At 48.6% G+C, this 893974-nt stretch overlaps 318 protein-coding genes and 2 non-coding genes across 320 annotated transcripts; 162 read left to right on the forward strand and 158 right to left on the reverse strand.

Annotated features, from left to right (window-relative positions):
• Positions 1–877: 877 nt before the first annotated feature.
• Positions 878–1740, forward strand: RhiXN_00138 (uncharacterized protein; the record flags this gene model as incomplete). The annotated part of the gene is made up of 4 exons (XM_043319957.1): positions 878–928; positions 977–1096; positions 1152–1364; positions 1417–1740. The coding sequence occupies 4 exons, from the start codon at positions 878–880 to the stop codon at positions 1738–1740; spliced, it is 708 nt and encodes a 235-aa protein (XP_043178969.1).
• A 1303-nt stretch (positions 1741–3043) lies between these two features.
• On the forward strand, positions 3044–4492 carry RhiXN_00139 (uncharacterized protein; the record flags this gene model as incomplete). Its single annotated transcript, XM_043319958.1, has 8 exons — positions 3044–3145; positions 3195–3259; positions 3322–3378; positions 3431–3658; positions 3713–3849; positions 3904–4025; positions 4080–4162; positions 4210–4492. The coding sequence occupies 8 exons, from the start codon at positions 3044–3046 to the stop codon at positions 4490–4492; spliced, it is 1077 nt and encodes a 358-aa protein (XP_043178970.1).
• A 471-nt stretch (positions 4493–4963) lies between these two features.
• RhiXN_00140 (uncharacterized protein) lies at positions 4964–5664 on the forward strand (the record flags this gene model as incomplete). The annotated part of the gene is made up of 3 exons (XM_043319959.1): positions 4964–5376; positions 5429–5603; positions 5650–5664. The coding sequence occupies 3 exons, from the start codon at positions 4964–4966 to the stop codon at positions 5662–5664; spliced, it is 603 nt and encodes a 200-aa protein (XP_043178971.1).
• Positions 5665–8744: 3080 nt separating this feature from the next.
• RhiXN_00141 (Retrotransposable element Tf2 protein) lies at positions 8745–12606 on the reverse strand (the record flags this gene model as incomplete). Its single annotated transcript, XM_043319960.1, has 7 exons — positions 8745–8866; positions 8896–9143; positions 9695–10395; positions 10458–10967; positions 11007–11361; positions 11418–11622; positions 11730–12606. The coding sequence occupies 7 exons, from the start codon at positions 12604–12606 to the stop codon at positions 8745–8747; spliced, it is 3018 nt and encodes a 1005-aa protein (XP_043178972.1).
• Positions 12607–15789: 3183 nt separating this feature from the next.
• RhiXN_00142 (Retrotransposon-derived protein PEG10) lies at positions 15790–16976 on the reverse strand (the record flags this gene model as incomplete). Its single annotated transcript, XM_043319961.1, has 2 exons — positions 15790–16143; positions 16230–16976. The coding sequence occupies 2 exons, from the start codon at positions 16974–16976 to the stop codon at positions 15790–15792; spliced, it is 1101 nt and encodes a 366-aa protein (XP_043178973.1).
• A 2888-nt stretch (positions 16977–19864) lies between these two features.
• On the reverse strand, positions 19865–21920 carry RhiXN_00143 (cuticle-degrading protease; the record flags this gene model as incomplete). The annotated part of the gene is made up of 9 exons (XM_043319962.1): positions 19865–20015; positions 20071–20467; positions 20525–20593; positions 20646–20679; positions 20734–20796; positions 20851–20953; positions 21003–21203; positions 21254–21441; positions 21705–21920. 9 exons carry the CDS (start codon positions 21918–21920, stop codon positions 19865–19867), a joined length of 1422 nt encoding a protein of 473 aa, XP_043178974.1.
• A 288-nt stretch (positions 21921–22208) lies between these two features.
• Positions 22209–27135, forward strand: RhiXN_00144 (condensin complex subunit 1; the record flags this gene model as incomplete). Its single annotated transcript, XM_043319963.1, has 21 exons — positions 22209–22329; positions 22381–22459; positions 22508–22742; positions 22792–23080; positions 23134–23257; positions 23309–23450; positions 23506–23699; positions 23747–24374; positions 24429–24613; positions 24663–24778; positions 24834–24970; positions 25021–25190; positions 25241–25626; positions 25679–25884; positions 25941–25987; positions 26036–26361; positions 26415–26503; positions 26555–26767; positions 26826–26882; positions 26937–27036; positions 27095–27135. 21 exons carry the CDS (start codon positions 22209–22211, stop codon positions 27133–27135), a joined length of 3885 nt encoding a protein of 1294 aa, XP_043178975.1.
• Positions 27136–27471: 336 nt separating this feature from the next.
• RhiXN_00145 (translocation protein Sec62) lies at positions 27472–28382 on the forward strand (the record flags this gene model as incomplete). Its single annotated transcript, XM_043319964.1, has 3 exons — positions 27472–27595; positions 27643–28121; positions 28176–28382. 3 exons carry the CDS (start codon positions 27472–27474, stop codon positions 28380–28382), a joined length of 810 nt encoding a protein of 269 aa, XP_043178976.1.
• Positions 28383–28857: 475 nt separating this feature from the next.
• RhiXN_00146 (cysteine peptidase C50) lies at positions 28858–35734 on the forward strand (the record flags this gene model as incomplete). The annotated part of the gene is made up of 25 exons (XM_043319965.1): positions 28858–29268; positions 29401–29595; positions 29649–29854; positions 29914–30050; positions 30109–30245; positions 30306–30683; positions 30743–31193; positions 31241–31508; positions 31555–31648; positions 31697–31807; positions 31867–31933; positions 31987–32088; positions 32146–32256; positions 32337–32529; positions 32586–32739; positions 32793–33032; positions 33081–33305; positions 33362–33516; positions 33565–33632; positions 33689–33777; positions 33833–33926; positions 33978–34221; positions 34288–34910; positions 34970–35220; positions 35276–35734. 25 exons carry the CDS (start codon positions 28858–28860, stop codon positions 35732–35734), a joined length of 5463 nt encoding a protein of 1820 aa, XP_043178977.1.
• A 1908-nt stretch (positions 35735–37642) lies between these two features.
• RhiXN_00147 (uncharacterized protein) lies at positions 37643–37907 on the reverse strand (the record flags this gene model as incomplete). Its single annotated transcript, XM_043319966.1, has 2 exons — positions 37643–37723; positions 37779–37907. 2 exons carry the CDS (start codon positions 37905–37907, stop codon positions 37643–37645), a joined length of 210 nt encoding a protein of 69 aa, XP_043178978.1.
• A 731-nt stretch (positions 37908–38638) lies between these two features.
• RhiXN_00148 (Zinc-binding dehydrogenase) lies at positions 38639–40042 on the reverse strand (the record flags this gene model as incomplete). Its single annotated transcript, XM_043319967.1, has 7 exons — positions 38639–38815; positions 38868–39010; positions 39067–39419; positions 39471–39529; positions 39589–39774; positions 39819–39828; positions 39885–40042. The coding sequence occupies 7 exons, from the start codon at positions 40040–40042 to the stop codon at positions 38639–38641; spliced, it is 1086 nt and encodes a 361-aa protein (XP_043178979.1).
• Positions 40043–40541: 499 nt separating this feature from the next.
• Positions 40542–41461, reverse strand: RhiXN_00149 (transcription factor IIB; the record flags this gene model as incomplete). The annotated part of the gene is made up of 3 exons (XM_043319968.1): positions 40542–40844; positions 40908–41335; positions 41404–41461. The coding sequence occupies 3 exons, from the start codon at positions 41459–41461 to the stop codon at positions 40542–40544; spliced, it is 789 nt and encodes a 262-aa protein (XP_043178980.1).
• An 84-nt stretch (positions 41462–41545) lies between these two features.
• On the forward strand, positions 41546–43243 carry RhiXN_00150 (Reverse transcriptase (RNA-dependent DNA polymerase); the record flags this gene model as incomplete). The annotated part of the gene is made up of 1 exon (XM_043319969.1): positions 41546–43243. The coding sequence occupies one exon, from the start codon at positions 41546–41548 to the stop codon at positions 43241–43243; it is 1698 nt and encodes a 565-aa protein (XP_043178981.1).
• Positions 43244–43324: 81 nt separating this feature from the next.
• On the reverse strand, positions 43325–44466 carry RhiXN_00151 (pectate lyase; the record flags this gene model as incomplete). Its single annotated transcript, XM_043319970.1, has 7 exons — positions 43325–43356; positions 43407–43746; positions 43795–43841; positions 43896–43904; positions 43962–44176; positions 44236–44396; positions 44443–44466. The coding sequence occupies 7 exons, from the start codon at positions 44464–44466 to the stop codon at positions 43325–43327; spliced, it is 828 nt and encodes a 275-aa protein (XP_043178982.1).
• A 716-nt stretch (positions 44467–45182) lies between these two features.
• On the reverse strand, positions 45183–48037 carry RhiXN_00152 (phosphorylase b kinase regulatory subunit beta; the record flags this gene model as incomplete). Its single annotated transcript, XM_043319971.1, has 6 exons — positions 45183–46422; positions 46482–46975; positions 47032–47297; positions 47355–47582; positions 47636–47728; positions 47782–48037. The coding sequence occupies 6 exons, from the start codon at positions 48035–48037 to the stop codon at positions 45183–45185; spliced, it is 2577 nt and encodes an 858-aa protein (XP_043178983.1).
• A 458-nt stretch (positions 48038–48495) lies between these two features.
• On the forward strand, positions 48496–50189 carry RhiXN_00153 (Transposase family Tnp2 protein; the record flags this gene model as incomplete). The annotated part of the gene is made up of 4 exons (XM_043319972.1): positions 48496–48628; positions 48689–49305; positions 49566–49751; positions 49812–50189. The coding sequence occupies 4 exons, from the start codon at positions 48496–48498 to the stop codon at positions 50187–50189; spliced, it is 1314 nt and encodes a 437-aa protein (XP_043178984.1).
• Positions 50190–53465: 3276 nt separating this feature from the next.
• On the forward strand, positions 53466–54372 carry RhiXN_00154 (Transposase family Tnp2 protein; the record flags this gene model as incomplete). The annotated part of the gene is made up of 3 exons (XM_043319973.1): positions 53466–53658; positions 53710–53951; positions 54007–54372. 3 exons carry the CDS (start codon positions 53466–53468, stop codon positions 54370–54372), a joined length of 801 nt encoding a protein of 266 aa, XP_043178985.1.
• Positions 54373–55069: 697 nt separating this feature from the next.
• Positions 55070–57052, reverse strand: RhiXN_00155 (uncharacterized protein; the record flags this gene model as incomplete). Its single annotated transcript, XM_043319974.1, has 1 exon — positions 55070–57052. One exon carries the CDS (start codon positions 57050–57052, stop codon positions 55070–55072), a length of 1983 nt encoding a protein of 660 aa, XP_043178986.1.
• Positions 57053–57538: 486 nt separating this feature from the next.
• Positions 57539–57997, reverse strand: RhiXN_00156 (uncharacterized protein; the record flags this gene model as incomplete). Its single annotated transcript, XM_043319975.1, has 1 exon — positions 57539–57997. The coding sequence occupies one exon, from the start codon at positions 57995–57997 to the stop codon at positions 57539–57541; it is 459 nt and encodes a 152-aa protein (XP_043178987.1).
• Positions 57998–58701: 704 nt separating this feature from the next.
• RhiXN_00157 (Transposable element Tcb2 transposase) lies at positions 58702–59679 on the forward strand (the record flags this gene model as incomplete). The annotated part of the gene is made up of 1 exon (XM_043319976.1): positions 58702–59679. One exon carries the CDS (start codon positions 58702–58704, stop codon positions 59677–59679), a length of 978 nt encoding a protein of 325 aa, XP_043178988.1.
• Positions 59680–60251: 572 nt separating this feature from the next.
• Positions 60252–60770, forward strand: RhiXN_00158 (Reverse transcriptase from mobile element jockey protein; the record flags this gene model as incomplete). Its single annotated transcript, XM_043319977.1, has 1 exon — positions 60252–60770. The coding sequence occupies one exon, from the start codon at positions 60252–60254 to the stop codon at positions 60768–60770; it is 519 nt and encodes a 172-aa protein (XP_043178989.1).
• Positions 60771–62134: 1364 nt separating this feature from the next.
• Positions 62135–63945, reverse strand: RhiXN_00159 (pectate lyase; the record flags this gene model as incomplete). The annotated part of the gene is made up of 11 exons (XM_043319978.1): positions 62135–62166; positions 62217–62556; positions 62605–62651; positions 62706–62714; positions 62773–62987; positions 63046–63202; positions 63253–63303; positions 63365–63461; positions 63517–63670; positions 63725–63730; positions 63794–63945. The coding sequence occupies 11 exons, from the start codon at positions 63943–63945 to the stop codon at positions 62135–62137; spliced, it is 1260 nt and encodes a 419-aa protein (XP_043178990.1).
• A 1606-nt stretch (positions 63946–65551) lies between these two features.
• On the forward strand, positions 65552–66955 carry RhiXN_00160 (Zinc-binding dehydrogenase; the record flags this gene model as incomplete). Its single annotated transcript, XM_043319979.1, has 7 exons — positions 65552–65709; positions 65766–65851; positions 65902–66005; positions 66065–66095; positions 66228–66527; positions 66584–66726; positions 66779–66955. 7 exons carry the CDS (start codon positions 65552–65554, stop codon positions 66953–66955), a joined length of 999 nt encoding a protein of 332 aa, XP_043178991.1.
• A 467-nt stretch (positions 66956–67422) lies between these two features.
• RhiXN_00161 (pectate lyase) lies at positions 67423–69237 on the reverse strand (the record flags this gene model as incomplete). The annotated part of the gene is made up of 11 exons (XM_043319980.1): positions 67423–67454; positions 67505–67844; positions 67893–67939; positions 67996–68004; positions 68059–68273; positions 68333–68486; positions 68546–68596; positions 68651–68747; positions 68813–68966; positions 69022–69027; positions 69083–69237. 11 exons carry the CDS (start codon positions 69235–69237, stop codon positions 67423–67425), a joined length of 1260 nt encoding a protein of 419 aa, XP_043178992.1.
• A 2228-nt stretch (positions 69238–71465) lies between these two features.
• On the reverse strand, positions 71466–74688 carry RhiXN_00162 (plasma membrane H+-transporting ATPase; the record flags this gene model as incomplete). Its single annotated transcript, XM_043319981.1, has 5 exons — positions 71466–73719; positions 73770–74182; positions 74241–74426; positions 74477–74499; positions 74553–74688. 5 exons carry the CDS (start codon positions 74686–74688, stop codon positions 71466–71468), a joined length of 3012 nt encoding a protein of 1003 aa, XP_043178993.1.
• A 5278-nt stretch (positions 74689–79966) lies between these two features.
• On the reverse strand, positions 79967–86215 carry RhiXN_00163 (glycosyltransferase family 24 protein; the record flags this gene model as incomplete). The annotated part of the gene is made up of 28 exons (XM_043319982.1): positions 79967–80206; positions 80272–80330; positions 80387–80426; positions 80478–80512; positions 80575–80653; positions 80726–80747; positions 80799–80886; positions 80944–81199; positions 81256–81306; positions 81362–81406; positions 81458–81557; positions 81614–82171; positions 82223–82284; positions 82333–82398; positions 82454–82553; positions 82603–82743; positions 82800–82936; positions 83093–83356; positions 83403–83544; positions 83592–83737; positions 83791–83811; positions 83899–84171; positions 84225–84484; positions 84628–84839; positions 84900–85284; positions 85334–85379; positions 85431–86037; positions 86085–86215. The coding sequence occupies 28 exons, from the start codon at positions 86213–86215 to the stop codon at positions 79967–79969; spliced, it is 4566 nt and encodes a 1521-aa protein (XP_043178994.1).
• A 335-nt stretch (positions 86216–86550) lies between these two features.
• On the forward strand, positions 86551–88121 carry RhiXN_00164 (TPR-2 domain-containing protein; the record flags this gene model as incomplete). The annotated part of the gene is made up of 7 exons (XM_043319983.1): positions 86551–86807; positions 86856–86972; positions 87035–87227; positions 87257–87501; positions 87552–87624; positions 87750–87938; positions 87996–88121. 7 exons carry the CDS (start codon positions 86551–86553, stop codon positions 88119–88121), a joined length of 1200 nt encoding a protein of 399 aa, XP_043178995.1.
• Positions 88122–89272: 1151 nt separating this feature from the next.
• On the reverse strand, positions 89273–92143 carry RhiXN_00165 (glutaminase GtaA; the record flags this gene model as incomplete). The annotated part of the gene is made up of 15 exons (XM_043319984.1): positions 89273–89360; positions 89410–89524; positions 89584–89692; positions 89731–89823; positions 89877–89951; positions 90000–90085; positions 90303–90550; positions 90607–90800; positions 90852–90931; positions 90982–91192; positions 91246–91409; positions 91470–91578; positions 91640–91717; positions 91766–91870; positions 92027–92143. The coding sequence occupies 15 exons, from the start codon at positions 92141–92143 to the stop codon at positions 89273–89275; spliced, it is 1872 nt and encodes a 623-aa protein (XP_043178996.1).
• Positions 92144–93324: 1181 nt separating this feature from the next.
• RhiXN_00166 (RNA recognition motif protein) lies at positions 93325–95788 on the reverse strand (the record flags this gene model as incomplete). Its single annotated transcript, XM_043319985.1, has 6 exons — positions 93325–94800; positions 94854–95172; positions 95222–95234; positions 95293–95446; positions 95506–95667; positions 95723–95788. The coding sequence occupies 6 exons, from the start codon at positions 95786–95788 to the stop codon at positions 93325–93327; spliced, it is 2190 nt and encodes a 729-aa protein (XP_043178997.1).
• Positions 95789–97259: 1471 nt separating this feature from the next.
• Positions 97260–97943, forward strand: RhiXN_00167 (metallothionein expression activator; the record flags this gene model as incomplete). Its single annotated transcript, XM_043319986.1, has 2 exons — positions 97260–97295; positions 97350–97943. 2 exons carry the CDS (start codon positions 97260–97262, stop codon positions 97941–97943), a joined length of 630 nt encoding a protein of 209 aa, XP_043178998.1.
• Positions 97944–98829: 886 nt separating this feature from the next.
• Positions 98830–99804, reverse strand: RhiXN_00168 (uncharacterized protein; the record flags this gene model as incomplete). The annotated part of the gene is made up of 7 exons (XM_043319987.1): positions 98830–98975; positions 99035–99116; positions 99178–99238; positions 99301–99412; positions 99467–99474; positions 99531–99702; positions 99771–99804. The coding sequence occupies 7 exons, from the start codon at positions 99802–99804 to the stop codon at positions 98830–98832; spliced, it is 615 nt and encodes a 204-aa protein (XP_043178999.1).
• Positions 99805–101495: 1691 nt separating this feature from the next.
• Positions 101496–105289, forward strand: RhiXN_00169 (HECT-like Ubiquitin-conjugating enzyme (E2)-binding; the record flags this gene model as incomplete). The annotated part of the gene is made up of 9 exons (XM_043319988.1): positions 101496–101744; positions 101800–102999; positions 103055–103451; positions 103511–104110; positions 104294–104539; positions 104604–104691; positions 104748–104865; positions 104934–105061; positions 105103–105289. 9 exons carry the CDS (start codon positions 101496–101498, stop codon positions 105287–105289), a joined length of 3213 nt encoding a protein of 1070 aa, XP_043179000.1.
• Positions 105290–105856: 567 nt separating this feature from the next.
• Positions 105857–107787, reverse strand: RhiXN_00170 (GRIP domain-containing protein; the record flags this gene model as incomplete). The annotated part of the gene is made up of 7 exons (XM_043319989.1): positions 105857–106005; positions 106062–106251; positions 106313–106644; positions 106733–106801; positions 106869–106991; positions 107054–107510; positions 107563–107787. 7 exons carry the CDS (start codon positions 107785–107787, stop codon positions 105857–105859), a joined length of 1545 nt encoding a protein of 514 aa, XP_043179001.1.
• A 1155-nt stretch (positions 107788–108942) lies between these two features.
• On the forward strand, positions 108943–119094 carry RhiXN_00171 (WD repeat protein; the record flags this gene model as incomplete). Its single annotated transcript, XM_043319990.1, has 59 exons — positions 108943–108989; positions 109036–109163; positions 109224–109322; positions 109415–109617; positions 109675–109871; positions 109952–110024; positions 110074–110208; positions 110267–110335; positions 110394–110432; positions 110493–110497; positions 110551–110605; positions 110663–110701; positions 110753–110765; positions 110815–110903; positions 110960–110993; positions 111055–111135; positions 111195–111859; positions 111912–112346; positions 112408–112574; positions 112632–112792; positions 112847–112877; positions 112929–112968; positions 113021–113132; positions 113192–113205; positions 113257–113329; positions 113381–113451; positions 113507–113587; positions 113944–113983; positions 114335–114403; positions 114457–114591; positions 114649–114848; positions 114895–114950; positions 115017–115154; positions 115212–115281; positions 115332–115359; positions 115410–115516; positions 115562–115630; positions 115685–115728; positions 115785–115839; positions 115892–115930; positions 115989–116001; positions 116050–116091; positions 116144–116190; positions 116242–116275; positions 116337–116417; positions 116466–117046; positions 117098–117345; positions 117399–117567; positions 117625–117768; positions 117819–117981; positions 118041–118071; positions 118131–118173; positions 118228–118357; positions 118418–118431; positions 118482–118554; positions 118601–118674; positions 118730–118811; positions 118866–118959; positions 119010–119094. 59 exons carry the CDS (start codon positions 108943–108945, stop codon positions 119092–119094), a joined length of 6354 nt encoding a protein of 2117 aa, XP_043179002.1.
• Positions 119095–119838: 744 nt separating this feature from the next.
• On the forward strand, positions 119839–120692 carry RhiXN_00172 (WD40 domain-containing protein; the record flags this gene model as incomplete). Its single annotated transcript, XM_043319991.1, has 5 exons — positions 119839–119871; positions 119926–119956; positions 120012–120049; positions 120098–120154; positions 120213–120692. 5 exons carry the CDS (start codon positions 119839–119841, stop codon positions 120690–120692), a joined length of 639 nt encoding a protein of 212 aa, XP_043179003.1.
• Positions 120693–121239: 547 nt separating this feature from the next.
• Positions 121240–122467, forward strand: RhiXN_00173 (aspartate kinase; the record flags this gene model as incomplete). Its single annotated transcript, XM_043319992.1, has 4 exons — positions 121240–121716; positions 121775–121900; positions 121952–122253; positions 122305–122467. The coding sequence occupies 4 exons, from the start codon at positions 121240–121242 to the stop codon at positions 122465–122467; spliced, it is 1068 nt and encodes a 355-aa protein (XP_043179004.1).
• A 983-nt stretch (positions 122468–123450) lies between these two features.
• Positions 123451–125962, reverse strand: RhiXN_00174 (aspartyl protease; the record flags this gene model as incomplete). The annotated part of the gene is made up of 9 exons (XM_043319993.1): positions 123451–123781; positions 123854–123992; positions 124056–124220; positions 124294–124581; positions 124637–124684; positions 124736–124835; positions 124896–125110; positions 125189–125213; positions 125555–125962. 9 exons carry the CDS (start codon positions 125960–125962, stop codon positions 123451–123453), a joined length of 1719 nt encoding a protein of 572 aa, XP_043179005.1.
• Positions 125963–126429: 467 nt separating this feature from the next.
• On the forward strand, positions 126430–130962 carry RhiXN_00175 (Transposon Ty3-G Gag-Pol polyprotein; the record flags this gene model as incomplete). Its single annotated transcript, XM_043319994.1, has 3 exons — positions 126430–127765; positions 127811–129445; positions 130427–130962. The coding sequence occupies 3 exons, from the start codon at positions 126430–126432 to the stop codon at positions 130960–130962; spliced, it is 3507 nt and encodes a 1168-aa protein (XP_043179006.1).
• A 3012-nt stretch (positions 130963–133974) lies between these two features.
• RhiXN_00176 (Retrotransposable element Tf2 protein) lies at positions 133975–136243 on the reverse strand (the record flags this gene model as incomplete). Its single annotated transcript, XM_043319995.1, has 3 exons — positions 133975–134142; positions 134214–135515; positions 135569–136243. 3 exons carry the CDS (start codon positions 136241–136243, stop codon positions 133975–133977), a joined length of 2145 nt encoding a protein of 714 aa, XP_043179007.1.
• A 1084-nt stretch (positions 136244–137327) lies between these two features.
• Positions 137328–142115, forward strand: RhiXN_00177 (Retrotransposable element Tf2 protein; the record flags this gene model as incomplete). The annotated part of the gene is made up of 3 exons (XM_043319996.1): positions 137328–138687; positions 139143–139456; positions 139533–142115. 3 exons carry the CDS (start codon positions 137328–137330, stop codon positions 142113–142115), a joined length of 4257 nt encoding a protein of 1418 aa, XP_043179008.1.
• A 546-nt stretch (positions 142116–142661) lies between these two features.
• RhiXN_00178 (uncharacterized protein) lies at positions 142662–144966 on the reverse strand (the record flags this gene model as incomplete). The annotated part of the gene is made up of 2 exons (XM_043319997.1): positions 142662–143319; positions 144755–144966. 2 exons carry the CDS (start codon positions 144964–144966, stop codon positions 142662–142664), a joined length of 870 nt encoding a protein of 289 aa, XP_043179009.1.
• A 76-nt stretch (positions 144967–145042) lies between these two features.
• On the forward strand, positions 145043–147504 carry RhiXN_00179 (Transposon Ty3-I Gag-Pol polyprotein; the record flags this gene model as incomplete). Its single annotated transcript, XM_043319998.1, has 2 exons — positions 145043–146649; positions 146691–147504. 2 exons carry the CDS (start codon positions 145043–145045, stop codon positions 147502–147504), a joined length of 2421 nt encoding a protein of 806 aa, XP_043179010.1.
• Positions 147505–147929: 425 nt separating this feature from the next.
• On the reverse strand, positions 147930–149934 carry RhiXN_00180 (peroxisomal adenine nucleotide transporter 1; the record flags this gene model as incomplete). The annotated part of the gene is made up of 9 exons (XM_043319999.1): positions 147930–147992; positions 148053–148450; positions 148503–148742; positions 148803–148891; positions 148956–149034; positions 149090–149158; positions 149215–149344; positions 149407–149516; positions 149562–149934. The coding sequence occupies 9 exons, from the start codon at positions 149932–149934 to the stop codon at positions 147930–147932; spliced, it is 1551 nt and encodes a 516-aa protein (XP_043179011.1).
• A 1327-nt stretch (positions 149935–151261) lies between these two features.
• RhiXN_00181 (Vegetative incompatibility protein HET-E-1) lies at positions 151262–156978 on the forward strand (the record flags this gene model as incomplete). The annotated part of the gene is made up of 11 exons (XM_043320000.1): positions 151262–151295; positions 151351–151503; positions 151567–151696; positions 151778–151917; positions 151970–152022; positions 152077–152199; positions 152261–152311; positions 152362–152557; positions 152619–152753; positions 152806–154343; positions 154411–156978. 11 exons carry the CDS (start codon positions 151262–151264, stop codon positions 156976–156978), a joined length of 5121 nt encoding a protein of 1706 aa, XP_043179012.1.
• An 800-nt stretch (positions 156979–157778) lies between these two features.
• On the reverse strand, positions 157779–158766 carry RhiXN_00182 (mitochondrial import inner membrane translocase subunit TIM44; the record flags this gene model as incomplete). Its single annotated transcript, XM_043320001.1, has 4 exons — positions 157779–157925; positions 157987–158338; positions 158404–158506; positions 158571–158766. 4 exons carry the CDS (start codon positions 158764–158766, stop codon positions 157779–157781), a joined length of 798 nt encoding a protein of 265 aa, XP_043179013.1.
• A 214-nt stretch (positions 158767–158980) lies between these two features.
• Positions 158981–159624, forward strand: RhiXN_00183 (mitochondrial intermembrane space import and assembly protein; the record flags this gene model as incomplete). Its single annotated transcript, XM_043320002.1, has 4 exons — positions 158981–158986; positions 159056–159404; positions 159467–159534; positions 159598–159624. The coding sequence occupies 4 exons, from the start codon at positions 158981–158983 to the stop codon at positions 159622–159624; spliced, it is 450 nt and encodes a 149-aa protein (XP_043179014.1).
• Positions 159625–160404: 780 nt separating this feature from the next.
• RhiXN_00184 (Core histone H2A/H2B/H3/H4) lies at positions 160405–161453 on the reverse strand (the record flags this gene model as incomplete). The annotated part of the gene is made up of 6 exons (XM_043320003.1): positions 160405–160456; positions 160510–160642; positions 160693–160828; positions 160890–160989; positions 161058–161140; positions 161415–161453. The coding sequence occupies 6 exons, from the start codon at positions 161451–161453 to the stop codon at positions 160405–160407; spliced, it is 543 nt and encodes a 180-aa protein (XP_043179015.1).
• Positions 161454–161627: 174 nt separating this feature from the next.
• RhiXN_00185 (DASH complex subunit spc34 domain-containing protein) lies at positions 161628–163355 on the forward strand (the record flags this gene model as incomplete). Its single annotated transcript, XM_043320004.1, has 5 exons — positions 161628–161950; positions 162001–162208; positions 162261–162906; positions 162974–163043; positions 163100–163355. The coding sequence occupies 5 exons, from the start codon at positions 161628–161630 to the stop codon at positions 163353–163355; spliced, it is 1503 nt and encodes a 500-aa protein (XP_043179016.1).
• A 645-nt stretch (positions 163356–164000) lies between these two features.
• On the reverse strand, positions 164001–168319 carry RhiXN_00186 (CHAT domain protein; the record flags this gene model as incomplete). Its single annotated transcript, XM_043320005.1, has 4 exons — positions 164001–164602; positions 164659–164788; positions 164838–168140; positions 168200–168319. 4 exons carry the CDS (start codon positions 168317–168319, stop codon positions 164001–164003), a joined length of 4155 nt encoding a protein of 1384 aa, XP_043179017.1.
• Positions 168320–169122: 803 nt separating this feature from the next.
• RhiXN_00187 (60S ribosomal export protein NMD3) lies at positions 169123–171057 on the reverse strand (the record flags this gene model as incomplete). The annotated part of the gene is made up of 7 exons (XM_043320006.1): positions 169123–169954; positions 170005–170154; positions 170213–170511; positions 170561–170766; positions 170816–170847; positions 170902–170956; positions 171006–171057. 7 exons carry the CDS (start codon positions 171055–171057, stop codon positions 169123–169125), a joined length of 1626 nt encoding a protein of 541 aa, XP_043179018.1.
• A 143-nt stretch (positions 171058–171200) lies between these two features.
• Positions 171201–171592, forward strand: RhiXN_00188 (DNA-directed RNA polymerases I, II, and III subunit RPABC5; the record flags this gene model as incomplete). Its single annotated transcript, XM_043320007.1, has 4 exons — positions 171201–171203; positions 171258–171349; positions 171405–171499; positions 171552–171592. The coding sequence occupies 4 exons, from the start codon at positions 171201–171203 to the stop codon at positions 171590–171592; spliced, it is 231 nt and encodes a 76-aa protein (XP_043179019.1).
• Positions 171593–171666: 74 nt separating this feature from the next.
• On the reverse strand, positions 171667–174923 carry RhiXN_00189 (vacuolar protein sorting-associated protein 16; the record flags this gene model as incomplete). Its single annotated transcript, XM_043320008.1, has 15 exons — positions 171667–171739; positions 171795–172052; positions 172102–172277; positions 172327–172515; positions 172580–172671; positions 172729–172837; positions 172894–173039; positions 173090–173247; positions 173299–173426; positions 173481–173683; positions 173733–173954; positions 174006–174516; positions 174565–174671; positions 174727–174812; positions 174859–174923. 15 exons carry the CDS (start codon positions 174921–174923, stop codon positions 171667–171669), a joined length of 2523 nt encoding a protein of 840 aa, XP_043179020.1.
• Positions 174924–176006: 1083 nt separating this feature from the next.
• Positions 176007–178347, forward strand: RhiXN_00190 (cytochrome P450 family protein; the record flags this gene model as incomplete). Its single annotated transcript, XM_043320009.1, has 13 exons — positions 176007–176140; positions 176197–176285; positions 176353–176444; positions 176508–176651; positions 176704–176823; positions 176883–177019; positions 177074–177327; positions 177377–177522; positions 177582–177653; positions 177708–177855; positions 177912–178023; positions 178093–178198; positions 178261–178347. The coding sequence occupies 13 exons, from the start codon at positions 176007–176009 to the stop codon at positions 178345–178347; spliced, it is 1641 nt and encodes a 546-aa protein (XP_043179021.1).
• Positions 178348–180241: 1894 nt separating this feature from the next.
• Positions 180242–182581, reverse strand: RhiXN_00191 (1-phosphatidylinositol-4-phosphate 5-kinase; the record flags this gene model as incomplete). Its single annotated transcript, XM_043320010.1, has 3 exons — positions 180242–180463; positions 180543–181580; positions 181646–182581. The coding sequence occupies 3 exons, from the start codon at positions 182579–182581 to the stop codon at positions 180242–180244; spliced, it is 2196 nt and encodes a 731-aa protein (XP_043179022.1).
• A 186-nt stretch (positions 182582–182767) lies between these two features.
• RhiXN_00192 (Respiratory-chain NADH dehydrogenase 51 Kd subunit) lies at positions 182768–184565 on the forward strand (the record flags this gene model as incomplete). Its single annotated transcript, XM_043320011.1, has 7 exons — positions 182768–183093; positions 183146–183279; positions 183330–183521; positions 183575–183929; positions 183980–184088; positions 184147–184284; positions 184347–184565. 7 exons carry the CDS (start codon positions 182768–182770, stop codon positions 184563–184565), a joined length of 1473 nt encoding a protein of 490 aa, XP_043179023.1.
• Positions 184566–186053: 1488 nt separating this feature from the next.
• Positions 186054–186659, reverse strand: RhiXN_00193 (uncharacterized protein; the record flags this gene model as incomplete). Its single annotated transcript, XM_043320012.1, has 3 exons — positions 186054–186133; positions 186205–186462; positions 186521–186659. 3 exons carry the CDS (start codon positions 186657–186659, stop codon positions 186054–186056), a joined length of 477 nt encoding a protein of 158 aa, XP_043179024.1.
• Positions 186660–189068: 2409 nt separating this feature from the next.
• Positions 189069–189719, forward strand: RhiXN_00194 (uncharacterized protein; the record flags this gene model as incomplete). The annotated part of the gene is made up of 4 exons (XM_043320013.1): positions 189069–189198; positions 189257–189492; positions 189574–189586; positions 189652–189719. The coding sequence occupies 4 exons, from the start codon at positions 189069–189071 to the stop codon at positions 189717–189719; spliced, it is 447 nt and encodes a 148-aa protein (XP_043179025.1).
• Positions 189720–191546: 1827 nt separating this feature from the next.
• Positions 191547–193098, reverse strand: RhiXN_00195 (uncharacterized protein; the record flags this gene model as incomplete). The annotated part of the gene is made up of 5 exons (XM_043320014.1): positions 191547–191920; positions 191975–192480; positions 192535–192689; positions 192743–192867; positions 193044–193098. The coding sequence occupies 5 exons, from the start codon at positions 193096–193098 to the stop codon at positions 191547–191549; spliced, it is 1215 nt and encodes a 404-aa protein (XP_043179026.1).
• Positions 193099–193802: 704 nt separating this feature from the next.
• On the forward strand, positions 193803–195445 carry RhiXN_00196 (Fungal specific transcription factor domain; the record flags this gene model as incomplete). Its single annotated transcript, XM_043320015.1, has 5 exons — positions 193803–194094; positions 194154–194431; positions 194488–194988; positions 195043–195174; positions 195230–195445. 5 exons carry the CDS (start codon positions 193803–193805, stop codon positions 195443–195445), a joined length of 1419 nt encoding a protein of 472 aa, XP_043179027.1.
• Positions 195446–196214: 769 nt separating this feature from the next.
• On the forward strand, positions 196215–196862 carry RhiXN_00197 (peptidase inhibitor clitocypin domain-containing protein; the record flags this gene model as incomplete). Its single annotated transcript, XM_043320016.1, has 4 exons — positions 196215–196361; positions 196428–196606; positions 196662–196728; positions 196785–196862. The coding sequence occupies 4 exons, from the start codon at positions 196215–196217 to the stop codon at positions 196860–196862; spliced, it is 471 nt and encodes a 156-aa protein (XP_043179028.1).
• Positions 196863–198138: 1276 nt separating this feature from the next.
• RhiXN_00198 (Reverse transcriptase from mobile element jockey protein) lies at positions 198139–199523 on the forward strand (the record flags this gene model as incomplete). Its single annotated transcript, XM_043320017.1, has 7 exons — positions 198139–198291; positions 198356–198534; positions 198590–198656; positions 198712–198783; positions 198827–198982; positions 199041–199117; positions 199169–199523. 7 exons carry the CDS (start codon positions 198139–198141, stop codon positions 199521–199523), a joined length of 1059 nt encoding a protein of 352 aa, XP_043179029.1.
• A 710-nt stretch (positions 199524–200233) lies between these two features.
• On the reverse strand, positions 200234–204148 carry RhiXN_00199 (Reverse transcriptase (RNA-dependent DNA polymerase); the record flags this gene model as incomplete). The annotated part of the gene is made up of 1 exon (XM_043320018.1): positions 200234–204148. One exon carries the CDS (start codon positions 204146–204148, stop codon positions 200234–200236), a length of 3915 nt encoding a protein of 1304 aa, XP_043179030.1.
• A 24-nt stretch (positions 204149–204172) lies between these two features.
• RhiXN_00200 (uncharacterized protein) lies at positions 204173–206402 on the reverse strand (the record flags this gene model as incomplete). Its single annotated transcript, XM_043320019.1, has 2 exons — positions 204173–204471; positions 204524–206402. 2 exons carry the CDS (start codon positions 206400–206402, stop codon positions 204173–204175), a joined length of 2178 nt encoding a protein of 725 aa, XP_043179031.1.
• Positions 206403–208142: 1740 nt separating this feature from the next.
• RhiXN_00201 (mediator complex subunit Med5) lies at positions 208143–213366 on the reverse strand (the record flags this gene model as incomplete). Its single annotated transcript, XM_043320020.1, has 18 exons — positions 208143–208534; positions 208572–208978; positions 209064–209239; positions 209291–209439; positions 209500–209650; positions 209863–210469; positions 210551–210728; positions 210800–210989; positions 211044–211117; positions 211193–211379; positions 211461–211580; positions 211646–211802; positions 211902–212044; positions 212136–212180; positions 212237–212410; positions 212506–213137; positions 213187–213253; positions 213301–213366. 18 exons carry the CDS (start codon positions 213364–213366, stop codon positions 208143–208145), a joined length of 3915 nt encoding a protein of 1304 aa, XP_043179032.1.
• Positions 213367–214031: 665 nt separating this feature from the next.
• On the forward strand, positions 214032–216260 carry RhiXN_00202 (DDE superfamily endonuclease; the record flags this gene model as incomplete). The annotated part of the gene is made up of 6 exons (XM_043320021.1): positions 214032–214091; positions 214141–214270; positions 214319–214672; positions 214766–215315; positions 215364–216044; positions 216095–216260. The coding sequence occupies 6 exons, from the start codon at positions 214032–214034 to the stop codon at positions 216258–216260; spliced, it is 1941 nt and encodes a 646-aa protein (XP_043179033.1).
• A 738-nt stretch (positions 216261–216998) lies between these two features.
• On the forward strand, positions 216999–218417 carry RhiXN_00203 (uncharacterized protein; the record flags this gene model as incomplete). The annotated part of the gene is made up of 3 exons (XM_043320022.1): positions 216999–217247; positions 217299–217658; positions 217722–218417. The coding sequence occupies 3 exons, from the start codon at positions 216999–217001 to the stop codon at positions 218415–218417; spliced, it is 1305 nt and encodes a 434-aa protein (XP_043179034.1).
• Positions 218418–219259: 842 nt separating this feature from the next.
• Positions 219260–222650, forward strand: RhiXN_00204 (Tuberous sclerosis 1 protein; the record flags this gene model as incomplete). The annotated part of the gene is made up of 12 exons (XM_043320023.1): positions 219260–219802; positions 219863–219931; positions 219987–220284; positions 220348–220368; positions 220452–220624; positions 220685–220794; positions 220847–221414; positions 221501–221704; positions 221775–221821; positions 221871–221975; positions 222027–222161; positions 222215–222650. 12 exons carry the CDS (start codon positions 219260–219262, stop codon positions 222648–222650), a joined length of 2709 nt encoding a protein of 902 aa, XP_043179035.1.
• A 1340-nt stretch (positions 222651–223990) lies between these two features.
• RhiXN_00205 (peptidase inhibitor clitocypin domain-containing protein) lies at positions 223991–224628 on the reverse strand (the record flags this gene model as incomplete). Its single annotated transcript, XM_043320024.1, has 4 exons — positions 223991–224065; positions 224117–224183; positions 224239–224417; positions 224482–224628. 4 exons carry the CDS (start codon positions 224626–224628, stop codon positions 223991–223993), a joined length of 468 nt encoding a protein of 155 aa, XP_043179036.1.
• Positions 224629–225646: 1018 nt separating this feature from the next.
• On the reverse strand, positions 225647–225726 carry RhiXN_12374. Its single transcript has one exon. It is a non-coding gene; the product is annotated as a tRNA-Ile (tRNA).
• Positions 225727–226152: 426 nt separating this feature from the next.
• Positions 226153–226644, reverse strand: RhiXN_00206 (uncharacterized protein; the record flags this gene model as incomplete). Its single annotated transcript, XM_043320025.1, has 1 exon — positions 226153–226644. One exon carries the CDS (start codon positions 226642–226644, stop codon positions 226153–226155), a length of 492 nt encoding a protein of 163 aa, XP_043179037.1.
• A 91-nt stretch (positions 226645–226735) lies between these two features.
• RhiXN_00207 (uncharacterized protein) lies at positions 226736–228159 on the forward strand (the record flags this gene model as incomplete). Its single annotated transcript, XM_043320026.1, has 5 exons — positions 226736–226921; positions 227008–227211; positions 227284–227330; positions 227380–227670; positions 227724–228159. 5 exons carry the CDS (start codon positions 226736–226738, stop codon positions 228157–228159), a joined length of 1164 nt encoding a protein of 387 aa, XP_043179038.1.
• A 1321-nt stretch (positions 228160–229480) lies between these two features.
• RhiXN_00208 (peptidase inhibitor clitocypin domain-containing protein) lies at positions 229481–230123 on the reverse strand (the record flags this gene model as incomplete). The annotated part of the gene is made up of 4 exons (XM_043320027.1): positions 229481–229558; positions 229615–229678; positions 229734–229912; positions 229977–230123. The coding sequence occupies 4 exons, from the start codon at positions 230121–230123 to the stop codon at positions 229481–229483; spliced, it is 468 nt and encodes a 155-aa protein (XP_043179039.1).
• A 1018-nt stretch (positions 230124–231141) lies between these two features.
• Positions 231142–231222, reverse strand: RhiXN_12373. Its single transcript has one exon. It is a non-coding gene; the product is annotated as a tRNA-Ile (tRNA).
• A 426-nt stretch (positions 231223–231648) lies between these two features.
• On the reverse strand, positions 231649–234964 carry RhiXN_00209 (uncharacterized protein; the record flags this gene model as incomplete). Its single annotated transcript, XM_043320028.1, has 7 exons — positions 231649–232073; positions 232145–232355; positions 232416–232856; positions 232906–233252; positions 233339–233700; positions 233751–234342; positions 234394–234964. 7 exons carry the CDS (start codon positions 234962–234964, stop codon positions 231649–231651), a joined length of 2949 nt encoding a protein of 982 aa, XP_043179040.1.
• Positions 234965–236925: 1961 nt separating this feature from the next.
• On the reverse strand, positions 236926–237546 carry RhiXN_00210 (peptidase inhibitor clitocypin domain-containing protein; the record flags this gene model as incomplete). Its single annotated transcript, XM_043320029.1, has 4 exons — positions 236926–237003; positions 237058–237118; positions 237171–237349; positions 237400–237546. 4 exons carry the CDS (start codon positions 237544–237546, stop codon positions 236926–236928), a joined length of 465 nt encoding a protein of 154 aa, XP_043179041.1.
• A 314-nt stretch (positions 237547–237860) lies between these two features.
• Positions 237861–238496, reverse strand: RhiXN_00211 (peptidase inhibitor clitocypin domain-containing protein; the record flags this gene model as incomplete). The annotated part of the gene is made up of 4 exons (XM_043320030.1): positions 237861–237929; positions 237985–238045; positions 238101–238291; positions 238356–238496. 4 exons carry the CDS (start codon positions 238494–238496, stop codon positions 237861–237863), a joined length of 462 nt encoding a protein of 153 aa, XP_043179042.1.
• A 1620-nt stretch (positions 238497–240116) lies between these two features.
• Positions 240117–240779, forward strand: RhiXN_00212 (RNA-directed DNA polymerase from transposon BS; the record flags this gene model as incomplete). Its single annotated transcript, XM_043320031.1, has 1 exon — positions 240117–240779. The coding sequence occupies one exon, from the start codon at positions 240117–240119 to the stop codon at positions 240777–240779; it is 663 nt and encodes a 220-aa protein (XP_043179043.1).
• Positions 240780–242517: 1738 nt separating this feature from the next.
• RhiXN_00213 (Fungal Zn(2)-Cys(6) binuclear cluster domain) lies at positions 242518–244224 on the reverse strand (the record flags this gene model as incomplete). Its single annotated transcript, XM_043320032.1, has 5 exons — positions 242518–243048; positions 243102–243259; positions 243335–243451; positions 243505–243823; positions 243877–244224. 5 exons carry the CDS (start codon positions 244222–244224, stop codon positions 242518–242520), a joined length of 1473 nt encoding a protein of 490 aa, XP_043179044.1.
• Positions 244225–245946: 1722 nt separating this feature from the next.
• Positions 245947–247942, reverse strand: RhiXN_00214 (Ras-like GTP-binding protein RYL2; the record flags this gene model as incomplete). Its single annotated transcript, XM_043320033.1, has 7 exons — positions 245947–246217; positions 246270–246352; positions 246400–246494; positions 246556–247236; positions 247399–247492; positions 247600–247763; positions 247819–247942. The coding sequence occupies 7 exons, from the start codon at positions 247940–247942 to the stop codon at positions 245947–245949; spliced, it is 1512 nt and encodes a 503-aa protein (XP_043179045.1).
• Positions 247943–250557: 2615 nt separating this feature from the next.
• On the reverse strand, positions 250558–251004 carry RhiXN_00215 (uncharacterized protein; the record flags this gene model as incomplete). The annotated part of the gene is made up of 1 exon (XM_043320034.1): positions 250558–251004. The coding sequence occupies one exon, from the start codon at positions 251002–251004 to the stop codon at positions 250558–250560; it is 447 nt and encodes a 148-aa protein (XP_043179046.1).
• A 2726-nt stretch (positions 251005–253730) lies between these two features.
• On the reverse strand, positions 253731–254271 carry RhiXN_00216 (Core histone H2A/H2B/H3/H4; the record flags this gene model as incomplete). Its single annotated transcript, XM_043320035.1, has 3 exons — positions 253731–253927; positions 253982–254212; positions 254265–254271. 3 exons carry the CDS (start codon positions 254269–254271, stop codon positions 253731–253733), a joined length of 435 nt encoding a protein of 144 aa, XP_043179047.1.
• A 568-nt stretch (positions 254272–254839) lies between these two features.
• On the forward strand, positions 254840–255403 carry RhiXN_00217 (Core histone H2A/H2B/H3/H4; the record flags this gene model as incomplete). The annotated part of the gene is made up of 3 exons (XM_043320036.1): positions 254840–255041; positions 255099–255203; positions 255255–255403. 3 exons carry the CDS (start codon positions 254840–254842, stop codon positions 255401–255403), a joined length of 456 nt encoding a protein of 151 aa, XP_043179048.1.
• A 587-nt stretch (positions 255404–255990) lies between these two features.
• On the reverse strand, positions 255991–258245 carry RhiXN_00218 (Fungal specific transcription factor domain; the record flags this gene model as incomplete). The annotated part of the gene is made up of 4 exons (XM_043320037.1): positions 255991–257652; positions 257704–257834; positions 257885–258052; positions 258113–258245. The coding sequence occupies 4 exons, from the start codon at positions 258243–258245 to the stop codon at positions 255991–255993; spliced, it is 2094 nt and encodes a 697-aa protein (XP_043179049.1).
• Positions 258246–261847: 3602 nt separating this feature from the next.
• Positions 261848–264802, forward strand: RhiXN_00219 (Core histone H2A/H2B/H3/H4; the record flags this gene model as incomplete). The annotated part of the gene is made up of 6 exons (XM_043320038.1): positions 261848–261949; positions 262003–262271; positions 262328–262365; positions 264059–264117; positions 264281–264533; positions 264606–264802. The coding sequence occupies 6 exons, from the start codon at positions 261848–261850 to the stop codon at positions 264800–264802; spliced, it is 918 nt and encodes a 305-aa protein (XP_043179050.1).
• Positions 264803–265521: 719 nt separating this feature from the next.
• Positions 265522–269852, forward strand: RhiXN_00220 (imitation switch two complex protein; the record flags this gene model as incomplete). The annotated part of the gene is made up of 16 exons (XM_043320039.1): positions 265522–265646; positions 265801–265976; positions 266032–266106; positions 266166–266193; positions 266264–266442; positions 266517–266706; positions 266836–266854; positions 266931–266973; positions 267032–267151; positions 267205–267296; positions 267373–267485; positions 267543–268068; positions 268118–268467; positions 268515–269211; positions 269374–269487; positions 269733–269852. The coding sequence occupies 16 exons, from the start codon at positions 265522–265524 to the stop codon at positions 269850–269852; spliced, it is 2967 nt and encodes a 988-aa protein (XP_043179051.1).
• Positions 269853–270514: 662 nt separating this feature from the next.
• RhiXN_00221 (Transmembrane amino acid transporter protein) lies at positions 270515–273295 on the forward strand (the record flags this gene model as incomplete). The annotated part of the gene is made up of 12 exons (XM_043320040.1): positions 270515–270743; positions 270810–271309; positions 271369–271493; positions 271542–271691; positions 271733–271822; positions 272076–272145; positions 272214–272309; positions 272406–272489; positions 272542–272616; positions 272678–272760; positions 272816–272865; positions 272895–273295. The coding sequence occupies 12 exons, from the start codon at positions 270515–270517 to the stop codon at positions 273293–273295; spliced, it is 1953 nt and encodes a 650-aa protein (XP_043179052.1).
• A 188-nt stretch (positions 273296–273483) lies between these two features.
• On the reverse strand, positions 273484–274710 carry RhiXN_00222 (eukaryotic translation initiation factor 3 subunit K; the record flags this gene model as incomplete). The annotated part of the gene is made up of 8 exons (XM_043320041.1): positions 273484–273521; positions 273575–273706; positions 273807–274071; positions 274126–274246; positions 274310–274412; positions 274463–274543; positions 274592–274622; positions 274705–274710. The coding sequence occupies 8 exons, from the start codon at positions 274708–274710 to the stop codon at positions 273484–273486; spliced, it is 777 nt and encodes a 258-aa protein (XP_043179053.1).
• A 201-nt stretch (positions 274711–274911) lies between these two features.
• On the forward strand, positions 274912–276166 carry RhiXN_00223 (WD40 repeat-like protein; the record flags this gene model as incomplete). Its single annotated transcript, XM_043320042.1, has 9 exons — positions 274912–274966; positions 275020–275183; positions 275235–275361; positions 275412–275514; positions 275566–275631; positions 275695–275844; positions 275890–275993; positions 276048–276067; positions 276116–276166. The coding sequence occupies 9 exons, from the start codon at positions 274912–274914 to the stop codon at positions 276164–276166; spliced, it is 840 nt and encodes a 279-aa protein (XP_043179054.1).
• Positions 276167–276915: 749 nt separating this feature from the next.
• RhiXN_00224 (protein phosphatase 2C) lies at positions 276916–280935 on the forward strand (the record flags this gene model as incomplete). The annotated part of the gene is made up of 21 exons (XM_043320043.1): positions 276916–276984; positions 277052–277210; positions 277285–277408; positions 277461–277611; positions 277665–277730; positions 277789–277910; positions 277967–278028; positions 278086–278098; positions 278149–278230; positions 278285–278460; positions 278514–278585; positions 278637–278843; positions 278901–278932; positions 278988–279104; positions 279463–279532; positions 279595–280016; positions 280069–280208; positions 280259–280401; positions 280468–280480; positions 280536–280606; positions 280658–280935. The coding sequence occupies 21 exons, from the start codon at positions 276916–276918 to the stop codon at positions 280933–280935; spliced, it is 2589 nt and encodes an 862-aa protein (XP_043179055.1).
• Positions 280936–283383: 2448 nt separating this feature from the next.
• RhiXN_00225 (uncharacterized protein) lies at positions 283384–283870 on the reverse strand (the record flags this gene model as incomplete). Its single annotated transcript, XM_043320044.1, has 4 exons — positions 283384–283405; positions 283462–283497; positions 283550–283736; positions 283783–283870. 4 exons carry the CDS (start codon positions 283868–283870, stop codon positions 283384–283386), a joined length of 333 nt encoding a protein of 110 aa, XP_043179056.1.
• Positions 283871–283988: 118 nt separating this feature from the next.
• On the forward strand, positions 283989–288075 carry RhiXN_00226 (kinesin motor domain protein; the record flags this gene model as incomplete). Its single annotated transcript, XM_043320045.1, has 12 exons — positions 283989–284182; positions 284291–284920; positions 284974–285210; positions 285266–285903; positions 285961–286136; positions 286199–286438; positions 286766–287086; positions 287142–287274; positions 287325–287353; positions 287448–287474; positions 287531–287740; positions 287800–288075. The coding sequence occupies 12 exons, from the start codon at positions 283989–283991 to the stop codon at positions 288073–288075; spliced, it is 3111 nt and encodes a 1036-aa protein (XP_043179057.1).
• Positions 288076–289125: 1050 nt separating this feature from the next.
• On the reverse strand, positions 289126–295722 carry RhiXN_00227 (pentatricopeptide repeat-containing protein 5, mitochondrial; the record flags this gene model as incomplete). Its single annotated transcript, XM_043320046.1, has 15 exons — positions 289126–289138; positions 289191–289256; positions 289316–289452; positions 289511–289610; positions 289652–289839; positions 289887–290181; positions 290236–290342; positions 290392–290449; positions 290511–290580; positions 290817–290947; positions 291005–291017; positions 291070–291209; positions 293222–294817; positions 294943–295602; positions 295649–295722. The coding sequence occupies 15 exons, from the start codon at positions 295720–295722 to the stop codon at positions 289126–289128; spliced, it is 3648 nt and encodes a 1215-aa protein (XP_043179058.1).
• A 474-nt stretch (positions 295723–296196) lies between these two features.
• On the forward strand, positions 296197–299742 carry RhiXN_00228 (Fungal Zn(2)-Cys(6) binuclear cluster domain; the record flags this gene model as incomplete). The annotated part of the gene is made up of 12 exons (XM_043320047.1): positions 296197–296343; positions 296438–296491; positions 296549–296568; positions 296622–296676; positions 296727–296902; positions 296944–297189; positions 297250–297277; positions 297347–297445; positions 297506–297556; positions 297617–297884; positions 299429–299603; positions 299691–299742. The coding sequence occupies 12 exons, from the start codon at positions 296197–296199 to the stop codon at positions 299740–299742; spliced, it is 1371 nt and encodes a 456-aa protein (XP_043179059.1).
• Positions 299743–301310: 1568 nt separating this feature from the next.
• Positions 301311–302908, forward strand: RhiXN_00229 (cupin domain-containing protein; the record flags this gene model as incomplete). Its single annotated transcript, XM_043320048.1, has 6 exons — positions 301311–301746; positions 301798–302340; positions 302399–302414; positions 302466–302734; positions 302789–302809; positions 302871–302908. 6 exons carry the CDS (start codon positions 301311–301313, stop codon positions 302906–302908), a joined length of 1323 nt encoding a protein of 440 aa, XP_043179060.1.
• Positions 302909–303230: 322 nt separating this feature from the next.
• RhiXN_00230 (uncharacterized protein) lies at positions 303231–303659 on the forward strand (the record flags this gene model as incomplete). Its single annotated transcript, XM_043320049.1, has 3 exons — positions 303231–303331; positions 303389–303478; positions 303533–303659. The coding sequence occupies 3 exons, from the start codon at positions 303231–303233 to the stop codon at positions 303657–303659; spliced, it is 318 nt and encodes a 105-aa protein (XP_043179061.1).
• Positions 303660–303886: 227 nt separating this feature from the next.
• Positions 303887–306643, reverse strand: RhiXN_00231 (Cleft lip and palate transmembrane protein 1; the record flags this gene model as incomplete). The annotated part of the gene is made up of 17 exons (XM_043320050.1): positions 303887–304075; positions 304135–304194; positions 304255–304342; positions 304395–304523; positions 304576–304615; positions 304661–304736; positions 304792–304887; positions 304940–305020; positions 305075–305271; positions 305323–305521; positions 305574–305612; positions 305673–305770; positions 305822–305930; positions 305987–306258; positions 306313–306346; positions 306399–306532; positions 306589–306643. 17 exons carry the CDS (start codon positions 306641–306643, stop codon positions 303887–303889), a joined length of 1896 nt encoding a protein of 631 aa, XP_043179062.1.
• A 58-nt stretch (positions 306644–306701) lies between these two features.
• RhiXN_00232 (Gly-Xaa carboxypeptidase) lies at positions 306702–308962 on the forward strand (the record flags this gene model as incomplete). The annotated part of the gene is made up of 9 exons (XM_043320051.1): positions 306702–307042; positions 307096–307194; positions 307248–307572; positions 307628–307703; positions 307765–307889; positions 307944–308341; positions 308393–308673; positions 308726–308821; positions 308880–308962. 9 exons carry the CDS (start codon positions 306702–306704, stop codon positions 308960–308962), a joined length of 1824 nt encoding a protein of 607 aa, XP_043179063.1.
• Positions 308963–309162: 200 nt separating this feature from the next.
• Positions 309163–313191, reverse strand: RhiXN_00233 (glycerophosphoryl diester phosphodiesterase; the record flags this gene model as incomplete). Its single annotated transcript, XM_043320052.1, has 18 exons — positions 309163–309245; positions 309299–309394; positions 309445–309722; positions 309783–310180; positions 310238–310362; positions 310424–310507; positions 310561–310877; positions 310927–311025; positions 311080–311499; positions 311605–311710; positions 311762–311825; positions 311877–312132; positions 312185–312225; positions 312284–312531; positions 312583–312652; positions 312701–312797; positions 312851–312910; positions 312980–313191. 18 exons carry the CDS (start codon positions 313189–313191, stop codon positions 309163–309165), a joined length of 3054 nt encoding a protein of 1017 aa, XP_043179064.1.
• A 554-nt stretch (positions 313192–313745) lies between these two features.
• RhiXN_00234 (chitin synthase) lies at positions 313746–317280 on the reverse strand (the record flags this gene model as incomplete). Its single annotated transcript, XM_043320053.1, has 18 exons — positions 313746–313799; positions 313855–314011; positions 314066–314302; positions 314355–314449; positions 314505–314633; positions 314683–314692; positions 314812–315014; positions 315068–315345; positions 315398–315489; positions 315539–315699; positions 315755–315823; positions 315883–316050; positions 316103–316198; positions 316255–316391; positions 316451–316627; positions 316674–316725; positions 316776–316950; positions 317000–317280. The coding sequence occupies 18 exons, from the start codon at positions 317278–317280 to the stop codon at positions 313746–313748; spliced, it is 2571 nt and encodes an 856-aa protein (XP_043179065.1).
• Positions 317281–317799: 519 nt separating this feature from the next.
• Positions 317800–319439, forward strand: RhiXN_00235 (citrate lyase subunit beta-like protein; the record flags this gene model as incomplete). The annotated part of the gene is made up of 9 exons (XM_043320054.1): positions 317800–317905; positions 317980–318113; positions 318189–318275; positions 318328–318415; positions 318474–318595; positions 318862–318906; positions 318963–319101; positions 319256–319320; positions 319383–319439. 9 exons carry the CDS (start codon positions 317800–317802, stop codon positions 319437–319439), a joined length of 843 nt encoding a protein of 280 aa, XP_043179066.1.
• Positions 319440–319607: 168 nt separating this feature from the next.
• On the reverse strand, positions 319608–321038 carry RhiXN_00236 (aquaporin, Major intrinsic protein family; the record flags this gene model as incomplete). The annotated part of the gene is made up of 9 exons (XM_043320055.1): positions 319608–319725; positions 319780–319800; positions 319866–319927; positions 319989–320150; positions 320207–320228; positions 320289–320419; positions 320474–320514; positions 320562–320619; positions 320673–321038. 9 exons carry the CDS (start codon positions 321036–321038, stop codon positions 319608–319610), a joined length of 981 nt encoding a protein of 326 aa, XP_043179067.1.
• A 601-nt stretch (positions 321039–321639) lies between these two features.
• Positions 321640–324094, reverse strand: RhiXN_00237 (uncharacterized protein; the record flags this gene model as incomplete). The annotated part of the gene is made up of 12 exons (XM_043320056.1): positions 321640–321880; positions 321942–322143; positions 322198–322310; positions 322361–322529; positions 322577–322866; positions 322915–323024; positions 323092–323219; positions 323255–323426; positions 323489–323521; positions 323584–323758; positions 323861–323937; positions 324032–324094. The coding sequence occupies 12 exons, from the start codon at positions 324092–324094 to the stop codon at positions 321640–321642; spliced, it is 1773 nt and encodes a 590-aa protein (XP_043179068.1).
• Positions 324095–326698: 2604 nt separating this feature from the next.
• On the forward strand, positions 326699–330575 carry RhiXN_00238 (WD40 domain-containing protein; the record flags this gene model as incomplete). Its single annotated transcript, XM_043320057.1, has 17 exons — positions 326699–327537; positions 327703–327850; positions 327903–328051; positions 328107–328126; positions 328179–328202; positions 328255–328305; positions 328433–328485; positions 328621–328689; positions 328753–328832; positions 328880–328936; positions 328996–329152; positions 329212–329312; positions 329338–329351; positions 329411–329519; positions 329593–330112; positions 330166–330249; positions 330288–330575. The coding sequence occupies 17 exons, from the start codon at positions 326699–326701 to the stop codon at positions 330573–330575; spliced, it is 2763 nt and encodes a 920-aa protein (XP_043179069.1).
• A 342-nt stretch (positions 330576–330917) lies between these two features.
• On the reverse strand, positions 330918–337315 carry RhiXN_00239 (nucleoporin; the record flags this gene model as incomplete). The annotated part of the gene is made up of 21 exons (XM_043320058.1): positions 330918–331028; positions 331084–331166; positions 331217–331325; positions 331379–331579; positions 331634–331751; positions 331802–332970; positions 333018–333081; positions 333132–333358; positions 333433–334091; positions 334169–334576; positions 334630–335217; positions 335268–335489; positions 335541–335678; positions 335735–335911; positions 336010–336208; positions 336259–336410; positions 336463–336525; positions 336576–336809; positions 336860–336940; positions 337006–337113; positions 337183–337315. The coding sequence occupies 21 exons, from the start codon at positions 337313–337315 to the stop codon at positions 330918–330920; spliced, it is 5244 nt and encodes a 1747-aa protein (XP_043179070.1).
• A 1280-nt stretch (positions 337316–338595) lies between these two features.
• RhiXN_00240 (DNA polymerase gamma 1) lies at positions 338596–341376 on the forward strand (the record flags this gene model as incomplete). The annotated part of the gene is made up of 6 exons (XM_043320059.1): positions 338596–338781; positions 338844–339185; positions 339257–339394; positions 339495–340494; positions 340581–340876; positions 341071–341376. The coding sequence occupies 6 exons, from the start codon at positions 338596–338598 to the stop codon at positions 341374–341376; spliced, it is 2268 nt and encodes a 755-aa protein (XP_043179071.1).
• Positions 341377–341396: 20 nt separating this feature from the next.
• Positions 341397–342703, forward strand: RhiXN_00241 (DNA polymerase gamma 1; the record flags this gene model as incomplete). Its single annotated transcript, XM_043320060.1, has 2 exons — positions 341397–342240; positions 342309–342703. The coding sequence occupies 2 exons, from the start codon at positions 341397–341399 to the stop codon at positions 342701–342703; spliced, it is 1239 nt and encodes a 412-aa protein (XP_043179072.1).
• A 560-nt stretch (positions 342704–343263) lies between these two features.
• Positions 343264–345733, reverse strand: RhiXN_00242 (Fungal Zn(2)-Cys(6) binuclear cluster domain; the record flags this gene model as incomplete). Its single annotated transcript, XM_043320061.1, has 11 exons — positions 343264–343452; positions 343542–343726; positions 343791–343925; positions 343984–344134; positions 344192–344291; positions 344344–344507; positions 344568–344732; positions 344789–344906; positions 344970–345433; positions 345483–345581; positions 345647–345733. 11 exons carry the CDS (start codon positions 345731–345733, stop codon positions 343264–343266), a joined length of 1857 nt encoding a protein of 618 aa, XP_043179073.1.
• A 1466-nt stretch (positions 345734–347199) lies between these two features.
• RhiXN_00243 (short chain dehydrogenase) lies at positions 347200–348055 on the reverse strand (the record flags this gene model as incomplete). The annotated part of the gene is made up of 4 exons (XM_043320062.1): positions 347200–347391; positions 347450–347618; positions 347674–347905; positions 347962–348055. The coding sequence occupies 4 exons, from the start codon at positions 348053–348055 to the stop codon at positions 347200–347202; spliced, it is 687 nt and encodes a 228-aa protein (XP_043179074.1).
• A 376-nt stretch (positions 348056–348431) lies between these two features.
• Positions 348432–349702, forward strand: RhiXN_00244 (mitotic checkpoint protein BUB3,1; the record flags this gene model as incomplete). The annotated part of the gene is made up of 6 exons (XM_043320063.1): positions 348432–348453; positions 348504–348601; positions 348657–348787; positions 348836–348918; positions 348970–349634; positions 349685–349702. The coding sequence occupies 6 exons, from the start codon at positions 348432–348434 to the stop codon at positions 349700–349702; spliced, it is 1017 nt and encodes a 338-aa protein (XP_043179075.1).
• A 491-nt stretch (positions 349703–350193) lies between these two features.
• Positions 350194–352849, forward strand: RhiXN_00245 (peptidase family S41 domain protein; the record flags this gene model as incomplete). Its single annotated transcript, XM_043320064.1, has 15 exons — positions 350194–350361; positions 350419–350560; positions 350614–350629; positions 350682–350740; positions 350790–350950; positions 351013–351336; positions 351387–351506; positions 351566–351632; positions 351687–351760; positions 351813–351863; positions 351919–352060; positions 352116–352224; positions 352278–352663; positions 352717–352738; positions 352792–352849. The coding sequence occupies 15 exons, from the start codon at positions 350194–350196 to the stop codon at positions 352847–352849; spliced, it is 1899 nt and encodes a 632-aa protein (XP_043179076.1).
• Positions 352850–353148: 299 nt separating this feature from the next.
• Positions 353149–354325, reverse strand: RhiXN_00246 (uncharacterized protein; the record flags this gene model as incomplete). The annotated part of the gene is made up of 2 exons (XM_043320065.1): positions 353149–353666; positions 353728–354325. 2 exons carry the CDS (start codon positions 354323–354325, stop codon positions 353149–353151), a joined length of 1116 nt encoding a protein of 371 aa, XP_043179077.1.
• A 427-nt stretch (positions 354326–354752) lies between these two features.
• On the forward strand, positions 354753–355991 carry RhiXN_00247 (uncharacterized protein; the record flags this gene model as incomplete). Its single annotated transcript, XM_043320066.1, has 7 exons — positions 354753–354898; positions 354961–355019; positions 355073–355191; positions 355244–355379; positions 355437–355529; positions 355590–355676; positions 355732–355991. 7 exons carry the CDS (start codon positions 354753–354755, stop codon positions 355989–355991), a joined length of 900 nt encoding a protein of 299 aa, XP_043179078.1.
• An 81-nt stretch (positions 355992–356072) lies between these two features.
• Positions 356073–359122, reverse strand: RhiXN_00248 (kelch repeat-containing protein 3; the record flags this gene model as incomplete). Its single annotated transcript, XM_043320067.1, has 19 exons — positions 356073–356350; positions 356401–356524; positions 356576–356924; positions 356980–357092; positions 357165–357306; positions 357356–357504; positions 357558–357594; positions 357653–357778; positions 357829–357916; positions 357973–358063; positions 358121–358180; positions 358239–358279; positions 358333–358448; positions 358503–358525; positions 358582–358646; positions 358700–358766; positions 358824–358844; positions 358913–359026; positions 359087–359122. The coding sequence occupies 19 exons, from the start codon at positions 359120–359122 to the stop codon at positions 356073–356075; spliced, it is 2040 nt and encodes a 679-aa protein (XP_043179079.1).
• A 151-nt stretch (positions 359123–359273) lies between these two features.
• On the forward strand, positions 359274–361210 carry RhiXN_00249 (ion transport domain-containing protein; the record flags this gene model as incomplete). The annotated part of the gene is made up of 12 exons (XM_043320068.1): positions 359274–359431; positions 359483–359521; positions 359775–359791; positions 359850–360028; positions 360085–360122; positions 360169–360216; positions 360268–360369; positions 360419–360497; positions 360550–360569; positions 360627–360640; positions 360689–360849; positions 360905–361210. 12 exons carry the CDS (start codon positions 359274–359276, stop codon positions 361208–361210), a joined length of 1161 nt encoding a protein of 386 aa, XP_043179080.1.
• Positions 361211–363604: 2394 nt separating this feature from the next.
• On the forward strand, positions 363605–364832 carry RhiXN_00250 (ARM domain-containing protein; the record flags this gene model as incomplete). The annotated part of the gene is made up of 4 exons (XM_043320069.1): positions 363605–363623; positions 363685–363860; positions 363920–364198; positions 364560–364832. 4 exons carry the CDS (start codon positions 363605–363607, stop codon positions 364830–364832), a joined length of 747 nt encoding a protein of 248 aa, XP_043179081.1.
• A 1113-nt stretch (positions 364833–365945) lies between these two features.
• On the forward strand, positions 365946–366359 carry RhiXN_00251 (ARM domain-containing protein; the record flags this gene model as incomplete). The annotated part of the gene is made up of 2 exons (XM_043320070.1): positions 365946–366115; positions 366179–366359. 2 exons carry the CDS (start codon positions 365946–365948, stop codon positions 366357–366359), a joined length of 351 nt encoding a protein of 116 aa, XP_043179082.1.
• Positions 366360–366605: 246 nt separating this feature from the next.
• On the reverse strand, positions 366606–367417 carry RhiXN_00252 (oxidoreductase HTATIP2; the record flags this gene model as incomplete). Its single annotated transcript, XM_043320071.1, has 5 exons — positions 366606–366649; positions 366712–366796; positions 366860–366929; positions 366978–367326; positions 367411–367417. The coding sequence occupies 5 exons, from the start codon at positions 367415–367417 to the stop codon at positions 366606–366608; spliced, it is 555 nt and encodes a 184-aa protein (XP_043179083.1).
• A 541-nt stretch (positions 367418–367958) lies between these two features.
• Positions 367959–368720, forward strand: RhiXN_00253 (rare lipoprotein A-like double-psi beta-barrel protein; the record flags this gene model as incomplete). The annotated part of the gene is made up of 4 exons (XM_043320072.1): positions 367959–368131; positions 368188–368390; positions 368437–368621; positions 368676–368720. 4 exons carry the CDS (start codon positions 367959–367961, stop codon positions 368718–368720), a joined length of 606 nt encoding a protein of 201 aa, XP_043179084.1.
• Positions 368721–369797: 1077 nt separating this feature from the next.
• On the forward strand, positions 369798–370317 carry RhiXN_00254 (uncharacterized protein; the record flags this gene model as incomplete). The annotated part of the gene is made up of 3 exons (XM_043320073.1): positions 369798–369845; positions 369899–370059; positions 370140–370317. 3 exons carry the CDS (start codon positions 369798–369800, stop codon positions 370315–370317), a joined length of 387 nt encoding a protein of 128 aa, XP_043179085.1.
• A 1212-nt stretch (positions 370318–371529) lies between these two features.
• RhiXN_00255 (cell wall glycoside hydrolase YteR) lies at positions 371530–373056 on the forward strand (the record flags this gene model as incomplete). Its single annotated transcript, XM_043320074.1, has 7 exons — positions 371530–371688; positions 371756–371872; positions 371937–371971; positions 372031–372139; positions 372322–372800; positions 372853–372913; positions 372970–373056. 7 exons carry the CDS (start codon positions 371530–371532, stop codon positions 373054–373056), a joined length of 1047 nt encoding a protein of 348 aa, XP_043179086.1.
• A 372-nt stretch (positions 373057–373428) lies between these two features.
• Positions 373429–373860, forward strand: RhiXN_00256 (cell wall glycoside hydrolase YteR; the record flags this gene model as incomplete). The annotated part of the gene is made up of 3 exons (XM_043320075.1): positions 373429–373607; positions 373660–373717; positions 373774–373860. The coding sequence occupies 3 exons, from the start codon at positions 373429–373431 to the stop codon at positions 373858–373860; spliced, it is 324 nt and encodes a 107-aa protein (XP_043179087.1).
• Positions 373861–374240: 380 nt separating this feature from the next.
• On the reverse strand, positions 374241–376355 carry RhiXN_00257 (pescadillo domain protein; the record flags this gene model as incomplete). The annotated part of the gene is made up of 5 exons (XM_043320076.1): positions 374241–374318; positions 374345–375571; positions 375621–375882; positions 375934–376180; positions 376235–376355. 5 exons carry the CDS (start codon positions 376353–376355, stop codon positions 374241–374243), a joined length of 1935 nt encoding a protein of 644 aa, XP_043179088.1.
• Positions 376356–376653: 298 nt separating this feature from the next.
• RhiXN_00258 (uncharacterized protein) lies at positions 376654–377781 on the forward strand (the record flags this gene model as incomplete). The annotated part of the gene is made up of 5 exons (XM_043320077.1): positions 376654–377067; positions 377147–377310; positions 377362–377434; positions 377489–377529; positions 377583–377781. 5 exons carry the CDS (start codon positions 376654–376656, stop codon positions 377779–377781), a joined length of 891 nt encoding a protein of 296 aa, XP_043179089.1.
• A 1454-nt stretch (positions 377782–379235) lies between these two features.
• Positions 379236–383506, reverse strand: RhiXN_00259 (AMP binding enzyme; the record flags this gene model as incomplete). Its single annotated transcript, XM_043320078.1, has 18 exons — positions 379236–379255; positions 379308–379774; positions 379829–380135; positions 380196–380252; positions 380450–380552; positions 380691–381375; positions 381431–381609; positions 381659–381712; positions 381770–381851; positions 381906–382005; positions 382060–382192; positions 382243–382408; positions 382468–382684; positions 382741–382763; positions 382817–382895; positions 382948–383052; positions 383106–383123; positions 383185–383506. The coding sequence occupies 18 exons, from the start codon at positions 383504–383506 to the stop codon at positions 379236–379238; spliced, it is 3117 nt and encodes a 1038-aa protein (XP_043179090.1).
• Positions 383507–384826: 1320 nt separating this feature from the next.
• RhiXN_00260 (enoyl-CoA hydratase/isomerase family protein) lies at positions 384827–386067 on the forward strand (the record flags this gene model as incomplete). The annotated part of the gene is made up of 9 exons (XM_043320079.1): positions 384827–385005; positions 385057–385073; positions 385129–385259; positions 385321–385366; positions 385421–385480; positions 385536–385576; positions 385645–385822; positions 385880–385947; positions 386002–386067. The coding sequence occupies 9 exons, from the start codon at positions 384827–384829 to the stop codon at positions 386065–386067; spliced, it is 786 nt and encodes a 261-aa protein (XP_043179091.1).
• Positions 386068–386546: 479 nt separating this feature from the next.
• On the forward strand, positions 386547–386857 carry RhiXN_00261 (uncharacterized protein; the record flags this gene model as incomplete). Its single annotated transcript, XM_043320080.1, has 3 exons — positions 386547–386600; positions 386660–386727; positions 386782–386857. 3 exons carry the CDS (start codon positions 386547–386549, stop codon positions 386855–386857), a joined length of 198 nt encoding a protein of 65 aa, XP_043179092.1.
• Positions 386858–386972: 115 nt separating this feature from the next.
• Positions 386973–387741, reverse strand: RhiXN_00262 (uncharacterized protein; the record flags this gene model as incomplete). The annotated part of the gene is made up of 3 exons (XM_043320081.1): positions 386973–387329; positions 387384–387472; positions 387525–387741. 3 exons carry the CDS (start codon positions 387739–387741, stop codon positions 386973–386975), a joined length of 663 nt encoding a protein of 220 aa, XP_043179093.1.
• Positions 387742–387999: 258 nt separating this feature from the next.
• On the forward strand, positions 388000–388732 carry RhiXN_00263 (vacuolar protein sorting-associated protein 68; the record flags this gene model as incomplete). Its single annotated transcript, XM_043320082.1, has 4 exons — positions 388000–388113; positions 388167–388275; positions 388333–388502; positions 388571–388732. The coding sequence occupies 4 exons, from the start codon at positions 388000–388002 to the stop codon at positions 388730–388732; spliced, it is 555 nt and encodes a 184-aa protein (XP_043179094.1).
• A 203-nt stretch (positions 388733–388935) lies between these two features.
• RhiXN_00264 (arginyl-tRNA synthetase) lies at positions 388936–391179 on the reverse strand (the record flags this gene model as incomplete). Its single annotated transcript, XM_043320083.1, has 9 exons — positions 388936–389368; positions 389426–389618; positions 389676–389858; positions 389975–390044; positions 390094–390198; positions 390338–390424; positions 390485–390627; positions 390679–390862; positions 390916–391179. 9 exons carry the CDS (start codon positions 391177–391179, stop codon positions 388936–388938), a joined length of 1662 nt encoding a protein of 553 aa, XP_043179095.1.
• Positions 391180–391563: 384 nt separating this feature from the next.
• RhiXN_00265 (uncharacterized protein) lies at positions 391564–392465 on the forward strand (the record flags this gene model as incomplete). Its single annotated transcript, XM_043320084.1, has 3 exons — positions 391564–391823; positions 391892–392354; positions 392409–392465. 3 exons carry the CDS (start codon positions 391564–391566, stop codon positions 392463–392465), a joined length of 780 nt encoding a protein of 259 aa, XP_043179096.1.
• A 207-nt stretch (positions 392466–392672) lies between these two features.
• RhiXN_00266 (pyruvate dehydrogenase E1 component alpha subunit) lies at positions 392673–395876 on the forward strand (the record flags this gene model as incomplete). Its single annotated transcript, XM_043320085.1, has 20 exons — positions 392673–392697; positions 392753–392765; positions 392822–392973; positions 393024–393072; positions 393124–393129; positions 393182–393291; positions 393352–393404; positions 393466–393500; positions 393554–393598; positions 393660–393717; positions 393774–394016; positions 394067–394205; positions 394265–394298; positions 394351–394439; positions 394490–394518; positions 394568–394602; positions 395064–395145; positions 395210–395263; positions 395311–395373; positions 395418–395876. The coding sequence occupies 20 exons, from the start codon at positions 392673–392675 to the stop codon at positions 395874–395876; spliced, it is 1773 nt and encodes a 590-aa protein (XP_043179097.1).
• A 941-nt stretch (positions 395877–396817) lies between these two features.
• RhiXN_00267 (methyltransferase domain protein) lies at positions 396818–398288 on the forward strand (the record flags this gene model as incomplete). Its single annotated transcript, XM_043320086.1, has 9 exons — positions 396818–396898; positions 396941–397014; positions 397065–397192; positions 397254–397384; positions 397434–397790; positions 397841–397939; positions 397987–398100; positions 398158–398229; positions 398283–398288. The coding sequence occupies 9 exons, from the start codon at positions 396818–396820 to the stop codon at positions 398286–398288; spliced, it is 1062 nt and encodes a 353-aa protein (XP_043179098.1).
• A 561-nt stretch (positions 398289–398849) lies between these two features.
• On the forward strand, positions 398850–403878 carry RhiXN_00268 (chromosome segregation protein sudA; the record flags this gene model as incomplete). Its single annotated transcript, XM_043320087.1, has 26 exons — positions 398850–399196; positions 399253–399376; positions 399434–399501; positions 399560–399728; positions 399786–399905; positions 399956–400088; positions 400153–400290; positions 400343–400412; positions 400465–400642; positions 400691–400779; positions 400835–400971; positions 401025–401158; positions 401204–401441; positions 401501–401599; positions 401663–401802; positions 401854–401943; positions 401992–402200; positions 402252–402537; positions 402592–402708; positions 402757–402873; positions 402928–403025; positions 403076–403183; positions 403232–403358; positions 403408–403532; positions 403586–403802; positions 403858–403878. The coding sequence occupies 26 exons, from the start codon at positions 398850–398852 to the stop codon at positions 403876–403878; spliced, it is 3699 nt and encodes a 1232-aa protein (XP_043179099.1).
• Positions 403879–404279: 401 nt separating this feature from the next.
• On the reverse strand, positions 404280–408588 carry RhiXN_00269 (phosphatase; the record flags this gene model as incomplete). Its single annotated transcript, XM_043320088.1, has 8 exons — positions 404280–404620; positions 404676–405203; positions 405255–405531; positions 405573–407591; positions 407639–407980; positions 408037–408114; positions 408172–408183; positions 408547–408588. 8 exons carry the CDS (start codon positions 408586–408588, stop codon positions 404280–404282), a joined length of 3639 nt encoding a protein of 1212 aa, XP_043179100.1.
• Positions 408589–408654: 66 nt separating this feature from the next.
• Positions 408655–409952, reverse strand: RhiXN_00270 (haloacid dehalogenase; the record flags this gene model as incomplete). The annotated part of the gene is made up of 10 exons (XM_043320089.1): positions 408655–408757; positions 408816–408930; positions 408992–409116; positions 409159–409296; positions 409350–409428; positions 409482–409552; positions 409607–409651; positions 409698–409734; positions 409797–409831; positions 409882–409952. The coding sequence occupies 10 exons, from the start codon at positions 409950–409952 to the stop codon at positions 408655–408657; spliced, it is 819 nt and encodes a 272-aa protein (XP_043179101.1).
• A 425-nt stretch (positions 409953–410377) lies between these two features.
• RhiXN_00271 (uncharacterized protein) lies at positions 410378–410758 on the reverse strand (the record flags this gene model as incomplete). Its single annotated transcript, XM_043320090.1, has 2 exons — positions 410378–410645; positions 410703–410758. The coding sequence occupies 2 exons, from the start codon at positions 410756–410758 to the stop codon at positions 410378–410380; spliced, it is 324 nt and encodes a 107-aa protein (XP_043179102.1).
• A 142-nt stretch (positions 410759–410900) lies between these two features.
• Positions 410901–411408, forward strand: RhiXN_00272 (uncharacterized protein; the record flags this gene model as incomplete). The annotated part of the gene is made up of 2 exons (XM_043320091.1): positions 410901–410966; positions 411037–411408. The coding sequence occupies 2 exons, from the start codon at positions 410901–410903 to the stop codon at positions 411406–411408; spliced, it is 438 nt and encodes a 145-aa protein (XP_043179103.1).
• A 985-nt stretch (positions 411409–412393) lies between these two features.
• Positions 412394–413658, forward strand: RhiXN_00273 (aldo/keto reductase family protein; the record flags this gene model as incomplete). The annotated part of the gene is made up of 8 exons (XM_043320092.1): positions 412394–412457; positions 412518–412603; positions 412663–412826; positions 412873–413154; positions 413204–413267; positions 413337–413355; positions 413415–413567; positions 413627–413658. The coding sequence occupies 8 exons, from the start codon at positions 412394–412396 to the stop codon at positions 413656–413658; spliced, it is 864 nt and encodes a 287-aa protein (XP_043179104.1).
• Positions 413659–413785: 127 nt separating this feature from the next.
• RhiXN_00274 (glycoside hydrolase family 79 protein) lies at positions 413786–415361 on the reverse strand (the record flags this gene model as incomplete). The annotated part of the gene is made up of 8 exons (XM_043320093.1): positions 413786–414333; positions 414390–414422; positions 414484–414561; positions 414616–414761; positions 414816–414892; positions 414943–414972; positions 415023–415079; positions 415134–415361. The coding sequence occupies 8 exons, from the start codon at positions 415359–415361 to the stop codon at positions 413786–413788; spliced, it is 1197 nt and encodes a 398-aa protein (XP_043179105.1).
• Positions 415362–415478: 117 nt separating this feature from the next.
• Positions 415479–418526, reverse strand: RhiXN_00275 (Enoyl-(Acyl carrier protein) reductase; the record flags this gene model as incomplete). Its single annotated transcript, XM_043320094.1, has 9 exons — positions 415479–415581; positions 415647–415814; positions 416955–416968; positions 417023–417182; positions 417337–417470; positions 417524–417637; positions 417799–418037; positions 418193–418231; positions 418289–418526. 9 exons carry the CDS (start codon positions 418524–418526, stop codon positions 415479–415481), a joined length of 1209 nt encoding a protein of 402 aa, XP_043179106.1.
• A 362-nt stretch (positions 418527–418888) lies between these two features.
• RhiXN_00276 (Zinc-binding dehydrogenase) lies at positions 418889–420224 on the forward strand (the record flags this gene model as incomplete). Its single annotated transcript, XM_043320095.1, has 5 exons — positions 418889–419033; positions 419088–419253; positions 419305–419379; positions 419447–419849; positions 419928–420224. 5 exons carry the CDS (start codon positions 418889–418891, stop codon positions 420222–420224), a joined length of 1086 nt encoding a protein of 361 aa, XP_043179107.1.
• Positions 420225–420367: 143 nt separating this feature from the next.
• Positions 420368–421758, reverse strand: RhiXN_00277 (oxidoreductase family, NAD-binding rossmann fold protein; the record flags this gene model as incomplete). Its single annotated transcript, XM_043320096.1, has 6 exons — positions 420368–420646; positions 420770–421197; positions 421248–421254; positions 421317–421462; positions 421509–421653; positions 421708–421758. 6 exons carry the CDS (start codon positions 421756–421758, stop codon positions 420368–420370), a joined length of 1056 nt encoding a protein of 351 aa, XP_043179108.1.
• Positions 421759–423170: 1412 nt separating this feature from the next.
• On the forward strand, positions 423171–424015 carry RhiXN_00278 (histidine phosphatase family containing protein; the record flags this gene model as incomplete). Its single annotated transcript, XM_043320097.1, has 6 exons — positions 423171–423215; positions 423275–423307; positions 423367–423448; positions 423505–423718; positions 423779–423827; positions 423881–424015. The coding sequence occupies 6 exons, from the start codon at positions 423171–423173 to the stop codon at positions 424013–424015; spliced, it is 558 nt and encodes a 185-aa protein (XP_043179109.1).
• A 536-nt stretch (positions 424016–424551) lies between these two features.
• Positions 424552–425559, reverse strand: RhiXN_00279 (Ras-related protein Rab-5B; the record flags this gene model as incomplete). Its single annotated transcript, XM_043320098.1, has 4 exons — positions 424552–424688; positions 424753–425269; positions 425329–425369; positions 425493–425559. 4 exons carry the CDS (start codon positions 425557–425559, stop codon positions 424552–424554), a joined length of 762 nt encoding a protein of 253 aa, XP_043179110.1.
• A 297-nt stretch (positions 425560–425856) lies between these two features.
• RhiXN_00280 (alginate lyase) lies at positions 425857–428532 on the reverse strand (the record flags this gene model as incomplete). The annotated part of the gene is made up of 7 exons (XM_043320099.1): positions 425857–426552; positions 426605–426629; positions 426712–426861; positions 426910–428124; positions 428175–428241; positions 428297–428419; positions 428472–428532. The coding sequence occupies 7 exons, from the start codon at positions 428530–428532 to the stop codon at positions 425857–425859; spliced, it is 2337 nt and encodes a 778-aa protein (XP_043179111.1).
• Positions 428533–428774: 242 nt separating this feature from the next.
• RhiXN_00281 (Cgr1 domain-containing protein) lies at positions 428775–429349 on the forward strand (the record flags this gene model as incomplete). The annotated part of the gene is made up of 4 exons (XM_043320100.1): positions 428775–428923; positions 428977–429105; positions 429160–429232; positions 429284–429349. 4 exons carry the CDS (start codon positions 428775–428777, stop codon positions 429347–429349), a joined length of 417 nt encoding a protein of 138 aa, XP_043179112.1.
• A 112-nt stretch (positions 429350–429461) lies between these two features.
• Positions 429462–432928, reverse strand: RhiXN_00282 (vacuolar protein sorting-associated protein 18; the record flags this gene model as incomplete). The annotated part of the gene is made up of 9 exons (XM_043320101.1): positions 429462–430010; positions 430061–430391; positions 430447–431006; positions 431058–431219; positions 431268–431441; positions 431491–431691; positions 431740–431907; positions 431956–432317; positions 432370–432928. 9 exons carry the CDS (start codon positions 432926–432928, stop codon positions 429462–429464), a joined length of 3066 nt encoding a protein of 1021 aa, XP_043179113.1.
• Positions 432929–433578: 650 nt separating this feature from the next.
• Positions 433579–435386, reverse strand: RhiXN_00283 (vacuolar protein sorting-associated protein 18; the record flags this gene model as incomplete). The annotated part of the gene is made up of 8 exons (XM_043320102.1): positions 433579–433703; positions 433761–434142; positions 434202–434361; positions 434415–434656; positions 434712–434941; positions 435001–435079; positions 435137–435250; positions 435321–435386. 8 exons carry the CDS (start codon positions 435384–435386, stop codon positions 433579–433581), a joined length of 1398 nt encoding a protein of 465 aa, XP_043179114.1.
• A 1058-nt stretch (positions 435387–436444) lies between these two features.
• Positions 436445–439842, forward strand: RhiXN_00284 (uncharacterized protein; the record flags this gene model as incomplete). The annotated part of the gene is made up of 13 exons (XM_043320103.1): positions 436445–436798; positions 436895–437031; positions 437096–437151; positions 437207–437312; positions 437343–437358; positions 437407–437658; positions 437710–437856; positions 437913–438518; positions 438570–438656; positions 438708–439245; positions 439296–439503; positions 439557–439730; positions 439788–439842. 13 exons carry the CDS (start codon positions 436445–436447, stop codon positions 439840–439842), a joined length of 2736 nt encoding a protein of 911 aa, XP_043179115.1.
• Positions 439843–440463: 621 nt separating this feature from the next.
• RhiXN_00285 (uncharacterized protein) lies at positions 440464–440668 on the forward strand (the record flags this gene model as incomplete). The annotated part of the gene is made up of 2 exons (XM_043320104.1): positions 440464–440518; positions 440571–440668. The coding sequence occupies 2 exons, from the start codon at positions 440464–440466 to the stop codon at positions 440666–440668; spliced, it is 153 nt and encodes a 50-aa protein (XP_043179116.1).
• Positions 440669–441053: 385 nt separating this feature from the next.
• On the forward strand, positions 441054–441946 carry RhiXN_00286 (mitochondrial carrier protein; the record flags this gene model as incomplete). The annotated part of the gene is made up of 6 exons (XM_043320105.1): positions 441054–441135; positions 441197–441374; positions 441431–441534; positions 441586–441623; positions 441686–441876; positions 441931–441946. The coding sequence occupies 6 exons, from the start codon at positions 441054–441056 to the stop codon at positions 441944–441946; spliced, it is 609 nt and encodes a 202-aa protein (XP_043179117.1).
• Positions 441947–442295: 349 nt separating this feature from the next.
• On the forward strand, positions 442296–448666 carry RhiXN_00287 (ER-Golgi trafficking TRAPP I complex 85 kDa subunit; the record flags this gene model as incomplete). The annotated part of the gene is made up of 24 exons (XM_043320106.1): positions 442296–442665; positions 442741–442821; positions 442880–442901; positions 443327–443388; positions 443445–443597; positions 443653–443946; positions 444007–444163; positions 444227–444533; positions 444585–445016; positions 445076–445201; positions 445252–445399; positions 445450–445586; positions 445640–445850; positions 445911–446062; positions 446116–446485; positions 446534–446736; positions 446778–446858; positions 447008–447136; positions 447214–447305; positions 447386–447596; positions 447670–448100; positions 448230–448334; positions 448423–448448; positions 448512–448666. 24 exons carry the CDS (start codon positions 442296–442298, stop codon positions 448664–448666), a joined length of 4455 nt encoding a protein of 1484 aa, XP_043179118.1.
• Positions 448667–448771: 105 nt separating this feature from the next.
• Positions 448772–449710, reverse strand: RhiXN_00288 (integral membrane protein, Mpv17/pmp22 family protein; the record flags this gene model as incomplete). The annotated part of the gene is made up of 6 exons (XM_043320107.1): positions 448772–448864; positions 448918–448959; positions 449018–449077; positions 449132–449223; positions 449276–449557; positions 449617–449710. 6 exons carry the CDS (start codon positions 449708–449710, stop codon positions 448772–448774), a joined length of 663 nt encoding a protein of 220 aa, XP_043179119.1.
• A 1006-nt stretch (positions 449711–450716) lies between these two features.
• RhiXN_00289 (Fungal specific transcription factor domain) lies at positions 450717–451859 on the forward strand (the record flags this gene model as incomplete). Its single annotated transcript, XM_043320108.1, has 4 exons — positions 450717–450899; positions 450952–451446; positions 451498–451623; positions 451680–451859. 4 exons carry the CDS (start codon positions 450717–450719, stop codon positions 451857–451859), a joined length of 984 nt encoding a protein of 327 aa, XP_043179120.1.
• Positions 451860–452076: 217 nt separating this feature from the next.
• Positions 452077–453274, forward strand: RhiXN_00290 (uncharacterized protein; the record flags this gene model as incomplete). The annotated part of the gene is made up of 5 exons (XM_043320109.1): positions 452077–452235; positions 452294–452714; positions 452771–452854; positions 452997–453144; positions 453199–453274. The coding sequence occupies 5 exons, from the start codon at positions 452077–452079 to the stop codon at positions 453272–453274; spliced, it is 888 nt and encodes a 295-aa protein (XP_043179121.1).
• A 182-nt stretch (positions 453275–453456) lies between these two features.
• RhiXN_00291 (lactobacillus shifted protein) lies at positions 453457–454139 on the reverse strand (the record flags this gene model as incomplete). The annotated part of the gene is made up of 6 exons (XM_043320110.1): positions 453457–453502; positions 453557–453562; positions 453629–453654; positions 453705–453745; positions 453796–454002; positions 454028–454139. The coding sequence occupies 6 exons, from the start codon at positions 454137–454139 to the stop codon at positions 453457–453459; spliced, it is 438 nt and encodes a 145-aa protein (XP_043179122.1).
• Positions 454140–454275: 136 nt separating this feature from the next.
• RhiXN_00292 (uncharacterized protein) lies at positions 454276–454954 on the forward strand (the record flags this gene model as incomplete). Its single annotated transcript, XM_043320111.1, has 2 exons — positions 454276–454467; positions 454511–454954. 2 exons carry the CDS (start codon positions 454276–454278, stop codon positions 454952–454954), a joined length of 636 nt encoding a protein of 211 aa, XP_043179123.1.
• Positions 454955–455746: 792 nt separating this feature from the next.
• Positions 455747–461244, reverse strand: RhiXN_00293 (ribose-phosphate pyrophosphokinase; the record flags this gene model as incomplete). Its single annotated transcript, XM_043320112.1, has 12 exons — positions 455747–455830; positions 455884–457736; positions 457785–458469; positions 458522–458750; positions 458800–458962; positions 459908–460266; positions 460333–460427; positions 460483–460504; positions 460542–460597; positions 460657–460966; positions 461109–461148; positions 461211–461244. 12 exons carry the CDS (start codon positions 461242–461244, stop codon positions 455747–455749), a joined length of 3930 nt encoding a protein of 1309 aa, XP_043179124.1.
• A 779-nt stretch (positions 461245–462023) lies between these two features.
• RhiXN_00294 (short chain dehydrogenase) lies at positions 462024–463251 on the forward strand (the record flags this gene model as incomplete). The annotated part of the gene is made up of 9 exons (XM_043320113.1): positions 462024–462081; positions 462138–462156; positions 462217–462316; positions 462392–462563; positions 462621–462684; positions 462744–462900; positions 462955–463071; positions 463121–463175; positions 463226–463251. The coding sequence occupies 9 exons, from the start codon at positions 462024–462026 to the stop codon at positions 463249–463251; spliced, it is 768 nt and encodes a 255-aa protein (XP_043179125.1).
• A 1001-nt stretch (positions 463252–464252) lies between these two features.
• RhiXN_00295 (short chain dehydrogenase) lies at positions 464253–465464 on the forward strand (the record flags this gene model as incomplete). Its single annotated transcript, XM_043320114.1, has 9 exons — positions 464253–464304; positions 464358–464376; positions 464430–464529; positions 464596–464767; positions 464826–464889; positions 464945–465101; positions 465161–465277; positions 465337–465391; positions 465439–465464. 9 exons carry the CDS (start codon positions 464253–464255, stop codon positions 465462–465464), a joined length of 762 nt encoding a protein of 253 aa, XP_043179126.1.
• A 2161-nt stretch (positions 465465–467625) lies between these two features.
• Positions 467626–470880, forward strand: RhiXN_00296 (Fungal specific transcription factor domain; the record flags this gene model as incomplete). The annotated part of the gene is made up of 7 exons (XM_043320115.1): positions 467626–467741; positions 467804–467914; positions 467971–468499; positions 468558–468971; positions 469014–469135; positions 469186–470096; positions 470168–470880. The coding sequence occupies 7 exons, from the start codon at positions 467626–467628 to the stop codon at positions 470878–470880; spliced, it is 2916 nt and encodes a 971-aa protein (XP_043179127.1).
• A 484-nt stretch (positions 470881–471364) lies between these two features.
• RhiXN_00297 (Fungal specific transcription factor domain) lies at positions 471365–473394 on the forward strand (the record flags this gene model as incomplete). The annotated part of the gene is made up of 2 exons (XM_043320116.1): positions 471365–471733; positions 471790–473394. 2 exons carry the CDS (start codon positions 471365–471367, stop codon positions 473392–473394), a joined length of 1974 nt encoding a protein of 657 aa, XP_043179128.1.
• A 168-nt stretch (positions 473395–473562) lies between these two features.
• RhiXN_00298 (acyl-CoA dehydrogenase) lies at positions 473563–476238 on the reverse strand (the record flags this gene model as incomplete). Its single annotated transcript, XM_043320117.1, has 18 exons — positions 473563–473688; positions 473744–473884; positions 473943–473993; positions 474046–474247; positions 474303–474576; positions 474637–474705; positions 474767–474868; positions 474927–475014; positions 475083–475128; positions 475185–475251; positions 475302–475317; positions 475373–475435; positions 475499–475533; positions 475756–475801; positions 475853–475891; positions 475945–475991; positions 476049–476135; positions 476190–476238. The coding sequence occupies 18 exons, from the start codon at positions 476236–476238 to the stop codon at positions 473563–473565; spliced, it is 1548 nt and encodes a 515-aa protein (XP_043179129.1).
• A 265-nt stretch (positions 476239–476503) lies between these two features.
• Positions 476504–479622, forward strand: RhiXN_00299 (elongator complex protein 2; the record flags this gene model as incomplete). Its single annotated transcript, XM_043320118.1, has 14 exons — positions 476504–476632; positions 476683–476820; positions 476877–477009; positions 477070–477153; positions 477203–477270; positions 477319–477629; positions 477683–478090; positions 478147–478276; positions 478437–478497; positions 478546–478670; positions 478722–478962; positions 479032–479128; positions 479180–479297; positions 479560–479622. 14 exons carry the CDS (start codon positions 476504–476506, stop codon positions 479620–479622), a joined length of 2106 nt encoding a protein of 701 aa, XP_043179130.1.
• A 701-nt stretch (positions 479623–480323) lies between these two features.
• Positions 480324–483396, reverse strand: RhiXN_00300 (DEAD/DEAH box helicase; the record flags this gene model as incomplete). The annotated part of the gene is made up of 8 exons (XM_043320119.1): positions 480324–480359; positions 480414–480423; positions 480476–480620; positions 480768–480936; positions 481019–481147; positions 481180–482071; positions 482123–482253; positions 482302–483396. The coding sequence occupies 8 exons, from the start codon at positions 483394–483396 to the stop codon at positions 480324–480326; spliced, it is 2607 nt and encodes an 868-aa protein (XP_043179131.1).
• A 305-nt stretch (positions 483397–483701) lies between these two features.
• Positions 483702–484510, reverse strand: RhiXN_00301 (RNA recognition motif protein; the record flags this gene model as incomplete). Its single annotated transcript, XM_043320120.1, has 5 exons — positions 483702–483723; positions 483773–483885; positions 483940–484027; positions 484086–484192; positions 484268–484510. The coding sequence occupies 5 exons, from the start codon at positions 484508–484510 to the stop codon at positions 483702–483704; spliced, it is 573 nt and encodes a 190-aa protein (XP_043179132.1).
• A 320-nt stretch (positions 484511–484830) lies between these two features.
• Positions 484831–490730, reverse strand: RhiXN_00302 (uncharacterized protein; the record flags this gene model as incomplete). The annotated part of the gene is made up of 9 exons (XM_043320121.1): positions 484831–485216; positions 485243–485393; positions 485459–485722; positions 485784–486039; positions 486108–487525; positions 487574–487844; positions 487897–488147; positions 488206–489483; positions 489546–490730. 9 exons carry the CDS (start codon positions 490728–490730, stop codon positions 484831–484833), a joined length of 5460 nt encoding a protein of 1819 aa, XP_043179133.1.
• Positions 490731–492415: 1685 nt separating this feature from the next.
• RhiXN_00303 (uncharacterized protein) lies at positions 492416–493390 on the reverse strand (the record flags this gene model as incomplete). Its single annotated transcript, XM_043320122.1, has 1 exon — positions 492416–493390. One exon carries the CDS (start codon positions 493388–493390, stop codon positions 492416–492418), a length of 975 nt encoding a protein of 324 aa, XP_043179134.1.
• Positions 493391–495473: 2083 nt separating this feature from the next.
• On the reverse strand, positions 495474–499913 carry RhiXN_00304 (CLASP amino-terminal protein; the record flags this gene model as incomplete). Its single annotated transcript, XM_043320123.1, has 11 exons — positions 495474–495761; positions 495818–496063; positions 496115–496246; positions 496303–496628; positions 496680–498321; positions 498373–498519; positions 498573–498629; positions 498681–499238; positions 499293–499694; positions 499748–499812; positions 499865–499913. The coding sequence occupies 11 exons, from the start codon at positions 499911–499913 to the stop codon at positions 495474–495476; spliced, it is 3912 nt and encodes a 1303-aa protein (XP_043179135.1).
• A 702-nt stretch (positions 499914–500615) lies between these two features.
• RhiXN_00305 (GNAT family acetyltransferase) lies at positions 500616–501395 on the forward strand (the record flags this gene model as incomplete). The annotated part of the gene is made up of 6 exons (XM_043320124.1): positions 500616–500654; positions 500717–500746; positions 500801–500848; positions 500907–501047; positions 501100–501222; positions 501276–501395. 6 exons carry the CDS (start codon positions 500616–500618, stop codon positions 501393–501395), a joined length of 501 nt encoding a protein of 166 aa, XP_043179136.1.
• A 151-nt stretch (positions 501396–501546) lies between these two features.
• On the reverse strand, positions 501547–509175 carry RhiXN_00306 (lim-type zinc finger-containing protein; the record flags this gene model as incomplete). Its single annotated transcript, XM_043320125.1, has 19 exons — positions 501547–501645; positions 501701–502193; positions 502250–504843; positions 504903–505522; positions 505582–506083; positions 506391–506479; positions 506617–506669; positions 506724–506962; positions 507014–507822; positions 507895–507947; positions 507996–508072; positions 508121–508246; positions 508301–508356; positions 508415–508479; positions 508530–508558; positions 508613–508675; positions 508736–508936; positions 508998–509104; positions 509163–509175. 19 exons carry the CDS (start codon positions 509173–509175, stop codon positions 501547–501549), a joined length of 6288 nt encoding a protein of 2095 aa, XP_043179137.1.
• Positions 509176–509358: 183 nt separating this feature from the next.
• Positions 509359–511121, forward strand: RhiXN_00307 (26S proteasome non-ATPase regulatory subunit 3; the record flags this gene model as incomplete). The annotated part of the gene is made up of 5 exons (XM_043320126.1): positions 509359–509593; positions 509642–509951; positions 510003–510057; positions 510108–510920; positions 510978–511121. The coding sequence occupies 5 exons, from the start codon at positions 509359–509361 to the stop codon at positions 511119–511121; spliced, it is 1557 nt and encodes a 518-aa protein (XP_043179138.1).
• A 438-nt stretch (positions 511122–511559) lies between these two features.
• RhiXN_00308 (syntaxin 6) lies at positions 511560–514770 on the reverse strand (the record flags this gene model as incomplete). Its single annotated transcript, XM_043320127.1, has 10 exons — positions 511560–511891; positions 511946–512641; positions 513752–513763; positions 513815–513909; positions 513964–514070; positions 514123–514224; positions 514274–514303; positions 514370–514466; positions 514519–514577; positions 514630–514770. The coding sequence occupies 10 exons, from the start codon at positions 514768–514770 to the stop codon at positions 511560–511562; spliced, it is 1671 nt and encodes a 556-aa protein (XP_043179139.1).
• Positions 514771–514957: 187 nt separating this feature from the next.
• RhiXN_00309 (oligosaccharyltransferase complex subunit) lies at positions 514958–515993 on the forward strand (the record flags this gene model as incomplete). The annotated part of the gene is made up of 5 exons (XM_043320128.1): positions 514958–515079; positions 515134–515332; positions 515387–515522; positions 515578–515723; positions 515778–515993. 5 exons carry the CDS (start codon positions 514958–514960, stop codon positions 515991–515993), a joined length of 819 nt encoding a protein of 272 aa, XP_043179140.1.
• A 1036-nt stretch (positions 515994–517029) lies between these two features.
• On the forward strand, positions 517030–520365 carry RhiXN_00310 (major facilitator superfamily transporter; the record flags this gene model as incomplete). The annotated part of the gene is made up of 11 exons (XM_043320129.1): positions 517030–517137; positions 517192–517321; positions 517374–517718; positions 517771–517879; positions 517938–518142; positions 518201–518328; positions 518384–518534; positions 518594–518782; positions 518844–518960; positions 519022–519165; positions 520057–520365. The coding sequence occupies 11 exons, from the start codon at positions 517030–517032 to the stop codon at positions 520363–520365; spliced, it is 1935 nt and encodes a 644-aa protein (XP_043179141.1).
• Positions 520366–520581: 216 nt separating this feature from the next.
• On the reverse strand, positions 520582–521051 carry RhiXN_00311 (uncharacterized protein; the record flags this gene model as incomplete). The annotated part of the gene is made up of 2 exons (XM_043320130.1): positions 520582–520772; positions 520865–521051. The coding sequence occupies 2 exons, from the start codon at positions 521049–521051 to the stop codon at positions 520582–520584; spliced, it is 378 nt and encodes a 125-aa protein (XP_043179142.1).
• Positions 521052–521438: 387 nt separating this feature from the next.
• RhiXN_00312 (coatomer subunit beta) lies at positions 521439–525872 on the forward strand (the record flags this gene model as incomplete). Its single annotated transcript, XM_043320131.1, has 17 exons — positions 521439–521484; positions 521540–521653; positions 521716–521796; positions 521846–521940; positions 521987–522596; positions 522647–522870; positions 522924–523079; positions 523131–523362; positions 523413–523551; positions 523606–523846; positions 523899–524054; positions 524116–524314; positions 524370–524866; positions 524925–525251; positions 525301–525393; positions 525445–525573; positions 525630–525872. The coding sequence occupies 17 exons, from the start codon at positions 521439–521441 to the stop codon at positions 525870–525872; spliced, it is 3582 nt and encodes a 1193-aa protein (XP_043179143.1).
• Positions 525873–526202: 330 nt separating this feature from the next.
• Positions 526203–528227, forward strand: RhiXN_00313 (pentatricopeptide repeat-containing protein 5, mitochondrial; the record flags this gene model as incomplete). The annotated part of the gene is made up of 1 exon (XM_043320132.1): positions 526203–528227. The coding sequence occupies one exon, from the start codon at positions 526203–526205 to the stop codon at positions 528225–528227; it is 2025 nt and encodes a 674-aa protein (XP_043179144.1).
• A 767-nt stretch (positions 528228–528994) lies between these two features.
• Positions 528995–530223, forward strand: RhiXN_00314 (Zinc finger, C3HC4 type (RING finger) protein; the record flags this gene model as incomplete). Its single annotated transcript, XM_043320133.1, has 5 exons — positions 528995–529067; positions 529122–529177; positions 529235–529886; positions 529942–530053; positions 530106–530223. 5 exons carry the CDS (start codon positions 528995–528997, stop codon positions 530221–530223), a joined length of 1011 nt encoding a protein of 336 aa, XP_043179145.1.
• Positions 530224–530448: 225 nt separating this feature from the next.
• On the forward strand, positions 530449–532279 carry RhiXN_00315 (uncharacterized protein; the record flags this gene model as incomplete). Its single annotated transcript, XM_043320134.1, has 7 exons — positions 530449–530973; positions 531039–531174; positions 531226–531602; positions 531655–531671; positions 531722–531832; positions 531882–532047; positions 532097–532279. 7 exons carry the CDS (start codon positions 530449–530451, stop codon positions 532277–532279), a joined length of 1515 nt encoding a protein of 504 aa, XP_043179146.1.
• A 247-nt stretch (positions 532280–532526) lies between these two features.
• Positions 532527–534614, reverse strand: RhiXN_00316 (Zinc finger, C3HC4 type (RING finger) protein; the record flags this gene model as incomplete). Its single annotated transcript, XM_043320135.1, has 9 exons — positions 532527–532801; positions 532857–533322; positions 533378–533493; positions 533551–533683; positions 533734–533838; positions 533904–534146; positions 534251–534461; positions 534515–534542; positions 534593–534614. The coding sequence occupies 9 exons, from the start codon at positions 534612–534614 to the stop codon at positions 532527–532529; spliced, it is 1599 nt and encodes a 532-aa protein (XP_043179147.1).
• Positions 534615–534954: 340 nt separating this feature from the next.
• RhiXN_00317 (uncharacterized protein) lies at positions 534955–536002 on the forward strand (the record flags this gene model as incomplete). Its single annotated transcript, XM_043320136.1, has 5 exons — positions 534955–535016; positions 535074–535551; positions 535610–535804; positions 535836–535898; positions 535955–536002. The coding sequence occupies 5 exons, from the start codon at positions 534955–534957 to the stop codon at positions 536000–536002; spliced, it is 846 nt and encodes a 281-aa protein (XP_043179148.1).
• A 617-nt stretch (positions 536003–536619) lies between these two features.
• RhiXN_00318 (Transmembrane alpha-helix domain) lies at positions 536620–538428 on the reverse strand (the record flags this gene model as incomplete). The annotated part of the gene is made up of 7 exons (XM_043320137.1): positions 536620–537233; positions 537295–537332; positions 537404–537598; positions 537655–537808; positions 537928–538073; positions 538121–538290; positions 538339–538428. The coding sequence occupies 7 exons, from the start codon at positions 538426–538428 to the stop codon at positions 536620–536622; spliced, it is 1407 nt and encodes a 468-aa protein (XP_043179149.1).
• Positions 538429–538825: 397 nt separating this feature from the next.
• Positions 538826–539395, reverse strand: RhiXN_00319 (DNA-directed RNA polymerase II subunit RPB11; the record flags this gene model as incomplete). Its single annotated transcript, XM_043320138.1, has 3 exons — positions 538826–539129; positions 539203–539292; positions 539343–539395. 3 exons carry the CDS (start codon positions 539393–539395, stop codon positions 538826–538828), a joined length of 447 nt encoding a protein of 148 aa, XP_043179150.1.
• A 639-nt stretch (positions 539396–540034) lies between these two features.
• RhiXN_00320 (ribosomal proteins 50S-L15, 50S-L18e, 60S-L27A) lies at positions 540035–540627 on the forward strand (the record flags this gene model as incomplete). Its single annotated transcript, XM_043320139.1, has 4 exons — positions 540035–540159; positions 540210–540428; positions 540480–540533; positions 540582–540627. The coding sequence occupies 4 exons, from the start codon at positions 540035–540037 to the stop codon at positions 540625–540627; spliced, it is 444 nt and encodes a 147-aa protein (XP_043179151.1).
• A 165-nt stretch (positions 540628–540792) lies between these two features.
• RhiXN_00321 (50S ribosome-binding GTPase) lies at positions 540793–542182 on the reverse strand (the record flags this gene model as incomplete). Its single annotated transcript, XM_043320140.1, has 6 exons — positions 540793–541205; positions 541254–541334; positions 541385–541558; positions 541608–541724; positions 541775–541874; positions 541925–542182. The coding sequence occupies 6 exons, from the start codon at positions 542180–542182 to the stop codon at positions 540793–540795; spliced, it is 1143 nt and encodes a 380-aa protein (XP_043179152.1).
• A 403-nt stretch (positions 542183–542585) lies between these two features.
• RhiXN_00322 (RNA recognition motif protein) lies at positions 542586–543458 on the forward strand (the record flags this gene model as incomplete). Its single annotated transcript, XM_043320141.1, has 4 exons — positions 542586–542702; positions 542761–542914; positions 542972–543122; positions 543182–543458. 4 exons carry the CDS (start codon positions 542586–542588, stop codon positions 543456–543458), a joined length of 699 nt encoding a protein of 232 aa, XP_043179153.1.
• A 178-nt stretch (positions 543459–543636) lies between these two features.
• On the reverse strand, positions 543637–544290 carry RhiXN_00323 (Core histone H2A/H2B/H3/H4; the record flags this gene model as incomplete). The annotated part of the gene is made up of 5 exons (XM_043320142.1): positions 543637–543772; positions 543826–543886; positions 543942–544010; positions 544064–544225; positions 544284–544290. 5 exons carry the CDS (start codon positions 544288–544290, stop codon positions 543637–543639), a joined length of 435 nt encoding a protein of 144 aa, XP_043179154.1.
• A 1461-nt stretch (positions 544291–545751) lies between these two features.
• On the reverse strand, positions 545752–546533 carry RhiXN_00324 (uncharacterized protein; the record flags this gene model as incomplete). The annotated part of the gene is made up of 7 exons (XM_043320143.1): positions 545752–545790; positions 545843–545918; positions 545974–546124; positions 546160–546220; positions 546277–546342; positions 546406–546457; positions 546511–546533. The coding sequence occupies 7 exons, from the start codon at positions 546531–546533 to the stop codon at positions 545752–545754; spliced, it is 468 nt and encodes a 155-aa protein (XP_043179155.1).
• A 348-nt stretch (positions 546534–546881) lies between these two features.
• On the reverse strand, positions 546882–549066 carry RhiXN_00325 (helix loop helix DNA-binding domain protein; the record flags this gene model as incomplete). Its single annotated transcript, XM_043320144.1, has 6 exons — positions 546882–547495; positions 547551–548451; positions 548497–548567; positions 548619–548687; positions 548744–548794; positions 548856–549066. The coding sequence occupies 6 exons, from the start codon at positions 549064–549066 to the stop codon at positions 546882–546884; spliced, it is 1917 nt and encodes a 638-aa protein (XP_043179156.1).
• A 142-nt stretch (positions 549067–549208) lies between these two features.
• On the forward strand, positions 549209–555594 carry RhiXN_00326 (transporter protein Sec23; the record flags this gene model as incomplete). Its single annotated transcript, XM_043320145.1, has 18 exons — positions 549209–549246; positions 549300–549331; positions 549388–549779; positions 549829–550509; positions 550562–550765; positions 550819–550923; positions 550975–551098; positions 551151–551306; positions 551360–551530; positions 551583–551878; positions 551929–552066; positions 552121–552315; positions 552380–552598; positions 552932–552985; positions 553043–553236; positions 553305–553413; positions 553464–553746; positions 553799–555594. 18 exons carry the CDS (start codon positions 549209–549211, stop codon positions 555592–555594), a joined length of 5187 nt encoding a protein of 1728 aa, XP_043179157.1.
• Positions 555595–555767: 173 nt separating this feature from the next.
• Positions 555768–558252, reverse strand: RhiXN_00327 (transporter protein Sec23; the record flags this gene model as incomplete). The annotated part of the gene is made up of 11 exons (XM_043320146.1): positions 555768–555791; positions 555848–556066; positions 556131–556325; positions 556374–556511; positions 556579–556874; positions 556928–557098; positions 557156–557310; positions 557361–557488; positions 557543–557659; positions 557705–557908; positions 557962–558252. The coding sequence occupies 11 exons, from the start codon at positions 558250–558252 to the stop codon at positions 555768–555770; spliced, it is 1938 nt and encodes a 645-aa protein (XP_043179158.1).
• Positions 558253–558368: 116 nt separating this feature from the next.
• On the reverse strand, positions 558369–559283 carry RhiXN_00328 (uncharacterized protein; the record flags this gene model as incomplete). The annotated part of the gene is made up of 5 exons (XM_043320147.1): positions 558369–558641; positions 558692–558844; positions 558877–559091; positions 559154–559185; positions 559243–559283. The coding sequence occupies 5 exons, from the start codon at positions 559281–559283 to the stop codon at positions 558369–558371; spliced, it is 714 nt and encodes a 237-aa protein (XP_043179159.1).
• A 393-nt stretch (positions 559284–559676) lies between these two features.
• On the reverse strand, positions 559677–561070 carry RhiXN_00329 (sugar phosphate/phosphate translocator; the record flags this gene model as incomplete). Its single annotated transcript, XM_043320148.1, has 8 exons — positions 559677–559732; positions 559782–559848; positions 559899–560087; positions 560143–560229; positions 560281–560451; positions 560525–560707; positions 560763–560894; positions 560945–561070. The coding sequence occupies 8 exons, from the start codon at positions 561068–561070 to the stop codon at positions 559677–559679; spliced, it is 1011 nt and encodes a 336-aa protein (XP_043179160.1).
• A 458-nt stretch (positions 561071–561528) lies between these two features.
• On the reverse strand, positions 561529–562648 carry RhiXN_00330 (uncharacterized protein; the record flags this gene model as incomplete). The annotated part of the gene is made up of 7 exons (XM_043320149.1): positions 561529–561663; positions 561718–561839; positions 561878–562190; positions 562238–562270; positions 562341–562444; positions 562497–562519; positions 562575–562648. The coding sequence occupies 7 exons, from the start codon at positions 562646–562648 to the stop codon at positions 561529–561531; spliced, it is 804 nt and encodes a 267-aa protein (XP_043179161.1).
• An 881-nt stretch (positions 562649–563529) lies between these two features.
• RhiXN_00331 (PITH domain-containing protein) lies at positions 563530–564318 on the reverse strand (the record flags this gene model as incomplete). Its single annotated transcript, XM_043320150.1, has 4 exons — positions 563530–563706; positions 563754–563941; positions 563996–564056; positions 564130–564318. The coding sequence occupies 4 exons, from the start codon at positions 564316–564318 to the stop codon at positions 563530–563532; spliced, it is 615 nt and encodes a 204-aa protein (XP_043179162.1).
• Positions 564319–564508: 190 nt separating this feature from the next.
• RhiXN_00332 (ribosomal protein S5, C-terminal domain) lies at positions 564509–565518 on the forward strand (the record flags this gene model as incomplete). Its single annotated transcript, XM_043320151.1, has 5 exons — positions 564509–564545; positions 564603–564976; positions 565039–565173; positions 565227–565284; positions 565325–565518. The coding sequence occupies 5 exons, from the start codon at positions 564509–564511 to the stop codon at positions 565516–565518; spliced, it is 798 nt and encodes a 265-aa protein (XP_043179163.1).
• Positions 565519–565820: 302 nt separating this feature from the next.
• RhiXN_00333 (uncharacterized protein) lies at positions 565821–566754 on the reverse strand (the record flags this gene model as incomplete). The annotated part of the gene is made up of 3 exons (XM_043320152.1): positions 565821–566333; positions 566390–566547; positions 566580–566754. The coding sequence occupies 3 exons, from the start codon at positions 566752–566754 to the stop codon at positions 565821–565823; spliced, it is 846 nt and encodes a 281-aa protein (XP_043179164.1).
• Positions 566755–566869: 115 nt separating this feature from the next.
• RhiXN_00334 (uncharacterized protein) lies at positions 566870–568500 on the forward strand (the record flags this gene model as incomplete). Its single annotated transcript, XM_043320153.1, has 7 exons — positions 566870–566899; positions 566929–567019; positions 567555–567601; positions 567657–567919; positions 567973–568127; positions 568183–568247; positions 568300–568500. The coding sequence occupies 7 exons, from the start codon at positions 566870–566872 to the stop codon at positions 568498–568500; spliced, it is 852 nt and encodes a 283-aa protein (XP_043179165.1).
• A 133-nt stretch (positions 568501–568633) lies between these two features.
• RhiXN_00335 (GEF1 protein) lies at positions 568634–572557 on the reverse strand (the record flags this gene model as incomplete). The annotated part of the gene is made up of 13 exons (XM_043320154.1): positions 568634–568690; positions 568749–568807; positions 568865–568951; positions 569440–570504; positions 570559–570678; positions 570731–571007; positions 571060–571195; positions 571224–571264; positions 571300–571980; positions 572037–572102; positions 572159–572263; positions 572316–572453; positions 572510–572557. 13 exons carry the CDS (start codon positions 572555–572557, stop codon positions 568634–568636), a joined length of 2880 nt encoding a protein of 959 aa, XP_043179166.1.
• A 353-nt stretch (positions 572558–572910) lies between these two features.
• Positions 572911–573834, forward strand: RhiXN_00336 (uncharacterized protein; the record flags this gene model as incomplete). Its single annotated transcript, XM_043320155.1, has 3 exons — positions 572911–573096; positions 573157–573532; positions 573584–573834. The coding sequence occupies 3 exons, from the start codon at positions 572911–572913 to the stop codon at positions 573832–573834; spliced, it is 813 nt and encodes a 270-aa protein (XP_043179167.1).
• A 137-nt stretch (positions 573835–573971) lies between these two features.
• On the reverse strand, positions 573972–574932 carry RhiXN_00337 (nuclear migration protein nudC; the record flags this gene model as incomplete). The annotated part of the gene is made up of 7 exons (XM_043320156.1): positions 573972–574034; positions 574088–574129; positions 574187–574204; positions 574265–574286; positions 574343–574487; positions 574541–574720; positions 574791–574932. The coding sequence occupies 7 exons, from the start codon at positions 574930–574932 to the stop codon at positions 573972–573974; spliced, it is 612 nt and encodes a 203-aa protein (XP_043179168.1).
• A 271-nt stretch (positions 574933–575203) lies between these two features.
• Positions 575204–577826, forward strand: RhiXN_00338 (E3 SUMO-protein ligase pli1; the record flags this gene model as incomplete). Its single annotated transcript, XM_043320157.1, has 10 exons — positions 575204–575239; positions 575296–575513; positions 575565–575776; positions 575827–575895; positions 575951–576029; positions 576079–576346; positions 576396–576501; positions 576550–576617; positions 576664–576839; positions 576881–577826. 10 exons carry the CDS (start codon positions 575204–575206, stop codon positions 577824–577826), a joined length of 2178 nt encoding a protein of 725 aa, XP_043179169.1.
• Positions 577827–578333: 507 nt separating this feature from the next.
• RhiXN_00339 (mitochondrial carrier protein) lies at positions 578334–579611 on the forward strand (the record flags this gene model as incomplete). Its single annotated transcript, XM_043320158.1, has 7 exons — positions 578334–578379; positions 578433–578461; positions 578521–578562; positions 578622–578799; positions 578860–579182; positions 579234–579343; positions 579398–579611. 7 exons carry the CDS (start codon positions 578334–578336, stop codon positions 579609–579611), a joined length of 942 nt encoding a protein of 313 aa, XP_043179170.1.
• Positions 579612–579819: 208 nt separating this feature from the next.
• On the forward strand, positions 579820–581045 carry RhiXN_00340 (alpha/beta hydrolase family protein; the record flags this gene model as incomplete). Its single annotated transcript, XM_043320159.1, has 4 exons — positions 579820–579926; positions 579979–580005; positions 580201–580453; positions 580506–581045. The coding sequence occupies 4 exons, from the start codon at positions 579820–579822 to the stop codon at positions 581043–581045; spliced, it is 927 nt and encodes a 308-aa protein (XP_043179171.1).
• A 103-nt stretch (positions 581046–581148) lies between these two features.
• On the reverse strand, positions 581149–581787 carry RhiXN_00341 (mitochondrial import inner membrane translocase subunit TIM17; the record flags this gene model as incomplete). Its single annotated transcript, XM_043320160.1, has 3 exons — positions 581149–581330; positions 581387–581506; positions 581565–581787. The coding sequence occupies 3 exons, from the start codon at positions 581785–581787 to the stop codon at positions 581149–581151; spliced, it is 525 nt and encodes a 174-aa protein (XP_043179172.1).
• A 274-nt stretch (positions 581788–582061) lies between these two features.
• On the reverse strand, positions 582062–582737 carry RhiXN_00342 (uncharacterized protein; the record flags this gene model as incomplete). Its single annotated transcript, XM_043320161.1, has 4 exons — positions 582062–582152; positions 582209–582364; positions 582416–582591; positions 582639–582737. 4 exons carry the CDS (start codon positions 582735–582737, stop codon positions 582062–582064), a joined length of 522 nt encoding a protein of 173 aa, XP_043179173.1.
• Positions 582738–583293: 556 nt separating this feature from the next.
• RhiXN_00343 (pre-rRNA-processing protein ESF1) lies at positions 583294–585651 on the forward strand (the record flags this gene model as incomplete). Its single annotated transcript, XM_043320162.1, has 6 exons — positions 583294–583435; positions 583497–584202; positions 584256–584402; positions 584459–584516; positions 584570–585384; positions 585438–585651. 6 exons carry the CDS (start codon positions 583294–583296, stop codon positions 585649–585651), a joined length of 2082 nt encoding a protein of 693 aa, XP_043179174.1.
• A 516-nt stretch (positions 585652–586167) lies between these two features.
• RhiXN_00344 (aquaporin, Major intrinsic protein family) lies at positions 586168–587435 on the forward strand (the record flags this gene model as incomplete). Its single annotated transcript, XM_043320163.1, has 7 exons — positions 586168–586245; positions 586296–586492; positions 586542–586703; positions 586753–586819; positions 586872–586931; positions 586982–587107; positions 587157–587435. The coding sequence occupies 7 exons, from the start codon at positions 586168–586170 to the stop codon at positions 587433–587435; spliced, it is 969 nt and encodes a 322-aa protein (XP_043179175.1).
• Positions 587436–587716: 281 nt separating this feature from the next.
• On the reverse strand, positions 587717–588251 carry RhiXN_00345 (ribosomal protein S9/S16; the record flags this gene model as incomplete). The annotated part of the gene is made up of 3 exons (XM_043320164.1): positions 587717–587726; positions 587779–588158; positions 588213–588251. The coding sequence occupies 3 exons, from the start codon at positions 588249–588251 to the stop codon at positions 587717–587719; spliced, it is 429 nt and encodes a 142-aa protein (XP_043179176.1).
• Positions 588252–590121: 1870 nt separating this feature from the next.
• Positions 590122–591200, forward strand: RhiXN_00346 (ribosomal protein L4/L1 family; the record flags this gene model as incomplete). The annotated part of the gene is made up of 3 exons (XM_043320165.1): positions 590122–590169; positions 590223–590394; positions 590446–591200. The coding sequence occupies 3 exons, from the start codon at positions 590122–590124 to the stop codon at positions 591198–591200; spliced, it is 975 nt and encodes a 324-aa protein (XP_043179177.1).
• A 201-nt stretch (positions 591201–591401) lies between these two features.
• RhiXN_00347 (DNA repair helicase RHP51) lies at positions 591402–592804 on the forward strand (the record flags this gene model as incomplete). The annotated part of the gene is made up of 8 exons (XM_043320166.1): positions 591402–591491; positions 591547–591721; positions 591749–591859; positions 591912–592003; positions 592058–592266; positions 592326–592455; positions 592508–592629; positions 592678–592804. The coding sequence occupies 8 exons, from the start codon at positions 591402–591404 to the stop codon at positions 592802–592804; spliced, it is 1056 nt and encodes a 351-aa protein (XP_043179178.1).
• Positions 592805–592917: 113 nt separating this feature from the next.
• Positions 592918–594414, reverse strand: RhiXN_00348 (D-isomer specific 2-hydroxyacid dehydrogenase, NAD binding domain; the record flags this gene model as incomplete). Its single annotated transcript, XM_043320167.1, has 2 exons — positions 592918–593955; positions 594025–594414. 2 exons carry the CDS (start codon positions 594412–594414, stop codon positions 592918–592920), a joined length of 1428 nt encoding a protein of 475 aa, XP_043179179.1.
• Positions 594415–594623: 209 nt separating this feature from the next.
• On the forward strand, positions 594624–596493 carry RhiXN_00349 (BRCA1 carboxy-terminus (BRCT) domain protein; the record flags this gene model as incomplete). The annotated part of the gene is made up of 7 exons (XM_043320168.1): positions 594624–594719; positions 594780–595089; positions 595144–595531; positions 595572–595817; positions 595880–595901; positions 595955–596370; positions 596421–596493. 7 exons carry the CDS (start codon positions 594624–594626, stop codon positions 596491–596493), a joined length of 1551 nt encoding a protein of 516 aa, XP_043179180.1.
• Positions 596494–596801: 308 nt separating this feature from the next.
• Positions 596802–598160, forward strand: RhiXN_00350 (glycosyltransferase family 25 protein; the record flags this gene model as incomplete). Its single annotated transcript, XM_043320169.1, has 4 exons — positions 596802–597521; positions 597580–597649; positions 597709–597876; positions 597952–598160. The coding sequence occupies 4 exons, from the start codon at positions 596802–596804 to the stop codon at positions 598158–598160; spliced, it is 1167 nt and encodes a 388-aa protein (XP_043179181.1).
• Positions 598161–598568: 408 nt separating this feature from the next.
• Positions 598569–603286, reverse strand: RhiXN_00351 (Histidine biosynthesis protein; the record flags this gene model as incomplete). Its single annotated transcript, XM_043320170.1, has 7 exons — positions 598569–599023; positions 599084–599298; positions 599346–599535; positions 599587–599747; positions 599806–600263; positions 601555–603111; positions 603161–603286. 7 exons carry the CDS (start codon positions 603284–603286, stop codon positions 598569–598571), a joined length of 3162 nt encoding a protein of 1053 aa, XP_043179182.1.
• A 365-nt stretch (positions 603287–603651) lies between these two features.
• Positions 603652–606165, reverse strand: RhiXN_00352 (major facilitator superfamily transporter; the record flags this gene model as incomplete). The annotated part of the gene is made up of 13 exons (XM_043320171.1): positions 603652–603726; positions 603776–603796; positions 603866–603923; positions 603980–604012; positions 604062–604112; positions 604663–604828; positions 604887–605030; positions 605084–605176; positions 605236–605256; positions 605425–605469; positions 605526–605658; positions 605717–606052; positions 606124–606165. The coding sequence occupies 13 exons, from the start codon at positions 606163–606165 to the stop codon at positions 603652–603654; spliced, it is 1218 nt and encodes a 405-aa protein (XP_043179183.1).
• A 300-nt stretch (positions 606166–606465) lies between these two features.
• On the reverse strand, positions 606466–608810 carry RhiXN_00353 (adipose-regulatory protein (Seipin); the record flags this gene model as incomplete). The annotated part of the gene is made up of 8 exons (XM_043320172.1): positions 606466–606775; positions 606832–607118; positions 607176–607243; positions 607297–607409; positions 607457–607626; positions 607676–607782; positions 607890–607926; positions 608541–608810. The coding sequence occupies 8 exons, from the start codon at positions 608808–608810 to the stop codon at positions 606466–606468; spliced, it is 1362 nt and encodes a 453-aa protein (XP_043179184.1).
• A 187-nt stretch (positions 608811–608997) lies between these two features.
• On the forward strand, positions 608998–610018 carry RhiXN_00354 (uncharacterized protein; the record flags this gene model as incomplete). The annotated part of the gene is made up of 3 exons (XM_043320173.1): positions 608998–609021; positions 609190–609293; positions 609334–610018. The coding sequence occupies 3 exons, from the start codon at positions 608998–609000 to the stop codon at positions 610016–610018; spliced, it is 813 nt and encodes a 270-aa protein (XP_043179185.1).
• A 62-nt stretch (positions 610019–610080) lies between these two features.
• RhiXN_00355 (uncharacterized protein) lies at positions 610081–610680 on the forward strand (the record flags this gene model as incomplete). The annotated part of the gene is made up of 1 exon (XM_043320174.1): positions 610081–610680. One exon carries the CDS (start codon positions 610081–610083, stop codon positions 610678–610680), a length of 600 nt encoding a protein of 199 aa, XP_043179186.1.
• Positions 610681–611100: 420 nt separating this feature from the next.
• Positions 611101–613392, forward strand: RhiXN_00356 (LCCL domain protein; the record flags this gene model as incomplete). The annotated part of the gene is made up of 8 exons (XM_043320175.1): positions 611101–611840; positions 611898–612180; positions 612235–612281; positions 612330–612480; positions 612531–612761; positions 612815–612871; positions 613009–613251; positions 613300–613392. 8 exons carry the CDS (start codon positions 611101–611103, stop codon positions 613390–613392), a joined length of 1845 nt encoding a protein of 614 aa, XP_043179187.1.
• Positions 613393–613717: 325 nt separating this feature from the next.
• Positions 613718–615561, reverse strand: RhiXN_00357 (uncharacterized protein; the record flags this gene model as incomplete). Its single annotated transcript, XM_043320176.1, has 5 exons — positions 613718–614041; positions 614104–614190; positions 614238–614960; positions 615032–615153; positions 615285–615561. The coding sequence occupies 5 exons, from the start codon at positions 615559–615561 to the stop codon at positions 613718–613720; spliced, it is 1533 nt and encodes a 510-aa protein (XP_043179188.1).
• Positions 615562–616104: 543 nt separating this feature from the next.
• On the forward strand, positions 616105–616853 carry RhiXN_00358 (uncharacterized protein; the record flags this gene model as incomplete). Its single annotated transcript, XM_043320177.1, has 4 exons — positions 616105–616248; positions 616298–616473; positions 616530–616651; positions 616708–616853. The coding sequence occupies 4 exons, from the start codon at positions 616105–616107 to the stop codon at positions 616851–616853; spliced, it is 588 nt and encodes a 195-aa protein (XP_043179189.1).
• A 201-nt stretch (positions 616854–617054) lies between these two features.
• RhiXN_00359 (adenylate kinase) lies at positions 617055–617743 on the reverse strand (the record flags this gene model as incomplete). The annotated part of the gene is made up of 3 exons (XM_043320178.1): positions 617055–617468; positions 617533–617600; positions 617653–617743. 3 exons carry the CDS (start codon positions 617741–617743, stop codon positions 617055–617057), a joined length of 573 nt encoding a protein of 190 aa, XP_043179190.1.
• A 343-nt stretch (positions 617744–618086) lies between these two features.
• On the reverse strand, positions 618087–621070 carry RhiXN_00360 (uncharacterized protein; the record flags this gene model as incomplete). Its single annotated transcript, XM_043320179.1, has 7 exons — positions 618087–618564; positions 618631–619012; positions 619105–619273; positions 619328–620531; positions 620601–620607; positions 620658–620784; positions 620834–621070. The coding sequence occupies 7 exons, from the start codon at positions 621068–621070 to the stop codon at positions 618087–618089; spliced, it is 2604 nt and encodes an 867-aa protein (XP_043179191.1).
• Positions 621071–622819: 1749 nt separating this feature from the next.
• Positions 622820–626162, forward strand: RhiXN_00361 (uncharacterized protein; the record flags this gene model as incomplete). The annotated part of the gene is made up of 7 exons (XM_043320180.1): positions 622820–622873; positions 622915–623009; positions 623061–623656; positions 623724–624298; positions 624361–625339; positions 625409–625519; positions 625576–626162. The coding sequence occupies 7 exons, from the start codon at positions 622820–622822 to the stop codon at positions 626160–626162; spliced, it is 2997 nt and encodes a 998-aa protein (XP_043179192.1).
• Positions 626163–626678: 516 nt separating this feature from the next.
• RhiXN_00362 (60S ribosome subunit biogenesis protein NIP7) lies at positions 626679–627736 on the reverse strand (the record flags this gene model as incomplete). The annotated part of the gene is made up of 5 exons (XM_043320181.1): positions 626679–626721; positions 626819–626895; positions 627145–627279; positions 627375–627602; positions 627677–627736. The coding sequence occupies 5 exons, from the start codon at positions 627734–627736 to the stop codon at positions 626679–626681; spliced, it is 543 nt and encodes a 180-aa protein (XP_043179193.1).
• Positions 627737–628479: 743 nt separating this feature from the next.
• On the reverse strand, positions 628480–631223 carry RhiXN_00363 (Dual specificity phosphatase, catalytic domain; the record flags this gene model as incomplete). The annotated part of the gene is made up of 3 exons (XM_043320182.1): positions 628480–629791; positions 629843–630016; positions 630079–631223. The coding sequence occupies 3 exons, from the start codon at positions 631221–631223 to the stop codon at positions 628480–628482; spliced, it is 2631 nt and encodes an 876-aa protein (XP_043179194.1).
• Positions 631224–633077: 1854 nt separating this feature from the next.
• On the reverse strand, positions 633078–633775 carry RhiXN_00364 (NAD(P)H-binding family protein; the record flags this gene model as incomplete). Its single annotated transcript, XM_043320183.1, has 2 exons — positions 633078–633607; positions 633658–633775. 2 exons carry the CDS (start codon positions 633773–633775, stop codon positions 633078–633080), a joined length of 648 nt encoding a protein of 215 aa, XP_043179195.1.
• Positions 633776–638696: 4921 nt separating this feature from the next.
• RhiXN_00365 (chorismate synthase) lies at positions 638697–640194 on the forward strand (the record flags this gene model as incomplete). Its single annotated transcript, XM_043320184.1, has 6 exons — positions 638697–638786; positions 638850–639276; positions 639330–639469; positions 639519–639826; positions 639882–640040; positions 640098–640194. 6 exons carry the CDS (start codon positions 638697–638699, stop codon positions 640192–640194), a joined length of 1221 nt encoding a protein of 406 aa, XP_043179196.1.
• Positions 640195–640577: 383 nt separating this feature from the next.
• RhiXN_00366 (uncharacterized protein) lies at positions 640578–642201 on the reverse strand (the record flags this gene model as incomplete). The annotated part of the gene is made up of 4 exons (XM_043320185.1): positions 640578–640643; positions 640702–641630; positions 641681–641833; positions 642111–642201. 4 exons carry the CDS (start codon positions 642199–642201, stop codon positions 640578–640580), a joined length of 1239 nt encoding a protein of 412 aa, XP_043179197.1.
• Positions 642202–642262: 61 nt separating this feature from the next.
• Positions 642263–646320, forward strand: RhiXN_00367 (uncharacterized protein; the record flags this gene model as incomplete). Its single annotated transcript, XM_043320186.1, has 13 exons — positions 642263–642367; positions 642425–642432; positions 642479–642589; positions 643049–643067; positions 643347–643381; positions 643506–643971; positions 644029–644270; positions 644324–644372; positions 644421–644565; positions 644613–644699; positions 644752–645059; positions 645116–645409; positions 645460–646320. 13 exons carry the CDS (start codon positions 642263–642265, stop codon positions 646318–646320), a joined length of 2730 nt encoding a protein of 909 aa, XP_043179198.1.
• A 652-nt stretch (positions 646321–646972) lies between these two features.
• Positions 646973–648987, forward strand: RhiXN_00368 (uncharacterized protein; the record flags this gene model as incomplete). The annotated part of the gene is made up of 5 exons (XM_043320187.1): positions 646973–648010; positions 648075–648124; positions 648224–648295; positions 648402–648608; positions 648672–648987. 5 exons carry the CDS (start codon positions 646973–646975, stop codon positions 648985–648987), a joined length of 1683 nt encoding a protein of 560 aa, XP_043179199.1.
• Positions 648988–649853: 866 nt separating this feature from the next.
• RhiXN_00369 (iron-sulfur cluster assembly accessory protein) lies at positions 649854–650537 on the forward strand (the record flags this gene model as incomplete). The annotated part of the gene is made up of 3 exons (XM_043320188.1): positions 649854–650108; positions 650171–650406; positions 650462–650537. 3 exons carry the CDS (start codon positions 649854–649856, stop codon positions 650535–650537), a joined length of 567 nt encoding a protein of 188 aa, XP_043179200.1.
• A 732-nt stretch (positions 650538–651269) lies between these two features.
• Positions 651270–653662, reverse strand: RhiXN_00370 (Ran-binding protein 9; the record flags this gene model as incomplete). Its single annotated transcript, XM_043320189.1, has 11 exons — positions 651270–651274; positions 651340–651504; positions 651557–651763; positions 651856–651965; positions 652022–652279; positions 652339–652591; positions 652651–652725; positions 652779–652909; positions 652959–652973; positions 653021–653135; positions 653188–653662. 11 exons carry the CDS (start codon positions 653660–653662, stop codon positions 651270–651272), a joined length of 1809 nt encoding a protein of 602 aa, XP_043179201.1.
• A 431-nt stretch (positions 653663–654093) lies between these two features.
• RhiXN_00371 (uncharacterized protein) lies at positions 654094–658192 on the reverse strand (the record flags this gene model as incomplete). The annotated part of the gene is made up of 8 exons (XM_043320190.1): positions 654094–654336; positions 654381–654655; positions 654715–654821; positions 654880–654999; positions 655087–655390; positions 657697–657704; positions 657762–657885; positions 657970–658192. The coding sequence occupies 8 exons, from the start codon at positions 658190–658192 to the stop codon at positions 654094–654096; spliced, it is 1404 nt and encodes a 467-aa protein (XP_043179202.1).
• A 210-nt stretch (positions 658193–658402) lies between these two features.
• On the forward strand, positions 658403–659978 carry RhiXN_00372 (G-patch domain protein; the record flags this gene model as incomplete). The annotated part of the gene is made up of 6 exons (XM_043320191.1): positions 658403–658483; positions 658554–658809; positions 658866–659033; positions 659089–659094; positions 659159–659232; positions 659289–659978. The coding sequence occupies 6 exons, from the start codon at positions 658403–658405 to the stop codon at positions 659976–659978; spliced, it is 1275 nt and encodes a 424-aa protein (XP_043179203.1).
• A 150-nt stretch (positions 659979–660128) lies between these two features.
• On the reverse strand, positions 660129–661148 carry RhiXN_00373 (P-loop containing nucleoside triphosphate hydrolase protein; the record flags this gene model as incomplete). Its single annotated transcript, XM_043320192.1, has 1 exon — positions 660129–661148. One exon carries the CDS (start codon positions 661146–661148, stop codon positions 660129–660131), a length of 1020 nt encoding a protein of 339 aa, XP_043179204.1.
• A 28-nt stretch (positions 661149–661176) lies between these two features.
• On the reverse strand, positions 661177–668136 carry RhiXN_00374 (Helicase conserved C-terminal domain; the record flags this gene model as incomplete). The annotated part of the gene is made up of 22 exons (XM_043320193.1): positions 661177–661878; positions 661938–662057; positions 662105–662503; positions 662556–662735; positions 662787–662861; positions 662913–663124; positions 663172–663271; positions 663323–663480; positions 663528–663569; positions 663692–663707; positions 663759–663762; positions 663825–663828; positions 663881–664429; positions 664487–664843; positions 664894–664976; positions 665031–665128; positions 666076–666100; positions 666162–666203; positions 666259–666762; positions 666829–667009; positions 667288–667757; positions 667814–668136. 22 exons carry the CDS (start codon positions 668134–668136, stop codon positions 661177–661179), a joined length of 4644 nt encoding a protein of 1547 aa, XP_043179205.1.
• Positions 668137–668383: 247 nt separating this feature from the next.
• RhiXN_00375 (WD40 repeat protein) lies at positions 668384–671061 on the forward strand (the record flags this gene model as incomplete). Its single annotated transcript, XM_043320194.1, has 13 exons — positions 668384–668479; positions 668538–668792; positions 668845–668991; positions 669048–669142; positions 669199–669249; positions 669311–669397; positions 669585–669655; positions 669726–669890; positions 669950–670215; positions 670271–670458; positions 670510–670669; positions 670859–670919; positions 670997–671061. The coding sequence occupies 13 exons, from the start codon at positions 668384–668386 to the stop codon at positions 671059–671061; spliced, it is 1707 nt and encodes a 568-aa protein (XP_043179206.1).
• Positions 671062–671211: 150 nt separating this feature from the next.
• Positions 671212–673669, forward strand: RhiXN_00376 (bromodomain associated protein; the record flags this gene model as incomplete). The annotated part of the gene is made up of 7 exons (XM_043320195.1): positions 671212–671562; positions 671612–672091; positions 672139–672193; positions 672238–673043; positions 673106–673243; positions 673323–673424; positions 673469–673669. 7 exons carry the CDS (start codon positions 671212–671214, stop codon positions 673667–673669), a joined length of 2133 nt encoding a protein of 710 aa, XP_043179207.1.
• Positions 673670–674057: 388 nt separating this feature from the next.
• RhiXN_00377 (nucleoporin-interacting protein NIC96) lies at positions 674058–680427 on the reverse strand (the record flags this gene model as incomplete). Its single annotated transcript, XM_043320196.1, has 25 exons — positions 674058–674175; positions 674254–674350; positions 674414–674505; positions 674566–674861; positions 674915–675179; positions 675230–675500; positions 675545–675679; positions 675731–675853; positions 675906–676169; positions 676228–676399; positions 676450–676468; positions 676532–676938; positions 677014–677161; positions 677226–677300; positions 677336–677436; positions 677486–677680; positions 677732–678112; positions 678161–678417; positions 678467–678590; positions 678661–678964; positions 679016–679179; positions 679228–679590; positions 679641–679790; positions 679840–680200; positions 680264–680427. 25 exons carry the CDS (start codon positions 680425–680427, stop codon positions 674058–674060), a joined length of 5046 nt encoding a protein of 1681 aa, XP_043179208.1.
• Positions 680428–680780: 353 nt separating this feature from the next.
• Positions 680781–682315, reverse strand: RhiXN_00378 (Ferric reductase like transmembrane component; the record flags this gene model as incomplete). Its single annotated transcript, XM_043320197.1, has 5 exons — positions 680781–681139; positions 681195–681626; positions 681673–681845; positions 681900–682215; positions 682270–682315. 5 exons carry the CDS (start codon positions 682313–682315, stop codon positions 680781–680783), a joined length of 1326 nt encoding a protein of 441 aa, XP_043179209.1.
• Positions 682316–682423: 108 nt separating this feature from the next.
• RhiXN_00379 (iron transporter FTH1) lies at positions 682424–682835 on the reverse strand (the record flags this gene model as incomplete). Its single annotated transcript, XM_043320198.1, has 3 exons — positions 682424–682435; positions 682488–682731; positions 682786–682835. 3 exons carry the CDS (start codon positions 682833–682835, stop codon positions 682424–682426), a joined length of 306 nt encoding a protein of 101 aa, XP_043179210.1.
• Positions 682836–683157: 322 nt separating this feature from the next.
• Positions 683158–685320, reverse strand: RhiXN_00380 (uncharacterized protein; the record flags this gene model as incomplete). Its single annotated transcript, XM_043320199.1, has 8 exons — positions 683158–683363; positions 683424–683653; positions 683716–683782; positions 683839–683860; positions 683920–684027; positions 684520–684732; positions 684783–685172; positions 685228–685320. The coding sequence occupies 8 exons, from the start codon at positions 685318–685320 to the stop codon at positions 683158–683160; spliced, it is 1329 nt and encodes a 442-aa protein (XP_043179211.1).
• Positions 685321–685851: 531 nt separating this feature from the next.
• On the forward strand, positions 685852–686478 carry RhiXN_00381 (thiosulfate sulfurtransferase; the record flags this gene model as incomplete). Its single annotated transcript, XM_043320200.1, has 3 exons — positions 685852–686058; positions 686122–686357; positions 686415–686478. The coding sequence occupies 3 exons, from the start codon at positions 685852–685854 to the stop codon at positions 686476–686478; spliced, it is 507 nt and encodes a 168-aa protein (XP_043179212.1).
• Positions 686479–686993: 515 nt separating this feature from the next.
• On the forward strand, positions 686994–688067 carry RhiXN_00382 (uncharacterized protein; the record flags this gene model as incomplete). The annotated part of the gene is made up of 1 exon (XM_043320201.1): positions 686994–688067. One exon carries the CDS (start codon positions 686994–686996, stop codon positions 688065–688067), a length of 1074 nt encoding a protein of 357 aa, XP_043179213.1.
• Positions 688068–688502: 435 nt separating this feature from the next.
• RhiXN_00383 (shwachman-bodian-diamond syndrome protein) lies at positions 688503–691984 on the forward strand (the record flags this gene model as incomplete). The annotated part of the gene is made up of 16 exons (XM_043320202.1): positions 688503–688617; positions 688670–688764; positions 688812–689742; positions 689802–690000; positions 690058–690121; positions 690190–690504; positions 690566–690593; positions 690650–690804; positions 690854–690939; positions 690993–691044; positions 691102–691145; positions 691206–691264; positions 691297–691334; positions 691387–691591; positions 691650–691819; positions 691871–691984. 16 exons carry the CDS (start codon positions 688503–688505, stop codon positions 691982–691984), a joined length of 2670 nt encoding a protein of 889 aa, XP_043179214.1.
• A 91-nt stretch (positions 691985–692075) lies between these two features.
• On the reverse strand, positions 692076–693773 carry RhiXN_00384 (beta-1,4-mannosyltransferase, glycosyltransferase family 33 protein; the record flags this gene model as incomplete). The annotated part of the gene is made up of 9 exons (XM_043320203.1): positions 692076–692273; positions 692326–692401; positions 692448–692562; positions 692616–692899; positions 692969–693027; positions 693089–693161; positions 693208–693297; positions 693356–693504; positions 693552–693773. 9 exons carry the CDS (start codon positions 693771–693773, stop codon positions 692076–692078), a joined length of 1266 nt encoding a protein of 421 aa, XP_043179215.1.
• A 930-nt stretch (positions 693774–694703) lies between these two features.
• Positions 694704–699018, reverse strand: RhiXN_00385 (hydroxymethylglutaryl-CoA synthase; the record flags this gene model as incomplete). The annotated part of the gene is made up of 14 exons (XM_043320204.1): positions 694704–695274; positions 695324–695585; positions 695760–696463; positions 696517–696527; positions 696574–697037; positions 697337–697485; positions 697537–697625; positions 697681–697864; positions 697912–698022; positions 698071–698111; positions 698163–698305; positions 698357–698544; positions 698597–698802; positions 698854–699018. 14 exons carry the CDS (start codon positions 699016–699018, stop codon positions 694704–694706), a joined length of 3288 nt encoding a protein of 1095 aa, XP_043179216.1.
• A 262-nt stretch (positions 699019–699280) lies between these two features.
• Positions 699281–700228, forward strand: RhiXN_00386 (Ras-related protein Rab-8A; the record flags this gene model as incomplete). Its single annotated transcript, XM_043320205.1, has 7 exons — positions 699281–699313; positions 699365–699386; positions 699436–699566; positions 699618–699726; positions 699788–699901; positions 699953–700046; positions 700108–700228. The coding sequence occupies 7 exons, from the start codon at positions 699281–699283 to the stop codon at positions 700226–700228; spliced, it is 624 nt and encodes a 207-aa protein (XP_043179217.1).
• Positions 700229–700416: 188 nt separating this feature from the next.
• RhiXN_00387 (actin) lies at positions 700417–703258 on the reverse strand (the record flags this gene model as incomplete). Its single annotated transcript, XM_043320206.1, has 13 exons — positions 700417–701034; positions 701085–701134; positions 701192–701339; positions 701396–701584; positions 701644–701691; positions 701743–701862; positions 701918–702103; positions 702167–702286; positions 702338–702437; positions 702496–702691; positions 702742–702850; positions 702899–703087; positions 703184–703258. 13 exons carry the CDS (start codon positions 703256–703258, stop codon positions 700417–700419), a joined length of 2148 nt encoding a protein of 715 aa, XP_043179218.1.
• A 311-nt stretch (positions 703259–703569) lies between these two features.
• On the forward strand, positions 703570–705495 carry RhiXN_00388 (histone-lysine N-methyltransferase; the record flags this gene model as incomplete). Its single annotated transcript, XM_043320207.1, has 5 exons — positions 703570–704071; positions 704117–704729; positions 704778–705097; positions 705164–705346; positions 705395–705495. The coding sequence occupies 5 exons, from the start codon at positions 703570–703572 to the stop codon at positions 705493–705495; spliced, it is 1719 nt and encodes a 572-aa protein (XP_043179219.1).
• Positions 705496–707004: 1509 nt separating this feature from the next.
• RhiXN_00389 (uncharacterized protein) lies at positions 707005–707762 on the forward strand (the record flags this gene model as incomplete). The annotated part of the gene is made up of 4 exons (XM_043320208.1): positions 707005–707213; positions 707295–707358; positions 707426–707567; positions 707635–707762. The coding sequence occupies 4 exons, from the start codon at positions 707005–707007 to the stop codon at positions 707760–707762; spliced, it is 543 nt and encodes a 180-aa protein (XP_043179220.1).
• A 413-nt stretch (positions 707763–708175) lies between these two features.
• RhiXN_00390 (BAR adaptor protein) lies at positions 708176–709980 on the forward strand (the record flags this gene model as incomplete). The annotated part of the gene is made up of 10 exons (XM_043320209.1): positions 708176–708204; positions 708270–708310; positions 708381–708488; positions 708544–708808; positions 708875–708947; positions 709004–709137; positions 709187–709353; positions 709418–709725; positions 709785–709899; positions 709958–709980. The coding sequence occupies 10 exons, from the start codon at positions 708176–708178 to the stop codon at positions 709978–709980; spliced, it is 1263 nt and encodes a 420-aa protein (XP_043179221.1).
• A 986-nt stretch (positions 709981–710966) lies between these two features.
• On the forward strand, positions 710967–712212 carry RhiXN_00391 (actin-associated protein; the record flags this gene model as incomplete). The annotated part of the gene is made up of 4 exons (XM_043320210.1): positions 710967–711298; positions 711355–711788; positions 711842–712018; positions 712085–712212. The coding sequence occupies 4 exons, from the start codon at positions 710967–710969 to the stop codon at positions 712210–712212; spliced, it is 1071 nt and encodes a 356-aa protein (XP_043179222.1).
• Positions 712213–712632: 420 nt separating this feature from the next.
• On the reverse strand, positions 712633–713680 carry RhiXN_00392 (uncharacterized protein; the record flags this gene model as incomplete). Its single annotated transcript, XM_043320211.1, has 4 exons — positions 712633–712657; positions 712709–712800; positions 712854–713428; positions 713482–713680. The coding sequence occupies 4 exons, from the start codon at positions 713678–713680 to the stop codon at positions 712633–712635; spliced, it is 891 nt and encodes a 296-aa protein (XP_043179223.1).
• A 131-nt stretch (positions 713681–713811) lies between these two features.
• Positions 713812–716514, forward strand: RhiXN_00393 (Zf-CCCH domain protein; the record flags this gene model as incomplete). Its single annotated transcript, XM_043320212.1, has 8 exons — positions 713812–713879; positions 713938–714056; positions 714113–714565; positions 714628–715805; positions 715864–715940; positions 715987–716077; positions 716131–716221; positions 716270–716514. The coding sequence occupies 8 exons, from the start codon at positions 713812–713814 to the stop codon at positions 716512–716514; spliced, it is 2322 nt and encodes a 773-aa protein (XP_043179224.1).
• Positions 716515–716943: 429 nt separating this feature from the next.
• RhiXN_00394 (20S proteasome subunit) lies at positions 716944–719692 on the reverse strand (the record flags this gene model as incomplete). The annotated part of the gene is made up of 9 exons (XM_043320213.1): positions 716944–717112; positions 717165–717592; positions 717622–718365; positions 718675–718870; positions 718926–719084; positions 719133–719388; positions 719448–719516; positions 719571–719599; positions 719661–719692. 9 exons carry the CDS (start codon positions 719690–719692, stop codon positions 716944–716946), a joined length of 2082 nt encoding a protein of 693 aa, XP_043179225.1.
• Positions 719693–719837: 145 nt separating this feature from the next.
• On the forward strand, positions 719838–720496 carry RhiXN_00395 (proteasome maturation factor UMP1; the record flags this gene model as incomplete). Its single annotated transcript, XM_043320214.1, has 5 exons — positions 719838–719840; positions 719898–720056; positions 720107–720208; positions 720255–720348; positions 720399–720496. The coding sequence occupies 5 exons, from the start codon at positions 719838–719840 to the stop codon at positions 720494–720496; spliced, it is 456 nt and encodes a 151-aa protein (XP_043179226.1).
• A 68-nt stretch (positions 720497–720564) lies between these two features.
• RhiXN_00396 (microfibrillar-associated protein MFAP1, Zn finger, CCHC type protein) lies at positions 720565–722184 on the reverse strand (the record flags this gene model as incomplete). The annotated part of the gene is made up of 6 exons (XM_043320215.1): positions 720565–720609; positions 720641–721292; positions 721600–721703; positions 721765–721987; positions 722020–722051; positions 722101–722184. The coding sequence occupies 6 exons, from the start codon at positions 722182–722184 to the stop codon at positions 720565–720567; spliced, it is 1140 nt and encodes a 379-aa protein (XP_043179227.1).
• Positions 722185–722707: 523 nt separating this feature from the next.
• On the reverse strand, positions 722708–724598 carry RhiXN_00397 (microfibrillar-associated protein MFAP1, Zn finger, CCHC type protein; the record flags this gene model as incomplete). Its single annotated transcript, XM_043320216.1, has 8 exons — positions 722708–723151; positions 723285–723461; positions 723522–723687; positions 723744–723804; positions 723861–724006; positions 724057–724145; positions 724195–724253; positions 724304–724598. The coding sequence occupies 8 exons, from the start codon at positions 724596–724598 to the stop codon at positions 722708–722710; spliced, it is 1437 nt and encodes a 478-aa protein (XP_043179228.1).
• Positions 724599–725195: 597 nt separating this feature from the next.
• On the forward strand, positions 725196–725692 carry RhiXN_00398 (Transport protein particle (TRAPP) component; the record flags this gene model as incomplete). Its single annotated transcript, XM_043320217.1, has 4 exons — positions 725196–725213; positions 725266–725332; positions 725396–725520; positions 725576–725692. 4 exons carry the CDS (start codon positions 725196–725198, stop codon positions 725690–725692), a joined length of 327 nt encoding a protein of 108 aa, XP_043179229.1.
• Positions 725693–727511: 1819 nt separating this feature from the next.
• Positions 727512–728835, forward strand: RhiXN_00399 (lipid droplet-associated perilipin protein; the record flags this gene model as incomplete). Its single annotated transcript, XM_043320218.1, has 5 exons — positions 727512–727709; positions 727767–727888; positions 727938–728052; positions 728105–728208; positions 728262–728835. 5 exons carry the CDS (start codon positions 727512–727514, stop codon positions 728833–728835), a joined length of 1113 nt encoding a protein of 370 aa, XP_043179230.1.
• Positions 728836–729068: 233 nt separating this feature from the next.
• Positions 729069–730550, reverse strand: RhiXN_00400 (Serine/threonine-protein kinase; the record flags this gene model as incomplete). The annotated part of the gene is made up of 4 exons (XM_043320219.1): positions 729069–729895; positions 729946–730174; positions 730228–730449; positions 730515–730550. The coding sequence occupies 4 exons, from the start codon at positions 730548–730550 to the stop codon at positions 729069–729071; spliced, it is 1314 nt and encodes a 437-aa protein (XP_043179231.1).
• Positions 730551–730611: 61 nt separating this feature from the next.
• On the reverse strand, positions 730612–731250 carry RhiXN_00401 (Serine/threonine-protein kinase; the record flags this gene model as incomplete). The annotated part of the gene is made up of 5 exons (XM_043320220.1): positions 730612–730686; positions 730743–730895; positions 730954–731022; positions 731071–731110; positions 731162–731250. The coding sequence occupies 5 exons, from the start codon at positions 731248–731250 to the stop codon at positions 730612–730614; spliced, it is 426 nt and encodes a 141-aa protein (XP_043179232.1).
• Positions 731251–731601: 351 nt separating this feature from the next.
• RhiXN_00402 (DNA topoisomerase 4) lies at positions 731602–736915 on the forward strand (the record flags this gene model as incomplete). The annotated part of the gene is made up of 19 exons (XM_043320221.1): positions 731602–731673; positions 731719–731955; positions 732010–732192; positions 732241–733168; positions 733222–733315; positions 733364–733679; positions 733734–733847; positions 733898–734002; positions 734058–734222; positions 734279–734464; positions 734523–734678; positions 734739–734928; positions 734987–735099; positions 735156–735326; positions 735377–735613; positions 735664–735951; positions 736004–736120; positions 736173–736540; positions 736594–736915. 19 exons carry the CDS (start codon positions 731602–731604, stop codon positions 736913–736915), a joined length of 4362 nt encoding a protein of 1453 aa, XP_043179233.1.
• An 832-nt stretch (positions 736916–737747) lies between these two features.
• Positions 737748–740326, reverse strand: RhiXN_00403 (Vacuolar sorting 38 and autophagy-related subunit 14; the record flags this gene model as incomplete). The annotated part of the gene is made up of 7 exons (XM_043320222.1): positions 737748–738174; positions 738230–738317; positions 738628–738866; positions 738920–739049; positions 739099–739180; positions 739231–739578; positions 739631–740326. 7 exons carry the CDS (start codon positions 740324–740326, stop codon positions 737748–737750), a joined length of 2010 nt encoding a protein of 669 aa, XP_043179234.1.
• A 61-nt stretch (positions 740327–740387) lies between these two features.
• On the reverse strand, positions 740388–740899 carry RhiXN_00404 (uncharacterized protein; the record flags this gene model as incomplete). The annotated part of the gene is made up of 2 exons (XM_043320223.1): positions 740388–740804; positions 740870–740899. 2 exons carry the CDS (start codon positions 740897–740899, stop codon positions 740388–740390), a joined length of 447 nt encoding a protein of 148 aa, XP_043179235.1.
• A 380-nt stretch (positions 740900–741279) lies between these two features.
• Positions 741280–742940, forward strand: RhiXN_00405 (uncharacterized protein; the record flags this gene model as incomplete). Its single annotated transcript, XM_043320224.1, has 5 exons — positions 741280–741441; positions 741492–741547; positions 741630–741735; positions 741796–742321; positions 742372–742940. The coding sequence occupies 5 exons, from the start codon at positions 741280–741282 to the stop codon at positions 742938–742940; spliced, it is 1419 nt and encodes a 472-aa protein (XP_043179236.1).
• A 1789-nt stretch (positions 742941–744729) lies between these two features.
• On the forward strand, positions 744730–748389 carry RhiXN_00406 (Pumilio-family RNA binding repeat; the record flags this gene model as incomplete). Its single annotated transcript, XM_043320225.1, has 13 exons — positions 744730–744822; positions 744871–744909; positions 744957–745497; positions 745551–745718; positions 745768–746300; positions 746361–746583; positions 746645–746815; positions 746876–747042; positions 747108–747248; positions 747298–747468; positions 747523–747642; positions 747699–747809; positions 747862–748389. The coding sequence occupies 13 exons, from the start codon at positions 744730–744732 to the stop codon at positions 748387–748389; spliced, it is 3006 nt and encodes a 1001-aa protein (XP_043179237.1).
• Positions 748390–748985: 596 nt separating this feature from the next.
• Positions 748986–750008, forward strand: RhiXN_00407 (GNAT family acetyltransferase; the record flags this gene model as incomplete). The annotated part of the gene is made up of 6 exons (XM_043320226.1): positions 748986–749044; positions 749101–749116; positions 749173–749260; positions 749361–749384; positions 749454–749618; positions 749695–750008. The coding sequence occupies 6 exons, from the start codon at positions 748986–748988 to the stop codon at positions 750006–750008; spliced, it is 666 nt and encodes a 221-aa protein (XP_043179238.1).
• A 372-nt stretch (positions 750009–750380) lies between these two features.
• RhiXN_00408 (glycoside hydrolase family 43 protein) lies at positions 750381–754671 on the forward strand (the record flags this gene model as incomplete). Its single annotated transcript, XM_043320227.1, has 19 exons — positions 750381–750447; positions 750510–750584; positions 750637–750694; positions 750746–750890; positions 750944–751016; positions 751065–751256; positions 751309–751459; positions 751518–751640; positions 751697–751785; positions 751841–751920; positions 751989–752022; positions 752073–752168; positions 752230–752421; positions 752755–752814; positions 752898–753076; positions 753135–753314; positions 753371–753691; positions 753742–754566; positions 754618–754671. 19 exons carry the CDS (start codon positions 750381–750383, stop codon positions 754669–754671), a joined length of 2994 nt encoding a protein of 997 aa, XP_043179239.1.
• Positions 754672–755201: 530 nt separating this feature from the next.
• Positions 755202–755584, forward strand: RhiXN_00409 (U6 snRNA-associated Sm-like protein LSm5; the record flags this gene model as incomplete). The annotated part of the gene is made up of 4 exons (XM_043320228.1): positions 755202–755256; positions 755330–755357; positions 755410–755482; positions 755540–755584. 4 exons carry the CDS (start codon positions 755202–755204, stop codon positions 755582–755584), a joined length of 201 nt encoding a protein of 66 aa, XP_043179240.1.
• A 136-nt stretch (positions 755585–755720) lies between these two features.
• RhiXN_00410 (Elongation factor Tu GTP binding domain) lies at positions 755721–757845 on the reverse strand (the record flags this gene model as incomplete). Its single annotated transcript, XM_043320229.1, has 7 exons — positions 755721–755789; positions 755854–756045; positions 756107–756373; positions 756428–756602; positions 756660–757096; positions 757154–757350; positions 757410–757845. 7 exons carry the CDS (start codon positions 757843–757845, stop codon positions 755721–755723), a joined length of 1773 nt encoding a protein of 590 aa, XP_043179241.1.
• A 232-nt stretch (positions 757846–758077) lies between these two features.
• Positions 758078–759107, reverse strand: RhiXN_00411 (chaperone protein HSP31; the record flags this gene model as incomplete). The annotated part of the gene is made up of 7 exons (XM_043320230.1): positions 758078–758173; positions 758230–758407; positions 758462–758508; positions 758570–758627; positions 758693–758742; positions 758772–758882; positions 758958–759107. 7 exons carry the CDS (start codon positions 759105–759107, stop codon positions 758078–758080), a joined length of 690 nt encoding a protein of 229 aa, XP_043179242.1.
• Positions 759108–759886: 779 nt separating this feature from the next.
• Positions 759887–760757, forward strand: RhiXN_00412 (uncharacterized protein; the record flags this gene model as incomplete). Its single annotated transcript, XM_043320231.1, has 6 exons — positions 759887–759934; positions 760013–760123; positions 760183–760250; positions 760321–760360; positions 760421–760517; positions 760570–760757. 6 exons carry the CDS (start codon positions 759887–759889, stop codon positions 760755–760757), a joined length of 552 nt encoding a protein of 183 aa, XP_043179243.1.
• A 134-nt stretch (positions 760758–760891) lies between these two features.
• Positions 760892–766558, reverse strand: RhiXN_00413 (glycosyltransferase family 41 protein; the record flags this gene model as incomplete). The annotated part of the gene is made up of 17 exons (XM_043320232.1): positions 760892–761321; positions 761377–761621; positions 761675–761683; positions 761747–761755; positions 761809–761839; positions 761895–762053; positions 762174–762188; positions 762245–762434; positions 762490–762597; positions 762645–762850; positions 762899–763068; positions 763122–763766; positions 763822–763870; positions 764031–764160; positions 764217–765135; positions 765186–765299; positions 765359–766558. 17 exons carry the CDS (start codon positions 766556–766558, stop codon positions 760892–760894), a joined length of 4629 nt encoding a protein of 1542 aa, XP_043179244.1.
• A 305-nt stretch (positions 766559–766863) lies between these two features.
• Positions 766864–770340, reverse strand: RhiXN_00414 (stress-activated map kinase-interacting protein; the record flags this gene model as incomplete). Its single annotated transcript, XM_043320233.1, has 10 exons — positions 766864–766970; positions 767029–767206; positions 767266–767346; positions 767392–767489; positions 767546–767778; positions 767837–768128; positions 768181–768258; positions 768311–769077; positions 769129–770262; positions 770318–770340. The coding sequence occupies 10 exons, from the start codon at positions 770338–770340 to the stop codon at positions 766864–766866; spliced, it is 2991 nt and encodes a 996-aa protein (XP_043179245.1).
• Positions 770341–770636: 296 nt separating this feature from the next.
• RhiXN_00415 (mitochondrial carrier protein) lies at positions 770637–771956 on the forward strand (the record flags this gene model as incomplete). Its single annotated transcript, XM_043320234.1, has 7 exons — positions 770637–770676; positions 770738–770771; positions 770837–770891; positions 770956–771056; positions 771114–771586; positions 771641–771867; positions 771921–771956. 7 exons carry the CDS (start codon positions 770637–770639, stop codon positions 771954–771956), a joined length of 966 nt encoding a protein of 321 aa, XP_043179246.1.
• A 128-nt stretch (positions 771957–772084) lies between these two features.
• RhiXN_00416 (Mob1/phocein family) lies at positions 772085–773097 on the reverse strand (the record flags this gene model as incomplete). Its single annotated transcript, XM_043320235.1, has 8 exons — positions 772085–772165; positions 772220–772266; positions 772316–772435; positions 772485–772644; positions 772696–772763; positions 772811–772883; positions 772939–773026; positions 773078–773097. 8 exons carry the CDS (start codon positions 773095–773097, stop codon positions 772085–772087), a joined length of 657 nt encoding a protein of 218 aa, XP_043179247.1.
• A 207-nt stretch (positions 773098–773304) lies between these two features.
• Positions 773305–779302, reverse strand: RhiXN_00417 (DNA polymerase family B; the record flags this gene model as incomplete). Its single annotated transcript, XM_043320236.1, has 25 exons — positions 773305–773600; positions 773657–773898; positions 773949–774119; positions 774176–774307; positions 774365–774522; positions 774571–774620; positions 774674–774803; positions 774863–774973; positions 775028–775069; positions 775122–775148; positions 775201–775301; positions 775358–775601; positions 775652–775784; positions 775839–775985; positions 776045–776246; positions 776303–776620; positions 776678–776789; positions 776843–777156; positions 777194–777280; positions 777319–777563; positions 777625–777675; positions 777730–777816; positions 777868–778462; positions 778679–779041; positions 779101–779302. The coding sequence occupies 25 exons, from the start codon at positions 779300–779302 to the stop codon at positions 773305–773307; spliced, it is 4560 nt and encodes a 1519-aa protein (XP_043179248.1).
• A 286-nt stretch (positions 779303–779588) lies between these two features.
• On the forward strand, positions 779589–781580 carry RhiXN_00418 (bestrophin protein; the record flags this gene model as incomplete). Its single annotated transcript, XM_043320237.1, has 10 exons — positions 779589–779652; positions 779729–779758; positions 779833–779964; positions 780017–780048; positions 780098–780250; positions 780307–780764; positions 780822–780958; positions 781013–781074; positions 781129–781234; positions 781285–781580. The coding sequence occupies 10 exons, from the start codon at positions 779589–779591 to the stop codon at positions 781578–781580; spliced, it is 1470 nt and encodes a 489-aa protein (XP_043179249.1).
• Positions 781581–781831: 251 nt separating this feature from the next.
• Positions 781832–782603, reverse strand: RhiXN_00419 (iron-sulfur cluster co-chaperone protein HscB, mitochondrial; the record flags this gene model as incomplete). The annotated part of the gene is made up of 4 exons (XM_043320238.1): positions 781832–781971; positions 782021–782175; positions 782205–782251; positions 782307–782603. The coding sequence occupies 4 exons, from the start codon at positions 782601–782603 to the stop codon at positions 781832–781834; spliced, it is 639 nt and encodes a 212-aa protein (XP_043179250.1).
• A 244-nt stretch (positions 782604–782847) lies between these two features.
• On the forward strand, positions 782848–784454 carry RhiXN_00420 (integral peroxisomal membrane peroxin protein; the record flags this gene model as incomplete). The annotated part of the gene is made up of 6 exons (XM_043320239.1): positions 782848–783173; positions 783232–783285; positions 783339–783470; positions 783526–783562; positions 783616–784188; positions 784239–784454. 6 exons carry the CDS (start codon positions 782848–782850, stop codon positions 784452–784454), a joined length of 1338 nt encoding a protein of 445 aa, XP_043179251.1.
• Positions 784455–784792: 338 nt separating this feature from the next.
• Positions 784793–785691, reverse strand: RhiXN_00421 (uncharacterized protein; the record flags this gene model as incomplete). Its single annotated transcript, XM_043320240.1, has 3 exons — positions 784793–785359; positions 785420–785507; positions 785561–785691. The coding sequence occupies 3 exons, from the start codon at positions 785689–785691 to the stop codon at positions 784793–784795; spliced, it is 786 nt and encodes a 261-aa protein (XP_043179252.1).
• Positions 785692–786056: 365 nt separating this feature from the next.
• On the reverse strand, positions 786057–787343 carry RhiXN_00422 (glucose-6-phosphate isomerase; the record flags this gene model as incomplete). The annotated part of the gene is made up of 10 exons (XM_043320241.1): positions 786057–786134; positions 786193–786214; positions 786270–786336; positions 786391–786502; positions 786553–786579; positions 786621–786802; positions 786853–787006; positions 787070–787101; positions 787129–787237; positions 787296–787343. The coding sequence occupies 10 exons, from the start codon at positions 787341–787343 to the stop codon at positions 786057–786059; spliced, it is 831 nt and encodes a 276-aa protein (XP_043179253.1).
• A 130-nt stretch (positions 787344–787473) lies between these two features.
• Positions 787474–793856, forward strand: RhiXN_00423 (Helicase associated domain (HA2); the record flags this gene model as incomplete). Its single annotated transcript, XM_043320242.1, has 12 exons — positions 787474–787667; positions 787760–787807; positions 787859–787946; positions 787996–788108; positions 788138–788292; positions 788342–788414; positions 788463–788528; positions 788578–788847; positions 789699–790112; positions 790170–790290; positions 790341–793073; positions 793128–793856. The coding sequence occupies 12 exons, from the start codon at positions 787474–787476 to the stop codon at positions 793854–793856; spliced, it is 5004 nt and encodes a 1667-aa protein (XP_043179254.1).
• Positions 793857–794104: 248 nt separating this feature from the next.
• RhiXN_00424 (AP-2 complex subunit alpha) lies at positions 794105–797362 on the forward strand (the record flags this gene model as incomplete). The annotated part of the gene is made up of 12 exons (XM_043320243.1): positions 794105–794134; positions 794191–794285; positions 794322–794360; positions 794412–794520; positions 794572–794765; positions 794818–794947; positions 794999–795206; positions 795257–795937; positions 795985–796271; positions 796325–796699; positions 796744–797208; positions 797258–797362. 12 exons carry the CDS (start codon positions 794105–794107, stop codon positions 797360–797362), a joined length of 2718 nt encoding a protein of 905 aa, XP_043179255.1.
• Positions 797363–797545: 183 nt separating this feature from the next.
• RhiXN_00425 (Ras GTPase-activating-like protein ngap) lies at positions 797546–800656 on the reverse strand (the record flags this gene model as incomplete). The annotated part of the gene is made up of 9 exons (XM_043320244.1): positions 797546–797548; positions 797594–798463; positions 798512–798752; positions 798807–799202; positions 799261–799338; positions 799400–799539; positions 799593–800130; positions 800183–800411; positions 800461–800656. The coding sequence occupies 9 exons, from the start codon at positions 800654–800656 to the stop codon at positions 797546–797548; spliced, it is 2691 nt and encodes an 896-aa protein (XP_043179256.1).
• Positions 800657–800950: 294 nt separating this feature from the next.
• On the forward strand, positions 800951–802387 carry RhiXN_00426 (TfdA family taurine catabolism dioxygenase TauD; the record flags this gene model as incomplete). The annotated part of the gene is made up of 8 exons (XM_043320245.1): positions 800951–801366; positions 801422–801606; positions 801660–801725; positions 801779–801838; positions 801900–802001; positions 802058–802122; positions 802176–802223; positions 802280–802387. The coding sequence occupies 8 exons, from the start codon at positions 800951–800953 to the stop codon at positions 802385–802387; spliced, it is 1050 nt and encodes a 349-aa protein (XP_043179257.1).
• Positions 802388–805952: 3565 nt separating this feature from the next.
• On the reverse strand, positions 805953–814562 carry RhiXN_00427 (C2 domain-containing protein; the record flags this gene model as incomplete). The annotated part of the gene is made up of 37 exons (XM_043320246.1): positions 805953–806024; positions 806083–806106; positions 806164–806254; positions 806309–806814; positions 806850–807040; positions 807098–807160; positions 807211–807328; positions 807366–807649; positions 807735–808644; positions 808693–808904; positions 808955–809022; positions 809082–809300; positions 809358–809505; positions 809566–809610; positions 809667–809739; positions 809794–810433; positions 810483–810552; positions 810606–810890; positions 810937–811150; positions 811419–811485; positions 811580–811678; positions 811737–811903; positions 811965–812071; positions 812126–812162; positions 812235–812394; positions 812455–812620; positions 812886–812992; positions 813054–813131; positions 813183–813230; positions 813287–813385; positions 813445–813603; positions 813658–813767; positions 813819–813862; positions 813910–814041; positions 814091–814345; positions 814410–814490; positions 814541–814562. The coding sequence occupies 37 exons, from the start codon at positions 814560–814562 to the stop codon at positions 805953–805955; spliced, it is 6171 nt and encodes a 2056-aa protein (XP_043179258.1).
• A 338-nt stretch (positions 814563–814900) lies between these two features.
• On the forward strand, positions 814901–815773 carry RhiXN_00428 (S-adenosyl-L-methionine-dependent methyltransferase; the record flags this gene model as incomplete). Its single annotated transcript, XM_043320247.1, has 5 exons — positions 814901–815106; positions 815153–815211; positions 815271–815338; positions 815398–815591; positions 815641–815773. 5 exons carry the CDS (start codon positions 814901–814903, stop codon positions 815771–815773), a joined length of 660 nt encoding a protein of 219 aa, XP_043179259.1.
• Positions 815774–817435: 1662 nt separating this feature from the next.
• Positions 817436–821139, forward strand: RhiXN_00429 (DNA mismatch repair protein MutS; the record flags this gene model as incomplete). Its single annotated transcript, XM_043320248.1, has 12 exons — positions 817436–817546; positions 817607–817667; positions 817719–817895; positions 817949–818109; positions 818163–818323; positions 818422–818854; positions 819525–819614; positions 819679–819808; positions 819859–819947; positions 819994–820104; positions 820413–820661; positions 820804–821139. The coding sequence occupies 12 exons, from the start codon at positions 817436–817438 to the stop codon at positions 821137–821139; spliced, it is 2109 nt and encodes a 702-aa protein (XP_043179260.1).
• A 640-nt stretch (positions 821140–821779) lies between these two features.
• RhiXN_00430 (glycoside hydrolase family 16 protein) lies at positions 821780–823000 on the reverse strand (the record flags this gene model as incomplete). The annotated part of the gene is made up of 3 exons (XM_043320249.1): positions 821780–821928; positions 821980–822456; positions 822511–823000. The coding sequence occupies 3 exons, from the start codon at positions 822998–823000 to the stop codon at positions 821780–821782; spliced, it is 1116 nt and encodes a 371-aa protein (XP_043179261.1).
• Positions 823001–823862: 862 nt separating this feature from the next.
• On the reverse strand, positions 823863–825638 carry RhiXN_00431 (major facilitator superfamily transporter; the record flags this gene model as incomplete). Its single annotated transcript, XM_043320250.1, has 3 exons — positions 823863–824420; positions 824468–825503; positions 825577–825638. 3 exons carry the CDS (start codon positions 825636–825638, stop codon positions 823863–823865), a joined length of 1656 nt encoding a protein of 551 aa, XP_043179262.1.
• A 291-nt stretch (positions 825639–825929) lies between these two features.
• RhiXN_00432 (MFS transporter, acetyl-coa transporter) lies at positions 825930–828289 on the reverse strand (the record flags this gene model as incomplete). The annotated part of the gene is made up of 12 exons (XM_043320251.1): positions 825930–826043; positions 826100–826122; positions 826174–826335; positions 826395–826518; positions 826568–826643; positions 826694–826804; positions 826876–827032; positions 827097–827296; positions 827346–827487; positions 827537–827603; positions 827659–827918; positions 827971–828289. The coding sequence occupies 12 exons, from the start codon at positions 828287–828289 to the stop codon at positions 825930–825932; spliced, it is 1755 nt and encodes a 584-aa protein (XP_043179263.1).
• Positions 828290–828755: 466 nt separating this feature from the next.
• On the forward strand, positions 828756–830543 carry RhiXN_00433 (glycoside hydrolase family 16 protein; the record flags this gene model as incomplete). Its single annotated transcript, XM_043320252.1, has 4 exons — positions 828756–830007; positions 830071–830254; positions 830325–830455; positions 830509–830543. The coding sequence occupies 4 exons, from the start codon at positions 828756–828758 to the stop codon at positions 830541–830543; spliced, it is 1602 nt and encodes a 533-aa protein (XP_043179264.1).
• Positions 830544–832414: 1871 nt separating this feature from the next.
• Positions 832415–833272, forward strand: RhiXN_00434 (uncharacterized protein; the record flags this gene model as incomplete). The annotated part of the gene is made up of 4 exons (XM_043320253.1): positions 832415–832518; positions 832587–832689; positions 832757–833054; positions 833106–833272. 4 exons carry the CDS (start codon positions 832415–832417, stop codon positions 833270–833272), a joined length of 672 nt encoding a protein of 223 aa, XP_043179265.1.
• Positions 833273–833708: 436 nt separating this feature from the next.
• Positions 833709–835054, reverse strand: RhiXN_00435 (eukaryotic translation initiation factor 3 subunit H; the record flags this gene model as incomplete). Its single annotated transcript, XM_043320254.1, has 5 exons — positions 833709–834231; positions 834288–834386; positions 834433–834613; positions 834673–834823; positions 834884–835054. The coding sequence occupies 5 exons, from the start codon at positions 835052–835054 to the stop codon at positions 833709–833711; spliced, it is 1125 nt and encodes a 374-aa protein (XP_043179266.1).
• Positions 835055–835441: 387 nt separating this feature from the next.
• RhiXN_00436 (ribosomal protein S7e) lies at positions 835442–836257 on the reverse strand (the record flags this gene model as incomplete). The annotated part of the gene is made up of 5 exons (XM_043320255.1): positions 835442–835562; positions 835614–835728; positions 835780–835892; positions 835941–836041; positions 836117–836257. The coding sequence occupies 5 exons, from the start codon at positions 836255–836257 to the stop codon at positions 835442–835444; spliced, it is 591 nt and encodes a 196-aa protein (XP_043179267.1).
• A 1167-nt stretch (positions 836258–837424) lies between these two features.
• Positions 837425–839487, reverse strand: RhiXN_00437 (major facilitator superfamily transporter; the record flags this gene model as incomplete). The annotated part of the gene is made up of 9 exons (XM_043320256.1): positions 837425–837557; positions 837610–837866; positions 837916–838025; positions 838109–838283; positions 838350–838692; positions 838752–838833; positions 838895–838911; positions 838965–839092; positions 839152–839487. 9 exons carry the CDS (start codon positions 839485–839487, stop codon positions 837425–837427), a joined length of 1581 nt encoding a protein of 526 aa, XP_043179268.1.
• A 974-nt stretch (positions 839488–840461) lies between these two features.
• Positions 840462–841505, forward strand: RhiXN_00438 (uncharacterized protein; the record flags this gene model as incomplete). Its single annotated transcript, XM_043320257.1, has 1 exon — positions 840462–841505. The coding sequence occupies one exon, from the start codon at positions 840462–840464 to the stop codon at positions 841503–841505; it is 1044 nt and encodes a 347-aa protein (XP_043179269.1).
• Positions 841506–842268: 763 nt separating this feature from the next.
• On the forward strand, positions 842269–844318 carry RhiXN_00439 (FMN-dependent alpha-hydroxy acid dehydrogenase; the record flags this gene model as incomplete). Its single annotated transcript, XM_043320258.1, has 7 exons — positions 842269–842926; positions 842977–843028; positions 843083–843486; positions 843534–843662; positions 843714–843858; positions 843917–844134; positions 844191–844318. The coding sequence occupies 7 exons, from the start codon at positions 842269–842271 to the stop codon at positions 844316–844318; spliced, it is 1734 nt and encodes a 577-aa protein (XP_043179270.1).
• A 209-nt stretch (positions 844319–844527) lies between these two features.
• RhiXN_00440 (3-beta hydroxysteroid dehydrogenase/isomerase family protein) lies at positions 844528–846903 on the reverse strand (the record flags this gene model as incomplete). The annotated part of the gene is made up of 11 exons (XM_043320259.1): positions 844528–844618; positions 844671–844773; positions 844906–845006; positions 845060–845153; positions 845223–845279; positions 845328–845573; positions 845854–845888; positions 845959–846303; positions 846354–846440; positions 846498–846549; positions 846603–846903. 11 exons carry the CDS (start codon positions 846901–846903, stop codon positions 844528–844530), a joined length of 1512 nt encoding a protein of 503 aa, XP_043179271.1.
• A 273-nt stretch (positions 846904–847176) lies between these two features.
• On the forward strand, positions 847177–847829 carry RhiXN_00441 (uncharacterized protein; the record flags this gene model as incomplete). The annotated part of the gene is made up of 4 exons (XM_043320260.1): positions 847177–847309; positions 847370–847459; positions 847501–847583; positions 847641–847829. The coding sequence occupies 4 exons, from the start codon at positions 847177–847179 to the stop codon at positions 847827–847829; spliced, it is 495 nt and encodes a 164-aa protein (XP_043179272.1).
• A 263-nt stretch (positions 847830–848092) lies between these two features.
• RhiXN_00442 (deoxyhypusine synthase) lies at positions 848093–849471 on the reverse strand (the record flags this gene model as incomplete). The annotated part of the gene is made up of 6 exons (XM_043320261.1): positions 848093–848185; positions 848243–848338; positions 848390–848419; positions 848474–848683; positions 848732–849205; positions 849313–849471. 6 exons carry the CDS (start codon positions 849469–849471, stop codon positions 848093–848095), a joined length of 1062 nt encoding a protein of 353 aa, XP_043179273.1.
• A 406-nt stretch (positions 849472–849877) lies between these two features.
• On the forward strand, positions 849878–853207 carry RhiXN_00443 (pectate lyase; the record flags this gene model as incomplete). Its single annotated transcript, XM_043320262.1, has 19 exons — positions 849878–849974; positions 850023–850093; positions 850141–850217; positions 850268–850515; positions 850565–850655; positions 850710–850750; positions 850811–850868; positions 850916–851024; positions 851081–851129; positions 851179–851301; positions 851904–851974; positions 852031–852110; positions 852166–852413; positions 852462–852552; positions 852607–852647; positions 852695–852752; positions 852805–852913; positions 852969–853017; positions 853068–853207. The coding sequence occupies 19 exons, from the start codon at positions 849878–849880 to the stop codon at positions 853205–853207; spliced, it is 1851 nt and encodes a 616-aa protein (XP_043179274.1).
• A 134-nt stretch (positions 853208–853341) lies between these two features.
• Positions 853342–854286, reverse strand: RhiXN_00444 (uncharacterized protein; the record flags this gene model as incomplete). The annotated part of the gene is made up of 4 exons (XM_043320263.1): positions 853342–853385; positions 853418–853622; positions 853676–853987; positions 854044–854286. The coding sequence occupies 4 exons, from the start codon at positions 854284–854286 to the stop codon at positions 853342–853344; spliced, it is 804 nt and encodes a 267-aa protein (XP_043179275.1).
• Positions 854287–854941: 655 nt separating this feature from the next.
• On the forward strand, positions 854942–856749 carry RhiXN_00445 (C2H2 zinc finger; the record flags this gene model as incomplete). The annotated part of the gene is made up of 7 exons (XM_043320264.1): positions 854942–854973; positions 855032–855094; positions 855150–855222; positions 855287–855483; positions 855541–856042; positions 856091–856249; positions 856300–856749. 7 exons carry the CDS (start codon positions 854942–854944, stop codon positions 856747–856749), a joined length of 1476 nt encoding a protein of 491 aa, XP_043179276.1.
• A 665-nt stretch (positions 856750–857414) lies between these two features.
• RhiXN_00446 (uncharacterized protein) lies at positions 857415–858396 on the forward strand (the record flags this gene model as incomplete). Its single annotated transcript, XM_043320265.1, has 5 exons — positions 857415–857470; positions 857545–857612; positions 857669–857816; positions 857940–857964; positions 858064–858396. 5 exons carry the CDS (start codon positions 857415–857417, stop codon positions 858394–858396), a joined length of 630 nt encoding a protein of 209 aa, XP_043179277.1.
• A 227-nt stretch (positions 858397–858623) lies between these two features.
• Positions 858624–860050, reverse strand: RhiXN_00447 (TLC domain protein; the record flags this gene model as incomplete). The annotated part of the gene is made up of 6 exons (XM_043320266.1): positions 858624–858744; positions 858800–858963; positions 859014–859124; positions 859192–859482; positions 859549–859655; positions 859717–860050. 6 exons carry the CDS (start codon positions 860048–860050, stop codon positions 858624–858626), a joined length of 1128 nt encoding a protein of 375 aa, XP_043179278.1.
• Positions 860051–860262: 212 nt separating this feature from the next.
• On the forward strand, positions 860263–863212 carry RhiXN_00448 (NLI interacting factor-like phosphatase; the record flags this gene model as incomplete). The annotated part of the gene is made up of 10 exons (XM_043320267.1): positions 860263–860323; positions 860401–860517; positions 860574–860764; positions 860818–860839; positions 860930–861017; positions 861072–861216; positions 861711–862607; positions 862661–862777; positions 862830–862944; positions 863082–863212. 10 exons carry the CDS (start codon positions 860263–860265, stop codon positions 863210–863212), a joined length of 1884 nt encoding a protein of 627 aa, XP_043179279.1.
• Positions 863213–864222: 1010 nt separating this feature from the next.
• Positions 864223–866237, reverse strand: RhiXN_00449 (Sugar (and other) transporter; the record flags this gene model as incomplete). Its single annotated transcript, XM_043320268.1, has 10 exons — positions 864223–864421; positions 864466–864592; positions 864647–864680; positions 864736–864988; positions 865048–865245; positions 865301–865607; positions 865657–865752; positions 865807–865924; positions 865973–866069; positions 866119–866237. 10 exons carry the CDS (start codon positions 866235–866237, stop codon positions 864223–864225), a joined length of 1548 nt encoding a protein of 515 aa, XP_043179280.1.
• Positions 866238–869006: 2769 nt separating this feature from the next.
• Positions 869007–869818, forward strand: RhiXN_00450 (GTP-binding protein Rhb1; the record flags this gene model as incomplete). The annotated part of the gene is made up of 6 exons (XM_043320269.1): positions 869007–869064; positions 869115–869254; positions 869303–869401; positions 869455–869543; positions 869593–869681; positions 869733–869818. 6 exons carry the CDS (start codon positions 869007–869009, stop codon positions 869816–869818), a joined length of 561 nt encoding a protein of 186 aa, XP_043179281.1.
• A 422-nt stretch (positions 869819–870240) lies between these two features.
• Positions 870241–873789, reverse strand: RhiXN_00451 (beta-mannosidase; the record flags this gene model as incomplete). Its single annotated transcript, XM_043320270.1, has 17 exons — positions 870241–870511; positions 870563–871005; positions 871066–871183; positions 871238–871405; positions 871460–871524; positions 871577–871590; positions 871645–871878; positions 871932–872025; positions 872080–872282; positions 872332–872458; positions 872517–872710; positions 872766–872919; positions 872975–873069; positions 873125–873245; positions 873298–873416; positions 873622–873714; positions 873747–873789. 17 exons carry the CDS (start codon positions 873787–873789, stop codon positions 870241–870243), a joined length of 2556 nt encoding a protein of 851 aa, XP_043179282.1.
• Positions 873790–874740: 951 nt separating this feature from the next.
• Positions 874741–876610, forward strand: RhiXN_00452 (Sugar (and other) transporter; the record flags this gene model as incomplete). Its single annotated transcript, XM_043320271.1, has 5 exons — positions 874741–874849; positions 874898–875051; positions 875104–875460; positions 875514–876348; positions 876404–876610. The coding sequence occupies 5 exons, from the start codon at positions 874741–874743 to the stop codon at positions 876608–876610; spliced, it is 1662 nt and encodes a 553-aa protein (XP_043179283.1).
• Positions 876611–880196: 3586 nt separating this feature from the next.
• Positions 880197–881576, forward strand: RhiXN_00453 (iron containing alcohol dehydrogenase family protein; the record flags this gene model as incomplete). Its single annotated transcript, XM_043320272.1, has 5 exons — positions 880197–880608; positions 880661–880704; positions 880754–880786; positions 880844–880944; positions 880997–881576. 5 exons carry the CDS (start codon positions 880197–880199, stop codon positions 881574–881576), a joined length of 1170 nt encoding a protein of 389 aa, XP_043179284.1.
• Positions 881577–881841: 265 nt separating this feature from the next.
• Positions 881842–888745, forward strand: RhiXN_00454 (Sec7 guanine nucleotide exchange factor; the record flags this gene model as incomplete). The annotated part of the gene is made up of 19 exons (XM_043320273.1): positions 881842–883529; positions 883579–883737; positions 883787–884060; positions 884115–884299; positions 884355–884838; positions 884886–885007; positions 885058–885254; positions 885307–885635; positions 885686–886131; positions 886180–886291; positions 886352–886714; positions 886762–886867; positions 886921–887269; positions 887325–887608; positions 887659–887856; positions 887905–888186; positions 888239–888380; positions 888435–888561; positions 888614–888745. 19 exons carry the CDS (start codon positions 881842–881844, stop codon positions 888743–888745), a joined length of 5979 nt encoding a protein of 1992 aa, XP_043179285.1.
• A 210-nt stretch (positions 888746–888955) lies between these two features.
• RhiXN_00455 (actin cytoskeleton-regulatory complex protein SLA1) lies at positions 888956–893098 on the reverse strand (the record flags this gene model as incomplete). The annotated part of the gene is made up of 12 exons (XM_043320274.1): positions 888956–889071; positions 889124–889258; positions 889321–891129; positions 891181–891263; positions 891314–891579; positions 891634–892134; positions 892194–892277; positions 892331–892420; positions 892472–892537; positions 892596–892775; positions 892830–892911; positions 892974–893098. The coding sequence occupies 12 exons, from the start codon at positions 893096–893098 to the stop codon at positions 888956–888958; spliced, it is 3537 nt and encodes a 1178-aa protein (XP_043179286.1).
• Positions 893099–893974: the final 876 nt, after the last annotated feature.

Below are 893974 nucleotides of genomic sequence, written 5' to 3' on the forward strand. Positions count from 1 at the left end.
ATGCATGAGTTGCTCCAGCGATATCAATGACAAATTCATAGACACTAAGGCCAATTTGTATTGCCCCCCTGAAACTCATCGGCCATGCCAAAACCAAAAGCTCTTGGTGCTGGCTCGTGGTGATCGTCAGTGATTCGGCTAGTCGGTCGCGGATTTGTCCGTCGGGTCTTCCTCGTGTGTTCCCTAATTATAATATTCCCAGCATTTTTGCATACACACCCAGCACCATAATATTTGGAGCCAATATTAATGTAGCGTCTCTAAGATTATCTGCCTTGGTAACTCTATGTTGGGAAGCAAGACTAGTACTTGGAACCAGTTGAATTTCTCGCCAACTTGAATGACACACGGCCTGGCTGTTGTTTAAATTTCAAATTATTTGTGTCGCTCAGGTTGTGGGAACTGAGCTCAGCTGGGTCATGCGGTAGCTGACGCTGTAATGTCATTTACCAAGAATGACTGTCATGCGCTGCGAATGGTGACCTCTTGGGACTTGGAGACGCGTGAGCGCGTTGGATCATGATTCATGGAGTGACAATGAGTCAGAGGGCTTCCGCTTTGCCTACAACTGACACAAGGTCAAAGAGCTATTGCAGATTGGATTATTTATAAAGAGGGTGGTGGGACGAGCGACAATATCCATCTCATCTCTTCTACTTGCTTCACTTGGTCTGCGACCGAGTGGTTTCATCTTTGGGCCGGCCTCGAATACTCACTTCTCCAGTCTCTTGCTCCCAGATTTTTTGGTGCCGTGCGGTGAGTGCAATTCATTTATATAATTTCACTCTCTAATTTCGGTTTAGCCTTCATTAAGCTAGTCCTTTACTTTCAATTTCTACGACTTCACTATGAAGCTTCAGTTCTTTGTGTGCTCGTTATGGGAGCATCTTCTGTCGCGGCTCTGCCGTTCTGGGGACAGAGGCAAAATGTAAGCCAATACTGCAGCACAAATGGGGCATATTCTTACATATCACAGTACGACCTTACGGCCCGTGATAAGGCGTCTCAAGCGGAGGTCGAGAATGATATATGCACCTCCACGGCAGTTGGGACTGCCACTGCAGATGCGGTCGCAGGTATTCAATGCAGGGATATAGTCAGTATATATAAGTCGTTACCGAGAAATTTTGTAAACTAACGCCATTTTTCAGATTAACAGTATTCAAGCTATCGATGAAGACGACGATAACGATAACAATGGTAACGAACTCAACAAGCGTGCTAGGCGCCGCAAAGGCCGCAAAGGTCTCTTAGACCTCTTGCGTCGTTTACGCAACGCCCGTAAAGGGCGCAAGGGAAAGGGCAGGAATGGACGTAATAGGGGCAACAATGGAAACGGCCGCAAAACCACTACTACGAAACCCGTAAGTATTCTCTTTTGCGCCTTTAACGACAAGATCTGAGCTCTAGCTATAGGCCCAAACTCGCCCCGCAAAAACTTCAGCAGCAAGCCGGTCTGCTACTCGAAGCGCTGCGACTTCTGCCACATCTACTACAGCTTCTAGGGCACCGGTCACAGCGTCTAGCGCTGCTGCTAGGTCAGGAGCCGGGGCTACTGCCTCGCCTGCCCCCAATTCGGCCCCCGCGCCAGCTGCTGCCCCAACTGAGGCACCGGCAGCAGGTGCCAAGAAGCGTTCTCCATATGAGGACCCCAATACTCCTAAGGCGGCGAAGAAGAAGTATTCTAATAGTACTCCTCCACACATGAGGACTGTCCGTTTCGCCCGCGGTCGCCTCTAGAGGTAGATCTTTGGCTTACTGTAGCATCTGCAACACATCTACCACATGCATTCTACCGTATGTGTTGTGCACAAAACATATAGTATCCAATATAGTAGCCAATAAATATAGAGGTTTTAGTTGAAGAAGCGGCATAGTGTGATGACCGCAAAGCTCCCTTGAGGATGCTTAAAAATGTGACCTAGATAAAGGACGAAGTACCCACAGTATAGTCGTCTCCAGTTACCTATAGAGTCCATTTTGTTCCAGTTTAGAAGACAAGCAACTTGAAAAGGAGCAGCTGGCTGAAGGTGGTATCTCTTTGAAATCCGGTTTCTCCCATTCTCAGCCATGTTCCGAACTGCCTAACTAATTCGTGGTAGCCACCATATATTTATCTTGGCTTTGCGCCAATAAAAACTGCTTGGAAATTAGCTGGATTTGGTTAAGGATAGTGTCCCAAGAAGGCCGTTCACTGCGGTCTCCAAAACCTTTGGTTGCGGTCTCCTATTCCGCGCCAAAGGTGAAGTCATCTTTAAAAAAGCCTGACAAATTTACAAAATACTCAGGCAACGCGTTACTTGCATATATCTACACATGACTTGAGCCATTACCGCTCCGGCCATCCAAGAAGCCAACAAGCAGAGTATGGGGGTTTCGGATTTTGAGTTTACATTGCATAAGGGTGTGTGGAGTGGTGATGGCATGACATTCAGGTGATAGCGCTACTCGGTTTACCCGACCGGGGGTTCCCCAGTGTGTACATGTGGAGGTTGAGCCGGGTCCGGTGATTAGGTCCTGGCTCAGATGGAAACACCTTACATGCAACAATCAAGAGTTTCACTATTCGGTAACGTCTAGACGTGCACCGCGGTGGTAGGGTGCTGTCCATTATCTTGCGGAGGGGAATTCGTCCGAGTAGCGACTTTGTCCTTCGTAATTATAGCTATCCATTAAGAGCAGGTCGTCGATTACGTTGTCCGGCCAACCAACGGCCAACCGCAATCTGTGAGCTTGTGAGGTCTCGTTTCTTCTGGGTCTCCTGTAGAACGAGAAAAAGGCTCTTTAGATAACTCAATAATTACCCTACAAATCTCTCGTACGTTCGAGCAATTACCAGATCCTTCCATCACTTTCCCCAATCCGGTAAGGGCTGTGAGGTCTCCGGCGTAAAGGTCGCCATGACAAATTCCCGAATAAATGACGCAGATTTAGTGATCGCCATCCATGTGGCGCCACTCTATCTCACACTAGTGCGAGTACTTAACAGTCTTGCCCTCCGGAGAGTACACATCCTTCATCTTACCCACCCACCGCTTCCGACATGCCACCCAAGCGCAAGGCAGACACCGAGGACGGGCCTGCTAAAAAGAAGGCTGCGACTGCACCCAAGCTGAAGAAATCCAAGGCACCAAATTGGAATGAGGTCAGCATTGAGATCCAGGTCGTCCTCCATTAACTTACACTTTGAACAGGACTCCGGTTATTCGAATGAGAAGCCGACAACAGAGTGGGCTAGGAAATGCGTTGACCGCTGGTGGTAAATCTTCTCCTGTTAACGTTTGATCGATCTGGCCTTGACTTCTCTGTGATTATAATTAGCCTACTGCCACCCTACAACACGAGGATGACCGAGAAGCATTGGCAAGATTACTACAAGTGAGTTTGTCCTGTATGTCGTGACAATTTCTGTCCTAATTATTCGGTGCAGTGAACGCTCTGCTCTCGACAAGATCAACTCGTCTGGAGCTCCAGAATCGAAAGAAATAGTATCCGAAGAGCTTTGCCAAGATACCTGGAAGATTCTTCGTGGGGCTGCAAGGGATCTGGCTTCGATCGTACTCGGAAGCAAGCTAGATGACGAAGATCGTAAGAAGCACATTGCTCGTACCTTAATGGGTTCGCTGTATTTTACCGAATTGTGGGGCAACGACGAAGGGTAAGTGGGATTTGGCATTCCTGATTTAACCCTATGCTTAATGGTACTATATAGCGACGATACACCCCGTGAAGTGCAGGCCAAATCCCGTCTGTATTCGCCCTTTGGTGTCGGTACTTCCATCGACTTTTATTATTTTTATCATCTCCGGCCAAGGATGTTTGGAAAGGGAGAGAGGTTTGCGTCTTTTTGTAAGTAGACGTCTTTAGTGTTCGAGTGTCTTGCTGAGGTGATGTCTTATTCAGATGCTAAATCCCGGCCAATCGTCGAGATCGACCCTGAAAATCCTACAGCGTGCAGTGCTACCAAACGCAACGCTAATGGAGCCATAAAGGCTACTTCCGATGCGATTACAGTATTTGACCGAGTATGTTATGTTTTTACTTCGACTCTTTTTGTAGCTTACTGATAAACTTAATAGAATGGGAGCAAATCCAAAGGTACCACAGCTGCAAATGTAAAATCATTTGAACAAGCCATATTCGGTGTAAGGGTTGGATGTGAGTACATGATTGAGCGCTATCTTCGCTGAGTACTAAGATATTCTGCAGTTCTCCCCTGAAACTTGTCGAAATTCTCTTTGCGGCGGGGACGGTAATGCGCTACCGAGAACAGGACAAGGAATCCCCGAAATCAGTCTTGGCTAAGTTCCACTACTTTGATGGTGAAACTAACGGGCGAGCCCTCTTGGCTGAGGAACTGAAACTATTGGCTGAACTTGAGGCCAGGGAGCCAGCTAGCCCCGAGGTATGCATTCCTCAACGTATGTTGCTGTTGGCTCGCCAAGGAGATGGTGGAAGCGAGCCGGGCCCCAGCAACCAAGTGAGTGCTTAGAATAATGTACTCAAGTGCCTACTGTGTGTTTGATTTTATGGCAATCGTAGTGTAGTGTTTTTGTAATACATATTTATACATGTGCCACGCCGATTTTTATTCATGCTAAAAACCGTCATTGAGCGCACCAGTGTACAGTCAGATCTCGGCGTCCGCTCGAGCCTGACAGGTCCGGCGAGTATTAGCTTGAAGGTTGTCGCTGTGTTACAGAACATCCTTTTGAGTCAACCGCTGATAAGCTATCGTGACTCGCCTTGATCAAGGAACTGTGGCGTCAGTTGTGTACATTTCCCACAGCCACATCGACACATGGTGGCCGCATGGTTACCATATTTAGAAAGGCTACCAAATGTACTCCGCCCCATGCGGTCATTCCGCCCGAGCACCCCACCAACCGAGCTTGGGCCCCGACTGTATAAGTAACTCCGATCACCAGATCGTAGCTGGAATTACCTTGCCTCCCCCACAAGCATGCCCCCTGCGTCTAACAAGCGACCAAAAAAATTGTCCACTTGTGACGGACCCAACAATGACTTCACCTCGCGTTCCCCCACTTTAACTCCAGAAACACTTGGGCGCAAAGGCTTTCTCGCTTTCCCGGATGAACTTGTCTACCTAATATTGTCTTACTACACCGAGATTAAGATAGAAGATATCCTTGTTAACTCTACTTCACTTCCCAACCACTTTTTGGACCGATTCAAAGCACTTCGAAATCTCTCTCAACTCTGTCAGCTCTCAAGAAAAATGTATCTACCACTACTATGGGAGCAAGTTCAGATCTGCGTGGCCACCGGAGGCGCCTGGTATAGAGAGCACGGAAAAAACATGGAAAGGAAGTCTGAAGGATTATTGAAAAGTCCCCATCTATGGCCATATGTTCGGTGAGTCACTTTTACATTTGTTTTGCTTTTGCCTATTTAATCCAAACACCAGGACCCTCACAGTTTGCTTCACACGTTTTGAACCACGCAAAGTAATCTCTCCGTTCATTCGACTACTCAAAGCTCTACCAAATCTTCAGACCCTTGAAATACCTCACGCACACAGCTCCATGACTTCCATACTTAAAAGCTATTTTGAGGGCAATGTGTTTCCAACTATCCAAAAGGTAGTTATGCCTACATGCGCCCATGAAATACTACAATGTTGCCCAGGTATACAAGAAGTGACTTGCAATGAGGGTGGTGGCGGTACCTTAGTGTTGTGCACCACTGTAAGGTGGGCACACGCTGGTGGAGTTGGGCGCTTAAGGCCGTACTACTACAAGCAACACGTACGTAATCTAACTAATAAGGCTATACTACTTCCGCTTAAGGCGGACTACTACTACTAAACTAATGCGAAGGGGCCTTAGGCCTGGAGGTGTGGTGAGTTAAGGGGTGGTGAGCGTCTGAGTACTACTGGGGGCCTGCTACTTAGCTGGCTGACTAATCCTCCTCAATGAATATGAGACAAGGTAAAATTGACTTGGGATCTCCAAGCAATTTTCCTGCTGTTTATATAGACAAAGGGGAAAGTATATACATGGTCTGTGCGTGAGATAAGGAAGCGTCCATGTGAAAAGAAGCCTGCTGCGGGCTGTGCAGAAGCGTGGATTTCTCCTAAGCGCCCTTGGCACGGCATCTTGGCGCAGCATCTTGGCATAATAAGCGCCGAGATCACGTGATCGAAAAACAAAAGATATCAAGTCCGTAAAAAATACTAAAAATAATAGAAAAATCGTGCGATTCTAATGGTATATGTTAGGAGGTTATAACACTTAGTTAGCGCCCTGGTCAGTGCAGGATGTAGCAGTCTGGAGGTTTTGGAAGGGATTGCTGCCGGTCCATTGCAGATGAAACATCAGTACTGTTGGCAAACTTTTGTAAGACCTTTTTGCTAAGTTCCATCATAGGACTTGTTAATCAGCGCCCCCCATTAAGGCAGGTTCAGATAAATGTTCGGATGAAAGATGTGAGTAAAGGCTGACACCGCATACAAGAACTTCTAATTCAAGCACACACTCCCAGCCCAAAAAGAACATTAAAAGCTTTTCCAAGTTCCCTTCTCTTTGTGTGATTGAACTTGACAGTGGACAAGAAGATGTTGGACCTTTGGTGAAAATTGCAACAGACACGCTACGTAGTTGTGCTATGCCTCCCTGGTGGTTCAAAGAAAACTTGTGTTGTACACCACTGTAAGGTGGGTACGCGCTGGTGGAGGCGGGCGCTTGTGGCCGTACTACTACACTGGCTTATGTAATCTCACTGACTAAGGCTAACTACTAACTACTAAGTTGCTTAAGGCGACGACTAACTATCTACTGTCAATGCAGAGGGCCTGAGGCCTGGAGGTGTGGTAGGTCAGATAAGGGGGTGAGTGCTACTGATACTACTTGGGGGCCGGCTACTTAGCTGGCTGGCTACCTTCTCTAATGTGTAAGAGACAAGGTAAAATTGACTTGGTATCTCCAAGCAATTTCCCTGCTGTATATATAGAAGAGGGTGCACTATTTACATGGTCTGTGCGCGTGAGAAAAGAAGTACAGGTGTGAAATAAGAAGCGTGCTGCGGACTGCGCAGAAGCGTGGATTTCTCCTAAGCGCCCTTGGCATGGCATCTTGGCGCGGCATCTCGGCATAATAAGCGCCGAGATCACGTGATCAAAAAACATGAGATATCAAGTCCGTAAAAAATACTAAAATTAATAGAAAATTCGTCCAATTCTGATGGTGTTATGGATATGACATTTCCTCATTAATCTGTACTTATTTTTAATTACACTAGTAATCTTACAGTAAACAAATGAGATAAAGATGCGAACTAAGGTTTTCAAGGTCCCTCTATCCAATGGTGGCCTTTACAAAACCTATAAACCTCAGGAATACCCTCAATATGCGATGCCTTTCGCATATATGCTGTTTTCTCACTCATTTAAATACATATAAATTCAGCCAAGTAGATAAACAGTAACAAGTAATATTTCTCTTGTTTGTAGTATTTATTATTCAAGATTCTATCTTGTGGCTACACACAGAAATATTCAGGGTCCCCCCTGTCGCATAGGCAAGTGCTCCGGCGCTTAATCAGCCCTTAAGCGCCGACGCACTAAATGCGCCTTTTCTCCATCACCCGGGCATCCCACACTGCCGAATCGCTTGCGCTTAGGTGCGCATGTTTGTGCGCTCCAGAACGCTGGGTCAAACTCCCAAAACGGATAACATTTGGCTGAGTTATGCCCCATTTACTGTAAGTACCCAATGCAGAGGTATCCTACCTTTGGGACTGTTTACTCCAAGGATGAAACACTTAGCCTTGGGACATCTAAGGACCCACACAGGTAAATAATGCCTTGGGGCAAATATTAGGATCTGTTGTTTGTTTACTATGTACCAAAGTATTGGCTCCCTCAAGTGTTTCAGTTGCCACATATACCTCCTGTACCCCTCTTGGTATCAATCATGTATATACTTGTTTGTGCGCCTTCTCAGGGTATAAAAGGACCCTGTGAAGACGCTTCTAATGCATCCATTTTTATCCACTCTTATATATTGACATATACACACAAGCCTTTAACAGCTTATCTGCGCATTTACTTTAGTGATTGACTCACTGTAAATAGCATAGGAGGTTATTCGGCGCACTAAGACCATAGGCCAGTCCCAACAGACACAGGGTAACCTATTAGTGTACTTACTGCAACCCTGTGCCCCTTGACTGTCACAGTTGTTGAGTTCAACATTGAGTATAGTGCGACGGTACTGTAAGGATTGTTGTGATTGAGTGATAGTGTTTCAATCCACCATACCCCCTATATTGTAGATAGCTTTATCTACAATATCTCATAAATCCTAGATATATTTAGGTAAACCCCATAAGTCTTAAGTCTTACTTAAGCATATATAAGTCCCATACTTATTAGGCAAATCCTATAAATCCTGTACATTAGTCAGGTAACCCTCTTACTTAAGGTACTATCCTAGAGACCTTAAGTATACATACCCTAGTCACTTAGGCTTAAGTAACATTAGTCTAAGGTACTATACATAACCAACCACCTGCACTTCATAGTTGCTAGACTATTTGTTAGGAGTTGTTATTCCTGATAACCTAGCCTATATTGTGCATATATTCTGTGCATATATTCTGATTCTTAATACTAGTTCTTAGTTATTCCCATATACCTTTTGTATATAATTCTTTCTTACTCCTGTACTTGCACAACTCTTAACAGATGGTATATGTAAGGAGGTTGTAACATTGCCCCCCCCTTAAAGGCTTTTGGCGGCGTCACGAGCCTTTCTGAGTCTAGCCTGGTTGAAGCGCTTGATCTCTTCCTGGCTGTGTTTTAGTAGTTCCTCGGGCTCCCAGGAGTTGTCTTCTGGACCGTAACCTCTCCATTTATTAAATAAAACCATTTACCCTGTTGTCGCTTGGAGTCAATGATTTGCTCAACCTCGTATTCCTCTTCTCCCTCTATTGTTTCAGGGGGGGGTCGTTCCGGGAATGGCTGGTTTGGGGATTCATGGACTCTGGAGATTAACCCAATGTAAAAGACGTCATGGATCTTCAAGGTTTCCGGTAACTCTAGGCGGTAGGCGTGGCTGGAGACCTTCTTGATGATTTTGAAGGGGCCAAGTTGTTTAGGGTCCAGCTTATTTGAATTGGTCCTGAGTTCTTGTTACAACCTCCTAACATATACCATTAGAATCGCCTGAATTTTCTCTTATTTTTAGTATTTTTTACGGACTCAATATCTTTTGTTTTTCGATCACGTGATCTCGGCGCTTATTATGCCGAGATGCCGCGCCGAGATGCCGTGCCAAGGGCGCTTAGGAGAAATCCACGCTTCTGCGCAGTCCGCAGCACGCTTCTCTTTTTACATGTAGGCTTCTATTCACACACGCACAGACCACATGTAGTTAGTAGTATTGTCTATATATACAGCAGGAAAATTGCTTGGAAACCCCAAGTCGATTTTACCTCGTCTCTTACTCATTAGAGGAGGATATCAGAAGCCAGCTAAGTAGCCGGCCTTAGTCATCTCAGAAGATAACCCTTTATATTCACTCACCACACCTCCTAGGCCTAAGGCCCCCTCATCGACAGTAGATAGTATTAGGGCGCCTTAAGCGCTAAGTAGTATAGCCTTAGAGTAGATTACTTGAGCATTGTCTGTAGTAGTTACGGCCCTAAGCGCCCACCACTAGCGAGTACCCACATTACAGTGGTGTACGACAGTTCTACGTTCTTCCCATCTAGCCAGACTTTTTTGCCTACTGAATACTCCGGTATTATTCCTTTGTCCCTGGCCATCTGTTCTTTGCTCATTCTGAGGGCTGATTCGGCTTCTTTCCATTCTTGGGCTAGTGTGTCTGCCACTGCATCTGCTTCTGGGACGTTGGCTGGGATGTTGGAGGGGTTCATTACCGGGTTTTGTCCATAGACAAGTTCAAAGGGCGTTTTCCCGGTTGCCGCATGTTTGGCGTTGTTGTAAGCGTACTCAGCCAAAGGCAACCAAGTGGCCCAGTCCGAATGATCAGCGGCTACGTAGGAGCGTAGGTAAAACTCAATAAACTGGTTCACTCTTTCTGTCTGTCCGTCTGATTCAGGGTGGTACGCAGAGGAAAACGCTGGTTTGACTCCAAGCCGTTGGTAGAGGGCCCTTAAGAATTTCCCGGTGAAGGTAGTTCCGCGGTCAGAGATTGTTTTGACCGGTAATCCATGAAGTTTCCATACATGGGTGATGAATAGGTCTGCAAGTCCTTTGGCGGTAACCTTCTTAGAAGTGGGGATGAAATGCCCAAACTTGGAGAATGAATCAATTACCACTAAGATAGCATTGTGGCCCTGTGACTTAGGAAAACCGGTAATAAAATTGTAGGATATTGTGTGGAACGGGAAGGGAGGAACTTCTAAGGGCTTCAGGGCAATGACAGGGCGTGAGCGCGGCGATTAGCTTGACAGGTGGGACAACATTCTACCCATTCCTTGGCGGATGACTTCATTCCTGGCCACCAGTAATTACAGCTCAGGAGTTCTAGGGTTCTTTGCTGTCCAGGGTGCCCTGCCAGGGGTGAGTCGTGGAATTCTTTGAGTAGTTGTTCCTTTAGGGCTTCTGAGTCTGGGACAACTAGTTTACCACGATACCAGAGGAGGTCTTCTTCCCAGTCATAATCTCTATATGCCTTACGAATGGAAGGAGGAGCGTTGTCCGCGTCTTCTGTGAGGAACTGGATAATGGACTCAAGGGATGGGTCTTCCCTAAGCTTGGTGCGGATCTCCGTGACAATTTCCAGTTCTTCTTCTGACGTGTTGGCAAAGACTTCTGCGGGGAGCATGACTTCTGGTTCTGAGGGGTTGTTGACATAGTCTGCCCGTCTGGACAATGCATCTGGCTTACCCAACTGTTTCCCTGGTTGGTAGTGGATCTCAAAGTTAAAGTTGCTCAAGAATATGCGCCATTGGGCATGTCTGCAATTGAAGGTTCTGGCCTGCATCCAATATTCCAAATTTCAATGATCTGTGAACACCTGTATGGGTTTGTCTGTTGCTTCTAAGAAGATACGCCATTCCTCTAGGGCTTTGATGATGGCCAGAAGTTCCTTGTTGTGGGTGTCATAGTTTGCCTCTGCCCCTGAGAACAACTTAGACATATAGGCAATAGGGTGTAATTGATTGTCTGGTCCCCTCTGGCTTAGTATGGCGCCCATAGCTACTCCCGATGCATCTGTTTCCAAGTAATAGGGTAGGTTTGGGTTGGAATGGATGAGGACCAGTGACTGGGTGACAAGGAGTTTCAGTTCCTGGAACGCTGCTTCCTCTAGGTTACCCCATGACCAGGGGGTTTCCTTTTTGGTGAGGTTGTGGAGGGGGCGTGCAACCGAGCTGAAATTGGGAATGAATTGTCTAAGATAGTTGACAAAACCAAGGAAGGCCTGAACTTGCTTGACTGTTCTGGGTGTGGCCAGGAAGTGACGGCTTCTATCTTCTTTTGATCCATTGAGAAGCCTGCAGGTGAGATGACAATTCCTAGATAATCTACGGTGGTAACGTGGAAGTGACATTTGGACAGCTTGCAGAACAACTGGTTCTTCAATAGGCGTGATAGGACTTCCCTGACGTGGGTTGGATGGTCCTCAGGTCTTTCTGAGAAGATCAGTATGTCATCCAGGTATATGACCACAGTGACGTCAATAAGATCCCTGAATAAGTTGTTCATAAATGTTGGAATGCTGCGGGGGCATTGGTAAGACCAAAAGGCATAACTAGGTATTCGAATAGGCCATATTTGGTTCTGAAGGCCGTTTTCCATTCATCACCTTCCTTGATTCGAACATTATTATACCCCCAGCGTAGGTCCAGTTTAGTGAAGACTTTGGCATGCCTAAGTTTAGCCATGAGATTGTCCTGCCTTGGTAAAGGATATACGTTTTTATGGGTGACGTCATTCAGCTTTCTATAATCAACAACTAGCCTGAGGGATCCGTCTGCTTTTTTCACAAACATGACTGGGGCACCTGCCGAGGAGGTACTAGGGCGGATCTTGCCTGTTGCTAGCTCCTCATCAATGTGTTGTTTCAGCGCCTTGGATTCTGCGTCAGTCATGCCATAAATTGGACCAGGTGAAAGTTTGGCATCCGGTAATAAATCAATAGCTATATCGTATTCCCTATGGGGGGGTAAGACTTTGAACTCTTCTTCCCCAAAGACCTTAGCGAATTCATGGTACTGTCCCGGAAGGTCAGCTAATGGGTTGATATCTGCTTCTTCTTCGGATGCTATTAGGGCCTGTTCAGGAAACGTGACAAGTCCCTGTTGCCAGTCAATCAAGGGGGATTCCAATGTGAGCCATGTCATGCCAAGGATAGCCGGGGTGTTACCAATGGGGCAAACAAGAAAAGGAATGTGGTGGAAATGGCCGTTGGCCAAGACTGCAAGTTGAACCTGGTGCCATATGCGACCAGTCTGAGATATTGTACCATCTAACATTCTCACTACTTGTGGGTTTTTGAGTAGGGTTTTTGGGATTTTGAGTTTTTCTACTAGAGCGGGGGATATGAAATTGGAGGTAGCGCCGGAGTCTATAAGGGTTTTGATGGGTTCTGCCTGGGAGTTTCTGTCATGACCCATGCCTTTGCTGGCATGTCTCCTGACCAAGCCACCTACTAATAGGATATTCCACAGTCTTTAGAAGGCCGCATATACTCACATATATGCAGTCCAAACTGTCATTACTCTAAGGGCTCATGACTTAGAGACTGACAGTCCACCAGGTCACATGACCTCCCCCCCTCCAGTCCTTTATCAAATACTATACTAAACTACTACGGATTTGAGGTGGGGGGGGGGGGATGACATAATCTCTTCTATAATAATATAATATTCAGACCTTGCCCGCGGGCTCCATTAACATTGGCCCGCGGCTAGGGGGGCGGGGGGAGTGCAACGTCCCCCAGCAACTATATTATTAATATATCACTGTGCATCATATATACTATATATATCTTTGACAGTGGATATATATGGTAATAACCCCTCCAGATATGGGTTATGACATTGAAATCAAGCTGCTTACCTATACCAGTATATATATACATATATATGTGTATATGTATTGCCTATAGGGGATGTAGGGATGACTAATGCCCCACATCAATGATGCATCATATATATGAAGAATGAAGGTCAACCCCTTGATACTTGGATTACCTTAAATGGTAACTCTCCTTCCAAAACAGGAAATACCTAGGTCAAGAAGGTATTGACTGAGGAGTTACCAAATAAGGAAGTCCACCTTCCCTTTTGGGAAGATGACAAATCAACCATGACAAATCCAATCATGCTTAGTCATCAATGATTATGTAATTGATGATTATGTAATTGATGCTGACAAAGATGGAGTAGTCATGAATTTGATTTGACATAGCCACATCACATGATCAAATATGCCATTTCAAATCATGTCCCATTTGTCATGGTAATGCCACTGTCATGTGATTGTGGCTGTGCGGGTGACTGGCTATCCTGGGCCGGATTGGGGAATAGGATTACCATAAAAGGAAATTTGGATGAGTCATATTGGAGTGTGGCTGTGCACACCATGTGGATGACTCACCCTTCTAGAAGGTTCTGGAGCTTCTTTTCTTCCAACTTCTTCCAAATATAGTATCTTCTCCACCGGAACTTCTTTTCACCAGTTCTTTTACTGCTTTCTGATTGGCTAATCAAAGAAGACCCTGATGCTTCTTTGACTCATAGTGCTTCTTGAGGCTGTGCTGCAATTTGAAATATGTATATAGACCCAAGTGAAGCCCAGGTATATAAAGGGGTGGGGACAGCTGCTTAAAAACCAGCTTGTTTTTCCCCCCTGTCTTTGAACCCAAAAACTTAGATAGGTCCAGGGAGGCATGCTCCCTTAATGTGTGAACTTGTGACCATTTATTGGTGATCACATGACCATTGTGTGTAAACATGAGTAAACATTTGATATCATGAACTCTCTCTATCATGATGTCAGAACATTAAGGTCTCCTTCAGGCAATGGAATGCTTTTGGTCCAGCTTCCATTCCCTTATCCTTGCTTAATCAACCATATATCTAACTAGTAATCATACCTTTCCCAAGTCAGCATAGGTCAAGATCATACTACTTACTCAGAAGGGACTGAGTCTTACAACATTGAGTACTACTTCTTACTCTTTCTGAGGGGGTTTAGGGTCCCCCCTCTATCTAGGTCATAGGAATAATAAGGTTCTTGGAGAGGGGAGAGCTTGGTTCAATTCCAGCTAACCTTACCTATTGACATATCTACTTATACTCAATGATCAACAACTTTTCCATTATAAGGAAGAAGTCTTTCTTACCTATCAGTCAACTCTTGCTTCAAGACTACTTGAGAGGATTGATCTTCACCTCTAGCACACAGACATATGGTTAAGCACCCTTTCCATCAGTTTGATCAGTACTTCCTTGGACCATGGTAGGGAGGGTAGAGTGTGTGGTCTGCTAAAAGGCTGGATCATCCCCAGCTAGCTTTACCTCTCCTACTTCATGGTCTTTCATCTGCTTTGGGTCAGTAAGGCTCTTGGTCTAGCTCTATAAGTCTGGTTCAATTCCAGCTAGCCTTACTTGGACCCTGGGAGGGAAGAAGACAGTCTCTAAATGGCTGCAAATATTGGTACTTCCTTAGATCATGGTGGGGATGGTAGAGTGTGTGGTCTGCTAAAAGGCTGGATCATCCCCAGCTAGCTTTACCTCTCCTACTTCATGATCTTTTATCTGCTTCAGGATCAGTAAGGCTCTTGGTCTAGCTCTATAAGTCTGGTTCAATTCCAGCTAGCCTTACTTGAACCCTGGGAGGGAAGAAGGCAGTGATGAATGACTGCAAATATTGAACAAACAGCATTTCATTGAAAATTGGTCAAGTCATTTTCAATCAGTGCAATTTCAGGTCCCCTAAAACTTGCACTAAAAGGGGGATAGAGTAGAGAGAAGAAAGTAGGGTTACAGGGTGGTAACTACTCCAAGGTCAAGAGGAGAGTTACAACCATGTCACTACTTTCAACTAAAGGCTATGGAGGATGGACTATCAAGATGAACCATGTGTAGTTGGCCAATGACTGTTGGCCAATTACTGTCAAAAAATGGGAAATTTTTTTTCTGTCCATTCAGTGCTGGTATCCTGTTAGAGGTAGCTTTCCTCTTATTTTGCACAGATCTAGGTCCCCTAGACTTGTGCTTAAAAGGGGGGCAATGTCATGACCCATGCCTTTGCTGGCATGTCTCCTGACCAAGCCACCTACTAATAGGATATTCCACAGTCTTTAGAAGGCCGCATATACTCACATATATGCAGTCCAAACTGTCATTACTCTAAGGGCTCATGACTTAGAGACTGACAGTCCACCAGGTCACATGACCTCCCCCCCTCCAGTCCTTTATCAAATACTATACTAAACTACTACGGATTTGAGGTGGGGGGGGGATGACATAATCTCTTCTATAATAATATAATATTCAGACCTTGCCCGCGGGCTCCATTAACATTGGCCCGCGGCTAGGGGGGCGGGGAGTGCAACGTCCCCCAGCAACTTATATTATTAATATATCACTGTGCATCATATACTATATATATCTTTGACAGTGGATATATATGGTAATAACCCTCCAGATATGGGTTATGACAGTTTTGGATGTGTAGATCAATGAATAATAGCGGTTTTTTATTTGAATCAAGTCCAACAGAAACAAATTCTACGCAAGTATCTACAGTGTCCTTTTTTGGAGTTGGGGGCTTGGCAGCAGTCCTTGACTTTATTCTTTTCCCGACTCATCCTCAGCTACCTTGGCTACCTCCTTGATTGTAGCTTTCCAGCCATTTGGGCACTGCTTGATTCCATGGCCCTTTTGACCGCACTTAACACACAGCCCTGATGCGCGTCGGCGATCTCTTTCTTCCGGGGTAACATAGTTGGGGTCCTCTGATAGTTGGACCCTGGTAGTAGTGGTGGAAGTGGAGGTGGTTGCGGTGATTGGTGCCTTGGCAGGAGCCTTTTTGGGGTGGTTCTCCTTGTTTTCCCAACAAATGTTGTCAATCTTGATGGAGGCGGCAAATATTGCCTCCAGCTCGTTGGGAATGTTGTCCTTGGTGGACAGGAGTTCCTTCACCTCCAGTGAAGACCACGCGTGAATTGGGCAATGTATGCCTCCTCATTCCAATCAAGCTCCGCAATAAGGTTGCGGAACTTGGTAACATACTCAGACGTGGTGGTTGTCTGAGTCAGCGCGGCGATCTTCCTAGCAGCGGCTCTCTTAGCATCTGGGTCGGCAAATGCCTCCTTGAATTTGGCCGTTAGGGCCTGGATAGTGGTAGGAGGGTTACCCTCGCCCTTGATGATAGTTCCAATGATGGGGAGGGCCCAGTCGGCAGCCTTGTCTGTCATGTGGTATAAGATCCACACGACCATCTGCTCCTCCTTGTCAAACTGATTGCGATGAAGAGCTACCCATAGCATCATTCTATCAAGCCACTGAGTAGCCTTACGCCCCCTGGTGTCCCCTTTGTAGGGATCTGGGAGATCCATTTTGGGCCGCTTTACGCTGGACCCTGCGTCAAAAGGGGTAAGGGATCCCAGGTGTCTTGCAGGCGTTCCCTGAGGCTCTTTTTTGGGCCGCCTTGGTTCTTCCTCTTCTTTGGAGTCAAAGCCCGTCCCTCTTGAAGGCCGGAATGGGGCCTTGAGCCCAGGCCTAATTGTGCCTGGAGTGAGGGTTTCTCCTCCCGAGTGGGTGGGAGGAGTGACAGGCCCAGTCGATGGGCCAGGCTTGGTTTGGGTTGCTCCTTGGTCCTTATCCCCAAGGAGGTCTGCAGTTTCCTTGCATATGGCCCTGAGTTCAATAATTTGCTGGCTCTGGGCTTGGATTTGGTCCTGCAGGGACCCAATGGTGGCTGTGAGGGCTGTGATAGCCTTGAGGAGAGCGGAAGGGGACGGTTCTGGTTCCATCCTTGGCAGGTCTTGCAAAGAGGGAGATGGGCTGCGAGTGGGTGGTTGGGAATGGGATGGAACTGAACGGCGACTGGAGCAGCTGGAAGGACGGGAGTAGGGGTGAGGGACGCCAGAGCGTGTGGATGGAATATTGAAAACGGCGTGGGGGAGATGGTGCCTATATCAGGACTTATGGGCGGTTTTTGTGTAGTATGTGGGCGCTAAACCTTTGCGTCAAGCACCTAGCGTTGGATAGTCCCTACAGCAAATCAACAGATCTGGCGATCGTGATATGAGCGGGTTTTCTACAAGCGGGTGTTTCAGCTGACTAAGGTTGCTAACTACTGTGTTCCGGCAAAACACATGGTATGCGGGGGATTAGGACTCGTCTGCCTTGTAGCAATTTGGTACTACGTGGGGGTGGGGGATTTTTGATTATTATATCCCGCAAAGTGGCCCCGATCACGTGATTTCCCTTGTGCTAGTACAGGGAGCCTTCTCCTTGTCGATCAAGCCTACAGAAAGTCGATTTTACAATGTCGTACACCACTGTAAGGTGGGTACGCGCTGGTGGAGGCGGGCGCTTGTGGCTGTACTACTACACTGGCTTATGTAATCTCACTGACTAAGGCTAACTACTAACTACTAAGTTGCTTAAGGCAACGACTAACTATCTACTGTCGATGCGGAGGGGCCTGAGGCCTGGAGGTGTGGTAGGTCAGATAAGGGGGTGAGTGCTACTGATACTACTTGGGGGCCGGCTACTTAGCTGGCTGGCTACCTTCTCTAATGTGTAAGAGACAAGGTAAAATTGACTTGGTATCTCCAAGCGATTTCCCTGCTGTATATATAGAAGAGGGTGCACTATTTACATGGTCTGTGCGCGTGAGAAAAGAAGTACAGGTGTGAAATAAGAAGCATGCTGCGGACTGCGCAGAAGCGTGGATTTCTCCTAAGCGCCCTTGGCACGGCATCTCGGCGCGGCATCTCGGCATAATAAGCGCCGAGATCACGTGATCAAAAACATGAGATATCAAGTCCGTAAAAAATACTAAAATTAATAGAAAATTCGTCCGATTCTGATGGTATATGTAAGGAGGTTGTAACAACTTGGAAAGGAGACTTTGGCGTGAACAAAGATGATGAGGTTGATTTTAACTTGGGCTTAACTATCAATCAGCGACTAGTTTGAGTGGTTTGTTTTGATTGACTCAGGTGGCAGTGGCTTTTGCAGCGTGAAAAGTGGATGCCAGCACAATTTGTACCAATCAAATTTGAAGAGTACCCAGTATCATAACAACTTTAAATAACATAGGCTAAGTTAACCATGTCCACAATGCAGGCACAATGAAATGGATCTTTTTGTTATAGTTCATTACCCCATCTTAACTACAGCCTGTTTTAATATACGTGTGATTTGAGCTGGGACCCCCAGCTTAAGAATGACCAACCACTGAAATGATTATTGTATTAGATGAGTACTTATTTTTTGGAGTAGTATTACAATTAAGACTGTCAAAATTTTACTCCTCACAGACATCACAAATTATGCACATGTAAATGTTGCACAGTCTAAGGACCAAATAATCTCCTGGTGCCCAAAGCGCCCATAATACAGTATTGGACAAAACCTCTCACAAGATTTTTGAAATTTACTAGTAGTGCCCATATCTCAGTTGTCCTTGTAGCTAGCAATATGTATATACTACTGAATGAGAGCCAGAGGTTGGAGCTATTTATCAAATGCTCAAACGTGTAAATTAAACAAGTTGTTGGGGAGATATGGGAGAAACAATGTCATGGTAGGGTGTGAGAGGTTTTGTCCCCAGCAGTTCTTAATCTAAAAACTCTACCAGTACTTCTCCCCTATGAGGAGCTGAAACAAGGTAGCTATATATTTACTTAAGAATGTATTTATACTATTTTACTACAGAGTATCAGCTTGAGAGCTGCTTTGCCCATGGCAGGATAGGAAGGGTTGTATTTGGGGACTGATTATAAGAGTATGCTCTGACAGATGACTGACCACACTTGGGTTGCTACTTAAGCTACTCTGTGCAGCTAGATGAAGTCTAGGATAACTGTATGATATAGCTTTTAGCACTCTATACTGGGGTTCCTGTGTCCTAAAAGCTATATCATACAGTTATCCTAGACTTCATCTAGCTGCACAGAGTAGCTTAAGTAGCAACCCAAGTGTGGTCAGTCATCTGTCAGAGCATACTCTTATAATCAGTCCCCAAATACAACCCTTCCTATCCTGCCATGGGCAAAGCAGCTCTCAAGCTGATACTCTGTAGTAAAATAGTATAAATACATTCTTAAGTAAATATATAGCTACCTTGTTTCAGCTCCTCATAGGGGAGAAGTACTGGTAGAGTTTTTAGATTAAGAACTGCTGGGGACAAAACCTCTCACACCCTACCATGACATTGTTTCTCCCATATCTCCCCAACAACTCGTTTAATTTACACGTTTGAGCATTCGATAAATAGCTCCGACCTCTGGCTCTCATTCAGTAGTATATACATATTGCTAGCTACAAGGACGACTGAGATATGGGCACTACTAGTAAATTTCAAAAATCTCGTGAGAGGTTTTGTCCGATACTGTAACATAGATCCTTGGTCGGCTATGATACTTAATCCGGTGAGATAAACCTATTTATTGGACACACTTTAATAGTAGTACGATTGCCACCTGATAACTTATAAGTAGTTTCTATTAGTATACATATACATGCGGGCAGTTTTTAGGCGCTGTATATGCGGCCCAATATCGCGGTCACTTTGGTAGGGCTTCAAGGGAACTTGTCGAAGAAAAACACGCTCGTTATGGATATTCCATCGTCAACACACTACTGTATCCTTTTGAAGAAATTTAGGTACACATGTATTTGACAAAATCTACCACCTGGTAGCGAGTAAATTCGTAGTACCAGAAGGAACTCCTGTGACCACAGCACGAGCATGAAGCTTGAGATCTGATGAAAGCTGGGCGGGCGATTTGTTTCCGTAGTCTCCAATCGCAGCAGCCAGTATACCAGCAACGAAAGGTCTATCATATTTCGTGTGAGCTTCAGTATACTAGTTGTTTGTGTTTAGACTCTTACGTAGACATTGAGGTTCCGCTAAGCGTATTAGTAGCACTTGGATTTCCGATCCACGCGCTTAGGATGCTCACACCAGGCGCCCATACATCTATAACGGAACCGTAGCTTGAGAACGATGCTCTTCGGTTGCTTGAGTCCACGGCACCAACAGTGTTGGCTGCAGCCACGCGAGCTGGGCTCTCATTACCAGCATCAACATTGGAACCGCCCGCTGCGACAGTACAGTGGACACCACTGCTAATCAGATTATTGACAGCAGAGTCGACGGCATTATTGGCACCCCCTCCAATCGAGAAAGTGGCAATTGACGGCCGACCGGAAGATTGGGCTGAGGAGATAATGTAGTTGATCCCAGCAATGACATCCGAGATTGTACCAGAGCCAGAGTCGGACAAGACTGATGTGGGTTTAAACATGAGCCAAGGGTACGTTCCTGATAAATTGAGTGTCATACCTTTGACAGCGATGATATTGGCGGAGGTAGCAATGCCATAATTAGCTCCAACCGCGATAGCCGCAGTATCTTTCAGCAATAAGTTAAGGGCCAGATAATTGCGTAACACATCATCACTCACGAGTGCCGTGGCCGTTCCCATCGGCATTGCTGTACTAGTAAAGTTTGATTGAATCTAATGTACCAGTCACGCACAGTTAAGAACCTACCCCGCCAAACGTAGCACCCCATCTGGCACGTCCACCAAAACTATTGTGAGCAGTATAAATTCCCTATAGTACCTGACTAAATTAATGCTGGCAAGAGAAATGGCCGCATACACTTACGGTGTCAATACTGTACACATCCACGCCCGCTCCGTTGGCACGTTTGGACAACTGACCGATGGACTCGTTTGCTGGCCTGGATTCACCCAAGCTCTCCGGAGTCCTATATGAATCTTTTAGATATTCTTCTACGTATCATAAATTCTACTCACTCATATTGAATGGTAAAGATCCCATCCTCAAGGATGTATTCCACATCGTTGGATTGACGCACAAAGTCAAGATCCTTGCCTTTGAGCTCAATAGCGTAACCGTGAAAGGCCCGCTCATACTTGTATTTGACTTTCGAGTCAGATGTTTTCGAAAGCAACTTGGCAATATGGGAATCCTTGGACACGCCATCCTTGAGTTTGCTAGACGACTATAAGCACATCAGTAGCTCATTTAGATAAAAGTATCTTACATAATGTATGAATTAGCTTTGACTGGTCCAGCATGCTTACTGATAGGAACATTGAGAACGGGAGCGGCATGCACCGCCAAGGTAGCATATAGACATGCAGCAGTAAGGAATAAAGTGCAGATCATGGCAGCGTTGACACGAGGACCAAGAGTCCAGGTGAAGAGTTTACGAAGGTTTAAGGATGGTAGCTATACTGTCTAACCACTGCATGCAGAAATACTCTCATTGTGATATTATATATCTGGTGGGATATTCATCTGATCTATGGCATCAGTGATCGATATCTACCATGGCATAGCGCCATAAGTGCACATGCGCATGGGCATAGTTCTTGTCCGCCGAAGGTTGAGCTCCACATGGTCATATACCATACTTGCAAGATTGTACCCAGCCCAGTAGAAATTAAGGAGAATAAGCCCACTCAACTACCAAAGTGGAACTGTCCGCTTACCTGGATGGTAGACAGAGAACGCATTGCCACATGCTTAGCTGGAACAACTTCGACGTCGAAGGTGGATGTACCCTCGCGGTCGGTAGCGATCCGATGTTCTATTGTCATTAAGATCAAGATGGCACTAGCCAAAGCGTAGTTTGAGAGATTTAAACTTCCGAGAATCCTCGAAATAGGCTGGTTGGTGGTAATCTGAATAATGGGTCGAATGCGCATACGCTCACAGATATCTCGATCAGAACAGATCCCGACCAACACTATTCCTAGATGTACAGAACCAGATATCGGCAGCTTTAGCTTAGTTATTCACTGGTTAATATGACGCCATGAATGCACAAGATGGCTCTTGTGAATTGATGATACCGGTCCAGACCGACATCGAAGATTTGGCAATTCCGGCGCTAACGTGGGTAAGTCACGGGTTTCGCGTATCCAACACGGACCCTGAATGGTCCCAAACATTGTCCCGCCACACTGGCTTCCCTCCCTCAGCGCAGGAACAATATGGGCGAGTTCCAGTTGTTGAACGAAATTCAAAAGCTACAAAATGTAGAAAACTACTCAATTCCCAATGAGCACGAGGTTGGTGACATGGACGAGAGAGCAATCACTAGGATTCTGGAGGGTGAGCTGTCCAAACGCCTTTGTTATGCCTTTGTTACTTACGACCTCACAGGAGCTGTTGAGACAGTAGCAGATAATCATGAGACTCTTTCAGACCCGGAGGTTTTTGATGTGTATAGGAGTTTACTCAAGTACGCGCGTCTTTAGCCCGATTAAATTTATCTAATAACTATTGCCAGGCACCCAGAACACCTCTCAGGGGGACACTTATCCAAAATGTTGGACTCTTTGCTCTCTGGGTTTCAGGCCGAGGCAAACGCCGCTTCTAACGACATCGATGCTGATGACCATGAGTCATTTTCGCACCACCGGACTACTCTGGAGATGTATGCTTTTCTGTTACATTGGTTTTGTGTCACGGCGGATAAGCAGGGGCTCAAGGACGAGGACAATGGGGCTGCAGCGAAGCCCAAGGTGGGTCTTCTTCCTACCTTTGATTGCATTCTAATAAACAGCTCCCCAGAGAGGTAAAGGGAAGGCCGCCGGAGGGAAAAGAGCAGCGTCTTCCCGGGCCGAGACTTGGTCGTGGGCAGAGGCTGCGCCTCAAACACTTTCTGTTGTCGGAAAGATATTGAAAATCAAGTCAGGTCGTCTCTGGGTGTCTACTCCAGAGCGGCGCGCGTTTATTGACACTCTTACCCGACCGGCGTATACGATCACCGAGTCCGAAACACTTATGAAGGACGAGGTAATTCGTGTGAACGTGTACAAGGTTATATGTATGGCAGTCAAGCACCATGACCACGCTCAGAGTAGGTGACGCATGTATTTTATCCCATTCGATTTGTTACTGACAAGTCACTAGGTGCACAGACATTAATAATGCAGTCCGTTCAATTGCACGAACACCTTTCGGAACCTATGGCTGAGGTGCTGAGTATCCTCGGGCGCGACTTTGATTATCCCCAATTGACCGAAGCGATCATGAGGTGAATGCAATGGCTCGGTTTTACGGAAAGCACTAACCGGTGCTTTCATAGGGAGTTTGGAAACAAGACCTTCAACGCACAGGATACCAAAACCCCTAGGTCGTTCAGCAAATTCTTGTTGCGACTGACTGCCGAAGTACCTCGTCTAGTTTTGACGCAATTTCCGCTTATACAAAACCACATTGATAGCGAGGTCAGTTCACTTTGTTCAAGCAACTGAATATCGTTGTCTAACTTGGCAATCCAAGTCCTATACAATGCGGATGGCTCTAGTTGAAATAATTGGTTTGCTCATCAAAGAAGTGGCCGAGGATGAACTTTTTGAGAAGGAGCGGAAGGAAAAACGACTCAACTCGCTGTTCAGCATCCTAATTGCTCGCTTTTTGGACGTTAGCACATACGTTCGTGCCCGACTTTTGGCGACTCTAACAAGACTCTGCGAGTTAGTCAGTTTTATTTTGAATTGGTTAAAGTCTAATGGTTTCGCAGACTACCAAACAAATTCCCTACCCAAAGACTTCGAATGACCGTGGCCGTCGTCTGCGCACTCAAGGACCGTGCAAGCACTGTTCGCAAAAATGCAGTCATGTTGTTGACCAAGCTCATCCTTACACACCCGTATGCTTTGATTCATGGTGGCCCGTTGAACAAGGAGGAATGGGAAGCTGGATACGCTAAGGTGTGCAAGGACCTCCAGGCGCTCGGTGAGGTGGAGCAGGGGAGGATTGAAGCCGAGGCGGAGGCGACAGAAACCAAAGCGGAGCAAGAGGGAGACGAGATGGAAGTTGATGGGGAGGAGGAGGAAGGTGAAGATGAGGAAGGAGATGAAGGAGATGAAGGAGGCAGGAAGAAGAAGGCCAAGAAGGTCAAATCGGAGAAGCCCTCTGCACCAGCACTTGATCTCACAAACGTGACCGAAGAGCAACTCCAGGGAAACGACGGCGCCCGATTGAGGCTCACTAAAAAGTACTATGCCGATGCGCTGAATTTTATCCAGCACGTTGAGTTAGCAATGGAGAACATCGAGGAACTCTTGACTTCAACCTATAGGTCCGAAACTCTAGAGGCAATCGAATTCTTCCGCGTATGCCATGATTATGAGATAAAAGCTGCCTCTGTAGGCCATGTTTCTTTAAATTCTATTGCCCGGTCTAATGCGCTCGTTTTCTAGAAAGGTATTAGGGACATGATTCATCTCATATGGAGCAAAGATACTGGAGGGAATTCCGACGAAGAAAAGGAAGTGAAAGGCGTTCGGTTGCGCTTGATTGAATGCTATAGACATATCTATTTCGACCCTCGCGCTGGACTGGACCCGAAGTCCCAAATCAACCGAGTTGCAAAAAATATGATCGAGTAAGAGCTATGACCTATTTCAATACCCGGGGCTAACGCATTGCACTAGACTAACATATAATTCCACTGTGGCCGAACTGACGTCCTTGGAAGAGCTCATGCGAACCATGGCGGAGGACAACCAGATTCATCCGGACATCATTACTAAGCTATGGCAAGTGTATAGTAAGTTGTGATGTGATTACTATTTTCTCGATTCTGAGATGTTCTCCTAACATAGGTACCGATAAGGATATTCCTAAGGCACAGCGTCGAGGTGCAATTGTGGTCCTAGGGATGATTGCTGTAGCAAAGCCAAAAGTCGTAACGGAGAGAATCGATACGCTTTTGCATGTTGGACTGGGTCCTCTGGGAAAGGTGAGTTTCTTGCACGCATGCGTGTTACGTATGCTAATCTAGTGGAATAGGAGGACCTCGTGCTCGCCCGATATACATGTGTGGCGTTACAGCGCGTTAGCGGGAGTCATAAGAAGGTTAAGGGGTCACTTGAGGACAAGTCGACTCGTCTGCCAATGACAAATATTGTCTTCACTCGTTTGAGAGATGCGATTGAACAGCCGAGTAGTTCTAAGGAATGGTAGGCGTGTATCTGTTCAGGTGTTGCTTTACTTGACCAGAACCTTTTAGGTTTGGCATGGCCGAGCAAGCTATTAATACAATCTATCAACTTGGAGAGCAGCCGGACACGCTTTGCTCGGAGTTGATTAAGACGCTTACCAGGCGTGTGTTTGCACCCCCTGCCAAAACTGCGCCGCCGCCAGCAAATAACGACGAAGACGTTGAGATGGCTGAAGGAGATGGGGATGAGGACATGACCCCTCGAGCTCCAGAATCTACCCAGAGCGCAGCCATCCCTGAACCTTCGCAGCAACCAGCTCAAACTGGGGACATGGGCAACGCATTCCACCTTAGCCAGCTTGTGTTTGTTGTCGGCCATGTTGCGTTGAAACACATTGTTCATTTAGAACTGGTCGAGAGAGAGTGGAAGAGAAGAAAGGATGAAGCTGCAAAGGGTGAGCATTCCACTCGCTCCAAAAACCTCACAATTGACCTTAGCCTCAATAGCCGAAAAGAAACCTACCAAGGGATCCAAGGCGGCAGCAGCATCGACGACGGATGATATTGAACAAGTTGCCGGAAACGCAGAGGACGATATCGGCGATACGATTTTGCAGATTCGCGAGCATGAGTTGCTTACGGGCCCAAATTCACTCCTGGCCTTGTATGGACCAATTATAAAAGAGATTTGTGGAACTCCAAAGTCCTACAAGGTATGTCTCGATGTTTCCACTTCGGACACCGGCCTAACCCATGATGGCATTACAAGAATCAAATTCTGCGTATGGCATCCACGCTTGCACTCAGCAAGCTCATGTGTGTCAGCTCCAAATTCTGCGAAGACAACCTCATGCTTCTGTTCAGACTCATGCAAACGTCTCGAAACCCAATCATCCGAAGCAACATTATTATAGCACTCGGCGATGTGGCTATATGCTTCAACAATATGATTGACGAGAACAGCGATCGTCTTTACGATGGATTGTCTGATCCCGACTTGACGGTCAAGAAAAATACCCTGATGGTGTTGACGCATTTGATTTTGAACGGGATGATCAAGGTCAAGGGGCAGCTCGGGGAGATGGCCAAATGTTTGGAAGATGAAGATAAGCGCATTGCAGATCTTGCCAAGCTGTTCTTCCAGGAGCTTTCAACAAAGGATAATGCGATCTACAATAACCTCCCCGATGGTATGTTTCTTTCATCGCGTTTTAGTCTGGGTATTAACATGGGTGGACTTCAGTCATTAGTCATTTATCAGTTGGAGAGCATTCTGTCCCCGAAGAGGCTTTCCAAAGCACCATGTCATACATCTTCAAGTTTATTGAAAAGGTTTTGCTTTTCTTTTCTGCGTCCTTACTTATCGCTCACACGGGACACCAGGAAAAACAAGCAGAAACTATTGTCGAGAAATTATGCCAGCGTTTCAGATCTGCAGCTGAAGAACGGCAATGGCGGGATATTGCGTTCTGTCTCTCGATGCTTCCTTACAAGTCTGAGCGGTCTGTCAAGAAACTCATCGAGGGATTACCATTCTATCAGGATAAATTGCACGAAGAGACTGTGTTCATGAGGTTTAATGAAATCCTTTCCAAGGTCTGTTCCACCTGTGTTAGTCGGAGATAGTTGATTTATTCGAAATGACTTGTGGTAGGCGAGGCAGAACAAGAGCCCGAATAAACCTGACACGGAACTTAACGAGTTTGAGGCTGTAGGTTTTTCCTATTGAATGGGGCAGAGCAGATGACTAATGACAGAATTTTAGATCCTTCAAGAACACAAGAACAAGGGCGAACAGGACAACGAGCTCGCGAAGCGCACGGAACATAACGTCGCTGTTGCACAGAAGCGAGCAACCAAGAGATGTAAGCTATTTTTAGCCCTGACATTATTGTGTACGTTTCTGATTACGCATATACACAGCTGCGAGGAAAAGACAAAAATCGACACACGATGATGATTAGATACCCTAGGTTTCGATGGCTCCGGGATGGGTCCTTTTTATTTTATGTTTTGACCGGTGTAATATATTTGGTCGTGTGTCCAACGTGCCAATTGCAGTTTTGCGTGCAAGTAGTGATCGCCAGAAGACGCCCCTGGATAGAGTTTGAAATGACGACTGGCGACGATTAAAACATCACGTGCATATTTCACACCATCTAAGCGGACACGTAGCGGCGGCTGGTGACATCTTGAGATTTGTACTTGAACTTGACCAAGCCACTCGTTTGCCTTGCTGGCACTTTCTCCCCCTCCCTCTTTCCACATTGGTATACATTTACCTCCGCGTATACTCTACAATGGAGAACCAGAAAAATATTCCGAAAGAATTACTGGACGTTGTCAACTTTTTGAGGAGCAGTAGTTCGGGGATCAAGAATCGCGTAGGGGCGTTGAACGGAAAGAGACATGATTACTTCAAGGGTGGGTGGCCTCTCACACCCCTGTCCCTGAGCTTATTGTGTTGGCAGGCAAAGCAGCAGTCAAGGCCATCCTATCACCAGCCTATGGCAAACTGAAGAATGCGCCCAAGGTAGCCGACGAACAAGGGGCGGTCCAACTACTCCATTCGATCATCCCATTCACTTATTTCCTCCGCGTTGACCGCGGCGAATCCACCGGAGGGTCCAAATCCCCCAAAGTCATCCAAATCAACCCGATGCAGATGTTCAGTCCAGACGAGTACTATGTATGGCTCTACGAAGGATCCCAACTCACTACATATGTCGGAGGAGCTGTCATGGTCGCCATCATCTTTGCGGGTGTCCTGTTCCCCCTCTGGCCCAGCTCAATGCGCTTGGGTGTCTGGTACCTCTCGATTGCCGTACTCGGCTTGATTGGATTGTTCTTTGTGATTGCGATTTTGAGGTTGATCTTTTACGTTATTACCGTGGTGGTGGCTAGCCCTGGTATCTGGGTGTTCCCGCAATTATTTGCGGATGTCGGATTTGTGAGTTGGCTTGTTTGTTGAGTAAATGGTGTGATTGATTTATGGTTATTGCAGGTCGAGTCGTTTATTCCTCTCTGGGAATGGGATATCCCCAAGAAGAAGAAGAGCAAAAAGAGCAAGGAGGCTAAAGAGGGCAAGAAAGCCAAGGGTGCTTCAGCGTCGAATGGCATACAGGTTCCGATTATCGAGGCCAGCTCTACCGCATTGCCTGCAAAACTTCCTAGTGCCAGAATCGAGGAGGTGCCAGATGAGGATGCTTAGATTGGTCAAACTAGGCGGCGGGGAAGGGGAGGAGAGACTAGGGCGCATTAAATTTATCAAAAGCGCATAGAGACGGAGAGCTATTTCGTTTTGCCGTACGTCGGACCTAGGTTATTTTTTGGCTGTACAGTATTGTTTTCTGTTTTATATGCAACAGCTGTAAATGGCAAGATCGGGCGAGAGTGTGCCACGTTGAGATATTAGACTGTTGCGGGTTCGTCGCCAAGTCTTGGTTCGAGTGGCTAAATTTGCCAACGAGTGAGGTGGCTACATCTCATTCGCTGGGCTGAACCCGAATGGGGTAGGCAGCTTGGTATGCAAGCCTCGTCGCCAGTCTGTATATTTACACGCCTCTTTGTGATCCCATCTGACTCTGTAAATTGAGCACACCCGCTTATGGTCAAAGGAGCGAAATTATACTCTCGTCACGGTCACGTGACATCCACGCGATCTCTCCTCTCTCCCTCTACCCGCGATGCCCCCCGCCACGCGATCCCACAAATCAGCAAAATCTGTAGCAAAAGTGGATGAAGTTACGGATGGAATATCTAATCTCAAACTTCGGACCAAGTCGACTAGTTCCAAGGTCGAATCGACAGCCAAGTCTGTTCCGCAAGAGTTACCAGCGGACAGATTACGCAACTCGATGGTTATTGTGAACGAAGCCTCTCAAACGCTCTCAAGTGCGGTCAAATCAGGATGGAAACTTGGTTCTGATGGGGAGACTGAGTGGTCCCTAGAAAGGATCAATAAAGTCATGGTCCCCGTTCCTGGAGCGCTTGTGACTTTACGCGCCGTGTACAAAGAGCAGGAAAAGGCTGAGAAATTGGTGGATGTCGAGAGAGCGGCGTTGGGTGTGGTTTCAAAGCTGAATGGACTGCGAGTGGTCAGTTTTTGTTTATTGTCTTCGTCAATGTTTCACTGAGACGTTTTGGGGGAGGAAAGTATACTCTTGCATTGGATTTGCTTGCTAATATACGGACGGGGATATTGTCCTTGCTCGGTGCTGAAGAGGCAGAGGAGCGACCCAAGTCTCGAGCTGCAAAGTCCAAGTCCTCAACGCCACAGACATCTTGGCCTCCTCCGCCTCCCCCGACTCCCCGACCTCTCGTCTTTACCAGCGCCTTCTCAATCCCTCCAAGTTGCGTTGGCCACTTATCAAGCACATTCTATTAAAGCTGTTCTATCTGGTCTAAACCACTCTCATCTCGAGGTATGTCTTGTTTTTCTGTGTTCTTTGGTAAATGCTAATAATGGTTCGTGAAGGAACTATACACTCTTCTCATCTCCCCTCAATTCACCCTTACACGCTTTCCCCCGCCACCAGGTGTCCTTCCAACTGAACAACTAAGCGCAATCTTTGTGGGAACATTTCAAGCACTGGCTGGGTCTGGGGCACTTTCTCCTCCCCTGCCGGCTCCTCGACGACCACCGCCACGACTGCGACTACAAAGAGTGCTAGAGCACCGAGCGTGAGCAGAAAGACATCCGGTTCTTCAAAGTCGGTCCCCGCTACAAAATCAGGCACCAGTCCAGAGGAACTCGTCCTGCTCGTTCGGAAACAAGCCTTGTTGATTTTGGCACGTAGCCCAAGTTTGGAGAAGGACACGGATTTGTTTTGGGAGCAGGCTCTCAAGTGGGGTGCGATTTATGTAAAGGGCATTTCTGGTGTGTGTCTCGTCTATGATGGTTATTGACAAAGTCCGACTTCATTTATGCACCTTAGCCTCTCCGACTCCCCCGTCTGAATCTCAAATAACCCAGACCCTCTCTTCGTTCTTCACGGACCTCGTGTCTGTTGTGTCTATCCGAGGTCCGAGGTTTGAAGCATTGTGCGAATGGTGGATTAGATTTGCCAAGAAGGTTCGTCGGTTTCTTCGATGCGAGGGGAAAGAAAAAAAGGCTAATTTAGCTGGGATACAGACCAAGGATGTAGAATTAATTGGAAAGATTAATGGGCTAGTTCAAGGGACCGACGATAGACCCAAAACGCCAACAAAAATATCCAGAACTGTTACAGAAATCGCTCACGCCGACATTAAACCCGCTACGTCCAGCATTCGGTCTGAGAATAGCACACCAGCTGCGTTGCTCGCCTCTTTGGATCGAGCATCGCTCTCCGCTACTCCTGAGGATATGCACACCGCCGCTGACGCCCTGCTTACTCTGTGTCGAAGCACTTCTGCTGACTCGTCTCTACCCCAACGTGTCTCGGATTTGAGAAAGGCGTGCGCAAAGTGCTGGTCAAAGGACAAGGAAGCTACGAGGAAGGTTGTCAAGGCTATTGTTGGCTGTGCAGTGGTGAGTCGTAACAATCTTGCTAAATGATATTAGAATTGGACTTGATAGGTGCGCGTTAGATTCCAGGTTTTCCCGCAGAAATAACGGTCAGCGCCATCGACGCTCTACTCACGCTTTCGAGGAACGAAATCGATGCGAGTAATTACGAGACATACGAAAAGGCCAACAGAGGGATCGGGAAGGCTCTCAAACTCGCCGAGGCATTCGCCGAACGGACCGATGCATCTGACCGAGAAGACCAACGAAGCACCCACCCGACTTTGCTCCGTGCGATCTCCAATACGGGCTACACGCTCGCCGGCGCGCTCTACAACGCTTCTCGGGCAACACAGGCGATCGCGTTCATCGAACAGAGCTGTCTAGTTGGCGAACGAGCTTTGGCGCTTGCTGATGTATCTGGAGGAAGCAAGGACAAGGAAATTATAGCGCTCCGAGAACATATGCCCCGTAGATGGGAACTCTTAGCCATCTGCAGGCTCAAGGCAACAGATCGCCGAGGCGCCGTCGAGGGTACAGTAAAGCACTCGTGTGGCACGTCGCTCTTCTTCCTCCCGAAGTGGCAAAACTGGACGACAAGACGAGCCATTTCATCTCTCAGTTGGTCGGAATCTCGGTCTCGGAACTGTTCGACCCCGAGAGCGTATTGCTTTCTCGGCTGTTTGCAAACTTGGATGTAGAAGAAAAGCTCGTGTGTCTTATGATGGAGCGCGTGGTCAAGGTTTTGGAGGATATGATGCACAAACCTGTTGCTCAGAAAGCTATGAAATTGGCGGCTGGAGAGTTGGGGAAGATGTGGGCGGATCGGCACCCTGTGAAACGTGCAAAGTAAGTATAACGAAGAGAGCATGGACAAAAGGCTGACCGGTAACAGGTTGTTGATCTCGTTGCTCAAGCATGAGTACCATACCAGTGGATCTTCTGTCAAGGTCTCATCCGGTGAAATACTCGAGCTCCTATCCTCAGATGTGCGTGACCCCGAGCTTGCGTGATCACAGGACTAATTCGTCCTATAGAACCTCAAGCAAGATTCTCGCTTCAAGCCTTACATCCCTGAATACATTGCTCAAACACACATATGGAACGCTCTATTGCTACACAAGTCAAATGCGCCGACAGCTGAAGTGGTAGCCCAAGCAATCGCCGGAAGCGAAAAATTGCTAGCCATGATTACCCTGTCGTTGAGCCTGTTTCGGCAAAAACTGCTGGCAAGCGGCCTGTTGGGAGGACTAGGTCTATTTCCAGGCGTGGAGGTAAGGCATCCAGGTATCACGCTGATTTAAAAAAATTTGACGATGGGTTCAAGGCAAAGAGAAAGAAAAGGAAAAGGAAGCAGCTCCTTCCAAGGATAAGAGTCTCTCGGCCCCTCTTGTGCTAGACGACCGGGGAGGATTGATCCAGTCTATGGGTAAGCGTCTTACCAATTGACTATCGAGATTTGCTAAGTGGCTTTCGGGATGGTTAGACATGATCGCACAGATTCTTGGACTTTTGAATCATACCGTTTTGAAGCTACAATTTTTGCATATTATTATTTGGATTTGTGAGGAGACAGATGTGGACAAGATGGTCGAAGGTATGTATGCATTGCCGGGCTACTTATCGGGTTTTAGTCTAACTGTTTGCTCTTCCACTTTGCCTGGTCCACTCCGACAGTTCATGTCAGGACATCGATCGATTTATCGGCGCAATATATTCAACTCGGACAGTTGGAAACGGCCATGAATGTACTTTCCCGTTCGAGCGAACTGGCCGAAACGAATGGTGTTAGAATCGGAATTCCAACCCTCGTTATGTTACGATTGCTTTATGCGGATGTTTTGGCGAGGTTGAGAAAAACAAATGAAAGGTTAGCCATGGATCATTTATTTTCGTCAACCCAAAGTGCTTATATTCAATTTGAAGCGCGAAACTATATATATCCGCACTTGAACTCTCAGAGCAAATTGAACCTGTTGAGAAGGGTGCTGCGTACATGGTCAAAACAGAGGCTAGGCTGCGAGCACTGCAACAGAGCGCTACAGCCTGCAGGGTATATGCGTCCATTCAAGCATCAAGGGTGAGCTTCTAATCATATCGCAACGATAGTACATCGCTCAGCCCGGCTTTTAGGACGACACAACCACCATGCTATTTGCGCTAATGCAATCGCTTAGACTCTGGAACCGTGCGATCGATATCTTACTCCGGCTAACTGAAAAAATTCAACCCAGTGCTCCTGCCGAGCCTGCCAATCCGTTTGAAGTGCAGAGTACTCTGGCCAAAGCGCCTACTCTGGACGAAGCGTCACAGGCCAAGAAGACCGTCTCACGCGGCGCGATAATGGATGGTGTACAGTGGCAAATTGCTCAGGTAAATTTCGACTCGTCACAAATAAAACATTACCTTATATATTCTTAGGGTCTTTTGAGAACAATATTCGATCTTGGAGAAGCGTATTCGTTACGAGGGTCAGTGCGGGAAGCAGAATACTTCCTTGGGCAGGCCGAATCATTGTCCGAGTCACTCCACGCGCCTCTTGGAGTTGGGCGCTCGCTTTTGAAGCAGGCGGAACTCAAGATGGCACGAGGGCTTTTGGATGAGGCACTCGAGACACTTGCGAAGGCGGAGGAGATTGTTGCAGATGTGAGCACATGCGCTCGATTCCTACCGACAACAGCTCTAATACCTTATTCGAATAGCCCATCAGTACTGACACTTCCTACTTAAACTATCTATTGGGACATCATAGGCAGAAGGAGGCTGCCAGTGGAGAGGACGCGTACGTCATGTACACTCAAGCACAGAATGTTTTGCAACAATTGGATGAAAACTTGAATAAGCTTCAAAGGCATAAGTAAGTATTCAGCCCTTTTTGTGTCAGGACCTTGGCTTAGGAAAAAAGATCCGTATCCAAGCCCACTGCAGATATCTTGGTACCTGATATTCAAGGCGTGATAATGCGAGAACAAAGTATGCACCTATTTTCACTCACGGTATAGAGTAATTACTGATCAAAGTCTATTTAGTCTGGCTGAGCCGAATTGGTGAGGTCCAGCCGGAAGAGCAAAAAGCGTTGGAAGATCTCGAGAAGCTACCACAAACGCTTAAGAGCAAGGTGAATGGATTTTGTCGAACTTTCTGGTCACTAACTAATTCCCCCCGCCCCCTAGTCTGAGCAAGCGTCACTCCTTGGTCGAATCGCATTGCATGAAGTGTACAGCCAGTTTAGATCTGATCTGTTCCTGAGTTCTTTGACTGAGTCTGGTAAGTCATAGATTATCAGCGATCCCGGATACCGCTGAACTATATGTAAAGCAATCGCCGTACCGATGGGGATGACGAGCAAGGACGCAGTATCGAATCAACCGAACCCTACCCGTGATGCCCTCGGCACTTTGGGAACAGCCGAACAAAACTTCTGGAAAACGCTCCAGCTGAGCGTAGCACAAGGAGATGTGACTCGTATTCGGGAATCTGCGACCAACTTGGCTCGAATCATGGCGTTCCAGTCTTCTTTGGGTAAACAGGGTGTCGAGGGTGCTGTTCTTACTGCTGCATTGTTAGGCATGTTCTGCCCTTGCGCCGGAGGGGTTTGCTTTTATTAACACTGCGTTCCAGATTACAGTAACGCAACCACACTGCGACGAGAAATGCTTGATGCCATTGCGAACAAGGACAAGACAAAACTTGGTGGGGATGACATAGTATGGCCCGCGATTAACGAGGATGGCATGCCTTGCGATAAACCCACTAAGCAACCCCGCGGATTGTTTGCAGCAGACGAATCTTCGGAAAGAGAGGATCTCGAGAGCGACGACGAGGTCATGAGGCAATACTGGGATTTTATAAAGGCAAAGTATAGCAGCCTCTCATTCGATGCTTCCATGTCTCAGCAGATCAATCTTCTGCCCAAGCATTGGACAGTTGTCACTATCAATGTTACGGACGATAAAACAGCGCTTATTGTGTCCAGGCAGCGACCGGATCACCAGCCCGTCATATTCTGTTTGCCTTTGGATCGGCGAGGGCGAGAAGGGGACGACGAAGAACAATTTAGCTACGATGATGCTGTGGAAGAGCTCACCTCCATCATTGAGACAAGTGACCGTATCACCCATGAAGGTGTCAACATCGAGGGCAATAAACAAGCCATTGCCGATTGGTGGTCAGAGAGAACTGCTTTGGATCAACGAATGCGAGAATTATTGGAGAATATCGAGTTTTGTTGGTTGGGAATTTTCAAGGCAAGTAATTTAATAGTATTCTTCGGACCCCTCTCATCGCAAGAAACCAGACTGCATTAGCAGTGCCAAACGTCCATAGTGCAGATACACTCTCTTTGCTGCGGGGTCGTTTGGATAAGGCCTTTAAGAGAAATGGAATTGGCGGTGATAAGACGAGTGCTCGCCCTAAACTTGACAAGAGTCTTCTCGATTGTTTCTCGTCGATCTCTCCCAAATGTAGGGACGAAGAGCTGGAGGATCTAGCATATTTTATTCTTGATCTTTATCAATTGCATGGAATATCTATTGCGTTGTCCGACGTAGATATTGATACTGTGAGTACGATGGGCGATATTCGGCTAATGCTTACCCTTCGTCCCACCCGTGAAGCTTGTTGTGGATCTTCGAAATGCGTTGGAAGAACACGCGCTTAAAACAGTTCCTCGTCCAACCCAAATAGAAGACCATCATATGTTCTTGGTCCTCGATAAAAGCGCCCAGCGAATTCCATGGGAATCTATTCCTGTCTTGCGCGGACGATCCGTCAGCCGTATTCCTTCAATCTCATTCTTGGTTGATCGGATTCAGCTTGCCAGGCATCGTCAGGGTTTACCCTTCGCCTCTCCGGACTCGAAACCGGGCACCCAGCAACTGGACCGCATTACTATAGATCCAAAACGAGTTCGATACGTGCTGAACCCCAAAGGCGACTTGAAACATACTGAGAAGCAATTTGGCCCTTGGCTCAAACGCATGACGAAAGAAGTTGGGTGGAGCGGTACTATCGGTAGGGTACCAACTGAAGAAGAGATGGCAAGATCCCTCTCAGGAAGCGATTTGTTCATGTAACTATTTTTTCCTGCCCGCTTGGGTACGCCCCTCACGGTTGTCTTTCAGATACTTCGGGCATGGAGGGGGAGAGCAGTTCATTCGATCACAGAAGATAAGACACCTTTCCAAGTGCTCTACTGCTATGCTCTGGGGGTGTTCATCCGGCGCGATGCGCGAAATGGGTGACTTTGACCCCATCGGAACGCCCTATCACTATATGCTTGCAGGATGGTATGTTGACTCATACGAAAGTCAGACGACGACTAATGTTTCAAACTCTCACTACCGAAAGCCCCACTCTTGTGGCTACCCTGTGGGATGTGACAGATCGTGAATGTGACCGGTTCGCGCAGTCTGTGTTCACTTCACTTAAGCTCGACAGTGTTGGGAAAACATCAAAAACAAAGACAAGCGTCATACAAGCGGTTGCGTCAGCTCGCGAAGTTTGCAAACTCAAGTATTTGACGGGCGCGGCCCCTGTTGTCTATGGCATTCCATTCTATTTATAACACGCATATATTCAGGCGTCCCATATGTTTTACCCTTCCGGTCCCTAATATTTTATTATTAGTAATAATGAATAACAACTACAATTTGCATCGTTTAGGATTCCTGCCTCCTAAATTCACTACTAATATTCCGCATATTGTTGTGTCCTACCATCCACCAAGTATCCGACATTCGCAGTCACACGTTGGCCACTGACCGTTGAGTCATACAATTTGTTACTTTCCTATGAATATCTTCGTATCGACCACAGCGCCAGTCATATACGTCTCTGAGGCACCAAATTGAGGTTGTGATTATCCTTTTGTTGGGTCTAACTCTAACTTCGAAGCTTCAAGAATCGACTATAAGGCGCCAGGCGCCTGCCTCTGCATTTGGCCGTTAGTGAGCCCACGTGCAAGCATGTCGTGCTTTTCGCCCGTCATGTCGCTCTGGTCTGACAATCGACTTGAGAAGCCTCCAGTGATAATTGCAATGCTGGACACTGAGCCCAAGTTCAACCCAAAATCCATTCAGAGGGAATAGCACCAACCAATTGCAGTGAAATGGCGAAGATTGCTGGACCCTTACAACCAGCCTCCAAAGGATTTCTCTCCCTTCCAACCGAATTACTCTCTAATATAATATCCTATCTCGCCCCCATGCAGATTCGATACGAGCACCTTATGATAAGCGCCTATTGTATAGGCAGCAGTTCGAATACCGAGGATTTTTTAGTCCGACTTCGTATCTTACGCGTCCTCTCACAGCTCTCTCGCCTATCGAGATTTATCTTTCTCCCAATTCTCTGGGAAAGATTACAAGTTTGTTTAACTTCTAAACCTGGCTGGCAATCGCATAGGTATATTGGAGACGCTCTGGAAAGAAAATGTAAGGGACTTTTAGCAAGCAAACATCTATGGTCATATGTTAAGTGAGAAAGAGATGGCTTGTTAATGATAACCGTTGACAAAATTCGTCCATACTTATACACTCTGCTTCAGAGTAGTGACAGTCACATTGCTCGAATTTTATAGTTCGCAAGTAATGCCACTATTTGTTCAGCTACTTTCAGAACTTCCAAATGTCCATACCCTTGAGATTTTGTATGTCACAAGCGACATCCCGAGTCCCGGATCTTTTGAAGCGCACTTCAGAGGATGTACCCTCCCATCGATAGAGAAAGTTGTACTACCGGCATATGCGCGCAAGATTCTCAGATGCTGCCCAAATCTGAGAGAAGTGACGTGTAACAGGGACTTAGGGGAACCTGGAGAACTCGTTGATACATTGATTCATATCGGCCTTCCTAAAATTGAGGTTATTCGAGGGTTCACAATCGGATCAGTTCCACTCAAACGTGTGTAACCGTTGCCTGCCTTGTAGTTTGAGCCATACATTCTTATTACATTTTTAGGTCTTAGCAAGGTCAGTCCGTCCTTAAGATGCATTCGAGTTAATGGCAGGGTGTTCACCCGAAGGAATCCGGTTGGTACCGCAAGACACAACCCGAATCTCAATCTAACAAGCAGTGTATATTGCGTAGACCGGGGACATACTTCAGCTTTCAGCTTACTCGGTGCTTCGCTCCCTTCGAGTAATAGAAATAGAGTGTTTTGAGAATAACAATCTCGACTTCTCCGTGAAGCTTGCCAGCGATGTTCTTCGAGTTTGTGCTGAGAACGAATCGGCCACGAAGAATCATCGGTCACGAAAAGACACAAGTAACACGAAAATGTCGGAGGACAGCCCCTCCAAATCAATTGACGAAGAGGTTCGATTGGTTCGTGTCTTGCGATATGAGTACAACACTATATATGGCCGAACTGCTTCTGATTTTGTGCCGGTGAAAGTAGAGGAGTTTCCTGTTAAAACTTAGCTATCACTCCCTTAGCTCTGTGTGTGTATGCGTCCATGGTAGTATTCTATTCTGAATCTTGAAGTTTCGGTACACTTGTAAATTATTCATTCGCTGATCCACATATCAGAAAATGCATATATATGCTTACGTTGACCCAACAAGCCTGAGTGTGTTCGAGTTCCGCTACGTCTACAACATGTACGTAGATATCTAATACACAAAACTAATTTCGCTCGAGATATCCTCCGTAAAGCCCATCCGAGGCTTCTAATTAGAGAAGGGGGAGTCTTATTGCTCTCAATTAATGTGCTACTAGTATCAACTACTTCATCCTATAAAATCATGGGCGACAGTCACTTAGCCCTTGTAATATCACATGATGGTTATACAGGCATATAGCGTAGAAATCGCGACCAGAAACCAGCTAGAGCCATAATCGGGCTGCTCCGCAGACAGAGAAGAGTCGCATAATGAGTAAATTTCAAGAATCTGAACGATACACATTGCTTGATTATACAGCAAAAAGACAAACACTTGTGAGTTGAAAGTACCACCGCAAACGCGTTGACATCCACTCAGTCAATTTTGATGATGATTTTTCCAAAGTGCGATCCGCTGAGCTGGTAGTCCAACGCATCTACCACCTCACTCCAACCAAACACACGATCAATAACTGGCTTAATCTTGTGTTTAGTCATGAATGCGTCCAACCTCTCGCACATTGCCTTGTTTCCGACCAGGATTCCGGCCATCTAAAAAGCTTGTTTACCACGCAGAATATAATAGTCGGACTTAACGACTTACCGAGGCCTGTCCGAATAATAACGTCATAGCCAGGTCATGGAGGGTCTCGCCACCTGGGTTACCCTGCGCAACAACGCCGATCACGTGTACGAAGCCTTCGCGTTTGATAGACTTCAGGGATTGCATGAGCGTGCCCTGTCCGCCTATCAACACCAGATCTGTCATTACAAGTAAACTACCAGTGTAAACTATAGCTCACCAACTTCAAGCACCTGCTCGACACCTTTACCTCCGGTCAGCTCTTTGACCTTGCTCGACCACTCAGGCACCTCTCGGTAGTTGATGATCTCGTCGACTCCCAAGTCTTTGTACTTGGCCGCCTTCTCCTTGCTCGAAGTAGTAGCAATCACCCGTGCTCCCGCCGCCTTGGCAAGCTGCGCGCCAAACACGGAGACTCCTCCGCTACCGAGTACCAGCACGGTCGAATCTTTGGTGATGGGTTGCTTTTCGAAGAACGAGTGCCATGCGGTCAATGCTGCACATGGGATGGTGGCAGCCTCTTCGTAAGAAAGGTGAGCTGGGATCGGGAGGAGAGTTTTAGCATCGAACACTCTATGTCATGTAGTGAGTGTATGCGCATTGGCTATCGTGGCTTCGGCATACCTGTATTGAGTGAGGCATCCGGTGGTGCCACCACCAACTGTAAAGAGCGTATGCTCGTCCTACCGTAACACATAGTAGTGTCAGCGAGCAGCTAAACTCAGATGTAAATATCGCGCACTTGAATAGGACCATCAAACCACGTTTCGAAGAACAACGAGTGCACTCGGTCTCCTTTCTTCCACTGCGTGACACCCTCGCCGACAGCGACTACTTCTCCAGCGCCGTCGCAAGACGGAATCAGCCCCTGTCCGTCAGGGCCGGTAGAGTATGGCCCAGGATATTGCTCCCTGCTAATGAGAATGTCCTACAGAATCCAGATTAGATTGAAGAATCGTGGGTGTACTTGACCGTGCATACCCTGTAAGTGTTAATTCGATCAGCAAGCTGGCCAACTGACCGCTTCGGGCGACGTACCTGTAGTTAAGAGCAGCTGCGTGTAGCTTCACTAGGACCTCTCCTTGCTTAGGAGGAGTGATTTTGACTTGACGGAGCTCGAGGCTCTTGTGGCCGTTCCAGCTCTTTTGGTCAGGCGGAAAGCGCCACGCCTGAGCAGTAGTCGGGATAGCAGACATATTGAGTGAGTAATAAAACTAGTAGTGGGGGGGGGATGTTGAATGCTTGGCTAAATGCTTGAGGGGAGCGGTGCTTGCGCACTTTTATATGACTGGGGGGGCCGGGGGGTATTCATTGCGCCCTGTCGTCACTTTTCAAATCCCGCTGGAAATTTTTGGATTATTCGTTCACCGTCATGACTGGAGATTGGTGGAGGCAGAGTATTTTTCGATCTTCAAAGTCGTGCTGATTAACCCATTGACCGTTGTTAAAAACCTCCAGACATTCTCTGAAACATTTACTCTAGGTGTAGTGATCTTATTGGTATGACATCGTGTGATGCGTATGGCTAATATGATGAAAGTGGAGGCCTCGATGACGGTACAGTAATAATCGGTAGGATGAACGTTCTGGAATATTCAACGATCGGGTGGAATTTATCCCAGTAAAAAGCCGTAAGTTTAACTACTTAACAAGCTTGTGTTATTTGATTCACGGAACCGGCGGCAGCGCACATGGCTAGCCGGTATACAGACCAAATTCCCAGGCTTGATTTGCGCTTCCATCAGCAGACCGAGAAAGCCATATGCGTCTTAGTCGACAATTGGCATGAACCTTCAGATAACTTGTGGAAGCATAGTTTCCCGAAGGGATGAGCGCCGTGTGTGGCTCATCGATTGCATAGGGTGCAGTAGCAAAGTGTGTGATAGCTGTTGCTAGGTTGATCGCAATAGTACGCCATGGGTTCGTACACCCTGGAGGCGAGATATCGAGGGGGACATGGAGAAGCGGTGGATCTAGTGCTTCAATTCGCGGCTCCTCCTTAAGTTTAAAGCATAAAACTCAACGCTATCGCTCAGGATATGACTGAACTCCGAAACGAACCTGGAACGTCGAACACCTAAGCACCCCCGCCCGTCCGGCGGTATCAACCAATCCAATCTCAAAGCTAAATTCACGTCCCAGGTCTCTGAGCTGCATATGCAGCCATTGGTGCGTTAGGCCAAGCGTTGCTTTGGATCCATCATTATAGGGCGGACAGCGGATAAATGTGGTTTGGATTGTGGGTGATTGGACATGGAGAACCACACAAGTCAAGTCGTGCGGTGAAGATTGATCACAGGAGGACTCTTGCTCGGTTTGCTCGGGAATCTGGATAAGTTGTACGCTTGCATCGGGCGGCGGCAAGGAAGTGTGGTCGTTCAGGAAGTGGATAACTGAATCTGCAGGGAGTGTGGGATCTACCGAAACCGAGAACAGCTGCAAAGGGTGGGTTCCAATCGAGGAGAACAGAGAGACTACTGGAGGCTGAACTGTTGAGGAAAACATAATATCCTGTAGTCATCGCAATTATTGCCGGTTACACGTGACACGGTAATACCGCCAACGAGACGTTGCTTGGGCTGCTGGACGCCCCGGCGGATGCCTCCGAGGCACATATTTATTGCGGCGACTTTAATTTACATCATCCCCTGTGGGCTCTCAACTCTAACCCTCACACGGTCGGCTCTACCAGTTCGGACATGCTTGCCGAATGGCTTCTCGCCAACCGGCTGGAAATTCTCAACTCTCTAGATGTCCCCACCCGAGTTGGACGTAGGGGACAGAGAGATTCAATCATAGACCTCACTATTGCCAACGACGCGGTTATTGAGGGAGGTTTAGTCTCGAAATGGGAATGCTCGGGGAGAGGCTCCCTTGGGTCAGACCATAACTGCATCACCTGGACCATCACAATCAACACTCCTTGCGACACTCGTAATCCTGAAGGAGCTTACCGACACCGCATCGACATTGCCGGTGAAGACGATTGGATAAAAGCAGCTACAACCTATCTAGAAGAACACCCACCGCCTCAGTACGCGTCGACCAAGGAGATCGAAGAGGGCGCTCTCATCATCCTCAAAGCTATGTCTACTGCTACCGAACTATCCATGGAGAAGGTCCTAGTGAATAAGGCCAAACCCCGTTTGGAATGGTGGAACAACCGATGCTCTCGGGCGGTTACAGATTTGGAAGACTGCGATAACCCGGAGGAACGCTCTGCAGCCCTTGGACGTCTACGATCGGCTATCCGCGGTGCCAAGAGATCCCGTGGCGACGACCTATGCACTAAAGTTACCAACCCCGAAGCTGTCTTCAAGTTCACAAACTGGTATAAAGGGAAACGTGAAGCCCCGCTACCCCCCCCCCTGACCGCCAATGGACTAAAAGCCACCCTACCCGAGGATCAGGCTAGGTTGCTTCGGGATGCATTCTTCCCAGCGACTGCCCCCCCTGCCGACTCATCCTCCCCACTTGGAATACCTCTCCACCCCACTCGTCCCCATCACGGTATCACAGTGGACGAAATCTCCCGGGCCCTCAACTCGGCATCTAACACGTCTGCCCCAGGAGCCTTTGGGACAAACTATTGCCTCCTCAAATGGCTGTTCAACGCTCGCCCGGGGATTATTGTGGATCTCTACAACACCTGCCTGGATCATGGATTCCACCCCAAATGCCTTCGCAACGCGCTTGTAGTAGCTATCCCCAAGCCACACAAGATCGACATGACGGCCCCCAAATCTTACCGTCCCATCTCGCTCCTTGAAACTCTTTCGAAATGCCTAGAGAAAATTATTGCCGCGCGTATCTCGTTCGAAGTTGGAAAACACAATCTCCTCCCTTATACACAATTCGGAGGGAGGGGCAACTCGTCATGTGTCGACGCAGGTCTGTCCCTCTCTCATGACATTCACGCCGCTTGGGCACAAGAAAAATTTGCCTCACTTTTAACGCTAGATATTTCTGGTTACTTCAATAATGTTAATCACTCTTGCCTTAGTTTCACCTTACGTAGACTCGGTTTCTCCAACTGCATGTGTAATTGGCTTTCCTCTTACTTCTCCGATCGTACCGCTCAGTTCCGTATTAATGATCATGTTACTAGCCTTTTCCCGATTTCTAATGTAGGCATCCCCCAGGGATCCCCTCTCTCTCCCATTCTCTCTTCTTTGTATTCCATACCTGTTCTTCTCTCGGTTCTGGACTCCCCAAATCTCTCGGTACGTGCCTATGTGGACGACTTCACGATTCTGGCCACCTCCAAATCCCGCGCCAGGAACATCCATCTCTTGGAGGACGCTGCAGAGGAAGCCTCGTCGTGTCTTCAGGCTCTAGGGCTGGACTTCAAGCTGGAAAAGTGCGAACTCATTCACTTCGCCAAATCAAATTCATAAAGCTTCGACAATATATTGTGTTTCAAATAGCGTCCACACAATCAACGGTATTCCTATTTCCAACGCCAACCAGTTCAAAACTCACACAAGTGAGTTGATATAGTTCTCGATGTCTACAGATATCCTTCAGTACTAGATCCAAACTAAACACCCATATACTTACTGGCATATCCATCTCCATTCTTGTCCTGCATAGCGTCGTTCACGTTCGGGTCCAGACCGTTTGCAATCTCCCAGTCATCTGGCATCCCATCTCCATCCGTATCTTTCGGTGCAGTACCTCCAGCGATCGGGCCACCAGAGCTCCACGGGGACACAGTCTCATCAGAGATGAGCGCGCCAGACTTGCCGAGTGACTTGACCTGGTTGATGAGCTGTGTGTCGACGTTGTCGCGTGACTTGGACGCGCCTACTCCGGCGATAACCTTGGCATAGGCATCAAGAGGAGCAAGGAGGGTCTTGACTGTTGGGTAGTCGTAACGTTTGGCTTGGAAGTCGACGCCCTGGGAATATAGTCAATACAACCACCAAGAATGGCTAAAGATACGAACAGAGTAATTGTCAGTAGATTGACTAAGTTCCCAGCCATCGAGTACACCTGAAATAGTTAATCATTATACGTGATGGGCCCTACAGATTACTATTTGCCTACCGTTCCTGTCTGTTATACATATAAGAATGATCACTTTCGTGAACGGAGATACTTAGATTGACTTACTGGGATCATAATAGTTACGCTGCACATATGCGTGGAAGTTTGCATTTCCGCGGGTAAATGCGCTGACGCTCGTCGAAGGGCCGCTGATGAATATGTTGTTCATGATATTCGCGTATGATTGGCCATCCGAATCGCCGGCAATGTAGCCCCCTCCTCCACCCCAGTTATAAACAACATTGTTGACGAACTCGTTGACCCCCTTGACTTTGGGGTTACTTGCCAAGCAGACTTCTGATCAGATTGAAAAAAATTGCGAGTAGCACAGTTAACATACCGAGTTTTGTTATCAATGTATAGAGATCGGATGATGCTAACACCTCCTGTATTTGTTTGCATAAGTCCACCACAAGAGTGAGTCTCGAGGCCCTGAGTAATAATAGTGTCCGAGATTGTTATGTTCGAGACTTCGCCATTGATGGAGAATGTCTCATCTGCCTTCCAGTCGGTTACGGTAATCGTTTAATCTAATAGAGTTGCTCACCTCGACCCCAAGATACGCTGACATGGTCGAATATCATATCATGCCCGTCGGCTAAGCAGTTAATGAATAACAAGTTCAACAGCTTGCATCAATCGATTAATATGCACCCTACCAATTGTGGCTTCCTAGTGTCAGAATCGAGAAGGTACCAGATGAGGATGCTTAGAGTGGCCGAGCTAGGCGGTGGTGGGAGGGACAAGAGGAGAGATACTAGGGCGCATTAAATTTATCAAAAGCGCATACAGACGAAGAGTTAATTCGTTTTGCCGTACGTCGGGTCTAGGTTATTTTTTTTGGCTGTACAGTATTGTTTTCTTCTTTATATGCAACAGCTGTAAATGGCAAGATCGGGCGAGAGTGTGCCAGGTTGAGATACTAGACTGCTACGGGTTAGTCGCCAAGTCTTGGTTCGGGTGGCTAAATTTGTCAACGAGTGAGGTAGCTATATCTCATTCGTGGGGTTGATACCGAATGGGTAGGTAGTTTGTAACTTATCAGCTTTTCCACTAGTCTGTATATCTACACGTCTCTTTGCCATGCCGTCTGACCCCAAGAACTGACGATATTAATGCACGCGTATGTTTGTTGTATCCAAATGACTATACCTGATACTGCGAGGCATCCGTTTGGATACCCCATCTCATTGTATTTCATTTTCTCACCTAGGCATAATTGTTACTTATAACTGACATAAAACGTGTATCAAATACAACTTTCCATTCCAGTACGACTCGTCAGGTCTAGCTGTCCCATTCAGCGCAACAGTCCGTGCCGTCGAAAGTGGGCTTCAGCTCCCTCAGCAGCCTCCACGAACACGCGCTCTTGGCTCGAGGAAAATCATCCTTCAGACCACCCGTGGCCAATATCGTCCGATAATAGTGCGTGGCTTCGGCAGGAATCGACTCGTAGGTTTCTGGACCAAAGCCGCGAGTAATGAACGAGTAGTGTTTGTCGTCGGGGTGAGTTCTATTGCTTCGGGTTCTGCGATGATGCTCGTGGCGAACCTGTATGCGTGGAAGCGTGCTGTTCGTCTCTCCGAACTCGAACACAATCGATATCACTGGTTTCTTCGCATCAGCAACTGTGATTGTGCGGTCGACAGGGCAGTCGAGAGAATGCTTCCGGTTCTTGAACTGAAGGTTGATTGCAGAAGTGGTCTCCGTCGTGATAGCCTGATCAACAGACCCCATATGTATCGGAATCACCGCGTCGATTGATGGCTGGTTGTCCTTAGCTTGCATCGCCATCCCGCGGAACAGGGCTGTCCTCAGGGCTTTGGACGACAGCATATCGGAGTCCTCGGCAAGAGCGAAATGAGAGAAAGAAACAAACGCATCCTTAAACACGACCTCCAAAGATTGTCCTTCCTCTTCGTCGGACACTGGCGTTGCCTTCAGTATAGTGTCGTGATGTTCGCTCGCGAACAGTGAACGGAGAAAGGCCAGAACAGGGACAGGTCGATGAAATCCTGGCTTAGAATCCTCCAGCGGCGGGTCGATTGTATAAGGGTCTCTTGTCAAAGCAATATCGTGCGCAATTGTAACCAGAAGTCGGCCGCAAAGCTCTCCTCGCTCGCCTCTTGCAAGAAACCCCTTTTGACAGTTGTCTGCCAGGATTCGGGGGGCTAGAACAGCTATTCCACCATCCCCAGAGACATTATGAAGGTACTTCGAAGCCGCCTCAGCCAGCACGGGCTCTGATGATGTTCCAGTTCGCATGTATTCCCGATGCTCAGGGATAGCATACACGATACGCATGTGGCGCTCAACTTGCTGCGACTCGGTTTCGCGAGCAGCAGGGTTCATAGACTCGAAGGCTATTCCAATCCGAACGCTGAGTGCAGCAAGTTCGGCCTGGGAGGTTCGCGAGGGGGCACCCCCGCTGGTTAGTTTCTCGTAGGCCATGGAGACAACGGCGTCCACCGATCGCCGCTGTCGTGTCCTTTTTTGCTCTTCCAACAGCTTATGATGTACGAACCACCTGAGGGAAATAGCATGAGTGACCCGCATTTACTGGAAAGATTGATCGAGGTAACATACAGCGGGCGACCCATGCTTGACATCACTTCAATTGTGCATGCGTTACGAAGCGAACGGGGCTCGTTGGAGCCTTTCATCTTCTTGAGGACTTGGTCGGTAAAGACATCGAATGGAAGCTCGGTAAATGGAGGGATAAGATATTGACCCTTCGAAGCACGAAGCGAAGGGTGGTCTCTGGCCGAGGGTGCAAATTTCTGCAGGTGACTGTTGGTCGACAAGAAAACAAAGAAGATCGGCAGGTCAACGAGCTGCGACAAGACTGTTCCCAGGTTTTGATAGGGGCTGCGTGTGCGCACTTCGCTGACGACTTTCGGAGGTTCGGTAAGGGAGTGTGCTTCGTCAAAGTATAACAGGCATTGGGTTTTGTCAGCAGACGAACTTGGCCCTAATGTACGGATCATCTGTTCGGCACTGGCATTCATCTCCTGAAACAGCGTGTCCAGAAAACCAGGACGTTTCAATACGTCGTCATCTTCACAAACCAGCTTCCTATCCTGTGGAGGTTTTTCAGAGAATAAGAACAAATAGACCGAAGTCCAAACTGACTGACCTTTTCAGCAGCAGTCAATGCTGCCTCGTAGAACGCTTCGCGGTTTCCTCCGACTCCCTCATCGGCTTGTCCATCCTTGAGGTAACTTGCCCATGCAGTTGCCAGTTCACTTCCTTTCCGATCTCTGGCCACAATTGGCACTCTGGCAGTCGCAGTAGCAAACATGTGCTTGAGTAATATCGCATATTCAGCTTGGAGGAGCTGGTCACTTTTGTTATAGTGATATTCAAAGTATGCACGAAGCCGTACATCCGGAGGAGGATAAGCTGTGGTCAGTGATATAATTCAGCGGCAATCTTCAGCAGCAACAAAACTACTCCTACTTGCTATTCCCTCGGGCAGTGCTTCACGGATATTCGCCGGAATAGTGAAAACAAGGTTGGCTGCCTCGTCTATCATACGCGACTTTCCCATTCCTGAGGATTGCACGACAGATATAGATCTCATGTAAAGCTTTTTCTCGTTTGGGAGATTCAGATAGGAATCCAAGGCCTCGACGAAACACTTGTGCACTGTGCCGACGTAAGGCTCCTGGAAAGCCGCTAGGAGGCCTGTGCAATGCGTATCAGATGATTACCAACGTTAAGGTTGCTGCTTTACTGACTTCGGTTGCTAAGAGACTTTACGAGCGGCTGGGACCCCCCAGCTATACGTGCATTGCCATCTGTCACTGAGGGTGCAAAAATACGAAGAGATGCTAAAAGAAAAGACAGGCATGAGGCGAGACTTGGAATAGAAAGAGGAACATACGGTGGCGAGCCAATTGCGTGAATGATCCCGACCTGTATGCGAGCAGAAGTAACTCAGAGAGCTCGATAGACTTCGCACAGAGTGCAAAGTAGTTTTCCGGACTGATTGATGGCAATGATGGATCGACGGAACAGATTATCACCAGTAGTGAGAGGTACTCCCCGGATTGCAGAGAATCCCTGGAAGCAAAAACGGTCGAGTCCCGTCGTCGATGCGCATCTATCTCCTCATTTACACGGGCATTGATGTCAGGCATAGCAACTGGTCTGCTAGCGAATGTGCTTAGAGTTACGTGGGCAGGCAGGGGGAACTTCAGGATTTGGTGGCTCGGTTCCACATGATCATTACGCAGACAGTTAATTGAAGGGTCGTACATCCACGGTCCAGCGCTTGTTTGTTATCTTGCTCAGCAAGGTCAAAAATCACGTGCCATGTCACGCTAAAAATTCCCAAAATTCGTACTATTTTCTTTTTGTTTACTTTGTCGAGAACCCCATGGACCACCACGGAATTTACCTGGAACCAAGCTCTGAGAGGCACGTGATCTGTTTGGTCCTTTGTTTGGTTCGAAATGTCGGAGCAATCACGCTCCAAAGAGCTTGGTATATCGCCAATGGGTCATCTGGGGTGTCCTGTGACCCGGATATCTCCTCATACATTGTATATTAGCGAGTGTGGTCTCTTGTAACAATAATTAAGGCTTCTCATCTATCAATGTGTGCTTATCCGAAGGTCATCCGGGGAATCTTCGAGGGGGAAATATGCACCGCAAAAGGGAACGTTTCGGGCGGATTCTCGGCGCTCATATCACGTGACCATCGATACCATCTCTCACTTTGTCGAGCTCGTACCCCGTACACGCAGACTTTCATATTCTCAATGTCTGAGACAGATCTCCCTGACTAAGAGAGTGATTTTGACTACACCGAGGAGGACTTTGCTGAGCCGGAATGGGATCCTAAGCCCAAGCCTGACGTTCTACCCCGAGTTCCCGCATCACAAGCCTTGGACACGCACCGACAGGAGCACGCTGCTATTGAGGAAGTAGTAGAGTGTATGAGTCGTAATTTAATACGACTTGACACACTCGTGTTTGCAATTTGCTATGGAAATCCGCTCTGCTCATTGGATAACGGCAAGTTGAAAGCGGAGCGAAATCAGCTAATGAAAAGCTCCAAGCTTCCGACGATACTCGACCATTTACATACCCCACCATCCTACACAGGCTCCCGTCCAGAAGCAGCCTTGAAAACGCTTGACGAATGGGCGTGGAAGCACGTTGCCAAATTGTCTCGCGTTGAGCTTGATCAATTCGCTACTGACTCTCGGAAAGAGTCCGAAAAGTGCAATAATGAGGTCGAAGACCTCACGAACCTCGAAAATCTCAGCTTCGAGGCCATACGGGGGAAAGCTTCGGCATTTACACCACGCCCCCTTCAATTCCTGACCAATATTAGCGAGACAAAGAATCATGCACGTACTCGAATAAGAGAGAATCCCAATAGCGTATTGGAGCCCTCATTTGTAAGTTAATAGCATATATGTCCGTTCTCATTGCTGAATCCAAAAATATACCATACAAAACATTACAGGCAGCAGTAATTAACCTTCAATCATTGGCTTTTCAGATGACTCCGCGTTGCAATCGACTTCAAAAGCAGCTTAGCTTGTATTTCTGCTCAAAGCACGCCCCAAAGTTGTTGTTCATGCTCTTCAATAGGTGTGACTATGTTGCTAGCTATATATGGAGCTCGAATTCAATCAATTTACTTTCTGCTTCTCAGCTCGAGAGATTAAAGGAACTCATAGCTAATCACGCCATATTTTGGATATATGATAACCTTCAACTTCCGATTCCAATGAAAGCTCAACGCAGTGATTGTCACACTGTTACCAATAACAGAACTGCAATGACAGTTGTTGCAATTCCAGATATGGTAAAGCATATATTCATGGAGGACAATCCCAGTGTAAGTGTTTCACGCTATAGTTACAGAAGTTGGGGAGGAATATAACAATACTGTTCCCAGGTGGCTCCCATACCCAAACCAGCTATGATTCTAGATACTAGTGCAACACCACCCATGGCTCACAACAAGCTGCAGGGCACCTCTACACCCCCAAAAGACTCACCTACCTCCCCAGATCACGCTCCCAATAATCCACCAGCTGCAACAGAGGTTCCAAGCCCTCCTGCACTGAATTGGGACAATTTCTTAGATATTGATTGCTATAAGCGCTTGGCTGCATGCAACATCCATTTCATCATCAATACTCTCTTCAAAACTGTCCCTGGGCTTGCAGACCTTGACATATGCAGTGCTGAAAGTTTGTCTGCTCCACCAGCACATCATGTAATGCCAAGTGGAGAGGATTTCAAAATGTTATACCTGTTAAGAGTTGTGTAAGTACAGGAGTAAGAAAGAATTACTATATACAAAATGTATATGTGAATAACTAAGAACTATTATTTAGAATCAGAATATATGCACAGAATATATGCACAATATAAGCTAGGTTATCAGGAATAACAACTCCTAACAAATAGTCTAGCAACTATCAAGTGCAGGTGGTTGGTTATGTATAGTACCTTAGACTAATGTTACTTAAGCTTAAGTGACTAAGGGTATGTATACTTAAGGCCTCTGGGATAGTACCTTAAGTAAGAGGGTTACCTGACTAATGTACAGGATTTATAGGGTTTGCCTAATAAGTATAGGACTTATATATGCTTAAGTAAGACTTTAAGACTTATGGGGTGTACATAAAATATATCTAGGATTTATGAGATATTGTAGATAAAGCTATCTACAATATAGGGGATATGGTGGATTCAAACACTATCACCCAATCACAACAATCCTTACAGTATTGTTGCACTATACTCAATGTTGAACTCAACAACTGTGACAGTCAAGGGGCACAGGGTTGCAGTAAGTACTCTAATAGGTTACCCTGTGTCTGTTGGGACTGGCCTATGGTCTTAGTGCGCCAAATAACCTCCTATGCTATTTACAGTGAGTCAATCACTAAAGTAAATGCGCAGATAAGCTGTTAAAGGCTTGTGTGTATATGTCAATATATAAGAGTAAAAGTAGGATAAGTGGATGCATTAGAAGCATCTTCACAGGGTCCTTTTATACCCTGAGAGGGCGCACAAACAAGTATATACATGATTGATACCAAGAGGGGGTACAGGAAGTACATGTGGCAACTGAAACACTTGAGGGAGCCAATACTTTGGTACATAGTAAACAAACAACAGATCCTAATATTTGCCCCAAGACAATGTTTGCCCCAAGGCATTATTTACCTGTGTGGGTCCTTAGATGTCCCAAGGCTAAGTGTTTCATCCTTGGAGTAAACAGTCCCAAAGGTATGATACCACTGCATTGGGTACTTACAGTAAATGGGGCATAACTCTGCCAAATGTTGTCTGTTTTAGGAGTTTGACCCAGCGTTCTGGAGCGCACAAACAGGCGCACCTAAGCGCAAGCGATTTGGCAGTGTGGGATGCCCGGGTGATGGAGAAAAGGCGCATTTAGTGCATTGGTGCTTAAGGGCTGATTAAGTGCCGGAGCACTTGCCTATGCAACATGGGGGACCCTGAATATTTCTGTGTGTAGCCACAAGATAGAATCTTGAATAATAAATACTACAAACAAGAGAAATATTGGTAGTTACTGTTTATCTACTTAGCTGAATTTATATATATTTAAATGAGTGAGAAAACAGCATATATGCAAAAGGCATTGCATATTGAGGGTATTCCTGAGGTTTATAGGTTTTGTGAAGGTCACTATTGGATAGAGGGACCATGAAAAACTTAGTTTGCATCTTTATCTCATTTGTTTACTGTAAGATTACTAGTGTAATTAATAAAATAAGTACAGATTAATGGAGAAATGTCATATCCATAACAGCATTTCTACTGGGCTTAAAGTGCTTAAAGCCAAAAACAAGGCCAAACAGAAACAGCTTGCAACCAAATCTGGCATTAAAGGTGTCACTCTGCTTGCTTGCGTGCCCTCTGTGTCATGAGCCACACCCCTATTGTGCCCTCTATTCACATACCAGGGCACTCATGGTACACACTACGGCCACCGGAAACACGCATATACTCACACTTATGCACTCAGAACCCCCAGGTTCCCACATATAAGAGACTTATGGTTGACATGGCTGGACTTAGTGATATTCTCTAAGTGCAGGTCACATGACCTCCCCCCCTCCAGTCCTTTATCAAATACTATACTAAACTACTACAGATTTGAGGTGGGGGGGGGATGACATAATCTCTTCTATAATAATATATTATTCAGACCTTGCCTGCGGGCTCCCTTAACATTGGCCTGCAGCTAGGGGGGCAGGGGGAGTGCAACGTCCCCCAGTGACTTATATTATTAATATATCACTGTGCATCATATATACTATATATATCTTTGACAGTGGATATATATGGTAATAACCCCTCCAGATATGGGTTATGACACTCTGTGTCAATCCCTTGCTCACTCCCTGTTGATCTCATGCATATGATCTGGCAAAATCTGATCCCACAACTTATCAAACATTGGACTGGGGACTTCAATGACATGGATGCTGGCCTTGAGGATTATCACTTGAGGCTAAATGCATGGAACGCTGTCTGCAACGCATGTATTCCATCTAAACGTACAATCCCAAGCTCATTTGGTTGCCCTGTTCCCAACCCACACAAGCCATTGCACTTTATTGCTGAGTTGTGGAATATATTCACAACACAATTAGTGTTATAACCTCCTAACCTATACCACTGGAATTGCCTGTTTTTTCTGATATTTTTAGTATTTTTTACGGACTTATTATCTTACGTTTTTTGATCACGTGATCTCGGCGCTTACTATGCCAAGATGCCGCGCCAAGATGCCGTGCCAAGGGCGCTTAGGGGAAATCCACGCTTCCGCGCAGTCCGCAGCACGCTTCTCTTTTTCACACCTGTACTTCTTTTCTCACAAGCACAGACCATGTAAATAGTGCTCCCTTGTCTATATATACAGCAGGGAAATTGCTTGGAAACACCAAGTCAATTTTACCTTGTCTCATTTCATTGAGGAGGACAGTCCCCAGCCAGCTAAGTAGCCGGCCCTTTAGTAGTTCTAGCAGTTGATCCCTTCTAGTTCACCTACCACACCTCCAGGGCTAAGCCCCCATTGTTGACAGTAGATACCAGTAGGACGCCTTAAGCGTCATAGATAGCATAGTATAGCACGTAGTATAGCCTTAGTTAGTGGACTGCAGTGTTTAGTACAGCCACAAGCGCCCGCCCCCACTAGCGTGTACCCACCTTACAGTGGTGTACAACAATTAGCACCATCTCTTCTGTATAGACAATTCTCTGACAAACAATACTACCAACATTTTGTTTGGCTTGTCAGGATTTTACAGCTTGTTGTCTTGTTTGACCTACCACGTGATAAAATCCCTGAAATACGCCAAGGGCTTGCCAAATGGGTCAAAGAGTATGAACAGTGAGTACCCTTTTTCTTTAATATGTGTATTCATTCACGTAAATTTATGGTAGAATATATTATCAATTTGACAAGGATCAATTACAGACTTGTCCGGTCAACATTCATTATCTGCTCCACATTGCAGATTCCATTGAGTATATGGGTCCAGTGTGGTGCTATTGGGCTTTCCCTATGGAGCAATTCTGCAGCTTCATTGTCAGCTTGGTCAAAAGCCAACGGTATCCATACACCAACATTGACAAACGTGTGCTCAATCAAGCACAATTACAAATTATCCTTCACAAGTATCAACTTATTGACAAGGCACCATTCACAGGCCAAAAACAACCGGAGGAATCTGACGGTGCAACAATTGTCCGTGGCTGTGAGTATTCCTTTTGTACCATAACTAGCTTATAATATTTATTTTACGTAGATCCTCTTGCATTTTTATTAAGCCCACACTCAACCCCCCTTTGCGTCAACCAACACCTAAGACAACAAATTGTGCGCTACCTCACAACCTCCTTCAAGATCCTTTCCAATGCAGCCAAGGCACTTATTCCTGATGAACTGGAGCAGTGGGGGCGTCTTTGTATTGGGAACAGGGGCAATGAAATTCATGCATGTGGGTACCACAAGCTGCGTTCCAATGGAAGGGACGCAGCATTTGTTCATGTAAGTTTTTATTATGTTTCATCTATTGTACGCTGCAGTTAACTTGACAGCTCAGTACAAGCTTATGGTAGACCAGGATGCAGAGCTGGTCTTGGTAAGCAAACGCCTTGAAGAGGAAAGTCAATACGGCAAACTCCAACATGTGTTTGTCCTTACCATCCCACCAAAAACCCCAAAAATCAACCCAGCCCTCAAAAAGAACCAGTACCTATTACTTGCACAAATCTACAAAGCACTGATCAAGAGCAACAAAATAGAAGACAAGAAACTTATCTGGTACAAGGGTAAATTGGGTACAGGTGAGGTTGTTGACGTCTCAACTATCCAGTGTGCAGTTGGACGCATAAAGGATGGTAATAGGTGGTGGATTGTTGACAGGAGCACCAATAATACATTTGCTTATCCAGAGTTTATAGATTGACCCAGGCTTGTATGTATTCTCCATTTTTTGCATATATATTCCCTTTTGTTTGATGACATTCAGCGGGGTTTCATTTTTATTCTTATTATTAATATCTACAAGTAGGACCTCTCAAGTTTGTCAAGATGCTGTGTGGGGCCAGTGCATTTGCCATGTCCCGGAACCATCAGTGTTAAGGTCTTTGGGCCTACGGTTAGGAGTTGTGCCAATTGTCCTGTGCACATGGAGCAGGCTTCAAGTCACGTGTGGCAGGACTGTTTGCTTCTGGATGCCATATGCTCACTCTTGACCCACTTATATTCTGCCTTGGCAACAGGAAAGCACAACTAATCACCTGCATGCACTGGAGAAGAGGGCAGAATACGGATATAAGTACGTAATTTACATCAGCAGCAAACAAGCTCAATGAACCAGCAATACTGCAATATCACGCAGGAAAAGTGCGGAACACAAGTAGGTGCAGAAGGATTACAAGCATGAGTACAGACAAAACCTCATTCTGAGGTCAAAGTGCGGAACAACGCCAGAATGTGGAACAAGGGTGCGGAACAGCAACAAGGGTGGGACAATATGGGATTGGGTCCCGGCCCCAAGGTGCGGAACGGGTTTGCAGGTGCGGAACAAGGGTGCAGAACAAAAGGAACTGGCTCACCAAGGTGCGTACCACCAAGGTGTGTTCCACACTTTTGTCTGATGGCTAACCCTGGAACATACCAGTTCCATGCCCAAGGTGCAGGAGTTCTGGACTTTGGGGGGGCACAGTGATTCCGGGGTCCGGTGCAACGTTCAACATGTACCAAGATGTGGCTTTGTTGTCCAGGAATTGGCTGACAGTGAGCACTGCCTTGCTGTCACTCAATCTAGTATCACTGACATATAGGTTGTAACTGAATATGAACATATCTAGCTTGTCAATGTCTGCTTTGCCCTTATATGTCTTGGGTGACTGTGCCTTGTATCCTGATTGTGCTTGTGTGACCACCTTTTGCTCAAGTTTCTTGTTTTGCTTCTTGAGCTTTGCAACTAATTCCTCCAGCCGTCTATTCCTCCAATGGTTATCATTGCGCAATTGTGCCAACAATTTGGTCCAACTTGAGTCGGACAAGTTGGCTGTTTTGGATCCACTATCTGATGGATCTGGTGGTCCCCCACCTCCATACCTGCTTGTATGCATGGATTCAGTCTCATCGCTATCCGTCTCTGACAATTTGGATGATTCAGACAGTGACAGGGGCCTTCTCTTGGTCAACTGCGCCTGTTGTTGTTCCTTGCATCTGAGTTTACTGGCCTTCCCCATATCTGTTTGGGTTGTCTTACTAGACTTCCTGGCCAGGGTTGATTCTATGATACCCTCCAGGTATCCCCCGCCCCTGTATGCGTTTGGCATGCTTTGGGAGTCTGTTTGTTGTATGTGACGCTCCCGCATCCCTTCTAGGTCATCCAATGCAGCTCCCAGGCTAGGACATTTCCTCTTCTTGCCCTTAGCCTTAGTCTTTGCCTTTCCCTTACTCTTGTGTGACCTGGTGCGGCTTGTTGTTGTGTCCTCTGACCTGCTATTGACTTCCTTGATTGTAATGTGCGGTTGTCTTGATGGGCCAGCCCCCCTTGTCTGACTGTGAGTACTTTCTGACCTTTCAGAGCTCCTCAAGTTCCAGAGTACTGAAGCATACTCCTTGTCATCAAATGCGTACTTGTCAGCCAGCTTGTATATCAGCGCGTTTACTTTGACGCTTCCATTTCCGCTTTTGGCTTTGGTACAATCTCCTTCACTTGTGGGTATGTAATCCAATTGTGACCAGTTAGGATTAATCCAGTCACTAACGTCTGGGAGTTCCTCAACATTGCCTGGACCCCCGTTGTTGCCATTGGCTTGGTGTAACTCTTTGTCCCAGGTGAGGCCCTCATGATTAGCCGTGGACTTAGATTTGGTGCTGACACTGATATCCAGCTCCTTTTCCTTGCCTTTACCCTTAGACTTATGGCGGGTACGCTTGCGCTTACTATTCTTGGAAGGTGTCTTGCTTTCCCTCTCATCATTGACTATGTATTGCACTAACACGGGTTTGCCGTCATCATCCAGTACAATGCTCTCATTTAGTACACAACTTGTCCTAGCCGTTACAAATATCTTGTTGTCCAATTCCCTCCTACTTTCCACACCCATGTTGGGGGTTGTAGGGACTTCCAAAGTTGTTTGCTGGTTGTCAGCATATGCGGGAGCGCTTGTCTGCTTGACCAACGCTTGCTCAACAAGTTTGATGCTCTGTTCTGAGGTTGCTTCCCTGTTCATGGGGGCATCTGCTTCTTGGCAGGTCTTGTTAATTGGCAACGGCCAGCTCAACACCTTCCGGATAGGTGGGGCTTGTTGCATGAGGGCCATATAGGCCAAGGGAGATAACTTGACTCCCTTGGTGTTGGCAAAGGCTATTCCCTGGCGCTTCCCAACACCCAGCACTACCATGCGCTTGCCTGGCTCTCTTGCGCCCTGGGGCACGGTGCCAAAGGTGAGCTGTACTCTTCTTGCTGGTACAATTGCTTGCTCATCAGTGGTCTTGTTCAACGTCTTGGGTTCCACGTGGTTGGCTGTTTTTGGAGCCATGCGCTTATCAGCCCGCCTCTTGGGGGCGGTAGGAACCTTGGATGTGTTGTAGTTGCATCCGCCGCGCAACCTCCTGCTCATGTTCAGTACGTACTATTCTCTGTGATTGATCAGCAATTGAAGAAATTAAAATAAAGTAAAATGGGACAGTGCAACGGAGGCCAACCCGTCACTCTGTTGTTTGAAGTTTGTCAAGTATAAACTCAATACAAGTGTTGTAATTAGTATGTCAAAAAATGTAAGGTTTCACTTATTGTCCACTACTGTAAATACAAACGTTGATGGCAACCGTGTCGCTGAGGTAATGACAATCTGTAAAACACTCAATTGTTGTGGTTGAAAGTAAAGACAGTTATCAGAAGATCCCCCCCCAGGACCTTATAAGGTCAACGGGGTTTGTACATGAGTAAGTGGAATAAACCAAACAAGAGTATATAGTTAGAAATCAGATACAAACAATAAAGAAGGCAAAGGTGGGCCAAGGTGGTAAGTTGGGTGAGCATAGCCAACTCAATTATGTAAGGGATTTGCGTATAGTAGAGTAAATATACAAATATCTGGCATTCCTTACACTGAGTCATCTAGAGGTAAAACAAGCACCTCTGGTTCAACAAGGAGCTCTTGGGACAACACGGGTGATATAGAATAGAGACTGTCAAGAGCTGAGCACTTGGCATTGGTCTTGACATCAACATTGCTATTGGAGCTTGAGGTATAATCATGAACGGTGGGGCTTGAAAGATACACTTGTGATTCAGTATCTGAGAATTCAGAATCCGCATCTGATCCTCTGCCCATGTCATTGTCCAAGTCCATGCTGATGTCCTCCATTGCAAGCATAGGGTTACTCTCAACAGCATATACAAGCTCATCCCCTGGTAGTCCCCAAGTTGGCACAGTTGTATCAGTATTTTGTGAGTTGTTGTCAAACTTGCAATGGGGTGGATGTTGTGTGGAAGATGCAAGAGCCTGCCAAATAAAACTTGCAAAGCCAAACCCAGCTGGGTTGGACGGGCCGGATTCCATAGTAAACAAGCTTGTGTTGTTGATTTGGCACGTGCTGACTTGCTGCTTCTTGGTGTTGTTGCCTCTCTGTTGCTCCAGGTTGTTGATTCTCTCTATACACCTCCTACAAGTACAATTGGAAACCAGTTTGCCAACATGACATTTCAGTGTGCAATGAGGGTTGCAAGGTCCCATATTATCCTTCTACATAAATGCAAGGGTAAATATGTACATTGCAATTAACCCTGGGTACAACACTAACCGCATTGCCGGATGAGGCTCAAGGCATAATTAAGAATATTTAATTTATGGTTTTGGTTTGCTCAAATTATCAGACAGTTATGAGTTACTTTTCTTCAATTTGTGAAGCAAGATACACTGCCCTGCAAAAGTTTTGCAGCATGTGACCCAACTAGGTACAACCTCCTGTGATGAGCCAGATAAAATAGATAAAATAGAAAGAAAAATGACGTTGAGTGCGCGTCATGGGAACAAATATATGTATGGCTTTGCTTGGTGATGCGTAGAAAAACAAACAAGATATGAGCGTAATTAAGTTGACAGCACCTGCAAAACTTTTGCAAATCATATACACCAGCAATCATTAGCCCTGGTGAGATAGCTTTTTACCTACTTAACCTACAAAACACTTACTCATAGTTGGCAGGCCTACTTAATCAATGCCACTGCATACATCTGCAACTGATAAAGCAACAATTGTGACTATGGTAGACCATGGCCACAAGAACTTTGCTCAAGTGGCAGGTGAGGTGGGAAGGGATGCAACAACAGTGTCACGCATATACAAACGGTACCACCAAACACAGGATTATAATCAAGTAGCCCCTAGGAGTGGTTGCCCATGCAAATTTACTGAGTCTGATGCAAGAAGGGCCATCTTTGAGATCAATAAAGGTGGGGCTGTTACAGCCAGCCAACTTCAACGTGAAATTTTCCCCCATGTCTCAGCTGATACTATTGAGAGAAGATTAAAGGAGAAAGGCTTAGAGTGCTGTAAGCAACGTAAGGTCCCCCTGCTTTCAAAAAGGCATGTAGAGGAGCGTCTAGCATGGGGGGAAAGCCTTTTTTCCTGGACTTTAGATAACTGGTCAGCAGTTGTTTACTCAGATGCCTCACAATTCAATATCTTTGGGTCTGATGGTTACCAACGTGTTTGGCGGATGCCTGGGGAGTCCTTAGATCCCAAAAATACCACCAAGAAAGTTGCTCATGGTGGAGGAAATGTCATGGTCTGGGGCTGCATTACTAGGCATGGTGTGGGCTGCCTTCAACGCATCACAACCAAGTTGGATTTGCCAGGATATGCAAGAATCCTCACAGAAGATCTTCTGGGGTCTCTTAGCAATCAAGGAATCAATCCTTGTGACATATATTTTCAGCGGGACAAGGATAGGAAGCAATGGACCAAACTGGTGGCCACCACCCTCAAAAATCATCACATTGATTCTCTTCCGTGGCCAGCTGCTAGCCCTGACATGAATATCATTGAAAATCTTTGGGACCACCTTGATGGTCTGGTGCATGCTCAAAAACCCCCTCCTACTAATAAGGAGATATTGTGGCGGTATTTACGGGAGGAGTGGGAGGCAATTGACCAAGGCTATATCAACAGCCTCTATGAGTCAATCCCTACAAGAGTTATGCAACTTGTGCAGCAGCGTGGTGGGAACACTGAATATTAATTGTAGATTTTTCCCATTTTTTTTTTACTGTTGTACCAATCCAAACTTGCTACCGCTGAAACAAGCCGCAAAAGTTTTGCAGCTGCTCCTTAGTATATTTTGCCTCTACCTAGCTCATTTCTCCAGCTTTTGTTATTTGACTATACTCGTATGTACTTCTCGATGATGCGCACCCGACGTCATTTTTTCTTTGAATTTATTTATTTTATCTGGCCCGTCGCAGGAGGTTATACCCGGTTGGATTGCGTGCTGCAAAACTTTTGCGGGGCAGTGTAGATACAGGTGTATTGTCGAAGGGAGAAACCAGTACCCGTGTGAAACTTACTATGGTAATGCTAATGCTGGGAGAGCAAGTCCCGGTAGGTTAGCAACTGTTTGCGGAACACTTACAGGCGTATACCAGCACGCGTGAGCATCAGTCAGCATGACGCTTGCAGGAGCCATAAACCCAAATGAAGGTTTGTGGCATGTAGATCAATCGATCGCGGTTTGCATCGGTACGTGGAGCACAGTCGGATGAAACCGTTGATTGTTGCGGACATGGCGCTAAACCGTTGGATTTACGCCTGTTTATGGACGGGTTTACGACCCCCCACTTTGCAGTGACACCCGTATTCAACAGAACAATAACGCGGGCGAGAACCAAAGCCACGAAGCGAGCGACAAGAAATTGGGGCAAAGTCTGGAACGAACATACACACGCTCGACCAGACTCGGGCACTTACATACCACGACCCCCCGCCCTCAAACTACACCCCATATTCAACCGTCCCACATACCCCCGCAACGTACAATGCCGCCTAGTCCAATTCCTTACCGGATACGGCTTTTATGGGGCGTACAGCGCTCGCTTCCACCCACACATCGACCCACAATGCCCATGCGGCGAACCATCACAAACGCCCGAGCATATACTCATGTTCTGTCCGGAGACGGAAAAATTTAGGCACATCATCACTGACATATCGCCTGAACGCTCCTGGGAGGAGATTTTCGGAACACTGCCGGGACTGGAGGCAGTATCTGAGTTCATACTGAAGTCGGGAATCGGAAAGTGTAGAGATCCGCCGGCAGCCGCTCAACATTTGTAGGGCCTTACGCCCATGTCCATACGTCCTTACGACCGCCCTATACGCCCTTACGGCCGCCCCGCCCCCCAGTCCTTAAGACTCACCGTTTATCACGCCCTTATGGCCCCTGTAATTGGCCTTCATGGTCACTCCGTGCTTACTACCTCGCTTGTCCGTGCCCCTGGTTTCGTTTGTCTCTTCTGTTTTCTCTCTCTTAGCGTAGTTTGCCTTGGTTTCTTGTGAGCGGTTTGCCTTGTTTCGCATGTAGCTCCTTAAATATGAATCCAAAAAAAAAAAATCGTCGACACGTGACCTACTTATCCAGGCGCTCCCAATCATACTTACCTACTCGGCCATCTTGGACATTTCGAACTAACTTTACTGAACAGTTTTCTATCACTCCCTTATGCTTATGACCATTATTATCCAATACAATGAAAAAAACAATAAGGTTGTCATATCCCTTTAGATAGTCTATCACAACCACGCTCCTAGCCATGGTCTATTGATTGGCATTGCTGGAAACCAAACAGTTACACCGGCACCAATGACTCAACCTATGCTCCGGTTTATTCTAGGTGTATACTTACCTATACATATATGTATAAAAATGACTTTTTGCAGTGCATGTACAGTTTCGTTTCTCGACGCGGTACGAGTGGGGGAGCTCCCGGCCCGCGAAATGCGGTCCAGGGGTCTCGGCCGGGCCGTCCAAGACTGCGATCGTCCGGGTTAAAGGCTCGGAGTGGTAGAGAACTGTGAATAGCGACTCTTTGTTGTCACTAGTGATGGTGTGTGGGTGCTAGAAAATGCGAAGCCGCCAAAGTGCTCGGCGCTTGGTAGGGCATTCGAGGTAATTTAAGCTCTTAATCAGGTGAAATCGCGTTCTAGCAGCTCACGTAACTGCGAGCCTCTGCGCCCTGCGATTCCCATGTCAGAAATGGACTTTTCGTGCCCTCGGTAGTTATCGTGAGTCGCGTCCAATTAAGGGTATTGCTCCATGGGTCATTGATCATTCTAGCGGGCCGTTAAGTACTGTCCGGAATGCCAAGAAGCCAATTGTTAGTGATTTACCGAGTCTCATCACCGAGCTCGTAATATTCCAATAATAATCACAACATACAGCACTTGGTTGCATGCGCTTATATAAAAACGCCCCATATGCATGAAAGAAGCATGGTTCGTTACTTCGCAAAACTGAAAGAGCCATAGGCCCTAAAGTGTCATTTTGCCGAATACTACTAGTGTGGCGGGTATTTAGTAGTTATCTTAGGTGCGATAAGTCGCTGCTAGTAAATTCATAAAGCTTCGACAATATGTTGTGTTTCAAATAGCGTCCACACAATCAACGGTATTCCTATTTCCAACGCCAACCAGTTCAAAACTCACACAAGTGAGTTGATATAGTTCTCGATGTCTACAGATATCCCTCAGTACTAGATCCAAACTAAACACCCATATACTTACTGGCATATCCATCTCCATTCTTGTCCTGCATAGCGTCGTTCACGTTCGGGTTCAGACCGTTTGCAATCTCCCAGTCATCTGGCATCCCATCTCCATCCGTGTCTTTCGGTGTAGTACCTCCAGCGATCGGGCCACCAGAGCTCCACGGGGACACAGTTTCATCAGAGATGAGCGCGCCAGACTTGCCGAGTGACTTGACCTGGTTGATGAGCTGTGTGTCGACGTTGTCCCGCGACTTGGACGCGCCTACTCCGGCGATAACCTTGGCATAGGCATCAAGAGGAGCAAGGAGGGTCTTGACTGTTGGGTAGTCATAACGTTTGGCTTGGAAGTCGACGCCCTGGGAATATAGTCAATACAACCACCAAGAATGGCTAAAGATACGAACAGAGTAATTGTCAGTAGATTGACTAAGTTCCCAGCCATCGAGTACACCTGAAATAGTTAATCATTATACGTGATGGGCCCTACAGATTACTATTTGCCTACCGTTCCTGTCTGTTCATACATATAAGAATGATCGCTTTCGTGAACGGAGATACTTAGATTGACTTACTGGGATCATAATAGTTACGCTGCACATATGCATGGAAGTTTGCATTTCCGCGGGTAAATGGACTGACGCTCGTCGCAGGGCCGCTGATGAATATGTTGTTCATGATATTCGCGTATGATTGGCCATCCGAATCGCCGGCAATGTAGCCCCCTCCTCCACCCCAGTTATAAACAACATTGTTGACGAACTCGTTGACCCCCTTGACTTTGGGGTTACTTGTCAAACAGACTTCTGATCAGATTGAAAAAATTGCGAGTAGCACAGTTAACATACCGAGTTTTGTTATCAATGTATAGAGATCGGATGATGCTAACACCTCCTGTATTTGTTTGCATAAGTCCACCACAAGAGTGAGTCTCGAGGCCCTGAGCAATAATAGTGTCCGATATTGTTATGTTCGAGACTTCGCCATTGATGGAGAATGTCTCATCTGCCTTCCAGTCAGCTACGGTAATCGTTTAATCTCATAGAGTTGCTCACCTCGACCCCAAGATACGCTGACATGGTCGAATATCATATCATGCCCGTCGGCTAAGCCGTTAATGAATAACAAGTTCAACAGCCTGCATCAATCGATTAACATGTACCCTACCAATTGTGATTCCATCCTTGCCACTATCACCCCCCTTGCCCATACGGTAGCGAACATAGCGAGTGATGGTATGGTGGGCATTCGAATAAGAAACACCCTGGAGCAAAGTGGTTACCCAAATATAACCGAGCTTTAAACTGAGCTTTGCTTACGTTTCCATAGATGGTGATACCTCCGCCAGGCGCCGTTTGACCAGCAATAGTGACATGATGGCTAATGACAACCCGACTTGAGATTTTGATCACTCCACCAACGGCAAAAACAACGATGCGGTTCGGCTGGCTCACGGCGTCACGGAAGCTTCCACTGCGTAGCATATCAGACACTCTAATCAATCAACATAGATGAAAATTAGTTTACCTTCCACTAGTTAGTTGATAGACGTCAGCTGTGATTTCATACATAATATAGGTCCGGAAGACCGCTCACCTGTCGTTCAGATTAGTTACAACATACACAGACCCGCCACGACCCCCAATAGCATTGGCACCAAAGCCTTCTGCTCCTGGGAAAGCAGGAATAGCTAATGTCTGATGAATCAGACCTGCTGCAAGGGCAACCAATGATAACAGTGAACGCATCTTTGGAAGGCTATTAATTAGTATCAATCGATGGCGGAAGGGGGCAGATTATCGATGAACATGAAACTAAGCTCTATCTACTTTATATAATTCTCCTATGTGTTCTCTGGTTTGTCGACTCCGCCCAACCCAGACGAATTACCCCATGGACTATTGGAACGCCAGACTAGAGCGGGCCGCCAACGCGTGTTCGGAGTAATCAGAAGCCCGTCACAAGACATAATGTTGAGCTGTCCAATTTAAGTTCGGTAGATACAATGGAAGAACCACGTTTCTTTGGCCAAATACACATGAACAGAAGATCGGAGTGGCATAAGTACCTATTTTGCGAACGACAGTTTAACCCGAAGATCCCGGAGAGGTCAGGAGGATATGAAGAATACCCCTAGATCTGAAGAGCATGCTCTAACCGAGGCTCATATCAGAATTAGTCTGCTACGAAAGACAGCTACCTGACAACCATTCAAGTCTTGTCAAAACGATGGAGGTGAAGCGTAAGACAGAATTCAGAAGTGCGATCATTGAAAGCAGCAATTGGCAATTGAGAGCCGCATACAAAGCCACCAAATTGCAATCAAGCAGACACGATGGCAATATGTACTTATTTAGTTTTATCGAAGACGATTGGCAAGCATCCATACAATTGGGTAGGTGAGGCGTAAGCTACCGGGCTCCGCGTGACTTACATGTTGGAATCAATTCGTTATGCTTCCCGACGCTGAGTAAGAATGCAGCCCGACATACGCCCCTAAATGACCATATTGGGACATTCTGCTGACTTCTTAGACCTTCTTTGCCAGACGGATGGCTGTAACGTAGCGCCAAAGGATGCCGCCGGAAATGAACGGTCAGACGAGAGCACGGTGCTCCTCTCCATTTCAGAAGAGCTGGGCTAACCCCATTCGCTTCACCACGCTCTGGTTGCTCACGGGATAGACTTGACTTCGCGATCTTAGTCAATGTTCTTAGCTCCATGCTTATTGATGCATTCTCGTTGCAAACTGATAGTTCTATAGCTTCAGTTAAATCAAACAATACAAACTCGAAGACATGCACTCGAGCCGCGGGAGTCTGCTTGGGTGACTAATCATATGTATCTATCATATCTAATATCTATAGTAATTTTTTATATTGATTGACCACATGCAGGTGTATCTTAGAATGTAGGCTACAGTAGCGTAAGATACTTACAAGTCACATACAACGTAAGTCATATTATTATATAACGTTTGTCCTACCGATTATCACCATTAGGTCAAGACCTGGACTTTCAGCATATTAGCCATACGCATCACGCCATACCATACTAATATTAATAAGATTACTACACCTGGAAGAAATGTTTCAGAGAACGCCTGGAGTTTTTAAAAATGGTCGATGGGTTGATCAGCACGACTTCGAGGATCGAGGAATGTTCTGCCTCCACCAACCTCCACTCGTAAGGGTGAATAATCCAAGTTTCCCCCCCCGGAATTTGAAAAGTGACGACACGGTGCATGAATAACACCTCCCCCAGTCATATAAAAGTGCGCAAGCACCGCTCCTCTCAAGCATTCAGTCAAGCGTTCAGCATCCCTTTCACTGCTAGTTTTATTACTCATCCAATATGTCTACTATCCCGACTACTGCTCAGGCGTGGCGCTTTCCGCCTGATCAAACGAGTTGGAACGGCCACAAGAGCCTCGAGCTCCGCGAAGTCAAAATCACTCCTCCTAAGCAAGGAGAGGTCCTAGTGAAGCTACACGCGGCTGCTCTTAACTACAGGTACGTCGTCCGAAATGGTCAGTTGGCTAGCTTGCTAATCGAATTAACACTTATAGGGTATGCACGGTCAAGTACACCCACGATTCTTCGATCTTCTCCAGCGCCGTCACAAGACGGAATCAGCCCCTGTCCGTCAGGGCCGGTGGAAAATAGCCCACGATATTGCCCCTTGCTAATGAGAATGTCCTACAGAATCGAGATTAGTAGTCGCTGTTGGCGAGGGTGTCACGCAGTGGAAGAAAGGAGACCGGGTGCACTCGCTGTTCTTCGAAACGTGGTTTGACGGTCCTAACCAAGTGCGTGAGAATCACATATGAGTTTAGCTTCTCGCTGACACGACTATGTGTTACGGTAGGACGAGCATATGCCCTTTACAGTTGGTGGTGGTACCACCGGATGCTTCACTCAATACAGGCATGCCAAAACCACGATAGCCAATGCGCATACACTCACTACATGACACAGGGTGTTCGATGCCAAAACTCTCCTCCCGATCCCAGCTCACCTTTCTTACGAAGAGGCTGCCACCATCCCATGCGCAGCATTGACCGCATGGCATTCGTTCTTCGAAAAGCGACCCATCACCAAAGATTCGACCGTGCTGGTACTCGGTAGCGGAGGGGTCTCCGTGTTTGGTGCGCAGCTCGCCAAGGCGGCGGGGGCACGGGTGATTGCTACTACTTCGAGCAAGGAGAAGGCGGCCAAGTACAAAGACTTGGGAGTCGACGAGATCATCAACTACCGAGAGGTGCCTGAGTGGTCGAGCAAGGTCAAAGAGTTGACTGGGGGTAAAGGTGTCGAGCAGGTGCTTGAAGTTGGTGGGTTATAGTTCGCATCGGTCGTTTACTCGTAATGACAGGTCCGGTGTTGATAGGCGGACAGGGCACGCTCATGCAATCCCTTAAGTCCGTCAAACGCGAAGGCTCAGTACATGTGATCGGCGCCGTTGCGCAGGGTAACCCAGGTAGCGAAACCCTCCAAGATCTGGCCAAGACGGTGTTATTCGGACAGATCTCGGTAAGTCGTTGAATTCAACCATTATGTTCTGCGTGTTAAACCGCCTTTGTAGGTGATCGGAATCTTGGTTGGAAACAAGGCAATGTGCGAGAGGTTGGACGCCTTCATGGCTGAGCACAAGATCAAGCCAGTTATTGACCGTGTATTTGGCTGGAGTGAGGTGGTGGATGCGTTGGATTACCAGCTCAGTGGCTCCCATTTTGGAAAAATTGTCATCAAAATCGACTGAGTGGAGGTCAGCGCATTCGCGGTGGTGCTTTCAGCTCATGAGTACTTGCCCTTTTGCTGTATAATCAAGTAACATGTATTGACCATATTATTGAAATTTATTCGTTGTGAAACTCTTCTCTAGCTGTGGTGCAGCCCTATTATGGCTCTGGCTGGGTTCTGGTCGGGATTCCCACGCTATATGCTTATGTATCTGTCATGTCATAGTCGCTTATTCACTAACCTTACACTTATCATGATTATGTGAGAACCACACCCAGGTACCAGTATCAGTTATTTTCGTTACTTCCATCAACCCCCCCCCCCACCGAGTTATAGAGTACTAAACTGACCGGTAACAATGTTTCTGAGATTTTCTACTGTCGAACTACCGGATGCCTTTAATCGTGTTTAAAGAGGACCGATATGAAAACACGCATGTATTAGCGTTGCTAGTACTACTAATATTTATAGAACGTAGCTGAATTATTATACAAGTGAATTGATATAGTTCTCGATGTCTGCACGCATCTCTCAGCACTAGATCCAAATTAAACATACATGTACTCACTGGCGTAGCCATCTCCATTCTTATCCTGCATAGCGTCGTTCACGTTCGGGTTCAGACCGTTTGCAATCTCCCAGTCATCTGGCATCCCATCTCCATCTGTATCCTTTGGTGCAGTACCTCCAGCGATCGGTCCTCCGGAGTTCCATGGCGAGACCTTTTCGTCCGAAATGAGGGCACCGGACTTGCCGAGTGACTTGACCTGGTTGATGAGCTGTGTGTCGACGTTGTCCCGCGACTTGGACGCGCCTACTCCAGCGATAACCTTGGCATAGGCATCAAGAGGAGCAAGGAGGGTCTTGACTGTTGGGTAGTCGTAGCGCTTGGCTTGGAAGTCAACACCCTGTGAATAATTTAATACCATGTAGGAGCAAAAGACTGTCTTATTCACCGAATAGTTGTCAGTGCTCTGGCCTAGTTCGGACCCATCGAGGACACCTGATTAATGTCAAACTTCAGTTAATAGTTCACCAAGTCGTGTTTAGTATGATTACCATTTTTGTCTACAAAGCATTCAAGTCAGTATTTGAAATTGGGGAATAAACCTGTTCACTTACTGGCATCGTAGTAGTTGCGTTGCACGTATGCATGGAAGTTTGCATTTCCACGGGTGAACGGACGGGCGCTTGTGGACGGTCCACTGATGAATACGTTATTCATGATGTTCGCATAAGACGCTCCATCAGAGTCGCCGGCAATGTATCCTCCTCCTCCGCCCCAGTTGTAAACAACATTGTTGACGAATTCGTTGGTCCCCTTGACCTTGGGGTTACTGAATTTGCCAACCAGGGTCAAAAAAAGGCCAAGATATTCGCACGGAACTCAGCTTACCGGGTCTTGTTGTCGATGTAAAGCGATCGGATGATGCTAATCCCTCCTGTACTCTGCATCAAACCACCACAAGAATGGGTTTCCAAGCCTTGAGCAATAATGGAATCCGATATCGTAATGTTAGATACGTCTCCGTTAATTGAGAAAGTTTCGTCTAAAAATAGGTGTATGAGCTATCACCAGACCGAGGCATCAGCTGACTAGATAGCTCACCTCGCCCCCAAGACACACTGACATGATCGAATATCATGTCATGGCCATCAGCTACACGTGCCCAAGTCAGTGAAGTGTCGGACAGTGGAGGGTCGATATACCCACCAATGGTAATGCCATCTTTCCCACTGTCGCCGCTCTTGCCCATACGGTAGCGGACGTATCGAGTAACGGTATGGTGGGCATTTGAGTAGGAGACACCCTTGTTTTGGTCCAGCGTAATTAGCACAAGTGACATTTATACAACAATAGTAGACATTTACTAACATTTCCATAGATAGTGATACCCCCACCCGGCGCAGTTTGGCCGGCAATAGTGATATGGTCCTTGATAACGATTCGGCTAGAAATCTTGATGACACCGCCAACCGCGAACACTACAATACGATTTGACTTGCTGACTGCGTCACGGAAACTCCCGCTTAGCAGGACAAGAATCAATGCGCTAGTTCCGAACGTATAACATGTATAATTACCTTCCGCTGTAAGATTGGTTAGCGATGTCATTCTCACATACAAGGCGATATCTTTACTCACCTATCGTTCAGATTGGTGACAACGTAGACCGAACCACCGCGGCCACCAACAGCATTGGCACCGAATCCTTCAGCTCCAGGGAACGCAGGGATGGCCAGCGCCTGGGGCAGCATGTATGCTGCAACTGCAGTAGCGAGTGTGATTAACGAACGCATGAGTGAAAGGGGAAAGAAAGTAAAATGGGATAAGCAAGCACAGGTTAGACTCGAAGAGCAGTCATTATAGCTCTTATGGTACCCATGGTCACCACGGCCTGTGGACCCCTTAAACAACCTACACGGGTCACCATAGGACCTAGTAGGGATTCCAAATTATTCCAACGACCGTCAAAAAGAAGCGCCGCACAAGGCAGTCATCATGACCACATGGGGAAAGATAATTGGTTCGGAGAAACACCAGTGTCATTAGTATTCCTCTTTCAGTTGGTAGCGACACACGTGTCCATATACACGGCAACCTGGAGCCTATGCACTCCCAAACCCAGTGTATTCCTCAGCAAGTTGACCAACTCGACAAAACAGAAACCATGTGCCATTGTGTCCATTCGGCTAGAAGCTTGAAAACACTATGAAAGATCACTAGTCATAGTGACCATCATAAACCCCGACGAATCGCCTTTTTTAAATCCACGAAACTCGACAGGAAGGTAGTAAGGAAGTATCCCAGGAGTAGGTAGCATTTCGGGCCTACTGAGACAGCCCTTCTTGGAAACGGAATAATTATTTGGTGATCGACCTTTCGTTGAGTGCCAAGACCCAAATACTCCAGCTTAATGTATGTAACCCATGGGTAACCAATTCCTGGTGGATATTGGCAATCGCGGGAGGACGTGTATGCAATCAAAGACACCCAGTGTTGGACTTTCTCTACCTGATGGCCACATGGAACCAAGGGAACCGTGATCCAAAGAAACGAACAAACGTCATTCGCGAGTTTGGTTTATCCACCATCAGACCGCTTGACCCATTCCGCTCTCCTTGTCGACTATGGGATTTTGACGCAAACGATATGGCTGGGGCCACAAGACTATGCACCACCAAAGCCTAAATGACTCCAGGCGTCGTCGCGCATGTTCGCGATTCTTCGCCCACAAGGCGGTATACTCGTAAGACCGCCAGCCAAGGGCCCGCTAGTAAACCCGCTTAGATCGGCCCTATCCACAACTCTCGCCCATTTCCTTCCCCGAGAGAAAACCTTCAAAATACCGTACCTGCAAAGTCTGCAATTCAAGATTATAAACGACCCTGAAAACCGTAAACTCACCAGACTCTTTACAACCTCGAAATTCCAACGAGATCCCTTCCGCTCCTCGATCTAGAGGGACGAAATTCGAACACAACACGCGCACGAAGTAGCCGCAGGCAGCCCCACCGCTCCGCTTCCCGATTAGATTTCCATTTCCCATGGCCAAGACGCTGCACTCGCCCCCCCCTCCTACCATTTCAACCCCCGGTGGTGCTTCCCGCTTTGAGCACCCAAAAATCACCGAAGAGAGCCTCGTTTCCTATCCGATTCCGACCAATTCCGGCCCTTCCAGCCTCTCTCTCCCGGCTCTGTTTTCCATTACTCAGCAAATGATGGTGACTGCCCGTCATAGCCGCCTGCCTCTCCACCAAATCGCATCCTTCCTTCCCCATGTGTACCACGATAACATATCCATGAGACGTCATGGCTCGCCTTGCAAAGGCACAAGGTCCGGGTTTGCTGGGGCTTATACGTTAGCGTTGTCTGTCCATGTCCAAAAAAAGAATTGCCGTGAGAGTCGAGATTCGTCCGGACCGTACTCGCAGGGTATTTTTGGAAAAACAAGGGTAGCGAGGCATAGCATAGCATGGCAAGGCGAGGCGCGTGTCGAATGTAGAACGGGGTGGAATAAAATAAGACCGTCGGTAACTCCCTTTTTGCCAAGTCGTATTTGTCGAGTACGGGTCTCATTTTCAGCGGTCGCGTAATTTGAAGATAAGGCATGTTTGTCTGTGAAATGCAAATTCAGTGACATGCAACGAGGGAAAGGAAAAGGCTGACCTTCTTGCATTGACCCCCCTCTCTTTCTGGGGAGAGGGAAACCCAGCAAAACAAGCAGCCAGAAGAAAAAAAACTTAAAATCACGCAAGAAATATTGATAACAGTCATGGAATTAACTAAAACGACAAATCGTTGCTAATGGCACGTATACAAAACATGAGGCATCAAAAAATAGGAGGAAATATCTCACAAAACGCAGAAACATTGTAGTCAGGCCGCAGGCAAGACAGATCTAAGAGTAACATCCGAACCCATTCCCATGTGCTACAGAGAGAAAATGACATCGCACAAGAAAGACTCCCAAATACCATCCGACCAGTCAGCCAGGACCAATCCGTCTCCGTCGTTTCGGCTTCATCTAGTGGGGGCGGCTCGGGTTGCGCGCCAATGTCGCACCAGTCTGGGCAGCCTGGATAGACGAGAAGCGTTGGAGCTCGCCCTGGGACATGCGGACGCGCTTGTCACCAAAGCCGGCGCGGCGGGCAGCACGCTTGAGGAAGCTGACACGGTTCGAGTAGAGCGACTCGTGGATCGAAGCAGCGCGCGAGGTGGTACGGGTAAGAGGGACCTCGCCACCGCTGGCACGAGCAGCCTCGTGAGCCTTGCGCTCGCGGCGGGCACGGAACCACCTGATGACGGTAGCCTTCATGGCGAACTTGATCCAGTCGAGAGGGAAGAACCAGACAATGTTCCAGACCCAGACGATACCGATCCAGCCACCAGAGACGGAGTGGATGTCAGTGAAGCCCCAGTCGGCGTAGGCGGCAATGATGGAAGAGACGAGCTGGGCAATGGCGAAGGCACCGAGCAGGGCAGTCGAAGGACGCTCCATGAAGAAGAAGCCGTGGGAACGGGTGACGAAGATGAGAGCTTGGGAGATCATGGCAACTTGGAGGTAGATGATCATGTGGAGCTGACGATCGTTGTGGTTCTTGCGGCCGGTAACACCATCACGCTCAGACTCGAGGGAAACACCGAACTTGTTCTCGAAGAAGTCGGTCTCGAGGATGACAATGACAAGGACGATGGTGGAGAGGGTGAGGTAGAGACCGTAGGCGACGGCGAAGGCGAAGATCTCGGCCAAGTCCCAAGCATCCGGAGTGTTCGAGGGCAAGACACGGTCAACGGAGAGAGTCATGATGGTACCGTCGTTGAGGAGCGCAATGATAAGAACCATGAACGGAGGGAAGTCGAACTGGTAGGCAAAGGCGAGGATGGCGAAGCAGACGACGATACGGATGGTGACAGCGCAGGCGTAGATGGCGTAGTTGCGCATACGTTGGAAGATCTGGCGAGAGCCGCGGATGGCGTGGACGATGGTAGACAGACCGGGCTCAGTCAAGACGATATCAGCGGCACCGCGAGCGGCATCAGTGGCACCCTCGACAGCAATACCGACGTTGGCACGGGACAGAGCGGGAGCATCGTTGGCACCGTCACCAGTCATGGCGCACAAGTGGCCGAGACCCTGGAGACGCTTGACAATTTCGTACTTGTGCTCGGGGAAGACACCAGCAAAGCCATCGGCATCCATGATCATCTCGTCGAGAGACATGTGCTTGCCGCCGGGTGGGGGACCGTCCTGGAGAACCTTGGCGGGGTACATGTGGTCACCGAGACCGAGACGACGACCGGTTTCCTTTGCAATAGCGAGCTGATCACCAGTAACCATCTTGACCTTGACACCGAGGGCAATAGCATCGTCAATGGTCTGCTTGGTATCGTCACGGGGAGGATCGAAGATGGCGAGGAGACCGATGAGCTCGAAGCCGTTGCCTTCACCCTCGTGGTTATCATGGTCGAGCTCTTCGTATGCGACAGCGAGAGCACGGAGACCACGGCTAGCGAATTCAGTAACGTCAGCCTCGAGCTGGTTCTCGACTTCGTCGGTCTTGTTGCGGGTGCAAAGCTCGATGATGATACCAGTCATACCCTTGGTGACACGCTTGAGGCGGCCAGAAGACTCCTCGCGGTAGGTGATCTCGGTACGCTTGTCAACAGGGTTGAATGGCTTGAAGTCGAGGAGCTTGATGCCGGCGCGAGCACGAGCGGGATCGTCAAGAGTGCCAACAACGCATTGATCGATAGCGTCCTGGTTCTCGGTACGAGAAGCATAGGCGGCCAGGAGAATGACATCCTGAGGAGCGAAGGGACCATAGGTCTTAACGAGTTCCTTGTCGATGGTGAGCTTGTTGGTGGTCAAAGTACCGGTCTTGTCAGAGCACAGGATGGTGACACCGGCCAATTCTTCAATGGCAGTGATACGAGTGACAATAGCCTTGTGCTTGGCGAGCTGTTGGGCACCGACAGCAAGAGTGACGGACAAGACAGTAGGCATGGCAATGGGGATACCACCGATCAAAAGCACGAGAATGTTATCGAGACCGCGACGGTAGGTGTAGTGGAAGCGAGGATAGAGGATAACAATTTCGAGGACGACGAAGAGACCGATGGAAACCAAGCAGAAAGATCCGATCTGAGCGAGAATCTTTTGCAAGTGACCGGTGGTATCGTCATCTTGACCGACGAGGGAAGCAGCACGACCGAAGAAAGTATTGGCACCGGTGGCAATAACGACACCCTCGGCTTCACCCTGTTTGCAAGTAGAACCACTGAGAGTGATGTCAATAATACGTAATGACTTAATTAAGATTGGACTCACGAGAAGCATTGGTCACCGGTCTTCTTACCAACGGGAAGAGACTCGCCGGTAAGAGCAGCCTGGTCGATCGAGACGTTGATGGCCTCAGTGAGACGGCAATCGGCGGGGACGACATCACCAATCTTGAAGGCAACCATATCACCGGGAACGAGATCGGCGGATTCGATTTCAGACCATTTGCCATCGCGGCGGACCTTTGCCTTGGGAGCGAGCGAGTCCATAAGCGCCTTGACGGCATTACCGGCACCACGCTCTTCGTAGAAACCAATGGCCGAGTTGATCAAAAGCAAGAGGACGATACCGACGAAATCAGGCCAATCGGGGGCGCGACCACCACCGTTGGACAGGGCAATAGCGACAAGCGCAGCACCCTCCATGACCCAGGAGAGAGGATTCCACATGAAGCCCAAGAACTGAAAACGCCATAAAATATCAAATTGTATTCATTTGAACGCGGGGGAAAATGCTTACCTGAAGGAAGGGGTTTTGTTCCTTGGATTCCAGCTTGTTAGGACCGAAGAGTTCGATACGACGCTTGGATTCAGACTCGGAAAGACCCTCCTCAGTGCATTGGAGGAGGGTGAAGACATCGTCGAGAACCACGGTTTCGAGATCGACCTTGTCCTTGTCGTACAGATCTTCGGCTTTGAGCTCGATCTAGGGTATTGGTCAGTAAGGGCTGAAATGAGATACTCATATGCTAGTACCTGAGCCATGTCGACCTTTGCGTCTGAAAAAGGATGTGAGCGGGTGTTGTATGTGCATGTAAAGAGTGCAACTTACGAGTGGCTTTTTCTTCATCGTGGCCAAAGTCCTTGTACTCGCGCTTTTTCTTTTCTTCGGTTGGAGTACCGCCAGCACCAGTAGTGGGGGCGGCCGCTGGGGGCCCAGCCTCCTTTTCGACAATCGGCTCAGACATATTGCGCAAAAACGCTACGCTCGTAGGCCTTTGTGATTGCTTGCTGACAGAACAGGTGAAGAGCTGGGATGTGGTGGGGGGAGAGGGAGATGGTCTTTCCGTCCTCCAACACACGCCTTAAGTATACCCCCCCTCATGCGACAATCTCCAATTGGACCCTGGCGGATGCAGATCGTTTCCGGCCAACCCCCTGTTTTGGGTCCCGAAAAATTCAGATCAGCCGTGCAGGCAATAATCCTTCGAATCCGCATTCTAGCAACCGCGAATCAGTAACTTACTCTCTCGGCGCAATACTCGATACGGCTCTCTCCCAGGCTGTCCGGACCACGTCTTCTGTCTCTGCTGCCACCCCGTGCGAATCTAACTAAAGTTATTTTCAGACGTTTTCCCTGGCCGCCCCCCTCGGCGCTTACACGGCAGTCGGCGCTGCGTCAAACCAATTACTACGCGATGTCATTCCATCCCTCCGCAATGCATGTATCTCCCAAGGGGCCAACACAAACCCCGCCCCGCTTCCTCATAGGGGGGTTCCGGTCGCTAATCTTTTGGTGTTGCTTGGCGCCCTCGCCAAGGCCTGGCTGTATGCTTTCGAAGCTTTTGTTGTTCTGGGCATATCTCTCTATCGGGTTGTCTCTACTTGTTGATCGACGTACCTCGATTGTGACTCTCCGACTGGACCAGCGCCCTGCGGATCCCCTCGGGAGCACCCCACGTGGCTGCTTCCTTCATCCGATGAAACGATACACCCAAACTGTACGTACATTCGTCGTATGTCTTTGCACAGTAATACGGCCGTTTTGCTCTACTCAAGCCTTTCTCCGCCGCCACCCCTGCGGATTTCCTCTGTGGAGCCCAAACCCTCCCCGCACCACCGGCTGATGGCCGTTCAACGAGAACCTTGCTCTCTAACCGTTTCTGTATGCGTCTCAGCGTCGACATCCATTGTGACGTCACCCGAGCTCCCCCCTCACTTAAGATATGTTTATTATGCACTCAATGGTCTGCCTCTCGTAGCATGTTATTTTTACTCCGTCCCACGTCCCGTGCAGAACGGATAACGCAATAGTCTTTCTGTATCACATTGACAGCTTGGCCGCATTTGGAGGTGACGGACTGAACTGTGGGAAAACCCTAATTTGGCCATCTACATGTGTACATACACGCTTGCTGTACATAACGCCGAGGTTGTACAAGTTATGTTTATCTAACGCCAAGCCAGGCTCACCAGTCGTGTTGTCTGTCAGGTTGTTTGAACATGCCCACTCGCTCATGCCTCGCCTGCCTCCGGCAACCTTCCCTGGGTCGCTTATCGTACTCGCCGACCATCGCCGATTTGCCATCATTCCATGCTTCCTTGCTCTAGCCGTTCGCGTTCCTGGGTCACCAGCAAATCCTGCTATTTCTACGTCATCTACCCGTTCAATCATAACCAGGAATAAATAGCCAGTCACTATGTTGGGATTTTGTCTGCTATTATCTCATCAGATCCCAATGTTTCAGCGTATTCCCGTTTGTTGTTCCCGTTACTATTTACGCCTCGCCTCGTTTTTTTTCTTTCTTATATGCTAAATCACGACTTCCCTTTTGCAATATATCATGTTTTTTCTGCCGCACAGCCCCACTTGACCCCCAAACATGAGCGCCTCGCCCAACTCCATATTTATCCCTGCGCACCATCAATCACACATCAGACCGGACATAGGGCCAACGGTCATTTAGGGCCGGCTATACTTACGGCTTTATACGCCCGATTTCATCAGCCGCACCCCAACCGGGCATTGCAAACAGAAAGGCAGAAAATTCGATGACCCAGCCGAACGTTAACGTTTGGCGCTCCGGCTCCCGAACCCGCAGGTCGTTTACTGCCAGTTTACAGGTCATCGTCGCAGTTCTGCCCGATACTGGATTTAGATCGGGACCCTCGGTCCGCGAACCATTCCACATGTACACGCATTTCGGCTTTCGTGGATTTCGTTATCCGGATAAGATGGAATCAGTCCCTTCCCGGACATAGCGTCCGACTAGACCAGGCACCCCTTCCTCCTCCCTCCCTCCCCCTCAGTTGGCAGTGCGGAAAATGCTATCAGTATTTTCCTTTGCGGACTTCAGATAAGACTATTCAGTTGCCCTTGGTCCAGTCAAGGGGGGCGTAGATCGATTTGCTGTTTGTATGCACGGCGCTCTTCACGTGTTCCTAAATATAACCCAGCCGGGCTGACAATATCAACATACCGGCTTTCCCCACATCCGCGTGGACAAAGAATATTCGGATCAGCCAGGGATGCAGAATAAATATTGGGATTTTGCGCGGATTCGTTACTGGAAATATGACGCGTGCGGGGGGTTGAGCAAGGGACGAGGGGGGGGGGCCTGGATACCTGGATGGCGTGAGGTGTTTGTTTATTATTTGCGCGCGCCCCGCGCGTCTTGGGGAATAATCCATACAAGCGCATACGTGCACCAAGTTTCTCCGAAACCTCCGTATACCCTAGTCGTTCGCTTGCACGTATGTATGCAAAAGCTTTCTCACCTTGGCAGCAAGCCGCTCGTATAACGCCATACGCGGAGCCCGTAATTCCATCCAATTGGAACGAATCGGATTTGCAGATCGTCTCGGCCTAAATAGATTGTCTAAGCGTGGGGACATGATGCACACAGCTATCGGAACAATTCGGTGCTCACGCGCGCTGGGCATGAGAGCTGCATAAAAACAGCGGCGTGTACATTAGTTTTTCCTCTTCCCTTCCCTCCGATTCGCTTGTTGCAGTGTTGATAGCGAGATACAATGTAACGAATTGGAATCAGATTTGAATTGCAATTAGTCGCGTCCTGCCGTGTAACTTTGTATGCGCCCAAACTCATTAAGGATTAGTTTAATGTATATAGAGTATAGTTTAATCATGTACTGCGCGAACCTGTTCAAAGAACTTCTTGGTTGTGGTGCGCCCGTGCCTCGTAGCCTGAAAGCAACTCATCCTAAATTTTACTCTATTCACACAAGACAACTCAAGCCGTTCCGAATGGCTTGGCTACACAACGACCGGATCAGATGCAACGGTTCTAAGCTCCAGAAGAAAATACTTGCGTAGAACACGAGGAAGGGTGTGTACGTGCGCAGTCATTGGTCGTGGTGGCTTCGATCAACAAATAATTTGTTTTTATCGGCTGTTTTGGGGGAGTGATCTGCAAGTACCCGAGCCGGATTGGGCTATACATAGATGTCATGGCCAATCTATGGCTCTCTGCACGGCTATTCAATCACGCATGTAACCGCGCCACTGCATGAGATAGAAAGGCTCGGTCGTCAAGCTTAGGTATAACCCAAACCTTTTCAAGTCAAGTTTAAAGCCGGAGAGTCACGTGACTCTATGCACGTTTCTCGGTTTGTTCAGTTGACACGAATGCCTTATCAGGGATTTACTCATGTCTATTGAGGCACTGACGTGTCAGGTGTTTGGTTATTCTGGGCAGCTGTCACCCAAGAGTTCCTGCACAAATTTATTTACTTGGCACGACAGAATTCTCCAAGAAGCACCACAGCCCTGTTCTTATGCTGGAAGAGATGCGAATCAGCTTCAAGATACGCCTGGCGCTTGGATTAAACCCGACCAATCCCGCTTTCCCATCTCGCTTGATATATTAGAACACATGAATCCATGCCGTTGCGCCAGTCAAAGAGCAAGTCCTGAGTCACGCAGAGGCGCTTATCAAACTCAGGGACTATGATAGCTGTGCGAATTCGGCTTGTGTTGACGGCGGGAAGTGTTCTTCGACGTCTATAATAGTCACGATTGATCGACTCGGGGACTCTTTTCTCACTCCAGTGATGACATTCACGTATAAGATTCGACCTTCGGGATGATCTATAACGTGAAAGGTGTTCTTTTCTATGCAAGTGCCATCGGGTAAGTATTTTCGTCCATTCTTACTCAGTGCCTGTATGCGTATACCCACGCTCATCGCCTCATATCACAGCAAAGACCGGGACTTGACCTTGAGCTCTCTCCGTGGTTCTCAACCTCGTCCAAGAGTGGATAGCACGTTCAGGGCCAAGACTATTTCTTACCGCTCGCCACCGCCTTCAGATTCAAGTGAGCAGCATGGCTGCCACCCAACCAGTCTTTTCTATTAGGTGACATCATGCGGATGAATGGTGGGTGTAAATCAGGTATGATGTCCGAAGCGACATTGGCTAGTTAGTTTTCATCAAAACTCCGAAAAACGTTGATTATCTTACATCTCAATTTTGGTGGGTTTGACTTGGATTGCCGGAATTTTTGACCAAGCGCCAGGACCATGTCTCAACACAATATAAAACCACATTATCGACAGAAAGCTCACCTTCATGGATTGATGATTACAGTGACGACCCACAAATCTTTGTACCGACGTCATTCAATCAGGAGATCTGGAAGTCCTTCCTTGCCCGGATATGCATGCAGTTGGAAGGGTAGTGGAACTCGATGATACAAGAGTTTTCTCGGAAGGCAAGCCCGATAAGATTTTCGTGGAGTTGCGCGCTCTGATAGCGCAGTTGATAGAACACCGGCGCCCACGTAGGGATGCTCACTGACCTCAAAGGCAAGTGTGATGTCAGGTTGTTGGTGGGTCCCAAGGTCATGTGTAAAGTGTGATTCTGATGAATGCTAACTTGGGTATGTGGCGAGCCGCAGCTTATACGGAACCAAATAGTATAGTCCAATGTAGAACTGGGTCTGCTAGTAGGTTCCATGGGTAGGGGTATGATCAACGTGCACAAGTCCACCACTGTGTATTTTTGGAGCATACCCAGGGATGCATGCGCGCAGAACACATCTTCTCAGGAGTCATTACTGACCTTTATTGACATAGTAGTGGTGCCCAACAGGTTTACAGGGACCAAGTGATGCAGTAGTTCAGGGATAGGGAGACTGGCTCCAGAGGACACTAGTCCCCTCGAACCCCTGGTATGTCCCCTATTGCATTCGAGTGCTGGTATGACTCCGACCTGATGTTTGAGATCGAATTTCTAACAGTCTTCCTCAGGCATATGAACGTGACCATATTTGGGAACCTGTGGCATGTCTTATAGGTACTGACCCAGCCGATTCAGTAAAACTAGGATGTGAAACTGTGAGGGTCGACTATTTCAATCTAAAGGTTACGCAGGAATTAAGACGCTTGGCCAAGAAATCCATTATAGTACGTTGCTATAATTCAAACTAATATTATTCGTTAAAGCAGACAAGGGACAAATCATGCGGAAGGTGGTTATGATATGTAGGTTTCTAGGAAAGAACTAAAGTTCTTCGTGTTCTCGATGAGACTCTGCCTCCTCGTTCTGAGTGGGAACCGGAGACTCTTCAGTCGTGCTTGTAGTGACCTTTTTGCCAACGCTAGCTAACGCGTCAACCGACCCAGAAATTGCCCGAGATCGTATTTTGCCGGAATCGACAAGACTGCGTGCGAACTCGGCAATCTCATTGTCATAAGAGGTCCACTCGGGGATTTGCCGTGCTCTCGCCAACTTCGGTTCTTTCTGTAGAGCATGACGAGATGAAATGAGTGAGGTAAATTAAAAGCATTATAAGATAAGTTCCGTACTGTAAGCGGGTTCTGACACAAGTCTATGGTTTTGGCGCGATCAAACCTTGCGCTGTCGCCTATAGTCAGGGGTAGCATAAGTAACGATTGGAGATTGGAGTCCGAAATCACTTACACCAAGTTTCGCACCACAACCAGTCCTTGTCAAGCGAGAACTAGTCAAGGAGATGAGATGTACGCTCATACCAGCAAATGAGTCAACTTACTATAGGAACTTGATCTTGCATGTTGTTTGGCAAATCTAAGCGAATAAATATGGTTATCACCCGATGTCGCAGTAAATTAGATAAATAAAGAGCTTACCTTGGTCGAGGTTGGCAAGCGAATTAGGGTCCGCAGACAAGGCTTGGTATTGGCCACGTAGTCTGTCACCGGCAGCCATCTGAGATGCGTTCGGGTGAGATATCGTGGGCGTGCCAAGAAAGAAGCATTGCGTTTACCTTCTGAACTGAACCAAATCCACGACATACAAAGCACTGCGAAACATCAGTTAGTCTGAGAGGCGAGGATAAATTGTATGCGCATACCTGATGTGATAAGGTTTGCCACGAAGGGCGTCTTTCCAGTAACCTTGCTTCCAGAACCGGAAGCCTTCCATAGCCTCGTTATCGTCACCTACAAGGAATAACAAGGTGGTCAGCCAGCGAACTGTATATGATTCAAATAGCTTACCCATGGGCGTATACCCATATGGTGCGCCTTGTAGGTCTAGGTCAACAAGTTCTTTCAAATCGGTGCGCACAATTTGGTCGGCATCTACAAATATGACCTTCTTCAAGTCCATTGGGAAAAGGACGTCCAGAAACAAGATTTTGTAGGCCCAGATAACCCTTTGCTTTTCTTTTTGGGCACGTAACCAAGATGGCCATTTGTAAGTGACCAACTCATATTGGAATCCATATTTCTCGGCTAAATGCGGGATAAATTCCTGTGTGCATTTGCCTGCTAAGTAACCATCAGGTCAGCGGGACCAATTGAACTCACGAGGAAGGACGGAGACAAGAAATTCTCAATGAGCCACAATTTGACGGTTGACTAATCAAAGTTGGGTGAGTGTGATGATTACGATTCTCAGTTGACCACAATTGACCTTTGTATTCCTCATGACACTCAAAATCATAATGGAAACGAATCGCTAAAATCCCGTCAGTTTACCAATATAGACCCAGAAAAACTAGACAGGAACCTCATAGAGAAGACCTGACGCGACTGTGAATATATTGATATCTGCTTGTTTTGACTCTGAAACGACATCGGTAGGTTTGGATCCCCACAATGAGCTTACGCTAGGTTATTTTAGCTAAATTGCCTGTTATAGAATCAAGTAAAAGCAATTTCTTACCGGCTCCAAATGCTTTCCTCCTTTTCAGGTTCAGCAAGCACATCCGCTGATTCCATACTAGGCTTGCGGTTCAATCTCGGGTATATTGTATGCCCCTCGAAACTCGTCAAGGTAATTTCCGTGCCAGTGACATTGACGTGGCCACTGTTCCATCCTTCATTGCCAGCGCTCTCGATGGTATAGACGTCACGCCCACGCCCGGGCCGAATCTCAAGCCGGAATGCGCCTGGGCCAGTGCGGAACTGGAAGTAGCCAAGATTTGCAACAACTTGGGTATCTGCGGTGGGGTTTCCGTCCAAAGACGTGAGTTGCAACTGGACACCGCGAGGAGGGGCATTATTTTCTTCACGCGCGTGGCCTTCAATCACAAGGTGATCCAAGTGGAAAATAGCCTCGACACCGGCTTTGGGATCGGAAAGTGATGCCAAATGAATATTATCCAAGTCAGCCTCAGAAATGTATGGTCGAACCAGCCAAGCGGGATTAACATCCATGGCAAGTGTATAAATAGGCTCGACCGGAAGACCATGGAATTCAACCAGATTGCGCATCTCGAACCTAGCGTGTTTCAGTAAGCAAAACAGATAAAGGGATCTATAAATAGCTTACCCATCCTGATCGAAAGTAAGCCGAGGCTGAATATTGTATCGGTAGAATCGCTTCAAAGGTATCTAAGCAGGAATGAGCAAAGTCATATGGTTAAAGGCCAATGTCTCTACCTCTGTGAGTGCAGCCGCGGGGTTCAAGCGAACATGAATATGCGTTTGAGGGACGGTTGCGAGCCACTGAAGACATACTGGTTAATCACCAAGCCAGTTACAGCCCAACCGTGGTACTCACTTCGACAATACTAGACCACTTTTGGGCAGGTTCACTGAGTGGGTCTAGAAGGAGTCCTACGTGGAAGAGGGCAGTCGAATTATCACCGATTTCAAAAGTACTGGAGCTTATATTAGTAGCTGTGATATTAAAACAAGATTGGTACCTACCAGTCCTTTCCAATGAGTTCATTATAGGGCCTTTGCCTTGCTAAGGATTTTGACTGGAACAAGCCTTCTTCGCCAGGGTCTGGTACCGATACAGAGCTAATTATCGACGAGACTCGGGCAATAAGATCGGCATAGGCAGGTCTACATGAAATATAATCAGAGCAGCTCATGGTGGTATTAAGTAATAAGATATTTACCGGTCAAGCTCCGTAAGATCCTCGCGCACAGCATTAAGCGCAGTCACGACAGGAGTAACACGCTTCGCAGCCTCGTAATTGGCCAGTGATCCAAAGTCTTCAGCGACAAAGTCGGAACCGGCCAACGGGCCGATGACCTAATTGGTTCTTGAGAAATTTCGATACAATTCAGTACTAAAATAGCTACTCACCCGACCATTATAACAAGTGCGCGTTCACCGTTTTTCAGCCCAATGGCCTTGGCTAATGCGTTACCCGCAGCATTGGTGCGTTAAGTTCTTCATAGTCCACACCTTCGTTGGTAATTCCCGTGAGCCGATTGTTGAGGTTGAGCAAGACCGGATTATCTGCACGTTCAGTTCTGCCGCGTTCACGACCAGCTGTTTCGCTTCCTCAAGGATTTGAGCAAGCTCGGATGGAGGGAATTCAGCATAGTTTCCGGTAGCTGCGAGTCGGGCAAGCATAGGAGAGACTAGTGGCTGTTGTGTAGACGGAAGATCGGATGGGTTGACGGTCGGTGTGTGGATAAAGCCGAGTCGGTACTTGGCATCGTCAGACTGAAACAGGAGTTATGACGCATTATCACGGGGAAAGGTTACTTACCATGCCACGCAACCCCTCAATGGCCAAATTTAAAGTCTCTTCATTATCCATATCACCAACCACCGATATCGTCAAAGGAACGGGATGCCCTCCCGCTTGATGAGGTTGTAAGACTGGGCCAAGTTTGATAGAACAAATGATACTTACCAGGGTACACAAATGAATCTTTCAACAACTTGTAGCGCCAACCGAATGAACAGGTTATCCAACGCATATACCCTCAGGTTGCCCGACGGATAAATAAATTTGTTCCGGCGTTTAGCGGTCGTAGGGAGATCGTACATAAAGACAGATACGTCAGTCTCAGGGGCATCGACCAAAGTACCAGCGTAGAGCTATTCAAACTGAGTAAACCAGGCTACGCTGTATTCGACTAATGTACACATACCTGCTCCTGGAAGAAGTTGACCTGGGTACCCATTCCGTTTGCAAGTGCCGTAAAAAGTTCTACATAGAAAGATTAGCACAGGTCGGGCAGCACATGAGCCCGACTCACGTCATCGTAAGCAAAGTGCTTGCCGTTGATGAATACATGCCCCTTTCCTGAGCCATCTTGTGCGCCGAGGCGGAGCCTCTTGGCGTAGGCGGCTGCGGGTTGGAGCTCCTCGTCAGGGACAAACTGGTGTCCGACCACTTGGATCTGTAATGGGTCGGCCGAGAAGCTAGAGAACTCGGGCACGTTTCCTGATTGAGGGGGCATCTGAGTAGTATACTGTACGTATGCTGTTTCGAGGAGTTTCAAGTCAACAGTGTCCGAGGGGGTAATTGCCTATCCGGCGATGTTTAATAAAAGACCACCCGGAAATTGGGATATCAACTCACCACTGAGAAATACTGTGCAGTCTTCTCAAAGCCGTATTCGTCCATCATCCACTTCATCAGTCGAGCGATTTGACGAGACTCCGCAGTTTCAATAAGCGGGACATAGCCAAAACGGAAAGGGAGCATTCGCGAGATGAGGTTATTTGCGAGCTGGACGACAAAGGATATGCTACTTGTGCGAGAAAGATCTAGTGCGGCTATCACATTAAAGCAGTTTCGTCTGAGGTCGGGAATTGTCCAGGGTACATTGGGCGGAAGAGCTATAACATCCAATCAAAAAAAAAAATAAAAAAGAGCCATGCTTCAATGAAGCTACGTACCACGGTTAAGCTAGATGGCCATCGAGTATACCTAAAGGCATTTTAATACCACCAAAAAACGACATATCACCATCACACTATACCTCTTGTCCTTCTCGATATCATTGAGCCATATGATAGCGCCTCCGCCTTCTTCACGTCACTAGCGTCGAATACACCGTCCGTAGGTCCTGATGCTACGGATGCCTTTCCGATTTCAGGATTTGTCAATACATGAATAGCCTGTTCCGAAGTGAGGTTGGCATTCATAAGTGAATTGACAGTCTGATGCTCGCGACGAAGTAAGCGAAGCAGGCTACAAATAAATGCGCAGATTAGAGAAGAATTGGGCAGCCATAATGAGGTATATGCGCACCTAAAGGGGTTTATATCTGCCTCTGGTAGGGCAACTCCGTTCAGCCAAAACATGTTTCCAGCACCCGATACCATGTGCATGTTAGCCTGAACCTCTGCTTCGACGCTTTCGTGTTTGGCTTTGAGATCCTCTGTTCGGGCAGGATCCCAGCGACGGGCAACTGATACAACATGCTTCGGGAAATTCTGAGAGAGATGCGAAAGAGCCTTCAGAGGGTCTTCAGACGACATGACCAGGTGTGTTGCGCGTAGTGGGAGGGACGAGATTTCGTGCTCGGTGAGTGGGGCTGTCAAGTCGAGGTCTTCGTGGGGGTGTTCGGAAAGTAAAGAAGACACGTAATCTTCCCATACAATACTCTCGTTCGTCGTAGAGTCGCTATCCTCATCTTTGGGAGAAGTTAGAGGTTGATTTTCACCAGTATGGGGAGTACCTACCTTTTCCACGAGGCCCACGATCATCAAGCGCAAGATAGTCCATTTTCTATCAGGACGTCGTCAATGATTGAATAGGAATAGGAGCTGAAAGACTAACCTTCAAATCAAGAGCCACGCCGTATCCAGATAATATATTCCGAGACTGTTCACCAGTGATGAGGGTGTCTTTGGGAGGCGAATACCTCAAGATGTAACAAAACCCGGGTGTTTCGGATTTCGAGCGCAAGTACGAGTACAAGTCATAGAAATTTGGGGAGCTCAGCGATGCGTAGAAAATTGCATGAGACGTGCATCCTCCACTTGTAGACTCCTGGACATGATCGAATGGGAATATCTGAGTATGGCCGCCGTTGGATGCTCCAGCAAGAAGGGCGTCGGCCTCTTCGGAAGTGCAAGCCTGCTTTCCTGACCACTCGATCCAGCTTTGACATTCTGGAGCCTTGGAAGGATCCCCAAACAGTTGGTAGAACGCTTGTATTTTGGGTGTAGCCGAATGCAGTGCCATATTTTTCTCAAAGGCTGAAAGTGCATTGGGTTCTGTCAAGAATCCACGAGTTATAAGGTGAGCCAGAGCAGTGCTGTATACGTATTTTGGCTTGTGGACCGGTTCGGTGATTGGACCAAGAAGTCCATCCGAGGAACGGTCGATAAGAGCATCCAAAATCTCAAAGTAGCGTCCAGGATGCTCTGCGGCAGTAGTTTCACTATACTCTTGTTAGTGATGAGAAAATATAGATGGAAGTGTACTAACAGTATTTCAAGGAGGATAGGAGGGGCAGCCCATGAAGTAGTGAGAGATACTTTTACAGGCGGTGAAAAGGCGGTTTGTGCCGCGACCAGCGAGGCAGCACCCAAGGTGCCCAAGGCCGACAACGACCTCATTGTGACTTGAAATAATTTCAGAGACTTTCAATTACGCAATTAATTCAATTTACCTTGATCAATTCAACCCTATGAATAGTCTACGGCTCGAGAAAGAATAACCTTCGGTCTGCAAGTCGCGTTGACGTGGTCAAAGTGTCAGAGAGCCCGGCGCTTGTCTCGATCTCCACACTTTTCGGATGAATTTCCAAATACGATTACTTGATCTCGATCACTTCTCATTTGGCTGCCATCGCCATCTACAAACTGCTTGAAAACAGGGAGAGGGTTCCTGAAATTCAGCATCACGTTAGGCTCCGAGTCTGTTTTGATTATTGTCAAATTTTGATCCTGTCATGACTTGTCTCGCTCGTTATGCACGCAGAGGTGGTCTGGGTGTTCTCTCTACAGTCGCTTCCAAGCCGTCTAGTCCTCAAGGTCTCTTTGTGCTTTCAAATACTTTGAGGAACGGCAGCAGTAATCTACATAAAACCAATACCAAACTGGGACAATCAACTCGGGGGTATTCTACTATTACAGAATCTGGAAGCCGTGTCTCCTGGGTCTTTACTGGTCTCATTCTACTAGGAGTCGGAGCAACGTCTTATGGGCTGTGAGTTTTGCCCCCCCCCTCCCTTTAACCAAAGCTAATGAACTATAGCTACGACTTTTACTCTACGTTCACAACGTGGCCCAAAGAGTTGAGAAGCGATCTCCGTTCTGCTGTTAAAGCCGACATGCAGGGGGACTACAAAATATCTGAAGCCTACTTTCGAAGGTTCGCACCAGTTTTGGACTATTAAAAAATTCGCTTACGTGCCCCCAGAGCTTTGGATAAAGCCCAGTCTTGACCCCAGAACAACTCGGCGGCCAATACCACCTTAAAATCAGTGGGATAGCCATCGCTCTCGCTGCGGTCCTAGAAAAACAGAACGATTTGAGAGGAGCCAATGAAGTTATACACGCGCATTTGCGGATATCCTTCGAGCTCCTCCTCCCCCTGCTCCTGCACCAGTTCTTTCAGGACCGGAACGTATGCGTGTGGTTAGCTTGTCTTTAAAGCTTGGAGAAATTGCTGCGAAATTCGGACAACTCGAAGAGGAAGAAAAATATCTCGTATTCGGCACCGAGGAGATCTTGCGCATGATGAAGGAGGCTTCTGGAGCATCGCCTTCCCCAGGAAACGAAAACGTAAACGAGGGAGGTCCGCAACAGGACTTGGTATTACCGAGTTGGGTATCCCATACCGATGCAGGAGCTGTTTTGGAGCGGCTGGCAGAGTTTTATTCTCGGACCGGGCGATCAGAGTAAGTCCAAGGCTCTTGTGATGGATAGTGGTTAGTAACTATTTTCAAAGCTATGCCGTGCCCTTGTACCTACAGGCCATATCCATCCTTCTACCGCCCCCAAAGTCCCGCTTCAAGCTCCTAGTATCTTAGATAGGTGCCGGGGTCAGTATAAGTCCTCAGTTCTCAACCCTCACGACCACGCACTAATCCATTCGACTAGGTGCGCTGCTAATGAATAACCTTGCCGAAATATTCGCATCACCTAGCCCTTCCCGAAAGGCCAACATCGAACAAGCGACAGCGTGGGCGAAAAAGGGATTAGCGGTGGCCCAGAAGGCTCGAGGCGAAATTACCCTAGTTCAAGCAAGAAGACGGACAGCTCACCTGATGATCCACTCACGACCTGCGAGTCTGTACTCGCTGTGCTCATGTATAATCTTGGAATGTTGAGCGAGGTGAGAATTTTGGCATGCGGTTTACCTGGAAAACACTTTTAATACTGTCAATAATAGAAAAAGGACGATGTTGCTGGAGCCAAGGTACTCTTTAAGCAAGCGCTCGATCAGTCAAAAATTGCCGGATTCGAGGAAGGGGAGATCGAGGCTCAAAAAGCCATTGCCCGAACAAGCAAGTCGTAGGATTGATCGACGTTAGAACTTCATATATGTAAACATTAATACTTAAGCCTTTTGGATGTCATAGACGTTGCCTAGACAGATTTTTTTAAAAAAGAGCCCAACGATGTTATTATTTACGAACTGAACATCGTCTTGGACACTTCCAATGATCAATTGCTCGAGCGGATTGATCCTTCTAGTACCATGTATTATTGATCCGGGAATCAACGTCTCGAAGATTATGAAAACAGAACCCAGGTAGCTAATGTGATCTACTGCTTTGTAGTGCACGTGCGCATATATGATGACCGGACTGTATGTAGGATATCAAGGACAATATATGCAATTAGCCACGTCACCTGCAGGCCTGGATTGCGGGTACTGTGTGCAACACTCAAGCTCATTTTACTTACCCTCGTATTCTCATCTCACATAATTCATTTTACTACTGCTATTTCTATTTTTCCGCTCCTTTTACGTCTTCCGCTCAATGTGCGAATTAAACCCGCGTCTCGGCGCCCCGACATTGATTTAGCCCCTCCCTTAACTTATTGATCTCTAATGTCAGTTACTCGGATTGTGTGTTCTTCTCGGCCGCAGCAACCCTCCGCTACACGCTTCTATTTCTGCAAATCAAGGAGCTGTTATAGTTGAATGACGAATAAATACAGCACATTTCATGCACCCAGAGCATCGAGAATAACAGAGCCAGAGAGAGGAGATACAGACTGAGAGAAACGCATATATAGACCATTTGAGTCTGCATATGGGGTAGCTTTAACCTAACAACCCCGAGTGCTGGTGCATTGCGACAGTAGCCTATCAGAGCACGTGTAAGACAAGCCGTACAGAGCACAGGAGATATACGATATGTGGGAATAAAGGACCAGACTTACTGGTACCTGGCCGAGAACTTGCTGCTCCCAGCTTCTTTGCTCATCTACACATGGGACTTCCGTTCAACCAATCTTCCACCCCTCGGAGTTCAGGGAATATCACTCACTTATCAGCGACGTAGCGGCGCTATCTTGTTTGTTGCTTCCAAGAGTATTAACAGAATCAGGAAGGTTGTTGCCGAAGCTTGTCGAGCCCACCAGAGCACCACTTTAGAGAATATGTCAATTCATAATCGTTCTTTCACATGTACAGGTAAACCGGCAGTAAACCGCTATTTACTTTGGAAGCACAAGTAATGCAAAGTGACCACCGGCAACAGGACGAGCACGGAACCCGACAACGGTACCCCAGATCGCATCGTACCTATTCACGTGTGTTAGTAGCTATTGCCAGCGTAAAGGTATGTGCCTACCAATCGGAGAACGGTGCATTATTCTTGCCGTTTGCAAGATAGTCCCTCAAGCGGGCGATGAACATGTCGCGAGTTCCCTTGTCAGTAACGGTTCCCGCAGTGTAAATCTCCCAATCTATTTGCGTACATGAATGTTGATACTGTGTTTATCGGGAAGTAGCAGATGAAACGTACCTGACTTGGTGTACGGATGACGGCTATCGAGGGCAACTCCATATTGAGCACCCATTTCACCATACCAACCGGTTTGCATATCATACACACTCTTAGGGAACAAATTGAACTGAAGGAGCTTGTCAGAATAGAGGTTGTATGCTAAACCCAGGAGCTAGCGTTTCCGTAGTTGAGAGTCAAGTGTCCCTCGTTGGAATGAGCAAACTTCTGCCACTGAGGAACGTAGGATGCGGCAATGTCCTACTCGAGCATGGTTAAAGCTTGCATGATCACCAAAGCTCTTGGAATTATACCTTGTATTTCTTGGCGTCGTCGGATTTTCCAAGAACGTTGGCAATCTCACCCATCGCCTGAATGCCGATGATGCCCTATCAAAGGGTTAGTAAAACGTTTCCAAAGTGTTCTTTCCCATTTACTTTGATGGCCAGATTAGTTTGATTAACGAGGTGACCCGCAAAATCGTCCGTCGATAATCTGTAAACAAGGTTTTGACTAAGACATTCTATTCGAGTTGTCAGGACATACTGTTCAGCGGGAATCAAAGAATCTTCAACCAGGAACTGTGTCCACTGTGCGAGGAGGTTGTAGTTATTTGAAATAAGTGAGTTGTCCTTCGTTGCGCGAGTGTATGATAGGCCATGATCAACATGTTACCGGATTCTGGACTCCAGGTATTAGACTTTCTGAAAGCCGGGCCGATAAAGCATATCAGCACTCACCCTCGACAGGCATGGGTTCATCACCACCATCGTTGTGTCCAGTCGCGTTGGGATAATGCGCGCCGAGATCGTGGATGCTCCACTTGTTGGGGTATTGGCCAGTTTGTTGGTATTGGAAAAGAGGCTCAAGGAGGCGCCGGCCAAAATCTGGGTTAAGATACAAGTACGCAGGCCATGCAGGGAAAATCACATCAACGGTATTCATGTTTCCGTTGGAAGAAATTTCCTTCATAAAGATCTTGACATCACTATCCAGAGAGTGCTGTGAGTCAAACGTTATACCAATCTCCACGGGTGTATTTACCTGGTATTGTAAGATCCACTGGACGTCTTACTAAGGGTGATTTCAACCGCAGCAAAGGCTTGGCGCGTAGACAACTGGACAATAGAAGTGTAATCGGCATGGATAGGAGTTGCATCGTTGAAAATCTTGGTGTCAAGTGCGGAGGCAGCGGTCAGGGAGTGTTGGTACTCGCTATCGGATAGGAATGCCGAGAGCTACAGCAAAAATCATTAGATACATTTTGTATGCGTATCCAATAGACTCACAGCATCGTTGGCATTCGCATACTTGCTAAGCCAATATGGGTGCCTCTCCTGTTGCTGATTTCCAGCAATGATATATTGAACTAGGAATCGGGTGAGGTGAAGCAGGATGATGAGAGAACTCGGAACTGACCCAAAGGATCGCGGACATGACCAACAGCGAAGACAACGGGATTCTTGGTAGAATCGGTGATAGATCCAATGTCCCGCGCAAAAGCAAACACAGGCCAGCGATCGTTGATAGCGCGGAACTGCGTGTCTTGCGAGTTGTCCAGTACACCCTTTGTAACAAAGGCCGTGCGCAATGTGCGGTCCTCTCCAGTTGCGTATGTGAGGTTGCCGACCTATCCATGATCATCAGAAGGCCAATCATCCTATATTTGGGTTAGGTACGTACCTGATTGGTCGCATAATAAGCAGTTCCATACTGGGTATGGTCGTTGATTTCCGCATAACGGACGGGGTTCTGAAGTGATACCTGATGGATGATAGGATTGCCGTTGCCGGTGAGCTTGCTGGTCGACCATTTGACTGGTAGTCCGTTATCCCCAGAGGTCCATTCTGACAGCACATCGTTACGTTAATACGGCGCTGGGCGAATGAAAAGTTGGCTTGGCACACCTGCTGAAATATCCGTATAATACTGAACTGAGTGAGATGCGCCGTCGGTCGACTTGGCACTCAAGGTCATGTAACTGAACGGGAGTGATTGTCGGAGATAATCGGTAGGCTAAATGCATGGAATGTGTCAATAATTTCGGATCAAAGCTTAAGCCAGCAAACAGACTTACTTCGACTGGAGACAAGAACTGAACAGTAAGGTCAACTGGCCCAGCGGCGAGTACAAATGTAGATTTGGTAGCAGTGAACTGAATTAAAATGAATGTGTGTAACAAGGCAGTGGTCTGAAAACATACCTGCATCTTCTTTTGAGTAGCTAGGGTCGCACCAGCAACATTGGGTGCACCAAGGAAAGTATAGACTTTGCCGTCAACTCGAATGTATCCGGCCCACCCAAGGGTCTAAGTTGACAGTAATACAAGTGTCATGAGAGTTTCTCCAAAGGATTAGTGTAGATACTATGCATACCGAGCCAGTCCAGAAAGTCGGCCATTGGCCATTCAAACGCCCGCCACTGTTACCACCTTGTAACCAAGCAGACAAATAGGGGAGCGCACAGCAAGTGGGATAGCAGGGGGGTTGAAAGGAGTTGATTGCCAGTCAGGTGTATTCTGAGCACTAGAAACGCCGAACAGGCTTATGGCCGTAATGGCCAACGTTGAAAAGACACGCATTGTAAGAGATAGCGAGAGCGGATACTATGTTATAGAACTTCGTCGGCTTATATAGGCGGAAAGACTGGGCAAATGGTTTTCACGTTAGTCAAACCGAATGTGTACATCTAATGGAAGATAGGCAGTCACATGGATGGCGCGGAAATATCACGCGCCGACCTATAGGCGAAAGGCTTCGCAAAGAGAAGCCGATATGAGGTGAGAAATGTAGGAAGGTCAAGTGAGAGGGAAACAGTGGGTCATTGAGCGGATGAGTTTAAGAATGAGGTAGAGTTGAGTCCCACAGCTGTATTGAATATCCAAATGGGCATGACTGGGCATCTCGGACGGCAACCTCGGCCTTCCTGATGGCATTGGTAATGATCTTCGGTCGTTTTCCTATAGTATTGTCTCGCTAATTTACTTCCTTATAGTTTATGTATACGATCTATTGCTAGGCTAAATGTTCACGTGTTCTTCGATGTCGGGGTCACTCTTCTAGAATAGACAGAATCAATGGTGTCTGGCGATCGCTAAAAGAGGAATTACTCGAGTTCATGCATGCGATGGTTCTAGTTACTCTTGAAAGATTTAGAATGGCTCACGCGGGTGACTGCAAGCATCACGCGACTGATACATCTAATCACCTAACACAGGCTGGCTAGCCTTTCCCAGTTCCCACGTAACTGTTGTCCAAGTGTTCAAGCCCTTAAAAAAAGTGGCTGAAACCCAAGGCTCAAGTCGATTGTAAAGCATCCGTCCTACTCACTACCAGAGCACAGCCGACCACTGCCTGTCTGGAAAGTTATCTCCTCTATTTCATTGGAGTTGTGAGACGGGCTCGAATCCCTCTAATTGATTTGATTGAAACAAACGATGTTTCAAACTTGCAGCCTTGGCGCACACTTAACCCAAGGCTCGATGTATGAAATTTGAATCAGACATGGTACGCAGCCCCTCATCGACGTCATTCGCGTCCGCTTAAATCATTGATCAAGTTACCTAGTTAGCACCGATCGCAAGGCAATACCATGTATATGCGTCTCTGCCCAAGCAAGCCACGCAAAAAATCATGATATCAAGGCAAGAAGTGCATTCAAACGATACAGCGGTAAGGTCACAAAGATATAAAACCCTTGACAATCATCAAACCAGAATCGAACCAAAAAAGAACCAATCCAGCAACCACAGCAAAAAAGAAATTATATCACATCATGGGACGGGGGCTTGTATTCCAGCACGTACTCTCGAGGTGGTGGCGTTCCAGCTTGCGCGTCTGTCACCACTCCCACAGGACCAAATCCTGGCTCGTCGTTCAAGTTGTTGCGCAACACACTCGAGACCCGAGTGGTACCAAGGCCTAATCCGAGCACAGTGCCGGTTTCCTCATCGGGAGTAATGGCCAATGCTGATTCGGTGGATCCCGTAACATCAATCTTTGCGACTTCAGGTAAACTCGATCGAGCGGGTCCCATAGACGGTCGTCGAGGCACATCTCCAACAATAGGGTCACTCTCGTCCAGTTTGACATCGCGCAACTGAAGAGCAAGTCCATCTCCTACATCGAATGAAGTCGTAATGCCCCCAGTAGGTGCTCCGTCAAGGCCGATCTGTGGAGTCTCGGAATGTGCGATCGAGCCACCCTCTTGCTCCTTTTCTTTGTTGCCTTCTCCGGGTGGTACGCTGATGAAGTACCCCGTATCATGTGGTGGAGGGAAGTAGCCGGAATGCGTGGTGGAAGGCGCATGATGCATCCCAAAGGCACCTGGTCCATTACTGAACAAACTGGAAGGTGCATTGGGTAATCGTGGAGGGGCCCCTGGCGCAGGATTGAGATATGGATTAGGCGCCGATGGTACAAATGGCGGGCTATGGAGTTGGGGACTAAAAGGTCCTAGTCCAGGTGAGAGGAAATGCGGGTGCAAAGGAGGTGTCGCAACCGCTTGTGGATTGAAGTTGAATCCAGGCATTGAAGGTGTCATCGGCGGCAAGCCACCAGCGCGGGTCAGCAATGGCGAAAGGGCACTAGCTGGTGGAAATTGTGTGACCCCGACAGGAGGTAGAGTAATCGGACCAGGGTGGGGATGAGGGTTCAAATTTTGAGACATGTGCGGAGATCCGGGGCCATATCCTGGAGATCCAGGATCTGAGGGCGGGAGCCCCGCACTGTCGAGAACATTTCTTCCTCCAGGGGGCGGAGACAAAGCAGCGCGTTCATAGGCATTCATGAGAGCATGCATCTGGGTGGCAGAAGGGTATTGTTCAAATGGAGATGCCGGTTGGGAGCGTGGAGGGAATAGCATATACTCGGGGGTTTGAGGCATCGCAAGGTGCATACTCCCACTTTGATGGTTTGATGGCGGCACGTTTTCGGTTTGCAAGGGCGGCACCATGATACCAAGAGGACCAGAAACAACAGCGTGCATGGAAGTTGGCGAAAGAGTTCCGGATTGATTCGTAGGAGAGTACCGATCATAATGAACCTTTAGGATGCGACCATTATAGTCATATCCGTTGAACATGGTTACTGCTCGGGCAGCATCCGATTCTTTTGCGTATACGACGGTACCAAAACCTCGTGAGCGACCGTCAGGTCCCAGCGCCACATCCGCACGCAAAATTTGGCCCGCCGCACGAAACAAGTCCTTGAGATCTTGCCATTGGCATTGAAACGGCAGCTATGTTATGACAAGTTAGCATAATTTTTGGCCGAAGTTAAGGCACTACGAACATTTCCTATGAACAACTGTCGATTGGAGGCACCTCCTTGAAACGCTGTGTTGGACCAATTCGAGGGGCTTGGCCCGAATGGAGAAGGTGCAAAAATTCCAGGAGAATGGGCTGGTGCATCTTGGCCAAGTGCTGCACTCATCGGCCTCGAGAGCGGGTCAAGCGCATGACCTGGCTGAGGAACTGCCAGAGGAACCATTGGATTGGTAACCGGGACAGTGGACACGCCTCCAGAAGGATTCCCGTGATTCAATCCCATGTCAAGTTCTGGCGGAAGACGATCGGGTCTGACCTCGAGTGTTCGATTTTGCCAAACATACCTGCAAAAGCTTTAATCATGTCACCAATCCAAGTGAATCAGGGGCTTACCCGTTGTACATGTCTGGTGCGACCAGTAAAATGTTACATTTCGGATCCAAATACCTTTCAAGAACACTCACCAGTTGCCTTTCCAGCATCCTCCGCAGTTGCCAGCAGCACAGTCCCATAGCCCCTGCTCCGGTTATCAGGACCAAGACTAACATCTGCCCGAAGCACAGTTCCCGCTTTACGGAAAAGATCCTTGAGGTCTTGCCATCGTACACGATAGGGTAGCTGGGTGAAAGCAGAGAGTTCAGAGTATGGAAATATTTCCAATTGGAAGGATTGCGTACGTTACCAACGAATAACTGAGTGCGAGTATCCTTTCCAGGAGGGGGGCCGGCACCTGCGGATGCAGTCGCACGTTGGATCACGTCTTCGATCGTGTCGTCATCAAGTTTTGCAGGGGGTGTTTGCGCAGAGGCCGACTTGGGTGTTGCAGAGCGGCCAGTCGGCTTGGATTTGAAACAAGTCAATTTTCGGGCAAAATGTCAGGACATTGACACGTACCAATCCAACAAGTTTAGACGGAGTGGCTGAGGATGCCCTTCCTTGCTCCACGGTAGGCGATGCCATGTAACTGCGGAATCAGATGTGTGGATATGCTGTGCGACTGCACTCTCGAGCTTGCGGGTACAGTCTGTGGCGGATCGTGTATTGGGTAAGCTATCAGGAGACAAAAGATGGACAAGATAAACTCACGCGAATTGTGTTTTAAATGTCAGTGCACAGAATGCTAGCGTGCGAGTCCAGAACACGGCGATGATTAAAACAAGTCTTAATATGAGCCGCCAACCCCCTTTACCCAAGAGAATGACCAGTTGAGCCCAAAAGAAACCAAAGGAGAATAACTGGGATATACGGGAGTGAGAGGTTGAGAGTAAGTCCTATCTAATTAGAGTTTGCCGCCATATAAACCCGGAACCTTCCCACGTGTTTCCGAGGGTGGCGTTTCTTCGTGACGCCCGTTACATCACGAAGGCAACCACCACATGAGCTTGAGCGCTATTCCAGTCAACTCAGGCGATTCAGCTGGTCAATCGCGAGTTGGCCCGTGCGATATGTCAATCCACTTGTTCGGCTGATATCGGAGGCACATATGACACTCCTGTGCTGATTGTGAGAACCACAAGTGCATATATATCCTCAAACGCCGGTCGTGAGGGATTCAGCCTGGTTAGCCTCGAATACTTTACTCACCAGTTATTATTGGGTGCAGAAAATCAACGAGCGATACACTTCAGAGCTGTTTCAATTGAAATTAATGGCTCGGGTACAAGCAATAGGTATAAATGAGATGCTATACTGACATTTCGATGGAAAAGGTGTGGTTTTAATTTATTGTATTTGAGTGTTTGAAGTTATAAATTTCGCTTCCGCTCCTATCAACTCTGGTATGACGATGACGTCACCAGCTCATTTGAGTTGCATGAACTGTCCAACGTCGAGGACTTGAACCAGCCACGCCGGCGGCATGCATGCACCCGTTTGATCGGAACTATCTTTCATCCAAACGATATCAATGCGCCAAATTGACAACCAAAGCTGATTTAATTTCGGCTGATTGCACCTTAACTATTTGGCCAGCTGCATATGACCCGTGTAGCTTATATGTACTTCTTTATGACCAATCTTTCAGTCGTTCGTAAAGCTTTCCAGATAGTAATACCCCTTAGGAGCTCGGCATTGATTAGTGAGGGGGTGAGAAGTGTCTTACACCCCTTTCAATCCCTAAACCGTTCCGCCACCAGGTATATAATTTGACTGCTAGGTTTCTAAATTGTTCGCTGTTCACTCGATTTTGACCTACTGGGTTTTTATGTCTTCCTCTGTCAAAATTCCTCTCAGCTACGTTCGTTCTACTAATCAAGGACCATCTATCAGCGAGCGCCGACGACCCAGTTTTTCACTGCATCTTGATATTAACTTGACACGCTCGTTTTGCGCTACTTACTCCCAATCTACAACACCAGTGCTTTCGCCAAACTCATTGGACCACTCATCTCCACTCATTACGTTACCCCCTAGCCCTATTACACCGGCGGGTATGACTAACCAGCGACCACTGAGCCTCGCGGAAAATGTGAGTTGAAATTCCGAAAATTAAGTCCATGTATTCGCTTACCCGTTCTCCCAGGCCCCTGTATTCGATTTCTTGGCTTGGTCAAACCCCAATGCCCTCTCCGCCACGTCGCTTGATTTCTCACACCCAAGCGCTGAACTTGAACACTATTCATTTCAATCGTACAGTCACAAGGAGCACCACGTTTCGTTGGAATATAGCCGAACGAGCTCCACCCTGAATTTATCCGAACAAAACATCATCGGCGGGCAAAATTATATCACCACTGTGCCACAAACAGGGGCCGATATCGAGCAGCGATTGTCAACCTGTGTTGGAGATGATGGTTCTGTAAGGGTCGCACCTCGCACACTTTGTGTACCCGGTCCTCGATCAAGTAGTCCACGTGACGAACGTGTTGCTCCCGGTTCTATCGTAAAGCACGAGCAATCCCCATTGAATCGTGCAGTGTCGGCTGGTTCCTTGGGAGCGACTGTGGCTCATTATCGGCAACTGTCAGCTCGCGAGACGAGGGAGATGAAACTTGGACAACGTCGCCGCTACTACAAATGCCTTATGGACAAGTGTGATCGACTCTTTAGCCGAAAGAGCAATGTAGAGAATCATATTCGACCCATCTGGACGATAAGCCATTCATCTGTTCGCTAAGCACGTGGTAAGCCACTCCCATGACATTTTTCTTTGACGTTTCGGCTCGGTTTCTGACCATGTACATATGCGTAGCAAGGCCGCATTTGTGCGTAAGGGGGATCTTCTGCGCCATGAAGAAATCCATAGGCCCAGTAGGGTTCATGCATGTATATGGTATGTCTTCTCTTCATCAATGTAATTCGTACACCGGCGGTAAAAGCTTATCGTGATCCAATACCTGCCAGTGGGCAAACGTTTTCTAGGAGTGATGCACTGACTAAACATATCAGGAAGGGGACATGTGGCCCGGACGGACGTCCTGTCCTTTCACAACAGCCTCCACTTTCATAGCTACTAGCGTGGGATATACAGGCCCCGCTGCGGTAGTTTCGTGCCTTGGTTTGTGGACGTGTTGCTAAAAATTCCTGCACGCGCGCGCGCGTATGCGGCAATGCCGCGCATAATTCTGTACTATACCTCATAGGTTGAAAAGGGGGCGTAATGTTATTAGCGTGCTTTGGGTTTTCAGCCTCTTAACCGTATACTTGGAAGAATTGCACGGACGACCCTAATTTTTCAGTCGATTAAGTCGGCTATTGGCGTCGGCAGAAAGCGGAGTGAATACAGACCCCGATGGCCACTCTCAAGTACTCAAGTATGGTAACCCAGATTGTCTCTTCACTGATTTGAATACCGCTTAAAGCTTGTACTGGAACAGGATAGAGTTATTCATTCAATTTCAACAGTCTATAGCTCCAAGAGCACAATATAACCATACAGCGCAGACAGAACTCGATAGCAACTTTATACGAAACCAATATGATCAGTCAATGAACCTGAAATACGGCGCATGTATTCATATAACCGAATGGGGGGGCACAGTGATGACCCTTAGGCTCAGCTTTCAAGGGCCGAAAGGCAACCCCCTCCTGGAAGTGCGAAGCTGCAGCGAGAAATGATGCACATATTCAGGTCCGCGTTGCAGCGTTCGGGCTCCACGCTCCGGGTTGTAAACGTTGAACAACGCGCAAACACGAATACGGAATTGTGCTAAAGGTTCACGTCAGTTGAGGGGGATCGATTTTGAGATCGGTGAAATATTTCGCTACCTCGTCCACCTGTCCACGGGAAAAGAGTGTCGGGTATGACAATGCGGAAGCGACAAACAGCAATGCAAGCGTTTGGATTCCGCTACGGGTATATCATTGGCCGATTAGACATGTATTGGCAAACCAAGTCGCGGCGCACTAACCTCTGGAGCCTCAAACAAGATGTATTGATTGATTCGGGATGAACTCGAGGTAGACACTTCACTGTGGGCAAGCGTTCACAGATGAGTATCGATACGGAGAGAGCCGTGCCCTCGATGACTTACTTGACGGAACAAGTTGGATCGCTAGACTGGAATGTGATTTCAAATGAGTCTAGGTGCATCAGAGCAGCTGGCTGCGAAATAGCATGGAGTTCTGCTGTGCCGTCAAAATAGCCTACAGAACGATTAGCAAATTTCTATGGATGTGATTTCGTCTGATTCGACTTACGGGTGACACTATTGACAGGTGGCTCGTTAATGTGGTGAATTGGCGATGGAATGGATCTACATACCTTGCACCGGGGAAAACATCCCAAATATCTGCATGTGATTCCATGGCCACCGTCAAGCGACCCGTACGCATGAAGGAATAAAAGTCAAAGGGGACGGTGTGGTCCATTACGAGTGCCTCGAAAGAGCTACTGTTTGAGGGAGTTGGAGTTTGGGAGTGAGGAGGCAGTAGAGCTGCACAGTAAGCGAAGAGTGTGTCAGTAAGTGATGAGCTGATATCTAACTAGCACGTCTGAGCCCACCCTTTTGTACCTCGGGTCGGTTTGCTTGATTCATAGCTGAGAGAGAGACCCTTGTATCGTATAAACTGTAGGGCACTAGCTATGGCGGTGTAAGCAACTTGGTACAGGCTGTCGGTTGATAATACGCGCGTTACAGCCGGAGAATTTGTTAACAATCGTCTTCAGTCGTCGCGGTCAAGTTTAAAGCCAAACACAAGAGTGTTATAAGTCCAAAACAATGCCGTGCGCCGTGGAAAAGCGCGCTTGTCGAAAAGTGCATATTGGGGCTCCAGGAAATAGGATACCTGAATCGATGTAAACACCTCAGGAGTGTTTCCAATATTCAGCCATGACGAATAGCTAGGCCCTGTTCAATCGGTTGCCCCGGCGTTGTGGCGCCCAGTCTAGGGAAGTTGTGAATCCCAAAATGGTCCCGAGATTACATATTACTTTTTTGGTCAAGGAAGGTCCTTGTACTTACAGCCTCGGCCTATTTGCTGACACTACTGTGCAAAATCAGCAACCGACTGACGGAATCCATAGGGATGTAGATGTGCCACTCCTTGGTCTTCCCCATCAAAACTCGCACACGGTAGTATCACTGACGCCACGTTTAGGCATGCATCCAAGAATTGAATCTAGTAGCTTTGAAGGTTATCATCCCCTGGTTCCACCAAAGTCTCAGATGAGTGCTTCCATATTTCTCACGAGACTGTGACGCATTCGTAGTATTCAGCATACCTGTGTTTTGGCACGAGAGGCCTTGTAATGGTACTTCAGGCAATTCCATAATATACATAATCACCCTCTTAAGCTTCCCCGCATTAGGCTAATTTATGTTGGTAATTCCTCTGAAATGATCGATGACTATGTGACTCTATGGATATATCAACCCCGTAACATACCCAAGATAGCTTCGCATTGATGCCGAGCGGGCCCGAAATCAGCCTCAAGTGCGCAGGCGATGCATGACGCGGGGATGTTTACGTGAGTATAGTTTCGTTAGAGCGATCAAAATAACCCCGTTAAGGTAGTGCCAATGAAATAGTAGTGGGTAGCCATATCCCGACATTTGCTCATTAATTCGCTGAGTCCCCCCCGAGACCGAGGGCAGACATTTTTCAGAGCGACAAATCATTACATCAGACGCGGTACAGGTGGCGTCTTTCCCTCGCGGATATACGTTGGTAGAAGTTGCCAATAGTTGCCTAAGTATGTACATCATTATTGGTTTTTGTGTGTGTGGTATTGTGAGTAAGAGAGTCTCACGAGTAGAAAAGTGTTCCAGGAGTGTTTAGATTCTGATGGTTTGCAATATTTGACCACAGATTTGTATGTAGAATGAGCTTAAAACGACTATTGTGGAAATTGGCTAATGCTCAGACAAGCAGATCTAGATTTGACCTTGTCAACAAACTGGACCGAGTTTGCTAAGATCTCTCGAAATATAGGTGTGAGCTGTATCCGGTTTCTGCTGTTATAGAGTATGCAGAATGTCCGGAGTAGACAAGATATACGAGTAGAGACGGAGGTTGCTCCGAAGGATGTGGGGTTCTCCTGGGGATAGCTGAAAGAGCGTTACGGATCGTAACTCCAGTCAAGTGTAATCAAATCCAATTGATGGTCCGAGCGCTCGAAACGCGACCACAACCATCTCATCTGCGTCATACGAGTCCCAATCGACTACTAAGTCGTTGACTTCAGCACTCTGCTATCCAAGCAGACCTCGTACACTCTTTTTTAATTATGGCGACATTGACTCGAATTCAAAATTTAATTTCTTCCCGACGCAACTCGCCAGCTCCTTCTCCTGCCTTACTGGACTCGCGTGTTCCTTCCCCATTCCCTTCTTTATCCGATCGACATGAGCAAACAGGGGAGACTATCATTACAGAACATCCGGCAGGCCCGGTCCATTCAAATAATGTCGCACCTCCGACTTTGACGGTTGAATTAGCCGAGCAAACCGTAGAGACCGAATCTCGAGGTCAACAAGTAAGTATATTCATTTTTAACGCGTGGTTCTCATACGCGAACTTGGTACCAATAGGAAATTCTGCCAAGTTTACTCTCGGTTGAGCAGTCCTGCCTCATGGCGCTCAACAATCTATTTGCCGGAATCCTCCCCGATGAAAACTGGAGACCAATTGTTCCATCTCGCAGACATTCACTTCCGTCCCTTGTCGCTTCCAATTCGCAAGCGGTATCATTATCAGACTCTACTCCACTATTCACTCTAGTATCCAACCTCAGGCTCCAAAATGTAGGCGAGGTTATGATTCAAGCATCCGATAAACACGATGCCCTACTATGCGAGCTCGGGCAACATGTCGAGCGTTGCTCAGAGCTTATGGGCACCAAAGACGCTCGATTGGCGCGGCTGCTGGTCACCCTTCTGCAATTTTCTAGTAAACTCGCAACATTAACTCCGCTCTCCACCTCTCTTTCTCCGCCCGGTGGCTTGACCTCTTCTGTTTCCCCGAATTTATCTGAAGACGAGGTTTACACCACACTCAGCCAACAGGCCTCCAACATTCAGCTCCGCCTTCAAGACTCGAAGCCGAGTGGGCCCACTCAAGGATCTGTCGTTGCCAGGGAGCAAGCTATGCTCTGGGCCCAAGTTAACCACGTGTTGGGAGATATTCAAAATTTGTGCCACGAGCGCGCCGTCCCTACCCCATTTCTTTCGCCTTATCACTCGGCAGGGTACGATAGAACACTACCTCCGGAGTACGATCACGATGACTATAGCGCAAACCCACCAGTATACGAAACACCATCCGAGCCATTTGTCGATTTCCCCTCGGAAAAGGAGAAAGAGAGCCTGGAGGAACAATCCGTTCACCGAGGGGCATCTTCTCATCGAGAATCCATCGTAGCATCTGAAAAAATGAAGCTAGACTTGGATTCCGTTATGATGGCGATTGACCGACTGTATATGGTTGCCCCGCAGCTGAGTAACCAACGCGTGGAGTTGAAAACTAGGAAGCTGGAACAGATGGAATTCGCACGCGTTGCTGGAGCAATCGAGAAGCTTGTGGATAGTGGCCGCCTCGATGACCAACGTGCTACTTATCGACCGACTTCTGCCCTCCGCAAGGGCAAGCAACGCCTCGAGGACAAACAAGATCTCGATCAACTCATGTCGATGATTGGTCAAGCGGCTTCTCGAACTCTGGATTCCCAAACAGTTTTCGTGGATGACATGCAAGCCCGTATGGATCGTGCCAGGCGCAGAGATGATGCAAAAGTGAGTGATCTTCCGATTTTGTTTACCACTGCCGATCACTAACTTCTGTCGCTAGCGGAATGAATTTGTTACACAGCTCGCTCAGCACTCATCCCATGGACGGCTGCATGGTCAGGATGCGGTTTTCTCGTCTTCGGTTAAAGGGCGAAAGCACGCTCCAAACTCTAGTTTGGATGTTGTCGATGGTTTGCTCGGCCCCCAAAATTCTGATGTTACCGATCCCAATACAATGATGACTCTACCCGAGTTTGTAAAGTCCCATCCCGGACCGCTTCCCAAACCTCCTTCTCCTACCCTCATGTCAAATGTTGGGAGCCCTCGGTTACTCAAAAAACCGAGTAAAATTGGCCTACAAGGCAGAGGAAGGAGTAACTCGGCTCCTCCGTTAGCATGGCTCACTGGAAAGACATCAGCCTCGCGCTCCCCCTTGGCTCAGGCACAGCCTTCGAATGGTGAGCATTATTAACCACTAAATAAATGTCAAGACTGACAAGGTGGTCATCAATATCAGTGGCGCAAATGAATGTCACATACGTGGCTGAGTACCGGGAAAGCCTCGGTATGATCGCAGTACAACTTCGAGTGGGTGGATTAGCACGGACTTCTCGCTTGGAGGCTGAGGTGACATCAACCCTTGGTCAATCCAGCCTCATCTTGCGTTGTGGAACAACAACACTACCTTCACTTGATCTACCTTCTCAAGTCCCTGCAGGAAAGGTAGATCTGTTTGCAGCTTCCATGGGGAAGCCACTTGGAGCCACGGAGTACTTGGATCTGAAACTCCCAACAGTGGCGGGTGTGGATGGAAGAGAGCTCGAGCACGATATCCCAGCATTGTTGGACGCCGAACAATTCCGGAAAAGCCAGACTACCTCATTTGTTTGTATCTCGTGTTCTTTACCGATCGTTCATGGAGTAGCATCCGGGAATGTACGATACGACGACCTTCCATCTGAACATTGGGTCGAGCTCCTGGACGCCTGGATGTGTCATCCTGATCAGCAAGTTACCGCCGAGCTTGCTAAGCGAGCAGAGGGAATTTGGCCGATGCCAGGTCAAATACTTGTTGGAGGGGGTTTCTTGTTATTTGACTCGACGATGGTTAACACTGGTGGGCTGACAGCCTGCACAGAAAAGGCAAGTACTCAAAGTTCCTATTTCACTTTTGTAATCAACCTTGGCCTGGTGATCGCATTCCTTGATTTCCCATTCACTCTATTTTATTCTGCCTTGTTTGCTTTGAAATGGATAACAAGAAGGCCGCCGTAGTGATTTCTACCTACGGGCAAACCAGCATGGCTTGCATTGGTTGCATGCGGAGCCAGCTCCGAAGCTCTTATGAGTTTTGGACTGGCACCCACACCGAAGCTTCGTGCTGGGGAGCCGTTAGGCTTATGCCTATCGCGACTGATACAATCTGTCCTATATCAATTCTTCACCCCCGTTAAACAACCCATTCATGCGGAGCCATCAGCGCTATGGGCTACCAATGGGGGCACAATATTGACGACTGATACTCTTCTTAAGCGCTTTGGGAATAGTACTGATTGGCCTACTTTTTTAGAATAACCTGGAATGGCGTCCCGTTCAATGTTTATGCGGAGCTTCCATTGGACATCGTCATGAGCGTCCCGAAGGAATCACTTACCGGTTCAAGAAGTACACGACACGACCGATTGCGGCTAATTTCAGGTACATCCAGTCCCCGCTGATTATTTTCGTCTGGTATTTATTTACATGTTAACTAGGTTCCCGCGCGTTCCTTTCACTGCATTTGTTGCTGCCGATATGGTTGATTTGGCGCAGGCGCATGCCTCATATAGATTTGTCATACAAGATGAAGAGACCGAGACTCCTCGTATCTTGGTAAGTACACTTTCCTTTCGGATACTAATCCCCGAATGACCAACTCGTATTTTTTGTTGGAACCATAGATATGGCTTTTCAAATCTGCCATCCAGCTGTCCTATGCGGGTGCCACTGGTTCGCTTATCCCGCCTAGCGGTACCATTACGGCTGCAAAGGTGACCTTTGTCATATTTGGTCCAGGGGGTACCGCAAAGTAAGATATTTCCGTTTTTAGTATGATCTCATGCTGACAAGAAACAACGTTCGCGCGTTCCTCGGAATCACTCACAAACCGACCGTGTTCGCTCATGAAGTTCACTGGAACGCTACCCCACATTCAAGAATGCTGAGGTACTTTCGTATCCAATGGATCTATGCCGGCGACTTGCGGGGTCGCTCAAGGAGAGCAATGCCGCATACCCTGAGTCTAGGCGATCACTAGACGGAATGAGCCTGGGATGGTTGCAGCGCTCTTAGAGGCTGAAACTTATTTTGAGTTCGGGCGACCGTATGCAGCACTGCATGCAGGTCGAATCGCTGTCCTTTTCTACGTATGTCGGAGGCTTTATTGACTGCCTTGGTTGTCGTTTAACTCTGCTGTCTGTGTTATTCTATTCTAAACGTGTTTCATACCTGTTGCTCGTCCGTTTCTTAGCCTAATTCACTGTCCTCTTCAAGTCGTGTATTGTCGATGTCTTTCTATACTTCCCGGTAAATATACTGCTGTTTCAAGTACTCAACATCCGATGATGAACCGGAGCTTTCGAGTGATGCCACACCGCAGTGCATCGAAGATACTGGATCGTTTTCTCACGCTCAGTATTAAGCTCGAATTTCAGACATGAGAATAATTCTTAGAACACATTGAATAATCAATTAAATTTACAGAAGATCGAAGTCCGTTAGCAAAAGACACTAGTAGATAAAGCACGATGTAATATGCCTATGTTGGGGCATGCGTCGGGAATGAACGCCATCGGGTTAGGTCGTTCAAATTAGGCTATTCTAACTATTGCTCCTCAATTTCGGTTCTCGCCAGGGGAGAGGTAGCATCACCACGCTTCGGTATGCCTAAACCTACACCCAAGGACGAACGGGAGAGAGAGGAAGTGGAAAGCCGGGGAGGTGTTATTGATGGAGTTGGAGTGGTTGGAGATGCTTTTCAAATAAGAATGATTAGAGGAACTTTACTGTTTGGTTAACAGGTAACTTACCCAAAGAACTAGGTTTAGAGATGGGGCTCGAGTTAGATTTTGTCAGGCTTGGTAGGCCTGAGAGGCTGGCCGTTCGGGGAGACCCGAGCACTGATATCCCAACTGCGGGGCCTGCTCCAGTAGGAGTCGGGGGGGCGCTACCTTGATTAGCCTCCTTCAGCAAGAACTCGACCCACATCTTGGAGAATGACTGTATAACAGAATGGTAGTGATTAACGCGTCTATGATAGACAAGTGCAGCATTCACTCACGTCGGTTTCATCACTTCCGTCCAATTCCAAGGCCTTTCCTCCGGCCGATGCACTACTGGCCTTCCGTGGCATGATACCTGTACCTATGGGCGTTATGGCTCCAGATCCACCACTCCTCTGAAGGCCCGCCTTCTCACGCTCAACTTCCCCCCATCCAAGTATGTTGGATAGCACGGCAAGCATTTCAAACCTTGTTCCATCAGTGCGCGGGGCACTCAGGAAGGAAAGTAGGATATTCGAAACGAGCTCCCTGTCCACTGACGACGACGAAGAAGCGGCAGAGCTGCGCAATTTTCTGAGAGCGATGGTCAAATGTTCATTGATAATCACAGCTAAAGTTTGAACCGTTGTTAGAATGGGGAGCATGACATAGAACACCAGAATTGGGCCGTAGCGCATTGGACACTGGAACTAGCGTACCTTCGTGTCTCAGCTTTCCTATTAGCAAGTTCTTTTCCTTCACTTCTTTCTCGAGGGTGCTAACGCGCTCTGAATTATGTGTAGATTCGGCGAGTTCGGCCTAAACGCATGTCAATAATTTGCTCAATTGGTGTACCGACGCTGAACCGACTTGCCTCCGCCTGTAATGCACGGGACTTAAACTCTGCTAGCTGCTTGATTGTATGTTGCAGGGTAGATTCAGATTCGGCGAGAGCTTGTCGGATTTCCATATCCTTGGCTAGCAGCCGAGGCGTTGAGTCCTGCTCTACCAATTGCAAACAATTTAGGGCAGTGACTCACCGAGCTGGAAGTCTTCCAGCACTGACTGTAAATTGGCACTTTTTTCCTTCTCACGCTGAACTGCCTCAGCCTCCCTGTTCCTCTGGGCTGCAGCCTGCTCGACTTCTCTCCTCAAGACTACCAGCTGGGCCTTGAGCTCTTCGGCCATGACCCTTTCTTGAGCCGCCTCTCGTTCGAATTCCTCCCTATCTAGCCGTTCCTCTTCCAACTCTCTTCTAGTTATCTCCAAATCCCTCCGAGTGTGCTCTGCCTCGGCTCTCATTTGTTCTAATTCTGCATCAGCAGAAGAGGTCGAATCCAGAGCGCGTTGTCTAAACGCAGACAGTTCTCGCGAAAGATTGGATGAGTCTTCCAGTGAGTTGTTTAACTCTTGTTTCAGAGTTTCGATGGTACTGGAAAGATCCTCGTTGGTGGTAGTCAATTGCATAATGTGCTGTTCCCTCCGGTCAAGCTCCTCCTGCAAATGCCATCAGTGCATTCACGCATAAGAATGTTTAAAACATATATACCGCGTCTTGCTGAAGCTTATTCCCCAAAGTAGTTCTCATAGTAGTGAGCTTTGCCAAGAGAGTACGATATTGCTCTGCCCAGCTGTCACTTTCGGCTCTTGTCTTCTCTAACTCCTGTTCTAGTTGTGCAATCCTCTCTTCGTTTGTCTTGGGGACATCATGCTCTTCTTCGTGCTTCTCTAGACCATTAGTGGTCATCTTTGGTGATGAGGCTAGGTCATCCATAGTGAAAACGGCTTCGTAGAAGGGGTTTGAATGAAGCCTTGAAGCTGTTGTCGTGGTCGATCAGGATTATGAAATGGACTCTGGAGAGAACGCGGGTTGGCGCTGGCGCTTAGGGGTTACGCAAGTTTCACATTTCACTCCGTTTCAACAGTGGGCAGCCTTTCTGAAATCCACTTGAACAAATTTCTGAGCAGGACCTGGGCGTCACAATCCGCATTACAGATGAGATAGGGCAAAGCTGATATTAGGCTAGCACTTACATCGGTGACATTTCGGACAGAGGATGAAGGACAAAGGTGTGACAAAGGATTGTGTTCTTGTTCAACTTTGCCACCATACCTGGTTTTTCTGCCACCTTATCGATAGATAACGCAATGTAACAACAATAATCTATGGAGAACATTTCATGGATCTTTCTGTCCCGTATCGTGCACATTTTGGCCTCGACTCCACAATATGTTCTACTTCGTTTGGTTATATGCGTAGCGTGGGCCACACATCTAACTAGTTGGAGCCATCGTTCATGATAAGGAGACCGCGAACTGGGTGGAGGCTAAGTGCACGCATATCACGTTGTGCATAACTCAAACCTTTTTTGGCCAGACGCTGGCGTTACGCCTTGCCATAGATGGTCCGGAACTCCTTAGTAGCCTTGGCTCGTGCTTGCTAAGCCATAAACCGCATGTTGACCTTGGCAGGTTCTATGCTTCTGAAAGTGACCCAAATACCGTGCCTGTCGGAGCTAGGACTGTGATTCTGGTGCTATCTTAGAGTCCCAGTGTTCGTTGCGTTTCTGCCAGTTGAGACCTCAACAGCAGAATTGATACTCAAATAGGATATAAAACAAATACCATTGCTCAATAATTACAACAACTGCGCGGGAACCACGCCAAATTAGCTGGCGATCACAAATCAATTTCGATCAGAAAGTGGAGGCAGAAAATGCAATCGGGTTAAGTAAGTTTGGATTAGCGCCCGGTCGGTCTGAGCCAGGTCTTCGGGGTGACCACGCTCCGGACCACGACTGGGGCAGGAGTCGAATGTCCATAGTCTTTTACGCCCCCTTTACGACAGACACGCCAATACCTCACGATATTGTTTATCAATGTAGCTCTGTTTCTTCAGTCACTTTCTCTACTCAACTAATGCAATACTATGTCCAGTGTTCTAGGAGCTCGGATTGCAGATAGAATGTATCGTGAGTTGGTGCTTGCTTCAGCTATCTTAACGTTGTTGAGACTTCTTTAGCCCAACATTCGATTGGAGCAGCGCTAGCTGGAGGGACTCAGTCACCGGAGAAATCAATAGCCCTACATTTCTCAGCTCGGAGCCAGCACCATATGCTACAGGTACCAGAACACCTCCGGAGCGCACAGGTACGTCATCTGGAATGCCCGAATTGGCGCTGGTTTATCTCAAGATGTGTGTGGGGCCAGGCACGAATAGACGTAAACAAACCCTCCTCGCACTAATAGACGAGCTTGCTGCGCTGCGCGAAGAGGAGATCGAAAAAGAGAGAGAAATAAGTCATGGACGTGAGTTTTCATAGCACATTGCTATATCAAGCATAATTTTGGCCACTGGGCCTCAAGTTGAGCGAGCTGACGCATGTAATTCACTATACCAGTTACTAAGGATGAGCGAGCATCCGGTGACGCCGAAGGAGTCGAAAGATTTCAGGCTTTCGATGAACGGATTCGAGGACTGGACCTCAAGCTACAAGCATTTGCCAACGCCGTTCGTCAACTTGGCTCGAGTGTTGGCCTGTTAAATGCTGCTTACCATCTCAGAGCGCGATTGAGACAAATTCAATATTTCTTTCAAGAAAATGTAAGCCCAGAGGACATCCAGGTTCAGTGTCACTAAGCTCTTAATGCAAACTCGCAGGCGGCAGAGCTTTTTGATGGTGTTCCTCACGCACCCAACGTTGGCACCAAGCCGTATAGTGCGCGAAAGAGGGGCAAAGTACGCAGACATATGGCTGTGGGCCCCGAAAACAATAAACTGTGGTCAACAGAAATCGAGGACCTGCCCGGCGAAATGGAAAATTTGGCGAAAGATTTGGACGTATTTTTGAATCGCCTGTGAGTTCAGCCTTTTTTTGGAGCTTGAATGTACCTCTGATTTGGCGCTTTACTATTGCCCGACGACTGACTGGACACAGTAATGATGTACCGGAGTTCACAGACGAGGCGGTCAACGCGTCAATTAAAGCATTTGAGGGGATTTATGGGCAAGTATACACCTGAGGGTTATCTCAAACTTTTATTCATGGCTTTAACATAGTATCGTGCCTCGTGTTTGCGGGAATTTGAGGGCCAGCTCAAGTATTCGGCTGTATCTCGATATATCAACGACCTTACAGAGGATTTGGGGATGCACATGGACAGCATGAAGGAATCTCTCAACACTTTTATTGATGTGAGTCCGTTCCTGCAGAGGAGAAAGAAAAAAAACAAGTTTATCATAAGTTGTCCAGGTTGGTGTCCCAACGATTCGTTTCTCCCAAAAGCACACCGCAACTGGACTTCAGAATCTGTCAACTGTTGTAAGTACTACCTCGAAGGGTTTTCTTTGGATAGTATTGACAATCCAACCACCAATAGGCAACCTTTTTCAGTGGTGTAACTGCTACTACACTTCAGGTGGATATTATTTATTCATTCTGGATATTTGATAGATGTTCACCTAGAGCCTTGTCCTAGTTTAGGTACATGGTTTATTGTTGACCTTACAAAAAGTACAAAAATAACTTTGCTCTAGCTTCGAAGCTCACAATGATGCTGTACAAAATTTAGTGAACGGCTTGTGGATTAGCGTATGTTCCATCGTCGATCGACTCGATCAACATAGGTGCTGATTTATCGCTGCGCAGAGTTTGGTGTTCTCTATTGCAAGCGCCATTAATTCACAGGTAAGTCATTGGCCTAAGGCATTTGAAGGGACTATGACTGATTTCTCGTAGCTTGCTTATCACTGTAAGCCAGCGAAGTCAACATACTGCAATATATTAACGATGTGGTCTAGGGCGTGCGGCCATGTACAGGTCCCCGAGGTGTTATGTGCCATGGTGGGTTTCGATCTGGATTACGCGTACACCTCTGTTCTTCCTCGTGGTATGTCGTCACTCTTTATTATCAGCGTGGACTGCTTTCCTGACATAGTAATATAGGGCTCTGTAATCGCATTCTCAGCCGGGCTTTGTGGTGCGCCAACCTACGCTTTTCTGACACAGAAACGCATGCTGACGCCTTTGGCCAATCGTAGTATTCACTTACAGTAGCGACCAATCTCCAGCTGTAAGCGCGGTAGTTACTTCCTTCACAGTGGTGACATCTTCGGCATTGCGTGAGTCACCGTTTTCAGCTCCACAAAGTGTCGTACTAGCGCTGATGTTACGCGGTCAGTATGCGTGGGCCTCTGGTTTGCGTCAGAACGCTGGACCTTTGCCCGAACAAAGGGGAGTCGTTGGCTACTTGACATCCTCGAAGAACATGGAGAAAAGGCGGGAAAAGTTACGGGGATCACCCCAACCAAGCAGGCTGCAAAACGTGGTGCTCAACGTACTCAAACATTGTTCAAAGACGTCAAGCGTTCAATGACAAGTGCTTCTGAGAGGGTTGTGGGAGTCGCTGGTCGAATGGGATCTGCAGTGGATGTCATCAAGGCTGTTCCACGGGACTTTATGCGGACAATGTCGTCGTTGGCGATTGTGACTGACGGAACAAGTTCAAATGCTCGGGGCGACGAGGAATCTCAGGATGGCACGTATCGAACGGATTCTCCGACAGCTATGTTCAATGGGGACAACAGCAGCGGTAGTCTCGGAGTCAATCCACAGTCGGAAAAGCGCAAACTTTCAGATTTGGGAAGAAGTAACGAGGAACCAATCCCAGAACATGAGCCTTTAACACTGGATACGCGAACGGCGCCAGGACTCGTTGTAAATCCACCTAGCGCGGCCCCAACAACGCCAGGCTCCACTTCGAATTCAAGCAATTCTCCCCATGTAGACCCAGGCCCTTCGGAACAACCTCAACCCAACGCGAGGCTCAGAGCACTTACCAGGAGGGTGAGCTACTTGGCTGTGTTAACTGACCTAGCGTTCACATCCCGTGTTCTAGGTTATCCATACCTTTAGGCTGGTGCCTCATAATCATCCACCCAGTCCTCCGGTCCGTTCGATGTCATCTCCGTCAGTCATGAGCGACTCTCGGCATAGGCGAGACTCAAGTGAACACGAACTCATTCCTGCCCGTATCCAAACCTACGTCCCCATGTTACGCACTTTGCGGTCCAGCCAATTGCTGACCGAACATGTTGCCTTGGTCAAACATTTGCAATTCTCGCCCGACGGAAAGTTCCTCGCCACCTGCAGTTGGGACCGAACCGCTTTGATTTGGCGTGTAGGAGCTGGGCCGTATGGAGAATTTGAGTTGATGCACAAGTTGGTCCATACAGCTCGTGTGGGTGGATTCGTCGGGCAGGTCGCTTGGAGTCCCAATGGCGAGCAGCTTTTGACAAAGCAGCTCAAGTCGATCAAAGTATGGAGCTCCAAGGTATTGGTTTCAAACGCTTGAGGCTATTTCAAACATTCAAGGCTCATCTTTCCCCCTATAGACTGGTGTATGTGAGAGAACAATTGACCAGAAACGATCGGTACAAGCGATTACCTGGATGCCCAAAGGCCAACGGTTTTTGTCAATCGAATGGAAAACGGAATCTTCTCAGGCCGACAAGCGGTTCAACATGCGGAGAACATTCTGGGCTCAGATCTTATTGTTGTAGTATGTGAAGTAAAGTAATCAAGAAAGATGGATAACTGATGTCCGATCCTTGTAGAGCACGGATGGAACAAAGCTTCAGGAACATCATCTGCCTCGACTTCAAGTCTGGGATGCGGCCGTGGTACCTGATGAAGAGAGGCTCGTTGCCGTTGCCACATTAATTCGAACTGAGCAGGAACGTCGGCCTGTGAAATCACGGCACGAGAAACGGATATTGAGTAGGTACTCCAAGGCCCTGTTGTCAATGGGTGTGCTAACCCAATGGTACTCAGTTTACAACCTAAACACTAAAGAGATCGAAAAGTAGGTCAAGTATTGAAATCTATGTGGTTTAGTTAGCTAACTGTGCGACAGCCAAGTTCCGCTACTACAGGAGGTTCGAGATATTACGCTTGTATGCGCCTTTATTCTAGTAATTTGACTTTACTTACTCACAAACTCATCAGACGGAGGAAGGCAACTATGCTCTAGTATCGTATGAAAACAAGGCACCACCTCAGGCATGGCGCATCGATAAGATTCTCAGGGAAGGAAAACAGCGACTTGTTCTGGCCCATAGTAAGTCACGCAGTGAAGGGAGATTCGCAAGGGCTCATGTGTTTGTTGGTAACTCGTAGCTTATTTCACAAAAGTAAGAGCATACACTTCCTATATGGGCGCGGCTGACATTATGGTACCATAGTATCCTGTGGACTTTGCTGGACCGAGCTACTTCGGCGGTGTCAAAGATACATTCGTTCTGGCTGCATCCAAAAGTATGTATGGACGAGGGTTGTTCAGGATACAATCTGATTGGCTTGACTCAGGTGGCGAGATATACATTTGGGAACGATCATCAGGAGTTCTTCTACACTCACTTAAGGCCCCCGACCAGGAGGTGGGCGACACGTTTCTGTACTATGTGAACAGAGCAACTAATAAATCATCTACAGCTTACAAACCTTGCATGGAACCATAAATCCCAAGCGGGTTCATGTTTGCATCCGCAGCACATGATGGAATGGTCAGAATTTGTGCGTGCAACAGCTTAGCCCGACCGTAACGGACTATTGTACTGATACGAGTCAACACTAGGGACGACAACGGCTGCGGCATCCATGGGCCGGAGTACAGCGCCATCACCAGAGCCACAAGAGATAGAGAGCCCTGGCCCTTTTCGCCAAGAACATCGTCCTGGAAGCCCGCCCATTAGCCCCCCAGGAAGCCCACGGTTGTGATGAATGCCAATGATGATAACGTGCACTGATGATGTAATTTTTGTTATTTTGGGATAATGGGGTACACATATAGGCTGAAATCGCGCTTTGTATTGTTGGTTGCGTGTTTTTTACTTGTTTTAAATGGACTTTGTTGTTTATCGGGAACTTAGATCGATCATGAGGTGCGGAACCGGATACCCCGGGCATTTGGTAAGCGCTCGCAGGTGGTTCCTCCGAACTCAAATATTATAAGTGCCAAGGCGCAAAGGGCACCTCCACGTTTTGTCGGGTGTGACAAGCATCTCCTCATTTTTGCCACACTCCGCAAGGACCCCGTAGGACGACTTTGACGCTTTTGTATATCACGACGTCACGAACCTATATAACGCTCTGCACGACCACAGAAAACCATTTTACGACCCACTAACGGCAGTGCCGTGATTTTTCTGCCTTATCGAGTGAACGATCGATGACGGAGAGAACCGTGACCTGTAAGTGCCATAATGCAATCACTTATACAGTACACTGGAAACTGACTAGCATCGGATTGATCTGCCTTAGTCCGTTCGAATGATGATTTCCTTACAGCAGAGCCTAGCTCGTACCTGAGAGGTGGATCAGAGCGCCCGAGTACGTGATAGTAACTATTTTTCAGCATTTTCACTAAACCACTTGGGTTACAGTAGCCAATCCTGCTAAGCGCAAACAAACTCTTCTGGCACTGCTCTCAGAGCTCTCAGACTTGCGGGACGCAGAGGACTTTGACAAGGAAGTTAGAGACTCAGCCCCCAGCAATGGGAGCACAGGAGCCTTGGGTGGTGGGTTTATTCAACCTCCCCCAGCCTACTTAGTACTAAATACGTCATGTTTCGTAGTAGAGACGGTACAAGACAGTCAATCACGCGAGGGCGTGGCCATTTTCCTTGCGTTCGACAACCATGTGACCAGTCTAGATCGGCAACTTCAAGGTTTTGCTAATGCCGTTCGCCAGCTTGGGTCTAGCGTGGGTCTGCTAAATGCGACATACTATTTGCGTGGCTCGCTCATTCAGATCGAGTATCTCTTCCGGGAAAACGTGAGCACTGCTATCTATATTCTATGTCCATCTAACATTTTTCAAGGCGGCTGACTTGTTCAGTGAGATTCGACGCAAACGAGATGGCAGTCGTGACTCCCCGTAGGGACCCCGTTTTCCCTATATTTTGCGCCAATTTTACTGACCCTCTCGCCATTTTCCCTCAAGGCTAAGGGCCACTAAAGCCGAAAGAGATCGTGTTCACACCGGCATGAGGCCCCAAATCAAGCCGTTAAAGGATATCGAGCAACTTCCCGAAGAGATGGACAGACTCGCACAACAAATCCACGTGTTTGTAAATCGTTTGTAAGTGGAGCTTCGATACGATCTTCCAAGCGAGAAAACAGCTCACGCCACTTTCAGAAACGATATTCCAGAATTTACGGATGAACTTGTCAATGCTTCATTTATTTCGTTTGCCAGTGATCTGAGGGTAGGAAGGTTTCTCAAAAACTTCAGTCTCCTATTAAACCTTTCTCGTAGTACCGAGCATCGTGTTTGAGGGAATTTAGTGAGTGTGAACAAAACTGTTCTGCACACAAGTACTGAAATTCTTCTCAGAGGGGCAACTGAAGACCAGTGCTCTTCAACGGTATATAAACGATCTATCCACAGATATTGGTACACATATGGAATCCATGAACGAGGCGCTAACCAATTTTGTGGAGGTAAGCGAACTGACGCCCTTGTGGAAACGGCGCTAATTATACTAGGTTGGAGTGCCCACCATCCGACATGCCCAGACGCACACCGCAAATGGCCTTCAGTACCTCTCCGCTGTAGTAAGTACGGTGCGGGTCACGTTCTTATTCGATGGTATTAACCTTTCACTGTAGGCTACGTTTTTCAGTGGCGTAACGGCGACAACGATCCAGTACAGGTAGGGACACACTTTAGAACATCTTACTGCCTTGAGGACTCAAATTTTGTTTCGAGTTTTGATCAAACGGGGAATACACGCGCAGACATGGTAAACGCTATGTGGATTATCGTCAGTACCTTTATGAGGATCTCGATCATGCGAGTCTAATAAGTTGTCCCAGAGTTTGATATTTTCCATTGCTAGCGCTATCAACTCCCAGGTATTTTTCTCATTTAGTTTCATAACATAATTCGCTGACTTTGTTCAATGTGGATCAGCTCGCGTATCACTGTGAGTGTGCCTAAAACAAATGCCTATCATCGTCTTAATTGTAAACAGGGCGAGCCGCTATATACCGCTCCCCACGTAACTATGTGCCGTGTGAGTCTAGTGAGGATCCCGAGTTGCCTGATCATTGACAACTGGGTCGCAGGGTGGGTTTCAATATGGATTAAACGCTCGCCTCTCTTCTTCTTAATTGTGCGTAAATATATGGTTATTCTCAGGCGCTATGGCTAACAGACGTATTAGGGCTCCGTTATCGCATTTTCGATAGGATTATGTGGTAAGGGGGATTCGAGCTTCGATATCTCCTTCTTTTAACCCTGTTTCTTACTTTCGCGCAGTATTCACTTACAGTAGCCGTCAAAGCCCTGTTGTCAGTGCTCTGGTCACTGCCTTCACCATAGTGACTTCCTCGGGCCTGAGTAAGTTTTGGCGATCTGTATGCAAACTGATATTAAACAGTTGATTAGTTTCGGTCGGATTATGGTTCATGTCCGAACGATGGATCTTCTCGCGCACACGAGGAAAACGTTGGCTATTCGACGTCCTTAACGAAACCCAAGCCAAGATAAACAGACTGTTGGGAATCACATGGGTCTTAAAACAGTTCCCAGAGGACATAGGCCCTAGGCTAATGCGATGGTCTCGCCTTCAAGTACACAACATCAGAACGGCATTACAGATGGCGTACATATACTGTACTTGTCGTAGCCCGTCGGAAATTGATGAGGAGAAACAGGCCCACCTGTCCGATTTTGCTGCTGATCCTCCACGAAGCAGTGGTCTTCCTCCCCGTCCCTCCGGAGCACGCTCAGATGATGATACCATCTCAATCGCGGACACAAATTATTCTGCGTTGGCATCCCCTCGGTTTACAGATAAGCAACCGCTTCCAACTTCAACCTCTATGACAAGCATTCCTTCGAGTTCGAGTGGTCATCCAAGAGAAACGCCTCCAGGTTTTTCTACTGTTGCGTTGCCTGCTACTATTACAGAAGGAGAACTAGAAAGGCCGCCCCCTCCTAGACGATTGAAGAGCCTGGTGGAAAGGGTGAGTGTCAGTCTTTTGAATTTAAAGATCACAAGCCTCATACCACAACAGATCATTGCCATCAATAAGTCTGCGCCCGGAAGAACAGTGTCTGGCCGAACTGACCTTGAATCAACCACGGGAAGACCGAGAGCAAGTACTGAGGGCTACATTCCTTCTTCGTATGCACTCAAAGCACGGCTCACCAAACTCAAACCTGGTCTTGAAAACCTTCGTATTACTCAGTTTATGACGGAACATATGGCTCTAGTGAAACACATGCAATTTAGTCCTAATGGTGATTACTTGGCCACGTGCAGGTGCGTGTATACTGCCAGGATTTTCAATCAACTGCTAAATTGGAATTCCGCAGCTGGGATCGTACAGCTATTATCTGGAAGATTGGGGATACAGTGGAAATGTGCATGAAATTGTACCACCCGGTGTCCTCAGGTGGATTCGTAAATCAGGTTGCATGGTCCCCGGACGGCGAGCGATTACTGACTAGGACGCAAAAAGCTATCAAAATTTGGAATCCCTACGTACGTACCCATATCATCGTTTCGTTTGGAATGTGGCTAAATCTTATGTTTTAACAGACTGGTATAAGCACGCGAACTATCACTAGAGGGAGATCAATCCAATATGCATCCTGGATGCCAAGCGGAAATGGCTTCTTAGCTGTTGAGTATAAGTCCCAATCTCGGGCCGGTCAAGTTACAGCTACGAATCTTGTCCAATTGGTATGTTTACTGGATCGGTTGAATATTGCTCGATCTGACTCTGTAATCAGGACGCCGAAGGAAAGGTTCTTTACACGCATATATTGGATAGGATTCAGATCTGGGATACAGCGATTATGGCTGACGAAGTTCGCGTACTGGCTGTTGGCACTTTGGTAGAAAGCAGAGATCGGCTTCAGCCGATTCAGTCTCGTGCTGAAAAACGCCTGTTAAGTGAGACATCTTCCGCATACTCTGTGGAGTCTTAGCTAATTGCGCATAATTCTAATAAGTTTATAATCTGAAGACAAACGAAGTAGAGCAGTGAGTAATTGCATTTCAGCCCTTAAAGTGCTTTTATAACTCATATGTTCACCCTATAGCCATGTGCCACTTCTTCAGGAAGTTCGCAATATATCCTTGAGCGTGAGTCCAATCGGGGATATTTCACCCACGTACTCATTGATTGCACAATAATAGACTCCGGTCAATAAGGTTACCCATGCGCTAGTGTCACACGAGAACAAATCACCCCCTCAAATGTGGAGAATCGACATGAAAACTACAATCAGGCCTGGTGAACACGTTGCAAGACTCGTCCTAGTGCATTGTGAGCTTATTCAGCCCCTAGCTCCTAATTCTTCCTTTATTCTAACCTTATTCGTGTAAGCCTATCTCACAAAGGTGAGGTCTCGTGTGGGCGAGTGGTGATTATGTGTTGACAATGGTTTTAGACTCCAGTCGAGTTTGCAGGCCAAAGTTTCTTTGGTGGACCTGATGAAATGTTTGTCTGCTGTTCTTCAAAGAGTGAGTAATTAACTTCCTTTAGTATGTCCCTGCTAATAGACAATAGGCGGGGAGATGTATGTCTGGGATCGAATTTCTGCCACCTTGTTACACACCCTTCGTCCGGATGACATGGAAGTGGTAAGTAAAAATCAATGTCAATCTATTCAAGCGACATACTAAAATTTATTTCTAGATTAAAATATTTGCCTGCAATCGCAGGGCTATTCCTCGGTTTATGCTCGTATCTGGCGCACTTGATGGTACACTGCGAGTTTGTAAGGTGGATTCTCGCCAATAGCACCTACAATACTAATATAGTTTCTATCCAGGGTCTTCTCCAGCATCTCCACCCCCCAGTAGGCAGCTTACTTCGTCGCCCGAGCTGCAAGCATCTCTGGGGTCGAGCTCTCCTCAGAGGGGCGGGTCGGTCGGTACCACAGTTACTCCAGGTCCAACTGACCCAATTGGTATAGCTGTCTAACTGGAGACCTGACCATGATCAAGTTCGAAATTACTTTGGATCTTCGTGCGCCCTCGCTCTCATGCCCTTTACAATGATTTATGAACTTTAAGAATCCTTAGAGTCGCAACGTTTCGATGTCTACAATTCGGTTGTGTGCACCCACCTGTTGCTGACTAATAAGCTCCGTAATTTGACTTTGGCTGTTTTCAGTCATCGTACCAAGCAACCACGACCCTGTACACTGTGTAGTTACCTCTAGACTAATCAAAGATTACGTTCAGATACAAATAACTGGCGTTTGCTGTTCTATCGCTTCTCGAGTGACTGTGCTGGTGACTATGCTGCGAGCAAATTGCGGCTTGCCAAGCGGGCTCAGTACATCGACTTCGGAGATATGAGAGCTATTCTTTGCCACTCACCACCCGCACACTAAAGCCGCTATTTTCTGCCTTTGAACTGTAAAATGATGTGACTAGAGCAAGTTCTTTTTGTTCAATTTCCCGCTCCCGCCCGAATTTTACTTTAGATTTCTCTTCGATAATCGACTGATGCCCTCTTGAGATGCCTTGGAAACGCGTGTTGATTGCTACAACCGGGCGCAAAATTCCTTGGGAAATCCATTCAATCGACAAGCAATTTATTGGGCGTAGTCTCAGCACGAAGTATAATACGGCAATCACAATGCTCTAGCTAGATAGCCTCGCGAACCATATTATACCAGTACCACATCTCTCCTGGATTTCTTGAACTATCACCTGGTCTCGTCAACACTTCAACTTATTCATATGATCTCCGCTAAACTCGTAGGCCTTCTTACATTATTAAGTGTTGGCAGCCGAATGGCCGTTTTGGGACTTGAAGAAGAGCGTAGGGTAAGTTACTCGATTTCCATATTATACATGACGCCCGCTGATCACAGTATCAAGTGGAAAGATCTAGGTAGCGCATATTTCGAAGGTAAATCCTTGAAAATGAGCTGCATTGGAGCGGGATGTACTCACAGGCTTGTTAGAGCTTGAGACTGGTGACGAGCAAGAAGTGAAGGAGAAGGTGAGCCCCCACCATAGGCGAAAATTTACTTACCAACACTTCCTCAAGATCAATCTCTCGAGCTGTGTTGCCGTTCCAGTAGTTGTCACAATTACACTAACAGAGGTGGGTTTCATCTACCATACACATGATCGAGAACATGAGTGTACTAACCACGTCCTAGGCCCCCTCTCACGTTCCAACAATCTCCTCTTATATAAATACACCCACACCTGCCTGCAGTCGACGGATGAATAGCTCATCGGATATGACAGGAGTCATCCGTGATTCCAGGCTTTTCGCATCAGGGATACCTCGCCACCTGAATCCCCCACTTGGCGGGACACACATTCCTGCTTGCCAAGATCCTATCATCCTTCCTACCGTAACAGACAAACATTATATTCGCCCGACTGCGTCTGGGCGACATAAAATTATCAGACCAACTTCAGATTCTCAGGTAATTACTGAAGGATCGCCCACATTACTTTCTACCCCCGTATCATATCCGTCGTCACAGGCTACTCCTCCGATCCGCGAGCCGGCCCGACCACATTCGCATATCCCAGCAAATATACTCACATCTCCTCCAGCCATACCGCAAGGTGGTCAGGAAGAATTACCGCTTTCTCCCCCAGAAAATAACTTTGTTCGAGAGGATTAAATACCTGTAGAATATCCGCTCGTTTCGAATAAGTGTCATTACTTGATTTTGGTCAGACTACATTGTACCCCTTACGCTGAGATATACGTTTGATGTACGCTACAAAGCTTAATTTTAATAGATATATACGTATTTTATGTGAGAAGACTGGCACCAATATCAGCCCTACTTGGGCTCCCATCAATTAAGCTGCCTTAAAACTAAATTAACCATACTCCAAATTCAATGATATTGCCAATTCTCCTGTGATTACGAGCCTTACAGGTACATATACGAATGATAAGCAACCTTCACATACGCATAAGCTCTGCAAAATCAGCCGGAGCTCGTGAGCCCTAAATGCTTGGGAAGCATAAACGAGATTACCATGAGGGTCTCGTTTAAGTTTCTCGAGTATTTCGGGCTCACAAGCTCCGATGGATTTTGCAGAGAGGGTCCTGTATAGTTCCGCTCCCACCTCAAGCATCGGCCGAAGCGGCAAACTAACATTTCATTACACGATCCAATTGCGATCGCCCTGCTCAATAAGTATCCCGCCCAATCCATCATGCCCATCAACGTAGCAATCGTCGGCGTCGGACTCGTTGGCTCAGAAACTATCTCTCAGCTCGCTCGGCTTGCCCAGTTCCGTATAGTTGCACTTTCAAACTCCAAAAAGTTGCTCTTCAATCCATCTGGGATCCCAGTCTCATCATGGCAATCAGAGCTTGCATCGTCGGACTCTAAGCCTGATCTCGACCAGCTAACGAGATCTTTGGCAGAGCTAAGAGCTAGGGGAGACAGAGTTGCGCTAGTAGATAACACATCCTCCGACGCTGTTGCTGGATTGTATCCTACATTCTTGAGCGCTGGGATTGACGTTGTTACTCCGAACAAGAAAGCTTACTCATCTGACCTCGGACTATATCAGAGAATAAAAGACGCGAGCGCACAGAGCGGAGCAAGATACCTGAATGAGTCTACTGTCGGAGCAGGATTACCGATCATTTCGACCTTGAAGGATCTGATCGCGACTGGGGATAAAGTGAATCATATATCTCACTAATGATGTAGATCCACACCTTTTAACCTGACGCCTTTAGGTCATTAAAATCGAAGGTGTCCTCTCTGGCACACTCAGCTATATCTTCAACGAATATTCTAAACCTGGTGGAGGAGACTCCGCATTCTCTTCCATTGTCAAAGTCGCACGGGAGAAAGGGTACACCGTATGTTGTTACCCAAAATTATATTGGTCGCGCGAACTAACTCATACATAGGAACCGCATCCAGGAGACGATCTGAATGGTGCAGACGTTGCGCGAAAACTCACTATCCTTTCTCGAATGATCCCCGAGCTTACCTCTGCACTCCCTCAAGGATACAAATCTGTATCAATCACCTCACTCGTCCCGGATGCTCTCACGGACATTGCATCCGGAGATGAGTTCATTGCACGACTGCCAGAATTTGACGTTGACCAAGCCAAGCTTAGAGACGAGGCTACAAAGGAAGGAAAAGTACTGAGGTATGCGGGCGTAATTGATGTGAAGAGTGGAACGATCAAGGCCGCGTTGGAAAAGTGAGTTTACAAGAGTGAGCTGTGCAAGTCTTGACAATAATTGGATGATAGGTACCCGGTCGATCATTCGTTTGCGACTGCGTTGGGAGGATCTGATAACATTATTGCTTTTCATACGGAGAGATATAGTCCTCGACCTTTAATTGTACAGGGTGCTGGTGCTGGTGCAGCAGTAACTGCCATGGGTGTCGTGAGCGATTTGCTCAAGCTGTAAATTTTTTATGGCTGGTGTGCTATCAAAATGAGTAAATTGGTTGACTGCTCTGTCGTGAAGAGGGACGTTTTGCGACGAAGCCTGCGGAGTCACAAAACAGCGACTTAGCCGGAGCATGTAGCGAGTCACGTGACGACCGCTTCATGCCGTGCCGACTTGCGTCCGACCTCCTCCACCGTCCGGGCTCGTATACACCGAGTGTCGCGGCACGCCTTTGCGTGTCGTTTTATCCCGCCCACCATCCCATAGGTCACGAGAGCTGGTTTGGGCCGCCCACCCACGAGCCAGACTCGCGGTCGGGCGCCCCCGGTCCACCCTCGCTGCTTCGCAGCCGCGGGGGTTCCCCAACCTCACCGGTCTGGGTGTCGTGGCCGACGCGGACGAGCGGGCAGAGGATAAGTCGGCCCTGCTTAAGTTCAATCGTCCCAGATCTTATCGCCATACCCAATATCATACATCTACTCTTGGATAAAGCCTTGCTTATGCCTAGCTCCAAAACATCTTTGTTAGCGAATCGCTCAACTTCGGCTATGATATGTTAACCCGTATTGTATACACCTAAATTTAAACGAATCTACAAGTGCTTTCCATGTGAGAAGGCATGAAAAAGAATAGAAAAATATCTACTATACCCCATATCTAAGTGAAATAGGGGAGAATGATGACTACATGAGATTTTTATACGAAAAATATAAATAAAAAAGATGACAGGTCATACGGACGCGCATATACACGGACCAAGTTACAATACTGGTACCAATATTTCAACAGAGGGGATAGGATGTAATTACGTCATATGCTTATGTTAGATCTGTGGCACAAGTGGCAACTTGTATATTCAAGAGACAAAACATGTTTGTGATAGAGCACTTGCTCGTCGAATGCCATGCTTTTTACACTTGTGTCCCACTCTTCATCAACGATATTAAATCAAAGCCGACGTGGCAAAATTTAGATACGAGCACGAAACTACGAACAAGACTTCATTGTCGAGTGCCTCCCCTTCGTAACATTCCCCCGAATCCGTATATACCACCGTTAAGCTCCAGCTGAGGTAGGTCATCCACCCCTCGTAGCTCTACTAATTCATAATCTGGTTGACCTTGAACGCTGTATTTTTGTCCAGACGGTTGGAACTCCCTGCCTACTGCTATTGTAGGAGCCGGGGTAGAACTAGGCTTGGTGAAGGATAGGCAAGTCGCGGCATCCTTGGGGGTGGTTCTTGGTTTCTGGGCTGATGTCCTAGTAGGACCGTCTTTGGGAGCAGCAAATCCCCAATAACCAGGGCAAGTTCCGGTCGGGAACCGGTACGCCCTGTTTAATTTGCGACAATCATCAATCTCACCAAGACATAGCTTAGCTAAGTTTTGGCTTTTGGACACTCACAAGTAGACACTCCTGAGAAACGTGAGGCCAAGCGTATACTTGGAGTCTGTAGCTTTCATAACGCCTACTCCACATATGTTGTCCTGGGCAGATGCTGGAAGTCGAACCATATCCGGTTGGTTGACGGGATACTCGACGCCTGGTGTTAAATGACTTAGTAAGGACTAAATTTGTATCATTCTGAATGATTGCTTCAAACTACCATTGATGACGACTGAGAATTCAATCGGAGGAATGTGCGTAGAATCGCATTCAACACCAAAGGTCAGGTTCCTTGGCCTGAGCACCGTAATGTTGTGGTTGGGACCTATCAGTGAGGCATTGCTCCAATACATGTCAATGTCCGGGAGTAGGATGTTTATATTTACTAGAATATTTCCAAGAATAAATGAGTGAGCGAGAAATTATCATATTCTATTCGAAACAATAGAAAGACTCACGAGTCCCAAGGAACGCAGTCACTGGATACTCAAGTGCAAATGTGTTTCCGTTGTAACCCTTTATGGCTTCTACCTCTACATGATTCGAGTCGTTGACCGCGAGGACCCAGTTTATATCTCCCTCATAGTCATTGGGGTCGAGCGCACCAATGGTCAGTCGAGGATCGGCTCCAGTTAACCGTACACCCCAGACAGGATTAAGCAATTGGCCTTGTTGGTCGAGATGGTAGAGCAAACTCTTCTCGCGGGCACTCTGATTCAGTTGCGGAACGAGCAACCCAAGGTTACCTGGTATCGGGTAAGATTTAATGAGTTCGCCCATTACTCGCTGCAAGAGACCTACCTCCCGAAAAACGGGGCAAAAACTGGATTGACATATTATAGACAAACCCTTGAATCTGGGGTGAAAAAATATAGCACAGGGTTCGAACGCGATGCTTACCAAGTGGGGACTCTTTGGCCTGTAAGAGACCGCCCAGTGTTACAGTTTCGCTCCCGCGAATTCCACCGAATTGTCCGTTCCCAAAGCTCCCGACGCCGAGCTATTATGTACGAAGCATACTAAGCGCCACTGAGATGCCACAATGTAACAATCGACTCACATTTCGATTTGAAGTTGATGATAAACTTGGATCATACATTCCCTCGATGGGACAATATACGCAATCCGGTGTAAGAGCATAAAGAAAGGGACTGGTTGTGTCGATCATGAAGGATGTGTTTTGAGGAGGTGTGCCCACCGCGATATCAGCTCCAGAGAACGGTAACTCGAAACCATCTAATCGTGGAGGACTATGAACAGGGAGTGACACCCAGCCTATAGTGGCGCAGATCAGCTCTCAGCTCTCGGACTGTGAACGTAAAACCGATACTTTTAGAGGCATCAGCAACTAACAAGTAGGAAAATAATGTCCACAAGACTGGTAAAAAGAACATGATAGTATAAAGTATCAAGGGGAGGGTATGCGTCGCCCCAGGCCTTAGATACCATCCAACATCCGATTCTTGTGTGCATGTTAAAAACAAGCGCCGTAACAAAGTCATCGAAACGCATCGAAACGCATATATTACTATCATTCGAAGCTCAGGTATCGAAGCACCTCGGAGGCTTAGCTGGCGCCGTATGCAATAGATGATCAGCTACTCGGAGAGATGACCCCAGACAGCCTAAATAATCAAATTAAATATGTACATGCACTTGCAGAATCCGCTAGTCTAACTGCAAGGAGCGACCCGATTTGCCGTCATCAACCAGACGTACGCTTCTACCTTTGAGCGCCTTCAGGGCTATTCCCTCTGGGAGTTCTTTCCCATCGCAATCCGCATACTTGACATCTCTACACACACCGCCAAGACTCGAATCCGCTAGCACAGCCGCGACCGAAAATAACGTGAACTGCTCCGTTTCTGGCCTGAAATGGCACACTATGATGAAGAGAGCGGCTAGCGTGAAAAGAATGGTCGAAGTAATGACGTGGGGCAACGAGCTGGTGAACACGAGTTTGGCCTCTTGCATTCGGCCAGGGACAAAGCTCCAAGCCATGTTGCCGGAAAGATAGGAGCGCATGGCAGCTTGTTGCGCAATCATATAGCTCTGCGTTAGGGCTTCGACCGGACGGGGAATGAGGACGGGTGTCGTGGTTGCATTATCGAATGATCCGAAAAACATTTGGGTGTAAGGGTTACGCTATCACTGTAGGTCTAGCTCTGGTGTATGCGTTACCCTTACGATACACCGTTACCTCTCCTTATATTACACTTGTACCCGGTGCTCTGTTCAGGCTGATTACTAACTATATACGTTCATTTGGTTTCTTCTGTTTACGCATGTATCGACCCGGGCACCTTATAAGGTCCCGGGTCCTCTACCCACTCTCCCCCTGTCTTTACTCTTAACATCAATATCGAGTGTGTGTTACGACTTGTCATTTAGGCGACGCCGTCGCCGACCGAGTCACATATATACATCCGATAAGTAGAGACCTTACATTTTTTGACATATCCAATACCACACTTCGGAGCTAACAACTCACGAAATTTTCGAACGACAGTAGCACGGGTTGGCCTCCGTAGCTCTGTCACCTTGTTTCTATCTTAACCCTTATAGATCGATCTAGAACTGAAAGTACGTACAGAATGAGCAGACAGCTACGCAGTGGGCGCAGCTACGACGCCTCGAAGGAACCCCAAGTTCCTAAACGCAAGACGCGGCAACGCAAGGCCGCTGGGGCGAAGGCCGATGCCAATGAACAGGCATTGGAGACGAACAGTAAGCAATTGATAGTACCCAGAGAAAGGGAACGGCTTACGTTCGGGACGGCTCCTGGGGAAAGAAACCCCAGAGAGAGCGTACATATAGTAGGCACCGGGAGGCGCCGAGGAGTGGCACTCGTCGGGAACGACGCGGTCAAGCTATCCCTGTCTGCCTACGCGGCCCTAACGAATAGGGCCCCACCCATCCGGAGGGTGCTGAGCTGGCCGACACCAGCGATCGAGACCCGCATGATAGCGGATGCCCCCAAGGAAGGGGAAGCAGCGGTTCCTAGGAACGCTGAGGCAGCCGTCAGAGTCCCGGGAGAGCAAGAACTTACCCCCGGAGGAACCGACAGAGCGCCGGCTGCCGTTAGAGCGCCAGAGACACCCTCGACGAACATGAGGAGGAAGGACACGTCCTCGGACAACGATGTGTATGTAACTGCCAGAACAAGTCGAGTATGCGACGAGAGTATCGTTCTGGATAGTGAGGGTGAACCGCTGTTAGCACAATACGTAGTAAATGACGATACCAGTAAGACGCCCTCCGTTAGTAGTGAGCAAAGGAAGTGCAGGCGCCGTAAGTCCAAGGGGAACATGAAAGACCCGATTGGAAGCCCCAGTAATGAGTCTAAGTCAACGGCTAATTATGAGGGACTTACCTGGGATGAGGAGGTCCGACGGGTCAACGGCAAAGACCCGGGTGGTCCAAACACCAGCCTCCCGGACATTAGCAAATGGGTGAATCCCGACTGGTCACGGTCGGGCTACGTCCACGAAAGCAATGAGCAGAGCGCTGGGACCGATGGAGAGAGCGTACAGGTCAATGCGCTCATCTTCAAGGTTGATGACAACTACGTATACGACGACGACGAGTACCTGGAGGTGCTGCGCAATTTGCGCAATCAAGACCGATCTGAGAGCACACATAGTCAGTCCCGAGGGGCTGGCCCATTGCAAGCTCGCCAAACGCACCGAGTCACGGTGGAGGAAATCGACGAAGAGACTGAAACGACTGAGACTAGTCGGACGCGCTCGTACGTCGGTAAAGGAAAGGGCAAGAAGAAGCCTAGGGAAAGGAGCAGGAAACGCAAGCGGCCAAGCCTCGGGATGGCACTCGACGACCTAGAAGGGTCGCGAGGAGAAAGGGGCCGACCCACAGTCAGCAGGGAACCCTCAGTCACGTACCGAGGAGGAGGATACCTGGAAGGACTTATCAGTCCCTCACCAGCTTGACCTACGATGAACGCTGAGAATGACCAAGAAACCGTACCAAGGGGTGATAGGGGCGGGGCTAGAGACAAGCCTACAACCCGTAGCAGAAGAACCAACCCACCGCCTTCTACGGTGGAGTTGCCGGCTCCATTGCATGGGCAAGGTGGTGACGGGGAACTCCCGCATACAGGCACCCCTGGAAGTGACTCAGAGCCCTCCAATTCAGACTCGTCCGACAGTGACTACAGCTCGACCAACAAGTCTATCTCCTCACGATCCACGGGGATGACAAGACAACAAGCTAGCCGTGAGCTGGAAGACATAGTCAGAAAGCTCAGGAAACAGAACAAACGACTGGAGAAGAAAATCGTGACACAGGCAAGATCAGGGTACAAAGCCCAGACGCCTAAAGCTTACAAGGGCGAGGCGGACATCAATAAATACGACATGTTTATCTTTAACTATAAACTATACTTGTCAGATACCAAGCTTAGCGACCGCAAGGCCGTCCTCACAGTGAGCCAATTCCTTGAGGACAAGGCGGCAACATGGTACATGATGAATGTAGCGCCAGACCCTGAAGCTTATACGATGGAAACAATATACGTCGGACTTTACGAATATTGTTTCCCCCCCGACTTCAAGGAGGAGGTGCGACGTCAGTATAACCAGAAGCGGCAAGGGGACCTGAGCGTTCAGGACTACTTTGCCGAGCTGGCTAGGCTCTGTCGCAGACTTAGGGATATTGACAATAGACAACACGTTCTGAGAATCTGGGAGGGCGCCGCGCAGTATATTAAGGTTGAATGGGCTCTAAAATACATGCAGCCGGAAACTACAGACATAGAGACACTGCGAGAAGCGGCATTGGCAGCAGAAAGGGCGCATAAGATCAAACAGAAAATCGAAAGGTTGGGAAACGACAAGGGAAATCCACAGAAGGAGCGGTCGCGTAGCCCCCCCAGGAAGAACGACCGCCGTCCTAATTACAGAAGCTCGGCTAATGGATCAAACGGGAGGAACCGCGACCATAGAAGCGGGAGCTACAATGGTAACGGTAACAGGACGGACAAGCGCCAAGACAAGAATAGACACAAAACGCAAGAAGGAGGGCGCAAAGAGGCGAACACAAGGAAGGAGAAACTCACGAATGAAGAACGAGACAGACTAAAGGCCGCCGGGCTATGTTACGTGTGCCAGAGGTTGGGACATCTGGCCCGGGACTGCCCGAAGTTCCACAAGGCAAGGCCGTCGCATATACGTGCAAACGCGGTTAAAATCAGACCCAAAGAGAAGGTCCAAGTCTTGTCAGTCATGCTCAAGGAGTTGGACAAACTTACCCGGCTGAGAGACAGGGTCGAAGTGAACGCCGTTTGCGTAGGGCAAAAGAACAATGCCACAACAAAGCACATAGAGCGCAATGCGGTCAAGATCAAAGACAACACGCGCAAAGTGCCCGACACGCTGGTGGTTGAAGCGAAGATAGAAGGCAAGTCAGTACGAGTACTGCTGGACTCTGGGTGCCAAACTGACCTAATTTTGTCAACACTGGTCGATCAGCTCAAACTAGATAAGACGGCGCTGACAAAACCGCTGCAAGTTCAACTGGCAATGGCGGGGTCGCGAGGAACTTTACACTATGGTGCACAGGCTAGAATAGAATATCAGACAGTGAACAAAAATCGTCAGTTTGACGTAGGGAACTTAGATAATGTCGTAGACACAGTTGATACCAGGGAATTTATTCCCAATTTCTCGGATTTAAACGAAGGCAAACGAACAACATTTTCAATCACGTGACTTCGGCGCTTATATCATACGCGAAGCGCCGAGCCACGTCCCCATCCGCGCTTACCTCAGCACACATAGCCACCTCCACCTGATGACATCACTATGACACGTCAGTGACACGTATGCATGAGTAAGGCCGACTGCGGAACGGGGTTCTTATTGGTTATGGTATTGCATATTATGTATTTGTAAATAGACTACCTCTGTAATATATAAGGAGGCCAACCGACCATGGTAACACCCAGGTCGATTACCTCTTGTTGCATCACCAGTTGTACGAGGGCCTTACAGCCCAGCAAGATACTTAGTTACACGCCTTAAGCGTCGTTCTCGCTGTACTTACGTAGCTCGCCACCGCCTTACAGCGTGGGGTCATCGTAGATAGTTAGCTCGTTGTTGTAGGGTACATCGTCGCCGCCTTAAGCGGTTCTACTGTAATAGTTACACGGCCACAAGCACCCGCACCCTCGACGCCCTTACGGACGTCTAGGACACTAGGTAATCGACCTTAAGTCGGTTGCAAACCGTGCCCACCAGCACAACCACACTTAGCTCAACAACGAGAAGGGTTCCTGTACTAGCACAAGGGAAATACCGGAGATCGGGATCGCCTTTCGCTGTCAATAATCAAACCAGCGTCGTCCCCTCCTAGTACCGAATTGCTATAAGGCAGACAACCCCTATTGCCCGCATACCCCGGTCGCCGCACCTTTTACCAGCGGACCTAGACAGCCGATACACCCGCTTGCAGAGATTGGATTCTACATCACGCCCGTCCACGGCTGTGATTAGTAACTCCTACTGTTCAACGCTAGGTCGTTTGACGCAAGGTCTTAGCAATCGAGTAATAAAGCGCTCATAAGTCCTGACATAGGCGCCTACCCCCTCCACACCGTCACTATTACCTCCCGCACTCCCCCTCGATCTTCCTCCCGGGCAACCACTCACGCTGGACGCTCATACCCCACACATACCATGGCAACCCGTTCCAGGCCGCCCTCTCGAGCTCGCTCCCCTGTCGATCAAGGACAGCTGGGACCCGACTTTCCGCCAGCCTCCCCTGAGCTCGGCGAAGTCAGCCTCGAGCGGGTCATCTGCCTCCTCTGGGGACTCCAGTCCCAAGTTGACCGCATTGAGCAGACCCTCTCGGAACAAAACAAAATTAGTCGAGAGGTTTGCACCAATGTCGAAAACATCTCCCAAGCGGTCAATGTTGTCAAGGATGGGCTTGCCCAACTCCAGCTCCCCCGGGGTCCCCATACCCCAGAAGATCAAAAACCCCCTGCGGTCGAGGAAACTCCCAGGGCCGCGCCCAAAGCCGAGCCTATTGGCAAGGCTCAACCCTTCCTTGGGGCCCCAGCCCCTATCATTTCCACAGGGGCCCCCCGGCGCGACCCCTTATTGTCATAACCCATATCTGGAAAGGTTATTACCATATATATCCACTGTCAAAGATATATATAGTATATGTGATGCACAGTGATATATGAATAATATATATTGCTGGGGGACGTTGCACTCCCCCCGCCCCCCTAGCCGCGGGCCAATGTTAAGGGAGCCCGCGGGCAAGGTCTGAATAATATATTATAGAAGAGATTATGTCATCCCCCCCCCCCCACCTCAAATCCGTAGTAGTTTAGTATAGTATTTGATAAAGGACTGGAGGGGGGAGGTCATGTGACCCTGGTGGACTGTCAGTCTCTAAGTCATGAGCCCTTAGAGTAATGACAGTTCTGACTGCATATATGTGAGTATATGCGGCCTTCTAAAGACTGTGGAATATCCTATTAGTAGGTGGCTTGGTCAGGAGACATGCCAGCAAAGGCATGGGTCATGACATTGCCCCCCTTTTAAGCACAAGTCTAGGGGACCTAGATCTGTGCAAAATAAGAGGAAAGCTACCTCTAACAGGATACCAGCACTGAATGGACAGAAAAAAAATTTCCCATTTTTTGACAGTAATTGGCCAACAGTCATTGGCCAACTACACATGGTTCATCTTGATAGTCCATCCTCCATAGCCTTTAGTTGAAAGTAGTGACATGGTTGTAACTCTCCTCTTGACCTTGGAGTAGTTACCACCCTGTAACCCTACTTTCTTCTCTCTACTCTATCCCCCTTTTAGTGCAAGTTTTAGGGGACCTGAAATTGCACTGATTGAAAATGACTTGACCAATTTTCAATGAAATGCTGTTTGTTCAATATTTGCAGTCATTCATCACTGCCTTCTTCCCTCCCAGGGTTCAAGTAAGGCTAGCTGGAATTGAACCAGACTTATAGAGCTAGACCAAGAGCCTTACTGATCCTGAAGCAGATAAAAGATCATGAAGTAGGAGAGGTAAAGCTAGCTGGGGATGATCCAGCCTTTTAGCAGACCACACACTCTACCATCCCCACCATGATCTAAGGAAGTACCAATATTTGCAGCCATTTAGAGACTGTCTTCTTCCCTCCCAGGGTCCAAGTAAGGCTAGCTGGAATTGAACCAGACTTATAGAGCTAGACCAAGAGCCTTACTGACCCAAAGCAGATGAAAGACCATGAAGTAGGAGAGGTAAAGCTAGCTGGGGATGATCCAGCCTTTTAGCAGACCACACACTCTACCCTCCCTACCATGGTCCAAGGAAGTACTGATCAAACTGATGGAAAGGGTGCTTAACCATATGTCTGTGTGCTAGAGGTGAAGATCAATCCTCTCAAGTAGTCTTGAAGCAAGAGTTGACTGATAGGTAAGAAAGACTTCTTCCTTATAATGGAAAAGTTGTTGATCATTGAGTATAAGTAGATATGTCAATAGGTAAGGTTAGCTGGAATTGAACCAAGCTCTCCCCTCTCCAAGAACCTTATTATTCCTATGACCTAGATAGAGGGGGGACCCTAAACCCCCTCAGAAAGAGTAAGAAGTAGTACTCAATGTTGTAGACTCAGTCCCTTCTGAGTAAGTAGTATGATCTTGACCTATGCTGACTTGGGAAAGGTATGATTACTAGTTAGATATATGGTTGATTAAGCAAGGATAAGGGAATGGAAGCTGGACCAAAAGCATTCCATTGCCTGAAGGAGACCTTAATGTTCTGACATCATGATAGAGAGAGTTCATGATATCAAATGTTTACTCATGTTTACACACAATGGTCATGTGATTACCAATAAATGGTCACAAGTTCACACATTAAGGGAGCATGCCTTCCTGGACCTATCTAAGTTTTTGGGTTCAAAGACAGGGGGGAAAAACAAGCTGGTTTTTTAAGCAGCTGTCCCCACCCCTTTATATACCTGGGCTTCACTTGGGTCTATATACATATTTCAAATTGCAGCACAGCCTCAAGAAGCAGTATGAGTCAAAGAAGCATCAGGGTCTTCTTTGATTAGCCAATCAGAAAGCAGTAAAAGAACCGGTGAAAAGAAGTTCCGGTGGAGGAGATACTATATTTGGAAGAAGTTGGAAGAAAAGAAGCTCCAGAACCTTCTAGAAGGGTGAGTCATCCACATGGTGTGCACAGCCACACTCCAATATGACTCATCCAAATTTCCTTTTATGGTAATCCTATTCCCCAATCCGGCCCAGGATAGCCGGTCACCCGCACAGCCACAATCACATGACAGTGGCATTACCATGACAAATGGGACATGATTTGAAATGGCATCTTTGATCATGTGATGTGGCTATGTCAAATCAAATTCATGACTAATCCATCTTTGTCAGCATCAATTACATAATCATCAATTACATAATCTGTGATGACTAAGCATGATTGGATTTGTCATGGTTGATTTGTCATCTTCCCAAAAGGGAAGGTGGACTTCCTTATTTGGTAACTCCTCAGTCAATACCTTCTTGACCTAGGTATTTCCTGTTTTTGGAAGGAGAGTTACCATTTAAGGTAATCCAAGTACCAAGGGGTTGACCTTCATTCTTCATATATATGATGCATCATTGATGTAGGGCATTAGTCATCCCTACATCCCCTATAGGCAATACATATACACATATATATGTATATATACTGGGTATAGGTAAGCAGCTTGTTTTCAATGTCATAACCTATATCTGGAAAGGTTATTACCATATATATCCACTGTCAAAGATATATATAGTATATGTGATGCACAGTGATATATGAATAATATATTGCTGGGGGATGTTGCACTCCCCCTGCCCCCCTAGCCGCGGGCCAATGTTAAGGGAGCCCGCGGGCAAGGTCTGAATAATATATTATTATAGAAGAGATTATGTCATCCCCCCCCCCCACCTCAAATCCGTAGTAGTTTAGTATAGTATTTGATAAAGGACTGGAGGGGGGGAGGTCATGTGACCCTGGTGGACTGTCAGTCTCTAAGTCATGAGCCCTTAGAGTAATGACAGTTCTGGCTGCATATATGTGAGTATATGCGGCCTTCTAAAGACTGTGGGATATCCTATTAGTAGGTGGCTTGGTCAGGAGACATGCCAGCAAAGGCATGGGTCATGACATCTAGGTAGTAGGGAAGGCTGGGGTTGGAGTGGATGAGGACCGGAGATTTGGTAACAAGACCCTTTAGTTCCTGGAACGCTACTTCCTCTAGGTTGCCCCATGACCAAGGGGTTTCCTTTTGGTGAGGTTATGGAGTGGGCGTGCAACCGAGCTGAAATTGGGGATGAAGCGTCTGAGATAATTCACAAATCCTAGGAAGGCCTGGACCTGTTTAACCGTTCTGGGCGTGGGCCAGGAGGTAACGGCTTCGATCTTCTTTTGGTCCATCGAGAATCCATCCGGGGAGATAACGATACCAAGGTAATCTACGGTGGTCACGTGGAAGTGGCATTTGGACAACTTGCAGAACAGTTGGTTCTTCATGAGACGGGATAGTACCTCTCTGACATGGGCCGGATGGTCTTCGGTTTTCTCCGAGAAGATGAGGATGTCGTCTAGGTAAATTACCACGGTTACGTCAATCAGGTCCCTGAATAGATCGTTCATGAAATGTTGGAACGCTGCAGGGGCATTGGTGAGGCCAAATGGCATGACTAGATATTCAAAGAGGCCGTATTTGGTTCTAAAGGCCGTCTTCCACTCATCTCCTTCCTTGATGCGTACATTGTTGTAACCCCAACGTAAGTCCAACTTGGTAAAGATCTTAGCGTGTCTGAGTTTTGCCATGAGGTCATCCTGTCTTGGTAGGGGATAGACGTTTTTGTGGGTAACCTTGTTCAACTTTCTGTAATCGACAACCAATCTGAGGGATCCATCTGCCTTTTTTACAAACATAACCGGAGCGCCTGCCAAGGATGTACTGGGGCGGATTTTGCCTGTTGCCAATTCCTCGTCAATGTGTTGTTTCAGCGCCTTTGATTCTGCATCGGTCATGCCGTAAATAGGTCCAGGTGAGAGTTTGGCGTTGGGAAGTAGGTCAATGGCAATGTCATATTCCCTGTGGGGGGGAAGGACCTTAAATTCCTCTTTGCCAAATACTCTGGCAAATTTGTGGTACTCCGTGGGTAGGTCTGCAAGGGGATCTGAATTGGCCTCTTCCTCAGATGCAATTTGAACTTGCTCAGGGAAAGTGACTAAGCCCTGTTGCCAGTCAATTAGGGGAGATTCTGTTGTTAGCCAAGTCATGCTGAGGATTGCCGGGGTGTTGCCTATAGGGCATACCAGGAAAGGAATGGTGTGGGGGTGGTCATTGACCGAAACCGCGAGTTGTACCTGGTGCCATATGCAACCAGTCTGGGAAATGGTACCATCTAGCATTCTCACTACTCGTGGATTTTCGAGTAGGGTTTTTGGAATTTTGAGTTTTTCTACCACAATGGGGGATATAAAATTAGAGGTGGCGCCGGAGTCTATGAGGGTTTTGATGGGTTCTGCCTGGGAGTTTTGGACGTGTAGATCGATGAATAATAGTGGTTTTTTATTTGAATCCAGACCGACAGAAACAAATTCTACAAGATTATCTACAAAGTCCTTTTTAGGAGTCGGGGGCTTGGCAGCAGTCCTCGACTTCAATCTTTTCCCGAAACCTCTTCTTCTGCCACCTTGGCAACCTCCTTGATTGTGGCTTTCCAGCCGTTGGGGCACTGTTTGATTCCGTGGCCCTTTTGGCTGCACTTGACACACAGGCCAGACGCGCGGCGGCGATCCCTTTCCTCCGGGGTGACGTAGTTAGGGTCCTCAGATAGGCGGACCCTTGTTGTGGTGGTGGGGGTGGATGTGGTCGCAGTGACCGGGGATTTAGCTGGTGCCTTTTTAGGGCGGTTCTCCTCATTTTCGCGGCGGATGTTGTCAATTTTAATAGAGGCCGCGAAAATTGCCTTGAGTTCATCAGGAACGCTATCCTTGGTTGACAGCAGTTCCTTGACTTTCCAGTGGAGGCCCCGCGTGAATTGCGCAATGTAGGCCTCCTCGTTCCAGTCTAATTCCGCCATGAGATTGCGGAACTCCGTGACGTACTCGGAGGTGGTGGTGGTCTGGGAGAGCGCCGCAATCTTTCTGGCAGCGGCCCGCTTGGCGTTGGGGTCGTCAAAGGCCTCCTTGAATTTGGCCGTGAGGGTTGGGATGGTAGTTGGGGGGTTGCCCTCGCCCTTGATAATTGCCCCAATGAGGGGAAGAGCCCAGTCGGCTGCCTTGTCTGTCATGTGGTATAGTATCCACACGACCATCTGTTCTTCTTCATCAAACTGATCCCGATGAAGCGCGACCCATAGCAGCATACGGTCCAGCCACTGGGTGTCGTAGACACACTTGATACCAGGGAATTTATTCCTATTTTCTCGATTTTAAACGAAGGCAAACGGACAACATTTTCGATCACGTGACTTCGGCGCTTATATCATACGCTAAGCGCCAAGCCACGTCCCCATCCGCGCTTACCTCAGCATACGTAGCCACCTCCACCTGATGACATCATTATGACACGTATGCATGAGTAAGGCCGACTGCGGAGCGGGGTTCTTATTGGTTATGGTATTGGATATAACGTATTTGTAAATAGCACTTCTGTAGAATATATAAGGAGGCCAACTGACCATGGTAACACCCAGGTCGATTACCTCCTGTCGCATCTCCTATTTGTACGAGGACTTTAGGTCCAGTAACTACTTAGTCTACTCAGTCTCACGTCGCCTTAAGCGGCTTCTTCACTGTACTTAGGTAGCTCGTCATCGCCCTTACAGGCCTTATCTCCGTAGTATAGTTGGTCGTCGTCGTAGGTAGCTTGCTCGTCGCCTTAAGCGACACTTACTTAGTTACACACGGCCGCAAGCGCCCACCTCCTCAACGTCCTTACAGACGTCTAGGACACTAGGTAATCGACCTTAAGTTGGTTGCAAACCGTGCCCACCAAGCACACCTTACTTAGTCTCAACAAACGAGAAGGTCCCCTGTACTAGCACGAGGGAAATCACCTGATTGGGCTTGCCTTTCGCTATCAATAATCAAACTAGCGTCGGCCCCAGGTAGTACCGAATTGCTATAAGGCAGACGGATTCTAATCGTCCGCGTACCACCGGTCACTGCACCCTTTGTCAGCGGAACTAGTCAGCAGATCCACCTGCTTGCAGAAAACCCGTCCCACATCACGCCCGCACACGGCAGTCGATTGGTTGATAGGGACTGTCCAACGCTAGGCGGTTGACGCAAGTTCTTAGCGCTAGAACAATAAAGCGACCCATAAGTCCTGTCACAGGCACCATCCCCCCTACTTTGCCCATCATTACGTCACGCACCCCCTCTCGCGCTTCCTCCCGCGCCTCCCAACGCGCCACCTCCCACCAAGGCCGCTCATATCCCCATGAGATGGCAACCCGTTCCCGGAGCACCGCTCGTCCCCCGTCCCCTCTCGATCAGGGAGAGTTGGGACCCGCTCTTCCGGCAGCCGCCGATGAGTCAAGAAGCCTCGAACCAGAGGTCTATGGGGAAATCTCCCTCAGCCGCGCAATCTCCCTCCTCCTGGGATTGCAAAACCAAGTCATCCGGCTCGAACGGGAACTCAAGGAACTCAAGGAGGTCAACAAGGAAGCCCAAGATTGGATGGGAGCGGTTGACCAAACCCTCACTCGAATCGAGGCTATTGGGGGGCCCCAACCCCACACACCAGAAGACCGGAAACCCCCGGCAGTCGAGGCCACGCCCAGGCCCATATCCAAAACCAACCCTCTTCCAGCGCCTAGTGCGCCCCTCATCGCCTGGGCCAACCCCACCAAGCCTCCCATCACCTTTGCCCAACCAACTCCCGTCCGGGCTCCCCCGAGAGTCCCTACTCCCACTCCACCTGCGCCTATCAGGCTCCACTCCCCCCTTGCCCCTCAACCAGCGGCTCCAGTAGTTGCTTACCAAGCCCCCGTCAAGGTAGACCACCCTGACGCTTATACGGGGAAAATTGGGAATGAGTCCAGACAATGGCTCACTAGGATGATGGCATGGGTCCGCCTCAATCAGCGGATGTTCCCGACCAATCAGGAGACTTTATCATTCCTCCTGATGAATATGAAGGACACGGCAGGAGCCTGGGCACATCCCCACCTCGACCAACTAGGGTCCCACAGGGCCATCATTCAAACGGTTGAGGATTTTAGGAGGGAATTCCTGGCCGCATTTGGGAACCCGGACGCCACACGAGCCGCAGAGCGGCAGATCGCAAACCTTACTCAGACAGGAACCTGTGCTGAGTACATCACTAAGTTCAGGACCATTGCCATGGACCTGGACTGGAACGACGCCGCCCTTCGCGGGCAATTCGCACGTGGCCTCCACTGGGAGGTCAGCCGTCTCATTGCCACCCAAGAACGGCGCCCCACCACCCTCCTTGAGCTGCAGAACGCGGCTCTGGTCATCGACAACGCCCTCCGTGAGGAGCGCGCCAGCCACCCGCCTAAGGGTAATAAGCCTGGCACCTCCAATACCAACCCCAATAAGGGGGCGAGTACCGGCCAACAGGCCACTAGACCAGGCGCCTCTCCAGCGATCCCAACTTTGTCTCCGAGGAGGAGCGTAACCGCCGCAGGGCTGAAGGCCTTTGCATCAAATGCGGTAAAGCGGGCCATAAATTTGCGGAATGCCGCACTGGCTGGAAAGCCACGCCCAAGGAGGAAGGTGTCAAAAAGGAAGCCGCCAAAATTGGCGAAGAATCTGGACCCAAATCGGGAAAAGATTAAGGGTACCTGCTACCGCGCGCAAGGACCCCAAGGACTCTGGTCTTGTCTCGGAAATATGTAATATATCAAATAGCCACAATAGAATCTCCCCTCTTTTTACTATTTCCATCAAACCAGAGAAACGAGCGGATCACTTAGAAGTCCTGATAGACTCAGGCGCCACCTCATCCTTCTTACACCCCCGTACAGCGGAACTACTCCGCCTCCCGCTAATAGACCTCCCACAACCACGTACTGTTACTATGCTTGATGGGTCGAGCCCCCAGGCTGGAAAGATTTGGAAGAAGGCCACCTAACCTTCCTATTCGATGGCAAACGCATGACGGAAACCTTCCTGATTTGCAATACCGGATCACACGCTGCCATCCTAGGAATTAAATGGTTAGAGAACCATAATCCCAAAATCAATTGGAACTTGCGCACCTATCCTTCCCTCACTCCCCCCTGGAACACATAGCCATTGCCAAAGAGGAGGAAGCTGACAAGAACCCCCTTGAAGGAGTACCCTCCAAGTACCATCAATATGCAAAGGTATTTGGGGAAGAAGAATTCAATAAACTTCCCCCTCATAGGCACTACGATATTGGCATCAAACTTACAGAAGAGGGACCCCTGAACTCGCCCCTCTACAGCATGACCGATGCTGAATCCGCCACACTTAAGGACTGGCTCAGGGACGAGCTCAAGGCTGGGAAGATCCGCCCCAGTAAATCATCCATCAGCTCCCCGGTTATGTTTGTACCCAAAAAGGATGGCTCCCGTCGACTCGTAGTGGATTATCGTCGCCTAAACAATCGGACAAAAAAACGTCTACCCGTTACCCCGCCCTGATGACCTCATGGCCCAGCTCCGTGGGGCCAAGGTCTTCACTAAGCTAGATCTAAGATGGGGTTACAACAACGTCCGTGTCAAAGAAGGCGACGAATGGAAAACGGCCTTCCGTACCAAATATGGTCTATACGAATCCCTAGTTATGACCTTTGGCTTAACTAATGCTCCTGCGGCTTTCCAACACTTCATGAACGAACTGTTCAAGGACTTATTGGATGTATGCGTCATCATTTACCTTGATGACATCCTAATCTACTCAAAGGATGACGCAACCCATACTCAGCACGTCCATGAGGTCCTACGGCGTTTAATGGAGAACCAATTGTTCTGTAAGGCATCCAAGTGTACATTCCACGTCACATCGGTGGAGTACTTAGGAATAATTGTATCGGACAAGGGATTCAGTCTGGATAAGCTCAAAATCCAGGCAGTCCAAGATTGGCCCACGCCCACTAAAGTCAAGGAAGTACAATCATTCCTAGGCTTTGCCAACTTCCTACGCCGTTTTGTTGCCAATTTCAGCCATATGGCACGACCCCTACACAACTTGGTAAAAAAGGACACACCCTGGAAATGGGAAACCAAGGAGCAGGAAGCATTTCAAGGATTGAAAGATGCCATCACAAACGCCCCCGTGTTATGCCATGCCGACCCTACCAAACCTTACTTCCTTGAAACAGACGCATCTGGTGCTGCCCTGGGCTCGATACTTAGCCAACGCCAAGAGGATGGACGCCTCCACCCGCTTGGTTTCCTATCCAAATCATTCAAGGGAGCCGAGCAGAACTACGACACCCATGATAAGGAGCTTTTAGCTATCATCCGTTCCTTTGAGCATTGGCGTATTTTCCTGGAAGGAACCGTTCACCCTGTCACCGTATTCACCGATCACCGCAACCTGGAATACTGGAAGGAGTCCCAAACATTCAACCGTCGCCACGCAAGATGGCACCTACTGTTAGCAGGGTATAACTTCCAAATTGTCTACCGTCCAGGAAAGCAATCCGGGAAACCTGATGCCTTATCACAACGTGCTGATCATGCCGACATTCCACCTGCCGCCCAGACCATGCTCCCTAACCCCGTATTTGCCAATGTAGCCCTGGTAACCCCCGAGAAGGAAATTCAACGCCAAATTGAGGCTGCCCTGGACCAAGACGAATCCCTGGAGGAAATACTGCAATTTCTCCAGAACGAATCCAGGGCGCCCCCCTCCATCAAACGGGCGTTCAAGGACTACGAAATGGAAGCGGGCCTATTGTTCTACCAGGGAAGGATTGTAGTACCGGATGTTGGGACCTTACGAACGGACCTCTTACGCATCTACCATGACAGCCCCTTGTCAGGACACCCAGGAAGGCAAAGAACCCTGGAGCTAATCTCACGCGTCTACTACTGGCCGGGTATCCGGGCCAACACTTATTGGCATGTAGATTCCTGCGAAACCTGCCAGCGGATACGGAAACCAAAGTACTCCTCAATTCCACCTCAGCCCCTAGAACTCCCATCACGCCCGTGGCAACATGTGTCATATGATATGATAGTGGATCTGCCAAAAGACGGAAATAGCAATTCTATCCTGGTTATCGTGGATAGCTTTACCAAATACGTAATCTTGGTAGAGTGTTCCAAAAAGCTGAAAGCTCCGGAGTTAGCAGACCTATTCCTGCGCCACGTATGGAAACGCTACGGCATGCCTGAGAAGACAGTATCAGACCGCGGACGAGTCTTCAATAACAAGTTCCTGAAGGCCCTATACCAACGCCTGGGAATAGACCCCCACTTCTCTTTGGCTTATCATCCTCAAAGTGACGGACAGACAGAACGTGTGAATCCCACTGTCGAGCACTTCTTACGGGCCTACTCAGGGGTAAACCAAAAAGACTGGGTCAAGTGGTTGCCAATGGCAGAATTTGCCTACAACAACGCGGTGCATAGTTCAACAGGCAAATCCCCCTTTAAGGCACTATACGGATGGGAACCCGCCTTAACCCCGAGTAACGTCCCAACGGACGTCCCTGAGGCAGACGATCTAGCAACTCAGATGGAAGCACAATGGCGGGAAATAGAAGCAGCACTCCGGCAATCAAAGACACGCATGGTGGCCGGAGAAGTGGGAGAACCCCTTGAGTTTGAGATTGGAGAAGAAGCCTGGCTGGACGCCAAAAACGTGAAGCTAAAGACCCTGAGTCCCAAGCTAACGGAACAACGCCTAGGTCCCTTCAAGGTAACCGAAAGAATCTCCGACAGAGCATATCGCCTGGAACTCCCGCCAACCATGAGAATCCACGATGTCTTCTACGTGGGCCTACTGTCAAAGGTCAAAAGGGACAAAAAGCGCAACTTCGAGAACCGGCCTCCACCTGTAACCGTGGATGGAGAAGAAGAATACGAGGTCAAAGGGATCACAGACATGGAGGAAAGGAACGGGAAGTGGTTTTTTAGGGTTAAATGGAAAGGCTACGGATCAGAGGAGAATACCTGGGAACCAAGGGAGAACCTCAAAAACGCCGAAAAAATCCTAGAAAAATTTGAAAGGGAAATGAAAAAGAAGGCCCTTGGCGCTGCCAAGGCCCTTAGAGGGGGGGCAGTGTCGTAGACACACTTGATACCAGGGAATTTATTCCTATTTTCTCGATTTTAAACGAAGGCAAACGGACAACATTTTCGATCACGTGACTTCGGCGCTTATATCATACGCTAAGCGCCGAGCCACGTCCCCATCCGCGCTTACCTCAGCATACGTAGCCACCTCCACCTGATGACATCATTATGACACGTATGCATGAGTAAGGCCGACTGCGGAGCGGGGTTCTTATTGGTTATGGTATTGGATATAACATATTTGTAAATAGCACTTCTGTAGAATATATAAGGAGGCCAACCAACCATGGTAACACCCAGGTCGATTACCTCCTGTTGCATCTCCTATTTGTACGAGGACTTTAGGTCCAGTAACTACTTAGTCTACTCAGTCTCACGTTGCCTTAAGCGGCTTCTTCACTGTACTTAGGTAGCTCGTCATCGCCCTTACAGGCCTTATCTCCGTAGTATAGTTGGTCGTCGTCGTAGGTAGCTTGCTTGTCGCCTTAAGCGACACTTACTTAGTTACACACGGCCGCAAGCGCCCACCTCCTTGACGTCCTTACAGACGTCTAGGACACTGGGTTGCCTTTCTTCCCCTGGAGTCCCCTTTATATGGGTCAGGGAGCTCCATTTTGGGCCGCTTTATGCTGGACCCTGAATCGAATGGGGTGAGGGAGCTGAGGCTCCGCTTAGGCGTGTCGCGAGGTTCTTTTTTGGGAGCTCGCCTGGGTTCCTCCTCTTCTTCTGAGTCAAAGCCCGTTCCTCTTGATGGGCGGAAAGGAGCCTTGAGTCCAGGCCTAACCGTTCCTGGAGTGTGCGCTTCTCCCCCTGTGTGTGTGGGGGGAGTGACAGGCCCAGTCAATGGGCCAGGCTGGGCTTGGACTTGGGGTCCTCCTTGATCCTTGTCGCCAAGTAAGTCGGCGGTCTCCTTGCATATGGCCTTGAGCTCGATGAGCTGTTGGCCTTGGTTGCGAATTTGGTCCTGCAGGGACCCGACTGTGGCTGTGAGGGCTGTGACAGCCTTGAGGAGAGCGCTAATGGTCGGCTCTGGTTCCATTCCTGGCAGGTCTCGCGGAGTGGGAGATGAGCTGCAAGAGGGCGGTTGGGAGTGGGCTGGAACGGAACAACGGGAGGAGCGACTGGAAGGACGGGAGTAGGGGTGAAGGGCGCCAGAGCGTGTAGATGGAATATTGGAAACGGCGTGGGGGAAAAGGTGCCTATATCAGGACTTATGAGCGGTTTTTCTGTAGTATACTGGCGCTAAACCCTTGCGTCTAGTACCTAGCGTTGGACTGTCCCTACAACAAATCAACAGACCTGGCGGTTGTGATATGGGCGGGTTTTCAGCAAGCGGGTATTTCAGCGGTCTAGGGTCGCTGACTACTGAGTTCCGGCGAAACTTGGGGTATGCGGGGGATTAGAGCCCGTCTGCCTTATAGCAATTCGGTACTACCAGGGACCGACGTCTGTTTGATTATTAAAGACGAAAGGCGAGTCCGATCTGGTGTTTTCCCTTGTGCTAGTACAGGGGGTCCTCTCCTTGTCAATCAAGCCTACTACAAGTCAATTTTACAATGTCGTACACCACTGTAGGGTGGGTATGCGCTGGTGACGGTGGGCGCTTGTGGCCGTACTACTACACTGGCTTATGTAATCTAACTATCTAGGCTAACTACTGACTAACTAAGTCACTTATGGCGACAACTATCTAACTGCTGGTAATGCGGAGGGGCCTTAGGCCTGGAGGTGTGATGAGTAAAACTAAAGGGTGGTGCGTTAGCAGAACTACTGGGGGGCCGGCTACTTAGCTGGCTGATGCCTCCTCAATGGATATGAGACAAGGTAAAATTGACTTGGGGTCTCCAAGCGACTTTCCTCTTGTATTTATACACAAGGGGACTTATCTACAGGTGGTCAAAGCTTGTGAGAAGGGAAGCACAGATATGAAAAAAGGAAGCGTGCTGCGGGCTGCGCAGAAGCGTGGATTTCTCCCAAGCGCCCTTGGCACGGCATCTCGGCGCGGCATCTCGGCGTAATAAGCGCCGAGATCACGTGATTGAAAAACAAAAGATATAAGGTCCGTAAAAAATAGTAAAAATATTAGAAAAATCGTGCGAATCTGATGGTATAGTTTAGGAGGTTATAACAAGGGGCGACTACGGAAGAATCGGGACAAGAGCCCCGAAGAGAAGAGGCACCGCTGATAAAGCAAATTGGGACCCTGATAGAAGGGAAGAATTTGATGAGATCATGAATGGGTCAACAGAAGCCGGGAGTGAAACACGTGAGACTGAATCAATGAGCTCACCAGCAAGCGTCGAGCTGGAGGGCGGGAATACTACAGGAAACAAAGTAGACCCGATGGACAGATCAGACCACAGGCACATAACACAGCTAGTGAGCAAAATAGACATAGTGAGCGCAATAGCAGAAGGATACAAGAAGGACAAAGACTATGAGAAAATAATTGAGGAACCATTGCAATTTCCTCAGTTTGAACTCCGCAAGGAACTAGTATACTTTAGCGAGCACGGTCGATTGTATCTATGTGTGCCGAATACAACAAGCGGGGATTGGCATATCCGCACTCTGTTAATCTTGCACGCTCACTCAATGGTATTGCATCTGGGATACAAAAAGATGTATGCATACATGCGCAAAAGTCTATACTGGAAAGGAATGGCAAATGACACAAAGCGTTTCTGCAACGCATGTGTATCATGCGCGTCGTCCAAGACATCGACACAGAAGCCATACGGGCTGTTGAAGCCATTGCCGATACCAAAGTACCCGTGGGCACAGGTTGGGGTAGACTTCTTTGGACCGTTACCCAAATTGACCACATTGCTAGGAACGTTCGACATGATATGTGCCGTGATAGATCACCTAACGTGTATGACGCATTTGATACCTACCAGGTTGGACTACACCGCCCGCGACATGGCAGAAGTGTTCCACGCGAACATATTCAGGCTACACGGAATACCAGAAATTATAATTAGTGATCGAGACAAGCTATTTACATCGATATTCTGGCAGACGTTCTATAGCCTGACTGGTACTGAGATCAGATTATCGTCCGCATTCCACCCACAAACGGACGGGATGACGGAACAATTAATACAAAGCATGTCAGGAATAATATGCGTGTGTGTAAACCCGGCCCTGAGGGACTGGGCACTCAAGCTACCCAGCATAGAGTTTGCAATCAACTCAGCGAGGTCAGAAACCACGGGATTCAGTCCGTTTTTGCTGAACTACGGACGCGTACCTAGACCAATGTTAGTGAGAACCGGGACGGACATGCACGGCGTGCGCGAAGCAGCGCGTAATATCAAATACGCACTAATGATAGCGCACGACGCAATCATAGGAGCGCATGTGAGCCAGATGGTTGAGTCAAATCAACACCAAAGGCCATCACCCTTCAAGCAGGGCAATCGGGTCTACGTGAGCACAAAGAATATGCGCGTACCAATGGGAAAGCCCCACAAGCTATTGGCACAATGGATCGGGCCGGTAGTAATTGATGGAGTGGTAAAAGAAGGAGCCACCTACCATGTGGAGCTCCTGGAGGACCTCAGGCGGCGCGGGATCAAGGCAATATTCCATGCGTCGCTACTCAAGCCGCATATACCCTACAAGGACCGCAGGTTCCCAGGGAGGAACTACAAGCAAATCGCATCGTTGGAAGCCAATGACAACGAATGGGCAGTAGAGAAAATAGTAGGGCATTGTGGCAAGGGCAGTAACGCGGTGTTTGAGATAGTGTGGCAAACTGGGGACCGCACTTGGGAAACGTACCGTGTGGTCAGGCACTTAGAAGCACTCAAGCAATACTTCGAAGCCATAGGGGTCAAACAAGCTAGGGACCTACCTTGGGCGGAAGGAGGAGACACACCCTATGATGAGCTTAGTGATAGCGGGTCTGAAACCCTGGAGGGCGCAAGCATACGCGTACTTAAGGAGGGAGACCCAGAGTACAAGCACCTCACCACACCACTGTTGAATATCAAGCTCACTGAATTACTATCACTATACAAAAGATGCCCCACGGCCGACGCCGGCAACGCAGTCGGGACCACGACCGACAACGAGACAAACCACCAGCGTATCAACAGGACCAGTACGACCAAGTCGATCCTGGGTTACTGCGGCTGCTCAACACCGTCGCACAGACCAGCCTCGAAACCGTCCAAGCCCGTAACCCCCAAGTACAGCGAAGAGGCCGACGAGGGGGCATGGGGCCACGCCCAAGATATCAGCACCATTACCCGCACGTTGGTAGAGGGCAGATGGACCTGTACAAAGGTATTATTGGCGTCAGTATTCCCAAAACGGCCAACTCTAGCATGGGTGAACGTCAGACTCACAGACTACGCACAGGAAGGCGCTTTAGACGAAGAAGAACTCAACCTAGTGCTAGGCCGAGGAGTAGATCGTCCACACGTAGCGCCTCGACTGAGCGAGGCCGTAGCCGGTCAACTACCAGGGGAAGGAGCCTCTCCCCCGAGCGGAACGGAAGTGAACGACGAGGAAGAAAGCGAGTACGTACCAAGTATTCGCCCGATACTAGGACCGCTGTTAGTACCCGAGCCTCTACCCCTTCGAATTCCCGGAGCGCTAGCCGATCCAGCTCCGACGACGCTACCGGATCCGACCGAGAGAGTACCGCTGAACCCACCACTCCGAACGGCGCCGGACCCGAACCAGAGGGGCGCGATCGGGCTCCAAATCAACGATCTGTCGTCGAAGGTAACCCGAGCTATCAGAACCGTCGAGAACTTGATATCAGTGACCGAGACCCTCAACGAGCGCGTCAAGAGGACTCACCAGCGCGTCGTGGACAGGGAGTGGGACATCATGGAAGACATGTCAAGGATCGTACTACGGGCTCTAAGGATAGGGGACGAACCAAGGATCGGCGACGCGAGCTACCCTCAGGAACTACTAAGGCGAGCCTACCCGGTGCCCCCGTACATGCCGGAGACCACGGAACGAGCGATCGACGACCTCATACTGGGGATCGAGGAACACTGGTCGACAATCAGGGGGAACAAGGCGACTTTGAGACACTACGTGCTGTCGCGGCTCCCGAATCCAGCGTCGGAGAAGACGAGGCCGATTCCAACGACGGAAGTGACGGCGGGCCCGAGCCATCTGCAACAGAGCGAGACGATCCAGACGTTAGGGACGCAACCGACCACGTCGCCAAGTGGACGACCCTCGGACCCGACGTCGAGATGCGCGACGCCGGGAACGGACTCAAGACCCTCGAGCCGGAACAGCCTTGCGTCTCACCACGCAAGCTCGAGCTCAAGCGATCGTCGGTACGTAGAAGGTCTGATCGAGTCGAAAGGAAAGGGGAAGGGAAGGGCACCGGAGGAGACGGAGAAAAGTGACTGAGACGGCCGCGACCGTCTGGAGGGCGAGTGTAAGGGTTACGCTATCACTGTAGGTCTAGCTCTGGTGTATGCGTTACCCTTACGATACACCGTTACCTCTCCTTATATTACACTTGTACCCGGTGCTCTGTTCAGGCTGATTACTAACTATATACGTTCATTTGGTTTCTTCTGTTTACGCATGTATCGACCCGGGCACCTTATAAGGTCCCGGGTCCTCTACCCACTCTCCCCCTGTCTTTACTCTTAACATCAATATCGAGTGTGTGTTACGACTTGTCATTTAGGCGACGCCGTCGCCGACCGAGTCACATATATACATCCGATAAGTAGAGACCTTACATTGGGCTTGAGCCATCTTTCCGATATCTGCAATAGCCACATCAGGTCCCTATGGTGTACGATATGTCTCAGTATGTCTACTATGATTTGCTGATAACAAGCGAGAGGAACTGCACCGAGCTAGAGCTAAACTTTGAAAGTGTCTAGTCGTAAATAATAGCCAGTCATCAATACATTGCAGCGCTCTCAAACCACTTACTCACCTTTCCGACCAATAGTCTGGTTTGAGTTGTATGGAGGTTTCCCTGTCGCGTTAAACCACCGCGCCCAGTCACTGCGATTGCTCCTGAACCATCCAAGCGAACCTCCCTTGTCTCAATAGACAACCGAGGGTCACACACGAGTATACTGAACGTTAATGTATCGAATACAGTTCCATTATAGGGATAATCGAGAGGTCCAACATAATCCTGGGTTGGGATTCCGCTCATGTCGATTGTCGCCTGGGTGGGCAGAGGCGGGCACGATGTGCATTTAGTCATGAGCCAGGCAGTGATACCGCTAGTTGGCGGATCCCCAGTCGAGGTGTTCTTCATGGGTCGGGCTAACGAAGTATCCCCATTCAGAACACTCAATGATAGTCTCTGGGTATAGAAAAGGCCTGGCTTGATCCTTCAGCCTGTCGGATCCTAGGTGATATAGAGAACAATTACCGATTGTGCTTAACCTTAAAGAAAAATCGATTCCAAAGCTGGGCATTGTGAAATTCACCTGGGAACTAGTATCGGAGGAGTTCAAAGGGGCCACAACGGGTGGATCTGGGACCTCCCAAGTACAGACGGGGTCCATTGTTATAACGTCGGTAATATAGCGAGCTCTGTCTGAGGGACGAAGGTCAAGTGGCACGGGTACAGCGTATTTAGGGGTGGTAGCCTGGAACGCTACACTCATACCTGTATGCATGCTAGTTATCACTGGGTACACAAAACGAAAAGTATACTATGCCAACTGACCAAGAACACCTTGGACCCACCCCATTGCAGCCGCTTCCGTAGTTCTCGGGTCAAAATCAAGATTATCTTGCACACCTTGAAGGCTTGAGCTGGGCAGATGTATTGTTATCAACCCCACTTCCACGCGCCCGAAAGATAGACAAGATGACCCACACAATGATACTATCGCCAGCCACTGCTCCAACTCGAAATGCCTTGATTTCCTTATCCACATGTACCAGACCGACCGATACTGATCAAAGCCTAAGGTTAGCTACGTGCATGTGAGGAGCTCTAATGGTACTTACAGGCCGCCGGTGCCAAAGAAGATATTAGGATACCTATAAAGCTAACCACAAGGGCACCGGAATAGTAGGCTAAAATGAGCGAGTCATTCACGGTTCACATCACTATTCCCTAAAGAACTACCCACTGGAGGCGCGACGTTGGAGGGCTAACAAAAGACCTCTCCAATAGCTGTGCGAGGGGATCGAAATACCGTTGACGGCTTTGATAGGAATTCCCGAGCCAGAATGACGTAGCATTCTGAAGAACTCCTCGCTCTAAATACAAGAATAACCTCATGGGCCAAGTACTGCCTATTCACTAAGTTTTACTGACTAACCTTTAGCTCATCAAGGAGCGTTTTGAGAGGCAACATCGCGAGCCCAATAATAACAATGTTTAGCGTTGTAACCCCCGCTTTGATCGTAACTGAGTTATGGACGACATTCACTGAGCATACAAATGAGTCTCGATTACAAGAGAAAAATTACTCACAAAGATGAGTCTCGGGCTCTTCGATCGCCCAGATGCTTACCGGAACGATGCGCGTCGCTGCGACATAGCAAACCGCAAGGTACGCAAACGAAACTATGGGCAAGAATCCAATTAGCCAGACGACGTGTAGAAAGTGACACAATCGCCCCTTGATAGTTCCTTCCTTGAGCTCCTGTTGGCGAGCAATATGAACTGCAGAGCCCTTGTGATCTAAGGTGGGCACATCTATGGAAAGTGTGTCTTCAACTCTAGTCCATAACTCAACATCTTCCATTTCCATATTCTCTCTTGGCTCGCTAGAAGTAGAGTGGTGGGTATCGAAAGTAGGATTGGAATTGGTAGGATGTGAATCGGGTACCAGAGAGTACGACATTGCGAACGTTGTGAAGCTTCAAAATAAACACAAGGGACCAAATATTATAGCCGTCGCCTCCTAGCCGCCGTGTTTTAGTTATATGTATTCCGTGATACCGGATATTCAAGCTTCATTGTCCAGGTGGGCCAGATCCTTTGGCAATACATGCAGATTCGCAGGTACTTCGTAGTTATGGGGTAATCAAGGACCCCGGCTACCTGCGCTCATCCCATAGCTATAGCTCACCGAGTGTGTTTCGGCCTATCAGACCGATTTCATCGTGTGGTGCCCCTTATCAATTCCCTTTGGCTATGTTTCTATTACATGTTTGAGATGCACTGTGCATGTGGCGTTCTTCTATAAGGTAGCGTAGAACCCGCGCTAATACTCAGGAACTGAAGGAAGAGTCCCATCTCCCAACTTGGGCCCTTAAGCAAGCTTCTGATCTACCCGACTGCACTACATATCTTTTTCCTTCAACGGAACCGCTTCTCGCGAGAATCAGACGGACGCCGTACGCTGGGGGAGGGGGCAGCCTCAAATCGGTGATGTGTGTTACTATATATACCCGCGATGATCACATACTAGGAAGTTACGTATAAATATTATTCTCAATAGTACTAAAATACATCTCCGAGCAATTTTTCAAGAAATTGACGCATGTTCTATTCATATCTATCTATCATATAGCATATATATGCATGTACCAACACAGTATACGTATCGAGATCCAAATATTACATCCACAAGAGCCAGTCGCGAAGCTGTTGATCTTTCCTTTACCCCGCCCGCTTCCCTGCCTCGACTACAGGTCTTCCCATTACCGCGTCGCTAGTTACAAGTATAATGCGAACCACCGACCCCACGAACCCCACTTACGGTTGGACGTCCCAGATCTACCCTCGCCCTCGCCGTTCCGCGGCAGCGAGGGTCCCAACTCACCGAATTATCCTCATACTACGCACATAACATTTCTTAATAATATTACATCACCATGCACGTCACGAGCTCACACAGGCCAAGTTCGCAATCTACAAGTTACGGGCGCATAATCACGCGTTTGACTCTAACTATAAATTTTATGACTGTTGCCTTGGCAAGATTAGTGAATGACTGAGTGAAGTGGAAGGTGGTAGTCGGTTTAAACTGGACATTTGACATATCCTGGTATATCCAGACAAGAATAGGAGTTTATTGGCCAGGACGTGCCCCATGGATCAACCCAGGCAAACCCAAATAAAGCGCTTCTACCCCCAGGTAATCTGAAGCCTACTGTGGGTCTCGTTGGCATACCTGAACGAAGAATGAGCTACCCAGCTTCGGATAATCAGTTCGCCGTACTGAGATGTTCTCTGAGCTTCACGAAAGACTTCAAGTAGGTGCTTCTTCGGAGATTGTCATGTGATCGTAGAGGGCGCTAATCAAAACGTTTAGTACCGCAATTAGTAGGGGGAAGGTGGACTTTGCAGCCCACTGCCCAGCCAACCGCAGCAACACCGTCATATACCTTTGCCGTGTTTTACAAGTATAGAGTGGCAATGGCACTTATCTATGATCCAGGAAGCCAAGTACGCCTTCGAATCGCGGGTATGTCGTGACCATTGTATTTCCACCTAGTCTGATATATAGTTAATCAACTCTATTCGGCAGAAATTGAGATTCGACCAGTCTTATCAGAACGAGCCATAAAGTTAGAATTGATGGTTGACGGCAATTTGACAAAGAAGCTACCCGAAATTCATGGTGGGCAACCACTGAAGTGGTCCAAGCTAATAATTTGGTGAGCGTGATCTTCTAACCCATCAGATGCATATCTTATCGATCGGGTGCTCGCAAACTTACGGTCAATGATTTTACCTAGTGATGTTCGTTCGGAATCTCAAGTGGAGTTGGTTATCCACCAGAAATGCTATACACTCTACCCCCGGTATAAACGGTACAAATCGGAGTCGTATCGAGCTTCTGAGGTCATACAGTCATCGGTTGGGTCATTCAGCATCAGTTCGTTATTCGTTTTTCCATCACTATCAGAGGATCTGACTCGAATACTCAGATGTCGAAAATATAGAATATAATGTTAAGCTTAAACTTCTTGATCAAACGCGGGTAAGGATGATTACACGGTAGAATAAGTGTGCTGTTGATCGTCACACCGTTTAGGCCAAGGAATTGTTTGATGAATCCGAGGGCATACTATCTTGCCTGGGAGAGACACGCAATGCTTCCAATGGACCAACGGCTACTCAGACCATGTTTAAGTCGATGCTTCAGTTTGGAAGCCTTGTGGCCGAGGCTAGTTTTATTTGACTTTTATACATCTTTGGGGCTCAAACCTTCATAACAGGTCCATCCCATCGCCAAATTGGTCTTTTCTGTTTGCACATATGCTTGGGAGGTGCGTATATGCTATAATACCTACATGTTTGTACCGACTATGTCATACAGAGGTTCGAGACGGAACAAAAACTGAGATTAGAGCTAGACGATTTAGCGGGGCAGTTACTTGGAATGACGCGATTAGTTGAACGAGTGAAAGAATGCGCCAGATTGGAGCCTCTTATTCAAACTATTGGAGACTTCTTGCACTTACTCGAAGATGTATCGATATTTGTGCTAGAACGCAAGGCAAAGGGGTTTGTTGGTGCGTGAGAGTGCTGCCCTGGGGTGTGAGAGTTTGTACTAACGTATCAACTCGAAAATAGTACAGGTGCTAAAGGGCGTCATTGATTCTGGCGATCGCGACCAAGTGGAAGATTTGGGGAAAAGGTTTCAAAGGATTAGCAGCATTTTTGAGAAGGGCATTGGCGCCCAAACAATGAAGATAGTAACTACTGCCCGTATGTCAACACTGCAAATGGCCCCAGAATTACTGACACCTTGGATGAACAGGGGAAGATGAACTACTTCAACGACTCAATCCAGTGAGGCCAAGTGGGCATAATCCATCCTGGGTATGCCAAGAAGGCACACGCAGGCGTGTTCTAGGGGATATTGACCGCTGGATAAGAGATGAAGATTCAACCCATAAACTTATGTGGATTTATGGCCAAGCAGGGATTGGCAAGAGTACGGTAGCAACGTCAGTATGTCAAGAACTCTCCGACAAGGGAATTCTTGTTGTCTCCTTTTTCTGCAAACGCGACGATTCTGCGCTTCGGGACCCTCTGCGTCTGATCAATAGCGTTGCGCACGGGCTCACCATTCATTACCCTCCATACGGTAAACTTGTAGCCCAAGAAATAGAAACTAATAAAGACCTCTGCACTTCCTATCTCCAGACGCGCTACTTAGGATTGTTGAAGAAGCCCCTTTGTGCGCTCGATAGCGCATACTCTCCGCCACCTTGCGTCATTATTATTGACGCAATGGATGAGTGCGGAACAGAAGACACTCGCACACAGCAAGACGCAACCCGCAAACAGGTACTGGGATACCTACTCGACTTGTCGTCTCTTGTCCCCTGGCTCAAGGTCATTGTAACCAGTCGGCCGGACAGTAACATCCGTGTTGTCTTCGAACAGTCCGCGGGTCAGTTGATCTCCCAAATTGACCTACATGGATATTCCGCTGTGGATGACATCCAAATTTTCATCAAGGCAAAACTCAACGACATTGCAAACAGAGATGAATGGCCTTCGGACGGCATTGAACGTATTTGCAAGAAAGCCGGAGGACTATTTATTTGGGCTGCAACTGCATGCGCTTTCATTATTGAAGCCGATGACCCACCCGAGCAACTACGGATTCTATTCGAGGAAAATGTCAGTGGCAACGGCTTCGATGGCTTGGACTCGCTTTACACAACTGTCATCAAAAACGCTTTGGGGAATAGCGTACCAAATATCCAACGCTGTATTGGCTCGATTGTAACTATATCAATGAGGCAACCGGTGCCGTTCGAAGTATTAAGCAAGCTGATGGAACGACACATAAAACTAACAGTTCTAGAGAGAATTATTGAGCGCCTTGGAGCGGTGTTCTACAGAGACGCTCACCTCAAGGAGGCTATACGAGTTATACATCCCTCGTTTGCTGACTTTGTGCTTGACAAGGATCGTTCAAAAAGCTTCTGGATCGATCCTATACAACGGAATATCGAGATTTCAATTGGCTGTGTATCGATAATGGAGGACGAACTTAGATTTAACATATGCGACCTGGAGACCTCGCACCTGCCCAATGGTAGCGTATCTGATTTGAATTCGAAAATCGAGGACAATGTCAGCGGGCAGCTGGCTTATAGTTGCATATACTGGATTGATCACCTCCTTGGAAGCAGAGAAAGATTCATAGAGGTAGCCAATTTGGCGGCCAAAATAACTCAAGCTGGTCAACCCCTATTACTTTATTGGCTTGAAGTTCTAAGCGTTCTGCAGAAAGTGCCCGTAGCAACGTATGGTTTACGTGAACTCAGCCGAAAGCTACGAGTAAGTGACGATCGTTGTATATTTGAATCCCACAACATATCGAGCTCACGCCCGTCATTCTTGTTAGTTATACCAACAAGCAAGCGCCAAGTCGGTTTGGGATGCATACAGATTTGTTTTTGCGTTCTCTGACCCTATTATTATGAGCGCACCACACATTTACATATCAGCTCTTCCACTTGCACCAAAGCAGTCCGAGATTTCCCGTAGATTCTTAGATCAGTTTCGGAATACTGCCAGGATAGTCAACGGGCAAATTGAAACATGGCCAGTCTGGCTAAGATCTCTCCGTCATCCAGAACAAATAACTTCACTGTGCATTTCACAAGACGGTCAATGGCTACTCACCAGCTGCTTGGACGACTCAAACCCGATACGGGTGTTTGATATGCGGACGGGCGAATTAGTTCGCACCCTCAAGCAGTACTCTCCCACTCACGAATCGCGTTTTGTTGCCATATCTCCTGACGGGGCTCTCATAGCATCTGCTTCAATGACTGGAGAAATCCTTTTCTGGAATGCCAACTCTGGTGCCGTAGTCCACAGCCATCAAATCGAAATCCCTGAACACGACTACTTCAGCCCTCGAGCATGGTCGTTTTTACCGGATGGGTCTGCCCTTCGCATTTTAACAGGGGGGGTTGAGCTTGGTCATAGTGCTCCCCCACTAGCATACGAGATAGGAATAAATGGGGTTGTCGAGGCACCCCGTCAGATCGGTGAAGGCGGACTTGAATACCGTACACTAGCACTCTCTCCTGATGGGACTTGTATAGCTGGGCGCACATCCAGAGAGCTAGTAATTCTTACATGGCCCGATCCTCCAGCTGGTGGAGTGCGACTTGATATTGATGGTGGAGACTTCGCTATCGTATTTTCCCCAAGCGGCAATCTCATTGCAGCCGGTGGTGACCGTCTACAAATCTTTCATGCTAAGGCAGGCAGTTTGCGTGGTGCAAAATTGTCCGAGGGGTGTTATTCTCGTACAATCCAGCATATTGCATTTTCCTCGGACGAAACTCAATTAATTACGGCGAATGAGACGGCGAGAACACACGTCGTGCGAGCACACGTGCGAGCACGTGAAATACTGATATGGGAGACCCAAACCTGCCGCAATATTGGTATCATACCTATCGGCCATTCGTTTATTGATCGAGCCGCGCTCGCGTTTTCGCCCAACGGCGCACATGTTGTATCCGCCTTATCGGGTAATACAGTCTTAATATGCGACGTCTCTGTCGCCACTTTGATCGATCGCAGCTATCCATTTGCAAAACAGCGGACTGGACTGGTTTCTACGTCACTGTTACGGCGGGATGGGACACCCACGGCCGATAGCGATTCAGGTTATTCAGATAGGCCACAGAATCACGAGCATGGCGTCCAGTTAGCCGGACCTTCTGGTCCAGTTACAACTGTCGCATTTTCTCCCGATAGCAATCGCATCATCTCTGTTAGTTCAGATGCCGGCAAAAGTACTGTGCAAACCTGGAACACTCACACGGGTGCCCCTATTGGAGAGCCCTTCATTTCAGATTCGCATATTGATGGATTTACATTTTCACCTGACGGCACCCGTATCATAGTTCAAGTCAATAACAGATACAACACCTTTCCCGAACCCATCGATGTATGGGATGCTAATACATATGAGCCCTTGATGCAATTAAAGATGGCATCACACCCGTTTGCCTTATCCCCAGATGGTTCCCACCTGGTCACCAATTCCCAGGAATCTGACGATGATGGAATAGCTGTAGGGGGCTTGATTTTATGGGACTTCAGCACAGGCGACATTATCCAAAAGCTGGACGCAACCCGAACATTTGCAGAGTTGATTGCTTTCTCTTCTGAATTCGAACAGTCTCGAATGTTCTCTTGTCATACAATCCAATCGGATGATGACTCCAAGGATGAAAAACAAGTCATTATCTGGAACGTCGCACCTTACAATATCGTCGGAAGCTGGTCTCTACAGGATGTATATTTCAACGCCTTTTCTCTTGATGGGTCTTCCATAGGATTACATTCGTATTCCTCCGATGGTTACTGGTCGAGAGAGAACTACGTGGTCAATAATGCTCAAACCGGGAATCAGATCTCTTCGTGGGCCCTTCATAGATACTCAGGTAGAGTCGTGCTCTCACCTGATGGCACCCGGTTAGCTGAAACCTACCGCCGGCATAAGGGGAGGGGGGGATCCAGTTTCCTTACTCTGTCGGATTCGAAGCAAGACGTGAATTATTCCTTGGTCGGAAATAGCGACAATATATGTTCACTAGCCTTCTCACCAGATGGAACCAAGTTGGCATCTGGCTCGGAAGACAAACTCATATGTGTTTGGGATGTTACCGGCAGCGATGCACGTGGCTCGTGGTACAGTAGCGAACGCTCTGATTGGCCTTCAAATACACGCTTGTTTCCCCCCTCTCCGGATGGCTTCCTCACGACCCAGAAGGAATCTTCCTCAGGCTATGGCTCCCAGAATATTATAGGAACTTTACCGACCGCCGTTTATTGCAATATATTTCAACAAACTCCGAGCGCGAAATCTGTTGACTTCTCGAGATTTGCACATGGCACAGATTGGGCAAAAGTCTCCACCGAATACGATCAACAAGTACATACCTAACTTCGGGCCCAAGGTGTGATTTTTTTTCTCTTCTTTCCTTCAGATTAGAACATAATCCCATTCCTGTTTAGGCTTTGTAGCTGCTATCCACCAAGGCGTTGAACTGGTAAAAAAAATTTCAGAAGAACTGTGTACGTGGAGGGATGGCTTTATGTGGCTATGATACTGTTGAGATTGCTTATTGAATGTATTATGCCTGGTCTTTCAGTCATGCTGCTTGAGTGTAACTCGATTGCTCCTATGCCTATGCCCAGAATGGTTTTGATGTATTTGTTGGGTCCAAGTTTGCGGATCTACTTTAAGCTGGCATCCCTATTGAACATACTGTCTCAATCTAAGACTGTAAACCAAGGCCATTGGCACATCCTTTATATTAGAACTTCCTCTGAAAGCGGACTGCTATCCCCTAATAACGTATAAACTATTACAGTGCTCCGGCCGTATAAGCTAGAGAGAGAAGATAGTGATAAGATGCACTTTATAAGGTACTCGATTGAGCACAAGTCACCTTGAATATTTTAATGTTGCTCACACTTTCAAGAACCTCACTCCTTCAACTGATACCCGGACTGTGCAGCGTAAGCAAACTCTGGTTTTGAGCGTTGCCCACCCTCAGCTAAATGTCTCAGACAAACAGTCCCGCCTTTAATAAGCGCATATAGACAGAAAGCTGTCCCGAATCCCACGTATTTTGGGAGGCTGTATGCAAGGGTAGCGCATAGATGTAATGTCAACAACCGGATCCATATGACTAATTCAAAAATGAACAAAACCAGTCGAAATAGGAGGCCCAAAAGAAATCATTTGGGAGGGTCAACAGACTTCCGTAATGTCCAGTCATTATCATCCCACATTTTCTTCTCCATCACGATATATTCTCGAACCGGAACATATTTCTTTGGATCCCCGGATAAGAGCTTTCCTTTGGGTCCATATACCGCAACAGCCTATGCAACAACAACAAAAAACATAAACAGACTCCTCAGATAGTGACCATTGATAGCTCACCTGTTTTGTATCAAATCTCACCAACACCTGCGCACAATGATCTTCTGGCTTTTTACTGTTCCACGCATCCACAGTCCTAAAGCTCAACATCTTGACCTCTCCTCTATCCCCCTCTTCACTGTTCCAAACGACCATTTGATCCTTGGGCCGCGCCTTTATCCGCTCTCTTAACTTCTTGAGCTGTTCTTCACTGCATACACGCGAGAGGGTTTTAATATCGCCTCGAGCAAAGGAAGAGTTCATGGATTTGTATGCCGCGAGGGCGTGGGAGGATAGGTGTTTCGAAGATGCGGTGAGACGTTCGAGGATGGATGGTTTAGGAATGAGGCCGACTTTGTATGCTTTTCGAAAGCTTAGCTCAAGCAGTCAGGACAACTTGTGGTAGGATATGGTCTCAAGACGAGGGACTGGACGAACCTCCAGATACTCTTTAATTTATCCTGCACCGTTTCTTTTGCCCAATCGACCTTTCCTTGGAGTCCAGGCGCAGATTTTGATAGTGGGGTGGGAAGTCTCAAGTCTTCAATTACATTCAAGTCGTTATATAATTAGAGTAGTATTTATGAATAAACTACAAGACATACCGAGGATCATCAGCTGCTGAGCCTTTATATCGAAATCCTTGGGCAAGTCCGACGATGCCATCTTCTCAAGAGAAGCCAACTGTTTCGCATCTTCATCCTTCTTCTTCTGTGTCTCAGCAGCCGTCGCAACACCTCTTCTCGTCCCCACACCAGCGCCAGTCCTAAGTCCCAGCCGTGTCAACCGAAGAGAAATCATTGTGTCGATCGTCGTCAAATTAGGTTCAAATTCGGCGCTTGCGAAAAAGTGGATGACTAATCACTCCGGAGCGCCGCGGCTTGCGTAGGCAAACGGCAAACGGCAATCGAGCAATTTCGATCCGGCTGATTGTGAGTGGATTTAAACCCGACCACGACACTCGACTTTTGTGACTTGAGCCACTTTCCAACACACTCTCCCGCTTTCGTTTATCATGCCTGTGAGTATGCCGAGCTCGGACGAGGATAATCACAGGAAAGAGTAAACTAATTTAAATTTTTATTTATAGCGCCAATCTCGTTCCCGTCCCGCCGCTCGCCCCGCCAGCTCGTCCTCGTCTTCTCCCTTTGGCAACTCGAGCGGCCAAACTCGCCAAGCTTCGACAGCTGCTTACCCTCCCCAAGCTCAACCCTATGGAGCCTACCCTCAACAAGCCCAGGCTCAACAGAGACAACCTGGCTTGCTCGCTCAGATGGCCGCCACAGCCAGTTCGGTGGCTGTCGGTTCTACCGTCGGTCATGGATTGAGCAACATGTTGTTTGGTGGGAGGAGTGAGGCGCCTGTTGAACAGCAGGCACCACCTCAGCAGCAGTATGCTCCCCAGAACTCGGGACTGAGCTGTGATTTCCAGGCAAAGGGTGGGTCTCACGATTGTGTTATTTATACCGTGTTCATAACTGACTTGGAACGTGACGCATAGAATTCACCAAATGCATGGAGCACGGCGATATCAACACTTGCGGTTGGTACCTTGAGCAACTCAAGGCTGTGAGTATAATTTTACTTTCGCACGTGTGTCCAGGAGCTGATGTAGGATGATTTCATTTGTAGTGCCAAGCTGCTGCCCGTCCTTATTAAACATCGACGAATAATGTACCATGGATGGAGTGGAATGTCCAGAAGCATGTAGAATCGACGAGAACGTTTGTACTTAGCCATTTGGTCGTTACTCCTTAATTGGATTTATTGTAGTAAATTTACCTTGACCACCACTCAGTACATGGGCACAACCGAATGACAGAGTTAATGGATCGCTGACGGATACTTCGCCCAAGATCTACAAATTAGACGCGGGCATTGATGAACAAGCTGGCATCCCAGGAGTAAGGCTTTGCCCCGAGGAACAGCCGTCCGTGTCGTATTCAAGCCGCGATGTTTGATGGCCAGTTTCAAGCATCGCAAACGGGTATTTCCCCCGAGTAAGGACTGACGAGAATAGTTCTTGTGGGGTGATGATTTACCGTGACTTCATCCAGTCATAGCCACCTGATCTTGATGGAGCCTTCCTGACGTCGATCACCTCATGTTGGACAAGGACAAGTTTACCCACTGCAAACCCATAGGGCATGAGAAGCTCATAATAAGAACGCCCTACCGATAAGTCTAAACTCGTACAACAATTACACGTGCCAACAGCGAGGCAATCGCGTACGAGTCCATTTGAACACCTACCCAATCGACTGGCCCAGGTCGCTAAATCCGTACATGCGCGCACGAGTCCCGTCTCTGATCACAATGTTGGGAGTTTGGAAGTAAATGGATAGAATATGGACAGTAGTATACACGGGGGTACAGCCAACAATACTGAATAAGCACGAGTGACAAAGCAGCAGCATAAAAGATAAGATCAGGCGCTGTTTAGGTGCGTTCTCCACGGAGGCGGCGGGCAAGGGCAAGATCCTTGGGTTGACTATCAATATGGGTAAGTAAGAATTCGGACCATGTTTAAGGGAAAGCACGTACATGGTAACACGCTTAGCGTGGATGGCAGCCAAGTTGGTGTCTTCGAACAGCGAGACAAGGTAAGCCTCAGAGGCCTCCTGGAGAGCCATCACCGCCGACGATTGGAAGCGAAGGTCAGTCTTGAAGTCCTGGGCTACAAGAAAATGAGCTGGTGAAGCTTATTGATTTAGTTCCAAGACTTACCAATTTCACGGACCAAGCGTTGGAAAGGAAGCTTGCGGATAAGCAACTCGGTCGATTTTTGGTACCTGCGAATTTCACGGAGGGCGACGGTACCAGGGCGGAAACGATGGGGCTTCTTGACACCACCAGTAGTAGTCTGAAAAAAACACGCGTTAAACTCCGGAATGAAAATGGACAAGATGTAGGTGTAGACATACGGGAGCAGACTTGGCCGACTTGCGGGCCTGTTTGGTCGCAAGTTGCTTACGAGGGGCCTTGCCACCAGTGGATTTGCGTGCGGTCTGCTTAGTACGGGCCCTGCATCCCAATCATCCATTAGCTTTTTCGTCCTTTTTTTATTCTTGATTTTGCTTGAGAAGACTCACATTGGGAGTTGTGGAAGGAGGAGTCGAGTGGTGAAGCGAAGAAGTAGGCCTGAGAGTGTTGTGGTGTTGGACAGGTCTGGACGCTACAGGCCTCCCCTTTTATTTACTACCTGGTCGGGCAAGAACCAAGCCTAGGTAAACAACAAAACGATGCCACGTGACTCAGGGCACTCTCAACAAAACTAGGTGGTGGCTAATTCTATATCGAAGGATCAGTGGTAGAGAGTTGGATATGTCCATATAAATGTCTTACATCTATTATATTCTAATTTATATTATTCCAGGAGCATGAAAGAGCATCATAGGGTGCTTTGCCTCTTCAAGTTCAGTCATTTTCGTCTCCTCGCCGTCACTCACGTGATACCGCCACCCGCCCTGGATCTGACGTAATCTCATAACGCGTCTCTTCGTCCACCACGGTCGATCCCCACGATTGGGCGCTGCATACAGCCAGGTCTTGGGCACAATTGACTCGGTCTGGCCTCTGACTCGCCACCAACCAATAAAATCTCGGATATTGTAAATTGAGCTTCCTGAAGGACTTGACAGGCTCTCGGTTAACGCACTATAATGGGACTCCTTGACTCGGTTTCCCGTCTCTCGCTCTCAACCGACGACATTCTCACAGCTTCGAACCGGACCATCGCTGATGTCGGTCCGTTCACGGATGCGCTTCTTGGGAAACACGTAATCACGGATATCATCCGTGACGCGGAAGAGGGCGAACAGACATTGTTCACGCATCGGAGTTTGGAAGTGGGTGGTGTCAAAGGGCCAGTGGATCCGAGGCCTGTCGCTGTGGGGAGTGGCGGAACAGTAGGAGTTGGTGTTAGGGAAAAGGAGCAGGATGTAGATGTTATTTTGAATGCGGCGTTGAAGTTGGTTGAGAATTAGTAAGTCCTCCTATCCCATCTGTTGGTCAGAGGAGACTCATGGTGACAAGTGGATCGATGCCTCGCGCTAAATCACACGTCGAAGACTTGCTAGATCGCGCTTCTGAAGTACGAAGTCGTATCTCCTTACTAGAAGATGAACTCGACGAGCTCAAGAATGCTGAGCCTGCATCGATCGAGTCGGAGATGCCTTCATTAAAGGACGAAGAGCGAGTGGTAGTAAAGATGGAAGCACAACTTAACGCTGCCCGCCGACGAGTACATACTCATTTTCCTCGTATCGTACGTTTAAATACTCATCTGAATATAGAGAGACGCCCTCCGCGAACAAATAGCTCAAAAACAACGATCTCGAGCAACCGCACAACCTCAGCATACCAATACAATTGCCACTCCCACAGCCGCAGCACGTACACGTACTCGCCCCGGAGGTGGGAAGATCCCAAACCCATTCCTCGCTCGCATCACATCTTCCTTACCCGAAAAAGACCCCGACGCGACAACTAATATCTCCATGCAACTCTCGGGAGGTCTGGGTGGACAGAGTTTCCTTATCGACGAGGGACCGCCGCAATGGGCAGACGACTCGGTCTTGAGCGGAACAGCAAGCGCAGATGCAGGAGTGGACACCATTTGGGATGGACAAGGCGACGAAGGGGATGGTGAGGACGAAGGGGATGGAGAAGGGACGGTTGTGTTGGCTATCCCGCCTGCTGTAGGGCTGTCACCGCCGGCTTCTCCCGTGAGGACCGTTGCTCCTGCGCCTGCTTTACGAACTTCGATCGCCCCTACCTCGGCTCCCGGCCCTGCCCCCACCGTCGTTGCTGCACCTCCACCTCCTGTAGCTGAAGCACCCCCCACCAAGCCCCCTCCTGTGCCAAAACCAAAGGTAGAACCTCCGGCTCCAAAGCCACGGGAGGTCAAAGTGACTTCAGAGACAGAGGCGAACACGGCAAGTTTATGGTTCCTTCTAGAATAATGATTAGCTAATAAGTAGTACACAGGCTCTAATTTGGGCGACAGTGGGCAAAGTTCTCATGCCTTCCTCGAACTATGGTCCAGATACACCAGGACCCGACGTCCTCGAAACTGCGTATGTGCTCCTTGTCCTTACATGTGACCCAACCGCAAGGACTAACATGCTCGTAGTTCGATTCTCCAATCCCTCTCATCTCAATCTCTTACTTCCTCTGACCCACAACCAATCTTGACGGCGACTCTCCTTCTGTATCTTCTTCGAAACGGGCCATCTCCCCTACCGTCTGTAAGGACTGCGTTGGGCGACAAAGAGAAAGAAAGTGAATCTGCGAACGGGTTAGGCATCAAGGCATTATACGCATGCGTCGCAAAGAAGTTGCTGAAAATTGATAGGAAAGGACGAGAGGCGACCGTTAGATTTGAGTGACGACAGGACGGTGGTATACCCTGGGTATATAAGATGTTTAATACCCGTACAAGGGTTGCATGTGACTATTAGACGCGGATCAATATTGGAATGTATCTCAAGACCTAGTGTAGGCGTATTTTGGACTCGGGCACTAATTTAAATCTCAGTTGCATGTATTCTTAGACTGTGATTTCGATCGGCGGAATCCCGGGTGTATTGAAACCGGCTCTGCTGTTCGTTTGTCCTTCATACCATCACTGGCCGCATCGAGATTTGTAGCCACAAATTGATATATCAAACCTCACACGTCCGCTGGAATAATAGTGGCATCTCAGGTGATAGGCTTCATTCCACGAAAGCACTTTGCTCCAAAGCTTTATAGTTGATACTTGTCTTTCCCCTAAGTCTGATGTGTTATCCATTCCTTCGCCCCGGTGACCGACTCGGGATTTATGGGAACTCAACCTACATCAAACACACTCTACCTTCTGCTGATGTACCGGATGTCAAACACCATTGCTTTGGTGCACTATAGCATTCATATATCACGCATATACATTCTCATAATACATTCAGACGGACTCTGTTACAACCCAACTTCTTCATGGCACTATTCAAAATTCAGACTTTGTCATCCATCGTACCACTTGTGCGTGATTAGACTCAAGAACCAATATGGATGTAGGGCACCCATCGTATAAATTCTTTCTCCCCGATCCCCTCACGCAGCGCACCAACAGCACTATGTAGCGCCCTCCCTACCTCTCCGCTCCCAACCTTCTTTATCTTCACAATATGCCTATATATCTGATCGGCTACCAGCGGCGCATCGCTGTCCGACACTGACCACATCGTCCCGACTACGCTCGGATAGCCAGCAATGATCATACCCGATGCAAGGTGTACAGCTTCATCGGGCAGCCTCTCATCTCCTGTCGCCGTTTGACATGCAGAAAGGAATGCGAGGCCCTTATTCTTAAATGATCGGCGCGTAATTGTAGCCAGATCTAGCCTCCCATCATGCAGAAGAAACCCACTCTTAGTCGGGTCCCCAACGTCCTGGTTGGCGTGGCAAGCGAGGTGGACCCAATCATGATGCTCCATCGCTTCGAGCACGGTATCTCTAGTAGCTTTGTCATTCATGAGCTCCGAGTAATCGGCGACGTTCTGCATGTGGCCTTTGATGTATTCGAGCTCCCTGACGATGCCGGGAAGAGGCTGGTATCCTGGCGTGGCTTCTTGACCGATGCCCAATATTCGAGAGTCTGAGGTCAAGCATCGAGGAGAAGCAGAAAGAAGCGCGGTGAGAGTGGGTGTATACGAGGATACAACATAGTTGAATACCCTCGCGTGGGGATGTCCATAATCTCCGGCCGCATGAACGGGAGGAATGACGCAATACCCGTCGGACACCACGTTATATGTGGTATATTATCCATCGGCGCGCTATTCTAGGATTCTTTTAGTAATATTTCGCTGGCCTCCCTGAGCTATACATACCATGTATCCAAGACTATCAAGTATTGGTTTGACGACATCATTCCAGAGCATCTTCAGCACTTCCTGAAACCTCTCTTCCTGACCTGGTTCTTGGCGTATTTTAACCCCACGCTCTCTAATACCTTTGTCTCTCAGTGATACTACTATCTTGGCTCGTGCGAGCTCGGCATTTTCGTGAGTAAAAGCTGGGAGCGGAATTGGAATGATATCGTTCCGTCCGGGCACAATGACTAATGCGTGGCTATGGCGCTTGCTGCAGTTGATTACAGCCACTGGACCATTTCGGGCGGCACGAGTGAGTTCGACAGCATTTTTCGGGAGCAGGAAGTCTTCGAACCCCGGTAGCTTACGAATCTCTGATAAAAGTGCATCTCTTTCGATAGCGAGACGCCGGTGCTGATGAGCATTCGCTTCCAAGTCGGCTGCGTCTGGAGATAGCGGGTCTAGCGCCATCCGCCGGGGCTCCACACTAATCTTCTCGAGCTCGACCGTACATTTCTGTAAGCGCTCGGCCATAGAAGGATAGGAAGAATGAAGTTCATCGAAGGGAGTACGAAGCAGTAGTGTTTGGTTCCAGACGATGCATCTCGCATGCTCCAGCCATGTCAACGCCAGGTTGTAGTTAGCCGCCGAAAATGCGACAGACGCCGCCTCTACAGCTAAATCATTTGTCAGTTGCAAGTCATGGTAACGTTGTGTGGTGGTGGATCCCATCCAAACAACCTGGGGAAGAAGGTCGATAGCAGTTTGGTAAGCTCGGATGCAATCTGGATGGTTATGGGTAGAAGCATGCCTGGCCCAGGTGAGAGCAGCCGTAAACTTGGAACGTGGAGCCCCAACTAGGGATTCAGATGCCCTGCGAAAACATGCTAACGAATCTTGCAAGTCGGATGTCTCGTTTAGGTGCTTATATTTCTCCGTCAAAGACATTCCCAGATTTATTAGATGGTCGACCAGACTTGGGTGATTTTCTGGGGTAAGGCGAAGGGATCGATAATGGTATTCAATTGATTTTTCGAGGTCGTAGAATATTTCGAGGCTCCGGAAACGATCTCTATGCGCTGAACCTAAGTTTCCAAGTCGTCGCGCAAGCTCTGGGTGATCGTTTGGTGTTAGCGACGTCGCTTGTGAGTGATTTTCGATTGCTTTATCTAGATCGCCTATTTCACCGAGTCGCTCGAATCGCCCTTTGTATGCTGTACCCAAACTCTGAAATAGCTCGGGAAGGCTTGGATGGCCTTCGGGGGTCTGTGAGAGAGCGTGGAGAGTGTAATCAATTGCCTTATTCAGATCGGATACGGCCTTTGTGTGCTCAAATCGATCCATATGAGAGACACCAAGGTCTTTGAGTCGCTTGGATGCACCTATGTGCCCATCTGGCGTCAATGAGAGTGCGTGAGACAGGTACACGATTGCCTTTTCGATATCATCCAATTCATCGAGCCGTCTGAAACGAACTCTATGCGACCTACTCAAGTTGTCGAGTCGCCCAGGTAGTTCTGCATGGTCTCTCTCTGTTAAGGAATATGCCCGAAAATGGTATTCAACCGCCTTGTCGATATCGTCCAACTCGGCGAGCCTTTGGAAGCGTTCCAAATGCGACGAACCTAAAGCTTCGAGAGTCCTAGGTAGTTCTATGTAGCCTTTGGGGGCGAGCGAGAGCGCCCGTGAAAGATATTTGATTGCGTTTTCGTTATCATCGAGCTTATTTAGACGTAGGAATCGCTCTTGATACGATGCCCCTAGAACTGACAATCTTCTTGGATAGATGTAATCACCTTCGGACGTCAATGAAACAGCACGAGAGTGATAATCGATTGCCTTATCAAGATCTTCCAGGATGCCCAGACGATAAAACACCTCTCGATGCGATATACCTAAAGTGTCTAGTATCATTGATAAACCTGGATGGTCTTCAGGCACAATTGTGACTGCCTGAGTAAGACATTCGATAGATAGTTTGGCGTCGTTTATTTCTCCAAGTCTTTGTAGGCGCATCCCATATGCCATACCCAGTCTTTCTAGTTGATCCGGCAAACTTGGATGGCCAACGGGCGTCATCGAAACTGCTCGAGATAGGTACTCTATAACTTTCTCCACATCACTTAGCTGGCCAAGGCGTACGGCACGAAGCGCGTACGTCCTCCCTAGAGTTTGGAGTAGCATGGCTAATTCCGAGTGATTGGTGACGAGCGGGAGAGCACAGTTTAAAAGATATAATCCGTATTCCATGTCTTTTGGGTCCTGTAGCACACCGAAGCGAGTTGTATATGATACCCCCAAACTACTGAGTAGCTTGGGTCGAGCTAGGTGGCCGTCAGGTGCCAGGGACAGTCCACGAGAATGTAAATCAATAGCAATTTCCAAGTCATTCAGACTTTGAAGTATCTGGGATCGAATGCCATGGGACGCTCCTAGGAGCCCAAGGAGAACAGTTAAGTCGGGGTGACCTTCAGGTAAGAGCGAGAGCCCACGGGATTGGTGTAATATTGCGCTTTCAACATCCTTTAAATCACGCGATATCCGAAAGTGCTGAATGTATGATGTACCCAGGTTTCCGAGCAATATGGGAAGTTCCGAGTGACCTTCTGGCATAAGTGAGAGTGCGCGGGAGTGGGAGTCGATGGCGATTTCCAAATCGCTCGGGTCGCCAAGTAATTCAAAACGTATCCCATGAGACATTCCAAGATACCGGAGTAGCCTTGTGAACTCCAGGTGGCCTTCTTCTACGAGAGAGAATGCACGGGAATGAAAGCTGAGGGCGCTCTCTAAGTCTCTCCGGTCTCCCAGTTTAGTAAATCGATCTCCATGGGATACACCTAGGCTTCCGAGTAGCCTGGGGAGCCCTGGATGGTCCTCGGACATAAGCAGTCGTGCGCGAGAGTAACACCTGATCGATTGGTCTATATCGTCATCATTTCCTAGCTGTTCAAAGCGAGTGGTATGGATATCGCCAAGGTTCTCAAGTCTACTAAGAAGATCCAGGTGGTCTTCAGGTGTAAGGAACAGCGCGTAGATAGCATACGTAAGCGCCTTTTCGATCTGTTCTAGCTGACCAAAAGTTTTAAATTGAGCTTTGTGGGATTTGGATAGGCGCTCTAGTCGAGCGGATATTTCCGTATCGACGCAGTCAAATAAGGCGATTTGACGCATATACCAGGTCGCCTTCTCGATCGGGCTCGCATAACTAGGAGTTGCCTGCAACGGCTGATTTGATTCGTCTTTGTGTCTCGTTTGATTAAATGGTTCGTTGATATCGATAACGTGCTCCGCTTCAGTGTTCTTGAGAATTTTGCTTTCGGGCTGGGTTGTTGACGCCATTAGCCTTTTAGTGTCTCTGTTTAGGAACATCGAATCCTTACATGTTTGAATGGGGGGTACGAGCTATTTCTCTCCCTTGGCACGGCTCGTGTTATCCATGGTGGTCGACCGGCCAAGTCGAGTGGTGTATTAAATGCTTGATCACTGTCATCCGGTTTCATATCGAAAGTATAAACGTTAACGCCTAATATACGTTTATGTCATCAGCTATCATGCATATGGGAGAGTCGCTGGATGGCACAAATTCTCACCTTTCCAAGACTTTCTAGTAAATTGTTGTCCAAAGGTTCTATGTCCTGCAAAATGCTTCGCGGGATATTTTCAACGAAATAACACATTCGTTCTATGTTATAATAATATGTTCGGCACCGAACCGAGGCTATGGAACAGATTTTTGCCACTCAACCAACGGATAGCTCCGTATTCCGTATTCCGTGTTCGGATATGTTTATTTTGCCACCTTGGTTTATCGGGACATGAGGACACATTTAGGACATACATCCCTTGTTCACACGCAACAGGACAGAACTATGATCATGAGATACTACCCCATGACACCCGATATCATTCAGTCTATCTCACTAGAACTTTTCTATCAGAAGCCTCCCCCCTTTGCTGCGTTATATATGTCGAGTTAGGTTGTGAATACGTTATCTATACCTCTATCTGTACATACCCCTTCATTTCATTTAAATATTATGAAAGTTGGGCTCATCCACGCCTCAAAGAATTGGGTCACCTTCCTCCTCGGGTTTAGTGAGTGGGTTGGTCTTCACCTTCGTTGCACACTGCCTTCGCTTCTACCCTCCTCCGGTGGGAGGTTCAACTGGCACTTCCAAATTCGAACCACAGAGCAAGCGTTTACAGCCTACATCATGTCTAACTTCAAAAACATCCACGACAACTTCATTCCTTCACTAATAAACTTCTGGTCACCAAAACATCACCTCACATCTAGATCCCACTATGCCTCATTCTGCTCATCCTCTAGTCCCATCTCCTCAAAGTGATCCAGTAATTCATCTATCTTCACCTCCGGGAAATCACCCTCATCCTCCTCTTCCTCCTCGGTTGCCTCAACACCCTCCATGGCATACTGGCCTCCCTTCTTGCCACCTCCAACCTTCTTCTCATCTGGCCGCTCCTTTGGTTCGCTCTTATATAGATTGACAGTCGCACGCAGCTCGGGATCCTCTTCTAGATCCTGCAAGAACGCCTCGTAGTCTGCCTCGACGCGTGCCTGATCCAGACCTCCTCGTCGACCCAAGGCACCACGGCCTTCGCCACTCTCGTCCTCGTTAGCCTCCTTGGCGATCGAACGAAGCCTCCAGTTTCGTGCACGGCTCTTCTTTCGTCTGTTCGGATACGTCTTCTTCACGAGTACAACATCTGGGACTCTCGAACTGTCCAATGCGTCAAACTCGTCCGAGTTGAAGTTGGCTCGCGATAAGAAGTATCCGAGTGCTGTGTCACCTGGTTGGAGAATACCACCAAGGTGAGTACGCGTGTGGTATATTGTACTTGTCGACCCTTCTTGCTCATCAACATCCATTCCTGTTGAATGAGACTGGAACGCATTGTTTGGTGCTACTTGGGCGTCAGCGAGGACCCAGCGACCGTTCGTCTTCCCTGACGGATCAATATCCAAGATGGTGAACTCGACAAGATCTGAGACGGTCGCAAGACTCTCGAATGGCGTACGCCAGTAGATAGGTGAACTAAGGTCGGTGCTTCTTAAGGTAGCTGGATCGATGAGATGGATCGAATTGCCAACCCGGGTGCATACTGTTAGTGGACTACAACACATTTCAATAACCAATTCAAGGACGATAAGCGAAGCACGTACGAAATGTTACTCAAGCTCCTAGCTAGTTTTAATGGAAGACATACAAGGTCGTCTTTACATATGGGGATGATCTCGCATGAATAAGTGAACTTGTAATTAGAAGTGCCTGAATGGGTGTCAGTCGAAAGCAACTGCTCAGATGCTTTGGATCTACCCGTGCATATACCCATTAGTTTCACGGCTTTTCGATGCAGCAAATAGAACAGACCTGATAGGTACCACAGCGTTCAGGAATTCGACCATTTTGATCGCATGACTCCGCTGAGTGTAGAAAAAGTCAAGACCATCCTTCGCCTCCTTGACATTAATTGTATCCTTTTGTGCCGAGTGCTTGAGGATAAGTTGTTCCAGATACAAGAACGTTCGCTTGTGGTTCACTTTCTGTCGAACTTGGACCATCGCTTTCCAGGTATTCTTAGCTGCTAGTCGAGTGCAGTCTGGGCACTGGCCGTAAACGACGATGTACTCGACTTCAAATATTTGTTGTAAGATCGTAGATGTGAACACCTTTCATCTGATTTAATTCTTGCCTATTGTTTCCCGGTAATGCTCTTACCTCTTTCTGTATCGTTAATTTGACCTTTACCCGCTTCGAATGTGGCTCAGTCCAGATGAACCCGGCGTCGATCAAACGGACTTTGTTAAGTCCCTTGAGCTTCTTGAGACATATCGCAAGCAGTTCTCGTGATTCGGGTTGGGCAATCGTCCATGTATTTGGGGGAGAAAGGAACCGTTCACAGTTGCGGCAATAGTTAACCGTGGCTATCGACTGTGAGATACCAGAGCATCGAATGATAGAAGATAAGCATACCTTGCTTTGGGATCCCCTCTGTGATATCAACACTTTTATAAAGGGAAATTTAGCTAAGAGTCGGGCCAGATCACATACACACTCACGAATTCCTCAAGCAAGCAATACATAAGTTGGCAGAATTTGGCTCAATGGGTGTGCCTGCACATAGCATCAGTATTGATATTAGCAGTCCCGGCGGTATACATACCGCAGTCCGCACAGAGCACTCGATGGACAGAAGGGGGTGCAACGTACTCCATAGTCGTCGGTGGTCGTGATCGTCAAGGGAGAGCCGCCTGAATAAGCAGTCGGGTCTAGGATCTTATGCGGCACCTCCCAAACAAATTTCTGATTTGTGATCGGGCAGCCGATTGCAAATTCATACGACTTGCACTTGGCCACCATGGTGCGCACGGCCAATTTTATCGTGTAACCTTTTTCCAGTATTAATTGTTCGCAGATTATCCCGGTTAGGTGCTTTACATGCGGAAAGGTCATTGGAGATAAATGGGAGGACTACGTCAAGTTGCTGAGGGATGATGTGACTGAAGGGTACGTTTGACGACTGAGCATTTGGCTCTGGCTCACACGGTATCTACTTAAACAGAGACGCAATGGACCAACTAGGACTGAAACGATACTGCTGCAGACGTATGGTTCTCACACACGTAGACCTCATTGAGAAGTTACTCCAATACAATCGTGCGTCTGCTTTTCGCTCGTTTATTTTCTCACTAAGCCCCCATGTTTGTAGCCATGGAGCGAACAAAAGAGCGCATGACGCGCGATGGCTGACTTTGCTCTGTTTATTATTACCGCCCATTGTCCGTATGTTGTATAATACATCTCGTCCTACCCAGTTCGACTATTTACCGCATCGTGGACAAGATTTGCTCCAACTCTCTCGCCACAAGATTATTCGGAGCTCGCCTCCTGATTTCTCTGGAATCGACCATTAGTGACATGTCTTTAAGAAGAAATCCAGGTTCCCACTCACTCGAGCTTCGCCTTGTCACCCCGCGTCTTGCATTCTTCGCCAGCAGATCTCCATTCTCCGCACTTGACATATAGTTCTGCTCTCTTGGGCGCGTCACATCGTGGTACGTAGGAAGCAGCTTGCTTTAAATGGCCTTGAGCCACCAAGTGAGTTACGAATGGTTCGTAACCAATTGGCGAGCGCCTCGACTTGGCCAGTTGTTCCAGACCATCCCAATCTCGGAGTTCCGTCAGTGCGTAGAGCTTGACGTACCAGAATCTGTTGGAAAGCATTAGTCGAGGAACGATTCTGTTATGTGTATCCTAACCGTTTGTCTGGAACTTTCCAATCTGCTCGGACCTTTTCAGCTTTCTTCGATTGTCCATTCAACAAGCACGCCCGAATCGTGGCATTCACACTAAGCCCGACAACTTCCACTCTTCCTTCCAGATCTTTTTCCAACTGTTGCTGGAATGTGAGCAATCTGACGCTTTCGTCCATCGCCTATCGTCCAATGAGTCACTATAGCCCGAGCAAGTGGTGTGCGACTCACTTTGGCTTCCCATCCTCGTTCTCGGTCCTCACTAAAGAATTTAGCAGCCGCACGTACAAGCTCGATCCTGTTATCAACCATTTTAGCTGTTCGCGCATCATCTAGCGCCAGTAGGGCAGAAGCGACACGTTTATCGTCTTGGTAGTAAAAATCTTTCAGCAATTCACGGTCTTGTTCCCGAGCATAGACCTAGAAAAGACATAAGAAAGATCCCGCAAGTGTACAGTCAAGTAATAACCTCTAGCAGTCGTACGGCAGGACTATACTTCTCTCCTCCATCCTCCAGCAACCTAAAGAAGTCTCCAAGAGAAGACTGCTTCTTGAGCTGCAACAAAACCAAGTAAACTGAGTGACTCTATTTGTCAATTATAATACACCCCCAAGCGAAATCGGCATACGGACCTAGATCGGTGTCGCCACTATCCACGGCTTTGATAAGAGCTAATCTCTCTTCCTTCATCTGTAATAGTAATGGAACCTGTTCACCCGGTCGAGGCTCATGATCAAGTAGCTATACCTCGCCACATTAGTAGTGTGAATTCTCAAGTTTGGTTGGGGGTTATATACCATAGTAGCCAGCCTCCCTCTTCCCAGTTCCCAGGCCCGTTTCGCAATATCTGCGAAACTCGCCCCAGGAGTCGCGCGGAACTTCTCGACGATCGCATGGCAGACATCTTTGTCTGCTTTATCCGCTGGAGCATCTGGGTCCTCGGCTATTGCACCGTAAATATACAAATGAAACGAGATAGAATGCGACAAATACCTTTGATCTTCCCACTCTTGGCTATCTTAGCGCACGCCCAGTGCTTGAGTACTGTGTCTGGCGGCTGACCTAAGAATTCTGCGATACGCAATGCAAGAAGATGCTCATTTCGAGCAGTAAGTCGAGCGATTATATGTGTGGCCGACGTGTGTTGGTACCTACCACGGAGTCATGATTAATCAAATCATGAGAATAAGCGAGAAACGTACTGGGCATAAGTGATCGGAATTCCGATCTCATAGTACCGAGCCGCATTCAACACTTTGAGCGTCTTGCCCATCGCGACAAAATCAGTTGGATCATACATGTCTAGGAATCCTCGTCCAAATGCGGCAGCCTAAACACAAACTCTCTTAGAAATGATCCAGGAGATCAAGACCACTCAACTAACACTCATCAACTTTCGTTGCCATACTCCGTCCCATTCACGTCCTGCAGCATCGACAAGCGTATCCACAGCGCCAGCGAGTTCCGGCCGGATCGCTCGCACGGAGTCGTGTGCACTTGGAACGCGTTGACTGAATTGTTCGGAAGCGTGTAGGAGTAGAGCTGCTGGGTGGGTCGATGTTGGACCCAGTGCGTTCATTGAAGATTCTATAGATCTGTTAGAGGCTGAAACGGTTTCTATAACATTCCGGCTTACGGGGAACCTTTTGTATCCAATCGCATCGATCTATACAGACCACACGTGCACCATCGACCTCTCCGACAACATGAGGAGTGCCAGGATAGTAATGTTTAATCGTGTCCCCAAATGGACCGAGGATAACCAGTAGCCCAGAAGCATAAGATAATACGACAGCGTCATTCCCACACCAGACAACCTGCCTCGGAAGAGCTGGGCTATCCTGTGTGGAGTCATACTCTCAAAGAAACTTCTCAGCCGACACCAATATCCGACTTGTTTAATACTCACCTGCATAGCTCTTTGTAAAATCCGCAGAAACGACCCATACTAGCCCCGAAGATGTAAGCAGGGCAATACTCTTGCCATTTGGACTTGGTGCAATGGAAAGGAATGGCCCTCTCCCCACACGCTGATCGACGCACTCCAACGCGTCCACACTCAAAATTGTGTTCCCACTCGCGACAAGTACTTCAATATGTTTACTTATTGCTGCATCAGGAGGGACAATCGACCACCCATGGGGCGCGCCGTCCAACGAGGGTTCAGGCAGTGCAAGCGCGAGGGGTTTAGTTCCGGACCACTCTTTGACCTCCAGGAATGTGAGTTGGTTGGTAAGAGCTACTAGACCATGTTCATGTATTCTAGCGTCCATTATACCGATATCTGCCGCGTCAGTGCCGAGCGAATGTTGGGTATAGGCTCCAGAGAGTTCATGAATCCTGTAAGTCCCTTCCTCGTTTAGAGTTACAAGACGCTCATCGTGCGTCCAGCCCAAAGAGATAACTTTCCCTTGGTCCCACTAGCTAATTTAATACGCAATTACGTTTGGAAGAGATGGACAGCTTACTGGAATGGTGTTAATTAGATTTCCAGCTGACGAATATATAATAATTTGGGGCTTCGATACGGAATGTCGACCCAAGGCTACAAGCTTCGAGGTATCTCGCATCAAGGCTATGTCTTTTATTAGTATCTGGTATATTAGAGTTCATATTTGACACTCACTCACCTAATGGACCTCCATATCTTGCCCCAGCAATAATAAAATCAGTGAGATCATTCAGCTGCCACATCATTTGATACACTTCTCGAGTACTATGGAAACAATAAGTTGCATTCAAAGATATGCACATTCGCGTACCTATAAAATACTTCCCCATCTTGCACAGGCTCCCATGTTGTGGTCGGATTCGGTGCGCTGGTCATGGTGGCCTCAAACGAAGCCAGGTCTCGTATCACGTGATAAATGTGATCGTAAGTCTGATTGACTTTTTTGGACCTGATTAAAGGACAGCATACAGCAGCATCAACAATTAAGTAGATCGAAAATGAGTATCTATAACTTCTCTCGAGTAGATTACACAGGACTCCTCCACCAACGGGAAACAAGCGCTATCTTCCATAGTTTCCATTTTTCTGAATAGAGCAAATACGTGCGTTCTTATGAGCTTTGAAGAGAGCTATATAGTTCTGCCTTAATCTCATGGCACTGATTCTTATTAAACCATTCGCGATGCAAGGTATATGCTTCTCTGATGTCACATTGGGGGACTTCGAAGCATACACCCCTCCGGCGACCAGCAGATGACAGAGAAGCGCCTAATTATGAATATTGCAAATAGTTTTGACCTTTCTTACTCGATACGCTAAATTTCGTGCTGCTGCTATATCTCAATAGTTAAGGTCACAAGACCTTTCCCCATAAATGGAATATTTGGTGGTCCAGAATCGGAAGTAGTCGATCGCCGCCCGCGGGTTTCCGTTACCTACCGATACTTGTATCTTGCAAATCTCTGAGACCACGATATGTTCATGCGCTTGTATAATTACCAACTATTCCGAGCTTTCTACCACCAGTACCACTTCGCCTAGTGTTATATTCTAACACTCCTAACATCCACAACTACCACTGTTTTGCCATGGTATTTGAGAGCTTGCAATTGCAAGGCCTATATTAAAAATCATTGACCAGTTGTTACAGCTTCGCCCCGATCCATCGTACTATGCTTGCTTCGACTCGATCACCAGTCAAATGGATCCACTGTTTGGTAGATCCAAACAAAAAGGTTACACCGTGGAGCAGGAGTTTTGGCTTTCAATCTCCGCGACGCACCCTGTCTCGGACCTTTCCTGATTGGAGACCTTCAATGGCCATGATACCCCTTGCTAACCCTAATAAAAAGCATTTGATGGCAGTACTATTGTCAGGCAGATGAGACGAATTGCATATTTCTTTCAACTCAAGGCAAACGGTGGCTTGTTTTTCGTACTAGCAACCAGTCGACGACCATGGAGATGCTACCAAAGACTGCTTTTTCTGCTGTATTATCCGCTGCTGCGCTATACGGCTTTGTTAGATATCTACAAATGCTACATGTGGGTCGCAAGTATGGTGCACACCAACACATCGTGGTTTCTGAAGAGTAAGCGCGCATTATACGGCCATATGTTCTCAGATTACAAACTGTATCTACTCTAGGACACTACTGAGACTTTTACTTCCTGATGGGGTCGATATCCCGGGGGTCGTTTATGGCGGAGACCGAACACTTCGCGCCAAATACAGCGGTATGTCCGGATTTCAGGTTCATTTTGGCTGTAGGACGTTCAATAACAACCCCAATAATGAATCTAGAATTCTTGCGTGCGAGGAAAGATGCTTATATTCAAGTAGCGATGACCAACCTACGACCCAACGTTTATATCGCTGACCCCCAGGCGATCAAGGTATGGAGTCTATAGTATTGTCTGTTTTTGTTCGCGAGTTATCATTCAGTAATTCGCCCTCAGATCATTACCACGCAAAAGCATATTTACGTAAAGGATGTAGAATATCTCGACCGATTCGTGGGATGCTATGGCCAAAGTCTGCTGATGGCCGAAGGTGAAGTTTGGAGGCGGCACCGCAAGCAAACTCAACGGGCCTTTAATGAGGTAGAACCTATTCTTGTTCATAACCTATCAAATCTCTGAGATTGCGAGCCAGAAAAACATCCGTCTTGTCTGGTCAGAGACAGAGGACATTATGCGACGCCTATTTAGAATCTGGGATAGACGAGGGTGTAAAGAAGTCCATATCGATAATGTATCTGACGTGACCGAAACGGTGAGTGTTTGGTTGGGTACCCATACCTTCAAATTTATAACTTCGCATTGTCCACATAGTTAGGTCTACTTGTTATTTCGATGGCAGGATTCGGTCGTCGAATTAGCTGGGACCCAGTAGATGATAAGATTCCTCAAGGACATCAGATGTCCTTCTCCAATGCAGTTCGCACCGTTTCCAGGAACTTGATTGGCAGGTATGGAGTAAAAGCCTCGTATTGAAGCCAATTTAACCACTGGAATAACCAAAGGGCATTAATTCCAACATGGGCCAAGAATCTAACCAAGACAACGAGAGATATCACAACTGCGTTTTCCGAATTTGGACAGTATCTCACCGATATGGTTGCATTGGGCCAGAAAAGCTCCGAAGTAACTGGCGATCAGTCACAAGATATGCATGAACCAAAATTGGCTCCTGACAGCCTCATTAATCTTCTCCTCTCGGCGAATTGTGAGAATACATGGGATGGAGGAAAAGGGTTGGATGACAAGGAAGTTGCCGGTGAGTGTGGTGCTATCTCATGTGCACTGAGTATTGAATAGTGCACTAGGAAATATCTTCCTGTTCCTGTTTGCAGGACACGAGAGCACTGCTCATGCAATCTCGTTCTGTCTTGGTTTGTTGGCTTTATATCCAGAGGTTCAACAGGAAGTGTACGCACAGATCGAGGAGGTCGTGCGGTCACATGGTGGACTTGTGAGTATGAATTGAACTGCCATGTGAAATTTCTACATTCCACTCATATCTGAGAACAGCATTACTCAAATTTAAAGGATATCCATCTTGTAGAATGCGTATTTTGGGAAAGCCTACGATTGTATCCTGTAGTGAGTGATTTGGTTTGTGTTTCCTTGAGCAATATTATTCAAGTGAGTTTCAAGACATCTCACGTCGCCAGGATCGCCACCCAGGACTCGGTCGTAAGCGTTGCTCGCAACGGTCCAGGGGCAGACGAGAATACGCGCGAGAATTTCTTTATCCCCAAGGGGTCAAATATTTGGCTCTCTCTTACTGCGGTTCACTACAATCGTATGTCCCATCAAACAATATCACCACATAGATTGAATCTTACTATCGAACGGTAGCTACCTATTGGGCTGAGCCTGAAAAATTCCGCCCCAAAAGATTTATGGAACCTCATAACAAGGATGCATTCCTCGCCTTTTCCACTGGAATGCGCTCGTGCATCGGACGAAGGTGAGCAACGCTCGAAAAATTTCCGCACAACACCGATAATAAACTTAACAAACGCACTTTCCTTCATAGATTCGCAGAAGTTGAGGGAACCGTCGCACTTGCTCTGTTATTAGAACGATACGAAATTAAGATCGATAAGGAGAAATTTCCCGCCATTCCAGGAGAGAGTGCGCTTGTGAGTTTCTCGCATCATACTTAATGTCTACAGCTTCGTGCTAACTGGCGTTTCCGGTTAAGGAGCGGGAAGCACGCTTCTTAAATCCTATACAACGAAGTACCGTTACTCCGATGAAAGTTCCCCTAGTTTTTAAACGTCGTAGTTAAAAGGCCAAACTTTATCTCTCGTGTACATTACTGGGTATCTATCAATATACGCATATAAATATGAGGGTGGCTGGAACTAAAATAGAGTGATCGAACTGCGAGTAGTCAGCGACAATCACGAAAAAATACCGCTACTCAATTGATCTCATACCTGGAAATCTACTTGCATCCATAAGATTGTGAAGCACTCCTACAAATTCCAGTCTTAATACCTCCTTGGTTTTAATAGAATCTATTATATGCGCGACTAGGGTGTAACAGACGGGTTTAACCAAAAATTTCTATACTCCCACTCGGGCACGAGACTATATGGTTGTGTCGACAAACGGCTTAATCGTGTGACTCAATCGCAACAAAGGACGTGACCACGAGCAAACATTTACAGACGTTCAATAATGGATACGGAGCCCCAGCGTCTATTCAGATACGCTACTGTGTGGACTGACAGCTGGGGTATGTTTTGAGGTAGAGCCACCAAACGTTTGTTGGGTTACAACATTTGGCTAGTCTTTGTCCAGATAAGGGTGGCTTGAGGCGTTTTCCTAATGTTGCTATGTCATTGCAAATCCACGATTGCGGCCCCCTCCAAGGAGATGATTTGCTCCACTCAATTACTTTAATTTCTAGCACGTTTTAACACACAGATAAGGTATGCTTGCTTTTCGAGGCTGTCATACTTTATGCGATCACCTGGATTGTAAACCAAGTGGATTCGGAGTGTCTTGAGAGCCCATGCATAATTAATCCAAGCAAACCCAATCAATGTTGGTACGACGTTTGTTGCGAACAAGGCACAGCAATTTTACCCTAAACAGTTTGACAGGCGTTTCACGGGATCTCCGCGTCCAGGCCATGTCAGCAATCAGGGTTCGTTTCATTAAACTTGCACAAAGTCTTTCCCTCGAAAAAAGAAACAACCAACCATTTTAGACCTAACTCATTCATGCTAATTAGCGCTGAACACACTAGATGTATATATCCTAGCCACCTTGGAAAGCCAGATCATCGGCATTTATGCCGTTTCATGATAAATCTATGGAATATCAGGTGGCTTGCTCGTATGTAGCTCCTTAAGTATGATTTTTTTTTTTTAATGAATATCAGGTGACATCGTCCCATTTTTTCTGGCACAAATTTGCGATCAAACAAACCCATTTGCCGCAAGGGCTAACGAACCAGTCTAATTATGTATACATAAAAATGAGCGTAAGAACGCATTTATCTGGCTTCAGAGCAGATATCGATCCAACAAGGACACCAAGGACCCGAATTCGCATACTCGATTACCATCCCATTTCATTACCAGGTTTGGCCGATCATTTGAAATTCGACCACTGAACACTCAAGAATCCGAGAACCCAAAATGCAACCCAAGTTCATATGCATATATGTACGATTACCACACACCTTTGCATCAACACACCCGCACAAAAAGGATCAAAACTGCATAGGGGAGGGGGTACTTAGAGATCGATAAAAAAAGACCGGTTTGTCCAAGTAACACACACATGGACTGACTTGACAAAAAAATAATAGGAAGAGGTCAACAAAGGAGCGACAGACGCCAGACTTTCAGGCTTTAGGAGGCGACCAAACGACAATTCAATCAACCTAGCAAGGAGATAGAGAGGAAACAAATCAAAAAAAGGAGAGTGGGTGCGGTCCGTCTAAACGTCGCTTCAACTAAAAAACCTAGATATGAAAAGTGGGAGGGGGCATGGGATATCAATACACAGATAATGGTGAACTACTGTCCGAGTGGTATATGTGCGACCAAACTAGAAATGATGGAAATCGAGGGTGGGGGCGTGAGAGGGAACGTCGAAGAGCGTGATGGTTAGGATAAGGTTGAGATTAATAGAGGGACAATCAGAGCTACGGCCGGCGAATGACTCTATTGTCCACTTGACGATGGTTCAGCGGGTTGTGCCTCTCCACTCGGCTTTTCCGTCTCCGTCTCCGGTTGCGCTTCTTCCTTTTCTTTCCCCTTTTCCTCCTTTGCTTGCTCCTCCTTGGGCAAGAACGTCTCCCCTCCCTCCCCTCCCCTCATCACAGCTTTCAAGAACGAGAAGAAGCGCTCGCCATATTCGTGCGAGGGCACGGGGCTGATCTTGTGCTAATAAAGGCAGAAAGTCAAGATTAGCCTTGTCAGACCGATCGAGAGCGGGCGATAATGGACAGGAACAAGGACATACCCGATCAGCGCTCAATCCCTTCCACATATTCTCAAGCTTTTTCTTTGTATTCCAGGGCGTCAATATGTCAATCACACCAAGATAGTATACGGTGCCCATCGACCTGTTGTCCTCTCCCGTGGCACGATACCCTCCATCATCGGCGTAGAAGATAAACCGGGACTGGTCTTCTCGCAATCCGTCGGGCAAATCTTGCTCGGCCAGCTCAGTTCCGGTCGTCTGAATCTGGTATTTGGCCGTCTTGGCTTTTGAAGGTTGTCGGCGAGGGGTAGGAGAGAAGACTTTGAGAGTATTTCGGCGGAGGTTGTCCCGGTTCCCTCGTTTGACGTTGTGTATCCCTACTAGCAGCGAGTAATCCATCACACCGACCGTTTGCAAGAATTGCTTGTCCCGTTCTAGTTGAGCGACCAAGAATGCTCGCTTCTCCGGCCCAAACTCGAGTTGCTTGTGCCTGTGAATCCAGTTGACGTCCTTGAGCACGGCGCGGGGGTTCTCTCGAGCTTTGGCCTCGTCGTATTCACGACCGACGGTACTTCCTTTCAAATCGTACGTCTCGTGAATGTCGAGGTGAGCGGGGAAGAGGTTGTTCATGACGACAAAATGAATCTTGCGGCCGTGGGGCAGCTTGACACGATGTAATCCATAGAAACGAGACAAGAGGGTGTGTGGGTTGGCTGCGACGTGGGCGTAGTACTGTGGGAGAATTTTGCGGAGGAATTTGTGTTCGGCGTGGTGGATAGTCTTGATGATGAAACGATAATCTCGGGAGTAATAGAAAAACGAGCCAGACTTGCCCGGGGAACCAAGTTCCGATAGGATGTACTTCCCAGTGAGAGAAACGAGGTAATCGGCAGGATCAAGCGCAAAGTGCTCTTCCCGTAAAGAGCGGAAGACCCAGGGTGCGTAATCCTTGAACTTGAAATCGTACTTGGCCGATGGGGTGAGTTCGTTGCCGATGGTGTCAAAAGAGAATTTGTGGGCGGCGGTAAAGTCTTCATCGGTTAATGAGCGCTTCAACTTGGCTTGACAACGGGAGACCTATATCACGTAGAATTAGCGAGTTGAAATGGAATAATTTCAGTTTGAATTGGCAGGTGACTCACGCTAACACGGATGCCGTTGAGCATGTTGTACATCAACACATAGTTGGTGTGGCCCTCGCCGATCAAGTTTCCGACCAACACCTTGTCGGCCTCAGGCTCCTTGGCCTTGTCCTCCTTGGCTCGCTTGGAGTCACGCTCTCTTCGTATTTGCTCTGCCTCTTTGAGGATGTCGGAATGAAGGTCCTGACCTGCCATCGTCTGGCTTCGGGTGCGAGTGTGACTCAAGCTGGGGCCGCCTGATTGAGAATGGGAGTGTGCCATTTTTCGGGTCTTGGGGGCGGGGGTAGCAAGGGTGCCTGTAGTGTTTCGGCGTGTGGGGGCCGGTGCTCGTGTTGGATGTAAAAGGCCATCGCCGCCACTGGGCTCTTCCGAGTTGAAAGAAACAGTGGGAGGGGCCGCTGAAGCCAGCTTGGGCTCGGGGGAGTCTGAACGAGGCTGTGCGTGGAGAGCAGCGATAACATCGTCGTCCCGCGGTACTCCTTCGTCGGAGGCTGGGGGCGAGGGAGGAGGGTTGAAACTCGGACCAGTTGGATAGAGCTTCCTGATTGGTCCAGAAGCATCCGACTGCGGAAGACTTGTTGGACTTGTCGCGCGCGGCGAATCAACCATCATGGCCCCATATTTGTTTGCATCTGACGACCGCGTATGGGGGTGTACGGCAGCTGATACGGCATGACCAACATTTCCTAACTTGCGCTCTGCCCGCTCCAGTAGAGAGTCTGGCTGCGGTCCTGTGCGAAGAACGATCTGTGTCGAGTCCGCTCGTTCCAGATGCACTTCGCGCGACGCGGGCAGGTTGGCCGTTGCCATCAGGTGCACCGGATTAACCTCGGTCAGCTCCGGAGACGACATTAGCGGACTATGCGATGACCCAGGTGGATGGTCAGACGGCGATAGAGGTATAGACTTGGGTGGGGACAAGACAGTAGTCGACATGGAGGTAAAGTGTAAACGACAGAGATGCTATGATGGCAGTGAAACCGGACGTCAGTTGCCGGCCGAACTCTCGTAATACCCTAGCGCCGGGCGTTTGAAATCTTACCGCCCGGCGCATACTTTTCCTGGGCCCGTAAGCGCCCGATTCAACGCCCCGATCTTCATTGGATAGAAACGACGACAGCAATGCTTGCCCGACTCAGGCCAGCGACTGCGACTGCCCGTCTCGCCCGTGGCTTTGCCACCGTCCAGGATCCTCCCGTCAAGCGATACGGAGGCCTCAAGGACCAAGACCGAATCTTCACAAACGCATACTGTCGACACGACCATGGCCTCAAGGGTGCTCAATCTCGTGGTGATTGGCATCGCACAAAGGACATCTTGCTCAAGGGCGACAGTTGGATCATTAACCAGGTCAAGGAGTCCGGATTACGCGGCCGAGGTGGTGCAGGATTCCCTAGTGGATTAAAGTGGAGCTTTATGAACAAGCCGGGATGGGAAAAAGATAAACGGTCAGATCAATTAATTATTCCTTCATTTGTATATGCTCATTTCTTTGTATAGGCCTCGGTACCTCGTTGTCAACGCCGACGAAGGAGAACCAGGCACGTGCAAAGACCGTGAGATCATGCGTGGTGATCCACACAAGCTCGTCGAGGGTTGTCTCGTCGCAGGTCGCGCCATGAACGCCAGCGCAGGTACGCCATGCACCTAGATCTATTGACCATTATCTTATCAATTCCACTAGCGTACATCTATATCCGCGGCGAGTTCTACCAAGAAGCCTCGCACGTCCAACAAGCCATCAATGAAGCCTATCGTGCCGGCCTCATCGGCAAAAACGCCTGCGGTTCTGGATACGATTTTGACGTTTACGTTCACCGTGGCGCTGGTGCCTATATCTGTGGCGAGGAAACCGCCCTGATCGAGTCTATCGAGGGTATGTTCCTCGTTCCTTGACCATTCAGTTTAATCTCATTTTGTGGTAATTAGGGAAACAGGGCAAACCCCGCCTCAAGCCTCCTTTCCCAGCCGACGTTGGGTTGTTTGGATGCCCGACGACGGTTGCGAATGTCGAGACTGTGGCTGTCTCGCCGACCATCTGTCGTCGTGGTGGAGCTTGGTTTGCAGGCTTTGGCCGTGCTCGGAATCAGGGAACTAAATTGTTCTGCATTTCGGGACATGTGAACAACCCCTGTGTTATCGAGGAGGAAATGAGTATCCCACTCAAGGATTTGATTGAGAAACACTGTGGTGGTGTGGTCGGCGGATGGGACAACTTGTTGGGAATCGTGCCAGGTGGAAGCTCGGTACCCATCTTGCCCAAGAAGATGTGCGAGGAAGTTCTGTAAGCCGATTGTCGATTTGATTTCCGAGCAAACCCTCACGGCATGATAGCATGGACTTTGACTCGCTCAAGGATGCCCAGTCTGGTCTTGGAACGGGTGCCGTCATTGTCATGAACAAGCAAACGGACGTCGTCCAGGCCATTTCCCGATTCTCCAAGGTCAGTACCCCACTTGCCCGGTCCGATTACAAAACCTAATTGCAACCCCTGGTGCCAGTTCTACAAGCACGAATCGTGTGGACAGTGCACACCCTGCCGAGAAGGTACAACCTGGATGATGAACATGATGGCCCGGCTGGAACACGGCCGAGCACACGAACGCGAGATTGACATGCTTCTGGAGTTGACCAAGCAGGTACATTGATTATTCCCTTTTGGTGAAATTTCTTATCGCTAAAGTTCGGGTTTAATTAACAGGTCGAGGGGAAAACCATTTGCGCGCTCGGAGATGCGGCCGCATGGCCTATTCAAGGTTTAATGCGCCACTTCCGTCCCGAAGTCGAACGACGAATTGCCGAATACCGCGCTGCGAACGGTCCCGTGCTCTTTGGTGGCAAACTGAAAAAGGATACCAATTTCAAGTACGCGGTCCCGGACAACTTGGGTGCTAATTTGGTTGAGCCTCCGAGGGTGTGAGGTGTGGGTGTGGGATGCAGTGTGATTGTTGGTTGTAGTAAAATGCATGTGTGTACGAGTTGTTTTATTCATTTAGTTTTTTCATTTGATGTGTTTTGGGGGAAGTTGGGAGCGTGGCGTTTGGCATTTAGTTTGCTGAGGTCGTGCCAAGCTGGGCAATCCGATCGAATTTATTAGGGTGAGCAAGTTATGTATGGTTACATCGAAAATTCTATTCGAGCAACCTTGGCTTGAGTTGGGGATTATGACTACTTATCTACACTCTGATGCCATAGAAAAGGATCGTTTTGGCAAGGGGCTTGATGAGCTCGCCAGTATTACGACGACGCCCCACATAGACACTTGGGAGAATAGATCAAAGCGACATTTAGTAAAATATTATCACGACCTATAAACCAGACCGAGCTGAAAGGAAAGTCCGCATACACACACCTTCGAGCTCTCCTCTCGATCAATTAGGACAATATCCATTCAAACTTTCCTGCTGGCCCTCGTTTCTCACCGCCCCGCTACTAACACGTTTAGTTCCCGATGTTACATAAAACGGTTTTTCGTAAACTTGCTTTGCTTCATCAATTGCATGAACAACTGGAGTATCTTCTTCGGTGCGTATGTGCCTGGTGAATATGAAGGTGGGCGTATACCTGTCGACCATGTATTTATATTTCTCGTGTGGGTACATGAACCATTATTACGCTTGAATATTTACCCGTGTCTTACCATGCGAGGCAAGTAACTTGCATAGGCTATAGATGAAAACTGACAGTGTCGGGTCATTGTATTAACATGAATACCTCTACATGCGCCTTCCTACGGGTAACCATTGATTGCTGAAGACCGTCATCTCAATCACACAGTTGTCTGTATGTCTCCAAGTAACGATAAAGACAACAAAGGCAGCAAGAGCAAAAGCGAACGCTGTTTTCATGCCGAATAAACCACCTATCGAAAGCGCATCAAGGCAAGCCACACGCGGCAGGAACTGCGAGGCCCTTTTGTGTTTAGTTCACCTTTGATCGCGGCTGGACCTTGCCTGATATTCGAGATGGTGTGCACCAGTTCCACTTTCATGATCTTTGCGTCCAGAACGTACAAGGCACAAGCTTTCCTTGTCGGCGCGATGTCAGCAGACTGAATCGCCAATGTACACCATTCGGTTGAGCTTCTTCATTGCTCGTCATAGAATCGTACGTATCAGAGCAAACGGTGTCATTCGGCCCAGCATTCGGCTTGAATAGGGGTAGAAAAATATATCGAACCCATCCGATCGACTTGGAAAGCACTTCACATGTAATGTGTCATATTCAAATTATCAAACATATTAATGAGCTCAGATCTTCTGCGGCCAGCATATCAATGTCCACGGTGGTCTATATCTCAGAAGCCGGTACGGTTTTATTCATTTTTGACATCAAATTAACAATATTCATCAAATTTTGAAGATTACGCGGGCAGCCTCTTGCTTTCAAGCACATCACAAACATCCCTCTAGTCTTTTTGCACACGAAGAAGCCTTCCTGGCCCATGAGAATCATTGATAAAAACAATTTCTGGGAGCTCCCGATGACCTATAGATATCACAGTAAAGGTTAGAGCACCTACATAGCATGTAAAAAAATAATTAAACCCACTTTCATACTAAATGCATGTTTGTTTATGAACGTGATGAGCACGGTATCCATAAGGAGCGCTAGCAGAGGTCTCAAGAAGCTTACATAGGCAAATGGTTCCGATGAAGGATCGTCAGCGAGTACGATGCGAACCAACCCCTGTTTGGGACCTGATTCATCCCTAAAGTACGAGGCGTATACTTGTTCCTTTGATTCCAGAGGTTCGTTGTAGTAGAATATGCCATTCGTCTCGGGAATGTCACCCGGGCCATGGGTGTTCAAGTTGACTAAGTAGTTTTATAGGATCGATGAGCCACCTTGACGACTAGATTCGCTTCGACCTACCATTAAAGTCACCTTCGAACACAACCAAGCCGTCTGGCAGCTCGGAGCTTATGGAAGTTATGTGCTTCCCGCCCTCAAGTCTTTGATACACATGGGCTTCCCTCTGAAATTCGAAATTTGGAAGTGTGGAATCTGTCATAGTTAACTCGGTGGCAGACGAGGGGTGATTTGAGAGTTTAGACCGCTCTTGGGGCTGCTTTATAGTCAAGAGTGAAGAGCAAAGGGTTTATACTCCATGTATACCCAGTGCATCATTACGCATAAAGAACCCCAGTCACAGGAAATACCGTTAAATGGCTTTCCATATCCGAGACGGCAAAAAGTCTTCCGGAGTGTGTGCCCCCTGATTTGGTTCCTATAGGCTACTATTGTAGGTGCACTTCAGGTACGGCCGCCGAAAACCAACCGCCGGTCAAGCGCTCTTAGTCCCATGACAATCTTAAACTTCCATTACTCCAACCTAGTGTACTTGAGCCACATGCTTAGATGACTATAGGGCTCTTAACTAATACATGTCGACATGGCACGTACCCCATATTTACTTTATGTCATTCACTGATTGTGACTGTATCTCCCGAGTCTCGATGACCCATCTGGTTCACCTCTTTCCAGAGCCCCGAAGGTCCGTGACTTCGAGTGATCAATAGATTGTGAGTATAACTAGTAGGGCTCCGTAAGGTAATGGTATTGGATATTTATCGCTAAGGCTGGCAGCAGCTGTCCGGTGGATAATTTTACGCACACTACCATGTCCAGTGATATTGACCATTTCGAGGGGGCGTTGCTTGACTGGGCTCAATGTTTTTTAGGGGCAAATGTCCACCAAGCCTCCCATAACGAGGGTCATCCAGCCTGTGAGTGCTCATAGAAAGTCCATGGTACACGCCATGTGTTATAGTCAATTTATCAAATGCGTCTCATATTGTGCTGTGTACAAGTATGATTAGTAGTGAATTAGTATATAGCACAGGTTCGAGCCCGGGGATTGATGTTCCACATACTGGCATCGTTATCTGACAAGATCGATGGGCTTGCAGTGTTGAGTTTTCTGGCGCTCTTTCTAATGCTATTGAGGTTAGGCTCTGGACTGTGCCGGTGTTTGCGGTGGCCCAATGTCCCGAAAGCGAACAAGACCCAGTATCGCCCACCTACAATGGCCCAGCATGGATAAAGCTGTGAAGTCGAGAGGTTGGGCCTATTGGGGTGATCTAGCATTGTATTGGTGACGTCATTTCTATCTACCTAACGTCAATACACTGGTATGTAAGCGCACCTGATCTGATGGTGATCCTCTCTTGTGATCGTCACTCCAAGACTATCCGTTCTAACATATGCATCTCAATTGGCTCAGCACGGACCACCAAAAAGTGGCAAGTCGAAATTTTAAGTTTGGAGAATCATAAATGTTTACCATGGATATTCACATTGGTGGTGGGAATCGTAGTCATGATTGTAATTATTGACTTTGATTTCAAAATCAATGTTTCTCGGGTCCAGGGTCAGTGATAGCTGACCGGCAAGTTAATGTTCAGTGTCAAGGTCAAGTAGTTTATAAGTGGGTCCGCGGCTGTCAAAAGTCGTGGGTAGCGTGTCTACTATAAGTGTATCCAGGGTACACATGTACGTAGATGAACGAGTGCAAGTTACACTGACTTCTAATATCATCTTATATAATTGAAAGTTGAAACCCCTTCCCCTAGTGCGTTGCCATTGCCTATATCAACATCAGATAGTAACTTAAGACCCGATGACGCCCTGACCGACCGGACGTGCCACCAATAACTTCGTCGAGTTTAGTTCTACGATGCTGGTTGGCTGTTTGGTTTTGGCTCCGCGATAGGGGCAAAAATAATTGATATGTCATTGTGATCAAGATCTCTGATCAACGCCCGATCAATCCTTTATGAACGAATCCCAGAAAGTCGATGAATCGACTGGGGAAAATCGGAGCAATCAGTGTCAATTGTGTCAAACGTCAGCTAGTTCTATCAAAATGTTCTCTCTTATGATTATTTTACATTCTCCTGCTATTTGTTCTTGGTGGGATAAAATTATATTCTTAATAATTTATCGTAGCTTGATGGTCACAAATGTATAAAGCCTGTATTGTTATATATCGCTGTGTTATGTCGGGCAGGATCCCATTAGTTCACTGGGTTTCGTGGAACCCAAAAGTTAACCACTCCGGCATCAGGTATGCTACATCACCACCCCAATCAGTGCAATTCTTAGACGCCCTCTGTCAAGAAGCTTCAAGGTCCTATAATAGTACTAGTTCCTGGGATTGAGGCGCACCGGATGGCAATACTATGATTCAAACCTGTAGCGTGTGACATCATAACTTGGCTCTCTATCCTGATGGTAGCATGTAGCTGAGAGATGGAGCACGTGGAAATAGGCCGGATGCGTCCAGGATTGTCTTAGTGGCTTAAAGGAACCTCATGGCCTAGGAGCTCATGGCCACCAAAATTGACAGTGGTGGACTATAAATTGGGTTCAAGCAAACTGCTACTCTTACACTACAACTCTCCAGAAACCCAAACTTGCAATGACTGACTACTTATCTGAGTTCAAGGATTCGTCCCCCGCCGAGTACTGGGCGACAGGTGGTAAATTTGGTGTTGAGGTTAACGACCCCGAAGGACCTAGAAAGTCCTATATTGCGGACAGAGATATCAGTAAGTGTGGAACCTAGTAACTAAGAGTTCAGTACGCAAATAATGCCAATTTATACAGTCACGATCGGAAACCCGACCCCCGACCAACCTTTGCCACCTATGCAGGCATCGGCAACAGGTGGAAGGCCCGATAACGTTCTTGGCGGGAGGCTTTATTATGACAAGTCTCTTCCAGATCCTCTTCCCGAGGGGAAAGATACACAAGCTACTAGGGAAGCAGTTGATGGGAGGTATTACATTGTGTTTAAGTTCGGAAAGCTAGGCGAGAAAGAGGCAACTGATGTCTATGCATACGTGAGCGCTTTTGGTTTCCATCAGATTTTTTGTTACTGACAATGTCCTCTAACTACGTGGGTGATATTATTCGACTTGTAGTTCAAGTTTGATGGTGAGACTCCATTCTCAAAGGCATATATTCCATCCAATTCACTATGACGCTTGCCTGATTTTCAGATCTCCGTCCCGGCCAAGAAGTTCTCCTAATGAAATCAGGCGTTGGTCAATGGGCACCGAAGTTTTAATAGGAATTATGGGATCGACCTGATGGGCCTTGTATAGACAATACAATGAAAATAATGTGAATGAAAAAGCTTTTGGTGCATTGACGGGGCAGAAGGACGGCGCTCAAACTACATAAAAAATTCTTTGTTGGGCTCACCGCTTGGAGCGTTTCCTAAAGGTCGGATCTATGCGCTGCAAACCCTATGTGTTAACCATATCTCCAGAAGTTATAAGTGGCTAGACTGATATAGAATGCGGTAAAATAACGAAATGCAGTAGCTCATCTTCTGCCCGCTTGTCGCGTCGGCCAAGAGACCCAGACCGGTGAGGTTTGGGGAACCCCTGCGGCTGTGAAGCAGCGAGGGTGGAGCAGGGTTGTCGAACCGCGAGTCTGGCTCGTGGGTGGGCGGCCCGAACCATCTCTCATGAACCTACAGAATGGTGAATGGGATAAAAACGACACGCAAAGGCGTGGTGCGGTACTCGGTGTGTACGAGGCCGGACGGTGGGGGAGGTCTGACGCAAGTTGAAATAGCACGAAGCTCGCCACATGCTCCGACTAAGCCTCTGTTTTGCGTCTCCGGCAGGCTTCGTCACAAAACTTCCAAATGAGCTCAGCGACGTCAGCACCTCACTTCATTCGGATTGGTCGGACACTTCTCACAAGAGACCGGAATCAAAGGGGTTGGGAATTCAGCATACAGACCACGATTATCACGTTTTTCTTGCATCCTGGAAAAGCATGGCAACATTCGGCTTTGAGCATTGCTCAAACGCCAAATTCTGGTGGGAAGCAAGTGAATTTAGCGTCGAAGTAGACGAGCCCGTGGCTGGCATGAACTTATCTTTCACGGCAAATGAGAGAGTTGGTGAGCTCGATTGTTCAACTCATGGTCAAGTATGAATGGAGTTTTTGCTCTGGCCAGCCCGAATCGACCTTCCTTCTTCAGACCCAATAATACAGGCGTCAGCTGCGGGAGCGAGGCCAGACAACGTGATTCATGGTATACTACGATACAGTGGCTCCTCACAATACCCGGTTCCCGTGGGTCCGACTAAAGCGACTATGCACGAAGCGACGGACAACACTGGTCAACGTCAATTATATATAACATTCCAGAGCATGTCTTTGGATTCTCAAAGCCGACCAACCGTTTCGGCAATGGTGGGCCCTGTTACTATGATTTCCTATAACCTCAACTGACTCTAAAGCAAACTTTTTTGTATTCCTGTATATCTTGCCGCAGTTTCAGGGTAAGTAATATTTTGTCGAACCAGGCTACCAGTAACAGTCTCGTTCTAATGGAGCGACTGCATTATATTTAATCTATTCGATGGGTCAACTACTTGAAGGCAACCGACATCCCGGCGTTTTTACCATCAAATCTGGACTTGGCCAATGGATCCTGAAACAATTGTAGTAATTATACACTACATGTATATGAAACGCCAAAAATCGTTAAATGAGCGTATTAATTAATCAATATCCCGTATTTGATATAAAATTTTGAACATGGGAGAATACACAAAATTATACATAAGAAATCAGCAAGCAGCCGTGTACACGTATGACGGCATAATAGCTTAGCCTCAATCTCTGCTGGACAACTCAAAAATGCCGCTGTCTGTATTCAATGGCTATCGATTGTCTTTATGACAGATATCAATAACACTGAACTGGCGAAGGTGGTATGAGCCCACAAGCCATCCAAATCGAGAATGTAGGATCATGTCATTACTAGGAAATAAACACCAGTGGCGGACTAAGCAAGTACATTGAACCCATTAGCGAGCCCATCGCATCCCCATATGACTACGCCGCCAATCTCAGTGGGATTGATCTCCCCTCACTCTCCGAGACAAGTACTATATCTACCTGTTACGTTAGTATGAGGCGACGATGTGAGCCGTAGGCTGGTAGCATATGTTGGCCTTGTTGGAGGAGGGGCTACACTGGAAGATGCCGAGATGTCAAGTTTCTTCATGGATGATTCAAGACTGGAAATGCGATTTGCGTGAGCCAATTGCTCGACTTGTATATTTTTGAATGCTAAGGTGGCGCATGGGGATAGGTAGCAGACCCTCCCGGGATCTCCAACTTGATTCCTGGGAGTGAAACGACATTTGCAACCAGGTATCTCGATGCGGTAGCCAAGCTTAGGCCGCCATGTATAAACACCGTTGAGTTCGACATCCGTAAACGATGGTTTCATTGTAGCTGCTGGAAGTCGAGTAGTCTAGGTAAGACCGGATCGATTTTAGAGAAGCAACTTACCTGTTTCAACCGTATTATTAGTATCACGATGTGTCCCTATTTCATTGCCTAATAGAGATGGCCGGGCACATGTTGGCGTTCCCTGCGGGGCGTTGTTTTCTGGTCTTTCCTTTTGAGTATTGCCTTGCACCGTCTGTTCTCTGTCGAAACAATTCGCCGTAGGGGAATTCCCAACTTTCTCCCTGTTTGAAGGATCTCCTTTGCCCCTTCTCCTCTGTTCCCTCTCACGCGACTCAGCAATACGCACAAAGGCATCCAGACCAATTGCCTTGGCCTCCTCTCGTGTGATAGCTTCATCTCTCATCTCCAGTTCACGGTATGCTGGCTCTTCCCACCCAGGAAGGTCAAATTCCCTAGCAAGCTCGATCCGTTTAACGGCATCTAACGGTAGTGTCTCCAGATAATGGACACAGTAATCTCGGAGCTCGTGATAATCATATGTCGAGGCGACTCGGAGTGTGGAGATCAAAGTTTGTGTGGCGAAGACAAATGGTCCGGTGAAAATACTTGAGCAAATTTCTACTCAGCATGGCGTGATTCAGGAGGTAAATAATACTCACGTTGCGTAGAGCACCTTAAAGGTTTCGCGGAAGTCGTTGGGGGATACATTATCTCGATCCAACCTGATTTCTGCAGGTTGCTCATCCAGAAGCGACTCTAGGCCCCGAAAGCGCTTGACAAGATACCGATGTGTCTCAAATTGTGTTCCATGCACCTGGAGTAGTATATAAATTAGCAGCAGATCGTGTTTTCGAGCCAACAACCAACATAAAGTTTTATATCTCCATCCCCAGGATCAAAGAATGAATCAGTTTTGCGCTCGGAAGGATTAATATTGCTGGGGTTATGAGTAGCCACCACAACCACTGGGCTAGTTGTATGACTACTGTGGTCTGAAATAGAGATATCTGAGACATCTGAGACAGATTTATTGCCCCATGTATGCCCAGACAGTCCCATTTTGTACTGAACAGACGATACTAAGTGTCTTTGGTATGGTGGGTACGAAGGACGAAGCTGGGGATTCACATGGGCGCAGCCACTTGGTGTCTCTATGTGGCAAACGAACTAAGCTCATGTGATTGCGCTTTGTCATTGTCCGGGCTCTTGGCTCGGATCTGCATTCGGGCTAGTTATTCATTTCTGATCACTGACGAGAGGCTTGCGATCCGAGAAAGCTGATCTATGAGCGAAGATATTTAGTGAGAAGGCACAATGGAAATACCTGTCGGTACGTCTCATGAAAAGACATAGATTACGTGTACCAATAGGCTCGTATCATGCATTAGCTCATGCTGTGACCTCCCAACACCTACAGGTTCCGGCCTGGTCGCGCGCTTCTTGGCCACGCTCTCCCTAAAATATTTCTGAGGCGTGTCCTTAATCTCTACACTAGAAATGAGTTTTTGGAATAAAGTCCCTCCTGGTCCTACGCCAACGAGTTGCCTGACGTGTAAACAGCGGTCTGTGACTGGCAGTGGCTTCTTTCCATTATTAATAACTAATACAGTACACCAGACACAAGAAATGTGATAAAAGGAAGCCGGCGTGTGAAAGATGTTCAAAAGGAGGATATACGTGTCTAGGATACAAGCATAAGGGGTCAAATGGGACCAACAACGCTTGGCTCTCTGATGTCACAAGTGGAATTAGCTTGAGCCAGTTGCCAGAGGGATCTTCCAACTCAGTACTGCCTTCTTTGCCTTACGCAACTAAAACCAACAGTCCCCCGGGTGCAGGTGTTTCTGTTCTGGACGGCGCTGTGCCCGAAACATGGACAGAAAATTGTTACCACCGATTGGGCAACGCAACAGCTACCCAACCGAAAATGGTGGAAAAAGCTTTACCGCAGAGCTTAACGTCCGAGTCTCAGCAAGATACTTCTTGCCTCTTTTCTTGGTATGACGACAATTCCCTGATTTACGACACCTTGGTCCCAGCAAGACCTGCGACCGATACACAACTACTTCAGCCACTCCGCGTTGGAAACCCCGCTCCGTTTCAACAATCTAGCTTGGAGTGGGAGCAGTCACGACTTGCGCTGGTCTCCGAAATCCCAAAGGGCATATCTGTTATCCCGTCTGATATTCGAAACATAGTGGAGTATGTTCTCTCACACTGTGAGTTTATGGTGTATTTGGGCGCATTATTAGCTTTTCTAAATCAAGTGATCTTCAAGACGACCGTGTGTGTAACACTATATATTTCAACCCTCAAGACGATTCTGTCGAGGGGATGCGTAAAGTAGTAGTGTGGCGCTTGTCAACGTGCGATTTTGCTCGCAGGGGAATGCTAATAGACGCCAAGATCCGCGATTCTGTGTTCGAAAGAAGCGATAGTGGCCGCAGAAGCGAATTCATACATTGGATTGAGCGGTTCGAGCAAGCGCTTTGTATCCAGTTCACCAGGCCCACAACTTCAGAAGAGCTACGAGAGAGACTCATTGACAGCCTAGAGGTACGTCACAATGCTTGCTGTGCTGGTACACAATATTTAATGCACCAACTATATAGACATTTTTTGCCAAGAGCATCATCCTCAGCGCCACTGCTACGTATCAAGTATTTTGCCAATTTGCACCTAAATTTCTTTATATTGTCAACAACACTACGCCGTTAAGGCCGACTGGACACACCAATACTGTCTCCATTGCGCATTTGCTCGAATCGCCTTTGTATAAATGCACGGACTACATGTTTATGGATATTGTGGGCTCTATGGTATACGGGCTCCCTCAAGTCTTGGAGTACAACACAGACGCTGATCTTTCCTGCACTCGAATACACCCTGTCGAATTACTCAACTGTCTTCCTAGAAGGATCTTGGTTATACTTGCAAAAATCAATGCCTATCAGTATCACGGAGTAGGCAATTGGCAGGAACTTGAGCAGTCTTTAGTGTGTTGGGAGCCTCGGTCCGGATTTGAGCCTAAAGGACTAGAGTCCTGGAAATCAATTGCTTGGGTTGCTCTTCAGGAAATATGGAGGCATGTTTTGCTGACTTATTTATACCTAGTAAGTGTATGAGCGGTGGCGGTTTGAAAGCCTCTAGCTAATTGCTCACTTAAGGCTGTATGTAGTGCTCGTACAGATGATCCAAGAATAAAGTCGTCGCTACGGCAAGTATTCCAGCTTTTAGGAATTATTAGGCGGCAAGATCCACCGATTAACAATCCACATCTCTTTGCACCATATCTCATTGTGAGTAATTGTTTTCTTTCCATTTTTCGAAATTGAGTCTATACCATGAGCTTAGGTTGGAATCTGTTCACTTACCGAAAAGCGACGGAGGTTAGTACGCGAGCGACTCAGTTCTGCAGTTGAAACCCGCTCCTGGTCATTCCGTAGTCCGGACTTCGTTCCGGTCTTGGATCATTTATGGCTGGGGGCTGGATTGGGAGGACAGCCTGTTACATGGAACGACTACGTATACTCCAGGCATGTTATGCTCCCATTGTGTATACTTGGTTAGGCTAGTGTGCTTGTTATATAGCTAAATACTGCCCAACGGAGCCAGAGGTGGATCGTCATCGCCCAGGACATTGTCCAACTCAATATAGGGCTCGGGTGCGCAATGTCGAATGATGTCTAGACTGTCGTGCATTCGGACAAAGATCTAGGGTCATGGAGAACTGGACCCGATTAGCAGATGTCAGAAATTCGAACATGACCATATCAGCCAAAGACTACTTCGGCTAGCTAAGCATCGGTGTTATTTCTACTAACCTGACGGCGCTAACCTATGAAATTACTGGTTTTGGTATTCAATAACTCCACCCAAATGTATGCACATGGATTTACTATCGACAGCGGCCACGTTTCGTGTCCCAGAGCAACAACGCCGCAACTCACTGGAAGAATCCAATGCCAGTATTTTTCGGCTCCTAATAAAGATCCTAGAGCTGCCCATCGTGTCGTTTTCGACAACGGCATACAGAATGACATCGCGCATAGCACCCAATCTAGGCAAGCACCCCAGCATTTCGTGCATGGGTTCGAGCTAAGAGATATACCCTCAACCTGCCCGTCCTTCTTCAATACATTTCTACATCCCCGTTGGCGCTTTGCGTATGCCATCCAGCATTCAGAAGGGGTGTTTGCGCTCCGATAATGATCTGGGGTAGTGATGAGCCAACCTAGTCAAGAGGCACAAAAGCTCAATGGAATGCGAGACAAGGCCTGCACCAGCTCCTCAGCATTACCATTGATCCTCTTTCTTCTACTGTTGTCTACTAAGTATCATGTCTCTACCCCCCGGTCGATACCTCGCTCGTTTCATAGGCAAGGACAACCCAGATTCTATCGGGGGCATGTATGCTACCGGTAAAGGACTTGGTCAACCGATCGAGCTTGATCCCAACAGGCCTGAGTTTCATGGGCAGCAAGAAGTACGCTTTTTTTTGCACTCTGGTTACAATAACTCGCCAACTAATACAAACCTTTCTATCACTTAGTGGGAGTTTGAACCCGCTTCCGAGGAAGGGCGTGACGTGTATACAATCAATTCCAGACCTGGTGAATCCTGGAGTTACAGATCCGATAGTCCTGTGCCTGGAGAGACCATCATCTTGGACCGTCCCAAACCATTCAGAGTGCAACACTCAGAGAGAAGTCAAGGGGGACATATGTTCACGTACGTTAATTGACTGATGATGTATGAAAGCGTTAAGTGAGCATTCTTTGAACAGCATTGCCCCAACCGAACAGCGTGTTGGAGCCACCCTCTATGTGGGAGCTGGAGAACATCAGAGAGAGGTGAGTTGTGAGCTTGAACCGCCTGTAGTAATGGTACTCATATTGGCAATGGAAAGTTGACGCTTGTTCCTATCCCTGTGGTCCCCGATGCTCCTCCTGCTCCCCTTTGGGAGCTCATGCGGTTGGAAGAGTAAAAGGGCCCCTGTAACTACGCTGTTTTCGATGTTGTATAACTCTACAAACTGAATAAATTGAAACAAATTAACAATTCAAATCATTCCACCCAGCGAAGTTCTCAGCAACATCTCAATCTTTGCTTGCACTATCACTTGAATGTACAAACCATATATGGCCGGCCGCGCATATACCACTAAAGTTGCAGATACATTGTACAAGGGCATTCTACACTTTGATCCCTGAAACGCGTGCGCCACATGATAACATAGATAAAACCACGAACCCCCACTTCACCTCCTTCATTGTCTTTCCTACCCCTCCCCCGCGCTTTCAGAGATGAATACTCGAACTCTATCCGACGGCTATACTTACATTTCGCGCCACGCGAAAGACTTTTGTAGCCACTTGTATACGACTCTGTCTGGACTTGACCATCCTGTTGAACTGTGCGCACAAGCGTCTGAATGCGTGAAGGCTGAAAGAGAAGTGTCTCAAGTAGGGAAGGAAACGGATACGATCCGCACGTATCTGCACCAATAACCGCAAGACCCGTGATCGATTAGTCAGTGCCAGATTGGTGCAGGTTGGGTACTGGAACCCGCGGGTATGTTATCCGTGGGTACATCACCATGATGGGTCCTCACGGATTGACCTGCAGTTCTGTGTGTAATCAAACAACTGAATTTATTATACCACCCAAGGCAACAACATAGTGAGATTGTAATGGGTCGTAAACGTTGAAGAGAATACTGATAGGAAAGACAGACCTTTTAATCAAAATTCTACTGGACTGGGAGACTTTAAGAAAGACCGTTGTAAACATTGTTTCAAGTGGTCTTTTGAATCCATATATTTTATATTTACGTATACGCGGACAAAAAAAAACAAGAACTGTCTTTCCCGATTGCTCCAATCCGCTCTGAGGCAAGAAAATTAGCATTTTGTATCAAAAGCGGCCTAAGCGCCGAAAAAAGCGATGGGCCCCAAAAGGACGTCACGCGCAGCACGTAATCCAAGGAAGTAGCCTGGTATTTCGTAGATGGATTGGAGCTAAGAGATCTAGGCTCAACGTGTCCGTCCTTTTTCAACATATTTCTACATCTCTGTTGGCACTTTATGCATGTCATCCAGCATTCAGCAGGGGTGTGTTCGCGCCCCGATAATGATCTGGGGTGGTGATGAGTCAGCCTAATCAAGAGGTACAAAAGCTCAATGGAATGTGAGCCAAGGCCTGCACCAGCTCCTCAGCATTTCCATCGGCCCTCTTTCTTCTACTAGTGTCTACTAAGTATCATGTCTCTACCCCGGCCCCACGGTCTATATCTTGTTCAGTTCATAGGCTATGGCGAATCAGGTTCTTTAGGAGACCTGTATGCTACCAGGAAAGGGCATCGTCAATCGGTCGGGCTTGATCCCAACACGCCCGAGTTTCATGGACAGCAAGTAGTACGTCTTTTTGCACTTTGGTTACAATAACTCGTCAACTAATACAAACCTTTCTATCACTTAGTTACTTGTTGAACCCGCTTCCAGAGAAGATCCTGACGTGCATGCAATCAGTTTTGCACCTGAGGAATCCTGGAGCTACAAATCCGAAAACCCTGTACCTGGAGAGCCGATTGTTTTGGGCCGTCCGAAAGGGTTCAGAATGCAACGCTCAGAGAGAAGCCAAGGGAGACATATTTTCACGTATGTTGATTGGCCAATGATGTATGAAAGCGTTAAGTGAGCATTCTTTGAGCAGCATTGCTCCAGAAGAACAGCCTACCGGAGCGACTCTCTATGTGGGAGCTGGAGAACATCAGAGAGAGGTGAGTTGTGAGTTGAACCGCCTGTAGTAATGGTACTCATATTGGCAATGGAAAGTTGACGCTTGTTCCTATCCCTGTGGTCCCCGATGCTCCTCCTGCTCCCCTTTGGGAGCTCAAGCCGTTGGATGTAAAAGGATCCGTGTAACTATGCTGTTTTCGATATTGTACAGCTGTATAAACTGAATAAACCCTATAAATTTGATAAAATTATCCTCTGCCCGCTCGTTCTCGTTGGCCACGAGACTCAGACCGGTGAGGGTTGGGGAACCCCCGCGGCTGCAAAGCAGCAAGAGTGGACCGGGGGTGCGCGACAGCGAGTCTGGCTCGTGGGTGGGCGGCCCAAACCAGCTCTCGTGGCTTACAGGATGGTGGTTGGGATAAAAGCGACACGCAAAGGCGTGCCGCGGCACTTGGTTTGTACGAGGCCAAACGGCGGAGGAGGTCGGACGCAAGTCGACACGGTATGAAGTGGTCCTCACGTGTACAAAACCGCCAATGCACTCGCACAATAGATCAATAACCTGGAGCAAGGCTGAAGCCACCCGTAATGCTAGCCTTACGTGGTCACACCTATGGTCATCCCAACCTCACTCTCGCTTTGTCTCAGAACACATCCGTCGCAACCCATCCCTGTCCCTCCACCCCTTTTTCAAAGCTTTCCCATACCATCGTGCGATTCACGCCCGGCTAATCCAGGTCACCATGGGTCACGCCTTCTTCGGCGAATACCGCGAACGATTCCGCCCCGACGATGACCCCAGCTGCCCATGCGGAGCCCCCGTCAGACTCTCGACCACGTCCTTCGAGCGTGCCCATCATTCGATCTCGCAAGACACACCCTACGGGAAGTGTCGGGCCCCCTGCTGAGCTCCACCCTGTTCGGCACCACCGCCGGACTGCGAGCTGTTGCCAAATTCCTCAACTCAACAGATGCATTCAAATTATGATTTGCCCCCCCCCCTCGGTGCCTGCCCCCCATGGTGCCCCCCCCATGCTGATCTATTCTCATTATGTACATATATGCTTTTCCCCCTCTTTGGATGCGCGTGCTGCGTGTGATGTCTTCTCTTCTCTCGTCTCTGCTCTCTTGGCGTGTTCTCACCCCACCCGCATTAGTTTGTGCTCGCAGAACTCCGGTTCTGCCAGGCCCTCCTTCTGTCGTGTAGTCTCTTTCGCTCTGTGTGTTCCCCTTCTGTTCTCATCTTTCCCCCTCGTTGCAGGCTGCGTTGTATGTAGCCTCGCTCTAACCGAGCCTCGGTGTCCGACCATGTATCCAAAAGTGGTCCTCACGTGACTCGCTTTTTTTTTTTTTTTTTTTTTTTAATACATTTCCATATATAAGACAATACGGGAGCTACATGCGAACTAGGCAAACCGCTCACAAAAACCGGGACCGAACCGTGAAAGCTACAAAACAGGGCGCAAACGGGGACACACACAGAAAGGAACAAACGAGAACGTAGCACGGTCAGAGGACAAAGAAATGGTCGCGTGGCGACATACAGGTGGCTTAAGGCCTAACTCGGGGTAGAGGCCGTAAGGGCGGGAGTGGAGTGGCGGCCTTAAGGGCGTATATACTACATGGCTTGAGCGGCTGCCTGCGGGCCTCCTCGTCTTCGGCCTATGCCCGTCTTGGCTATGAACTTTGCGACTGCTTCGAGACCTGCCAGGGAGCCAAACAGTGTGGGGTCATTAATGTTGGTGGAAAACTCACTGAGTATCCCCCTGTGTCCCGCCGTAGCGGGACAGGAGGTGGTTAAATGAAAGATTGTCTCCTCCGACTCCCCGCAGGCGCATCTGGGATCTACGTCGTGGTGGAATTGTGCATGGTACTTGCCGTAATGCCCGTGTCCGGTGAGGTATTGTACAAGGCGGCACTCGATGTCCCTGCCCAGCTTGCTTGAGTTGAATATGGGATGTAGTTTGAGTGCGGGTGGGTGGGGTATGTAATATTTCGAGTTGATACGTGATTCCAAGTGTTCGTACCATGCTTTCTTCCATGAACGTATGGTTTTGCGAGTTGCCTGTTCTTTTGCCCATGTAATGGTGCGATTGAATATGGGGTTTGGGGCCACTCTAGCTCCCTCGTTAGCCAAGCGGTCCGCTGTTTCGTTGCCTTCGACTCCGTTATGCCCAGGTGTCCAGGTGATGTGGATGGATCGTTCTGGGTGTCCCGTCACGAATGCCTTGGCGGCGGTGACGAATGCTCTGGATGTGTATTGGCACGGATGTCGTGATAGGTCAGCAATAGATTTAACGGCGGACTGGTTGTCGCAATATATGCGTATTTTGCGATAACCTTGGTTTTCGGCTATTTGTTTAGCTTTCATGAATGCTAATAATATTCCCAGCATTTCTGCATCATAGATGTTGGCTCGCGGTCCAATTCCAACTGACAACGATGACAAGGTCCTTTTTCCGGCACGTATAACGTAGCCGACGCCGACTTTCCAAATGCCATTGGACACCGCCGCGTGCCCATCTGAGTAGCCAAGAACGCTGGCATGACATTCTTCAAGTACGCTAATTTCGGATAGGATTTTGTCGCGGTATTTGTCGCGCTTAAGTCCGTCAGTGGAGTCCTTGATTTTGATTTGATCAGGGAATGGAATTGTTGGGTTGGATGGGTGGTTAATGTGAGGCGAGACAAATTCGATGTGTGGGTGACTGTGTGATGCAATGAAGTGGATGGGGGATTGTAAGCTCTCAGTTGTGTTCTTTCTGTTGCTGTTAAGGGTGGGTATATGCGTGTCCCATGATGCAGGGAGACGTTTAGCAACTTCGGATGACTTGGGGATGGTTCTGAGCTTTGCTGAGTAGTTCATGATGAGCTTGTGGCACGTGATGTGCAGGGGTGGGATAGATGCTAGGTGTTCAAGACAGGGGATGGGAGTGGTTTTGAAGGCTCCAAGAAGCCATCTCAATCCTTGGTTCTGGACCTTCCTAAGCGGTTCGAGCAACGACTTCTGTCTGCGCCCCAGAAACCACAGAGGGGATCCATATGTAAGGATTGGGATGACGCAGGTGAGGTAAAGGATGCGCGCGTGTTTGATGGTGAGTCCACGCTGTGTGTTGGCTAGCATTCCTAATCCGGCTATGATGGCTTTAGCTTTGTTGGCGGAGTTGGAGATATGCTCTTTGAACGTGAGCTTTCTATCTAGGTAGAATCCTAGCCAACGAATACATCCTTGGGGCAGTATGGTGTAGTTCTTGCCATTCAGGGTAAGGTGAAGACTGGGGTTGGCAGAGTGGTTAGGGTGGCAATAAAAATGAATAAGGTCAGACTTATCAATTTCAAATTCAAGACCAAGTTTTGTGGCAGTGTTAGAGACTCGAGTGGCTATCCGCCCCATTGTGGCAACATTATACTCATGTGACTTCCCCCAAGCTAGTATGGTGAAGTCGTCAATGTATGCAAATGACTGTGCATGATTGTCTTGAGCGGCAATGAGTAGGGGAGTTGAGTATAAGGAGGACAAAATGGGGGATAGGGGAGAGCCCTGGGGAATTCCCACTGCGGGGAGGGCAATGGATGGGCAGAGATGTCCATCAATTCTGAACTGGGCGGTTCTATGACTGAGGTATGATTTCATCCAGTTACAGATTTGATTGGAGTATCCCATGCGGTCTAGGGTGTATATGAGTCTGTTGTGGTCCACATTGTTGAAATATCCAGATACGTCAAGAGTGATAAGTGAGACTCTATGGTTGGACTTCCAGTGTGACTTGATATTGTGGACCATGCAGATACCCGCATCAGTACAAGATGTGATGTCCCTTCCCCCAAATTGGCTCTGGGGAATGAGAGCAAATTTACCGGCTTCGAAGGTAAGTCGTGTTGTGATGACCTTCTCCAGTAGTTTGGATAGAGTCTCAAGTAAAGCAATGGGCCGGTAGTTCTTGGGTAGAGACATGTCTTGTCGACGGGGTTTAGGAATTGGGGCAATGACACAGTTTCGCAGAGAGGTGGGGTGATAGCCAATATTCAAGCATAGATTAAACAGTTTAGCAAAGAGGGTTGTGTTGCACCAGAAAGCCCACTTAAGTACCCTGTAGTTTGAACCAAAAGCTCCAGGAGATGACTTGTTGGATGTGCTCTTGATGGCATTAGCAATTTCGTCAACTGTGATCTCCTGGAAGGCCCGCTTGGGCATCCGTTTGATGCCAAGGGGTTGTAGGGTGACGTTGGGGTTGGCAACAGGAGGGAAGAACTGCTTAGCTAGATTTTCGGCTTTGTGGTGCGGGTGCGTGGCTGTGAGACCGCCATTTGGATTTTTGATCGGGGGCAGTAGGGACCATCGCTTTCCTTGGAACCACTTTAACGACTCAAAGACCTTGGATGTGCGGATTTCGGATAATATGCGGTCTCCGTTGCTCCGGCGAGCTCGTCTGATGGCGCCGCGTAGAGTTGCGCGGAGTTGGTCGCGACTGCGTCCTTCGGGGTTGTGTTTGAGGTCGTTGAGCGCGCCTGAGCATTCGGCATTCCACCATGGGGATCGGACTGGTCCGCTACTCTTTTTCTTGCCGTCTGGCATCGTTTTAATCGTGGCGGTTGACATGGCTTCCAAGATCGCCCCCGTGATCAAGTCAGCATCTTCGGCCGTTGTTGGGTCTTTGGGGAGGTCAAACTTCTTGATGGCGTTGCTGAATGCTTCGACCCATTTGTCCTCCCGCTTGGGGTCGATGTGCCTGTGATTGGGTGAGGTGGTGTCTTCAACAGGCTTGTCTTGATCGAACGGCGTGATGGACCATGTGATTGCCATGTGGTCCGACCCGCACGATCTGCCGGTCAAGGGTGTGTCGACTTCCCAGTTGATGTTGGGCCACACCTCGACGGCCCTGGGATTAATAAACGTAAGATCTATAATGGAGTTGGAGTCGGGGTTGGGGGCGATGCGGGTGGGGGAGGATGTGGTGTTCAGGAGAGTCAAGTTGTTGTACTCAGCGAAGTCCCTGAATTCTCTCTCTACTTGATTGGGGTGTCTGTTTTTCCACTTGGAGTTGTCGAGGGCCCAGTCGGGGTGATGTAGATTGAAGTCTCCCGTGATGATTATGGGTCGGTCTGCTGGTATGATTTGTTCGGTAATATGTTGTATAGTTTTGTTAGCTTCTTTTCCGTGTGCGTAGACGTTGATAATCGAGAATTTTGACTTGTTGATAAATATGTCGAGGGCCAGAATGTCACGATGAGTAGGGACGCAGTCCGAAAATTGTGCATGTAGTTGGCGGTCTTTACGGATATAGATGCAGACGCTGGGGCCTTTTTCGTCCTCGAACCCTGGTGGGATAACGCATAAATAATTCGGGGAGTTCACGGTGCCATAAATATTGTGGAGGTTCGGATTGATGTTTTTCTGGGAGCCAATGCGGCCCCACCAAATGTCCTGGAAAATAAAGATATCAAAGTGCGCGTATAATGGTTCGTTTAGCAGGGCGTGCATGCGCGGATTGCAGCCTGCCACGTTGAGTTGGATGATATGTTTCTCAATCATTGCGGGTTGAGGACCGGTTAGCAATTACTTGCGTGATGGGGCGACGGAACTCGGACATCTTAGGGCATTCGGGGGTATTGAAGCGGTGTCCGTGAAGACTGCATGAGGTGCAGTATACGCATTCGCACGGGTTGCCTTTACCCTCTCGGATGCATCGTGGGCAGTTTTCTGCGTTGTGTTCGTCGGTTGTGTGGTTGTTGCGTCCGCATTTGTGGCATCGGGGTTTTTTGGTGCGACATTGACGCTCGGTATGTCCGTATCGGACGCATTTTGAGCAGGTTTGGAGTAGAGGTTTGGGGTTAAACTTCTTGATTTCGCATCTTCTGCCGTATATGAAGAGAGTGGGTGAGCTCATTAGACGGGCCGAGGTGAGACCTCCTGCGTCTTCGAAGGCAAACGAGACAGTAGAGGCATTGCGTCCCTCGGCTTGTAATCGCGCGGGGTCTGCTAGCCAGTCGGGTGCGAGGGTAAGTTTGACTGAGCCAAATTTGGCGGAGTCAGGGAAGGCTTCGTTGAGGAGCTGTGTTAGCTCCTCGCGGTTGCGCATGCGTTGCAGAGAGCCGCCCATCCCGGTGGGGACGTTTGTGACGACTAGTCTGCTCCACGGGACCTCAGGTCCGAACTCGTACTCAGGGAGTCGTAGACGATCCATGAGCAGTGGGATGGCGTTTTCAATCGCCGTGACGGAGACATTATTAGAGAAGGAAAGGTGGAGGCTTGCCTTTAGTGACCACCGGACTCTGGTGAGTCTGCCCTTGCCGAGGTTGCGGTTTGCGGCATCAAGGCATTCCCGCATGGCCACGAATATGCTTTCGGGGTTAGGTTGGGTGACGGGTAGAGTTTTGAAACGAACAACAAAATTCTTGTCGTCGCTCTGTGCGGGCGCCGGTTTGGCGATGTCCCTCTTGATGGCAGCGGCAATGTTAGAGGCTTTGACCTCCGGGGCTTTGGCTGGCGCCTTCGCCGCGACATTGGCAAAGCTAGGGCGCGATTGTGAAGGGTTGGCGGTTGGGGCGGGACTTGAGTTGGGTGTGTGTTTGTTTCTAGACGTGCTCGTTTGTGCAGTGTGTACCTGCGGCGATTTGCCTTCGAGCTTGTCTAGTCGGGACTTGATGTCGTCGAGCTGCCCCATCTTGGTTAAAATCGCCTGGAGCATGGATTGGGTGGGATCGGCAGTGGCTGGGTGTGTTGGTGCTGATGGGTTGGTGTAACCTCCCCACTCGCCTGGTTTAGCGTCGGTTCCCCAGCAGATTTCAGTGGTGAGGGGGTTGGGTTGGTTCGGGCCGGGTTCGGGTTCGCCCATGTATGTGTCTTCCTCTTCGTCTTGCTTCATCGGTGATTCTGGACGACTTGGTCCTGCTTCCGTGCCGTTGTACAGCGCGTTTTCGGCGATTGAAGAGATTTGGTTGCCGAGTTTTTCGATTTTTTGAATGAATGTATTGGTGCTGCTCGTTTCTTCGTCGGTATTGTCGTATAGTTGCCTATTCTCGATAATGTTGGCGATGGCTTGGTTGGTGATGGTATAGTATTTGATGCAGCGCTCGAGGGCTTCGTTGTCGGGGTAGCCTCCAGCCTCGAGGCGTTTGAACCAGTGTAGTTCTTGACTGCTGAAGACCCAGTCTTCCATGGGGGTGACTTGTCTTTCGGTGGGTCTCGTGCGGTTTCGGGTGGGGGTAGTGGATCCTGGCCTGGGTACGTCCTCCATTTCAACAGGTGCGATCCTGGGGGGGCTATGGATGGGTTCATCGTCCAACGTATATTCCGTGAGTTGCGCCAGCGCCGCGCCGGCATCTCTAACCTGTTCGGACTCTTGTGAGGAGCTGATGACCAGTGTGATGCCGGCGTTTGCGACGACAGGGCTTCTCGGCGGGCTTGCGACGAGAGGAACTGTGGGGGGTGGGCTAAGGGTGTAGTCCGAAATGCGGTCAGTTACGGCTAGCGCGCTAGCGACTGCCTCTTGTGTGCCTCCACTAGGGATGGCAGAGAATGGATTTTTGTATGCAGGCTTACGGTTGGGAACGTTGGCTATTTTTCTGGGTTTTTTGTCAGAGTCATCGGAGGCGTAAATAGATATGGAGTCATTAGAGTCGTTGTTTTTGGGTTTTTTGATAACTTTTCTAACAGTCGGGTATTCAGATGCGATATCGTGTTCGTGTATGCCAGTCAAATCAGAAGTAGAGCGAGTAGAACGACGCAAAATGTTCGAAAAGCGCGAGCTAATGCCTTTGCCCTTGGGCTCAGGATTGTCGGTCATGGTGGTCGTCGTCGTCACGTGACTCGCTGTATGCTCCGGCTAAGTCACTATTTTGCAACTCGGCTGGCTTTGTCGCAAAACGACCAACTGAGATAACTTAAAAATGCAAATCATTGCACCCAGAGAGGTTCTCGGCAGCACTCCAATCTTTGCTTGAACTATGACTTAAATGCACAAACTATACATATTAGGTCATGCATATACCGCTAAAGTTCCAGATCTATTGTACGAGGGCATTCTACACTTTGGTCCCTGAAACCCATGGGCCCTATAGTAGCATAATTGGCCGATTCACTGTTTTCTCTAGCACTCTCCGGAGTTCTCCAGAGCACTCTGGAGTTAAGTAATACATCTTAGAGAAATAGGTGATTTCGTTAAGTATAAAACCACGAACCGCCACTTTACCTCCTTTATTATTTTTCCTGCCCCCCGTGCTCTCAGATACAAATAGCCGAACTCTATCCGACGGCTATACTTAGATTTTGTGCCACGCAAGAGACTTTGTGACCGACCCTGTCTGTACGTGTCCATCCTGTCCAACCATACGCACAAGCCTCTGAACGCGTGAAGGCCCAAAGTGTAGAAATAAATTGATAATAGGCGAGCGTGTATACCAGACTAATACAAAAACGCGTTAAGAGAGCGAGTAATGACAGAGGGAATAAAGTGAGTAGAGAGGTAAGGGTACAAGGGCCTGAAAGAGCCCTTTATATACCTTAAAAACTCTCTCGAGTCATACCGTAGAAAGCGCAGCTTTCTACTGCGCATGTACTCGGTGACTTGACACTTGGCTTGGTTACTGTAATAGAGCATACTAGATCATTCTAGTATTTATAAGTTATTTGTACACAAAGGGAAATGCCTCGGGTTGGTCGTAAGGGGGTCATGGAAGCACAATGAATAACACTATCAAACTTTAGACCCGATCAGATGTATCGGGAAACAGTACGGAGTTTCTGCCTTGCAGGAATGTGAAGAATAACAAAAATGACGAGGCGGGTAGTCGATTCAAACATCTCCATATAACATTTATGTCTGGCTTATATAGGTTCACGGTGAACCCCAAAAGTGCGGAAAATCCGCATGACGTCCAGATTTTGCCAGACATCCGCATCTAAAATAGCAGAATCCGCACCTCGACGACACACAGGGGTGAGTTGAGGATGCGGATTCATGGAAAAAATGGTCGGATTTTGCCAACACTCCGCATATAACGCGCGATTTTTCACGTTCAGAAAATCCGCACTTTTGGGGTCCACCGTGGTTGTTATAAGACTGCACCAGAAGGCTGTTTGTGCTCTATGCCAAAACGAGGGTGTATCCCATTACGTGGGGCAACCGCGTATGCTTTATGTGTGTTTGTTGTATGGACTAGAGGTCAGTGACTTTAGGAATGGACGCTTACATTAGCACCTCTGATTCATATATTTTGAGAGCTTATATGTGCAGGGAGATAATGTACGCCTAATGAAGAGCCGCACGATCTTTAGTCTTCCCTCTTGCTGCTTGTATTGTGATATTAGGTACTATCTAAATCCGGAAAGAAAAATACTAAGCACTTTATCTTTTAGTTCCCAGCTACAAAACGTTGGCTTGAATTGGATTGGAATTTTCTGTCAATCGAAAGCCCCTTGATCAGAGTCAAGGCAATACAAAGTAACTGAAGTCACAGATGTTTAACTTTTAATCAAAATTCTACTGGACTGGGAGACTTTAAGGAAGACCGTTGTAAACATTGTTTCAAGTGGTCTTTCGAATCCAAGTCGCACGCTGAATTTCATCCTCGACTGAAAATTGTTTGGCACCTTGAGGAGCTCCGTTGGATACTGCTACCTTCAGATCTCCAAGTTGTCTTGTGAGGCCGCCACACCGTTTGAACAACGCTAGGCTCTCCGTGATAATACGGGGGGCAATCATGTGGATTTGGCATGGAACCACAGAATACCTTGAACCATTTGCATCTCCCGACCGCGCGTGCAAAGAGCCAAGGTTGAGTGGGTCTGATATTGAATGTCTGTTGTTTGAGGTAAATGCATTTGGGTTGGCAGGGCGATTGTTCAAGTCTGTATCGTCACATGTGCGTTGGACTCGACAATCACACTTGGGAGGTGAAGAATATCTGAGAGTGTACTCTGCGAGTAACGGCGACGATAAGCGGTATAAACGCACCAACGATCACAAATATCTCACTGGCATCATCTCGGAGTTTGTCGTCGGTCATTTGGCCCGCCTCAAATACCCCACAAGGCCCCATAGACTTGTCGACAAGCTGAATAAATTTCCTTCGCTGCTCTGCTTCTCGTATGCGCGAAACCTCGACAAGACGTTCAGCTCCCAGTATTCTTGCTTCCCTTTGGGAGATGGGCTCTGTGCGTTGACACAGTTCAATAAACGCTGGTATGGCCCAATTAGGAATATTGAATTCGTCTGAAAGCTTAATGCGGTCGATTGGAGGCGACTGGAACCTGCTCTCCAATTGGGTTATCGCAAAATTCCGCATATCAGGACATCCATAACGTGTCCCGATCCTTAGAGCATTTATCAGTGTGTCCGAGTTGAACTTGGGTGCCACGACACTGGAGAAGACACTTCAGGTGGCGGCGGTGCATAATCCAACCTCAACACGACATTCAAACTATACCATAAAGGCAATGAGCTCACCACGAATAAAGGATACGAAAGGTACCACTAAAGTTGTAACTACTCCTCGAAGTACGAATCCGGAGGCGACCGGCGCTTGAAGTCGTTCCTTTCTCCCTTGCCTCGTCAATGCGCCCGGCAAGAACGGAGAATTTCCTGAGTTGAAACTCATGTACCCAGAATACATTTTCCGATGTCTATTGGCGTTGCTTAGCTCGACACTGTCTATTTTCTCAGCCAATAGTTACCTGGAACTCGATATTTCCATCCTCATACGCGAAATCTGGGTGAACAGGCAGCTGCTTTTCAATTGGGGTCCCCGGAAAATCTATAGGAGCAACGGGGACTGGGGTGTTCTCCATGTCATTGAAGGTAGTACTACTGATCATCGAAAACCCTATATCGTACGAGCCAGGTCAGACGTATGATTTGCGAACATTACACCATAGCAACTTACGCTTGTTGTTTTCCAACGACAAAACGGACTCGACATCTGAAATCAATGACATGTCACTAACGGATACCGGGGATCCCCCAACTGAATCGATCTTCTGCTCGTTGGAAACCATATCTAGAATGCAGGTTGTCGTTGTCTGAAGAGCAGCTCGCTAATCGTAAACGTAATAAATCACATTTAGCGCTCATCAGTAGCTCATGGTCCCCATATAGCATTCAATCAAACGAGGCGAACACCACTTTATGGCTTATATATGCATACACACCACATACACGTTCCTCACAACCTATTGTCTCCCAATTCCATAGAAAGAGTCCACTGAATTCAATCCCCCAGGGACGCCCTGACTCCCTCCACCCCCACCATTCTCTTCACAATCCCCTCCAGTCCCTTTTCTTTTTCACCCTCATTCACAAACTTCTTCACCTTTTCACGCGCAAGCGCCCGCTCCATCGGGGCGGCCACCCAAACACTAACCGACCCCGCAACGACCCCGGCCAAGAAATCGGGATCCATGGTTCCCGCCAAGCTTCGTAGCGCGGAAAGAACGGATTTGATACCCGCGAATCGTGGTCGGGCCAGTGTCAAGAGAGCAATGAGGATATTTCGATGAGCGACGCTGTCTGAACCTTGTTGTACTGGCGCGCGTAACAGCTCCAACGAATTCGTGAAGCCCAAGATCCTTGCAGGGTTAGGTATCGGTGTCCCACCAATCGAGGCCTGCAATGCCAGATTGAGATAAGACGAAGCGTAGAGCGGGGCGGTCGTGTTCGTGGAGCCCGAACCAGAACCCGAGTTTGAAGGATGCAGAACACGCAGCATGGCGTTTACGTCAATATTTGCTTTGGGAATATACGGTGATGCTAGCAGCCGCAGCACACGATGGCGGGTCATTTCGATGACGGGCGCGGGGCATCCATTAGCCAAGACCAAAAGCTGGAGAACGTCGAGGTGCGTTTGGGCAGCATGTCTAGAAGAAAGAAAAAAAGTCAGGTGCTCGGTTAATCTGTTCTTTGTTTGCGAGTAAGGATAAAGAGGGAGAAATACTTACCCATGCCGTTCAGCCTCGTTGGCCAGAGCCCAGATCACGCCTCGGAGCGTCCAGTTCAACAGGGGCCCCTCGAAATACGACACCCCGTTGCGCAAGATCTCCATCCCAGCCCCCTCGGGTTCTGCGGCACATTTCCGAATAGCTTCTGTGAATAGCGTGGCGGACAATTTGAGCAAAACTCGTGGGTTTGTGGATCTAAACGTGGGGAGGGGAGGGTGTCAATATATGTCACCACAAATTGTATATCACCTTGCCTCAAGACATTATCGTCAATCCCAAAACTATTCGAATCAAACGCAGCCTTGACCCAGTCGCTGATGAGCGTACGTTCCGGCTCGGTCAGGTCTGACAAATTGTACACTGCCCATGACGAGGTGAGGCAAGATGCATCAAGAACGCGGTCGCCATGTTTGAGTGTGCCGCTCTTTTGCTGAAACATCTGACATGAGCCGAAGGGTTGGAGGACGGGATACGCGCGAAATTGCGTACGTACCTCGTAGCGTGTGACCAACAACTGAAGTAATAGCAATACGTCGCCATACTGACCAAGCGCCGATTGAGGATCACCTAGAGCGGGTTCATCACATCCCGAATCAGCCTCATATTTCCAAATTAAGACAATCTGTCAATTTCGGCACGTACCGACCCCCGCGCCTTCCAGGTCTTCTAAAAAGGCTAAACCAGCTGCGACAAACTCGGCTGGCGGGACCCTCAAACCGACGACATCCAAAACGGTAGGATGTGTATAAAGAAGTCTCGATAGATTAGCCAGGGACTCGAGTGTTGCGGGGGACAGGTGTTGCGTAGACGTGGTCAGGCTCGTGTACCCCTAAAATCAAAACTCGTAGATCATTCGTCGTCGTGCGGGGGGATAGGGAAAAAGAGAAAAAAATATGAAAGATGGAATTACCTTGTGCAGAACGGTGCATAGACAGGCATGTGTCTCGGGATCCGCTACCGCGCGATCAATCAACTCGAGTTTATCCGACTGGGGAACTTCGAGTGATAGAAGTCTTGATTTTAGATAGGTCTGATTCGTCCGGGTCAGCTCCAACTTTTACTCGCCTGGATCGGAACGGCCGAGGTGGGGCTCACCTCCAAGTCCTGTCCGTTCTCGCCCGCTTCGGCGAATACCCGCCCGATACCCCGTCCCGGCCAATTCTCAATCGTCAGACCGGGCAGAGAGGGGAAATTCGAATCGAGCAGCGACACGCTCTGAAGGCTCTGAACCAGCATTGTACGGATGTTCTTCCTATTTCGGACGGTGGGAAGAAAAAAAATAGACAGACAGAAAGAAAGAAACGGGCATCAGCGGCCCTAATTCGAAGAGAGGATAGTGAGTTAACTTTACCCCTTGCTTCCATCTTCCGGAACATCCTCTTCCATCGAGTCTTCTCTCGATACACGCGTTATCGGTGCCGTCACATCGCATTTATCGAGCAAAGCACCAAAGTGCGTAAACAAGCCGTGTATAGCAGATTGAACGCCATCCTTCTATATTAAAAAAAGATCGGCATTGGCGAAATGCAATAGAACGGAATGAAATGAAATGAAAGAGAGGATCAATTAAATGATTGGGACGCACAAGTTTATTCTGTGGTGCCTCGAGTTGACAAAAGAGCTTGGGCAACTTGGCGTGTAATGTGTCAATAAACACGTTGTGCGTGGTGGACCCGGGTGACGTACCGACCCGAACAGCGCGGCGCAGATGATCGTCCTCGTGTTCCCGTCGGGCTCATTAGCGAGCACAGAGATCAGGGAGGCGTATAATTGAGAAAAGAATGCATCCGGGGTGGGTGTGCTATTGAACACAGTCTGGAGGGCTGAGAGATGCGAGTCTGGATAAGCGAGCACCGAGGTCTAGACGAAAATGTGGTCCGATATTAGTCGAGAACAAAAAGCCGTGGATGACCACGAGAAGAGGGGAAATGAAGGGGAAAGGGGGGGAGACATACGACTTGATAGGCGAGCACATCGAACAACGGCCCGTTCCTGGTGAACTCGAGCAGTTCCGGCCGTTGAGGCGGCTCGTCTGTCACCTGCTGTGGTTGTACGCGTGACGTCGCATGTCCATGGCCGTGTCCGTCCGCGGTCGTCAAAGCCGAAAGCTGGAACAGCCAATTCGTCAGCTGCGGACTGACAATCTCCCCTGCATCCAATAGATCGTTTATCGCAGGAACAAGATTCAGAGCCAAAAAAGGAGAAAGGTTAGGATTCGGCGAAGATGCGACGACAGTTTTCAGAATCGCGAGTAGGATATCGAGAGCGGATGAAGTGAGTATAGCATCGTGGGTGAGAGAGACATGTTGCACGAGCGAGACGCAGCCCTGGGCGGTAGGTAGTGTGGGAGTTAAATTGGCGGATGGCTTTTGGACACGAGGTGCGGCGATGGCGCAGAGGGCTGAAAGCAGTTGGGTCGTCTGATCAGTGGGTGAGGCGAGAATAGTTTGGGACCAGGCAATCAGGGTTGAGATGTAGATGCCAATTGGAAGCACTGGATGTGGGCTCTCAGAGTCAAGGGCGACGCAGAGGTACTGGAGCAATACGGGAGATAGGGGATATGCTTCTAGTAGACTAAATATGGACGCTTAAAAAAGTGTAAATGCGTAATTCTCGAGTTGGTGAATAGTGCTCACCGCAAATTTCAGACGCGGGTAGATTGGACGGGCCGTGTGGTTTCAGTTGTTGCACGATGGCTAGCCACTTGAATTGGTGAGATTGGATTTCCGAAATAGGGAGTAAGAACACACATTTTCTGCGGGGTAACCAGAGAGGAAGGCGGCCTTGGTGATGTCATTCACAGTGGGTTGTTCCATAGAAAATAAACTGAAATTTTAGACTCGAGCGGGGTCGATAGTGTACGATTAGGGCTCTAAGCAACTAGCGAAAGTTTAGGGCAAAAAGGGGAACAGAGGCTAGCAAGAAGGTCGAGATATAGATCGACAGTCTAGAGCTGATAAGAGATGGGGTGTATGTGTACACGAGCGTGCGTGGCGCACAAGTGGTGTGGACAAAAGCAAGATGTACAAGGGTGAGGAGAGCAACGAGTACAAGGGTTGGGGGAGTTACCAAGAGCCAAGAGGTAGTTGTTTTTGACAAGAGATAGAAGATTAAGCAACGGAGATATTCCTTTTTTGAGAGATTAGACAGGTAAAGGAGGCGTCATCCATTGACCGCTAACTGACTGTGGAGCCACGCTTTTTGATGGCGCTTAGGTCGCTTTTATCAGTAAATCCCCATTTTCTCCTTTTCTCGGACAGATTTGACGATTCTGAGAACGGACATCTCTGCGCGTCGAGCCTTTACATCTGTATATACATTTTGTTTTATCCCATTCGGCTTTGTTTTGGCTGCGCACTCCTTTGATTGCGACCGCTTAGCTCAGCATACGAGAGAAACTCGGTGGCAGTCCATGCGCGCAAGCTTACTAACACAGTCCGGGGGACCGCTAACTAGATTGAGTGAGCAACCATACTTCCCAATGACTATCAGCAATAAAAAAAGGCAGCAATTACAGGCTCTTGAAAAGGCCAGGGCCAATGTAAGTGTGTCAAATAGATCTTATGAATTTTATTTTGATATCATGGTAGCAAAAACGTATAAAAACAGCTCATTTTGACAATGAAGACAACAACAACAAAAGTGTATTCAAGCCACTGGACTTGTACAATGACTCTGAGACATCACTCTGCAGACTAGGAGTGGATGTAGTCTATATAGGTTGGCTCTTTAAGCAGATTATGCAAATTAAATGACTTACTGGAGCAGCCCCTGACCCCTGTGGCTCCGAACTGGATCATCCTCCAGCTTATCCCAATTCCCCCAATTCTTTTGACTCTGACTCTTCTGATTCTGAAGGAGATTCCGACTCTGGCTCTAGCAGTGGAGAACTCCCATGGGAACTTAGTTATTACCGCCCACCAACTGTTGCCCAAGCGCAGACAGCACTTGCCACACTTGATTCTGCACGCCGGACCCAACTTCCATCAGGTGGATACAAGTACAAAGACCTGGACCGGATCACTGCTGAGCGATACACTGCAATACAAGCCTGTCTGAACCAATTCCTTGAGGCTGAGCCAAAAGGAAAGAAATTTATTCAGGCATCCAAGGATGCAGCACGTATGCATAATTGAAGAGATACATATGCCCGAACAATCCGTAAATGGACCCGTCGACTCATCAATTATGGTGACTTACCTGGGAATATCCGAGGTTGGTGGAACGTATCCACACTGGAGGATGAGGATGTGTCATCTGCAATCAGGCTTCACTTACAGAAAGCTGGGAAGTTGGCGGGTGCACAGGATGTGGTGGACTTTCTGTCTGATCCAGAGGTTTGGAAAACACTGGACATCAAGAAAAAGATTAGTCTTCGAACAGCACAACGCTGGCTCTCTCGGGCTGGTTTTTCTTGGCGATCTGAACCTGTGGGCCAATACTTTGACGGTCACGAACAACAAGATGTAGTTGAATACCGGCAAAAGGTATACATACCTTTCCTGAAGAAAATCGAGCGGCGGCGAATAATTTATAATCGGGATGGTGTTGAAGATCCTACACGTCCATTGCGATTACTACCTGGCAAGAAACCCATTATTTTGTGGTTTCACGACGAGACAATTTTTTACGCAAACGATCGTCGTAAAGTTCGATGGGTCTTTGTTGGAGAAAGCCCAGTACCACACAAGAAAGGAGAGGGGTGTAGTTTAATGGTGGCCGACTTTGTGTGTGCAGAGTTTGGGTGGTTGCGTGGACCGAATGGGTAAGTTGCAGTGGAATGTGTATTGCTTGAAACTAACAATGAATCTAGTGAATCTGCGAGAGTAACAATGTTTCCCGGGGGCGACAAAGATGGATGGTTTACAAACGACCGTGTCATTCTTCAACTAGAGGATGCTGTCAAAATTGTCAACGAACACTTCCCCCAGTTCACTCACATATTTGTGTACGACAATGCTCCTTCGCACACGAAACGCTCGCTTTCCTCACTTTCCGCTTATGGAATGCCCAAGGGTCCGCTTCTGGACTGGCCTTACTACAAGGACAAGGACGACAAACGCGTGTTTGTGAGAATGGAGAATGGTTTTCTCCCAGACGGCTCACCCCAGGAGTTCTATGACCCAAACAAACCCAATCGTTTCAAGGGAATGTCGTGGATTCTTCGAGAGCGCGGTCTCGGTCATCTTGCCGATTTGAACGCAGTTTGCACGAAGGGATGTGAACCAGGGAAGACTGACTGTTGCTGTCGTCGGGTAATGATGAACCAGCCAGATTTCAATAATCGTGAATCAGGCTTACAAGAGGCTGCTCGAGAGCTGGGAACTGAAGTGGTATTTCTCCCAAAGTACCACTGTGAGCTGAGTATGATAGAGCAAGTCTGGGGATACGCAAAAAGAGACTATCGAGATAATCCCCCTAATAGTAGCTCAAAAAAGTTGAAGGAGAACGCACTAAAGGCATTAGAATCACCCCCAATTTTATCGATGCGCAAGTATGCCACCTTATAACTCTACTTTAGTTGGTTGTTCACTTTTTCATTAGGTTCGCTGCTCGTTCTCAACGTTTTGCCGATGGATATGACCATGGTATGGACGGGTCCCAAGCTGCTGCGTGGGCTACAACGATATTCAAACATCACCGAGAGACCCCAGCACATATTCCGTACGACGAGATTGCTCCTAACTATGTACATACAACAAACAATTAAATTCTTATTTTCAATCGCTCTTTCAACTTGGAACATAATTTCAGTCGGTCAGTAGGCCCCCGGACTATGTTAGTAAGCTTGCGCGCATGGACTGCCACCGAGTTTCTCTCGTATGCTGAGCTAAGCGGTCGCAATCAAAGGAGTGCGCAGCCAAAACAAAGCCGAATGGGATAAAACAAAATGTATATACAGATGTAAAGGCTCGACGCGCAGAGATGTCCGTTCTCAGAATCGTCAAATCTGTCCGAGAAAAGGAGAAAATGGGGATTTACTGATAAAAGCGACCTAAGCGCCATCAAAAAGCGTGGCTCCACAGTCAGTTAGCGGTCAATGGATGACGCCTCCTTTAAAAGCAAGGACAGGGGAAAATAGCGTCGGAAATGATATTTGAGTAACCGTGGTTAATCGGAAGAAATGGAAAAACCCTGTGCAACGAGGCGCTGGATTAGGCTAGACAAATCGGGGTATCATAAGCAGAAGCACACGCTCCAACGGCACGGGGACCTCGAGGCCTTGTGCCTTCGGGTGGATTCTTAAAGAGAGGGCGGAGAATGCATTTCTAGTTGTAGATTCCCTCTATCCTCTGTCTGTGGCGGCGGACTAGACTAGACTTGACCTCATTGTTGCAGAGCCAGCATATCCGTTCATTACTAGTAATATAGCTGTATATCTGGTTTTTATTGCACTTTAGTACTAGTCCTGTCACCGGCCGAGTTACGACCTGCTACGCCATCCATAATGAACACGATCCTATTCACGACGACCGAGCCCTCTTCTCCTACTACTCCCCTTACTCCCTCCTACTCCGACGCTCTCCGATATCTCGCCGAAGTCGCCGCAGCACAAGAGTGGACCGATGCCCTCGGTGCCATGCGTACCTCTTCCTCGGCCAAACACATCCCAGCCCGTCGCCGCCGTCACTCGCGCAAGGCAGCCAAGGCAGCCGCCGGCCCCCCGGGACTCCCATCCGAAATTAAGGAGCTTATGGTGAGCAAATAACCAACCGATTTAGCGCCCATTTTGCTCACACGACACCAGCAAAAGGTACTGGTGACCAAGCAAGTTTCTGTCAAGATCCCGGATACGCCGCTTGCCGGTCCCTCGTCCTCGACGACTCCCAAGCCGTCCCTCAAGCTCGTGCCATGGACGTACCCACCTATCGACGAAGACGCCATTGCTCCTCCTTCTCCCGTTGCCGGCGAGGGCCCGTCCATGGCCATGGGATTCGACATCGAGTCCTTTTCCTACGACTCCGAGGTCGACACTGAGCTCGAGACAGAAACAGAGACCGAGCTCGAGACCGAAGTCGAGTCGGACGTCGGTCCCCTCACCCACCGGCCTGTGATTCGTGTAGTCACCGATGACTCGGAGCCTACCACTCCCGAGTTTGAAGCCGAGGTCAGTCGGGTCTCGTTTTTTTAATGTGTGATGACATCATCTCATGATTTCTTCATTTGGCAGGCTTACACCAAGTGCGAGCCATGGCCACTCGTCATCCCTACTCCTTCTACTGCTGTTCCCAAGTCCACCCCTATCGAGATCCGCCCCGAGAGCCCGGCGGTCCAGCTCGGAAAGCTCGTTGATCAGGTGTTTGCCGAGGAGGAAGAGGACGACGATGGCGGCGAATGGATCTACGGTCCTCCCTCATACTACACATCTCCCCCCGACTCTCCCCACAACACCCCAGCCCCCACTCCCCAATACACCGACGACGAATACGACGAGTCGGAAATTGAAATCGAACACTCCTTTGACTTGTCCACCGACCCTATCGCGACCCACCACTTGCGAAACGATCTAGAAATCATCCGTCCGTTCTCTCCCGACGCACCCGAGATCACATTCACACCACCGACCTGGGAAGCCTTTTTCGAATGTATGCCCCCTCAAGACGAAGCCTATGGCCAACTCCTTGCCTTGCCCGGCTCCACCCCACTCGGCCCCGCCGAACTCGAACACAACACGCTGGTCAACCGTGCTCGCATCCGGCGCAACCCATGCTCGGGCGCGCAAGAGTGCATGTGGCGCGGCCAGTGGACTCCGTGCTGCTGGGCGTGCGGAGGAGCCGCGGAGGGTATGGACACCTCCCTCCCTGCCTCCCAGCGCACCGGATGGTTCGTCCTCGCGGGCCAACGCTGGGTCATGATTCGCTCGTAAATTCAACTCCGCCTCACTTGTTGTCTTTCTATTCCTGTGTCTGTTGTAATCTAGATAATGTGTTTCGGGAGGGTCGGCTGTTGTTGTTGTTGCGCCGGATTTCTAGCTCCTTCCTACCCACCCCTAGGCCTTTTTGCTAGGTTGAGGTCCCTCGACGATCGCGGTTTCCCCCTGCTCTCCTTACCGGGTTGAGGATCTGAAGCGCCATACATTTCTTTCCTTGAAGCCCTTGAGCGGCACGGCTAGAGTCCGAAGCCCTCGGGCCCGAAGAGAGAGAAAAAGAGAGGCGCTCCTTGTATTCTCCCTGCTTGCGAGACGGGAATCCCAGTCGAGCGCGGATCCCCTGCGATCATACGGAGCTGTTGTGCGTTTGACAGGCCTAGTGCCTTTCAGACGCACACGTCCGGCCAAGAGCTCTTTTCTATATTCTTTTTCTTTTTCGTTGATTGTCGCCCGGGTGGTGTCGGTCCGAATTCGGGTGCTTGCATCCAAAGTGTGTGTGTACATGGGTGCGAGGGAGTTCGGCTAGTACGTTGTTAGCTAGTTGCAGTGGCCCAAGTCCCCCTCGCTGTCCTTTACTCGTTCCGCCGGAATCGATAGTTGTTTTTCTCAGTGGCTCGCTTGATTGCGCAGGTGTTTTTTTACTTTCTTTTCTTTCTATTCGCTCCGATGACAAGACAAATACCGTACACAATTCCGTTCTGTTCACTGTATGCTTACCCAATCAATCTAAATGATGTGTGTTACCTTTTTTGGAGTGTGTGCAAGTTGGGGGTCCAGAACTTGGCCTTTTCGACGCCGATGCGGTAGACGACCACACACATTGTGCTATCATCATCACCATGTCCGCCACGACCAAAGACATACTGACCCACATCCGAAGCACATTCAACACACACTCCCCGCCCCAGCTGACAGACCTGCGCCCGCTCATCGACGTCTACATATCCGAGACCGCGCACCTGGAGCCCGAGCTGGACAATGGACTGCTGGACATATACTCCCAGGCCATCGACCACTCGGACGTATCGCACATTGCCGCGTTCATCGGGGTCCTATACGCATTCCGCATGGTCCTCTCGAGCGCATCCATCATATCCTGGTTCGACTCTCTCCTGCGTCGCGCGCTACGAGAACCCAGGCTGGACCTCGAGGCCGTTAAACAGGCCAAGGACCTCGTCTTGATGCCGCTCTACGACGAGTCCGAGACCAAGGCCCAGTTGCTCCGCCGCCGCTTGGTCCAGCTTTACGTGTTGGATGCGCCCCGGGAGAACGATAGCGCCGTCGAAACGATGACGCAGAGCGCGGACGAGCGTGCCAAGATGGCTGTGTGGAAAACCAACTTGGAGGATCTCTTGGTTTCCGATGGGTTCACCCGTCCCAAGGTGAGTTTGCAACTGGTTTGAAGACCGGGGAAGGCCTGGAAGTTGATTGTCAAGTTTTAGGAACTGTTTGAGGAATTGGATGTTAGTTTCAAGGCTAACCCCGAGAGTCGGTTGCAACTTTGTATTCTCGTGAGTGCGTTTTGGGGGGTTCAACAGGTTCTGAGATGAACGTGCCAAAACATAGCTTAATCGGTTTTCTCGCTCGCCGCGCAAAGTATCGATACCTTTTGTCAATTCGCCGCTTTTCTCGACGCTGTTGATTTCTCTCCAAGTCGACCAGTCGACCACGGTGTTTAGTATTGCCATTACGTCCCTTATTATGCTTCTTCCTGCTTTAGCGGTCGATGCCCCTGCACAATTGAATACTCGACTACCCGCATTACTAACTATTCTCGGGAGGATTGTATGCTGGAAGTTGAGGAGTGAAGGAAAGGAAGGTCGGAGGTGGAAAGTCAAGCCCGAGCTAGAATGGAAACGATTGGGTGAGTGACACCACCCTCGTTTTCGATCCCACACGAAACTAACCCCAAACTCTCTCTCTCAAGACACGACTTTCGAATCAGCAGGTATGCTGTACGTTTCACCCACCCTCTCGTCCCTTGTATCTTCCAACCCTACTAACGCGAATACCACTTTTGAAAAGCTGTAGCGCCCAACGAAACTCGGCTTTACTTTACATTCATGTACGGCCTGTACCCGTGCAACACCATCGCCTTTCTCAGATCTCCCGTCACGTTTTTGAGAACACATGGACATGCGTCGATGTTTACTCATGATTGGGATGTGGTATTGGACGAGGACGAGATTAAGAGTTGTAGTCGGGTGAGCTGCTACAGTACAAGAGGAGCAAGGACCAACAGGAAAAACTGACTGGTTCAAAAGCCACTATTACGTGGACATGTAGTTCATCCGAGTATTATTCTCGCGGATGCCAAGAGCGAACTTGCAGACTTGACGAGGTGGAAGGATAAAGATATCGCTACCGTTGCTGCGTACGTCCCCCTACCTGCTTCGTATCCCGATTATCTCTAACAGAGTATACAGGGAATGCACACTCCTGGACATCCAAAATGCTCAAACCTCGGCAGGACACAGTATTGCATATTACATTCCTCCTACACCCCAAGCAAGCAGCCATCCAACCCCCCAAGCAAGTGGAAACCATTCACTCCTTCCGCCGGAGAGTGCGAAACCTGCCAAGATACCCCTACCACCCAGTCCAGCCGGATCGACCCAACCGCCGCCACCACCACCGCAGCCCCAACCCCAACCAGCCGATCCCAGCGCATCGCCCAAGTCCACAGGAGACCGGAGCGAAAAGTCCCTCGAAATCATGATCAACACCCACGCAACACTAACCGCTCCTCCCGGTCCGCTCTTATTCCTCGCAGACACCCCAGCACCGGCCGCGCCCGCGAGCACCACCATGTCCCCTCGCCCGCGGCACGCCATGGCCGAAGAGGCCCTGTCGATCCTCCAGCGGGACGTGCTCATACTCCGGAACCAGCTCAATTTCGAGATTTATCTCAAGGAGCTCGTGCAGCAGCATGTCGGCCGGTTGCATCAGGATAAGATTGTTTCGAGGAGCGAGGAGGCGGAGAGACAAAGTCTGGTAAGTTTAATCTATTCTTGACTTGTTTCGTAAGATTGACAGGGGCAATCGCAATCACAATGCATTGACGCATTGGACGCATTTAGCATGTGAAACTTAAAGACTACAAGGCAAAGCTGACTAAAGCTCAAGAAGACCTCGCGACGACCCGGGCCGAGGCGGCTGGGACCAAGTCGAGGCATACACAATGGGTGACCGAGTTGCAGGATAAGCTTACCCGGTTCAGGGAGGAGAAGCGTAGTTGGGCGGCCGAGGCTGTCGAGCTGAGGGGAGAGGTCAATGATGCTAGGGTGTGTACTCTTTCTTATCTTTTTAATTTTGTTTGCCGAATGTTAGCTGATGGGTGGGGACTCAATGTAGGCGGCTTTGAAGGCACAGAATGAAGCACTGGCTGATGCACTGAACGAGTAGGTTCCATTGTATCCGACAAGAGGAAACACGCTAACTTGGCTAAAGGGTGTTCAACCTCAAACAGCAGTTACGCGAGTCGGCGCCCAAGGTGGACAAAATCGCTGCATACGAACAGAGGATAGATCAGTTGGTCAAGGCACAGGCTCTGAGGTATATTCCCAAGGGCCATATCCCATATTCGATTCTCACTCTAGTCCAAAGGGATGACTCGCCCGAAATGCGAGCTTACCGCGAAGATCGTGGCAAGTTGGATGAAATGATCAGTAACTACGCCAAGATGGAACTTCAGCTCCAGAGTTTACAGCATGCAAACGAACAGTTGACTGCGCTCCACAAGTATGACTCGTTTTCATTTTTAGGTGAATTCAGCCTGATAATAACCAAACCAGGACTCAGGAAGACGAGCTTAACCACGCAAATTCGCAAGTGACGGACCTCACACGTCGTCTCGCATCTGCCACAACTCAGAACCCATTCTCTCGTTCCGCAATAAAAGCCGCAGCCGCAGCTCAAGACCAAATCAACAAACTCGAAGCAGAAAACAAAGAACTGAGCAACAAGAACATGGTACTCATGGACGAAATCGACGAAGTGAAAGCCATGGTCGAGTTTTTAAGGAGTGAGCGAGTCAATTTTGGAGCTGGCGGGCCAGGATCGCCGGTTCAGCGGATCGTGAGCGGGACAGGCTCGTTGCCTGCCCAGACCCAGTCTGAACCCATTACCGGAACCGGGCCTTCGCCCAGGTTGGACTCGAGTGCGTTGGCGGATTTGGCGGATGCGACGGCTGCCCCTGGTGAATCGGATGATGTGGCTACGACTGCTTAACAAGAGGAACGCTGGGATCTATAATGAGGATCTCTTGGAGATAATGGACTCGAATGTATTTAGTATGAGGCTCTTGTTTTATGTATCTTGTGTGTTTTGTGTGATTGGAGTGGTTTCAGTCACTATGTGCTTGGGCACTCGCTTGCTTCTGTCATGCGAAGTGTGTAGGTTGTCACTATACAGACGACGCTGCCGCACATTGCCGAGCCGCCGGTTATAGCATGTTTCTCGAGCACGGACATCATTGACTCATCAACGAGGGCCAAATTACCTCTTGATGATCTACGGATCGTCATCAGGTGATCATTCTCAGAGACAAAGTGAGCGCATGCATGTGTTGTTTGAGACTTACATGGAAGACTTGAGGCTGCTTGTCAACGACAACTCGAGGCCCCGCGCGTTGTGGTTAAGTCTATATGCGGATTTGCGAGGTGTATGCTCTAGACCTGGTATTCATCGGGGTCGATCGATTGGGTTGGTCATATTTCGATTTCAAGCAGGAATCGCTACCCATTTGGTTTTGATTCAGCACTTTTTTATCCTCACTGTTTTTAGCCAGCCATCAGGCCGGCGTTAAGGTGAGCTCCCCTTTCGGTGTTTCTGAGTCCGTGTCCAGCATTGACGAAGTTGGACGGCTCTGCGGCGTAGCTCCTGTTATCTTCAAATAGGACGAAGGATCTGATATGATCAAGACAACGGTAGTTAAGAGCCAAGCTCGATTGTACCACCCGCCTGGTTATCCTTCTTATTCTTCACATTCCTGCAAGCCAGAAACTCCGTATTATTTCCCGACATATCTGATCGGGCTAAAGGTTTGGTACTGCTGCTCATTGTGGCCCCATGCCTCTCTTGCCACTAACTTGAGAAATTTCTCTTTCAGCCTTCACGCATTCAGACGCTTGTGCGTGTAGTCCGACAGGATGACCAGTTCCAGACAGAGTCCCATAACTGGCTACGAAAGAGTCTTGTGTAGCATAAAGTGTAAGTACAGCCGTCGGATATAGTTCGAGTATTGATATATGAAAGTGCAGGGGGGGAGGGGGCAAGAAAGATAATCAAGGAGGTGAAGTGACGGTTCGTGGCTTTATCTATGTTATCATATGGTGCATGCGTGCCAGGGATCGAAGAGTAGAATCACCTTGTGCAATGGCTCTGCAACTTTAGCGGTATATGCACGACCGGCCATATGTAGTTTGTACATCCAAGTCACTGTTCAGGCAAAGATTAAGAGATTGATGAGAACTTCGCTGGGTGCAGTGCTTTGGATTGTTATGTTATTTCAATTTATTCAGTTCATGCAGTTATACAACATCGAAAACAGCGTAGTTGCACGGGTCCCTTTATTCTTCCAGCCGCTTGAACTCCCAAAGGGGACCATGAGCACCGGGAATTACAGGGACAGGAATAAACGTTAACTTCACATTTATGAGCATCATTGCTGCGGGCGGTTCAAGCTCACAACTCACAACTCTCTGATTTTCTCCAGCTCCCACGTAGAGAGTCGCTCCGATGAGGCTTTTGGTTGAGGCAATGCTGTTCAAATAACACCCGCTTAGAGCCTTTATATACCATCGATCAATCAACCTACGTGAAAATATCTCCCCCTTGGCTTCCCTCTGAGCGTTGCACTCTGAACAGTTTCGCACCGTCCAAGATGATGGGCTCTTCAGGTATAGGATTTTCGGATTCATAGCTCCAGGATTCACCAGGTCTGGAATTGATTGTATACACGTCACGCCCTCCCTCGGGAGCGAGTTCAAACTCCCACTAAGTGATAGAAAGGTTTGTATTAGTTGGCGAGTTATTGTAACCAAAGTGCAAAAAAACGTACTTGTTGCTGCCCATAAAACTCAGGCCTGTTGGGATCGAGCCCGATCGGTCGACCAGGTCCTTTACCGGTAGCATACATACCCCCAACAAAATCTTGGTCTCCCTCGACTATGAACCGAGCAAGATATCGACCAGGGCGTAGAGACATGACACTTATTAGAGACTACTGGAAGAAAGAGGGCCAGGTGCAATGCTGAGGAGCTGGTACAGGCCTTAACTCACATTCCATTGAGCTTTTGTAGGCCTTGACTAGGTTGGCTCATCACCACCCCAGATCATTATCGGAGTGCAAACACCCTGCTGAACGCTGGATGACATATGCAAAGTGCCAACGGGGGTGTAGAAATGTATTGGAGAAGGACGGGCAGGCCGAGCCTAGATCTCTTAGCTCCAACCCATGCACGAAATACCAGGCTACTTGCCTGGATTAAGTGCTGCGCGTGACGTTTTTTTGTATGCCATTATTTAATGAGGCATGATGAGCAGCTCCAACATCTCGATTAGGAACCGAGAAAGATTGATATCGGATCGCTCCGGTGGGTTGTAGTGTTAATGTTCTGGGACGTGAAGTAGGGTGTGGTTGTTGTCGATAGTGGATTTATATGCATGCACTTAGGGGGAGCTATTAAACACCAAAATACCAGCAAGGTCATAGGTTAGCGTCGTCTGATCAGCAGAAATAGCACAGATATTTTAGCAGCCAATGATGTAGTCTTTAGCTGGCACGGTCGTATTCTGACATCTAGTAATTAGATCAAATTCTCTACGACCCCAGATCTTTATCTCAATGCATGGAAGTCCTGACGCCATTTGGCACTGCCCATCCGAACCTTAAGAACTTCAAGAGCAGGTCCACATGAATTCAAGGGCACAACTATCATGATCCCAAGACAAATATGTATCGTTGTCAAACTGCATATGTATGAATAACCTAAGCCCACATTCATTTATACTTAGTCAAGGTTTATTGATAATACCCTCCTATGAAGGTTCAATGGGCTATAATCGGTGGGTGTACTACGTAGATAACCTCGTCCCTCAGCTTTAGTAGAAAAGGACCAAGAAAAAGCTGCCTGTAAGACCATATCCACATGTATCTCAACACACAACTGACCATCGGACGCGACACGGCTCTACTGCTGCTGGCAAAGGATAGCAAAAGTAATTGGTCAGCGGGGGGTCGAATCCACGACCTTTGAGTTAACTAATATTAGCTCGACGCTCTAACCAACTGAGCTAGCCAACCTTGATATTGGTCCAAATAGAGACATTATGATTACTTGCTTTATCCCCATAAACGCTCATAATCAACGATGCTATTCTGATCGGTCTTTACGCCCGATTTATCAAATTCGACCATAAACATACTCGACTGAAAAATCTCTTCAACATATATATTCACCACCACAGCCAGATCGAAAAATCACAAAAAAACACAACAACAACAATATGACAAAGCACACAGAAGAAAAAACGAACTCGAAAGACACTGGACACATAAGAAACCCAAATATATAAACACCCCAGGCCAAAAAGAGTCCATACACCACGTGGGAAACATGCGAGCGAGGTCGGATCTGGATATCACTTGTTCGCGCGCGAAACCAACACTGAATCAAATGTAAGGCTTGATCCGCCCCTCTCTCTCTCTAGGAAGCACATGTACAAAGCTTTACATCCCTCCGCGAGGTGAGGGCATAGGCGGAACCGGGACGTTTGTACTGTGTGCATTCCAGCTCACATGATGGAAACTTTTCTTTTTCCTCACGCTTGCGTGATAGGCTGCTCGCACCGCGCTCGGTTCTTTACTCGCGCTCGCGGTGTTGGTCGTCGCGCTGCTCGTGCTTCCCGTGGGGGAGAACAGACCGGTAGATATGGATCCGGACGAGGACGGACGGGTGGGTTGATGCTGCTGTTGGTGCGAGTGATGAGAGAGCATGGGGGGAACGGTGAGTGGGAATATGCTCCTGTAGTGCGCTTCGTTCGAGGATGGAGTGCGGGCTCGGGCGGGTGGTACGCGTGCTTGGGGAAGAGAATCCATGCGCGCCTGCCAGAGCTTGCGGTTCGTGGCACATTGCTCTTTTATGGGGCTCAGTTCTGCACAATACAATTCGCGTTCGCCCAAGTCCACAGGAGGCCGGAGCGAAAAGTCCCTCGAAATCATGATCAACACCCACGCAACACTAACCGCTCCCCCCGGCCCGCTCTTATTCCTCGCAGACACCCCAGCACCGGCCGCGCCCGCGAGCACCACCATGTCCCCTCGCCCGCGGCACGCCATGGCCGAAGAGGCCCTGTCGATCCTCCAGCGGGACGTGCTCATACTCCGGAACCAGCTCAATTTCGAGATTTATCTCAAGGAGCTCGTGCAGCAGCATGTCGGCCGGTTGCATCAGGATAAGATTGTTTCGAGGAGCGAGGAGGCGGAGAGACAAAGTCTGGTAAGTTTAATCTATTCTTGACTTGTTTCGTAAGATTGACAGGGGCAATCGCAATCACAATGCATTGACGCATTGGACGCATTTAGCATGTGAAACTTAAAGACTACAAGGCAAAGCTGACTAAAGCTCAAGAAGACCTCGCGACGACCCGGGCCGAGGCGGCTGGGACCAAGTCGAGGCATACACAATGGGTGACCGAGTTGCAGGATAAGCTCACCCGGTTCAGGGAGGAGAAGCGTAGTTGGGCGGCCGAGGCTGTCGAGCTGAGGGGCGAGGTTAACGATGCTAGGGTGTGTACTCTTGCTTACCTTTTTGTTTTTATTTTGCCGAATGTTAGTTGATGGGTGGCGGATTGGATGTAGGCGGCTTTGAAGGCACAGAATGAAGCACTGGCTGATGCGCTGAACGAGTGGGTTTGACTGTACTCGACAAGAGGAAGTGCACTAACTTTGCTAAAGGGTGTTCAACCTCAAACAGCAGTTACGCGAGTCGGCGCCCAAGGTGGACAAAATCGCTGCATACGAACAGAGGATAGATCAGTTGGTCAAGGCACAGGCTCTGAGGTATATTCTCAAGCGTCGTATTCCATATTCGATTCTCACTCTAGTCCAAAGGGATGACTCGCCCGAAATGCGAGCTTACCGCGAAGACCGTGCCAAGTTGGATGAAATGATTAGTAACTACGCCAAGATGGAACTTCAGCTCCAGAGTTTACAGCATGCAAACGAACAGTTGACTGCGCTCCACAAGTATGACTCGTTTTCATTTTTAGGTGAATTCAGCCTGATAATAACCAAACTAGGACTCAGGAAGACGAGCTTAACCACGCAAATTCGCAAGTGACGGACCTCACACGTCGTCTCGCATCTGCCACAACTCAGAACCCATTCTCTCGCTCCGCAATAAAAGCCGCAGCCGCAGCTCAAGACCAAATCAACAAACTCGAAGCAGAAAACAAAGAACTGAGCAACAAGAACATGGTACTCATGGACGAAATCGACGAAGTGAAAGCCATGGTCGAGTTTTTAAGGAGTGAGCGAGTCAATTTTGGAGCTGGCGGGCCAGGATCGCCGGTTCAGCGGATCGTGAGCGGGACAGGCTCGTTGCCTGCCCAGACCCAGTCTGAACCCATTACCGGAACCGGGCCTTCGCCCAGGTTGGACTCGAGTGCGTTGGCGGATTTGGCGGATGCGACGGCTGCCCCAGGTGAATCGAGTGATGTGGCTACGACTGCTTAACAAGAGGAACGCTGGGATCTATAATGAGGATCTCTTGGAGATAATGGACTCGAATGTATTTAGTATGAGGTTCTTTTTTTATGTATCTTGTGTGCTTTGTGTGATTGGAGTGGTTTCAGTGACTATGTGCTTGGGCACTCGCTCGCTTCTGTCATGCGAAGTGTGTAGGTTGTCACTATACAGACGACGCTGCCGCACATTGCCGAGCCGCCGGTTACAGCATGTTTCTCGAGCACGGACATCATTAACTTATCAACGAGGGCCAAATTCCCTCTTGATGATCTACGGATCGTCATTAGGCGATCATTGTCAGAGACAAATTCAGCGCATGCATGTGTTGTTTGAGACTTACATGGAATACTTGAGGTAATTCGTCAACGACAACTCGAGGCCGCGCGCGTTGTGGTTAAGTCCATATGTGCTAGACCTGGTATTCATCGGGATTGATCGGTTGGGGTGGTCATATTTTGATTTCAAGTAGGAATCGCTATCCGTTTGGTTTTGATTCAGCACTTTTCTATCCTCACTACTTTTAGCCAGCCATCAGGCCGGTGTTAAGATGAGCTCTCCTTTCGGTGTGTCTGAGTCCGTGCTGAGCATTGACAAAATTGGTCGGCTCTGTGGCGTAGCTCTTGTTGCCTTCAAGCAGGGGGAAGGATCTGATAGGGTCAAGACAATGGTAGTTAGGAGTTGAGCTTGATTGTATTACCCACCTCGTTATACTTGTTATTCTTCTCATCCGTGCAAGCCAGAAACTCCGTACTGTTTCCCGATATATGTGATCGGGTCAAAAGTTTGATACTGTTGTTCATTGTGCTTGCATGGCTCCCTTACGACAAACTTGAGACACTTCTCTTTCAGCCTTCACGCGTTCAGACGCTTGTGCGCATAGTTCGACAGGATGGTCAAGTCCGGACAGAGTCATACACAACTAGCTACAAAAGTCTCTTGCGTGGCACAGCATGTAAGTATAGCCGTCGGATAGAGTTCGAGTATTCATATCTGAAAGCGCAAGGGGCGGACGCCAGGAAAGATAATGAAGGAGATGAAGTGGTGGTTCGTGGTCTTATATATGGTATCATACGGCGCATGCGTTTCAGGGATCAAAGCGTATAATCTCCTTTTGCAATAAATCTGCAAATTAGCGGTATATGCGCGGCCGGCCATACATGATTTGTACATTCAAGTGATAGTGCAAGCAAAGATTGAGAGATTGCTGAGAACTTCGCTGGGTGGAATGATTTGAATTGTTAAGTCATTTCAGTTTATTCAGTTCATACATTTGTACAACATCGAAAGCGGCGTATTTACGGGGGCCCTTTTACTCTTCCAAAGGCTTGAGCTCCCAAAGGGGAGCAGGAGGAGCATCGGGAATCACAGGGATAGGAACAAGTATCAACTTTCCATTGCCAATATAAGTGCCATTGCCACAGGCCATTCGAGCTCACAACTCACCTCTCTCTGTTCTCCAGCTCCCACATAGAGGGTGGCTCCGATAGGCTGTTGAGTTGGGGCAATGCTGTTCAAAGAATGCCCACTTAGCGCTTTCATATATCATCAATCAATCAACGTACGTGAAAATATGTCTCCCTTGACTTCCCTCTGAGCGTTGCACTCTGAACAGTTTCGTACCGTCCAAGATGATGGGCCCTCCAGGCATAGGACTTTTGAATCCATAGCTCCAGGATTCACCAGGTCTGGAACTGATTGTATACACGTCACGCCCTTCCTCGGGAGCGATTTCAAACACCCACTAAGTGATAGAAAGGTTCGTATTAGTTGACGAGTTATTGTAACCAAAGTGCAAAAAAACGTACTTGTTGCTGCCCATAAAACTCAGGCCTGTTGGGATCGAGCTCGATCGGTCGATCAGGTCCTTTACCGGTAGCATACATACCCCCAACAAAATCTTGGTCTCCCTTGCCTATGAACCGAACAAGATATCGACCAGGGCGTAGAGACATGACACTTATTAGAGACTACTGGAAGAAAGAGGGCCAGGTGCAATGCTGAGGAGCTGGTACAGGCCTTAACTCACATTCCATTGAGCTTTTGTAGGCCTTGACTAGGTTGGCTCATCACCACCCCAGATCATTATCGGAGTGCAAACACCCTGCTGAACGCTGGATGACATATGCAAAGTGCCAACGGGGGTGTAGAAATGTATTGGAGAAGGACGGGCAGGCCGAGCCTAGATCTCTTAGCTCCAACCCATGCACGAAATACCAGGCTACTTGCCTGGATTAAGTGCTGCGCGTGACGTTCTTTTGTATGCCATTATTGAACAAGGCATGATGAGCAGCTCCAACATCTCGATTAGGAACCGAGAAAGATTGATATCGGATCGCTCCGGTGGGTTGTAGTGTTAATGTTCTGGGACGTGAAGTAGGGTGTGGTTGTTGTCGATAGTGGATTTATATGCATGCACTTAGGGGGAGCTATTAAACACCAAAATACCAGCAAGGTCATAGGTTAGCGTCGTCTGGTCAGCAGAAATAGCACAGATGTTTTAGCAGCCAATGATGCAGTCTTTAGCTGGCACGGTCGTATTCTGACATCTAGTAATTAGATCAAATTCTCTACGACCCCAGATCTTTATCTCAATGCATGGAAGTCCTGACGCCATTTGGCACTGCCCATCCGAACCTTGAGAACTTCAAGAGCAGGTCCACATGAATTCAAGGGCACAACTATCATGATCCCAAGACAAATATGTATCGTTGTCAAACTGCATATGTATGAATAACCTAAGCCCACATTCATTTATACTTAGTCAAGGTTTATTGATAATACCCTCCTATGAAGGTTCAATGGGCTATAATCGGTGGGTGTACTACGTAGATAACCTCGTCCCTCAGCTTTAGTAGAAAAGGACCAAGAAAAAGCTGCCTGTAAGACCATATCCACATGTATCTCAACACACAACTGACCATCGGACGCAACACGGCTCTACTGCTGCTGGCAAAGGATAGCAAAAGTAATTGGTCAGCGGGGGGGTCGAACCCACGACCTTCGAGTTAACTAATATTAGCTCGACGCTCTAACCAACTGAGCTAGCCAACCTTGATATTGGTCCAAATAGAGACATTATGATTACTTGCTTTATCCCCATAAACGCTCATAATCAACGATGCTATTCTGATCGGTCTTTACGCCCGATGTATCAAATTCGATCATAAACATACTCGGCTGAAAAATCTCTTCAACATATATATTCACCACCACAGCCAGATCGAAAAATCACAAAAAAACACAACAACAACAATATGACAAAGCACACAGAAGAAAAAACGAACTCGAAAGACACTAGACAGATAAGAAACCCAAATATATAAACACCCCAGGCCAAAAAGAGTCCATACACCACGTGGGAAACATGCGAGCGAGGTCGGATCTGGATATCACTTGTTCGCGCGCGAGACCAACACTGAATCAAATGTAAGGCTTGATCCGCCCCTCTCTCTCTCTAGGAAGCACATGTACAAAGCTTTACATCCCTCCGCGAGGTGAGGGCATAGGCGGAACCGGGACGTTTGTACTGTGTGCATTCCAGCTCACATGATGGAAACTTTTCTTTTTCCTCACGCTTGCGTGATAGGCTGCTCGCACCGCGCTCGGCTCTTTACTCGCGCTCGCGGTGTTGGTCGTCGCGCTGCTCGTGCTTCCCGTGGGGGAGAATAGACCAGTAGATGTGGATCCAGACGAGGACGGACGGGTGGGTTGATGCTGCTGTTGGTGCGAGTGATGAGAGAGCATGGGGGGAACGGTGAGTGGGAATATGCTCCTGTAGTGCGCTTCATTCGAGGATGGAGTGCGGGCTCGGGCGGGTGGTACGCGTGCTTGGGGAAGAGAATCCATGCGCGCCTGCCAGAGCTTGCGGTTCGTGGCACATTGCTCTTTTATGGGGCTCAGTTCTACACAATACAATTCGCGTTAGACAACTTGAATTATATGCGGGGTTTAATGAAAAAGAAATGAGACGTACGAGGAATCACATCCGCCGTAGCATCAAACAACGGTTGGGTGAAAATGTCAATAAAGTTGACTTGGCCTTGAGCTTGCTGTTTGGCCCCGTTGGCGATATCTACATTGACGACCGTGATGGGCAAATCCAGCTCTTGCTCAAACGTCGCTTGGCACGCCCATTCTTCGAGCAAGACCCGAGACCAGTGTTCGGACACTCCATGAGGACGAGTCTGCCCACAACCCATAAGAACAAAGATCGATGAAGGGGGGGGGGGGGGATTGAAACTCACAGGGTTGGAAATATCACCGCACTTGATCAGCGCCTGACAAATCATTAACCGCTCTTCGTCCTCGGGGACCTTTCTCAGTCCTCCGGTCGAATCAGACGAGGCGTACTCCTTGAACCGCTTGATCCAGTCGAAATGGACGCTCATGTCCGTCGCGAGAACCGTTTGAACGAGCAGCCACCTGAAGCCATGCGGCTGCCTGAGGCCGGACTCGTTGGACGACTTTTGCTGCTGTTGGTACGTCGCATTGAGACCGGGTGAAGAAGCGTACGAGACGAGCCCGGCTTTGCCCCCGCTTGGGGTTTTGGTCGGGAGCGAGGGACGGGTTCCGAGCAGGTGGCCCATGCCGTACTTGTGCATAAGTCGGAGGAGAAGCGCGCAGTGGAGTTGTTCGAGGGATGATTTGTGATCGAATACGCGTGAGAGAGGTGTGTCCGCATTTGTCTGCACCATATGCATTAGACATAGTATAATCAAGTTAGTCCAGGCTCACCATAAACGCGTTACTCAACCCCGGGTGGCCAACATCATGCCCTACAGCGGCTAATAACAACGCAAAGACGTCCACGTTCCGAAGTATACCGATCCGTCCCTGGGTCTTGGCCCTCCGCCACTTACCACTCGCGCCCATTTGACCCGACCCAACCCCGGCGTTTACAAACTTTGAACTTGAGGCACCCTTGTTCGCCTTGGACAGGATCTGAACTGGCGGGACGACACCTGCCCGACACAAGAACCAGTACACAGCCTGAAACACATCTAGCGCATGTTGGAAATTGTGATACTGATTTTGAGTCCGATAGATCTTTCGCACCGCTCGCAGGAACGGGGGAATTTGGTCTGTCATTCCAATTTAAGTTGTTTATTTTTTTTTAATTTGACCTTCGTTGGTTCCTGAACATCACACAAAAAGGGGGGGGACTCACCATAACAGACGCCCACATCCTCCTGCAAACCATCAATTTGAAACGCAGCTTCGAACAATAACCCCGCGCAAGCAAGGACGTCCTCGTCTGACAGCTTGTGGGGTTCGAATTCCCATCGGTCAAGGAGAGAGATGAGGTATTCGCGGTGGGCAGGATCAGGAGTTGGGGATGTGTAGGTTGGGGGTGTGCCGTTTGCTTGGGGTGGGTCATCGACAGAGTAGGCAAAGGGAATGTGAGGATCCGAGGCCGAGTGCGGACGGCCGAGTGGGTATGGGGACGCATGAGGGGGCGAAGCGTCGGAAGTTGCACCTTCAACTGCAGCTCCGGTTTGGGTATACATCTGGGACAATAGCTCGGCGTACCTATGCGAACATGAATTAAAATTAAAACCGTGAGCAATTTTGAGACTTACATGGCATCGCTTTGGATTGGGATTTTGGAAGTAGGGCTATCCGCTTTGGCCTTTCCCTTGGCCTTTGCAGAAGGTACACCGAGTGAGAGCTCTTCTTCTGCGCCGGCCCAACCACCCCATCCTCCACCGTGACCGGCGACACCGCTGAGGGCTAGGGCCAGACCACCAACATCGACACTTCGGCGACGAACACAGGGGGGCAGAGCAGGCGCATAGATATGAGGACAAGAATAACTGGCTCGGGCACCTAGATGCGGTGGGGGTGGAACAAGAGGAGCGAGCGAAGGGAGGGAATTCATATGGGAAATTGAACTCTCGGGCGGAGGTTGATATGATGTAGAGGCAGCAGGCAGGGATGCGAGAGACAGAGAAGGTTTAGAGGAATGCAAAGACATGCGTGGAGATATAGAGTCGGAGGGCTTGGTCAAACCTGGTTGCTGTGTGGACCGCGCATTGGGCCACGGGCGCACCTTTGTCAACGAGTGGCGGACAGAATCGGGTGTAAACGGCGGCTTGAGTATTTCGGTGCAGCCCAATGCCTCGACTGCGTTGCGGATTTGCGGCGGGAGCTCGGCGGTCGAGGGAGTGTAGGCTGTGTCCACGTGAGCAGCGTGCATAGGTATAGGTCATAGATAGGACTTACCCACTACAGGAATCCCAGTGCCCGATAGCTCATAGACCACTCGTTTTACGTGGGCGATGACACGCTCGACGGCAGCAGCGCTCGCATTGCCAGATAGCTCGATGCTGGACACCGGCCTCGGACGCCGCGGGGCAGCCGGCTTTGGGTCGGGGGCAGACCAGGCAGAGCCCATCGGGGGAACGAAGCAAATAGCAGAGGGAGTAAAAAGAGTGTCGTGGGCCTCGAGCGGGGCGAGAACAAGTACAGGAGGGCGGTCAGGAAGAGTAGATAGCGACATATTAACGCTCCGGACGGACAGATCGAGGACCGGGCCTCCTTTGTCCGCCATCCCGCTCAGCGCTACCACTAGTCCTTCCGCGCCCCCCAGTCCCCCTCCCCGAGTCCGTGCTCCCGGCAACGACCCTCGGCTTCGATTTCCCCCTGGCGTCCCACCCGTCCCCGCCACTGTCCCACCCGCACCCCCAGACAGCGACAGCATCATATTCGCCGACAAGCTCGATCGTCTCGAATGCTGCGGCGACTCGCTCGACTGCACAGTCAGCAACAGCACGCTCTCGCCACCACCACTCATATCGTCGAGTCGTAAAAAAAGTTCTTGCCCTGGTCTCGGCTGCGTGCTCGACGACCTCTATGCCCAAGCCCCGATCGCAATCAAGGGTTTCCCACGTGGCCCAACCCCCCGGCCACTTTTTACGCGAACCCGTTGACTCATATCACCGCTGGTCACGTTACATTCTCACTCGTTTACTTGCGAACTTGCGCCCCGATTTCTGTCTGGCCAGGGGCGGCTATATACTCTGAATCCACCCACTACATGAGCGAGTCTGGGATATGCTACGAGACTAGGTATCACCCGCTAGCTGTTCGACACGAAAATCTTTCCGAAGTTTGAGCCACGTGAGTTGGACAGTTATTCTCGTACACTGTCGATCCTCCGCCCGCCGGCACGACACCAAACGTGGCGCCCGTGCCTTGCTCTCAATGCGCCATCTCACCGTTACATTAATTCACCCATGTATGCGTACTGGGTCAAATACACTCGATATTTCATCAGTTCGCATCCACCTCCTGCAATAACGGAGGCAATTAAATTTAATTATCACCCCCGACACGTAACTCTATTATTTTAATCTACCCCTATTTAGGATCTCCCAGTCCCGTTAAGTCCGTACAGCCACGTGAAAGGAGAGCAAAAAGTACCCGCGAACCGTCGATCGTGCAGGATCGATCGGTCAAAAGGAGGTGCCATGTCTAAAATTCAACCCAACTTACTCTTCCATAGACACCTAACATCCCTTTTCATCGAGTAGAGACAACAATCCCAAGCCATCTTCTCGGTCCCGAAACCCACTTTTTAAGCACCTGTACGTAGATGTATCAAAGACAAGCCAGCTTAGTCTGGATCTTAATAAAATTGCGGCCCCGTCTCAATGACTGTTGTACTTGATACTGACAGAATTTCAAACGGGCATCTGTGCCCGTATGCTCAAATCCGTCTGGTCTTGCGGTAGCGAAGAGCTAAATTGCGCATACAGGCATTGTTCTTCTCGAGTTCTACGTTCAGCCACCAACTATTAGGCGCGCGATTCGAAGAAGCCCGGGTGGAGGCTCACGTCATGAGCTTTGTGTATTGGTGAGCTGATGACATCCAAGTTGTTTTTTAATCATGGATACAAGTGGTTACAGGGTTTGACACAGGCTACAGTATCGGGGAAAGAACTCGAACCACAGTCAGATATAATCACATATATATCAAATGTAAGGTTCCCCCTCACCCACTTTCATCAATCTGACATTCTCGAAGTTGAGAGGTTGTGGAGACCTCTCACATTACGAAACCGAGTAGATCCTGAACTCGTTTCTGATGGCGAGAAAGGATCGGGGGGTGGGTAGCCTACTCCACAGTTCCTTGGCCCATCTCTCAATTATTGCGCAATGGTTTGTCAAACTCTCGTTGTGCGAGCCTTATCCTAGGACGTTTTAAGCGTTCGAAAAAAAAGAGTCGTCTTTACACGAAAGCAATCACATGCGTGAAACGCTCAATTCACCAATTTGTCTGCCCCGATCCTTCCTGGGGATCTATCCCTGCCGAAACATAACCACCATCCCAATCCAGTGCCCAAGAACCCACGAGGTGCTCTTGGTTGTGTCGTTACAGCTAAGAATATGTCATAATTTCTTTTGCGGAAGGACTTGGTATTAAAGTGTGCAAGTGGGCACTTGGACGCTCAGGAACATAACAGGGCCACGAGGATCATTGGATCTCGAGCGATGTTGCGAATGTGTTTGATACGGTATCGGGCCTCAGGGTAGCTGCGTATACGTTTTAAGAAGACTTGTGTATCCTGAAAAGCTCATATTTGGGCTGTGTTGACACCTTAGGACGTCATGTCTTCCATGGGATGTGCGGGGATTATACATATAGGATGGTTGTTACAAACAGAAAATATTTCTCATTCATACACTAAAGGTACAAGGAGGGCGAACCACCGTTTTAGTTTTGTACAATTTCAGATTCAAACAACGCGGAACTCAGTAGACAATACGATCCAGGTACCACCGTGGAAGTTCATCCCACAAATGACCCTCTTGGAAGAGTCGTATGACAACCTGCATAAAACAAGTGTGAACCTTTTCTTTAGCATATTTCAACCGACTACCCACCTTGTTATTGACCACATCAAGACATTTGTGTCCCCCCGTGGTCGGTCCCGACAAGGCAATTCTGCATTTTGCCTACCGTTACAATAGTTCATGTATTTCATCCTCCAGCTTACATGTACTTCATTGGCTCCTTTTCCGGTATAAATATAAAATCAGACGGTTTACTCCCCAACATCACAGACTCCTGAAGTCCCGGATCGCGCGAGGCAGAAAATCCGTAGTGTTTCCCGACATATGTGGTCGGATCCAATATTTGATAGTGTTGTTCTTCGTCCCTGCGTTTGACTGTCCACTACTTTTGGTTCGCTGCATGACTCTATTACAACAGCTTGGATAGCTTACTCCTTGGATGTCCACGAGTTCGGGTACTCGCGGGTGTAGTTCGATAGGCCGGTCAGGTCCAGACCGGGTCGCACACGACTGGCCGATGAGGTCTTTTGCATAGCGCAGGATGTAAGTATAGTCGTCGGATGGGTTGCGAGTGCTCATCTCTGAAAGCAAAGGAAAGAAGTGTGGAGGAAGTGAAGTGGGGGGTTCATGGTTTTATGTCATCATAGGGCGCATACATTTCAGGGACCAAGGGCGTGTATCGGGCTCCCTTTTGCAGCGTATCCGGAGCTTCGACGAGTATACGAGTGGTTTGTAAATCTGAACCATGAATAGAGCGAGGTTCAAGGATATCGGCAAAGACTCGGCCAACCGTACGCAAAGTGTTTCAAATCATGATTGTTTCGTTTTATTCAGTTGGGACAAAATCACACATCAATGCCAGCAGTCATGGCTTTACAAGGAGCCTCTTAACTCTACGGCCGTTCGAGTTTCCATAGAGGGGGACAGATATCGGGTGTGATTGGAAACATCGTTATTTCCAACTTGATATAGCCAAGGTGAGTACCACCAGCGAAAGTACTCAAATTTATCACTTACGCGCTCGTCTTTGACTCCCGCGTAAGCGGCGGCTCCCACAAGATCCACATCCAAAGTAAGGCTGGGCGAATTAAATAAATTCAGAATCTATATCTACTATTATATAGTGAACTTACGTGTAAACGTTCTGTTCTTGGTGCTCTGATTTTCTCAGAAAAAATATTCCCGTCGATTCATCCGATCCAGATAGAAGGATAGGCCCGTTACCTTGGAACTCTCCGTAGCCCCAGGATAATTCTTTCCTTTCGTCAGAGTCCAAAACAACTCTGTATTTGTCTTCCGCTATGTTGCCTGGGAGAAAATTCCACTGAAGTCACATAGTAACTATATTAGTAAGGAGGCTAATGAACTTTAGACACGAGTGAATGTACCGTTTGTTGCTCCTGCAGGTCTGGAGCAAGAGGCTGAAGCTTGATTTGGTTTCCGATTCCATCGGACGTGGCATAGATACCCCTAGTGTCTTCTGAATCACTAGTGCCTAAAAACCGAAGGTTATATCTTGCGAGGGACATGGTGCTTAGTAAAGATAGCGGAATTGAGGCGAGTTTAGTGAAATGGTGAGTCACTGGTGCGGATTCTGGCTCGCGCTCGACTGGGCTTTTATACGTCTTCACTGGGTTAATCTACCATAGACCTCGAACCCCCACCGGACGCATATAATCTTTCTGAATACTTGGTGACACGCGTGACAAGGTTATGGGGTCGTGGAAGTGAATTGAAGAAGGGGGACATGTCTGGCTGTGGGTCTCTCGGCCTCGGTCGAGACATGAAGTGCTAGCGTACTTGCCTCTATCGTGCATTGGCCGCAGCATCATGATGTATTCTATGTTTCAAAATGGACAATCATCTCGATTGTGTACCAGAGAACACTAATATTGGATCATTCTGGTGGATATAGTGTTGTTGTTTTGGGAAGCGAAGCGGGGCGCGGCTAGGGTTGATAGTGAATATGTACATACATACATGCATATAGCCAAGTAAAGTCGGCAAAGTAAGGGGCAGCGCTATAAGCCGCTACTTTCTGGCCAGTGAAAATAGCGTAAGTTACTCGTGCGGCCTGTGGATATAATGTTCGGCTGATATAGTTGCGTTCCGATACCTTCCAATTGGGTGCATTCCCTATGACCCCGGATCTTTATCACAAGGAATGGCGGTTCCAGGCGTAATTTTGCATGGATTGGACGATGTTTTGGGGCATGAGCACCTGGTTCGGCCTCCTAGTTAAATATCCAGACTCCCTCATGATAGCTAGCAATAGATCTTCGACTTATTCAAAGCCTTGGGTAGAGAGGAAAGAATCGCTGTACTTGGGGTGCCGGGCCCAGGCCTGCAAGTGTGACCTGGGTTAGGTTTCTTCCCTGCTACATGGCGCCGTACTATATCCCAGGATTGAAAAGTGATTGCGGAGGCTTGTTCGCTTCCGTCGCGGTGACCGAGACCGCTCCAACCACACTGTAAATAGCACATAATAACCCACACCATCTGCACGGAGAGATTCGAATGGAAGCAACCAAGTTGCACGTTACTAGCGAACGGTGTCTCTCGCTTGGTATGGAATGCAGGTATGATCATTGGATAGGGGTGGGGGAGCTTTATGATTTGGTTCCTTTAGTCACCGAGGCTCTTCTCTACGGGGCCCCGAAAATCTCGGGAGCGCTCCGGGACTCGCTATTGTCGGCGAGCATTCCGGATCCGTCGGATCCTAACGAGGAGGTTCCCAAAACTGGAGCACTGTAGAGCGCTCCCGGGTTTTGGGCCCCCGTAGAGTTGTACAGTAGTCATAGTTAATCAGCTGTATGCCACTAGATACGGACAATGAGCGTACTACAATCAGAACAAACTCGAACGCCTTGGAGAGCGGAAGGAAAGAAGACAAGAGGCATGAAGGAGAATGGAGCATGCGGCGAAAGGGAGAGAATGGATAGCCAAAATGATAACGAAGGTGTCAAGCCGTACAAAGGTAATCTTTATGCTATACCACTACGCGTTCATAAACCCACATAAACAGGAGTTCGATGACGCCATGGGACGTATAGCTAACAATGGTAAGTGTGTACTAAGAGGCAAAGCCAATTCTGAGTTAGCAATGGGTTAAAACTAGACTAGGTCCACGAACTAACTCAGAGCCGGGAATGTCTTTGGCCGATATCGAAATGAGTGGACAATATAGCTGGAGGCGTTGGTACGCATACAGATTTGAGTTGAATGTTTTGCGGCGAAGCCTGCGCAGACGGAAAACGGCCTTAGCCCGGAGCATGAATCGAGTCACACGAATAGTTCAGTGGATCCCAGGGCACTCCAAGATCGAAGGAAATGAACACGCGGACAGATTAGCCAACGCAGGACTCGACGCCCGGCCCACACCCTTCTTCAACCGGACCGCCACTTGGGCCAGATACCGTGCCACCCAACGCGCCGCGAAAGCATGGGGTCGGTTATGGTCAGAAAGCCCACACTCTGCAACTGTTCGCGAACACATTTTCCGGCCCCCGGTGCTCAGGCTTCACCCTATATTTCAGAATCCTGGCGTCCCCCATTCAATATCCTCCCACCTCGTCCATGTCATGACGGGCTGCTTCGGAGAATACAAGGCCAGGATGTCATCCATCAACGGAAGCGCCAAATATTCATATGGCGAATCTACCCAATCTGTCCCACACCTACTGTTCACTTGCCCACTCGCAAAGGGGAGTCTCAAAATTCTCTTCAAAGCATCGCCGGACCTCAACCCGCCACCCTCTTCGGGACCCCCAAGGGGTTGGAAGCGGTCGCTAAATTCATTTACCACTCCATGATTGGCTTCTACAGATAACATCGAACGCTCAGACCTTTTATCGTCCATCCAGAACCTGCCGAGAAGGCCTTCTTCTCTCTCACCTGCGGCTGCTTGCCACCCCGTGCCGTCATTGCCCTTTGACCCACTTTATTTATTTATTCCTTTCTTCCTCTAGGCCTCTCAGTCTCTCTCTTGCCTGTGTCGCTACCTTTCCTTGCGCTGTGTCTCATGTCCCCCGCGCGTTGGCGTCCCGTTGTACTCTCTTTGAGTGGATTGCGTTGTTCGCATGTAGCTCCTATTAGATAATAATAGAAATGTATTTAAAAAAATCGAGCCACATGACTGCCGCTTCACACCAGGTCTCGCAGACACTGAGTGCCGCAGCACACCTTTACATGTCGCTTTGTACCACCTACCCACGACCCAGTCTCACGATCGGGCTCCCCCGGTCTACCTTCGCTATTTCTCAGTCGCGGGGGTTACCCAAACCTCACCGGTCTGGGCAGAGGATACGTTACACGGTTGCGAATGTCGGTTTAGTTTCAAAGGCGATCTTGAAAACTGGAAATGCGTAATGTGTCTGTATGCTATCCTGACCTTTAAAAATTGAAGGTGCAATAAGAGCGTGGATAGTATCACCGGTCTAGAATTGTCTATGAAGAAACTCGATTTTTCCGTTACCACAAAGCATCCATTTACCTCTTCAGAGTCATGAGCTACCACTTTGAAACTGGCTCCTGCGGACGATGAGAAAAAAGGAGTGTTATTGTTTTTGAGTACATTCTGTCCTTGTTCTACTCCTTAGCAATTGCCCTGTACGACACTTGAATGTAGTGTATTTGCACAAGTGAGAGGGTCTTAGGTTCCCAACTAGGTGCTTGGTCCAACTTTCTCTGAAATAATTTAAATTATTTCCAATAACCAATCCCATGGTGTACACCTCCTTGCACTCACTTGTTAGGCTTGAGACCCACCCAACCGAAGGGAATGCTGTACTTGATAAACAAAAAAATTACAATCATATTGCTATGTTGCTACGCCATCGTGAGTAAAAATAGGAAATGTATCAATAACTTCTTGATGGTGTGTCCAACCTCGAGTATACACTCGCCTTGGACCTGGGCATGTATGCGTAGAAATTCATGCAGCCACGAAATTAACTATAAAACTATTATCGTTAGATAACTAGGAATGTGTATAAATAGGTAAATGATGTATAAAAAGAAGTACAAATCTAACCCAAGTTTCGGTGATATGAAAAGACACATAGACCAACCAGTAACACCAAAAGTAAGCATGACAGTATCATGCATGCTCGATTTTTAGAGTTAACCTAACTGGGTAGGGGAAGTGCAGTCCGTCTGGAATGAACGTAATTGTTCCATGTGACGGGTTGTCCCCCCATCCCAGCTCCTAACCATAAATGATCGAGCACTGGTACAATGTCCGCACTCCGGAACGACCACATTCGCGTCTCATCTACACATCCAAGCCGCGCGCGCACTAATTTCCTTTGCTTCTCAGTACGTGAGCATATCCCAGCCTAGATTCGTAGCTCAGTTTCTCTTGAAATATGTAAGAAGAAAATTACAAACAATTAGGTATTGAGAAAAGAGATGCACATTTGAAACAGGAGGATCTTGTCGTCTAATGACTCCTATAAGTTGGAAAACCTGTTTTAGCGCTACCTGTATCCGTGGATCGTCTGTAAGTACGCCGCATACAGCCTTGGATGTGTGATAAGTTAGGTTAATAAGCTAACTTTTTGCATTATAACTAACCAAGTATAAGTAAATAAGCAATGTCTGCCTCCAGGTCTCTTGAAGTGCCGTCCAAGCAACCGACCTCCATGATTCTAGTACTTTTGGTTCAAATTGGGGCCGGGACTTCCATGAGAATAGCCGTTGTTCGATAGTTCGCCAATCTTCGGTTGATGTTTGGTCTCGACATGTATTAATCTTGGCAAGTATAATCATAAATTCTCCAGGAAAGCAATCAACCCACTCCACAGGGTGAGACTCGGGATGAAAGAGCTCAACGTCCGTATTATAATCCACAAGATGAGGGAGTCCGTATACCATAGAGCCCACGATATCCATGAGCATATACAATGCCGGTCCATAACGAGAACATGCAAGGATATGCGCCATAGAAACTAGGGTAAGATCATACTGGGGCGACCACATTGTCGGATCGGAATAAACCATTTGGAGAAAGTTAGGCACGAAGCGGCAAGATAGGCCATAGGTAGTAGCAGAATCAAGAAAACGACTCTTTATGAGGAGCATCTAGGCAGCAGATAATGTGAGTATACGTAGGAAACCAAATTATAGCGACGCACTTCCAACACGTCGTTCAGCCGCTCTTGTAGCTCATAGCCAGTCAAATGAGTACCGAGTCTTGTGCGGACTGCCTGTTCAAATCCCTCGATCCAACGAGTGAACGCACTGGCGTGCATCAAGTGGTTTCCCCTTAAGACTGACCATTGAACCTTGGCATCTGGACAGAGTGTTGCTCAATGAGCGTTCATTCTAATAGGTACGCGTTAATACCTCCGCAATTCACTACACCTACCTATCAACATGCTTTGACGAGAAAACTTGCACGTCGATAGGCGCCATATTGCCATCCTACGAAGCTTTTCAATCTCATCTCTTGGACTGAAGTACGTGAGACTAAGTATACGGCCGACTTAGAACGACTTAGAACTGTTATTGTGTGAAAGAAAGAAAAATTGAACTTACAATGCGAAACCACGTATTCGGCTATGCCACAAACATCAGGTGATATAGGCACTCCCTTCAACGTCGGAGAAGCGAGTTGGAATAGCAAAGGGTTTGTAGGAAAGATAGGTCGTTGATTGCTTGCGGAACAAAGTGGCGACAGGATCTCGTTCTCGGTAACTTGTGTTTGAGATCTTGTAGGCGGAAAAGTGTCATAAATAACGGCATCCTCATTAAAGAATGAAAAGAGGTTGGAAAGGTCCTTCCGGACAAGTGCCACTCCAGGTTGTGCGGAAGTTACATTATTGGCTAAATCCTCTGAAACTGCAGTAATATCCGCCTTTCAAGGTCGAGGTCAATGGTGGGCTCTGAATAAAAGCACGTAATACCTACCGACAAATTCGCATCCCTGCGAGGACCATCATCACTACGAGGAGAAAGTGAAGGAGCGGAAGATCCCAGCAGTCCAGAACTCGAGTCAGCTGGACTTGTATGATCAGACGGCAAGCGTTGATCGTAGCCGTATCCTTTTGACTTGACGTGTTTGTATCCTAGACATTCGTAGCCCCCTTTTAAACACCGATCACAGGCTGGTCGCTGCAGATCACACTTCTTGTGGCTTGTTCGTGCCCTTGGATCAGCGCGTGTGGGTAAATCTAGGCCTCCAAGCACATACCGACGCCTGCAGGTCAAGCAGCTCACGCCAACCGGTCCCGGAGTAAGTTTACCACGCGTAGACATCCTATCATGAAAATGGACTCGAGTCGCGGGAGTTATGAACAAGCCAAGGCGGATGGGTTATATAATTACACTAGAATGTACATGTACAGTCAGCCCTCCTGGCGATACGCGCGTAGGTTCGAGTCAGGAGAATTTGTAAGACCAATACGCAATGATATGGTTTAATTTCAATATACTTGGCGCGAAATAAGAGTGGAATATCCGCTTGTTTAAATGTACGATAGATAAAATATGAGGCTTGGTCAATTTGAAGGCTACTAACCGATTACAGACTATGTCTATATATATCCGGTTTCAGGAAGGGCCAGGCGCTAAGACACCTCGGGTGTCGATCAGAGTTATCCAAATACTCTACTGGCACTCGCATTGGATGTAAATATTAAACGGCCACTCCCTCTCTTCTAGGCAAAGACTCTCGAATTCCCTCATGTTCAGGCTCGCTCGGATACCAACGACACCGGAAGTTTCCAGAACATCACAGGCCAATCTCCCATGTCACCAAGGAAATACGATCAGGAAGAATGTGTGTCACTCTAGACTCTAGATCTTTCACCTTGTCCTACTTGCCCCAAGCAGCCCAACACGTGCGCGCGCGCACTCGTTGCAGGGCTGCGATGGGCGAGAGGGAGAGGGAGGCAACGGTTGCGCAGTCGGAATGAAAGGAATGATGGGGGCTACACAAGGCTTCAATGGCGAGGATGACTAAAAATCGAGAGATCTTTGCCTCGAGGCGCCGTGAGATCGTTGCGCCCCCCCTCACCAGCAGTCAGGTGGACCCAGACTCTTTGGGTCGTACTCTTCACATCGTAACAGGTTTACTAGTTCGAGATACACGATCGAGTATGATTGATATATGAAGAGTTGGCAGGGGTATGATATTGGGGTAATTGACGAGACCATATTGACACGAAGTGAAAGTGAGCAAAGTCGAGAATCGAATCAAATCGAAGAGAATAAACATGAAATGAAAAAGGTGATAAATCAATGGGATGAGCCGAACCACACACACGGACAGATTGAGACGAGATGGAACTAATACAACAGTCACTATCAAACGAAAAGACAAGACGCATTCAAAAAAATAGGAGCAAATCATAAAAAGCTAGGCGCATAATGGGCAGAGGTTGACACAATCAATGGATACGCATACAGTAAAAAGGTTGAACAGAAAGGGGTCGGGATAAACAACGACGAGTCAAAACGGCAAATCGCAAGATCCAATTCAGCCACGCCCAACAGAGAGATGTGCGAAACGGAGCCTAGCCTCGTAGCGTAAGCGGCTGATAGATCCGGTTTGGGCAGACGGCATAGGGGCATCATCCAACGGTTCCGTAAGACGGCGCATAGGGGACTTGTATCATCTAGCATCTGTCGCGGCCGAGTCCACACCTCTGATCGTCAGGTAACCGGCGGCGCATGTGATCACGGAGTAATGAACAAACTCAGAGGCCATGTCAGTCGGATTTGTGCTAAGCCAACGATGCTAGACGAATTGGGTGCTACCATACTGAATCCACAGGAAAAGGAGGGACTGATTGGTCGAAAACGAACATGCATCAGATGAAAAGCAAAAGTGGAGGAAGAGATGGAGTCGATGAGCATAGAGCGCAGCAATGAAGCGCGAAGCATAACACATGGAGAGGCACCGAAGCTCTGTTCTCAGTAATACCAAAGTGGAGTAGGCCCGCGCCGACGGGGCGGACAAACACAGGGTTCATACCCTTATCGTCCTATCACGTGTGCCCGATCGCCCGATCCCGAAATGAGATGGGTTAGTTGACAAGCAGCGGGTGTTATCGAGTTCCTTCTTGCCATGATTTCAAGTGCCGATCCATTGCCGTCGTATGTGCTTCCCAAATGGTATACTTCGCTGTCCCACAGTTCAGCCTCACATTGTCGATTTCCGCCGTCCAGATAGAATTCGTCGTCGCTTGGTTCTCCCACCTCCCTTGGTCTAGCTCCCACGTCTACAGTCGCCACGCGCCTTCCTCCTCTACCCCCTCCTCCGTGCTGCGGACGTGCAGCATCGGATGGGAGGGGCTCACACAGCGCAGCAGCTCCCGCCGCTTTTGCGCAACGTAGCTGCCTCTTCCTCTTCGGCCACACGGTTCCAGCTGGGGTTAAGAACCTATACCGTAATTAGTAAATACTAGAGTGATATAAGCATTTGCTTACTATCGAATCCCTCTCCTTGGCAATGCGGTCGCGTTCAAGCACATCCTTGCGCTTAATAATCTCCTTGATGATCACATCGAACAGATTTTGGATGCCTTGTAGATCACATTAATATACCTCCAAACGTACTCAAGACGTAAATAATAGTGTGCTCACCTCGATCGTCCTTGGCGCTGACCTCGCGAAGCTGCATCCCCTTGCCGAGTCCCCAGCTCTCCTCTTCCTCCGTCTCGTCATCCTCGACAACAACGTCGTCGGTACTCCGCCCTCGTCTCGTCGACCAAGAAGGCATGCCCCGTGCGAACTCGGCGATTTCAAGATCGCGCCCTCCGCTCCGGGTACGCCTCTTTTCCCTTCCGCGCTCCTCGCCTGACCAAGAGGTCTCTTCCCCGCCGTATCCCTCGTCCTCCAAGCGACCGGCAAACGAACGAGAATAGACGTGTCCCGGCCTTCTTCGTGGGGGAGCACCGGACGAGGAAGCCGAGGTTGCGCTAGCGCCAGAGCTGACTTCAGCCATGGGGGAAGGTAGGCGCCCGGTTGTCACTCCTGCGAGGGTGCTAAGCGAGACGGAGCCAAAGCCAAAGGGTACACTTCGGGAACTGGTGAGGCTTGTGAGACGCGGGCGGATGTACGAGTCATAGACGCCCTCGGTCTTGGGGGTGCCGGGGGCAGTTGTAGCAGCCGAGTACGAGATGGGTGGGGGAGGCGGGGGGAACCAGGTATGCAGCGCGAGTCGGGCTCGGTCAGAAGTAACAACCCGTTGGCCTTGTGCAGCGAGGTCTGCCTTTGCGCCGACGATATAAATGAGTAGGTCGGGATCGCAGTTCCGTTTGAGCTCTGGTGTTGGGTTGGAGACGGTAGTTGCCCGAATCGGGGTTAGTTGGATGCGATGCGGAGCCGAGAAGCCGAGAAAGGAACGGGTGGTGCAAGTGGATAGAACGAAACAGGGGTTGTCAGTTCATGTGCTTTGTCAAGGAACGAGCAGTGAATAGAACGTACCATCAATCCAAAGCTTGACATCCTCGAAGGAGGAAGCGCTGGTAATGTCGTAGACGAGAATAGCAGCGCTCGCGCCTCGGTAATACATGGGAGCCTAGCGGAAACAATAGATGAGTAACCGACATACATGCGATGAGAAAAGGGACGAATGACCGGACCCGCGTACACACGGAGATGGGGATGAAGAGATTAGATGCTCACCATGGATCGGAAGCGTTCTTGGCCTGCGGTATCCCAGATCTGGAGACGAACCTTGGTACCATCGACAATGGCCTTTTTGGAATAGAAGAAGGCACCGGTAGTGGTGGTAGTCTGACCAAAGCGACCTTCGACGTAGCGGGTAACGAGTGAAGTTTTACCAACGCCTGCAAGGGCCCAAGTTTAAGCGACTGTTCTGAACACATGGGTGGTGAAGCGTACCTGCACTACCCATGACAACGACTTTGGCATCGAGGCTTGGTTGTGAGTTGGTGAGCGAGACTCGTGTGTGGGAGGATCGGATGGAGGGGCGGACGGGAGGGCAGGTGTCGTACATGTCGTTCATCGTGAGGTCGTGAGCAAGGGAGTCGTATGAGCTGGTGGGACTAAGTAGTGTTGGAGTGGCGAGGCTTTGCGGCAGCTGTTCGGACGATGACCGGGGTGAATGGGACCGGGTTGAATCAGAACTCTCGCGTGGCTGAGCGCTGGTTGAAACAAGGCAACAGCAGTGGACAAGTGAAGAGACTAGCAGACGACCAGCGACCAAGGACAGTAACTAATAGCGTACGGGGGTCGTGAGCATGACCAGGGGAAAGTCGTGGTGCTAAGAGGACGAAGCAGAGTGATGAGCTACAGTCGATAGGGACAAGCAGCCGCCCACGCGCACAAATGCACCGCTGCCCTGGGTCTATTCGGCCCACTTTGCCGGACTTCTCCTTCTCTATTTGCACATCCACATTAGGCTCAATTATCCCCTGTCCAAATCATTCCCTCCGCCGCCCGACCACTCCCCCGACGCTCACCGGATACCCACCCAGCCCACCACACACGTCCCCGCCTGTATGCGTCTCCCACGGCGCTACTCGGCCCATCTGCTAACCATGTCCACTTTGTCCTAGCTCCTGCACGACTCCAAATCCCAACGAATATCCATTTGATCAGGCCGACTCGGTGCTTGTTTCTTATTGTCGTTTGACGTGTCCGAATGCTTATCCGCTCCACAATACTTCCCCTGGTCACTAATGCCGGTTATGGCTCGTGTCTCGTCGCTCATCAACCGAAGCACGACCGCAAACCTCTTCTGCCCACCCTCTTGCCTTGTCCTTTCCCCCGCATCTGCCCACCGCCTCGTCCTGGGATCCGTTCCCAACACACTCTAACCATGCCACCCCCTGGCGAGCACACGCTTCAACTCACTTGCCTCTCCCTTCTGCCGAGCACACTCTATCCGGCGCACGTTTCTCGTCTCTCTCAACAAATCACGTGACAATTGCCGAGCACAACGCTATCGTTGGGCTCATTTCCGTTAGCCCCTAACTTTCTGTCCATTTTTGCGTTTGAAGAAGTTCAAAGAATCCCCCCGCCCCACTCGCGAACCTGCTCCGCCCCTCCGCCTAGCCTCGTGACCGGATATACTATTCTATTTGGGATGGTTCTCTGCTCAACGGCCCGCCAGGACATCCCAGAGGCTGCGGTAACAATTTAACTTTTTCATCTAAGCGCCAGCTGTGACATCATTTAGTTGCGAATTCAAGCAGCGCTGGTACGTCGGTTGAGAGAAGATCACTCCCTCTTCCCTACTCGAGCATCAGCCAAAACGCAAATATCCTCAAATTTTCCGAATGACATCGTCCACCACCCCATTTCACAAGCAGCAATACCCTCGTGTTTAGGATCTCTGCAAATTTAATTTCAGACGAATTGGGTCGCCTACCTCTTCCCACACCAGCAGCGTTGTTTGAATCGACCCACCCTTGTTATATCACGGTTAGGGACTGTACTCGCATCCGGTCATGTTCCGGCAATTTCTTCCTATTATGTGCTCGAGACCTGTACTTCTCGCTGGAATGCGATACGTTCACACATGGAGCGCATGCCGAATAACCATCTAAACGTCTGACGTCCACAATGTATCTCATCGGCTACTCGTGCATCTGAGCACGATCCCCTCGTACCCAGTTGATGATAACACTGCTTACTACCGAAAACATCATACCCTCCTAGCCTATCGTGACACTGACGCATATGCACAATAGTCTAAACGTCAATCGCGAACCACGATCCGGCACACGCGCCTAGATCTATCTATCTACCAATATCCTTCCCGGACCCGTTGTCTCCCGCTCGCTTGTTTGATAGGGGGGACGAGCAAGGGAATGGTATGTCACGGTACCGGGGCCGTCCCCAGGTCAACTCACCGCCCTGGTCTGTCCGGAGATCAAGTCTCGGCCAGTCTACCCTGGACACATCTTCAACCACTATCTTATCTCCTCTCACAACGCTTCCGCCACTATACAAATGTCATTCACACGCAACTTATTTATGGTCTAATATCGCGTTCTACTCCACTTTAGATTGGACGTGTTGCACAGGACAAGGGTTTTCGAAGATTGTACCCCGCACTACGTCATACTTCCATCTTTCTCTCTATCTTTTTTTTTTCATGGTCGAGACAACTGGGGACATCACTTGCTGCTTCGAGTTGAAGATCTTGCGCCCTTGAACCGCGTTTACGACAACCACTTGATGACGAGCTGGATAAACTTGAATCACGCAACACTCAGCGAGAATGCCCCACACGCACACATACTCGACCCCGCGTTCCCAACTGGATCATGACGCATAGAACTCGAGCACGTTGGACCCGGTATGGAAAATGATGGGTTATCTTTGTGATTCGTTCGTAATGCGATATGGGGAGGGAGGTTTCGAACATCACCCTGTGCACATTCTGCAAGTTCTGCGAGTTCTAGCTTTGCTTAGTCTTTGTTTCGATTAATATTGGGCGAGATCTTGGTTCTTTGGTGTCTATTAGGGATACAAGCGTAGGTCCGGGTTGAAGATCTACGGTTTGCGGGTCTGCTTGTTATGGCGGATGTATCGAGTATCGTGACGACACCCCGATGCAGGGACGATCGAAAGGGAATAGGATGATCGAATAGCACGAGCTTATGATGCCAATTACCCCGACATTGCGTCGCTGCGGGGGACTCGGAACGCCTCGAATCGCGCGGGGCATCGGGACGGAGAGCGATAGAGAGAGGGGGGACGAGAGAAAGAGGGGTGGGGAGGTCTATTTTCGAAAAATGGTTCGGACCAGTAATATTGGGTGGTAGCATCCGACCTCGTGCTTGAGTTTTTGCCTTCCTTGCACCGTATGATATGGGGTTCGAAAAATGCGGGGATATTCCATCGATGCTTAGATGGCGGAGGGTAGGGGAAAGGGGGTTCAGGTCTCGGTACGGTCGAGGTTTCATGGGTTCGCTGGTATGGGATGTTGGGCCGCTTTATCCCGTAGATACGCAAAAGCTGTTCTGGCTCGGAATTCGAAAGTACAGTCAAGATGGCATGGTAATCATGTATTTGAGCTGGTGGTTTATCGTCCCTGTGATTCTTTTTGCATTGCATGGCTTCACACCACTGAAGGGTTAATTCGCTTAGTGATAGCCTTCGTTACATTGTGGGTAGTGGCCCTGAGGCACATGACAATAAGCCTGCTTGGTGGACACAATTCACCCCCACAAAAAAAAGGTAACCATTGACTATTACTTCGATGGTTGATTGTTTGGATCGCTGCAGAACTGCGGATGGACTATCTCCCACTTACTCTCCACTTGGCGTTTGTATGATAAATTAGACAAGGCATTGAAAAGTAGCATAATGGCTCGGATGAATAACGGGATATGCTTCCCTGTAATTACAAAGCGATCCATGCATTCGACCGGTCATCCAGCTTTACCCATCGGCGCGGACGTATCTCTACAACGAGGATGAACTAGGAATATTTGGCTAATCGACAACCCGACGGAGCGATCGCAGCACCGTTCTGAAATTTTATATACAAATGCACGAGCCGAGCTACCTTGGTAGACTGGGGCAGATAGTTTAACCTCATCCAGTCAAGGTAATAGCGTTAGGTGGCGTTCGCATAGGTACGCATCGCCTTTGTACCGTATAGGGACGCTTATTGGGTTAGGTGCCATAGAGAGGCAATTGTACCTAACCATCACTCCGAGATTGTCCCCCATATCAAGTAATGTTCTCCACATGATTCCTCAGTCAACCGGATTTTGGTGCCACTTAGTATATCAGCCGGCGCCACTGCATATCCACATGCCCTCGGTATTAGCACCACAAGGCTCCCTTTTGGTGATCGCTGGCGCCTTAGGAGCTCGAAAGCTAACGTGGATTATCAGGCTGGCTATCCCCGCCCATGTCATTCTGGATTGACATAAACCGACCTGGCCTCGAGCCCATTTGTCCCGCGATGGAACCTTGATATGCGGGCAAGGGGGTATATGACTTATAGTTAGACCCAGTGCAAATCACCCGGTCTTTAGTTTTATTTGAAGTATCGCTGGGAGTCAGATTTCAGGCATGACTGATTCTGGAGGTGGAGCCGCAATGCCACGGTGCTTGCTGGCTCGGTTGTCAAGTGATCTACATGCGACGGAGATCACGTCAAGCATCCTTCATTCGTTGGTATCGATATATAGTGATGCAGCTTGGTCTACCAGTGTTATCATCTCACTAATAATAGATGGACATATGCATGTACGCATGTAACTTTAACTATAGTAAACCAATTCTCTGCCTGTCTGAATTCATTACAGGAGATGAATCGATATCCGATTGCTCTAGGGTAGACCAAGTCTCAGTTGAGCAGAACCTTACTCGGTCGGACGCATGATGATCGTAGTCTTCCAGCCAGCTCAAGCCTTTTGCTTTCCTATCCCGAGAGCTTAATGGTGGGGGCGATTTGAACCTAGGCCCGAAGCCGCGCGGCAAGCGCATGCATCAGCGCGCGCCTGTCGTATGGGATTCCCTCGCTGCCCAAAAGGACCGCGTGAGTACGTGCACATATATACCCGTGCAGTGAATTGCCTATCCGAGACGGTGCGGAGGCAACGCGGGCGCAATTCTACTTGACTAGGCGATGCATTACTCAGTGATTAGCATAGCTAGGAAATAGGGGCATGTTGCCGTAAACACGTCTTGTGAGCTGTCTCGCTCTTCAAATTCGAAGAAAATATAGCCTTCGCACTCTTCATCCCTGAGTTTCTGAACCTACTGGCAGCGCTTGTGGTGGGAATTACACTCCACCCGGCTAAATGTGATTTGAGCTATGTGGAGCATTGGTTTCTGCCGCAAATCATGTCTTCTCACGATCATGACAGAAGGTCGAAGAGATATTTCGTTTTCATAAGTGAGATATTCTACAACTATTTTTTTAACCTCGTTGGAGTAGGTTAGAATTTATTGCTGAATTTGGCACGAGGGCATGTGAGATAGAAAACGCCTTTGTCTGTCACCCATCACTGGTAGGATCAGGGCACCTGGTTTCATCTATAAAGAAGCAAGCGACCATCTATTAAGGCGTCATGTTTACACAAGACACAAGTATAAACCTGCTCTAAAAGTACTGCAAACTGAAATGACATACTGCTTAATTGGTTGATTTCCACAGATTCTTCCTCTACATTCCATCCCTTGTCATCATGAGCTATGCATAAATTCAAGTAGTAATCCTTGTAAGAGGTACTCAAGGAATATCTCAGTCTTTCGTAACAATAGCTTTGATGCGATCGCTCCCGCAATTTTGATACAAGCGGCCCGGTGAGTTGGGGCAGAACGGGAGAGTTGCATTATGTATACGTACGCATGCAAAGTTAGCAAGAAGCTTGGGGAATGTATGATTCTGGACACATGGGATAAATGCGCGATGTGCTTGAGTCGGTATATTAAAGGATCGTGGCCCAGGGTGATCGATCGGCTGTCACACAATTAAAAAGTATCGGGGATAGTGATACCCCGACATAATCCTGTAAGGACATCGTCATTTTATTCATTTGAATAACGGTATTGTACATTGGAACATGCTGAACGGACTTCAAACCACATAAAGACGAACTCAGATAAACCGTGGGAACTTAGGCAAGTCACTGCAAACACGTCTCGCCATGCGAGGCGGAAAGTTTTACCTTAACTGAATAGTCACATTGGTCAGGTTGACACGCACGAAAGTGAGGTTTTGAAAATGTTTAATCAGAGTACAAGAGAAGAATAAAATACACCGAGGCAGACAACACGATGGATCAATAAACAAATGATAGCAAAGTGAAAACCAAAGGAGCCTAGAGGTCTTGCGACTCGCCAACCTTGTCGGCCCTGCCACCAGGTTGCTTGGTCTTGTTGGGCAAGAGCTCGGGAGGAATGTAAGGAACGACACCACCCTGTGAGATGATGACGTGACCGAGGAGCTTGTTCAATTCCTCATCATTCTTGATAGCAAGCTGGAGATGGCGAGGAACAATACGAGCCTTCTTGTTATCTAGAGAAGGATATCAGTAACTAAAGATTGAGGCTGTTGCAGAGTTTAACTCACCTCGTGCAGCGTTACCAGCCAACTCGAGAATCTCGGCTGCTAGGTATTCAAGGACGGCAGCCAGATAGACGGGTGCACCGGCACCAACACGTTGAGCATAGTTGCCCTTCTTGAGCATACGGTGGATACGACCGACGGGGAATTGGAGACCAGCCTTCGCAGAGCGGGATTGGGTCTTGGTTTCAGTCGAGCCAGCCTTGCCCCCCTTAGCACCGGATTTGCCGCCTTTGCCTGTTCGGAAAGTATTAGGAATGGGAAGACGCACTAACTGAGAGCTGCTTACCAGACATGATAAAGTATTGTAGAGATTAAAGAGGTATGGAACGAGGTAATAGCAGCCTGGGCAAGCGAGTAGTAGGGTGCGATGAGGACAGACAGCCATTGGAGGTCAACTATTTATTACCAAGCCCCAGCGATCGGCGGTTGATTGCGCGTGTTTATGTATCACGTGGTCGTGTGGAAAAAACAACAAAGTAGTATATCACGTGTCTATGCTCCATCATCATCTTTCAGGCATTGCTGTACGCTCTGCAACAGCACCTATTAGTTATACATTATCATGAAAATCATTCCAGATTACTTATGGATACTAAGTGTGCACAACTCTTAACTACTCTGAAATTGAGAGATCACGAAATGGCATGTATCTTATTTTATTTTCGTCCCGATGTATCACGTGATCATTCCTGATTATCAACACGAGACGAGGCGCTACTTAACAAGCCCCGACCACCACCAGAGTTTCAACACTACCACTCTCATCCCACCCCTCAAGCTTTCTGTTACTTCCCAACCTCATTGTAAGTTTGTGACGCGTTATGAAGAGATATATATCTAACATGTAATTCTCAGATCACAATGGCTGGCACTAAACCCGCTTCCACTGCCCAGAAGGCTCCCGCCTCCACCGGTGGCAAGGCTCCTGTCAAGGCTTCAGAGCCATCTTCTGCCAAGAAGACTGCCTCCAAGTCTGCGAAACCTACTTCCACTGCTGGTGATTCGGAGAAGAAGAAGCGCAAGAAGAGCCGCAAGGAGACTTACTCTTCTTACATCTACAAGGGTGAGACAAATGATGTTAACGCACCATGGGATAATGGCTAACTATCATATGTTATAGTACTCAAGCAAGTTCACCCTGACACCGGTATTTCCAACAAAGCTATGGCCATCCTGAACTCCTTTGTCAACGATATTTTCGAGCGTATTGCTACCGAGGCCTCCAGTAAGCATTCAACCTGCTCGAATCGATTCGTGTTTCTGACTTCATACCTAGAATTGGCCTCGTACTCCAAGAAGAGTACCATCTCTTCTCGCGAAATCCAGACATCAGTTCGCCTTATTCTCCCCGGAGAATTGTCTAAGCATGCCATCTCCGAAGGCACTAAGTCGGTGACCAAGTTCTCGGCTGGTGCTGGCAAGTAAATAGGTTACCCTAGACTTTTGCGCTCTGGATTTTTGTTCCTTTTTATACGTTATCTCCATCCTCTGTACTCCTAGTGTGATTTATATATTCGTCATTACTTATCGCATACTTGAAGTTTCCGCCAGGACGGATTAAGCCAGAATCCCTGTTGCGCTTCACTGGATTTGTGAAATGGATGCAGATAACATGGTATAGTGGGTATGAAACATAAGGGACGGTATGGTAATATTGTTATAAACTTTGATTCATTCGGGCAACAATGCTTGTTAGATAAATATTATCCTAGTTTCCCGTTGGGACTCATGTGCCATCAACTGACGCAATAGATTAATTAACTTGGGAGTGGGATCGGATGCATAGTTGAAGCCAGTCTATCGAAGACGCAAATTGAGACGGACGTAATTGCACTCGACCTTATCGACTCGGCGGTAGCGTGTATCGGGTCCAAGGGAAGCATAGTTCAGTGTCCACCAAAAAATCACGTGGTTCGGCACTGAATCACACCTATCCTCACCACCCGTTACTGGTAGTTCGAAAATATCGATTTAGTAATACAATACACTAGTATACACTAACAAAACATACCCTACATGAAAACCAGCCGGGCCCCTCGTTTGACCATGACAGATTGCCAGCTAGTGGCATCTCCAGAACCAGCACGCTCTCCGAGTACGGTGGTTAGTAGTTCGGAAGCCTGCATGTCTATCTCGCGAATGACAGGTCTCAAACACGACCTCAAAAACATCCCTTGTTCCATGTTCCCGGCCATACATCCTGCAATGAAAATGCAAAAAGGTAACCCTCGAACAACGGGAAAACGCAAGTCATCTGTTTGGGAGGGACGGGAGCCAGGAGGAAGATAGCTGAGTCCAAGATCGCGCAAAGCACCGCATGTATCCCCAACCGCCTGAACGATGTCATGCACACGAGGGTGCTCGCCGGAAAGAATCGTGTGCAAAAACACTCTACCGGCGCATCGAAACACTTCGCGGGTTGCAGGGGGTAGTATGCGGCGATACGGAAGGCGAGGCATCTGATTGGGCGTAGCACGAGGCACAACAGGCCGCTCAGAGGCAGGTGGTTTAGGCGCCGTGCACGTGTCCGCCACAGAATCTGTCATAGCTTGATCGATTGTTTCTGTGACGGGGGTGGATGGGGGGAGTGTTCCTGCCGTTATTTGCTCCGTCAAGGCGACGGGCACAGTGGTTGAGCCCGCTTTGACGCTTTCCCCCTCCGATTTTACTGGATTAACAGGGGCAGGGAGGTTGGATATTGTGGGAAATATCAAACTCATCGACACAGGTGTAGCTTCGGTATTTACTTGAAGCTGGGCCGCGCTCGCGAACTCGGATGGCCCTGCAACGGGCTGGGGTGCTGCTTTGTTAGCCACGGGATGGGTTTTCACGGTTGGTTTAAGTGATATAGAGCCAAGCAACAACTCAGGCGAAGGAGGTGCTAATAATGCATCAACCCGTTTAGCCCAGCGCGAGAGATCCATAACGCTCAATGTACCATGACGCAAGTGCTCGGCTTTCCATGATGCCATAGCCGACATTTCCGCAAGTGCTAGTAATGTTTTAGCAGGTATATCCATTAAATCATCCAGACGAGGCACCGCCATCCGAGCTCCATTAGAATCCACCGCCGTGGAGATATCACCATTCCTGAAGGAAGCGCGGTACGAATCGAGGAAGTGAGGCGGCCGGCATAGTGCAATTGAAGAGTATATATCGATATTGATTGCGGCTTGTATTACCGCCCGTTGCCTATCACTACCACGGCGTAGCGCCGATGCCAAATCAGCGTAACGAGCAATAGAGCTAGCCAACCATCGACAAGATAACTCCAACAAGAAACCACCTCCGGAACTTTGGTTGCCCCGGCGTGCAATGTGACGAGTAAGAAGCTCCCCAATGCCACCAAAATGTAGCAATGTATAGAGAACGGCAAGAGTATCTATGTCATTTTCCCGTGTCGCTTTTTCGAAAACAGAATTAAGTCCTCCAAGCGCGCTGACATAGACATTATTGGATGCTGCGAGGTCCAGGCACAGCTTCTGGGTTGTCTGGTGATGAGGTCCATCGGTGGAAGTTAGGAACCTCATGCGATTTTGATGATGCTTGGCCTGGGCAACTAAAGCACTACGGATTGTAGGCTCTCGTTTGGAAACCGTCATCAGTTCCTTTGCGGATAAGTTGAAACCAGCAAGCTCATGAAGCACGGGAAAGACAAGATTGACGTAATAAGACTTGACCGCGCTAAGTTAATAACATATGGTAGCCAAATTTGAGCGGCTTACCAGTTCCTGATCTTCAGGGGATAGCCCTGGGGTGCTTGGGGTGGTCGCCGAGCGTGTTTCTCCAGGGACACGTTGCTTTTCTTTGGGCGCTTCATTGCCAACGGGGAGCTCCTGAGGCAAGTGCTCCTCGGCTAAGAGTTCATAATTATTCCAGTCCTGCGACTGCGAGTCCCTTACTCACATTTTGGCCCTTCATCCTGTACCAATGCCTCGGTGTCCTTTGGAGATTGAGGCTGGGGCTGAGAGGGGCTCTCGTCATTCTCTATGAGTTCCGGTGATTTGTAAATGGGCGCTTCCTTCCTAAGAGGTTGGAGTTGATAGTGGCGAGGGGCCTCATCATCTGAACCATCTGTAAGTGAATAAAGCCAGATTAGATGTAGATTCCTTTGTATCGCTGAGATGGTCACACCGGTTGATTCTAGCTCATCAAACCCTTGGTGGGAAGTAGCACCATAGTCCAGAGTACCTGGGTCTGCGGCCGATGGAGTATTGTTGGCAAGTCGATTTCGTAACCCCTCAAAAGAGAGGAAAGGGACAGGCATACTGGGATCTTGGCGGGCATGCAGGCCACTTTTCGGAGAGTTTTCTAGAGGAACACCAGTTAGACTCCAGCGAACGTGCTACCGCATTGTTTAGAAAACTACTAAATTCACCAGCCAAGAATCGTTTAATGGTGCGCTTGAACTCTTCGACCTTGGCTCCCTAATCACAAATAATATTTCCCAAGAAACGTTAGGAATACAAAAACGCACATCTCCAGAGGGCGCGCCACATCTCACGTACTTTTAACCACTCGGGCCGGCAACGAGAGTAACCCAAGCACTCGATGTGAAGCCTTCTACACGACTCACAAGAGTCCGCATGCTTTCCTTGATCGCATTTCTGGTGTCAGGTTGGAGTCGATGAGCATCCCTACTAACGGAGCGTATCATAGAATATATTACCTTGCGACGGATCCTACAGGTCAAGCATCCCTCTTTACTCCTTACTCCCTTGGATTTCCTATCAGCGCCCGGTGATATATTGATTTCTTTAGAGACTGAGCCAATCCTCGTGGTGGGCATAGTGATACCTATGGCCTGGTAATCAATTCAGCATTTTTGGCGCCGAGATAAGGTATCACTTCCTAACTTAGTAATTGTAGTTATATTTAATATGTTACAAACGAGGATAGGGCGTCTGGGAGGACGGGAGGAGAGATGATACTTTAGACGCTTTACATGACGCTGGGTATTTAGCCCATATGCCTCGTGGCTGCGAAGGATCGATTAGATTCAAATACTGCCCCACGTGCCCTCCGCGTCTGTTCCGCGTGTTTTATATACCCCTGGTTTGCCTGGCCCCTGGCTCCTCCCTTTTCGCCAATAAAACGTCGAGAGTTCCGAGCCCAATCGCTGCTACGAGAAGATTTAACCTGTTTTCTTAGAGCGCTCTAACTATCTTGCAGAGCGATCGACATATATAATTGACAGGCACTATGGGCGTCTCTCCCCTCTCACCAGTCTTCACCTGCTTCGTTTAGCAGCGTTTTTCTCGGCTATCATTCACATGATGAAACATACAGCAGCCAGGATAACATTCCGTCAAGTGGCGTGGGGTCCTGACTGGCCGGCGCTATTTAATTAACACGACACTATGACTCTATACTAATTTTAACGCTGGAAATTGGTGTGATAGCACACTATCCACTGTCTTCGAATGGGGCGTACGCCAGTTTGACACTTCAACACTCTAGTTCGGTGTGCTATCAGACCTGATGACACGCAGGTGTATCCTGGACTTGCCCAGGCTTCCCGCCCCGGTACCATAAAACCCCTGGCAGAACACGGAAACACAAAAACGTAGGGCTTTTCTGCCTTTATCCAAGCCTACCAATAACCATTGAGACACCTATCGCGCTCAATAAAGTGAGAGTTACACGCGGCTTTAAGTTTAATCGATTGAGGTTTGAATACAAGTTCTTGTCCGTCCGCCGCTTCTAAGTACCATCAAGTATTCCGTAGGTGCACAGACATTTAAACTTATCACAAGGTTATCCCTGCCTCATGGACATAGAAGTGTGTTGTCTAATACTCACACGGTATTTGAAATTCTCTCTAGATGAGCCGGATGTTATGCCCCAAGAAGCACGCATACAAGGATCCCGGGCCTTAATTACTGAAAATTAATTACTTTCCAGTAATCTCCTACCGCTTTCCGTGCTTTATTGGTGCGCTGAACACGCGTCGATGCTCAAATCCCAAGCGAGTCCGTAAGTAATAGTCCCTTTTTGCTATTAAAAGAGCTGTTGGGTTTAACTTTGATAAAATTGTATCGAGGCTACCCATGTGCCAAACCTGTGTCTTTACAGCGCTCATCTTGCAATGCCCTACCTGCGGTGTAGCGCCTATCAGGACATGGTGTGGACACGTTATGATTGATTGACGGCTAGAGGCGCGCATGCCATGAGCGATTCGCCAGGTGTTATTCGTAGCCGATCTCCGCCATCGGCTACGCTAGCGGCTTACAAAAAGCTTAAAATATCGTGCCCATTTCCTTCCACAAACGGCCCTCGCACGGAGAGGTTTTTTTTTGGAACCTCCGTGGCGAAAAGACCAACACATAGGCATCGATCTATTTTAATTAAATCCATGCAAAATGACCTGATTGCAGAACAATGGGCGCTAATACTGATACTATGGTGAGACATATTAAGTACTTCCCTTGGTATAACTGGCTAACCTGGTTACTTCGAGAGCGGTGTGGTGGAATAGGGGGTGCATAGGGCATGTTACCGAGTCGCATGCATATAGCACGTGCCCGCGTAAGCGGATGTTCATCTCTTTCCACCACTACGCATCCCCTTCCCCAGCGGTTACCCAAAAGAACAATCAGTGCACTGTTTGCATATCGGTGATCGTGTGGGACATACACAATGGGTATACGTGCGGTGGGTATGGTGAGTTTTAAAGCCTTGTGGTGTAGGTTTTTACCCTCGGATATCCTTTCCGCAGGTACCAGTGTGACCATTAAAAGGAGATGAAGATCCTTAATTGAACACATACATGTTTCCGGAAAGTAGCGCCCCCAACGTGCCGCATGTATGTCATATGCGCCTTTGGGGGACTAGTCTCTAGCCTCAAGGTATATATTGGATAGAATTTGAATCTGGATGTCCAATCCTACCACCGTAGCAATCTCCAACATCTTGACAGTTCCTCCCTTGAGGACTCCCGGCGTGATCGTGTCCAGGCCGCAAATTTATCGGAAATCATGAGGCACGGCCATCTCAAGCTCAAGGGCCGCTAAATTGGTGGCGGACCTTTTGTGCCACTCTACCATAGCTTAGGGTTGAATCCGCACTGATTTATGATACATGTATTAATCTGGGCACACGCGGGACTTTCACGTGAGCAGTGTGAATGAATAGCTGAAATCATACCAGTTATACTGTAAGACCATTGCTGCTACATGAGTGATAGGGAGCCCTCGGATGGGCCATGCCTCACGGTCGGATGCTTATATACATAGGTAGCCAACCAAGACTAAGGAGAGTATGGTCTGTTATACTTCCTGCGGAACTTGTACGGAATGAAATTGTACATGTGGTCAATACATACGTGCAGTTATCATTGCATCGCTTCTTTCGTAAGGGACAACATAGAGTCTGATTATTACTTGCTTCCTTTACTCGCGGACATATATTCGGGTTGGGGTTTCAGTATCTTGTAAGCCAATAAAACCGGACCCGCACTGAGCCAACGTCACGTGTACTCAGATTTTTTTGGATACAATTTATTACTCTGACCCGAATACATGGTCGGACTTACGTGCACTCAAATGGTGTAATTTCACGGTCTTGATTAATTTAAGGCCTTATCTGAGTGGATCTTCATATTTATGGAGATTTAGCATCTCCCATATAGCACCACCGATGATTGCTTACGGCGCACATGCATCAATGATGTGTACAGATAATGTCGAACTCAATCACGTGCAACCTGTATTCTTCTATAATCACGTGATTATGTCACGTGATTATATCCGCTTTGTTTTGATTTCCTGGTTTGCAATAACTGTATAAAGAAGGAGAATCTGGCTATCTCTCTCATCACACTACCTAACCTCCCTCACTTGCCTACACAATCAAGCTCACTTCCTTACAATGGCCCGCACCAAGCAAACCGCTCGCAAGTCTACCGGTGGCAAGGCGCCCCGCAAGCAGCTCGCTACCAAGCAAGCACGCAAGTCTGCCAAGTCTGCACCGGTAAGTTGTTTTTCGATATACATTGATTCCACAGGCTTACGTCTACTCTGCAGACCACTACTGGCGGTGTTAAGAAGCCTCATCGTTTCCGCCCTGGAACTGTCGCTCTCCGTGAAATTAGGAGGTACCAAAAGTCTACCGAACTCCTCATTCGCAAACTCCCCTTCCAGCGTCTCGTTCGTGAGATTGCGCAGGACTTCAAGACCGACCTCCGCTTCCAGAGTTCGGCTGTCATGGCTCTTCAGGAGGCCTCCGAAGCTTACCTTGTGTCCTTGTTTGAGGACACCAACTTGGCTGCGATCCACGCTAAGCGTGTAACAATGTTAGTATCTTATCTGTGTAATTGTTCAACTTGTCACTTACCTACATATCTTATAGCCAACCAAAAGATCTTGCTCTTGCTCGTCGCCTCCGTGGTGAGCGCACATAATGCATTGCTGGATTACTCTTTATTAGATTGTTGGATAATTGGTCCCTTATTTTATTTTCTCGTTGTGTCATGTATTGTATTCGTCTTTTGCGCTATGACATCCATTTCATCTGAACATTGGGATATCCTTTCTTCATCCAGAGTATCAAGAGTCTTTTAGCCCGTCATCACATGTCGGCCCCATATCTATAAGATGGAAGCAGGGCCATACCAGACCCGAAAGAGGTTATGCCAACTCCAACTTCAGTCCCTCGTCCGTTAGCCACCCACACTGCAGCCAATAATAGCTATCTTACCTATCCAGTGCCATATCTCTGTTCCAAAATACCCTCTTTGTATCAGAATCCCTTGATATATCAAGCACCAACTGAGGAGGAGCTTCCACCTATATTCGATAACGACAGCGAGTCTGGTGCTCGACCAGTACCCTAATGCGAGTGCACTAGGAACCAGTATCTTGAGTGATACTCGTAAGAAGTTACAATGTTCGGGCGGGCTATGTTTTTGTATATATCGATCGTAGCCCTACAACAGTCTCTTGGTGGTGTGCTTCCTCCTTTACATATATGTGAACTCACCCCAGCATAAGCGCGACCAATCAAGTGCCCACAATAGCATGCAATAACAACACGAAATAAGACTTCAACAGCTATCAATCTACTCTAGACTCATCATTTAGTATAGTCATATAGTTTTCCTTCCTACATACCCGGGATCTAACATCATCCTCGGTCTCAGTCTCTGGTTTTGGCGACTCAGATACATCTTCTGGGGTGCGATCTGGGTTATCTTCTCGATCCATGGGCGATCTCACGTCTTTTAGGTGCCGTCGGGTCAGCACAGCACGAAGTAACGGAGCTTAGGGTTTACATACAGGATACGAAATGATGAAGGATAAAGATGCCGAGGCCCGTGGTAGATGGTGGTCGGAATACTCTTTCGCGAACGCGTGGAGGTGGTTATGACGGAAATCAATACAGTACTGACGTTACTATATATACGGCATATTGTCTAACCGTTGCTGCGTTTAGGAAGAGCAGCCGAGCTGAAAGGGTTAAATCACATTATAATGGGGTGACATAGAATTCAAGTATTCAATGTGTGCATGCATACACGTGTCTTGTGATAGGAGTACGGCTGGGAGTGTTACATTTCTGTCATGTATGCTGTAAGTAGATGTGACGGGGCTGCGGATCCGCGCTTCGTCAGTTCGTCATTGACTTTTGCTCACGTGTTATTTTCACACGCTTCCACCTTGGTCGTCGACAACCATACAGACCCAAGATGCGTTTCTCAGTATGTTTGCTGGCTAGCGCTGTAGTATCATGCATGTGCGTAAAATAAAAATTTAAATAAATTATAGCTGACAATTCGTGCTGTTTCCCCTCGACAGGACCAGTGTGTGGTGTGCAAACGTGGAGGGAAAGATAGAATGGAATTCTATCTGTTCTGGTAAGTACTCTTATTTTCGCTGATTTCTTATATATATTTAAAAAAGGTACGTGAATAGGTATAAATGAACTCAACCGAATACGGTCGTCGTGCTGGATGGAGGACTATACTCGGGTGGTGTCAGACGGAGTGGAGAGTTCACAATGTGAGTGTTGCATCAGTACGAGAGAATGTGCTGTGTATGCCATTGGTGATATATTGATGAGCGTGATATTTCTTCTAGCCAGGAGTGGCAGATGGAGCGTATATCTTGAGCGTGCTAGCCCCCGACCACGCATTTGACTTTGTAAGTAACTTGGCCATCCTTGTGCCTTTTATGGCCTTTATGTTCTATGGGATCGGGATGGATGTTTGGTTGAATGACTTGTGCATGATTGCCCCGGATGTGGAATAAATCCCTCATTATTATCTCTACACAAATGAAACACTAACCCACTGCGCTTCCGTAGGTCCGTATAGATGTTAATAACAATACGGTGTCCGCCCATCCACACGTGCTTGGTACTCCATTCGAGCTTTCAGTCACTGGCCCTACACTATCATATCCGCTTACTCTCTCGCCCCGCTCGAAGAATGTGTACTTTGTTCCGAGAGAAGGGTTCAGTCTGGCGGGGATGTTCCAAAACCCGGTGAGCCCTGCTTTGATTCTGCTTCCTGGCCCACTACTGACGGAAGATGGGAGGTTAGATGATGTTGATGATGGTAGTAACGGGTGTGATGGTAATGTTCATGCCGAAACTCATGGTAAATAATTATACCCGTTTTATCACGCAGGTATTAAGCACTTTATTGGCCAACAGGATAGCATGAGCGAAGAGACCAAACAAGAGTTACAGCAAAAGCAGCAGGACATGTTTGGAATTACGAACGCGCCGGCTTCGGGGTTACCGAAAGATTTGGACGTGGGTTCCGCGCGAGCGGCATTAACGGGAGGTGCCAAGGGTGGAAAGAATGCTCGACGAAAGAAATGAGCTGGGATGTGTTTTGTTTGTTTGATAAATGGGCTTGTAATAGAGTTTATGATAACATCCTCGCTGAATGTGCATGAGGCATGGGAATGTTCGATGGGTCGTCGGAGAAGGCAAATCGAGTTTCCCCGTGTGGGCAGGACAACAGTGTGGCAGATAGACACAGCAAAGCAGATGAGGAGGGTCCCAAGGCGAGAATCAGGGTCCCGACCCGGATTCAAATGCTATGCGGCACCATGAGTGTGGCCCGGGCGAACAACTCACAGGCAAAAATCCGTTACCCTCCGCAAGCGGTGGGATCTGGAAGACAACATAGACGAACTGTTCCCTCGACCACCACGCGCATATAGCCATCTCTCAAGACTGTTTATAGCTGTTTGCACGTACATACGCGACTCGCATACTCTCCGCGGCGCACCGAGTATCGATTGTTCTGGCCGCCAGTTCGCTACCCGCCTGCGCGCCCGCCGTCAGACCGCTACTAGAGACCCAATAGCAACCTTTGTTGCGCGATCGAAGGGTGACAACGCTTGCTGGTGCCTGGTGCTCCCCGACCATCACCTCCTGCTGCACTCTACACGTACTCGCTCGGACATATTCCCGGCGCTACACCGTTCGCCACGAGCTACGAGGAGTGCACTCAGCAACAAAGCTCAGACTTAATTCCACCCTCCACTTAGATAATCCCCCGCCTCGTATCGTCCTATTCAGCCTCCGCTACAATGCCATTAGTCCGCAGAAAGCAGGTTGCGATGCACTCATTGCCACCCGAGCTCATCGACAACCCCAACGACACCCGTGATGTCTTTTACCTCGAGGAAACTGGCGAGATATTCCTCGACTATGAGTGAGTCTCTTTCAATTTCAGACACCCTCTCCTCGTCTGTCTATGACGCAGTCCCGCCTGTTCCCACCCCTGACCTGGCATACCCACAATGAACTTGTCACCGTATTCCCCCGTGTTGCCGCCGTCTTTGTCAGCTTGCTGATGGTCGCCATAGATCGTATGCATCCCGCATGTCATTCTACAAAATGAAAGTCTTCCAATGCGAAACGACCGGAAAAGGCGGACTTGACTATTTCCAGGCTTTGCATTCCGAGCAAACTGAATCGAGCAATCTCCTTGCGCGCTTCCCCGAACCACTCAAAGTTGCAGTATTGCGGTCGGTTCAATGGCGTGCGTATGGTTCATCCAGCCGTTTGTTTACTTGCTCATATTATCTTGCTATTAGGTATCGTGGGAAGGCTAGACAGTCTCGTAGACCAAGTCTACGACCGCTATGTAGATCGATACCACGCTGGAGAGAGTACGTAGTCATACACGCTTATGCCGCTGCTCCGTATGCTGATCGACCACCGAACTTAGAGATATTCGTAGATATTCAAGGCGAAAAGTGCGTTTCCTTTCTTAGACTCAGTTAATTTTGCGTGCTCAAACTATGCTTGATTTGACTTGTTCAATAGGTACTGGGCTCGTATACTCAAGGTTTTCCCGCCAAAGGCACTTGTAGCTACCTGGTCCGCCCACAACGGGAACAACGTTTCTTCCTCTACCAATCCCAACATGCTCACTCCCAGCCGAGCGCCACCCAACGGCCTATCACCTCTCAATCCGAATTACACCAACCCCAACTCGCCATCTGGTTCCAACCATTACTCTCCCACAACGAACATCCTCCCGTGCAAGTTGACCCAACATCGATTGCCCACCGAATAGGTGGAGATTTATCCCTTCCTCCCCAAGAAGCTTTGGCCAAAGACGACCCCGCCGCGTACTTTTATCAAGTACAGTTGATTGAGGAGGGCGATGAGGATGACCTCCCTGAGGCCAACGGTGCAGGTGCAAGTAGTAGTGGCGGAACTAAATGGGCTGGAAGCACAATGGAGGTCCAAATGGGCGTCATGAGGTGCGTCCTGTGTTTGTGTGTGTGCCAAATGATAGCTGATCGAGATTCGGTTTGTTTTTGCTGCTTTTTTTGTTTACTTAATTTGTCTCTCGATCCGACGCGTCCCACCGTTCTCCCCCAATCGCGTAGTCGGACCGGTTGGCGTTTAGTAAGTCGATATTGCGAAGGTTTATTCGCGAGTGCGTGACCGGGACGCGGCGATCGCTTCACCATGGGTTGTCAAGCCTGCGCTGGCAACAAAATATGGTCTCGAGACGGAGATGCCATGTAAGTATCGAGTTGATATGGTGTTTCTCCTATTGCTAATGAAATGATCAAACTATAGCCGCGATGCGAAAGAGTATGGAGCGTGCAAAAGCCGGAGAACTAGAAAAGCGCAAAAAGGTTTGGGAAGACAAAGAGGATAGACCGTCAAAAAAGGTCAAGAAGCAAGGTGATACAGGCGGTAGGTCTTGTCCATATCCGTTACGCGAGTGCTTTTCTCATGTTACTTGACAGATGATAGTGGGCGTGCTACGCCTGTTGGTAAAGTCAAAGAAACCCCAACGCCCGCTCCAGTGCGACGATACCCGATTGAAGACCTCGACGTGGTACTTACGGATCGAGACCGAAAGGCAAGTGACAATAAACACATTAGGACGGAACTCTGTTTACCAAGTGACGTAGGCGGGCCGGTTAATAATTCGACCACCTTTCAGTCGAGAGGTACCGTTCGGAGAATGGGGCCCTGGTGCATGCGAAAAGTTCCTGATGGTTTGGTCGATATTGACCACATTTGGGTGAGTTTTAAAACATTTGTTGGGTCCAATTTATGTAATTCTTTTTGTGCAAACTAGGAAACCTCTACGATTGAGCTTTTTCACTATGGACGAGTTTGAACAGGCATTAAACCATGTGTATACGCCTCCAAACGAACACAAATTCCCGCGCGTCGTCCCGCTTATGGCCGAGATTCATGGCACTTTATTGCTGCACATTGCCGAACGGGCCGATAAGCTGGTCACTCCTGTTTGGGTCGGCGACTACGGCCCCCTGTACGACTTGTTTAACGATCAAGCAATAATTTTCCGGAGTGAATACCATAAGTTGAAGGCTGTAATGCCTCGAGAGGAGGCGTATGCCCAAGCTGACGCCACGAACAAAAAGCAATTTGCCAAGTTCAGTGGGCCAGAGGAAGATGTACAAGCTCATGTCTGGAGGACAAAGCTCGGTCAGGTTAAACCTACCGAACTGAGCATCGAGGAATTGGTGGAATTAGTCCGGCTCAATTCTTTCATGTATCCCGAGTGGCGAGAGGGAGTTATCGGTGGGCCGGATGAGATAGCGGCATGGGAGATAGTTCTGATTGGGTGTTTGGCCGAGGTGTGTTTGCTTATTCCAAGTTGGGGTTTGGGTCTAACGATACGTTCAGTACGCGACACCAGAAACCTTCCCTCGAGTACGCTCGGTCGTTGGCCAAATCCTCAAACCCCCGCCCATCGCTAAACCTGCTGAACAATCTGACGCACCAAAAATCGCTACCCTCGACGACCCCGATTCTGATTCGGAGGTTGGCTCTAATGGTGGTGGCGGTGAAGATGAACTCAATTACAGGTGGGGATGGATGGCGTTGACACCCCGGGACAAACTTGAGTTGCTGGCCTTTTTGGCTGATTTGGCCATGACGAGTCGAGGAATACGTTCCTTTATGGACGAATGTGACGCAAGGCTGACTACTTTGCGCAAGGAGAAGATTGAGGTCAACAGGGAGAGAAAAAGAGTGTAAGTACGTCATGTTTGGGTTTCATCTCTACTCAAATATCGTCCAGTGCCGAATTGTTGGAAGAGGCAGGCGTGTCGGTCACCAAGATGGAAGAAAAGATGAATAGCACTGCGAACCAGAATGGCGATGCTGAGGAAACGGGCGATGCTGCATCCGAGACTGGATCCGCATCCACCACCCCCTTGCCTGAATCGGGCACTACTACGCGACGGAAATCACGTACTGCCCCTAGCTCGACAGCACCCAACTCCCATTCTGGAACTCCAGAATCAACCCACCCTGTTAACCAACGCGCAGCAGCGCGCGCACAGGCAGCCGAACACAAGGGTCTTGTCAAACAACGCCAGGCCCATATCGACGAGGCCGCCAAGCTCGAAAAGCAGCTCGCCGAGATTGAGCGCGAGTTTAGGCAGTTGTTGGGCGCGACTCGTATGAAGCCATTGGGAAAGGATCGATTCCACAATCGTTTATGGTGGTTCGATGGGATTGCTGGAGTCGGGGCAACAGGGAAAGTTTCTGAAGGGAAGGGGAACAAGGGGAAAGGTCGAACAGTCGAAAAGGAGAGGGAGCGAGAAGCACAGGGCGTTGGAAGAATCTTCTTGCAAGGCCCCGAAAAGGGAGAATGGGAGTTTGTCATGAACGGGCGTGACGAACGAGCTGTGCAGGCGCGAAGAATTGCCGAGGAGGGAGAGGAGTTTATGCTCGAGCCCGGCGAGTGGGCCATGTATGCGGAACCCGAGCAGGTAAGAGATAGAGTTTTTAATCCACTCGTGCGGGGGAAGGTGTGAGGTGGGCGGCAGTTTGGTGTGCTATGGGCGGTTATAGGTGTTGAGCTGGATCGGGACCTTGTGGATCCGTCTTCCATGTTTAGATATTGTTGCTGACCGATGGCTCTTTTACTCTAGATTGAAGAATTTATTGCGTGGTTGAACCCCAAGGGAACGCGAGAGCTTCATCTGAAAAACTCCATGGCCAAATGGGGAGAACCATTGATGGCTGCTGTCGGGAAGCGTAGTTTGGTGAGCAGATGACTTTTCTTCCTGTCTTTTTTTCGTTTGCTCTAGACCTGGGACGGATCTTGTGTTATATGTTATGACTCGTGTCCCTGCCACCCAAGACATGGGTTATATGAGTGTATATTGCTCTCGATAGCCGGGTCTGATGGACGTTCGCTTGTAATGCGCTCGATGAGCGCTGTCGTCCATCATGCAATCTACATTGATCAACGCTACAAGAGTAATTACTGACGCAATCTAACTTGCAGGAGCTATCTGGCGGCAATCGCGGACAAGCAAACGAGACGAGACGTAGTAGTCGTGTGAAAGCTGGCGCTGGAGACAGTCGCGAGTCCTATCTTACTTGGACAAATAAACGTGTTAGATAACCGGTCAAGTACGGAACTCTTTTGGGATGTCAATTAGTCGCTGTTTGTAATTCGTGTTTATAATCTTGGTCCGTTTTTGTTGCTATTGTTTTGGTTGATTGCAGTATTCAAGCAAATCGAGATCATACCTCCGTTATGTGTCACCTGGGGTGAATCCTGTCCAATAGTTTGTGCGTATGCTTACGGCGGGATCGGCAATCATGGCAGGTTGCCCTTGTCGTCGGGGCACCAAGCTGATTGCCTGGGTCGGCCAAGTATTAAGGCACTCGGAAGTTGATTCTGCATAGTTGTGTTATCTGTAGCAATTGAGTATCTAAATGGTGGTAGGGTATATCCGGTATTCATTGCAACTGGTCCGGTAATTTATCTAAGCCAATTTCAACTATACTGCGTTCAGATAGAATGACTAAAAGTACAAACTGTGCTCCGGCCACTACAACTCATGTGACCCGTAGGCTCCCCAGGACAAGTATGTGGGGTAGTCATTGATACGCGGGCTGGTTCTGCCGTAGGAGGCGACTTCGGCTCAGACATGCACCCACCGCGAGAAGGTTCCAGTAAGCGCCTATACTCACCTAATATGGATAGGAGCCACTTTATATATTTTGGTTGGTTGATTTTCTTGTTTACCTAGCTCTCCGACTTTTCCCTCCACTATAGCCATGGCTAGCAATACCCCGAATCAACGTTCGCATCCAACTCTCATACAGACAACTGGGACTCCGATTCGCTATGGAACGCCGGTCGGGCAAGGGACACACTTAATAGGGACACCAATCCCCAGACAGAATTTACAAGTCCAGGGTGGGGATCCCGACACACCGAGAAGAAGTTCGTTTTCAGGCCGAATGAGGGCGGCGTCTCTCAGTGTCCGGGATGCAATTGGATCATGTACGTCTCAATTATGTCGACCAGTTTTAATTTGACGTTAATCTCTTCAATTGATTTTAAATCCAGATCAACACTCCCAGACTCAGCTTTATGGTACTTTTTTGGGCTCCCCCTCGAACGTCAGCCATATGCGAAGAAGATTGGAAGATGAAGAGGCCAATGTATCGGAGGATGGGGATCTCACTGGCGAGGAGGAGTGGTCAGATGAAGAACGGGAAGGTGATGACTATGACGTCGATGAAGAACAAGAACAGGACGACGAATCCCATGACTTGGACGCTCAACGCCTAATCATTCGACCCGGACCGATGCTCAACGAGTATGGAACTAGTCCACGTTCCATATTACGCGAGCCTGGGTCTGTTGCGTCCAGTCCAGATGAACGGCGGCTATTACTCGCCACCAAGGTACCAACATATTCGGACAACGCGAGCGATTCTAGGGGACGGCCCCTTGGACAAACATTTACCAGTAATTCATCCCCTCGTACCCGCCGGCTCTCGATAGTTAGTCGCCGGAAGAGCATCTCCAGACCACCCCGGGGATCTTCCAGTTATGGACAAACTGTGAGTTGCTAACGGGATTCACCCCACGGTATGTTTGACCCGTCCCTACTATATCACAGCTCTTCAACGCGATCGCCATCTTGCTTGGTGTCGGGATGCTTTCGGAGCCACTGGCATTCGCATATGCCGGATGGGTTGGAGGTTTCATCTTGATTACGTTCTATGGATTTTTGACTTGCTACACGTGAGTTGAATCGCGCCTCGATTAAGGTTCCAAAGTGACGTTTTCCAGTGCGAAAATACTCGCACGAATCATTTTGTCCGACGGACGGTTGCGCACGTACGCTGACATTGGTCAAAAGGCATTCGGGCCAAGGAGCAATGCCTTTACCAGCTTACTTTTCTGTTTGGAGCTTTTCTCTCTTAGGCGAGTACGCATTTAGTCAGTATTAGAAACTGACAAGTTGACATGAATCGTTTTAGTGTTGTGCTTGTAGTCTTATTTAGCGATAGTATGCACGCAGTCGCACCACAATTCTCCTCCCATGAATACAAAGTGCTAGGCCTTATCATGTAAGTTTTCCTGGTGTTCCAAGTTGTCGAGCCTATTGCTGACCACCTCTCGCAACTCCCTTATCGTCAACTGTTGGCGTATACATTCAACTCGACCCACGCTTAATTTGGAACTCGACCCATCCCGGGAACTCGGTTCAGACTATTGCCCTCGATCTTTTTGCCACTCCATCTCCTATCTTTTGCATCTTTACTTGGGATATTGGCAACTGTGTTTATTATTGTTGTGATATTTGTTGATGGATTCTCCAAGGTATGTCCAAGACATCTGTCTGATTTTGACTATCGATCTCACGATCGCCGCGTCTACTCCTCACATGCATGTAAAATTGGCTCAATTGGTTCAATCGGACCTTCAATCATACAACCTCTGCCCAAAAAATTAATACAGACTCAAGCTCCTGGAAGTCTGTGGGAAGCAGCGCCAACAGACTTGGCTCCCAACTGGGCCGCGCTTCCGGTGTCCTTTGGGCTTTTTATGGCTGGCGTAAGTGGTTCTCATCGGATGCATGTTTATTGCGTGAGAACTGACAAATACGCTTCCGGATCTCGTACTCTATCCAAACCTTGGGTACTCGAGTAGTTCGCTGGTCACGCTGTCATACCTTCGTTAGCACGGGACATGGCAGAGCCAGAACACTTTGACAGCATGATTAACTGGGCGTTCGTAAGTGCAATTACTGCCCCCCCTTGAACATTAGTATGAACACCCAAGGTAGTTCGTCGCTACCCTTGTGTATGGTATTGTTGGTGCCGGCGGATATGTTATGTTTGGGAGGGACGTAAGCGATGAAGTGAGTAAAGCTCTAAGAGCATTTCAATGGCTCGGTGCCAATTTACCAACCGCGAAACTAGGTTAGCGTCGACTTAATGAAGATACCCGAATATAATCAAACTCTTAACAAGGTAGCTGTGTGGATGTTGGTTATCAGCCCATTGTAAGCACCTATAATCTTTGGATATAGCATCGCGTACTCAAATGCGGGCTTTTAGGACTAAATTTGCCTTGTGCACTCGCCCTGTAAGATCAACCCCGATTTTTGGTTGCACATCCCACTAATCTCCGCTCTAGTAAATATCACCATCGAAATTATGCTCGGAATCGAACAATCTCATGCCCCGGCTCATTCACCCGAACGACCTCCCTCTCCATCACAAAAACAGCAAGCACATATCGACATGGTTCCTTCTCACCAAGCTCGCGAAAAGCGAAACAATATCCTGCGTGCTATCGAGCGCACCGGTCTTGCTCTAGCCGTGGTTGCGGTTGCGATTCTGTTCCCAGAATTCGGAGTCGTCATGGCCTTCCTTGGCGCATTCAGCGCGTTTATGTTGTGTGTCATTGGCCCTATATGCGCCAAATCTGCATTGAACCGAAAGGTCGAAGTTCTCGACGCATTTTTACTGGTTGTTGCAGTCGGAATGGCTGGTGCTGGAACTTGGGTCGCGTTTGCAACAGGAAAGGGTGCATAGACATGGATATGACCCCCAAGAGGACGTTTCTAGGGAGGTAGAGGCCGATTGAGGGTACATATATGGTTTGAGTTTCGATAGTAATTTCACCACATCACTAGGTTTGGGAATTTTAGAGCACACCTCTTTCATCATATTCAAGCGTTGTAACTCCCAAATAATTATCATACACACATTCAGATATAACGTTATACCGCCTGGGCCTGAGAGATTATCTTTGTGAGTTCTGTAATGATATTGCGTTAGTAGATACTCCTTGAATCTAGTCACGGCACTTACGAGGAAGCTGGATGTTCTCTCTAATGACAGTCGCAACTGGTTGATTGTCTGGGTTCGGTGGGATAGCAATGACACCCGTCGCCGCATCTAGCTCCCATCCAAGCGATTCGACGTAACTGTCCAAGTCTGAATCTGTATATCCAGTCGTCAGCTCCGAGTGCCATGTACATCAGGCAGTATTATAGGGCCGGCAGGTGATAAAACGAGGGAAACACAGGAGCGCCTGACATACCGTCAAGATCCAAGTACGTGCCCAACCGTTTTCGCGTAATAGTCTTGAAAGCAGCCGTCACCGCTCGAACCGCTACTTCACGGACCGAATCTTCAAACCCTACAACCTCGACAGTATAGTTCTCCCGTAGAGCAGCGCATGCCTCGGATCGATAGAAAGCCCAAAAGGCAGGAAAACGGCATGCTAGGAGTTGTGTAGACAATTGGGTAAGAATCTGCAGAGCGCCTGGCAGAGGGTCTGGTTCCCCATCGGGGAGAGGAAGGTTCTATAATAAATTTGAGTTTTAGTAGATGTATTGTCCTCCAAAATTAACACTTACTTGTCGCTCACCGAGAAGTGCTACGCAAAGGTTAAAGTCGCATGCTGGTGCCGCCGTGAGGGATTTTATAAGAATATTAATGACTACATCTGGGTTGTAGAGATCGGGGTTAAACTGATAACTATGTATCAAGAGGGATTGTCATTGGATATCTACACCCGGTTAGAATTCTGAGAGGACATACAGTTTAAGGATAGCGAGGTTAGCAAGGCAGTCGTATTCCTTTTCCCTAATTTGATGATAAAGATAATCTTCAAGTAGGCCGGCATTGTGAGGGTTATAGCGATCTGAATGCCCTTAGTAAATAAAATCGGCGATATATGGACCGAAAACCTACCCACGCCATCAACCAGCTGGTCAATAACCTCCGGTCTAGCTTCCGGCTTCAGCCATTTTTTAGCGACGATGCCATTGCTGTCTGCGAATACAAGATAGAGGCAATTGCAAGATCAAATAAGTTTTGAACGTGATCGACGAGACGAAAGGGGTTTGATTATCTAAAAACACTGTTCAGGGGCGGTCCTCCATCCCAACGTTGACACAGGCAGTCATGGCAACAACGACAGGCAGGCACCATACCCTCATCTTTACGACAATGAGGATGATGATGAGACGGATCCCGACGAGACAGGATCCCAGTCAACTGAAGATGACCCTCCGAATCTTGCTCCTCCCAGAGAACGTACACCGACACCCCCACCTCCCCCTGCCCCTGCAACTTCCACCAATACCAGCTCTAAATTCAAACCTCGGTATGAGCTGCGCTATACGCTGACTGGACATACAATGTCGCTTTCTGCCGTCAAGTTTAGTCCGGACGGAAAGATGCTTGCGAGCGCTGGTGAGCAAATATTGCAGCCTATTATTTAATTTGCTTTTAATCCAAGACCGCAGCCGCGGATGGTTTAATAAAGATTTGGTCTTCATATAACGGCAATCTCATTCGTACATTGGAGGGTCACCAGGAAGGCCTATCTGACGTTGCTTGGTCTGGTGACAGTCGTTATGTGGCGAGCGCGAGCGACGATAAAACTGTGCGAATTTTCACCCTGGAAACGGTAAGTGGGGAATTAGGCTATAACTCAATATGATGCCCAACTGTTGGACAGGGAGAGACATCCAGAGTGCTTAGAGGACACACAAATTATGTTTTTTGTGTCAATTACAATCCTTCCTCCAATCTGATCGTCTCTGGAAGCTACGATGAGAGTGTTAAACTGTGGGACGTCTCCCGAGGTCCGTGGTCATAATTCAGATTATTTGCGACTTCTGACTATTTTTGTTAGGAAGATGTATGAAGACCTTGTCGGCCCATTCTGATCCTGTCATGGCAGCAGGATTTAATCGCGACGGTACTATGATTGTCTCGTGCAGTATAGATGGTCTCATGTGCGTGTACACATCTTGGTACATACATTCCTATTAACAGTGGCGCCATAGTCGTATCTGGGATACTGCAAGTGGCCAATGCCTGAAAACTCTGGTAGACGAAGCAAACCCGGTAGCGTGAGTGTCTTATTCTCTCCAATATTATCATATTCTGCGTGGCTCAATTATTTATTTGGACAGCGGGCACGTAAAGTTTTCACCCAACGGAAAATTCATATTATGTTGCACACAAGATTCTACGATCAGGCTTTGGAACTACCATAACGCGCGGTGCCTCAAGACATATACAGGCCATCGCAACGAGAAATACAGCATAAATGCGTGCTTTAGGTATGGTTACCTAGCAGCTTGACAAGTAGGTTTACACTCGTTTAGTGTGACCGGCGGGAAATGGATTATCAGTGGTAGTGAGGATGGCAAGGTATATATCTGGGACCTACAAACTCGGGAGATTGTTCAGGTACTAGAAGGACATCAAGGTGCGTCAGCATTACATTCATCGATCATTGGATGCGCATAACGATTGGAATTAGACACTGTGTTAGCAGTTGCGGTGCGTGATATTAAATGTGAAAATATCTCATTCTGAATACCTTCGTAGACCCACCCTACTCAAAATATCATTGCATCCGCGTCCATTGACCGGGATTGACTGTTCGACTTTGGTTCGAAAACATTGCTCCCACTGCAGAAAGCTAATCGAAGACACCTCATTCACACAACAACTGTATTGTTACTATTCATCTTCGAATTTAAACACTATTTGTTTTTCACGGAGAGTGCGGCAATGTCGAAGCGTATATGGTTTGAAGCGGTAAGCCCGACTACGCCGTGTTCAGGTCACCTTTTGCTTGTGTATTGTTCCGCATGGACTACTGCCTGGCTGGGTGTTCACACTGGCATTCCAAGTTAGCCGGTATCTTTGGAATGTTCTTGACCCATCTTCATCAAGGGAAAGTCACGTCCTAACTCTGGCTATCGACATCGATGCTAGGGGGATACTCTTGCATAATACAATACATTTGGTCGGCGAAACAAGAGCTCGGCATGTGACAGGCCGCGTTGGGGCTTCGATACGCTAACAGTTTACGCGATGGCTTCGGCTTGGTAAACGCAGCGTGGCTAGTTGCTGTGTAACTGGCGCTTAGCTCTTTCCCCACGCATCCCGACGCAATCCCGATAGCTTTCCATGTGCATCCCGTTTCTAACGGACACGATGTACCGTGTGCTCAATGTTTGCCGACACAAGCCTAGTATTCGCCTTCTTCGCCTATCTATTATCACTGTTGCCCTGATTATTCTCACTCGTAACTGGGCATCTATGATTTCGGACGGGATTATGGACTCCGTATTTAATCTGGTCGGGCACACCGTAATTTGTGTCTCCAGAGCTCTTACAACATGTTCTCCAAACTTGTGGCCTTGGTTTTCGCCCTCGTGGCAAGTAAACATGCTCGTGGCGCGTACAACGTGAGTTCAGCTCCACTTGGCGTCTAATACACGGCTATAACATGTACATCTCTCTTCTCTTTTTTAGAACGCCTGCAACAATAATGTAGTTGCTTATTGGGGGCAAAATAGCTTTGGAGCGGTCGACAGCAACCAAGCCGGCTGGCAAAAACCGATTAGCTATTACTGTCAAGACGATTCTGTTGATGTACTCCCTATCGCGTTCGTCAACCAATTCTTTGGCACGGTAAGTGTTTGGTAGCTATTGACTATATATATCTAATAACCCATTTAAATGGCTGTTGCTTGGATCCATTTCAGGGTGGTCTCCCCGCTCTCAACTTGGCCAACACTTGTAATCCTACCGACCAAGGTGTCTTCCCTGGGACCGGGCTTGCCAACTGCCAATTCTTGGCTAGTGAAATCTCCGCGTGCCAGGCCAAAGGTACGTTTTGCACCCAAACAACGAAGGCAGTGGACTAAACGGATCGATTCAGGGAAACTCGTGACCTTGAGTCTCGGTGGCGCTGGTGGTGCCTATGGCTTCCAAAGCGACGCTGAAGGTGTTGCTTTTGCGAACACGGTATGGAACTTGTTCTTGGGAGGATCTTCGTCCACGAGGCCATTTGGTTCAGCCGTACTCGATGGGTAGGTGCTCTTCTTCTGAGAATGAATGCTCGACTAAGATTTGCCCTTTTCAGAGTTGATCTAGATATCGAAGCCGGAACAGGGACAGGTTATGTTGCCTTTGTCAACCAGCTCCGCAGGTTAGTTGGCCCTGGGTGACTTCAAGACGCCAGAGGCTAATTCCCTCAAATAAAACAGCAAATTCAACGGTGCCAGCAAAAAGTACTATATCACTGCTGCCCCTCAATGTGTTTACCCCGATTCTGCTCTCGGCTCAGTGCTCAATAATGCCTTCTTCGACGCAGTATATGTTCAATTCTGTGTGTGGTGGCTCGCATAACCATTGTTTACCCAGCTAATCTCCATCGATTGATAGATAATAACCCATGTGGTTTGCAGACATATGGGAACGCTGCCAACTGGAACTACGGTAACTGGGTATGTGGATGATCAATTTCTGCTGTATAAGTTGACCTGATATATGCGCATATATAGGACTACTGGGCGCGTAACATTTCTCCCAACAAGAACGTTAAATCTATATTGGAGCACCAGCAGCACAGAGAGCAGCAGGAAGTGGATACGTCGATGCTGCGACCTTACAAAAGATTTCCCTTGAGACCCGCTCCAATTTCCCCAGGTAAACTTTGAATTGAGAACCAGACTCGATGGTAGCTAATATTATCGGGAATAGCTTTGGAGGCGTTATGTTCTGGGACGCGTCTCAAGCATATAACAACAACCGCTTTGATAAAGCAGTTAAATCATTCTTGGAAGCACTTGCGGAACAACATTCAATTATCCGGCATGCGATGCCCCGACCTGGACCGCTAGTGGCCAATACCCAGCCGGCTCTAAGGCAAGTAGCATGTAAAGGGCTACTATATTAAAGGATTGACCCCCATTAAAGGTTTCTTATCAAGGTTACGTCTGGCAAGCCAAGTGGTATGCGTCTGGTGCCCCAACAAACGATGCTTCGGGAACATGGGACCCAGGTTTGTGTATTTTATTGAGCTTGATTACAGTAGTTTAGAACAATTGAACAGTGAAAGCCTGTGGAGGAGCAACCACCCAGCCTCCAACTACCACCACTACCACCACTTCTCGACCAATCACAACTCCTCCTGTCACCACCACCACTACCACCTCGACACCTCCCACTACTACACCCCCCACTACCGGTAGCTGCGCTGGCCTCGCCGCCTGGAGTAGTGGAATCGCATATACGGCTGGCAATGTTGTTACATATGGAGGTGAGCCCGTGCCATATATTCCATTTCCTGAGCTTGGGCTGACTAGTTTGCGTTTAGGCCATCGCTGGACGGCTAAATGGTGGAACCAGGTAGGCGTCGAAGTACTACTGGTAACATTCCGTGGACTGACAGACTTTTACATAGGCTGAGACCCCAGGAGGCGCCTCCGGTGCTTGGACAGACAGTGGGGCGTGCACGGCTCCAGAATTTTTAGGTTCTAGATTACATGTCCTGGTTATTGGTATATGGGACTATGCATGGGTTGGTATCATGTCCGAAGTGTAGTAGTTGATTTGAATATATTTGCATACAAATTTCCAATATTGATAGCGCTTGAGCTGTCAGAAGTACGCCATCAACACAGCACACCTTACATAACTGGAGGCGTTTCCACGACATGATCACTTCTGTGAAAGCCTGAGTGATCTATTCCAATCTCAATGCTTAAATGCATGACAAAATCCCAACTTCGCATCTCCTACATTACCTGGTATAAGACGGTTCAGTCCTTGAACACTAAGGTCCGGGCTCAACGATATCATAACTTCATCAAAACAAATGCTTCCCAAGGTCTCACTAATTTCTTACCCAAGTATCCGTGATTTATAGTGTTGATTAGGTCGAACGATCCGCATACCGCTACTTTCGGGAAATGTCATTGGTAGTGCAGTCTCGCGAGGAAATCGAAGGTGCGTATGCGATATAGCCATAGGAATATTTCCTAATCGACGATACCTCCCTCAGCTACCAGGAGGACTCGCACGCAATAGCGGCTTTGTCATTAAACCCAAAAGAGTTACAGGCACATTTGCTGAAAAACTAGGTATCTTATCTTGGGATCCCGGACGCGTGGGTCCAGAGCTGGCAGGTCAAGTCGTCTTCGTTGGAATATACGATGGTCATGGAGGCCCCAGCGTATCCCAATTCCTTCAACAGGAACTCCATGGCTTGTTTGAATCAGTGCAACCCGAGTTAGCTCCCGATGCCATTTCATGGATGAAGAGTCAAGGTGGTATTGTAATGTGGATCCTATACCTACTGAATGGCGACTCACCATTGGTAAGGGGCTACTTTAAGCGGTTCAAAGGAGGCGCACTCGAGCGTTGGGCCGAAAGGGGTGCCAAATCTCCCACATTTGGTTTGGAAGCACGCTGCACTCTGGCATTTCTCGAAGTCAGTTTGTTTCATTAACATCCCCTGCAACATACCTGTATCGTGAACTTAGGCGGACAAACGCATATCGGAAATTCCCGAATCTGAGAAGTGTGGGGCAACATCGTCAGTCGTGTTACTTCACTCGCTCGAGGTTCCAGCCAGCCCTTTCTTTTCTTCTCACTTATTATCTCTTACGGTGGCCCACTGTGGGTAAGTATATGCTTCATATTGTTTTTCGACCCAGGCTACCCCATGTTTAGGGATACGCGAGTTCTGCTTTGCACGACGGAGGGTGGCTCTGCATACCCATTACGGAAACGCACCACGCCGATGCACGTGGAGAAGCTGCAAGGCTACGCAGGTTGGGCGCAGGTTTGGTCACAGACTCGTTTGGGGAGGCCCGGTAAGCAGCCTGTAATACATTGCGACCGTAAGTAACAAAGGCTTGATAGATGGATGGGTGCTCTAGCCAATACCCGGGGGTGAGTACAGTACCACGCGATTTCGATCTTCGGAGTTGATTCAGAGTATTACTAGGTTAGGAGACTTTCGATATAAAGCTTTTGGGGTGACACCGGAGCCTGAAATCACCTCAAAACTCCTGAATGGTATGCTTTAATTCTGTTATGTATGTCACCAATAACACGAGGTATGAGCAGGGGAACAGTATGCATTCGCTGTCCTAGTTTCTGATGGAATCACATCTACCTTATCCGATGCGGAAATTGTTGATGTTGCCCGGGGCGCACCGGACCCCCAAAAGGCGGCAAAAGCTATCGTCAGTTTAGCCGAGGAGTTGGGAAGTGAAGACAACGCCACCGCATTGGTCGTTCCTCTTGCAGGTTGGGGCAAGACAACGGGTATCGACAAAACGCTGGAGCTTAGAAACTATCGTAAGAAGATGATGATAGGGAGCGAAAGACAACGACGGACATAATTTTCTAATATGGGTGTTGTGTCTACAAATCACAGTACAATATCAATGCTCGGGCGTAGCACTCAGAACTTCAAGTAGCCACTAGCACATGCTTTGATCGAAGCCCAGAGAGCCCGCGCCACCCCATCGGAACTCTTTTGGGGATCAGATCGGATTCGTGTGGCTCCGGATCCAAGTGGCTACGGCACAACGGTTCGATTCCGTAAAGGCGGTGATAGTGATCGTTTCTCACATTGGACACCGAAAGGTGCAGAAGCAACCCGAAGAATGAACCTTAACTCCTTTACTGGTGCCATAGATTTGATTCGACTGTGATTGTGTGAATCCCTAAATTATATACCCCAGGGTTAACCATACATGTCGGTGGACCCTGTCGGATTATTGTAGAGATTTGAATGAGTAAATAATCAACGTGTTTTGACAATGCAAGGTAAGTCAGGTACGCGACATTGCAGCAGATCCCCTATAGCCGGATCTTCCCGATTCTTCCATCAAACTTGGGTGGGGAAACTGGCATGGGGACGACGAAACAAGCCTGACGTAAGGCAGTTTACCAGTTCGGTTGCTTCTGGTAACTTGTGGTAAATGGTACATCTATAATTGACTTGCTTCCTTGAGTTGCTTCAAGGAGGGTCGTCTAGTACTGTAACCGAGGCAGATATATGGGTCGGGACTTACACGCCTCCTAATTACCGTGTAGCTGTGAACTCGGGAAGATACACAAAAGGAAGTCACTTTCTGCATGCTATGCGGTATATCCATTCTTTTGGGACAATTGACGAGGAACGGGTAAAACTAGCCACCATACCTCTTTGTGATTGTTGGTATTGTCGTTACAGTTTTACACCGCGGAAATGCCATTCCGGTGCGAACTTAAGTGTGGTCGCCTATACGCATCGTGGCGCTTCATTTGATCAACGTTGAAGTGTGTAGGTGAGGCTATGGGATAGGTTTCTATCGTGGAGGTACATGCAGCTACTAGTGCTTGTGAAAGATTGTGGAGCAATAATTCATCTTCATTAGAAACACTCGGACTGTGTGCATAGACGTCGTTGCCTTGGGGTAAACACGCACTATCTCCATCGCCTGTTATAAATAAGACCCGAGGTGCTCAGAGTTTGGTTATGGTTCTACTAAAATCTGGTACAGATGTCTGGTAAGTTAGCTACGCTTGCAAAAGACAAGAAAGTTGTAACCAAGCAGCCTAATATTGATTAACTAGAGGAGATCCCGGGGAATATTTTGAAACTACACAATAGGTATGTCAGAACACGGGTGTTCCTTACGTATACACAGTAGTTCTCGCTAACAAACGGTCCGGCCAAAGTCTCCAGTTCAGTGGGAAATCCCCCAAATTGGAGTGGACCGAATATTGTCGGGGTCCATTACATAACTGTGTTTGGACTTCAACGCTAAAAGGTTTGTTTTCAAAAAGATCTGGTGTGTATATGCTCCTCAAGGGGATCTGATTTTGGGCGCGAACTCTCAGTGGATGGAGTGGAAGTAGGAACGGGCCATGGGTCAAGAAAACAAGTGTCCCGTGTAGGTGATTTTAGTCACCAATTTACCGAAAGCTCCTAAGCATTCGCGCGCAGGATTTGGCCGCAGGGCAAGCGTTGATAATACTTGGTCTCAAGACTGTGCAAGGAGATATGTGACAGAGTCAGGCCATGGTAACCACTTGACATAGCGCTTAATATCTGAGGCGGCGGAGGCGGTCTTTGAGAGATTGGCTCCAAAGTCCCAGGCTCTAAATGATGTAGAACATCTGCATACTATACATGTTATACAAAGGACGAATATTTAATAAGAATAGCCTCATCACATACTCATCTCTCTCGCCTTGAACATATCCACATCTGTAATTCTTTCGGGATGCCCCTCATGTTGTGCACAGTTGTGCAGTTAGCCTCGAGTCGATGGAACTACGTGATAGAATTGCATTGGCGACAGCTTATGTTTAAGAAGCAAACCTCAGTTATGTCTGGTAAAGTATTAGCACAATCAACCAATTCTGAAATTTCATACGAGGCTACGTTTGTTTCCTTGCATCTCCGGGCATCTCTAGAGACCTAAACTGCATCGTGATAAACTCTATTTGAAATTAGCCACGAGCCTCTTATGCCCGCTACAAGAATTTGGATCTCCGGGGAAGTCGCTGGTTTTGTTAGTATACGATAGTGACACGGTTCAACCAGGGATAAATACAGTTGGGTGCTAGTTTTGGGCCATAGTCTATATTTTCGTCGGGACTGTACTCGATAAATACAATGTACTACATGAGCAGCGTTGAAGTCGCTTGATTTAGATCCACTGTTCTATTAGCTTTAAGATGGATATTTAGGATACCCGGGCGAACTTGAATCAGTCTGCCTTCTCACTGGCCGAGTTGCCTTTTGGAGAATCAAGACTTCGCCTCCAATTTCGAGTGGCTAGAAAGTGTTCCAATCATGTGGCGGCGGCGCTAAGTCTAACACCAATTATTAAACCCGCCAAATCGAGAGTGTGATGGTTGATTGAACATACCTTTCCCTATAGTCGTGAAGGGCTAACTTGGGATCACTGGAAGACGAACATGAGGTGTGTAATAGGCACTATTAGCCTGGTTACTTACTTCTCTGGGATACCTTTTGAGCCCAGTTCTCCAGTACTTATCACGTAGAGATGTGGGTGCTCGGCCGCCGATGCACCAGCCGCATCCACTACTGCTAAGTCGGTGGCGAACATAGTGTTAGAGGCGCTGCGCACTTGGGTGTGGGAGGGATTTGAAGGATCGAAATCGAGATATAGAACCTGTGCATCTGCAGGAAGTGACATTGGGATGGCTGTGGGGGGTCATCGGCATACTGATAATGTATTTGCGGATGAGCGAGTATATTCCTTGAGCCTTCGACATCTCCTTCTGTGGGGAAGGGATATTGTGAAACCAGTACATATTGTGGAGGAGATAACGAAGACATGGTTTGCACGTGACGTTGAGTTTGGCACGTGGGTCGTTCAGACAGCGCGTCGGGATTGGCAATTATTGCACATCAACCTAACCACCGACCATCATGTCCCGTAGGGCTCCGTCGGTAGCACGAAAGGTATCCGCCTCGGCACGTACGGCATCGTCTCAAGCTAGGGCTGGAACAACTTCCTCGGCAGCATCCTCAAGCTTACCACAGCCTTCTGTCGCTCGAGCTCAGCCCGCTGCCATCTCTCAAGAGGAGAATACTACCAACATCCAGGTAGTTATAAGATGCAGGTTAGCCAATTTATTTCTATATCTTGGGAATGCTACGCCTTATGCCACAAAATTAATACAGGGGTCGAAATGCTCGAGAGCAAGCTGAAAATTCTCCTATAATTGTAGAAACAGATGGCCCGCGCTCGGAGGAGATTACTATCGAAACTGCACTGCCTCAGTCGAGTTTGGTGTTTACACTCCTGCTCCAACTCGGACATATCCATTCGATCGTGTATTTGGACCTGAAGCAGACCAGGCCCTAGTTTATCATGATGTTGTTGCGCCAGTCCTCGAAGAGGTTCTCAACGGATACAATTGCACTCTGTTCGCCTACGGTCAGACGGGAACCGGAAAAACATACACCATGCAAGGAGATCTCTCCCCTACACTCACCGGAAACCCTAGCGCTGATGCTGGTATCATTCCTCGGACGCTTCACAAGCTGTTCATGCACCTCGAAAACAATGTTCCGGATTATAGCGTCAAGGTCTCCTTTGTTGAACTCTATAACGAAGAACTCCGCGACCTATTGGCGTCCGAATTCAGGGAACCTAGCGCAAATGCGCAACCTATGGGAATAGCATCGGGCCAGGGAGCTGGTGGCCTAAAAATCTTCGACGATGCTGCAAAAAAGGGAACCTTCATACAAGGCCTGGAGGAGGCCCATGTGCGGGATGCGCAGGATGCGATAGAAGTCCTTCGGAAGGGCAGCGAACGTAGACAGATTGCGGCGACCAAGTTCAACGACCACTCCAGGTATGTTGGTTTATCTGTTCATGAGTGAATATCTATCTTAGATGACTTTACAGTCGTTCCCACTCCATCTTTACACTCACAGTTCATACGAAAGAAACATCATCCGACGGTAATGATTTGATCAGAACCGGAAAGCTGAATCTCGTCGATCTCGCTGGCTCCGAAAATATAGGCCGCTCGGGAGCTGAAAATAAGCGTGCAAGGGAAGCGGGAATGATTAATCAAAGTTTGCTGACGCTCAACCGTGTCATTACGGCGCTAGTCGAACGAAGCCCCCATGTTCCCTATCGGTAAGTCGAAATGTACTTCAGACACTCAGAGATGCTTAATTTAGTAAATCTTAAGGGAGTCGAAACTTACTCGTTTGTTGCAAGATTCATTGGGTGGACGTACCAAAACGTGTATTATTGCAACGGTATCGCCCGCCCGGTGCAACATGGAAGAAACGCTTTCAACCTTGGACTACGCATTTCAGGCTAAGGCTATCCGCAATCGTCCTGAATTGAATTCTAGAATAATGCGGAACGCGCTACTAAAGGAGCACGCGAGTGAAATCTCTAGGCTCAAGGCCGACTTAGTCGCAGCCCGGGAGAAAAATGGCGTTTACGTTTCCGTTGAACGTTGGAGAGAAATCGAGTCGGCACAGGAAGGCGGCAAAACAGTCCGTGAGGAGCTTCGCGTGCAAGCGGAGGTTGCTCAGCGGCAGTCTCGGGCATTACAGGAAGAACTGGAAGCTCAAGGGGCCGTGCTCATCAAAAAGACCAATGAATTGACCAGTGTTCAACAGGAGTTGGAGCAAGAACAATTACATCTCGCAAATGCGAGGCAAGAGGTTGAGAGGTTACGAAAAGAAGCCGAAGAGGAAAAGATTGTCCGACAAGAATTCGAGCGCAATGAACTATCGTTAGACCGTGCAGCTACGAGTCTACGAGAAACTGCGAGAGCTGGTATTATCGATGTGAAGGGATTGTTTGATAAAATTGGTCCGTACCTATTAAGCCAACTACGTTGAAAGGTCTTTAATACGTCGATTCTCATAGCCCGCAATGACGCGCTACTCTCTTCCAATGCCAATGTCTTGGTCGCGTTTTCCGAAAGATTACGCACAGAATTCGATGACTTCGGAGCCCGACTCGAAGAGTTCATGAAATCCCACAATACCACCTCTCATCGCATTAAATCGCAGGCTGAATCATTTCAAGTAACTGAACTTGAAGTACGTTCATGATATCAAAATCCGTTCATTTATTAATCAAGTCACTTTATTTCCACTTACAGGCCTCCAGTAGACACAGTCAATCGATCGACGACCACCTACGTTTATTGGATACTACGGTGGCTAGACTCCAAGCGACAGAAAAAGAGTCAGGGGGTGCGATGGATGCACTTCGGGCGGTCATTGTGCGCACGAGTGAAGGAATCAAGTCATCCCTCGAGCAATGGAACACATCTGTCTCAAGAGAGTGCTTGTCATTGTTTAGCGAACTGGCTGTTCAACAAGAAAAACACGTAGGGGATGTAAGTACTCATTCCATTCTCTGATCTCGCTTTCACCAAGATAAGAGACTTATCCATGGTTATCTATCTGATGTCTGGTGACATCTGTAATTCCCCTTGTAGGCGGATAAAGCTTTGCAAGCGGCTTGCCATTTACTAGAGACGGCTGTAACCGAATCACAACGTTATATTCAAGAAAACGTGAAACTGAGCGTATCCAGATGCATCAGCTTGCAAAGGAAACATCACAGAACGAGGTAGGTGGGCCGCCAAACCTTACGGGCATATGATGGCAATGGGCACCTAAAAACACCTGTTCGTCGAAAATCTGACATGATAACCTGTCAGGTCCTTCGTCTACGCGGCCAAAACGAATCATTGGTATCCCTTCTCGAGGCCGAGCGAGTTAGATCCGATAGAATGCGAGATGAGGCTATAGCGCGAGTTACGGCACTAATTACTGGATTTACGGCGGAGAGTCAGAAGGGACTATATGAGGCAGTTGCCGCAACCCGCGCAGGACTAGGAGAGGGGGAAGAAGCGCTGAGTAGATTCGCTGTGGAACATGAAGAAGAGGCGGAGCGAGTGGTCGAGACGACGGAAGGGCTCGTAAGCGTGCTTCAGGGTAAAGAGGCCGAGGGAAAACAAATCAAGGAGGACGGAATAAAGGTCAGTCTGGCGAAAACTTACACAAACAATGTTCACCATGCGTGTGTTGGTATAGGCTATCAAACAAGCAAAAGCTAGCTTTGATGACGGAAATTCACGCGTCCGCTTGTCCATCAATACTGCTATCACCGGGCAAAGCACGGAGATCGGGCGTCAGCTCTCGGGCCTGGGCGAGCAAAGCTCAAATGGTAAATCCTTCAAAGTAAATTTATGCGCATCTATTAATTACTTCTGCCAGCTTCGAGCGATTTGCCTCTTCTAAAGAAAGTAGGCTAGACATTGTCAACAATTTGTTCGCGGCTCGAAAAAAGGACATGAAACTGTTCGTAATCGATTGTCGGCATCATCGCAAAATCTTCAGCAAACGATGGGCACTGTGATAAGTCAGGTAAGTATCCAGTCGCATACAATCTACATGAATTGATTGTAACCCCATCATGGCAGACCACCATGCTGCGTAACGCTTGCCAAACGTACAAATCTTCCGTGGATGCGCATGCCTCTACTCTCGAACAGATGGATAAGGCTCTAGTCACTGATCTCAAAACTCAAGTCACACCTACAGGACATACACCACGCAAGAGGAAATGGGATTACGTCGATTCATGGACGCTGACTGTGGCCGGGAAGATATTTTACGAGCCTGGAGAAACCGTGATCCAACGCCCTCCTTGAGCACAAGTATTACTGCCACGGACGATCTCAAATCAGAGTCTGGCGCCGTTTCGGAACACGATTCCGTTAACTTACCAGAGGGAGCGCATATTGCTAGTGATCTAGAACAGGGCGAGCAACCCACGAAACAAGAGCCGCAGGGAGATGTCGATGTAGGATACGTTCCCGCGATGGCGACCCGGATTGCGAGGCCGTCAAGCCTAGTTCCACCATTGGGCACGAGTCGACGTTCGACTATGGCACCGCCTGGCAATAAACCCTCAGCGCACGTTGACGAGAACGTAGTCCTCAGGTCTAAACGTCTCAAACGATAACGCTCAAGTTCTGCATCGAGGTATCCTACTTCTCATATTTATTAATTTTTACTCCCAATTGTTTGTACTTATTATTCTGGCCCGTGTTGGTGTAAGACTACTGCGATTTTCATTCTTCAGTCTCCATTCTTCAGTGTCTCTGTCCTTATACACTGTTCCGCCAATTGACTAGTGTGTCTAAGCTTTCCAGCACATTTTATAGCGGCAGCATAATGTCCGATGGATCTCATTTTACTGGAAGTAGCGACCCGTGCACCACAAGGTTGGTTCCAAATGGACCAAGGGGTATGTTGGTAGTGGAGGGGCGAAGAGCGCTGTGGGTTAGACTTTATCTCCGTACAGTTCCGATTCTGAATTGGCTCCAGCCGCAAATCTGGTTTGGCATCCCGAGCTGACTGGAATGGTCTTGGATACTGGAATGCGACTCCGAATAAAGAAGCACATGTTTGGTTGGGGATATTCGAACGTTGGCTTTTCAGTTACACATAACTGTATTCTCACACGATCTAACACAACCCAGCCGACCCGCTTCTATTATTTTATCCGAATAAGGGAAAAGGTAGTTATTCAATTGCGTTATGGCCCTACACCTGATGCCTTTGTCACATTTATTCACCAGTTCGGATGTTTCTTATATGACTACGTATCCATAGCATTAAACTCTAAGAAATGCCAACTGGTGAAAAATGTGACAAACTCAGTTCAATCTAGAAGAGCTCCACGAGAAGCACAGGAAGATACGTTTCCCCCAAGGTAGCTATGTTTCTAGCGAGTTTTTAGCACAATACCCACCCATACTATCTGTATAGCTAGGAGAGCACTAACTACACTAGTGCATCGTTTTCAATCGCGTTATTCACGAGTGGTCTCCCGGGAATATCGCAAGTTTCAAAGTGGAATTTAAACTAATCAAGAGAAGTCCTATTATTGAAGCTGTATAAATGATTAACAAAGAGCACGCCAAGTCCATCGCGAATCCAATAGAGCTTGAGACCAACCTCAGCCTCAAGACACAATCCCATGTGAATTCAGTGTACAAATGCCTCCAAGTTATGACGGCACGCTGGAAGATAGATTCAGTACCAAACACTAAATGTCAAGACAATATGACGTACAGCAGCACTGGCGAACGCTGCAAATGACCACGTGAGGTTCGATGCACCTTGTGGTTCGCCAGTGTCCTTCAACGTGAAAAGTTAGAATGCTTGTCCTGGAAAGAGATACAGAAGCCGATGCTCACCTGTTAAACTGTTCGTATAGTATACCGCCTGGCCCTTGAAATTGCTGAAGAATTTTATAGAACCCATCTGACCAGGTGCGCATCCCCAAGACAATTGAATCGAACACGGGACTCCCTTTGGCCAAAACATCTCCCGACTAGATAATGGGTTAAATACCAGTATTTCTCAATTCAGAATTAACGGCTTGCCTTCACAGAAGCGAATTGCTTAAAGAAAGGCAAGGATACATCTGTCACCGTGATATTCCTAGCCAACGTGAATTCTACAAGGGCCCAGTCAATCAACTGGACGCTTCTGGTTAGCCACAAGGTATCCAGTAGGTGAAGTCCGCTTACATGTGGAACAGCAACCGTGCATAGGTACCACGGATTGCCAGGGTATTGGATCCCGTCTCATAGCCATCCCATTTATCCTCTGACATGATGAGTAAAATAATAAGACCTTTGATGTCCATCATGATCGTAACAGAAGGCTCACCAGGATACCTCCCTGTCGGTACAGGGGCAATGCCAATGACTGCTCGCTACTGTTGGCAATGGGATACATGCCCCTGAAGGCGTCTACATATACTTTCACACTCGCCAGAACTGCAGGAGATGTTGGCCCAAAGTTTGGGTCTCCAGGTTCTCCTGCAGCAATGATCGCAAGCAATACGGCGCTGTCAACTCCCCGACGGTCAAGTTTTTGAGGATTTGCATAAGCACGATAAGACCCATCCGGGAAATAGAACATGCCCGAGTCAAGAATCCGCGAGGTCATCACGTTGAATTGTTGTTTATACCAGGCGGCTGCTCCCGAGTCACCCAAGCGGTTGGCCAGTGCCGCACCAGAGCTCAACGCCTTACGGCAGGCTACCAGAGTAAAGCTACCTCATAGCATGCTTTAGGAATTTATTAGCCTGGGATAAACAATAACTCACAAATGCAGATCTTGTTTTTCCTCCCATAAATCATAAGAAGTATCGAAACACATGTGAGAGGTATATTCCAAATCGTTCTTGATAACAGAATCGCCGGCGCTGGTATCCTGATTATACAGAAATCTGGAGACAAAATCTCGATCAGGCCCGTGCCACGATCAAGTAAGTAGTTGGCAAATCGAATGAGTGTGATTGCCCGCAGGGCTGGTCCATCCTGGTAAAAGTTAGCGGTGTAAGCAACCTGTTGCAACGTGTGGCTAATGTATGGCACTTACGCGCTGCGGCCTTCCCCAGCTCCCGTCGAAAGGTGTTCCATCAGCGTTAACTTTGGCTCACCCAATCCACCTGCATCAGAATCAATATCTTAGACAAATTCATTCGGGTAACTCTGACCATTGGCAAGGCATCCTGACTTGTTGCATGTGTTCTGCAGCTTGGCTGGCTGTATGAATAAAGCCGCAGGGCCGCCTCGAGTTCATTCTCTCCAGCGACGAGGCGATCCATAATAAAGCGGTCACAAGCGCTCTAGGAATTGAATCGAACCTCAACAGAATGTATAAATTCCCATACGGGACACTCACGAGTCACTACCAACACCATGAGATCTATGTCATACGGCGCTATAGCAGCAACATACCGGGTCCATGTATAAAAATAATCCGGGTGGCTAGTCGACGGTGATGCGACTACTAGTCCTTCCCCTGCCCCGATGCTAGAGTACCCACATCATAATTAGGAGCGTAATGGCTTTGCCTAGAGAGCTACATACGTTGGACCAAGTTCTGTCACATTCTATGAGTATTTACTATCAAATTTAGGTATAGAATAACCCACGATCAAATATCTTTCGTTCGCTGAAAGTCGCCTCGTGGGTGATCCAATCGCGCAGTTCGCCGGGGCCCCGTGTATTGGCAGGTTGGCCCCAGAGGGTGCTAGCCAGGGATGAATGTTTAAAGGTAGGAGCATCACTGCACCTACCAATACCCCAGTAGCCAAAGGCTTCTTATAAGAATTTCGTGGGGTTGCCTTGGAGTAGGTCGCGAAAGGGAAAATCTGGGCTGGTATCTTTCCGTCCATCGCTCAGTGGCTGGGAATCTGTAGCAGGAAAGCAGGTTGGCACGGCCAATTTAAATAGCTCACTGCGTGACCAACTTGGGGTCGTTATACGTTACATGTACGTCTCAGTAGCCGGATCGTTTGTATGTACCTGCCAAAGTAAGCATGTTCTTGACATTTGCTGTTGCACATGACTCGACGTGCGGGCGCTTGGAAAGCAAAGGTCACGGGCTCGTCCGCCGAAGTTCGATCGGTACACATGACGTCGATTCAAGTTAACACAATGACGCCTGGATCGGGCAGGAACTATCTAGACATGGAGCATTATTTCAATGGGAAAGGGAAACAAATGGCCTTCGTATGGTGCACATATAAAGACGTACTAGCCCATCATGTCAAATGCGAGTGGCGCCGAGAAGGCAACTGCCAGATATTAATTCATGTGTAAAATAGCACCAGCTAGTCCAATGAAGAGTCGAGGTTTCGGAACAGCAAAGAACTAAAGCGGTGGCCGCGAGGAAGGCATGTTCTGAATTGGTTGCTGGCTTGTGCCCAGGTGTACATGAGCATGGTGCATTGAACTAAGTATAACTTAAAATTTCGCTTGGTAGGACCATTTGTCAAGATCAGAATAGACGATGGTGGATCCACTAATAGAAGAAATCCCATTTTTTCAAGTGAGCCATCAGGAGAATATAACAGACTTACTGCTGGCGTAGCAAACCGACAGGTCCGAATACAAACAGTGGTAGATGAACCGGCGTTTAGCATCCTCTTAGACGGAGGGGGTTGGCAAAGCGATGTAGGCTTGCACCACTTACCTATGTTTTATAGTATGCAATGACGGCGGGATTCCTTTCAAATCCTGTTATAATGCATGCCGGATCGGAGTTGGTAATGTACCTTATCCACACCCAAACATGCAATCGCTACCATGTTTCCGTTATTCGTGCTTATTATGTCTAACCTTGGCTCATTATGCGACCATGAGACATGGTTTAACACGCAGAAGCACTCAATATAGCAATTAAAGAAAACGAGTGCGTATGATGATTAATTAATGCGTATCGCCGCTACTTTGATAACCAAGTTTCGGCACTGATGTAGGCAATTGAAAGTTATATATATTGTGAGGATATTTAATTTCAAAAGCACAATCGACCTTGAACTCCCTATAAGAGCTGGGTGATGTGGTCCTTTCGGAACTGCCCCAATTGATCAATGGAGGTTTATCTCGTATCTCTGAATCTGGATCTGGCAGACAGACCAATAGGGTTTCAAGTACCTATCTGCAATGGTCAAAGCATTCTGTTTGAAGGAAAACATCGAACTATCAGTTTCATTGGGCCAATTACGTCGTTATACCTCAACACTTGCCACCGTAAAAACGGAATGCGCGCTCCTGGGCAGCTATCGTTACATGGGGCTGTATAGGTCTGGTACAATCAATAGAAATGCTGCTTGCTGCTTTGGGACGAATACGTTCAATGATAATGCCAGTTGAAGACTTAATTGGACCCTTTCAGGTATACTGGCAGTAATTAAATATTACTGGCATTCCCCCTTACATACATATCCTCATGCCTTTTAAGAAAGAAACCGCATTTATAGTCATGTTATGCTCAGGTCCTAGTAGTACAGTATATTCATCACTGTGTTTACCCTAAGCTAGGACAATATGATCAGTGTATGTGAAATTTTGAGCGCATACATACTACTCACAATACAGCGCCACTCAGTACCCTCCCCTAATTTGCATCATCAGCTTGAATAAGCCAGTTTGAGGTATGAATTTAGTTTTCACGAGTTCGTCGCATAGAACTCGTGCAAGTGATATCTGACCGTGTGATGCTACGCCTTGTAACAAGATATACCAAGTATCATGATTCGGTATAATTCCAGTACTACGCATCTCATGGAAATATTGCACCGCTTGTTTGACATTCGGCGGTACACTGTCAAATCAACCGCAGGACGATCAACTCCAGCTGTAGGTGTGGGCGCCAACTCTCTCCATTTAGATTTTGGTACGTCTCCACCCTCCAGACACGCCGCAATCAGGATATTGTATGTGATACGGTTCTCGCGGATTCTCCGCTTTTTCATGCGCGACCGTAAAGCTTGAGTTGCTTTCTGGGCTTCTGAATGAGATATGTACTGTGGCCCTGTTCCTGCACCGGCGGCTCGATGGAAAGCAGCCATGAGGGATGTGTAGTTAACAACATTGGTTGGAACTCCGGCATTTTCGAATGCGACCAACATCTTGACGCCAGTTTGCAGACGGTCTCGAGGTGATGACTCAGCGTCCTGATCGGTCGATGGATTGGGGGGGCTCCGAGTCCCTGCGCGTGTAGATTCAAAGAACTGGTTGTTCTTCTTGGGACCTCTACCAGGCACGCGGTAGACCACATCTTCAATAAGCTCGGAAACGATCGCTTCATTGACCTGGACACGAAGAGCTTTCATGATTCCTAGTATTTTGGACGGAGCGTCTTGTACGCCTACCGCAAGCAGTGCGTTCAAGACGGTGGTGAGTGTGTATGCATCGGGGCGGAGCTGTCTGTCGGCAATATTATGCAGCACCTTCGATAAAGGGCCCATCTCTCGACGCCTGGAATAATACCTCAACATTGTGTTATAGGTGGTTATGTCAGGGACAGGATGGGTAGGAGTGGGTAAAGCACTGCCAGCTTCGAGATCAGCAACAAGTTTGAGAGCAGCGTCTGGACGTCCCCCAGTAAAAAGCCCATGTATAACGACGTTGTAAGACCTGATGGTGATTTCTGCTTGCGGAATTTTCTTTTTCATCTCTTCATAATAAGCCATGGCATCATTTGTATGGTGTCGATCGAACAAACCACGCATCATTGTTGTATATGTGTATGCGTCGTGTCCATCTTTTCCCATCGCCCCCCAGACCTTATTTGCGATTTCTAGTTGCCCCTCTCGTAGATATCCGAGCAATAAGGTATTCCACATGCCTGTAGTAGGCGTGCCTCCAAGAGAGTGAAAGTCTTTCCAGATAGTCTCCCTGAGCTCGGGCTGCCTTAGGGTGCCAGCGCCTTCGAGAAGGTCGATCCAAGTTTGGCGTGAAATAGAAAAGATAGGTTTACTCTTCGGTTCAGGGGAAATTGGAGGCGGGCCGGATGATACGGATATAAGCCCAACCCATGGGTCAGGTTCTTTCAGGAGTCTTAGAATCTCCTGATAGGTGGTTTTGAATTTTTCGGCGCTGAGAGAATTGACAAAATTAAACAACTGGTTGCGAAAAGACCACGGCCGGGCGAGCAGGCGGAGTAAATCCAAGTCGTTTATGTAACGTATCGCCTTGGCCGCCACATCCTCTCGTATCTGCCTTATAGGCTCCAGCAAATCACGAGCCATTTCGGGTTTGAGTGGAACGAGAGTCGGATAGACAGTATCGAACGCCCCACGAAAATCATCCCGCATGGCATAGGCGCATATGGTGAGTTGCAAGAGCTCGGGTCGGCCGGGATGATAGTAAGAAGATTCTGCTGGGGTACGACTGGGGGTGGAGGTGGTGGGTCAGGGCCCAGTGGGTCATCATTGGGTTTGGGCCTGATGGTAGTCGAAGAAGCCTCTGTGCGCGATACGGTCTCTATAATGCGATCTCCTTCTCCCAACAAGCACCTGGTCATAAACTTCTGCCACAAGTCGATAACGACTTCAGGCTTCGAATCTTTGAGCGCACGCATCATACACCCGCGTAGTACACACATCGGACCGCGGACAGCAAGCCAAACTCCCACTTCATATATCTGTTCCATAGGTGCCGGGATCGCTGATTCATTGCCAAAGTGGGGGATAGTGGGTGGAGGATTCTTCACATTGGACCATTTAGACGATATGCCAGGTCTGTATATTGTCGAAGCGATGGCCTCGTCAACCTGTTCCAAGTCGCTCAGAGAAAGGTGATCGACCTGACCTGCATCTCGTAGATCGGAGAACTGCTTCCAAACACCAGTAAAATTCTCTGAGTCAATATCTGCACGGAGGCTAGCAAGGCGGTCATTAAAAGCTAGGCCGATATTGCCGGCTAAAATGATCGGTTTTCGGGGTGGAAGCTTGACTCCTAATGAGCTATGCAATAAACTAGACACCTCTGTAGATTTGAGTCGCCTAGGAGCTGATTTGTGTCCTGCTGATGCGATTACTCGAATAAGGAGGATAGCTCGTTTCTGTGACATATACATGCGGATGGAACCAAAAGGCAGAGTTATGAATTTCAGATAGTAGTCACGTGACACGGTGGTAAAGGCCCAGGCGGTGATTCGGTTGATCCCGTTACGCCTTGAGTGCCCCAATTCAGCCGGGGAAGATGATAGGTTCGAGACACAATCGTGAATCGTCTTGACGGCTGACGCCCGGGATAGCGATCCCCAAGCCCGAAGCGGTAGCGGGTAATTTCATTTCCTTACCCCAAATCGTCAGGCTTGATCTTTGATGAGCAGTCTATCCTTTATTATCCCCTGGAAAATGCCCCTATGTGTCAACTTTCTATCAGTATACTGTAGTACTCAATCCCTGATATATAGCTGTCCACTGTGCGCTGTCGGTTGAGTGTGTATGTACCACAATAGAAACCTTAAAGGAGTAGATCTATTCGAATACAGCCCGCGAGTCGCGGTGTTGACTGCCGCATTTTCTCTCGGAACCCGTCATTGCGCGCGATTTACCATTCCACCGGGCTAAGGCTTCCATATTTTACCCGGCCCCCGAGGTTGGCTCACCTCCTTCCCCTCTCTTGCAGCCCCTTGGGCCCTCGCCCGATTTACTTCGCCGTGTATCAGTGTTTTCGACACCAGGTGTTTCATCCCGCTCCATTTAAGGATTCGCTCTTCAACTAGACAACGTCTACCAAGTGCGACCACAGCACAGACTACAATGTCCTACAGCCAGCCTGGAAGTAGTAGGGATCAGCCCATGCCAGACGATGATATTCCACTCAAAATTCGACGAGTCACCAAAGCATGCGATCTATGTCGCAAACGTAAAGCGCGCTGTGATGGGGATCCATCATCAGACAGAGGAGTAAGTACGAGTCGACCAGGTCTAGGATCGATCGAAGCCTGTGGATACTCGTTCTGACAAGATTTCTAATTACTTTGATGTGGGTTTTTATTAGTGTACACTATGCACGAACGCGGGCATGTCCTGTGTTTTCACACGTTTTGCGAGAGTAAGTCGTTCAATAAATTGTGCATATGTTTACAAACACTTATCTCGGAATGCCCAGAAACGCGGACATGAGAGCAGGTAGGTAAAACATGAGTGCTTTTTGGAAACTCGAACTAAGATATACAAACCAGTCAAGCCCGAGATCTAGAGTCTCGAATAATTGAGATGGAAGGGCTCATCCGCTTGGTGGGTCGCGTAGTTCTATACCAGCTTGTCTCGTCACTGACCATCATCAGATAGCGCCTGGTATCGATATTGAGCAAGAGATAGAAGAATCAGCGAACTCAGACTTACTAGACAATGCAAACACTCTGCTGCGTCCCTCTGATTCAGCTTTCCTCCAGCCAAATGATGCGTTCTTGCGCCCTTCGGTCGATTCCACTACAGCTTTCTTTCACCCCTCGAACGCCATGTTTGACCCTCGCTCCTACAGTGAAGAAGAAACCAAACCAGACTTGACAAGGTTGACTTCATCGGCCCCGTTGTCACCTCCGAAATCATCCCCGGAAATACCACTACGTACTCTCCCCCAAGTGCTGGTGCGGACCGTTCATCGCCTTTAACGGGTTCTAGCCATCCGTATGGTATCACAACGCCCCCTAGGACAGGCTCAGCGCCGTACATGAACAATCCTGCAAGGGACAGAGGAGCAGGACCCGAGGGAAGGCCCATGGGCAGGTCATCCTACCACACTGAATTGTGAGTCTAGTTTGACATGGGTCAGGCATGTAGAGGCCGTGCTTACGTTACACGGAGTAGGTCATTTACCGAGGGCTCTGAAATTTCTGTGCGTGTCGCTTTTGATGGATTGGTTTCATCCTGATCGATGTTCGCTCACAAAGGAATTTTATGACAGATTGGACTGGAGCTCGCGCATGCCTGGAGAAAAGAGGTTCAACCTCAAATTGCGCGTAGAAACTCGCGACAGGTCAACCCAGCAGAGTACCAGGGCTCGGTAAGTAGTTCTCCCAGTTTTGCCTCAGGGATCGCGATGTGACCAACCCGTGGTGGATAGTATACTAAGCCAATGCGGGATAAACTTGCCACACGCGTGGCTCCTCAAGACGTAAGTATCATATTCTAGGAGCGGCACTGGTATAACTTACTAAGCGATGTACCAACCCAGCTTTGGTTCCCTCCGGACGACTTGTTGGCCTCGTTAGTGGATCTATACTTCACTAGATTTAACGTTATCCTCCCTCTTCTTCATCGGCCCACGTTTGAGGCCCAACTTGCACAGAAGCTCCACTGGAAAGACCCAAGTTTTGCGGCCGTCGTGCTGCTTGTCTGTGCAAACGGATCAAGATTTAGTGATGATACACGTGTTATGCCCTTCTACGCTGAGGATATTCCACCGGATATGCGAGAATTCGATGCGGGAGTTTTGTTCTATCGTAAGTGCACTTTACGTGTTTTGGGATCATTCTAGTTCGTGGCATGAGCGCGATCAGGGATGACTTGGGTATATGTTGTGTGAGGGCGGTTACTCACTTTGTGACAGGCCAGGTCGATGTGTGTTCAATGGGCGTGTTTCCAGTTGACGTCTTGTTTGAGCACCAAATAATGACACTGGTGCCATGTACCTTACGATCGGGAATCCGAGTGCGGTCTTGGGTGAGTTTACATGATTGTGGTCTTGGAATTATCCATCTAAATCTGAACCTAGTGACAACGGGTGTCAGCCTTCGCCTCGGCATGCAGCGCGGCATCCACCGCAACGCATGGCAAGGCGAGGTCAACACCCACAATAAAACTTTGAACGATGAGATGTGGCGCCGAGTATTTTGGTAGGTCGATCTGAACCATGAAGGATGGGCAGGCACTGATGAGGAACAAGGTGTTCTTATGTCCTCGATGTACTCTTCTCGACGTTCTATGGAAGGCCCACGTCTGTATTGACCGATCAGTCAGTATTAGCTTTAGAGTTTTGATACGGGAAAACGGCTTACTGACCACGCCGATGGTTTTCCCGCCGGCTGCAACTCCCAATTTGGCGGTGTAGGTATGATCTTCCTCCTCCAACCCCGATGGAAGGAGAAGACCATTTGGTTGTACTGGGTTCCGACACTTTACAAAATTGTGTGAGATATTGACCGAGATCACTCGGACCATGGTGCGTATTAGGAAAATAAGTGTATGATGAATACCAGGACTTGTCCCATTAATCTGAACGCATATCGCCATGAACGCTGTGCCAACAGTATGCGACTGGACGTAGGTACGATCCCAAAAGACCCAAACTTACGTCCATGCCCGACAATGAGAGGAAGCTGCACGAATGGTATCGTAGTATGCCCCCGCAATGTAAGTTGAAATTCTTGACATGGGGAGAACCTGGCAGCAGCTGAGTCTCGCCTCTCCTATTTATACCTGATGTGAACGTGTGCACGATTTGCCACCCGTCTTGTTCTAAACTCCGAACCGATTGCCCTTGACCGATGCCTTCAGTGCGATGGACCCCTGAATCAGGCTACTGCTGCTCACCAAGTCATCTAGAAGTCGCAACGTGGCTGAATTCATAGTACGTGCCCTATCCGATTGATCCCTCTGTGGTGATGTCCAATACCGACGGGCGCTGACATGTGCGCCGTTTTTCCGTTCAACTTCATAGTGTAAGCTGCGAAGTATTCTTGCATAGGGCGCTGCACGTGGATCTAATAAACCCCTTCGCATGTAGTATCATTTCTCCCAGATATTGGTACGACGCCCGTATGCAATGATTCCAGGTGGTGGAGAGCCTGGGAAGTCGCTTTTTGAGGACAGTCGGAGGGCCTGTCTGCACTCGGCTAGGTCCAATGCCAGTATGTTGGGCCATTACATTAGCATCAACAACAAGCCATGTGAGTACCGGCCATTAGTCCGTCTACTAGCTGTATTGGGTCGGCGCCGACCTAGATGCTCTTACAAATTCCACACAATAACTGACTCGTTTGCCCAGTCCCATGGCTGGTACCAGCGACGCGAGAGACGGTTGTTGCGCTTGTAATGAATGGGTTGCGTCTAATTCGCTCTGATCCTCAGCAAGGTGGGGAAAAGCAAGACCCGTTGCTCCAGAATTGTATGGATCTATTGCACCTTGTGAGCCGAGTGGGCGTACATGTAGCAGATATGGCGTACGTTCATTTCGTTATCTCTATATACCATGCCATGTTTGAACTTACCCTTTTTTCTTTGATTTCACTCGGGTAATTGGTATTTAGAAATATGCTTCGCGAACTGGCGACCCCTATCAAGGCCTCGCCTTCTCTCTAGATACACATGTTGTGGACGTCGGTTTAGCCAACTGCCCAACTACAATACATACTTTATATCATGGTATCTCTGGGAAGCTTTTTGTTGTATTTTGGGATAAAGTAATAAATGGAACCTTTTTCAATTCATTCAATGCTAGTATCAAATCTTACTTTAGTGCAATAAACATTCTGTGTTATGAATTGATATAGAGCGTGCTGTGGTCCGGGGCCGAGCACGAGTAGAGTTTTAGATCCAGAGCTTGGGCGATCCCTACGGAAAGTTTCCTAAATACAAATACCAAAGCACATATGACCAGACCCAGGCCTAGATTGTCTGCGCATTACGAATGGGCATCGAGGACCAACAGCAAATAATCTTATGAGACTTAAGTTCATACCAGGAAGTGCCTATCTCGGCAACTCGGCCGCCTACAACAACCTTAGATACCCATTCGTTGGGTTTCCAGTCACTATCACAGAGATGCAAATGTATTCCAAGTCACACAGCCCATCTCATCCGGAGTTCATTTCACAGATGGAAAGTCGACAATCATGGCCTGTGACATCCTTCGGCACATTACCAAGTGTACCAAAGACGAAATGATTCGCTTTGGGCCTATCATCACGTTATGGTGATACTTGGCGCACAACTCAAAAGGTTTAGAGGGCGGTGCCAAAGAGAGAAAAATAATGAACTAGGGCCAGCGCGAAGGCTCTCGATTCCCTTTCAATCGCCCCAACGTGCTTGATTCGATGAATGTGCGTCCACCTAGCTGAATTGACACACCCTAGACCCGACCTTTATGGTCATAGCTGATTGGATACCCCTTCGCTGAAGATCAGAACATGAATCAGTCATCGAGGTTGATCGAGTGACCAGGGGTGTAAAGGAGAAAACAATTGGGACCACAACACACGTACATGAAATAGAAAGGCCAAGCTTGTTGGCGAGCAACTGGACGACGATAAGATGCTGGTCTCTGTCCACGAATTGTCTGGTTGCCAGTGGTAGTGTCACACTAAAGAAACCTATTGTTCCTATTGGGGTCTAACCCGTAAGAATGAGTGATTTGTCATACACGATAACTGTTTCCCTTCCTACTGTCGAATGATATGAATAAACAATAGTTTACTTGGGCTTCACTCTGTGAAAGAATGTACTTGATGATGCTTGTACGAAAAGGAACACAAATATCAAGGTCATGTCAATTGGGAGAGTTTTAATAGTAGTTCCTGCATCTCCTATGTAAGATCGAACCCATGCGCATATAGCCGATTTGTAGTGCTAAGAGATTGACCGCCCGAGATGCAAAAACTAGTAGGAGATATGGGTAACGCAGGAATATCGCGAATATACCATTCTTCTTTCTCGCGTTTATCACGTAAATGCACAGGTAATTAATGGATTTAATTTGACATTTAATTGATTCGAGTACAATTAGGTATACAGTAGTGCAGTTTAAAGAGACTCAAGTGTGACTGTTCACTCTCCCAGTTTCGGTCTTTTGGTTTTTTGTTCACGTGATCGCATACGCAAGATCTTCAGATTCTTGACGCGTGCTTCGACCGCAAAAAGGCTCGATTCATATGGCAGACGAGCACACAAATTTGCGGCTTTCCGTGTCAGGAAGTTCTGAACCTAAGCTAGATGATAAATCTGCTTCAGACATTATTTCTACAACAGCTCATTCGCAAGACACGTTGGACGCGGCGACCCCCACTCACCTTGAACAGAACAAACTGGGCGAGGCTAATCGCGAACATAGAGATGTAGACCTTCTACAAGTAGAGGATTTACATGTGGAACCGACTGATACCAAAGTGACGGGTGGTAATAGGATTCAAATGGATATTCAAAGTTGTATCATCCACGCTCCAGATATTCTTCAGCCGATCTCTGAGCTGGTTTCAACAACTAAGAAAGATGACGATCGACGATACTCTTGGCTCAATAAAGCCACTGGAATGAGTGAACGCCTAGGAATATATTATCAGATTATACCCCCTGGGTATAGAACCGCGTGTACTGTATCATCATTTATCCTATGTATCACGTCTAATATTTCCTTTATAGGTCCACATGCGCATTCCAAGGAAGACGAGCTAGTCTTCTGTCTTCAAGGTCGGGGGACTATCTGGCAGAATGGGTGGATATATCCATTTGAACCGGGTGACGTTGTGGGTTGGACAGGGGGCACTGGGATTACCCATTGTGTCATAAACGATACGAAGCCAGTACCAGGCCAATCTAATGGAGATGAGGAAGACCTTATTCTCCTTGTAGTCGGAGAGAATAAACCTGGAGAAGATGAACTCCACTATCCACATAACCCGGAGCGATATGAAGCTAAAGAGGTACTCCGTTGGGAAAACGTTACGTTACAAAATGAAGGCGGGGCCCATCCAGGCGTGGCGCGAGCGGAGCGCCCAAACGACACGCTTCCTGGTTATCAATTAGGCGCCCGACCGAGTAATATCGTCAACTGGAGAGACCAGCTTGCGCCTGCCGGAGAAGGCGAGCTGTTTGCATATGCAACATCATTATCACAGGAGACAGGCTTATCGGGACGTTTTGGTTGTAATCTCGAGGTTATTCCTCCTGGTGCCCGATCTTCTGGTACGCTGCTCTCCACCTGACAATTCCCTACCTTATATGACACGCTGTTTATGGTCAGACCCACATGCGCACAGGTTCGAAACTTTTGCCATGTAAAGTCTAACTAGACTGAGCTACATTACCAGTGTCGAAGACGAGCTAGTGTTCGTAATACAAGGTGAGGGTTTAGTATGGCTTGATGGCTATACTTTCCCCGTTTCTTCTGGCGATGCAATTGGTTTCCGGGGTGGAACCGGACTCGCTCACACTATTATCAACGACTCCGATGCCCATGGCGAGGAATCAAGTCAAGATTTGGTGTTGTGGATAGTTGGAGAGAACCGTCGTTCTGAAGATAGAGTGGTGTATCCCATGCATCCCGAGAAGAGTGGAACGTTCCCTAGGTGGTGGCAAGGTAGGTCGCAATAGTTCTCAACTCAGAATTAGGCTAAATTAACGCGTTCTCTAGATGCGCCGGCCCGAAAATTGGGTAAGTGTCAGGTATTGGAGGTCGCTCCATGTGCAGCAGAAGTTAAACTATTGCCGTATAGGGGGCCATAATGGACGAGCAACGAACCCAAGAATTTAGATAATTTGGCGTGTAACCTCCCTCTATCGGTGTGTACCGAAGCCCTGGATGAGATTTGAAACGCAAGGTGGTTGCACTTTCCCTAGCGCATACGGCCAAGTACGTTCTGTATATAACCCTTTTGCAAATGAACATACACCTGCTTTGATTGTTGTGACATAAGCCTAGTCTGTATCCCGTGACTGTTTCGTGGCGTTTAGGAGACGTGCTTGGATACGACCAACACCTCCCACACTCTACCTCGAACTTCCAAAGGTCTATAGCAAACGGCTGGCCTTGTACGGATTCCAATAATCGACGCGTAAAATCAACACTTTACATAATGTCTGCCCCTTCCGGTACTACGGCTGGACCAGCAAGTAATCCTGGTGCTCATCTTGCAGGAGCAAAGGCTTTGTTGGCAAAGAAGTTGGCTCAAAAAGAGTAAGCAGCACCTAATTCTATAACAAGCCGAAGCGCTCAACTGGCTTATTTATTTAGAAATGCGGCCGCGGTATCATCCCCGACAGACAACATGATGACTCCCACGACTGCAAAAATAAATGCTGTGAAAAAGAAGCACTTTACCAAGTATGTTTTTCGACCACATGAATCTTGCTTATGGACAATTCAATAATTTTGTAGGGGCAAGCCATTAAGTGGGCCTAGGTTCGGAACAGCATTGGCAACTCAGCCCGCACCCCAAAAATTGGAAGCCGAGGAGGAAATCGTCAATTCGGATGAGGACATCTCCAAGGCTCCTGAGCCATGACATCCATCCCAGACGCTGCATCTTCCAGTCTATTATATATCACTGTATTGCTCTCTTCCGTAATCTCTGCAGCTTTCCTCTGCCCGCTTTGTACTATTTAATCTAGTAGATTGCATGCCCAATTACATTATTGAAGTGCATGTATGTGAAGTATTATGAACTGCTGGACGTATAGTACAGACCACAAGAAGCTGGCTCCAATAAATCGTATATGCTTAATTCGAGATCTACTTGCTCTTCTTGCTCTCTTTGGGATCTTCTTTGGCCTTGTCAGCCAACGCTTTGAGGTCGTCTTCCCCAACTTGACCATATTCGTTAATACGTTTGGGATCAACACGATAGATCCAGCGCTGGTAAAGGAAAATAAGGAATACCACATCGTCTCGGAAGCAGGCCAGTCGATGAAGAATAGGCATCTGCGCAAGACGGATGAGTGAATCTCCCGAAAATACGCATATCTTTTCCAGTCACAGACCTTGATACAAAAGGCGAAAAAGTCATCGACGACGGTTCCGAGTGTTTTATATATCATGGCCTACAGTCGGAGAAAATTAATCGTACGCGATGGATACGGACGAGAAAGAGTGTGGCGGACCTTCATGGGCATATGCGCCACGCTCTTCAACTTGTAGTTGATGATCAACTGAGGGACAAGCTGTGCAAATCCGAACATGTAGACGAACCTACCGCTCAGTTAGATAATACGTATGTTAAACACAGTAGAGACAGGCATACGAAGTAAGCGTAGAAACCACAAATGAATACCATCCACGATGCGTTTCATAAATAAGCGAGTAAATAGTGTACCCAGCAAGAAGCGGAATAGCCACATAGGCGACATATCGGAAGGCGAGTCGATCGTATCTAGAGGGTACTGCATGTGAGTCTGGACCAAGCACCGGTGACGAGGGCATACTCCTGAGTCTTTTTCTCATCTTCGCTCAACACGTGTTTATCTGCAAGGAGTTAGGTCGACACACAACACGTTCTGGGGAACGCACCCTTGATATCGAGCTTGTACGGTAAAATCGAGCCTGGCCCGGCTCCGACGATCGAAATGTCCACTGCTTTAGTAATCTGGGGGCTCGGACATTAATCACTACCAATGCGCCAGCCAATACGGGGTAATTACCTTCCAGGCTTCAATAACCATACCTGTTCCTTGACCGAAGAGAATCATGTAGCTTGTTTCGGCGTTGTTATCAATGAGATAGAGGAGAATGATTAACTGGAAGGTATGGTTATTGATATATCCAGGCGAATCCTCGAGGTAGACATACTTGAACAACCACGTTGGTAACGATTGTCCTAACAGATACGCCGACCATTTCCTTCTTGCTTTTCCAGTGACTAATATCATTCTACGATATGAACTTGAGTATAATTAGATATGACAGTATATCAACGATACATACCTTGAACGCCAGGATTTCGAATAGTCCATGTAGCAAACTAACGACTACGGTCGTAATGAGGAGAATCGGGTTTGTTTCAGTTAGCATACGCTTTAACTCGTCAATCTCGGCGGCACTCGTCGTAGGCTGTTTATCGAAGCTATCGGTCATCGAAGCATATACAGTAAATTTCATGTAGCTCAGAGGATAAAAGGAGACTATTTATATTTACTTGGTCAGAGTTCAAAAGACAGTATAGTAGAACTTACCATGAAGAGGCAGAGTTGGGGTAGTGGAGTTAATTGGATTCATTGAGTTTTTAAGCAACCAAAAATCGTTCGGGAAGAGAATGGCGTTGTAAAAGGGTTTATCGCCATCAGAATGCACCGAAATATGTTCAGCGACAGGAGGAGGAACCTGTGTAAACGGAACATGTGGAAAGTCGGAGATGAGTGTGAGTGTGACATTCTATGAACTGGATGAGTTATAGCGCCCAAGAAAATTAAACCGAAATCCTCACAGGATGCCAATAGGAAACTGGGGACTTGTCGTCTTCGGGCTGAGTTTACGTGTATTAAGTCAAAGATTGCCTATGTAATCGAGACTGATGTATGCTCACTTCTTCTTCCTCTACCTCCTCCACTTCTTCTTCTTTTCCGCCAGCAAGAAGACTCTTCTCCTTCCTGATCTTGCGTCGGGGCATATACCTTGTTAAAACTAAATTATCGATTGTCAGAATACATTGATAAGTTATAACCACTGGCTCACGTTTTCTGGAGTGGTGGACGTCACCGGGCCTTTGCGCGCCTTCGAAGGGGGACACGCCGTTCCGGGTGAGGAAAATGTGGGCCCAAAGTGTTCCGTTGTTCATAACAGACTAGAATATCTTTAGATCCGCTTTGTTTATTTGGCGGCAGCGATTCAAAGCCTTACCTGAGGAACGTTGACGAGTCCATCCCATTCCCGAGCCTCATCCCATTTGCCATACTCGATTCCCTCCCAAGTAAAATGGGGTAGAGCCGGGTCGCTGAGTTCATATGCCGATTCGGATAGGAGAAAGTGGAGGTTGAGTTTGGTTCCAGGAGTCCAGTAAGGATAGGCGTGGGTTTGTGTGGGTTTTGAAGGTGCACCGGGAGCACCGGATGACTGGGGCGTGGGAGGAATTGGAGGGGTGTTGGAGGAAGGTTGTGACATGAAGTTCTTGACTTTTAATTATACGTTAGGTTTTTTAACAGGATTGATCAAGTAAATGGACTTACTCAATTGTGAAAGTAGATAAAAGAATACTACTTGCTGAAATTGACCATCAGGCCCAAATCACCGTCCAAAAAATACTTGGACGTACTTGAACAATTCCCAAAATCCTTCTGACAGTTCCTTCATCATCTTGTCGCCCATTCTGGTTGGTAGGAGCAGCTTGTGCTGCGGCCGGTTCAGGCATGACCACGTCAATGTGGAGGTGCTTGCTGGAGATATGCCCTTGATCACGTGATAAGATAAATATGGTCGAATCGCCGATGTGTATTAGCAATTACGTCCCATCTCCATATGCTTCTGCCCTGGCCGGCTTGTCAAGTTACCATGCGCCATCAGAATCGAAGGTATTTAAGGTGGTCAATGTCGACCTCGGGGACGATAAGTAAACATTATGGGAGTCCCCAAGAACGCAAAGCAAGAGTCAGAGCTTCCATGGACGGCGACCAGTGAACCTGTGGGCCGTAAGAACTTCAAAAATACTCGCCTGGCACTCATTGGCGCGCTTTTTGCTGGTCTACTCGTGCTTTATCCTATTTCCTGCTCTATACCGAACCACCCGCCTCATCGTACCGAACATGCTGTGAACTTGCGGGATGTATGCCCCCAAGTTGACCCACTTCAGCCCGCTTCGGACGCTAACCGCAAGCTGGCCGAGGAGCTGGGTGCTGCATTCAACGACCCGAAATTTGAAGCTGTTGCTGCCGAATACCTCGGTGCAGCAGTGAGAATTCCGTGGGTCGCTCCTCGTCTTATTTCCCAGAACGTGAGCTAAGCATGCTTCGTAGAACCGAGTCGTATGACAAGATGGGTCCGGTTGGGACTGACCCACGGTGGGATGTCTTTTATAAGTTCTCAGAACACCTTGAGAAAACCTTCCCCAAAGTGTTAGTGTTAGCGGTCATGATCTATTTGCATTTTTATTAATACAATTTGCTAGGCATGGGACGTTGAGCCGGACTCGAATCAACACCCATGCTCTGCTATACCACTGGCCGGGCTCTGATAGCTCTCTCAAGCCCATTCTTCTCACCGCGCATCAAGATGTGGTTCCTGTTGAACCCAACACCGTGGATTCTTGGATCCACCCGCCTTACTCCGGTTACTACGATGGCACATGGATCTGGGGCCGTGGCTCTACAGACGATAAGAGTGGTCTGGTTGGGATCTTAGTGACGCTTGAGAGGTTGATTGAGAGTGGATTCAAACCAAAACGTGGAATTCTCGTTGGGTTTGGTATGGACGAAGAGGCTAGTGGACTCCACGTAAGCCTTTGGATCAAGATTATACTATCCCGTCCATATTCTCACTTCCTCTCAGGGTGCCCAACATATTGCTAAATACATTGAGGAGCACTATGGTGAAAATAGTGTCTCTGTCCTCGTTGACGAAGGAGGTGAGTGTCTGCGGGACTGAATCAAAGAGTTCATCCTATTTTAACCAAAGCTGAGCTCCAGGTGGAATCATGACAATTGGAGACACCTCGGTCGCTGGGCCTGCAGTTTCAGAGAAAGGATACTTGGACGTACGACTAGAGGTTGCTACTCCTGGTGGTCACTCTAGCGCGCCGCCAGAACATACGGTACGTGGGAATCAGCATCGCCATAACCATGTCAAACCTAATTTATCTTTTTAGTCCATTGGCATTCTTGCGTCTCTGTTGGTTCAAATCGAGTCTACACCATACACTCCAGGCCTTCCTCGGTCCTCTCCTATCTATAGCTTCCTTCAATGCTTCGCTGCCCATGTCCCATCGCTACCCACCTCCTTCCGGGACTCTATCCTGGATTCGATCTGCCCAACAGACGCTTCTGCACACCAGCGCCGAAGGTGTGACAAGGCGTTGCAAGATGTTGAGCATTCTCTCTTTGATGCGTCTTCAGACTGGAACAACGGAGATGAATTTGCGGCTCGCACGTACCGAAGCTTGCTACGTACCACTCAAGCGGTAGACATGATCAACGGTGGTGTCAAGGCGAATGCTCTTCCCGAGTTAGCGAGCGCGGTTGTCAATCATCGAATCCGGACTGATAGGTGAGTAAATGATATTAATTGGTTTACTTTTTTTAAAAATGTCATATGAAGCTCTGTATCGGAACTCAAAGACACCATCACATCCAAGCTCGTCCCTCTTGCAGAAAAGTTTAACCTTACTTTAACATCTTTCTCTCGCACAAATGTTACCACTGGCAAAATTGGCACACTTACTCTTTCAGACGCATGGGGAACTGCTCTCGACCCCGCCCCTATTACACCCACCGAGGGAGACGAAGCCGCCGCATACAAACTACTCAGTGGTGTCATCAGGCATACCAGAGCGGACAAGAAGACGGTTGTTAGCCCAGCAATCATGGGTGGGAATACAGGTAAGGAGTTCAGATGAATTAGCCATAGTCAGATATTGAACCAGCAACATAGACACTCGCTACTACTGGAAAGTAACCCCCAATATCTTCCGCTACTCCCACATGTCCGATCAAGATATCTATAATGGCGCGCATACAATCAACGAAGGTGAGGGTTGGCTCCGTTAGGTGTGGGTGTATATATTAATAGTTCTCGATTGCTGCAGCAACACGCGCGTCCGGGTTTGTGGAGACAATCCAGTTCTTCAAGAATTTTATCCTAACGGCCGACGACTCGACCGATCTTTGACCCTCCAAGCGTATTTATGTACATTAAAAGTTATCGTTCTTGTGAAAATAAGAAAGCGTATCTTCGCGTCCCAAAGAAGCAAAGCTTTTATTGTGCGGATGCTTTGACACTATTTTTTCACACTTATCTATCTCATGCTCATAAACAGTGGCACAGACAGACGAATTAATTAAGCACTAGATACAAATGATGAGCATATTCTAAATATTTATCGCATCATCAGCAGTTAAAATCAGGTTTTTGAAGAACCGTATCATTTTCACAAATCCCTTTACGCGTAACGCTGCATTCGCAAACGAATTCAGATATATTCTTTTGAGCAGTGGTTGAATTCACCTTCATTGATTGTGTGAATGCCAGCATAAATATCCCCTTCGGACAAGTGGGAGTATCGGAATATATTGGAGGTCAAGTTCCAGTAGAATTGGGTGTCTAAGTTCCAAGTTCAGGCAGTGATGTTTGTATTGTTGAAACCCACCCACCTGTATTTCCGCCCATGAGTGCGGGACTAACGATCGTTTTATGTCCTTGTGTTTTCCTAATGACTCCACTCAATAGACGGTATGCTGCTGCCCCGGGGCCCTCAATAGGGCTTACAGGGGCAGGCTCCAGTGCAGTGTTGAACGCGTCGGATAACTTGACGTTTCCACCTCCGCCAATTGTTACATTCACATGTGAGAAAGCCGTCAAGGTGAGATTATACTCCTTGACTAGAGGAATAAGCTTTGTGGTAATATCATCTTGAAGTGCGAGGACCGAGCTTGGAATTGTAATTAATGTCTCAAGGAGATGTAAGTGGAAGGGAACGGGAAGAACTTACCTATCAGTTCGAATTCGATGATTGACAATTGCGCTTGCTAGTTCGGGTAGTGCATTCGCCTTTACCCCACCTTGAATCATGTCGATAGCCTGCGTTGTCCCCAACAGACTTCGATATACCCTTGCTTTCTCTTCATTTCCCTGGTTTAAGTCAGAATCTGCTTCGAATAGAATATGCTCAAGTTCTTGTAGAGCTTCATCGCACTTTCGTAACTGGCCCGGAGAAGCTCCGGGAGGGCAAATAGACCTGAAAATAGAAGAGCGGACGGAAGATGGGATAGATGGGACATGGGCTGCAAAACACTGAAGAAGACCGTAGACAGGAGAAGATCGCGCGAGTGATGGCACATAAGGTGTAGATTCGATCTTGGTTATGAGCGATGCAAGTATACCAATGGTCTACACAATTTCAGGTTGGCATAGAAATTTGCTTGAATCGTGGTGCTGGGTACTCACTGTATGCGCTGGCGGTACGCTAGAGTGCCCGCCAGGTGTGGCTACCTCGATACTAACGTCAAGATAACCCTTCTCACCTATCGCAGGTAGCGCCACCGATATCCCTTCAATCTCTTCGATGCTGTCTAATTTTTCATTAATCAGCGAATCCTATACATTGGCAAAGGACATGCCTCCTTCGTCTACGAGCATTGAGATGCTGTCCCTGCCAAAATGCTCTTCGATGTACTTTGAAATTCTGCTCGCACCCTATGAATACAATTGGACCACCTATTAACCAGACACAATTAGGTCTAAGTTCTCTTCAGTACTCACATACAGACCAGTGGATTCTTCGTCGATTCCGAAACCTACGAGGATACCACGTTTCGGTTTGAATCCACTCTCAATTAGTTTTTCTAGTGTGATCATAATCCCGACCAAGCCACTCTTGTCGTCCACCGATCCACGGCCCCAGACCCATGTGCCATCATAATGGCCAGAGTAAGGTGGGTGAATCCAAGAATCAACAGTACTTGGATCAACCGGAACGACATCTTGGTGAGCAGTGAGAAGAATAGGCTTGAGAGAGCTATCAGAGCCCGGCCAGTGGTAGAGCAAACCATGAGTGTTGATTCGAGTCTGAGTCATGGTTGCGTGACTGGTATAATATTAATGTTATAAGCATTGCGTTGGGCGATTTGACCCACACTTTTGGGTAAGTCTTGAGCAAATGCTCTGAGAACTTATAAAATACCTCCCAGCGGGGATCTATGCCAACGGGATCCATCACATCATAAGATTCGGTACTGAGGCAGCAAATTCAAGTTCAGTCGACGACAGAATCTTGCACATATGCTTACGGGATCCGGACAGCTCCACCTAGATACTCGGCTGCAACCGCCTCAAAACTTGGGTCTGATAGAGTGATCTCCAAGTTTTCCGCTAGTTTACGGTTAATATTTGAGGTTGGTGCAAGTGGCTCGACCTGGAGACACACGCCACTCAAACTTGCGTCATGGGTTCCACGAGAACCAGATACGTCGTATAGATAACCTGACAATGAGCCAGCGAACTGATATGGTGCTACGAGAGTGACGAATAGGACTCCAATCATAGTCGTATGTAAGCGTCTTTTGTGACTGGATTGCTCATCTACAGAGCTCGAGGGGGGTTCCGACTGCTTCGTGCTTCCAGCGTACATTCTGTTGGGCGTGGTTGTACGATCCCTGAGCTTGCTATTTATGACCCATGCCAACTGGATCACGTGGAGAGCATTTATACTGATAAAAGATAGTTTATCGAGAACGCGAGGCAACTTATCAAGAACATAAAGTACGTATTTTGAATCCGCCGAAGTATTACAGAGTTCCAATGGCACAGCTTACACCGTTTGGATGTGTTTTTTCAAGCATTTAAGAACCTTGTTTTGATCATATGTCTTGGAGACTGACACTCCCTTGAGGAGCGCCCAGCGACGCACAACCTCTGGATCTGTGAAAAGAGTAAACAAAGCTTTACTGTTGGATTCACATGGAAACTCACAATCAGTGATAATACCATCAACTCCCCACCCATAGATTTGCTCTGCAATATTCAGTCGATTGACCTTTTGATCTATCAGCACGCATAATATGCACCAAGATGCAGGAAAACGCACAGTCCAAGGCTTAACAAGCATCCCACTCTTATGAGCCTCTTTAACCATATCTTCAGTCGTGAATGATTTATAACCCGGGGTATTCGGGTCAAGCGAGCCGGATGAGCCGTCGGTCGCAGCAGGTGACAAAATATTGGAATCGATGCTTTTTGCGGCCTGGGCAATTTGAACGCCAAGCGTGGCTCCAGAGAACGAGTCTGGGCGAAGGCCAGCGAGCCAAGTTGAAGTAGAGTTATTCACACCATACACAGTAGTGCTGAGTGAATGCGTGAGAAACATAATTTGGCTATGGACGATTCACAACCTACCTGTCGATCAAAGCGGCACGGGTGATCTTTGGGTCCAGTTTCTATGTGAAGAAAATCTATCTTCAATCCTGTATATTCCCGCAATAATTTCCAGCCCACCTTCATCAAAACCAAAGTTCGCCAATCAAAGCTTTGGTATGTGATCTTCCCATAGTACTTGCTCGACTTGAACAACTTGTACTGGGCATTCGCAAAATCTTCAGGAGAGCGAGTCAAATTAGGGAACTGAGCATCGACTTTGGACTCGATATTTAATTCGACCTCATGTCCTGGGTCTGCACAATCCAAAAAGTCAAAGAGCTCGGGGAGGGTAGAGAGCTTAGTTCCGGGGTAAAGTGCCTGGAGAGCTGGACAACAATTATTAATAGAACAAGAGACTATTTTTAAACAGTACTTACGGAAGCCATCCAGCCGCTCCGAACCACAATCCAACGTCTTGATTTGCGCGAGTGTCAAGTTTGCAACATACTACACACCAAATCAGTCAGACTTTCCCAACAGTATAGTAAACACCACCTTTCCAACATAAGGGAACAGAGGGTCGTCCTTTGCGACTGGTTTGGTATCCTTACACTTGGTCCCATCGATACTTTCATCATGCCAGACGAGCACACTACGCCCCTCGAGTTTAGTACACACTCGAGGTATGCGATACAACAAACTCACTGTCCGTCCTTCGTTATCCCATTATCGAATTCCAAGGTCTTGACTCCATAAATGAGCCCCCTTAAAAATCCCATGTTAAAACAACCCAGCCCAAAAGACAAGAAAAAGAAACTTTGAAACAAAACATACCAAGCAAAAGCGGGCAAAGTGCTCTCGACCGTCGCACCCCGGCTCCCTCGGTGCCCCTGGATATCATAGGCCTTGGGCGCTCGCGAAAAGACAGGCCAGGCAGTAGGCAGCCCAAACGCAAGCTCGGCCGCGAGCAAGAGGGTCGTTGCCAGTCGGGCCATTTGGGATTCGAGGACCGGGTAGGAGCTCAAGCTCAAGATCTCGCTCAACATTCCGGTTTTATACCGCGCCGACGAGAAGTAGAAGCGTGAGCAGCTTGAGGAAGAATGGGTTCCATAATCATGGGGAGGTGGAATATAACATAAATCAGCATGTGGTTGGAGACGCACGTTCGATGGTGGTACTGGCGGGCGAACGTGACAAGGAAGCTGACCCTGAACTTGGCGTCAAATTAATCCGGGACATCGATGTCAACTGCTTTGGCTTTCATCTCTGAGTCACTAACACACCGTGCCTAGGACCCGACACGGAGGCTGGCTCCGGACAGCTGATAATGGGTGTGAAACGGCAGCGTACCTGCATGGAACCAAAGGCCTAAGAAACCTATTTTCGCCCCAGCTAATGTATCGCAATACACACCTTTAAAGTTCTCGCCTGTAGTATGACCAAGCTGAAGCCTTACTCACACCCGGTTCAAATATACAACCGACTAAATTGAAAAGAAGCAAGTGTACCGGGATATCACACAAATCAACATTATCAATGTCCAAATTCAAAAGAAGAAGAAAAAGATCCCCCAAGCCGACACTGTCGGCTCCACCCTCTTTTAGTTGCGTCGGCACATGCGGAACAAGTTGCGTCGGATAAAGTAGTATAGACACTAGTTGGTTGCAGTCAATACCGGTTTGAATGGGAGTAGAAATAAATGCACTTACGCCAATGAAGCGAACCATACTCAATCCAAACGTGCACCACAAGATAACACTGAAGTATGTATTCTGGATCTTCTTTTGTTGCACTTCAGTCACACCATATCCATTCGTTTGCTCGATCAACACCGCCAACGCAGCGTTGGACAACATCCAGCATGCACTGCAAATTCTCGAATCAGCACCTCTTTCAGCAATAAGAGTAAATGAAACATACACCAATCGAGTTCTGAATGTCTTGTTCGAATCATCCATCGTGGGCTTTTCAATGACTTCCTTGGTGTCAATCTTGGTCACTGCACGCTTGACAGTTTCCTCAAATGCAGCGTCGATATCTTCTTGGATTTTCTCAGTGTCTTCCACAACAGCTGTTGCGCCTTCCTTCTTGGTGGACGAGACGGACGGGAGAACATCCGCCTTGTCGCTTCCCTTGGTTCCCCAACTCACATCGTGCCTACAATAGTATATTAGTAAGGGACGAAAGGAAAAGGAGGAAGGGGGCATACAAGTTGCAGAAAGCATAAGTATTGAGGACGTTGGTGAAGCTGGGTGCCAAAAGCATGTACTGCGGGAAACTCGAAAACATGTGCCAAGGGTCACGCTACCGTTCAACCATTCTCAGCACGTAATCAGTGATAAACAGGGCTGGGACTCACGTATAGGAACGACGAGATAAAGTAGATACCAAACGTAGCGACCAACGCAGCCATAAGCACACCGTTCGTCCCCTGCAACAGTTCTCCGAGCTTTTGACCAGTCGAAGAGCCTGCTGTAAACGTGACAGCCTGCCATAATTGTCAATACTAGTTCATGAAGAACAAGGGCAAAACATACCTGGAACGCTCTAACCGTGAGCCATAACGAGCAAACAATCAAGTACACAGACAGGAAGGCAAAGACGCAAAGGGTGATAAAGTATGTCAAGCGTTCACCCTTGGGTCGATTACCAAGGCAAGGACAAACTGCAGAGCCAAAAACGCGAGGTAAATCCATTCGAATGCCTGGTTGACGTAGAATGTCACAGCCTTGGTACCAAAAATGTAGACATTTTGGTCCGGCAAGAGCTCAATGATAATGGAGAAAGTGAGCCACAGATTGGCCAGCGCGAACCAGGAAAAGACAAGCGAAAAGACGTTGTAGAGTGCCTGAATGTGGAAAAGAACATGCTATCATAGGAGTCAGATGCGTTTAAATCCGATCACAATGATGCTCACCGGACGATACCATGACCAGATTTGTAAAGCTTGAAGAAGTGCACAATCGAATATACAGACGCGGCAAACGAACCGTTCAGCCATCGACGACGTTGACCAATAAGCTCAGCAGCCGACTCGGGAACGTCAGTCTCGGCCTTGCTGGGCTTGACGTAGGTCAAGGTCCACCTGTCGCCAGCCTTGGCTACCAATTCGAAACACAGGATACGATCCTCGGCCAAGAACATGTTCTTGGTGAAGATGTTCATGCCGTGAATACCCTTCTTGCCGAGACGATCGGCCACTGGGAATTATCGTGAATTATGTGGAGTGGAATTGCACAGCCAAAGACTTACGCGAGTGATCACCATGGAAGTATTGCTCCAGCGGGCGGCCAAGAATGGCGCGGTATCTGTAGGCAGAGAAGGCACCAGGCAACACAGAGACACTAGATACACGATCAATACACGCTCTTCGTGTTTCACGTGTCAACTTACTAGCCGAAACTACTCTCCAGGGGTTTATCAAGAATGTTACTCATCTTGTACTCAAAGTTTTGAGCAGCGACGAGTGGGTTGAGCAGTTTCTTTCCCGCCTTGCCAATCATAGCGTGAATTTCTCCACAAGCACCACCCAAGTTGGGGTCATTGTAGAACGCCTGAGCAAGGCCATTGAATATCCGTGTCACTGCGTCTAGGCAACATTTGTCTTACCTCCCATAGGTAGTAAATACTCTTGTGTCCAGGTTTGGTACCAGCGTCAATGAGAACACAGATCTCGGGCTGTACAATGCGATTGTTAGAGGGCAGGGAATCATAGGTAACCTAGAGTTCATATTCACCTGGAGCATCTTGCCAATAGCATTAAACAGCCATCGATGACTGTTAATCTTCTTCTGGTTCTTTGCCTTGAGGACGAAAATAATTTGGACAGGGACGAGGTTGTTGGCATCTTCGCCGTGAGGCTGCACAAGCTGCATGTCCGAATCGATGGACAACTGGGTCGTATACTGCAGCTACCAGTCAAATCAAATACGATAATGAATATATGCGCATACGGACCTCGAAAATGTGAGCTACGGTCTCTTTCTTGTCGACTTCTTTTTTCATGACACCGTCTTGGTAAACACCCACGGTAGCCAAAATATCCAGCACCGACTGAAACCCTCAAAGTTAGGTCACACGCACGGAAATAGAGTTGTGTCCAAACAAACCTTGTCCATGGGCTCCAGGCCGTCGACAATCAATGCAACGGTGATTTTGTGCCAGGCGGGAGTGCCCTCTTCGGCGTGTTTCTTCCAGTACTTGGACTGCTTGGTCTTGCAGATATCGCGAATGTTCATCATGACACCTAAGATAACCCAGCAGGGTCAGTTACGTAATACACCCATATACCGCATAGGGCCATACCGTGCAGGGTACGGGCATAGAGGACCTTGTCCTCGTTGTAACTCGTAACAGCAATGAGAAGTTCAGTCTGTCGGCCGTAGTTAGAGGTACGAAGGCTCCATCCGTTTTCGGTGGTAAAGTCGTCGGGATCGCAGGTTGCGGCGGTGTAGCGCATATGGGTGAATTCGTTCGAATTAACTGTGCAAGCGTTAGATAGGGCACACCTAATCAAGCAACGGCTTACTGTTCTGGTACTTTGGCTCGACAGCCTTGGCAACGGCAGTCGGGACCGCGTACTGCCGAGGGCATTAGTGGGGGAAAGGGAATAGGATAGTGTGAAACGCACGTCTGCGATAAAGTTCCCGCCTTGGAGTTTGACACGCTTTGTCTTTCCGCGCTTGATGGTCTGTCGACGACGCCATTGCTCGTCCTGACGAGCCGAGGGGGTCATGGATGTTGCTGAATAGACGGATCCGGGGCGTCCATTGTATGGATCGCCGTATGCATTAGGGTCGATGAATCTGACAAATTGTGAGCGACAGATATACAAGAGCGCTAAAGACGACTTACCCCCCTGGACCAGCCATCGGGGGATAGGATCCGCCATAGGAGCTTGTAAGAGGCTTTTCCTCGTCGTCGTGAAGATCATATCGCGAAGGGCCGTGGTTATCACCAGCGTAGTTCTGAGTGTAGGGCTGCTGGGGCAAGCTAGCGGTGCTCGCAAACGGATTCTGGATATTGTTAGAGGACCCATACGAGTTCAAGGGGTATGCTTGGTTAGCTTGGTTATCATGGAACGGATCCTGGTATCCGCCTTGTTCGTCGGCCTGGAGAACTGGGCGTCCGGACATACTGAAAAAAGTCTAAAGAAGAAATCGAGTGGACAACGACGCGTCGAGTCTTGCTTTATTTAAATGACCTCCTATACTGCGCAACCGCCCTCAGGGTCCAGCACCGCCACAGCTCTCCTTTTCCTCCTTTTCTCGGCAGTGCGTCTTACGCCGGTCTTCAAGCGGTGAGTCCGGCATCCACTGTCTGCCGGCACCAGTGCATATACACACGTGTGAATGCCTAGAACATCTCTATACACAGATCCTATCCCATACAATAGATAGTGCGAGTTGGAGCTATTGGAGCAGAGACGGTTTTTCGCGTAGCAACCACTCTCCGGCATCACCATACCCTCCTTCCACAAATAGCTTCTTCACCTATGCTGCGGCAAGGATCGGATTTATCCACTGTTTATGCAATGCCGTTGGATGACGCTATGCTGATCGACCCCGCACAAGGAAATACTCGCTAATGTAATTGGATTTGGACTTGCTAATTATTGAACTGCCCACCACTAGCACTGCGACATATTGACAGCTATGCTCGCTCGACTCTCTGCCTTTCAGGGGGGTGTGGGTACTCGATCTTACTCGGCTTCGACTCACGCCGATCCCCGAGCAAAACTACGGCGATCTCTCCTTTACGGTACGCCCTTTCTATTGCTCATGCATACAATACGATTAGCTCACTCCCGTCCCCACTGCCACCCTCAAATAAAGTCCCGTCGTCCAATGATCGAATGCTACAAAAATCACTATCATCTCCATCGGACGCACTCATCTACGACTTGGAAGACAGTGTAGCGCCCAACGAGAAGGAACGAGCGCGCACTGCTTTATTGGGTTTTCTCCAGGTACGATCACAGATCAGGTACCTTTGGGCCTCGAGGAAACATTCATCTCGTGTTTTTATTGTCTTTTACGTGTAGAGTCAACCGCGCGAACATGCGTCTAGGACTTTTGTGAGACTGAATGCGATCGATACCCCTCAGTTTGTGGGTGACATTACTACCGTGGTATGTCCCCTTGTGGTCGTATTTATCGCATTCTTTTTAAAGCCACCAGTAGCTCAAATGGGAGCACCTTGAAGGGATCGTAATGCCTAAAATACACTCGGCAAGCTATTTGGATAAAGTAGCCTCGTATGTCCCTGAAGGTGTGCAACAACAACACACAGCCTTGAATAACTCAATCATCATTTAGTGTTTAATTAGGTCGACCGTTGAGTATTATCGCATCGATCGAATCTGCACGAGGTCTGTGGGATGCCGGCCACATCGCTGGTTGGAAAGCAGGACAAGGAGCAGGGAACAAGGTTACTGTTTCGTCGCTATTAGTAAGTTAAACCAAAATATAATCAATTTACCTGAATTGGTCAATTCATTTCGCACCCCCTTCCCCTCCTCGCACCCTGCTTTTCATATCACCAAACCTCGATTTCATTTCGACTGGTCACAGTTTGCTGCGGAAGATTGTACGTCTTATATTCCACACTGCGCATACTAACACAGGTCTAATGAAATGCAAAACAAAAAAGATTGCGCAGATACGCATATCATACGTACTAAAGCTCGCCAAGAATTACTTTATCCACGGTCTCAGATGGCGACGGCCGCTAAAGCGTTTGGAATACAGTGTATCGACATGGTATGTCTTGTTCCATCCTCCTTTTCTATCATTGTTGGAACTAACTATGGGCCAAGGTGTGCGTGAATTACAAAGATACCTCCGTCTTGCGTGATGAATGCGAGGAAGCTCGAAGACTGGGGTACGACGGGAAGCAAGCGATTCATCCGAATCAGGTGGAGATCATCCAGTCGACGTTTGTTCCTACCGAAAAAGGTGCGAACTTCCTCTATTTAATCTCAAACTATGAAACCAACTCGACTGACACGGCAATACAAACGTCCTCGCTCTACAACATCCAACAAACTAGAACTCATAAGAGCAGCCAAAATCATTTCCCAGATGGCTCATTCACATGCATCCTCAACAGGAGCGTTCGGTCTAGACTCTGGATCAGGCGAAGTGGAAATGATAGACGCACCAATGCTCAAGCAGGTGATTCATACATTTTATTATATACAAACGATAACTAATTGGCTGGATTGGTTCGCTCAAAGGCCGAGGCGACAATCGCAAAAGCCAAAGCCGCTGGGTTGAAAATCCCTGATGTCTGATCGAACCGTCGATTCCTCACCTATAGGCCTTGCGCACGGATCGATTCGGAGGGCAAGATCACATCTGTACTTTTAATACAATTCAACTCTACTTTTTTACGATTATTATACAGGATCTCATGGACAGCTATACATGCGTAACGTATTCAGAGTAAATGGAAAAGCAATCTACCAGTCGAGCTCGGGAGGGAAGAACTTGGCGATGAGCCCTTGGTAGTAAGGCTTGAGCTTTTCGGGGTTGACAGCCTCGTCACTCTTGGAATATAAATCGTATGGGTTGAATGCACTGTGAAAATTCTGATTAGAATACACAGAGTTCGGGATGTGGGGGAAAACTCACAGGACCGCGTCCATGGCCTTCCTGTCCTTTTCGTTCAGAGGTACTGGTACGCCTTTTCACGGTGCCATGGGTAGAAAGAGTGGTACCTGATCATGGCGAGACCTTCCTCGGGAAGAGAGCTCTGATCTTTCATGACGTGGTACAAGTACTTTAACCCCGCATACATTCAGTCAATAGATTGCTTTCTGATAGGAATGTGTGGGGCGTACCTCGTCATGTCCCCAAGAAAGCATAACGTTGTCCAATCCGCAGTTGGGTTCGTATATCCCGTACTTGGTTGAGTATGTAGAGTGCTTGGAGTCGGGGTTCTCAGTAAAGGAACCAGGGTAGATGATCTCATCTGGGAAAGCACAGCCGACGACGAATGTGTCCTATAGAAGGCACATCAGTGTTCGGATTCATCAATGATCAATTGAAGCTGGCTTACGCCCACTACGTCCCATTGACCTCTGCACCAATGGTCATCACGTCAACGAATGATTGTTGTGAAATACAATGGGGAAACTTACTCGGAACCAAAGAAGTAGAGCAACTTGCCAAGGTCATGTACGAGGCCAACGACCTGCATCCACTCGGGCTTTCCATCTCGGCGGATGGCCTCAGCTGTCTGAAGCAAGTGCTCGATTTGCGAGAGCTCCGTCTAGGAAAACAATTGGTCTCAGCACATGGTCGCATATACCGGTCACAGACTTACATCAGGATCAGAGTCATCAACCAATGTCTCAAGCATTTCAACTTTTCCACAACGGGTGAGAATAAGTACCATAGACCAAACGACTCACTAGCTTCCCAGACACCCATCCTCGCACGCTTGCCACGGCCCTCCTCAAACTCACGACGCTTGCGAACATTAACTCGACAGTTTGTTTCGTGTGTTGCTCCTACACCCCCACCAATTCAACGTCATCATTCCGCCCTTCTTCTTCTCCCCCCAAAAAACGCCGCGGACTTGCCTTGTAGAAAGACTTTACACGGTCGCACGCGGCTTCATAGTCCCTGAACGCCGCCTTGTCTTTTTCGGAATCGAATTGGGCCGCACTGTCCCAGGCCGCCGCGTCTGCTTGCGCCTGAGCTTTAAGCTTGGCGATGTTGACTGAAACGCCCCAATTGGGAAGGTTAGAATGAATTGCTATTGGATGGGAGAGGAACAATAGAGAGAGACAAAGAGGGGAGGACTTGCCATCGTCGACAGCATCCGAGACCTCGTCGAGTGCACGCCCGTCACGGTTATTGTTCTCGAGATACACGGGCATACGCATACGGAAAGTACTGCTGGTGGTGGTTCAAGTTAGAGAACGAAAGTTTTGTTCGAGGGAACAAGGTACTGTTGCGGAGTAAGTGGGGAATGAAATGCGGGGGTGTTGTTTTCCCAACCGATGAAATGCATTCGCTTTATATATGCGAACTCTCGCGCTTGCCGACTCACCTGCAAAGTACCACTCCAGTGGCTATGAACCTATGAATACAGACTCCGGCCCGAATATCCGAAGTCGACGCTCCAGACAGTATACATTACATTTTCGAAGGTGAATTTCAGCGGTCCTAGGGGTGCTGGACTCCAGGTGGAGGGATCCCTCTCGACGTAACACGCAATAAGTCGCTTCGGAACTTAGGACCGGTGGTCAATCAGCCAATGAGTGAGAAGAAAAGAAAAAGCAAGCCGCCCAAATCCAAATATTTATAATAAGTTCAGTTGGTAAGAATACAACAAAATCCAGTGACGAATCCAAATAAAGTACTTGTAGACCACAGAGATAAACCAAGCCGAACACAGAGATACCAAGTTAATTAAATAAGATAGCCGAAACATCCCAGAGAAAAAGAGAAGCAAAACGAAAAAAGACGAAAAGGGAAGCACATCTATGGATTCGCAGCGTTGTGCGGGATTCCAGCAGCCCAGATGGGATGGCTGTCCTCCCATGAGACACTGCCGCTCACATCCAAGTCATACGCCAAGTCGGCGAACCGTGTGTCGCGAGCGACCTCGGTTCCGTAAAGGGTGTTTGTCGCCGCAGGGGTGCCTGGAGGCGCACGGCCTGTCGTCTTGAACGCTAGCCCACCAGGCGTACGTCCAAGATCGATCTTTGGGGCAGGGAACATGCTGAAGTTGGCTCCCAACCGTTCAGGGGTGATAAACCCGTGCCTCCGTTGCAGGTGCTGACGAGGTATTTGTGGGGCCGTTTGTGGTGGTTGTTGACAGTCCGAGGAGCAAAGTTGAAGAAGGATTGAGGCTCCTTGGGTTGAGGCTCCTTGTCTTGGTAGTCGAAGTCATAGGACGACGCGCAGAAGCCGTGTGAGGGCGGTTGATGGTCCTACCAACGCGACCACTAGGTGCAGATGGCCGAGAAGCTGCTCTGACGATGGCTTCACAGTGAAGCAACTAGCGCAAAAGGCAGCACTTGATAGGGCCGTTCGCACCAAAGGTGGGAAGGGACGGGAAAAACGAGGTAGAGGAGCTGGGTTTGGTCTCGGAAGACGGGGGGCTGACGGATTTGCGAGAGGGAGGAGTGGCAGATTTACGAGCAGGGGGGCTGGCAGATTGCGAGAAAACCACGAGGGCTAGCGATTTACGAGCGAAAACCGGGGTGTGATAGATTTGCGAGCGGGGGTTGGAGGGCTTCGAGGCAGTTCCGAAGTTGGTGTGAATGGGTCAGCAACAGGAGTAAGTGGTGTCTCGTCCTCGGCTACGGTCTCCAGTGATGTTTTGATCATCCGACCTTTTCCTTTACCCCGGGTAGGACTGGGTGGCTCTACACTACCAGGTCGTGAGTAAGGCTTGGGGCTTCGTCGAGATGACTGTGATGAAGTGGGGATGGAGATTGAGACAAGGGGCGAAGAGAGCGGCGGGAGCCGGTCTCTTCGATCTCCCTCTCCTTTTCGGCAAGAGGAGGACGAGACCCTCGCGAACTCTTTGCTACTGAGGACGCACGTCCGCTGTTTTGGTTTTGGTTTTGCGAAGGGAAGAAGCCTCCTTCGGGGATGGAGAGTAGAGAGGGCTGAGAACCAGAGGGACCAGCAGAGGGTGCTACTGAGGAAGCACGGACGATAGTGTATCTACTATCTGCAACAGAGTCTTCTGGTCGGTTGCTACAAAGCTGATGAGTTTAATTCTAGCATGAGAGCACAAATACTTACTTATTAAACACCGATTCAGGAATCCTGTTAAACTGGGACTGTAAGTGGCGTAGGGTGGCTTGTAGCTCTCCAACTCTGGAACTATCGGTTTCAAGTTTGCAATCCGCTGCCTTAAGTCAGATATTTGAGCTTCATCTTGCTTCAGCTGTTGCTCTGCTTCCTCGACTATTCTTCAACAGCGTCGACGCGCGAAGTAAGTGCAACTGGGTCCATGGCCAATGCAACAAGCCGTGGCGCAACATCACGAAGTTGGGCTAACTGGCCCATAGAGTCTAGAGTATCAGAAGAGGTACTGTCACCGAAGGCTGTGGATTGCGTTTGAAACGCCTTGATCGCTAACACTCGCGAGCAGACTCATCACCGGCTTTCGGGCGTTGCGAATCTGGAGTTCGAGATCTGCTATCCGGGTGTCGGTGGTTCAATTTGAGATTGGGCGGGAATATCGGCGGCGGTGTCGATAACAGTTGCGGAAGTGGAGGTGGGGACAAGAGGGCGAGTGGGGGCGGGGGTAGCTAAACCAACAACCCAAACAATAAGTTCCCAACACCCCATATCAAACACAAAGATCACCCACCAGGTGCAGCAGCACGAGGAGCAGTCTTCGCAACTTCGACAACATCTTCAGCAGGAGTGTCTCCTTGGCCTTTCCTTTCCCATGGCGCGGGTGACGCGGGCAGGGGTGCGGATGACAACCTCGGCACGCTTGCCACGTCGGGGGCTGGTGCGGGTGGGGAGAACCTCATCCTGGGGCTCAGCCTTGGCCCTCACCCGGCGAGCCTTGGGCTCATCATCGGCCTTGCGCTTCTTGGACGAGGAAGCTGTCGATGTCGAGGGCTTCGAGGGTCTGTTGAATAGTGTTGTTGGGTCAGCCGCCGTCACCGATGGTATGATATCGTATGGGCGATTGGGGCGAGGGAGAGATCAAGTGGGGTAGGGGGAAACGTACCCGGCAGTAGAGAAATAGCGCTCCAAAACCATGTCGATGAGGACTTCAGACCTGGAGTTGGCTTTGATGCCGAGCTCCTATTAACCATCCATTGGTCAACCAACCGTCACCGACTCCACTTCCACTCCCCCCTCCTCCCCCTTCACCCAATACCAATTAAAGATGACGAACCTTGCACTTGGCCTGCAACGCAGCCCGCTTCAAGCTTTCAAGTTGAACGCGAGTGGGGAACATCTTTGTATACCAGAGTGGGAGGTGAGTGGGAAGGGTGGGAAGAGGTAGACAAAGATGTTGGTCACAAAAAGTTATGATCAACACACACAGACAGACAGACAAAGTTGTCGAGGTGAAGAGAGGAGGGGAGTGAGTCGATCGAGTCGAGTCGAGTTTATAGGTTGTGGATGTGGAGAGGGAAGGAACACGATGTTGCGTTGATCTTCACAAATATGCACGTGATCTGTCAACACCACACCCCCGTTTTGGAATCTGCGTGGGTGGCGAGTGGGGTCCAAGTCAGACGGAACAATGGGATTTCTTTTTCTTTTGGTTTAGGGATAATTTAGTGGGGCTTTACGAGGCTTGGGTTCAAAGTAGAGTTGGATTCGTTCAGGCCGATACTTTATTGATTTTATTTACTTTCTTTGTTTAACCTGGTCTTGCCTTTGGCCAGCGCTTATGCGGCCGTGTGATCGCAACTATACCCAGACCTTAGTCCCTTGTTTTTCACATTTCGTCGGTTCAAATTTTCGGGTGTTTCTGTGTGTCGGGCATGTACACCGTGTCTACTTCTTGAGCGTACGTAACAATAATGGTGGGGACGGTTGTCTTTTATTGCGCATTAGACCAAGGTCGAATAATTAATTTTGTAAATCACTCGAGAAACAAGTTGTAGCACCGGGTTATTCGAGTTCATGATTTTATTTTTCTAGCGCTCAGAACCATTACAGGTTTACCTTGTCCGTCGTCATCAAAAGATCTAAGATAGTGTTTCGCGGATAGTGTCTTTATTCATACCGATTAGCGATAAACCGTAATAAATAGTGATACGCCGCCGTGTGGCTTTATCACACCGGGGGGAGGGCCGATTAAACTCTGATGATTGAATCTGACCATGTGTGATCGCGCGGGGGTTGTAAGCCTCATGTTTCATTCAGCTATAGCCACACAGACAATGGGAACGCTTGTTCCGAGCATCAATGATCAATGTGTGAATTCCCCCCTCCTTCCCCTCCGATGGTTGGACCTTGTACTGCGTATGTGAATATGGGGTTTGCCGAAGGTCTGTGTAAATGCGTTGCTTTCCGATCTTAAACATCCACATGACTATGGGTGAGCGAGTCTAAGTTTTAAACATCCGGAATTAAATATTGGATGTCGATCAGTGTTCACATGCGCAAGGTGCATTGTAGCGCATATGTCCAGTTTGGCATTGTGTTTACAACTGTGATCAGGTAATTGCGTTGAACTCGGCTCAATAAACAGTAGGATGTATGCGCTCGCTTTATCCGAGTCAATGATTTCTAATCCATTTAGATGCTGTGGTGCTGTGGAGCCTAGGGAAGCGCCTCGGTTTCCAAACTTATCATTTTTGCCGATACATATATATTTAACACTACCACAAGACACTGACACCCCGTCGCATCGCCATTCCTCCTGGGTTGACGACGACACAGACGCATTCAAATTTTGTAACCCGCCCTCCACCCCTCTCGACCTGAACTCGGGTCGGGGCTGGGTTGGTTAATAAGAAATGGGGCGCACGCCGACGTCACTTGATAACGACATGGTATTCAAATCGCAACCCTTTTTTGGGCGCATGGTTTACTTCGTTACGGGTTATGCAACCGTCTGATTTTATTTGTAAGTAACCGGTTTGTATGCATCGGCAATAATCATGGGAGGTTACGGGCCCCTCTGCTATTTATCGGAACAAAGTCTAAGTTATTTAGCATGGGTGTTACTCGACACAATAGCCAAGCATTCTATCCGGGGTGTGTGTGTTGTTAGCTCGCAGAAGCCCGCTGCGTCACACTCATCGTCGTCATTGCCCTACGTATTGACTCAGACCCCCGCCCGCGCCGACTTTCAAAGACATGTATATCGATGACGAGACCCCACTTGAGGGGGGGATGTGACACAATTGGCGCATAAGCAAGTGTCACATTAGAATATCGAAAGAAGTGTTGCACGTCACGTATGACTTGGGTTAAATACCCGTTGGCATCTTATGATAGGAAGGCTTAGTTGCCTTGGCATGTAGAAATGTGACAGATAGCCTAGGCTCACTTGGAGCATTTTCGCTGCCGGGCAGAAACATACGAGACGCACACAGACGCACACACAAGGGGTTTACCTTGGAATGAACAAACGCCGGGACGCGGGTGTGTGACGAGACCCCCTTCTTGTCCGTCACGGAACCGGTGGGGGGCGCAAGCCAAAGAGCCGAAAATGGTTTCAGAATGACAAACGGTCACGGGGGTTCTTCTCACGGGTGTCTGACGGGTTGGTTGGGTGATCAGAACCGCGGTCAACACGGGCGTCTTTGGCTGCTTGCGAGTTTCGGCTTTGCTGTTATTGAGAAGGTTCGATATATACAAGTCGAGAGTTGTGTTTGTCAGAGTTGGGCTCGCATAATTTGTTTCTTGTTCTTGACGCGAGCCCGTCCGCCCGTGCGTTGCGTGCCGAGTTTTGTTTATAATTGATTTGTGAGTAACTGATTGGGTGTTGAGGGATGACATGGCGGGCTAAGCTGGACATGTGTGGTAGTAATTGATGGCCCGAGTGTCGGTGGAAGAACCACGGCCAACACGGCTCCCAACACCGCGCAATTCCATATCCATGCCCCTAGGCCTTGTGGACCCGCTCTCTCCTACATCTACTGTTGGTCCTGTCCCGCACCACCCACCACGCTCTCGTTCTCCCAACGCCACGCCCATGCCCACTCCTCCCCACCAGCCTCGACTCCCGAGCACGCTTGCCTCTCGTAAGCCATCTGCAGCGAACCTGAGGAGCGTATCAAACACGCAAACATCCCCTCTTGTTTCCTCCAAGCTCAGTGCACAGCCATTGGTCCCACCACCAGCCAAGAGTCCAAAGGTATCGCGTACAGCACAAGGCGGCCCCGATGCAACACGTGCGCGCAAGGTGTCTGGAACATCCACAAGCTCGCCTTACCAACCGCGTTCGCGCGCCCAGTCCCTCGTTTCCCAGTCTGGCGAGTCTGTACAGCTCCGACCTTCCTCGCCCACTAAAAAGGCGCCTGCACTGCCTCACCCAGAGTCTCCGCTCAATCCAAGTCCCGTCAAGCCCAAGCCTCGATTGGCCGGCGTTGTCAATGCCAATGGCTCTCCTCGTCCCCCTGCTAAAACCCCTGGCTCACGCAATACTTCCAATGTCTTTCCTCCGTTGGAAAACAGTAATAATAATAGCAACTATACTCCGTCTCCTCCCCCACCCAAGCTGCCGGCTGTCGTATGGCCCGTAGACGAGGAAGAGGAAAGCGTCAATGGCGATTGGGCACCGAGCCTTAGACCACCCGTGTCGGGCGGAACGAGCGAAGCCTACGACTTTAGCGGCATCCCACTCGGCAGCGAAGGCGTTCCCCAGTACAGGGCAGAAGATGAAATGACCATGGAGCTTATCACTGAAATCGACGATGGGGCGAACTCGACGAAGACGTAAGTAACTCACTTTTTTAAGTAATCAGCTTGCCCGTTTGAGTAATTCCCACTCTCACACACGCCCTCTTTTTTCTTCTTTGTCTTTTAGATGCAAGCCTCGTTGCGTGCCGTGCATCTGACACATGTCAAAAAGCTCACACATTATAAACGTCTTTTGGAGAGTGCTCAAACCTCTTCTGCCTCCCAGCTGCACGCTCTCCAGGCCGAGCTCAGGATGTTGCGTGCCAAGTTGGAGGAGGAGAGGCGGAAGAAGAGGGAGTTGGAGATGAGTGCTAACAAGGATCGCGAGGCTCTCAAGGTTGCCCAGATGGTGTGTCATACGGTTATTTTATTTCTCTCGCTAACTGACCCTCTGGTTACAGAAGTCTGCGCTTCAACAGCCTCAGCCAGCGTCTATGAACGCTTCCGTAGACCTCTCCACTCTGCTCCGGGGGGATGGCCAGGGAGGATTTAACGAGACGGAGATTAGAAAGGTTGTTAGAGCTATGAGGGCCTCTGATAGGCTTCGACTGTGAGTCTATTTTTAACTTGTTTCTACTCTGTTGGCTAATTTGACCTTTTGAAAGAATTCATATTATCCTCGATTGTACGCGGTTGTTTCTTTTCATTTTCATCCCTACTTACCATCTTTATCGCAGCATGTCTACCAGGCGATATATCAGGTGCGTTCTCTTGCTTTTCCAGCTCGAATAGCTAATAATATCAAAATGACAGCCATGATCCGTATGCTTGAGAAATACGCTGCCTCGACGTTTGATATCGTCGGTAACCTCCAGAGACGTAGCCATCAAAATCCTCGGCCATTTAAATGTGATGGAGCTGCTAGAAGTTGAAGTGGCAAGTCCTATCCGCGCAACGTATCTGTGCATATATACTCATCAACGAACCACAGGTCAGCAAGAAATGGCACATGCTAGTCCGTCACCCCGCCATATGGAGACACTTGTGTGTGGAATTGACCGCTACCGACCCTGTCCCCCTGAGGCCGCCTCCGAACCCTGAAGACTGGTGAGTCCTTGCGGTCCAAATCCTTTTTGCTGCTCTTTTTGGACTGACATGTTTTTGATTGATTGATTACAGGGAGCCGCTGTACCGTTCCCTGCACCACCGCGAACGCAACTGGGCCACGGGTCAAGTCCAGTCTATCCGGTTCCTCAAGGGCCATACTGGATTCTGCACGACTCTTATACTTAAAGGGAACCGCCTGATTAGCGGGAGCTACGACGAGACGATCCGAGTGTGGGATATTCGTTCTGGGAGGAGAAAAAGTGTTTGAAGGCCAAGGCTATCAGGTTTGTTCGTTTCTCCCTAGTTTTGTTTCGTGGGCTGAGACGGTTAGTTGTTTGGATTATCTACCGGACGAAGAAGTCTTGGTTGCTGGGTTCCACGATGTCGGGTACGTGCTCTTCGTTTTGTTCATGTCTTGCCAGTCTTTTGCTGAGACGCATTATCTAGACGCGTACAGTTATTCTCCACCGTCACTTGGCAGCCTATCCAAACTCTGCAAGGACACTTGTACGGTATTCGTGCGGTCGCGCTTTCGCCCAAGTACCTCGTATCGGCTGGAGCAGACAAGGCGCTCGTGTGCTGGGACTGGAGAGCTGGTCAAAAGGTAGGCATTGTCGACTTTTTTTTGTTTTGCTTCTCTTGCCGCTTGGCCCGAACTACCAGACTGACGATGGTGTTTTTATTACCAAGATTGTTCGGTTCGGTCAACAGACAAACTTGAATATCGGTGTTCAGATTGTGGACGAGGACGAGGAGGATCGTGGGTATTACGATTGATGGTATTGTCAGGACCTTTTCGATCCGTGAGTTTCCGCTTTTTGAGATGTGTTTGGATGGCGGCTCAACGGTGTGATTTTGATAGCGAGACGAGAAATGTTGAGCCAGTTTAAGCTTTCTGAGCTTGGTGGTTCGGATCCTGTTTTGTCTGCCAAGTTGAGCACTGTGGGAGTTGGAAGTGCGAACATGCTCCAGTACGTTCCATCCATATATCCCAACTACGTCCACTGCGCAAATTCTGACTAAACGGCAATAGATGGTTTGCAGCCAAGGGCAAACAAATGACATGCGCGACCAAAAATATCATTCTCACCTCGAACACGAAGACCCGAGCCGTCCACCTCGCTCGCATCGTCCGTCGAAACGCTGCCGAAGGCCCCGTCCCCACCCAAATCCAAGCCGCTCACGCCGCCCACCACTGCACACACCCGCCCACGACACAGTCTCGCCGTCCCTCCCCGCCAGAATCACGCAGCATGCCCCTGCACAGCCGGAAATCGATGGGTGCGCTGCTGTCGCCCGCCACGACCACGCACCGGGTGTCGTCGATGTATGCGCCCAACCGGCCGGGCACGGCGCTTGGCGCCCGACCGGGGACATCGATGGGCCGTCCTGGGACCTCAATGGGCGGCGGGTCCCCGAATCGAGTGGAGAAGAGGCCGGCCAAGCCGCCGGTCTTGTTGAGCGTGGTGGATACGCCGGATGTGGCGTTGGCGCTGTGGATCCCAAGAAGCGGCGCGTGGCGACGAGTACGCGGTTTAGTTCGAGGTTGGGTGCGGATCGTCGGGTGAGTACTTGATTTTTGAGGAGTTTTGGAGTTTGGGCTGATTGGGGTTATAGATCTTCGTATCGACGTATAACCTCACCATGTCCCATACCGCTAACGGCAAACCCAACCGGAAGAATTGCCCGAACCTCAACCGGGTGCAGGAGACGTCTCCAACGTCGATTTTAACACTGAGATTGCGACACTGGGAGGAGCATGGGCTGCGCTGGCTGAAGAGTCCGAATACGGCTGGCCCGCGCAGTTTAATGTCCCAGCCGGGTTCAAGGGGCTCGCCACTCCGGAAAAGAACCCGATGGCAATGGCCTTGTCTCATGAAGAGGTCGTAGTTGGAACTGCTGACGGAACAATCTATGTGATGAGTTTTGTGGGATATCAGTACAAGGCTTCCAAGGAGAACTTGCTCGAGGGATTGACTCTGGAAGAGATCGAGGAGGACCAAGATCAGGAAGAGGGGGAGGAGTAATTTAAGCGGGTTGTTTTCATCGGGGTTTTAACGTAGTTTTTATAATACCATTACCACTCAGTCCTTTTTTTTTTTTGCTTTCCTTTTGCTTTCTTGCCTGCGCGCGCAAACTGTCTATTCCTTCTTTTTTTTTGTTCCCACGCATGTGTATACCGTATATCTCCACTAGACTGACGACAAATTGACGGACTTTTTCATGATTGCCTTAATCAGAACATGATGGTTGGATATGAAATATAGTATTATTAAAAGTCTCAAGACGCAAAAGAAAAAGAAAAAAAGCAGATAAGGACAACAGCATGTACCAAGGCAATCGCAGTCGTGAATCATGTTTATTTTTTTTTAGCCTAGCGTTTCGATTGCGGTCATGAACCGTTCGTGAGCCATGGCTTGGATGTGCTCCAAGCGGACCGATTCTTCAACCATGGTGGATTGGAGTTGAGGACGGATGTTCTGAAGGTAGGATGTTAGCGATACAAATAGGGTTGCAGAAATAAGATCGACTCACCATGCCTCTGTGTTTGAGCGCGGGTAGGAATTGCATCAAGGACGAAATCATGTTGCCCAACAAATTTGCTGGCGAATGTTCGCCTTGTCTGGGAACATCTCAGGCAAGAGGCCTAACAATTGGGGAACGGCACGGCTCAAGCGCTCTAGTTCGATGGCTTGAATCGCGTCGGGTTCTCCTATAGCCGCATCAAATAACAGCTCAGGGAGTTTGGACATGCATTCTGCATACTGGAGATAGAGCTGTCAAGACACTTTGAGTTGGTGGATGTATAGCGCATAATTGAAACACCAACCTGGCCACGGAAGGTCCAATCGTCCAAACTCTCGAATCCTTTGTCCGCGAAGAGGGAAATGAGTAAATCAAAGTCGTTTCGAATGGCAGCCTCGGGTGCGAGATCACGAAGGGCCATGTCATATGCAGGTTTGACCTGCCCGGCAGCAACGAAGAACTCGAACGCCTGGTAGGATTGATTGGTGTACTGAGAGATAATTGCCTTGAATGGGCTGTGTTATTGTTAATTCACCAGGATCCCAAAGATTCTACTGACCTTGGCCTCTTCAATCCAGTCTTGAGGTATGCAGAGTTGATTTACGAGGAACTCTTCTTTCTCTTCATCCAGCTCAGAGACATGTCGAGCCAGCAGGGCCTTGATGGCAATCAAACGACTAAATTCAAATCTTTAGCGTGGATCAGCTAATAAAAATGAATTGCTTACCCGTCCGATTCTTGTAGGTGCAGCAATACAAATATGGAATACCACCACAATCCCAAGTTTTCCAATTGAGAGGCATAATTAGATGTGATAGCATCTGCCTTGTGACTATAAGATAACTGAGGTTCTTCCTCGCCTTCTTCCTCAACGAGCGACCGATCGGACACATCTCGTTCCCGAAGGACACGCGCGAGTAGCATATAAACATGCCAAGAAATCCTATAGTCAATGGGGCTAGGTCCAAATGCGCGGGGGTAGAGAGCAACATCAAGTGGCACCGTGTCGTCCATGGCCAGTTTGATAATCTCAAACAAAGCATCTTTGGGTACACTTTCGCCAGATACAATCCACCTGAGAGCATCGGAATCGACAGACGCAGGTCGTTCAATATACCAAGGGTGAGGATGAGCGGTAGCAAGCGAAGCGCTGTTGCATGCCGTTTCATAGCTCTCCAGAGAGTCGACAATCGGAGAGTTGAAGGATCCACCAAACCACAGGTGCAATCCATACGCACGCTTCCAGTCCAAGCTTTCGGCAACCACAATGTCGCTGGACTTTTCGGCAGGGTCGCGGCTCTTGGAACCCTCCACACTGCCCACAATTCCAGCGAGCAGTGCATAAATCTTTCGAACCCAGACGTCAATGTGAGCATCGATTTTTTGTTCCTTCCATTTAGCCAACTGGGATTCAATATCGTTTCGGAACTCGGCGTCTCCACCGATCTGAGATATCAGCGTTGCGAGATGCATTTCGTTCGCTTCCATCGTAGCGTCAGTTGCTCTAGCTATTTGGTTTCCCGTCAGCATGAGGAATGCGCGGTTAGCAGCGGATGTCCCGCTCAATTCGCGCAAGTCGAACTCAACACTGGGAGCCACCGTTGTCTGAAGCCATTTCTCCAAGGCATGGCGGCGACGCATGGAGGTAATTTGCTCTCGAATATTAGAAGCGACGCCTTGTGAGAGACGGATGTTAATTTCGTCAAAGAGTGCAGCTCCAAGGCGCCAAACGCTGGACTCATGCGAGCGATCATCCGGGCCGAAGAGGTCAGCCACGTGGTGGAAGCGAATATCTTCATTGGGGGTGGCGACGGGCACACCTTGATCATCTAGATCGACGTCGGAGTTCTTGATCTGGTATTCCAATAACTTGTTGGCTCGTATAACTTCTATGTCCTGCAAAGCGATGAGTTATTGATAAAAGGCGAAACACTCATACTTACGTCAGGGTTACTGAGCAGCGGAACTCTTGATAAGTTGACGATGCTGGGACTCGAAGGCAAAGAACTGAATCGAGTTTAGAGCATCTATTTTCGTATAATTGAATAAAAACTTACTCTTTAGTGGCAGTACCACAAATCTTTCCGATATGCACGAGTTCGCCGTTCGGACCCCAACTTACACGGAAAGATCGCCCGAGTGCAAGCCCCGCATCCATGTACGCGCCAGAAAAGGACTTGGTCACGGATTTTTCGTTGGGCACACGTTCGTACTTCCTTAGTGGCTGTGGCTCAGGCTTCGGCTTGGGTTTGGGCTTTGGGATAGGGGCGACCTTGTCTACAGTCTTCACGCACAGAGGGATAAAAAAACATTTATTATCACAGACACTAACACAAGAAACATTTACACCAATCTCACCTCCGGGAGAACATCACGAGCCAAGAAAGCGGAACGGCTGCGAGTCACCTCTGGGCCAGGATCGTTGTGAAACATTGAGGCTTGCATAACCTGAACTTTGCGCGGGTCGAGACCGATCGTAGCTGCAAACGGGCCATGGCGGTTCGAGTTGCGAGGTGCCTCGGGAGTAGTAGATTTGGCAACTGGAACGAGACGATGCTCGAACTCGGGCTCAGACGCAGTTTCAGACTCGGTCTCGGACCCTTCTGTCTCGTGAACCGAAGGTTCTTCCTCTTGTTCTTCGTCTTCCTCTACGGCAGGAGGTGCGCCTGCCTCGTCTTCATCTTCATCATCACTTCCAAGCCCATAGCGCGTGAAATGTGGTACTCGGAAAGTCCACACTCCACTCTCGGGTTCAAACGAAATAAACTCGGTATCCTTCATCTTACGCAACTTGCGTTCCTGTCTCTGCCACGCGGGGTCGTTCGGGTTCTTGATGGGTGCACGGGTGGCCTTGTCTCTTGGCCAGCATTTCTCCAAACTAATCTCCGAATGAACGTTGAGCCCTTCGCCGCGAGCAGCTTTTTGAGACTCGTCGGGATAAACCGTGCATGCGCCTTCTTCAAAGAGAACAGTCTTTTCGGGGATATCTGAGATGGCATATACGGTCGTAAGATCCACTGGGTCCAAAAAGGTGATTTTGCCATATCCGTGACGCCCACAGTAAAATTTGGCACAGAAACAAGTTGGTCGTGACTCATGCCCTGAAGCTCAGCAAGTGATGGGACCATCCAATAGTCGCCGTCGGTAGCGGTAGCAGCCGGGGTATCGTCTCGTACAGTTGATTCCTCTCGTACAGGTGCATTGGCAGAGTACGAATGTGAAGGACCAAGGTCGATTGATGCACGAGCAGTCACGGCTGTGCGAGAAACGGTCGAGTTAAACAAGCCATCACCAGCAACAGCACGCTGTACAAGATCAGGGTGGAATACCACTTTGCTCTTTGAAGGAGTAGACCGAGTGCCAGCAGCAGCAGCAAACAAAGATCCAGATGATGGCAGGTCAGATGCGTTGACGTCTTTATCCAAGACGAGCTTCTTAACACTCGAACGGCCTCCTAAAGATCGGTTATCGCTTAAACTAGCAGTGAGAGATGGAGATTGTCCTAGCGAGCTGGCATTAAGAGACTGCCCAAGTTTGGGGCCGACAGAGGTTGACCGAGTAAAGGGATTAACGCTAGCATCAACCGATGCGGACGGAGGGGGGTCGCAAACCCTCGAAGCTTAGTCAATTGAGGCGTGCTTGGGCGATAGAAATTCTTGCGAGGGGATACGCTAATGAGTGGTTTCTTGGCCTGGTTCTGGGAAACGGAGAACACGTGGGGGCCTGGTGGGAGGTTCGCGAACAAGGGGTTGCTGCCAAATGGATTTTGGTCGATCGACGCAGAAAGCGAAGGCTGGGAGGCGGGTTGCACGGACTGGCCAAAGATGGACGTCTGTTGAGCAGGGTTGGCGACAGGAGTGGAACCGAAGATGGACTTGTTTGCCTGGCCGAATAAACCACCAGTGGCTGGCTGCTGAGTGTTGGCTGCGTTAGTACTTCCGAACAGACCACCGCTTGTGGCAGGAGCGGCCGTAGTAGTGCCACCAAACAAACCACCAGTGGTACCAGCAGGTTTTCCAAAAAGAGAAGTAGCTGGCTGCTGTTGCTGCTGCTGGTTGTTTTGACCGAAGAGTCCGCCTCCACCACCAAACAATCCAGTTCCTGTCGTCGCCGCAGGCTGCGTCTGGGCTGGTTGACCAAACACTGCAAAGAGAAATTAACGAGAAGTATTGATAACAGAAGAACGCACGTACATCCTGTCGAAGGTTGGGCAGGTTGAGCCTGTTGTTGGTTTTGTCCAAAGCCGCCGAATAAACCACCGGTCTGTGCAGGTTGGGCAGCCGCAGTGTTCTGTGCCGGTTGTCCAAACAAGCCAGCGCCAGTGTTTTGCTGAGCTGGCTGCCCGAACAAACCTGTGGTCTGCGTCTGCGCCGCGGGTTGTCCGAACAGAGGTTTATTTGCGGTGTTGTTTGTGCCTACAAAAGTATTAGAAAAGTGACAATGTCAATAATATTTGCGAGACGCACCAAACCCGAACCCAGCGGTCGCAGGCTGTTGCTGATTCTGTTGTGGCTGACCAAAAATACTCGTAGTCTGGCCAGTCTGAGGTTGGTTATTTTGACCAAATGTGCCGAATCCTGTGGACGGCTGAGTAGTGGCTGCACCTATTCGACAGTCGCTTTAGTCAAGTTTAGGTCATTCGGTCATGAAAAGAACTAACCAAATGCTCCAGTCGTAGCAGGCTTTGCACCGAACAACCCTCCACCACCAAACGAACTAGTGGTTCCGGTATTGCTGCCAAATGCACCCGTAGTGGTGTTCGTTTGCTGGCCAAACAACCCGTTCCAGTCGTAGCAGTATTGCTGGCAGGTTGGCCAAATAGCCCAGTCGATGGCTGCTGAGCTGGTTGATTTTGTTGTTGCCCAAATAACCCAGTTCCGGTGTTTGCTGCGGGTTGTCCGAAGGCACCGGTCGTTTGCGTGTTTGTGTTCTGACCGAATAAACCTGTCGATTGCGCGGGTTGTGCTGGTTGGCCAAAGATGCCTGTTTGCTGGGGCTGGTTCTGTTGAGCAGGCTGACCGAACAGACCGGTCGAGGGGGCAGTTGTGTTGGTGGCCGACCCAAAGGCAGACGTCCCAAAACCTGTTGAAGTCGAGTTCTTACGACCTGCAGCATAATCTTGGGCTCGGAGTTCCTGTGATGTTGCGGTTAGCGCCAATCAAACACATCCGGTCTGACGCTTACTTCAAACGAAAAATTGCGATATGCGGGCATAGCAGTTATACTCTGATAATGAAGCGTCGTTGAGCTTCCTCCCACAGCCGTATCACGTTCTTGGGTGGCTTGATATGCAGGGGATGCTGTTCCTTGGCCTGCTGCATTCGTTGTTGTGGTGGCTAACCATCGCTCTCAGTCATTAGTCCACTACCCTAGTTGAGGGACACTCACCTGCTCCAAAGAGGCCTCCCGTTGCAGGTTTCGGGGCCCCAAACATCCCACCACCGGTATTAGCTAGACAATTCCCGTGAGATTAACCTTCACTACAGTACCAAAAAACTCACTGGCAGTTCCAAACGTACTTGTTGTGTTAGTAGACCCAAAGGCTCCCCCAGTATTGGACCCAAACCCAGTTGTTCCACCACCAAAAGTGCTAGTCGAGGGTTGTCCAAAGGTGCTCGTTGGTGTTTGGTTCTGAGTTCCAAATCCCCCAGTAGTGTTGGTTCCAAATGCATTCGTGGGCGTTGGATTACTAGTGCCTGTGAAGGAAAACGAAGGCGCCGTTGTCGCGGTCGTATCTTGGTCCAAAGTCAAAATATGCAATGTTTTATACTGAGAGCAGACGTACTAGTTGTTCCAAAGCCAGTAGAACCAAATGGTTTGGCTTGTCCAAAAGTGCTGGTTGTGTTGGATCCGCCTCCAAACGCGCCTAAAAACAAACATCAACACGCGCCACGCAAGAAATGAAACAATGCAGATGGGTTCAAGACTTACCGAATCCTGGTTGTTGGTTCTGCTGAGGCTGTTGGGGCTGCCCAAAAATGCTGCCCGTCTGCCCAGGCTGTTGCTGCTGCTGTTGGCCGAATCCGGCGGAACCGAACCCTATGATGTAGTTACTCGTCAGACCAAACAAAGCAAAAAAGAAAAATGTACAGAATCAACGACACTTACCTGTATTACCAAATGCACCCCCTTGCTGTGGTTGCTGTTGCGGCTGTTGCGCAGGCTGGCCAAAGAGCCCAGTTCCTTGCTGCGCCTGATTTTGTTGGTTTTGGTTGTTCTGACCCCATGACGAACCGAACATCTCGAAAGTACAATATTACTCCCAGAGTCCGTAGGGACGATGTGTCAATGTGAGGTGAGCGAAGATTATTTATGGGACGCGGCAGTGGTGGGCGGCAAGGAACAAGAACCTATCGCGTGTTACTCCTCCAACACACTTTCTTTAGGGCAGGCGCCAATTTCACATCTTGGGCTGAGTCAGACAAGACTCCGTTCCTGGGTTTCAGTACCGTACCAGACATAATCCCTTCACGTTTCAAGTATCCGTCTTGCCTGCTCTGGTAGGAGTCAAATATCAAAACTGCTTGGTCATCCAGACTCCCTCATTGGCTGGTTTGCGATACGACTCGGAACCGAATGATAATGTCACTAATCGAGTCATGAAAGCGAGACCGAGGCGCTCGAGAACATGACTCCACTCAATTCCTGTCCTTTCTGTAGCATTCCCGGACGAAAGTGCTAAAACTGGCATGTTTTCAGTGTGAGTCACGAGTAAGTTTCGCACGGTGCATCTCGCCTCCTCGCCCTGATTGGCGATGGTGCTGTCCCTAATACGGCCAGTAAGTAAACACCGGCGATATTACATATACCACTGTTCTCTTGACACGGCAGCCACCACAATCTGACGATGAAATTAATGATAACTCAAAAAGGCCCAGCTATGTTTGAGTATTTATGCGACATCTTCAAGGCAGAAACCCTTGAGCACCTCGCTGCCTCGCGAAAATAAAATGTATTTTGGGGCTTTCAGGAGACTGATTTACGACTTTTACCTGTTGTTGGGTCCTGAATGCAGGTCGTCTTCCAAGTTTGTGTTGAAATTATGGGTGTACAAACTCTATTTCACATATGACAATACAATTTACAATGTGTAAGTTTTTGGATGACATCAGCTCGATCGGAGAACCTGATTCCATAACAGACTCTGGAGATCCACCAACAATTCGGCTACATCCTGCTCGACCTTGCGGTGAGTTGTCTTGCAATCAAGTGTGCAATAATATGTTAACAATTTGAATTTTTGTTACTGTAACCCAGCGAGCTCTTGGATTCTACCAGTCGCCCCACGATAGCAGCATTCGTCGTTATATCTCCAAGCTGTCTGTGTTAGCAATTCAGGCATCTGCTACATTTGTGGTTCTTGAGCGTAGGATTTATCCACCAGGGCTAATGTCCATATTTTGACTATAAATTTAGGTTGAGCATGCTTCATCGCGCGAGTTCGTCTCGAGGTGTCGTGGCCTCTGTTCTTTCAAATGGAGGAAATCAATACCGTCTATAACTAAGAAAATGGCTCCAACGATGGATATCAAGAACGACATTATACCCTCGTCATATCATGCCCCGCCATCTAGTAAAGACGTACACATGGGAGGGGCGCGACCCACGACCAAGAAGAGCTTGGCACAGCCAAAGAAGATAGTCCCAAAGATTCTCGCGCAGACAGCCAAACCGGAAGTAATTCACAAAACCCCTGTTCCACAAGCAGTTTATGACTTGGGTGAGCGATCTTCTCAAATTATTAATATTTTTGCGCTCATCTGCGCTAGTCAACCAGGTTGGAGTTCAATGCTTTCGTCAAAGTTGCATTCTCAGCTATTCCCCGGAGGAAGACTTTCTCAACCGTCATCCAAGGCCATCAAGATCTCTCAGAGACACCTAAAGGCTCACGATTTGAACACAGAACTTGCCTCCCGTCTTCCGAAACATCCTTCGACTTGCCGCCTTTACGGGGCAACTCGATCGACGAACATTTCTATAATATAGGTGCTCATATGGCGATGCCTTGGCTAGAAATAGCTATGAATTTCACCGAGTCCAAGGAGAAAGGGCTACCTCCAAGACCGGAAAAGTTCAACATTACCCTGGGTGGACTAGATACAACGCCGATGGTTCGTTCGATCGAGTAGAGGATCTGGGTTCTGAGAGTGCTATATGCTTCGACGTTGAAACGCTGCCCGAGTATTCTCCTTTCCCCGTCATGGCCTGCGCTATTTCCGAGACTGCTCGGTACGTCTGGATATCCCCTTGGCTACTGGGATTGGACTCTTCCCCTGAACATCTGATTCCTATTGGTGATCCTTCGCTCCCTCGGGTGATTGTTGGCCATCACGTTTCCTACGACCGAGCCCGCATACTTGAGGAGTACTCTATGGAAGGGACTAAAAACCGCTTTCTAGACACCATGTCGCTCCACATAGCTTGCAAGGGTATTACTTCCGGGCAACGCCCTGCTTGGTTATTGTATCGGAAGCAAAAACGAAACCTACGAACGGCAACTTAAAGAGATTGAAGAGATACGAGCTTTACTGGCTGATATAGAGTCACAGCCCGAACTCGACCGAGAACGTCACGACAACTTGCTCGCAGTCAAGGCAGACTTGGAAGGATCGTTACCTACTTTGGTCCACACTCCCGACGAAATCACGGGCGATGACTCCGACGCCAAGCGCTGGGAGGAAGTCACCTCCGTCAACTCTCTCGCGGACCTCGCCCGCCTCTACTGCGGAATTGATCTAGACAAATCGACACGGGACGACTTTATGACATCTACCAGAGAAGGCATCGCCGCTAATATTGACAAATATCTCCAGTACTGTTGCAGCGACGTCGAAACCACCTTATCCATCTACCAAATAGTCCTCCCTGCATTTCTTCGGTCCTGCCCTAATCCCGTTTCCGCAGCTGGCATATTCACCATGGGTAGCGCATTCTTGACCGTTGACCAGGAATGGAACAACTATATTAATTCGGCCGAGCAGAAATACCACGAGCTTGAAGATGGCGTTCGAGGTACCTTACTTGCTCTCGCCAAAGATGCTTTCGCCATGTACGATTCTGACGTAGAGGGAAAGAAGCCTTGGGAGAGTGACGAATGGCTTAGCCAGCTTGATTGGACGCCCAAGAAAGTTGGAGTGTCCAGAGGGATCGAGGCCCCGGAGAGACCCCCGCCAGAAACACGGCCAAAATGGTTCGCCGATATTACGAAAGAGAAACTTGGTCCAACTGTTCAAGACCGGGTCATTCCGTTGTTGCTCAATATGAAGTGGAAGCCTGACCCATCCAGTAAAAAGAAAACAACCTACCCCCTGTTCTTTTCATCCAAGCACGGCTGGCTTGTTGGGTCAGCCAAAAAGAACCAATCAGGACTTGGGTCTACCGTCGAGGTTGACGAGAACGATGAATTAGCCCCATTTCGGGGTACGTTTCAATTCTTCTTAATTCAAGCCGATGCACCCGTACGGAAAGTTCTTTCTCGCAAAAACGGTGGGAACTGGATTGAGAAGGGCACATTGTATGCGATGACGATGACCTCACGAATATGGCCCTGCGCTTTTGTTCTGGTACCGCTCCTGATTCCGATTGGGATGCACTTAGGTCTATAGCCAACAGCGTCCTTGATGAGGGCCCCCATCTCCAAAAGATATTAAAAAGTCCCTTCCAAACACCAACTGAACTGGAAAGGGTACAAGTTGGCAAACGTCCATCCCGAAATCCGGCTGATATCGTTTACTGGCCAAAATGGTACTGGGATCTAACGGCCCCGCGAACCGATGCAGAGCGCGGTACACCCAATCTAACAGTACGATCCCAAATAGCGCCTCTTTGCTTCGCCTCCGGTGGATGGGCTATCCATTATTCCATTCAAGGACCATGGCTGGACCTATCGCGTTCCCAAGCAAGATCCAGAAAAGATTAGCACGACGTCGAAACCACTAGAATTCATAGACGAGACGGATAGCAAGCTGAAGAAGATGTGCGAGACGAACACTTCAGTTTCTTCAAGCTCCCCACAAGGATGGTGATCAAGCCAATGTCGGTTCCCCAATGGCCAAGACATTCCTCAAGTATTCACAAGACGGTACTCTATCTAGTCCAGGGGATACAGCTAAAGCAGCTCTCAACATGAATGCCCAGTGTAGCTATTGGATCAGTGCACGGGACCGCGTATTGAGACAGGTTGTGATGTGGGACCGCCAAGCTAAGATCAATATGGGGCTGCCCACACCACCTCCACCTTCACCTCCACCCGGACCCCCGATGCCGAAGCGGGCTCAGTACGCCCACGAAAGTATGGTATGATTCTCCCTCAGGTGATTACAATGGGAACTGTCACTCGCCGTGCTATCGAAAAGACGTGGTTGACTGCATCAAATGCCAAGGCAAATCGTATTGGATCCGAGCTGAAAACCCTCGTCCGTGCTCCCGAAGGCTATGCTATTGTTGGAGCTGATGTGGACTCAGAAGAACTCTGGATAGCTAGTGTTATTGGCGATGCCCAGTTTGGCATTCATGGCGCCACTGCGATCGGATGGATGACTCTTGAGGGTACCAAGGCGGCTGGAACGGACTTACACTCCAAAACTGCGAGCATACTCGGCATTTCCCGCAACCAAGCCAAGGTGTTCAATTATTCACGCATTTACGGAGCAGGAATCAACCACGCGGTACTGTTGCTTCTCCAGCATAGCGCATCAATGAAACAAGACACAGCGAAGGCTCTTGCGCAGAATTTATATGCGTCAACCAAAGGGAAGAGTACATATTCAACCTCTATGTTTGGGCGAAAGTTTTGGTACGGTGGGACAGAGAGTTATTTGTTCAACAAACTTGAGCAGATTGCGACCTCGGATAACCCTCGAACCCCCGCTCTGGGTTGCGGCGTCACATCCGCGCTTTCCAAAAAGTATCTACCCAAGAACTCGGGCGAAGACTACATGACATCACGCATAAATTGGGTCGTCCAATCCTCTGGGGTCGACTATTTGCACATGCTCATCGTAGCTATCGATTATCTCATTCAAACTTATGGAATCAAGGCACGGTACTTGATTTCTATTCATGATGAAGTACGATACCTGGCCGAGGAGGGAGACAAGTATCGACTTGCGCTTGCTCTACAGATTGCGAATCTATGGACAAGATCTATGTTCGCATACAAGCTTGGTTTCGACAACTTGCCTCAGGGCGTCGCCTTTTTCTCCGCAGTTGATGTTGACAAGTACCTTCGAAAGGAGGTGGATATGACTTGCGTCACGCCTTCCCAGCCATATCCGCTTCCACCAGGAGAATCACTGATATACATCAAATCCTGGAGAAGACTTCTGGGGGATCCTTGCACCCAGATGGCACAACATCACGCGTGGGATGCGAGCCCGAACTAAAGACCCCGCCCAAACCTTACGCTGCCCCGGACGTACTAGCTCACCGCGAGGCTTACGAAGAGTTCCTGGAGGCCCAGTCCCTTAAAGACACATACGACATAAGGACACTAGCCCAAGTAGTAAGATCGAGAGAGCGGGAAAGGGAAGCTGAGCTTGAAGCTCATGCGAACACCCGCCCAAAGTTGGCCATTCCAAAGGCTAGCGCTCGGCAAGCCCAAGAAAGCTTATTGGGTTGGATCGCTTGATTTATTTTGATTGTACAATAGCATGTCCTGTATCATTTTAACTTATCCTTTCTCGTTGTAGACTATTTGCTCCCTTGATTGAATAGCTGAAGTCTCTTATTGACACCATACATAGGAATAACCCTCTGGGGAAATTACTAATGGCTGCCCCATTTTTACATGATAGACAACGCTGAATTAGCTGACCCAGCGCCACCCAATTTTGAACGCGACGCCCGTCTCGTCATATCAAAATTAGTACACCATGATCAAGATCAATAGGACAAAACTGAAGGACTTGCAATTCGCAGGAAGGTGTGCTACTCGCGCGCTCCAAAGCACACTCCACCTCTGGCGGTAAACAGATAAACAACGGAGCAGGCCAAAATGCGGTTTACGCTCCACTTTTGGGGAAGTGATATCATGATGCGTCTACTGTATTACTAAAATAGAATGTGTAAAAACGAAATACGCTACTAATACAATGAATCTACCACAGCTGGCCATAAGGAATAAATAACAGAATCATAAGACCCGAACTGGTCATGGCCTGGTACATAGGCATAGGCACTTGGGAATTCTCATCTACGCTTTGTATCAAGCTTATCGGCCTGCATTCCCAGTACGGGGAATGTACCACGCATATCATGCATCCACCCCACCATCTCATCCAATTGTTTGTCAACCTCGGCCTGCTCGGCGAAATCTAATTCATCGATCAGGTCGTCGCGCTCTTGAAGCAGGTACTCGCATAATGCCGCGAGAGGTAGCTAAAAAACGCCAACAGAAATAGCATCAGATCTGGGTTACTCGGGAGGGGGGGGGGTGGCGTAGTGAACCACAAGAAATGCTGACTTACACCCTGCCACACTGGGATCACAACCGCGGTTACCTCGCGTAGGTTGCGCAAAATGGCCGTGGCTGTAGAGGCTCCATCCTTGCATATTGAGCGGAGATGATTGCGCTCAGAAGTGCGGCTGTCGTCATGCGCCCATTGTCGAATGTAGGGCATATGTAATGCACAAGTGGCCGCGTATACAATGACTGTGGAGAAACGGGAATGATCAGAAAGTGACACATATAAAGGCCAGAAAAAACCCGTCCTTACTGTACACAAGAGACAGCGTAGCTCCGTCTCCTACATTAGTCGTTTCCCGAATTGCCTCTATCTCATTAGCGAAACGTGCGATGGCGTTCTTTATGCTTGTATGCTTCGCTGCCCAGATCTCTGGTGGAGTGGTGTCTGAAAAATGAGTTTATTAGGTGTGATTCGGGCCTCATGGTTGTAGGGAATGACGTACGGGCACTACTAGCTTGTACTGACGCCCGGTCGAGGAGAGCCAGCGCTTTGAGGGCATACCCGTAATATGGGCTTGATATACGATCGGGCACCTCGGACCCCGACGAATAGAGTGATGGCACCGAATTAGTATGAACCTGATCAATGATATCCTACAATAACTCTTAGATTAACTTAAAATCCTTGAATAGAATATGAAGCTGATTTACATCCAGTGTCTGCGGCCAGGGGGTCTTGATATCGTCATCCGCAATGCCACAGGGAAGGCCGGTGAGGAGAGAACCCCATCGGTCAATAAAGAAAGTGAACCTATATGCGGCGATTTTAGAATCATGACCTGAAAGTATACTCTAACACTTACCACCAAGCACATACTCTATCCTTTTGGTTGTACACAGCGGCGGCATGAACGTTGTTTTGCATGTTCGAAGTGCCAATAGAAAGGGGTGCGATGGCGTGGAACCCATGATTGACCGCGAACCGAACTGCACTAATAGCCCGGTGATATCCCTCTAGTAGCCGTCCCTTGTATTAAATAGGATTAGGCTCTTTTCCCATACGGAAGTGTACGCTCCGAAAGCTTACCTTGAAGTAGTAGTACAACGCGAGCATGACGCTCGCTAAGAGGTAATCAATAGAGTACGAAAAATCTTGTGTAAGATCAATTGCATCTTCAAGGGCCCGACGTGTCCGTTCGATGAACAGAGGCTCTAGACCAGCGAGTGATCCGTCTAAGGAAAAAAAGCAGCCCTGTGGATACACATGGTCATGACGCATACATGCGCAGATGTTTCGTAATAACTCACCAACAAGTACGCCGCTGACAGTAGTGCAGGGTGTCGCTGTGTATTTAAATTGTGCTGTTGAAGCCTGTCAATGTGTTCAAGGCCGCATCGAAATCGGTGGGCCAGGAAGTTCCACATGCTGATTCAGAAATACTGATCAATGACAAAGCACAATCAGCCGCAGCTCAGAAGTATCGCTCACATTTGTTCCGCCAATTGTGGAGAAATGCTTCCATCGCTCCCAAGGATGTGATTGGCTTGTGGCTCTACCAACTGGGGCGATCCTGACTCAAACGCGGGAGTATCCCAAGCAGTTGATGGACTACCAGACAATGAGGTGGAGCCAGCCATAGCATTAGGAAGATAATTCCCATCAACCCCAAACGCAGCGCCGTAAGACGAGGAACAAGAGGATGAGCAATCCGAGGTAACATAGTCAGCCACATATGGCGCATTTGATGGGCTAACGAAAAGGGAGCGGGATGGTCCGGGTGTAGAGTACTCGCTAGAAGAGAACACGTACTCCCCCTCACTATAACTGTTGGTAATGGGGAACCTGCTCTGAGAGGGAACACTCTGTTGCCTTCTGGTCGGTGGACTTCTAGGAGAGTTTCTGCGACTGGACTCGATAGTATTTATTTTATTCTGTAGTTCGTCTATGCGATCCTACGAGAATTTAGTAAGGACAAGTTTGTACCTCGGGCTATTGGCTTACCTGTAGGAGCTGAGTCGGTGTCCTGTGAGCACTATTGTCGTAGTTACACGTCTGCTTGCTTTTGATACAAGACTTGCACGGCGTTCGTCCGTCGCATTTCTAGACACATAGAGTATTCAGTGAGAAAGCTCGCACGGAAATAATACAGGCTCAAAGCGACCCACAAACTTGCGACGTCGGCAGAATGTGCATGCATATCCGCGTCTGCCTTGGACAGCTACCTTGCGAGCTTCCGGTGTCGAGCATTCCATTGCTAGGTGGTGCCTGAAGATATTAGGACTCGCTGACTGTCCAAGACGAGACTTTATGGAGTGAGACTCGGCATCTTTGGGCGCGTAATGATCCAAACGGCAGGCCTAGCTTTTTTTGATTGGGCAAGGTTCTCAATGCTTACGCATGAAAGAAATAAGCGCTCTGTAATCAGGCGTACAGCCATGAGAAGCGGATGGAGACCATGTGAGATTTGCGCGCGATCATAGAAGCACCGATACCTTAATATGGTACACTAGGGTGACCCTGGTATGGCTCCCATGGAGGATACTTGCCCGTACAGCCAACTACGAATGTTGACAATTTCACCAAGCTTATTTGGGTAGTGCCACAAGGCCCCATATCGTGCTCCCGTGTTGTCCCAGTTAGCCGGAAGTTACATCGATCATTCGGTAAATCAAGATCCCCGATTGGGCTTGTTGCTGCAGAGTTTGGACCGCGAGTCCCGCGGCTGTTCAATTAAAATTTATTAGACTAAGAAAGAATTTGGTGGTTAGCCTATGCTCACAATTCCATTATATCGCTCTTGGACTTTGACTGCTAGCAGAGGTTTGTCAGATAATCTATACATATTTCTTGCTGCTTGCAAGTGTGATTCTTTGAGGCAGATAGAATCCGTCATTTAGTCATATAGGAGTTGATACCTCCAAGTAGAAATGTGTGTTACTGTGTTGTTCTGGGAGATGCTAGATCAAATTATTTTGCTGACTGATCCCCGTAATGGCCGGGATGAGAATAATGGCGCAGTCCACTCAAGTAGCTCGGCCTTCTCAGCCCGATCCGTGTCCTAACAGACTGGTTTCGACGTCAACAACAAACAACATAGGCTGGCGTGTGTTGTCATCCAACGGCCTTACTCAGGTGTTGGTAGAGTCCAGATCCGGCGCCCTGGAGTTTCGTTCGGTCTGGTGTGACCGAGCGTGCCAGGCGGATTTTAGTCTTCCTATACATACTTGTTTGTTTGAGTCATTGATAGCATCCGAGGCAAGTACGAATATGCACGTCCGTTAGACGAAGTCGCAAATAGAATTATAGAAAGATGATTGGCGTGATTCTTTGTACTTGCTTTCGGACATTCACTCGGTCTCCTGGCCGCTTCCACGGAAGTACGTTTTTGGGAAGTGATATATTTAAAACTATTTTTACATGTTCGGAAGTTACAAATTACACATTGTCAGGTACGTGCCTCGCTTGTCCTCGTCAAACTGTGTTCCCACACAAGTTTCCTCAAGGCTGGTGTGCTATACTTATTTGCACCGGCGTCCTCTGCGTGATTGTTTCTAGGAAGTGTGCTTTCAGTGTGCTGTGAGCGTCTAAATTCGAATATTGAGCGCTCACATGAAAAATGGTCCCTTGGTAAACTTGGGGTCGAAAAGTGCATACAACATCCACTGAGCACACTCAGCAGGCGATACACTTATTAAGTGAACAAGAGGCATAAGAATTTTTATGACCAATGAAAGTCAGTAAGCAGTGGGGTTCGAACGATACCGGGGTACGCATGAATGAATGCCATATTAGGATGTTGTGCGGCAAAGTCTTCGACCATGTAGTCGTTCATAGCCGTCGCGTTATCTGCCGCGGCCTTGAGGCCGTACCCCTTCTTGAGATCTAGATTGCTTTCATCAAGTTTCCCGTTCTGCCCCGTGTAGGATTAGACTTCCGCACACACACACGGCAGGGAAGATACGGCTTACTGTGCCGGCGGCCAGGACAGTTAGAACCCGTGCCTCCTCACCTTGCGCCTTGGCTTTTTCGAGTAGTGGCATAAGATCGTATACAAATCTCCAGCGAGCATAATAATTAAGCGCAAGCTTCTTGTCCATGCCCTCAGATGTTTCATCACGCCCTTTGAGCGTCAGAAATCTGAACGAAGGTTGATCGGTCAGCCGGTTGACTCCATAATTTACATATTACTCACCCAGGGGAAAGAACCAGATAGTTAAGCTTAGTGAGACGGCCCGCAAGCGATGATGTAGTACTCCGCACGTTTGACATAAGGGTAGCATCGCACTGTTCGAATTCATACTTGGAATTTGAGGTTTGTGGAAGCCCTTCGATGATTTTATCGGCCGCAGACTTGTTACGGCCGCATAGAACGATGTGGGAATTGCCATTAGTCACTCGAGCCAAGGCTTCTGCCACTGCCTGTCCTGAGGACGGTACAATGTGTGAATGCTATTATTAGACATTGGCTGCTCCGACTTACCAACGCCGCTTGTTCCACCGAGGAACAATGCCGTAGGGCGATATCTTGGGACTGATGCTAAATTTGCTGCGCGAACTACGGAGAGAGACGGCATGATTGTAGGGACACGAGTCACTAGTGCTTAGGTGTTTCACCGAACGTCGAGTGAGAAGACCTCGGGAATTAGCTTACAGAGTAGTAGGCGCTCAAATGTGGAGGGGTGGAGGTCTTGACCTAGAACTCCCGCGGGGCCGTGCAACTTATGTCTGGCTGTTGAATAGCTTCCACTGCGCACAGCAAGGTGACGTAGTCTGAGATCAAGATCGGCGCGAACCAGCACAAACCCTGGGCCAAATCGACCGCGATCGAGCACGGCCAGATTACCAGTTATGGTACTAAGTAGTTCCAGACGAGCCTAGCACGTGATGAAGCATGCTAGCTTACGTGATGTAGTATCGTCCCCTAGCCTCTCAGCGGCATCGAACGCACCCATGTCTGAGCAACAAGCTACGAGTTGAGTAATCAAACCAAGGGATGAGAGTTAGCCTGCTGAATCTATCTAGATGAGTTTGAGCTCGATGGACAGCCTCTAGATACGGTGTCAGCCCTGAGGTTTTCGCCATCGAATCCTCAACTCCTGCTTGCAGCTTCATGGGATAGCGTGAATTTATTGCTTATGTTCGTATGTAGTTTGATCTAACTTCGATTTGATTTAGAATGCGAGATTATACGATATTGTTCAGAACGATTGCCGTTCTACTTTACAACACAAAGCAGCGGTATTGGATTGTTGCTTTTCAAACAGCAATCAAGCCTTTACAGGTGGTTTGGACACATGGATTCGATCGTGAGTTGCCTCAGATAGCGACTGAGAACTGAACCAATTGCTCGTCAGATGGGATTTAGAAACGGAAAAAATGAATGTATTAGGGACTCATGACGCAACAGTGTCTTGTGTCTCCTTCAATAAAGACACAAGTGAGTCTTTCCATGCTATTCGTTCCCATTCATTGCCTTATTTGTTGCCAGATATGCTCGCAACAGGATCTTGGGATAAAACACTTAGAATCTGGGATTCGCGTGGCGCAAATGGAAATGGAACCTCTGCGGGCTCATTTGAACAGGTGGAGCGCGTCTATCGGATGGATATTGTTGGGACCAAACTTGTAGTTGGCCTGGCTGGCCGACTGGTTCACATATTTGACGTGCGTAGAATGGATTCGCCTCTACAGATTCGGGAGAGTAGTCTCAAATACATGACACGAGCCATTGCGTGCATGCTGAATGGTCAAGGATACGCGTGCGCGTCAATCGAAGGGCGTGTATCCGTCGAATATTTTGACCCATCACCCGAAGTTCAGAGCAAGCGTTATGCATTTAAATGCCATCGTAGACCTTCCCCCACCGAGAAAGACGTAGATCAAGTGTGGTCTGTCAATTCACTCGCATTCCATCCAACATATGGAACATTTGCATCTGGAGGCTCCGATGGGACTGTCTGTTTCTGGGATCACACAGCTAAGAAGAGGTTGAGGCAAACGCCTCGTTACCGGGAGGCTGTCAGCGCACTCAGCTTTAACTCGACGGGAAACAAGCTAGCGGTCGGAATTGGGTACATGTGGGATGAAGGAGAAGAAGGCGGAAAACGGTCGCGGCCAGGGGTTGTTATTCGAGATGTGGGAGGTGAAGTCAAGGTACGTCTCACGTATCTAGTGTAGGATTTACTGGGACTCATGGACCGTAGGCGAAATCGCAATCTTGAGCTATCTCGCATATCATTCTATCGCTCGTTTTATATTCCGTCAAGTTTTTGCTTCCACCTTGATTGTTTTTGGGACTTTGTATTGGTGGGCTACATCGCACGACTACTTTGAAATATATGTCGCATCTTGATTGCCGACCTGGGGAGCACATGCATTGGCTTGGCGCAGAGATATAATAATACCAAGTCGTGCGGGCCATTGACATATTCGGCATATTTCAAATTTGGAACTGTTCCAAAATCCGAACGCGAAGCGCGGGCTGTTGCTTCTAACTACCTTCTTCCGGTCGTGGCGCGTGCTACCATAGTTTGTCGACAGTACCCACGACGTGCAAACGCAAATTTGATTTTTTTCTCAATTACTCTGATTACGGAATCTCGACACTCGAGTTCGAGTAGAAATGGCACTGAGTTTTCAGCAGCCGTTTCATCCTCAGGTTTCCCCCTCTTGGTTCGTGGTCTTTCTTTCTGGTTCGGAAGTGAGCTTCAACATGTACCATCTGTTCGCCCTTGCAACTGCGGCGTTTGTTGCCGGTACCCCTCTTCAACCCCGTCAGAGCGACCCATGTGCGACCATTGCTCCAAAAGGATGGTACAAGCCTTCCCAGGTCCTAAGCTGTCTTCAGTCGTTCCCTTACAATGAAACTTTGCGCAACAACGTGAGTACAGTGAGCTCTTCCATAAATATCTCGTACTGATCAAAGAAAAAAAAATAGGTTGTGGATGTTGTGAGCAAGACATTCAACTTCCACACTTCGGTCTCCTTTCATTTGAACATGCCCGATCCTTTCACTGATGACACTGTCGACATTCAAGGAGAACTGCGCCGCATTGGTAGTACCAGATATGATAGTGACTGTGAGTAATTTGTGATATGGGAGTCGCATCCTCGTATTAACATCCACTACTAGTTACGTTGCACCAGGAGTAAGCAGGTCCCAGAAAACTGTTACCCATCCACTGATGGTTATAAATGTAGTGTCTCAAAGTCCGTCAAGCGGCTGAACGATGGGCACGCTGGGTATGTTAACTACTGCTGTAAGTTTTGAGACAAACACTTGGGATACGACTCTAAGACCATCTGCAGACGACTCGCTGTATGTGACATACCTCCCTTTTCCGCTCGCCGTTCTCGCGCGCCCGGATGCATTGGATGTCCAAAACATTCATATTGTGCCAGAGGCGTCCACTGTGGCAGCAGCCGAGTTCGGAAGCGATGCGGTAGCAAGTGGCAAGCGGCTCTTGGGCGTAACTTGAGCGACGTGAGTACCGTTTTTGATGGTAGCGCTCAAGTTTAACTTTCATTTTAGTTCAATGGCGCCCGTATTACCGCTATCAATGGCAGGGACCCTTGGGCTGTCGTTGACGACAGCGCCGCTGTTACTGGAGGATATCAAGCCAAAACTACCCGTCAGAACTCGTTCTTTTCGTCCTATCAACGCGCCGCTTCTGAGTGGTCATACCGCCTCGGCGACTTTGCTCAGTGGCCTCTCCCTGTCAAAGGCGATTCGGTTACCCTTCGCTTGGTTCGCAACGGTACTAACACCGAGGAGACCTACGTTGTCCCCTACCTCTCCCGTATTGGCTCTGCTACAGTTGCCTTTACCGATGCCAAGTCACTCTGGGCTAATAATGTGTTGCCACTTCCGGCACCAATGGCGCCTCGTACTACAACAAGATTCAGGCAAAGGCTAAGGCTGTAGCCGACAAACCTCGCTTCCAACCTGACCCCGAAATTGCCCCTATCATCAATGGTCGTCGGCAGCCGATTTCGGGCCTTGTCGCTGACGGACCTTTGTTCGACGTCTCCTTGCCGTCTCGCCTCGCCCCTCTACCCCTGTCAGCGGGACCGGGGCCTTGCAGTTCTATGTGTTGGACGATAAGAAGACAGCTGTACTAGTCCTGGGCTCCTTCTCTGGAAGCTTTTCCGGTGCGTTGACATCTTCGCGCTTCTATTATTGCTCATGATTCGATGGACTTCTAGGTGTTCAAAAGGGTATACTTGACGGTATCGACGCTGTCAAAGCAAAAGGTGCCACTCGTCTGTTGGTTGATGTTGTAAGTAACCTGGGTTTAGAATCTGTACCGGAGCTTGATCATACTTCATTAGACTAACAATGGTGGCGGTTACATTTGCCTTGCTGCTTGGCTCCATCGTGTGGTGAGTCGACTTGCTGGAGCGGTTGGCATGACCAAAGTATTGAATTCCGTCCTAGCTCGCTGGTCCTGGTCCAGGGACTGAGCCTCAGCCAGGTTTAGATGGTAGCGTGCGCGCACAAGATTTGGCCCAGAAGATCACGGCCAAGATAGTTGCTAACAGCACGGGTGTTGACCCCAATGGGGAGATGCTTTACAACCGTGAGTTTGTTTATTTACAAATGCTCGGACCATGGTTGACTAACTTCCTGGGTAGCTCTTGGCTGGCGCGATACTAAATCCCAGCGCTTCCCCGCCAACTTCAACTGGCTCGACCCCGCAATCAACATGCGCATCAATGATGTTCCTGACAAATTCTCTCAAAAGTAATTGCTGCTTACCCTCTATTGCTTACCTCATTACTCATTGCTATTTTAAGGATCGGTGATGACTGCATTCCTTACGACCTCACTCCTCCTGCTACTAGACCCTTCGAGTTCGATAGCATCGCCATTATGAACAATGGACGTTGCGCCTCCTCATGCAGCCTGTTCACTATTTCCATGCGCACCAAGTACAACGTTAAAACTGTGGTTGTTGGCGGAAAGCCCGGAACTACCCAGCAGTACTGTGGTGTTGTCGGCGGACAGTCGCTCAACTTTGCTGCCATTGATAGTGATGTTAAGACTGCTGGGTTGAAAAACGATCCGCTTGCGCCTGCCGATTTTATCGGCGATAATTACCAAGGTATTACCTGGAAGCTAGGATACTCGATCTTGGACCAGAATCAATTCGAAGAGTTCAAGACTCATCCCGCTCAATTTGGTAGGATCTTATACACTTGTCTCTTACAGCCATGCTAACGATATACTTTACAGCTTTCCCTCTTCTCCCCAATACGTAAGTTGCCGCTCGACCCTTTCCCATGTTTTTTTACTGACTTCATTATTCAGTGTCAATAACCCTATCGAGCTCTGGAAAGACGTCTCTAAGAGGCTCTGGCCCAATTGAATTCCAAGCTAACTGGCGCTGGCTTTTCCATTCCTTTGTACAACGCGTGTTTTAATGGATAGGCCTAATTTCTCCTCGATCCGGGTGTGCGAAGCGAGTTAAGAACATTGGCTAAGTACGCATACATGTAGCGAAATGGCAAAGACATTTCTTTGCTTCTACGCTCTAACTACCAGAAATGAGCCTGCGCATTCCCTTTCAGCCCATCAGCTAGAATTACGGAATCATCTGGTAGCAACGCCCACAGATTGGGAGAGCTACACCAAGTAGCCGTATAACTAGACCTGAGAGGGGAAGAGCTAAAACATCGATGCTGCATAGGAGCAATGGGCCTGGTGTCGACAGGAACATGACGTGACACCATCGCCTGTCCAAACGTCCAAGTTACCACCAGGGTGTACGTGATCAATGCTCACCCATCCCATAGTGGATCCAAATTGAGGTAGGACACCAGGCCTAATTCCAAGGCACACTTGAATTGGACGTGGTACAGCTGGTTCATACAGACCGCTAGCTTGAGTGCAAATGCTGGGAAGTGAAGTTCGTGTGGGCATATGTACTATCGGTCTGCTGTTGGCTCTCGCCACGAGGTTCACAGCGAAAGTCGAATTAGCCGATGACGAAAAACGAGCTCCCAGGATATTACGTTCTTTGGTCATCCGGGTACTCGAAACTGGGTTACAGATCACAATGTTTAAATCCTTAAGAACTCTATTGTGCAAAGCTTTCCGGATAAGAGCAGGAGGATTTGGCCTCTTGTTTGAAGGTGAAGAGCATTGCGAAAAGTTGAAAATGGCATCTTCTGGGTCCGGATCTACTGAAGAATTTAGACAAATATTAGCGGCGATAAATATATTTTGAATGAGATTGGGCACTACCAATATATCCATACAGTTCGAGAGTGTGTTCCAAAACCGCCTCTGGAGTTGGAGCTGCTCTTGTAGAAATGAAAGTATTGTTTATATCCACGCCCTCACCAAAAGAATTGGGTACTAAACCTTGATTATTAAACTTATTGAAGACAAGAAATATGGTCGCAATGAGGGCACAGCTCCCGAGAACTAGGTAGATAGATGGAGCGAGCGGTACTGTATGATACCCCTTGAAAGTTGTACTAATGCAGAGCTCGGGGCCGCCAGATATCCCCATAGGAAGCGGAAGAGAATGATAGGTAGCACGTAGATCTAAGAAGTTTCCCGAAGGGTAGGCAGCTGAAGGTAGTGTATCGGAATCAATAATTGAAGGTATACTGGATAGCTGGTCTTCAGCGTGGAGCGAGGGATTGTTTTTTGAATCGGCGTTACTCAGGTCAAACTCTGGCAGCACCTCGGATTCTTCTTCGTCCGTGTTGACAAGGATAAAGTCTACCGAAACAGGTAAATCTGGTCTATTCTTCATGGGCAAGTATGAGTAATTCCGGAGTCGCTTGAGAGCATATTCAGACAAAAACCCGAAAATAACAGCAAGTTGGACCATGCATAAGCCCGGAGTTGGTGGTAGCCAAGGGCGGGAGTGGGGCGGAGGATGTCTAATATTAAAGTTACAAATAGTCAGGAGTTAGGGGCTAGCGATTGTCATTTGGGATTGTTTGCAGCCAGGGCTTTGTTGCACGACCCACGTGATATGTCAATGCCAGCGAATTTCCACACTCGAACAATTGGGGTCAACGTGTGACGCAGTGCCTTGCTGCATACCTCCATCATGGGTTTGTTCTCGTGGCTTTCGTCCAAGGCAAGTAAATTCTATAATCCAATTCGGTGATGATTACCGGAAATTTTAGAAGGCTCCCAGCGATACAGAAGTTCTTGAAGCCATAGCAGAGTCTATCCGCACCAGGGATGAACATCTCTCAGAAATCCGACTGCGCGAAAAAAGAGCAAGCCTTTTGTTCTCGCTCTACTCTATGGGTATCTGGGGTATCTATCTTGCTGCTTGGTTCACTTCTGTACTTCCCTCCTTCGAGGGCCACCAAACACCTTGGAACTGGAGAATCCCAAAGTCGGTTGACAAAGTAGTGCTCCTGACGCCAGCAGTCCTTGGCCCTTTTTTGTGAGCAATAAAACTTCTCTGTTTTGCGGCAGTAACTGAACTTACGGGAATTCGATCGAAAGGATATACCAGGTCAGAAGGCTGGTCCAGTCCTGGTACAAACGGCAAGAGGCGCTCGAAGGTATGCATACATGTGAATCATGCTGCACTGCAAGTGTTCACTAGAGGTTTTAGAGGCTGAGTTAAAAAAGTTGCGCGCCGAACAAAAGAAGAAAGTGGAAGAGGTGAAGGCTAAATACAACTTTGACAAGATTAGGGCACTTATTGAAACTCAAGCGGAGTCCCCCCGGCGGGTGAGCACCAGTTATGCACCTACCTTGAGTGCTATTCGTAATATTATCACAGGAGGATCCCAACTCTAACCTGCGACAACGCGCCATTACAATGAACCCTACGGCTCCACGTATGCCTGCTAGACAGATTAACCAGAGGGTACAACCGCCCCTTGACACTCGCTCCCCGCACATGCTCCAAGTCCCTGGTTAGTCAGGATCTTAATGTATTGCTTCCCGTTGATACCAACACTTTTGTTTATTAGGGGCTGCACCGCCTAGGCCTATGCTACCGCCACAGAGGGGGTGGCTTGACAAAGTAGCCGACAAAGTGCTGGGTGAAGACGAGAGCCCAGTAGGTGAGTAGTCCTATCTGTCCTTCGAAAGGTATGGTGGACTTATGTCATCTCATTTGATAGGAATAGCCCAATCGCGTTATGCACTGATCTGTGAGAGATGTTTCTCGCACAATGGTTTGGTTAAGGAAAGCGAATGGGAGACTACCCGTACGTACCATCATAATTGGTTGTTATGCAAATCCAACTAATCCATGTTGCTCAGAGTATATTTGTCCGAAATGCGGTCACATGAATCTCTCCCCCAAGACAAGGAAATCCGGAATTCCTATCTCCCCCCGCTCTCCGATTCCTATTTCCCCTCGCTCTCCGATTCTGTTTACCCCCACCACTGATGTGGCATCACGCGCCTCACATTCACCACTCTCACCGATACCGGGCTCTTCAGAGCCACCCTCCCAAGATCATCCATCCCAAGATCAACCTAACCCTGAGGAAATGGACGTTGACACATCTTCGTCATAGCGCAACACCACGTTGTGATTTACTTGCTTCTAGATTCAACACGTTCATTCATTGTAGATTAAACAACACCAGGATGCCGAGTTACCGTCGGTTGCGGCTCCCACTGCTCGTTCCACCTCCTGTACCCACACGTTTGATTTCCTCTGCATCTAATCCTGCCTCCTCCAGAATTCTTTCTACTTCTTTTAGCACTGGCCTGTATGTCTCTGTGATAGTATTGACAATATTGAGGATTGTATCAGAGTTATTTGTATGGAGCGACTGACCATATCTTTCTTCAGCAAGAGCAAATCCATCCCGCCTCAACAATTTGCCACGATTGTCGCTATTTTCATGTGCTTTCTGCGCCCAGTACTCGCCTACACTTCCGATTAACTTAGTTTGTATGCGCATTATATAATTAGCTTACGGGAGCGCGCATAGAACATGGCCAGAGTCTCCCCTGGAAGAGGGGTAGAAATAGCCTCTTCCGCAGATCGAGTCGTATCTTTGGAAACCCCCAGAAATGTTTGAGCTTGTTTTGTCAGCTCATCCTGTTTTATCTTGAAGTTAGATGCATTAAAATAAGGAGCGACTTGACTCACAACCTCAGCATCCTCAGCATCATCATTCTCGTCAACTTCTGGCTCTTTCTCTGGCTCTGGCTTGTCGTCAGTCTCCATGGGTGTAACCTCTTTTCGATTTTCCTTTTCATTACGAACGGACCCTCTTTCTTCACCCTCGCTTCCATACTCATCTTCATCTTCATCTCCATCACTACCATCACTATCTCCCTCCGAGTCATCTGAGTCATCAGAGGAGCTGTCGTCATTCTCCGCAAAAACAACATCGCATGGCTTCAGACAGACAAACCGATCGAGCTTGTCTAATTGGAGGCAATAAAAATCATCCAGGGTGTATTCGCGGGAGCCACGCTCGAAAATTCCTCCGTATCTGAGGTTTATTGGTTAGGAATGAACTCCTGACTCAAAGCTAGGGTTAGACTCACATATAGAGGGTATTGCGAAGTACGGCTAAGAGGGCGTTGTACCTCGGCAAGGGTATTGTCTGCTCAGGTTCTGTCGGAGTGCCCGGGGTTGCTACTTTGGGAGCAGACTGTGGCTGAACGTACATTCATCTCCCAATCAATACCCCAATGCAGTACATGCTATGCGCGGCAAGATATTTCCTCACCTGATCTGTTTCATCCATGTCTGTGTCACTTCCATCCTTTTGCGGTTTCTGCTGAGCTATTTGCGGCTTCTTCCCCTTTTGTTTTTGCTTTCGCAGAGTCAGGGAGATCCAGCGCCCATTTCCTGTCATTTGGTACCCGTACCTGTACTGACATCAGTCAAAACCGCAGTCTTGGGTGATTGGTAACTTACATGTCTTGATAGAAGACAGATTCCATGGTTTCTTCGCTCGTGTCTTCGTCATAGACACCCCCAAACATGACCCCTGTTGATCTGGAGGCCCAGAGTGCCATCGTGCATCCAGATCGAGGCGTTGGTGCATATCCAACCTTCTTGCGTTTCTATGACGCGTCATGATGAGATACGCAACTTTAGACTAGGTTATACAACTCACCTCCCATTTTGGTTTCAGTGGATCTTCTGCATTCATTCTAATCATTAATCATTACGGTGACTCCCACACTTTATAACACAAGTATTTATACGCACTGCAGAAGCCAGGTGTCCTCTAGCGCTTTGCCCTCGACCCGTTTTCCCTTGACATACTCTTTGACGTAGCCTCCATGCAGTATCACACCCTCCGCAGTCGGGATAAAGGAAAATCCACTCCTTGCACTAGGACTGTTAAGTGATAGACGATCTAGAATAGGATCTGTAGTGCTCACGATGGCCTCTTAGCAGTAGGTCCAAATTCAATCTGCTTCCAGGTATATAGCTGGGTGTCAAATAACCAAAGATCATCAAAGTATTTGGCTGAACAATAAGGTTAAAGTGTACGCAATAGACTAGGCACTTGTAGATACGCTTACTTTTGATTCCTGGATCATTAAATCCACCAAAAAGCAAGATGTAATGTTTCCACATTGCCATCCTGTGCCCGGAGCGAGCGCTCGGGCTTGTCTGTATGCATACCATTATCAGTCACAGAAGCGCGAGGCCGGATCTGAGGGTGCAAACTTTGGTCTCTATTCTTTCCCACGATTTTGTCTCAATAGAAAATACCCAAAAGTCCCGGTACTGACCGGTGGATCAGTATCCAAACCATGCAAACCATGCACGGCTAGCAAATACTCACGTGATGGAAGGTGGTCTGGTTTAACGAGCTAAATTCGCCACCTGCGAATGAATTCAACGGACTTGGTGCTCAGTTAGTGATTATATATACGAACCGAATAAAAACAGCTGTCCTCCGCTGGCTGGGCTTGAGGCAACTGCGTGCGCGGAACGGGGTGATGGGGATGTAGGCGAGGTATACAGGCGCCATTCATTCTTGTCTGGGGAATAACTATGGTCAATGTGAGATGTCAATGTCAATTAGACTCTTGTTTTTGCTACATACCGATAAACATCGTTGTAGAAATGCTGAAAATTTCCCAAATTAAATGACCCTTTGTGTTGCGCACATTCATACTACTCACAGCTTTTCCATCTTCGCTGAAGTATTCCCCGCCAATGCACCACAAATAATTTCCGCTCGGACAAGCTACGCCCCTGGGACTTCAGCGCCTAGTACCAGTGTCTAGTGAATCCACTGACCCGTGAGTGTAGAGTTTGCCCTTCGGGAAGGTGGTCCAGTGCTGATCTCTTCGGTAACTTTGTGGGCCTAGCATTTCCATAGTCAGATAGGCATCTACGAAATCAGATTGCCAATTTCCCCCACCTTTTCCCAATCTTGTCTCATCTACATTACTTGTGCAATATAGTATTTTAGCGGCCATGTGTGCGAAGGTAATTTACGCAGCTACAGACCTGTTCGAGTATAGCTTCCAAGTCATCACCCCCCTCCTCCTTTCCTTTGGCCTTTTTGGCTACTTTGGTTTCTCGTTTTGCTTGTTTCTCATTCGCCTTGGCTTTCTTCGCAGCCTAGTAGAAGTTGATTAGAGTTAGTAGGAACGCAATTTACATATAGGTGCTATAATTCACCTTGGCAGCCGCTTTACCTGCTTTAGCCTTGGCCATATGGGGGTGAAGAAATTGGGTCGAACTTAGAACGATCTGGCGCTAATGTAGCCTGGGCTTACCACGCATCACGTGCCTCGCGTCGTCTCTTTCCACGCCTCCCCACATACTTGTTCCTGAAATCTCTGTTAGGCACTAGTTTCGTATAGTCATGACTCAATCAGAAGCAGGGCCTTCCACAGCTCCTGACATACCCCTCAGGGAAATGGGAGGCTCACCGTCCAATGGCACTGTATCTGAACAATTTGTAGTAGAACAAGAGCGGAGAACTCGAAGGCGGAGACATCCTAGTGGTGATATACATATCCGGTAAGCTATGGTAACGCTACCAGAGTGAGGACAAAACGAAGAATATTATAGCCCTGAGGACCTAGATACGAATGCGACTCGCATTCAAATGTGAGTATCCCACATCACGCATTCATCATTTTGGTAACTAAATCAGCGCTGTTCTTATTTACAGAATACGGAGGGAAATGTACTTATTAATGGAACAGGTTCATTTTTCAAAACTAATATGCCACTGCAAGTATATTTATCTCCAGCATTAGCCCAATTCATCTACAAGCGCGTTTGTGATTCACTTCTTCTCAACATTCCTCATCGCGTTTTCGGCATGTGTTACTACTCTGGAAACTCTTCCCGCCTTTAGGTCATCTAGCGAACGAGGTATGTAAAGCAAATAATCCTCATGATGCCGGCTTACTGATCACCTACGGCAAGCCAGTCTGGTTTGGTATCGAAACTGCTCTGGTTGCGTTATTTACGCTTGAATATGGAGCTCGCTGCTTCGCACATTCTGAGACTTGGTCACAGCTCTGGAGTTGGGCCACCAGTTTCTTTCCTATCCTCGACCTAATCGCCATACTACCCTTTTATCTTTTGCTCATACTGAAATTCGATATGGTAAGTATTTTCTATAGCTAATAAGTAAAGGGATCGACACCAATCATCGCATAAAGACAGCCATCTTTCGATTCTCGATCTTAAGGGTATTTCGGTATGTCAGCTTCTGTGGCACCGAATACTTCTGATAATAAGTACAGGCTTTTGCGAGTGTTTCGACCATTTCGATACAGCAATACCATTCTGCTGTGCGTGTATAACACTTAGTCTCCCTATTTGAACTAACTTACCGCACTTAGTACGATCGAGGTCATGTTCCTAGCAGTCAAAAGATCAAGAGACGCTCTATTTGCATTGGGATTCTTCGTAATGACAACGTTGGTGGTATTTTCAACCCTGATGTGGGTCTCTTAACTATGACGTTTCTGGGACGCTGAGCATTGCTAATAGTTACTTCGCTGAGCGTGGAACTTGGGATACAACACTCGAGGCGTTTGTTAATTCAGATGGTGATCCCACTCAGTTCGATGTAGGTTCTGCATACCCTGTACGTGAATTGGTACTTATTTTGGTTAATTTAGTCCATTCCGGCGGCAGCCTGGTGAGTACTTGAGCATATTAAATATGAACTTACCCAACGATAAACCCTCTAAACTAGGTTTGTGCTCGTTAGTAAGTATGTCACAAGGTTCATATAAACCTTTACTTACATTGTTATAGCTATTACCACTGTGGGTTATGGAGACATTATACCCCGATCCTTCTTGGGCCGTTTATTATCAGTTCCTTTGTTACTATTTGGTCTCTTGCTTATTGCTCTCCCGAGCTTCGTCTTGGGTCGCGAATTTGCTGCTGTCTGGGAGTATATGGGTGGGAATGTGGTAGGTATACTATCGTACTGCCCTGAAGAAAGCACTGAATTAAACAACCAAACAGCTTCAGGGTAATGATGAAGCGGTGGCTGAAGCAAGGCGACACCTGAATGATACTCCCCTGCTCAGTCGAACGCCGCTTTCTAGAGCAAGGTCCGCTAGTTATGTGCCATTAGATGATGAAGTCAACATCTCGCCTAACACGAGCGAGAGGAGGAAGGATTTAACGAACCTAAAGTTGGCTCAAAATCAGCAAGCATTGAGCAAACAGATCGACCAGCTGGCCGAACTTATAAGGATACAGGCAGAGGAGCTGAAAATGGTCAAAGAACTTCTCGCAAAAAGCTCTATTGATACATTGGGTGGATAGAAGAGTTTGTATATGGTTTGTCTTGTGTTTATGGTCTTATTCAAATTTGACTGCCAGAACGTGTGTAATTTATATTGGGGGTGAGCCACCTATTTACAATGACCGAGCAGTCCTCCGCTAGCGATGGTTTCTAATTCGCTGATGATAACGTTTGGATTTCTTTTGGGCCTTTTGTTGGACTAATGGCGAATTCTCAGCCAGTGGGTACGTTTCCGTAAGGACTTTAGAACGCCTCAAGCGTTCTAAAGTTGAATTTGGGTTTGTGGACCACCTCGGATGCATTTTGCACCGTGGAATTGCGTGTGAAATCGCCTCGGAAACAGTTTGGGAGCGCAAGGAGGGGGTGTCCTAAAGGTTTGGAACGATGATTTGGAAGGGGGGGTCGACCCCCCCCCCTTCTAAACTTTAGAACGTACCATTGAGTTTAGAACAGACCACGATTGTCTGATAAGATAAGATTGCCTGATTGTTGGCCAAATCAGGCCATCAGTGCCTCGGCGTTACTGCATATATTTGTATCACAATTACATTATTTACACAGCACTGTAGATATGTATGATAGATTCAACGCAACATGACTCGAATGAATTGGAACAATGTTCCACTAACTAGTGTAAGATGCTTGTGTAGAATAAAAGTAATCTGTCAAAGCACTTTACATATCCAAGGGTTGATAAGCATTGCGCGCCCCTATTGCCAGCGTCCTGCACCATTCCGCCATATCACACATAGTTGCACACCACACACGCTGCATACGCTAAACTAAACTAAGCTAAACAGACAAAGTTCAAGCAAAAGAAAATGACATTTTATTTACATGATTATTCTATAATAAGTCTATCAAGAAACATGCCCATGGCTTACGGAAAGCCACTTTAGAACGGCCCAGTGCTGGTCCAAGCCAGCACAGCCTCCCATCCTCGGACCGAATCCGTCCCGTCCCGACGGACCGATTTAGAACACCCCAATAGTTCTAAATTCCTTAAGGAAACGTACCCAGTATCAGACGTACGCGACGCATACAGCTTACTTTCAGAATTATATATGCATCTGGAAAGCTATTCATGGTACAGACCAGTGCTTGTTAGGCGTCGGCAGCAAAACGGGCAGATCCGAAGCCCAATAAGCATATTGGGTGGTACGCGACAACGCCTATGTTGTGAATCCAGACACTGTGACAGCTTGCAACATCCGTCCAAGGTCCTGGCGACGACGTTAATTTCCAATTTGGATTTTACTACAAAAGAACAACTATACTCCTAATGACAGCAAGGCCAAACGCGACAACTAAGTGGACGGAAAGTTATTATATCCGGACGTCGCGAACGCGTCGGCTTCCATCGCTGCCGCGGGGCTTAATAAAGGGGGAGGTAATCGAGCACGAGGATACATACTAAACCCCGCCCCCCTCCCTGCCACATGTGAGTATTGAATAAATGGATGTTCACATACTCTAATAAATACTCTGATACCTTAGAATGAAGCTACAGTCATCTGGACTATTGTTTATCTTTGGCATGTTCAGCCTGGCAAGCGCAAACCCAGCGCTCAGAGCCGGGCTTGATCCAAACATCCCGCACCCTGAAGCCGGGGTCGCAACTCCTACTGCAATTTCGCACTCAATTTATTCTGAAAGTATAGAGCCAAGGCGAGAAGTTATTGGATGTGAATCAGCACGTTCGCTACTCGGGCGCATCTTACTACCACGGCCCTGCTCTGATGATGAGCCCCAGGCACCAACTCGACGAAAAAATAGGGTGTTTCGTCCTCGTGCTCATCCTTGACTAATCTCATCATGAGTGACATCAAGTCTGTTTTCTGCGAATGACCTTGCTTATCGATATATCAACTTGTATTTCATTCAAGTGTTTTGAACTACGTTTGTATTATGTACAGATACCATGTAAAATAGTTCTGCTTTATAGAATTCGTAAACAACCTTTACCACATCCAATAGAGTGCGCTTGCGGATGGTATCCAAACAGTATTTTATAAAGGTGGTGGTGAAGTCGAGCCTGGGATGATGCGCCACAGCCTCCAAATGCGGATTCGAAATCCAGGCCAAACGACACATGTTCACCTCTCGGGCTCTGGTATAAATTTCGTATCTTCGTTGTGCCTGCCCAGAAATGTCGATCCCATTGATCAAACGTAACTGGGCGTATTTAAACGCGACGCCGCGCGCGTAATGCTGTGTGCAAGAGAGAATAAGCTCTTGCCATTGGGTGGGTTTCGTACGTACCGCTCCATCCCGTCCACACCTACAGCTGCTTCTACTCTCACTTTCAGAAATGGCCCGTCCGCTCGAGGAATCGGACACTCAACTGGCATCGGAATATCTGGACCATATATGCATCTCCCTCAGACAACGAAATCTTACTAGAGGCTTTAACTATGCTCAAGGGGATGGTTGGTATGATACATATATCACTATCTAGTACTGGGTGATGAATCGTGTTGACCACTCGTAACAGAGACTACTGAAGAATGGCCACCGAATGAAGACGATGAAGACGAAAATGAATGCGAAGAGGACAAAATTCAAACCAGGCCCATAGCTGTGAAAGAGTTCATATTTGCGACAAAACCGGATTTATTCGAACACCTGATAGGGCTCTCAGATGACCAAAGTGAAAGTGCCGATGAAGACGTTCTTAATGCCAAGGCAGAATTGATCGCTGAGTTATGGGAGGATACTCACCTTTGAAGGCCTCCCTCGTGCCATTAATTGAACGACTCCTTGTGCTTTCATTCCGAGAGGATTTGGATGACGACCCAGTTAGTCGTGCATGGGGATCAGTGGCGAGGTACCCTATCGCAGAATTGTTTTACCCCGATCTCGAAGCTCAGGCTTCACACGAAGCAATGTCAAAGGCCTTTGCAGCAAAAATCAAGTCATTTAATGTTCTAACCCCGGAGCTAAAGGCCGACGAAATGGACGAAGATCTTAGGAACGAGCAAAGAGCACTTATCAATGGCTTGCACAATGTGACAAGGACCCCCTTCAACCAGATGCGGTAGTCCCTTTCATCGAGTCCGGGGCTTTGGATGCGCTCCTCACTATTGTCGCACGTGGGCCACTCTCTCCCAGAGGTGATGAGTCTACCTTGAACAGTAGCCTCGATGACGCGTGTACTGCACTTTCCCAACTCATGGACAGTGCCAAGCCAGAAATATTGGCACAGGTTCTCATCGATCGACGAGCTGTTGGACCTCTTATAAGACAAATGATTTATATGTGCCATCATGAAGACCTAATTTCCGCTTCTGATATAGCCCGCTCGCTCGTAGTGCTTGCAAAATCTAGCACAACGGTCCTACAACAAACAGTCACTGAAGCTCGAAATAGTCAACGCCGATACAAACGAGTTCGGGCCAGGTGCCCCTGTCGTTCTTGGAAGCTCCTTGCTATGCTGCGGACAACGGTATTGAAGATTTAGAGGAGGCAGTCGGTTATTCCAGGAAGTATGTTCCATTCTTCCTATCTGCGATTGTGCCCAGTGCGAGCGAGAGTATTCTAAATGCCGTTGGGGAAGCACTTGCTGTCGGATTGATCGACCTGGCCGACAGCTACGCGATGGAATATCTACTCCCGAACAAGTCGAGAAGATTGTCCAGCTAGTGGAGTATGCATGCACTCAGAGCGCACCAGATATCTCGCCAGCTATGTTCGTCCTCCGAGAACTTATACTACCGTCCTCCGAAAGACACTGGCGGATGGTTGATTCCAAAGAGAGCTCAGGCGAGCGAATAAAGATTTCTGGAAGACTTTTGCCAAGATCATGAAATCAAGGTTAGACGCCGCTTGTGCTCTCGCGCCAGAGGTCACAACGCAGGAGCCAGGGACATGGTCATTGAAGAACCAAGCGAAGTGGGACAAGAGCATATGAAGAACGTCAAGGTCTTGGTTCAACTCGTCACAGAACAATATACAGCTATGGCGTTGCTCCCCGACCTCTGCGAGTACCTGCAAACCTGTTGCTCAATCCTTCTCCGCTTAGCCGCCGTGCTGGTCTCGAGTTGCTCGCCGCCATGACCAGAGATTCTTCCCTAGCAAAGGACTTTGCATTTGTCCGGATCTTATCGAGGGGTTCAAGATGGCTATAGCATACACGTTAACCGACCCTCGCAAATTGCTTCGGGCCATGGCGCTCGAATGGTTGAATCGCCTAACCGCATATAGGCACCCGGAGGCTGAAGACTTCTCGTGCCATAAGCCAGGCGTGAATTTGTTCTAGAAGTGGTCACCGACGATATCTTGCTGGATATGTTAAATGGCACGAGCGACGAAGTCAAGGTGGCTGCTGAAATGATACAGTCAATGGCTAGCCGTTCGGTTGGGACGGAAGTAGCTGATCGATTCAAAAAAATACAAGAATAGTCGAAGCCCTCTGGAAAGGTGTGTTCTGGGATGAAGACAAGGCAAGTCTGGCCATCCTCTATACTCGTCGACGTCGACCCGACTGACGTTCTATTCAAAGGCCCCTGAGAGCCAAGATCAGGACATCTCAGAGGACGTCTTTCTCTATGGAAATGTGGAGAGCTCGAGCGCGAGTGCGATCGGCTTTTTTGGACCATTCGAAGACCTGGATATATCACGCAGCATATTTCTCCTCACATAGCGGTATCAGCGACAAGGAGTGGTTCGAATTCCATGGCATTGTCGAGAAATTCCAGCGGTCGCGTCACTTGCTTTTTAAAGCCAGAGACCCAAGTGTTATCCACCACGGCCAAAATGACAACGCAGATCGAGCAACTCCCCTTTGCGATGCAGCTGTTCAGGGAATCAGACGACGTTTACCCCGGCGTTGGTAAAGTTCTTCAAGACGGAGACGAATCGGCCAAGTCGCTTGTTCTACTTGACCTGGATAACTTGCTCTTCCTTTCGAACGTCTCCAAACTTCGGTTTATGAAGGAAGGTGGAATAAAAGCGTTTACTCGATATTGTGGTTTCAGACAGCGATGAAGTGCATATCGCTATGCCCTCGACACATTACGGCACTTGCTCGATAACTTCCCCGAGGGTGTTCAAGCCGCTATCGATGTGGGAGCAGTTCCCATTCTCGAGCCCAGGCGCAATCCGGACAACTTGTTCGACCGTGTAGGAGATGTTCTCGGGATTATCGAAAGCCATAAAGACACTCGATGATCGACCGAATCGAGTTTTACACCAGAGGCATACGCTGAATTGGGAAAGAAACTTCCGGATCCGGCGGTATTGGAGCGTCTCACACGAAATTTTGAGGCCTCAATGGACGAGAAACAGCTCGGCATTGCTGCGGGACTCGTCCCTGTGCTCGCTGGCTTACTCGAGTCTTCGTCTAATCTCGAGCAGGTCTTAAAGGCTCTCAATGCACTCCTGGTTATTGATGGGCAAGGTTGGCAGGGTTCAAGATTATTCAAAGGGCAGCCGAGCGGTGTGGCCTTCAATAAAGTCACCTGAATGATATACCATATATTAATCATAGGTTCGGAAGCCAGCAATCGCTTTGCATGCTTACTATAACCCAACGAGGCCAAACCGCGCTCGGTAAGCCCCTTGCTCCTGGTATAAAGGAAAGAGGAAGAAGCGTTTGCGCCGCCCGACTACATACGCCCAATCAAATAGTTGAGTATAGTAAGCCGGACGACGTAACAGGTATCACACACCGATAAGTACACGAGGCGTTGGTGGCTTGGGTCAGTAGATTTTGCAGCTTTTGCAGCATTGATAACATATCTAGCGAATATGTTAGAGCCATGCAGAGCTATGCTAGAACACACATACTCTCTGTCGATCTTTTCAAATGCTTCAGCACTTCCGGCTTGGTTTCTGGTCGTGCCTAAACTATTCTCATATCGATAAGCTGGTGCTGAGGCAGGATAAGACGTAAAAGAGACACCAACGTGATATAAAACAACGTCCCAGCGACCCTCCTTCCATTCCTTCTCGTCTAGTTTCTCGAAATCGACTACCTTGCGTTGGAGTTTGGATGTATCGACACCATGGAGCTCGGACTCGGGCAAAGAACGGCGGCCAAATTCTCCGACACGGGTAAATTGAGGATCCTTTAGCAGCTCTCTGAGAACATGTCGCCCGGTCGCGCCTGTGGCACCGATGAGGAGTGCGGTTTGTCCTGGAATGTGTGGTTATTCAGAAATGAACCCCGCATACCGCAGCCAGTATCGCGCAGTAGTCACCGGAACAAACGAATTCTCACCGGACATTTTACTACTGTTGCTTGGGTGTTTCAGACTGAAACTATCAGTAGGTAGACTAAATCTGCTTTATACCAAGTGTTGTGGATGGAAGGATAGGTGACGTGGTGGCTGTGCTTTGGGCGGTGCTGTTCCTGTCGTTCTCACGTGCGTTCTATTTAAATATCGCCGAATTCGGTAGCGATTCGTGGATTTGAAACCGACTGCGGACAGCCTTATAAACATCTGCGTAGACAGTTGTTGGCCAACTCATTCTTTTACACTACCAAGACCACTCTCCTTCTCTCTGTGTGCTATCTCCTTTGCCGTCCGGTCTCTATACTCTCGGCCCTGGTTGTATTGTTGTAGATTCATTCTTTGCCTAGTTACGCTCTTTGTGTTAATTTTCTCGATCAATAAAACCTGATCTACGAGGTACTTATACCATTCTTCCTCGTCTGTCGCAAGCTCAAATCTCCTTGGCTTTAGACTCTTTGAAACCAATATGCGCTACTCAAGTCCTTGCCGTCCTGGCTGTCCTTGCTATCGGTCTCTAGCATGAGCATTAGTCATGTCTCTGACCAACTGGCCCACCGGCGACATGCGGCCAGCGTACACGAGTCTGTCGTTCAGGCTCGCGGAGCTCGTCGGGCCACACCCATGGAAGGCGTTCCGGAGGCGATTAAGCGCGACGATGCTGCTCCCCGCCGTCGCAAGCGTGGAATCAATCAACGCCGTTGTGCAGTGAGTTTCATCCTCCACTTGCGAGTGATTCGGTCTTAAGTCGGCCTCTGTTATAGCCCAAAACAACCTCTACTGGATTGCCCGAGCCAGCTTCGACCACATCGACTACACCAACTAGCTCTGCTGCACCATCCACCACCCCAAAGCCAGCCAACCACATCTAAAGCTGAACCAACTACGTCCAAAGCTGAGCCAACCACTTCCAAAGCTGAGCCAACCACGTCCGAGGCCGAGCCAACCACCACAACCCCAAGGCCAAGTATACCAAGCCATCCGAGAGCCAACCAAGACATCTACGTCCACAGCGCCTGCCGCCACCAACGATGATGACAGCGGCTCGTCTTCCGGAGCTACCTACACCGGGGAAGCGACATTCTATGATCCCGCTCTTGGGTCGTGTGGAATCAATAGCACAAACAAGGACCTCATTTGTGCCGTGTCCCACTGTTGTATGACGGATTTGAAGGCTACACTGGTAGTGACCCGAACAGTGAGTTGGTTTTCTATTTTTGCGTCTCAGGCGCTTGACTATTATTGGTGTTAGGCAACCCTATTTGTGGAAGGAAGATCAAGCGACCTACGGAGGTAATAGCGTCACCTGTACGGTTGTAGATCGCTGTTGGATGCGTAAGTACAGTGCATATAGCCAAACTTTCCCCAGCCTAACATGTAAATTCAGAAAAAAGACGATCTGGACTTTAGCCGTGGAGCATTGACAAGCTTGCAAGTCAAAGTCTTGGTCGTCTCCAGGGTATGACATGGAGTTTCGTGTGATTGGAGTGTTTTCAATATGGTTGCTTGATGCATTTCTACTCGGTATCTGGCGATATCGTTCCTTGCACTGTGTGCGTTTCCTTTTCTTCGATATTGGGCTGACTGGTTCTGGCTGTATTCTATGGACATTTCCGCTTGCGGGTGCAGAGTATTGAAATATTATGCTAGATTTTAGACTTGATGTCAAGTTTCGAAGTGCGTCACAGACTTCAGAATCTAGAATGCTCGAATTTACAACCAAACGTACGGTACCACTATTTTGCCTACGGCATTGGGATCCTCCAGGTGGAGCGCATGATGTCATTCACTAAGCGCCGCCAACACATTAATCCGAGAATAAAATCAACCTGATCTCCCAAGAATTTACTGGTACACTCTACCCCCTATCACTCTTTGAAGGCTCTAGCACCAACGCGTTGTGCATTCAACTTTTCCAAGACGGAGTTGAGAACCACTTATTTCTTGAGGAATTCATTGCAACACAGCTCCTACCGCATCGCTTTATCTCACCTCCCTCCACCGACTGTCTTAAACCTCAACCGCACGCGCCCGCCTACATTGTGATCTAGGCATGTCCACCCGTTCTCATCACACTCACAGTTCTCGGCGCTCTCACAGCTCCAGTAGGCCAGTTCAGGTAAGAAATTTACCTGTCAGCTGTCAATTCGAGACCGCAAACTCACACGCACTCTGGCGTATTCAGTACGTCACAACTGCGCCTGCTTCTAATTACAGCTATAGGACACACAAACACCGTGCAAGTAAGTGGCTGTAGCATGCCGAGGACAGAGCGCACCTCGTCCGACTCGTCCAAACCCTTATCACTGCCTACCCTCCCACGAGATACTCCTCTACTCCTTCCTCCTATTCAGAGCCTGGGCTTTGAGACATAATGCTCTCTCCTGCCTCTCTTACGCTCAAGTTTGATGCCATACTTGACGTTCCTGAAGGGGATGAGGCGCTGAGCGATACCACTCTGCCGCTATTATTCAGGCCTCTTCTCCCAGCCTGCTGCCGAGCCAATTGGCTCCTGTATCGTATTCATACGATCCAGCACCTGTAGTGGAGGAAATAGGGTGGAATCCCCATCCCAGTGGCGCATCTACTTTGATCGCATCTCCTGGGACAACTGGCCACGCTGAGATCCCCCGACGGTGCCCGCTGTTCGTCCTCTTTGCTGAATTTGTCATCACTGATATGAGGTCTCTGACGGGCATTTTACCTTTACTCACAGTATGTCTCCTCCTCCGGATCTACCCGAAGCCATCGTAGTGGACACAGCCACCACCGCCACCACAGGAACGGAAGCACAATATGTGTATGCCCAGCCTGCACGGTCCGTACGGTCAAGCAGCAGCCTTGCTACCGCGCGTGAGCGCCCGCAATATGAGCGCGCCAAAGCTCAGGAGTAACCATGACCGTGATTGTAGGTCATTTCTTCCCCTCTTCTAAGTCTTGTGCGTGCGACCAACTAACAAATCATTCAGCCGCAACGCCGCGCCGAGTGTCGCATGGCTCCGTGCTCTCATATCGCCCTGAACGTGACGAGCGTGGTAACTTAAACTATCTACTCGAATTCGTCGTTGTTTGGACTAGGTCCTAAACGTGAAGAGGTAGCTCTCGGATTGAGCGCGCACAAAATAATTAGCTGAGTTCTCGCCGCACGAATTTGTACTGACGGATGAAAATGTAGATCGTAGCAGAGCGTGGGCGAACCCAATATGTCTATCCATCCTCGAGCTCAAGGGCGCCGCTCTACCTCCCGAGTGGCCTATACTTCATAATCATCGATCATACCCGAAATTCAAACCCACTTGGAAACTTAATCCTAATATAGCTGTAATTCCGAGCCCATACGTTATACATGAAGCCCCCCGCGCCGCGCGGGTATGACTCTCCTTGCCATGTTTATCTCTGGATGTATGATTTAATGCATGTACTTTACTGGGTTGATTCTATGTACCATAACAAAAAAATGAATTTGCCATATTAGTGCGTGCCTTGGAAGGGGTCCATCCTTCGCCAAGGCTCAATCGAAACCACGTGGCAATCTGGTGGAAATCTGACAACTCGATGAAGCATTTGCCACGCATTTGTATACCTTCTCATGGCAAGGACAGCTGTAAGCATAGTTCGCCAATGCGCAGCTTGGACCGAGTGCGGTCCGCTCAGTCCGCCCAGGGCCGGTTTATCTCTCGCGTGATCCAGTCCCGTCAGGGTGAAATTTCATCCCAACTCATTTCTTGAGCCTGGAATTAGCTCGATTTGACTTGCCAAGAGACGAAAAACCAGGGAAAATCAAGTGGCGACTACAACGGCTTAGTCTTCTTGGGTACCGATTACAACCTAATACCACCCGAGCATGCGATAGGCTGTTGGTAAATGTACCATAGGACCTGATCTGAATGCTCCCGGGTTTAGAAGCTTACAAGGTCAGATCCTCGGCAAGAAGTAAGTCACAGCACGAACCCACAGATATTGCTGGGCTTTTCGCATATAAAAACCTCGATCCATCCAGCTGTCTCGTCCTCGTGGAGTTCCTGCTCTAGGTTGCTTCGTGCCCCGCTTTGACGACTTCTCACTTTTATCCTTTTTTTTGTTTCCCCCCTCTCAAAACAATAATCATGCGCACGACTTTTGCTACTGTTGCTCTGGCTGCTGCTGCTGTGTCGGCTGCCGAGCTCCCGCTCTCTCAGCGCCTCGCCGATTCGGCCATGTCTCGCCAACAAGGAGCCCTGCCTAACGTTCGTTATGAGACCGGAGTTTTCCAACGCGCCTTGGAGGTATATCTTACTCTTTCGCTATGTGAATTATCATGTGCCTAACGTTCCTGGTTTTTTCTTCTCATAGGCCATATATGCAAAGACTAAGGTGGCCAAGTATCGTGATTACCACCTCAAACAGGTTGATTCCATGATCTCAGCCAACGGAACTGTTACTGGCTACAATTTCACACTTTACAGTTTGGTAAGTTGGACCATTGGCGGAATAGTTCGTTGCCATTGCAACTAACATCCGAACGAATCTATAGGATCCCATCCGAACTGGTGAATCGATCTTATATGCGTACGCCATTTCAATTAATTTAAATCGATAGGGAAGAAATATTGATGGAATTCATGCAGCTACGAGCAAACAAACCAGACCAAGTACAAGGTCGCTTTGGATACATTCCGTAGGCAACTCGATGCGCAGCCCCGTACCCCGGCCGGCGCATTCTGGCACCGTATCGTTGTAAGTATCGCATTCTTACGCCGCCGTCTCCCCCGAATTGCATTCTAAGGCACTATTCCTTCCTACCAGTACCCGAACCAACAATGGTTGGACGGTGTTTACATGGCCGATACCTACTATGCCGTCTACAACAAGAAGTTCGCCAATACAACAATACTGCCTGGGACGATGTTCTTCGCCAGTTCGATCTTGTTGAGCAGAACCTACGAGTATCCCCCAACTCGTTCCCCAACAACTCCGCCAACGGGCTCCTCTACCACGGCTACGATGCCGGTCTGACGGCGGTATGGGCGCAACCTCCCACTGGTCGCTGCATCGAAGTCTGGAACCGTGCTGTTGGGTGGTATGCCATGGCTCTCGTCGATGTTCTCGACCACTTCCCCCAGAAGCATGCGGGATACAAGAAGATTAGGGGATACCTCGAGCGCCTTGCCCCCTACATTGTCGACTCCGCCGACCCCGTCACCGGCAACTGGTGGTTGGTCATGGGATACCCTAACCGTGCGCGCAACTACATTGAGAGCAGCGGTAGCGCTATGTTCGTCTACTCCTTGCTCAGGGGTGTGCGCAAGGGATACTTGCCCAAGAAGAACTACGTCAAGACTGCGACCAGGGCGTACGAATACTTGGCCAAGACTTTTGTTGTTCCTGAGACCAACGGGTAAGTTGTGGTTTTATATTCAATGGCCCTGGTATTTATCCCACGTTTTTAGCACTTTGTCCTGGAACGGAACCGTCTCTGTCGGCTCCCTCGGCTCTAACGGGACCTTTGATGTACGTTTCTCGGTTTACAATAGCTCTGGTACCTTATACTCATACTTTCTCCATAGTACTACGTTTCGGTTGCCGAACAACAAAACGACCTCAAGGGCCTTGCACCATTTATTCTTGCCAGTCTCGAATACGAGGCACTCTAATTCACGGGAGCACAGACATGATCATGTAGACACGACTATGCAAATATGACTATGGATATACCTGCACCATGTACTATTTGTTGATAATTAAAATAAGCATTTACGTCGCACTTCAATTGTTATTGGTCTCGTGGTCGGATCAAAAAATAGGTCTATCATGAGTGAGTGAGTGAGAACAGGCGAGTCTTTCAGACCATGTTTTTGCTTTGGTCGAGCTAGTATTTGACTTTCTATGGTTCAAAAGGTGTGAGAATGCAGCAATCACACATGGGCCAGGTTGCCACCCCTCCCAGCGTGCACACGGTTTTGGGGACGCATGTCCATGAACATTCAATTACAAAAATATCCAAAACAAACAGATCGGTAGACAGCATGTATCTCAAGCCTTGGTGCCCTTGCGAACTTCTTTCGCCTTGGCTTTTCGGAGAGCATCGCGCTTCTGCTCCAATTGGTGTGCGCAAGGGATACTTGCCCAAGAAGAACTACGTCAAGACTGCGACCAGGGCGTACGAATACTTGGCCAAGACTTTTGTTGTTCCTGAGACCAACGGGTAAGTTGTGGTTTTATATTCAATGGCCCTGGTATTTATCCCACGTTTTTAGCACTTTGTCCTGGAACGGAACCGTCTCTGTCGGCTCCCTCGGCTCTAACGGGACCTTTGTACGTTTCTCGGTTTACAATAGCTCTGGTACCTTATACTCATACTTTCTCCATAGTACTACGTTTCGGTTGCCGAACAACAAAACGACCTCAAGGGCCTTGCACCATTTATTCTTGCCAGTCTCGAATACGAGGCACTCTAATTCACGGGAGCACAGACATGATCATGTAGACACGACTATGCAAATATGACTATAGATATACCTGCACCATGTACTATTTGTTGATAATTAAAATAAGCATTTACGTCGCACTTCAATTGTTATTGGTCTCGTGGTCGGATCAAAAATAGGTCTATCATGAGTGAGTGAGTGAGAACAGGCGAGTCTTTCAGACCATGTTTTTGCTTTGGTCGAGCTAGTATTTGACTTTCTATGGTTCAAAAGGTGTGAGAATGCAGCAATCACACATGGGCCAGGTTGCCACCCCTCCCAGCGTGCACACGGTTTTGGGGACGCATGTCCATGAACATTCAATTACAAAAATATCCAAAATACAAACAGATCGGTAGACAGCATGTATCTCAAGCCTTGGTGCCCTTGCGAACTTCTTTCGCCTTGGCTTTTCGGAGAGCATCGCGCTTCTGCTCCAATTTCGATTTCTACAACATGGGAGCTCAGTTATCACCAACAATCGGCAAGATTCGATGTGAAAACTTGCCTCCAACGCACGCTTCTTCTCCCCATGTTTCATGCGTTCGTACAGCTTCCTCTGCTTGTTGCTCATCAACATCTTGTTCATTTCGATTTCGTTGTCCTCAATAACCGGTTCAGCGACCTTCTTGGTTTTCTTGATTGCCTTCTTCAGATCTGCTTCAAATGTTGCATATTCGGCACCTGCTCGTTCGGCTTCGATCTCTGCAGCACGGCGAAGAGCCGGGTCTTCGGGGGCAGCAGCGGCCGCAGCAAGTGCAGGTCGAGTGACCGAATCTTCAGGAACGGGGGTTTCGACTTCAGCCATTTTCTCATCCTCTTGTTCTTCTTCTTCCCCGTCACTTTCCCCAGATCCAGCAGCCAAATCTTCGTCCGTTGGCTCCGCTCCATTCGCATCGGGTACGTATGTGCTCGAGCCCTCGCCAAATGGACTCAAATGAGGCGGGAGAATTTTTCCCTGAGCGTAGGTATCTTCTACCAGCAACCGGCCGGCGTTGATCGAATCAATGACCCACTGTGGCTGAACGTATTTGCGTCGACCGGCAGAGGCTAGATCACTGTTTAGCGGTCGGTCGACTATGACATGGGTGATTGAAGGGTCGTTCTCGTCGAAGGGTGATCCTGCGCCCAAGGTTGCGGGCCATCCCACACGACCACCAAAGGCACGAACTACGAACTCCAGCAATGGCCGTGGAGTCTCGCGGGAGAGAAAGATATTAAGAGAGGAGAATAAAAGTGGAGATGTTGCAGAGGGAAGAACAGCAATGTCGCGCATAGTAAGAAGTGGTGCTCCTTGACCGTCGGCAGATTTAGATGGCTGGACAACAAAATCGTCTGGCAATATATCTACATCGGTTGGTGCGGTGTCGGCGTCGGCCTTTGAAAAGGAAGTAATCGGCTGGGGCGGGAGAGGTGTTGCATTGATGTCCATAATAGCACGTTTGACGTCCTTGTTTGTCACCGTCTTGCCATCCACTTCGACCTTTTTAACTGTAGGAACAGAAGGGGATGTCGTTTGATCTGAAACAATATCTTCCAATGTAAATGCACCGACACCAGCCCTGCTTCGTCCTTGTCCAGATGAGTGGGGGGGGTATACCAGAGAAACGTCGGAGTAGAGCTTAAAGAACACAAATCCAAGCAACGTTTGGTATAGTTCAACAAACGTTAGCATCACTCGCGCATCTACATCTGCGGGTATCTAAACACTGTAAGATTCTCTGTATTATGGCGAATAAAGAATAACTTACTGGTTGTGTAAACTGATAGGGAACAAGCCACGTAATAGTCTGTCCCATTACTTCCGCTTGAAAATAAATGCCCTTTATGGAGAGGAAGACCTTTCGAAGAGCATGTGTTCTCATCACATAGAGCTGCCACTCCGCCGACAGTCTCGTGCAGTTGGAAATAAGGGCGGTGGGTATTTGTGGCGAGGTAGGTAATGCAGCAAACAAGTGAATTAAGCAGAGGGCGTCGTCGATATCTCTCAGTGCATCGATGAAGGTAGGATATCTGGATATTCATTAATATAACTGGGGGGGGGGGGTTGGCTCAATACTGCACACCCTTTCCTTCACAATATGATCCAATGTGTATATAGGCTTGTTCTCTTCCAAGCTCTTCGCACTACTCCACTCTCCGCGACCGAGTGCTCGAGCCAGTTTCTTCGCAAATGCTTTATGCTCACGCAGTTTGCGAAGGATAGGCTCGTGTGTCAGGTACGCTATGTCTTTTGCATAGTAGAACGTAGTGGGGGCCGAAGATCCCTTGTTCGCTCGTTTACGATGTCTGGGCTCCCGAGGAAATATGCCTATCCAAAATTGTTTCACCATATTATCCCCCGTTTCGCAAAAATCCTACACACCTTTTAGGATACATAGTCTTCGGAAATCAGCAAGAGAGCATTGTAGTTTCTTTATAGCAGAAGACCGAGTGATATAAGCTTTGGCCGCACCGGATTTACCTCTTTGCTTGAGCTTAGCCATGGCGGATGTACGCAAACAATTTCCTTCTCCCAAAATTTGCTTCCGATGACATAAGGGTCCCTGTTAAGGGCCTTATGGGTCTTGAGACAAATATCGTCTGGGAAAGGTAGCCTTAGGTCTACAGAATGCCATGTCCTTCACGCTGTATATTTCGATATCAATAATGTTGCTCAACTTTATATATGATATAGATAAGGTGCCAAAGTAAATTTAACAGATAAAAGTAGCAGCTATATGTCCTACTATGGGACCCTGTACTAACGAATCGGTCATGTGATGTGATGTCTCCAATCTAAAGATGTTCTGTCGCGCTCGTCCATTTACAGTCCAACGGTCTTTTCGTTCTTCAGCAGTAGCTCTCAACTCTCAAATTCGTCTAATAGATGAAGGCAATAATTCTACTTCCAACACTGACACCGAGACTCCTTCATCCAAGCTAGAAAGCGAACCCTTGCCCGGCCTCGAGCTCGTCTCGCAAGCTAGTTCACCTCCTACCCCCAGCTCTTCGGGCCTACCCCAAGTAGTACCAGAAAACGAACTCAGAGACATTCCCCGGATTAATGCTTTTGATACTCATCGCTTTGTTACCGCACTAGAGCGTACTTTCCCTACCCCTATTGCACGAACCTTGATGAGAGCCACTCGTGCATTGTTGGTCGTACGATTTGGGCGCGTAAAACAAGAAATATTCGGTGTCAGAGACCTGGACAATGTGAGTTATTTGACTCGAATACATTACGATTATAATAACATTGTTACTCTTCTTACTTACGAATGAACTAATATACTAGCAAGCATATCTATTTCGGGCCGCACTTTCAGAATTGCGCACAGAATTAACTATGAGAACCCGTAGCGAATTTGCTGCCCTACGCACCGCCTCGAATGCGCTTCGGAGAGAGGTGGATGCTTTGAACGGAAAGATGAAAGAGGACATTGCAACCTTGAAGCATGAGTGAGTTCCTGAGTTGCCCCTGGTAGGTGGTCGACCCCTTACATGCGTCAGCATTGACATGGACATAAACAACCGAAAAAATGAGACCCGCGCTGACGCTAAAGTGAATGAGATTGCAATCGAGGTACCGTCCTCTACCCAAGCCCATTCAATATTTTGGGCGCTGATGTGATAGCAGGAATTGAATCACCGTGCCACAATCAAGATCAGTGATCTCCGGTTCGCCTGTTCCACCTTTCTCAGCACTACTTATCTTCTAACAACTCACAAAGTACCGAAATTGAACAGGCCAAATGGGTCAACGTCAGTCGGGGAGTGCTGGGCGTGCTGAGTCTCGTATCGCTCGTCATTGCAACCATGGAACTCGCTCCTAAACCACCCAAGCCAGTCCCGATCCCCACACCGACAGTAGTGGTGGAACGTGAAAAGCTCGACCTCCGCGAATTTGAGGATAATGAGTCAACCAGTTAGTAACTGTGGGGGATTGCCAGCTCATGTGCAGAGAAGGTCGCTTCTGACGAACAGAAGCAAACAAATGCCGGAGCTAATTGCGAAGCAACGCCAGTTTATGATTACGCACAGTTGTTTTGTAATGTACATTATGTGTCATTTTTATCGCGTCAGCCTCGCCTCCTTGCCAGCCAATCACTATTTTCTCCGAATGGTGTTGTTTCATGCGCTTCTTGTTCCAAACTCCACTATTTGCCTTTCACGGATTATTTCTTTCTTCCTGTTTCATGATTCATTCAGGGTAACCGAACGCGAACCTGTCGGTCTGCCCTGGCCGCCCAAACTTACGTATCATTAAAATTGTTCGTGGTGTACACCGTATCCCTAATCAGGAAGAATATACTCGCGGCAATAAACGCACGGAACCGGCTAAGCACCGAGCCGAGCAGATTGCCGGGGGAAAGTGGTCGGAATCTGTAGAATCAGGCTATGCGCGGGGTAGTCACTGAGCTTCGAAAGATCAAATCAATCGATGCTTCTATGACTAGGTACTATCAATGACGTGGTGGAATCTTCGATACTAATGCAGCAATTACAAGAACCCTCTGATTTGCTCCAGTCTTAAAAGGTTTAGTTTAGCATATCATAATGCTGCCTGCCGGATTATAGTATTGACAAGATTAGCTTTGCCGGCGGAAGTGGGTATGAGATGTGAGAAGCTTACAGAGCATGGGGGCATGTGAGGGGTGGAACCGTGGACAGTGAGTTGGTACTGCCAAATACTAGCCAACAACGACTAATACGTGATGAACCCGCGTGAGGTCGATGTCAGATGCCGACTGTTGTTGTACTCGTGATATCTGAGGTATCGCCGAGCGCTGGAATACTGGAGATTTACGTGGAGACGAGTGGCAACATCCTCCGTGTGGGGAGGGAGGGGGGAGCGGAGACGACTGATCCTCACGTTTACGTAGCGCTGCATGGTCGTATCCATCGTCATCTCTAGAATCATACTACTCCGGGACCTTGCGCATATCTTCACGACGGATTAACCTCTCGCTAAAAGTCCAGTTGAAACTCTTTGAGTGGGGGTATCTTTACTCCTGGTGGAAACTAGAATCCAGCAACATGCAAACTCTCAACCGGAGGTAAGCGAGTTTTCCGAGCAAGGGGAAATACTGGCTATATTTCATATGATTCGCCCTTAGACTTCGCTTGGGTGGGTACGAACGGGTAGGTGGGGCTGATGCATGTAGTAGCAGACGAGATGGCAACGCATGCACAATAGGCCACTTGGGAAGGGGACTTCAATGGAAACCAAAAGGCAAATTCTATCGGTTGTATAAGAAATAGTACAGCTAAAACAAATTGCGATCGAGAAAAGTTATACAAGGTATTCTACATCGGTCAACTTCAGAGTACCCAAGAATATATGTGTATGATGCGAGTATAATGTGCACCCTTTTTTTTCTAGCTTATGAGTCCCAGATGGCACCTGCGCAGAGATATTAGACTAGTGTTTTAATAAATCACATATAGAGACTCACCAAAGGCCGGAATCCCACGGCTCATCATCCCGTACACAACCTTTTCCGTCAGTTTTTGGTTGCTAATAATTGCCACAGCTTCTGCATCAAACTCGCGAACCAGGCGCAAAGTGAGTTTGACCATGTCTGGCTTTCCGTGTTTGCGAGTATCGTAAATCACCGCATCGGGAGAGGCATCGAGGAGCTTATCGACGAGTTCGTTACCAAATGTCTTTCGCACGTCGGGACTTGTCCAAAGGAGACGCATGGGAATACGTTTCTCGAAGATCGCTGGTGCGCATGGACCAATACCGGAACCGGTTGCGACGATTACAAGACGGCGGAAGAGAGGCACGATCCTCAAGACACCGTAGGTAGGGACACCACGGACCCAGAGTTGGGTGGGAGGATTTTCGATTGTGTGACCGGTCCAGTCTCCAGCACGAGAAACAACTAGACTAAACCCTGGAGTGTTGGGCTCTTGGATACTGATTTTTTATGTTAATAAAATTGGTCACAAATGGCTAATATACTCCACTTACGTTGCGAACGAATGCCATTCCATGAGCGGTGACTTGGAAACGCGAACAAAGTGGCCAGTCTTGGGAGTAGTGTAGTCAAAGTAGAGGCGGATGGCATGATTTGAGAGAACCACGGAGCGACATTGACCTTGCGCAACCTTAGCCAAGAGGACATGATTGCAAGCGTAATCACGCAAATCATCCAGAAAGAAGCATTGGTACGCAGGGCTCGTGCCAGGCTGACTCCTGGTGCCTTGTAGTCGTTCGTCAGGAGAATAACCAGGGCCCAGACAAGCGCCGTGGCGGCCCAGCTGAGGGAGAGCAATGGCTGATGAACAATAATATCTTAGAATAGTAAAAATGACATACCCAAAGAATCTGTGGGTACGCTCGAAATTGTCATGTGCGGTAGAGCGTCTCTTTGGATAAGCAAACCAAATCATAGCTGTTTTGAAGTTTCGTTAGAATGAACAGTCAATCGAGATGCGTGCAAGGTTGCCTACCCAAGAGAAGGCTCAGGACCAAGTAAGTAATAACCACCGTAGCATAGATGCCCCCTGATGGCGGACAACATCTCGGGTCACCTCGACAGCTATCAAGTAGAGTCAGCACAATTGTTAGACCCGGATGATTATAACATACTGAAGTAGATCAACCATACTATGGCGCTGATGCCACTACCCGAGTGTGCGCCTCCATGTGGTAGACCCTGCCAGCAATCCGACGGATAGCCAATGGCCAAGACCTAGGAACGGCGCAAGCGATGTTGAAAATCAAATTCAAAACGTAATCCTGTGGTGGATGCGACTCAGTATACATCCGCAAGTGCGCATATAGTTCACTCTACCTGACGCATCAATACTGCCGCGCAAATATTTCCGACCACAATGGTTCCGATTTTGTTAGCCGGGAGTCCACCCTCGACGAGTGCGTGAATGAAGATAGACATGTTGACGATGAAAACCACACCGAAGAGCCTGCGGTAAAGACTAAAAACAATATGGCGCAAGTTCCTCACGTATTTCGGCTCCATCTTTTCAGGAAGCTCGTCATCGAGATAGCCGTCCCATGCATTGCCTCCTTTTTCGGCGGCAAGGTCGGTCTTAGCCCCAAGAACAGGCAGACTAGCGATTACTGTATCGACAGAGGATTTTTTCACTATCGATTTGGAGTCCAGGTCTTCCTTCTCGTTCTGGTTTAAAGTTGAACGCGACGCCGAAGATGTGATCGACCTTCCAGATGTGATGGGAGAGTTGGAGACTTGAGGAGAAGCCTCGTTAAAAGGACGGAACGACTCGTTGGTAATCTGCAATGGTTGCGCGGGTGCTCCATGCTCTTGAAGTTGGGCCCACATATTACCAATATTGACGGACGCAGTGGATAGGCGGTTGGCGATTGCAGCCTGTGCGGGTTTGTTGATCGCGGCAACGAAGGGAGTAAATGTGAGTCTGGATGTTGAAGTCTCCACCTCGACGATTGTAGGAGCAGAAGCGACATCGTTGTTGACTGTAACTGCGACGGGAACAGGCGCCTCAACCATTGCTCGGAGGGCACGTTTGTCAATTTTTCTGTTCATTTTTTATTATTATTAACTCTAATCATAAATAGAGCGGCTCGACTTACCCATTAGCTGTCTTTGGCACAGTTTCAAGCTTGATATACCTTGAAGGCCGGGCATAATACGGCTGGACTTTAGCACAAGCCTCCTTGACTTTCTCAATGTCGGCGGTTTCAGGATATACGAAGCCAACTAGCTCCTTGCCGATGAGAAGAGCACAAGCAGTAGTCACTCCATCGGCGGACTGAAAATACTTGAGCAGGTGCACAGTTTGCGGAAATGCATGGACTCACCTCCAAAGATGCTGTCACTCCATCCAATTCGACGCGGAATCCTTTAATCTTAACCTTAAAAAATAGAAAATGGTGAGTTCGTCATAAAACTATATCTTGCGATTCACTCACTTGGTCATCTGCTCGCCCAAGGTGAATTAGCGAGCCGTCCTCACGCCACTTTCCGAGATCGCCAGTATTGAACATTAGGCTCCTGAATAATACAGTTTTTAAGTAATAGACCCTGCACCGAAGACATTATACTTACCCATCATTGAGGAATGGATCATGCTTGAATTTCTTGGCTGTAAGCTCTGGCAAACCGATGTAGCCACGAGCAGCGCAAGCGCCGCCACCCCACATGATACCTGCACCCCATTTATTAAATTCCGTAGCTCATGAAAATAATAAAAACACATTACCAGTGGCTCCAATTGGCAAAGGGTTCATATCTTCATCGAGGACGTACACTGTGTTGTTGGGAAGGGGTTTGCCAATGTTCATCTCGTCACCAACAGCGTGTGGGAGTGGCGTCATAGTGTTAACGATTGTAACCTGGATATCGTGAGCATACAGTTAGAGTGTTTAGATTCGAGTAAGCATACCTCGGTGGGTCCACATGAGTTGTAATACGCGACGCCAGCAGCAGCAAGTTTGTCAGCAAGAGGCTTGGGACAAGGTTCACCCGCGGTCGCTACGTATTTAATATTTGGGTAGTCGATAGGGTCATATAGCTGCATAACAGAGGGAGTGGCAATCACAATATCAACACTACGATTTCCCAGTTAATTTCAACAGATATCTTCTGGGAACAACGGTAGGGAACATACCTGCTCATCACGCCTTTCCAGTCAGAGCCACGAATACACAAAGTGCACCCATTGGCCACGCTTCCGAGACACTCCCACTGGGCCATGTCGAAGGCCACATTGAGAAGTTGTGCGACCCGACGGCCAGGACGCATACCAACTCGCCCTGGGTCGGTTAGGAGCAGGTTAACGACGCTGAGATGCGTCACATCAACACCCTTGGGCTTCCCGGTCGTTCCTATTTTGGAAATGATCAGTTCCTGTTCAAGTCTAAGAGGAATTCTCGCAACTTACCAGATGTGTAAATGGCATAAACACTTGATAAGGACTCATTAGCGAGGAAGAACGATCTGAAATGAAAATTACAAACCTATCCGAAGACTTCCCGCTAACGGTAACATGCTTCAAATAATCATCGTTGTCAATAACATCTTCAAGAACCAGTGTTTCTATGGGATATGGTTGGCCAGCTGCCGCATATAGTCAATAAAACTAGCTCACTATGGTTTGGAATACGCGCAGCAAACTTTCTCAAGCAGACAACCGTTTGGACGCCAGCATCAGGAATGATGTGTGCGAGAGTAGAATCGGTGACAATACCACCATCTAACCATACAATTTAGTATCTGCACAAGTACTGTCCATACTATATGTCATACCTTGTGGAACATAAGCGGCTAGATAATTATGACGATCATTGGACACTGTATCAAGGGTGCTATGAAGACTGAAACGTACCTCCAGCTTTCAGAATACCAAGCATACCCGCGACCATAGAAATACTGCGCTGGACGAGGAGTAAGACTCGGTCACCCGATTTTACACCTTGCCGCTGCAAAGCGACAGCCAAGCGGTCGGACATTTGCTTGAGTTCAAGATAAGTCGCAGATTTGCCATCGTGTTCAACGGCAATAGCAGAGGGTCGCTGAGCAGCTTGATATTCAAAGGCTTCATGGATGGTTTGGAATGGAGGGGTGTAAGTTGAGCCAAGGCCAAACGAAATAAACTTGGCTTGATCCTCTGGAGAGAGGTTAGCGATTGAATGAGGAGATATTTGCATGAGGGGCTAAGAGAGAGAGAGAGTGGGGGTGAGGAATCCGCATCGTCAAGACTCGCTACTTATACTTCTGAGTCGCATAAGTGGCTACTTGGAGATCAATTCGTACAATTATTCATACTACGTGACCATGAGTACAGCCGAGCGATAAATTCTGACAAAGCCTCATGACCGTATGCTGGGAATCATCGGGGAATGAGCGGTATGGAGTACCGTTGCCATTTTGGCGATATTTTCCAATTCACAATGGTAGTACTACGATTATTGCTTTGCAATGTTTGCCTCAGGTTCGATGGTGAATCCAGTGTCAGACCTTGTGGGGGCCTGAAAAAAGCGCAAAGAAGGCAGTTATTCCATATCCAAGCGGTCGCGAAGTACTGCAAAGTGCCGCGAATCAGAGAAGTGCCCGTCGTATTATTACTTAGTGGCTAAGGTACGCATGCTCCTACCAAAGATCCACCGGGCCCGAGTGATTTCTAAAGTGGAAGATCACCAGCAGTCCTGATCACGAACGTAAGGATCATTGCGCGAAGGTAAACGAGGAGTCTGGTGCACCTGACTCTGGCGTGGTTAACGTACATCCGGAATTCCAACGATGCATGATCCAAACAACTCTGGAATATCGGACACTTCGCACATATCATTGAGGAATCCAGAACGGTTCCAGATCCGTCCACTTTATTTTGCCGATGGAGCTACGATTGGGCGAAGTTTGAACTCGGGGTGGACCCTGGAAGGATTAGAGTATCGATCCACGTGGTGGAGTCACACCGCCACCGATCATCCTTCCTCGGTTGACATGTACACAGTGCTTGGCGAATGTAACTGGGACATCAGTAAACTGCTGTCCGGCAGCTGTTTGACGGTTGAGTTATTTTTAAGCGCCAATGCAAATCAGCGTGGATTCCATACCACCGGACCTCTACTGCGACAGGTACCCGAGTTCCCTGTCACATCGCCTATCTGAGTGATGGAGGTCGAGCAAACATCGACAGAAATGGCGACATTAATCACATGGGGTGTGCCTACCTCGAAGAGCATCTCTGATATCATGGAGTACTCAGAATCTTCGGCGGATCATGTGGGCTGGCTCAGATACGACGTGGCTGATCAGACTACATGCTGCCGGTGCAACCAATGTTTGTTTTAGCTTATTGTGATGACTGCTTCTCGTATAATTCCGTTGACCCTTCGTTTATCAAAAATCGGCAATTGGAGCCATCTGTTTAGAATCAGTAGGGCTTTAGAACTCGTATATACTCTATGCCAGCGTAACTTTCGGCATAACCACCCCTCATTCATCTGCTCCGCAACAACCACACCATGTCTGCTGATCTCATCCTCGTCGCCAAGTCACAAGGTGTCGGTGTCATCAAGCTAAATCGACCCAAAGCTCTCAACGCACTTTCAGCTGCCCTTATTCAACAACTCCTAGGATCTGTCAAAAGTTTCGAGGAGGATGACGAAGTCGGAGCCATCGTCATTACTGGAAGGCGAGTACAGTAAAACCTACCCATCAATTCTTCGTCTGACTATGTTGTCCGACACATTAGCGAAAAAGTGTTCGCAGGTATGTTTTTTGATACATACTCAGAGTAAACATTTTCTAACATACAATTTACCAGCCGGTGCTGACATTAAAGAGCTCGAAAAACTCACATTTGTGAATGCTTACATGGGTAATTTTCTCCAGTCCCTGGCAGATGGAATTGCAGCGGCCCGCAAACCTATACTTGCAGCTGTCAACGGTTATGCTGTATGTCTCATTCCATTACTATCACGTTATACACGTAACGATACCAACGTCACTAATATAGCTTGGTGGTGGCTGCGAGCTTGCAATGATGTGCGATGTGATTTATGGTGAGCTACAAATTGCCGCCAGTAATAGCCCGGAAAAAACTGATTGTACAACAGCTGGCACAAATGCGGTGTTTGGCCAACCTGAAATCAAAATTGGTACAATTCCAGGAGCTGGTATGTCGCATCCCCTTTCTTACATTGAATTACGAATCATTACACATTATTTCAGGTGGCACACAACGCCTGATTAGAGCGGTTGGAAAGGCCAAGGTCAGGGCTGCTACAACTGTCGTCCAAATTCTCAGATACTAACAGGATAATATTTGGCTGCTGTCTAGGCGATGCACATGGTCCTTACAGGGGAATCCATGAAGGCTGATGAAGCGGAACAAGCCGGCTTGGTCGCTAAAATTGTTCCACCGGAGAAAACCCTGGAGATCGCGATTGCAGCCGGTGCAGCGATGGCAAGCATGTCACGACCCGTTTTGCTGATGGCTAAGGAAAGCGTCAACCGGGGTATGTGCATATACCGAGTTCGGTAGTTCATGTGTCGATTCTAAATTTCAACACCAGCCGAGGACCTGGCTCTTTCTGAAGGACTTCGATTCGAGCGTCGACTCTATCACGCTTCGTTCTCAACCGTGAGTAAGCAGTTGGTAGGAGGGTTTATTATTGACATAATTGTAAATTAACAGAACGACTCAAAAGAGGGAATGAGGGCGTTTATTCAAAAGCGAAAGCCAGTATTTGAGCACGCATAGATTCTAAACTCTCTGTCACTTGCGTTTGGTTACTGTATATTACTTGTTTTGCACTAAGCATTTTATTTTATAAGAAACACAACGACCCAGTCGAATTGGATGTCTTAATAATTAATGACACAGTCAAATCTAACAGGGTCCGCCTCGATCATATTAGACGCTGAAGCCCTTGCCGGCGGTAGAGGAACATAACACCAACCGCAACTACCAGAAATACACACTTTTTCTCAACCCTCTTGTTTCTCCTATTGTATTATCCTATATGTGGTAAGAGAGGGGATGCGGGACTCACTATGAGCAACTACTAACTCCGAGTAAGCAAACACATCCTCAACGCGCAAGCAGCGATTCGCGCACCGTGTTGCCAGAAATGGTTTGACTGTCCAGAATGCCATGCCGAGACTTCGGACCATCCTATAAGAAAGACAACGGATATGGTATTCATGTGTAAAAAGTGCCGTAAGGCATTTAGAAAAGATATGGCGGCCTTCGAAGAAAGTGACGAATATTGTCCACATTGCGATAACCATTTTGTGCGTCTGTTCTTTTTGGCACCTGTACCAGAGCTAAACGGAAATACTACACCCAAAAGATCATTGAAGCCAAAACCCCAACGCCGGTAGTTGGAGTCGAAGGAGAAGACGCGCGCAAGGATGCTCGGTAAGTTTGTGCGCTATTCCAGCCCCGAACGTTGACTCTGATAGATATGAATAGAATGTTACGTGATGAACGAATGAAGCAACTGGCACTATCTCTAGATGACGAATTCGCCGACCTCTTGGAGCCGTAAAACTGGGCGTGTTTTCGCTGCATGCTTGGACCAAATATTATCATAAATACACATTTATATTACATCCATTACACCTGGCCATTCTCAAAAACATCCTTGACTCATACACATATACCTAATCGTCGTGAATAATAATTTGAGTTGGTTCCGCGACTTTGACATCGGGCGGAAGTGTGGGGAGGCCGGAATCTTCGACACTAGTAGGCTGAGGTATAGCAGGAGTAGGACCATGCTCGTCTTCTTCATCGCTCGATTCACCGGGTCTTCGGAAGACAACATTGGCACCATCAGCGGCCAACCTGCGACGTTTAGTGGGATCCTCGCTGTTCCCATTCGTGCCGTCCTGGACTCCACCCTTTCCCATAGCTCGGTTCTTCTTTTTTTGACGCCTGGCCCGGTTTTTGGCGGTTTTGGCTTCACTCTGTTCTTCTCGCTCTCGTTTTTTTGCCTCAAATTCTGCAGCCTCTTGTTCCTAATCCGCAAAATGAATAAGATCGATCGATTCGTTTGCGCATGATGTACACACCTTCTTTGAGGCTTCCTCCATTATCTTAAGCCGTTCGTACTCCCGTCTTCGACTCTGTTTGTAGACATGGAATTCACCACTCCCAGCACCTGTGCTCCAAGAATATTAGTTCCTATGACAGCTTCGCGAATCAGCTCAAACACATGCCTGCGCTGGAGCCTTGTACATTCTTCATCATCTCCCGTGGAGGTCTAACTGTTTTCTCTTTGGGGGGAGCTGGGAGGTTGACTAGTTTTGTGGGATCCTTCATTAGCTTCTCCAGTTGTTGTTTTTGCAGGTCCAAAGCCGTTTGCTTTTTACGGGCAGCTTCACCAGACTGTGTAGCGTTGGATACTGGTGGAGGTGTCCCCGTCGCCATATTAGTAGATTTCTGGAGTGTGTTGTGCTACGAAACAATGTCTGATTCCAAACCGAGGAGGTGAATGTTGTGAAGTCCAATCGAACTAAATTAGCCGCTGCCACGTGACCCTTGGCCCACTACTCCTTTAGCGCTTCCGTTCCTGGCCTCATCAGCGTTCCCTCCACCGCCGTGAGTAGTGTGTTTACCATCTCAAGATATCTCGAATAATAACGGATATCTTACGAAAAAAACAGAACCCCTAAGAACTGAGATAGGATGAGCCTTCCCCACTCACAGTATGACCCTCGTCGTGTTTGTATTATTCCCTTCCCCACGTTGCCATTCCTAAAACACAAGCGGGCGCTCGGAGTTTATACCGCAGGTGCATTGGTGAGAGCTCCCAAATAAAACTGACTTGTACCTTATACTAAATATACCTTTAGTTTGCCTTTGCTCATTGGGTATTTCTGGACGCTTGCATTCTATCATCACACGCCCGTCCTCCCGCCGACTCGCCCCATGATATTGTGCCTCTGCATGTTACATTCCTTGGTGAGCTCTATGTTAGGCTGATGCGATTGAACGAATGAATGACGTTTCATTCCTTAGACTGGATCCCTGGAATATGCTCGACCCTCGGTATGCTCGTCGTAAATCTAGTTAACAAGGAACAACTCCTTGGCGAAGGGTTTGCTTCTGGGGACGCGTATGTTCGGCGTGCGCGTATTATTCTTTTCGTGGGCTTCGCCTTGATGGCAGGTGGACTTGCCGGTAGTGTGGTGCGTAAGAAGGGCTGGGCCGTTCCTCTCCCAGCGTGGGTAACTCACCTTCTTCCGTGCTTTTACAGGTGGTTCTCGTTTTAAAGTATATTCTGGCCGAATATGGCGAGGGATATAATTATTACGGTTACGCTAACGTTGTGCAGAATGTCGCAATTATGTTATCGGCTGTGGTACTTTGGCTTGCGCAGAATTCGCAGAGCGAATACGAATATAACCTCACCCTGTAATTAGGCAGAAGAGCACCGGTAGTTACCCATGTGATTGGAAGCGTTCTTACATCAGGTCAAATCTAAAGGACTTAGAAGAAGAGATGTATTTTCATGTAGGGAATGATCTTGATTGATCTACATGTCTAATGTGATCGTATTTGCAGTAAATAAGTAACACAATTCACTTCACTAGAATTTCATTTTATCGTAAACTTCTAAAATTACATTCGTTCCAACGGGCGGATGCTTAGCAAACGCATTGCAGCACCAAGTACGTCCCGTGCACATAGGAACAACCAAAGTCGAGCTCGTGCGACCTCGATTTGGTCCGCGGCGAGTCCCTTGACTGGTAGAGGATCCCACGCGCTAGAGATTGCATGCGATAGCTTCATGGCAAACGTGACAACTCCACTAGGTTCGTTCTTCTCACATGCGACTCGCACCACGGGGTAGGAAGCAAGGATAAAGACCATTTCACGAGCGTGGGGCTCGGTCAAGAGGTCTGTTTGAATCTTGTCGGCCGCGGGCAGAGGGAGGAGCTCGGGGTTCTTCCTTGAGATAGAAGAGAGACGCACATGCGCGTACTGGAGATATGGGCCAGTGTCACCTTCAAAGGAGGTCATTCGACTCCAATTGAAGCTGTAGTTGTTGATCCTATTCCGAAATTTTTGTTCAGAGCACACCATATGCATATGTCAACTCATTACGCACCGCTTGGCCGCCATGTCCTGAATTTTGATAGCCGATAGACCAATCTCTCGCGAGACTCCCTCCGGGTCCTCTATGGCGTTATATTTCTCCTCATTGCTCATCATTTTTTCCTTCATGATAGAAGCCGCCTCTCGAATAACATCATCCAAAAATACAGCCGTTCCTTTCCGTGTGCTCATTCCCAATACCATTCCTGCAAATTTCACACTCAGTATGATCTTCGTGGACGTATGCGCATGGTGAAACCTACCGAAGTTGACATGTTCCAGGCTCTTCGCCCATGGGTATTCCATCAACTCCAAGGTTTTGAAAAATTGGGCGCAGTGAAGGTCTTGCTGTGACGCGATAACATAGATCATTCTATCAAATTTGTACTTCTCATATCGCTCGATCGCAGCTGCAATGTCTCGGGTGAGGTACAGTGAAGTGCCGTCTGAAATTTTTGCATGAGCTCATCGCATGCAATCGTGGATCCCAATGTATACTAGCCTTGCTTTTGGATTACTGCTTTCCCGAGCTTGAATTTCTCCAAGTCGATAACCTGAGCACCCTTGGATTCTGAGACAAGTCCCATCTCTTTCAACCTGTCGACCGCGACCTTGATAGTATCTGCTCCGACCTAATATCCTATGAGCATTATTATGGTTTCATATGCCTTCTTCACGTACTTGGGACTCGCCGGAATACACATCAAATGCTATGTTTAGTCGGGCGTATTCTTCCTTGTACTTCTCGATGGAGAGGTCCTCCACCTGCGCCAGTTTTGGAGCGCACTTTCATCACCTAATCAGTGTATGAGTTAATTTAGTCTCAATAATCAATTGTGGTATTACCGTCTTCCATTCGCTTAAAATATGCACGAGCAGCATCATGAACAGATTCATCAGTAGTCGCGTCGGCATTGATTTTTACATAGACGTCGTATAAATGCTTGATGGCATCACGAGCAAGTGCTTCTTCGGAGCCGTACTTTTCAAAGCCAACGGCAATCATTCCGAACTAGTCGAGTAGTGTCATTGATCCAGGCACATGATGCACTCGTTTCAACTGAGGACGCACCTGCTTGCCCCAATCGCCGAGATAATTCATGCCAGTCACGCTCCATCCGTTGGCTTTGTAGACATTTGTCAAGAAACCTCCAATGATAGTCGACCGGAGGTTGCCAACATGAAATTGCTTAGCGATGTTTGGGGATGAATATTCTATTGACCTAGCGTCAACCAATATGAATAAGATTCCAGATCCCTACTGACCAATAATAATATTTTTGCCAGCTCCTGACGAATTGGAACCATATTGGGGAGTTTTGTCCTCAGTATGATTAGTGAGTGCGTCGACTTGCTTCAAGACCTGGCTCATCAAGCTCTTGGTGTTGAGTTTAAAGTTGACAAACCCATTCATCTGTGTTGCAGCTTCAACGTATTCGTCGGCTTGAAACTAAATGGGCAGATAATTCAGTCTGCACATATTACTGCTGAAATGTGACCCACTGAATCAGCGACTTTCTTGGCCCACTCATCAGGCTTGCCTCCAAGGCGGAAGCGGGCCATTGCAACGGTGAAGTCGACGCCCTTGACACCATATAGCACTCCGGGGTACACTTGCTCCACACTGAGTTGGGGTAGGGCACGATGTATCTGTACAGCAATTGCGATACGGAAGGCATCCAGTACTGCACGCGAAGGTTCTGTTCCGGCGACTTGGGGCAGGCTTGAATTGGCCGTTTGAACTGGGACTGATGCCTCGGTAGACATTCTTAGAGTAGATGAAGTGGAGAAACTGGCACGTGGGTGGACAACTTGTGATCGATGTACACAAGTAAATTTAGATCTTAATACAGCAGAGGATCTGAGGATGGGAATGGCGCGATATATATGTGCCAGAATGGAAGGATGGGCTCGGCGGGTTCTGGTGCGATGACTCCGAAGATCGCTGTGCAGTGCGTAAATTTGACTCGAGGCAAATTATAATTTGGCCATGGACAAGATAAGATAATGACTAATTATCAACGGCGCTTATACCTCCTGACCTTGATCCGGAAATTGGGCAGTCACGTTCTCCGTCAGCGTGAATAGGATTGGTATAAAACGCAAAAGGAGCCGAATGTAACGCACACCTGTTCTCTGCCCTAGTTCACTATGTTGACCGCGTCACGTAGAGCACGTTTCGGCTTGACCTCGTTCAAGGCTGCGACATTGAGAGCACGCTACCACGACGAGTCATTTGGATACCGGAAACCGCGACCTTACAATCTACCAGACTGTAAGTTCAGCGTCTTGTTACGTATTATGGCTATTTATCGCTTTGTCTCTTCAAGACACCCCGCCCAACTTGAAAACCGAGCCAAGAATGCTGCTCTGTTAAGATATGTTGAATCAGTTCGGCAACATGGCCATAGGTAAGTTAAGGTTTCCCGTTAACTTTGAAGGGCGTGGGCACTCACAAGTATCACGTGTCCCAGAGCAGCCTCAATCGATCCCCTGGACCTCCTGGAACGAGACCCGTTGGTGCTTTGGATCCTACGCGCTACGGGCTCAAAGATGCAAACGCCAAGTTTGATATTAACGGTATCATTTGGCATGACCTTGGCAACTTAGGATCCCCATCCTCCGAACCGGTTATGTGGTCACTGTCTGAGATCGTAGACCACTTGCGTTCAGTTTACATTGGTCGCATTGCATATGAGTACATGCACTCGCCATCCAAATCTGAAAGGCTCTGGTTCTCGCACTTGCTTGAATCCAAGCAGACATCAGGCAGATACAACCCCGATGATGAACAGAAACGCCGAATCTGGGGTTTACTGGCTCGAAGTGAAACCTGGGACCAATTTTTGCAACTCAAATTCCCGAACCTCAAGCGATACGGGCTCGAGGGTGCTGAATCTATGCTCTCGGCCGTGACTCTGTATTCCATTCCGCCTCTCAGAGTTTGTGTTTTTCTTGTCTGCGCTAGTACGTCCCTTTTACTCATATTCTAACAGGTGGGGTCTCGAATGTGGTCCTATGTATGCCGCACCGTGGAAGACTCTCTTTACTAACTGATTTACTCGAATACTCTCCGGCTGCAATTTTCACAAAATTCGGGGTGGGAGCGAGGTCCCTGGAAATCTTGGTGCTGTTGGTGATGTTATTAGTCACTTAGGTGTGTTTCAAATGGTGACTGCCGGTCGATATCTCCTGATTATCATGCAGTGGCATGCCCTACACTCGAGTATCCTGGTGGGTCGACGCCAGTACATGTTACGATGCTACAAAATCCTTCGCATTTGGGTAAGCATTTGCAATCTATGCTGGTTTTTCCGATTTAACAATCGTAATTATTCAGAGGCCGTAAACCCGTACGTTGACGAACGACTATCATGTTCGCTGTATTGATTTTAGTTTACATCATCAGAGTTGCTATGGGCCAAGCCCGAGCAAAGCAATACTCGTTGATCAAAGAGTCGGGCAATGATTGTATGCTTGGGGATAAAGTTATATGTGTTCAGTTGCATGGCGACGCTGCTTTTACCGGGCAAGGTGTAATCATGGAAGGCTTGGGTTTAAGTAAGTATATTTCGCATTGATCTTTAGTATCATCTTACGCGAGTTTGTAGGTAATCTGCCACATTACACGAGTGGAGGGAGCGTGCATTTAGTCGTAAAGTGGGTGGTATTCATCTCGTCTATAATACCAAGCACTGATATTCGCCTTAGCAACAAGTACGTATTAACTCTCTTGCATCTAGATGTAGCATTCTTATTTTGTACCAAGTATCGGATACACAACACCCGCAGCCAACGCGCGTTCGACGTTGTACTGCTCCGACATCGGTAAAATGATCAACGCTCCGGTCCTTCATGTCAACGGCGACCATCCCGAAGGTATGTCACTCTACGTGTCAGTTACGATAAAAATGGTGTGAATTATGAACCTTGATGCAGATGTTTACCGTGCACTGAAGATCGCCTTCGAATACCGCAACTTCTTCCGTAAGGTCAGTCTGTCAGCACAGCCCATGAGTACACAATCTGAGATTGGCTTACACCCAATCATAGGACGTGATAGTGGATCTCATTACGTACAGAAGATGGTAATTACTTTCCGATATACAAGTACCTTGCCTTTACTGACAGTGACGTCCAGGGGACATAACGAACTTGATGAGCCCGCCTTCACTCAACCCCAAATGTATGTCAACAAATAAGCTACTTAGCGGCCCCTCGATCGATTGATGAACCTACTTCCATAGGTACCATAAAATCAGGACACGGCAGTCAGTGCCACAGATCTACGAGCAGAAGTTAATCGTCAGTGACCATGCTATTCATTATGAATATTTCATATATCTATTCTGCACTTTTAGAATGAAGGGCTTTTGTCTGAAGATCAGGCAGCTGCCAGTCGAGCCGCATACAAGCAGCACCTCGACAAGGAGCTTACGAAGGCTGATACTTATCAGCCACAAGCAGACATGCTTCGTGGAAAGTGGTCCGGGATCGTCTGGCCAGGCGACTCCACAAAGGTTGATCACAATCCTAAGACTGGGGTCGATTCAAAGAAGCTTGTAGAAATTGGTAAGACGAGTGTCGCAGTCCCAGTGGGATTTGTGAGTCCAAATTTGGTTTCACCCTGAATTCGCTACTGATGAATTACCAGGCGACCCACCCGAGGCTACAACGGCATATCAAGCATCGTATCACAAGCCTCGAGTCAGGTCAGGGCATTGACTGGGGAACTGCGGAGGCGCTCGCTTGGGGGTCGCTCATGCTGGAAGGGTTTGATGTGCGCATTTCAGGTGTGCCGCGGTTCCATACCAATGGCCTACACCTATTGACCTATTGACTGTTCGGTCAGGTCAAGATGTCGGTCGCGGCACGTTTAGTCACCGGTAAAGTGTGTTAGTTTTGATAAAGTGCAAAACATTTATCCTCGTTGTACAGCCATGCGATGCTCGTTGACCAACAAACGGAACGCGTTACGGTTCCACTTAACACACTTGAGACCGAGAAGAAGCTTGAGCTTGCGAACAGTTGAGTAGTTTATACATTTTAGTATAACTATTACCTGAAGGGAACTCAGGCTCCTTGTCGGAGATGGCAATTCTGGGTGTAAGTGGAGTTTCATGAAGACCATAGTGATAGCTCAACCGTTGTCTAGTTTGAATATGGATTGAGCTGGGACTCTCCCAATCGGTGAGTTTATGAGTTTGATGCACCTGAAGTGCAGACCCTCTGATTGTGTGATAGGCTTGTGATATGGGAAGCACAGGTATGTCATTAGGGCGATTTGCCTCCGGTTGTTGACTTCATCTGCTTTTGTTCATCGGCACATCTAGTTCGGGTAAGCAACACATGAATTCAAGTTTAGGAAAGTAAACTAACGACCTTGCAGTGACTTCTTCAATGGATCACAAGTATGTTTTATATTTTGCGGCTCATCAGTCGATTCCTAATCATCTCCTACCTAAAAAGGTCATTATCGACACATTCATTCATCCTCCGAAGGTTAGCTCCTCGTCTGCTTTTGATGAGAAACAATACCTAGTGACGTTCGGTACGATGTATCCTTTTTAGCAAAGTGGCTGAAGCAAAGGTGGGCGCTTCGGTACTCCTGAACACGTTGTCTATTGATTTCCTGACCAATAAATGAATAGCGGCCTGGTTATGCTATTGCCCCATGGTCTGGATGGAGCAGGCCCGGAACATTCCAGCGCGCGTATCGAGCGATTCCTACAGGTGAGTTTGCAGTTGCGTGTAAATCATTGAACAAAGTTAAGAGCTAATAAAAATACTCCCCAAGCTCACTAACGATGCATACGAGTTTGATCCACAACTCAACATCAACATGCATGTCGTGAATCCAACTACTCCTGCGCATACTTCCACCTTCTTCGGAGGCAGATGCTACGCAACTATCGCAAGCCTCTCATTGTTGCCGCGCCCAAGGGATTGCTACGATCTCCAGTAAGTGCTTTCATTAGATACGGTATCAGCTGATTCTCTCCAAGTCCGCAGCGTGTGCGATTGCTGACATGGATATCGGGACGGAGTTCCAGAGAGTTCTAGCTGACCCTAGTGTGGCGCCCGGATCTACTGTGAGCCGTGTGTTGGTAGTCTCCGGCAAGATATACTACGACCTGGTCCGAGAAAGGAAAGATCGAGGGCTGGAGAATGTACCGATCGTACGAATCGAAGAAATAGCGCCGTTCCCATTTGATGTCCTGGAGGGTGTTCTCCAAGGCTACGTCAGCGAGAACACCGAGGTTCTATGGGTTCAAGAAGAAGCAAGAAACCAAGGTCCTTGGGCTCACGTCGAGGGGCGGATTAACGAGGTCCTGAAAAAAGTGAACGCTGGTTCTCGTGTCAGATATGTAGGCGGCGTGAAAGCCCTGTACCCGCCGTTGGGGTTGGAAGCTGGCACAAAGCAGAGAGTGCCAAGCTCTTCAATGATGTTTTTGCTTAGATGAATTGGTTATGTAGTTTATACAGTGGGCGGTCCTCGGGGCGTGGTTGGAAGTAATCAAATGGACAAATATTTTGCAAAATAACGCGTCGGACTGATAAGCACAATGCACGTTCTCAACATTTAGCCAACCTCAGGCTGGTGGTGCCTACAAAATTTATAATTAACACGCTGGAGGGCTCATCATACACCCATTGGTCCTATACACTTGATATGCAGGGTAGATCAAACTTTATAGGCATGTTACTTGGTTCTGCGAAGATTAGAGTGCTGCTTCATAGGCCCAACCAGCATGATAGCTTATAATTCTCCACAACTCTGATCTTCTCCTATGCCTCGCCCCAAGCCTAAGTCTGCTCGAGACGTATGCAGGGACAGCATCTTCGGAACGGCAGGGCCGCTGCAAATCGGTAGAATATACATGCGTCATGGTACGGAATTGTGAGACGATCGTGCAAACTGTTCGTACTCACGACCAGTCACAAACAAGTTGTATGTGCCGAGCCAAAGTGCTTGAAAATCTCTCTAATGAGGGCCACCCTCGGGGTGGGGGCTTACGTCTGCAGGTAGAATAAAACGATCAAATTCATCGTTTAAAAACGAAGCGTGGTTGTGAGGCAAAACGTCTAAACCCAGCTAAGTCCGTGGTCGCGCACGGAGAGGCAGCTCGCCATGTGGTCGCTGAGGCAAGAGTGCTTTGCAAGGGGAAATAGCAGACCCTGATTCACCCGAGTTGTGGATGGGTGGATTCGATGGATGGTAAGCGTACCGCCCATCTCGCTTGTCGTCCTAATCACTATAAAAGCCTTCACGTCGAATCGATCCATTACGGATACTCTATCGACAAAAGGAGACATTCCATCGGCCACCCGGTGCTCGATCGGATCAGCACCATATAGAAGTCTTGGTTCAACCAGATCCTAACACTTGCGAATACTCGCTACTATGTCAAGCGACTTTTCAACCCCTTCGCCTCTTACAGTGATGATACTGAAGACCCAAGCCGCCACTTCTATTATCATGAGGGTATGCTACGTGCCACTCTTACGAACGAATGCTTATATAAAGACGAATGAACCAGGCAGGCGGATGCCAGCACAAGGCAACTACTTTCTGCCGGCTGATCAAGAAGAATTCGATAGGTAAACTCATGGCACATGAATTAGGCTTGTTTACTAAAACTAAATAACAGGCTCGAAAGTGTACACCAAATGACTACTGCTGTACTGGGGGATTTATTCTGGGGACCCGTTGACAAAAAGCTGATCCCGCGACCGAGCGGTCGAAGGCGCTGTGTTTTGGACGTGGGCACTGGGACGGGTTAGTCTGATACGATTTGAATCAGATGGTGGCGCCGATACTTAATGCTCCACTTCTAAAGGAAGTTGGGTTCGAGAGATGGCAGAAAAATACGAAAAAGCGGATTTTATTGGGATCGACATCGTGCCTATACCACCACCTGCCTCCACAATCGCCGAAATGGGGGTGGGGAGCTTGCTGAGAACGACTTATGTGGGTACTACTTGACATATACCTTGGAACGTGCTAAGCGGGTGCTTAGGAAGAGCCTGCTGACGGCGGCTATTCCATGTATTCTGGCGGGAGGTTTGCGATGTCATCTGAGAACCTCGCCGCAATGCTCCTTGGGACTCCGATTCCGACTCCGGTTGGCTTACCAGCTACTCCAGGCCCATACGACTACGGAACACCGGCTTATGGAGCATCAGGTTATGGGACACCAGGTTATGGAACATCGGCCCAAACACCATACTCAAACTACGGTACTCCTCGACAGACAGAGGTCCATTTTGTGGAGCGTGATAATGTTCGCTTCGAAATACAGGATATATCCGAAGGATTAGAGTTCCCCGATGGTGTATTTGACATTATTCATTGCAGATACGTCCTCACGCTTGGTGTATGTCATGTCTAGTACCTTTGAGGCCGTACTAATGGAACTTCCTTAAGGTTCCCGATTACAAGACTGCAATACGAGAGCTAGTGCGAGTACTTCGACCAGGAGGATTGTTGTTAATGGCAGAATCTTCTGTCCCGTTTTGCCTTTCGGTTGGTTAACGGCATTATTGACGCAACCGTTATTGACCCCCTGACAGGATGGGTCCGACCCTGCCCTTGGGACTGCGACACGCGAACTAATTGAGATCGTACGCGCCTCTATCAAAGAGGCTGGCCTTGATCCCGAATTGAGATTGAAACTGAGTTCAGAGGTACGGAGCAATAGATACTGGTTTCCTACACAGTTGCCGAGGTTCTTTGGTTCCTAGTTAATTAACAACCCCAAGATTGAAAAAATTGAAACACGGGAGTTTGCGCTTCCTCTAGGGATTGGCCCACCGGTAAGTTCGGCCAGCTACAAAGCACTGTCGTTGCTTATCACACATACATATAGACGTGAGCTTACACACTGTGGGACGTAATGGGCTTGAAAACTTGGCCGTTGGTCTACGTTCTCTGACACCATTGCTCCGCCAAGTTGGTTATGATGATGCGATGATTTCCATGCTGGCATCGAGGTTGGTAATGTTTCACCCATTGGATTTTGGGTGTAATCAGCTGACTCACCAATTTAGGCTGCACGACGAATGGGATGTGAACGAAATCGGGTGTGGTATAGGGAAAGCTTTTCTTGTACATTCGTTTGGGCTACAAAACAACGCTAGCGTTCGTTTACTCTTGCTTAGGAGATACCCTTTCCATCGTCGTCCGTACGTGATTTTTTGACATAGCTATTGAATATCAATCCATTTTATCTGTAATCGAACACCGCACCGCCTGTGAGGTATGGCCAAGTAATCCACATGCGCGCTTGAACGCATTCATCACTGTATGCGCATGCGCAAGGGTTTCGAAACTTTAATGCGATTACTAAGGTGAAACCCAGGTGGATGTTTGGCTGTAGACACGTGACCGTGTACTCGCGTTGTCAAGCGCCGAGCCACTTGTATCCCGATCAACAATGCCGCTCGTGCGCATCGAAGTTTGCGACTTCAAATCATATCGTGGCCACCAGTTAATTGGCCCGTTCAAGAATTTTACCTCGGTTATAGGTCCTAATGGCGCTGGGAAATCGAATTTGATGGACGCCATCTCCTTTGTGTTAGGCGTGAAGAGTGCTCAGTTACGAAGCAGTCAATTGAAGGATTTGGTCTATCGAGGGAGACGACTTGAAAGAACCGGAGAAGATGGTCAAGAGGCGGGGAGTGACGATGAAGGAGAGGATGAAGGCGAGGGGACTGCCAAAAAGGCCTGGGTTATGGCTGTTTACCAAGATGCGGAGGGCAAGGAATACCAGTTTCAGCGAACGTAAGTAAGAGATTACTGTCACGTATGTAAAAACATAACTAGAAGTTCGTTTACAGTGTATCGACTTCGGGGAGTTCGGAATACAAACTTAATGGCAAAGTTGTGACCTACCAGGCATACAACTCTACTCTTGAGCAACACAACATCCTTGTCAAAGCAAAGAACTTTCTTGTTTTTCAGGTGTGACCCACTTTATTTATGCTCGATACGATGCAATAACCTAAGATATATATCTAGGGAGATGTTGAGGCTGTAGCATCACAGTCCTCCAAGGAACTCTCCAGGTTGATTGACCAAATTAGTGGGTGAGTTCAAGGAGGTTCGAATGAAATCGTGCATCTCAAAATATTTGCGTCTTGGAAGATCCCTAGAACTCGCACCAGCATATGAAAAAGCAAAGGCTGCACAAGATCGTGCTACTGAAAATGCTGCGAACAACTTCACCAAGCGGCGTGGCATTGCCGGAGAGATCAAGCAGTTCAAGGAGCAAAAGGGAGAAGTCGAACGATATGAGGCTTTGATACAGGAGCGGGTAAGGGATTGTTATGTCATTCTACCAAGACATCTAATTAGATTTCTGTATTCGAAGGAAGAAGCTGTTGTCCACCGCCTTTTGTGGCAGTTATTCCATCTGGGCAAAGACATCGAATCCAATGCGCAGACCATTCGCACAAAGAGCAAGGAATTAAAGGGGCTCAAGAAGCAACAGGTGCAGTTATCAATCTCTGGATTATAGTATTTAGCTGAGTCTGAGAATAGGCTGCCGATGATGCTAAAGTTAATAGTGCTAGGGAGGATCAGGCCAAGGCCCGTGCTGACGCCCTCAAAGTAGAAAAAGCATTGAAGAAGATGGAAAAAGCACTTGATGCCAAGGCAAGCCCATTCCTCATGTGTTAACAACTTCTGCTAACCCTGAAAATAGAAACCCGGTATCTCTGACCTCGAGGCCCAAATAGCCCATATTGTACGCAAGACAGATAAAGCAAGATCAATTGGCGAAACTGTGCAGCGGGATGCACAGAAGAAAGAAGCGGATCTTGAGCGAATGAAGAAAGAATTAGCAGATGTCCAGCAGACCTTCCAGAGAGCCCAAGGTAAATATAAGTTATTCAGTTTGGTCAGTGTAGCTACTGATGATTGGCAAAGAGGCTCATAGACGGGCTTTGGAGCAGGGATCGGCCCTGAGTGAGGAGTCATTGGCGGAATACCACCGATTGTGCGGAACTTTCCTTTCGTTTATTGATATACGAGTTGATCTCTCTTTCTAGAAAAGCGCAAGCGGCTCGCGAAGCAGTTGAGGAACGTCAGAAACGGGAGACACTTATTCGCGAAAACAAAGTATTAGCTCGCAACCTTGCTTCACAAAACAGCAAACTCGAGCAGCTTACGACTCAGAGGGATAAGCTCAAGAGCGATGTCACTTCGGTTGGAGAGAAGCGAACAGAGGTACGCCTGCATGTTATCAGCTAAATTTCCCGTCTCACTTTATGATAGGTCGACGACAAAGTCAAAAATCTGCAGAGTGAGCTCAAGAATGCTAAGCACGAGCTAGAAAAAGCCCAGTCCGACAGAATTCGCATAACGTACGTTATATCCATATATTTATTTGTCAGTGAATCAATCCAACCCTCACCGTAGCCAACTAGAAACTGAGATAAACGAAAAACTTCATGATGTGCATACAAAGCTCATGCAGGCCGGGGTGGACCAACAAGAGTCAGCCAAGGATGCGCGGTTGAAAGAAACGCTTGAGAAACTCCAACGAGTATTTCCAGGTTTGCAAACCATAGGGTCTCCTGAAATTCAGCCTACTGATTATACTTCCCAGGGGTTAGAGGGCGGGTTATTGACCTTTGCAAACCCAGCCAGCGTAAATATGAAACTGCAGTCATAACTGTACTTGGACGCAACATCGATGCGATAGTCGTTGACCATGAAAAGACTGCTATCGATTGTATCGAGGTAAGGTATTTGATTATGACAATATCCATTCTAACTCTCTGCTAGTATATGCGACAACAACGCGTGGGCCAGGCCACATTTATCCCTCTGGAGAGCATCCAAACCAAACCTGTCAACGATAAATATCGGAGCTTTGCTCGTGGTGCGCGCCTTGCAATCGATGTGATACAATACGAGCCTGTGGTTGAGCGAGCAATGTTCCATGCATGTGGCAACGCGCTGGTTTGCGACACCATGGAAGTAGCACGGTACGTTTGTTATGAGAAAGGGCAAGAAGTTAAGGGTACGTGATATTTACGTATGAGGATTGGGTTGAGATAAAGTTGAGATAACCCTCAATAGCTGTAACGCTCGATGGTACGGTCATACACAAGACGGGTTTGATCACTGGTGGTCGTGGCCATGGAACTACCCGCAAGTGGGAAGAGAAGGAAATTCAAGGTCAGCAAACTCTAGCAGTGAACTTTCAATCAGCTCTCAGACTCATTCGCTTGACTTTGATAGCATTGAACAAGCAAAAGGATAGCCTCCATGCACAACTCCGCGAACTTGGTCAATCAAAACCTCGTGGCAAGGTTGATGAAGGTCTGGCAGCTGAAATCAACAGAATTGAGTCACAACTACAGCTTGCTAAAGACGATCAAGTTGGTGGATGTGTTATTCCAAAGACTACTACTGATATTTGAGTCATTTAGAGCGCACTTAAGTCCCGGCTAACCGGACTCAAAGACGAACTGAAACACGTAGAATCTGAGCTTCGCAAGCTTAATCCCGAAGTCGAACAAGTAAGGCCAATAACATTTGAGGTGGAGATGGCTCTAACAGTACCCCAGGCTACGGTTGCACACAATTCAGCAAATGAGCAGATAGAAGAGCTGTCTGATGCTATCAACCAAGCTGAGGATGAAGTGTTTGCAGCATTCTGTCAGGAAGTCGGGGTATCCAATATTCGAGAATATGAAGAACAACAGCTAAAGGCTCAGACAGAAGAGCTTGAAACCAAGATGCGTTTTGAATCCCAAATTGCTCGCCTCAGCCACCAGTGAGTTACCAAGGTCTAAAGTATCCTCATGACCTGACCAAAGAATTCCAGAATCGCATTCGAAGAGGATCAATTAAAAAGTATCAACGCACGCTTGCAGACCCTGGAGCAAACCGTTGCGAATGAAACTGCAAGCCTTGAGAAGCTTACCAGCGATAAGGACCGTCTCGCCGAGCAAATTGACGAGCTTCAGCAGGAGTTGGACGAACACCGGGAAGAAGCAACTCGCCTGAACGAACTACTTGCCGAGGCAACCAAGGTTCTCGATGGTCACAAACGTACTGCCATGCAATCCGCCAAAGAGGTCGATAAATCTCTCAAGGAGATCGCGGCTTGTGTAAGCAATTTTCCTGAATTCCTGCGTTCAAGTCGCCTGAGATCCCAAACCTAGAATGATAGTATTGAAAAAGCTGCTGCAGAGCGGCTCACAATCTACCGTCGTTGTGTTCTCGAGGAGATTAATCTACCACTGGAATCAGGATCACTGAAGAGTATCCCACTAGAACCGGTAAATAATAATGAGATCTGTGCATGTGCATTCTGACCTGTGGGATAGGGTCAGCCAACGGATGGCATGGACTTGGACGATGAAGATGAAACACAAAGAGCCCGTGAGGTTCAGGATTATGGCATTGAAGTTGATTTCGACGGACTCACTGACGATGAGCGAGCAGTGAGTAATGATCAACTTATTTCTCAATGGAGTACTTATTGACTGGGGGTGTAGAATGGATCGGCTGAGATTGGAGCAGAATTGGATGCCGAAATCACCCGCTTAGCTGGAGAAATCGAACGAATGGCCCCAAATATGAAGGCGATGGAGCGGTAAGATATTACAATACTCTAGTCAGTATTATTATCTAAACTATATTCAGTCTGGACGACGTCGAAGCCAAACTCGCTGAAACCGAGAAGGAGGCCGAGAAGGCCAGAAAGGAGTCCAAACAGGCCCGAGACGAATTCAATGAAATCAAGAAGCGACGGTAAGTTGACTATATCTCCTGTAGGCTCTTATGCTCACCCTGCAATAGATGCGACCTCTTCAACAAAGCATATAACCATATTGCCGAGAGGATTGACCAGGTCTATAAGGATCTTACCAAAGGAAAGGCTGCTCCCATGGGTGGTGTAGCTTACCTGAGTTTGGAAGACAGCGAAGTTCGTCAACAATGATCACAATAATAGTCCATACTGACAACTGTTTCAGGAGCCATACAATAGTGGTATCAAATATCACGCAATGCCTCCGATGAAGCGTTTCCGCGACATGGAACAACTATCTGGTGGAGAAAAGACAGTAGCAGCTTTAGCCTTGTTGTTTGCGATCCACAGGTTTGTGTTCTCTTGAGTGCTCTACATGTGTTCTAACATCTGATCTCTGCTAGCTTCCAACCTTCGCCCTTTTTTGTGCTCGATGAAGTGGACGCGGCGCTGGACAATACAAACGTTGCCAAAGTTGCCAATTACATTTGCCAACACTCATCGGAGGCCTTCCAGTTTATCGTCATCAGTTTGAAAGGTTCGCTGTATGAGAAGGGTAATTCGTTGGTCGGAATCTATCGCGATCAAGATGTGAATAGTTCTCGTACACTGACCCTTGATGTACGTGAATCGCCATTCATCTCTCAGGCTGTCACCCACTCACTTTCATTTGTAGCTGACCCAATACACGGACTGAACCCGACGTTTTGCTCTGGCCTTGCTAGTCCACTACTTATTGTCTTGTCCCCTTTGCTCTGTAGTCTGCAATCACTATTTCATGTCGCCTGCCACAAACATTGATCGCATTCATGTCCGCACAAAAACAGGCCGGCTACCAAAGAACATCAAGACTTGTACAACGAACTATACTGAACAGTAGGTAAGAGCGAAGAACGAAGAACAACACAACGGAAATAAAAACTATGTAATAAAAAAAAGAGCAACGAGTGTGTGGGTGTGTAGATCAAACGCCGGAAACAGAAAACAATAACAACACCGAATTGAACAAACAGCACAATCTAGTATGGGGAATACTAGATAGGACTAATCTACGTCCCTTGGTCTAGTCGGTCTCGCGACGGGACGAGGTATGTGTATCTACGGTAAAATAAGACGAAAGCACAGAAGAGGACATGGGGGTGGAAGTAGCAGTGTCCATGGGCGGGTCGGGGAAGCCAGGAAGTAAGTGGTTACACCAGGGCGGAGGCCGGGTGAGGAGGAAGTATAGTAGCTTTCGCGAGAGGGCAAGGTATCGGAGAGAGCGTATGGAGAAGGATGGATTTGGTAGGTTTGGGGGGTGTTGGGGGAACTGGACGAGAACGAGGCTTCATAGTCGTACATGTCGATGAGCGAGAGGGCGGCCGATTGTCTGGGGCTCACGACGTTGACGCTGAGACTATCGATCCGGGCAGACGGAACAACTCCAAAGGTGACGTTTTCTACGAGATGCATGCGTTAGTTGTGCCCTTTTGGGTGCTTTGGCTGCAAACGTACCATTCGTCGCTTGTTGACTGGAAGTAGTCCTCACAGATCGCTCAGAGCGGCTATCGGAATCATGCACGCTCTCGGGAACAGTCCCAGGAGGCGGAGGCGAGGGCGTCCCAGGTGCGAGATTAATCCTCAACGGTCCAACTTGGTTATCTTCGCGCTGGCGGCGCCAAATTAAATGTGATTCCGAGCCAAGTTCAAACGGACGACGGCCAAATGTCCAGTCGTTTGCTTCAGCCTCTTCCTCGTCCTCTTCGATGAGCACAGGCTCGTTCGCGGGCGAGCCATCTTGGCTATTGGGCACTAACGAGGCAACGCGGTCCGGGCTTGGGCGGTAGAAGATATCTCGGAGCGACTCGATATCGTCGAGGCTATTGAGTGGGCGGGGGCTCGAAAAGGACGAGACGAACTTTCGTGCGAGTGAGAGTGAGAGCGGGATTGAGGTGACATCAATGACGGGTCGAGCATCCCGCTCGACATACGGGTGATCGCCCTCGAGGCAGGGGACAAACTCTCCATCAGCGTATACGGAGACTGATCAAAACTACGAGGCGACGTCGATCCCTGCGGCTGTGGTTCAGGAACAGGAACGGGAGCCGGAGTCGGAACAGAGGGAGCAGGAGAGCGTTCGAGCAGTTTCAAGCCCCGCAGGGGGACCAAACGCCGATCCCCTAAGCGGCACGGACGAAGGACCAGCATGTTCATGAACCGAAGATCCCAGTCCTGAATCGCCGCTCCCTCGCTTTGTATTGAACGCGAGTTCACCCTGGCCGCCCGCAGACTTGAGCATCGCGCTCTCAAACATGCGCTGAACTTCGCCCGAATGGGTGCTCATGCGGGCGACAAACGGGTGCATATCCATCTTGGAAGGACCGGCAGGTGGGGTGGCGCAGCGTTGGGCACCTTGGGCACGTCGTCCAGCCGTGCGCGTTCGGTGCTTCCTGAGCTTCGTGGTGGGTGCCTGTGGCGCGTTGCGATCGTTTCCGGGCCCGGTGGCGGTCCGGGGGCGGGATCAGTCGGATATGCACCCGCCCGTTGCGCAAACGGATGATTGGGGAGCATGAGCGGCGTCGTAGCCCCGCTCGGCGACGACAATGCGAGTCCAATCACCGACTCGGGGTCTGTCGTCCCAGGCGAGGGCAAAGGCTGCTTCTGCTTCTTGGACGGAGACGAATGGGCACCCTGCCTTGTACCCGACGTGCCAAAGCTGAACCCGACTGAGCCTTGTGCGGGGGGCGCTCGTGCGCGATTCGTGTTTCCGGCGGGAACCGGTCGAATATCTACAATGGGGTAATTATCCACCGTCGCACGCTTGGGTAACAAGCCCTCACTCGAATGGCCTATATGCTGACCTGTTCCTGTACCTGCACTTGGACCTATACCTGTACCCGCCGTCTCGCCGCCCATGGAGCTCCCCGAACGAGAGCCACATACAACGCGTTGGCCCCACGACCCATTCCGGCTGTGCCCCCGACTCGCGACGGACCCAGACGCATGTCGAGCATGCGAAGCCGTCGACACCGAAGCCTGCGTCCATGCCACCCGGCCGTCGCGAAGACGACGACACCGAAGGAGCCGGCCCCTGGAAAGCGCGCTCGCGGCAAGCATCTCGACGCTCCGCTTGATCTTGATCGTGCCCCACACCTTGGTCCCAGCGCCAGTGTCGGACCCGGACACAGTCTCCCTGCGCTTCGCGTTTCGATGGCCGCCGTTGCCAATCTTGGACTGGGCGCGAGACAGACTCCGCGCATGGCTGTTGAGTAGACTTCCCTGGCCGATCGCGTTCCATTCTTCCCGCTCCTTCTCGAGTTGAGCGCCTTCTCTCAACACTTGTTCGACCGTCTGAAATTCGCGGGGTTCGGATGGTTGCACCTTTTCCTTCTCCTTCTCTTTACCCTTTCCCTTGTCTTTATGGAAATCGCGCGATGTTTTCCGTGGAAAACAGACCAAGCCTTTGAGTCCGCCTTCGCCGACGCGTATGGATGCGCGTTTGGCCGCTTCCTCGTCGTGAGCCGTCGTCGACGGTGGTGGTGTGATTTCATGCGAGGCGACCCGGAAACGCGGGCGGGCAAAGATAAGGGCGTCGCAAATCGAACGAGCTTCGAGCGTTGTGTTGGTTGCAACCGAGTGGCCCGCGGCCGAGCTAATCACATGGCGCGGTCTCGCACCGAGTCCAACGCTCGACTGTGGATGCTCCGTAGAGGGCGTTTGGCCTGTGGAGAGTCCAGAGGGGGTGACGGTCGAGGGAATACGAATGCGAAGTTCAGGTGTGGACATGCTTGCTTTGAGCGAGGATTTAAGTTTCATTCCGCTGGGACGAGGTGGGACGGGTGGTTTGCTTGAGGCTCCGGTAGTAGCAGTAGAAGCGGTCGAAGCAGAACCGAATCGAATCTCGCGGGCAGGAGCGTTCTGAAGTGCATAGGGATGCGAACGCAGATCGTATTGTTGCCTCAAGCCAGGATAGAGTTCTCGATCCTTGACCGGAGCCTTCTGGATCTGCCCATGTTCATCAGGAGCAGGACCTTCATGACCATCAGTCGAGTCTTTCCCGAGCAGGCTGAGGGAAGGGGGTAGAAGGGTTGGGCGTATCTTCTCTCGCTCGCGATCATCAAGGCCCACAAATGCGCCGCTCTCGCGGTAGCCTACACGAGTTTCAGGTGCGGATCCAAAGGCAGTGACAAGGCCAGGCTGGTACGTCAGTGTGCGCTTACGCATCGGGGGAGGGTCAGGTGGAGCTGGGCTCGCGGTAATAGTGCGAACCCAGGGAGTGGTGGTAGCCAGTGATGCTGATGCAGTATGACTTCGAGGCGGAGGTGAGCCTGTATGCATCCTGAAGGGGTGATCTGCAAAGACGACTGCTGGGGGGTCCGAGCGTTTTCCGCCAGTGGATATGGTGTTCGAGTCATCTGACCATGGAATCGACTGTTTTCTTTCGTGGCCGTCAGACCAAGGCTGCTCCGACCACGGACATGACCGAGAGTGTGCGTTGAAGGGGCTCCAAATGTGTGATCGGAATGAATGGACATGTGTTCCCGGTCGCTATCTGGTGCCGGACATGCCCCAACACCGCCCTTTTGATCAAGGGCAACATATGAGCGCTGCGATTTCCGCTTGGTATCGACAGACCGACTACGCGAGCGACTGCGCACATCGTCCGACTTGCTATTGGCACGTGAGCGAGACTCGAGCTTGCTTACTGTTCCCCTAGATCTGGCTGGGATAGGGCGAGGCTGGGATATCTCTGCCGCAGCAAATGGGTGGCGGATCGGAGGTGGGGGCCTCGGTTGGTCCGTCGTAGGGAAGAAACCAATCTGAATCCGTAGAGTGCGCGGTGTGTGTCATCATTGGCGCACGGATGATGGCAGACAGCCTTGTAAGCGGGTTTGCGGGACTCATTGGGAACGGTGGGGGAGGGCGGAGGGGGCGGAGGGTAGGTGATTCGAGACTGAGAAAAACAACATTGAATCTGTCTGGCTCACGTTTAGCAATCGAAATCACTTACCTGAGGGAGGGACTAGGAAGCAGATAGGAATACACAGTCACGTCCGAACATGCACGGACACCAACCTCGCGGGAAGGGACAAGGCGCAAGTCGCGGGAATAAACAGAAAAAGACGAAAAAGAGGGAATGCGGCCGGGTCGCACCAGCCAATAGGCGAATAATAGAAATCACGCCAGCCCCCGGAGCGTGTTGGGATTATTTACGGCCTGCGCGAAGGCCCTCTAGGGCGGTAAACGAGGAGCAGTTCAACAACCACAAATTCATCCTCCCTGTCTGAACATCTCTGCGTCACATCTGCTGACAAAACCTTCCATCAGCGTGTTTCAGACATCAACTTCCCAAATTTGATCTTGCTTTGATTGAATTTTGCCTCACAGTCTGGCCTCGGCCGAATTTAGCATATTCCGCACGTTCCATGATCACAATGTCTATTAAGTCTACACACAACTCGATACAATAGTCCTCCCCAGGCTTCAACTCTATTCACGCCGCCGGCTGCTCTGCGTTCCTGACAGCCAGCGCCTGCTCCACGCTCTTGCGGCCCTCGACCACATCCTTCACGATGGGTAGAGCTCCCGCAAAGGTCCTGTTCATCCCATTTTGTCAATACAATGTCCCTTCAGGATCGCAACCTGTGGGCGTACCTGAATAAAATATGCGGTATCCCTTCCTTCTTACAATACTCAGCTAGATCATTCTCGCCTTCCGGCTTATCGTTCTTTGCAAATAATACATCCGCATGTTTCGCTGCCGACATGTCTATTCAACGCCAACAACACCATCAGCAATTGTTGGACACCAAGGAACCCACAACGCCCACCTGAGACCCCGTCTCCAAAGAACAACAACGTCGGCCGGTGTGGAAGATCACGATACGGCAAAATCGCCTGCGACTTGTCGTGTCCAAATCCACTGCATACAATCGCGCCACTTTCAGCCCCGCTCCTTCCCCAGGTGGAGCGTTAATTTGGCTCTGTTGCGACTTACCTTTCTGGGTGGCGATAAACAATGTGCCACGATCCGTCTGCATCGAAACGGACGTCGTTGGAAATGATATCGATCCGAGCTGCATCTTCATCTCCTATCAAATTCGACAGGACCGCACGAATGAGAGGTTCCATCCCACTAAACGAGGACAAGGTTAGAGATCACCCAGGGGTGGATCGAGTGGAGCGAACCTAGAGACGATGATAAACGGTACATTGTTGGTCTTGCACCACTCGAAGAACTCTTTGAAGCCAGTGTCGAGCTTGATATCTGCCAAGTCGTCTAGTAACCAAACTCCAGCCTATCTTCAGCCTCTGACTCACTCTTTTTCAAGAGTTCCTTGCACTCGTCGAATGGCATATGTACACTTTCAAGCATCTCCCTGAACGAGTCGCTGCAAGAGGAAATTATGGGTGATTGATCTACGTCAAGAATGGGTCTGACATACCGGAAAGTGATGTTCCCAAGCAACACCTCCTTGTTCGACGCTCGTCTAGATACGCTCAATCCCTACCCCAACCAGATAAATCCAGGCTCACCGCTTGTCATATCCAAACCCAACATTATCCGTCAAATCTGCCCCAAAACAGAATCAGCTCTAACGCACTATCCTCGATCAAAACGAACGCGCTACGCACAATCATTAGAATCAAAGTTAGTAATAGTACCATCCCTACACCCACAATCAGGTTCATTTCAGCACGCCGATACCTGAAAACTTACCAGTCGCTGAGAATCACAAATTTGGCATCCTTGTGCAGAGCTGGATAAGGAAGGGCAGATGGACCAGACATGGAGACAGAAAAAAATTCTTCTATAGTCTATGGATGTGGGAGAGATTGAAGACTGAGACGCGAGGGCGCGTTTGCCTAATCGGCATATATGAGAAAACCCTGGATTATGTTATTCGACAGTGTCACGGGGAATGATGTCATAAAGGCCGAAACATGCATGTACTCATTGTATGCGCAAGCTTGACCTGCGGGCGAATGAAAAATATGTTGTTTAAACTCCTTTGCGGCTTTGGTTTGAATAAGTGCTAGGAGAAATACAAGATCGTTCAATTATCGGATCAGAGTTCCTGGTCATAAGTTACTTGCATAGCACCACCAAGGAATTTACTGAGACAACTCGTTCGTGGCATATTCGTTGTGCTAAAAATCAAGGTTCCTACCTCATAGAACTTCACACGACAGGAATCAGATACCACCTGTATTGTTTAGTCGCCCCGTACACGCCCTGCCCAGCTGTTGGCTCTGAATCCAACTGGATTGTTGTCCTCGACTTGCCCTGGATCCCAGTCACTAGATGGATGAAGAGCATACTTTCTCACTTCACTAGATGCATCAAGGAACAAAATTCTGTTTTCGTCATTCATTGCCAACGCTCCGCCATCTTGAGAAATATAAAGGATTTGAGGCGAATGCCGTTGTGAACCACCGTGCGTCACGAATTTGTTGTCTGGTAGCCATCGAACAGTTGTGACGCTGAGGCCGTATTAGGGCTAGAAATGAGCAAAGTGTACTAGGGAATTAATCATACACCAATTTTCTGCCTGTTGTTTAACTCCAGACTCTTTGCGTTTAGGAATCTTCTTCATATTCCCCTAGCATGCTTTTCTTTTAAGCAGTCAAGTTCTTCCTTAATGAGCCTTCCGGATTGTACATGTAGCCTTAGAAGTATATTACTTTCGATTGAGTCCGTTTATTCATACTCAATTGCACAGCCTTTCCAAGGCGAAAATGCTGCTTCATTTCGTCGCAAACGACCTCGAGGTCCCCTTGCAGATTTGCGTGTTCTTCCTGATCGTTTACTACTTCCTATGAGAAAATAAGCGTAGCAGAAATGTACATCATTATAACGCCACACACCTCGTAGACATCTATACAGCCTACAAGCTCATTTGCTGCTACCTTAAGAGGCCCAAAGGCACCAGTGATTTGGTATAACACTCTTGGAATAACATCGAGATCCGTCCAAGTTTTCCGGGGGGCTCCCTGGCCTAAGGACGAATTAACGGCACTGATTCGGAAGCAGGCAGAGGCGAGGTTCCCCGTTCCGCTGGCAATTGAGCTCAAGAAGGATGTTGCAGGCACGAAGGCCAGAGATGAGGCCAATGGCAAGTCCCATGTTGATCCAGTGCTGGTAGGAGCTGCAATTTCACTAGTTTTGGACTGTCCCGACCCATCAGCACTTTTGTTAGAGATTTTGTACGATTTAAATCCTCGACTCAGTCTTTCGGAAACATGATTTTGGATGTATTATTGACCAAGCGGATGTGGCCTTGGCGCTTGACGACTAACAGCTAGCTGAGCCGCAGCAACCAATCCAGACCCGGGCTGGTGTTCTCGAACAAAATTAGTATCCACTAACTCTATGAAGTAGTTCTGGTGTTCAAATCCCTTCGTGAATTAATGCCTAAAAAAGCGAGATAGTCACTCGAACGAACAAAATGGTGCTGCCACTGTGGCTTTAACATCGGGCACAATGGATCTGTGTAAAAAAAAATGCGTTTGTATTTCCTTCCGATATAGTAAATCAATCTACCTATAGCTGGCACTGTTAGCTGAATTAATTAGCACCGCGCCAAGTCTCAATATCCTTCACAGACTTTATAATAAATTTCCGGTTAGACCTTCAAGACATTCCGGTTACATTAGTCAAGTGTGCAAGCCCTAGGGACAATAACGGCTGTCATGAAATAAGTTGTCTTCATTTATTCATATGCACTTTCATCATATATCAATTTAAAGCGCAGATATTCGCAGTAACCTGAAACCAAATATTGCCACGATTCGACTATCGAAGAACCATAGCCAGCTAGCTTCTTGGATTCTTCATGGGCGAGCATACTAAAAACGGACACAATAGTATAACGATCGAGTAAGGCCCTGGGTCACGTGGAAAGCTACTGGGAAGTATATCGTACCCTGAGGAACGTGCATACATCCAAGGCCAAAGGTATTTATTAGCGGCTTGCATACATCGCAAGTACCTAGGACTCGCTAAGCCGTCCGAAGATTGCAAGTGTTGGTGCAATCTTTTGCGACTTCTTGGCATTCAAAGTTCGGACCGTACGGACCGGCTGTCTCAGCCATTCTCGAAGGATCGAATCAAATCGCTGATCATGGGTCTAACAAGCACGAGAACAATAAAAGGGGCGCTTGCTGTGGTATTTCTTGCTTTCACGTACTCCTACATATCGACTACCACCACCCCACTCACCAGATCAACAATGGCCGCTTCCATCCCTAAAGTCAAGCTCAACAACGGTGTTGAGATCCCTGCTCTCGGCCTCGGTGAGTCGCAAAATAAATGATGGCGCTGATCGAGTGTGTCTCTAAGTGCTATGTGGATAGGTACGTGGCAGTCCAAGCCTGAGGAAGTTACCAATGCCGTCAATCACGCATTGAAGAGCGGCTACAGGCACATCGATTGTGCATTTGTAAGTCGTTTGGGATTAAATAATTTGTTGCTCTTTATTGATCACGATATCGCACATAGGCCTACGGAAACGAAGCTCAAGTTGGCGAGGGTATCAAGAAATCTGGCGTTCCTCGTTCAGAGATCTTCATTACTACTAAGGTCTGGTCGACCTACCACCGCCGCGTTAGGGAATCACTCGAGGAGTCGCTAAAGAACCTTGGTACCGACTACGTCGATCGTGCGTATTTAAATTATGCAACCAATTAGCAATAACTTACGATTCAACAGTTCTGCTTATGCACTGGCCTGTTCCGCTCAACCCCAATGGCAACCATCCTCTTTTCCCACCTTGGAGGACGGCACTCGCGATGTTGATAAGGAATGGCACATCTCCAAGACCTGGCACAACTCGAGGAGCTCCTTGAAGAGGGCAAAGTCAAGGCAATCGGTGTTTCCAACTGCTCCGAGCTCAAGCTCAACGAGATTCTCCCCACCGCAAAGGTCGCCCGGCTGTAACCAGGTCGAACTTCACCCTTACAACCCTCAGCTGGAGCTTGCCAAGTTCTGCAAGTCCAAGGAATTGTTATGCAAGCTTACTCCCCTTGGGATCGACCGGCAGCCCTCTCCTCAAGGACGATGTTGTGGTAGAGATTGCACAAAAGCACAACTCGACTCCAGTAGCGGTAAGCATTTTGAATTTGAATTCAGTTTCGAGAGCGCCTAAATATTCATCCTTTCCAATCTTGATGCAGGTGCTAACCGGATATCATAGTGAGTTACCCACTCCCATTCTACTCCTTGATTTGACCTGACCGGATATTTTAATCTAGTCGCCAAGGGGCACGTTGTTTTGCCTAAATCTGTCACCCCTGAGCGTATCGAGTCGAATCTCAAGTACGCGGAACTTGACACTTCGGATGTCGAGAAGCTCGACTCGCTTGCTGCGTCTGGAAAGCAACAACGTTTCGTCAAGCCTGCATGGCGTAAGTTCTTCACCGGTGTTTTTCTCAAAAGGCTTAGACTTATTCCATTGCTCCACCAGCGATCGTCCTCGGCTTCCCCGACTGGAAGTAATCAGGTCTGGATTGGATATTTTGGGAGGCTCGGGTAGACACATTTGTACTTAGTAATATTGAATTTTAAAGCACGCTTACATTCAATCGACATTTCGCTATATGCGCAATAGACATACCACTAACTCTCAAAATGTGATCAGCACACCTTCGCTTCCACGAACATTGACCTTCCCCGCATTTAGTCGCTCCACAACCTCAGTCCCCACCGGCACCCCAGCCGAGTATGACTGGCCTGCCCAAGTCACCCGGCCCGAATCCTTGCTCTCCACTCCAGGCGAGGTCATCCGTTTAACCTTAGCGGCGGGACTGCCTCTCCTTAGATATTTACTAACATCCACGGTAACGGTCAAGCCTCGTCCGCAGCAACATTCTGTCTTCGCAGAGACATGTTGAGAATTATATGCGCGCGATGCCATCGGTACGTGAGCTAGGATCCCAGATCGCATATACTGCCAGCGTCGACGGAAGAGAAGAATCCGAATCAAGGCGAGACGAGACCTCCCGGACTTTCCGACGGCTTCTGCAATAAGGAGGTACGCAACGTACGATGGCGAAGCGCGAGGCGCCCCGTACCGCTCGCTTTGCACAGGGTACCACAAATCATACCAGGAGAACCCGGGACTACGTGAAAGTTCATTATTAATATACTCGCATTGATGCTTTGAGCTCATACCTGTTTGCCTGTTGTGAGGATGGAGCACAAGTGTGCACCTTGGTGCATATACAAACGCGACACGTTTAACGAGGCAGCGTACAGTATGGCTGCAATTTTATCAGCGTCAATCAAACCTGCACCAAATGAACCAGGTCAGAAGGATCTTACTGTCTGAGAGCCACATTGCTTGCCCAAACGTATCTGACACATTCTGTTTGCCGGAACACGAGATGGAACTGTATTCGCCTGCAAACAAGGTTAATCCACTCCAATCTAGACCCGCATGACAGCCTTACTCACCAATGACAAACTCCTTCCCCACCCCCCGTGCTGCTGCGATCTGGGGTTTCCACAAATCGAGGTACGCGGTAATGTTGTCATGATTCACAAGGGCCTCAAGCGTTGCTTTGGCGTTCCGGGCGGGGTCACACGTGGAATATTGATATCTATAAACTTAGGTGAGCTGAGTCGTGTAACCAGTGTGAGAGTGTAAAAATTACGTGTGTTGATCGAATAGTTTGATAACGCCAGTTTTGTCAATTCCTTGGTTGATGGTTGAGACAGTTGTCATTGGAGCCTGGCTTCATTATGAGTATGTTCCTGGGCGGCTGATAACGCTGTTCTTACCGAACTCGTGGGGTCTTCAGCAAACCCATTCTATACAAATTGATGAGAAGTGGTTCTTTCTAGATTGATATTAGACTTACAGCCTGGAAGATACCAGCTGGGAGATTGAGCGCTTTGGTTAGGGTGGAAGTCCAATTCTAAACACGGAAATTAGATCGACAAGGGAAACAAATCAAATCACATAAGTTTACCAGAAATTTCGCGGTGAATACAGCCGAGGTCCATCCTGCATAGTGGTCTGGCTCATTCCCGAGCTGTATTGCGAATATCCTATCCCATCCAAGGTACTTGATTCCTGCCTCAATCTGATTTTGGGCAATCGTAACCGAGTCATTACCCAAATTTACGTCGAGAATAAACCGGGATGTATTGGGGAATACGAGATAGGATTCGAAGTATGCAGGCCCGCTTCGAGACATATTAGTATGTGTTGAGTAATGAGAGCCCAAACGTACTAAGTTGTTCTCCATATCCCTTGAGACTGGCAACTACACTGAGATAAATTGATTCGCAAAACTGACATATGCTTACTGGACTTAGACTAGATCGAGTGCCGGAGCATTTGGGTCAAATATCGAACTATCTACGGTAATACCTCCGGGGCGATATCCGGCCCAAGTCCCGGTACGCTCGACCAACCTATTCATAAGATTTCGCGTCAATCATTTGGGTGAGTTTTGTTACCCCCGAAAGTTGGAAGATACGAAAATTCGATCGAAAATGAAGCCAGTCGACGATCGAGGATTTGAGATGCAGTTGACAGTGGAGAAGCCGGGATTGCAGGAAGGCTGATACTGGCTGCCGCTGCGACACCAGTGAGTGATAATATCGTCGTTTTTCTCATGTCGAAACCCTTCAGGATTCCCTCGCGCCTGTAGACCTGTTTATAGTCATTGGTGTTTCCTCCATTAGGTTCGGATGTCGAAGGCGAAGAACAGAAGCCGCCACACACATCGCATCGGGTACATCCCAATAGGAGCTATGAGCTATGGGTATAGAATTCGACTTGCTCAGTTCATTATCACTACCTCCATACAGAAAAGTTATTGACTAAATATGGATGCAGGGCGACTAACATGATCTACACTGCATCTAGATAGGCGCCTGGCGCCTAGTTCATCTTAGCGCCCGAAATGCTGCGGCCCAATCCCTCTTTTTATCCAAACCATCCGCCTCTCCCTCCGGGCGGGCCGGACACACATATGACGTATGCCACGCCCGCCTGATCACCCGGCAATGTCCGTCGGCTCGTTCAGCCGGTTTTCATCTTTTTTTAGTATTCGCGCGAACGCTAGTATCCCGCTCTATCCCAGGGAGTATTCGTCCTCAGCTCATCATGTTCGAAATTTCATTCGAACGAGTAGTTTATTTTCCCACTCCACATTAGTGCATGTCTACACACTCTATCTTCCCCTGTCTACCGTATGTCAACATTGAAAGTTTGTACGTACGTGAGCATTCTTGAATCCTTCCAACTAGTCATTTCATCGGACGAGCGAGACCGGCCTGGACTGACATCCTAGATCCCATGCGAATCGTCCAACACGTGTCCTAAAACGAGGGTGCCTATGACTTCAACTATTCCTTTTCCTCTCAAGGAATTGTGCACATTTTGCAATTTCTAGTGAGAGTAAACGTTGATGGAATAGTTGAATTGTCACGAGAAGGTTATAGTCACCTTCTCTATACGTACGCATCTTAGGCTAGAAAGTTTAAAGTAAGGAATAAACCCAGTAGCTTATTCGAATCCCTGGATTCCTTACGAAGTCAAGTTCGTGTCGATCGAAAGGATTGCTGTTGAAGAATTCACTCAACCCTATGGACTTTGAGCAAGCACAAGGGCGCATACACCAAGCTAGGAAGTATACTGAGCGGCCGTACGACATTTCACACCAAACCTGCCGAACCTAAACTTTGGGAGATTCCTCGTTTCCTACAATACAATACATTACATGTACTCGAGGCCCGATATATAAAGTAATCCGCAAACAGATATTAGCTCCCGCTCTTACCGACCCATCCAACCCTAGCACAAAAATGTCAATCGTTTATTCACCAACATGAAATAGCCGGAACTTACGCCATCAACAACCAGGAGCTCGCCAGAAACGTATAAACTTGCCGAGCTCGCAAGAAATACTGTTGGTCCTGCAAAATCTTTGGGTTCTCCCCAACGCCCTGCGGGAATTCGCTCTGAGATTTGACGAAGGCGGTTAGGATCGGCTAGCAACTTCTCGTTCCTGTGACGCGATGAGTAAGTCCGCACATCGTTTAATTAGCGGGTAATATGAGTCCAGATTCAAGGACTGATTCGCATATTGGATGCAATGGTTCAAATGGGGGAAATGTACGAATGGGGATCGAGGCAAATAGGAGCCCAGAGATGGCACTCACATATCTGTAGCAATGTACCCGGGGCATATCGCATTCACTTGCACATTATGTTTACTCCATTCGTTGCTAAGTGCCTTCGTAAGTTGTCCTAGACCACCTTTGGCAGCCGCGTATGCCGGGACGGTGATCCCACCCTGCATGCATCCCGTTTCAAAACAGAACATCGACGAATAGATTGGCGACAAACCTGATAGCACATTAGTGACCCAAAGTTGATAATCTTCCCTCGTCCTTTCGGAACCATGTGTCTCCCAGCTGCCTGCGATAAGAGCCATACTGCTTTGAGGTTCACATTGATCACCTGTATGGATAGTTGAGTTTCCCAGGTGCGACACGGTCGGGAACCGAGCACGGAGCTCCAAATGAGAAGATCTGGGGTACTTGTCGCCCATCCAAAATTTTACTACCACCCAGCCCATCGAGCTTCTGGAGCTCGATATCTAGAGCTACACAGGTACGCACCTCATCCCAATATGATTCGGGAAACTCCACAGCCGGCGCACGGCGTTGAATCCCCCCGCAGTTAACCATGATGTGGATCTGACCACCCATGAGTTCAAGGGCGCGATCGAAGACGGTCTTGACAGCCTCGAGGTCTGAGAGATCACAGACGGCAATATCGGCACGTCGACCTAGGGCCCGAATAGCATCACGTGTAGTAGTGTTAGACTCGTCGCGTTGAATGAGGCATATATCTGCGCCTGTGAGATGAGGAACGCGTGTTAGTTGGAGCGAGACTCATGTCAACGAGCGGGCATGCTTGACAGGGTCTTCGCACTGGACTCGATGGACACCTGATCGGCGAGGGCAGGAAAACACACGTGCACCGAAAATGAAAGTAAAATTGGATTCTAACCTGCTTCGGCGAGAGCGATCGCACATGCAGCACCGATACCTGTACGTACAACAAAGTAAGATATCGTACGAATGGAATAATAAGGCTTAATTGTACCCCGTGTGCCACCTGTAACAATAGCTGTCTGTCCAACTAGTGAAAACAACTGAAAAGAGGGAGCCGACGGAGTTTTGGCCGTCGCGGGTGTCGATTCAGTGGACATCGTGGTGGCAGAAGCAAAGATGAGGTATGCGTGATGTGCAATACCAACGGCGGATTTATATATGCAATCAACCGACGGCACATGTCCCGACTGGGGCGCATATACCGACGGACTGTGGCTCAATGGCCACATTTCGGATATCGGACCGGATGAAATACAAATTCAGCAGGCGGTGAACAAATGAGATGCGCGTCGACTCACCGCGCTCGACGCCAAAGTTTGTCGGAATGTCGAGGAAATGCAGTTTGACAACTATTTGTTTGCGTCGTGTAGACCGGATATCGCTCCGAAGAGATTCGACGGCGATTAGACAAGCTGGATCACCGTTGGATCTGGGGTGCGACCCGGTGCACTGGACGCAGAAATCTCGCACGCGTGATGGAGCTGACCGGGCCGGGCTCCCGAAGCTCCTCAATCGCGCTCAACACAAACGAATATAAATCTGGTCTAATTCGATGAACCAACCAACCGACATCACCATAATTCCTAACGACATGTCTCCTTCTGTTATCACTCTCGAACCTGCTTGCGTCCTATATGGCGCCAAGGACATGCGCGTCGAGCAGCGTACTATTAAAGCTCCTAAGGAGGGCGAGGCTCAGGTTCAAGTTGTTGCAACTGGTCTTTGCGGCAGCGATTGTGAGTACCTGTGGCACTTTTTTCGGAACCGAGTCTGATTTTTCGTATTCTCAGTACACTACTATGTCCACGGCCGTAACGGTGACTTCGTGCTCCAGAGCCCCCTTGTGCTTGGCCACGAAGCGGCTGGTATTGTCACCGCGGTCGGCTATGGTGTTACATCGGTCAAAGTCGGCCAACGAGTCGCCATTGAGGCCGGTGTTTATTGTAAAGAGTGCAGGTATTGCCTCAGCGGACGATACAATCTATGCCAAAATATGCGCTTTTGCAGCAGCGCCAAAACTTTCCCTCACCTTGACGGCACACTCCAGGGACGAATGAACCACCCAGCAGATCTGCTCCACCCGTAAGCTCCGAATTTTCTTCCGTTCCTGCGCGCTTGTTAGCTTACGCCTAGTGCGTCATCCTATTAGGCTCCCTGACGGTTGCACATTTGAGCAAGGTGCATTGGCCGAGCCACTCTCCGTCGTGCTGCACGCCAACCGACGGGCTCAGCTCCGTGCCGGCCAATCGGTCCTTGTACTCGGAGCCGGTGCTGTTGGGCTCTTGGCTTGTGCGCTAGCTAAAGCCGCTGGCGCCTCACGAGTGACTGCTATCGACATTGACCAAGGCCGCCTCGACTTTGCCCGCTCTATTGGATTTGCTACGGACGTCTACCCCCTTTCCAGAGGAGAGCGCCCACGCACATCAGAAGAGGGTCTGAAAAAAGCAAAGCAAACTGCGATTGACGCCCTTGATGACCTCGCCGAGCCCGAAGGCTATGACGTTGTTTTTGAGTGCACCGGCGTTGAGAGCTGCATCCAAATGGGCATCTTTGTGAGTCTAATTTTACCCCGCCCCCGGAGCATTTCCGTCGATCAGTGGCTGTGCTCACCTGCAAAAATCTGTGTTTAGATGGCCCGAGCCGGTGGAAAGCTTTCGTTAGTTGGTATGGGTACGCCCAATCCGACGATCCCTCTCTCTGCCGCGGCGCTGCGCGAGGTTGATATCATCGGGGTCTTCCGATACGCCAATACCTACCCTGAGGCTCTCGAGCTCCTTGGTAGTGGCAAGCTCGTGGGAGTAGAGCACATGGTCACACAGAGGTTCCCCCTCGAAGAGGCCGGCAAGGCATTTGAGCTCCTCATGCAAGGAAAAGATAAAAACGGCGGACTTGTTGTCAAAGTTATGGTTGGTACCGGCGAGCAATAAATGCGGCCCCTTTCAGTTTTGGGTTATACCTCTTTGGGACTCTGGAGTTAAGGCTTCCTACTTCTTCCACATGTGTACGATTATACCTTTGATTTTTGTATTTCTGTTCCTCATCAATAACATTCTACATTGGTTAGAACCACTCAATATGCTTCCAGCTCTGGTCGGTATTTGAGTCCGCCTTGCTTCCTTACCTCGTCGAGGACTTGCATGAGTGCTAAGCTGTCCTCGAGCCTGTACTCGTCGGCTTCGATTTTTCCCTCGCGCAGCGCACGGGCTACCGCATCTGCTTGGAAGAACAGGCCTTTACCGGGAATGGGGAACTCTTTTGTCTCTGTCGATGCGGGGCTTGCCTTTGTTTTGTAGATTTCGAGTGTGTATGATTCGGGTCGGTGAGGTGACCAAGGTATCGTCAATTGTCCCTATAAAAAAGCCCGCCATTGAGCTTCTCGATAATTGTCTCAGGCAAAAACACTTGCCTTTTCTCCCTGAATCAGTACGCCCCGCCCGGGTGGAGTGCGCATATTTAGTGCACATGAAATCACAGCAGTTGCTCTGGACTTCTTAAAGACCAAGCTTGCGTTTGTTTGTTCATCTGCGACTTCATGTACACCCTTCGCCTCGTCGACTTCCTGCATGACCATCTGTGCCACTACCTCGGGCAACTCCCTTTCTTTTCCTCCCTCATACAAGGCCAGCATAACCCATGTAAGTGGGTACACTCCAATCGCCAATAGAGCGCCTCCACCCACGAGAGGGTCTCTGATACCATGTTTGGGTAGGTTGGCGGCAAAGTCGAGTGAAAGATCTGAAGTAACGCGATAGATCTTTCCCAAGACATGCTGCACATGCAAGAGTGAATGGATGTGAGATGTGATTGGGAAGTATCGTGTCCAGAGGGCTTCAGCCAGGAAGGTGGTATTATTTTTAGATAGCGATATTAAGGCAGCAGTTTGTGCAGCGTTTATGGTGACTTTTAACCAGGGTTAGATACAACAAAAACGGCAAGATCCGGGTACTTACATGATTTCTATCAGACAAGTTCTCGTTAGGTTTATAATTTGTATGTTAGATAATCGGTGTATTACCCACCTCGCAGAGGACTGGCTTCTTTGCCTCCAGGCATGTTTTGACGTTTGTATAGTGTGCAGAAGTAATACTTGCAATATAAACTACATCCACTTCAGGATCATTCACGAGTTCTGCAACGGAATCATATGCTACCGCCGTCGAACTCTCTGGGCACAGTCAGATTTTGGAAGCAGGCACAGGTATCATGCATACCTCCGATGACACTTTTAATAAACTGATTCGCCCTCCCTACACCAGAGCTTGACGATACGGCATGCACGACGTGTCTGATGTCGTTTACACCTCGAGTTGAAGGGTCAAGCAAAAGGTCCTCGACGAACTGTTTTGCCATGTTCCCCTACACTCATCACAGTCAATAGCATCAAATCAAAAGAAGCACCTTATTGCTTACGGTTGCGACGATCCCCCAGCGGAGAGTATATATTCCACTGGTTTTCGACATAATCAAAGAAAAGCGTGATCGTTGGACAAGACAGACGGATTTGAAATTGTGACTGGGCGGCTTGTATGATAGCAGCGCCTAGTGTTCGGGACCAAAAACTACTCGTACTCAATATATATGCGCACAAATTCAGCCGTAGCCATTTAAATTTGCAGAAAAATTATAATTATGTGGATAAGGAATTATATCTAAAATGCTACTTCCGGTTTTAAGCCGCCCTTTGGGCTTTAGCTACGGGTATAGCACAGTTGGTACGCCTTCTATCTCGTGGGATGATGTATCAATGAGTCCAAAACGTACCTCAGTAATCCTGAGCATCATTAACTATATTCTACCGGCGCGTTTCTTAGTATGCAGGAAGCATGGAGACAAGAATATTATGAATGGAAAGGAAGGGTATCTTTTCACTCCATAACTAGGAAAAAGAGTAAAAAAGCGAAAAGTAAAGACAGTCGCATGTAAGGAACTAAAACAGAGTATCAAAGAAAGAAAAATAGACAGATGGGTCTGTATCAATAGAGAAAGATGCTCTCTCTATGAATATATGAATTCAGTCCGACTCGAGAAGGCCTAGGATTAGTGCAAACCACTCTCCCCGCTCTGGACACACAGAATTAGTTGGTCTCATCCCCCATCTGATTTACTCACTTCCTACCAATCCACCCTAAATCATAAACTCTGTACTTTAGCACGCCCGTGTGCAAAGAGGACAAAGTTTCTAAGGGTTCTACACGGACGTTACCGGGGTCGAAGACCAAGTTCCCCCCCCCCCCCAGGCGAAGGGCTTAGCGATTATGAATACGAAGTTTAATCTTAATAGGTAGTTATCTCGTTTAATTCTGTGAGAATGTGTATGTACAAAAGAGGCAAATTCATTTATTCATTTAACAAGCTCATCGCTTCCAGTCTTCAGACTAACGAACGACACATAAACCTTCTACTCTAAGTCTAATGCAGCCTATTTACCGTGGTCGCGTCGTTTAGCCTCGCCGCAGACAGCACGGGTCGGAGATGCCCGCCGAGGCAGGTGCGGTTCACGACTAACCGATGGAGCTGCACGTCTAACACAGCGGCATTTGATTCACGGGAGCGTGAGCAAGACTTTGTTTCGGTCCAGATCCATTCGATATGGGTAATGTGGTCATTGCACACGATATAGCACGAAGATTGAAGGGGCGGAGAGGTGTCACCTCTGCATCTTGGAAAAGTTTCCGTGATTTTTTTAGGAGTAGGACAACTTGGTACGATTGTCTAACCTCTCCGAGCTCAATTGAGGCTGGTCAATGTATGCAGGATGACGGCTGTGCCAGACACGGAGCTTACCGGATTAATCATGATCATTCAGATTTCCCACGGGCTTATATTGGCTACGAGCTTTACTTGGTGTCCTCGAATTCCGGCGGTGGTTAACCATGTCTACGAAACGCCCTACTCCCCGTGTATTTCTCATAAGACATGTGAGCCTTGAACACGGTGGATGACTATTACTCGGACAGTAATCGATACTACTCATTAGGGCGAAACGGAATGGTCGCTGAACGGAAGACATGTGAGTGTTCTGTTTTGATACATGCACCAGAACGAGAGTTCTTATGGTTTCCATGTTAGACTGGACGTACAGATATTCCTCTCACAGACAGAGGTGTGTCTCAAATCAGTAGCCGAGCCGGCAAGGCGATCGGACCGGGCAGTACGTCCAAGTTTACCCAACACATCGTCTTTGGCCCAACCCCTGAAATGTTACAGAACTCATTGATCCAGCCCATATCGAATACGCATTCATTTCTCCGCGCCAACGCGCCTCAAAGACATTTGAGCTCTTATTTGCTAGTACGCCCGACGGACCTCCAGCCCACGAATTAACCGAGGAGTGCCGAGAATGGGACTACGGCGAGTACGAGGGACTGAAGCCGGCCGAGATCCAGGAAGTCAAGCCTGGGTTCTTGATTTGGCGTGATGGGTGAGTACGAAAGGAGAAACAGAACCCATGGGCGGTGAAAGTAATAACGTTCCTGTGCAGGTGTCCAAGCGGCGAGTCTCCTGAGGAAATAACTGCGCGGATTGACGGTGTATGTTGACTCTACTCATGTCCGACCCGTTCAATAATCAGTTTCATCAATAGGTTATCGAGAAGGTCCGTACCATACATAAGAAATACTTTGAGGAGGGTATCGGAAAGCGAGACGTGGTTATTGTCGCTCATGGTCCGTTCTCGGCTCGCAGTTGGCCATGGTTTTGGACAAAGGATTCTGACTAATCAGCAACTTAGGACATTTCTCGCGCGTTTTCATTACGAGATGGTTACGCCTAGAATTGATGCTAGGTAGGTCCCCTGGTACGCTGGTTTGAGTAAGATTATCGACATTCGCTAGGAACGAGATGGATGGTTGAGCCGGCCGGAGTTGCCGTGCTCACGTACCAGCACAGAAATATGGAAGAGCCAAGCTTGTTCGGACTAAATTTCTTCACTGAACTAGAGTAGCACAAACATCATTACATTAATACCACAAGCGCAAAACTAAAACATAATCCAACATCAATGACAATATCCTTCATTTGTGGACACCCAAGATTCTATATATGTCGCTTTCGGGAGTTCACGAGAAGAGACAGGGAGATATTACATTGTGCTGGGGGAATATGGGTACCGCGTATAGAGAAACAAGGGACGAAGACGTGGGTTGAGACAGGTCAGAAATAAAACAAGCGTGGCCAGGATACAGAAACAGTGAGGGCCGGGAGATAGTCGGCCCGACGATCGTCATCAACACATGAGAGTTGCTCGTTGTATCTCTAGCAGTTGCATGCGTCCTTTCCCTTGGCTACATCCTGGCCGAGTTGCACACCGTCTGAGCGTTGTCCCGCGGTACCACGGTTGGCTCCACCTTGTCCGCGGCTAGATAAGATATGTTCAATGGGGATCTTTTTGGCTAATGAAGGAACCGGGTCCAAGGGGTCAGAAGATGCCAATTTTCCAGAACCATGTGTGCGCACCGATCTCAGTGAATATCTCCGCGATGCCCTCGCCTGTCTTGGCGCTAGTCTCAAAGAACAACAAACCGGCCTCGGTAGCATACGCCTGAGCCTCATCCTTTGGCACTTTCCTTAAATTCTCGGATTCTCCAGTGCCCTCTCCTGGGGTAGCAGTGGCATCGTCCGCCTCATCTTCATCATCTCCTGTTGCAGGGGTGACAGGGGTGGTGGGGACTGCGGGTGCTACAAGGTCGACTTTGTTGCCAGCAAGAGCAATGACGATGTTGGGACTGGCCTGTCTTTGCAATTCCTTGACCCAGGTCTTTGCCTTTTCAAGCGTAGCCTCCTTGGTCACATCATAGACTACGACCGCAGCCTGCGCGTTACGGTAATACATAGGGGCGAGTGAATGGAAGCGCTCCTGGCCGGCAGTGTCCCAAATTTCGTATCGCAATACACGATCCTCGAGTCTGCACTTTTGGGTGAGAAAAGCGGCTCCAATCGTCGGTTCTTTGTTAGCCTGGAACTCGTCATTGACCTAGAGGGTGGTTGTGTTTCCAATGAGTGTAGTTTAGTGGTGGCCGCATATCGACTTACGAATCGCATGACTATCGACGATTTGCCAACAGCAGACTCGCCTGCGGTGGCCAAGGTGTCAGCGTGCATTCCCGCCACAAGGAAGGACCGATAAGATTTGCCCGGGGATCACAGCGTGGGGGATCCATAACCACACGGCATATCTCAGCGGCCATCATACTCACCAAGCAACACAAGTTTAACCTGGATCGGCTTGTCGTTGGCACCCGCAGATTCTGTAACGTCGGCCATCGTCTGAAATTTAGTGGTACGGATAAATGCGGTCTACTTTATACGGAAGTATAGGGTTCCCGAAAATAATACACCGAAAAATGCTGGTCTACTGTAGGGGTTTGAAAGTCGTGATAATCGGGCGTGGAGGGATGATGTAGGTGGCCTTGCACAGCTCACCTCGTCACATAGCTTCCAAGCGCCAGGTCCGCGGATCCAATCAGAGCTCAACGCAAAAATAATATCCGCTTGAATCTACACGACAAACAAAGCACAAATGAAGAACAGACAAAATATACGCATAACTGAGCAACACAATCAGTTTGAAGTGTTAATGTTGGCACCAGGTCCGTAGAATGAAGAGATGCCATCCCAATCCACGTCTAGCCCGTCCTCGAGCTCTACCTCCTTACCATCTTGAAACATTGGGGGAGATACAATCGTTTGTTCCGGATCATACGCCCTTTGGCGAATGGATTGTCCCACTTTACGATAAAATTCGCGGACATTGTCCCAACCAACAAAGAGCCCCTCCTCGAGTTCTACCAGTCGCCCATGTGCAAACATCTCCGGAGGATGATCCTGGTCAACGCCTGCGGCCTCCACGTTTTGTGGTTCCGAAGGATCCTCGGGTTCGGTACTCGGAGCAGGATCCTCAGAGTCGGTATCAATCATAGTGGCCTCGGAGCCGCTACCTACCGTTGATGGCGAAGCTATGTCCACGACATCTCTCTTGCCCTTGGGTTTATTCATGATTGCCGCAGGTTGATCATAAAACCAGAACGGCTTCTTGTCATAGTTACGGTTGACCGACTTGAGGTAGTTTGTGTATTTGCGGCGAGGGTCTCCATATACGGCCGCAACCGCAGCGACATGGGGTAAGGCCTCTTCCACACGCTCGTTTCCAGGATCAAGAGATATGATGTAGTCGACTGCTGTTTGAATGGTCGCGCCGTATTTGGTCCTGGTGCTCCAATAGTTGATTCCAATATAATCGCCGAGCTTGGCGTTTGTCTGAAACAGGACTTAGACGCACAGAGAGTTGAATATCATTTTTTACACTTACAATCATCGCCTCCAAGTTAAAGCACCTGTAATGAAACGGTCGTGTACGGACGGCTTCGAGTGGCTTTGATGGTCGCGTGAGCATATATGACATTCTATAGGCTGCACCACGTCAAACTTGCCTGTTCTCCAGAAGCAACAATTTGGTCTTGAAATTGATTATCAAAGTACGACTGTAATACTTGTTTTGCACCAACAATATCCCCGCTCAAGATCTTCATTGCCGCGATCTGATTGGGATAGAAAGATCCATGATTGCTATCAAGACGTAAGGTTGCATACATAAATTTAGGCCTTATGACTCACTTTGCGGCACGCTCTGCCTTCTTACCCATGGCACTGGCCTCGACCCATCGAACGTATTGAGTCGCCCAAACCTTCATCCTGTCGTCACGATCTTGAGTCCAGTAAGAGCTTTGGGTCTCCCGAAGCACGAGAATCGCGTTCACTACCTTAACCAGAGAGCGCATGTCCAGGATACCCATGTATGATCCAGCCTGTGTCCCAGGGGGTCCTCTGATGACTTGCCCGAATTCTACCTTGGGGTTCATCTTGCTTTTGTTGTCCAAGAAGAACGTGTTAATAAAATCCGCCACGGACTTTTCGTGTGATTGGGCTCCAGAAGCGGCGGCAGCGATTGCATTCCAAAGTACGGACTGGCTCACTTGACCGATGTATGCCGAGCTCTTGATGTCTCGAGTATCAGGATTAACCTTTCCATCGCGGGATTTGTAAGGACATGAGGACCAGGCTTTACTCAGTGTTAGTGAAATAAAATAAAATAAAATAAAACAAGGGAGGAAATACTTGCTGGACTGAGGAGGCATGCTTTTCGTCGGAGACGGGGTACAAGACTTGGTTTTTGTAGGCCCAGGCGCTCTCAGAGGCGATTCTTCTGGGTAACTTGATGATGCTGTAGACCCAGTAGTCAACCCAAGGGGCCCCGGTAGGGTTGCTATCGAGGTGTGCGCCAAATTTGCCGGAACCTCGAGACGATTTGAGCCAGTAGCTTTGAGAGGCAAATCGCGCACGACTCGTTGGTGATTATGGTTATCTTCGCCTGATCTGGTAGACTTGGGCCCTATGATGCTCGTCTCTGTTGACTTCTCCAAGCCCGCAGAGAATCCATTTTCGGAGGAAAGTGTTTCGGTAAACTTGTCGACTTCGTCCTTGATATACTCTAGCCCTTCCAAAATACGAGTAGAGGTCACATCACTGGTCGCCAGTTCTTGCTTCTCGGTCCCAAGAAAGAGGTCGAAGATGTCGCCCATCATATCCAAAAGCCCCAAACCAAGACTAGAATTGGGGGCCACACGGAATGGATCATCGTAATCCACATGGCGCTTGATCCTTTCGAATAAGGATCCAGATCCATTGTGCGGCTTGGATGCTCCAGCCAAGTCGTCCGGCGATTGTCCTTGGGAACTCTGAGGGTGTACTTGCTGGTCCCGAGCATCTGGGTCTACTGGCCCATTGGTATTAGTTCTCGCTTTCCCGCACCAGTTACAATTAGGCCAGTGACTAGATGAGGTATTAATGGCGATAGCCTTAAAGTCATAAGAGACACGAACTATGGTGCCCAGCTTAGATAGTCGCGAGGGTCGCCACTTGATGCTCGAACTTGACTGTTCGTTATAGCTGCATTGCGCCAGTTCCATTAGACACTCATAAGCTCTGGGAAAGCGTTACGCACTCCATGGTCCTCGCTTAGCTGAATTTTTACCGTCACGGATAATTCTATCTCTTGCGCTGCGAGTCTTTTCATCGTTCTTGGCCGTGACTACATATTTCGGATTGACAAAATCATTTGGGTCGCCTAGTAGTTTGCGGTCAAGTAACATAGATCGAAGATAGCATAGAACGCTTACCAACAGAACTACCAGCAAGGACAAGGATAGTGACCAATATCAGAGTCTTTTGGCTACTCATCGTAATATGGTGGATTGGATGAGGCGGGCTTTGGAGTCGGGACCAGCCTAAGGTAGAGCAAATTTATAGGGGCTCAAGAGCTCGTGTTTCCTGTTTGTATCCTTTTATTCGTTCCATAGAGTTCTTTAAATAGTTTTTGTTAGACAGGGGCCATTGCAATAGGGGTAGTGCAGCAATTTCTAAAACATAGCTGACCAATCCCGGCGTCTGTTGTCATCCCCGTAGCTAGTTTGCCCCGAACCATGACCACACCGGTCATCCCAATGTCACCAGCACAACCTGTCGAGGCAGCGACTCACACCGAGGAGGCAGATTTTTACCACTTGCACAGACAAGTAATGGAAGAGCGAGTGGAAAAGGATGGAAATCTCAAAAGACAGCTACAAAGTATGTGAGCAGATTTAAATTTTCTGTGGCGCCCGACCCATGGGAATGTATGCGTAGGCGATCCCACATGCAAGCAGGAGTAAGGGCCAAGTCATGGGAGGCGAGGATGCGTAAGACTGCTGCCGAGACGGCTGTGAAAAGACTTCACAAGGAAATGATTGAGGAAAAGGCGGCAGAAGCTGCAAGGTAAGAGGTTTGTCACAGCCGATATAAAGGGTCTGACCAGTTCCCTGAGAGTAGGCGACGAGAAGTTTCGCAGGAGCGTAAGAGGGTACGAGCAGAAAAGGCACGTCTTGAAGAATTGGCTGCGAAGGTATGTAAATTTGAAAAGCTCCTTAATTATACTAGCCTGATATCGGACAAGATGAGTGCAAAAAAGGCGGAGCGATTACGAAAGAGAGCAGGCCGGAGCAAGAAAGTGAACGGATAGACTCTCGCTCAGATGACGCATTTTTGTATATTTTCGTATCATTTGTTATGGACCATTCTATGAATAGACAGCGCTTTGTTAAGAATATAGTACTGGTACATGTATTAGCTCGTTAGATGGTCCATGATGTATCGATTTCTCCTTCCTTGATGAATGGTTTGTCAATCCCCGAAACCACAGAGTCGCAAAGTGGGCAGCTCCCTGCGAGAACATTATCCAGCTCGGCCCTCAAAGATTCGATTCTTGAGCCAGTTTCCCCTTCATTAGCATGATTATGATTAATCCCAATAGCACCGCCAATGGCTTTCCCACGATCACCCCATACACCTACGGCTGTGGCAAGCGCGTCTGGCACAATCAAGTCTCGTAGTTTGTCGCTTGCTGTGACCATCACGCTCCCCATGGTCGCAGCAGCCGTAAGTGGGTTCAGAGCACGAGTAAGACTGCCGTTGACACCTCCAGTAGCGAAGGTGGCGGAAAGCAGCGTCCGTTGTGCTTGAGTCGAAGCTCGGGACGCTTGGGGAGTTGATGGCGGCACAGGTGCAACTGGGGCAGATATTACAGGCTGCCCATTTGTTTCTTGACTCGACGCCAATTTGACTAGCTCAGTTTGAAGTGCAACTATGCGCCGCAACTGAACCGCAGATAATGATTCTTTCGCCTGCGTGGCTACGTATGAGTAAATAGTCGAAAAATGTTGAAAATACTCACTAGTCCAATCAAGCAGTCCGCGTGGAATGTGTGCTGACAGGGGAAAGCATAAAACTGGCGTAACAGGAGAGGTGCTTGACATTGAGTACACCTTTCACCCTGTTCTATGATCACAAATCTGTTCTTCAATTGGGATATATCTCGAGAGACCGCAGCGGCAGACTCCATTGCGCCATCCATGTCTTGCTTGAGCTCGACTATCCGAGCGCTGTAATCTTCCAGGGCATTGCAGATATCGTCCTTGAAATCGTCGATCACAACGAAATCAGGGAAGAACGGCAAAATATCTTCTATCTTTAACAATTCGGTGTTCGAAAGGAATTGCATAGCACTGAAAAAGTAAATTTCTAAGATGCCTTCGAAATATAAGCACTGAATTAACCTACGTTTTGATATCCTTCTTATCCTCTACCACGTATCGTGCAACTTTGAGCCAAAGTTTCTTCCGGAGTTGAATATCATCTTCGGGCATGTTGGCTGTAATCTGAGCCAGTTCAAGGTCGCCCTTTTCCAGGGCCAGTGAAACGCTCTCTTCGTACAATCCCATTTTAGCATAGATGTGAACGCATGGCTGTATGCGTCCATTTGTACGGCAGATACGAAGAGCGTAATCGAGATCATAGTAAGGCCTGCTACTGATCGGGTCGCTTGGCGCTGTAGTCAAGAAGCGCAGGAGTGGCCCATCATCATTATTTGCTGCAAGGAATGTTACTATTAGATTGTGTATTGTGGGAGTAGTGTTTCCTTGTTCGAAGACGAGGTGATTCAAGTATCGCACGGAATGATTCTGTTGAAGGGGATTTACTGGTCGGTGTTGCTGCTGAAGCAGCGCTGGTATGAGACGAATGGGATCTAATGCGGGACGTCGTGTCCATGCGTCAACTGTTTCTTTAGGAGCTGATCTTATCATGGCCGAAGCGAAGCGGTAGTAGAGCTCAAGGTCCGGCTTCGAGGCTATGTCAATATGAAGGACTTTTCGATAAATTAGCTCACGCACCTGGCGATGTAAAACATCGATGGCTTTAACCCATTCCTCTTCAGACACCCAGTGCTCAATAATTCGTTCGAAATCACCAGTTACACCAGCAAAATCAAGAAAGACATCTGTACGTCCATGACCACGGATCAAGTCATATGTTGTTTTGCGGTCGAGATTGGCCTAAAAAGGCCGTAAGTTACGTAGTAACAAAGTAAAGTTCATGCAAACCTTGTATGTCTCAAAGAACTCTTGAAGTTCTTCTTCTAAATGAATTTGCTCTGCTTGCAAGTTGCTCACATCGTTGGATGCAGATGAAGATGCGATCAAATCATCAAGTTCGTTACACTTGCTAAGGTAGAACTCTATGAGCCAAGTTGCGAGCATAGCTCTTTGGGTAACATCCTACGACCAATGCTCAGATCAAAGCACTTCATGCCTTGGCTCTACTCACCGTCTTGCGAGTAGTGGCAAGTCGCGACCTAAGGAAATATCGCAAGGCGTCTCGCTCACCGACATCCACGAATTTCAAAGCAACTTCTTCGAATGGAGCTGATACAGATTGAGAGTAAGATTGGGCAGCCTGGATGAACTGGCCTTGATTAAAAAAGGCGGCGCCCTGTGCTGCTAGTACAGTATCTCTATGCCTTGGTAACTGTTTGACGTCAACCAGATAGCAAGACCTATACTTCGTGTAGCATACCTTTGCAAATTTGAGAGCAAGCGCGTAATCGGCCTTATCAAGGTAAATCTTCCAAACATCGCGCTCCTCGTCAACCCTAACGACCTCGTAGAGTCCATTGGTCGAGTAGATCCACAATGTGCGATTTATCGGATCAGACACTATGCCTAGTAACCTTTCTGCGCGGCGCTGACCAATAGATGAAAGTGTGCTCGGATCCAAGAAGGAACGACTTACTAAAGAAATCGCCTCATCATAAATTAAACTGTCATCCAAGCGCGAATACCCCATCACTCGATCGCTCAGTAGCAAGAGAAAGTGGAATTCGGTCAGGACAACGCCCAGTGGGAAATTGTTCCCACCGGGACTCCGAGAACTTCCATCAGCTAATGATGTAGGGTATGGGAGCAATGACGACGTATCAAGAAAATCTTGAGATGACAGGTCCCCAGCCAGTTGGCGTGCTGTCGCAAGCGTCGCATGGAACAACCCTCTGGAGGTCAACCATGCTAACCGTTTCCCAGGGGCCCCGCCTGCGTGCTCTGGAGAATAAAACTGTAGTGTGGAATACTGGAGTCCCCCAGATAGTTCCATATACTCTTAATGACGTGTGAATAGGAATAATACAGCGTCATAATCCAATAAACTCACTGGCGGGTGTGTCCCTGTTGTAAGACGCAAATAGAGTCTCAAATACTCGAGACCCATCGGTATCCGCTTTGCCACCAACAGGTCCAACTAATTGATAAAGACGGGAGGCTGTTGCAATTACCACAACGGCACGCGAAGGATCATCCTTTAGTCTCTCGAACTTGATACCACAGACGGATTGTTTGTCAGGAAGTGTATAGACTGCTTGAACATAACGATCCGGGGACTTGAAGAATTCTTCCGCAGGAGATATAAGGGCCTCGTATATAGTCCCATTTCGACCTCCTAACAGGATTTCGTGTGTACTAGGACCAGAATGCGAGGATGCACCAGAGTAAGGGAAGAGCTTTTCATCATTCCATGCCACAGCCTCGATAACCATCTTTAGTCGACCAAGCTGCTTTGATTTCTTCCATCCTTCGTAGAGATAGTAGTTATCACCTTGAGCAGTTGTAATCAAGAGGTGCTTTCCACTTGGGTCTAGGAACATCTTGTGCACAGTAGCCTCCTGCGGTTTCTTGCCGAGAGAGAGTTCGCCAATATAATCCTGCATCGCCATATCAATTCTGTGGAGATTGTTATTATTGAAGCATATTATTAGAATATTGTTGGAGACGACTAGATTGGTAATTTGAGCGGGAGGCGTATACTGGACGGGTGCAAGTCTGAATATAGGTTCTTCGTCGGGTGTGCCCTGTAGAAAGTCGGGTTACTGAACCCAAATATGCGTGCTGGGAGGTTCACTTGCCTTTAAGTTTATGGCGATCTGTTCATCCACACGAGTGGCTATGGGAGTCTCCAGGCCACCCGCGGCTGTAGTATTCGGTTCGAACCCTTCATAGTGTAGCTGAGGAAGAGCGCGAGTTTTTGGCGATGTTACCACACCAGGCCTTCCGGAATGTTCTACATCTTATTTCAGTGGGTTAATATCCGCAACAGTGATTCAAAAAAACGGTTTACATTCGTCAAACATGGTAGACGAAACGGAGGTTTGGCTGGGTGTGACAACTGAAGCGCCGTTATTGGATGACCTCAGCAATATCGGGTAAACAATGAATAAATACGATCATTGCAAACACAGTAAGCACAAAGCTGTTACATGCACCTGGCCAGCCAGTGATGAGCAACGTGGCTTTGCGGAGCTATAAATACAAGCGTGAATTCCATCCAACTCGGTTTGCTATGCCATGTGTAATGTGACATCGTATGCTAGTCAGTTTCCTTGGGTTGTTCCGGCACTTGGGTAAGCTCCTCATCTCGCGTAGCTAGTTCACTGGAACGCGGAAACTCTCCAAACAGCGGACTTTGAAGAGGTGTGAGAACAGGGGACGAATCTAATCATCTCAATCAGTTATCTAGATAACGGCAACTGGAAAGAGCGGTAAACATACTGGTTAACTGGAATACCCCTGTGAGGTCGGCAGTAGACGGAACATGTGAAGCAGAGTGTATGCGAGCATGGGAGCGCCAGTTATCGTCCTTTTCGGCGCGATTTCTTGAGGAACTGCCGAATTGGAACCTGGAAGGCTTAGGTCCTCGGGGTGGAGAGCCTGTATTACCCCGACCGCGCCCAAGCTCCATCCGACCGCGCCATGACGAGTTATGCTCAGGACTTGCTTGAGTAGTTCGTGCGTGGGAAATGGGTGGAGGTGTCGAAGATCTCCCGCGTGTCCAAGTAGCTGAACGGGGAAGAAGAAGAGGGGAGCCAGGGTCCTCACTCATGACACTGTAGTCTGAAAGTGTAGGAGAAAGTGTGGCGTCAGCCGCGGTGACCTGCGAATGGTCCGATTTCGATGAAAACGTGTTGATTAGAGAATAAATGTCAACACTACCTTTCTACGCTGCATACGACCTTTCTTTTCGGCCTCATACTGGAGCGCGGAGTCGTTAAGGTCGACGTGAATGTCATTCTCGGTTAAGCCAGCTTCGGTCAACTCTTCAACCCAATATCGAATTGTCGACTCCCACTGAACATGAATAGTGGAAGGATCGCTAAATGCGCGTTCAATAACTCGCAGTGATGGCCCATCCCACACTCTACTCACTGATCAAGTACTTCAGGTTTTACTTCCCCTTCTCCCGTCACAATGTGCTTGTTAATGTCAACAAATCGCACATTGTTATCTTCACAAAACAAGCTCAAGGCGGCGTTGAACTCTTGAACCATTGCTCGCCGGGTGTGGATGTCCGTAGGTACCCTGGAGTCTGCCAGATGGAGGTCACGGGTCTGCACTGCGTCTTCTTCGCGTCTCTGATACTTCCTGACGCTCTCGTCCAGATAATCGTCCTGCTAGAGCATTAGTTACGTGGAACACACACTCATAAGTCCAAATTGCTCTTACATTAACACAAGGAGCAATCACAGATGCAACGAAAATGTTGCGCAAGTAGCCAGAATCACCAGCTGAAAGGCGTCGAGTTAGGATGTTGTTTCGAAGGAATGTCGTGTATGAGTTTAATACAGTAAGCCTCCAATCGTCCGGGGTTGGAGGATCACTTCCGTCACGTTGTGCCTTAAGTGCCTTCCAGAGGTATAATATATGTAGATCGACTTGTCCGAATACAAAGAGAACTAATGAGGAAGTCAACCCGTCAGTATCGTAAATAATGCGGGGTAAGCTTAAACTTCACCCTGCTCCGGCTTATAGGTGTCCAAGAGTTGGGTGACTAGCACACCGGTCTGAGAAACTGAGTTTTTGTTGCCAAGTCCCTATTCACCGATAAAGAGGTCGTCATTAGGCATATATTAAGGAGCTACTCCTCCTACTTTTGCAGAAGCACCCGAGAACCTCTTCACAAGTACTCTTCCGCGATTGAGCAACTTGAGCGGACCAACGAAGCTGTCACCACACGCCACGAGGACGTGTTGATGCCCCGATACCTTGAAGCAATAGAGTCATCAGTGGGGTGTGTAGACTATAGGCAGTCGTAATAATCTAAGATTTATTTACCTGCGAGATCGAACCAACTCGTTCAGTATCGACAGATTCGTTAGCAGGGGTGATCGCTTCGCTCATGCCTAGAGGCGATAGAGAACAATTGCTACCTGAGGGGTGTATTTATACTCCTCATTACCCTTCTTACCGCCTAAGTTCGCGAGCGCGATTTACGGCAAGGGATGTGTTAACGGGCCACTCAAAGTATGTGGATTGATCGAGAAAGCATAGTGTACAGAGCATTTTCGATCGGGCATTCTCATACGGCCTAAGCAAGTCGATCCACAGGATAGCAATCCAAGGATCTATATGAAGATATGCGGTCATACTAGGCAGCCCAAAAGCGATGGGGCATAGCACAAAAGCTGCTTTTCATATATACACAACCTAATCGGCATTTCATACGAGCTCAGAGATTTGAAAGATATCTCCAGTCACAGCTTTGGTGGAGACCATGGTCTAGGTGCATCCATATATGAGAAAAGGGAACCAACGGGCGTCTGTAATGTGATCGGAGTTCGTTCGCAAACCGCTGGACCAGTTAGAGTACTGATGTTCACAACGCACCAGCTAGCAAATTTGAGCAGATCATCGAATGTAATCGTCTGCGTGTGCCCATCACTAAGAATCCAGACCAACTATATGCGCGTGCTTGGCCCCTTCTTTCATCGTTGCGCCGTTCTCATCCAACTCATGGTACATCAGCATATGGGGTCATATAGTTGCTTCTCCGGTCCCGCTATTGCTTTGATATGATCCTCATCAAATGGTGCTTGGTGTTCGCTAGGCTGATCCATACTGAGCAGCTTGCAATACCACGGCCATCGGCCGTTGTTTCAGCGGTTGCTTACGGCGACTTACCACTTATAGCAAGTACGTGCAAACTTTCATCTTACCGCTTCATGAAGTTACATTAGGTTTATCTGCCCGTCTATTTTCTGTAGGGTTGTGATTCGGCGATCTGTATTTCGAACAATCACGGGTGCGTTTCGACTGAAAGCGCTGTTGTTGGTTTGAGATACTTGGCTGTGTTTGGAGAGTGTTTAGGGTCCATCAGGGTCCGGGAGCTTCATGTCCTTAGCGCGCGAACCCAAAGTTGCGCCCTCAGACTCTTGACCTCGACTATCAACACTCTCAACATGGCTGAAGTAGAACGCGCTCCCTCAGTCACAGAACAAGTCGAAGATACAAAGGAGGCAACCCTTCCTCTGACTCCCGTATCTGACGGTGACGGCTTTAAGCATGGTGACCACGAGGATCACCCCAACGAGACACCTGGCCCCGCAGAGCCAGCTCACGAACCAGAACCAGAGCCGTCTTCCGAATCTGCGGAAATGGATACACCCGCCGAAAATAAGAAAACAGCACCCGCATCTATGTCTCCGGCGAAACCCAGAGCCAGCATAAGTACTGGCGCTCGAACACGCACCACCAGTCTAGCTACAGGAAAAGTCGATTCCAAAGCACCAGCTGCATCTGCATCTGCACGGAAGGTACGCACCTCTCCCGAATCTGAAGTGCTCATTTATTCACATGATGGTTATTACGTCTCATGGAATGTATTTATCATTTCGTTGATTTAACGCTAGACTTCGCTTGCCAAAACAAACCAGCCCACTCCAGCACCTGCCTCGAAAAGGGTTTCTTTGACACCGTCCACTGCCACGTCGTCAAAGCCCACCGCAGGACCTGGCAAGACCGCTGCATCCAGCTGTGGCAGATTTACGTGCGCGTCGTACATTACCCCCGCAGGACATGCTAGTAAACCCTCCATCTCATCCAAACTCAAGCTACTACCGGCCTTCTGCCACTGCTGTCGCCAAAGCACAGACAGCAAAACCTGCGGGTAAACCCACTCCCCATCCCGCGCTTCGGTTGCTTCCCCTTCGTCCTCTGGACAGCTGCAACGGCACGCCCATCACCGGGAGCACGTTCTAAGCCTACAGAGACTGTAGTGGAACACATTGACTGGGAAGGTTCTGCCAGAGCTGCCCGGAGAACACCGTCGTACTAGCACTCCGGGCACTTCTAGCCCAGCGCCAAAGATGCTAAGGTGGGTAGCGCACCTCGCGTAATTAAACTATTGCTGAGTTGACTATAGTACGAGGTGTTCGAAAGGGAGCTTAAAGAAAAGAATGAAGAAGTTCTATCCCTTCGAGAGCAGGTCAAGACCTTAGAAGAGAACGTTACCTCTCTGAAGGAGGCTTCAAAGAATGCAGAGATTGCTGAGACTCGCTTGAATGATGAGTTACAGTCGTCAAAGCATGCGCTAGGATCATCCGAACTGGACAAAAGCAAGCTGCAATCCTTACTTGAAGAGGCAAAGAAGGAGCTAAATGAAACCCTGTCTAACGTAAGTTTCATCCTCTTCTTCTATACGCTTTCTAAATAAACGTCACTTCAGCTCGATACGAAGGAATTTGAATATACCGAGCTTGCCGCCCGAGTGCAAGAATTCGAGAACACCATAGCTGAGCTGCGCTCTGCTAACGACGTTGCGAAGCTGGAAATCAGCGCACTTAAGGAGCAACATTCTACCCAAGGCGACCTTGTTGCTGCAGCCGCTATTGAACATGAGCTTTGCTGAAGGCTCGTGCTGACTTGGAGGCTATTCGCGTTGAAACCGAAGCACTGACCGCCAGCCATCAAGCCTCGATCGAACAGTTCCAGATCCAGATCAAGGAGACTGAGGCCAAACTTTCAGCCGCCGAAGCCACGATATCCCAACTTCGGAGCCAGATTTCGACTTTCGAGTCGGAAAGGGAGGAGCTCAAGAATCGTATTTCCGAGCTCGAGGTTGAAATACTAGAAATCAGGGAGGAAAATGAGGTCGACGCTGATAATCACGCCAAAGAACTTGTTAAACTCAAGGACGCTCATTCTAAGGAGCTCGCAGATGCCAAATCTCGTCTCCAGGCTGACCTCGAGAAAATCGAGATGGCTCATGAGGAAGCCGTCAAGAAATTAGAAGCTGCCATCACTGCTGCCGGAGTCGAACATACTACTAAGCTAGACACCGCCCTCAAGGAAGCTCAAGAGTCAGCCGCTGAATCGAAGAAATCAGCCTTAGCTGCGCTCGAAGAAGCCCATGCCAAGACTGTCGAGGTCCTCCAGGCTCAATCGTCTCAGGAGCTTGCCGAGGCGAAGGAAAGCCATGAGCGCAGCGCCGCCCTCGTCGCCCAAGAGGTAGAAAATCTCAAGACAGAATTAGCGGTAAGGAAACTCGCCACTTGATATCTGTACGTATGTTTGACGTAGTCGTAGAGTCAGGAAGACAAGTACGCAGCCAAGGTTAGAGAGGTCAAGGTCGAGCACGATAAGTTGGTCGAAGAGGCTTATCATCGCGCCAAGGTAAGATCATTTACATATGTTGGACTTTCTATTGACGATACGAGGTCACAGGGTGAGGCGGATGGACAGCATTCCAAAGAACTCGCTGAGTTGCGTACTCGTTCTGATGCTGCAATCAAGGCCATTCGAAGTAGCCATCGTGAAGAACTCAGTCACGCTGAGGATACTCATCGGGAAGCTTTAGAGTCTGCGACTAAGCCGTTGGAGAAGAAGATCAACAATCTAACTGTCGAGGCTAATGCCGCTCGAGATGACCTAGCTAAGGCCAAGAATACGATTTCTGCGCAAGTGACGGAGACCAAGGCGTTGCAACAGCAAGTTAGCGACTTGAAACAATCTTTGGACAAGGCAGCATCCTCATCCCCCAAGACCACACCATCGGCAGAGATCGAGTCGCTCAGGAACGAGCTCCGCGAAATGAAGGACGATTATAACGCCTTGAACGATGTTTACAAATCGATGCAAGAGAATTACGTGGCGACAGTGAATAACCACAAGCTCGAGTTGGAGGAGGCAGCGAAGGGCCGGATTGAAGCGTTGGAAACCCTTAAGTCCAAACACGAGGCCGAAAAGGCCCAGTTCGCCGAAGGTAAATACCCCTATCCCATTTAAAGTTTCGCATCTCATTTCTGCATCCAGAGCGAGCGTCCCTATTGCGTAAAGTTGAAGAAGAGCGAGACCGTGCCCTCTCGACTTTGAATAGCTCTCGGAGCCCGCCCGTCACTCCCAAGCATAGTCGTATCCTGTCTAATGGCTCTCGAGATAATCTTGAGCGTCTACACCATGCCAATGACGCTAGATTGACTCAACTTGAGACCGAGCACAAGCAAGCTGTTGCTCAGCTCACGTAAGTCGCTGTCAAATATACCTGGGTCATGCGATGTGCTAACTCCTAAACAGTATCAATCTCATGGAGGTAAAGGATGAGAAAGATCGGATGTCTGAGGAGTTTGGGCGTAGGATCACGGAGCTGGAAGACGAGAAGAAACAGCTTGGCGAGGAACTGGAGCGCAAGAACATGGAATTGTCGTTCCAAGAAGAAGAGCTCAACGATACTCAAGATGAAGTTAAACAGTGAGTAGACTGGCAAATCATGCTGATGATGTCTCTGAGGGGAACCCTGTGCTACAGACTCCAAGATGAACTGGAACGCCTCAAGGCCATGACGCACGAGCAAGCCGCTTAGAGTGAGGCCTAATATGTCGTTTATTCTCTTCACACCATAATATTTTCTGTGTATGCGGGTTTCCCTCTTCTGGTGTATTAAAGCGTATTTTTGGGATACCCATATGTCCCCATCGTTTTCATCCTGTGCTATCTTAATCCCACTAGATCGTGTCTATGGATATTTGTTTGGGTATTGTAAATATATAGTGGGTTTATTACACTTTCACATGAACGCTGTGTTTGCATGAATATGGTGATGACTTGACGAGGGAGAGATTACCGGTTATCCGACGTCGAGCCATGGCCTTGAGCTTGTGATAATCCCGATCTAGTCGCCTCACTAAATAAGATTCTGGTGGAGTCATGAACGATGGATGGTAGGTGCATGATCATGGGTTCTTGAATGATTTCTTTCGTCTCAGATGGCGTGTGCAAACATATACGCGTTGTCCAAGGGGAATCGGACCATAATGTCAATATCGAATATCGGCGCTAACGGCCCGGACCCTTTTTCATGCGCGACTTTACTTTAAGGGCTCCCCCATCCGGCTTTCTTCCCCAACCCACCACCCATCCTTCGTTGGCGGTTTTATAATTCACCTTTCTGCGGCCTCAGCTCTAACTTGCGAGTTTATAAAAAATGGGTGTTGCACGTGAGCCTGGTCAAGGTGTTAGCTGGTCGAACATTGCAGTTGGTGAGTTTGACTGTTCCCAGCGCGCATATTTGCACTAAACGAACTACTTCAGGTGCAACGATGAATATGGTCAGTGTCAAGGACCCGCTCGATACTCAACATACTGACTTGCGACTACCTCATCATTATCTACGTGCCGAATACTTTTAGTTTGTGAGTAGAGACTCCAGATTGTTTTGTCAGATTGTTGATTGTATTCTAATTCACCTAACAGGAGGTATATATGCTCATTAAAAAACTCGTGTTTGTAGTGATTTAGACTTGTACAGGTTACTACACTTGGACAGCCACTTGAGGTCCTCAAGACCCAGATGGCAGCAAATCGCAGTCAAACCATGCTTCAAGCAGTAAGGTCCGTTTGGAGCAGAGGTGGCGTTACTGGCTTCTACCAAGGGCTCATTCCATGGGTGTGTGAACAATAAAAAGCCATTGCGTAACGTAAGCGTGTCTTACCAGCGATTCAATAGGCCTGGATTGAAGCTTCAACCAAAGGGGTGTACTATTGTTTACTGCCGCTGAGGTCGAGTCCCGAGCGATGAAGTTCGGATTAAGTCCCGCTTCGGCTGGTCTTGTAGGAGGCATGAGCGGCGGTATCGTCCAGGCTTATGCCACAATGGGTAAGCATTCCGAACTACCCCCTTACAGTATCATGCAATATCTCAAACCTATAATACATAGGTTTCTGTACCTGTATGAAGACTGCGGAGATCACCCGCCACAAACAGGCCGCTGCAGGGATAAAACCCCCATCAACATGGGTTGTCTTCGCTGACATCTATAGGCGAGAGGGTATTGCTGGGATTAATAAGGGAGTGAACGCTGTTGCATTGCGACAAATGACGAACTGGGGATCCCGGTATGGAATTCGAGGAAACCATTAGATAACAAGTACTAATAACTCCGTTTTCTCAGTATCGGTTTTGCTCGTCTAGCTGAAACATCCATTCGCAAAATTAGAGGAAAAGGCGAAAACGACAAGCTAGGTGCTGCTGACAAAATTTTGGCATCTACGATTGGTAGGCACAGTGATGGCAATAATGTAGTGCATGATGTGAACTAACTCTAAGGTGGTGCACTTGGCACATGGAACCAACCAATCGAGGTTGTACGCGTTGAGGTAATGCATCATTCATGAAGTTTAAGGTTGCTTGTCTAATAAACCACCAGATGCAATCAATGTCTAAGGATGCAGTGGCTTCTGCCAACCGCCCAGCTAAACTGACAGTTTTCAACACTTTGGCCTTTATCTATAAAGAGAATGGGATCAAGGGGTTGTATCGTGGCGTTACCCCGCGCATCGGGCTAGGCATTTGGCAAACGGTTTGCATGGTATCGTTTGCTGATTATGTTAAGGCATGGTGAGTCTGATCCATAACTTCTTTCTCGTGCTATTCGCTAATAGTTGGCTATAGGGTTAAGAGCCGATAGATCAGTTGGTATATTAGGGTTTGATGTGCACGTACGGTATAGATGTACAGTAGATACATTAGTTTATGTTATCTCATTCTTTGGCCAGATGGAATTCGACAACAGATAACACGCTGCTTACGGACGTGAAAATGACACGCCTTGGGAATGAGGCCTTGCACGATCCTAGGAAGTGTGATCCCTGCATGCATTGCAAGCATGGCATATAGCCCCATCGCCTATGCAGGTACAAATATGGGTGACCTATGCCCTACTCTACGCATCGGCTGATCCAACTTCTTTAATTACCTAGTCAAACCACCCGTTGACCCGATCCTTCAATTTGGGATCTTGTTATTGTGCTTTTCTTATGGACCGCGACGATCCGTTCGTGACATTTATCAGGAACGTGTCAGGAGGCTTTATCGTCCCAGCTGGAGCGGTGCCGCGCTCCTATGTGTCCCGGGATGGCTTTCTGGTCGAAGTGAAGGCGATCCGTTCAAGTTCATATATCACTATGAAATTCACGGCTCCTCCAAGTCTAGATAGACGAGCGATTATCGCACTTATCCCGAGAGAATCATGGGGTTCAGTCGATACCGCAGTAAAACTTACTGATGAGGATGTAAGGCAGTCGGTCATCCGAACTATCAGAGCGAGCAAGGACCTTCAAATGGGTGTGCGCGTGACGGGTAGTAGGTGTGCATCTGGTGACGACTACAGCTGTGGAGATGCTCTTGGTATGAAATATTCCATCACTGCTCTCAGTCATTACATTTAATAATCAGAGGGCTTTTGACTGCTTAACAATGCAGGGTCGAGTTACTCTGGTCATAGGAGACTTCACGGGGTCCCGTCTCTCTCTCTTGGTTCAGATTCAACTGACCAATCTTGGGGTATGTCATTTTCCAAAAAAGGATACAAACATCTCATTGTCGCTCAATTCACTGAAAGGTACTTTGAGAACACCCAGCAGGTTAGCTTGCACTGTTATTAACAGCTTATTAGAAACACTTACTCATGTACCATGCCACAGAGAGAGTTCCGAGTTTCAGACCTCTGAATCTGACTTTTCCGTCTGAGATAGAAGCGAGAGATTGTACTTCTCGGTGGATCGACTATTTTAGTTTCTTTCATATTACGAGTTTATGGACAGAGTTATGTGTTAGGATATTCATGTTTAGCCAAGAGGTTTATGATGTACATATGCACTTATCTCACGTGATTGAACTGCCATCAACGTTGTCCAAACATCCTAAAAGAGTCGACGCCAATCAAAGCTGACTGGGTAACATCCAATCTCTAACCGAGTACCTAGGAACAATCCGAGGAGCCGAACTCAAGAGCTTATACTTAGTTCTCAAATATTTAATAACTATATCTCACATCCTGCTCCTTTAGGGTTCATCCTACTCTGAAGATCGCTAGATACCCTCCTGGACAAACCGGAATCAAGCTGGCTAGTTCGACTATCCAGATAGACTTGTACTGGTTTGTGCTGACTCTAACTTCTGTCAAGAAATCTGGAACAAACCTATGTCGTCTGCGTTGCCCTTCTCACTTTCTCCACATGTGGTTGTCTTGGCATCGCCTGACCTTGTAGAGTTATTAGCAGACAAAAAACTCCCTCAATTGCCTGATCTTTTAAGGTCGTTCACTCCTCTTGAATCAAGTTAGTGCTACGGAATCGTACCACATTAATTATATTCCTGATGTTTCTCCATCAGTATCAGCACGTACTACAGCGCTTGCGACAACAACACATGACAGATATTTTCTAAGGTTTTCTGATCTATTGGATGTGGAGACGGTGTGCAAGGAAGACGAAGAGGCTCGGGCTGGCCGCATGTTCGATTGGATTAGTAGTCGTGTGTCTAAGCGGGCCGCTGCCTGGGTCCGAGAAATAGAGGAAAGACCTTTGAATTTAGCTAAGGAAATGAAATGGTGGGAGGACATAAGGCTTTGCACAGAGGGTGATATTGCCCCCGCTCGGACGGAAGGATGGAACCACCCGGTCGCCTGTACGTTGCCACTATTGCGTATTTTATTAACGCCCAAGTAATCGCATAGGAATATTTCAGTGATATTGGCGACCTCTACCATGGCATCTAACCCTCTGCAAGCTATCACCAACCTACACTCTCGTGCACTCGATTTTCCTCCCTGGGTTGACCCTGTATTGCTAAAATTTACTCTTATCATTCATCCAATCTCATTTTCTCCACTTAATATGGACGAGTAAGTTACTATCTTATTCTATTCATTAAGCCGTCAATTGACCTTGAGAAACCTGACCAATAGATCGCAGGCACTGTTTAACGCAGTAAAGAAGCAACAGGGCGCTCACACACATCTTATGTGTTGGTCTTTATCGGGGTCTTCGTCGCTCAACCCATTTATCCCACCACCACCACGACTCCCTCCACCTCCGAATGATATTACTGAGACTCCCAGTAGCCATCCTGAGGATATGGCTGAGGAACACAACAGGGGTAGTATAGCTCTAGCTGATGATGATCTCGAGACTATTGGCCGATTTGTCAGGGAGTTTGTGACTCAAAGTCTTATTCCATGGATGGAGCGCAATGTAATTGAATGGAACGAAGCCGTGAGTTTTACTATTGTAGTACTGAAAAGCAACCCTGACACTTCCGTTAAGTATGTTGCCACGCGTAGACTCCCTTCCCGTCTATTCTCAACCACCCGTCGGCTTTTCGGAACATCTGGATCATCTACACCAGCTCCCTCAAGTCCCTCCTCCCCAGCGCCCTCTACGGCTGTTCAACAGCGACGTCTTGCGGAGTTTGCCACGTTTCTTGGCGATCTAAAGCTTGCAACAACCGTATTCGATACCTTACGCAAGGATACATCCAATGCTAGTGCTGCCGATGTACTACCTCTCTTGCTAACGCCGTCGAGAATGCTTGAGACGTATGCACATAATGCACTACTCGGAGCCCGACTTATTGGAAAGGACCCATCTCCTTCATCCCAACTCCGCGCTTTGAAGTATGCTGTCCGTTGGGAGCGTGGTATACGCGAATTAAATGCCATAGGAGGCGACCAGTGGTTGATGTGGGCAGCCGGCTCAGTGAGGTGTTTCCTATGTCTACTTTTGATTAACCGGACCAACAACCCCGATTTGTCTAGTCTGAAGAGGTCCCTACGGCTCTACTCCTAGCCCAGGCTGCGCAATTGTGCGCTCGAAAAGGCTCTTCACGAAGAGCAACACTTTGCTACGTTGCGGCTGCCGAAAGGCTCGATAAATGCGGAATCGTGAGTACCGATCGGCTCCCGATTAGTTTTTTAACCAAATACTTTATTAGAAACCTTTGACAATGCACTTCCTTCGATTGGCCCGAGACCTTTGTAACACTCCGGTACAGAAACTTTTGTCGCCTGCATTTTTTGAGGCAGAAGACAATACACGGTGCGGTTTTGACGGAATTTCTTCCGGAATTGACCATGCCTTGGGTAAGTACTAACTGTTGACTGTTCGTATTCACTCTATTGATTCTACTCAGGTCGTCTGAAGTATACGACTGGCGACGCAGAGGGTGCAGTCAAAACATTTATCTCCCTGTTACATCCGGCCAGCGCGAAAGAAGCAACAAAGGGAGATGATGAAACGTATATTGAAGACTTTAAAGTGGCACTTGAAGTGAGCATACGCTTTCTTACTATGAACTTCCAAGGTTTCTTATATCATATCAGCACCTAATCTCTACATCCGGACATGAAGTAATATCTCAATTGGCGCTCCCAGTTCGCTTCTGCCAGCCCCAAAAAACTCAAATCCGGGTTGGCACTTTGGACTCTGACGAAGACTCCCAGATCTGGAATCAGCTTGAAGAGAGTTGGAAGAGGCACTGGAAACCTAACGGACAATGCATTCTGCGTAGTTCGGGGATTGCTCAAGCCGAAGGTTAGTTGAACCGCACGACCTACGGGATGATTTCAAGTCCTAAATCGATTCTATTTCCAGAGATGTTTTGGGTAGAGTTGAGCGTGTATAATCCACTAGATGCAGAGGTTACTCTTAGCGACTTGACGCTTACAATAGACGCATTGGATGGAATCAAGGTTGCAATCGAGTCATTGTCAGAAGTTGGGCTCAGGCCGAAAGAAACCCGCTTAGTTTGTTTACCCCTTTACTGAGCCCTTTGATCGTCTATTGACTTGCATCATAGCTCCATATGGGATTAACCTGCCAGTCTCCAGGAACGATCACTATTTCTCATATAACATATCGTTTCCTTTCACTTCTTCCTACTACGGAGCCTCTTACCTGGCGTGGTGCACGTTTACATACCACCCCACAGCAGCGGCAAGGCAAAGTGTACGGCCCCGATAATGCTATCCGCGTACAGGTTCTTCCAAAGGGTGCAAGGCTTGACATCGAGCTTGCAGAGGCCGACTCACGTCCCATGTGCCTGGGTGAGCTGCGGAAGGCGATAATGCGCCTGGAACATCCGATTGTCGGAGGGAGTACTGAGCCATTAACGGATATCTGGGTAGTGATGGGCGAGGCAGGGTGGCCATTCTTGCCCCAGTGTCTAGGTAAGCCATAATATAGCTATCGTGACGTACCTGCTCACAGGTTCTCAGATCATCAAGATGAAAATGGTCTGTCGGCGAATGGCATCGGCCTTCGTAATACGCTTGATCAACCTGGTCCTGTGAGACTTCCCCTTGAAAAGCTTACAGGATCTCCGTTGCTTGGGTTGGGCAAACACTTGGATCTTCAGGTTGCATATTGTGGACATGAACCCGGTTTGCACGATATCTCGATTCTGCTCGTGTTTCGTAAGGTGAGTTATCCGATTGATCCCGTATTTTTCGACCTCAGCAGTTCCTGGATCCATATTCTCTATCCCTAATTATCATTTCGGGAGATGTCCCCCGCTTTTCACCTGCTGGAAACTTTTTGACGGTTTGCTAAGTGGATATCACATCTGCTGTTGGCTCTCCGCTTCCTTTTGTTGTCTATCGGAACTCCTACGCCGCTCTCAGCCTTCCCCTTGCTTTGGATCGTCACGAACGCCCCATATGGGATGCTTACTTTCAAATTCCTGAGCCTAGGAGAACGATGAGACATTTTATACAACACGCATGAAGATCCCTTTTCATGTCGAGAAGTCATTGCAGACCGTGGCACATGTACAGCCGTCTGCGGATATCAAAGAGTGTGCATATACCCTCATGGTTGAGGTGGGTTCAAAATATTTCTAGTGGCGTTCTAGTTCGAAGCCAGTTGATGTCCGATCTCTCTGGGCGCTGGCTGATAGGTCCACAATGCGGGGGCTCAAGATGTGCAAATCTCTCGGCTCTCAACCACTTCCATCGCATGGGGTATACAAGCCTCGACATCAACCAAACGGTATGTTGTTTACATGCTCCTTGGCCCGGACTTTGGTGTTCACCAAACACACGCACCTTCGCGGAATTCGTGTATCCCAGCGCACCCTTGTCAATACCCCCTGGACAGCTAGGAAGAACTTCAGCTGTTATTTTGCCACAGGGGAAACCCCGCATAGAGCAGGCTATTGAGACGAATGCATTCACGGCCCGCCAGTTGAGAAATGTACTTGAAGAAGTCTCCCCGGGTCCTCGGGAGGCCCCACTAAGCATAGAACTTTCCTGGTCGCATATTGAGTCACCACCAAAGGTTGTATGTTTTGTTCTTAGTTTTGAAGATCATGAACGCAGGAGCTAACTAAACTTGGTACATTACTTACGTGTAGGAGGTTTCGTTGGCACGGCACTTTTTACTTGCATCACGACGCGCGCATGTCATAAAACAATTACGCACCCAGCTCCCTCTCATTCCATCCACTCGTGCAGAAAACCTTGTTCCACTATTCGGCGCACACGATTTGGATGTCATCCTTGAGTATAATTCTGGTGACATCCGGGGATTCCTATTCGCTCACGGCTTGCAAGTTGGTGGCCTACATGGAGGGCTTATGCAGGAGCAAGACTTAGACGATATCCAAGGAGCTGCATCAAACGGTGTTAAGAAGAAAAAGAAAGGGAGGAGTATGTATGCGGAAACCGAGAGAGAACGAGAAATGCTTGCCTCACAGATTCGAGGCTCTATGTGGAATGCAAGTGGGCCGTGTATAAGCGCATACGTATGCGGACCAGGAACTGAGGTAGTGGTGCAAGAGGGCAAGTAAGTGTTTTGTCATTTAGACTTCGCTAGTCTCGTTTTTTTTTTTTTTCATAGCCACGCACTCTCAATTCACCGCATCCGCACAGCAATCCCTATACTTTACTTACCCTAACCAACTATACTTGACAGGGCTAGTACAATACCCGTGACGTTTACTCTCCGCAATTTCTCCATGTCTCGCACGGTGAAGTGCATGCTGGATCTGAAACAGAAGTTCGATATTCTCCTGTCTCCGTGAGCGTCATATTTTAAACCAGGTGGAAATACCCATGCTGAAGTTTGTTCCATCTTTTCATTGGCACTCGCCCACCAAAATAATTAGATCACACCTTGCGGCAGTTTATGCAGGTCAGACGGTGTTCAGGAGAGTACTAGCGCCCCTTCAGACGTGCCAGATAATTGCTCATATAGTCGTGTCACGACCGGGTGTGTATGGAATTGGTGGGTGGAATGTGCAGTACGAGGTAGCAGCAAGCGACACCGGCGAGTGGAGGGCTGGAGAGGCCTACATCACTGCCACACCTGCCCCAGAGGAAGAGACTATCATTGTTGTACGCCAGGGCTAAACTTGGATAGAGTGTTTTATCATCACTAGATATAATTCAAAAGTAATGGAGCGTATTTTCTACATTTAGACCAAGTAGATATATCAAACACCGAGGGGGAATGAACTACGCTTTTTTGGAATTTTCAAGGTCTTTGCGAGCTTGAGCAGCACGTTCTTGACGGAGTTTGGCCTTCTTGATTTGTGTATTAAAGAATGTCTGAGACCAAATGGTCAGTGCATCATAGGTTTCTTAACTAAGTGATAACTTACACCCATCATAAACTGGATCATGTTGAAGAAAGGAACCCAGAGCTAAGATTGCACAGATTTGTCAGAAGCGAAGTCGAATGATTATATTAGATGAACCTACTTCCGGAGCGATGAATTTTTGAGCAATAACCATGACTATCGGAGAAGTTATCCATTGAAGCTACGATGGAGTGTCAGGCTCATAAGAAAGTATGCTACACATGAGATAACCTACTCTAATAACCTTGGTGAATCCTCCCTTGACAGTCTTGATGATTTCTTCAGTAGTCTTGGCACCGTTTACGATGGCCATAGAGGCCAGATATACTAGAGATGACCTCAATTGTGGACTCTAATTAATGCCAACTCCGCAACTCACCGGCGCATTGAATGGGTGCCACAATCAAGTTGCTGGCAACGATTTGAGCTATTTTGGCGCCCGTTCCTGTGCGTCCAGCAAACGCACGTTGTAGCAGCCCAACGAAGAAGTGGTTCATTGGTGCACTAATAAAGAACCCATATATCGCAAGCTTCAGTGCGCGTGCGTCAATTTTGGCAGCAGCGAGTGCACGAGAATATGTGGGAGCATTCTTAGGAGGTAGCGAGGAAGGGACACGGGCAATATGAGATGCAAGAATCTCCTGCAAGAATGAGAGAATGCCTGATAAATGTTATTAGAATACTGGATGTGTTATCCATATATATGATACAATTACCGACCTGATGTCACAGCCTTGGTAGTTAGAGGGCGTGTGCTGAGCTGTTGCAGGTATGCAGCAAGGAGTGGGTGGACTGCGGGCTTTGTGGTAGCCATTGCTTTTGATGGTGGTCGTGTCAGCTCGAGGAGTAGCCGTGTGGTAATGGAGGGTTACCGAGCCGGTCATCACCCTTGCACGTGAGTCATAGCCACACTTTGTTTATCCTTCATCATCACGTCTGCCATGGAACAAGTTCGCCAACGATCAAGAAAGGGTTGTCTGACCTGCCGCCAAAAGTGATAATGAAGGTCCCTAACAATCTAAATAATATAATAACTCATATAACATTTATAGACGAAAGAAATGTGACGAGGTCAGCCTGTCTGTGGCCGCTGCGGAGGTCGTGATGATTGTATCTGGCCCGCTTCTCGACTTACACAGAAATGTACTTCGCGGCCCACCCGTTTGCTCAGGATCCAACCTCGACCTGATTTGGAATTGGCCAACATTACTGTTGTCCCGTCCGAAACACCAGATTTAATCCAGTCTTGGAGGATAACATAACTACATCAATTTATCCTCACGACTTGGGCATGGAATATTTACTCACTGTCTGAGCCAGCAATCGAAGCCAGCTCTCATGACTTCTCGATAAATCACTTCTGCCCTACGATACCAAACACTTTGGATATGCTGTCACAATTTGATGGCTCTTTGTCCATCTCTACTGATGTTTCCAGTCCCAAGGAAACCAGCAGCGTCGAAATGCATAAGTTTTCAATCTTTAGATACACTCGCATTTATATGCGCAAACGAGGACGGTCCGGAGCATATATTTGACGAGATGAAGAAGAGGCACTTAAACCAAGTGAATGGCTTCCCGGAGCATTACGACTGATTAACCTGTATCTTCCTTTTGACCTTCCTCCCCAACATCGAGTTCTATGGTCAAACGTTGTAGATTCATGTAAGTCTTGCTAAATATGCACATAACCAGCATAAATCGTTAAATTCTTAGATTTTACATTTCTTGTTCGGTATTCTTACGACCCGAGTAATCTGCCTAGCCATGTCGCTGGAGTCGTCACGCACTATCATCAGGTCGAATCTATCCGACTTGGGATGCTAGGTTCATCACTCTTGTTTTACTCCTTTCTGAATGCTGGAGCGTCTCAATCTTCTCTTCGAGAACACGCATACGAAATCATTGATGCCGCTATCACAGTACTCCAGACCGAAATGACTCAATCGACCACGACCCTGGACGCTCAGTTGGCGGGGATCTCCGGGCTTCTTGGCTTTTACGTGGGTACTTTTATTCGATAGCAACTCAATACTTTGATACCAAATCATATAGTATTATGCGGGTGACCTTGGGAGTTACATAAAATACATCGAACGAGCTGCACCTGTTGTAAGACAACTGGTTGGTGCAGCACCCATCAGTATCCATAAACTCTACGGGTTCAAAACTCTTGATATCCGGATCTTTGCTTGGTGTGACGTCTGCACCGCAATGGCAACCTCACGTCCCACACACCTTCTCTATGATTGCAACGCCGATGCTCTTTTGAGTAGAAATCAAAATGGCCCAGACCCTCCGTCTTTCGACAATGGACTGGAATGGATGACTGGTCTTCCGGATGCTTTCTTGCTATTAACCATCCAAATTCTTGATCTAAAGCACAAGCCAATATCGTCGACCGAACTCATTACTCGAGCAGTTACAATAGAGGCAGCTCTTCGAGCTTGGAAGATTTGGCCCACCAGTACTACAAATTCAATGATGAAAATACAACGCATTAGCGCACAGGAGATTTGGAGACATTCTATAGTCCTTTACCTTTATCAAGTAAGTTTAATCTAAACCATTTTTACCCAAGCTGTCCAACAATCGTACTAGGTAATCTTTAGGGCTGCCCCAAACCAAGAAATGGTGCAACAGTCAGTAAAGCAGATAATCAAGTTAGCATCAACACTGCGGCCGGGCCATAATCCAGACTGCCTACTGTATATACCATATTTTATTGTAAGTAATTCATCTCCTTCGCTTCAGCCAGGACGGTCGGTTAATTACCTCCATAGGCAGGGACATTTGCCATTTCAGTCAAGGATAGACAATTTATTCGGAATCGTCTCATGACTTGCACATTCTCTACATACATGAAGACACTATTGGGTGCATTAGAGGAGCTTTGGCAGCATTCCTTTATTGACAGGCACGTTGATTGGACCTCCAGATCCCCTCCTTTAGTGATGTTCTAGCCCAAGCTTAAATATGGTTGGACACTTTCACCAACCATTAGAATAATCCATTCCTTTTAAGTCGATGCTATTAGATTGTGTACGACCCATAGATTCTTTATAGTTTTCAGTATCAATGGATTGGAATTAATATTCAAGTGACCTCTCGGCGCTTACTTTATTGCACTCGATCAACCGATCACGTGTTTAGCGGCCTTAATGTAGGCTATGGTCGACGATGCTGAGCGACAAAGCCAAGGGCAAACAGCGTGCAACCAATGATGAAAACACCGAGCCCGAACAACGTCGCCCAATCACCATCAGATTTACAGAACGCGAGCCAGACCTTCTGCTGGGAGTCTCACCGCGCGACACTGTCCGCGACGTAAAAGCATTGGTGAGCTGCCTGTCTTAATATATATATATATGAAAATACCTTCTTGACGCTCGTCTAGATTAGATCATTGAGACCTTCATTGGAACGACGTAGACTAAGACTCGTTCATGCAGGACGACTACTAACTGATGGTACTCGTCTGGTACCTTGGCTCGAAGCCCTCGAATCCCATTCACGTAAAAGCAATGCGAATAATACCCCCGTTCGTTCCCCAGTGGCATCTCCTACAAGTGGCAACTTTCCTTCGCGCAAGTCTGTCTCATCTATACAAGAACAGGATCCCGAACCCGCCGACGTCTGGATACACTGTTCTATCGGGACAGAAGGGGATGATATTGACGGCGATGATAAGCAACAAGAGCCACAAATCGCGCCTATGAGGGGGTTCGATCGATTGGCTTCAGCTGGATTCAGTGCAGAAGATATTGAGTCGATGAGGAGGCAATTCCATGCGCAGAGACCAGAGGTACTTGATCAAGGTGAGAGACGAATGCTTCTACTTGTTGAAACACACTCATACATAATCGTTCATTAGACGACGAACACGCCAGGGCATTAGAAGAACAATGGGTTGACAACATGGACTCTGGGTTGCCAGGAGCAGAGTCAAACGATGGAGGTGAGTCGTGCTTCCGTAAAACAAAAAGTCCGTGGCGGTTCCCGAAAGATCTTTGTGTAACTAGCATGTCTTCTGGGCAATTCTGTCTGCACGACTTTGCTGCAACTCTAACTAACTGACCATGTTCTGACTCGTGTGACAGAGCCGATGTACCCCCCATATTTTCACGGCATCCTCATAGGCTTTTTCTTTCCATTAATACCGATGTTCTTCCTACGGGAACTCCCACCGCCTGCTTTCTTTTCTGACAATGTGGCCCCAATAGAAGCCCCTCGATCAGTTGTATACTCGTGAGTAGCACTTATTCACACTGGCTGCAGCTTCTGATTGATGTATGTCTCAAGTCGTCGCATGCAAATGGCGCTAGTCGCTGGCTTCTTTGCTAATGTTGTTTACGGTACCTTGAATTATTTCTATTGATCCATTGTCACAATCGCACTCCCGAGTAATATATGCATCCGGTAGTCGCTCCTACCTGAATGCACCGTCTATAATATTCAACCAATTCGTGTCGATTTCCTGAAAAGCAGGTTCCGGACTAAATAGAGTGCGAGATTGTCTACCGTTTATTCAACGAGTGAAGAATTAGTCTACATGACTTTCTAATGCTCGTGGCCGTGGTGTGGAGCCTGCTCGAAACGAACTCCACTACATCGAAAGGTTAATTTATGCTATCCAAGATTGACCAAATTGAAGACATACCAGTAGCTAAAATGTAAACCATACTCTTGCGGTAAGTATACGAGGGTAATATGCTAGAAGTTGTGTACATACCCGCATGGCCGTGGGCCGGGCTTGTCCTGTGAATTTTTATTAGTGCTATACTAGAGGCATAGATATAAACACTCACGAGATTAATGAAGATCTTAGGATGGCCAAGAGGACCTCCTCCTAAAGCATATTAAAGCACAACTCACATAAACAACCCACTCTCAACTCACCGCCATCACACACTGCCCTCCTCCCATGTACGACCCTAATAGGTTCTTTTTCGATCAATGCTTGCGCACTCAAAGGAGTCGGCTGCAAAGATAGATCCGTCTGCTCGAATCGAGCGTTCGATTCGGGACCAGGACGAGGCCTTTGGGACGCAGACCAGGGTTTATCCCGATTTGGGGCCTGGGGAAGGCCCGTTCCCGGCTGTTTCGCTATTTCAGTAGAGTACAATCGCACTGGTGGGGCCACGAGGCGCGTGCGTGCAAGACGGGCCAGCATCGTCGAATCGTTGTGCTGGGAATTGGTAGATGTCGGAATGAGTGGCGGCGCGGTTTGTTTGGTGGACCATTATGTGATGAACCTTTGTCAAGATAATCTCTGCACAGCCTCTGGCTCGTAGATCCCGATATCTCAGCCTTGAGATTTCAGCCTGTTCACCTCGGAGCGCTCCCTAACCGCTATATGCACAAGAGCTTGGGTGCCTAATGATTAGCTGCAATATCTTGGAACAGCCATTCAATGACGCACACACCAATTCGTTATCCATCGCCAAGTGCCGTACGTCGGTTAGACTTGGTCGCCTTGGACCTGTCGCTATTTACGGCACCCCATTCAAATACATCCTCCACGATTATGGAACGTCCTTTGACTGCGGCCAGTGCAATGACGAGATGGATGTTCCAAGCAGTGCCGGTCCATGACTTAAATGGACCGTTCTAGCCCCCTCCCTCCTCTCCCCCTCTCAACTACGTTCATCTCCTTGATTCAGACATCCTCGCAGGCACGATGGAAAAGACTCAATATACCATAACCCACCAGCCCCTCTCGCAGGCGTACATGTCACCCACATGTCCCCCTCCCGTAGACCAGCGCGCCTCGGGATGCTGTAGCAAGAACAAATGCCACGCCCATCGTCTAAAGGTCCTTGTTCCTGCACTACTGATGCTATTGACACTCGCATCCTTGGCCCTATGGTTCTGGTGCTCAGAGAGCATGAGCGACTTGGTCGTAGACGTCGGATCCACGCTCTGGAAGCGCCAAAACGGAGGATCAGCCCAAAACCAGGATTCTCCTTTTGTGAGGAATAAACGCAAGTGGAATTCTCGTCCTTTACCATTGTATATAGTTACTAATGATCGTCCTCCTTCAAAACAGTGTATCTGATCGTCATTTTTGTTGGCCTGTTTTTGTGTTTGGTACTTGGGATCATGCTCTCTGCATGGTGCTGCAAGAGTTCGTTCGAGAATCCGCTGTGTTGTCCATGCTATCTATGCGCTTGCTGCGGTGGTCTTGGTAAGTCCCCTTCTTCCTGAACACAGTAATTCTGATTCTGATACTCCCCGGGACGCAGCCTGCTTGCAATGTCTTAGCTGCGGTTTGTGCTGCGAAGGAATCGACCAAATAGACGTCTAGTCTATCATGTACACTCACCCCTTCCTTTTTTTTCTATTCCTTTTTTCCATCTTACTCTTCTTGGACCTTGTTGTTCCTTCACTATCCCTCTACCCTATCAGATATATACCAACAATTTCAATCCATTGCAGTAATCAAATGATACGAGCTTGAGAGAGACAAATTAAACTAGTACGAAAGAAGAAGAAAAAAACACGAGGGGAATAAGATATAATGATGCGTATGTGTGCCAGCCAACAAGCGAGCTATAAGGGGTGGGGATACGTATATGACCAGCCAAGTGGTGCTAGTGTACGACGAAAAAAAAATGGGCATATAGGGGTACAGATGAGGATATGAGGGGAGTAACGAGCGTGAGGTAACGAGTAGACCCGAGAGCATGCAGAAATGAGCGTGGAACAGTTGGGGTCCGAACTGAAACAAACACGAACTAGGAGGAAAGAAAAATACGAAGCGCAAACTAATACGACAGCCGAACGAAAGGATATCAAAAGGCACCGACAGTCCCGAATGAGCAGAACAAAATAGGTTAGGTTATAGAAGTTATCGCTGTTCTAGCGGAGCGACGAGTTCAGAGAAGGGGGGTAGCGTTTGAGGTTGTCGCCCATCGTGGTTAAACAACGAGGGCTATCGAAAACAGCATTAGCGCTTGATCTATTGGGATGTACGAGGAAACATACCAAATGATTATACATCCCAGGTGGTCCATTTCGTACACCGGGCGGAGGCGAAAGCGCTACTGAATCGTACGGACTGCCAGGGGACATCGACCCCCTCATCGAATCGGACGCAGTGGGCGACATGGCACTCGCAAAAGACGACATTCCAGGCATCCTCCGCCCCCCAGCCTGACCATTCAACACCAACTGCGGCAGCTCCTGGCCATTCCCCCAATGCCCCTGGGGATGCCCATGCCCACCAGGACCGGGACTCAAACTGCCCAGCCTGAGGCGTGGCGAGCTCGGATCCTCAGCCATCGTCGCGCGAGAATTAAACTCGGCGGTAAACTGCTCGAACGAGGCTGACGAACGCGCCGAGCGCGGGTATCCACCCCCAGACGCGGCGGCGCGCAACGACGAGACGGATGTTGCGCGGTTTATGCCGATGGATGCGCCGCGCTGGCGCCCCGTTCGAACGGGGCCCGGATCCGAATCGACGGTCGCGACGGTGGCCATCGAGAGGCGTCTTCGATCGGAGGACGCGATCGATTGTTGGTCGTCATCCATGCTGTCTCGCCACCCGGGTTCGCGCCAGCCGCCTATCGCCGGGGGAGGCTCCAGCCCGCCTGGCGGACTCAACAACTGAGACGAGTTGGGATATGTGGTCGGTATGATGGGAACCTTTACGGCGGGCTTGCCCTTGCCGTTGACCTTCATGGGGTCGGTCCAGTCTTCGGGTGCAAAGTCTCCGCCGTTGTTGTTGAGCATCATTTCACGCTTGGCAAGCACAACTCGGGAACGCGCACGCATCCTCTCTTCCTGGAGCTTGCGCTTCTCGAGCGCCTCGAGCTTACGCTGCTTCTTCGTATCGTGTCGGTCAACTGGGGGGGCAGCAGCAGCAGGGGGAGCAGCCATCGCAACATCCTTGTCCTTGATCGACTTGCCATCGGTCGTACTATTCGACTGAGTCCGCTTCAACGACGTTTGAGATCCCGACGGACCGATATTCACCTCGGCCACAGCAGGCAACTTTTCCGAATGACCAAACAATCCAGAAGTGAGCTTCCTGAGTCCGAATACTCCGCGCTTGCCACTCGATGCGCTGTTTGTCTTTGAAGCGACCGACACGCTCGACATGGTAACGTCCATGTTGTACCCGTGCTGAGAACCGTTCGGTTGAGAGTCCGAGATATCCATTGGGTAAGGCGAGCGGCCGTTGGGTTGCTGATGGCGCTGCTCGAGCTGATACGAACCTCCCTTGTGCCACTCGGTGGAATCTTCGCCCGAATAGGCTTCGAGAGAACCGGGAACATTGGGTAGATCAGCTTCTCGCGTCGAGTGGTCAACAATCTCCATGTGCGGGCCAAACGAACTGGAATTCGACGTGGAATGTGATCGTTCGCGATGATAGAGCGGTCGAGCGGGGGGAGGCATAGGATTAGTAAACGACGAGGTGGATGCGCCCGAGGTGGCATTGTAGAGCGAAGAGGTCGAGGGATTGGGGAATGATGCCGAAGAAGCATTCGAGTTTTGGAACGTCTGAGGGTTCGGGAACGGAGGACGTTGACTCGGAGGGGACATGGCATGATTCGGGGGGATGGCGCGAGGAGATACGGCGGGAATGCCAGTGTATGCGTCGCGATCTTCGGGACCGCGTGGGGATGGCAGACGATGGGTGCTGGGAGGTGCCACACGCTGATGTAAGGGAGGAGGCTGGGGCTGCCTGGGAGCGGTTTCGGCAAGAAATGGATGACGAGACATTGCTTGGCGGTGAGACGCTCGGCTGGATCGTAGCGCAACAAGTCCTCGATACACTCGATGAGTGAACGCGGCACGTTTTTGGAAAAACACTGGGCAAGCGGCGTGGGGTAGTTCTGTTCAAAAAAATTAGCAAATTGCATCATATGGTGATGATCATGTACGTACTCGAGGAAACTGGTAGCCTAATGGTTTTCCCAGCTCATAGCCCCGGGGCCACGGGCCGCCCCCGCGCCTCCGACCGTTCTCATCGAAACCGTAAGCATCACTGGGGTCGCCGAGAATATCATTGATGCGCTTGAGCTGATCCATCTCTCCTGAGCCAGGGAATAGGGGGAGCAGATTGAGGAGCTCGGCCATAATAGTACCAAATGCCCACATGTCGACCGGACTGGAGTAATCGCGACTGCGCAAGAGGACCTCGGGAGCGCGGTACCACCTCGTGGACACATACTCGGTGTACGGCGGCCGACTGGCGGTCTCGCGGGCAAGGCCAAAATCTGCGAGCTTGATGATGACAAAGACGTCTTCTTCTCGGGCATTTGGCGTCAAGGGAGAGGTGGAGATGTAGTTGGCAAGGCCGGTGGTGGTAACGAGCAGGTTCTCTGGCTTCATGTCGCGGTGGAAGTAGCCGTTGGAATGGACATGGTCGAGTGCACTGGCTACTTGTTGGAAGATGGAAGTGACGAGTCCGCCTGCAAGGGCCTTTTTGCCTTTGCGCGACTTGATAAGCTGATAGAGATTGCCCTCCATGGACTCGAAGACCAAATAGAGCTCTTGTGTGGTCGGGAGAACAAAGCAGTCGTACAGGGGGATGATGTTGGGGTGCATTGGCATCGAGCGCAGTGACTGGGCACGGTTAGCGCGCATAACATGAAAAGCAGGATAATAATAGACCGACCTCGATCTCTTGAGGGTCTTGCACTCGTCCCAGCCGCCCTTCCATTGGCGCTTCATGCACTTGAGGGCAACCAACCGACGGCCAACCCACTCGGGCCGCACCTTGGGCCCACGCTGCATCGGTGACAATGGTGTATTGGGCGGCAAGGGCGAGTGCCAATCGCACAGCCATACGCTCCCAAACGAGCCATCCCCCACGTTCTTCAGTGTCGTCCATGACCGATGCGAACCTAGTGCACTTGTCAGCGGTACAAGCACGCAACAATAACACCAACTTACTCGTCGTCGAGTCCCCCACGATCAGTCGATCGCCCTCGGGTGAGAGCGCAATGCCTGGGATGGCGAGACATGTGTGTGTCTGGGTCTGTCGCGGAGGCTGGGGTCGGGGATTGGGTGGATGATGGGGGTGCGAGTGGTGGTGGTTGGGAAGGGCCATATCGTGCTGCACAATAATCGGCTCACAGTGGATCGCATGGTCCTTGTCTAGCGTATGCAGCCCATGGGACACCGAGTGCATCGGCGCAGGCAAAAGTCAAAGCAAAGGGCAATGGCAATGGCAAAATGCAAAACTAAACCAGAGAGTTGCCTCGACCCCAAGAGCTATCACCCACCTGCCTATACGTTGCCAACAAGTCAGATGAGAGAAGTCAAAGGGTCCCCCAATCCACATTTTCGTATCCAATTTCCCGTGGCGCTTCCTGTCCTTCCCTACTTCTTTTCGCATCCGCCCCGCAACCCACGAACAAGTACACCAGAGTGTATACCATTTCTCCATCCATTTTCCACATCCCCTCCGCTGCTTTTGTATGCCACCCGCAGTTCATCTGCCATTCCCTTTCAACCCACGCCTAGGTGCATACACCCACTACCAGAGCCCAACAACCCTTGTTCTCGTACTTCGCAATTTCTTAATTTCCCGCGGCAGTTGCTCACCTTCCTTCCACGTCCCACTCGGTCCACATACCACACCCGAGCCACAGGCCTTCATTTTTCGCCCTCTGGGCTGTGCACTTTTTACGCCCTTCCTCTGCCTGCTCCCTACTCAGCCACCGATCACCTCTACCTCTGGGGCCGCCGGCGAGCGTCTATCCGACAGGTCGAGCCCTACCCTGACTGAAACACCGCACCCTTCCGGCCAAAGCCGCTTTATCCCCGTCCAATCACTATTCACCTTCTTCGGTCGTTTCCCCGATCCACCGGCTTTTCTGGGGCTGGTATTACATCGATTCCATTGTACAATTCTCTAGCGTTGACATCCAATACAAGAAACAAAAGAAGTGCGAGGGAGAGAGAGAGAAGGGAAAAAATCATCGAAAAGTCTAGTACGGAACCTCGTGGAATAATTTCGATACACTCTCGCCATAGTGACTCCTTCGAATCACCTCACCAAGCACGTTGGCGATATTGATCACCTCGAGTTTTTTGCATCGCGCCAAGTTTGCCTTTTGTGGAATTGTATTGGTCACAACCACCTTTTCGAGCGCACTCTGCTCAATGTTCTCCAGCGCATTCCCAGACAAAATGCCATGTGTCACAAACGCAAACGTGCGTTCTGCTCCGGCTTCGACAAGGTGCTGCGCCGCTCGAACGAGCGTTCCGCATGTATCGGCCATATCGTCGACCAAGATCGCGATTTTACCAGCCACATGACCAACTAGCACCATCCGGCTCACTTCGTTGGCCTTTTTGCGTTCTTTGTGGAACAACGCAAACTCGACTCCGAGCCGGTCAGCAATCGCCGTCGCTCTGGAAAAAAAAAATACGCCCACCCCGCTTAGGATGAAATTGCTATGCGGCAATATTTAAACTTACCGTTTTGCACCGCCGGCATCTGGCGAGACAATGATGCATTTGCTCACATCCAGCCTCGTGCGAATGTAATGAATGATCGACGGCTCTGCGTATAGCTGTGTTTTTCGGGATTAGCGTCTCCACAATTCAATACCCACACGATTTGCTCACACTACCCAAAAAGTCAGTCAGTCTGGACCCAAGTGTGGGGTTGAATCCAATCTACTCACTTGTCAACCGGAACGTCGAAAAAGCCTTGAATTTGCGACGCGTGCAGGTCCATCGTCTATTCCTCCCATTAGTTCCAAAATCCATCAACAACAAGAAGGGGGGGGGGGAACGCACAATAACATGGTCGCACCCCGACCTCTGAATCATATTCGCCACCAGCTTGGCCGTAATCGGCGCGCGAGACTTGTCTTTCTTGTCCTGCCTCGCGTATGGGAACAGCGGAATGACAGCCGTAATTCGTTTGGCGCTCGCGATCTTGCACGCATGGATCATAATGCATAGTTCGATCAAGGCTGTATTGACCTGACCGCATCCGGAACCAATAATGTAGACATCGTCTTCTCGGACAGATTCGCCCAATCGAACAGATGTTTCACCGATCCCGTTGCGTGTTACTTCACATTTGGAAAGTGGGATACCGATTCTATATTCAGGGTTGATTTAGATCGCGGCGATTGATTAACGTCCAAATGATAGATTGAGGGGTTGAAAAAGAAAAAAAGAAAGAGGGAAATGATGTTTTTAGTGGGCTGTTTGCCCGGCGTATGATGGATGGGGAAACTTACCGCTTCGCAATGAGCTCTGCGATTTCGGGATGGCTCGAGCCTGAATCGGACAGAATCCGTGTTAGCTATTCGCTCCATCTCGCTTGCCGAGCTTCGACGTACCAGAGAAGACCTTGATAGACGATCCTCCGAGCATGTTGATGTAGGTTAAAGAAAAACGGTGTTCAAGTCGGGCGTGGACAAAAGGCGAGAGGTGATTGGCGAGTATGAGTCGAGATGGAGTCTAATAAACAAGACTATGACAGCAAGACCATATGGTGGGTTGGTTCAAGGTCAGGTAGTGAAAAAGTTCAAGCGCAAAGAACGCACGTGCGTTGGCGAGACATATAAAAGGCACCACTTGGGCCAAAAATCTTGTGGCAGTAATTGGATCTCGATTTTTTCGAGTGAGACCTGATCGGATATATCCGGCTTTCCGTGGTTTCGTAAGCGCTAGAAGGGGATCCGTGTCGACTTGAAGAATCTTTTATGTGAGATTTGACACTTCAAGGGTGGAGCTGAGTGAAATAATATATCAAGAAGAGGTTGTGACGTTGCAACAGTCGCACAGGACGTAAAGCTATTGGGCCTGTTGGGTCTCACGACGTCGTCCCAGCCCTTACAGGCCGCAACATGACCTCAGCCTGTTTCGCGAAGTCGCAATTTGGCATAACGTAGAATGTATGCGCCCGGGCGCATCGGACGGGGAGACACTGGGTCTCCGGGCCATGAACATTGGACTCGATCGTGTCGATTGCAACGCTATGGTGTTCGATGGCGTATGTCCGATTACTCATCGATAGTTTCCAACCTTAGATAGATGATGAATAAGTCCAGTTCTTTTGCCCGGGCAGCCTTACTCAGCGCGCGGATATTCAACGAGCATATATATACGCTCGCATTCTGCCCACCAATCCAGCATTGATATTTTTTGCTATGTCCACCGCTGCCCGCAAAGCCATTTTCGTCGTCGCAGGAGTAGGCAATGGAGCCGGTACGCACCACTCTTGGCACGCAGATCTGGTTAGACTGATCTCATCGGGTTTATAGGCACAGGAGCAGCTTCTGCGTAAGGACCCCTATCCCATAAACGCCGACTGGTTGCCATATGCTGACTGCTCTCCTATAGTCGCGCATTCGCAAAGGCCGGATATAGGGTTGCCCTCATCGCCCGGAACCCAGAGAGTTTGACCAACGCAGCCAGGGATATCCAGGCTCAAGGCGGAGAGGTAGGCAGGCTTTAAGATCGGCCTTCAATCGATGGCAACTGAGCCCAGTCGACGTTCTTCCGCGTTGCACTATAGGCTGCGGCGTTCCCGATCAAAGCGTACACCCACGCGCAGGTCAAGTCTGGGTTCGATGAGATCAAAAAATATTGGCCCGATGGCGAGATTCGGGTTGCACTTTGGAATGCTGCCCTTTTTGTCCGCAAGCCGTTTTTGGAATTGACGGACGAAGAGGTCGAGGAGAGCACACGTGAGTCTTGAATTCGTGTTGTTTACGGTTTGACGGTGCTAAACGTGGGCTGTATAGAGACGAATATTATTGGCGCGTTTGCGTTTGCTCGCCAGGCGTTATTGGCGTTCCAGGACCTTGAGTAAGCCTACTAATCCATCACTCGGGGCCGATAGTTGATCCGCTGCTTTGTCCTTCAAGGTTGGACGGCAAAGGCAAACGTGGCTCGCTCATTTTCACGTCTGCGACGGCTGCTTGGCGAGGAAACAAGTTGACCTCGGCATTTGCTTCTGGAAAGACTGGGCAACGTGCGTTGGCACAATCACTCAATAAAGAGTTTGGTCCTAAGAACATCCACGTGCGTAAAATCTATGCTATACCACTCTAAACTAGCGTTGATCGTTCTTTCTAGGTATCCAACGTCATAGTCGATGGCGTGATACTTACCGATCGTACTGCCAAATTTGATGCTTACAAGCATCTTCTAGAAGACGAAGATAAGAGACTATCGCCTGAGAGTATCGCAGATGTAAGTGTTGCCTATACAACAGGAAGATAAGAGACTGATGAGCGTAAAGAGCTATCTGTACCTCGTGAACCAAGACCGCACTGCTTGGACATTTGAATTAGACTGTGAGTTTGTCTTTCCTGTCCCTGACGCTCGGCTGACTTGTCATGCGTAGTGCGCCCTGCTCACGAGACTTGGTAAATGTCCGAATAAATGCGTGGATTAACTAGTGAAATAGCCAGGGTGTGCTAGCGGAATTTTATTACGTACCTGGAACGTTAACTGCCCTGCAATACATATTTTTCATCAAATTAAGCCATTTTGTGTATGGCCTGTGTGTATTGCTGCCGAAATGGGGGTTTATCGCATCAACCAAGGAGTATTAGTGTTGTTCTTCCTGTGACCGTAATGGTTCGAAACCGAAAGATGCCTCACCACTAGACCAAAAGAACGACATAAAGATGTACATCCAGGATTGCCAGTTACGTGGGTCTTTCACGATCACACGAGGCTTTCTATCACTAGTGGAATCTATGTGCTGTATTGTTCCCCACTGTTGAAGAGTCACAAGTGTTATCGTTGTTGTATTTCAGTTCAGTGGTCAACTTTGAATGAGGGTGGACGCCAATGCATACAGTATATATAGCTAGATTCAACAGTACTGATAAGAGCGGCATTTGCCTTCCATCATTATTTCCCCGCACTACTGGTCGGAGTCTATGTGGAGACTAAGTAAGATGGTCAATAGAGATTCGGCATGAGGTATTAAAAATGACACTGTTCGGCTTAGACGAACAGTAAAGCCTCATGCTCACAGTGTGGCGCAATCAGGTGGCTACGTACTCTGTCCCTTACCTAATAGGTAAAGATATCACATGGCACATGCCCTTCGATCATCCCGACTTTCATTAGATTTACGGCCACAGCGCCCGTTGCTCTCGAACAGCCTGGCAATTCTACTGTGGTTCAAGCTTAGACTGGCGACATAGCCTGGAACTCATTTTGACATTATCATTGACATAACCTGGCCGTGTGATTAAATTGCGGCATTCTGTGCATTGCTTTGTCACGTTATACGGACCCGGGGCATCACTGGCCGAACTCCCGAAGTATAATAAGCTCGGGTATTCATTTACATTGTTTGCCACCCCTACAAATTTAACGATTGTATTGAATTCTGTAAACTCGGACTCAGGAAGGAGATGTCAACTCAAGCACCGATCTGTGTAGTTGCCGGTGTAGGGAACGGCTCCGGTATGTTCCAGTCTAGTCCTCCTAAAGGACGCCCCTTTTCTAATTTCGTTTAGGCACTGGTGCGGCTGCCGCGTGAGTGTTCCTGCGGGGAAGATTCATAGGAACACTTACAATTTATCAATTAGCCGCGCATTCGCAAAAAAGGGCTATTCAGTTGCGTTGATTGCTCGCAACCCTGAGCACTTGAAGAGCATTGCTGACGAAATGCGTGCCAACGGGAGTGATGTGCGTGTTCTGAGAACATGATCCCATAGATATTCGCTCAAATTGACCTTCTATTGTTATCACAAGGCTACAGGGTTTCCAGTGACGAGCTACACTTATGAGAATATCCATGGGGTTTTTGACGAAATCAAAAAACACTGGCCGAATAGAGAGATACGCGTGGCCGTTTGGAACGTTGCCCACAACGTCAGACGCCCCTTTCTTGAAATCACAGAACAAATAGTGCAAGACAGCGTTCGTGAGTCAATACAATTGTTCAACAATAGTGGCACCCACGGGACTATATCACAATATAGAGACCAATATTGTCGCCGCTTTTGCATTTGCAAGAGAGTCTATTCTTGCATTCAAAGACCTCGAGTAAGCCTGCGTCATAGCTTGACCGCGCCAACTTTGGAGCTGAATCTGAGGTCAGACTGAACAAGCACGGCAAACGAGGCGCGCTCATCTTCACATCTGCAACCGCAGCTTGGCGTGGTAATACGACGACGTCAGCGTTCTCCGCAGGGAAGCACGGTGAACGCGCACTAGCTCAGTCGCTGAACAAGGAATTTGGACCTCAAAACATCCACGTGGGTATTTTCTTAATTTTCAATCAGTATATTCTTATATGCATATGATAATCATATAGGTTTCAAATGTAATTATTGACGGTCCGATTCTAAATGGTCGTTTGGAAAAATTGACGACTGACAAGTCGCTCCTGGCGAATGAGGACTTGCGTTTGGATCCTACGAGCATTGCGGCAGTAAGTACAGCCACGGTGTACACGTTCTGTCACAAGGTAACATTACTCGTCTCCTTTAGAGCTATGTGTATCTTGCCCATCAAGACAGGACTGCATGGACTTTTGAACTTGACCGTGAGTATCTGCTGTCTATCCTGTTATAGTCCTAACACGTCCATTAGTTCGTCCCGCACATGAGAAGTGGTAAGATTAGCCGGATTGTTCCTCAGGGTGATCGAGCGCTCCATTGGCTTCTTATGTATGACTGACCCCAATGAAAGTGTATGGTCGAGTCAAATCTTATCAGTGCTTTATTTCTCCTCATAGTATCGTCAATTGACTTGCCACTGCACGCCAGTTCACATCTCACCGCACCAGCGCTCAGATCCACTGTAATGCACCACACGCGCTACTCTAAGTTTGGTGCCCCACTCCGAGTCAGCCGTACGATCTCGAATCCCCTGTTTCTTTTCCTTAGCGCCCACATGAAGCCTGGTTGCTTGGAGTCGGCCTTGGTATTCAGGCTCATTGTGTTTGGAGACTTGGGCTCAGTATGATTCAAGTGAGTCCAAGAGAGCTCCGAGCCATGGGCTCAGATGTCATCCAAGTCTTTGATAGCCATTAACTGTGATTGTGTCGCGGAGATCTTTTGAGAACACTTCCGGTATATCAACGTACGTGTAGATGGAATTGGCAAGTTGACATTGCAGTTGCGATCAAATGTGTTTCTGGACTTGGCTAGACAAAGAACCACAATGGCGAGCTTATTGTCGAGGCTAAATTTTCTTCTTTAAAGCGCCTACATTTATACGAGATATCGATAGACTGTCGATTTACGCAGTCAATAAGCGCATATAGCTTACTACCGCCGGCTCTGAAATTCAACCCGGCAAAGCTCTGGCAAACATATATATTTCGGCCCCTGTGTAGCGATCGGGGGCACACGTCGGTCAACGTGGAGCACGTTCTGGCGAATTCGGGGAAACGGGATCAATACATGTGCGGGGGCATGGGCGTGAGTATGGAAACGAAATGTCATTTTAGTGCACCTCTGATCCTAAGAGACTCGTCAGGTGCATTTAGGTCTCGATCTCTTGTTTGCCGATGTCTACGGACTGTCTCGTGTGGTTTCTTGAAATTAAATCGCGTTCGTGAAGCCAATGGATTTGGTCTTAAATTTTTCAGCCAGTCAGTGAAGCTTGATCATCGAACGCGCCATGGTCGAAGTCCCTGAGATCCAAGTTTCGCTGCATGGTCGACCATGTGGGTGTTTCGACGCCGAAGATGGTAATCACCAGGTATTCGATTGATGGTAGATCAATTACGATACTCGATGTTCCAATATTTCTTTCTGGCAAACATTGCTTCTGCGACGCACGGGTGCGACATCCCAGACATTCTGTGCGCATGTGGAGACCCCAGGACCATACCAATCCATCATATGGGTTGTTGTAAAAGTATGAGGAAGGAGTTTTTTATGTCAAGACGATCGTAGGCGTGTCACGCGGTAAGAATCGGAGTGTTTGAGCTTGGAACCAGCCAACCAGTACCAGTGCATGGCGCCCTCCCGACGGCTAACCCACATGATGGAATGAGGGTAGACGTATGCGCATAATCAAGCAGCTGTCGCTTGGAAATGACGGAAAAAGATTGGCGAAATCGCAGCACCAACGTGCCTTGTGAGATACAGCAGAGCAGAATATGGAGGATATTTATGAATAGATTGCTCTGGAATTTAGTAATTGTGGTTTATTTGTGTAGGATTGGATAAGACTCATTCAGGGATCAATGGTCCAGATTCAGCCAGCGTAAGGGTCACACGAACGACAACGTTTCCGTTAAAGGCAATGAACACCAATAAGCAGAAGCCAGGGAGGACATGTCGTTCCGAGGCGAGGAGGCCGAATCCCTGCACCGGTATGCTGAGCTCATATGAGTAACAGACAGTCTGAAATAGTCATTTGTGTGGGTGTGTGTGGGGGAGCGATTGGTAGGCTTATATTGGGAGTCGAGGTGATGGCGGGGAGCGGTGGTAGAAGATATATTACGGGGGGCGGGATGTAGTGTGCGGCATGTGAATGGTTCTTCCCCCTGAACACTCTCGGACAAGGCGTGATTGAGCCGCTCCGTGGATTGACTCTTTTTTTTTTTTGTACATCGGCTTGTCTTTTGTTACGTCGGATATCAGCTGACTTGCCCCCTGGTCACATACCACGCGCCTGCTTACCCCAATATATTGCTAAATGGACGGCGCCTTCTCCCCATCGCCTCCTTTTGCAAACAACTACCACCTCCAGCATCCGCAGCCCCTCCCCCCTCACCACACACACCCCTCTCTCTACCACTACTCACACTACTCCCACCCACACATGGCCATTCCCTCCAAGAAGCAACGCATTGACGACAGCCCACTTCCCCCCGATCTCGGCCTCAAGCCCGTCCAGCTTCAGCGTCGCCGCGTGTGGCGGGCCTGCGAAGGATGCAGGTCGGTCCCTCTTGCTGCTTACAATAGGGGTAGGCGCTCACATGACCTCATCTTAATCACAGGCGAAAGAAGATTAAATGCGATGGCCGCGAGCCGACGTGTTCCCAGTGCTCACTAACGGGAAACACTTGCACATGGATCCAAACCAAGGACAGAGCTGCATTGAGCAGACAGTGAGTATCCGTCACATACCTCCCCCGGCGCAACTCATCCCTCCTTATCTTTGCAGCTACGTACAAGAGCTCGAAGCAAGGCTCCTTCACATGGAGGGCTTACTAGGCAACAACGGCATCGTAATAGATCCCAATTCAAGACCGGAAGCCATTTCCAGACCAGCATCCGCAGCGCCCGCTCCAGCTTCTGTTGTATCGCCCACCGTTCCTCCACGTCCCGCTTCGGCAGCCGGCTCCGCCCCCGGCTCACCTGAGTCCACATTGAGCACGGAGGATGAGCTATTCGAGGCAGCGGTCCCACGTATCAAGAAGGAGGAAGACGAGGAGAACGTCGCAGACCAGTTTGGCCAATTGGCTCTCGATGGCCATGGTCAGCTGCGCTGGATCGGTGGCAGTTCTACTTTGAGCCTCATCGAGGCTTTCCATAGTATGTCCGCCGACCCGGGTTCTACTCCCCCGCCCGCGTCCAAAACTCCACGACTTAATGTTCTTTATTTCCCACCGAGCGTAATCCCAGGAAAGTTATCCGCTCTCCCCGGCGCCGAAGAAGTCGAATACCCAGAACGCGACCTTGCTGATAAGCTAGTATGTTCATTTCCTTCTCTGGAAAGATAAGAATTATGACATATCGCCTTCCTTAAAGGTCGATACCTATTTTGAGAAATTCCATCATACCATGCCATGCATCGACAAATTATCATTCCTTGCGAATTACAAAAAATTGATGGATGATAATGGTGCAAATTCATATCCTGGATTCACCTCGTTAGTCTTTGCGGTCTTTGCGGTCGCAGCTCGTATTACGACCGATCCTCGTATCGTTCGGCCACCACCCTTTGGCGCGCTAGATTCTGTTGACGACACGATCAGGCCCACGGCGCTTGTGTTTTACGAGCGCTCGATGATGCTGTATTACATCGGCCAAACCGTCACTCAACTCGCTCACGTTCAGACTTTTGTACTTCTCTCCTCATTCCTTGCCTCCATCAACTGCTTGCCACAAGCCTGGCTGCTATGTGGCCAGGCAGTGAGAACTGGCCAAGACTTGGGATTACATGTGAGTCCAATAAGCTTGCGTTAATTATCTTGATTGCGCTAGCACCTCGTTGGATTATTTGCTGATTTCATCATTCCGCAGCGATCTCCCAGAACATTACACCTCACCCCCATTGACAAAGAAACTCGGCGAAGGGCATGGTGGTGTGTTTACGGACTTGATAGGTAAGAGTCACCTTCGGCGTCTGAGGTCTCCACATCTAATTATACCATAGGATGCTCGCGGTGGCGCTCGGAAGGCCAGTCGGCATCGATGATACAGATTGTGATGTTGAGCTTCCGGTCCCATTGGACGATGAGGCACTTCAAGACTTTTTCGCCAGGAAGGCCGTAGATCGCTCATCACCTTCGCTTATGTATGGATTCATCGCTCTCACGACCCTCTACAAGATTGCCGGAAAGGTACTCCGATCGGTATATGCGTTGGACAAATGCAAAGGCCACTTGAGGGTTGAAAAATTAGCCGAATTGCAATCATCGGTCGACCGGCTCGACTCCCAATTGAATGCGTGGTGCGAAGAACTTCCCGACTGCTTCAAGAGCCACCCTACGACCCCTAAACAGGTATCGCTCGGCGCAATCCTTTGCAGCACATACTACGCAATCCTTATCACACTCCATCGTAACTTCCTACCGACCCGTCGCAACGTTCGGTTAAGTTGGAATCCATCTTCACATTCAGTCGGGAAGGCCGTTGGCGCAGCTCGCTCTTGCATTTTCCTCGCTCAATCGATCAAGGATGTAATTCCTCGATCGCATAGCATTGCGTTTTTCATTCAGTACCTGTTTTCGGCAGCGGTAATCGTGCTCCTGTGCTTGATGCACGCAACCGACGAGAGCGCTGCGCAAACTGCGCTCGCTGAAGTCGATGCCTGTCTTACCTGTCTAGAAAGTCTAGAGGATGCATGGCCGGGTGCCAGGCGATGCAAAGAATTACTCCAGGATTTGCAAACTGCCGCCAAGGAGACGATGAGGAATCTGCGGGCACGGCGCGCAGCCAATGCTGCCACGGGTCTGAACCGAGCTCGAGATGGCTCGCCCGTGGTCAGCGAGCGCCTGCGAAAGACACATCGTGCTGGATCTGCATCCTTGTCTGAATCCAGGGGTGTACCAGTAAATGGCCGTAGTGGGCACCAAGGCAAGTTACAGTGTATACTCTCACGGACGTTCATGAATCTTACAATGCATGGTATACAGTGTCAAGATCAATGAGTGCCCCCAAACGGGCCCGCGCGGACAGTATTGAAGAAGGACCATCCAACCCTGTAGTCCAACGCGTGGCCTCGGACAATGCGACTCCGGGAAGCGCAGCTCCCAGCCCAACCGTCGAAACCTTCAACGCGTCACAGCTCCATTCCCTTTCCAGCCCCTCTGATGTATTTGCTGGCTCCCGAACGGGACACGTCCGTGCCAGCAGTATGGATCCATTGTTTAGCACACCCAGCCCCGCGTTTGACTCGCTCAACGACTTTGGCCACTCGATGGACTTTATTCACACAGGGTCTGCAGGTGACCTTGGCATGAGTGCTTCCCCGGTATTCTCCTCGTTTGATCATGGGTCGAGCATGTTCGGGGCCGGTCCTTCCTGGACCACACCCCGCACGACAGTGGATGGGACCGGAGCGGTTGCCTCATCGAGCGAACTCCCCAGCTTTATGCAGTATGGGATCTATGACAGCCCCGGTTCGAACGGTGCGACCCCACCTCCTGCAGACCCCTTTGACGTCTCAGGGCTTCCGTTCTCCGGACTCGAGGGATTCTTGTCCAGCTTTGCGCCTGGTTCGACGGCGACGTCCGGCGATATCATGGATTCGCTCTGGTCAAACTACAAGGGCCCGGCAGGTTCGGATGTGCGGTTTGACCTGGGAATGAATGGATCCTTGGTTGACGCTCCTGACGCATTGAGTTGAACTTATGAGAATCATGGTGGTATGAAAAGTTGTATGTGCTATTCTTAGATATGGTTGGCTTCTGGTTGTTTGTACGGCAATTGAGTTCGGTAGTGTAGTCATAGTCATATGGTGTCTCGGGTTTGGATACATGCATGTCTTTATCTCAATATTGTTGAATCTGATTTTTTTTCTTTATATATTTCTTTTCATATTTTGTGCAATGATATAGTTCACCGGGCGCTTATGTCCCGTAATTTCGCGCACACAACAGCCGGGCGGTAACGAAAAGTTATCCCTTGAGACCCTAAATTGTACTATCTGCACTGATAATTTATTGGACTGGTGAGCGGGCTTGGAGTATATTCTATGGTTTAATAATATCATTTGTAGTACTTTGATTTGATTTGATGAGCCGATAGTAAATTTCTGTGCAAGTAGATTTGGTAAGTCGGGTCTGGTCAGTAAAGGCAAAATACATCGGGTGTTGATATGGCTCTTTAGGATGTCAAACCAGGTTCTAAACACATGCGCTCGTGCTCTTGGAAAACGGCCAACGGTGCCTCGAGGGAGAATCGCTGCTCTATCCAGTCCTGTTCGATTGACGAGCACAACTCCCACCAATCCGCCAGAAGTCTCGTCCCAGGCTAGTAGTTCAACCGCACCTCGTCTATCCTTTGGAATCGGTTCGGGATTCTTCAACTCTTCTCGTTCATCGTTTCAGCTCTCGCGAACATGGCCTACTACTCCCGAATCGGCTGAGCTACGAGTGTTGTTACTCCGTCGGGACTCGACTGTGAATGCCATCTACGATGCATACCTGAGGCTCATGAACAATCCATTCCACTTGCCGTTACCCCGTACTATGCATCAAGTCGTTCTCCGACGCAGCGTTTATCCTATCCATAGAATCAAGCAACCAAACTTTAGCCTACAGCCCGACCAATTTGTCATTCGACAAGAAACTCGCCTTCAAGAAGTCATATTCCAGATGCGAGCCGACGGATCCGAACCGACACTAGCAGACTACCATTTCGTGTTGGAGCAGATGGCAGCTATGGGTCACCAGCGGGGGCGTACAACGTTTATTTGGAGATCGTCAAGTCGGATCACAAAGTGACCGAACGCACGATCGCACTCGCCCTCCTTGCCTTGGTCCGCCGGCATAAAATGTGGATTTTCGATGATCATGTTGCGGCTGTAACCGGAGAAGCGTATGGAATCGCCGAGAGGCTCGTGGGGGATCTCCTGGCGCTGCAAAAAGATTTGACAGAGCCGATTTCCCCAATGTGTTTGGATCTGGCATGTCGTTCTTTCAAGATCACTGGGAGCCTAGAAAAGTTCATGGAAATGCTCAAGAGGGGCTATGGTATTGACATATCACAGCCAGACCACCTTCCGGTCGAGTTTGTCGAACGAGTACAGGCGATACAAAAAGCGATAGCCAATAAGGGAGGTGGGGCGCCACTGTTTCCTGTTCCAGATATTCCAAAGTTTAGCACTCATACGCTGAACACGACACTTGACATGCTTGGGAGATCGGGAAAAGTACGGGAAATGGTTTCCGCTTTTGAAGTCTTGACGACCCCACTTCCCGCAAACGCACGAAGAGACAGATATCAATATGATACTTGGGAAGACGACGAGCCTGAGAAGGCTTCATCTAACCCTGCTTCGACTTCTCCCCGAAATTGGCTGGCCAACTATGTTCCTTCTGCATCGCCCAATACCGCTAGTCTCTCGTTTATGATCAAGCATACAGTCAACTTTGCCAAGTTCGATCTGTGTAAACACTATCTCCTGCTCGCCATTTATCTCGATAGGGTTTCCGACTACAATCTCCGCCAGCAACTACGGTCAGTCCTCCGCGCCCGTCAAGAAGACACCGCAGCCGCTGAGCTCGAGCTCAATTCCAAACCCAAATTGCCTCCCTCGCCAAATGATACGATTCCATATGTAGACCCTCCGATCGACATACCGCGAGTGGCCGTCTCTTACGAAATGTTCACCAAAGTTTGGGGCCTTGCAAACCAAAAGGCGCATATGCGCACCTTACGGGGTCTAGTGCGAACGGTCAGACGAGTCATTCGACGGAAGCGCAACGATATTTACGTGTACAATATGGTGCTCAAAGCAGTCCCCTCTCTCGCTGCCCCTATACCAGCTCTACCTGAAATGGATAGTGAAGTTGAGGAACTGGCAGAGAGCGAAATACCTACGTGGATACACAACATGTTGAAAGAACGGGAGCAATCATCAAGACCGCGCCGCTTCTCGCTCGCCGCGCATACAGAGATGCTCGAGAAAGAGACGGAAAAATTGGAGAGCTTTTTGAGTCATAGTGTACGCGGCAGAGATCACACCAGCGCACGAATCCAGGCCGAGATGGAGAGGAAGCAAAAACGGAGAGAGGAGGCGATTAGAGCAGCTGAACAACTAGTCATCGACGCACAAAAGGAAAAAGAAAGGCAGAAAGCGAAAAAGGAGAGCCCCGATGATGCCGAGCTATCAAGCCCACTCGCTCCTGCAGTTTAATAGATTTGGAGTATTCAAATGGAGATATCGGGAGTTACGCTTTGCTTTGGCTTATCATTTAATACCACTGTTGAAACAAGATCTATGCGTGATGAGGTGGATCAAAAATTCATATGATTTCAAACTAGTAATACATATGCTACCCTCCGAAAATTGGGAGTAGATTTTTTAGAGCTTGGGTTTGATACCAGCAGCTTTCCAAAGTTGGTCTTCCTTGCGCTGAGCAGCGGCGCTCAATTCCCTGATGCGCGCTGCCCTCTTTAGCTCACGCTGACCGATTTGTTGCATATGAACCTAGGAGAGCGAATCAGTTCACCAAACCAAATGGCCGCTAAACCCGGAAACCCACCTCATCGGGACCATCGGCATAGCGGAGTGTACGCAGTCCGGCCCATAACTTTGCCAAAGGAGTATCTTGAGAAATACCTTCGGCACCATGTACTTGCATCGCCCGGTCAACGACCTGCAACGCCATCCCTGGAACAACAAACTAAAGGGAAAAGAGCTACATTTAGCGACGGTCCAGAAGGGAGGACAATCATCCCTACTTTGGCGATACCGATCTCCTTCAATGCCCCCTTGGCCTTGAACTGGTCAATCTATCCAACAAAGTCATTTGTGATTTCACAGAGTAAATTGAGTGTGACATACCTGATGGGCAGCGCTCAATACCAACAACCTTGCACCTTCGATTTCAGCACGGGACTTGGCGATATTGGCAACGACGGTGCCATGTTCGGCCAAAACCTTTCCGAAAGGCTTCTTGCGCTCATCGGTAACACGTTCAAGCATCAAATCGAGCGCTCTCTGAGCAATACCAATCGAACGCATACAGTGGTGAATACGACCAGGTCTGTTCAAACAATACGATTAGTTTTCGTTAAATGCGTGGTAGGCCAACCACTGACCCAAGGCGTCCCTGAATAACCTCAAATCCTTTTCCCCAGCCAGCGATAATGTTTGACGCTGGCACTCGAACGTTTTCGTAAATGATTTCGCAATGACCTTCTGGTGCATCATCGTAGCCAAATACTTGCATTGGACGAATAACGCGCACTCCAGGTGCATCCGCAGGAACAATCACAATAGACTGTTGTTTGTATGGAGAAGGATTCTTAGGGTCAGACTTGCCCATAACGAGATGAACACGGCAACGTGGGTCACCAGGCCCCAGAAATCCACCTTTACACTAAATGTTAGATGCAGTATGTGATACTACGGGACATGCGCACCATTTATGACCGTTGATGACGATCTCGTCTCCCTCGCGGCGAATGGATGTTTGGATATTGGTTGCGTCAGAGGAAGCAACTATAGGAGCGGCCGGCGATCCATTAGTATCGGTTTAAACAGCACAACGAGGCTCGCTTACTGAATCGTTCGGTCATACTGAATGCTGACCTGATCTCGCCGTTCATGAGCGGCACAAGCCACTTCTTCTTCTGTTCGGGTGTTCCGTAGCGAGCGAAGACCTCTGTGGGATTTTTTTAATGCTAGGTATCTGGCGGAGTAGCATATAAAGACCGGCTTACCCATGTTTCCGGTGTCTGGTGCAGAGCAATTCATAGATTCGCTGGCAAGTTGACCAACTCGGCCCATAATCTCAGCCATCACAGCATACTAAAAACCAAAAATACGCTCAGATATATCTCGCAGTTTCACCTTGGGTGTGCGTCACAAAGACGAACCTCGACATTTGTCAACGGTACACCGACGTCAGGATAGTGCGCCTTGCTGAGGAAAAGGTTCCACAGCCCGCGCGCCTTTGCCTTTGCCTTGAGTTCCTCGACAATTGGGGTGTGGTAGCCCATCGTAGCTTAGGGTCCGTAGAGATCTGGGCGTGGAAGATCTTTTCGGCTACGTAACGCGTTAGTTGACCTCTTCGCGGTCAAAGTGAATATGCATACCAGGAAGACATTCGTTCTATAAAGGGAAGGGACGGTTGGTTGTATTACTAGGCGGATAAAAGTGACCTTACCTGCACAAAGTCGACTACTTTCGCGAGAGTTTCCTTCCCAAATGGAGTGAACTTGCTCTCAATCTAAACCCGTAGTCAATTTATCTCGTTAATGATCCAGGTCTCTGTGTTTGGTTATTAACTCACGAAAGCCCAAGTCGAGGGCGAAGTGAACTCTGCGACTGGATGGGACATAGCGTTTGCACAAGAAATTGTTGTGGGGAGAATGCGGGGGCACAAACCAGGTAGTGTAACACTTATAGTCAACGTCGGTCACCGGCTCTCGGCTAAGAGTCACCCGAAGCGGCTTATGTTTGATTATATGTGTATTCAAGTGGCGCGGGAGAGTCTTAAATAAATGCGGGTATTACACGACGAAATTCCAACACAACTCAATACAATACAAGAATAGCCATAGGTTGTTCTAGCAGCACATTTCACATGGACAGCCTATAATGATGATTAGTTCGCTTCCGATTGTAAGCTACTATTAATACGCACGACGATATCGGCAAAGCACTCGCAGCAGCCTTCAAAGCACTAGGGAACATTTTCAGCACTTTCAGGTTCAACATTATGGAAAGCGCTCTTACCTCGCAGCACAAGAAACACGCCAAAGCGCCCATTAAACAGTCCTTGCCTATAAAATAATAAGCCTGATGCTCGGCCATATTATATAACTCGAAAGTTATCATACCTGCTCCGCCTCCTCGAATACGAGCAGCAAATCCTTGCTTTTGGTTCTGGCACTGAGCCTGCTCAATGGTGGGTTGCATCGTCATCTCTGTTAGATTGGCAGACGTCAGTGATAGATCAACGAAGGACACATGATATTTACCCATAGCAGGAGCAGCCGTGGGTTGGGCGGAAATGTTCTGGGGAGCCATCACGAGAAAGTGGGTAGTAGGGTGGTGGGTGATTGAGACAGTAGTATGTGTTCGCCAGCCTACCCAACCATCAACTTTATACTCTTGCGCCCAAGGTCCAAAAATAAATACTGAGCCATAATTGGAGTGTGCCGGGACCCATGACACGCATCTCACGTGAGGATCTGAAAATGCGGTGCTAAATTGTTTTAAATTTGACACCATTCATCAGGCGTGGCTACGCCCTCTTTGGCTGGTGTGTCACATTCAAATCACTGCCCGCAGCATGTTTTCCCACATATCCACGACGTACATCTCCGCATCTACGAATCGACATCCTCATGGTGCATCTATCATAGGGTCTGGGCTTGTTGCTTTGGCTTCGCATAGATTTCTCGGATTCTGGGATACAACGGTCGGTGATGAAAGGCCAATTTGCGAGAGCTTTAACGACGGGAAGTGTAGGATACTAATGGTCACGGTGTAATCGCGACTCTACCTGGTCATGATGAAGAAATCACCGTTGTAAAGGCATTCTCTGATACATTCGTTACTGGGGACAAGCTAGGCCATGTCAAAATTTGGAGGAAACGAGGCGACAAGGTGTGAGAGTATCTTGCAAACAATCAATAGAGTTGAAGAACGTTTCATCACAATAGTGGATAGCTTCACATTCTTGGCGTGCGCACAAGGAGCCCATATCTGCACTATCTATATTCCGGAGCCTAATCTTAACAGGTTCATCTGATGCAACGTTGAAGTCTTGGTATCGCACTCAAGATGAGACCGGTGGTATGTGCATACACGAACCTTATTCACGATATAGCCATGAACTGACATTGAAGCTCCTAGACAAAATCGATGAGGGCCAAACAATTGATCTAAAGCGGCGCTACCCCCTTGACATTGCCGTGAGCTCACTACCTGGGTCTTCTGGTAAGTTTGTGGTCTATGCACCCGATAAATATTAAATATACTTCATTAGCCCTGATCATCGCCGTTGCGACAACATCAAGAGTTATCGATGTATATCTCCAAGCCTCAGGGCAAGAAGTAAGCATTTATCTTTTGCATCTGGCCATTGATCTTATCTCAAATTAGATAGTTTTTGCACTTTCCCTCGAAGGTCATGAAGATTGGATCAGGGCACTCTCATTTTCCCCTTTCTCTCCAGAAAGTGACGATCCGTCTCTGACGCTTGCCTCTGGTGGCCAAGATAACTACATTCGACTTTGGCTTATCAAGCCTACTGTACCCAAACCCGTCAGTTTGGAATCAACAGATCCAACGGATCCAACAGACGAGCTACTAGATGCGTTCGAGCGCTCCTTGAACGAGGTCGGACTCGACGAGCCGGGGCGTCAGCTCTCAATGCGAGAGCACGTCTTCTCTGTGAGAGGTTCCGAAGGACAGTGAGTCACGGTGCTCTATTTTTAGTTCGGGACAAAGCTGATAACCGCCACAGAGCAGTCACCTATTCTCTGTCATTTGATGCACTGCTTGTTGGACATGAAGCGAGTGTAAATTCTGTATCTTGGAAACCTGGTGATTCTGGGGCACCTCAACTCCTCTCGTCATCGACAGATGCATCCCTCATCATCTGGGAACCCATTGATTCCGGGGCGGGAGCTATCTGGGGTTCCGTACAGCGATTTGGTGACGTAGGAGGGCAAAGAGCCGGAGGGTTTATTGGCGCGCTCTGGATCGACCCGACAGGAATTGCCGGGTGGGGATGGCATGGTGGGTGGAGGCGTTGGCAGCGCAGCTCGAACGAACAAGAAGCTTGGTCCGAAATTAATGCTCCAACCGGTCATTACGGACCTGTACGAGGGTTGGCATGGTCTCCCGAAGGCGAATATATTGTGTCAACTAGGTGAGTCTTAATGGGTCTTGTTTTATACGAGCTATATGCATATTTGTTCACTCTAGTCAGGACCAGACGACTCGCATCCACGGTCCTGTAGGCGCTTCCCGTACCTGGCATGAACTTGCACGTCCGCAGGTACATGGGTATGATCTCACCGACGCTGCATTCGTAGGTCCAGGCGCATTACGTCTCGTAAGCAGCGCAGAGGAGAAAATAGCTCGGGTGTTTGATGCACCAAAAGGATTCGTCAGGGCGATTCGCAGCCTAGGAACTGTCCAATGGGGGGATGAGCAAGCTGACGAGGCAAGCTCGATTCACCTAATTTTATTACAAAACTAATTAGCTTGAACAGGCTGCCCGCCCTATAGGAGCAAGCCTTCCTCCACTGGGGCTATCCAATAAAGCTACAGATAGTACGCATACACCCACCATAATACCTTCTCATACTAACGTGTATACAGAACTGGAGTCATCCAACGAAGATATGTCACTCCCTCAAGCCCCCACACGTCCACCATTTGACAGTGAACTTGCAACAATAACGCTTTGGCCTGAGACCGAGAAGCTTTTCGGGCACGGATACGAAGTACGCAATTTGTGCTCATCAATTCTCACGCTTCTAACAACCCCAATATAGTTGCATACACTAGCCGTGTCTCCTTCAGGAAGTCTGGTAGCAACTGCATGCAGAGCCACTTCTGCAAACCATGCAGTCGTACGACTTCATGCGTCATCAAACTGGCAACCTATCGGTAAACCTCTATCAGGACATTCACTCACCATCACTCGAATCGCATTTAGTCACGATGAGCGCATGATACTCTCCGCGTCGAGAGATCGATCATGGAGGCTGTTCAGGCAGATAGAAGGATCGCAAGGTAATTAGCATTTCTATATTTAGCTAGGAGTAAAGTATATTTTGGGGATGAATATTTTTGGATGGATAGGAGAGTACGAGCCTATAGGGGATAATGCCTCGCATGGGCGTATCATCTGGGACTGTGCGTGGAGCACAGACGACAAGATCTTTGCCACAGCTTCGAGGTACGTTCGACCACCAAAGGACGAACACGCGGTTAACCCGTCGAACACCAGAGACAAAACCGTACGCATATGGAGTGGTTCCGAGGCCGACCTGGGCAAAGCACTCTCGACCATTAAGCTGAAGGAGGCCGCGACAGCCGTTGCACTCACAGAATACTCCCAAAAGCAAGTTTCACACCCCTGCTCTTCCCTCTGCGCGGAAATAACCCCCCTTCTCTCTCTCCTTGTACAGACGCATACTCGCCATCGGACTAGAAAACGGACACGTGCACTTGTATATTTCTGCGCTTGATGCGCCTGACAAATGGGCGAGTGAAGCTACATTTGATAGCAGGTACGTATATACTTTTTTTCTTTCTCTTGCCCATACCTTTGTCTAAGGGCGTGGGGTATTTTTAGTGTCGCTTCGGTCGGACACGTTCATCGTTTAGCCTGGCGACCCGGGTGCACAAACCCTCAACAGCTTGCCATGTGTAGCGAAGATCGAACCATGAGGGTGTTGGATGTGTATTTCAAGTGAAATCCCCCAAGTCGAGTTTCCTTTTTTGTTTTTGTTTTATTGCGGATCGAGATTTGGAATACATGCGTATGCGTAAGTTGTCGATGTAGAATTGTCCGTGCCGAACCGTCTTCGAGGCCGGCGTGATGCAAATCTTGGCCCACAAGTCTCGGGTTTGCCGATATGGTTCCCGTTGGCCGCTTAAAGATCCCGCGCATTCCAACAGAAGCAGAGGGGGCTATCAATGAGGAAAAAAAGATCTTACTAAAAATCAATACACGATTGAATATGCCAATCCCAACAAAAGCACGGACGGGTCAAGGCAAAAAAAAGAGGCAGTAGTGGTAGTAAAGACACATGAGACAGGCAGAGGCAAAATATAAAAGTGCAGATAACAGCGTCGAGGTCAGATGAGATGATGCGGTTGGGGGTGTGTGAGTGGTAGAAACTACGGGGAATGCGGTTCGGTTCGGTTTAAAAAGTGTAGGTAGGTAGGTAGTGGGGGTGGGGTAGTCGTAAGGCTATAGAACAGGAAAACACAGAAGAAAAAGAAAGAATCCTTTGTTGTGCGTAGTTGGGTTTGCTGAGGGATATATAGTTGGGCTCGTAAGGATACACAGGGCAGAACTGGTTGGATTGGATGCGATTCGAATCGGTCCGGTTGACGGACTTGAGGTCTATTAGGTTGGTGTCCGGTTATAGGACATCGCGAAGACTCATGGGAACTTCGGGCTGGGAATCAAACATCAGCGAGGGCAGAACGAGTGTTATCTGGTTAATACATACACATTTAATCCTACAAAGGCCAGTCAGTCATCAACACCAAAAACAAGCAACGATCGACTCACTTGTAGAAACACTCGATCGAGCGCAGCATCTCCACATCACCTCCCGTGGCCGTCACAAAATTGACAACCACTCCAGCGCGCGAATAGCTAGACGAAATAGCAGGCGCAACGCGGTGGGCATATTCTTCTACAGCCTTGGGGAGATCTACACACGCCAATCATCGTCATTTCGACGTAAAATAAAAAGACAAGCCAAGCATTGGCAGGATCAAGTCGACCGGTCACACCGAGGTTAAATTGAATCATTGTCAATTTCAACGTAAAAGAAATAAAGAAATAGGGGGAAACTCACCATAGTTGACGACTAGCGGAACTTGGAAGACATCAGGTGCTTTGACCGGGACGTCATAGACAATCAACACGCGCATTGGTTGTCTCTGTCCGTTTGATGTGCCATTTGGACTCGTCCCCCGGAACTTGTTCAGAGACGCGAGTTTGGCCGTCGAGTTCATCTCACCGTGCTGCACAAGTGGGTAAGTAAAGAGCAAGGGCGCAGAAAAAGAGAGAAATACAAATGAATTCAAAAGCAAGAGAAGAACGCACCAGGGGAACAATATCAATGCCCTTGCCGGCAAGTTTGAAAGCGACATTTTCGAGCGCGACCAGTCCTCCGACATGAACAATCGCCTGCGCCACGTCCACATCGTCCAACAAATCGGACAACGCATCCAACTTCCACTCCCGAGCTTGTGCACTCTCCGCACTCGCTCCCCCGCCCCTCCCAGACCCAATAATGCCCAGTCCACCCCCGGAGTCGAGGGAGGCGGGTCCGAGCGAGCTCCGCCGGCCGTGAAAGCGAGGTACAAGTAAAATTGGCGGAGACCGCGCGAGTGGTTGCTCGGGTCCGCATGCGTAGCTCCGCCGTCTCGTCGGACCAAGACCCGGACGGGCTCGCGGAGCTGGATGGCGTTGGCGAGGTTGAGCACATCTTGGGGCACCGTGTTTGAGAACAACGCAGTTTGGCGCTCGATGATGCCGGGCGTATCTGGAGGGGGGATAGGGGAGGCCATGCGCGTGAATCGGTTCCCGCCGCCGGGTGTACTCGGGTTTTCGAATGGACTGAATGTGCTGGGTCCGACGGCCGGACTTCCAAGAGGTCGACCGCGCGGGGCAGGGAACAGTCGAACTATGGTATACACAAAGTCATGTAAATTGCGCGCAATGAGTTGGTCGACTTCGTCCAATACCAGCAGGCGCACTTCTCCACCGTAGAGCCCTCCTGGAGCCGTAAAGAGCGAGTGGAGTTTTTGGGGAGTTCCACAGAGAATGTGGGGGATGTTTTGCTGAAGCATTCTGAGCTCTTGGACTACGTCTCCGCCCGTTCCGACGCCCAGCGCTGAACGTACACCGACTGGCCCACCAAGATCGCGAATCATGCGCTGGGCTTGGGTTGCTTGATCGACGGTGGTGGAAATAATAACCACCAATGGGCCGCGGTTGGGCGGCTTGCCGATCAACGAGGTCAATGCGACGTGAATAGCGGGAATAACATAGGCCGCGATGCGTTCTTGAGTCGGAGGGGCCTGGGCAATGATATCCGAGCCGCGCAGGAGAAACGGCAAAGCGCGTTGTTGAATTTTGTTTGGAGGACCGACGCTAGAGGCGAGTCAATAAGGAAGAAAGAAAAAATACGACCGAGAAACACACCCATATTTAGCGATCGAGCGCAAGAGCTCGGGGGCCAGAGGGAGATGCTCCCACTTGGAAATGACAGGGCCGGTCTCGTTGCGTGGGGAGCCTCCACCCCAGCTGGGTTCGCCAGCGAGTACGTCAAGAGCCTGGAGATTGGATTAGAGGTGCCTGGATGGGAGAAATTAAGGACTTACACTGGCCGAGTCGCGACGAATGAGACTGGTGACCGAGCGCCGCTTGTCCGGACCGCGGATGGCCGAGTCTGGAGCGAGACCACGGCCGGAAGGGTCAATGCTGCCAGAGGACCAAGTGCGAACGGGCATGGGCCCACGCGGCGGCTGGCGGTTGATAGTGTGGGGCTGGGGCGGGTCGAGCAGATTGAGCTGGGGCGTGACGGGACTGGGGGCGGCGGAAAAGCCGGAACTCATGTTCTGCAAGTGGGTCTGGGTCTGGATGGCCATGAGCTGGGAGACTGAGGCAGTAAGCGCCGACACGCGCTGGTTGAGTTGTTTGAGCTCATCCGAGTGGGATTGGGCCAGGGGGTTGTTCATGGGCGGGTCGGGCCGTTCGACAAGAAAAGAGACACTGTCTGCGATCCGTCGGAGCTCTTGGTGGATGTCGCGGTTGGCGTACTCGCATCGAATGAGACGGTCGAGTATGTCGTTGAGAAACGGCGAGGCCTTGGCATGGGCATCGAACGAGGCCACTTCGGGACCAATGGAACGGACCGAGGACGCGGGACTGATAGTCTCTGCGCGAAATGTGCCGACGGCAAGATTGGCAATGGGGCGTTCGTCGTTGCGGGCCGTCTGGATGGAATACTGGCCAAAGTTGGCTGACAAATAGTCGTGAGGGGGCGACGAGGAAGACACAGAGCCGCTCTTGGCCGTCGGAGTCAGCACCTCGGTCGATTGGCCGTTGAGATTTGCATTTGTGGCCGGATCGATGCTGTTTTCGCGCGATGCGGAGCGGGAGCGGCTAATAGGAGAACCATATTGACTTTCGCCAAGTCCGCTGCCGGTGCGCAACAGGCGCGGTGGAGACGTGCTTCCGCTCGAGAGCGCGAGAGAGCCCTGGCGGCCCGGTCCATAGGGCGAATAGGGCGAGTATGGATTGCCCACAGTGCCTAGTACGGGTGTATGCAGACCAGTAGCTGCAGGATGGGGTGTTGTCGTTGCCGAATTAGTCGCAGATGGGTGCTGACCAATAACGCCCAAATCAGGCTTGTCGTCGGGGGGAAAGAACGGCAGCGAAGCCGGGTTGAGTGTGTTGGCGACGCGCCCGGCCATGGCAATCGAGGGGACAGGGCGATGGATGTGCGCATCAGGCCTTTATCCTCCATCTCTTTTCATCAACACGTGCCCATGACAAACCCACTTTTCTTCCATCAGCTATCACCCCAAACACATCCCCACACACAAGGCACACTGACGTCTACATGTCGTCCCAGCTCGTCCAAAACAATACAATTACGACTATTACTGATAACATCTGGTCCCATGTACGTTTCTGTTTCCGTTTTGTTTTTTCGTGTGTTTTTTTCCCTACACATCAAATCCACCCATCCTACAACAGCGCGACCTGTCACGCTGCGCTACCGGAACCCTCCACGTCCGCTAGAAGCCTCCGTTAGCAAGAGCCTGTTTGTTACATTCTTTTGCTTACCGTCCACGGTACGGATTGTATCCCGCAAATCCGCGCCCGCCCCTGCCTCGTCCGCCTCTTCCCCTGCCTCGACCACGCCCCATTCCAGGAATGTTTGTTCGCTTGGCCGTCACCTGCGCTCACGATGTATCAAACATTGCCCAACTCTCCTCTATCATATGACTAACCTTGATCGCTCGTCCTCTAAACAACGAATCGTTCAGCACCTCGGCAGCCTGTACATGCGCCGGCTCTGCAAACTCCACATATGCAAACCTAACAACTCCCAGTTTCAACGTCCAATCCTGAAATGAACCAGAAAATCCAAACAAACCCTTTAGGATGTCCCGTGAACTTGTCACACAAAATAGTGATCCTATTAATCGTCCCAACAGCCTGGAAATGCGCCTGGAGCTCTTCGGGCGTCGCTCCATAATCCACCTATATGTGCCAATCACCCTTTGTAAACACCCAACCCATTCAAAAAAGACAAAAATATAACAATCGAAAACTCACATTGCCGACGTACACACTCCGCGCATCGACTATCTCCGCACTCTCTTCTCCAAACTCGTTGCTCGCGTCGCCCCCACCGGACCCGACGCTCCCGGGCCCGCTCCCAGGTTGAGCCTGAGCCGTCATGGTGCGCAACTTTTCAGCCTCGGCTTCCATCTCTCGTACACGCGCCTTCATCTGCTCCAACTCTTCATCTTCGTCCCCCGACCCTGCAGCCGCAATTTCCTTTTCGATTTCCGACATGAAGAGTTTGGGTGCGCTCGGGTCGTGCTGTTGTGTGTGTGCGTCTGTGGAGTCGGCGCTGAGTAGAATCGACACGGGGTGCACGTGACATTGTTATTACAGGACCCCCGATTATCCCGGGGGAGGCTTCTTCGGAAATCCGGCCTCCTACTAGTGTTCATATCCGGAAGCTTTTCGGCGGCCACCTATATGACTCATATCCGGAACCCGCGGATGCCTCGGAGCCCAAACCCTCCATGTCCGGAAGTTGAACGATGCCTCGGGCCGTATGCGCCCGGCGCTTAAATGTACATATCTATATCTATATACATATTTTCCTTTTACGATCCCGTTCTGGCTTTTGAACCCACTCGTGGTATACCGGCCTTCTCTAGTTCGGGTAAAAGACGCGCCAATTCATCTCTCTCGTCGAGAATGTGGCGATCCTTCAATTCGATGTCCTCAGTTTCCGAGCCTGGCGTGTTTACGAAGCCGACGCGCATCAAGAGCTCGTTTGTCGGTACAAGTTGGTAGTACGGGATCTCCATTGGCCGACCAAGATGTATAGCACGATACTTGGCCCGCGATGCAACCTTCTGATAGGTTTGGACTGCGACATATGAGATGTGCCCGAGATGAGTGGTCTGGGGGACCCATAGGTTCATCCCATTGTATCCGCCCTCCTTGATGTATATAGCCATAACTGTAATATCCAGTTTGAGTTTTTCTGCATAAATATGAGTCAAGACTTACCTCGTCCAAGCATAATTTGCTTTTCCAACATAATCCAGACAAAAGTCCCGGGTTTGATTGGGTCAATGATAGTAATTCGTGCCGTGGCAATATCTTCGAGTAGCCTGGGAATGCCGCGTTTCCGCAAGCAATCGCGTCGAAGTTTGACATACTATCAAGAATTCGGTTATTTACAACGTTTTTCTGGTAAAGTAGCGAACTTGAAACATTACTTACGGAGTCTGCACGGGTCTCTGCGGCTTTTTTAGCATTTGCTGTGTTGCCCTTGAATTGTCCATCCGTCTCACCCCCACTTACAATCCAGCGTTGTAGGCGGGGGGAGATCTTATGACTACTAAGCTCATGATCGCGCAATGTCTGCAAGAACGAGCGAGCTAGCGCTGCGTGACTTGTCTCTGTTGATAGTCCTTCCGATGCGTGCGGGGTAGCCAATGAGCCTGGAAGGACCTCCCCTTGTTGGGAGGCAGTTTTACCTAGTAGCTATGTATGATCGTATATCAATAATCAGTGTTGACGATGAGTGACTACAATATATGCTCACGCCTGCCTTAAATTTTGCATAATTTTTGCTACTCTTGAGTGCGCGTGGATTTTGATGGCGCTGTCGGATCTGCAGTAGGATATCAAAGTTGAGCTCGACCAAAGAGCGTTGTTGGGGAAAGGTTTCGCTATTCATATCTTGAATTTGTGACTCAAGAAAGTTGGGGTCAGACATTTCTGTGGTCGATTTTGTATGTTCCTCAACGGCTGTGCGGTCAAGCAGTACATCGGCATCGTTTTCGGGGGGAAGGTTGTCACTAAAACACCGTGGCAGGAAAATATTATCAGCCATTTGGGAACAATTAGAGAGATTTTGTCCACTTACATGAGAGCCGTGGCCTCGGTTTGAAGAGCCGCATTAGCATACACTAAGTTATCGCGTTGAATAGAAATTGATTCAAGCGGAAGGTCGTGGGCATCTGCAAGCTCAACTAGCTCTTGAAACGCTTCACTTGATGATAAGTCTTCTGCCACACCTGTGTTGGACTCGGGGCTTGTATCTTCTTCAGATTGATCAAATGTACTTGTATGGTCCAGCGCTGTTGCAGGGACCAGGTCATCGGGAAGTATATTCACTGCCTGAGCAAGTAGAATCGCCTCGCGGTATGCAATATATGCAATTTCTGCAATCTCGCCGTCTGTTGGGAAGCAAGCTAGAAGTGACAAGTCAACATTTGTTGAATCCATGTATGTATGCTGGTAGCCAGTTGCTTTCCTCTGACGCTCTGTCGATGCTGCGGAAAACTCGGGACTGTTTCGATAGGATGCGCGGAGCAGAACACGAAGTTTAGGCACAGAGAAAATAAAGTCAAGGTATGTAAAGTCTGGAACAAGCTTTCGCATTTCGGCAAAAAAGTGTTCGCAGGCTTCACTCGAGTGCAGCCAGGGTAAAAGGGGAGTCCCCTCGGGCATATAGTCACGATAAGCATAGATGAGCAAGATTAAGCCCTCAATTATTGTTGTTAAGATGTTGAAAGCCTGTTGCGAGATGAAATATCGAGATAATAAGTAGCCAGAGTCCAGGAGAAATTGTCGCCAGAAATCGAAGAAGAATTTTGCTCGAAGTACCATCCACAGCCGATCTGCGTGCAAAATGTGTCGGCTCTGGTATGCATCACCGAGTTCACCTGCTATGTATAGATAGACTGCTAAGCCAAGGTACTGGGGTCGTTTTTTGACTACGAATGAAAGTGTGAACTGGTTGAATACACATTCCGTGGAAACATCGTCCTGCCGATCGTTATTTTCGACATCGCGACGATGGAGGGTTGAATCGGGATCTTCAGCAATGTCGCGAACTTGAGAATACATTGGTGTCCTGGAACCCATTACTAAAAGCCGAGCACCTGAGTATAGGGTATTACGCAATGTTTTGAGTGCGTGTTTACTATCCTGGATGATTACACATGGATTATCCTTGGTCTTGCCGTCTAAGAGACCTAGTTTGAAGTCCAAGGGGTCTGGAGTAGATAGGCTGTTGGGAAGGCGCCGTGAAGGATGCGGGACAGTATAGTGTCGGTATTTATCCATGGACATAAAGAGTGACTCCTGGATATTTTGTTCGATTGCGCTGCCATCCGTAGCATACGAAATGACATGTATTCCTCGGGCAAGTAGGCCTTGAATGACAAGTTTCAAGTAGCCAATAAGTGACTGGGTCGTAGCATTTGAGGCAATTGGTAGTGCAGCAATGGCAAGAGGGGGTATATGCGGCAATGGGACCTGTAAAACCCAGAGCCGAAGCTATAATAGGGATTAGGCCCAAGTCCAGCGCTAGTTTAAGGATCGTACCTTCGAAGCCTTGGAAAGTTTCCCATCCTTCAGAATTGACGTAAGTTCTTCTGTGCTTGCAACAGCGATGGCGCCCGTAGTTCCGCCAAGCAAATACCACAGTTTTGTACTTGTATCGTAGTAGGTTTTGAGAGCGGGCAGGAGCTTGGTGTCATCGCATGACAAGCACACCGGGCCTGTGTAATTAATCGAAGAAAAATAAATCTGTGCAATTTCGAAAACACCATCGTCGATTGCTAGAGGGAAACGACGCTCTCGGCCTCGGATTACTCTACAAAGACTCTCAATAGGCCTGTAACTAGATAATAACTGGTGCTACATACCGAAAATTCGATGCAGTTCGACCCCCAAAGATGTTACGAAATGTTTGATATGCAAGTGGGGATATATTGACGATTTCGTGGCAAAATTGGTCGAATTCGGGGGGATATTTGGCATTCTGAAGGCCAACTCCACGAAGCGCCTTGTCGTCCATCATTGCCATCACTTCAACCATCCCACAGAAAATCTTTCGATCTTTCATTTCGCCTTTAAGTACCTGTAAAAGAAATCGTTGCGCTGGAGTCCTCTCGTCCTAAAATCATCAATTTTTCAGTTTGAAAGGAAATTAAATAATAATGAATGTAACTTACCTTGTTGACAATGAGTTCATACACACCGTGTACCTTCGCAAACTGCATGCACGAGGATGCCCGAACCCATCGCCTATTGGTAAATTTTTGATTCGGCTTTGCTTCATATCGGACAGCGGCTCTGAAACGTCGGAGCTTCAACAGAGCCGCACAATTTTTGCATGAACGCAATCTGCCGTCTGAAGTGCGCCCTCTTCGAGCAATGCGAGTACAGGCCGAGGCAATAACAACATTACGGGACTCATCTACACGCCAGGCGACATTTCCATGAGCTTCGTTCCGAACATTCTGTTGCTCTTCTGCTCCGAGTTCGGCATATGGTATTGAATAAAGAGCAAACGCAAAGTGCTTATATGCGCGACTTCCTCCCCCAATATACGTAGTTCGAAGCAAGTAATTAGATATACCTGACATATCTTCTTCCGAGAGGCCTGGGCACATGCGCTCGATCTCCTGCTGAGAAGATGGTGTTGAAGTAGATGACGAAGATGCGACCATAGCAGGCAAGCCAGGAGTAGAAAGCTGTGGCTCTGGGCCAGTAAGATTTGCACTAGTGCTGATAGAGCGGTCAGAACGCCGTTTGAAACCAGCAAACGAGGTGAGAGGGAGCATTCCGGCACCATCGGACTTCTTCAAGCTTTTTGACTTTCTTCCTGAGGATGCTCCTGTCGCCTGTGGCCCACAAGTTTTTGCTTGGACGTGTGTTTTGAAATTTTTGGTATCGTATGGCTGGCGCATCTTGAACTTATTCCCGCATGTCGAGTGTCGTACATATAGTGGGTTTTCGCGATCGAGCACAGCATAATTATCGAGATCTTTGATCGTTGCTTCAAAACGAGCCCATCGAAGGTTGTCGATTTGAAAGTTTCCTTCGCGAACGGCTCCTAAGACAGTCCGGGTATGTGCTGCCGACTTCCCAGGCTTTTGTCGTTTTCTCGGGCGTTTCAAACTCTCTGAGCTGGAGTTGGAGTCTGAACTCGAGTCTGAGTCCAATCCCGAGCGTATCAAAACCTGGTTTCGATGCACGAGCTCTGGATCATCCGTTGCATCCCCATCGGTCTGGTCATCGGATAAGTTTAAGGCGTTGAATTCGACATTCTCGATTACATCTGAAGAAAATCCATCGAAGAAATTGTCATCGGAGGAGAGATAACCGGAGGCTTGATGAGGAGATGTTGGGGGCTCGGCAATAAATAAACCTTGTCCGATTGACCCAGCTAACGAATTGGCCAATATGCGCGATATCGGCAATGGGGGGTTGATAATGGAATCAGATCCCTTTGAAATAAATATGTTTAGTAGATACACGGGATCAGCAATAGGCACAAGGAGAAGCTTACATTCGGCACTAATATTCGGTACGCTATTTCCACAAATTTTGATGCCCGATATGCCGAGGCAAGACCTTCGTCCCATAATGGGTCTTCAAAGACCTGCCTTTCAATGGTATTGACCGCACAAACTCCACAGGAAGTCGCATCGTCCACTTGAGTACCGCATGGCATCTGTTCAGACACAAATTTGTCGTAACCCCAAGTCGCTTTCAGCCAGGCGTTGATTATATTCCGAATGCGAGCCGAACTTCTCTGGCCACCCATCGAGTCGCCATAACGGATGACCTGCCGGTTGAAGTCAACCTCTAGCGCGATCCAGTGTACGTCAGAGTAGTTATAGACGGTATAGAGCAGTGGGCGCTCCCCATTTCGAATCCGATTTTGAAGTGGCGAAAGAAACCGAGAGATCGCTTCGGGAGGAATACTGGGTGGAATGGTTTCGAATCGTCGAATAATGCCCCGGAGGACTTCGGGTGAGTAGAAAATAACTGAATTATGGGGAGGTCGCAATTGAGCCTCGCCTGGTTCGCGTGATTCAAAGCGGAGCTGCGCCGATTCGAGCATCCAATCAATATGTCGAGTGGCCAACCAATTGTTTGAGAGAAAGAACGATAGATCAGCGGCAGAGCATCTGGTTTCGAACGGAATTGCAGTGTCCCATCCTATATGCGATATATAATCCCATGCTTGAGTGAAAACTTGTAAAGCAGCCGGGTGGTTTGAAGTCGATTTAGCTTGGGATAGCCAGTCACACGCGCTACGCCATTGGTCCTGTTTCTGTCTGCCTGATAGCACTAATTCCCACCATGTCAATATCCAGATTGGGTAATAATGAGCGTTTCCATCGTTTGTCACATGGAATATCGACTGGACTTCATCGGGCTGTACATTCTGCCACTCTTTCCGCAGAGATAGGAAGAGTGTAGGATCGGGAATCGAATGACCAATGAGATCCGCACCAATTGCTGTGGGCAAATGATCGTGGAAACGAGTCGTAGAAGAGGCGATTTGCTCGGGCGAATTATTATTCAGAGGTGGGAAAGTGAATCGAAGAGCATCGGGGACTGGAGCATCAAAGGCGGGGAGCAAATTTAAGAAAATATTGGGGATGGAAAGCGCGCTGTTCTGTTCGATTATATCCTGCCCGGGCGCAATGATATTACGCGCAGACAATTTGCCTAAACTTCCCATAGTACTCGCACGAGATGGAAATTCGAGCACGAAGGAGCTCTGACTCTGGCTATGGTCACGTAAATCACTAACACCAACGAAAAATTTGTGTGCGAAGCTCAGAAAATAACCCCGAGTGTTGGTAATTATAAGCCAAATGCAAACGCATATACCCGGGGCATCAAGCTCAAAACGGAATGGGAAAACAATAAATTCAACTTAAACTAGTAAATACAGTAGGTTGATATACTAGAAACATAACCTAGCCCCCGAGCGAGGCTGTAAGTTGAATACCGTTACGATCAAAAGTGACCCTTTGACGGCGTTAGCGCCCGGAAAAAATTTTCCCCGGAGGATGGACCTCCACGTGATGTCCGGAAGCCGAAGAAGCCTCGGGCCGCGGCGACCCCTTCATGTCCGGATTTGCACGATGCCTACCCCCCTCCAACCAGGGCTTCATGTCCGGAAAAAACGATGCCTCCCCCCTCCCGGCCACTAGGATCCATGTCCGGAAGCCGAAGAAGCCTCCCCCGGGATAATCGGGGGTCCTGTTATTACGCTATCTTTTAACGTGGGTATTTGGGGCCAAAAAGTTAAATTTTGGGACTGGTCCGGTCCTCCCTTTTTTTTCCCAACTTTGATCCGAGTTGTTGGGATGATACTCGGCATAGGTGTTGATGTATGCCATGTGCCCCGCATTGCGCGTCTAGCCACCAACCCGCGTTTCCCGGCTAGGATTTTATCCTCTTCCGAGCACGGCCGCTTTAATTTGCTTAATGGCTCAACGGAACGTATACGCTTCCTGGCTGTCAGGTACGATTCACCGCAACGAATGAAATGGCATATAAAAGTTGAGCAAGTATGTATACATATACACACATAGATGGGCAATCAAAGAATCTGCATACAAGGCTTTATATCCTTCTTATAAACCAACTTGGAAAGACCTCGCGTTCCTCACGCAGCACCCCGAAACCAGAAAACCAACCTTGACATTTACCAAACACCAAGAAATCAAACTACATGCAAGCGTATCACACGATGGGGAATATGTATTTGCGACCGTTCTTGCTGAACGTGTGTGAAAACAGTCTCCTCGCTGAGTATATATGTATGAAAGTGCATTCCGACCCGCCTCATCGCCTGCGCTTTGTCCTCCCAGACCGTTTTGACGAGGCGATAACACCGTGCTTGTTCATCCTGTTCCCGCGTTTGGAACGAGCGGGTAGTCCTTTGCTCTTGCGCCATTCTTCACGCCGGGATCCTCGAGGCCCAGACGTGCTGATCTTTTTGGGCGCCCCGGATTCTACAGTGCATCGAATACAAACGCAGGAGGAAAGTGGGCGGGGTAATGACGCATGGCGAATATCGAGCAAGCAAGGAAATCATACCAGGTTCGGAATCATCAGCTTAGGGACAGTGCCAGTGAAATAAATATGTACCTTCTCCTTCCGCCGTTTGGCCAGACATGTCTGCATCTAATTGGGAATGAATGCGAATTAGCGAATCGGTTTGGCTGGCTGGCGTGAAATTAGAGAACACAGAGTGCAAAGAGACTCAAAGTCCAAACGAAAACTCGGAATCGTGAAACTAAAAGGCAAAGCCCTTCAGAAGCATAGAACGCTCGTGCCCGCGAGTAATAGTAAAACCTTATCCCGGACGGCTACAAGTTTGTACAAGCCATCTTTCTTCGATATCCACCGTTTTCATGAACTCCCATCCTCGAGTATGTATCTGCCAGCACCAGTCATACACCATGGTATCTCAAAGTGAAGACTCTGTTGGAATAAAGAACGATATTTGGTGTTACTGAAGCTGAGATTACCACCGGAGCTAAACAGCGGACGGAGGGACTCCGCGTCCAAAAACGCCGCCTGAGAGAGTGGGCCTGCATATTCAGATCGAAAGAGCGGATCTTCCTGGACCTCGTCTGGATCGTGAAAAGGCAGTTGCACAGGTGTGATGAGTTCTGTTTCATCCCCTGTGCTACTCTCTGAGTGCATATGCACTTCGAGGCGCCAACGAGCAATCCGTTCGTTCCAGTCTTCGTAACAGACTCGCTCAGTGCTTGGTCGGCATATAAATCCAGAGGGCGCGCCCAACCTCGCACCTGCTTCCAACCAAGCTAAAAACTCGTGAACAGACTCCATCTCAACGTCTCCATCGCCTTTAGCGATAGGTCTGTGAATACTCTCCGCCATATTTAACCGGGCCATGTCATGGCAGAGCTCCTCCATATCGATGTCATGAACCAAGTTCAAGCCAGCCATAAGATGACAGAGCTCCTCCATCTGACCCCCATCTCCATCCTCTTCGATACTGTCGCAATCCATACGCTGACAGAGCTCCAAATTATTGAGGCTGCCCTCCCCATCGGTGGTATCTTCGCTACTACTATCCGACACCAACTCCGAACGATAAACCTCGGACTCGCAAGCATTCGTGCCATGGAACCGGTACGATAAAGCAGAACGGCACTCACCTTCACTTCCGTCTTTCACTTGCTCCTCTGTATCCTCTTCTTCCATAGCCTGGTCTCCGTCCTTGTCCGCCGAAACCTTGGCGGCCAGTTTGGACGATAGTCGTTCAAGTCGCGCTGCGTGGACAGCAGCATATACCCCTTCTTCCCGCTTCGTGCGCCGAAAGGCGCGTTTAGATTTAGAGCGCGTTGATTTGGCCATTGCGGGTAGTTTGTGTAGTTACTGGATCAGTAGATTGGGTGTGGTGTGGTGGTATTCGATTTGGTAAACAAAATTTGGACAGGTTCTTCGATCACTTTACAAGTCCCTGTTCACGTGGTAGGTTCTCAGGCTCACGACAGCCAAATGTGGTTGCCTGGTATACTGTATTGTGGATCCGTAGGGCTGATATAATAGAGTATGGGTATTGGGGTTATTGCGCAGAGTCCGCAGTATACTTGTGTATCCTCTGTGATATGTAGAGATACAGCTGATTGATAGGTTTGCTGTGTCTTGAGATTGATCGACACTAAGTCAAGCGAGACGCATAGGATAGTCTCTTTGCACTTGAGTGGTTGTTCCCTACAATCCAGCTTCAATTACAAACGTGATGTATTTAATCATAAACGTTTGCGGCCACAAGTGTCTTGTGGCTATCGATACGATTATGTGTGGATATGTGGCTGTGCGCCTGTGTGGGTACTAGCGTTGCGGCCGAGGCGAGACGAGACGATGCGAACTCGTGAGAAGTCGAGCAAGTTTAAACTCAGCGAGGTTGACTAAGCAAAATCGACCCTAACTCGCCGACTTTACCGATGGTTTGTCAGCCAGCGGGAAGGCTCGGCGCCTACGTTGGTCCAAGATTCGGCAGGATCGTCAGCTCTGAAGAATGTAGTTCACAGATTATATATGTACATAAGAGATAAAATCAGAACTATTCCACCTAATCATTCACCTCCAGGTTCTCGAACTGATGGGCTACAAAGTCGAGAACTTGCGATTCAGCTGCTGACCTGCGGCGTCGATCCAACGCATGCTTGAGAACCTGGAGTGACTCCATGGACCTGGAGGAGATCCGGTTCCGCTCGGAGGTGCAAGTTAACTTACTAGATGAAAAAGCTCGTTCGGACGAGAGCTGGCTCGGGCTGAGTAGCAGGGTCGCCGACGGGTCGTTGCATTGTAAGTAAGATACGAATAAAAAGAAACAATGAGATATTGGATGCACCAGAAGCTGAGCAGTTCGAGCTTGCCCTTCAACCCTCCTTGTGTCTCTTACTTTCATACCACACACTTGCTCTCTTTTTTCTCATGACTTCATTCAGCTTGTGCGGTCATCTGGTTGCTCCAGGTATGCTCCAAGCTCATTGCGGCTGATTTGTTTCAGGATGCATGCGCGTATATGCGCCTATCGCAGGCAAGAGCAAGGTATATGACGTTGTAACAGCTCACGAGTTATGTGCTGTAGAATTCCAGAATTAAAAGCTGTGTCAAAATGCTGACTATTTATTTATTCATTTCATTAAGCACAATAGGATTTTTTGCTGCGATTGAGTACAGCGGAGTGAGACCCAGGTCGGGAAGCGGGCCGTAGCTGACTAATGCGAGTCAAGTGGGACTCGCCGGTCCTAATTTGGTTAGCTCCAGCGAGTGGCCGGTCACTCGCCGGCGATTCTTTCCCTTGATGACGAGGCGAATCCCTGACCTCGCGAAGCCCCAATTTTCGAGGCGATACGAGGTCCACCCGGTCAAACTCGTCTCGGCCGCAACGCTAGTGGGTACCAGTCGCAGTCCCATAGAACGTGCCTGTTTATATCCTTTTGTGGGTGGGCCGATTGGTAATCCGCAGCGAGTTGCGGATAACTCAGATAACATATTTGGTAATTATGATGAGATAAAATACAATGGTTTGTATGCGTTACCAAATGAAAAGGCCCACATAGGCGTTTTCCTCAATGAAAGCGTCAATACTTAGCATGACCAGAGGGTGAAAATTAGGAGCTCATCGCCGCATTTTGTAGCAAAAACATCGAGCTACCTGAAAAGACATGGGTTCAATGGCTGGTGATATTAAACACACCAAATCACAACATGCTATCATTCGAATCTGGTTTGGATGAACTACGAAATCTGCGATTGGGAGCGAACAGTCAAAGGCTTTAAAGAAACTAAACCGCAAAGCGGCAAATATAATTAAAAGCATGAAATATATAACCTAGGAAAGCGCGAGCTAAACGCATATACATAATGGTCCCTTTCTCTTATGAAGATAGCTCATACGCATATACATATCCTTCCTACCCAAACCTTAGGCATTTGCTCTCCGGGGTGACAACACATTTGCCCGAGGGGGGAGTGTCGCCCCTCGGTCAATCTTTCTAAGCTCCTCGTCCACCTTTCCGGCCTCGACAGCCCCTCCCGCTGGTCCGCGCGAGCCTGTACGATTAAAATAGTACATAAGAAGGTTCTTCTTTTCATTAGGAAGATTTCCGAGGAGCGTGAATAAATGTGTCTCATCGCGTAGCACCATCTGGCAGGCAGCAATGGCGACTGTTGCAGCTCCTCGTACGAGGGACGATTGTTCGTAACATATAGCCTGGACAGCCGGGTTGTCTATAAGCTGATACGTGATATCCCTGAAAAATGACGTACAGTTGTTAATGTACCCCTGACTCGGGGGATCTCTTCTTCCAGAATATCAGGCGGGAGTCTCATCATGATTTTGGCAATCCCAACTAGGCCGTATGCCCACGAATTAATCCGGACGGGCTCTAGCTCTGGGGTGGGAGGGCCCTCATCTAGGAATGAATGTAGACAGCCGTTAGCAGTCGCAAGACCAAACACCGGTTCAACGGCAGCCGTAAGGGCATCTCGAATAGCGTTAGTGCCTTGTAGTACCTAGTGCTCTAATCAGCTGCCGCCCCTGTAGTAATCGACATCCCTGCTTACTTGCTCACTGTTGGCATATCTTAAACGAATCAAGAACGCCCAAAGCTCTGCTTGATGCTCGGTTACATATTCCCATTGATGTCTCAACATCTCCCAGATAACAGCCAGGCCAAGATCAAGAATTTCTGGAGACTAAAACACGCGTCAGATAAAGAGGCAGACCAAATCGTATTAGGCATAGAACCTACTTTGTCATATATTAGGAAAGTGGTGAGAGCATCGAATAATTTGTCGAAATTCTTCCCACCCAGCCATATATCTGCTGGGCTGACTAAAGGGCGTGCAATGCTTCCACCGTTTGCAGTTGGAGATGACGGCACAAACACAGGGGAAGCGTGTCCATTTGCAGCATCAGATGCATTCGATTGCCCGTTCTCTGAACAAATCACCGCCAGTCTGCGCAACACGAGCTCGTCTGCCGTCTTATCAGTAAGCGCGTTGATGTAGTCGCGTAGCTCTACGGAGAGCGAGGTAGACTTCAGGCCGAGATCTACAGATGCTTCCCGGAGCGAAACTGAGCATCCGTTAGTTGATTAGTTCCAAAAGGTTTGGTCTTAACCCGTACCAGAGCGTTTATGCACCCATGACCCCTCCTCATGGTCCCGTTCAAACAAATGATCCAGAATCGTCGGTAACTTCGTTGCCTGGGGACTATCCTGGAACAATGCAGCCTCGCGCATGATTTTCCTATTAACAGGGGTCCGGGCTTGAGTCTTATGAAGGAGCTCGGCTGGATATGGCGACGGATGATCGTCCTTCCCGGCGATAATCTCGTCTTCCAGTTGAGAAGCTGCGCTGGTAGCTTGAATGGCCTTTGCAAGCAAAGATTCTTCCGGCTCCTTGATATCGCCAGCAATCGTAACTGGCACAGTCGGTGGAGTAGCTGTGCCGTATTTCTCGAAAGGTGTCGAGAAACTAATTGGCTCATCGTCATCATCCTCGGGTATAGGTATTGTTGTAGCGTGTATAAGGGAGTCGCTGTCATCCAGCCGCTGAGCCAAGCTGGGCAAGGGGGGATCAGATAGAGGCTTCCTGGGTACAGGTGATCCGCTACCCGATCCAGCTCTCTTGGTGGGGGTTACAGGTGATGCGGCTCTCCTCGTCGGGGAGGCGGGAGGCTGTGGCGCTGACACCGACCTGGATAAGTTATTAGGTTGTGATCTGACCCGGGAAACTGGAGGGGCAGTGGCGGGTACTGCATTGCTACCGTTGGCCTTTGCGCCTGGACGAATCTGGGAGTAAGATGACCGCAAAGTTGAAGGTCGCCCGGGCGAAGACTGAATTACACTCGTTGTCGATACTTGTCTCTGATTGGTACTGCTACTAGAGGTAGGGGAAGGCGGTGATGGCGAGCTTCCTCTAGAGTTGGGTCTGGGAAGGGTTGGAACGGGTGGTAGCGGTGATTGTGAACGCGCAGGCGCACCAGGGCTCCCTGCCGATCGGGACGGTGGTCTCGATGGAGGCCGACTGGTGCTTGGTATCCGAGGCGAAGACTGTCGTTGAGGAAGAGGAGTCTTGGCGGGAGGAGGAGAGACTGCTCGCCGAGCGGGTGTAATCGCAGCATGCCTCAGGGTGGGAGGATCGTTTGCTATCGCCTTGGCTTTAGCACGGCTCGCTGCAATCGCCGCTGCAACGCTCGGTTTCTTCTTGACCTCTTCAACCGATGTGATTGGTGTACATGCTCCAGGATTTGGGTTGGCCTTATCCAGTTGCTTCCTAGCCGAGTTATCAAGTTGTTCAGCGATTGTCAATGCAATGGCCGGCCAGACGGGTTCAAATTCCCAAAAACACGTCCGAGCCAATGGCCGCACTCCTGGGCTAGGGTCATTGAGTGTCTTCTGAAGACATTTGGTAATGATATCGACGCCGTTGGCACTATCGATAGCATGCTTTGACTTGGCCGCGTGAACCTTGAGATACGTTGTCAAGTGTTCGATCGAATACGAACGGCTTTGAACGTTTTTCTCTTGTATATATGACCATAGCAGAGGGAGAACGACTCGAGGGTGAGCAGAAGTATTCGTAATAACTGCGGTAGCTGATGCTTGTGATTGTTGGGCAATGATCTTCTTAGTGAATCCCGACATTTTAACTAACGCAGTTAATATCCGGTCCACGAAGGGATCTAATGCGTGTTGAAGGCCCTCCGCCATCTCTAAGAGAAGCACACATGCATGGGACGAGAGTGTCGTTCGGAGACTTGCCAACTAATAGAAAATGAATAACAAGTTGACAGTTAAAACACACTATTAACTTACTGCTTTCAGAATCCCATCCAACACACCAGCTTTCAAACCCTCGGTGAACACATCTGGATATCGGACATGCACACCTCCTCTAAGGATGCCGCGTAGACTAATCACAGACCTCTCGCGATCCGCCCAATTGTGTTCAGTTTCTTTACCCTGGATATGAGTTGATATAAGTAAGGGAAATATGCAGCGTAACTGAGATTTACTCCAAAGAATGGAAGCATCTTCTCCAATTCACTCTCCAATTCACGAACACTTGCAATCTATGTACCGGCCAATTAGAAGATCAACACCGGTAAACTCGTCTGACTTACAAACACAGTTGGTATATCCGCTGAAGTGGCAGAGACTCCGGCTGCATCTGCAGACTTGATGCCACCCATGGACGGGTCAGAGGGTATAGAAATAGCTACCGATGGGCCGGAGGGTCGAGTTGCTTCTTGCCGACTGAGAGGTCTTTCTCCTCCATTTGCTGAGCCAGTACTAGTTATACTCACGGTTCGGACTATGGGAGCGCCAGCCGGCCGCCTTCCCATTGACGTCCCCGGCCGTGAAAGTACCTCGGTATCTGTTCCCACACCCGAGTCCGACCCAGCAATATTCTTCTCCCGGTGAGCAGTGATAGATGCTAGTTTGTTTAGAACGGCATCCATTATCGTTTTGCGCACCCCTTGTTTGGACATTTCGTTCTTGAGGTCGGCGCGGGCTGCGTCCGTGACTCCAGGAGCAGAGAACAACGACACAACCCCAGCCCTAGCTGCGTCTCTTACAGAACCATCTCCGTCCTCGAGCAATTCAACTGATAACGCAACGTACGGACGCAGAGGGAATTTAGAGTGCCTTTCACGAATCATGACTAGACATTGAATAGACTGTAATCAGATGAGCCTCAGATAACATGCGAGATGAAAGTCGTGTTTACGAACCTGCTCCCTAACGCGTGCAATCTTGCTGCCAAATCCATTCTCCCGTAATGCCTTCTCAAATATCATCATGGGCGTCTCTTGGCCACGGTGCGGATCCTTGCCACGAAAGGATGCGCTCTGAGATAGACCGCCAGGCGGGAGGGCGAGGCTTGCCATAGATACTAGAGCAGCTTTGGCAGCTTCTCGAGCGCGATCACGGACGTCGCCGAGTCGATCGAACACACCGCCAGAAGGCAAAAACGAAGCAAATACCAGTCGAATTTCATGCTGAAAATTGGACGAATTGGAAGCAAGATGTCGAAAGAGAGATGGAAACAGTAATAAAGTGGGAGTAGTCAAGTGCTGATTCGCGGTCCTAAGGCAGACTTTGAGAGCAGTTATGAGGTCATCTACATTTACGAGCTGCACACAATGAATACGCTTCCGCCAGAATAATTAATGGTATGAACACTGACCTCGAACCCCTCTGTGTCCAGTAGCGGCTGCAGCTTCCCAACCGCGTCGATTTTCGCATCGACATCTGCGGCGTGTCAGTATCGTGTTATTAGAATAATAATAATGAATACAATTACCGTTGCCTTGAAGTTTGGCTAACAAAGACGCATACTCTTCTGAGGCCATCACATATAGTGCTGACAGCTAGGCGTCTTAACGGTGGTTGTTGATATCGGACCTCAAACGCGACCCTCTTGCCCTCTAATTTCGTAATCACCCCTCAGATCGCATTCTTAAATCAATACTCCTTGTGGCCATAGCAAAGTGACATCTTTGGGGTAGAATGTAATCCAATAGCTTCCAACGCGACCATATCATACAACATCAAAGAGTGGCAATCCTATGTTACTCGCCCTATTTGTATAAATTGGCACCCTATCACACGCCTTCCCCATTGGCATAATGAACGTGGCCAACTGGTCAGAGATAGTAGCAGGACCCAGTTCACAGCACGTTTGTAGATTAATGAAAGATGTGTGGATTATTATAGTTCCAACGATCAATCCATGAGCACCGTATATAGTAGATGTAATCCCACCATTATCACATACATACACTTCAACGCAAAAGCTGTTATGCATTAATCCCAATAAGATATTTGTGGCCGACCAATTTACTAACTAGCTTCTACATAAACGTAGAATGTTCTGGTTCACTGGGTTGAATATGGGCCGATAACCCCGTTGACCAGTGTCGAAATCGAAATCAAGCAAGTGAGTCACTAGATCCATTTGTTACGACCACGCATATAAACAGCAGTTTTTTTACCCATACCAGCTATTCACCCCCACCACTCCCACATTTGCCTCTCCATCGCATCTCTTGAACATGTCCTTTCACGTTAGACCCGCGGAGAGGAGCGACGTGGTACGCATACCCCTCTCAATATCGTTGTACTCGGAACATAATCATGATAAACTTACAACTAGCCTCGAATAATTCAATTGATCAAAGACTTGGTATGTTTATCATGGTGTCGATTCTATATGTACTCAGATCTTTCGTATCCCCAGGCCGAATATGAGAAGGAGCCTGACTCGGCGAAAGCAACTGAAGAATTGGTCATTATTTCCCAGTAGCTCAGTGATCCGGGGTCATGTCGTACTGATACTTATACAGCTCATTCGGAACATCTTCGAGAAACATCATGCGTCTGCACTGGTCGCATGCCTAGGAAATCCAGAAAGCCCCGGTGAGACTATAGGACTGGCGCTGTATTTCTTCAACTTTAGTACTTGGACCGGCAAACCTGGACTATATGTACGTTGGATAAGGAAATGCACGTTCTCGGCACTGAGCCTATAGTTTGCAGCTAGAAGACCTCTACGTATCGCCCGAGCATAGAAACCTTGGAGTTGGCAAGGCTCTTTTCGGGCATTTGGGAAGAGTAGCCGAGGAAAACGACTGTGCTAGATTAGACTGGGCAGTGTTGAAAGTATGTTATTTGGTGCTTACACTTTCACTCCTTTTACCAATTTACATACACAGTGGAATGCTCCTTCGATCGCATTTTACGAACAAGTACTCGGAGCCAAACCCATGGACGAATGGCAGGGCATGCGCCTCGAAATCGAGGGCATCCAAAACCTCCGCAAGTACGTCAAGTAACAGCAACGTGATGAAATTCGCATAGTGCAGTAGTCGTAAAATCTAAATAAACCCAATGATACATGAAGCATGCATAGTAGTAGTAAGCAAATCCATACATCCGTGGAGCACCAAGTACAAAAAACAAAAGCGAAATCGACTTGATACACAATTAGAATTCATTTTTAAGTAAAATTCGATAACAAGGGTCGCAAAACGCAGCGTCTTCTCTTTGGAAGAAGCTTGGGTCTTCAAATGGTTTCTTACACGACTAAAACAGGGGATCGATGAGAATGATCGTCAAAAGAGAGGGAAACTGTACTCACGTCACAAGTAAAGCATTTCCAGTGCCATTTCCTCCCCAGAGCCTCGATTGCCTCCTCACGAATCGGCTTACCGCATCCGACTCCAGGTGGACCGGGCCTCCCTGATTTCGAGCTGCTTCCACACCGGGGCATGCGGAGTCTAACGTGACAGGATTCACAGTACGGATGGCCGTTGAATACAGTAAACCCAACATCGTCATCCCCATCTCCTTCACCAAAGATATGGCCACGAGCAGCTGGAGGCGCAGCAGATGATGCACTTGGGTCAAGGAATGGATCACCACATTCAGCACAGAAAAAGTGTAGTTCGTGGTAATATCGTTGGCCACCTAATGCAGGATCATCGAGGGCAATAAAGCGTTCGTCGACGATGGGAGTCTTGCAGTGATAACAGCGCGGTGCGAATCGATCATGATAGTCCAGATGACAGTAAGCCTTGCCATCATGTTCATAGGACGATACATGCTCGAGCAGTGTTCCGCAATCGTCGCACCTAGAGCATGATTTGTTATAAATTCACTCTATAATGGCAAACAACGAACCACTTACTTGAAACAATGAGGATGCCATCGGGATCCCATGGCACTAACAATCCTTCCAGCAATCGCCCCATCACATCCAGCACACCTCAAACCACTTCCATGGCGCACGGGAGAATCAGATCGGTTATTGGAGAGTTGTGGGCGAGAATCTTCAATGATACTGATGCTCGGAGGTTCAGGTTCAGGTCCGTCGACATGTATGCGTGGGCCTGCCGGGTCAGCGTCCCGTGGAGAAGTAACGCTGATACTTGGCCCCACGGATTGGGGTGGTTCGTCTGCCAAGTCGAACGAGAAGGACGGTATACCTGGTGCAGGCGCTGGGTCATCGGCCCGATGCATAACCGCGGGAGCTCGCGCTGGACTGGGAGATCCAACGGGCGCTGGCCTGTCGTGGACTTGCTGGAAACGTTCTTGCGCTTGCGGAGGACGCTCTTGTACTCGGGAGGGACGCTCTTGCACTTGTGGGACCTGGGCCTGTGGGGGAGGTGGCTCTTGACTTTGTGGGGAAGGACGCCGCTGGACTTGTTGAGGATACGGTTGAATTTGTGGAGGAGGCGGAGGCTGCCGAGCCAGCGAGACCTGTTGGGGCTGTTGAGGGGGCGACATTGGAGCGGGAGGGGGTGGGGGCGGAGGAACAGGCCTGCGGAGTGCCGCATCCCTGCTGGCATCTCGACGCGCTGGAGTTCCTTCTCGGCCTATCGGAGTTGCTGCTCGTTGCACTGGTGTGGATTCTCGGCGTACCGGAGTTGCTTCTCGGCGTGCTGGGGTTGCTTCCCGGTGTACTGGGGTCTGCTCTCGCTGTACTGGGGTCTGCTCCCGGCGAGCTGGGCTGGTGTCCCTGCGGGCGGGTGGACGAGGGCGGGTGAGTGCCGGTTGAATATTCTCTCTGAGCGGCTCGCGTTTTGGCAATACGTCAGCCAACTTTGGTTTTTGGACCGGTTGCTCCCAATACGGCTCGTCATACTCATATCTGTATTCGTCCTCTTGGTTGGTGATTGCCGAAGGAGGCCGAGGCGGAGGAGGGGGTGGAACACGAGCCAGACCTTTCCTGGGCGACGTGCCTGCTAGTTCTTTACTAGGGGAGGGAGGAGTAGGCGGCTTGCGCCACTGAGGAGGAACCTCCTCATATTCTTCTTCAGTTTCACTTGGGGGAGGTGAGGGGGTGCGAGGGGGAGGCTCTCTCCTCGCCACAGGGGCTGGGGACCTTCTTTCGTACGTGTCTTGTCTAGTTTCTGGTCGCACTGGGCCACGCGGGGGTTGCTGTACATTACTTGGCCGCGGTTTCCCACCTTCGTCGGCCAGAGCTTGAGCTGCCATCCTCATCGCCATTGATTGGCGTTGTTGGGACTGTTGTGGAGGTTGACCATTGGGGGCCCGGGGACTTGTAGCTGGGGAAACAGTCGGAGGACGTGATGGTTGAGTGTTGGCAGATCGAGGCTGTTGTTGAGATGGCTGAGGAGGTGGACGTTGTTGAGGTGGGGGTTGTCGAGAAGTACGCTCTGGGCTTGAATGCCCATTCCGAGATGGCGAACGACGGAGGTCCTGGGGAATAGGTCGCGGATCTTGATCCCGTTCCTTCCTAGATTGGGCATGCCAAGTGTCATAGTTACCACGTCCTGGAGGAGGTGCTTGTTCGAAACTATGATATTCATAGGGCTCTTCATCTGGACTGCGCCTTCCATGATCATAGCTCCGCCTGACTTCGTCGTGGTTTCGCCTTCCTTCATCGTGACCCCTTCTTCCTTCATCATGACTCCTTCTTCCTTCATCGTGACTCCTTCCCTCATCATAACTTCGCCTTGCTTCATCCTGACTCCTACCAATTTCTTGGCTTCTCCTCCGTGCCTCCGGAGGCGGCGGTCGATCATCATAGTCATCTTCCGTAGTCTCGTAGTATTCTTCCCTTGGGGACCTAGTTGGTTCGGAGAATTGATGCCGATGACGACCTGAACCGTTTGCTCTGAATGTTTCTTTGGATCTGTGTTGGGTGTAGTCCCCATCCGAGGGGAACGTTCTCTGTGATCGGGGCTTGGGCGAGGTTCCGCTGCCATTACCAGGGCTAGTCCTTCGCTCTGGTGAAGAATATCTTCCTTGACGCTCCGGGCTATGTTGCCGCTCGGGACTCTGTCCCCGCTCAGGAGATCCTTGTCGCCGACCAGGTTGCGTCCACTTCTGATCCATATAATCACCTTTTTGGTCTGGCCATCTATCCTTCCGACCAAGGGTGCTCGATCTCCAGCTGTCGTTGGTCTTTTCAGGGGGTTGAAATCGCCTAGTCGGAGGTGTAGATGCGTAATCTTTTACCGTAGGAGCAGAACGTTCGGGTGAGGGGTTGGATCTTGTTGGCGAGAGCCCTTTCCTAGCAAGATACTCCTCGGCGATCGCCGCTGCTTCTGACTTTGGCTGGGTTACCCCGCGATCTTGTAGAAACGATCGGCCTGCTTCATGAGCACGAGCAATCGCATCCTCTGCCCGGTCCCTCTCTCGGCTCCACTCCTTTGATCTTTCCGCCCAATCGTCATCGCTAGGTAGAGACGCCTTTGCATTTGGAGGTGTCATGGGTTTCGATGGAGAATAGGTAAGACTTGTGGAGGAGTCGCGCTTATAGCTGGGTGCAAAGGGTGGGTTCGGGCGGCGAGTAGGTGAAGATGAAGTCGAACTAATGCCGGAAGTAAACTTGGGGCACTCGTTGAAGACGTCAGAGAAAAATCTGGTTTAGTTGCTTTCTCTTGAGGCCAGGTGGGAGCAAAGGGCGGAGGGGGTGCCACTGTTGGTGGGGCTGCAGGTTGGGTGCCAAAACTTGGCCCTGGTTTTGGAGGAGACGAAGCCATTTGGGATATCCTGGACGCACTGAAAGGATCAAAAGGGGCAGTTCGAGGATTTGCAGATGGTTGAGCAGCATAAGTTGGTTTAGGGGGCGAGCCAGAAGCTGGTGATATTGTCGAGGGGCTGGGGCGGTTGTATGGTATATAGCCTGTTTTGGTAGGCGATTCGAACCCAGGGTATGTAAACTGTTTGTTTCCCGGACTCCCTTCAAGTGTACTAGCACGCTCTCGCACACTTGGAAGCGACCCGGTACCGCCCATAGCTGGATGGGGCAGCGGTCGTTTATTGACCAAGGCCGAATCTAGTGATCTTGCTGAAGCAACGGTGGGAGCGCGTATCAAATCGGGTGGGGGCTCGGCGGAACGCGCGCGTGATCCGAAAACTGGTGGGACAAACACCGAATTCCTCGGTGGCACAGCACTTTGTGTAGCGCGGAACGATGCTGGCTGTTGGGCTATGGGAATTCCCAAGGATTTCAGCAGGATCTGACAGACGAAATTTGAGCAAACTCACACGCAGGGGCTGCTCCATATGGCCCAGGGGGTTGAGCAGAGGGATATCCTGCAATGCCATTGGGAGCTGGTGCGGCACCAGGCTGTGGTGCATATCCAGCTGCGGGCTGCTGTGCGGGTGCGAAAGCGGACGTTTGCTGATATGCTGGGACCGACTGGGAATGCTGGTGCTGAAAGCGAGACGCACTTGCTTGAGTGACTGGAGGCTGTTGATATTGAGATGCAGATGACTGGGCAAACGGAGAGAAAGGGGCCTGAGCAGGCGGTGCGGGTTGTCCATAGGGAGCATAGGGTTGAGCTGGATAGGGGCCTGGGGGATACTGCTGTTGAGCAGCCATGAGATCAGTAGCAGAGCGGTTTTGACCAGGAGAATAGCCTATATTGTGAGCTGCCTGTGCCGAGTGGGCTGGGCCTGAATATGTCTGTGTTCTGGCTAGAGTGGGGTATGGGGTCTGTGGTGGTTGTGCATACTGTTGGGCTGGGTATTGCTGTTGAGGTGGTGCCTGCGAGTAAAACCCGTGGGACATAATCCAGTTTCCGCCAGATTATCAGAGACTACTCCAACTAAACTGCTCCTCAGTCTGTAGCGCGTTTACGAAAACGAGTGTTGGAGGCGTGTTTGGGACGCGCAGCCGCACGTGTTATAAATCGCTATTGGTCATCCTCGCGCTTAATCGATCCTCATTATATCCTCTGGGAAAACTTTAGCAAACAATAACCGTTAAATTATTTGCAACTTCGAAATCTCATTGGAGGAATATTAATAGCACGCAAAGCCTGGTTGGTACTTAGCGGAATCTTAGGTCTTACTAGGCTGGCCAGAGCAAGCATATACTTGGTGGTTAGATCACTGAGTTCAGGTACATACGATACAGGACCAGCCCCACAACCAAAGTAGCCTTGAAATCGTAATGAGTAACATACAACAGAGACCGAAACAGGGTAGCTAGGTATCAATCTCACACCCTTCTCCTCTGTCATTGTCACCCATACCAAACAGTAACGTAGATGCTCATTGCCACGATCTATATTCAACCTTCTTTGGGATTGGGATAGAAATCTTCATCGCGAACATCGGAAAAGGTATGTCTATCAAATTCATAATGTGTTAGGTTCTCAAGTGAATTAAACCTATTGACATACTTCGCTTTGACATGAGACACAAGTGCGTTCCATAACATCGACTTTTCACAGTGTCGACATGTGAAAAAGTCGTTGGATTTGGGGTGACTGGTAAAGCCTTTCGTCTTCGTGCCCCCTCGTCGGCGCTTTTCAACGAGCCCCTCACTTGACGGAATACTCGAACTGAGTTTCGGATGTTCGTCCAAGTACTCGAACGACCCTTGCAGATCGCGGGCACTGTGTCTCTTCATATGACCGATCTAAATGTTGACTGAGCCAAGACTTCGAAGACACAGAGAAGGGACGCCTACCAGATTGCGGTATTCCAGATAAATAGGCTGCTTCCCCGTACATAACTTGCAGAGGAATCGTAGTCCAATGTCATCCATGTCAGACCGTTTGGTCTTATCTTCAACTAGCCCAGCCAAAGCAAGAGCATGTTGGGCGACTTGAATTCCATATTGGTCGGGCTTGAAAAGCTCTGTAGTCCACTGGAAGTGCTTTGCGGATGTCCCCGGGCACCGGTGTTTGACCGCAGACTTGAATGTTAAAGTCCCTTCTTGTGCGAGACCCAAACCAACAGATTTGCACTTGGCACACTCAAATAGAGCCGTAACGCGGTCGAGAGGCGGCACTGTACCAGGCTCCGGGACTTCGTTCTTCTTAGAAATTGGTACCTTGAGTATCTTTCGGAAATGTCCTTGTGTACGACTATTCCAGGAGTCGACGTTCGACTGTACCATCTTGGTTAATGTCGACTCTTTGTTCTGCAGGTCTTCGACGTTGAGAGCACCATCTTGACCATTGGGTTTCAATAGCGAATTCACACCGGGGAGCAATGCAAATTCATTCCACCTTGGTACGCAGGACCCGGCTTGACCAGACATGCCAGAGGCGTTCATCATTTCTTGCCAGTGATTCTTCACCGCCTCTCGAGTGTTCCGTAGGGCCGTTTCGTCTTTTCTGCGCTTCAATTTCACGACCATTTCGTCCATTTCTTTTATGATGATCTGCCCAATAGTCAATTCTGGCTTGGCAGGGTTTTGAGTTGGTGCTCGAGGAGGTATCGAATTCCAGTCTTGAAGGAATATTGTTAGATTGGTAGCCGAGGTAATATGTTCTTACTTGCCATCATCAGTGAACCCCCTTAGTGATCGAATTGCCCTTCTTCGTTCAACAACAAACTGTCGACTGTTGCTTAGTTGGACTTCTTTCCCTTTGTAGTCGGACAGTTTCTTATTGGCGCTACGATGCATTGTCAGGATAGGACAAGGCCGAGGAAAACCAGCGTACAATTTCCTTGTTTGACTATCGGTTCTACTCTTGAGCTGAATTAGGTTGGAAGAAATTTCTTGGAGCTGAATCATGTACTGTTGAATGTAAGCAAAACCAATAATCGAGAGGCTGGCGCCACATACACAATTGAAAGCGGCGGTCTGTTCGGGTGTGCATTCATACTTGACCTGCAATTCGGCTTTCTCCATGCCTGCATCGATGTCTTTCATGACCATATCTATATCACTTTTTCTGCAAATAGTCTTTTTCTGCCAAGCCTTGGCATAAGTTTTCCCGTCGCGCTAGGTGTGTTTGACACTCACCCTGTGAAATATTAACGACGGTACGTGAAAGAAGCCGAGTGGCTCTGCGCTGATAACTAGGAAGAATGTCTAATGAATTCACTCCATTATATGGCTGAAGGCGTTTACACATACTCTCTCTTGACGGAACAACGCCAGATATGAGGGTCAAATGCTCAGGTTTCGGAGACTCGTACAGCCTGAAAAGTAACTCTAAGTTCAAGGTTTACACTGGAACAAAGCTACCTACTCGTCGAGTTGCCTTCTGCAACTGGATCCCTGTTCAGCTCACTTTAATTAATTGCGACGAGGACTTAACTCCTTAAAACATACATTGCAAACGCGAGTGGGGTACACATGGCTTACCAGTGGTATATTCGACACTTGTTTACAAATCTAAGGATATATTGGTTGATTCCATCAATAAACACTAAATTGTCGAATCAAGCTACTGACCGAGCATGTTGTGTCGTCAAATAATAACGATGCCACTCGTATTTCTGATATGCGAACAGGAGCGGGGATGGGAAAGTGGGGAAAGCAGATACGTGCATTCTTCCATATGTGCTGTTGCTGGGGATCTTTTAAAGTCCTATGAAAGTACGTACTCGTGCGATATAGAGCGAGGAGGTCGATCGAGTAGACGTATCCAAGGATCTATTGTTGCAGTGATCAGTACAACGTCAATAGGGTAGAACGATGTACAAGCAATACAAACATTGGACAAGACCTCAAGTGGAACCTCCGCAAGGTAGCATCGGTCAAGCGCTAAATCAGGATATGGGTTCTCTTTTCTGGCCCTTCGTCTCTTGGGGCGGTGCGTCACTGGGAAATTACTTATAGTGGGCCTGGCACTGGTTGATTTCAATCATAAGTTCCTTACGTTCCTTAGCCATTATTCAATCAAGGGTGGCCGGATTCTGTGGCTAAGCTGTGGCTGATAACGAAGGATGTGGTGGTCAAGTGATCGAGATGAGCAAGGGACCCTGAGGACTGGTCAGGGTCCAGTCTTGATTCCACAGGCTGACGCGTTCAGCGCGTCGAATCTTCAGACTACATCTTCCGTTTGACTGGATACAATGGCCGACACAAAACCCAAGGACACACCGGCCGAGCCCGAAAAGCCTATTGAACCTGCTCCAGTACCTATTTCAGTTGGCGCAGAAATCAAGGCCAACCTGGCCCTTCTTGACCGCGCTGTCTCCACTGTCGAGCCTCGCTTCACCGTCCGCGTACTAAGGAATCTCACTGGACTTCGCAAGAAAATCAATGCTGATCATCTAAGGGAGACAGTATTGACCACCTATCCCAAAGGTACCCGCATTCAATCGGCTCGTGTAATGCATTCTGACCCGACCTTAGACAGCCCTGCTCGTAAGGCGCTTGCCCCATATGTTCCGAGTGCCTCTTCCGCAAAAAGCGATGCGGATTCAACTCCGAGTGTAAAAATCTCTGCAGAGCCCATTCCTGAGATTGATATCTACTTGCGTCTGCTCTTCATCTTGCACTTTCTCGACAATTCAGATGTCCCTAAGGCCAGCAAGTTAACGCATGAAACTATCGAGAAGATTCAGTCTCTGAACCGCCGTAGCTTGGATCCTCTGGCAGCTAAAGTCTACTTTTATCTAGATAGGGTACACGAAGCAACGGGTGACCTCTCATCAATTCGTTCGTAAGTCACTCCTACCAACGCATAATAGCCGTCATTAATACACTTTATTAGCCTCCTCTTGGCCGCTCAGCGCACCGCTTCGTTAAGGAGAGATGAAGAATGTCAGGTATATCAGGCCACTCGCTGTTAAGAAGTCAGAACTAAATCATTCCGTAGGCTGCCTTAATTAACCTTTTGCTGCGAAATTACCTCCACTACAACCTTTATTCTCAAGCCGACAAACTCGTGTCAAAGACAACCTTCCCATCTTCCGCTGGAAACTCCCAGCTCGCCCGTTATTTGTACTATGTAGGGCGCATCCGGGCGGTTCAGTTGTCTTACACCGAGGCTCACACCCATCTCCAACAAGCCATTCGACGCGCGCCTGTAGCCACACTTGCCCCTGGGTTTTATCAAACAGTCCACAAGTTCTTCATAGTAGTCGAGCTTTTGATGGGTGATATCCCTGAGCGCGGTCTTTTCCGTCATCCGGTGCTCAAACGAGCCTTGCAACCCTACTTAGAGATTGTTCGAGGTATGCTTCCCCGATTCTCAAACTGTGCTCCGCTTATTGATTATGTTCGAAGCTGTTCGCACTGGAGACCTCTCACAATTCAGTCCACGTTATCTACTTATAAAGATCAGTTCACGAACGATGGTACTTTCACCTTGATCCTACGTCTGCGGCATAATGTCATTAAGACTGGCATCCGTTCGCTTTCGATTGCGTATTCTCGTATATCCCTTCGCACCATTGCTCAGAAACTTTCTCTCGACTCGGAGGAGAACGCTGAATACATCGTCAGTAAAGCTATTCGAGATGGTGTTATTGAGGCCAAGATCGAGCATGAGAAAGGGTGGATGGAGAGTTGGGAGCGCGGAACAGATCGTGGAACGGGCAGAGGTGGTGTTTATGAGACCGGTGAACCTCGCGAGGCTTTCCAAAAGCGTATTGCATTCTGTATGGAGTTGCATAACGAGAGTGTTAAGGTGAGCTATGTGTACACCCTAATGATCGTCCAGTACTAATAAATCACTGTATGAAAGGCAATGCGATACCCCCTTAATGCGCATCGGAAAGAGTTGGCCAGCGCAGAGGCAGCTAGGGAACGTGAGAAGGAATTGGCCAAGGAGATTCAAGAGGGAGATATGGATGATGATGGCGACGATGCGACCATGGGTGACTTCTAACGTGATTAAATCGTGGCAGTTGATACTGATAATAATATGACATTTGGCTTTGAATTACAAGAGCCTGATATGCAAACAAATCAATCGGAACTTAGTTAATAAAACTCATTAAGATTTCGCCGTTGAGTATCATGCATCAATGAGCAACGGAGTAGACTCATTTCGTTGCCCATTTTCCTGTTCTTTCTCGCCTGTAGCGCCCATATATCCAGCTCACTGGACGCCCGACCAAACCTATCGCAGGCGCTGCGGGACCAATGCCAAGGAACGCTAATGCCAGAATGATAGTCGACAAATCACCCCAGCGTGCATACCAGGTTGGAGCGAAATCTTCGGCATCGTATGGGAATGGTATCCCGATGGTCTGTAGCCAGCTACGTCCCGTACCGACCTGGCCAACTCCTCCAACAAGTCCTAAGCCCTGAGCAGCCAAGCCACCTATACCGATACTCCACCTTCGCCCCCGTCACACCACAAGATCGATGCCCCTTGCTCGGTGGCTCGCATTGATGCATACTGAAACATGGTCTTCCCTATCTCGGGGTGCCAAGTCCTCGCTGGTGCGAGGATTAATGCCGGACGTCCAAGTTCGGTTTTATTGACTGGAACAGAGGCCGCCAATGGAGCTGATACATCGAGGCAGATAGCCGCAGACAAGGGTATGGTCCTCGGCCAGATCTCGCCTTGGGGGTGTTTTTTGGGTGCTGCCAGCTGCAGTGGGTAGCGAGGAGGCGGGACAATCGACTTTTCGTAGCTAAACGATTCAACGACTAACAAAAAAATTAGAGCTGTTAAAAGAGAGTGGAAAAATCGTCAATGCTCACGGGGTACAAGCTTTTGTTTGATATATACCACTGGCTGCACGCCAGGTCCGAATATAGCCAGACCGTTGTGACCTCGAACTCTCTGCACCCCATTATATATATCCTGGTCTTGGAACGTCTGTTCGTAGCCAACTCCAACCCAAACCTTGTGCTGATTAGCAATATCCGAAACGTTTCCGAATGCGATTTTCTTCTGTTCATCTGAGCTGAATCGAACTGCTCCCTCAGGCCATAAGACAATTTTTGCCGCTCGCGTGGCTTGAGTGCGTGTTTCAATAAGGTAATCCTTCAAGGATGGGTATGTCCCCGGGGTTTTAACAGGCGGATAGACACATGAAACCGATAGCTCAGTGGTTTCATTCGGGGATATTGGCGTAGGAAGGGCGGGCATGAATGAAGACGGAACTGTCCCCAGTAGTAAGAGGCCTAGAACAAAATGAGTAGGATTGAAATGCCAAGTGGGATTCTCGTTGTCAGTCTGTTCTTCTGCCTCTTGATTAATGGATGCTAAAAAATTAATATTTGGGGAAGCATTACTGGCCAACAGTTGGCTAGATTTGGTACCCATGAGCCATTCCCCTGTGTATTCTGCCAGAACAATGGCCCAGAGGCCAGTGATATAATCAAGACCGGGTTGCCCAAAAATGGGCAGCATCCAGAGATAAGACTCGATTCCAGTCATAGGTGTCCAGGTGCCTAACCTGCCGATAGGCGAGATGTGTGTAACCAATGACCACGTACTTGCCCAAAGGAGTGGGAACAGCAACAAGGCACTAAGGGGAGACCGATGTCCAACATATGATCTGACATATGCAAAACCCAGTATTGGTAGGAGTGATATCAAGGAGAAAATGAGTCCTGTAACAAGTAAAAGTGACTTGGATAAAACCCATGTAGATAGTGCTGAGTTGGTTGACCCGGAATATGCGAATACTGTACCCATCGTAATAGCGGCGAGTAGCGCAAAAAAGCGATGGGTGAAGCTCGGACGCTTGATTGTCGCCCTTCCGTAATTTATAAGCACAGAAATAAGAAGAATCAGCGGTACGAATGCCGGCCGCAGTGAAAGCGCCGAGAACTTCAAGGAAAACATGTTAGGTTGCAAACAAATAGTAAATAGTGTCACCTACAGTCAGTATTGTTGTAATTCCCACAAATGTGGGAGTAGTAGCCCCAATTAGGGCCTTTCGCACTGGGTCCATCTAGTTCCAACCCAAGAGAATACGCCTATAAAAACCATAGATGATAGTCAGGTGGCCAATCGCGTGGCACATTAAGGATGGAGCATATGAGTATAAAGCATGACTACTACTCAATTGATTTTAGGATTTATGGCCTACCTCCAGTTGAATATGAGTAACCTTTTTACGGCACTCAGCAAGGTGGTAGTGGTAGTGGTAGTGTGAACGCAACAAACTTGACGGAGCGAGGGTTTTAGTGTGGCTGCACGTGCTTCATTTGCATCCGAGTCGTAGCCACATGTGAAAGAAAAGAACAGCATGGAAAGCGAGCGATCTTTCGAAGGCAGGTCATCCAACAGGTTACAATACAAGAATCAAACCCCCTGAAGAGACGAACGGAGGGTCAAAGCGCCCTTGTTACCATGTTTACGACGGAGCCCTGAACTATGTGGTGAGGCAGGGTATGTTCTTTAGGAATCTAAAACTAATGTACAGATGTTCGACTGAGCAATAGATCTAAGAATTAGTGGAGTGATAGCAATGTACGAGGACCAACAGGGTTAAATTAATATCACGGCCAAGAGCAATACGCATAGAATAACGATCAAAATTCCAATACACCAACCTGACTTGGTCTCTATAATCGAGTTGAGCAGGCGGACCATTTATATCATCTAGGAAAACTTACCTTCTGTTTCTCTAATAAAATGTTTCATTCGTTTCATGGCAGAATCCAGTTTTGAACCGGAACGATCAACGTTTGCTTCAAGTTCGCTTAGCAACCTAGAGCATATACTTAGTGAGTGACTTCTGGGCGCCATAATACACGGAACTCACTCATTATGTTCTCCAACCTCTTGTCCGATGAGATTTGCTTGCGTGGCCAGTGTATGAAGGGTCCCAGAGATTGTATCGAGGGTTGATTCTTGCCGTTGAACTTCGAGCTATAGCTTCAAGTTAGACCACTAACTGGGAGAACACGATTGGTTGTCCTACCTGTTGTTCCAATCTTGACCACTCTGCCTGTTCGTCTTCACGCGGACCCGTATCGGCCAAGGGAGAGCGCCTCATTTGAGCAGTCGAGGGTGATTTAGGTGGCTATAGTTGAAATTAGAAATACGAAGTTAAACTAGTAACGAGCACATACCACTGAAGTGTTAACTTCCTGTCTCATAGTCTATGTATAAATCCGTCTCAGACCGAGTGTATCCCTCAGCATACGACGGCTTTGCTCTTACCGTACCTCTATTTGATTGCGCACATAGACTACATATTTTCGGCGGGCCATAACCTCGGTTTCCTCAACGCCGAATAACCGCCCGCCGGCCTCTTCGACGATTCTGTATAAATGATCAGACTGGGAAGCTCCCATGAATGTATTTCGCAACACACCGCACGCTTTCTTCGAGGTCCTCCAGATCTGCATCAAGAGCAGCGAGCGTGCCTTTGAGCTAGAATCACAAGTTTAAATGCCGCGTACAAACACAGTAGATCACTACCTACCTCATTTCGAGCCCAATTTAATTCCTCACTATTGACGGAAGCTGTACTTTGTATTCGTAGAAACGAAGCTCTCAAATTTGTGGCTGCCTCGAGTGAATTTTGTACTTCGTTTTTGACATCATGCCATGGATCGATAGACATAGTGGTCGTCCTTCTCAATGCCTGAACCTACGCCACTGCACGTGATTTGGCTGCGCGTCGACCCTGTCGCAGGTACGTGGCAGGTTAATCTTAACCACACGACTGTACTGCCTACCTTGACCCACTACCTGGCTCGCTAATATATACTGTATCACCTATCATTCTGAAGTAAGAAAAGCATATAACTATGCTCCCTCAACTGCGTTGGCTATTTATTCAAGCCCTGGCTCTTCAAGCGACGGCGCTCAGCCTTAAAGGGCCTAAATTCGCTGTAACGTCAGCAAAGGCTAGCATTGTTCGGGCAGAAACGTAAGTCTTTGTAGATAAATGCTACATCTAATTCTCAACGCGCTAGTTTCTCAGCATCGAACTCGATGGGCCATTAACCACGGTGACCGTAGGAAAGAGCGAAAACCTAAGGGTATCTTTTACCGTGTTGGGAGATGATGGGAATCCTGTTCGGCCACATCAGGCATTTTTGCGTATGGTTGATGAAAAATCAGGAGAAGAGGGTATTCAGCCTGTAAAGGTTGGCAAAGACGGTAAAGGAAAGGTCGAAATCGTGGGTCAATCCCCTGCATTTAACAACGCAATCTCTGACATCATTTGGGCGTAGAGTATCAGCCGGCCACCCGTATCATTGCCCCCTACCACAGAAAATCCCTTGAGCGTCTCTCTGATTCTGGGCTCATTTACTCATACCCCTCGCACCGTCCCACTTTTCAATTTGCGGCTACCTCCGTCTGCCCCAGGTACGATCGAGACTTCACAATCTAGATGTGCGCCTGATCTATGGAATTCTCCCAGTCACCCCCCACGCACAAGAAAAGCATTATGCGCCACAGCCACTCATCGCGCATAAATTCAATCCGGAACCTTCCCAACCACCAAAAGTAGTATCCGCTACGTTTGCAGCGATTGCATTGGCTCCTTGGCTCGTTCTTGCCGGACTTGTAGGTCTAACCCCTTCGCGTCACACATGGTCACTAACTTTCCCCGGTATTCAGTTATCCCAAATCTCGACCCCACTCAATACCAGCACCAAGGCACTGTCATACACTGGGCCGTTCCTTTCTCTTCTCTTTGCACTCGAAGGGTTGCTCTTCGTCTACTGGCTCAAGCTTCGATTATTCCAAGTTTTGACTTACGGTGTGATTCTTGCAGTCATGGCTGCTGGAGCCGGAAAACGTGCTCTGGCTTGGAAGTCGACCGCTACGAAGTAGAATGTACATTACTAAAATCAAGAGGTGGCCAAGTCAGTCTTTACCACCTAAAAGTTATATACCAGGGCTTGGTTCTAAAACCCAGTTGTAGTTAGCCGGTATCACTCTGAAGGGTTGGTGCATGCAATCCTGAATATCATTCCATCCTGGTTTCAGATTTCTCGCAACAGTCCACGCGTGGAGCATCTGCCGTAGTCGGCACATAATTTCTAAATATCGCCTCTGATTGTTTGTGTGCCTTTATCCCAACTACTTTCGAACAGTGAATTCGAAGTCAGTGACGATGTTCGCGCCCACAATCGCACTCAATCTATGACTGATTGGGCTCAGGGGCCAAATACATAAAGTACCTCCACGAATCAGCGATAGCCCGTCGCGCCACTTACCTTTCGGAGCTTTAGAAATGCTAATTACTTGCTCTAGGCTAACATATATGTAATTCGGGTTTATTTCGCCGCGCTCTCAAGACCTTGCCGGATACGGTATTTTCGGTCAAGACCGGCGGGTACTTCGGTAACTAGGTGAATGCGTCTTGAAACCGTTCACACGTCGCTTGGAGCGTACCTGGCTTCGTCTTCCTACCCCCGCTCGGTATCTTGCCTCGGGCACCCTCGGAATTCTTGGAAATGTATCCACTAGCCCTGGCCAAGCTGATAGCGGTGTTTTGAAAATTAGACGGGTAAGACTCGAAAATTGAATCCCTATGCGCCCATCGCACGTCCAGGGTTCATATACGCATGTAAACCATATCTAGCAGCGTGCGCTTTGGTTTGTTCCTGAAACCATTGAATGAAGTCTGGATTGCTTCTTCCTTAGGCAAAGGCGATGACGAAGTCTGCCAGCAAGTATCACCGGAGGAACCGCAAACATGTGGCCAGCGACGATCATTCAATCTATGATCGAGTTACATCAGCCGTGACCGGTTCCACACTTTCTCGTTAGCTCTCCGAATTCAGAATTCGGTATAAAGTCTCAACAATGTAGGACCTGAATCCGCAAGAGGTTGGAGCCCGACCCCCTCGTTTTTCTGCCCCTCATGTCTCTGCCTCGGAGCAACAGCGATACCCACTCACTCGATAGTGATGAGAAGAAACCAGGCTCCTGGGACCCTCGTGCGACTGCCGATGTAGTCCAGTACGACAAGGTGGGTATCCTCGGTCTGGAAGACTTTCTCGGAGGATGTCTAACAGTATCTCAGGGTGTTGATGAGGCACTAGACTTGGTCGCAGGTCATGCCGACGACCAACCTGTTGACCCCGAGGAGGCACGAAGGATCCGTGCAAAGATTGACTGGGTCATTCTGCCGCTGCTCTTTGCCTTGTATACTCGTACGTATTTACAAGTCAGTCGCGTGTCCGTCTTGCTTACCAGGTGTTCTAGTGCAATTCGTCGACAAGTGTGTATATCCTCATCGTGTTCGAAGTGCTGAGCTAAACGTTTCATTCAAGAGGTACCCTGGGTGCTCCTCAGTATTAGGGATTATACAAGACAACCACCTCACAACGGATCAATTTAACACCCTAGGATCTGCATTCTATATCGGTGCGCCATATTTGTGGCTTCCCTTCACCCTTACCGACTCGTTTGATAGGTTATATCGTTTTCGCTACCCTCACTCTTGGGCTCTCCAACGGTTCCCTGTCGCCAAGTATCTCGCAGCCAACATTTTCTTCTGGGCAATTCTTATCGGACTTCACTGCGTTTGCAAGAACTTTGCCGGGCTGTGTACGTGTTTCAGCATTGGATGGAATGCATCTAATCTCACCATACCCCTTAGTTGTTCTGCGCTTCTTGTTGGGAGCTTCGGAAGGATGTATCACCAACGGGGTTATGCTAGTCACTTCCATGTTCTATACTCGCACAGAGATTGGAGAGCGCATTGGCTGGTATGTCTATTCAGTTTCGATTTGGGCCAAGCGCTAAACTCTCTCAACTCGATCATAGGACCTTCCAGTGCAACGGTTTTGCGCTGATCACATCCGGATTTTTGTCTTTCGGCGTTGCGCACTCTTCCCCCAATGGAAAACCTGCGCGCTGGCAACTCTTGATGATAATATACACGGGATTGACACTTATCGTCGGAGTCTGGTTCCTTCTCCTATTTCCCGACAGCCCGGTCAAGGCACGGTTCCTGACCAAGGACGAAAAGGTGTGTATACGATCGAGTTACTCTCTGGTCTTCTTGGCAATCTAATATGCGGTTATAGGTCAAGGCGGTAAGGCGCATTCAATCCAACCAGAGTGGGATCGAGACCAAGTCCTGGAAGCACGAGCAAGCTGTCGAAGCGGTCAAGGACGTTAAGACTTGGTTGTTCTTCTTGTTCGCGGCTATCTCGTGAGCAGCATCTACTCTGTCCTGTAGTGAAGGAGAGTACTCACTCTTGCGCTAGTAACCTGCAGAATGGCTTTGGCACTCAGTACAGCTTGATCATTAAATCCTTTGGCTTCACGACGTTGCAAACAACCGCTCTGAACATTCCAGCTGGCGTCGCCATGATCATTTCTATCACACTATCCACTCTGATTCTTCGCCGTTACCCTGTGCGTCACTGAATCACCTATTGGCTGTGCATTCTCAACTGACTGCACCGCTTGAATAGAATGCCAGGTGTTGGATTGCGGTCGCCTTCTTCGTCCCCTCTGTTCTAGCCGTTATCCTGCTGATCACGCTGCCCTGGCATAACCGCATTGGGCTCTTGTGCGCGTACTACGTGCTTAACTTTGGTGGCGCTCCCTCTTTTGTTATGGTCCTCTCGTGGGTCACTGTCACTACCTCAGGTCACACCAAGGTCCGTAGATCCCAGGCTGGCTAAACTATACATGGCATAACTAAACGATGATCTTTTGCAGAAACTGGCTGTCAATGCCATCTTCCTTGTCGGTTACTCGCTTGGCCAAGTGCTTTGCACTCAGTTCTGGAGAGACGAGTACAAGCCAAGGAATTACGTCCCTTATGCGATCTGTCTTGTGAGTCTTGACTACCACGTTGTTCCTGCCATCATTCCATGCTAACAGGGACAAACATTAGGCTTCGTATGCTTGTGATTTCATCTTGCTCTTCGCGATCCGCTATGTCTTGAAGAAGGAGAACGACCGGCGAGACGCATTGCAAGCTGTCCAAGCACAGGAAGATTATGGGTACGTTGAGAGGGTTGACTCGGATGGACAGATCGTTCGTCAAAAAGTAGATAAGGGTATGCTTGACTTGACCGACAGGCAAAACCTGTCGTTCCGGTATGCGCTTTGACGATTGTTCTGTTGTATTTTTTGGGTCATACGGGGTTTTTGTTTGCCACAATTGTACAATCATATACATCTAATGACATCTATTTCACGAACAAATACTCTTGGAGAAAGACTGTTTGTGGGTCCATACAATGCGCTTGAACACCTGGGGTAAAGTTTTTAGGTCAGATTTCGTCAACTCAAACAATCACGTGGATACGAAAGGTTCTCGCTTGCCCACCTTTGCTTGAACTTGCAATTATACTGTAGCCTGCCTCTGTGTGAATTGGATTGTGCTGCTCTCTTTATTTAAGGAACATGAGGAATCTATTCTCGCGAGTATGGGCAGCATGGAGGCGGCAGGTAGATGCATTTTGTTCGTGAACCAATTATATGGAAAACATTAACCGGTATCATTCAATCCAATGCATATAGAGCAGACACTTTGTCGGCGAAGACTTAGAGGGTCAGTCAGTGGTGTGATCTGGTTACCGAGCATACGTAGAACCTCTTAGTGTAGGGAATCGCTACTACGAGATTCCGACAAAACGTACGGGTGGTATGAGATTAGCAATACCCATACACTTCTTATTCACAATCAACGTTGCAGATCTAATACGTCCTACGAGGAGAGTCGAATATAATAGGACAAATCATGATGTGACCCAGAATGCAAATCGTGCGCGACAGTTATCAGGTATAGTTCGGAGCATTGTAGCTGCCTCCAAATTGCTGCATGTGATTGATATACAACACAGTCCAATGGACATCTTGGTTGTCCCATACAAGACCGGATCCGCCAACAATACAGGTAATTTTTGCATTATGGTAGTATTAGCGCGATTCCCTTGACCGAGAGGCCCATGCCCAGGAATTGCAAGCGGACCTTCTCCGAAGGCAAAGGCTCCAACAAAACGTCCGGATGATCGAGGCCCGAGATCGTGAGGAACGCGAGAGGCAAATGATATCCACTCAAGCGGAGCCTCGACCTTTGCGGGTCACACAGGGCGATGTGAGATCTGACCCGCAAAGTTCAAATCAACAAGAAAGACCTAAGAACGTCGAAGATCCATGGGAAAAGGCCAAAAAAGAGGCTCCACCAGAGGAGCCGACCTCATGGCAGCCTCAAACCGCTCGGCGAAGATAGTACATGTATTGACGACAAAGATTGGGTCCGATGCACTCTGTATAAATAATATTACCCAGATAAACCCCGTTTCATAATTAACAATAAACAGTCTTTAGAATGCATCATCGCTCTGGGTTATCCCTGTAGATTCTCCAATGCAGATTTGACAGAGGCAACAAAGCCTACCAACCGCTGACGTGCTGACTCTGAATGATAGTGTGAGCATATCCTAAGCTAGGGTGCAATGCTGGACGCGAGCGCACCCCAAAATGAAGGAACAGACGTGCCTTGCTCGCGTTCACGACTCTCGATTTGTTGGATTTCGGAAATGAGGCGCTCCTTTTCTTGAGTAGCCTCATGCGCAGGACGTGCCTCAGCCCATGCGCGTATGTTCATCATAAGACGCATAATTCCTTCTGCTACTTCTATATTCAGGATACACAGTATAAGTAAACAAGTATACATATCGCAAAATACGAATGTATGCGCTATGAAACGTGTTATTTGAATTTCGTACCTCGTTCAAAGTCAGCCTGGTTGCTCTGGTCGGCGTTGTAAGGCTCTGTGAGGCTCTCATGGTTCATAACTGGAAATGGGATGCTGATATCGTCACCCAAGTCTTGTGAGTCGCCTGGTGTACGAGCAGGGCTGGAGGCGGGGGACTGCTGACGGCGTGGCTGGGCCGATGGGAGGTCTTGAGTCATATCAAGTACCATAACTCAAAAATAAAATAATATAGTAAGATTTGGTGGTAGACTGGTTCAACGAGTGATTGGTGTGGTTGGCGTGGCTGACTCGCGCTTCCGTGACGCGGTGACTGAAATAGGCTGGTAACGGAAGATAACTTGGTAACCTCCACGTGTAACGCCCACCTCATCCTCATCCTTCGACACGTCGTTCTCAGGTGCGGCCCACTCAATCCAAGCTACGGAGCCAGTCGTAGGGCACACAATCAGGGATATAGAGAGAAAACATTAAATACGAAAGTGGTGAAGCCTAGTGGGAAAAATTTGAATGTGAGTGCCATGTTTCTATACTCCCGATCTTATACCCACAGCCGCTCGTATTGCGTTAGCTACGATCTGCCCAGCATGCAGATGCTCACTAAATTCGAGTCCAAAAGCAATCGTGTTAAAGGTAAGTGATATGATTTGTCTATTGTATCGCAGCGTACCAATTGGCTTTGGTAAAGGGCTCGCCTTCCATCCGACGCGTCCCCTACTCGCCGCGTCCCTACACAATGGGAGCGTTCAGCTATGGAATTATCAAATGGGGACTCTCGTTGACCGATTTGACGAGCATGATGGTAAGCATACATATTATCTGTGCCATTGCAGGAGCCAGAGGCGACCGATGCATTTATCACAGGACCTGTCCGTGGTGTTGCCATCCATCCTACTCGGCCGCTGCTAGTTACTGGGGGTGATGATTATAAGGTCAAGGTCTGGGGTAAGTACGTCTTGATATCTGGCCCGTGTTGTTACTAACAGCTTGACAGACCTGCGCCCTCAAAGTCGAAAATGCTTATTCACGTTGCATGGCCATCTGGATTACGTGCGAACAGTACAGTTTCACCATGACATGCCATGGATTGTAAGTCTACAACATGCGCATTGGTACCGTGCTAAATACCTTGAAGATATCCGCTTCTGACGACCAAACAATCCGGATTTGGAACAGCACCTCACGTAACTGTATCGCTATCTTGACTGGCCACTCTCACTATATTATGTCTGCCCAATTCCACCCCAAGGACGACCTTGTTGTTTCCGCATCTATGGATCAAACTGTACGAGTATGGGATATCTCAGGACTTCGCAAGACCGGAGGAACTCCCGCTACCCACGCAGCTGCACAAGCAGCAGGATCCATGGGGACCACCGGGTTTGATGCTTTCGACACTTTTTCTACGGTGAAATATGTACTCGAGGGACACGACCGTGGGGTCAATTATGCAGCTTTTCATCCTACTCTGCCCTTGATAGTCTCAGCCGCCGATGATCGTCAAATTAAACTTTGGCGTATGAGCGAGACTAAGGCTTGGGAGGTTGATACTTGCCGTGGCCATTTCAACAATGTCGCCAGCGCCTTATTCCACCCTCGTCACGAGCTGATTCTTTCGGTTGGAGAAGACAAGACTATCCGCGTATGGGATATGGGCAAGAGAACAGCCGTACAAACTTTCCGACGGGAGCATGATCGGTTCTGGACACTGACCGCTCACCCTGAATTGAATTTATTCGCTGCTGGTATGACGGTGAATTGGATGCGTAAATGCGTAACTGATCGCTATCCATAGGACACGACAGTGGTTTGATAGTCTTCAAGCTCGAGCGTGAGCGCCCAGCATTTTCGCTGTTCCAAGATACACTCTACTATATCCGTGATAAATACGTTCATCAGTATGATTTGAATACCCGTGCCGATGCTGGTGTGTTGAGCGTGCGGAAGCTTGGGGGACAATATGTGCAACCACGCACCTTGAGCTTTAACCCAGCGGAACGCGCCATTATTGTCACATCAGTGAGTGTATGGTTATTGCCGCTAGAGAAATCAAGATGTTAAACTCATTATAGACGGCGGACAATGGGATATATGAATTGGTTGGACTGCCCAGAGACGTGGGGTCGGGGGAACTTCGTGATTCTTCGACCGATGGAAAACGTGGAACTGGTAATAGTGTTGTTTTCGTCGCTCGCAACCGGTTCGCTGTTCTTGAGAAAGCTACGCAGGTGGGTTTGTCTCAGTCCGACCGTGCATTTTATTGATGCTTAGTTGGACAGAATATTCAAATTCGGGACTTGTCGAACACCATCACGAAAACGATTAAAGCACCAGTCCAAACTAACGAAATTTTCTACGGTGGTACCGCTAGTCTTATCCTGAGCTCAACAAGCACTGTTGTGCTTTATGACATCCAACAACAAAAAACGCTTGCTGAACTTAGTACCCCACCAGTGAAGTACGTTATCTGGAATGCGGACGGAAGCACCGTAGCGCTGTTGAGCAAACATAGTATGTCTCATAATTCGGATTTCCCAACCATTTTTGACGCTGTATCATAGCCATTACGATCGCCAACAAAAATATGACCCAGAGCAGCCTCATCCACGAAACGATCAGGATCAAATCTGGTGCATGGGACGACAGCGGAGTGTTCGTGTACTCAACTTTGAATCACATCAAATATGCGCTTCCAAACGGGTAAGCCGTATCCCAGCTCGACATTTTGAAGAAGTCTACTGAGAGCTCAATTAGCGATAATGGTATCATCAAGACATTAGACCAGCCTGTGTACCTTACTCGTGTCAAGGGCAAGCAAATCCACTATCTCGACCGCAGCGCACGCCCAAGCACAATGGATATGGATCCTACAGAGTATCGTTTTAAACTTGCTCTCGTCCGAAACAACTACGAAGAGGTTCTCCATATTATCCGCACTTCCAACCTCGTCGGGCAGAGTATCATATCGTACTTGCAGAAGAAGGGATTTCCTGAAGTAAGTTTGTTCACAATTAGGTCGGAAATAATGCCTTATGCTAGTCTGTCAGATTGCTTTACACTTTGTTCAAGACAAAAACACCCGATTTGATCTAGCAATTGAATGCGGAAACTTGGATGTCGCATTAGAAACCGCCAAGACTATCGACAAGAAGGAATGCTGGGAGCGCTTAGCTCAGCAAGGTCTCAAGCAAGGCAATCACAAGGTGAACGCTCTTTGCCATCCAACCCAGTCCTGGAAATCAGATGCTGACCTTGTCGCCCAAGATCGTCGAGATTGCTTATCAAAAGACGAAGAACTTTGACAAATTATCCTTCTTATACATGGCCACAGGGAGTACTGACAAGCTTGCGAAGATGGGGAAAATCGCCGAAGCACGGGGGGATCCAATGTCTAAATTCCAAAATACTCTGTATTCTGGCGATGTTTTGGGTCGGGTGAACTTGTTACGCGATGTTGGGCTACGTAAGTTCGCAAGTTTATAAGCAAACTTAAATCCAGTTGACACGCATATACAGAGCCTCTGGCATATTTGACTGCACGAATCATGGCCTTGAAGAGCTTGCTCAAGAAATATTAGAGTCGGCAGGTATCAGCGAAGAGGATATTGATGGACTTCCGCCAATCGCATCAGAGCCACTTGGGCCTCCCCCCGTCATCACTCCTACTACTGGGCTAGTTTGGCCCGTATTCTCGAAAGAAAACTTCTTTGAGAAGGCCATGGCAAATGGAGGATTGACGGATCCTTCCTCGAGCACAGCGTATGTCAACGGGGTTGACTCGGCCCCGGCCTTAGACGAATGGGAAGCTGGAGAGACCGCACAAGAAGAGGAAGTGGCCGATGGAGAAGGCTGGGATCTGGACGAGGGAGTCGGCGTAGATGAAGCAGAACAAGTTGAGGACTCCACAGATACCCCCGCCGCCACCGCAGGTGTTTCTGAAACAGAGCTCTGGACCCGAAACTCTCCTTTCGCTGCGGACCATGTGGCTGCCGGGTCTTTCGAAACCGCTATGCAGGTACGTATGAAACGTACCCAGTTGATAATAACAATAACACTCATACTTTCTATCGTAGCTGTTGCAAAGGCAATCTGGAGTTGTCAAGTTTGAGCCTCTCAAGCCTACGTTTATGTCGATATACCGCTCGGCGCGTGCTTACTTGTCAATGACGGCCTCGGTACCCCCACTACGACTCCACATTCGCCGAAATCCTGATGAAACATCTCCAGCAAAGTTTTTGCCAGTTGTATACCGGAGCGTGAAGGCTTTGCGAGCGCAAGAGTTCAATGACGGATGCAAGTTCCTCTCAGCAAACAAACTCAGCGAGGCCGCCAACGTATTTAGGCAATTAATTCATGCATTGCTTCTGACCGTCCCAACATCTCCGGATGACTACAAGGAGGTAAGCATTTTATTTTATTTCTTGAGGTATATCTTATTCATGTGTATAGTTGCGAGAGCTTATTTCGTATTCGCGTGAATATCTTTTGGGTGCATCCATCGAATTATCGCGACGCGAACTGGTTCAAGAAGATCCATCAAATGTCCGCAGGAGCCTTGAACTGGCGGCTTATTTCACTCACTGCCGAATTCAGCCCAGTCACCAACAGATTGCTTTGAGAAATGCTATGACCGTTTGCTTGAAGGCAAAGAACTATGCCAGTGGAGCTAAATTTGCTCGTCGCTTGCTAGAACTGAATCCCCCAGCCCCAGTCGTTGCTAAGGTGAGATTCAGTACATACGAGTTTCTGCGTGACTAGGTTTACCAACTGTGAAATAGGCCCGTGAAGTGATAGCTCAAGGAGACCGAAGTCCCCTAGATACAATCGAGATCTCCTACGATGAGTTCACCGAATTCGAGATCTGCGCCATTAGCTATACGCCTATTTACAAGGGCTCTGCCGCTGTGAAATGTCCCTTCACGCATGCAAGCTTCTTACCAGAGCATAAGGGCAAGATTTGCCCGCTGACACTTGTAACCGAGATCGGTGCATCAGCTAGCGGTCTCCCAACCTTGCGGTAAAATGTTATAGTATAGACTACAACTGGGTGTTTGGGGAATTGAAAAAAATATTTCTCATGATATCGATTATTGTTTAGTATGAATACCGTCATGTTCAGTTTTAGCTATACGTCGGAGCAACCACAACCACCAGGTGGATTGGAGAGCTGACTACAGGTGCATACAGCCCCTTAAGCGCACGTGCAAAGCTCGCACGACCGACGACCCAATTTCCCATGTTCCATTTTATATTTTACACCACCTTGTGCAGCTAGAGACAGGTACCAAGCGATAGGTTATTATACACAACTCCGATCATCAACTCGTAAAAGACATATTGAGTCTCACTAGATGGCCGCGAATCTCGTGAGGACACCCCTTCTTCCATTTGGACTTGAGCTTGTCTCCCGCCAAATCACCCCTTCTAGTAGGCAGGCAACTCGGATTCTACACTGGTCCGCATCATATCTTTCGATACCATTCTCTCTTGATCTTCCTCAAGATGATCCATCACTTAGAGCTTTACATGAGCCCTACCCCTCGGTACCCCCCAATGATAATGTATTTGAAGTTGAAGGGGTTGAATATGCCTCGGGGTCAATATCGAGATCCGTCGTAGCGCGGAATAATATATTAGAAACGAGGTCAATTTCTGCAGGAAGGTCTCATACGCAACATTCTAATGCCCAACTGCTTAAATGTATACACCAAAAGGATTATTCGGGAGCAATCGCCCTCCGGCGAGACCTGGAAGCACTTCACACCACCATCTCTCCTCGATATACGTATGCACAAGTCGCCCAATATCTACTCGATCATCCTAACAAATCAGATCCCTATGCATTTCTTCAATGGTGTGAACTCTTGCCATCTTTACTTCAACCATGGTCGAAACCAATCTCAATACCTCCAGCAATAGACCAAATTCTTTCGCGTCTTCTACAACGTCCAGAATCAATAGAATCTCTTTGTCGTTTTGCCATCTTGGCTGCTCGCAAAGGCATGGCTAGATTGGTTGCACCTCAAATAATCAGTCAAGTTACTCGTTATTCCACTCCAGAAGTAGCTTCGAGATTGCTAGCAGAGCTCATCAATGCCGCTTCCGTCAACGCTTCCCATTCCAGCTTATCAACAATTCCACCTAAGGTTTTGCGAAGCTGGAACAACATATTCATACGCACACTCTGTCTCTCCGGGCGAGTCGAAGCGGCATATCAAGGCTTGCTTGCCCTGCACAACAATCAGCGTGCACTCAGCCCCCATACCTACCGTATCGTGTCGGAAGAACTTGAAAAAATTGAACATCGAAAAGAAGGAGGTCATGTCAGAGCCTTAGCTGAACAAGCGGGGTTCCCGCACCCGCGTTTTACTGCCCGGACTCGAACTGAAGGAACGTCTCGGACGCCTCGTGACTTCGTTTCAAAGGATCTACGTAGGATCAAGATTCGACTGTCAACTGGAAGTCGAATACCTACTGCCGAGTTAATAAACTTCATGAAATCCTATCGCTCAACCGGTAATTATCGAGCTATTCCACTACTGCGTAAACGACTTTTTCGAGGCTTCCCGAGTGATCATCAAAAATCGACTTTGAGCGCTTGGGGCACTGCAGAGATGCAACTTTACCGCTCTGAAGGGAAGCATATAGATACATTGTCTATATTTCGGGACATATTTCTACCACAGGGGATAACCCCTCAAATATTGCACGAACTAGGACTCCCCTCGCCTCCAAATACTAGGCGCCATCCGTTGCTCTGGCCACCAAGCGAGGCCATATCAATAGCATCTTGGTCGGCTGCCGCATTAGCCACCTCCCACAATGACAAGGAGGCTCTAGGGCGCTGTTATTTATACTTCCTTGAATCATGGTACCCGAAGCCAACTAGTTTTTTCGAAATCCCCCCAGTTATGCGTCCGGATGCAGCTGCCTTTCAGCCTTGGATAGGTGCATTCGCTCGGAGAGCTGGGCCTGAGGCAATTGCCAAAATAATGCGGGATATGAAAGCGCTTGGAGTACCGCCGACTATCATGACATGGAATGCCTTGGCCAAAGCCTATGTCTCTGTAAAAGAATGGGAAATTGCTAAGTCGATCCTAGGGAAGATGGAAAATTCACGAAAAGAAGACTCAACTCCGTTATCATCTAGTACGAACGCTCGCCTTCGTAGCCGCCTTGGGCCCATATTGGAGTGGGGGTTTCCTGCTGCTGAATTGTCAACATACTATATTTTACTGCGAGAATTGCTTGCTACCAAACAGTTTCCAGCGGCCAAGGAACTTGTTGAGATATTCCTTCAGAATGGTCACGAATTTGACACAAAATTAAGTTTGCTTGTTCAGAAACTTGAAAAAAGGGGGATGGCATTCGTGTAGTCTTATGGATTTATTTGTTTATTTAGACAATTTAATAAATTTGTACTATATGTCAAATAGGTTTGGATAGGTTTCAGAAATAGGCATTTGACACAAGCGCCGGTTTGATGCCGTGATGGCGAACGCTCGGCGAACCGGCGACCGTTCTTACACATGTACTTGATCATCATACGATCCCCGACCACAACCTTATAGCCTCAACACCAATCTCTTTTTCCTAGCACTCTGTGTATATTGATACATTTCCATCTAAGTGGTCACAAGCGTACCCATCTAACAGCTAGTACCGATAACATTATGGATAGTATTCGTGGACTCCCGCTCCTTAGTGGGCCACCTCCTCATTCTGAAGAATCCGAGTATTGCAGGAAATGCAACAAGGTACTGATATGACATTTATTCTTTAAATAATGTTTCTGATACACTTTTTACTAAGGAGTTTAACCGTTTGTTCAACAAGGGGAAACGATGCAACCATTGTGGTGAGCCGTAGCCAGCACCAAGTTATAAACATCTAAGCCTAACATACACCATTACCAGGCTATCAGTATTGTAGTTCTTGCTGCAATCACTCGGCCCTGATGCCTCGAATAGGGTGTGGCATTAGTATTATACAGCTATATCAGTCCATTGAACAAAATATCGTAGAGTCTACAATGGGTTTGACCCCGTCGATGTCTGTTCCTATTGCATCGAGGTTCTAAAAGGTAATTTTGATACGCACGAGTCGTATTTACTATGATTGAAGATTATTGTCAGTAACCGCAATGGGTCGCGCATCACTTAGGGCGATGCCTTTGGCGCATCTTAAAGCGTATTTGAATGCATATGGGTTGAGAGGTTGGTTTTGCTATAGCCTATTTTATGTTGCTTTTATTGAAAGTTTGTGTTTAGCTCCACCTCATGCAGTAGAGAAGGAGGACTATGTTCGTGCCGTACTTGACGCGAGGGTAAGTGCTAAATATTCAACTTAAACACGGAATATTTACGATATCTCATATTTAAAGCAAAACAACGGGTGTTTACCAAAGGCCAATGAAGACTACTATCGCCGGCATTCAATTCCCCAACCGACAGGAGAGCGCCCAAAGGGGTTCCTTGCCAGGATGGCGGAGAGCTTTTCTGATTTTGTTGACTCGTTACCCCAGCCAGAGTTATCTACCCATGTACACCCACCTCCAGTGCCACCGAGACATACAGCTCCAAGACCACCGCCTCCGCCGCCTCCACGTCCTCAAGCTGCTCCTAGTCCATCAAACGCAAGACCAACCCCACAACAACCCCAGCACAATCCCCCTCCCCCACCACCCTCAACACAGAGGCCAGCCCCCCAAGCGGTACCAATGGAGGAGCTTCTCGCTATGAACTCAGAAGAAATCTCCGCATTGTCCATTGGGAAACTGAAAGCAATTCTACAACACCATCACGTCCGAATTCCTCAAGACGCTCTTGAAAAGCGGGATTTGGTTGATCGGGTTGTGACTCTAGTGGAAGCTGCTCGAGTTGCAAAGGAACGTGAAGCTCGTCTCAAGGCTGCCGAAGAAGAGGCAGAGCTTGAAGCTCAGCGACAGGCGTTAGAAGAGATCGACCGCAGGAAGAAAGCAAGCGTACAGAAAGACGATGCGGGTACCTCAGAAGAGCGGGAATCCCAGGTAGATGGTGGGTAACATATCGATCTTCAAATACGTGGTTTTTCAACTCGACGATTTCTTAGCCCCTGTTGGCCTACCGAAAGCCGCTGCACATGCCGCTACGAAACTCGAACGAGACGGGCTGTGCGTGATTTGCCAAGACGAGGATGCCAACATTGCGATAGTCGATTGCGGGTAAGCTATTTATCTTCCGAAATCTGCGATAAAACTGTAACTTGTTTTGAAGGCACCTGTGTCTGTGTCTGGAATGCTCGGAACTGGTGATGCAATCGTCCAAGGAATGCCCGCTGTGTCGGACAAGAATTGTTACTTCTCAACGACTTCTTCGTATATTCAAGACGTAGATTTTACGCTATTCCCATACTTTTGCTTTCTTTCTCGGGCATTATATTTCATTGTATTTTAATCTTCCATAGTTACCGAATTTAAACACATCGAGATCTTATAATATGGACCTTCATCTAATTAGACTAACCCCGTGGCAATTGCAAATAGGCCAGCGATCACGGCGTCTTTCTGTCAAGCTGACAACTTTAACCCTCCACATCCTGAACGTTTCGGTTCACAAAATGTCCAACATCGTACCCTATAACCAGCTTGAATATCAGCCTTTTCAAGTGGCACCTCCTCTGAATTCGAGCAATCTTGCGCAACCCCCCATTCAGCAACCTAATCCGGTAGCCCAACAACAACTCCAAGTACAGCCTCAAGCTAGGCATGCACAACCCTCCCCTCGACCTGGCGAATATGAGCACAACGTAAATTCATTCCCTTATACAAGGGTGTCTTACCCTACACCCCCATCTTTTGATTGGATAGTCCCAGCTATTACCTCGCTCCTTCACTCTCAGCATGCTGCTACATTTGCGAAATTCAACGAAGCATCTGAACAACAACTCGCTCTCGCGGCCAAAGTTGAAACTCTTCAAGCTACCACAAACTCTCTACAGCAAACGGTCAATGCTATTCTGGAGAACATACAGCAAGTATCAGATCGGGTGGGTAAACTGGGAGCCGACATGTCCAGTCGAGACGCAACCTTGGCCGAACGTCTGAACGCACTGGACGATGCTATCGATACTTGGTCACCAGACGTGAGGCCACAAACGAGCCAATGTCTAGGGTGCCCCCAATCGGCGAGCTTCGAACCCCACCCAAGTCTGACGAGCTTCGAGCACGTTCAGGACCCCAATCACTGACTGGAGATGTACTTGAGCCGCAGGGCCAGCAGTTACACTCACTAAGGGATCTTATTCGAGATGCGAGCCCGCTCGAGAACGATGGTATCTCAGCACGTAAGTGCTACTTTGCCGCTTTGTGACGCTCATATAATAATCAAATAGCAGGGCCTGATAGTAACAATATATCGCGACTCTCTACCACTCCGCGTATTTCCTCTGACCAGCCAATAGCCCAACCGGACGCGGAATTCACAATATCCCTGGTCCAGCAAAGTACAAAAGTCGCTAAAACGCCAGGCAGAGCCAAGTCGCGAAAAAGTGATGCAAGTTCCCAAACTACACTAAAGGCAACTCGCCGGTCTGCCCGTAAGGTAAAGAGAAGGCAGCGCGATGACGGTACTACTGAGATACCTGTGTTGAAAAAGAAGATTAAACTAGTACCTAAAACCGAGGAGGGAGTAAGTGGAAAGGCGCCCAGAAAATCGGGGCGACTAGAATTTAATTGGAAAAACGTACCTATTCAAGAAGCAGAACTAGAGCAAGTGAGTAATGAAATATATTGTAGGTCGAATTAGTTGTTCTGATACATCGCAGCTCATATATTGCGATAAGTACGTTTTCAATAGATGGTCCAAATTACTATTAATTGAGTATGCGTTAGATGCGATCGGGCGTACCATTGGGGGTGTGTTAACATCTTACCTGAGGACCCAATTCTCCAACAAGAAGCTGACTGGCTTTGCCCTCCTTGCGAATTCGGGGCCCAACATGGGTCCGTATTATTACTTTCCGAAGTATTCTACTCTAATGTTATACAAAAGTACTACATCTGGTCACACATACGACCCTAACACCAAATGCCGACCAGATTGTCCCGCTCAAGATAATGAGGATGTGATGTTTGCCATCGACGCGATCATCGGTCGCTTCCCTCACTCAGCCGACCTATCTGGGGCAATGATGCAATATTTAGTTAAGTGGGAAGATGTGAGTCTTTTACGGAGCAGTGCGGGATCAAATACTAATAAATGAATAGTATACTGTGCAACAATCTACCTGGACCCCCGAAAACGAAATCGGCCAAGCTGCTCATGCGCTAATTCGTGATTTTGAAACGGCCGCTCTGAAAGAGAACCTGGAGGTAAACGACCGTAGTCAATTAATTCTCCTCAAGGAAGCAAGGGATGGAGGATGGGGGTACTATACCTTCCCATCGTAATTATAACCTTCGACAGACTGTATTAACAAACAATGGCTTTCTTGTACTTCCTTGCTTTTTTGTATTTGTATTATTTAATCGAACGAATTGTATATACCAATGCCCACCCCATATAACTGTATAAAATGCTGATAGGAGAAAGCGCCAAACTAGCTATACAAAATTATACACAGAACGATAGCATTACATACGATATTGAATACACCATAACTTTGATCGTCCGCCCGCATATAGCATACTAATTCACTTAAGCGTTGTTTGTTGCAGAGGTTGCGTTGGGGGTATCTGATTGTCCGGCCACGGCAGTGGATTCAGTACTATCAACAGCAGGAGCTGCCTCAGTTGTTGGCTTGCGTGTGAGCACTCCTCGAGCCATCGAAACTACTCCACTCAGTGGTCCTTTGGATTGCATTTGTTGTTCGGTTTCGTTTGTTGGCTGCTGAACCTGTTCAGCCGGAGCTGTGCTACCATCTGGTTTGACGTTCAGTGGCTGCATAGAGATACGAAGCAGCGAAGTATAAGCTATACATCCTAATTGTTAGAATTTAGACAAGTGTTACGAGATAACAGGACCTACGTTGTCGACAAACCGGGCAGAACCAACCTTTTGCTTTACGCTTCCTGCGTCCGGCTGCGGCAGCAGCTTGGAACGGGGTCAATGGCTCGGGCGTAGTATTCGTGTTTGGGGCACCATTGGGTGGCTGATTAGTATTGGTATTGGCAGGAGGAGTGGCTTCATCGGCTACAGGAGCAGGAGCAGAAACTCCCTCCCCCGCACCAAAAGTAATCATGTTTTCGGCGCACTCCTTACAAGCTACAAGATGTCGGCAAGGTAGGAGCATTACTTCACGTGGAGACGAAAGGCAGAGGACGCATTCGGCACCGGCGAATTCATAAGTTTGTTGCTGAGTATGAGCGTCAGGAAGAGCTTCGCCATCGTGGTCAGTCGCAGGAGCAGGGGGGTAGGTCTGAGGTGCTGGGGCGGGAGCATTGGCGCTTGCAAGTCCGTAGATTTCGTGGAGACGGAAGGTATGGTTTCCGATCTATAGGTGTTAGGTTTAGCCAAAAGTAAAATTAATTGACATACCAATGCATCACGGCGAACAACCGGACAACCCATGGGCGCGTATCTTCAGCTCCATCTGAGGGTGGCTGCCCCATTTTGACAATATGCAACACAGTTAACTGAGAATTCTTGGGAGAAGTAGATTCGCCTAAGCGTCAGTTGTATCATTTTATTATAGCCAAATATCGAAAATTCGAAACCTTACCAGCTTCGTCTAATGCATCCAGTTGGATGTTCACATCGACACCCTCAGTCTCCTTAGGCGTATTGTCTTTAGAGCTTTCGGCCGCGTTGTGTGCATCTGCATCAACTACGGGAAGCGCGGGGCCAACAGCCTGCTGAGGTCCGCGGTCGCGGCGTCGAATATGGAACGGAACAGAAATTCGACGACGGAACGAGCAACAGCGGCAGGAGGTTCTGCAGGCGAAGCAATCTGCTCCGGCGTGGGGAGATCCTCTGCCATTGGTGCGCCCGCCTCCTTGTATTCATCGTACTGGGCCAGGTCTAGAATCGCTCCATCCTCGTGCTTAAGTGTACGACCAAAGCCCCTTCAGTTACGGTCTCAAAAATGGTTATAGGCCTCCTTTCCTCTGGCTCGGGTTTAGCACGGTCGTTTGAAGCCATGGTCACTGTGATACGACACTTGGCAGCATCGCAATCGTAGTCGAATTCCAATCCATGACTAGCCTTAGTGTTCGATCCCAAATCAGTATTGGACGCATTCGAAGCAAGGGGTGTCAAGCGCAACGAAGGGCGTTTGAGATTGACTAGGGCCTGCAACGTAGTAGCAGGCTCATCACCCTAAGAACAATAGGCGCCCATTTTAGTTTCTTGTTGCTTTTATATGCGTTGTCTACACACCTGTTTATTCTTATCTACCCAGCATTTATGACAGCTTGAGGCACCTCATCTTGTGGCTGTGTGAACTGAAAGTGGAAGTCCTGGACAGTATCTGGAGGAATCGGCGGCCCGAACAAACTCTCAGAGCGAGACTCTTTCTCTTTGGGCTCAGTACTGGACATGTCGATTGCAACGGAGCCAGGAGGTTGAGCTGGATTAGTTCCATTATTTTGCTCTGCTTGAGCCAGGAACGGCGCCATCTGGAGGCGGCGAGTCCTGAACCGGTATTATCAAGATAATGTATTTATGAGCTGGTGATGAAGACGAACCTATCCCAGACTCGATATTGACTGTTGTCTATGAACAAAAAGTGTCAGATTGAGCAGAGTCGTCTTTGAGTAACCTACACCAAGAAATAATGTTGGGCATGATGTGAAGTCGAAGAGTAGGCAGTGCGCTGGTCAGCTTCACAAATGTGGATGAAATCAAACCCACATGACCGCCAAATGATGTAATCCTTGGCGCCTATAACCCTATGTTTGCCACCCAAATGAATCTCATCTGCGTCCACCACTCAGCACAATTATAATCATAACCATGAATAATCCGCGTCGTTTCACTCCTGGAATTTCTAGACCAAGTGCACCAACAACCCCTCGTAGTGCAAGTAAGGTACTGCCAACTCCTCCAACACGGTGACTCCAGCCTTCCGCATACCGGATGACAGCGCAAATCATAATTCTGGAATGCAAATACTATTTCACGCCACATGCTGGATCGGCAGCCTCTGGACAGCCTGGTCAAGGCTTCCGATAGAAGGATTCGTGAAGAGTAAGCGCCCTCAGACTGTCTTGAAGCTCATGGAACGAACTCCCCGGCGCGTCCCAGTCGCATACCAATCCAGTCCACCGTGGATACTGCTCGGCCTCAACGTATTTTTGGACAACCCAATGGATTGTTACCTTCGATTTCTCCTCCACCACCCCCGCCTGCTATTTTAACTCGTTCCATCCAACAAAATGTGCCCACGCGTTTCTCCAGTCCATTCTCACCCCCAGAGGACCAAAATAACCCTGTAAATCGTGGCATGGGACAAGAAGGAGAATTAGATTCACATGGGCCGCATACATCTACTTCAGGGCCACTAGACGGTGCTACGGCTTACCAACGCGTACTTCAGACGCATTCATCCGCCCGTCAAGTCAATATAATTAGACAAAACACGCCCTTGCCGGATTTTCAGGAAGATTTTGAAGAATCCGACACGGAATCGCCGTCGCCTTCCAAGCGTCGCATCGGTAGGGACTATGGCCACCAAGCACCCAAGAAGAGGATGAGATCAGCTCTCAATCATAGCCATGGCCAGGTGACGTCCCAGGTTTTAGCTTACTCGTGCGATTTCCAAACCTTTCGGCTCTTTCTAGAACTTGGATGACGGTCGGTATCTTTCCCAGGAACAACCCTCTCGACTGCACCTCAGGCATCTCAAGCTAGTTTGCCTCATGGTTATTACTCGACAAGCTTGGAAGCCTACATCGAAGCCCACCAAAGTGAATGGATTGCTGCGCAGAAGCGTTGGGAGACTTGTACAATGGAAGAATGGCAGAATGCTCCAAAAGGTACATGGTATCTGAAATCCATGCGCTCCAGACTCTTACCCCTAGTCCCACGGTGACAGAGTTGACTGCGGAACTGGAGAGGGTGATGGATATGGTAAGTCGATCTGTGGTCCTGTGAGATGGGGTACTAATCATGTTTGGTTCCTACAGGTCAAAACATTCATGGCGCAAGTGGTATCTTTTGCGGCTGCACTTTAGATACTAACACCTTCAAAAGGAAACGCATGAAGGTTTACGCTGGCATAAACACTGACGTACAAGCGCACAAAGTACGTTTGGATGGACGTGATGCCCAGCTCACCAAGGAAAAGGGGCGCCTCATCAAACAGGCTGGAGGTCTCGCTGGAGGATTCATCCCAAGCTGAATCAGGCATTCTCGATCGAAGAGAACTCTTACTGCACATGCGTCATGTTATTGTGATAAAACTCTCGATACGATTAATTAAATAACATGCAGGTGATTCGCCTATTGCGTCAGAAGATGGCCAGTGATGTATGCTCGCTAAGGATCACAGAATGAGATGAGGCGAATCGCTAACAGCAGGAACAGTTTAAGTTGGATGAACGAGTGCATGAAAAACAAAAAGAGTGATACAAGAAACGAGGATACTTCAAACAAACTGACGCTATAGTCCATTATGCGTGAGTAGAAAGGAGATGACCAAATCAGAAAAAGCAGAAAGAAGTTGCCGGGATAGAAACACAAAATATTGCATCCATTCGAGTAATATAAGCGTTCATGAGGAAGCAGTAGGGATGACACAGGCTTATCTTATAGCCGATAAAGGCCCGCATGACAAGCCCAAATACTATAATCAAGATGCCGTACCCGCCGCAGCAGAGGACGATGCGGCCGGAGGATCTGTGAGCGCATTGCTACTACTGCCACTAGCACCCGCTCCAGAACTCGATGATTCTGTGACTTTGCTCCTGAAGTCGGTGTACGCGGGAGGCAGCTCAATGGTTTCTGGTTCCTGAGTATCCGTAACCTCCCCTCCGTCATCATGCTGGATGAAGTTAACTGCCCGGAAAGAGGTTGGGGGCATGCCCGTTTTTCGCGTTCCGTTAGAAGAGGGTGGGACGCCGCCAAGCTCGCTCGCCGTAGTCACTGACAAGCGTGAAGGAGCACGCGCGTGACCACCAGGGGCAGGGCCCACATTTGACGGCCGCGCACCGCCATCGTTGGCTGTGTATAAAGAGTGATGCGAACTAGTTTCCAGATCGGGTTCAGGCGGAGGCATAATAAACGGCTCGGGTTCGTAAAAGCCTGCACGCTCGTCTCCTACGTGGGGACGTTCTTCTGAAGGGTCGATAAGATCCGGTTTCATAGGCCGTGTTCCCGCGTTTTGATGATGCTTGTGGCGGCGATAGAAGAACAGCAAAACCAAGAGAATGATAACTATACCCGCTACTCCTCCAACAACACCACCTTGAAGACAAATGAATAAATGAACAACCAGAAAATTTGCTTTTGAGATGAGATCACTCACCAACAATGGCACCTACGTTATTTGAGCCCCCAGACGATCTTCCACGCATCAAATAGCGGAGATTAGTCTAACCGTAATAGCACAGGCAGGAAGACAAGGGCGGACTTACCCAGAAGGGGTTGAGGTAGCTGTGCTGCTCCCCCCTGCAGTATTGATACCACCTGCGGGAGGTTGCTGAGTTGATGACGGTGATGATGAATTAATGCAATCGCTGCTGCCTGCACCAATGGTATACAGTTCACTGCTCCCACCAGTACCAGGACCGCGCGAGTCTCCGGCCACAAACATTAACGTTGTATTTGTGCTAGAAACCAGTTAGCAGGTTCATAGTGTATGACGCTTAGTCTGAGCATGACCTACCGAATGTTTGTATTCCAGTTGATTGAGCTTGCGCCACTGGGGATGTTGAAAGCACTGCTTTGTCCTCCAATGACAATGTTGTAAAGCGTCACCTGGCCTTCGGGCTGCCCGTTTGGACTCGGACCCCAGCTGATATTGGTCATACCACACTGAACTGAAACATACCAAAGGCCAAGACCGGAGTTTGGTCAGTCTTTGACCTCGAAAAATCCGGGAAGGGGGGGGGGGGCAGAGAAGATAACAGGGAGCAAGGTAGTCGGGAATGGTACGCACCTGGCGGTTGAGGATCTACGTATAAATAGTAATATGGCATCGATGCACTGGACTGAAGGCATTCGCTCTTGGTTCCCGTGCCTCCAACCGCAATGATAGCCGAAGTTCCCCCTGTTCCAATACCAGTGGCATCGGACATCATAGCTCTAGTAGCTGGTTAGCAGAAAAGTTGAGCCACCATGTGAGCACTTACACGAATCTACTGGCTGCAGGATAGTTGAAAATAAATGAATCAGTAGTACCCGTGATATTTCGATCGATGATGGTCCGTATTTCGGGAGGGGTGAGAAGTTGGCCAATGGGTACTATGAGCAACCGGTATGGTGGAACACCTCCATTGATAGAGATTGAGAGCTCTTCGCACTATCCATTTCATTAATTGGTGAAGCATGTGAGGGCGGCGGAACCTACTTGAGCAGGTATCGTCAGGAAGGTAAACTCAAAAGCCCATGAGGAGAGTGTATTGAAGATAAGGGCGAAAAGTATGCTGCGAACGATCATAATATCACTGAAAGCCGTCTTGGATCCGTGCGGCAGACGGTGGGGAGTGGGGAATGAGGTGGTCGGGGTTGACTTTGTCTTTTCACAATTGATGTAACCAGCCGTGGATTACACAACACGTGCCCCCCAAATCCAACCCCTCGGCCAAGTACTTCTTATCGCACCCAGACAAATCCTCTCTTTTATTCGTTACCATGCACTCTCCGGTTATCTGTACTCGCACAGGGTTACGTGTACCCGACTCAATACTTCATTGACCGAACAACCCTCAAATGAAGCGATAATTCGGACACACGATCAGCCCTGTGGATGGGTTGGTTGAATTGGAAAACACGGGATAACGACGGGACAACAAACTACTAATACATTGTCTGATCAGATCCTAAAAAAGAGGGCACTACATATCCATGTAATCACCACCAGGCCTAGATGCTTCTGCACCATAGCCACCATATCTCGATGTGCCATATGGTCCCGATATTTCCTCTCCTGCGTCACTCTCCAAAGCACGCAAATCGAACTTGGTGGTAAATTGCTGCTTGATATCACTAATCATCCGAATAAGCGCGCTACACGCGTCGAGGAGCACTTGGGTGGGTGTAAACGCTCCATTGGTCTGGACCTTGATGATAAAATAGGGCTCAAGCGGGTGTGGAACCTTGTAACCCGCGAATATAACGGCTTCGTTGGAAAGCAATTGGCTGTTCGTGCGGGCGCGATGAGTGGGCGCCCGCACGCTTAGTTTAAGATGATAAACTCAAAATGGGTACTGACGCGCGAAGCATGTTGGCCAAGGTGTGATCTTGCTTTACGATTTTGAATGTTGCCGCATTGGGAATTTTGGTATCCTCGATTACCTCGATGCTTCACGGCCCAATCAGAAATAGCTACGCGCTGGTCTGAGCCGCACTTACAGCCGCTCCCCATCGGCCAAGGTGAACATTTCGAATCGGTTCGGGGCATTCATGATTGCTATGAAAAACGAGTCAGTGCCAGCTTAGCAAAAGATGACAGTACAAGTCATTTTGAATAACACGTTGTCTTCGGAACGCCGAATTCGGTGCTCAGAGGATTGACAGATATAAGTGTAGGTTCTAATCATAGAAAAAATCCATGGAAACATACTCACCGAGTTTCGCGACGGGCTGAGGTAGTTAAGACAACTGGTGAATAATGTGTCAGTGCTAATTCGACGCGTATTTTGAGAGCAAAATCAGCAGTAATTTGTAAACAGTTTGTCGTCGCGACACGACTTTCATAGACAATAAATAATTGAAACCATCATAGCAACTGTCCAAGGAGTGCGACTTACCTGGTTGTGGCCGTAAACAAAAAGATTTGCGGGTAAGATCACATGGCATACAGACCCTGAATTACCGATGCCATCAACCTGGCATCACTCCGGGACCAAATTGTATACCCAAAATCTCACAAGGACTCGACGACACTCCTCAAGGTGAGTCCGTTTGTCGGCTAAAACTATGCCAGAGACGACACAGAGCGCATACATTCTGTCCTGAAGCACTAAATTTTGGTTTTGAGTGATGGACGAATGGATGGAATTCTGGCGGTTGGATGGACAAGAATGCTAACTTGTGTTGCAGACATGCCCACCCGCTTCTCCAAGACTCGCAAGCACCGCGGCCACGTTTCGGCCGGTCACGGTCGTGTAGGAAAGCACCGCAAGCACCCGGGTGGTCGTGGTCTTGCCGGTGGTCAACACCACCACCGGTACGTTCAGTTCGCTTTGTACGAAATTCATAGTTAATCGTAGCGCACAGAACCAACTTTGATAAGTACCATCCTGGTTACTTCGGAAAGGTTGGTATGAGGCACTTCCACCTTACCCGAAACCAGTACTGGCGACCTGTTGTCAACCTCGACAAGCTCTGGTCACTTGTTCCCGAGGAGGAGAAGAAGGATCTCAAGGAGAACTCCGAGGTCGTTCCTGTTATTGATGTCTTGCAACACGGCTATGCAAAGGTTTTGGGCAAGGGAACGTGAGTGATGTGGAATCATTCATGAATCAAGCTAAGCCCGATCTCGAGCAGACTCCCCAAGCTCCCCTTTATCGTAAAAGCCCGATTCGTCTCCGCAAAGGCAGAGTAAGCTCGCTTGAATAGCAAATATGAACACAACTAATAAGTCATTAGGGCGAAGATCAAGGAGGCCGGCGGTGTCGTCTCATTGGTGGCATAAGCTTATGCTTTCTCCTTCTGGCATGTTTTCATTTCTCCATAGCCGCAATCCATGCACCCTCGCCGCGTTGTAAAATTATGAGACTATGCACGACATCTTCTTTGAACGCATTGACCAGTGTGAAAGTGTATTTTTGTGCAAAGGAGAGAACGGATTTCTTTTACTTCATTTGGTAGTGCTTGCACGACGCTGGGTTCGCGCCTTGATCTTTGCTTCCCTCGCCGACTTTTTCTCCTGCCTCAAACTCACCCTATCATCACTCCCTTCACTCCGCAAACTCTCGACATAATCTCCGACTGTACGATCCATCAGCGTTTCCATCCCTTCTTCATTAGGGGACTGAGTTCTGTCGCCTAGTTGACTCGTAAAGTCAAAATCGAATCCCCACCCGAATGGGCTAGGATGCTCAACCCCCCCTCCACTCCTCCACCAATGTACAAACCACCTCTCTGCTCTTTCCAAGTCCAGCAACCCACCCTTCTGAAGTGTACCTAATCGAGCCGCCAACATCTCCAAAAATTCTTCAGTAGTCGTTGGTTGGGGTGATGAGGGCGGAAGAACAGACATGTATGCGGGCACTATTGAGATTCGGTCAACAGACATTCGTCGTACACAAGGAACATTACCTTTGGGATTGAGTAAGTATAGCTTATGCAACAAATATGAGCACATGGTCTCTGTGTCGAACAAGGACTCCTTGATTCCAGCTAATTCTTAAACCTCAGCAACTGTCTTGAACAAATCCGAGTGAACGCACCGGCGAGGGCCAATTTCATGGCACGTTCTTTCCCTGCTTCTCCTCGACCCAAAAAAGGTACCATAACTCCAGGCGTATCAACTGAATATATAAGCGGGTCGGTGTGTAACTTTAGTGGAGTAGAGGTTGTTCTAGTCAAGCCCGGAAGAGGGGAGGTTCTCAGTGCCTTGGCAGCTATAAAGCCTAATCAAATTATGGTCCCAAAGAGACTATAAGCACATACCCCCCGCCGTATTACTCCACCTCAAAGCATTCAAAAGTGTCGACTTGCCGACATTTGGCATACCAATCACTAGCACATTGTAAGACGATGATTGATCCGCGCGGTCTTTCACCAGTGCTGTTGAAAGGGTTAACGCGGACACCATGGGAGTAAGCTCAATGACGGACATACTATATCCGAGTGTAGCCGGCGGATTGTATGGGGCTTTCCTTCGGCGGTGAAATGAACGCGATGGTTGAAGTGTTTAGACAGAGCTTTTCTCAGCGGCTATTTGGTAATAAGATCGAACACCGAACAGACATCATCACAGAACGTACCTCCTCTCCCCACTTTGGTACTAAATCTCTTTTGGTATATACTACAATACGCTCGCAGAGCCCACTCGAGCGACCCTTCCTCCAGCTTTCTAAGGCGTCTTCAAATTCAGGATTGATAGATGTTAAAGGAAGCCGAGAGTCGCGGGCTTCAAGTACGATGTGCGTACGTGCAAGGAGTTCGGGGAGCTGTGTGAAAAACCGACGCATGTGGCCGGGATACCATGATGGGGCGATCGGGAGTAGTGGAGGTGCTTTCATGTCAACAGTATTGAACTTAAAATTCGTTGATTATATATGATACTTGATTTGGGAGGTTCAGTCAATCTCAAAATGATGGGCGAGCACGGTCACGTGCACGCCGCTGACAGCGATCAAGCGCCGTTAGATCATTCGACCCCACCACTCCTAGGTCGCCAGAAAAAGCCTCGTTTACGGTTTCGATCACGATTTTGCTCGGGACAAGCCCACGACTCCAGCAACTGACACGTCAAGGCAATACCTTGGCCTAATTTTCACCATGAGCGGCCCTCATCGTCGTGGCAATACTACCCGGGGCCATTCGGATTACCGAGCCTACTCCCGAAACCAAAGGATTATAGGATCCAACGCAGGAAGAGTACCACCTGCATGGAGATATCAACGACCCCGTGCACCGCGGATCATGCACGAAAGCGAACTGGTCAACTTGGGTGGCGGCTATGCAAGACTACCCCACCAGGAAGGCTCAAAGATATATATCTCACACTTACCCCCAGATGTGGACGATTTGGATGTGAACGTGAGTCATCAAAAGCAACTTCGCGGCAAAAGTACTAATAGCTCATTAATTTTCATAGCAATTACTGACCGAGACCATTGGACCTGTGGTCTACGCTTTTGTAGTGTACGATGCTCGAGGCATGACAAAAATGTCGGCGGTAGCAAGCTTCGTAGATCCAGAACATGCGTTCAAAGCGGTTGAACTGTATAATGGCAAAGTCATTGACGGGAGTGAGTCTGTTTGCTTGTCGACTGTTTTTACTGACCCAATGTTGACATATCTTTTAGAGGAACCTATTCGAGTCGAACAAATTGGAATGAATCCTAAGTTACGCACTGGACCCCTCATGAACTCTAGGGACAATACTTCCGTTGCTAAGGCTGGGACTGTTGGGCAGGGGGCGAAGTCTCTTATCGACCGCGTTACTCAAGCGCCCAAGTAAGTGGTGAATGTTGGGGGACTCTCGTATTACCATCATAACCATCTTATGTCAACAGACCCCCAGCATCGCTCCTTAATCGTGTTTCTGCACGCCCTGCTCCCCTCTTTCCGACACCTGTTACTACTAACGATAGCGTCAAGAAACTTCCGGACCGAATACAGCCAATTTCTACCACCACAAACGGCGCTGCTCATGCTCACCCGCCTCCAAAGCTCAAACGCGTGAAGAAGGGGCCAAAACGGCTACAAAAGTTTGCGCAACTCCAGCAATTAGAACAAGAAATGGATCAGTACAGGAGCTCTGCTCCTACTGGACTTGGTTTGCGTGGATAACTTGTTAGCGGTCTATTTATTTCTTTATCGTTTCGCACCGTTTTGTTGCTATCGAAGGCTAGTCGCGTCTAAGTATTTGGGTTTTATATTGGACTAGGCAGGGTTAATGGAACAATTCTATACTATACGATAAACACAGTAAAAGTACACCACAAGCAGATGAAAGACAAAAGCTCGATTAGAGGTCCTGAGACTGGCCTGGAACTCCTTTCTTGTCGCCGGGCTTGGTAGTCTTGTTGGGGAGGAGCTCGGGAGGAATGTAAGGAACAACACCACCCTGGCTGATAATAACGTGACCCAAGAGCTTGTTTAATCTGCGTTCGTGTCAGTATACTAATTGGCACAATTGGCCAAAATCAAGACTTACTCCTCATCGTTCTTGATAGCGAGTTGCAAGTGGCGAGGCACAATACGCGCCTTTTTGTTATCTATCGGTCTATATCAGCAAACGATTCTTGATTACTGTGTTTAATTGCAACTCACCGCGAGCAGCATTGCCAGCCAATTCGAGGATTTCAGCGGCAAGGTACTCGAGCACAGCAGCCAGATAAACTGCCAACTTAATCAGCGACTTTGAATTGTCAGTAAAGTTGAATAACACGTACCAGGTGCACCAGCACCGACACGTTGAGCGTAATTACCCTTCTTCAACATCCTGTGGATACGACCGACAGGGAACTGGAGACCGGCCTTGGCCGAGCGGGATTGAGTTTTGGCCTCGGAGGAGCCGGCCTTGCCGCCCTTAGCACCAGATTTTCCACCCTTGCCTGTACAAATTGAGTAAACTTTCATATCAATCGAATAAATTCAAAAAAAAATGCTTACCAGACATGTTGGTTCAAAAACTATGTAGTTCGGTTGATGAAGTTCGGTTGGTGCAACAAGTACTAAAACTCAAGCAGAGGACGAGTGGTGGTCGAGAGAGAGTGGTGTGGTAGATGCGTTCAGCGCCTCGAGTCTTTATAGCTCAGCGCGTGAGTGTTAAGCCACAAACAACAAACATACTCACGTGACTCGAGCATTATTTCTAGCGCCTAGAAATTATGCTTTCAAATATCTGTCGCATTCGACAGAATGGACGATTGTGTATTGCCCGAGCCATAACTGCGCCTCGAGTGCGATGTATTCAGTTCAATAGCAGCTCTCGCTCTGCGCCTCTACCGGAAAACAAAACTGGTTCTAACCCTCAAACCACCGAGGAACCCAATCGAATTCCCACTGAAACCCCCGAGGATACGGGAGTCCCCCTTCAATTCCTCTCCAGGCCACTTGGCGTTACCGAGGTGCCCTCTGCATTGCCAAAAAGCTGGGAAGCTAAACGAGAAGAATTGCTCGATAGAGAAAAGCATATAGAGAGGCGTCGACACTTGTGGGCATTATTATCCTTACTGAATGTGCTTCAAATTCACTCGATGCATCAACAGGGTAAAACAAGTCACTAGGGGGTACTTTCATGATTTTCACAAGTTAAAACATCATGGTGGGAAAATGTGGATTGCACCACGAGTGCTCATTCGAGATGATGTGAGTAGGGTATGACTACCATGGATACATAGTCCAAATATTGATCAGCGCAAAAGAAAGCGCTATACTTCCCCGATGTAAAAGGAGTTTCGTTGGACAACCGAAGCACGGTACATACTACATCTGCTTGCGTGGGTCAGATCACCCTGCTATCGATTCTCTCTACCAAAATATCCGAATTACATGCACAATCTTTGTCGAACAAACTCTCGAAGAACACAAGCACAACAAAAAATTTCAATATATGCAGGTGCGCCCACCCACCTGAGTCCTGATTAGTGCACACTTGACGATATGGTTTCAGATCAACCTTCAAGAGAATTTACTAAAATCATGGCTCGTCTCGTTGTCGTTATCCTCGCTCCGTAGCGTAGTTCCACCTGAATTTCATTCCACTTACCTTTTATCCAGTCAAAATATGGAATATCTACGTGTACCGCTTGGTAAATTAATCCCATGTTTAACTGAGCGGAATTTCCTAACCATGCGAGCTGTAGGTATGGAGAACAAACACATTGGTTATACCTATCTGGTGGACGAGAACCTCAAAGTCCGATGGGCGGGTTGTGCTTTCGCACGTCCCGAAGAGTCGGAAGCACTTGCGAATTGTACACGGGTATTATTGGACCGACTCGCGGGCAATAAGACGTAACTACTAGGAACAAGCAAGAGGCTTGATACACTAAAACCACATTGAATCGTGACAGCGCCCTGATAACTTAGAGATTCAAACACCTGTCACCATTAACAAGACCACTTCTCTGAAATGTTAAGTTTGCTTCAACGCTCTGGCGTGCCCGAGCGTGAACTTGAATCATTGCGGGTCAGGCCATGTGTCACCATAGACGATCTAATCTTACCTGCCACCAGAGGCCAACTAGAACGCTGACCACCCCATGAAGGGCCCCCCATATCTTCTCTGGAGTAATCGAAGCACTGAGCTCATAAATTGCTTAAATCCAGGGATTTTCTCAACAAATGATACACTCACGATTCCGCAACGGACCCTAGTGAATGAGGGATAAAACGCGGGCTTTGGAATAATACTGTGGCAGCGATACTATGATAAGCGAGCAATTGGAGAGCAAATGCGCGTTTTCCAGGTAGGAATTCTGAGGGCCCGAGGTGCATTAGTGCATTGGCTATGGAGCGATGAGCATGATAGAAGGGTGCTTACCTGGCAAGTTAAAGCACAACAGTGATGCAAGACATGATGCAAGCAGTAGCGCGGAGTATAGCTATATATGATCAAGGATGATTTCATTCAATTCACCCCAGATTTAATTCAACTGACCTTGAGCAGCACGAGTGTCGTATTGGTAAGTTGAATAAACGGTAAGCTATGTCCAGCCCAGATTCCCTGTAAGCACCAATATAGATTCTTTGTTAGAGACTGGATAACACTTATGTGTCCATGGCATACCTGTAGTGCAAAAGGTGCTTCGACAGCAATGTGCAACAGAAAAACCACAGACCTACGCAGAGAGTTAAGTCAGTAATGACATGGGTGGTTTATGCTATGACACACAGCGGATGGCGAGGAGTAGACATCTTCGACTGGATTGCGGGTGGCGGAAATGTTAGAGGGGGCTACAGGAATCAAAGTTTATATGCGTGACCGATGTTGCTCCAGGGACGTCGTGTGCCATGTGGACTATTCCCGTTTGATAAGCGGACATGGTGTCCAAGATAAACTGACTTGAATCACAATTCAAATTGCTTCAGTGTATTCAGTAATATCATAACTAGACTACACTTCACGAGCACATATGCAACGAATAGAATGTAAAGAATATACACCAATTCTATACCTCCAAACCGAAAAAAAATCCACACCACTAACGATCGACCACCTGGCAACTTTTAAATAGGAAGAGAATATATATGTAAGCCAAGTGTTCAATCAGCTTCTTCACCATCTTCCTCGTCATGCTCTGCGATTGCAGCCACTTGTGATTTTAATTTCTCAGTTGGTCGAGATGCCATCCTTGCTGATTTATTCTCTTCGTTGTCCTCTTCTATAGCATCAATGTTTGCATCTAAATCGCACCCTGGTGGCAAATCCGCATTGGGTCCCAGCTGTTCTCTCAACATTTGAATTTCTTTTTTGAGTTCTTCAATAGCACTGTCCCGACGTTCAACCCGTCGGCCAAGCTTGACGATCCACTCGTTAGAAAACCTAAGTAACGCAAGTTTGCTTACTGCACGATTAGGGTTATCTTCTCCGCCCGGGACGTTCCGTGGTGGCCCGCGCGGAGGTGCAGCACCAGGGTCAAGTTCTGCACAGGCTGAAAGGGTGATAGGAGGTAAAAGGAGACGCAGGTCATCAAAGCCAGCCTTCAGTGAATCTCGACGTTTTTGTTCAGCCGCTTTATGAGATGTTTTGCGTCCATCTGGGCCGTAAGAGGAGTTACTGCTAGAAGGATTAATTCCAAGTGCCACGGCACGCCCTTCGAGTGTATTTTGGTAGTTGGATTTGGTAGATAAATGCGCGATGGCCTCGGCTGTAAGACCTAAAAATACGCACGCTTAAGCTTCGGTAAGAGCGAGAGCGGGCCAGTCACATACCTGACTTGATGGCTGGACTAATCATCGGTAGAATCGCAGGGCTTTGGCGCACGCTCGTTCCTGCCTTGGGTATCGCAACCTTCCCCTTTGGCACTTTGAAAACATGGTTGGCTTCTTTTGTCTTATCTTTCTTACTCGAAGTGGTCGCATCCCTTGACGCGCTGGCCGTCTCTGAGGGAAGGTCGCTAGTGCCCAACTGAGGGCCATCCGGGCCGTGTCGGAGCCCGGTTGGCTGTGTCGCATTGTGACCAAGATTCATTAGCGATGCAGGAGTGACAGGCGCTAACGAAGGGCTTCCATTAGTGCTGGCGGCAGGTGTGGCATCTGCACTCTCCGGTTGTTCCATAATAGTATCTACCTCCTGGCCAGGAGAGCTGCGTGCTATAGGTACGGCCGGCGGGGGCATCGAAAAGGTCGCAGATAGGTCAACAGGCGATGGTGTCGAGTTCGGGAGGTCTCCGACCGGCTCGATCGTCCCAGATGGGTGGGGGCTCGGGAGTGGAGAAGCGCGGGGCTGAATAACACTGTCACCACGTGGCCGCGTGCGGGGTGTACGTTTGGCACTAGTCGCTGCCTTGGATGGAGGAGTGGGCTTAACGAGCGGAGAGGCACGTTTACGGACGGCTTCTACATCAGACGTTGCAGAGCGCTTTGATCTTGAGGGCCCAAATGAAGGAGATGGCAGTGGTGGGAAGCTTTTTTGAGCTGGGGATGGGATCGCAGATGCTGTGCCTTGGGCAAATGATAGACGGGGGTTGGGAGAGGGCTGAATAGCGGGTGAAGTCAAGGGAGATAGAAAATCCGTGGGGGTTCCATGATGGGTCTGTGGAAAGGGCGAGGGGTGGATGCCGCACCCATTAAGTGGGGTCATAGCAGGAGAGAGTAATGAACGGTATAGATCCTAGAAATATGTTAGGGAGAGAGTACACACAACCATAATACGTACTGCATGATTGCCAAGAGCTGATGAAACTAAGTTTGGATCGTATACCACAGGCCTAAGTTCAGTGCTTGATACTACAAGGGATGACTTGTTAGATATTAACCATGCAAACTGGTGGGACCCACCAGGTGTTATTAAGCCCTGGTACCCAACTGGTACATGGGGGGCCGGGGGTGGGCAGCCCATAATTCGAGCTATGTGGACGCATGTGTTAATCAGGGACCGGCACGGCACAAATATTCGGCCGTACCTGTTGTTGAAGAATCCGGTTTTGGAGCTGATTCAACTCGTTCAGCCGGCGCTGTTGTTCAATATGATGCTGAAGACGGGCGATTTCAGCATTCCGACCATTTGTGGAGTACTATATCCTTGGGTGTGATCTGGGATAGGGTTAAGCATCGGAGACGGGTGTGTTGAGTGGGGTCCTGAGAGGGAATCCATCTGCATTTGGTTGCTGGCTGCATTATTAGGATCTCCTGTAGCGACAAATAGGTCGAAATTTGGAAAATCGAGGTTTAAATCGGGCATTTCATCCGCTTGTCGGGACATCTCCAGCGGATTGGAGGAGTTCATTGGGGAGAGGAGAAGGTTAAATGGCTGTCGTATTTGTCAAATGCACCACGTGAAGATTTGGAAGAAGATCCTTTTGAAATTGCTTGCCCATTACGCAAGCACACCCTCGGATACGTGGTGCATTCGTTTCTCCTCATCCACAATGGCTGAGCAACTCCCCCCGGGCTGGGTATCGCAATGGTACGCGTCAAATGACATTGTACGTACTATCGCGACTTATTAATTCAATCCAGGGACGAAACCTACCAACGGCCGCTTTACATTCGTCAGTATGACGCGACTTGACTACTTTTATTTACTTACAGCCAATCCAATTCACAGAGACTGAAACTGGACACACACAATGGGAGCCACCAGCGGAAGTTGCATCGCACATGCAGCAAGGCCTACATGACTCCCAAGCTGCCCCCGCCGCCCATCATTCCAAACGCCGGCAATATGCTGCTGGTCAGTCTCAAGCGTACTCGGGTGCAGCAGATTTGCCACCTATGCAAGTGCCAAACTATCCCGATCCATCGGCTGCTACAGGTCCAGCTCTCTTTACCCCTGGACTCGACCAATCACAAATGCAAGCCCAAGCCCAGCAGTACTATGGCCAACCTGCGCCAGGTCCAGTCCCGCCCGCATATGGTCAACCTCAGCCAGCATACGGTCAGCAAATGAACCAAATGGCGGACCAATTCGCACAGATGGGCATGGGCGGGCAAAAGGGTGTAAGTATTATAGACAAAGTAAGAATGAAGTTGCTGAAATTCGGGTCAGCATGCACTCCATACAGTCAATCTCATTGGTACCTATCTCGACCCCCAAGAGCTTTCATATCCACCGCCCGAGATTCGGCTTCCGCCTGGCGCATGCATCTCTCAGTCACCTCTCGCCAATGCTGACCCCTCCTACATGCGCTGCACTGTGAATGCTATTCCCACCACCAACGCGCTTTTGAACAAGTCCAAACTTCCCCTTGCTCTAGTTCTTGCCCCGAATCGTTCCGTTCGCGCGACAGACAATGATCCTGAAGTACCGGTGATAACCGATACAGTTATCGCCCGCTGCCGTCGATGCCGCACATACATCAACCCCTATGTACAGTTTATCGACGGTGGCAATCGTTGGAAGTGTTGCATGTGCTCCATGAGCAACGAAGTTCCCCAACTATTTGACTGGGACCAAGCTCGTAATCAACCCGCCGATCGATGGGCCCGTGCCGAACTAAATCATGCTGTCGTCGAGTTCATTGCTCCAACCGAATACATGGTCCGACCGCCTCAACCACCTGTGTACACGTTCTTAATCGATGTGTCACACAGTGCAGTACAATCTGGGATGGTAGCAACAGCAGCTCGTGCAATCTTAGAGTCATTAGATAGGATACCAAATGCAGATGACCGGACCAAGGTCGCAATTATTGGATTCGATGTAGCACTCCATTTCTTCAGCGTTGTGGTAAGTCTACACTACATATCGAAGAACTTTTGATTGATGATATGCACTAAAGCCCGATTCGACTGACGTTACAATGCTGGTTGTCTCCGATTTGGAAGACGTCTTCCTGCCCAAGCCAACTGACTTGCTTATTAATTTGAAGGAGGCTCGGGCTGGTATTGAGGCGCTTCTCGGCCGCCTCAACGATATGTTCCAGGACTCGCATGCCATTGGAAGCGCGATGGGTCCAGCTCTCCAAGCCGCTTACAAGCTTATAGTGAGTACTACTACGCGGGCACCAGTACATTGATTAACGGCGTGGATGTTCAGCATACTATTGGTGGAAAGATCATGGTGTTGTCTTCCACTTTACCTACTCTGGGCGAAGGTGCTCTCAAGCCCCGTGAAGATCCTAAGTTATTGGGAACCGCGAAGGTTTGTAAATATTTCTCTACAAGTTAAAATTCCTGACACAGAGAATGACAGGAATCGAGTCTACTTCAACCAGCATCACCGTTCTACAAGACCTTTGCGATTGATTGCTCGCGTGCCCAAATTTCAGTTGATATGTTCTTGTTCAGCAATGCATACACTGACGTTGCATCTTTGAGTAAGTACACAAATGAACCCTAGAGTTCGGATTCTAACTGCTTCGCATGTAGGCTGCTTGCCTCACTATACGTCTGGTCAAACCTTTTTCTACCCGGCTTTCAATGCCAGTCGGGCTGAGGACGCACTAAAGTTTGCTCATGAGTTTGGGGAAGTGCTTGGTAGCCCGATTGGCTTAGAGGCCGTCATGCGCGTTCGCGCATCTCGAGGTAAGACTCCGCACGTTCACCTTACCTCTCGAGCTGACTTGGGGTATATACAGGTCTCCGTATGTCACAATTCTACGGAAACTTCTTCGTACGCTCGACGGATTTGCTCGCTCTTCCGGCTGTCCCTCTTGACCAATCGTACGCAATTGAGGTCCAAATAGAAGAAAATATTACCGCACCATTTGTAGTTTTGCAGACTGCAGTCTTACATACAACATCATTCGGTAGGCGTGATTTTATCAACTTTTTTCGTTAAGATTCGCTTACACGCCAAAGGCGAGCGCCGTATTCGTGTCGTTACCCTCGCTCTCCCCACAACATCTAATGTATCCGAGTTGTACGCGTCAGCCGACCAGATTGCGATTGCTACCTACCTTGCCAACAAGGCAGTTGAGCGATCTCTGTCTTCGAAATTAGAAGATGCTCGTGACGCAGTAACGAACAAACTTGTTGACATTCTAGGTACATATAAGAGTACAATGACTGCAGCGGGAAGTGGCGCGAGTGCCCAGCTTTCCGTGTCTGAGAATCTCAAGTTCTTGCCAATGTTGTGTCTGGGATTGTTGAAGCATGTGAGTGGTACTTTCAAAGTATATTCCTTCTTGCTAAATAGCTCATACAGGTCGGTTTGAGACAAAGTGCCCAGATTCCACCCGATCTACGTGCGTATGCTCAAGCGTTATTGACAACGCTTCCGTCTCAGCAATTAATGGCATATATCCACCCATCGTTTTATGCACTACACAATATGAGTCCCGAGGTAATCATCGAGCCCCTTGTTCTAAAAGCTCGAAGACTTATTCATGTTTTGTAGTGCGGGACAGTAGGCGAGCAAGGGATTATCATGCCTCCTGCCATGAGCCTCACTAGCGAGCGTTTCGAGCGACACGGTCTCTACTTGATCGAGGACGGCCAGAACATGTTCCTCTGGGTCGGCCGCGATGCAGTGCCTCAGCTCGTCATGGACGTATTCGACCTGCCTAACTACGAAGCCCTACGAGGCGGCAAGGTTCGTCGAGGCCATTACCACCGCATGCAAGGATGTTTGCTGACCTGTTCATGGGATTTGCCAGCAAACCCTGCCGACACTGGACAACGAGTTCTCTCAGCGGATCAACGCCGTGGTCGCCAAGACTCGTGTGCTTAGACGGGGACCGTACTGGCCGCACCTATACGTGGTGAAGGAGGATGGAGAGCCTGCGCTGAGGATGTGGGCACTGAGCATGTTGATCCAAGACCGCATGGACCAGACTCCGAGCTACGCTCAGTACATATCTTCAGTCAAGGATAAGGTCAGTTATAATCTGTATTTGTAGCTGGTGTCACGCTGAGGTTGGAATCTAGGTCAATGGAACCAATTACTAGCAAAATAGACTGAGGGATAGTTGGACTGATGTAGCGATATATATGGTAGTTTGACTTGAAAAACATGTTGTATAATTCTTCCTTCAAAGTTGAGCTAGCGTACAACCTGGGTATAGAATAACAAGTCTACGTTGGATCCAGAGTCTGCATATGTGGTTTTAAAGTTAGGATGACCAATTCCAGCGCTTATTTGAAAGATGATGATGTTGGTGTTCGCTGTGCGCGTCAATTGTTTCACCCCACCACCTGCCTTAATCCAGACTGAGCTACTCAGTGCCAGCAGGGAGGAGAGCGAATCAGCTAAAATGGATTATGTGAGCAGTATACCTTGCGTTATAACTCTTAACTCGATATTAAATATGCATGTATAGGACCAAGAGTTTTTTGGGATGTTCGACTTGTCTCCTCAAGGATTTCCCTGGACCAATCCCCAACGGGAGATCATCATTCGTCGAAGAGAGGATGAGATGAATGGCGACTTGTTCTTCGATGAGTTATTGAAACTTGCTGGCATCGATGCGCACACTGTATATCCCCCACGCGATGTCCGACCTTCCATCGTCTTGTCGACTCGATTCTTAATACTTCATGGGACGACTTCCAACAGTCATGTCTCATTTACTACCTACTCAGACACTGGAACGATGGCAGGGAGAAACCATTCGCGCAGAGCAAGCAGCTCCCTCCACAGTTTGTGTTTGTTTCAGACGCGTATTATTTACTGGACGTGGGCCGGGCTGAGGTGCGTATTTTGGTATCATGCCATGAGGTTTACGCTGAATGAATGTACAGGAGGCTGTTCCCTACCTGTGTGATAGCCGAGTTCTGCATGAATTTACAAGCAAGATAATGTTGACGCTCTCGTCTATTCCGGAGCCATCAGTAGCGTCCCGGTGCTTGCTGCGCTTTGTTCGCGTTGCCAAACCCACACTTGCTAGCCAGGATGACCTCGACATATATGTCAACGCTCTCTGTTATTCCAGCATCACAGACGCTTGGCTGTATCAGAGGTCCCTTCAGGAAGGTCCTGAACGGGAACGCTACATTCATAGGATAGTTGCTTTCTGCTTCCATCGTGAGTCCGAATAGAGTGCTCTGTTCATTACTTGTTGACTTTTTTTTTTTAGCCAAGCCTCGCCCAGAACCTTTGAAAACGTTACTCAGTTTTCCTTTTACGATTTATGAGGATCGTATAGTGAAAGCGATGGCTCTAGCCCCTCCTGAAACTCTTTCAGACGCATCGGTCGCTATTTTCCAAAACATGATTCACGTCCGACTCATTCATTCAGGTCACTACAGCGAAGCAATTCAACTGGATCGTCAGTTCGCCAATGCGGGAACAGCCACTGGACCAGCGGTCAAAGAGGCCGCAGCTCGTCGGAAAGAAACACTGGAGGAGCTCATGGGAGTCATACCTGTGGTGCAGCGCCGTGTCTTGGAGATGGGCATCGAGGAGCAAGAGGCAGAGGCTCGGAAGGGTAAAGGTCCACTCATTCACGGCTACGCCAATGGACAAACTAATACCGACCTGGCGATGTCGTGGGAGCACATTAACGGTTCAAGTTCGATGATAATAGACCCCGTGACGCAATCGCCCCCTCGTAACCAATCTACCCAGCCGTTGGCAGTTTCTATGACTCCTCTAACAGCTTCAGCTGCCTTCCGCCAAGCTGGTTCGAATGCAGCCGTTCTAAAAGCATTTGTCCATACTTCGCGCCTTGAGGGATCCCCTTACGCTAAATCTGGAAGCTCAACACCTCTGGCATCCATGAATTTCAATGCTACAAATTCGAGTGCTCGCAGTCCCTTCGCCCGTGCCATGTCATCTCAGAGGCATGGTTCTCAAGCTGCTGGAAGCCCTACACCGTCCCGTTTCGCTCGGGCATCATTTGGCTCTTACCAGGCTCGCAGCACTACTTCGACTCCCGTATCCACGCTGAATCCAACTACCACACCAGGAGCCAAACCAATCACACGCCCTGCCTTCAACATTTCCAGTGGTTCTGCGGGGAAGATATCTGCATCGCGGTCACTGGCGATGCCTGTCACAGAAAACACCCCTTCGAAGCCCTTTGTCAACCCATTGTCCAGCGCAACAGTCAATGGCTCTGGTCCGTCCGCACGGCGCGTTACACCAATCAAACGCCCCTTCTCTAGTTCAGGAGGGCCTGGCGATCGGTCTATGTCTACCTCAGCATATGATGAGAATATTCGCAGTTGGAATGGCATTCCTGTTCCTGAACAACAAGACATTGACATGGATTACGACGATGGGCTTGATGAAGATTTTATTGTTCAACCAGCATATTCTCGGCCCCGATACAATCCTCCAGAAGACGTGTCTGAGCATGAAATTGAGCATGAAGAACACGTGGAAGAACACGTAGAAGAACACGAGCAAAATCAAGATCCTGGTCAAGAGACAGAGCAGGAGGAAGAAGATCATGAAGAGGAGCAAGAACAAGAGCAAGAGCCTGAACCTGAACCTGAACTAGAGCAGAGCCTAGACCCTGTCCGCTCGTTACGAAATACCTCCCGGAAACATAAGGATGCGCCCTCTGTTTCGAGAACATCATCGGATGCTCACCTACCTGGCGCCTTCCCGAATTCACCTCGGATGCCGCGCTCGAGCCTCGCCCCTGTTGAGGAACAGGAGTCTCCGAAAAAACCCGCTGCTCGCCGCTCCACGCGACGTGTTTCGCGTGCAAATAGCATTGCTGCGACGGACGATGGAGAGGATGAACCAAAACCCAGACGGTCAAGTCGGCTTTCTCATGTTCCCGAATCGTCTCCGCCCCCGCAATCTCCTCCCCGCACTACAAAACCATCTTCGCGTAAATCAAAATCTGGAACAACGAAATCTTCAACCACCACTAGAGTAAAGACTAGGCGCCAAACAGAGGTCATCCCGGAAGAGGCGTAACAGCGATTCACCCGAACCTGTCAAAGCTGCAGTACTTTGCTATTAAATACTTGTTGTTTTGTTTCTTTGTTTCTACTTAATCCATATCCATTCATCAGGTATTTTCTAATCAAACCAATACATTGATATAAGATCTACGTGCCAGCACTATCTAGTGGCTTTTGCTGTCCTACTCAACCATAGCTGGTACCGTTAACCTGAATGAATATTTTAGCCAATAGCAACGAATGGTATAATCAAGTTAAATACTAACCTTATCCTTAACTGCAGATATGTACTGAGCGTAGCTCGGAGTCTGGTCCATGCGGTCTTGGATCAACATGCTCAGTGCCCACATCCTCAGCGCAGGCTCTCCATCCTCCTTCACCACGTATAGGTGCGGCCAGTACGGTCCCCGTCTAAGCACACGAGTCTTGGCGACCACGGCGTTGATCCGCTGAGAGAACTCGTTGTCCAGTGTCGGCAGGGTTTGCTGGCAAATCCCATGAACAGGTCAGCAAACATCATTGCATACGATGGCAATGGCCTCGACGAACCTTGCCGCCTCGTAGGGCTTCGTAGTTAGACAGGTCGAAGACGTCCATGACGAGCTGAGGCACTGCATCGCGACCGACCCAGAGGAACATGTTCTGACCATCTTCGATCAAGTAGAGACCGTGTCGCTCGAAACGCTCGCTAGTGAGGCTCATGGCAGGAGGCATGATAATCCCTTGCTCGCCTACCGTCCCGCACTATGAGGCTTGTCAGTTTCTACCTTGAACCTTTTTTCATGTACTGACCTCGGGCGGCATGTTATGCAAGGAGCGGAACATAGGGTGGATATATGGAATCAACTGCTGTGGCGGCAGTGTTGTCAAGAGCACCTGTGCGTATGCGCGCAAGTCAGGGGGAATCTGAGAACTGTGTCTGAGGCCAACCTAGACGGGGGGTTAGCATTAAACTCCCGAGGCTTTGCGCACAAATAGCAAGAAGCAAGCAACCCACATGTTTCAGCAATCCAAGACACAACATTGGCAAGAACTTGAGATTCTCAGCCACAGCGAGTTGCGCACTCGCTCCGCTCCCGGCAGAAGTCATCATGCTCTTGTATGTACCAAGAATATCAACGAGTTTGTTCGTCACAGCATCGCGGGCATCTTCGAGTTTGGAGGACACCCCACGTTCAACCGCTTTATGAGCAAGGTAGGTAGCGATAGCAACTTGGTCCGCTGACGCATACAACTCGGATGCGTTTGATGTAGTTGGAAGTGCAAGAGTCACAACGCGAACTCTTCGCTCCCCTGCATACCGTGGTAAGGATAACCTGGCTGTATTCTTGACTTTCTATACGTACCAAATGAAGTGGTATATAGAATACCAGCCTGCATGACCACGAATGGCGTAGTAAGGTTTTCTTCGATCTGGACTTCGACTGTATAGCTTTGGTCCATCGGAATGGCTGGAAAAGCCAAAAGGTCGGTAGAACGCACGAAAAAGTTGCCATGGAACTGCGACATCCGCAAACCTGCCAATATTAGAGTATAAAACACCACCCCCAAATCGTGCAAGCTTATTCACATACCACGAGATGCCCGGATGCGCACCAGGCCCTCTAAGCCAATCGGATTTCCAATAACTTGGCCGAATTCATGAGCAAATTTAATCGCGTCTTCAGCCCTGCTTGCATTGAATGCAGGATAAAAGTATGTTGACCAGAAGTATAGTGAGGGAGTGCACCTAAGGAGCCCCGGCCATTAGATTCACGATTATCGTTGGTCACGGCATACTCACTAAGGGAAGCAACATCCGTATACGATGCGCTAAACAAGAACATATCGACGGAGATATTGGCTCGAGAACAATCGATGGAAAAGCTCTTGTAGAATGCCGAGGCTGGCTGAAGCAGAGTAGACTCCTACACAGACTGTCGTTGAAGGCGCGCATACATTCGATGGTTATCTTCACTTACCCTGGCCGTTCCCAAAAGTTTTGGATCCTCTCGAGGTTTCAGAGCACCTTCTCCAGCGTTGGAAGTGATGAGGACATGACAACCACCTTTCCCCCGATAACGTGCTACATAAACGAGCTAGACGTTAGGTTATAATAAAACATGCTGTATTATCAAACGAACAATAAGTTTATATGCCGCTTGCAATGCAGGTCCCAATGCACTACCGATTGCGTGTGAATCTTGGAACATGTCATTGAGCTTTCCGAGTAAAGCTTCAATTCCGGCTCGTGCCTCGGTGAGGTTGACCAGAAGGTCTGTCGGTTTGGGTAAAAACACATCTTCCAAGTCAGATACAACCAATTGGGTGATATCGGTGGATTCGGGCTAAAAACAGGTTAGAGATAAAGAAATAAAATCCAAAAGAGGCCAATACATACCACAACGCTGAAAAAGTGCAACGAGGAATCGAATCCAATGAACGCAACCTTGGTCCTATCATCTGCATTAGGTATCCTATCCAGTGACTCGAGTATCGCTCTTGCTGCTGTCGCCACCATCCCTGACTGAACCGCGCTGTGAGAGACGTCGATCAGAAACGTGTACACAGGCGGTGCAGGAGGGCGGACCATATACTCGGTCGGAGCAATAAACTCAACAACCGAATGGTTCAATTCATAACGTGTCCAACGATCGGCCGGTTGATTGCGCGCCTGGTCCCAGTCGAACATCTGGGTACATCATTGCTCATAGAACACATGCAACATTTCCAGCGGTTACCCCATCGATGAACTGCACGTAGGGGTTGATGTATGTACGGCACCGGCGACACCGTGCAATGACAGTATCAGTCCACCACTGGCACTTCAGCGTCGTTGTCCGATTCGCGAACGGAGCGGAAGGGGGAAAGTATTAAGGCGAGCGGCAATTTTGTTTTGGTGAGCAGTGCATTGGTTGCTGGCATTGCGCCTACTGTACATCGCATATACGATGGATCAGCGTTGGAAGCTGGCGACGGATTGATAGCAGCATTAGGAGGGAGTCTGATTTCGGGGGGAGGCGCTAGAAGTTCTTGGGGATCCAAATATGCTCCAATTAGGTTTGTTGTGTGAACTCCATACTATGGTTGCATGAGTTAAAATATAAGATTCTCCCCAACCATCAGCTCACAGTTTGGTGCCCTCCCATGCCCATCTGAGCAAATTGATTCGCCATCTGGTTCACCTGCTGAGTGTATTGTTGAGGCGGCGGCTGGCCATATGCTTGAGGCGCTCCCGGTCCTCCATAGCCTTGGTCTTGTCCATAGTATGGGGGCTGTTGTGTCTGCTCGAGACCAGGGGTGAAGAGAGCCGGACCAGGACCACTCCAGTGTTTGGATCACCATAACTTTGGGGCTGAACAGGTGGCAGGTCGGCTGCACCAGAGTATGCTTGAGACTGACCAGCAGCGTATTGGCGACGCTTGGAAGAGGCTGTTGTTGGAGGGGCTTGTTGATACTCTTCCACGGAAGGCTGGTGTTGTTCAGCATCTACAATCGGGGGCTCCCATTGGGTATGCCCAGTTGCAGGCTCTATATCCATAAACTCGTGTCAATAAGTTTGTAAATGCAATAAGTTAGCGGTATGAACTCACGAATAAACAGCGGTCGTTGATACGTTTCATCCCTGTAAATTTATGTACAAGTTTTTATCCGTTTCCTCACACGATCGAGTCTTACATACCATTGAGAAATCCATCCTGGAGGCAACTGTTGGTCGGCCATGAGTGGGACTGAAACAGAGGCTACGTGTCACTATGATGGTTCAGTTCAACCACGGCTACGGCTCGGCGCTATGATCCTGCTGAAAGAATCTAGGACAAACGCTGGGTGATTTGCTCGAGAGTAGGTCTCGACGTGGTCCGATAATAGCGCTAGAATAAGCGATGTGCTCGATTCTGACCTACGTGGGGTGTGGCCAGCACGTGGAATTTGTAACAGCTTGGCAATAAATTGACCGACTCAAAAATGACTGGTCATTCATAAATGTGCTGGGAGATTGTTGTCTACAGGGTGATAAAGGCACAAAATACTAATGACCAAGAACAAAACGTAATCATCTATCAAACATACACGCAGCAATAGGAACAGTTCGAAAAGGCTATGCATTCGGCAAAATTACTTTCCGCCCGTAGTCTTGAAGGCAACCAAACCTCCAAGGGCAATAGAGTAGCCTACGAATATATTAATAAAGAGACATGACAATGCAAATAGAAGGCTCACCGAAAACCTGCAATGGTGTAATTTCATTACCGAATAGTAGTACCGAGCCCGAAATCAGAAGGATATCCTAGAAAATGCATGAGATTTGGTCCCTTCATATAATATGGAGGGCCATACCTTAAAGACACCAGCAAGGGTGAGTACGAGACCACTTCCTACACCAATCAAGAAAACGGCGGCCACATTGAGCAGGAAAGCGACAGCAGCATTGGAGAAAAGAATAAGGGGGCCAAGCTCCGCAAGGTGGTAGAAAGGTTCCAATCCTTCGGTAAAGGGAAGAATGAGTAAATTGATAGCTGCGCAGACCTAGTGACAACTTCCAGTTAAATTAATTCCGTCGTGATAACAAAGAAACACATACCGGAGCATAATAATGCAACGAAACGAGCGGGTCCATTTTCATTCCATGAAGCAGCAGCTGGATCATTACCAAGCGAGAAGCCTCAAACTAGGGACGGCTATCAATACTGATAACAAGTACATGGACATAGAAACGTACCACAACGGCAAGCGCTTGGATGCTAAAGCCGAACATATCGAATTTGAGTTCTCCGTAGCTTGCAAGCGAGACACCTCCAGAAATCATGCAGACGATTGCAACCAAGCGGCGATTGGGCTCTTGGATGCGGAAGGCGAACGAAATCAGAAGAATGGCTACAGGGGTGAACGCCTAAAGAATTAGAAGCGTTAATATCCAGTCAATATAGAATCAGGCGCAGAATAAACAAATTTTGTTTCCGTACCTTAAGCATTTGAATATATGAGACGCTAAGGTAGAGGTAGGCTTTATTGCTCATAATCAAACTACCGCTAAACAACAGTCCGATGGGTAGGATGGCACGGAGAAAAACATCACGGGACATGCTGACGTCCTTGGCGCCGTCCAGAAGGTTCGTTGTGCGCTGCAACACACGTGTGCCGATCGCCTGGAATGCAAAATATAAGTGATATGATCACAATAAAGGGATGAAAGTTGCCTACCGCAAAAAATAGATGAAAGGTGACCAAAAACACGGGATACTTGAAGTTGAGAGTATTATACAAGTAGTTGTTGTACATAATCACCGAGGAACTCAGGACGATCCATATCGGAATAATTGTAGTGGCAGAGAGCTAATATGCCAATTAGCCACGCTCGGTAAAAACACAGGGATTTTACCGACCTTGGGCTTGGACTTGGTTGTGATGACTTCGGCAGGTTTATCGCTCTCGGGGACGAGAGGGTGCACGACTTGATCGATTTTCTCCATCACTGGCACAGTGGCACCGGCGTCCTTATCAGAAGACATGCTGGGCGAGTGTGTGTAGTGTCGTATATGTGGTTTGCGTATTGTATCAATCAATAGCAGGCTGCCATGCGCACGCGCTTGTTAGCTCTAATCGGGATGAAAAAGAGGTTTTGCGTACGAGTGTCGGGGGCACGGAGCCTAATAAAAAGAGTGCGGTTACGAAAGCTTGCGGAAGCTATTGACAGTCAGAGTGGACCGAGAGAAGCCAAACGTAAACACGAGGACAGGTATCTCAAATCAAGGACGAACCGAGAATGTGCAGGAGGGAGTAGATTGCACTCTCTCAAAGGGGAGGTTAGGTTATCTTATACTGGTTGCTCTTGGGCACGAATCTTTGGGGTCGAGACCCTTTATTTGATTAGTCAGCGGACTCTGATAAGTTTATTTCATCATCATCGCCCCAGTAATACATTGTAATTATTCTATGCCAGGTAAGTGCTCCAGCGCCGTGCCTGAAACTACCAGACCTCCTTTAACCCCGCTGCAGCCTGGATATCGTCGGCGTTTAACAAGTCAACACCCAAGCCCTCCAGCGTCTTCCAGACATAATCTCTCTTGGACAACGGCCATCCCGGTGTTTCCCAGTATCGAACCTGAAAGAATTTCTTCGGTTGCCGGCCGTTTAGAATAAATGTCAAACTACCCACCTTGACTCCGGCTGCGTGGGCACCTTGTATTTGCCTGGCCAATATATCAATTTGCGTATCGTTGAACGTGCTTCCAGACATGGAACCGCCCAGAGCATTGGCCAAGGATCCGGATGCAATAACTACCGAAGAAGTGTTGTATTCGCCGGAGAGTCTGAACTGAATGAAGTGATGGGGGCGTCATAGAATGCATCACGATGTAAAGTTGTATGCGCTTGTATCTGATCAAATGGGGTATTGCCCGTTCCGACAACGGTGACAGCACCCGGGCGCAGAACACCAGTCTCGGCGTCCCAATACGAGAGCCATCCGCCCTCACGAAGCGGTTCGAGCTGTTTGATTACCAGGGGCCACGTTGTGTTCCCGTCGGTCTTGACGTCAACAAACAGGTACAGTGTTTGGTCGATTACCGTGTCAAAAACACCATATCGCGTGTTATTTGTGTATGGAAATGAACTCTTGGGATTCTGTTGCTTGAGGATGGATAGGAGAGGGTTGACATAAAGGGACGAAAAGGTACGTTTTGTGTCAGGGACGATGGATCATGTCCGACCTGTCAGTTATTTTAGATGCGCCAGATCGTGTTAGGATCCTCTACCCAGCCCGTGGTGGTGTGAACCTACGTAAAGTTCGTTGTCCCACAGCCACACATCTGCCTCAACCGAAATAGCTCCGACCGCAATGGCACTGAATAAGGGAACGTCCCTCCAGTAGTCGTTGTGAGAGTCTGTTAATTAATGTCAAAAATTCCGGCTGCCTACATAAATCCAAGAACGCACGAATTCCTTTGGGAATAATTCCCCTTGTGATTGAGTCGGATAAGTCGATTGTGGCTGATTTTTCCAGTCTGTAATAACCTCATCAATCGTTCGGTACGCAAAGCTCGGAGTATCGAAGCTACGAGACCAAGGCCGGTGACAACTCCCCGCATAACAGAAAAACTGGGAGGCCACATTACGAGGACAGCAAGAGCGAGAAGAACTAGAGGGGAAAGTGCTTTTAGCGAAGGGGAATTTCCAGCGAGCGTTTTAGGATTCCGTGTCCTTTTTCTAGCAATTAAAAAAGAACCAGGGTTGGGCTCGGGTGGCAGAGAAGCTCTTCGGTTCTCCATATAGATATAAATTCCTGGAGCGAGTGCTTCAGAGTCTTAAATCAAACCAGAAGAGCTAAGTGGACGAACGTGCTTGATGGGACACGGGTCAAGATGGGACCTGAAATTGGCGCTGCCGCACGGCGTTTCATCAAATCTTAACAAGTGCTGAGTACGGTAGTATCCATTGTGCTGAAGAGTCAGTTAAGTAAAATCTGTCTCAACTACGGCATATGGGGAGAATGTGAGAACGATTCGAATTAAAAATGATCTACCAGTATCCCGACAAACTGATGCGCTAGCTAATTTTGGATAATGTCATAGATCTACCCATTGTCAGTGCTATAACGGTTATCGTCTGTGCTTAAGTATGAATTGAATCTAAGACTCTTATGGGTACTATTTATGGAGCTGTACTGAACGGGGATTCCTCTCGACATCATTACTATTCCAGCATCACTCCGTTCTAAGTACGCCTCTGTATTGTTCTGACAGTCTCAAAGCCGAGACAGTAGCGCCGCAGACAATGTAGGCCTTGATACGAGGCTGAAATCGATCCTGAAGTCCAGTAAAGATCTGGTTCTTGAGCCTAAATTTAAGCTTAGACAGATCATCTAGGGCCATTAAGCGCCTTCTTCACACTGATGTGCGAGCATTAGACTCCTCAATAATAGGAATATCGATTGTATATACGCATTGAAAATGATCTGTATACAGACCGATTAGCGGATCAAGTTTTGTGATCCTGCAGCTTTTTCGGTCAGACGATCAATAGGAGCATCTGCTGCGTTTGCAGCTCTTATATCCAAGTGCTCGCTGACATCTTTCCTGACATCTCTGGCGTCTCCTTTAAATCCGATGAAGTATATGCGATTGATTTCACCCCCAGCAGTGTCGGTCTGTTTCAATTTAGCCAGATTTCTAAAGGAGCCAAACGGTGACTTACTAGGAGCAGGGTTAATGATATAACGTTAGCGAATGTTGCGGCCTTGACTGGGTACTCGACAACTCCGCCCTCCCCTTCCAATAAAGCCATGTCCTGTTGTGGCCTAGTCGACTCTGCTTCAGCAAAATCAAGTCCAGCGGGGTGGTTCGCATAGACGCGTAATCTCCGAGGTTGTGCATCTCCCCGAGCTAGTTATAATTCAATCATTCTGACTATTTATCACTTCTGCGAACAAGACTCACCGGTTTTAATCAAAACACTTCTTACTCTGACGTTGCGCGAGAAAGGGATATGTAATATGAGCTATGTCAATGCAACCTTTATTTAGAAGATATTCAATACGCAACTGACGAATACAATGAGGATTATAACTGACCTCATCATCTACACCTGTTTCACAATATTTCTCGACATCTTCACGTTCGTCCCAAGGTTTTATGACTTCTTTAGCATCCTCCGGGACACTTAAGTTTAAGCCGTGTACTTTATCCCGATCAATTACTCCAAACAGATTATTAGCAGCGTCCGATAGAAAATCTTGAATTGATTCCTCTTTATGAGACATTGCAGTATCGTAAAGGTAAGCCGATGGTATATGTTTTCTATGTACTCTGGGTGTCGTGGCCAGAGATGCACTCCCAGAGACGTCACGTGCGCTTCTCGTAAATCTCAAATTACTTCAATCTGGCTCCCGGCTGGTCACTTAACTGTAACGCTAGGTCGCACTATCCGTCCATTTAGATTGCCACTTCGAAATGTCGAGGAGTATCTATAGGTTGAATTTGGCACTCCGTCAGCGGGTCCTTCTAGGGTTCTAGTTCGGCCAAATTCTTCCTCATCCTCACCGAGCTCGACTCACCAAAGCACCCCCAAAGCACAATACGATCTTCCCCTCCCTCAACTATGTCGAATCATTTCCGGACCTCTCAAAAACTGATATAATACTGGACGAAGGTCGTACACGTACTTTTACCGATGGGAAACTAGTGCCAGGAAAGAAACTCACTATCTCACTCTTCAATACCCCACCTCTGATCGCCCCCTCGCCCCCACCACCGGCCGAGCCATCTCGTCTATCGAAGAGTCCATTCTTTGAAGATCTGAATCGCCTACACCGTTTTCCTTTGATCACTAAGCGTGTGGTCCAACAGACGGGAAAGGGGAAACAACCGAGTTTCTATTCGCTTGTTGTGTTGGGAACGGGCGGGGAATGGTCGGATATGGTGAGGGAAAGGATACCAATGTCCCTCGAAGCATAGACAAGGCCTTTGTTGCTGCAGTGAAGAGCATGGACTTAGTCGACAGATTTGAGAACAGAACACTATGGGGGCAATTGGAGGGAAAGTTCGGAGCTACTCATATTATCATGCGCGCTCGGCCCAGTGGACATGGTCTAGCATGCAACCCATACATCCATCAAGTGCGTATTCATAACCGTATTAAATCATCTCGACTCTTATATATGTCCAATAGGTTTGCAAGGCTGCTGGAATCGCCGATGTCTCAGCCAAGGTTCATGGTTCCAGAAACGGTAAGATTCATTTGGTACGTTATTCGACCTATGGTAACAGTCCCAACGCTACCAGGTATGCAAATTGTCAAAGCGACAATCCGGATGTTGCACGGGGGACACGCGCCTACGGGTATGGGTGACGGTGTCGGCGGCAAAGGTAAGCGTGAAGAAGCGGGAGTCGGGATGAGAGGGCGTGATGCAATTGAGCGGGAAAGAGGTCGCTTGCTGTACGAGGGTAGTTCTTATCTCTAATGAAAGCCTGGCTTTGTTCGCCCTGTTCTGAGATAAAAGACTTGAAACATTCCCTTTTGTTCGTTCAGTTTTGGGGACTAGGTAAACAGTTATAAACTAATGGTACAGAGCATCAAAAAACCAGGGGAAAATGCCGTGATTCCATGGGTATTATCGTCAAAATGGAACGTGAAGGATCAGTATGGATAGAATCACAAACAGTGAGGGTCATAAGTATGTAAAGGCATATCGAGCATGATGTATGATTGCATAGGTGAGAAATGAGACGAAGGAAAGTATTTTGTGGGCTGTTCAAAAAACGCTCACGTTGAGTCGAAGTCTGCTATCAAAGCATACTGCCGCTCAAAGCGTGGCGTCATCTGTAGCGTTGGTGCCAGGCAAGTGATGTTGTCATCAAGAAAGGATAGCGTTAATTCGTTGGCATAATAGCCTTGCTTTGACAGGTGACCTAGGAACGGATCAACAAGGCCATCTCTATTGCATACAGCCGGCTTGGTTACCTTTTTTGTACTATTTGAGAGACCAGTAACAAATGCTTCACTCAAATCAGCCAAAGGTAGCTCCGTAAGATCCCGCGCCTTCTGATCGGCATCGGCTTCAGTCGTTTGTGAGGTGAATGATGCCCACAGAGCGCTAGCTCCAACCACCGGAGCTGGCCGGGTTGGTGATGGCTGCTCGACAAAGTCCGACTGAAGATCAAAGTCTGGCTCGGCAAAGTCTGAAAGGCTAGAAGCGCTGAAACCGGTGATCAGGCACGGCGCTGGTTGCTCAAGTGAGCCGATAAGGTCGATAGACAACTCAGACATGAATGAGGGCTTGGGAAAAGCATAAGCGCTCCACTTCTTCGAACATAGGTGAAATGAAAACTTACTATAGCCGGGTCCGGGTAAGGGCTAATGCGAGCGGGTTTGCCGGGTTTCGCCGGACCGGGAGCTGCGTTGCCGCCCCGTGAGGCTTTAGCTGGCTTGCTCGAAGGCTTTGGTGATGTTTCCTTGCTCTTGGAGTTCTTGGAGTTGTCGGCTTCTTGTTCTTGTGTTTGGTCGTTGTCGCTCGGCCCTTACCAGTAACCGGATCAACATTCTCCTTATCAGCATCCCGTGCCAATGTGGAGGTTGAACCGGATGCTGGGCGGCCGAAAGAGCGAGCAGAGCTAGAGTGAGAGGATAGAGGTTTGGATGTCACACGGGACTGGCATGCGACAGGGGGGTCTTGGTATATCGTGAAGGTTGGTGCCATCGTAAGAGACAATCGATGTTGAAATCAGGTGTTGAATATTTCAGGAAAGTCAAGGGGAAGTATTGTGCCGTCGAAGAAGAAGTTTAAAGACAAGAACAAAGTGTTGTAGAATAAGATGAACGTTGAAGCTCAAGCAGAGGCGGTCGTGGGTTGAGAGTCGTGATTGAACATCAGTCGCTTCGCGCTCTTGAACGTGATGAAGTCAACGAGCACAAATACGTCGGTCTCGCTCACGCGCAACGTCACGTGACTTGTGGCGATGAGAGTAGGGCACATGTGGGCTTATTCCACCCACGACGTCCGTGTGGAATTCTTATTCTTCTGGTCTGTCTAATCGTAAATCGGAGAATTCCGCTATATTATGAAGGTTCTTGTTACTGGTGGGATGGTCCCCCGAAGCCCCTTGCATGTGCATACATAACCCTAACTTCAGGTGCGTCGGGTGTATTGGGAAGCGCCGTGTATCAGGCATTTCGATCTGTGAAGGGCGTTGAAGGTAATTTGCTCACTCTGCTGTGAATTCCTCGTCGACAATCGGAATCTGCAGAAAATAGATTCCGCCACATCACATCATATCTCCCGCCTCGGCGTTACTCATTCCGGTCCGAGTCCAGCTCACTCATTGTTCGCAGTCAAGGGTACAGCGCATACAAGGCCCAGCGGCGACGTCATAGCCATTGATTTATGTGATGAACCCTCGGTCGCTAAGCTAGTCAAGATTTCAAGCCAGATTGTATGCACAATTTCATTACTTATTGGCATTCATCCGAAATACATACATTGACAATGTGATGTTCTAGGGGTGGTTCACTGTGCTGCCGAACGCCGACCGGATGTCGCGGCAAAGGTAGAACTATTCGATACAATCACGAAGCACGTCACTAATCATCTCGTCAATCGAGAATGTCGAAGCGACCTGGACGTTGAACGGCGCCGTGCCCGCAACGTTGGCACGCCTTTCATCTACCAAAGAGCATAGCTTCACGCTAATCTACATATCTACTGACTATGTGTTTGATGGAACTGCTGCGCCTTACAGCGTTGATGCAAAACCTAACCCTGTTAATCTATACGGGGAGACCAAATTGGCCGGGGAAAGGGCAGTGTTGGATGATGGCTACCAGGGGAAACCAGGGCAACGCGTAGTTCTTCGGGTGCCGGTCCTGTGAGTATCAGTTCTAGTTCATTCGCCCCTTCTGTTGCACTGATTCGTTGAAGATATGGTCCAGCGCCAAAGAATTCAGACTCCGCGATTAACATCCTTGTTGATATAGTCAATGACCAATCCGGCAAACAATATACTATGGACCATTACGCAACTCGTTACCCAACTAACGTCCTTGACATTGCCGATTTCTTGGTCCGTTTGGCAGGTAATTCCGGTGCTCTGATACATACGTAACGTTCCATTAATCCTATGGTATATAGTGCTAGATAAGCCGCTGCCCTCAATCCTGCATTACAGCGGCACTGAGCCATATACCAAATACGAAGTTTGTAGACCGATGCTTCCCGAAACGATTATCCTGCTGACCTCAGTAACAGATTTGCCTTGTCTTGGCGAAGATCTTGAATGTCCCCCATAATCACATCACTCCAGATGCAGCTGATCCTCCCCCTAACCTAGCCATATCTAGGCCAAAGAATACCCAACTCAGCCTAGAAATTCTTGATAATATTGGAGTTGAGGTCGGAGGGCGTGACTTTGCAATTTGGTGGGAGCAATATCTGCTCTCGAAGAACTGAATTGTGTCGTCTACCATAGTGTCTGTTATGTTGCTGAATGTCAATGTGCATGCGATCGATTTATTGCCATGATATTGATACAGTATTCAAGCACAAATTTGGGAAAATAGTAAGAATACAAGATATATACGACTTAGTGTCGTCCGAGCTCGACGGATTCTGCTGCCTTTTGAGCTCCAGCAATAGCCTCCTACAACCAATAATGAGTCCCAGCTTTAAAGACAATGTGAGGGGAATGGGGGACTTACATCGGGATTTACCTCCGGCGTTAGGACGTCGCTAGCGTTCTTCTCTCCGCCAAAGTACGCTAATTTGGGATTCCAATGAGTATCAATAGCAGGTTTAGTCTAAAGGGAACACAAACCTGCGCGTTGTTCAATATCCTTGACACCCTCTTTCAAGGGTTGGCCAGTCTTGTCAGCGGCGCCAATAGGGCGGTGTCGCCAGTGGACTCGAGAGGGGGGGATTGAGTTCCAGAAGACATTGTGTAAATAAGTTGATTATTGAGAAGTGAGAGGTGTGATAATGAGATAGAGCTTGCTCTCAAGTCTTATATATGCATACTGGACTGTTCAATGTAAACAGCGTCATTGCAACGTCATCGCTTTTACGAACCTTCGACTATGGCTTACTTCAGCTGAATCTAGCACGCCACTGAGATCGGACGTCGACCCTCACTAAGGCGCAATGCGATGATGTCAAGTGTTGTGGTGAAGAAGAGAATGTGAGTATTCGATGCGAACTATCTAGGGTATGGAAGGCTGTATGCAGGGAAGAATCTACATCCAAAGAGTATTATCACTGGTGCCAAGCTACATGAGGAAAGCCCCAGAGAAAACGTTGTGGAGTAAACAATTGCAAGTAAAGAAATGCACAATGGTAAAAGCAAGCAGAAGAGACAAGAAACCTATAGTAGATCGATTCGCCCTTACCGAGCACGGTCGGATCCCGCCAGCAATGCATCAAACAAGCTGTTTGCCGATGATTCATTCTTTAGCTGAATCATATAGACTACGCCTGTTCTGCTCCCGTTGTCACTAAGCTCGATAGCGATTCCCATCTTCCCAACACGCTCGACTCCATCGGTAAGGACAATCGTAGAGATCAACATATTCTTGCTCTTCGAGTCGGCCTGGACCACGAGTTGTTTCACGTTCGTCGGCATCGCTTGGTACAACTTCAACCTTGCTGAACCCAGTGACTTCCATTTCTGGTGCTCCTGTTGCGCATACACTTTACAACGTGTTTCACATGTCACAGTTTGACTAACAGGCCCCGTCTGTTGTGGTTCTTCATCGACAGGAGAGTCTGGTGGGCTTATGTCGTACTCGGATCCGAAAGTCGACCCAGGAGCGGAATTCGCGCTTCGAGGGAAATTGTTCTGACTGGGGGACAAGAGAGGGCCAGGTGTACCAAATAAAGGGCGCGGAGGGGCAAACTCAGAGTACATACTCGAAGGTGCTGATCCTCCCGGTCGTGGGTCCGCGTTAGGCATCCGCGGGATGGGTGGGAGGGGACCATCACGATCGCGAGCTGAGAACTCCGAGTTCAATGATTTTGAAGAAAGTTGCGTACGCAAAGGGGGGAGCATGCCTGGTCCAGGCTGGAAATTTTGCGGCCCAGGTGGCCCTCTTGGACCAGGACCACCGGGACCTCCTTGACTTGGAATACTAGCACCACGGGTGGGCGGCTGCCAGTGTCCTCCGGGTGGCCCCCCAGGTCCAGGAGGAAGACTCATTGGTGAGCCTGAACGATCCTGATGGACGGAAGGGGCGCGGGAGGGGGGCGCAGACATTGCCCCTGGAGGAGGGCTTCGGATGGTCGGAAGGTAAGGTCCTGGACTGTTGACAATATTGTCCTGAACTCTTTGCTGAGGAGGGGCCGGACTAAATTGCGGTGATGGCTGCTGGGAGAATCCGTTAGGGCTCCTATCTCCCGGAGCTGGTGATCTGGGGAGGCCACCAGGAGAGGTTGGTGAGACGTTTGTCCGGACTGTGGGAGCGACTACGCAGAAATATATTAGAGCTATCCGACCTGAATAAAGGTAACTAGACTTACGATTCACGGCTTTCTCTGCACACTCCCGGATATCCCTTACCACCTGATCGCGTATGTATCGGGACTCGGTATGAATGGTCAACGTTTCTTTCTTCATGATAGTGAGTTGGAACACGTTTTCTAGCAACAATGTCAAACGCAAGGCCACAAATAATGGTAATTCCATGCGTACCTTGACCGCCACTGCTTTCGACAATCTGCAAGTGTTTTCCAGCCAACGGCGGGTAACACAACCACATATCTGGACCATCTTGGCCGAAACCTGCGCGTTCTTCAGGAGTCATCTTCTCGCATATCAACAATAGGTCGGTAGTCAAGAATAGATGCCCTCTTTGATGCGTGACCTCCATCCCAGTCACACGAGGTGTAAAGAAGATCATTGCTTCGACGGAAAACTTGATCATACGTGTAAAAGGCAAGTTGGGTGGGTTCATCTGAAGCTTACAAGCCTGCAGGACACAATCAGCTAAACGCTCGACTGTGGTAACCGAATCTTCATACCCGAGGCGTCATTGAGAAAATATCCATAACTCGGTCGGTGCATAGCCTTCGCTCAAGCCCCTGTGCGGGCATCAAGGGTGTGTCTGTGGATCCTGGACCCATGGACGAAAATGTAGTGTCCCTGGACATTCGTCCGCTGAGAAATTGAATTAGGCTTGGCTAACACTACCAGACTACGTGGGCTTGCCTTGACACGCTTGCTCCACTATCAACGCGGCTTCCTGTGGTTGAAATGCTCACCCGCTCGCCATCTACTGGCCGCCTGAACGCGTTGGAAATTGCAATCTCCGGGCTTTGGACACGCGCCGGAGGGGGGGCAACGTCATTTGGATCTTTTGGTCCCACGATAGTTGCGGTGTCAGAGTTTATTGTTGGCGCATCTCCACTGAAGGTTCGGGTTGGCCCAGATTGATTACCTGAGCCAATAGACAGAGGCGGAAGCTGAAACTCTGACGAGCCCAAGTGAGACATGGGCTGGTTGGGATGGGCGTTCGCCATGTCGTGTCCCAGAGACGCATTGCGTGTAGGATACGAAGGTGCGGGTGGCGACGAGTCAGAAGCCTCGCGAGGCAAATCATGGTCGACCGGGTCGCCAATGAGCTTGCTGCGGCGCTCCTCGCACGTCGCCATGAGTCTATCCAATGTCTCGTTTGCGTTGACAAGCAGGCGGTGGTCCGAACGCCCAGGCGATGTCGTCTTGAGCAACCGAGAGTACAGTTTTTTGTAGTACTTTAATCGTTGGAGAGGGAGAGCGAAGAGCTTGTCTAGTGTCCATTCCTGAGGGTTTTCGGGGGTAAGTGTGTTGGACAATTCGCCTAAGATACGACCCAGGTTGGGGTTCTGTTGAACAGGTCTCCAAGTGTCAAAGCCAGCTGCGTACGCGTTGATGAACCGCGTGTATGGGGGCTCCAAGTCATCAATCTGACGCACGTTTGTGAGCACCCTCTATCACATATATCACATCGAAAGCACGTTACCCATCGCATGAGAAGATCTCCAAGGGCTTTTGGGTCACTTGGGTTGGGTCCAATCTCTTTCAGTTTCTTTGTATGCCGTACGCGTTTAGTCATAATTGATACACGCGTAACCCCCGACTCACCGTGTTCAGCGCTTTGTTTGCTTTGTATACCGCCTCGATACCTCGAAACAAACTATCGAGTTCCTTTGGAGGAAAATTGGAGCGTGACCACGCCGCAGCGACTTTCTGTAAACGAAAATTGTTGGTACACACACACCATAAGATAGTAGATGCATACCCGGATGATAGAAGAAAGTTGTTCTATATAATCCTTTTCCGTTTCTATTAAGTCTACGAGAGGATTCACTTTTTTGGCTTTCCCTTCAGACCGACCACCAGGCGATGGGGGCGGGTGGGATGAGGAGGAGGAGCTGGGCTACTCAAACTTCGTTAACACATATATTCCATAAAACTGTACAATTGGTCACTCACATAGCCAACATCAAGGTGCTTGGAAGGAGGAGGCGGAGGCAGATCCATATGGCAAACAAAACGTTGAGAGTAGTTCAGGAAAGCTAAGTACTGTTGGCAGAAATTATATATCCTAGAGCAAACAAGAAACCTAGGCAACAAGAATGAAGAAAAATGACAAGAGGTGGGCACGCCGGAAGCTGTGAAGCTTTCCGCAAATGCTATTAGTCGTTTGGGCAGGAACAAACCGAGGCCACAAGTTGAGGGTAAAACGCAAGCTTCGTCTTGGGTTGGTTTGCCTCTCAGGCCCCGAGACCCTGTGGCCGAGATTGGTCGCGGGTCCATATAACGTCACCTGATCCGCATTGACCCAACGTTTGGATCTTAGCTCAGCGTCACTCAACCATCGCTCTACAGCAACCATGTCGAGCGAAACGAACACAGAGGCCAATAGCTATGACACAAACCAGATTGAACTAGACCTCGGGAACATACATATCCGGGATCAGGCAACTCGAGATATCCTACGCCGACAAATGGAAAAAGGTGGCATCACGCACTCTGATATCGTAACGTTCCAAAGCTTTAGAAATAGATGGGACTACTCGGTGGGCACTTATTATTGTACTTCCTAATGACCCTTACTAAATATTGTGTCCTTTGCTCAGAGAGTTGGTCTAATTGGTGGTGCCTTGGTGACTTCGATTTGGGGGCGATTCATTAGACGTCCGCCGCTCACTGCGGGCAGGTTATTCGGTTTATCCTCATTTGCCGCATTTACGGGCGCGAGCCTTGGAACGGGGCTCCAAGTACGTGCCTTGATACAGACCGTCAACTCCCTCGAAGATCCCAATAGGTTTAAGAAAGCAGTCGCCGAAATGAGCCAGGAGTTGCTTGCCAGACGTCAGGCCGCATTAAAGCAGACTCAAGGAACACGCCTTGGGGCGAATTCACCTCAGGATGGGGAACATACGAAGCTTGCGGATGGGTGGGATACTGTAAACCCCCAACGATTGGGAGCCCAACCGATACCGGCGACCACAGGTGTGTTTTGACAGACCTTTTGTTGAACTCGACGTAACCTCATTGCTCTAGAATCGACAACTGGACATGACCGCTGGTCACAGCTGAGAGCACAGAAGACTCCGGCGCAGCCTGCCACTTGGGAGAACATTCGTCAATCACAAGAGCGCAGTAAATCAGATGAACAAAATGACCATGGGATTCCGGAAAGTGATGTGGAGAAAGACAGGCGCAAGGCCCAGGCAGAATTCGATGCGCTGTTAGAACGTGAACGTAGCTTTGGGCAAGACAATGCCCGCGAACTTAAATCTCGTTGGTCGTAAAATCAGGACGTTTGCTAGGTTTCATTATATTGTGTACCATACAGCTAGTGTAGCAATAAACTACCAATCTCAGCGATCCATACTATCAAGAAATTTGAATTTGAGAGCTTTCTAGAACATGGTAAAATGCACCCACTTTACGAGATCTTGGCATTGGAAAAGTCCATTTCTGGATGCGCGGCCTTGAACCTATTCAAAGCCTGTCCGCGACATCTATCAGTTTATGATAGCAAAGCAAAACAAAGACGCAGACCTCCATCTTCTTTTGTTCGTCCGATGTTGGTTTGCCCATTTGCTATGGCACATGCGTTAGTATGAGTACGCATTTACCCTGTTCTAAGTGTCGACCTACCTTCTGTTGGTTATCGTACTTGGCGCATATATCACATTAAACCATCTTGCAACAGCTCTCGCCAAAGTGTGTACTTACCATCATCTTTTCGACCATACCGCTGTGGACAGATAAAAATCGTGAGCGTGGGCTCGATACGAATACGCCGCGACTTACCGAGTTTCGCCATCCAGGTCACTCAATTTGCTATTGTTGGGAGTAATCTTGCGTGTGTCGATCTTGGGATGGTGGGTGAGGACGTTCTCCCACCATTGCCATTTGTTGACTTTCTCAAGGTGGATACAAAGAAATTCCGCATCCTCTATAATCAAGGCTCGTTACATACCGTTAAACACCCCACATAAAGACACATACCAACAGTCCAAGTACTCTCTTCAAGTTTGATCTCTTGACATAGCTCACCCTCGAGAATAGGCTCTTTGCCCTTCAGCCCAGCAGCGAGTTTCTTTTTCTGAATTTTGACGGCAAGATCCCTAGCACGAGTGCCTTTGGGGAGTGGTACGGTGATATCTAAATCTCTAGCTCTTGTTTCCACTGGTAGGGAAGAGCTGAAAAATAGTATTAGATCAATGGAACTGAATTGTAATGGAGACCAAGCGCTTACTGGCTTGCTCTGCTGCCTCCCTAGCCTTGAGTTTTGCATCCTCAACCTCTCGCTCCGCAGGAGTCATCTCATCGTAGGTTTTCTCTTTGGTTTCAGACTTGGTCTCTGGAACGTCCTCGGTAACTTCCTCGATTGTAGGCATGGTGGTTGGAGTCTTGGGTAATGGGTTTAGAGTCAGCTAGCGCTCGAGTGGCTAGTGATGTTTAACCGATCATGTGTTTACTGTTTGGCGCATCTTAGTCAGCTGAACCATGGCTGAGGATCACTCTCGCCTTGGACAGTGTGACAATCTTGCCTCCCGTATCCTGACCTGGCACTACCGCTGTGCTTGGTTCTCGACCTGTGGCATAGCAATCATAGCACTCATTGCTCTTGCGCATAGCCGGATATTATTTTACAGCTGGTAGTTACGAATGGCAGCTACAGGCCCGGAATGGAGTGACTTCCAGGTGGAGTTTTCTTCTCTACCGTCGATGGGAATAAGCTAACATGGCCCATTCATAAGGAACTCCGTGAATCGGTACGACATCTCACAGTCGAGCGGCTAAAGACAATATTCTCGCACCTGGACGAGGAGTTGGGGCGCAAGTTGAGCAAACAGGGAAACAAGGGCGCGTTGATCGATAGACTCCAGAAATTTCTAGATGAAATACGCAACCAACGCTTGGAAGAATCGTACTCGGTTACGAAGAACATCATACGTTCTGTGCGGAACTATGGACAGTGAGTTATCCGTTGAGAATGGATCAACGTCCGATTTTGACTGCGCTTTAGTTATCAACCCACCAATGGATATCGACCGGCTGCACCTACTGGAACATATCCCTCAAGTCATACGACATATCACCCGTACCCCGGTCTCTCTTCCAGCAATCTTCCAGCACGTCCAACTTACAACCCCTATTCGAGCCACGGCGCCAGTACTAGCGCGCCTGCCACTAATGGGACCAATGGGGCCACCAATGGAACTCAAGCCAATTCACGTCGTAAGCAAAATGCTCAATATGTTGTATTCTGTAAATGAACATTTGATCAGAGATTCGGTTCAAGCCCTCTCCGTTCTATAGAATAGACCAGCCCCTCAACCCCCTGGTCCTCTGTCAGGGTGAGTTCAGACTTCAGGGTATATCGTACGAGACTAAATGTTGTTCTGGAACTAGAAAACAAGGACGGATCCGAGAGGCGTTCTCAGCACTTTACTTTTACTCTCACCCAAGATCAGTCGGAGAAGTTGCAAACGTGAGTGGTAATGCCTACTCAACCATGCCAATACTTATGTAACCTATAGGAACAAATACCAAGTGCGCTTATACTGTACTTCTTCGACCCATTATGCTCCCAACTCCTTTACCAACTCACCCGTCCCCATTGAATTCCCTCCCACATGCGAAATCCGAGTTAATAACAAAAACATCAATGCGAGTGTTAGGGGGCTAAAGAAAAAGCCTGGTACAGCCCCCCCTCCCAATTTAACGCCATTCATGTCCACGACGAAGGGCACGTTGTCCAAAGTGGAGCTTATCTACGTGAACAACGTGACGCCGTTTACTCCAAAGGTATGCATCTCACTGGATTTGAGCGATTGCATTCTCATGCGTATGGTAGAAATTTTATATGTTGGCACAATTGGTCGAGACAACTACAGTCCAAGAGATCGTTGCTAAACTAAAGGCGGGAAAACAACGTTCAAAGAATGACGTTTTGGAATCAAGTGAGTAAACAGCGCTCTGAACTCGATTGCCCCTGAAACGTTGTCCAGTGAGAAAGGCAGCACAAATTGACGCGGATATTGAAGCTGGCCCTCAAAAGATGTCTCTAAAATGTCCAGTAAGTCGTCAAATTCGTTTAGTATCATTGTCTGATGTATGTACAGGCTAGTTATATCCGTATCAACACACCATGCAGGTCTTCGACATGCGTGCATCCGCAGTGTTTTGACGCCGAGAACTGGTTCTCAATGATGGAACAGACAACTACCTGGGCGTGTCCTGTATGCGACAGAACTCTGAATACAGAGGAACTTATCATCGATATGCAAGTTACATTAAAGTAGATATACTGTCTAGTTTCCATACTTATACGTTATTTAGGTATTTCGATGATATCCTCAAGTGTACTCCGGACATAGTCGAGGATGTCATTGTTGAAGCTAACGGAGAATGGCATACCGAGGACGATAAATTTGGCTCGCCGGCATGGGTGTCAACGGTTGCCTCAAGACCGCGTCCCGTTGAAAAGGAGAAGAAGGTTAAGGCTGAACCAGACACTAGGGCATTCATGGATTCTAGTGCCGAGGTAGTTAAACCCAAGACTGAGGAGTACCTGGTTGTAGACTCGGACGATGACGACGACGATATGCCACTTCCGAAGGCTCCGTCCAGAAGTATCCCCCCGCCGAGGGCCACTTCATCCCGACCGCAACCCCAAGTCCAGGCTGCAGTAATTGATTTGACACTAAGCTCTGACGACGAGGGCGATGACCTTCCACCCCCTCCAGCTTCCACTGCCTCCTCCCCCGCTCAGTCAGCGCCGCCCGCTCAAATATCAGAAAATACAGGCGGGTCTTTCAAACGCAAAGAAAGATCTCCAGCATCCCAGCCTCAAGATGTATCTTGGAAGCGCCATCGAGTCGAACACCCTGCAAATGGATTTACAGGCGCTTCAAACGATGAGCGCCGATCTCAGGCGCAAGAGGCACCCAATGTCAACCGTCCAGCTCCTACTTCTAATCAAAATGGGTATGCGCCATATTCTCATAGCTCACCCCCAGCGCCCGTAAGGACGTCCGAGTACAGTCCACCCTACGGGTACAACCAGCAGCTCCGACCCATCCCTCACCCATACGGACATAGTTACAATGGCGGCTACGTGAATGGAAATAATAGGTACACTGGCTATGCCCAGTCTGCCCCGTATTCCGGCGAACCATCACATCTACCGTTCACAGCCAATGGTCGTCCCCCCACACTCCCACGTCCTACCGGCCCGGGTGCCCAAAACAGCAATAATAACCGGGGTAATGACATGTGGTTTTAATATTTTCTGCCTTTATATGTTTCTTTCGGGGTGCTTGTGTCTAATTAGTTTTTTTTATACTCGTATCGTTTTACATCCTCGTATATCGTAAATCTATTTATGCATCGTTTTTCCCAATCTATCTATCTGAGATGTCGTGCATATGCCCTAGCTCCGCAAAAACCCTCCGAGCCGGATGTAGCCTGCTTATGTAATTTATGCTTGCGCGGTGACCCCCGCAAATTTACGACGTAGTGAGTTCAGCAGACTGTGAGAAAATATGATTGAATGAGGGAATACTCACGAATGTCATCAACTGATGCGTCGTTACATAAATCTAACCGGGTTGAATTCTTTTCGTGTATTGTATGCATTTACCGAGCCGATTACATAATCCTTGCGGGGAGGCTCGGAGGTAAATTTTCGCACATTCCGATTGGGCGTGTAGGTGGTCTTAAGCACGGATTCCCAGCTCTGTCTTGTTCTTCACCATCATCTTCACCCCCACTCTAACGATCTACTAAAAAAATGGCCGAAGTTGCTAAGCGGGCCAAGTCCCCCAAGGATTTTGCCAGTGAGTTGACCGATTACCGCGCTCTACGCGTCCAGGAACTGACTCGCGTGCAGTCGACTTCATGATGGGTGGTGTTTCTGCTGTATGTATTTCGCGTTTTAGCGTGTTTCATAGAACGGGAACCTGAACAGCAATCTATAGGCGGTCGCCAAGACCTCTGCTGCCCCCATCGAGCGTATCAAGGTATGCGCGAGCGCGAGTGATCTACATTGTCAAATTTCTCACGCATAATTTGTGTATAGCTCCTCATCCAAAACCAAGATGAGATGATCAAGCAGGGTCGTCTTGCCACCCCCTACAAGGGTGTCCTTGACTGCTTCCGTCGTACCTACGCAGACGAAGGCTTGGTTTCGCTCTGGCGTGGTAACACTGCCAACGTTATCCGTTACTTCCCCACCCAGGCCTTGAACTTTGCCTTCAGTACGTAAACTCGTATTTTAGTTGTTTTAGGGCATATATGCTGATTATTTTTTACTACAGAGGACTACTTCAAGAGCCTTTTCGGTTTCAAGAAGCAGGATGGCTACTGGAAGTGGTTCGGTGGAAACGTCGCCTCTGGTGGTGCTGCTGGTGCCTCCTCTCTCCTCTTCGTTTACTCCCTCGACTACGCTCGTACCCGTCTCGCCAATGACGCCAAGTCGGCCAAGAAGGGCGGAGGAGAGCGCCAGTTCAATGGCTCGTCGATGTCTATCGCAAGACCCTTGCTTCTGACGGTATTGCCGGTCTCTACCGTGGCTTCGTGCCTTCCGTCGTCGGTATCATCGTGTACCGTGGTCTCTACTTCGGTGTCTACGACTCCCTCAGTAAGTTTTAAATTTATGCCCAACGAACACTTTCTAACCTATTCTACAGAGCCCGTCGTCCTTGTCGGTGCTCTCCAGGGCTCTTTCTTCGCCTCTTTCTTGTTGGGCTGGGGTGTTACCATTGGTGCTGGTCTCGCTTCGTACCCTCTCGATACCATCCGGTAAGTTCCCACGATCTTGTTTATAGATAAACGTACTTAGTTACATAATTGTAGTCGTCGCATGATGATGACCTCCGGCTCTGCTGTTCACTACAAGTCGATGTTCGACGCTGGTTCTCAGATCATCGCCAAGGAGGGTACCAAGTCCCTCTTCAAGGGTGCTGGTGCCAACATTCTCCGTGGTGTTGCTGGTGCTGGTGTGCTCTCCTTGTACGACAAGCTCCAGCAAGTCATGTTCGGCAAGGTCTACTCTGGTGGATCTGGCTAAATGCTTTGACCGACCATTGTGGGGTTGGCGAGGCGTTTATTCCTTTTTCCATAGAGCACCTATCTTTCCACTTATTACTATCGTTCGGATGTGGGGTTGTTTTCTCCTGTGGAATGAGATATGGTTTTTTATCGTTGAATTTTTGAGTGATTTGTCAGTTTTGGTCTGAGTCTTCTGCCCTTGGCCCACATTCCGACTATCGCAAACGATGCCAGCACAATTAGCTCCTAATTTTACCTTCGCATACAATGTGGACAGGGGCATTCTCGCGGATGTCTATTTGCCCTCTACCCCACACGTATTAGGGGTTCCTATGTGAGCAATCAGCTAGCCTTGAGTTGCAGGGTATTGATTTACGTCGTTTCAGTGTCGTGTACTGGCATGGCGGAGGAAAGTCAGTTCAACACCATGGCCAATAGTCTAGACTGATATTTGTATTGCAGGACTGAGCTGTGCAGATCGATCCTCGTACCTTCCCTTATGGTTAATTAGTAAGGCCTCGTGCTTATAGTCATTTTTTCACGCTTATCTGTAATAAATAAGCAAAACTACGGATCGCTGGATGCGCCTTTGTTACCGGCGACTACAGATTGCTCCCTCCTAGCACCGGGCATGAGATTCTGCAGGATGTAATTGACCTTGTAGCATGGGTCGCTTCCTCAGACGGCTTGAACGCTTCACTTCGTCAGCTAGATGATAAGTACATCATCGATCCAAAGCGCATAGTTGTATCCGGGACTTCGGCAGGAGGCTATCTGGCATATCTCGCCGCCATTCATGCGCGACTGGAGCACCCCTTGTGCGGTTTACTCTCGATGTATGGGATGGGAGGTGATTTCTTGGTATATCAATTATTTGGTGACATTTATAGTAGATTTACCCTCCGATTTTTAGACGTCACACTATCTCCAACGCAAGACCGAACCTTTCTTTCGTGGAAGGCCGCTGCTTGACCCTGCTCAATTTGACGCTTTACTCAGTATTGCGCATCCGCCTCCAGTAACCAACGGAAGCGTGCTGGAATACGGACGAAACGGCATCCCAAGTTCACCACGTATGTTTATTACCAGAGTGTTGCTCCAAGAGGGAACATTTCTCGATTATCTGACTGGAGAGCATGGACTTTCGGAACGCCTTCGAGTACTTGACCGACCGATAATCAACGATGTGCCCCAACAACACCAGGGTTTATTTCCGGAGGCTGGCCTGAACTCAAGTTTCCCCCCAACCTGTCTCGCTCATGGGACAGAGGATTCAGCGGTTCTGATCGGCGAAAGCAGAGCAATGAGGGATCGTCTTCATAACCTCAACGTATCATGCAAACTGTTTGAAGTCAAAGGGGCAGAACATTCATTCGATTACCAAGATGGACACGAAGAGCTGCTCGAACAGGTGTTCCAGGTGTTATCGAGATGGTTGGAGCAAAGAAATTAAACGGTTTTGGCGGAGGGCAATGTGCTTACTGCGTGCATATAATTCCCAGAGAAATGAAACAACTGCACTCTCAATTAAAGTTTTGCAACTGAACTTGACAAAATTACTCTGTCACAGCGTCTAGAGGGGGAGGCTTCTTGAAGAATCGACTGCGCCTTTCTGCCCTGGTATCTATTCCTGCCGTATCCTGAACGCCTCCGGTCAAGGACCGGCCAGCGGCATCGAACGATGCGACCAGTGTTCCGATGACTGCACAAGACGCAAAGGCCATCGGGATGGAACGAGCTGAGAGTTATCGGTTCGTAAATTAATTATATTTATCTGGTTAGTAAAATGCATACCTCGGAGACCGGCCAACATCCCGGCAGCACATCCACCAGCAGCCCCATTCAGCGAGTCGTCAGTCTGGCGTTGATTAGCTACCGCAGCTTCTGTGAACGCAAATGTCGCTCCCATCGCAGCTATATACCATGGAACATGGTTAACCCCTGCCAACTCATCCCCCATATGTATGCTCACTAAAGAATCCAATTGTTCCTCCGGTACGTGTAAGGATACCAGCAGCGCCTCGATTGTGTTGGTCGAGCGCATTTTGAACAGCACTAACAAGCGTCCCGACACCGGCTGATTGCAACCCCACAAACGCCGCATTTTGAACAGATGATTTAGGCTCGTAGGCGGATGGCTCGATACTCTGCCTAGTCTGCTTTTTTTCAGGCTCGAATGACATAGTCGACGCCATGTCGGAAACGAACGGTAAGTTAGATAGTGATGGGGTGGGATTGGGAAACGAGAGGCAAGTCACATGATCTCAGCGTTAAATGACCAAGACCTTCAGGGCCATTGGTTAAGAATCAATACCACCATCCATTGTTTTCTTACTTGTATGCACTACAAATTATGCACTCTAACGGAAAAAAGGAAGGTTGTATTAACTAAATATACCAAGCACCACCTGGGTTGTATACATCAAACAAACAGAAATCAACCAAAACCTTTGCTATCTACGTCGTCATTCATGCGTGACGCTTGGAGCTGCGTGTGCGCCTCATGCGAGGAAGCTCCTTGAGAGCAACCTTGCGGCGATAAGGTTGAAGTACACCATCACTAAAAAAAAAGGCATGAGTACCAGAGGTTAATAGTGAAATTGTCATAAAACTCACGGAGCTTGCACGGGGGCACTATCGCCGACCTCAACAATAGCTGGATCCTGACGCGGGTAGTTTTGCAATTGACCACTGGGTGCCTTCATGGGTTGGCTATCGCTAACTGTAACGATATCTCCTACTTGACGAGGGTAAACTGCCAATACACCATCACTATAATTAATGATCAGCACACGCATCGGTACAGAGAATGAATATACTCACGGGGCTTTCATGGGTTCGCTATCTCCAACAGAAACAATGTCCCCCTGTCTGCGGTAGACTTCCAAGACACCTGCGGGTGCCTTCATAGGAGTACTATCACCGATCGCAACGACGTCGTCTTGACGTTTCTCGTATACTGAAATCATCTTGACATCGCGGAGTTTCAGTTCAGAAGCCTAGATAAACGTCAGAAACGAACTCCAACTCGTCGGAACGGACATACAGTGTTTGCGACAGGCATGGGCACAGGAATAACTGCAGCCTGGACCAAAGTTCCAATAAGGAGAGATACGAACACGGCAACGCGCCTGGTGAACATCATTGGTGGCGTATTTAAAGATTGAAAAGTTGTTAGTTAAAGTGTGGCTGTTTGTAAGGGCCGTCCTGCGTGCCAGAGATTGGGCTTGGTATGAATCTATAGCGTATTCTATCAGTACAAGCTGGGGGTTTTAAGTCATACTGGTTGCCACGCACTGGAGTATGAGAAAAGTCCCGCCGGTGGACTGAAAAGAACGAAAGAAAGGTGACGAAGGAAAGACACCAAGTGGTGGTTGAAATAAACTGTGGGCAGACAGGAAGGTATTGATATACCTCTCATCACCAAGCCAACACGTGCCTTCCAGACCCCCGTTTCCATTGGTCTCTGACGGTTGGAATCAGGCCATACTGAATGGTAACCCTGTGTCTGACAGTCGTGGCATGCATGACCATTCACAGCGTCTTTTAATTGTATTCGTATCGTTGCGTTAACAGCGAAAAATGCGTTTGTACAACTGCTGACTGGAGAAACTCTACCTGAAAATAACTCAGGGTTGTCGATCAGTGGCTGTGCACAATTTTTTGGAAAACTGTAGTGTTACACCATCGCCGATACACACATGTCCGATCCTCGATTTGCTCGCCTCAAGTCAGACCCGCGCTTTCGCAAACCCAGACGAGCAAAGAACAAGGTTGTTGTTGACTCGAGGTTCAAGTCTTTACTTGGTGAAGAGGATGATGGTAATGGGAACAAAGCCACCCGTGCGTACATTCAGTATCTGGCACCCGCTGTGTAGTATTGCTTATTCTATTTAATTCATAGAAAAGGCGCGGGTAGATAAATATGGCCGTAAAATATCCAAGTCAAAAGACAAGGACAATCTGCGCCGTTTCTACCGTCTAGACGAGGGTGAGGAAAGTAGCTCCAAACCACCAGCGCCTGCTATCGACTATGCCCGAGGTGAGGTCCTCATGGAGAGTTCTAGTGAAGAGGAAGCCTCTGGAGAATCGGATGAGTCGGATACGGAAGAGGTTGCTATTGGCCGACAGGTTTCGCAGCCAAGTACAAGCAAAGGCAAAAAGGCCAACGAATTACTCGATATCGACCTGGATGAATCCACCTTTGCTGATTTGGATGCACAGGCCAAAGCATACACATCTAATACTCAAGAAGACGAGGGTGATGAAGAGACGGCTGAGCCCACAACCAGGCTTGCAGCGGTTAATTTGGATTGGGACCATGTCACAGCCGCACACCTGTTCCGCGTTACTACCTCTGTGCTGCCAGCTGGAGGCAAGTCAAAGGTCTTGCGAGTGGCGGTATACCCCAGTGATTTCGGGAAAGAAAGGATGGAGAAAGAGGAGCGCGAAGGTCCGCCTAAAGAACTCTTCAAAAAGGGTCGGGGTGCACGTGCAGATGAAGTGGATTCGGACGAGGAGGTCAACGCGGAAACTATCTTCACTGCACAGAATGGAGAAGACGATTATGATGACGACGCGCTACGACAGTATCAGCTGGATAGATTACGGTGAGTGCATCCAATCATGATATTACAATATCCTGCTAATGTACACACACCAGATACTACTATGCGATTATTACATGTGACTCCCCGTCCACCGCATCGCACATCTATAATGAATTACATGGAACAGAGCTGGAGCGCTCGGCCAACATTTTCGACTTTAGTTACGTTCCAGAGGATATGGAGTTTACGCAAGAATCCCGGTGGGTTATATTGATAGATTAATCCGAAATGCACTCCACCTAATGATTCTACCTAGAGACGAATGCACTTCTGAAGCTCAAGCGTCCACGAAAGGAATGGACTTCGTCACTGACGTAGGTACATTAGCTTCATCAATAAGCTCGAAGATCTCACCCACCAATTCTAGGCTTTACGGCATTCTAAAGTCAAGCTAACTTGGGATGACGACGATCCTGAAAGGAACAAAATCACTCGGAGACGGATGACAAGAAAAGAAGTTGAGGAGGAAGATTTCCGCGCTTTGTTGGCATCCAGCAGCGAAGATGACGACGAAAACGAAACCCCCTTGGAGGGCAAGCGTCAAGACCGTGAAACATTGCGAGGCCTGCTGCTTGGTGGAGACAACGACGATCTTCCAGAAGGATGGGGTGACGATGGAGGAAATAATAAGTCTGGGGACCTCGAAATCACGTTTATGCCGGCACTGAGCTCCAAGGCGCCGATCGATGAAGAGGAAGAAACAACCCTCGATCGATACAAGCGCAAGCAAAAGGAGAAAAGGCAGCAGAAGAAATCCAAACGCGACGCCGATCCCACACTCGCCAAGGACGATGGAGAGTCTGGAGACGACTTCTTTGGTAATGATGGCGAGGACGAAGTTGTGCCTCCACCTGCAAAACCAGGAAACAAGCCCAAGGGCTCCAACCTCTCTGATTCGACCCAGGAAGATCGTAAGGTGTCGAATGATGCCGAGTTGGAGCTGTTACTCGCACCAGATCCGAATACGGCCGCCGACATCGAACCAAAACATTTTGATATGCGCGCAGTTATCAAAGCCGAGAAAGCAAGTCGGTCGGGGAAGAAATCGCGCCGAAGGGACAAAAAGGGAGTGAATATGAATGAGGCGGAGGATGGGCGGGACTTCCATATTGATGTCAAGGACGAACGGTTTGCTGCACTTCACGAGGATCACGCATTTGCTATCGACCCGTCTAACCCACAGTGAGTTTCGGCATGTTGACACCTTGGCAAAACTCTGACCCCTATTTCTACAGCTTCCAAAATACGAAAGCGATGAAGGCACTTCTTGATGAGCGAGCAAAGAGACAGCGAGAGCAGCAATCCAAGGAAGAGGCTCAAGCACGAGAAAAGATCAAGGCCGTTCGGGAGAATGATTCAGACGACCGAAGTCTGAAAAGTATTGTTGAGAGTGTGAAGCGAAAAAGTAGCATCGCTCGGCCGGGTATTGGCAAGCGACAGAAATTGTGATTCGAGTAGTACTGGACAAAAGAATAGCCGCAGAGTGGAGCTTGCTGTAGTAGTAACGTGTTGCCTATATCAGGCGTCTCATTAAGAAGCACGATTGATCGGAGTCGTCCAGATCGAGATACTATGACACGTGTGGCGGTGGAACAGGGGTGTGTTTGCCTCCCTTTTGCGTCCCTCCCAATCCCAGAGCTCATCCTTACACGTGCTATTCCGTTTGTAAGACCGAAGCTAGGAGCAAAGCCAGACTCACATAGCCATAGCCGAGTACAACCAGATTACGTTTTTTACTCTGCCCTAGCCAAGGGTCCTAATACAGTTATTCTTCCGCGCTATCTCCTACTCTTGTCGATCAAGGCGTAATAGTGGCTCTTTCCTTGACACAACTGCGTCATAATCGGTCTGGGCTATCAATGACGCATAGAATTCTCGCATGTTAAAAACGCTTCGTGGCCCATAGGCCTCTTCTCTATCCTTTGAGCGTAATCTCCTTCACGTACTGTATCTTCAGTACTCACCATGAAGACAGACTCCAAATCGCTTTTTGGCAACTTGCGCGGCGACCTCCACGCTGCTGCCCTCGAATTTGTGGGGACGGTATGTCTTCGTTTCTTCATCTAATTTAGTTATTTATTGTTGGCCTACAGATTCTTTTCCTGTTACTCGGCCTCGGTGGCATCCAAGCCGCCGCGTACTCTAACCAGGCATCTGTTGCGGCTGCTGCCAATAACCCTGAAGGTGATGGAGCTCAGTCTATTAACAGGGTCGCCTCTATAGAGCAACTACTGTATATCTCAGTCTCTATGGGGCTATCGTTGCTCGTGTCTGTTTGGTTCTTCTATCGGTGAGTAGCAGATACACATTGTCTATGCATCAGCTAATAATCAAGCCAGCGTTACTGGTGGCGTCTTTAATCCCGCCGTTGCTACCTCTCTGCTCTTGATTGGTGCCATTGGGCCTGTTCGCTGGGTACTCTACTGTCTTGCACAATTGATTGGAGGTATTGTGGCATCTGCCCTCCTCCTTGCACTACTACCTGGAGAACTTGTCGTCACGTATGTCACGACCCAACATATTTACTCATCGCTTACAAGATTTCAATAGGCCCTCTCCTGCTCAAGGAGTCAATGCTGCTCAAGCTGTTTTTATTGAAGCCTTCCTTACATCCGCAGTGAGTGGTCACACATAATACATAAAGTCATAATACTGATTACCCATCTCAGCTTGTTCTTGCCGTGCTAATGCTAGCTGCTGAAAAGCATAGAAGTACTCCGTTCGCTCCTGTTGGTAATTTTATATTCGACCGCGTATATCAGTCTAATTCATTTTACAGATTGGTATCGGCCTTACTCTCTTTGCATGCCACCTCTGGGGGGTTGTATACACAGGTGCCGCGATGAACACCGCTCGTGCCTTTGGCCCAGCGGTCGTTAGCGGTTTTGACAAGGACCATTGGGTGGTATGTTATATGACCTCATGCTACGAATGAACGTTGATTTGAGATCTAGTACTGGCTTGGTCCTTTTATTGGTAGCCTTATGGCGACACTGTTCTACGGTTTCCTGAAACACATCAAGTACTGGAAGCTCAACCCAGACCAGGATGTCGCTGACCCCAAGATGTCACCCCCTGATCCTTTGGGAAACATGCTTTCAAGATCCCGCACGGACGATGATACCAACGTCGCACCTGCGAATACCAACGGATATGCTATGAACGGAACCAACGGTCACGCCGTGAACGGGGTGAATGGCAATCATAAGAACAAAGAGCAACATATAGTCTAAGAAAAATCCTGGATTTCAAGGATGTTCCATTGGCTTGACGAACATTCGATCTGAACGCTGTCTTGGTTGTTGTATTATTAGCACTGATGTTCATTCCGATTTCATTTTTCATTTTCCCGTTATAATCTCAATTAATCGCATCCACTTTTGCATTTGTTTAGTCGACGTTTCGCAGATTATCTCACGTAAGACACCATAGAAGTTTGCAGTAAATTGAACAAAATGCATGGATAGACATAAGAACACGAGCATACAGGATGCAAGTAATGTACAAATACCGTTTACCGGTAACTGTAGAACTGGTTTGAGTTGAATTACATACACGCACCAATGAAGCACATACCTCTTTTGCCTGCGAGCACGAGCACCCTGTCCACCAAACTTCTTGGGCTCCGCCCGCCTGGGGTCTGCAATTAACAGCGTCCTGTCATAGGTAACCAGTTGCTTCTTGAGCTCCAACGCGCTCGCGGCATCGTGGTACTTGGCATAGTACGCAACAACCGCCTTGGCGATCGCCTGGCGGATAGCATAGACTTGAGAGGTGTGTCCACCACCCTTGACACGGACTCGGATATCAACAGTCTGGAACTTGTCCTCGCCGACTACGAGTACAGGCTCGTAAACCTTGTAGCGCAGAATCTCGGGCTGAACAAGTTCGATGGGCGAACCGTTGATACGGAGGAGACCACGACCTTCACGCGCATGGGCGACCGCAGTGGCGGTCTGTTTGAGAGTCAATGAGCTGGGAAACACGCATAGATTGCACAAGTGACACACCTTCTTCTTTCCGAAAGTCTGAACGGCCTGTTTGCTCATTTTGTTTATTGTGCGCCGTGTGTCTTGCGGCGGCTATCGAGCTGGAATAATGTAAGTGATTGTCCAAAATTATCCATCCAAATGCCATTCGATCCATTCAACAGGCCTTGATCCATTCCAGCAATTCCACCCGAAAAAGAGCTCCGGCTCACATAGAACACCCATGATATAAGTCCAGAAATTGAACTAGCAGCAATACTCACTGGCTTGGGGCTCGGGAACGTCGTTGATGGACTGTTCGTTGACGATCAAATTGCATCCGAGATTCCGTGTTGTAAGATGTTTGGACAAAGTAATAGTTACATTAAGCGCCAGACATTACATTCGACTTAGATTCTGTTCGTACACGAATGAATGACCAGTCTGGCGGTTGGAGCTAACTTTTCCAGTATTACCATGATGTTTAGTTACCCATGGCTCACAGTAGCAATATAACATGTCTCAGATCTTAGGGCTCAATCAAGCCATAGTTCTCCCCGCCTACTGTATACTTTATTATTCTTTAATAATGCGACCGCAGATAATATATGCCGCTCGAGATCAATAGCCACCTGAAGTGTTTGGGAGATTCTAATATTCACTATAACATTCTCAACTAAATAACATGATCTTTAACCAAAACCCTAATTCGTGCAGTGGACTGGGTTCTTAACCGCATATACTTCACTCGTTTAATTTTCCGTTTATGATTGTTTACCTTTCACAAGTATTTTACACAGGCTCACCGAAAATACGGATGTGAGTGGATAAATTCTAAGTCTAGTCGATGAGCCCACGCTCCCCGCACTGACCGCCTCCTTCTCCGAGGTCGTTTTTGGAACGTTTCTCCGCCTCTCTCTACAGAAAGTCTACTAATAGGTTGGACGTTTTGCGACGAAGCCTGCGGGGTCGCAAAACAGCGACTTAGCCGGAGCATGTAGCGAGTCACGTGACGACCACTTCATGTCGTGTCGACTTGCGTCCGCCTCCTCCACCATCCGGCCTCGTACACACCGAGTGTCGCGGCACGCCTCCGCATGTCGTTTTATCCCACCTACCATCCCATAGGTTACGAGAGCTGGTTTGGGCCGCCCACCCACGAGCCAGACTCGCGGTCGGGCGCCCCCGGTCCACCCTCGCTGCTTCGCAGCCGCGGGGGTTCCCAACCTCACCGGTCTGGGTCTCGTAGCCGACGCGGACGAGCGGGCAGAGGATAAGTGCGTAATTTGGTAAGCGTCTAGCGACTATCCGATTAAATCAGGCTCCTTTCTCCAGCTTTCTGCTCTTTCTTCATCTCGGCCCTACTCATGTACACTGTGTTCCCCAAGGTGCGGATTATCCGCACCCTGGGGTCTGGATTTTCATCTCCGAGACACGTGACCTGCGGGCCAAAGTATAGTCAGGGTGCGGATTATCCGCACCTTGTGGGTTCACGGTGCGTAACTTGGCTTCAATACTACCACATAGCCATTGTGCAGGATTCTGAAATAGTTACTGAGCTTGGAGAAATCTACGACCACCAGCCTCGATTGACCCAACTGCATACTTAGATCCTTACCCTTGGATATATATAGTCAATCAGCTAGTCATCACTGACGGTACTAGTACTAGTGATATCTGCATCGTTTTGAAATATCATTCAGGCATCCAGACGCAGTTGTATTTTTGAGTGGTGTTTAGCTTTGCCAAATACATATAGGAATATGGGCATCAGTATACCTATATATAATTACGAACAAATTTTAACGTGGTCTTGAAGTATGATGTCGTCAAGTATATACCGACTGTTTCAAGTACAAATGACATGATTATCTTATCTTGGGTTTGAAAATATGTGGCTGTGCCCTAGAACACAGCCACTGTGTAACTTCTTTGCTTGTTCTCGTCCAAAATGCTCAGGCAAATCCAGGCCTCCTGTAGGGGACTGTTCCGACACAACGTAAGTAACATCCCGGACTACTAATGAACCCTAATCATTCGTATGAAGGATAGGTTGTACCGCAATATACCGCTGTGAGGTACTCCTCTTCGTCCCCGATTCCCAATGAGGATCTTGTACTGGGCGATCAACAGGATATTACTGATCCTGTAATGGAATGGATTCAATCGGAAGGGAATGTTGGGCCCCTGGACATTGACAGTATCGTCGATGTACCTCTACAAGGTTGGTTTGATCATCCAATATCATTTTCGGGATTTAGTAACACCTTGACAGCTCTCCCCATCGAGAAGAAACCTATATACCTCACCATGTCTAGTCTTCTTGGTCGCTCGAAGTCGGAGCCCAGATCATCAACCTTCGCTATCCCCCTTTCCCATGATGTATTCGGCCAGAATCTCCGTCGAGATATCCTGCATGCCTGCGTCGTCTATCATCTGGATGGTCTCCGCCAGGGTACAGCGAGCACCAAGACCCGAGCCGAAGTAAGTGGATCGAACAGGAAAATTCGCCCTCAAAAGGGGACTGGTCGGGCTCGATTGGGCGACATTCGTTCTCCATCCATTCGTGGAGGAGGAACCGCATTTGGTCCCAAACCGCGAGACTTTAAAACACTCCTCCCACGCAAAGTTCGCGAGCTCGGTATGCGTATTGCTTTGAGCGCAAAACTACGAGACGGGCAGCTGGGTGCTGTTTCCACTCTCGAATGGCCTACGCCCAAGACCAAGAGCCTGCGAATTCGGGTCGAAGAGCTGGGATGGACAGATCGCACTCTATTTGTTACGGGAAAGAGTGAGATTCCGGAGGCACTCAATTTAGCCAGCAGGAACATTCCAACACTCTTATGCGAGACGGCCTCCAACGCCACAGTGTATGATGTCCTACGGTGGAAGCGAGTTATTCTTGATATTGAAGCCATCGAGTGGTTCGAGCGGGAGCTTGGTCCCCAACAAAAACACGAGTTGATCGTACCACTAGAATCTAGGGATAGTGCATTAAACTCGCCAACTAGTGAGGCCCCTGCGTCGTAGTGACCTATCTTTATATTGCATCCCAAATGTATGCTAGTTGTAAATCCAAATTAACATTGGGTTATAAAATAGCTCCAAAGTCACATGACTTTCTGACTCACGCGCCGCAGATCGAATAAATCTCCGGCCCCCGATCGCGCCGACTTGAATTGTGCCACCACATCCCACTACCACTCCACCAGCTAAATTCTTCTAGCCGCAATGTCTCAACCCTCTCAGCGCTCTAATGGTGATTCCGGGGAACAAGAAGAGGATATGATGGCCGGTCCCAAGGTCGTTGAGGCCTTGCAAGTGAGTGATGTGGTACTAATGCGTTTGCTACAAGACATTGACCATATGGTCACAGCAATTTGGTATTTCCGCACAAGACTGCGAGAAACTCAAGGCCGCCGGTCTTTACACGCTTGAAGCGGTGGCTTATACGCCGAAAAAGAACCTTATTGCGATCAAGGGCATTTCCGAGCAGAAAGCCGATCGTATTCTGGCCGAGAGTGAGCTCGATGACCGTTTCGAACCTGTTGGTCAGTTTACTAATAGAATCACCCCAGCCCATAAAATCGTGCCACTCGGTTTTGTGACGGCCACAGAAGTCCATAATTTGCGGTCCGAGCTGGTTTGCATCACTACTGGGTCAACGCAATTAGATACTCTTCTGGGCGGTAAGCCGTATCCATCAATGTTTTCTTCTCGGTTCTTACGGTTGCGCCTCAGGCGGGATTGAGACAGGATCAATCACAGAATTGTTTGGCGAATTCAGAACAGGTAAATCCCAATTATGCCATACGCTTGCTGTGACCTGTCAGGTAAATCGCTGCGATAATCATGTTCTACTTCGCCTCTAATATTTTATAACGCAGCTACCTTCCAATATGGGCGGTGGAGAAGGCAAATGCATGTACATTGACACCGAGGGCGGGTTCCGTCCTGTTCGACTGCTGCAGGTAGCCGAGCGTCTCGGTCTAGACGGAGAAGAAGTCTTGCAAAACGTCGCCTATGCTCGAGCGTACAACGCTGATCATCAGAATGCACTCCTCGTCCAGGCTAGTGCGCTGATGTCGCAATCTAGGTACGCCTCCAGTTTTTGAGCGTGAATCCATCGCTCACGTGGAGCTTCGGTGCCTGTAGATTCGCGCTTTTGATTGTCGATTCGTGTACCAATCTTTACCGAACTGACTTTTCTGGTCGTGGGGAGCTCTCAGCGCGACAAGCGCATCTGGGAAAATTCTTGCGTGTGTTGCAGCGCCTGGCTGATGAGGTGAGTAATACTCGATTTCCCGAAATTTCTCTTAACATATGAAATCAATCAGTTTGGTATTGCGGTTGTGATCACCAATCAAGTCATGTCATCTCCTGACGCTGCGGCTGGACCATATGCTGGAGGTGTCAAACCCATTGGAGGGAATATCATTGCGCATGCTTCTACTACCCGGTAAGTTCTCAGTTGTGATGGAATTGATCACGTTTGACATTCTGGTAGACTCCAGCTCAAGAAAGGAAGAGGCAATACGCGCATATGTAAAATCTACGATTCTCCTTGTCTGCCAGAGAGCGAGGCTCAGTTTGCAATTCATTCATATGGTATTGGCGATCCTGAAGAAGAGTAGTACGCTCACACGGTGCGGGTGGCTTTGTTATGCATGTGTATTCTTTTCCATTCTACAGTATTTAAATTATAATCCAGTGTTTTACAAGTTTTTAAACAAGGAGAATTTAGAACTCATGTAAGAAGACGAGTGATGATATTAGCCTTTGTATGGCTAATGCGATCATGGATGTCCTGAATATCCGCTTCGCTAACATTCGATATATCGGCCATGAGGTACGCAACATCTGCCTTGGAATCTGAATATTGCTTCTCGACGTTATGGTCCATAAGAATCTCGTTGAGTTGCCGAAGCACACCAGGTTGATTCTGATGTACATAGCACACGCGAATAAAATCTTGCTCCGCGGTGATGGCGCGCAAGTCCACTTCTGGGAAGTTGACAGCACCCAGAGTTGCGCCATATGATAGATACCTGGCGAGTGCGCTTGAGACCTCGAATCCGATCATGCGCTGAGCCTCTTCGGTACTTCCACCAATATGGGGTGTGAGAATGACATTGGGGAGTGCGCGGAGGCGAGATGCCCACGGGTTGAGCTGGTCGTCAAACGGTTGACCATTTCCTCCCGGTTCGGCGGGGTAAACGTCGATGGCTGCACCAGCGATTTTCTTGGACTCGAGCGCTTCGATGAGTGCAGGAATATCAACAACCTTGCCGCGCGCATTATTGATCAAATAGGCGCCACGACGCATCCATCCGAGCTCCTTGGTGCTAATCATTCCCGTCGTCTCTTGGAGTTCGGGCACATGCAGCGTGACAAAGTCGGACTGAGACAACAAGGTCTCGAGATCCGGGACCTGTGTGGCCGACCCGAGCGGCATGAGGTTCAAGACGTCGTAGTAGACCACACGCATACCAAACGCCTCGGCGAGGACCGACAACTGCGAGCCAATGTGCCCGTACCCGACGATTCCGAGCGTCTTGCCACGGATTTCCCAGCACCCGGCCGAGAGCTTGTTCCATATTCCGGAACGCATTTCGTATGCTCGTTCAAATAGTTGGCGGGAGAGCGCAATAATTTCGGCAATGACGAGCTCGGCGACGGAGCGCGAGTTGGAGAACGGAGAGTTGAAGACGGGGATACCGGCTCGTGCGGCGGTGTCGAGGTCGACTTGGTTAGTACCGATGCAGAAGCAACCGATGACTAGGAGCTATATATGCGAATGTGGTGATCAGTTTCTCAAGTCGACTTGTGCATCGGTCGGGGGGGGGGTGCTCACTTTGGTAGCAGCCTTCAAGACACGGGCTGTGATTTTGGTCTTGGAGCGAATGCCAATGGCGTGGTATTTTCCGATTGAATCGACGAGTTCAGCCTCGGAGAAAGCCTTTTTGTGAAAGTCGACCTGAAATCCGAGGTCGGTGAATGCGCGGACGGCGTCCTGGCTGATGTTCTCGAGCAGCAAGAGACGAAGTTCTTCGGTAGCAAAGGGCTTAAGGACCTTTGGCCTTACACCAAAGGCAGGCCCAGCAGAGGGATTGAACGTCGGCGAGGACTGGCGAGGGCTGGTGCCGTAGTCGGTAGCACGGTGAACGAACGGAGGAGAGGTCGACACCGCATGGTCATCGAACGTATCTTGTGCTTGGCGGGGGATAGCAATGGGAGTCGACATGATGGTCGCAGAGAGAACAAGTTTGAGTCAATCGGACTCTGACGGCCGCTTTTGAGGTTTTTTGGGCCATTCGGATATGCGTGATCTCGCAATCATAAGTCATGTCTCACCTAAGGTGGTATCTTATGTCAGCATGATCGTGGTCCTGAGAGATCGCATTTGGAAAACGGAAACGCTGTTTCAGGTTCCATCGCTATTCTGCCAGTCCTATGGCTCGAATTTTCAAGACATCATCTGGGCTTCCACTGGCGATATATATTGAACCTTCATGTCCGAATAGGCCTGGGCTCCTGAAATCCATATTGGTATGTCTGAATGTTGACAACCCTATCCACCCTATATGATATAACAGACACAATGTGCAGGCGAATGGGGGAGCACCTGCTCCCAGGATTGAGAAGGCAAACGTGATACTGGTGGATGCTCAGACACGGAATGGACGCGAATGTGCGCGCAATCAATTGGACACGGGTTCGGAGCGGATTGTGCTCTTTGTAGAGTGGATCGAAGCCTGTGTTAGTGCGGGCAAACTCCTCGGCGAAGACGTAGATTGGGGCAATCTGCGTATCCAGGACCCCGAAATCGTCGACGAAAGTCTGTACGAAGAACCAGGCGATTCACATGTGCCACATGTTAAACAGGATATCAAGGAAGAGGACCATGCGGACACCAACGGTATTTATCTCCAATTTATTTTACTGCTTCGGTGCGTGCTCACTGTTCCCAAAGGCCATGGCCGACCCCCACGTCACCGACTCGTCTTCCCGGAGGAGAACTGCCAGTCTCATCTGGTGCTCCGACCAGGACCACGGCCACCCCTCCACTCAACCCCGAAACACACACTGCTGTTTGTGCCCCATCTCACTATGCAGAATCCCCCAGGCAATCCTCGACCAGATACTTTTCCGCCAGTCTTTCCCCACGCAAATCCTCCAGGCACCCTCCCTGCTCCTGCAGACTACGGTCGACTACCAACCGACCCCGAATATAGCACTCTGTTCCTCTCCTCTTGCGAGGAATGGGAGCGAATAAAGAGGGAAGGCCAGGCATACGTTTCCCCCAAGCGCAAGTCTCAAGTACACGAACGGCACGTGTCGCCTGATCAACCAACCACCAAGTTCGCCAGACGCGACTCCTCGCAGGGCCAACTGTCCCAGAGTCCCAGGTCCGGCCCCCATACGCAGCAGGCCCGGACAAAGAAGACGGTCTCCGCTCCCTGCTGGTTCCACCAAGCGCGGCCCCAAGCGACGAGAATCCCAAGTATTGCCCGGCGACTTTACCTCGCTGCATCTCAATCTCCCATCGGAATCTCAACCACTGGGAATGAGGCTTGAAAACGACTCGGACGATGTATTCGATATTCTACCACTGTCTCATGCTTCTTCCTCGCGAACTCCCAAGAAGTTGTTCACATTTGGAGACGACCAATGCAGTTTTGGTTGCAGATCGACCTGCCGGATCGTAGAGCTGTTATTAAATCAATAAGGGTACGTTTATTTGTTTTGTATTGCATCGAGGCCTATTCATCCCTTATGCCTAGGATCATGGTGGCACCACGGCATTCAAGATGGAAGACGCAGCCTACATTATTGTTTCCAGGTCTGCCCCTCAATATCAAGAGCTTGCGCAGGAGGCCGAAGCAATCGACCGAATTGCCGTCCCCGTCGCTTGGATCCGCAAGTGCATAGAGGAGCAACAGATCGTGTCGTACGAGGGGTTTGCGGTTGTCTCTGATCAACGGGTGGTCGATACCCTCACGGAAGAAGATATTATCAACGCTGCTATGGCTGATTTGCCTCCTTCTCCTGTGCCCAGCAGCTCTTCAGTGGGCAATAAGAAACCGGGACACAGATTCACCGAACATGATCAGGAGTTCCTGCAAAAACGCCTGGCATGGACGTATGCTCGCGATCCTGGTTCTCACTCAGAGCCTTTTTCCAGGATCTGTATGAAAATGTAAGTGGATAGAAGTTACTTGGGTCGAATTACTCACACGCAAGTCGCAGTCACCAAACCACTCGTTCAACTCTTGGATGGCGTACTATTATCGCCCAGCAACCGATGCGCAGCGCGTATTGAACATTGTGAATTCTCTGAAAACTTGAACTCTTGGCTGGGTCTCGCTATTTATTCTCTCTGGGCCTGTGTGATACATTACCCTCCATGTTCGAAATTGTATTACTAGCCTCTAGTTCGCTTTAATTAATTTGTGTTGCGTCGTGCCTGTCCCTGTGTTTTCCCGGGTTTGCGCCGGGTCGAAGCGACCGGTTACGATTTCGCTTTATAATTTTGTGCTCATCCATTTGAGTGGATAAAGTTACGATTTCAGCTCTAGGTCGGACACGACAGGCAAAAAAAAGAAACAAGCCCAAGGTCGCGATCTAGTCATGCTCCAACGAACGTTTCGAGCATACGGCCTTATCCTGTTCGCCGCAGGGGCACTGATCGGTCTCTCTGTGACTTTCCAACAACGGCTCTCACTCGATGACCTCTTTTGGGAATCAACACCCAACCCCAACGTCGAGGTGCATGTTGAAAGCACATACCGCCAGCAACTCGCTTCAGTGCGAGATATCGATAATGTCCCGCATTCGCGCACGCTCGGTGTCGCCCAGCGCGTCTACGTTATCGGTTTGCCCCGACGCAAAGACCGGCGCCAGCACATGGAAACGCTTATCAGGGCGATGGACATCGACGTGGTTTGGCACGACGCCCTGGACATGCACTCCAAGCTCGTGACCGACATTCTCGAGCGTGTGCGGTGGGTGCGCGCACAGAGCCGAATCGGACACGAGTCCCAGGTCCCGGACCCACAGGGACTGGTCTTCAAGTGGTTGCCCGATGTCGGATCCGATGCGCCCGTCCCTGCGCACGACGGCTCCGACTTGTGGTTCATCCCCGGCCGAATCGACCCTCTCCCGGCCCCGCCTGTCCCCGATACCAGACCGGTCTTGTTGAGGACATCGGGGGAAGACACGGTGCTCCCCGGAGAACCGATAACCCGCGCCCAGGTCAGCTGTTGGTACTCGCACTACCAGGTCCTGCTCAAGATTGCGCGTGGCGAGGACCAAGTGGCTATTGTCCTAGAAGACGATGTAGATATGGAGGTACATCTTCTCATCCAATGTTTTTCTAGTCTAGCTCGAATTGACACAATTTGTATAGTGGGACTTGGAAAAACGATTGCGCGGAATGTGGGCGTTCCTACCCAAGGACTGGGACATTGTTATGCTCGGTAAGGGATCGTCGCCCCTCTCTCTCTCCCCCTATGCTAATCCCCCCTTGATTTGCAAGGCCATTGCATGTCCAGCGAAAACGAAAATCCACCGGTACGGGGACACCCGCACCTCCACCCGTCCAAACACGTCCTGTGCACACACGCATATGCCGTTTCTCGCTCGGGAGCGCGCAAATTGGTTAGGTACCTCCGTACGCCGCTATTTGCGTTTTCTCGCCCGATCGGTGCGTTTTATTGGGCTTGGCTTGATTGGCTGTCCGAACTAACTTGAGAGTGTCTTGGCACTTTTTGATATGCAGACCACGCGGTTCAACATTTCAACCACCACAAAATTCTGAATATTTACAGCGTCGAGCCGGCGGTGGTGATTCAGACCAAGGACACGGTTAGCGATATCGTGGACGGTACAGGCGGGTCGCAGACCGAGTGGTTGGCGGATAGCGCACTCCAGCGCGTTGCGTACTATGAAAAGCTCCTGCGCCAGCAGCAGAAACACCAGCAATCTTAGATTTTGTATCGATACGGACGCTTGTGTACTTGTAATGTAATCCTGTTTTTCTCGGTCGCCACACAGCCCATTCAGCGAAGCAATAATATTGAAGCGGACAGTTACACAAGAAAGAAAGAAAGAAAACGATGGTGCATATACAACATCTCTAGGTTCTGAATGTTTGCGTTCCAGAGACAACAGATCCAGTATCGAGTGTGTGAGTACTATACGGAGAGGGGACAGGGACAGGCCAGTTATCAAGCAGAAATAGGTATTTAAAAGATCAAAAGAGCCAGGAGAAACTAGTATTGGTACAAAACAAACGGTGTGTGCGACCTTTTATGAAAAAGGGGGGCGCAACAAAGAAAAAATATCGAACAGAACCTGCGCCTTTAGTGGATTATGGCGACTTATGGCTGGCACGGCTTAGCGGCTCATGACGCCCTTGACCTTGCGCATCAGACTACCCTTGCGGTTGATTCCGGCAGGGGAAACTGGAGCATGCGTCTTCTCAAAGTATTCGGCGTTGGCCACAGGGGGAGGCGCAGGCAAGCTCTTGTCGCGTGCGCCGACGCTGTACGGGTCCCGCTCCGGGACAGGCGGCGCTCGCTGTTGGCTCAGCAGGCGAATATCGCTTGGTGGAGGGGGCATCGGCGGTTCTTCCTCGTACGCGGCGGGAGGTGGTGCGTTGGGGTTATCCCGCATCTTGCGGAATCGCTGCATAAGCGATCTGCTGCGCTTCGGGGCACCTGGGCGCCCATAGGCCGATGGGGCAGTGGACATGGCCACTGGGTCATCGCCCTCTGGAAACTCGGGATAGAGTTGGATGGGCTGGGGCGGAGGCATGGCCTTGGAAGGTCGCCTCAATGGTTGCGGGCGAGCTGCAACGCGGCAAGTCAGATACACACAACTTTATCTTTAGCTCAAGACCAGATACGCACCATCGGGGTATTCGGGATAAGCGTTAGTAGTCATGCCCGTTCGGGTGCCTGTGTTGTTGATCGACGCACGGCTGCCGTTCATGGGGCTGCCTTGTTCATATCCACTCTGGCGCCCAGCCGAGAATTCTTCAAACGGCTCGGGCTCTGCGATGCCCCATGCTTCTGCAAGCGCGCTCTTCTTGGGGGATGACTTTTTCTTGGAGGCATACGTTGGGCTGGGGGGCTGGCCATAGCTATTGGCAACATCGGTGTTGAGAGCAACAGCGTATGGGAAGAGCCTGGCGTCTGTCTCATGGCCATAATCGTGGCCTGCGCACGGGGCGAAAGGTTCTTGTTGCCCATGTCCTCGGCCTGCTGGAGGGGCACGTCGTCGAATGCGTACATGGGGGCCTTGGTCTTGTTCTTGTTGCGCGAGGGGGCACAGGCATCAAAGGGACCATCATGGTGGAAGGCTGCATGACCGATAAGTATTCGTAATCAATAAAAGTGCGGTCTGCACGCACTGGCTGCCCCGATACCACTATAATCAAGCTTGTCAATGACGTCAACGTGATTCGACTTTTTAGCGGGCGGACGAGGGGACGTCTTGCGTGTCTTTTCGCCGGCCTGACGATCGAGACGATCGGTGGAGAGCGAGCGACTTGGGGGCTGGACGGGTTGTCCGCTGGAAATTTGATATTAGACCAAGTTGAGAGTTGGCAGCTGAAAAGGAGAGAGCTTACGAGGGGGCCGAGGTCATGCTCCTGCTGGGCTTGACTCGTGTGGGCTCGATGGGGATGCCGTTCTTGACGACGACGTTGTCCATTGTGTGGGACTTGTGGGGTTGACGGGACGTCGAGTGCGGGGCTGCGGAGCGGGTTGAAGTGTGGCGAGCAACCGAGGGCGAGTGCTTCAGTCCGGTTGAGTGCTGTGTTGTTCTAGTCGGCTGGCTTGGGGGCTGTGTGCGCGTGCTCGTCGAGTGGGAGCGCGAGTGCGAGTGAGATCGTGTGTGTTCCCCAGTGCGGCTCGATACGGTGTTGCTTCGTGTGGGCCGGTCCGCAGTAGACGGTCGCTGAGATGTAACACGGACAGTGGTCGTTGGGTAGCGGGGGTCTCCAGAAGGGGGGACTGGTACTGGACGGAAGAAAGACAGAAAGAAAGAATAAGGGGGAATATAGTCAGCGGATAACGAATAGATCAGCTACGACAGGATCAAGAGGGGCGACCACCCTGGTTCTCTTATGCCGTCCCTCACGTGCGCTCGGCACTTCCGCCCATCCAACACAATCAACCGAACCAAGTCAAAATTGCCAAACTCAACTTTCCACTCACCCTGACGCACGGACACTGACGCTTGCCGGTGAGGTACAGAACTCGAAGTCGACCGGTGTCGTGAGGGCGGGACTGCCATACTCATCGTAACTAGGATCCACTTATCAGGAACCAATCATCTTGGAACACACACCCCTCCCTTCCCCTACATGTACAAATAAGCCTCTCACCTAAATTATCCGTTCCGTTCCGTTCTGCCAGTTCAAACAACAGGTTCAGTTCGAATCAAAAGTTAGAAAGTTGTTTGTGAGATGTCAACCAGGACGTTTAAATACCCATCCTGGCCAGAGCAAATACACCATGGCAAATGCGTGTGCGTCAGACCACGCCCTTTAGGGGCATCTGTCACCCCCCACGCCCTAATTGCTTGGCTTGCTTCGACCCGCCAAAACGCCCCAGTTTTAGCCGCTTTCGGTGCCGATTCGAGCTAGCTCTGACCGCATACATACATAGCATGCGTAACCGTCCAGCAAACTCTCGTACACATTCGTTGCTTGACCTGCCGCAGCTATCCTGGCCTCTAATTCTGGCGTGCTGCGGCTTACGAACGCCAACCACAGCCCCACCTAACCCCCCCCTCGTTAACCCACACCTTGGCTCTATCTCAAGCGCTAGGCCCCTGCCCTCGGCTTGCTTGACCATCTATCTCAGCCATCATACTTGCATTCCATGCGCATAAATGCGTGAGATCTTTAGGCCCTCATGTGCATACCGTGCACATGCATGCAACCATAACGTACATCGTGCCGCCGGGTAATACCGCTGGGACCTCACTTGCTCTCTCATGTATATCGCTCTCTCAATGAGAAATGAATGTGATGGCCATCAGGCCCAGGCATCTCTACAGCCAAAAGTCTAGAAGCTGTTAGAGGGGAGTGCTGCCTATCGTCGCTTGCAAGCCAGCCTCGATCTACACGGAGGTAGTATCTATAGGTGTCGCCTAGGTACGATGGACCCCACCCCCTCGATTCTAAGAGCCAAATTTGTGCCATCATATCTCGACTTCCTTCCCGAAAATATATACATGGACACGATAAAATATTCAAGCTATTACTCACTCATAGTCAAATCCATTTCAGTTGCATAGCATATATAACCCAACCGTTTCATTTCTATTTTAAGATTACAGAATTCAAGTCTATTGTGTACTATTTCCTTACGTTTATTTGTGCTTCCCTAAGTGCAGTCTTCACATCTGGTATCTGAACCTCCTTCCTGTGGAAGATACCTGCAGCCAAGGCCGCCTCAACTCCCGTCTTTTCAAACACTTCGACAAAATCACTCGGCTTGCCTGCCCCACTGCTCGCCACCACGGGGATCTTCACAGCGTTCTTAACAAGTTTAATAAGATCCAAGTCGTATCCGATATTCGTCCCATCTCGGTCGATGCTATTCAGCAAGATCTCTCCAGCACCCAATCGCTCCGCGCCCTTGGCAAGCTGAACAACCGAGAGTGGACGATTCGTTCGACCGCCTTGGGTAGTCGCTTGATACCACCACATCTTATCCTTTTCTTCTGGCCGAGCAGAAATAGCGGTCTTGCCGATGACTAATTCATCTGCATGGTCGGCCGGGTCGGTCACGTACACTTTTCGGGGGTCGATGGACACCACGACGGCTTGACGCCCGTACACATGCGAAATAGTCTCCATCGGACTTGTGCCTGATAGCGTCTGCCCTGGTCGCGCGAGCATGGCTTCGACAGCTACAACAGCCTCGCTCCCAATGCTGACCTTGTCAGCCCCTGCGCGGAAATACGCCCCAGCGACCTCAAGCGCCGTGCGAGGTGTTCCGTCTGGATCGACAGTATCTTTGATGCCTCCTCCAATAGTAAGTGGGACAAACGTCTCTGCAGCGGCCGCACGAACAACCGCGAGCATAGGCTGGTCCACCAGCGGAGAGGAACGGAACGATGTAATGTTGAGTAGGCAAATTTCATCCGCCCCCGCATCATAATACGCCTTGGCGAGCGCCACAGGTTTGCCCAAGTTTCGTACTGCCCGGGCGGGCGAGGAAGGCCGGGACGAAGACCCCGATGAGAGGACGACTTCTGTCTTGGGTCCTGTTTCCTTTTCTCGCACGTCGTACTGGTCGCCTTTTGTAACTACGAGATCACCCTCGTCGTTGGCGCGGACGTCCATGCACGCGATGACTCGCCTGATGAACCCGTCGTTTGGTGCGAGAGCTCGAGTAGCTCGCTGTGTTGGAGCTTTAGTTGCGTCAAGTGGAGCGCTTAGCCAAGCCTTGAGCACACTCAGCCCTGCCTCGCCAGACTTTTCAGGGTGAAACTGAGTAGCAAAGACATTTCCTTTCCTAACACTCGCCAAGAATAACTCTTGACCGTACTGAGTCGTCGAATGCGCCCATTCGTTTAGAGGATCATACGGAGCTCGGAAGGAATGGACAAAGTAGTACGCAGATGTTTTGTTGATACCTGTCTCGGCTTCATCATCTACAAGGGGCTCGGCACTATTCCATCCCATGTGCGGAACGGCCTTGTCGTCTCGTCCAAACTCTTCGATAGTGGCTGGGATGATTCCAAGTCCCTTGGTGTCCGGATTTTCGGCAGACGACTCGAAAAGGACCTGCATCCCTATGCATATACCAAAATACGGCTTTCCCGATGCAATGTATGCTTTCAAAGGTTCGAATAGACCCGATGTTGTGAGATGTACGATAGCAGATCGAAAAGCTCCTACGCCTGGAAAGATTAGGCGCTAGGTTTGGGTGAGGGATACGCGAGGAGAAGCCTGTATGGGTACTCACTTTTGCCTTGTCAAAGTCCTCGGGGGACTTGATCCACTCAAATTCATATCCGATCTTGGCCAGTGAGTTGGCCAAACTGCGGACGTTTCCTGCGCCATAATCTAGTAGATAAAGATCCCCAGTCATAGCTAGTAGCAGAGAAAAATAGCAGAAGGTGAGTCAGTTATGAGGAGCAAAATAAATTAATGTGGTATCATGTGACTTTGATTTGGGAGTTTTCGGCCTTATCTCCGGGCCGGAGCACTTGCAAGGAGGGGACGGGGAACCAGTGCAAGGCCAGAATTTGTTCTGTCGCATGAGGCTACTGAACCATACATTTTGGGCATAATATTAGGTATATGCGTAGGTATGTGTATGATATCACTCGGTAATTCGATTGACTGGTTAAACTATTATACAAGCTAGAACTCTGAAGTAGAGATAAATCCCATTTATTTTCCCTCTCTGGTAGGTCATATCTACCTAGGCGCGGGGTTTTGTAATGCACACAATCAGTCTCCACGGCGTTGTGGACTGGCTGGGATCAGCGTCCAAAGGACATAAGTGCCGAAATCATTCCAACCAACCTAAAAATATATGAGCTCAATCACTGGGATAACACGGACAATCACTCACATGGGTTGCAGAACTCTGACGCTGTGCTGGGAGGGGGATGAAAAGGTCTTATCAATATCTCAAACCTTGTAGGATGTCAGTTTTATTTACCTTTTGAGCCAAGGCACCAGTCATAAATGGAAAGACAGCGGATCCAGCTTGACCAAAGCTATTTAATGAGACATTAGCTATGCAATTACTAAATAATCGTCTTTTGTCGCTCACGATGCTATCCAGCCAATACTTCCGGTGAGAATTCTTTCTTGCCATCAGTAAGCCAGCCTAAGTACTCTCTGGTAATACGTACCGTTTTGGAACAATTGCTCCCGTAATGTTCATCGCAATAGGATACAGTGGGCTATTTCAATGAATGAGATCAATTCGTTTTTATTTGTAAGATTATAGCATACCCTGTAACGAATTGTCAGACAAACGGGCGATTAGCAAACAGTTCCACTCACCGAGGAGCATACCAACGATTGAAACTGCAAGAGCGTTTCCGATAATGTTAGGAACCAACCATATCACCAGTTCAAGTGCAATGCACAAGAGGCAATAGATATATACCACGCGACGCTCTCCAATCTTGGAGTACATTAGAAGATAGAGCTGTTGCATCCCAGCGAATTAGACATGCCTTTTCGTTGACCCAAAGCAACACTACGCGTCCAAGCATAATCCTGAATAGTAGTTTGTTTTAGACGCTATCGATTGGCTGTTCAAGTAACTCACCGCCGAAGAAACCACTGGATATGTACCCAGCGGAAGGTCCACCACCACGTTCTTCGATAACGAACTAAACATGCATCAACTAGTGTCCCTGGATAGCAAGCCGTTTATTACATACGGTTACAATCCAACCTAAACTATGAACGTTTAATATTGTTCAGATATTTTTTCTCTCTCACTTGCCTCCAATGGTGACTTCCACCCCAACATAGACCCAGACAAAGAAAGCCATTAGTTGGACCGCGCGCGAGCTGAATATTTGCTTGTATTTGTTGCTACTACCTGAGGCTTGAGCTACTTCAGTGTGGGCATGCGCGGTATTGGGGTCGGGTAGGCCCATAATATCTATCGCAAATGAGTATTCAATAGTACATTCCAATTATCCAGAATTGATCCGCCTCACCATGTTGCCTCCGAAGCTTGAATACGACCAACAAAACTATCGCATTGGCCAAAGAAACTCCTAGAGAAGTTAGATAGTGGAAGGACCATCTTTGCAGCTGAGCAAATTGGGTAGCCACAAGTGGGGCAATAAATGCACCAGCACCTTTTTCACCCAGCTCATGAGAATGTTGGGCGACATGAGAGTTGAGGTCCTACCGTAAACCGCATGGAGCAAGCCCATCTTGGCGGACGCATTGTTTGGCAACTCTGCTACAAATCCATTTGCCTGAGCGTCTTGGAGCGCAATGCCTTGAACAGTATCAGACATCATTTAGTAATAAGACATGCTCCATAAATAAAATGTTTACCGAATCCGTTCACTGCATATGCTATAACCTTTTCAGTTGGTCACTGGAAATTGTGAAGTTTGTTTTTAGACTCACCAATACATCACAGGGAAAGGTAAAGCAGGGCCAGAAGACAATATGCAACAACCTGGAGCACAGCGCCTGCTTGCATTCAGCGAGCGCATAGAATAGAACGACCAAATTGATTACCTAGCAAAATGACTTTTCCAAATCCCAGTTGGTCGGTTAAATGAACTAATGAATGATTGAGATGGGTTCAGTTTTACCGTTAGTCATATCTTCATACTTACTATTGATCACAGCAGCAGAGATGAAACCAACACAATTGGATACGAAAAGCATGGAAACAATGGTGAAGTTTACTCCATAATGCGCTTGTATGGTAGGCAAAAGAGGACCGGTAGTAGCGTCGTTCCATCCCGCCTGAAGGATTGTGAGTTCTACGTAGTTGACAGCCCCTGCCGGGTTGGTGGTCACCCACCATAAACAAACACGAGCAGCACGCCATGATTGCAATCCACTCTTTTTTAGTGCTCATAGTCCATGCAGGGATCTCTGGAGCCGCCATTGATGACATAGAGGTAGAGTCTACGGGCTTTTCTCCGAGCACGTTCATCTCAATAGCTTCTTGATCGTGTGGATGTCGGCGGCTGGGTGAAGCAGACCTTTCAATACCAGTACTAGGGGCCTTGGATAAAGAGGTTCGACTAGCATTTGGAAGGACCGATAATGCATTGACAGGTAAGTGAGGGTCGAAGATGCATTTTGTGAGAACACTCGCAGGGGCGAGAGTCTTGGTTTTGGCGAGGAGCTCCAGCTGCTTGAAGGCTTAAAATACAGAAGCAGAAGTCGCCGAATCAGTTCCGTATATCAAGCTTAGGAATTCACCGGGGGCGGTGGTGGATACGGAGAAATGTTGGGGAAACCCATTGTTGATTGAGGGGGAGCATTAATATCCGTGGACAACGTTTTGAAAGATCGTATCTCGGTGTACCACACTTCGGAGTGACACGTTTCCGTTCCGGTTTGATCGAGTCACATGTGCATTTCGCGCGTGTCGACGGCGTTTATTAGCTCAGTCCAGTGATCTAATGGGATAAGTACAGAATATATGCAGGAACAGGTGCATACAAGCCATCAACTAGCAAAAGTATTCAAACATCCTTCAGAGAGAATATATGAAGTAAAAATTAATACAAAAAAGCTCAACTATCGAGCTGCTAGGTGCTCCTATTCTGTGGAAGTCTCGTCCTCGTCCGACTCAACTTTGATCCGTGACCCTGGGCCACCAGATGTCCAAGAGTACTCCGTCTCAGAGGTCGAGGGTGGCTCTGTGTCATAATCCTTGAAGCGCATTCTCGGAGTTGTTTGCGTCCCTTGTTCTTGAATCAATGGTTTCGTGTCAACTCCCGTATTATCACCCTCCGAGAGGCTCGGCGCAAGTACCAGATAGAAGATTAAAGCTGCGCCCGTAGATGCGACAAAGAATACTACGGTAGTGAGCGTGAATAATAGGTGCTTGTGTCGTGCAAAGAATCCCCTAACCAAACTTATTAGTGTCTATTCTATGTAAAACAATAATGGTTAAAGTAATACCTTATTCCGTGGAGCTTGACGTGACCCTGCAAGGTAGCTCGCGCTATGCTCAATTCTTTCCCTTGGCCGCTTCCTATACTCTTCCAGGCGTCCGGTCTACCAACTGCAACAAATGCATGAAAGCCCATATGGCTGGTTCCTCGTGCAACTGCTACCCCGTGATTCAACAAATTTCCAGGTTGGGATGATGGAGACCAATGATCTAGAAGTGGCACTACAATGGTTTCGGTCTGAGGCGAATGCTTAAGAAAGGGGATCCAAGACGATCGTTCTCTTAACACTAGCGACTGCTTGAAGAGCCCCGTCAATCAAGCACAAGCAGATATATCAGCATCATATCGTACCGGGCGGTTTGCGGTTGCTACAGTTGAGTTCTTCGCATCAGTTAAGATGAGTTTTGTCATAAAATTTCCTGGATTATTCGTTGGCGATTTATAGCACGTACACAATGATCAACAACCTCACCTAGTGCAAGATTCTCCGGAGTGAGAGGAACTTGAAGGGACAAAAGGACATCATAGGGTTGTCCAGGCGTTAGGGCTGGGAGACTTGTGCGAGCAAAAGGTGTAGCTTGTTCGCTTACGATTATTTAGTTTCACTCCCAAGTATATCTGATCTAACTTACCCATATTGCATCCACAGTTCGACATTCCATCCATCGGTATCAACTTCACCACAGTGATCCCTGCGCCCACAGAGATAGCTAATAAGGCCGGAAGTATGGTCGTAAAGGCGGCCACGTGGAGGACAGTTGGTAAGGTTCGTCGAGGGATGCTCAATATGAACAAGCCTATTCTAATGAGGAATATAATCCATTCTGCACCCCAGTGAGTCCATCGCGCACTAGCCCTTCAACTCGTGCTTCTCGAGTCGTCGGCTTGATGGTTGTGTGATCCATCGGGTTGAAATACCCAGCTGATTCTGGTTTGTGGTCATGTGATATACGGTCAGCTTCGGCCCAACGATGAGTAAATTTAGCATTAATATTCAGACTGTCGTAAATTCGGAGAGATCCCGCTCATTATGTTACATGTACGAGACAAGGTACATAAACATACATATCAATTCCAGTGCTACGCCAAATGTTTCAAGAACCTAAAGTGCCATTAGTACTGCGATCAACCGCTCTTCCTGGAGTCAATACGTTTGGCCATACTTTATGTCAAATATTTCAATAACGTCTCAAAGATATTGAAACTGGCTCATAGGTACACCGGAGAGGATCGGACGTTCAGGATTGAATTTATCAACAGACTAATGTTCTATATGCTCATTATCGTCAAATGAAAATTGGTACATGGCCCAACCAGCCGCAAACGTAAAGAATTCACTTCTACAGAAACAGTCTGGTCTCGATGCCAGTTGTGGTTACTGTAAATGCACGGCTGGGCACAAAATAAAGGCCTAAAGGTCACATTATTGTTCTTCATCTCCCCTTATACTATTGATTATAAACAGTACCTCGCACCTGAAACAATACAGCAGCAATCGTATGTCATACTGCTTCACTATTATTATTCAAGGGATAGCGCGTAGGGTCTTGAACACCAGTATTGGTATCATATGCCTCGTAAGTTGATCACGGGGCTGATTACTTGCCGATACTGGAAGTTTACAATGCATTGACAACCTATCAAGGTTGTATTACTATATATCAGTTAGCGTCGGGTACACTTCTTGAGAGTCAAATCCCCTTCCACAGTACGCACTGGCCCAAGTTTACCACCTTCTTCAGCAACAAAGGCCATAGCCAATCGTCTCTGAGACTTGGCATGAAAGTTTAGGTCCAAGCTCCATTGGGCCATGTGCCAAATAGCGAGCATAAGAGGTTCCAAATTGGTAATAATTGGCATGACCCTTTGTCCAGCATCAGTATATGCGTCTTGGACCCGGTCGGGGTTTGTATTCTCTAATAAACTTGACCATAAGCGCTTGGTCTGAACGTTTTGAGGCAAGTTCTCGGGTGGCAATGCCTTCATGTGAGGCTGAAAAGTTATGAAGGCAGCTTTCGCCTCTCAACTACTGCAACCCTCATCCTCCCTTCAACGGTGACTGTCGAGTGTCCGAAATCACGATTTGCGCTGTGCTTCTAATAGTTTGCACAATGTACCCCCCTGCCATACATCGGGACCGACAAATGATCAGCAGGCTGGCCGAATGAAAGACATGGAGCGTACAGATACTGCGATAGTGCGTTTCTTTCTTTGTTTACCCGACTCTCCTGACCTTTTTGCGCTCACATCTGGAACTCTACTCACTTTAGTTACTCGAACGTTACAAACTCATCGAGATCCCTTCCGAACGCCTTCGCATAGGGAACGGGACGCCTAGAGGAAACTCATTCTTAACAAAACCTAGGCTGGCCCCCCACTCGTTGGCTCTCAGACCAAAAGGAGATTCTCCTCTGCCGGAGCGGCCATCATATTTTCGCCTCCTGAATACGCGCACGACCAGAAACTTTCGTACGTTATGTTGGATACACACGAAGTCCATCTTTCTTAGTCAATCTCCTCTAAATTATACTGGTCGCCGTGCCTTGGTACCCACTCGGATCGGTTCCCCCATCAAAAACTCAATGTTTCACGGTGCACTTCCACCCCCGCGCCCAACACAAAGACCTTCCAACGCCCTACGTGCATTCGGAGCTATATTACCAGGATCGACTCCTCAGTCTTATAGATTGTCTACACCTTTGCGACGAGATTCCCGGGGTCGTGCCATTCTTGAAGAACCAGAACCACCGAACCCCAAGACCATGTTGCCTGTACCTCCACCAGGAATAGCCGCAAAGAAAGGCTTAGGGCCTCGTTCTGGTCACATTCGTGTAATGGTTCATAGAATGAACCTTTCGAGGAACGGATTGAATACTTCAAGTGCTCGCGTACAGAATTTTTCTGGATACATGCAAATAGCTTCGCAGTCCAGGACACCGACCATTGAAAACCTTACTGGGCCCGTTCGACGGCCACCGGGGCATATTGTCGAGACAATTGACGGGATCCGTGTGCATACAAAGAGGATGGCAGCTATAGAAGATTCTGAAAAACGTCGTGAAGAGGCTAGAGTAGTCGCCTACATTTGCGCTTCCATTCGCGATTTGGCCCAGAGGATGCCTGATGTTGGACCAAGCAATTATTGCCCTTGGAATCTAATCATGCCCCCGAAGACACGGCTTCCGCTACTGTAGTACCTCCGACCAGTATCGAACCACATCAAGCTCCCAATATTTCTGCGCCTAGTTCCAGTACCATGTCGTCGCCTACATCTAGACAAACAGCAGATATGTCAAGTTATAAGGACCAGCCGTTATCGACAGAGATTCCTTCTACCCGTTCAGCTTTATTTAATCATCAATCTAGCGACTGCCGATCAGCCCGCACGCATCCATCTACCAGCACCGATCACAAAACTTCAGAGGTGCTCGAGCCAGCATCCCCGCCCCCTGAGATAGCGACGACCTCTGTACGGGAACCTTCACCCGAGCCTGCTCCACAACCCCGCCAGAAGCGGTCGCGGGTGGCACCAGCGCCTTACTCGGTACCACCCACCCGTGTTCTTCGCTCCATGACTAGAGCTAAGGATGTTCAAACTCCTGTGTTGACCACTGCGCCGTCCAAGAAGCCTTCTCGCAAGGTAGCTCCAGACACAGTCCGCTCTCAAGCTCAAAGAAAACCGAAAGTGAAACGGGCTCAAGCTAAAATCGATCCTCCCCCCTCCGCCTCGAAACCCACTCCCCCTACCACATCCCGCTATAACTTGCGTCCACGGAAGCGTGGCCTGGATAGCACCGCGGCGTGTCCAGAAACTGACAAGCAGCCAGACCGTCCTATTAAACGTCGCCGCACATAGAAATCTCGACTTGGAAAATCTTAATCATGCAGGCACTTGGTCGTATTTATTTTTAAATTGTTAACTCAGTTCATTGCCCATTGATTCTTTTATTATAACATTGTACTTAGTAATACCGTTGCAGGTCACACAATTGCAAGCTTTCGTCTATTTACATATTGTCAAGCTGTTGTCACTGTATTATAGTTGTTTTGCTTTTCTTTTTTGACAATCAAATGGATTGCGTGAAGCGCCCCAGTTTCACTAGTGCTTATCATAGCATACTGCTTACCGAACCGGCAATTACAATAATATTCAAAACATTGCTGTTTGTGCGCAGCAACGGTACCGGTGCAACAACACAATAAACTCTTTGTATCTGTACACTCGGCGGGCACACTACCACACTGCAGCCTTTGCGCTGTCGAGCAAAATTCTTTTATGTCTCAGCGAGACGCTCACCAGGCTCGCCTTACGCACCTTGAGAATGGTGTCTCGAGTGACGTAGAGCTCAATGATCTTCCGCGACAATCAGATACCACCTCTGCCGCAACTCTTTCCAAGTATCCGGCGCCAGATCCCTTGCTATCTCATGCGTCCGAAGAACATGTAGCAAAGTCGAGTGGCCCTAGTCCAGCCTGGAAGAGGCGCATCCACAGCTTGTGCCATTCCCACCCCAAGCTATGGAGAGCTTACATGTGGCTGAGGGGACCCGATCCCCCTACGCCTATACACCCAACGCCCTTGCTGGACTCAATGAGGTTGCGTTGGCGCGGTCACACGACCCATGTCAGCTTGGGTCTTGAGTCTTGGTGGTTGAAACTCTCTCACCCACTTCGGCGCCGATGGATTTTGGTGCTGTTCTGCGCCGTCTACATTATAGTCGTGGCATTTATATCCCGATCCAATTCATTTTTGACCCCGGCCCAATCATTTATAGATTGTACTTCGACGTACTGGCTCAAAGACGATGGTTGTGGTCTTAACGGACAATCGTGTTCTCCATTTACCGCACCAGACTTTGAGTTTCGCTGTCCAGGAGACTGTCTTTCGGTTACACTGGCTAACCCACGAACTGTGGGTGTAGCGCAATTGGTCTATACTTCACTGGTCGTCGGGGGTGGCGACAGCAATCAAACCTATAGAGGAGATTCATGGATTTGCCCCGCTGCAATCCAAGCGTGAGTGAGCCGTTTATTTAATTAGCTCGTAGCGGACCTTAAAATTCCTTATTTTAGTGGGGTGGCGTCGGCAAGTAAAGGGGGGTGTGGCACGCTACGCCTGGTCGGTAATTACACCGACTTCCTTCCTACAGTCGCCCACGGGGTTTCATCAATTGGGTTCCCAAGCGTATTCCCTGTGTCTTTTCGATTTTTAGAGTCAAGCTCTTTGGGTAGCTGCACAGACCTTCGAAGCTATGCGCTCGCTTATAACGTGATATGCACCAGTATTCTGATGCTGCTGCTTCGTCCAGAACCTATCTGGATATTTTGGTCCCTTTTATGCGTTGGTTTTTGGCATGTGAGTGCATTGTTTCAATGAGTATAGGCGCCGTTCAATTGAATGGAACCATAGATAACACTCTTTAGCGACCCTCGATCCGCACCTCCTATTCTTTCCGAGTATGTGGGTTGCTGTTGACCTGTACAGGCAACTAACGTCTCCTCCAGTGGTTTCGGTACATTCCTTCCCGCCCTTTTTGTCGGATATGCCTTTTGGAGATCTGCATGGCGGTTCACTCTTCCCAAGTTTGAGGGGATGCCCTTGGAACGAGTAGTCTGGTACCTCGCCCCCTTCTGGGCTGGCGTTTATTTTAATGTTGTGAGTACCTTGGATTCTCATTCCGAGGGGTTTAGCTTACATGGCGAAAGTTAACGGCCAAAATACCTATCGATAGACTGGTAGCCTCGGATCTTGAGAGAGAAGGTGCAATTGCCGCCCTAGTGGTCGTTGCAATAGTTGTTTTGATTATTATCCTGAACCAAGTCTGGATAATACGGCAGGCCGGGATGTTCTTCTATTACCTCTCTAGATACACTTTGGCCGGAATTGCCATCGCTGTGTTGGTGTCCTTGCCTGGACTGACGTTCAGGCTTCACCACGTAAGTGTCTACGCCAAGTACATTTGTTGAAATTGACATGTGTCTATGTGTAGTATTTCGCCGCCATATTACTTATGCCCTTGACGGCGATACCCAGCCGGGTTTCAGCGGTATGTCAGGCATTCTTATTGGGGATGTTTCTTCAAGGGGTTGCCAAATTTGGGTTTGACTCAATACTACAAACCGCCGCAGAAGTGTGTCTATTACTTCTCCAGTTCCCTTGAGCTATTAGTAACGATTGAGATAGCTACGAAGAGATGCACCGCTTGGGTCGTCTCTCCCTACGTTTATTACCAACTCATCGACTGTTGTCTCCAGTTTTGCGAATAGTTCAATCAGTTGGAACGCTATCTCGTCGGAGTTATCAGGCTCCGAGGGCTGGAATGGATTCAGCTTACTGGTAGATGACGTACAGAGGTTGGCTGGCGACAGTTTATCGTACAACTTATCTGGACTACAAGCAGGAGTAGTACACTTCTTCAGGCTCGCAGTAAGTCCCATTTACTATAGACTCGGCTCGATAACAAACCATGTACAGTACCAACGCGATGGAGTAAGCGGCGATTATACGAAAGCGGCGACTCTGTTCCCGAATGGAACGTGGCTAGACCCTTTGCCTGGACCTTCATAGACACATTCGATTTCTTCTTGCGGACATATCGGACAAGGCGGGATTTATTTACTAATTAGTTAGGCCTTTTGTATTCAGTACCACGTGGATAATTGGAAAACGCGCATATACCCAGATGTTTCGTTATTCTCGGACACGCATACCGCTGCCGCGACATTAGTACAAAGAAGAATAAAATGTGAGTTGTTAGACATATGCTACCTGGATTGATACACAGGACGAAAATGCTTCGGTGCTTGAGTATATGACACATGTGATGGGATAGTGATAATGCAACGAAACCAATAATAAAGCGAGTCAAATTCAGATAGAAAATAATATTTTATTAGGCCCGGGAGCGTTTGGTGCATCGCTGTGCGGTGGTATCGTCTGCCACTCGTTTGTTCGACCTACCACGGTTTAAGGTCGTGCCCTGCGACTCGGCCACTTCGGCAAGTTGCCATAACCCCTCAGAGGCTCTGTTCGCCTCCCTTTCGAGGGTTGGTACTCCATCACTCGAGATTGATGCCGACCGTGAGGGGTGAACCGTCGTTCTGCGCTTGACCTCTGGATTGACCAACCTTTCGCGAGCCCGGTTTCGTAGCATTTCGACCTGTGAGATATGGTCCCGCCAGTAAGACTTCCAGCTTTCGAGTCGATGATGTGGAGCCTGATTAAAATACAAACGACATGAAACGCCGGCGATCGATAAACGAGGAGGGGGAAGCTTACCTGCTGGAAAATATCCTGACAAATTTCGGCCTTGCCAGCGCGCACGTTTTGCCTAAATACCCAGTCCACAAAATCGAGGAACCATTGCTTGTCTTCGGGGGTATAAGCGTTGTATCCCGGCCGAAGAGAACCACGTTTGTTGGGGCGGGTGGCGGTGGATCGTCTGGCGAGTATGCGATGCTGGTAGATATAGGTTGGGGGGTCGACTGGTCCCGGCTGGAATTCGAACTAGTGCTGAGCCGGGGCGTCGATTTTGAGCGCGGTATTTTGGGCTTGGGTTTAGGCCTAGGTTGACTGCGTGGGGTTGTCGCTGTCGTCGAGGCAACGGACACAGCACGGCTGGATCCGGCAGCAAAGGAGATAGAAATATCGGTCGCCGAATCCATGTCTGTAGATGCCGGTGTGGCAGAGCGAGTGGCGGCGAGTCGACTCGATTTGCGTACTGGCAGCACTGGCACAGACCCCACTAGATTCCGCGCTGAAAACCGGCTGGGCTTCGTAGCCAGGAATTTTTTAATAGGTCTTGTGTGTCTTGAATACTCACGATCAAATTGCATGCGGGTGTTAAGGCAGGTTTTAAGGGAGTAGTCATCTCGAACATCTGAGATGGGAATGTCTGGTTGGTTGAATATATCTCCATCTTTTATAAGCTTGACCGGCCCGCGGGCAGGGGCAGGGACATCCTCCTCGTTGCTTTCGTACCCGAGGTCGTATACAGATTCATCTTCGGACGACGAGGACTCAGGCTCGGGAGTGGGCTCTCTGCGCTTGGTAGCCTTTTTCTTCTTCTTTTTGCCAGAACTACCAGCGGGAGCAGCGCGACGTGAGGTCACTGGGGTAGGCTTTGACGGGGCATGCTGAAACGAAATGTCAGAACCAATACATAATTTAGTAAATACAGTGATCTGATTTAGAAATCAGCACCCACCAAATCGGTAAGTGTAGCATCGGTCTTCTTTGCAGGTATGTCGACCGGAGGGGCAAGCACAACGTCGAAAAATGCCCTGGAGCGAACAGGAGGGGGAGGGGGGTAGCTTGGGTGGAGTCTACCTTGGGGCGAGAAGAAAGGGTCGTAACAGATTGGATGCCGGTGGCGGAGCCATCAGTATGGGTCCAAGTGCTTGACTGAGGCCCAATGGGGGATAAGGGAAGCATCCTGGGCATGGCACTCGAGGACACACGGCTCGAGACCGTGGAGATGTCTCTGTTGGGGTTTGTGCTCGTGACGAGGGGGAGACGGGCAGGTGGATCCCAGTTGAGGTGGACACCTGGAGCAAGTGCAGGTCCTAGTGGGAACCGCACATACGACCGATCGTCGAACGAATGGGAACGAGAAAGGGATCGGGGGGCACTTCCCGGGTCCTCTTTTATCATATCAAAGCTGTGTGTAACGGCGGCGGCGACCATAGCCGTCATCTCGGACGGTGTCGAGGGCTTTTTGCTTCGGTGGGATATCATGAGATGCAATAGCGTAGAACCGAGAGAGAGCCGTAGGGGAGAGCAGAGGAGGATATGGTCTGGGGTGGTGGTGGGGGAGTTCAACTAGATCCAGTCCAGGGATGAGGGAAATAGAGGTGGTAGGGGACAGGAAGTCGAGCCAAGGGACCACGGAGGGGAACAAAACTCGACTGCCGGATTCGTGATGGACGGACACGCTGTGAGGTCTTGGACGAGTATATTTCCTCACGTTCTGGCGCCTAAGAGCGGCGCGCCCCACCGCGTCACCACCCCCGAATTCGCAAATTCACGCATTTACCTACTTTATACCCCCCTCTCGATCACCCACCCTCTGAACTACAAGACCATACATTTGTGTTTATATAATTTGTAGTACATCAAGCTCCCCACCGGTGGTGTGTCCGCGAGCATATGCCCTAGGTCCGGTGTCCCCACGTTGCTTCCGTTCCTGCCGCATCGCTCCTGCCTCGAACCTGGGTCTTCCCGAACCGGTCTCTTCGCTCCATTGGCCGACCTCTACTAGCAACCCTTTATTACTTGACCATGCCCCGTCCGAGGAATCACTACGACCCCGAAACACACCCTAAGAAGCCGGCTCCAGCTGCAGGGCGCCGCAACCGACGGCGGCCTGTTAAAAAGGAGCGCGCATTGCCCGACAGGAACTCACAGGATTGGGGAGAAGCAAACGTAAGTTACTCCGGTTGGTAAATTTCAATAAAGGCACACCGACTTTTAGAAAGAACCTGGTAAGGCGTGGGGAGAGGGTGGCAATGCATGGGCAGAGGCCGGCCCCACAGGGTGGGGGGAGGGGGGATGGGCAGGGGTCGAATCAGGTGCTTGGGGATTAGAAGGCGACGATGACTGGGCGCTCGAGGCATATACAACCAGTAAGATTGAAATCTGGCGTAAGCAGTGAGTATAGGGCCCCAGCCTTGCCCGCGTGACCCTGCGTATTTCTCGCTTTACAGGGTGGAGGTTTGTCCCCGCCACGAGCTCGTGCGCACCCCATCAGCCACGAGCGAAGAACCAGCTACTATCGATGAATCCTTATTGGGACCAACATCTTCATCACACACTATTGCCCCTAAATGTGAGTCGATTGTCTACGAGTAGACGAGTACCTTATTGTGTTTGCCACCCTCGTAGTCTATCGATGGGCACTGAACTTCTTGAACCAAGAAAAGGTTTCTGCCGATCGAAAGCGGAAAGCTCTGGCTTTCCTAAAGCGGTCGCGCCAACAACAGTTAGAGTGCATACGCCGCTTGATTGAAGAAATCCGGGAGCTGTCCTAATATCGACTGCGCACGTCTGAAACACTAGACTGTGTCTCAAGTCCAAACGATCGCGACGGCTTGTGTAATCCATCTGGCTAATGATTTATCATGAGCGAAACCTCTATATATGCATATGCCTTGTGGCTAATATTTTGATTGTACAATAGGCTATCCAATATTGTATTACAGCTTCTAAAATATATATTGTGACATACAAAATTACGAATCTCCACCATGATCCTTCATCCAGCTATCAACCCAAGTGCATATTCTGGACACATTAGCCTCCAGATCTTCCGTATTTTCGCTCTTGAGCTCCACAATGATCTCCTCTGCATATGATGATTTGGCTTCGTCTAATACTGTTTGCATAATTTCCGATGTATTGTTTTCTTGTATCTTTTGAAGAGGGTAGTTCCTAACCCGAAGTATTCCCAAGTAAGTCAATCCATTACAAAGGGGGGGGGTGAAAAGGGCTTGAACTCGCCTAGCCTCTAGCCGTTCCCACAGTTTGGTATGGTCGCACCTCAACACAACCACGAGGTCAACCCACCTCTCCGGGAACGCATCGCATGTATGCCAGTCGAGGATCAGCCCCCCGTTTACTGTCATAGGCTCGATTTCATCGATAACCTTCCCTCACCCCTCTTCCCGTCAATGCATGCTAAAATTGACATCACATGCGATAAAACCTCACCTTGTCTTCATCGACAATATAGCTCTGCCACTCCTCGTCAAATCCCTCATGCAGTCCCTTTTCTTTAACTAGATCGCCAACGTTTACGTGTCTCAGCGGGATAGAGCTTTGCGATGCTACCAGCTCTGCATGTCGATTTTCCGGTCCCAGGAGTTCCAGTTATCACAATGATGGGGTATTTGCGCGGAGGGCGTTCATCCGTATCGGACATGATCGAAAAGAGTGGTGCCGTGGTTCACATTTTTTTGCTTCCGATCTCGGATGTGGCGCGGTGGCGGTGCATCCCTGGATATGTAAACAGAGCCCGACGTGCAGGTTTGCGAATTGTCATTTATTGATTCGTGGGAATATCTGGGGGGTTGTGGTAACAAAGATAAAAACAAGGAGGTTGGAGGAACGTCTACTAGAGGAAAAATAGAAGAAAAAAAGGATTGAAATGTATGCAAAAGGGAGGAAAGCATAAAGACAAACGAGAGACAAACCAAAACAACTGTATTGATACATGCATAAGTGCTTCCATAAATCTGTCCTTTTCAGCTGCTTCATTACGATGATTAAACCACACCAAGTGTGACTGTTGCTCTCAAGCTATTCCAATTATCTTCAGCGGTGGATGGATCATTATTCTCGGGTTCGGCCCACAGGCAGCTGCTCTTCCAGCCCCAGCTCTGGCTAATCTTGAAATCGTCGGGACCAGATTGGAAGCGGGTAAGGCTGCTCCCAATGAGCGAGGGACAAGACAAGATAAAATAAGAGCGGATGATTCGGCGCGGGTCGCGCCAGGGCGCAGGAGGTGCACTTGGTGGGGATGTGACGGGTGCGTCACGGTCAGGTGGGGTGGTTCCAGACCTGAGTGTAGGCGTAGGGGGAGATCCCACGGCTACGGAGCCCATCAAGAGTGAGCTTCGGAGGGGAATTGATGACGGGGAGGGGGAAACAAGGACGGCATCGTTGCCAGTCGGAGTCGGGGGGTTCAGCAAAGCGAAGCTTGCCGGTGCCGAGGCAGGTGGAATGGGATCCACAGCCGATTGTCTGAACCAAAAATACGATTAGAACCTGTTTTCTCCTTTTTTAATAGAAGAGTCGACGTCAACCCACCTATGAAGATATACTCCAAGCTGCATGCCCTTCTTCTTGATCACCTGAACGTAAACATTGTACAAACTGCCGGCATACCACACGGTATGACTATGCAGCCGATTCTTCTCTTTGAGGGTATCCAGGCCCCAGAACTCGACTGAGAACCTGAACGGCTCGTTGGTTGACCACTTGGTAGTCTCAGCCGTACCCTCTTGGATAATTTCACGGGCAGTCCGACGCGAGGGGCGTAGCCCAAATAGCTCTGCCTCGGAAGCAGGTCGACGGATCTTGGGAGGTGGAGGAGATGACAAGATGTCAAAGTCGATGTCCAGGTCATTGGTGCTTGCTGATCGGTCATGACCAACCCGGATCGACGCGTCGGATGGAATCGGGTAGTAACCTTGGTATCGTCCGGTGCAGATGCAAGAATCTCTGCGGTAGACACTAGTCCTCCCAGTTCGCCTTCGGCCGAGCTACTATTGCCAGACGAACGATCAGTGGTAGGGGAGCTGGAACGAGAGGTGGGAACGGTGGAACGGGAAGTAATGAGTGAACGCATGATGGATTGACGCCAGTGTGCAGATTGTAGAGCCGAGAGCTCAACAAATGGCTTTCCGTTGGAAGATGGCTCTTGTGAGATTTTGTGCAAATCATCAAGAGACTAGAATAATAAATCAGTATCACGCCAATGAATTCAATGCTCCTTCAAACTCACAATGTGTGAATAATAAACACCCGTCTTGAACATTTCATCCCACTCCGTTTCTTCCGACTGCTTTAGGCGTTCAATCTTCTTCAAGGCGACTGGGTCTTGCTTGACGGCCTCCGCTTCTCTTGCCAGCTGCCTCCTCCTAAGCTCCACAACACGAGTCATATAAACGAAGCGCTCCCATTCGCCTCTGACGAAAAGATTATCGGAACTCATGACAGCCCGTGCCCAACGTGCTGGTAGCCCACCATGTGACCAGACCGTTGGGGCTTTGGTTGGTGTGCTTGTGCTACCAGCTCTTTGCCTACCCGAGAGTACGGGAGACATCAAGTGCGGATGCAGCTGAGGAGTTGATGGGCGTCGGCTAGGAGATGAGAGCGAGGAACTCGAGTTCGAGGCGGCCTGAAGGTACGTATTGGCGTAGAACGAAGAAAAGGTTGCAGGAATGGGATTGTGGGATGAATGGGATGATCCACGACTGGAAGCTAATTTAGGGAAAGGCGAGGCAAACTTGGGAGTACTGTTCGCCGGAGGGTGGATACGCGCCTCGACGGTCTCTTCCAGCGTCAAAATGTCGGCACCCCACCGAGTCAGCCAGCAGGCACATGCCTCACCGACCTTGTCGCTGACAACACCATAAAAGAACGTCTGCTCGATATCATCTTCATGCTCCGTGTAAGTGTAGATGGATTGGGTGTCGTAAGCTAGTTTGGAAGCACCTGATGCAGCACGGTCCTTGAGCGAGTTCGGCGAGCTATTCCCAAGAGAGCCGACCTTGACCAGATCATCATCGTCTTCTTCCTCCTGGGGGGAAGCCTCATCGATTTTGGTAGTTTCATTAAGTGGTGGTTTGGTCTCTGCGGGGGCTGGCTGGCCAATAGTATCGAGACCTACAGCGGCTTCCGGCTCATTTCCCTCAGGTTGGCCGATCCCATGACCGATAGCAAAGCCGAAATATCGCGTGATGGTCCATGGACTGATGGTAGAAAGCACAAGGTTCAAAGCTTGGTTGGAGACTGATGGGATATTGAGATAGTTGGCGGTTGCGAGCAACGATAACAAAAATCTAGGGGTCGCGGGGTGAGAACCAGGAGGGGCGGAAGCCAAAGCCGGCGGCGAGGAGATAGGAAATGGGTTCTTCGTAGAAGGAAGCAGTGCCTGGTCCACGAAAAGATCAGGACCGCCGCCATAAAGCCTTGCGATGCATATCCTAATGGAGAAAAGACGGGGTTTTATCAGATTATACCACATGGGGACGATACTTGGCTCGCGTGCTTACTCGAATGCTGAAAAACAGCATTAGTAAATCTCGGCAGGGCGGGGGGTAGATACGTACCTGCCCGGGTAATGTTTGGGTCGTCGAAATGAAGGTCTATGACGTCGATTGACGTTGGGCCGGGCGCCAAGCGGGACTTGGGAGCTGACTCGCGGTATCCCATGGTAAAGAGTGTTCTGAAGTAGTCCTGAAATGGGGGGTGAGCGGGTGGCTGGGCGGGTGACTGGGATGCTTACAGACTGGATTAGGATGACGCGGTGGAGGTTATAGAGGGCCTGCCAGCTGCCGCGGACAACAACAGCAACGTCTGCTGTCTGGCCCTCGAGAAACATCTGGTAGAGATGGTTCTGTATGTGGCGGGGAGAGTGGGGCGGCGAAGAGACAAGCATTCTTCCCGGCGACTGGGGCACAGTGGTGGGTCGCTCGCTGATTGTGTTTGCGTGCAGACGGCGAGGGGGCGTTGCAGGAGACATCCCAGGGTTTATGGAGGACAGTGATCTCGATGAGTGTATCATGGCTGTGGTACGTAGAAATGCCGTTAGACTGAACTAATAGCGTTTCCTCGCGCAGCTGAGCTGTGATGGTCAAAAGAGCTCGCTTGCCTTGGCTTGCCGATTTCAGTTTAGTTCTGGCCCCGTCGGTTCCTTTTCTGCCGGCCCGATTGGTTATTTCATACGGTTTTATCTAGGACCCTGTGATCGCCCAAACAGACCCCGTGCATACACGGTGGCAAGCTCCCCCCGTCAATGAGCGCATTGGAGCAGTTGAGTCTACTGACAGCTGCCTATAGGTGGGTCAGAGCATACATCTCACCTCACTCCGGTTATAGTCCTGATTTGTCTATACAAACTGCTTAATATTACTCACACAACTTGGGCCAGTTTATTTAGCCTCGTGAGAAATAGCAAGGCGCAACTCGCTCACCAAACTTCAGGCTCGTAAGAATTCTTATGGAGCTCTCTGGGTCTCCAAGAAGGCGGCATAATCGCCTGGTAAGGCCGCCACACTATGATGCACAAACACGTGATTTCAATGCAGCCAAGCAAAAAAAAATGGCGCCGACGTCCGAGGCTTGGTAGGGGGTCTTCTATTACTGAATTACATTCGGTGTAATTATTGCGTAGGTATGACTTCAGTCTATTTATTCTGAGCTCAATTTTGCCTGAGCTTCACGGTCATCGCTTGACAAGTCTGACGGTGACGGTGGTCGTGGGGTAAGTCAAAGTGGATCCTCCGTCATTATTTCTTACCCTGAGCCTTGGCCTTAATCTTATATATCCACACATATCGGTGCCTATAAGTATATAATTGACTACCCTAGTTCTGACGCCCATTGGCTAGGCGTTTTTTGCGCCTTGCAGTCATTTAAGTTATAACTGTGAAAGTCTAACTAGCCTTGATCCATAGATTAAATTTAATACCCCTTCGGAGAGACATCGGGGTCATCCCTGAGGTCCAGAGCTCACAGAGTCATGCCGTTCCATGAAGTATCCAGTACCACACACCCCATTCAGGAGCCAGTATCCTACCCCACGTGACATCGAACCATTATGATCACCACGACGACGCGAACACTCGGCACATTCCGTTACATGTGTGCAACAATCTATTTGGATACCAACTGTTGTCAAGAAGCTTCCATGAACTGTATGCACTCTTGTGGGCTGTTCAGCAATAGTAATTGGGTAATGTTGGATCTTCATTGGCATGATGATATGGAGAGATTTATCCACCTCAACTTCATTGCGGTAACTATGATATGCCCTAAATAGACTCCAAGTGGCACTTGAACTCGATATTGCACATTTTGGAATGCAACCCCTAAAGCCTAAGCCTCGAGACCGTCCGATCGCACTTGGTTGTCCTCTTTATCGCCTTCCTTTCCTCATCCGCCTTGGTTGCTTTCCCTCTCCCTCTCTTGTTCTCTTTCTCTTTCCCCCAGTCACTCCCTCAGCTGGCCTGATGCCCTTGAACACCCAGGCTGGCCTATACTACTCTGACCTTTGAAGCCAGTCTCTATTCGGTCGTAATTCGCACGTCTAGTTCAACTTATTTGTTCTCATTTCCAGTCAATTTTGGTTACACTTGGCCCAAGCGGCCTTGAGCTCAGTTCGTCCGAGAGACGGCCTACTCACTTCGATGTCTTCTACATCATTAGCATTCGAATTTCCTTCTACTACATTGACGATACCCTTTCCCACCGGTACAACCACAGCCCCAGGATGGATCCGTGGTCATTCCCCTCATCACTGACCATCACCAATAACACCTGGTATGTCCATTCATGCAAGGCTGGCATAATGCTGACACGCGGTAGGCCGAAGGGTTGATCGCCGATGTACCTTTTTATTCTGTTGGTGTCCTGGCTATCGGTGTCGCCACTTTCTTCTTTGTCATGAACCGAATACAAAAGTATGGACCAAAATATCTCTTCTCAAGGCTGATGTAATTGATTCTTCCCAGGCATATATTCTATGCGTTACTAGCCACGTTCCTTGCATTCATAGCTGCGATCATCGACTTTGGCCAACTTGTCATCATCAGCCGGGGCGTGTTCACGGGCACAGTCTTTCCTTTGCGGATCGCACGTGAACTTGGATATGCTGTCTCGTTCGGTATGCGATTCTTCTTCTTTTGGCAGTTCGTCGCCATGCCCCCCAGAGGCGAAGTACCAATCCTGCCAACGCCAGGCCCAGGCCCAGGTCGAGGCAACAGGAAATCCTTTGTTATGGAGGACGAGTTTCACAGCGGGAGCTGGGGCAGATGGGGGCTTATTGGTATCTTGACCAAATATGCGCTGTTGCTGGGCGCGATCACGATCGGTGTCACGCAAGCGATATGGAGGCTCGGGTTCGCATTCGGATTGATTCGATTCACATCGGTCTATCGAGTCGATGCGATCATGCAGATCATCATGTCCGCATTGTTCCTCCTCAAGCTCGCGGGAAACTCCTACATCTCGCCCCTCATGCCACGTTGGAAGACCACTCGGGATTATTTCCCAGTGGTTGCCGCAATTTCGATAGGCCTGGGCGTTGGGATTGGGAATTTAATGTGCAGTGAGTGATAGAGACTTTGAATTTGTCATACAAGTCTTTGTATCCACCGACTTACAAATGTTGCCAGTGCGTTTCTCAGAGTCACCTCTTGGGCGTTTTCTTCAGTCAATCGAACTGTATATTCTCATCCTCTATGTCCTTATTTCAACATTCTACAAGATGCCGGTCAGAGCGTCTGTGCTCATAGACGCTCTGGATCGCAAGCGAACGCGAGACAATAGCTCGTTTGTGGGCATTAATATGGGCAATTCGATGCGAGGCTCCACCTTCCGTGTAACACCACCGACTGTGTCTACCCCCCAATTACAGTCACAGATGACGCGCGAGCTCGACGCAGCAGGTGTTAATGGGATGCCGACTCGGTTGCTTGGACCCGATACCGGTAGGCGACAGTCGACGGCCGAAAGGCTCGCAACATGGCTCCAGAATAGACTCTCCGGCAGGCCAACGGATAAGGAACAGCGATCATTGAGGCGGGACGAGGAGTCCGGCCAGATGGAAAGCTATGATTATACCGATGAGAAGAAGAGATCTGTCGAGAGTGATGCCTCTTCTATACAGCCTGTCAATGAGCCCGATTACGGATGGCGAGACGCAATGTACGCAAATATTCGGGCACCTCCGACTGGGACAACGACTGCTGTCAATGACACACCACGATTTGATGGGGTACCCGGCCCAAGCGAACCTCCAACTCTTCCCAGATACGCGAGTCCACTATCGCCACTTCTTACACCCCGGCCAAATCATATGCCCCAGCCGAGTCTAAGCCAGTGGGACCGAGGGCGACATCCGTCCCGACGATATACTCGCCCATGGTGTCCGAGGCCTTCTCGCCTATTATTGCAGCATCACTGGCACCTGTCAACCCGTTAAGCATTCGCTCGCTACCCAGCAATCCTCGACCATGTCCACGTGAAACGATATCATCATCTGATTCAACTCCATTCGTACCAGAACCTGCCCCCGTGAGGATGCCCAGCCCTGTCCTCGCCGAAAGTCCCTATGGGGCCTCTTTCCGCATTACTCGTGAATATGGGTCGCCTTCACTTTTATTCGCTCCTAACCCTAGCACTCAACTGGATCCGAGGCGGCAGATGACCAACCCTGGGGACGAGTCGCCTATCTATGGTCTGGACGGGATCATTCAAAGCCTGGGCGGAGACCTGCTACCCGACGAAGAGCTTAGGTCACAGTCAGGGAGTTTGATGCGGAGAGATAGCGCAACCTACTCTCCAGGTGCTGCATCTTTCCGACAGAAACAGGTCGATCTTGACCGCTCAGTTGCTGATCTCCAAAGGTTTGCATCAATTCGGTCGCGATCGAGTCCTCGGCTGCTGTATGCTCTTTCGGACGGTGCGAACCCATCCAACCCGTCATTGGCACAAGAATCCACTTCTTTCCGAAGTGATTTTACGCTGCGCGACTTCCCGAGTCCACCTTCAGCTATCCTAGATTACTCTGGTTTCCCACCACGGAATCCGGTGGTTACACGTCCAAGAGAAGTGGACCTCGATGATATCAGATTTACGCTCACGCCTCCACGTATGCCTGCTGCCGCCGCTGATGGCCGTCAAATGTCCTTCCCTTCAACCACGCGGGGGAGCGATATTTTTCAGCTTCAGTCAAGAGTTGTCGAAACGCCCAATAAGACCCAGTGGGACGTCACATCGTTTATTGGAGGTAAGTGGCTTTTCTTTCTTTCACAAATTACGAGGTCAGCTTTTCATTTTTTAATCTTTTTTCGTGTAGGTTCCGGGTCGAAAACTCCCCTATCAGCTGCCATCACCCGTCCAGACTCACAGGGACGGCCGTTATCTTATGCCAGAAACCAGCTACGTCGAGATACGATAGACACACAACGTCTGTCGATGGTAATCGAGTCTTTCTCGAACGGTACAAGCACCCCGATTATCTAGATGATGAAGGCGAGGGAAGCGTTCGAGGGGCTCGACTCATTGACGTCCGACGTGCATCCTCTCTCTCTCGTGCTCGAATTGTCGAGGGGCCATTATCTGCCACCCCAAGTTCTGTCAATTCAACCAATCCCCAGACCGAGGCGGAACCTCCAGCACCAATGCTAACGGCTGCGGAACGCCTGGCTGCCTTCCGCGCCCGCCCGCCGCTCAAGACTACCCTCCCCTCGTCACCTCGACCCGCATACAGGACTGGCTCTCCTCCCATACAAGAGCGTTCTGCTATTGAGGAGCCCGCTCTCATGGTACCAGAGACACAGGCGCAACAAGTTCTTCAGCCCCAGCCTTCTATATCCGCCGTCCAAGCCCAGCAGAATAGCCCGGAAACCCAACAATTGGTATTCCCCCAACCTGCGGCTATTCCACCTGTAACTCGAATCAACAACATGCTAACTCCCCCGCGCGGACTTCGCAGCCTGCGCATCGGTAGCCCGGTCGGACAATCGCAAAACGAGACTGCGCTATTCAGTGATGCGTTTGAGCGACCACGGCCTGCTCCTTTAGTTCTAGGCAGTGGGCGTGCCATTTAGAGCGTGGGGACGGACATTTCATGCTGATGGTGTTTGTACCCATACTATTTTCTCATGTGTCGTTAGTACGGATTCATTCTTTGTTTTACTAATTTTGAGGAAACACTGTACTTCATATTTCGAATCATTCGAGCGTATGCATGCATCAATGAGGCCTTTTTTTCTTCAGTTGTGCCAACAGCTTTACAGTGTTTTGATCGTCAGCTTCATCGTGTGGAGCTACACACAACAATGAGCCAGGTTATATTGTTCCCTCCATCAAAAGATATAGAATAGCGGGGTTGGTGAGATATTCGTCTCTGCGATCTTTTACGTAGAGTGTGGGGGTCGAGACCTTGTCCTGAAATTAACCGGTCTTCAAACAAAAATGCACGTTGCGAGAATGCTAAGTGTCGATCATGACCCTTAACATTGCCGCATGTAAAGGTTTTCAGGGTTGGAAAAGCGTGGAATAAATTATGATACGAGCGCGGGATGCAACGAGATTCTGGGATGAAACCATATGAACTTCAGGCTTCAGAAAAGCGTTTCTTCATCGCGAAGATATTCGCCAACATCACTATAAATATGTGGAGATATATATATAAAGGCAGAGGGGGGAGAATGAACGCTATCGTATGAGATACTGGTCAAATGACTAGAGTATTCGAACTCACGCTTGGTGAAACACGATTATCGCTGTGGGGTCCAGTTTTCGAGTGTCAACGGTGGAACGAGAGGTAACGCCAAATCCCTAAGACGACCAAGACGTAAGTAAAATGCATCCGAGTGCCTCCAAATAAGCGAACGAAAACACACGACCAACAAACGGGGACGCATGACCGTACGACGATCAAAACATCAAGGAAAGTGAACGCAGGTGGACATCTGATAAAATGAGAAAAAGTGACGTCCAAGAATTAAAGAGACACCGGAGGGAGGGGGAGCTAAACCAAGCAAGGAAAATGAGGGAATAAGATGGATAAAAACGTGTAATACGCACGAGAGGGATATCGTTCATGCTAAACACTACAACACCCTGGTGCTCGGGTGTGTCTTCTGTAATGCGCCCAAGATGCGCCTTGACGATGTGATTTCCATACAGGAAGGGCATTTCGCCATTGGGCTTTATCCAGATCTGAGCGCCAACGACGGAGCAGTCAGTAAACAGGGCTCCGCCGGTAGTAAATTTTGGACCCCACCCTAGGACTTTACAGGGATAGTGTTACTCACTTTATACTTTGCATATTGTGCGAGGTAATCCAAGGCCGTAATATGGAGTTTGAACTTGCCGCTCTTACTAAACTTGCCGAAGCAAGTACCTAAACTGACCAAATTCGGGCGGGCTACGGAGATTGCCATGCGCATAGCGCTTTCAGAAAGATAATATACTCTGTCTCGGTGCAAACGGAAACAGTAGTTCTCATCCTGTCGATCAACGAGGTGGACCAGATTCTTGCCCTAAACGCAATAAGTAGATCAATAAGACTATAAAAAATTTAAGCCGGAAATTTAAGCGAATGGGATTCACATACGATGTAGTTGGCAAGTTTACCAAACACAGTTTTGCTCTCGTCTTCAGTAAGTGGCCGCATTGTCGTTGTTTAAATTTAAGGTCAAATTCAAGGGTTGCAAATTCATCAAAGTGGTCTCACTCGTATCACGTGATGGAATTGGGATGATGATCATTTTTCATTTCTGTCATGATCTCACAAGATTGAATACTGAAAAAACAAATTCAACACAAAATGTTATAACAATGCAACAAAGGCAAAGGCGCCTTGGAGAAAGGACAGTGTGGAATATATAACAAAAAGTTGAAAGGCATAAGCCGGTCCCAAAAAGATACAAAAGAGGGAAGAGAAACAAACATGGCAGTGACTAAAATCCGGAGTCTGTCCATAGGTGCAGAGAAGAAGAGGTTCAAGGTAGATACCAAAAATAACAAGAATAATTGAAGAAGAAAGGCGTGAAAATCAAAGATAAAGCACAGTCATGATCAAATCATCCAGAGAATGTTCATGACAACGAGCCGAGGCAAAATGGCATTTTGTTGAGACACATGTGTTGGGAGGCGCACAAGGATTCGAGGGAGAAAAACGTCCAAAGACATGTCTCCTCAACTTGCCTTCCACCGGGGAAGGCACAAGCAGTGGGACATGCAAACGGGCCGCAACGGAAACAGCGAAGAAAGGTGAAGCGCACAGCAGAGTTGATAACTTAGCAGCAGCAGCCAAAGTTCGAAAGGCGAGAGAAGCCGAGGACGCATAGTGTTGAGATGAGCTGAAAAGGGACATATTTGTTGTGCATAGGTGGAGGTGGGTGTGCATGGGCGGGCTCATTGTTGGGTCGATGGATCCTTCCCAACGGATGTAGCAGTCGGAAGGAGCCCTACCCAACCTTTGGCATCTACGCGAGAGCATGCCGTCGTAGGAGTAGCAGGAGCAACACCCATGCCTAACCAACTCATGCGTTTCGCCCCAGGTTTTCTCGTCGCACCAAACGATCCTTTGCGCGGCGTGGGAGTAACTCCCGGTCCCGGATTAACGAACGATTCCACCCTTGGCGTCATCGTGGTCAATGTGAGAGTTGAAGGCGTGCATGCAGTATGACTTCGATCGGGGGGGAATACAAACAATGTCTGCTGAGGAGCCGAGCTCGAAGGGACGATGGTCACATTGGACGGTGGTGTCACAGGCAACCGAAGAGGAGCAGGGCGCGCGCGGGTTGTCTTGGGAGTGGCGAGAGTCGGCACGGCAACAGGGGAGGAGGGTACAGTCGGGAGGGGCGTCGGACGCCTGGTCGATGAATGCGATTTGATCGAGGACGCACGTGACCCTGGTACCGGAAATGAAAAGCCGGGTTTGGTAGCAGGGGCCGAGGGTGGAGCTGGACCGCGTGTACCCAACCTGCGTGGCAACGGGGGAGGCGGAATTGAACTAAACGAGGTCCGAATAGTTGGCGGTACTGGGATATTCCCAAAAGACATCTTGGATGCTGGCGCCGAGGGTGGCGGCGGCAGTGAAGGCAAAGAATTAGCTGAAATCGCCAAACTAGCCGATCGCTTATGTTTCATGCCGGCCCTTCCGGGTGGGGGGAGCAGCTTGGGGGCGGTGTCAGCAAAGTTCGCAACAAACTTGGCTGAAGGACTGGCTTCCTCGTCCGTCGTGGTTCGAGCACTAGTACCGGTTTCATCGCCCAAGACGAGTTCGATCCTATTTTGGGAAACCACGGTAATGTTGGGTTCACCGTCCTCGCTATCGTCATCCTCTTCAGGATCTTCGCTAATGACACTGTCACTCGTCGTAAAAGTGCTGTGCACACTACCCGCACGCTTGCGAGACGGGAACCTGTGCTTCCACGCGGTGGGCCCAGATGCGGGTGGTGGGTTGAGCATCAAGGGAGCCGGGGGACCGGCCTTCTTTGCTGCCATGCGTTCTTCCATAGCACGATCCAGATCCTTGGCCTCGCGCGTACGGTCCTCCTCAGCAGCAACTGCCGCTTCGGCTTCTGCGTCTTCTCTTTCCATGGCAAGGCGCTTCCTGGACCACTCTTCCTCCTCGGAAAGTTCCTCGCCGTCTGACGAGACCGACGGGGTTCCCTTTCTGGGAGTCAATGCACGCTCGTACTCCATCAACTGATAGATAAGACTAGATAGCAATTAGCGCGCATACACAATTGGTAAGCTCGTATGCACTCACGACATATTTGGGCCGACCCATCTGCTCTTTTCCTTGACATAAGCATATGCATTGTGCATCCCACCTTCAATAGATTTGAGATCTTCCGGGACCTCAACGTCGTCGCGGGGTATGGATGCGCGCATAACAAGAGCGATCACTAGTGTTGCCGAGCGAGACACGCCACATTGACAGCTGTAATCATTGCGAAGGATCGGTTAATTTAGGGCTCAGGCACCATAGGGAAATCAACCTACTGAATCAAAACACCCTGTCCCTTGCGTTGTGCGTGGTCGACAAAGGACATGGCAGAAGGAAACCCGTATTTGACAAGATCGCTTTGGCCGTGAGACCAAGGAAGATGGATGTATAGCAACGTCGGACCACCTGTCGGAGGAACGAAGGGGACTGCACGTGGCTGCGGTTGCTCCGCTTGTACCGGAGGAGGGCCGGGCCGACGACGAGAGAGGAATGCAGACTGAGGCTGGGCAAGGTTGGGGGTAGATGCGCTTGGGCGGATACGGAGACGATCGTCGACGGCTGTCTTGGGGGGCTCGCGTGGATCAACCGGAGCAGGGACATCATCCATGTACGGGGGAGCGACTTCCTTGGCTACGTTGAGAACCCATCGAATGCCCCGGGACGCCAGGTCCGGCCAGTTGCGGGCATTTTCCTCCTGACCAAGCCAAATTCCGGGAAGAATTTCAATTGGGCCGTTCGCATATGGGGCACCATTGTCGTCCTCCTTGGCGCGAGTTGCAAACGCCGAGGTGGATGCAGGCATAGGGGCACCGGTTGCGGCAAGATGGCCGGGTACCTGAACGGATGCAACAGAGGTAATGGATGCGATAGAGGAGCTCCTTGCACGGAAGGACTGGCGAGGGGGGAAAGTGGGACGGGAAGCAGTTTGTGGGACTGGGACAGAAAGCGTGGGAGGTCGACGGGCACGGGACTGTACAGTAGCGTTCGAGGATGAGGCTGCGTCGCTCTCGTCATGGCGCTGTGTGGACGGCGGGGCGGTGGAGAAGGTAGAGTGCTGTGAGGCCGCAGATGAGGGCAGCTGGAGCGAGAGCTGTTTCATATTCCGGCCCGATGTACGCTTAGGGCGGGGGAAGGGGAGCGGGACCTGCTCTGATGGCTGTGCAGCCAGTGCAACCGGAGCAGGTGCGGCATCGGCAGCACGTATGGTGACCTGGTCAGCAACATGTGGGCTTGAGGGCGTCTCGGCGGTGCTGGGGGCCGCAGAAAGGCTGGCTGGTGAGGTATCGAGTACAAGTGATGGCTGAGATCCAGTAGTAGGCAACAGGCTGGAGGTGCTGGCGTTCGAATCAACGCGGATCCGGAGCCCAGAGGGAGGGCCCTTCTTGCGTAGCGGAAGGGGGGCGGGGATGATCGATGTCATTACAGTCGTCAGTTCTTCTGTCGTAGTTTTTATGTAGTAAAAATGTTAAAATCGGTCAAATCGATTGATGGTGAGCGTCGCAAGCCTGCGTGTGACGCTCAGACAGAACAGAACAGAACAGAACGAGGGTTAATGCACAGTCCTTCAATTGGCCCGTTATATCAGCGTGGAGAAAAGAGCGAAATGATGCCAGAAAAAAGCCGTACTCGATGTCGTCGCCGCTCAGTCCAAGCGAACCTTAGTCTGGCCTTTCAGATTTCAACCATACACGTGACTCTCATGCACGGATCACACGAGTTTCAGGGCGCGCCTACCAATTAAGTCTCATCGCCTAGCCTTCTCAAAAGCTATTGAACACTGCTTCACTCGGACCTTCTTCGCCAACTGATCTACCAGCCCGTTCACATGGTACAGTACATCTATTACAGTAACCACACTGGTTCGACTACCTTCCTAACAGGATATTCAGTTTCAGCTCACGCGTGTCCGTCCTCGCTGCTGCCGTTTTTTGATTCCACAACTCATTTACCTCCCCATTTAGGTTACCAGAAAAGCTGTCAATCGAGAAATGCTGTCAAGCCTATCCTGATCCTAAACCTTCCACCGTGCACTACCCTCCATGTCCTATGCTATGTCGCCACCCACAGTGATTCCCCGCTTTCACCTAAACTAATTCCATGGACAGCAGCTCGTCGAAAATTGCCACCTCCTTTCAGAGACAAATTGTCCCCCCCCTCCCTCTCCATACTGTTATTTATCTATTATCTCCCGCTAAATCGTCCAAGCTCTCTGGTTGTTAAGCAGCCCCCACCTCGTAACGTCAATCACACCATAACCTCATGACCTCCGATCCCGAGAAAAAGACACAACGTCAAGTCAACTTCTCGATTCTAGACTCTATCTAGCAGATCTCTCACACCCTTCCGCGAACTATCGCGATATGCAACATCCGCAACATCAAGCTATCATTTCGCAAATTACTGACAGGTTTTAGTTCTATCGAGTTTCCAGCGTTCACCTCGCCCGAGACAAGAAAGCACTCGATCCAACCAAAATGTACGACTTGGGTGTGTCATCTGAATGTGTAACGGGAACATTTATTTTTGCTCTTCACTCCTATTTTGTCCGGGCCACCAGCGCATAAATTCTGGGTTTTCATTTTTCGGAGATCTGGGCTCTGCACGTGTATGCGCGTCTCTTTACTCGGTATTCGGCGGCTCGCCTATTACGGCCAACTTTCATACATCAATTGGCCATAGTCTAATTTCTGATATCTGGCCCGCGGAGTATGGGGTCTCAAGACAAGTTTGTGGATGTCTCGACGGCAATTGCACACATTCGGTCCCCAGTCATACCACTTCATAACAATAGACATCCCCGCTGCTGTATCCCATTCCTCCATCTTCCTGAATCTTCTTCGGGTGCGCGGTCCGTGTTTTCACCTAAAGTTATTGGGATTGGTTAAAGCAAACTTACACACTTTGCAATATGGGCAATCGCTACATCTAGGGCCCATGAGCACCCGTAGGGGATCGGCGGACTGTTTGTTCAACCCTCGCTTTTGCCGGTGTTTGAAGACGGAATGCCGATGTAAACTCCGCGGCGAGGTCAAAAGAACCGGTGTACCCAAAACGAGTACATCGAGAAGCGTCTCAGTGAGTCAAAAGTACTTAGAAACAGACCACGTGGTGTTTTGTTTCAGCTTCTCAGTTGGGGGAAAGAGATTGCGGAAAGGGGCTACAGAAAACTAAGGTAATAGACTGGTTCTCAGCCAGGGACAACGTCATGTTCTACAGATAGGTACGGCTAGATCTCTGGGGCACTCCTATCTCTAGATCTTAACCCTTGCCTTCTTTAGGCATTCGAGATCAACGGCATTTTCTTAACCCAATCTCGCTTTTCGAGTTCATCTATCATAAACTGCGCATACGCCTCTCGTCTGAGAAACCACCCAGCTTTACCGTCTCCTACATAACCCGCTGCGTACGACCTTCCTGAACTCGTTGTTAAAAACGGCACTCGTGCGGTTGTCCATTCAAGATCATCCGACCGGGATATTAGATCCCCGAATGCGCGCACATCCCTGTAGGTTCCCGGTCCAACTGTGCTGATCAGTAATCTGACTAGCCATAATTTCCAGGTGGGAACGTCGAGCGAATGAGTCATGCTTGGTGTACCAAGTACAATAAGACGTTTTATGCCCTCTGCCCGCATTGCCTCGAGGACAAACTTGTAACCGTTGGTGACATGAGTCTCTCGATCTCGTGTTATCGGGGGCCCTAGAGATGAAATGACAGCATCGCACCCCGAGAGGGCTGACCGAAGAGCAGGTAAATCTGCTAATTGACCGCCAATAATATGCACATCGTCATGGGTAACAATATCTAAGCGGTGATCAGCTAAGCAAATCAGGACTGACAGAGTTGACGCTTACCCTTGGGAAGCTTGCTTGGATTTCTGCAGTACAGGACAAGCTTGTGGCCTGCCTGGAGCGCGTACCGGCACGTAAAGATACCGGATGGTCCAGTTCCACCCAGTACCAGGACCTTCATGCTGGGATTGGCCGGGTTTCTGTAAATATGACGGGGTGCTACGAGGTCTCAAACAAGTTTGAGTGTTGGGTGAGTCCTGTGTGAGGTGGAGTCAAGTCGTCTCATGTTGTCCCTATGTATGCACAGTTCAACCCCTTATCACCTCTGGCTTGGTAACAGTATGACTAAAGAATCTGCTACAGTTTATCATGAAGGCGCCGTGTATTATGCATCGCCGGGTTCCCCGACAACGCATGAAAGATGAACATCAATGCAAAAGTATCTTTGTCGGATGAGTTTTACTCCTTTACATTTGCGATGCCCAACCTGGCAAGTAATCAAGTCTTGGCATTCTGCTCTATAAGCTGTCAGAACTTTCTCGTCATGCTCTTGTGTCTTATTTTATTGGCGCCATCGTGTGGGAACTTGTCTGGGGGGGGGGGGGGAGGGGCGTGTGCGTAATGAGCCCATACGAGCGAGTGCACAATAAACACAACTCGCCCGAACCCGAATGATGCGGCCTCCGTACTATAAGTATCAGTTCGCTTACATTCAAGCATTGAGTGCCGGTTTGTAATCTACCGCGGAGGCGCGGATTCAACGAGGCTGCGTTGATTATCAAAGTCCGTGTTGAGCGGTTTTATAGATACGACCCCAGGGGCTGTTGTGATTTTATCACTATATAGCAGATGGCTAGAATTATTTATGCCTCTAATTGCTTAAACCGCTGCTCAATAAACGCAGATACGGGTACGTGACTAGTTGTTCTTCTGGATATCGATAAGAACACTTCACAAGCTTAAGTTCAATCCATGGTTTCTTCTATCGGTACCGGGCTCTTATTTCCCACTCAGTATCTTGCGGCCTAGACCTTGTTTGGAAATAGATCAATGTGTGCGCTTTGGAGGTTTATAAATCAATGCGACAAAATTTATACCCTCTCCCCCTCCGAGCAAGATAATTGTTATGCCTTTTTGTAGATCACTGGTTCTGAGCCATGGTGGTTTACAGCCCCACATATGCATCGTACCGTGAATGGTTTCGATACCTGTTATCAAGAATATATAAACAACCCGTGATCAGCGTATAATACATGTGTACAGGTATGTTTAGAAGGAAGGGGAGCGCTTGTTTGTTCCGCCTGAAAATAAAAATCCCGCCTCCGTTAGGTGTCAGTTACTGCTCAAAAACCATGAGGCATACAGGTGTTAAACAACGATCACGCTTCGCCGTGGAGGCTGACGGTATATGTATCTAGTTCCGTCAGTCCCAGTTCTCAAGGTGGGCGTAAACATGATTTACTAGTATAATTCTTCATAGGAACATATTTGTATTGCAACCAGTCGCCAAAGAGGGCGTTCGAGGTCATGCTGTGCACACATGAATCGGAGTTGGTTCAAATATCCGGGGCCGAGGGCCTGATATTCATTTTTGTGATGATTCGGTTCAAGTAATCGGTGGCGAAGCTTCCCTCCGGCCCAGCAGCTAGATACACCACCTACAACGCTTTGTAAACACAATGCAAGAGCTCGCAATTTACCGTCATAACCTCAAGCTTGAGCGGGCAATTCTCCTACATGATTCAAATCAATGGGCTTCATGCACCACCTGATCACGATGATACGAAGCCCCGCAGAAGTCGTTCAAGTACAGTTGGTAGAAGGACCTCTATACGAGTATGTGTAAACTTTATGAACATCGTACTCCGTGTATACATTCGTTTAGATTGATTGGTCTACTATCGTCCTTAGCTTATTTGATGCTGGTATAATTGAAGCGGTGACCCCATATGATATTAATACACCCTCGGGACTCGTACTCATATAACTGAGGCAAAGTCGCTGCGCATATATACATCAGTGTGAAGATCCTTGAATTTGAAAGCCTAGGTTACAGACCCTATAGACCCAGAGCGCAGACGCCTATGCAGTCACGTTCGCCAATATATATAGCGATTAACAGGAATATCGAGCGTTGCTGAGATCTGCATGATGAAGCCCGCGCTTGCCATCAGTGTGCCTCAGATATTTACAAAGGTCCTGTGGTGTAGTGCCGTTCAAATTATCAAATTTGTTTCCAACCAAATGGGCGGCACAATGTGCGCCAAATTATTGGCGTAGTAAACGGCCACCTTAGTACGTCTTATTGCCGACCCGTTCATGTGTTTTGAAACATACAGTCAACTGATGTTTCAAAATGATATGTCCGTACGCGGCCTAAACCTCTGTTTGTTGTGGGACTAATGCTACTACTAAGAATTATGTTATCCTGGTACTTGAAGGCTCTGGAAATGACATGCATATAAGTCAGTCACGTAACGAGAACACCATACACGTTTTGGTGTATTCAAGTGAGAACAATAGCCAAACTATGATAGGTCAACTAAAATTCGAAACATTTCTTTAGAAAATTCGTTCTGCCGATCACTCGGTTGACGAGCTCTTCAGTTGTACACTACTGTTAGTTTCCGATCGACACACAAGCAGGTTTGTTTCGGGGATAGGCGTTACTTAGGAGGGATAGTGGGACGCGTGCATTCTCACTTGGTTAATATCATGGGCGTCGTCTCGATCTTAATTCAGTTATGTGGGTCCGTGAGCTGAGATGTAACCTCAATCTTGTATAGCAATACCTTAATAGAATGATTCTAGGGTATTACAGTTAAATATATAACCATAAGAAAGTTTGAGTTCAAGTCTCCTGTTCAAATCTTAATATACATATGTATTCCCTCACGCATGTAATATATGGCCAGGGTGTATCCTAGAGTATCAAACTATCGACTCCGAGCAGATCTCTGAGTCTAGGCCTTACGATATCCCTCACTATCTGACATGAGTACATGCTTACACGTCACCTAGCAGTGGCACTCCACGCGGATCACTCACTCACATGCTCACAATCCCAAACCTGGGTGACGAGTACTGATTGCACATTGGTATCTGATCGTTTCCGTATTCTTTCACCGCAACGTCATCCTTTCCAGGTGCCTCAGCCTCGAGATGGCCTGTACGTCAAAATGTAAGTATTTTTTTTCCAGATGGTACTACAGAAGGTATATGCGAGAGGGATAGGTCGGTGCGTGCACCCAGTCATGTAGTGAGATTCAAAGTCTACCACTGATGATAATCAAGTGTCGGTCGGAACAGCTACAGCTGATAAAGAAGTGTAGCAATCGAGATAGATCATATGCTAAAGTATCACCTGCAAAGTAACTGCAAACTTTGGTAGGGATCGTGATCAAAGCATATAGGAAGGCGTTAGGGAACCTTTGAAACGCAGCCTCGTCCATAATATCATTACTCAACCTTGTACAGTTTTGCATTTATTCCGGTCGTTTTGTTCCATTAGGTACGTGTATCGTGGCTGCGCGGGATACGAGAAGTACCAAATACCGACAACGGATTATGAAATGGGGCTGGTTCATCGGAGAGCTAATCATAATGCTGTCCAGCAGCTCTCATTGATCGGTGCTCCATATATCATAATTAATATAAAAAATTAAGTGCTCCGTAATAATATTCATTTCTCGGACTACGTACAAGTGAAAGGCTTGAGGAGGCGAAGTAGCTGGGCTCGAGAATGGAAGTGCTTGTAATTGTAAATCCTTACAGTTTTGTATCACGGGTGTTAATATTGGGTACACAAATTCTCGAGCTTATGTCTATTGGTTAACTGAGAGGTCGGCTTGTTCTCCAGTTGGATTGGGATAGATCGTAAAGTCCCTGTTGGAGAAGCATGGACAGTATCACGTGACAGCGTGTAAGGAGCCCACCAGATTGCTTGGAACTTGGAAGTTTGTGACCTCCCCCAATCGAATTATGAAACCAACGGGCATTAAAATGGGGGGGGGGGTAACTAGTATAATTAATGGGACGAATATAACCGGGCTGTAATTCAATCTCAAATCGGGTTGAGATCAGAGCTCTATTGAACATCGTGGGGTGTGGGTATAAGGGAACAAATGAGATGAAAATGCAACCTACGGCATATAGTATATCGATTGATGAATTTACTGGAATATGTGAAAATGATATGGGCCTTTAGCGTCATACTATTTCCGGATCAACGCATTGCGGGGGCAACGGCTCGGTTCTTACCTCGTCTCTAAGTGAGGAATTCCAGCTGCGGTGGCTCAATGTAATACTATCAAACAGCCATCCGTGGCGCCATCCGCCAGCATCGGAGTGATTTCAATTGACATCGCTTTGGTTCCTGCTCCGATCAACCTGTAGACGCTGCCATCACAGCCTTGGCAGACTGTATCTCCTCGGAGACTCATACGTCAATGAGCTTTGAAGTACCGACCGCCATGGCAGTGTGGCATCGAGCCATCTAAGTGACGTCGAACAGAACATTCAGTCACTTTGGAATAGAGGCGATAGTCGGGTATACGGGCGGAGCATATCTGTAATATACTTGCAATGAGGCAAAAGAACCGATTGTAATGTCCCTTTTTGGGAATCTTTTTTATGAGAAATACTATCCATTGGCTCTAAGTTCCGATATCATTCAAGAAGGTGGTACTCATTATGAGTTATGGGCTTATTCTCCCACTTACAATTCTGGGTCCGGCGTCTATGGCCGGAATCTGAATCCAGTCCGATCAGGGTCCAAACCACATAAAGTGCGGGACTGAGGCCCAAGCTGAGCCCATATACAAGCAAACGCGCACCTCAGCTCTCCCACTGGCAACTTGAACTCCCAGGTGAGCTCGCTATAGCTTTCACACGATAGGATCTAACTACTACATTGCAATCTCAAACTTCCCACCCTAACACATACCTGCCTGCTCCCAAAACCTACAAAATACCCCAGCTCGGTCGGTATTTGCTGTCAGTACCAACCTAGCTTCTATCTTCTACGCCTTCTACGCAAGCTTGCTGTCTTGATTGCAACACCTCTCTTCAATAAATTTTAATACTTAACAACCTACACTACCATGTCTACTTTCGGTCGCGCCTTCCGTGTCACCACCTACGGTGAATCTCACTGCCCCTCCGTCGGATGCATTGTCGACGGTGTCCCTCCTGTGAGTAATCGGTTATTTTCGAATATATCCGATGGCCACTGATTACCTTGGCGTTTAACACAGGGCATGCAACTCGTCGAGGCTGACGTTCAGACCCAATTGACCCGCCGCCGTCCTGGTCAGTCTAACTTGACTACCCCCCGTGATGAGAAGGACCAAGTCGTCATCCACTCGGGTGTGGAGCACGGTGTTACGCTTGGTACCCCGATCGCTCTCCAAGTCCGCAACCAGGACCAGCGCCCTCACGATTACACCGAGACCGACTTCTACCCCCGTCCCTCTCATGCCGACTACACCTACCTCGAGAAGTACGGTGTTAAGGCTTCTTCCGGTGGGGGGCGCTCTTCGGCCCGTGAGACCATCGGCCGTGTTGCTGCTGGTGCCATTGCCGAGAAGTACTTGAAGATTGCCTTTGGCATCGAAATCGTTGCTTTCGTCGCCTCCGTCGGCAAAATTCATATCCCTAGCAGCACTGGTGCTGCCGCCACTGGTAAGTATTATAGTGTCTCTTAAGTTTATATCAATATTAAATACCGCATACAGGCGAGAGCGAGGACCCCGACTTTGCTGAGGACGCTCTCTCCCCTGAGTACGTCAAGCTCCTTCAGACTGTCACTCGCGAGGAGGTCGACAAATACACTACTCGCTGCCCTCACCCTGAGACTTCTGAAAAGATGACCCAGGTAGGTAGTTCTGAGTGGTCAGAGGATATCTATCTTATTCCCTATATAGCGCATCCTTCGTGCCAAGGAAGCCCAGGATTCCATCGGTGGTACTGTTGTCTGTGTTATCCGCAACGTACCTGCCGGCCTCGGGGAGCCTGTGTTCGATAAGTTTGAAGCTGAGCTCGCTCATGCCATGCTCTCTATCCCCGCCACCAAGGGCTTCGAAATCGGCTCCGGTTTCAAGGGCTGCGAGGTTCCAGGGTCGCGCCACAACGACCCCTTCGTCGCGAGCGAGGGAGGCCGCCTCCGCACCACCACCAACTGGTCTGGAGGTATCCAGGGTGGTATCACCAACGGCGAAGACATCTACTTCCGGTAAGCTACCTTAAATGAACTCTATAAATACGGTACTTACATGGCATTTAACTAGCCTTGGCTTCAAGTCCCCAGCAACGATCTCTCAGGCTCAGTCTACCGCCCAGTACAACGGTACTGCCGGTTCCCTCGCCGCTCGTGGCCGCCACGACCCTTGCGTTGTCCCTCGTGCCATTCCTATCGTTGAGGCCATGGCCGCTATCGTTGTCCTTGAGTGAGTGTGCATAAGCCTGGAGATATGAAATATGACTGATTGAATTGTTTCCTTCAGCCAACTCTTGCTCCAGCAGGGCCGCAACACTGCTGCCAACCTCCTCCCTCCCGTTACGACTCTCCCTCCTACCATGGTGTTCCCCGGACGTAGATAAGCGGCTTCCGTCGCGCCGAGTGCTGGCACAAACCCCGATGGTCGTTGTTCGGTAGTCAGTAGGAATTGTTATTTGCACAACGCTCATTACTGTGTAACTTGTGTGTATTCTTGAATCTCGGTGTATTGTGCAGTATTTCTAGAAATTCATATCATATTTGGCTTGAATATCGTTTTTGATACGAAGCAAAAAGAAAATGGGACTGTAATACACACGACTACGAAAGCGATGATTAATTAGTACAACGACGAAGGAAAGGAATAACACCGTATCTAACTCGGAAGATAAATGGATACTGTACATGTAAATGTTCGCGTGTTTTACCCCAATCTGGTACCCAATAGCAGATACTATATGAAACCAAAAAGCGCATGCCCAAAAGATTACTCGGCATAGGGATCGTCTACACATAACCCACATGTGAATTGTTCAACTTTATATAACCACCACTATAGCTTGGTTAGAACTGTGTTTCGTATACGTGGGGCAAAAAAATTTATCACTCACATTCCAGTTCATGAGTCTCTTTGGCCACGGCCCAAATATGACATCTTCCTCAGTTTTCCTTGCTGCTCGCCTTGCACGGTCCAGTTCCGCGTCAACATCGATCTCTCTCGCAACCATCGTAGTACTCATTTGAGGCGTTGCACCATAACGGGCTACCCTCGGATGACTTACTAAACCTGTTCGCTCATCGGCCTCGTTGTCAATATCAGTGCGCTCCTCTTCTGATTCGTCTCTCCTACCGCGGGCCTTGCGTGTGTTCCGGCCTCGCGTTGAACTCGGCCGTCGCCGATTTAACCACAAACTCGCCGCCTCGGCGCTCATCATCTCACTTAAACTCTCTCCGGGATGAATACCACTCCCAACGGCGTGCGCAGCGGAAACAGGGCCAACCCCGAATATACGGCCAGCGGCTCCTCTGGATAGTATGCTCTCCTCTGTAGGGCCTCGAAGAGGTGCAGACACGGAAGAAGATTCAGATATAGAGGACGAACGAGAGCCATGATTGGTGGGACTACGTATGGTAGACGCGATTCGAACACGAGATCGGAAGTGCACAAGCCTACTTCGAGAGGGAGGGGGCTGATTGGTTGTTTCGAACTGAGGCTGCAGTTCATGCTCGGGATCACCGTTTGCTTCCAGAGGGATTATGGCTGTTGGGTCGGCGGGGTCAGGGGGGTCCACAGCGACCGTATGAACAACTGGGCTCGACGAGGGCGAGTTGGGGGATTCTCCAGGATGATCGTAAAGTAGGTGTATTCCTGGGTCGTCGTCTACAGTGGGAGGTACATGGTGCTGTTCATTCTCACTCTCAAGGGTTTCGCTAGCAGAGTCTGAATCGCTCTCAATTTCTGATGGCTCTGCTGCTGGAAATTTCTGCGTCGAACCGCGCATCTGTGGGTCAGGCTGTTGCATCCGCTTAAGCTTGGCCTCTGGGAGGGGTGTTTAGAGTGAACATGTCGAAACATATGAAAATATGTACCTAGTCTTGTAAGATACTCCTGGTCTTCTTCATGCTTAGTCTTGAGTGTCCATTGGAAAGGCGCGGCGGGTGTGTTGGTGTTATCTCCTGACTTTGTTGGCCAACTGGAGCCTGAGCTGCTTTCGTCTGATTCTGGCATGAGGATCGTTGTGACTGTAGATGAGATCACACATCCCGTCATGAGGTAAGCTTCATGTCGAGAATGTCATAAGCGCCGATCCGTGGATTGACAGCCTGTGTGGTGAACGTTTGTGTTTGACTATAGCCATTCTCGAAAAAAGATGGCTGAGCCTCGTTGGGCACTCGGCGGACTCTATAAGTTTGTATTTTTGCACTTGGAACCTTTGTCTACTATCACGCCTGCAATTGTTACATTTATATTCCCAGGCGCAACATGGTTTTATAACCAGCTTGTTCCAGGTTTGCCTACAGTTCCCGATTCTGACGTAGACACCCGCGCAAGGATGGCGGTACTTCAGCTCGCCAATTGTTAGTTTGCCTTTGAAGAAGTCTTCATCCATCTACTTATCGAGACTAACCGTTCTGGTATACTTGTTACCAGGCTATATGCTGCTTAGTTTAATGTCCTCATTCGTCTTTCGAGCTATACGTGATGCATTGCCTCATGATCAAATATCGCAGGAGAAAATTGTTGGAGCTACTTTAGTCGCGCTGGCTATTGCGGATGTAAGTTCACTCACAACAAGCTTGAGGGTATGACATTATTAATCATTCAAATGATAGATCACCCAGTACGTACTAGCGCCCCAGTAGTGATTCTGATTGACTTTTTTCTAGCGTTTTGGGGACATTTGTTGCCCTGCCTGCAGACGTGGCCTATACCCCTGGGAGTTGGAATGCGACAACGCACGGCAACATCACATTTACCTTATTCTTGTTTCTAACTAGGTAAGACCAGGTTTAACGGAATAATGATGTCAAGAACTAGGCCCATTGTTATCCACCCTTTTCTACACGTAGGGTCGCTTGGATGCTGAAAATTGGGCGAAGGAAACTTGTAGAACACCGGAAAACGGACTAGGCTGAAAGTAGAGGAGCCCGAGCCCACGGGAATATTTATCGTTTGTACCCCCACTCTTATAACTGATGAAACGCATAATTCTCGGGTTGCAATGTTTATATTCCATAGACATACGTATTGAAGTGCGTAATGCATGGCTTTGCGCTTGAGTCGTGCAATATCAATACTAGAACTTTTATGTATAATCACGGCAGTTGTCGGACGATCACGAGGAACGCGGGGGGAGGGGGAAGATGATGGATCCTTCGGTTGTCGTTTGGGCCGGGGGTGGTTCCGTGATCGTAACGATTCCGGTAGCACCTGACTTGATTGATGGTCGGGGAAAGGATCACCGAGCTCGAGGATGTGAGTAACAACGTTGTCTGGCTTGCTTGACACAACCACCAGTTTGCGCCTCCGGAACGCTTGGAATACAAGACGATTTACGTCGTTTGTATCTGTAATTAATTTTTAGCCTGGTGTGGTGGCGACGTTGAGTCCAGCAATCTGTCGTAGGTTGCTGTGGGTACACGTTCTGTCATTGCGACAGTGAGTACGCTCACCTCCTCTGACTCTTACTGCGCCCCCTCTCCCCACCTTAGGTGAATCTGCTCTGACTGCTTTTCACCTTACCCGCCATCGCAGGATCGATTAGGCTGGTCCACACGCTCTTTTACTCGGTGAGTTGGATTTAATCTGAAATTTACTTGAAATCAAACTGGCTGATCGCTGATTCCAACTTTTTGTGCTCCGTACGAAAATATTCCACTAATCTTCAGCGCGCAGGACGCATTGTTGATGCAGCTCTCCTGGTGAGGTTCAACCGGATCTGCAAGGCGACGTCGCCTCCATGTCGCAAAACATCCGTGTTATTACCACATTCCAATTTGTGTGTCCTGTCACTACGAACGGCGTCGTTTCTACCACTACTCTTCCCATCGGTGCCTCTCCCTTACCAAGAGCAGTTCGTCCAACGAATTCGGCTATTACCACAGTAAACGGAGGATCTTCCCTAACAACCTTGCTTCCGTCAGAGAACATGTCAACCGCACTCCCTTCCGCAACTCCTGTGACCACAACGATACTTACAACACTTCCAAATGGCGAAGTATCATCCATCGTCACGGCCACTATGCTCCCTCCGCTCACTACTGCCACTCGTACCGTCGGTATCATTCCGTTCACTACCACTCTCACTGTCGATACCTTCCCTTCACCGCGTCCGGCCAACCTTGATGCTTACCTCCCCGCTTATGCTGCCTATGGAGATGTATGTAACACTTTTATGACTTTAAGTCATGGATTGCTGATGGGGTATCATTCGTAGGGTTCGCTCGTCACGCCCCTGTACATCCAATCGTCCACAAACGAGCATATACGCATATTTATTACAGGTGCACTATTGATGCTCTTCATCCGGAACATTTTCGCATCGATAGACTACCTCAGACGCACAAGCTCTCGGGATAGGACACTCTTCTGGCTCTTGCTCATTAGCCAAATGTGGGGGCCAGTGAGGTTCATACCTATAGCTGCTGGTTTCTTTAGCAAGGTAACGGATTGCAGAGCGTATGTATTATCTAATTTTCCGTTTCCTCTGACACTCAATCACCTCCTTCCAGGATCCAGATTATTTCATACATTGCTTTGGAAATCTCTTACAGCATTTTGGTACGCTGTTCCACTACCAGAAAGGATGTAACTCTAATTTGCCATTAGATAACTTTCATTCTTGGAATGAAAGCCTATCGATGTTTAGAGCGGTCTAGATTTGTGCTAGCTGTAATAGGAATAATACAGCTCGCGGCGTACGTTCTCTATATTGTTGGCCTCCCCTCGACCAGCGTCACTCGTGACTTGAGCGGTTAGTTCGATTCAGTTGCCCTCTGTGATCTTCTGACAGTTCTATAGGTGACTGTCTCAATATGGCCACTACGCCGTTTATCAATACCGCTCTATTACTTCAATTCGTTGAAACCGTTTTCATCTTCTGTTGTTGTGCGTCAATCGTTTTCTACGGGTTCCACATGCCTGACGCCCAGTCTTTCAGTCTTGTATGCGGTCATTAGATCATCCAGGAGGTCCGCTACGCAAGGCCGCATGTCTATCGCACTGTCTAGCGCGGTAGGTGTAGCTTCAGCAGTTGCGCCTATCGCTTCTCCTCGGACCGGAGAAACAATGCAAGCCCAGGCCGTTCAGGAGAAGCGTGGTTGGTGGGACTATGTACCCGATAGCCATATCGGTACAGGTCCTGGCGGCCCAGGTAGTCCCGAGTTCTTACCAACAAACCAATCTCCCAACAACCAGGGAACCATCGATGATAATGTTCACCCTGTAGAAACTTGGAGGTCGAAGATTGTATCGGCCATCTGGAAACGGGGAGACGCACCCAACTTACAGTCTCGTCCAACTAGTCCAGGTGTCCTATTCCACGCAAGTCGTCCGTTCACGGGGAAGAACCTATCCCTCATCCAAACCGCAGTGCATTTGGGACATTACCTGAGAAACCGAATCCCATGCCTGAGCTTGCTCTGGTGGACAGCAGAACTGGGCTAGCAACCGGCATTGAATCGGCTCGAACGGGGACAGGGGCTCGCTCACGGGGAAAAACTTCGCGGGGAACAAGAAGCATAATGGAGAGACAAACTTTTAGTGGGATTATGCGCATGCCCAAGATGATACTTCTTCGGACGGTCATGAAAGACGAGGTAAGGCACGCCGGTTTGAGTTCATTCAGTAGCGATTAATCAATTTATAGCTTTTATACACATCGGCCGTCGCGCTTACCTGCATAATCTCCACCATCGGCCTCGTCCTTGGTGCAGCAAAGCACAACCTTCTCTTTGGTGGTTCGCTTTGGCTCGAAATCAATTGGGCGATAGTCAGTTTGCTGGTCATGCGTTCGTATGCTCAAGTCATTGCGCGACAAGAGCGTGAAGCAGTTCTACAGGATCCCAGCGCTTGGAACGTTGCTGTTAGAACGGAAGACGGGCTAGGTCGCTCCCCTTTTCTCCGTCGAGGAGCGATGGACTACGGGTTTTCCCGCGCTCAGAGGGTCCCACCATCTTTCATCTCGAGGCGGTCTGATATTAGTTCTCGTGCGTTTTACCCCTCCCCTAGAAGAAGGCCTAACACGTTGAGCGTGAGCGATTATGGGAGCGCAATCGAACGCGCACGACGCGCAGATGACTCGAGACCGCCCACACAGCCGCTGCCACCCATGGATCCAGATGACCCCTTCTCCGAGTTTGAGCGTATCGTAAGCATGCCGCGGGCACGGGACCGAGAACCTGGATCACCTGTTCCTTCTTCTCTGCATGGTGGGAGAACATGGCACGACGATGACGAGCCTGGGCCGAGTGATTCGGTATCACAAGCACCAGGGCCTAGGCGTAGTCTGCGAGGGCCCCCACCAACGGTCCCTAGGCGAGGCGCTGTGACAGATTATTCGACGGATATTGGAACTCTAAGTATATTGGGGATCGTACCACGAAAATCGATCGACCCAGGGCCCCCGTCACCACACGGAAGTGGTAGTCGGGCTTCGAGCGCATACGAACCAAGTTTCATTGAACAGTCACCAGAAACACCCATCGGGCCTCGAATCACCCATTCATAACATTCTGTTTTTCTCTGGCCTGAATTATTTGGACTATACGAACAATTTCGTTCTTTAGTCGAGTGTTAGTCACTTTTATTTTTTTTTTCTTCCCTTTTCGCCTCGTTTGGCAATGTATTTTTTCACAAGCTGGCTCTTTTCTATCACTACTTTGACATATGTTGACTCTTTCATTTGAATGATATACACTCATTGAATCTCATTCCTCTATCTGGGTTTCAACACTGGCATACAAGACACCTTTTTATTTCATTTATTTATTTTATTTAGTACACGAGAAAACGGACAGGACGGGAGACCCAATTGGAACCACAGTGTTTTGTAATATATGACACCAAAGGCTTGTGACAGGGTTACGATGCTGCGAATCCGGACGTCAACTGGGACTGAAAAGACTTCTTGGTCCAAGTGCGCCTGATCCGACTGGTCCCATAGCTATCCACGATCGGTTTGGTGTGCATGACACACTTTTTGGATTTTTATTATATCATCTGACTGTTGCTCTGACCCTTATCTCTTTCTTCTGGTATCAGGTCTTGCTATTGGGACTGCCTGGGTTAACTGGCTTTGGATATCTTGTTTTCTTGCTTCAGCTCTTAGATTTTCGATTGGACGAGAGACGGCCAACTTTTCCAGTAACTAGATTACTAATATGTCGAACCAACCCCCGCTACCTCCAAACGAGGGCAGCCCATCCAAAAGCCGACATCGCGATAAAAGTAGCGCGAACACTGGACCCAGGTTCAGGAAAAACACTGGGGGGAACACAGGCTCGAATAATAGCACTAACAATGGCGTCGTAGCTACTGCGAATCCAAGCACCGGAAGCCCTGTACCATCACACCAACACCTACAATACCAAAACCAGGGCCAGCGAACACAATCGCCCCGCGTAACACATCCTCCGCCGCGGATGTCTCAACCAGGACCTGTACACGGTTCCCCAACGCCCGCATTTGTACACCCTCATGGATTACACACACATTCGCCTCATCCCACCCACGCTGCAACGCTTGGTCATCCCGGACAACAGCCAAATATCCCTCATATGAGTGTTGTCCAGACACATTCCCCGCATACCCATTCCTCGAACTTAGTTCATTCACACTCTCAGCCCCTACCCCATTCTCCAAATATATCCCATACCCAGCCCCCAAACATAGGATATCCGAGTTTCATCGCACACGGACATTCTCCAAGTCTACATACATCAACGAACTTTCCTCCACACCCAAGAACACCAACGTATGCTCAACACTCTCACCCACATCATGTGTATCCTTCGCCGTCGCCAAGGCCACGGCCGATGTCGATGCATGGAGGAATGGGAGCTGTTATGCCAGGGCCTATGCCCGGCACTCCAACAATGGGTTATGCAATTACACCTATGGGCATGGGAATGCATGTAGGCGCCACTGCGTACGATAACCCCGCACTGCGAATGGAAGTACCCAATATGGGACCGCAAAGTATGAGCCATATGGCTGATACAAGCAGTACACCTCCGTCCACGCAACCAGACCAAAGTACAGCATTCAATCTTTGCCGACGCCGAGTCGTTTCCCCCACTTTAGACGGCCAACCGGCCGCGTATGCATCTGCAGTGGATCCGGAGCTTGCAGGGATAGCCATGCGTGTAGTAAGCCCACAGCCCGTCTTGCTCCCAAACGGGTTCTTGTGGGAGTTTGAGGTACGTACATGAGTTGGTGGTCTGGAGCTTTATTGACATTTGGAAAATGCATGACACGATCCAGATCCCCCGAGGTATGGTATCTACATCATTGACAAGTGGGATCTTGAACGTGTAAGTTGTGTTTTTTTTTTGGCGTTTGATATAATTCGATCAAAACGGCCTAACTGAATATGTACATTTCCTTTCTGTGTTTATATCCGCTTTACGCAGCTCTGGGACGGCCATTTCGTTATTGCTTGAATCGCAGCCAGCTGATGCGTGTGCGAGAGGGGAACACACAGCGTATGTGGAGTTTTTCTTGCCCAACTCAATTTTTTGGAAGCATCCCACAACTCTATCTTCCTTTTATCCTTCGGCATGCAGAGCCAAACTAACGGTCGCAGCTCAGACGCATATACATGCCCCAACAGTGCCTCGAAACACACCCCGGGTGGGAGGAGAAACGCGCGGAGTGGATTGCAGAGCGGACTGAACAATACCCTTGGCGCGGACGAATACCTGATGTTGCCAACTCTTATATTTCGACACCACATCGGACGGGAAAACCAGTCACCATGTGGGTGTGTAAGAGTAGATTCCCAGACCTGTCGCAGAGGTGAGCGTCCTATTGTTTTGAATAACAAACGCTAATCTCTTGACTTGGCCTGGATGCGAATAGATCGGAGAGTGAAGTCATGGTTATTGCAAGGACGGCGGTACAAGGTGGAAGTGAGGAATGGTCTCAGATGGTCTGTCGAAGAGCTATGCCTCCGATGCGGACAATCCTGCCTCAAGGAGAATCTCAACTCAAAATGTGGATACTGCGAGCGCTTTCGATTCTCGTATTACAGGGGGTGGAAGTGGTTGAATGGTCCTATGAGTTTCTCGTCTCGGAACAGCAGTTTTGGTGGATATACCGGGGGAGGAGTCAGTCAGGTGGAGATCCTGACCTGTCTGAGTTGGATAGAGGGGAACCAATCCCCGATGACACATGATAACCTACTTTTAAACCCCCTTGTTACGTTGATATCATTCCATGCATTCGATTTTGGCTCATAGTTGGTGCGTTGGCTTTTCCCGGGGGCAATGCCAAGTTCGTCCTTGAATATAAGATGCGTCACTCGACACTGCTACACACGTTTGTTGATTCTATAAGTTCTTTCTGTTTATAAATCCATGGCCCTCCGCGGCTGCTTTGGGTGGCCCTATTCTACTTCTCTTAGTTTTTGGCCACTTGGGCATGCTTTGCGTGTTGACCAACTTATCAAAACCCGCAACATGTGCACGTCAAATGCTCCTACAATAACTTATGCAACCCCAGCTCAAATTAAATATGCAGCATGTTATTTTGTGCACATGAACTGGGTGTGTATGCTATCGCCCCCCCAAGCCACCAAGACGTAGCCACACAAACATTGGCACGTGATAAACTATATCTTATCTCCCATAGTTAATTACATTTAGAGTAAGTAGCCTTCCAATTCATTTGGATGCCTCAAATGATTTGGTCCTCCCCTTGTTTATATGCTGCGAAGCGCGGGGAACAACCATGGTCCGATAATTCCCGTCCACAGTCCAATAAAGCGAATTCTAATCTCGGCAGATTTGAAATACCGCAGCATCGCTGGGTACACAGAACCCTAATTGAGTATCATTTACGTGGCTTCAACTATCCAATCAGAGCTGGATCATCTGTCTCAATCCTTTTCAAATTGTACAACCGGATCACGTGTGACTCAGCTCAGTCATCCAGAATCTCACCGCCCCCATCCGGGCATCGACCTTTTACAGCACTGGTCCTCTGACCTTGAGCCAACATCCCGAACTCAACGACGACCAGTAGAAACACACAACCAACAATATGGCTCATCTCTTGGCGCGGACTTCACTTCGCTTGCGTGCACCAGGACCTGTATTCCAAGCACGTCGGCTTCAGCACTCGATCTTTGGCCCGGAGCAGCCGTTGGCGAACTCACCCCCTACTGTTAGGCCGTCGATAATAGATCGAAACTTGCCTGAGCCGCATGCACCTCAAACCGCAGGTCCTAGACCACCACCGCCATCCCCTACACGGGAAAAGCCTAGGCTAAGGGCAACCAAAGCTGCTCTCACTCTCGTAAGTGGCACAATAACAGCTTTTTTTTTATGATCATGTGCTGACACGGTGCACGATGGCAGACACCCGACGCCGTTCGGCGGTTGAAGCAGCTTCTCTCTGGACCCACTCCACAGCTTATTCGGATCGGCGTGAGGAATAAGGGCTGCGCTGGGATGTCTTACCACCTTGAATATGTTGAGAAGCCGGGACGATTCGATGAAATAGTGGAACAAGATGGCGCAAAGGTCTTGATTGACAGCAAGGCACTCTTCTCTATTATCGGGAGCGAAATGCACTGGAATGAAGACCGTATGAGGTGAGCACCAGCATACTTGTGTATGCCAGTCCACTAATCACGCTTTATCATTCAGCTCGAAGTTTGTGTTCAATAATCCAAACGTAGTCGATGCATGTGGATGCGGAGAATCATTCAATATTGCTACATAGCGCAATTTCGTTCAGACTATCTTATCCTTATCCACATAGACCCCCCTACTAGCATACCATCGTCTTCATCGGGATCCACTTTTGACATCATCGTTGTCATGCATTGTCATATGTATTGTATGTATCTTGTAGATTTCTTAGAAATAATGAAAGGACTTTTTGTTTGCATTTGTGGCTGGTGGTCGCGTTTTCTTGTTCACACAGGTAGTGAGCGCATTTTCTTGTTCTGAGTTGAAGCCGCTCATCCCAACCTTGTTCCTTCTCCAACCGGTTGAAATAGCAGGATCTCGGATCAAGTAATACATAAGATTCGCTGCTTTGTTCCGGCAACCCGACGATCAAACAGATTCGTGCATAAAGTGCGGCGTCAAAGTTTATGAGCCATATAGTCGCCGTGGGAAATACAGTTAGAGTTTGGTGAGCGTTTGCTCACCAAGCAAATTGTAACAGAAAAGTAATATGTAAATCATTAGCGCAATCTCGCTATTCCCAGTGTCCAGATCGTGAAATGTATGCAGCTAGGCTTTTGCATGATTCAGCCTACTAAAATCAGATTATGGTAGCGGGAGCCAGCATCGACGGACAATACGATTTCAAGACCACGATCACTCCGACCAATCTCTAAGTACACTTGTAAACTCAATTGAGCAAATAGTATTATACAAAAAGTCACAGCAAAAGCAGCCATGAAAATACAAGGAAACAACATTACTACCCCTTCTCCCTCGGATGCTATTCTGCTTCAATCCCCCCCCCCCAGCCCAAAACTACTTTACACTCCAATTTTAACACTAAGTATTACCGCCTCCTTCATAGCTCAATAAGCTTGTCGTCGCTTCCCAGAACTCCTTCTCGACGTCCGCAAACGCGGCTTGGCCAACCCCTTCTCGTGCCAGAACTTCAGTCACGACTGCTGTTTGTCGGTACACGCTCTCGAGGGCAGTATGTTCGGGCCTTCCTTGCGAACCTGTTCAAAAGTTAGATCAGACCAAATCTTGGCGCGAGATGACTGCGCTTACTCAAAATGACTCTATTAACTTCATCCGCCAACTTGGCCCTGGCTCCTGGGTTGACAAGTTCCCTAGCATGACCCATTGCCATCCGAGGATCTGTGTATGCGACCAAGCCAGATGCAGCGCGTAATTCAGCTTGGACACTCGGTCGGGTATCGCGCCCGTATTTCTGGTGCAAGAATTGGCCATACTCGAGCGCATTCGCTAGACTTCCTAGCGCCGAGGTTGTGGTGGGATTCAGGATGAGCGGTGAGGTAGAAACCATATTCACATCTCCGTCCGCATCGGCTCGGACCCAGCTCGACCTTTGCCCTTGTCTTTCCCCTTGAGAGCGAGCGAGTTTTTGGTCGGAGTACCGGGTTCGGCTTCCCCCAGTTCATCCCCTTCGGCAGCGAGAAGCATCTCCACGAGCTTCCTGCACTTAGCCTGAACATAACCATCCCCATTGCTGCTGTGCCGTTGTTTCCGCACCCGTCCTCGTCCATGCCATCTTCGTCATCTGTTCCATCGTCTCGATCGGCAGTTACGAACGCAGGATATCGATTTTCGATTTCTGTGAGGGCAGAGTCAATATCGCCTATAGTCACAGCTCGCACGATCCTCTGTCGAGCCACGGTGTCGTCCTCGTCCAGGGCAAGTGCCGTCTCCACCTGTCGTTCCTCGTCCATTGACGTGTCTTCTCCAGATCCTCCACCTGCTGCTATGCTAGCCCGCAGGGTACGGGCAGTACTAGAGTACCATGGTGAGTGAGATAAGCCAATACTAGAACCTTGAGGGGGCGCCTTAACGCATCTGCTTCTCGTTCGGCAGCATCGAGAGTGGCTCTCTCGACAGTCGCCCGAACGATCCGCTTGGGATTCTGAACCGTATCAAGTGGAGTGCGTTGAATCTCACGCCAGACACGATCTCGTCGTTGCATCACATAGGTAGCAACGTCGAACCTGAATGGGTCTTGACCAAAGTTGGCCAGAACACGCTCTTTAGGAGTACGTAGGCCGACTGAGGGGTACAGATTGCCTTTGATATTCCTAAAGGCTTTTTCTAAAATGGACTTCAGCTCGTGGCCGGTGAAAAGGATAAAAACCGTTGGGGCAACGTACTCAGGAATTCGCCGTTTTTGGTGTAGAATGCAGTTCCTTCTGTAAAATCAACACCACATCCAATAATATCTCCAGCTACAAGCAGTGTGTTGAGAAAGTCGGTAACCCAGGTGTAAACGAGTACTTACTGCCAAAGACTGGTCCGTATGGGGTCCCATCCGATTGGCCAGCAAAGGAATTGCCATCATCACCGTGGTAGCCCCAAGACATGGGTTCCCAACCCGGAAGGCGGTTCAGCCCAACTTCGCGGCTTGAAAAGCTAGTGGAAACTTAATGAGATGAATCGGCGATGGAGGGGTTACACACACCCAATACCAATATGCCTGGAGTACGATGAGCACAATCCTATTTGGGCAAACTGTGTACTCACCCTTGTGTGCCCTTTTCGATGATCTGTACCTCGAAATAGTAGACTCCACAAGCCGCGGGCATGGGATGATTCGCACGGATAGCAGCAGCTTCTTTGTCGGTCGAATGAGTTGGGGCTAGGATACGTTCAGCCAGGCTACAGATTCAATTGCCAACTGATTTACTTACATGGATATCTAACTTCGCGGCCGTCTGGAGAGAGCACAAGGGCATGGTGCTTATCTGCAGCGTTCCACCTCGTCGGGACTCGAATCGCATCCGTAGACTCATTACGAGGCTCGGGCGTTGGCGTCCCCCGCGCCTCGCGCGGATCAATATCGCTGTCTGATACTATTGAAAGCGAAGCCGACGATGAACGTGTAGTTGGCTCGGGTATGGGTGTTTCTGTCGCACTAGCGTCCACTATCAGATGCCTCCTAAGCGCCGAGTGGTCCAGGTAGGCCGGCCTTTGCATCGGCGGTATTTCGACTGGATGCGGGTTCGCTGGGAGTGGCGATAGCATTGCCCAGGATGGGCGTTCACCTGTCCGACTTGGCGATGGCGTCGCCCCCATACAGACATATTTCGTTCTCGACTCAAGTTCCCGATACAACGCATGGTGAAAACCAGGTATATTGGTCGTTGTCGGAGCAGGCCTATTCATCGTCGGAGGTGATATGGACGCAAGATGTGGCGATGCAAAGAGTTGCTGTTGGCAAGATTCGAGACGTTCCAGGAAGAGATATTTTAACTAATATTGTGGTCTCAGTCCTAACAGATATTAGGGCATCCACTGTGGAGGATAGTTGGTGTACCTCTCACGTCCAGTCTCGGTTCGATGACCCTCGTCGTCACGTGCATGCTGGATCTATCACTCAAAGCTCACTTGCTTTTCAGTGATCTCAGGTCTTTCTTCAAATCAAGTGAATGAGAAATCAATAATACAAAGATCGTAATTGCCAAGTGGCATATACATGAGAATAAAAAAAAAGGTGGCAACATCGACGAATTACAGGGCTCCTGTCCCTTCGGGGTACAACTCACAAGAATAAGCGCAGAAAGCAAAGTTAGAGAACAAAGACGTCTAGAGGGTGCTTAGAGGCGGTTCGTCTCGCGCGAAACAAACCTGCGGGCGAATTTCTTGCCTCCGTTGCCGCCTTTTCCTCCACCCTTTCCACCGCCATTACCGCCATTTCCTCCGTTGCCTCCATTGCCTCCATTGCCTCCGTTACCTCCGTTACCACCAACCGTTATGTATATTACATCATCAAACGACCCATGCTGTGCTACAGGACCGACGACAGGTGCGTGGTTGGCACTCGTATTGATAGACGAGATCTTGTAGACCCAGCGGGCAAGCCCTTGGACACGGTTGCACTGACTTCATTGCCATCGGCTGGAGCGTTCAATCCCTGGAAGAACGCAAACTTGTTGGGGTCTGTAACCTTAGTCGAGGTGAGCGAGTCGATTTGCTCGATGACAATATGGGAGTGGGCGACAATAACGCCTTGGCCATTCAGTTGTTGAGGAGCACCGAAGTAGTTGGTCTGTGGGTTGACAAAGTTACCCATTTCCATGTTCCTTACGGCCATTCGAACAGTGAACTCCTTGTTGGCAGGGATGGTGTCGAGGTTCTTGGGTTCGGTGAATTTACTGCCTATTAGATAAGGACAAAAAATTAGTACAAGAAGTTCGAAGCAGTACGAATGTACGCACTCGGCATTTTTCCCGTGGAAGGTAAGTCTCCCATGGGAGTAGAATTGCAACTCCCACCCTTGACTTGTGCACCATTGGTCAAAGTCTTTCCAACGCAGTAGTTGATGCTGTGCGCATATATGTACATCAGTAACTTTGGACATCGCGGAGATAAGAGCTACCCACAAGTTGTTCGTGCTCGTCAAGCTAGCGACTTGGCCAGCCTCAGTTTTCCCCTCCTGACCGGTCTTGGCAAAGTTTTTGTTGATAACACTAGGGTCGAGCGCTAAACGCCACCACAGGTGCCTGGATCAGTACTGGACGCTTGGTAAAAAAAAACGTAAGACTCACTGAGTGAGGTCTCTGGATCATCATTTCCACCGCCATTTCCACCGCCATTTCCACCCTTGTCCGCCCTTGTTGCCGCCGTTATTACCGCCGTTATTGCCACCATTTCCCCCCTTGTTACCACCGTTCCGGTTTTGGCGGGCTTCAATGACGTAACGAGCAGAGAGGGGAACGTCTCGTGCGATGGATGACGAGACGAAACACAAGAGTGCCGAGGTAAAGAGAGCAGATGAGAACTTCATTGTTTGAACAAAAACGAGGCGAATGAACGAAGGGGTATGCCAGTCTTGATTCGTGCGAGAGAAGGAAAGTAATCCGTCAAGGATAAGGATGGTGCCGTGCACAGAGACTGCATAAGGCGATGCAGTGGGGGTGCGAGTGGAGAGGTAAGGTAATTATACGTCAGCTGCGATCGATGTATATAGAATAGAAGACAGAGCCTTGATAGACGCTCGGGAGATGTGCATTCCGCCACCCTTGCGGTTCTTTATGGCTTTATGGCTCAATACGCCGCTTAGGTTAGTGGCCGGGCATGAAAAATAGTCTGCTCGTCGCCAGTCCCAACTAAGCATGGCATCCAGACGCAATATTCCGCACAGCATCTCCCGGTGCCTTGCTCTGTATTATCTGATGAAAGTATACTCACAAGAAGAAAAAGAAAAAGCAGCCCGGCTGCAATAGTTGGAACGACTCGGGGAGGGGGAGGGAGGAAGAGGGATATCGAAAGACCCAATCCGCACCGAGGCTAATAAGCGGACCAGTGTATGCGTCCTGACCGACGCAAGAAAGAATACACAGGGTCTAATGGTGATCTCCGCTACCTTGACGACCGGGGGGATGACCCCAGTCACTGTCACATTGTGATCCACAACCTTTATATTAGTTTGGCATTGTGTGCGCGGGTCAATGGTCGATGCTAATCTTTACCCTAGAACAATGCATATATTTTCTAAGTACATGACTTTAATTGTTTTGTTTTAAAAGACACTGAACCCTTGTAGCTATTAGAATCATAGTTAGTATTGCTCCCTTTGCCAGCGCTTGCATCACCATCTCTACCGATAACTTATATCCCCCGATCAAGACATATACACTTTATGGTAGATTCGGGCCCCGTCGACCCTTTAAAGCCCCTGCATTCACCAGCAATACTTAAATATTATCCTTTTTGAAGAAATACATCTCCAATTGCCACGAGTTCCTACCATTTGTGCTCTGAAACCGCGGGCTTGCCAAAGGGATGCTCGAACGCAAGGTCTTCCGGCCAAGCCGAAGATTAGCATCTAATAAGGGAATAGAATGGGTGAGAATAACTAGCGACATCCGAGCTCACATGCGTATAATTCCTCAATATTCTCATATAGAAAGCTGAGTCACCAAAGCGGATACTGACCGGGGTCCGAACAATCAGCGCCAATGCCCCTTTGAAATCAAATTCTTTCCCCACCCAAAAAAAACCTCGTGCTGGTCGACAGGGTTACCTTCCTCTTTGCACGACGTTGTTGTTGGTTCGTCGAGCATTGGTATATGCAAAGCTTCGATCGCGTTGGATTAGATCCTTTCGTTTGTCTTGGCAGATGTGGAGACCGCGGCGATTGTCGCTTTGTATCAAACGGCAACACTTACAGTTATAATTGCATACAGGCTCACCCGGATTCGCTTGGCCTTATTCTTTCGGCACATCCGGCCGACCGTCCTGAGCGCCGGCTCGGCCCTGTTCAACCAAAACCAAATCAGTCTTGCCTTGTATGCCTCCTCCAGAGAGTCACGCCTCGTGTAACAATAATTTTCTTTCATTGTCCATCAAGCCGTGTGACAGACTGCACATGGTTGCGAAACATAAGCCGCTCGCCTACTAAAATTAATGTCATGCTCCGTGATAACCGACCCACATGGCCCCATTCGTACTCGTCCGTTTTTTCAATACAGTTGAAGTGTAAATATAGAAACCAAGTTCCCAGATTTTTCTGCACTGCCGGACTAGATGACCCACGATGTCATTCAGTCTGTTAACGTTTCCGAGGAGGCGCGTGGCCACCTGGAAACAGTCTCTTCTGGTCTTTTGGTTGAAGGGAAGTGAGGCTCTTCTATATATATCTTATTTCACACAGCAAAGTTGGTCACTGGAGTAACGATTGCACGATTCCCCATCGCGCCTGTGGTCATCTCAACTCGTTCGGTTTGGGGCTGGTAAACAACTAGTGTTCATGAAATACCGTTTCTACTTTTGCTCTGGGGTAGAGATACTGTGAGGGTTTTACCAGCATCAAACTTGGCTAGCCATTTAGATACACTGATGTATGCGTCTTCACTAAAACATTAATACATTGGAGTCTAGCTTTTATAGTTAGAGTTACACTTCACGGTGTCATTCATCCTTTCGGGAGCGAGTTCCCGTTTGGCGCCCAATGCCTGCAAACCAGGCAACTCTATACGGATATAACAGGAGATCCCCGTAAGTCGCGGTACTATGTTATACATTCAAAGGATTACCTTAGAACTAGAAAAAATGCGGAGGCCCCTATGTTCCCCCACGTTGTGCCATTCCACACAGAAGGATCGAGATGATATCCCAAGGAAGAGCCACTACTGTGGCGATAATGCTTAAGGGGCATACTTAATAAAATCTATGTAGGTTATCTGGTATTCGCTTACTGAGAGATCTGAAACAATCCGTAGTAAGTGCACTGTTGTTCAGTTGTATATTCAAATCAACTTACATCGGCAATGGCCAGTACGCCAAAGTCGCTCCTATAATTCGTTCCTGCGCAGCTGGGTTGTTGGGTATTGCCTTTCTTACCGCCCGAAATCCGAATGCAGAGGACATCCCAATCACAGCATAGGCTGAGATTGTGTTCGGCATTCCATCCAGCAGTGTGGCAATAACATTCAGACCATAGTCCGTTATTTGCTAAGACGCATGCGTACCATTGACGAGTTGTCCGAGCACCATGCGAGTATGTGGACCATCTACAGATTGAATCACTCCACCTGGAACCTGTTCGTTATAGAACCAAGCAGCTCCGCCTGGAACGAATATTGTAGCGATAGCTGGGATCAAGGTTGAAAGCGGTTCCAAGTTCAAGAATATGAGGCCATAAAGCCCAGGAAGTGCGTTGAACCTCTGAGCTCTAGGATCATTCATGTGCATGATGGTCGATAACAGCCACTAGTGAGTTGCCGGAGGAGACTGAAATGGAGTGTCCTTACGTTGATAAACTTAACTCTAGCCATATATATTATTTGGTTAAAGTCATGTGGGATTCCTGGGCGCTTACTGTCAAGTATATGTTGGCTGAAGTAGCCACGCGTTTGACAACCACCAAGCCTGGTTACATATCTTTCGAGTTTGATCGCCATCATGTCTGAAGCTATGATAAAACGTTGGAATGAAATAACGATGGATCACTCCGAGGGCCCAGCAGCAGCATCCTCGTCAAAGGTACACCTCTCTTCGAGTCCCGCAAGAACCTTGACTTCCCTATTCTATTCTATTATTCGTACTCCTACAGCGCTCCCGCCCCAGGGCTCACTCTCAATCATCGTCCAATGAGTCAGAAGATAATATATCAATTGTATCGCGTTCTCCCTCGCCTGCTCCACGGAACGACAAGGAGGAGGATATTAGTGTGTATGACCAATATATACGAGGTCCTATACTCGAACCTGTCACTGTGAACACCAAGATTTCATCTTCCAACAAAGGATTTGGAATGTTGGCCAAGATGGGTTGGAAAGAAGGGGAGGGACTAGGAGCTTCAGGACAAGGTGAGCGAACACTCGCTCGCAACGCTCAAGGCGGCGTTTTGAACAACAAGAACCAGGACGTACGGATCCCGTTCCATTTCTTGTCAAGTTGGATGCATTGGGGCTAGGTCGATCAACTTATGACGAACGTATCATTGAATCGGCTGTATCCCAGCGGCGCGAGCTGGACTCTGAGCGAATGATAAAGGAGACTGAGGAGCAGCGCAGAATTCGCGAGGCAAGTGGTACACCGTACACATGTTAATTTTGGATTGATACTCATTTCGTGTTGTGTTACAGGAAGCGGTAGCAGCGAAGGAGCAAATCAAAACTGAAGTAAATGACATACTCCGCTCTTTTTATTGCACAGATTGCGAAAAACAATACAAAAATGTCGCACAGTTCGACGAACATGTTCGCAGTTATGCACATACGCATGTGGTGGTAGGTGTATTGTGTAACTTATCGGCTAGTCAGCTGATGATTCAAAACAACTTTAGCGAATGAAAGAGCAGCAAGCCACAGCCCGCCAGCGCCAGTCCGGCGAATCAGCTGCACGAAAGGCAAAAGAAAAGAAACGTGAAGAAAAGGAGATGAAAAAAATGGCGGCAGCAGCAGGAATTAAATATTCCAGTGGTTCGGCTACCTCGTCTTCTATCGTAGTCCCTGCGCAGCCCACGATCAAGCCTGTTGCCATCAATTCGGGTGGTGGTTTCGCTCCAGTTTCTGACCCACCCGCCAGGAGGGGAGGTTGGTCGGCTGTTACTGCTCCAACAGAATCGACGGGTGCACGGTCGTTTGCTCCTGTTTCGGCCACAACTGTTACACCAGTTGGACTCAAAAAGACTGGGTGGACTGCAGTTGCTAACCCTGCTATCTCTTCCTCAATTCCTACTGCGGGCGCCGAGAGTCAGGATCCAAAGCAATCTGCAAAGAAAATGGGTGGCGGGTTTATGCGCGGTGGTTGGACAACTCTCGACACTGGAACTAGTGCAGACCAAGATATCGAAATGGCTAGTCCCGTCACGGTTTCTTCAAAACGTGTGATACCGCCCCCACCTACAGACCCTGCCCCTCTTCCGCCCCCACCCCCTCCAACTCTAGATCCCCCGCCACCCCCTCCAGAGGACGTGCCACCTCCACCTCCACCATCTCACCCAGCACCGAATGGCTGGTGGCCATCCCGTTAGAGCTCATTCATAAAATCACGTAACACAATAGCAAGCTTGGGTATTTTCTAATCCGATCTAATACCATTACCGTCACAAACTGTATATATTGCCATGTCGTGCATGTAATAATTTATACAAATACCCGAAAGGGCATGATAATAGAACTAGTCAATCAAGATCGCTTGATTTCTCTTCGTACTCAATTTCCTCCTCATCGTCTACCACGAATGAATCGTTGACGTATTGAGACTGGGAGACACGCACGGGCGAGCTGGATACGCCTTCGCGCCTCTTATTCCCTAGAGCAAGGTACGCATTGTAACGAACAGGTCCAGTGGCAAAGCGCGGCCCAGAGCCTCCCGGAACTTGAGTCATAAGGCTCTGTACATAATATTGTTGTTGGTTGTAGTCTGCAGGCACTTGGGTCAACGGCGAGGTTCGCACAAACTCTCGGTCGTAGTCATTCTCAAGACCGGCAGGGTCGAACGAGGCGTTTGAATCTTCTGATCCTGAAAACTGAGCTTCAGTTTCAAGGAACCTGTTCTTCTCAAGAATCGAGCGCTTGGTTTTCTTTCCCTTTTTCCGGACGTCTTGTCTGACCTCAGCTTCTTCAGCTTCTGGACTAGGAGGTCGACCACGTCGAATACGACGTCGAGGTGGAGTAGACGGTTCCCCGGAGCCACCTCTCTGACTCATAGATGGGCTGCCTAAAGGAGATGAGTCCAGTATTGTCATGCGAGTCGAACGTCCAGCAGGTCTCAACGGAAATGAGCGGTCTGGTGAATCAGTTGGTGGATCTAATCTGGGAGAGGCTGGCGAGGTGAATGTAATAGTCGTATTCTTCCCATTATGATTTGGGAGAGGTGATGTATGCGTGGAATTGTCGATTACCAGTTGGGGGGAGGGCATTCTCGGCGGGGTAGGATCAAGTATCTCAATGTCAGAATCACTGAGTAGCAAAGAAAAATCATCTTTCGTCCCCGACGCAAGGTGTGTTTCATCCTTGGAGTCACCACTGGGTCCAACCTTGATGTTCAGAGAAAAAGCGATAGGAGATGAAGGAGGAGCTACTGGTTTGCGGCCAAGGGGGAAAGGCATTGGTTGGGCCGGTCGCGACTTGAGTAAAGGAGAGGATTTGAGGGGGGCATCACTAGAAGTTAAAACTAGAGTATCACCGACGACATCCATATCTGCCTCAGTATTGTGTGTATTTGTGCTAAAGGAACGTTTCGAAGTAGTTGAAGGGGTTGACTTGGTTCGCCTGGTCTTCTTGGGCGAGGTTGGTGCGGGTTGAGATAGTCAACGGTTCCGAGGAATCTTCAGCGGCAGTGGTTGACTTCCTGGGTTTAGGCTTGGGTCTTGTCGCGGGTGTCTTTGCCTTGGTCGTCCGTTTATGAGCAGGAGTATCTTCGTCATCGTCGAGGTCGAGAGTACGGTCAGGCGACCCGAACACACCCGCCTCAATTGCATCGTCGTCCGAATCCAATCCATCTGCGCGGGAGGTCGTCGCCTTTTTCTTGGAGTTTTTCTTGCGCACAGTCAAGTTTGCCGCTGTTATGAACCCTAGTAATGCACCTTCTGGAACGTTGCGAGCAACGTCCGAGTTACGCTTTCGCTTCTTTGCACCAGTCGAACCTTCGGCTTTGGTACGAAGTCTCTTGCCAGTCAAGTCACCATGTACTTCACGGTCATATGGTTCGATATCCAACCTCTTCTCAATGCATTGAGGTTGAACTCCTTCGGGCACCATCCGAGCTGCATCATTGAATAATTCGATAGAGGACCCATCGATGATGGCCTGTTGGACATCACGGTAAGATTCTTTTGCCTTCTCCCAATTTCGTTCCTCTCGAATCTCGGCAAGTAGAACAACTACTTTACCCTCACGTTTTCGGCCGGTTCGTCCCACTCTTTGAAGCTGAAAGACTGTTCAATACAACGTAAAAATTTCGAACCATGCGAGCTTACCATGCGCACCGGGGCCTTTTGGGCATCGTAACATACGATCAAATCAATCTCGCCAATGTCAAGGCCTTCTTCACCGATCGAAGTTGCCACAAGAACGTTAAATTCACCAGATTTGAAACGTTTGATTGCCTTTCGAGGAGTTTAGAATGATACTCTCTACATATATAAGGACTTACCCCAAGCTGCTCCTTTTGACTCATGCCTTTGTCACCTCCTTTTCCACCGGCCTGGCCGATGAACCTATGTGCCTTAATTTTCCCAGATTCGTTCGAGTTCAGATGTGCGACAATCTCATCGACACTTTCTCGGAAATTCGTAAAAACCATTACTCGAGTTTCGTTTGCATCAGGGGTATCGAAATGTCCAACAAGAATTTCGTTAAGCTTCTCCATCTTGGGATGGGGTGGGAACCTTGTCGCTGACCCCATTCCAGCTCCTTCAAGACGATACTTAGAAATCTGATTCAACGTCGCTTGAAATTCCGTGTTCTTATTCCAAGTAGACTGGTGCTGTTTCCCGCCACTCTCGTAGAAGTCTTTGAGAACCCTCTCACACATTGCGACACTGCACTCTACCTATAACCAGGTTAGGTACCTTCGGCGAATGGGCATGTATGAAGCAACTTACCAAATATCCCATGGCTCGAGCAAGAACAGCTAGAGATTTTAGGGGATGCAAGACGCGCATCTTGTTTTTATCCTTCGTATGCATGGCGCTAGTTATTTCGGCTGTAGCGCGATAGGCATTCATAGTTTCTGGGTCAGCATTATTGCAGCATCCAGCTGTCTGGACCGTCTTGAGCAGAGGCTGTGTATCCATATCAGTCTATGTGACTAAAAAGAACGAGAATCCATTTACATTCATAACAGATACCAAACTGGCTTTGATGTCATTAATTCCGTCATTCATCGCTACAATTTGTATGTCTGTGTGCTGCATTAAAGTTGAGGGGTATGCTACATGTCCAAAAGGTTGCGAACGTACTTTCTTGAAGATATACTTTTGTAGGTCCATACTGTTCTCGTCACGGATCTCGATTCGACTAATATGTAAGCCATCTACAATAGACTGAACGGTCTCCGAGTTCTTCCCAGGGGTGGCACTCAATGCGAGAATCCGATGATGTGGGTTACGTGCCATCAAATAGTGCACTATTGTCACATATGCGTATGAACCAGTGGCACGGTGGGCTTCATCTGTTAACAGTTAGCAATTGCCGAAATTCATTCGCAGGACAATCTACCAATTACCACCAGCACAATGTCCTCGGCATCGCAAGTCCCATCCTTCAAGTCGTTAAAGAACGTCTGAGGAGTCATATAAAACACTCGTTTCTCTTCCCACTGGAGTTTTAGTCTTAGTTTATGTTATGGTTTCAGACATTCACCACGTACCGCTCGTCTTCGCAAGTTTTTGGTCACAGTCCCAGTCAATTCGATTGCATCCCTTCCAGGGATACCACAGCTCTCGTGACAAGCCTCTATTTGCTGAGCTACCAAAGGCTTGGTTGGTGCAACAAACACAACCTTTCCAGTAGGAAACCAAGTGTAAACTGAAAGTACTGTCAGACGATTGAACGGGTGAATCGGTGGTACGCACAATTCAGCATAACAGAACCTGCTATGAAAGTTTTGCCAAGACCTGTAGGTAACGACACCAAGGTATTATCGAATAATGAGCGGGATATAATATTATATTGGTAATCGCGTTTTTCTTTGTTGAGGGGAAAGATCCATTCTCAATCGTTTTCGGATCAGGTTTACATTGCATTTTCGTCGACTAAATCACAACTATTAGCGGATTATTTCGGTGAATAAAAAAACAACTCACAGGTCTAGAGTTACCAAAAGGTCGCAAAAATTAACGTGAGGTTATATAAAGAAAACTCATGCTTACTTGACTGTATATAACATCGTTAGCCTGAAATATCACTGCTGGTAGAATAAACCCACCAGAAACTTCAAGGGGTGCCGTAAAATCCGGGAATTGTTCCAGTTCTTCATCGTCCTCACCCTCCGAGTCACGCGCGCGACCTTTTCCCTTCTGGCTTTTGATGGCCTCCGCAGCCTTGACATAATCCCACGACTTGGTTTGCTGCCGGTGATGGGGTCGGCCAAAAAGGCCATCGTTCTTGGAAACAGTCCGCCTGGCGCTAGCAATTGCACTGGAGGCAAACCCACGAGCACCACTGCCGCTTGCACCGGGCGTTTGTGGAGCAACTCCTCCGAACAAGTTCATTTGTCGAGTGGCGTTAGATGCCAGAGATCCTGAACGACCAGTGAGAGCTGACTCTGCAATCTCCTCGATCTCATCCAAAGCATCTTCGGGGATATCGTAACACGAGTAATCGTCCGATGAATGTACTGAGATCGCACGCTTACGACCCGGTGAGGGCGATGGAATTGAATCGAAACTGGCCCGACGGGTTGGAGTTTTTCCTATGATATCCGTGATGGGATCTGAAGCTTCAGGTGCCGGTCGAGGAGAGTTGTTTTGCGAATCTGCCGTGATTTCGGATAAGGCGCTGGAGCCTGTCTGGTGATATAGAATGAACGTACTGTTTGTAGTGCTTGGTTGGCTTCCAGTCTGGCTAGCCACCAATGCCGAACGCACAGCGTTACGTATACTTGATACCGAGGGCCCTGTGGAGGATGTAGACCGACCGCTTGGCCGAAAGGCGGGTCGATTGCTCGCTGGGGGTGGAGCTTTGGGGACTGCTGGAGTGAAGGGAGCAGCTGCCGATTTGGATACGTTCGGTGTAGGGAAGGGCCGAGAGATGTTAGGTGTGGGTTTAGCCACTACAGGCTTTGCCGGGGTTGCACGAACAGGTTCGATTGCCGCCTCGATAGCGTCTATTTCGGCCAGGAAGGCGGAATCCATGTCATAGTCAACGTCATCAGAGAAGTCCTGCATGCCTAAGTTCTTTAGTACAATGTTATGATATTTATTCATGATTTCTACTCACTTGCTCCGGAGCTGGTCTTGTCTGAAAATACAGAGAGAACGGGGTGTTTAGTAACACAGCGCAACTGCTTCCAGGCTGAAGAGCTGAAAAGTACAGAAGGTTAATGTATTGCTAGTATGCATTGCATTTTCGCATACCCTGAAGTAGTAGATGCAATTCTCTGAATTTTGGTAGACGAGGGTGTTGCGTTCTCTAAAACCAGGTCTGAGTTGTGGCGAGGAGTATGGAGCCGCGACTGGTTCTCGATCGTCAATCAAATCGGCCTCTCGCGATCACGTGACCTGCGTATCAATTTAGCTCTCCCCAGACATACGCTGCGCACCTTGCCTCCGTTTCAATATATCTTCTACTAGACTGTCTACACTCGAGAAAACAACATTATGATATCAGTGGTAAAAAGAAGCCTTATTAGGGGTGTAATACAAAGCTCAAGGCGAGCTTCATCTCGGCTCATCTGGACCCATACTGCCAGGTCAGCTATGGTACTGCCAAACGCCTATCGCAGAGACGGAGGGGGTCATGATTACTCTAAACGCACTATGACAACATATAAGCAAAGGTACGCAGTGGTACCAATCCATGACTATTTCCTATCCCAAGTAATATAAACAAGCCAGCGATATCACCATGGAAGAGTATCATCGAGTATCGGATAAGACAATGGAGACCTTACTTGATACGATGGAGAATCTGCTTGACGAATATACAGATCTTCCCTATGAAGTGGACTACTCTGTGAGAAGATGAATCATGTTGCTTCCAAATTGGACCAATGACGCCTTTTCGAATTAGAGTGGTGTCTTGACACTAAAGCTAGATGACAAGGGAACATATGTCATCAACAAGCAACCTCCTAATAAACAGATATGGCTGTCTTCTCCACACAGGTGGGTAGTTGCTGATACATACGTCAATCTTGCTTCAACTAAATGCATTACTAGCGGGCCAAAACGCTACGATCTGGACACAACTCACAACGAATGGTTCTACCACCGTGATAATACGACTATGAGATCTTTGTTGGAGAAGGAACTGAGCGAAGTGTTCGGACAGCCGATAAAATTGGATGCCAGTGAATAAGAGTAACGAGCTATCAATGGGTCCATTCCGTATAATGGCATAATTTCATAACATTAAAAGTACAGCAATGCAGGGGAATACAATGCAAGCGAGAATGCGTACAGAAACGTGGGGAAGAATCTGGTCTCTAAATTAATAAGATATTAGCAAGGAAATATAACTCAAACCCAAGAAGAAGTGAGATCTACGAGCGGTTACGATGCCGCGATAAGAATAGATTTCCGAGCAACCTTTGTTAAAAATCAGTTAAGAGGCGAAATCAGATGTGTGTCCACACTCCCTTACTTGTTCATTTCGGAATAGTTATTTTCCACCCTTTGTTTTTCGTCGCTATCAATTTGAATCCCTAGGTCTGGCCCAGGCTCATTATCACTCTCCTCATCACTGCCATTATCACTGTCATCATCCTGATCCGAATCCAAGTTAGGAGAGGAACCGGAGGGTCGAGTTTGTTGAGATGTTCGCGATTGAGTAATCCTTACTGAATTTTCATGCGAAGCAAAACGAGGAAGTGGATGTGTTGCTGCTACTCTGGAAATCTTCGAGCTTGATGATGCGGGGCCCGAAACAGACGCTTGTCGGTCAGGGACAGACGTAGGGAGAGGGTGAGAATTTGTGAGCGTAGCTTGATGTTGAGAGCAGGACCCATGTGAGGGTATGTTCGCTCCTGTATGGACTGATTCTGGGGTCACCTCCTTGCCTGATTCAATTACGGTCGTCCTCTGAATCCTGCTTTGAGTAACTTTTAACGTAGTTTTCTCGTCATGCGGGATAGAAGCGGGATGCTCCCTGACCACATAAACGTCGAGCGTGTTAGGTATGACGTTATTATTGGATGGACTACCAAGCACTCACGATAGGTTATTGATATCCCTCAGAGATCTCCTCCTACACAATCCGCTCCAGCTATCACTATGAACCATCCGTCGTTTCTTGAATACTTGATTTGGCATGTTCTCAGTGTTCTCGGGCTGTGGCCATGGAATACCATCAATAGTTGATTCGTGGCAGCGCTTCATGGCGGTTGACTCTTGATCTACTAAACAAGGTGATGATTGTTACAGGTGACGCGGCCAGTGAAAGATGAGGTTTGGTGAAGCAATTTGGGGCGTTTTTGCCTACTACTCACGTGAGTTAAAGCTTCACGCGCCACCTTCACCCCTCAAGCGCCTGCCGCCATCATGTATTTTTGAACAACATACAATGTTAGGTGTACATAGAGAATACTAGAAGTCTTGAACATCTATCTTTTTTGTCTTTTCGATTTTTTCGGCTTATCAGTGATATCTCCAGAAGAATCATCCTGTTCGTCACCAGCCTCAGGCTCTCCGTCTAATGATTTGGATGTGGGTGCAAGCTCAATTCCCGATATCCATTCCCAGCCGAGTACCCATGCAACTTGTTCCAACTCTGCTGGTGAAGTGCCCGCATTTTCCGCTGCCTCCCACATGCGTACCGCATAATCCAAGTAACCTTTCTCGGTATACTTGATATCTTTTTTCTTGGTTCCCTGATCAGCATACATGATCCAGATATACGCTTCATCGCTCATGAATGGCACCCTATCGTCGGATATGGAGAGCAGAAGCGACCCAGTTGCTGGGCCAACACCTTTTAGAGCTCCGCACAGTGACTTGAGTAGAGTACGGAATGATTGGTATGACGGAGTTGAGGACTTGATATTCGAGAGAGAAGAGAAGGCCTCTTGGGTGCTGGATTTGACTTTGACAGGGGTGTTTTGGGCAATTAGAGCGGGAAGGGTCGGTCTAAATTTGCCCCGAGCGCTGCACACAATTAGGTAAATATCACAGTCCAGTCACTTATCACGAACATCACATACAGTTTCCATTCCATCAATCTCTCCAGCTCTGACTTCTCAATGTGTGCCGGTTTGCGTGATTTGACCAACTTGGGGAGTTCATTCAACCTCCAATCGTCCAGCTCTTGCAATTGAGATCCAGTTTTTGACTCGGTCAGCTGAGATATACGATGCTGATAGCGTGACAATGCAGCTTGAATGTCCTCAGCAGTCAAACCTGAAGGCCGAGGAACTAAACGAGTAGAACCAGAGGCGTCATTCCTGATTTCAGTCTGTGCATCATCCTCCGAGCCCTTGGCCTCTGCGGCTTCCTTTGCAAGCTTGATTTTTCGCTTCGGGGGCATCAATAGACCAGAGTGAGTAAATTACACCGAGAAAAAGCAAAGCCAAAAGCACAGGTCTATTGCTTCCACTTGAGTCGGTCAAGAGCTTAGGTCCCGGAGTCACGTGCCAACCCGCCACCTCTACGCACGTCGCGGCGTATCCGTAGTTCCCTGTCTAGCTGAATCACCCCCACCCATATACGCAACACTCGTCTCAATCCATTCCATCGTAACATAAAACCAAAATAATGGCCGACGATGCGATATGATGGCAATGATGGGACTGTCCGGGTTTGGTAAGCAAACCAAGAAGCGGACTGTTGACGTTGTGGCACGGTACGAGTCGACGAAACGGGCTGAACCGGTAGGCGTTTGTGCTATGTAATGGCACAGACGCATTTGGTTGACATGTTCTTGGATAGACTGCGGAGAAAGGCGAACTCAAGGGGGATGAAAACCCGGCTGCTAAGCGCGCACGCGTTGGTGAGAATGTGCCAGAGGTGGAACAGGATGATGAGGTGGGGCCTGTGCCTCATCCGTCTTTGGCAAACAAGGGAGATGCGGGCAAAGTCGACGAGAGCGACGATGAGCAAGACGAGGGCGCTGAAGACTCGGACCCCGATGACGAGTCGACTTTCCCAATTACGCACGAAATCACCCTCAAGGATCATACCAAAGTACGTTAATCTATTTTTCCTATGCCGAGCGTTTATTAATATAGTTCCGTAGGTTGTGTCGGCACTTGCAGTTGACCCTTCCGGTGCCCGTGTTGTCACCGGCTCGCACGATTACGATGTCAAATTATGGGATTTTGGTGGTATGGATGCTCGATTCAAGCCGTTTAGGAGTTGGGAGCCAGCCGAAAGTTACATGTATGTGCATGCATGCTAGTTCTTTTCCCGTTTTTTTTTCTTATACATTTGGCGTGCTAGGTCCATGATCTCAAATACTCCAATGCCGGAGACAAGTTTTTAGTTATTTCTGGGACGAGCCAAGCCAAGCTGTATGAGCGAGACGGCGAAGAAGTGTGCGTTGCCTCCGTTTTTTCTCTCTTCGTAGTGGGGTTACTTATGCGCGAAACAGTGCAACTTTCATCAAAGGAGACCCATACATCCGCGATATGAAAAACACCGCGTAAGTGTGCTAGTCCCGACCAGTTCCGCCCGAACCATTAACATTGTTTATGTCGTTCAAGTGGCCACGTTGGGGAGCTCACAGCATGTGCCTGGCATCCAAAAGAATCTAATCTGTTTATCACATCTTCATACGATTCGACCATTCGGTGAGTTCGTAACTTCCATTTCCCACTGTAACACACAAAAATCCCCCGTGCCCCTATTTGTTTCGTATCTGATCCGAACCGGTAGCTAATACTGGGTGCTTCTTTGAACGCCGGGTGGTTGGGGATTTTGGCAGGATATGGGACGTGGAGAATAAACGCAAGCAAAGACTGTGATTGTGGTCAAGAGCAAGGAGCGGGGGACGCGGACCAAAGTCATGTCCTGCACCTACTCGCGCGATGGGAAAATGATTGCGGGAGGTTCGTCTTTTTTGTTTTACTTTACCGAACTAAAATTTTCAGCGTTTGATATTGATTTACGTTTTGGTAGCGTGCTTGGACGGGGCGTTACATATCTGGAACACGAACAGCAATTTTGTGCGCCCGAGTCTGAGTATCGAGGGTGCACATGTGAAAGATACGGAAACGGGGTCGGTGACGTTTGCGCTCGATGGATATACGGTCTTGACTCGGGGAGGGGACGATACAGTCAAACGTGAGTTAATATTTGATAAATTAGATGCTGTCAGTCTGTCTGATAACGTCGCTTATTAGTGTGGGATACACGGTCGTTCAAGAAACCCGTAACGACGGCGACGGATGTTCCTACATTGTACCCTGGAACAAGTGCGATTTTCTCCCCGGATGAGAAGTACATTGTCACCGGAGCGGCGGCGATCCCGGGACGACAGCCCGGTCGGCTGCTGTTTATGCCCCGACATGGAGCCTCGGGTGAGAACGGACTCAAGCCCGCGCGGTCTGTCATACTGGGGGAAAAAGTGAGCGCGGTCAAGGTTGTCTGGCATTCGAAAATCAACCAGGTGCGCGACTTCAGCCTGCCCGGTATGACATCACGATTTTAATTCGGCCGTGTAGGTTCTAGCGTCGCTTTCAGATGGTTCGGTACGGGTACTATACTCGCCTAATGCGTCTACCAATGGAGCCAAGTTGTGTGTGACGCGGGCACCGAAGAAAGTTACCATCGAAGACATCAGCGCGGCGCTGCGGGATGCTCCCATCCTCACGCCACATGCGCTGCCAATGTTCAAGGAAGACGAGGGCAGGTACGAGCATCAATTAAATTTCATTTCAATATTGTACTAACTGAATTACAGGAGCGGACAGCGCAGACGCGACAAGGACCGCTCGGATGCGGTCAAGACGCGCAAGCCAATGCCCCCAGTCAATGGACCCGGACGCGGTGGACGAGTCGGTGCAAGCGCGACGCAGCACATTGTGCAACACATGTTCCGGGATACATCGCGCGACGAGGACGTGAGTGCCTGTTTATTTTTGTGCTTGTACTTGTTTTGGATCTTATCGGAACGGGATTTCGGATGGGTGGAAATTTTTGGACCCTGAGCGGAAACGTGCCTGGGCCGAGTGTTCCGTGTTCCCATGGTCTGAGGGCCTGCATCGAGGGCACAAACGACGAGCTGACTGCATTTTCGTGTTGTTTTGCAGCCACGCGAGGCGTTGCTCAAGTACGCGACCAAGGAAGGCGAGGATCTTAGGTGGACCCAAGGTGAGTGGCTCGGCGAAACTTGTTCAATTCGCGCATTTTTCATCAGTTTTTGTCGGGACGCTGACTGTATGCCATAGCATGGAAGGATTCTGGGAATGTATTTGCAGAGGTTGAGGAGGAGGAGAAGGAAGAGGGCGCGTAGATGGGGCGGATGGTGCACGGACCATGTGACTAGGAAAGAACACCGGATGCAAATTACGGAGGCTTTGGGGTCTGATAAAGGACGGCGGGGGGACTCGCGCAAGATCGCTCGCCTCCTCAGAATTTGTTAGAAAAGCATTGATTTTACGGAATGTCCGACGCGTCAATGTCGCCGGCCCTCATGAACCCCCCTGCGGACACTGTGGACACTGGTCTGGGCTATCCGGGGGACGACGACGACGAGACCGCCACCCGCAACGAGTCGCCCCCGGTCACCACGCCCGCCGACCACGATGTGCACCCGCCGACCAAGCCGGACCCCGCGGACACCGACATGGACCCCGTGGATGGCGCCGTCGCTGCCGAGACCCCTGCCACTGCTGCCCCAGAGCCAGTCGCCGTCGAGGGTCACGTGCAAGAACTCGAACGTAAGCGTGAGCTACCCGTCGATGAGACTGAGCACGTTGCCAAACGAGCCCGCAGCGACGCCAGTGGGAGCCAGGTGTGCATTTATTCACCCAAATATTATTAAATAAGCTTATACGTCGTAGCCTGTGCCCACTCCGCCGTCGTCGATGCTGCCTGTGGCTATGGACCCGAACCCACTTGCTGCTTACACCACCTTCCAGGAGCCGCCGCCACCGCCATACACAGGGCCGACGATGCTGACACCGACACAACACAAGTTCTGTGTGTCGACGGTGCGGACTCTGAAGCGGCTCAAGGACGCAGTTCCGTTCCTTCGGCCTGTGGATCCGATTGCGCTCAACGTCCCCCACTACCCCATTGTCATCAAGCGCCCGATGGACTTCTCGACCATCGAGACCAAGCTACAGAACAGCAATCCAAACAAGAACCCAGAGCCCCTGGCACCGCGGTACCGCACAACTGACGACTTTGTGGGCGATGTGCGCCAGATCTTCCAGAACTGCTATCTGTTCAATGGGCCTGAGCATTTCATTAGTTCCCAGGCAAGGCGTCTTGAAGACATACTCGACAAGCAGCTGAAGCAGATGCCGGCTGACGAGGAGGTGAGCCCCAATGAGCCCTCGTCTGATGCACGTGCTGACAAACCTAGTCCTCCCGCACTGAGACCCCACCACCCAAAAAGACCCCGGTCCCCCCTGCTCGCCGTCCGTCGACCTCTGCCCCAGTTGCCCGCCGCAACACTCCCGAGGACTATATGCCCCGCCCCAAGCGCGAGATCCACCCCCGGCCCCCAAAGACCTTCCTTACACGGACCCCGCGTCTGCCAAGCGTCTTCGCAAAGGCAAGGGCCGCAACGGCGAGCGCGATGACGGCACTGCCGACCAACTGCGCTACTGCATGAAGATCCTTCTTGACTTTAACAAGAAGTCTCTTTATCAAGTAGCCAGTCCCTTTTACGAGCCAGTCGACTCCAACTATGTCCCCAACTACTACAAGGTCATCAAGAAGCCTATGGATCTGTCCACCATGCGTCGCAAACTCGAGAGCAACGAGTACCCCAATGCCAATGCCTTCCACAACGACTTCAAGTTGATGATGCGCAACTGCCAACAGTTCAACCCCCCGGGCACTGTCGTATACATTGCCGGGCAAGAGATGGACCGCATCTTCAAGGAAAAGTGGAAGAACCTCCCACCCTCCGTCAACCCACTCCCGAAGAGGAAGACGATGCTGGTAGCAGTGAGGAAGAGGGTAACCGCGAGGACACTGACTGTGAGCTTATTTCTCACTTCATGTCTCTTCTTCTCTAACAATCTCATTCTAGTGGCCATCGCCATGATGGAGTCTCAGATTGAGAGCATCAAGGACAACTTGAACGCCTTGAAGGCCAAGAAGAAGAAGGAAAAGGAAAAGGGGGCCAAGTCCACTGCTTCTCCCGTCGTTCCGCCCAAGGAGAAGAAGCCGGCGCCCGCCCCTGTCCCGAAGAAGGTTCCTCCCAAGAAGCCAGCGACCTACGCTCCTCCTGCTTATCAACCCTCGCCCGGCCCGAGCCGTGTCAAGGAGCCCGCCCCACGTGGAAGACCTGCGTCTACTCCCAAGGCCCCCCTGCGAAAAAGCGCACCGGAACCGGAACTGGCTCGGATACGGAGAAGAACATTTCGACCATGTCCTTTGAGCAAAAGAAGGAGCTCTCCACTACCATTGAATCTCTCAGCGGCGACAAGCTCGAACGGTCATTCAAATCATCTATGAGGGTATGCCCGACTTGCAAAACGTAGGTTATTTCATGTGGAGCATCGAGTCTCGGTCGCTGACATCACCATGACTGTTTAGTCGAGCGAAGAGATCGAGCTGGATATCGAATCTCTGACTCCAGCGGTATTGACCAAGCTCTGGAACTTTGTTGTCAAACCCCAACAACAAAAGCGTGCTGCCGTTAGCCACAATGGCCCAAGCGTACTAGCGGCAATGCGTCCAAGGGCGCAGCGGCAACGGGCGGTGTCAAGCGCAAGAGCATGGACGAAGAGGTCGAGAGTGCTCGAATTCGCAAACTCCAGGAGCAACTGAATAAGTTTGATCCTGGTGCTGCTGCCGCCATGGCCAACGAGAACTATGATGACGATGCCCGTTCGTCCAATGGCTCGGGATCGGACTCGGACTCGGGCAGCGACTCGGACTGAGGTGCTCGTTTATTTGGTGCTTTTTCTTATTTCTGGTATATTTCGGTCGACTATCCGGGCTACTTCTCCCCATTCACCCTGCCGCCGCCGTAGCTTATGATGCAACGCCCGTATTTTGCGCCCCTCTTGGTCACTTTATGTTTGTTCTATTCTTTTTCTTTTGTGCTTCGTTTGTCCATCTGTAGCTACATAGTATCATCCAATCGAACGTTTTTGTACACCATTGGACTTGGTCACACTTTGGCTCGGTAGAAATTTGTTCGCGTACGGACCAAAAGAAATATTGTATTACATGCGTGTGTGGAGTAACGAAACGTAATAGACAACGTGTAGGAATTGGGTCGAGTCGCGCGGAACCAAAGCGCCAAACGTAAACGTGCACGTAGCTCTACGTGTCCTGCCTAAATGCCTGAGCCTGGACATTGTACAGCTGTGCATAGTCTCCATTACGCCCCATCAGCTCGTCGTGCGTGCCCATCTCAGCGACCCGAGCGTCTTTGAGATACCTATCGAATTGTGCATACAAGTGATAAATTAGTTGATAGGGGCTCGACGGGTCAAGGGTCAACTTTTTGGATGCTTACAGAATAAGGTCTGCGTAGCGGGTCAACCCCCCGTATCGATGCGTGGAAAAAATCATCGTGTTCGTGCCTCGCATGTCGCGAAGACGTTCGAATAAATCTTATCGGCAAAGCGAATGAGTTTTCAAGTGCGAAGCAAGGGAGTTGGGGGCAAAAAACTTACTGAATTCGGCCAGTGGGTCAAGCGATGCGGATGGCTCGTCAAACATCCATAAGCGGACGTTCTCATCATTTGAACGCATGAATGCGCGAGATCTACTCCCATTGTTAGCCCAATTCACCAGGAGAGAGAACGCAGAAGAACGCAAAACCCACAAAGCTAATCTCTGCTGCTGTCCACCCGAAACTTCCATATCCTGTGCCCTCCCGCCTCGTTTTCCACCCTTCCGACCCCATCCACCCCTCGACGTATTAAATTGCCGACCGAGCAACGTGTGCTGGCCGAACCCGAGTCCACCTGCCATGTCGTGCACGGGCCGAGAGAGATACGTCTCCATTTGCTCGGGCAGTGTATCAATGAATTGGGATGCCCCTCCCAACCGAGCGGCTTCTTCGATCCGGCCGTTGTCTTGCGCGTGCAATGGAGATCCCATTGCGATGTTTTCTCGAATCTGGTGCCAGATCAGACAAAAAAAAATCGGAGTAAATACGGCTAGAGTCGGACTGACCGAGAGTGGAAATTGGAAAAGTCTTGGAAGAGCACAGATGCACATTGTCGGAGACTCTTGAGCGGGATGGTGCGGATGTCTCGGCCGTCAATGAAGATCTCGCCCTCGTCGACTTCGTATAGTCTCAGGATGAGTTTGAGCGACGTGGATTTAGCCGCGCCGTTTTCGCCTACGATCACGCATAGTTGCCCAGGCTTAATCGTAAAAGACATGTTTCGGATCACATATTTCGAGGTTCCTGGGTATTTGAAGGATACATTCCTGCGGGGGGTCAAGGCGAGTTGCGGCCACCAATGCAGGAAAGCACGGACCTAAACTCAATACCCAACCCTTTGACCTTTTGGTCTAATGGTAGTGTTAGGGGTAATGCATCTGGTGGAGCATCGGGTATGTGATTAGGGATGTCAATGATCGAATAGAGACTTTCTATAGATTGGAAACTGTATGCGATCCCTTCAATGATATGTGAAAAGTTTTCAAGCTGCTCGCTAAATGAGTCACGTTTCGTTGGACCAGATCGAGTTGGGCGAGCGAAAGCGGGATTGAAACGGGGGTATGGATGGCTCGGAGTGCAAATATGATCTATTAGGATATTAGTTGAACGCTCTCGCCCGATTTTCGTTGACTCGCCTGGGGGAGATCCCGGAAGAGTGGCATGACCAATGAAATTGGGTTCCCAGCTTTCTTGGTCTGCATGTACCGACGTGCCTCCCAGAAATCTTGAGCATTGTCACCAACACTGGCTCGAGCAGCGTGGTATTCTTCAATATATGATTACTATATGTCATAAATAATAGAGCATTGGCACTCACGTTGGGAAATATACTCCTGTAGATTACCCGCAACGAGCTCCTTTCTATGATTTCGTTCCGTCGCCACCTTCTTCAATCCCTGCATACGCACATAGTCCTCGTTGTTTACTTTGGCAACCCAAGCTAACTCGGGAATGAGATGATTTGATGTATGGATAGAAACGACACTACTTACCTCCTTCAGGTCGTCGTATGGGTCTAATCCACCACGTCGTAACGGGACCAATAAGGCTTAGAGCAACTAGTAACAAGCTATCGTTACTTTCCATGATAATACCAAAAAGAACAAGGGCTTGAGTGAAAAGCTCGAGGAAGGTAGACCCAATATTAAAACTATCCACAAGAGCTTCCCAGGCGCCCGAACGGTCAGATGCCACCGTCTCTAGCAGACTGCGGACTTCGTTATCGTCAAATGTCGGTACATCTAATCTAGCATGAGCTACGGCAAGTTAAGGGCAGTTAGTTTCGCAGTTTCCCTGCTTGGATACTATAATTACCTTGTAGAATATATTCAGCAAAGAAGCCTCGAACACGCAAGCTAATAGTTGGTGCCAGTATTTGTATTGCATAACCGCAAGCGCGCTGAACAAAGGTCGCTAGCCCTCTTGCAACAGCTATTTTTATGAGCAAACTCGAATCTACGTTTCGCTTCTCAACGGCATCTTTAATCTCCAAGTAAATGAGCATATGATAGCAAAGACAAGATTATTTCGACTTACCACTTGAAACATTCGAGAGCTATAATACAAAGTAACAGCCGGCATTACCGCACCAAGGCATATACAAGTCAAGTATACCCACACCAGCACAGGTGCGAGTCGAACAACGTCTTTCATCAACCGCCACGCAAATGGTGCACCGCTAAGCCCTTGAGTTATGCGCCGGTAAATCTTGACGAGTGGTACACGATTAAGCTTGGGAGCCCGTTCCTCGTAATAGTCCCACACTCCAAGATTAACATAGTTGCTTGTCGTGGGGTTGGTTGGGTCAAAGCCTTGTTCGCTCGTGGGAGATATTGGGGTGTCCGGTTGGGGAGCGCCAGACAAGTTATTAGGCGGGTGGAGTGGAGATGCCTTCGATTCGTTTATATCTGGAGGTGGGCCGGGTGTAGGACCAGGAGGTGGTCCTCGGAAACGGAGCTGACTTTCCGACTCCATATTCAAGTTGAGAAATGAGGGATAGAAATACAGTAGCGAATAATAAAACAACTAGTGTGGATAAAGCCTGTCTATCAATTCAGAATCAGAGAATTTGTATGCGTCGAGGTGCCGATTTGAGCACACGCCTGGAGAATCCGCAGTCACGAACCTAGTGGAAGGCAGCCAGGCAAAGACGGTACGTAAGGGATCGTTGATGGCCGACTTTGAAGACGTGTTCGTCTTGAAAAGGCCAGCAAGTTTGGATCCTCGATACACGCGGCCGGTCGTGGTCCTAATCAATTGTAATTGTTTTTCTTTCGAGTATTACGTTATCTCAGATCGGGGAGCAGGCGAACACAACAAAAGGCAGAGCACGTCCATTCGTATTCAAGTCGGGTGTCATGTCAGCCATATAATTAAATATAGAGAAACTAATACAGAGAGTTAGTGCAAGACAGTCACAGACATTCGCGTCAATTGCCCAAAAATGTCTGCCGACAGGCGATATTTGAGCATTCCAGCAAAGGAAATTAATGCACGAGTCTTTTTCTTGACGATATTGAGCGTCTTTACGAACAATTAGTTTTAGTTTATTTAGGACGTGATAAGAACTTACACTCTGTTTGCCCGTATCGCCGAATTGAGCACCCTTGGCTTGAGAGTGAATCTGGTGCAAGATGGTCATGGCCAGAATTAATAGGTGACCAATATTGTGAGTGAGGGCGTCGTCTTGGTCTCGGAATTCTTCGGCACGGCGTGCAATAGTGGAAGTCTCTGCATCCAGCGGCAAAAGATCCGGGTTATCAAGTGCCTACAGGGATTTATGAGTCAAGGGGGACTTGGCCATCATTTTGGGACTTACTGCAAGAGCGCCTTCAAGGTCTCCCGTCATGCTGAGTGTAATAGCCTGGCGGGCCTTGAGAAGTTTGCGAATGATCCTAACTTGGCCCTGATCGAGTGTCTCTCCACGTCGTTCGTAGTGGGCCAGAATCTGTCTTGCACTAGTTTCGAGCTCTTTTGCAGCTTCTCCGCCCGCATCCACCTCACCCAACGATTCGCCCAGAGCACGATTCAAGCAGCTGAGAACAATATTCGACTTGCCGGCAAGGTTGTATAGGCGGATTGCAGCAATAAGTTTGTGATCGTTTTCGCAGAGCTGGGCGGCCGGCAGGACAATGATATCGCGGTACTCTTCGGCGCTTTTAAGGTGGAGTAATGGCATATCGTGTTCAACAACTCCAGACTACCAAAATATCAGCATCACTGAAACAGGAACGAAGCAGATACTCACGTATCGTGTTCCATCTGGTCGGAGCCCACCAACCAAATCCTCCCAGCCCGCAGGGGCAGCCACAATGATACGGCGAGTCAATTCTCGGGCGTAGTCCACCTGCTCTTTGCCCACATTCTTCTCTTGATCATGGCTGAGAGATATGCAGTACGCGTATTGAACCGCTGGCTTAGGTTCGGACGTCATGAACGGCTTGATATAGCGAGTAATCAACAAAGCCAGATTCAACGCAGGGGGTTGGAATGGCATAGATGTCACTGGACAGAGTTAGTGAAGCGATAGCACGATAAGCTCAAAAGAACTAACAGATATCAACCTGTGATGCCTCAGAAGTGGATGGTACTCTTAGCAGACCGTAGTAAGCTAGTGCAACTGCAATGTGGACAGCTTCAATACGATGATCAGGATGCTCGTACAGAGCCGCAACCGCCTGCGAATAATTCAGTAGAGCGTCAATCGAATATCAATAGACTACTTGCCTGTTCGAATAGTCCACAAACCATCAGCACACGAGCCCACATTCCACGGCGGCCAGGACCTGTGCCTTCGAAATGCTTCTCTCCATAACCCTCAAGAACTTTTCCAAGTTCGCGCAGACCATTTCCTTCTTCCTCATCGACCATCGCAAGCTGGAACCAAATCCAGTCCTCTGCAGTAACGATTGCGCTGCGCACCGCACGACGGGTCGGGTCCAGTCGGCCAATAAGCTTGAATAGTGCAACTTTGAAGGGATCAGCATTGGGGGAGTGAAGAATATGCGAGTTGTATGTGGTTTGCAGTCGGTCACGAAGCATTTTGGGTAACCTGGGGAGCAACTATCAATATAAACGTATAGCTTATAGAATTATCACATACCTCCTGTCGCTAGACTCAACCCAAGCTTTCAAGTAAGAAAGGAAGTATTGTTCGCTTCGCTCGATCGGGTCGGCAGATTCATTTGCGACGTCAAGAGCCTCTCGGAGGTGACCAGTACGAATCAAAAAGAATATATGAGCCCACACAGGTCTCCCCCGGAGCAACTAGAAGTAAATCAGTAACAGAGTAGCACCTTACGACTTCCAAATTACCTCAAGGTCTTCATTCCAGCGCCCGCTGCGGTAGAATTTGCACCGCAAATAACCCATAATACGGTTTTGGATGCTTGGATCCCCTCCAATCGCGGCATTTGCGGGTTCTCGCTGTATGGCAGCATCGACATACTCAATATATTGTTTTTCCAAGCCAGCGCGAGCTCCGTTTGCGATCCGTGTCCTGAGCTCCGTGGCCGCTTGTGATTCTGGATTACCGAGGTGTGCCCGAGCGAAGCTGCGTTCTAACAGAGGCGTATTAAGGATATGCGCTTGGGAGTGTGATGAGGGAAGTGTGAGAGAGGGAGGCTCGGCAACGATGTGGCGCAGAAGTTCCAATGTGGGGCCAATGCTGGGAGCAGACTTTGGGGGCATAAGTTTACGCAAATATACACGCACTTCATGCAACTTACCCCAGCATACTCTTGTGCAACATGGTAAAGATGTGAGACAACAGGATATGCTGTTCCAGCCAGGCGAGCTTGGTTGAGTCCACGAATAACTTCTCCGTAGGCTGCCATTTTGTTGTACATTGGCAACGAAGTGGTTGGTTGCGATACGGCCTAAGAACTATTGGTCAAAATCGCTGGTTGGAATGAAACCTTCACATACATTGGTACCAGATCCGCGAACAGTACGCCCCATTGCGCTCGCTCTGAGGTTGCTTGCACCTCCTGCGGTCACGTTTTCAGCAGGATTAACTTTGCCTAGCTCGTCGAATATCTTCTTCTTTCGAGTCTCCCAGTCTCTCCGCACGCGCTCGTCTAGAACCCGGTAGAACTCCTGCTCGGTCTCTCTTCTTCCTTCTTCGATGCATGCAATCAGCGTTTGTTCGTGAGAGTGTCGTAGGTATCCAGACACATCAGCATCATGTAATTGAGTAAGAGGAGCAAACGTTGCAGCCGTGTTTAGGTTTGCCACCAAGTCGGCGTGAGCATTTGCGTCGACGTTTCCTCCAGCAAGAAGGTATGTCCTAACGAACCAGTACGATTTAGCGCCACAGTCATTAGCACAATTGATGTATAATAATACATACGCTTTGCCTCCAGTCCCAGGCGCAGTTGGTTGTTTTGACACAAGGCGTCGAGATTGTGCTTCAATTTGGTCTAGGGAGAGATTAATGGATGGGAGGTCGGGTCGAGGGAGGTGTGCGACAAGTCCACGGGACGTGGCGAGGATAGCACCAAGATCTTCAGCCATCGCTCAACGTTTGTTTTGATATGTTCGAGTCGTATTTGAGCTTTGATAAATCCTGCGGACTCTTGGAATAGTCAGTATTGGAATGCACGCAGATGTTTTCAATCTCGGTCCTTACATGATTGGCCACGGAGTTATTAGCCACCGAAACGTTCACTCCAGAATGAACAATGGTATGTCGAGGTCGTCGCGTCCTGAACGCTCGCGGCGCTTGAGTGTACAGCCACACGCCCAGTTTGCAAGTTGGGCGCTTGCTCCAAAGGCCAATTTCAGTCCAACTTGAAACCAACATATATTTGATGTTTGTAAGAAAATTGAATTTATATGTAAAAACTGAATAATCGAGGCGCATATAACTACAAAGCGAACAGTTCCGTATGAATCTGGATACCACCAACCCGTGTTGCAGCACCTGGTCCCACTTTTGCAACAGCATTCCTCGTTTGACAAATCAACGACTCGGGGCCACTGGCAGCTACTGCAACACCACCTGAGGTAGGCCTCCCCGTTCCCTTTTCTGCATCTGATTCCAACAAAGGTGCAAGCAATTCCGCAATGTTGGGCTTGGATTCTTCAATCGTGCTATTCCGGATAGGCAAGAGCGCATTGGGATCGCACAGGCAGGTCACATAAAAGTGAAATGATAATGAAAGCGAAGTTCCATGACATACTTCGGCAAGCTGGGCGAGAATAGGCGCAAACCAAGAGATACAACCTGCATATGCTCTGAGTACTTTGTGGTGTCAAATCACTGTTCAAAAAAGACATACCGTATGAGCGCACAAACCAGACAAACTTAACAATACGAGTCTTCTCTCCTTTAGCCCTTCCATGTCTAATAACTCTACCGACGATATCATCCAGTATTCCGACGGTAAAGGTGGCACCACTTCCGCCAGCAACCAGTAGGGTGCTCTCAAAGTCTCCGAGGTCAAAAGTTAGCCCGCCATATGGGCCATCAACCATAACAATTATACGGCCATCGGTACCCCGATCTTTAGCCAGTTTGTTAAGAGCTCGACTCCAATCCCCTACAGCACGAGCCCCAAGAGTAATGCCAGTCGAAGACGAGAGCGCAGTTGTAGCAGAATCGGCATTGAGAATTGTAAGTGGATGAGACTCGAACGGACGCCCGTTGAAGAATACCCGGAGCCGAACATGTTGCCCAGCGAGCCATCCGCCTTGATGTCGGGTATTCGAATCTACCCCGATAGTTAGTCAGAGGCAAAGAGCCGTTCATATGGATACTGACGATCGTCATTTGCTGATCGACAGCAGTCATGTACGCATCCTTAATCCGGAACCGTACGAGTCGTAGCAGAAGATCAAGCCCCCAGAACGCAATCGGAGGATAGATCCATGGCACCGCATAGGGGGTATGGTAACATATCATAATGAAGAATGCAATATACCCAAGCACGCTATTTTCAACCCTTTTTAGCAAGGACTGTAGCGAAAACAATCCTGGCACTCACTGGGAAACAAAGAATAGCTGATATGCATAAACCCGGATAGGCCTCAAGCTAAGAAGAACGAGCATGCATAAGAGCCCATATGCAGCCTGCCCCTCTCGCTCTTTCAGCCCGGTTCGAAGCAGTTTGTCCTGTCCGTTTCGTATCCGGTTATTTATCCATAATGAACCATGCACAGTAGCCATGAGAAACAATAGTCTCCCTGACCAACGATGAACCCAATTGAGTTTCTCATAGCCCTTTCCGATGAGTAGGGCTGCAGGCGAGTTCTTGGATGCGAATAGAAAAGTCGGAGTAAGCAGAGATAGCGCCATAAAACCTATAAACAAACCGCTCAGCCCGCCAATATATACTAAAGATATAGTGTTCTTACCAGCTCGGTTTGAGTTGGATTTGAGTTGGGCAGCTTGGTGAGACATAATATTGCTGCGACAGTGATCCCAGCAAGCAGTATTACTTAACGCACAAATAGCTCATCAACACTGCCCTTCAAAATGGCTCTAATTTTCAGCTCACCTTGTCCAAAGTCAACTCGCATCCTTGGAAAGCACCTCAATGAGATCGGTTGTACTATTGATGTAACCAGTGTACGTGTCCGTTGCATCGGGTTACCGCTCCTTGGCGGGGCCGGAGGTATGTTGTCTTTCGCTCCTCTTCAACGGGCTGAACTGGTTGATAGCCGTAAAAATCTTCCCATAAGCCCTTATACGAAGGCAGTCTCCTTCGACGGGCTGACTGAACAAGATTTGGGGCGTTTAACACCGTGAACGCAGCAAGCGTCGATGTCCAGGCAATCGTAAAGTAACGTGCATATTGTGGGTCAATAACATAGGAACTAATGTCGTATCGAGCTTAGTTATGGAATTCATAAACCGCGTATATTGCTCACTTGTATATCTGAAATTCTGGAGGTGCGACTGGTGCACCGTCAAGAGACATGCTGATTCCGCGAGTGCCGATGAAGGAACAGAATTAGACAACTCTCCGCAGCAGGATTCAAACTCGATTAAGAAGGGGGGGACTCCAACTGCGTCTAACCCCTGGCTGCCTCTTATATACACAATATCCCTACTGAGTGAGGTGGTGACCCAGAGTGATGGATGAGGCGGTCTCCGGGGTCCATGCTCATTCGGCGTCTCGGTTGAAAGGTGCTTGATAGAATCGGACACAAAGCCCAATTTCCTCACTAGATTTTTAACGCTACAAGCATCGGTACATATATATCTTATCATGAGAACCGTATCATGTGGAAACAATGCTATTAAAAGAACATTGCCAAAAGTACTGCAACTCCGAGTGCAAGCCCTGCAGAGGCCTGAGTTGTGAGAGCGCCGTTGGATCCCGAAGGTGAGGTCGAAGTGGCCGCGGCACCACCAGAGGTAGTGGTTCCAGATGCACTAGACGCACAAGAGACGTTGGAAGGAGCAGTAAAGTCACTTAGGAGAGTAACATCTGCGCATTGGTACACTAAAGAGCCATTTCAGCGTCAGTGCTGACGCATAAATCGCTCAACCTTGCAAGACTTACAGTTACCATCCCCACCATCGTATTGAATCTGAATAGTAGCGTTCGTGCCATTCGAGACGTTGGAAAGGCCCAAAGATTGAATGTTTACTGGGATGCAAGCCTCTCCTTGTTTCTCAAGCTTGACAAAGCTCGTGAGCTGAGCGCCATTGCTCGAGTTACTGAACTGAGTGATGTTTTGAGGGTTGGCATCAAAAGAGACGAGAACAATAACATTAGCAGTATCGTGGGTGCTTTTGTGAAGGTATGATTAGGTCCATATATGTAGAAAGCCAAGAGCGCGAAATTAGCTCACCTGTCAATAACAACTCCAGAGGCACCCAAGGGGAAGGATGAACGTGGGCCTGCGTTGGGGAAACCACCTATTCACGTATAGATGAGCACTTATTAACACCACCAAAGTGGAATAAAAACATACCACAGAATTGATTCTCAATGTCCTAAGAGCGCGTTGGCCTGTGAGCGACAGTCATGTCTGAAACAAGCACCAAAACCATACCTCATCGAACCCACGGGTGCGAGGCCACTCAGTGTAAAGTGAGCAGCAGCGCTCGCGGCCATAGCAGCCATAGCGAAAACTCGGGTCATCATCATCTTGGATATAAAGCTGAAGTCAAGTCAAGTGGCTGTGGGTGGAATAGGTCGAGGTTAGGACGAGGAGACCGGAGCGTCCCCCATGCGTTTAAGTACCCACGATGTTCGGCACGCCCAAGCGCATGTTTATTTGCTGAAAATGATCTCTCATGATTCCTTGTAATATTTCCCTAGATGAGTGGATCGCGGATGTAGGTGGGTCCTAGCTACAGACACCTGACACCGCTCTTCTGGAGGATACCCGCACAGTTGGACTGGTTTGTCCACAAAGTTCTCGCGTAGTTGGCTGCGGGACAGCCTGTTTGTACTAACTATAAATTTACACGAGCAAGACTATGTTTATTGTAATGTACACTCATTCATGCGCTATTCCATGTGCAAATCGGCCAAATAATACCTCTCCACCCAAGGCCTAATAATACTGAGATGATAAATGAGGCATTGAAAGACCTAGTACCGACGTTGGATGAGTCGCAAGCAATAGAAGAATAGGTAGTGAGCTTACATGACGGCCAGCATCAGTGCGTATCCAAAAAATGATTGCAGTATCTGCATTCCCCTCGAGCAAGTTCGTGCGACCAAATAAAAGGCGGTAAGGTAGGTTTGAGAACCCTGGGTACTTAGGCTGTCCTGTCAAACTAGTGTCTTGTTCTGATTCCTTGTCTGCGGATGCTGTATCGCGCATGAGGACGAACCGGCGGCTACAAGTGCGTCGGATCTAACGTCTATCAGCTTTTAGATCAATAATCTTATAGAGGATGTGCTCACCGTTGTTTCCAATGCTGTTCCATGACTCCTCTCATAGCAGATATACACCGTTGCAATATCGCCAGCACAAAGAGACCGACACATGCTCCTCCCACCGCCCAGATGATTTGGGAATCCACTCCTTGAAGAATAATGCATCGCCAGGCGTAAATGTAGGTATGGAATCATCGCCACGCCTCCCATTCCATCGGCATTTCCTCCGTGTACATGTTGAGCTAGTGTGTACGAAGGAATAATAGAAAGAAGTGCGAGGGCGAACATAATAACATTCATCAGAGGAGGGGTGGTGGAAGAGGGAATGGCGAGTTTGGTCAATTGACCAACTAATCTCAGAAAGCGAGAGACAGGACCTCTGACACCCTCAGGGGTCGTGGAGTGATCGCACTGAATCTGTTGTCGGTTCGCTAGTCATTCCCGAAAGAATGCGTGCCTTGTGATGCTTCACACGAAGGAACGTTATGCATATGGTGCCGAAGCGCGTGTAGGTTGCGGCGCGGGAGAGTTTGGCATGACGTTGGGCGTGCAGAGCAGTTAGCATATCCGAGGAGTGATTTGCGTGTCTTTTGCGTTTCCTTTGTGTGTTTTGGCCACCTGGGGAGTCCAAGTAGATTATTGAAAGACTGCCTTTGCGAAAGAGCGTTTACAAGGCCAAAAAAGCCAGTTCATTTGGGCCAAACAGAGCTCGAGAGCAAACAGTGGCTGGAATATGTCCGAAAACGCTCCAAATCGAGTAGGTTGAGCAGCGCGCGCATATTACTAGCTAGGCGCGACCAGTATCATAGCATATTTAATCGAAAGAGCCAAGTTTTGCGTTTCGAAATAGACGAGGGGAGGCCAAAACAGCATTGAGTGATTTGCGCGTCTTTATATGATCGGGGTGATTGGTCAAACCAGGAGCTATTTACGCGCAATTAGCGCCTCGGATGACGGCATACTTCACCATGGCCCATAAGCTTAAGTCAGCAACTACTATGCGCTATTCCGAAATGGATTCCGAATTGGTGCATTCGCCATACTCGCATCTTCAACAAACGACCACGATAACCAGATAAACAGGCGCGTATAAAAAATGTTCCGAACTATTGCCATTCGCGCCACGCGTTCATCGCTACCTCGGCGTGTTATGTTGTCGGCTGTTCCAGTCCTTCGTCCGGCTGTTCCAGTCGTCCGGGCGCAGAGGTTCAATAGCACCCGGTTGCACTCGGCTGGTCCGGATTGGTCTGCCCCGGTCATCACTTATGAAGAGCTGAAGCCTCGTACTGAGCAACCGAAAGAGGTGGGCCACTTGGGATGGGACTGGGATGGGATTCCACTGACAATCGGTTCGGCCGACAACTAGGATGCGTACCTGATCGATGTGCGCGAGCTCGATGAGATTGCTCAAGGCTCGATCCCCTCATCCGTTCCTCTTCCGCTGTCTGTATTTGCAGAGGCTTTGCGTGCCCCAGAGGACGAGTTCCGCAACAAGCATGGGTTCAAGAAACCAACTCAGAACCAAGAGATCATCGTGTACTGCCGCAGTGGTAAGCGCAGTGCAACGGCCGCTGATATTGCCCACAAATATGGATTTTCGAAGTAAGCATGGATTGATGGCTTGTGTATATCAATGTCTCATATACTGCTGATTTCTAGCGTCAAAAACTACTCTGGCTCATGGTTGGACTGGTCGAAGAGGGAGGGGGAGAACCGGGGATGAAACCTATTTAATGTATTCTGAAAATATGGTTAAATTGCTCTATGACACTCTGCCCAGCAGCGGACGCATACATTCCAGTCGGCAACATCAATCATGGTGATGAACTCACAAGTCGTCATCCGACCTGGGCTCTGCACCCCACCTGTCTAACTCGGCGCTTATGCTAGGATGGCGATCGCGTAAACAGCGGACAACAGCTCGCAACAAGCGAGGTTATCCGTAATGACTTGCTCGGTTTGAACCACTCGGGTCAACTTGCCCACTTGACCACCCCGCTCATTGTTATCTGTCACCACCACCAGAGCCCATCACCTTGACGTCAACCCTTACGATTAGAATATTTGCTAGCACTTAAACTTGGCTGAGAGATTCTTTCCAAGCCACGATAACCCATTGAATTATTGATATTACCCCCCCCCTCGCGAGGAGAGCCAAGAAATATACTGTAAGCACAGAAGTATTATATTATTTCAAACTCGCTTGGCTCAATGTCTACTGCAGACTGTAGTTACACCATGGCTATTATACAGTCCATTCATATCAGGTCGCACGAGATCCGCACCGAACCCAAGCCACATACCGTATACAAGATTGAAGTGCAAGGCCCAGTACGCTCCTGGCCGGTCTGGAAACGCTACTCAGAATTCGTGGACCTCGATAGCGAACTCACAAAAGCAACCGGCGAAGCTCCACCCGCACCGCTCCCACCCAAACATGCATTTTCGTTTTCCTTCCGCCGAACACTCAACGACGAGAAGCTCCTCGAAGAACGTCGGTCAGGGCTCGAGACTTACCTCCGTGCGATTGTGTCGGCCAAGGACCCCAAGTGGCGGGACAATATTTCTTTTCGAGAGTTTTTGAACGCGCCTAGGGCTCATACGACGGCCGGTGGCGAGAGTGCTACTTCTCAGTTTACGATGGCCAGTTGGCTCGACGAGCAGGCGGATTTGATGACTATGGCACGGGACATTCGAGCCGATCTGAACAAACGGGATGCACTGTCAGATCGTAATGACGTTCAAGGTGCACATACAGCCGGCGTTAGCGCCAAACGGAAGCTCTCGGCTCTGATCCTTCGCGTCGGTGCTCTCGCCAAGGGTCTTGCTGACCTTGCACTGAACGGGATGAGTCAGGGCGAGCTTCAACGACGTAGCGATATGGTCGCACGACTCCAGGACGACTGCGAGAAACTTGGCAAGATGGTTGTCGCTGCTCGTCAAACGTCCCGAGGCACTGAACGAGTACTCCCAAGTGCGGCTGACCGTGAAAAGTTGCTCAACGAGGCAGCATCAAGTCGCAAGCCGTTTGGTCGGGTGTTTGGACAACGGCAGCCGCCCCCGCAAGAGACCGCAGAGACTCGGCCACTCGACGAGCAAGGGCTATTGCAGTTGCAGAATACTCAGATGGAGCGCCAGGACGAACAGCTCGCTCAATTGTCGGCCATCCTTCGGCGACAGAACCAGATTGGAGTGGCCATTGGTTCTGAAATCTCACAGCAGATTGAGATGCTCGACGAGCTGTCAACCCATCTGGATTCAACTGGAGCCAAGTTGGCCAACACTCGGAAGCAGCTGGGCCGGCTTGGTTAGGATCATCGAGTGATGTCATATGTCTTCTTTCATTTCCCGTTGCTGAGTTATGTGCGATAGTAGTATGTATATGTATGAACTTAATAGTATACAGTTTTTACTGGGTGGATTCTCCCGATTTGACCCCTTGCAAAGTCACGTGGGATTCGGTTGGACGCGAGCGAACCGATCTCTTTGCGGTTGATCAGGTTCAGCAGCTGAGCAAGTATTAATAGTCGACTCGTGCAAAAGACGCTGGCGTCATTGACTCGTGGTCTATTCTGCCCTTGGCTGTTTACCTTCAACCCTTGTCCCGCCTCATGTTCGTTGCCTGACAGGATTTGCCATCGGATTGATCTCGTGCCTACTAGCATATAAAACAAACTCCACCGACGACCAGCTGAGCCCCTTAGCATCTCTTCCGCATACGAACAAACGAATATCAAACAAATTACAATGGCTATCGACGAAGGCTTTACAGACGAGTATGTCGTAGGCCATACCCCTCCTCCTTCGCCTTTCAAGCCATCTCAGTCATGGATGACTGAGCTCAACGATGCCCAGCGGCAGGGTGAGTATAATCTCATACACCGGGTTGTTCAGCGTGCTATGACTGTTCGCAGAGCTTGCATATCAGCTCCTTATGACCCTCCCAAGGTCTCACCTGGCTGAACTCCACCGAAACTTGGCTCCCAAGTTAAAGGTAGACATTGTGGCAGTGAGTAATTCTTGCTGATCTGTATGCTCAGAGCTGACAATCCTCAGTCTCTTCCTCCCGAAATATCCATTTCAATACTATCGCACTTGTCCTATACAGACCTACTCACATGTGTCCTTGTGAGCAAAAAATGGCAAACACTGGCCAACGACCAGGAGCTATGGAGAAGGCAATGTAATCTCCGCGGCTGGGAGTGGAAACCCCCGCGGACTGGCATCATCGCAACTCAGCAATCAGGCCACCGAAAAGACCTGGATGTCGATGAAGGAGTCGGCGAAGAGGAAACAGAGTATGTCGATCTACCTGTAGCCGGGCCCTCCAATGCGCAACGAACAAGATCGCACGACTCGGGCTTCGTTTCGATGCTCTCTGACACGTCGACCTCGCTAACGATCCCGGGGCTGCCTCGTTCGTCGTCAGTGCAACAGATTGGTCTTGCGCTCTCGAGACTTGACAAACCAAGCACGTTGCTCCATAGCCATCGTATTCTTCCCATCGTATCGACCCTCCCTGCTGGTACAGCTCCCAATTACAAGCTTCTGCACCAAACTCATATGTTGCTCAACTCCCGAATGAGAAATTCTTCGTTCCGAATGACGGTGCTGCCCCTTAGAGAACCCTCTCCGGACTTGTTGTTCCATTCACTCCCTCAGGGACACACGTCGACAATATACTGTCTGGCGCTGTATACACATCCTCTCACTGGGCAGCAACATTTACTTACGGGGTCACGAGACTGCACTATTCTGGAATGGGATCTGTGCACACGTCGGCCCGTCAGGTGTTTCAAAGGGGCTCACTTTGGGAGCGTGCTAAATTTGGCTGTTTCCGGAGAGTGGATGGTCACAGGAGGGTCAGATGGCCAAGTGGTGGTTTGGAACTTGATTACCGGTGCCGTACACAAAGCGAGAAGAGATACCGAGGATAGTGTGCTATGTGTTCGAGCTAGCTCGAAAACGATCGTCGCTTGCGGAAAAGGTTAGTGCATTTTGTGGCCTTTCAACTTGTATTTCTCCTATTGAGCTGGCGCTCTTCAGATCGCCACTTGCGCATTTATTCGTTGCCCGACCTCAAGCTAGTCCACATCTTGGTGTCCCACCGGGCTGCCGTCAACGCCTTGTCACTCTCGCCAGACGGTTTGTTCGTAATTTCCGCTTCGGGGGATAGAAGTGTTAGAATATGGGATACCGTAACCGGGAAGATTGTCGCTTCGCTTGAGGGGTGGCATTCGCGAGGGTGAGTGTCGAAACTCATGACACGCTCTGGATCATGAGACTGACGACGTATCCCCAGAATTGCCTCTATAGACTTCCATCCGCCTTACATTGTATCCGGCTCTTCAGACAAACACATTCGGGTCTTTAATCTCCAGACACGAGAAGGATGGTCTACTTGCTGCGATTCGACACATACAACCGCCCCGAGCTCCCCGAAAATCTCCCTAACTCCCTCACATCAAGTCTAGAATTCGAAACCCCAGTCACTCCATCGCATCCTCCCTTGCCCCTGGTATCATCTTCTCAACTTTGCCAATCTTGCAACGGCCTCGGAACAGTCGCCAAGCCGCGAGCCGGCCATAAAGACCTCGTTAGGACGGTGGCCATGAACCGTGATTTCGTGGTCAGCGGGAGCTACGATGAGACCATCAAGGTTTGGGATCGCCGGACTGGTGCGCTGCTCGGTGATTTGACTGGTGGACATACGGGACGTGTGTTTGGCGTTGTATTTGATAGCACCAAGGTGAGTTGGTTCGGTTTAGAATATCCAGTAGCGAGTGCCGACTTTTTCTTGGTTTTACCAGATTATTTCTTGTGGTGAGGACCAGGTTAGTACGCTTCCTTGTATCCAACCCCTCAGTGATACTAACCCGTAGCTTTGCTTGCAGAAAATATGTATTTGGGACTTGAGTTTCGGACTGGACACGAGTTTCATAAAGCTCTAGTAATGCTAATTATGTACTTTCCTATACCATCTCATTCGCATGTAACTATTCGATATGTACCAGAATCTAGTCATATGTTCGGTTTCGGAGCCGGAGATGTAAGCGCCGCACGTGTCTGGTTTCCCAAACTGAGAAAAAGTGTGCAAGATTGACTTGTCGTCATCATCTTTTCGCCACGACCGCCTCGCTCCCTCATCCGCCATGCGTGTAAACCAGCCGTCGAACCAGATCAAGTAGGTTGTTGTGGACCATTATACCTATCCTTGTGCTGACGTTTGTGAGCTAGGCTGACAAATGTGTCTATTGTACGATTAAAGAAGGGGGGAAAGCGATTCGAGGTGAGTTTTAATGAAGTGTCAGCATTGAATGCTCCCAACCAATTTATTGGAGAATAGATAGCATGCTATAAGAATAAAGTTCAAGAATGGAGGAATGGTGTGTGAGTAGCCACCAGTTCATCCGGATCATCTCGGTTGTCTCACGTCGCACTATACTAAAGTGAAACCGACCTCGATGAAGTCCTCCAAATCAATAATGTCTTTACGAATGTCTCCAAAGGTCAGCGAGCAACTCTGACGAGCTCCAGAAAGCTTTCGGCAAGACAGACGTCTCGGAAATCGTCAAAGAGGTAGGTTTAACCGACTAGCACCTTTTGCATCAACCTAACAGTGTACGTTTAGATCCTGAAGAAGGGAGAACTTCAAGTCGGAGACAAGGAAAGGGCGCACGAGTCTTCTCAGCTCTGGAAGGAAATTGCGACGCAGGTGGCTGAGAAGTGCGTTGATCCCACCACGCAGAAGCCTTACCCCGTTGGAATAATTGAGAAGGCGATGACTGAGGCTGGATTCAGTGTCAAGACTGGGAAGAATGCCAAAGCCCAGGTCAGTACACATTATCGACTGTATGCCAATACAACCGTTTCTGAAATAAAACGTGGTATTAGGTTCTCGAATGTATCAAGCACTTGCAAGCCAATTCGACTCTTCCTATCAGAGGGCCCGGATGCGTGTCAGGATAACCATGCCCTCCAAAGACGGAAAACGACTAAAGGATCAAGTTGTTCAGGGTGCAGATAAAGTCGAGGATGAGGACTGGGGCGAGGAATGGCAAATTGTGAGTGCTACCAGTTAATTTGCTCTTTTGTTCAATCTGACATTTGTGTAGACCATGCTTATTGACCCTGGCCAGTTCCGAGTCCTAACAGAACTGGTCCAGTCGGACAAAGAGCTGAAAGGATCTGGCCGAATTGAGACTCTCAGTTTCTCCGCCTCTACATAGGTTATACAAAAATTTGATCGACTTGTTGTATATATTAATCAGCTAATATAGAATAGCTATTTGGATGAATCGGTGTGTTCTGAAAGTGTGTTTAAAGCGTGCCGTGCTGTATGGGTAAGATCGTGCAGTAGTACTGGCCGGACAAATGTGTTCCAGTTGTCTGTCCAGTCGTTCCATTGCGAACGATCGTCATCTGAAATCGAGGAAGGGGTCGATATACGGGTTCTTTTTTGAGACTTTGCCGTATCACGTCCAGCTGGTTAGTGTCTGGGAAGTTTGAGAATAATTTCTGGAAACATCAAGCTAAGTAGAGATAGATGGAAACTGAGACTGGTGCTCACTTGGACTTGATCTATCAGCTCATCTGCAGTCTTGAAGGTAAGACCATTTACACCGTCTTTGACCAATTCATCGAGACTTGGAAAAATAAGCACTTGATTATTATCCCAAGAAGACTACTTACCATTCAAAGTCAAGGGCACAAACAGGCAGAGAACAGCCAAACATGTCTACTACTTTCATCGGTAAATCCAAACCGGAAGACGAACTATGCAGAGATACACCCAAATCGGCCGAACCTAATGCAAAAATTTTAGTAAATTTAAATCCCATCATTCGAGAAATGTCTCACCAAGAAGCACTGGGTAGTCCTCTGGCTCGAGCCAAACGCTGACGCATCTAACCCATTCCCATTCATCAACCTTTTCGAGTCTAGAGATCTCTTTCATGTAATAATCTCTCAAAGGTCCCTTTCCAGTGATGAGTGCAAGGAGTTTGGGCAGTCCACCCTGCCTGGCGCGGTGTTCATATTGCTTGAGCATCTCAAGGAAAAGCGAGAAGTCTTCGTCTGGTGTCCAGGAAGTGCTGCTTACAATGAGCGCGGGCGGTCCTCGCGTAATACTATTCCAGATGTGACTGGGAATACGGGGTCAAAACCCGACATGATAGAAGTGGAAGACACTGTTTTGGTGAGAGGAGAAGTACTGGGTGGGTGGAAGCTTGGTAAGAAAGACCGGACTGAAGCCGGGAAACTTGGTTGAAGCCTGTTAAATAACTAAACTTGAGGTAAAGCTTCAGTCATGACAAGGTATGCCCATTACTTACATCGTGTGTTTCGACTGGGGTAGAACGTCTGAAATGGGATGGAGGTCGATCGTGTAGTGTCAAGGTTTGCCCCCTAGAGAACGTGAGCGTATTTATCAGACGAGCAAAAATAAACATACTCCAAATTCCATTCTTGCACAAGTTTTTTCTTCATTGCGTCCGTGACAAAGAGATGCAGAAAGGCTCGTCTCCCAAATATTCGCTCGATGCTTTGGGTATTCATATGGTCACATCTGGCCGAACTTCAAGAAATCGATGTGCACTCACAGCTTGGCTACTTTTACTAATCTGTGCTTTTCTCCCAGTCGCAGAGCCAAAATGCTGTAGCCTAGGTTATGCCAGTCGATAACAAGTTTACATCCACGAAGCCAGCATACAAGCTGGACTAGCACCAGGGTAGGGATTGAGGGTGGGTTCTACAACCAGTTCAGTAAAGTTTAGGCAATTTTTGATGCTCTTTTACCTGAACCAGTATGTACTCGGGTGTTGGCATCTTGAATAAGAGCGCCCAGAGAAGCGAAACAGCTTGGATAGCAAGTTTAATGGGCGCAGCGAGTATGAAGAGTTGACGTGGCAATTCCCCTATCAATCTTGGAGGAGGAGTGAGTGGTAACATAGTCAAGCTTGGTAGTTCTCTAAGAGCTTTGATCAAAGTCGAGCCTACAAACTGGTTAAATCCTTCCATCTGAGAAATGAATGGAGAACATACCCGAATACCCAATTAAATATGTGTTAAATTGATTCTCAGCTAAGCTTTGGGCATGATACATCATTCGTGGACTCCTTCCCACGTCCCCAAGGACTACGACAGCGATTGTCCGACGAACGGGCAGCCTTTTTCCATGGAGAATTATCCGAGCAAAGGATAGAGCAAGGATTAAAGCAACAAAATCAATGGTCGAAAGCTGGTACATGAGCACCGACCCAACTGCATTCAGAGTATGAGGGTTGAGTTGGGGCGCCTGGAAAGCAATTTCGTCAATTGAAACGTAGATATCGTAAGTCGGCTTGTGATTATGAATTTACGTATCACACTTATATAGTCGATAAGATATGGGACGATTGACAAATATCCCGTTCCGCCCCCTCAAACACGGTGAAGTAGCCGAGCGGTCTAAGGTGCCAGACCGGGGCTTTCGCTTCTGAACTCGTTGACGTCGTATAGTTAGTAATTGCTAATCCACGGATGACACTGATCTTCTGTCCCGTTCCATGGAATTGGACGCGGGTTCGAGCCCATCCTGGTCACTCGTTTTTATCGGATAGGAGGTATACAAGGGGGAAATAAGCAGATGGATGCGCCTTGTGGTCACTGGTGGTTCTCGTTCACAGCATAGCCAATAGTATGATTCTGGGTCAAGTTCCGCATCGTGAGTACCACAGTGCGAATCAGTACAGCGACTTGATTATATGTCCCAAGGCTTTGCCCAGCCCCAAACTTAATTTATTTTTTGGGAGCTCGTAAGTTACCCAGACCAGCTGGGCAACCATACTACAACATCCTCTGCATGAACCTAAGGATTTGTGTGTAGATACCTCAATTGGTAATTATGATTCAAACGCATACACGAAGCAAACATCAGAGGAACAACTATACATGGTAGTAATAACGAAATCACAACTTGAACTGGGTCTTTTTGTACTGCACACGGGCGGACGCTGCATCATCCACGAACCAGTAGACCTGCCCTGGAGCCAGAGGGAGGACGCGAGAGCACGGAAGGCCTTGCTCTGGATGATCGAGAATGCGCTGTAGCATCTCCTGTTTTCCTTCGCCAGTGGCAACAAACGAAACTTTGGCAGCATGATTCAAGACTGGGAATGTAAAAGTAACACGGCGTGGAGGCGGCTTTGGAGAATCTTCGATGGGGGCGATCCAGCGATCAGTCTCGTTGAGCAGCTCATGACCAGGGAAAAGTGAGCATGTATGCCCGTCAGGACCCATTCCCAGCAAAATCAGATCAAATACAGGGAAGCGAGCAGAGTCCTTCTGGGCAAACTCTCGGATAAGGATCTTTTCGTAGGCATCTGCGGCCTCTTCAGCATCATCCAGGAGCTTCTCATCGATAGTATGAATGTTGGTACGGGGAATGGGTACATGAGATAGGAACTCTTTGTCGCACAAGGAATAATTTGAGTCTTCGTGGCCCAGCGGAACTAGGCGTTCGTCGGCAAAGTAGACATACCTACACGATAATTAGCCACCAGCCAGATTATCGATATATATATACATACCACTTATCCCACGGAACATCTCTGCGGCCAATAAGCCCTTTGAGCATTTTGGGCAAGGACCCACCCGACAGAGCAATAGTAAATTTGTTCCTTTTTTCTATTGCTTCAGTTTGAGCTTTGATGATGAATTCAGCCAATGAATCGATCAAGGCGCTGCTCGTACTGAACGAGTGCACAATAGGGGGTTGAGGTGCATGTGAGCTGACCATCGCAGATGTTTGAAAGACAATAAAGATGACAGGCGCGACGGCAGTAAGGGTGGCTAAGTGCCAATAGTAGCCAAGGGTTGGCGTGATGGTCAAACGGTGGTTATCCGTGAGAGATCACTATAAATCATTTTGCACAATTTATTTGTCATTGGTGTGACATCAGTGTTTATCCTCGTTATTATGCATCTCACGTCATTCGCCTTGTACGACCTCTACTTCCTTATCACCGGGCGCATTTGCACCAGACTGATTCGTTGGCGTCTTTCGTTTAAGGTCATCCGTCTCGAGTTCTTCGGGGCGCAGTGCTCGCTCTGCGTCTTGCTGACGCTCTCGCTGAACCCTTGACTCTCGTTCGCGATTGATTTCTTCAAGGATATCCTTCGCTCCATTCACAATCAGCGCTTTGGCGACACCTTTCCCCACGTCTTCTGCCTCTTCCGCCGATGACACTACGGTTGTGATAGTATGATGAACGTGCTTGGACCCGTCGAGAGATGTCACTGTTCCAGTCAAGGTGAGTTTGGATGCTCGAGGTGCCGACTTGGAGCTTTCTGCTTGGACTCCTTCGCTGTTGCTCCCGGCCTCTGCTCCTGACTGCCCAACAGCATCGTCTTCATGCTCCTCTAGTAAGCTATTGACCCCGACCGGTACACTGCAGCCGCCCTCCAACACTCGCAAGCATGCACGCTCTGCTCGACACGACCATGCCGTTCGCCAATCTTCCAATTGAGTCAGCAGCTCTTGGGTCTCCGGGTCATTCGACCTGGTTTCAACTGCGAGAGCGCCTTGGCCAACCGCGTAGAGGAGTGTAGGAGCCTCGATGTCGCATGTAATTCGGGACTCAAGTCCTAGTCGCACTAGCCCTGCACGTGCTAAGACGATGGCGGTAAAGGGTCCTTTAGGATCATCGAGTTTGCTGAGTCGAGTATTGCTAGATATGAAAGATCAGACCCTCTCAATTAGATACAGCTTTAAATTACCAACAGATTTCCTCTCTGTAAAACGTTAGAGACTTTCGGGGCTCATGCTTCCTGTACTTACCACATCGTTAAACACTAAGTTGGGAAAGCTCTTCTTCAATTGAGCTACTCGTCTCACGCTACTCGTTCCAATCACGCTGCCATCGGGTAATTCTTCAAGTGACTTGTAAGATAGGCCCTCTTTCACAACCAGAGAATCTCTAGGATCCTCGCGTTCCAAAATTGCACCGATCTCTCCACCTTCCGGTAGTAAAGTCGGGACGTCCTTTAGACAATGCACGATCATATCTACTTGTCGGTCAAATAGTGAAACTTCGAGCTCCTTCGTCCATAGCGCTTTCCCTCCAAGAAGATAAAGGGCCTGTGATTGATTTTTGTCGCCCTCAGTAGTCATATAGAGTATATCGAATGTTTTGTCGGGATGAAGTGCAGTCAGTGAGTCTCGGACGCTTTCGGCCTGGACCTGAGCGAGCTTTGAGGCCCGAGAGCCGATGGTAAATTTTTTTCGAGTCGAAGAGCTAGTTTCTGTAGACATTTTAAGAATGAATGCGTGTGGTAGGGAGGTATGTGTAGAGGATTTGTAGTGGTTCGGATGCAGAGTGCCGAGAGATCATGAAGTACGGCGCTTAGTGGTTCTTGGACTTCGAAGAATTCATTTGTATTTTTTATAACCAGGTTATAGCCTGAAACTTGAAAACGTAATCACTAGTATAATCATGTAGCAAGACCAAATAATGCATTTGCTTTATTGAGCACATCTTTCTCTCCGAACTTCAAGGAGGGAAGAGATGTGCTAAACGGCTTTAGGCCCATTGAACTCTGACCTTCGGCGCTCTGGATATGTTCGGGTAGTCCTTTGGAGACAAATTTGCTCTCTCCAGTGTCAGGATATTGGGGGAAATCTGGCGGCGGCATTCCAACGAGGAATGTGTCGCGTTGGCGGGCAACATATGCCGCGTTTGCGGTGGTCACACTGGACAAATGCATTAATAACGGTATCAGAGGACGTAACTAGAACACGTACGGGACTGCGGGGATGTACATAACAGATGAGTCTTGCGTGCCAGAGTGAGTACTTTCAACCGAATGGATCAAGTCACAGTGCCAAAATACCTGAGCGGAGGAACCTGTATGAGTAGTAAATGTGGCGCATATAATTTAAACCCACCATGTCTCCCGGATTCACCTTGGGAACACTAGTCATAGTGTGGTCCAAGGCCAGATGTGGGTGTGACTCATTGTTCAGTTGGATAGATCTGAAGGTCTCAGTTCCATCAGGATCTAGTTCTCGTTGTACGCCTTCAAAGTTTGGCGAACCACCAACATCAATCTTCCAATTGGAGGGGTTAATGCTACACATAGTTTAGTTTAATTTGGTGCTCGAACCTGTCTCACTTACTTGTTGACGTTCCCATCAAGAGGTTTAAAGAATGGCCGGAGCATGATATATGCGGTGGACAAAGTCAAGTCTGGGAAGAATCTGATAGTCCCTTCTCCTGGCCCCGTCGAACTAAACACATTTAGCCTATTTTAGTTGTAATAAAATTGAAGCACCTACGACATGGCTAGCCATCCTTGCCAAGTACGGAATACGGAGCACTGAAGGTTGTGGTGTCAAACAACGATCAGATGTGAATTCGACGTGCTTACTTGGTTAGGGCGATTGTACATATCGCTATTTCCATCGAGCCGATACGTCAGGTCATAAGGGTCATGTTTCTCCCAATCACCACCGAGGATGTTTTCAAAGCATTTCCTAAGTGCAGGATCCTCCCAACGCTCAATACTTCCGCCTAAGCGAGGGATTCAGCACGTATATGCGGTATATATGAGATAACTCATACCGTCCACATGGGGCGAATGGATGGTCCACTGAACACCCGGTTTCCGAATTCGGAATCGATCCGCATACATTAGCGGCGTCGATAAACTAACAGCTGAAGTCTCTTGAGTGTGGAACAGTGAGTTGAGCCAACCGGCGGCGGAAAGTACATTTGGATGGGATCGTGCTTGGAGCTGAGACTCTGACCAGCTACGATAAGGTAAGGCATCGATTGATAAGAACGTGTTTGGAGACTACTCACTATAGCTCAAAGAATTGCTTATTTTCAGGTGGAAAACCCCGAGCTTCGGGGTTTGACCGGATATATTCTTCTAGCTTGCCTTTATAGCCGGCCGCCGTGGCTTCATCGATCACCCCATGTATGACCACGCAACCTGTACGTTTGATCTCTTCCAACTTGGAGGGCTCGAGCGAGGATAGTTCGCTGAACTCGACTTGAGGGACGATCTAAGAAGATAGGTGAGTCTATGCGTTCGGACCAACCAAACAAACACTCACAGGGGAGCCGGTCTTTTTGATTTCTTCGGTACGGTCCTTGAGCGCGACGAGCAGCTTGTTCCATGATTCTGTCAATTTATTCTCATCTTCGGGTGTAACAAGGCTGCGCTTGAGGTCAGCAAAGCGAGGCGTAAAAGGAGCAGCGATACGATCGAGCTTGCGCATGATGGTTTGGTCAATTATCACGCGGGGTGAATGGGGCGATTTTGACTAATATAGCTAAGCGCCGGTAGACCGTGGTCTCCAGGCGGCTGCAAGGAGCCTACATCCCACACCACCATCAGCCGGTGTATCCGAAAGCCTCCTGTGAGTATAAAATGGCCTCGCTCGCTCTCAAGCAACTACTTACATTCTGTAGCGTCTCTCTTAATTCTTACTTTGCGCGTCTTGTTTCTAATTTAACGCCTCTTCACTCACCCTAGTCACCATGCCTCCCCCTCATTACGATTTTCTTATCAAGGTATACTAAATTGTCATTTCTTTGTGAAAAAATGGCTGAAATGTGTTTTAGCTCTTGCTCATTGGAGATTCTGGTACGCGAATACACGCGGTAGATAGTTTTTTGGGCTTATACCCCCCTAGGTGTCGGCAAGTCTTGTCTCTTGCTCCGTTTCTGCGACGATGCATGGACTCCGTCCTTTATCACGACCATTGGTATCGACTTCAAGATTCGTACCATTGAACTAGACGGCAAGCGTATCAAATTACAGATCGTAAGACCATTGCACAGCCTAGCCCACACTATATTAACGTTTATAATGTAGTGGGATACCGCCGGGCAAGAGCGATTCCGGACCATCACCACCGCATACTACCGGGGTGCTATGGGTATCCTGCTCGTCTACGATGTCACGGATGAAAAATCCTTTAATAGTAAGTCACGTATCCACGCGATCACGTCTTCTTTTATTAACCAAGTTTATTCCGTGCATAGACATTCGTACGTGGCACGCTAATGTCGAGCAGCACGCATCCGAGGGTGTCAATAAAATCCTGATTGGCAACAAGTCGGACTGGGTAGATAAGAAGGCTATTACGGAAGAGCAGGGTATGTTCTGAGGAAAACGTTTTGGAAGACGTAAAATTAATAATAATTCAGGTCGCGCACTGGCTGATGAATTAGGAATCAAATTCATGGAGACCAGTGCCAAAGCCAATGAGGGTGTCGAAGATGCCTTTTTCGCACTGGCACGGTGGGTCTTTTACATATTGTCCGTTTCGGAAAAGTCATGCTAACGCTCGGAATATAAATAGGGACATCAAGACCCGTTTGATCGATTCTCAACCTGACGCCGGTCAGGCGGGCGGAGCTACCGAGGGTGCTGTCAAGGTCAATGCTGCCGGCGGCAGTCAGGCAGCAGGGGGTTGTTGCTAGACATGAAATGAATAAGGACGTGACGACTCGTAACGACGTTGTATCTGCACTTTTTGTATGCGGTGCTAGTAGCCTTGTTGAGTGTAGCCTGTATCCCGGATAATTTTCTTTCTTTTCTGTTATTATTCCAAGGGTTAAATCCTGCTGCGTTAAAAGAGAGCGATGCAGAGTTACAAGTCGAATTAATTCTAGAATGCATTGTTCCAATTCCCGCCCCACCACCGTCGGATCCTCTCCCCGCCCCACTCTTCATACTCAGCCTTGGTGATAACGGCCGTCTTGAATTCTTCCGTGCTCGCGAATTGGCTCATACCTCGCCACGCATCCAATTCGGGATCCTTGGCCTGGAGCGCTGTCACAGGCATATCGGGGTCTAGCAGTGGTCGAATACATGTCTCGACACGCTCGCGCATTCCACGCGTCAATGCGGGTGCACCGGTGATGAAAATTCGCCCACAGCGTGTGTGCGGTAACAGGCTCGCCATGACTTCGCCCAACCCCGCGGCGTCGATTCCCGCTGTCCCAGGTTGGAACCACACCTCGGGTACACGCCACCTCTCGACGTTCAAATGCAGTCGGTGCGCGCCCTCGATGTCCCGCGAGCGAGTGGTTGTGCCCGGGTTTGGATCCAACTCGGCCTGATCGTACGACGGTCTATACGCACTGAGGAGAGCTGATTTTTGGTGTTTGAGTGAGGCGTAGGTGTGGGCAGGCGTAAAGTCCGGATCATGTTGCAACAGCTTGGATTCAATAACAGCAAGTTGCTGCAAGTCATCCTCTTCATCCGAGGATTCGACCGCAATGTTCTTCGAATGATGTCAGGACAGTTCCCCCACTAGTGTGGGGCGCGACTCACGATTTTACGATAAATCGCCCAGTCCTCGTCATTAGCTCCGAACATATCGCCTAGAGTCAAATAGTAAGAACACTCCAGACGCAAGCTCCCTCCACGAAATGACATACTGTTCCCTCCCTTTTTTCGCTTCTTGGTCGCAGGTTCGTCACTCGCCAAATTAGCAATACTCTTCATCCTATTCATATTTGCTGTGCTCTTTCGATCAGCCAAGGCGGCCTTGCGCTTCTCCCGTAGCTTGAGCTTGTCAACGAGCAGCTACCTCAATACTATCAGCTTGGCACGTCAGGGTATCTTTGGATCGACACACCCACCTCGTGGTCCTCTTTGAGCTTGGACGCCCACCCAACCGGATCGCTTGTGCGTTCCTCGAGTTCGCGGCGCTCCTCTTCTTCTTTTTCTCGGCGGGCTGCTTCTTTCTCTTTACGTGCCTTGAGGCGGGCTTCGTACCCTGCTTTAAGGAGTTTTTGGCGCCGTTTCTCCTTGATTTCGTCTTCGTCGAGCTGGTGGGGGTGGATGAGGGGGTTACTCATGGGATAAGAGGGCGGGTTTTGGAACGTACATCTGCGTCGGGGACATCGAGCAAGGGAAAGACAGGCTCTTCTTGCTGCTATGAAGAATCAGTCCCGAGTCAAGGCAAAACAGGCAAAAAAGGACACACTGGTTCTTCTTCTAACTCTCCCGCATCCTTTTTGCGTGCTTTCTTAATGTCATTATCCAATTTCTTGATTGTGCTCTCGAGCATTTCTTCACCATCCAATCCTTCCATCCTAAGTCGGTACTTTATCCATCCTGGTTAGCAACCCGTGTAGTCCAGAACCCAACGTACAGCTCACCATAAAGTCCGACTTCTTCTCCTTGAATTTCCACTCCCTCAAGGCCTGCAAGTCTTCCAGGTCCTTCTCCTTTTGAGCAAGCTTTTCAAGTCGCTTTTGGGTCGCCATTTCTTGTAACCTTCGACCAGCCTCACGTTTCTTTTCGGCTTGCCTTGCAAGTTCCTCTTCTGTTTTTTCGGTTTCGTTCTATGACACATCAGAGTCAATGCGTTTCAGCGATGCTGAAGGGGGGGGGGGATAACGACTCACAGGAGCAACGTATGGAAACTGAACGATTCGGTCGGCTTCTTGCATTTTCTCCGGATCTGCAAGCTCGCGCAACTTTTCGTTGTAGTCTGGTGCAACTTCACATAGTTTATGTAGGATTGTCTGAAAAAAAGGCATTAGGGTCGAATGGGAGCTGAAATATTGGTGACTCACCGTGCACTGTTCCTTGGTGACCTTGGCGGGAAAGCTAGGGTACTTGACTTGGGCAAGTTTTAACAAGAGTTCAGATGCTTGAGAACCGCCGTATGGTATGCTATATCACCGACCAGGGATAAGGTCTGAAACCAGTCTTAGAAAGAGCACATACGTACCGTCGAGCATGTCCGAGTAACGCACGACCACCGCAAACCGGGATCACGCTGGTGGAAGAAGTATTGAATGACACGACGAGAGAGTCCATGAGAGCCTGGTTGGGTGTGCCAGTGTTGTGATATAGAGACATGAGGGAATCGATGCCGTATGCTACAGAAGGTGCACTGTATGCCTCGAATAGCAGTTCAGAAGTTACTTGATACATCTAAGTTAGCACAAGTGATCAAATGACAGAGACGACTTACAAGCCCTGCTATGTAACGGACTGGCCAGTCTTTCCGTCATGAATATCGGATGCTCAACAGTGTCGGTATCAATTCCCAAATGAATAAATGCATGATCAAACGCGTTTTCCTGTGCCAAGTTTGGATCATTAAGCACCAAGCGACATAAAGCACGTACTAACGCATCAAAGTTCAACAACAAGTCGCCCTCATAAGGCTGCTTGGACTGAGCCCGGGAAGTCGCATCCAAATTGGTAGAGTGTCCAAACAACAGAATGGGTTTATTGGTCTTCCTTTCTCTGTATCGAGAAGATGAGTTGAGCCAGGAGTATGGACCGCTCTCAGAGCCCGCAAAGCCATAGCGAAACTTGGTCGCGCCTGGTCAAGTGAGCCGAGTGAAGCGCCGGGCGGAGTATATGTGGAAACTGACCATTGTCGATGACTATCGGTGGTCGGTCGGTACCGTATCAAGGGGTACCATGGAAGACAATGCGGGGCCATTGTGGGCAGCGATGTACAGGGTGCGGTCGTCGTCCATGTCAAGGTGTGTGTAGAAGGGAGATAGGTCACGTGGGATGCACATGACCAAAACAAGGTCAAGGCCGGCGAGTTAAAACGACCAAAAAGGACGGATGAATGGATGAAACAGGTCAGACTCAAGCTGCAACGGTTGCTGTGACGCGTCGAACACTGGACCCAAGGCCAGAGATTGGCTGACAATGCATCATTGGGATAGGCGATGTGGATGGAATGTTTGGATGTGTTTACACTGCTCTTAGTTCCCGGTTGGGAGTTGGCAGCCGCTATACTTCTCTCCACAACCTCGACTGTCCCTCGCTCGGAATCTTAATGCTATCGATAATTACGCCTCCCGTGCATCCTGTTCTTGGGACCAGCAAGACCGTCGATGATCTACTACGGCCGCTGACACATCCGGACCCCGACTCGTCTGCAACATCCCCCGCTCCCTCACTCGACATCCCCACTACCACTACCACTGCCGCCAAAAAACGCAAGCGAGAGCCCAGTGAGCAGCTGACAAAGCCGAAGCCGAAGCCAAAGACAGTGCGAAAGAAACGAGCAAATAATGCGCCAAAGGAAAACCGCGTACAGCGTCTACGGGAAGAGTCTGCCCCACTCTCAGACGCCACCGTTCGCAATAGATCTCGGACACGAGAGCGATGTGTTGGCTCCGAACGTATGGGAGCACTTGAATGCACGCTCCCTGTTGAAAAGTGGTGGCGAGACCCTCCACTCGCCTCGGAACACTCGGAGCCATCCCAGGTAGCTACCGGCAAGCACATCCAGTCCATTGATATTATACGCCCAAAATGGAAAGGCTACCGTCCATGTATGTCCCTACTCACCGGTCTGAACTGTGCTCACAAGTCTTTAGGGTTCAATAATCCCCAAGATCCCGACGATCCCGCCTGGAAAGTCGGCCCAAACCATATCCCGTCTGCAGAGCTCGAATACCCAGGGAACAATTCAACCGAAGTCTATGCGCTCGTTGACGCATTTGACCATGACGACTACCAGCCTTTAAAGGATCTCTTCCTAACAATAGATACCATAGCCGGAACCTATATGGATGACGCAGATCGTGCCCGAATAGGCTATACCATTCCCACCTCGGTCGTTTCCTCCGATCCTTCCTCGCACGCCTCTTCCTCTGGTCACCCGCACTCCCCCGGTCGAAAGTCGAGGGAACTTTCCCCAGAGAACGAATCTTCTGACCAAGACATGCCCCTTTACAGGCGTCTAATCCGAGCACGCAACGCCAAAGATGGTCCCCAGTTTTTGCAGGCCCTCGCCACTCTCAACGGACACATACGGGCACTTCGGCCCAAGATGCAGCAGCATATTCGGGCCAAATGGACTGGTATTCCTCCTCCGGTGTGGAAGCGTGTGTGCGAAGAGGGCTATCAGCGCGGCGTTGGTCCACGCATGCGCGAGCTCATCAGATACAAGCAGTGGACGAGTGGAGTCTATGGCGAACTTATGCAACCGTGAGTATTCTACTGGCTCGGCTATTCGTATCTAACCTTATAAGTTAGCTTCATTTCGGAAGTCGTCCACCGCTGTGGGCTTGGCCCGGGCAAGGTCTTTGTCGATTTGGGCTCTGGTGTCGCACAAACCCTAATGCAGGCATCGCTCCAATCCGGGTGCACATCATATGGTGTCGAGCTTAGTCCCCCTGCCGCGTCCATCGCCAAGGACCACGAACGCGAATTCAATCACCGTCTCGAAATGTGGGACCTCTGTTGCTCCGAATATAACCATATTGAGGGTGATATGCTCGAGTCTCAGGAGGTTGTAGAGTGGATCAGAAAGGCCGATGTCATACTCGTCAACAATTTCGTGTTTGAAGAGTTGTGTGAGCATATCTATACGTCATCCCACGCTAGACACGAATTAACGAATGATTTTCGCTCCCTTGCAGTAAATGAGCGCCTGACCTGCTTGTTCCTTGATGCACGTGATGGCACCCAAATCGTCTCCCTCAAGTGTTTCCTTGACCGCGGGTTCAAAATCACCGAACGCACGATATCGTCCCCCCAGGCGATCCTAAAGGTGGAGGAACGTGATTGGACGGCCGGGGCCGTATCGTGGTCGAATACAACCGGTAAGCTTATACGCGATTTGGAAAGGTTCAGATCTAACTGGGTCACAGGAACATACTATGTCCACACGGTCGACCGATCTAATCTCCAGGCCGAAGAGGAACGGTTGAACGCGGTACGATCCAGGCCGTCTAGGAGACGGCAGGCGTAATAAACTCTGTCTTTAATTTCGCACCTCTCGCTTATGACACTGTGGCATTGACTCTGTGCAACCCAAAACTCTTTTTTTTCGTACATGTTCTCGCTCGCTCGCTGTTCGCATTTGTTATGTTTTAATCGCTGTCGAGGAACTTTTATGGAGGGATTTTTTTTTACATATATGGTCAGTTTAGTAGATAGTGTAGAAGGATTAGGTTGTATACACATTGAGTTGGGGTTGTTGAATTCATTGAACTATGTTTTCGATTTGCTGTTGCTGCGGCGTCCTGGGAGGCACCCATGTGCGGTTGGACCGTAGTTGGAGCAGTGATTGTCGCCATATGATCGAGAACAGCACTAAAGCTTGAGAGCGCCCTATAGATTTGCACGCAAGTGCGTTCTCCGATCTCAACGCGCTCTGATAGAAGAGCATCATATATTCGGTGATATGCGGGACGCAGACTAGAGATCGCACCGCTCAGCTGACAGCTACGTGGTCGATGAACGCCTCTGGTTTGTGCTGGCTTCCAGCTCATCGTGGCAAGTAGCGCGCAAGGTGTATCTACGTTTGCCAGGGCCATCGTAGATTCGGACTGAATGCATTGTGTGCCTTTGAAGTAATAGGGGCTATTATTAGCACGCGACCTCGTAGATTAAATGTAAAAAAACAAGGGGGTTGGAGCAACACGCACTAACGCGTTTTCTAACGAATTCAAATTTAGTGCTCAGCCATCTCTCCATCATACTGCGCCGAAGTGCAACGAAACTTCTTGCGCTGTGCGACGAGCCGTGTAAAAAAAAAAAAAAAAAGCTTGTTCGGGGCGTGTTGAATGTTTCTTGTGTGCTCTTGGCCAGCCTCAATGACAGTAGATTGAACTGGGCAGGGTGTTCCGACACCTTGTGCGTCATTCGGTGGGTTCCCTAAAGATAGTTCGATCCCGCCAAGCACACGTTGAATTGGGAGCATCAAATAACCCGGACGCCATGGGCTTGTCATCTAGTTTGGTACATCCCTATCAGCGAGGGTCTAGACGATATTTAATGCGCATATATGGGTAAGCGCGCTCTTCCACATGCGGTAAATTTCATAGTTTTGATTTCGGACCTGTTGCGTGATCGACTTGGGGGCGCAACCCAAGGGGCTCGGCATGCCGAGCCACTGCAGATTGGAGCCTTCTCTGTTTGTCGACTCCTCCGGACGAGCCTTCTAATCTGGGCCTCGTGGTGGTGTTGTCCTGTGTCCGCACTGAGTTTTAAAACCGGCCGGAGTATGCTTGACCGGAGTATCCCACCCTCCCCTTTGCTTTTCAACCTGCAATTGATTGCGCTGTATTCACTCACACTGTATCCATCATATATAAATACTTCCTAGTTGACTGGACTTTCAGCCAGGCCCCTACCCCGCTTGTATCTGTACCTTTCTCCACACACATTCACAATGAAGTACGTCGCGTGCAAGTGAGACATAAGTGACAGTGTATTGACGCGTCGTGTTTCCTTGTCTAGGCTCGTTATCAACGAAATGCCCACTGCTGGCTCTGCCATCTTGACCAACACTGACGGAGCGAGTCCTCCCGCATACATCGTTGGTGTCCGCGGAGATGAATCCACTATCTACGACGGACGCGATGGCCGGCTACTATGCGAAATTGACTGGGTCAACGATTGTATCTATGTAGACGAGAAGTCGGTCCCTGTGAGCGATTTTCTACAGCCGTCTCCGGGCGGGAGGTGAGTCCACACCGTGCGCTATCCGGCCCTCGGTCATTTAAACCCCATGTGCTCGAGATACTGATGGATCTGCAAAATTAGTGGTATGACGATGCACTTTCGAGGAAGGAAGTACCTCTGGGAGATTCGCGGGCGAGATTTGGTCGTGAGTGCTTGTTCTTGGGAGCTGAGGCCGGTCTGATGTGCTGATCACCGGTGTCTTTTCTCCTTAGCTTCGTCTTGCGCTGAACAACGTATCTGAGACGATCATGCTTGCTCGATATCATCAACGGTTCGGGCCGGCGGCCATCCTCAGCAAGAAAGAGTTTCTGGAGATCACACCCTGTGGTGCGAACATGGCCGGCATTATCATCGGTGAGTTTCGGGTTGGTCGTGTTTGGCCTTTCGGAGCTAGCGGCTAATGGTACATCTTTTTGCTTAGCCTCGTTCTGGATACTTAAACAGGCGAACGGTTTGAAGAAACTTCCCAGCGAACTACGGGCGCCTCCTTCTCCACCTTGGGTCCACGCTCAGCCCGTCTGGTCTGAAAAGAATGCCGTTTCAGTATGATCTGAAAGTTTGACATCGCTTTCGCTTTCGCTCTCCTCATCCTTTTTGCATCCTTTCGCTGTCGTTTCGTGCCACGTCTCATCTCCACCTGCATTATAAGTTAATCATGTACTATAGTTGTAGAACAGAAACAAAATTAAATCTGCATTTATTCAAGTAGATCTATATAGATTTTAGACTCGGACAGATGTCTCACATGGAACAAATCCTGTACGTCATCCGATTGGGCCGACTTGAGACCAGTACTCGGCGGGCTCGGCACCTTACGCCGGCCACATTCTCGTCAGTACTCGACCACCACCACCAACTAGCACAGGCTACCGCAGCCTCCGTAGCCTCCGTCTCTTAAATTACCTCGGTTCCCTATATAGAGTAGACGTACACTTCCCCAAGACCACCAGCATCCCACCATCATGAAGGGCATCTCCAAGGCGTTTGCGCGGTGCGTGTGCCAGTGCTCCCGCCCCACCTTTGCCCATGGCTGATCTCCGGACACACGGACCATAGGACACCGCATCTGATGACTTCGAGGATCGGCATGTCCAAGAGTGAGTCAAGAATGTATTAGGGGAAACCGGATTGCCGAAACTCACACGTATCTAACCTCCCGATTTCTAGAGTCGTCCGATCCGGTGTTTGATGACTTGAATCGCAAGTTTACGAGTATCGAACAGTCGACGGATAAGCTGTTGAAGGATGCCAAGGTGTTTAGTGATTCAGTTATTGGTGCGTATCGTATATGGCTGGGTTTGATCTCGGGCGCTGAATTTGTGGAATTTAGCCCTATTGACATCCGGCGCCAACTTTGCGACTCATTTCTCCAATCTGTTCCATCCAATTGCTGGAGAGTATGACCTTATTGGCCGACATCCCGAGGCCGAGGATACCGTGCGAAATGTGACCGCCTACCAGGCTGACATGGAGGAACTCAGGCAAACTCTATCCCCCGAGCTCGAATTGATCGAGTCGAGGATTGTAGGGCCTGTAAAGGAGTTGCAGACTATCATGAAGGGTATTCGAAAGGGTATCACCAAACGGATCACAAGGTACGTCAAACAACTTTGACGTTGATATCCAACTAAATTTGTACTATAGCTGTTGGACTACGATAGACACAACAACTCTTTGACCAAGCTTAGGGAGAAAAAGGAGAAAACTTTGAATGACGAGAAGAATTTATTCAAGGTGCGTCAGTTGTGGTGCTTATTTTAGTGATACCCTAATTTCATTTTATACCATAGTTGGAACAAGACTTTGAGATGGCTGTAAACGAGTATGAAATGATCAACAATGCCATGAAAGCCGACCTGCCTCGGTTTATGATCATGGCCACCCAATTTATAGATCCTCTGTTCCATTCATTCTTCTATATGCAGTAAGTATTAAACGCCCATGTAGAGCTGGAACTCATCTCACGGTCCTAGGCTGAATATATTTTATCTCATGCTTGAAAAGCTCCAACAATTCGCATCGGGGAAATACGAGACCAATGGGACCGTAGCCGATATTGAAAATTCGTATCACTCCCGAACAACAGATGCTATTGAGCGAATCGAGGCGCTCACAATCACCAAGCGCATGGTGTCGACAGGTGAGAGCCATCATTGACGTAGTGTCTCGGCCGCAGCGCTAAGTGTCTATTAAACGTTACGTAGCCAAGATGGTGCAAACGAATAGGCTTGCCTCGGGTGGTTCGGGCACCTTGTCTGCAGGTGGATCTGTGCGTCGGGCGCCTTCGACGGCTTCCACAATGAGCTCTTTGGCCGGCAAAAAAGCACCGCCTCCACCACCTGGAGCTGCCTCTTCCTCTGCTGCCCCACCTCCTTATACACCACCAGCACCCAACTCTAACGTGGCTGTAATTGGAAAGAAGGCGCCTCCACCACCTCCGCCTCTCAAACCCAAGCCGAGCTCTGCCCCGCCTGTGCAATACGTTGTTGCATTATATGACTTTGTCGCGCAGGTGAGTAGTGTCTATTTAATTCTCCGTATTTGCATGCTAATACTAGCCCTTGCCTTCAGGCTGATGGGGACTTGAGCTTCAGAGTGGGTGATAGAATTGAAGTTGTTGAACGGACGGCCAGTTCCGAAGACTGGTGGACCGGACGTTTGAACGGACAGCAGGGCGTATTTCCAGGTAAGTACAATCTCAATTTCGGGCCGGCAGTTGCTGATCGCACATATGTCGGAACAAGGCAATTATGTTCAGGACTCGTAATCGGGCGAATAAGGATACCTTTGTATATTTACACGGTGACACGGATCTGGGAATATATTTCTTTTGAAAGTAAATTTAGTTGAATCCAGTCGTGAGCAGGTAGCGAGGCCGCCGCATTTTTACATTATCCAGATCGAACCGAGATTGTGCTGGAGAAAATGCTTCAATTGAATGGGTCTGAGCGTGTAGACGTAAGTAAGTGTGGCGCCCGATGGGCGGGATTTAAACTGCGGGATAGTTGGGAATGACATGTATTTACAAGTAAATCTAGATAAAATCTATCTACATCACATCAGGGTGGTGGATGTCGCCATGTCGACTCTGCGCGCTTGCTCCAGTCAACAATCGCATCGATGAAGGTATGGCGTTAGTCTGCGACCTCGATAGCGCCTGCTAGTCCTTGAGTAGAATTTTTGCAGACAACAAGCGACTCTAATCCGAGGCCGGTAAAGACATTGGGAATGCCAAAAATTTGGGCGGTGACTTATATAGTGCGGGGGCTGATGTCAGCGGCACAGTCAGGGACGGATGTTTGAAATAAGGTGGAATGGTTCCTTCGGAAGGTTTGAATGACGCCAGGGGACTCCTTTTCTATGCGGTCTTGCTGAACACTTTCCTCGTCCTTTCTCCGACCCTCGACACTCGTTGACTTATACCCGGCCCTCACCTCCTCTCGCCCACATACATCCCCCTATCGACGCTGATAAGGACGAGTCAGCCCTGGGCGTATTACTATTTTTGGACGAGGGGTATGTCGGAGGTTATGCACTGCCCGCCCCCAACACAAGGCGTCTAACATGGCTGCTCGCACAGATTACTCCAAGGCCTGTGTACACTGAATAGGCCTCGTTTCGTGCTCATCCAACACAGCAGCGTGAGATTGCCAAGTGTATGTGGGCTTCCATATAGCTTCTGAATACCAGCGAGCTCACTTCTTCCTCTCGCCGTGGTTTTAATCTAACTTACGCCGGGACCACAGCCAGCACATGTCGGTTCCCGTAACTTCACAAGTCCCGACGGCTCCCGTTACGAGCGCCATAGCTTCAACAAGTATCGTGCCTACAACCACTTCACGCTCATCCACTCGCCGACATAGAACAACGACAATCACATCGGCCTCGTCTGTATTCCCGACGGTTGTGCCCTATGACCCTGCCGAGGAACGGCAAGCCGACTCGCATAGAACAAAGATCCTCATTGGTATATTTACAGGCTTTGGAGTTATCCTCCTTGGCCTCGTTGCATTTCAGCTCTTTAGATGCTACAAGCGCAGGTACAAGAACAAAGACACGCCCTTGCCTCCTCCGCGGGAGACAGGGTTGGGCTACCATTCGCGTGCGTATCTATGTACAAGGAGTCTCCTTCGGACTTCAGTCGACCCCCTAGTATGATGATGCGCCATGGCTCTGGATCAAATCTCATTTCACCAAGTTTGCGCAGCAACACGCCATCGACCGATATCAAAGTCGACGAGGTTGGACGGCGCAGCAGCGATCCTTCTCGTGCCCCTGGGCGAGAGGACTCACCTGACAACAGTTTGACAGGATCGGCCCTTGTTCCCAACGACGATGAACTTGGGAGGCGCCGGTCCCCTCTCGGCTCTCGTTCGCAATCTCCGTCGAATTTGTCAGTTCCACGCCCTCCTTCGCAAGCACAAGTCCGCCTCGACTCTCAGGCCAGGATAGCTCGTCCCAACTCGGTTATGCTCAACCAGCGTACCTCGCACCTCGGCGCGCCGAACCCGGGAAATCGCAATTCGACCTATGACCCCAGTAGACGTTCATCCTACTATGCGTCCGGGAACCGTGGTGCACCGCACAGCCCTCACGCTCGCGACCGCGTGGGACTGATGATGCCCCAGCCCCTGGCCCCGAATTGTTTAATTATGCGTTAAGCGGGCGTCACGACATGGGTTTGGACTTTGCTCAAGGTTCGTCTTGGGGGAGTCGTGGAAATCTGGCATCGGGGAGCGAACAAGATCATAACCAAACGTTGGCACCTCCCCGAGTTGCTCGGCCGGATTCATGGGTTGGCAACTGTAAGTTTTGAGCAAACGTGCGTTGTGAGATTAGGAATGAAAACTGATGTGATGTTCTATTTGTAGCGCATTCATCCACGCCGAGTTTGACCGATAGCCCTGTCAAATCTGATGCACCCTTGCCTCCGCCCAAGGAGAGCAGTCTTTCACGTGGCCGCGATCGCGCCTCTCGAACCGAAGTCTCGCATTCTTAATAATGCTCTGTTTCTTTGGACATTGCAGACGTTTTGTTGGGGTTCTGAGAAAAGACTTTCTGAACAGACTGTATATTTTACGACCTTGTTTTCTTACCTTTTTTCTCCTTGTCCTTGGAAATTGCAGCTATAGTATAGACCACTTGTACATCCCCGCCTTGTTTCCCTACGATGCGGTCTTTCCAGTTCTATTTGCTGCTCGTAGTCAAGGATGGGGTTTCTTTTTGCTCAACGATGTATTGGTGTGTATTCAATCCCTCGGGTTGTATAGCCTACCATGCTTTTCTTTTGTTTTCTTTCAGCCCATGCCGCTCCTTTTTTTACCATATGTATGCGCTACTCTCAATGCAATACAAGGATGCATCTACAGATTATTAAAATCTAAAGCACAATACAATGGAAGCAGAGTGACAACACTTATTATATGGACATATATTGAGCCATTCTAGTCAAAAATGTCAGCAATAGCTTATCCTGGCATCGGTAAATGTCTTACCCAGAATCTTTCTTTTTCTTGTCCTTTTCTTGGATCCGTCTTTCTAGTTTGGCGAATTCATCCAGCGCAATTGTCTCTTCTTGGTCAAGTACCTGATTATTCAATGGTTAGAGCTCGTATTCACACTAGCAAATGGAGCGCCTACCTGTTCGACCGCTTTGACTTCGGGAATGTAATGCATCATCATGCGTTCGATGCCAGTTTTGAGTGTGACTGTGCTTGAGCTACAACCACGACAGCTTCCTTTGAGCTTGACCTGTACAATTCCAGTCGCCTCGTTGAATCCTCGATACTCGATGTCACCTCCATCTTCCATGATCGACGGACGAACCCTTGTCTCGAGCAACTCCTTGATCATCGCCACCGTATCCGAGTCGGTATCCAAAATCTTCGTATCCTGTGGTCCCGCAGCCTCCCTGTCCTCTTCGCTCCTAAACAATGGTGTTCCACTCGTGAAATGTTCCATTATAACCGAGTAGATCTCGGGTTTAATTGTTGACCAGGTGTTTTCCGAGTCCTTGGACACTGTAACAAAGTCGGGGCCGAAGAAGACAGAGCGAACACCCTCGATGCCGAATAGTCTTATAGCTAATGGAGAGGCGAGCGCTGAGCGGGTATCAACGAATTCGGCGGTACCAGAAGACATGACTTCGACACCCGGGATAAACTTGAGCGAGTCGTCGTTTGGGGTAGACTCAGTTTGGATAAACATGGTTCTCCCTGTACATATACGTTAAATTCCAGTTTTAATGGGAGAAAGTAAGGCTGCTCACGGCCTAGTTCATTTTTGGTGTTTATCCTGGGTCTGAGATGGGGAATGAGTGCTGGAATTGCAATCCCTCGAGAATGACTGGCCGCTGGGGTGCGCAGGATCAAGCACCGAGAAGGCACATTTAGGGTTCCTGTAAGCAGCCTCGTAGTAAAACGATGAGCATTTCTTGCAGTACGAGCTACAAGTGAGGCACTGGACATGGTGGGACAAGTCAAGTATTATGCGCACGCGTGATGAGTAAGGTGCGGAGGTCCGTGGCACAGCCACTGGCTTTTCGATTGGTAATTATCTAGGAAATAACTTACTCTCCATTCCAGCGACGACGACCTTGATGCCTGTGTTCAACTCGGATGATGCTGCCGCTCTACGTCCTTGGCTGGTAAAGAATCTCGAACCGATGTAAGTTTTATGTTTATATCTACAATATTATTTCTCAGTCACGTTGGCGCCATCATAGCTGCGATGCGGAACCCGAGGTGCTGTCGAACTATGTTCTTGCACTGCTCAAACATGAAGCACCCGAACCTGAGTTGAAGGAAACGTTCCGAAAACAATTGCACGACTTTTTGGATAATGGTAGGTGAATTTGCCTGCAGGTCGTGTGGATCGTTGGGATGTTCATGTTGCTTCAGAAACACCCAAGTTCGTAGATGAACTCTTTGCTGTCATCAAGAACAAGTCGTATAAAGCATCAAAACCAATACCAACCGGTCCCAAGTCAACTACTTTTCCTCCCCCTACTGCCCCTGCTGCCTCGAGCTCGTCATTGAAGGATGGTGGCATTCCTATACCCATAGATGCGTTACTAAGCTCCAAGCCTGATACTCGAGGCACCAAGCGCCGGCTAAGCAGCGAAGGTGGGCCTGGAGACCAGGAGGAGCGATCCCCGCCCAAGGGCCCCCGATTACGCGACTCGGGGGTGTCTAGATATGAGCCATATTCGAGGTCTGAAAACGGTCGCGGATATCACGACAGAGATAGAGACAGGGACAGGGGGCGAGACAGGGATAGGGATCGCAGCATAAATGGTGTCGGTAGGTCGGAGGGACGGGATACCAAACGCCAGCCTTGTCGTGACTACCACGGTAAGTATATTTTGCATAATTTCCCCGCCTCTTGGAGTGTACTCATGTGTCCCTTATGTAAGAGCGTGGCTTCTGCGCGCGAGGCAGCCAGTGCATATTTAGCCATGGGGAGGAGGCTGTCACCCCCATGAGTTTCCCCTCCATGATTGGTATGATGGGTTCGAACTTCATGATGCCTTGGATGATGAATCAGCTGGGCGCTGGTGCGTATGACCCCAATCAATCCCTCATGGACATGTCCATACCACGACCACCCAACGGCAACATGGACGTCGTCATGGCCGATGGAACATCCTCAAAGGCCGATAACACTTCAGAAGCCAAGGTTATGAACCCGGCGACCAACGATGTCTCCCAGACCAATGGCGCCAACATTGGACGTAACCCAAGTATGCGTGGAGGGCATGGGGCGTATGGTCGCAATATGCGCGGGCGCGTCACCCCAGCGGGTTCGTGGCACGGCGATACGGACGGTTTAGACAGCCAAGATTCGGGGTCCGGCTCCAGTTCCGAGCCACGCCGTGATAGGACTTTAGTGGTGGAGAAGATCCCTCAAGAGCGCTTAAGCCTCGAGGAGCTTAACAATTGGTTCAAGCGATTTGGGACTGTCACCAACGTGGCTATCGACGCCCCCTCAGCTAAAGCCCTAGTTTCGTTTTCTACTCACGACGAGGCGCGGGATGCTTGGAGAAGCGAGGATGCTGTATTTGGGAACCGGTTTGTTAAGCTCTATTGGCATCGACCAATGGGCAACCATGGGCAAGCTGGTGCAAAACTATTGGCCGCGTCGGCACCAATCATTAACAACCTTTCAACCGCGCCCAAGGCTGAGCCTACGCCACCCAAGCCATCCCCCCTTCAGCCAGCGGTCATCGATCCTTTACAACAAAAATTCGAGCGACTGATGGCGGAGCAGAAGGTCCTGATGGTCAAACTTACGTCCGCAAAGCCTGACGAGAAGCAATCCATCAAAACCAGACTTCGAGAACTGATAACCGAGCTTCAAGAGGTGTCGGCCGCAATGAAGAATGGGAGTGCTACAGCCAGTGCGCCCCCATCTAAACCCGCATCGAGTCAGACCTCTGCAACTACGCATACGAACGGGGTAGGAGAATCTAAGAAGCAGCAGCTCGACAACGACCTTGATATGATGGCCGCTGAGCCTCAGGAGTCCAAGGATACAGGGTCAGACGGCGTAAATCCAGAGTTACAGGCGAAATTGAAGAAACTAAGGGAGGAGGTTCGTTTCGTTTCTTACTCACATGTGATCAATTGTTAATTGAGGCATTCTGTTTCAGGCCGCTTCCTTGGGGCTGAGTACTGAGGCCGCGCCTACATTCAACACCTTCCTACAGACCCTACAATCCGAGAGGACGTGGCTCTTGGCGAGCTCGGGGACGAGGGGCTCCACCTAGAGGCAGCATGAAGTTGGACAACCGGCCACGGACACTCGTTGTCAATGGATTGCCCGACAAACCCGATGCAAAAGAGAGCGCCGTAGCGTGGTTTACGGTATGTTTCAGTTGATTGGTATGTAATCGCCACTTGCTAATGGCTTCACGCAGAGTTTCCCTGAATGCGAATCTGTGGAGGTGAACGAATCTACTGGAGAACTTGAGGTCAAATACAAGACGAGATTTGCAGCTGATCAGGCACGTAGATCACGTTTTGATGACGTGGGAAGTCGACTAAACTGTATTTTAGGCTTTGGCTTCAGGAGTACCATTCCTGCTCTGGGAACCTTACATTTCGCCTGGCCAACAATATCCGCCTCCACAAATGGCTCAAGCACATCTGTGCCTATTAAAAAGTCTCCGACCATTGAGCCTGTTCCTTTGCACCAGGACGTTGACGTCAAGGCCAACTCAACTATGGATGAAGATGGCTGGGGTGCTTCTGGAGGCTGGGATGAGGACGACGAAGACGGAGGACGTCGGGATCGCATGTGATCATATTGCATATTTGTTGTACCACCATATTTCTGCGGTCAAATATCAACACTAGCAAGGTCCATACAACCTGACCTCATGCACTTTGACCATTAATACTCGAGTGCCCTCTAAGTTATGCGACCTAACATAATGATATGGTATATTCATGAACTTCGTACAATGGAATAGTGATTCTAATGCTTATCATGAGGATTGGTTGAGTTCTGGCCACAATTCTGAAGTGACAAGGTCCATTAGCATAATTAGTAGATGTGAATTAATTTCGGCAGATTCGCTAAAGGGATCCAGTGCCTGCTTGACCGTTAGTGCCTGGATCCTACGTGAACTTCCTAGGATAACACTCGCTACGTAAGCTATCGGCGACGCATTTAGCAAACAAGATCACCCAGGCATCGTAAATCTGCTACGTACGCTGGCATAACTCGCTCAAGCGACCCTCCAATTGCTCGCGCAAAGAAGTTGCTCTTCGATCGTTGGTTCAGCTGGAGCAGGGCCGGGCCAACCATCATTGGGAAAGAGCGCCCTCTTGCCGGCTTGAATGGCGCCGATCAGCGATATGGGCGATATTATGCGGTAAAGCATAAATGGAATAAGTCTAAAATAAGATGATGAGCCAGTGGACTTTGCATAAAATGTAAAGAACATACTTCTCAAGCCAAGGTTGACATAACCTGCTTGAAAGCCGTAAAAGTAGAAGAACAGTATTTATAGGGAGCCTGTCTTCGACCTGAATCAAATCACCAACGAGCTTCAATGAAGGTAACAATATATCTTCGTTGGCCATATCTTCTGGGATAATTTCGGTCGGCGTCTCAATTTTGCCTTCCAAACTTGACGACAATGACATGATCGACTCAGAAGTATCCTTACGTTGGGTCGCTTTCGCCGTTCGTGACTGCGATTCGCGGCATGGGTCAATGTCATAATATATTGGAATGTAGAGATGACGGTTAGGGCCAGACTGGATATTGTTTGCATGGCCGATAAGACGAATATCACCAAAACCTGGACCGAAGGTACATGGAACCGTGAGGAGGACTTTGAGGGCTTTCAAAATAGTTATTCGTGGGGGTCTCTTGTGGTGCGTTGATGGGCGGAACTCACCTCGGGTTGTATAGATGGGGGTTTAAGAAGTCCTAGTATAATCTGATGCAAAAACCAAGGTTGTGCGAGTTTCTTGAACACATTCCCAAGCACCACGCATGCCAGGATTTCTCGTACAATGCACCTCTCAGTCTCCGACTCCCAATCTTCCGGGGGTAACGAAAGCTTCAAGATATTTTCGACAAGCTGACGCAAGTACACTTCGGAGATAATAGGTGTGCCAACTTCTTGGTTGGTCTGAATAGCTACGTGCGGCTGCAACATGTGAAATAAACCTGCTATTGTCGGTGAGGGTGATGTATTTGTGAAAGCGGTTCCCATTCTCATAGCTGCCACACGGTAGTCATTGACGTGCAGATCGACTAAAGTTGGGATCTGGTGTAGCACCAAATTACTGAGGTCCACACTCGAGGCCCTCTGTTCAATATCTTGGATCACATGGATGATTACTCGAGTGATCTGTGGTATGAGATCCCTGTCGCGAGGAGTTATCTGCCCCCACCAAACCTGGACAAAAGCACGCAAAGCAAGAGCCAAAAAGTCATAAAGCTCTTTATTGAGTTCAACTAGCGTAGGATCATCTTCAGACAAACCGAGTGTCAGAATAGGGGGGAGGGGCGTTGTCGGAGGAAGGTTGGGGAAGAGCAAACGTCGGGCGAGAGACACAGGTACTTTGGGTTTCGGGGGCTCAGATGTACCTGAGCGAATCGACCGAGAGCGAATAGTCGGTGTTCTATGGGCAACCTTTGGCAGGTTTGAGTCTACAACCTCAGTCACTGGCTGTTGCCCAGTTTTTGTAGACACCCAAGATACAGAGCGGATCGGCCCATCCATGCAAGCCCTAATTAGCGAGTTTATTTCAGTGCGCCTAAGCAATCGAGGCCAAATATAGGGAACAGCAACGAGGTGCTGGTAGTTGGCGCTAACCACGTGACTTAGACATCGGGGCCGTATGCAGGGATGCACTTGCGGTTTGACAGTGTCCAAATTGATAGTTAATGTTGTTACATTTAGACTTATACGTACAAACTAGAGAGCCAAGTAGTCACGGACTTGTTCCTCTGTCAGCTTTCGGAATACGGGCTTCACTCTTTCACCACCGACAGGAACCTCTGCAAGCTCCTCTGCAGTTGGAATAGTAACCACCCCGATTTCAATTGTCTTCTCAGTCATTTGGCCTTCAAAGCCCTCTTTGAGCGTCAGTAGCGCGGTGTGGATGGCGTCCTCAAGGGATATGTCATCATTATATCTGTATCGGGACACAATTACTTTGGACGAGTTTTATGGGACACTTGAAAACTCACCGCTTCTCTAGGAAAGTCTTCGCGTTTGTCATATTTTTCCCTATCGCACTCGCTTTCCACGCCCAGAAAGACCCAGAAGGATCTACCTGGTAAAGGGTTGGACCTCGGTGTGAATCCCAGCCAGCGACCAAGAGGGATACACCAAAGGGTCGGACACCACTATGATACTGAATGAGATGCTGTCTTAGATGACACAATTAAACTTACCCAGATTGGGTTGCTTCTTGCATTACAGTTGCAATAGACTGGACTAACACTCGAGTAGGAGGGTATTCTCCGTACATCTTCCAGTATGCTTGAGCACTTTTGCGTGCCTTTGCGGTTAACACCCGATAATCCGGTCCCATTCCTGAGTACACAATCCCAATATTTGGGCAAATGACGCAGACCTTGTCGATAGCTGACTCATCGACAAGTATGGATGAAGATTTCTTCTCCGTGGCAATTACAATGCCGTTGGTAGCTGCATGGGCCGATTCACTTGGTCAATAATTATGGATAATCATTTGAAGACCACATTACCTTTAATACCCAAGCTAGTTGTACCCTGAGCCACCACTGCTAATGCATGTTCGATCTGTACAAGTTTTCCTTGAATTCAATTTAGTTAAGAGGGGACATGAAGGCATATATCCTGTCACTCACCACTTGGGCTAAATGTAGTAAGAGAGAAGCTAAATGCACACACAATATTAGTAGTAGTCCCCCAATGAGATGTAGTACAAGTCTCTTCACCTGTATGCACCACCACCACCTGCGGCTGACATGATGTTCGAGTTAAGGTCGTAAAGTAGGAGCAGAGAGATACAAGACGCGTCAGCCAGGACGCGTTAGGCGCCATAAATCGATTACATAACGCCAATCAAGTGACCATGAACGCGCGTCGATACTACTTGCGCTTTAAACGCTACCATGGTACAGATAACTGGCTCTATGCACGGAAAGTTCGCTGAACATTATATAGGACTCTAGGCTCTTGTTGGTCCGTCTAACAACGATACCGCAACATCCAGCGCATCCATCAAGGATACGCGCAACCACTTGGGGCTGCATGATACCCTGCGCTATGGTCCTCGTACTCTTGCCACGGAGATCGCGGGCACAAGTACTATTCAGAAGCGACTGGAGAATGTAACAAATACTTTGATTTTGGGATACTTTTAAACTAATCGTTTAATTAGTGGGAAGCTACTCAAGACAACCTGAAGTTGAACTTGCGAAGAAATATGTACGGGATGCATGCTCCAGTTCGTTTGCTCATGGAGAGAAAGGCCGTATTTAACGTAAGTTGCTGGCTCTAGATATAGTAATTACTTATACGCCTTGTAGAATCCTCATATGCCTGCGATGCCTCAGTCAAACATTCACCTTGATATCTTGATGGGTCGGGATGAGACGCTGGATGTTGGAGACTTCTTTGGAGGTATGCAATCAATTGGGCACGTAGATCCAACACTCACTTCCTATGATAAGACATTGAAACCTCTCTTCCACTTGACATACACGCGGATATGGAACGCAAGCTCCGTTGTAATTATAATGTTATGCAATCTGATTTCAACGACTTCTAGAGTCCGTACAATTGTTAAGTAGGGGATACAGTAGTTATGACGATATGGATCGAGCTGCCATGTATTGTCTAGATCAATGGCGAGTGTTCCAGCCGTTCCGACTTCAGAATCCCCTGCACGACAATCTCAGCGCTCCCCACACACCTTCCAAGAGCGGTATCCCTCCATATGCCCACGCTCCGCATAACCATAGCCTTGCAGGCGAATTCTCCGTTTCGTGCATTCCGAGGCCTTGAAGACTTCCCTGTGTCCATCGCCTCTGCTCGATGGGTGACAGAAGCTATCTCGGGCTATTTTAGATTCGACTGTGAGGACCGAGCGGTCGAGGACGGATTGCGACAAAATGGATTTCGGATCGACGGACACTATCGGGTTAGTTGTCTGACAGAGTGGTGGACCGCAAGGCGTAGGGAAGATGTGTGTAGCCATAGTACAACCAGGCGTTAGGACGGTCGCACTTGGAGCCTTTACATCATGATCGACCGTCCCCAAACTCTCCAAAACAAGATTCAGGTCTCGCCAGTCGTTTTGATGGCTAGGGAGGACGTGAGCGTCCCGGTGTGTGATAACTGTAGACCTGTAGGTATGGAATAGCCTGAGCTTACGAACGGCTTCCTCGAACGGGAGACGTAGGTTAGATTGCTTGGGTATCTTGGAAGCAAAGGATTCAATCAACTTTGCACTGTGCCATGTCGGAGTAGCCAGGATAATATGGGAGAACCCTGAGATAATGCATCCTTCGGAGTTATTCGTATGCGTTGATGTAAAGCCTACAGACGCAATAGATCCGGACACGCTTGGTACGAGTACGTCAACCTCCGCGTCACAATGAATGTTCCGTTGGGGAATCGGGGACTAGTCTTGACACAATGTCTCGAACTCCGTGAGCAGCATGGTAATGATGCGTTCCAAATGTGAGCCATATGTAATCTGCAAAATGCATTGGGTGGTTGTTTACGATGACAATTCGGTCACACACTAATAAAACTCACCAAGAATTTCTGCTACAGGGTGCTCCCAGACGTCATTTACCGACGTTGTGCATACTGCGGAGAACAAAGGCACTATCACATCTTCCACAAAGACTTCCCATCCAAGCATACAAAATATAGAATTTTGTTGCGTGGTGCGTTTCGTCCAGGCTCTCAGCGTTTCTCGGCACAATGGAGTTGGCGTGCGAGAAGAGGGCCTGGACAGGGACAAGAGCCTGATATAATGAATAGTAAAAATGAACATGGCAGCATCCATTGAATAAGGCTAAGAAGCACGCTTAATGTCTTGAGAGGTGCGCGGCTTTGTACTCCGTAGATAGTTGAGGGTACGCCTACTCCAGCACGACCAGATGCGCCATTGTATATCATGTGTGTTTTGATGGATGAAGTCTTGGGTTTCAAGTTGTTGGGTGCAACTGTGGAGAAAGAATACGAGTAATCATGAAGTTTTAATGTCACACCCAAACGGTCATAGAACTTCATGAGCTTGGGTATGGACCTGAAATACTAGGTTGAGTTTCGGGAGCGAACCGGATCAAAGTCGACATACCACCTTGAATAGACTGGACTGTTGGGTTAGAGACGCAACACTAAAATTTACACACCACTTACTCTCATTGGGACATCTATCCTAATTTCTTCGTCCTTCATTATCTGAGTCACTCGTACTTTTACTGTCAAGGACTGGGCATCCATCCCGAGCACCGATGACTACCGGGCCGAATATACACGGTCAACACTATGGCATACGTGGCTGAAAATTTACCTTCTCGAATATATGGATCTCGAATTCTGTGTCTGCCGGCCTAGGTTGAAATTTGCTAATAAATAGGCAGAAGTGAGGCCTGCTAGTCCACTGCCGACGACCGCGACTTTGATGGTTCGTTTGGTTTCCATGGCGCGAATGAGGTTGAGAGGAAAGGGGGAATATTGGCGAAAAACTTTATAACCGTTCCACTTTTCGCAAACAATTTCGTGCTCACGCGGAAAGACCGCACTATCCGCCGCATTGTATATGCAGCCGATTTAACGGAGTAACAACCCTACCTAAATCGGTATATGTTCGCGGAGAAGCAAGTATGAGCTTCCATGTTCGCTTTGCTGTTCGGTGCATTTCATGTAATACAACACGTCAAGTATGGGGCATATATCGACCCGATTCGGCCATTATCAAAAGTACATAACATATAGATCGACCAATCTTAACGAACTCATGCCTCTACTCGCCTTCTCTTATCCAACCTGTCCGTATGGTTAGGCGGCGACCGTTCTCGGCGATGCTCCCGAGAGCGTGACCTTCGACGTTGGTCATTCGTATCTCTGTCACGTCCACTCCCCTTGCCATCATGTCGTCTGTGCGGCGAGTAATCACGTTGGCGACCGTCATCTCGGTAACTTGATCGGTCCAGAGATCGATCTCTTCGGCGAGGGCTTCGGTCGCGTCGTCGACCCTGGCTCTGATCATCCACTCTACGCGATCCATCCCCTCGACGGTCGCTATCCCGCCTGTCGTTGTCATCCCGGTCCCTCCACCCTCGGTCAGGTTTGCTACTATAGTCTGCAGCGTTGGCAGATCGACCTGCTCCCCATGTTTTGGGGGCGGGTGCATCTCGAGAGCCGAATAACGCATTGGGACCAGATGGTGCAGGTGGGTTCGGGCAGTCTGGTATATGACGTCAGTGTAGATCTTGGTGTCGCACGAATGTGAAACCACCTCTTTTAAGATGAGGGCCTCCACAATTAAAACACCCTTCTTGTACACCCGCCTGACCAGCGGGGCGAGGTCCTTTACCCACCCCAGCGGATCCAAACTCCCCCTGTTTGGCAGTCGTGTCTTGATCCAACAAATGAGTGTACTTGGTCTGTCCACGCTTGCCAAAATTTTTGACTTGCATAACAGACGGAAGAAGGGATGCGTCAACAGTAGATTCAGTTGCCTCAGTGAAGTCGTGTCGTTTAAGAATTTCAGAGTCCTAGGAAGAGAGGAGAAAATCAAAAAAAATAACCCTTTGGTGAGGCGAAATTAAACTAACCTGATGGAAAGCACCCTTGTGCCAATACTTTTGTAAGAACTTTTGCTGTCCTTTTGGTTTTTCAGCACGGGACTTGTCAGCTCGTTCCATGTCCTCCTTCAACCTCTGTTCTTCGGGGAGAGCTGCGCGACGTTCGCGCTCAATACGTTCCTCCTCGCGACCCGAGCTGCCTCAGCCTCTCGTGAGATTCGCATCAATTCACGAGTTCTCCATGCTTCGAACTCAGCAGCTGGGTCAAGCCCATCCGTATCATCGACGTCAGGAACGTTGTCCGCGGTCTCCTCTGATTCCGAAATTTGGTTGTAAATAATGGGTAGTAGCAGTGATTGCCGTACTTACTCTCTGCCAGCTCTCGTTTTATACTTTCGGCGACCATATCATGGCTTTCCTTCTTTCGCTGCGCCGCCTCTTCTTCTCGTCGTTTTATGGCTTCTTCTGAGAATTCAGACTCGGCCTCGATCTGTTTTATTGTTTCGCGAGCACGTCTGCACAGTGTTTTAGTAAGGTGGGTAATAGTAGCGAAGGAAGGACCCACTTGGGAACAAACACCGGGCGGAATTGGGGTTTGGGAGGCTCTTCTTCAGATTCCTCTTCCGAGCTCGATTCATATTCGCTGCTACCTGACTGATAAAAATCCATTATTACGGATAATTATGCACACTGAAACACACACCTCCTCACCAGGGGCCTTTGGCTTCGTTTCTTCCTCATCTTCCTCACTCTCTTCGGATTCTAGGATAGGGGTGAGGTTGCTTTCTAGGGCAGGAAGTGATGTTTCGCACCTTCCTCTTGGCCACCAACGATAACTTTTCCATCTTTTACTTCAACATCTCGAAGGGCCACGCTCATCTTAGCTACTCCTTTCCTGACGTTTGCCTTTGAGTCCTCCTCCTGCCCTGCAAGCTCAAACTCCTCTTCCTCAATTTCCTCCTGGTCTTCTCCAACATCTTGAGCTGCTTCGTCAGAATCTGAGTCGGATAATGCAGCGGCATCTACGCCCTTTGGGGCCTTTCCTTTCCAGTATCGACCGGCCGCTTGAGCAGGTCGCACGGCGGCTGGTTTGCGTGTGGTCTGCATTCAGTGAGAGTGTGAGGATGTGGAGAGAACCAACCACGCCAATCTCTACTAAGCGCTCAAACAACCTTCTCGGCGCTTGTCCTCGTCGATCCTCCCTCACGCGCCCCTGCGACTCTTGGGTGGAAATTTCGCACATAAATGACATACCCACTTCCGAATCCTCGGGCTAGTTCTATCTTTGGTGCTCAATCCGCCAGCGATCTCCAAAGTCCATCAGTCGCGACTACATCATCGCGTTTCTCTGTAGCACCTGCCGCGGGTCAGCAGCGCATAGGTGCAGGTGCTAACATATATGACCGAAGTCTTAACAAAGCACGCTTATCTGAGGTCTCTGCCTCCGCCTTTGCATTCTTGTTCTCCGAAATAGTGCAGTACACCCAGAAGAGAGTCAGTGGGATTGGCGACTTGGAGAGAAGGTACACCCGATTCCTCCATGTAGAGGCATCCGACAATTGACCAGTACTCAAATGCTATTCAACTTGTAGACTTGGAACGCTGGGGTATAGGATAGGTACGAGAGTATTGGAGCTTATGGTCTGGAGGGCAGAAGGGAATGCGAAGGCCCCTAAAAGAGAAATAAGATTTCTACCAGCTTTGATGGCGATTCATTCCCAAGTAAGTGACCATGTGCTCCCAATATAAACACAATATTAAGTGAAATCAAAAGGTCTGGAAAGCCTGCTTTGGCAAACCCGCTGACGGCATTGAAAAGAGCGTTGAGAAAGAGGATGAATGTAAGTGCCCTCGTTTCTATATTCGTCCAACACCTTCTGACAATCATGACCCATTCAATCCAGATATGATCATTGACAACGATCCTCCTATTACCCGATATATATCCGTTCCTAAGGACATGGATCAACTAAGCTGTTCGGCACTGACTGCTGGTATAGTAGAAGCTGTTTTGGATGGCTTGGGTTTCGTAAGTCAAGTCTTTCCCTACCTTGGGACTTGGGCTAAAACACAGACTTTACCAGCCAGCTCGTGTTACTGCCCACTCGGTCCCGATGCCAAATCTCCCTCACCGCACATTGATTCTAATTAAGTTAGACCAATCTGTACTCGAACGGGAAGAGGCCTTGAAATCGACATAATTCTGAAACACTCTGAAATTAATATACACTTTGTATTTGGATAAAGTAATAAGCGCCCTTTGAGTAGACCTATCAATCCCGACTACCACCACAGATGACAGCCCTTCTTGAACTGCTGCTAAGCTTTAAGTTGTCGACAATAGGATATACCATTGGGCTAGGGGCAGTATTTTTTGCTTCTGCCTTGGTTTATTCCCAAAAAGCTGCGCGCAACTCCAATGAGCAGGAAACTGCAGAGCCATATGGCGACTACTTTCGATCCCTAAACGAAACGGCTACCACAAACAGGGCGGATACCGAATGGCTGAATATGGGATATTGGAAAGTAAGTAGATTTTGAATATTAAAACACGTTCAGGTTTTTCCTCTCTATTTCGGGCAGATAGAACACCACAGTATTCCCTGATGCATGCGAAGGTAAGCAGAGAAATATTTGATGATATCAAGTCTTGAAAAGGTCAACGTTGGCTAGCCCTCGCCTTAAAACTGGTGCAAGCAAGCAAATGTATAGCTGGAGGTCGCGTATTAGGTATAGCCGGCGCAAACATTTCCTCTGGGCACAATACTTAATCTACGTAATAGATGTGGGACACGCAACCGGGGAATCACTCCTACTGCATCTTACACACCCCGAAGTTCCACGGCCCAGCAGCTTGTTTGGTATCACAAGCCTGAAATTTCAACATGACCGGGCGGTTGCGCGTATAATGAAAGCCCCTTATCCGAATGAGATAAAAGTTCAGCTTTACCTAGGGGACGCGGTTTATCGGCCCGTTTCCGGCACCCCATCATCGCCGAAGTCTTCCGTGCAAACCATGCGCCATCCCTTGGAACCAAACGGCGCAAATAATCCTACGCCTCTACACCCTCTTACACGTCTATCATTGCCCTTGACTGCGCCTACCACTTTCGAACAAGAGAACAGTTTCTAGCCCAATCGGCTCGATCTCTTGTACCAGGAGGAAGCATTGCACTTGCTGATATGTGTCTTGACACCTCAACGCAGAATCTTGCGATACATATGCTCCGACGGCTATATTACATTCTTTTCTCCATCAATTCGGCCAATATGATTACCATGCAGGAGTACAAAGAGACCATGGAACGACTCGGATACGAAAACGTAATTATCGAAGATATCTCAGTATCGGTATTCCCGGGTTTTATCGGGTTTTTACAAAAGCGAGGTGTTGGGTGGTGGGTATTCACCCGGATGGTCAACGTGTGGTGGAAGATTTGCGGAGCACGGTTTATTATTGCAAGTGGGGAATGCTCGAGACATACTGGTCCTAGTTGACTAAACTATTCATGTCACCGAGAGATGATCTCATTATCTGAGATACAGTGCTAATTCAAATGTATACCGCGTTACCTACTGGGTACCGGCCCTTCTTTACTACAAAAATTCCCAGTTTACCGAAGTTTACCGAATTCGACTATGTTACTATCGATGCATTAGAGCCTAGACCCAGCACATTATTAACGGGGGCCTTAAAGAACAGAATCGCTCGGGCGTTGAGTTTACCAAGGGCATAGGTCAGTGTAACCATACCCTAGACTTATCGGATGTGAAAAAGCACAGTGAGAGCAGAATCGCGATCCGTGCCAATCCGTGTGGGGGAGGCGGAGAGTCACGATGGATTTCTGCATATTTATGCAGTTCGCTGAAGGAGCGCCAAGGGTCCAAAGGCTGAGACAAAATTCACATGTAAATGGCGTATTCACGCGCATATGGTCGTTTGCATCCGAGTTGCGATAAAGAGTGCTCGCTGAGCGCACATCATTCTCCGTTCAATCCACTAGTTCTCATTCCACTGCAATGGCTGAGACCCAGGCTGTGCCCACTGTCGATGCCCCTCACGTTACCTCTGTCGACCGTGTGAGCAAGATACCGGTCGTCAATGACACACTGACTACTATCAATACTATCTTGTCTCAAAATGCCTATTCTAAAGGGCTCTACTCCACGGCGCAAGCCTATAGCGAACGTGCATACAACCTTTCCCAACCAGTTCAGGTGTGCTTGATGCTATTGCCGTTCCCGCTATCATCTTTCTAACAAATAATTGTGTAGATTCGCCTGGCGCCCGTTATCGGACGTGTGGATGGCTACGCAAACAAGGGCCTAGACGCTCTAGAATCTCGCTGGCCTTATCCGTTCCAAGCAACCACTGAAGAGGTTATTGGTACCCTTCGGTAAGGTCTCGATCGAACACTGGAAGCCCATTCTAACCCCATGATCAAGGCAAGGACCTGATGCTGCATACGATTTAGCGGCGTCGTATGCCAGTGCCGCCACAAAAATTTACGAGGACCGGGTTAAAACGCCAGCCTATGTTCTAGTTTCCAAAGCTGATTCTGTAAGTCTCTTTATCACATCATTGGTTCCATTTAGATAATAAACAAAACCAGGCTTTACTCACGCCTATTGTTGACCGATTCGAGTTCGTGGTGAACAAGTTCCATAAAGATATTCCGTCTTCTCCCTCTTCAGCATCATCTTCTTCCAGTTTAGAGTATGTCTTTTAATTTCCATCAGACTCCGCGTGTTATTAACACAGTATCTCAGCTCTGAAGGCTCTTCTGAGCGACAATATGCTCGTGCATATCGCCTTTCTCTGGATCTTAAGGACCAAATTCTAGTAATTTCTGGCGACCAGCTCAAACAACTCCAGCAAAACAACATATACATTCAGCGTGCCACCGAATCTCTCTATAACTTGACGAACAGCATTACCGGCTTATCACACGAATCGGGCGCTCGCGCCCACCAATTTTCCCAATCCGTCTTGGGTGAATTGGAGAGCATTCAGCATCTGGTTGTATCACGTAAAGAAGCGCTTCCAGGCCAGTACTCTGCGCTCAAGGAAGCTATCGGGGCAACGCTCGCTCAGGTCCGGGGAATAGTTCACGAGACAGATGTGCCAGTTACCGAGAAAGCAGTGAAGGTCAGGGACGTCGTGGTTGCCCGTGTACAACCAGTTCTACAACAGGTTATTGAAGAGGGAAAGAAGTTGATCGGAAGGGCCAAGGTCAAGGGCGAAGAGGTCGAAAACAATACTGGTGCCAAAGTGAAGGAGATAAAGGAGAACAGTGCCACTGGAGGAAATGAAGAGAGCAGCACAACTAATGACTCTGCTTGATTATTTTACTTTTGGTTTTGGTTTTGGGCATTGGCTCTGCGGGGCATTCTCTCTCAATGATTTTTTCCCCCACCATGCATACGATATTTCTCGGGGTCAGCTTCGGTGAAACAGAACACCGTTACTGTTTGTCTTTTTTTAACAACCCACTTCATTCGGATCATGTATATATGCGCGTATGAATTATCAGTTTGAATGAGATATTGGATAAAATTAAATCTGTTTTTAATGTGCTAAGGAATACCACCAAGTGAAAGAGCCAGTGAACCTGTGCTCTCGCTCAGAGTATCAATCATACTGCATGAGCCGCCTTCCCCCGAAATCTCTCGTATTTTTCCAAGAACCCTCGTCACACCTCGTCGGCCTCCACCCCCGCAATGGCGATATTCAACCGCAGCCTGTTCGAAGTCCATGATTGCTGCTTCTTTATTTCCTCTACGCATGGACACTCCTCCACGTCCTTCCAGCGCCTCTGACTTAATGGTAGCCTTGTCTTGTTTTTCCCCGAGTCTAATTGCCTCGCCGAACCAACCATATGCATCGTCATCCTCCCCAGCTGCCACATGTACTTGACCTAGCTGTATTAGCGCTGCCCCTTCCTCATCTACCCAACCTCCTTTCTTCGCAGAAGACCTACAGTTGAGTAATAGACGCTTGGCCTCCCCGGTGCTCTCTATTTCAGCGACCATGCGTTGGACACGAATCTGATACATGGGTTGGTGAGGTGAGCTCAATGTCTCCATCGCAGCCTCAAGATGCACACGTGCGTTGGGCTTATCGACGCGTGCTAGCTCAGTGAGAGTTTGAGCATGCCTTAGCTGGTGTGATGCCGAAGCAAACGCGGCTGCAGCTGTCGTGTAGAGCTGACGAGCTAAAGGTATATCTCGCTGCGTGTATGCGCGACGGGCTTTGGTAAGTACTGTGTCTGCATCATTGAGACTAGTGGGCTCGAGAGTCAGAGGGGAGATAGTCGGAGAAGAGATGAAAGAAGATAATCGAGATCTAATAGACGAAATCGAAGACGAAGGCGAAGAAAGTGACCTCTGGCCCACAGGACTACCTAGAAAACGTTTATCCTCGAGTCTGAAAATGAACATAGCTTTTGCTTACTAGGATCCTGAACATCTCGCTGAAATTTTAACAGGTCTATGCGAGACATTACACTTCGCATAGACTCCCTTTCCATTGGATCTTGCTTCCAGCAATCCTGCATTAATGCCCAGACTGGAGGAGGTATAATTTTGTTTTTTGGAGGTGGTGGAGTGCTCCCGCGCATTACTGCTAAGATAACTGCCGGTTCGTGGATTATATGGAACCATGGAACAGCACAAGTTTCTACCTAGCACAACTTATAGGTTTAGATACCGTTATCATGCAGTCGTTCTTTCTTACCTCAAGCATTACCATTCCGAATGCCCAGACATCAGATGCGGGCGTGAAAGCGGGAGGACGACCATCTTCATCTGCATAATGCAGTTCAGGACTCATCCACCGCATGGAGCCATGAAATGCCGAAGTCGTGTATCCAGTAGGAGCATCAGAATTTTTGACTGCTCGAGACAAGCCGAAGTCGCTTATTCGGGGCGTACGATTTTGAGATATTAGAATGTTCTCCTGCATTGTGTGTTGAGCCAAGTGACAGGTGATGTGTACATAAGGGATCGTAAACACTGCCTTACCGCTTTGAGGTCTCCGTGCACAATAGGAGGATCCATTTCGTGCATATATACAACCGCGGAGGCGATATCATGAACCTATTCTGGATTCATTATACATTCACCCCGGAGGACGTTGGGATTGGATACTTGCCATAGCTAGATCATCGATCGGCTCATCATGCTCAACTAGGTACTAATCCCCAGGGTTAGTATTGCGTTCTAACTTCAAGTGTGATTTACTATGCTTACGTCCGCGAGCGTGCCTAGAGGACAAAATTCGGTGATCATCGAAGGTAATGGTAGTGCGAAAGGGAAGGTTCCGAGGTCCGTGCAAGTGCCAAGTAGTGGGAGAATGTTAGGATGTCGAAGAGTGCGCCATGTTTTGAGTTCCCGCGCGAGTCTCTAGAATTTCCTGGTGTGGTTTACTAAGACAATTTCAATTGAGGTCTTATGGGCTTACCCTCTCTATTTCTTGACGTTCGGTACCTCTAAGGTGCTTACTAGTGACATGAGGAACTTTTATAGCGACCTAATGAGCATTTAATACGCAAATCTGAGACATATAGTGGCCACAAACCCGTTGCACAGGGGACGTGATTAACCAGTTGAGTTCACCTCTGAAGAACGGGCGTCAATATTGTATTGAGTATACTCTGCGCCCAACTCACAGCCATATATCTGCAAAACCGCCACGTGCGAATGGAACAGACTGGACTTTTGTTACTAGTCCAGTCAAGTCAAGTGCAACGTGTTCCATGGTGCGGTGGTCAAGCAGGAAATGAAAGTTGGGTTGGTCTCTGACTCTCTGGGCGCCTATTTGAAACTAACAAGGTCCGCTGGCGCATGCGCATACAAATAAACGCGGTTGCTTACGCGATCAAGCTTGCAAAATTTGGTTCCAGGAGCTGGATGTATTATTCATTATACGTATGCGCCGGTTATTGGTATACACGAGTCTAATGACAAGGCAATGGACATGTAAGTGGTACGCCCTTGAAATTTAGGAACAGCCAGCACTAAGTTTCAAAATCTAGTCACTTCCCACGTGACTTTAAATCCAAACGCGTCTTGCTCGACCGTAACTACGAACATCAGGCGCGTAAACACCATGTCCGACTCTGAAGATTTTAATATGGGAGGGGACTCTGGTAGCGAAGACTTCAAGCCCAAGGCAAAGAAGGTATGAACACACACATTGCTTCAATCTGTCTCATACGTTGTACAGACTACTGCAAAGGCAAAGGCCACATCTACCTCGAAGGCTGCTCCAAAAGCCAAAGCTGCCGCGGCTCCCAAGAAAAAGGTTACTGGAAAAATTCTCAAACCCATTGAGAATAAGAAAGACGACTCCGACGATGACGGTGCATGGATTGTCAAAGACGATGCGGACAAAGACGATGGGTCCGAACCATCAGCCACCATACAAAGAAAGGACAAGGGTGCCTCGGAAATGTATGAGAAGGTTAGTAAATCACGTAGATTGTCTGTTGGACTTGCTCACGTTGCAATCTCATAGTTGACCCAATTGGAACACATCCTGAAACGTCCTGATACGTACATCGGCTCTATTGAGTCTATCTCACAAAAAATGTGGACTTTTGACGAGGAGACCAAACGCATGGTCTTCAGAGAGGTCAAGTTTGTCCCAGGCCTTTTCAAAATCGTAGACGAAATCCTTGTTAATGCTGCGGACAACAAGGTATGTGGCCACGATGATGTATAAGCAGGAGGGCTCAATATGTGTTAGATAAACGACGCATCTATGGATACTATCAAAGTCGAAATTGATGCCGAGGAGGGACTTATCAGTGTCTATAACAATGGCAAAGGGATCCCAATCGAAGTTCATTCAAAAGAGAAGATTTGGATTCCTGAAATGATTTTCGGTCATCTCCTTACATCCTCCAATTATGATGACGATGAGAAGAAACTCACTGGTGGTCGTAACGGTTATGGTGCTAAACTCACCAACATCTACTCCACCGAATTTACCGTCGAAACCGCCGACAAGAAGACCGAGCAGAAGTACAAGCAAACCTGGATGAACAATATGTCGAAGCCTGGAAAAGCCAAGATCACCAAGAACCCCCGAGGCGAGGAGTTTACCAAGGTTTCTTTCCGTCCAGACTTCAAGCGGTTCGGAATGGAGGGTATGGATCATGACATTGCCAGTTTGTTGAAGCGCCGAGTGTACGACATGGCTGGGACTGTAAAGAACGTGAAAGTCTTTCTCAACGGCGAACGCATCAAAATCAAGAACTTCAAGCAATACGTTGAGATGTATGTCAACTCGGCCAAAGAGAACGCTGGCGAGGGCGAGGGACCGAAGCCTACTGTTATTTTTGAAGAAATCTCCCCGCGTTGGGAAGTAGGCTTCGCTTTGTCTGACGGGTCGTTTCAACAAATCTCGTTCGCGAACAGTATCGCCACTACCAAGGGTGGTACTCACGTCAACATGATTGCCGAACAAATCTCCAAGAACCTGATTGCAGGTATCGAAAAGAAAAACAAGGGAGCCAAGGTCAAGCCCCAGACGATCAAGAATCATATGTGGATCTTTGTCAATTCGCTAATCGAAAACCCGACCTTTGACAGTCAAACCAAAGAATGGTTAACTCTTCCGTCTTCCAAATTTGGTAGTCGGCCACACGTATCTGAAGATTTTATGAAGAGGGGTAAGCATCCCTTGTGGTTCTGTCTATAGTAAACTCACGAGTGTCTACCACAGTCGCCAAGTCTGGGATTATCGATAACGTCCTGAGCTGGGCCAAGTTCAAGGCCGATCAGGAGAACAAAAAGACTGACGGCACCAAGCGAACTCGGTACGTATCACCAACTTACCAGCGATTAGAAACTTACATTATTTGTAGTCTTACTGGCATCGCGAAGTTGTCTGATGCTAACAATGCCGGCGGAAGGCACGCTTCAGAATGTACTCTCATCTTGACCGAAGGTGACTCTGCCAAGTCTCTGGCTGAGGCAGGTCTGAGTGTAGCTGGTCGAAATAATTTCGGTATCTTTCCCCTCCGTGGCAAACTGTTGAACGTACGAGAAGCCACCCACGACCAAGTAATGAAAAATGCAGAGATTCAGGCCATTAAACAAATTATGGGCTTGAAACATGGAGTCGCTTACAAGGATGTGAGCAGCCTGCGTTATGGCAGCATCATGATTATGACCGATCAGGTATGCATTTCGCCCTGCCAGTGACCCTTGTGAAGCTAATTCTCCGTAATACAGGATCATGACGGTTCCCACATTAAAGGCTTGCTGATCAATTTCCTTGACTATTTCTATCCGTCACTTTTGAAAATTCCGGAGTTTCTGGTCGAATTTGTTACACCCATTGTTCGAGTAAGCATCTTGTGTTATTGAGGGTGAACAACATTCACACGTTCACGTAGGTCACAAAGGGGAACCAGAAAATCAACTTCTTTACTATTCCTGAATTCCAGAAGTGGAATGAAGAAAACAACAAGGACGGAAAGTGGTATGTTAAGTACTACAAGGTAAGTTCTACTTAAACCTTTAGTATCGGACACATAATGAACGCTAGTACCATAGGGGTTGGGAACTAGCAAAGACTCAGACGCCCGAGAATACTTTGGGGCCATGGAAAAACATATGATCCCATTCGCCAAAACCGAGGAAGGAGAACGCGAGTTGATTGACATGGCCTTTAACAAGAAAAAGGCTGATGATCGCAAGGATTGGCTGCGTCAATTTAAGGTACATAATTTGAGCACACTTAGAACAAGAGTTTTTTTTTTGAGACGTTGTTTCAGCCCGGAACTTTCATCGACCACAGCGTCCAGGAGATCACATACAGCGACTTTATCAACCGGGAGCTGATACTGTTTTCAATGGCCGACAATATCCGTTCAATTCCTTCGGTTGTCGATGGCCTCAAACCTGGTCAACGTAAAGTAATCTTTGGTACTTTCAAACGTAAACTTAAGAACGAGATCAAGGTTGGTAATCCTCCATAAAAGCTGGATACACCGTGGACTTAATTCTGGTGTATAATAGGTTGCCCAGCTTGTCGGATACATTTCAGAAAAGACAGCGTACCATCATGGTGAACAGAGTTTAACAATGACCATTGTCAACTTGGCGCAGAACTTTGTTGGAAGCAATAATATCAATCTACTCAAACCAGAAGGACAATTCGGTACCCGTTCTCAGGTGAGCAAGATGGCTTGATTCGATTACCCAGATGAACTCAAGTGCACGTATTTTATCCAGGGTGGAAAAGATGCTGCATCTGCACGTTATATTTTCACTAGCATCCCTCGCATTACACGTACTATCTTCCACCCGCACGACGACGCACTCTTGAATTATTTGAGGGATGATAACGACTCGATCGAACCCGAATGGTATATGCCAATTCTTCCAGTAATCTTGATCAATGGAGCAGACGGTATTGGTACTGGTACGTTTAGCAGGCTAATTGGAAACAAATTGAATAATGGCTAAACATTCGTTCTAAGGCTGGAGTACATCGATCCCGAATTACAACCCTCGAGATATTGTAGACAACATCAAACGCTTGATGAATGGCGAGCCACAAGTTTCGATGTTCCCCTGGTACCGGGGTTTCAAGGTTGAATTATGATTATATTCATGATGACCGATACTGATCTCTATCGCATGTAATAGGGTAATATCGAAAAGATTGGAGAGGACAAGTACAAAGTCAGCGGTATCGTCGAACGCACTGCTAAAGGTGTCGATATCAAGGAGCTTCCTATACGTGTATGGACGCAATCCTACAAGGAGCAGCTCGAAGAATGGCTTGTCGGTACACAAAAGAGCCCGCCATTTGTCAAAGTCTGTGTTTCTCTGATTTTCATTTTGGTGTTGACTAAACAAATCGACAGGATTACCATGAGCATCACACAACCCGCTCCGTATATTTCGAGCTTACGGTTGCTGAGAAGGACCTAGAAAAGGCTGAAGCTGAAGGTTTCGAGAAATTCTTCAAGTTGGTTGCTCAAATTAGTACTAGCAACATGATCTGCTTTGATGCGAACGGAAAGATCAAGAAATATAATTCTCCGGAAGAGATCCTTGAAGAGTTCTATGCTCTTCGATTGAGCTACTACCAGAAGCGCAAGGTACATTTATAGGCAACTCCTTCCATAACGAAACTGACTGGCAAGTCTAGCAACACCTGTGCGACGAACTGGAGCGTCAATACGAGAAGTTGTCCAACCAGGCCCGGTTTGTTAACATGATCATCAAGAAAGAACTTGTCGTTTCGAACAAAAAGAAGGCTGACCTATGCGCTGAGCTTCGAGAACTCAAATTCAGACCGTTCCCCAAGGTTCGCAAGGCAAAGGAGTCTGGCGAAAATGAGGACGCAGTGGAAGAAGAGGAAGATGAGCCGGTTGGGGCGAATAGTGACTATGACTACCTGCTCGGAATGGCCATCTGGAGTTTGACTCGCGAAAAGGTACTGTGTTTGAGGCATACATGGTGTTCAAGGTTAACAGAATTACTGCTAGGTCGAGAAATTGATCAATGAGCAAAATGCAAAGGAGGCAGAATGGAACGAACTCCTCAAAAGGAAAGCTGTGGATCTCTGGAATGAAGACCTTGAGGAGTTCCTCAAGGCTTGGGATGTAGGTTATCCCCGCCTGTCCCTGGACGCTTGCTAAATCGCCTGGTGTATAGGACATGCTTGAAGAAGACGCTGAAGCAGAGGCTGTCGGTACCAGTAAGAAGAAGGGTACTAAACTGAGGACTCGCAAGTCAATTGGCGGCAAAGCTACCAAACGTGCTGCCGATTCGGGGTCAGAGGACGACTTCAAGCCTACAAAGGCTCCAGCGAAGCGCAAGCCTGCAGCTGAAAAGCCTGCCCCGGCTAAAGCTACCGCGAAAATGGAGTCCATGGATGAAGACGAAAAGCCTGTTGTGGTCAAGAAAAAGCCTGTTGTAACTTCGTCAAAGGTGAAAAAGGAAGAGTCTGACTCTGATGCTCCCGTCATCAAAGTACCAGCAGCTGCAAAAGGCAAGGGAAAAGCTGCTGTCAAACGCAAGAGGTAAGGCTATTAAGAATATGCCTATAACTGTTGCTGATTATCGTTGTCATTAGTGCGGACGAAGACGACTCTGATGAGGCACCAGTCATCAAACCGGTTAAGAAGACGAAAGCGCAACCAAGCGTCAAAGACTTTTTCGATGCCGTCCCAACAAAACCTTCTACGTCTAAACCCAAAGCTGCTGCCAAGAAAAAGATTATCAGTAGCGACGACGAAGACGAATCGATGGTAGTACTAAATAACGATGATGACGATGATGAGCCGCCTGTAGTCAAACGTACTACGCGACCAACCACGGGCAAGTCGAAATACGTGGAGCTTTCAACCGACGGGGACGACAACGATGAGGATGATGTTTATTCTATTTCCGATTAGTGCGTTTTACTTGTAGAATATCAGGATACCATGTCTGCGATGTTATTTACTTATTCTGTCTGAATTCTATTCACCTTGTACAAGCACCTTCTCACATCATATAGGCGTACCATCCAAACGTTGCGATTGCTACAGCTGAACGAGGAGCACTGGATCTGGGCTTCAAATTTCAACAGTGGCTTGTGAAAGGCTTATATGCCAGAGATATCATAGAAAGTGAATTGCTTCATGAAGAGTCGCATATAAACATGATGAAAGCAAGTGCAGAGAACCGAGGGAAATAGCTTGTGCTCGGTGTTGATGGCTTTACCGGTTCTGCACACACACACTTAGCATACTTAGGATTCGTATGCACCAGCCAACACACCTTAGTGAACCCAATGGCAGCCGACTTCTCACGGAAACATTGACGGCAGATATCGAGGCCGTATTTCCTGATTAAACCAGCTTGGTGGGCGCAGACACGGCTGAAGCGGTATTTCAACGGGATACGACACGAGACTCGCAGACCGCACTCACCACTCCCTGCTTCCCTTTCCAAACTTACGAGGGCGAGAAAACCAAACAGCGTCGTGAGTCATTTTGAGACGATAGGAGTTTTATCCAAGTGTCTGTGAATTTGGGTTACAATTTAGTTTGCTCAGACGCGACGAACGCATACCTGGGTGACGGCACTAGATTGGCGTTTGTGATGTTGACTCGGATGCAAATCGCTACCTCCGGCAGGCCACTTTGTGGTTCTATAAAGTTTCATTCGAATCCTATAGGTAAAACACAGACAAACAATAAAAGCACACTATGTACGCATATAATATAAGGGTAAACGAGCCATCTAGGTAATTGTGTGTGATAATGGAGATGCAGGAGGCTCTCCTACCGGTGTTTTATCGACGAGTTTCTCAAGACCATGTGAAGGTGAATCACCTTTGGCTTCAACTCCGTTTGATTCAACTTCGCCAGTGCTGGAATTGCTGCTACCACTCAAGGCACTAGGTGAGTTTTCGGGACGTGCAGTCTCTGGAGTCTTTGGTGCCGTTGGCGTGCGTGCTTCCGACGATTCTGCCGGCTCAATAGTATCCACAATAACTTTGGGTCGACTAGACCTTCGTAGAATGGCCGTTAGAGGTGATAGAAAGCTACTGCGACTTGGTGCTGGATTCTGAGGGGTCTCAGTGGGAGTCGGCGATAAAGCTCTTGGAGTTTCGGCGGTATCTTCTACGGAGGGAGCGGGAGGTAGGATTGGAACTTCGACAGTATCACTACAAACGAATAGTTTCAGAAACTCGCAAATAGGGATGATTATACCAAACTCACGGTGGCGATGATTGAGAATTATGGGTGAGTATAAGCATTAGGTTTTGAGGTTCGGCAGGGTGTGCCTGAGGTCCGCAGCACGGAGTCCCTGCTCAGCCATGAGCTACGAAATAGACATTATTAGTCCCAGTGTTATCCGACATAGTGAATTTATTAATACCGTTTCAATATCTTTGTTCAATAGGAAAACAGCATATTCAAAGCGGTAAGTGTCCATCCCCGTGGGATACAGGGGAAACCTATTGGGAAAAATCAAAACGTCAGTGTCTGCGATCACGATTTCAACCGAACACATGTTCACATCCTAGGTCCATGCATGGCCGAGATTGGGTCCCTAACATAGCTCCGGCTTCCTACATACGTAACGGGGTACGGTATCCGCACATTCATGTACGAACTAAGCAAGGCCACAACGTGCGCCGCGTAACCCAGGGCAGCGGATACCGCCTCCTCGTTGTTGAGTGGTGGAGCTGGATCCGATGGCGCAACTGGCACAGGAAGAGGGACATCCAGGATAGTGAAAACCAGGTCCGCAGCGCGCTCAGCGTCGGGTTCAATAGGGAATATAAAGTCGAGAGTGTGGCACAGGGTCGTTCGGCGAGGCGCGAGGGCGTTGTGTATTGCGAGATAAGTGGCGCTGAAATCACAGTACTCAGAGAAAAACGGTAATGAAATGGAAGAGCTACTCACCTGGCGGAATTAACTTCGTCAGACTTCTCATCATTGGCTTGAACGTCCTGATCATAAATGTCAGTTGCAGCCCTCAACGCCTCGCGCCGGGCCCGGAGCTGCTCAATCCGACTCTGTATCTCCTTAGAGGCTTGATAAACCTGTCAATACAAATCCTAGCATTCTCGTTATGGACTTACATGCGGCACATCCCCTTTTAGCGGTAGCAACTTCTTGTCTGAGAGTCCTGAGGTGTTCTTCCCTCTCGCCGATTTCCCTTGTCTTTACTAAAGTGAGCGTCCTGGGATGTGAACGAACATGGCAATACGTACCAACACATTTGGGCCCACTTGCTCGATCAGGTCATTTGTATTGCGTAACACCTCATCAAGCGATGTTTGGGTGTCTCTGACTACCGCATACAGGTTGGCTAATTTCACCACGTCGGCCCAGGTCGCGCTCTGTTTCATACGCGTTTCTCGACGACTGTGTTGAAGAATCTCGCTTCGTGTAGGTGGCTTGGTTTTGAGAGTTGTAGTAGCAAGCTCCGAATCGGAAGCATAGGCGGCTGGGGAAGATGGACGCGAAGGCGAATTAGGTGGTAGAAAATACAAATCGCCAGACGGAGCGAGAGAAAACAGTAGAGTGTTGGAGGGTAAAATGTCAAGATGATCAAGGACCTTGATCATTTTCAGCGCGTCTAATTATTGTAGCGGGTTGAAATTCACGTACAGTTGTTTCAACCTTTTCCAGCCTATCCATTTGTACATCCCACTCGACCAACACTTTCCAATTAGCATTATTCGTCTCATCGGAGCCGATATCCTTGTCTTTCCCTTTGAGATTAGACCAAGCTGAAGCAGAACATTCGTCAACTCGGCCCCAGAGAGCAACAGTGACCCGGTTCTGCTGACGATCAACCCAGTCGGCAAAATCTCCATTTGCATCCAGATCCGTCCAAGAGGGATTAGTTGAAGGCCTATGAATTGACGAAATGAAAAAGGGGATGGTGGCTTGTCGATCCTCCGCAACAGAACGAGCGGGAGACGCCGATCGTGTTGATGGCGGAGATGGCGTACGAGGGAAGTTGATCGATTTAGGAGAAGAAATTGAGGGAGTTCTGGCAGATCCATTTGCTGTGGGTCCATTGGATTTACGGGTAGAGCCGGCGCGTTTAAGTGTGACTTTAACACCACTTGTCTCTCCGTGCAGGTCCAAAGACGAAGTCGAGAGCTGGGGTGAATGCTTGGGTTGGTAATCCTGTTCGACAATGGGGTTTTTCGGCAACTGGCCCCGTGTGGGTGAGCGCTCGGGAGATGTAGGGGAAGTTGGTGAATTGAGAGTGCCTCCGTTCCGGTTTGGCGTTCGTTCGTTGACCAATTCTGGAACTGATAGGGTTACAAAGGTCTCAACAAGTCTCGAGGACATAACTTTCTCGAGATTGCGCTGCGAAGCATCATACAGAAACGAACTGGAGCCTACGACGGGGCTAGTCGGTGGGTAGTAACTGATGCATCGCGTGAATGAGTTCCGGCTTTTGTAGATCCAGTGATGTATGTGAAGTAGAACGCTGGCGTCTCAAGTGTGCTGGAGGAGAATTTGAGGGCCCAGCACGAGAGAAACTGACAGGAGGTCCAGCAGGACGAGCGCGAGCGCTCCGAGGTGTCTCCCCTGGCTTGTCAGCACTTTCTTCAGTGCGTACATCTGAACGTAGATTCCGCAGAGTAACGACCGCGTTCTGGGATATCTTTCGGCCTCTTCGACGAGCGAGAACCAGATCTGTATCGTCGGAGAGTTGTATGATTGGAGCTGGTGTCGTGTGTTGCAGCGCCGAGGATGCATGATCACGTAGAGGGAATGGAGTAAGATTCTTGACGTATATTCCCTCTATGTGCCTTATACGCCTCTAAAAAAAACCAGATGATTCATGATGAATCAGACTAAGAGGAACATTCGCAGAGTGATACCCACCTGACTGCCAGCTAACTCCTCGTACATCATGATTCCCCCTTTGCCAATCCTATCCGCCCTCCCACCCAGAAAGTGTAGGTTCTATCTCAGAATAGGCAGCTGTTTCAGTCTGACAGACGAGTTATGGTATTGTTCTGGCGGTGGTTCACGTTGGGGGCGCGAATTACAACTGGATTGTAGCTTTCACATGGTGACGATTAGCCTGGATTAGTCATCGGCGCGCCTGTTCCTCGACCCACTCTGAGGCCTGCAGCTGGTATTTGCCGACCCCGACTATCACCGTCCGAGTGGTGTCTATCTATACAATTGCTACTCATGCAACAACCAACAGCTGTACCTATTAAACAACGTCGGAATACTCTTACGAAGCCAGTACCAGGCGCGCCAATGGAGCCCTGTATCACCCTCAAATGACCCTACCTGGCGTGGCGACTTCGACTTACTTGACCAATCCTCCCAACGTTCCACCAACTTCAGTCGCCCATATGGCAGGAATAAGTCAGCCCCCGGCGGCTACCAGCCAAAGACCTTACCTAGCGGCGGAAATGGGTATGATGCAAGAGGCATTGAAAGTATGTTATGAATCCGCCAAGCTATCAAATTTTGATTTAAGAATTTTCAGATTTCAGCTTTGAAGACTGCGGAAACTATTCGTTATATGGCTACGGTTCGGCGAGTGTGAGTGGATTCCTCTGGTGACCCTAAAAGTGCATACTGAGGCGAACCAAAGTACGACAATGCGGAATGTCTAATACTTCAGTGGTCGCGCATCTCATGTCAAGGGACCGCCACCGGCGGTAGCGAACGAGCTACGTGCTCAATTAGCTCGCTACGATCAGCTTTGTGACATTGTCGAGGCTCGACTCGTACGTTGTGGTTCAAACTCAGCTCGCATTGACTGTATTGACATTCCTTATGTGTACTAGATTCGGGCTCATGCGGCATTGTCTGCCCGACTCGCACGCGAGCGCGTCGCGAATCCACAGCTAGAGACTCAACAACCGATCCAAATTGACTCTCCGATGTCCGACGACGTTCCTCTGTCCATTTCAACCAATCTTCCAGCTTCGAATCCCAAAGCAAAATACACCCCCGCTCCAAAATCAAGAACATTGGCTTCTCTCGCGACCCAGCGTACGCTGAACTCGGCGCCCGACTCGGCGCATAGTATTTCGCCTGTTACCCTCGCTTCCAACGCTGCTCTACCTTCGGCACAGGATAACCTGTTATCTCATCATGCAGTCATGCCAGGGCTCCTGGAAGCGCTAAGAAAACAAGAGCAAGAGCAGGCGAGAAGCGCATTACACCGGCCACCGGGACAAGACGCATCGGTGATAGATATACCTATTATGGAAGAGCTTTTCATGGCCGATGCGAACCCAAGCGGAGTCGATCTAGGCATTGAATCCGCAGTCTCGGTGATCGACTCTTCAGTAAACGGAATTGGCCATGGTGTCACGACATCGACACCGCAGTGTCCGCCATCCATTCGGCTGTCCCAGACATGAACTCGGCCGTCGCGGAACTCGACTCGGCGGTGGCGGACCTAGCCGCGGCCGGAGACGAATCGCTATTTGCCGACCTGCATGCCAATCCCAGTGGGGACAATCCCCAGCCGTTTGCGAGTGACGGCTTGCAGTCCCGCGGGTTTCCCGGCGGGGATCCTTTCACGACCGGGAATATACCGGCGGACGAGTTTCCGAGCGTTTCAGGCACTGTGGAAGATAGCAAGGGTGATTTATTGGCAGGTCTTGATGGGGCTGGGTCTGGCGACATGGACTTGGAAATGAATATGGACCTGATGGAAATGGGTGGATTGGGTATTGCTGCGAATGAAATGGGGCACACAGACGAAAACACTGGGCAGAATGGTCAGGATGGATTGGGTGAAGCTGGGATGGGACTGGACGAAAGCGTGGGTCTCGACATCCCCGGCGCTGACCTCAACATTGGGGACATGGATATGGGCAACGATGATATAGTAGCGATGTGGAGCAATATGGATGGGCTCTTTGGTAACATGGGTACAGATATCGGCGATGGGATCCAAATCAAAACAGAGGAAGACTAAATCGCGTCCCTCAGTTCTTGAGCCGATCATCTCGATGCATTTTGTTGGTTACGATACACAATTTGGTATTTCACAAAGATGTCTCACTCGAACTCGGTAATGGATAGCAGCTTTCATTATGCAGGGGTCCTAAATTGTCCTAGACTGCGGGGCGGGTGTCACAGCAACTAGAAGTTCGAGGAGCTATCGTATGATATGCCTACCAGGCAGAGGATCTGCGGGTCCCTTGGGCATACGGCTGATCCTTTATGCCAAGCTAACTGTCGTTCAAGTCCTACACGTCTGGGGTCGGGCCGCCTACACGCCCATGGGGCTTTAAGAATTTGTCTTTTCGTTAAACCGTCACTAATTCTGAACCTGGGGTAAACATTTTTTGGCGTTTAGTCACAACTATGATAACCTTCATTTGTGACAAATATATCGACTTCTGACATGTCAAAATCCACACTGAAAATGTACATAAATAAATCAGGATGAAACGGTCACTGGTAAGGGTCGAGGAAATTTGAACCAGTAGATTATGGAGTATTTGTGGCACTTGCACACACCCATTGGGTCGAAAAAATGCTTGGGATAATTACAAGGGTATGCCTGCGGCTCGCCCTCGAAAAACGAGTAGCCCAGGGGCGGTAAATCCCTGAATATTCGCCCGGGAAAACGTTTGCAATGATTGCCACTAGTAATCATTTCAACTTGTTGTGCGCGTGATGAATGGTCTTCGAACTCGTGTTTCCGCAACGGACGTTTGAGGGTGAGGGTGCAGAATGTGTACCTGGTGCCGAGGCAGAAAGGGGTAAACAAAGCACACAGTGCGGTTAGGTATCGTGGGAGGGGGGAAGAGCGTATACGTAGTGACGAAAGACAATCTCATTAAGCGTTGTTAGGAATTGGAAGCTCTGCTTTGAGTTTCGTTGCCAGCGAGTGTAGACTGAGTGTATGCGGAAGCTCATGCAAGTGTCGGGTTTGTTGATCCCTTCGGGGTTAGGCGCATTGAACCAGCCGGATTAGCCGGCCAGTGACAAGGAAAGAGTTGATTGGTGCTGTCAACGGAGACGTTTTGAGAGTGACCTCCATAGAAGTCTAGATCGCCATCGGGATTGCCCAGAAATGATCGTGGTGTAGTTTGACGGGGGACAGTAGGAAGAAAATATGACTTGATTTGGGAGCGCTCAGATCCAGTCGGGAAAGCTGAAAGAACCGCCAACGTGGTACTATGTGGGTCTATGTGCACGTAACGGGTGCAAAGAGACGGCGAAGCGGAGCAAGCGAAGAGCAATTTCGTTATTAGACTAACGGGTCGGTGGCGGCTGATGCTTGGTTGTATTATCAATCAAAATGAGTTGAGTAAATTTAAGGAGAAAAGCGACGCAGGTTCGGTCTGTCCTGTCGATTGCCCCGCTTTGGACAAGCGACCACTTGATCTATATGTGAGTACCATGCGAGTTTCATTTCCGCATTTTTTAGCGGGTCTCGGACGCGTTTGGCGCCTGGATCATTTACTCAGCAGCTGACCTCACCGCTAGTGCTCTTCTAACTGTACCACCACCAGTCCCAGACGGACTCGAAAAACTCCGAGTTTACGGACTCTCGTGCGTTCAGCATTTATACACTATTATCTGAGCTAACAATCGGTTTGCCCCTGTTGTGACGGTGCGCTTTGATTTGTCCAGATCCTGTGCACTACAACTATACACCTACACCTACCTCTACCATCGGCCTACTACGCCGCCTAGACCTGATCTATTAATTTTTCAACTAGTGTTTTTCAGCCCTGTCGTACACGCCCACCATGGCTCCGGCATTGGATCAACGCGGCGCGCCAGCAGGGGGGAACACGGAGCGCAACCGAAGCCCCCCAGCTTTTCTCGATCTCGCCAACTCGGTAAATACTCCCGTTTTTTCATGTATCCGTTGCTAATTGGATTTTCAGGCCGCACGACAAGGGGCTAATTTACCCGATGTAAACTCTGTAAGTACATGCATTCTCCATCACCACGTCCTCTAACCCGCATTTAGCGTATCGAGCAGAAGCGCATGGAACACGAGCGCCAGCGCTTGCAACAGCGCAAGATTTTCGAGGAGCAAATGCGTATGCTTGAGCACCAGCAGGCTCTCGAGGAGCAGAAACTTATGGGCAGTCCTGCCCTCGGTGGAGGCCCCCTCAACCCCGCCCTCTCCCTCATCGGCGGCGGAGCTATGCAGCACCATCCTGCCATGTCGGCGCCTACCACTCCTCCTCGCACCAACAGTGTTCTCCCGATGTCCTCGCACAATATTGATAGTGATCTCGCTGCTGCGCTCTCGTCCCACGGGCTTGCCCCTGGAAGTCGCCTCAGTAGCGGATCGTTATTCAGTGGTGTCAGCTTCGGAACGCCCCAGAGCGCATTTCACAGTCCTGCCAACACGACCGAAAAGCGCAAATCCGTCAATTACGCTGATTTTGCGGAATACAACACTTATTCACCCGATGCAACCACACACGCTCACACGGTCGCGATGCCCTCAGTCTCTCAGTTTGGCTCTCATACACACACCGCGGGTGCCAAGAGCATGCCAGGTTCGCGTCGCGGCTCTGGCAACCACGGGGATTTGCCGGGCATCAATTTACAGGGTCTTTCCATTCGGGACTCGAACACTCCCAACAACCCGGCCAGACTGGCATCCTCAAGAACGGTGTTGGTGGCGTTTTTGGTCCTACGACCTCCCAGTCTAAGACGTTCAATCCCGGTTTTTTGCTCGACGAAGAACTCGACAAGGAAGTGTCCCGTGATATGCATAGTAAGCGTAATTTGTATTCCAGTTTAGAACCCACACTAATCCCTTACAGAATCTGTCAACTTTCTCCCCCTTTCGTCCGAGGAAGAGCCCAAGTCGCTACTCAAGTCTGACTCGTACTCTAAGCTTTCTGCGTCCAGCGCTGCTCTCGATCTAGCACCTCTCTCGCAAACGCCGCCTAGAGGCCCTGGTCCCAATGGACGGCTCGACAACTCCAAGTCGTCCGAATGGCCTCCATTCTCTGGTGGTGTCCGCCCGAACGAACAGGCACGCATGCGCAATGTCACAAATCCTGGCACCATTGGCGGTTCGCGTCCTTCGTCTGGCATGGGAGGCCATACGTCATCTAGCCCAACTACGATCCCGGGAGATGTCGGGATTGCCAATGCATCGGCGAGGAGTGTCCCGGCGACGCCCATGTCTGCTCGTCAGAACATCCCCGGTAAAACGGTTGGATTGCCTTCTGGAGAAGTTGGTTCGTTCAATGAACAGAACAACGGTACATACAATATGAATCGCCTTTCCGGAGCTTTCGATACCCCTGTGACGTTTAGCTCTGTTCAAAGCTCCGGAAACGAAGAAAACGTAAGTACCGGTGGTTCTTTTTTTAATCATGTTTCGGTTATTGAACACAAAGCACTTTAGTTTTCGAATAACCTAAGTGGCGACATTGGTGGTGCTCAAAACTTTAATTCTTTTGACTATGATGGCGGCGCGCGCAACAACGCCCATAGCGGATCGACCGCGCTCTACCAGCACAATGGCTCTCGTTACGGCCTTGCGCTCGGGAATGGACGTTTTATGTCTCAAGAAAACAACAAAATGAGCGGATTACATGGCACCAAACACAAGCGAGGCGATATGGATCGTGAGTGTAAGCCTTCCTCATGCAAGCCTGCGCGCGATCGACTGATTTCCTTGTTCCCTAGTCAACCGATTCGCAGGCACGCGTTTGGAAGACCTCGTCGGCGAAATCCCCGCCTTGTGCAAGGACCAGCATGGCTGTCGCTACCTCCAGAAGAAATTAGAGGAGGGTGTCCCTGAGCACCGCGATATCATTTTCCATGAAACGTTTAGTTTGTTTGCTGAGTTGATGACCGGTGAGCTCGGGCCCGACAACCGTTTATTGATTTTTTAAACTAATACGCCGTCGTTCCTAGACCCATTCGGCAACTACTTGTGCCAGAAGCTTCTCGAGTACTCGACGGACGAGCAGCGCAACATGATATGCGAGTCGGTCGCGCACGACTTGGTTGGGATTTCCTTGAACATGCACGGTACTCGTGCCGTTCAAAAGATGATTGACTTTTTATCTACTCAGCGCCAGGTACGTAGCCATAGTCTTTTGATAAGCCCACTGCTTAAATCATTGCGTTGTAACGTGTTCGGTAGGCTAATCCATCATCTTATGATGCCCAGATACACTCGATTATTATGGCATTGAGTATGCACGTCGTCACGCTCATCAAGGACCTGAACGGCAACCACGTAATCCAAAAATGCTTGAACCGGTTGATCCCTGAAGACAACCAGGTGTGTATCCCATTCACGTTTATAGTTTTGTACGCTGACCTGTGTCTAGTTCATTTACAATGCCGTTGCCGCTCACTGTGTTGAAGTCGCCACCCATCGACACGGATGTTGTGTTCTTCAGAGGTGCATCGATCACGCCTCCGATTCTCAGCGCATCCAACTCGTCACCGAGATCACATTTAATGCGTTGACGCTTGTACAAGACCCCTACGGCAACTATGTGAGTTGCCATACTTCCCGCACGTATACTTTTTTTCTGACCAACGCCACATAGGTTGTCCAATATATTCTTGACTTGAACGACAACCGCTTCAGCGATGCTGTAATTCGTCAGTTTATTGGAAACGTTTGTGCACTTTCGGTTCAAAAATTCAGTTCAAACGTGATCGAAAAGGTGTGTACAGCTTAATTAATCACGTTTTGGCTTGATTATTGATCGATTGTTGACAGTGCATCCGTGTGGCGGAGCACAACACCCGGAAGATGCTGATTGAGGAACTTCTTAATCGAAACCGCCTGGAGAAGCTTTTGCGTGATTCGTTTGGAAACTACTGTGTCCAGGTAGGTTGCCCTACTTGATTAGCTAGATACCTAGGCTGAATTGTCTTTATAGACTGCCCTTGATTACGCCGAGCCGACGCAACGTATGCTCCTGGTCGAAGGAATCCGCCCGATTTTACCTCTGATCAGAAACACACCATATGGCAAACGTATCCAGAGCAAGCTTCAGCGTGAGCAAATGGAGAACCATCAGCAGTACGGTGGCAATCACGGTGGCTACAACCCAACTCACGCTGCGCTCGTTAACCTTGCGATGAATGGCAATGGTATCGGAATGGGCGGCCGTCACGTCTCCCAACCTTCGGTCCATCACAGCCCGCTCGCCGACGCATACAATCGTCCTAATTTGTACAACATCCCTCAACAAATGCACCACGGCATCCAACAACAGCCGATTGATCATTATGGGACGCCTCACATGATGGCCTCGAACCTCCATCACTCCCCAATGACCACGACTGCTGCATTCCCGAACGTCTCCGGATTTTCGAACCCGATGCCGAACAACTATGGTGCTCTCGGTATCTCTGCTGGCATGAGCGACCCCTACCAACGTGCCAACTTCCCCTACGGCATGTAAACCCAACTCGCATTCTCTCTATTCAACATCCCAGCATATCGTACTATATCAATCCCGTCTCAAGCGTATACGTATTATCAACCCCCTCATAGCGTCATCACCAGTTTATTTCTATTCTTCTTTGCATCCTGTCTGGTCATTTGCACTCGGTCGGACCGTATTTCACGGTGTTGTAACTCGTATCTTCTGTTGGCCCTGTTCTTGATTGTTCGTTATCGAACGCGGCACTTGACGAGCACGTCGGTTTGTTCCTGATCGCAGGTGACAACTGATTCGGCACATAAATACCTCGACGCCAGGCTGTGCCTCACCTCGACACTTTGCCCATCCGTTCTAATTCTCCTTTTTCTTTTTTGTCTCGTCCTACTATTCTCATTTAAACAGTCATTGTACTTCACCCATCGCAAGTAAGCTCGTTTCAGTTTTCATACCGCCTGCTTCTCGATGTAAATGCATTAGCCTGTTCTATAGCGTATCGTTTTTTGTGTGTAGTTTTCTTATATACAAGATATCATCTGCCAGAGTTGTTTTTACTTGTTGTGATCTGCCGGAATTGGCCCTAAGATGATTTCCTCGCGCGCGCGTACTTGACCACCATGCGCCTCAACGAATATACTGCCATCATCGGCCAGAAGGTGGTTTTGGTTCCGTACAGGTGCGTGAAACATACAACTAGATCAAAAATAGTTTAGTTTATTACGTGTGGGGTAGATCGGAACATGTCGAGGTTAGCCCAACTTTTTCGTTGTGACTGTTATGGGCATTTCGTGAATAACAATGTAGCAATATCACAAATGGATGCAAGACCCTGAATTACTCGAATTAACTGCGTCTGAACCACTGAGTTTTGAAGAAGAGATGGATATGCAAAGTGAGTTCTTTTGATTTAATTCGTCGCCTTGTCTCTTACTTCAATTCGGTACAATTTTCTTTTTCTTTTTTTTTCTTTCACATGTTAACGTTTGATCCAGGGAAGTGGCGGAATGACGCCGATAGTACGTGAAAAATCAGTCACAAACGCTCGGGGCAATTCACAATACGCATGACGACCCCCTTTTTTGTAGAACTTACCTTTATTATACTGGCTCGCACGAACCCGGACCTAGCGGTAACCGACCCCAACTCTATACATGAGCTTCCGATGATAGGGGATGTCAACTTGTTCCTTAAGGATGTAGAGACAGACGACGGGGATCGAAAAGAGGCAGAGGTCGAGATCATGATTGCTGGTTTGTCGATTTTGTTCAACCACTAGATTATTGATGGATTTATCAACGGAATGGTTTCCTTTTAAATAATTTACAGAACGGGGGTATCGCCGTAAGGGGTTAGCCTTTGAGGCTCTGCAAATTTTCTTGAACTATACCACAAGCCGGGACCTGGAGCCATCTGGACTTGAACTGAGCCCATATCAGCTGGTTGTACGTATCGGTGGATCGAATCTGCCGTCCCGAGAGCTGTTCGGGCGTCTTGGCTTTGTGGTGAGCAAGGAAGTTGTGGTGTTTGACGAAGTTGAAATGCGATGGAACTGGAGTGAGAGTGGCATGCAACCCGAGTTGTCTCAAGAGGAAGTCCAGTCGATATGGGGTGGCGGAGGGAAAATAATTCACTACCTATAGTTTTCTTCCTGCGGCTACTTTGGAGCCAGAGTTGTACACTAAATGCGTCCTGTCTCTCTTGGTGATTGCCTTGGGATGAATTTCAATTGATCTTCAAAAGGCCTGTGCGTCCTTTCTCTTCTATTCTTGCATCATCTCCCGCCGCTTCCTTGCCAAATGGCGACATGCACCAGGCCAAAAGGGAAGCGGACTTTGGCGGCCCGCAACGATGTAAAGAATCAGCCTGTTTTACTCCATCTGGCTATTTCGGTAGGCTTTGGCTTTGCTCAGCCCTCAAATTAGGCCTTAGCAGAAGCACGGGGTTCTTATCATATAAAAACTATTCTTTAGACCAACTTTAGTCCGGGGTTGCTCTGCCAACTGAAGTTCAACATGGCTAGAGTGATACTTGCGCTACTTGGAATCCTTCAGATTGCCCTTGCAGCCAATAAATGGATAGGTTCGTAAAGCCGCTATTCTGCTAGGTAATAAATATAATGACGGGTCGCGATTGGGGATTAGTTCCAGGCGCTGTTTGGCGTGATACTGACGGAAATGTTCTTCACGCGCATGCTGGAGGAATTACTCAGGATGGCGGTACGTCGCATTTTGTGTGACGAGCGTCCTTCCGACTGGTGGTGTTTGTTAGATACGTGGTATTGGTTCGGACAAAATGAAGAGCAAGGAAAGCCTCTTTTCAGTGGTATGTCGCTTCACTGCTAAGAATAATTGGGATTTACTGACATTCAAAACACTAGGAATCACTGTTATTCTTCCAAGGACCTTTTGAACTGGAAAAATGAAGGGATTGCGCTAGCTCCAGTTAACGGTACAGAAATTGGGCCTGAACAAGTGGTCGAACGGCCCAAGGTAGTATACAACGAGCCAACGAAGACATGGGTGGTGAGTAATTTTATACAATCTCTATGGCTTACCCAATAAACCTTGGTATGTAGATGTGGTTCCATGCAGACAATAGCTCGTACGGGCTCTTGGGACAAGGTGTAGCCACAAGCCCCAATATCACAGGTTGGACCTTCAATAACCACTCAGCTGCGAGAACTAAAGCGATTATAGGTCCATATACTTTCCAGTATACTCTTCGGCCTCTGGGAGATTTCAGTCAAGATATTGGGCTCTTCCAGGATGATGACGGGAAGGTCTACACGCTTTATAGTAATGGTGACTCAGACCCTGCGCATGACAATAAGATTACACTCTTGAACGAAAACTATACGCAACCTCTGAAGGAAGTATATACTTTTTACGGTAGGCGATATTAGTACACATCATGGGATCTTTCTGACGTTTCATGTCCAAGATTTCGATCTAGAGGCCCCAAATATCTTGCGAACTCCAAATTTATACTACATTATTATGTCCCATAAGACTGGCTATCGTCCGAACAATGTTGTTTATTTCTCTGCGCAAAATATTTCTGGACCCTGGTCCATCCAAAACTACATCACACCGTAAGTACTACACAGTTATAATTCAACGTATGTATCTTTAACTAACATAACCATATAGTATGGGAACTCGTGCGTTTAATAGTCAAAGTACTTTCAACATTAGAGTCAAGGGTTCAAAGCGCACGAGCTGGATATATGCTGGTGATCAGTGGGCTACCTCCCGAGATCTCTACGAAAGCACGTAAGTCACCCCGTACGAACTAATAATACTTTTTTAAAAATATTTGTAATGACTAGATACATTTGGCTCCCTGTTGAAGTGGATGACCGCACTGGCTCACTCAAAATTACTTGGCACGACATCTTTTCTATCGACGTTAAAACTGGTGAGTTCTATGGTATTATGCTAGCATGGTCACCCCTAACAGCATCGCCGCGAAGGGAACTTCATCTATCCTACGGGCAAGACGTACGAGGCTGAGAATGGAGCCGTCACTGGTTCTGCCTATGCAACCCGATGTGTGAGTGAACCTACTGTCCTTGACTCTTCGGCCATTGCTAATTGTACGATTCGTGCCTCCTCCCTCAGCCTACCTGTTCCGGAAACAAGATCGTAACTGGGAGTGAGCCAAAAACCACATGACACTATTCAACCAGTTCTTACATCACGCAGTTTCCGGCTCAAATTCGACACTTACTATCAGCGGGATCAAGGGTAACGGCCGACCCCAATGGGTATCATTCTACTATCACAACCCCGATGGCCTCTGTGAGTATAATCGCAAAAAAACTCATACTTTCGGTGCTTATATGCGGATTTTTATTATTAGTTGGCGATAACCGTGGTGTGAGTGGCCAGAGCTTCCAGCTTGCACGATTCGCCTCCGTTTCCATCAATGGTGCAACGCCAGTAAGAATGCGTCAGCGTGACACTAATGCAGGGGTAATCATGACCCAATCTTTGAACGTGACTTTCACGAAAGGGTCCAATAACAATATCACGATCGGAGGGTACAATGGTGGTATGTTGGGGTTTAAACTTATGCATACATCGTTTATGTTAATGGTTGGCTGTCCCAGGTGTCGCTTCAGATATCGATCGCATCATTGTATATGACTCTGATTAAAATCCAGAGTAGATATGTATATATTACGTTGAATTCAAAACTATCATGTTACCTTGTCTGGATCTCAAAGGGAACTCCATTTTGTATGCGTTTGGACAAATTGACTCGTTTCAACGGGCGCTTAAAAGTTGGGATTTGTTTGTCCCCGCGTTTTTAGTTTGGAAGCGATCCGGATTCATCAAGACCATCTGCCTCCCTATCCGAGGTCTTAACCACCACCGTTCTCAGTATCCCCGCTTTACACACGAACCTACCTCACTATGGATCGCGGATCGGAACGTCGTCAAAGTGAGTGTCATAGTGCTCTCTTTGTTACCCTACATACTGGGCGAAGGGTTTCATCAAAATGACGCGTATCTGGTCATATGCAGATTTTAAAAACAAGGCCGGTTTGAAGCAAGACGAGCTCCGTCGCCGCCGCGAGGAGCAACAGATTGAAATTCGCCGACAGAAGCGCGATGAGAACATTTCCAAGCGTCGTAACCTTGCAGTTGACGTTGGCCCCGATTCAGACGATGAGGCGGCGGAGGGAAGTGGCTGGCAAGCTGACGTGAGTATCTGCTTATGACGCGTTTTTGACGTTTATGATTCATTTTTCCTTGATATAGCTTGCCAGTGCTATGGTATCAGACGTGTTTTCAACCGACCAAGACCGACAGCTCGATGCCACCACCAAATTCCGCAAGCTACTCTCCAAAGAGAAGAACCCTCCTATTGAGAAAGTCATTGAATGCGGTGTTGTTCCTCGATTCGTCGAATTTTTGCGGGGAAACCATTCGATGCTACAGGTCGGTGGAATGTTTCAATCCGTTAGTTATCCTTGAAACTGACTTTTTATCCCTAGTTCGAAGCTGCATGGGCGTTGACGAATATTGCCTCTGGAACCGCTGATCACACACAAGTCGTTATTTCTCATGGTGCCGTTCCAGAGTTTATCAACTTGCTCTCGTCTCCTGTCATGGATGTTCGTGAGCAAGCTGTTTGGGCCTTGGGTAATATCGCTGGTGACTCTCCCAAGTGTCGCGATTATGTTTTGCAACAAGGCGCACTTCGCCCATTACTTGCCTTGCTCAGTGAGCACCACAAGCTCAGTATGCTTCGTAACGCGACCTGGACTCTCAGCAACTTTTGCCGTGGCAAAAACCCTCAGCCTGACTGGGATCTCGTGAGTCTAATCTAACACACCAATGCCTTGACTAACTATCGATTCGACAGATTTCTCCTGCTCTAACAGTTTTGACTAAACTTATCTATTCGATGGACGACGAAGTTCTGATTGATGCATGCTGGGCGATCTCATACTTGTCTGACGGATCGAATGATAAGATCCAGGCGGTCATTGAGTCGGGAGTATGTAGGCGCTTGGTCGACCTCTTGATGCACCCTTCTACTTCTGTCCAAACTCCGGCTCTGCGCTCAGTCGGCAACATTGTTACTGGTGATGATCTCCAGACTCAAGTGGTAATTGCATCCGGTGCTCTTCCGGCCCTTTTGTCCCTTTTGTCGTCGCCCAAGGACGGCATCCGAAAGGAGGCATGCTGGACGATCTCCAATATCACAGCTGGCTCCCCTCACCAGATTCAAGCCGTGATTGAGGCCAACATCATCCCTCCCCTTATCAACATCCTTCAGAACGCTGACTTCAAGACGAAAAAGGAAGCGTGCTGGGCGATTTCTAACGCGACATCAGGTGGTCTCCAGGAGCCATCTCAGATTCGCTATCTCGTGTCGCAAGGATGCATCAAGCCGTTATGTGATCTTTTGACAATGTCGGACAACAAGGTTATTCAAGTTGCACTCGACGGCCTCGATAATGTTCTCAAGGTTGGCGAGATGGATAAGGAGGCAGCGGGCCCGGGTGCTGTGAACCAGTATGCCATCTATGTCGAGGAGGCTGGTGGCATGATCACCATTCACAACTTGCAGCATCACGACAACTTGGAGATCTACAAGAAGGCCTTCTTCATTATGGACAGGTACTTCCCTGACGAGGAGGAAGAGGATGTTGCCGGCCACGTTGATGAGGCGAGCACCTTTGCAGTAAGTTTTGATCAGGTATTTTATTTCGGTTTGTTGAAATTTTGCACACAGTACAACACCGACGTCGCTGCTCCGCAAGGTGGTTTCAATTTTGGCCAGCAATAGGCGATTGTTTCTTGCTCCTTTGGTTTCTTCATTTCTCGTTTATTACGTATACGTTGAGCACTACCCCATGTATCTCTGGGTATCTGTATCGGATACCCAACTCCCCGCGCCTGTCTTCCCTCACCTCTTCCAACCGCACCGATTCTGTTTTATCCACCTCCCTCTCAGTCGCTCCATATTTGTGTTAGTACTGTTCGGTGCAGCATGCATGTATGTATCTGAAGGATGCAAAATGCACTCTGGGTCTGTAATAAAGTGATCTTATAGATGATTTGATGATGTGCTGCATAACAATATAATTTGTGTCATTTTGTTACTTTTGAGTGGCGGGATCTCAAACGATCATAACACGACCCAATCGAGTGGTATAAACTGAACCACCATCAGCAGTACCCAACAAGCCAAAATGGCCACACAAATACTACCACTCGGTACGGATTCAGTATCGTGTACGTCTGCCTGGGGATCCTCGTTCATGCGTGGTATTAGAATTGGTCGATAGGTGTATCGGAACGAGGATATGGGTCATCATGAAAAGCGAAAGAGAGTTTGTTGGGACACTATTAGGGTTCGATGATTTCGTTAGTGAGTATACTTTTGATAGTTCCAAGTAAACAAGAACAGCACTAACGCGTGTCTTTTTTCTTTCTTTCTCAAGACATGGTCCTCGACGATGTCACAGAATAGTATGTTAATTTAACTCTTTCGAGCCTGTCACTTTGTCCTCACCCCCAACAGCGAGATTACTCCACAGGGAATCAAGAAAACCAAGCTGGCCCAAACCCTACTCAACGGAAATAACATTTGCATGGTAAGGAGACTCCTTTTTCATTATCTATTTGTCGTTCTCTTACTGCTTTTTATGAAGCTTATGCCTGGCAGCAACGGGCCAGAGGACAACCCAGCACTATAGAATCTTTTCAAAGCCAGATTCGTAATCACGCGAGCAATTCAGTTCATTTTCGGATGTGCAATGTACATGTAATCTAAACGCATATTCAAGAACACAGTATCTGGTATATGGGGTGGTGTTTTTTTTCATATATATCTTAGGCAGCGACGGACAGACCCGCGACTCCGTCGGCAGCGCTGTCGACTGATTCGCGGAGCTTTACGACCTAGAAGAATAGAGTTATATATAAGCTTCCAAGCCGGTTGCTGTGCCCGTTGTCCTAATCTTACCTTTCCGATGGCAATGGTTTTACCCTCATCACGTAGAGTGAATCGGCCGAGTTGAGGGTACAATTTGAATGGCTCGACGCAAACGGCGGCTGTAGTTTCAATCAAGGCGATGATCTTTTGGCCCTTCTTGGCGAACTGAGGAGGCTTCTTGGATTTGCGGTTGGTCTTTTTATCAAAGTAGTGAAGCAGGGCCTGTCCAAATCATCCATCATGATGAGCAATAGTTTATGAGCCACCGCCCGTCAAACCTTACCACCAGGCTGACTTCTTCCGAGAGGGTGTGGACATGCATCACGGCGCTATAACCAGCGCAAATGATGTTCTTGTGCTCGAGGATGACAAGCTCAGCCTCGAATTGGGTGGTAGCGTGAACGGGCCTTCCGATCGACGTCAGCACGAAACCGGGAGTAATGTCTTCGTCGTCGATTCCTCGAATCCTGAGACGGACGTTGTCCCCGGAATAGGCAAAGTTGATTTCTTCTTCCATCTCGTTGTAGATTGCAGCAACGTCGACGTTTGTCTAACCCCAAGGTACCGTTAGCTAATATGGAGGAGATAGCGGTTCCAAACGGACCTTGTTAGGCATGAGCAACAGAGCATCGTTCTTGTGAATTCGTCCGCTCTCGAGCTTTCCGACTACAATTGTACCCATGTCTTTATACTTTTCTGAAATGGGCATCATGACGGGTCCGTTGATTTTACGATCGACCATGGGCATGGTATCGAGCAGCCCTAGAAGGGGTGGTCCGCTATAATACATGATGGAATAAGGTATAGGTAAATTGGGTCAATGAGCATATACTCACCTGTACCATGGGCAAACGGATTTAGACACCGCCTCCTTCATGTTGGCACCCGTGTACGCAGACACAGGGACAAAGGTAACGTCAGTCTTGGGATTGAAGCCGGATGCTTTGATGAAGGGTGTGATCTTGTCCTTGATTTCCTTGTACCGTTCTTCGGACCACTCCACGGTCGACTCGTCCATCTTGTTGATAACTACTACGAGCTTGGTGACACCGGCGGTCTTGACGAGCATGATATGTTCCCGAGTTTGTCCGCCCCTCTCGAAGCCAGTCTCGAACTCTCCCTTGCGGGCGGATATGACCAAGATGGCTACGTCTGCTTGGGCAGCACCGGATATCATAGAGGGTACGAAAGTCTTGTGTCCTGGTGCATCGAGGATTGTGTATCGCCTGGCATCGGTCTCGAAATAGGCTCGTCCGACCTCTACGGTTTTGCCCTATATACACAAGGTTATCGTGAGCTGCGGTCGATTGATTGCTAGCGATCGACGTACTTTGGATCGTTCTTGTGGGGTCGAATCTAGTGCCCAACTGAGGTACCAACTCTCACGACCAGCCTCCTTTGCCTCTCTTTCATATTTCTCCATGGTTCGTTTGTCAACCATGCCGGAAAGGAATAGCAGCTGGCCACCCATAGTGGACTTGCCGGCGTCTACATGGCCGATGAACACGACATTCAAGTGTTGCTTCACTGGACGAGAACGCAGTACTATCAGTGGTCATATGCAGGAACGATATGGTGATGCATACCATTCGGATCGATGGTGTTGTCGCCATAGAGGTCGTTGAGGGTCTCCTCGTCCACGAGGTTCTGCTGTTCCTGTACGACTGCCTCGACGGTGGTCTTGGACTTGTCGGCGGTAAAATTGAATTTGTCCTTTGGGCGGGCAGCAGCAGGGGCATCTTTCTGTTTGGCGGGTGGGGCTGGCTTGGACTCGGGGGCAGGTTTGTGGTCTTGGTCAGCAGCTGGGGCTGGGGCCGGGGCAGCAGGTGGCTTGGGACCACCAATGCTTATGCTGATGGAAGGAGCTGGTCGTGGAGGCTCGGTGGGCTCTGGTCGCTCGATGGGCGCTGGAGGCTGCCCTGGTTGAGCCGGCGCAGAAGGGGTTGCGGGCTGCTGAGGTGCCCTAAACCGGAATGCTTGTCCAGGAACAAACTCAAAGGCACCCGGATTCAGTCCAGACATTTTTCGATAACTATTGCTCGGTGAACACAAGTTGTAGTCGGCCACTGGAGATCCAAGCTTATATTAGAAGACTGAAATTTCCTGGACCCTGAGCCCGCGTCATCTGAGCGCTGATGGGCCGTTCTATCTCGCACAAATCTGCCCGGTTCTCTTCACGACGCTAGAATATCAAACATTTATTTCGTACTATTAATCTCAACTAATATATTACATTTATTCCTCAATTGGTTATTTATGCGCTCAGTGCCTCAAGGATGGCCTTCCCCACACCCGCAGCGCTAGCTGGGTTCTGTCCAGTAATAACATGTCCGTCAACGACAACCTTGGGCTGTGGAAACGGGTGTCAATGTTTACAATCCAGTACCGTTGATATTAGTTACTTACACCCCAAGCTTGCTCTGCTTTGGTGTACTTGCCACCGAGCTCCTTGATACGGGTCTCAAGGAGGAAAGGCACGTCCTTGACCTTGCCGACCTGTTCCTCTTCAGCATCTGAGAATCCAGTTGCGTTGCGCCCATCAAAGATGCTCTTTCCAGATGCATCCGTTACACCCACGAGAGCACTGGATAACATAGTTAGTACCCGCTTTTTGTGCTTTTGGAGGTAGACCACGTACCCTGGACCGTGACAAACAGCAGACGTGATCTTTCCAGACTGGTAAAACTACACACCAACACTATCAATCGACACTCCACAACTACAATCACAGGAACCGTCTGCTCACTGCGTTGGCAAGCTTGATGTTGTTGGGGTCTTCGGGCAAGTCGATCATGGGACCGTGGCTAGCAAATCAAAAAAGGTCACAAAACGAATTCATCAGAGTTAATACTTGGACTCTTTCTCTCACCCTCCGACGTAGAAAATAGCATCGTATTCCGCGGGGTTCACGTCCGAGAGCTTCTTTGCGCTAGCAACTTTTGCTTGACCTCTGGGTCTTGCAAGAACTTGACGCTCTCGTCGTCCTTGAACATCTCGACCGAGCCTTCGTCAACTTCAGGGTTCGGTCCGTTGGGGGCAGCAAAATCGATCTTGATTTCCTAAAAAAGAAAAAAGAGAAAAAAAGCACAGAGTTCAGGTTACATCCAAAAAATCAGATCAATATATGCGCGTACTCGTGGAGAACGTAATACGGGTGAGCGGCTTCCGGGAGGTACCATCCGGTTTGAGCGCCGGTCAAAGTCTTGTTGGCAGAGGTAAAGACGAAAAGAACAGAGGGCATAATGGGCTACCAGAGGAGATGTGAGAGGTTGGGTAGCGAACATCGTCATCGGGAAGGACCATTTTATACTTGTGCCCCCCATTCACCGGCTAAGGAATCGATTGCATCACCCGAGAACCTCCACCTCAATCCGTAAATTCAATTTGCTTGGATTTGGTCATGGCGCAAAGTCCCCGACTCTTGAAATGGGATCGGTAAGCACTCATGCGCCATGGAATTTACTGGATCGACCATGTTCGTCATTTCGATGTGTCGGAATATGTGTCATACCACTCAATACTACTTCTGTAATTTGGCCATGAACGGGATCCATCTCCGACAGCCAAAATAACTCGAATGTATAGAGACAAACGTGTTGTAGCCGAGGAGCAGCGAAGACTTTGTTAGCCGGCGCAAGGCCTCTACACAATCTGATTTCAAGTCCCCAAGGCATCCGTCAACAGGATGTGCATGTACGCGAGAAAAGACAAATCAAGTGCTAGTTAAAATACGAAGCGGGGCTTCGGCTCCGAGTGGAACCGGCCGTTTATAGCGGCTGACAAAAATACAGCCAGATGCTCCCAGGATGCACATGGGCCCGCCCTCATAACCTCCATTTGCACCGATTCCTCAAACGGTGGCTGGATCCTGCCGTGTATATGCACACTGGGGCTTCGCTTCAAATCAAAGTCCACCAATTATTCCCCGTGGGAATAGTCACGTGGAAATAGCAAGGGATACTGGTGATGGTGACGAGATTTCTGTACACGACCAACTACATATATTACCACCTTCCAAACTCTACGATTAGAGAGAAAAAGTAGAACAGATCATTAATAAGCTATGGCATTACAACAACTCGATCCGAACAGCTTGACGCTCGCATTAACGGTGAGCTTCTGACCCAATTTTAATTTCTTCGATACTTGAACATTAACGTACCCATTTTGGCCCGATGAACGTTTGCAGACTATAAGCTTTGTGACTAGCCCATTCGAAGCCCCGAGATATAATCTGCCCATACACTTATTCGGTATCTATGCCTTGGACAAAACCGAATCCAATGAGCCCCTAAGATTGGTAGGCAATTCGCTTTCGCACAACACCAAAGTAACAAGTACTCAACCTTTCAACCTCAGTTCACCGCTATGGAGGGGGTTAGCGTCCTGTTCGATATTATATACATGTGGAGACATGAACAGAATGGGTATGTGATACCACCTTGATATGCTGTATGCACTCCATACTGAAGACACATGCGCCATCGATTGTTGCAGATTCATCAAACTTTTGACCATAATATTGACTTTGGGAAAGGTATAGAAACTAACACTAGAGTATGCGTTTTGGTGATTTTGTTAACATGGTGTTCAATAGATTCCCACGTTCTTCATCCTACTTCAAACACTCAAAGCTCGGGGTGACCAATATGCCCACTCTATCAGTGGTGGAGGAGGATTCCAGAGTCAGACTGGTATGATACTCAGAAGCGACGTGTTTAAATTAGTTCTAATGGCTTTGGCTAGTTTGGTCAATGCCAGGAGGATTCCGACAGGGGGGTTATGACCCAGTAGGTGATGACCTCGAAGGAGCAGCACCTCAACCTCCACCTCCACGTAATGTGCAACCGACCAACCCCTCCCACCATCATCAGCCGATCTCACAAGGCCAAGCTCCTCAAACGGCCGTTCCGGGAGGCTACCAAGCTTCATAATATTATAAAACTCAAATGTAAATATTTGTCTTTCCAAAACGCTAGTTGATACAGGGTGCAGGGGCATAGATATGCAAACCTTAACCGATAGACCAAATCATATATATCAGATAGCCACCTTGGTGTCCTTTTTATCATTCCTCCCTGACGTAAACGCACGAAGTCTCCTTTTCTTCTCCCGAAGATGCTAGCCATTCGTCTGATTCCTCAAATTCTGTTCCGGTCTCCCATCGGCGCCAGACCTCTGCATATGCCCTCTCCACATTTCTCGTCCATCTAGCTGTGTCAAAGAGTGGCATGGTATCTCTGCTGAGGTATAGGCTTCGCCGCAAATCAGACAGTGCCCCCCGGCATTGTCTATACCACCCCCCTTGGTCATCGGAAGCTGCGACAAAGTTTACACTCTTTGCTAAATCGACGGCGCGGTCCTCGTAATCTTTTAGGCTTGACACAATCATTCGATGGCCATAACCGGTTGCATGAGCAACGCTCGCAGCGATCCTTGAACACATCTTATATTCGTATCTTGGCCATGTGATAATCGGAGTACCTGCCCACAGTACGCTGTCGATGCCGTGTGAGCAAATTTCAGGTCAGCGTGGAATAAGGATAGACCAACTCTGTAGCAACTGTATGTGCACCGCACTCAATAGTGTCCAGAAATAAATCAGCAACGCGACACCGCCGAACATGAACTTCCTTAGGCGCTACGTCTGTAAACCTGATGCGCTTGGCTACGTCCGGACCCGCCCATAATTCTGCACAGCGAAGTAGGTTTCCTTCAGCTAGAGAAGGAAAACGCAGCAGCCACAAAATGCTCTTGGGGGCTCGGTTCAGAATACGAAGCCAAGAATTGAACACTACCTGAGGACGAGTTTAGCGGCAGACGTCGAGCGCGATGAGCGCGGATATCCTACCGGGTCGACCTACACATAAACAGTGCATCAATTGTATCAGTTTAATAATGGTAATGAACACCGAGTACAAACTTTGTAGAGCTAAACAATAAACGCGATTAGAATGGGCGGGGTGTTTGATTTCGAACGCTTACCTGGTTAAAGTTGGCATAGATAATCCAATCACTTTACGGCGCGAAGGACTAAGCATCAGGAGGTACATGACGGGTAGCCAACATACTCATGAATATCCGGAAACAGGGTTTTGCGCAACTTATGTCTGCGTATCTCTTCAAATTTCCAGATGAGCTCATTAGTAGGGGTACGTCCGCGCAGCGCGAGTGCGTTTTCCTGGTCGTCCTCACGGAATGATTGCTTGTGATCCGTAACGAAGAATGTGCTATCGTCCGTAGTTAGCTCCTATACATATTATGAAAAAAGCCACTTGCCGGCATCAGGCTGAACGGGGTCAGTAAATATTTTCAGACCTCGAAAATGCGCTGAGATAACTGGTACCTACATGAGTTTCTCGGTACTGGGAAGATTGGTCAGTCTCAAGTAGCGCATATAATCTAGTTTTATATATCTTACAACATCCAATCTTCCGACGTAGACTCAGGATCGGGATCAATGTCAAAATCGTGCTCGAGTGACAATGTTTCGAAATGATCCTGCATTCGCGACGTTTCATGTTCCTCTCTACGGCGTCTGCGCCAGATTTCTGAAGCGCTCCCAAGGGGGGGACAAGACTGTAGGTCGGCGAGAATATAATCGGACCATCCTAGGAATAGTGTCCGTTAAAATGATCAACTCCTGGTTGGAGGAACAAGGTCTACCTGATGCCATCGTGCCGGCAAAACCCATCAGGGATATAATAATGGGTGCTGGTCTCACGACAAATATGTCATTCCGTGCCCCCTTGGTGTAACCGTTGAGGTTGATCACTTTTAGGTATTAGAATGCGTACTAAACGGCATCAAATGGCCCTTACATATATGAATTCCTTCATTTTGTATGTCCTCCACGATCGCCTGTGTAGACCAAGTGGTAACATCCCGAAAATGATGTGCGCTTGTTTCTATTCTAGTTCGATAATTAGACCCATCAGACGCGGCTGTTGCGTAGCAATAGACCTCAAAGAGTTCTTTGTTGTGAAACTGGAAAACCGATTGCATTAAATGCCCCAGTGGGTGGTTGCTTGACAAATATAAGATAGAAGAAGCGGAAGGCATGAGTGAGACCTACTTGAAATCACTGGAAATGTATGCCACTTTAAACCTGCCATTGTTGGGTGGGGGTGGTGGAGGATATATATGTGAGGGTAGCCAATCCTGACTGAGTGCTAGATATGATGTACGGATCGCATGTCGATGAGAAATAATACGAATTCTCCTTGTTGAGAGCGGGAGAGTAAACTACAGATAGTATTAAATGATTGGCGCCAGGCGGCAAATATGAACATACTTACGGTGTGAAATGGGAGAATGGAAAGCGAAAGGGGCGCAACCATTGCAGCAGGGAGCCTCGGCCGACGATATTTGGACCTATCCAGTTCTCGAGTTTTTCCTTTGAGATACGCCCCAGATCCATAGCTATCCATGTACCAACGTCTTTGCAGCACTCTTGAGAGCATCTCGATGAGTCGTACAACTGCACCCGCCTCATACACTCGCTTTTCAGCGCGATCAAAAGGTTTGTAGAACCTCCCAAGGCAAGTCTCCCAGCGCTGTCGTCTCTGCGTACTGAACGGCCCCAAACATGCTTCAACAATTTCCATCCATTGTTCCAAGGTACGATCCGACGCTATTATCCCTGAACTCGCATAGTATGCGCTGATGATCTGCGAGTCACATATTTCCAGTATCTTATCCAGTATTCCGGGAGGCCGAGAATCCAATTGACCTTCTTCAAGCACTACAATATTGCCGCTTACGTCAAGGTACACGTCCGAACTAAGCCCTCCGCGCCCTTGCCAATCACAGATGGATCCAAGTACCCCGGCCAATCCGACTATAGATTCGGGAAAGTAAGGGTTTGCAAGCACAGCGCGCTTGTAGTACTCGATTGATTCGATAATTCGGCCGGCGTCCTTGGTTGCGTTGGCGATATTGGCCTACACAAAGGGTAGTAAATATCATATCCAGATTCGCTCGGAGGACTAAACCAACCAATGCGACATGAAAATCTGGTTTAATTGCGAGTGCGCGCGAGTACATCCTAAGATAATGGTCAGTAATGGATATAATCTATAGTGTGCACAAAGCACTATGTAAACACAATTTTTATTACACTAACAAACCGAGGCTGGTTTTGTGTAGAGTAAACACATGTATACCTGCGCCGACCAGGGCGGGGTAAACCTGAAGTTACCACTTACAGAATAGCTTCATCCAGTTTCCCTTCGTCTTTCAACAAGGACCCTATGTTCGTCAATAAATGAGGGTGGTTCGAATCCAGAGCCAATCCTTGGTAGTAATAGGCACGGGCCAACGAAGGTCCGTTAAGACCTCATACGTGGGTTGTGTCGTCCCAGGCGGATGAACCAGGCAAGTAATATGGTCACCCAACAAAGTCGACAAAAGTATACCAAGGTTATTGCATACGGATGCTGAAGGATGAAGAGCTAGTGCACAATAATAGAGCAATAAGGCCGAAGAGAGCGAGGCACGAATGGTAGGAGCATCGTGACCATTTGATGGAAGTGTGTACGGAAGTGTATCACCTCGTCTTGCTGCCTCCTGGAGGTACTTTGCAACAGTAAGTAGCACGGTTGCTGTCATTCTACTAGCATTGGTCGCACCGGCCGGGAGAACTGCTGGAATTGCTTCAAGATCCAAGTTGCTCCCGGCCTCATCAACGACACCAGGGAATAGCCCTTTTGTCGAAGGAAATAAGTAAGTCATCATGGAGAAGATATTTTCGGGCTTGATAAACACTAATGGTAGGACATTGTTTGAGGCAAGTGCGCCGAGTACGGCGTATTGTGTATTGTGTATGTGGTATAGAAGATCGAGGCGCGGGTTGTTCTTCACGCTTGCTTCAAGCTCCGGAATAGAAGGCAGGTTCCCAGTAACATAAAGTGCTGAAACAGCCAAACCTAGGAGAAGATCTTGCGTAGTCAAATAAATGCTAGCAGCTTCAGGTGCAACGTGGAACCGCCTGTTGAGCAATAATTCGACAGCTGCGAACTGATCTCGAAGTCCAGAAGACTCTTTGTCTGGGTCTGGATGTTGTTCTTCAGTGACAGCTAGGACGAATTTGAGATTACCGCTGGTATAAAGGACGTTCTGGAGACGGTGGAATTCGCCTTCCTGGACCAAGCCAGTAGACCAGCTACTGAGTATGATAGGTCCCGGAACTGTCTGTTTCAAGACGAATTCACAGATGTCCAGGGCTTGGCGCGTTCGAGGCTGACTTATGCTTGGGGGCATGTTTGAATTGGTTGCTCGGGGAGGGTTGCAGAGAAGTCCAATCAAGTTATCCTACGGATGGTTTATTATCCCTGCACGAGTTGCTAATTTTCGCCACTCACAATAGCATCCCAATATGAAGGACGAAGTTGAACAGCACGCCTCCACCAGGATTCTGCGTCTTGCAAATTACCTATTGCTCGAAGCGTTATTGCGATATTGGACATCGCCTCAACCTAGTATGGGTATATGCGTGAGTTTGTGGTGAAACTGTGTGTTTCAGCTTTCGACTCACAAAGTTTGGATCAAGGGTCAGAATCTCGTGACTTGTCCTCAGACTTCCGTCATAGTCCTTCAATGCGTACTGAACGCACGCGAGCAACAATGCGGTAGGTAAATGTGTTGGATGGAGAGCTCTCAGAGAAGTAAGCAGAGGGAGCAATTCGATGCTGTAAATCTCCATAGGATCCATACGCTCCTGCTCGCTTGACTTGGAGTTGATTGGCCGAGCGGTGACCCCGATAGGAGGATGGCCCCCAGAGCCTGGGTTTTCATACAGTTTGAGAGCATGTGCGAGTAATGCATCTCGCGTTAGAGATGAACTCAAAGGGTTTAGTGGGATAGCAATTTGAGAAGAAAGGCTGGAAGCCATTGGCATGAGACCGCCACTCGGTTCTAACGGTCTAGCCACATTCTGTAGAGGAATCGGGTGGGCTGGAGCAACTCCGGGAACGAGACGGGGATCAGGTATAGGGTGGTGAGTAGGTCTCATTGCTGGTACAACAGGCCTTGAAAACTGACTGGTGTCACTTAAAAGTCTTGGTGCTTGATGTGCACCGGTCAAAACGTTCGATGGGATAGCCAGTGGGCTACCACCGGGTGCGTAACGAGTATCATACAATCGAGCTGGAAGTCCTTCGCGCCCCCATAGCGTCCGTCCTTGGGAGCCCCGTGTGGCGCTTCGGTTACCTCGCGGGGGTTGAGAAAGAGTGAAAGGCCGCGCTCTCACAGATACCGTCGTACTCTGGCCAGGAAACGTTTGTCGGCGAGCTACGACTGTGCTAGCAGAACCTTGTTCAACTCCTGCCTGGATAATCCCTGATGCCTTCCCTGGATCGGACTGCCTAAAACGTGTAGGTGGTGATACCTCTCCTTGAAGTGGTACAGGGCCAGGACGAGTATCGCCAGTTCCCACTTGGTGGAGCTCAGGCTCTGGTGAATGCGGGTTTTCAGATGAAAAACTAGATGGGCGAGTAATATTTGTAGCGGCTGTCTGTGTGGATATACCTGAAGACCCCGATGTTACGGAGGTACCAGTCGACATCGACGAGGGGGCACGGGACAGGTCATGTTGGGCCACTGCTTGAGGTGGAGGATAGGCAGCTAGGGGTTGAGCAGTTGGTGTTGGCTGGTGAGCAAAGTACGTCGGATGCTGGGTGTCTGGCGAAAGCGCACCCGGCGACGTGGGGACCTGCCTGGACGGAATTCGCGACATGCGGGCGGATCCGATGGGGCGAAAATGTTCCAGAGAGGACTCACATGGGGCCTTCTCCCCACGTCATGACCGATGACGTACCCGATATTTAGGTCGGCAGTGGCCCGTGTGTCCCGGCACCACGGCCTAGAGCTCAGATGCCCACTTTTCCGGAGCCGAGACCAGCTCAAGTGGGTACTGCGTCAATAGCATTGCATAATCCAACATGTCGTCACTACATACGCACAAGAAACCCTGGCCCCACAGTTCACAATAGTAACACAACTCGGTAAACAAGACGCATAGACACAGTTGTCCGCTCACAGCTAACGAGCCGCCTTCGGCCGCTTCACCGTCTTGGCTTTGTTCAATGTACCTGTTCGATCTTGCATATACTGTTTCTGCAGATTTTTGATAGTCTCAACGATTTCACCTGTTTCAAACACACTGAGCTCAATTACTGTAACCGAGAGTATGCACGCCACACTCACCAGCTTGTTTCTCATCCTCTGCTTCAAAATCGTAGCGTTTGCTCCCGCCGTCTCTAAGTACGACTAGCTTGATACTATTCGGCGCTTTCTTTGTCTTCTTGCACCCCATAACAGTCTTGATGTGATACGAGCTCGTCTTCATGGTGTCCAAGAACGCGCGGTTATTCGATGGCATAATCTGTGCATGACGAATGATGAAAATCGATCCAGAACCAGAACACTGGTAACACGGCGTACATGGATGTAATCCCCGTCTATTGCGATGATTCGCTCATGACGACCAACAAGCATTGGAATCTTACGATGCACAGTGAATTTCTACCAAAGATAAATTACGAATTTTGAGTTCAGTTATAAGGCGACTTGACGGTTCCGACTTGCCTTGTACGCTTCGCGATAATCCATCGACGAACTGAAACCCCGGCCGGGGTTCGCATCTTGCAGCATATCAAAAATAGACGCTGTAACCGGATAATCGATTGGTTTATAACCGATAACGAAAGAGTTCGGAACTAACCATTCGGGTCCGAGCTTCGGGGTACCCTCGAGTGTTTCCCCAATCCCAGACTGTCCAATAGGGATCGTTTTACCAAAAGAAGCTCTTTTGTTCCAGTCAGACTAGCAACAGTGCGGTCGAGAGGGATGAGGATGGATGGGTTTTCCGTCATCAGAGCCCACTCTTTGACATCTTGCAGGCGTCGTTTTCGGCAAACATGCTCGAGCACATCAGCCATATACGTATCGGCCGTGCTGTGTGGGAAGACGCAAGTCAATATCACCTAAAAAGGGAAGCTTCGTTATTCCTTACACGTTGATAGTTGTGCTATAGTGCACGTCTGCCTTCGCTGCAACTTTAATTCTAAGGAAAATTGAAGGTCCGCCCGGCATTACACTGGTAGTTCCGCCGAAAGACGCTCCAGTCAAGATATTGGACGTAACAACATCTGAGCTGGACATCATTGCTACAGGACCTGTCTGGCCGGGAACCGCACCCGGTGGGGCTAAACCACCAGTAGTATTCGAGTCCTGACGAGGTTTAGTCACCATCATACGAGAAGGGCGCCGAGCAATCGATGCCTCGGCAGCTATGTTTTGTTGTACTGTACCCAATCAATAAGATGAGTGGTAGAAGGAGCAGGTTGCTAAGCTTACCTTGTTCTGGAGTGGCTTCGACAATGGCAAGCTCTTCGAACGTTTTGATCTGTGTCATAGTCTGCGTTCTTGCAATAGCTAACCGAGCCCTCAGTCCTGTTACTACGCGTAACTTGTCGCATACACCTACGTGGAAAATCTGTATCCACCTCGCCGTCCTCCCACATCCTTAGATTCCAACCGGCAGCACTGAGGCGAGCATCCCGTTCGGCCTGGGTCTTCCCCTGGAGTCCTTCGTCCAGCCTTGGCTCTTGACTACTTTCCCAGTATGCCCAAAGGCCAAATCCAATCAATTCCTCGGCGAGCGCGTCCTTGCGAACCTTGACCTCGAGCGAGAAAGATTTTTCAATAGTGCGCCCACGACGGTCCTTGTCTTTGACTTTGTTTGCGTGCGGGAACCACAGTCGGAACGGAATCGCACCCTGTTCAGCTCTTCCAGATATGGCGCTATATAACTCCGTAAATGGATTATCCGAAACGGTGGAGCGGGCTGCAAGTGCCTCGGTCAGCGCCGACCTGTCGCTCAATCCACGAGTTGGAACAGGCAACCGCGTGAACACCATAGGCGGCTCTTCAGGGGATGGAACACGAAAACCGGCTGCGCTAGAATAAGCGCGTGAGCGTGTACCGGATGCTCTAGGAGTGGGTGGTGCCGGGGGAGAATGAATAGAAATAGGACGCGGCATCGGAATACGGACACTTTGGGGAGTGTGCCGTGTTGAGGATATGAGATTTTCTGACGTTGATTCAGTAACTGGACTCAGACGACGAGCACGTGGAATTGGAGGAGCGAACGATTGGGATTGGTGTTGGGAAAGCGAGTTTGCTGAATTGCCAGAAAGGAAAGAGTTTTCATCAGAGCTTCCCGATGGGTTGACGTTCGTAGTGGTGAATGTCCTAGAAATATATTAGAATCAGTTTGTAACTTAGCTTGCAGGTCTAACTCACGGATTATATAGCAGTGAAAGGTCATCTGGGTCACCGCTTTCGGCCATATCAGCATCCATATCGTCTCCATCAGGATCTGCGTCCCCATCTCCATCTTCGTCCGTATCATCATCCTCCGAGTCCTCAAGCACGCCAGTTACATCTCCTTCGCCGTCAATGGTCGCTGAGCCTTCTTCGTCTCGAGAAGTCCTAGAGTCAATGGTACCTGAGAGAGAAAGTGTGTCCGCCGCTCTGCGAGGTGCGGGCGTGTTTCCTCTTGAGACCTGAGGTGGAGTGGGCTCAGTACTCGTAGGGGTAAGATTGGACGGTGAAGGCGCAAATCGTGCCCTGATACGTTGTCTTCTCCTCTCTTCCATCTCAGCAGCACGCGCAAATATCGGTATGTTGACAATTGGAGGCTGCACTGATTGTGTTTGACCAGGAGAACCAACGGGAGTCTCCGGTGCGAGACGGCCAGGACCTGACAATGTAGCAGTAGGAGTACTACCATTGCTCGCAGCAGCAACATTAGTGGTAGTAACAACATCAGGAGAGGAAACAGAAGCCATATGGACCCCCGAGCCAGCAGAATTGCGCTTTTGTGTTCGTTCATCATCGTTTGTAGGTATAGTATCTGTGGCAAGAGCGGTGTCCGATAGAACATTGGAGCCGATTGCATGAGGATTGGCGCTTCCAGGAACGAGATTAGGTGCTGAATCGGATCGCAGTCGTGATTGACTTTCCGAAAGAGCGCTAGCTGAGCGTACGGACCCTCCGCGTAGTTGGCCAGAGTGTCGCCTGCCAGATACTCGCATACCGGCCAAGCCGGTACGTGACGGACCCATAATAGTGTCACTATACTTGAGATTCGCACCTGGATATATTCCAGCTTCAGGAGCTACTGACGTATCGTCATCTTGTACTCTCCTTAGAAATCCATCTTGTTGGCCTGGAGATGGCGGAGGAGCTAGTTGAGATTCGACTGGCTTGGGACTCTCAGGTTGGGTTAGTTGAGGCCACGCGTCTGTATCGGCGAATCCTGCCGCGCGTATGTATGGATTGGCATTGTAAAGTGGATTGAAAGAAATAATGCGACTTCCATACGGATCCTCGACATGGCGAAGGTAGGTCAGCCGGAGAGCATGGGAGATATAACTGTCCCAGTATCAGATCATTGATTTCAGTCGGTTTCCATACTACAATTGCTCACTCTGGGTCATGCAAGAGAGACATTGGGTTGCATGGGTTTGTCGCTTCTTAGGTACAATACAAGCTTAAAGTGACAGACAGTATAGTAATGGTCGCTAGCGCTAGAAAACGGGATCTAATCTTATCTCGTTCAGGGCATTGTAATTGCCATTTTCACATGTGCTCCCCTTCCCCGCATATGCCAATTCTCGGCAAACGGGTTTACCGGCACACACCTGCGACAACCACCGGCTCTTGTTAACTCAGTTGTCTACCACTTGCACCCAAGCTGCCCTCCAACCTCGAACGCGTATACTGCTACCAACGCATAGTCACTGAAGATGTCGCACAATGACCAACTCACGCACGCTATGGCTGGTGGTAAGAACTCGAGTAGAGTTGGCCATGGGAGTGTGAGACTCAGAAACAATTGCCTTTTTAGCGGCGGGAGGAGTTGTCGCAATGACCATGACATAGTGAGTAGATATCTAATATCTACTAAATAGTGAACTAAATTCACTGATTCGACACATCCTTTTAGCCCACTTATTTTCCTCTCAACTCGAGCAGCTGTGGAGATCAACAAGGAAGACAAGGTACTTGGCCAACCCCGAGCCACTACGATCACTAATGCCCTGACTCTAACCACCTATTCACAAGTCCACATATCAAGCCATAATGGATATCATTCAAACCGAAGGACTTCGAGGTCTGTATAGCGGGCTGAATTCCTCGTTACTTGGGATCGCCGTGACCAATGGGTAAAGTCTCTGACACCACGTGCTTTGGCATACTCACATGACTTTTTTGGAATGTAGCGTGTATTACTTCTTTTATGAAAAGTCTCGCTCGGTCATCTTGACTTCGTCTCCGAGAAAAGGGAATGCACTCTCAACATTAGAGTCTATGCTCGCTGGTTTGGTCGCCGGTTCGGCGACAAGCATAGCATCTAACCCCCTATGGGTTATTCAAACAACCCAGGCGGTACGCACGCTCCCATCGACTACTGCTCCTTCGAAGGCGCCTGAGCCTCAAGGACCAAGGAAGAAGCTTGGCTTCTTTGCTACCATTCGATGGATCCTGCGTACAGATGGGCCTGCTGCCTTTTGGAGGGGTATAGGACCAGCTTTGGTGTTGGTTATCAACCCCATCCTGCAGTACACAGTGTTTGAACAGCTCAAGAATGCTCTAGTAGCTCAGCGTACTCTTAAGCTCAGGACTGCGAAATTAAAGGGAATTCCGACGCTTTCTAGTCTTGACTACTTCCTATTGGGTGCATTATCGAAACTTGGTGAGTGTAAACAGACTCTATATCCCCTTTTGACTTGACACGCATATTGGCCAGTTGCTACTACGATAACCTACCCATACATTGTCATTAAATCGCGCATGCAGTCGGGACATGCTCATACTCGTGAGTATAAATCAGCCTGGGACGGCTTGAGCAAGATTATGCAGCGAGAGGGTGTTGCTGGCTTGTATCGAGGCATCGGGAGCAAGTTAGCGCAGAGTGTTTTGACCGCCGCCATACTGTTCGCAGGCCAAAAGCGCTTCTATGAGCTAATCAAAACCGTGAGTAATTCGACAGCACAGAACCGTTTCCCCCTTTCAAACAAGCCTTCTAGATACTGTCTCCGAGAATCGTCAAGTCAAGAAATTAAATAATGGAACTATTATGTACTATATTAGTGCACTGATGACTATACGTAAAGACCATGGTGTCGCCACACAACAAATATACGTCAAACATATGGACGAAGCTGCGTGTGCATAGGCGTTGGTACCTTGTTCATCGGGCCTTGTCCTCAGCTAGGATAGCATCATTGAGCTCATCAAGGGGGACTAGCTCTTTCTTGTCCACTAGATCAAACTAAAACAGAGAGTCATGTTAATAACAAACTAACGGGTGATATGGCTAACTAACCTCGTTAATAAACAAGAAAAAGTGCCGATAACTGGTGTTTAGATGAGCTGATTCAAGGGTCATTGCTTGCTCTATAAACTATATCGTAAAATGTACCTTCTATTCCCAGCGCAGATATTTGCTCGAAATGGTGGCTATATAGATGGGCGTAAACTCGGAACAACCTCCTCACAATTGTTTTAACTGTCGATTGGAAGTTCTTCGGAAATGGTACGCCTGAAGAAGTTCATGAAATAAGGAATAGGGATAACCGTGTCAGACGTACCTATCTTATTCGGGAAAACCTTCTCATCATCGAGCAGGCTTTGTACCCAATTCATTAGTGCGTCCACGTAGTCGGGCGCGCTTAACTTGGTTGGCTTCTTGTAAGTGACGCCATCTTCCCACAGGTACTCATATCTCGGCCCCGCAGACATGATGGGACACTACAGCCACAATACTTAGCATTAACGCTGACTCGCATCGATGAATCCTACCTGCTGTGGAGTACAAAATTCGGTTACCGTGCCGTAAAGCATGTTTAGGTGGTTGAAAAAGTCGACGGCTATATAAATTGAGTAGGTTATTTGGTCATCCACACTACAAACTTACTATGAACTGCTAGCCATTCGTTTAGATCTTCGCCCTCGGGCAGAACAACCGCTAACCGGAGGTTGCCAGAGCCCTAACACCAGACTTTATAAGTTATTTTACAGAAACTGGCAAATTTCTTCGCGTACTAGTGTTGCCTCGGCATATTTTCTCAGTTGGTATTGTTTTGTTCCTTCTGGTACATCTTTTCGCGGTTTGAATGTTCGCGTCTTTGCGCTGTAGTGAGTTATTAGAATGTGAAGTGCTGAACCATCATATTTGACTAACAGTCCAAAGAATGAAGACATGGCACTATATTTCAGGGATGATTGTCGAACGAGCAGAGGGCCTGTAAAGCACTTTTTAGGTATCAAGGTAGTGGATTTGTGTGGAACGCGATTTATTTGGTAAAGCGCCCCTATGCTAACGGTCACGTGAGGCTCGGAAAGTACAACTAGCAAAAGCAAAGGAATAGACAGCAAATTTTGCAATTATATAGTAGGAATCCAAATAAATTAATCTCGATGGGTACTAAAATGGTAATCTTCATTGGCTTGAATCATGAGAGTGGGAAACTGCGTTACAAGTGCTTGAATTTGCTTGATGCTGTCCAGTTTTTGGGCACTCTTGATACGAGCATACATCCAGGGACATTCCAAAGACTCGCACATAATTGTTTCCGACGCTGGCGATCCGGTACACGTCGCACATACTAGTTGCGCTCCCCTGATCCTACGTTCTATCCTACGAACCTTTTCCAGAAGTGTTTTTCCAGAGAGTAATGGGTCATCGAGACAGTCGTCGCATACGTCTACTCGGATGTTAGTCATCGTAATATTTCATCTCACTAAGATCATAATAACTTACTGGTATCGTTGGGTTGTTTACACACGACGCATTCCAGCCTCCTAAAATGACCATCTATATTGTACCTGCCATTATTTTCAGACTCTTCTGAGCTTCCGATGGTAGCGATCGGGTCTAACCGCGCAGGCTTAGGCATTTCTTCGAACCATTGCCGGACATTCGCCCCGACCAGATTGAAGATTCGTTCTAAGGGAGGTATTAGCGAGTGAGTTATATAGTAGTTTTCATCTATGTTTTTGCTCCTGGGTATAATACGGTAAATATTGGAGCAATTTTTAGGAATGCCTCGCACCTATCCTTCAAAAGCTCCTCAGGCGGGACTGCGCGGTCAATTAGCCTAGACCCTGGTTCACCGCGAATAATAACATATGGAACACGTTCTCCATACTGAGGCTCGGCCATGGGGTCGAGGGCAAGTTTCTTTGCAGCAACTATTGCCCCGGGAGGCGGAGGGGCCTTTTCACTACAAGGACATTAGTAATAGTTCTTCGCTTTGCACTAATGTAGATATATGCGTACCTGTAAGTACCCAACCTCACTTCTTTTGCGAAAATGAAGTCTTGGGGTGTGACTTGACCTTTAAGTATCTTTGTCCAGGACTCGACGCAATACTTTTTTACTTCACTAAAGTCTTGCGTACGGAACAAAATTCTTGTATAAATGATTAGTCTCTCGTCTTGCAGTTACAAATAGGTATTTAGAACCTACTTTAAACACCTTTCAACCATTTTTTGGCCAGCAGGTATCCCATCCCTTCTCACTGTTTCGATTCCTTTGGCATCAAACTCTGGTTCGTTGTCATCTGGTGTTTCGTATTTGAACCCAACGTATCGCTTCTTGGTCATCAGCACGCATGGGTAGTAAACCTGCACGCTCTCGTGAATAAGTGGTTGTCATAATGGAAAAACCCCCACCTTCTCGAACTTGAGCTTGATGGGCGGTGGGTTGCTTTCAGTCACAGTATCTACCAGTATTCAGCAAACCATATCGTATGTAATAATGCGCATATATACCCACTTGCTATTTCGTGACCAATCCTAAAAGCTTCATCTTTTGTTCTTCCCGGAAGGTAGATGAACAAGGAATCGGTGTCCCCATAGACTACTCGGGCTCCCCATTTGGGGGTTGTTTCAATGAGCGCGATTGCCTATGATTCCATAGCGTAGTATAAGTATACCACCATTTTGAAGTCTAGACACCATGTACCTTCTCAAGTGTTTCTCTGCCACTTTGTACAATACTATCCGCAATCTCAGCTGCTGGCATTCGGCCACTGAAGCCAGCCATTGTGTATCCAAAGGTGACGTTGCACATTAGCTCGGACAATTTAAGTCAAAGTCAGCTCGAGAATAGAAAGTCGAACAAGCACACCTTTAGGCTGAGTTGGCGCGCATTAAGGATTTTATACAACCCCTAGGAAAGACTTCATTGACCGAGTTCTAAGCCGCATTTATCACCGACATACCCTATCTCCTTTCGCACTTTTCATTGCCTATGCCGCAACATCGTGAGTCATTGATAATCGCTGAACGCATGGTGCCCACCTGCTTAACCATAATGCGAGTATTCAATAACTCCATTAACATCCTTCCCAGTAACCCCTCGCGCACGTTGCGTTTGACATATGCCATCCCGTTAGCCGCCACTTGGGAAAAGCATATCAGCCCGAAAGCCCCGGTGGCAGATATGACTAAAACTTACCATGTATGTTTTCTTCTCCAATGGTCTCCAATAAACCGGGGGGAAGATTGAGTTCGGTTACCCCAAATTTGTTCCTCCCCTGGAACAAAGCACACCGACCAAGAAAAGTTGAGTAACAATAATTGTACGCAATCATAATCGATGGGTAAAGAGACTGGAAGTCCAGCACCACCAATGGATTATAGAAGGCAGATTCAGGTTCCATTACCAACGGAAGGCATTCACATGCATTTTGGGAGCCAACCTGCGCGTATAAATAATGAAGCCGTGATCACTCCCATGCACAATACGTACCTGTTCTTTGGAGGGTGATATTAGCACGTAGTTCTCTTGTTTAGCGATTTTGAACATGATCGATTCGACTTTGAATTGGGAGCCCCGAGTGAGAACCGACATAAAGTCAACACCAATAATCCGCGCAGATTCTCTGTATGAAGTTGGTCAAGCCACCTGGCTATGGTAAATGAATACATATACTTACGCCGTCCTGAGAATTAGTTCCGTATGATCGAGCAAATCAAGAATAGCTGCCGTTCGCTCAGCCCAGTATTTTAATACTCGTACTACACGGAAAGGAACACCCGACTTGAACCATTGTGTAAGTGTCTTTGGTGCATACTTTGGCGCCCTGGGTCGTTGCTCCTCAGCTATGAGCCCGCGTAACAAGGCTCATTTCATTATACGTACCTCTTATGCATAAGGTGAAACATGACGTTCTCGTAAGTGTATTGGTCGAGCGATTGCTCAGATCGCATAATTCGCCACACATTCAAAATGTGTCGTCCAACGACATTGAAGTTCGCCCCATGTCGTTCGTCCCATTGCTCCGAGCCTGGCTTGTGACCATGATCGGAAGATACACGGCCAATTTCCTCCGATAGACCCAAGCCTATTGAATTCGTTTACTCAGTTAACCAAGCTCATGATAAAGGCCACAAAGCAAACCTATAGAATGACAACGCGTATTGAGGTATCCCCAGGACGCTGTCTGCACTTGCCAACCTGCTAAAATATCCGGGTCAAACTCTCGTACTAAATCGATAAGCGTATTCAATAGATCGAGCTCGCTGGAAACCACTTCAATTTTGTACTCAGGAATCCAGCGCGGATCGACCGAATGCGGTTGGTCGGAACATACAATGATACAGCCGCTGTTATAGTCGGCCCTATCCTCGGCGTCTCCGCCCGACTCAGAGTACGAGTAGAAGAGACAGGCGATCTCGTCCTCGGCAGGATTCGCAAGCAAATCTCCTCGTGAACAGGCTACATGCATATTTTAGAGCAATCGAACCCAACCCCGAAGGAAATGCATGATCTTACCGAAGATCTCAACGGACATAGCCGAAATTGTTTGCCTCTGTCGAGCGCCAGAGTTCTCGGTTTTCTTTTGGGTTATTTTAAACCCGTGGGTATTTTGGGTAGGCCCTTCGATCTTTAACATAGCTGATATTTATCCAGCAAAAAATACGCGCATATACACCTTACCTGTGACCTCCATAGATCGGGAGCCTTTCTTGTGTCTTGCATTGGGGTACTATCAAGCCATTTTTTCACTACTTTCGAACTTGGAGGAACTCCTGCGTATTCCCAACCAGTAATGTCGGGTACATTCCTGAGGACTTGGGGTGGAGCCGAGTTTGATTGCCAGTGCTCTAGTGACCCAACCCCAGTGCCACCTCTGATGTGATAAACCCGCCCAGCGTAGCGCATAGGTCGTTCAGGAAGGTCGTCCTCGTTAGAGTAATAAGGTGCTCGATAAATCTTTGACGGAAGTCCATAATCGCTAGAGACTCGACCAACTGCTTTGTCGATGGTGGGCGCTGGTAATACTCATACACTGGGCCCGAGCTACTGGAGCCTGAGGAGCTCGGTACGTGATGCTGATCAGTTGCTCCTCAAGGTCACCCAACGTGTAACTTTTGTCTTTGGTTTGTCAGCCACTTCATGAGCCAATTTCTTACGTTTTGCAATTGGAGATGTCCCATCGTCTGTACGCGTGATCGTGCCTTGCACAGGGTATGGGACATTGGCGTCTAAAAATGGATTACCCTGCTCGACCACGGGTATCGTTGACTTGGCCCTCTTTGCAGCCAGGTGACTCCCGGGTGTGGCGTTTACTACGGATGCACTTCGTGCTCGTACGGGTATTCGTACGGGCGCCTTTTCAAGATCTTCAAGCATGCGATCGAATTTGGAGGGAGAGTCACTTCGAACGTCCACATTAATTCGGTTTATGTGTGCCAGCCAATATAGAAAAAAAAACGCACTTTATGGTTATTTTTTTAGTGGGTGTCGTAGCTGGTGATATATACGAACGACTATACAAAAACGAATTAGCATGCCTCGTGTATATAACATATTTTCAGTCATACCTTCCACTCCCGACACGATCGAGTGAGATCGACGGACTGTCCTGACGAGAAGCGGACGCGGGCGTTGCTGTGCGGAAGCGTTGCTTCCTATCGATCGCAATATTAAGTTACAAATCGCCACAGTATATTGGTACATACGTTGGGGTGGCTGGGACGCTGATCTCTCTATTCACTACTTGAGTAGCTATTTCCTTCGGTTCCTCATCATATAGCAGATCGTCGTCCCACTGTTCATCATCATCGTGCCAATCCTCGGCATCCTCAGCGGCAATCACGAGTCTTTGCAATGCTTGCCCAGCAGCAATATCTTCGTCAACATCATCTGGGCTGGATACATGCGTCGTTTGCAGCTCCTGGTTTTGTTCCCCCTGAGTCGAACTAAACGGGTTAAGTTCGCTCGCGTGTTGCACAGAGCGTTTTGGATTCTCGCCGAGTTCAGACGTACGGTCAAAGACTTGAGGCATCCAAGTTTTCCAGCCTTCCTCCCAAAGCGCCTCGACGCTCTCAAATGCGGTCATAACCCATTTCTCCCACCCCTGAGGAGCATTGACCTCGGCCTTGGGGGTATTCATACGAGTCCTGAGTTGTTCCCAGAACAGGGGTTCTTGTTCCCATTGACCTCCGACCCCACGTTGGCTGGCACTGCCTTCTTGAGGGATCTCGGGGGTCGGATTCAAGCCGTTGGCGGATCTGCGAGCCCGTTCACCATCCCAAAGCTCGCGAACGCTTTGAACTAGGGGCTCAGAAGGTGAGCGGAGGCTGAAATATCGAGCTTATGGTGAAAGTGGCGTTGGGAAAGCTTGTTGCGATTCAATATTTGATGAGATATTATGTCAATTTCTACCGACATTCGTGATATTTTAGGGTGAGGGGATTTGGAAAATTCGCCTGGTAAGGTATCTGCCTCAAGTTAATTTTGGATTCTGTCTGCCAAACCACGTGTACTCACCTCGGTTAGTCCATTCCGCTGTTCCTTCACGCAAGTAATAACGAGAAAACTCTAATGAACCACAACCATAGAGACCAAAGTCGCACATGAATTGCATCAAGTAGCTTATGTGTGTTTCGTAGGTTTGAATCTTTTGTCGCATGACCGCTCCAGATCGCAAGACGGTTGCAGCGCGCTGCACTAGACCAGGGTCCGCCATGATCACCTTGAGAAAGGGTGAATATGAACAATGGAAGCCATAGAAATGGACCCCCTTGACGAGAATGACAGCGCGCACATATTTTGCGTCTAGTGGGTTCCGCTTCAAGGAGATTGCAATCGCACGATTCAGCGCCTGGGTGAGTGAGCGAATGTAGCGCCCAACTACAGAGTGAGATCTGGGATGAATGGCGATCAGACCTTGGGATAGCACAAAAAATTACCTTCTTCGGGAGCCATAGATCCGTCATATGGAACGTAAAAATAGGGATAGACCTGGTGTATGTGTACACAAGCCTTTTTGCCTGTTGAGGAGATGCCAAATATTCGAATCACAGGACAGCGACTGAACCTGGTGTTGTCGAGTGTGCCCGAGCGGACAAGCGACCAGTCTATATTGGTAATCTGTACTTTGAGAGTATCCATCGTTCAGTGTGGTTGCGGTGAATCAGACTAGGCCGAAACAAAAGGAGGTCATATAATTTACCGAAACAGTAACATTTCCTTCCTGGGCCTGGACCTGCTGGAGTTGACGGCGGCAATCAAGGAAGGAATGTGAAATCGGGTTCTGCCCGAGACTAAAACCATCGCGTGTTGCCAAGTACAAGGCCACACTACCACCACCTTCGTTTGTACTTAAAAACCAGCTGTGCTGTGCACATCAACTAGATCTCTCCAGATTATATCCAACCTCTAGTCGCCTACGTCTCGCATGGTGTCCTCTAGCCCCTTGCTTGCCGGTGGTCTCACCCTCCGCAAATTCCGCGGCACGGCGAGTCGGCATTGTTCTATCTTTACGAGAAAATTGCTGATAATTCGACGTCGAACAGGTTCTAAATGATCTATGGCCAGAACTCATGTTCTTCACCGGCATCGGTGCCAGTAAGTGATCGTCGATCTTACGGCATATATATGAAAAGTGACTTATTGTTGGTCGTGTGACCTCACCTTGTCAGTGGTTGCCTGTGTCTCAAAATTTACCGACACGAAGCTCTCGTTCGACCCCCAGTTGCTCACAGTATTGGGTACAGTGCTCGGTTTGGTCATTAGTTTCCGTACAACATCCGCATACGACCGTTATTGGGAGGGTGCGTACTTTTTGGTTACCCGGAAGTGTCCTGTTACTCATGGCTGTTTTAGGTCGCAAGCTATGGACTACCATCTCTCTTAGCGTATGTTCCAATTCGCCATTGTATGGCCTGGATCTAACCCATATTACAGAGCCGTAACTTGGCCAATCTCATCTGGATCCATGTTCCGACTGACCGCTCGGCCAAGTCCTCCACTCCTCTTCCCAAGGACCACCTCCTCAAGGTCATGATCGAAAAGTCCTCTATGATCAACTTGATTCAGGCTTTCTCCGTCTCGGTCAAGGTATGATTAGATCCCCCTGGTTTGGGATGTCAAAATTTTAACACTCTTTCCTATAGCACTATTTGCGTGGAGAACCTGGCATTTACTATCAGGACTTGTATCCCTTGATTGCTTTCCTCCCTCAATACGCAATGCAACAGGGCGCTATGGAAAGCACTGAGAAGCTTCCTCTCTGGTCTGATGATGCCAATATAGGCGGTCACCACCTCCCTCGCGACCCCGATTCCAGCGAGGGCGGGTTCAAGCGCAAAAAGAACAAGACGTTTGACCCTGAAAAGGCACTCCCTGACGTCAGTCCCGACCATGTTCACTTGGCTCCCGCTCGCAACCCTCCTCCCACTACGTTCTTCGACTACTTCCCTATCCTCATGCCCATCAAGACCATCTACAAGCTCATCAAGCGTATTTTTGTTCGTCGGGAGGACGACGCCTCGATTGATGGTGAACGCAGTGCCTGGACCGGAAAGAAGAAGCACCGTCCCGTTGTTGAGTCAATTGTGCCTTTGGAGATTGCGTATGTGTATCCTTTATTTGACAGTTAATCCACGGCGGCTGACCGGAATGTACCTAGCCTTCACCTCAATTCCTACTACAACTTCTTGTTGCAAAGTGGATTGCTACAGGCTGCTGCTGCCACATCGTTCAACAACAATCTTCACTCGCTACAAGATGCTTCTGTCCAGCTCCGCCGCATTGCTACCACGCCCAGTGAGTAACTAAAGTTGAAACCGTGTTTGACTTGGCGCTGACAATACCCCACAGTTCCCTTCGCTTACCAGGCCCACTTGCGCATGGCAATTTGGCTATACCTTTTCTTCTTGCCAGTAAGCACCCGTTGTATGCGCGCTGATTTTGCCACTAATGCAGCCCCATTCTAGTTCCAAATCTATGACAAATTGAAATGGATTACCATTCCTGCCACCGGCTTTGCTGCGTTCCTGTTCCTTGGTTTCTTGGAGATTGGTGCTGAAATCGAGAATCCCTGTGAGTAACAATACCTTAGTTTGATTACACATGTACTCATTATTTGATAGTCAACTACGACGACAACGATCTTGATATCGATGGTTACTGCCTCGCTATTGCTCGTGAGCTTGCTGAAATCATGGCACACGAGCCCAAGGCACCTTCGTCGTTCATTTTCAACGAATTCAACCAGCCTTTCGCCCCTGCAGACCGCCGCACCGCTCAAGAATTACTCTCTGATCAAAAGAGCAATGAATACCTCGACGAAACCCATGGTATGGATAACGTGCATGCCACGATGGTCCGCAGCTGGCGCACGGTCACCGAGATGACAACACACCACAAGAAGAAGATTGCTGCTTAAAACTCGGATTTGACCCACGGAACGATCTAACGCTGTGATCTATTTGTTTTATTTTCTTCTTGGTTTTGCCTACAGGCAGTTTTGGACAATGGCTCGCCTTTGCATGTGTCTCTCGGCTTGTGTTGTCACTTTACATTGCATTGCATTGCTACTATAGCCCGCTTTGATGTGTTTGCCTGGAAGCAAGTACATAGTTATTATATTTCACGCACAAATGCATCATTCTTTAATTGCAATAATATTGGCGCACATCACATATTGTGTAGTCTCGCATTTATGCTGTCTTGGACCCCTAATCTATACTTGAGCCTAATGCTTGCTTCTTTAGCTGTTTGGAGATACCCGCGATCAAATGCGTTGGAGATCGTGTTGATCTCATCTTGTACTTGTGCTAGATCGAGCAATTGAGTACCATTCACTTTTCCGCTAGCCTTGCGTACCATTATTATCCTCCAAGAGGCTCTCGAGGTCATCCCTCGTTTCGGCTACTTCCACGTTTTCCCTAGAGTCCATGATTTCTATGATGAAATGTTGATCTTCCAGCGAGTCCGTCTCGCCCATTTCGACACCGCGTAATGAAAGCAAGTACTCGGCCCTCTTAGCGGAGATTTCAGCGTCTCATACCCCTTGTTCACAAACGACGAATAATTCGCTGCCGCAGCTTTATCTTTCTACGACAAGCTGGATGAATTAAATAGCAAGGCGAGCAACCTCCCTTTAACGCACCTCCGGCTTGGCTGACCAGGCATCGGGATGAGTAAGTCGCTGTGTTTTGAGAAATCGGTTTCTGAGGTCTTTTGTGTCTACCTTGTACGTATTTTCGGGAAGATCAAACAGGGAGTAGTAATTCGTTGAAGACGGGAGAGGTGCAATGTGTGAGCAAGCGGGACAGATAGGAAGTCGAGTCGGGAGAGGTCTATTGCACGATGGGCAGGTTGTGGGAAGAGCCGAATACAATCGGTACGATGTAAGAGATACAACTCCCCGAGGTCGCACAAGGGATCTCAGCCTCAATAGCGACATGTAGCAAGGTTCGGTCGTGATTGATTAAAGGACCGATTCAAGAGGAATAAACTAGAGAATAATATTCACGGTTCAAATTCGAATCCGGGTTCTTATCCAATTCGCGCCACTTCTTACTGTATGTGTGTATGATGTGACGTCACGTGCCAGCATTCTCCAATCCTCCCTTTTCCCCCTCTCCGACTACAGTATACCCCCTCCTTCCCGTATGTCGCAGCGGAATTCACTCATCGTATCCGAGCCGATGAGCTCAAGCTCATTTCCAACCCTACCCAGTGCTTCGCACGAACCTGTCCCTGAAGCGCAACAACATCTCGCGGCTCGACATAAGCGACGGATTAGTTTAAGGCCCCACCGACTGTCAGTGCATGGTAGCAAAAGCAACGATGACAGTCTGCGTTCGAACCGCCGGAGAGGAGTTGATTTGAACATTGTTGAGCTCGATGCAGAACCAGAGCCAGACTGCGTGATCAACACGGATGTCCGCGTTGAGAATGGCTCCCAGTCTCAGGACGACGACGAGTCCAAGGATCTTTACGAGTGGGCTATCCTCTACGAGAACCAGAGGGGGTAAGTTCTATCTCTTTTTTTCTCTTTCTTTTCTGCAAGGCTCACGAGGTTGGCCCAGCATCACTCTATTCTCCATCCCGTACTATTCTAAGCTCTCGTTATTGCCAAACGAGTAGGTTCTGTCTCATTACGTGATGATATTTAAATTGACACTGTTATACTTAGCCCACCTCCGTTCACCGTCCCCAACGAGGCCACGGGTCATGGCAGAGTCGCATCCCGCCAGCGAACAACTCTTCGTGCAATAGGGGCCCTTTCCGACTATCAGCTCCCAGATCCCACATGGCGTTGGGTGAGGTACGTAACACTCTCATACTATCACGATACGCCAAGGCTCACTTTCCTTTGCTAGCAAATTCTGGATGGTAGATATGCGTGGTGATGGGGAGGTATGACCTATTTACGGATTACGCCCACTCGCAATTCACTCAACATGCCACAGGTCCAGCAAGACGGTTATGAATACAACTGGTGCTTTCGTTCAAAAGGATGGCGTGCTTCTATAGGATCTTTTAACGCTGGTGGATGGGTACGACGGCGACGTTGGGTTAGGCTGATGATGCGGCCCGCAAACGCCGTATCTCCCTTGCGTTCATCAACCTTTGAGGTCGAGTCAACCAGCCCATCATCAACAGATCCTGTTCCCACCCCAGGCTCCACAACAACCATAAACGAGTCTGAAAAGAACGAGAAGGGCGATGCACTCATTTGGCGTGGGGACGAGGACGACTGGTCGCGTGTACGAGATGCGCTCAGGAACTTTAGGAGTGACGGCAGGAGGCTTGAAGCTTGGGAGCGCTGGCTCGCACTTGAGGAGCAGGCTCTGCTGGTTCGTGCCACCGAGCGACTCGGTATAGGAGTAGGAAATGGCATCAAACTCCGAATGGACGACTGGGACCTGCGCCATGCCATTGACCCCGCCTCACCCATATCGCGCGACACTACTCCCGGAACACTCCACATCAGGGCACCCGTGCCGTCAAAGGATGTTGTGTTGCCTGTTCTTCGTGAAAATGTGAGTTCTGTAAGCACTTCAGCTTTGCGCTGTGACTAACGCGGGCGCAGCTCCAACGTATTCTTAGTACATTCATATTTCCCGATTCACGTGCTCAATTCCTAGAACTACTGCGGTTGGCTGGATATAACGAGCATCTGATACCCCAACTATCTACCTTTGATTCTCATTCAGATTTCTGGAGCCTTGCAAGATCCGTGACACCCCAATCTCAAAGCCCGGGCAAATCTACAAAACGTCTCAGCTCGATTGCTGATACACACTGATTTCAAACTTCAACTCTTTTATGGTTACCCTGGGTTTTATGTCATTTATTGCTTTTCCGCACACTCATTCTGCACATGGTCTTTTCTCATTTTATTCACATGATCGCCATTTCATTCCTCAATCTCGCTCTACTGTTACCATCTTGTATCATCTATGTATTGCCACATAATTGGCCGGATGTTTGTTCTCTTTTCTCTAGAAGCGGATGCATTGGGTTACAAACACTATAATTCTTATAGTACATAAATATGCGACCAGCGCGTTGCGTTGTTACATGATCATCAATAAGTACTTAAAGTCCGTGTGAGATCATAACTATTACCCCCTGTAGTTGCGGCTACCACCTGGGGGTACTGGGATAGTGCGGAAACTCGGGTGCGGCCGCGTTTCCGGAATAATGACCCTGCTGGGGGTATGCACCGTACTGCTGTCGTTGATAATATTCATCTTGAGCCGAATAGTATCCCTTGGGTACGAACCCGTAAGCGACTTGCTCGTCGTGCGTAAACAGTTCGTTCAATTCGGCCATCAGAGCTAGATCAGCTGGAAGTCCAGCATCGGGCAAAAACGCAGGATCGACCTCGTGGAAAGACGATTCGAGCCACTTGGAGGGATCGATCTGTTGAACGGGGGCAGAAGGTTCGCACACCGCCATGGGAGTTTCAGAGGGGTAATGGTCAGGAGCAGTGCTTGGTTGGTGACTATATGCGCCCTTTGGAGTCATAGTCGTCGCCGGACCGGTGGGGGGCTGGCGCCTCGAAGGCCGGCTAGCCTTGGACGCTTCGTGTGCGGACTTTGCCTTTTCGTAGATGGCCTTTTTGCGCTCCATCATAAGCCGACGACGCTCCTTGCGGGAGATTTGAGGCCCCAGATCGCGGGACGAGAGCATTTCGTCGTATGTATGCTGCGTTTTTTTTCGTTGGGTCAGTATATAATAGTTATGGTCCTGAAAAATGATACATACCACTGTGTACCCGTTCTTGGCCAGCCAAGCTAGCTTTTTTGAGATTCCATCCGAGTTGATTCCTTCCCTCTCGCTTGGGGGCACAAGACTCTGGAGCATCCCGGGTTTTTCAACCATGGTTTGCTAGTATTGGGGTCGTACGGAGTGCGTGGGTCTGCAGAGTGTTGATGATATTCTTGAGGAACATCGGCTTGCCATACGGATTCTTGAGCGTTCGTGCGGCGAGAAGCGGGAACGCGGGCGTTGAGAGCGGCAACTGGTAATTGAGACATTTTTAGAAAAATTAAACAAATAAATCACTGAATAGGAATGCTGGTCGCTAAATTGGTCTCTGGACTACTCGAATAGGCTGTTCTGGTACTCCTCGTAGCCATCCTACCGTTCGATTTATACTTGCTCACAGACGACTTCCAGAGCTCGTACTCAACGTCCCAGTGGGCTGCTAAAACAAGGACCACTATTTCTCAGGTTGTTCAACTGCCATCGGGGATGACGCCTGAAGTTGGTGAAGGAGCGCATACATCAGCCTTGCGGAGGAGAGAACAACGACCATGGTCCAAGTAGCGGCACTTGACGAGTTATTGCCAATTTCAAATTCATAATTGAGGCAATGCCGAGAAATGGGCTTTGTTCTAAATTACAAGGCGCTGAGAGTTTGGCCTCCGATCCAACTTGCTCCCGGGGCGAGGGTTTCCCAATAAGATGCCGCGCCCGGCTGTAAAACGGATTTAAGATTAGTAAATGATGAGGAGCGGAAATCGAATGGGGCTTACTTCGATACAGACATAGTTGTCCCTTGTTGGTTGACGCTTGTTAGTGGATTAGCCGATATATGCATGACAAGGCTTACCATGCGCCTTCATGCAAATCTGCGATCTTGCTACCTGCTTCAGCTTGAGGATTCCAGACCACTACATCTGTTACAAAACGGGCATCAGTTGGGGGCGGCATATTGTTCCTGTATCACTCACCCTTGAATCCAACAGCTTTAACCTCGACTCCACCACCTGCCCATTTTCCGATATATTTACCACCACCGTTCTTGTAGACTGCATCGGTATATTCTTTGACAGGCACTTCGTCCTAAAAATATGTTAATATAAATGCCTTATTTGGTAGTTGAGTACAATTACCCGAGTCTCGACGCTCTCAGCGTAGTTCTTGACTTGTCAATGTAGGTCAATCCTTTCAAGGGACTAACGGTGCAAGTAGCCGCATCTGCCTCAAAGTAGGTGTGCAAAAGAGCTTGGTAAGTAAGTGGATCGTTTCCGGTGTTGGTAACATGGAGATCGGTCGAGAGTTGATGAGCCGTCAGAGTAACGACATAAGCCAGGTGGAATGGGTGAGGGAAGACCTCCTTGATTTTAGGGGTAGGCTCAAGAACTACAAAAATCGTCAATAATTGATTGTATGTCGCTTGTTAAGTAATATACCAAGTCTAACAGCTACACCCGTCTCGTTGTCCATCACGACACTGTCCCATTTCCAAACAGTGCTTCGAGCGAATCCGTGTTGACCCATCTTTTGGTGCTCTGGTTTACTTGGAGGCCCAAAAAATGGGAATGCGATGGGAATGCCTCCTCGAACCTATGTTTGTGTATCATTTAATGCGCATAAACTGATGCCTAGTTTAAGAACTTACGGGCTTACTGCGAAATGTGAACGAGCGTTGGTTGATTGTCCTGAAGTGTGATCAGAGGAATACTTACCTTCCATCAAGGACAGCTTTCTTCGAACGAATAGCCTCTCTCTAGCAGGTTCGGCATTGGGAGACGCTTTCCAGGATAGGACAGTTGCCCATAAAATAAGATCTCGACGCTTGATCCCTGAGCGAATGGGTAGGTGTAGGGTCAGATTACCATATGTGCACACATACCGCAGTCGTCGATAGCGTAACCTTTTTGTCGTCTTTGGTGTAAGGCATATCAAAGCAGTGGCAATTGTTGTTGTATGATGGCTGGATGATCACTATGACATCGTACTGCCCGGGTCCTTATAGTTATACATCATCCCACGTGATCAATTGTCTTTACTCCCACGCCGCATCGTTTATCATGTCTGGCTCCGAATCGATTGAGAGAACCATATTTTCTCTCGATACTGAGCTACCAGCTGACTCTGTCGAATTCTGTCCTCGTGAAGGACTTTATGATATCCTCGTTTGTGGGACGTACAACTTGGTCAAGAATGATGAAGGTGAAAAGGAGGCCGGTCATGAGAGCAAGAAACCTCAAGAAAGAAACGGCAGGTGTTTGTATATGAATTTGATGAAGCATCTATGGGCTTGTGAGTATTATACCCAGATTCAGATGTCTTCAATCACTGATTGGGCTAGCATAGGAAAGAGATACAACGCATTGAGACTGCTGCAATTCTTGATATGAAGTGGTGTGTAAAATATTTTGGCTTTGAGTACACTTATTCGATAGGCAATATCAGGTCGTATAACCAGGAAGCTACCAACCCGATGCTCGCGTTTGCCGAATCTGTTGGCCGTATCCAATTCCATGAGTTGAATAGCCAAGAGGTAGGATGTATGCGTGTCGTTTCGAAAGTGTTGTTTAACCGGAAGATAGAAAACACTTTTAAACGTGCAATCAATCCAAGTCGCCGATCCTAGTGTTCTTTGCTTATCGATCGATTGGAATAATCGTCTTACCCCCCGAGAGTCTGTCAAAGTTACTGATTGGTACGCTTGGGTTACTGATTTTTTTCTAGCACCGGGGCTCTTGTTGTTTCGAGATCGGATGGGGTAGTATCAGCGTTGCGACCTCGCGAAAGCCAATTTGAAGTTGATACGGCTTGGCATGCGCATGATTACGAACCATGGGTTGCATCTTGGAACTATTGGTCGCCCACGCTGGTATATTCTGGTCAGCCATCTCAATTGATCCCACCCAGTACCATCCAATCTTTTTCTAGGTGGAGATGACTGTAAATTGAAGGGATGGGACACCCGCACTTCGTGTGAAGCACCGATCTTTGTCAATAAACGGTGTGTAAATCTCGTAGATAAACACTATGTCACTAATTAGGTACTTAGGTTTGAAGCTGGAGTAACGTGCGTTCAAACACATCCGTTTATCGAGAATCTAATGGCCGTAGGAAGGTGAGGATAAAGCAAATCCACAATCTATGCACTTATACACTATATAAAGCTACGATAATACAGTCAGGATATTCGATAGCCGAAAAATGACCACCTCTTTGGTTGAAGTTGGAGTCGGAGGTGGTGCTTGGCGAGTCAAATGGCACCCATCAGATACTCGTAAAAACGAGTTGTTAGTTGCATGCATGTATGACGGTTTCAAGGTTATCAAGACACCGATCAATGAAAGCGGCCAGGTTGATGCAACTTTTTCATCCGCTGTCTCGAGCCGATTCGACGCCCACACATCTATAGCCTACGGAGTAGATTGGCATCACGGGTCTTTGACTAATAACCCCACAAAATCCCTTGTAGCCAGTTGTTCTTTTTACGATCATACCCTTTGCTTATGGTCTCCACAAGGGTAGAAACCCCTGTTCTTTTCGTTGAAATGATGGCCTACAATAGTGTTGCAAACTAAATTATCCTATATTTGAATTTGTCGAACGCGCTAGACAAGTGTGTGCTTATGCAGTAACGTAACAGGTGGATTGAAGTCATCAGCGCCTTCAAGGCAAACTTGAACTTGGCTTCGCTGTCCCTTCTAGTTCGCCTATAGTGCAAGAACAGATTTGTTGCCAACCGAGGAATTTGAACGGAGGTCTGGAATCTCTAGACGAGTACCTGGGTAGTGGTTGACTATCCCAATCGCTTTCGATTCCCGCAATCCAATTTTTGAACAGATTATTAAGCTAGGAGTACCAGCACCCAGACCTTTGACTAACGTGAGTGTTACCGTTGGTCCGCCTGTACTGTTAATTAAGTCGGTTGGTGCGGAATATTATTCAGGTGTGTGAAGGCTATTTGTGCGTGAGTAGCTTGATTCCATATGATGTCAATTCCGATCAACTCATCTTTTTTGGAATTATAGCTCTCTGGTGTGTATCCACCATCACATGTCATTCCGCCTCATTCATGGTTGCAGGCGAGTCATAGCTTCTAGCTGCCACATGACACCCGCGACAAACTCGAGGCAATCGTCATATCGTCCTCCAAAGAGACTTAATTCTCAGGTTAACAAGTCCGGGTCCACACAAGGGACCTCTCATTTCAGCACCTCCGCGGAAGCAAATAGCGGTCCTATTGCCTCAAGAGACTTCGCCGCTCCCAATCGTTTGATTCACATCCCAGCTCTCCTACGCCTGGGGGACAGTTCAACATCGACCCTTCTCACACTCCACTGGACGCGGTTAATCAAATGGATCGCGCTCCGCCTACACACAGAGGTGATTCTTCGAGAGGAAGACCTCGTGGGCTTGGAGGCTTTGGACGTGGTGGTGGAGGCGGACGCGCTCCTCCGAGAGGCAAGGGCCGTGGTGCCCCACCGGTGGACAAAAAATTGCTCTCACTACCGGCATTGGATGGCCCTCTTCGTGACGAAGCTTACATTAAGCAAACTGAGATTAACGCTATCCTTCCCCCGGTAAAGGATCGTTGGCTGGAGAATCCGAAATCCACAGTTAGCAATTATTTTTCTCTGAATTTCGGAAAGCAGCCTACGTACGAGGCAAGAGAGGGTGCGCTCGAAGGAAGGAGAATCACCAGGTATGTGAGAATCTAGGAAGACTCCCGGGGGTTTCTCTAATGTCGATTTGTTTTCAGATGTACAGTATTGGTTGATAGCAAACACATGATAACCGGGACTGGCGATGCACCCATAAGGAAGGAGGCTGAGAAACTAGCCGCGTTGTCTGGAATGCTCCAACTGCATCGGCTGGGTCTGGTTAGTAGCCCTTTAATTGACGTGTTTCGATGCGCTGACGTATCCGACAGCTAGAGAAATCTAAACAACAGGTTAATGTGACATCAGCGGGTACAAGCGCCAATGGTCCCAAGTTGCGCGACGGTTCAGCTGTTACCTATGAAATTGCTCGCCAGTTCATGGATTTCTACTGCAAAGAGTTCCACTACGACCCTCCAGAGATTACCTTTGATAAGTCCGAGCAAGGATCGCGTACGGCTTGGGATGCTACGATGACTGTTGGCGGACGACGTATTGGCTTGGGTTATGCATCGACCAAAAAAGAAGCGAAAAACAACTGCTACATCGACGTCACCGTGTATTTGGACCAGTGCGATGAAAAACTATGGCCAAAATTCAAGCAGCAAATGGCTCATCACGGCCCTGAAGGCGAACCAAGCATGGCGGCGAAGGTACACTTCATCATGTCAGACGACCTCGATGACGAAATTCGCGATCTATGTAAAGATATCAAGGATAGCAATCTTTACGCTAATCGCCCAGTAACGCAGCCTACGCCGGAGTCCGGCAAATCAGAAGATCAGTCCTCTAATCGAGACGGGATTTACCGTCCACCTAGACCAGGACAGGATGGTCCCACGGAACGGTATCACGAATCCAAGTCGGCTCGACTACGTGAAGCCCGTGAAACGTACGAAAATGACCCCAAGATGGCACATATGCGCGAAACACGTCGGTCTCTTCCAGTCTACACACGCGCCGAAGATCTGCTGGCTACAATCGAACAAAACGACGTCACAATCTGTATGGCGGCCACAGGGTCTGGGAAAACTACTCAGGTTCCTCAGTTAATCCTTGATCAGATGATTGAGCGCGGAAAGGGTAGTCGATGCAACATTGTGTGTACTCAACCGAGGCGTATTGCGGCAATCAGCGTCGCAGAGCGTATTGCCAAAGAACGAGGCGAATCCCTTGGACAATCGATTGGTTATCAAGTTCGATTCGAGGCCAAATTTCCTCAAGAGCACGGAAACATCACATTCTGTACCACTGGCATTTTCCTCAAGCGCATGCAGTCAGCGTTGCTCGAACAGTCTCAAGGGAAGCGCCATGGAACGGGTCACGGCCTTGATGATGTGACGCATATACTTGTCGATGAAGTACATGAACGCGATGTTGACACCGATCTACTTCTAGTTGTGCTGAAACGACTGCTGGCTGATCGACGTGCCCGCCAGAAACCACTCAAAATTGTTCTTATGAGCGCCACTATCGACCCCACCTTATTCCAGACTTACTTCGCTTCAGACGACGGCACCCCAGCTCCGGTTGCCGAAGTACCCGGACGATCATTCCCTGTTTCTAAATACTATATGGATGATATTATCCAACAGTTGTCTACAATACAGGTCGGTAATTCCGCATGGGTGTGGAGGGAGAAGTCTGTTGTTGAGTATGCCGAAGGCGAGATTGGCCCACACGCACTAGCACCTGTCACCGGCAATCCCAGCTACCTCCCAGGAGTACATACCGATATGTCTCAGGTGCTCCAAAAGGATTTCGACATTCCTTATCCTCTTGTCGCACTAACTATCGCCCACGTTATCAAAAAATCGGATGATGGGCACGTATTAGTCTTCTTGCCTGGATGGGACGAGATGATGTCCCTCCAGAAGATCCTCGACGACCGGCATCAAGCCCTACTTGGAGTTGACTTGTTCAACCGTGACAAATTCTCCCTCCACCTGCTCCACTCAACTGTTCCCGTTGCTGAACAGCAGGCCGTTTTCGATCCTCCAAGGCCCGGCGTGCGACGAATTATCTTGGCTACGAACATTGCTGAAACATCTATCACCATCCCAGACGTTGTATATGTCGTTGATACAGCCCGCATCAAGGAAAAAAGATATGATCCTGCACGACATATGTCTTCTCTTGTTTCTGCTTGGGTTGGTTCGTCTAATCTAAATCAGCGAGCAGGGCGAGCAGGACGGCATAGGTCCGGGGAATACTACGGCATTATCTCTAAAGCTCGGTTGGCAACCCTGGAGCCTTATCAATTAGTCGAAATGAAGCGCACCGACTTGACCAATGTGGTCATGCACGTCAAGGCCATTAATTTCCCCGGCATGGAAGTTGAACAAGTTTTAGCAGAAACCATCGAACCACCTGAAGCAGAACGAGTAGCTTCTGCAATGCGCTCGCTTATGATGGTTGGGGCGCTGGACAGCCAAAAGAATCTCACCTCTCTGGGACGAGTTTTGTTGCAGCTTCCCGTCGAAGTAGCTGTCGGCCGCCTTGTGCTTTACGGTAGCTTTTTCAAGTGCCTTGACCAGGCGCTAACCCTCGCGGCGATCCTTACTAACCGGGATCCATTCATGGCACCCATAGCCCTGAAACAAGAGGCGAATGCGGCCAAGGAGCGTTGGTCTTCGAACGATTTTAGGTCAGACGCACTTGCTACACTGAACGCATATAATACTTGGTGGGCTATGCAAGATCGGGGTGAATACGTCACTGCCAACCGTTTCTGTTCGGAGAATTTCTTGAGCAAGCCGAGCTTATTGAATATCCAGCGCATCAAGGGCCATCTATTACAGAGTCTCTACTATGCAGGCGTTCTGGACATCTCCGCTGGGGGCACTTCATCCAACCACCGCGTAGCGCGGGATATGGTTGTTCCTCCCGAACTCAACGAGCATGGGGATTCCAAGCCATTGTTGGCTGCTTTGATCGCCATTGCATGCCAGCCCAATTTCGCTATTCGCCATAAGGAAAAGATGTATCGAACTAGAGAGGATAAGGTCAGTTGTATTCTTAGCATCTGTTCTGATTGAGGCTAACAACTCCCTTTCCAGACAGCCTTCATTCATCCAGGTAGCGTCAATCACCGCAGGAGACAGGCAGTAGACCAGCATAAAGACTTAGTAGAAATGGGGGAGCGCGAGCTATTTGCATTTGCCGAAAAGACTCGAAACACAGCCCAAGGAGGCCAACTGTTCCTGCGAAATTGCACAAGACTCGATCCGATGACCTACATGTTATTTGGCGCATACGACCTTGTTGTCACACCTCGAGGACTAGAATGCGACAATTGGTTGCCTATTACAGGTAACATCGATGCCTTGGACGATGTTCGGCGATTAAAGTCCATGATGGAGGCGTGTATGCTGCGCGTTTTCGACGGGATTTGTGGCAGGATGAATTCTCGAGACAAAGATTACCGGTCTCGTTTCCGGCTGAAGGATGAGCGAGTTTCTGGAACGGACGAGGAAGTTGGCGCGCAAGGCACTCCACTATCGCAGAAAGAAGTCAAGGAGCTCAATTATCTTACGGGAGATATTGTTCGCATTCTGAATCGATACAGCGAGGAACGTTTGTCAAGGCAAGACTCGCGTTGGAATTCAAGACCAGGAACTCCGAGTGGGTACAGTACCCCCCCTTACTTCGGACCTGGTACTATACGCATGTCTGCAAGTGGGGCCTCGACACCAAACCCTGGGTTTGGCGGGTACAGATTGGGCCCTCGTTCTGCATATTTCGATAGCCGGCCATCCACCCGTCCATCTAGCCCTCTCTGGCGATAAGAATATTTCCTTTGTTAATTGCCCTTAGTGTTCATAGTAGTTAGCTACCCGTACCAACGCATTATGTAATTTACCAGAATAGAAAAGTAATTAGAACGTCCTTCTCAGGTCCGCGGCACGGAGCGCTTATTTGGGCTCCTGCGCACTTGCACCGTCGAACCACATCGCTCTCCTCGTTCATCATTAAGTTTAAACTCAGTTTTGAATAAAAGTCGACGATCCTTTTGTAATTTAAGGACATATCCAGCATGGCGACGAACATGCGAGGGCTGACGCAGGTGCGCTAATTACCTGGGTTCGATTTCAGCACCATCTGAGGCACATGCCCGTCTAGTTTATTGCGGACATCCGAGCATCTCGCGTGAGAGAGCTTGAAGAGAAACGCATAAATAAGGAGATGGCCCATATCCGAAAGAAGTTCAAAGGCGAGTAATCGCGTGAGCAGGAGTGGGTGTACGCTGACAGAGCTATAGACGGAGGGCTTGATGGGTATCAGAAGAAAAAGTAAGTCGCAAATGCTCGAATCTACAAAGAACAGGGCTAAGAAATATATAGATATCTTTCGAAGATCATTTTCACGTATATTCTGGGATACAAGGTTGACATTGGACACATGGAGGCTGTGAACTTGATATCCAGCCCCAAGTATAGTGAGAAGCAAATCGTGAGTTCAACTGATCGTGTCCAATTCTCACTGTGACACATGGCACTCTAGGGCTACCTTGCAGTCACATTGCTTATGCACGAAAACTCGGACTTCTTACGACTTGTTGTCAACTCGATTCGCAAGGACCTCGATGAGAACAACGAAATAAACAACTGTTTGGCACTTCATGCCATAGCTAATGTCGGCGGGAAAGAAATGGCCGAGGCATTGGCACCCGACGTCCATCGTTTACTCATATCTCCGTACGTGTTTCTTGGTACATATGGTTATATGGTGCTAACTCAACGTGTCCAGTACTTCACGAAGCTTTGTTAAGAAGAAAGCGGCCCTCACACTCTTGCGACTCTATCGAAAACACCCTGAAGTCTTCCCTGCTGAGGAATGGGCATTGCGTATTATATCTATCATGGACGACGATGATTTAGTAAGGACATAAATAGAACTTATAAAATGGAATACTGACCGTTAACCCTAGGGAGTTGTTGTATCTGTCACCAGTTTAGTTACGGCCTTGGCTCAAGACCATCTTGATGCTTACAAGGTCTCCTGCCAAAAGGCTATCGACCGACTGCATAAGATTGTTATTGATAAGGATTATTCACCGGAGTACATATATTATAAAGTGCCCACACCTTGGCTACAGGTTAAGCTGCTGCGGCTTTTGCAGTATTATCCGCCTATAAGTCAGTATCGGAATATCTTTCCTATTATCTTATTCTGAACTGTATAACAGCCGATCCCGCAATGCGCGCTACTATTGACAGGGTGTTACAGGCAATTCTCTCTCATAATCCAAGTGACTCAGCAAAGAATGTGCAGCACAACAACGCTATCAACGCAGTTCTCTTTGAAGCCATCAGTCTTGCTATTCATCACGATACTCAATCACCACTTGTTGCTACTGCTGCTGGGCTGCTTGCCAAGTTTATCGTTTCTCGAGAAACCAATGTGCGCTACCTTGGGTTGGACACAATGGCCCATCTTGCTGCCAGGGCATATTCGCTGGAGCCTTTAAAAAAACACCAAACCACTATTATCCTGTCATTGCGAGATAAGGATATTAGCGTTCGTCGACGCGCTCTCGATCTTCTCTACAGCATGTGCGACACCGATAACGCAGCGCTCGTCGTCGGAGAGTTATTGAAATACTTAAAGGTCGCTGACTATGGACTTCGCGAGGAAATGGTGGTTAAGATCGCGATTCTCACCGAGAAATATGCACCGTCGTACACTTGGTATGTGGACACGATCCTTCAGCTCATCAGCGCTGCTGGTGATCACGTCGGAGACGAAGTGTGGTACCGTGTGATCCAAATTACCACAAACACTGAAGATTTGCAAGAGTATGCAGCAAAGGCTGTCTATGAATATGTTCGCATGCCTTCATGCCATGAAAGTTTGGTTAAAGTTGGCGGTGAGTATCAGAAATAATGTATCGCATACCCCCTGACATTTGTATAGGGTACATACTCGGAGAATATGGTCATCTTATTGCCAACGAGCCAGGCTGTAGCCCCATTGAACAGCTACAAGCGTTACAATCTAAATCCCATTTCACTTCGCCTGCCACTCGCGCATTACTATTGTCGACCTACGTCAAATGGGCCAACGTCTTTCCCGAAATCAAACAAGAGCTCTTGGGAATATTCGACCGCTACCGGCACGTTCTAGATTCCGAACTTCAGCAACGAGCATGCGAATACTATGTCATTGTATCACGACCCGACGATGACGTGCTGCTCCAGAATGTTTGCGAAGAAATGCCACCATTCCCTGCTCGCGAGTCTGCACTTCTCAGCAGACTCAACCAGAAACATGGGGATACAGGGGACAAGCGCACTTGGGTTATTGGCGGCAAGGAGTCAATGCGGAACGCGAGGCGGCTCGTAAGAACACGCTGTCCGCGGGCGGTGATCAGACAAATACCAACAATGCTGTTAGTGATGTGATGAGCTCACTGGCCGGCCTTGATCTCTCAAGCACCGATGTCATCAAACCAGAAGTCAAGCCGACCCCCAAGCTTACGACCAGCCCTGACATCGAGCGGTGGTACGAGAAACTCACGAGAGCTCCCGAAGGTGTTCTCTACGAGGATGTGCACTTCAAATTGGCGTCAAATCAGAATACCATGGCCATCTTGGACGCGTGGCTCTTTACTTTGGCAATAAACTTTCAAGTGTGATGACGTCCTTTACTGCTACGGTCGATATAGGTGACAAGGACGCGCTTTCTGTGTCATTCGCCAAGATCCCGCCTACGACTGTCAATCCCAAGACCCAGTCGCAGCAGCTCTTGCATGTCGAGTGCAAGTCGATGTTTACAAATCCCCCAATTCTAAACGTCTCGTACATGGCAGGATCACTGCAGTCAATCAATCTCCGACTACCGATTGTTCTTACTAAGTTTTACGAAGGAGTTAAACTTGCCCAAGCTGAATTCTTCGAACGATGGAAGCTTGTAGGTGGACCACCACGTGAAGCGCAAAGCATCTTCCCAGTGCATGTCAATTCCGATGGATCATTGGAAACCGAGAGACAGAAGAAGATCGTTTCTGGCGTCGGACTAAAGATATTGGATGACATCGACCCGAACCCAGTTAATATTGTTGCAGCCGGTGTTTTGCACATGTCCACGGCCGGAAAGGTGGGATGTTTGCTCAGACTTGAGCCTAACGCAGCCGCCAAGGTACTGTCCATAATCGGTTCTTGAGTATATGGTACTGAATCGTGTATAGCTATGTCGTCTTACCGTTCGAAGCACTTCTGAAGTGATTGCGGCTGAAATGATGGCGATGATACGCGCACCACTGGATGTAAGTGGCGGAAAAACTGGCCTTTGATAGCCTCTTTTCCTACGAATCACTTTACAAGATGATTGTATGCTAGTACTTTCTTGTTTTCTTTGCTCATCATAGGCCTCTTTCGTGGACGAAATATACTACTAATACTATACCTACTATGCACAAACACTACATACAATACGCAAGATGGCTACATTTCCCTTGATCATGACCGAATTAATTTCACTTAAATCTCAACTACCTCCCCGCCCACTTGAAAAGATTGCGAACATCCCCCCCTGTCCTCTTCTTCTTGGTACCAGACAGGGTGTTCTGCGAGGGCTGACGAGAGATATCAGGTCTTGTACTCTGATCTGAAGAATTCTCTGCCCCTGTGCCTGCCCCAGTATCCGGCGTCACAATCGATGGAGGTATTGTACCAAACTCCCGTCCATCGTACGAGCTTTCGGTGAGCGGAGCCTTCGCTGCCGACCTGGGCGGGTCAGGAAGGTTGGGACCCGGATTATCATCCTGTTTGGTGGGCCTTCGCCTTCTCCTGCCAAGCTTCTTCTGGGTAGTAGCATTCGGTAAAACTCGCCGCATGGCCTCGGCTTGAATATCAAAACATGTTTTGATGAACTGGACTACATCTTCATGGACCTCGGGTTCGTCGTCGCCTATTGCATCGGCCGTTTGGCTGCTTTGTTCGTCCCCGGTATCAACATTGTTGACCCCAAGGGCCCCATCCGTCAAGCTCTCGAGTCCTTCGTTCATCGGACCTATCTCTCGACGGAATAATCGCACCAGTCCACTCGGAGTATGCGCATTTCTGACTACTGCCGATGCTATTACCGCCAAATCGCGAGCTTCGTCTGTCATGTACGGTAAAATGGGCAACGACTCGCGGTGTAGCGCATCCATAGACGATAACCGCGCTTGGAGCGCAGTGCGGATTTGAAGCTCTGGAGATGGATTGTATGACACCGGTGTGTGTGAGTGAGGAGTATGTGTGTGGCTGGAAGACACCGATGGAGGAACGCTGTGCACGACTGGGCGTCGATCGGAAGGAGTTGAGACAAAAGTCAGGTAGTCGATCATAGCATCAACGTTTTCTTCGTTGAAGGCCTTGACGCCTCGCATGAACTCCTCCCTCTGGACGTTCTGTGGAGTGTTAGTCTAGCCTGGAAATTCTGGACCGCGTTCGCTCACAGTGTTCAGGTTGGCCAACGACTGGAGCGCTCTGGCCAACGACTTCAGACTTCGTTCGACGCCATCGGGAGGTGGACCAACGGTCAACCCGTACTGTTCTGGCCGCAGTAGTGCAGGTATGAAGAACCTAAGGAACAAAAATGCGCTAATAGCCTGATACTTGAGGTCTGTATGCAGAGCCGACGAACCCCAGCGCGCTTCAACTTGGGTACGAATATGGTAAAACAGATGTCGCAGTTCACTGATAATGATAGGTCCCAGAGAGCAATAGCTAAAATGCGGAAAGTGGACTTACTCCGGGCATCCGTTTCTCGCCCTCCAAATAGAATCCCAGATCTTTCTTAACCAATGGGTCATCACATCGGCTCCTTCGATTATTCCGGCGGCCGTGTTTGGTCCTCCCGTACTACTCTGACAGGTTTCGAAAGTTACTTTGTCACGGTAAATATCCCTTATAACGTGCCCGATACTGTTATCCAAGAATCCTTGCGCTCCTAGAATGGCCATTGCTGACTCGACCACGCGCGTTAATGTGGAGTTGCCGCGAAAGAGCGTGCTTGGTGATGTGCTTGCACTAATGATCTCAGAACGAGCCAGCGGCCAAATGGGGAGCAAGATTTCCGTGATACAGTGCAAGAGAGATGAGGTGCGTTGAAACTTGGCGGGAATAGGGATACGCTTTGTGAGATCACTAATGAGTACCCAACTTTGTTCAGCAAGGAGATAAGCCAGTGAAAGATGGCACATACTTCCATAACTCAAAATAATTTTTCCGGGCAAGAATATCCTTCATGGCGCTATAGTTTTCGAGTGGTAATACTATCTCCCTGACATAAATCGCCCTTAGTTCACTTGTTGCACAAGCACCCCCATGTACAGAACACTTACTCATCAAACTTGATCTCCAACAGTAGCTCGCCATTCTGCTCGTTACTGATGGCCGAAAACCCTGGCCACCAAGCTTTCACCGCTTCTCCTCGACGGAATGGCCCCAGGTCGATGGGCACCGTTCCCATATGCGATGTCGTCTGGGCAAACAATCCCGATTTAGGTCGCAAACTACGAATCTCGAGGAGAGCACCAGCTGTATCCAGGGGACCCAGGCTCCACCCAACATCTGGAGCGGCCCCAGGAGAATCCAGACTCCCTGCCCCGTCGAGCCGGCCCATATCCCGCCACCCATTGGCGGGTCGTTGATCGTAATACGCTCAGTCAACCAAGCAGGGCCAGGAAGAAACTTGTACCCAGTCCGGCCTACGACAAGTCCGTTGAGAGATATTTCGAACATTCCTTCCCACCGGTCAGAGGATGCGTCCCCACCATCCCTCGAAACAGACTCGTCCGAAGATCCCGCTCCGTGAACATGCCTGCTCAATTTCCGCCCTGCAAAAATTGCGATCTGGAGCTGCCGCCAGATACGATACCCAATGTGTTGTGGGAAAGCGTACCCAACAGGATAAGGATGGGGTCGGATATCCGCACGGGCAAATGAACGGAGGAGAACGAGCCAGGAGCTGAGGGTATCTCGACTACGGAATGCAAGATACACTGGCTCGCACGTCGTGGCTGATGTATTGCTTGTGCTAGGTTGAGGTGCCGTATTTGCTGAATTATAGGCACTGTATATGGGTCAGTATGACCAACTGTACCGTTGCACTAGTCAATGCGTACTGGATGACAAGGACGTGAGGGCGCGTAAAGAGGCTGGAATCGACGATGCGTAGGCACGGTGCAAAACAGTTGCTGATTTGAATGGAGCTATGAAGGTGCTGATCTTCGGTAAATAAGCGGAGTGTAGCTTCTCCTCTCTCGTCCTGAAGGTTACAAGTGACTGGCCTCCAGGAGCCTGATGATAAGCTTGAACTGGGCTGACGCGATATGCTGAGCCAGCTAGGACGTTCTGTCGTAGAGCGTGTGAGCTACATCATATAACTATGTCGTAAACTGACCTCGAAGCTTAGGAGGGGGATCTTCAAGCCTGGAATTATGATGACTCTCTCGCTTGTCTTTGCGAACCTTCTTGAAAGGCGGACCTTTGGAACTTGGTCCACAAAATACCTCTACTTCTGTGCATGTAAATTCACGCTCATACTGAGGAGCAGGCCGTGGTTGTGCACGTTGCGCCTCCCATCCTGACTCTGGCATGCTACCCTCGAGCTCCTCCACCTCGTCAGAGCGGTTCCAGATATTGGATCCGGAGAATATCTCCTGGTCATTTCAGGGCAATCCCTGTTTCAAAATGTATCACGTGATGCTTAGCGCCTCTCGGCATCCGGGCTCCCTTCGTGAGATGATGCCATATGCATGCGCATATAGCTTCTCCCTCCCATACCAAGTAAGGCGGATGACCAAGCTACATCGCGCAAGATTGCGTGCCGCGTCCGGTTGGGGCTATAATACCGGACATCCCACCTGTTTAACCCAACCCAACAACGAGCCATGGCACCTCCAGTAGCAACCGAAACTTCTACCACAACCAACGGCGGCTCCATCCCGCTGATTGTACCCAATCCCAAGTCCGACTACCCGTACGAGCACCTACTCCCTGTCTTTGACAAGAACGAATTTTATCCTCCTCTCAAACCCTTTGAGCATACAGACCCAGCAGCACGGGCAGCCGCACTTCCCGAGTCTGAACAACGGACATTTTTGAAAAATGCTACTCGCGTCCGCAACTTGACTCCGCGAATAGGCACCGAAGTTGTTGGCGTTGATCTCACCTCGCTGGATGGTCCAGCTCGGGACCAACTCGCCCTGGAAGTGGCGCGCCGTGGGGTTATTGCCTTCCGCGACCAACCTAAATTCCTCGCACAAACCGCAGACCAGTTTAGGGAATGGGGGAATTACTTTGGCAGGTAACTGATACCGCATAGGCATTACATTAAATCATCACTTAACCATGTGTCACAGGCTCCACATTCATCCTACTTCGGGACATCCCGCTTTGATTCCAGAACTTCACCTGGTCTACCGTGATGGCAATGAAACCTTTAATCACGAACAACTAAACCGAATCTCTACCACGCTTTGGCACTCGGACGTCTCATATGAGTTACAGCCTCCAGGTTTAACTACCTTTTTCTTGCTGGCCCAACGTATGTATATCTAACCCGTTCTGATCAATGCGTAATGCTAATTTCCAGCCCAGCCTCGTCTGGAGGAGGTGATACACTTTTTGTCTCTCAGGTCCAGGCTCTCAAGAAGCTCTCCCCCCGTTCGTTGACTTTTTGAGAACCCTTAAAGCGGTTCATTCTGGTGTTCAGCAAGCCAAGTACTCTCGAGAGGGACGTCGAGGTGGAGTAGTACGACGAGATCCTGTTGAACATGGTAGGTCTTGGAACAACAACCCTACTCATTCAGCACCGGAATTCTTACACCATGTCTTTAGTTCATCCCGTGGTCAGAAAGCATCCGGTTACAGGAGAAGAAGCGCTTTATGTCAATCAACAATTTACGACCCATATTGTGGGCCTGAAAAAGGAGGAATCTGGTATGATAACTCACTCACAATCCAGTAGCCCTACGCTAAATCGCTCTCTCAAATAGACACCATCCTTACCTTCCTCTACAACCACATTGCACGCGTAGCTGATGCCCAGGCCCGGGTGAACGTGAGTACCATACCGCATGACAAGGGCGAACTGGAGTTAACTCATCGGTCTAGTGGGAGCCCAACACCGTGGTGCTCTGGGACAATCGCGTAACTGCGCATGTAAGCACTTGTTTCTGTGTGTCGATCTCCCTAATCTAAATGACGCAATTCTGTAGACTGCCATCATCGACTTTGCAGAATCCGGCGAACGTAGGCACGGTGCACGTATCACTCCACAAGCTGAGCGGCCTATCCCGGCTCTGGAATCGCTTGAGCTTCCCTGAAGGGCTGAAGGGAAGCCCCTATGTATCGATAGTTTTCTCAAAACGAATGTTGTATCACATTGTTCCAGAAGACTGAGGGGCTTCTGTTTGGGTAAAGTCGACCACGGCCGGGTGTGAATCTATCATTGGAAAAGGTAAATGATGACGGCATGCGTTCCGCATTTCCCCAGTATAATAATGTCGATCTCTTTGGAGCGGGGGAGGGGCGTCCTTGGTGTCAAAATCAAAAAGTTTAAATGGGTATCTCAACTAAAATGTGTTCGACACACGCATGCCGATTGATGTTGTCTGTTGCCGTACTTCTGGACCATTTTATAAGTTACGGGACTCGCCTGACTGCGGTTACTCAATGACGGACTCCGCCTGAGGTCCAGCCCGCATGACACTATAGCCCAAATTGCCCTAGGCTATAGCTATGAATCGGGTTGGAGGTGTTCTCACTCCATTATACTGGGCATCATACACTGCCGAGGAAGTCTAAAATGAACACCCCAACGAAACAGAAGGTTGAATTTCGGGGTCCGAACTTGACGAGGGTGTATCAACTCGCCTATTGAAACTTTTATAAGCAACTAGTGATGGAGTACGGGCGCATCCTATCTGAGACTACAAAGCACGGACACACGACACCTTTGAAAGGATAGCACAAGGTGTCATATACTACGATTGTATTACATCAATCGGAACTCCAGGCATGAATCTACGTCCTAAGTCTAAGACATATATGCGGTGTTCATATTAAGCATTCTCAACGTGGCTCGATTGCGGCTCGAGCTCGGCTGATATCACTGACTTGAGCATGGATGCAACGACACCTCGCTTTCCCTCAAATACTTACCTGCGGACCAAGGGGTGGGCTATAGCTTAACTTCAAGCCAAGCTGTTATAAGAATCGGGGCTCATTCAGCATAAGAAACAATACATACAAGGTCTCTGTTAGGATGGGTTGTGCGCAATTGAGGGATTCCCGTAGAGGGAGTGAAGCAATGAAGAGTCTGCGGGCTCTTGTGGTGGTGGATTGGGTGGTTGATCTCCTTGGTTCATGTTTAAAAGTATCTCAAAATCGAACAAGTCAAGGGTAGATCCAAAGGAGCTGGGTGCATAGAGGTGGTTGTAGACGGGGGGGGGGAGTTGTCGAATAGATCCTACAATGCCGGTTATCTATCATGGGCACGAAGCTCAATTACAATTCGTCCTCTTCGTACTGCTGTCTGAGACCGTTGGGAACATCACCGAGATCCCAGGATGTTCGGAGCTAGCCACATCCGAGTCGGCCACATAGATGACCGGCGATCAAGTCTACACCTTTACATCGATCTTCTTGTCACACGAACGAGGTCACTAAATTCAATTCTCCTTGGAACTCCAATCCAGGACTGCGCAAGTATTGTCTCCATAATAGTACACCACCCGATATGACGCTACTAGTTGCAACCAAAAATGGGCAAGCGGCTTGGAAGCAATTCAGTAGATCGACCAGGTACACTTCCTTTCGGGGTTACTGACAGTTTAGTCAACTTGTAATATGCGCACACGTATGTCAGCAAAACTACTTGCTTGGCTTGACGACCGTATGTGAACCATAATCGCCTAATGAAAACGAAACCTCGAGGGCGATTGTATATAGCAGAAATGGAAGTCCGAAGCAAAGCGAGTTTCTATCCAATCAAGCAATGATTGACTGGGCTAGCCTTTTGAATTCCCCAACTCCTTAGGTACAAAATTGTAGCCGGACCCGAATTTAATGGTTTAACGCAACCGTGACCGAAAAGGAAGGAAAAAAGCACGCTCTGTTTGCGCAAATGCCATGATGCCTCAGGCACATACGTACCCGGGAATGGTTGCAGTGCAACGTCAACATTGAACATCAGTACCCGTCAGGATTTTAGCATTCCGACCCTGAGTGATGGGCGAGATCTTCCAAGTACCGAATTGTCGGTTTTATCTCAGCGATCTCACAGCCAGACGAAATAGAATTGGAGACCAATACCAAAACTATCAAATACACAGAGAATACAGAGCTGGGGGATGGGGGATGGGGGGGGGGGAGACCACGAAAAGGAGGAGGTAAAGGCGTGCACAATCGTGGAGAAAGTATATCGAAATGTTCGCCGGAAAGGCCGCAAATCACCAGCATGCTGAATTAGGTTACGAGAGCGAGCCTCGACATACGAGACAGTGCGGTATCTTGCCTAGAGGGGAGACTGGTGTAGACAAATTCGTAAGGGTGGTAAACAATATTAACCGCCGAGAAATCTCTGAAACACAGGTGCAATTAGCGATGTTTGCAGTAGACATATCGGTGGTACTCACAGGGTATACAGCGTGCATGATTCGTAAGGAGGAGGGGGAGTGTGAACTAGGTGCCGGACTGTTCTTGTGTGGGGACCTGCGGAAGTCCATAAAGTGAGTGCGACAGCGAATGCTGTGGGCCACTATCTGGTGCTGGTGTTGGCTGTTGATCCATAATGGTGGGATTTGAAGCGTTTGGTTGCTCGAGGTGTGTGGATATCGGATAAATCAATGTTTACAAGACGATTATTCCAGAGAATGGAAGAAGCTCAGCGCCATCTTCCCTCTTCCCTTGAGTTATATAGGGGTAAACCCAAGAAACAAATAGGTCGTACATGCTGATGGAGATAAACATTTATGGATATACTCTTCACGTGGAGCCCACGTGCGGGAAGTCGTGATCGGCCACCGATCACGCAGAGACACGGACCCACATGACTGGGACCGAATTGAACATGGAAATGAGGGGCACCAGCCATTAACTCCATCTTCCAGATCTTTTCATTCAGATACATCCTGAGCGAAATCACCGTCCTCTACAAGGCCCAACTAATGATCGTGCGCCAAGTTTGGTTCGTATAGCTACACGTATTGATAGCATCGGGTTTCGTTGGATAGTGACATATCGGCTGTTCGTTAAACCCAGGGCCTCAGTAAATTCAGCTAGTAGATCAGTGGGGGATTTCGATAGGCTGCATACAACACCTTCAATGAAATAGATAGATTGTCAGATGTTTGTCGTCTTTCACACTGATTTATTTGTGGAGGAAATTGTTGATTCGATACGTGTTCATCATACAGTTCCGGGATAAAAAGAGTCGGGAGAGACTAAAAGCATGAGAGTACGATGAAACGGAGAGAACGAGAGTGACAGAGCAGTTTGTTGACCAGGCTACGTTTATTTGATAGCGGCGTTGGAGAATGAGAGGTAGAGACAAACGAGAGAAGTGATGTTGGAATATTTATGTCCATTTAACTAGGAAGTATCATGTAGAGGAAGGGGGAAGAAACCTAAGAACAGGAAGATATTATATCAATAGCAGCCCCGCGTCGTACTCTGTTCGACTGAGCACCCGACCCCAGCAATCCGACCTAATTTCGTTGGGCTTCAGTATGCCGCTTTTAGTCGAAGGGGCGGCGACCAAGGCTAAACCTAGACGGAGAGGCGACCTTCTGGGAAGCTGCGAGTGAAGATCCGCCCGAGGTACTTATCGTCCGGGTTAACGTGTTCTGCGCGGGCTCGAATTCTAGGCGAAGCTGCAATTCTCCGCTATTATCGTTGAGCGGGCGGTGACTCCGCGCTGAGGATAGGTGGAGTGAACAAAGGTTGGATATATCGCCAGATCTACATAATATCATTGGTCGGTGAGCAGCTATAATCAGAGAACGAGATCACGACGTACATCGACGGTGCCATCGGCAAGTATCTGAGGTTAAGTTTAGTTCAACTCTCGGGGATAATGCGAAACAAAGTTCCAACATACCGGGTCCTTGCCAAATGTTTTCCTATCCAGAATCGTAACATTTAACGTCCTGATATCCGTTGAGGTGTTGGGGAAAATAAATGTCTCGTTCCTGAAGAAATCCTTGAGCTTCCTCAGCCTAACTAAATGCAGACGAGTGACGCACCACTCCGGGGTATTGCTTTTCACGTGCTTGGACTTATGGTCCTTCTCGCCAATCTTCAGAATCACAAACGGCTTAGCAACGTCTCCCTCCTCGATACCAACAAGATCTTTGGCCCGGTGCAGAGTAACCTTGAGTGTACCAGGTCCAGGGGTTGGCGAGCAGGGTTTGATTGCCATTCCTGTAGCTGAACCCACACTTCCGTTTGTGGCCCCGTTACCGTTTGCAGCTGGGACGTCTTCGACTACTTGAGGAAGAGGTGGTACTTCAGGTAATTCTTCAGAGCTATCCTTGTCACGTCCGAACAAACCACCGATTTTGCGTCCTACGGCCCGACCAGCTCCAAGTGGTACGCCTCCAACCTGGGTCATAGCACGTCCAGCTGTTGAGAATGTTGATGTCTTGGTGCGTGCCTTGGCAATGATTTCGGGACGGAACAACATTTGGATTTGGATAAAGCCCTTGTCCCCATGCTTTGCGGAGCTCAACGGGATATGACGGATGGTACTCTCAAATGGAACAAGGTCGGCAAGCTCAATGTTACCCCACCAAGAGATTTGGCCGCTTCAACTTGGTTCCAGTCGAACACTTCGAGGGAGAAGTCAGCGCCAACTCGGGAGGGTATCGAGACATCGAATTTTTCGTTCCATTCTGGAGCAAGGGTCTTCTTTTTGGTCTGACTCTTGAATACTTTGGACCCATTGAGACTGAACACAACAAATGGATCGGACTTGCCTAATGCGCGTAGTAGTAAGTAGATGAATATACTCAAACTCTAGTTTAGTTACTCACCACTGCGATCAGCCGCGGGAATCTCCCTTCCGTCGACCAACTCGACGGTCAGGACACCCATGTCTAAACGAATGCGTCAGCTAGGCACAGCGTGAATCTGGATAGTTGCTTACTGTTTATGCTCTCTCTTGGGTCAAGTTTGATCTCAACAGGGACGTACTTGGCCTGGATTTTAACGGTACTCGTATTTTTGCCATCTTGATCAGTGAGCTTGAACGTCGCTGGCCCAGCCTATACAGACGGTCAGTGCCAAATGAAGCTGGTTAACCAGTAGACTTGCCAATGCTTCCTCAAGGAATTGCTTGGCACTAATCTTGAGTTCTGCAATAATATCCTCCTTCTCGCCCTCATCGTTTTCGTTGAGGCGGAGCCAGACGCGACCAAAGTCGAGTTCCTTGATGAACCCTTCGCCAACTTGATCCCAGTGAGCCTGGACACTACGAGCCTTTTCGCTACCAAACACGGGCCAATATCCATCGTCGAGCAATACTTCTAGCCGTGCCTTCTTGGCAATGTGCCCTTCCATAATATTGAAGACCAAAATACCGGATTCTATAGCTCGAGTCAATCTCAATGAAACAGGATAGGCAGAAAAGGCTTACGTTGGTTCAACAGTTCCTCGTTGACATTTGTACACCTCCCTTGTGCTCTTCCGCAGGAGTCTCATCCTCAAGCTCGCTCTCTTCGGTATCTGTAGCAGCCGTCTGGCCAGTGCGAACGGTATCGGCGCTCTTGACACGCTTGTGACTACTGACGCGGTGACCTTTAGAATTGACGGTAATGTGGTGAGGAACGCGCTGAATTTCTTCATCTGAACTGGACATGGAGCTCTCATCGCCGCTAGCAAAGCCTTCTTCGTCCTCATGTGCACCCTTGGCGCGATCGATCGCACGCTGAATGTCGTCTACTCCCTCGAAGCTAATACCCTGGAGCGCAAGAGCAGGAATAAACTCGGCAGTGTAATGCAATTCGCCCTTGAACTGGCCCTTGTCCAACCGGATAGGATCGGCGACGTCGCGCTTTCCGGTTCCGGCATAAGGAAGACGTTCGTCATCGGTTTGTTGAGCAAGCCCGGCAACAGGAAGTTCTACGAATCCAAGCGAGCGGTCCTTGGTAAGGTGCTGGTAGTCCATACACTCGAGATACAAAGTTTCGCGCAAGCTGTGAACGGGCACGTATACGATCTGATCCCACTCGGGGTTCAGATTGTTGTTCTTCACCTCGGTTCGGGCCATTGTAACCGCGTTGAGCATGACGCGCACGTACGGGTCACTCTTTCCGCCAAGTGTAGCTTCAACGTTCTTGACATCCTTGGCGCGTTTGATCCAGAGGCGCACGATACCGATGGGGGGAGAGTAAGAGCCTGCGCCTTGCATACTGCCAGCCATATTGAGGGGTTTCCAATCGGCAGAGATGCGGATTTTACCGGATTTACACCCTGAGTGGGAACCAATCTTGTTGCTTTTCACGGGCTGCCAACAGGTCTTTAGGCGAATGTTCATATATCCGACCATAGGATCTTTCAAAAAGTCGCGATCATCGATAACCTATAGCATTTATCAGTCATCGCCCCGCGCATAATCCAAGCGACCAACCTTGATAGTTACTACCGTGGACGATTTATCAGTGACCAAGAACTCCTTTGGTGATTCCCATACAGGCCCGAGTGTGTGCTTCATGACGCTGGTCTTGTGGATTTCGCGATGGCGGATCAAGAGTTTGGCAAACGGATTGAGATCTCCCGACATTGACCTGCTTGAATCTAATTCCTTGGCCTGGTGAATAACCAAACGCACAATTCCGACCTCTGTAACGATCCATAAGTCAATGCTTTGATACCAACAGGAATTTACTCACTCGTTTCGGGCAAAGGTTGAACCTTGCCGCCATCCAGGGTCTGGGGCTTCAAAACCGGGAAGAAAGCTCTGGTAGACGAAGAAGAAGAAATAAATATGCAGACAGAATCATTGTAAAGTTAACTGACATATCAAACTTGATTTCGCCTCGCTCTTTGCCGTCTTTCAATACCTTCCTGACTAAACCTTCCTGAGTTCCATCCTCGGTCAAAGCCGACAGCTCAAACGAAGCACTTCCAAGATCAGTGTCCTTGCGATGATCGTTGTGGTCCAAAATCGAGAAATTGAGTGTTTCCGTGAGCGAGTTGATAACCAAAAATTTGACTTCACCCCAGTGTGGGTTGTATCTAACATAAATGACACCGGTTATAAGAGTTATGGACCGGACTGATAAAATAACTCACGTGCTCTGCTTGTACCTGGTCCTGGCCATTTCAGAGCGGTTATTGATCGTGAGGCTGACATATGGGTCAGGTGTGCCGCCTCCGATTTTAGCACCTTTGAGACCACGAGCATCGAAGATGGTAACCTGCAAAACACCGATGGCAGCATCTGAAAAAGCGCATCCGCGTTAGTTCGCTTCCCAGCGACTGATTGGTCAGGAATATTTACCCAATGGTGCACCCGATAAGAGTTGTTCCAAGTTAAGGGTGAATACTATAAAAAGCACTCATTGAGCATGAGCCAATTGAGGGAAGTGATACGTGGCATACCATTAGGATCGTACATCATTGGCTGCAAGACCCAGTGGACCGTGTCGCGGATAAAGCTCGACAAACCAGGGATCTATAGTAACGGCGATTTAGACAGCACATAAAAATTCTTGACCTCCCTACTCACATTGCTGATATCGAAACCGAATTTATCTCCTCCAATAGGCTTCAGCACATAATCAAACTTGGGAGGCTCCAAAAAGCTGAGTTCGACGGTTTGGACATGAGGAAACGCCGTCATGAGCTTGAGCTTGACGCGCATGGTGCCAGAGAAACTCATGTCTTCAACCAGGATGGGCATGCCGGCAGTGGCCAGACCTTTGCCTACACGGACTTCGAGAACAACCTTGGGGTTGACCTTGGCTTGTGCCTCACGATAGGTTATGTCCATGAGATCATTGGGGGTGAAAGAGAACCCCCAGACCATCTGTACGACGTCATTTTCAGTACGATGGCTAGTGTATACCTTGTCGATACGAGGAGCCTTGGTGCCGAGTGTGAATTCTGTTAGACGAAGCGAATCCAAAAATGCGGGGGTTGATGCGGAGAGAACCTGATCTACGGCGGCTACGATGGAAGCGGAAAGGACGGGTTCATAGATAAGCCAAAAGCGATCCATGAAGTTGTTCATCCAATTGGCTGATTCATGGTCGGTTTCGAGTCGAGACTTGACGAGTTCGCGCTGAATGTCATCCCTCGCACGGCGACGGAAACGTTCGATCGAAGTCTTGTAGTACGTCGCACAGAACGCGAGTAGTACAAACAGCCTATGCAGAGAGCTGAGTTGTCTGTCGACTTGCAGGTCGTGTGACTCACCAGCCCCATCCCATACGAAATAGTGTCATATAATGAGACATCGCGATAGCAAAGAAAATGACACCAGCGTCTATATATAGCATAAATTGTGGGAACAAGTGAGAGTAATACACGTATACTTACTGTGATACCAGTCACCGTAGTACATCTCGCTGAGCCATTGCTCGAGAACCCCCTTGTCTCGTTCTTCTTCCGAGGGGGTAGGATCGTCGATGCCGGCCTGGGCGCGCCATCCGACCTTGTACCAATCTGGGATGGGCGGAGCGGCACCTTCAGGAATCATGCCTGGCATTGGCTGTCCATTCAGAGTATTGGATTCTTCGAGGACTTCTTTCGTTGCTTTGTCAACATCCTCGATGGTAATCGTCGGTGCTGGGTTCGGACCCTCGCCAGTATCGACAGGGAGCTCTAAAGGGCGATCAGCAAGTGTTTAAGCCAGAATTAATATATATACCTCTCGCCTCCTCCTTTCTTTCCTGGGCTCCGATGCTTTTGAGTTCATCGCGTCCCTTGCCTGCAGCGGCTGCCTTTTCGGCGGGAGTCATGTTGGGATCGAATGTGTGTGGAACGGCGCCCTTGGATGCGTCTTCATGGTTGATACCGTTTATCTCTGCCTGGGCTAATGCTTGTGCTCGCGCCGAGGCACCCGCCATGTCCTGTGCGATAGGCTCGGACATCGTCAGTTGCGGTCAAGCGCAGCAAAGTCTTGATAACACTGTGGCTGAAAGCTGGTGGTCCGAGTTACGCTCCTCGGCTTCGAAAGCAGGCACAACATATGACGTTCCTTTCGTCCATCACGTGCATTTCCATAACCATTGCCCTTTTACTCGCATACATTCGTAACGTTATCCGCACTTTGTCCAGTCCTCATTTAAAAGAATTACAGAAATTCAAAAGCTAATACCCCCCGCCCGATACTGCACCACCGAGATCTACCTCGACTTCGACTGGCGTCTCGCCGATCCCGCGCTTGCCCGCTTCAGCAATAATAGCAGGGGCAGCGCTGACGTGACACAAAGGCATAAGAACGTAAGTAACTTGGAACATTTTTTCCTGCCAAGGGTATTCTCGGCAGATTCCTACGAGATAACACTCACGATGCCCCCACACGTGTGATCCCCATCGCACGGACACGTAGCAAGTCATCCAATGTCTTCACTCCACCAGCCGCTTTGATCTGGACCGATGGCGGGCAACTGTCCCCCGGATTGTCAGTTATCGATTATCGAGGGGATATGTATGGGGATAACATACTGTTTTCGCATAAGTGCCAAATGGGGAATTGTTGCACCATCGTATGAATACATCCCGTTGCTCTGTTTCTTGAATCCATAGCCGGTCGAGGTCTTGACAAACGCGACTCCAATCTTTGTGCATATCTCACACAATTTGATAATGTGTTCATCCTTGAGATAGTCGTTCTGACAAATTAGAGCGTCGAGATTATTGACGGTCAGGGAGAGAGAGTGGTGATGATAGTACTAACTTCGAATATGACTTTGAGGATCGATCCTCCCCAACAACCGCATCATTGATCTGTTTGATCTCGTCCTCGACATACTCCCACTCTCCACTCAATGCTTTCCCACCTAGCCAACCGAGTCGAATCAATTAATGCACACACACAACGAGTTAAAGCGTACAACTCACATTGATGACCATATCAATCTCATGTCCACCCTGCACACATACACACGCTCATACTCAATCTCCGTATCTTCAAGCCGAGACTGTATCGCATAAACAACTCACAGCTTTAACCGCTTCGGAAGCCTCGAACACCTTGACCTTTGTCGCGCTATTTCCGTGCGGGAATCCAATCACCGGGCATATCAGCACGCCCGAATCGCCTAGGACCTCCTTGGCCATTGGGATAGAATATGGCTTGATGCATGCCGTGGCCGTCTTGAACCTTTTGTTGACACGCATATATTGAGCGATATAGATACCAGTTTGAATAAACTTCTTTTACTTTTTGGCTGTTTCTAGTCCTGCACGAATCTCCTCGTCCGTCATGTTGGGTTGTAACAATGCGAGGTCAATCATCTTTGCAATGTCCGCTTGGGACACGGTAATTTTGACAGTGTTCGACATCGCTTGAGAAGTGTACTGCTCTCTGTCTGGGCGCTGTTTGCTTTCTAGAAAAATGATTCGTTGGACTTGGGGAATTTTTGAGCCAGAAACTGAGCGAGGTGTTCAAGTAGATCCCCGAAACGTATCGGCCCAGTGCTCAAATAAGCACAGCTAACCTCACGTGCCTCCCCAGAAATAGAGATAAAATGAACATGAATTCTACAACATATAAGCAACATCCAAGGAAAGGAAAACAACATGAAGGATGGTCATAGTTACATTGTAGAAAATACATTATCTATCGACCGCGGAGTAACCACCATGCCAAACCAGCCAATGCTCCCAAAAGCCCGAGTGCACGGAGTATAATAACAACCACAAGTGCTCGCCTAACTGCTCCGTAGAATGCGTTCAAAGCGGAGCCAGACCAATTAATTCTGCACATAAAGTGAGTCTACAAAGAACGATCAACAGTTCGAAATAATTGATTATACATACCGTCTGTCATTTGTTCCAGATTGGGACATACTGGCCTCCCATGCTCGAATAACGTCTCGGTAGCGTTTACCAAATACCCTGTGCGCGGAATTAGCGGGGTTCTAAAATTTTGTGCTGTGGAGGCCGTACCAAATCCACAAGTTTACGTCGGGAATAGAGAAGCGAGGGAAGATGGAGCTGGGATAGAGCCGTTAGTACCGATTCCGGAAAAGGACATACACAAGGTATCTCACGTCATGCTGGCAGCTCCCTCCCCTAGGAACACAGCCGACGCCGCAGTAGGTGCTAGAGGCCTAGCATTCATCTTTTCGAGCATGTTTTGGACTAAATCCCTAATAGATAGATGTGAGTAAGCATATAACCAAGGATTTACGCCTGAATGCAAGCTCACAAAGTCATCCCGAGAGTTAGCCCCCATAGTTTCAAATCCTGCTTCTGAGTCAGCGAAGATGGAGACTCTGCGATCGCCGTACGAGGAGGGAGCAACACCGCGCCGAACTTCATATTGCCAATTAGCGATCGTACAAAGACGCGGGCGAACGAGTTTCGCCTAGAATGGACACTACACGTTAGGTACGCTAAGCGATCAAACAGAGAGACTTACGGAGCAAGTCGAGATGCAATGTCGACTTCTACGAACGTGGTCTTGGGGTTTTTGTTGAATGGAGGTAGGATCCCGATAGGAATGGCATGTACAGTAGTCTGAGAGTCCTCCTGCAAGATGTTATAGCGGTCTGGTACAGGATAACATGTTTCAGCACTAACCTGAATATCGATGTGAGGAGGGTGGGGAGAAAGGTGCAAGAATACTGCAAAACATTCAGCAAGAATAAAGCGGCTGTCACATCATACGCACCAAATGGGCTAAGTATCATAAGCAGACGCTTTCCAAGACTAGTCGTAATCTCTCTGTCATCGAGTTGTCCAACACATGTCCACTCATTGTCAGCCAAGTCAAGCCCAATCTCCTCCCACGTTTGTCTCATGGCTGACCCAAGTTGAGCAAAAGACAAAGTTCACGTTGGATCGGGACTTACCGGTGTACAACGCACCCTCGTCGCCTTCCTCAGAGCGCCCTCCCGGAAAGGCAACATGGCTGTCTGCGCCCTTGCCGTCTCTGCCTTCTCGGCGGATGTAAAGTAGCTCGGCAACACTGTCGGGATGGTTGACCCAGTCGAGTCTGAAAAAATCGTTCAAAGTCGGGGGCGTAGGCGGGAGCAGATCGGCTCGGTCCAGGAGGTGAGCGGGAGGCCGGACATGGATTATAAGCGAAACCGATGCTCGTCGGGGTTCTGTCCGGCTTGTATCGTCAGCCCTATGCCCACCACATAAGAGCCCGAGAACAATAGTACTCACGGGTAGGCGGCGAGGAGATGATACGCGGAGGAGTCGCTCGGATGCGGTTCAAGGCCAGCGCCAGTTGCTTGATGACATTACCTACACATGTATAAGCATTCCAGCAAATTCATCATGTGTGATCGACTCACTTTGGCTCTGGTGTTCGGACATGTCGTTAGGTGGTCGTGTGGACGAGCGGATGGATGGGGCGTGTGGGGAGCAAATCCGTTGGGGATATCAATCCAACCCAAGTTCTACGCCTGCTCTCGTCACAATGACCTTCAATGACGCTCCTCAGTTTTCTCCCAATCCTACGCTCTTCACACGAGCAATAGTCAGGGGCACAAACGTCGAGACCAGAGTCAAGTCCGAATTCGAAGTAAATTACACACAACCTGTTGTCTGAAGAGGCAGGAGGATTCTTTGGGGATTCAATTTCATATTCAGGGACAAGACCGATTTGAGCTTGCTGACAAAATAAACTAACCTTTTTCTGATAACTCACCTCGATGATTCCTACTCCAGATCTCTCGCATTTGACAAAGGATGATTTTATACGCGTATACGAACCAGCAGGTCTGTACCAACACGGAAACATTAATTCGGAACTCGATATTTATATGCTTTCAGAGGATACCTTCTTACTCCTCGATGCCCTGGAGGATGATGCAGATCATTTAAGGTCATTAAAGCCCAGTGTTTGCGTCGAGATCGGGTATGAGCACACCTTATAGTAACTACTACAGAGCTAATCCAACTAGATCTGGCTCAGGATGCGTTTCGGCCTTTCTTGGACGCATTCTTGGAAATGAACCATGCTGTGAGCCCGTGCATGCGTCAAAATCTGTTGCTTGTCGTGCTGACATACGTATTTGAGAGTGCTTATTACGACTGATATCAACCCTCGAGCTGCTCACTGCACAGAGGCAACTGGAAGAAAAAATAATGTACGCACTACTCGCCGTATAACTAAACTACCTAACAGTCACGCTCCAGGTCCCATTAGATGCAGTTGCAATTTGGTCAGGCCACTCAAACCCAGACTATCCGGTCAGATAGACGTTCTAATATTCAACCACCATATGTACCAACCGAGGAAGAAGAGGCCATCATGGCTCAGTCTCAAGCTGACATCGCGGGGGCGTGGGCAGGTGGATTTGATGGTATGGCGGTGACGAATAGGTTACTTGATGAGTTGACGTGAGTTTATCGTGATTGAGATGAAACGCTATCCTAACTGTTAGAGTAGTCCATACTCTCACCGAAAGGGTGCTTCTATCTCGTTGCTCTTAAACAAACGATCCCCAGGGAATAATAGCTCGGATGAGAGAGCAGTGCAACTTGGAGGGAAAGGCGAGCTTTGCGCTAAAATCCTTGAATGACGTTAAATTTACTTTCTCCGATAGGTTATAATTCAACGGCGAGCCGGCAGGGAACACTTATTTATACTAAGGTTCACTAGAATGAAATGAGGCAGGCTGTCCTATAATAGGCTCATATTTATTAACCAAAGCCTATTAACTTGATGTTGGTAACCCAGTGTTTGAACTGGCTTGACGAGTTGAGTCGGCTATAGAGCCACATGGTAAAGAGTACTAGATGGGGCTGATAGGACCCACCGACCCAAATAGATCAAGTTAAACAATAGCTCAGAGTTTACTATTTGCCCACCGATGGCACTGGTTTCTATGCTCACCACAAACCGACTCGCCCTGCCCGAATTCAATTAGTCCAGATGATGAGGCAATGAAGTAGTCTGGTCCAACCTATCCAAACATGTACGTGTGGCTTGCGCAAGCCACCTAAAGCGATTCTCTTTTGAACCCCTTATGCCACTGAAGTCCATCAACTTTGCCATATCCAAATGTAATTACCCATCGCCTCTACTCTTGCTTTCGTAGTCATATCTTTAAACGTCCTCTCTGCCCACGCCAGTGATGCGTGCTACATTGTATGCGTCGCCGGTAAGTGCTATCTGAGAGACTCTACTAGTTATCAATCATCGATTGTTTCTTCAGCCGACGTAGTTTGTTGCGCCACCGCTAGCGGGGTCGGCTTATTTGTCTTTGGGGTTGGTATACCGGGAGGGTTGGCTGCCTGCTCGGTAATCCTAATGGCTTGTATATCGGCTTGCGGTCCTGGACCTGTCCCTCAGGTTGGATGACGGCCATCAGAGCTGACAGTGGATCGTGAGGTGGTCTATGATGGCTGATTTTCATGATCCTGAAGGTATGGACCCATCACTGGCAGCTGAGACTTGTCTGTAAATACGCTTGAAAATGCTCTTTCTGAATGAATGAACTACTTCGCTGTGCATACATGATCGTCTCATGAGGAAGGGAATCGAGGCCCCGATCCTAAACAAGCATTCTGGATCCCTTGCGCCAAAGGGCTCGATTACTTTGAGGTGGCTATACATGGAGCCACCTAATACGGCACATTCCTCCAATCGCTAGATTATGCCAACGAATTGTTAGCTAGCGTTTGTATCCCACATACCAATTGCACGAAGCCGAGGGTTTATCGGTCGTATTTATGTCTCCAACACAGAGTATATAGTGATCAGCACGATGAACACCCGCATAGATGACGTTCTGCTTCAAAATACGAAGATTTTATAGTTGCGATCGAGTGAACATCTGTGATCATCACTGGGAAATTACTCGCTATCTGAAGGTACAATGTGCTTGGCTATTGCAGAAAAATACATGACGACATGGTGGCCCACTTCTGAATACAGTAAATGTAAAGTTGTCAACGCTAAAACCCAAGAAAGAGTGTAGATCTGAGATTAATTCACGTGACCAAAAATGATGTTCAGGATTGCCACTCTCATCCACCTCACTTTGTTTCGGACTAGCTTGCATATTTTGAAGCTAACCTTTGAACGCATTAATTCATACCATCACAATTGTCACAAATCTAATCTCCACGAGGCCAGCTCTGTCCCAACGCTTCTGCCGAGCTATTACCCTATGAGATGTGTCCTACGAACACGAGTGATACCTCCCAGAGGCTACAAGGCCCATAACGTTACCCCGACTATGGTCCATGGGAAGTCTCGGAATATCTCTCTGTCTCAGAGGTCTATGCGGGCGTCAGCCATTCCTACACCGACCTCAAATCATATATACACTACTGAAGAGCTTTGGAATGTCAGTAGATATCCATATCCAGGCAATGATCTTGGTGCATGCCATCTGATATCTGGGTAGGAAATCCAAGAGGAGGAAATTCAAGAAAGGTTGGTGGAAGAATCCAGAGCCAAGTCCACCAGTGAGCACAGTTTATCTCACCTCTGCCTCGAGGAACTTAGTGAACACTAAGCTACTCGAGTTCGGAGGAAACCCAAAGAATCCAAATCCACTGGAGCTTCTTCAAAAGCCGAGAGCCGATCCCAGGCGGATAAGCTCCTACCAAAAACTAGACAGCGCCGCAAAGCGCCAGAAAGTCCAAAGAAAGAGCCCAAAGTGAAAGGTGTTCTGAAGACTCCAAAATCACACCGTATGTGCTACTTTAGAATGGTATAGCCGGCCACTTGGGCTGATGTTACCTAGTGCCCAAGACCAAGTTGGCTCGTGAGATTATCGAAAATCACGCCAAATTCCCCCATTGTATTCTCTTGACCCGCGTTGGTCAATTCTACGAATCGTATTTTGATCAAGCTCCCGAAGTGGCCAAGCTCCTTAACATCAAGCTTGCTCAACGCCGATGGGGCGTCAGAGGTCGAATAGTAAACATGGCAGGCTTCCCCCTCATTCACCTCGACAGACACCTCAAGACCCTAGTTCAGACAGAAAAGCGATTCGTTGCGCTTTGCGAGGAATTTCGAAAACCTGGGGCACCTCAGGACCCAAAAAAAAGTATGGGCCCAGCCCCTTCGAACGACGAGTTGTCCGGATTGTTACTCCAGGAACGTTGATCGACGAATCGTTTGTTAACCCCTACGATAACAACTATGTCTGTGCCATAGTACCGGGCGAATCAGATTCTAATGACATAGGAATCGCATGGATGGACGTTGCTACAGGGGAATTCTTACACAACTTTCGAATTCAACCCAACTAAGGGACGACCTGGCGAGGATCAACCCTCGTGAAATCGTCCTGGATAAATTCCTAGAAGGGCCTGAAAACGTAGACCACCCCATTCATGGAGCTTTGGGGGACAGTACGATCAGCGTCGCCTACTGCGATGCCGCTAAAGAACTTGATGCTACTTCCCTGGAGATGCGCACTCCGCCCGTGATCGTGGATAATATCACTAATGTGACAGTGTTGGATGCTGCCGCGGAACTCGACCTGGAAGACATGCCAACCACTCCTGTATTTTCCCCTGCGGAAACTCTTGCGATACGATTGATTAGCGCGTTTCTTCAGGCCAATTTGCGAGAGAGTATGCCAAAACTTACAACACCGGTCCGTTTTCAAGAGGATGCACGGATGCACATCGATGCGCATACAGTGCGTGCGCTTGAAATACAAAAAGGGTCTCAAGGGGAGAGCAGTGTTGGTAGCCTGCTTTCAGTCGTAAAACGTACGGTGACAAGCTCAGGCTCAAGGTTACTTTCGAGGTGGTTATGTGAGTATCTGAGTTATCAACTACATAACACTTTTATTCTTCCCCCAGGTGGTCCTAGTACATCAGTTCAAGAAATCCGAGCACGCCAAGCTTTGTAGCCCTCTTTTATGCCCGTCCTCATCTCCGTCGAGATATTGTAGCCCTGCTTCGGAAAATGGGGGATGCTACCCGACTTGTCCAAAAGTTGATTCTAGGGAGGGGGGATGCGGATGATCTCTTGGCCATTGCAGAAACAATCGGAGTGCACGCTCATACCACTTCACGCCTTCAGTTTGAGACCACTATCGCAGAACGGCCCCAGAGAATGAAGACAGTTTCATAGCTTAGGGTTGCTATTAGGAAGGGTATCAGACCTTTCTCAACTTGCAGAGAAGATTGGAACGGCCGTACATGTCACACCTTTACTTCTAGGAGAGACCGAGGCACCTCCCAAAGTAACCCCAGCCGTTGGGCTCCCCGAATCCCCAGGTGATTACGTTGAGTCTAAAAATTGGTCCATTAAACCTGAGTGAGGGTTGCTGGAGCATTTTTATCGACACTGACAAAGTCTAGCTTCAACCCCGAATGAAAAAACTCCACAAGAGGCTCAAAAAACTCAAAGATCAACAAGAAGAGATGCAATGGGGTCTTCAATCGAGTATGGTAAGCTCTTTCCTTTAAGATGAAGTATATTTTGCTACAATTACTCAGGTATACCAACTTTGAGCTTGAAGATAGGATTCCTCATGGAATATTCGTCCACGTTGCTAAAACTAGAACACACGGAACTAAACTGCGGAATAACGAATTGTTTATCCTCTATCGAAAAGCGGAAGCACTGAGAGTTATTTCACAAGGTATAATGCTCTATTATTTGAATCGTACCGAGAACCTATCATTTATGAAGCCCTGGAGCAACTTGGTACGGAAATTACCGAGTGTCAAGCTGCCATCCTTCAGGCCGAGCGAAATGCTCTCGAGTCACTTCGAGCGGAGGTATGTCCTTTACGTTGGGAATATGAGCTCATTCAACTTATTGCAGCACGAATTCCAGGTAGCCAGTTGCGCAGTCGCATTGCGCCGAAACGCACGAATTATTGACGAAATCGATGTCACAGTAGGATTCGCAGAACTTGCTGCGCAGATGAACTTTGTCAGGCCAGTAGTGAACGATAGGTTTGCAAATGTTTCTATTTAAACGCGCATATATTTATGTTGCGATTCCGCAGCTTAAACTTTCTCACCGTCAATGCGCGGCATCCGCTGTTGAAATCGGCTACTCAACTCGGGCCGAGTGTTTACACCCAATACGGTGAATCTAGGACCTGACTCTCGACTTATGGTGATTACTGGACCAAACATGGCAAGTGTAGTCTATATGCACCACATTCCTTCCTCTAAACTCACAGATCACGCTACTATTCCGCCCGCTCCACCCAATTTTGTCTGGCCTTAATATAGGCCGGAAAATCCACTGTCCTACGGCAATCTGCACTTATCGCAATTCTCGCTCAGACTGGTTCTTTTGTACCCGCTGACTATGCGGAAATCGGCGTCGTCGATCGCGTGTTTTCAAGGATTGGAGCTCGTGATGACCTATTCCGTGACCGAAGTACGTTTATGGTTGAAATGCTCGAGGCAGGCGAGATTCTCCGCAGGGCTACTGAGCGTTCGCTGGTTATTATGGACGAAGTCGGGCGTGGGACAACAGTGAGAGACGGGCTGGCTATCGCTTTTGCAACGCACATCATTTGCACTCTAAAAATCGATGCCGAGCCATGTTTGCGACACATTTTCACGAAGTCGCGATATGCTTGGATACTACGAGACTCTGACTGACTCTGCGGTGCAGCCACCCGGAAATCCGAACATGCAATCACTCGAATCAGTTATCACGCCCCACTGCGCCCGCCCGCATATATCCTTCTTTTGCACCGATATCACCTCGACCGGCGACTCGATCACAGACGAGTTTACTTACTCTCATAGGCTACAACCAGGCGTTAATAGGGAGAGCCACGGGTTACGAGTCGCCCAACTCGGTGGCATGCCGAGCAGTGCGGTAGAGGTTGCGAGACGTGTCATGGAGAGACTTAGGGATAACGGACCCACTGAGATCGCAGCAGCGACAGGCAATCTGTTCTGCAAGTGGGGCTTGGCCTCGGACTTGGGAACAGGGATGCAATGAGGAAATTGGAGAAGATTTCTAGAGCTAAATCATTCTCTAAACATGATCAGACATCACACCATTGCTTTTGTTCATTACATATATTCAATTGGAGAGCGCATCCGGCATAACTGACTCCAGGAGGCGACATAGATAATGAGTTACAGGTTATTTGATACAATAGATAGGGTGGATCGTATAGATCACAGGGCAAGTTAGGCTGAACGAGTAAGAGAGAGCGATACGAAAATCTAACATGGGCACCAATGAAACCAGCCAACGACCCAAAAAGGAAACTCTGAACGAATCGATAATATATGCATAGGTCATTCCAGGGATAATTCATGTAGTATAAACCTTGACGCTCTTGACCTCCCAATCTACAGAGAAAAGACTATCAATCGAGGTAATAAATCATGTGGGACTTGGAGCTTACACGCATCTGTGAAAGCAGCGCCATTGTTCCGTATGTAATCGAGGCAGTTGCTGACACCCGTAGAAGCTGAGCAGCTCTCCGTTTGGCCGCCAGCCCCAGCTGCCGTCCAGGACCCTACAGAACCTGCCCAGTCGCCACTGACAGAATTATCAGACCCCGTATACAGTTACAACATAAAAGCCTTTACTTACCAGATCGTAGACGTAAATATGATTTGGTGGTTCTTCAAATACGTTGCGGGGTCACAGGTGTGCTGGGCCAGTTGCCAGAAGGTGTGCCCCAAGTTGAAGGCTGAGGTGCTTCGGAGGTGATGTCCGACGGGATAGCATTACGAGGGAAAAAGTACACGGATACACCGGTAGATTGCCACAACACTGTAATGTGTCAGTTTCCCGAAAGCATAGGCTAGGAAATATTTAACTTACGGGCATACGCACCGCCCCCATTGTCGTTGAAAGGTTTGCCGTAGCTGTTGGACTGGGTACTGAGTTGCCCACACCCCATGTTGCCCGTTTCTTCTGCAGCACAATTTGTTGAAGCAGCCAAGGTGCCAGTGGATCCATAGTCATTGGATATAGTGCATCCGACGGCCGTGTGCAAGGATGCCTGGTTCCGAACATAACCATTCACACCTTCAACGATATCTATTTCACCGTTATGAGGCCAATTCGGCACGTCGGTTGTCCACCAAGCGGGCCAAGTACCACATCCATGAGGCATGTGGACCGCATCGAGGATAGCAAGACCGCCATTCATAATATACTTTGATGAGATTCGAACAGATCTACGATTACCAGTGACCTGTGTCGTATTCTCTATACGCATTATAGCGTGTCCTTCGGATGTGATCTCGATAAGTCCAGCATTCTGGGCATTTTCTCGGCTCTGATAGTCGACGGCGCCTGGGCGATAAATAAGCTCTGAGAAGACATAAATGAATTATAGTTGAAACACACCATTTGTGGGGTCGCTCGCTGACCAAAAGTCCCATTGGTCGAAAAAATTGCTGCCTTCCATTCTTTGCTGAAGCCTCCAAGTGGAGCTTGGGGTAGCAGCTGAGGATGTGGCTGTGGAGGTCGAAGTCGAGGTCGAGGTCGGGCTAGAGCTAGAGCTAGGGGAGCTGGGGGCCGATGTAGTCGAAGCTCGAGTTGTAGTAGGGCTTGTGGAACCACTCGTAGATGTGCGAGTACTCGTCGACGAACGAGTGGTTGAAGAACCCGTTATCGATGTGGAATTGCCCCCACCAGGATATCCGTTGCTTGGACGAATGCATCGCTTGACAAGCTGGCCGGGTATGCGGCGATGGAAGGCACGGCGTGGGTGAGAGCTAGAAAGCGCACGGAACGATATACTCAAATCCCGCATAAAGGAATCCACTACATTGAGCGATTGAGCTGCTGAAGGTATCGCAAGAGCTGCGAGTGCGAGAACGATAGTTGGTTTCATTGAGGTCGTAACGAGTGGTAAATATGTCGTCTATTGGGAAAAGATGTCTAGATGGGAGAGAAAGCTCGTATTGGACCAGCCAAGAGGGGTCGATCGTCTGGTTCGTGAAGGAGAGAATGATTCTCGCAGACCTGTTTATACTTCCCAAGTGAGAAACATTCGCTATCCACGCGGCAACCGACCAGACCGGCCAAGATTCCTCAGGGTTGGCATCGGTACTACTTGGCACTCGTCCGCGCAAGCTCTCCCCAGTTCCCCGGGTCTGAAGTAAAAGTACCAATTGCAAAGGCTCGAGCTCCAGATTAGTTTCGCTCCACCCCCGCACTCCATGGTGGGTTTTCTTCTAGGAGGAAATAAGGTTAGCACTTTGGGAGCGAGTCGCCGGGGACCCTTAATGCCGAGCTAGCCGTGGCTAACCGATCAGTAAACAAGGTCACGTGAGCGGCCTGCCTCGAGGCACGAGATCTTTTGGCTCATTCTCGAACTGCGTTCAAGACGACAGCCGAGTCCATAGATAAGCTTACACATCTAGAAGCATCCGATTTCCCGTCCGCAGTCATAGAAAACCTGTGTTTTACGCCGTGGGCTTGATGATTCACACCCACCACGATATCATGACACATTCCACGCGTTTTTCAACCCAATTAACCATGCACCGCGTTTGTAAGTAGTCAAAAGGTACCTATTTATATTGAAATATTCCCAAATTTATAAACGAAGAATCTGTACGTTCCAGCTACTTTTAACAAGCCTATTGATATTGAAATCATTATCATTTCCTAACAGTAGCCACGCATCCACAAGATATTCAGACCAGATAAAACCAAATGCTAAATAAATCACCATTGAAATACATCAAAATCTAAGCGGTCGTATTTTCAGGAGCCTTGTGGCCCAACCTCTCCTCCTCGGACAAACTCTGCCTCTCATCGACCTTGTAGTTCCTCAAGAACAGAGAAGCAACAAACACAATAAGCGAAAGACAGAGACCTGTGATGGCCAAGTATCTCTGAACATCACTGTACGCGGCGATCACTGCAGTTCTCTCAGGTGTCCCGACCGGGTGGGAGGCGATATAGGTGAGAGGAGATGCATAGACGCTAGCAGCAGCCGTCGCATCGCCCAAGCGCTGCGCCAGTTTCTTGGGAAGTGTTTGGGTCCAGATAGCGGTAGAGATCGCATTACCCAACGCCGACCCGATCTGATAGAACGAAAGGTACAGCGCGGTCATGGTCGCCATTTGTTCGTGGCTTGAAGCAGCCTGGACGAGCGCCTGGGTGGGGTAAGGGAACAAACCACCGCCGAAACCGAGCACTATTTGAGCACCAATCATTCCCGGCGTTCCTGCACTACCGTCGCGGAACTTGATCAGGAGGCCCATGGCAAGGATGAAAATGAGTGTGCCGGCAACGACAAATGGCTTGATGTATCGGACTTGCGAATGACGAGTCCAGCGGCTGCGCCCACTAACACAGAGGTAAAGGAGTAGAGCGAAGTAATGCGAGTAGCCGAGACCACGCTCTCGTCGAATGATACGGCCAGTACAGTGTAGAGAAAATCGCCCTGGAGGTACCATGACATGTTAAGGCCAACAGCGACGATCATACCCGCGAGGATCGTACGGTTGGTGAACTGGTCAAAGGGAACAGCAGGGTACTTGGCAAACTTGATCTCCCAAATAAAGAACGCAGGAACGCAAACCACGACGCCGATAACGAGCATAACAATAATATGCGCACTCTTCCATGTATCCTTGGTACCAGCAGCGAGGGTAAGCGGGAGAAGAACAAGAGAGAGCATAGCAGCGAGCAAAATCATGCCGATGACATCAAGTTCCCAGGTCAACTCGATAAAAGATTCGACGAAGCTGCGTTTATTTGGTACCGACTTGGGAACGAGCTTCCCTTCGCGCTTGGCGCGATAACGAGCATATATGACCGAACCAGCGACAGGAGCAGCGCATACAGGAAGAATGATGCACCACATCCCAATACCCCATCTCCAACCGGCATGGAGGAGGACCGCGGAAGCGAGGTCGCCGGATACCCATGTATTGATAATGAATGGTAGCGCAGGGATATATGAGAAAAGAACGCGGTCCTTCAAACCGGTAAGGTCTGCAATCAGGACTTCGATGAGGAGCATAAGCCCCGTGTACCCAATTTGGTAGAACAACTGGCCAGTCACGAACATCCGTACGCCATTGGAAGCTGCGACGAGGATCGTACCAAAGACGTAAAAGGTCGTAGCGAACAAGATGAGCTCTAAACGACCAAAACGATCGGCGACGCGCGCATAAGGAGGCTGGATAGCGGCGCCGCAGATGGCGCGGACAGTATTGAACGTGCCCAAGAGTGAATGCTGGGCATAGTCGTTAGTCGCGTAGGTCTGGTATGTGTAACGCGTTTGACCATCGAGTCCGTAAGCATACGCAACAAGAAATACGCCAAAGAAAAGGAGGCATTTTGATTTGAGGTCAAAAGACGACGAAATAGCCGCGATCCTACGGACACCCTCGCGTGTGCGTCGTTGCTGTCCTCAGTCTCAGAGTATGCGGACGGATATGGTGCGCAGACTTCTCGTCCGAGGACAAACTAGTCTTTCGATGCGGCGGCGATTGGGGAGGAACAGCAGCCATATTCAAAAAAGAAGCCGACAAGGAGGGACGACGAGGCTCTCCCCCCTTCTCAATCTCCACTTCTTATATCTTCAGTCGCTCGCATAACGGTGGTTCGATGGGTTCGGTCCATCTCGGGCGACTGAAAGTTCCCGGTGAGGAGCCTCTTACGACATCATATCTGATAATTGATCTTATCAGCATTATTGGCGTTCCTGATCAGCGCGCCAGTGTTTCAAGCTGAAAATTATCTGGGCCGCAGATTAACCAAGTAACAATACCTCCTAATGAAAATGAAGAAAAAACGGTTGTTCAGCAGAGTACCCCCGCGGGGAAAAGCGGACAAGCACGAGCCGGAACGGCATGGGATGGAATTCCGAAAGGTACGCGACGGCTCGGCTTGGCGCCTGAAGTTACTATGTGGGTCTAGAATTGTGTATATTATTTTCCTACATAGGTAAAATTTATATACTAGTATTGACTCTCCATTGCGAACGCTTCAACGCTGTATATGCGCCATCAGTATGAAAATAAGGCAAATGTCGTAGCGACGAACCTTGAAGTCGTTTCGCAGTTGGCCAGATGTAGAAAACTAATATAGAGGCACCCAAGCCGATACATATCCAAGATACAATGTAGTATCCGTCTCGTTCGGTTACGCACGTACCACCCAAGTCGGTGCACGTTGCCTTACCGTGTTCGGATACACACTCGGTGGCTATGGTACAATGTGATATTAACAACCAGCATATCTCCCAAGAGTCATATCAGACTAACCCTTCATGAGGATCTCAGACCCCTCTTGTTCAACATGGCATGTCGCCTCGCTAAACATATCTACTCCCTTGAGCACAAAGTACCGCGGCCAAGTTCCACCGAGGTTGCTGACGGTATTCAGGAGCTATTACCAGTTCAGCAACGGTACCCGTTTAACCCGCAATATCACCTACAGTCATATAGGTTCCTCCAATGAGCGGGTCCGAAATCTGAGTATGGAAAGCCGAAACACCGACAAATTGTACCGTCCTAAAAATCTGGTCAACAGCCTGGTTCGAACGTGATTAAAATATGCTTACGAAGAGAAAGAACCGAGGACCGTAAAAGCTACGATTCCCCAAAAGTAGCTCGACGGAACAGGTTGATGTTTGGGAAGAAATAGACGAGTGCCATAGCGCCAGCGGCAAATCCTAGCCGAACCCAAAATGCCCAGAGCCACGGACGGAGTGGGCGTGAGCCACGAGACCAGGAGGCTGCGTACCACCCGCCAATAATTTGGGCTGGAAAGTCGATGAGTACAGCTAAAGCGAGGTCTTCTTTGCTGAGCCCCTTTTCAACGAGTTTGAGCGATGTGACGGCATCGTTGGCTTGAAACCCAATTTTGGCGACTAGATGAATGATACAAATGGATTGGACGTCTAGAGAGGAATGAAAAACGATGGTTTAGGCCACTGAGTGTTCAAAAAGAAGTGTAATACAGACGTTTGAGCTTGCAGATACTCCACATGATCTCATACACTTTCTTGAGGTTGAGGTCTGGGTCGTCCGCTGCAACTGGGTCTTCCTTCTTGAAAATCAAAAGGCCAAGTGTGACGGCGTAACAAGCGAAGCCCCAGAACTGAAGATATGCGCCAAGAGACAACAACGGTATCTCTGAAGGTACACTGCGGAAGTATTTATTTCTAAAAGGAGAGTGAGCAAGTATAATGCAGAGATGGAAAAAAGACTCACGCAAAATCTGCGCTATTGAATGCCAAGAATACAGTGAAAGAAAGGAAGTATCCTGTGTTTAATCCAATAGTTTGAGCTGTGGAAGCATAAGATAGATTTTCTTTGGAAAGGAGTGTCAAGGCCCAGCCGTCGACAGCAATATCTAAGGCGAATATCAATATATCGTATTTAGAGGAGAGAAAAAATCTTACCCTGAGTTGCAGCAAGGAATACGAGAGATGTAAAGATAGTGGTAAGTTGGTTGACGTCTGGCTCCGGCTGCACAGGTAATGTCAATTATTTAACAATGGGACCTCCAGAAATATGTACTCACAACATCTATCAAGCTCTGTACATGTGAGCTCATCCAGAGCATGAGTGAGCCGATGATAAATTGCATTGGAACGATCCAGCTTTTGCGTCTTCCAATTGTTGGGCTGAAAACTGAGTCGACAATTGGGCTCCAAAATAATTTGAGACTGTAAGGGTATGTGGCCAGAGAGAACGCCCCAAGCTGTGAATAGCTAAGTTTGGATTTTAAAAGGAATGGGATGGAGCCGAATGCGAGACCGATTGGGATGCCTTGAATTAGATCTACCATAACGATGATCAGCACCGAACCAAGTTATGTTGGAGACGCACATACATAGAGTAATAAGTAATGCCATAGCAGCCTTGTCCTTTGAAGACATTGGAGCCTTAAGTCTCTTCTCCTCATCGTGGTGTTCAGGCTCGGGCTCCAGTCCTTCGGCCGCCGCTTGCCGCTCGCTTTCTCCAAGCAAGCTCATGCTGACCTCTTCGTCCCCGACTTTGTCACTTTTTCTTCCATTGGCGCGAGAGGCACGTGCTTTAGTAGTTGAAGGGGAACTGAGGACCTCCATGTCGGTAGTAGGAGCGGGAGATGGAGATGGAGAGGGACGGGGCTTGTTGCGTTTACGCACAGAGCCAGTTTTTTGCGACGGCATGCGGATTCGAACCTTATGCACTGCTCCCTCTATACAGTCAACGCTACAGCAACAGAGACTCAGCCAATCGAACTGTGGCCGCGTCTGCTAATTTCGGAATAAAGACAACTTTGGAAGAGACGTGGCGGATCGAGCTAGACGATGGGCGCTTAGCACAATTAAGCTGAGTCAGCCACGGGCAAGGTGAGCTGATTGGTCAGCATCTGTGGCTCTGCTCCGTCTGCCTTGGCCTGTCTCGCCTGGCCGCATTAGGACCGGTGCCTCGTGTCCGCAGCATGGAAAGGTAAATCAGGCTTGGCTTCTCTTTTCCATTGGTATTAAACACAGGGTACAGCACATCCCAATGTCCATCTTTACCCCCACCAATACAAGGCCTGACCAGCAGAGCTTTACATATTGCTTTCTGCTTGGCTGGCCGAGCTCTCTATAGAAACTCTCGCTCTGATTATAGACTTGTGATACGACGATGAAGGCGTTCACTATTCTCGCATTTGCCGGCATTGCCGCGGCTCAGCTGCCATCTTTTGCAGACTCGCTCAATCTCGTAGACACATTTATGCATGACTTGCAAATCTCATTTCATGAAATTACTGGAGACCATCCTCGTCGTTCTTTCCATAAGCGTACTCCCGGGAAATTGGCCAAACGATGCATTCGTCGGCCATCAGGCTACCCCGGGCCCGGAGGTAACACCACTACCACAACCCGTTCTGCTTCAGGATCCACATCCTCTACGCGAACATCTACTCGTGCGTCTGGATTACCTTCAATTTCAAGTACAACGCTAATCTCCTCATCGACGCTGGCGTCGACTACTTCTGATTTTGTTTCAACCATTCCCACGACACGCGCATTCCCTACGTTTTCTACTACCACATCAATCATTTCTACTTCTTCCGTGCCTGTTACTTCCACTATCTCTACTACTTCCACCACGCCCATATCTTCTACATCTGCCACCTCTTTCTTCCCACTTCCCATTCCTACTTCAACATCTATAGGCACTACTACACGGACCTCGTCGAGTACTAGCTCATCGACTCGTACATCGAGCAGCGTCCCAAGTAGCACTTCAAGTAGCACATCATCCGCACCCACTCCCAGTTCCACATGGACTCTACAAACCAGGATGGAAGGTAATACATTCTTTGATGGCTGGGAATTCTGGTCCTACCCAGATCCAACAAACGGTAACATTCCATCACCTCAAAGTCCCTCTTTTACTAAGACTATATCGACAACAGGTGCAGTAGACTATCAGAACCTAGATGGCTCCTCGTCCGCTGGACTGCATGAAATCAACTCGGACGGACACGCCATCATGCGCGTCGAAACCACGCAGCAAGTTTCAGGAAACCGCAAGTCCGTGCGTCTTCACTCGCATGTAACCTACAACGGTGGCTTGGTCATTCTTGATGCGGTGCACATGCCTTATGGCTGTGGAACGTGGCCTGCGTTCTGGTCCAACGGTCCCAACTGGCCCAATGGCGGAGAGATCGATATCGTCGAGGGCGTTAATGATTACCAGACCAACCAAGCTTCGTTGCATACCAAATCAGGATGCACGATTCCCCAAGAGTATGGCTCAAGCGGGACGCTGGCTGCGAGTCTGAATTGTGCCGCGGACGAAACAGGTAATCAAGGATGTGGCCAACTCAATTCCAAGCCAAACAACTATGGCAAGTCCTTGAACGATAACGGAGGCGGAGTATATGCTAGTATGTTTCCACGTGCATTCACCCCTATTTTACCCGTTGCTTATTTGAACTTTGCAATTACAGTGAAGTGGGACAGATCCGGTATCTCCATCTATTTCTTCCCTCGGGATGAAATTCCATCGGACATCGAGAACGAAGCTCCACGCCCGGACAGGTGGGGCACTCCCGTGGGGAACTGGCCGGCGCAAAGTTGCGATCCGTTTGAGTTTATGAGCGATCACATCATGATCTTCGATACCACGCTTTGGTTCGTGTCGCATTTCTCCAAACACGAAGCTTGAGGTCTTGACTGATCGACTTTTTTTTTTGCATGGCAGTGGCGATTGGGCTGGAAATGCATGGCAATCGAGTGGCATCGCCGGGCAGGCTCGAACCTGTGCGGACATGACGGGATATAACACCTGCCTTGATTATATCCGCAACGAGGGATCGAAGCTCAAGGATGCCTGTGAGTTCCAGATAAATCAATTAAACCATAAACACGCTAAATTTTGCCCTCAGTCTGGGAAGTCAAGAGCGTCAAGCTATACACGTAACAGATTCAACACCCAATTCCATTGAATACAATAACATAGAAAAATACACAAATCACTCGTTCAGGATCTTCGTTGTTGTTTTTCTCCGGGAGACTCTAGCTTTGGGTTATCTATTGACTTTATCTATCCGGTCGCTGCTATATGAAGCCACACATGGCTACCAGCACCCGGAATATCTATTGTATCGTTATAAGCTACCACTATCCTTGCACGTGTACCACGGCCCGTCTAGGCTGTGATGGTATAGATGAATTGAATGCCAATTGTAAATGAAGTACGGCTGTTCCCCGTAAGATAGTATTTGGATACACGCGCATATAACGTGGACTTGGCATACTCGGCATGGCACGCACTTAAATCGCGCTCACAGGGTGGAAACCTCTAAAAGACCAGATGGTATCGGCTTTAAAGGATTTACATAGCTTTTATAGCACATGCCGCATACATTCACCATGAATATCCAATGAAATAGGTGGTCTTTAGTAAGCGATTCTCGTCGCCTTCAAATCAGTAAACTAATGATAAACCAAATACTTATAGATGTGTAATCTAATTTGCTTATTTTTGTTTGACCACAGCGAGCGGACCCGCCAGGACTAGCTTCCTATATAGTCATATGAACTCAGACATTTAAAAATACTCTGATACTCCAAATACATCTATGAGTTGTATGAGCTAGTATGACTATGTATTACATTACGCTAATTGCTGAAACCTGGACTCATATTCAACGCGGTTTACCCGAACCGGAGATGCATTAATGCCGATTGGAATATACTTTGATTAGTCGGGGATGCTATTATTAAAGAAAGGAACCTACGGGGGCTATATAAACGATCTCGTGGGTAACGAACCATGGCTGGCGTCGAACAATGATCTTCTGCCAAAATTTTCCAGGATAGCCACCTAGGGTAGTATACTTCCAGACTTACAAACATGAGACCATTGTGCCTTCCCATTCTCTGATGTGCTGATTTTCTTCATGAAGGTGTCGCTAACGATGTCGTTTGTCATTCTTCTCCACAAAGAAGGCACTTGAGTGGAATCCATGATCACTGCTTATGATCCGATGTTTGTTGACCATGAATCGATAGGTTCCGGAATGCCTGGTGACGATTCCAACGCGGGTACATTGGATATGGCGGTGGTTGCAGGATGTAACCGTAGTTTGGAATGGTAAATTTTTGGGTTGACAAAATTCATCATTTTTGATCCGATTCACTAATTATGAGCCGGAGAGAGGGCGTTAACAAGCATGTGGTGGGGTTGCTAATGGAAACCCCTCTCCCAATGTACGTGGATATAATCGGTGCGCCGTCTGAGTTTCCTAGTAAGAGCTAAGAGACTCGGGGCGTACGCCTAGTATCTGTATTTTGGGACACTGAGGTCACGAGCCACCAGAGGAATACCGAAGGTAGAAATCAATGGTGATCAGCAGAAGTATCGGCAGCCGAGTGACTGATGGCGGGGATTGGAAAATCAAAGGAGGTAGGAGCACATGGTATCTCATTAACCAATCCAAGTGACCTTGATTCCTGCGCTGGAATGACGGGACCATGCGAGTTCTAGGCAAGCATCCATAATACTTCTGCTCTTGTACACTTCCTGGTTTGTGGCAGGTATAGCAACGAAGCAAATGACCTAGATTGGCCCATGGCTCGTGAAAACGGTCAAACATCGTCCCACCTTCCTAGTTGTGCCTTCTATTTATTCATGCAGTTTTTACGCCCCCTTTCCGTCTCCGGCGACCTCTGAGCACCGACAGCCGGGTGGTACTTAAGCTCGTCAGCTCCTGACCTCACGTTCATCTACTTTCCCTCCCCGAGCCCGAGTCTTGTGAATCGTCTCCCCCGCACCCATCGTCCAAATCAATGAGGCACTCACTCCCGCTCCGGACCCCACGTCTCTTTTTGCTTGGCCTTACCTGGGCCTTGGGTATTATCGGTGCTGCTGCGGGGCTGAACGCAATTGTCAAGTGAGATTCTGAGCACCACTAGGATCGGCTGAAACTCGAGTGCTAACTTTGTCGTGTGCGCATTCAAGGCGAAATGACCAGGTATCCTCTATTAAACAAGCTGTAGCTGCGCTCCGCATCACGGTGTTTGTTGACACCAATAACATTTTGCGTTCGGGCATAGTCCTCGCTGTAAGTGATCGAAAACTTCACCCGCGATCGCAAATCCTGGGAGCTGATCGCCGTACGCTATTTTTAGGTCGGTTGCCTCTTGCTCGCTCTCGTTGCCTCAGTTTTCATCGGGCTCCTTGTCCTTGATTCGCTCAAACCTTCGAGTGCAAATCCGATTTCGACTCGCACACTTGGTGTTCAAACCGGACTCCTAGGGTTCCTTACTGTCTGGATCTTTGCGTGCCTTGTAGCCGTCACTAAATTTGCAGCTACTGGAAGTGCTTCAGTAGCTGCATACACCGGTAGTATTAGAGTTCCTGATGCTCTGGTTCACGCAACCGAATCACAACTTGGATTTTCCCGCGTGTATTGGGATCAACTTTATGGTCTGTTTCACACTTCGAGTCTGTATATGCGCGTACTCATGTCAAACACAGTGAGGATATTGACTGTTGCCCCATGGGTGACCTTCTTATTCGCCCTCATCACCACTATTGTCTCCTTCTCGGCTTCCAGAAGGCGATCAGCTACTTCTGAGCAGTCAGGATGGAACGACCGGGAAAAGGGCGAGGCCGAGATGCGAGAGAACGCTCGTGCTGAGTGATACATCGGCTTGTCCTAACACACCTAATATTGCTTTGGGACGTTATGTTACTTTTGGCGTATCATCAGACGTTGTGGACGTGCCCGCAACGATTCTTGTACCTATTGCGGTTTCTTTATATTTCGACTTAAACCTATTTTGTTGTAACAAATGGATACATACATCATCAATATCAGGGCCCCAGTCGGGGGGGGGGGGATGCGGAGACAAGGGTTGGGCATCCACGTCTTGAGATCTGAATCATGTGAAAACACGAACTGAAGTAAACCGCTACTTAGTGGGTTAATCATCATAATGTACCTGGTGCTAATGGTAGGAAGCACTAACATGGAGCAAGCATAATGCCCATGAAATCCTCAACTTCCACAAAAGTACAATCAGCCCTTCGATTCAATCAAAAAAATAAGATTCATCATATAACTATATGCATTTATATTCAAGCAAGCCCTTTCTGGGCTTCGGGCCTTGCAAGATACATTTTTACCATCTCAGCAGAGCTCGCCACCGCCGCACTCTTCGCCTGTGTATCGAGTTGTCCAAGAAGAAGCATGCTTTCCAATCGGCTCGGCTCGGAAGGAAGCCTGAACATCCTCGCAAACTCTTCGTCCGTCATCGGAGGAAGACCTTGGTTGGCGCGTTGAGCGTCTTCTTCCACGCGCTTTGCCTCTGCTCTTGTACGTTCACGAGCGTGTTGCCTGGCGTGGTACGCTAAGTTACTCTCCTCTGCTTTGACCGCATCGGCGGCATCTACGAGGCGCTCAAGGTGCGCATTGGGGTTGAGATCGAACTGAAGGAAGGAAGGCTCAATAGGCGCAGATGGGAAAGTCGAAGGGGATAGCGAGGTAAGCTGAGTAGGTAGAGACAGATTAGAGAGGAAGGCGCTGAGGAGAGACGTGTTATGGACCGTGACAGGGAATTCTTCCATGATCGCGGAGAAGGTTAGCTGGTTGCTTATCAAACTAGACAGGGTAGATTTAATATGCATAATACCCCGTCGATTTCAATTCGAACTGACCTTGCAGTATCAAACTTCTTGTTCTTGTGTGCTTTTCTAAATGACTCTGATAGTCTAAACGCCCTGAGCGACGCAACGCCCCGGACCGCAGATGAGTGTCTAATCCAGATCCTGAGATCAATCTCGGGAAGGGTGAACACACCACATACCATGGACAACCACAACTCCACCGTGACGCAGTTTCTCTTGGTGTAATGCTTGTTGTTCGATCAAAGATTGCCGCAAAAATCCTCCAAGTGTGCAAGACTGGTAGAATCCTACAACGCTATCATCTCCCTGGACTTCATTTAGTTGTCTCAGCATAGCTACTTGGTATCTTGCGTTTGCTACGACGATGGCCCATTCATGTCAAACCCTAGGGTCCAAATTAACTATTTGTGCTCACCTGCGGCCTTGCCCGACTTGTCATCATCATCTGTCAGGTTTGGCATGGCGAATGAATTTGTGACATTCAGTGTCCCATCGAGGTCGATGCCGACCAGCAGTCCATTGGCGTTGGATGATTCCTGACTATGCTTCATAATTTTCATTACTACCTAATTGAAGTCGAGAATATCTCAGGTCTTATCTTACTTCAAATTGATACAAGTACTCACCAAGCCATCTAGCTCTACAGATGTTAGGGGAATCTCAGCCTCTACATCCATCAACTTGGCCATCGATGCTGGAATCGCTTCATGGACGACTGTTGTTGCGGGTGCAGCAGTTTGAGCTGCCTGCCTCTCGGGCATTGTAGCGGCAATTGCCGCGGCCATAGATGTTGCCATTTTGCTACTAGATTATTGGAGCCTCACGAAACACAAGTCGGTTTGTAGTGCCCTATCCAAGTTTTTGTGGCAATGTCGATCACTCGAATATTTTAGGTTTCGGATGTAATTTGTTTTCAGGGCTTCCGTAGTCTATGAGTGGCAAATAGTGTCAAATACCTCATATGCCATGTCGTCGTTATATGCTCATCGTGTGCAACACATTGGATTGTGGTCCATTCTAATGGGTCCAATACTCATGGATATACCCTAGGCTTTTATAGAACAAAGAAAGATTGTACATAACTTCACAATGATTGAACTGTACGTGGCATAGCAGGGTACATATAAATGCATATGCATTGAACCTCAAAGAATAGTAACAACAGCGCTAAAGAGATCCTCTCTTTAGTCTGTGGCGACTGTAGGGAACTCGAACACGACGTCCTTTCCAGTGAGTCGGCGGTAGATCGAGGAGAACGAGTCGAGCTTGTACTCGAGGGTGTTCTGGTCTTTTGAGTCGAGGAAGCTAAAAAGAACCTGTTATTGGGTTGAACCAAACACAACCTGTCTCACTTACACCTTGAGCAACTTGCTGCCGTCAACCGCAACACGGGTTCGCTTTCCGACAATGTCAGTAGGGAACACGAGATCCTCGAGAATCTTCTCGTGGACCGAGGTCAAAGTGCGAGAACCTAATTATATCATTCAAAAGCTTTTCTCCGATTGTCATGTTTTCAACGTACGAGGGCGCTTTTGCTGGACACGGGAGGTCCTGGTGGGCTTCCTGAGCATGCGGCGCTGGGCGATGAATACAACATGGCGATCGGCAAACTTTTTCTCGAGTTCACGGGTCAATCTAAGTACATTTAAGTAACGCTCCGTGTCATTGACCACTACTACATACCGAGATTGCACCTTGTGGAATGCCTTTAGTTGAGGAACAGGGACAAAGACAACAATTGCCTTCTTTCCACCCTTAACATCGACCTCCTTGGCCGCAGAGATCTACGTGATAATCTCGGTTAGCTCATGTGCCAATACGCATAGAGCCAAAAGATATATCAGAAACTATCCGCTTACCTGGAGCACGCGGAGCTCAGTCTTCAGGTCCGGCACGTTGTTCTCCAAATCAATCAAGGCCTGGGCGACTGCGACCTCAGTCTCATCGGGGGGAGTGCTGGGGGCATTGGCCGTGCGATAGATCTTGTTGTTTACAGACATGACTGAACAGCTTTTGTTATGCCGAATATATGGATGACGGCAGGGTCTATCGACGATCTTTGTTAGTTCGAGACTGATGACTGTCGAGCCCAAAAGTCATTTTAGTCCATCTGTGCACTTTTTGCCCATTCAACCACTCTTTCCTTCAGCAATTCTTCAATTCCATTTGTTGGTCCAACAGACCTTTTCCTCGTAGTCAAAAAGACTATAAACGCAAAAACTCACCGTGTCAGGCGGCGATAATGCCAACGGCGTGCTCGAGTGTTGACGACTTGATTTGATATTTTGGATCCGGTTCACTGATCCAACCGGGTGGCGGATTACCTCAGCTACTCTCTCGCCACCCCAACATCAATATCTCATTTGTTGGAGTGAACTAGGAATAGCATATTATGTATCCTTATTTTCTATTTTATTCTCCGTTCCTTACTTTTTGTCAGTTGGACTTAATCGTAACACTAATTTTACCCTCATCCATAGTATATCTACCCTACCGGAGCGCTGGGCACCAAGTAAATAACATCAGTGGAGCTTTATGCCAGAAAAGGGCGTATCTACGCCCTTAATTGATACAACTATAGTAGCGATGATCAAAAGGATTGAATTTAAATAATCTCACATACGAATTCCATAGCCACGTAATCAGACAACGCTAATTTCTATGAATCGTATACATCACAAATAGACAAACGCATATCGAATTCCCAACCATTAATACACATGTATATCCACTCCCCTTAAGCTCAGCTCCGTAATTAGTCAAAATTAAAATCAAAAGCTAGATTTCATACTTAGTTCGTAATCATGGATACTTGGGCCCCCTGATTTCAGACTCATACGCACCTTCCTTCACCTTTTTGCTGCCCCCTTTGAATATATTTTCTATCAAAGGTCCAAAATGCCCACTAAACAAGGTTACATGCCGTCTCAAAAGGGCTTTAATAGAACATAAATGTATGCTTTTACCATTTGTATGTCATGAAGCGTGAGCTCCTTGGGCGTAACCCCACCACTCAAATATTATCGGTACAGCTGTACGAGCATGGAATCTAAGTCGCAAGGCACAAGTGTCTGTGTCTGTGTCTGTGAATTCCCATGAATTAAATTCAGTACCTCGTATCAATCGTAAATCCCGAACATAGTCAGAAACAAATATTAGGTATGTTTTTAGTAGGCAAAGCGGAAGCCCTTGCGTCTCTGCCTGACTTCTTCAACGGTCACACCCTCCAATTCAGCGGCCTCCTCCAGAGCGTCTCGGCGCTCTTGCATTCCCTCGACTTCTTCACCATTGTCCAAGCGACTATCATATGAAAATGTTAGAGTTAGCCAACAAACGAAAAACATATGCGTACTGGTTCAGAGTAATGAGGTGCTGCCTAAATGCAAAGCACATAGCAATGGCACATCCGAAGCATGCAATGCAGATTGCGTAGGAGTTGCGGTAGGTTGTCCCCCATTCATTCGGCCATACGTACGAACCCGCGACATTCCCAAGTTGTGAGAACGCGTTGATTAGGGCGAGTGCAACAGCACGCTTAGAGGGTGGGCGGGGGAGCGAGTTAGAGCACCAAGAAAAGAAGACGATGAATCCGGCATAGGATTGTGCCATCTAAAAGGAGTTTAGTTACTTAAGCTGATTGCATCTTAGTCCGACTCACCAAGAAGAGCGCAATATATCGCCCTGCAGTGTTCATAGTCGCCTCGGCAATAACAAACCCGATGATACCAACAAAAAGAGGAACGAAACGTGCCAGAAGCGCTCGCCGGTCTTATCAGCGTGGCGTGCATTAATGAATGCAACGATAGTAGCAAAGGCCCAAGGAGGTGCGCAGAGGAGCAAGGTAATGGTACGGTTGTATCCCAGAGTCGCGGTGAGGGTAGGGAAGTAGGCATTGAAACTCAAGCCAACGACTTGCGCGGTAAGAGCGAGCGCTAGCCACCAGACCTTCCAGTCCTTAACGGCAAGAATCAAACCGTGGAATGCGCCTTCCTCTTTGGTATCGTGGTCTGCTTCACCACCAGCGTCCTATGCAAAAGTTAGATTTAGTTGTCTCGTGGGCATAGAATCATTGCTCGCCTCAGCCATGCGAACTTGAGCCAGACGCCTCTCCATGGGGCTCAACCACTTAGTGGTGCTTGGAAAATCGGGCAAGATGAAAATAGCAAGGATGGCGACAGCCATGGTAACCGCACCCTCGATAAAGAACAGCCAGCGCCACGCAGCATGGCCAAGCTTGCCTTGCATTCCATCAAGAATACCAGCTGCAATCAAGCCACCGAAAGCATTGGAAGACAAGTTACCGCAATAGAGGATTGCAGTTCGCAAACCAAGCTCCTCACGCTTGTACCATTTGGACAAGAGGAAAAGCGCACCAGGGAAAAAGGCAGCTTCCACAAAACCGAGGAAGAAGCGGGTCAGGAGAGCCCCAACAAAGCTGTTAGGCGTAGCAGATGGGTAAGTTTAACGTTTGCATCAACAAACACTAGGGCTCACTTGTGAGTAATACCCGTTAGGCAAGAAATTGCACCCCAAATGAGCATGCATGCTGGCAAGTAAAGCGATGGTTTGCCGATGTCTGATCGAAACCGACAATCAACCGGGGGTTTTCTCCACGACAGGGCATGGTGCTGACTCACAGTTCAAGAACATGTTACTAGAAAGAGGGGTGAGAACAGAAAGGCTTGATTAGGAAACTGGGCAACATACCTGGGCACCTGCATCAAAATGTATCCGACATAGAGGATTGACAGTAAAGTTGCAAACTCCTTGCCCTTGAGACCCAAGTCAGTTTCGAAGCCACGTAATTTGGCTGCTGCAGCATTATTTCTGTCGATCTAGGCGATGAAAGTGCGATTAATGCCTTGTTCTGTATAACGGAAATGTGTATACTTACGTAGTTCAAAATGTAGATGACGACCATGATACTCATACGTGCATCTAACTTGCGCAAGAGCTTCCTCTCCATCCGTCTGCGCTCTTCGGTCCCTCCAAACTCAGCGTCAACATTCCTCAACGGATCGTTGGACGCGACTTTGGACATATCGTTATCTTCGACATGTGCTGGCTCAGAGCCAGGTTTGAAATCGTCAGCAGTCATATCGGGGTTCGTCGAAATGGGTGTAGAAGTTTCCAAATGCCCAGATGAAGAATGAGGGGAAGAGAGGGGAGAAGAGGGGGATGGGGCTCTTGAGCTGGGGGCGAGCAGGCTTTTGGTCGATGGGTATTTCATGAAATCGGCTAATTGCTTCTGGTTCCTCTGATGGTCCTTCTCCCCCAGAACAAAAGTTGTAGCCGAGGTCAAATTTGGCTCACGAGTTGGAGGCCAAGCCAATGCTTGAAATTACACCAGCGAGTACGTCATCGGGAGCTACGGGCCGGTCACGTGCGAAGACTCCAACTGGCCGACGAACACTTATCGAAAGTTACATTTGAACCTGTGCCCACGACTGTAGTGCGATACTCTTGTGACTATGGTCCCAGCTTTATGTGCAGAATTTGAGCAGTTCATCCTTCATTGGTCCAAAGGCTTCAAAGCTTACATATAATCAACGCTGCATTCCGGCGGCCGACCATCCGAACCCCACAACCCCCGAGCTTAATGGAAACATTCCCCAGCCTAACCGACTTCTAGATAATTTATCCCCTGCAGGAACCGCAACATGCCGATTCAATGCAGAAATTCGCCGATCTAGCCAAGCCAGTCTTCTGACTGTTTTTCTCCCGATACCGGCTCTTTGTGGTGCCTTGGCCTCGTGGCACATGATATAATTATTCAGCCGAGGCCGTGTTGGACGACATGGTTAATTCATGACTTGGCTTGGTCCTACCTAGGTCCAATTTAGCTTCTTAGAGAGGTTCTCCCCAGGTCCATGTGGGCCCAGTTGGTCCGCACTTACAAGTAGGCCAACCGTGTTAATTAATGAATATGCGCTAGCTGGGCTTGATGCACAAAGCGCGTACGGGGTCATAAAGTTTGGCCAGGATCGAACAAGGAGCCGCGTGGCCATGAGTGGAGTTGGTACATAACACCTCCTCTTGCCTGTGCCGCATACCTCGCTGGATTTCCCCCCTCCAGTGTGTCTGGGGCAGTCCCACGTTCAAAGCTAAACCGAGTAAGTAACTCGGTGACGTCGCGCTTAAATAATAACATCCGTAGTAATTCCAGACGTAATTCTCTATACAGTTCAAGGGATCGCGACTAGGATGCAGCCGAATACGGTCGTTGGCGGCAGTACTTACCCTCGTGTCCGTCCACCCCCTTCCCACATCCAAGCCTCGTATCCCTCCTCGCTCCGGCGTGTCATGTCTGAAATGCACCCAGTAATACGACCACCAGTTTCTTCAGTGCCACCAGTGCCCCAGTTACCTCAAGCCATTTTGGACTCCCGGGGAAAGGAAAATGAGTTCAAGCCAAGGGTGTCCAAGTCAAGAGATTCCGAACTTATGGCATTTAATATTCCTTATGTTCCCGAGTCTAGGAGGAGAAAGTATGGCTACGAGCTCCCTCCGCACCCCCGGGACGCAATCCTGCAAGGGAAAACACTCCGTCACGCACCAGACTCACGACGGCTCAATACGAGGCGTGATATCGACCGCCAGACGGTTGAAATGATGCGTGAGCGTCTGAACGATCAGAGCGACATTCATTTGGGTACGAGGAAATCGGGAGACTTCCATGGCACAATGGGTACGAACTATGTGCCAGTTGATGAAGAACTGATGAGGGAAAGGTTTAAACAACAAAGAAAGCAAGGAGCACTAGACCTGGCCGTGCCTCACAAGACCAACGTTCTGACTGGAAGTATATCAAATGCCCCATCAGAACGAAGGGGAAGCGGCGCGACGTTGCTTTTACCTGACTTTACAATTATCCGTGGTTCAATGCCTCTCAGCGCTGGGCAAGGTATTCCCGAGTCTCCAGAGCCTGAGTCTCCACATACCACCTTTGAATGGGACAGTCCTTCACCCTTTGGAGGACCATTGTTTGCGCCACATTGGAATCAGAACTGGAATAATGGCCGCCCATCTAGTTTGGATGAAACTCAAAGTCCATCACGCAAAGCAAGTCAACCCGAGTTGGACATCGAGCTAGCTAAGAAAACACGGCCCACCACGCTTCCGAGTATTAATAATGCTGATCATACAAGTAACTCCTCCGAGGCAGAGAGAAAGCGATTGGGAGTCATTTTGAATCCTCGGGATGTGAACGAGGTATTTGAGAGAAGGTTTGGTCTCCAGGTGCTCTGAGGTCTAGGACATTCAAACTGTGAACAATGGACAAGACATGACAATCGTTTACGAGATACCTATGATTATGCTTATAGTTTTCCGTTTCCTCCTAGTTGCTGTATTGTTTTAGCATTACTCTTTGTGTAGCTATCGACTTTGTACATGTACAAATTGATTATCTCTATATGCAAATACGTCTAGGCAATTAGCCAATCACGACTTCTACCGTTGGCTCATCGGCATGTAGGATAATTGGTGTACCCATCGTCAAGCAATGAGCCAACTATATGAACATTCATTGGCTGAGCAGTTGTCATTGCAAAACTTATTGGCTCCGTGCCTGCTAGTCGAAAGTAATAAAACGGAGCTAGTGCCCCATATGGAAGAATAGCCGGGTATGAAAGTCATCTGAGTACGAATTAGGAAATACATCAGCGCACACTTCGCCTTTCCCGATGCTCCAAGAGGATCGGGCACGTGGGAATACCCCGAGTTAAAACCGAGAGCAAGATTAGTCTGCGTGAGGGCCAAGGAGCATTGGGTAGCGGTAAGAGGCGTGGAGGCAGCGAGCATAGCCCAAATCGCGTGGAAAAGACTTTAAATGACGTCGAGTCTATCGGTGGCGCACGATGATCGAGGGAATACACGAACCAATGGGGAGGGAGTCCGTTCGATGAGATTCCGGTCCGAATATCCGAGGACAGAAGCCATCCAATCCGAGGCTCAAAACCAGCCGACAACACTCGATGGTTGCAAACCACTCTCATTTTCCCCCAGTATAATGTTACGTCGACAAGCCTTTGCGTGTGCTCGTCGTACGGCTCGAACACTCACTACTTCGGCGTCAGCTGCCAATCCGCGGTCGACTAGAGCTGCAATAAATCCATCTCCTGCGATAACAGCCGGGCGACGGCTGTATGCGTTTGCCTTTGGTGTTGGGGGAGTCACACTTGGTCTTGTTGGCTACAAGCTCTTGCCACGTGGGGGCGAGTCCCACCAGCAGGATATCCCAATTGAACTCTCTGGTCGGCTCATTCCGTTCAGCGAGGTCCAGAAACATAATACTCGCGATTCATGCTGGGTTGTTATCAATGGCGAAATATATGACGTGACTGGGTTCCTCAACGATCATCCCGGAGGAATTGGCCCCATTCTCAAGGTCGCTGGGTCCGATGCAACTCGTGTATTTGTCCCGATTCACCCGCCCGATACGCTCTCAACGCTGCCGCCCACATCCCACGTTGGCACTGTCGACCCTACAACACTTCCCGCTCAGTTAACTCAACTCACTGCCGAGGAATTGAGGATAAAAGAGGCTAGGGCGAATCTACCGTCACCAGAAGCCGCTATCAATCTTGCGGATATTGAAAAACTCGCTCAAACAGTTCTTACTCAGACAGCATGGGCTTATTATCGTAGTGCTGGAGATGATGAGTTTTGTAAGTTGGACTCGACGCATACTCGAGAGCCAGCACTTAGTCTTATCCAGCGTACCGTGAAAACAACTATGCCTTCCGCCGGTACTGGTTCCGTCCTCGAGTGTGCGTCTATTTTCCCACTGAATTTACCCGGACTTACACGTACTTGCGGGATAGGATGAACAAAGTATCCGAAATTCAAACGTCTACCACAATTCTCGGTATTCCGACTTCTCTTCCCATCTTCGTCTCGCCTGCTGCACTGGCACGATTAGGCCACCCTGACGGTGAAGTCGGCATCACACGCGGCGTTGCCTCCGAAGGTATTATCCAGGGCGTATCAATTAACGCATCCTGCTCGTTAAATGAAATAAACGATGCACGATCCACCGACTTTTCTCCATCCTCACTCTCACACTCTACTTCGCCCGGTCAAACACACTCTTCTGTCACCCCTGCGACAACCACACAAAATCCAGATGCCTCCTCCCAACAGCCACTTATCTTCCAAATCTACCTCAACAAACAACGCGACCTCTCCAAATCGCTTTTGCAAAAGTCGAATCAATGGGTTTCAGAGCGTTAATGGTTACTGTTGATGCGGCGGTTTCAGGTAACAGGGAGTTAGATAGGCGAACAAAAGATGAGGGAAAGTTTACTGGGCCAGCCCAGTATGGAACCGGAACTGGGGAGGCAGGGAAGAAGACGCAAGGGGTGGCGCAGGCCATTTCGGGCTACCAAGACCCGGACGTGTGCTGTAAGTTTCATATTCCAGCCCAGCGTTTGTAAGACTGACTTGTTGTCACAGGGGACGATATCGCGTGGATTCGGAGTATAACCAAACTCCCTCTTGTGGTCAAGGGAATTCAATGTGTTGAAGACGCTGAAAAGGCTTATGAGCACGGAGTTGAAGGCATTGTGCTCTCGAATCACGGAGGACGTGAACTTGACTTGTGCGCTTTGAAACATCTTCCCCTCTCCTCTCTATCATAACTAACCAAACCACGTTAGCTCTCCAGCACCAATAGATATCCTCCATGAACTCCGCCAAAAGCGACCGGACATTTTCAAAGATGGACGCATGGAGGTATTTATTGATGGCGGGATTCGACGTGGGACCGATGTGCTCAAAGCACTCTGTCTGGGTGCGAAAGCCGTCGGATTGGGCCGTCCTTTCTTGTATGCGAATGCAGCGTGGGGTGAAGACGGGGTGAGGAGATGCGTGCAAAGTATGTTGACTATTTTTCTTGTGAAATCACCAACTCACCATTAATCTATATATTAGTTATGAGAGAGGAAATTGAGACGGGAATGCGTCTCCTTGGCGTTACACGGGTAGAAGACCTTGGCCCACACCATGTCAAGTACATGGATCGCGAACCAGCGCCCATCCCAAGAACTGATTCTCCATGATATTGTTTTGTTGTCAGGCTATTGAGTAGTTTGTGGACCATTTGCTTGTTTTTTTTTTCGTTATACCCTTGTTGATTTACTATGCTTTTGGATGGACGATAATTCGTGAAGCTTGGGTCTGTGCAACTTGAAATGAAATGTAGACATTCATTATAGTTAAGCATTCCACAATAGTGTGGCATATAGTAAAGGCATCGCTTATGTGTAGATCATGACGAGCCAAGATTTGCCGATTTTGGCTGCTTTCCTCCAACATGTTTCCAACCTAGTAATCTCTCCGCCTTAGAGCAATCGAATAACCTACATTTCCACAAGGTTAGCTTCACACCAACGTATGTGGCTTCACACTTACCCATCCTGAGGTCCGAATTTCTTCCTCAAAACTGCGTCAGGAAAATATCGCTTTGCTAACTCCTCGGTGGTGGCTTCGTCGGGTAGAACACACTGCTCCTCTCCTATGATATAATGACCTCGGCACCAGTCCATTCCACCTCTAGGGCAAGCAGACATGCTCGAGCGGCTGCGACGGATTCAGTCCAACCCCAAAGGTCAAATGAGTTGCGTTTGAGCGATTCCCCGCCTGAAACCGCTTCTTTTCTGGGACGACGTGGTGGAATCGTAATGCCGAGATAGACATATTAGGGTATGCCCGGCGAAAGCCTGCGCCTGAAGTTCAGCAATTGACTTCCTATTCAGTAATAAGCATAAGCATATCAAAAATCGAGTTATATGTAAACATACGAAATGGAGTATGGTTCGTCAGCGAAGGAGGGGTGATTCTCATCTACCGGGAAGTATTGGTACTTCAAGTTTCTTTCCTGGGAATAGCATCCCCCTGTCGTCAGAACCCGAGAAGGCCAGTCATCATTTAGCATCCCTCATCCATTCTGTCACTCCAACGTACCTATCGCATTTACGCTGCTTGCCAAAACAACCCATCTAATGCCCGCCTCGGATGCCGCTGGTTTATATCAGACTCTGCATGGGGCTCTAATACGAACGGACATACCTTGAAGTGCATTGAATGACAAAGTTACGTTGCTATTATGCACTACATCTGGAGAAGCCAAGTATGGTTGAGCGAAAGCCGCTAGGTGAATAAGTGCATCTGCCCCCTTGACAACTTCTGCATATTCCTTGTATTCTCGAAGATCTCGTGTCTCATATTTGACTCGAGGATCAGATATCGTCTTATCTTCCGGTGGTGGTTTATGGTCGACCAGGGTGAGCGTATGTGGTGTTGATGAAAGCACAGCTCAACAAGCGGCTCAGCGATAGAGCCTGAACTACCAGTAATGACTATATGCATGGGTGAATGACAGTTAAAAGTTAGCTTGTGCACGCTGGATTTTAAGTCTCGGGGGTAACGTCATCGCTCGATCATTTGCCAATCCTGACGCTCCCGACTCCGGCATTGTCCCGACGTTCCGGGTGACAAAGCACGAACATCCATTTGTACATGTACATAGCTACATTGCATGGATCTAACAGTATTTATTTCCTCCCTGGTAACTTGCCACCATCATGGGACCAACCCAACAGCCTCTCCGCCTTGGAGCAATCATAGAAACTATAGGCGACAGGGCCATGACTTAGTACTTCATCCTAGCCACTTATCATGTTTCTCATGTTTCACTCACCCGCTGTCTGAGCGCATGGAATTCGCCACCTTGGTATCTGGGTAAAACTGGGACGCAAGGTCCAATGCACTATGTCCATTAGCGCAATGCTGTGGGCCAACAATGTAGAAGACCTCTGCTCCGGTCCATTCAACCTCGAGACCAAGTATACATGCTCGACCTGCAGCACGAAGGTTGGTCCACCCCCACATATCTTTGCGAATTTCGGCATCAATCTGGTCGCTATAATCGGGTCGGGTGGGTGTGACAAAGTGTAGCCGGAGGCAACTGATGGACATATGGGGATACCTCCGAGCGAAAGCAGCGGCTTGGATCTCTAATATTTGCTTGCTACGGGATGAGACGCTGAGCGATTAGGGTTTAGTATGAACCATGAGTGAGTAGACTTGCCCAACCGAGTACCCGTCTTCCGGTCTGTAAGGGTGCCCCTCATCAGCGGGAAATAATCGTATTTCGGATCGGCAGAGAATAACGCTCCGATACTAACCAATGGAGCCGATTAGCTGAGTAGTACACTGAACGCATCGGGTTCAGCTTACGCGTTGATGCTACTAACTAGCACAACAAATCTCATACCAAGGTTGGCAGCAGCTACGGTAGAGGTATCGTTAGCTAGGTTTATGTTCAACACATCTTATGCAGACCTTGGAGGGCATTGAAGGACAATACGACCATAGAGTTGTGTACGTCTTGCGACTCGAATGGGGGAGGCCCCTTGAAGCCACCAACGGCAAGATGGACCAACGCATCCGTTCCGGCAAGTGCGCTTTCAAACTCGTGGTAGTCGCGCAAGTCGGCTGCCACGTATTCGACCCGAGGGTTTTGAATCCGCTCATCAGGCTCTCGGACATCGATCAGTCTGAGCTCGTGGTTGGTATGTTCAAGTGCCTCTTGGATGACACCTTGGCCAACCTTTCCACTAGCACCCGTAATGGCGACCTTCATGGGTTATGTAGACGTGGTATAGGGCGAAAAGATGCGAGTATTTGAGTACTGTAAATGCGTATTATAAACCGCGGCAGCATGGATAAGAAGGTCGATTTTTTGAAATAGGAGTAAGATCAATAGTAGGATTTGGAGTAGGATCTAGAGTAATATGTGGCGCGAGAAGCACGGGTTTGGTCTGAATCAATTTGTCACGCCTGTCAGCCAGGCTGCGTCAGCATCGGTTAACCTTCATTAGCGGGTGACATCCACATTGGTGTTACAATGTCACGTATGAGGGTTAATGCTGTTGCGTTTGTTTACAACCAAGCGCCTGTACTGGTACGAACCTACACAGCATCGAAAGATGCAGAGCTCAAGTATCATTATGTCGCGCACACCAGTCTCGATGTGATAGATGAACGAGGTAAGTGGCCACTAGTGTACATGTTCTGGTACCGGATATTGAAAATCCCCGTCGTCCTAGTTGCGGCCATCAAAGGTGGCGATTGTTATCTAGGCCTACTGCATACTATGGAGGACCTTGCTGTATATGGCGAGTTTCGCGCTATCGCGGGTCTGTATCCAATCGCTTTAACTAAAACCATCAACCCCTAGGCTACATTACCCCCACACGAGTGAAAATAATACTAGCACTCGCTTTAGCGGATTATGTGGTACGCGACGCGGATGTTGTCAATGTAGGTCCCGGGCCCTTTCCCCTCGATACATCATTGATTACGGCCGCCGTATTACAGATTTTTAGAACACTACACACCGCCTACGCAGCCGCTCTTAGCAATCCGTTTTATCGGCTTTCTGCTCAGTCAGACTTGAAGGCCCCAACTATTGAGAATCAGGCTGGAAAAAATAACCTCGGAAAACGCGTAGATGAAATTGTTCGTGTAATTGGAACGATCCCGGTTGCGGCCGATGAGCAAGTATAGAATCCTTAGTTGTAATGGACATGCCATGTGGGTGAAGAAATGTACGGGTAAGACTGGCCGTTATCGCATTGTGTCAAGATACACTTTACCACCTTACACACAAAATGCGATTGTTCTACACGAGCTCTGGCCAATATCTATGTGCCCTCCTATTGACTCATACGCTTCCAGCACACAGCGTTTGAGACAGATACGGGGCAAACATTTTATTACATCTATTATCTTGTAGATCTGTGCTGTATATGATAATTTACAAATTGAATTCATTGCGCGTGCTTCGACTTTTCTTCCCAATGTGCTCTGCCATATGTCGCGGCAACCAAAAGCGGAAAAACTAGTGTAGCATCTGCAAATACCTGTAATTTTGACGGAGTTGAAGAATGTCTAGCATGTGCGCATGGCCTGGGCCTTACCTTAACCGATTCCGATCCGGCACGTATTTTCCCCCAGGATATAGCCTCATCTGGACGTGCTCCGGAGTCCGAACCATCAAACTCCTGCCCAGTATTCTGCCAAGATGGAATGTAAGGCTAAACCTTAGAACTATGGTAATTACTCACGATGTACACCGAAAAATCGGCACCATTCCTCTGCGAATTGTACGACTGAATTCCGGGTTTGATAGGGCACAAATGTGGGCTTACCATGAGCATTGCATTTGCTATTTGATGCTTGCATACACCCCCGCCTAATATAATCATACCCGCTTTCCGAGCCTTGAGCGAAATATCGTTCAGTGCTCGAATATCTCGAACGATATCGATCGTTAGACCAGGGTTTCGGAACGAATGGAAGTAGATCATGTCGCCCAAGGATCCATCAGTCAATGCTGGACAGAACACTGGGATATCATTCTGAGAACACCATGAGACCAGGTGCGAGAGCGTGGAAGAGCAACGTACTTTATACGCCCAATAGTATACCGACTCTTCGTGGTTGATCTCTTTACCCAGCCTCCTAATGACCTTGCTTGGGGTCCACACTTCGCCTGTCGCATTCTGTTCTTCTAGCATCTTATTCAGAATCGGAGTTACCCAATCCTCAAATTTGCAGTAGTTGTCATTCGGTACGACTAGATTCCCAATCCTGTTCATTCCCTTGCGCCGTAACTCCGCGCCATCAAGATGAAAATCACCAAGATATGTTGGGTTAAGACACTTGATAAAATCTTCTTCGATGCCACCGGCAGTCGTAACAATTGCGGAGAGATGTTTGTGCTTGACTAGGTGGAGAATGACTTCTCGTAAACCTGATGAGATTAGGTTCGAGGTGTACCCCAAGAAGACGGTGCACTTGGTTGCTGCTCGGACCTCGGGTGATGTATAGTCGGGAGATTCATCCTCAGTCAGTGGCTCGTCGGAAAGGCGCCATTTGCGCTGGAGATAATTAAGTCCCAAGCTCACAATTTAATTCTGTGTAATACCCACCATCTTGTTCACAATATCGATAGCCTTCCCGAGACTTGTTGCCTGAAACCCAATACGCTCATATCCCCCAGCAATGCGTTCAAATCTAGGGGAGAATCAAAATCGGGTCCCTTAATCGGCATGGCATTGTCGGGCACGGGGTGCGATTGAACTAAAACTGCGGCCGCGGCTGTTGCAGGGGGTGCAGGCGCTTCAGGTTGTAGTTGGCTAGACATGATACCTGGCGGTGAAAGTTTAAACGATTTGGAGCTGCATAGAACCCCATTCATCACGTGAACAATTCATCTTGTTCACCAGTACCTTTTCTCGGTCAAACTTCGTCGAGCTATTAAATTACGATGACTGGTTCGGGCCGCTGTAGCCGTCAGTAAGCTAAATTTAGAGGTATCGACTGGGATGAAGTCATGAGGTCTTGCTTCTATGGTCTGGAATCCCCATTTTAACCTTGGAATCCCGGTATGAGTACCTTGGTTTGCTCCAACGTGAACGTTCGTAGGCATGATCGACGGGCCGCTGGTATGTACTGGCAATTGTTACATGGGAGCCCCAGCGATATGCTATGGACATGTATATAAGAGCTTTACCACCAAGCTTGTTGGCTATTGTACCTCTTCGTGAACGATGAAACTGGCTGTTCTCGCACTTTACTTTTCGGCCCTAGTAGGTAGTGCATCAGCCCAGGACTTTAAGTTGTATGGCTACGCAACTCTGGGTGGAGGTACGAACCCTATAGTAGTGCTTAGCAGCTTTGCTAAAATTCATTCAGGAACGACTGGTGGAGCTGGAGGAACAGTCACCAATGTCACAACTAGAGATGCGCTCATTGCGGCTGTTAAGGTATCTCGACACATAAACACTGTGTGCATCCTCTAAACTCTAGCTAGGGAAATTCTCCCAAAACTGTTTATGTGTCGGGAAACCTGGGAAGTAGTTCAACGCGTATCACTGTAGGGAACAATACGTAGGTAACCCTAAAACATACCCACGCGCAGCGTCAAATTATCACTATAGGTCTATTATTGGCATTGGGAGCTCAGCAATTGTTGAAGGAGGAGGATTCAACATCAATAAAGCTTCTAACATCATCATTCGTAACCTTGTCATTCGCAAGGTCAAGGGAAATGACGGAATCACAATCCAAAAGAGCAACCGTATATGGGTTGATCATAACGAGTTCTACTCCGATACTGCACATGGATTCGATTACTACGATGGACAGGTTGACATCACACATGCAGATGACTACATTACGGTTTCCTGTAAGCACCGAACTAGTTCCACTTCATACGGACATTAATATGATAATAGGGAACAAATTTCATGATCATTACAAGTCGTCTTTAATCGGAGGTGACCCTGGTGGTGCCGCTGAAGACACTGGGCATTACAAGATCACGTAGTAGGTAATCCTATTACTTGAATTAGATTTGTAGCACTGATAGGATGATCACAGTCATCACAACTCCTGGAATAACGTACATACCCGAACCCCAGGTATCTAAACTCTTATTCTGTTCATATTCTGGTGCGCATATATACTCGTGAAATTGGCAGCCATTCGCTTTGGAGCGGTGCACGTTTACAACAACCTATTAGAAAACGTGGTCTCCCAGTAAGCTTTCAGGGTCTATGTACTTTCAGAATACTAACACTCCCTAGAGGAATCCATACACGCTCGTATGGGCAGGTGCTCGCCCAGGCAAACGTCTTTATCAACGTTACAGAGCCGATTAGTTCATATGGATTCGTTATCCCAGATGATAGTCCAGTAATTGTTGTTCATTTAAGTGCAAACTAACTAGACTCATATTCTCGCGTTCACAGGATGATCCTAAAGGAGATTATGAACCCGATGGTTATGCTAACGAATCAAGTATGTAGTTTTTAGTATGGCGGATTACTCTGTGTTCATACTATTTCAGATAACCTTTACATCAGCTCTGGTCCCAACAACATTACTCGCACGGGTACTTTTACAACTGTGCCTTACTCATTCCCCACAGACGCTCCTTCATCGTTGAAGGCGATCGTAGATAAGTATTCGGGTGTAGGAAAGATATAAAGGAATAAGAACTGTATCTTACATTGAAATTTACTACATTGGCATTAATATGGATAAGCAACATGCAATCGTTGTTTCACACCTTGATCGATCGAATTTCTAGCAAGCTCCCGAGACCCCGGCTGCTGATATTGTCTATCCCTCCCAGAAAACCGGTGGCTGATATGCTACGGCCCGCCGCACCGTCGTGAGCTCTGAATTGTGGGTTCTGTATTAACTTCTGGAAGAACTTCTTAACACTCTCCTTCAATTTAACTTACCAATCATTCACATCACGCACGAGAACCTAGCCACATAAGCGGATATTCGATGCTCGCCGGCGATAATATTACATATAAGGGTATATTTAAGTCTTCAGGCACTTGTGCTGAATACCCAAGGCCCCTCCTAGTAAAACCCCTTACTTTGAACTGCCAGACTTTTGAAAGAAAGATGAAGCTTAGTTGTGCTGCTATTGTCTATGCATGTCTACTGAGTGATGTCCTGGCCCAAATACCAGACTTTAGACTCAAGGGTTATGCAACCCTGGCAGGAGGCACGAGGGCACCTATTTGAATAACGATAAGTTGGCTAAAATCCATGTAGGGACGACGGGTGGAGCTGGAGGGGCAGTGGTAAACGTTACCACCAGAGATGAGCTGCTTGCAGCCGTCAAAGTATGTCGAAAACCTTGATGCACACACGTTTGAATGACAAACCCATATTTTATAAGGGACATCTGCCTAAAATAGTATATGTACTGGGAAATGTTGGTGGTAATACCACAACGCGCATGAGTGTAGGAAACAACACGTATGTCCTCGTTCCGGGACGTATCGTGATATCCAGGCTTATATCGTTCAAACAGATCCATTATTGGTGTCGGAAAGTCAGCTATTATCGAGGGAGGAGGATTCAGCGTCAACAAGGCCTCAAATGTTATCATCCGAAACTTGATCATCCGTAAAGTCGTGAACAATGACGGGATCACAGTCATTCAAAGCAACAACGTCTGGATTGACCACAATGAATTTTACTCGGATACTGAGCATGGGTTCGATTACTATGATGGGCAGGTAGATATTACGCGTGGTTCAGATTATGTTACTGTGTCTTGTGAGCACTTCAGTTGGCGATGGATTTTAAGCTAATATGAGAGGATAGGGAATAAGTTTCACGACCACTACAAGTCATCACTTATCGGATCTAGCGAGAAGAATGGAGATGAGGATACTGGTCATTTCAAGATTACGTAGTATGTATTTTGGTCAGCTTTTCATGACGCATATATCTAATCACAAGATCCTAGCCATCATAATTCTTGGAACAATGTCCACACGCGGACTCCAGGTAGGTATCAAGCCGTGTTCTCTGTTCTACGAGTAAACATCATCCAGCACTCCGTTTTGGAACTGTGCACCTTTACAATAACCTGATCGAGAATGTCGTCTCTCAGTGAGTTAGCACATTACCCCAGACACAAGACAACTCACCCATTTTGTTCGAGGGGTGTCCATACACGGTCTTATGGACAGGTATTGGTTCAAGCCAACGTCTTCCGCAACGTCAAGGAACCCATTAGTACTTATGGATTTGTTATTCCCGACGACAGCCCTGTAAGCTGCAAACCAAGGCTAGCAAAAGTCTACGACTGACATGACACCTATTCAGATTGATCCTAGTGGAGACTACGAACCCGATGGTTTTGCCAACGCATGGAGTCAGTTAGTTTAATGACTCCCATTTTCGTCCGTCCTCATCCGTTTTCAGATAACCTGTACATCAACTCGGGTAAAAATAACATAACGCAAATAGGTAACTTTACCAAAGTGCCTTACTCCTTCAAGCCCGACGCGCCTTTCCTAGTGAAGGCTATCGTGGACAGGTACTCGGGCGTAGGAAAGATTTGAAAAAAGGGTATCACCATTATACACGATCTGTACTATAAAATACACACAAAATCGATAACTAAGGTGTATGTTGAAGAGAAGCGGGGCTGTCATGAAATGTTCCGTCTTTACTTACTACAGAGTGAGCCTTAGTTTTAGATGGAGTGGCAGGTTGGGTTTGACTGCCTAGCAAGGGTGCCTGTGGGATCGTCAACCGAGGAGGCTGTTGACCATGTAGAGTGGACGGCGAGGGGCGTGTTTTAGGGTGATGTACTAGTCCTGGATGGGTGGGTGGCGGCACAGTGAGCATCGAGGGTTTCGGTGGCGTCTGAGGTGCGGCCGGCAACGTTTGTTGCCGAGCAGGGGAAATAGGAAAAGTAATCTCAGGAGTTGGGAGTTGGTGAAAATCAGAGATTTGCTGGGAGAGTTCAGAGAGCTGTAGACGTGTTATTCTCCAACATATGTAGATAGTGGGGTGAATGTTACAACCTTTTTCATGATGTCTTGGATGGCGTCTTTGCGCTTGGCAAAGTGTTCACTAGTATCGAGGCCTGGTGTTGCAAGCACAGTTGTTGCTTTATTTCCCTGACGAGTGTCCTTTCCACTACCGGCATGGTCGGTATCGCTCGCGCTCTGACCCGCTTCTTGATCAGTCCCGGCGCTCGTCCCAGCACGACCCGACGTCTGCCCACGGAATTTACGGGGTTTATCCTTGTCTTTTTCCTTTTCCTTTTCTTTCGTCGGAGGCTGGGGCTCAGGCTGTCTACCAATGGACTCCATAGCAATATGCATCCTAGCAACCTAAATACAAAACTGCGTCCATACGACAAGATAAATAAACCAACTACGGTGCCTACCTCGCTTTGTAGCTCCCGAATCCTCGCTACATGCGACCAGAACTTTTCCTGTGTGGCCATATCTGTGCCACAGCCTTCGAACAATAAGAACGGAGATTCAAGTGCGCTGGGGTGGTCAGGAACTAGCCGCGCTTTTGGTTCTCCGGTATACGGATCGTTGATTAGAGTTGAACGTGACTGGACGGTGGCGTCGGGTGCATGAGTAATTGTAATGGTACTTCCAACGGACTTTTCAGGTGGCATCGCGATGGGAGTACCTCTATGGTAGTACGAATGTCGGATGGGTGTGAGAGAGCAGTGGGCTGAGGCGAAGGAGGCGGTGCGGGCGATGTGGGAGTCAATGACGTCCCCGAACGAATCGTGAGTTCATGACTCGCACGCCCGAGGAGTCCCTCCTCTTCGCCACGTGTGGATAGCCTATGAGATCGCGAGAACATAATACTGGTACTGGTACTGTATAATACACTGGCCCAGTCTGAATGAGCGCGCCACGAGGTTGGCGCTTAAATGCTATCTGGGAGCCAATCGGAAGAGTGGGGGTCTACACGTGATGGATGTGGCCCGTGCGCCACCCCATCCGATAAGGTGGCTTGGAGGGTCGTGATTGCCACATCAACATCAACAACTGGGCTTAAATTCCCCCTTGCTCCAATCCGGAAGTCCCTCTTCCCAAACTACATCGTCTGCGAAAATCCTGTTTTGCTTAAGAAGATGGTGAGCTACGATGATAGAATATACTCCCTTGATTAGCCACTCATACTCCTGACCCTAGCCACCTCAAACCCGCTCCAGACTGCAAAGTAAGTCGCCGTGGCTCCAAAGTGGGCGCTGCCAACTGAGGGGTCAATTGGTATCATCGCTAGTCACTCTTCCTGTGGGTTCGCTGTCACCGAATACTATGGATACCTCCGATGAATCCTCAACATCCATGTGAGAATTTTTTTTCTGGGACTGGGGGAGCAGCTACTGACCTAGCCACGGTGTACAGGTACCGCCAGAAGGAGACTGGAGACTGGGACGAACGCTATGGAGCACCCATACGTCCACCTGTGTAAGTAGTGGTCCAATTATCCCCTCTGGGGGGTAAGTGCCCAACGGGTGCGAAGGAACGAAGACGGTCGTAATGGATCCTGCGACTCACGTGTTGTCCCAACAGCCGCTAGGCTACAGAGCAACGACGTGAGTGGCAGAATACATTAGGACTGTCGTCGTCCCTTCGCACTCGCTCCTAACAGGCCTTTAGCCACCTCCTACTAACCCTAGCCACGATCAACCGATCAGTTCCAAGCGCAAGTTTGTGAGCATCTCAGTTCAGACATCTCCTGTCGAAGAGGTCTGCCCGCCCCTCTGTCGCGACAACGGCAGCTCCAGCGGCAGCTCACCCGACCCGGAAACCGATGAGGAGGGCCATGCCAACAAGACCGGACTCAAGCGTGCCAGGTATGTCAATATTTCACATAACACTAGCCAGTAGTTCACAACCGATTGCGTTGCTAGCTCGACTACAAGCAGCCAGACATCCAAGAAGGCCAAGGTTGCCAAATCATCCACATCGCCCACCAAGGCTCCGGCCGCGAAGCAACCCCGTCGCGATACGATCATCTCTCTCGATGGGGCCTCGCCCAAGCCTCGTTCCATCTATGCACCTTCTCCTACTCCTCTCCAATGCACTTATGTTTACCCGCGTGCCCTCGGCCCTCCCCGCCGGCCGATGGATCTCCGTCGCAACAAGGGTGCAAAGCCCATGCCGGACATTCCTGTGCTCTCTGAGCTCGCCCCCAAGGCCCCCACCGATCCCAGTCCTTCCGCTCCTACTGGTGGTGCGGAACCTCAGGCTGAAGGTGCTCCAATGGACGTTGATGATTCGTACGTGATTACCCATCGATGCCCCATCACTTTTTCTCGCGAGTTCGAAATGCGTCGCCATATCCGGACGGTGCACATTGCCGAGGAGGTTCGTGCTGTGGTCGAGGGTCGTCTTGCCCGATCCGATGCCAAGGTAAGTCCTGCTATACAGTCATTATGGGCATCTGCTGATCAATTATAGGTTATCCCGGAGAACTGGGACGGCAAGAGCTTGATTAGCAAGCCAACCTGCGCAGGGTGTGGTACTACCTTTTCCCGGCCGGATGCGGTCCGTAGGCATCAAACCGAGGTGAATGCAAAGATGGAGAATGGTATCTGTGTCGAGTGTCCTGGACCAAAGGTAAGTTTACAAAATGGATATGTTTTGTCCAAAACTCATTCGCTATATAGGTGCACATTCGTCGAGGGCCCCGCAAGGACGTCCACTTGCCCACGCCTGATGCCTCGCCGGCGCCACCAACGTTAGCCCCAGCACCAATCCCTGCGCTCATGATGCCAATGAGCACAGGGATTGGCGCTGGGAGTCACGTCCCAATCGCGCCTGCACCGGCTCCAGCCCCCGGCCCTCTGGTGATTCCTGCGGCCGTCTCGATGCCAGCTCCTTCAACTTTGGCTCCGGCCCCGGCCCCTATTTCTGGTCTAGTTCCCATCGCTCCAGCAGCCCCTGTCGTTGCCATACCATCTCTCCCCTCTGCCCCTCTCGTATCTGGCGCTGGCGCCCCCAGCGACGCGGCACCCGCGCCAGTCGCTCCGGTCGTCGCCCCACAAGCCCCACCGGCTGCGAGAGATCACGCTGAACTGGCTGAAGTCGAGCTAGAGAGCGAGGATGAATGTAACTAGGTTAAAAAATCAAACATTTTTGTTACATACGTCCTATGTAACAAAAATGTTTGATTTTTTAATCTAGTTGCAGAACCCAATCTCGGCCCCTTGTTTTTCCTCACATGGCTTCAACGTGCTCCCCATCGCAACTCACTGAGGACCCGGCCCCCCCGACTCTCGACATCCTCAAGCCATCAACGACCCATATTCAGTGATGTGACTCGCTCAGTTGGAAGGGTTTGGGTACCCAATCCCGTGTTTGTTTCAATTTTTCTAGTACTAATTGAAGTGAATGTGAGGTTGGGTGCCCAAACCCTTCTGACTGAGCAAGACTTACCAATGTCTATCGACCATTGATTGTTTTTCGATGCCGTCAAAACCATTAAACCCAAGATCATATGTTTTACTTTGTTCCTGTATATCTCCTAGTACTTTTCGAGGCTTTCACACTTGTCAGCGACATGGCATGGGCTTTGACGTGATGTTTCGCTTTTACGTGCGTTTCCGCCTGGTTTTGTACTGCCCCCATGCCTAATTCACTCCATCTTGTATACTGCATGCCCCCAATAATTCAATATGAACTTTGCATCTGTTTGTACCATGCAAATCATTTCCTTTTATGGGCGGTGTGTAGCTGGTGTGGCTCCAACTTGACCACCACATACATATTTGTTGTCGATAGAATGAATTTCCTTCCCCCTTCGTCGTTTTTCAATGAGCTCTTGAGTATGGACTCGAGGTGATTCGTTTCAGCCCGTCCAGTTGTCCTTGGAGCAAGATGCATACGTTCGGGAGCTTACGCGTCTGTTTCAGCTCTCGAGATGAGCGACAGTCGTTCATCCGCGGTCTACCCAGCATTCCAGAGAAAGACGTCTCGCGAGGTACATCTCCATTTTATTCCTCTCGAATTTATTTAACTTAATACATGTGTTTATAGACGATACATGCGCCATATGCCAAGAAACCTTTCTCGCGATCATCGCCACCCAAGAAATGGCGAGCGTAATGGAAACGCCCGGTCTACCGGAAGAAGACATGGGAGTCGTCGAGCTCCCCGGATGCGCACACCGGTTCTGTCGGAAAGAGTGAGTCCCCCTCGCTCTGCCTCTCCATACCGTCCACAGCGACCGACCGTGTGATGTACTATGCATACTTGTTGGTGTCCCATGGGTGTAACTGTACTGATCAGAGTGATATATATTTTCCAGTATCGCAACGTGGGTTTACTCTTCGGTACGTTGTTGGTTTTTAATGTATCATATTCATGGTACCTCGGCTCCCGGTCTGATGCGGTGAGGGGCGGTGTGTATATGTGCGTGGTAACCTTGACAGCACTCAACGTGCCCCGCGTGCCGACACGAGTTTCTACCGTCGTCTTTACGAGAGGAAGAGCACGAAGAGGGCGCGAGCATACTAGATGCACGGGAGATGATTCGGGTGCTGCAGTTGAGAGCGTCGGGACTATACGATGACGCCGACGAGGCGCGGCATAACCCTTTCAACGAGGGCGGAACTGGGACCCGTGCGCGTTCCAACCCTGTCGATCGGGAGGAGCAAGAATACTTGCGACGGATGCAGGACGAGTTGTTGAGTTCTGTATTTGGTAGAAGCGAGAGACCGAGGGAGGATAGTCCTCCCCGCGAGTCGTTTGGGATGTACTCTTAGATGCGATGTTATACTTACATCCTCGATATCTGTTTTTTTTTTTTTTTGCAAGTTGTACAAGACCCAAATAGACTGGTATAATTCGTAACGGAAAGGAAAGACTAGGGTGGGGGTGGGGAGAATTAAGCGGGACAAAAAAAAAACATAAAAAGAAAACAGAAAGCGCCCTGAGAGGAAAACGGAAATCACGTCATAAAATTTAAAAAAGCAAATGTCTATAACAACGTCTATTGTTTCTTGAATACTTTTGGGGGTGTGGGGGATTGAGAACCTGCCAAGGTGTCGGAATCCGAGTCGGTGTTGGAGTTGGAGTTGGGAGCCAGGGTCGCGGATGATGAAGATCCAGCGCTGTTGATGGAAGTTAGTTAGGCTCAACCATAGGAGGACAAACGCATAAACTCACTCTTCTTCATCGCTCCTCGTATCTTCCGCCGGCTTCCCGCGAAGGACATTAAACGCAACCGACAGATCATCCAGAACCAGGCCCAGAGAAGGGCCAACAATGCGAGCAAAAAGGTGCAAAACCCGTAGTACGTATACTTGGACCAAAACCGACCATCCATAGGTCTAAAGTCCATAGCAACGTACTTGTTCGACTCGGTGAATGCGGACCAGACAACAAGGGTGAATGCGCCCTGACGAGTGACGAGCCAAGAGACGACAAACAGACCGAATACAGTGTCTGGCAAGACCGACGGGAGCTCGAGGTACAGAAGCATCTTGGCGAGCTGAAATGGGGAAATATGAGTACACACACACTTGGGAAAAGCTCATTTCGGCTGAAATTGGACATACGGGCAAAATGATATCGCAGAAATCCATAATGACCAAGACGGCAATCCCGATTCGTGTGAAATGGCTGATGTAGCTGCCTGTAATAAGTGCGATGGTGATGATATGATGGGCGAGCATTTGAAAGTGATCTTTCCTGCGCTCCTCGATATTGAGGACGATCAGTTGGTGTACCCAGCATGCGAGCTGGCACAGATAATAAAACTTGATGGGACCAGGAAGAAATCGGACAGGGTAGTTGACCCAAAAGTGTTTAGTCTGAAGCAAGAAGCACGGCAGATTGATATAAATGCCCTATTCGCGAGGAAAAAAAAAAAGTCAGCAAAAAAGATAAAAAGACTCCCGATTTGGACAATTTACCATGCCAAAGGCCCAAAAGACCGCATAGTAGGCCAAACTCCAGCCCTGTTCGGCAAAACGCACAACCTTGCGCTCACGCAGCTTGGCATCTCGTGCTTTTTTAGTCTCTGTCCAGGACTTGATCGACTTGGGCGGTTTGCTCGAGGGCGAGACCTTTCGCTGTCTGACGGCCGGGACCGAGGGATGGTGCTTGGCGAGCTTGTCCCGGCCGAGGGTGGATCGCGTTTAGTGGCGCGTCTGTTCTGCTTGGCGCGTGCGAGCGAGTCGAATCTCCAGCGGGCAAGGGGCATAAAGAAGCCTCGCATAAGGGCTTCTCGACAATTGCGAGCAAGAGGACCCATGTGCCGACGAACAAGAGGTCCTTGGGGCCCTTGTTGTAGTACGTCGCATCGAAATACGAGTCTGTGTCCGCTGGGGTCGTTACCGGATACGAGGGCGCGATGAATGCCTCCAAGTGTGCTGGAATCCGGAGCCGAGATGCTGCACGCACTATCGCGTCCATTTTCCACAGTTACGAGCTCGACAATGGCCAGGGGGGGAAACAAACACAGAGAGAGAAACAGTGGGCTCGCCTGGGTTGGGGAGAAGAAGTCAACGTGGATGCGGGACCAAAGAGCAAAAGTCTTATGCCCCTGGGCACTGTGCTTTTTCCGTGGTTTTCAAGTCGTCGATCACGTGCTTCTGTCGCTTGCCCCATTCATCCTAATCGCTGACATGTCCCAGCCCAACAAGACGCTGTACATAAAGAACCTGAACGATCAGGTCAAAAAGGATGGTCAGTCAAGCCGTTGGATTTGCATCGTTTCAAAAAAAGATAGCATCAACTTACGTGTAATTGGCTGTGGGGGACAGAGCTCAAGTCCCAGTTGTACGCGCTCTTCACGCCCTATGGCCGGATTGTCGATGTCGTCGCCATTAAGAATCCCAAGATGCGCGGACAGGCGTTTGTAGTATTCCAGGATCTCGCAGGTAACGTTTGTTCCTTCTCTAATCCATCCTTGCATAACGTCATCCGCGACCTCTAGGCGCTACGGCCGCAATGCGCGCATGGGACGGCGAGCTATTTTACGACAAGGAAATGAAAATCGAGTACGCCAAGACGCGGAGCCACGCAACTCGCAGGATCGAGGAGCCCGGCTGGGACCCATTAGCCGAGGCCAAAGCCAAAGCACTCGGACTGGGCTCGCGCTTGAAGAAGGAAGCAGGCAGGGAGACGGTGAGGCTATGGACATGGACGATGACCAGTCGTCTAATCCGAATCCTCAACAGAACTCGTCGGTGCCTAGTACCTGTGCGTGTTTTTCCCTTGCTACTCTGTATAATCTTGCTTTTCTCATTTGGGGAGGGCGGGTTGTTGTTACTGCTGCTGGGGGTTGAACAGATTCGGCGGTGACGATATCGTCTCGACTGTTGTGCACGAATATACCGGCCGAGACGTCGCAAGAGATATTGCAAAAGCTGTTCCAGCAGTGAGTGGCTCCCTTGTGGGGTTCTTGGATTATTTGGACTAACGGTGTGGCAAGGTACCCCGGGTTCCAGTCTTTGGTGCTCACGCCTCCAGGGCAAGCCAAATCGGCGCAGGTGCAATTTGAACAACCGGACCAGGCTAAAGTGGCTAGAGAGGGACTGCATGGGCATGCGTTGAAGACGGATTGGGCAATGAGCGTGGTATTTGTATAAACTCAAATTGCGCCCTAACTATGAATGAGCGTAGCTCTGCGCCCATATAGTACAACAGCGCTAGTAGCAGTAGGCCTATAGGATGTATACCACAACCCCTCAACAAAATGGCAGTCGGTCATGAGATGATTTATTACGATTTATTAGAGTGTGATCTGCGAGGTTTGGAAGCCGAGAGTCAGGTGGCACGATTGTGGGCCCATGGCCAGCGCTAAGTTAGTCAGGTTCCCCAGACCCCAGCGAAACAACCACGACCGAGCAAACGGCACGTGTGCATCCGAGTGGCAGCGGTAGGTGTTATCTCTCTCTGCGGTAAATAGAGGGATATTATGAGAGCTGAGATTGGGTGAACGATAGCTGGGGACTGGTAAGCTGCTAGCATGAACACACTCGGATACATATCACGGCAATACGATGCAATTGCGAGCACGCCTACTACGCCTACTTCCGAGTCCCTGCCGCTCTCCTCACCCTTTGGCCAGCCGAGACCGAGCAGATCCCAGGATGATAGTGGTGAATTGGACCGACCGAGCCGACAGGATTCGCCGACGAGACGTTCCAATTCTCAGTCCCAGTCCCAGTCCCAGTCCTTGACCTTGTCACCCACCACCTCTGCTCCCGAGCCCACACCCACCGACACGCCCCAGCGCCGCAGATTTATTTTCATTCGTTTAATTCTTGGCATATGGACTGGACTGGGTACACTCTGGTCCCTGCTCCCTGTCGCATGGAAACGCGTGAGACACAACTTTGGACTGATTGCTCTGGGTTCAGACGACGATGATGAAGAGGGAGAACAGCCAGAAGAGGACGAAGGAGAGGACGATCCACTTGTTGCCCGGGCTGCCCCCACCACGCCTGCTGTCTCACCGCAGCGAATATCATTCGGTTTGAGCACAGTCAGCAGACGGACGAACAGATCGACGTATGCCAAACCCCTTACCCCTGCTGTATCCGAACGACCCCTCGACGACGACGATCATCCGCTATCGACCACTTTGCCGACTACTCATGAGATTATTCTACCAAGCAGACCCCGAGCAGCAAGCACGCTCTTGCCCAACCCACTCTCCACCTCGCTCCTCACCCCTTCCGCCTCGGCCCTCCCCTCCCGCGCCCCGACTCCCCCCGTGCGCCGACAGACAGCGCTCCACAAGACCAAGACCCTCGTTCTCGACTTGGACGAAACACTTATCCACTCCACCTCTAGGCCTATGCACGCCCACGGTTCCATGGGCGGCGGCGGCCTCCTCGGGCTTTCCGGCCTCTTTGGCGGCAAGCGCCAGGGCGGCGGACACATGATCGAGGTTGTCCTAGGCGGCAGGAGTACGCTGTATCATGTCTACAAGCGTCCATTTGTCGATTTCTTTCTGCGCAAGGTCATTCGCTTTTTTTTTTGCTCTTGACTGGGGTATTCATTTCGGGTATTTAGGTTTCGTCGTGGTATACACTTGTTATTTTTACCGCGTCCATGCCAGAGTATGCGGATCCGGTTATAGATTGGCTGGATGCCGGACGGGGAATGTTTTCAAGGCGCTTTTTCCGTGAAGTGAGTCTCTGTCTCTAAATTCCTCAAGCACACACTCAACCTGTCCTCCCAGTCATGTACGCACCTCCCAAACGGAGGCTACAGCAAAGACCTATCTATCATAGACCAAGACCTCAGCCGTGTCTGTCTAATCGACAACTCCCCGGCGAGCTATAGCATTAATAACGGTACGTGCCTCCTCCCTCATCCTTCCATTTTGCCCAACCCTCATCCATATCCATATCTGTCGGTGCTCTACGTCACTCTATCCCATCTCTCCTATCCTTCCACTTATCTCATATTACTCATCTTCTCTTTTTGCTAGCCAATGGCATCCCAATCGAAGGCTGGATATCAGACCCAGGGGACGAAGCGCTTCTCGACCTCTTGCCTGTCCTTGACTCGCTCCGATTCACGTCAGACGTCAGACATGTGCTCGGTCTGCGCGGGTTCTAGGCCGCGGGTTCTCCCTTTCCCTAGCGATTATATACTGTAGTACGGTTGTATGCTATAGAGTTTAATCTTCCTCCCCCTCGGATTTAGGCTCTCTGGTTTATTTCCTTATGCGGCCCGATTGCCGATGCTAGTAGTGCCCAATTATGTCTATTATTTGCTTTTCGCTGTTTTTCTTTTTTTGTTAGGATGATAAAGTATATTATATATATTACTTTATCCAGTTGTTATTTCCTGGGAACATCAACCTACGGCGAGCTCTCTTTAATCTACCCGGCATGTGGTATGTCAAGTTTAGGCGCCGGCGTGTCACCTTTTTTGTCCCCGAGTTCGGAACTACCACTTTCCGCGCGCCCGCGCGCGATCCAGGACAAAATACTCAGCCTCCCCTTATGCACGTTCGTTTTTTTTCCGTTGGGGGAAAATATATATACGTCCAAAATCGTACGACGGTACAGGACAAATCGCACCTGCCACGCGTTTACAGTACACCCGAATCTCAAGGACCAAAACTCAAGGCAGGCCCCGGGCGGCTAGTTTTGTGCACTTTAGTGGGTGTCCCCATCATACGCGCTCTTTCCGGATTTGTGCTTGTTGCGAACCTCCCCTCTCCCCAAGGACAATGATTATCACAAAAAAGGCAGCTTATCGTAGCTGTGGTAGCAGAATTAGGCAAGTCGATGGACGTTGGGCTTGTTTGCCAAGCGGGAAACTTGTGGTGGGTTAATTAGCACCGGTGCCTGGAGAAGTTGGCTCGCGGGAACATCCCCGCCGTACATACGTTTACATTTCGTTAGAGTTTAACCTTTCTTGTCTTGGTTCTCTTGTCTATCGATGTGCCACAGCTATTACCGCATTGACACATGAAGCGAAAAAAAAGCTTCATCTGCTCGGTTATAACGAGGACAAGAATACGATATTGTCCAATCTACCAACTACAATACAACAACGTTCATGGAACCTAAACTCATAAAATCCAATGCGTCAAGTCATCACATCGATCTACTCTTTTTTTATACCCTCTCGATCGTCTTGACCTCGGGCTTTTCACCTTGAGAACCGTCAAAGCTGCCCGAGCCATGGCGAGGGGTCTCCTCAGTAATGCCATGACGGGACGGCTGTGGGAGTACGTCCTCCTGGACATAAGCATGATCATCTCCTCCACCTTCTTCAAACGCAGCCTTGTGCTTTTCGAATTCAGAACCGTGGTGTCTATGAATTTCATTAGAAAAAGCAGATGTCAAGGCGTAGGATACTCACTCGGCCCAAAGATCGTGACGACTACCAGGTAGGCAGCTACGCAGCCCAAGAAAATACCTTGGACCTTGGCGTAATCCGGAACATCCTTTCCTTGAGCAGTCGTACGCAAATGTTCACCACCAGCTACGCATGCATAATCAGTATTTGTCATCACACCATGATGTCAGTCACACTTACTAGCCTCGATTTGGGCAGATGCCGAAGAGATCATCTATGAATAGAACCACATAAACACCGTTGTTAAGATCAAATTTACATATACTCACGTTACCCAACTGATAGGCGACACCAGGGAAGGTGGCACGGAAAGCCGGCGGGCTCATCTCGGCAAGGAAAATGGGAACAACACCCCATGCACCTTGAACACCAAATTGTAGGCAGAAGGCGCCGGCGGCAAGCTTGCTGAATCCATCGGGAAGAATCCACAGCGGGATGAATGCGCCGACGACAAAGACAAAGATAATAATGGTTAGGCGACGGCCAATGTATTGAGAAACGTAGCCGGCAAATACACCACCACTAGATGAAATTGCATCAGTCAGCGGTCATCAGATGAACAGTTCAAAATGAATACATACGCAATGGCTCCACAGTTCCCAATGATGGTGGCAATAGTGGCCTGGTGGGGTGTGAAGAGCTTCGACTCTTGGAGGTAAGTAGGGTACAAATCCTGAGACCCATGGCTAAGGAAGTTGAAACCAGCCATGAGTAGTACGGCGTAGATGCAAAGCAACCAGTGGGACTTGAGCATGTGTCCGGTTTCACGAAGGAAAACCCTAATATCAAATCAGTTAGATTTTAGCTTCACACTAGCATTGATGATCAACCCACTTTGTCTTGCTTGGCCCTCCAGTCTTTTCGCCCTCACGAGCTTCAGCCTCCTTGCGAGCGGCCTTGGCACGCAAAAAGACAGCAGACTCGGGGAGCAATGAACGGATAACCGCCGCCACAAAGCTTACAGCAGATCCAAACCAGAAAAGGGCACGCCAGCTGTGGGGATTGTGGGGAACGAGCCCAAGATTGACGACAGCCGCGATCAAGTAACCGACAGCATAACCCTGTTGCAATACACCAGAGATAACACCACGTGCCGCGACTGGCATATTCTCCAGAGCAGTCGAGGCGGCTAAATGCGGGGCTGATTAAAACTGTGGGGTCACTGTTGTGATCGAGGAAATTGAACTTACAGAGACCCCAGATGCCGCCCATTGCGACACCGAACAAAGAACGCAAGGCGAGGAATTGCGTGTATGTTTGAACGAAACTGGAGCCAAGCTCGAGAGCTGTCAAACTTACACTTAGGCTAGGATTCATAGGGTTATTTGGCTTACACTAACCAGAGCAGAGAAGCAAGTTTCCAACCAACGGCCATTTACGGCCATATCGGTCTGAAATAACACCAAAGACGACCGCTCCCAACGAACGGAAGAGTAAAGTAAGCGTAATAGAGGTCGTCTGCCCAGTCGTTAGATCACTTAAGGAGGGCGTTATGCACGGACATACCAAATCATTCGTGGATCGATTAAAGGCAACTTGGAGTCGACTAACGCTCAGCGACACGCTGAAAAAGTCGATTGCGTCGCAAGTCCATGCGAGCCACCTGGAGAACGAATTAGACAGGACATTGTTAGCACAAAGCCTCGACTTACCCCGAGAAGAAGAGCGCCCATTGGACAAATGTGAGACTGCGAAACGTCTGGAACAACGACTCCTCGCGCTCTGTCTTCTCACGACGAGGAATGAGGTTCTGAATGAACGCAGGGGCCATGGTGGTGAGATGGACTGGAGTAGACCACTGGCTGAACCCAGGATTTATAGCAGCAGAGCAAATAAGAAGACACTGGCCCCTATCATCCGACCAATGACACTGCACACGAATAAATACGTCTTACCTAGGTGTCTAAAAATAAGATCGAAGGTGGGATTCGGGGTCCTAGCACCCCAAATAGGCAATTCTCGCTTGGCGTTCAGCCGATAGCGCCTGCACTCGAACCCGAATCTGGAGCTATTTCATCTGATTCCAGCTTCGCCAGGCCCAACTGCGCACGCACGTAGCACGTTGCTCGTGGACTATCTTTTTCCGCGGCGGAGATGGTATGTTCTCGCTTATAATGTGTTCGATTAATTCGCAATAACCTGGACGGCCGTGGGCCACCCCGGTCATCCTATACGGCAGACCGATGACGCCAAGTATATAAATTGCGCCGGGCATGGAGTCGGAACGCTCGGATATTCTGATGCTTCACACAAATCGCCGTCTACCTTGCGCATGAACTTATTTGCCTAGAATACATGGAATTTTCTCAGCAAAGGAAGTATGCAGTAAAATCTACCTTCGATCAAATGAAATTATTAGAAATTGCGGGGCTTATCGTCAAGCCCAACCAGTGTCTTTACAGGCACACAGTATTAAGTACGCCCAATAACTATCGGATCTCTGTAGAAAGGTTCATAACTATGTGAGTTAATTTGGCTCTGAAATTTGGGCAGGATATCCCCCCTACCGCGCCCGTTTCAGGAACCCGACAAAATACGCTTACGGTTCAAGTTCCTATCGTTCTGGACCTGAGTTGTTGCCGACGAAGTGCTTATGGGTTAACTCGGTTCACACAACTAGTCACATGGCCGCGTTCTCCAGTAATCCCGACAAACCCACACGAGATGACCCGGACACAAGTAAAGTTTAAGGCACCTTCCGTACACCAGAACAGTTCAATTGCAAACGGAAGGCCGGGTTATATTTGGCCACGGCAATTAGAGTTTTTGATTAATTAGTACATTCATATTTCCAGAGAAGTTGATTAACAGATCATTGTATAAGTCAGCAGAGAATCTGATCACTAGAATAGCATTACTTACAATTAATATGTTACTGAAGATGATTCAATCAAGCAAACTTATCTGAGGTTCAGATTACAGCTGTGGACTATATAGCCAAACTACCCTAAACGACCACAAGATAAACGACCCTTCGAGTGAACTTGAACTTGGGATTGCTTTTTATTTACCAGTATTAGATAACTCACGTTGGCCGAATAAGAAATTCCCATAAAGTCCTATAAGACCCTAGCATTATGCGCATCAAGTCGGAACTCGGTCGATGTAAACTGTATATATCACACTATCCGCCTCTACGTGTGACATTGAAATGAATGAGAGAGACCCCTAGTGTATGTGTATAACACTATATGGTACATAGTGACCGTATTTTAACCTGTTGACCAAACCACCGCCGCTAATGCATGCCTAGTGGCACTAAATGTATCTAATACTAAGGGATCCTTCGTCACAATGACTTCGAGCTCGTTCACTACTAGAATATCATGATCATTGTACGACCCAGGTCAGGAACCTGGCTTTGCTTTTAGTTTAATAACTTAACAGACGATAGCCAGTGAATCACTTTCGTGACTGTTTTGCCACAAGCATGCAACACTAAATCCTAAATCGGTGGTACGATTTCACTATTGTTTGCTTGCATGGTATCGTTAGGCATGTTCAAATTCGCGTCTCGGGAGCGACGCCGCCTCCGTAGGGTCATGGTTCGGCCGAAGGAAGGTCCACCTGACCTAACTTATTCAAGAATAATTCTCTGAAAAAAGCTATAGTTGAGTGGTGAGGAGTTTTGCCTGAAAATTGCTCTCTTTGGCCAAGAGTGTGAGAGTGAACATAGGATCTGAATTAGACTTTAGATAGATGGGCTTCTTGGATTCTGAAATGGCAATATTAGACCAAGGGATAAAACAGTCACTGGTGTCTGCATCAGTGCATACACAGAGGTTACCTAGGATGGCAAATATAGTAATAGCTTGGAGTTGTTCTAGACCCGCGTTCCCAAGACTCACGAGCGGACGAGCCGAAGTATTAAAACCACGGTTCACGATTGCAGTTGACGAACTCCAGATCTTGTGTAGGATCCGGCCCCCCCAAGAGCCTACCGACTTATTGGTTGACAACAATGGCTGTCCCTTTAACAAGAGGGGTCTAACCCGGTTGAACGTATCTTGAGCTTGTGTCAAGTCGTTTCGTCCAGATCAGAAGGTCGTGGGACCAGGTGGTACGGCTTGAAAATTTCTCAAAAAATTCTGCAGGTAGATGGATGTTCAAGGGCTCATCGATGATCCCTTAGATCTATATGGATCAAGTTGGCAACTGGTGAGCAGTATGAATGGTAGAGCAAGGGAAAGCGGTGATCACGTTACGCAGGTGACCTTATTTTGCAGTACACAAACCTAAATTGAAGCGTGTGACCTTGTCATATGCCGAAAAAAGGCGTAGTGTTTATTTAGTCATTGGGCGACTTAAACTTGGTCTCTTCCGCCATTGCAATTGTTCAGGTCGGTGGACCGGTGAGTTGCAGTGCTGAAACTTGAATTCGTGTGAAATAGTCTGATAAGCGATCACCCGTACTAAGGCATTGTTTCCTTCAAAGGCTGCACCTCTGACTTTCTGTACACCGTTGCCCTCGGCCACACCCTCACCTGCCTCCCACTCAAACCTACCCACTTTCTTGACGTCAACGAAGCACAAAGTCATCATGGTCAACGATCCTTTGAAGAAGCGCAAGATTGCTGTGCTTGGTTCTCGCTCAGTGGGTAAGCGAGGACGGTGCTTGCCACTGTATGATGCTGAATACCACCTGCAGGAAAATCATCCTTGGTCGTTCAATTCGTGGAGGGACACTTTGTGGAATCATACTATCCCACCATTGAAAACACGTTTACGAAATCTATCAAGTTCAGGAATATCGAATACGATTGTGACATCATTGACACTGCCGGCCAGGTTAGCAACGTCAGGGGTCTTATTGGTTCAGTACTAATGATATTATAGGATGAATACTCGATATTAAACAACAAACATGCCATTGGTATCCATGGTTACATTCTGGTCTACAGTGTCGCATCTCGGGTTAGCTTTGACATGATTCAAGTAAAGTTATTTTGAAGCTTATGAATTTAAGTTGATCCTAACAGTCCAGGTAGATCATTCACGAAAAGATCTTGACTTATTCTGGAACCCAAAGAATTCCTTGCGTTGTTGTAGGGCAGAAGAGTGACCTTGTAAACGCCCGGTGAGGCACAGCTTCTTGGTAGCTTACATCCTTCCTGACCTGCTAATAGGCAAGTGCCCACATCTGAGGGCGAAAAGCTTGCTACATCACTGGGGTGTGCATTCCTTGAAACCAGTGCACGAACTAATACCAATGTTGGTACGTATGAATCTTGCTACTCCAACGCTAATACCAATTGATGTGGCTCAGGCAAGGCATTCGATACATGTTTGGCCCAAATTGAAGAATCAACTAACCCTCCACCCGAGAATCCTTCCAAGTGCGTTGTTATGTGAACCGGGACTAAGACTCCTCTATTTTGGATTGCTTTGGATTCAGGATCTTAGAAATTTGCCGCCGTTCTCAAGCGCTGTACATTGTATCTGTTTTTCACTTTTTCTGTCGAGTTGCGTATCCGAGTTGTTACATGTTAAATCTGATTCAGTCATCGTGACGTACTGTGAAGTGTAGCTCGAGAAACCCGACAGCCATTTACCAATACTTCTCTAAACGAATCATATTTGTAGTTGATTTATGTACGCAGCTCTCGTTTATCTTCATTTGCTGTGTTTATTGATGTTCCCGTTATTTCAACCATTTGTTTTCAGACTCATGTTTATTCGGTTAATTCAGTCAGCATCGCTGCCATATTTCAGTACAATATCGGGCAATGTGATCATGGGGTTCACTATGTGGATGTGGCCGCTTTGATGACTTCTCACGCGCTCCCATCGCCCAGATATCTCGCCTTGACGTCACGTCCCTTCAGCCCTTCGACAACCACTGTTTGGTCATCTCCTGGTACCAGATCAATTGCCTGGTCGCTCCATTTGGCATCTTCCCCTTCCGTGTCCAGGATGATCCCCTTGATGGGAATGGACGTCGATAAAGTGACCAGGGTTTCGTTGGGGTTCTCGCCATTGGTCGTCGATATTCTCAATCCCACTTCCTCTGGAGACGGGAAATGAATGAACTTGAATGGTTCCGGCCTATTGAATAGCGGTCAATATATTTCAGGTTGTACAGATTAGAGGCCCTACCAATTGGAGTAACGAGCAAGCACTTTGCTATCTGCGTCAAAGAGCCGCGCCTGGACAATGATTATTTTATGTGGATCGCTGTCACGGGTGCGTTTACCCTCCCCTGGCAATCTAGCTTTCCAGAGCTCAGTGCTCGAATTGGGAGCCAGGGTGACGTCCAGCCTCTGGGTATCGATCAATTTTCCGCCGTCCTCGAGGTCGAAACTACGGATCTCGAGTATAGCGTTCTTGGCCTCAAGTGTCGAGTTGGTTCCCCACATCTCTAGCCGTGTCTCGATAGAAGAGTAAAGTGCAGACCTAGGACCAAGTGGAGTTTTGATCGTCTTGCGGGTCATCCCTACGGTATATGGGCGTAGTTCTCGCGCAATAGTAAAGTATGCAGGCTTGGGTCGCAAAAAGTAGTCAACAATGGCCCAAGAGGTGACAGGCCAGCAGTCGTTAATCTAATGCGCCCGGACGTGGAACTTAGTCATGTATTCACGAGTCTGTTTGAAAATATCTACCTGCCAGACAAGTGCTCCTGCAGTGTATTCTTTGCCTCTGCCTCTCCATTCCCTTCTCCAGAGGCGGTAGGCCGATGCAAGGGTTTCAGCTTGCATAATTTGGGTGTAGTACACATAGCTATGAGCCCGTTTTTTAGGTTTGCATCGCAGATATGATCATTTAGTTTCTCACCTCTCAATGTCAAAAGCGTGTTTGAAGTTCTCCACTAAGTAAAGTTCCAAACGGCGCTCAAACCCGTCGGCCTTGTTATGGTTGTTCATGATCCGGGATTGGGGATGGCGCTCATCCTTGTCCCCACCTAGCCAGTAATCAACAGTGCGAATGTTCGGGAAGCCCTCCCTATACGGCTCAAAGGTTAGCAGATAATAGTGAAGCCTACTTTATATCACTTACATTCCGAACTCAGAAACAAATCTTCCAGAGAGAATATCCCAATTGTGCCATGGCTCTTGGGATCCCTGTATGCGTTGATCTGAACCTCCAGTCTGATACTTTTTACGATTCACTTACATGCCATACGTTCCCTATGAAAAAGATTCAGCATTCGTACCAACTGAGAATAATACGAAAGCTTTTACATTGGTGGATGTCCCCATAGGTACGATCGGTTGTTGGTTTCCCGTATCCACTGTAAGGACTTGCACGGTGGTAGTGCGTATCGGACAGCCGGTTTACGACCTCTGGGAGCACAACCTCATAAATGTACCTTGCTGGGAAGTTCGTCTTCCGGAAGTCTACTTGGGTAGGATCGGCATCATAGTCAAGTTCCAGCTTCAGCGATTCGGCAACTTGATAGTCTTCGTTATTTCCAGCTACGCATACATGGTGAGCTTAAGTTGATTACGTGCTTGAGTTTAGGACTTACCCCAGATGACCAAGGACGGGTGATGACGCATGCGCTTCACATTTGATTCGGCCTCCAGTTTAACAGATTCGATCAGAGAGTCGTACGCAGGGTACTAGACTCAAATATGAACGAGCATGTCCAGATAATCTTGAACAAGGTCGCATACCTGCCCGCACCCGAACATAAAGTCTTGCCAGACCAAGATGCCAAGTTCATCACATGTATCATAGAATGAATCGTCCTCGTAGATTCCGCCTGCCCAAATTCGGACCATATTCTGGTTACCGTCCACGAGAAGTTGAAGCCATGCCCGGTATCTCTCGGGTGTAATAGTTGTGAGGAAATTATCCGCCGGAATCCAATTCGAGCCTGTTTGTAATGGTGAATATAGGAAGTACATCATAATTGTTACCTCCACAGAATATCCGGACGTTGTTGATCTCAAACAGGAATGTTCGGCCATCTTGTCCTTCGAGGGGATCCTCTACAACCCTCGCACGCCGTATGCCGATACGTTGCGAGTGCGTTGCAACTCGTGACCCGGACTAGAATCAAGATTTGATCATTTATCATCCCTTGAACCAGTTAAGCTATTTAGCGTACTTTATCGGTTACTTCTACTTCAACCGTGTACAACGCTTGTTTTCCATAACCTACTGGATACCAAAGGTCGACCTCTCCTTTGGCGAGTTCAAACTCTGCTACGCTTTGGCCTCCTTTGACAGTGAGATCTGCAGCCTTCTTGATCACGGCTCCAGCTGACGATTTAAGAACGACCATGGCCGAGAGATCGCCTTCTGAGAGGTACCTCAGGTTAGTTTATCCTTTAAAAAGATCTCAATAACACCTTACTCGACTTATCCGAGACTTCAAGGTCAACAGATAACTTCGCCGAAAGATCCTCCTTGACATCCTGGCGAACCCGGACATCTGATAAACGAACTGCGTAGGTTTCTAATTTAATGGGCCGCCACGGGCCGATGGTTCGAAGTACTGGGCCCCAGTCCTTTTTGGAAAATCAGGAGTCTGCCAAAAGTCAATTACAATATAGGTTTACTTACCCAACCGTATGTGTATTGCGCTGTACGAACATGTAAACGAGATGAGTCCCCATTCCAGAGCCCAAATTTTCCGTGCTTTTCTTGAAGCTCACGGCCTGTTGATCCATGCATAAGATATCGTAGTATTAAACGAAGGACTCTCAAGCCTACCTTTAACAAATGTTGACGGAAATGTAAGGAGTAGTTCGTTGGAGCCTTCTACCAAATATTCCTTGACGGGCACCCGATACGATAGGAACATATTGTTGGCCTTTAATACAACCTTGCCATTCTAGCACTATGGCTCAATATCGATTATACCGTCTTCAACAATGTCGACTCACTAATTGAACCGTACAATATGTATCCAACCCGTCAAAAACGAGATCGGCGTTTGGATCCGACAAATCTTTTGATTGTAGCTGGAATGAGGTACTGAACGCCCAATCTGCCTCGCCAACCCCTGAAAAGTGATATCAGTCCTCACTGCCCTGAATCTGCATGTAGTAGCCGGTAATTAACGCGATGCAGTGCCGAGATACATGCGCTGAATTTGTATGTAGGGAAACATTGCTCCATTATGCCTAGCTCGCATATATTCCCGAATATCTCACTTGCAATGATATGGCGAGGTCGTGAAAGAGTGGATCTTGATACCGAGAACTTACACTGCACGTCCCATTCGTTTAGGCCAATATATGGATCGGGAATCTTTCCGAGCTTTATGAGTTCAACGTGGACAGAAGTAGGGAAGGTAGATGCTGGGATCCATTCGCCTTTGGCTATTACTGACACATCGCCACGCTCATCCACTTGGGTGAAAGACCAGCCCTCATGGATCGGTAATGAGGTAGGCACTATGTAGGTCAGGAATCAAGTGGTTATTGAACAGCCCTGTACGAATATTGATGATGACACGCACTTCTCGTTCAAAAGAGAGTTGGAGTAGCCAGGGCAAGGTGTCGACAAGGGCAGGCGATGTCCTCAAGTGGCCAACCAGTTCCAGATACCAGGGGGAGCTTGACGGAGAAATATTGTGCTGGTTGGACTCAATTTGGGATGCAAGTATCGTGATATATGAGCCATCATCAATTTCTCAATCTCCCAATCACGAGAGCCGCCGGTCCTCTGCTATGATTGTTCTTGCGAACAAGCTTCGAGAACCAATCGGGATGGTTTCCATCGACGCCGATAATTATCCGAGCGCCTCGCTCTTGGTTACGTCATCCTACCTTGCTTCAAGAGCCAGATTGGCTGCCTTCATCGAGCTCACCCAGGTACCAAATGAAAAGAGCGCTGGGCACGGGTGCTGTTATTTGTAAAAGAGGCGTCAATCTGGGCGAGCGGCGAATTCTCGGGTGGTGTGCCCTCGGAGAAACCTGGGTCACGCAGGCCGCAACCGTCCGAGCCGAATTCAGCAGGGAACGGGTGATGATGAGGGCTTAGCTAACGCATCATTGGTGGTATACCTCCCGTAAACGGTTGTAATGAGGTGGTGATTATAGTTTCTCCCGTTGCCCCCTGGTCGAGGTACGCTCTTGCCTACACGAGGTCCTCTTAAGGTCGCGACTTGTCCCGACATTCCCCCGGTGGGCCAACCCAACAGTCTTCGGCTTATGTGCTAACTTCCTATAAATATGCAAGGCTTGAGATGCTTCGATTCTTCGCGGCCTCTGCTTTCCTGCCTCCCCAGCTTAGCCCCCACACTCTTCCCCAGGTAGGTGTCAAAGTCTCCAGCAATTGTTGATATGTTGTTTGACAAAGAAGTCTTCAGATAGCCGTAGGCTATGTCGCATTCAAGCCACTCAGATCCTGAGAAGGTTATCGACGAGAAGGCCCCTCCAGCTGGCGGAGCCACTCAACTTGAACATGTTAACAATGTTGATGATGTGAAAGGTAGGACCACCACATACACTCTCCATACTCAGCTCACCGTCATTTCAGGCGTAAAGAAAGTCGTTGAAGTTCGAAACGCAGCCTACGTGGCTGCGACAACACAGTCCCGACTCGATCCTTGGTCTCGCGACTCTCTCTTCCTTTACTGGTGCTGTTTCGTATCTTTCCTATGTTCTTGCGCCAACGGTTACGATGGTTCACTGTAAGTAATGTTAATCGCTCAAACCGCGTTTCAGCTCTGACCGCTCCTGCAGTATGACTGCGATTAACGCCATGGAGTACTACCAACATAAGTTTAGCTCGGGAACCCTTGGTTCCACTACCGGTATCATCTTTGCTATCTACACAGTTGGTGGTTTGGTTGCTCCATGGTTCGCGGGTCCCATCACCGATCGCTTTGGGCGTCGTGGTGGTATGTTTACCGGTGCGCTTATTATTTGCGTTGGTACTGCTATCATCGCCTCTTCCAACGTGAAGGGCCAATTTATTGCTGGCCGCTTCGTTCTCGGTTTCGGCGTTGCCATCTTAACGACTGCCGCCCCCTCTTATTGTATTGAGATTTGCCCTCCTCAATGGCGTGGTCGTATGACTGGCTTTTACAACTGCGGATGGTATGATTGAGTGCTTTGCTTCTGATATGTGAGAAACTAATTTATACGGGCAGGTTCGGAGGATCTATTCCCGCTGCTGGTATCACTCTCGGCACAAGCAAGATTAAGTCCGACCTCTCTTGGCGCTTGCCTCTGATTTTCCAGGCCGTCCCCTCCGTAGTCGTTATCCTTGCTGTTTGGTTCCTTCCAGAATCTCCCCGTTGGCTCATGGCCAACGAACGTGATGAAGAGGCACGCGCCTTCCTCGTCCGTTACCACGGTGGAGGGGATGCCAACAGCCCACTAGTCGAACTTGAATGGCATGAATTTAAGGAAGGCATCGAGGTTGATGGTGCTGACAAGCGCTGGTGGGACTATTCTGCCCTCTTCAAGACTCGTTCTGCACGTTGGCGTTCTCTCATGGTTTTGCTCATGGGTGTCTTCGGTCAATTCTCCGGTAACGGCCTCGGATATTTCAACACCGAAATCTATGGTGCCGTTGGTTACGACAACTATATGCAGTTCGTGCTCAACTTGGCAAACTCGTTCTGCTCTGCTTTTGGAGCAGGATGTGGCGTGGCACTAGCTGACAAGATGCCTCGTCGCAAGGTCCTCGTTATTGGAACAGTTGTTTGTTCAGTGATGCTTGCCATCAACGGTGGCCTCTCTGCCAAGTGGGCACAGACCCCTGAGGACCAGAAGAACTTGAACGTCGGAAGAGGCGCTGTTGCTGCCTTCTTCTGGTTCAACATTATCTATTCGTTCGCCTACACCCCACTCCAGGCGCTCTACCCAGTCGAGTGTCTCCACACCAATGCACGTGCCAAGGGTATGGCTATGTATGCGTTCGTCGTTGGTGCTATTTCTTTCATCAACTTGTACGCCGGCCCCATCGCTCTTGAGAACATCGTGAGTATTATTTTAAAAATAAACCAAGGCTCCCATACTCATGTATCATTCCCAGAAACACAACTACATCTTCATTTTCGTCGGATGGGATCTGATTGAAGCCACGCTCTGGTACTTCCTTTGCGTCGAGACTGTCGGCCGAACTCTTGAAGAGCTGGAGGAAATCTTCAACACAAGCTACCCCGTGGCTGCCTCCACTCGCAAGAACAAGGTTGCCGTCAAAGATTCTGGTGCCGTTGCCGTTGTCGATCAAACCTACTAAATTTGTTACGACAAAGATACGTGATTTGAATGTGTTTTTTTAGCCAGCCACTTTGTTATTTCTTTTTTGGTTTCACCCCACTTATTGGTTTACCTGTATGGTGCTTTGATTGTGGACTCGTTATGGATGTAGTTCGTATCTTCGGGAATAAAGTTCTCCTTATCAAAGTAACTCATAAGTAATAACACCCTGTAAAACGAAGCTTTCTCTCCCATTTTCTAGGGTACGAGAACTCCAGATATCGATGGATGGACACGTTGAAGAAGTTTGTGGCCTCTCATAGAAGTGATGCCTGGCGGATCCCGGCTATCGATGAAGGAATTTTCTGATAGCAATGTACTTCAACAACTAATAATAATGAGTCTGGAAATTTAATAGTTACATGAAGTAGATGCTCTCTCACACAATATGATATATAATCTGCTGCTTCCCCTATGTACATGCCCTACCTGATGAATGTAACCACAGGCACCTAGTAGTAGATCAATCGTGAATCTTGCAAGAATGTCTGCCACAACCAGTGTCACAATCTCTCCGTAGGAAGTGCCAAGCTGGAATAGAACTTCATTTCGAGGCGAGGGTTAGCTCCCGAGTATGTGCGCAGCAACGTGTATTTCGATACTATAACGCTGCTGGGCGTGGGCACGCGACCGGAGATATAGACTTCAAAAGAAGTCGTATATTCAATCGGAAAAAAAACTTCGGAGTAGGGCGTGTGAGTGTAGGTTCTTGCTCGGATTTTTGCAGGGCATACAATGGCTATATGCGGTCACGTGAAGGGTGGTTTACTCTGCCATTGTAGACGCTTCCTGGAAAGAGTTATTATGATAGCGTAATCCCTGCAAATTGAGGGGTCGCAAATCTGCCCGTAACTATAAACAGGCCCCAGCGGCAAACTCAACGATTCAGCACTGTGTTGGCAATGATCAACGGTGTCATCCAACTTCACCCCGCGTACCGATGCAGACTGCGATCAACTGATTTACACACCATGAACCTCGATTTGGGTTTACGGCTCATGCAAGCATCACATCGGCCTGTGCTCGCGCCCATTGTATGCGCCCATGGGTTTCGTGTAAGCAGCTGCCAACCCACTAGGACTTGCCCTCGCGGCGTCTGGATTGGCCAACGTATATTTCACGCGGGTGCCTCTCCCGGTCTATTTCCCGAGCCCCGCTGTTATGATTATGCTTCAAGCTCTAATAATGATGTCGATGCTAAGGCCAGTGCCGAGTTCCCAGCCCTCGATGGTCTTTATTCTATTCCACCCACTGCGTCCCAGGGGTTTTTTTTTTTCAGAACCACATCCGCTTGCTTTACTCTTAAATGATTCAACCCCAAGCCTTCCGGCTCCAACTGATCCCCAGGTAAGCATCCAAGCTTAAGCCGGATCAATTTCGTTTGTGATGATTTTCACACTACTCCAGGAAAATCGAACCCTATCGGGGGGATAATCACGGGGGTATCGTGTTGAAGAATCAGCCTCACGGTCAATAGTACACTTGCGCCCAAAAAGATTGAGCCACGTGAGCTCAAATCAATGACGCTCACGCGTCACCCGCACGATTGAGAATTCGTTTACGATGTAATAGTAAATTATGTAGATACAGTAGTATAGAACATATGTACAAAGTTTTAGATCGAAACTAAGTCTCCTCGTGGAGATACGCGTGAGCAAAATTTTTGGGCTGGCTCATTCTTTTTGAGCATTTTCAAATTGCACCTGCAACTGCATGCATGCACCCAAAATGACATGCAAAACTGAATAATTTGGATACAAATTTTAGTATTTGGTGTTTCCACCTTTAGCTAAATACACAGCTTGTACTCAACGCGGTAATGAATCATACAAATTGCCGATATATTTCGGGGAAATTTGTTTCCATTCGTCCCTCACTATTTTCCATAATTCTTCCTTATTCAAAGCGGGAGGTTGGTGAGTACGCACGCGCTCCTTCAGATGCCACCAGACGTTCTCAATTATATTCAAATCCGGGCTTTTTGACGGCCATGGGAGGACGCTTACGCCCCAACTGGCAAGCCAACGTTGTGTCAGCCTGGCTGTATGCTTTGGATCTTGGTCGTGCTGGAATGTAATGTTGAACGGGGTGATTTTATAGTCGGCGAGGGTTCCAAAGAAGGCGTCCCCAAGGATTTCAATGTATCCCGGGGCGTTCAGCTTGCATCGTATAAGGTACAATCGCCCGACTCCCTCTTGGGTAATGCACCCCCAAATGAAGATACCCCCGCCACCATGAGATATCGTCTTTTTGGTGTATCGGGGATTATACAGGGACTCACTAGGCCGCCTCCAGTAATATTGGCCGCTGTTGGCCCCAAATAACTTGATTCGGACTTTGTCCAAGAAGACGATGTTGTCCCAGCGTGATTGTGGCCAGAATAATCAACTGTGGGCCCACGCGCGACGGGCTTTTCTATGCCGATAAGTGAGCAGGGGTACTTGGCGGCGTTTGTACGGCCGTAAACCCAGCTCTCGGAGGTAGCGGCGGAGGGTAGAGGACCCGACGGCAGGGAAGTACTGCCGTCTAATATTTGCTGCTGTTGGTACTCTACTCCAAGCTAGGGCCAAAGCAGCAAATCTGACGTTGCTGGGGGTTAATTTTTGTGGGCGCCCAGGAATGGGATCGTGTCGATCGAGTGGGCGGTCAGTAAGTCCATACTTGGCCCAGATACGACCGACAGTTGCGTGAGAGACCTTGGTCTGAGGTTGCAAAAGCTGAACAATAGCCCGATCTGAGTATTTGAGCTTTTTCAGCGCAATTATCTGAGCCTTAGTCTTGGGACTAGTGTATCAAGCCATTCGCGCACTTTTGGCAGGTATTCGAGCGTAAAAAGGGGTGGTAAATGGCACTCGATGAGGGAGGACCAAGTAGCTTATATAAAGTGATCAAAAAGAATGAGCCAGCCCAAAAATTTTGCTCACGCGTATCTCCACGAGGAGACTTAGTTTCGATCTAAAACTTTGTACATATGTTCTATACTACTGTATCTACATAATTTACTATTACATCGTAAACGAATTCTCAATCGTGCGGGTGACGCGTGAGCGTCATTGATTTGAGCTCACGTGGCTCAATCTTTTTGGGCGCAAGTGTATATAATCCTTACGAATGTATTTACTGATGTTTGGATGTATACTTACTATAAAGTTCTGTTATCGGCTCTCAAGTACCTCAGTTTGACTGTAGAATAGTGAACTGAGGTACGTATTATCATTCTGTATCGTTCTATCCAATTTGCTTATCATCATGTAGATAACTATCATTTAGATTCAATATAATTTAAAATATTGGGGCCAAGACTACAGCTCCATCATAACTGGCCTGGTAATCATTGGTGATTAATTTACCAGTATTGTGTGCAAGCCGCAGAGAGAGACAGAGAGAGAGTAACCTGGATGAAATTCCTTTTACAACAAAGGCAAAGCGAGCCATATACATGTGTTCATGACTAAGACACTGACTAACAATCCGGCTAAACGTATGATCTCCACATGATGTTGTTTGATTATATCGAGTATCAATCAAGACAACCACAATAGTCAGCATATTGAGACAAAGCACCGATGGCCCAAATTCATGTACCAGCAAATTCATACTCGTATTCCAAACTTAAGTATCTTCATTATGGTTTGGGCTCTATCTCAAAACTCCCCGAAACTGTTAAAAATCTCGGTGCTAGTCGTGCATTAATCCTTACTGGCAAATTGGTATCAAAGTCACCAATTTTTGAAGAGACTAGCAAAGCTCTTGGATCCGTTCATGTTGCAAGTTTCACGGATATCGGGCAACACACGCCCGTCGCTGGCATTAGAGCCGCACTTGAGATCCTCAAAGAGAAGAATGCCGACACTATTGTTGCTTTGGGAGGAGGTAGTCCTATCGATGCTGCCAAAGCCATCAGCTATTATAGGAACGAATCGACAAGCCAGGGATTTTTGAAGATCATAGCAATTCCTACGACACTCAGTGCTGCTGGTACGTCATAATATGATCTTTAGCCAATCTAGGTAATTAACATAATCAGCAGAATACACACACAATGCCGGATATACTAATGAAGAAGGGAACAAGGTTTTTAGGGCTTTTGCTTGTATTAGGAGCATTGCTTACCAGTTGATAGGTGGCAGTTAGCAATCCAGAACTGGTTCCAGACGTGAGTCAACGCATATAACAACTCTAACTAATTTGACAGCCTCCCTCTCGTTGGTAGGCCGTTATTTTAGACGGGAGCCTCACTGTGTACACACCTATCCGACTCTGGCTTTCGAGTGGTATTAGAGCTCTGGATCACGGCGTAGAGGCTTTATACCGGTAAGTAAGCTAACGCTGAATTATATTGAGTTAATAACTAACCGCCAACCAGTCAACCACCAGTAGCATTCCCCATCATCGAATTAGCTTTGGCTTCAATCCCCCAATTATTTGAAAATCTTCTCAAGTCCCGTACTGACCCAAATAATCTCGAAGTTCGCCAACGATTACTAAACGCAGCTTACCTATCCCTATCGCCCAATCCAAAGCCTGGAGCTTTTGGTCTCAGCCATTCTCTTGGGCATAAACTGGGAGCAACTTATCAGATTCCACATGGTATCACGAGCTGTTTGACTCTGGCCAAGTCAACTGCTTTGAAAGCGCGTTTCTCTGACCCATATAGCCAAGAAAACTTGACGCGAGCGGTAAAGCGACTCGAGGCTGAAGCCAAAAATATCTTACCCGATGTCGACGTGGAAGGTGAACCAGAAGCAAGCAGAGGAGGTGCAATTCTATCTAAGTACATCGAGGACTTGGTTCAAAAATTGGGACTCAGGAGTACATTGGAGGAATGGAAGGTCCCCAAGGCTGATCTGGAGAGAATAGCCAAGGCGATAGAGAAAGAGGGATTGGCTGGGATCGAGGGGGGGCCCAGCGTCAGTCACGTTCACGAGCTGTTAGCTTCTATATAATGTCCATCGAATCATTTGATGTGTACGCGTACAATACCCATTTTAACCGTAACATTTGGTCACAACAGATACTATCTTTCCAAAAGAGGCAAGCAGACGATCACGCTCAATACGACGTGGTTCGGGCGCTTATGGGGCAGTGCCTCCTCAGGGTCCAGGAGCTTGTAGGTGACCTGTCTCTCACCTGCAATCGACTGTATAGATTGTGGCTTCTCGGTTTAGGTCTCGGCCTCTAGGCATTTCACTTTCATAATTCACGCATAATATGGCGGAACCTTCCGAGTCTGCGCCGAATGCTCAGGCAGAGCCTTCAGTAATCTCCATCGACCAAGGTGTCGGCGCGCCCTCGAACCCAACAGAAATAGAGCCCGGTGTGGAAACGCAGCCTGATAGTATCGTCGACAAAACCGAGGAGTCCGTAAACACTGAAGGCATTCCCGAACCTGCTAATGACGACGATCTCGACCCAAATCCTGTCTCGGAGGAAGCATTAGCTGAAGTCTCGGTCACGACCAACACACCGGCAGCTTTGGCCACTAGCCACGAAGAGACCAAGGATAATAAAGAGGATGTCAAACAAGACGCAATAGAGGTTTCGGACGCGTCTCAGAAGGATTTACCCATACCGCCCACTGACCGGCTGATTTCCACACCAGAGGTATCTGCAAATGAACCAGTGGACCCGCCTGCCCAATATGCTGAAGTATCAGACAAAGCAAACTCTGAAATGGCTCCTGTAGACCTTAACCCCCCGGAAGTTGTCGTTCGGGCACCTTCGACTGAATTGTCGCACACTCCAACGACCAGTGTACCCACTCCCATAACCGAATCCGATTCCAGGCCTGGCTCAGTCCCTCCTCCTATTCCTGAAAAGATTAAAAGTCCGGTAGATAGGTCTTCGGCCGCGGGCTTTTCTCAGCATCGCAATTCATCTGTCTCTTCTGTGCGAACCTCTACTCCTGGTCCCGGCTCCCGTCCCTCTATATCATCACAGCTCGATAGACGTTCTTCGATAGCCTCGCAAACTTCACATCGTACGAATGGGTCCCGCGCTTTTGTGTCTCCAGTATTCTTCACAACGGCCCTCGAAACTATTGCCGCGTCGCGTGAAGCAAAGCGATCAACGCCGTTCAAGAATTCCGTTGATCATGCATTGGAGTTGGTAAAATCTGGCAGAGGCGCCGAAAAGCCTAGAGAAATCTTCGAGCCATTACAGATGGCAGTAGAGACGCAAAACGAAAAACTCATGATCACAGGGCTGGATTGTATCGCGAAATTAGTATCGCACGGATTTTTCGCTGAGGACATCTCGCCTGAACACGCGTACAATTCACCCCCAGCCTCCCCTGCCCCAGGAGCCACGCCTGGTTCCACTGAAGGTCAATCTACCACACAGATGCCTCTCGCCGATCTGATTACCAGCACAATCACCGCAGCATATACCGACACTACCCCCGACGCAGTATCCCTCCAGATTGTCAAAGCACTCTTGTCACTCGTTCTCTCTCCAACTATCTTGGTTCACCATTCATCTTTACTGAAAGCCGTCCGGACTGTCTATAATGTGTTTCTGCTTAGCAATGATCCGGTTAACCAGATGGTCGCCCAAGGTGGTCTCACGCAAATGGTCAATCACGTTTTCGGTAGATGTAAGATAGGTGAAGATGGTTCGACTGATCCCGAAACGCCCGGTACACCTAGCTTGGTGGGCTCTCAGCATGCCAAGGATGATCTATCTCAAAACCCATCTGCGACTGGGTCCGTGATTTCTTTGTCAGCACCTCGTCCAAAATCCAACGGTACCCGACAGCATTCCGAGCCGGTTGACACCAATGGTCATCACCCTGCTGATTCCCCTAATGACGTTGAAGAGCATACAAACGATACAGAGCCAACATCAAATCCGGAAGCCACAGGGACCACTTCGCCGACTTCGCCTGTGCCTCGAGCTCCGTGAGTAGTTACCAACGCATTTGATTCGTCGCTCATCAGACACTCGTAGAGAAATGTTCGAGCAACCGAATCCGAACGATGCGTTACAGACGGGGATCTCCGGCCCGCTGACTCGACCTATTTCTAACAATGACTTGTTCATTAAGGACGCGTTCTTGGTGTTCCGTGCATTGTGTAAATTGACAATGAAGCCATTAGGCTCAGATAGGTTAGTTATTCAGATACCTTCAGGGGGATTTGCCTGATTACTTGTCTAGTGAACGCGAACTCAAGTCACACGCTATGCGCTCCAAGCTTCTATCTTTACACTTGGTACTGACTGTTCTCGACACTCACATGCTGCTATTTGTCGATCCACATGCATTGATATTCTCCAGTTCCAGTAACGAAGCAACACCCTTCCTCCATGCAGTGAAGCAGTACTTGTGCTTAGCATTAAGTCGCAATGCGATCAGCTCTGTCCCCCAAGTATTCGATATAAGCGTTGAAATCTTTTGGAGAATTCTCAGCGGCCTACGGACGAAGCTCAAGGTACGAGCGACGATAATATAGGATCACTCGGGCTTATGCTGTGGCTTTCAACAGAAAGAAATTGAAGTTCTCTTCGTCGAGATTTTTATCCCTATTATGGAGATGAGGCAGGCAACCCCAAAGCAGAAGTCGACAATCCTGGTAATGTTTGCTAAGCTTTGTGAAGACCCGCAAACTCTCGTCGATATCTATCTCAATTACGATTGTGATCGGCAAGCGCTGGAGAACATCTATGAAAGGTTTGTCTCTCTAGTTGTTCAAGTTTATACCGACTGAGTAAACTCACCGTGTTAGGCTGGTAAATATAATATCCAAAACAGCCGCGTCACAGGCTCTGCCCCCAACAAAAGGTGCCGACCCTGGTGGTTCTACCTTGGCCACCGGACACACTGGACCCTCCTCTATGCCCCCATCCCTTAGCACTTCGGCTTTGACCCCTCAATCATCCGCTACACCACAGTCCGGAGATATACAACTTAACCGCCAAGGCCTTGAATGCTTGGTTTCGGTTCTAAAATCCTTGGTCGCTTGGGGAACAGGCAGCGATAAGGTTACTTCAGAAAGTGGCGATCGGACGAGCAGGTCTACTGCCCGGGAAGATTCGCGACACGATAGCCTCAGCGGTAGTGTCGGAGAGGAGGCTTCGCCTGTCACTAACGAAGCTGCTCGACAGTCCAATCCTGAGCTTGTCGATGATCCAGGGAAGTTTGAGACCGCCAAGCACAGGAAAACTTTGCTACTTGAGGGCATCAGACAGTTTAATTTCAAGCAGAAAAAGGTAGTTATTGTTATTCAGGCAGAAGGTAATTCTAACGTATTATTCAGGGCATTCAATTCTTTATCGAAAAAGGGTTTATTGATTCCCGGAGCCCAAACAGTATTGCAAGATTCCTAATCAGCACAGATGGGCTAAGTAAAGCCGCATTGGGGGAATATCTAGGCGAGGGGTAAGAGATTTCTGCCTAGTAAAGATTCAAGTACTGAGAAGTTATTATAGCGAAGAAGAAAACATTGCAATCATGCACGCATTCGTTGATCTGATAGACTTTACTGGCCTTACTTTCGTCGAAGCTCTTCGGGCGTTCCTGCAGGCATTCAGATTGCCCGGCGAATCTCAAAAAATTGATCGTTTTATGCTTAAATTTGCTGCACGATATGTTGCTCAGAACCCTCAGTCAGTTTTTAAAGATGCGGGTATGTACTCTTAGTTTACCCATAATACGGCTTCTCTTATCGTTTTATACAGACCCCGCATATGTTCTTGCTTATTCAGTGATCATGCTTAACACCGACGCATATAACCCCCAAGTCAAAAAGCGCATGACTAAAGCCGATTTTATCAAGAACAATCGCGGAATTAACGACGGATCGGACTTGCCAGAGGAGCTACTCTCTGCCATCTTCGATGATATTCATTCAAAGGAGATCAGGATGAAGGATGAGGAGGAAGCTATTGCTCTCCAATCTATCAATACAACGCCAGCTGGGTTGGTTGGGGCGATTGCCAATGTGGGTCGTGATATCGCAAAGGAAACCTATGTAATGCAAACCACTGGTATGGCCAACAAAACCGAGGTATGTGAAGGCACCCAGTAATATGCAGAAATTTAACGAGTACGCCTCAGGCATTGTTAAAAACTATGATGCGCTCACAACGCAAGGGCAACCCTACACCAGACCAGTTCTTTAGCGCGTCGCATTTTGTGCATGTTCGACCCATGTTCGAAGTTGCATGGATGCCATTCATTGCTGGTCTATCCACTATGCAAAATACGGACGATATGGAGTTGATCGGACTCTGCCTTGAAGGGTTCAAATTGGCCATTCGTATTGCGTGTTTCTTTGATCTCGAGCTCGAGCGGAACGCTTTTGTGACCACACTAGCCAAATTTACCTTCCTGAACAACTTAGGAGAAATGAAGACAAAGAATATGGAAGCAATCAAAGCGCTGCTCGATGTCGCCGTTTCGGATGGGAATCACTTACGAGGCTCCTGGCATGAAGTACTTACATGTGTAAGTCAATTGGAGCGCATGGCACTGATTGGTTCAAAAGACGAGACGCGAAGAGGGTAGGTTCCCCTTTCTCTTACTGTTTTTAGAACTAATTATGGGTATAGAAAAAACAAGAGTCGAAAACTACCCGCGGAGGAGCTAGCCAACGAAAGCCGGTCCCGACATATCACAGTCGCTGCAGACATGGTCTTCTCTTTAAGCCATTATCTCTCTGGCGTGAGTGTTGCAGTATATGAATATTAAAATAGGACCGTAACTCAACCTGTACTCCTACAGACTGCCATACAAGATTTTGTCCAAGCGTTGAGCGATGTCTCCTGGGAAGAAATTCAGACCTCAGGATTGTCTGAACAACCTCGACTTTTCAGTCTGCAGAAGCTCGTCGACATTTCATACTATAACATGAACCGAATTCGTATGGAGTGGTCAAATATGTGGCATATCCTAGGCGAGCACTTCAATCGGGTGTGCTGTCATACCAACCCTACTGTCTCCTTTTTCGCACTGGATGCCCTGCGACAGCTTGCTGCCCGCTTCCTTGAGAAAGAGGAGCTTGCGAACTTCAAGTTTCAGAAGGATTTTCTAAAGCCGTTCGAATACACCATGACACACAACCATAATCCAGACGCAAGAGATTTGGTACGTTTGATTTATGAATGATGTGCACCCCATTAATCTTCTATTAGGTTCTGCAATGTTTGCGTCATATGATCCAAACGAAAGTTCAAAATATTCGTTCTGGTTGGCGAACCATGTTTGGGGTGTTTGCAGAAGCTTCCAAAGTACTAACAGGTGAGCTTGACCCCGTAACCCGCTCAAAGGATCGATTCTGAGTTTTACCATAGAATCCGTGGCTCAACACGCATTTGAGATAGTATCTGGAATTAACAAAGACCATTTTGGCGCTGTTGTTCGGAATGGTGCTTTCGCAGATCTGACTGTATGCATTACGGATTTCTGCAAGGTCACAAAATTCCAGAAAATAAGTCTCCTAGCTATCAACATGCTTCGAGGAATAATTCCAGTAATGCTCAACCATCCCGAATGTGGCTTGAATCCGAACCCTCCATCGCCTCGCCCGGATGCAACTAGCGTTCAATTGACCGAGGACCCACTTGTCAAGTTTTGGTTCCCCGTTTTGTTCTCTTTCTACAATATCATCATGGAGGCTGAAGATCTCGAAGTAAGGAAACTGTAAGTAAATAAATATTACTATCAGAAATACTTATCTGAATGTATGCACATGTAGGGCATTGAACTCACTGTTCAGTTCTCTCAAGACGCATGGAACAACATTTCCACCCGACTTTTGGGATCATGTTTGCCAGAAGCTTCTGTTCCCTATCTTTGACGTTCTGAAGAACAGTCAAGAGATGAGTCGACTGGCTACTGCAGAGGATATGAATATTTGGGTGTCAACAACAATGATACAAGCGTTGCGCGAATTGGTTGATCTATATACCCATTTCTTCGAACTTTTGGCACGATCTCTCGGAGGCCTGCTTGACCTTCTCTCAGCCTGCATTTGCCTGAGTGAGTAGAAGCTAACTCTTTGTGATCGTGAAAGGCTGACGACCGCATAGAAAACGATACCATTTCACGGATTGGAACATCTTGCTTACAGCAACTACTAGAGAATAATGCGCAAAAGCTCACTAACGCGCAGTGGGATACTGTTGTAATGACTTTCCTTCGTCTGTTTAAAGGCACTACCCCACACCAATTATTCGATGAAAGTCTACGCGCAGAAGGAGAAGTCGTCCCAGTTGCGGGAGACCGTGGTACGTTAACTTGGGTTGGTGCTTGTCGGAACTAACATAATTCATCAGAGCATCACGACAATGAGCCTTCAGGTCCGCTTTCCCCTTTGAACGACGGCGTGCCCATTTCGGGGCGTGACAGATCTCGCATCTTCAAGGATATCATCATGAAATGCGTTATCCAGCTCCTGCTCATCGAAACCACCAACGATTTGCTTCAAAACAAGGAAGTGTACAGAACCATCCCTCCGGACCAGCTTTTGAAATTACTTTCTGTCCTTGATCACAGCTATCAGTTTGCTCGTAGTTTCAATGCTGATAAAGAACTTAGGACGGGTCTCTGGAAAGTTGGTAAGTGCCGCTCAAGATTAACGACTGGTCGGAATCCTTACGACAATTTTAGGCTTCATGAAACATTTGCCCAATCTCTTGAAACAAGAGTCTTCTAGTGCGGCTTGCCTGATCAACGTTTCGCTTAGAATGTATTATGATAAACGCCCCGAGTATCAAGCTCAACATGCGCAGGTTGCTGACCGATTAATGCCGTGAGTTATTTGCTCAAAATTCATCTATGAATCTCAACCAAGGCGGTTAATTAGATTGGGTCTCCAAATTATTGAAGACTTCAATGCTCTTCGCACAGAAGGTCAAGGAAAAAATGTTGCAACTTGGACTCCCGTGGTTGCTGAAATCTTGCGCGGCTTCTATCATTTTGACGACCAAACGGTAAGCGCTTGTTCACGCCATAAGCAAATGGTTGAATGTAAATCCACCTTAGTTTGCGAGGTATTTGCCGGCTTTGTATCCTCTTGCGACAATTCTTATAACGCGCGATGCGGCTATCGAAATACGACAACCGCTGTCTGATATTTTTGTCCGCATTGGGCGTACGAAAGGTATCACCGCCTAGACACCCACTTGTACCCCTCTCCCCCACCTGTATCGCTTTTAGTTGTTTTATTGATGTCAGATATCTTGTTCTAGTATTTTTTGCACATTTGTGGTAAATCCGCGTTTTCAATTCTGACTATGAGTGCCAATGTAAGAGTATATGCAACAGGGAACCTCTCCATTCCAAATTATCCGGATAAATACAAGAAATATTAAATCCTTTGTACACCTATCGATAGCCATTGAAACCAGGCTGGAACTGGTTTTGAGGTTGAAATCCAAATCCAGTTTGCTGAGGAGCCATAAAGTTGGCACCGGTCGGTTGGCGAAGAGCATCGTATTTATCTAAGGACGTAAAATCAGACTTGGACCTTTTAGCGTTCATTGAAGTATGTACCTGCAGATTGAGGATCACTAGTGTTACCTCCAGCGAAGGTCCCAGCTTTCATGGAGGCAAATACATTTGCCGCTGACAAGTTATTCTGTGGGGGCGCGTTGCTCGGTGGTGAATTGAAAGAGTTTTGTTGAGACTCTGTCCGAAAGAGAGTGGTTAATACCTATCTGACGGTACGGTAGTGATGGCAGGCTACGTACGTGGTTGGAATCCACCACCATTGAACATCCCGCCCATACCCGTTGGCTGCATGCTGAGAGGCGGTGATTGTGAAGCCATCGGGCTGGGCGAGAACCCAGTTTGTTGCGGTAGCATGAAATTGGGTTGGTTGGGTTGGAATCCGGTAGGCTGGCTCTGCAGGAAACTCGGCTGTGAAGGTTGGAACCCGGTAGGTTGAGATTGTAAGAAACTAGGCTGAGAAGGCTGGAAGCCTGTGGGCTGTGACTGAAGGAAACTTGGCTGTGACGGTTGGAACCCAGTCGGTTGACTTTGTAAAAAGCTTGGTTGAGAAGGCTGGAACCCGGTCGGTTGGGATTGCAATCCACCAAAGGACGGAGTCGAGCCAGGGCGGGTAGGCACAAACGAATTGAATCCACTAGTAGTCGGGATTAGTGGCGTCAGCAATGATTGATTCGCGGGAATGGGTGCAGGTGGACCGCGGGGTCCCAAGATGCCTGTTTGCTGGGCGGTGAGCAACTGGCCTATAGGTGCGGGCGAGTTACCCATCCCCAATCCAACTTGGAAACTTGAAGGAACGGTGCCCGGTGACTGCATTCCCGTTGGTTGTGATACAATGGGGGCTGATGGAGGACGCATCTGCTGGATCTTTGCGAGGATATCAAATTGTGAAGACGCGGGCTGCGAAATTGGTGCTGCAGGAGGGTTCGTAGTAGCAGGTCGTTGAATCGGGGGTGAAGCGACCGGAGGGACTGACACGGCAGCTGGTGCTGGTGCTGGTGGTGCTGGTGGCGGCGTAGGTGCTACAGGCGCGACGGGCGCAACTGGGGCGGGAGGCGGTGCAGGCGCAGGAGGCGGAGGTGCAGGTGCAGGGGGAGCAGGTGCAGGAGCGGGGGGAGGAGACAGCGCAACAGCTGGAGCAGGAGAGGCTGGCTTTGCGCTGCTGGGCCTAGGGGTCCACGCATCGTCATCAAACCCACTGGCCACAGGAGCAGCAATGGGAGCGGTAGAACGTTCTTCATTCGCAGCAGTTGGGGAACTTGTAAGGACACCTCCCGTAGGGCTAGTGATCTGCGGAGTACCACCACGGGAAATAGACCCAGTATTTCCGAGCACACTGCCATCGACTGCAATTGGAGCGGTCTTACTCGATGGAGGCGGGCGTCCCCTGCGAGTATTCTTGAGCTGACCATTTGGCCCAGTGAACAAATTCGGTGCGGGACTGGTCGTAGCTGAGCGGCGGGGAGACGCAGCATTCTCTTGGGCCTGTAGCTGCCGTGCCAACTCTTCGTCCTTGCGCATTTGTTCTCGGCGAGCAGAGTCGTCTTCGTGTTTCCAGCCCTTCTTCTCAATCGCCTTCATCACACGAATGATATCTCCTTCGCGCAGGCCCAACGAACGCAGAGTAGAATCCTTAATATCAGCGACAATCGACTCGTCGATCTTATCCCTATTGAACGAAGCAGCATAGCGTGTGCAATCATCCATATCGCAGCCAGCGCTGAGGAAGAAATCGAACCAATCGATCTGTGGCTTTTTGGGCTGCTGTGGAACCGGTCGCGAAGGCGTGGAAGGAGGACGCGAGTTGCGGCGTTCAGCAATGACTGACAGGGGCACGTTATCATCATCTGGGGCAGTCGCGGGACTCTTGCCAGCATTGATAAGCTTCTCGACATATGCCATGTCTTCAGGAGACATCTTGGCCGAAGGCACATCGATGATTACACCGTTGGACTTGTGTAGCTTAATTTTGCCGTTCTCGATTCCAAGGAATTCGGCTTCAACCTTGAACTGACCAGTACGATCGTGCCAGATTCGAGTTTTCCCAGGCCCTGTCAATGGTTAAAATATCTTCATCTGCGCCTTCCATGCACCAAACTTACGAGGACCGTTGTTCGACCTTCGCGGCTCAGAATCAGTAGACGGACGAGTACCTGTGGAGGACCTGGCAGCTTGTTTGGCGGCTCTATGGAGACAATGAATTTTTCTGTCCATTTTATGAGTTGATCAACGCACTTTTCTTTCTCAAGTCTCTGCTGCTCTAGACGCTCGAGTTCACGAGCCCTCGCCTCCGCCTCTGTACGTTCTTGTTCGCGCTTCCGTCTCTTCTCGTCTGCAGCTCTACGCTCTGCCTCTTCGCGCTCTTTGATCTTTTCCAGGCGCCTCTGCTCCGCCATTGCAGCAGCTTGTTGTTCCGCAGCATTGGACGTAGTTAACTCTGTGGTAGTGTCATCTTCATCGTCTTGTGACTGTGAGCGGGCAAGTGTAGAACTACCTTGAAGCTGTAAAGAACTCGGGTTAGCGTAAAACAACAGCCCTTTCCGAGTATAACTCACTTCAATGTAAGAACTGGGAACAACGCCCTCTTCGCCTTTCATATTCCTGCATTTCCACCACTCTTCGCTCTCCTCACGATTGATAACAATCAGAGTCTCGCCTTCCTTGACACTCAGTTCGTCCGAAGCTTGGGCTGTGAAGTCGTAGAGCGCGCTAGCTTGCTCTCCAAGGGGGCCGTCGTCATCGTCATCCTCGGGGTTGGGAATAACAGAATCAGGAGACTTGGCAAATCGAACGCTAGCGCCATTCTTATGATGTTTCGGAACCTCGGTGTTGATTGGGTCGGGTATGGGAGCTGTTGGAGTCGAACCGGAGCCAGAATTAGCTATGCTTCTACTGGCTTCAACCTTTTGCAAAATAGCTTCAGAGACATCCCGAGAGCTGGCAACAAAGCGTAGAGTGGTGATTTCGCCCCCAGAAGCAATTTGAATATCTACGTGTTTGGCCTTATCTGAGGTAACAGTCACCACTGCAGATGTCTGCCACTGTTGAACCGGTGTCTAAGGCGGAAAGTACCGTCGGTAAACACCTAAAAGACACGATTGGTTCGCCACTTCACCTTATCAGACTCGGACGAAAAGAAGATGGCACCATTCCCAACCCCGAGGGTACCTTTCTTCTTCTTGTCTTTCTTGTCGAGTATCTAGCAATGATATAAGGGAGCAAGCCCGAATGACGAAGGAGGTTTTAACCTACAGACACACTCCATGTCTCCACAGGGTCGCTACGCGCTTTCGTGTGGGATGCCGCAACAAGTTCGGTGGGATCAGTGTATGAAGTTCGAGGCTATGCACGCGTCTTAGTAACAAACCAAAACAGGGTTATATATGTACGTACTACCGCAGCAGGTGGTGGAAGGACCGGGGCAGCAACTGCACTTTCTTCCTCTTTAACAGAGCCGGACTATGTTGTTAACAAAATCGTGAGATAGTTATATATACTTTGAATGGAATAAACGTACCAGCTCAATATACGTTGCGGGTACGTAACCTGCCTTGCCCCCTGGCTTGGTGCTCTTGACGAGAGTCCACTCGGTCTCTTGATCAAATACTAAAAGCGATTCATCCTCAGTGATAGATAACTCCCCGTCGCCATTAGCAGCGTAATCGTAGAGTGCCTTTGCAGAGGTAATAGGCTTGGCCTAATGGATGTTATATTGGTTAGCTTGAAGCTAATAGATCAAGTGTGTACCCACTTCTTCGACATATGCTTTGGGAACAAGTCCAGAATCACCGTTGTCCTCCTGGGAATTTGTCTTGATCTTAACCTTCCACCACCTACGGACAGCCGTAGCCAACATTCAGGTTTTGACCCAATATTACCTCATTACATTACTTACTCGTCATCGGAGCCATCTAGGAGCAACAACAGCTGGTCCTCTTTAATCGCAACCTCATCTTCGGTGCCAGCCGGAGGGGCATAGTCGTAGAGGGCAACGAGCACAGAGCCGTAGGTTGCAGACATATCCCCCTTGAGAGTTTAGTAAACTGCTGCTATCGTCGGTGGGTCGAAGATTAGAGAAAATTTATCCGAAATGAGAGACTCTCTTTGCACATCAACTGTGTAGCTGTCCGCAAGTCAACTCGATCGGAGGCGTTTCTCAACTTACCACTAAGCGCTGGGATTACATTCCCACGCGATGCCCTGAGTGATTTTCCAATAACATTGGCCCTCTTTAGTTTCTCACCACAAATATCTCAATATATAACCACACTGAAGTACCATATATGACATATTCCAAACGAGCACTTTCAATATGCGGTCTAATATATGGGACCTATTACTAACAAACAGCGGTAGAATCCGATTTGGAGCTCACGGCTACATATTCATGAGCTCGACCCGGCACCGATACTGGCATTATTTTTCCTTAACTTACCCGACGAATTATATTGCCTATATATGTTGTCGGGTAATAGCTCAACATACGTAGCAGCTCTGTAGCTAACAGCTGCTAGGTTAGTATTCGTGATCATGGTGGCAAAAACGAGGGTAGTAGGAGAGCTGTATAAAGTATATACATACTGAGCGAACTCACAGTTCAGACCGCAAGAATACAATAAGGATGAGGTCGACCTCGGCTGATTATAGGGTGAACACTAACTTCAGAGTTAATTGAACGAATACCTTGGTTTTTACGCTATAGTTACATCAAGCCAACACACTAGTACAGTCCCACCAAACATGTTGCAAACCAATTGCCAGAGCACCAGTTGCCGTGCAGTCACTATTCTATTGGTCTCAAGGCAAGCGTAGTCCGATAAGCTATTGTGCTTTTAGCTCGCCTGGGTCTCTCTGACTTTGCGAAACAATCCACGTGTACTCAAACCTTCGATGGTT

This window comes from Rhizoctonia solani, chromosome 4, assembly GCF_016906535.1.
Source record: "Rhizoctonia solani chromosome 4, complete sequence".
Classification (NCBI taxonomy): domain Eukaryota; kingdom Fungi; phylum Basidiomycota; class Agaricomycetes; order Cantharellales; family Ceratobasidiaceae; genus Rhizoctonia; species Rhizoctonia solani.